At 41.4% G+C, this 998,046-nt stretch overlaps 1 protein-coding gene, 1 long non-coding RNA gene and 1 pseudogene across 10 annotated transcripts; 2 read left to right on the plus strand and 1 right to left on the minus strand.

Annotated features, from left to right (window-relative positions):
- Nucleotides 1-5,775: 5,775 nt before the first annotated feature.
- Nucleotides 5,776-31,883, plus strand: LOC140210855 (uncharacterized). The gene is made up of 3 exons (XR_011889311.1): nucleotides 5,776-5,930; nucleotides 22,285-22,323; nucleotides 31,826-31,883. It is a non-coding gene; the product is annotated as an uncharacterized lncRNA (long non-coding RNA).
- A 3,822-nt stretch (nucleotides 31,884-35,705) lies between these two features.
- On the plus strand, nucleotides 35,706-38,819 carry LOC140211291 (GRB2-associated and regulator of MAPK protein pseudogene; annotated as a pseudogene).
- Nucleotides 38,820-91,451: 52,632 nt separating this feature from the next.
- On the minus strand, nucleotides 91,452-584,142 carry cfap20dc (CFAP20 domain containing). Of its 9 annotated transcripts, none has more exons than XM_072280488.1 (16): nucleotides 584,007-584,142; nucleotides 583,624-583,710; nucleotides 557,062-557,155; nucleotides 471,558-471,630; nucleotides 354,721-354,835; nucleotides 338,926-339,082; nucleotides 338,432-338,596; nucleotides 308,338-308,474; nucleotides 289,565-289,751; nucleotides 274,144-274,290; nucleotides 271,102-271,466; nucleotides 224,574-224,936; nucleotides 212,270-212,488; nucleotides 180,287-180,375; nucleotides 99,694-99,800; nucleotides 91,452-92,312 (listed from the first exon to the last, which is right to left on the minus strand). In XM_072280488.1, the coding sequence occupies exons 1-16, from the start codon at nucleotides 584,025-584,027 to the stop codon at nucleotides 92,200-92,202; spliced, it is 2,439 nt and encodes an 812-aa protein (XP_072136589.1). In that variant the 5' UTR covers nucleotides 584,028-584,142; the 3' UTR covers nucleotides 91,452-92,199. The 9 variants fall into 9 exon arrangements, with proteins under 9 accessions (XP_072136589.1, XP_072136588.1, XP_072136591.1 ...); XM_072280487.1 differs by having other exon boundaries at nucleotides 274,111-274,290; XM_072280490.1 differs by lacking the exon at nucleotides 274,144-274,290.
- Nucleotides 584,143-998,046: the final 413,904 nt, after the last annotated feature.

Genomic DNA, 998,046 nt, shown 5'->3' on the forward strand with positions numbered 1-998,046 from the left:
CATTGGGCACTCAGCAAACCACCACTTCTAGCTTTATGCTGGAAAGAATGTCATTGACAAAGTAGTTAGCTGATGATGGTTGGGCCTAAGGTACTATGTTAAAGAACCCCGTCTATGATTCTTGAGAGCTGAGGTCTACGTTCCCTCTAATTTTTTATAGCAGTGCAGACTAACCATCACTCAGAGTGGGAAGATTCTACACAGCCTGAAAACTACGAAGCACTTACAATAATTCTTTTTTGAAATAGGCATACTATGTTTAGAAAGAAAATTGAAAATCACATTACTTCTGATTTAATTTTTTTATCAATCTTTCATGCATAAACTTTAAAACTTAGACAGCATCAGCATTTAGCAGACTGGTGGTTTATTAACAATGAGCTACCAACTTCCATTCTGTGTTTATTGTTACAATTTGTGACAGTATTGTCATCTGAAGTAATGATAATGTACAATAAATACATTGAAATTCTAAAACATTTCAAAGTAAAGGTTTTGGTACATTTACTGTTTAGAAAACTTCTGGATTACATTTTTTAACATAATTAATTACAGGGTATTTCAATTATATTAACATAGATTTCAAAATTATATTAACATTATATGAAAGAAAATACCAGCTGTGCAGCAAGAAAGGCTATGTGTGCAGGAGCATTTCAGTTACCGCACAGTTTAGAAGGACCAGTGTCCAAGGAGCACAACCATCTTACCTTCTGTGTTGGTGTCTTTTCATGACTGATTTCAATGGTAATTAGGGATGCTTGATATCACATATGGTTATATCTTGCTGTGATGATAAAAACAGTTAAGGATGTCAAAATGCAAAGTTACAGTATTTATATTTACGTTACATATTTGTAAAGATTTGTGCTGGGATCTTTGTTGTTTGCTATATTTTCAATGAAAATATGGATGGCCTGATTAGTGATTAGTAAGTCTGCAGACAACAATAAACTGGTAGACTCATAGGCATCAAAGAAAGTTGCCTGAGGGTACAGCAATATACAGCTGGAAAGCGGGATGAGACTAATGCAAGGTTATGCATTTTGAGAAGTTAAATGATGCTAGGACATAAGAGTGAATGAGAGAGATATTAGGAACAATGATACATAAAGAGACCCTTGGGTGCAAGTCCGAAGCTTATCAAAAGTGGCAACAGCTGTAGATAGGGGAACTAAAAAAGACATTTGGTTTTGTGCCCACACTGGCTGAAGTGTCAAGTACAAGAATTGGAACTTTATGACTGGAAGTACAAAACATTGGTGAGAGCACATGTGGAGTACTGCATATTGTTCAGGTCACCACTTTATGGGAAAGATATGGTAGCAATGGAAGAGGCATAAGAAATTCACTAGATTGTTGCTTAGGACAGGAGAGATTGGATAGGCTGGGTTTATTCTCACTGCAACAGAGGAAGCTGAGGGGTGACCTTATAGAGAGTTATAAAATATGAAGGGCATTGATCTTTCTTAAGGTGGGGGAATCAAGAACTAGAGAACACAGGTTCAAGGTGAGAAGGGAGAAGTCTAAAGGTAATCTGAGTGGCAAGATTTTCACTATCTTTAATGCCATTTCCAGCACACAAGTGTAAAGGAGAATGGAATAATTGTTACTCCATCTAATGCAGTGCTAATAAAACCACAATATGATAAAGGCACAATAATAATAAAAAATATAATAAATATAAATATCTAAGATAGCTTATATACGCAGAGTGATTGTATGTCGATAAAGTGACACTAGGCATGGGAGTGTCTGTACATAAGATGACTGACAGGTGGGGGGTGTGGAGGCTAGGTTAGTGAGTGGAGGCGTTGATCAGCTTTACTGCTTGGGGAAAGTAACTGTTTTTGAGTCTGGTGGTACTGGTATGGATGCTGCACAGCCTCCTCCTCGATGGGAGTGGGACAAGCAGTCTATGAGCAGAGATTGTGAGTGGGATCCTTCATAATGCTTCTAGCCCTTTTCCGGCACTTTATATATGTCCTTAATGTTGGCCAGGCTGGTGCTGGCAATGCACTGGACAGTTTTGACTACCTGTTGTAGAGCCTTCCTATCTGCTGCAGTGCAATTTCTGTACCATGCAGTGATGCAGATTGTTGGGACACCATCTACTGCACGTCTGTAGAATGATTTAAGTGTAGATATGCATAGTTCAGCTCTCGTCAGCCTCCTCAAGAAGTAGAGGTGTTGGTAAGCAGACAACAACAAAAGCGATTTAGTCAGGTACACAGAGAAGACATAGAGGGATATGGCCCTAATTCAAGCTAGTGGGATTAGTGTAGATATGACTGAAGGTGGCATGGATAATGCTGGCTGAACGTGCACATTTCTGCGACGTACAATTCTATAATGGATGAATGTTTATCTGGAAATCAGCATAGATTTAGACACGATCAGCTTTGCTGTTACTTTTTAGTGTCCGCAAATGAGCAAATTAGTTAAATAACTAAGTTCAAAATCTTTAAAGACTAATCAATAAATAAAATGCATCTGTTAATTGTGATACCATTTAGGTGCTTTATCTTTCCAACACAAGGAATTAAAATGCACATTCAACTTCTGCAAAAGATATATAACACAGGCAATAAACTAAAATCTCACCCGATCTGTGTGAACACTCAATAAATAGCATTGCTCTCTCCTTTTAAAGAAAAATGTTCTCAAACCTGAACGCAAGTTTTATTCCATCAACATGTTAAACATTTTTATGCAAGGCGCAGATGGCCAAGATAACTTTTATGCAAACAAACCACTCCAAGCATATCCATTACATTAAGGAGTGTCATCTAACATATATGAATATGCCACAATATTTTAAAGGCTGTGGCAACTGGAAATTTGAACCCAGATGCTTTGTGTATCTATTGTTTCAAAAATTCCACTGGTACATGCTCCTGAGAGAAATAAGTTCTATTTCAATAGCTTAATAAAAGAATCAACAATCCAGGCAAAAATGATTTTATCTATTTTTCCAGATACTGTAAAAAAATCTTTCATACATTCTCAAGCTTTCTTTCCACCTCAGCTGGGAGCAGTTCCAAATATGGAATTTTGACTTTAAAACTCTTGAGTGCTTGGTTACCATATCAAATTTTAGTAGTTTATTGCTACTTCCTTTTATATTCCTCACAGCTACAGCAGACTGTTAAAAATAGAATATAATAACAAAGTACAAGTCAGTTTATTATCTCAGTCAATATTCATGGAACCAACTAATTGTTGGCGTTTTCATATCAAGTCAGTAAATGCGGCTCCTGACTGAATTTTATTTCAAAGTAATTAATCCAAAATATGATCCACCATCTAGCCTTTAACTGGTCACTTGGTATATTGCAAAAACATTTTCAGTCTATATTACAGAACAATAGTTACAGTACTCATAACACCACATAAGGAGAGACTGAAACTGGCTTATAATTATTGGAGTTTAAAAGAACCATTATCAAGTTTATTATCACTGACATACTGTATGTCATGGAATTTGTTTTTCTTTTGAAGTAGCAGATCAGGGTAATACATAAAAAATACTATGTTATAGTAAGAAATATCCATGCGGTGGGCTGGAGATATATCTCTACCTAAGGTGTAAGGTGCTCCTTCCCTCAGCTAGCCTGCAGATCACCCTTGGGCAAGGTGTATCACCTGCTTAGCCCCCCCCCCCCCCTCGATCACGGTCACGTGAAGCCATGGAAGCAGGTGGTGGATGGTCGTATGAACAGCTGGGGCATATCACAAATCCTGGTTATGCGTCCACTTATGCCAGACAATCTCTGAAGTGTATTGATAATAGTTGGGGGTCACCCATTTTGCAAAGACGTTGTCCAGAAGGAGGCGATGGCAAACCACTTCTGCAGAAAAATCATGATCACCCACATCATATGACACGGCACATAATAAATGAATAATAAATAGATGGCGCAACAGAGCAAAATAGTGAAGTGGCGCTCATAGATCGTTCCGAACTTTGATGGTGGAGGGGAGGAAGCTATTCCTAAAATGTTTATGTGCATCCCCAGGCTCCTATACTTCCTCCCTGAGGGTAGTAATGAGAAGAAGGCATGTCTTGAATGGTGAGGATCAGAAATGATTAACGCCACCTTCCTGAGGCACCACATTTCGAAGAGGTCCTCAATGGTGGGAAGACTACTGTCCATGATGGAGCTCGATGAGTCTACAATTTCATTGTCATTTACAACATTCTGAGGGGGTCTGACAGGACAAATGAGAGGCTGTTTCCTTTAACCTGCGTATTTATAACAAGGGACAAAAATCCCAGTTGTTTGACCTAAAATTATGAATGCATGAAAATGAAAGCAAAACTCCAGATGCTGGAAATATTAAACAAAAAAAAAGCAGAAAATGCTGGAAAGAATCTTCAGAAAAAGAAACCATCAGAATCAGATGCCTTCTCACATTCCTTGGAACAGTTCTGAAAAAAGGCCGTAGATATGAAATGTGGACTGTCTTTTCACATATACTGCTTGATCTGCTTCTCTGTTGTTTTCTGCTTTTGTTTAGGACTTAAGAATGCTATAAATTCTTGGAAAGCTATAAGCTAGGGTGATATAGATGCTTGGAGGGTCAGTTTATAATAAAACTGAGATTAATACATTTTTGTTCACTGAAGGGAACTGGAAATGTGGGGGGGGGGGGCAATGGTAAGAAAGGAGACTATTCAAGGAACCAGCTATATCTGAAGACAGAAAAGACACATGGGCTGTATATCTGATTCCTGTTGCTCTTTCTTACATTTCTCAATGGGCTAACAGTGATTTGATAGATCACGGGCAGTGTGGCAGTCAGTCCTTTCCCATTATCACACGTGCAAATATCAGGCAAACACATGACTTGAAGGCAAGCCAGCCTGGAATCCAGCCAAGCATTTCTCTGCTGCAGAATATCAAAACCTTATTGACATAAGTTTTCTCTTTCAATACTGCTTCAATTTCCAGAAGTGGCCTATGTTATAAATCAAATCCCCTTGCTGTGGGATTTTTCAAATTGCCATCCAATCAGTTCAAAATAAAATCTGATCATGCACGTACTTAGAGGTAAAGTGCCAAATAGGCCCTTCCAGTCCTCCGAGCTACAGCGCCCAGCAACCCCTGACAAGTCCTGATTTAACCCAGACCTTATCACAGGACAATTTACAATGACTCATTAACCTGCAAACTGGTATGTCATTAGACTGCGCAAGGCAACCGAAGCACCTGGAGAACGCCCATGCATTCAATAGGGAGGATGTGCAGACTCCGTACAAAGGGCACCGAAATTAAACTCCAAACTCTGACGCCCCAAGCTGTAATAGTATCTCATTAACCGCTCTGCAACTGTAGAATATGCAACTAGGATTGGAGAATCCTGAGTATATTCAATCTTTTGGGGTGATTTAATCAATTATGACTGTGTTACCTTTCACTCTATGAACTTTTCTTGCCAGACATTTAAACTCTGTTCCTTACTTAGTGTGGTAAACCATATACATATATGTTGTAACTGGGTTACCTGTCTGGATACGCCCCTCTGCTGACTGCCCCTGTGGCTCCTCCCACAGACCCCGAATAAAGGCGATTGTGCCATTGCTCCTGCTCTCAGTCCAGGGGCAGATACTCAGCATGCTGGAGGTCACATTTTACTACTAACAAAAGCCTTTCAGTATTTACTCTACTTCCAGTCTCTTGGAGTTATTGATAGTACATCACTTAGTTCCCACTGAATGACCGCTTTTTAACATTCTCCATTACTCTTTCAAGCAGAAGAAATTGTGCTTGTAGATACAAATTGAACTCCAATTAAACCTGTTTTTTTTTAACTGAGTAACATTTCAGTAACTCATTTACTGACAGCTTCTCTAGCAATTGCTGAGCTCACTTCTTACTGATTAAAGTATCGAGCAAGATTGAAGTCAACGGAGACGAGAGTGGAAGGTGAGTGGTTGTTCAGTACTTGACTGCTTTCTCGCTCTCTCCCCTCCCTGCCGCCAGGGGATGGTGCCGGAGTCTTGGGTTTTGGGCAAGGTTTAATTGAAGCAGTCTTTGAATAAGATACTGCAGTTAATGTTATATCGGTTTCTGGTTATGCCTTTTTTTAAATTGCTATTTTGTGCGACTTTGATCATGGCAGATTGGCTCTGTGGCCTGCAATGAACAACACAGCACTAAACTGAAATGAACCAAGCTGAACTGAACATTGCTAGACTGTTTCGATGATGCCATGGTTTACTGTTTTATATTCTGTGTTTTTCACTCATTTTTTTTGCCATTTGCATGATTTTTTTTGGCGAGTGAGGTACTTGATGTTTTCTCTGTTTTGTGGCTGTCTGCAGGGAAGATGAACCTCAGCATTATATACTGCATACATACATTGATAATAATCTTTAGAATTAAATGAGGCTTGCCTATTCCACATCAACTGAATGATAGCATAATGAGACTGTTGTACTAGTTGTCATGTCGTGTTGACAGCTCATACTTAATCAAATAGTAAACACTATTATTAACAATAAAGTGAAGAATTTGAAAAAAGATTGAAAAAGCCAATCACCAGCAAAAGAGAATCTGCAGATGCTGAAAGTCCAAGCAACACACACAAAATGCTGGAGGAACTCAGCAGGCCAGGCCGAGACCCTTCATCAGGACCGGAGAGAAAGGGATGAGGAGTCAGAGTTAGAAGGTGGTGGGGGGGGGGAGGGGAGGAAGAAACACGAGGCGATTGGTGAAACCGGAAGGGGGAAGGGGTGAAGTAAAGAGCTGGAAAGTCAATTGGTGAACGAGGTACAGGGCTGGAGAAGGGGGAATCTGATAGGAGAGGACAGAAGGCCATGGAAGAAAGAAAAGGGGGAAGGAGCACCAGAGGGAGGTGATGGGCAGGTAAGGAGATACGGTGAGAGGGGGAATAGGGAATGGGGGATGGTGAAGGGGGGAGGCATTACCAGAAGTTCGAGAAATCGATGCTTATGCCATCAGGTTGGAGGCTACCCAGATAGAATACGAGGTGTTGCTCCTCTGACTTGAGTGCGGCCTCATCGGGACAGTGGAGGCGGCCATGGACTAACATGTCAGAATGGGAGTGGAAAGTGGAATTAAAATTGGGAGATCCTGTTTCTTCTGGCAGATCGAGCAGCTTGCCAATCTGAGTGGGGTCTCTCCGACATATAGGAGCCCACACAGGAAGCATCAGATACAGTAGGTGACTCCAACAGACAAGTGGAACAAGTGCTACACCTGCCCCTACACCTCCTCCCCCACTACCATTCAGGGTCCCAAACAGTCCTTGGAAGTGAGGTGACATTTCACCTGTGAGTCTGTTGGGGTCATCTACTGTATCCGGTGCTCCCGGTAACATCTACCACCCTGTCCCCATCAATCCTCTTCTTTATCTCTTCAAAAAACTTAAATTAAGTTCGTGAGAAATATTTTCCATGCACAAACTCACACTAATTATACCTCACCTTGCCAAATGCTGTGTAAATCCTGTCTCTCAGAATTCCCTCCAGTAATTTTCTTACCAGAGATTTTAGGTTCACTGGCCTGTAGTTCCCGGTTAGCCCTTGTCCGTGAAGCCTTTTATAAATAAAGACACAATATTAGCCACCTCCAGTCTCCTGGTATCTTATCCATGGCTAAAATTGAAGCAACTATCTCTGCCAGGGCTCTTGCAATTTCTTCTATAGCTTCCTAGTGTCCAAGGATACACTTGGTCAGGCTCCATGGAATTATCTACCTGAATATGCCTTCACTCCACCAACATTACTTTTTTCTGTAACACGAACATATTCAAATATATACATCGCTATTCACTTCTTTTAATTTATTAGCTTCTATAACCTCCTCCATGGTAAGATTCATTTAAGATTGTGTCTTTCATCCAGGTTCCACACATGGACAACGTTATGGCCAGTGTCTCTCATCAATCATGGTTCCCAAAACTTGCCAGCTTTGTCTTTCACTCAAGGAGGAACTTGCTGTCCTTGAACACTCCTTACCTCCATTTTAAAAGCCTCCCACTTGCCAGGCATCCCTTTACCTGTACGAAGCTCCTCCCAATCATCCTGTAGATGGCGTCTGCTCTCTTCAAAATCTGCCTTGCCTCCAAATTTAGGACATTAAAAATGTGCGGCGCAGTCCTATCTTCTTCCATAACTATTTAAAACTAATAGAATTAAGGTCAGTAGTCCCAAAGTACACAGCAGAAACAAAGTGATGACTTTGTGAAGAACTACATTCAGTTTGCGGGGTGACCCTGAGTTCTCCTTTGCCTCCATTTTACTTCTCCATCCCACTCCCATTTTGACTGATGTATGGCCTCCAGCCTGTTACAACAAAGCTTAAGGAACAACACCTCAATCTACGTCTGGCATGCTGCAGCTTTCAGGATTCAAAATCAAATTCTACAACAGGTAGTTTGGTTTCTGACTCTGCAACAGATGTCAAATGCAACTCTCCAACTGTGATATTCAATCGATTTTACACTCTCTACTAATCAGACTTGTTGGACATATCCTACAGCCTCATAGTTTGCAACTGTTAAGTTGCAATTTGTATTCTTACTTTCCTCACTACATAGTTTATGCTAATTTTAGCTCTATTAAATATTAACTGGATGACCTTTACAACTTACCCCCATTGCAGGCCTGACCTCACCCCAGACCTCTTATTCTACCCATCTCCTTACTTCCACTAAAAACTCCAAACCAGCTTTTGTTAGCAACAGAAATGCTAAACCTGCCCATTTACCTCCTCCCTCACCTCCAGGTGAGGCAATATTTCACCTGTGAGTCTGTAGGGGTTGTCTATTGTACCTGGTGCTGCTGATGTGGCCTCTTCTACATTGCTGAGACCTGTTGTAAACTGGGGGAACCGCTCTGTTGAGTATCTCTGATCCATCTGCCAAAAGTGGAATTTCTCAGTGGCCAACCATTTTAGTTCCTACTACCATTCCCGTTCCGATGTGTCGGTCCATGGCCTCTTTTGTCACCTAAGGCCGCTCTCAGGATGGAAAAGCAACTCCTCATATTCTGTCTAGTTAGCTTCCAACCTGATGGCATGAATATTGATTTCTCTTTCTGGTATTTTTTCCCCTTCTCCTCACCTGCCTATCACATCACTGGGTATCTCTCCTTCTTCCCCTTTATACCGCTGTCCAGTCTCCTCTCCTATCAGATTTCTCCTTCTCCAGCCCTTTGCCTTTCCCACCCACCTGGCTTCATCTATTACCTTCTAGCTAGTCCCCTTTCCCCTCTCCCCACCTTTTTATTCTGGCATCTTTGCCCTTCCTTTCCAGCGCCGAAGAAGGGTCTTGGCACAAAATGTCAACCGTTTATTCATTTCCATAGTTGCAGCCTGACCTGCTGAGTTCCTCTCCAGCACTCTGTGTGTTTAGCTCACCCAATTTCCCATGTTGAACGTGAAATAGTGCACAGATGTTGCTTGACTATGCACAGATGCTGCCTGACTTGCTCAGTGCTTTCCAAAAAACGGTAAAATTTCAATCTAAAGTGAAATTGGTTTGGTAGAAATTTGTTAGAGTATTCGTAGTGCAAATAACTGCAAACAAACAAGCCACTTTAATTTCAATACAACACCGGCTTCACAAAATAAAACTGCTGCGCTTACTGTATGCAATTCCCTCTTATTCTTCGAAAATATGAAAACACCTAATTACAGCTTCATTGCAAGGTGTACTGTCATCAAGCACCAATTTTTCTACCTAATCATCTTATAACAACACAATACAGTTATTACTTGGAATATATCTTTTTGATGACATAAATATCTATTTGTTAAGATTCACTTGTTAAGGGCAATGTAACTATTGCTAGAATTTAATTTTAATTGTACATTGAAAATTATTGGTCTCATCAATGAATCACAATGCTGAATTACTGCTGAAGTTCACACTAAGAGTGAGCACTGAAATCCACCAGTACTGATTTCTAATTCAACAATTGTAGGCCGTATCTCGGGTAATGATGAGTTTGAGTACAGAGAGGAAATTAAGAATCTGGTGGCATGGTGCGAAGACAATAACCTATCCCTCAACTTCAGTAAGACGAAGGAATTGGTTGTTGACTTCAGAAGGAGTAGTGGACCACACGACCCAATTTACATCGGTGGTGCACAAGTGGAACAGGTCAAAAGCTTTAAGTTCCTCGGGGTCAATATCACAAATGACCTGACTTGGTCCAACCAAGCAGAGTTCACTGCCAAGAAGGCCCACCAGCGACTTTACTTCCTGAGAAAACTACAGAAATTTGGCCTGTCCCCCAAAACCCTGACTAATTTTTATAGATGCACCGTAGAAAGCATTCTTCTAGGGTGCATCACAACCTGGTATGGAAGTTGTCCTGTCCAAGACCGAAAGAGGCTGCAGAAGATCGTGAACATGGCGCAGCACATCACACAAACCAATCTTCTGTCCGTGGACTCACTGTACACCATACGCTGTCGGAGCAGTGCTGCCAGGATAATCAAGGACATGACCCACCTAGCCAACACACTTTTCATCCCTCTTCCCTCCGGGAGAAGGTTCAGGAGCTTGAAGACTCGTACAGCCAGATTTGGAAACAGCTTCTTTCCAACTGTGATAAGACTGCTGAACGGATCCTGACCCGGATCTGGGCCATACCCTCCAAATATCCGGACCTGCCTCTCTGTTTTTCTGTACTACCTTACTTCCCATTTTTCTATTTTCTATTTATCATTTATAATTTAAATTTTTAATATTTACTGATTTTAACTTTTTACTATTTTTAATATTTAATATTTGTAATTCAGCGAGTGTGAAGCGCAGAATCAAATATCGCTGTGATGATTGTACGTTCTAGTACCAATTGTTTGGCGACAATAAAGTATAAGTAATAAATGAGTAGACCACATTAATAACCAGTGGAATTTTTCCAAATATGATTGAGGGTATGTTTGGTATACCAATGAATGCTACATTTCTTGTTCAGGCATTTCCCATTTATGTGCAAATGAGACCGTGTTTGATTTGGCTCACATCAGTGTACTTAACTTGCAGGTAATAAGGTACTGTTCTGTTCAATTTCAAACAATGTACACAGAATCCACAAAAGCACACACACGACAGTAGTACTACATTCAAGATTCATTTAGTTGAATGCCAGGACTTTGGTTCACTGAAAAACAGTGAGGATCAACACATTCTTCTTGTTTTTCATTCCCGGAGATCCTATAAAGAGAAAAAAAAATCAGAAGAATATAATAAAGCAGTTATCTGATTTAATAAAAATTAATCTAAATGCAAGGCTGCACGCATTAACCCAGAGAAGGCAAGAAGAGTTCAATACTTGCTAGCAGTTAGTAGGATTTCTTCCATTTATGTAAGATCAGAATTCCACAAAGAGATAGTCACTTTACTGAAAAATTTAAAACGTTTTTTAAAAAGAGGACCTGGGCTGTTCACGACAAAAATAGATCTTCTTGGTAATAAATGTCACCAACATTTCAGTACTTTCTCATATGCTAGTGTTAAAAGTTGAAGCACTTACCCAGTCTCTGTAGTTAATAACTGAATGCCCTCTTGTTAACCCTGAGGATTCCTGAAATATGAATCTTCAGTGCTATCATTTAATTGTAAAGAGAACCCTGACAACCATTTCTAAAAATTCAGTGTTGTAACCCTTTTATTGAGCCAATACCAAATCTAACGCCAACTTTGAGGGCCCTATTTATCAAAAATGGCTAATGAGTAGTTGAGAGAAAATATTGCATCTCCTAGGTTACTCACTGACAGTAAAATGACAGCGTCAAAATACTTCAAAAATCAGAAAATTTGGCAGTAATTTGGGACGGTACTCAACAGAACACAGGGACTTTTCTGTTTAACATGGTATAAGTAGTCTGCTCTATGTAAACAGCAGTGCCACCCAGAGCTTCTGCTGATAGCTCACACTCCTACCAGGCAACTGCCATGTTGGCTCTGGGCAAAGTGTTGACAAAAGCTTTCAAGCATCACATTGCTGCCAACCCTGAAGAACTGCAAAGGTGTTGTGGCACAGTCTAGGAGTTGGCTTGGCTCCATCATGCCCACTTTCCCACCATCTACTTAGTTCCCTTGGAAGTTCAGCCAGTTGGCCCCAATGCATCCTGACCATGGCCAACTGCTCCAGTCAGGACCTGGTCTCTCAAGGCTCAGACCAGCTGGAAGTCACCAATCCAACACTGCAAAGGGCTGTCACTGGGAACTCGGGAATGTTCCCAAGCTCTAGCTCCTGCGAATACACTTTACAGGTGCAATGGGCTGATAAACAAGCACAGTAAACTGGTATAAAGGAACAAAAAAAAAACACTTCTTAATTAATCATTGCAACACCTGTAATGTTGAACTAAATGATAAAAATGGATGGTGCTACAGAGCAGAAGTAGAAGGATGGGGGTGGTGGGTGGGTGGTGCAGAGCCATGCTGGTTGGTTGGTATGCTCCAGATGGGGGACTGGGATCACTTGTGGTGCTTTTGGATGGGGGTTTTCTGGCAAATAGAGGTTTTTTCCATTTCTCCTTTTCTCTCCCCTCCTCCAGTACAAAGACGTACAGCATGCCACAGATGGCCATAAACTTGGACAGTGAATAATGGTTTTACAGTTGTGGTCCTGCTGTACAACCCAGAGAGTGCCAGTTTTGCTTCAACTTGCCATACGTTTCTCAGTATCATTCCTGATAACAAGAGAGCTGTGACTGAGCTGATTGGAATAAGGGTGGTTTATACAGGATGAATAAATCATGATTGCTGCCAGGAAAGTTAACTATGAGCAACACACATATACTCATGATTCTTAAGAAGTTATTCAGGAAGATCCACCAAACAAGAGTTAATTACTCATTACTTACAAAACCAGACCAAATCACAATAAATATGTCAAACCCTAACCAAAAAGCACTGAAACCAAAATATTTTCCTATCCAGAAAGTAAGTGTCTGAAAGCTACTGAAGAAAGAGAATCGAATTGGATTTATTAAAGAAAGATGTTTATAGAGAAAGATAAATGGTGCTGGCTTTCACTAAATGTGAAAGGTTTGAACATAGATAATTATCTTGTTCAAACCTTAATTTGGAAACAATTGTCTTATTAATTTAGACAATTGTTGTAAGGAGATGCTGTCACAGGAAGGGAATGACACATTAACTTTGCAATGTAGTACAAACCCTGAAAAAATATTCTGTGACTGACTGGGACTCAGGATGCAATCAGCATCTGTCACTTCCAAGAAACCTGGCGGAGGTAACCCCATTTGTTTTGGACACATTCCAAGGAATACATCACAGTTTTCGATCTCATTGTGCAACCTGTTAAAATAGAGCAACAAAATTAATAGGAGACCGGGCAAGGCAGAACACAGTAGCTGTGCTTTCCATTCCTGCGCCCCCTCAGCTTCTAGTACTGATGCTTTCTACTAGTCTCCTAATTTTTGGCAATTCCAGTCATATTACCTTTCTTAAATAATTAGAAATAGACAATTAGAAAAGTAAAAAAGCAAAAAAACAAGGTAGCTACCAGAAATCCAGAATAAAAACAGAAAAAAACTAAGTTCAACAGTTCAGGCAGCATCTAGAGCAGTTTCCCAAACCTTTTTATGCCATGGACCAATACCATTTAGCAAGGGGTCCATTGGGAAGCCGATTGAGAGAGAGAAGTAATATTGATATTTCAGATTAATGAACTTTCTTCAGAACTAGGAACAGTGAGAAAAACAAGGTTATTTTTATAAAGTTGTGGAGTTGGGGGCAGAGCTCTGAGAGAATCTTCTGTAAAGGCTATATAAGGCATTTTAGCCTTCCATAGTTTTTACAGAAGGTTTTAGCTATACATTTTAGCCTTAAATATCTTAGACAGAAAAATTGAAAAGCAATTACATTTCATAGAAATAACTGTCTTGAGGCCCTCACTTATTCGGGTCGACCATGGATGTTGCATTCCAGCTGTTTTACATGATATGCAAGCCAGGGCAGTACGACAAGGAGAACAAACTGTTACCTATGTAGCAGGCTCCCTCTTTCTACACAGCAGATGAATCCAAAGGAACATCAGAGACTGATGCAGCTTGGCACTGGTGGCATTGCAGGAGTTGCCCATCAGCACTGAACTCAACGGAGTTCTTAGGGACTCGAGCTCCGGATTTTTCCTTGGAGTTTACTCCAGAAGGCTTCCCTATGAGTGGATGTAACTGCAAAGCAGCGGAGGTTTGAGATCAGAGTTTTCTTTGTCCTAGATGAGCTGCCAAACACAGCCAGAGCCCCATCTGCCCAAAGCGACTGGTTTTAAGGAGCCAGTAACCTACCCTTGCCTCTTCTCCTGTCAGCAGAGATGGTTCCACCAGGCTCAGTAGCTAAGCCACATCTGAAGGCCTGGAGCTGGACCTGGTTTGCAGGCTATTTGAGACGCATTCCATTGGGAGCATTTCTTTGTTTGTGGGAGCTTATCCCCACTACCAACCCCTGGCTATAACAACCTTAAGGAATAACTTCTTTCTTCTTCTTCTTTCTAATATTTGATTTAAATAATTCCAGAATATTTAATACTCGATAGATAAAGTATACTTAAGACCAGTAAAATAAGTAAAGCTTTTCCTTGTGTTTCTCCATGGAGCTGACAAGGCCCTTCAAATGCTTTTTGTTCACCAGTCCTTGTTGTAGAGCTGAGGGCTGGATACGAAATGCACCCAGATCTTCTCTTTAGCTTGTTGATACTGGACTGCATGGTGGGTAGCACTGAAGCAGGCAGTTAGATCAATTCCTTCACCTTCACTTTTGGTCTTACTTTAACTTCCATCTGAGATTTCTTGATGTGCAAAGGCTGAATAGCCAGTGACTCCATTCAGAACTGTCTTTTAGAGATATATTAGGTCCCAGTACACCTACAAAATGCTTCTAAGTTATCGATAACAAAGTAATTTTTCAAGTTCCATTTGGAATTTCTTTCTTGATCACCAATAATAATGTGTTTCATTAGTTCACCTGATCTGACTCACTGCTGTCTAGCTGTTGCCTGCTTTGGGTATTCTCATCAGGAAGGTTCAGCTCTTCATACCTCCTCAGTGTTGAATATATAAATGTTTGGTTTCTACAAATGGTCAAAACATATTAATTATGAACATTCAAATAAAAAATAGTAACTCAACAAGTTTAACATAGATGCAGAAATATTATAAGATGCTCAATGCTGCGCTTATGTTTAATTTTGCACTAAAATTCACTTGAGCCATCAGAAATATAGAAAATTAATTTTCCATAAATTAGAGGAGATATTATAGTCTGGTACAGTTTTAATAGAGTCAAAAATTTTATTAATAAAATTAGAATTTTTTATCAAGGTTTCTGACATCCTATAAATAACTCAATATAAAATTCTTGAATATTACTTAAAAAACTATACTGAACAGTTTGCTATTGCATTTTGATTCATTAATATATGCTACAAGATTTCTGTTATACTAACCAATGTACTCTAATTAAAACAAGATGGATTGGTGTGGCAGCAGGAGGATGGGGTGAGGGCAGACGTGCATGAAATGGAAAGGATATGGGTGAGGGCAGCGTTAATGGTGGAGGAAGGGAAGCCCCTTTCTTTGGAGAAGAAGAACACCTCATTAGTTCTAGAATGAAAAGTCCCATTCTGAGAGCAGGGATAGGGTTCCTCTTGTCCTCACCTACCACCCTACCAGCCTCCACATCCAGCACATAATTCTCTGTAACTTCTACCATCTCCAACAGGATCCCACCACCAAGCTGGCGGGAGAAGAAGATGGCGGCGCGACGCAGCTCGCAGCGGCCACTCTGGTGGTGATGTCTGTTATTTGTCAAGTAGGGTGCCATGCACAATCCTGATTTGATGGAGATGGGCGTGAGAGCACGGAGGAACATCTGGTGAAACTTCTGAAATGCCTGCTTCGCTGCCGCTGCTACTGCGTGATCCAGAATCTCCTGAGAAGTCCCCGAGTCCTCTGCTTTGCTTGTTGCTCGGCGGCCGGGGTGGGGTCAAAGCGCTCAGCAGAGAATGGTGCTCAGAGAGGCTGTGTCAGAGGGGCTGGTCGGAGGCTCGAAGTTTTCAGATGGACTCAGAGTCCGCTGCGGTCGGGTGCTTCCAATGGAGCTGCATCGGCAAGTTGGCGGCGATTGGAGGTTCATGGCGGGGAGAGTTCCTCCCTTCTGCTGCCTACGGGAGATGATGAGTCTATCGGGACTTAGAGACTTTTTTTTTTTTACTGTGCCCATGGTCTGCTCTTTATCAAATTATGGTATTGCTTTGCACTGTTGTAACTAGATTAGATTAGATTAGATTCAACTTTATTGTCATTGTGCCAAGTACAGATACAAAGCCAATGAAATGAATTTAGCATCTGACCAGAAATGCAAAGAATATTGTTATTTACAAAATAACTGCGAATAAAAAAGGTGTTACAGCACACAAATATAAAAGTACTGAGACAGTACAATATGGATGCAATACTGCTTAGCGCTGTGATGAGAGGTTCAGCAGTGTCATAGCCTCAGGGAAGAAGCTCTTCCTGTGCCTGCTGGTACGGGAGCAGAGGCTCCTGTAGCGCCTACCGGATTGGAGGAGAGTAAAAAGTCCATGGTTAGGGTGAGATGCATCCCTGATAATGCTTTTGCCCTGCCCAGGCAGCATTTATGATAGGTGTTCTCAATGGTGAGCAATTGGGTGCCGATAATCCGCTGGGCAGTCTTCACCACCCGCTGGAGTACTTTGTAGTCCGGTATGATAACTATATGTTATAATTATGTGGTTTTGTCAGTTTATTCTTCGTTTGTCCTGTGATATCATTCTGGAGGAACATTGTATTATTTTTTAATGCATGCATTTCTAAATGACAATAAACGAGGACTGAGTGTCCTCATAATCTAATCTAATCTTTCCCTCCCCCTCTCCCACTTTCTGCAGGGATCACTCCCTACGCAATCTCCCTCCTGGCACTTACCCTTGCAAGTGGTACATGTGCTACACTTGCCCTTACACCTTCTCTCTCACTACCATTCAGGGCCCCAAACAGTCCTTCCAAGTAAGGCGACACTTCACCCATGAGTCTATTAGGGCCATCTACTTTATCTAGTGCTTCCAGTGTGGCCTCCTGTATAATGGTGAGACCCGACATAGACTGGGAGACCGCTTCTCAGAGCTCCTACTCTCTGTCCGCCAGAAAAAGTGGGATCTTCCAGTGGCCACCCATTTTAATTCTACTTCCCATTCCCATTTGGACATGTTAGTCCATGGCCTCCTCTACTGCCATGATGAGGCCACACTCAGGTAGGAGGAGCAACACCTTATATTCCGTCTAGGTAACCTGCAACCTGATGGCATGAACATTGATTTCTCGAACTTCTGCTGAGATCTCCCCCCTCCTTCAGCATGCCCCATTCCCATTTCCCTCCCTCACCTGCCCATCACCTCCCTCTGGTGCAACTCCCCCTTCCCTTTCTTCCATGGCCTTCTGGTCTCTCCTATCAGATTCCCCTTTCTCTCGCCCTTTAATTCTTTCACCAATCTACTTCCCAGCTCTTTACCTCACCCCTCCCTCCTCCCAGTTTTACCTATCATCTACTACCTTGCACTTTTTCCTCCCCTCCCCCCAACTCCTTACAATGACTTCTCATCTTTTCTCTACAGTCCTGATGAAAGGTCTCAGCCCAAAACTTCGACTGTTCTTTCTTTTCCATAGATGCTACATGGCCTGCTGAGTTCCTCTAGCACTTTGTGTGTCTTGCTGTGATTTCCAGCATCTGCAGATGTTCTCTTCTTTTTGCTTGAATAAAACTAGCCCAACCTGATGAAATCTTCTGAAATGACACAACGGTGGACATGTACATTGCTGTTCTGGCTTGCAACAAGGTTGATGGCTTGAATCTGGTTTTAAAATCAACCTTGAAGCAGAGTAAAAGCCTGTGGAAAGCAAGACTATGAGGGGTTTTATCTTGCCTATCACTTAAAGTATATCTTTTCATTGTGCTGATATAATCAATTTGAAATACCATGCTGCTATTCCATTGATTCTATGCTATAGGTGAGGGCTTTTTCCAATGATCTCCTCAATAACAATAAGGTTCATGAAATAAACATCTTTAAGCAATGGCCACTGATTCCAACAGTCTCATTGTGGTCTAACAGTACTAAAATTGTATAACACTTGAACATCAGTAAACTTCTTGTAGGGATTGATGCACTGCCAAAATTTTATTTTTATATTGTGTCACTGTTTTGTTATCCTCTATACCACTCACAGTATAAAGTCTGAAGAATGGGGTGGCTGGATGTCCTGTTTATGGCATTCTAAAGTTATTTGACATGATTTTGGTCACTCACAACACCAGTGCCCTGTGGGTCTGCGTTCTCAGACCCTGACTAAATTCGTTATACACATGACTGTGTGGCCAATTTCCACTCTAACTCCATTCACAAGTTTGTAGATAGTGGGCTGGATCTTAAAACACCAACGAGATGGAGTACAGAAGGAGACAGAGAGTCTCCTGGAACGGTGCCAAGGTAACAACATTTCCTTCAATGTTAACAAAAGAAAAAGAGCTGGTCACCAACTTCAGGAAGTAGAGTGGAGTATACGTTCTTGTCTGTATCAATGCTGCTAATGTGGAGATAGTTTAAAAACCTAGCTGCAAATATCAGCAACAACTTACCCTGGATGGTACAGCCAAGAAAGCCCAGCGAATGCACGTACTTCCTCAGAAGGCTAGGGGAATTTAGCATGTCCCCCAATCACTCTTACTAAATTTTGCAGATGCACCACAGAAAGTAGCCTATTCAGTTGTGATAATATTTGGTTTGATAATTACTCCGATCGAGATGGGAAGAAATTACAGAGATTTGTGGAAGCAGCCTATCACACAAGCCAACTTCCCCTCCAACGGCTTGGCCAACACTTCCTGCTGCCTCAGGAAAGCAGCTAATGTAATCAGACCCTCCTACCTTGGTCATTCTCTCTTCACCCCTCTCCAACTGAGCAAAGATACAAAGGCCTAAGAGCATGAGGCATCAGACTCAAGAACAGCTTCTATTCCTCTGTTAGCGGGCTCTTAAATGAACCCCTCATGCACTAGAAGACGAACTCTTGAATTCCTGATCACCAGTCCACCTTGTCAAGGTCCACATGCACTGTCTACCTGTACTGCACATATTTTTTATTTTGTTTTTTTTTTACTATTTCAGTGTAATTATTCACGTTACGATCTGTCTGGATAGTACTCAGAACAAAAGTCTTTCACTGTATCGTGGTACACGAAACAATAATGAATCAATATCACCTTTATTGAGTTTTTTCATGAGGTGACAAGGGTGATTGATGAAGGGAGAACCATGGATGTTGGCTGCATGGATCTTGGTAAAGTATTTGACAAGGTCCCTCATGGGAGGCTCATGCAGAAGATTAAGATGCATGGGGTCCATGATGAATTGGATGCTTGCCCATAGAAAACAGAGGGTTGTGATCGAAGGGAGTCATTCCAGGTGAAGGTCTATTATTAGTGGTGTTCCACAGGGATCTATACTGGGACCTTTGCTGGTGGTGATGTATATAAATGTCTGGATGAAAATGTAGATGAGTGTGTAAGTCTGCAGATGATACAAACATTGGTGGTATTGTGGATAGAGTAGAAGACTGGCAAGGAATACAGTGGAATATAGGTCAATTGCAGATATGGGTGGAGAAATGGCAGGTGGAGTTAGTCAAAGTATTGAATTCAAAAGTCAGGAAACTATGTTGCAGATTTATAAAACTCTAGATAGGCCTCATCTGGAGTACTGCATACAGTTCTGGTTGTCCCATTATAGGAAGGATGTTGCAGCTTTGGAGAGGGTTCAGAAGAGGTTTACTAAGATGCTGCCTGGATTAGAGGGCAGGTCCTATAGGGAGAGGTTGGACAAACTTGAGTTGTACAGTCATAGAACACTACAGCACAGAAACAGGCCCTTTGGCCCATCTAATCTGTACCAAGTCATTAATCTGCCTAGTCCCATCGACCTGCTTCCAGACCATAAACCTTCACACTACTCCCATCCATGTACTTTTCCAAATTTCTCTTAAGTGTGAAAATCAACCTCACATCCACCACTTGTGCTTGCAGCTTGTTCCAACTCTCTGTTCCCCTTAAACATTTCACCTTTCATCCTTAACCCAGGACCTCCAGTTGTAGTCTCACTCAACTTCACTGAGGGAAAAAACACTGCTTCTATTTACCCTAGGCAGATACGTTAGGGTCTTTAAAGAGACGTTTAGATAGGCAGATGAACTTGAGGAAAATGGAAGGTATGGTCATTGTGTAAACAGGAGAGATTAGTTTAATTGGCCATTTGATTACTAATTTAATTGGTTCACCACAACATTGTGAGGCTGAAGGGCCAGTTCCTGTGCTGTACTGTTCTATGTTCTATCAACTACTGTCAAATCCACATGCAACAGATAATATAGTATACTAATTCTGGAGCATTTCCAATATCAAGATTTAAACCCTGCAATATTATTCTTCAAAATATTTAATATTCGTAATATCATGGTACAATACCAAAGCAGTTAGTGATGAATTGTGTACATCTCTCTGTCTGATAACTTTAGATGGACTCTCAATTCAATTCAGAGAGTTTGTGAATTTTTTTAAGAAATGAAAGAAAATTTAAGGAACAAGTAAATTTCAAAATGGCTGCCAATCAAATACGCATGCTAGAGCCCATCCCAAAGGATATCGGCACTAGAACAATTTGGCCCTTTCCGGTTAAGTATGGCTCAAATAAACTTGCGGGGGGGGGGGGGGGACTGTTGCTTCACAAGCATGCCTAATGAACAAACTAAACGTCATTGCGCCTCGCAATATCCGAATGATTTTTGGTGCCCAGTGAGATCAAATCAACTTGAAGAAGAAACCAGCAAAGCAGTACTGGGAAAGGAATGGATTCAGTAGAGTTCATTTCAATGGAGAAATCTGAATAACGTGTCACCTTCTGCCCTGAAACAAAATTCTGTCACATACCAGTAGAGTTCACAAACTAATCCTCAGCTGGGACAATTCCCTTGTTTGCAAACAGGAAAAGTAGTTATTTGCATGTGTATAATGAAGACGTTTACAATTTCAGTTGACTGCACTGATTCTGCACTGCCACACAGGGGCATGATATGATCACAGTAAACAATTTTCAATGCACTCTTTCCTTTTCTTCTGTGTTTTGCAAGAAATGTTATGCTTTTTGAAAATATATTGTGAGATACATTTCAGCATCTGTCTGCTTCTCCAGCAGTGTTTTGATGTAGCCATTCTACAAGGAAATCTGTACCATCACCCACTAGAGTTTTGTCCAGGAAAAAACATTGCGTCACACTACACACAAATACTTCTCTCACCACAAAAATTTGGATGAAAATTAAAGTACAATAAATCTGCAGGCTTTTCATTAATGTTTTCAAATCCAAGGGACAAGAAATGGTATAAGAAATATTGAGCCAGAACATGCAGATTTCTAGCTGACAGATTGGCAGCTGCAGCATGAACATCAGTGCTCTTTAAACTTCTGCTCAGAATTACAGAACACTCGAGATTAGATATCACTGAGGCTGATCTCCACTTTACATCTGGTCCCTCAGCTTTGTGCCAACCATGGTCAATGCTTCCAATACAGTCACACACATCCGAGCTGTTTGGCTTGTTTTTTCATTCTTTCATTAATAATCATGCTTTAAATTCATTTATACTTGATAAGCATGTGTTTTACTGTTAAGATTTTTTTAAAAGTAGTTTGCATTTTGACAAGAGCTGCCAAAGGCCATTAGAGTATTTTGAATGGGATCTCAAATTCAGCTGCTGAGCCTAGTCATAATTTATGGCCCCATTCTGTGTTGAGGTAGTTGGGAACTGCAGAGGGCAAGTATAATAATAGAAATAGCATGGGATTGCACAGTCAATGTGTGCTCCATCACACCAATTGTCTTTGAGACTCCAACTTCTCTCTCCAATGAACGTTAAGTACTATGCAAAGAAGAATGGGAAGTTGCTGGTGGTGATTAACCTCCAACTGACATTACTGAAACAGGTTGTGAGGCATCTGGCCCATGGCCATTTGTATTAGCTTGTTAATTGTTAATCAGAAGCAAGTTGAGGCACTTGAATGCTCTAAGTTCATGAGAGGTAACTTTAAAAAAATGTCATTTCTACTTCTACTCCTTTTCAGCAATGAGAACGGAAGCAGTGTTTGGGTCATCTGGCCCCTTGAACCAATGTATTCACTGTTTTTTCCTCCACCTCTTTTAGATCACAAAGATGAGATTCATCAGTCCATTAGATGGCCCTGTATCCTTTTTTACTGTTGGATTTTCTAAATAATCCCTGAGCCAAACAAGGAGATAAAAGGAGTTAATATTCTGACCAAAGGAATTTACAGTATCTTAGAGTTTAGAAGGAACAGAGAAAGAAGCAGGTTTGGGGTAAGAACTTCAGACTGGGAGATCTAGATAGCTGTTTTCAGAGTAAATAGGGATGGAAAGTTGCAAACATAAGGACATTATTAATTTAATTGTGTAATTTGCAGTAGATGGTGCTGAAATCTCACAGCTTCAGTGACCCAAGTTTGAATGCTGTTGTATAGAGTTTGCATATTCTCCCTGAGACCTCGTGGGTCTCTTCTGGGATCTCCCGCATTACACAAAATACCCTTTTAAGATCTTAAGAATGCATCTCACAATGATCTGAACATCCCATCAGTGATGTAACCTAGGGTCATCGGGTATTTTGGGTGTTCCAGCATCAGACGCCCTCACCCAGGCAATTCAGCTGTGGTTGACCAAGCCACATCCTGTGTCCAGTGAAGCCCTGGCAGGCATGCACTTTGCCTTCCATCCCTGGCTCCGATAGTCATTGACCAGTTCCTCGTACCTGGCAAGCTTCCTCTCACGGGGCTCCACCAGATGCTCCTCCCACGGCACTGTCAGCTCCAGCAGGGTGGTGTATTTTGCTGCCTCTGAGACCAGCAGGATGTCTGGTCTCGCAGTGGTCTTGACGATGTGCTGTGGGGACTCCAGTTGTTTCTCCATGTCAGTCATGAGCTGCCAGTCGTGAGCGGGTGCCAGAACCCCTGTGGGTGGCTTTACTCTTGCTTCTGGCTACTCTCCAGCTCTCACAAAGGCGGCAAGTCGATTGCAGCATTGACGAGCTCATTTGCTGTTATAAATTCTTAAGAAGATTGCTTCCGCGAGGCTCTTCGATACCAGATCAGTGTACATAGGTAGCTAAACAATCAAACAGAAGTGGATGGGCATACAAGAGAAAGAATAGTTTGCAGTGTACAGTACAAGGAAATATGGAAAGCAGGAATGGAACTGGGAGCTGACATGAATACCAAAATGCAAGAGGCCTCCTTCTATGTTGTAATAAATAAATTGAAAAGATTCTTACCCTTGGGGAAAACAATATCTTTTGGCAATACAGGTGGCAGATAAGAATGCAAGCAAGGCAACAACCACCGCAGTTACAATGATCCCTGGGTGTGACTGGCCCTGCAAATTTAATAACAGGAAAAACTATATTAACAATCAAAGGCAAACAACAGGAATTCTGCAGATGCTGGAAATTCAAGCAACACACATCAAAGTTGCTGGTGAACGCAGCAGGCCAGGCAGCATCTTTAGGAAGAGGTGCAGTCGCCGTTTCAGGCCGAGACCCTTCGTCAGGACTAACTGAAGGAAGAGTGAGTAAGGGAATTTGAAAGTTGGAGGGGAGGGGGAGATCCAAAATGATAGGAGAAGACAGGAGGGGGAGGGATGGAGCCAAGAGCTGGACAGGTGATAGGCAAAAGGGGATATGAGAGGATCATGGGACAGGAGGTCCGGGAAGAAAGACAAGGGGGGGGGGAACCCAGAGGATGGGCAAGAGGTGTATTCAGAGGAACAGAGGGAGAAAAAGGAGAGTGAGAGAAAGAATGTGTGCATAAAAATAAGTAACACATGGGGTACAAGGGGGAGGTGGGGCCTAGCGGAAGTTAGAGAAGTCGATGTTCATGCCATCAGGTTGGAGGCTACCCAGACGGAATATAAGGTGTTCTTCCTCCAATCTGAGTGTGGCTTCATCTTTACAGTAGAGGAGACCGTGGATAGACATGTCAGAATGGGAATGGGATGTGGAATTAAAATGTGTGGCCACTGGGAGATCCTGCTTTCTCTGGCAGACAGAGCGTAGATGTTCAGCAAAGCGGTCTCCCAGTCTGCGTCGGGTCTCGCCAATATATAAAAGGCCACATCGGGAGCACCGGATGCAGTATATCACCCCAGTCGAGTCACAGGTGAAGTTTTGCCTCACCTGGAAGGACTGTTTGGGGCCCTGAATGGTGGTAAGGGAGGAAGTGTAAGGGCATGTGTAGCACTTGTTCCGCTTACACAGATAAGTGCCAGGAGGGAGATCAGTGGGGAGGGATGGGGGGGACGAATGGACAAGGGAGTTGTGTAGGGAGCTTAGTGGTGGGGGGGGGGAGGGAAAGATGTGCTTAGTGGTGGGATCCCGTTGGAGGTGGCGGAAGTTACGGAGAATAATATGTTGGACCCGGAGGCTGGTGGGGTGGTAGGTGAGGACCAGGGGAACCCTATTCCTAGTGGGGTGGCGGGAGGATGGAGTGAGAGCAGATGTATGTGAAATGGGGGAGATGCGTTTAAGAGCAGAGTTGATAGTGGAGGAAGGGAAGCCCCTTTCTTTAAAAAAGGAAGACATCTCCCTCATCCTAGAATGAAAAGCCTCATCCTGAGAGCAGATGCGGCGGAGACGGAGGAATTGCGAGAAGGGGATGGCGTTTTTGCAAGAGACAGGGTGAGAAGAGGAATAGTCCAGATAGCTGTGAGAGTCAGTAGGCTTATAGTAGACATCAGTGGATAAGCTGTCTCCAGAGACAGAAAGATCTAGAAAGGGGAGGGAGGTGTCGGAAATGAACCAGGTAAACTTGAGGGCAGGGTGAAAGTTGGAGGCAAAGTTAATAAAGTCAACGAGTTCTCCATGCGTGCAGGAAGCAGCACCAATGCAGTCGTTGATGTAGCAAAGGAAAAGTGGGGGACAGATACCAGAATAGGCACAGAACATAGATTGTTCCACAAACCCAACAAAAAGGCAGGCATAGCTAGGACCCATATGGGTGCCCATAGCTACACCTTTAGTTTGGAGGAAGTGGGAGGAGCCAAAGGAGAAATTATTAAGAGTAAGGACTAATTCTGCTAGACGGAGCAGAGGTGGTGGTAGAGGGGAACTGATTAGGTCTGGAATCCAAAAAGAAGCATAGAGCTTTGAGACCTTCCTGATGGGGGATGGAAGTATATTAGGACTGGACATCCATGGTGAAAATAAAGCGGTGGGGGCCAGGGAACTTAAAGTCATCGAAAAGTTTAAGAGCGTGAGAAGTGTCACGAACATAGGTCGGAAGGGATTGAACAAGGGGTGATAAAACAGTGTCGAGGTATGCAGAAATGAGTTCGGTGGGGCAGGTGCAAGCTGAGACAATAGGTCGGCCAGGACAGGCAGGTTTGTGGATCTCCCCCATTTCACGTACATCTGCTCTCACTCCATCCTCCCGCCACCCCACTAGGAATAGGGTTCCCCTGGTCCTCACCTACCACCCCACCAGCCTCCGGGTCCAACATATTATTCTCCGTAACTTCCGCCACCTCCAACGGGATCCCACCACTAAGCACATCTTTCCCTCCCCCCCCCCCCGCATTCCGCAGGGATCGCTCCCTACACAACTCCCTTGTCCATTCGTCCCCCCCGTCCCTCCCCACTGATCTCCCTCCTGGCACTTATCTGTGTAAGCGGAACAAGTGCTACACATGCCCTTACACTTCCTCCCTTACCACCATTCAGGGCCCCAAACAGTCCTTCCAGGTGAGGCAACACTTCACCTGTGAGTCGACTGGGGTGATATACTGCGTCTGGTGCTCCCAATGTGGCCTTTTATATATTGGCGAGACCTGACGCAGACTGGGAGACCGCTTTGCTGAACATCTACGCTCTGTCCGCCAGAGAAAGCAGGATCTCCCAGTGGCCACACATTTTAATTCCACATCCCATTCCCATTCTGACATGTCTATCCACGGTCTCCTCTACTGTAAAGATGAAGCCACACTCAGATTGGAGGAAGAACACCTTATATTCCGTCTGGGTAGCCTCCAACCTGATGGCATGAACATCGACTTCTCTAACTTCTGCTAGGCCCCACCTCCCCCTTGTACCCCATCTGTTACTTATTTTTATGCACACATTCTTTCTCTCACTCTCCTTTTTCTCCCTCTGTCCCTCTGAATATACCTCTTGCCCATCCTCTGGGTCCCCCTCCCGCCCCGCCCCCCCCGTCTTTCTTCCCGGACCTCCTGTCCCATGATCCTCTCGTATCCCTTTTGCCAATCACCTGCCCAGCTCCTGGCTCTATCCCTCCCCCTCCAACTTTCAAATCCCTTACTCACTCTTCCTTCAGTTAGTCCTGACGAAGGGTCTCGGCCTGAAACATCGACTGCACCTCTTCCTACAGATGCTGCTTGGCCTGCTGCGTTCACCAGCAACTTTGATGTGTGTTGCTTAACAATCAAAGTGTGTCAAAGGCTGTCCATTTATAAGTAAGATTGATTACTTATTCTCTTGTCTACCGCTTACAATTGAAGCGATCTTTATTACTCCTTTTGATCAGCAAATTCATCCACAAGTGCTAAATTTTAACAATACTTTGGAATAAAGTTTCAAACAGTGGAAACCCATTCTAAAGTACCCAGTAGCGCAAGGGTGGTGCTCATTAACCTGTTCTTGAGAAGACAGTATATTATCTACATACCTTAGTTGGACAAATATTGCACACCAGCAAGCAATAGCTTTACACAGCCCCAGTCACAGCATGGTAGCACAGCAGTCAGTGCAATGCCTTCCAGCACCACTGATCCACGTTCGATTCCTGCCACAGACTGTAAGCAGTCTGTATGTTCTCTTGTGGATTTTCTCCAAGTGCTCTGGTTTCCTCACACATTCAAAAGATGTGCAGGCTAGGGTTAGTAAGTTGCGGGCATGCTGAAGCACCAGATACAGTAAACGACCCTGACAGGATTGTAGAAGATTTGTCACCTCCTCTGGAAGGACTGTTTGGGGCCTGGAATGGAAGTGAGGGAGGAGTTGTGGAGCAGGTGTTCCACTTGTCGCATTTGCAGGGATAAGCGCCAGGACAGAGATCAGCGGGAAGGAACAAGTGGACAAGAGAGCATCAGTGGGGAAGGACACAATGATATCTTTCTACCAGTTGGAAAAGTGGTAGCAGAAAGCAGAATATGTGGCATCAGGTCAAACATGGGTAACGTTTTGTCCTCCCTGACTAAAAAAATCAATACTCTTTCAGTGACAGCAGACCCTAACATATACCAAACTGATGTTTCAGCATGCATTGTTCCCAATTAAAGAAACCATTTTGATTAATTCTTCCCATCAGGAGATTAAAAACGAGAGCACAAAGCTACAGAACAAAACATCCTGCACTGAAGACCCATACTCCAGAATTCTATGCACCCTGTGCAAGCTGGTCCAGTAAAATCACAACATTGGCATCCACCCAACAACATGAAAAATTGCCCAGGCATGCCCCATTCACTAAAGGAAGGACAATTTCAATCATAACAATTATTGTCCAGTGGACTCCAAAGCGATAGAAGATATTATTAGCAGTGTTACGAAGCTTCCCAGCCTTGGTCCAAATGGAATTAAAAGCAGAATTCTGGTCTAAGATGAGTGTGACTTCAAATCAGCACAGGGTTTGATATTACATAACTCTGGTTAAACTGAAGTCAACGGGCATCAATGTGACACTTCACACAAAGTTGATGTAGTTGTTGGATTATCTATCATTCAGGATATCCTGCAGGAATTTCTCAGGATAGTTTACTGGACCCACCTATCCACAGATGTGCTATTAACTATATTTCTTCCCAACCTGTGTACATAAGTGGGAAAGTTTCATTTACAATTCCTTAGTAAATAAAGCAGTCCATGCTTGCAGGGGTCAGAACATAGACAATATTCTGGCATTGGATGAAAAGTGACAAGCAGCGTTGGTACCACAAAAGTGCCAGGCATTTATCATCTCAAAACATCTAACCAATATTGTTCCCTATTATGAACATTCCAAGGATCACTATTAACCTGAAACTTAACTGGACCAACCATATAAAATACTGTGGCTACAACAGTAGGTCAGAGACTGGCTATGCTATTACAATTTACTCAGTATCTAACCATCCATAGTCTTTCCAGCATACACCAGGCACAACTAGATGTGATTGATAGAGTCTCTGTTTGTCTGGATCAATGCAGTCCAGACAATTCACAAGAAGCTAAGCACTATCCTATCAAATGCCTACGATGTGTATTCGTTCCATTAATTAATACTGTGCAGAAATTACTGTCTATGCAAGCTAAGAAAGTAGTTATTTGCCTTGGCTACACTGACACCGTCTTCAAAATGCATGATAACCACCTACTAGGACGATGACGGAAGGAGCACAGAGACACCACACACCTTTCAGGTTCTCATCCAAGACACATTCCATGTCATATTCCATTCTTCCATCGTTCCTAAATTCCTAGAACTACTAGAAAATCTCCACCAACGTAACTGGTGGCTCAAGAAGGCAGTTGACCAACACTTTATAAAGGACCATTTAGCACAGATAATAAATGACACACATAATGTATTTGAAGAAATTACTCAAAGGACATCTATCCCAGCTCTTGAGCAATACATAGCAAAACTGGATTTTAGATGTACCAGATATAAATCACAAATTAAGATTATGTACTGCTGAATTTGCTCTTTTTATTCTTAATCAATTTATCATGGTTAATATTTACCATGTTGTAGACAAGGTAGGCTAAGGCAGCGGTCCCCAACCACTGGGTCGAGGACCGGTACCAGGCCGCAAAGCATGTGCTACCGTTCCGTGAGGAAACGATACAAGTCAGCTGCACCTTTCCTCATTCCCTGTCACGCACTGTTGAACTTGAACATAGGGTTGCCAACTGTCCCATATTTGCCGGGACATCCTGTATCTTGGTCTAAATTGGTTTGTCCCATATGGGACCGCCCTTGTCCCGTATTTCCTCCGCTAAGGTAGAGCGTTCCTATGAAACCTTTCGTGGCGAAATGGCGTGAAGTGAAGAAGCAATTACCATTAATTTATATGGGTAAAATTTTTGAGTGTTCCCAGACCCAAAAAATAACCTAACAACTCATACCAAATAACACATAAAACCCAAAATAAATAGCACTAACATATAGTAAAAGCATGAATGATATGATAAATACACAGGCTATATATGGGAAAAAAAATCGGCATGTACGAGCATGTGCACACAGATGCCCGCGCGAGGCTTCATGGTCATGGTAGTCTTTCCCGGGGTAAAGTGTCCCAGGATTTGACTGCTACTTTTTCCCCTTATTTGGGAGTGAGAAAGTTGGCAACCCTAACTGTAAAAGACATGTTGAGGTGAGTTTTGTTTGTGGGCAGTATATACATTGGCTATGTGCTTCCTCTTTCATGGTTATCACCTTAGGTAGTATATACAATATAAATCTCAGTCTGGGAGCTTCACAAAGTATTTTCCCTATATTGATTTTGATTGGAATAAATGGAACAAACAGCACTGTCTAAAAGCTCTGGCAATCACAAACTACCAATTAATGGATAATACTTCATGGATAGAAGGGATCACCATCTCCTGAATGAACAGGAAAACTTGATTTACTGAGGTTCAATGAAAACAAACCCAAGAGTGTGACTATTAAGAAGTCAAGGCTATTATTAAGTTACATAATTAAATAGTCATAACTTTTGCTGTTTTAGGAAACTGAAGGCAATTTCAATGTCTTGAAAATAAGATCAGTTTAATTAAGGACATTTCTGCCAACCCAATATTTAGAAAACAACTCTTCAAAATTAGTGGGTTGTGGTAACTAAAATTAAAACACTTGAATTCTACTTTGCTTTGCCAATGTTTATTGCATCTTGATAAGCTTTTTCATCTAGCTTAAGGGTGCACTTACAAAGCGAGTCTCCAACATTACTGTGTTCTCTGGAAAAAATTATACACTAAATTAATCCATTAAACAGCAGCTAGCTTGGTGTTGAATCCATTTAAAACAACCATCATGTAGCCTAAAAGGCTTGAAAATACTGTTGAGCATGGACACGGTCATCATTCACATGCATAAAGCTGAAAATAATTCAAGGATTTAATCATCTATTGGTCAATTAGAAGCCTCCCAATGTATTTGCGTCATATACCCAGCAGCTTGATTTGTTGATTCATTGTAGATTATTTGATAATACAGTGATATTTTCATTATTAGGAAAGTATTTGTTGCAAATAAATTACAATCTATTTGTCCTTTTTTCTAGAGATATTTTAATGAATGGATTTGCATAGAAGCTTCCAATAATGCACTTGTGAGAGAATTAAGCTTGGGGATATTTAAATTAAAAACACAAACTGTTCAAATATTCAGTAGATCAGGCTGCGTCTGTGGGAAGAGAAACAGTTGATATTTTCGGTCATATATCCTTTGTCAGACTAAGAAAGATGATCAGAGGAACAGCTATGAACATAAAATCTGTCAGTCAAGTTCAAAACCATGTTCTTACTAACCTAGTCCCTCATGCTACTTAATGAAGGGCTAGGCTATCAAAGGTCAATAGTCACCTACTTGTGGACATACGCTTCCTCTTTAAACCATAGCCTTCATCATGATTTCTGGTACACATCCAACCTTTATAATTCTAAATTGTGTGTTGTGCACAACTTTTAAAAAGAAATTACCAAAAAATACACCATTCAAAGAAAAGTCAATATAATCAGTCAAATGAATTGATATTTCCTTGAATCACCTAAATATGACTCTGAATCAGGTTTAATTAGAATCTAAATCAGGTTTAATATCACCAGCATATGCAGCAATACAATAGAAAAAAAACTGAACTATGGTAAGTAGATTTGTATATTAAATAGTTAAACTAAATAAGTAGTGCTAAAATAGAAATAAAAAAAGTAGTGATGTATGGGTTTAATGTTCATTCAGTAATCGGACGGCAGAGGAGAAGAAGCTGTTCCTGAATCTGTGCCTTCAGGCTTCTGTACCTCCTTCTTGATGGTAGCAATGAGAACAAGGCAGGACTTGGGTGATGAGGGTCCTTAACAATGAATGCTACCCTTTTGAGGCATCACTCCTTGAAAGTATCCTGGATAGGGAAGCTAGTGCCCATGATGGAGCAGACTAAGTTTGCAACTCTCTGCAGCTTACTTCGATTCTGTCTAGTAGCCTTCCATGTACCAGAATTTGATGCGGCCAGTTAGAATGCTCTCCAAGGTACACCTGTAGAAATCCGTGAGTGTCTTTGGTGACATTACCAAATCACCTCAGACTCCTAATGAAATACAGCTGCTGTCATGTCTTCTTTGTGGCTGCATCGATGTGTTGGGTCCAGGTCAGATCCTCAGAGAGATTGCTACCCAGGAACTTGAAATTGTTCACTCTCTCCGCTTCTGATCCTTTAATGAGGGTCATGACCCTCAGTGCTTGCTGGTCCAGATTTTCTGGTGTACAATGGATGAATGGCAGCTGTTTTGACCTTTAAGAACTTTGTTTGCAAAGATTGGCATGAATTTCCCCTTTTCTGAGGTGATATATTGTCTGGCACATTTTGAATCGGATCTGTGGCATTCATCCCAGTGATGCAAGCAAGTAGTTTTACACAGCTTATAATCAAGTGCTTTTCCTTGACAACTTTTATATCAGTTCACAGATGGAGAAATAAAAACTGAGTACACATCAGGAAAGGTGCTAATAAACCACAACTTAGAATATCATTATTTCAGAATTATGGAATCTTACATGTAATATTGATGTAATAACAATTGCCAAATTAAAGGGAATTATAATTTCAAGTTCAAAATGTCATTATTAGTAGTCACATTATGTAGTACATCACCACAGAATTGGTTTCATGGTATATAAAGCAGAGCATTTTCAATGGTTTTTGCAGTGAAAATAGTGTAAAAATTATTTATGTTTGTTACAAGTCACTCACTAAATAACAAACAAATTACCTCCATCAGACCCACTCCAGTATTCAGCGAAATCATGGCCATGCCTGTACGTCAGGTCTGTTCTGCTACTCCACACTCTGATCTTTTGGCTTTGAGGGAAGTAAATAACTGTACATCTGCATCTTTCTGGAACGGAGAATTCCAAAGATTTCCTAGATCCTCCGATCCTTTCTGAGGCTCTGCACCAGTTCTCACATGGTGAAATATCCCCATGGCTCTCAATCCCTCTGAACTCCGCTGACTGGATCTACAAAATATTTGCAATAGTGCAGCTTATGGAGGAGCAGGGTGTGACTGATAGCTTCTAGATGAGCATCGACTTCAGAAAATACAAACTCTAAGATTGACAGCAGATACACGGAGGTGGTGGCAAGTGCTGACACTCTGCACATTATTACAAGTACAGCACGGCCACAGCAAATTGCCCAGGGAAAATAGTGAGAATTAGTAAATTTTAGCTCTACCCCAATTAACGTTCTCTTGGAACCGTGACACCTTTCATGTCACCTTGGATTGAAAAATGATTAATCAAGTAGCTTGGCATCTGAACAATTTGTTTTTCTATATTTAGGCTTAAATTTGCCTCCGTTAAAAATGCTGCAAAGATTAACCAACCAGAAAATGTCGTAAGTACAAGAGATGCTGCAGATGCTGGAAATCCAGAACAACACACTCAAAATGCTGGAGGGACTCAGCAGGGCAGGGGACATCTATGAGAAGGAATAAGCAGTCCATGTTTTGGGCCAAGACCCTTTATCAGGACTGGAAGGGCTTCTTACCTCTTCCTTTCCAATACCGATGAAAGGTCTTGGCCCGAAATACTAACGGTTTATTCCTTCCCATAGGTGCTGCCTGACCTGTTGAGTTCCTCTATCAGCATCAGTTTCACAGTTTTAACTGAAATTCCAATTTGCTAATCCATTTATTAAATTCAAAACAATCCTTTCTTAGATAGAGAGTCATTGAGAAGTACAGCACAGAAGCAGGCCCTTCAGCCCATTTAGTCCATGTTGAAACCATTTAAACTGCCTACCCCCATTGACTTGCACCGGGACCATAGCACGCCATACCCCTACCATCCACATACCTATTCAAACTTTGCTTAAACGTTGAAATCAAATTCACATGCGCCAATTATGCAGGCAGCTCGTTCCACATTCTCATGATCCTCTGAGTGAAGAAGTTTCCCCTCATTTTCCCCTTAAATCTCTCATAAGTTTGTACACCTCTATCAAATCTCCTCTCAACCTTTTACATTCTAAGGAATAAAGTCCTAACCTATTCAATCTTTCCACATAACTCAGATCCTCCAGACCCAACGACATCCTTGTAAATTTTCCCTGTACTCTTTCAACCTTGTTTACATCTTTCCTGGAGACAGGTGACCAAAACTACACACAATACTCCAAATTAGGCCTCACCAATGTCCTATACAACTTCAACATAACATTCCATCTCCTAAAGTCAATATTTTGCTTTATGAAGGCCAATGTGCCAAAAATCTTCTTTATGACCCTATCTTACCTGTGATGCCACTATCATTACTATGATCTTATAACATTTTACTTATTAATCATTGTTGTTTCTATTAAGGATGAATACGAGGATCATAAGACCTTAAGATAGGAGCAGAAGCAGGCCATTTGGCCCATCAAGTCTACTCCGCCATTCAACCATGGGCTGATCCAATTCTTCCAGTCATCCCCACTCCCCTGCCTTCACCCCATACCCTTTGATGCCCTGGCTAATCAACAACCTATCTATCTCTGCCTTAAATGACTTGGCCTCCACAGTTGCTTGTGGCAACAAATTCCACAGATTTACCACCCTCTGACTAAAGTAATTTCTCTGCATCTCTGTTCTAAATGGATGTCCTTCAATTCTAAAGTCAAGCCCCCTTGTCCTAGACTCCCCTACAATGGGAGATAACTTTGCCATATCCTTGCAGGTCCACCTGCATGGGAAGTCTTGCAATTATCAAACTTATTCAAACCAAGAACAAAAGTTCAAAATTCAGGGTTAATTTGTTGTTTTTCTTCATTTATTTCTACATACCCTATGCAAATACAAGTAAAAATTTCATTCCTAAATTATGAATAGCACAATTTGGAATCTTAATTGTTGATATGATCAATAAATGGGACATAGACAAAGGCTTCAGAAAGAAATGGCATACTTAAAATAATGACAAATTAATGTTGATTGAATTGCATTTATAACTTAAAACTATATTAACCAAACTTACTCTTTTGCTTTACTAAGTGAATCTGGTGTTGTAGCAGGTGGTCCATGAGCTGATTGCATTAAACTTTTATCTGGAACCTTTAGAGAACCAGAGCAACAGTTCAGCAAATGGAGGGATTGAAGGAAGGCAGAAGTTTGGTCAAGCAAGGCTGAAAGGAAGATCAGGCAAGGCCAGGTTAATGAACATGGTGGGGTTGATGGGTTGAACTGAATTTGTTTCAAAGCAAGGAGCATTACAGGGGAGAAACATTAACTTATAACCAGGATTACCACATGGAGTTATGATACAAGCAACATTACAGGCACTCGGTTGAGAGAAGGGCAGGACTAGCAGCTGTGTGCTATAGGATTCAGGTGTTACGGATGCGACAGAGGGGGATGTAAATGAGGTGAGGTTGTTACATTATTGATCGGGGGAATGTAATGCATTGGTGGTGACTGGACAGGACACCTGGAGGGGTTATCCAGAGCAGTAACTTGGTAGAGCCCAGGAATAAAAAAAGTGTAATCACTATGAAAGGGTTTTCACAATGTGGGAGGGAGAACATACTTTATATACCATCATATTATGGAAAGATGTAAAAGCAATAAGATCGTTTGGAGAGTGATTTTTAAAACCTAATAAAGACTGGGACTCTCTTACTGCCAAAGGCTTAGAGGGGGCAGTATTTGTTAGGTACATCAGTAAGGTTTCTTGATACAGTAGTATTTTGTTCAACCAGGGAATGGTCCATAGTAAACCTTATATTGGGAATTGAGTCTAGCTAGGTCTCACTGAAACCAGTCTTCTCTTGGTTTCAGCAGGAAAGCATTTTGGGAGCAATAATCACAACCAGTTTTTAGATAGTTATGGATATGATTTATCAGAGAAAAGTGCTAAATTGGGGAAAGGCTAATTACAACATATTAGGCAGGAGTTTGAGACCATAACACCATAAGATATAGGAGCAGAATTTGGCCCTTTGAGTTTCCTCCACCATGTCATCATGATTGATCCAATTTTCCACTCAGCCCCAGTTTCCTGCTTTCTCCCCTTACCCATTCATGCCCTAACCAATCGAGAATGTTGACTGGGAACAGTTGTTACTGGCCAAAGCCACATTTGTCATGTAGGGAGATATTTAAAGTACAGTTGATCAAAATTCAGGACCAACATGTTTCTATGAGGAGGAACAAAGATGGCAAGGTTCAGGAATCTTGTATGACAAGAGATGTTGCAAACTTAGGCAGAACAAGGAAGGAAGCTAGGTAGATGAAATTGGACAGATCTTTAGGAATATAAAGGAAGCAAAAAAGAACTTAAACAGGGAATATGTAGGGCTAAAATGAGCTTTGAAATGTCCTCGGTAAGTAGGATTAAAGAGAATCCCAAGGCATTTGATACATAAATTAAACACAAGAGGGTAAATAGAGTATAGGACTACTCAAGGTCAAAAGAAGGAATTTATGCCTGGAACCTGTGGAATTGGGCAAGTATTCACTAAAGAGAAGGACATGGAGAATAGCATGCTTTTGTAGGGGGTTTCTGACCCCTAGTGAAAGTGCTGGGCTTTTGAAGAACATAAAGGTGGATTTCCCTAGGACCTGATGGAATCTATCCCAAGTCATTATTAGTACGAGGGAGAAGATTGCCGGGATCTTGATGGAGATCTTTGTGTCCTCTCTAGTCACAGTCCGTGTTCCAGAGGACTGAAGCTAATGTTGTTGCTTTGTTTAAGAATGGCAGTGGAGAGAAACCAGGAAATCATAAGTCAGTGAGAGTTACAATCCTGGTAGGGTAATTATTTGAGAAGATTCTTAGCGATAGGACTTACTCACATTTCAAAAAGGACAGATATTAGGGAAAGTCAGCATGGCTTTGTGACAGGGAGGCCATGTCTTAAAACCTTGACTGAGCTTTTTGAGAGGGTGGCAAGATGATTCCTGAGGAACACACTCAAAATGCTGGAGGAACTCTGCAGGATAGACAGCATCTATAGAAAAGAGTAAACAGTCAACGTTTCGGGCTGAGAGCCTTCATCAGGACTGGAGAAAAAAGATGAGAAGTCAGAGTAGGAAGGATCCATGGAGACTTGGTACATTGGATTCAAATTTGGTTTGGCCACAGAAGATAGAGGGGTAGTGAAAGAGGTGTGTTACCTTGACTGGAGTATGTGACCTGTGGCATTCCTTAAGTATTTTTAGAGAGGCTGATAAGTTTACATCATTTACCAGTTTGTGACACAAAATAAAATGTCCAAGTGGTAAATAATGAGGAGGATTATCAAAGGATAAGGGACCTGTTGGAAATGTGAGCAGGGAAATATCAGATGGAGTTTAAACCAGACAAGTGTGAGGTGTTACCTTGGGAAGTCAATGTATGAGGTAAGTATAAAGTAAGTGACAGGACCTTTAAGAGTATTGATGTAAGAGTGTAAGTCCATACCTTCCTGAAAGTGATAACACGAGCAGATAGAGTGTAAAGAAGGCAGATGGTAAACTGATATACCCGGCCAGGTGGTGGGCATGAAAGTCAGGAAGTTATGTTGGAGCTGAATTAAACTTTGGTCAGGCTACATTTGGAGTGTGCATGCAGTGCTCAATTCCTCTTACAGGAAGGGAGCAGAGGCTTTGGAGAGGGTGCAGGGAAGCTCCACCAGAATGCTGCCTCAAATGAGAGTTTTAGCTATAAGCGATTGGACAAGCTTGGATGGTTTTCTCTGGAGCATCGGAGGCTGAAAGCGACTTGATTATGAGAGCAAAGTTAGTCAGGTTCTTTTACCAATGGTCGAAATGTCAAATACTAGATGCAAAACCTTTAAGGTGGGGTGTGGGGAAGTTGAAAGATTGATGAGGCAATTTTTTTTTTCAAATCAGGTAAATTTGTTTATTGTTGTGACATGTCACAGTGACAGGTTCCTGAAGGCAGACTGTGCTCGGAAGAAAGGCAGTATAGCTTCTCCTCCGTCTAGGAACCAATGCAGCTGATTAGACTGAAGTCCACAATTCTTGCCATGTGCTTCAGAAGCACAGTTCTGAGTCCAAAGTTGCAGCTCTTGAAGCAGTGTCTGCCATCCAACCCAATGCCCAGCCCAAAGAGACCTTGCAGCCAGGTGGAAGCCTGCTTCTGTTTAGTTGTCAGGCAGCATATGCATCAAGCATCAACAAAGAGGTGCAGTGGAACAGTGTGGCCAGCCCCATGACCTGTCGATCAGCTCGCACAATTTACCACAGATGGTCTGTCTTCTGGTTGGAGAAACGTTGGAAAGGATTCATGAAAATGATTTGGTTTTGCTTCATTCCTGCCCATAGCTTCAAAGAGGGTCAATACGTAAATGGGCCATATATAGATACTCTTTTTCACTATAAGATCAGTTTAAGTTATTGGAACAGGACAGAGATATTAAGGAGCTGGTACAAAACTTCAACTGTATTGAAGAGGAGGCAAAAGCTGTTCCAGAATGATGAAATCTATCATGAAAGAAATAGAACTTAATGTTAAGGTAGCCTCGAGTGAGTACAATAAAGATACAGGGGTGTGTAACATCATGTTAAGCATTTGGGAAAAACTTCTAATGGGGCAAACAGAAATCCTTTATGCCATCAAAAGAGAGCTCACAACTTAATATAATTTTTAAGGAAACTGGAAAACTAAACTCTATCAGCAAGTTTGGACTAGGAAAGTTACCTTGCCTTATCTGTATGAATCACTGAACCAATGAAAGCATTGACCTTTCTTTCCAGTGAAAAGGTAAACTTAGTACTTGTAGTCCCTCAGAAATACAGATTCAAGGAGGTGAGCACATAATCGTTGAAAAGACCAGGCTACCAGTAAACATTGCATTTTCATCAGCTTCACCAAGAAACCTCCACGATCACACACCATTCAGGAAGGCCATCGTTATAAGTTTGTTAATATTTAAATGAAAATTGCAATTGTGTGCTGTGTACTTCAGAACAACAAAATGATTTCAAAGCACTTTCTACTTCATTTAGTTTTGCCAAGAGTTACCTTGTCTGAAGGTTTCCTTAAGGGGGTAATGCGGTAGAGGGGTACAGTTCAGTATCCATTCAGTATTCATCAGGAGCAGGTTGACATTGAAGAATATTCACAAGCAGTTCAGGACCCGAAGATTGATTAGAGTGGTGATTGAAAAAGTCTATGGAACAACTACGTCAACTCTTCATTAGCATGACTAAGGATGTCGCTTAGTCAATCTTGTGAAGAACTGATGCAGTCATTCCATCGACCTTGAGCGTGTGTTTAAGGAAACAATTTCTATAGAAATAGTGAAGTTAATTAGCAGGTTGCAGAGATCCTAGCAATGACTGACTCTGTTTTTCCTGAAACCCTGCTATCACAAGATTCTGAAGAAAATGACAGTGATTACCTGCTGCCCGAAGTGACAACTGAATCTGGAATCCAGTCGAAGTCCGAACTTCCTTATGAAAAGCTCTGATCAGAACAGGGATCAGGGAAACAATATGGGCAAGATTCTTCTAACCACTCCAAATGTCCAATTTCTTCAGCTCCTTCTTCTCCACGTACTTTATCTACACCGGATTTAGCAAGGCCCTTGACAAGGTCCCTTTTGCTGGATGGAAAGTTAGATTGCATGCGATACAGTGGGATATTGTAGTTTGGCTCAGTATGGATGGCGGGGGGGGGGGGGGGAAGAGATAAGTCTCTGCCAAAGGAGGTGTAAGGCACTCTTTCCCTCTGTTAGCCTACAGGTTACCCTTGGGCAAGGTGTAACACCTGCTTAGCATCTCCAATCTAGGATCATGTGAAGCCATGGGAACGGGTAATTGATGGTTATATGAGCAGCCGGTGAATATCATGTCCTGATTGTGTGACCACCGATGCCAGACAATCTATGAAAACTATTGATGATGGCTGGGGTCACTTGTCTTGTAAAGACACTGCCCAGAAGGTGGCAATGGCAAACCACGTCTCTAGAAAAATTTGCCAAACAATGATGGTCATGGACAAAATGAAGACCATGACCGGCCACGTCATACGACATGGCATATAATAATAATGATGATGGTGATGACGAAGAGTGCTAGGAAGCAGAGGATGATGATTGAAAGTTGTTTCTCAGACTAGGGGGCTGCTGCTAGTGGCGTGCCACAGGGTTGGTGCTGGGACCTTTGCTGTTTTTATTTTATATAAGAATTCAGGTGTTAATGTACAATGTTAAGTTTGTACATGATACTAAGGTACAAAGTTTGCACATGATGCTAAGTTACAAAGTTTGTACGTGATACTAAGTTGTGTTGTGGATAGTATTGAAGACAATGAAAAAAAGGGTGGGGGTTTATCATGTGAGTATGTGGACTGAGGACTGGTAAATGAGCTTCTATCCAGATAAATGGAAAATATTGCATTTTGGAAGTTCTAGCCAGGGTAGGACTTGTACAGTGAATGGAAGGAGTGCAAGGAACAGAATGGGCTAGGACGGCAAACACAGTTCGCTGAAAGCAGTGTTACAGGATGAGAGAGCGATGAAGAAGGTGTTTGACATGCTAGGCTCCATCAGTCAGAGCTCTGAGTATAAGAGTTGGGAAATAATGTTGCTGTTATACATTGGTGAGGCCACACTTGTACTGTGTACAGTTTTTGTCACTATTAACCCGGAAAGAGCGCAGCAAGATTTATCAGGCTGTTGCATGGACTTGTGGGCGTGAGCTACAAGGAGAGGTTGTGTATACTGTACCAGAACTTTAATCCCTGGAACGTCGGAGATTGTAGGGTAACCTGATAGAGGTATATAATAAGACCATGGGAGGCACTGAAAGGGTGAACAAACATAATTTTTTTCCCCCGGGGAGGGACTTCAAAAAAGTGAATAGATTTAAGATTAGAGGCATGAGATTTAAAAGGTACAACAGGGAGAACTTCTTCATCCAAAGGGTGGTGAACATTGGGAGTTAGTTATCAGAAACTGAGGTTGAGGCGTGCATATTAAGAATTTTTAAAAAAATTTATCATTTTGATAAATCTTGCATAGGAGAGGTGTAGAGGGCTATTGGCCAAATGTGGGCAGATGGGATGAGCTCTGTGAGTAAAACAATTGGCAAGGTCAAGTTGGCTGAAGGGCTTGATTCTATGCTGTATAACTACACACAGAGGTACAGTGGCAGAACATTGTTTTGCATGCCAACCATACAGTTCATTTCATCGTGTCAGGTAGTACAAGGGAAAAATAATAACACAATGCAGAATGAAGTGTTACAGTTATGACAGGCAGACAATAAGGTGCAAGGCCCTAAAGAGATATATTGTGAGGTCAAGAGTCTGTGTTATCGTACTTGTTAACTGGAACGTGCTGCCAGGAAGTGGTGAATGCAGATACAATAGTAACATTTAACGGGAATTTGGACAGGCACATGAATAGGCAGGACTAGAGGGATGCCAACCTTGCACAGGCAGATGTGATTAATTAGACTGGCATGATTGGCACAGGCATTGTGGATGAAAGAGCCTATTCATAGTCTATGTGAAATTCCCTTATCTTACCCTGTAGCGTGACAGAATGGCAATCTGATGATAAAAGGCATGGCAAGGTCAACAATACATCTGGGATCTAGGTTAAAGTTAACAGTGGATCCCCATAAGTAATAAGATTTAAGGTTTGAATGAAAACAGAGGAATCATAAAAAGGCAAATTGTAGTTTACAATTAAAACTAAACAGAGACAGGAAGACATGAAGAATGGAAAATCAAAAAAAAGCATCAGAAAATAGTCACTTACAATATGCTTCTTTAAAACCTCAAAGGATCATTTATCCCATCTGAAAGAATGATATACAGTACCACTATCTAACAGTGCAGTATTTCAGCCAGAGGTTGACCAGGATGACATTAACTATTACATTGTTAAATACTCATGTTTTAATTAGCAGGCTCAACTTTCTGTGGCCTGTTTAATAGCAATTCATGTCCAGATCTAACAAGTTTTTAAAAAGCAAGGTGAAAGGTGAAATAATGTTTAAGCTGCATAAATCAGTAAGTTTCTTTTTTTGGAGATTTGCAACTCATCATATCTTCCTCAAGCTTTTGATCTTGCTGATCGATCTGTACTCTAATAAAGACTTACATCATTGAGATCCAATTATTTATACAGCAAGATCCAGGCTTTTATCTCGGTTCTAAAATAGCCGTCGTGTATCCAATTCGCTACTTTGCTTGCCACAGCATATTCTTATTGGTAAACCAGCAAAGTTTGGAGCAAGTTAATGCAGCGGGTTTAGTGCCTAGTATTTACCACTACAGAGAAATATATACTATTAAGTCAAATGTTCAGGGGTAAGCTATTTTGTGATTGTAATAACTACAAATTTTTATTTTAATATTTTATATGCCTCCCTAAGTTATAAAAATATTCAAACTGCAATTATAGTTGAAATATTCACAGCCAAGACAGATAAATCGGAAACTACCAAAGGGATTTCTTGAATTATTCATTCAACATGTGAGATTATTAAATTCTCCAAATACATGCTTTAGATGGTTAGGAGTCAAATAGATCAGGAAAGATATGAGCAGCTGGGCAAAGCATGTCCTGGCAAGGTTAGATGAAAGGAATTCCCAAGGACTGCAAGTGAAATAATGCCTGAAAGGTCACATTTATTTAGCCAGGAACAGGCTGTAGAATTTGACATATCAGCAAAGTGTCGCTTATTCTTCTGTGTGGAAGATTGACCACTTTTCAGACACTGGTTGTAAGTTACAATAGTGTTGTTCTGCTATTTATTTCCTTTGGTCTGTCTTCAATGCCTTGGTGTTCAGAATAATATCTCTGGCAGTAAATCAATAGAGACATTGTGAATGTACAATATTTCTTTGTAACACAATACATTATCTTTGTTGTAGTTCAGCATTCAAATGTGAGCGAATGCAAGTATCATCAGCAAACCACAGCCCAGAGATTGAAATTGGAGTGACCTTGGTTGTGGTGTGGAAGTGAGACAGGTTGAACAGTTTCCTCATTTGTCTTGTAGATTATCACCAAACCAGCAGGAGACTTGCTGGAGGCAAGGTGCAGAAGGCAGTGAGAAATATAAGAGAAGTGTTGGTTATACATAGACATAAACTCTGTTGGAGTTTAGAATGCACTATCTGAGTGTGGTGAAGGTAACAATTACATTTTAATAAGTACCTGGACAAACACTTGGATTGAAGGCATAGAAGGCTATGGACCAAGTGCAGGGAAATGGCATAGTGTTGTGTATTTAATATTCCAGTAATATTTGAGTAGTATTGTGAACACACTATATTTTTGATTAAGCATTCTTTGTTGTTTATATAATGCATTGCAGGCTATATGTAAAAGTACGTAAATGGCATACATCATCACGCCACCGCGTTATATGTGCATGCCTCAATTAAAGTAAAGCACAAACTAAGATTTGCATCTTTTGTATCTTGTTGTCCTTTCAATTAGTTTTTATGCTTTGGAGTTACAAAACATAACAGTGGCGATGAAGTATATTTAGAATGAACCCAAGATGACTACCTACAAGCTGAAGCGCTACAAGACATTAGATTCTTAAAAAGTGCATCAGCACATTTTTTTTTCTTCAGAGCATCATGTTTTCTTTGACAAAGGAAAGATGATGGAGTTAAAAAAGGGGCAGGAAATGGAAGAATCCCTGGGTTCATTAACAGTGAGTACCAATGATGATAATCATTAAAAAAAAAGAGCAGAAACGGCTGACTACATCAGAAAGACTGGCATTTTTGATTACACAACAGATAACTGGATATTGCATACCGAGCAGATTGAGCACTATTTTAAAGCAAATAACATAGCTGGAGAGAAGCAAGTGCCAATTTTGCTGACTGCATTGGATTTAAAGGCATACAAATTGCTTAGAAATTTGACTGCTCCAAGCCAATCAGCTGAAATGAGCTCTGTTGATATCCTGAGAGTAACGCAGGAACATTTAGAACCAGAACCATTGCTGACTGCAGAACGTTTTAGATTTCATAAGTGGAATTAAAAGCTAGGGGAGTCCGTTGTAGCAAATGTGGATGAATTGAAGAAGTTGTCTGTGGATTGTCAGTTCAGTGATTGGTTTAATGATGCACTAAGAGATCATTTAGTTTGTGGAACCTTACAAGTAAGCATTCTAAAATGGTTCCTACCCGAAGCATATCTTACATTTAAAAGAGTAGTTGAAATCACCATATCAATGGAAAGAGCAGACAGAGATACAACTGAGTTGTAGCCAGAATTGAAAGTGAAGGTGAACAAAACTGCAATGTCGAAACAGAAACCTGCCTTACCAAACAAATTGTGTTAGCATGTGTCAGCGGCTCACATTCACCAGACCAATGCAGATTTACATGCAAAGCTTCAGAAAATACAATTACTTTATACAGATTACAAAATAAATGGACTGCTCAGGGAAGAGATAAAGATAAAAAGTTAAGTTGCGGTTTCAAAAAGAGCACTATTCTCCATTCTGTTGATGAAAAATCTGATAATGAGAGTGACACAGGAGGGAGTAGCCCTGAGATTTACAAGGTGGAAACTGACAATCGCCAAGCAATATGGCTTACACCAGAAGAGAACGGCAAAATAATTAAAATGTAAAGCTGTTTCAGGCATTCCACAAAATGAGTTTGAACCGCATTTCAAAGATACCGAAGCCTGTAGATACCCAACGAAGAATTATACCTTGTTATTTAATGCGCTCATTATTTATTGCTACTTATTTGCATTTGCAGTTTGTTGGTCATTGATACTGTTTACAATTATTGTTCTATAGATTTGCTGAGTATGCCCACAGGAAAAAGAATCTCAGGGTGTTGTATGTGGTGACATGCATGTACTCTGCTAATAAATTCTATGAATTTTGAGAATTTTTGTGGGAGTGACATTCCTAACAGTGAAATACAGCAAAAGACAAGCCACATTGAGCTTGTAGGTGGTAAAAACAGGAAGGGCAGCATTGAGGGGGCATGACTGGCTGAGACAACTACAATTTGATTTGCATGCCACATCCCCCGCAATAGAGTCAACTGCAAGTGAATTAAGAAAGGTACTGGATGGTGCCACAGCAGTGTCCAAGGATGGGATTGGAAAACTCAAACATATCAAGGGTAAAATAGTGTTAAATGAATTTTCTCAGCACACTTGTATAATTCTTGACGGCGTGACCAGAGTAAGTGGTCACAAAGTTTTGCAAAGCATACCTGGTTCCTTATACCATCTGTGATAAAGTAGCCAGTGAGCTAGATCGCATGGGCTGGAGGAATTCATTCCAAGGTTGAGTGGAGCCCATGGGCAACGGCAGTGGTTACGGTAGCCAAGAAAAATGAGCCTGTCAGGATCTGTGGTGATTTTAAGGTCACTATCGACCCTATCCTGAAGGTAGATCACTACTGTCTGTCCAGGATAGAGAATATCTTTGAAAACTTCTCTTATGGAAAACTACTTCAGCAAAGCAGAGTTAGCTGAAACCTACCTACAGATGGAGATGACACAAGAGTCTAAAGTATTTCTCACCATGAACACTTATAAGGAGCCTTATCACTATAATAGACTTAGTTTTGGAGCAGCATCTGTTCCTGCACTCTGGCACAGAGCTATGACCAGCTGCTGCAAGGTGAGGCTGCCTAGGCACTCAGTGTTACCCGGATGATATCATTGTTACCAGTGAGAAGGGCAAGGGACATCTTTAAAATCTCAAGGAAGTTTTAAAACGATTAGAACAGCAAGACACAAGTGTGAATCTTTTAAACCAAGTATCACCTACTGTTGTCACACCACTGCCACACAGGAATTACACAAGTGTGCTGAGAAAATTCAAACAGTGGTAGATGCCACAAGGCCAGATGACTTATCACAGTTATGATCCTTTTTGGGATTAGGCAGTTACTACACCAGGCTCCTGCCAAACCTGGCTTCTGTGCTCCACCTCTTGAACTCATTACTACAGACTGGGAGGAAATGGCAATGGACAAAGCAGTGTGAGGTGTCTTTCCAAAAGGAGAAGGATATGGTGACGCTGGACACTGTACTCACACACTATGATCCACATTGACCAGTGAAGCTCACCCTGGACTGTTTGGGATACCAACACGTCCAGAAGAAAGGTGTCTAGAGCCAAGTCCAGAGCTGTCAGAACCACTTCCTGCAGTTGCAGAGTCAACTCCTACAACCACCACGGAGGAGACCCCAGAACCTGAGATTATTTCACAACCACCAGTTTCACCTGTCAAGCAAAGTGCCCCCCCACCCCCCTACTGCCAGACACGAACGACATTATTCTGCAAGAGTAAGAAATCCTCCACAGCGATTAAATCTTTAGGCCTGAATGGGACAATTTAAAATTTACAATGCTATAGATGTCTATATTGTAGTTGTATTGGGTACTGTGTATATAGTTGAGATACCTTTTATATTTGGTTGGATTTTATAGCTAAGCAGAAAGGAGTGCTGTGCATTTAATATTTCACTATTATTTGACTAATATTATAACTATATTATTTTATTAAGCATTCTTTGGTGTTTACATAATGCATTGTGGGTTATATGTAAAAGTATGTAAATGGCATACGTCATCACGCCACCATGTGACACGTGCACGCATTGCTTAAAGTAAGACATGAACTTAGATTCGCATTGGTCGGCTCTCTTGTTTTCCTTTCAATTAGTTTTTATGTTTTGGAGTTACGAAACATAACAGATAACTGAATAGTTGATGGTCAGCATGAACACGGGGGGGGGGGGGGAGGGGGGTAGCACCTGTTTCTGTGTCATATGAATATGACTGGAAGGAGAGTCATCCTGCAGGGAAACTCTATAGTATGAACCTCAGAAGATCAACTGCTACCTCTAAAACATTAATTTGCAAGGCCTGAATATTAGCAGCCATTAAGTAGCAGGAACATTCAGAGATGGAAAGATGAAAAAGAAATTCGAGTAATCAAGGGGGCAGTCCTGGAATATAGCATTGATGTAGAAGGCCAAACAGCCATGATATTAATGAACAATGGAACAGACACCAAAGGCCTACTCCTGCTTATATTTCTTAAGTAATCACCTATTAGATTTCCTGATTATCCTCATCAAGCCACTCTTGGTGCTTTATGACAAAGAAACTTGTGTCTCTACAAATACTAATTATGATGGAATTCATACTCTTCCAAACACTTTGGTATTTACTCTTGGTTGGAAATCTTCGGATTAGATGTTGCATGAGAAGATAGAAACATAGAAAACCCACAGCACAATACAGGCCCTTCAGCCAACAAATCTGTGCCGAACAAGTCCTTACCTTAGAACTACCTAGGCTTCACCCATAGCCTATTTTTCTAAGCTCCAGGTAGCCATCCAGGAGTCTCTTAAAAGACCCTATTGTTTCCGTCTCCACCACCACCACTGGCAGCCCATTCCACGCACTCACCATTCTCGGCGGAAAAACTTACCCCTGACATCTCCTCTGTACCTACTTTCAAGCACCTTAAAATATGCCCTCTCGTGCTAGCCATTTCAGCCCTGGTAAAAAGCCTCTGATTATCCACACAGTCAATGCCTCTCATTATCTTGTACACCTCTATCAGGTCACCTCTCATCCTCCGTCACTCCAAGGAGAAAAGGTCAAGTTCACTCAACCTATTCTCATAAGGCATACTCCCCAATCCAGGCAACATCCTTATAAATCTCCTCTGCACTCTTTCTATGGTTTCCACGTCCTTTCTGTAGTGAGGCAACCAGAACTGAGCACAGCATTCCAACTGGGGTCTGACCAGGGTCCTATATAGCTGCAACATTACCTCTTGGCTCTTAAGCTCAGTCCCATGATTGATGAAGGCCAAAGCATTGTATGCCTTCTTAACCACAGAGTCAACCTGCGTAGAAGCTTTGACTGTCCAATGGATTCGGACCTTAAGATCCCTCTGATCCTCCACACTGCCAAGAGTCCTGTTATTAATGTTTTTTTCTGCCATCATATTTGACCTACCAAAATGAGTCATCTCACTCTTATCTGGGTTGAACTCCATCTGCCACTTCTCAGCCCAGTTTTGCATCAATGTCCTGCTGTAACCTCTGACACCCCTCCACACTATCCACAACACCCCCAACCTTTGTGTCATCAGCACATTTTCTAACCCATCCCTACACTTCCTCATCCAGGTCATTTATAAAAATCACAAAGAGAAGGGGTCCCAGAACAGATCCCTGAGGCACACCACTGGTCACCAGCCTCCATGCAGAATATGACCTGTCTACAACCACCCTTTGCCTTCTGTCGGCAAGCTAGTTCTGGATCCATAAAGCAATGTCCCCTTGGATCCCATGCCTCCTTACTTTCTCAATAAGCACTCCATGGGGTACTTTATCAAATGCCTTGCTAAAATCCATATACACTACATCTATGGCTCAACCTTCATCAATGTGTTTAGTCACATCCTCAAAAAATTCAATCAGGGTTGTAAGGCACAACCTGCCTTTGACAAAACCATGATGACTATTCCTATTCATATTATGCATCTCCAAATGTTCATAAGCCCTGCCTCTCAGGATCTTCTCCATCAACTTACCAACCACTGAAGTAAGACTCACTGGTCTACAATTTCCTGGGCTATCCCTACTCCCTTTCTTGAATAAGGGAACAACATCTGCAACCTTCCAATCTCCGGAACCTCTCCCATCCTCAATGATGATGCAAAGATCATTGCCAGAGGCTCAGCAATCTCCTCCCTCGCTTCCCACAGTAGTTTGGGGTACATCCCGTCTGGTCCCGGTGACTTATCCAACTTGATGCTTTCCAAAAGCTCCAGCACATCCTCTTCCTTTATATCTACATGCTTAAGCTTTTCAGTCCACTGCAAGTCATCCCTACAATCGCCAAGATCCTTTTCCATAGTGAATACTGAAGCAAAGTATTCATTAAGTACCCCTGCTATCTCCTCCGGTTCCATACACACTTATCCACTGTCACATTTGATTGGTCGTATTCTCTCATGTCTTATCCTCTTGCTCTTCATATACTTGTAGAATGCCTTGGGGTTTTCCTTAATCCTGGCTGCCAAGGCCTTCTGAGATCTATAATTTTGTGGTCTTTGTAAATTTCAAATGTTTTTTTTATCTTTCTGCTGAATTTTGAGACCAAGCTGATGGAGATAATACAGAAGATCAGGCAGTGAGCAGTCGAATTGCCATTGGTACCACTCATGGTAAAGGTGATGCAACGTATGTGCATACTCAGTTTGATAATGGTACAATTTAATTGGCTAAGTGCTCTTGCCGTGAAGTCTTACATTTCTGCCAAGACAGGACTGTGCGCTAATCATTTTATGAGTAGGAGATCCAACTATCCTAATTCCATCATTGGTAGTTGCGCCTTGCAGGAAGTTTAGGCTGTTTTCAGTGCCTGTTACTGATGTTCTGCACTGTCCTTCCTCTGGCAGACATTCCTCAATTAAGGCAGACACTGGTGTTGAAATTCACCATCTCCTTCAATGCATTTAGTGCAGCCACCTACTATCAAGGCAAGTCGTTATTTGAAGAGGAGGTCCTCAAAACCTCGGACTATGCTCATCGTCCAGTAGATAACAGTGCTCCTGTTGTCCAAGACACTCTAAGTCACAGGCAACATGAGGCATATACACTGGAGAGATACCACCTTTGTAAAAATCCCAAAATCCAACTGCAGTCAGCTCCTACAGCAAGCTAAATCATTCACAAGTTCAGAACACATACTCGGCACCAAAATCTTTACCTACAAGAGATTAAAAAATGACAGAGAAAATAATTTAAGGATGCTCTTAAAGTATGGATATTGATGCTGTGAAAGATTAGGTGTATTTTCCACTTGACTGGACGCATGCAGCACAGACACATTCATGAAGTGAAACAACATTCATAATAAATCTTAATTGGCAACTCATCCACTAACCCAAGTGCTTATTCATCCCAACACTGTTGCACAACCGTTGCACTGTGCACCATACAAAACGTACAGTGTTACTCACCTCGCACTTCCTAGACCTGCAGCAACAAGGCAAAAGTCAGCAAGCCTGTGTGTACACCACCACATACAGCCTCCCATCCAAGCTACAAACTAAAGCGCTGTAGAAATGTCCTCCCAATCTTTCCATGTGTGGGATCTATTTACTGGACCTTCCTCTCTGACAATTTTGAGCTGCAGAAGTGATCGACTTTGTAAGGGCATTGCCATCACTTGCTCTCTCAGAGATAGTCCCTTCACCCAAAACTGTGAATAATATTAAAAAAGGGGCAGGTAGTAGAATTTGTAATATAGCTTACAAATGATGCAGCTGTCGACAGCAAAATGAAAGGTGCTTTAAAAACATAATTTCGGTGATGACAAATACATAAACCAGAATTTCAGTAGCAATAAAAATGAGCTACAGATGGGAAGGGAAAACAATACATTTCAAATATGAAAGTAGAGCTTTTAGTTTGATGTTTTGGTATGAATGTCAAACACCATGGAGTTGAGTACTCATTCAGAGAGACCTATGGTTCACCAGGGACTAAAAGGGGATTTTTTTTTTTTGGCAGACCAGTACAGCATTGCTTTGGTTCTTGCAGAAGAGTTGAAATGTGTTTTGGTCCAATGAGTTGCACAGTTGGCTCAAAAGTTCTGAGTGGAGAGTGGAGGATGGAGAGAAGTTTGAGCAGGGCCATTTAAAAAAAAAACCAAGACACTTTTATACATGAACGTAACTATTGAAGTTCAGCTCCGATTTTGCAAAGTCTACACTGCCGCCTACAAAGAATGGGATGCAAGTTGAACAATGCTTCCTTATTTTACAAAATATTTCTATTAATCTGGGCAGCATATAACCATGTAGCAAATCTAAAACAAGCAATATTAGTATAGATTATCACTGCACTCATCTTTATGACACCGACATAACTTCAAACTGGAATAAGTATCGACATAACCAAATAATTTTGCATAACGTTCCCACTAGTGCTTCACCATCAACATATCTGTTCTGCCGTTGAGCCCTTGCAATTGGTCTTTTCCTCATCCTCTTACACAATCTTAATTAGCTCCAATTCTGGTCAGGATTGGTGCAGTAGAACACAGTTTAACTCGCAGTTGTAATACAGACAGTGCAGTGGCGGCGCCGACACAGAGTGCCCAAACTATTCACCTGAGACGCTGATCCCACCGGAACGCCAGCGCTGTTCCCGGAACCTTCCCCTGCCCTGCGGCCAGCTCTTCCCAACACCTCGGGAACTCTGTCCAAAGAAGCATGTGCCTCCACCACAGTGGTGCCTGTTACAAAGAACCACGCTGCCGAGCAGACTAAACGGAGCGCCGCTGCCCTACATGCTCCCAGAGGCACCATCTCTTCTCCCATTTCTTCGTCCAGACCTGCATCAACTCAACAACAGCTTTCCTTCTGATTGGCCGGTGTCTCCGGACTCTGTGACGTCCCACCATAACCGATGACACTTGTGTTCATCAACTGACCGGTGAGCGACCTAACGGGCTGCGTTGATAGCACAAGCCCACTCTTTGCCGTTTGGAATGTTTCTGCTTAAATCCGAAATCGCTATGTTCAACCCTGGCGGCTTTCTGTACCCAGGATGGTTCTGTTGAATGGTCACAAATCTGAAGTCTTAACTCGACAGATACTGACTGATTTGCTGGATATCTGCAGTGTCGTACCTCAAATTTAAAAGTATTTTACTTTTAGAATATTTGTTTCTGTCCATTTAGGTCAGTCTGGGTAACCAATTTATATTTCTGGATTATGCTTTGTGGATCCAGAACTGGCTTGCCTACAGAAGGCAAAGAGTGGTTGTAGACGGGTCATATTCCGCATGGAGGTTGGTCACCAGTGGTGTGCCTCAGGGATCTGTTCTGGGACCCCGACTCTTTGTGATTTTTTATAAGTGACCTGGATAAGGAAATGGAGGGATGAGTTAGTAACTTTGCTGATGACACAAAGGATGGGGGTGTTGTGGATAGTGTGGAGGGCTGTTAGAGGTTACACCGGGACATTGATAGGATGCAAAACTGGGCTGAGAAGTGGCAGATGGAGTTCAACCCAGATAAGTGTGAGGTGGATCATTTTGTTAGGTCAAATATAATGGCAGAATATAGCATTAGTGGTAAGGCTCTTGGCAGTGTGGAGGATCAGAGGGATCTTGGGGTCCGAGTCCATAGGACACTCAAAGCTGCTATGCAGGTCGACTCTGTGGTTAAGAAAGCATATGGTGCATTGGCCTTCATTAATCATGAGATTGAGTTTAAGAGCCCAGAAGTAATGTTGCAGCTCTATAGGACCCTGGTCAGACCCCACTTGGAGTATTGTGCTCAATTCTAGTTGCCTCACTACAGGAAGGACGTGGAAACCATAGAAAGGGTGCAGAGGAGATTTACAAGGATGTTGCCTGGATTGGGGAGCATGACTTATGAGAATTGGTTGAGTGAACTCGGCCTTTTCTCCTTGGAGCGACAGAGGATGAGAGGTGACCTGATAGAGGTGTACAGGATAATGAGAGGCATTGATCGTGTGGATAGTCAGAGACTTTTCTCCAGGGCTGAAATGGCTGGCACGAGAGGGCATAGTTTTAAGGTGCTTGGAAGTAGGTAGAGAGGAGATGGCAGGGGTAAGTTTTTTCCACAGAGAGTGGTGAGTGTGTGGAATGGGCTGCCGGCGGCGGTGGTGGAGGTGGATACGATGGGTCCTTTTAAGAGACTCCTGGATGGCTACATGGAGCTTAGAAAAATAGAGGGCTATGGGTAAAGCCTACGTAGTTCTAAGGTAGGGACATGTTTGGCACAGCTTTGTTGGCTGAAGGGCCTGTATTGTGCTGTAGGTTTTCTATGTTTTTTCTAAACGTCAGAGAAGGTGGAGACATTGCAAAAGAAGACAAGATAGACAAAGGGTGTTCAGTGTAAAAAAAGGCAAACATTTAATCAACTCTACTTTAACAGCTCCATCTATGCACGACAAATGCAACACAAAATAAAAGCAAATAACCTTCATCAGGTCACAGTGGATCTGCAGAAAGTTGATGTTGAGTTCTGTGATCTTTCAACATTACAGGTCATTGTGGGAAAAAAATATATATATTAGATCAGCTGCACTAAAGCAAAATCCTACCATGAGATGCATTATGTTTTTATCAACCTGTATCTTTTATGAATAGTGCCTGATGAGATTTTGCTATTGGGAATAATAAAATCCAAGCCAGATCTTCAGCACATTAATTCCTCCAAGGACTATCCTCAAAACTCTGGGGTTGTGGTACCTGAAACTACAGAGCTCAATCAAGGAAGACCACAGAATTACCTTGAGTTTGAGCAGCATGCCACAAAGCTAATACATTATCTCACTTGCCTGAGACAATTCAACATCATCTGTTGGCAGGTTAGCTATGTACACTCATGGGCAAGAATTCAAGTTCCATGGCTAATTTAGATATGATAAAAAGATGGGATTCCCTTGTAGATTGGGTATCGCCATGTGATTTAAGTCGCTATTCAATCAATCAATTTGCACCCTTCAAACAGGATCTAAAAAATAAGGAATAAAGATTTGTCCAAACACTTAGAATTGCACATTTTATTTTACCACACAAAATTCTCCAGTCCTGCTGAAGGGTCTTTGCCCAAAATGCCAACTGTACTCTTTTCCTGGCCTGCTGGGTTCCTCCAGCATTGTGTGTGTGTTGCTTGGATTTCTAGGATCTGCAGATTTTCTCTTGTTTGTGATATTCAAAGTAACAATATTTTTGTACTATATCACATTTAATACAAATTTCCACAAATCCCAGTGCACCTCAATATTTTTTGGGTATAAAACCAAATCTCAGATGGTGACAAGAGGGCATACAGAAGCAAGATATGCCAACTAGTTGAGTGGTGTCACAGCAACAACTTAGCACTCAACGTCAGTAATACCAAAGAGCTGATTGTGGACTTCAGAAAGATTAAGATGAGGGAACACATACCAATCCTCACAGAGGGATCAGAGGTGGAGAGTGAGCAATTTCAAGCTCCTGGGTGTCGACATCTCTGCTCCTAACATATTGATGCAGCTATAAAGAGAGCAAGAGAGTGGCTATATCTCATTAGGAGTTTGAGGAAATTTGGTTTGTCACCTAAAACACTCAAAAACTTCTACAGATTTACGGTGGAGATCATTTTGACTGGCTGCATCACTGACTGGTATGGGGGGAGCTACTGCACAGGACTGAAGTAAGAAGCAGAGAGTTATAAAATTAGTCAGCTCCATCGTGGGTACTAGCCTCCATAGTATCCTAGACATCCTCAAGGAGCGGTGCCTCAGAAAGGCAGCATCCATCAACAAGGACTCCCACCACCCAGGACATGCCCTCTTCTCATTTTTACTATCAGGAAGGAGGTACAGAAACCTGAAGGCACACACTCAGCAATTCAGAAACAGCTTCTTCCCCTCTGCTGTCTGATTTCTGAATGGACGTTGAACCCTGCCATTTGCTTAAATTTCTGCTTTTGCACTTCTTGTCTTAATTTAACTATTTAATATAAGTATATACTTAGAGTAATTCTGTATTTTTTCTATATTTATCATGTATTCCATTGTACTGCTGCCATTTCACAATACATGCCAGTGATATTAAACCTGATTCTGATATAGTTCAACTCTAGTACTCACAGCCTCCGTCAATTCTAAGTGAACAAAAAGCATAAATGTATCTTAATCTTATGCAGTTTATATATGAAGGTACATATGATACATATAGGTGTAACTTTCTCTGGCTATCAGACATGAAACACAGGTTAAGTATCAGGTCTGCTTTACTTCTTTGCTCATAGTCACTGAAATTGAAGCCCTTTGGGGAAAAATATTGGGATAGTTAAAATATTGGGAACTCCATTGTAAAGTTAGTATAAGATAAAATACATCAATAAATACATATTGAGATTCTGACCAAAGTGGGTCATTGAGAAGCATGGGAAACACATGTTAAAAGATCTGCAAAGTTCTCTGGAATGCCGATATTTTTGAAAATTAATTATGCTGAGCATGTATTTGCATAGCAATTCTCTGCAATGATATTCCAGTGTGTTTACTTCTTGCTGGAAACTATGTGAACTGTGCAGCTGATCCAGTAGGCAATAGTGTTAAAGGTGTTTTTTCAACCTGAGGTTAAGAGTCCACACATCAAAGACCTTGTATGAATGCCCTTTCTCCACCTACTCTACCTTTGCCGAGTTAGTAGAGGAAGGCAGACTGGCTGCAGAATCTGTGTGGTGGGGTGGATGTGGTCAGGACAACAACAAGAGGAGAAGAAGAAAAGGATTCAAATAGCTTCTTCTGCAATATGTGGTTTTCATCCCATGTCAGGCATTTTAAGGCTATTCCTCAAGAGGGACTAACACATAACAGGATTTATCTGAAGGGGAAGGACCTGAAGTTTTCTCATCCCATCTACAAGTGTTGAAACCATTTAGGTGCAGAATGAACAAGTGTGCTATCACCTAGTACAAGCACTACCATTGACTCACAGAAAACATGAATAGTATTTGTACTAAATGTCCTAAATTATAGAGAAATTAATTCAATTAAAAGTGTGAATTTTAAACTGAGCACCATGTGAGATTAAAGTACTTTAATCATTGTCACATTCTAACAAAGGAATTCAAAACTGCCCATTCCATTATTAGATATGATAAATACTCCGATGTGTTTTATGCCTGAAAATGAACTCTTGAGGTGATTAAAGCATTTAGCTACAACTTACTTTTAATCATTTCCCTGCGTCTTTTTCCTGCATAAAATATGCTGCAACATTCATTATAAAATGATTCCCACTTAGCAATCCATTTTTATTCCGCACTTCACCATAATTTGCATCTAGATCTTCAAAATCAATTAATTTGCACAGGCATTATGCTTTTGAAGGTACATAACCTACTTACATAACTCAACATTTTGCATTCCTTTTTCCATTTGTATAAATTCTCTAAGTCATACAGAATGATTACAATTCATTTGCTTCTGAGATACATGGCAAACATTTTTGGAAAACAACAGAGGGCATTTCAGATTGTTCAAAGTTCTTGTTAATTCATGAAACCTTGATCTGTTTAATCAAAACCCGGGGCTAGTTACAATAATCTTTCATTTTCCATACTGCAGTATTATGTTGACCTTTTGAATACATAATTATGTAACAAATCCCATTTAATTGACTATCTGATAAATGAATATGAACGTAAATGAATGAAAGCATAGTTTTGAAATCTTTATGTCTAGTTTTCTCAGAGATGGAAGTTAACTTTGGTGCAGTTGAAAACTGAGTGGAAGTTGATGGCTTGTCTGTTATTCAATCTGACTGCACTAGTGCTAGGCCAAGAGTAATCAAAGATGGATTCGAGGACGTGTGCTATAACAAGAGGCTGGACAAACCTGGGTTGTTTTCTCTGGAGTGTGGAGGCTGAGGGAGATTTGGTAGAGGTTTATAAGGTTATGAGAGGCATAGACAGAGCGGATAGGCGGTATATTTTTCCACGGCCATGCACTTAAGGTGCGAGGGGGTAATTTCAAAGGTGATGTGAGGGTCAAGTTTTTTTATACAGCGTGGTGGATGCCTGGAATATGCTGCCTGGGATGGTGCTGGAGGCAGATACATTAGGTACTTTTAAGAGACATTTAGAGAGGCAGATGGAGTGTGAGGTGGTACACTTTGGAAGGACAAACTCCAAGGCAGAGTACAAAGTAAATGGCAGGATACTTGATAGTGTGGAGGAGCAGAGGGATCTGGGGGTACATGTCCACAGATCCCTGAAAGTTGCCTCACAGGTAGATAGGGTAGTTAAGAAAGCTTATGGGGTGTTGGCTTTCATAAGTCGAGGGATAGAGTTTAAGAGTCGCGATGTAATGATGCAGCTCTATAAAACTCTGGTTAGGCCACACTTGGAGTACTATGTCCAGTTCTGGTCACCTTACTATAGGAAGGATGTGGAAGCATTGGAAAGGGTACAGGGGAGATTTACCAGGATGCTGCCTGGTTTAGAGATTATGAATTATGATCAGAGATTAAGGGAGCTAGGGCTTTACTCTTTGGAGAGAAGGAGAATGAGAGGAGACATGATAGAGGTGTACAAGATATTAAGAGGAATAGATAGAGTGGATAGCCAGCGCCTCTTCCCCAGGGCACCACTGCTCAATACAAGAGGACATGACTTTAAGGTAAGGGGTGGGAAGTTGAAGGGGGATATTAGGGGAAGGTTTTTTACTCAGAGAGTGGTTGGTGCGTGGCATGCACTGCCTGAGTCAGTGGTGGAGGCAGATACACTAGTGAAGTTTAAGAGATTACTAGACAGGTATATGGAGGAATTTAAGGTGGGGGGTTACATGGGAGGCCAGGTTTGAGGGTCGGCACAACATTGTAGGCCGAAAGGCCTTTACTGTGCTGTACTATTCTATGTTTTATGTGTTCTATGAATGCGTGGGAAATGGAAAGATACAGTATCGGCATTTTGTAGGCAGAAGGGATTAGTTTAGTTGGCTATTTGATTACTAATTTGATTGGTTTGGCTCAACATTGTGGGCTGAAGGGCCTGTTACTTTGTTGTGCTATTCTATGTTCTAGGGGAAGACTAGAATGAGGTACACCTCTGAAGCTGTTGAGGAATGCTTTGACAGAGAACAAATCTGTGTCAAAGATGTGTCAAATTTTCCAAATGCTTCTGAATGCTCCAGACATTCAAAAACAATTAGACATGTAAATAGTAAACACAAAATAATCTGCAGATGCTGTTGTCAAAGGAACACTCACAATGCTCTGGAGGAACTCAGCAGGTCAGTCAGCATCAGTTGAAAAGATTAGTCGACATTTCGGGCCGAAACCCTTCTTCAGGACTGAAGGAAGAACTTTGGGGAGGGTTTGAAGAATGCTGGTAGTTGAAAAAAACAGTAATTTTTAAGACAAAAAATTTTTAAATCACCTTCAAACCTATTCTGGTACTGCTCTCCAACTTTTCCTTCTATACATTGATGACTACATTGGTGCTGCTTCCTGCACCCATGCTGAGCTCGTCAATTTCATCGACTTTACTTCAAACTTCCACCCAGCCCTCAAATTCACCTGGTCTATCTCTGACACTTCCCTCCTCTTTCTTGATGTCTCGGTCTCCATCTCCGGAGACAGACTGTCCACTGACATCTTCTACAAGCCCACTGACTCTCATAACTACCCCAACTATACCTCTTTCCACCCCGCCACATGCAAAAATGCCATTCCCTATTCCCAGTTCCTCCGTCTCCACCACATCTGCTCCCAGGATGAGGCTTTCCGTTCCAGGACATCTCAAATGTCCTCTTTCTTTAAGGATCGTGGTTTCCCTTCTACGGTGATCAATGATGCCCTCACCCGCATCTCCTCCATTTCCCGCACTTCGGCCCTCACCCCATCTTCCCGCCACCACACCAGGGACAGAGTTCCCCTTGTCCTCACCTACCACCCCACCAGCCTCCGGATCCAGCACATTATCCTCCGCAACTTCCGCCACCTTCAACAGGACCCCACCATTAAACACATCTTTCCCTCTCCACCCCTCTCTGCTTTCCGCAGGGATCGATCCCTCTGCAACTAACTTCTCCGCACGTCCATCCCCACGGACCTCCCACCCGGCACTTATCCCTGTAAGCGTAAGTGCTACACCTGTCCCTACACCTCCTCTCTTGCCACCATTCAGGGCCCCAAACAATCCTTCCAGGTGAGGCAACACTTCACTTGCGAATCTGTTGGGGTCATCTATTGCATCCGGTGCTCCCAGTGCGGCCTCCTCTACATCGGTGAAACCCGACGCAGATTGGGAGACCGCTTTGTCGAGCACCTCCACTCCGTCCGCCACAACAGACAGGATCTCCCGGTAGCCACCCACTTCAACTCTGCTTCCCACTCCCATTCAGATATGTCCATACATGGCCTCCTCTACTGCCATGATGAGGCTAAACTCAGGTTGGAGGAGCAACACCTCATATACCATCTAGGTAGTCTCCAGCCCCTTGGTATGAACATTGAATTCTCCAACTTTCGGTAATTCCCTCCCCCTCCCTTCCTCTATCCCTATTTTGCATCACCTCCCTCATAGTTCCGCCTCCTTCTACTACTATTCTGCCAATCACCTCTCTGCTTCCCCTCCCCCACCCCTTTGTCTTAAAAATTACTGTTTTTTTCAACTACCAGCATTCTTCAAACCCTCCCCAAAGTTCTCCCTTCAGTCCTGACGAAGGGTTTTGGCCCGAAACGTCGACTAATCTTTTCAACTGATGCTGACTGACCCGCTGAGTTCCTCCAGCGCATTGTTCCTTAGACATGTAAATAATTGGATTTTAAAAATGTCTTAACACTTAAAAGTAATGAAATCAACTAAAACACTTGTAACTCTCATAACCAAGAAACATTTCTGGCCCAATTGTACAAGGAAAGGGAAGGAGGAAGTGTAGAGAAGAGAAGGGGTGAGAGGGTAACCGGAATAATTTCTTCCATAATCCATTTTTTCTCTTCTATTATATTCTTTCTTCTTCAGCCCTTTATCTTTCCCACCTCCCAGTTTCTTACTTTATCCCCATTCCCCCACCGTGCCACCTTCCCTCTCAGCTGGTCTCACCTATAACCTCCTAGCTAGTCCTCTTTCCCCCTTCTCCCACCTTTTTATTCTGGCATCTTCCCATTTCCTTTCCAGTCCAGACGAAGGGCCTTGGCCCAAAACATTGAGTCTTTAGTCCACTCCATAAATTCACCGTAACTTATTGAATTCCTCCAGCATTTTGTGTGCTTACTTAAAATAGCATTTTGTTTGCTTACTTAAAACAGCAATTTGATGTGTTGGGCCCACAGAAATTTGAAAAAAAGGTCTTCAGTGCAATTAACTAAAAAATGGGGAATTTTGGCAAAGCAACCCCCTCAAGAAACTTGAAACCATTCTATGTTACTTAATGCAAGGAGGAATGATAACGGAGGGAAGGACCAATGTGGAGTAGCGTGTCTTTTCCATGAAGACATATTGAATGTGTGTTCAGGTTCCAAAGGCAGACTGTGATATTTAGAGATGGTGAACACACTCTAGTGAGGCTACACGGGTTCATGTTGGAATGAGAACCAGTCACATTTTGTTTTTGAAATCTGGGCCATGGTTTACTGCCCATTCCTAAATGCCCTTAAAGGTGATGGTGAACGACCTTCCTCAACGTAGGAGTTTTCCTGGTGAAGGTTCTTCCATAGTGCCAAGAGGTCAGGAGAAGCAGGACTCAGATCTCATAACAAAGAAGAAATGGCAATGTATTCAGAAGAAAAATTGAATATCAGAGAAAAATTGCAGTGATGGTATTCCCAATCATCACCTTCCCGGCACATGTTCTATTGCATGAAGGTCCTCATTAAGTGACCAACTTTAAAACATAATCAACTTTTTTTTTATTCTATTCTTTATACTGAAAATATACAAATAAGGCTAATGGCCATGACTGGTAGAGATTGGGGACGAAAGTACCTTCATGATTTCACTATAAATCTGCACTTCATTCCATGTTAATGTGTATTTATGAATGTAATCTTAAAGGGAAAATGCAGAAGAAATCAAGATACGGTGTCAGTTTTCACTTGAAACTCACTAGGTGCTTGGAACCCAACATGACCTCATTTTCCTCAATTTTTTAAAATGAACCAGGCTGACTATTTAATATGGTACTGTAAAACATCTTAAAATGTATTAAAAGTCTGTTAGTGTCTTCATGGGAACAACATCTGATAATCTCATTATAGTAAAATGCTGATAATCAAACACATTCAGGAATTTGGTGGACCTGGATTATCAGCACTTCACTGTAATGAGATAGTTGAGAACCATGTCCCAGGCTAGAATCTGGATACACTGGCATTGATTTTCCACATTGACTATTTCTGCCTATTCAAAATTGAAATAAATACTTGCTATACTACTGGCATCCAACACTTACCTGAAACAATATTTAGAGAGGCTTGTAAATAGGCAAGCAGCATCTCACTTGTTTCTGACAGGAGCCTGCCTAAATGTGAAAAATCAGTGGCCAATCTGTTTGCAGGAACTGACTGCAGTTTTTAGATACTTACCACAACCACATCATGCACGTCATCCATTTGTACTATGCTATGAGTGACCCATAATGAAATTTGGGTGGCAGGGTGGAGATATGAACCTACCAAAGGAGATGTAAGGAGCTCTTCCGCTCCACTAGCCTGTAGGTCACACTTAGGCAAGGTGTATCACCTGCTTAGCCTCTCAATCAGGGTCTCATGAAGCCAAGGAAGAAGATGGTATGAGCAGCTGGTGCACATCAAAGTCCTGCTTATGTGACGAATGACACCAGGCAGACAATCTCTGAAGAGTACTGATAATGTCTGGGGTCAACCATCTTGGAAAGACGCTGCCCAGAAGAAGGCAATGGCAAACCATTTCTGTAGAAAAATTTGCCACGAACAATCATGATCATGGAAAGACCACGTCATACCCATGTTACCCATATCATACAATATGGCATGTAACAAATGAATGAACAAATGAATGAACAAATGATAAAGGAATTAGAGCAAACACTCAGAAACCTACTTTTGTGTTTCTAGATGGCGTATTCAGTCCCTTAGAAAATGCCTGCAATTCAATGACCACAGCAGAAGCTTTGTGTATTGATAATCCACCAAGGCTGAACCTGGTGGATGAGTTATGCATTGGAGTCACCTAATTATTCCACCTCTCCCAGATTCCTGGCTGCAGTGGTCCTCACAGTTGCTATCTAAGGTCCACTTTGCTTTTATTTACTTAATTAAGCTCATCACCTCATTTGGGGAATAGGCTGCCGACAGCAGCTGCCAGAGTTCTTTTATCCTGGCGAAGATCCTTCTTCTTCCAAGGATATGGCCTCTGGAGCTTCTGTAGCACTGTGTTTTTATGGGATGGAGTTGCTAGCCCCATGCCCAACCTTCCTCCCTTCACAGCCAGGCTCGGGTTCATCCATGGTGGAATTCACTTTGCCTTTGGTTAGTAATAAATAATTCAGATGGATAGAAAACTCCAAGCCAAATAATAAATGTGCTTATCTAATAAATTCAAAAAAAAGGTTTCACTCTCTTCTTGAACAATGGAAATTAGAGCTATAAGCCCGGAATCTATTTATTTGACAAACCCTTCAGCCAAGGTCATCTCTCTGCTGGAAAGCTGAATGTACTATTATTTCAGAGAAGATTATATTCTTTCATTCTTACTTCATTTATCTTGCTGTGATTTAGTCATACTGAATAAAAAGGGAAGGAATGGTATAATTTTGGCTTTGTCAATAATGCATTAAATAGGATCAGGATTAGCATCTTATTTGTCTTATTTTATTGCAATGTAAAGTAAAAAGATAGAGATTGTGCCTCCTGATCTGTCCTGGAAGTTTATCGGAGTCCTTTTCAATTATTTCAACATGATGTTATTGTCCAATATGTCTGATGACTTAAAATTCATTTGAGTATGACAGTTTTTACATCTAATCTGATACATAAATAGTTCAGAACCAATGCTTCATTTTTAGACACGCTAGCTGACCTTGACCACTCCACCAAGTTTTTTAATAAACTGGATCGAGAGTAAGTGGCTTATTAGCTCTGCAGGAAGCAATCAAAGTGTTGCTCGAGGTCAGAACAGTAAAGCTCTGTAAGAGGAGCCCCACACTGGAATATGTCAACTTAACCTTCAGCTCATATCTAATTTACATTTTAGTGGTTTTCTGATATAGGAACCATCAAATAACAGACAATCAAAATGAAATATCATCTTTAAGTTACTATATAAAATATATACTATTTTTCAGCTTCTCCTCTTTGCAATGTGAAACTTGCAACATTTATATCTGATCCATTGCTACTGATTACATTGATATTCTGAAAAGTCAAAGCAAATATTCAAAGCAGGAGAATAATTTAATTGTATGTCAATCTGAAACAATAAATCTGGTTTTTGCTTTAACAGATTTATGTGAGATAACCAAAATGCAGAACAAATGAATGTATGTAAATAACTGAGATCTGTATGAAATTATTTGATCCTTCAAAAATTTAATTTCAAATAACAACTCAGCTATAGATTGATTAAGCAAGATTTCCGAATGTAATTAGATGGATTTACTTCAATATAGTTTGCTTCACATTGAATTTGAAAATACTGTACTCTCCAAATTCATATCAACTAATTTAGAAACATTTTCTTCAACAGTCAAAGGAATAATGAATAATGGGATCAAAGCAGACTGAGTTGTAAATAGAAAACAGAAAATGCTGTAAATGCAGGTCAGACAATCTGTAGAAAGAAAATCAGAAACAACCAGTTGTGCTGAAAAGAATAACTTATTTTACTTCCATCCATGGATGCAGTTTGATCAATTGAATATTCTCAACATTTTCAAATTTCTATTATTTTCCTGCATCTGCAGTTCTCTCTATAATTTGTATTATCAGCCTGGAGATGTTCTATTAAATTGTTTCTTGTTGCTTCGGATAATATCTGAAAAGGGAGGTGGCTGAAATCATTCAACCACAATAACAGACTCTAGTCTACCTGTAATTTTTCTAGGGTTCTTTCCAAAAACCAGGATTGGCAAGAATTTCAACAGTGTTTCCATTTATCTGAGGAAATGCAGTATCTCAGTGGGAGAGCGGAGTTCATCATCATATTATTGGTGCTATTCAACAACTGAAGAAACCTGAGTTCTTTAATGGTGTCAATTAACTTATTCTGAAAGTTATTACTTAACTAGCATTTAGTAGAGGATTTTCAATTTTGTTGCCAGTGTTATTGAAAGTGGAATAATTTCCTCATGGAAGAATTTTCAAATACTTCTGGATACACCAAAAATCAATTAAAAAAATTCTTAAGTATTACAAATGCAAATCACTGGGCACCGATCTACAGGTACAACTAAAAATGGACCTTGGAATTCATTGCCATTGAACTGGAAAACAGGCATCAGTAGGCAGCTCTATATCTGATAGGGCAAACAGATCAATTGCCGTATAATTGGTATGGAAATCTGCCTATTGGGCACAAGAATGGAATTGGTGCTACTTCATTTCTAGAGTGTTTATAGTTAGCAGTTAATTACAGAGGAATGTAGACAAAACAGAAAAAAATCTGGTGACAAACATTTTCAAAGCAGATCAAGTAAGGCAAAGGAGAAACTAGCCTTCATTTTAATAATCTGTTGGTTTATGCCAAATGATCTTCCAGCAACATTATGCTGACCATTGTTCCTTCTACAACAGCGCAGGTGTGAGACGGCACAGTAACTGAAATGCTCCTATGCACATAGCCTTTGGCTGAGCTAGTCTTCTACCTAGCCCCACCTATCTGAACCCAGACCAGAGCACTCCATACCCCCCTTTTCCATGTACCTATCCAAAACTGTATTTACATCTGCTATTTCCACTGGCAGCTCACTCCATACTTGCACCACCTTCTGTGTGAAGATGTTTCCCCCTCAGGCCCCCCTTAAATATTTCAGCTTTCACCCTAAACCTATGACCTCTAGTTCTAGTCTCACCCAGACTAAGGGGAGAAAGCCTATGTACATTCACCCTATCTATACTCCTCATAATCTTGTATACTACTATATGATCTCTCTTCTTTCTCCTCCGGAAATTAAGTCCAAACCTATCCAAACTTTGCCTTTAACTCACATCGTCAATTGCCAGCGACATTCTTGTAAATGTTTTTGATTCTCTTTTAGATTTGTTGATATCTTTCCTAGAGGAGGTGACCAGAACTACACATAATATAAATTTAGTTTCACCAATGTCTTGTACAATTTCAATATCCCAACTCTTGTACTCAATGTCCCGATTTATGAATTCCAAAATGAACTTTGATGTCTTTTTCAAAGAATAGTGGATCTGTATTCCTAGATCTCTTTGTTCTACAGCATACCTCATGCCCTGCCATTGAAAGTGTAAATTTTACCCTGGTTTATCTTCCCAAAGGGCAACACCTCACTCTTACCCACATTAAACTCTATTTGCCATTTTTTAGCTCATTTCTGAGTTGTGAAGCTTCAGGATTCTTTACCTGAGGATTCCAGATTTTTGGCTGTCAAAGGAATATGGGGTTAGAGCCTGAAGGTGCCATTGTGGGGTCAAAATCAGCCGGGGATTTATTGGAGCAGGCACAAGGAGCTGAGTGGCCTCCTACTATTTCTACTTCTTATGTTTTGAGGTGGTTGACCACATCTCTGCCACAGGTGGGGCAGCTGGTGCTGGATAGGTGGGAAGTTGATTAATCTGTGCTTTGGTAGAGTCCCTCTGATATTTATTCAGGGTCCCTGTAGGCTGCTGATGAAGGGGCTTTATGCGCTCAGAGTCATCCTGAAGGCTTCTCCATTTAGAACTGCCATGGAGCAGGAACTCCCATAAGGCACTGGGGCTCTTACACTTTGGGAACATTCCTGAATAGTTTCTTCTATCCACATGGTGATCTCCTGCCATGACGGAGCTTGGAGTAAAGTGACTTGGTAATCTAGGGTCAGGCATGTGAACAAAGTGACTGCCACTTGGAATTGACTGAGGATAATTAGGGTCTCAGTTGGAGATGTTGGCTTGAGAGAGGATACTGATATGAATTTATTTACTTTGCTAGCGGATTTGAGGATTTTACAGAGATGGCATGGGGTATATCTCTCAGGTGCCTTGAGGCGGCTGCTGGACGTTCTATGCCCAGAGCGATTCACCATGGCGGAGCTCAGGTCCTAGTGCAAGGTATGATCCACTGTTTGGACAATTTAAACACTGGCCCAAGTGGACTGCGGTCTCCTCTCTCTGCGACAGTGAGGCTGTGAGTCTACCTCTGGCTGCTGTGCTTCGTGTCTGCAACTTTGCGGCGATTTGCCCCGCTAACATGATGAACTGAATACCGAGGCTTTGGGCCTGCTCCAGAGATTTGGATCTGAGGGCTGAGCTCGGTTCAGAATTGTTGTTGCTGTTTGTTTCTATTGTTGCATGATTTGTGTTTTTTTCTCTTTTTCTGTGCATTGGGGGTTGGTCTTGTTTTTATCAGGGTTCTTTTGGATTTCATGCTTTGCAGCTGCCTGTAAGCAAACAAAACTCAAGGTTGCATGATTTATACATTCTTTGATAAAAAACTGTACTTTGAATCTTTGAAGTGTACAAATTGGTTATGGATTAGCACCAGCTAAACAAAGAGCTTTCTGATGTGTTTGAGATATTAAGTTTAATACTCTTTTCCTCAGACAGTGAAGGGCTGTGTTGGTTGACAGAAAGCAAAAGATGAATTTCATCTTCAGTGACTTTCTTTGAGAGGTGGCTTGTGACTTTTCAGTGCCCTGTTGGTCAGGGATGATGGTGAGGCTGGTAAGATATAGAAGATCTTGCCAGTGGTGGAGAATCTGTCTTGACCATGTCTTGGTAATTAGTGGCTCTGGTCAAAATGGCGCTGGGCTGAGATCTCCATCGAGGTTGCAGTACGTTTTTTTTTTGATTTATAGGAATGTTCTTGGGACAGAGATGGGAGTTAGGGGTCAGGTTAGGATTTAGGAACTAGGATGTGGGGGAATTAGAGGGCAGGATGGAGTCCAAGCCTCTGCTCCACTTTTGAAGACTAGCAAAGTGGACATGGTCAGATGTCATGCTGACAGACCAGCAAGGACAAGGTGTGGTAATGAGTCTCAAGGTTGAGGTTCCATCATCAGTGAGTCCAGGGTTTGAGGTCTAGAGTTCAGGTCATCATCCAGGGTGCTCATTTGTCATTATGATGAGCCCTAGGTCGATGCCAAAGATTGAAGCCCGGACATCAATCGTAATGCCAGATTGAAGCCCAAAGGCCTACCAGAGGTTCAGAGTGAAGCCTGAAAGTCAATTGGAAGTCCAGAAGTTGAGGCCAGATGGTTGGACCCCCCCAAATCTGTGAATCTCTGTGAGTCCACTGAGGAAGTCTGTGAATCCATGAGTCTACTGGAGGTTGGAGGTTGGAGGTTGGAGCCCAGTGATGGCCTGTCTTGGGATGAGTGGACTCTGTACTGTATATGTATTGGGAAGGAGGAACGGGGATGGTTTTCTGTTGTTACTTTGTCGGTTGGCATGTTCTATTTGTTGTGTTCTGTGTTGATCTGCCGAGCATTGTGGACATGCTATGTAGGTGCTGGAGTGTGAAGCAACATCTGCGAGCTGCCCCCAGCACACCTTTGGGTGTGTTGGTTTCTAAGCAAATGAAGCATTTCACTATGTGTTTCGATGTACGTCTGATCAATAAATCTGAATCTGTGATATATTACTGGAGCTGCTCTTCTCCTTCCATTCCTCATCTGTCACTTCCACATTAAAGTGCAGCAACTGAACCACAATAACGAGGAACTAATGTAAGATTTGCAGTTTCCGTGTAGTTTGTGTCTGAATGGTGAGTTTTAGGCAGACTGAAATGAAGTGTGCTACTGCACGAAACTGTGTCACATTAGCTTATTGTTAAGGTGCAGATACAGCTGGGAAACATAAAAGGAAGACACTAGATTTTTAGTAAGAAGAGTTGAGTTCAGAAAATTAAACATTAAAAGGAAACTAAAAGAAAGGGAGAAGATTATTTAATTATGATTCTAAGTAATCTTAGCAGCTCAAAAGAGAGTGTCTCTCATTAGACCAGAACAGAAAGGAGCCGAATTAAGCCATTTGGTCCATCGTGTCTAATCTGCCGTTTGATCATGGCTGTCTACTTTTCCTCTCAATCCCATTCTCCTGCTTTCTCCACATAAGCTTTGATCCCCTTACTAATCAAGCATCTATCAACCTCTACTTTAAAGATATCCAATGACTTGGCCTCCACAGCCCAACGTGGCAATGAAGTCCACAATTTCACCACACTCTGGCTAAAGAAAATCCTTCTCATCTCTGTTCTAAAGGGATGCCCTTCTATGCTGAGGCCGTGTCCTCTGGTCCAAGACTCTCTCTCACTATTTGAAACATCCTCTCCATGTGTACTCTATCTAGGTTTCAATGAGAATCCCTCTCATTCTTCCAAATTCCATTGAGTACTGGTCCAGAGCTATCAAATCCTCTCATGTATTAAACTTCACATTCCCAGGATCATTCTCATAAACCTACTCTGTATCCTTTCCAATGCCAGCAAATTCATTCTTTGCTATGCAGCCAAAAGCTGCTCATAATACTCCAAAGTGGTCTGACCAATTCCTTACAACACACTTCAAAGTTGCTGGTGAACGCAGCAGGCCAGGCAGCATCTCTAGGAAGAGGTACAGTCGACGTTTCGGGCCGAGACCCTTCGTCAGGACTAACTGAAGGAAGAGCTAGTAAGAGATTTGAAAGTGGGAGGGGGAGGGGGAGATCCAAAGTGATAGGAGAAGACAGGAGGGGGAGGGATGGAACCAAGAGCTGGACAGGTGATTGGCAAAGGGGATACGAGAGGATCATGGGACAGGAGGCCCAGGGTGAAGGAAAAGGAGGAGGCGGGGGGAAACCCAGAGGATGGGCAAGGGGTATAGTGAGAGGGACAGAGGGAGAAAAAGGAGAGAGAGAGAAAGAGTGTGTGTATATAAATAAATGACGGATGGGGTACGAGGGGGAGGTGGGGCGTTAGCAGAAGTTAGAGAAGTCAAAGTTCATGCCATCAGGTTGGAGGCTACCCAGACGGAATATAAGGTGTTGTTCCTCCAACCTGAGTGTGGCTTCATCTTTACAGTAGAGGAGGCCGTGGGTAGACATATCAGAATGGGAATGGGATGTGGAATTAAAATGTGCTTTCTCTGGCGGACAGAGCGTAGGTGTTCAGCAAAACGATCTCCCAGTCTGCATCAAGTCTCGCCAATATATAGAAGGCCACATCGGGAGCACCGGACACAGTATACACCGGACTTCCCATTTTGAAAATAGTCTATGCTCTAATTCACCCTACTCTGTATTCTATCAGCCACTTTGCATGTTCTCCTAATTTGTCCAAGTCCTTCTGCAGACTCCCTGCTTTCTCAACACTACCTGCTCCCACACTTATCTTTGTATCATCTGCAAAGTTTGCCACAAAGCCATCAATTCTGATTTCCAAATCATTGCCATATAATGTGAAAAGAAACATTCCCAACACCCATGCCTGTAGAACATCACTAAGTCACCAGCAGCCAACCAGAAAGGGAACCATTTATTCCACCTCTTTACTTCTGCCAGTCAACCGACCTTTTATCCATGCTGATATCTTCCCTGTAATAATATGGATTCTTGTTTAGCAGCCTCACATGAGGCAACTTGTCAAAGACCTTCTGAAAATCCAAGTAGTGACTCTCCTTTATCTATCTTGCCGCCTTTCCTCTAAGAATTCTAACTGATTTGTAGGGCAAGATTTCTCCCTAAGAAAATGATGCTAACTTTTGCCTATTTTATCATGTGCCTCCAAGTGCCCCAAAACCACATCCTTAGTAATGGACTCTAACATCTTGGCAACCACTGCCCTATAATTTCCTGCCTTGTGCATCCCTCCCTTTTTCAGGAATGGAATGGCATTTGTGATTTTCCAGTCCTGCAGAACTATTTCATAATTTAGTGATTCTTGAAAGATCTCTACTAATGCCTCCACAATCTCTTCAGCTACTTCTTTCAGAAGCCTGGTGTGTGGTCCTTCTGATCCAGATGATTCATTTACTTTCAGACCTTTCAGCTTCCCAAGGAACTTTTCCTTACACTCACTTCTGCCCCGTGATACTCTCGAATTTCTGGCATGCTGCTGGTGTTTGCTTCTTTGTTCCACATTACTACCTTTCCAGGGGTCCAATGTCACTCTTGCCTCACTTTTATTCTTTATATATCTGAAAAATCTTTTGATATTCTCTATTGGCTAGCTTACCTTCATATTTCATTCTTTTTCACTCCTTATTGCTTTTTTAGTTGGCCTGTTAGTTTTTAAGTTTCCCAATATTCCAGCTTCCATTATAACACCAAAGGAATAGAGGACCATGAAATCACAAACCAGCATAGATAAGTACTTGCCTGCACGTGAAACACAACACCAAATATGATGGCCACTTGATGCCACAATGGCTGTTGCATAGTGTCTTCATGATGGAATAACAACATGGATAAGTTTCAGGAAATATTTGGCTACTACCAACTCGAAATATTGTGCTACAAGTGTACAGGTTTGGAAGATGGACAATGCTAACCTGGGCAAATATGAAAAAGACAAAGAAATGTCAAAAAGTCACACTGAAACTATCAGTAAGACTAATCAAAAATAATGAGGTGGAATAGATAATTGGTTGAAAAACACTTACAGCTTTTTATTCCCACTTTCACGAGCTTGCAGATTTCTAGATAATTATCTTTAAGCGTTGATGCCCATTTTCCATGACCTTAATTCTCACCCCACAATCAATTTGCTTGTATGAATTGAAATAATGCACAGAATGGATATGGGCCAGAATTAATTTTTGACACAAGCTACCTGTTTAACGTGGTCACTTGCAGCGCCACTGGTCTTTTGCAGAAACTATATTGAAGATAGAAAATTGCAAATGGCAAGAGGGTCCTTGTGGGTTGGGACCTCTTGTCATTCATGTCACTTGCAACCCAATTTAGACTGCACAAGTGTGCTATTAGAAAGACTGGTGAATATGAACTATGAGAACTGGGAATCAACCTGAATAGTTAAATCTCTTGTGGTAAAAATTTATCTTTGTTCATTAGTGGAAGGCAGCAGCTGTCTGCTGTGGTCCCCTCCCTACATTCAGCTTCAGTGACTTCACTGGGATGTAATGATCAGAACAGTCATTGTTGTCATACTTATTTACTCTCTGTGACCAAAGATTAATTTCTACTCAGGATCTTCAAGATAGCATGCGAATATTAGATTATAAATCATCCAAAATGCAGCATGCAATCTGAACCTCAACAATGACAAAACATTAATTAATATAATTTAAAAAATTAAAAATATTTCACAAGGATGAGGAAGGGGATTGGCCAGAGGCCAGTTCATTGACTGGACAAGGTGGCAGACTGAATGTATTGTGGGGAAATGTGAAATTATTCACTTTGCCAAGTAGAGAAACATTTTTTTGTTGCTTAAACAATGGGAGACAGATAAATGTTAGCATTCAGAAAATTTGGGTACTTTGTGTACATATTACAGAACATTAAGATGAAAGGATAGCAGGCAATTCTAAAGGTAAATAATTTGATCTTCTTTACTTGAGAATTGGTGAATCACAGATTTCCTCATTGACAGGAGGCAGTATGTGAGACATCTCCACATCCTGCACTCATGCACCACAGGAGTGTAGTCTCTCCCCTCTCGTATTTTCTCCACACCAGTGATTGCATTCCCGGTTGTCCATCAGTTAAAATGATAAGGTTTGAAGATGACATCACCGTCACTGGTCTAATCACAAGAAGCAACAAGCTAGTGTCCTGGTGCAATCATAACAATTTGGATCTGACTGCCCTCTAAACCATGGAGATCCAGATCGACTTCAGGTGAAAGGTAACTCCTCTCCACCCACTCATCATCAACGACTCTACTGTTAGCATCATTTCAACATTCAAGATTCAAGTTTATTTATCACGTGTACTTCAAAACATACAGTGAAAATCATCATTTGCATTAACAACCAACACACCCGAGAATGTGCTGGGAGGCAGCTTGCAAGTGTTATCACATGTTCTGCCATCAACATTCAGATTCCTGGACTTCCTGTGGGAGAACCATATCTCCTTCATTAACAAAAAGGCTCTGCAGAGGATGCACTTCTTGCGGCAGCTGGTAAAAGTTCATCTTCCCCGGAACATAGTGGTACAATTCTACCCTGCCATCATAGAGAGCATCCTCACATCAACCATTACTCTCTGGTTTGGTGCAGCATCCTCTCACAGTATATGAAAACTACAGTGAACTGTCAGGTCAGCAGAAAAAGTCATTGGCTGCAGTCTACCATCTGCAGGACTTGTATGTGTCCAGGTCAAAGAAGCAGACAGGAACAAATCATTGTGGACTCTATCCCCCTGGAAAACTGCCCTGTCTAAAAGCTCCCTTCTGGAAAGTGTGGTAAGGCTAACAAAATTTAAAAAACTCACACCATCCCCTGGTTAATCTCATCAACCATTCCAGTTAGCACCCCATCTCCCCTCTATCTATTACCCCTATCACTGAACTGCACTGAAGACACTTTAAACTACTTTTTTTAAATAATGCTTTTTACATTGTAAATACACACTGGCATTTATTTATGCACATTTTATTCCATATCCATCCTTTAATCTCTAACTATATTAGCTTTTTTGACTTATTGTTTTATCTTCATATTTATATGTAATACTTTATTTTTTATATAATTCCTTATTCTTTATAATTGTTGGACGTTATTTTTATTGCACGTGGCATCCTCACCAACGCACCACAACAAATTCCTGATATATGCAAATGTATGATCCTTGATTCATTAAGGGTAAGGAGACTTGCTACAATTACAGTGGTTAATTGGGACGTAGCAGGACATGTCTTGGCCCAGTTAAGTAGCTGTCCCAATTAGCCAACCTCCAGCACCCAGGGATGCCCTTCTCTCACTGTTACCATCAGGTAGGAGATACAGAAGCCTGAAGGCACACACTCAGTGATTCAGGAACAGCTTCTTCCCCTCTGCCATCCGATTCCTAAATGGACGTTGAAGCTTTGGACACTACCTTACTTTTTAAATATACACTATTTCTGTTTTTGCACATTTAAAAAATTCTATTCAATATACTGTAATTGATTTACTTGTTTATTTATTATGTTTATTTTATTTATTATTATTTTTCTCTCTCTGCTAGATTATGTATTGCATTGAACTGCTGCTGCTAAGTTAACAAATTTCATGTCACATAGGGAACCTTGGTTTTCAAGGGATATTGGAGATCTGGTTACGAAAAGGAGAGAGGTGTATAGCAGGTATAGGCAACAAAGAACAAATGAGGTACTTGAAGAGTATAGAAAATGTAAGAAAATACTAAAGAAGAAAATCAGGAAGGCAAAAAAAAGACATGAGTTTGTTTGGCAGATAATGTGAAGGTAAACCCGAAGGGTTTCTACAAGTATATTAAGAGTAAAAGGATAGTAAGGGACAAAATTAGTCCCTTAGAAGATCAGAGTGGTCGTCTATGTGTGGAGCCTCACGAGATGGGGGAGATCTTAAACAGTTTTTTTGGAACAGTATTTACTCAGGAAACTGGCATAGCGTAAATGGAAGGAAGGGAAACAAGCAGAAGAGTCATGGAACATATAGAGATTAAAGAGGAGGAGGTGCTTGCTGCCTTACAGTGAATAAAGGTAGATAAATCCCCCGGGCCTGACATGATATTTCCTCGGACCTTGAGAGAGACTAGTGTAGAAATTGTAGGGGCCCTGGCAGAAATATTTAAAATGTCCTTAGCCACGGGTGCGGCGCCGGAGGATTGGCGGGTAGCTCATGTTGTTCTGTTGTTTAAAAAAGGCTCCAAAAGTAAACCAAGTAATTACAGGCTGGTGAGCCTGACGTCAGTAGTAGGTAAAGTATTGGATCCGAGAGATCAGATATTCAAGTATTTGGACAGCCAAGGGCTGATTAAGGATAGTCAGCATGGCTTTGTGCGTGGTAGATCATTCTTTAATGAATCTTGTAGAGTCTTTGGAGGAGGTTACCAAGAAAGTAGATGAAGGAAAGGCTGTGGATGTTGTCTGCATGGACTTTAGTAAGGCTTTTGACAAGGTCCCACATGGGAGGTTAGTTCAGAAGGTTCAGACACTAGGTATCCATGGAGAGTTTGTAAACTGGATTTGAAATTGGCTGTGTGGGGGAAGACAGAGAGTGGTCGTGGATGATTGCTATATAGCACCCTGGTCAGACCCCACTTGGAGTACTGTGCTCAGTTCTGGTCACCTCACTACAGGAAGGTTGTGGAAGCCATAGAAAGGGTGCAGAGGAGATTTACAAGGATGTTGCCTGGATTAGGGAGTATGCCTGATGAGAATAGGTTGAGTGAGCTCGGCCTTTTCTCCTTGGAGTGATGGAGGATGAGACGTGACCTGATAGAGGTGTATAAGATGATGAAAGGCATTGATCCTGTGGATAGTCAGAGGTGTTTTCTCAGGGCTGAAATGGTTGCCCCAAGAGGACACAGGTTTAAGGTGCTGGGGAGCAGGTACAGAGGAGATGTCAGAGGCAAGTTTTTTTACTCAGAGGGTGGTAAGTGCGTGGAATGGGCTGCCGGCAATGGTGGTGGAGGCAGATACAATAGGGTCTTTGAAGAGACTTTTAGATAGGTACATGGAGCTTAGAAAAATAGAGGATGATGGGTAAGCCTAGTAATTCCTAAGGTAGGGACAAGTTCGGCACAACTTTGTGGGCTGAAGAGCCTGTATTGTGCTGTAGGTTTTCCATCTTTCTGTGATTGTTTCTCAGACTGGAGGTCTGTGACTAGTGGTGTGCCTCAGGGATCTGTGCTGGGACTATTGTCGTTTGTTGTCTATATCAGTGATCTAGATGATAATGTGGTAAATTGGATCAGCAAGTTTGCTGATGACACTAAGATTGGAGGCGTTGTGGACAGGGAGGAAGGCTTTCAAAGCTTGCAGAGGGATCTGGACCAACTGTGAAAATGGGCCAGAAAATGGCAGATGGAATTTAATGCAGACAAGTGTGAGGTGTTGCATTTTGGAAGGACAAATCAAGGTAGGACATACACAGTAAATGGTAGGGCACTGAGGAGTGCGGAGGAATAAAGGGATCTGGGAGTTCAGATACATAATTCCCTGAAAGTGGCGTCACAGGTAGACAAGGTTGTAAAGAAGGCTTTTGGCATCCTGGCGTTCATAAATCAAGGTATTGAGTTTAGGAGTTGGGATGTTATGGTGAATTTGTGTAAGACATTGGTGAGGTCAAATTTGGAATATTGTGTGCAGTTCTGGTCACCTAACTATAGGAAGGATATCAGTAAGATTGAAAGAGTGCAGAGAAGATTTACTAGGATGTTGCCAGGTCTTCAGGAGCTGAGTTACAGGGAAAGATTGAACAGGTTAGGACTTTATTCCTTGGAGCATAGAAGAATGAAGGGGGATTTGATAGAGGTTTACAAAATTATGAGGGGTATAGACAGAGTAAATGCGAGTAGGCTCTTTCCACTTAGATTAGGAGAGATAAATACGAGAGGCCATGGCTGTAGGGTGAAAGGGAAAAGGTTTAGGGGGAACATTAGGGGGAACCTCTTCACTCAGAGAGTGGTGGGAGTGTGGAACGAGCTGCCATCTGATGTGGTAAGTGCCGGCTGACTCTTAAGTTTTAAGAATAAATTGGATAGATACATGAATGGGAGAGGTATGGAGGGTAATGGACTGGGTGCAGGTCAATGGGACTAGCGGAATAAAGTTTCGGCACAGACTAGAAGGGCCGAATGGCCTGTTTTCTGTGCTGTAGTGTTCTGTGGTTCTGTGGTTCTATGCCGGTGATAATAAACCTGATTCTGATTCTGATTATGTCAGACCACTGTATGCTTCAGATCCGTGGAGTTGAGATTTGCAGTACCTTAAAGAATCTTCCATTTTTAGTGGTCATAAAACAGGAATTCTCAAGAGTCAGGAGGGATGTTGCATTATTTTCAGGGACATTGAGCACATCCTCAAATCTTTTCTTCTTTCCATAGTTAATCCCTTGTATGGCATAGCGTGAAATAGAACGTCTAATACAGACTGTTGACATTGGGCACATGACCTGACTGAGTGTAACTAGCATGGAAGAGGGCACTACACTTGTTCACTTAACCATATACCAATTACAGCATGAAAACAGGCCATCTCGGCCCTTCTAGTCCGTGCCGTACCCATTGAGTAGATAGGAGGATTTAATTGAGTGACCATTGAAGGTGCTGCTCCAGTGATTTGAGGTGGTTATTTAAGGTAGTCCAGGTATGACAGATAATTGCAATTCCACAATATGAATCTCAGAAACTATAATGGTAAGACCTTCATGGGCAATCCCAATAGTGAAAAAATCAGAATCAGAATTAAATTTATTATCACCGCCATGTGTTGTGAGATTTGTTAACTTAGCAGCAGCAGTTCAATGCAATACATAATATAGAATAAAAAAAAATTATAAATAAATAAGTAAATAAATTACAGTATACGTACATTGAATAGATTAAAAATCGTGCAAAAATATATATATTAAAAAAGTGAGGTAGTGTTCATGGGTTTAGTGTTCATTTAGGAATTGGATGGCAGAGGGGAAGAAACTGTTCCTGAATCGCTGAGGCTTCTGTACTCCTGCCTGATGGTGACAGTGAGAAAAGGGCATGCCCTGGGTGCTGGAGGTCCTTAATAATGGACACTGCCTTTCCGAGACACCACTCCTTCTGGGTACTGTGTAGGCTCGTACCCAGGATGGAGCCAACTAAATTTACAACCCTCTGCAGCTTCTTTAGGTCCTGTGCGGTAGCCCCTTCCATACCAGACAGTGATGCAGACTGTCAGAATGCTCTCCATGATATATATAAAGAAGTTTTTGAGTGTATTTGTTGACATACCAAATCTTTTCAAACTTCGAATGAAGTACAGTCACTACCTTGCCTTCTTTATAACTGTATCGATATGTTGAGACCAGGTTAGGTCCTGAAGATCTTGACACCCAGGAACTTGAAACTGCTCACTTTCTCAACTTCTGATCCCTCTATGAGGATTGGTATGCGTTCTTTCATCTTACCCTTCCTGAAGTCCACAATCAGGTCTTTCATCTTACTGACACTGAGTGCAAGGTTGTCGCTGCGATACCACTCCACTAGTTGGCATATCTCGCTCCTGTACGCCTTCTCGTCTGACCCAAGTGTTACTCTGTTGCCATAAGTCAGGAACACAGATCTTTGATATTGCTGGCACTTCCTTGAGTGTAACATGATGTGCAAGTTCGACCACTTCGAAGCCCAGGATGGTGCATCCATCTTCTTCTAGAGAGCAAACCAAAAGAGGAACATAATCTTCACAGAGAGGGTTTCACCATCTGGAAAGAAATTGTCTCATAGAATTTGTGAACTCATCATGACATGTCCATGATCCATCAGCTTTTTGTAACAATAAACCAACATGCAGAAGATAAGGCCAAGGAGAACATTCATTCCAAATTTGAAAAAAATCCTTCATCCACATGGGAGTTAAACTGATCATTACCAGGATGAAAAGCATTAAAACTATTTGGTGGGAAAGCATGGTCAGCAAGGTAGGAGTAGAGAAGACTAACTCCAGTGGTGTCCCTCTCCTGAAAAAATACTTTGAATGTACTTTTGTTGTAGACAACACCATTTCATCAGAGAGGCAAGCAGAAGATGTAATGGTAATAACCTTAGCCAAGCATTGATACCTGTAAATCTGGGGGACCACAAAGATGTCAGCATCATGTGAGCCATGATAGGTAGTGACTGCTGCTGGACTGACCTCTGGTTAATCCTCTCAACCTGTCACCAAAAAAAAAAAATCAGCATCAACAGAAGCAAGAAGATAAATATTGAAGCTCCTAATGACCCCACAAAGATAGCACTTCTCATATAGTCCCACATGGACAACCTGTTGATTCCTAGCCGACGAAAACTGTAGTGGCCACAATTATGGGCTGCCTTGAAGTCTTCTCTAATTGACAGCTGTGAAGAGACTTCTGGCTTCTATGTCATGAAGAATTTGGACAGATTTGATGAGAATGAACAGATGCTTGAGGAAATAACTGATCATAAATGTAAGGAACTTATGGATTGCAATGCAGAGGACTTTATTTTAAGACTTTATTTATACAGTTTTGTGTTCTAGATCTAGAAAATATTTACGTAGAGTTCAGGGTGGGCTCTACTGAGTGGAGAGAGTGGATAGAGTGTGCATATCTATTGAAATCTTTAACATACTCAGAGGGGTTTAGAGACCCTTTCCCATCATTAGTAAGTCTAGAAGAAGGAGTAATGCTCTCATGATAAGTGGCTTTCACTCAGAACTAAGATACGCAGAACTTCCTTTGCTCAGAGTTTGTAAACTTTTTAAAGTCGTATTTAAAAGTTGAGATAGAAGTCCTGAAAACAACAAGATGAAGATAATAGTGCACAGGAGGATGCTGGCCTATTAGTGGAAATGCTAGAGCGGATTCAAGGCAGTTTGTATGACGACTTTAATCTCCAAAATATTGGAACATAAAGCTCCAATAACATTATGCTGCAATTTTGCTAAATATATGAGCTTGCATATGCTCAAGCCACCCAATATATACAGACCGACCTAAAAGTGCGATTAACTCATCAATGATACTTAAAATTAAATGAAATTTTAGTTGTCCGAGTCATGCTACTGATGATGAACAAGGTTCACTTTTTTGTACTTGATAACAGCCATTTGTTAATTTAAGAGGAATTGAGAAAGGAGCACATGGGAACACAGTTCATATGACCATAAGTCTATTAAGCATAGGAGGATAATTAATGCATTTGGCCTACTGAGTCTGCTGATTTATTTTCCCTCTCATACCCATTCTCCTGCCTTCTCCCCATAACCTTTGATGCCCTGACTAATTAATAAACTATCAAGCTTCACCAATATAACCAATGACTTCATGTCCACAACCGAATGTTGCAATAAATTCCAAAGATTCACCACCCTCTGGCTAAACACACTCCTCCTCATTTCTGTTCTAAAATGATGTCCTTAAATTCTGAGACTGTGCCCTCTGGTCTCCCATTAATGGCAATATCCTTTCTATCTAGGCCTTTCAATATTCAGTAGGCTTCAATGAGATCCCCCTTCAGCCAGGCTTAGAGCCATCAAATGTTTTTCATATCCTTTCATTCCTGAGATCATTATCGTAAACCTCGCTGAGACACCAACCAATACCAATACATCCTTCCTTATTAGATATAGAGCCTAAAACTGCTCACAATGCTGCAAATTGTCCTATCAAGTCTCAGCATGTGATATTAATGATCTGATCGTACATCATTTGGAGGACAAATATGGACTGCAGATAACTCATGTGTGAGAGGTCATATAGGATAGTTAATGGGGGAAACAAAAGTCTTATAAGGACCATGCCTTTGTGTTTCTATCACAATAAATTGTTCTCTTTAATACAAGGTAGGATATTCCAACAATAAAAAAGCAATAAAAAAAACGTCATGCTTTTCACTTAATTTTGTTCAAGAATAGATTATATATTGTGGTGAGTCTAGTGGCATTTTCCGTGTATTTGTACACTCCTGTGTCACTCCACAAATCTGTCAGAGACTGGGTAATCTACAAAGAGTGGCTTAGCTCTTGGTCGCCAAAGCTTTTCCATCCTTTACAGTTTATGCCTTCAGTATAATTAAATGCCTTTGATTAACCAGGATATGTGCAGCTTGAATAACATTTGAAAAGTTCTACATTATCCAGGACTCTGAAGTCCACTTAATTGGTACAACTTACATCACACTGAATATTCTCTTTCTTCATCATGTTATGCAGTCTGGACAATGTACAGGATGTAAATCGATGACTCACCTAAGTTCCTAACCTATGACCTACACTCGTGAAAAGGACAGGGGCTGGAGGCACATGCACTGAATTCTCCAGTCTCACTCATCATTCCTATCCAGCCAACCACATATAAGTTCACTTTCAAGTCATACAGTACATAATCCTGTTTTGGAGATATTTTGCAGAAATATCATCATTGCTGGGTCAAAATCCTGTAACTCGTTACCACTGGCAAGGACTGCTGTGGCTCAAAGTAGTGCTGCAGCAATAACGTCTTGAGGATAATTAGCTAACTTTACTAACAATGCATATATCTCATAAATAATAACAAAAACTATAGTTGCTGACTGACAGCAGATACTGTTAGTCACTATGCATTATGTTTCATTGTATAAATCTGCCACAAGTTCTAGTTTGAAGCAACTACTGAAAGGGAACAATAAATGTGATTTACTAATTTCTGGTTTAGAGTTATTTAAAGATTTGAGTAGAAGCTACTAGATGATAATAGAGTGCAGATTTTCTCTTGTTTGTGGTTAAAATTGTTTGGTGAGCTTCTTTGCTGGTTCCTGCTCCTGATTCAGCGGCTAACATTTTTAGTAGATTGCAGTGATGTAAATCTGAAAACAACATGTGCTCCACTCTCACTCCCACCCACAGTCTCTCAAAAGCACACCACTGATGATCAGCTTGCCTCCTTCCTGGGCTGCAGTTGGCTGGAATGATCTCAGGCGGTCCATGACATTACGGCCCAGTGGCCTGGTTTTTAAAATGCACTCAAATTTATGTCAGCTAGACTCCAATAAATAGCTGCTCTAACTTTACGCCACTGACCACCTTACCAAAATCTGACATAAACCATAAACTGTCGCATATTAAATATCAGAGGATATCTGATTGATATTATAATACATCCTCAGGTCATAATTCTTATTCGGCTCAGAATAAGATGAGAAGATTTTTCTGAGCAGAGAAACTGAAACAGAATGGCTACATCTTGTGGATCTGGATACCCTTCTTGGGTATTCCTAGTGTATGCTCAGTTGATTAAATTGCAGTCAGTTTATATATGAACACTTTTACTTATGTTGCATTCTTTTGTAAAAATGCAATTGTTTTGTGAGAATTCTTCTTTGAATTTTAATTTTGATGTCAACATATATCGAGATAGTGTTGCTCAAAAAGAAAGGAATTAGCATTTTACCAGAAATAGAGAAAATAACAAACCTTCAATTCTGCTTGCGATGAGGATATACATTAATCAAAATCAGAATACTCGGCAAGAGGACATTGCATAACAAAATCAATTGACTTTCAGACTAAAAGGAATAACACTCTAATACTGGATCAAAAATCCCATATTGCCCAAAGCATTCAGAGCTGCAGGGTGGAGAGGGTTTCATTTCTTTTCTTCAGAATAATAACCAGAAGGTAACTTACAGCATCAAAATCCATGGCTTCATATAAGAAAGACAGTGCAAAATTGGAAGACAAAAGCCACTGAGAATTATACTGATCTTCTACACTATATACACACTTTCAATATGTTAGAACCATGGAAATTAGCATGAGAATTTATTGCATTTCTTTGACATATATTTGGAAATTTATGCCTTGGTGTTGCCAGCAGCAGATAGATCATAATCCATATCAATGAAGAGCACTCTAAAACCTTCTCACAGATGGTATAATGTCAGGCTACATGTGGGTATCAAAACGTTGTTGGATTTGTCCTTGACCAGGTTATGAGGCAATCTAATATCTTCTGCCAGCTGAAACATAAAAGCATTTCTTTTCAGAGCCACTTTGTCATTTTCTCCCTTGCTATAAAGTTTGTCAATCACTTAACTGAATATATGTATATTTTAAAAATTTATGCTATAGATAAATAGAGACTCTTCTTAAAGCATTTTACTAAATTATAATACACAGAGCAAGTGCAATTAAATTAATTTGAGATTAGTAGCAATGGATCTCTGCATTCTCAAATGAATACATATAAATTTCTGCTCTCTGGGCAGTTAAGGGAATAAGCAACAAGCATGCTTGCCTTGTATTATATTTTAAACATTTAAAGTTCTCTGAGGGCACAATGATTTTTTTTAATAGATTTAACTATCCTGGAATCATACTAGATTCTGCACAAGCACTTTATAAAAAGAAACTATTTAATTGCAATGACTTCATATTTTCCCTCTTGTACAGTATGCTGAGGAATCATTATAGTCAATAACACTACAGATACACTGTGCATCCAAATCCATTTCACATCAGCGCTAGACCTATAGGATAACTGGTTTCTTATATTTGGCCAGATCATGCTGACAACTAGTGAACAGTTCAATAGAGAAACACAGATTCTCTTATGATGCACGTCTGTATGTTCCAGACATAACAGCTTCACATAGTAACATGGAAGCATCAAACAGGAATTGAGGTCACCTGTAGGTACATTTAGCCTCCAGCTGAATGGAGTTACTATCCTCCCTTGGAAAGTGAAAAGTTTATTTCATATTGTATTTTAATTAATACTTTTATTTAATTTACTTTTATTTGATTTAGTTTTTATGTAAATTAAATGTGAATAAGTGAATATATTATTTTAAGCCTTCAGTTATTTATTAATATTTATTTTATGAATTACTTAAAATTTATTTGTAGTTTCTCAAAGTCTCTGACCAAAATGGAGATTTTGAAACTATGGCAAGGATCTTCTGAGATCTGTAGGCCACCAAGATGGTTTGCGGCATATGGCCTTTGTTTTTGCTGCCTGGTCACTGTTCACAAACCATTCCACTTTGCAGCATGGCTCAAGTAGCCAGGCTCTGGCTACGTCCACACTACACTGGATAATTTTGAAAACAAAGCTTTTTCTCTTCGTTTTGACCTTCCGTCCACACTGAAACGGCGTTTTCAGCCCCCGAAAATGGAGATTTTCAGAAACGGTCTCCAGAGTGAATAAATCTGAAAATGCTTAATATCCGTTGCAGTGTGTACGGGGTAACTGGAACTTTTTCAAACCGCTGTCATGACGTGCCGGAACAGATGGCGACAGTGCGGCATTTCATTGTTTTCTTCTTAATATTCTTCTTCTTATTATTACTACTTTACTGTCGCCAGACAATTGATACTAGAGTGTACAATCATCACAGCGATGTTTGATTCTGCGCTTCTCAGAACCTAACAATTTCAGAACAGACGGCAACGAGACTGAAGCCAGTAGAGTTAGAAATGTACTCACCAAATACTTTGACCCACAGCTTACTGAATAAATAAGTATACTCACTTTGCCCTGCTTTCTGTCCTTGCTTGTATGAAGGTGGTTTACCTATTTACGCAAGTACTTCTCTGACAATAGATGTGTAACAGCCTAATGTAACATTGTATGGAAATACAAGATAACACTGATGCAGACATGTTTTATACATTTAACAAGGTGCTTTATTAATGCAACAGAGTTAGTCAGTTTTTCAATGTTCGTCATCAGCCGGGTCATACTGCCCGTGAACTCCCTGTCGGTTGCCTCCATACGCTCCAGTATTTGTTTTTGTTTTAGTTTTAAGTCCTCCTGCGCGAGAGCCAAGAGCAATTCCTTTTAAGTTTTTCTACTCTGTAACTGGACAAACGCTCACTAAGTATACCGTTTCCTCTTTGCTTGTTTTCTGTGTGTCCTGCGCGTGCCCAGTCGAGGAGATTTGCCCAAATATCCATCTAATATGGACAGAGATATTTTGAAAAACGCTTAGTGTGTATGCCTGTTGTTTTTACTCGAAACTGACGTTTTCAAAATTATCCGGCGTAGTGTGGACGTACCCTCAGAGTACCTTGGGAGCTTAATGGTCACAAAAGATCATTGTGACTGTAGACATCTAAACACTATTCGGGTCCAGCGTAATATGATACTATTAACAAATGATCACTGCTCATTTGAATTATATTTCATACAGCAAAGTTAACTGTAATGTGCTTACATTAGGATACTTTGCATCTTATTTCCTTCAAAAACAATTTCATCAATTTTAATAAGGTGCAAATTGGACACTTGCCAGGTGAAGCGTGATTATCACCTCAGTCTAAGACCTAAGCTCAGTTGAATGGATCCAATAAGCTTTACATAATAAAACACGAGGGATGAATATTTGACTGGCAGCTCCTATGTAACTGTCCCTGACAGCTCAAATTAGTGCAAATGTGTTTAAATCTTCTTCCTGCTCTTCCTAACCATACAAAAAAAATAGAACATAATGTCTCTGATGAATGGTTTGGCCATTTGTATCTAAAAACTGCAACTGGAGGACAATAAATTGCATTTAAAAGTGACTGTCTGTCAGAAACACTCACTTCATGGAAGATCCACTGAATTCCAGAGAAACAGTTAAAAAGGCCTTTTGTGTAGCTTCTAACAATCTCTTATTGGCGATCTCCCTCAGAAATTTCAAGTACACATTGGCAGCAAGACAACAAGCCTTAACTATGTATGAACTATGAACTGCTTTTGGAAGAAGAAAAAGACTGCATAAAATTTCTGCAGAGATAACCAACAGTAAACCTGGAACAACATGTCCATACTCTGGATGTATTCTTGAAGCTGTGGCATTTATACTAAGTATTGAAGAATTAGCTTCCTCAATTGGGGTTACTGGAGTAGACATTAGACTACATACTTCTTTGACTCACCCCCCCCCCCCCGCCCACCAAATGACAGGAACTTTTAGAGTTAACATCACATTATCTCTGTCCTCACTTCTGTCAACTATCCCGCATCCAATTGTGCCTTTTTGTTCAAAATGCATTCCCATTTATTCCCAGTGGCAGACCAAAAAAGGTAACAAATATGATTTTATTATTTACATAAATCAGTGCTAAAATTTTGTGATCATTTATCAATAGTTAGATGCTGCATCATTGAAGTACACCCATGTATTTATACACGGTCATACTTGAATCCAACAATGTCATGACCTAGCCATCGAATCAATTTTTTATATCAGAATTTGACCTCACTTTTTTTAAAGAATTAAACAAAGCTTTTATTGGAAGTTTCTATTTGTCATCTGAGATAATTTGATTAATCTCTAACTTGCTAAATTTACGCAAAAAACAAATTTTGACATTTAGTTTGGTTGGAAACATGTATATATTGCAATGATTGCTATATTCCAACCAAGTTCATGTTGCAACAAAAATTATTATCAGACAATTCAGCACTTTCAATTACATATAACAAAAAATGATTAGCTTCTCAGCAATACAGAACACAATTCATGTGATTACCACTGTGTTTGGAAATTGAAGTTTTATTGCTGCTCCCAGGTTGACCATCACCAATTTTTAGAAATAGTTCATAACATATTGAAGAAAAACACTGGGTTGGCTGAACTACTCTACAGATGAACTGTCAACATAACTGCTGTGACTGAATTGCCTGCTGAAATTGGACACATATTGGCAATTTACAGAGTTAGTTTGCTAAGAGTTTTGTTTTTACTTAGAATTAAAAAAGGGGTATGTCATCAAATTAGCAGAAAGAATGGATGAGTTGGCCAGTTGGCTGTCATTTAACACCCATCAAATTCTAAGCAGTATTAACTACTGTATCCTAACATAAGAGTAAACTTTAAGAAATTTAACAAAGAAATCAAACTTTACTGAATATTATTATTACATTTTGCCTTTCCTAGGCTACTCAAAAAACACTCTGCAATGGTAAAACTTTCATTTCATATCTTTCATATCTGACCATATAGGGGTCCTTGTTATTGATTTTAAATTTTCTTCTATAAATGACAAAGCATTTTAATCCAGCTGTCTTTATTTCTTGCACCAATACTAACCTGCTGCTGGAAGCAACTTGAGAAATACTTTAATTTTTGGCACATCTGCACGATACATGTAGAGCACTACAAGGAATAAGTTTAAATAGTAAGAAAAATGACGTCTTCCAGATCTACATTTTTTGCATAATTCAGTTTTAAGAGACACTCCTCTGTAACATGATTGCTTTGCCTTACATAGAACATAGAATAGTACAGCACAGTACAGGCCCTTCGGCCCACAATGTTGTGCCAACCCTCAAACCCTGCCTCCCATATAACCCCCCACCTTAAATTCCTCCATATACCTGTCTAGTAGTCTCTTAAACTTCACTAGTGTATCTGCCTCCACCACTGACTCAGGCAGTGCATTCCACGCATCAACTACTCTCTAAGTAAAAAACCTTCCTTTAATATCCCCCTTGAACTTCCCACCCCTTACCTTAAAGCCATGTCCTCTTGTATTGAGCAGTGGTGCCCTGGGGAAGAGGCACTGTCTATCCACTCTATCTATTCCTCTTATTATCTTGTACACCTCTATCATGTCTCCTCTCATCCTGCTCCTCTCCAAAGAGTAAAGCCCTAGTTCCCTTAATCTCTGATCATAATTCATAATCTCTAAACCAGGCAGCATCCTGGTAAATCTCCTCTGTACCCTTTCCAATGCTTCCACATCCTTCCTATAGTGAGGTGACCAGAACTGGACATAGTACTCCAAGTGTGGCCTAACCAGAGTTTTATAGAGCTGCATCATTACATCGCGACTCTTAAACTCTATCCCTCGACTTATGAAAGCCAACACCCCATAAGCTTTCTTAACTACCCTATCTACTTGTGAGGCAACTTTCAGGGATCTGTGGACATGTACCCCCAGATCCCTCTGCTCCTCCACACTATCAAGTATCCTGCCATTTACTTTGTACTCTGCCTTGGAGTTTGTCCTTCCAAAGTGTACCACCTCACACTTCTCCGGGTTGAACTCCATCTGCCACTTCTCAGCCCACTTCTGCATCCTATCAATGTCTCTCTACAATCTTAGACAATCCTCTACACTGTCTACAACACCACCAACCTTTGTGTCGTCTGCAAACTTGCCAGCCCACCCCTCTACCCCCACATCTAGGTCGTTAATAAAAATCACGAAAAGTAGAGGTCCCAGAACATATCGTTGTGGGACACCACTAGTCACAACCCTCCAATCTGAATGTACTCCCTCTACCACGACCCTCTGCCTTCTGCCAATTCTGAATCCACCTGGCCAAACTTCCCTGGATCCCATACCTTCTGACTTTCTGAATAAGCCTACCGTGTGGAACCTTGTCAAATGCCTTACTAAAATCCATGTAGATCACATCCACTGCACTACCCTTTTCTATATGCCTGGTCACCTCCTCAAAGAACTCTATCAGGCTTGTTAAACATGATTTGCCCTTCACACAGCCATGCTGACTGTCCCTGATCAGACCATGATTCTCTAAATGCCCAGAGATCCTATCTCTAAGAATCTTTTCCAACAGCTTTCCCACCACAGATAGAAGGCTCACTGGTCTATAATTACCCTGACTATCCCTACTACCTTTTTTGAACAAGGGGACAACATTCACCTCCCTCCAATCCTCCGGTACTATTCCCGTGGACAACGAGGACATAAAGATCCTAGCCAGAGGGTCAGCAATCTCTTCCCTCGCCTTGTGGTGCAGCCTGGGGAATATTCCGTCAGGCCCCGGGGACTTATCCGTCCTAATGTATTTTAACAACTCCAACACCTCCTCTCCCTTAATATCAACATGCTCCAGAACATCAACCTCACTCATATTGTCCTCCCCGTCATCAAGTTCCCTCTCATTGGTGAATACCGAAGAGAAGTATTCATTGTGGACCTTGCTCACTTCCACAGCCTCCAGGCGCATCTTCCCACCTTTATCTCTAATTGGTCCTACCTTCACTCCTGTCATCCTTTTGTTCTTCACATAATTGAAGAATGCCTTGGGGTTTTCCTTTACCCTACTTGCCAAGGCCTTCTCATGCCCCCTTATTGCTCTTCTCAGCCCTTTCTTAAGCTTCTTTCTTGCTTCCCTATATTCCTCAAAAGACCCATTTGATCCTGGCTTCCTAAACCTCATGTATGCTGCCTTCTTCCACCTGACTAGATTTTCCACCTCACTTGTTCCTTCACCCTACCATTCTTTATCTTCCTCACCAGGACAAACTTATCCCTAACACCCTGCAAGATATTTCTAAATATCGACCACATGTCCATAGTAAATGTCCCTCCAAAAACATCATCCCAATTTACACCCGCAAGCTCTAGCCTTATAATTTGCCCTTCCCCAATTAAAAATTTTCCTGTCCTCTCTGATTCTATCCTTTTCCATGATAATGCTAAAGACCAGGGAGCGGTGGTCACTGTCCCCCAGATGCTCACCCTCTGTGACCTGACCTGGTTCGTTACCTAGTACTAGATCTAGTATGGCATTCCTCCTAGTTGGCCTGTCAACATACTGTGACAGGAATCTGTCCTGGACACACTTAACAAACTCTGCCCCATCTAAACCCTTGGAACTAATCAGGTGCCAATCGATATTAGGGAAGTTAAAGTCACCCATGATAACAACCCTGTTATTTCTGCACCTTTCCAAAATCTGCCTCCCAATCTGCTCCTCTGTATCTCTGCTGCTACCAGGGGGCCTATAGAATACCCCCAGTAGAGTAACTGCTCCCTTCCTGTTCCTGACTTCCATCCATACTGACTCAAAAGAGGATCCTGCTACATTACCCACCCTTTCTGTAGCTGTAATAGTATCCCTGACCAGTAATACCACCCCTCCTCCCCTCCCCCCCCATCCCTTTTAAAGCACTGAAATCCAGGAATATTGAGAATCTATTCCTGCCCTGGTGCCAGCCAAGTCTCTGTCATGGCCACTACATCATATTTCCATGTCTGTATCCAAGCTCTCAGTTCATCACCTTTGTTCCTGATGTTTCTTGCATTCAGGTACACACACTTTAGCCCTTCTACCTTACTACCTTTACTCCCTTTATTCTGCTTTGAATTAAAATTTTAATTAATTTTAATTAATTTTTAATTAACCTTCTACGGGTTAATTTTATATTAAAGGAATAAAGGTGAACCTATGCACAGAAGCAAATTAAGATGAGGCACAATGTAAAACACACATTGAGGAAGACATTGGTTTTACAACAACAACAAAAGGATATTATATTTATTGGGACATGGAGGACAGCGAGATCAAGGTATGATCTAATCTTCTAGGACATTGATATCAAGGTAGTATTGTGTCTCTTGAATAACATTAAGGTTGGCAAGTCCTTGGGCATGATAGGATCTATCCCAGAGGGAGATGCAACAGAGGGCACTGCTGGGGGGGGGGGGGGGGGGAGGCGGAGAGAGAGAGAGAGAGAGAGAGAGAGAGAGAGAGAGACAGAGAGAGAGACAGAGCTAGAGACAGAGACAGAGACAGACAGACAGACAAGGGAGGGCATTGCTGGGGCCTGGACAGGGATGTTTGTATCATCTCTATTCACAAATGAGGCCCAGATGACAGGGTTAGCCAATAGTTACTCTTTAAGAAGGGCAATAGGGATAATCCAGGAAATTATAGGCTAGTGAGCCTTACACCAGTGACAGGGAAGCTATTGAAGAGGATTCCTGGGGAAAGGATATGCATTTAAAAAGTGTGGGCCTATGCGGGATAGTCAGCCTGGCTTTGTGCAGGGCTTGCCTTCTGAACTTGATGTGTGTTTTTTGAGGAGGTAATGAAGATGATTGATAAGGGTAGGGCAATTAATGTTGTCTACACTGACCTTAGTATGATATTTGAGTAGATCCCTCATAATAGGCTGATGTAGAAGATAAGGCCATATACAGTCTACTGTGACTTGGTAAACTGGATTCAAAATTGGCTTGGCCATAGATGATAGAGAGTAACGATGGAGTGATTTATCTTATTGGAGGTCTGTGACTGCTAGTCTTACACAGGGATCACTGCTGGGACCTCTGTTTGTGATATTATACAAAGGATTTGGACAAATATGTACAGGGGATTAGTAGGTTTGCAGATGATACAGGCTGGGATTATGGACCGTGAGAAACATTGTTAAAGGATGCAGTATATTATAGATTAGCTGGAGATATGGCCAGAAAATAGCAGATGTAAGGGGAAACTTTACAGTAAGTTGCAGGACCCTCAGGAGTATTTGTATGCTGAGAAATTTTGGGGCAAAAATCGATAGCTCATGGAAAGTGGCAACATAAGCAAATAGAGAGGAAAAGAAGGTGTACAGCTTGCTAGCGTTCATCATCAAGATACAGTGTAAAAGTCATGTTGGAGCTGGATAAAACTCTAGCTTGTCCACAATTGAAGCATTCTGTGCAGTTCTGGTCACTCTTTTAGAGTGGGAGCTTGGAGAGGGTGCAGAAGAGGTTCGTCAGGAAGTTTCTTTGATTTGAGAATTTCACCTATCAGGAGAGGTTGGAAAAATTTGAATTCTTTTCTCTGAGGTAGTGGAGGCTGAGGGGAGTCATCATAGAAGTTCATAAAATTATGAGAGGCATAAATAGACAGTCATAGGCTGCTTTCCAGGGTGGAAATGTCACATATTAGAGGCGATAGGTTTAAGATAAGAGGGGGACGGTTTTAAGGAGATGTGGGAGGCAAGTTTTATTACATAGTGTTAGGTGCCTGGAATGTGTTGCCGGGGTTATAGTGGAAATAGATATGAGAGAGACATTTACTCAGGCATATGACATAAAGGAATGGAGGGATATGGATTATGTACAGGCAGATGGTATTAGATTAATTTAGCATCCAGGTTGGCAAAGGCATTGCAGGCGTAAGGACCCATTTCTGTGATATGCTGTTCTGTTTTAGGCTAAGGAAGTTGAGTGAGCTCAAATATATGAAGCCGAAAGGTAATAACAGCAAAAAAGACTTGTATAGAAATGCTCATAAACTCTTTTATGAAAGAAGTATAACACTCCGTTATGAAGAGCAAGTCATTCCATGAAATCAAAAAGCTAAAAACCCCCAGGTGCAGATGCTCATAATTTGGTAGAAGACCTGTTCTGACGAAAGGCCATCACCTTGAAGCATGTACATTGTTTAGGCTGATTTATACTTGTGTGTCAACTCGACGCTGTAACCTACACAAGTGGCCTACGTGCGTTGTAAGCACTTATACTTGTACGTTGGTGTGTCTGCGTCGCTCTGCAATTCGGGCACATCGTGCATGCACACAGACCTGCCCGTGCAAGGCTTCATGGTCATGGTAGTCCTTCTTGGGGTAAACAATTTTAAAGCAAGCATCTTTTTTCATAAAAGCGAAATGTGTCCTCCATAATTTCAGAGGTCTGTAAAGCTTTATGGAAAGCATTGCAGCCAGAGTTCCTTCCCTGCCCTTCAGTCGCCCAATGGGAAGCTATTGCAGCGTAGGAGGAAATACGATGCTCCCAGGCGGACCAATCACAGTTGTTGTGTTCTGCGTTGCTGCGATGCGTAGTTACATTTTGGGAGAGGTGTGCGTCAGCCTACGGCGTAGGGATCCGCGTAGGCTCTGTGTAGGGTTCGCGGCGACGGCGTCGTGTTGACGCAGAAGTATAAATCAGCCTTCTGGCTCTCCTGGCTGGCTTTATCCAGCATTTTCTGTTTTCTTTCCTTTGAATTCCTGATTACCTGCTATTGGCTGGTAAGTGAAGGGCACAGTCTATGCCAGACCAGCATTATAGTCGAACCTTGATCATTCTGTGGATTAGATTTTCTGACATGGACAAAAAGCCCTAATTTTTCGTATTATTGTGCAGTTTTTTCAAGCTACATTATTTGGAGATCAGTCCTTGGGCAAATAATTTACTACCAGGCCTCTGTCTGAGACATGAGAAATTTCTGTTTGTTACCATAAACTGGTCTAAGCAGATGTAAGCTTAGATTGATTGAAAAAAAAGTATCTGTTGTCTGACCTTTAAAATTGTCAAGTCACCTGTTGATATTAGGCATTAGTGACAATTAGAATTGTGCATTAAATTATAACTTGCACTCTTCCTTCACACAATTTTTGGTGTAGCTTTGGGCAGTGTATCAGAAACATTTTGCTGCATAATCTGACTTACATGACATCCAGTATTCAGTGTTCTAGAATACGTACCTGATGATCTTTGTGTCTCTTAAAGGATCTTCTCTGCACCTTCATATTAAACTATGTCCTCAATGGCCTAGACAGGAATCTTTAAAAGCAACTTGAGAGAATATTTCCAAATAGGAAAGTAGACATTTTACAGTCCTTCTCTTGTGGAACTAGGAAAAAGTCACTTTAGGTTTACATAGTCTGGTTCTCTTCTCTCTCCAAGATGTGTTTGAGGATTTGGTTTTGCATCACTGACTGCCAAATTTCTAAATGGGCTGATCTGGTACTTGGGCACTTAATTGGTTTCTGCAGCTCATTGGTTTTATGCAGATGAAGTTGAAGTGATGGGGCTTGGAAAATATCCTCGCAGCACTGCCAGTTTCTTACAGACCTTACCTTCACACTTAACGAATCAAGGACGGAACATCAGCAGAATTTATTTTTCAAATGTACTCACTCATCAGAGATGAAGAGGAGAACTAGTGCTACTTTGCATTTTAAACATCCTATCTTATCCTTCTTGGCTACTTCTAATAAAGGAATTATGAAAATCAAGTAATTTTGCATTTTGTGATCTGGAAGATAATCCTCTTTATTCAGTTGTAGATTCTGTATCTAAACGATTCCTTTTAAAGTGATGTCACACACACACCAAAGAGTTACGTGTTTAAATTGAAAATAATTTTTTTCTGAAATATTTATGATCAGATGTCTATCAGCTTACTAATATTAACAGAAACCAGCATTATACTGTATCAATGTAGGTACGAAAAAACGCAAACCAAAATTGCCAAGAAATTCAACCCTACTTAGTACTTCTTAATACATTACAGTCAAATCAACACATTCTACTCTGCCTCTGAAATATATTCCTTGGATTATTAGGCCAAATACACCAGGCTGAGATGATTTATGTGTCAACTACTGGTGAATTTCAAGGCAACTATTAATTTATTTCTATTAATAATGTCTGCAAAGTTCATTTCTTCAATTTGACTATTTAACAATGGCCATAAAGTATTATTTTGTTAATAATAATTTTGTTTTGTAAAATTCAATGTAAGGCATGGGTCACGCCAACCACACACACGAGAAAATACAAATGTGTACATGACATCGCAGAGAGAAACATGAAAATGTAGAACTCTGGAATGTGCGCAGACACCTGACTAAAGGAAGGCAAAGTGCTTTCTTTCATGTCGAAGAGCTGCTGCAGTTCTCAGATGGCTACCTCTATGTCTGTATCACTCAGCCTTCTTCTGATTGGAGTATTCCCATTTTACAATGGTTGCCAGGATTTACTTTGAAACAAAAATCCTCTTGCAGCTTAAGCCGTTGCTATGCAACAGTGATACTTCAAAGTCCTCAATTTTTAAATTCATGCCAGTTCGTAGTATTTTCCCGTTTTTGGATCGAAGTAACAATTCAAACAGGGATCATATAACAAATCCAGTACTTCATCCTGATCTTCTGTAACACTGGCTGTGTCATCTGTCAAATATAACAGAATTCTATGATGAAGCATGTGAAAACATTATACTCTCTTGATGAAATATCTGCCTCGATACTATATGGAGTTGTTCTTTTACTCTTTTTGGCAAAGCACATAATAATCTTTAGGAATCAAAACAAATAAATGCTCCTTCACGTGAAAAACATCAAATAGTTTGCACATTGTGTTGAATACCACTTATATTGATAATTTAGCAAAAGCAAATATTGCTTCTTTTAGAGACACAGAACAAGGTCCTTCAGTCCATATGTGTTCATACCAAACAACATGTACATTCAGGCTAATCTCATTTCCCGGCATTTGGCTAATTTTTAAAGTTATGATCTGGAAGATAATTCTCTTTATTCGGTTATAGTTTTGCTATCTAAATGCTTCATTTTAAAAGTGTTGTCACATACACACCGAAGAGTTATGTGTTTGAATAAAAATGTTATTGTTTTTCTGAAATACTTATGATCAAATGCCAAACACTCAATGTTTGACAACATTCCCTCTTTTGTCATCCATACACCTGGTCACATACATCTTAAATATATCAAATGTACCTGACTCAACCACTTTCTCGGGCAGCTGGTTCCATATATCTATTACTGTGTAAAAATGTTGTCTCTCAGGTTCTTATTAAACCCTTTACCCCCCAACTCTAAAACTATGTTGTCTAGTTTTTAGTTCCCCAACCCTGGAAAAAAGACTATTCACCCTGTCTTTTCATTGCTACCATCAAGGAGGTGGTACAGGAGCTTGAAGACGCACACTCAATGTTTCAGGAGCAGCTTCTACCCCTCCACCATCAGATTTCGGAATAGATAATGAATTCAGGTTCACTACCTCTTTACTTTTTTTTACTTTTTGTTTTGTACTCATTTAATTTAATTATACATGCATTTTTCTTATTGTAATAATATAATAAATATATCAATTGTAATGAACTGCTATGGCAAGACATCAAGTTTCACAACATATGCTAGTGATATGAAACCTAATTTTGATTCTGATTCTTTGCCCAGATGAGTTTTGCAGGATACCACCATGGAATTTCCTATGGAAATTTGAAGGAACGAAGGCCTACCCTGTTTAATGTCTCCTACAAGTTAGTCTGTCAAATCCTGGTAAATCTTTTTTCCACACTTTCCAGTTTAAAAGGCACCTTCTTCCTTTCTAAAACTGAGCACGGCGCTCCAAATGTGGCCTCACCAATGTGTTGCACTATTACAACATAACCTCTTAATTTGTATATTCATTGCCCTGACTGATAAAGGCCAGCATGCCAAAAGCCTTCTTCCCTGCCCTGTCTCCCTGTGGCTCCACTCTGAGTAGTCCCGTTGTCCAAGGGTGCCCTTTTCCACAAATGTACCCAGGTCCTTCAATTCAATATAAAATTCATACTTGGATTTGTCCTTATCAGAATTAAATTCCATTTGTCCACAGCCCACCTACCTAGCTGCTCACGATCCTGCTGTCGTTCTTGATACGCCTCTCCAGTCCATGTCACCATCTATTTTAGTGTTATTTGCAAATCTACAAACTATTCCTCAAAATATCCCCATTCAGGTCATTAACACAGATGACAAATAACAATGGGCCCAGCACTGATTCCTTGTCACAAACCCCCAGTCTGAGAAAAATCCCTGTTTCCAATTATCTAGCCCATTTTGTATCCTGTTTACTAGCTCTCTTTGGATGCCAAGTGATCTAACCTTCTGGGCTGCCTACCATGAGGAACCTTAACAAAAACCTTCCTGAAATCCACACATATTACCTCTACCACAACATCCCCCCTCACCTCATCACATTATTCAAAAAACTCAATCAAATTTGTAAGACAATATTTCCCATGCACAAATTCATGTTGGCTATCCCTAATCAATCCCTATATTTCTAACTGTAAGCATATATTATCAGAATGCTTTCCAGCAACTTACCTGCCATGGATAATGGGAAAAAGGGTCTATAATTAGCAGATCAGTCTTTACAGCCCTTCTTAAAGAAAGGTACAACATTGGCTATCCACTATCTCTGCACCTCAGCATTGTATAGTGGTTGCAAATATTTCAGCGAAGACTCTCCAATTTCTTCTTAAAGCTTCCTATAGTGTTCTTGGATATGCCTTGTGTAGAAGGTTGTCATTGGTTACAATGGGACATTGATAGGATGCAGAGCTGGCTGAGAAGAAAGGTGTGAAGTGGCTCACTTTGGAAGGTTGAACTTGAAGGCAGAAAACAAGGTTAATGGCAGGATTCTTAACAGTAGGGAGATATTACAACACAGGGTTTTCTGGAGTTCGGAGATCAATGCCGGCACTGTTCTGTAAGGAGTGTCTCTACATTCTCCCCATAGGTTTTCCCCTGGGTGCTTCAGTTTCTTTCCACAGTCCAAAGATGTACCAGGTAGGTTAATTGGTTATTGTAAATTGTCCTGTGATTAGCTTAGGGTTAATCGGGTTTGTCTGGGATTGCTGGAGTGGCAAGGCTCGAAGGGCTGGAAGGGCCCACACCTCGTTGTATCACTAAAATTAAAATAAATTCTAAAGTAGGGAGGAAGAGAGGGACCTCAAGGTTCATGTCCATAGATCTCTCAAAGTTGCAGCACAAGTAAGATAGGCTGGTTAAGAAGGTGTGTGGTGTGTTAGCTTTCATTTGTTAGGGGACTGAGTTCAAGAACTGTGAGATAATGTTGCAGCTCTTTAAAACTCTGGTTAAACCATTCCTGGAGTATTGTGTTAATTTCTGGTCGCCTCATTATAGGAAGGGTGGTAAAGTTTCAGAGAGGGCAGAAACCAGAATGCTGCCTGAATTAGAGAGCATGTCCTATGGGGACAGGTTGAGCGAACAAGAGCTTTTTTCTTTAGAGGGAAGGAAGATGAGAGGAGACTTGACAGGGGTGCACCAGATGATAAAGAGGCATAGATAGAGTGGGCAGCCAGGGACTAATACAAGGGGGCATAGCATTAAGGTGTTTGTCAGAAAGTTTAGGGGGATCTCAGTAGTTTTCTTTTTAAGCAGAGTGGTAGGTATGTGGAATGCACTGCCAGGGGTGATGGTAGAGGCAGATTCATTAGGCCCATTTAAAAGACTCAAATAGGCACATGAATGAAAGAAACATGGGAAGCTATGTGGGAGGGAAGGGTTAGATTGATCTTGGAGAGGTTAAAGGGTTGGTAATAACATGGTAGGGCGAAGGGCCTGTACTGTGCTGTATAGTCCCTATGTTCTATTTACCTCTCCACTGTAATACTGCTTCTAAACCATCTACATTAATGTTACCAGGTTCAAGATCTTCACATATTTCTTTATATTAAAAACAACTTTGACAACTCTGCCCATCGCCACACACCGTGGTCCGTAAGGGGTCTTGTTCTCCCCTAACTCATTCTTCCTCCCTTAGTGTACTTTAAAAAAATCTCAGGATTGTCCTTAATTTTTTCATGGCTCCCCTACTTTCCTTCTTGAATGTAGCAGCTTTCTCTTTTACTTTGACTGGAATATGTAGTCCTTGAACTCTTACTATCTCTTTTAAAGACCTCCTACTTGCCTGAGGTCCCTTTGCCTGCAAACAACCTAGCCTAATCAGCATTTGCAAGCACTCATCTAATATCATCAAATTCCTTCTTCCCAATTCAGAAGTAGAGACTGTGGACCCATTCTGTCCATTTCCATAAATATTTTAAAGCTAATGGAATATGGTCAATGGTCCCAAAGTGCCCCTTTACCATGTCCTCACTCATTTGCCCTTCCTTATTTCCCAGGAGTAGATGAAGCTTTGCCGTAATAATTTTCCAAATATCTTTGAGATCCAAAATTCAACATTCACGTGTGCAATATTTTCAGGTGGAGGACATCCTGCAGGGCCGGCTCAGAATTTCAATTCAAGTAGGGCTGGTAAAATCATTGCAAGAGAACATGAAGTTCAAATAACAATTATATAACAGATTATAAACCATACTACAAGACAGGACACAGAGATATGGGCAGTTTAAGTAAACTGAACAAATTAAAAGTAGCTATTGCTAATCCATTCAGGCAACTGAGGTATATTATATTTTTGAAACATTTGTAATTGTTATTTGTGTAAGAATTCTACACTTACTATAAAACTGATGATACTTCTTTGAGAAATATTTATTGCTCACTGAATAATTCCTACACTTCCAATTTAAACAAATCGATGCAGGATGTCATATCGTTGAGATGATATTATAAGGCAGTTGAAAGTAAAATTTTGCAATGACGTGTATCTCATCAGCACAGAGATTGAAATCATTTGATTTATACTGCAAGTTTTGAAGTCTTTGTACAAACTGGAGCGCTTCAGTAATGAAAATGAAGGAGGCATTTACATTGCACCTACTGATCTGAAGCTAATCCATGCAGCTCAATTTTAAGCCAGCTAGAACCTTGTATAAGTCATCATACTCACCCTGTCTGGTTAGAATTTTGATTATTCTGTTTAGCTCTATGAGTACCCAGACTTAAGCATGGATAGGATTAATTCCCAAAATCTAAATAAATTAATGTGCAGCATGCAGGGAGGATAAAAACTCCCAATTCTGAAACAGATAAACTGAAATCAGGTGGTTTATGGACTGGGCAGGGTTTCAATTGGGTTTTAGAATTCAGTGCGTATACAGTATATGCAAAACCAAACTGCAGGTTCTTTTAAGAAACCATCATTCACAAGGCCTAATGTTAATTTGAATTTATTTTGCTTATTTAACTTGCTTTTTAAATGAAAATTCAACCACAGCCAAATATGCTGTGTGGTGAAATCTTAAGAAAATCACTTCAATTTTAAGATGAATATTTAGTTGTTATTTATCTCAGTACAAGTCAAAAGTACTCCAATTAACCATTTCTAATCTGCAGAATTTTGGTGATATTTTCAAATTAAATACTGAGCATTAAAATAAATGGTAAACAATTAATAGAAAAGGTGAAGAATTAAAAAAGATGCTCCTTTAAAGAAAAAAAAATTATAATAATTCTGAATATATTTCATCCTATTCACAAATTTCTGGACTTTACATTCTGAATGTGAAGCCCAGCTTCAAGATATGCCCAGATTTACAGTGGTTTACAATAGATAGAAGCTAAAATGTGAAGATTAAGATTGCTGATTTGGATTCTCTCCCAATATGTGACATTCGAAATAAAATCTGCTGCCAATAGCTTGGGAAAGCTCAGGTAAACATCCTTCAATTACTTCATCTCAGAAGTTCTAAAAGAAAGTTAGGGTCAGCCAATTACAGAAAGCCCAGACTTCACCAGGAATGAGTACAATGATTACTAAAGATTGTGTATAAATACACTTAAAGTTATAGTATAATTTGAAGAAGGATTGAAAAAGGATCTAGTGCATTTCCGGTTTATATAACGAATAAACTCTCCTCAGGCTTCCAGCTGGGTACAGATATCAGAATTACAAAGTTTTATACTTCCGATATTTAGTGTGAAATTACTTAAAATTAAAAATTGGCGATTGTAGGGATGACTTGCAGTGGACTGAAGCTTGAGCATGTAGATATTAAGGAAGAGGATGTGCTGGAGCTTTTGGAAAATATCAAGTTGGATAAGTCACCGGGACCAGACAGGATGTAACCCAGGCTACTGTGGGAAGCGAGGGAGGAGATTGCTGAGCCTCTGCCAATAATCTTTGCATCATCAATGAGGACGGAAGAGATTCTAAGGATGGGAGGGTTGTGGATGTTGTTCCCTTATTCAAGAAATGGAGTAGAAATAGCCCAGGAAATTATAGACCAGTGAATCTTACTTCAGTAAGTTGATGGAGAAGATCCTGAGAGGCAGGATTTATGAACATTTGGAGAGGCATAATATGATTAGGAATAGTCAGCACGGCTTTGTCAAAGGCAGGTCGTGTCTTATGAACCTGATTGAATGTTTTGAGGATGTGACGAAGGTAGAGCCGTAGATGTAGTGTATATGAATTTCAGCAAGGCCTTTGATAAGGTACCCCATGCAAGGCTTATTGAGAAAGTAAGGAGGTATGGGATCCAAGGGAACATTGCTTTGTAGATCCAGAATTGGCTTGCCCACAGAAGGCAAAGAGTGGTTGTAGACAGGTCATATTCTGCATGGAGGTTGGTGACCAGTGGTGTGCCTTAGGGATCTGTTCTGGGACCCCTCCTCTTCGTGATTTTTATAAATGACCTGGATGAGGAAGTGGAGGGATAGGTTAGTAAATTTGCTGATGACACAAATGTTGGGGGTGTTGTGGATAGTGTAGAGGGCTACCAGAGGTTACAACGGGACATTGATAGGATGCAAAACTGGGCTGAGAAGTGGCAGATGGAGTTCAACCCAGATAAGTGTGAGGTGGTTCATTTTGGTAGGTCAAATATGATGGCAGAATATAACATTAATGGTAAGACTCTTGGCAGTGTGGAGGATCAGAGGGATCTTGGGGTCCGAGTCCACAGGACACTCAAAGCTGCTGCGCAGGTTGACTCTGTGGTTAAGAAGGCATACGGTGCATTGGCCTTCATCAATCATGGGATTGAGTTTAAGAGTGAAGAGGTAATGTTGCAGCTATATAGAACCCTGGTCAGACCCCACTTGGAGTACTGTGCTCATTTCTGGTCACCTCACTATAGGAAGGACATGGAAACCATAGAAAGGGTGCAGAGGAGATTTACAAGGATATTGCCTGGTTTGGGGAGCATGCCTTGTGAGAATAGGTTGAGTGAACTCAGCCTTTTCTCCTTGAAGCGACAGAGGGTGAGAGGTGACTTGATAGAGGTGTACAAGATAATGAGAGGCATTGATCGTGTGGATAATCAGAGGCTTTTTCCCAGGACTGAAATGGCTAGCACGAGAGGACATAGTTTTAAGGTGCTTGGAAGAAGGTACAGAGGAGATGTCAGGGGTAAGTTTTTTATGCAGAGAGTGGTGAGTGTGTGGAATGGGCTGCTGGTGCTGGTGGCGGTGGTGGAGACGGAAACGATAGTGTCCTTTAAGAGACTCCTGGATGGCTACATGGAGCTTAGAAAAATAGAGGGCTATGTGTAAAGTCCAGATAGTTCTAAGGTAGGGACATGTTTAGCACAGCTTTGTGGGACGAAGGGCCTGTATGGTGCTGTAGGTTTTCTTTTTTTCTATGTTTAATAATAGTTCCTATATTTTCCTGAATAAATCTCTCAGAGTATATAGATATCATGTTTTATGTAGAAAGTGTTTAATAACTATAACCAATGCTTGTATCTATATGGTCAGGTAAAGGTTTACATAATTGCAGTCATCTGTTGGAGATTATATGCATCCTGGTGTACTCTGTTTCATTGATGTAAGTTTGGTAAACTTTTGCTCTATTAAATCACTGAGCACAACAAATAAGAAACAATCTTACTGTTTAAGTCTTGAAGAGGAAATGGTTGTCTGGGTGAAATATTTTTCTGGTCCTTCATCTGTTCACTGGGCAGAATGATGGGAGGACTGAAAATATTACCCCAGTCACTGAAATCAAGCAGAAATAATAATTAAATTTTAATTATGATTAGTATGGTGCAAAAGATAAACTACTAGAAGAACTCAGCAGGTCAAGCAGTATCTGTGGAGGCAAAAAAATTCAAGTTGAGACCCTGCATCAGGACTGAGCGTTTGGAGATAAGAAAAGTGTAGGATCTCTAGGTTCTTTTAGGATCTCTAAATTCTTTTAGGAATCCAAGAATGAGTGAAAACCTGTTGCTTCAATGACTGTTTTTTTAAAGTTTAAACAAAGGAACAGATAGAGAACAAGGAGCAAAGAAAACAAAAAAAGTAAGATTAACCACATTCCTAAGATAGAAGAATCCAATCAAAAGTCACAGTCAGAGCACATGTGTTAAATGCTAATACTTAGCCAATGAAAAATGAAAAGGTGGCAAACAATTATGTAATTGCTATACCATGTTTTCCACCAGTAGGAGGAGACAAAACACCACATATTGTGAAAATACACGCGTTTGTTAAAAATACAGATCATGTATCAGTAAAAACTACGATTTTAATCTTAAATTAATTCAACTAATATCTTATCCAAAACATAAAAAACAACTGATTCTAACAACAAGTATATAGAGAAAAGGGAAGGGTGAAACAGAGGCTGATAAGTGGATAGGTGGATTGGAGAAAGTAAGGATGATGGGCAAATGGGAAAAAATTGTAGAGGGGATAGGAAGGATGAACCAAGGGAGAATAAACCCATGTAGAACGATATGTGGGTGACTAGCAGCTGAAACCACATTGGGGGAGAGTGATGAGTCTTAGTATGCTGGGGATGGGGAAGAGGATTGAAATAGTGAACAAAGGGACAGACACCATGGGTGAATGTGAGGGAATAGGAAAAGAACACAGAGTTGGGTTAGCTGAAACCGGAAAATTCAATGTTGATACATTCACGCAGTGGGGTAGCCAAGGGAAATATGAGGTGCTATTCTCCTAGTTTGTGTTTGACCTCATGGTGGCTGTGGAGAAGGCTGAGGGTAGAGAGGTCAGTGTGGATATGAGAAGGAGCATTGAATTGACAAGCAACCAGAAACTCAAGACAGCCATTGCAGACAGAGCACATGTACTCTACAAAATGGCTGCCAAAGTCATATCACAGGCACAAGTACTATAGACCAGGTTGGAGGAGGTGTACGTGAATCTCCACTTCACTCAGAAGAATTTTTTAGGATGGTGGTGAGATAGAAGGTGTCAGAATAAGTGTTGCACCTCCTATGGGGGTTGAAGGGAGAAGTGCCAAAGACAGGGAGGGGTGGGTGTGGAGGGATGACTAGAGCTGGGAGTCACAGAGGGAATGTACATCAGAAAGGGTGAGGAGAGGGAAAAATGGGACTGGCGGTGGGATCTTGTTGGAGCCGGCAGAAGTGAAAGAAGAATAATATGCTGCATGCAGAGACTAGTGTGGTGAAAGGTGGGGATCAGGAGAACTCTGTCTTTGTGTTGTCTGGAGGCAGGGAGGGTCTGAGAGCAGAAATGTAGGAAATGGAGGAAGTGAAGCTATGCTTTCTGAAGGAAGTCATTTGAGAAGTTCAAGTAAGGTGGCTGGGGCCGGGTAATTGGAAGATGTCAAAATGATGGAGGGTATGCAACATGTCTTGGATGAAGGTGGGAAGATTCTTGATAAGGGGAGATGGGATAATGTCAGGGCACAATGAGATAAATTTGGTGGAACAATAGCAGGCAGAAGCAATAGGTCTACCAGAGAAGTCCTGTTTCTGGATATTAGTGTCTTCATGATTAGTAAACTTGTGTTGTGGAACTGTGTTTCTGCAATGTGATAATTCTTGTATTTTTCAAGGATGAGAAATTACACTTTAAATAGGAAGTAATCCTTCTGCCAATGATCCTTGAGCTTCTATATCTGAGATCTCCTATTAGCACTCTCATTGGATGAACTTAATTATTTATTAGTTAGGCTGTTTACAGCATGGACTGCCCTTAGAATCCTGACAATAGAAGTGGAGTTAAATCCAACAACCTATAATGACATTAAAATATATTCTACCACAATATTATACTAATAAAGTAATTCATTGAAAATGTGCAAATTGTCAGAAAATAAATAAATGGATTTACAGTTTCGTGATGAATTAAACCCAATGCAACCACTTTAATGCTTCTTTTCTTAAGGACAAGCTGGTAAATTCAAAGGTTATAAAAGATCAATGCAAGAAATTAACACCCTGTGGCAGATGGGGTAAAGAAACAGGTATATTACTCCATTTTAATTTTATTAGCTGTAAGGAGAGGATTGTAATACGAAGTTAGTATAAATAACTTAGACTAAATAATAAATCACAGAATTTTTAATAAAAATTCTAATAAAAGTAGTGATATAAAAAATTCCAAGATATTCAGAAACAGAAGAGATTCTGCAATGCTGGAAATCTTGAGTAACACACAGATAATGCTGGAGGAACTCAGTAAGTCAGGCATCTATGAAGGGGTATAAAGAGTAAACACTAAGACCCTTAATCAGGACTGTTGTGTCTTTGCAACTACATATCAATTAAATAAAAATATGCATGCATTAACTGGTGTATTTACATTGCAGCGGGAGAGAAAGAAAAAGAGAGAGGGGGGAGAGAAAACAATGTGCATGGCATGCGTGGACAACAGATCAATATGCAGTGCTAAGGGAGGGGAGTGTTATTGCTCCTCCTTTAGATTAACGCAACATAAAACTGTATATCTACAAAACATTCAATTTCCCTTTCATAAACCCATATTCCAGATAAACAGACTTTCACAATAACAGCCCATAACGAACTTCACTATACTGAAGATTCAGTCTTTTGGGTGGTGCTCTATTTCTTTCTGGATTGTGCCTCTGGACCTGTGGAGTGACATCAGGTTTGGCAGGTGTCTTGTCTAAGACAATGTTCTCGGTTGCTGGTGTCACATTGCTGCCAGTGACATGATCATCACTGAGAGATAAGTCCAATCACTGCAATGTGTCCATGTTGTTGGATGCATTCAGCTCAGGTGTGTTCTTTAGTTCATTTAGTTGATTTTGTAGAACTGTAACTATTTTGTTGAATGTCTTGCTTGCTGGCTTTGCAGGAGTTACTAGGTTGTGTAAGAGGCTCTACGTTCTAGCACCCATTAAGCTGAGAAGCGTGAAGGCTTTCCTTTCTTCTCCACATCGTTCGCAATACAATAGAGTTCAATTCTCTCACTGCACGACTCCCAGCCTCCATTAGCACTATCGAATTCGTCAACTTTCCCGTCTGAAGCCATCATCTTCTTATTTTCACTTTAACTTTACTAGAGGATTGGAAACTTTTAAAGAGCAACAGAAGATAACTAAAAAGGCAATACGGGGAGAAAAGATGAGGTACGAAGGTAAGCTAGCCAAGAATATAAAGGAGGATAGTAAAAGCTTCTTTAAGTATGTGAAGAGGAAAAAATTAGTTAAGACCAAAGTTGGGCCCTTGAAAACAGAAACAGGTGAATTTATTATGGGGAACAAAGAAATGGCAGACGAGTTGAACAGGTACTTTAGATCTGTCTTCACTAGGGAAGACACAAACAATCTCCCAGATGTAATCAACAGGAATTCTGCAGATGCTGAAAATTCAAGCAACACACATCAAAGTTGCCGGTGAACGCAGCAGGCCAGGCAGCATCTCTAGGAAGAGGTACAGTCGACGTTTCAGGCCGAGACCCTTCGTCAGGACTAACTGAAGGAAGAGTTAGTAAGAGATTTGAAAGTGGGAGGGGGAGGGGGAGATCCAAAATGATAGGAGAAGACAGGAGGGGGAGGGATGGAGCCAAGAGCTGGACAATTGATTGGCAAAGGGGATACGAGAGGATCATGGGACAGGAGGTCTGGGAAGAAAAACGGGGGGGGGGAACCCAGAGGATGGGCAAGGGGTATAGTCAGAGGGACAGAGGGAGAAAAAGGAGAGTGAGAGAAAGAATGTGTGTATAAAAATAAATAACAGATGGGGTACGACGGGGAGGTGGGGCATTAGCGGAAGTTAGAGAAGTCGATGTTCATGCCATCAGGTTGGAGGCTACCCAGACAGAATATAAGGTGTTGTTCCTCCAACCTGAGTGTGGCTTCATCTTTACAGTAGAGGAGGCCGTGGATAGACATCTCAGAATGGGAATGGGATGTGGAATTAAAATGTGTGGCCACTGGGAGATCCTGCTTTCTCTGGCGGACAGAGTGTAGGTGTTCAGCAAAGCGGTCTCCCAGTCTGCGTCGGGTCTCGCCAGTATATAGAAGGCCACATCGGGAGCACCGGCATATTCTTTCTCTCACTCTCCTTTTTCTCCCTCTGTCCCTCTGACTATACCCCTTGCCCATCCTCCCCCCACCCCCTGTCTTTCTTCCCGGACCTCCTGTCCCATGATCCTCTCGTATCCCTTTTGCCAATCACCTCCAGCTCTTGGCTCCATCCCTCCCCCTCCTGTCTTCTCCCATCATTTTGGATCTCCCCCTCCCCCTCCAACTTTCAAATCCCTTACTCACTCTTCCTTCAGTTAGTCCTGACGAAGGGTCTCGGCCTGAAATGTCGACTGTACCTCTTCCTAGAGATGCTGCCTGACCTGCTGCGTTCACCAGCAATTTTGGTGTATGTTCCCAGATGTAATGGTGGCCAGAGAACCTAGGGTAAAGGAGGAACTGAAGGAAATTCGCATTAGGCAGAAAATGGTGTTGGATAGACTGATGGGACTGAAGGCTGATAAATCCCCAGGGCCTGATGGTCTGCACCCCAGGGTACTTAAGGAAGTGGCTCTAGAAATCGTGGATGCATTGGTAATCATTTTCTAGTGTTTTACAGATTCAGGATCAGTTCCTGTCGATTGGAGGGTAGCTAATTTTATCCCACTTTTTAAGAAAGGAGCGAGAGAGAAAACAGGCAATTATAGACCAGTTAGCCTTACATCAGTGGTGGGGAAGATGCTGGAGTCAATTATAGAAGATGTAATAGCGGCACATTTGGATAGCAGTAACAGGATTGGTCCGAGTCAGCAAGGATTTACGAAGGGGAAATCGTGCTTGACTAATCTTCTGGAATTTTTTGAGTATGTAACTATGAAAATGGACAAGGGAGAGCCAGTGAATGTAGTGTACCTGGACTTTCAGAAAGCCTTTGATAAGGGCCCACATAGGAGATTAGTGGGCAAAATTGGAGGACATGGTATTGGGAGTAGGGTACTGAGATGGATAGAAAATTGGTTGGCAGACAGGAAACAAAGAGTAGGGATTAACGGGTCCTTTTCAGAATGGCAGGCAGTGACTAATGGGGTACCGCAAGATTCAGTGCTGGGACCGCAGCTGTTTACAATATACATTAATGATTTAGATGAAGGGATTAACAGTAACATTAGCAAATTTGCAGATGACACAAAGCTGGGTGGCAGTGTGAAATGTGAGGAGGATGTTATGAGAATGCAGGGTGACTTGGACAGGTTGGTTGAGTGGGCAGATGCATGGCAGATGCAGTTTAATGTGGATAAATGTGAGGTTATCCACTTTGGTGGCAAGAACTGGAAGGCAGATTACTATCTGAATGGTGTCAAGTTAGGAAAAGGGGAAGTACAACGAGATCTAGGTGTCCTTGTTCATCAGTCACTGAAAGTAAGCATGCAGGTACAGCAGGCAGTGAAGAAAGCTAATGGCATGTTAGCCTTCATAACAAGGGGAGTTGAGTATAGGAGCAAAGAGGTCCTTCTGCAGTTGTACAGGCCCCCGGTGAGAACACACCTGGAGTATTGTGTGCAGTTTTGGTCTCCAAATTTGAGGAAGGACATTCTGAGTATTGAGGGAGTGCAGCATAGGTTCATGAGGTTAATTCCTGGCAGGACTGTCATATGTTGAAAGATTGGAGCGAGTGGGCTTGTATACACTGGAATTTAGAAGGATGAGAGGGGATCTGCTTGAAACATGTAAGATTATTAAGTGACACCCATCAAAGTTGCTGGTGAACGCAGCAGGCCAGGCAGCATCTCTAGGAAGAGGTACAGTCTCTTCCTAGAGATGACTGTACCTCTTCCTAGAGATGCTGCCTGGCCTGCTGCGTTCACCAGCAACTTTGATGTGTGTTGCTTGAATTTCCTGCATCTGCAGAATTCCTGTTGTTTAGATTATTAAGTGATTGGACACGCTAGAGGCAGGAAACATGTTCCACATGTTCCTGATGTTGGGGGAGTCCAGAACCAGAGGCCACAGTTTAAGAATAAGGGGTAGGCCATTTAGAACGGAGTTGAGGAAAAACTTTTTCACCCAGAGAGTTGTGGATCTGTGGAATGTTCTGCCTCAGAAGGCAGTGGAGGCCAATTCTCTGGATGCTTTCAAGAAAGAGTTAGATAGAGCTCTTAAAGATAGTGGAGTCAAGGGATACGGGGAGAAGGCAGGAACGGGGTACTGATTGTGGATGATCAGCCATGATCACAGTGAATGGTGGTGCTGGCTCGAAGGACTGAATGGCCTACTCCTGCACCTATTGTCTATTGTCTATAACTACTAGTTGTGCGTCTTTCACTGTGTACTGTGCACTGTTACTCACGCGTCCCTTTGTTAACATCCGTGATGACTTTCCCGTACTGATTTCCTCTCACTGTCTCGTCCCGTAACTGTCAGTGCAGTTGGTGATATTCTCTGACATTCAGATTCATACTCGTCGTCGATTTGTTGTATCCTTGCTACTACATATCAATTAAATAAAAGCACACATGCGGGAGCTGGCTTTACTGGTGTATTCACATTGCAGTGAGAGAGACAGAGAGAGAGAGAGAGATCGATCAATACGCATGTGAAGACAACAAATCGATATGCAGTGCTAAGGGGAGACATTGCTTGAAAAGAAATGAATACATTACAAGGATGGACAGCTGTGTATTCCCCTCCATAGATGCTGCCTGACTTGCTCAGCTCCTCCAGCACTTTGTGTGTGCTTCCCAAGTATCCAGTTGGAAATTGCATCATTATTCATTAAAATTGGAGAGTTGTATTTTAAAGTAGAAAACCTGAACGAATTTCTTATACATTCATATCCATCAAACATTGCAATTAAAGCAAACATGCTTACTCGCATACAAAATGTATTGTTCCTCAAAGACTACAAAATCCTGCTCAACTTTTACAGATCAAAATGGGTCACAAGATACCAAATGGATTATGTCATTTAAGAGGCTTCACATCTAACCACTTTGCATTTTAGCGTTGATTTCACCTATTTTCTTTTCATTCTTGACGTGATTGTTTTAAACTGCCAACATGTTTTTCAATGGAGGTACATTTGCTACTCCATCACATTTGTCTGAAAAAGTGTATTAACTAATACCCTTACTTTCCAGAAATAGAAATGGAGTAGAGTAGAGTGTTAAAATTATTATGGATCTCTTTTTCAATAGGTATGAAACATTTCACAAGCTATTCTATAATGGAGCCTACTCTGCCACATCGGAAAAATAACGTTTACAGCTGAAGATGGGCTGCAATTTATACATTGTACTTATATTTCATCAGGTAGCTGAAGATTTTTTTGAAACTTCAGTTGTCAAATTGGATAGGTTTCTTTTAGCAAATAACATTCTTAGATATAATGTGTTAAAGCAATTGTTGAGTAGCTGGACATGAGGCATGCAATAAGTTTAGCATGCTGGGGAGAAACAGAAACATTAAACTATCATTCCCAATACAGTGACCATTGATAATTGTCTTGTGTGAGTTGTGCACTAATTATAGACCAAATTATAATCCACCATATCTATTCCCTATATCCATACTTATTGCAGCATATGACTATTCAGAAGATAAGTGGTAAGTGAATAGAACTCAGTAGCAGTTCTTATGGTGGGGAAGTGCTCATATGAAAAAAATAATCTTTCAATTCCTTACAGTAACAATCAGAATTAAAACACAAAGTATCCACACTACAGACTATGTGAGATCAGATTTTCTCTAGAATGTAATTGCAGAGAAATCCAATATCATGAGGACAGACGTAGAGTGTGTCATATCAAGCGGTGACATACCTGCAAGTTCAAGTCTAATTACAGTACTGTGCACATGTAAAAAAAATCTATAAAGAAAGATGTTTTCAAAAATAATAAAAAGTTTCTGAATATCAATAAATTACTGTAAAGAGCAGTAAACAGTAAAAATTTAAATCAACAATATTTGGTGTGACTAAAAACTGCATTAATTCTCTTAGCTACAACTGTTGTACAGTGTAATGCCACAACCGAGGCAACACAGTTCTCCCACTGTTGGTCTCACCAATGAACTGGTGAACCAGACATGCAGTATACTACATTACCATATCCAAAATGGTCTTGCAATTACAATAAAAATGTCCAAGACAATCACTCACACTGTGCATTGTCATAGCACAATGGTATGCAACAGGTCCAGGTGACAACACAACAACACTATGCAGTAAGTCCAGCTCCATCGTTATTAAGCAACTCGCTGATGGGATACAGTACTTGATGTTCCTAATATCCAGAAGTGACCTGCGATCGTAACAAAGACGTACAGGACAAACAAATACACCTTTGATTAGACCCAATTGAGAGTGTCGCCATCTCACTCTCCTTCCAATTTACAAGGCTGACTTGAAAAACGCGTGGTGCCTGTTAGATTTAGAGGACATATGTTCTGCCTGTGGCTGTTAAAGTCATGACAGTTTTCAACTTCCATGCTTCTAGGCCTATTTAGTTGGAAACCACAGAATTTTAAAAAAATGGCAGAGAACGAGGTACATCATTTCATCATGGATGTTGCCAGCCAGAAGAACAGGGTGCTTGGGTTTGTTACTCATCCTGGATTCTTTTAAGTACAAGAGGTGATAAGCTGTATTCAGGTAGTACACATGACACCTCAAACAGCCTGTAGTTTGTATTATAGGTTGAAATCCTCTAGTCTGTTAACCTTGGGACCAGATTGAAACCAAACCATAGAAAATACAAACCACAGAAAATACAGATCATGGAAATTATCCACTTATTACCTTCCTATTCTTTTCAAGCAGGCCACACAGAAGATTTTGTAAGTTGGAGATGCTGTCAACTGAGATTACAGAAGTTGCATTGGTAGGTTAATTAGCTACAGATTAGCACAGATCGTAGTGAGATTTAGATATTAGTTAGAATTAGTTAAGTAGTAACAATCTAACTACAGGTTCAAAATATGCTGGGCTGTGGGAGCTGCCTGACCATAGAACTCTGACTAGAGAATTTCAACTCATGACATAAAATATTACAATATATTAATCTGCCATTTAGAAACCATAGAAACATTACAGCAGAGAAACAGGCCTTTCGGCCCTTCTTGGCTGTGCCGAACCATTTTTCTGCCTAGTCCCACTGACCTGCACCTGGACCTTATCCCTCCATTCACCTCTCATCCATGTACCTATCCAATATTTCCTTAAATGTTAAAAGTGAGCCCGCATTTACCACTTTATCTGGCAGCTCATTCCACACTCCCACCACTCTCTGTGTGAAGAAGCACCCCCTAATGTTCCCTTTAAACTTTTCCCCCTTCACCCTTAACCCATGTCCTCTGGTTTTTTTCTCCCCTTGCCTCAGTGGAAAAAGCCTGCTTGCATTCACTCTATCTATACCCATCATAATTTTATATACCTCTATCAAATCTCCCCTCATTCTTCTACGCTGCAGGGAATAAAGTCCTAACCTATTCAAACTTTCTCTGTAACTCAGTTTCTCAAGTCCCGGCAACATCCTTGTAAACCTTTTCTGCACTCTTTCAACTTTATTAGTATCCTTCCTGTAATTAGGTGACCAAAACTGCACACAATATTCCAAATTCGGCTTCACCAATGTCTTATACAACCTCACCATAACATTCCAGCTCCAAGACTCAATACTTTGATTAATAAAGGCCAACGTACCAAAAGCTCTCTTTATGACCCTATCTACCTGTGATGCCACTTTTAGGGAATTTTGTATCTGTATTCCCAGATCCCTTTGTTCTACTGCACTCCTCAGTGCCCTACCATTTACCTTGTATGTTCTACCTTGGTTTGTCCTTCCAAAGTGCAATACCTCACACTTGTCTGTATTAAACTCCATCTGCCATTTTTCAGCCCATTTTTCCAGCTGGTCCAAATTCCTCTGCAAGCTTTGAAAACCTTCCTCACTGTCCATTATACCTCCAATCGTTGCATCATCAGCAAATTTGCTGATCCAACTTACCACTTTATCATCCAGATCATTGATATAGATGACAAATAACAATGGACCCAGCACTGATCCCTGTGGCACACCACTAATCACAGGCCTCCACTCAGAGAAGCAATCCTCCACCACCACACTTTGGCTTCTTCCATTGAGCCAATGTCTAACCCAATTTACTACCTCACCATGTGTACCTCGCGACTGGATCTTCCTAACTAACCTCCCATGTGGGACCTTGTCAAAGGCCTTACTGAAGTCCAGATAGACAATATCCACTGCCTTCCCTACATCCACTTTCCTGGTAACCTCCTCAAAAAACTCTAATAGATTTGTTAAACATGACCTACCACACACAAAGCGATGTTGACTCTCCCTAATAAGCCCCTGTCTATCCAAATACTTGTAGATCTTATCTCTTAGTACTCCTTCCAATAATTTACCTACTACCAATGTCAAACTTACCAGCCTATAATTTCCCGGATTACTTTTTGAGCCTTTTTTACACAAGGGAACAACATGAGCTATCCTCCAATCCTCCAACACTTCACCTGTGGATACCAACATTTTAAATATTTCTGCCAGGGCCCCCTGCAATTTCAACACTAGTCTCCTTCAAGGTCCAAGGAAATACCTTGGCAGGTCCTGGGGATTTATCTACTCTGATTTGCCTCAAGATAGCAAGCACCCTCCTTCCCTTCAATTTGTATAGGTTCCACGACCTCACTACTTGTTTGCCTAATTTCTATTGACTTCATTCCAATTTCCTTAGTAAATACAGACGCAGAAAATCTATTTAAGATCTCCCCCATTTCTTTTGGTTCCATACATAGCCAACCACTCTGATCTCCAAGAGGACCAATTTTATCCCTTACTATTCTTTTGCTCTTAATATACCTGTAGAAGTTCTTTGGATCATCCTTCACCTTGACTGCCAAAGCAACCTTATGTCTTCTTTAAGCCCTCCTGATTTCTTTCTTAAGTATTTTTTTGCACTTTTTATATTCCTCAAGCAACTTATTTGCTCCCTGTTTCCTATACATGTTATATATCACTCTCTTCTTCTTTATCAGAGTTCCAATATCCCTCGAGAACCAAGGTTCCTGATTCTTACTCACTTTGCCTTTAATCCTGACAGGGACATACAAACTCTGCACTCTCAAAATTTCACTTTTGAAGGCTTCCCACTTACCAATCACATCCTTGCCAGAGAACAACCTGTCCCAATGCACGCTTTTTAGATCCTTTCTCATTTCTTCAAACTTGGCCTTTTTCCAGTTTAGGACCTCAATGTGAAGACCAGATCTATCTTTATCCATGATCAAGTTGAAACTAATGGTGTTACAATCACTGGAACCAAAGTGTTCCCCTACATACACTTCTGTCACCTGTCCTAACTCGTTTCCTAATAGGAGATCTAATATTGCATCCTCTCTAGTTGGTACTTCTACTTGTTTGCAATTACAGGAAGATCGTTTATCCTCTGAAGATTTGCGCTCATATGTCCATTCAAATCCCCCTGAGCAGACTTGGTAAAAGGAAGAAAAAGCTTCCTACTGATAACAATGACACAAGTGGTCAAACCAACCAATGAAGCACAGCAATCGAATGCTTAAAGCCATTCCAAAATGTCATTGACTCAAGTAGACAATTAATTTTGGGTTCCTCCGCCTTGACAGAGGAGAAGTACAGTACGCATCTGCCAGTGCATCCACATCAGCACAAGGGTTAGAAACAGATGCACAGTGAGAAAATATTCCATACAGGTTGTAGGTGAAGCGAGGATAGTGAAAGGAGAAGAAAAGTGCAATAAGCTTTGAGGGGACGACACAAGTTGCTATGTGAAAGATCATGGATGCAATGGTAAAGACCATGATTTTTATACCTCTCCTGCATTTTGATTTAATAAGCTGCTGCACACTTCATTGTATGTCAGTGTGACATTCAATGGTCAAAGCTAAAATATCTCCATCATCATATTAACAGAGTGCAACCCTCAGCAAGAGCTGAATAGATGATCATTTCTCTATACTGGTTGCTCCAAGTAGCTGGCTAATTATTCTGTGGATGCAGACATTATTGCAAAGGTCACTGATGTCATGCCCCCTATGCAGACTCGTTCACAGTGTCTGCAAGAGTATAGGGTATGACTGGGTTATCTGTCAGTATCACACATTTCTTCACTTCTGTTTGAGGAGTATTCTGTTGATCAGGGTGCACCATGGCTTCCAACTGTGCACAACTTAGAACAGCCAGTTGTGCAGCATCGACTTTTCATTGCACTTCCTCCAATCAGTACTTGCTCCTCCTAACTTTTGATGATTCAAACATCATATTCATAGGCATCACCTTAATGGCCTCACTAAAGTCTTGCTTAAAAATTCAATAACTATTCTGTTATGTTTCTTGTTCCTCTGGAAATCTGATCATCCATCTTCAAGCATGAGCATTGATGCAATTTGTAGATCGGGGTGTACAGAGTAATAACATCACTGCATGGAACATAGATTGACTTTCTCAGGAACAACATTTGTTGGCCTCTCCTAGGGAAAGCAGTTCTTCCTGATGCAGAGCAGGACAGGGACCCGTGTAAACTCAGTCCTACATTATAATCATTTTGCTTTTCTATTCAACACAGTACAAGGCTCACACTACCCAAACTCTCAACACTCCATTCTCCCGAGGACCCAAAATGAAGTCTAGATATCTAATCATCACTGGCAAATCAACTACTCACACTGCCTCTGACCAGTGTCCCAATACTCTATTGTAAATTTGGGCTATTATCTTGGGGTTTGCTTTCTCCCACTCCCAATCCAAGACATATCCTCCAATTGGTCCTGAAACCCTCAACTCAAGGTATAGTTTGTGATCCTTCACCAGTCTTTTCTATACTCAGTAGAGGCTCTGAACCCTCCTCTCTATCTCAACAACACAATCACTGCATAGGCCCAGTTTGGTCTTTGATCTGAGTTGCAAACCCAGCATGGACACATGCAATCAAAGACTGTGGTATCAAATCATTTCAAGTTTAATTATCACTCAACCATACATGAATACAACCCGAAAGAAACAGCATTCCTCTGGGGGCTGAGGTGCAAAACATACAAAGCACATTCAAAATAACGAGCAAAAAACATAGTTACACAAAAAACACATATATAGTCCAAGACCCTGAGCAACATATCCCGCAAATTTTTTGTACAGATTTGCAGTAGTGATCAGCCACTGCAGTCCAGCCTATCATTCCACCGATTGAACACAGGAGTAGCACCGTTGGGAGAGGTCAGCCCCCAGCCGAGCATGGTTACCACGCTACACTGCTTCTGGCATCTCTCTTCTGGACAGCAGCAGTAGGCAAGTCTACAGCTTGGGGCCTAGTCCTCACTACAACCGATGCCACTGAGCTCCCACACCACCTGTTGTGCCATCAAACAAGGGAAACAGACCCGTGATCTTATATTATCAGTGTTCAACAGAGCCTTACCATTGCAAGAGAAACATCCAAGACGATCACTCATGGTTACACTATATGTTGCCTTCGCACACCAATTCAAATGCCTTTGAGTAGCAGGTAGCAACACGGTGTGTACCCAGATCCAATCCTCCAAACTTAGTCCAGCTCCTGTGACACATCGGCTGACTCCTCTGACACACCAGAGGAGCAGGCTCCGACATCTGAAGCTTAGAGCCCAGCACCACCTTGCAATCTTAAAAAAATATATTTAACAAAGGAAAAAGCACCTTTGGTTGACTTCTACATCTGAACATGCCACCATCTTACTGGAAGCCCCATAGGATCAATTCCCAAAGTGGTGCCTTGCTGCAGTACCCACCAGTTGACTAATATTTCAGGCCCTTGAACATCTATTTTGGTGTACTGACGGCATGAACAGCATGACTGGTGTCCCTCAGAGTGAAACACTACCTCTTTTATCAACGTTATTCTGAAATATTTCTTCCTGGAATATGTGAAATTCCTGTAGGAGATGGAAGATACATTTTAGAAGTTTGAAGGTAAGAATGATTAAAGGTTTAATTATACACATGATCAATTTTCACTCACTGCAATGGTTTTGCAAAATGTCCTTTTGAGATAGAATTCTATCATCACACCCCTGTAAGGCAGTCATCTCTCTGTCTCTAGTGACCATGCTTTCTGAAGTACTCTTAGCTTCAAAGTCCCTGCTCAGCCACCATTATCTTACTGGTAGTCCCAGCCTGAATCTTGCGATCTTCATGTCCCTGGTGTTCAATATTCTCTTCAGCAAGGACAGAAAGAAGAAATCACCAGCAGTAATGCACAGACTGCATGGATGGATGGAAGTGTAGCACATTGTTAATGGTAATGATGAGGGAGAACTATCACCTTGCATGTAAATGAGATACATCGTGGTTGAATAGAATAGAGTGGGACAAGGTAGATTGATGTTAAGGAATGGTGCATTGAAATAGAGCTAAGAAGAATAACTGAAGGTACTGGGAGATTTTGCACGTTAAAAAATACATATACTTAGTGGCCACTTTGTTATGTAGTTTGTTAATGCAATTATCTAATCTGCCAATCAATGCATAAAAGCTTGCAGTCATGGTGAAGAGGTTTAGTTGTTGTTCAGAATAAGCATCAGAATGGGGAAGAAATATGATGCACTATAAGTGAATTTGACTGTGGGATGATTGTTGGTACCAGGCAGGGTGGTTTGAGTATCTCAGAAACTGCTGATCCTTTGGAATTTTCACGCACAACAGTCTCTAGAACAATGGAGTAAAAAAACAAAAAAAAAGCAAACAACAGGAATTCTGCAGATGCTGGAAATTCAAGCAACACACATAAAAGTTGCTGGTGAACGCAGCAGGCCAGGCAGCATCTCTAGGAAGAGGTGCAGTCGACGTTTCAGGCTGAGATCCTGAGTCCTGACGAAGGGTCTCGGCCTGAAACGTCGACTGCACCTCTTCCTAGAGATGCTGCCTGGCCTGCTGCGTTCACCAGCAACTTAAAAAAAAAGCATCCGGCAAGCAGCAGTTCCGTGGGGGAAAATGCTTTGTTAACGAGGGACATCAGAGGAGAATGGACAGACTGGTTCAAGCTGATAGGAAGGCGACAATAACTTAAATATCCACATGTTACAACAGTGGTATTCAGAGGAGCATCTCTGCATGCACAACACTTCAAGCCTTGAAGTGGATGAGCTACAACATCAGACCATGGACTAATACCCACTAAATAAAGTGGTCACTGAGAGAATTTTCAGATTATGAGCATCACTGTTAAGGGCAGGATTTATTACCCAATCCAAGATGGTGGTGGTGATCTGCCTTCTTGATTTGAGGATGAGTTGTGACTTGGAAGGGAACCGCATGTTTCTGAAGCGCTTGTTCTTCTTGGCGGCAGAGGTGTGCGTTTTGAGAGATGCTGTCACTGTAGCCTGGATAAATAATTAGTGTGCTTTGTAGATGGTACACACTGTAGTCACTGTGTGCCAGTGGTGGAAGGAATGAAAGTATGGTGGTGGGGACAAATTGCCCTCTCCTGGATTACGTCAAGCTTCCTGATATTATTATTGAAGTTGGACTCATGTAAACAAGAGATAAGTATTCAATGATGCTTCTGACTTTAGCATAATAGATGGTGACAAGACTTTGGGGTATCAGGAGGTGAGTTACTTGCCACAGGATATACAACTTCTAACTTGCTCTTGCAACCACCTTATTTATTCTGCTGTTTCAGTTGAACTTCTGATCAATGGTTAGGGAACTTGGTGGTGGTAATATCATTGAATATCAAGAATGGATGGTTTGACTCTTACTGGAATTGGCCAATGCCTGGCACTTCTGTGGCACAGACACTACTTGCCTTTATGAGCCCAGCACAATGCAGTTACTCACCCAGGATACTCCAACCAAAGTCCAGAATGCCACCATATAGAAGACAAGGGTAGCAGGTGCACAGAACCACTGTCAAGTGATTCCATCCTGATTTGGAAATTTATCGATCAGATTTGTTTCATCACTGGCTCTATCTTCACCAAAATGACTGCAGTGATTCAAAAAAGAGGCTCTCTACCATCTTTTCAAAGACATTTAGGGATGGGAAATAAAGTCGGGCCTTGGTAATAATGCCTGGATCCTCAGTAGAATACAAAACAAAGCTCCATCTGGAAGGTAATTCCATATTTCACATTCTTTGGTGAGTAACTAAGTTCTGAACTTGCTTTTGGATTTCTTGGTGTGCCCACTGAGTTTCTGCTCCATTCAATTTCTGTCTTGTTGCAGCATGTTACCCTGTTTAAGCATTGTTTCAGTGTAATGACTGCCAGAGTGTCTGTCTCTGTAGAAGCTTCCTGCAGAACAGGTACACACAATTTGAAGTTTATTTATGGATAAAACACTACTCCATTACCCAAAGGAGAGGCACCCTGAGGCAGGATGTATAATTGATGGTCCATGCAATACTGTCAATATTGTGTTACTGCTCAAGACAAATTCCTTCTCCAAGTCTCCCTGTTTTAAGCTTTGATCAACTACTCCTCAACTACATGCTTGCAAACAGAAAGGTCCATTACTTGGAATTATGCTCTAAACTTATCCCAATCGACAATGGTAAGTGCCCAAAGTGAAACAGTAATCAATCACATAAATATTAATTTTGCTTTCTTAACTATCAGCTTATTTAATGACTTAATAGCCTAATTTCCATAGTGTGAAAATGTAAAATGCCATTTTCAGTCATATTTTAAGACGCATCTGGGACATGTCAATCATTCCACACATTACATTAACTAGAGATGAAATCCATTAAATATAGTGATTCTAAGAGGTCTGTGTGTGCCATAATATTATTAAGAAAATAACCATATTTGCTTGACATAGAGAAAATGACAGCCCAGTCAGTCAAGTTGTTAGACTGTGGCAGGTATTTCACAGTGTTTATTTCCCTCCAATCTATTTACTTGTACTCAATTCAATTTAATAGTACACTATTTTAAATATTGTACTGGAGAAAACAGTCATCTGTCTCATGCTCTTTTGAGGTGAGATTAGTTATATCAATACAAAAAGTTCAAAAGCCAAGATCTTCTGCCAGTAACTAATACGTTTTACCTGATTATTATTATATGACAATAGTTCATTAGCAAGGTATGCTGTATTTTTAAAAAATTATCCTCTAACCAATCACTATCAACCAAAGATTGCATCTTGACTTCCCCCAATGGGGTACTAGGGAAGGGGAAGAGAAGATGGCGGCGTGATGCAGCGCGTGCAGCCGCTCCGAAAAGATATTGTATTTGTAAGTAGGATGCCGTGCACAATCCTGATTTGATGGAGACAGACGTGAGAAGCACAGAGGAACATCTGGAGAAACTTCTGAAATGCCCACTTCGCTGCCGCTGCTACTGTGCGATCGAGAATCTCCGGAGGGGAAGGCCCCAGATCCTCGGCTTTGCCTATTGTCTGCTGCCGGGGCCGGGGTCGAAGCGCTCGGCAGAGATGGTGCTTGGTGTTGGAGGTCTGGTCGAAGGCTCGAAATTTTCGGACAGACTCAAGAATCGGCTGTGGTCGGGTGCTTCCAGGGTGCTGCATCGGCAAGTTTGCAGCGTTGGAGGCTCATGGCAGGAAGAGAGCTTCTCTTCCTTCTACCGTCTGCGTGAGATGATGGGTCTTTCAAGAGACTTTGAGACTTCTTTTTACCATGCCCATGGTCTGTTCTTTATTAAATTACAGTATTGCTTTGCACTGTTGTAACTATGTTATAATTATGTGGTTTTTGTCAGTTTTTTTAGTCTTGGTTTGTCTTGTGTTTCTGTGATGTCATTCTGGAGGAACATTGTATCATTTCTTAATGCATGCATTATTAAATAACAATAAAAGAGGACTGCGTGTCCTCATAATCTAATCTAATCTAAATGTCATAAGAATTCCATATTTTTGGCCCAAAATATTGAGTTAGCATATTCTCAAACTGGCCAGCTGGTGACATAGTGGCATCAGCGCCGGACTTCAGAGTGAAGGCCCCAGAGTTCAAATCCAGCCGGCTCCCTTGCACGCTTTCCATTCGTGCTGGGTCGAGCGTTGAGCTAGCAACTCAGCCTCGTAAAAATAAGGAAGCCTGCGAAAAAAACGCTGTCATGACGGCATCCCGATGACTCCACTCGGAGTTAAGGGCTTTCTTCTTCATATTCTCAAACTGATACCCATTTTCCAATTTTTCAAGCAGTTAATCGGATGCTTAGTCACTGGTAGTAAGAGACTATAAACAGTGTAATGAAGAAATTAAAATTAATTCAGTAGCTGCACAACATCAGGGTAAGGTCTTATACAGTGAATAGCAGGGCATTGACGAGAGTTGTGGAACAGCTTGACCTGGGAGGACAAGTGCACAGTTTGCTGAAAGTGGCCATGGGAGTAGACAAGGTGGAAAAGAAGGTATCTATCACACTGACCTTCATCTATCAGGATATCTAGTTCAGGAGTAGGTATGTTATACTTCAGTTATATAAGTCATTGCTGAGGCTGAACTTAAGAGTATCATGTACAATTGTAGTCGTCCTTTTATAGGAAAGATATTGTCAAGCTAGAGAGAGTGCAAAAGAGATTTACGAGGAATTTCCCCTGGACTAGAGGGCCTGAGTTATAAAGAGAGGTTGGCTCTACTGGAACACATTACTGCTTGTGGATCTTTGTAGCTTTTATGTTTCCAATATTACTGCAATTAATATATTACGAACATATTTTGTGGCTATAAAATGCATGGGGCCCTCTGGAGCTTCTAACAAGCCTGAAGTGTCAATTTTAAATTTCAGACCCTCAACTTGTTAGTAACAATAAAATGCTGAACAGAAAAATGGAAAAAATACTGTCTTAAACAATAAAGAGAAAATGTATTTTGTTCAGCTATTTGCGAAAACAGTATTATTTTTAAGTTCAGACATTTCACATTCTAATTGTTTTTTTAAAAATTTTGTATAGAAATATGAAGCTTTATTCAGAATTGTCATTTTAAAATGGATGGTTTTGTGCTATATCTTGGCAGGGAGAAATGCTTCGGTTTTGGTACTGCACAGCCAGTTGATAATTATTTTATTGTTGTCTTTATCTTAAGTGTTTTAGCTTTGTTTTTCTTTTCCAGATACATCTTCTCCTTTCTTCTTCATGTTAACTTGATCTCACAGATAAAGGACTAGGGGTTAAGGTAGCTGTTGATTGAAATTCAGAATCTACATGCTGCTGAAAATTGAAATGTTTGATTCCGTGATTCATTTTCGTAGCACTATGTTTTTTTCTGGTTTAAACGACTTTGCCTTTGATCTTTCCTATTCTTCACAAAATAATTACTTGTGCTATTATTTTTTTTCTTTCTCCCTGCCTATATTTGTTTTTAATACCTATCAGATCTAACTTTGAGTCTGTGGATATTGATTTAAATTGTAGTAGTCCTGAAGAATTTGGATTCTGTACAACGCTGTAGAAGGAGTGTAGAGCCAGAAAAAAGTACAGCACATAAATAGGACGTTCAGCCCATCTCCCTCCATACTTCAACAATCCATGTACCTATCCAAACTTCTTTTAAAACGTTGGGATCAAGCTTGCGTGCACCACTTGGTCTAGCAGCTTGTCCAAACCCCCACGATCCCGAGTGAAGAAATTTCCCTTCATATTCCCCTTAAAATGTTCATTTATCACCTTTATCCCATGACCCAACCTAAGTGGAAAAAGCCTGCTTGCATTTACCCTCCTCATAATTTTGCATACCTCTATCAAATCTCCCCTCAATCTCCTGCATTCCAAGGAATAAAGTCCGAAACTATTCTATCTTCCCTTATAACTCAGGTCCTCCTGACCCAGCAACTTCCTTGTAAATTTTTTCTGTATTCTTTCAACCTTATTTACATCTTTCTTGTAGGAAGGTGACCAAAACTGCACAAAATACTCCAAATTAGGCCTCACCAATGTATAAACAACTTTAACGTAATATCCCATCTCCTGTACTCAGTACATTGATTTATGAAGACCAATGTGCCAAAAACTTTCTTTAGGACTCTATCTACCTGTGACTCCACTTACAATGAATCATGACCTGTATTCCCAGATCCCTTTGTTCTGCCACACTCATCAGTGATCTACCGTTAACTGTGTAAGACCTACCTCGGTTGGTCCTAATGGAGTGCAACACCTCACACTTGTCTGCATTTAATTCCATCTAACAACACACATCAAAGTTGCTGGTGAACGCAGCAGGCCAGGCAGCATCTCTAGGAAGAGGTACAGTCGATGTCTCGGGCCGAGACCCTTCGTCAGGACTAATTGAAGGAAGAGTGAGTAAGGAATTTGAAAGTGGGAGGGGGAGGGGGAGGGGGAGATTCAGAATGATAGGAGAAGACAGGAGGGGGAGGGATGGAGCCAAGAGCTGGACAGGTGATTGGCAAAAGGGATATGAGAGGATCATGGGACAGGAGGCCCAGGGAGAAGGAAAAGGGGGAGGGGGGGAAACCCAGAGGATGGGCAAGGGGTATAGTCAGAGGGACAGAGGGAGAAAAAGGAGAGAGAGAGAAAGAATGTGTGTATATAAATAAATAATGGATGGGGTACAAGGGGGAGGTGGGGCATTAGCAGAAGTTAGAGAAGTCAATGTTCATGCCATCAGGTTGGAGGCTACCCAGACGGAATATAAGGTGTTGTTCCTCCAACCTGAGTGTGGCTTCATCTTTACAGTAGAGGAGGCCGTGGATGGACATGTCAGAATGGGAATGGGATGTGGAATTAAAATGTGTGGCACTGGGAGATCCTGCTTTCTCTGGCAGACAGAGTGTAGGCGTTCAGCAAAACGATCTCCCAGACTGCGTCAGGTCTTGCCAATATATAGAAGGCCACATTGGGAGCACTGGACGCAGTATATCACCCCAGCCGACTCACAGGTGAAGTGTCGCCTCACCTGGAAGGACTGTCTGGGGCCCTGAATGGTGGTAAGGGAGGAGGTGTAAGGGCATGTGTAGCACTTGTTCCGCTTACAAGGATAAGTGCCAGGAGGGAGATCAGTGGGGAGGGATGGGGGGGACGAATGGACAAGGGAGTCGCGTAGGGAGCGATCCCTGCGGAAAGCGGGGGGGGGGGGGAGGGAAAGGTGTGCTTAGTGGTGGGATCCCGTTGGAGCTGGCGGAAGTTACGGAGAATAATGTGTTGGCCCCGGAGGCTGGTGGGGTGGTAGGTGAGGACCAAGGGAACCCTATTCCTAGTGGGGTGACGGGAGGATGGAGTGAGACAGATGTGCGTGAAATGGGGGAGATGCGTTTGAGAGTAGAGTCGATGGTGGAGGAAGGGAAGCCCCTTTCTTTAAAAAAGGAGGACATCTCCCTCGTCCTGGAATGAAAAGCCTCATCCTGAGAGCAGATGCAGCGGAGACAGAGGAATTGCATCTGTCCATCTGTCATTTTTCAGCCCATTCTTCCAGCTGGTCCAGATCACTCTGCAAGCCATGATAATGTTCCTTGCTGTTCACAACACCCCAAATCTTGGTGGCATCCACAAATTTGCTGATCCAGTTAACCACATTATCATCTAGATAGTTGATACAGATAACAAACAACAACAGACCGAGCACTATGCCCTACAGCACTCTTCTAGTCACAGGCCTCCAGTTAGAGAGGTAATCATCTACTATCACTCTCTGGCTTCTCTCACAAAGGCAATGTCTAATCCAGTTTATCACCTCATCTTGAATGCCAAACGATTGAACTGTCTTGACTAACCTCCCTTGTGGGACCTTGTCAATTGACTTGCTCAAGTCTACTTAGATAATATCTACTGCCTTGCTTTAATCAGCTTTCCTGGTAACTTCCTCAAAAAACTCCATAAGATTGGTTAGACATGACCTACCATGCACAAAGCAAAGATGACTATCCTTTATCGGTCTATGTCTATCCAGGTATTTATATATTCGATCTCTCAGAATACTTCCTAAAAATTTTCCCACTACTGGTGTCAAGCTTACCGGCCTATTATTTCCTGGTTTCTGTTTAGAGCCTTTCTTGAACAGCAGAAAAACATTAGCTATCCTCCAATTTTTTGGTACCACATGTCGTTAAGGGTGATTTAAATATTTCTGCTAGGGCCACAGCAATTTCTGCACTTGCATTCTGCAGGGTCCGAGGGAACACCCAATCAGATTCTAGAGATTTATCCATCCTAATTTGCCTCAGGACAACAAATACCTTCTCCTCTGTAATCTGTATTGGGTCCATGAAGTTGATTCTGCTTTGTCTCACTTTCATAGACTTTGTGTCCATCTCCTGAGTAAATACAGATACAAGACATTTATTTATGATCTCCTCCATCTCTTTTGGCATTCCAAACTTCCAAAGGAGCAAATTTAGCCCTTGCAATCTTTTTGCTCTTAACATACCGATAGAATCCTTTTGGATTCTCCTTCATTTTGTCTGCTAGGGCAACCTCATGCCTTCTTTTAGCCCTCCTGATTTCTTTCTCAAGTGTTCTCGGGCATTTCTTATACTCCATAAGCTTCATTTATTCCTACCTGCCACACCTGCTATACATCTGCTGACAGGCACATACAAGATATATACTCTCAAAATTTCACCTTTGAAGGCCTCCCATTAAAATTGGGCTTTCTCCAATTTAGAATCTCAACTTGTGGACCACATCTATTTTTTGCATATTTACTTTGAAACTAATGGCCTAGTGATCACTAGATGCAAATTGTTCCTCTACACAAACCTGTCACCTGCCCTGGCTAATTCCCTAATAGCAAACCAAGTATCACACACTCTCTCATTGGGGCTTTTACGTACTGATTAAGGAGTTTTCTTGAACACATTTGACAAACTCAGTTCCATCTAGACCTTTTACAGTATGGGAGTCCCAGTCAGCGTGTGGAAAGTTAAAACCACCTTCTATAATAACCTACATACACAAATGCTGGAGGAACTCAGCAGGCCAGGCAGCATCCATGGAAAAGAGTACATTCGAAGTTTTGGGCCTAATGGAGGGTCTCGGCCTGAAATGTCGACTGTACTCTTTTCCATGGATGCCTGTATGTTGCTTGGATTTCCAGCATCTGCAGATTTTCTCTTGTTTGTGTTTACTATAACAGCCTTGTGTTTCTTCCACTATCTGCAATCTTTCTGCAAATTTGTTCCTCTAAATCCCTCGGACTGTTTGGTGGTCTGTAATATAGCCCCATTAATGTGGTCATACCTTTCTTATTTCTCAGTTCCACCTATAATAGATAGATAGATAGGTACACTTTATTGATCCCGAGGGCTCACTAGATAATGCCTCATTAGATGAGTTCTCCAGTCTGATCTGACTGAGCACTAACATCACATTTTCCCTGACTAGTAACACCACCCCTCCTACTCTGTCACCTCTAAAACAACAGAACCCCAGAATACTGAGCTGCCAGTCTTCTCCCCCCCACAATCAAGTCTCACTAATGGCTACAATATCATAATTCCATGTGTTGATCCATGTCCTATGATACTTCTTGCATTGGAATATACGCAACTCAGGACATTAGACGTGCCATGCTCAACCTTTTGGTTCCTAACTTTGTCTGTCTTAACAACATCTGTCTCCAAAACCTCTCCACTAACTGTTCTAGCATTCTGGTTCCCATCCCCCAGCAAATCAAGTTTAAGCTCCACTGTGCAGCAGTAACAAACCTTTTTCCTAGGGTATTAATCCCCTTCCACATCTGGCGCAAATTGTCTCTCCTGTACAGGTCCCACCTTTCCTGGAAGAGAGCCCAGTGATCCAAAAATCCTATGCTCTCCCTCCTACACCAATTCCATAGCCATGTGTTAAACTACATAATCTTCCTATTTCTGGCCTCACTAGCATGTGGCATAGGCAGCAATCCTGACATCACAATTCTGCAGGTCTTGCCCTTTAGCTTAGCATCTAACTCCCTGAACTCCTTTTGCAGAACCTTGTCACTCTTCCTCCCTAAGGCATTGGTACCTACATGAACCACGACCTCTGACTGTTCATCCTCCCATGTTGAGGACTCAATCTGAGATGTCCCAGACCCTGGCACCCAGTGGCCAAAATGTATACACAATAGCGGTAACCTTTGAATCTGTGGGAATACTTTTTATTAATTCACATAATTTGGGCATTACTAGTGAAGTTAGTAATTTGTATCAATACCTGCCTGCAATTGAACTAAATGACTTGTTATTCAGGATTTAATTGCATTGCTGTGCATTAAGAGGTTACTTATGGACCAGAATATATATCTGCTTCCCTTAAGAATGTTACTGAAACATTAAGTTTTTAGAGCAATCTCATAGTTTCTTGGTAACTATTTAATTGACTCAATAAATAGAATTAATCTTATATTTCCAAGGGAGAACTGCGAATAAGAGAGGCATTCTGTAATGTTTCAAATGCCCTCTGAATATAGTAATATTAACCATAGTCAGGAAGCCGATCACGTTTTTATAACGCTCACAGTAATTTTGCAAGAGGTAGATCATATAAAATATAATGTCCAAACAATTAAAGGTCTACCTCCTAAACTTTAATCTGTTCATTTTTGTACCATAGTAGTCCTCCATGTAGTAGCTGTTCACACCTTCAGGTAACACAGGCGCGATTCTGACCTCTAGTGCCGTCTGTGCAGTTTACAGGTCATGAGAACACATCCAAGTAATCTTTAAGGCTGGTGAGGGTTTCTGTCACTACCTTTCTTTGAGGCAGTAAGCTTCAGACTCTTCTCATGCTGCAGATGAAAATGTATTTCTTTATCACCCCTCTATTTCTTCTCCTAAGTAATTTAAATCTATGTCAACGCACGCAAGGTGCTGGAGGAATCAACAGGTCAGGCAGCATCAATGAAGATGAATAAACTGTTAACATTTTGGGGCGAGACCCTTCATCAGCACCCCGATGAATCTCGATGAAGGATCTCGGCTTGAGATGGTGACTTTTGTGTTTGCTACTCCGGATTTCCAGTATCTTCACAATCTCTTTGCTTAAATCTGTCTCCCCTGGATAAAGTCCTCTTTGCTTAGAGAACTGGGTTCTTCTTATATATTATATCATGGAACCACATAATTTCAAGCATATTTCCCCTCAGTCTTCTCTGTTTCCAAGAAAACAACCCTAGATTTCAAATCTTCTCTCATATCTACGATTTTCCCAGCAAAATCTTTATAAATCTTGTGGTGCAATGCTGACTCCCATAACGTGGTACCCTGAACTCCACATGGTACTCAGGCTAAGAGCCTAACTGCTGTTGTGTTGCATCATTGCAGATAGAGCTAAGGAACTGCAAGTGTAAAAAGACCCTAATGGGAGTTGGATACAGACCCCCAAACAGTAGTAAGGATGTGGTCTAAAAATTACAATGGGAGATAGAAATTGCATGCCAAAAGGGCAATGTTACTATAGCCATGGGGATTTCAATATGCAGGTAGATTGGGAAAATCAGGTTGGTGCTGGATTCCAAAAAGGGGGAGTTCTAGAATTCCTACGAGATGGCTTTTAGTGCAGCTCGTGGTTGAGCCCACATGGGGATCAGCAATTCTGGATTGGGTGTTGTGCAGAGAACTGGAATTGATTAGTAAACTTAAGGTAAAAGAGTCCTTAGGGGAAAGTGATCATAATATGATTGAATTCACCCTGAATTTTGAGAAAGAGAAGCTAAAGTCAGATGTTTCAGTATTATAGTGGAATAAAAGGAATTATAGAAGCATGAGAGAGGAATTGGCCAGAACTGATTGGAAAAGAACACTGGCAGGGATGACGGCGGACCAGCAATGACATGAATATCTGGAAGCAATTCAGAAGGCACAGGATATATACATCCCAAAGAGGAAGAAGTATTCTAAAGGCAAGATGACACAACTATGTCTAACAGGAGACATCAAAGCCAACATAAAAGCCAAAGAGAGGGCAGATAACAGAGCAAAAATTAGTGGGAAGCTAGAGAACAGGGAAGCTTTCAAATACCAACAGAAGGCAACTAAGAAAGCTATTTAGAAGGTAAAGATGGAATACAAAAGTAAGTTAACCAATAATATTAAAGAGGATACCAAAAGTTTCTTCAGATACATAAAGTGTGAAAGAGAGGCGAGACTGCTGGAAAATGATGTTGGAAAGGTAGTAATGGGGGATAAAGAAATGGCAGACAAACTGAATAATTATTTTGCATCAGTCTTCACTGTGAAAGACACTAGCAGTATGGTGGAAGTTCCAGGTGTCAGGGGTCATGAAATATGTGAAGTTACCATTACTAGGGAGGAGGTTCTTGAGAAACTGAAAGATCTGAAGGTAGATAAGTCACTTGGACCAGATGGTGTTGTGAGGGGATCTTGGAGTATCCCTACTAACTGTGCTTTTGTAAAGAGAGAGAGAGTTACTCACCACCGATCTGTTGCTTTTGAAAAGAGACAGAGAGACAAAGATTAACGGTTGGACTGTCACTTTAAGGCACTGGAAGTAACTTTGGATTTCTGCTGAGTTGGGTTTGGAGACAGCACCGGGCAGCTCGAAAGTTGCTATGGTGACTGAAGGCAGGTTGTTGGTATTACTTGTTCAAGGACAGGTTGCCTGCTTGCATTTCTTCACAGACAAAGGAAGGAGGGATTATTTGAATGACAGTTGATGCTCAGTACGGTGAGATAAATAGGAGGTCAGACGATACAGACCTCAGACACATGATCCGGACACTGAATGAGCATTGTTATGCCTGCAGAAAAAGTGGGTTTTGGAGGATCAATCAGGTGGATCAATCCATCGCTCTTGCAGTGGAAGGAGGAAAAAGGGTTGACTGGTGGGGAGTTGTCCATGTATCCACCCTCGCCTGGGTGATGGCTCCACCACAGAAAACTGGTCCCCTTTGTCAAAGTCAGTCGGTGACTTTTAAAGGATTTTGGAGGACGACGAGAAGATTGACGGCATCAGCTCACCTGAAGACTCAAGTCTCTCCCTCTCTCTCTCTCCATCACTACTCAACTAAATACCACGAACTGAACTGAACTGAACTTTACTCATCATCGTAAGACTGTATATTTTTACCCCTAGACTTAAAGAAGCTTGGTTTTTTTTCATACATATATTTCCACACTTACTGATTTACTTACATATATATAAAATAATTGCTAACTTGTTTGATTTATCTACATTTATATTACTGTATTGTGTAGTTACTAATAAATATTATTAGTTTATAGCAACACTGGACTTCAAAGTGTTTTCCATCTCTGCTGGTTCTTTATTCCCGTCACGGGGTTCGTGACAGTGTATACCCCAGGGTTATGAAAGAAGTGGCTGAAGAAATTGTGGAGGCATTAGTAATGATCTTTCAAGAACCACTAGATTCTGGAATAGTTCCGGAAATCTGGAAAATTGCAAATGTCACATCTACTCTTCAATAGGGGATAAAGGCAGAAGAAAGGTCTGTTGATCTGACCTCAGCGGGTGGGAAGATATTGGATTCAATTGTTAAGGATGGGGTTTCAGGGTACTTGGAGGCACATGATAAAATAGGTCGCAATCACCATGGTTTCCTCAAGGGAAAATCTTGCCAGACAAAACTGTTGGAAATCTTTGAAGCAATATCATGCAGGATAGAAAAAGGATGATTGGTTAATGTTGTGTACTTGGATTTTCAGAAGGACTTTGACAAAGGCCACACACGAGACTTCTTAACAAGCTATGGGCCCATGATATTACATGGAAGATTCTAGCATGGATAAAGCAGTGGCTGACTGGCAGGAGGCAAAGAGTGGGAATAAAGGGAGCCTTTTCTGGTTGGCTGCCAGTGACTAGTGACTCATGACTCATGGTGTTCCACAGGGGTCTATGTTGGGACCAATTACTTTTACCTTATATATTAATGATTCGGATGATGGAATTGATGACTTTGTTGCAAAGGTTGCAGACAATATGAAGGTAGGTGGAAGGGAAGGTAGTTTTGAGGAAGTAGAGGGGCTACAGAAGGACCTAGATAGATTAGGAGAATGGGCAAAGAAATGGCAGATGGAATACAGTGTCAGAAAGTTATATGGTCATGCACTTTGGTAGAAGAAATGAAAGGGTTGACTATTTTCTAAATAGAGAGAAAGTACAAAAAACTGAGGCACAAATAGACTTGCAATTGCTTGTGCAGGATTCCCCAAAGGTTAATTTGCAGGTTGAGTCTGTGCTGAGGAAGGCGAATGCAATCTTAGCATTCATTTCAAGAGAACTAGAATATAAAAGCAAGGATGTAATTTTGAAACTTTATAAAGCACTGGTGAGACCTCATATGGAATATTGTGAGCAGTTTTGGGCCCATTATCTTAAAAAGGATGTGCTGAAACTGGACAGGTTTCAAAGGAGGTTCATGAAAACGATTTTAAACTGCTTCTCATATGAAGAGCCTTTGATGGCTCTGGGCCTGTATTCACTGGAATTCAGAAGAATGAGAGGTGACTTCATTGAAACCTATCAAATGGTGAAAGGCTTTGATAGAATGGATGTGGAGAAGATGTTTCCTATGGTGGGAAACTAAGCCTCAGAATAGAGCGGTGTCCTTTTAGAACAGAGATGAGGAGGAATTTCTTTAGCCAGAGAATGCTGAACCTGTGGAATTCGTTGCCACAGGCAGCTGCGGAGGCTAAGTCTGTATGTATATTTAAAGCAGAGGTTGATAGATTCTTGATTGGTCTCTGTGTGAGGGGATATGGGAGAAGGCAGGAGATTGAGGCTGAGAGGAAAAATGGATCAGCCATGATGAAATGGCAGAGAAGACTTAATGGGCCAAATGGCCTAATCCTGCTCCTATGTCTTAAGGTAAACAGTTTTAGCACTATCTGATGTTCAAATACACTGCCTTAACGTCGTTGGCTTCTTACAGAGGACTCTATATATTCCTCCAAAGTCAGGTGGAAATGTCACTGATGCCTCTTGTGTCAAGACCTTGGCATAAATATATCTAACATGTGTTCCTTCCACAGAAGTGACTTCATTCAACATCAGCCACATTGTATTCAACTGAAACTCTGAATCTGACTCAGCTTCTGTCCCAACACGATTCACCTCTTCCAAAACATGGACTTTGATGACTTTTTTTCAGCATAAAATGTTGGAATGATTTTCTGATCCACACTGCACATAGTTTTTCTACATACAATACACTTCTTGCTTGGCTTCTCAAGTTGCCACGTAGAATGCTTGCTACAACTAAACGACAGGACTGTTTCTGACTTTTATCCTAGGTTTTATGGAAGTACTTCCTACTGTCGGCCATTCAATATTTTTAGTCTGGATTTGGACAGCTCTGCAGGTTTGCATATCTGTATGCAGTTTTCTCAAATTAACTCACCTTCACATAATTGTTTAATTCTATAGCGATTTCTATTCTAAGTATTTGAGGAAGATCAATGCTCATCACAGACAATCAACATTTTCAAAATGCGAATACTTCACTCGCAAAAATAAGCTAAGGAACCTTCAGCGTGATTCTGTCTTTCTCGCCTATCAAGCTTTAATAGGCTTTAAATACTCAGGTGCAAATTTAAGCACCTGTGGGTTACATAGTTAATTACCTTCAGCTGCATGCAATATTCATAGATATTTGCTGAGATGGCTTGTTCTGATTGTGTTGTTTTCCATTAACACCAATATATTCAAGATGATTAGATTACCTGTCCTCTGCATGAACTACAACTAGACCCCTGGTAGATTTACCTCAGCAGCTAAACCTTGATTAAAGACCCACATTTATCCAAAGAAATATAGGTTCGAGCAGGGATTCCTAACTTTTTTTAATGCCATGGACCCTGGGATAGAGTCATAAAAGCAGGCCCTTCAGCCCAAGCTGACCATCATGCCTATCTATACCAATCCTATTTACACATACTGTAGTAACTTCATATTCCTTTATGTTTTGGTCATACAAGTACCTGTCTAGATGTCTTGAATGTTGTTATTATTCTCCCTCCACAGTCTCCTCTGGGAGCTCATTCCAGATACCAGCTACTTTTTCTGTGAAACACTTATCCCTCAGATCCCCGCTAAATCTCCTCCCTCTCACTCTACACCTATGCCTTCTAATTTTAGACACCACTACCATGGGAAACAAACTCAGGCGATCAACCCTATCTATACCTCATAATTTTACAAACTTCTATCATCTTACCTCTGCCTCCTTTGCTCAAGGAAAACAGACCTAATCTATCCATTTTATAACTCAAACATTTCAATTAGACAATACCCGGTAAATCTTTTTTCATCATCTCTCTCTTGAAGTGCGGTGAACAGAACTGCACACAACACCACACGTGCACGCCAACTTCTGATTTGTACTGTATATAACATAGTCATAGAGAAGTACTGGCCTTTCAGCCCATCTAGTCCATGCTGAAACCATTTAACCTGCCCACTCCCATTGACCTGCACCGGGACCATAGCCCTCCATACCCTGACCATCCATGTACCTATCCAAACTTCTCTTAAACATTGAAATCGAGTTCACACAGACCACTTGCCAGCTCATTCCACACTCATGACCATCTGAGTGAAGAAGTTTCCCCTCATGTTCCCCTTAAACTTCTCACCTTTTGCCATTAAGCCATGACAGTCCCACCCAACCTCTGTGGAAAAAGCCTGCTTGCATTTACTGTATCTATATCCCTCATAATTTTGTATACCTCTATCAAATCTCCTCTCAGGCCTCTACGTTTTAAAGAATAGAATTCTAACCTATTCAATCTTGCATTATAACTCAGGTCCTCCAGACCAGCAACAACCTTGTAAATTTTCTCTGCACTCTTTTAACTATGACATCACAATTTTTGTACTCAATCCCTCAGCCAAAGAAGGTGAATACACTATGACTCCTATACCATCTTTTCTACCTGTGTCCCCTCTTTCTCTGAACTATGTACTTGTACACCTAAGATTTTGTGCTCAACCACATTCTCAGAGCCTTGCATTCACTATATATGCCTTGTCTTGTTTTAACTTCCTAAAATGCATCACTTTGCACTTGCCTGAATTAATTTCCATCTACCACTCCCTTGCCCAGTTCCCAGTTGATCTGTATCTAAAGGATTCAAAAGGATTGAAAGTACATTTATTATCAAAGTATGCATACAGCCTACAACCCTGAGATTCGTCCTCTACACAGACAGCCATGAAACAAAGAAAAGCATAGAATCTGTTCAAAGAGAGACATCAAACACCAACGTGCAAATAAAAACAAGTTGCACAAACAGCAACAAGAACATCAACACGCACCCCCCCTTGCAAACCTTGGAATCTTGGACAACCTCCTTCACTGTCCACTCTAGCACCAATATTGGTGTAATCTATAAACATACTAATCATGCCACCTACATTCTCATCAAAATGTGAAAATATGTTTACACTAGTCAAACATTTGATTTTTTTTTTGCTTAATTCTAAAGCATTTCCGATCAGTCCACTACATTTTATGTGCTCAGCATGGGAGGATGAAGTGGGAGAGTGAGCCTGTGAGACTAAGATAGAAGAAATTGTTGGCAAGTGAGTGAGGTGAGGGTTTGTGGAGGAAAATCTTGCAGATTATGCTTTCCCGTGTTTTACCATTATTCAGTGTTTCCCAGATCATTGATGCCTGGCTCTCAGACTCAATACTTTCCCCCTAATTGTGCAGGCTGGTTTTAAGTCATACAAACTAGCTCTAAATGTTGAGCTACTCACAATTGTAATCATCTTCTGAGGTATGCAAAGTATTGAGCAGCTGGCACCATGGAACAACATTATAAGATTTAACAGTAGAATCAAGTTGGCTTGGTGCCTGCATGAAGAGAATAGCTGTGGATTTTTGTTTTTGTATCGTAAGCCCCACATCTACTTTGGGAGCTATTCAATTTAAACCCTTTTTTTTTATCTAGCATGCATGCCAAGCATCACTTACCTAGGAAGAGGCATCAGATTTGCATAGTTTTTAGAAACAGCGTCCTCAAATGGAACTATCAGCAAAAAAGGGGAAACTTGAAAATATTAGAATAAGTTTAACTCTTAAAAATTCTTGAAACTGTTAACAATCAGACGGAAAACACAATGAACAAACATCTGAGAATAATCACACTATCTTCAATGCCTACATCTTAGTGAAAATGATAAAAGTTAAAGTGCCCATGAGAAATCCTCTTTTGAAGTATCTTTGACTAAAATGATAATAGATATTTTGTATGCATCTGCAAGTCATTACTTTGGTTATTTTTAATTTATCTTTGACAGACTGATTCTATGAACATCTCAAAACTAAGGATCTAAGCTGTTTTAGATTTCATATTTGAATTCCTGACCCATCCTCTGGGTCCCCCTCCCCCCCTTGTCTTTCTTCCCGGACCTCCTGTCCCATGATCCTCTCGTATCCCCTTTTGCCTATCACCAGTCCAGCTCTTGGCTCCATCCCTCCCCCTCCTGTCTTCTCCTATCATTTTGGATCTCCCCCTCCCCCTCCAACTTTCAAATCCCTTACTCACTCTTCCTTCAGTTAGTCCTGACGAAGGGTCTCGGCCTGAAACGTCGACTGCACCTCTTCCTACAGATGCTGCTTGGCCTGCTGCGTTCACCAGCAACTTTGATGTGTGTTGCTAAAAGATATTACTGCATCTCTGAAATCCCAGCTTTACACGTTAAGAACCAAAGGACTTCTTTTCATATTTTGTTTGAATCTCCCTCTTAAGTGAAACAGTTGAAAGTAATGTCCAAATCACTTGCTTAGTTTGATAATTTGCAAATGTTCGATTATTATGGAAAAATACTTTGTGTAAAACTGTAAAATTTTTATAAAAAGGTCCACAATTTTACATATAATAAATGCCACTTTATATTTTATATAGGAGTACCTAAGGAAAAGAATAATCACAGCATTTTTCATTTGTAAAGAAAATATAAGCTGAATCTAAATCTGACACAGTAGGCAAACCTACTATGTCTTTTCATTGATATTGTGTAACAAGTAGGTCTAGCACTTAGAATTACTGCTGCCCGTCTTTCTTTTAATGTATAACCAGCTATCAACTACCAGAAGCACTGATGAAGCAGTAGTTTACATTTATATTCACCTTTATCTACATTTTCAGTGACTTGATTTTTTCTTATATTTGTTCAACACAAATGTAAACTTCTATAAGAAACATAATGAAAAGAAGGCCATTCAGCCCCTTGTGCTTACTCTGTTCAATAAATTTGTGGCTGATCTTTATCTCACTGCTACTTTGTGAGGATGAAGTGTTTGGCGGGAGCAGGAGCAGCACAACGCGCAGGTGTCCAACATGGTGAGACGAAGGAGGGGCCAGGCCCGGAGTCACCCCATAGTGTCCGGAACCTCCAAGTGTTGCAAACTAATCCCTCGAACATGAAGTCTAACAGGAGGCGGATCAAATGGCCTGCAACTAACATGACTTCACTGTGGAAGCAGTTTGATGAAGATGTTAACCAGATTCTGGAGGCAACGACGAAGGGAGGGGTTGATAGGAAGCTGCAAGCCATGACAACAATTATTGTCAGTATCACAGCTGAACGGTTTGGAGAAGAGGAGAAGGAAGGCTCCAAAACATCTTACTCGAAGAACCAAAGAGCATTGAGGATCCACAACATCAGGCAGGAGATGAAAGCGCTGAAGTCCCAATACAAGGAGGCAGGAGAAGAGGAGCGCATTGGCTTGGCCCAGCTGATGTGCATACTACGAAAGAAGATCAGGGTCCTCTGCCGGGCAGAGTGGCATTGGAGGCGTCGTCGTGAAAGGGCCCGAAAACGTGCTGCCTTTATCGCCAACCCCTTCAAGTTCACCAAGGAGTTGCTGGGGGAGAAGCGCAGTGGGAAACTGGCCTGTTCGCAGGAAGACATAGACCAACATCTGAAGAAGATATATAATGATCCTGAAAGACAGCAGGAGTTGGGAGAGTGCGACATCCTAATAGACCCACCTGAACCGGATGTGCAGTTTGACATGTCAGAGCTGCAACTAAAGGAAGTCAGAGAGGTCGTCCGCAAAGCAAGGGCAAGCTCGGCTCCAGGACCAAGCAACACCTTGTACAAGAACTGCCCCAAACTCCTGCTGCGTCTGTGGAAGATCCTGAGAATCTTCTGGAAGAAGGGGGAAAATCCCAGAACAGTGGAGAGTGGCTGAAGGGGTGTGGATCCCGAAGGAGGAAGATGCCACCCAGATAGATCAGTTTCGCATCATCTCCCTGCTGTGTGTCGAGGCGAAGATCTTCTTCAGTGCTGTTTCTAACCGGCTGTGCACCTTCCTAGCAAAGAACACCTATATTGATACATCAGTCCAGAAGGGTGGCATTTCAGGGATGCCGGGCTGTCTGGAGCACATCGGTGTGGTGACACAGCTCATGAGGAAGGCCAGAGAGAACAAGGACAACCTGTCAGTGTTCTGGCTCAACCTGGCAAATGCATATGGCTCCATTCCGCACAAGCTGGTGCAGCTCACACTGACCAAATATCACGTCCCCAGCAGAATCAGAGACCTTATCGCTGATTATTACAGCAACTTCAGGATGAGGGTTTCTTCAGGAGCAATTACAGCAACCTGGCACAAGGTGGAGATCGGCAACATGACAGGGTGCACTATTTCAGTGACACTGTTCTCTCTAGCCATGAACATGCTCATTAAGTCTGCTGAACCAGAGTGCAGAGGGCCCAGAATGAATTCTGCTCAACGGCAACCACCTATCAGGGCATTTATGGATGACCTCACAGTCACCAGAGAATCAGTCCCAGGCTGCCGGAGGATTCTGCAAGGGCTCGAAAAGCTGGTGGAGTGGGCCCGGATGCGTTTCAAACCTGCCAAATCAAGATGGTGATGCTGAGGAAAGGGAAGGTGAAGAACAAGTTCCGGTTCAGCATCGCAGGCACAGCCATCCCAACCATCACAGAAAAGCCAGTAAAGAGCTTAGGCAAAGTTTTTGACAGCTCTTTAAGGGACACAGCATCCATTCAGGCAACCTGCACCGAGTTGGATGGCTGGCTGAAATCTATGGACAAGTCTGGCCTACCTGGGAAGTTTAAAGCCTGGGTGTATCAGCATAGCATTCTTCCCAGAATCCTGTGGCCCCTCCTCATCTATGCAGTTCCCATCTTGACAGTCCAAACCTTAGAGAGGAGGGTTAGCAACCACCTCAGGAGATGGCTGGGGCTGCCAAAGAGCCTGAGCAGCATCGCACTCTATGGACACCACAACAAACTGCAACTGCCCTTCGAATCCTTGGAGGAAGAATTCAAGGTAACAAGAGCCAGAGAAGTGCTAAAGTATAGGGACTCAAGTGACCCGAAGGTGGCTAGAGCAGGGATCTGGCAGGAAGTGGAGGGCAGAGGAAGCTGTTCAGGAGGCAGAGGCGAGGCTGCGTTACAGGAGGCTGATGGGAGTGGTCACACAAGGCCGAGCTGGGCTAGGATCCTTTCCAACTCCCCAAATGGACACCAGAGGGAAGGAAAGGTGTTGTCTAGTTCAGGAGGAGGTGAGAGCAGTAGTGGAGGAGATGAGAGCCTGCAAGGCGGTGGGAATGAAGCAACAGGGAGCTTGGACAAGATGGGAGAATGCGGTTGAGAGGAAAGTGACCTGGGCTGATCTTTGGAAAGCCGAACCACACCGCATCCAATTTCTCATCCAAGCAGTGTACGATGTGCTTCCAAGCCCATCAAACCTGCACACACGGGGCAAGGCAGAGTTATCTGTGTGCCCACTGTGCTCCAAGCGAGGAACCCTGGAGCACATCCTCAGTGGCTGTGCAAGGGCACTTGGTGAGGGACGGTACAGGTGGAGGCATGATCAGGTCCTGAAGACCATCGCTGAAGCCGTCAGCACAGGAGTTGAGTGGGTGAAGCGGTCCCGATCCTCCAAGCAGACCATTGCCTTTGTCAGAGCTGGGGAGCAGCCAATACCTGCCAAAAGAACATCTGCAGGCATTCTGACCTCTGCAAGGGACTGGCAGCTGTTGGTGGACCTCGAAGGGCAGCTGAAGTTCCCCAACCATATCGCAGCCACCACCCTGCGACCAGACATTGTCCTAGTGTCTGAGTCTACTAAGCAAGTGGTGCTGCTGGAGCTGACAGTCCCATGGGAAGATAGCTTGGAGGAGGCCTTTGAAAGGAAGCTCTCCAAGTACGCAGGACTGGTCAGCAGCTGTCAGCAGGCTGGATGGAGAGCGAGGTGTCTCCCAGTGGAGGTTGGTTGTAGGGGATTCATAGCCTGTTCTTTAGTTAGGGCCTTCAGCATTTTGGGCATCAAGGGAGAGAGGAAGAGGAGAGCCATCCGCAGTACCACTGATGCGGCAGGGAGGGCCTCAAGATGGCTGTGGCTCAAAAGAGGGCAGCCATGGAGTCATAAGTAGCTAGCCATCTGGACACAAGCTGGGGTCTGATCAGCCCCGGCTGGGTCACCTGGAGGAGGTTGTATGATGTTGAAAGACCCGAAACACCCGATGATTCCAGGAACATCACTGAAGATGTGTCCAGAAGCACCAATAGATGTATGTACACAGCTACTGTGCTGACCCCATGGGCCTTGCTTTCCTCATTATTCCAAGAAACTACTTATGTCTGCCTGGAATATACTTCATGACTGATGATTTACAGTTTTCTCGGATAGAATTCTGAATTTTTTTCTCATTTCAACCTTCAGTGTTTCATTCCTTGCTTTAAAGCTGTAGCCCCCTTGTTGTAGAAATCTAACAGTGAATAGGCTAGGATTAAAGTGGTGGTTGCTGGGAGGTGTGTCTCGAAGGGCCATAAGCGCCCATTCCGCGCTGCATCTCAATAAAATAAAATTAAAAAGTCATTATTGCACCTAATTGTGCTACATAAACATAGGTTATTGGTATTTATGTACAGTATCATTTGGGATAGTTATGCAACTATCAAGAAACTCCACCAAGAAACTGTGTCAACTCCTGGACAATGGGAGAATCAGCCCACTCCAATCCTGCTTGAGAAACTGATTGAATATCCGGACTGCTACCACGGAGGCCATGGATTATAGTTTGGAATACGCTACTCTTTTTGTCTGGATGAAATTTGAGATTGATTACCATGCAGCTTCAGGTCACCGTTGATACTACCATAAATACCAACAGATAAATCACTTTTTAGACAAAGAAAGAAACAATTTGGAAACTGTGTGCTTTTAGAGTTTTCCTGAATTATCAGAAAGCACTTGCTAAGGAAATGTTTGGATCAGAGTGTGTTTCAGAAGTATTCAAAGCTAATAATAACATTTCACTGAAATACTGATGTTCCACATGCCTCCAATATCTTACACTTCAGGAACAGTAAAACCAACGAGATCCACAAGAATTCTAATTCACATTTCTTCCTGCTTTCATCAAACTCTTTCCTAAAGGGTAGGGAAACTCTATTTCCATTATTGCTGCTAGACTATTCAATCACTGATAGCTCCAGGGTATTTGATTCAGACAACATCCCATACAGATGAAACCTACTAAATTTATTTGCTTTGTATCTGCAACATTATGAGCTCATTACTACACTTTTTTTGCTGAAGCTGTCATTATATTTTAACATTAGCCTGAGAAGCATAATTTTCTTATATAATTTCATAAATTGGAAACACTTCCTGTACACAATGTAACGGAACAGGCCAGCAAAGTTCTCATAAGCTGCCTAAACAATAGGGGATGTTTTACTGAATGCAGAACTTCAGATACCGAGCAATTCTATTGCAAATTACAACACTGCAACACATCCTAAAGATGATTCACAATAGGTAGCTTGTCACACAAAAAGATTTCCATCGCTTCTTTTAGGCTTGCAGTTATAAGAATAAAAATTAACAAATATACTAACATTAATTTGAAGAAAACCTAATGGATTCGGATTTAACCAGGCAAGACTGCTCAGTTGCTCTGTTAACCACAGGAAATTTGAAGGAAATAACTTGAGCAGTTATCAGATGAAGCAAAGCATAAAGACTTTGAAAATCCTCAAAAAAATGAAGTGATCCACTGCAGATATGAAATTAAATCTGTTTAGCTAAAGTTAAAGAAAAAAATAGAAATGCTGTAGCACTTTTGAACAATTCCCAGTTAACAGAAGATCTGTTTATTTCCTATCTGTAATGTTTTCAGGGCCTTGAGCAATAATCAATAACTTCTGTGTACAAATTCAGTGCTGATAATGCACTCCAGGACCACATGAACAAACACCTGGTACCTTCAATTTTGTTTGAATTGCAGGAAAATTTCAACAAACAATTGGAGTTTGAACATTGTTTCACATGTTAATACTCATTTCAAAAGGGCAGCTCAAAGAAGCCTCTGCAGTAACATTTTGTGTTCAAGTAGGTAAAAGTGAAGCCATGTCTTGTTGATTATTTCATAGTAGAATCTAGTTCATGATACTGTATTAGTTATTGGCAAAAAGATATAAGCTGTCCATTCTACAAGCTCAATTTGTGTATCTGGATCATAACAAAATAAAAACATTTAGCAGGTCATAGAAAGAGGAACAATTAATCAATTAATTAATCATAAGGCACAAGACCCTTCTTTAGAACAATATTGCTTATTACTTTACACAAATTCAACTTGTCTGGTTTAGCTAGGTCTTTAAAGTATCAATTTAACTGGCATTTTATTTAGGATATGTTGCTTCTCACTCTATACATGGTAGACAGTCATTTCTGAAGATGAATGAAATTACTTCAATAACAGACTATGATTTCTTCGTGAATATTCTGATGGATTTTTGCTCCCTTTAACCAAAAAGTGAAAACCATCTTGAGCTACTTACAATCACCTTCTCCATTACATCCATTTGGAGTCCCAAACCATCCTTCCAGGTGAGGTAAGACTTCACCTGCAAATCTGTTGGGGCCACCTATTGTATATGGTGCTCCTGATGACACTCAAAATAAATTGGGGGAACCACTTTGTTGAGCAGCTTCACTCTATCTGCCAAAAGAGAATTTCTTGATGGCCAACCATTTTAACTCCTATCCCACTCCCATTCTGATATGTCGAGTCAATGGCCTCCTCATTTGCCATGAACAGTCCACTCTCAGGGTGGAGGAGCAACACCTTATGTTTCGTCCAGGTAGCCTCCAACCTGATGGCATGAACACTGATTTCTCCTTCCAGTAATTTTGCCTTCTGTCTGCTTTCTCTCTTCTTCTATTCCCCACTTTGTCCTCTTACCTGTTCTCCTCAACTGCCTATCACCTCCCCTGGTGCCCCTACCTCTTCCCTTTTCCCATAGCCCACTCTTTTCTCCTATCAGATTGCTTCCTCTCCAACCCATCACCTTTCTCATCCACCTGGCTTCACTTATGATCTTCCAGCTTGCCCTCCTTCCTATCACACCATATTTTGCCAGATGGAGTGCTCAACGAAGTGGTCCCCAAATTTACCTTGGGTCTCATCATGTAGCGGAGGCTACACTGGGAGGACTGGGTATAATATTCCACCCCAGCAGATTCATGGGTGAAGAGTTGCTTCACCTGGAATACATGGAAGGTCTGTTGGGGCCTTGAATGGAGATAAGGGAGGAGGTGAGTGAGCGGGTGCAGCAGTTTTGTCGCTAGCAGGGTTATGTGCCAGGAAGGAGATTAGAGGGGAAGGACAAATGGATAAGGGAATCATGGAGGGAGCAATCCCTGCAGAAAGCAAAGTGTTTGGTGGTAGGATCCCATTGAAGGTGGTGGAAGTTGCTGAGAATGATGCATTAGTTGCAGGGTCTTGTATGGTGGTAGGTGAGCATAAGAGGAACTCTATTCCTGTTAAGATGGTGGGAAGTTGGGGTGAGCGTAAATGTTTGGGACATGGAGGAGATGCAGGTGAGGGCAGCCTCAATGGTGGAGGAAGGGAAACCCTGTTCTTTGAAGAAGAAGGACACCTCTGATCTTCTGGAAAGGCAAGTCTCATCCTGGGTGCTGTTGCATGAATGAAGTCACCAGAGAAAAGTAGTGGTGGATATGAAGCAGCCCCTTTATTCAACAAAACAAGATACAGCAGGCATTCTATGGAGACACTTTCGGAGGAAATGTCTTCCTGTGTCCAGCACTGTAAGTATTTTATATGCGAAAAATCAAAGAAAATTCAGGACAATTTAAACAAATCCATATTAACAATCTTCCCACCAACACAACCAAAGCAAGTATCAATTGCTGTCGCATCCATACAATGAGATATTGATTGGACTCGTGCACATGCAGATAATCGGCTAAGTGCCTGTTTCCTGGTCTGCTTGGTCTGTGAACCTATTGTTCAGAGCTGCATTAAAATCAAATCCACAATCCATATTCAGATGTGGAATCCGGTGACCAAAGTTTTCTGCCAAGTATGTGTAATGCCCTGGTTAAGGTTTCTACTGCTAATCTGTGAGATGGTTTATATTAGCAATTTTCTGTAAAAGCAGTATGCCATGCTGAAAAATGTGTTTGGCTTTGGCCAAGGTAAGAACCTATGTTGTCCAACTTAGGAATGTGAGTCAGACAGTCAGGATCGTGGGATATGAGAAAAAGTTCTAGAGAGCTGTGGGGAAGAGTTTTCTGAAGAACAGTAGTCTGGTTCATGGTCTTTTGGTGGGAGATGTGGTAAAGAGAAGATCAGGAAAGACGCCCCTGGAATTCGACCTGACAGAAAGATGCAATTGTAAGGAGTGCTTCACAAGATGAAAAGGTCCAAGGTGGGAATCTCTACGGGTGATTGGTGATGAGAATTCAGTGCCGTGGGTAACAGTTACACCCAGCTTTAGGACGAGACGAGTTCCAACGGTAATGTGCACATTAAGACTGGTTTAATTGTAATAGGCCCTTTTATCGTTTTTCTTTTCTTTCTTTTCTTTCTCTTAATAATTGTTTGAGGAAGCTGAAATTAGTAAATATACTTTCTTTATAATTGTATGTGGTGTACGTTCTGTTATTTCTTGCCAACTGATAATTGTGTATGGCAGTATTTACACAGCATTCACTCAGTCGAGGTTCCATTAATTAGAACACCCCAACTTTCCTGTATGGTTGAACCCCAAATCACACCAACCTTAGACATATATTGTTTATGAAAGTTGGCCTTCTCACTGCTGAGTCTTGAAGTTCTTAGCAGACTTAGCTATCAAGTCATGTTTGCATAAGAATCCAGTGAAATGGTTACATGAACTAAGCCCAAAAATCACTCTAACACTGGGAACAGATATGGTGGAGACGAAGGAACTGAGAAAATGGAACAGCAGTTTTACAGGAGACAGGCTGTAAAATGATATAGTTAAGATAGTTGTGGAATTCAGTGGGGTATAAAAGATGTCAATAGACAGTTTGTCTCCAGTGATGGAGACAGAGGGATCGAGAAAGGGGGACAAGTGTCAGAAATGGACCAAGGGAATTTAAGAGCAGGATGGAAGTCGGAGGGACCAGTAGTTCTTTAGTTGTGTATATACTTCCATATCCATTCATTGCTACAAAATTAAGCTATCCATGCTCAGATACTATTAGATTCTTGAACCAGGACAGTTTTAAGTGTACCATTTTTAAGAAACTTGTATTCTTGCCACTGATATGCTTTGTCCATGGCATACAGTATATTCTAGTAAATTGTATTATGTATTCAAACCTTGCAATATTTGTACATGTACTATCAGAAGTATTTCTGAGGAGTGAACAAAAACAATGAAATCAGTTTTATAAAGCTTAGGCAAATAAAGAAACGGCCTCAGACTTGCAACAAAAAAAGGATCATAATTTGGGAAAAAAGATACAATCAGTGCATATAACAGCTAACTTTAACTTCCAGGAAATATACTTATTCTGCAAAATGACATTTACAGATCATCCTAAAAAACTGATTCTCAGATTTTAAGTGCGGGTTAATTGCTCCATTAAAGTTTATGAAAAAATTACAAGAGCACAGGATTAACTAAAATATGGTTCACCAATATTTATAAGTGGTTTTGCCTGTTGTTTAAACAGGCTGTTGGGTGGAATTTCACTACTGCAAACTGTCTCCCCTTATGCGTAGACAGAGTTTTAGTAAATTATTTCCAGTGATAAAGCTCATGAATATTTCATCCTTTCAGAATGCCAACAGTACCATCTTCATAAGTCAATTTGGTTGTACCGTAAATTCATTTAGTGGCTTATGAACCTGTCCTTCCTGACATATCATTCCATCAATTAATCATCCTCTTTAGAAATAATTTCATCCCTTATGGCTTTCCTTTGAGATAATTCTTTCTGAGATTCAAGAACCATAGCTCATTAAGCAATCTTAATCATGCTCCTCCCTTATAGAGAGGTATAGGGTTATGCTCTCTGCTCTGCTGCCTCTGAGGCCTGGATGTTCACCATGACTTGGTGATCAGCAGCTTAATCAAGTTGCTGGACAGCTGCAGCATATCTTCTGGGAATACATATTCAGCAGATATGAATTCCAAATTCATACACAGGTTAAATGATATTTATGCATTCCTGTTGACAGCAGCACTTTAATCTGACCTCTCTCACACCAACTATAGTAGTTCACTGTCACTGTATCCCAGCACTGCAATTATAAAATTTACGACAAATACATTCATCCTCTGTTACCTGACGTGTCATAATTCACATAATAGCCTGCTCAGCTCAAGACTGAACTCATCATTATCTGGAAAAGGGTGTATCAAAGAACGTGTAATATTCTTCTACAATGGTAACTTCCCTCATAACCTGAATGTCCCAATTTTATGAACCATCTTAGATGAATTACTAAATTGATTAAGTGTGGGTTGTAAATAACGTATCCAGTCCTGCCATTTAATATTCTCTGTTATTCATTGCTCTCAGTCTTTACACACTAAACTTAATTAAGATATTTTCCTTCGGCTACTGTAGACTAGATACATAATACTAACTGTAGATATTACACTAATCTTAAATGGGAACATCCAAGTTAGATAGAAATGGTTACAAATTTAATTTCCAGTTTGACTGATTCTGACAATAATTTCATCAATTTTGTGAAATAAACTATTTTAAACATTCAGTGGTTATGTATAATTGAAAAGTCTAGCAAGGGCAAATACAGGTTCAGGTCCCTTATTGACAACGATGGGAGAATTTATGATGGGGAATATGGAAATAGCAGTAGAATTAAACTAAAACTTTGCATCTGTCTTCACGGAGGAAGACACACACCAGTCAGACACACACCATTATTAATCCAGGAATATAGCCTAAGGGAGGAACTAAAGGGAATATATTAGTCAAAATAGTAGAGTATTATTCTGAAAATCTGACCTACTTGGGACTATCCGGGTACTAAGCTAGCAGATTTTCAAGATGTTGTTTCAGTAAATTTAAATACATAATTGGAAATAAGACCTTGGAGAGTGGGAAAGGAACACAAGACCCAGGGCCTTGGTAAATGGAAGACAGCACAAAAACTGGGGACCTTGTGCATCAGAAGAGTGTGTGGGAAATGGGCCCCAGTAAAATGATTCGGAGTGTGAGAATCAGGACCCATTTGAGTAGGAAGGCAGCATGGGAAGTGAGGAACATGGGAATTGGGGTGCCATTAAGTGGGAAGGGAAGGGACTGCAGCAACATGCGCACCAATGAGTGGGAATAATTGTGGGCACTGGTGCTCTGGTAAGTGGAAAGGATTGTGGAATTGGGGATCTGGTGAGTGTGAGTAGATCAGGTGAATCAGAGCCCAGATGACTCAGAAAGGAGAGGGAATTGGGACTCTGATGAATGGCAAGGAAATACAGTAAGTGTTACCAGGTGAGCCAGAAGTAAGCCATCAGGGGTTTCCAATAGCTATCGAAGCTTTACTGCACTAGACAAGTTGGTGAATTTGGGAGCTGATAAATCTTAAAGACCTATGTCTCAGAGTTTTGAAACAGATGGCTCTGGAGACATTTTTTTTTTGATTATCACTTACCAGAATAGTTTGGATTCTGCAATTATTTTTGTGTATTTTGGGTGGTAAATGTGACCTCAAGGTTTAAGAAAGAAGAAACAGAGAAAATAGGAAATTATTGACCTGTTTGCCTAATGTGAGTGGATGGGAAAATTTAGGAATCAATGAAGGATGAAGTGAAAGATCACCTTGAAAAGAATAAGAGGATTGAAGAGGGTCAGCATAGAATTATGAAAGGAAAACCATGTTTTACAAGTCTAAAGGAGTTCTTTGAAAATGTAACTGTTTAAATAACAAAGGGAAACCAGTGGATATGTTGCTATTTCATTTTTCAGAAAACTTTCAATAAAGGCTTATAAAGATTGGTCAGCCGGGTTTCAAGGGATATGAGAAAGTTTAGGAAAATGGTACTGTGATAGATCCATTTGCTGAATGGAAGGGAAGGCTTGAAGGACTGTATGAACTACTCCTGGTTCTATTTCCTTTGACCTTATCTGAACCTAGCTTTACTGTCACACTTGACATTTGTTACACAGTGGCTTAATAATTCAACAATTGTAGTTACATTGATAAATAATTTATTAAATATATGCATACCTCAATGGAATCCAATGTATAAATAATGAAATAATCATAATTATATAAAATATTATCATAAATGCTAAACCAACATCTCGTATCTCAAGTACATTTTTTCAATGATTTTATTTAGATAATAAGCAATTAACTAAACCACTCCAAGCTTTGCAATCTATTACAAAGGAACATATGTTTCATAAATAATACAAATTCCTTGGTTTAAAATGTAAATAGCATTTCCTTTTAAGTGGCGCCAAAACATTCTTCTTTAATTTTTCTCCTGAAATTTAGTTAAATATCCTGAAATATAGCCATATTTCTTACACACAAATTTCTTTTGAATAATAGATATTAATATTCTATGCTGAATCAAATTACTTACTTTAAACTGTATATTTTAAACTTATTTGTCAATTTAGTATTGTAATGCTATGGATTTCATTTCCAAGTGAAAATAATAACTTTGTGGCTTTAGAATGCAGTTCATGTGACTACACTTCATTCAAAAATTTGATCAGTTTTGGTTAAATCATTGGATTAAATCATTTAATAAATCGTTGGATGAAATAGCACCTTCGCAAGGAAAAATTGTCAGACAATGTTATCAGTTGCTAGTAATAAATCCAAGTACATGGACTACTTAATATGATTGGAAAAGAAAAAAATAGTGGAAAGGCAATGATGGGAAGATGAAACCGTGTTTTAAAATATCAAATACTCTATATTGGATATTTCTCTTAGTTATGCTAAAATTTTCCAATTCATCTCAAAACGCTGAAACTGGTACCAAGGATCATGTAACTTAAATCATAATTGAAGTTCAGTCAAACTGAACGTCCACAATCTTTTCAGCTAGATAAAAAATACATGCTTAAAGCTGGCTCTGCCTGCAAAATTGACAATCAACCTAGATAAATTAATAACCATACAATATTTCTATTAATTGCCATTTTCTTGTGATTACTTTAATAATTATGATTAATAAGCATACAATATTTCATTTTCAAGGAAGGAGATGTAAGTAAACAAGTTTCTTTGGACTTAGGATAGAAACAGACATTTATGTTGATGCTTCTGAGTTAATATTGAGTTAATATCTGTATATTATCCATGAACAATATACGAATAAACTCTTCTCAGGCTTCAAACTGGGTAGATCTTCTTAAGATGGCAGAGTTTGTCATCGAAATGTCAGTTATAATTGATACCTGTAACCAGCTTGAAGCCCGAGAAGCGTTTATTCACCATATACGCCAGGAAAGCACTAGATCCTTTTTTTTTAACAAACAACCTAATCAACAAATGTCAAATAAAATCAGTGAATGCTCAAAATACTCAGATCATCAGGTTACATCTGTGAAGTGAGAAACAGAGTTCTACTTCCAGCTTAATGATCTTTCAAAAGAACCAAGTTCAGGAGGAAAACAGACAATGTTTAATGTCACAGGGAAGGGGAAGAGGTGGAGACAGAAAGGGAAAATCTGTTATAGGGTAGTGACTAAGAGAGACTGAAGGACACCAGAACAACTGTGAAAATTCCCAGCATCTTCATTTCTTCTCCAGATATTGATTGACTTGCACAGTATTTTCAGTATTTTTATATCAGAAATTCAGCAACCCTAACTTTCTTAAAAACCTTGCTTCCTGTGATGAACTTAATTATTTCATCAAATTAACACTCTCAAATGTATCAAGACTTATCTTTAATTACTTCAAGAAAATAAGTGTTGTTTCAAATTGCTGCCTGATTTTGTTAGTTCATAGTAGATAGACACTTAAATAATAAGAAAATTCAACCACTCTCATTACAAAATTAGCACAGTTAACATGCAACAAGTTGGTCATTTCCAAAGCCCAAAATTCTGTTGGGTATTTTAGGCCAAAGGTTTAGTACAGGTATGGGTACGATGCTAACAATAGTGACCTTTTTGAAAGTCCAGATTTAGCATACAATTTTGATCCTAATTGAAAATTATGATTCCCTGCAGACTCTAAACATACCAAAAGCACAGAAGATCCTTTTTGACTGTTTTGGTTTCAGCTGCTTGTTGGTTGCATTGAAGTCAACTGAAGCCACACTATGGCCATTATACAACCATGTAGTGATATTTAATAATAATAATAGTAAGTACTTTTTTGATCCTGAGTGGGAAATTATTTCATTACAGCAGCAACATTTAAAAACACACTTAGCAATAATAAATAATAATAATAATAATAAATATAATAATATTAACTAATAATAAAGTACAGAATATACACAATAAAAATTTACACATGTGCAATAATGAGTAATGCTGTGCCATAATAATGTATGAAATAATAAAACAGTGACTGTTGTACTATAACGTGTGTTCTCCTGTCACACAGAGATGAACTGCTGTATATGCTTATTGCGTTTAGTAGGAAAGATTTTCTGTAACGATCCTTGTGACAGCAGAGCTGAATGAGCCTGTTCCAACGGGGTCTCTGCTGCTTATTCAGTAGGTCACAGAGGATGTACCTGATTGTCCATAATGGATAACTGTTTGTTCAGTGACCTGCTTTCCACCACTAATTCAAAAGAGTTCAGGATGTAGCCAAGGACAAATTCAGCCTTTTTGATGAGTTCATTTAGTCTTTTTGCATCACCAGCGCCGATGCTGCTCCCCCAACATAGAGCCGTAAAGAAGACTGCACTTGCTACAACAGGCTGGTAAAAGATCTCCAACATCCTTCTGTACACATTGAAGGATCTCAGCTTCCTTAGAAAATACAGTCTGCTCATCCCCTTCTTGTAAACAGCCTTGGTGTTGGTTTTCCAGTCAAGTCTGTTGGCCAGGTGAACCCCCAAGTATTTGTACTCCTTCACCCCCGTAACTTCTTCTCCCTTAATGTATACAGGACTCGTCACAGTCCTCTTCCTACTAAAATCAATCACCATCTCCCTAGCTTTGGCCATGTTCAGGAGAAAGTGATTCCTCCCTTACCACTCCACAAGCTTGTCCAGCAGTCCTCTGTACTCTGACTCCGCCCATCTCTGATACACCTGACCACCACAGAGTCATCAGAGAACTTCTGCAAGTGACAAGACTCAGATGTGTACTGAAAGTCTGAGGTGTGCAGTGTGAACAGAAGTGGAGACAGGACAGTCCCTTGTGGCGCTCCAGTGCCACTCACCACCATCTCAGACAGAGACATACCCAGCCATACAAACTGGAGTCTATCTGTCAGGTAGTCAGTAATCCAAGAGATAGTGGATTTGTCTATACCCATCCTTTGCAGCTTCTCACTCAGAAGAAGTGGTGGAATTGTATTGAAAGCACTAGAGAAATTAAAAAAATGTGATTCTCACTGTGCCACCAGCATCATTCAGGTGGGAGTGAGCTCTCTGCAACAGGTAGATGATGGCATCAACCACTCCCATATGAGGTCGGTCAGCAAACTGTAGAGGTTCGAATCAAGATCTCACCTGCGGTCCAAGGCAAGTCAGGACCAGACGCTCAAGCAACTTCATTATATGAGAAGTGAGGGCAATTCGTTTGTAGTCATTAAGTTCAGATGAAGTCACCTTCTTGGGTATAGGAACCAAGCAGGAAGTCTTCCATAGCACTAGTGTCTTTTCCTGACTCGGATTCAGATTGTGAAGGTGCTGCAAAATACCAGACAGCTGGCTCACACAGGCCTTCAGTACCTTGAAGCAGATACCGTCTGGTCCAGCAGCCTTGCATGGTGTAGTTTGTCCAGCTGTCTCTTAACCTGACCTGCAGTCATAGTCAGGCAGGGGAGGGTGGTCATCCCCATGGAGACAGGATACTCCAAAGTTGGGGATGGGTTTGGAACACAAGCACCCACCAGAGGGGAGGGAGAATGCTTTGGGGGCAGGGAGGGTGTGTGGTTTGGGCAAGTACGGGAAAGTACAGCAGAAGGCCCATGCTGAACCTGTTGAAAAACAAGTTCAATTCATTGGCCCTATCCAGGCAGCCCTCCATCTTCCCTTCCTTAAAACTGAAGCCAGTGATCTGCTTCATGTCCAACCACACGTCCCTTATGGTATTCTGCTGGAACTTGTACTCCAGCTTCCTCTTGCAGGATCCTTTGCACTCCCTCAGCTTTACCCTCAGTTCACTCTGTACCCACCTCGGTACTTGTCTGTCTCCAGACCTGAAGGCTTTCTTCTTTATATTCAAAAGTTCTTTCAGGTCTCTGGTGATTCAAGGCTTGTTGTTGAGGAAGCAGTGTACAGTCCTATTTAATCAGGTGAGGTAGGGGGTGGTGTACATGATGTGAGTGTTACTTGGGTCAGTGTGTTCTAGGGAGGCAGTCACTCTAAGTTACCAAGTAGCCTAAATCAGATGGACGATCAAAAGGATGACAGCGTGTCAGATGAGACTGATGTTGATAAAGGAAAAGCAAAAGATTAAAATGAAAAGGTCAAGGTCAAAGAACAAAGAACTAATAAGATGCTGTAGATACAGGAAGAACAACAAAAAAGTGTAAAAATACAAGAAAAAAACGTGCAAAATGTGTTAATTGCATCTGCATGAGCCTACCAAAGCAACCAAAATAATGCCTCAAATAGAGGCAAACAAGTTTGATCAAATAGACAATATAGGGAGTTGTTTCCTGGTGACTAGATTTGGGGAATAAACCTTTCAGTCCATTTGACACATAGAAAAGTAAGACAAGTTGGGAAAGGAGGAAGTTGAATTTGGGTTGGGTCCATTATAGTGGATGATATAATCAATGAGGTATGTCCTTGACCCGGAAGAATTATACAAATTAATAAGTGATAACAAGGAATACAAATCACTGGATGGAATAATTAAGTGTTTTCTCCATCCCATCCTCTTAATCTGAGAACCAACCACAAAAATGAAGAGTTGTTGAGTTTATTCAAAACCAAGACTGAAAGACTTTTGGAACTATGGGAGCAGTTGATATGAGTATCATACAGTGGTACTAGGGTCACTGATGATCACAATAAATGGCAAAGCAATGTTGTGGGGTTATATGGCCTACTTCTGCTTATCTTATATTCTAATGGTATAGAAAGGACTGACTCCATTAATTGCTTCATTGTTACATTAAACATTGGACCAGAAGACCATAAGATATAGGAGTAGAATTAGGCTATTTGGCTCAGCGAGTCTGTTCCACCACTTCATCATGGCTGATCCAATTTTCCTCTCACCCCAATGTCCTGCCTTCTCCCCGCACCCTGACCAAACAAGTGTCTATCAAACTCTATCTTAAATATACATGAAGACTTGGTCTCCACAGGTGCATGTGGCAAAGAATTCCATATTAATTAAGGATTCCAAAACAATTATTAGTTAAATCTATTCTGACAACACATTTTTATTTCAAAAATGGAGCTGTTCTGATGTACATAGAGAGGATAAATAAACAAGAACATCATCACCATCATCATCGTTATGTGCCGTGTCATATGACCAAAGCAATTTTTCTACAGATATGGTTTGCCATTGTCTTCTTCTGGGCAGTGTCTTTACAAGATGGGAAACTCCAACCATTATCAATACTCTTCAGTGACTGTCTGCCTAGTGTCAGTGGTTGCATAACCAGAACTTGTGATATGAACCAGATGCTCTTAACTTCCCCCCTACCTGCTTCCATCGCTTCACGTGACCCTGATCAGGGGAGCTAAGCAGGTGCTACACCTTGCCCAAGGGTTACCTGCAGGCTAGCAAAGAGAAGGAGTGCCTTACACCTCCTGTGGTAGAGACGTATCTCCACCCCACCACTCATAAACAAGAACAATTATTTGAAAGCAAACCTAGTATTCCTACCATTTAGTTATGGTTGAGTTAAAAATGTCATTTGTCTTCTGTAATGTGAGTAGCTACAAGCCATAACTCTGTTTTATTTTCTTTTGAGTTACATTGGTAACACATTTATAATAGATAACTAACAACTTTAGATGCATCTTGTCCAATATGGATCATTTAAAATGTTAGTACAATGTATATAGCAACATTGGTACATCCGAATCAATATTTAATTTACATATATTTTCTACTAGTTATATTCAGAGTGAAAAAGATCTATATTAGGCACTTGGGTAAGATGAATAAGTCTTGGCCTATGCACAGAGGTCTTTGTTGCAAGAAAAATGTAGTGTAAGAATTGACACAAAGCTTGAATTGCACAGCAATATAATACAAACCCCATTTCCAGAAAAGTTGGGATATTTTCCAAAATGCAATAAAAACAAAAATCTGTGATATGTTAATTCACGAGAACCTTTATTTAACTGACAAAAGTACAAAGAAAAGATTTTCAATAGTTTTACTGACCAACTTAATTGTATTTTGTAAATATACACAAATTTAGAATTTGATGGCTGCAACACACTCAACAAAAGTTGGGACAGAGTTAAAATAAGATAGAAAAGTGCATGGAATATTCAAGTAACACCGGTTTGGAAGACTCCACATTAAGCAGGCTAATTGGTAGCAGGTAAGGTATCATGACTGGGTATAAAAGTAGCGTCCATCAAAGGCTCAGTCTTTGCAAGCAAGGATGGGTCGCGGCTCACCCCTTTGTGCCAAAATTCGTGAGAGAATTGTTAGTCAGTTCAAAAGGAACATTTCTCAACGCAAGATTACAGACAATTTAGGTCTTTCAACATCTGCAGTACATAATATTGTGAAAAGATTCAGAGAATTCAGAGACATCTCAGTGCATAAAGGGCAAGGTTGGAAACCGCTGTTGAATGCGCGTGATCTTCGAGCCCTCAGGCGGCACTGCCTAAGAAACCGTCATTCTACTGTGACAATTATAGCCACCTGGGCTCGGGAGTACTTCGGAAAACCATTGCCACTCAACACAGTTCGTCGCTGCATCCAGAAATGCAACTTGAAACTGTATTACGCAAGGAGGAAGCCATACATCAACTCCATGCAGAAACGCCGGCGAGTTCTCTGGGCCCGAGCTCATCTCAGATGGACCGAAAGACTGTGGAACCCTGTGCTGTGGTCAGATGAGTCCACATTTCAGCTAGTTTTCGGAAAAAAACTGGCATCGAGTTCTCCGTGCCAAAGATGAAAACGACCATCAAGATTGTTATCAGCGAAAGGTGCAAAAGCCAGCATCTGTGATGGTATGGGGGTGCATCAGTGTCCACAGCATGGGTGAGTTGCATGTATGTGAAGGTACCATTGACTCTGAGGTGTATATTAGGTCTGAGGTGTATATTAGGATATTAGAGAGACATATGTTGCCATCAAGGCGACGTCTCTTCCCAGGACGTCCATGCTTATTTCAGCAGGACAATGCCAGATCACATTCTGCACGGGCTACAACAGCGTAGCTTTGTAGACACAGAGTACGTGTGCTTGACTGGACTGCTGCCAGTCCAGATCTATCTCCCACTGAAAATGTATGGCGCATCATGAAGAGGAGAATCAGACAACAGGGACCACGGACTGTTGAGCAGCTGAAGTCTTATATCAAGCAAGAATGGACAAAATTTCCAGTTGCAAATCTACTACAATTAGTATCCTCAGTTCCAAAACGATTAAGAAGTGTTATTAAAAGGAAAGGTGATGTAACACAATGGTAAACATGCCTCTGTCCCAACTTTTGTTGAGTGTGTTGCAGCCATCAAATTCTAAATTTGTGTATGTTTACAAAATACAATTAAGTTGGTCAGTAAAACTATTGAAAATCTTTTCTTTGTACTTTTGTCAGTTAAATAAAGGTTCACGTGAATTAACATATCACAGATTTTTGTTTTTATTGCATTTTGGAAAATATCCCAACTTTTCTGGAAATGGGGTTTGTAGTACAAAGATAAACATAAGAGATTCTGCAGATGCTGGAAGTCGAGTGAAACACACACAAGATGCTGGAGAAACTCAGCAGGTCAAGCAGCATCAATGGCAATGAATGACAGAGGAAGTACAGAATACAGTGAGACAGAGGAACTGAGAAAAGGGAATTGCATTGAATCCTGAGACAGGGTGGAAAGAGGTGCAGTCAAGATAGTCCAGGGAAGTGGTAGGTTTATAAAAGATGATGATAGACAGCTTGTCTCCAAAGATGGAGACAGAAATCGAGAAAAAGGAGAGGTGTCAGAAATGGACCAAGTGAATTTAAGAGTAGGGTGGAAGTTGGTGGCAAAGTTGATGAAATTGACAAGCTCAGTATGGGTACATGAAGCAATACCAATGCAGCTGTTAATGTAGTGCCAAAAGAATTTGGGAGCATTGCCAAAGAATATTGACTGTTGAAGGCTTGAGTATGGAGAAAAATGGAGGAGCCAAAGGAGAAATTGTTGAGGTTGAGGACCAGTTCCACCAGATGGAGAAGGGTGGTTGTGGAGGGAAACTTGTCGAGTCTCTGGTCAAGAAAGAAGTGGAGAGCTATAAGGCCTTCTTGATGGAAGATAGAAGTATATAGGGACTAGACATCCATGGTGAAAATGAAGTGATAAGGTCCATGAAACTGAAGGTTGTTGAGGAGATTGAGAGCAACATGAAGAGTCACAGATGTTGATGGGAAGGGACTACACCAAGGAGGATAAAATGGAGTCGAGGTATGTAGGTATGAGCTCAGTGGGACGGGAGCAGGCAGAAACAATAGGCCTACCTGGTTAGTCAGTTTTGTGGATCTTGGGTAGGAGGTGGAAACAAGCAGTGTGGGGTAAGGGAGTTATGAGGTTGGTGGCTGTGAATGAGAGATCTCCAGAGTTGATGTGATGATGCCAGCGACAATGTTCTGATGGTCCTGAGTGGAGTTCATTTGGACCATATCTGACACCTCTCTCCCCTTTCTTAATCTCTCTATCTCCATCTCTGGAGATAAACTGTCTACTGAAATATTTTATACCCTACCGATTCCCATAGCTACCTTTTTTTCTGGTGTGTGCCTGCGAGTCTGTGCATATGCGTCTGCGTGTGCATGCGTGTGCATCTGTGTGTGTGTGCGTGCGTCCATGATGATGTCTTTTTCACGACTTTTTACAAGGCGCGGCACGAGAGAGAGAGAGACCGTGTGGCGCACCACTCCTCACATAGACATTTTTGCGGTATTTTCCCTTTATTTTTCAAGGTCAAGTTGTGATCTCGAGACTCAACCCGGCATGGATGGAAAGTGTACTCGGGAGTGGACCCGACTGGTTTTGAACCCGGGAACCTCCGCTCCCAGGTCTGGCGCCGATGTCATTGCGCCACCACCCGGCCCTCCCACAGCTATCTTGACTTTCCACCCTGTCTCCTGTAAAAATGTTATTCACTTTTCTTAGTTCCCTTCTCTCTGTTGCATCTGTTTCAAAGATTAGGCTTTTCTTTTCAGGACATCAGAGATGTCCTCTTTTTTCCCAGGAACCAAGTTTCCCTTTCTCTACCACTGATGTGCCCTCACCTGCATCTCCTCCATTTCCTGAACATCAGCACTCATCCTATCCTCCTGCTGCCTTAAATAGGGATAGAGTTCCTCTTGTCCTCACCTATCAACCCATGAGCCTCTGCATCCAACAATTCAATCTCTGCAACTTTCACCATCTTCAATGGGCCACTACCAACGAACAAATCTTTACTTTCCCCCACCCCAACTCTCTGTCTTCCGCAGGGACCGCTCCCTCCATGATTCCCTTGTCCATTCATCCATACCTACTAATCTCCCTCATGACATTTATCCCTGCAAGCAGAAGTACTACAATTGCCCATTCACCTCCTCATTCTCCTCCATTCAGGGCCCCAAGCAGTCCTTCCAGGAGAGGTAACATTTCACCCGTGAATCTGTTGGGTTGTCTGCTGTTATCTGGTGCTTCTGAAGTGGCCATCTCTACATTTGTAAGACCTGATATAAGAGTGGAAGACTGCTTTGTTGAGCATCTTGCTCTATCGATAAAAACAGCATTTCCCAGTGGCCAAACATTTTAATTCTAAGCCCTATTCCCACTCTGAAATATTGGTCCATGGCCTCCTCTCCTGCCATGATGACGCCACACTCAGACTGAAGGAGCAAGATCTCATATTCCGTCACCATCCTGATGGCATGCATATCAGTTTCCCTAATTTCTGATAATTTTTCCCTCCTCCTTCCCACTTCTTCAATTCCCCATTCCCTGCCCCCCCCTTACCTCTTTTCTTCACCTGCCTATCACCTCCCTCTGGTGCTCCTCCTACTTCCCTTTTTCCCATGGTCCACTCTCCTCTCCTATCAGATTCCTCCTTTTGCAGTCCAATACCTTTTCCACCTATCACTTTCAAACTTCTTACTTCATCCCCCTTCCCCTATCACCTGACTTCATCTACTACCTTCTAGTTTGTACTCCTTCCCCTCCGCCGCCTCCTCTTTCTGGCATCTTTCCCCTTCCTTTCCAACCACGATGTACAAAAATAGCTGTGCCAACCTTGTAAATAGCTCAGCAGATGCCTGGTACTTTCTCATATAGTGGCTATATTTCATTAAGAGTTTGAGGAGTAATGTATGTCTCCAAATACATTTGCAAACTTCAAATGTGTCTTAGATGTACCACGGAGAACATTCCAACTAGGTGCATCACCTTCTGGTACGGAGAGGCTACGGCACAGGATTGTTAAAAGCTGCAGCAAGTTGTAAACTCAGCCAACTCCATCACAGGCACTAGCCTTCCCAGCATCCAAGACACCATCAAAAGATGACACCTCAAAAAGGCGACATCCATTAGGGAGGACTCCCATCACCCAGGACATGCCCCTTTCTTATTACTACCATCAAGGAAGAGGTACAGGAGCCTGAAGAAACACACATACACATTTCATGAATAGCTTCTTCTCCTCCACCATCAGATTTCTGTATGGACAATGAATCCATCAATACTACATCAGCATATTCTTTGCCTCTCTTTTGCACTGCTAAAAAGTTACGACTTGAAATTTCATTTTCTATTTTTATTAGTTTTTTATTATTTTCTATTTATTGTAATTTATAGTTCTTATTATCATATATTACATGTAAAACAACAAATTTCATGACAAATGCCAATGATATTAAACCTGATTCTGATTCTAATTAACACACACAAAGCTGGAGGAACTCAGAAGGCCAGGTAGCATCTATGGAAAAAAGTAGAGTCGACGTTTTGGGCCGGAACCCTTCAGCAGGACTGAAGCAGGACTTCTGATTCTGATACATTAAGGGTTCAAAGTTTACTTGGGCAAGGCCATTTATGATTATAACCTCTGCCTGTATCACACAATTATGGGTGCTGCTGTGTAATTAGAAAAAGGATAAATTGACTACTAGAGTTTGTGAATTAATATTGAGATCATTAGATTAGACCTCTGTGATTTAGACGATAAGACCTAGGAACAGAATTAGGCCATTTGGACTATCACATCTGCTTTGCCATTAGATCATGGCTGATTTATGTTCCCTCTCAAACCCCATTCTTTGCCCTCATCCCATAATCTCTGATGCCATATTAATCAAATATCTATCAGCCTCTGCTTTAAATACACCCAATGACTTGGCCTCCACAACCATTTGTAGCAATGAATTCCACAGATTCACCACAATCTGGCTTAAGAAATTCCCTCTTATCTCTGTCTTAGAGGGATGTCGTTCTATTCTGAGTCTGTGCTCTCTGGTCCTAGACTCTCCCATTATTGGAAACATCCTCTCCATGTCCACCTTTTCTAGGTCTTTCAATGTTCGGTAGGTTTCAATGACACTTCCCTCATTCTTCTAAAATCCAGCAGTACAGTCCCAGAGACATCAAGCACCCTTTCATACCTGGGATCATTCTCGTAAACCTCCTCTGGACCCTCTCTAATGTCAACACCCCCTTTCTAGATATGGAGCCCAAAACTGCTCATGATACCCCAAGTGTGGTTTGACCAGTGCCTTATAAAGCCTTAGCATTACATCTTGGCTTTTATATTCTAATCCTTTTGAAATGAATGCTAACATTGCATTTGCCTTCCTTATTACTGACCCCTATGTATACACTTAATGCAAATTTAGGGTAAATAGTAGCTGAAAATGGCAGCAATTATGTTTATGAGCTCTCTGCGGTGAATTTTAAATGAAGTTTAATGTGGCTCCTGTTTGTTTGTTTGTTCTACCCACACTGAGATTTCAGCTTTTGGAACTACCATGAGATGTTAAACAGTGCATCTAGATGCTGAGATTTTTCAAAGTGATCAGTGAGACCATAGTTCTTTTGCCACAGAGATTCAGCACATCCCCATGTGTATTCATTCCATGAATACATTTTAATTAAATACAAATTTCATTACCCTAAATTTGCATTCAATGAATAGACACACATTGTGTAGCTAATGCCAATATATTGTCTGAGTCAAGTGTATGCATCTAGAAATCTCATGTGATCCTTTCATCCAAAGGCATGAAATCACATTTTGATCCTAAACTAAATGATCTTAAAATAATAAAGACTTTCCTTCAAACTACTTGTCATATTCTAGCTAGATACTGCAAATGTTATGAGATGTATCAAAAGGCCATGATCAGGAATAGACATATAAATAAAATTTTGAAGGTAATATTTTAGATTTCAATACAATAATGATTTGTTTTAATTACTATACATTAAAGGCTAATAAAGAGCTACCAATGCGATAAATTCATGATTGAACTTTAAAGGACAACATGTTCCTTTGTCCCTTTTCAGCACTTGGCAATTATTAAGCCATGCAATTTGGTTCTCACATCACAATTTTTTCCTCAATTACTCATTTATTTTAGAAGTTTGAGATTCTGTTAAAGAGTTGATCATTATAACAGAAAGAAGGAAATGGTTCAGTTTTTTTTTAACTGAGACTTACCAAAGATTCAGCACTTCTTTCTACTATAGCGAGATAATTATTTACCTATCAAACCATCCCAAATGATGAATTGTAAACTGCAAGCATACTCTAAAACCAAAAAGTATTCATCATGCCAGATAGGACAGGCAGCTGGCTGGTGCATTGATCATCCTCTTGGCTCTTCACAAGACCAACCAGAGTGTTAAACTGGAACTGGCACTGCTCCATTCAGAACGTCTTTCCTCTCACCATCTGAGCTCTTTAGGTTTCCCCTATTATTTTAGGCCAAACAAAACACCTGTACTTGTTAATTTTGTCTCACTGATCTCAGCACTGAATAACTTTCTGGATTCAATACTAACTTGAATAATTTCAGATAATTTATTTTTCTAGCAATCTTATTTTTTTCTCATATACACCTCCCCCAGACTAATTTTAATTCCCTTCTTTCTCTTATTTTCACTGTTCCTTAACAAAATCAGTCCAATCTTCATCAGAGGAAATTCTGATTATAAGTTTCATTAATTTAATACAAGGTTTACCCACAGAAGTGCTGGAAAATCTTAGACGGCTAGCTAAGGGATGACAAAAAATACTGGATTTCTTTTCAGAGACATTCAAACACTTAATAATTACATCTACCTATGTAATGTAAAAATAAATTTAGATATATTCAATTATTTTAAGAAGTTAACATTACCAAAAACTTACCTTGAGCCCTCACAGTTCTTTATTTTTATTGAAGTAAATAGTGCTATTGTTCTTGCCCAAGTCCAGGGCTGGCTTGGATTCATCAACCAAAACACACAGAGTAACTACTGAGAAATTACAGGAAGCTGTCATCCTGCCATGGTGGCAGGGCACAATAACAAAAACATGGGCAATCAGGTTTTACATGTGTAGAAATCCTCAACTTGTTTTCATTTTTCATAGGGAAATGCAAAACAGATCTACTGTAACTTTTCAGGAAAAGTTAAACTGATATGTTCCTGCAAGTTTTTTTGAACTTTGGAAAACCCTTTGAAAATAAAAAATATATATTTTAAATTCCTTCCTTCAACGTCACAGCAAAACTGAACGGCTCCTAAAATGCGCCATGACCACTTATGGAACAGCTCTAAACTAAAAGTAAAACAAATCCTTTATTTTTACATGAAGTTTAGCTTTTATTTAAAGTTCATCCTTCAGTCACAAAAGATTCTCAAAGTTTTTATCTTTTAAATCCAATATCATCTGCAGAATTATTTATATATATGTTGATCTCTCATAATTTCATCTCATGCCATCATGGATTAAGTTAATATTTAATGTAGATAAGATACAATATAAACATTTGAAGATGCCCATGTTTCCACCTTTATCAGAACTAATAAGAGTAACTGGGATTTAACAGTTTTTAATGTGGAACTGCCACATTCATCATGGGCTTTTCTGAATGAATGCAAAATATATTATGAATACTTTTTAATTTGTAATATTAATATTCTGATGTAGAGATCATTGGAGATTGTTGTGATTTGAATACCCTGACTCTATCATACAATGTAAAGATTTTCATTTGTAGTAGCAGTTCTAAGACTCAAAGGTTCAAAGTATATTTATTATCAAAGTATGTATGCAGTATACAACTCTGAGATTCGTCTTCCCACAGGCAGCCACAAGACAAAGGAACACCATGGAACCCATTGAAGAAAACATTAAACACCCAACGCACGAAAAAAGAACAAATTGTGCAAACGGTAAAAAGTGAACGACTAACGCTTAGAATATCAAATGTCAAACCAGGAAACCAGGAGTATTCAGTTTAGTTCAGTTCAGTGCCGCATTGCTAGTTCACTGCGGGCCGGAGAGCCATTCTTCACCAGAGTACCCCAGTCTGCATGTATCACCCTGATGAAACCGCACAAAAAAACAGCAAAAAATGAGTAACCAGAATCCAGGAACACATGCAACAAAATCCTCCAAAACAAGTCTACAGCTTCGCCAATCAATCTATGCAACGTGGATTCCAAGACTCCTGCACCTTCCTTCGACAGCAGCTAGCGAAAGGGAGAGGAAGACCAGTTAAACACAGGTAGATGGTGCTGAACACTCGCCTGTCCTCTGCTCTCATCTTCATCGACTTTAACCTTGCTCAATGCCTTAATCAGAGAGAAGCAATAGAGTCAATTATGGGCCTGTGCTCCGTCTCCAGGCTTCCAGGCAGCACACTCCTCTCCAAATCTCCAAAATTCCCTCGGACACAGCAAAGTGCTAGATTGCTCCTTAGGCCCATAAACACAACATCACAATGTAAATCACAGGATCCAATTGCACACAGCTTAGTAGTAGAATCATATTTGAAAGCGGAAGTAAAAGAAGTAGTTTCATGAACGGTCTGCAGGATGTCACCATTAGTTGTGTTGTAACCTGGCGCCATCTTGAAATTAGCTTTAATATAGAATTTACCATATTCCCTTTAAAAAAGATCTCCAACAAAACTAACCCTCACTTGGAATGAATGACAATTATTTATGCAATGAAACAAGAAAAATGAATAGGGTGAAAATCAAGCCACAATAGGTGCAGACACAATCTCAATGGCTCTTCACATGGCATTAGACCACCTGGAAAATACAAACACCTATGTCAGGATGCTGTTCATTGACCATAGCTCAGCATTCAATGCCATCATTCCCACAATCCTGATCGAGCAGTTACAGAACCTGGGCCTCTGTACCTCCCTCTGCAACTGGATCCTCGACTTCCTAACCGGAAGACCACAATCTGTGTGGATTGGTGATAATATCTCCTCCTCATTGACGATCAACACAGGTACACCTCAGGGGTGCATGCTTAGCCCACTGCTCTACTCTCTCTATACCCATGACTGTGTGGCTAGGCATAGCTCAAATACCATCTATAAATATGCTGATGATACAACCACTGTTGGTAGAATCTCAGGTGGTGACAAGAGGGAGTACGGGAGTGAGGTATGGCAACTAGTGGAGTGGTGCTGCAGCAACAACCTGGCACTCAACGTCAGTAAGACGAAAGAGCTGATTGTTGACTTCAGGAAGGTAAGACGAAGGAACACATACCAATCCTCATAGAGGGACCAGAAGTGGAGAGAGTGAGCAGTTTCAAGTTCCTGGCTGTCAAGAACTCTGAGGATCTAATCTGGTCTCAATATATCGATGCAGTTATAAAGAAGGCAAGACAGCGACTGTACTTCATTAGGAGTTTGAAGAGATTTGGTATGTCAATAAATACACTCAAAAACTTCTATAGATGTACTGCGGAGAGCATTCTGACAGGCTGCATCACTGTCTGGTTTGGGGGGGGGGGGGTGCGGTTCCTACTGTACAGGACCGAAGGAAGCTGCAGAGGGATGTAAATTTAGTCGGTTCCATCTTGGGGACTAGCCTACAAAGTACCCAGGACATCTTCAAGGAGTGGTATCTCAGAAAGGCAGTGTCCATTATTAAGGACCTCCAGCACCCAGGGCATGCCCTTTTCTCACTGTTACTATCAGGTAGGACGTACAGAAGCCTGAAAGTACACACTCAGCAATTCAGGAACAACTTCGTCCCCTCTGCCATCTGATTTCTAAATGGACATTGAACCTGTGAACACTACCTCACCTTGTTAATATATATTATTTCTGGTTTTTTTTGCTGATTTTTAATCTATTCAAACTACATATACTGTAATTTATTTATTTATTTATTATTATTATTTTATTTTTTCCCTCTTCTTCTACATTATATATTGCATTGAACTGCTGCTAAGTTAACAAATTTCATGAGACATGCTGGTGATAATAAACCTGATTCTGATTCTGATTCTGATTCTGATTCTGAATTCAAGAAATTATAGCATGTAAAAGTGGTCTCTACTTAGTCAGCAGTCCTGCGATGGAGGGTTGGGATCAGTTGTCATGTATCACTTGTCAAACTCAGTGCTTTGTGAATAATTACTGAAAAATAAACTATGACTTGGACAAAACAGGGATTGACTAATATTTCAGAGACATAATATACACAACCGAATCTGCATCAGATATCTTGTATAAGAGATCTCTGAAGACAGTGGTCTGACATATGAGGGTTCCAAGAATGAGAGTCAGTGATCCCTGAGATGGTTGAGTGCTGGGATTGGAGGCCTGAGGTTGGCAGACCAGAGCTCGATGGCCCGAAGTCAGAAAATCTGGAGCTTGAAGTCCAAAGGCCAAAGCCCCTTGATCAGCAAGTCTAGAGGTCAGAGGCCTGGAAGCAGCCTGTCCTAGGGTTGGAAACTCATCTATGCATGTGTGTTGGGGTAGGAAGGGGTTTGTTTTGCTGTTGCTGCTTGTTGTATGCTGTCTATTGTTTTGATGAACATTGTGGGCATACTCTGTTGGCATTGAATATGTATTGAAATTTGCGGGCTGCCCCCAGAACATCCTCAGATTATGTTGGTTGCTAACACAAACAATGTATTTCACCAAATGTTTTGATGTATATGTAATTAATAAAGGAATCTAATCTAATATACAATGTCACTGACAGGCTTGTAAGGTTGCATAGCGTTGCAAGTTTGCTTTGGAAGTGTCTTGGGCTGGATCTTCTGCTAATCTGCAAACTGCCCAAACCCACCAATTGCCTGCAATTGCACCCTGCTGTTTCTTTCAGGGTGCTTTTTCCATTGGAAGGCTGGCTGCCTGCTGACAGGCAAAACCCAACATAACATAGATTCTAAAAAACACACAGCTGCCTCCACCTTTAGAATGGCTTTTTCTGTCAGTGAGGCCCATCCCCAGTCTCTAACAGTTATAAACTATTCAATCAGCACAGTTAAAATTAAAAAATAAAAACAAAATAACTTACACACTTCATTTACATAATAACTCGAACACTTAAAACAAATAAACACATTGAAATTAGCAGGATTAATTAAAATTACAACAACCTGCTTGCTGTTCCGTAGGCAGCTATTTCTATTTTAGCTTGGCACAGGTCAGCACACAGCTGGAAAAAAAAGGACATACCTCATAAGAAGTCCACATGTACAACACAGATGGCCCAGAGCTGACAGTTCACCATAATGGAAGACTGCACTGCAGCAAGCAATAGAGAATTTCAAGCTTTGGCCAGTTCAAAACTTAAAAGTGCTTGTAAGCAGAAATTGCGCCCCAGTATATTGTATGTCCATCAATATTACATTATAAATCAAATCCTCAAAGATTTCTATGTATTCAAAAATGGATTATAAGAATAATTCATCCTAGCTAGAGGAAATAATTTTTATGCTCTGTACCAATGAGAAAAGTGCACATTTATCTTATGGAGTTGGAGAACATGAGTTGCATACCCAAGGCTACCAATTCTCCAAGAATTGTGTGGTGATAGGCCTTGCATGGCATAAAGTGGGGGAGGAGGTGGTGGGCTGTGCTGTTTAATGATCTCCAGTGCACGAAACAATAAAATAAACATTAGGCAGTTGGTCCATCTGGGCACCCAGGTTATGATAAATTATTATTTTTTAAAATGTGTTTGACATTCAAAAACATTTTAAAACATTCTGAGGAGATACAAATTAGGTGCATTCAGGGCCTTAGCATGTCTCCAAATTATCCTGATTACAAACGAAACTCATAGGCGTCAAATCCCAGTATAAGAATGGACTGCTATTGGACAAGAAACACCGGAGTTGATTTTCAGCCAGTTCTTTTTTGTCAACATGCAAGAATTGTGAATCTGTGTTGTGAAAACAGAAGAGGTCAGAATCAAGGGGAAATTGGAGTACATAGATCAATGCAATCATAGGAGTAATGCCTCCTCCTTTGAAAGTGTCCTTAACAAATGATGAGGGATCATGAAACAATTGTAGATAACAGAATTAACAGAAAATAGGGAGCAACTTTAGGGTCAGTTGATAAAGTTAATTGAAAAAGAGTGAGTTGCTGTTTAGAAAAATAAGTTTCCTACCAGCTATTACTTCTGTTTGATTCAGTTATGATTTTAAATTATTATATGCGATATGCCTAAACTAAGCTATTTCAATTACTGTATTTGATTAATTGGATTTTCAAAGTTTTGAGATAACAATACAGGGTAATATTACTGTAATGCAGATATTTGTTTGTTAAAATATAAAATGTAAAGTAAAAACTATTTTTACCACTGACTAATCATCAACCTGAAATGCGTCTGATGTATCAATAACCAATTTTAGCAAGTAATACTTTAAATATGGTCCAGTAGTGTTAAGTATACAATCACTGAAAATAGAAAAAGTAAGAAAGTCAGAGAAAGACAATAGAAAGAATGTTATTCAGTCATGCACTGTAGTGCATTTTTGGATTTCAATGAAGTGTGCATAGAGCATTTCTTTCATTTTTAAATGTTTCACTATGCTGGTTAACAATGTGGTCCACTCTTGAGTAACTTTATGGATAAAGGAATTAGCATTCAAAGTGAGATTAGTTTGCTGCTTCCACGCCTGTAAACCTGCTACCTATTTGCTCACTACTCTATACGTCTACACATCATGAATACGTCCCATGCTTCTAGGTGCATACACCCTGTCAGACAACACGTTGTCCTGGTCAACAATATATAGTGATATAATGTTGTTCAGAAGTTAGCCACTATTTACACTTACAAAACCTCAAGTGGCAAATGACCAGTTTCAGACAAACACCGGGGCAGAATATTGAGAAAAATTATGTTCGCCCAACCACCTGCCCCTAAAAATAAAATAATATTGGCACAAAGCTCAGAAGAACATTGTAAGTAATTTATATTTAATTTATCATATATTCTGATTTTTAGAAGGTTTTTGATTTAGGTGGCTAAAGATATCAGTAGGGAGAACAAATGTTACTAATAGTTTGAAATGTTGAATGACCTCAGAATCAAAATCAGGTTTAATATCACAGGCATATGATGTGAAATTTGTTGTTTTGCAGCAGTATTACAGTGCAATAAATAAAAATACTATAAACTATAAAAAATTAAATAGAATAAGTTGTGCAAAAAGAGAGCCAACAATAGTGAGGTGGTGTTTATAGGTTATTTCATTGTCCATTCAGAACTTTAATAGTGGAGGGGAAGAAGCTGTTCCTAAAATGTTGAGTGTGTGTCTTTAGGTTCCTGTACCTCTGCTATAATGGTAGCAGGGAGAAGGGAGCATGTTATGGGTGATGGGGATCCTTAATCATGGATGCTGCCTTTTTGAGGCTTCACCTTTTGAAGATGTCCTCGATGCTCGTGAGGTTGGAGCCCATGATTGAACTGGCTGAGTTTGCAACACTCTGCAGTGGCCCCTCCATCCCAGACGGTAATGCAACCAGTTAGAATGTTCTCCACAGTACATCTGTAGAAATTTGTGAGACGTTGGAGACATTCCAAATCTCCTCAAACTCCTAATGAAATATAGCCACTATTAATAAGAACATACATGGCACAATAATCTCTGCTTTATTATTTTGTACATCATTATTGTACATTGTTGCACATTAGTATGCTATTGTATATTATTACTATTTTTACACTATTATTATTCTGATTAGGAATAGTCAGCATGGCTTTTTCAAAGGCAGGTAGTGCCTTATGAGCCTGATTGAATTTTTTGAGGATGTGACTAAACACATTGATGAAGGAAGAGCAGAAGATGTAGTGTATATGGATTTCAGCAAGGCATTTGATAAGGTACCCCATGCAAGGCTTATTGAGAAAGTAAGGAGGCATGGGATCCAGGGGGACATTGCTTTGTGGATCCAGAACTGGCTTGCCCACAGAAGGCAAAGAGTGGTTGCAGACGGGTCATATTCTGCATGGAGGTCGGTGACCAGTGGTGTGCCTCAGCGATCTGTTCTGGGACCCTTACTCTTCATGATTTTCATAAGTGACCTGGATGAGGAAGTGGAAGGATGGGTTAGTAAGTTTGCTGATGACACAAAGGTTGGGGGTGTTGTGGATAGTGTAGAGGACTGTCAGAGGTTGCAGCAGGACATTGATAGGATGCAAAACTGGGCTGAGAAGTGGCAGATGGAGTTCAACCCAGATAAGTGTGAGATGGTTCATTTTGGTAGGTCAAATATGATGGCAGAATACAGCATTAATGGTAAGACTCCCGGCAGTGTGGAGGATTAGAGGGATCTTGGGGTCTGAGTCCATAGGACACTCAAAGCTGCTGCGCAGGTTGACTGTGTGGTTAAGAAGGCATATGGTGCATTGGCCTTCATCAATTGTGAGATTGAGTTTAAGAGCTGAGAGGTAATGTTGTAGCTATATAGGACCCTGGTCAGACCCCCTTAGAATACTGTGCTCAATTCTGGTCACCTCACTATAGGAAGGATGTGGAAATGATAGAAAGGGTGCAGAGGAGATTTACAAGGATGTTGCCTGGATTGGGGAGCATGCCTTATGAAAACAGGTTGAGTGAACTTGGCCTTTTCTCCTCGGAGCGACGGAGGATGAGAGGTGACCTGATAGAGGTGTATAAGATAATGAGAGGAATTGATCGTGTGGATAGTCAGAGGCTTTTTCCCAGGGCTGCAATGGCTGCCACAGAAGAGCACAGGTTTAAGGTGCTTGGGAGTAGGTACAGAGGAGATGTCAGGGGTAAATTTTTTTGTACAGAGAGTGGTGAGTGCGTGGAATGGGCTGCCGGCAACGGTGGTGGAGGCAGATACGATAGGGTCTTTTAAGAGACTTTTGGATAGGTACATGGAGCTTAGAAAAATAGAGGGCTATGGGTAACCCTATAATTTCTAAGGTAGGGACATGTTCGGTACAACTTTGTGGGTCAAAGGGCCTGTATTGTGCTGCAGGTTTTCTTTGTTTTTATGTTTCTACTGTTAGTTAAGCACACTGGTGAGTGTAATTTTAAATGTTGCTGCTCTAACAAAAGTGTTTCGTGCTCGGGATCAATAAAGTATTATTATTATATCTTTGTAATTGCATCAATATGTTGTGCCCAGGTTAGTTCATCAGAGATGTTGACACCCAGGAACTGAAACTAGTAACTCTGCCCACTGCTGTTTTCTCGATGAGGACTGGTACAGGACTGATGAGTTCCCTCGACTTCCCCTTTCAGAAGACACAATGAATTCCTTGATTTTGCTAACTAGTGCAAGATGTTGTTGTGACACCAGATGATCTATCTTACTCCTGTAAACCTCCCCGTCTGAGCCTTGACAAACATTTGTGTTATTGACAAATTTAAGGATGGTGTCTGAGTTGTGCGCAGCCACATAGTCATGGGTGCAGAGACAGTAGAGTACTGGGTTAAGTAAGCATCCTTGAAGTGTGGTGGCATTGAGTGTTGGCGAGGAGATGTTATTTCCCATCCACACTAACTGTGGTTTCCTGATGAGGATGTTAGGGATCCAGTTGCAGTCCTTGTTCAAACACCATCTTTTTTGCCTTGGTCACAATGTAGCTCTGCCCACAAAGAAAGGTCAAACCAGAAGACATAAGAAATAGGAACAGAATTAGGCCACATGGCCCATCGAGTCTGTTCTGCTCTTCCATCATGGCTGATTTATTATCCCTCTTAACTCTGTTCTCCTGCATTCTCCTCATAACCTTAAATGCTTGTACTAACCAAGAACCGATCGACCTCTACTTTAAATATACTTAATGACTTGGCCTCCACATTCATCTGTGGCAATGAATTCCACAGGTTCAGCATCCCCTGGCTAAAGAAATTCCTTCTTATCTTTGTTCTAAATGGATGTCCCTTTATTCTGAGGCTGTCCCTCTGATCCTAAACTAACCTACTGCAGGAAACAATCTCTCCACATGTACTCTCTCACGGCCTTTCCATATTTGATAGGTTTCAATGAGATCCCACCTCATTCTTTTAAATTCCACTAAGTACAGGCCCAGAGCCATCAAGCACTTCACATACATTAACCTTTTCATTTCCCCGTATAATTCTTTTGAACCTCCTCTGGACCCTCTCCAATGCACCACATCTTTTCTCAGATAAGGGGCCCAAAGCTGCTCACAATATTCCAAGTTCAATCTGATCAATGCCTTATAAAGCCTCAGTATCTCATTCTTGCTCTTATATTATAGTCCTCTTGAAAGGAAGGCTAACATTGTCTTCCTTACCACTGACTTAACTTGCAAGTTAACCTTTGGGGGATCCTGCACGAGGAGTCCCAAGTGCCTCAGTACCTCAGATTTTTGAATTTTCTCTCCATTTAGAAAATAGTCTACACCCTTATTCCTTCTAACAAAGTGCAGAACCATATACTTCCCTACAGTATATTCCATCTGACACTTCTTTGCCCATTCTCCTCATCTTCCAAGTTCTTCTTCAGCCTCCTTGCTGTCTCAACACCACCTGCCCCTCCACCTATTTTTGTATCATCCACAAATTGGCCACAAAACCATCAATTCTGTTCTTCAGATCTTTGACATATAATGTAAAAGGGAATGGACCTAATACCGAGCCCTGCAGAACACCACTTGTCACGAGCATCAAACCATAATAGGCCCTTTTTATTCTGACTCTTTGCCTCCTGCCAGTCAGCCAATCTTTTATCTGTGCTAGTATCTTTCCTGTTATACCATGGGCTCTTATCTTGTTAAGCTGCCTCATGTGTGGCATCTATTCAAAGGCCTTTTGAAAATACAAGTAAACAATGTCCTTTGCACATGTCTGTTATTTCCTCAAAGAATTCCAACAGATTTGTCAGGGAGGTTTTCCCCTTAAGGAAACCATGCCTAATTTGGCCTACTTTATCATGCGCCTTCAAGTAACCCGAAACCTTATCCTTAATAATAGACTTTTTCCAACCACTGAAGTCAGGTTAACTGGCCCATATTTCCTTTCTTCTGCCTCTCTCCCTTCTTAAAGAGTGGAGAGACATTTGCAATTTTCCATTCCTTCAAAACCATTCCAGAATCTAGTGATTCTTGAAATCATTAATGCCTCCACAACCTTTTCAGCCACTTTTATCAGTACCTTGTGGTGTAGCCCATCTGGTCCAGGTGGCTTATCTACCTTCTGACCCTTTAGCTTCCCAAGCACTTTCTACTTAGTAATAGCAACTACACTCATTTCTTTCCCCTGACACTCTTGAAAATTTCTGACATACTGCTAGAGTCTTCACAGTGAAGACTGATGCAAAAAACTTGCTAAGTTTGTTTGCCATTTCTTTGTCCCCCATTACTACCATTTTTCCAGTGGTCCAATATTCACTCTCACTTCACTTTCACTCTTACAATATCTTTTGGTATCCTCTTTGATATTACTGGCGAACTTCATATTTTACCTTTAATTTCCTTACAGTTTTTTTTAGTTGCCTTCTGTTGATTTTTAATAGCTTCCCAATCTTCTAACTTCCCACTAATTTTTGCTATATAATATGCCCTCTCTTTTGCTTTTATACTGTCTTTGATTTCCTTTGTCAACCATGGTTGCCTTATCCTCCCTTTAAAATATTTCTTCATCTTTGGGATGTGTTTATCCTGTGCCTTCTGAATTGTCCCCAGAAACTCCAGCCATTGCTGTTCTGCCATCATCCCCAATAATGTCCCCTTCCAATCAACTTTGGCAAGCTCCTCTCTCGTACCTCTATAATTTCTTTACTCCACTGTAATATTGATATATCTGACTTTAGTTTCTCCCTCTAAAATTGCAGGATGAATTATGTCATATTATGATCACTGCCTCCTTAGGATTCCTTTATCTTAACTCCCTAATAACATCTGGTACATTACACAACACCAATCCCAAAATTGCCCTTTCCCTTGTGGGCTCAGTCACAAGCTGCTCTAAAAAGCTATCTTGTAGGCCTTCAAAAAATTCTCTCTCTTGGGATCCTGCACCAACCTGATTTTCCCAATTTACCTGCATATTGAAATTCTCCATGACTATTGTAACATTGCCCTTTTTACATGCCTTTTATATTTGCCACTGAAATTTATACCCCCATCTTGGCTACTCCCTGCCACTAAAAGGGATCTATATATAATTCCCATCAGGGCCTCTTTAACCTTGCAGTTTCTTTAACTCTACCCACAAGGATCCTACATCTTCCGAGCCTATGTCACCTTCTAAGGATTTTATTAAATATTTTTTACCAATAAAACCACACCATCCCTTCTGCCTACCTGCTAGTCCTTTCTATGTTAGGTGTATCCTTGGATGTTAAACTCCCAACTATGATCTCCTTTCACTCCTTTCAGACATGTCTTAGTGATGCCCAGAATGTCATACCTGCCAGTTGCTAACTGCACTTCAAGGTCATTGACCTTTTTTCCCTATACTGCATACATTCAAATATAACACCTTCAGTCCTGCATTCATCACCCTTTTTGATTTTGCCCCTATGTTACATTTCACCACATCCACTGAATGCAACCCTGTCCTATATTCTGCCTGTCCTTCCTCACAGTCTCACAGTGAAGCTAGATGGTAGAGAATGGAAAAGGGCTGGAGAGGAAGAGGACTGGACCATAGGAGACAGGGAAGAAGGAGGGACACCAGGGGGCGGTGATAGGCAGGTGAGAAGATTCCTTCCTCTCCAATCCTTTACCTTTCCCACCCACCTGGCTTCACCTATCACTTTCTAGCTATCCTCCTTCTCCACCTCCAACACCCCCCCCACCAAGCCACATCATCTTTATTCTGGTGTATTCCCCCTTCTTTTCTGGTCCTGAGCAAGGGCTTGGCTTGAGACATTAACTGCTTGCTCATTTCCATCCATAGATGATGCCTGACCTGCTGAGTTCTTCCAACAGTTTATATGTGTCTTTTAAAGAAAGCTGGTGTTACTACTAATGATCACTTCTAGAATTTTAATACACTTCTAATAATGGTTAACAATGATAGTATAAAGTGAAACAATACTTGCTAACAAAACCAAATCTCAATCGTTGTGCAAGATTATAGCCTGAAAAACATGGAGACAGCGCAAAGCTGTGTAAACACAATACCAGTCAAATTCTAAAAAGGTGAAGCAGGCAAGTTGATGACACTAGAGAGAATTACAGCTTGCACGGTGCTGGAACAACAGCTCAGTTGGGCTGACTATTTTCTGAATATGCCTGGCTCATTTTAAGAATAAGGGAGACACAGTGCTGCTATCTGATAGTTTTGGCACATAGATTAAATCTTGATCTAAGGTGCATTTAAGTGGAGTTTGCACATGGGTTTTTGCCATCTTCCAGCTTCCTCCCACAACCCACAGATATTAACCAGTTACCTTTCAATCTAGATTAAGTGGCAAGAGAAACAAAATGATCCTGATGAACATCTGAGAGCACAAAAATGGTGGCGAGAACTATGAAGAGCTGGATTAGTGCAGGGAGAGGAGTGAATACAGGACTGCTTCCATGTTCAAGGATTTGTCAGTGGTCCCATATGGATATGTCACAGTTATCACCAACTTAAACCAAATAACTTTTATGAAGAACTGCATGACAAGTGTGCACCTACAAAAAAATTCCGAGGCTTCCCCAGCCAGAAGCCCTGGCTGAACCAGGAGATTTGTAATCTGCTGAAGGCTAAATCTGTGGTTTTATGACTGGTGAACAAGAGTCATCCAAGAAATCCAGATACAACCTTCAGACTGCCACTGTGACTGGAAAGAAACAATTCTGGACTCCAGTGGAGTTACAAATGGATGTTGGGCAGCTGTGGTGGAGATTGCACATTATCACTACCTTCAAGGTAAAACCAGGGAGGATACAGTAAGTGGCAATGATGTATCATCTCCAAATGAGCTCATTGCCTTTCATGCATGCTTGGAAGGGAGAACAATGACACATCTACATGAACGCCCCTATAGCTCCTGATGACCCTGTAATCTCAGCCTTCGAGGCCAATGTCAGAGTAACCTTCAAGAGGATAAACCCATGAAAAGCAAACAGCCCAGACAGCATACCTGGTCAAGCGCTGACCTACAGTATGCAGGCCAAATGGTTGGTGTATTGAACGACATCTTCAACCACTTGCATCTGTGGTCTGCGGTTCCCACCTGCTTCAAAAGGGCAGCGATAGCCCTTGGAGATTTGACATTTCACCATCTACTCCAATAAATTTCTACAGATGCAATATTGAAAATATCCTGGCCAGTTGCACTGTGCCCTGGTACAGAAATTCCAATGAAGAGGAACAGAAGGGGATGAAAAGATTGATGGACATAGCCCAGACCATGATGGCACAGTCTTTCCCGTCACTGACCATGTTTAGATGAGGCTCTATTCTAAAAAGCTGGTATCTGTTATCAAGGATCCTCACTATTTGGGTCATGGCTACTTCCATCTCTTACCGTCAGGCAGGGGGTATAGAAGCCTGAAGTCCCACATATCCAGGTTCAGGAATAGCTGTTTTTCATACAACAATCAGGACTTTTAAACAATTTGAATGACTCTAATCCTATTTCAGCATTGGAATATGACAGTCCAGCTCTTGCTACACAATGCCTTTGCTTCTTTTTTTTTTGCATTAATGTCTTGCATTGCACAGTACTTTTGTTCTCTTCACTGTCTTGTTCATTTGTCGCATAAATTATATACACTCAGTAGCCACTTCATTGGGTACAGGAGTGGAATCCAGTGTGGGCTTCCGCTGCTGTAGCCCATCCACTTCAAAGTTTGACGTGTTATAAATTGAGAGATGCTCTTCTGTACACCACTATTATGACTGTTGCCTTCCTGTCAGCTTAAACCAGTCTGGCCATCCCCTTCTAACCTCACTCATTAATGAGGCTTTCTCCTCCATAGAAATACTGCTCACTGGATTTTTTTTAATATTATGCACCATTGTCTATAAACTCTAGAGACTGTTGTGCATGAAAATCCTGGGAGATCAGCAGTTTCTGAGATACTCAAACCACCCTGTCTGGCACCAACAATCATTCCACAGTCAAAGTTACTTTTATCACATTTCTTCCCCATTCTGATGTTTGGTCTGGACAACAACTGAAGCTCTTGACCATGTCTGCATGTTTTTATGTATTGTGTTGTTGCCATATGATTGGCTGATTAGATAAGTGCATTAATGAGCAAGTGTAGAGGTACACCTAATAAAGTGGTCACTGCTTATTTTGTCTGTTATCTGAATTGATGTGACTGTGTTAAAGCAGTAATCAAATATGTCATTGTACTAGTACTTCACAGTGCCAATGACAATAAACTTGACTTGACTTGAGATAAACATATTCCTGAGTTGCATGTGTTTACACCAACTATATCTGAGTTAATGCCAGGTTCACTGAAATCATCCACTTTTAAGCCCCAATTGTTTTACACATGTTAGGCACCTGATTACAAATTTATTTTTCTATCTCTCTTAGACTTATTAGAGTCTAGAGTACACTCCCAATAGCGTGATTGCTGCTCTTTTATTCTTTAGTTCAACCCATGTGAACTTCTTTGATGATCCTTCTAGTATACTCTTTTGCAAAGCTGTGATTGTTTCTTTAACCAATATTGCCACCAAATTCTTTTATTTATCCCCCTCTCTACCTTGTCTGAAATTTTGTAACCAGGAATGTTAAGCTTTTGGCCTTGTTCCTCTAAGTCACATTTCCACGTACATCTATGTCCCTAACTCACTTTTATTATTCACTGCATTTAAGAATATACCACTCAGCAAGGTCAACCTTCTATTTTGTCTGGTTCTAACTTTTAATTTCTCTGCCATCATGTTCCCTCATGCCTCTACTCTTATTTTCTGTCAGCCTATAATCATTAATTTTTTTCATTTAGTGTACTCTTTAGAGATGTAGGGTGGTCATATCATGAAATGCACTTTGCCTTGCAGATTGACAGCAATGACATCATCCATTGCCAGAGCGCAGCTGCCTCTGGCTGCTGACACTTCTTGCCCTGTGGTTGTCCAGAACTTGGTAAGTGCTGGGAATCTCACATGGCAGAAGATCCGATAGGCGTGAAGTGCTTTGCCATGCCTCTTCCTACATCAGCTCATTTACTGGTAATCGGTAAACAGGATGGTGCCTCTTTAAACTTAGTTCTTCAAAAATGCAGCTTCACTGTTGTCCATAATTTATTAGAGGCCTTTGTTCATCAAAGTTTACTTTTTATAGAGACTACACTGAGTGGTACTGCATGCTGTGGTACAATACAAGATATGTTATCATGATCTAAATGGATAGTAGTTAAATCCCTCCAGCTAAAATTCAATCAAATCTTGTAAATGAAACAGTTCAACAACTTGAAAAGCCTCATAAGTTCTTTGTTAATGAGTGTGATTTGCTGCACAGTAGTAACACTGCCAGTTAAATTACATACTCATACATGGGGACTCAATGATTCGTTTGGTGAAAAAAAAGCCAAGGGAAGTTGGTTGAATTAAATGATAGTCTTAACAAAAATATTCAATAAAGTTGGCAGTGCGGCTCCCTGACCAACTGTCAGAGATGTGCTTTTTCTAAGGCATAGAAATATCCCTTAACTCACCACTAATTGAGAACCTTCCTTGGAGACATCATCATTGTTGGGAAAGGAAGTACTGTAACAGGAAGTATCCTAAGGAGGTTAAGTTTGTAACTGCTTATTGCAACAGTGCAAAAAATGGCTAATTTTACATTTACTGTGGTGGAATTAATCTGGAGGTGGTTGATGCTGACACTGACAAGCTCTTCATCACTCAGCATATCCATACATCAAACACCATGTTAAATTTTAAACCAAAAAATATAAATAGCAATTTGCTAGGTTTGAATGGGGGGTGAGCTAGAAATACCATAGAATATAAAATATGAGTAGAAAAGCACTTTGTTGGACCATGAACAGTTTTGCATAAGGATCCCTGGCAGTAAAATTCTATTCTGTCTGAGGGCTGAGACATTTACTGAGACATCACAGGTATGATTCAGAGTTAAACAAGGCAGGTGATTTTGAAAGAATGGAAATCTGAAATGGAATTATAAACTTTATTGGGCTGGAACTTGCTACAAACAGCAAGCTGCCAATGCACTTAGTAGCAAGCTGACATACATAGATTGATGTTGGCATACATAGATTCACATACTTGCTATTGACCAATGAGAACCTGCCAATGTCACCTTGCTCATATGTGCTATTACATTCCCAAATGGAGAGGTCTGTGCTGTCGCAGAATCTTGTGTATAATGCTGTAGTGAGGGAGTGGGGGAGAGCAAAACAAGTTCCACTCTCAAAACAGCTAAAAGAAACACTGACAACTGACTTAACTATGACCTTAAGCTTAGGAAGTTAAGAAATAAAGGCAGATATAAGCTATTTATCCTCTTGTATCTACTCTGTCATTCAAATAATATCATAGCTGATCTTGAATAAACTCTAACCTGGGCTTCCAGCCAAGTACAGATATTGATTATAACCGATGTTCTGATGACAAACTCTGCCACCTTCATCAGGGAAATCATGTGCAGATCCTTCCCCACCATTGAGTACATTGACATGGAGTGCTGGCACAAGAAAGCAGCATCCATCATCAAGGACCTTCACCATGCAGGTCATGCTCTCTTCTCACTGCTGTCATTGGGCAGAAGATACAGAAGCCTTGGGTCATTCGGCCTTGGGTCTCATACCACCAGATTCACGAACAGTTATTAGACTGATGAAGAGGGTGGAATTTGTCACTGAAATGTCAGCTATACAGTAATGGATACCAGTACCTGGCTGGAAGCCTGAGAAGAGTTTATTTGTCATCTTGTTTTTACCAGAATGTCACCTTCCTGTAGAGGGTCTATAATTCTCGATTCCATTTACATCCAAAAACCAAAAACTATCTTCTCTTGAAACTCCATCACTAAGGTCTAGGACCTGGGCCTTGAAACCCCCTTGTACAATTACAGCCTTGATTTCCTTACTGGCATATTCAGCATCGGCACAGGTGCACCACAAGGCTGTGTGCTCAGCCCCCTGCTCTACTCAAGTTATACCTATGGTTGTGTGGCTGTATTTGAGTTTGCTGATGACACTACTGGCAATCAAAGGTGGTAACAAATCAGCATATAGGAGGGAGATTGGAAATCTGGTTGAGTGGTGCCTCAATAACAACCTCTCACTCAATGTCAGCAAGATCAGGGAGCTGATTATCAACTACAGGAGGAAGAAGCCAGAGGTCCATAAGCCAATCCTCATCAGGGGAACAGAAGTGAAGAGGGTCAGTGGGTTTAATTTCCTTGATGTTAACATATCAGAGGTTCTTTCCTGAGACCAACCTGTAAGCGTCATCACAAATAAGGTACAACAATGCTCCACTTTCTTATTAGTTTGAGTAGATTCAGCAGATCACCAAAACATTTGACAAATGTCTAAAACTGCATGCAGCATGGCCTGGTATGGAAACATCAATGTCCAGGAATGGAAATGTCTACAGAAAGTGGTGGATATCACACACAAATCCCTCCCCACCATTGAGTACATTGACATGGAGTGCTGGCACAAGAAAGCAGCATCCATAATCAAAGACCTCCACCATGCAGGCCATGCTCTCTTCTTGCTGCTGGCCACTGGACAGGATGTACAGAAGCCTTAGGTCTCATACCACTAGTTATTAGACTACAATCACCAGGCTTTTGAACCTGTATGGGTGACTTCATTTACAACGATTCTGAACTGATTCTGCAACCTACTCACTTTCAATGACTATTTACAATCACATTCTCAGTATTACTTCCATTTGCACGTTGGTTGTTTGCATGTCTTTGTATGGCTTTTCATAAAATTCTACTGTATTTCTTTTTATTTGCTGAATTGCCTGCAAGAAAATTAATCTCAAGGTTGTATATGGTAACATATGCATACTTTGATAATAAATTTACTTAGAACTTTGAAAAAGCTATCAGCTCCTGCCTTGAATATACCCTGCAACCGATCCCGCACCTTCCTCTTGGTTGAAGAATTCATTAAACTCTAGGCAAAAAAAAATCCCATCTGTCTTTTGTGGCCTCAGTTCTAGCCAACTTAGCCAAGGGAGGTATCATCCCTCCATCTACTCCATCACAACCTGTAAGAGTTCTGAATTTATCAGTGAAATAACCTCTCATTCTTTGAAACTGCAGACCCAGTCTTCTTGGACAAAAGCCCCCTTTCAGCAATCAATCTGATAAAACTTGTGTACACCCTCTTTTATAATACATCTTTCCTCAAACAGAGAGACCATTTTTAAATATAATCTTTCAGGTGTTACTTCAACAGGCCCCTGCATAATTTCAGCAAAACTTTTTAATTTGAGACTTGTAATGAAGGACATGATATTATTTGCATCCCAAATTGTTTGCTTTGTCTGCATAGTAATGTGAATGATTTGTACACAAGAGCATTTGAACATCAACACTTAAATTTTACCGTCTGTGTGAGATGATGCGACTTTCGAGAGACTTTGAGACTTTTACTGTGCCATGTCCGTTCTTATCAAATTACGGTATTGCTTTGCACTGTTGTAACTATATGTTATAGTTATCTGGTTTTTGTAAGTTTTTAAGTCGGTTTGTCATGTGTTTTCGTGATATCACTCCGGAAAAACAATTTATCATGCATTACTAAATGAGAATATAAGGGGGCTGCCTGTCCTCATAATCATAATAATACAGCATACTGAAGGTCCAATGTGTTGCTGTCAAGGCTGATCATGCAGATTTAATGATCCAGATCCTGAGCTTGATATTGAGTAGAAGGGCGCATGCATGCGTGCATGTGTGTGTATGTGTGAATTATTTTAACATGAATCAGTTGTTGCAAATCATCTAATGCATTCATTTGATCTAGTGCCAAGAAATATCAAGATTTTCTCACCTAAATAATTAATATTCACAAATAGATTGGTGCTTGTGTGGGAGCTTTTAAACATGCACGTGCAAATAGGTACTTAAGGTGGACACAGGCACAAACATCTTGGTGCAATGCCTTCTCCCCATTCCTTCCCCAATCCATCCACTCTTCCTCTTAATTTTTTTTGTCCCTGATTTTTTTTCTCTTTATCATCCACCATCATTCTGCTTTTTGACCTCCTTCCACCCTCCCTCAGTGCCCCACCCATCAACCATTATACCCTGCCTTTTCCCTACGTACACTCAAGTCTGGTTCCAGTTGCATACCCTGACCAAACTGTTTACTGCATACACGTCAACACTAACAGGCACATACCCAACAGCACAACTATCCACGCTCACAGCCATCCTCTTAATCCTGGTGCTCCAGGAGTATTATCCCCAGTAATTTACATAGATAATGCAGAAACACTCTGTCGCTATTAATTGCAACCACCTTCTATATAATCAAGTCAATTAAATAGTGTAATTGGCTAACCGTGATATTTTCCAAATCACTTGGTTTGCAAAAGAGCATTGTGTATGGCACTTTTAAATCAATACAGATCTCCAATATACTGGTTATACAACACTATAAATATATCAAAGTATAAAATGATTCTACTTACTGTTTCATTCTGTACTATTAAATAGTCCCAAATGCACAAAAATACATGTTATTTTAATCAACATCTACTCTAATATTTAACTTAATTGGCATTTTAGCCATAGTGGCCTAATTCATTGCAGCTGGATGTAACAGCAGGTGGAATATTTGGAGCTGCAGTAATTATCATAAACTTTACATACGCATCACCACAAGCATGTAATGAGGTTAGTGAACACAGGATGATTTCAGTAACAGAGATCAAAGTTCCAAACACTTCATACCTTACCAGTTATATTATAGACTCTGTTACAGAGATTTCTCACAATGGTGTTGGAACGAAAAAGTATTAAATATTAAACAAACATTTGCAAAAAGACCAAGGCATTTCCCCCAGGCAAGCCATTATTATGATTGTTACCAACCAGGTCTATAAAGACCAGCTCCTCTTCATGCCAAATATTTGAACATTTTTTCATTCCTCAGTATTAAGTTAAGAATGAGCAAATTCTTTGTGATATTAATAGATAATGCTAATGTCAATTGCAGATTTAGAATCACTTCGCTGAAAATCCGTGCAACTAATAATAATCTTGATTTGGTAAAGCCTGCTTCACCTGATGTTGTGGACATAGGATATGTGAATTAGGTGCAGAAGTATAACACTCAGCACCTTGAGCTTGCTCCCACACTTAATGAGATCATGGCTTATCTAACTGAAACCTTAACTCTGCATTCCTACAACTCCACCATAACATCTCACCCTATTGCTGATCAAAAGTCTATTTCCAACTTAAAAATATTCAAGGATCTTTTTCCTCTACTCTTGGTGGTGTTCCGAAGACTTGCAACCTAAAAGAAAAATGTTGCTCTTTCTCTGCCTCCTTTCAGACTGTGATCTTCAGCTCAAGGTATACTTCAGAATTTTCCCTGCAATGTCCCTATCTTATCTATGAATGTATTTATTTAGCGATACAGCACAGAGTAGGCCTTTCCAGCCCTTTGAGCTGTACTGCCCCAGCAACCCCTGACAACCCTGATTTAACCTTAGCCTAATCACGGGACAATACACAATGACAATTAAACTACTCCGTGTGTCTTGTACTGTGGGAGAAAACTGGAGCATCTGGGGGGGAAACCCACACATTTCACAAGGAGGACGTACAGACTCCATACAGATGACGGAGGAATTAAACTCCTAACTCTGACGCCCCGAGCTGTAATAGTATCACAGTAATCACTAGGCTACTGTGGTGCTCTTTACGTTTCACCATCTTTAGATCCTTCAGGAGTAACCTCTGGCTCTGTTGCTCACCTCTGGTGGTTGTTGCAATCACAAACTATTTATGCTTCTCAGTAACATCAACAAATCAAAATGGCTGGACTGGGGATGGGGTAATGCGGAGGAGGGGGAGGGGTAGAGAAGGAAGGATTTACTTCATATTTTAGGAAGTCACAAATTTCACCATGACTCCATTCTTAAATAATATTTTCAACAATAATTTCCAGCACATGGAGATATTTAATGAAGTGCTTATTTACGAGGGGTAATTGATAAGTTCATGGCCTAAGGTAGAAGGAGTCAATTTTAGAAAACCTAGCACATTTATTTTTCAACATAGTCCCCTCCTACATCTACACACTTAGTCCAGTGGTCGTGGAGCATACGGATCTTGGACCTCCAGAAAGTGCCCACAGCAGGGGTGGTTGATAAGTTTGTGGCCTAAGGTAGAAGGAGATGAGTTATACAGCTCTCGTTACATGCACATGCAGTTCAACTCTTTGAGTGATTATGCAGAAAGTTTGGTTAATAACTCATCTCCTTCTACCTTAGGTCACGAACTTATCAATCACCCCTGCTGTGGACACTTTCTGGAGGTCCAAATTCATATGCTCCATGATCGCTGGACTAAGTGTGTAGATGTAGGAGGGGACTATGTTGAAAAATAAATGTGCTAGGTTTTCTAAAATTGACTTCTTCTACCTTAGGCCATGAACTTATCAATCACCTCTCGTATCTTTTCTCTGAGAGTGTCCTAAACTTATAGAACTCCAATATAAGTGTTAGCTTCAGTAAAGGTGCAGTGCATAAATGCAAACAAAAGATCAAACTACATATTTTTGTACATTTGCTGTGTGATTAAAAACGTGAAGGCGACAAGATGTTGGAAGAAAAATTGATAAATAAAAAATTTGTAGCCAATCCTAAAGTTAAAAGCACAATGAAAATAACTGTAAATAGTAAGATCCTCACAAAGGACAGAAAAGGAATAACACAATTTTCAATTCTGATAAAAGGTCATCACTCCAAGACATTAACTCAGATTCTCTCTCTACAGATGCTGTAGAATCTGCTGAATATCTCCAACATTATCTGTTTTGACTTCAGATTTAAAGTATCTGCAGCAATTTGCTTTTCAATATGAGCAAATAATTAGCAAAAGCAAAGAGGAATTTCAAGGGAGCAATTTAACAAAGTGAAAAAGAAATGTTACATGGCTGAAACTGCAATGTCATGACATCAGAAACACACTTAACGAACCTGATGTTTTGTAGATTTCCTCAGGGATAAATTGCACATTCATGAAGTGGATGTAGAATACTAACTGAAGGATACCAATGTACATTGTGGTAGCAGTGTAGGAATAATTGACACATCAGCATGAATGCAGCAACACATTAAGATGAAGCTTTGAAGTACTAATGAAAATTTGAAATGTACAGTCATTATCTGAACGTACCGTGGATTTGAAAGAAGAAGAGGATTCATTTTTTTCTGAGACAGGGTCAAAAGCATTTCATTCTGGTAGTGATGGCCTTGATTGACAGGCTGTAAAAGACAGGAACATTTGTGAGGTAATGACATGTAAAGATTCTTTTAAACTGATACTTTTTTTAATCAAGCAAGGAAAGTCTGGAGACAGATACTCCTAAAGGACTTATGAAATATAAAAGAATGAATATAAAATTCTAGCCTTTGTCCTGGGCTGAGTTATAGCGAGATGAGTTTATTCAATTTCTAATTGCATGATCTCTCTGGTGACTGGAAGTGGGAAGCTCATTATCTTTCAAATGAAATTAGTTACTGGAGTTGCTTCACAGGCATTTAGAGCAACAAAATTCTGCAATGGTTTATTAAAAGGGAATAAAAACATTGTTATCAATTACAATAGAAAAATAAGGGAATGAGAAGACAAAAACTTACCACAACTACATATCGCAAAATTGAGCGTGTTTCCTTTTACAAAGACTCTCAGCTAAAGACATGATGATCAAATGAAAAAGGCAAATCCTTCTGTCCAGAAAACTTGAAACAAGATATTTGTCTAGTTTTCAGCTAAGTGAATATTAATTATCACACAAGAAATGTGTTATATTAGATTTTGTAAAACACTGGATGAATGTCTGTAAGGCCAAAATGACAATTTACCTCTTTCTGAACTCTCAGAATGTGGGTTCTGTATGTATGTCAAGAGTTTTGATAGTTGACAATATGATTTTGTAAGTCCAAAGGATTGTTGTGTCCAAAATATTGGTAGACTAATGGATGAGGAGTGACCTTTACAATGTCTAAATGATTTATGAGGATATGCTGAACACTGTGTTAATGGACACAGGATGTGTTCGAAAAAAAGACAGGCTGTGATGAGACAAAATATCAAAGAGTTTATCTGTCTCTGCCTTGTGAAGCCTGTGAATATATTGGGGTATCTTTTCTGATTTTGTTGGGCCAGAAATCATGATCTAGGACTCAGGAGTGGTTTCACAAGTGAGTCAGAATTTGGAGTTCCCCTGACAACAGCAATGATCAACTGGTGAATAAGAACCACAAGCCTTGAAATTTTTGTGTGTTGCAGAAACCTTTGTTGAAATTTTTGTGACTTGCTGCATAGTATTTGGTGTGGTTTACTTGTTGTGCTTGTACGCTTATAACCACATCTCCTGGACACTCGAATAGTCTTGGTCTGATTAATCCAGCCTATTATAGGAAGGTACTTGTTCACTGTATTTATTGGCAAATCAATAATCCAATATAAATGTTGTGATTGCTAGATCATGTCAGACATAGTATTCTTTGATGACTGGCTCCCTTTAACTCATCAAAAATTTCCCAATATCAATGTGACACAAGTCAGTACTACAAGGGGATATACGAGGGGTGATTGATAAGTGCGTGGTCTAAGGTAGAAGGAGTCAATTTTAGAAAACCTAGCATATTTATTTTTCAACATAGTCCCCTCCTACATTTACACACTTAGTCCAGCGCTCGTGGAGCATACAGATCCTTTCTTTGTAGAAGTCGGCATCTTGGACCTTCAGAAGTGGTCCACAGCAGGGGTGATTGATAAGTTCGTGGCCTAAGGTAGAAGGAGATTTGTTATTAACTTCAAACCTTCTGCATAACCACTCAAAGAGTTGAACTGCATGTGCATGTAACGAGAGCTGTATAACTCTTCTCCTTCTACCTTAGGCCACGAACCACCCCTGCTGTAGACCACCTCTGGAGGTTCAAGATGCCGACTTCTACAAAGAAGGGATCCATATGCTCCACAACCGCTGGACTAAGCGTGTAAATGTAGGAGGGGACTATGCTGAAAAATAAATATGCTAGGTTTTCTAAAATTGACTCCTTCTACCCTAGGCCATGAACTTATCAATCACCCCTCTTATTGATGCACATTTCTGGTGAAGTATCGAAATAACATTTGCTACCTATACATTGTAAAGTGGCAAATCACAACTGTGTCTATCACAATGCTTTCCTAAACTTACAATTTCCACCACACAGGACAAGCGCAAAAAGGACATTGCAAAGCAATAACCTCAAAGTTACTCTGAGTCATACAATAAACTCACTTGAACATTTTTCACTGTTTCTTCAATGTCAATGGGTCAGGAGACTGGAATTACATGTCTGACACAGTTGCGAGAGTACTTTCATCACACGAACAGCAGTGATTTAAGAAGGAACTAAATGGAAATGCACAGTAAAAGGTAACATTGCCAATGAAGCCCACAGTGCAAGAGAGAAATGTATGTCTGTATCCTAAAATGAAAAGGGCAGCTTACATTATATTTCCATGTATAGAACATACATGAACATTTCTTCACACAAATGAAAATATTAACATCTCAGACTTAGTAAATCCTTCAACAACTATATTATTTGTAACAAAATATCCATGGTCTCTTCCCTATCAATGTTTAATATTTCAATTCAATTACAGTTCCAATTCACCTATTTAATCAATTCTTTTTGGATAACAATCAGAAATGTAGAATTCATCACTAAAATTTATGACAAAATAGAATCATATGGACAGTCCATTATTGCATTGTTAAATCACAGATTTTAAAAGAAATGCTGCAGTTACTTTATAATTGATGTGCAGTTCATTTGCACATATGAAAGGTCTCTACTAGACTCTAGGAGGAGCTGTAACCTTATTTTTACATTCAGAGTGCTACCATAGTTATATTATTGAATCTTTCTGAAATCTTAAATTTCTGATCATGCATGAAATGACTGCGGTCAGATAAGCCACAAATTACATGACTGGCCATTACAAAAGCTCTATTCCTCATACAGAAGTTAATAAGTGACATTTATCCTGTAATTCACTACTACAAAAATATCTGAAAGGAACAAAAGAGAGGTCACCTTGTTAAATTTCAAAACATTTGCTTTGTCATTGATAATACAGCATCTCAATATAATATCAGATGCTTACACTTAAACAAAATAAAATTGGTTTGTTCTACTGTATCAGGTAATGCCCACTTGTTCTTGGTATGAAACTAAACCAAAAGAATTTTTATCAACATGCAGAAATAACTAAGAGAATATCTGTTGTACAGCACCTTACACCTCCTTTGGTAGAGAGGTATTACAGTAAAATTTAAGAGGCATGATAAACAGATAGAGAATGGAAGGATTTAAACCATTAGCAAAGCCAAATGCCATTGTTGCAAATCGGCATCATAGTCGGCACAGACATCTTGGACAGAAGTGCCTGTTCCTGTGCTCTACCCTTCTATGCTCTAACATCACAGAAAGGGGTTACAACCCGAGTCAATTATGCACTGATTGAGTTTCCTAGGCACAGTACACAGTGTACATGAGTTACTAACTTGGTGAAGTTAAAATGCAGGATTTCACCTTGCTAGGAATAAGAGAAAGGTGGAATATAATTTTAATGGCAACAGATTGGGAAATTTAATTGTCGAAAGAACTGCTTGTCCTGGAGCGCCTGTCATTGACAGTAAACATGCAGGTGCACCAACTGTTAAGAAGGAAAATGGCTTGTTGCCCTTTAGTGCAAGATGTTTTGAGAACAGGAGGAAAAAAAATTAAAAGCCCATGATGATACCGTACCAAGGTACAGTGTGTCATTTTTGGAAAGGATATAATTGCCATGGGAGCATGCAGCGAAGCTTCACTAGACTAATTGCTGAGATGATGGGATGATAGAACTGTGGTAGGAGAAGAGACTGGGTCAACTAATCTGCATTAGGTGAAGTTTAGAAGAATGAGGATGATATGATATGCAATTCTGACAAGGGTAGACAGACTCAGGCAGGCTGTTTTCTCTGACTGAAGTATGGAGAACCAGCCTCAGGAAATTGAGTAAAACACTGAGAACTGAGATGAAGAATTCTCTATCAGTGAAGATTGCAGAGGCCAATTCAATATTTAAGTAGGTTTCCGGACACAAAAGACATCAGGACTTATGGGGAGAGAACAGGAATATGGTGGATTGGTCATGATTGCTATGACTCATGGGGCATGCTCAAAGGGCCAAATGGGTTATTCCTGCTTTTATTTCTTGTGTTTCTAAGTCTGTATTAACCTCAGGCAATAGATTAAAGGAAAGTGACTTTTTGCAAAATATTGACAATCAGATTTTCTGATCAGATTGATAATTATTAAGCCAACTGATGAACTCTTTGTAAAGTAAGTTGACAATTTGCAGTAAATACTGGACTGAATCACATTATAGCTTGCCACAGTTCTAAAGAGAACCACTGGTCACTATACTGAATACATCCACATATCCATGCTTGCATACTGTTGTGTTGCTACCACATCAATATTGAGCAGAGTCTAGACCAGTATTTCCTTTGGAATTTTGAGATGTTCTCAAATGATGCTTCAAGGTCACCCAACATCTCAGACAAATGGATGGAGCAGAGAAAAGAAATATCAATGCATATGTCCCTGAAAACTGCCACGTGTAGGAAAATAACTTGCACATTAAAACTGTCTCCTTCCATTCAAGTCAACATTGACAAGTTTAACATTCTCACCAAGCCTGTCTTATGCATCTGTGGGATGGCAAGGCAATCTCCGCAGCCTTTTAAATTTTCTGCTGACAGCTACATATTTTTCAGTTGCAATGAAGAGTAATTATTCAATCCTACTCAATAAAATCACTGGACTAAAACAAAATAGTATCCTGCTTTGAAAGGAATAATTTGAAAAAGAATAATAATATTTAGTTTTGAAATCATATTTATCAAACCAGACTAAAGATTCTATTATATGGAAAATTTAACAGGTATAATGGCAAGCTAGCCATAACTTGAATTTAACTCGGTAATTTTTCTCTTTATGTGACTTATTATAATCATTATCACTTCAGAACAATTGTGCAGTAAATCCAGTTCATCCAAAATATATCCGTTCCTTGTGTGCTTTAAATGTGCTCTTTAATCTCATTTTTTATCCTACATTTTCCTTTAAAATTTCTAAAGACTTTGCCAATAGCATTCATATGAATGTAAAAACTGTCAACGGGACAAACTTGACTGTGCTTTATTGAGTTCTATTCAAACCACTGTCTGTAAGGAGTTTTTACGTTCTTCCGTTGACCATGTGAGTTCCTCCAGGTGCTCTGGTTTCCTCCCATAGTCCAAAGACATGCTGGTTAGTAGGTTAATTGGTCATTGTAAATTGTTCCATGATTAGGCCAGTGTTTGGTCGGGGATGATAGGCGGCATGACACAAAGGGCTGGGAGGGCCTGTCTTACGCTGAATCTCAATAAATAAATTTATTTACTTTTTGTGGCCATGCTACTTTTTCAATGGAAAAACAAATAGCAACAAGGAGGCCTACAGAATTGAGAATGATGGGCTGATGAGTGGTCTGCAAAAATAACCTCACACTCAATGTCAGCAAGACCAAAGAATTGATTTTGGACTTCAGGAAGGGGTGCTCAGGAGACATGCACCAGTCCTCATTTGAGAGTCAGCAGTGGAAAAGGTGACAACATCTCAGAGGATTATCTGGGCCCAATACACTGATGCAACTGTGATGAAAGCATTCCAGCGACTTCACTTCATTAGGAGTTTGTGGAAATTTGGTCTGTCATCAAAGACTCTTGCAAATTTCTATAGTTGTATGGTGGAGACCATTCTAACTGCCTACATCACAACCTGGTATGAAGCCTCCAATGTACAGTATTGCAAGAGGCTGTAGAGAGTTTTAGACTCAGCCATCTACTTCATGGGCACAACCTTCCCCACCATCAAGGACATCTTCAAGAGGTGGTGCCTCATCACTTAAGGCTGATTTATGCTTGTGTGTCAAATGGACGCCATAGCCTACGCACGTTGTGAGCACTTATACTCGCGCGCTGGTGTGTCTGCGTTGCTCCACAATTCGCGCACGTCACGCATGCGCACACACCTGCCCATGCAAGGCTTCATGGTCATGGTAGTCTTTCTCGGAGTAAACAAGTTTAAAGCGAGTGTCTTTTTTCATAAAAGCGAAACGTATCCTCCATAATTTCGGAGGTCTGTAAAGCTTTATGGAAAGCATTGCAGCCAGAGTTCCTTCCCTGCCCTTCAGTTGCCCAATGTGAAGCTATTGCAGCGTAGGAGGAAGTGCAATACTACCAAGTGGACCAATCACAGTTGTTGCGGTCTGTGTTGCCGCGACGTGTAGTTGCATTTTGGGAGAGGTGTGCGGCTGGCTACGGCGTAGGGATCCACGTAGGCTCTGCGTAGGGTTCGTGGTGACGCTGTACCTACGGCATCGATTTGACGCAGAAGTATAAATCAGCCTTAAGGATCAGCATTAGCATCCAGAACATATCCTCTTTTCATTACTACCATCGGGGAGGAGGTACAGGAGCCTGAAGGCCCACACTCAATAATTTAGGAACAGCTTCTTCCCCTTCACTATCAGATTTCTGAATAGTCCATAAATCCATGAACATTACCTCATTATTCCTTTTTTTGTCTCTTTATTTGCACTGTACTGTGGCTGCAAAACAACAAATTTCATGTCATTTAAGACGGTGATTTAAGATGTTTAAGACCTGATTCTGAATAGCTATCACTCTGCATCTGTATCTCGACAAATTTCAGTTTGGAATTTTTTGGAATTAATGTGCATCTGTCAGTTTACAAATTGCATATGAGATCACTGACCTACATATCTGATTTTGAATATGTTCCCATATCTGTGCTGACCTTTTTGTCCATAATTAGGAGTGGATTCTTTTATGTCTTTCTTACTTAAGTGTTTGTTTGAGGAAGATGTTTTCCCGTAGAGATTTGCGGAACATTGTAGAATTATATTAAAACAGAAATATGTTTTCTTTTACCACTACCTGAACAAACAGAAAGAGGTTTGATTTAACATCTCATTTTGATATATGGCACTCTAACCAAGCAATATTTCCACAGTATTACAGTTAAGTACAGGGATATCACACTCTGTTACGCATATGAATCCTGTGATGTAGTGGAGGGAGATGGCCAATGAATAAGCAAGCTGCCATTTTGTGATCATGCAATGGGTAAGATTTTCCACTTACTTCAGAAGATTAATTCATTTTCTCAAACTAAACTTATTTGTCCATCCAAGACCAGCAAAAAAAACAAAAACAGGGTAATAAAACTACAAGCCTTCAGCTACTATAGTGAGTTGACCAAGTGTCAGAAAAAAAAAGCTTGTCCAATACTACCAGCCAGCACTGACAAGTTTTAATGGAGTATCTTCCTTTCAAGTTACATGTCATTCCCTCCTTCAGTACTTTTTTTGAAATGAGATGTTTCAACTTATGGATATCTCTATAAATATTACAGTGATTTTAGTCAAAGATGTGACTGTCTGCTTTGTTTTTGAATTGAATTGACTTTATTTCTTACATCCTTCACATACTTGAGTAAAAATTGTCTCCATCTAAATGTGCAATCTGCAACTATAGCAATTTATAATAATTGATAATAAATAGAACAGTCAATGTATTATAGAGTACACTCAAATCAGCGTGAGTTCATCAGTCTGATGGCCTGCTGGAAGAAGCTCCCCCGGAGCCTGCTGGTCCCGGCTTTTATGCTGCGGTACCACTTCCCAGATGGTAGCAGCTGGAATAGATTGTGGTTGGGATGGTTTGGGTCCCCAGTGATCCTACGGATCCTTTTTACACACCTGTCCTTGTAAATGTCCTGAATCATGAGAAGTTCAGAACTATAGATGCACTGGGCTATCCGCACCTCTCTCTGCAGAGTCCTGCGATTAAGGCGGGTACAGTTCCCATACCAGGCAGTGATGCAGCCAGTCAGGATGCCCTCAATTGTGCCCCTGTAGAAAGTTCTTAGGATTTGGGGACCCATACCAAGCTTCCTCAACAGTCTGAGGTGAAAGAGACGCTGTTGTGCCTTTTTCACTACAGAGCTGGTCTGTACAGACCACGTGAGGTCCTCGGAGATGTGGATGCCAAGGAATTTGAAGCAGCTTTGAAGCATATATTTGAAACATAGGCTGCTTACACAATTAAGAATAGGACTAGGTCTTTCAGTCCTAAATAGTCTACACCTTACTTTGAATCTATGGCATATAGTTTCAGTCTGGGAAATCATCCATCCTCTCAAGCTTTCTGAAGAATTTTGTATGTTTCAGTGAGGTTACCTCTGATACTTCTAAGCTCAGGGGAAAAGAGGATTTACTGTTTCAGCTTCCCATCATATAATAGACCTAAAATCCCAGAAGACAAACTGGTGAATCACCGCTATTTTCCTTCTACAGTAAGTGTATCCTTTTTTAAAGATAAGATGACCATAATTCTACATAATACTACAGAGAATGTATCACCAAGTTTGGTGTTTGTGTGTCAAGTGAGTAGCATGCGTTCAGGTTCATATATTCTTCAGAGGATGCCATTAATAATTTGACATACTGTAGTATTTGTATTATCTTCTGAAATATTATAAACAGTGTTAATCCACCACATGTTAGATGTTTATCAAGTGCCCTGCTCACACCAAACTCCCAGCACTTGCTTCATCTGTTAATGTTTTTAAGCCAGATGAAAAGAATCTCGTTGCTGCATGTGGCAAACCATAAATGTTGGATGATTTTAAAGGATAAGACTCAGAAAATCCAAACACCATTTTCTGTTCAAGGAGGCTTATTACTATGTTGCTTCCTACTGCAATGAGCTGCCATAAGAAGTGGTAGATATTGTCCGTGCAACTATGTATCAATTAAATAAAAGTATGCACACAGGAGATAGCTTTAAGTGGTGTATTCACACTGCAGTGAGAGCGAGAGACAACAGATCAACGTACATAGGTAAATTATCATGGTGCTAAACTGAGTCATTGCTCTAAAAGAAATAGATCCATATATTACACTTCCTCCCCCTTTAGATTAATGCAACATAAAACTATATATGTACATAACATTCAATTTCCTTTTCATAAGCCATATTCTAAATAAATATGCTTTGACAATAACAATCCATAACTAACTTCACTGGGTGGCGCTCTGTTTCTTTCTGGATTGCGCCTCTGGAGTGGTAGAGTGACATCAGGTTTGGCAGGTGTCTTGTCAAAGACAATGTTCTCGGTTGCCGGTGTCATGTTGCTGTCAGTGACACGATCATCACTGAGAGGTAAGCCCGTTGGCTGTAATGCGTCCATCTTGTTGGATGCAATTGACTCAGATGTGTTCTTCGGTTGAGCATCCAGTATGTGGTCCACATGATGCCTCCCTGTCTGATCTCCAACATCCACTGTGTACAGCAGTGGTCCAGTACTTGTAGCTATCCTACTGGGTGTCCACTTGTTTTCTTGGTACTCACACGCTAGGACTTCCTGTCCAGCCTCGAAGCTCCTTGCTGATTCACTTGGCAACTGGCTGAACTGTTTATTCAACACTGCCCTCCATAGATCTGGCTTCAGGAGGTCTATGTAAGATTTCAGATTTCTGTTCATGAACAGTATTGCAGGTGTTTGATTTGTCATCGCATGAACAGAGTTCCGATACACAAAAGGAGGTTGTGCTGTAGAGAAATGTCCTCCTAATCCATGGCTTTAATGGACTTTTTGAATGTTTGGATGAACCTTTCAGCTAACTCATTTGATACTGGGTGGTGAGGAGATGACTTGAAATATCTGATGACATTTTTCTTCATGAATAGTCTGAATTCTTTTGAGGTGTATTGTGGTCCGGTGACACTCACAATATGTTCAGGTAAGCTGTTTCTGATGAAGATAGTCCCCAGAGTGGAAAAAGTCTTTTCTGAGGTGGTTGACATCATTGGTATGACCTCTGGCCACTTTGAATGAGCATCCACAGCATTCAGAAACATGGAGTCCATGAGTGGCCCAGCAAAGTCAATATATACTCTTGCTATGGTGATGATGGCCACTTCCATGGGTATAACGCTGCTCGTGGGAGTGCATTTTGAACTTCTTGGCATTCTGAATAGCTTTTGATCAAGTCTTCAATTTGTTTATCTATTTCCAGCCACCAATACAATATAGTTCACCCCTCTCGATATATGACTCCCAGCCTTCGTCAGCACTATCAAATTTGTCAACTTTCCCGACTAAAGCCATCGTCGTGTTCTTTTCACTTTAACTTTGTTAGTTGTACGCCTTTCACTGTGTACTGTGCATTGTTACTCCCGCATCCCTTTGTTAGCATCCATGACGGCTTTCTCTGTGCTGTTTAACTCTCTCCTCTCACTGTCTTGACCTGCAATCATCTCATAACTGTCGGTGCAGTTGATGATATTTGCTAACTTTGGGGTTCATACTCATCGCCAAGTTGTTGTGTCTGTGCAACTACATATCAATTAAATAAAAGCATGCACACAGGGGATGGCTTAAAGTGGTGTATTTGCATTGCAGCGAGAGCGAGAGACAACAGATCAATAGGCACACGTAGACAGCAGACCAATGTGCATAGGTAAGTTATCAGTCCTTACATAGTGCTAAGGGGAGTCATTGCCCTAATAGATCCATACATTACAGTAGAGGTGGGGCCAATTGCAATATTTAAAATATTTTTATATTGCTACAGGAATAGGAAAGGTTTATAAGGATGTGGGCCAAACAGTTGTACTTGGAGTCACTCAGGTAGGCAACTTGATCAACATGGACAATTTGGACAGAAGGTCCTGTTTCTGTGCCATATAATCTAATGATCTAATTCAATGCAGATCTGTTCACAGTTGGCCCTGTATTGAGCAAAAATGCAATGTCATCTTGTCTTTCCCCTTCATTTGACAGTCCTGCCACCCAGGTACCAACTGGATGAAATTTTGCTGCATTTATTCTAGAGCATCCTATCCTTTCTTGGGAAAACTGTACACAATATCCATGCTGTGGTTTCATCAAAACCATTTAGTTTTGCTAACAATATTTTTTAAAAGTGGTTTTAATGATTATCATCATATTTTGCAAGGATTATAGCGTAAGTGGAATCACATGATGCCACATAAGGAACCTTCATGCTCACAAGCTCTTCTCTCTGAGCTAATGCTTATTTTAGCTTGGAATTTGATTTCCCTTAAGATGATCTTCTTGTATGATTAAAAAAAGCTAGAGTTTTTGTTATCTCCTATATCAGTGGGAAATTTCAAATTATTAAAAATGAACAACTTCTCCAGAGCAAACTACTTTGGGTCATCTATTATTAACAAGACAGAAAAAGAAACAAATACAGCACAGATTGAGCTTCAAATTGCTTCATGCAGATAAAGCTTCTGCTGAATAAGTAGAATTCTTCAATGGGTACAAATTGCACCAATCTCAAGCTTAAGGTTTTAAGGTTTATATCATCTATGCTTTAGAGAATAAGCTTGTGAAATTCTTCCCAAGTTTCTCAATTTTGTTTACTTTATGCTGCAAATGTTTATAAATTGTGCTCATCTTCCAAGAGATGGAAAATGTTTCAATAACTTCAACAACAGAAGATAAAATGGCCATGACAGAAACCTTACATGCTTTACAACATTGAAAATAGGTACTTCAGACCAAGTGCTGGAAGATGAGATTTGAACATATGGGTGCTCAATGCTCAGAGTGGACATGGCCAGTCATGCATGTAAGGGGTTTCTTCTTTTATGTTACTGCTGAGGCTTTTTTGCTATGTTAGAATAAAATGGCTTCTTTGTTATGTTAACTGCTGAGAAAGTTCTCTCTCTAGCAGCTTGTCTGGGTTATAAAGAGAATTGTATTCATTTGCTAATCAATTGGGATAGATGTTATTCTTTCTTGTGTGTCTGTAAGCTATTGTTTTGCAGGGCTTTGGGGCAGAAGGCGCGATGGGGACAGAGAGAGGAGATGCGATGCTGTGACCCTGGGTGGCGGGACCGACCCCGAGCGGGAGTCCGAGGCCCAGGGTCTTCAGCGAGGAGAGGAGACGAAGAAAGACTCGTGTGGAGCATCTGGTCGGCCACCATGGTTGGTCCCAGGTGGCGGGTCGAGGGGGTCGGAGGGGATTGAATGGTGGAAAGAAGACTCCGTTAATTGAGCTCCAACTGTTGTGCATGAAGTGGTTGAACTTTGATAAGTTTGGCGCCTTTTATTTTCCTTTTCTATTTTTGAAAGTTTAAGTAGGCGGGCTGTTGACGGTGTTAGAACTGTCAGGTTCAATTACCCCGTAGTGACAGCTGCCAGTTATCTGAAAGTGTGGGGAAATGTGTCTGGTTCGACTGGAAGTAAAATGCGATGCCTGGGGGGGCTTTCCATACCTGTGTCAGGAGATTGGGGAAAAGCTTTCAGTGTATCTTCTCTGGCTAGGAGGGCAGCTAAATTGCTTACAGTGCCGGGGGATCATTTAAGGGGATCAGCCCCTCCTTCAGTTGTTCAGCTGATCAGAGAGGTGTCAGGAAACTTAGTGGGGGGAATGGCTTGAGGTCTCTAGGGGAGCACGTTCCCAGCAATGTACCAAGGAACTTCTGAAAGGAAAAGACCCTATTCCTGAAGGTTTAGAGGGACCACGCCCCCGTGTGTCGTTACAGATAGATGGAAGCTATGCTAAAGCCATCCTCAACACTGGGGCGCAGGTCAAGTTGTTGTACCGTTCATTTTACAACCGGTTTCTGAAGCATTTACCCTTGACAACATTAAGGGCACTGGAGATTTGGGGTACCAGTGCCAGTGATTATCCAGAAGACGATTATTGGTCAGTGAAACTAGAGTTCATGGGGGCATTGTCTGTGCACCCAGCATTTCGAGCTGCTTGTGAGGACGTGTGTAGCAGCCTTGGGCCGGTACCGAATTTAAACAACAGCTGATTGTGGTACGGCCTGGGGAAAGTATCTGAGGGTGAGACCCTCTTAGCAGACGCTCCGAAATACCATGAGGGAGGGGAGTTGACTGCTGAAGACACCTCGGTGACAGAGAGGTCGCGGTGACTGGCCCCTGTAGCTGTGGAAGACGTAGGCAGCGTGTGTGTGGATTATAGGACTCTGAACAGGCGCACTACCAGAATATGGTCCTGAGGGCCGAAGACGCGATGGTCTGTTTGTATGGTGCGACATGGTATAATGTGCTGGATCTGAGGAGTGGATGCTGCCAGGTCCCAATAAGTGAGGCTGACAAGGAGAAGACGGCCGTTATAGGTCCCCTAGGATTCCTCCGATCCGAAAAGATGCCACAGGGCATATCCGGAGCCTGCAACCTTCCTGCAGGGCATGAGGAAGAAGACCATGGGGGATGTGGAGGTGTTTGGAGTTTTGCCTAGGATTTGGATTCACCTTGGGCGACTATGATGTAAGGCGAGTGCTGGAGCCCGGGACAACCATTGAAGACTTGGAGTTCACGCTCGTCAAAGTGGAGACGGGGAAATGGAATTCCGAGCCGAAACTGCAGTCATATACTGATGACTTAATCCGGAGAGACGAAACAATGACCAGCTTTCGAAAGGATCAGCAGAAACTCAAGAAATCGATCCAGAACAGATTGGAAGAAGCTGGTGGGGTGATTGTGTCCCAGATGAAGATGGACACGAAGCGTGAGTGTCAGAACTGCTGAGACTGGGGCGAGAGTTGGAAGAGTCAGAGAAGGAGCTGACGTCTCGACTGCAGGAGGCTGAAGAGGCTGCAGAGGCAGCCCAGGCTAAGTGCTTCAGTTTGGAGAAAATCAAACAGCAGCTACCGATCGAGGGAATGAGGAAGAATACGGATTTGAAGGATGATGTGTGGGATGTGTGGTACATGCTGCCTTTCGCTAACTTCCCCTTGATTGAGGAAGAGCCTTTTGGCCCTTCTCCCACTGAGTCAGGTGTAGTGGGGAGGGCTAGCTGTGGGCAGCCTGGGTTACAGCAGGACCCTGAAGGAAAAGAAGCGGGGCCCTGGACATGGGACAGGGGGCTCTGAGTGCAGTGGGGATTGAGAGAGGAGTTGGCAAGCAGACCCGAGGTGTCCCCAGTAGGGTCCAAGCCTTAAGGGTTTAAGTAAGGAGGTCTTGGAGGATTAGGAGACTCCCAGATAGGTTGGCCTATGTAGTGCCCGTGGAACAGGGAGTAAGGTCTACTGTTTGGGGAGCCATGTGACTGTTTGTACCTGGATTGGGTTTTTGTGTCTGCAGGAATGGTTGGCAAGTTATTTAGAAGTCATGTGGACATGACTAAATTTGGTGGGGGGAGAGTGTAAGGGGTTTCTTCTTTTATGTTACTGCTGAAGCTAATCAAAATGGCTTTTTTGTTATGTTAGAATAAAATGGCTTCTTTGTTACGTTAACTGCTGAGAAAGTTCTCTCTCTAGCAGCTTGTTTGGGTTATAAAGAGAATTGTATTCATTTGCTAACCGATTGGAATAGATGTTATTCTTTCTTGTGTGTCTGTAAGCTATTGCCTTGTGGAGCTTTGGGGCAGAAGGTGCGATGGGGACAGAGAAAGGAGATGTGATGCTGTGACCCTGGGCGGTGGGACCGACCCCGAGCAGGAGTCCGAGGCCCAGGGTCTTTGGCGAGGGGAGGAGACGAAGACAGACTCGTGTGGAGCATCTGGTCGACCACCGTGGTTGGTCCTAGGCGGTGGGTCGAGGGGGTCGGAGGGGATCGAATGGTGGAAAGAAGACTCGGTTAATTGAGCTCCAACTATTGTGCACGAAGTGGTTGAACTTTGATAAGTTTGGCACCTTTTATTTTCCTTTTATATTCTATCTCTGTTAATTACATGGTTCCAGTAAGATTTATAAAGTGTAATCATTTAATCGCCTATGGTGTATTGTCTGTTATTTGGCAGGGTGGGGTACATCACACAGCAACCACACAAACTTGATTACCCAGTTTGGCAGGGCTGAAGGCTGCTCCCCCTAGACAAAAACGAGCTGAGCAAGCCTGAGGCTTACCAGGGGGCTATATGCACCTGACTGGAATGGCCAATTTCCATACTGTATAACCATGACTCTACAATCTACCCATAATTCCAAAACTTACCTTCCCTGTATTGTTAACCATCAATTAGCTATGATAGAAAAATAAAAGTGAAAGTAAAATAAATACTTCAAAGAATCGAGTTTCAAAATGTTTTTATTATCAAAGGATGTACAAATTATACAACCTTGTGAGTTAGTTGTTTGCTAACAGGAACACAAAGAACACAATTAAAAAATAAGAACAACCCTCAGTGCCCACAGAAAAAGAGCAAAAAAAAACCCACAAAACAAATCATGCAAACAATAGAAGCAAACAACAGGAGCATTTGAACCAAATTGAGTCCTTAGATCCAAATCCATGGAGCAGCCTGGAGTAGGCCCAAAGCCTCAGTAATCAGTTCATCATACTGGCAGGACAAGTCAAGGTTCCCAGACATGAAGCACAGCAACCTGGGGGAGTCTCACAGCCTTAGTGTCACGCAGAGAGGAGCCCCCAGACTACCTGGGTCTGTGTTTAAATTGGCCAAATCTCACAGTAGGACTTTGCCCCGCCGTGCTGAATCGCTGCAGGCCTGGAACGCGCCACCCAGCAATTTGCTTCTGACCTAGATTTTGCTGCCGGAGAAGCCATTCACGATCCCTCCAATTCGGCTTGGCTCCCAGAGTGATCAAATACTTTGAACAACATTTAATGGTTCCAGCAATTGATATTGAATGGAAACAACAACTGTACACCCTAGTGATCCCTTTGTGCCTTCAGGTGGTTGCCTCTCCTAATGATCCTCCATGGGATAACCCATATGACGGCAGCACGGCTAGTGGAAGGCTGCTGACATTCAGTGAGGGTGACAGCGTTCCATCACAGAGGACAACCTCAAGTAATTCTGTCCTGGAACACTAGACTTTGTACTATTTCACCTTGGAATAGGCTGCCACAACCTAGACCGGAGATTGACAAGTAATTGCAAGGCTATTGCTGGAGTGACAATGATGGGTTGATTAGATCTGCCATGTTCAGAGAGGCAGGAGGTATGTGTTCATTGCAACTATACCTTCTCCTTGAAGGAGTGCTTCAGCAGTTGTAGTTATATATGACAGGACAAACTGCTGGGCTGCTGCGACCCCCCTGCAAGTTCCTTTAGCAAAACAATCTGTAACTGCTTTGAAAGCAACCTGAAACTGCAAGGTGGCTGTCTGAATTTCTGCTAAATTATCCAGCTATTGGGTAATTTTTACCAATACTGCAATGGAAGCTGATGCAAATGTTATGATGAAGTTACCCATTTTCTTCATGCTGAATAGCATAGTCTCCAAACTCTTTAAAACCTTACCAGAATTAGAACCCGACTGCCTCACTTTCCCTTGGTGCTGCATGGAAGCTTTCTGGCAGACCTTTCACTGTCATTAGTTATTCGAGATTTCAGTCATCATCTGATGTCTTCTGTTAAATAACTTTTGTGAGGTTAATATCCTCTAGGAAAATGGCTCTTTTCCACTGACCTAGCTGCATGTCACTTGGCTCCATTGAGGTGTCCTGAAGATCAGATTTTCTGCATTTGATGTATTCTCCACTACCTTTGCAGCTGAAGGGGTGTTATATACTTTTTATCTGGTGCTCAGGAACGTTTCTGAGGACTGGAAAACTGCAAACGTCACTCCACTCTTTTAGAAGGGAGAAAGGCAAAAGGCAGAAAATTATAGGCTAGTTAGCCTGACTTCATTGCTAGGAGGATGTTGGAGTCCATTACTAAGGATGAGGTTTCATGGTAATTGGAGACACAAGATAAAATAGGCCAAAATCACACGAAATTTTGCCTTAGGGAATATTTGGTCCTTATGAAACAGAGCCTGCCTCAGTTTGCCTGTTAAAACTCAAGTAGATTACAGTATGAATCTTAACTTTATTAAAAATTCAAACAAAACACTTCTGGGCAAAGAAGTGGCAGATGGAGTACAGTGTCGGGAAGTGTATGGGCATGCACTTTTGTAGAAGAAATAAAAGGGTAGACTATTTTCTAAGTGGAGAGAAAATTCAAAAATCTGAGGTGCAAAGGGATTTGGGAGCCCTTGTGCAGGATTCTCTAATGGTTAATATACAGTTTGAGTTGGTGGTGAGGAAGGTAACTGCAATGTTAGTATTCATTTCAAGGGAACTAAAATGTAAAAGCAAGGATGTAATGTTGAGACTTTACAATGCACTGGTGAGGCCTCACTTGGAGTATTGTGAGCAGTTTTGGGCCACTTGTCTAAGAAAGAATATGCTGACATTGGACAGGCTTCAAAGGAGGTTCACAAAAATGATTTCAGAATTGAAAGGCTTGTCATATGAAGAAGTGTTGTTGGCTCTGGGCCTGTACTCACTGGAATTCAGAAAAATGAGGGGTGACCTCATTGAAACCTATTGAACATTGAAAGGCCTAGACTCCGGGAAGAGCAGGGGAGGAGGACTGTGTGTCTATGTAAACAATAATTGGTGCACAGCCATGAACATTGTGGATAAACATTGCTGCACGGACTTGGAGCTCCTCGCGGTAAGGTGTAGACCGTTCTTTCTCCCGAGGGAATTCACGACGATAATAATTATGGCTGTATACGTTCCCCCGCAAGCTAAAGCTAAGTTAGCATTGGAAAAGCTACATGATAGCGCCAACAAACAGCTCATGGCTCACCCGGATGGAGTGATCAGTGTAGCAGGGGACTTCAATCACTCAGATCTTAAACTCGTCATGCCCAAATTTTACAAAAATGTGAATTTCCCGACACGAGAAAATAACATACTAGACCAAGTCTACACAAATATTCCAGGGGCATTCAAAGCGACCCCATCTGCACACCTAGAACATCAGACCACATCTCCCTCATACTGACCCCAGTTTTCAGACCACAGATCTGCAGAGTAAGACCAACTATCAAGACAGTACATGTGTGGTCTGAGGAAGCCACCTCAATGCTACAGGGCTCTTTTGACAACACAGATTGGGGCTTGTTTGCAAAGGGAGCAGACCTGGAGGAATATGCTGGTTCAGTCCTAGGATATATTAAATTTTGCACAGAAAATGTAACAACACAAAAGACAATTAAGGTGTTTCCCAATCAACAGCAATGTGAGGGCACTACTCAGGGAGCGCGATGCAGCCTTCAGGTCAGGAAACAAACAAGCCTACAGTGAAGCACGGGGGACTCTCCGCAGGGGCATCAGCGATGCAAAGCGCAAATACAGTTTGATAACAACAACCCCTGCAGTATGTGGAAAGGCATCAAGGCGCTGACAGACTACAAAACCAATAATCTGCTGCCAGATGATGACGCCACACTGCCTGATGTCCTAAACCAGTTCTTTGCCCACTTTGATACTCAGAGGGAGGAGGCCGCTCCACTCTTCAACCCACCTGGCAATGAGTCTACACTGCTCCTTAAGCAACATCAGGTGAGATCCACCCTGAGGAAAGTGAATGCGAGTAAGGCAGCTGGCCCAGACGGCGTGCCCGGCCGGGTACTGAAAGCATGTGCCGTCCAGCTTGCTGAGGTGTTTACAAGTATATTTAACCTCTCACTGTAACAAGCTGTTGTTCCAACTTGCCTTAAAACCTCCACCATCATCCCAGTGCCCAAAAAATCAGCTGTGAAGTGCCTGAATGACTATCGCCCTGTAGCGCTGACACCCACAGCCATGAAGTGCTTTGAGAGACTTGTGCTCTCACACATTAAGGCTATAATCCCACCTGATCTGGACAAACACCAGTCTGCCTACCGGGCAAACCACTCCACAGAGGATGCAATCACAACAGCCCTCCATATTGCTCTGACTCACTTAGAGGAACCGAACACTTACGTGAGGATGTTATTTGTGGACTTCAGTTCTGCATTTAACACAGTCACCTCCCATAAACCGGTCAGCAAACTGAACACTCTGGGGCCTTGGTTCCTCCCTGTGCTCATGGGTCATGGACTTTCTCACAGACCGACCACAGCAAGTCAGAATTGGTAAGCACACCTCCACCGCCCTCATCTTAAAAATAGGCACCCCACAGGGCTTTATGCTGAGCCCTATGCTCTACACACGCTTCACACATGACTGCACCCCCATCTACACCTCCAACTCCATAATTAAATTTGCAGACGATACCACAGTGGTTAGCCTGATCTCGGACGAGGATGAAACAGCCTACAGGCTTGAGGTGAATCATCTGACGGAGTGGTGTAAAGACAATGACCTGATCCTTAACACTTCTAAAACAAAAGAGATGATCATTGACTTCGGGAGATCAAAGGACAGAGTACACCTCTCCCCCCATATACATGGAGAGGTAGTGGAAAGTATGGAAAACCTAAAGTTCCTTGGAGTTATGTCGTCAAAACAGCTGGCATGGACCACCAATACCATGTTGCTTGTAAAAAAGGCACAACAAAGACTCTTCTTCCTCAGAAAGCTGAAACAGGCCAAACTCCCACAAAAGCTGTTGCTTAACTTCTACAGAAGCACAACTGAAACCATCCTGACCAACAGCGCCACCGTGTGGTGTGCCAGCTGCAGAGCCGCTGAGCGACAAGACCTGCATCGCGTGGTGAAGGCGGCCCAGCGAATTGTCAGGATGGAGCTCCCAGGACTGGACACCATCTATTCCAGCAGACTCAGGAGAGCAATCAGCATAACCAGAGACACCACACACCCCGGCCACTCCCTGTTTGACCCGCTGCCGTCCAGCAAAAGGTCAGGCCACTAAACGCCAGAACAAATAGACTGAGGAACAGCTTCTATCCCAGAGCTGTGGCCTCCATCACACCACTCCTACAGAACAATGACTGAAACTGTGAGCACACACAAGGACTCAAATACTTGCACTAACGGCACTTGGTGCACTACTGTGATATTCTGCAACTTATTTTCTGCTACTTATCTATTTAATACTATTTTTCTATTACTGTCTTATTTTTATCTACGGCTTTATTTAATTGCCTGAGAGGAAGCCAAACAAGGTTTCATTGTACCTATGTATAATGATAATAAAGATCATTCAATTCAACAGAGTGGATGTGGAGAGGATGTTTCCTATGGTGGGGGAGTCTAAGACCAGAGGACACAGCTTCAGAATAGAGGGGTGTCCTTTTGGAATGGAGATAAGGAAGAATTTCTTTAGTCAGAGAACGTGGAATTCATTGACATTGGTGGTTGTGGAGGCCAAGTCATTGGGTATGTTTAAGGCAGAGGTTGACAGATTCTTAATTAATCAGGGTTTGGAGATATGACAAAAAGATAGGAGGTTGGGGCTGAGAGGAAAGTTTATAAAAGTTTTAACTTTTAACAAATGCCTCAAAAAGGAAACATTATCTGTAAAAAATAAATTCCAATTCCATATGTGACGAGAATACACATAAAATTAAGATGTTTGCTGGCCTGGGTTAGCATCAGTGACATCAGCAGTTGGTCTGCCACCTGTCCTCAGGGGGAAGGAGAGATAAGGAACATGAAGTAGCATGTGGAGGTGTTAATGAAGGAGCCATCAGTCTGGGTATTGCCAAGATCAGCTCCCCCTTTGAACCCTGAACTGTTTGAAGTGATGGACAGGCGATCTGGAGATGTGTAATGAAGGGACGGCAGAGAGTGCTGTCTGGAGCGGCTCCCCCTTTGAACCCTGAACTGTTTGAAGTGATGGACAGGCGATACCCCAGCAGGGGGATAAAAAGGGACAGGTTCGCTAAGGCAGGACACACACGACACCCGAGGTAACGAGACCCTGGAAGCGGTGCGCCTCTCATGAGCCGGTGGGAAGTACCGGACAACGCACAGGGTGGAAAGGTACGATCAGCGGGAACCCGGTGTGTGTCCGCCCTTGCTTGGGTGCCGGGTTCACTGCAGAGGATCGACCGCATCTGGAGGAGGGGTCACAGTCGGTGACCTCAGGTGACATCACCAAGGACCTGCCCAAAAGTTGCTTGTGAGCCATATCGCTGGTCTGTGAGTGGAAGCTGTGTCTGAATGATCAGTCGTTCCTGTTCTCTCTCTCTCCCCCCACATTGTCCATCACCATGGCAACGATTACTGCGAACTGAACTAAATTGGACTGAACTTTTGTGTCACTTTGAAATTTGGTCATTTACCCCTAGACAACGATAGAGCTTGATTGATGCTGTTATCTTAATTCTGTGCACATGTGTGTTTATCATTGCTGAACTGTTGCATTTATTATCCTTTCGATTACTGTGTTGCTTGTTTCTTTAATAAAACTTTCTTAGTTCTAGTAATCCAGACTCCAACTGAGTGATCCATTTCTGCTGGTTTGGCAACCCAGTTACGGGGTACGTAACACATATCAGATATCACAACAAAAGTGTATCTGTTTGCTCCTTACTTCATAAATATTTTACTTTGTAGATTTAGTGTCACAGTGAATATATTTACAAAGCAATTTGGCTCTGATGAATACTGCTGCTGAAGATTTAGGTAACTCTTTTTGTTACATTGTCCTTTAAAAATTATTGTGAGCTTTTATTGGAATATTTCAGTATTTTGAAAGCCTAAATACTGCCTTTTAGTTCATTCTAATAGTAATATATATTTTTTAGAGATACAGCACAGAACAGCCCCTTCTGGCTCAATGAATTGCACTGCCCAGCAACTCACCTTTTTAACCCCAGCCTAATCACAAGATAATTTACAATGACCAATTAACCTACAAACCAGTACGTCTTTGGACTATGGAAGGAATCCAGAGCACAAGGAGGAAACCCATGCACTCAGGGGAAGGACACACAAACTTCTAAGACAATGCTGGGAAGGAACGTTGAACTCCAAAACCCCAAGCTGTAATAATGTTGTGCTAACCTTAATGTTATCTTGGCATCCATATATTTTCCATATTCTAGAATATAAAGTATTAAATATTTCACATATAACTCAATTAATGAGATATTAATAGAGCTTGAGCACAATATAATGCTGATTTTTAGGAAAAAAAGTTGAGAAAACCTTGGTGTATGTAAATGATATTAATAAGCATGTTGTGCGACATATATGGGCTGTGAATTGAATGGATTGTTAATGGTGTGTCAGGAATTTAGTTAGTGTGAGAATGGTGCAGGGGTGCTGTTCTCCAAATTAAATCAGGAAGGCAAAATAACAAACAGATCATGTTGAATATTGAACATGTCTAAAAAGATAATAGAGAAGAAATATAGCGTTCATTAAACACTGACTGTACTCTTTTCAATAGATGCTGCCTGGCCTGTTCAGTTCCTCCAGCATTTTGTGTGTGTCAGTTCTTGAACCAACTGGCAAAGCCCTATTCACCAATGCTTAGCAACACTGTGACCACTTTGATCACTTTATACTAAAATGGACTTTTCCTTGCTTCTTGTGAAAATTGTGAATAATTTATGCGTAATGTATGTTTTTCTTGTCAAAGCTGTTTGTATAATGCTATGTGCCTTTGATGTTGCTGCAAGTAAGTTTCTCATAGCACCTGTGCATACATGTACTATACCTATGACAATAAACTCAACTTTTACTTTATCTTTGAGATTACAGTGGGTAGGGTGGTTTTGTTCAAAGAAGTGATGGCTCAGAGGAGGTTTGACAGATGTATATGAAACTAGACAACGGGGTGACCCATTGGGGCACCTTTGAGAGAAGGGTAGTGCAGGTTGATATGACCAGAATGACACTAAATTTTCCTGAATGCTATTGGTATCGCTTTGCTTTGGAAACTGAAGAAGAAAACCTTAGTTTATTAAAGAAGAACGACGCGTAGCAAGGCAAATGTAGCTCCTTCTTGTTTAACGAAGGACACATTTGATGGCATCATCTCTGGTTTATCTGCCACCCTTGTGCCTCTCGTTGTCATTCTGGAGACGTGCAGTCCTTTCATCCACCTTCTCTTCATCTCTTCTGCTGTTTATTCTTTGTCTTTGATCTTGGAGACATGCATTTCTCTGCTCCTTTGTCTCTTCCTCTCCTCCTCCTGTGCCTGTTTTTGTCATTCTGGAGACATGCAGTCCTTTCATCCCCCGTCTCTTCATCTCTTCTGCTGTTTATTCCTTGTCTCTGATCTTGGAGAGGTGGATTTCTCAGCTCCCTTGTCTCTTCCTCTCCTCCTTCTGTGCCTGTTTTAGTCATTCTGGAAACGTGCAGCCCTTTCATCCCACCGTCTCTTCATCTCTTCTGCTGTTTGTTGTTTGTCTCTAATCTTGAGACGTGCATTTCTCAGCTCCTTTGTCTCCTTGTCTCTCCTCCTTCTATGCCAGTTGTTGTCATTTTGGAGATGTGCAAGCATCTCCTCCTCTGTCTCTTCTTCTCTCATCTTTTTTTGTCCTGACTCTTTGATAGCTATATGGACAGGAAAGGAATGGAGAGTTATGGGCTGAGTGCAGGTCGGTGGGACTAGGTGAGAGTAAGCATTCGGCATGGACTAGAAGGGCCGAGATGGCCTGTTTCCATGCTGTAATTGCTATATGGTTATATGGTTATTGAGTATAAGAGCTGGAATGTTATGATGAGGTTGTATAAGGCATTGGTGAGGCCGAATCTGGAGTATTGTGTTCAGTTTTGGTCACCAAATTACAGGAAGGATATTAATAAGGTTGAAAGAGTGCAGAGAAGGTTTAGAAGGATGTTGCCAGGACTTGAGAAACTCAGTTACAGAGAAAGGTTGAATAGGTTAGGACTTTATTCCCTGGAGCGTAGAAGAATGAGGGGAGAATTGATAGAGGTATATAAAATTATGATGGGTATAGATAGAGTGAATGCAAGCAGGCTTTTTCCACTAAGGCAAGGGGAGAAAAAAACCAGAGGACATGGGTTAAGGGTGAGAGGGGAAAAGTTTAAAGGGAACATTAGGGGAGGCTTCTTCACACAGAGAGTGGTGGGAGTGTGGAATGAGCTGCCAGACGAGGTGGTAAATGCAGGTTCTTTTTTAACATTTGAGAATAAATTGGACAGATACATGGATGGGAGGTGTACGGAGAGATATGGTCCGTGTGCAGGTCAGTGGGACTAGGCAGAAAATGGTTCGGCACAGCCAAGAAGGGCCAAAAGGCCTGTTTCTGTGCTGTAGTTTTTCTATGGTTTCTATGGTTTCTATCCTGGAGTCATGCGACCCTGGCCTCATCCGATTCTTGTTCTCTCCCTCTCCTTGCTGCTTCCCGACGATGTTTGGCGTCATCTCTTGACCATATTGTCCCCTTTCTCTTTCCATGCGGCATAATTAGGCTGACCATATTTTCTTTTACCCTAATGCTGGATAGAAGATACGAAGCAGTAACACCAAAGCCTCCAGGATGCTGATTATTCTTGATGATATGGTTGGCGCTCTCCTAAATAGACGTGATCTAGCCACCGCTGTCCTTTGACTGCAGCAAAGGGTTTGATGGGTGTCTCAAAGTACGTCATTATAATAAGATTTAATTATCTCTTATTGATGGGTCCCAATCCTGCACATGCTGATGGTGATTAGCAGAATGCGACTGCTCGAAACAGAGCTGCCCTGCCCTTTTGCTTCAGTTGGTGTCGTTGCTGTGAGCATCATGTGTCGCTTCTGAGCCTGGCCGTGCGCATGCGTCGTGGTGTTGCATCGCGGGTTCAGCTATGGCTGACATTGGCTCTCCGGTGAAAGTGGGGCTGTTGATTTTGGCGAGTGAGCAATTTTATATGAATATATAACCCTGAACTTTTCCTGCATTCTGTAAGTTAGTGCATTTTAAATTGATTTAGCCAAAAATAGTGCCACTGTAATGCACCGTTTGTGCTAATTGGAGGTCACAGACAGACAAACAGAGCATGAGAGTTTCAGTAGTATATAGATGATTTGAGGTCTTGGCAGATGCATAGTAGGAAGCTGGTAGAAAGATAATTAAAATTTGCATTCATAGAACTCCAGTCAAGATGGCACCAGGCTGTGGTTTCCATCAAGATTGTGGCTCAGACTTAAGATTGTTGTTATTTTAAGTTCATAAAGGTAGTTTTGGGGACAGAGAGGGAGGGTGGAGGCCAGGTTAGGATTTATGGAAAGGGATGTGGAGGAGTTGTTCCAGGTCAGTAGGTCCCAGGATTGGATGTCCATGCAAGTAGAAAGCAAGCAGGCTAGTCAATCAGTGAGCCTGAAATTTCTTTCATTGGCTAATCTGGGGGTCGATACCAAAGATCAAAGGCAAAAGGTTAATTGAAGCCCAATGGTCAAAGCCTGGAGATTGAAGGCTGGAAACTGGATACTTAAGGCCTGTCCTGGAATTGGAGGTTTGTCTGTCTTTGGGGCTGACTGGAAGGGAGTGTGAGAGGGGGGAATGGGTTTATTTTGCTGTTTATGTCCTATTTTGTTGTGATTTGTGTTGTTCTGCCAAAAATTGTGGGCATGCTATGTTGGCACCGGAATATGGGCGACACTTGCAGGCTGCCCACAGCACATCCTCAGGTATGTTAATTGTTAGCACAAAAGGCACATTTCACTGTATGTTTCTACAGACATGTGATACATCTGAATCTGAATGTGTATGATGGTGAAGAGAATGTGGTTGGAATCTGGAATGCATTGCCTGAAGTGGTGAAGACAGGTTCCATTGTGACCTTCAAAGGAGAAATGGATAAATATATAGTTAAGGAAAACATGCAAGGCAACAAAGAAAGTGTCAGCCACACAATTAAAATGGAAAAGGTGGGGTTATTCTCCTTGGAGCAAGGATGTTGAGAGCAGACTTCACAGAGATGTTCAAGATCAGAGTAGTTTAAAGAGAATAAACAGATATTCCACTTAAAAGTCACTTCAAGCACCAGAGAACATACAAGTTAAAGAACAAAAGATAAAAGCAGGAAATGAACAAAAAAAACCTTTTTGTTTTACACAAGGGAAGCGGTTCTAATCTGAAACTCAATGGTTGCATAGGGATTGGAAACAGAATCAGTTCTCTTAAAGGAGATTGGATACAAACTTGTGGGAAAATAATTTTCAGGGTTATTTGAAAGAGAAGAGGGAAAGGAATACCAGGATTGCTCTGCAAAGAGCTGGCACAGGCTGAAAGATTTCTTTCTATGTCATAACAACAATATTTTCACATTAAACCTTGGGTCACTTTCTTCTGTGTTCTACCAGTTCTCATCACCTATACTGAAAAACTCTGATGGTTAAAATATCATCTTTTCCCCATGCAAAGTAGCAAAATGTCTGCAGTAACAGCATCTTTCTGCTGAATAGATTTGAAGTTGAGTACTTTGGAAAGCATCAGAATTTATAAGTTTCAAAATGATTCATTTGACAATTATTATTTTTCCATACTGTAACCTGCACTGATATTTAAAATTTCAAAATTGTAAAGTAAAAATAAAAGTAGATATTTAAAATGACAAATATTTTAATTCATCTTTGTTAAATCTCTGTTATTTATTTATCTAGTTATATAGCATGGAGTACACCCCTCCAGCCCTTTGAGGAGCACCACCCCAGCAACCCCCAACAAACCCAATTAACCCCAACCTAATCATGGGACAACCAGTTAATCATCCAGTATGCCTTTGGACTGTGGGAGAAAACCAGAGGAGCTGGAGAAAACCCATGCATTCCATGGGGAGGACTTACAGAGACTCCTTGTAGAGGATGCCAGGATTGAATTCTGAACTCTGACGCCCTGAGCTATAATAGCATCACGCTAACTGCTAATAGCATGGCACCCCCTGTGTTTATATTGACTTCTGCTTGTCTATATCTGTTTCCAGGTTCTGACAAATACTAATATGATTGGCAGAAAATTGTGGCATTGATAAGGCTAATGATGAATATAGCATAAATATTTTGATTTGCAATCATACAGGAACTTCTAGACTATTAGCATTCCTTTGTAGCCATACACCATTCATTAGATAAAATAGTTTATGTATTATTTTTCCAATTTCTACAGACTTCAGCGATGCAATTTCTATGGTTTTGTTTTTATTATAACTTGAAAATAAAAGGAACATTACGAATTTTCTTTCATTATATTACATCTTGTACTAAATAGAAATTGAAAATGTGACTTTTCATTCTTAATAATACAGCACGGAAGGAGATCACTTACTCCCATTGTGCTTGCAGAAGCTCTTAGAGAGAGCTATAATTAGTCCAATTCCACGTTCCACATTATTCTGCATTATATCTTAAGCAGAAATCCAATCTGAAAGGCATTATTCTTACTGCTTCCACCATCCTCTCACATAAAGGATGCCATTCACAAAGTGCTAAGCTGCTTTTCAAAATCCTGAATTTTTTCATCAAATATTCTAAATGTGTATCCTCTGGTTTCTGACATTTCCACCAGCTCCTATTTTATCAGAATCCCTCATTATTCTAAACACCTCAATTAAATATGCCATTAAATTTCTTAGCTGTAAGGAAAATGATTCCAGCTCTTCAAACAACTGACTCACTAGGATGATATATTTTCTGGGATCATTCAAATTAATATCCTGTACAATTTTTTTTGAGCTGCTTGACCTCAACCTTCGTTCAAGAGTATGGCAACCGGAAATGAATGTAACCGCAAACCCATATACTAATTTATAAAGATTCAATGTAACTACCTTGATTTTGGATTCCATGCTTCCATTTTTAAAGCCTTGAATTTGATGTTCTCCATTAGAAGCTTTGTACAACTAATTTGGGTGATATTCTACTTATCTTTTAACATCGAAGAACCTTGTCTTAATTGCACCCAGGAAAGAGCAATCTCAGTTTGATGGGGCAGTGAATCTCACAGATTCACTATCCTTTCAGTAAAACATATATCTTCATATTTCAGTCACCAATCATTTATTTTGAAATTGTGACGTGAATTTCAAGCCTCCACAGTCAAGGACCTGCAATGAAGCAGTGCTGCTTTTCCACAGACATTGATAAAGATTTCCAATAAAGATCCAGCAATCTTTGCTCTAATCCTTTGTAAATAATTATTGAAGTATTAGTGTGTTTAATCAGTTATCATCTTTGAATATTTATAAATGTCAAAGATTCCCATTGAATCTTTGACAGCCAGCTAAGTTTGAAACTGGGGCTTTATTGACTCTCTGATCTCTGCTGGGGTGGAGCACACACAATATGCTGAAATAGCTAAAAGAGTTTGTGAGCCAGTAGGGTTGGTCGGTACCATCTGAGGGGAATAATGCTCATAGTGATTTTTGGCAAGGTATACATCTCCAGAGTTAGAAAATACTTGATAGCATTGCAGCAGTGGTAGCAAACCTCATTTGGAGAGATTTCTGGAGTTTTATTAATGTCATGATATTTTCCATATTGTTGTATCAAATCAAAACAATCTTAAGCTTTTGTCATAGCATATAGAATTACAGTACAATAGTTCAAATGTGGGGTTCCACACAGCCATAACCTAGGCCCCATTTGGTTGTAAAATGAATATATTTAATCAAAGACTGCTTTCCATACTTTGTTTTCCATACTTTCACAACCTATTAATAATCATAATAATTTCCCAAGTCGTCCACGTCTTCCACATCTTCACCTGAACTTTCCACACTCTCTGAGGTGGATGCCTGGTTCTCACAGTCCGCCAGTCTACACATGTCAGTACACCAGAGGCCATTTGTAACACACATACATCTTGGGAGTGAACGTTATTTTGGACAGTTACAGGCCAGTAGATCCAGGACGGCATCGGGTGCTGGCTGGCCTTTCATCCAGTGCACCACCAACTGTTCAATTTCCTCTTCTCTCTCCATCTTCCGTCCTCTGCCAACAGGGCTTGGCACTTGTGGGTCCTTCTCCAAACATCTTCTCCATATACCAGCCTGGTAGTTGGCTTGCTGTGCATGTTTTGTTAAGCAATCCTTGCATGGTGGGAGTTGATGACTTTTGATTTCACCTTTTTTGGCACAGAAAAGGTGATACCTGAGCTCATTGGCCTTGGTGGTCGATGCTTTTGGGGCATACAGGAGACATGTAAATGCCTCCAGTTTGTCCATCAGTTCTGGGGAGAGGTCCCATTGCTGACCCAACTCTAAGAATGTATCCTGATTTTTCCTGTTGCTGGTCAGAAGTTTTAGGGCACTTGTCTTCCCTTTGCCTGCAAAAGCGCTTACAGTGTCACATCCTGTATATGTGTGCAACCCGATGAGAGCCCTACAAACCTTTATGCCAACAGTGGCAGCAACCTTCCTGATGTCTACAAGCCTTGTACGGGCTCTAGTGCCACACTCCTAGAACAATAGGGCCTCAATCTTGTCACAAAATGCTAAAGATATGATAAAGACACCTGTGTCTTCTGAGCAGATCACCACAGATTGGTATCCCTCTCTTGTGACATGGACAGCATGGAGAAGTAGGCAGCCATCTGCTTCTTCTTGTTGACACTGAAGAGTTGACACCTCCTCACTGTCTTGAGATGTGATTCTGTAACATTTGTCATTCACAGTTGCATACAGAATCTTCTCCTGTAGCTTTGCTCTGTACTCCACCTTCCTCCATTCATGAACTATGAAGCTAATGGGACTTTTTTTTTACCGACTTTGGTCGGGAAGTTCCTCCACTGCCTCACGATCTGTGTGCCTGTGATACCTTGCAACTCATGACCAGTTTCTTCACCACGTAGAGATCTTTCACTATTCTTGATAGAATTCTCCTTGTATGTGTCGAACACAACATCTATTCTGCTACTCTGACTGCCTTCCCTCAGAGCCATACCCAGAATTGTTGTGGCAACATCTCTGAAAGTAACTTGATCACCTTTTACTCTTTGGACCAAGTTCATTCCATCAACAACTGTAGCAGAGTTTTCTGGGAGTTGCTCTTCTACTGCTACATTTTTCTGCAAGGTTTTTGCTAAAGTAGCTTTATTTGTCTTTCTCAGCAATCCTCCTGGTGTGGACAGGGCCCAGGGCAATGGTCCAAGGGGATGAGAAAGGATATCCTCCATATGTAGACTGTGCCCTTGTGCCATCACTATGATGCGTCTAAACAAAGACCTGTCTGTTTTCAAGATGATCGCCATCCCATTTGATTTCACCTCTCTCTTCTTACACATATCACTGAATGTTTTCAGCTTGTTGGTTTTCACTGGGTCATGGAATTTCTTTGCTGGTGGGTCTTTCTCTAGTCTCTCATCCTTCAAGGTTGCATAGCATTGCTCACCAATCTCATATGCATTCATCAGGTCGTAGGCAATGTCCTTGGGGGCCGCCTTTGCCATAGAGATGCTAATGAGGTCTCGCTTCTCTGCAAATGGGTTGACCCATTCATGTATGAGGCTAACCACTGCTGAAACTGCTTCCTCATCTTTCTGGATTCTTGGCAGCTGCAGCTCCGCATGACAAAGCGGTGATTTGTTGCCTTGCACCATCTCCCTTAACTGTCTCAGGAATGCATTGCAGTGCTAAGCTGTAATATAGGAACGCTTGATAGCTCCAGCACTCAGGCTGAACCGTGATGTGCCTTCAGGAGTCAGTGCATCTTTGTTCACTGTGGCTTCAATAGCCTGGTCCACAGGGATCTGCCCAAAGGGGCTGTTACTTGACAGCTGCACTGAGAGTTGGCCAGTCTTGAAGGCCTCATACACAGAAAGATTCTTCTCTGGGAAGTTCATCATCTGAGCAAAGTAAGGGGACAGGTACCTAGCATAATTCATCTTATCATAGGCAAAGCACCATGGGATCATGGTTCTTATAGCATGGAGGTGCAACTCCCAGTCCCCCTCACGAGAGGCGTGCAGAAGCCCAAGTACTACATTCCCTACCACGTCAATGTATGATATCCAGAATGCGGATAGCTCTCCATTGTTGTGACGGAGGTGTTCCAGAAAGTCTGTCCACAGGGTTATCAGCTGAGCTAAGAGTGGACTTTGCAGCAGATTGTTCAACTTCTGTAGGTTCAAGTCACTGGCCATGTCATTCACATGGTCTAAGAATGATTTGATCATCCCACACAGAACACAGAAAGCTACCACTGCTGCAATGCTATCACATATTTTCTAGCACTAGGGGTGTAAACCTTGCCAAAAATCACTATAAGAATTATTCCCCCCAGATGGTACCGGTGGCCCAAATTTGGGGTCCTGGCTCACAGACTATCAGTGGGAGAGGCAGTATCTATAGAGAGAAATGGACAGTTGAAGTTTTGGGTCAAGTTCCTTCAATTGAGCTGGACAGAAAATAGATAAAATGCACACAATGCCACTGTCCACCATGATAAAAGGAAAGTTGCGGTTAAGGACTGTGGCTTTCCAAGTAATGCAGTGATTCACTTGCATAATTTCTAGTGTACTGCATTTGAAGTTCCCAAGATGGTCTCCACAATGAAGAAACCAACTGTAGATTGGTTATCACTTTGCAGAGTTTCTGTGTTGGGTTTATGGAATTAACCCCAAACTCCCACTTTATTTCTCCATCCTATCCCTATTCTTGACTTTTATGCCTGTGGCCCCTCCAATGTTACACAAGACCTAACCCAAGTTTGAAGAATAGCACATAATCTTTCATTCAGTCACAATGCAGCTGTCTGAAGTCATCAAATTCTCTAACCTTACAGAAATATATCCTTCTTTCTCTCTGTATCAGAATTGGCCATTTCTACCATTCATCCATCCATGATTTTTGGTTCAGGTTTTCTCTTTCTATATTAAAGTCTGGGCTGCAGGGTATGTCCCAATGCCCTGTCTTAGAAACACCACACACAGCAGAGCATAACGTGCCTTCAACTGCCACCATAACTCATTTAGTTTCAAATACATTCTCCTTGTTCCACTCATCCCTACCCCACCTTCTCTGCTACTTAAATCTTAACTTGTTTTTTAACTCTTCCCTAATTCTGACAAAGATTCTCAGACTTGAAATTTTAACTCTATTTGTCTGCCTGACCTGCTGAATGTTTGCAACATTTCTTGACATTTCCTCTGCTACTTCTATTGAGATGTTAATTTGTTCATTTTTAATGGATTAATATCTTGTTGGAATCACAAAGAAAATCATATAATAAATCCCAGCAAGTTCGAGCTTCCACTAATATTATTTTGATACTTCAGTATATAACCCTTACCTTCCTTTTAGTTGCTTTGTGCTTGAACATGATGCACACAACTGCAAAATTCACATGCACATTTGAACAAGTTATAAGTTGTGCTATCAGACTCACTGGTCCTGTGTATTGGGTGCTCCAAATACTTGTATCATCACTGCTTGTACTAATGCTATCATCACCATAGGCACAATCACCGAGCTGAACTGCATTCAAGTGGGGTGTCTTCCCATCATCTTCCATTTCTTCAAGTTGCTGTCTCCGTAAACTAGCCAGCATCCTTGCTTCATCAGATTCACTCATTTCCTTGGGCTGATATTGCAGCCAGTCATATCCCTAATAAATAAAAAAGCCATGATGATAATGACTACAGCATTACTTTTCCTCAAAAGAATGCAAAAAAGATAGTCCACTAAATGACACTCATCATCTATTCAATAATCTAAATAACATTGCTGATATCTTTCATAACATTTCTGATATCTTTTATGTGAGTTGCTCAGTGTTGTTGATGTGACAATTCTTTTTATGATGTATTTTCCTAATCATTTCCAGATAAAATTTTTTGTATTAATCACATATTAAAAACTAGTATCTAGATTACAAGGCAGCATATAAAATATTACATTTGCATTTTCTCATCACTACAGTCAGCAATGATAAGCAATGCCACTGAAAAGCAGTATAAACAAATGACATACCAATTTTTCACCACCTACATAGCTCTGATAGCTATCTCTCAGGCAACAGACCCAGACGGCTGTAAGCTTTCTTAGAAATGGTCAGTATCAGCAGAAATTACAGGAGGAAACTTTTGTTGGAAACTAGATCACACAATCTTCACAAAAATAAGATGATTGTGGTAAAAGTATTTTTATATGTGAAGTATATAAATTTCTCTCCCTCTGGTGATCAGAAACATTCTTTAGAAGTTTCCTTGCCACAAACATATATTAATTCAATCATGTGCTTAGGTTTGTCTGATTTTGCAGATGCAGTTGTAAAACATCTTTCATATTGAACCTCTTTGTGTTGGATGTAGGAAATTTTTGTCTTATCATAGGCAGCAGAATCTCAAAAGTATTTTGAATTCAATCTGCCTCCTCTCTAAACATAATATTCCTGCATTGAATGACTGATAGATGATTCTCAGGATCTGGGCATTACTGCTAAGGCCAGCATTTATTGCCCATCATTGTGTCCTTCTGTGAGTAGTGTCAAGCTATCTTCTTGAACTGGTGAAGATATTCCTTCAATGCAAAAGTGCTTTTGAGTGGGGAGTTCTAACACTTACTGTAGATACATTAATAATGAAGGATAGGCAGCATATCTCTGAATCAGTATGGCATATGATTTGAAGGGGTATTGAATGATGTATAATAAATGCTCTCCTTACCAACAATGCCCAGGAACATGATACCGTTGCATATGAAATGCAAAATTAGTTCAGAGGCAATTAGTAATTAGGAAGGCTAATGGGATATTGTTCTTTATTGCAAAAGGAATGAAGGAAAATAGCAGGGTGTCCTTGTAACTTCTGTACAGGGTATTGGCGAAACTGGACAAAGACAGGATATATATTTTGGTCCCTTTACTTACTCATAGTCATAGAAAAATACAGCACAAAAACAGGCCCTTCAGTCCATCTAGTCTGTGCAGAATCATTAAAACTGCCTATTCCCATCGAACTGCTCCTGAACCATAACCCTCCATACCCCTAACATCCATATATCTATCCAAATTTCTCTTCAACTTTGAAATTGAGCTTGCATGCGCCACAGTTCCACTCTCACAACCCTCTGAGTGAAGAAGTTTCCCCTCATGTTTCTCTTAAACTTTTCACCTTTATAGAAGAACATAAGAAACAGGAGCAGGAGTAGGCCATCTGGCCCATTGAGCCTGCCCCGCCATTCAATAAGATCATGGCTGATCTGTCCGTAAGCTCAGCTCCATCTACCTGCCTTTTTCCCATAACCGTTAATTCCCTTACTATATAAAAACCTATCTAACTGTTTCTTAAATATATTTAGTGAAGAAACCTCAACTGCTTCCCTGGGTAGAGAATTCCACAGATGCACCACCTCTGGGAAAAACAGTTTCTCCTCATCTCCATCCTAAATCTTCTCCCCTGAATCTTGAGGCAATGTTCCCTAGTTCTAGTCTCACCTACCAATGGAAACAACTTTACTACTTCTATCTTATGTAATCCTTTCGAAATTTTGTATGTTTCTATAAGATCCCCTCTCATTCTTCTGAACTCCAGAGAGTATAGTCCCAGTGGACTCAATCTCTCCTCATAGGTTAACCTCTTCATCCCTGGAATCAACCTGGTGAACCTACTCTACACTTCCTCCAAAGCCAGTATTATCCTTCCTCAAGTATGGAGACCAGAACTGCACACAGTACTCCAGGTGCAGCCTCACCAGTACTCTGTATAGTTGCAGCATGACTTCCCTGCTCTTGAATTCAATCCCTCTAGCAATGAAGGCCAACATTCTATTTGCTTTCTTAATAACCTGTTGTACCTGCAAGCCAACTTTTTGCGATTCATGAACAAGCACTCCCAAGTCCCTCTACACAACAGCATGCTGTAATCTTTCACCATTTAAATAATAATCTTCTCTTCTATTATTCCTTCCAAAGTGGATGATCTCGCATTTACCAATGTTATATTCCATCTGCTGGGCCTTGGCCCACTCACTTAACCTATCTATATCCCTCTGCACTCTCCACATCCTCTGTACAATTTGCTTTTCCACTCAGCTTAGTGTCATCAACAAACGTAGCTCTGTAACACTCAGTCCCCTCTTCCAAATCATCAGTGTAAATGGTAAACAGCTGGTGGCGCAGCTACATCAGCGCCGGACTCCGGAGCAAAGGTTCCCGAGTTCGAATCCAGTCGGGCCGCTCTCGGACACGCTTTCCATCCATGCCAGGTTGAGTGTCGAGCTCACAACTTGGCCTTGTAAAAAAAAACTGCGCTGTGAGAAGGACGTGGGGGACCACTCACAGAATCTTTCCTCCAAGACAACCACTCAAAAAAAAGAGTGGTCGCCGAGGCTCTGGCAGAGTATGGCACACAAAAAAAAAACAGCTGTGGGCCCAGCACCAACCCCTGTGGCACCCCACTCACCACCGACTGCCAACCGGAGAAACACCCATTTATACCAACTCTCTGCCTTCTATTGGTTAACCAATCCACTATTCATACCAATACACTTCCTCCGACTCCATGCATCCATATCTTATTTATAAGTCTCTTGTGTGGCACCTTATTGAATGCCTGCTGGAAATCTAAGTATACGACATCCACCTGTTCCCCTCCATCCACTGCACTCATTATGTCCTCAAAGAACTCCAAAAAGGTTGCCAAACAGGACCTGCCCTTTCTGAATCCATGCTGCATCTGTCTAATGGAACCACTCCTTTCTAAATGTTTCACTATTTCTTCCTTAATGACAGCTTCAAGCGTTTTCCCAACTACAGATGTTAAGCTAACTGGCCTATAGTTGCCCGTCTTTTGCCTACATCCTTTTTTAAAAAGTGGCGTGACATTTGCTGTCTTCCAATCCGCCGGGACCTGCCCAGAGTCTAGAGAGTTTTGATAAATGATTACCAACGCGTTTACTATAACCTCCGCCAATTCCTTCAGCACCCTGGGATGCATCCCATCAGGACTAGGGGACTTACCTACCTTCAGGTCCTCTAGTTTGCTCATCACTATCTCTTTAGTGACAGTGATTTTATTGAGGTCCTCACCTCCCATTTCATCCATAACATCATTCTTTGGCATATTAGACGTGTCCTTCACCGTGAAGACCAACACAAAATAGTTGTTCAATGCCTCAGCCATTTCCTTATCACCCAATATCAATTTCTCCTCGTCTTCCAAGGGACTTACGTTGACTTTAGCTACCCTCTTCTGCTTAATATACTTATAAAAACTTTTGCTATCTGTTTTTATATTTTATGCTAATTTACTTTCATACTCTATCTTCCCTTTCCTTACTTCTTGTTTAGTTGTTCTCTGTTGCTTTTTAAAGTTTTCCCAATCCTCCAGTCTCCTACTACTCCTCGCGACTTTGTACACATGGGGTTTTAATTTGATACTATCTTTTAATTCCTTAGTTATCCAAGGCTGGCTCTCCCCACACTTACTGTCCTTACTTTTGACTGGAATATACTTTTGTTGACCTTTGATCCTTAAAGCATGACCTCTAGTTGTAGTCCCACCCAACCTCAGTGGAAAAAGCTGACATGGATTTACCCTATCTATACCCATCATAATTTTCTATACCTCAATGAAATCTCCCCTTAATCTTCTATGTTCCAAGGAATAAAGTCCTAATCTATTCAATCTTTCCTTATAACTCAGGCCCTCCAGTCCCAGTAACATCCTTCTAAGTTTTCTGTGTACTCTTTCAACCTTATTTACATCCCTCCTGTAGGAAGGTGACCAAAACTGCACACAATATTCCAAATTAGGCCTCACCAATGTCTTATACAAGTTAACATAACACCCCATCTCCTGTACTCAACACATTGATTTATGAATGCCAATGTACTAAAAGCTTTCTTTACGGCCCTCTCTACCTGTGCCACCACTTCCAATGAATTATGAAATTGTATTCTCAGATCCCTTTGTCCTACTAAACTCCTCAGTGCCCCACTGTTTACCGTGTAAGACTTACCCTGGTTGGTCCTATCGAAGTGCAACACCCCACACTTATCTGCATTAAATTCCATCTGCCATTTTTCAGCCCACTTTTCCATTTGGCCTAGATCCCAATGCAAGCTCTGATAGTCTTCTTCGCTGGCCGCTAGACCATCAGTTTTGCTCAGCAGCAAATTTGCTGATCCAGTCAACCACATTATCATCCAGATCATTGATATAAGAGGACAAACAGCAACAGACCCTGCAGCACTCCACTAGCCACAGGCAGAGAGTCACCATTTGCTACCATTCTCTGGCTTCCCCCACAAAGCCAATGTCTAATCCAATTTACTACCTCATCTTGAATGCTGAGCGGCTGAACCTTCTTGACCAGCTCCCATATAGGACCTTGTCAAGTGCCTTGATAAAGTCCATGTAGACAACATCCACTGACTTGCCTTCATCAAAATTCCTGGTAACTTCCTCAAAAACACAATAAGCTTGGTTAGACACAACCTACCACACATAAAACACTGCCAATGATCCCTAATTAGTCCATGTCTGTCCAAATACTCATTAATCCGGTCCATTAGAATACTTCCAATAACTTTTCCATTACTTATGTCATGCTCACTGGCTTATGATTTTCTGGTTTATTTTTACAGCCTTGCTTAAAAAGTGGAATAACATTAGCTATCCTCCAATCCCCTGGTACCTCACTTGTCATGAAGGATGATATAAATATCTCTGCTAGTAAGCCAGCAATTTCTGCACTTGCCTCCACAGGATCTGGTGATTTATCCATCCTAATTTGACTCAAGGTAGAAAACACTTCCTCCTTTGTAATCTGTACAGGGTCTAGGAACACGCTGCTGCTTTGCTTCACTTCAGTAAACTCTGCATCCATTTTCTGAGTAAAAATAAATGCAAAAAAATTCATTTATGATCTCCCCCATCTCTTGGTTCTATGCATAGTTAACCATTCTGATCTTCCAGAGGACCAATTTTGTCCCTTGCAATCCTCTTGCCCTAACATATCTATAGAATTCCATAGGATTTTTCTTTACCTTGTCTGCTAAGGCAACCTCATGCCTTCTTTTAGCCTTCCTAATTTCTTCCTTAAGTGTTCTCTGGCATTTCTTATACTCCATAGGTACCTCATTTGTTCCTACATGCCTATACCTGTTAGGCACCTCCGTTATTTTCTTAACCAGGGCTTCAATATCTCTGGAAAACCAAGGAACTCTAAACCTGTTAACTTTACCTTTCATTCTGATGGGCACATACAAGCTTTGTACTCTCAAAATTTCGCTCTTGAAGGCCTCTCATTTACCAAGTTCACCTCTGCCAGAAAACAGCCTGTCCCAATCCACACCTGCCAGCTCTTTTCCGATACCATCAAAATTAGCCTTTCTCCAATTTAGAATCTCATCCCGTGGACCAGACCCATATTTACCTTGAAACTAATGGCATTAACACTACAACACAGATGTAGTGTTCACCTACACAAGCTTGTGTCACCTACTCTGTCTCAATCCCTAACAGCAGATCAAGTATCACACAGTCTCTCATTGGGATCTCTATGCACTGATTAAGGAAACTTTCTTGAACACATTTGACAATCTCTATTCCATGGGAGTTGCAGTGAATATCTGGAAAGTTAAAATCACCTACTATAGCAACCTTATGTCTCTTGCAAGTCTGTGATATCTCTACAAATTTGTCCCTCTAAATTTTGCGGACTGTTGGGTGGCCTCTATCATAGCCTCATTAGCACGGTCATACCTTTCTTATTCCACAATTCCACTCATAATGCCTTACTAGATGGGTCCTCCAGTCAGTCTTGACCGAGCAATGCTGTAAAATTTTCCGTGACTAGTAACACCACCACCCCTCCTTTAATCCTTCACACTCTGTCACATCCAAATCAGTGGAACCCTGGAATATTGAACTGCTAGTCCTGTCCCTCCTGCAACCAAGTCTCACTAATGGCTGTAATATAATGCTAGGTGTTAATCCACGCCCTGAAGCTCAAAGATCCAAAAATCTGATGCCTTCCCCCCCTACACCAATTCCTTAGCCATATGATAAACTGTATGATCTTCCTATTTCCGGCCTCATTAGCACGTGGCACAGGTAGCAACCTTAAGGAAATAAGTACTGGCAAATTAGAGAATGCTCCCTTCATAGAATCCTAGATTTAACATGTTATATTTTCAGTAAAAGTTGAGCAGTTGGGCATGCTTGAGTTTCGATTTTGTGAGGATATTTCTCTGCCATCTCAACACTCCCCACCCTCACCCCTACACACCACGGGGAATTCTGAAATGAATGACACTGCTTCAGAATAATAAGTCACACTGCAGAAATTTCTCTTTTCAGATAGTTGTAAATGTTTAGATTTCTCTACCCAAGATAGCTGTGGAGAGTGAATCAATAAATGCTTCTTTGATGCATCTAAATGCAGACTTGTGTGAATGATTATTTTTCTCCGTAGCAGTTGGTTTCTGATTCTTATCCATGGTTCATTGAAAGAGGTCTCTGGGATTGCTAGCTCTGAGGTTGGTGTCAGCACGTTGCCTGAAAAGCCTTGGAGGAAGGTAAATCAGTGCCTTCATGTGGAAGGAAATCAATGTCTTAAACCTGCACACACCAGATAACTTCTCTGGGGACTGAGCAAGTTGGAACATACAAAAATTTGAATTAGGAACAGAAAGTGGATACAGGCTTGCAAGCCTGCTCTACCATTTAGTAAGACCAAATCTGACTGTAACTTCAATTCTGCAATACTGTACTGTCTACTCAAGGGGCCTTTGACCCATTTATGAAGGAAGAATCTATCCACTTGTGACATAAAAATATTCAAAGGTCCTAATTTTGCAATGATTTGGTCATGGTTCTTAAACCTTTTGAGAGAAAAAAAATTACCTAATTTCTTCATAAATTAGTGGTCCTTATTTTTAAACAGTAATCACATTTGTGGATTCTCCCATTGGAAACATTCTCTGTATATCGACCCTATAGTAAGATATATCTATTGGAAATTTGTTTTAATTTCAAGATTTAATTTCTTTAACGTTAGAAACTTTTTGGGACTACCATAAATCACTATGGACACATCTATATTGGTAAGAAGCAGAAAAGCACTTACTAAGTAACTGTTCTTACTACTCAACCAAGATGATAGTCACAGTCCATCCCTTGGAGCCTTAGAGATTTGACCTCCAGATGTCATTTGTGCAGGTCTCTTTGTCCCGGCTGATAGCAGTTTGTACTTCTCCTGAATTCCACTTCCATTCATTCTCTCTACCCCCATATTTTTCCCCTTAAATTCTAACCATCAATTTTTTAATCTTTCGTATTCCATATCCCTGAATGTACGGTATATTTTAGGGTTTATTCATTTCTAGCTCTATTTTATTTTACAGCTTGAATTTTTTTCCTTCTTGTCTTGTTTATTTTCTTGCAGACTAAACACTCTTTGAACTGAACCCCAGAATTCCATCACGAATGTTGCTTTCTTCAGTTACAAGGCCATTTGGATAATTCAACTCCTCTGTTGTTCTCTCCACCTCCTCAACATTTTTCTGGCATACTTGTTTCAAATTTCTTAGTTGGCATATTCCTGGTAGACTTTATCTCCTTTGCTGTCCTAGCCCATCTATTTGCTTCAAATATAACATAACATACTGTACAGTGATTAGACTGTCTAAATTAAACTGTAGTCCAGTACTGTATCATATTCAATAAGATTTAAACACATAGACCATTCTTTGCTTAAACAATCGTTTGATAACTGAGCGTCATGCTTAGCTCTTTGGCCCTTGCACCTCTCACTGCCTTAGCAACGTTACGATAGCAGTGAATATATTAAATAAGACATATTAGAAAGACTCATACATTTAAACTATTTCATTGCTTGTTTACTCAACAAGTACTACATGTTTCCGGTCAAGATGGCACCAGCGAACGACGATTCCTCGGTTGACATCTTCCAGATAGAAAATCTATTTTTTTTCACTTTTTCTATGCCTTCTGTTTGTTCTTTTCGTCTTGCTTGTGTTATGGAAGCTGTAGGAGCCTGTGACGTACAGTTTGGAACTTGATCGAAGGATATGTCCGGAGAGCTGCCTCATGGAGATTACAGACGGTGGGCCAAAAAGGTCCGAAAACATAAGCTAACTTGTGGAAACGACCAGAGATGATGCGTGGTGTCATGAATGACTCCATCTCGAAGCGGTGAGGAAGATTGAAGCCTCGGGTGAATGTGAAGACAGTCGGCAATGGCTCCCAACAGAGATGGTCAGCAGCCCGATCGGTGCGTTTGGCCCCGGATCAGTGGTGTTAGGATGGTGGTCACTATGGAAGAAATGAGTTCGTGTGACTGCTCTCCTCGTATGTAGATGACAAAATATTTCCCATACTTTGAGATTTATGTGATTATTGGACTATACTTTATATTGGTTTCTTTCAGTTTTTTGGTGTTTTCTTTCTTGTGGATGATTGGTGGGAGTGTGATCTGTTAATTTTTGTGTTATGAGAGGGTTGGGGATTTGGTGCTGTGGTTGCTGGTCTTTTCTGCGAGAGGGAGCTGGGGATTATCATTATAGCTGTTTTTGCTGCGGAGGAGGGGGAGTTTTGGGGTCTGCGAGGTTTGTTTATTTTCTTTTTCAGGCTGATGGTGGGGAGAATTGATGTCTTTTCTCTCATCAATACCCATGGTCTTTCTGTATTTAATGGCTATTTGGAGTAGACAAATATCAGAATTGGATTGCACATGCATGCTTTAACAAGAAAATGAACCTTTGAACCTTTATAATGGCAAGATCTCTCAGGATCTTATATGATTAAATCAAGTTCCCTTTTATTCTTCTAGCAAAGGTAAACGTATAGTCAGTCCAAGCTTTCCTCGATAAGAGAATGTTGCAACAATATGCTGGCACTCAGATTGCCACTGTGATTGTTTCAACCTTCAGATTCAAAGCTATCTAGCTGACAGGACTTTTGGAATCAGTTTGTAGCACTAACTGAATAGGATTCCACAGACAACATAGAACTTTGTGCACGAACGCACATATACAGTAAGTGTAGGAAGTTGATAAAGTTCCCCACATGTATAACTCTATTCCTGAAGGTCTGTGATCTTCTCATATGTAGCATCACTTTCTTCTGAATAACTGTGTATTTGTACCTGTGCGCACATGATTATGTGAGCACATGTGTGTGAGAGAGAGCAAGGGAGATTAGAAGACAATGACATTCTTCTGACATTGCTTCATACTTTGGGAATTCTCACTCCTGTCTCGCACTGTTCTAGCTACTTTCTGCTGGTTCTTCTAATGTGGACTCTCAAAGATTTCTTACATCCTGCACAAAAGGTATCACTTTTGGCATCTATCAGCTCCATCCGAACTTCAGTCTAAAGTTATTTAAAATTCTAGGAGCTGTCTATCTCTCTTTTGCAGTCTTCCTCTCTTCCAAGGCTTCCACTGTCTTTATTATTAGCTCGCTAGCTTATGGCTGCCTTGGGGAGCATGCCTTTAAGGGGCGATGTCATTCTATCACTGGTTTGTAGCAAAGTGATAGCAGCTTTGGCTCCATTATGAACTGTGTAGATCCCATTCTGATATTTGAAAATTTTTTGGGCCAATTTCATTATTTTCTGCAGAGCATTTTATTTGGTATCAGAAGGGATTAAAAGACAGCTTTGTGCACTAAAAAGGATGAAATGCAATTTCTAGGCAATACTAATTACAATTATTGTAATGATTTTCAAGAAGCTTTATGCAAGTGCTTTATTTATAACATCTGAATTTAATCACTGCTGTTTTCTGGTGCTTGAGGTAATGTCCCGTATCATAATACTAGCTGTTTATTTATACACAGACACAAGCTGCTTGTAAACTTTTTAAATGCAATTTACATTTAATTTTTATCCTGACCCTCCAGAGCTAATTGTCTAGCCAGTTAGCAGTATGTTCCTTAGACATCGCATTTGTAATACAGAACCATTAAACACGGATTATGTATGTCCAGTTGGAGAATTTTCAATTGGCTGACTACTTGAAAAATCATCCTCAGATTTTATATTTGCGTAGTATTTTTCAACAATGGGAGTGACCAAGGGAAGGACAAACTGCAGATCAATAATCTCCCAGATAGGTAAAGAAATAGAGATATGCATAGTTTTACGTATGAAAATGCCCAGCTGCCTGCTAATAAAATACACATTTATAGATTTTCCAAAGCAGAATGATACTGAAGTATAATATACAATTAGTGTCTACTTTATTAGGTACAAGAGTGGAACCCAGTGTGGTCTTACACTGCTGTAGCCCATCCACTTCAAGGTTTGACATTCAGTGATGCTCTTCTGCACACCACTGCTGTAACATGTGGCTATTTGTGTTACTGTCACCTTCCTGTCAGCTTGAATCAGTCTCCCCTGATCTCTCTCATTAAAAAAATATTTTTGGTCACAGAACTACCACTCAATGGATGATTTTTTTGTTTTTCACATCATTCTCTGTAAACTCAAGAGAATGTTACAGTGAAAATCCCAGGAAATCAGTTTCTGAGATACCCCAAACCACCTCATTTGGCACCTACAATAATTCCTCAGTCAAAGTCACTTGGATCAGATTTCTTCCCCCTTCTGATGTTTGGTCTGAACAACAAGTAAACCTCTTGACTATGTCTGCATGTTTTTCTGCATTGAATTGCTGCCACATGATTGGCTGATTGGATATTTACACAAACAAGCAGGTGTACACCTAATACAGTGGTCACTGAGTGTAGAAACACAAAAAACAGTAACTGATCCATTTAATTTATTCTCTGTCAATCAGAGTCCAATGAATGACTATGATCTGTTTACTTTAAATAGTCTGCCTTATTTACTACACAATGTTATTGGAATGAGGAAGCAGGAAGCCTTTTTAAATAATAATCTCTGATTGGCTTAATTCTTCCACAATGTTCTCAGTTCTTCCTATTCTTCACTTCTGAACCATAAGAAACCGAATACCATTTTAAACTGCAGTGAATGCTCCAGTAACTTTGTTCCCATGGGAACAAACTATTTCTTTTTCCTCCTTTTAAAATTCAATTACACAAAATATATTTTTCATACGTAACCACATATTTCAGATGTTTTACTCAATTTTCAACTCTTCATTTTATCGATGTACTTTTTGAGTAACATTTATCTTACATTTTCTTTTCTATTACATTTCATAAGAAAACAATGGCATTGGAATTTCACTAATTTTAATAACAAGTAGCACCAGTTTACTTGTTACATCATCACCTCATAACTGTGCACACTTAGAAAAAACAGCACATGGGAACGTTAGAAATATGCATTTAATTGAATCAATAAAAGACCGAAGGTGCATTTTTGAATGCAATATGCAATTGCAAATGAATGATAAATAAAGTGACAAATGATTTTGCCCTATAATATTTGGCATTTGCTATTATCCTTTCCAAATTTAAATTTATTTTCACTTAAAACAAAACAAAACAAAATGAGAACAAGCTGCAATTGAAAACTGACATTTCATTCCTACAGATGGAATTCAAATTCAGGAAAATAATGATCAACTACTTCTTTTTGATGCACCATATATATAGCAATCTTCATTTGCAACTGTAAAGAACTTGCCAAGCAAACACATTAAAGAAAAGCATATAAGAGTACTTATTAATAAAGGAAACAAACATTATATCAATTGACACATCTTAATGTAATCAAATAAAACTTACATATGTCTCTGTAGTTAGCCTTGGGTCTCCCTTTGGTATTTCTTTCAGGGATCTTTTTACCATTGCTCTGGATTGACTAAATTGGTCATCTTTCACCTTTGCGGAGATCAATTCAGAATCTGGAACTTCCAATCTTGTGGGAGATCGACTCTGGACTGGATTAAAAGTGTCATGAAACTGTTCTGTGTCTCTTTTGACCAGTGCAGGAGTTCTTTTCAAGGATTGATCTATTGAAGCAGTTCTTTTTGTTACTTCCAAGGGTACAACCATTGAAGTCTGAGATAGACGGTTGACTGGCGAGGCTTCCGAATTTGTCATGCTACCTGAAGGTTGTTGTTTGGTAATCTTATTCAGCGAATCCTCCTTTAAAAAAGTTGTTTTCAGCAAACATTAATCAAAACAGGAAGTAACTTACAAGTATAATGAATTTAATTATGAAATGAAAGGGTCATTAAGGTAATAACCAGTTGCATCTTTTCCTTGCCTCTCCATGCCTGTGATTTCATAAATGTTACCTCTCCTTGCATAGTAACCCTTCCCTTTCAAATCTGTAATCAATCCCATTCATAGTAAACTCAGCAATTTCTTTGCATCATTTTGATTTCCATTTTTACCTCAAAATTCTTGAATGATATTATGTTTTATGTTTATTTTTCATTCAGCTCTGATTAGGGTTTCCACTTTCTAGGAATCCCTCTCATTCTCTTTGTAGCTTTTGATACACTCAGTTACCCATTTTTCTCAAGCAATGTCCATCTTAGCTGGAGTTGTTTTATTAGGTTTCAATCTTGCCAAACAAGTTGCAGTAAGAGTATCTTTAGCTATAGCTTCTCCTTCTGCTTTGTCATCTTTGCATCAACCTCAGGATCTAGAATGGCTGCCTTCAGTTTCTCACCTAATACTCATCAATGATACCACATAAGATATAGATTTTCTACATACAAAATGTCAACACTCAGTTGCACTACTTTCAATATCTGACTCATTCCCATAATTAGCTGTGCTTCAGACTACAAATCTCAAATAACTTACAATTTCTGCTAATTAAATATTGAGATGTATGAAAGTATCATCATCACCACAACAACCTTGTGACTAATAGAATTGTCCTTCCAATCCATTGCCTCACGATGAACTAAATGGTTCATTGCCTTGGCATTTTTTTGGCTACCACAGCTGTCAACCTTTCGCCTCCCTTTTCACCAGCCCATCTCCATTCCTTCTTACAATCTACTGTTGAAATTTTTATCATTGTTTGTACCATCTTTAGATATAATTATTCAAGTACCCCAGTACTTCAGCTTCAGTACTACAACTTCCAGTTGCCCATTGTCTTTTGTCCTCTTCTGCTCATCTATAGCTACCATCGCCACAGGTTATGTCAATCACGCCTACGCACAACCCTTTACTTTCCGATCCACGTTGGTATGTGATCCCCACAGCTCCATTTTAAACACTACCACTGAGATTAAATAGGGAATTTAACATTAAGTGTTGCAGGATTTTTGGAAGATGCTGTTTCAAGCAGCCTATGCCAATAAGCGCACGTGTAGACACTGTGCAATAATCATGGCAAGAATGGATGCTTTTTATGGTTGATTTGTTGCCAATCAAGCAAGCTGCTTTGTCAGGTGATGCCCAGCTCTTTGATTTTTGGTGGAGTTGCATTCAATTAGGCAAATGGGAAAAATTCTATCACAGTTCTGACTTGTGCCTTGATAATGGTGGAAAGGCTTTGGAGTTGTAGCTATAGTTCAAAGTTTAATGTAAATTTATTATCAAAGTACATATATGTCAACATATACAACGCTGAGATTTATTTTCTTGTGGGCATACTGAGTAAATCAGGGAACATAATAGAATCAATAAAACACCACACCTAACAGGATGGACAAACAACCAAAGTGCAAAAGACAACAACCATGCAAATACAAAGGAAAAGAAACAAAAATAATAATAAATGTATATGAAATAAGTATCGAGAACGAGATGAAGAATTCTTGAAAGTGAGTCTGTAGGTTGTGGGTACAGTTCAGTGATGGGGCAAGTGAAGTTGAATGAAGATATCCCCACTGGATCAATAGCCTGATAAATGAGGGGTGATAACTATTGCTGAACATGATGTGGGTCCAGGGGCTTCTGTACCACCTTCTAGATGGCAACAGCAAGAAGAAAGCATGGGCAGGGTTGTGGGGGTCCCTGATAATGGATGTTGCTTTCCATGACAGTGCTCAATGGTGGGGAGGTATTTACCCATGATGGAATGGCCCATATCCATGACCTTGTGGAGGCTTTTCTGTTAAAGGACATTAGCATTTCCATACTAGGTTGTGATGCAACCAGTCAATATATTCTCCACCACACATCTACAGAAGTTTGTCAAAGATTTGTGTAGTCAATCCATTTGAGATTCTATACATAATAAACCTGGGATGTTTATAGCGAGGCTTGTTGATGAAAAGGCCACAGATTATTAAGGAAGGTGCTTAAGCTCTCCCTTATTGGAGAAAGTCATTACCTGAGACTTTAAGTGTGGAAAACTTGCTGTAACCATACAGGAATATTTTCATATATTAATTCTCATGATATTAAAGAAGACAACTGAATCCCTTAACTCTCACCCATCAGTACTATTCTCTCACTTATTTCCTGAAACTCATTTTCTTTCATGTACCTATTAACTCTGCCTCAAATTCTGATGCCACCAATCTTTACTAAGAGCAGCTTATAGTACCCAATTAATCTCCATACAGCAGGAGTACCCAGGGGAACATGTAAATTCCACTGAGACACTCTCTAGAATCAGGTTGAAATCTGGGTTTCTGGAGCTTTTCAGCAGCAGCTCCACCTGCTGCACTATTGTGCTGCCCAGACCCAGTAACAAGGTCACCTTTGAGATATTGATGGAAGGACGTGTTGCACTGGAGAAAGTTCAGAGGAGGTGTACCAGGTTGATTGCAGGAGAGAAGCAGTTGTCTCATGCTGAGCAAAGTGGGCATGTACCACTTTGTTGTCATGGGCGGCAGTGGAGGCCAAGTCATTGGGTGTATTTAAGGCAGAGATTGATAGGTATCTGAGTAGCCAAGGCATCAAAGGTTATGGTGAGAAGGCAGGGGAGTGGGGCTAAACGGCAGAATGGATCCGCTCATGATAAAATGGCGGAGCAGACTCGATGGGACGAATGACCGACTTCTGCTCCTTTGTCTTATGGTCTTATGGTACCAATTTGAGTTGGAAGAATGAGAAGTTATTCAACAGAGAATTAAGGTTTAGAGAAATCTTGACAGAATACATGTTGCGAGGCTGCTTCCCTTTTGATATAAAGAGATTGTCATTTAAGACATAAATAAGGATAAAATTCTTTTCACAAATGATTCAAAGTAAAATTTATTATCAGAGTACATACATGTCACCACATACAACCCTGAGATTCTTTTCTTTTTCTGCAGGTATACTTAGCAAAACTATAGAAGAATGACTGTAAACTGTAAAATCAGGAACTGTTAACCGTAAACAAACTATGCAAATGCAGATATAAATAAATAGCAATAAATAACAAGCAAGAAATAACAATATAACATTCATCAATATAACAGAGTCCTTAAATGAGTGTAGCTATCCCTGTTTGTTCAAGAGCTTGATGGTTGAGAGGTAGTAACTGTTCTTGAACCTGGTGATGTGGGTCCTGAGGCATGTGTACCTTCTACCTGATGGTAGCAGCGAGAAAAGATCATGGCCTGGGTTGTGAGGATCTTTGATGATGGATGCTGCTTTTCTACAGCAATACTTCATGTAGATGTGCTCAATGGTTGGTAGGCTTTTACCCATGATGTACTGGACCGAATCCACTACTTTTTGTAGGATTTTCCGCTCAAAGGTATTGGTGTTCCCGTACCAGGCTGTAATGCAGCTGCTCAGTATACTTTCCACTACACAGCTATAGAAGATTGCCAATGTTTTCAAATGACATGCTGAATCTCTGTAGACTCCTGAGGAAGTAGAGGTGCTGCTGTGCTCTCTTCGCAATATTACTTATATGATGTGTCCAGAACCTTTTGAATTTTATCTCAGAGAGTTGTGGTTGCTGAGTTCATCAAGATGAATGGAACATATTTTTTCTCTACTGGGTAACTAATAATTAGGAGGAATAGATAGGAGAGTGTAGCTGAGCCAAGGTCAGATTAGATATGTTGCAAGTGAAAGGTAAAGCAAGCTCAATGGGTTAGATAACTACTGCTTCATTGAATTCTTGTGTGTTTAAGAAATCATTAGCATACATCCACATCCCTGATCTCTTGAAGAGAAAGGCATGAAGCAGCAGGAAAAGGTTGTGTGAAGGACACTGTTCTGAGGAACTCCTACAGGTTTTCCAAGAGCTAGGATGATCGACTCCTTACAACCACAATCACTTTTTTGATGAGCCATTCAAATAGTTTGCTCTTGATGCCCATTGACTTCAGTATATCAGGGTTGTTTGATGTCATACTTGATCATAAACTGCTTTAATGTCATGGATAATCACTTTCATATTATTTCCATAATTAGCATTTTGGTTCATGAATTTTCCAAGACTGTAATGGGCTATAGAGCAGAGTGCTCACAGCAAAACTCATATAGAGCGTCAATGAATAGGTTATTTGTGAATGAGTGCCACTTGATAGCTCCATTTGTGACATATTTCATCACTTTTTCATGACTGAGAATAGATTGACTAGGCAACAACTAGCCACATTCAATTGGATATGTTTTCTTTTTTTCAGATTGTTGGATAAGTGACAATGATATAACTGTACTGGACAGATTAAATAGAAGCTCAGCTAGTTCTGGAGTGCAAGCCGTCATATTACAGACAGGATGTTAACTAATCCCAAAGCCTTTGCTGTATCTTGGGCTTTCAGCTACTCCTTATCATCATGGGAATGAATTGGATTGATGAAGACTGACTTCTGGTATATAAAGTGGAAGCTGAAATGCAATATCCGCTTGTCCCTTTTTATGATTATAGAGATTAGCTGCATCGCTGCCTCTGGCACTGCCTAAGATATTGACACAGTGAAAGATGAAGAAGGTAGGCTCCAGGGGTACATGGAACAGAATAACATATGCTATTTGCGGCCTAAAGTCAGTGCCCTGCCAATCAAATGTGGCATTTTGCCAGATGAATGTCCACACATAAATCCTCCAGAAAACTTGTGATGAGGGCTACAATACCAAGATGTTCAGGAGAAAGCAGTGCTGATTCATGCTGAAATACTTGGCATTTTGCCCTGCTAGAACATGTGGGGGTGGGGAAGAGCAGGCAATTTGGAGCAGAGTTGCATCACTGGCACTGGATCACAGTGCCAAGCTCCCCAAGTACCCTGGCAGGACATTCACTATGGGAAAACATGCAGGTAAATTAAATTACATACATCATGATCCAAAAGGCCTCTTCCTGTGCTGTACTATTCTAATACAATGAAAACAAAAGTATTTTGTCATGGAAATAATGGAAATAATTTTGATGCATTACAAAATTCTTGGAGATGATGTCCTGAAGTTTTATTTTAGCTGTCTATATATCCTCAAAACTACCTAGGCTAGGATTAAGATTAGGATGTTGTGCAACCACCAACTGCAATTGGAAAAACAGTGGGATTGTGCAATTTGGCTATTTGTTTGAACATACTGTATCTATATAATTACAGATGAAGACATCATTAAGTTATTATGTGTCTTTTGCGACAATGACCAGCTCAGTCCGAGGATTGTGCTGGGGGGGAGTCCACAAATGACACCACATTTCCAGTGCAAAAATGCAGCATACCCACAAATAATTAGCCCTACCCGTATATTTCTGAAATGAGGAAGGAAACCAGATCACCAAGAGGAAACTCACACATCCACGGGAAGAATATACAAACTCCTTACAGACAGTGGAGGGAATAGAACTCTCATCAGTGATCACTTACATTGTTAAGCACTATACTAGCATGCCGCCTTCACATCTCGCAATGAAGTGCTTCAAGTGTTCGGTTATTGAACATAGAATACTACAGCACAGTACAAACCCTTCAGCCCACGATATTGTGCTGGCCAATTAACCTACTCTATGATCAATCTAACCCTTCCCTCCCACACAACCCTCCATTCTATGGCTAGAATTAACTCCAGCCTGAGCAAGGGCTTGAACCCACTGCAATCAGCCTATTGCCACATCAGATCTACAGCATACACAGTTTCACTGGCTCTCCACCTAGCTTTGAATAACCACACCATCAGAAAGACATACATCAGATGTCATTTATTGACCAAAGCTCAGCGCTCAAAACGTCATTCCCTCAGTACTAGTACCCGAGCTTCAAAACCTGTACCTCCCTCTGCAAATGGATCTTCACCTTCCTTATTGGGAGATCATAGTCAGTGCGTATTGTTAATAACACCTTCTACTTGCTGACAATCAGCACAGGTGGCCCAGTGCTCTACTCCCTTTACACTCATGACTATATGGCTAAGCACAGCTCAACCCCCATTTATAAATTTGCTGATGACACGAATGTTGTTGGAAGAATTTCAGATGGCAAGGAGGAAGCTTCCAGGAGTGAAATAGATTGTCTGGTTGAGTGATGTCGAACAAAAGCTGATTGTAGACTTCTGCAAGGGGAAGTTAGGTGAACACACACAAGTCCTCTTTGACGGAGGGGCGAAAGGTCAGCAGTGAAATGGATGAGCATTTAAGTTCCTGGGCATCAACATATAGGAACATTTATCCTGGGCCCAATCCATTCATGCAATCATAAGTAGCTCTACTTCATTACGAGTTTGAGAAGATTTGGTCTGTCACCATAGACACTGCAAATTTCTAGCAGCCTCCAATCCATAGGATTGCAAGGGACTGCCAAAGGTTATAGACTCAGCCAGCTCCATCATACCACAGTCCTCTCTACCATCAAAGAATCGAGGACATCTTTAGGAGGCGGTGCCTCAAGAAGCCAGGATCCATCATTAAGAGCCCTCACCATCTGGATATGCCCCCTTTCATTACCACCATAAGGAAGTAAATACAAAAGCCTGAAGACCCACATGCAATGACTTAACAACAGCTTTTTCCCTTCCATCATAGATTTTTGAATGGTCCATGAACCCAAGATCACTATCTTGTTATTCTTTTATCCCCCCACTATTTATTTATTTCTGCAGTTTATAGATATTATGTCTTTATATTGTACTACCGTTGCAAAACAAAGATCATGTCATATGTTAGTGATAATAAATCAGATTCTGATTTAAAATAATGTAAATATGTCCAAGCTCTCCTTTAAAATAATATCCTCCAATCCAAGCAATATATTGGTGTGCCTCTTCTGCACCCTCTCCAAAGCGTCCATATGCTTCTTGTATTTCCTGTAATTCTGCAACTATAACACTCAAGTGTGGCCTTAACTAATGTTTATACAGTTGCACAATGACATCCCAGCTTAATGCCCTGACTGATACCTGCTATCAACTTGTGTTGCCACTCTCAGGGTGCTATGGACTTGTACTCCAAAATGATTCTGTATATCAACGTTTCTCAGACAGCCATAATTTACTGTATGTTCTCTGCTTACACTTGACCTCACAAAATGCAATACATAATTACTTACTTCCTGCTATGTCCCTGGCATTTAGGGTAGCAATGAAGGTCCTCCATCTCTGGCGGTGTTCATGGCTACCTTCATCGCACCAGTATTTTCCTCTTGGTTTTCAATACTGTCAGCCATGCATGTCTTGGGCAGAGACTCAGGAATACCATCGCACTCAGATGTAGAAGGATGCTTCACAGCTTTTCCATCATGGTTTTGTTTTACCCGTCAGGGTTGTTAGCTCTGAGCTGAACCCCCGAACCTGAAGGACCAGTGGACCACTCTTAGTCTTGCCACTATCCTTTGACTTGTTTGGCATGGGTGACCCTACCAGGAGCCAAAGCATAAAGCCCTGGTTCCAGCAAACATAGCTCTCTGAGTTATTGAGGCACACAAGCCTCCAAACCATGACAGGGTGATGGTCTTCTTGGAGGCAAAAATGCAATGCTTCACATTTTTTCTGGATCTTATCACACTTATCTACACCTGCACTTTCTCAGCTCATATTTCCAAATGATTTATACCCTGCTGTATCTTTCGAAACCTTTCTCACTATATACATCTACACTAATTTTCATGTTGTCTACAAACATACTGATCAGATCATGGGCATTTTCATCAAAATCATTTATACATACTGCAAACAGAGGTCCTAGCACTGATCATTCTTGTATATCACTAGTCACAACCTTTCAACAATGCCCACCATCTTCAAAGTTACAGCTAATTTTGAATTCAACTTACCAACTTACTGTGGATACCTTGTCAATTACACTTTTGGACCAGTCTGCCATAAGGAACATGTCAAATGCTTTACTAAAGTCAGATCTAAGTATGAGACCAGAGCTCATTGTCAGTCAGTCATAATTACAAATTTGTCTTGGACATTGCAGGCATTAAGAGCCCATCAGGGAAACTGCCTCAATGGCCAAGCAGTGCAAAGTGATCCTGCACGAAATATTGCTTTCCAGGCCACAACAGAACTAATCAGTGAAGCCATCCACAAAAAAAAATTGAAAATGATTTTGACAGTCAGATTAACTTCACTGACTGATTTAAGCGGAATTGTCAAAGCCTGAATGTTTCAGACAGTCAAAAACTGCTAAAGGCTTCAACAAAAACAAAAGTAAAAAGGAATGGAAATCACACATAACAATTTTTACAACTGAACTAATACTAAGCTCTATCCCTTGCATCCATTTCCCTCCGCTGAACTAACTGGGAAGCGCTCCCTACAGCAGATCTAATCTTGATCAGGGGTTTTCCTGGAGTTGACATGATATAAAAAATAGTAAAATGATGGACTTGATCACTAGAATGATATCAGCAAAATAGTAGCAAGTTACTATAAGTAACTTCGGATATTTTCTTTTCATTCGCACGAATATGTGGGAATATGAAGCCACTGACAGATGTGCAAGAAAATGTTGGCATTTCTTTGAGAAATTCAGGGCTTTTCTTATTGTCTAGTGGCTGCAAATTTTGTTTGAAAGTCAAAAGTGTGAAATATCTGATTGTGTAAGTGAATCTTTAGGCACTTTTCATAGTACGTTTAACATTAAAGACTCTTCAGACTTGATATTTTTCCACAAAACTCCTCACCATTTTTACCAACATTCCCACTAATCTTTTTTACAGCTCCGTGGACCAACCACTGCTCTGAGCAGGAAAGTTTTACACGGCCTGAAAGCTGCGTGGTACTTCAAATGTTTTTATTTGTAATATGCATACTATGAATATTTAGAATGAAAATTGAAAAATCACATACTGCGGATTTTATCTATTAATTGACTAATTAATTAAACAGTACAAAGAAAATTTTTCACATTTCGTAAACATTTTCGCATCTGTCTTTATTACAAATCCACTGTCTAGAAACACTGTTCAGATTAATTTTGCACCCAGATGAAACATACATCTTAATCTTCATTAGATCATCCTACTGTTCTATCTCTAGTCTGTATCTGGAATTACATTTGATTGAATTCATAAGAATCCACATTCAGAACTACAAGCTTAAAATTGATGTAAACTTTCCAAACTTTCATCATGACCAAGTCAAAAATCCTGAATATATGGTCAACAAAAGTGATTAGATGCTGCATTAAATTAAAAAACAAAATCATAATATTGCATGCAGCAGTGAAGATTAGCAGAAAATTTTAGACCATTATTTTAAATAACACAGAATGATAGAGGAAGGAAACAGAACATGAATATAAACTGATAAAAAAACATGAAAACAGAAGCTAAGAGCATCTACTGGAAATGAAATGGAACAGAGCAGTAAAATTAGATGCCATCCTTTTGTTGCACAGGTAGGGAAATAAGGAAAGAATAGAGACCTTGCAAAAGGAGGACACAAATAATTGGGATAACAAGAAATCAGGAAGTTATCACAAGGATGGAATTTAAGCAATAACCATGCGCGATAAAGCATTAGGGAAAGTAATACGATGAGGGTAACAACTCCTCTGGACCTCACTGGCATCAGCAGTTGCCTTTCAGCAATAAAAGTCTGATTAAGCGCTTGTTACCAACTAATTCCCATCTGATCTGCTAATAGAAATAATGGTACCTCTTTTCTTTTTACAAATCACAGGAGTGAATCAAGTAATCTATTTGGGTCAATTGCGTTAAACATTATAATCTGAGCAGTTATGAAAGAAAAAGGTAGGTTATAGTTTTTAGGGACAGGTATTTTTGCTAAAACGGTATATCTGAAGATTAAAACTTCTTTTACACCAAATGTTGATTAATACTACTGTCCAGATCTACTGTTTTTATTTTATATTTTTAATGTATGTTCTTTTTTTAAAATCAAAGATTTTGGACTAGTAATGGCAAATTCATATTAATTTCCTTGCAATACTATGAGTGCCAAAAAATCTATATCAGCCTTGGACAAATTAGGAAGTTGATTTCTGCCAAAAATATTGATCAATTTTGCAAGAATAATTGTTCTGTCATATACTTATTTTTACAATGAGAATGATTTCCCTTTGCAGCTTACTGTGCTAAGACTGAAATAAACTTCACAACGGATGATGCAAATAAAATTTTGGAAGATAACTGGAAAAGTGATTGCTCTCCCTGAACAACTATTCAAAGGTAGTAAGCTATTGAATATGGAACACCATTTAGCAATTGCAAGAGTAGAATTATTGGCAGCCTTTTTTAATATCAAGTAACAGCCTTGATTGTGCTGATCACAGCTCTGACCTTACGATTCCCACCCTTACTAAGCCCACTGAATCATTTTGACTGGGGAGTTGCCAACATTCCTATGGGCCCAGTGGCAACTCAGCTGCAGATAGTGAACATAGAACAGTACAGTAGAGGAATAGGCCCTTTGAACCACCATGGTTTTGCCAACTATGATGCCAATTTAAACTAATCCCATCTGCTGAATATATGTTATATCCCTTCATTTCCTCTCTGTTCACGTGCCTGTCTAAATGCCTCTAAATCATGTCCACTTGCACCACCTTCCACAGGCAGTTTGTTCCAGGCAGCTGCTACTCTGTGGGTTAAAAAAAACAACTGCCTCATATCTCCTTTAAACTTTCCATCTCTCACCTTTATCTGTGGGCTCTAGTATTTAACAGTTCCACCCTGGGGAAAAAAGAACTTGACTACCTTATCTATGCCACTCATAATTTTATAGGTTGCTCCACAGCTGTCAACTTTCCAGAGAAACCAATACAACCTCTTCCTTTTAGCTAATGGCTTCTAATCCAAATAACACCCTGGTGAACCTTTTCTGCACCCTCTCTAAAGCTTCCACATCCTTCCTGCACTGTGAGACCAGAACTGTATGCCATGTTCCAAACAAGGCCCAGCTAAAGTTTTACACAGCTGAAAAACTAACAAATCATTTAAGAATTAAAAGGTAGTCAATTTATTAAAAAAAATAACTGATATACAGTACACTAATTAAAATATGAATATGTATTGGAAAATAAAACTAAATAAGGTTTTTAAATCTCTGAATAAATTTCTGTGCTGATGGCTGCTGGCTATAATCTGCTCCATTATTAATAAACATGTTTCATCACAAGTAGAATGATGGTTTCTATGTTTTAAACTGTGCTAATTTGCACAGGTATGAGAAGAATCTCAAATTTGCTTCCAAGTGATATGGAAACTATTCAAATAGAGGGCTATCGGTAAGCCTAGTAATTTCTAAGATAGGGACATGTTCGGCATAACTTTGTGGGCCCAAGGACCTGTATTGTGCTGTAGGTTTTCTACGTTTCTATGTATGCAGTTGTTGGAATAAATGTTTATCGTAAATTCAGAGATCGTATTTCTCCTCCCCATGTTCCTCTTACATGGTAAAAGAAATAATGATTGCTTAGTATGAGCATGTTGCTAAATCCACATTTATTAAAAAATGTCAACAAGGAATCCATATTCGCCAATTTTCAAAACTATTATTCAGTAGAAAATGCTGATTCCCTGGAATAACGGGGAAAAAAAAGTTAGAAATTGCAACATGAGATCAAGATAATTACAACAGAATACACCCACACGTGTGTACAGGGAGGTTAACCTGCTCAATCCTCAGTTGTCAATGCTGTTACACCTGCACAAAGGAATAACTGTGATTGATAACAAGAAAGTAACCGTCATAGCTGCTGAATACTGACATTCAAACAGCTGAGCTATGCATATAAAAGCATAGCTGCTTCGCTATAAATCTGGTGAAATATTGAGAGGAGCAAAATGATGCTGCCATTTTCTCATTTTGTGTTCAATAATTTGTGAAAAAAATGGATCAGAAGCACAACTCTGCACATGCTGTAAATTTGAAATTAGATCTGAACATGCTACGGAATAGGTCAAGTAATAATTTATGATTTCCCTCTGGTATTTTTTCTAGTTTCTTCATATTTACGACAATTGGTTATCATGCCATTTCCCAAAAGGATTTAGTTTCTCTCTGTTTTAGAGCATAGAATACTACAACAAAGAACAAGTCATTTGTCCCATGATGACTGTGCTAAACCTGATGCCAAATTAAGCTAATCCTATCTGCTTCCACATGGTCTATATTCCTTTGATTCTTGCTTGTTCATGTACCTGTCTAAAAGCCTCTGAAGCTTTGCAATCACAGCTGCTTCCACTACTTTCCCTGGCAGCTATAACTCTGTGCAAAAAAATATTTGCCTAGCAAGTGTCCTTTAAACTTATCCCTCATATCTTAAAGCTATGCCCTCTAGATGTTGACATTTGTTCCTTGGAAAAAAATATTCTCCACTATATTGATGCCTCCCATAATTTAGGGTCTCATAATCTTAGGTTGCCTCTCAGACTCTTATATTCCAGGAAAAAAAGCTACCTAAGGTTGTCCTACATCACGATGCACCTTGACCAGAAGTGCACACATTGCAAGTCCCCCCTCCCAATTTATGAGCATCTGATTTATTTAGATCCTGTATATTTAGCAAATCAGCAATAAGGATTTGCCTGTTGCTGTGGGACTGCAGGCATTTTCTGTTATTCAGAATCTTAGTTCACAAACAATTCACAGGAACCCTGCAGTAACCTAGAAAGTACCTGTAAGCCAAATAAGATGATAAGGCATAGGAGCAGAATTAGGCCATTTGGCCCATTGAATGTACTCTATCATTTGATCATAGCTGATCTATTCTCCCCCTCAACTCCATTTTCCTGCCTTTTCATCATAACCTTGACTGATGCCAACTAATCAAGAAGCTATCAACCTCTGTTTTAAATATACCCTCAAGCTTGGACTCCACAGCCATCTGTGGCAATGAATTCCACAGTGCCCTACCCTGTGGCTAAAGAAATCCCTCCTCATCTCTGTTCTAAATAGAAGTCCCTCTATTCTAAGGCTGTGCCCTCCGGTCCTAGACTCCTCCACTATCGGAAACATCCTCTCCACATCCATTCTATCTGCACCTTTCAATATTCAATAGGTTTCAATGATATCCCCCCTCATTCTTCTGAACTCCAGCAAGTATAGGCCCAGAATCATCATATATGAAACTTTCATTCCCAGAATAATTTTCATGAAACTTCTCTGGACCCACTCCAATGCCAACACATTTTTTTCTTAGAAAAAGGGCCGAAAACTGCTCATAATACTCAATACAAAGTGTGATCTGAGCAATGCCTTATAAAACCTCAGCATTACAGCTTTACTTTTATTTTCTTGTCCTTTCAAAATGAATGTTAACATTGCATTTGCCTTCCATACCACTGACTCAACCTACAGTTAAGCATTATGGAATCCTGCATGAGGACTCTCAAGTCCCTTGGCACCTCTGATTTTTGAATTTTCTCTCTGTTTAGAAAATAGTCTAGGCCTTTATTCTTTCCACTAAAGTGCATGACCATATACTTCCCTACACTATATTCCATCTGCCACTTCTTTGTCCATTCTCCCAATCTGCCTAAGTCCTTCTGCAGACTCCCTGCTTCTCAGCACTACCAGCCCCTCCACCTATCGTCATATCATCCACAAACTTGGCCACAAAGCCAGTAATTCCATCATTGAAATATCACAAGAAAGGAGCAGTTCCAGCATTGAACCCTGTAAAACACCACTAGTCACCAGCACCTAATGAGAAAAGGCCCCCTTTATTTACACACTTTGCCTCTTTCCAGTCAGCCAATCTTCTATTCATGCTGGCTTCTTTCCAATACTATGGGCCAAGGATCCCTCTTTTTTTTTATATAGTTCTGTGAACCAACCATTGGTCTGGGCAGGAAATTTTTAGACAACCTGAAAACTACATGGCACTTTAAATGTTCTTTTTGTACTATGAATATTTAGAACGAAAACTGAAAAATCACATACTCTTGATTTTATTTATTAATTGAAGGGTATAATGAAGTAGAGTACAACAAAGGAAATCTTTCACATTTCATAAGCTTTTTCATGTTTTTCTTTATTACAAATCCATTTATAAACACTGTCCAGATTAATTTCACATTCAGATGTAAAATACATCTTAATCCTCATTAAATCATCCAAGTGTTCCACTTCTAGTCTGTTTCCGGATTTACATTTGATTGAATTCATAAGACTGAATCCACATTTGTAATCAGCACTAGAAACTTGAAGTATTCAAACAAAGTCAACAAGAATTGACAGTTCTTCAAATTCTTCGTCTCTAAACATGCAGTTCAACATAGCAGTGAACATCTCAATTGAACCAGTCTTAACTTTCTCAGAAACAACAAATTTGAAGACATAGTATTACTGTGAAATTTTTGAAGCAATGCTTTTGTCATAGTTAGCAATAGCAGTTCGCAATAATAAAAAAATTCTTATTAGATTATGATTTTTTTTGAAAGACTACTAACCAAAAAAGTCAGAATAGAGAATTTTTCACATCAAACAAACACAAACCACAACTCACAACGCAAGTCAGGTAGTCAAAACAACTGACAGGCACAATGGAAAAGACAAGTATGCTTTGACTAGACAGCGTCGGCAATCAGCGGGCCAGCAGTTTATAAACAATGAACTACCAACTTCTATTCTGTGTTTATTGTTACAATTTGTAACAGTGTTGTAACTTGAAATACTGACAATGTAAATATGTTGAAGCTCTAAAGTGTTTTAAAGTAAAGGTTGTGGTACCTTTACTATTTAGAAAATTTATGGATTTCATTCATTAACACATAATTAATTACGGTATTTCACAATTATATTAACAGATTTCAAAATTATATTAGCATAATTTCAACATTATATTAACATTACATATAAGAAAATTCCAGCTGCGCGCCAAAGGCTATATGTGTGGGAGCATTTCAGTTACTGTGCTGTTGCACACCTGTGCATCTTTGCTGGGCTCTTATCTTGTTAAGCAGCCTCATGTACGGCACCTTGTCAAAGGCCTTCTGAAAATTCAAGTAAACAACATCCACTGACTCTCCTTTGTCTATCTTGTTTGTTATTTCCTCAGAGAATTCCACCAGATTTGTCAGGCAAGATTACCCCTCAAGTAAAACAAGCCAACTTTGGCCATTTTATCTTATGCCTCCAACTATTCCGAAAACCCATCCTTAATAATGAATTCTAACATCTTCCCAAACACTGAAGTCAGGCTAACTGGCCTATAATTTCCTTTCTTTTGCCTTCCCCCCCTTCTTAAAGAGTGTAATAATATTTGCAACTTTCCAGTCCTCTGGAACTATTCTAGAATCTAGTGACTCCTGAAAGATCATTACTAAATCCTCTACAATCACTTCAGCTACCTCTTTCAGATCCCTTCGGTGTAGTCCATCTGTAGACCTATCAGCTTCCCAAGCACCTTCTCCTTAGTAATAGCAACTACACTTACTTCTGCCCTCTGACACTCTCAAACTTCTGGAATACTGCTGGTTATTTCCACAGTAAAGACTGACTCAAAATTAAATTAAGTTCGTCTGCCATTTCTTTGTCCCCCATCACTATCAATTTCCAGTGGTCCGAAATTTACTCTCTCATCTCTTTTACTGTTTATGTATCTGGAAAGAACTTCTGGTATCCAGTTTTATATTATTGACTAGCTTACCTTCATATTTCATCTTTTCTCTCCTTATGGCACTATTAGTTGCCTACTGTTGTTTTATTTTAAATCTTCTCAATCCTCTAACTTCCCACTAATTTTTGCTATATTATACACCCTCTCTTTTGCTTGTATGCTGACTTCCCTTGTCAGCCATGATTGTTTTATCCTCCCTTAAAAACACTTCATTATCTTTGGGATGCTTCTATATTGCACCATCCAAATTACTCCCAGAAACTCGAGCCATTGCTGTACTGCCATCAACCCTGCTAGTGTCCCCTTCCAATCAACTTTGGCCAGCTCCTGTACCATGCCTCAGTAATTCCCTTTACTCCACTGTAATACTGATACATCTGATTCTAGCTTCTCCCTCTCAAACTGCAGGGTGAATTCTATCATATTATCATCAGTGTCCCTTTACCTTAAGCTCCCGAATCAAATCCCTTTCATTACACAAAACCCAACCCAGTACTGCCGAGGGGGCTCAACCATAAGCTGCTCAAAAAAGCCATCTCGTAGGTGTTCTATAAATTTCCCCTCTTGGGATCCAACCTGATTCTCCCAATCTACCTGCATATTAAAATCCACCATAACTATGGTACCATTGCCCCTTTTATATGCCTTTTCTATCTCCCATTGTAATTTGTATTCCACATCCTGGCTTCTGTTCGGGGAATCTCCCATTGCAATTTGTATCCCACATCTTGGCTACTGTTCAGGGTCCTGTACATAACTTCCATCAGGGTCTTCTTAACATTGGTTTCTTAACTCTGCCCACAAGGATTCTATGGTTTCCAATTTTATGTCACCCTCTCTCAAGGTTTTATATCATATTTTATTAGTACACCCACCTCTGCTACCTGCTTGTCCTTTGTGAATCCTTGAGTGTTAAGCTCCCAACTATGATTCTTCTTTCAGCCATGACTCAGTGCTGCCCACAATGTCATACCTACCAATATCATAAAAAGGTCCATGACCCTTGTACAACCAACAATCTTCTGGAGGAACTCATTAGCATCTGTGCAGAGAAAATCATTTTTTGTTCCTATTTTAGGTGAAAATACTGCATCAGCTGCTTCATAACCAGCATTGCAGTTTTTTTTGTGTCCCTGCATTCCTTGTACACTTGCATATGAGAGATTTGTAAAGAATTAGCATGACTTCCAATACACTTTATCAACCATCTTCTTCAAGGGTTTGTAATTAATCCTGCACCCCAAAGAAAATAGTGTCATAAACAAGAGAGAATCTGTAAATGCTGGAAATCCAAGCAACACACAGGAGGAACTCAGCAGGCCAGGCTGGATCTAAGGAAAAAAGGTACAGTCAATGTTTTGGGCTGAGACCTTTTGGCAGGATTGATGGAAAAAAGATGAGGAATAGATTTAAAAACTGGGGGAGGAATGAGAGAGAGAGAGAAAAACACAAAGTAATAGGTGAAACCAAGGGGGGGAAGGAATGAAGTAAATAGCTGGGAAGTTGATTGGTGAAACAGATACAGGGCTGGAGAAGGGGGAGTCTTGATAGGTGGGGATAGAAGGCCATGGAAGAAAGAAAAGGGGAGAAGAGCACCAGAGGGAAGTGATGAGCAAGGAAGGAGATAAGGTGAGAAAAGGAAAAAGGGATGGGGACTGGTGAAGGAGAGGGCGGTGGGGGGGGGGGACATTACTTGGGGTTCGAGAAATTGATGTTCATGCCATCAGGTTGGAGGCCACCCAGATGGAATATAAGATGTTGTTTCTCAAACCTGAGTGTGGCCTCATTGTGACTGTAGAGGAGGCCGAGGACTGACATATTGGAATTGGAATGGGAAGTGGAATTAAAATGGTTGGCCAATGGAAGATCCCACTTCTTCTGGTGAATGGAGTGTAGATGCTTGGTGAAACAGCCTCCCAACCTACGTCGGGTCTCACCGATATACAGGAGGCCACACCGGAAGCACCAGGCACAGTATATGACCCCAACAGACTCATAGATGAGGTGTTGCCTCACCTAGTAGGACTGTCTGGGGCCCTGAAGTGTAGTGAGGGAGGAGGTGTAGGGACAGGTGTAGCACTTGCTCCACTTGCAAATATAAGTGCCAGGAGGGAGATCAGTGAGCAGGGATGAATGGACAAGGGAGTCATATAGGGAGCGATCCCTGCATAAAGCATAAAGTCAGGGGGAGGGAAAGATGTGCTTGGTAGTGGGATCCCATTGGAGATAGTGGAAGTAATGGAGAATTATAAGCTGGATGCGGAGGCTGGTCGGGTGGTAGGTGAGGACAAGAGGAACCTTATACCTGGTAGGGTGGGGCAGGATGGGGTAAGAGCAGATGTGCATGAAATGGAAGAGATGCGGTTGAGGCAGCATTGATGGTGGAAGAAGGAAAGCCCCATTCTTTGAAAAAGGAGGGCATCTCCTTCATTCTAGAATGAAAAGCCTCAACCTGAGAGCAGATGCGGCAGAGACGGAGGAATTGAGAGAAGGGGGTGACATTTTTACAAGCAACAGGGTGAGAAGGTGTATAGTCCAGGTTGCTGTGGGAATCCGTGGGTTTATAATAGACATCAGTAGATAAGCTGTCTCTAGAGATGGAGACAGTGAGATTGAGAAAGGGGAGGGAGACGTCGGAAATAGACCAGGTAAATTTGAGGGCAGGGTGGAAGATGGAGGCAAAGTTGAAGAAGTTGACGAGCTCAGCATGGGTGCATGAAGCAGCACCAATGCAGTCATCAGTGTAGCATAGGAAAAGTGGGGGGCCGACACCAGTGTAGGCTTGGAACATGGACTGTTCCACATAGCTGACAAAAAGGTAAGCATTTCTGGGACCCATGCAAGCGCCCATGGCTACACCTTTTGTTTGAAGGAAGTGAGAGGAGCCAAAAGAGAAATTATTAAGAGTGAGGATAAGTTCCGCTAGGTGGAGGAGAGTGATGGTGGAGGGAAACTGGTTGGGTTTGGTGTGCAGAAAGAAACAGAGAGCTTTGAGGCCTTCCTGGTGGGGGACGGAGGTGCATAGGGACTGGACAACAATAGTGAAAATAAGATGATGGGGGACCAGGGATCCTGAAATCACTGAAAAGATCCAGAGTGTGTGAAATCTAAATAATGTCATGTAGGTTTTATAAATTTTTCAGCTTATTCATCCCAAGAGGAATCACTTCTTAATTATCTGTACCTAACTTCCGCTTTCATGCATCACCTAGTTAATCAATCCTTTTCATTCTTCTATTACTCTTCTCACTGTTAACTAGTTTGTTTCATTTTTGATCCCAGAAAGCTTAAATGTACTATTTACAACCAGTTCCAGGTGACTTTCACTCACCAAGAAAAGCAATAGCCCTAAAACTGAACCTCAGTATCAGAATTGCTTTTTTTCCCTCAAAAAGAATGAGCACTTGTTCAACAGTATACTTTACCTGCAGCACCTCAGTGAACTGTGTACCATGTAATCAATGTCAGTTTTATCCCATGTACTTCTATTTTCTAAATAGGTCCACAATTAGAACTATTGAAAGTCCATATATTCATCTACAGCTCTAATGTCATCAGTCCCCTTATGTTATTCTATTAAAGAATTCAATCTGTTAGTTAGACTTTATTAAATAGTCTTTATTAAATCCAAGCTGACTGTCCCTCATAGGCCATTCTTCTCTAAATGAGAGTTAACCTTGCCTTGAAGAGTCCTTCCAATAAGCATCATTGGACTGTCTGCCCTGTTGTCACTAAATCTTTTTCCCTTCCTGTTTTTGAAGTGGTATTAACAATTCCCCATTACTCCCAATAGTTCTTATAATTACAGGTTAGAATAAGATTGGTTTGAGTTTCTGTATTTCCATTTTTACTAAAAATCTAGGGTGCATCTTATGTGAATCTGGTGATTTATTAATGAGTGATGTTGACAATTTGAATTCAACAAAGTCGCAAGACATAGTAAACAAAAAGAAAAGAACTTAAGATTAGACTACTAGGTAATATAAAAATACTGTATATTGGTAGAGCTAACAGTGATATGCAAGCAGGAACATAATAATAAAAGTTAATGTCAGGATGTCAGGGCTACTCGAGATTGTAAATGTTACACTTCTCTTACTATTTGTATTCCTAGAAATCATAGAATGAAGCAATTTCTTTTCTAGTCTTTAACCATATCCAAATAGATTCAAGTCTTGAAAATTCATCTCTTGCCCTCCGTTGAATGCTCATATTATTTCTGATCAATATCACATAGAGATAAGGCACAGAACAGGCCCTTCCGGCCCAACAAGCTGCAGCTCCCAGCAACCCTCCTATTTAATCCTAGCCTAATCACAGGATGATTTACAATTAACCTACTAACTGGTATGTCTTAGGGTTGTGGGAGGATCCGGAGCACTTGGAATAAACCTATGTGTTGAATGGGAAGGACATACAAACTTCTTACAGAGGGTGCTGGAACTGAACTCTGAACTCCAACACCTCGAGCTGTAATAGCATGTGCTAATCACCATGCTACCGTGGCACCCTATTATTTCTTTCTTATCCTCTTGCAATCAATCACTTTACTGTCCAGAGAACTTTGCTGAGTTCTCTGCTGGAGCTGAACATTCTAGAGCTCATAAAAGTTTTACAACATTGTATTTTTTCCTGAGTTCTAGCTGCCTTAATGTATCTGCAAGATGTATTCTATTAGTTTCTCAGACTGTTTCGCCTAACTAAATTCATTTACTTTTTTCATTGATACAATCTCACGGTACTTTCTAATAAACTGACTTTGGTAAGATAAAAGTACATACATGTTGCCACTCTTCCTTTGACTTGTGTAATATAATACCAAATTCTTCTGTGTGTGAACAATGTGTATACAATTTGTTTCAATGAGATGACAAAGACCCAAATTTATGAGTCAAATATGCAAGCAACTTGATTAAGGAGCTATGTTAATTTAATTTCCATTTTTTCTGTTTGATGAACAAGGATTTTAAGTTCTACCATTTATCAATTAACAGCAAGGAAAGCAAAAAAACAAGCATACATCATCTGTGTTTTTGAATAGTTATATTACAAACACCACTCTGCCTGGAAGCATTTTTTTCTGGTCTTTAAGATTAACTCTGGAACCTGATCAGAGCTACCACAACACTTATGAAAGACTTAATAATGCAATTTTAGAATTATTAATTTTTAACAATAAAAAAATGCTCATAAATTAGGAACAGCAGTGCTCAAAATATTCCAGGTGGCGGTTCACCAACATCTTGTACAGCTGCAACATGACATCCCAATGCTTGTATTCAATGGCCCGTCTGATGAAGGTACATGTACCACATACCTTCCTCACTATTTTGTCTACCTATGTTGGCACTTTAAGAGAACTATATTCTTGTATCCCTAAATCTGTGTATTCTACAATACACCCCAGGATCCTGCCAATCACTGTGTAAGCCCTGCCCTAGTTTAACCTCCCAAAATGCATCACTTAGCAATTATGAGAGTTAACTCACACCTTCCATTTCTTGGCTCACTGTCCCAGCTGATCTTGATTCTGTTGTAGCCTTAGGCAACCTTTTCCACTGCCCACCGCAGCATAAATTTTGGTGTCAGCTGTAAAATTACTAATCATACTACCTACGTCTTCATCCAAGTTGTAATGCAAAGACAACTGTACCAGCACTGATCCCTGCAGCACACCACTGGCCACAGGCCTCCAACCTAAGTAACAACCCTTCACTACCACCCTCTTTTCCCTTCTGTCAAGCTAATGTTGTAGCCAATTGACTAGCTCACCCATGTGATCTAACCTTCCAACTAGCCTACCATGTGGAACATTGTATGAAGTCCATTTAGACAAAATTTCCCATACACAACGCTATGCTGACTATCCCTAATCAGTTTTTTTTAAGCTTTTCAAATATAGATTGATCCTGCCTTTCAGAATCTACTCTAGACACCTTTCCACCATGGATGTTAGGCCTACTAGCATGTAGTCTCCTGGCTTGTTTTTGTAGTCCTTTTTAAATAAAGCCACGGCATTAGTACCCTTCAGTCTTCCCACACCTTACTCATGTTTAGGATGATACAAAAGGCTCTAACAGAGTCCCTGCAATTACAGCCCTTACTTCCCGCAATATCCTTGGATACACTTGCTCAAGCCTGGGATTTATCCTCAAAGTGGACAGATCCTCTTTACATATTCAGACATCCCACCTCTCCCAGAAGTTCCGGGAGTCTCCCGCATATTGATAGTGGCTCCCTGATGCCCGCAAATTATATACAATATGCTGGAAATCAATTTTTTTGAGCGAGAGACAATGCAAGAGCGATAGAGAGAGCACAAGAGAGAGAGCGCATGAGAGAGCGTGTGAGATCGAGAGAGAGAGAGAGCGCCATGGCAGAGTGTTCCAAAAGAAGAAAATATAAAATGTACTTCATCCCAGACTACACTAAAGTGTATTCCTGCCTAATAGGGGTCAAAAATAATGACAGTGTTTCTCGCTGCACTGTTTGCAACAGTGACTTTTCTATTGCCCATGGTGGGTTAAGACTGTAAAAGACATGTTGAGGTGAGTTTAACAGGTGTCATTCGTTCATTAGCATAGCTAACGTTATTTAAACTAGCTGGCTAGCTGCTAAGGAGCTACTCTATTGCAGACATCCCACTTCCCGCAAATTGATGGTGCTACCTCCCTGAAATGAGCTTATGCAGGGTGGAATGTCTGCATATTGCTCAATTTTTAATGACAGTCTTCATTTTATGTGCAGATAGATACCAGAAATATGTAAAATATAAGGCTCTGCACATAGTATTAGTCGAGAAATTTTCTAGTTGTGTTATGCAATGCTGGGTAGAGATAGCACAAATCAATTTATGTTATGATTTATTTATTTTTCATTTTAAAAAACTGAGTTATAATATTTCAAAATGCATTCTTGGTCATAACCAAATTTCTAATGCATATCAACTCTCAGTAACAAGGTTCAGTTGATTTTAACCATTCTGCTTTGATAAATCTTATGTAAGAATCACTCTCTATAGTTAATTTTGCTATTATGAAGATAGAAAATATAATGAATAAGAAACTGAAGATTAACTGCATTTAATGGTAGAAAACTGAAATAAATATTCAGAAATGCAAGGAAACTGTTAGGCTTTCAGATTTAATGATATGTCAAAAACAAACGTAATTGTTGACCATCTGTTGCAGGTTTTAGCCTTGCACAGATGCTTTAGCACAAACTGAGGCAATTTACTTCAATGCTGGTGAACAGAGGATTATCAAATCAAATCCAGTTATAAGAAAAATAGCATTTAACTGTTGTCTAAAATCTCAGTCTAAATTATAGTCCAATATTGACATGTTTTTTCAGCAACTCCACCACCAGAAAAATTCCATTCCTGCTATTCTATAGTATTTCCTACATTTTAACAATAACAGCTTGCCTGATTATTCCTATGGATATTTAACAGCTGGCCTGTTTCCATCTTCTCAAATTGCCACTGGTTCAATACTTGTAAAATATTTTATAACAGGGATAGCTCATGGAAAGTGCACAGTGGCTTCATCAAACACTGAAGCACTTACCTTGCCCACTACTTGATCCATTATTGCCATCCCACGACAGGAAAGAAAAAAAAGAATGATACCAGTGACAGACTGTGTACAGACAACACAAAATCAGTCCCATCCTCAAATTTAAATCTTTTATTAAATGTCTGCATATCTGGTGATGTGCTGTTTTGATCTGGTCTTCTGAATCACTGGGCTTCGTAACAAAGAAACATAGCATCCTCTGAACTTGCACAACTGGGCATGATTACGGAATACACAATGGAATAATGTTTTTAATCAGTTTATGCATGTAATATCAAGGTTCAAAGAAAATTTTATTATCAAAGTACATACAGTTGCAAGAAAAATTTGTGAAACCTTTGCAGTTATCTGGTTTTCTACATTAATTACTCATAAAATGTGGTCTGATCTTCATCTAAGTCACAATAATAGCCAACTGCAATCTGACTAAACTAAGAATGTGAACCCCTGTATTTAATAACGGGTAGAACCCCCTTTAGCAGCAATAACCTACATCAAACATTTTCTGTAGCTCCTGCCCAGACTTGTTCAATAGCGAGGAGGAATTAGAACCATAGAACCATAGAAACTACAGCACAGAAACAGGCCTTTTGGCCCTTCTTGGCTGTGCCGAACCATTTTCTGCCTAGTCCCACTGACCTGCACACGGACCATATCCCTCCATACACCTCCCATCCATGTATCTGTCCAATTTATTCTTAAATGTTAGAAAAGAACTCGCATCTACCACCTCGTCCGGCAGCTCATTCCATACATCCACCACTCTCTGTGTGAAGAAGCCCCCCTTAATGTTCCCTTTAAACCTTTCCCCCCTCACCCTTAACCCATGTCCTCTGGTTTTTTTCTCCCCTTGCCTCAGTGGAAAAAGTCTGTTTGCATTCACTCATCTATACCCATCATAATTTTATATACCTCTATCAAATCTTCCCTCATTCTTCTACACTCCAGGGAATAAAGTCCTAACCTATTCAACCTTTCTCTGTAACCGAGTTTCTCAAGTCCCGGCAACAACCTCGTAAACCTTCTCTGCACTCGTTCAACCTTATTTATATCCTTCCTGTAATTTGGTGACCAAAACTGAACACAATACTCCAGATTCGGCCTCACCAATGCCTTATACAACCTCATCATAACATTCCAGCTCTTATACTCAATACTTCGATTAATAAAGGCCAATGTACCAAAAGCAATTTTAGACCTTTCCTCCATACAAAACTGATTCAGTTCATCAATATTTCAGTGATACTTTGCATGACAGTGACCGCCGCTCCCTGGCCTTTAGCATTATCATGGAAAAGGATAGAATCAGAGAGGACAGGAAAATTTTTAATTGGGGAAAGGCAAATTATGAGGCTATAAGGCTAGAACTTGCGAGTGTGAATTGGGGTGATATTTTTGCAGGGAAATGTACTACGGACATGTGGTCGATGTTTAGAGATCTCTTGCGGGATGTTAGGGATAAATTTGTCCTGGTGAGGAAGATAAAGAATGGTAGGGTGAAGGAACCATGGGTGACAAGTGAGGTGGAAAATCTAGTCAGGTGGGAGAAGGCAGCATACATGAGGTTTAGGAAGCAAGGATCAGATGGGTCTATTGAGGAATATAGGGAAGCAAGAAAGGAGCTTAAGAAGGGGCTGAGAAGAGCAAGAAGGGGGCATGAGAAGGCCTTGGTGGGTAGGGTAAAGGAAAACCCCAAGGCATTCTTCAATTATGTGAAGAAAAAAAGGATGACAGGAGTGAAGGCAGGACAGATTAGAGATAAAGGTGGGAAGATGTGCCTGGAGGTTGCGGAAGTGAGCGAGGTCCTCAATGAATACTTCTCTTCGGTATTCACCAATGAGAGGGAACTTGATGATGGTGAGGACAATATGAGTGAGGTTGATGTTCTGGAGCATGTTGATATTAAGGAAGAGGAGGTGTTGGAGTTGTTAAAATACATTAGTCCCCGGGGCCTGATGGAATATTCCCCAGGCTGCTCCACGAGGCGAGAGAAGAGATTGCTGAGCCCCTGGCTAGGATCTTTATGTCCTCATTGTCCATGGGAATGGTACTGGAGGACTGGAGGGAGGCGAATGTTGTGCCCTTGTTCAAAAAAGGTAGTAGGGATAGTCCAGGTAATTATAGACCAGTGAGCCTTACGTCTGTGGTGGGAAAGCTGTTGGAAAAGATTCTTAGAGATAGGATCTATAGGCATTTAGAGAATCATGGTCTGATCAGGGACAGTCAGCATGGTTTTGTGAAGGCCAGATTGTGTCTAACAAGCCTGATAGAGTTCTTTGAGAAGGTGACCAGGCATATAGATAAGGGTAGTGCAGTGGATGTGATCTATATGGATTTTAGTAAGGCACTTGACAAGGTTCCACACGGTAGGCTTATTCAGAAAGTTAGAAGGCTTGGGATCCAGGGAAGTTTGGCCAGGTGGATTCAGAATTGTCTTGCCTGCAAAAGGCAGAGGGTAGTGGTGGAGGGAGTACATTCAGATTGGAGGATTGTGACTAGTGGTGTCCCACAAGGATCTGTTCTGGGACCTCTACTTTTCGTGATTTTTATTAACGACCTGGATGTGGGGGCAAAAGGGTGGGTTGGCAAGTTTGCAGACGACACAAAGGTTGGTGGTGTTGTAGATAGTGTAGAGGATTGTCAAAGATTGCAGAGAGACATTGATAGGATGCAGGAGTGGGCTGAGAAGTGGCAGATGGAGTTCAACCCGGAGAAGTGTGAGGTGGTACACTTTGGAAGGACAAACTCCAAGGCAGAGTACAAAGTAAATGGCAGGATACTTGGTAGTGTGGAGGAGCAGAGGGATCTCGGGGTACATGTCCACAGATCCCTGAAAGTTGCCTCATAGGTGGATAGGGTAGTTAAGAAAGCTTATGGAGTGTTAGCTTTCATAAGTCGAGGGATAGAGTTTAAGAGTCGTGATGTAATGATGCAGCTCTGTAAAACTCTGGTTAGGCCACACTTGGAGTACTGTGTCCATTTCTGGTCACCTCACTATAGGAAGGATGTGGAAGCATTGGAAAGGGTACAGAGGAGATTTACCAGGATGCTGCCTGGTTTAGAGAGTATGCATTATGATCAGAGATTAATGGAGCTTGGGCTTTACTCTTTGGAGAGAAGGAAGATGAGAGGAGACATGATAGAGGTACACAAGATAATAAGAGAAATAGATAGAGTGGATAGCCAGCACCTCTTCCCCAGGGCACCACTGCTCAATACAAGAGGACATAGCTTTAAGGTAAGGGGTGGGAAGTTCAAGGGGGATATTAGAGGAAGGTATTTTACTCAGAGAGTGGTTGGTGCATGGAATGCACTGCCTGAGTCAGTGGTGGAGGCAGATACACTAGTGAAGTTTAAGAGACTACTAGACAGGTATATGGAGGAATTTAAGGTGGGGGCTTATATGGGAGGCAGGGTTTGAGGGTCGGCACAACATTGTGGGCCGAAGGGCCTGTACTGTGCTGTACTATTCTATGTTCTATGTTCTTCAGGTCATGCCACAGTATTTGAATTGGGTTAAGGTCTCGTCTCTGACTTGGCCATTCAAAACATGAATCTTCTTTTCAAACCTTTTCGATGTTGATTTACTCTTGCATTTTGGATCACTGTCTTGTTGAATCATCCAACTTCTATTAAGCGTCAAGTGATGGACTGCTACACTGTACTTGATACGATTTTGTTCCCTCAACGAATGCAAGCTGCCCAGGCCCTGAGGTAGCAAAGCAGCCCCAAACCATGATGCTCCTTCCACCATGAATCACAATTAGGATGAGGTTTTGGTGTTGGTGTGCAGTGTCCCTTTTCCTCCAAACATAGCAGTGTGCATTTCTGCCAAGAAGTTCAACTTTTCAAGTCTCATCTGTCCGCAGAACATTGTCCCAGAAATGTTGTGGAACATCCAGGTGGTCTCACAAACTTTGGGCATGTAGCAATTCTTTTTTTGAGAGCAGTGGTTTATTCCGTGGTGTCCTTCCATGAACACCATTCTTGTTCAGTGTTTTTCTTATACTGAACACATGAACAGAGACTTAACAATATTCCAGTACAATATTTAATATTAATATACTGTAGATTTTATCCTTATCTTCATAAGTTATCATGTGTGTCATGTGTACTACTGTGCTTTACAGCCAGGTTTGGAGAAAAATTGTCTATTTCTATATATGTTATATGGTTTTATCTATATACTACTAAAACTCTCATGCTCTGTTGTTTGTGACCTACAATTAGTGCAAACGGTGCATTATAGTGGCACTTTTATTGGCTAAATTGAATTAAAATGCGCTAACTTACAGAATGCAGGCAAAGTTCAGGGTTATATATTCGTATAAAATTGCTCATTCGCAAAAATCAACAGGCTCTCTTTTAACCTGAGAGCCGATCCGCCATCATGGAAATTGGGACACGACAGCCCAACGCATGCACACTGCCAGTCTCAGCAGCGACACCTACTGAAGCAAAAGGGCAGGGCAGCTCTATTTTGAGCGGTCACATTCTGCTAATCACCATCAGCATATGCAGGATTGGGACAGATCTAACTGCCACCCATCAATAAGAGATAATTAAATCTTATTGTAATGACGTACTTCGAGACACCCATCGAATCCTTTGCTGCAGTCAAAGGACAGCAGTGACTATATCACATCCATTTAGGAAAGCGCCAACCACATCATCAAGAATAATCAGCATCCTTTGGTGTTACTGCTTCGAATCTTCTATCCAGCATTAGGGTAAAAAAAAATGGTCAGCCTAATTATGCCGCTTGGAGGGGGAAGGGGGACATTATGGTCAAGAGGTGACGCCAAACTTCGTCGAGAAGCAGCAAGGAGAGGGAGAGAACAAGAATCGAATGAGGCCAGGGCCGTACGACTCCAGGATCAAAGAGTCAGGACAAAAAAAGATGAGCGAAGAAGAGACGGAGGAGGAGAGGCATGCACGTCTCCAGGATCAGAGACAAACAACAAACAGCAGAAAAGATGAAGAGACAGGGGATGAAAGGACTGCACATCTCCAGAATGACAAGGAGAGGCACAAGGGTGGCAGATAAACCAGAAATGATGCCATCAAAAGTGTCCTTCGTTAAACGAGGAGGAGCTGTATTTGCTTTGCAACGCGTCGTTCTTCTTTAATAAACTGAGGTTTTCTACTTCAGTTTCCAAAGCAAAGTGATACCAATAGTATTCAGGAAAATTTAATGTTAATTCTGGTCACATCAGACTGCACTACCCTTCTCTCAAAGGGTGCCCCAACAGATCACTCTGTTGTCTAGTATATGTTAAATACATGTGTATAGTCAAATGACAATAAACTTGACTTGACTTCTAGGGATTTCTGCAGGTCTTTACCTTTGTGTTCTTTCTCACCTCACTCAGCATTGCACTTTCTGCTCTTGGTGTAATCTTTGTAGGAGTGCCACTCCTAGAGAGAGTAGCAACAATATTGAATTTCCTCCATTTGTAGAAAATTTCTCTTACTGTGGACTGTTGTACACTCAGGTCTTTAGAAATGCTTTTGTAGCCTTTTCCAGCTTCATGCATCTCTATAATTCGGCTTCTAAGGTCCTCTGAAAGTTGATTTGATCAAGGCATGGTGTACATAAACAGATCTTTCTTGAGAAAAGCAGGCTCTGTCAGTAACCTGACTTTGTGTGTCTTTTTGATAGGGCAGGGCACCTTGACAAACCACACTTCCAATCTCATCTCCAAATAACTTTTGTGAAAGTCATTATACCAGAGGTGCACCTACTTTTTTGAACCTAGACTGTGATTGTGTAAATGGTGTACTCAGTATTGGCGAGAAGTAGTACAATTGTTTGTGTGTTATTAGTCTAGGCAGAATGTGTTTGTCTGCTTTTGTCACTTAGATGAAGATCAGACCACATTTTAAGAGTAATTAATGCAGGAAACCAGGTAATTGCTAAGACCATAAGATATAGGAGCAGAATTAAGCCATTTGGCCCATCGAGTCACTCCCTCATGTGTGATCCAATTTTCCACTCAGCCCCAAACTTCTGCCTTGAGAACATGAGATGAAGAGTCCTTCAAAGTGAGTCTGTTGGTTGTGGAAACATTTCAATGATGGGACAAGTGAAGTTATCTCCTTTGGTTCAACAGCCTGATGGTTGAGGGGTAATAACTGTTCCTGAACCTTGTGGTGTGAGTCCTGAGGTTCTTGTACCTTCTTCCTGATGGCAGCAGAGAGAGGAGAGCCTGACCTGGGTGGTGGGGGTCCCTAATGATGGATGCTGCTTTCCTGCGACAATTTTTCTGTGTAGATGTGCTCAATGGTTAGGAGGGCTTTACCTGTGATGGACTGGGTCATATCCACTACTTTTTGTAGGATTTTCCATTCAAGGGCATTGGTGTTTCCATACCAAAATACATCTATAGACGTTTGTCAAAGTTTTAGATGTCATGCCGAATCTCTGCAAACTCTAAAGGAAGTCAAGACCCTGCCATGCTTTCTTCACAATTGCATTTACATGCTGGGTCCAGGGCAGGTCTTCTGAAATAATATCATCTTGGAATTTAAAGTTACTAATCTTCTCCACATTTGATCCTCTGATGACAATTGGCTATGGGCCTCTGGATTCCCTCTCCTGAAGACTATAATTAGTTTTTTGGTCTTGCTGACATTGAGTATGAGGTTGTTGTTATGACACCACTCAGCCAGATTTTCAATCTCCCTCCAATATGCTGATTCACCATCAACTTTGATTTAGCCTACAACAGTGGTGTCATCAGCAAACTTGAATATGGCATTGGAGCAGTGCTTAGCCACACAGTCGTAAGTGTAAAGTGAGTAGAGCAGGGTATTAAGCACACAGCCTTGTGGTACACCAGTGTTGATGGAGATCGTGGAGCACAATCCAGTAAAAATCAGTGAAACCAGTAAAAAATAATTGGGGAACATTTAACTTGAGAATTTGCCCCAAAGCTGTTACATTTATACCTTTTTCAACTTTTATGTGGGCTTAAGATTCAGTTTCCTTTAGCAGACTCTGCCCATGTTCACATCCCAAGATGCCTTGGATCAGGGCCACTCAAAATGTGACCAGTTTCTTTTCAAGGCAAGATTCAAGATTCAAGATTCAAAGTACATTTATATTCAAGTATGCATTAATTATAAACTTTGAGAGAGCAGTGCTGGTTACAGCCAGCCACAAAGCAGGAAACCTGAAAGAACCCAATTAAAAAAAGGAAAGACCAACAGCAAATGTGCAGCAAGCAAGAGAAAAAAACACAATTCATGCAAATAATAGAAGCAAGCAACAGCATTCCGAACCAAATTGAGTCCATAGACCTGAACCCCTGGAGCAGCCAGAGTAGGCCCAAAACCTAGGTCTCAAGTTCATCATATACTGGAGCAAGGTGCCGCTAAGCTCACAGATATGATGTGCATAGCAGCTGAGCAGACTCACAGCCTCAGCACTGCAGAGAGAAGAGTATATATCTCAAGAGAGCGAGCAAAATTGGCCCGACCCTCATCTCCGGTTCCAGCACCTTGCCTTTCCAATCTACCTGGTGTTTAAATCGTCCATACACCAGGTTGTGCCCCTACAAGCCCCAGTGCAGGGCCTAGATTTCACCGTCCAGCCCGAAGACATTCTCGACCTCTCCAAATTGGCTTGGCACTTAGAGCGATCCAATCTCGCACCTGGTTTAGGTTGATGGGCCCAAAAACTTCTCCGCCTCTACTCCTCTTCATATCGCTCACTCCAATTCCACCTTCATCTCAGAAGCTGCCTCAAAAACATTGCACCCTTACTTTACAATACACCAGCACAGCTCTCTAAAGCCAGCTTTGCCTCTGCTCTCCTCTTCATCGTCTGTAGTGATAGTATACGGCAATTTACCTCATAAAATGGGTTTAGTCATATTTCTTGCTTTCTGAATTACCAGTAAGCTGTTGCACGACTTCAGCAGTGCCATCTTAAACCAGAATAAGCAGGCAGAAGCAGAAACAAGAGAATATCTGCAGATGTTGGAAATCCAAGCAACACACAAAATGCTGGAGGAACTCAGCAGGCCAGACAGCATCTATGGAAAAAAGTATAGTCGACGTTTCAGGAGGAGATTTTTCAGCAGAAGCAGTAATTTTTTTGGTGTCCAATTGTACACCAATGAACTAAAAACATTGAAACTTACTTTATTCAATTCAAGTTACACGCAGCTAGGGAACAGGAATATCCTTAATAAAATGTTAATTTTTGGTGACAAACCCTTTTGCTGCTGCATTAATAACGTTGTACATTACCACATTGAAAGACATTGGGGAGCTCTTTTTAATAGAACGAAAATATATGATTGCAACCCATTACCCTGTCCTTGTGTTGGTTAATTGAAGATCTGATGATAGTGATAATGTAAATGAATTTTATTGGAAATTAAAACAGTAGCCCAACTGAGTGCAATTTTGAACATATTATAGGTAGAGTTTACTGAAAGTACCCAAGTTCTACTTTATCTTTAATTGCCCTAGATCAAAATGGTTGGTTGCTCTGTTTTAATAATTAACAATAGTGAGGTAATTTTTATTTACAGAATATTGGAACTTTGATTTTATTTCACTTAAATTTAAAAATGAATGAGCATTTCTTTAAGATATAAAAATATGTACCGTGAAGTTTCCTTTGTATCTTTTAGATAGAAGCAGAAGAAAATCTATCCACAGGTCAATAAAATTAACATCTAATCAGAAAATTGTAAACTTCAACTGTTCTGGAACTTAAACACTCTTCTGGTTTCTTTTCCATTTTTTCGGACCATACTTCCTTCCTAAATCTTGCCCTCTGGCATGCTTTCATTCCCTCTTCTGATCTTCCTTTTTCAGATCCTGAATGAGCAACCCTTAGTGGATACCTTATCTGCATCTCCTTTTACTGCCATCTCAATACATATCAAGCTCAACAACATTGCCATCTTCATGACTTTCAGCCAACTCCTTTGGCCAGGATTCTTAACTGTGTAAAATGAACCTTTTATCCTTCTGTACTTGAAATTTGGACTCCTCCCTCTGCTGTCTTTTTTTAAAATTCTTTTCACTTAAGAGAAATTTAGAAAGGTACATGGATGGGAGGGGGATAGGAGGAAAATGGAGGTCTATGGTCTGGGTGCAGGTCAATGGGACTAGGCAGATTAACAGTTCGGCATGGACTAGGTGGGCCAAAGGGCTAGTTTCTATGCTGTTGTTTTCTATGATTCTATTACCACTATAATAATACTGACTACCTTAATTTTTCTATTTCATTCTCACCCTCTAATTTACTCCTGTTTACAAAGGACCAATTTCAACACTGTCGTTAAAACTTACTGCCAATGGCAGTGTTAATACTGTTTGGGGCACTGGTGTACCAGCTCCCTGATACCACACTATATCTCTCACTGGATCACAACTACCTTTCAGAACTTCAGACCATTGTCCACTGACCTTTGGCACTCCAGAAATCCAAAACCACCAGCTCTCTAGTCCCCAAACACACAAAATATTTTCTCCCTCCTCCCCCAGATCCACAAGGAGAATTGCTCCAGAATACCCATCATTTCAGTCTGTTAATGACCTTTAGAATTCATTACTTTCCATCTTCCCTCATCCACCTACATTAATAACATTTCCAACACCCTCCATTACTTTAATAATTCTTAGCCCTAATTAGGCCGGGCCCAGAAATAAATCAATTTGTTCAATCTAGACTTCTGACGATATGCCAAGTACAGAAGTGTCACATTGCTCTTCAACACTTATAACATACTTTGAGTAAAGTCCAAGAGAGCAGTGGGTTAGCAAGAGATGAGGTGATTATGTAATCACTGTAATCAATTTTGAGGCACTGAGGATCAAATGCTTATAATAAGTAATTCATTTCTTAAATTAAGCCTATAATCCCACAGCTGCCCCCCTTTCTACCAAAAGCACCCCCCTTTCCCCCTTTATCTTTATCACCTCTTTAGAAACTCCCACGCTTTGGAAACTTCTGCCTCAAATTCGTCATCAACTTCTTCAAAGTTTTGCTTATTATGAAGCGTTTGGATCACTTTTTTTGGGCGCAACCACGGGTTTTTTTTGAGGCTGCTTGAGTTAGCATCTCCTTTCAAATATTTTTCTCACTGATCACAATCTGTTATGATAACATCAATTATGATAAAAAGGAACCTCTTTGTGTTTGAATTTTTCCACATGATTCTGACGAAATGAATTGACCTTCAATGGCAACTTTTCTGCAGGAGAATCTGAGTGCACATAACATTTAAGGCAAATATTGAGTCCAATAACTGTGTGAATTTGAGTTATCTTATTGCAGATTACAGAAGTGAATCCAAAGGATCCACTTTCAAAAGCAAAGGGGCAAAATTTCAATTAAAATGATGTGAAAAGAAAATGATGGATTTTGCAGAGAAAATGTGAAAGAGCTATCTCTGGCATCTCTCAAGTGACTCCTTACACTCCAAAAGGGAATCAATAAACCTTAAAGAGGACGATAAAATCACCTTGTGTTTGACTAGACCTTGTTAATGGCTGATTGAGGTAAACTCATGTAGAATTCTGAACAATTAGAAGCTCTCTAAAAAGTGATGTTATTATTACCAGCTTAATGAATGGAAACATGTGAACTATTAGCACAACCGTCACTCAATATATAATATTATGGAACAATGTACCTTACATTTATTTTCTCTCAGAAGAAGAGGATGTGGCAGAGCCTTACAGTTCTTTGAAAAGGTGATAATGTTAAAAGTATTGACTTCTCTCTCAAACCTCCTGAAGGGAAAGCTGACAATCTTACTACCAGGAAAGCTAATAAGTTAGCCTGATGTCAATTCCAGGCAATAAAGAGGATGCACCACAGCTGTAACAGTTCATTTATTGTCCATGAATAATGCTGATGTCAGTGAAGCTCAATTGAGTCTTCTTTTCACAGCTGTGTTTGTAATGGGAAAAACATGGAAATTTAGAGGTGTGGACTCATCATTGCTGAGTAATCCCAGACCCATGAGAACCATTTTTTTCCAGGTATATCAATATATACACAAATATACAGAATATATACACAAATAGGTAAAGTAATTGAGCATTAGAATGAACAATGTCACAATTGATATTGCCTCAGATTTGATATAAAATAAACCAAATACAATGCCATATAGCAGCTAACCAAAGAACAAGATCATTTATTCCAACAGAATAATGCCAGTTCTTTAAAAGTTCATATGGATGCCCTTATCAAGACCCTGAATCCTTCAAATCAATTATCCTTCAAATTAATTAATCATCAATTATCAATCAAGGTATGTTTTAATTTTCCTTCTCAAAGGCATAGTTCTATTTTCTTCAAACATTCCTCTTGACAGTAGATTTGACATCTGTACCATCCTATGTGTTAACAAGTTCCTCCTAAGTCATTTCTACTTCTTAGATTGGCCCTCGGGATTGAGGAAAAATTGCTTCCACTCTGATTTTGTGGGTTGTAAGGTGAATGAAGAGGAAAAAGTGGCAATGGAAGAGTCTCACATTGGTGCTTGGCTGTAGAGGTGTGTACATAGCCTGAGATGTCGTCCATCTCTTCTGCTACTATTTCAGCATTTCTATGTGCTTCTAATGCATCAGTTCAATGTTTTCAGTACCATCTGGAATGCTACTTCTCTGCTTTGAGTTTTAAATTCCTGGGCATCAACATTTGAGAGCATCTATCCTGGACTTAACACATTAACACAATCATGAAGAAGGCATGATAGCAGCTGTATTTTGTTAGGAACTTGAGAAGATTTGGTATGTCACCAAAGACTTGCAGATCTCTATAGATGTACAGTGGAGAGCATCCTGAATATTTGCATCACTACCTGGTATGAAGGCACCAATGTGCAGGATCAAAAGAGGCTGTAGAGGGTTGTAGATTCAACTAGCTCCAAATGAATACAACCCTTCCCATCACTGAGAACATCTTCAAAAGGTGGAACCAAGGGAGGTACAGGAGTCTGAAGACTTCTGGAAGAAGATGGCACCAGCAAACAACATGACCGAGGGTGACATCCTCCAGATGTTCATGAAACTACTTCTTTCACGTCATCTTTTTCTGTCAAATGTGGTTCTGCTACTGTTGGAGCCTATGGTCTACATTTTGGTGGTGTGATTTCAGGCTGATTGAGAGATCAGCTCCACACTTTGCTGTCTCCAAGTGTGTTCTGTGAGGCATGCGGCCTCGAGGCCAAGAAGTCTGGAGATGGGGTGTGAGCCCACGATTGATAACATTTCTTACCGATCTCGCCGATTAGTGCATCGAGGAAGATTGAAATCATCGTGGCTAGCAGGTGTCCAGCGCTGTCTACGAGCCTCTCCCTTGCAGCGAGAGGCTGGTGGATGGAGGAAGGTGTCTCTGTGACTGTCTCTCTCTCCCTCTAGCTCACCGCTCCCAGAGGAAGGTCCCTGTATTTGAATGGTCTTTATCTCTCCCTCAATACTGTCAGAGGATGGTGCTGGAGTCCTGAGTCAGCAGATAAAGAATGACACAGTGCTACATGGAACTAGAGCTAAGGTGAACTGAGTATACAAGGACTCTTTCAATTTTATGTTTTTATCCTATGTTTCTCACTCTTTTTGCCACTTGCATGATTTGTTTCTTTGCGCATGATGGGGGGGGGGGATTGATTTTTTTCTTTAAACGGGTTCCATGGTTTTCTTTGTTTTGTGACTGTCTGTGGGAAGACAAATCTCAAGGTTGTATTCTGCACACATACTTTTTTTTATTATTAATTTTTTATTGCAACACCAACAAATTACATTCAATACAACCAATTGCCAATTACATTTTGACTGTTTAACCCAGCCACCCCCCCAATCTTCATCACCATCCGCTCTCCACCCCCTCTCCCCCCATCCCTTCCCCCTCCACCAACCAACTGAATCGCAGTATATACACAGACAAAGCATTCCTATTTTAACAAAAGGTTTTTTGTTAGATATCAAATTTGTCCACATTAAGATTGTGTTTGGTCGTGCATCATTTACTCTTGCTGATGAAAGTTCCAGGTAAGAAATGTCCAAAAAGCTCTGAAGCCAGTGAGTATTTGAAATATCATGGGAAGGTTTCCAACGCTGGACTACAATCTTCTTAGCTGCAGTCAGGCCTGCCAGCCAGATTTTGCGTGTTTTTTCGGTAAGGGAAAGGTGGGAGTCATCACTTAGAAGATGTACAGCGGGGTCCATTGGTAATTGTACCCCTGTTAGTTCTGTAAGAGTACTGATAACCTTCCCTCACAAACCAAAAACCCCTGGACATTCCCATACAACATGTATAAAAGAGCCAATGGCTCCATGGGGGCAAAATGAGCACTAAGGGTCAGGAACCAGTCCCATTTGATGTCTAATTCTCGGTGTTAAATATGCTCTATGACAAAATTTCAAGTGTATATACCAATGATTTGGGTTTTTCGAAGCACCGGCAGCATTAAGCCAAATCGCATCCCAGTCTAAGTCTTGTCCCAATTCAGATATATCCCTATCCCAGGCTTTCATTCCAGATGTGGGCATATAATTCTGGGAGTTTAATTTATTATAGATAATATGACACTATCTGTCCTGGAGCACTCTGTATCCAACTTAAAATGGGATGGTCCTTTAAATCTGACCCCCAGGGAACACCGTAGGCTTTACAAGCTGATTTTACTCGAAAGTAGAAGAAAAGAGAGTGTTTATCAATATTATATAGAGATATCAGTTCTTGAAAGCTGAGGATAGTACTTGCCCCATTATTATCTTGAAGAGTAGTAATACCTTTATCCTCCCAAGTTCTGTTAGTGAATGGTTTCCCCCCAGATAGAAAATGATTATTGTTCCATAATGGAGATGAATTGCACCTTATGTTTTTAAATTTTAGGAATTTTTCTGCTGCTCTAAACACTTGTAGCATATGGGTTAAAATTGGACCATAATACAAATCACATTTTTTGGTAGACATACCTATAAGGAGAAAGTCCTTCAACCTTATTGGTGCTATTAGCTCCTCTTCTATATTTTTCCATGATGAAACTTTATCCTCCTCCATCCAATAGCTAAGACTTTTTAATACAAATGCCCAGTGATACAATTTAAAATTTGGACATGCCAATCCCCCATCCGACTTTTTGAATTGTAGAGCTGACCATTTTATATTGGGTTGTTTACCATTCCAAACATAGCATCGTAGTAAGGAGTCCAGTTTTTGCCAATATCCTGCTGGAGGTGTAAGTGGGATCATTGAGCTGATAAAATTAATGTGGGGTAAGATGTTCATTTTAATGACTGATATACGGGCTGGGACTGATGCTGGAAGGTGTCTCCATCTATTAATATCTTCTTCTATTTTTTTTCAGAATTAAAGAGTAATTTGTTTTAGCCACAGATGATAGGGAAGTATTAACCTTAATACCCAAGTAGAGGACCTCATTTGTAACCTTAATCTGGGAAGGGAGAGACATCTTACTTTTATCCGTATTAATCAGCATCAGTGCTGATTTTGACAAATTACCTTTGTATCCTGAAAGAAATCCAAATTGCTCCAGTGTTTTTAAAACATAGGGGAGAGTTTGTAGAACATTTGCCATATAAACTAGTGTGTCGTCAGCGTAAAGTGATATTGAATGCGATGTTGTACCTATTGTAATAGGGGAGATCTGAGGAGAGTTTCTAATTAAATGTGCAAGCGGTTGAATAGATATAGTAAAAATTAAAGAAGACAAAGGGTCCCCTTGTCGTGTGCCCCGTCCTATGTCAAATAACTCTGAGAAACCTCCTCCCGCACATACCCGGGCTGAAGGATTAGCATACAGTGTTTGAATCATATTGATAAATTTATTGCCAAACTTAAATTCTTTTAGAACTCTCCAAAGATATGGCCATTCAAGGCAATCGAATGCTTTTTCAGCATCTAGAAATAGCAGGCCACAGGCAGGTGGGATTTTATGAGTTGCACTCAGTATGTGTAAGAGCCGGCGAATATTATCAGATGCGAGACGCCCCCTGATAAAGTCCGTTTGATCTAGGCTAATTATTTTCCCAACTACTGTCTCAAGTCTACTGGCTAAGACTTTGGAAAATATCTTGAGGTTGGCATTTATCAAGGAGATTGGACGGTAACTGGCACAGTCCAAGGGGTCTTTCCCGGGCTCAGGTATAACTGTGATCAGGGCTGTGTTTAGATCTCTATGGAAAGGACCATTTCCAAAAGCATAATTTAATGTTTCTAACCATACTGGTCCAAGAATATCCCAAAGTGCTAGGTAAAGTTCCACAGGTATGCCATCTATGCCTGGCGTACGGCCCTTATTTGTAGCTTTGACTGCTTTAAGTAGCTCATCCAGTGTAGTAGTTGAGTCTAGAGTTTTGGTGTCCTCTAATGACAATGTAGGGAGGTCTAATCTACGAATTAAAAAATATCTTGAGGTCGGCATTTATCAAGGAGATTGGACGGTAATTGGCACACTCCATGTTTGTACTAAAAAAATCTGTGAAGTCAATCTCAGAACGAACTGAATCACTTGTATACAGCTCTTTAAAGTAACTCTTGAATGTCTCATTTATTTCCTCTGTAGAAGATACTACTCCACGTTTAGCACATCTAAACGCTGGTATAGACCTTTTAGCTTCCTGTTGTTTGAGCATTAGAGCTAAAAGATGGCTCAGTCTGCTGCCTTCTGCGTAATACGTTTGGTTATATGGATCATATATTCTGCCCTGCTTCTTAATAAATCATTTAATTCTGCTTGTTTTGTTTTGAGCTCGTTTTCTTTTGTTATGGTGTATATCCTTTTGAGATCATTCTCTAAAACCTTACATTCTTCTTCTAGGGTGGAAATCTTTTGAAGCCGGCTTTTATGTAGGTGAGAACTGAACCACATGGCGTTATTTCATAAGAAACCCTTGATGGAAGCCCAAATCACTGTCACATCTGAGACACTATTTTTATTTAAATTTATAAATTCTGTCAGTTTTGTTCTCAGTTGTGATAGAAATTCGTTATTTTTTAGAAAGGTGGAGTTAAACCTCCACCTAGTAGCCTTATTTTAATTTTGCCATAATTAAAAGTACATATGACTGGGTTGTGCCCAGATAGATGTCTGGGCAAAAATTCTATTGAATGTACTAAAGGCAGCAGACCGGGGGATGTAAGAATGTGATCTATCCAAGAGAAAGTTTTATGTCTTGTGGAGAAGAAGGTATAGTCTTTAGCAGATGGATTATGCACCCTCCATACATCAGTTAAATTTAAATCCGTTAGAAAAAAGTTGAGTGCTTTGGAAGCAGATTCTTGAGAGTTTGATATAGTTGAGGAAGATTGAGGTTAATGTTTTCCAAAGCATTCATGTCCGAACCAATGTACAGTTGGTAGTCACTTAACTTCAGTAATTGTGAGGTAATTGAGGAAAAAAATTCAACCTCAAATATATTTGGGGCATATAGGCTAATGAATGCAACTTTTTTTACCCTGAATGGATGTGCAGCAAAAAGCTAGACGTCCTTCATTTTCGGCGTCGGTCCTTTCAATTGAAACATTAATATTACGTCTCATTAATATCATAACTCCTTTCATACGAGTACCATCAGCTGATGCCACAATGGGTTTATAAAAGTGGTTTTGAACCTTGGGAGTGTCATTAGGTTTAAGATGTGTTTCCTGTAACAGCGCGATATCTATTTTCTTTCTGCGTAAGCAATCTAAAACCTTTGAACGCTTGTAGGGAGAGGTTAATCCTCTAACATTAAATGATACAATAGTAAGATTTTCTAATTTATCTGTGTTGCTCATCTTCCCCTGGATCTGTTGTTGTAAATTGGTGGTGGAGCCCTGAGTTACCCCCTTCCCACCCCACCCCCATTCAACCCTTTACTTTGTAACATCTGTGAGTGTCACTTAGCAATGTCAGACACTGAACACTGACATTAGCCGCCCCCCCTCTAGCACCAACAAATTAGAAAGGCAAAGCAGTTCTCATAGACAATCATATCAAAGAGACAAGAAAAAAGAAACCTGGACAAACCCGTTAACCTGTATAATTAAAACCATTTCCGTCTCAAATATATTATAACACCTAATCAAGACCCCAACAGCTATATTGCTTTAATAGACCGTCGCTTAGCTATGGTGCCAATGACATCTTATCTGGTGCCCAAGAATGTAATCAAGTCTACTGGAGACATAACGTTCTAAAGTTAGTCAGAACAAACTGCTGTTTTTCAGCTTCATTCTCGATGAAGTATTACATTTGGGTATATACAATATCACCTTAAAACTCTGACCTGCAATAGTCAGAAACAAATTGGCCCCTTAATAAACTAAATACAAAAGTGCAATGAAAGACTTTCCAATAAAAGAATAACCAGAAAACTAGGATGTTAACTTGCCCGAGCCTGTTAGATTGTGCATACAGGCTGGTCCAAGCTCTAAATGCAGTTCCATCTCCTCCCGAGGGGCGTGTGGACTTTAGCCAGGGTCTTCTTCCATATCTCCCAGCACCGATGATTTCAGAACTTCTTTCGCTTCCTCTGCCGAGTTAAACGACATCTTCATGCCCTTGATATTCACTCTCAAAATCGCCGGGTATATCAGGAACGAGTTGATCCCCTTCAGTCGAAGCTTAGCGCGGATCTCCTTGTATCCCTGCCGTTCCTGCATTGTGCCGGGGCTGTAGTCGGCGAAGAACTGCAGCTGGGTGCCATCAGGGAGAGTAGGTTTCGCTTTCCTCACACCCTCCAGGATAGCCTGCTGGTCGGTGTACCGTAGAAGCCTAAAAATCATGGTCTGCAGTCTTGAGGTGTTGTTGGAAAAGATCCTATGTGCTCTATCGATCTCCAATGGAGTGCTGTGGGAATTCTTGAGTGCTGGAATCCAATTAGGCAGCATCTTCTGGAGGTAACCTCTTGGATCGTCGCCCTCAGTGCCTGTCGGTAAGTTGACCAGCGGCACATTGTTTCTCCTGGATCTGTCCTCCAAGTCGTTTAACTTCTTCCATATCTTAGACACCTCCGCGAGACAGGAGTTAGTAACTTTCTCATTCTTGCGTAAGCAAACCTGAATGTTGTCTATTTCATTGAACACCGTGCTAAATTTTTTAGCGTGAATGTTCGCTTGTTCCTTTAACGACCAGAGAATGTTGCCATTCTCTGCCATATGCTTCTGTATATGGCAGGGTCGAGAACCTTTTCCAGTGACTCCTTTAGCATGTGGGCTTCTGTTTCTTGCAGCGATTCCATCTTTGTTGTCATTGTTTGCTTAATTAGCATAGCTATTTCCTCGGATGAATCGATAGCTTAGTGTCATCTGCTGATATCTTGTTTCCTGGTTGAATTTGGATCTTTTTTTGAGCCATGTCTTTAGTTAGATCTTTCTCCAACTCAACCTTGTATTAAGAGCGTCTATGAGCCCTAAAGAACTTGAAAAAGGAGGGTTATATGTCAGCGCGCAGTGCCGTGCTGCCATCTTGCCTCGTGCCTCACCGGAAGTCCATACTGCACACATACTTTGATAATAAATGTACTTTGATTCTTTGAAGACCGAAATTCAACATTTTAGGAACAGCTTCTTCCCATCTACCATTAGATTTCTGAAAGGTCTAGGAACTCATGAAATCTACCTTGCTATTTTTTTTGCATTATTTATTTATTGATTGTAACATATAATAATCTTATGTCTTTGTATTGCCGCCACAAAACAGAGAAATTTCACAACTTATATCAATGATAATAAACCTGATTGATAGGCCAAAGATTCCAACAAGCCAACTGGGCACACGCATTAAAGACAATTGTTGTCATCTTGCACTTTGGTTTCCACGTTATTAACCATAGCCCCAGATTAGTATCATTAGCAAATTATGACTCGATACTTCCAATTATACCTAGGATGTGACAACAACCAAATAGACAGGGAGAATAGATAAGTCTACCTAGCAGTTTATCCACGCAAAATTATGCTGGAAGCAAAAATATTAAAGCAGTGTAGCTTGGTATAGTCTTATATATAAAAAAAAACACAGGAAGGTTCAGAGAAAGGAAGGAAACAAAAGCACACTTGAAAAAAAAGACAAAAGTGATGTTTCCATTTAGATGGTCTTTAAAATCAACCACTATCAATTTTAAGGTATATTTTATTTTGTTTCCTCTTGTGTTTTTTTCATTGTTTCTTTGTGGGGTTCAAATGGAAGTCCCGTTGCCTAGATCTGAATCAGAGGGCAAGGCCTAGAGAATTATACATTGAGTATAAAATTAACAATCATTTAAAATTTTAATTTTAACACCATCTCTCATTAAACCGAACATTAAATCTGAAGTTACAAAGTTTATGGTTGTTTCTGGTGTTTGGTCACTTAAAATGACACATTTTCTCACATATTTTTGACAATTATCTTTTTTAATAAATATTGGAAAGTCTTCCACTATTTTCCAGATTACGTACTTCTACCTCTAAAATTCTTTCTTGGTCGTTAAATCATCTTTACATCCAGGAAACCTTAAAAACACTGTTTCAGAATGTACAGCTGACAGTTTTTGAAAGAACATCTAAAGATGCTGTCACATAAGGAAATAATGCTAATTACTTTCTCTATTGAATACTTAAAAAAGGGCCAAATGAATGACAAAAAGACCTTTGATACTTCAGACCATTTTCCTTTAATCTTCTCGGCAGCTTGCTTGACTGGGAAATGACACGCATAACATACTTACCTTTGAATTAAATGACAGCTTTATTCTGAAAGGTGAATAGAATTTCACTCTGTGCAATCTTAGCACTGAACTAAATAGCATTCATCTTAATCACCAGTAAAATATTGGAAACAAATTAAGCAAGGGAGAAAGTGAATATAAAGCTGTAATATTGTCCATATTCAAAAAATGTTCATAAACTATTCAAGCCTCTTTTATAACTTAAAATATCATCAAAAATTGTTGGCTTAGTTTAGTCTAGCATAATACCATAACTTATGTGTACAAAATCACAAAAGAAGCATTACTATAGGTTCCTGTGAATCACGTGACAACATTATTTGAAAGTAATGTCAAAACTGCCCCACATTCGCTTCAATCATTGGCATTTCTGCATTACTTCTAACCCTCATTAATACTATTTCCACTCCATTGAGAGCTCTGGACACATTACAAAAATAGTAGATGATAAATTCAGAATAAAATGCTGCAATTTAATTTCAAGACTCAGTCGACATTCATAAAAGATGAGAAGGAATATGAACTCAAGATTAAATTACAGCCTCATTATTTGGACAACCACCCATAAATTCACTGGCTTCTTATTTGCTCTGTTCTTTATGTTGCTATTTTGTTTTGGTCTCTCATTAATTTACTGTATTTTTATCTTTTCACTTTCCATTACTAGTTTTATTTATGTCTATCTTGAGCTGAATTTTCTTGACTTTGGGTAATTCATCTCTATATTTTCTATCTGTTGCACTTTATATTGGGTATTTTCTTTCTGTGTATGATAATATTCATTATCTTCTGATATATGTTATTTGTTTTCATACATGCTTCACGCTTTCCAATACATCCTAATGCTCTTGCACCATGCCAGAATGCTGAAAGCAAGGAGTGAATTGAGAAATATGTTGCCAAAGAGTCAAAATGTTTTAATGGTATCTGAATTAAGGAGAATGGCAGCGCATTCAGTTGAGTTTTTTTTAAAAGCTTACAATAACCATACACACTAAAAAATGTGAAACCTTGAATTAGTTATTGTTTGCTTGGGAACTGAAATTATCCTCACAATCAGACCTTCTTTGAAACTATGGCACTAGATGTTCACTGTTTTCCAGTGAATGCTATTAATCTTTGGAAGTAAAAATAATTTTTGTGTAAAATGCACGCCTGTAATAATACAGGTGCCCCCCGCTTTTCAAAAGTTCGCTTTATGAAACCTGTTTTCGCTAACAGAAGGTGTTTTCACTGTTACGAAAAAAGGAATCATGCGGAAAAAGAAGCGCGCGATAAAAAAGCAGCACGCGCCCCGAGCAGCTGCTCCTACCTCGGATTCGGAACTGCATTCTAGCCGGCATTGCTTAAGCACGTTCCTGTGAGCAGCCGTTAGCAAGATGAGTTCTAAGGTATCGGAAAAGCCTGAAAGAGCTCGTAAGGGTGTTACACTTAGCGTAAAACAAGACATAATTATGAGTTTCGATCGTGGTGAATGAAGTAAGGACAAAGTGAGTTTAGCTTGTGGAAGTTGATGAAGGTGATGTTGAAGAGGTTTTGACATCTCATGACCAAGAACTGATAGATGAAGAGCTGATGCAATTGGAAGGATAACAATCAAAACCGAATGCAGTAGCGAACGGACCGAAAGTGAAGTCGTCCAGGAACTGAACGTGAAGCAACTGCGTGAGATTTTCGCTGCAATGATAAAGTATGACTTTAATTTTGAAAGGGTACGTTGGTTTAGGGCATATTTGCAAGATGGTTTGAGTGCTTACAAAGAACTGTATGATCTAAAAATGCGCAAGGCTAAGCAGTCAAGCAAGCCTTCCACATCAGCCACAGCAGATGACGAACCTCGACCTTCGACATTGAGGCAGGCAGACATAGGAGAAGATGACCTGCCTGCCCTGATGGAAACAGATGACATCCCAGTGTCCCACCACCCCAACCCCCCGGCCGCGAACAGATACCGATTCGCGGAGAATGCAGCAGTAGCCGGGACGCACCCAGCACATCTTTAAGAAAAAAAGCCTAAATAAACAAGCTAATTAATTAGGTGCCGCCCGGCACGTTAATTATCGGCCCAGATCAGAGGCGATTGCCGATTGCGTTGCCTCTGATCTGGGCCAACATTTACGTGCCGGGCGGCACCTAATTAATTAGCTTGTTTGTTTTGGCTTTTTTCTTAAAGATGTGCTGGGTGCGTCCCAGCTACCGCTGTACCCCTGCATGCTTCGCGGATCGGTATCGGTTTGCTGCCTGGAGGGTGGGGACCACTGCACCACCCCAACCTCCGAGGACTCAGCCTAACACACCATCATCAGTGTGCTCGGTGCTGTCCCAATTCCTGCAAGTGATACTACACTGTACATACACTATTTCTACTTTATATCGGCTGTGTATTTTCACGTGTTATTTGGTTTGATTTGGCAGCTTCGTAGCTTAAAGGTTACTGGAGAGAGTGTTTTTGCCGACAGCGCTTGCGTGAGATTTTCGCTACAGAGAGCAGTGCAGTAATGATTGTGGAAAAGTATTTCTACTTTATATAGGCTGTGTATTCATCATATTATTCCTGCTTTTACTATATGTTACTGTTATTTTAGGTTTTATGTGTTATTTGGCATGATTTGGTAGGTTATTTTTGGGTCTGCGAACACTCACAAAATTTTCCCATATAAGTAAATGGTAATTGCTTCTTCGCTTTACGACATTCCGGCTTACGAACCGTTTCATAGGAATGCTCTACGTTCGGATGGCGAGGGAAACCTGTACCAGTTTTTTTCCACACAACTGACAGTAATTTGGTCCACAATTATCATTATAGCGTGCTACAGCCTTATTAAACATTACCTAGGAATCTATTCACCAATGTAATTCTTTTCAAAATTTAAGGATTAAGTAGATTCTTTCAATCCAGGCTCAATGGCTCTTGGTGTATATAAATTACAATATACAGATGAACTCAGCTGGTTTGAATTGCCTTTGGTCTTTACAATAATTACCATTACTAAAAAACTAAGAATATCTTCAGGATCACATTTGAAGATACCATATTGTTCAGATGACATGGAAGCGACATTTAAGATTTGCCAACATAAATCACTGCACGTTTTGATATCTGTCAGAAATCCTTCAGCTAGGGCTTACTAGTTCAAATAGAACTTACCTCCTCACTGCTACAATTTCTATGGAAATCATACTCCAGTTCAGCTTCGCTCTCATCTGCCATTTCCTGTTCTCCATCATCCTTCATATCCACTGTCCACATAATGCCTTGTGATGAGATATTCTGTAACTTTCCACGAGGAGCTGACCTTGGCTGTGATGAATATGTAAATATGTCCTTCAATTTCAATTCATCCTCTTTTTCATCATCTTCACTTAAAGATGCCAAATTATTTTCATTTCTCGTCTCGCTGAATTTTGGCTCTGAACATGAATTGTCTCTGGAATGGTCTGGTTTGGGTGTGGAATGATGAGGGAAATTGAAACGGAAACTGTCCTCTGACTGGTCAGTAAAATGCCATTTGTCTGAAAAATTTAATCAAGTTGTTTTAGAACTTCTACTATGATATCTATTGTAGCAATGTTCTAAACTACCGATGAAAACTAGGTAAATTGTTAGTAATATTTCATATTTTACAATATTACAATAAATGCACTAAATTCAGACCAATGTTAGACTGGAGATGCTCTTTGAAGTCTAATCCCATCATCCTTAATGATTTACTTCACAGATGTCAAAATTACATAATTAGCATTAATGTAGCTAATGGATTTCAATCAATGAAAGCCAAATACAGAGACAAAGTTATGTATTTCATGTAAAAGAGTACACTGGACGTCTAATGCTGCATTGCAGGAAGGAAAATGTACTGATTAGTAATGGGAAAAATGTTATTCTAAATAATGGACAAGATAAAATTAAAACCAATTTTAGTTATTAATTGAACATAAAACATTCCTCAAGACTAAAACTTAAGACAGGCCTAAAATTTAATGCAGATCAAGAGTAATATCATGGCCATCTTTGCTTAAGTTAAACTTTATACTATTTAGTAAAAATGAGCAATGGTCTAAAAATCATAATGAATAATCCATTGTCCTATCCAAATGGACTGTGTAACTGTTGCCACTTTGTCTGGAACTTGTTCACAAGCAGCTGATTATGAATGCCAAATCTACTAGTTACGTGAACACGGCTCATTTGGCATGAAAGGAATGAATACTAATTCAGGAAAGAAAAGGACTAACCTTGTCGATGGATAGTCTAAATTGGAATTGGCAGTTGGGTGGTCACCTATCCAGATGCAAGTGTGTGGCTATAGATACCACTGTGAAAACATTAGTCTCATGTTACGTTGATCAATGGAGATCTGGAATTAAGATTATGGTTCCAGAAACATTCCTTGTGATGTTCAAGGAACATTTTCCTCTGTCCCCAGGACTCCCATGCATTTCTGACCTGCTTCTGATACCTATTCTGCAGCTTCAGTACAACACAGGCAGAGCATCACAATAGACACATCCATTGCAAAGAGGTGATAAAGGAAAAATGGCAGCGTACCCCACCCAAAGACATTGTGATTAACAGCAACATACTTTTATGTTACTAGGATCTGTGGGGTGCAGAGGTGAACGTCAAGTAATACTTTGACCCTTAAAATTCACTGCTTTATTGAATAGAGTGCCATAAAAATATGAAAAAAAACTGACAAAAACTTCTCTTGAATAAAAAAATACAAAGATATATTTACTGAATGTTATATTGGAAATGTCGTTATTTCATGTGAATTTTGTGCATCAAATACCTCACATGTGCTCCAGCAGATCATATAAGGAAAATGTATAAATCGTGAAATTATAGGAATGCCAGAGCTTTTCTCTGAATTAATCTCCAAAAATATTGACTTCCAAGAAGAAGCACTGAAAAAAGTACCACTATTCAATTCAACATACAGATATGCATTACAGGCTGGAGCTTTTTCAATCTGATTTCTTGAAGAGATGCATGCCTAAGAAATTTGTTGCCAGTTGTGAACATCAGTGCGATATGGTGGTAGAACACTATTTACACTGCTGCCAAACTTTAAACTATGCAGCATGTTCAGTTCTAACGACTTGCATATGATATTCTTTTACACTAGAGATCCCCCATAGAACACGCTTCACTTGATCAGACAGTGAGTTGCACATGTCCACACTTAGAAGACATGCTTAAAAGACTGCCTAATATCTGTCAGTAACTGCCAGCATAGCATTGCTTCACAGTTAACATCAAAGCCCAAGCCAACATTTTAATTCAAACTATTTTGGGCATTAATGCCAGCATAAGTGAGAAAACTGTGTTTAAACCTCTAACAACTCTATATTTCTTAACATTTTTTATTTACGATGTTGAATGAGGGCATTCAAGCCCATTGATCCATGCTGGTTCACATTCCATTTTATTATTCATTCACTTACTTCCTGTAATCTATTGTTTATCACTTGCTCATCGACTTCCTACCGCCTATCTACCCCAGGTATAATGGTGGGCAATTAATCTACAACCACCTTCTTTTTGGTGTGTGGGAGGAAACCTGAGTATCAGCGAAAATCTGCAATATCTCAAGGAGAATGTGCAAACTTCAACTAGATCAAAGACTGGTCACTGGATGTGTGAGGCAAAAGCATTAAGTGCCTCTGTGTTACCCACAGGATAGTTTTCTTGGGGAAAAAATGGGATATAACACATTTCACAAAACACTCAAAGACATCTGATGTAACTTTTTTTTGTATATGAGTAAATTTGCATTAGGCCATGTGGATCAGGAAGGCTCAGGAACACTAAAATAACTCATTATAGCAGGAAGATTTCTGTAACAGGTATCAACACATTTTGAATCAGGTGTGGGCCAGAATCACATAGGTTGCTTAATCCCGGATGCACACCTTCATACTACATATTGTTGAATGTAAAGATTAGGTTTCAAATGTTGTTTTCATACTGGAATGGATGGTCAGTTAAGCAAAATACTGAACAGTTATGAAATATCTGTAAGTATGACAGAAAAGAATAACAACAGATTTTTAAGTTGGATTCCACTTAAAATTAAATCTATGTAAGTTCACTGAAATATATTTTAATATCAGGAAAAAGAAGTTACTTTTCAGTATTCTAATTTAAAATTACTTAAGTGTTGTGTAGGGTAAATCTTAATCAAACCTTCAACCTCATCCTCTGGTTTGCTCCTACTCTGATGAAGTTTGGAACTATTGTTTATTTCACATGTTGTCTTCATCTGAAAAGATGAAATATCAGGCATTTCACTGGCTTTTGCCTCACTGCTTACATGATATGGCGAGAAGGTACCTGGATTCAAAGAGAAGATACAAGCATCAACAGAAGAGTACTTTGATCAACAGGATTATTACCACTTAACTCAATGAATATATTAAGAGAGAACAAAAGAACAAAGTATATGAGACCCTGGAATGGGGTGTCTAAGCAATGTCTTTGGGCATTAAAGCAACATGTAAGATAGATTCCATAAGAACTACCTACAAATTTGAAAAAAAAAACTGCCTGAATTGATAACCTCTAATTCAAAGTTACCAAAAATTGGTTGGTAGTAATTATTAATATGATGCTGCACTATAAAATAAGATTTCATGAATATACTGTATACCAGTGTTTCCCAACCTTCTTTAGCCCTCCGTACTTGCCAACATCCCTCTTGGGAACAATATTCTTTCCGGCAACCCCATAGTGTAAAAATATGTCTACCAAATGCTCACATGAGAAAAAGTATTCTGTTTAAAATTTTTATTTGTCTTTAAACCTAGCCGTACACGTGCACTCTACAGCAGCTTTGATATCAATGTGATCTTTGAGCTTGATAGTTTTTAGCAAGAGTTGAAATATCTGGTTCAAGTTACGACAGCAAAAGCCTCAAGTCCCCATGCGTAACAATGCCCAAGCAGTTTCTGTTTTTTGTGAGTATGTGGTTCACTGCACTGAAGCCCCTTTCAACAATGTAGGAGGATGTAAATACAATGAAGAGCAGTATGGCTTTTCTCCAAACACCAGGAAACCTCGTATGACAGTGAGGCCACATATTACAAAAGCCGAGATTTTTGAAAAGCAGTTTTGAATCTTCATCATTCTGAATTTCAATTATTTCTTAGAAACATAGAAAACCTGCAGCACAATACAGGCCCTTCGGCCCACAAAGCTGTGCCAAACATGTCCTTACCTTAGAAATTACCAAGGGTTACCCATAGCCCTTTATTTTTCTAAGCTCCATGTACCTGTCCAGGAGTCTCTTAAAAGACCCTATCATATCCGCCTCTACCACCGTCGCCAGCAGCCCATTCCACATACTCACCACTCTGCGTAAAAAACTTACCCCTGACATCTCCTCTGTACCTACCAAGCACCTTAAAACTGTGCCCTCTCGTGGTAGCCATTTCAGCCCTGGGGAAAAGCCTCTGACTACCCACATGATAAATGCCTCTCATCATCTTATACACCTCTATCAGGTCAACTCCTATCAACTCATTTCACCAATACGATGAGCTACAGATTTATTACTCAGAGGAATTGATTTTAAAATACTGGTATACATTTTGAAAAAAGTGGTGAGCACTTCTGATACAGCAGGCATTATTAATCTTTCACCAATTGTATGAGAGTTTCCACACTTATAGTTTTTGAAATGTTATACAAAGCAAAGAGACTAGTATGAAGTAATTTTTAGCTTCTTTGGCAAATGACTCCAGTATACACCTTGTAAATGTTTATTTCATCTTCTGGAACTGAGTAGTACCATAAGTAGCCTTTTCAGGTAGTCTTTTACGGACGTGTTCCTGCAATCTTGATGGTTTCATGGCTTCAGTAGACAATATAGTATTACAAATAAGACACATGGGGTGTCGCTGATGTGACAGGAATGGAATAAAACCATATTCCAGGTATGTAACATTGTACTGACGCACTTTTGTAGTATTTAGGGCTAAATTAGAATAAAAAATTAATACCAATGGAAATGCCTAGCGGATGTTGATGATGGCAGCAAGATGACACAGTCAGTCAGGTCTCGTGCCTCAATTTAGGATGCTGCTTACCACCCTTCCAAGAATCTTGAACACCCCTGACAATTTCTATTTCCCCTAACGCTCCCTTAGGACATCATAAATGCCCCCGTTGGGAATCATTGCTGTATACCAAACTGTGTATATAAATGTCCTTACGTTGAAAGGTTAAAAATAATCAACTGCTGTTCAATTCACTCAGCAACACTGTCTGTTTATGTTTTAGCTGCAAGCGTATTATTTTATTATCAGCTCCAAGTTTTTCTCTGACTGGTAAAACAACAACATTGGTGCCATTTTAAATTATCCATTAGCTTCCCATTGTATTACCATAGCACAGAAACAGGCCCTTTGGCCCTTCTTGGCTGTGCCGAACCATTTTCTGCCTAATTGCTAGAAGTTTAATTTCTTTCCCTGTTTCTCTTTCACCTTTCCCTATGTGATAACATTTTTAAGTGCTATTGCTCATTTGGAATTTAAACCTTTCTAAATGCTACTTGATAATATTGCTAGTAATTAGTTTCTGTTACAAGTATCCACAACTTCCAGAAAGAAGCTGCAAACAAAACATACAATTACACTTTAATTCATAAATAAAAAATAATTATGAGTTGTTTAAACTGATAACAATGGGACTTTAGTTTTTGCACTTATCTGTTTTTCCTGCAAAATAAGCATGCAGCTAAGTCTCACTGAGCGCAATACATATTCTACTTGTGAGGTTGCCTTATTATCTGAGGATATTATGAACAACTCATGACCAGTAATGTGATCAGGTAATTAAATTTCATTTTTATGCTATTCCTTATTATGCCAACGTAACATTTTCATTTCCTATGTTTGCAACTTTGGATCAGAAGCAAAATCTCAAGAGGCTGCAGCCATTCTTTAAGCATTGGACAACACATTTCATACTGTTACAATGGTAGCAACGAGTACAATATATATCTATAACCAAGAATATAGCTAACTGGTGACATTTTTTCTTAAAGCTTAAGACCCTATTTATTAATGTGAGGTGGAATGTATGCAAAAACTACAATTGCATATGTACAACAATAACTAATTATGCTTCATTTTTCAAGTATTCTGAGATGCCTCGTGCATGTTAGTTCAAGTTCAAATTTAATTGTCATTCAATCATACATGTACACCCATGAATACAGCCAAACAAAACAACATTACTCTGGGGCCAAGTTGCAAAACACAGTACCAAACGTTCATACATGGCACAAGGCATACATAGCACATATAAGACAGCAGTAAAATATAGTAACACAAAAAATACATATAGTCCAAGTCCCTGAATCCATGATTGTTGCAGCAGACTCCAATCAAACAGAGTACATCTTGTCTTCTGCCAAATGAGCACTGGAGAGCAACACCAACTCCAGCATGTCACTCCACACGGTCCCCAGCACTCCAGTGGAGTGCACCAGCTATGACCCCTCTCACCTGGGAGGCAGCAAACAAGTAACACAGTGTCTTTACACCTAGCCCTTGCTACGACTGAGGCCACGTAGCTCCCCGCGATCCGCCCCTCTGTTCGCCAATAAACCAATGTATCGGACCTGCAGCGTTCCACATTAATAGGGTTTTGCAAACATAATAGAAGCAATAAAGATGATCTTTTTTGTGCATTCATTCTGACACCTCGTTGATGCAGGCAACGGCACAATGCACACCAAGACCAACTCCTTCAGTTTTCCGCCAATGAGCAACTCACTGATGAGGTACACCTGCAGGACTTTAAGTTCTTCATGTCCAGTAGGGTGTTGCGATCGTAAAAAATACATTTAGGAAAGACACTAACTCCTTTGTTTGACACTGCAGAAAGGGCTTCATCTTACCGGAACACCCCAGTAATTCAATTGTTAATTCAATTTTCTAATACTTTTAATATCCATGTCATGTTTTGGAATATTCTGTTTTTTTTCAATGTAATGATTTAAATAGGATTTACTTTAAAGTCTTCTTTTCAAATTAAAGCAAATTTGACAAAATATTGTAGCGTCTAACGATGCTATGCTGGAGCTGCTTGGTCAAAAAGAACTTTAGAATGAAATCTCATTAATATAATATTCAGATAGTTTTGAAAGCATTTATTTTTTGGGGTCAATTATAAATAGTAATGTGTCATGACCCCCTAATTAAAGGAAATAGCCTTTCTTTTTCATATCATAGTCTATCATTTTAACTTCCTCTGCTCTAAATCTCAAACCTTTTAGAAGCAATGAAATGGAAATTCAAGTTTGTGGCCACTTTAACTCATTCTTACCCACAAAGGAACTTGCAACCTTGGTATTTAATAACTCTTCAAGGCAATGAGAGACTGCAAAGTTACTGCAAAAAATCTTTCATAAAAGAATCATGCTGACTAGTAAGATAATTAACTACATTTTAGCTTTAGTGTCATAAACCCAATACTCCCAGAGCAATCAAATTACAGATGACAAGTAAGATAAAGGGCTCTCTACTCAGTAGCAATATATCATTAAAAAATAGAAAAAAACATCTTTCTTAAAGTTTGCAGGTCCAAAAAATGAAAACTCATCAACATGAATGCAAGCAACACACATCAAAGTCGCTGGTGAACGCAGCAGGCCAGGCAGCATACCTAGGGAGAGGTACAGTCGGCGTTTCAGGCCGAGACCCTTCGTCTCGAGACGAAGGGTCTCGGCCTGAAACGTCGACTGTACCTCTTCCTAGAGATGCTGCCTGGCCTGCTGCGTTCACCAGCAACTTTGATGTGTGTTGCTTGAATTTCCAGCATCTGCAGAATTCCTGTTGTTAACATGAATGCAATATAGGGACTCTGATCACGTGCAGATATGGAGACTAAATTAATTTAGCATCATAGTCAGCACAGATGTCATGGGCCAAAGGGCCTTTTCCCATGCAGGACATTCCCATGTTTTATAGGTGCCAGGCAAATAACCTCTTTCTCAGTGTCAACAAGACAAATAAGATGGTGATCAACTTCAGAACTCACAGCACTTACACCCCTCTTTAGATTGGCGGCACAGCAGTGGAAACTGCAAGCACGTCTCACACAACCTCTCATGATCCTAGAAGACATCCCACACAATCAAGAAAACTCACCAATGCCTCTGCTTTATGAAGAGGCCGATGAGAGCTGGACTATGTACCTCAGTACTCATGACCTTCTACAGATACAGCAGAGAGCAACCTAACATGCTACATCACTGCACAATATGGAAACTGCACTGCTGGTGACAGGAAGCCTTTACAACTGCAGTCAAAACTGCCCAACGTGTCAGCAGCATCAGCCTACCCACCATCAAACACATACAGTATATACAGAAAAATGACCTTAAAAGTCCAGTAATATCGTGAAGGCCCTACTCACCTTATTCATGGACTGTCTGCCACACTCCTATCAGGGAGGAGGCTACGTAGCATCCACACCAGGGCCAGCAGACTCAAAAGTAGTTCTTTTCCCAAACCAGTAAGGCTGATCAACACCTCCTCCCACTAACTCAACCACCACACTCCCCATCACCACTACTTTATTATTTCTTGTCAATCACTTTATGTACAGACACTGCTGTACCTCGCATCAATTTATGGACATATAATCAATCTAAGTATATGAGCTATTTTACATGTTTATATTTATTGTGCTTTTTATTATTGTTATTGTGTTCTTTATAAATTTATGTGATTTTTTCACATGCTGCATTAGATGTGGATTAACAATTACCTTGTCCTCCTTTACACCTGTGTACTGGAAATGACATTAAACAATCTTGAAGTCTTGAGTAATACTAATATCAAACACCTAGATTGAAATCTGTTAAGGTACGTAAGTAATTTTTACTTTACAGGCCTCTTAAGTTGACCCTCACCCTCAACATTCTCCAGCTGTACCCTGATTTAAATTAATCCAAAACTCATTGTTCTGTTCATTGCTTTACGATAGCTTCTTTCATCCATACATGACATTTAAAATTCATCCAACTGTCCAAAAGCTGAAATACACAAAATGTTGGAGGAATTCAGCAGACCAGGTAGCATCTATGGAAATGAGTAAACAGTTGACATTTCAGGCCAAGACCCTTTATCAGGACTTCATCAGGATGAAGAGTCTCAGCCCGGAATGTCGACTGTTCACTCTTTTCCTAGATGCTGCCTGGTCTGCTGATTTCCTCCAGCATTTTGTGCGTGTTGCTTTGGATTTCCAGCATCTGTAGACTCTCTCTTGTTTGTATCCAAAAGCTAAGTTTGCAGAATTATTATGGTCTAACAAAATTACTGATTTTTCATTCTAATAATATTTAAGTCATTGTGAATCATGGAACAAATAACATGAATATCTGAAGATTTAGTGAAGCTGTATTAATAAAAAGTACACACAACTTATGCTATTTAAAAACTGTACACTCTAAGCACAGTATACAGCCTAATGTTCACACAAGTGCACATGACTGACACTAGTTAATAACTGTTCGGCATGCTCTCCTGTCCCAATTAGGCGTTAAAGTGTCCCAAATGAATGAAGGGAATCCTAGCTATTTCCTCAGTTATTTTATTTGTTAAGAGTTGTCCCAAATAAGCAGCTGCCCTGATTAACAAAAGGCCCAAATAACTAGAATCCACTGTATTTGCTAAGTGAATGCCATCAATGCCACAATGGAATAAAAACAAACAAGAATCATGAAGTGAACTGATACAATGCAAAAGAAAGTCTCTTCAAATTAGTGTTTGTTGCGGTCACTAGATCAATAACATATTTTGACCATATTTGTGGACATCGAATGAATAATAATTTATTTCCTATAGCTTAACACATTAAATTGTTTTTCATCACATTTCAATGACCTTGAATAAATCCTGCTTATGATCTGAATGTTAATAAAGAACCGTATTACAAGGAATACAATCTCAGAAAGTGCAGAATTCTTCCCAATTCAGAATCAAAACACCAATCCAAGTTTTAAGTGAACAGTTTTTGTTAAGAAGTTAGTACATTGGTGTGCTAGATTTTGCAATTTTGAAAGGTATAGACAAATAAAAACCTACAAACTTTTGAATGGTATTGAAATGATTGGGTCTGCATAAATATTGGTGTACATCATTGTTGTAACATATACTCAGGTAGCTAATCTCACATTCAGAGATATAAAATAAAAAAATGCTACAACAAAGCTAGAAGAATGAATAGCATTACCACTGATTATGCCATTCCCCTCCTTACTTGCAATGTGAACAAAAAATATTCGACATTTATTGTAGTCAAAAGATAGTTTACGAGGAGGAAGAGGCTGTTCAATTTGAGTTTCTTCCAATTACACAAAGAGTAAGATAATGTATGTGGTTAATTCTTCTATTTCTTCCTTTCACCGCTTTACATAATGCAATTAATTATTAAAGTGATTGTAATTTTACTACAGAGAAGCAATTGCTGAGAATAAAATAATTAATTTTATCATTCAATTATTCATTGTTTTTCCAAGATTCTTATATTATCTTTATTCTTTTGTCAATATATAGAATGCTTAAAATTTCTGTGTTGGCATATCCCATGTCAAGGTAAGAATTTATAATAAATTATTATGATCTCACTTTTTAAAAAATCACCCTCTAGCAAACATTTAAATGAGAAGTATTTCAGAAAAAAAACTTCAAAAAGTTGTTGAAAACTCATAAAGCAGAAATGGAAATTCTATCTCTTCAAGCAACTTTTCTATTTGAAACCCTCAAGGCATAATGTAAACATTGTATTTAAATTTGACAGACATAAAATTGATAACACCATTACAAAATTGCTGGAAGGAGATTGGGCAGAAGCAACGAGTAACCAGATTTTCTTCTCAAAATAAGATGATGCAATTATCTCCACATTCCATGTTTTATTCAAATTAAATCCTGTCCAACATTGAATCAGATAATGGCAACAATAATCGTGTAAGATAAATGTTGAAGTTCTTAGTCCAGCTGTATATAGTGCTTGGATAATAATGAATTATGAAGCAATATGGAGAATCCAAAAATACGTATCTATGTTTACCCCACTATAATAATGTTATACATGTGGGCATGGTTCATATATTTTTGGTGCATATTTATATCCACTGCAGATAGTACTGATCTTTCAAGAATCACTTAAGTTTGGAATGCTTAAGAGGACTGGAAAATTGTAAGTCACTCCACTCTTTAAGAAGGGAGGGAGGTAAAAGACAGGAAATTACAGGCCAGTTAGCCTGACTGAGTCATTATTAAGGATGAGGTTTCAAAGTATTTTGAGGCACATAATAAAATAGTTCAAAGTTCAAAGTGAATTTATTATCAAAGTACATATATGTACATATGTACAACCCTGAGATTCATTTTCTTGCGGGCATATACAGCAAATCAAAGAAACATACCGGAGTCAATGAATGGACAGACAACAACCAATGTGCACAAGACAACAAACTGTGCAAAAGATAAAATAATTATAATTATAAAATAAATAAATAAGCAATAAATATTAAGAACATGAAATGAAAAGTCCTTGGAAGTGAGTCCATAGCTTGTGGGAACAATTCAATGATAGACAAGTGAAGTTGAGTGAAGTTAATCCCTTTGGTTCAAGAACCTGATGGCTGAGGAATAATAACTATTCCTGAACCTGGTGGTGTGAATCCCGTGGCTCCTGTACCTTCCTCCTAATGGCAACAGTGAGAAGAGAGTGTGGCCTGGGTGGTAGTTGTCCCTGATGATGGATGCTGCTTTCCTACGAGAGCATTCTATGTCAGTGGTCCCCAACCACCAGGCCGCAAAGCATGTGCATGCAAGGAAATGATATGATTTGGCGATATGAAGCAATATGAGTCAGCTGCACTTTTCCTCATTCCCTGTCACGCACTGTTGAACTTGAAATAAACTACCAAATCACACCAAATAACACATAAAACCTAAAACAACACTAACATGTAGTAAAAGCAGGAATGATATGATAAATACACAGCCTATATAAAGTAGAAATAATGTATGTACAGTGTAGTTTCACTTAACAGAATCGGGAAGATTAAGCCAAAACCGATTTGCAGAAAAAAAAAAATCGGCACGTATATGCATGCACACACAGGTGCTTGCGCAAGGCTTCATGGTCATGGTAGTCTTTCTCGGGGTAAACACAAGTGTCCTGTATTTGACTGCTACTTTTGTCCCTTATTTGTGTGTGAAAAAGTTGGCAACCCTACTTGAATACCACCCCCGCCCCCCCGTCGGCCGGTCCGCAAGAATATTATCAACACTAAACCGGTCTGTGGTGCAAAAAAGGTTGGGGACCCCTGTTCTATGTAGATATGCACAATGGTAGTGAAGGCTTTACCCATGATGGATTGGGTCGTAAACACTACTTTTTGTAGTATTTTCCATACCAGGGCTGTGATGCAACTAGTCAATATACTCTCCACGACACATCAATAGAAATTTGTAAGATTTTTAGATGTCGTGCTAAATCTTTGCTGACTTCTAAGTAGATGTGTTGCATGCTTTCTTTGTAATAGCACTTATGTGCTGGACCCAGGATAAATCCTCTGAAATGGTAACACCAAGGAATTTAAAGTTGCTGACTCTCTTCATGTCTGATTCCCCAATGAGGACTGGCTCATGGACCTCCAGTTTTCTCCTCCTGAAGTCAGTAATCAGCTCCTTGGTCTTGCAGACATTGAGTGAGAGGTTGTTGTGGCACCACTCAGTTAGATTTACAATTTCCCTCCTATATGCTGATTCATTACCACCTTTGATTCAGTCAATGACAGCGGTGTTTTCAGCAAAGTTAAATATGGCTCTGGAGCTGTGCTTAGCTTCACAGCCATCAGTATAAAACAAATAGAATACGCGGCTAAGCACACAGCCTTGGTGGTGTATCTGCGCTAATGGAGGTTGTAGAGGAGATGCTGTTGCCAACCTGAAATGACTGGGGTCTGCAAGTGTGGAAATCGAAGATCCATTGAGGCCAAGGTCTTGAAGTTTATTGATCAGTTTTGAGGGATGGTGGTACTGAATGCTGAGCTATAATCCATAAAGAGAATCCTGACATATGCATTTCACTGTCCAGATGTTCTAGGGTTAGTGTAAAGAAATGGCATCTGCTGTGGACCTATTTTGAGGGTAGGCAAATTGGAGCAAATCCAAGTTGCTTCTCAAGCAGGAGTTGATTTGTTTCATCACCAACCTCTCAAAGCACTTCATCATAGTGGATGTAGGTGCTACTGGATGATAGTCATTGAGGTTCTTCTTAGGCACTGGCATAATTGAAGCCTGCTTGAAGCAGCTAGGTACAGGTTTCCCCCGCCGTCCTAAGGTAGAGCGTTCCTATGAAATGGTTCGTAAGCTGGAATGTCGTAAAGTGAAGAAGCAATTACCATTTATTTACATGGGAAAGATTTGTGAGTATTCGCAGACCCAAAAAATAACCCACCAAATCATGTCAAATAACACATAAAACCTAAAGCAACAGTAACATATAGTAAAAGCAGGAATGATATGATAAATACACAGCTTATATAAAGTAGAAATACTTTCCCACAATCATTGCCGCACTGTCCTCCGTAGTGAAAATCTCACGCAAGCGCTCTCAGCAGAAACACCGCGCAAGCACTCTCGGCAAAAACACTCTCTCCAGTAACCTTTAAGCTATGAAGCTGCCCAATCATACCAAATAACACATAAAAGTACACAGCCTATATAAAGTAGAAATAATATATGTACAGTGTAGTATCACTTACCTGAATTGGGAAAGCGCGGAGCACATTGACGATGGTGTGTTAGGCTGAGTCGTCAGAGGTTGGGGTAGTGCAGTGGTCCCCAACCTCCAGGCCGCCGACCGATACCGATCCGCGAAGCATGCAGTGCTGCAGCGGTAGTCGGGACACACCCAACACATCTTTAAGAAAAAAGCCGAAATAAACAAGCTAATTAATTAGGTGCTGCCTGGCACGTAAATGTCAGCCCAGATCAGAGGCGATTGCTGATTGCGTCACCTCTGATCTGGGCTGACATCTACATGCCCAGCGGCACCTAATTATTTAGCTTGTTTGTTTCAGCTTTTTTCTTAAAGATGTGTTGGGTGCGTCCCAGCTACCGCTGCATTCTCCGCAGCAATGTATTGGTCCGCGGCCCGGGGGTTGGGGTGGTGGGACATTGGGGTGTCATCTCATCGTCGTCTGTTTCCATCAGGGCAGGCAGGTCATCTTCTTCTCTGTCTGCCTGCCTCGATGTTGAAGGTCGAGGTTCGTTGTCTGAGGTGGCTGATGTGGAAGGCTTGAAAAACGACAGTATGCTTGACTGCTTAGCCTCGCGCATTTTTCTATCATACAGTTCTTTGTAAGCACTCAAACCATCCTGCAAATATGCCCTAAACCTATGTACCCTTTCAAAATTAAAGTCGTACTTCTCTGCAATCATTGCAGCGAAAATCTCACGCAGTTGCTTCTCGTTCAGTTCCTGGATGACTTCACTTTCGGTCTGTTAGCTACTGCAATTGGTTTTGATTGTTATCCTTTCCTCTTCCAATTGCATCAGCTCTTCATCTATCAGTTCTTGGTCATGGGATGCCAAAACCTCTTCAACATCATCTTCGTCAACTTCCACAAGCCAAACCCCCTTTGTCCTTACTTCGTTCACCACGATCAAAACACTTAATTATGTCTAGTTTTACGCTGTGTAATATCCTTACGAGCTCTTTTAGGCTTTTCCAATACCTTAGAACTCATCTTGCTAACGGCTGCTCACAGGCACGTGCTTAAGCAATGCTGGCTGGAATGCAGTTCCGAGGGAGGAGCTTGGCTGCTCGGGGCGCACGCTGCCTTTTATTGCGCGCTGCTTTTTTCGTAACAGTGAAAACACCTTCTGTTAGAGAAAACAGGGAACTAATGTAGGTCTTTCGTAACAGCGAGGTTTTGTAAAGCGAACGTTCGAAAAGAGGGGGACACCTGTACTTCAGACTGCTAAAGCGTGAGGTTAAAGGTATTAGTGAATACTTCAACCAGTTGACCAGCACACATTTTTAAAACTTGGCCACATATCCCATCTGGGTCGGATGCTTTCTGTGGGTTCATTTTCCTGAAGGATGCTCTCACATTGGCTCCAGAGATGGAAATCACATGATTATTGGGGCTGTATGAGTATGTGAAAGTTCCTCCTTCAGCCAAAGTCAACATGTTTCCTTGAGGGGAATCTATTGGAGTTCTTTGATGAAATAACAGGTAAGACGGATAAAGGAGAGTCAGTGGATGTTGTTAATTTGGATTTTCAAAAGGCCTTTGACAAGGTGCTGTGCATGAGACTCCTAAACAAGACACAATCTTCAATGCTGCAAACAAGAGAAAATCTGCAGATATTGGAAATCCAAGCAACACACAAAAAGCTGGAGGAACTCAGCAGGCCAGGCAGCATCTATGGAAATGAGTACAGTTGACATTTCAGGCTGTGACCCTTCAGAGGACTGAAACATTGACTGTACTCTTTTCCATAGATGCTGCCTGGCCTGCTGAATTCCTCCAGTATTTTGTATGTGTGGCTTTTATGCTGCAATCTTGGCTGACTGGCAGAAGGCAAAAGAATGGGAACAAAGAGGCCTTTTCTGGTTGGCTGCCAGTGACTAATAGTGTTCTGCAGGGGTCGGTGTTGGATCTGCTACTTTACACATAATATGTTAATATTCTGGATGACAGAATTGATGGCTTTGTGGCAAAGTTTGCGGATGATACAAAGATAGGTGAAGGGGTAAGTAGTGTTGAGGAAGCAGGAAGTCTGCAAAGGACGTACAGATTAGGGCAAAGAATTGGTGGACGGAATACAGTGCAGGAAAGTGTATGGTCATTCACTTTGGTGGAAAGAATAAAAGAACAGCATTGAGAAACTGGAAGTGCAAAGGAATTTGGCAGTCTGAATGCAGGATTCCCTAAAGGTTAAGTTGGTGGTAAGAAAGGCAAGGGCAATGTTAACGTTCATTTTGAGAGAACTAGAACACAAGAGCAAGGATGTAATGCTGAGGCTTTATAAAGCATTGGTTAGACTGCACTTGAAGTATTGTGAGCGATTTTGGACCCCATACAAGAAAGAACGTACTGGCATTGGAGAGGGTTCAGAAGAGAATCACGAGAAATATTCAAAGAATGAAAGAAATAATGCTTCAGGAGTATTTGATGGATCTGAGCTGATATTCGCTGGGGTTCAGACGAATAAGGGGATATTTCTTTTAAATCTATCAAACATTGGAAGGATTAAATAGAGTGGATGTGGAGAGGATGTTTCCAACAGTTGGAGAGTCTATGACCAGAAGGCACAGCATCAGAATAGAAGGACATCCCTTTAGAACAGAGATGAGGAGAAATTTCTTCGGCAAGAGGGTAAATATTTGAGGTACCTATGAGGTTAAAAAAAGAGGTACTTATATTTAAGGTGGAAGTTGATAGTTTTCTGATCAGTCAGGGCATTAAAGGATATGGCGAGAAGGCATGTGTATGGGGTTGAGTGGGATCCGGGATCAGCCATGATGGAATGGTGGAAGAGACTCGATGGGCTGAATGGCCTAATTCTGCTTCTTTATCTTATGGTCTTATAGTGCTGAATCTGTGGAATTCATTGCAACAAATTGCTGTGGAGGCCAAGTCATTGGCAGGTACATCTGTACCCCTGCTAATTACACCTTTACACCTGCTTGTGTATGTGAATATCTAATCAGCCAATCATGTAACAGCAACTCAATGCATAAAAACATGCAGATGTGGTCAAGAGGTTCAGTTATTCTTCAGACAACACATTAGAATGGGAAAGCAATGTGATCTAAGTGACTTTGACTGTGAAATGATTGTTGGTGCCAGACAGGGTGGTTTTAATATCTCAGAAATTACTCGTATCATGGGATTTTCATGCACAACAATCTCTGGAGGTTACAGAGAATGGTGTGAAAAACAAAAATACATCCACTGAATGGAAGTTCTATGGGTGAAAACGCCTTGTAACAAGAGAGGTCACAGAAAAATGGCCTGACTAGTTTAAGCTCTTAGGAAGGTGAAAGTAAGACAAATAACCACGCACTACAACAGTGCCATGCAGCAGAGCATCTCTGAACGCACAACACGTTGAACCTTCAAATGGATGGACTAAAGCAGCAGAAGACCATGAACATACATTTAGTGTACCTTCTGTACCTAACAGAGTGGCCACCAAATATACTTAAAGCAGAAACTGGTAGGTATTTCATTAGTAAGATGATTAAGGTTACAGGGAGAAGGCAAGTGGATGGGATTAAGAGGGTAAATCAATCAGCCTTGATAGAATGGCAGAGCAAACACAATGGGACAAATGGCCTAATTCTGCTTCTATGTCTTATGGTCTTATAGTCTTATGCACTATGTTTTCACTTTTTAAATGTAATTCACAATACTTACAGATAGAACCTCTTTACATGTTTTCTTAATTTCTATTATCTTGCCTGAAGCTTTTTGGTTAGCGTTATAGCACTTATTAACTTGAGCAAGCTCTTACTTCTATACTCAGCTCAGCAGAATCCAGTAGAAATATGTACTGACTTAACAGCTGGAACATATTCATGATCCTGCTGGATACTTACAAGATAATATTGATTTACAATGTACACTTTTGATTATGACCCTTTTCTCATAAGATATTTCTCTGTGTTCCTGAGCTCAACAAACAGCTCATATCTATTTCAGCATGTCAGATTTGTGAACCATTACCTTTTCAAAATGTTTCTCTCCGTGACTTTTGTAAATTGTAGCTATAATTATAACTATAGAATATCTATAATAGTTACAAAAGTGAATTGTATTAAGTAATTATAAAATTAATTAAGTTAGGCACAAAAGAGCAAGTGATTTGAAAATCAGGATAAACATTTTCAAGTGCAGTTTCTTTACAGTTACAAGGTAGTAAAATAGCAAGCATCAACCTTCATTTACTTGGCATCATTAATGTAGTGAAACATCCTAAAAGGCTTTACAAGAACTTTATCAAACAAATTTGAACACTGAGCCATTTAAAGATATGTTAGAGCTTACTTTAAGTATGGTTACAAAGCATCTCAAAGGAGATGTAGCTTGATAGGTTGTGAACTTCAGAAAGGAAACTCCAAAGCTTAGCGCCTAAACAGCTAGGGGCATAGCCACCAGTTGATGAAGAGTGACACAAAATTGGAGAAATTGGGTAACAAGTGTAAGGGACCATTTTCAATATTTGATATAAGCCACAGAGCTCAGAACAAGTCAACATTATGGAGAAGGCATTGTGGCCTTCAAAACAGAATAGTAAGAAGTAAATAAGGAAGAACTCATGGAAAAACTTCTCGTCCAAGTTTCTGAAATGAACACTTTTTCTTTAGTCTAAATTCCATTACAGAAGAGGTTGGGATTGTAAGCAGAAAAATCACTATGGTAAAGAGTGCAAAGGAGGAAGGAATTCAAAAACAGGCAGTACATTACAAATAAGATCATTAGGCAAAAGCATATATGGGTATACCCACTTATTTCATGTTCAGTCAAAGAATTTGATTAAGATATTTTGTTGCTCCTTACCTGAAGTAGCAGTCTCTGTACTTTGATTTGTAAAGCAAATATCTTCTTGGTTTATTTGTTTAGTTGGTTCTGGTTGATTTGAAACTTGTCTTTCTGACCTGCTAGTCAGTTTGTCTGAGATTTCTTCTTTATTACAGCATGATTGGTAGGAAGGTTTGCTTGTTTTATTATCCAATAAGATTGGTAACTGAAAAATTAAAGACATTTAAATAAATTCTCAGTTGCATCAGCTTTAAATGTTAAAAGGATATAAATACAAATTGCAATTAATATTACTCATGTTGAGTAATGCACAGAGGAAAATAAATTGGATCATAAATAAACAAGCAGGGAGGTGATGCGGCGAGCAGAGTCATGGGGAGAAATCTCCAGCCTAGACAACAGTAAACTATCTTTACTTATTCAAAAACACAAGAGATTCTGCAGCTGCTGAAAATCCAGAGCAATACACACAAAGTGCTGGAGGAACTCAGCAGGGCAGACAGCATCTATGGAAATAAATAAAGTCGATGTTTCAGGCCAAGACCCTTATCAGTGCTGGAGTGAAATTGGTAAGATGCCAGAATAAAAAGATTGGGGAGGGGAAGTAGGACGTCAGGATGTGATCGGTGAAGCCAGGTGGCTTCATCTTGGTAGAAGAGGCCATGGACCGACGTCAGAATGGGAATGGGGATTGGGAATAAAATGGTTGGCCTCTAGGAATCCTGTTTTTTTGCAGATAGAGTGAAGGTGCTCAAAAAAGTGGTCACCCAATCTATGTCAGGTCTCACCAATGTAGAGGTGGCCACATCGGGAGCACCGGATACAACAGATGACCCCAAAAGATTCGCAAGGTGAAACGTTGCCTCATCTGCAAGGACTGTATGGAGGTGAACGGGCAGGTACACCATTTCTGTCACTTGTAGGGCTATGTGCTAGGGGGGAGACTAGTGGGGAGGGACAAATGGACAACGGAATCACTGGCCAGGATAAAGTTTATTAATTTCCATAATTAATTAATAAATTATGGGATAATTTAATAAATTTAATTTATATATTTCCATAAAAGTAATAAACTTTCTGAGTTGCTGAATTTCTCCAGCATTTTATGTGTGTTACCCTATTCGATCTTGTTTATTTTTTTTCTCCAGTATCTCCTACATTGCTTCCCTTTGGTTAATTTTGGATTCTTCTCTGGTCTTCTCACAGTTAATATTTTTCCTGTCCTTTTAATATTTTTGAAATTAAGAGTTAACATTTTATCAATTCCTTTCTTTTTATAGGATATTTAACATATTTAAAATATTCCAAGTTGCTTCTCAAGCATTATCTCTTGGAATTTGATATTGATTCACTATCCTGAAGTGGTGTAATCCTTTGGTTGAAGGCAGTTGCACAATGTTGCTGGATATGAGGTTCTATGATTTAGGCCCAGTGATTTTTGAAGAATAGTGGAATCACTGCAAGTGACAGTTAGGTTTTAAGGATTTCTTTTAAGGATAGACGAGGCATAGAGAAGGACAAGTACAATGGATAGAATGTTAAAGCAGGAGAGCAACAAGAGCTGGTAATGCACAATTCGCCAAAACCAGAAGAATGCAGATATCTTGGAGGATTATAGGGCTTCCAGAGAATGGGTCAAGAGAGTACTGGTAAATAAATAGAATTTAAAATTAGATATTGCTTAAACTGGTAGACAAAGCAGGTCAGTAAGCACAGGACAGTAGTAGCATATGGTTTAAGGAGGGTGTGTGAATGAGATTTGGTGTGAGCTAAGATACAAGCAGCTGAGTTTGAAATAACTCAAATTTATGGAGTGTAGGGAGAAAGAGGTTCGACTAAATTGCAATATAAAAGTAATCTAAAGGCACTATATGCTGTATTCAAATACAAATGAACTAACATTCAGAGAGGGGTAAAGTTGCAGAGATTCTAACCAGTAGTCCGAGAGATAGCACAGATGTGGACACAAGTTCATCCAAATATGACATACAATGTTGATGTTGAGAAATGACATTTCAGTATATTGCTATTGCCAGGACGAGGCATAAAGTTTGTGGCAGGGAATTCTTGTTAGCTTTTTCTTACTCATTTCTGTGATGTAGCCATTGCTGCCAAAGCCAGCATTTATTGTTCTTTCTAATAAAGATTGAGATCAAGGATTAAGAGTTATAGGGAAAAGGTAGATAGGTGGAGATGAGTCCATGGTCAGATCAGCCATAATCTTAATGAATGGCGGAGCAGGCTCGACAGGCCAGAATCAGGATCAGCTTCTATTACTTATGTTCTTCTCAGCATCATTATGTGCTGTGTCTTATGACGTAGGCGAAAATGGTCTCCATAACCATGTTATTCTTGGCAAACTTTTCTTCTTAAGTGGTTCATAAGTGCATTCTTCTGGGCAGTGTCTTTACAAGATGGTTGACCCCAGCCATTATCAATGCTCTTCAAGGAGCTGACCTGATAGAGGTGCATAAGGTGATGAGAGGCATTGATCGTGTGAATAGTCAGAGGCTTTTTCCCAGGGATGAAATGGCTAACACGAGAGGGCACAGTTTTAAGGTGCTTGGAAGTAGGTACAGAGGAGATGTCAGGGTTAAGTTTTTTTACACAGAGAGTGGTGAGTGTATGGAGTGGGTTGCTGGCAACGGTGGTGGAGGCAGATACGATAGGGTCTTTTAAGAGACTTTTGGATAGATACATGGAGCTTAGAAAAATAGAGGGCTATGGGTAACCCTAGGTAATTTCTAAGGTAATGACATGTTCAGCACAGCTTTGTAGGCCAAAGGGCCTGTATTGTGCTGTAGGTTTTCTATGCTTCTATGACTGTCTGCTTGGTGTCAGTAGTTGCAAAACCAGGACTTGTGAAATGCACCAGCTGCTCATACAACCATCCACCACCTGCTCCCATGACTTCATATGACCCTGATTGGGAGGCTAAGCAGGTGCTACACCTTGCGCAAGGGTGACCTGCAGATTAGAGCAGGGAAGGAGCACCTTACACCTCCTTTGGTAGAGACATACCTTCAGCCCACCACCCATTGATAAGGTGGTGTAAGTCATCATTTGAACTGTTGCAAGAATTTGCACAAATTCCAGAAGTTAGGCCCAGCAATGAAGTACAAAAGATACATTTTCAAATCCAAATGATGTTCATCTGGAATAGAGAACTCATGGATGACTGTGTTCCTATCTACAGTAGCTGTGCACTTATCCTACTTGGGTGGGGGGGGGGGGAAGAGGTGACCTCACGTTTGGGAAATATCAAAATAGTCTGTAAGTAACATCAGTGCATTTTGTAGAAATGGCAGCTGTAGTATACTGTATGTGAAGGTATATTATGGGCTGGATAGAATTTTAATCAAATGTGTGTCTTTGCCTAGATGACAAAAAGCATTTTATGCCTTGTTGGGCATTCGCTGTACCTGGTGAAAAAGATTAGAAAAGGGGTGAGTCACTTACTTCAGAATACTTAACCCTCTAACCTGTGATTGCAGTCTCAGCATTTCTATGGTGGGTGTAGTTAAGTTTCAGTCCAGGTAACCCCAGCATGACAATGAAGAGTAATGCCACAGCATATTAAGAGCAGGGAGTTAAACATTTGCTGGATATTGTCACTGCTTGGTACGTGCCTGTGTGAATGTTACTTGCTTCTTATCATCTCACACCTGAATGTTGTCTGATTGTGAGAGTATTGGTTTTGATTTTCACACTCCTTATTTGGAGGACATTTCTGCTCATGCAATTACAGGTGTGGGGCAAGCAGTTCAACTATTTAAAGACTGTGTAACAATCCTGACATCTGGCTGCTGTCAGCATTGAAGTGAAATGTTCCAGATAAAGTCATCAAAGAACAATCTGCAATTGAGTAATGGGAGAGGTGTGAAGGTAATAAGGTGGAAAGTGCAGACAAAGTACATGATGTTCAGACTACAATGATATTAAAAGTGACAGGAATGCAGTGTCACCCAGCTGGAAATCTTTTGGGGATAGCTGAGTCCAAAGAAACTGTGGAAAAGCCCAGGAGCTAGAAAATTGGTATAACAGGAAAAGAGATCAAGCTGTGCTGAGATATATAAACTGTACCAGTTGCAGTGGAAATGTAAAAATCGTTCTTGGATCTTGAAGAATAGCTGTTAGACCTAGGGAATTCTGTTATTTGTGGGAAGGTATGGAATCAGTTATTTTGCTTGGGTATGTGGACCACCCCTGCTTAAATTTGCCAAGTATTCATTTTTCCTATCATTCCTGATTTATTAGTATATGATGTCAGAATGAAAATGTTGATAATACTTAACATAAAACCAGCAGTACAAGCCTGCGTGTAGGTTTCACGTGTTGTCAAAAAAAGGTACAGTCAAAGATAAGGGTATCAATGATATTTTATTCAAGATTTGAGAGCCTTTTCAAGGTTCTTCCTCAATAGAAAGACCTCATTCAATAAGGATAGGCAGCAACCCTTCTGCCACGATTATTCTCAATACTATGCCCCACAGGGCTGTACCCTCAGCCAACTCCAGTGATATTATCTGGAAATCATCTCCATCCATGATCTCCATCAGCACAGGTGCACCACAAGGCTGTGTGCTCAGCCCCTTGCTCTACTTGTCTTACACCTATGACCGTGTGGCTAAGCACAGCTCCAATGCCATACTTCAGTTTTCTGTAGACACCTGTGTCATAGGCCAAATCAACAATGATGAATCAGCATATAGGAGGAAGATTGAAAATCTGGCTGAGTAGTACCATAACAACAACCTCTTTCATAATGTCAGCAAGACCAAGGAGCTGAACATTGACTTCAGGAGAAGGAACTAGACGTACGTGAGCCAGTTCTCATCAGAGGATCAGAGGTGGAGAGGGTCAGAAACTTTAAATTCCTCAGTGTTATTATTTTGGAATACCTGGGCCCAGTAGGCAGATGCAATTATGAAGAAAGCCTCTACTTCCTTAGGAGTTTGCGAAGACTCAGCATGACATCTAAAACTTTTACGAACTTCTATAGATGTGTAGTGGAGAGCATATTGACTAGCTGCATCACAGCCTGGTATGGAGTTAAGAATATCCTTGAATGGAAAATCAAAGAAAAAGTAGTGGATACTGCCCAATCCATCATCGGTAAAGCCATCCAACCATTGAGCACATCTACATGAAACGCTGTCGCAGGAAAGCAGCATCCGTCATGGACACTCACAATCCAGACCATGCTCTCTTCCTGCTGCTACCATCAAGGACTCTTCATCTCATGCTCTTGATATTTATAGCTTATTTATTTATTATTATTTCTTTCTTTTTGTATTTGCACAGTTTGTTGTCTTTTGTATTGTGGTTGAACACCCAAGTTGGCGTTGCCTTTCATGATTATATGATGGTTATTATTCTATTATGGAGTTATTGAGTATGCCCACAAATATCAAACTCAGGGTTATATATGGTGACATATATGTACTTTGAACTTTGAATTCCAGAAACGTGGTTTATCAGCTGATTATTGCTGTATATGCTTCCCAAATTCACCACTGCATTCAAAATATCAAAGAGTAAGAGAACTTTGTAAAAAAATTTGCAAAGCCTAGGTTGTGTACTGAAGTTTTGAAAGTTAGGAAAGCATTCACTAAAAGTTGAATAAAAGTAGCCTTGCTGAACTGCTCATGATAAGGCAAATGGAATGAGAAATGCCACAAAACTAGAGAACAAATGCTTTCAAGAATATTCATTATTCATAAGCAAATTTAAAGAGAATGTCCACTGAACTGAGTTAAATTTAGATATAACTCTCAGCTCAGTGTTCTAAGATGGATTATAATGATGTGAAATATACCAGCTGGAGTTGTTGTTCCTTGAAATGTTAAAGTAGTGTATGTTAGCATTAAAGAGTCACCTAATAGTAATACCCACGAAAAATCTCCTTTGTAAGAAAAGGTATAACTGGCACAGAGAAAAATGTAAATATTGCTCATGCATTTTATTGTAACCTTTCTCTGAACTGCAATATAGTATTCTCTCCCATAGAGGCAGGTACCTTTCAACAATGGCCAAATCCCTTAACTTCTAATCACTCAGCAGTCTCCACAAAGGTTTTAGCAGGTTAGAAAAAAATGTCCTCACACAAAACTGACTATTTTATTAAAGTTACCCAGCTAATCAACTGGTAGCATTAGTTCTGTTTTCCTCTCCACAGCTGCTGCCTAACTTGTTGGGTACTTGTGGCACTTTTCATTTTTACTTAAAATCCAATATAAGTTTCCAAAGATGTGAGGTCACCGAGTAGGCTAAATTGTTGCTGTCTCAGCTCAATGGGTGCACTCTGCAGAACAAAAATGTTTGCAGCATTTATATCCTGTTGTACAGTTGAGTCATTGGCTGTAAGAACAATGACACTGTAAGTATTATCACTTTAATCAGTAAAATACAGCAAAATTATAATTATGTAACATGAAAGCACGTGACTCTGCCAGGACTTGAAGGACTGAGTTATTGGGAGAGGTTGGACTAGATAGCGTGTTGTTCCTTAGAGCATAAGAGGTTATTTCATAGAGGTATGAGGGGTGATTGATAAGTTCGTGGCCTAAGGTAGAAGGAGTCAATTTTAGAAAACCTAGCACATTTATTTTTCAACATAACCCCCTGCTAGATGTACACACTTAGTCCAGCGGTTGTAGAGCATACGGATTCCTTCTTTGTAGAAGTGGTCCACAGCAGGGGTGCTTGATAAGTTCGTGGCCTAAGGTAGAAGGAGATGAGTTATTAACTTCAAACTTTCTGCATTATCACTCAGAGTTGAACTGCATGTGCATGTAATGGAAGCGTCTTGGACCTTCAGGTGGTCCACAGAAGGGGTAATTGATAAGTTTGTGGCCTAAGGTAGAAGGAGATGAATTATACAGCTCTCATTATATGCACATGCAGTTCAACTCTTTGAGTCAAAATGCAGGAAGTTTGAAGCTAATAACTCACTCCTTCTACCTTAGGCCACAAACTTATCAATCACCCCTGCTGTGGGCCACTTCTGCAGGCCTAAGACTCTGACCTCTACAAAGAAGGGATCTGTATGCTCCATGACCACTGGACTAAGTGTGTAAGTGTAGGAAAAATAAATGTGCTAGGTTTTCTAAAATTGACCCCTTCTACCTTAGGCCATGAACTTATCAATCAGCCCTCGTATACAAAATCACAAAGGGCATAGATAGGATGAATGTTATGAATGTTGTCAGTCTTTTTCCCTAGAGCTGGGGAATCAAGACTTAGAGGGCGTAGGTGAGGGGGCACCAGTAAAGAGGAACTTGAAGGATGATTTTTTTTTTGCACAAAGGGTGGTATCTTCCTCTTCTAATGTCTCTATTTTCCTTTTGAAGGTGGCTGGGGTCCTGTAGGAGTCTGTGATCTGCAGCGACATTCAAACTGCGGTTCTGCACAGCATCATGTTCCCATTCTTGGAGCTCACCAATCGGCCACATTTTTGATCTGTCCGGGTGTCCAGTCAGGCGCCTTTGGAGTGTGGCCTTGCTCAGCCTCGTGGACAGAAATTCTTGCCAGCGTCACCAACTGAAGCACCGTGAGAAGCTAGAACATCGGGACAGCAAGAACAGATGTTGGAGGCCTCTGCACTTGGGGTGATCACCATCTCTTTCGTTCTTGATGGTGTGTGAAAGTTTGCTGCCAATTCTCGAGTTGGGGAACTCAAAATAAACAAAAACAATGACTCAGACTGTGATTGTAACATCAAAACAGCAACTATTGTCTCCCCTCTCACCGTGGAAGAAATTATATTTGCCTCTCCCTTGTTAGTGAGAGAGAGAGAGAATTTGAATTGTTGGAATTAACAGTTAGTTGTGGTTGTACCATGGTCCTTCTTTGGGGGCTTTGCTGTTGCTTGTGTGGTGGGTGGTGGGAACGCTGATGCTTTCTGCTAGAATAAGTGGGGGGGGAGGGTTGATGCTGCTTGTGCGTGGGAGGGGCAAGAGGCATTAGAGTTCTTACTATTTTTTCTGTCTTTTGTTCTTTGGGATTTTTCTTCTGTTTCAACATTGTCTGTGGAGTAAGAATTTCAGATTATATATTGTATACATTTTCTGATATTAAATGGAACCATTGAACCAACTATGTGGAATGAGCTGTCAGGAGAAGTGGTACAAAAGTGCTTAAAAAAAAGAGCAGGTACAATCACAACTTTAAAAGTCAGTTGGACAGATACATGGATTGGAAAGGTTTAGAGAATTATGGGGCAAACACTAGCAATTGGGAGTAGCTTGTATGGGTTATTTTTATTTACATGGACTAGTTCAGCCAAAGGGCCTGCTTCCATGCTGCACAACTCTGACTTTATCTATGACTCTAATAGACTTACACATTTACAAGGGGTAGTACGTTTTTCTATTGATGTATCAACGACCATAAAAGATTGGCTTGTGCTTAGCAGAAATTCTTCACAATAGCCTACAGCAAAAGAAGTTTGGCTTTGACAGTCTGACCTCACACATCATGAAGACCCTAGAGAGGCTGGTCCTGGCTCATCTCCGACCCCTAGTCAGAGCGGTCTTTGATCGCCTGCAGTTTGCCTACCAGAAGCACGTTGGAGTTGACGATGCTGTCATCTACCTGCTGAACAGAGCCTACTCCCATTTGGATAAGCAGTGCAGCACTATGAGGATCATGTTGTTTGACTTCTCAAGTGCCTTCAATAGAGCCCTCATTGCTGGGGGAGAAAACTCCATTCAACACAGGATGGCACTTCCATTGTATTGTAGAGAATGGACTACCTGACTGGCAGACCACAGTTCGTGCAGCTTCAGAGCTGTGTGTCAGACGTGGCTATAAGCAGCACTGGGCACCCACAGAAGACTGTATTGGTTCCCTTCCTATTTACCCTGTATACTTCAGACTTTAGATACAACACTGAGTAATGTCATCTGCAGAAATTCTCTGATGACTCAGCACTAATTGGGAGTATAAAGGGAGGACAGGAGGATGTATACAGGGCCTTAGTGGAGGACTTTGTCAAATGGTGCAAACTGAATCATCTGCAGCTCAACATCAGTAAGACAAAAGAAATGGTGATGGACTTTAGGAAGACAAAGCCTGTTACTATTGATGGTAACGACATGGATGTGGTGAGGACCTGCAAGTACCTGTAGGTGCACCTGGATGATAAACTTGAGTGGAGCATCAACACAGAGGCTGCGTACAAGAATGGCCAGACTCACCTCTACTTCCTGAGGAGACTGACGTCCTTTGGAGTATGCAGGCCTCTCTTTCACATGTTCTACCAATCTGTTGTCGCCAATACAATCTTGTATGCAGTGGTATGATGGGGCAAATGACATCAACCGGCTCGATAAACTGATTAGAAAGGCTGGTTCTCTTACAGGAGTCAAACTGGACACACTGAGGCTGTGGTAGAACTAAGGACCCAACATAAAATCCTGGAAATTCAGGACAAAGTTTCTCACCCTCTGCACGCCATCTTGATTGAACAGTGGAACACTTTTAGTAACAGGCTAAGAGAACTGTGCAGCTCCAATGAGCGCTATATGAGGTAATTATTTCCCTTGGCCATTAGGCTCTACAATGAGACAACCTATAGCTGGGGAAGTGATGACGCCTTCCTGCTAGACTGATCGAGATAACTTATTTTTTTATTCTTTCTTACGTCTTTTCTATATTTGTATGCCTGTGCACTTGTAATGCTACTATGACACTGTTATTTCCTTTGGAAATAATATCTATTTAGCTATCTATCTTTTAAACTAATGAATCTTGCTTTAACTGTTCTAAGAGATCCTCCAAAGCAGTTTTTGAAGCTCCCTTCTAGTTCTAGTCCTGACGAAGGGTCTCAGCCCAAAATGTCAACTGCACCTCTTCCTATAGATGCTGCCTGGCCTGATACGTTCCACCAGCATTTTGTGTGTGTTGCTTGAATTTCCAGCATCCGCAGATCTCCTCGTGTTTGTGTTTCTAATTCTATTTGTTTTGCATGCCATAAATCACTAAAAAGACATTGGAGTGTGTGAAACAAGAGAGAGATTTCAAAAGAAGTGAGTAGAGCTAGTTGGAACATTAGGTTGGGGTTTGCATAATTAGGTACTTGGCGAGGTCCGATAAAAAGAAATTAAGCTTAAGCAGAGTGCCCATTGTCAGAGTGGGGAGTTCCTTCCTCCCTTTCTTTCTGTCTTTCTTATTGCACATTCAGAGCAATGGGATGCCAGACAGGATGGTGAAATGTTCTTCTTGTAGGATAGAAACATAGAAATCCTACAACACTGGACAGGCCCTTCAGTCCACAAAGTTGTGTCGAACATGTCCCTACCTTAGAAATTACTAGGCTTACCCACAGCCCTCTATTTTTCTAAGCACGTACCTATCCAAAAGTCTCTTAAAAGACCCTATCGCATGTGGGAAGGCAGGGAGAATTCATGTCCCTGATGACTACACCTGCAAGAAGTACACCCAGCTGCAGCTTCTTACAGACCGTGTCAAGGAATTGGAGCTAAAGCTGAATGAACTCTGGATTATTCAGGAGGGGCTGATCAGTAGGACATGCAGAGAGGCAGTTACACTCAAACTGCAGGACACAGTTAACTGGGTGACAGTTAGAAGGGGCCAGTACCCCTAATGGCCATTCCACTAAACAACAGGTATACTACTTTAGATACTATTGGGAGAGATGCCATAGTAGAGGAAAGACAAAGTGGTCAGGTGTCTGGCACTGAGACTGGCTCTGTTGCTCAGAAGAACAGGGGGAGAAGGGGAGAGCTCCAGTGACAGGGAATTCAATAGTTAGGGGAACAGACAGGAGGTTCTACGGACCATAATGAGATGCCTGGATGGTATCTTGCTTCCCAGGTGCCAAGATAAAAAGCCTTCTTAAGTGGGAGGATGTGTGGCCAGAGGAAATGGTACAAGTCAATACTAATGACATGGGTAGGAAGGGTGACAAGTTCCTGCAAAGTGATTCAGGGAATTAGCTTTCCCCCGGGATCAATAAAGTATGACTATGACGAGATGCTACATTAAAGGATGGGACCTTCAGGGTGGTGATCCCAAGGTTGCTACCTGCATCATGTGCTCATTAGGCCAGAAATAAGAAGATAATACATTTTAACATATGCTAAGGTGATGGTGCAGAAGGAAGGGCTTCAAGTTTTTAGATCATTGGGCTCTCTTCCAGGAAAGGTAGTATGGTTTACACCTGAACTGAAGGGGAACTCATCTACTGAGGCCACATGGTTGGAACTGAGGAATAAGAAAGACCATGATAATGTGATTAACAGCATCATCCCTAGACGTGTAGACCAGTCAAATGGATTTATACTATTGCATATACTGAGTCTATAACATTGAATATAGATCACCTAATAGTCAGTGGGATTTAAGGGACCAAATTTGTAGAGAGATTGCAGATTGTTGCAAGAAACGTAAGATTGTGACAGTAGGTAAGTTTAACTCTCAACATATTGATTGGGACTCCCAAACTGTAAAAGGACAGGATGGGAAAGACTTTTTTCAAATATGTTCAGGGACATTTCCTTAATCAATACACGGAGGTCCCAATTGGAGCCAGTGTGATACTAGATCTCCTATTAGGAAATTCAACAGGGTAGGTGACAGAAGTTTGTGTAGGGGAACACTTTGCACCTAGTGACCATAATGCCATTAGTTTCAATATAATTTTGGAGAAGGATGGGTCTGGTCTTCAAGTTGACATTCTAAGTTGGAGAAAGGCCAATTTTGTTGAGATCAGAAAGGATCTGGCAAGTGTGAATTGGGACAGGTTGTTTCAGACAAAGGTGTACCTGGCAAATGGGAGGCCTTCAAAAGTTAAATATTGAGACTATGAAGTTTGAATGTTCCTTTCACAATAAAAAGCAAGGATAATGGGTTTAGGGAACCTTGGTTTTCAAGTGATATTGAGGCTCTGGTTAAGAAGGAGGAGGAGGTACACGGCAGATATGGGCAGGAAGGGCAATGATGTACTTGAAGATTATAAGATATGCAAAAGAACACCCAAGAAGGAAATCAGAATGCCTGAAAAAAAGGAATGAGCTTGTTCTAGCAGAAAAATTCAAGAAGAATCTCAAGGACTTCCACAGATACTTCATATTAAGAACAAAAGGATTATAAAGGACAAAATTGGTCCTCTTGGAAATCAGAGCAGTCATCTATGCACGATGTTGAAAGAGATAGGAGAGATCTTAAATGGATACTTTGGATTTGTATTTACTCAGGAGAATGACAGAGTCTATAGAAGTGAGGCAAAGCACAATGAAGTCATGGACCGCATACAGATGCTTACTGTCTTGAGGCAAACTAGGGTGGATAAATCCCCAGGTATGACAAAATGTTCCACTGGACCTTGTGTGAGGCTGGTGCAGAAATTGCAGGGGCCCTAGCAGATACAATTATATCTTCCTTAGCAATGGTTGAGGTACCAGAAGATTGGAGGTTAACTAATGTTGTTCCATTGTTTAAGAAAGGCTGTAAGAATAAGCCAGAAGATTATAGGCTGGTGAGCCTGACTTTGGTAGTGGATAAGTTATTGGAAGGTATTCTAAGGGAATGGATATACGAGTTTTTGGATAGACAGGGAATGATTAGGGATAGACAACATGACTTTATGCAAGTTAGGTCATGTCTAACCAACCTTATAGTTTTTGAAGAAGTTACCAGAGAAGTTGATGAAGGTAGTGCAGTGGATATTGTCTATATGGACTTCAGCAAGGCCTTAGACAAAGTGCCACATGGGAGGTTGGTCAAGAAGGTTCATTTGCTTGGTAGTCAGGATGAGGAAGTAAATTGGATTAGATTCATGGGAGAAGCCAGAGTATGGTAGTAGCTGGTTGCCTCTCTGACTGAGGCCTGCGACAAGTGGCACGTCACAGTGATTGGCACTGGATTCACTGTTGTTTCATATCTATAATGTGGTTAACATGATCAGCAAATTTGCGGATGACACCAAAAATGGAGGTGTAGTGGACAGCAAGGAAGACTATCAGAGCTTACAGCAGGATCTGGACCAGCTAGGAAATCGGGTTGAAAAATGGCAGATTGGAGTTAATGTAGACAAATGTGCGGTGTTACGCTTTGGGAGAACAAACCAGAGTAGGACTTACACGGTGAGCAGTAGGGTACTGAGTAGTGTGATAGAACAGAGGGAATCGGGAATACAGGTTCATAATTCCTTGAGAGTGGCGCCACAGGTAGTGAGAGTCATAAGAGGTTACGAAGGCACATCAGCCTTCATAAATCAAAGTACTGAGTACAGAAGTGGGATGTTATGCTGAAATTGTGTATGATGTTGGTGAGGCCTAATTTGGAGTATTGTGTGCAGTTCTGGATACCTATCTACAATAAAGATACTAATAAGATCAAAAAAGTGCAAAGAAAATTTACAAGGATATTGCCAGGACTTGAGGGCCCAAATTATTGGGATGGGTTGAATAGGTTAGGACTTTATTCCATACAATGTGGGGAAAGAGGGTGATTTGATAAAGGGATACAAAATTATGTGGGGTATAGATAAGCTAAATGCAAGCAAGCTCTTTTCACTGAGGTTGGGTGAGACTAGAATAGAAACTGGAACAGGTTAAGGGTGAAAAGTAAACTGTTTAAATGGAACCTGATGGTGAACTTCTTCACTTAGAGGACGGGGAACACTTAGAGAACAGTGTGGAACAAACTGCCAGAGGAAGTGGTGGACTTGGGCTTGATTTAAAAGAAATTTGGATAGGTACATTGATGGGAGGGGTATAGACAGCTATGGACTGGGTGTAGATTGATGGGACTAGGCAGATTAATAGTTCTACATGGACTAGATGGGCCAAAGGGCCTGTTTCTATGCTGTAGTGTCCTATTTCTCTATTTATTGGATGGTTTCTTGCAGTACATTGGCTTAGGAGCTGAATACTTCATATGATCTAATTAAGATTAAAAAGTGATGGGAATAAAAATTGTTTTATGACCGGAAATGAAATTAATGGAATGTTAAGAGTTAATCAGATTTTGTACGGTACATTTGTAACTTAACCTTGCTAATAAATAAAACACAGCAGGTATTCAGTACAGAAGTGTCTGTTTGGAAATAACAGCAGATCAGGATCATCTCATGAGCCTGACTTTGATGTTTTCCCTGAAAGTTAACTTTTTAGTGTTTCCAATGCAACTATGCTACCATATCTTATATATTGCCTCTTATTTTTACTTGGGGAAATAACCTAAAAGTGAAAAAAAAACTAATTTGCTCCTGTGGAGGCCATTGTCATCCATAATAAGATTACTTAAATCTTTTATCTTTAATAGTAAATGGTGGAATCGTGTGTTGTTCTCTGCCCAATTTAAAAGCAAGAAATAAATTTGCTGTCATTGTAGGACCCCGAAGATTCTATAATGGGCAAATGCAGAGTAACGTGGTGTAATTTCCCAATCAGTGTTCCAATAGCACCAAAGTTCAAAGAAAATTAATTATTGAAGTATGTATATGTTACCATACAGAAATCTGAGATGCATATTCTTACAGGTATTACAGGATAAAGAAATACAATAGAATTTTACAAAAATCTGTGCATAAACAAAACGAAGGCAAACAACCAATGTGAAAAAAAGACAATCTGCACAAATAAAAATAATACTGAGAACATAAGCTGTAAAGAATCCTTGAAAGTGAGTCTGTGGGTTGTAGAATCAGTTCAGAGTTGTGGTGAATGAAGTTATCCATACTGGTTCAGGAACTTGATGGTTGTAGTGTAATAATTATCCCTGAACCTTGTGGTGTAAGACTTAAGGCTTCTATACCTCCAGTCTGATGGCAGTAGTGAGAAGAGGGAATGGCCTGAATGGTGGGGACCTTCGATGATGAATGCTTGTGGCAGCACACATGTACATGTACTTAAGGTGGGGAGGGCTTTGACTGTGATGGATTGGGCTACATCTACCATTTTCTGTAGGCTTTTCCATTCCAGGGTATTTGCATTTCCAATGCATAGAAAAAATGGCATCATCCCTTGTTCTCCTGATGCAGAAATTGTAAAGCAGTTGACTAATGAATGACTTAAATGTTTCAACTTGTTTATTTCAACGGTGCTGAGCTTGAGAAGATTAATTCCTAGGAGTGAAGATGACCAGTAGTCTGTCCTGGTCCAGTCACCTTGATGTCACAGCCAGAAACGCTCAGTAATGCCTCTGCTTCCTCAAGAGTCTAAAGAAATCTTGCAAGTCCTTGTCAACCTTTACCAGATTTTAACAATGCCCAATAGAAAGCATTCTATCCGGATACATAACGGTTTGGCATATGACCACAAGAAACTACAGAGAATTGTGTACATAGCTCAGCACATCGTGGAAACCAGACTTCTCTCTAAAGACTTTCTCTATATTTCACACTGCCTCAATAAAGCAGCTAACATAATCAAAGACCCCTCTCACCACGGACAGTCTTGCTTCTCCATCTTCCATCGGGCAGAAGATACAAAAGCCTGAAAGCAAATGCTACCAGGGTCAAAGACAGCTTCTATCCCACTGTTACATGACTATTAAATGGTTCCTGAGTATGAAAAGATGGATTCTTGACCTCACAATTTAACTCGTTATGATCTTTCTTCTTATTCTCTACCTGCACTGCACATTCTCTGTAGCTGTTAAAATTCATTCTGCATTCTGTTATTGCTTTACGTTGTTCAACCTCAATGTACCGTGCAATAAATTGATCTGTATGAACAGTATGCAACACAGGTTTTTCACTGTATCTCAGTACATGTGACAATAGTAAACCAATTCCAATTCTAATTCCCAGTTTTTAAAACAATCATTGACTTGTCAGCTTTAGTCTGCACCCAATCTCTGCAACTGAAAAGATCTAGTTGCTTGACCTGATACAATGACTTGCCTTCTCTCTCCAATCATGCTGCTTGATCTTTTTAACATTTTTATTAAAATATTGTAGACAGTGGATGCAAGTCTGGTAAGGTGGGACTTTCATCATAAAAATGATGAATTAAATTTGTGGAAGTTTGACAGGGTGTTCAATGATAAACCAAACCTCCTTAATATCTTAAGAAAGTAAAGATGTTGGTGTGCTTTGCTTGTGATTGCATCTATATGTTGAGCTCAGGATGGGTCATGTTAAAGCTGCTAACTCTCTCGACTGCCGATCCCCCATTGTAGACCAGTGGTGACTGTGATGCTGCTGTAAATAAGTTTATCATTTTACCTGTTGTGACGAGAATACACATAAATTAAGATGTTTGCTGGCCTGGGCTTGCACCAGTGGCATCAGCAGTTGGTCTGCCACCTGTCCTCAGGGGAGGGAGAGATAAGGCACACAATGAGCAGCATTTGGAGGTGTTAATGAAGGAGCCATCAGTCTGGGTATTGTCAAGATCGGCTCCCCCTTTGAACCCTGAACTGTTTGAAGTGATGGACAGGCGATCTGGAGATGTGTAATGAAGGGACGGGAGAGAGAGCTGTCTAGAACGGCTCCCCCTTTGAACCCTGAACTGTTTGAAGTGATGGACGGGCGATACCCCAGCAGGGGGATAAAAAGGGACAGGTTCGCTAAGGCAGGGCACACACGACACCCCGAGGTAACAAGACCCTGGAAGCGGTGCGCCTCTCACAAGTCGGTGGAAAGCTCTTGGACGGCTGATAGCGGGATCAGCCTTAGATGCACAGGGTGGAAAGGTACGATCAGCGGGAACCCGGTGTGTGTCCGCCCTTGCTTGAGTACCGGGTTCACTGCAGAGGATCGACCGCATCTGGAGGAGAGGTCACAGTCGGTGACCCCAGGTGACATCACAAAGGACTCACCCGAAAGCTGCTTGTGAGCAATATCGCAGGTCTGTGAGTGGAAGCCGTTTTTGAATGATCAGTCGTTCTCGTTCTCTCTCTCCCTCCCCCCCACGTTGTCCATCGCCATGGCAATGATTACTGCGAACTGAACTAAATTGAACTGGACTTTGTGTCACTTTGAAATTGGTCATTTACCCCTAGACAACGATAGAGCTTGATTGATCCTGTTATCTTAATTCTGTGCACATGTGTGTTTATCATTGCTGAACTGTTGCATTTATTATCCTTTCGATTACTGTGTTCCTTGTTTCTTTAATAAATCTTTCTTAGTTCTAGTAATCCAGACTCCAACTGAGTGATCCATTTCTGCTGGTTTGGCAACCCAGTTACGGGGTACGTAACACTGTCCATATATGTACTGCTGCATATGACAATAAACTCAACTATGAAACTTTGAAATTTTAAACAAAGAAAAACGTTGTCATGCACTGCATTAATCTGCCTTCATATTCCTAGAATTTCTCCAAGGTTAATTAAGTTTTTGAAGTATGCAATTTGCTAGCATCAGAATCAGAAATTAGATAAGTTGCCAGATAATTTGTTTTTGTCATGTTAGTTGTCAAAATAAAATGACTAATAGACTGGCAAAACAATCCTTCTCTTTCCCAAACAGAGTCAGAAACAGGTTTAATATCAATAGCACACGTCATGTTTTTCTGCACCAGCAGTATATTGCAATTCCAAATAATAAAAAACTGTAAATTACAATAAGAAATATATATATACAAATGAAATAAGCAGTGCAAAAAGAGAGTGAAAATAAAAAGAGATGGTGTACATGATTTCTTTGTCCATTCAGAAATTTGATGGCAGAGGGGAAGAGGCTGTTCCTAAAATATTGAGCATGTGTCTTCAGGCTCCTGTACCTCCTCCTTGATGGCAGCAATGAGAAGAGGGTGATGGAGATCCTTAATGAAGGATGCTGCTTTTTCGAGGCAACACCCTTTGAAGGTATCCATGATGTTGAACAGGATAGAGCCCATGATGGAGCTGACTGAGTATGCAACTTTCTGCAGCTGTTTCTGGATCCTGTATAGTGGCCTCTCCATACCAGATGGTAATACAACCAGTTAAAATGCTCTCCATGTAGAAATTTGTAAGAATCTTTGGTGACATACCAAGTTTCCTCAAACTCCTAATGAAACAGCCACTGTCATACCATCTTCATAATTGCATTAGATGTTCAGCCCTAGGTAGACCTTCAGAGATTTTGACACAAGGAACTTGAAACAGTTCACCCTTTCTATTGCTGATCTCTCGATGAGGACTGGTGTGTATACCCTCATCTTCCCCTTCCTGAAGTCCTCAGTCAATTCCTTGTTCTTACTAACAATGAGTGCAAGGTTGTTGTTGTGACACCACTCAACCAGCAGATTTATCTCACTCCTGTATGCCTCCTTGTCACCATCTGAAATTCTGCCTGCAATATTTGTGTCATTGACAAGTTTATAGATGGTGTTTGAACTGTGTCTAGCCACACAGTCATGGATGTAGAGAGGGGTGAGCAGTGGGGTAAGCATGCATCCTTGAGATGCACTAGTGTTGATTGTCAGTGAATTGGAGATGTTATTTCTTATCCACACTGACTGTGAGGAAGTCAAGGATCTAGCTGCAGAGGGAGGTACAAAGGCCCAGATTTTAGAACTTGTTGATTAGTACAAGAGGGCATGATGGTGTTGAATGCTGCGCTGCAATCAATAAATAGCAGTCTGATGTGGGTATTGATATAAACAGAGTCCTGAGTTTGCTTACATTCACTAAGGCAACATACAATTTTGCATCTCCTCTGAAAGCTGACATATTAGAAAGCGCATTCCTTAGTACAGTACTAGCCAAGACCAGGAGCGGTGAATCTCTTTGAGAGTGCGTCCCCATATTGGCAATACTGTTCTAAAAATTCACTCATGTCATGATAATTTGAGCAGATTATCACTGATTACTTTAAACTTACTTACATCTTTAGATGCTGTTGTGCCAACTCGTTTGCTGATAGCTGGAGGTGGTCCAAGCACTTTTGATCCAAATGCAATGTGTGATATATCTTGGTTCCTGACACTACGTGCGCTGACTGTTCCACGACTGGAATGCTGGTCTGAATTAAAACAGAAGAATGTTCCTCAGAAGTTATGAATATTCTCCCTCCTCTTACAAGCTACCATTTAAATGTTCAGCAAAATAATTAAAAATGGAAAGCAAAAGCAACAAGACAATTTAAATTTATGCCATTGTTACAAATGGCAGAATTAAATATAAATAGTTTCCAAAATCAGGAAGAATAAGAGATCAAATCAAAGACTGTGCAAAGGCAATGTCTAAAAAATTACTTCTGTCAAGTAAAGGTAAGTGAAGACATGAGCAATATGCCCTCCTGAGACAGAGACAGTAAGTCAAACTAATTATTTTGATATAATCAAAGTAGAAATATTAAGCAGACTAATAAAGCTCAGAACAAATAAATCTCAAGGGTTTTGTAAACTTGACTCAAAGAGTCAGAGCTTATTCAGAAGTTTTCTGGGAAATATTTCAGAAATAGTGGTAGTTCAAAGAACAATGAAATAGCTTAATGAAACAAGCGCTTTAAAAATAGTGATTAAAAAAGAGACAACTTCAAACCCATGAACCTTACTTTATTTCTTCAAAATAATGGAACTGTTTGAAAAGCATGATAATGTACCTGAAAGTGGTAACACATGCAGGCTGACCAACACAATCCTCGCTGATTTGATTTGACACAAACATATTTCATTGCATGTTTTGATGTACATGTGACAATTAAAGCTAATCTTTTATCTGAACAATCCAATAATCAGTGAAGCTTGGAAATAGTCTATCTTACCCTACCAATACCTTTGTATTTTTTTTAAAGCCATTCCAAATGAACACTGAAAAATATTCCTGGCACAGCATAAACCCTGTGTGCAGTAGCAGAGTGGCAGACTTTGGTGACTAAAGGGAGTTTTAATTTAATATTCAAAAACTCTTTGCTTAACATATTTACATAAAGCATTACTTTCCCAGCTAATTGGGTACCAGCTAGAACTCACTAAATTAAGTAGGTGACTCAGTACTGCTGCCTTTGAGCACAAATCATGGCCTAAGACTATCAATTGCAGAGGTGTAGAGCCTATGCAGAGTGAGATGTGGATGATTAAAATATTTTGAGACTGGTATGATATACTGTAGAAGCATGTGGGAGTTGAAATTGTGACTATATGTCCACCAAGCATATTAACTTGAGGATCTTCAGCTCAGAGTTGATGACCTGACGTCTGATATTCAGACATAGATTTATTAAAGAAGGAGCAGGGTTACCTGGATAGATCTGTAAAGGAGGACAATTAAGAGGGAAAACCTGGAGACAGTCTACAGCCCCCGATACCTATGGTGTGTTCGTAACATCATTAAAGACCCATCCCATACCTGCCATCTTAGCCAAGACAGCAAAACTGAAAAACAGTTTCTTCCTGAGTCAAGTTAAGAAGCCAAGTTTATTGTCTTTGAACGATATACATGTATATAACGTATATAACCATATAATGTACATAGAAACAAGACATAATTTATTCAAACCAGGGTGTAAAGCACAGTATTACATATAACATTTTCATTGACTACAGCTCTGCCTTTAATACCATCATTCCAAATAAACTGATTGCTAAGCTCCGGAAACTGGGCATTAGCACTCAGATCTGCAGCTGGATCTTCAGCTTCCTCACAGACAGGACCCAGGCTGTAAAAATAGGGGACAAGCTCTCCTCTACAGTCACTCTGTGCACCGGTGCCCCACAAGGCTGTGTACTCAGCCCCCTGCTGTACTCACTGTACACCCATGATTGTGTAGCCAAGTTTCCATCAAACTCAATATATAAGTTTGCTGATGACACAACAATTGTAGGCCGTATCTCGGGCAATGGTGAGTTTGAGTAGAGAGAGGAAATTAAGAACCTGGTGGCATGGTGCGAAGACAATAACCTATCCCTCAACGTCAGCAAGACGAAGGAATTGGTTGTTGACTTCAGAAGGAGTAGTGGACCACACAACCCAATTTACATCGGTGGTGCGCAAGTGGAACAGGTCAAAAGCTTTAAGTTCCTCGGGGTCAATATCACAAATGACCTGACTTGGTCCAACCAAGCAGAGTTCACTGTCAAGAAGGCCCATCAGCACCTTTACTTCCTGAGAAAACTAAAGAAATTTGGCCTGTCCCCTAAAACCCTCACTGATCTTTATAGATGCACCGTAGAAAGCATTCTTCCAGGGTGCATCACAACCTGGTATGGAAGTTGTCCTGTCCAAAGCCGAAAGAAGCTGCAGAAGGTCGTGAACACGGCGCAGCACATCACACAAACCAATCTTGCGTCCGTGGACTCACTTTACACTGCATGCTGTCGGAGCAGTGCTGCCAGGATAATCAAGGACACCACCCACCCAGCCAACACACTTTTTGTCCCTCTTCCCTCCGGGAGAAGGTTCAGGAGCTTAAGGACTCATACGGCCAAATTTGGGAACAGCTTCTTTCCAACTGTGATAAGACTGCTGAACGGATCCTGACCCAGATCTGAGCCGTACCCTTCAAATATCCAGACCTGCCTCTTGGTTTTTTTGCACTACCTTACTTTCCATTTTTCTATTTTCTATTTATGATTTATAAATTAAATTTTTAATATTTACTAATTTTTACTATTTTTAATATTTAATATTTGTAATCCAGGGAGTGGGAAGCGCAGAATTAAATATTGCTGTGATGATTGTACATTCTAGTATCAATTGTTTGGCGACAATAAAGTATAAAGTATAACACACATAACACATGAAGGTACAGATAAAATCTACAGATGAGTCACACATAGATAACCAACTAAAGTGTATTAATATTAAATTTTGTAAGGTACATAACAGATTAACCATTGGAACTTTGAATACAATGCAGCAGGGAGTTCAGAAGCCTAATGGTCTGGGGGAAGGAATGGTTTCTCATCCTGAAAGTCAAAGAGGGTGCTGGATGGATTGGTGGGATCCTTGATAGCACTAAGTGCCCTGTGTATGCACTGGTCCTGATAAATGTCCCTGATGGATGGTAGAGAGACCCCTATGATCCTCTCAACTGTTCTCACAGACCTTTGTAGGACTTCCAGTCCAATGCTTTGCTGCTCTAACACCAGATGGAGATGCAACTTGTCAGGATGCTCTCAATGATTCTCCTGTAAAATTCTGTTAAGACGGCGGGGGGGGGGGGGGTAGGGGGGAATCAGAGCCTTGCTTGCCTCAATCTTCTCAGGAAATGGAGGCGCTGCTGTGCCTTCTTGTTCAGGGAGTTGATACTAAGGGACCAAGTGAAGTCATCTGTGATATGAACTCTCAGAATCTTGGTGTACTTCACTCTCTCTAAGGAGGAGCCATGTATTTGCAGAGCGGGATGTTTCGTTTGGACCTTCCTGAAGTCCACAATGATTTCCTTTGTCTTCTCCATGTTCAGGCTTAGGCTGTTCTTCTCACACCAATCTACCAGCCCCTCCAATTTCTCTCTATACTCCAACTCGACATCATTCTTATTAAGCGCAACCACTGTTGTGGCATCCGCACACTTGATGGCACAGTTTGAACTGGATCCTGCGACACAGTCGTGTGTCAGCAGTGTGAACTGTAGTGGGCTGACCACACAGCCTTGGGGGCACCAGTGCTCAGTGTAATAGGACTAGAGACATCGCTGCCCACACAGACTGACAGTGGGCTTACTGTTAAGAAGTCCAGTATCCAATTGCAGAGTAAGGTGTTGATACCCAGCGAGGACAGTTTCCCTACCAGTTTTTGGGGTATGATGGTGTTGAATGCTGAACAACAGTCTAGCTTATGAGACCCCACTTTCCAGCTGGGACAGAACAGAGTGGAGGGTTGAGGCTATTGCGCTGTCAGTGGATTGATTTGAGTGATAAGCAAACTGGTAAGGATCCAATGTAGCCAGGAGAAAGGGTTTAACGTGCTCTATGACTAGTGCTCAAAGCATTTTATATAGTTGATGTTAATGTCCCCGGATGCTAGTCATTTAGGCAGGTTACATATATGTCCCCATATACAACCCTGAGAGTCATTTTCTTGTGGGTATAATCAATAAATCCATAATAGAATAATAACCATAATAGAATTAATGGAAGACTGCACCAACTTGGGCCACCAAATGAGGCTAGACAGTTTGGCAACACACACAAAATGCTGGAGGAACTCAACAGGCCTGGCAGCATCTATGGTAAAAAAGTACAGTCGACGTTTCGGACCAAAACCTTTCAGCATGACTGGAGAATAAAAGCTAAGGAGTAGATTTAAAAGGTGGGGAGAGGGGAGAGAGAACCACCAGGTGATAGGTGAAACCTGGAGTCGAGGGATGAAGTAAAGAAGTGGGAAATTGATTGGTGAGATGAGGTGAGAGAGGGAAAAGGGGTTGGGAAATAGAGAAGGAGGGGGTCATTACCGGAACTTTCAGAACTCAATGTTCATACCATCAGGTTGAAGGCTACCCAAATGGAATATAAGGTGTTGTTCCTCCAACCTAAGTGTGGCCTCATCACAACAGTGGAGGAGGCCATGGATGGACATATCGGAACGGGAATGGGAAGTGGAGTTAAAATGTGTGGCCACTGGGAGATCCTGCTTGTCCTGGTGGGCAGACGGAGTGTGGATGCTCGCCGAAGCAGTCTCCCAATCTACGTTGGGTCTCACCAATGTACAGGAGGCCACACTGGGAGCACCAAATAACCCCAAAAGCCACATAGGTGAAGTGTCACCTCGCCTGGAAGGACTGTTTAGTGCCCTGCACGGTAGTGAAGGAGGAGGTGTAGGGCCAGGTGTAGCACTTGTTCTGTTTGCAAAGGTAAGTGCCAGGAGGGAGATCAGTGGGGAGGGACGAATGGATAGTGGAGTCGCCTAGCGAGTGATCCCTGTGGAAAGCAGAAAGTGGGGGAGAGGGAAGGATGTGCTTGGTGGTGGAGTTCTGTGGAGGCGTTGGACGTTTCGGAGAATTATGTGCTGGACATGGAAGCTGTGGGGTAGTAGATGTTATAAAAATGTTCAGTTTGGGTCTCCTGTCCATTCTCCGCAATAGTAGAAAGGTGAAGAGGGCATGTCCAGGATGGTGAGAGTCTTCATTGATGGATGCCATATTCTTGAGGCATCACCTTTAGAAGATGTCCTCAGTGGTGGGGAAGGTGTTCCTGTGATAGCTGTGGATGGATCTAAGATGCTCTGTAGCTTCTTACGATCCCATGCATTGGAGCCTTGAGCCTGCTCTGTCATTGCATCATGGCTGATATCCCTCTCAACCCCACTCTTCTGCCTTCTCTCCATAACCTTTGACACCCTTACTAATCATGAAACTATTAAACTCCAATTTAAGTATACTTTACCTTAACAGATGTTTGTGGCAATGAATTCCACAGATTCACCTCTCTCACTACAGAAATACCTCCTTATCTCTGGGACATCTTTCTATTCTGAGGCTATTCCTAGACTCTCCTACTATTGGAAACATCCTCTCCACATCCACTTTATCTAGTAGGCCTTTCAATGTTTGACAGGTTTCAATGAGATCCCTCTCATTCTTCTAAATTCCAGTCAGTACAGGGCCAGAGCCATCAAAAGCTGCTCATAGGTTAACACTTTCATGGGATCATTCCCATGAGCCTCTCCTGGGCCCTTTCCAATGCCAGCACATCCTTTCTTAGATAAGGTGCCCAAAACTGCTCATAATGCTCCAAGTGTGGTCTGACCAATGCCTTACAAAGCATTGCATCCTTGTTCTAAGATTCTAGCCCGCTCAAACTGAACGCTAACATTGCATTTGCCTTCCTTACTACCAACTCAACCTAAAAGAAACCCTTCAAGGAATCCTGCAAGTAAACTCCCAAGTCTGTTTGCACCTCTCATTTCTGAATTTGCTCCGTATTTAGAAAGTAGTCTTCGTTTCTTTGGCCAAAATGCTTGACCATACATATCTCTACACTGTACTTCATCTGCCACTTCTTTTTTTATTCTCCTAATCTGCACAAGTCCTTCAGTAGACTATCTGCTTTTTCAGCACTATTCTGCCCCTCCTCCTATCTTTGTATTGTCTACAAACATGGCCGTTGTGATGAGAATACACATAAAATTAAGATGTTTGCTGGCTTGGGTTAGCATCAGTGGCATCAGCAAGTGGTCTGCCACCTGTCCTCAGGGGAAGGAGAGATAAGGAACAATGGAGCAGCGTCTGGAGATGTGTAATGAAGGGACGGGAGAGAGAGCTGACTGGAGCGGCTCCCCCTTTGAACCCTGAACTGTTTGAAGTGATGGACAGGCGATACCCTAGCAGGGGGATAAAAAGGGACAGGTTCACTAAGGCAGGACACACACGACACCCGAGGTAACAAGACCCTGGAAGCGGTGCGCCTCTCACGAGTCGGTGGGAAGTACCGGACCTTAAATGCACAGGGTGGAAAGGTACGATCAGCGGGAACCCGGTGTGTGTCCACCCTCGCTTGGGTGCCGGATTCACTGCAGAGGATCGACCGCATCTGGAGGAGAGGTCACAGTTGGTGACCTCAGGTGACATCACCAAGGACCTGCCTGAAAGCTGCTTGTGAGCAATATCGCCGGTCTGTGAGTGGAAGCCATATCTGAATGATCAGTCGTTCCCGTTCTCTCTCTCCCTCCCTCCACGTTGTCCATCGCCATGGCAACGATTACTGCGAACTGAACTAAATTGGACTGAACTTTTGTGTCACTTTGAAATTTGGTCATTTACTCCTAGACAATGATAGAGCTTGATTGATGCTGTTATCTTAATTCTGTGCACATGTGTGTTTATCATTGCTGAACTGTTGCATTTATTATCCTTTCGATTACTGTGTTGCTTGTTTCTTTAATAAAACTTTCTTAGTTCTAGTAATCCAGACTCCAACTGAGTGATCCATTGCTGCTGGTTTGGCAACCCAGTTACGGGGTACGTAACACCGTCAATTCCATCATCCAAATTATTGGCATATAATGTGTAAAGAAGACGACCAAACACCAACCCTTGTGGAACGCCACTAGTCATCAACTACCAAACAGAAAAGGGCAGCTTTATTCCCACTCTTTGCTTCCTGCCAGTTAGACAATCTTCTAAACATCTTAATATCTTTCCTGTAATACTGTGTGTTCTTATCTTGTTTAGAAGCTGTACATGCAGCACCTTCTCAGAGGCTTTTTGAAAATCCAAACAAACAACACCCACTAACTCACCTTTGTTTATCCTGATTGTTATTTCCTCAAACAATTTCCACTTAAGGAAATCATGCTGACTTCATCCTATTTTATCATGCGCCTCTAAGTACCCTGAAACTTCAACCTTAATTATGAACGCCAACATCTTCTCAGCCACTAAAGTCAGGCTAACCGGCCTATAATTTTCTGTCTTTAGCCTCCCTCTCTTCTTAAAGAGTGGTGTTACATTTGCAACTTTCCAGTCCTCTGGAATCATTCCAGAATCTAGTAATTCTTGAAGGATTACTACTGTTGCCTTCACTCACCATTTATGCCACATCAGGTAGTGATGCAACCAATTCATATGCTCTCCATTGGACGTTATATCTGTAGAAATTTGATGAAGTCTTTAGTGACATACCAAATCTCCTCAAAGTTCTGATGGAGAAGAGCCACAGATACGACTTCTTTGTGATTGCATCAACATACGGCTCAGATGATCCTCCGAACTTGAAGCTACTCACCCTTCCAACACTAACTCTACAATAAGGACTGGAATGTGTTCTCCCGACTTCCTCTTTTCTGAAGTCCACAATCAATTGCTTGGGCTTGCTGACACTAGTGCAAGATTTTTGTTGCAGCATTACTCAATTAGTTGATCTATTTCACTCCTGTATGGCTCTTCATTGTCATTTGAGATTCTGCCAACAAGAGTCATATCATTGGCGAATCCATTCTGATTCAAATGCATAAGTCTGAAGAGGGCTTGGCAGGGTCGGTGTTAAGATGTTTTCATCTAGTGGAATAGCCACAAACAAGGGAACACAGTTACAAATTAAATGGTCATTGAAAACTGAAGTGGGGAGAAACTTCCTCTCAGAGGGTAGTGCATCTCTGGAATTCTCTGCCCCTGAAAGTGGTGGAAACCAGATCATTAGATATATTTAAGGTGAAGACAGACACATATGAGTATTTGAAAGACTGAAGAATTGATGGAACTGAACAAAACAAGATCTGAGGCCATCATACATCACCCATGATGACAGTGAAGGTGGGGTACACTTTATGGGTCTGACGGCTTACTCCTGATCCTGTGTGACGAGAGAAAAGCAGTACCCTTTTAAGGTACTAATACCCTAACACCCTAAGGTGAAGTTAAGGGGGGTACTGAGTGATGCTGCCAAAAAGAGAACGGTGCCTGAGAAATGGGAATCATTCTGAACTTAGTAAAGAAGGACCAGATAAAATAAAGAATATTATGGTGGTCTAGTGAGAAACACAAAAACAGTCTGTGAAATTTCTACACAAGTTAAAGCTGGATTAAAAGTCGAGTCAGGAAAAGCTGATATTGAGAGACACAGGAAATGGTATAGAAATATATTAAAATTTTATCTGTCTTCATTGACTGGATGCGTGGCATGCAGCTAAGGAGACAATGAATGTATCAGTTGTCATTTTCCATTGAAACTATAGATTCAAATTTAGCAATTGTAAATCCACCATTTAAAGAAGTGAGAAAGAGCTATAGATTAACTATCCTAACTTCAATTGTGGGGAAATTGGATGAATTTATAATTGAATTGTAATAGGATATTTGAAATATATAATAGGAATTGGCAGAGTCAAATTGGATTTTCAGATGTAATGTAAATTGTGTTTGGGTTGGCTTTTCTAACCCCTTTCATGCATAGTGTGAACAGAGTAGATCTAAAGAGGACTTCTGAGTCATCGTTACAGCTGCTAAATCATATTTCTGCCTTATTCAACAATGTAGCTGCCTTTTCCTTGGCAGGACATGATTAGAAGTATTTAGATATCAAACTAGCCCTGTCAGTGTTATCTGATTGATAATTGGCTTTAGTGTGCTGACAAACAGGAAAATGAAATGATAAATATGCAAGCTTGTATGTGGAGAGGCTGTTGCAAACCAGCTTCAACACAACAAGCTTCCAAATTTAATCACATTCACATGTATGTGCAAGAAGCTTCAAATTAGTATACTGAAGGTAAAGGTCTTCACATTAAAATTGCAAGGAAAGGAGGGAGGCCATCTTGCTATAGTTCACTGCCTCTTCTTTGCTCTGTGTGTGTGAGAGTAAGAGCATGGCTAAGAGCAAGAGCGTGATCATGAGTGTTGGAGTGAGTGCATACCTGTCTAAGGTCAATGATGAATGCTTTCAGATAAGATATGGGTGAGTACACAATGAGAATGGCTAAAGTTCGAAGCAGAATTGAAATTGGAATCAAAATCAGGTTTAATATCACCAGCATATGTTGTTAAATTTGTTAACTTTATGGCAGCAGTACAATGTGTAACACTTAGCCCTAACAACCCACGTTCGTCTAGGGGAAACCGCTGTCTGCCCGCCAAACTATGTCTTACGTTTGTGTAGATGCAGCGTAATGCATCCCGGTACAACCCACAATGTAAAATATCAGGCAGTACAGAATGTATGTTTAAACGATTACACTTTATAAACTTTACTGTGACTATGGAGTTAGTAGAGAAACAGAAATATAAAATAAAAAGGTGTCAAGAATAGGGATTATACAATTCATGCACAACGTTGGAGCTCACGCAATATCCCCAATCCACCATTCGATTTCCTCTGAACTCCATGACCCTCGGACTGGGACCAACCACGGTGGTCTATCAGCGCGTGTTCCGCAAGTCCGTCCTCTTTGCCTCTCCTCACCGATCTCCCCCGCACTCACCCAGGTTCCCACACATACAGATAGAATAACATGATTTCCATTGGTTAGTTCCCCATTATCTATAATTATAACCCAAACATTTCAGCTCCCAGAACAGTACCTCATTTGTTAACATTAGACAAGCCATTTCATTATAACACTACAGAGAAGCCATTTTATTATTAGCAGTTGACAGTTACCATTACAGTTAATATTACTGAGAACCCTACATTCTCCCCCCACCGAATTTAGTCATGCCCTCATGACATTCAGATAATTCGCCAACCCTTCCTGCAAGACTCAGAGCCCAATCCAAGTGCAGAAAGCAGTGACATAACTCCCCAAAACAGTAGAGGTCACACTCTGCTCCTCAGGCGGTACACAGGCCAACCTCTCTGGGGGGGGAGGTCCTAATCCTCTGAGACCTCTGTACCCCCTCTTCTAGATCCTCTGGCTCAGACACTACAGGAGACACTTTGGGGCTACCTGGCGAAACCTCCCGCGATCTGTCCCTCAAACCCCTCTGCAACTCGGAGCCCCCTGTCTTGGGTGCAGGCCCCACTTCCTCTCCTCCCGAGTACTGCTGCACATCCTGTTGCCCACCAATAGCCCCCCTCACCTCTACTGACGCAGTGGGAGAAGGACGTGGAGTCTCTTCCTCCGTTATGGGGAAGTTAGCGAACGGTAGCATGTACCACTCATCTGAATCAGTGTCCCTTTCCGGGGCTGGGCCCGGCCAATCTCTTTCGTGGTGGGCTCTTCCATCGCCCCGCACTTCCACAGAGTCCTCGTACTAGGTGTAGACTCCAAGTTAGGCTCTAGGTCTGCCTGCACCTCTTGTCCCAGGGGCAACAGGTGGTTCCAATGAAGAATCTTGACAGGCCCATTCCCCTCCTCGGGCCTCACCCGGAAAACCGGTAGGTTTGGCATGAGACTCTCCACCACATAGGGTGTGGCCGCCCAGCAGTCAGCCAACTTTTGCTTTCTAGGTAATCCCAAATTCCTTATGAGGATTCGGTCTCCAGGCAGGAGTTGGGAGAACTTCACTTTCTGGTCATACCTCCTCTTATTTCCCCGATTTTGCTTGGCGCCCGCCACCCCAACCAATTCGTAAGCCCTTTTCAGCTCTCTCCTCATATCAGACACATACTTCAGATAAGGCTTCGGCTGTACGTCACCCGTGTCAGTCCCGAAACAGAGGTCAAAGGGCAACCTCGCCTCATGCCCAAACATCAGATAATAGGGCGAATACCCAGTAGCTTCATTGCGTGTACAGTTGTAACAGTGAACCAGATGCCCAATATGTTGACTCCATCTGCTCTTTTTGCTGATCTCCAAAATCCCAAGCATGTCTAACAAGGTCCGATTAAACCTTTCAGACTGTGGATTGCCCTGCAGATGATAGGGCGTGGACCTCAATTTCTCAACTCCCAGCATGCCCAGTAACTCATAGATGAGCCTACTCTCAAAGTCCCGTCCCTGGTCACTATGTATCCGCCGGGGAAGGCCATAATGCACAAAATACTTCTCCCACAACATTTTTGCCACCATAGTCGCCCTCTGGTCCTTGGTAGGAAAAGCCTGAGCATATCTAGTGTAGCGGTCTGTGATGACAAAGACATTAGCCGTGTTGCTGACATTGGGTTCTATGGACAGAAAATCCATACACACCACGTCCAAGGGCCCAGTACTCTGCAAGTGTGATAGAAGAGCGGCCTTCACAGGCAGTGTCTTCCGGTGTATGCAGCGAATGCACGACTTGCAGTACTCTTCATTCTGGGCCAGTAAAACCTGTCTTTGAGCAATCCATAGGTCTTTTCCACCCCCAAATGTCCAAAATTATCATGCAGTGACTTCAACGCAACCTTCCGATACTTCTCAGGCAGGACCAACTGCCAACACCGAGGTCGGTCCGGGAGTGACGTTACCCAGTATAGAATTTGGTTCCTCCACTTCAACCGAGGCCATTCCCTCAGTAATGGAGGTACCAAACCATGTTTCGCCTTCTCCGCCCGTGCCATATCCCCCTTCTCCACCATGTACCAGACAGTGCCAATGCCTGAGTCATCTCGCTGAGCAGATGCCACTTCCTCAGAACTCAATTCCGGCAGCTGTTTGGTCTCCAGAGCAGTCAGGTCACAGCAAACTGGGGGCAGGGCATCATAAGAAGCCCACAATGGGTCCACTGCGTGATCTGCCCTCCCCTTCATGAACCTCCGATAATAACCACAGAACTCCAAGAACAAGCGCAGAGCGCTCACAGTCTGGGGCCTTGGCCACATGGTCACCGCTTCTACCTTAGACAGGTCTGTACCTACTCCATCCCACAAGATTATGTGCCCAACATAGCTAACAGATGTCTTGCAGAAATGGCATTTGTCCAGGGAAAGTTTTGACCCTTCCTCCTTCAGTCGGCTTAGCACCTTCAGTAGCCTCGCTTCATGTTCTTCCAAGGTAGATCCAAATACTATCAAGTCATCCAAATACACCAACACTTCAAGCAAATTCATATCCCTCACCGTCTTCTCCATGACCCTCTGGAAGGTGGCAGGGTCTCCCGATATGCCCTGGGGCATCCTTTTGAACTGGAAACGTACCAGAGGGCATATAAATGTCGTCTTCTCTTTGTCGGCCTCACTCATCAGGACTCCTCAAGTCCAGCACTCTAAACCATTTCGCCCCACTCAGACAGGCCAGAACATCTTCGACCCTTGGGACTGTATACTGGTCAGGGATGGTGCGCCTGTTCAGGGTCCTACAGTCCACACACATGCATACCTTTCCGTTCTTCTTCTGGGCCACTACTATTGGTGACGCATAAGGGATTTGGAATTCGGGATTCGGGATTCAGAGATGATCCCAGCTTCCCTCAACTAACACAAGTGCTGCCGCACATCTTCCACACCTGGAGGGGCCAGTCGCCACAACCTCTCTCTAAACGGGGTGTCCTCAGTCACCCGGATGGTGTGGCGAGTGCTCTTGACCCACATCAGACTCGTCAAGGGAAAAAACATCTTCCAGCTTCAACATCTTCTCCACCAACCTTTGCTTCCAACCCGGCAGCACAGGAAAGTCCCCAAAGTTAAAGGCCTCAGCAGTCAACTTGCCTCTGTTGTCCAATAGCTCACCTGCGCACCCCCCCGCCCCCCCACCCCCAGCAGGCCTCACGGGGGTGCTAGACATTACTGTCACTAGGAACAAATGCGCCAGAGGCATCTCTCTCTTAAAGGTGATTTCTCTCTTCGTGGTGCTCCGGACAACCACCGCCATCCTGCTCCCCTGTACCACCGAGGGCCTCTGCACTTCGGGACTCACCAGCACCCCAGCCAGAAATTGCGACTCCCCCTCGAGGTCTCCTGGGGTGTCCACTAAAAGGGCCTCGCCATCAGGCACTCTGGGAAACCTAGGGGTTCCCATCACCCTTGCTACTTCCCCAGGCCTTATTACCTTAGGTTTCGACTGGGTGCACCACATAGTCCTTCGTTTAAATTCAGTATCCGGCCCAGGGCGGCTCCGCACTTCCTCAAAAGCAGCTCGAAACACTGGGTGCGCAGCCCAGGTCTCCAAAAAGTTCTCACTTGCTTTCTCCTTACAGGCCTCCATGAGCCTCCACACCACAGGGGTGTTGGTCCCCACCAGAATTGAAGCACCCCCCCCCCCACCCCCAACCGTACGGACAAACCAGCACTAACATCTCCAGAACTTCGGACACTCCCACATCGGCTTCTGAAGACTCCAGTCTCACTGACAAATACCCATCATACGGGTAATCACCAGCACTGATGCCCCAAATCTCCAGCACACTGAATGGCGTCAGGAGATAATGCTTTAAATACTGGTTGTAAAACGAACGGTATAGTAATATAACCTGCGACCCGATGTCGAATCTGGCTTTAGCATAGTTTCCCTTTATCCATAGCGACACGCTGAAGCACTGTCCCACTAATCCTTCCGAAATCGGGTCTTTTGCTTTCGGGGGTTCCTTGATACATTGCTGGGAACGTGTTCCCCCAGAGACACCAGGCCTTTTTCTCACTGGGTCTCCTCTGTATCCCAACACCTCTCTCTGCTTGGATGCCCGGGGACTCGCTCCCCGAGGGGCTCCTTGCCACACACATTCCCGCTGGAAGTGGCCCTCTTCCCCACAGTTATAGCACGCCCCCCACCACTCACATTCTCTCCGAAAGTGTCCCTCTTTTCCACAGTTATAGCACACGCTACCGGCCACCCCTCTTCTCACAGACCCCCCCACCATTCACAGCCCTCTGTGCTGTCCATCTCCTGGACCGGGGGGGTGGGGGGGTCCTGCCTACCGACCCCTCAGTTCTCAGCTCGGCCACCACCTCCTTTATCAATTTCCGGGTGGAGCTGGTTCTGCTCACTTCACCACCAGGGACTACACCTCGGGATTTCACCCCACTGACATAGTCCTCCAGCAGTCTCAAACGTTTTCATCCCCCCTCATGTCTCTGATCAGCTGAACGAACGTCGGAGAAGGGCGTCTTTTATAGGACTGCCAGCGACTCCAAGCAATCTTGTCCTCAGCCTGGGCATCCCTAGTTACCTGATCCATCCAAGAAAGGGAGTTTGTGGAGTCCCTCCGAGATGGATTCTTAGAACAGCTTGTACTGGAGCCTACCAGAGAGAACGCAATTCTAGATTTAGTGTTGTGCAATGAACCGGATTTGATCAGGGACCTCGAGGTAAGGGAGCCATTAGGAGGTAGTGACCATAATATGATAAGTTTTAATCTACAATTTGAGAGGGAGAAGGGAAACTCGGAAGTGTCAGTATTACAGTTGAACAAAGGGAACTATGGTGCTATGAGGGAGGAGCTGGCCAAAGTTCAATGGAACAATACCCTAGCAGGGATGACAGTGGAACAGCAATGGCAAGTGTTTCTGGGAATAATGCGGAAGGTGCAGGATCAGTTCGTTCCAAAGAGGAAGAAAGATCCTAAGGGGAGTAAGGGGAGGCCGTGGCTGACAAGGGAAGTAATGGACAGTATAAAAATAAAAGAGAAGAAGTATAACATAGCAAAGACGAGTGGGAAGCCTGAAGATTGGTAAGCTTTTAAAGAGCAACAGAAGGTAACTAAAAAGGCAATACGCGGAGAAAAAATGAGGTACGAAGGTAAACTAGCCAAGAATATAAAGGAGGATAGTAAAAGCTTCTTGAGGTATGTGAAAAGGAAAAAAATAGTTAAGACCAAAATTGGGCCCTTGAAGACAGAAGCAGGTGAAGTTATTATGGGGAACAAGGAAATGGCAGACAAGTTGAATAGGTACTTTGGATCTGTCTTCACTAGGGAAGTCACAAACAATCTCCCAGATGTAATAGTGGCCAAAGGACCTAGGGTAATGGATGAATTGAAGGTAATTTATGTTAGGCAGGAAATGGTGTTGGATAGGCTGTTGGGTCTGAAGGCTGATAAGTCCCCAGGACCTGATGGTCTGCATCGCAGGGTACTTAAGGAGGTGGCTTTAGAAATCGTGGACGCATTGGTAATCATTTTCCAATGTTCTATAGATTCAGGATCAGTTCCGGTGGATTGGAGGGTGGCTAATGTTGTCCCTCTCTTCAAGAAGGGAGGAAGAGAGAAAACAGGGAATTATAGACCGGTTAGCCTGACGTCGGTGGTGGGAAAGATGCTGGAGCCAATTATAAAAGATGAAATCACGACACATCTGGATAGTAGTAACAGGATTGGTCCAAGTCAGCATGGATTTACGAAGGGGAAATCATGCTTGACTAATCTTCTGGAATTTTTTGAGGATGTAACTATGAAAATGGACAAGGGAGAGCCAGTGGATGTAGTGTACCTGGACTTTCAGAAAGCCTTTGATAAAGTCCCACATAGGAGATTAGTGGGCAAAATTAGGGCACATGGTATTGGGGGCAGAGTACTGACATGGATTGAAAATTCGCTGGCTGACAGAAAACAAAGAGTAGCGATTAACGGGTCCCTTTCGGAATGGCAGGCAGTGACCAGTGGGGTACCGCAGGGTTCAGTGCTGGGACCGCAGCTGTTTACTATATATATTAATGATTTAGATGAGGGAATTAAAAGTAACATTAGCAAATTTGCCGATGACACAAAGCTGGGTGGCAGTGTGAAATGTGAGGAGGATGTTATGAGGATGCAGGGTGACTTGGACAGGCTGGGTGAGTGGGCAGATGCATGGCAGATGCAGTTTAATGTGGATAAATGTGAGGTTATCTACTTTGGTGGTAAGAACAGGAAGGCAGATTATTATCTAAATGGAGTCAAGTTAGGAAAAGGGGAAGCACAACGAGACCTAGGTGTTCTTGTACATCAGTCACTGAAAGCAAGCATGCAAGTACAGCAGGCGGTGAAGAAAGCTAATGGCATGCTGGCCTTCGTAACAAGGGGAATTGAGTATAAGAGCAAAGAGGTCCTTCTGCAGCTGTACAGGGCCCTGGTGAGACCACACCTGGAGTATTGTGTGCAGTTTTGGTCTCCAAATTTGAGCAAGGTCATTCTTGCTATTGAAGGAGTGCAGCATAGGTTCACAAGGTTAATTCCCGGGATCGCGGGACTGTCATGTGTTGAAAGATTGGAGCGACTGGGCTTGTATACTCTGGAATTTAGAAGGCTGAGAGGGGATCTTATTGAAACATATAAGATTATTAAGGGATTGGACACACTGCAGGTAGGAAGCATGTTCCCGCTGATGGGTGAGTCCAGAGCCAGGGGCCACAGTTTAAGAATTAGGGGTAGGCCATTTAGAACGGAGTTGAGGAAAAACTTTTTCACCCAGAGAATGGTGGATATATGGAATGCTCTGCCCCAGAAGGCTGTGGAGGCCAAGTCTCTGGATGCTTTCAAAAAAGAGATGGATATAGCTCTTAAAGATAGCGGAATCGAAGGTCATGGGGATAAGTCAGGAACTGGACACTGATTGTGGATGATCAGCCATGATCATAGTGAATGGTGGTGCTGGCTCGAAGGGCTGAATGGCCTACTCCTGCACCTATTGTCTATTGTCTATTGAACCACCTGTTTAGCCCAAATGACCCCCCGGCACCGCAGCCCACTAAGCCGTCACTCTAGCCGAAAAAGGTACATGAGCAGCTTCTTACCCTGCTCCTGACGCATGTTTTGAAACTCTCCGAGGAGCTCCCAGTCAACCCAAAAGCATTTTCCAAGGCCTCCAGATAGTCATCCAGACTGGCCGAGGGCTGGTTAAACTTCACACTTCGCACTACCCCAGCCGCCACTCCCCGCAAACTTTCAACCAATCTCTGTCGCTTTTCCTCATCCGAACACTGCCACTCACCTAACAACTGCGACGTTTGCTCTACCCATGTCTCATAATCCTCTTCATCCTCGGGGGTGGGTGTTATCCCCGAGAAAATTCTTATCTTCTAGCAGGGCCCCTCTGCCTTTCTCGCCAGGCAGGTGATTGCAGATGCCAACTCGGAACTCTAGCCTTTTGCTGGGGGACGGGAACTAACCAACATCTGACCACTCCTTCCCTTCATCCCTCAGTTCCAAGAGAATTCATTCCCTAAGATCCCCTCCCTCATCCGCTGGTGACTCAGCTTGCTAACCTCCGTCCCCTCCCTCCCGACAATTTGCAGGCACCATGGTCCCGCTCCCCTGGGACTCAATCTCTTCTGGCAACTCCGCCTCTCTTATGTCCTCACTTGTTTGCACTAACACTATGAAAGCTACACGATACAATCTCCACTTTGCCAACAGCTTTAACCCCACTCAAACCTCGAAGTAACACTTCATCCGATACACTAGTCTCCACCCCCCCCAACATGCACACATTGCTCTCTGCCACCCTCACAGCCACACACCACCGCCTAAATGCAGCTGTCGCCATCACAAGTGTACTCTAAGCTGAGTGATAACACAGCATCTACAGACTTCAATCCCGGATGAGGGCCCCACAGTTGTAACACTCAGATCTAACAACCCATGTTCATCTAGGGGAAACCACCATCTGCCGGCCAAACTGTGTCTCATGTTTGTGTAGATGCAGCGTAATGCATCCCGGTACAACCCACAACGTAAAATATCAGGCAGTACAGAATGTATGTTTAAACGATTACACTTTATAAACTTTATTGTGACTATGGAGTTAGTAGAGAAACAGAAATATAATAAAAAGGCACCAAGAATAGGGATTATACAGCTTGCGCAGAACGTTGGAGCTCACGCAATATTCCCGACCCACCATTCGATTTCCTCCAAACTCCACGACCCTCGGACTGGGACCAACCACAGTGGTCTACCAGAGCGCTTCCTGCACGTTCATCCTCTTCGCCTCTCCTCGCCAATCTCTCCCGCACTCACCCAGGTTCCCACACATACAGATAGGATAACATGACTTCCATTGGTTAGTTCCCCATTATCTATAATTATAACCCAAACATTTCAGCTACAAAGAACATTACCTCATCAGTTAACATTACAGAAAAGCCATTTCATTATAGCACTACAGAGAAGCCATTTTATTATTAGCAGTTAACAGTTACCATTACAGTTAATATTACTGAGAACCTTACAAAGCAATACATGATAATGTAGAAAAAAAGTGAATTATAGTAAATATATATTACTAACTGTATATATTAATATATACAGTATTATATCTTACTATATATTACTATATACAGCAATATATACTATATATATTAATATATACAGCAATATATACTATATATTAATATATACAGTAATATATCTTACTATATATAGCAATATGTATTACTTACTACATATATTAATATATACAGTATTAATATACATATTAAATAGTTAAGTAGTGCAAAAAATAGAAATTTTTTAAAAAAGTAGTGAGATAGTGTCCATGGGTTCAATGTCCATTTAGAAATTGGATGGCAAAGGGGAAGGAGCTCTTCCTGAATCATTAAGTTTGTATCTTCAGACTTCTCTACCTCTTGATGGTAACAACGAGGAGGGGCATGCCCTAAATGGTGGGGGCCCTTGATGATTGAAGCCTGTTTTCTGAGGCACCGCTCCCTGAAGAGTCTTGGATACTGTGGGGGCTAGTACCCATGATGGGCAGCATCTGTGGAAAAGATCGGTTGACGTTTCGGGCTGGAACCCTTTGTCAGGACTGAAGAGGGAAGGGGCAGAGTCTTCTTCAGTCCTGACGAAGGGTTCTGGCCCAAAACGTCGACCAATCGTTTCCAAGGATGCTGCCCAACCTGCTGAGTTCCTCCAGCGAGTTGTGAGCGTTGCTTTGACCCCAGCATCTGCAGATTATTTTGTGTTTACCCATGATGGACCTGACTAATTTAAGGCTATCAGTTCTGCTAGCTGAATGCAGATAGTGGCAACTAAAATGAAGTCCACATCCACACTCTCAAAGGTGATTGTGCACAAGTGCCTACATGAGTTATTTGCAAAGGTTAGGTTACAATCCTTTTCCTGTGCCTATTGGTTCAAAGGGAAACAGCTGGAGAGGTACTAATGGAAACCTCACCTCATCTCTCTGTTTCAAATCAGTTTCACCTTATTCTGGCTAGTGGTTTGATTTTTGTTGTACAAAAGCAAGTAGAAGCACTTCGGTAGCAGCAATACAGTAAGAGGAGTGACTTGACATCATCGCAGAACACCTGTCACTTATGAGCACAGTGCGACTCTCAATGGACACAGGGATGGAACCCAGAAACATATACTTTAACAAAAAACAGGAGCAACGAAACATTGCAGATCAGATGCTAGCTGTTCTCCCTAATCAGTTGCTGTATGTGAGCAGACTGGCCTCCCAGAGAAGCAAAGGTATAGCAAATATGAAATTGTTTCTGTGAAGAGATATAATCCTATCTCTCAGCCAACACCATCTCTCCTGAATCACACAGATCTTCAATAAGATTTGTTTCCTGTTCAGTTTGTGCAAGGGCAGAAGGAAAGCAGTGATGACTCTGGTAGAGCAATTGCCTCACAATGCTAGTGACCTGAGTTCAACTCTGACCTCGGCTGCTGTATGTTTTTATATGCTCCCCTGTGGAGTTTCCTGCAGGTGCTTCACCTTCCTTCTAAATTCCAAAGGAATATTCATTGATAGCTAGTTGGCCACTGTCAATTGTCCTGAATGCATAAGTGAGCAGCAGAATCCAGGGTTGTCAATGAGAATGTGGGGTTAATGTAGGATTAGTGTAAATGGACACTGATGCAGTTACAGACTGAGTAAGGCAAAGGATTTGTTTTCTTGGCTTATCACTCTATGACATGGTGAAAAGTGAAAACAGCAAACAGCAGGGACTATATTACATAGTGCCCTGAGAAATTGCCTCAGTGATTGCTAAGGTTCACAACCTTGTTGCTCTCCACACTCCACAAGACCACTAATTAGTCTCCCATCACAGGCAGCTTTCACTTCCACAAACCACAGCCAACTGCATTACAGCTGCATTAACTGATATGGACAGCTGTTAGAAGCCAAGCTACCTAGAGCAAAAGAAAGTCTTCTGGATCACCAAGGTCATTCGGGCAACTAAAAGTGAAAAGAAACAACCTTGCAGTGACAGAAAGGACATCACATTGTATGTTCTACAAATGTTCAATTACAATTTTTTACCATCACTCTATTGACTTTCTAGGGTACATGCATGAAATATTTCTGAATTTTTTTTGCTATAAACAAAAAGCAAGCCACTCTCTGCATAGCCTAGAAAAGATGTTAATATCATGCCTTTCCTTTCATCGTACTCAAGAACGAACCCTGATTGTTGCTAGACAGTGAGGGATGGTTTTCCATTAAAAAATAATTGCCTTACTGCAGCAGTACACACGACTGCAAATTAATTTGATTAGTGCCAGAGTTGCCATGCTGTTCTAGCAGTGATTAAATATGAACTCCAATGTGAAGCCAATTTTTATCTAAGAATTTTTTCCCCGATGAAGCTGATTTTTTACATTTTTAGCAGCCCCTTCCTCAGATAAAGCAATGCTGAGAGGTGAGCAAGTTTTCACTGTGAAATAAAATGGCCATCCTGCTTTCTAAGAGCTGTGACAAGGAAACATGATGCATTTGCAGCTGAGATTTAATCGGTTCATCCCTATTGTGTTACTTAATAGTCAGTTGTTTTACTGGCTGAAAATGATGGACTTCCAGGAAAGATTTTTCATCGATGAATGAGGTCTTACTGAATGTCACTCAATGTATTTCTTGGGTCACTACCACTATCAATAAATTGTAGCATTATTTTCAGCTGCACTGGCTGCATTGGCTGCAATGGTAAATAACCATCATCAGCAATGAACAATAGCCCCAAGCAGTTAAGATCTCAACCACTGTTTAAACTTCTACGGAAAGTGTACTTTGAGTAAATGGTAGCTATTGTACCAAGCTATTTAATGAGATTAGTGATTCATTCATTGTGCTCTGACTGGTGTAGGTGAACCTGAGCAGCTAAATGTCTGGATATTGTGCCATCTTGGCTCTCATGTTTGATTTGCTCTGGGGACTTTCCTGTTATTAGTGAAAGTAAATCACCAGAGATATTCAGCAGGTCAGCCAGCATTGGTGGAGGGATGGTTAATGAATGAGGCCATGCAATGCAGATCTCAAGATAATGGAGGAGTACAGCTATTGGAATACATTTACATAACATTTCTTCTCATGGTCCACAAACAGCTGAGCACAGGCTGGAAAGCCTTTATTGATAAAATTCTCAGTGAACAATAAATGGCAGCCTACAATAGAGGAAATACTGTCAATCCAAGTGGCCAAAATGCTGCCCTCTCACTAAAATCAAATATGTAATATTTCCTTTTAAGCAATATTCCTTGATCTTCAGTGCTAGGATGAACAGCAAATTTTAAAACATGGCATCAATTTGCAAAATACAATCTAGTAATTAGGAAACTGGTCACACTTGCCCTGACCTATATAGAAAGAAAACCAGTCTCCAGAAGATGATTTGAATGCCTTATGAAAGTTTCACCCACCTATGATTGCCTTGAAAATAATAGATCCACAAAGAATATGGCATTTCTGAAGATACTGTGAATAGCCTCTTCACAGCTGGACATGAGTTTGTCTCCTGCCAGAAAGGCCACCCAACCCATCTTTCTGTGGCCTGGAATATCTGTCCCTAATTCTACCCAAAAATGGATTGCTAACAGTAGTTTCACTACCAGGGCAACCATTAAAGAAGCAGCTCAATGTCTGAAAAGCAAAGACGCAGATATCTCAGATTGCTTCACACAAGTCATTGTATAGAGTATGAATTTCAATTTGTTACTGCAGGGAAAATAAACGTCGTGTAAAGTTAGCTGCAAGCTTGACATCAGGATATCACGCAAAGTGCTGGAGGAAGTCAGCAGGTCAGGCAGCATCTATGGAGGGGAGTAAATAGTCGACATTTTGGGCCAAGACCCTTCATCAGGACATTAATGAGGATCACAGTTGGAAGTCTCTGATTAATCTTGCAATTAACATGATTGTTACTTGCAAGCGATTGCTAATTTGATTCCTCGATCTAGTTTGTAAAGAAGGCAATTTTTCCGGATTGTATAGAGCTTAAATAAAGTTCTGTACAATCAAATTTCTAACCTTTGGTATCTGAAGTATTCCTGGTTTGATATTATGTGGTTCATAGACTTTAAAATATGAAATCACATGGAATTTTCTGCTTGACTTTCAAGTTAGTTGAACTAAATCTAATTAGCAAATTAACAAATCTTTGCTTTGATGTTACATGAGCAAATGAAAATCACACCAATTCCATTATACACTTCTTTGAAACTGTTGTCATTAAATATTAATTTTTCAAAGATATTAGTGTCAGTAATATGGGTAGAGAAGGTGCTGTATTGACTACACTAACAGCTTTTTTCAGACCCATAACCTTTTACCCACAATGACACAGTTAGCAGGCACATGTAAACACCATTATCTGCAGGGTTCCCTCTTGACTTTGAAATACTTTACTATTCCTTCATCATTGTTGGATATAAGTTTTGGAATGCCTCACATTACAACATTGCACAAGTTCCTTTACTAGAATGGCTACTGTGATTGAAGGTTTTCACTACCGGCTTTTCAAAAGCAATTAGAGGCAACAAATGCTCATTTGTTAGCAATGCTGACAGTCCAAAAAAATTGAATATTTTTACCTCAAAAAGCTGGTGAATCTACTCATTTGACAACAGAGTAGTTATTAGTTTTAAATCAGAAATTTACTTAATTCAATGGAACTGAGTAATGGAAAGAAGTCCAATGGGTGCCAACAGTGCAGCACCCATTAAGCATAAGGAACGATGTATTAATTTCTACTCCTAAATCTTCTCTGGCATTTTCTATTTCAGCAAAAATAATTCAGTAATTCAACGTGTCCCAGTTTTACCTCCATTTTGAATTTTCTGTTTAAGTGCCAAAAAGAGTTAGCAAATCAATGTGGTAAGAGAAATCAGAACTAAACCTAATGCACCCAAAATCATATCTGTTTGCTTAGGGATAAATTGTACAGGGCTAGAGCAAACATTATGATTAACTTCAATGTCAGTACAATTGGCAGATTTTTGAATAAACAGAAACATTCAACTCTCCAGCAAATGTCTTCACTTTCAATGCCCCCTCACTCCATCTTGCCTCACTTCTTTTCTTTTGCCTTCTTCCATTATCTAACTACCTCCTTCTCTCAACTCCACCCTTTCACTCCCTTACTGACTTTGGCCCACCCATCATCTGTTACCCTTCCTTAGTCCACCAATCACCGCAGCCCCCTGACACCACTCCCACTCTCAGTCTTGACGCAGGGCTTCGACTCAAAACATCAACAATTGCTCCCACTCCCCCCACCAGCAGATAAGCTGCACAACCCACTGAGTTCTTCAGCACATAATTTGTTGCTCCAGATTCCAGAATCTGCAGTTTCTTTTGTCTCCCTACAGTTATGTTTATATCGGCTGTTTGTAAAATCTATGAGTCAAGCTGCTCCTGATAGACAAAATACTTTTAATAGTTTCTGTGAATTACTCAGTCTGAAATATTCACTGGTAGTTACACATATAGTTCATTCTTTTCACAGCTACAAAATAATAATTAAGACTATTTTCTAAATGGAGAGAAAATTCAAAAATCTGAGGTGCAAAGGGAGTTAGAAGTCTTTATGCAGGATTCCCTAAAGGTTAATCTACAGGTTGATTTGGTGGTGAGGAAGGCGAATGCAATGTTAGCATTAGTTTCAAGAGGACTAGAATATAAAAGCAAGGATGTAAAATTGAGACTTTATAAGACACTAGTGAGGTCTCACTTGCAGTATTGTCAGCAGTTTTGGGCTGCTTAGCCAAGGAAGAATGTGCTGACATTGGAGAGGGTTCAAAGGAGGTTCATGAAAAGGATTGAAAGGTTTGTCAAATGAGTAGCGTTTGATGGTTCTGGGCTTCTACTCACTGGAAGAATGAAGGGTAATCTTACTGAAACCTGTCAGATGCCAAAAGGCCTCAAAAGAGTGGATGTGGAGAGAGAATCTTTCCTATAGTGGGGGAGTCTAAGACCAGGGGACGCAGTCTCAGAATTGAAGGGCACCCTTTTAGGATGTAGATGAGGAGGAATTTCTTTAGTCTGAGAGTGGTGAATCTGGGGACTTTGTTGCCACAGGCAGCTGTGGAAGCCAAGTCATTGGGTATATTTAAGGCAGAGGGTGATAGATTCTTGATTAGTCAGGGCATGAAGGGATATGGGGAGAAAGCAAGAGAATGGACCGAGAAGAAAATTGATCAGCCACTATGAAATGGCAAAGCAGACTTGATGGGCCAGATGGCCTAATTCTGATCCTATAACTTATGGTCTAATAACAATGTAATCATACAATCATCGATATTATGTAAGTTGAGGTGAATAACCAAAAACAGAACATGAGAAGATAATGCCGGAAGTACAGCATTGTTTTAAGATATATAGAACAGGTTAGTGCAAAATAAGCAATATTATGAAACAGATAACTGAGATGGAGTACTGGCCGAGAATTTACTGGGATGAAATATACTCTCAGTGGCCACTTTATTAGGTTCCACCTGCTTGTTAATACAAATATCTAATGAGGCAATCATGTAGCAATACCTCAATATATAAAAACATGCAGGCATCATCACGAGTCTCAGTTGTTGTTCAGACCTAACATCAGAATGGGAAAAATCGTGATCTATGTGTGTTTGACCGTGGAATGATTGTGGGTACTGGACAGGATGGTTTGAGTACCTCAGAAACTGCTAATCTTCAGGGATTTTCACGTAGAGCAATCTCTAGAGTTTACAGAGAATGGTGTGAAAATCAAAAAAACATCCAGTGAGTGGCAGTTCTGTGGAAGAAAATGTGTTGTTAATGAGATCAGAGAATGACCAGATTGGTTCAAGCTGATAGTAAACTGACAGTAACTCAAATACCAGTTCTTACAACAGATTACCACCCTCTGGCTAAAGAAATTCCTTATCTCTGTTCAAAAAGGCGCCTCTCTACTCTGCGGTTGTGTCCTCTGGTCTTAGACTCCCCCACCATAGGAAACACCGACTCCACATCCACTCTATCAAGGCCTTTCAACATTCAATAAGTGTCGATGAGGTAACTCCCTCATTCTTCTGAATTCCAGTGAGTAAAGGCCCAGAGTCAGTAACGTCATGAAAGATCTCACACATCCTGCTCATGGATTGTTTGTCCCGTTCCTATCAGGAGGAGGCTACATAATGTCCACGTCAGTACCACCAGTCGCAAATACAGTTACTTTCTCAAGCAGTAAGGCTGATCAAGACCTCCACCCCAACCACCACTACTTTATCATTTCCTGTCAGTCACCTTAGGCACAGATGCTCCTGTGCCTGGTGTCACGTTATGGACATACAATCAATCTATCTATATATTTATATCTATTGTGCTTTTATATTACTGCCATGTTCTTTATCTTATTGTGTTTTCTTTTTGTGCTGCATTGGAACTGGAGTAACAATCATTTAATTCTCTATTAAAATTGTGCACAGGAAATGACATTAAGGCATCTTGATTCTTGAATTGAATCTTGAAACCCAATGTATTAATCGCCTCTTCACCACCCTGTCTACATGTGATGCTGTTTTCAACAAACAATAAACTTGCATTCCTAGGTCCCCCTGTTCCACTACACTCGCTAGTGCCCTACTACTCGTAGTACAAGTACTACTCTGGTTTGACTTTGCAAAATGTGTCACCTCACACAATCTGTATTGAAATCTATTTGCACTCTTCAGCTTAATTTCTTAACTGATCAAGATCCTCCTGTAATTTACAATTACCTTCTTCATGATCAATAACACCTCCTCATTTTTTGTCATCCGCAAACTTACCGATTAAGTCTTGTGCAGTCACATCCAAATCATTTCAATAAATAACGAACAAAAAGGGTCCCCAGCACTGACCTCTGCGGCACACCAGTAGTCTCCATTTCAAGAGACAACCTTCAACCACCACACTCTGCTTCCTACCTCTGAGCAATTTTGATTCTCCCTGATAAGGAAGATTACATGGAACCGAGCCTTCCAGATCAACTTACCATGAAGGGCCTTGTCAAAGGTCTTGATAAAGTCTATAGACAAGCTATTCATCTATCTTTCAGGTAACTTCTTCAAAAACTTCCAAGACTCTTTAAGCACAACTTTCTATACACAAAGCCATCCTGACTCCTCCCAATCTGATTTGGACGATCCAAATCCCTGTCCTTCTGAGATCCTTCCAGTAACTTCCCCACTACTGATGCAACTGGCCTGTAGCCCTAGCAAAGGTAACCTGGCAATTCATGCATTAATGAGATAATGACCTTCAACGCACTAAAAACAGTTGAACTTCACTTTGATGAATCCCCCAAGATCAATAGAAAAGATTACATGGGAGCCCTTTTTACAGTGTTTTGTGGATTGGAACTTGTTCATGACTTTCTGAATGATAGTCTGTTAATTAATTCAAAAATACCTTCATTTTCAGATAATGACTTTTTAACCTTGATGCATAATACATTACCCGTAACTAGAAAATTACTGTCTCTGGCATCTTTAAAGCAGCAATGGACACTTCTCATTGAAAACTTCATGGAGTATATAGATGATTCTTTTCCCCTAGAACAGGTTATCATATTGCGAATAGACTGCATGATTGCAAAACCAAGTATTCTGCTGATTGTAGCTTGCGATTCTCTCTTATGGTCCACATTATTAATGACATGAAGTACATTTTTAGAGTGTTGGCACGTGGCCGCATTGATCTAGTGATCTGAACGTCGCTAGTTTGAGCCTCAGCTGAGGCAGCGTGTTGTAGTCCTCAAGCAAGGCACTTAACCACACATTGCTCTTGACGACACCGGTGCCAATTGTATCGGCCCTAGTGCCCTTCCCTTGGACGACATTGGTGGCGTGGAGAGGGGAGACTTGCAGCATGGGCAACTGCCAGTCTTCCATACAACCTAGCTCAGGCCTGCGCCCTGGAAACCTTCCAAGGCGCAAATCCATGGTCTCACAAGACTAACAGATGCCTATAACATTTTTAGAACTGAAGATAAACTCTTTCATGTCATGTTCATATATCAGTGCAGGTGCCTAATATGAAATTCACAATATTACAGGTTGTGTGCAAACAGTGGGTTGCCTCATCAAGCAGCAACAGTAAAGATCAAAAAGAGCTGGCAGTGCAATTGACAAAGGTTTAACTAGCCTCAGCTGGAATTCCAGCATTATATCTACAGTACTGTGCAAAAGTCTCAGGGACATATTATATAAATATTGAGTGCCTAAGACTTTTGCACAGTACTATAGTAATTTTATGTTTTGCACTGTACTGCTATCACAAACAAAACAAATTTCATGACATAAGTGAGTGATGACAAACCTGATTTTGATATGGGTCTCTATTGTGGACCAAGAGTAGGAAGGGAGCAGGGAGAGGCCAATCATGGTTGGGGAAAGAGGAAGGGAGGGAAGAGAACAAGAAGCACCAGAAAGACATATGCCAATGATCAATAAACCAATTGTTTGGAATCAAGTTATCTTGCCTGGTGTCTCAGGGTTGGGTGTGTCTGTACTTGCACCACCTACCTCCCCACCTTTGGCACTTCTTCTCTGCCACTTGTCCCACATCCCTCCCACGACATTCCACCCTCACCATTACCAACATCCTTTGCTCCTGCCAGATTTACAAACTCACTCTCTACTCCACATTCTCAAATACAGTACTGTACCAAAGTCTTAGGCACACATATATAGCTAGGCTGCCTAAGACTTTTGCACAGTACTGTATGTTATCAGAGTAACTTCTGCTTAAATATTTATTATAGAAAAATCAATTTCCACTGTGGAACTCATTTACCCAGACTCTTCCCCTCATTTAATAGCCCTGTTCTAAGCTTCTGTTCCCACTGTATTTCTTTCCTGTTGCCTTTCCTCACTTTCTTCTTCCTAATTCGCTTAATGGCCCCCTTCGCCTTCTGTGCACCTTGCTACTTCCTCAAACTACATGTTCCCACTTCCCTTATTCTCATCTTTCTCCTCATTTGTTCCTTACTTACCACTCCTGTAACCTACTATCACTATTGCCACTTTTCCTTGTCCCTTCCTTTCCTCTCCTCCCTTTCCTTTCTATACTTATCATTATTTTCCTGTCATTTTTCTCTCTGTTTCACACCCTTGTCAAACCAACCACATCGCTCCTCATCTCTCATTCTATCTTTCTTCTCCATCTCTCATTCCTTCCTACTGTTCTTTTCATTCCATCTCCCATTTTCAGCTCCCTGGTTCCACCTTGCTACCAACTTTCTCCTCAGATACAACACATCCTCAGTCCCTGTCTTTTTAGTGTATTATTTCCCTAACTTACTCTCAATCTCCTGAAAACATTCTTCCTCACTAGTCTCTCTATTTTCCTCACCTTGTTTTAATTATCTCCATGGCCTCTGAAATATCTTTGTAAATTTGTGTTTAGTTATAATTTCTAGTGTATAGTGCCCTGAAAATAAAATATTACACAAACATCGGAAGGTACTGTGAAGAAGTTAGTTACATAGAGACATAGAAAATCTACAGCACAATACAGGCCCTTCAGCCCATAATGCTGTGTCGAACATGTACTTACTTTAGAAATTACCTAGGGTTACCCATAGCCCTCTATTTTTCTAAGCTGCATGTACCCGTCCAGGAGTCTCCTAAAAGACGCTATTGTATCCACCTCTACCACAGTTGCCAGCAGCCCAATTACATACACTCACCACTCTTTGCGTAGAAAACTTACCCGACATCCCCTCTGTACCTTCTTATAAGCACCTTAAGACTGTGCCCTCTCGTGTTAGCCATTTCAGCCCTGGGGAAAAGCCTCTGGCTATCCACACGATCAATGCCTCGCATCATCTTATACACCTCTATCGGGTCACCTCTCACCCTCTAAGGTACAAGACCTTAGATCTGGTATAGGACTAAACAGTCTCTTATGCTGTTGCACCAATGTAATGAAGGCTTGGTGGGTAACACATTAACCAAACATTTTCCACATACAAAGGTTTGTTCACATATCAAGGGAAATAGAATTTTTTTTCTTGTAATATGTTACATTTTTTCAGTTATCTAGGACAATTTATTGAATGAAGAATCACATCAAGCCATTTTTCAATTAAATCTTGGATCACTAAACTTCAAATATGCCCTAAATACTAACTACCAGATCAAGACGTATGTACTGGAAAGAGTGAGATTATGTCTACACCCATTTTGTGAAATTGAAATCTAAGATTTACAAATGTATAAACATTTTAATGATAATCACCTCAAAATTAACCTCCAATTGCTGGCAGCAATTGAAATGTCCTCATTATAAAATATTTAGTAAAGGTGATGAACACCTACACAACAAAATTCTAAGGATACCAACTGAATGAACAGCATTAGTTTTTCAGAGATCTGATGAAATGATCAGAAAAGTTTTGAAAGTCTTTAGTAATTTTGTAACAATCATATTGTCAGGTCAACTGTGACAATCCACTACAAATAATGTGTACAGTTTACACTATGTAATCAGAAGTTGATATGAGCTAAATTGCTTGTATCATTTCAAATTGACATAAAAAGAGAATAAGTGACAGCAAAACTATGAATTAAATTTATCAGAACAAATGTTCCAATCATACTTAAGTCTGATGAAATGCATTGTTGGCTTCCAATTCTTAGTTCTCCTTGTCTGAGTTTTACCACATTCAGAAGGTGTGTAACTTGGTCAACATCAATGCCCAGCTGACAGCATTTTGGAATTATGTCTGTGGGTCCTTCAGAGAAACACTGTAAAGAGTACATATCTGGGAAAAGGAAGACATACAGGACAAAATTTTGAAAATACCTTAAGCAATGTGTTAAAATTTAGTCAAGCATAAAGTTGAAATAATCAGTGGTAAATTAACAACTCCAATAGTTTTCACAGTTATCATGATAGCTTAATATAAATCTGAAACTGTATGATTTTATTCATTTTTAATCCAGTGTTGTGAAAGTTGGTGAGACATTATTGGTAAATTATATGTGCGACTTGTTTCTGCATAAATGAACTTACTTGTTTAATATCAATACTGTATTTTTAGATATTATCTTTATTTAGCATTATACGAGTCTACACTTCCCAAATACATACCATCCTCAAAAGTAGTATCTTGTGGCTGGAGTTTCATTGTGAATATCTTCCTTAATTTACAATTGGCTGAGACAACAATCCGATCCAGAGACTGAAATCCCGCTCCTTTGAATGCTGCATTAGTAAATGACACCATATCAATGCAAATGTTGTTCCACTGCAAGGAAAAGAAAATTTGATTTAACTTGAATTGCTTTGCCTGTAATTCATTCTAGCACAATAATATAGGCTATAGGTTACATAATAAAGTACAGAAATGCCAAGATGTCATGCCAGAAGGTGGTGAGTTACAGGTTCCTACTCTGAATCTTTAAGTGATGAACAGTCAGTCTGATTCACATTGTTGCGGGAAAGCAGCAAGCAGAGGGCAAATGCCCATCTGCATGGATGAGCAGAGAATTCAGTAAGTGCATACTGGGAAAGCTCTTGCATAATAAGTAGCACGCAGTTTCAGATTGGTGTTGTCACATGGCATCAGAGTTTTGAACAGTCTATGAACACTACCTCATTATTTTTTTCTTTGGCACTATTTATTTGTAATTCAAAGTAATCATATCACTGCACTGCACTGCTGCTACAAAACAAGTTTCACATTTTAAAAGACAGAGATAATAAACCTGATTCTAATGACCTCGAAGAAATTACGTAAGCTTTGGAAATATATAATATCAGGGATTCAAGGATGGAGAAATATGAATTATTATAAACTAATTATTAGAAATAACTCTCTATTTAGAGACCATAAAACTACAAGACATGCAGCAGCAGAATTAGGCCAAAACGCCCATCAAGTCTGCTCTGCCATTTCATCGTGGTTGATTTATTGTCCCTCCCAACCCCATTTTCCTATCTTCCCCCCATAACCTTGATGACCCGAGTAATAAAGATCAACCTCTGATTTAAATGTATTCAATGACTTGGGCTCCACAACCATCTGTGGCAATGAAATCTACAGATTCACTACCCTCTGGCTAAAGAAAAACCTCCTCATCTCTGTTCTAAATGAAAATTCCTTACTCTGAGGCTGCATCCTCTGGCCCTAGACTCACCCACTATAAGAAACATAATTTCCACATCCATTCTATCTAGGTCTTTCAACATATAATGAGATTTCAATGAGATCCCCCCCATTCTTTTAAACTCCAGTCAGTACAGGGTCATAGCCATCAAACACTCTTCATAAGTGAACACCTTAATTCCCGGAATCATTCTTGTGAACCTCCTCTGGACCCTCCCCAGTGCCAGCATATCTTTTCTTAGAAAAGGATCCCAAAACTGCTCAAAATACTCCAGCTGCAGACTAACATTGGTTGTTGAAAAATTACTTGAATCTATAAAAGAGACTGAGTGACTAAGACCTTGGAAGTTTTTTAGCCCTCAGAGGAAGAGTTAGTATGAATTTGCAAAGTGTAGTTCATTCCTGTCAAACTTGATTGAATTCTTTGAAGCACTACTGAAGAGAATCAACTTCAAAATAATTATTTTATAATTACAAATACAGAAACAAAATTAATAGAAATATGAGCCCCTTGAAAATGATAATGGTGAAACCAATAGGTTCAATAGGTACATTTAATGTCAGTGAGATGTATATAATATACATCCTGAAATTCTTTTTCTTCACAATCATCCATGAAAACAGAGGAGTACCCCAAAAAATGAATGACAGTTAAATGTTAGAACATCCAGAGCCCACCCTCCAGCTCCCCTCCCACACACAAACAGCAGCAAGGCAACAACAATCCCCAGTCCCACCAGCAAAATAAAGCATCAGCGTCCTTAACTTTCAATAGCAATATAGGCACATGGTATCACATAAATTAGAAGAAAAGAGAAGAAAATGGAAAGAGAGGCAGCAACAACCAAAGCCCGATCCGCCATCTGGAACTACCTGCCCTGAATGTGGAAGAACTTTCAAAGCCAAGATTGGACTCATAAGCCACTTGAGAGCCCATAAGTAGATCAACAGAATGAAGACCATCATCCTCGACCTTGAGGGATAGCCACGACAATGACGATCACATAAACAGTATTCACATGAAAACTATTAGCATAAATTATACATTTCTTTAGAATAAAACTCAGAGAAACTGTAAATGTATATAAAGAAATAGCTGCTTTGGAATACTGGATACAACTTATCAGTACTTTGAGGATGCATTAGAAGTTCCTCATGAGAATCTCTTGCACAAAGCTGAAGCTCATGAGATTTAAGATAAATTGTTAACAGAGTGAAAGAGTTGTTTGAACAGCAGTTGATGATGAATGGAAATAGCTTGGAGCCTCAAATTGTCAGTATACTTATTATCAATTGATAGATTAGCATGGATACCTATTCAAATATTTCAATGACACAAAGGTAGTCTGCATTGTAAACACTATAAATGGAATCATTATGTTACAGCCATTAACAGGTTAAGCTGCAAAACTCTGGCAAATGTTCTTCAAGACAGGCAAGTATATTCTGCACTTTGGATGCCATTTATATAGAAGTATCTACAGCAGGCACTATAGCAAAACATCTACAGTATTATCAAAGTATCAGTTTCTTGCTGATACCATCAAGTTCAAGAACAGTTCATTCCTTTCCACTATTTGATTCTTGAACCACAAAACTCTAGCACACTATGAACACATTAACCACTTTACACTAAAATGGACTTTGCTCTGAGTTTTATTCTAAAGAAATGTATAATTTATGTTAATGGTTTTCATATCAATGCTGTTTATCTGATACCATGTGCCTATATTGCTATTGCAAGTTAAGTTTTTCATTGCATCTGTGCATACATGTAATTGTGCATATGACAACTCAACTTTGCCTTTGAGAATACATTTTGATGTAATGTAGAAATTGATAAGAAAAAGAAATTCAGAGGATTGTGGGGAGATCATTAAAATGTCATGCACAGCTAAACGAAATAGATAAAATAAAAAGCTATTCAAATGGAGACCTTGGTACATAGAATATGGATTAAGAAATATAAAAGTTGAACGGTATATATGAAATTCAGAATAAATAACTAGATGATGATGACGACAATAACATTTCTAAGCTTTGGAGAAACATGACAGCAAATTTATCAAAATAATACCTGGATTTCAAAGACAGAATTACAAAGAGCCATTCATTGTACATACGAGGTTTGTGTACCCTGGGATTTCAAATAGTTAAGTGAGGATTTGATGGATACTTTCAAGACAATGAAAAGAACTGATGTAACTACTTCTGCAAACTGAGGTGTCCAGACTAGGGAGGGAAGAATATACGTAGTTGGGAAACACTTCTACATGTAAAGGATGCTGGATGTTTGGATTATTTTAAAATACAACAGCATCTCTTTCTTGGTAAGTTATTGATATTAATTATGAGGTTGATTTGTTTTTTGTTCACCATGAGAAATGACCAATGTGCAGGTTAAAGTTACAAAAAAGCCAAGAAATAGTTAAAAAATTAAATGCCATCTGCTGCTTACTTAAAAAGAAATCAGATTAATTATTTTCTGATTTGCCCCACTTCCCCTTGTACCCCATCCCTTATTTATTTATTTATTTATTTATTTTATTTTCCCTTTTTTTCTCTCTTTTGTCTCCCTCCATCCCTCTCACTATAACTCCTTGCCCATCCTCTGGGCTCCTCCCCCCCCCACCCTTCTTTCTCCCTAGGCCTCCCGTCCCATGATCCTCTCCCTTCTCCAGCTTCGTATCCCTTTAGCCAATCAACTTTCCAGCTCTTAGCTCCATCCCTCCACCTCCTGTCTCCTCTTATCATTTCTGATCACCCCCTCCCCCTCCCACTTTCAAATCTCTTACTAGCTCTTCTTTCAGTTAGTCCTGTCGAAAGGTCTCGGCCTGAAACGTCGACTGTACCTCTTCCTATAGATGCTGCCTGGCCTGCTGCGTTCACCAGCATTTTTTGTGTGTGTTGCTAATTATAATCTTGATTACACAAATAATAGAATTGCAGTATTTTTGAATGAATCTGTAAAAAAAACTTGCCTAAATGACAGTCTCCTAACAAATGTTTTGCCTTTATAAACTTTCATGTTACCATATAAAATACCCAGTGTGCTTAATCTAGCTTAGGCCTGATTTTTCTTTTTCTTCTTTCTTTTCTTTTTCTTCTCTCTCTCTCCCTCCCCACCCTCCCTCTCCCTCTCCCCCACCATTCGCTCTAATTTTGTTGAGTCCTCTAAATCGCATATTATCATATGCCATATCAATATTACAGTGCATGAAATGATACAAGAAGTGCTATCTGAAATAACAATTTTATTGTACCAACCTCTCAGCAATATTCAATAATGGTGGTCAACAATTGCTTAGATAGCTTATATAATTTTGGGAGCCTAACTACAACTAAATTGCTTTTGTACATATATTTATACATTGTTTACTCAGTTACTTTACAATTGGGTTTTACAATTTAAAAAACTGTACACTTATTTCAGTGAATTATAGAAATTTCAGCATAGAACATAGTTATCCAGGGCTAAGTACTGGATGCTTAATCAATGCTCCTTATTGTACTGAGCTGTGGAAGGAGAAATAAAGCACAAGAATTGTAAAAGTGAGAAAATAAATATGTTTCAAGTTGCAGAGAAGGGGAGAATGTGAAGAGAACAGAAGAAAAATCTGTGGTAGGAAACACATCCAAGCTGTCAAGAGAAAAGCTGCTTTAAAAAATGGCAGATAGAGCAAAAGAAATTAAAAGAATGATACACCAATTAGTAGTGTAGTGGTTAGCACAATGCTTTACAGTACGGGAACACAGGTTCAATTCCCATCACTGCCTGTAATGAGTTTGTACATTCTCCCCACAACCATGTGGGTTTCCTCCAGGTGCTCCAGTTTCTTCCCATAGTCCAATCCAATTCAATGTTTGGTAGGTTAATTGGTCAATGTAAATTGTCCCATGATTAGGCGAGGATTAAATTGGGGGATTGCTGGGCAGTGAGGCTCAAAGTGCCAGAAGGGCTCCGTATCTAAATAAATAAATAAAATGAATTTCTGATTTTATTTTGGATTGTTAGTGTCACACCACTGGTTTTTGTTACAGGTTGCATGCCCTTAAGAAGGTGTGGACTTTAAAAATCAGACAGCAGACTGCAATAGCACAATTGCAAAGGTGTTTACATTAGACCTTGAAGACTGGAGCTCTAAAACATCAGTATGAAGCATTACACCCTCTCTCCCTTATCACTTACACAGAAATGAGCCCTTAAGTAAGAATCTCATAACTCTAGGAGAAAAGGATAGTCCATCTTTGGAATGCGGTGGGAGTTGTTACCATGATCTCAACAATTACATAAAAACTAAAACACAGGATTTCACATCCCTTTTCACAATCACAAAGGTCAACAAATACATTCATCACAATAAGATCACAATGACATTGTGCAACAAGATCAATCAACAACTAACTATTTTCCAGGAGCCAGCACTCTTCCCCATCCCCCAAAATGAACTCTTCCGCTGAGCCACCACAAACGGGCACCTTTTTTAAGACACCCCACCCAACAGTTGGGTCCCCTCCCTGAAAAAGGAAGCAACAAACAGGACACGTCAAAGAATGCCACTGTCCTGGAATGTGCAAATACAAACAAAACTGTCCATACTGCACATTCGCTTAGCATGTACACCCAATAAGCATAACACCAGCACTGCTAGACAGGGATAATGAGAATTACGAGGCTACTGGGGGGGTGGGAGAGGTAAGGAAGAAATTGCTTGTGGCAGACCGGTTCTGTCACAGTTAGCATCCACTGATTTTTTTTCCAAACCTTTATTGCAGTGCTCATTTTCTCTATCTTTTAATATATGTCCTTTAATATTAATTTTCTTCCACCAGTAAAAGATCTGTCTGAATATTATACACAGCAATGCTAACAAGGGAGCTATTTCTTCTATGATACTATTGCTTCAAATTACATACATAATCTACAAAGGTTTGAATTATCTATGAAACAATTCATCTACTCCACACGATTAGTTTAAATGCCAAAGTTTCAAAAATGTTTTATCAACGTAAATTATGTGATAACCAATGTTCCCTTGGTAACAATGTAATTTATTTTTCAAACTCTCTTCATAACCAAGACATAAATTACAAACTTGATTTAATATTATTAATTGTCCATTTATCTCCAGCTTGAATACACAATGGTTCAGGTTATTGAATGCCTGGAAGATTATGATCTCAGCCATACAGATAAGAGGACCATTTATGCAAAATAGACAAAATTAAAATTGTTGTTATTAATTCACAACTAAAATGCTCTTCTAAATGTATGATCATGTTTATCATAAATCCATTTCGAAAGAAGTGAAAAAGCAGGACCTCAAGGGTGGTAATCTCGGGACTGCTGCCTGTGCCACGAGACAGAGGGGGTAGGAACAGGAAGTTATGGCAGATGAATGCATGGCTGAAGAGTTGGTGCAGGGGGCAGGGGTTCAGATTTCTGGATCACTGGGATCTCTTCTGGGGAATGTCTGGCATGTACAAAAAGGACGGGGCTGCACCTGAACTGGAAAGGGACCAACATCCTGGCGGGCAGGTTTACTAGAGCTGTTGGGGAGGGTTTAAACTAGCTTGGCAGAGGGGTGGGAATCAGAGTGTGAGTGCAGAGATTAGGGAAGAAGGACAAGGGCATAATGCTATGTGTTCTGAGTTGCTGAAGAAGGACAGGCAGGGGACAAAACATAAACATAGCCAGTTATAGGGATTGAAATGTGTCTATTTCAACACTAGGAGTATTAGGAATAAAGGGGATGAACTTAGAGTATGGATCAGCACGTGGAACTACAATGTTGTGGTCGTTACTGAAACTTGGCTGGAGGAAGGGCAGGATTGGCTGATGCAGGTACTGGGGTTTAGGTGTTTTAAAAGGAATAGGATGGGAGGTAGAAAGTGGGGGGTAGTAGCATTACTGGTCAGGGATAGTATCACGGCTATAGAAAGGGAGGACGCTGCAGAGGGAGTGTCCACTGAGTCGGTGTGGGTGGAAGTCAGAAATAGGAAGGGATCAATCACTGTGCTGGGAGTAGTCTATAGGCCCCCAAATAGCCCTTGGGACACCGAGGAGCAGATAAGCAGGCAGATTTTAGAATGGTGCAGGAAATATAGGGTTGTAGTTATGGGTGATTTCAACTTCCCTCATATTGACTGGCACCTCCTGACTGCAAGGGGGATAGATGGGGCTGAATTTATCAGGTGTGTTCAAGAAGGATTCCTGACACGGTACGCGGACCGGCCGACGAGAGGAGAAGCCATACTGGATCTAGTTCTGGGTAATGAACCTGGTCAGGTGGCAGACCTCTTGGTGGGGGAGCATTTCGGTGAGAGTGACCACAACTCCCTTAGCTTCAGCATAGTTATGGAAAAGGATAAAAACAGACAAAATGGGAAAGTGCTTAACTGGGGAAGGACTAACTATGAAGGGCTGAGGCAGGAACTAGCGAGAGTAAATTGGAAACAGATGTTCAAGGGTGAAAGCACAGAAGTAATGTGGAGGAAGTTTGGGGACCACTTGTGCTGGGTTCAGGATAGGTTTGTCCCACTGAGACAAGGAAAAAATGATAGGAAAAGGGAACCGTGGCTGACGAAACACATGACGCAACTCGTCAAGAGGAAGAAGGAAGCATATGTTAGATATAAGAAGCAGGAAGCAGGACGGGCTCATGAGATATATAGGGTAGCCAGGAAGGAGCTTAAGAAAGGACTTAGGAGAACTTGAAGGGAGCATGAGAAGGCCTTGGCATGTAGGATTAAGGAGAACCCCAAGGCGTTCTATGCGTATGTGAAGAACAGAAGGATGACAAGAATGAAGGTGGGGCAAAAGGATAAAGAAGGCAACATGTGCCTGGAGGCGAAGGAGGTTGGGGAGGTCCTAAATGAATACTTTGCTTCAGTATTCTGTCACGTGACCGGCAACAATGAATTATCAATTGAGGCAGGTTTTATAAAAAAAACTAACAAACATTTATTAAGCTCTGCTCAACAATAGCGAAAAGTATTCAAACGACTAACTTAACCAGAAGTTAACTGCTATATGGCAACTCTGGAACAGTTCTTAAAAGGGTAAATTCGAAAACAGTTCTTAAAGTGGTAAATTCGAAAGTCCAAGTGATTTACACAGTCAATAAGGAGAGACTTCTCTGGAAGTGGGTTTCTTTGAAGATGTGACGTCATTGCTGATCCTCCAGAGGATTCACGACGAAGGAAATAAAGCAACTTAAAGGAACTGACCTTTTCCTGGCAAGTGAACACTGCACAAACTTCCCTGCTGTTGCAGGAGTTATCTCAGATACAGGTCACCATACTTAGAATGAATCCTCAATAAGGTCAATCCTTCATTAAACCACCAAACGACTCCAACTTTATTCGATCCTTCAGGTTCCCATCCTTTAGTAAGATCTTCACTCTCCAATACTACTGTAAAGGTAAATCAAAGATACACCAACAAAGCTGGCAGCGATTGGTGAAACTGCCGGCACAACGATTTTACCTTACAGTAGAAAGTTAAACTCCATTTTAAAACGAAACTGCATCATGAGACGAATACGCAACATAACGGAGTAACTGACGAACTAAACTGAAAACTAACTGAAAACCAATTGCATCACAACAGGGGATCTCCTTTTACAGACTTGTTGAGAACAGGTCATCATGTGACCTCACACTGGTGGGAAAATTACATCATGTGACCTCCACAAGACCATTACATCATGCTCATAAGACAGTCACAAGATACCCACGGGGTATCTAACAATTCACAAGTGAAAAAGACCTTGAACAGGGTGAGATCGAAATAGAACAGGCCTGTGTGCTGGACAATGTGGAGATTAAGGAAGAAGAAGTGTTGGATCGTCTTAAAAACATCAAGATTGATAAGTCCCCAGGGCCTGACGTGATATACCCCAGATTGCTGTGGGAAGTGAGAGAAGAGATCACTGGAGCAGTAGCTATGATCTTTGAATCCTCTTTGGCTGCAGGGGAAGTGCCGGAGGATTGGAGAATGGCGAATGTAGTTCCCTTGTTTAAAAAAGGTATAAGGGAGAATCCTGGGAACCATAGACCGGTGAGGCTTACGTCGGTGGTCTGCAAACTATTGGAAAGGATTCTTAAGAATAGGATCTATGAGCACTTGGAGAAGTACAGTCTACTCAAGGATAGTCAACATGACTTTGTGAAGGGAAGGTCGTGCCTCACGAGCCCAATAGAATGTTTTGATGAGGTAACAAAAGAAATTGATGAGGGTAGGGCGGTAGATGTAGTCTACATGGATTTTAGCAAGGCATTTGACAAGGTCCCCCACAAGAGACTCATCCAGAAAGTCATGAGGCATGGGATCAGTGGAACCTTGGCTGTTTGGATAAAAAAAATTGGCTTAAAGGAAGAAAGCAGAGGGTAGTAGTGGAAGGAAAGTATTCTGCCTGGAGGTCGGTGACTAGTGGAGTGCCGCAAGGATCTGTCCTGGGACTCCAGCTCTTTGTGAGTTTTATAAATGACCTGGATGAAGAGGTGGAAGGAAGGGTGAGTAAATTTGTGGATGACACGAAGACTGGAGGAGTTGTGGATGGAGCTGTAGAATGTCGAAGGTTACGAGAGGATATAGACAGGATGCAGAGATGAGCAGAAAAGTGGCAGATGGAGTTCAATTCGGATAAGTGTTAGGTGATGCACTTTGGAAGGACAAACCAGAAGGCTGAGTACAGGGTTAATGGTCGGTTACTTAACAGTGTGGATGAACAGAGGGACCTTGGGGTTCTAATCCATACATCCCTCAAGGTCGCTGCACAGGTTGATAGGATAGTTAAGAAGGCCTATGGGATGCTAGGCTTCATTAATAGGGGGACTGAGTTCAAGAGTAGAGAGGTCATGTTGCAACTCTACAAATCTCTGGTGAGACCACACTTAAAAGTATTGTGTTCAGTTCTGGTCACCTCATTATAGGAAGGATGTGGAAGCTATGGAGAGAGTGCAAAGGAGATTTACCAGGATGTTGCCTGGATTGGAAAACAAGTCTTATGAGGCAAGGTTAGCAGAGCTGGGACTTTTCTCTTTGGAGTATAGAAGGATGAGAGGGGACTTGATAGAGGTCTACAAGATTATGAGAGGCATAGATAGGGTGGATAGCCAGTATCTGTTTCCCAGGGCACAAACAGCAAACACCAGAGGGCATATGTACAAAGCTAAGGGAGGGAAGTTTAGGGGAGACATCAGGGGTAAGTTTTTTTTTTACACAGAGGGTTGTGGGTGCCTGAAATGACTTGCCAAGGATGGTGGTGGAGGCTAAAACATTAGGGGTATTTAAGAGCCTCTTGGACAGGCACATAGACAAAAGAAAAATAGAGGATTATGGGGTAGTGTGGGCTTAGAACTTTTTTTTAAGGATATATGGGTCGGCACAACATCGAGGGCCGAAGGGCCTGTACTGTACTGTAGTATTCCAGTGTCCAGTTCCAGTGTCATCTTAGAGCACTGTAATTACACTGAACAATAAAAATTTTGCTTCCTGAATACTTTTGGGCATATGTTACGGATCTTGGGCTGCTGATCATGAAAATCACCATGAAATTTCCCTATAATGTGCCATTTTTTTGAAATTGCCTATATTTCTTATTTCAATTCATAATTGGAGTTAATTAAAATGTTGCCCACAGTGTAAGCTGAAAAGTTTTCTATCTTGCCCAGGGATGCCTGGGCATGCTTAGGCCAGGTGAATGCTGCACGGCAGGACAGATTTTAGAAAGGCTATAAAAGCATCATGCATGCACTGTTTTATGCATTGAGTTTACATGTCTATCCGTTTGCGATTACATTGATGTGCATGCGCATGCTCAATGTGCATAGCATTTTGTGTGTACTCATTATAATAAAGTAACTGTATTTTCAGGAGTATGTGTGATAGTGGAATGTCTTGCTACTGTTGCAACAGCCGCAATACTTTCTGTTATATTTGTGGCAAGTATGCACTTAAATCTCAAAGACAAAGCATGACTACTCTTATTAAGAAAGCCTATGAGATCTACTTTGGATGTAAAATTAGTGACCAAGACAAAGCCTGGGCTCCACCAATTTGATGTGCAACATACGCTGTTGATCTTAAAGCTTGGCTCAGAGGTACTTGGAAGTCTATGCCGTTTGTTGTCCTAATGATATGGCGAGAGCAGAAGGATCATGTGATAGACTGCTACTTCTGTCTGACCAAGTGTCTGGTTTCTCTGCTAAAACCAAGAGATCCGTTGAATACCTCAATCTCCCATTAGCCATGAGACCTGTGCTGAATGATGACAGCCTTCCAGTACTGAAGCCACCAGAGGTATGAAATCTAGAGGAGGCAGATGCCATGATACACGAGCCAGGAATGGAAAACAATACTGATTTTTGAACACTTTATGTTGAGTGATCCTCATCTGATAACTCAATCCGAGTTGAATGACCTGGTCAGAGACTTGGGTTTGTCAAAGACAAAAGTAGAACCACTAGATTCAAGACCGCAAGGATGGAATCTGTTATCACTAGCCACAAAAATTTCCATGAAGTACTTCGATATTCGAGACAGATGTTTCACAGGATAACTGATGCCAAGATTAAGGAAGGCAGTTTTGTCGGTCCACAAATCAAACAGATAATCAATGACAGGCAATTTGAAGAATTGGCACCTGAGAAAATCACATGGACAGCATTCAAGGAAATTGTTGAAAATTTTCTTGGCAACTATATAGCACCAAACTACATGCAGCTAATTGATAGCAACTATGAAGTGCAACATATCACAAAAGATTAATTTTCTGCATTCCCATTGAGACTTCTTTCCTGCAAACCTTGCTGCTCTCAGTGATGAGCACATGGTGAAAAGTTTCATCAGGACATTGTGATCATTGAGAAACCATAAGACCATAAGATCCAATAAGATATAAGAGCAGAATTAGGCCTTTGGCCCATCAAGTTTGCTCCATCATTTCATCATGGCCGTTTCAATTTTACTCTCGGCCCCAATCTCCTGCCTTCTCTCTATATCCCAATCAAAAATCTATCAACCTCTGCCTTTAATATACATAAAGACTTGGCCTCCCTTAGTGGCGGGAGGAGAGAGAGCAGCACGCCTGCGTGTGTGCAGCCCTCCGGTGAAAAATGATATCGTATCCATTAAAAAGGGGCCGTGAACAATTCTGATTTGATGGAGACGGATGTGAAAGTACAGAGGAACGCCTGGAAAAATTTCTGAAACGCTCGTTCGCTGCTGTCGTTACTGTGCGGTTGGGAATCTTTCAGAGGGAAGGCCTCAAGATCCCCGGCCTTGCCTGCTGTTGGCAACTCAGATGGAGGTCGAATCGTTCGGATAGAGATGGCACTCAGTACTCGGTGTCAGAGAGCTGATCAGAGCTCGAAGTTTTTGGATGACTCAGAGTCGGACCGTTGCCGGGTATGGCAGGGAGAGTTTTTCTTCCTTGTCCTGTCTGCATGAGATGTGGGACATTTGAGAGACTTTGAACTTTTACTGTGCTCATGGACTTCTTCATCAAGTTATGGTATTGTTGCACTGTTGTTATATGTTATTATTATGTGGTTTTGTTAGTTTTTTTCAGTCTTGGTCTGTCCTGTGTTTTGTGATATCACACCGGAGGAAATATTGTATCATTTCTTAATGCATGCATTACTAAATGACAATAAAAGAGGACTGCGTGTCTTCATAATCTAAATATCCACAGCTGCCTGTGACACAGAAATCCAGAGATTTACCACTCTCTAGCTAAAGAAATTCCTCCTCTTCTCCATTCTAAAAGGACACCCCTCTATTCTGAGGCTGTGTCATCTGGTCCTAGACACACCCACCATAGGAAACATCCTGACCACATTCATTCTATCAAGGCCTTTCACCATTTAATAGGTTACACTGAGGTCACCCCTCATTCTTCTGAATTTGAGTGAATACAGGCCCAGAGCCATCAAATGTTCTTTATATGACATTCATTCAATCCTGGAATCATTTTCGTGAACTTCTTTTGAACCCTCTTCAGTTTCAGCACATTCTTTCCGAGAAAAGGGGCCCGAAGCAGGTCACAATACTCCAATTGAGGCCCCACCAGTATTTTTTAAAGTCTCAACATTACATCTTTGCTTTTATATTCTAGTCCTCTTGAAATGAATGCTAACATTGCATTTGCCTTCTTCACCACAGACTCGACATACAAATTAACCTTTAGGGAATCCTGCATGAAGACTCCCAAGTCCCTTTGCACCTCAGTTTTTTTTTTGTATTTTCTCTTCATTCAGCAAATAGTCAACCCTTTTATTTCTTCTACCAAACTGCATGACCATATACTTCTCCACACTGTATTCCATCTGCCACTCCTAAGTCTAAGTCCTTCTGTAGTCTCACTACTTCCTCAAAACTACCTGCTCCTCTACTTATCTTCATATCATCTGCAAAACTTGCAACAAGGTATCTGTTACATTATCCAAGTTATGGATATATATAATGTAAAAAGAATTGTTTTCAACACAGACCCCATGGAACACTTCCAGTCACCCTCAGCCAACCAGAAAAGGCTACCTTTATTCCCATTCTTTGCCTCCTGCCAATCAGCCATTGCTTTATCCATGCTACACTCTTTCCTGTAAAAGCATGGGCTCATAACTTGTTAAGCAGCCTCTTTGTGGCACTTTGTCAAAGACCTTCTGAAAATCCAAATGCACTACATCAACCAATTATTTTTTTGTCTCCTTTATCCAGTTGCCCTAATACTTTTGAAACAGTATCAGGGCAACTGGAATCCATCAATGCTGGCTGATTATTGGTGGATACTTAAAGCGACAAACCTCAGACACTAAATACAAACAAAAAACACCAACAAAATATTTTAGCTTACTTGAACTATTGCAAAGTATCTGTACTATTATGCAATTAAATGCATTATAGTCTATAAAAAGTTAATTTCTTGTTTCTCCAAATCCCTACGTGATATATAGGCATCCATTAGTCTCATGAGACCATGGATTGTGCCTTGGAAGGTTTCCAGGGTGCAGGCCTGGGCAAGGTTGTATGGAAGACCAGCAGTTGCCCATGCTGCGAGTCTCCCCTCTCCACACCACCAATGTTGTCCAAGGGAAGGGCATTAGGACCCATACAGCTTGGCACCGGTGTCATCGCATGTGTGGTTAAGTGCCTTGCTCAAGGACACACATGCTGCCTCAGTCAAGGCTCGAACTAGCGACCTTCAAATCACTAGACGAATGCCTTAACCACTACATGATATAAGTAGTCTGAAATTATATTTATGCACAGCTTCAAGCAGTCTTTCATAACCAGAAAAAAATTTTGAGGAAACAACATTTTTGAGAAAAGTTGTGCAGTATTATTTTGGGAGTCAGCAATTCCATTAATTTGTTTTCCTTCATCATACACTGAAGATTATTACAAAATCTGTAGTTGTTTACACAAGAGATTCTTTTCTGGTCCTGATGAAGGGCCTTGACCCGAAACATCAACAGTTTATTCCCCTCAATGGCTTATCTTGATATTCGTTTACATCCTTCTACTTTTACAGAAGACTAAATTATGTACAGTACTGTGTAAAAGTCTTAGGCACCCTATATTTTTATATATTTTCAGATGGATGACCTCCACAGAGCCCCAATGTCAACATCATCGAGGCTCTCCGGGGTTACTGGAGAGACAGAAGTGAGAACTATGGCAAGTTCTCCAAGATCCAAGACTGAACAACCTACTAAACAATTTTATTATAAAACTGCGTGACTGACGCACTTTTAAAGGCTAAAGGTGTTCACACAAAATATTGATTTGATTTAGTCTTTTACTGTTTGCTGCTCTGTGTCTTAACTCTTTTGATATTTAGAAACTTTTCATTACTTTGCTTTACAGAATATTTTTACATGTGCCTAAAACTTTTGCACAGTACTGTATAAACACGCTGATTATGTTTACTTTTTTAACTTTACTGGGATATAGTGCAGAACAGGCCCTTCCAGTCCTTCGAGCTGTGCTACCCAGCAGTCCCCTGATTTATTTCTAGCCTATTCACAGGACAATTTACAGTGACCAATTAACCTACAAACCAACATATCTTTGGACTGTGGGAGGAAACTGAATTACCTGAAAGAGATCCATGTGGTCACAAGGAAAAAGTACAAATTCCATGCAGGCAGCGGTGGGAATGAACCTGTACTGCTGAATCAGTAAAGCATTGTGCTGACCAGTACGCTACCGTGCCACTATGTGGATCACAATTTCACTGAAAACTGAGAGTAATACACAATCTGCTGACCAGAATCTCTGTAGGTAATGTAGAAATAACAATAAAACAGGAAAACTTGCTTAGTTCGCAAAAGGCCCAGAAAAGTTGAATAGTACCAAATTACCAAAGGATACTGTACTGAACTACTTTGCCATCACTTAGGTTATCACAATAACCCCCATTCATTAAGAATTAGCAAAAATTAATGTACTAAATATTTTATAGAATTCTGTATAATTTTTGAGTATCATGCAATAAAACCCTAAGACCGTTTCAAAAATGGAAGCATATATAGATTCACCGTTAGCCATTTGCAGGAAAATAAAATTACATTTCCAACTTTAGACAGTAAGTGTAATATGCCACACTGATTTTTCTCAAAGCATAGTACACAGTTCAAAATATTCAGAAAGAATGTCTGCCACTCAATGCAAAACTTGAAATATATGGAACCATTGAGAGATAACATATATAACAGTGAAAGATTGTATGATTATGTAGCAAGTCACAATTATTTCAACAATCACTTACAATTTTTCGTTTGATGATACTGAGTGGTATTTTTGCATGTAGTGGAGTTGCAGAAAATTCCTTGTGGATAGTTGATAAATATAGTCGCCGTTTGTTATTTCCCAAATCAGTAATCCTGAAGAGAATGAAATAAGAAAAACCTTGTCAATCCGATGATTTTTTTTTCTGAGGAGAGCTGCATATATTCACATCATTTATATTCAGGTCATATAGAACATAGATGAGAAAATGGAATTTAAAAATAACCCTTTTTACAAGATAAGTAATGAGTTTTCATTCCCCTATTCAAAACTTGGTGGCCATGGGCCTAAGTATAATGGAACCACTTTACATGCTAATTTATATCTGTGTTTGATACAGAATATTACTGGTCTGCAACTTAGGAAGAAATTCAATTTGTATACAGAATGAACAAAGCTTTGATAAACCTGCTTGTTCTTGCACTTCAATTTTATGTCATCTCAGAGAAATGTATGACCAAATAAAGAAAACTGTTATTCAGTATCATTCTCAAAAGTACAACTGACATTATATATAGGATCAAAGTTTGGAAGAAAACATTTTCTGTCAGTTTTAGTTCTCGGAGATGCTTTTCTAAATCTGATTTACCATGCTCACCAGAGGCCCCAGTAAGCTCTTGAATTGTGCATGTATGTACACATACCTTCAGAGTTAAACTAAGACTCATGTTCACTTGGAACTGAATTATATCTTTTGGACAATTGAACTTCAATATCCATATATTCCTGCGTCCTGGTGTTATACATCTGGAACTAAAAATAACCATTTCAAATATACCCTGTATACTTCTTTCAAAAGAAATACTCATGGACTGGGGTTTCTTGGATAGGCAGGCAGACATTTACACAGATTTTTAAAATAATTAAAGGGTTATAAAAATCTACAATTTAATTTTGAGGCACAAACAAAAAAAAATCTGCAGATTCTGGAAATCTAAGCAACACACACAAAACGCCGAGTCTCGGCCCAAAACATCGACTGTACTCTTTTCCATAGATGCTGCCTGGCCTGCTGAGTTCCTCCAGCATTTTGTGTGTGTTGATTTAATTTTGAGGGGTCAGCTTACATAATTTTTGATACAGGTGGTCCCTGTTTTCCGAACGTTCGCTTTACGGCACCTCGCTGTTATGAAAGACCTACATTAGTTACCTGTTTTCGCTAACAGAAGGTGTTTTCACTGTTACGAAAAAAGGCAGCGTGCACCCGAACAGCCAAGCTCCTCCCCTGGAACTGCATTCTAGCCAGCATTGCTTAAACACGTGCTTTATCTCGATTTATTTTGTGCATCCGTGAGCAAGATGAGTTCTAAGGTATCGGAACAGCCTAAAAGAGCTCGTAAGGGTGTTACACTTAGCGTAAAACTAGACATAATTGAGCATTTTGATTGTGGTGAGTGAAGTAAGGACATTGTCTGCACATTGAACTTGCCTATGTCCACCATTTGCACTATTTATACGCAGAGAGAGAAAATCCTGAAAGCTGCCGATGTTACTGTTGGTTCTGCTCGTAGCAAAGTGGTCTCTCTTAGTCGGCATCCAACAATGGATAAAATGAAAAGTCTATTGCTTGAGTGGATTGATGGGTGAACAAAGCGTGGTGTTCCACTGAGTTTTCTTATACCTAAGGAGAAATCAGTCAGTCTTTTTAATAAGCTCAAACAGAAAGCATGGGACGGTGGTAATGAAAGTGTTGCGAAAATGGAATTTAAAGGCAGTCATGGGTGGTTTGATCGGTTTCTGAGGCGAGGGCAGCTTCATAGTTTGAGCAGTGGTTCCAACCTCTGGGCCGCGGACCGATACATTGCCACGAAGAATGCAGGAGTGCAGTGGTAGTCAGAACATCTTTAAGAAAAAAGCCAAAATAAACAATCTTATTAATTAGGTGCCGCCTGGCACGTAAATGTTGGCCCAGATCAGAGGCAATTGCCGATTGCGTCAGGTGGTTGTTCGTATAAGCAAGTGTTTAACTGTGACTACACTGTACATACATTATTTCTACTTTATATAGGCTGTGTATTTTTATGTGTTATTTGGTATGATTTGGCAGCTTCATAGCTTAATGGTTACTAGAGAGAGTGTTTCTGTCAAGAGTGCTTGCGCCGTGTTTCTGCCGAGAGCGTTTCTGTGAGATTTTCGCTGTGCTAGACAGTGCTGCAGAAAAGTATTTCTACTTTATATAGGCTGTGCATTTATCATATCATTCCTGCTTTTACTATATGTTACTGTTATTTTAGGTTTTATGTGTTACTTGGCATGATTTTGTAGGTTATTTTTTGGGCCTGGGAACGCTCAAATATTTTTCCCATATTAATAAATGGTAATTGCTTATTCACTTTACGACATTTCGGCTTATGAACCGTTTCATAGGAACGCTCTACCTTCGGATAGCGGGGAAAACCTGTATATATATTTAACCAGAAAAATACTGATACATAATTTGGAAGGTATCCATATGGTCTTTTTACTTTTGAGGTTCTTCCCACAAGGAGTCTACATCTTCTGATATTATATTACTTCTTTCTAACAATTTAATTTCATTTTTATACCAGCAGGGGCACCCTTCTCCCCACCTGTCTTTTCAATAGGGTGCCAATACTGGCACATTTAGCTCCTAGCTCTGATGCTCTTTTAGCTATGTTGCTGTAATGCCCACAACATCATATCCACCAACTTCAATCTGGGCTATGAACTCATTTGTCATGTCTAGTACACTGCATGCATTCAAATTCCAACACTGTCAGTCCTGTATTCACTGCAACCTGTGAGTCTACCGGTGAGGAAGTCTAGCATCCAGTAGCAGAGGCAAGAGGAGACCCATGTTTTGGAGCTTGTTATTTAAAACTGAGAGTGTGATTGTGTTGAACACTGAGCTGTAATCAATAAACAGCAGCCTAATATAGGTATTAGGTGATCCAAGGCAGAGTGGAAAACTAGTGAGTTTGCACCCTCTGTAGGTCTATTGTGGCGATAGAAAAATTGCAACAGGTCCAGGTTCTTGCTTCATGACCAACCTCTTAAAGTAGTTCATCACAGCAGATGTGAATGTAGGTGGATGATAAGTCACTGAGTCAGCTCACCCTGCTCTTCTTGGGGACTGGTACGATTGTTGCCTTTTCGAAGCGGTGAGAGATTAAAGACGTCCCTGAACACTCCCGCCCGATGGTTGGCACAGGTTATCAGTGTCCTACCAGGTACAACTCAGAGCCTGATGCTTTGCGAGGGTTCACCCTCATGAAAGATGTGCTGACGTTGGCCTCCGAGAAAGAGATCACAGGGACAGATGCTGGAGGGAGTCGCACAGGTGTAGTTTTATTCTCCTGTTCAAAGCATGAAAAAGCATTGAGCTCATCTGGGAGTGAAGCAACACAGCCATTCATGATGTTAGGTTTCACTTTTTGTATGAAGCAATGGTCTGCAAACCCTGCCAGAGCTGTTATCTCTAACTTCAATCAGAATTGATTTACACTCTTAAAATGGCCTTTCTTAAGTTGTACCTGGGCTTCATGTATAGTTCTAGTTCATTGGTCTTGAATGTCACAGATCTAACCCTCAGCAGACTGGGAATCTCCTGGTTCATTCCCAGATTTTGGTTTGTTTATGTCCGGTATATTCTCGAAGGCACACACTCACCACACAGGTCTTGATGAAGTCAGTGACAAATGAGGTACATTTCCTTCAGATTCAAAGAAAAATCCCTGAATATTGTCCAGTCCATTGATTCAAAGCTGTCTAGTAAGCACTCCTCCTGCTCTGTTGACCATAATGGCTTGATCCTTACCAATGGTGTTACTGTCTTTAGTTTCTGCCTATATGCTGGTAGTAGAAGTACAGCCAGTTAATCGGACTTTCCAAATTGTGGGCGTGGGATGGCATAGTAAATGCTCTTGATGGTGGTATAACAGTGGTCAAGTGTGTTGGCTCCTCAGGCTCCACAGGTATATGTTGGTGGCGGTTGTCCAAAGACTTCTTCAAGCTGGCCTGTTGAAATCCCCCACAATAATACGGAATGCATCCGGATGTGCTGTTTTGTGACTGATCATGGAGCTCAGTTCATCCAGTGCCTGCTTGCCTTTGGCCTGTGGTGAATGTAAACCACTACCAGTATGATGGTGGAAAATGGACGACATTTATTTGCTAGATATTCCAGAATGAAAGAGTAGGATTGAGACAGAACCGTCACATCTGTACACCACGATAAATTAAACATCAAGCATACTCTACCTCCTCTATCTTTAAAAGACTGAACTATTCTATCTTTGCAGAGAATGGTGAAGCCATAGGGCTGCAGCACTGCATCTGAAATGGCAGTGGTGAGCCATATTTCCATGAAGCAAAGTACACAGCAGTCTCTAATGCCCCCCAGGTCTTGCAGTCTTGCTCTGAAGTCTGCTTTATTTTCCAGAGAGTGCACATTCACCAGTAGGATAATTGGTTGTGGGAGACTAAAACTTCTATGTTTCAATCATATATGCAGACCAGCATGTCTTCCATGCTTACATTTTCTTAAAGCAGAACTACACTCGCAACCTGAGTCTGACATCCAGGATCCAACGATTTTCAGTATTGATAGATTCTGTTTGAACAGCTTAAAACAATGCTGCTTCCTCGGAGCTGCATGCAAAGAGTCGTCAATTATCGGTGCCATTTTGTCACAAAGAGAGCATGAAAATAGCCGAAAAATATATCTGAAGCAGCCAAAAACCTACATTGAAACAGGCTTCATCAACTTTGCCTCCAACTTCCACCCTGCCTCAAATTTTCCTGGTCTATTTCCAACATCTCCCTCCCCTTTCTTGAGCTCTCTCTCCATCTCTGGAGACAGCTTATCTACTGATGTCTATTATAAACCTACTGATTCTCACAGCTGCCTGGACTATACCTCTTCCCACCTTGTTACATGTAAGAATGCCACCCCCTTCTCTCAATTTCTCTGTCTCTTTTGCAATTCAGCAACCTTTGGGCATTCTTCCCATTATTGAAATTGGAAGCTACAATTTTTAAGATACGATCAATACTTCTGTGATTTCCAACTTTGTTTCCCTCATAATCTAGGTTGCAGCTCACATGGGTCTGGAGATATTAACACTTTAAGTATAGCTAGCCTCTCTAGTGCCTCCTTTTCCTCTTTTGTGATTTTTAACTTACTACGTCCATGACAAATTCCTTTGTTATGATTCCAATGGCTTGTTCTTTCTTGATAAGGATCAATGCGAAGTCATTTACTATCTCACCTGTGATCCCTGCCAACATAGGAAGATGCCCTTTCAGTCCATTTAAAAAAACTCTTCTCTTGCTATATGGTTACAAGTCTAAATGCAAATTGAAGATGTTTAGAAGATAGTTATTTTTGTCATCAGTCTTTTTCCATATTTTTAATTTCCTCTTTTACTTCTCCTCTGATCTTTCACTAATCAATCTCATTCTCACTTGTGTTATCAACCCAGCATCCGAGAATATGCTTTTTTCAGTTTTGTTCTCCTCTTTGCTCAATGGAGCTTTAATAGCTTCAATTGCAGCATGTACTTCTCTTGTAGCATGTTACATTCACCGTATCATTGACATCTTCCTTAATAGGCTCGTCTTCTCAATAGTTTTGCCTGCCAATTATTGATTCCAATTTCCCCTCATCAAGGTTTAGAATAGCCATGGAAACAGATATGAATGAAAGCAACTTGTGTTATTCTAATGCTATCTTAAGTACACTGTGAACTGTAAATAAACATTCATGCCATTAAATGTGTTCCTGATGTTATTAAGTGTATTCTTATCCTTTTGAAATCAACCCTTCTCCAACTGATCAGCTTTCCCAAGCCAAGATATTGACTTGCTAAAAAATGTTGCTTTTTTTAGTGGATTAGACATCTGAAGTGTGGGAAATGTCAAATGAATACAAAGAAACAAAAAAACAAAGAAATGTCTAGCTCAGCAGGTATAACATCAGGAACACACTTAATGGCATGAATGTTTATTTACAGTACACAGTGTACTTAAAATAGCATTGGAATAACACAAGTTGCTTTCATTCATATCTGTTCCATGACTATTCTAAACCTTGTACGTCTTCCATTTGGCCTGGTTCATGCTCTGGAATCAAACCTAGTTATAGTTCTTCATTTGTGGGGCTAGCAATATACTGGAAATTCCCTTAAACACTTCAAAAATGTTTCCCTCTAGTTTCCATCCAGTCTAACATATTTCAAAAGCAAGGCACTTTGCAAGTGCCTTCTGCCAGAATATTATCTCTGCATCATCAAGGTTACCCAATTCCTCCCTGCAGTGCTAACAGTAACCAGGAATGACACATGATCCTGAAGAAATTTAACCTGAAACTTTGCATGCCCTCTGGTGTGTCCACATGCCTTGATGCCCATTAACCAGAATACAGCAGTGAATTAAACACCAATATAGAGTTGTGAGCTTGGCTCAGGAATGTCAAAAGGCATTGAAGCAAACTCTACATAATTGATGGTAATTTCTTTGTATAGTGCCTTCCAGCAATTCATACAACTGAGCAGGCTCCAATAAACAGAAGAAACTGACCTTCCTATGGATTTGGACAATAAGGTTAAAGTATTGGAAGTGATAATTAAATCCTTTTTACTAATCCTTGCAGAATCTATGCAGTAAACAAAAATGAGGACCTTGATAAACACAAGAGTTGGGGGATGGCTTTGTCAAGCACCTTTGCTCTGTCTGTTTCAAAAGGCTGAATCTCCTGTGGGAAACCCATTTCAATTCAATTTCCTATTCTGACATGTCTATACATGCCCTCAGCTACTGCCATGATGAGGCCAAACTCAAGTTGAAGGAGCAAGTCCCCATATGCCATCTGAGTAGCCTTCAATCTGATGACGAGTATTGATTTCTCCAACCTCTTGTTTTATTAACCCCTCCCTCCTTTTCTTTTTTTCTATTCCCCAATCTGGTTACCCTCTCCCTCCCTTCTTTCCTCCTCACCTGCCCATCTTATCTCTCTGGTTCCCTCCACATCTGTAGATGTGAACATCCCACTATTCAGGACATATACAAAGACAGGTGTGTATAAAAGGGGCAAAGGATAATCGGGGACCCAAGTAACCCCAACCACAAACTGCTTCAGCTGCTACCATCTGGGAAATGGTACCGCAGCATAAAAGCCAGAACCAACAGGCTCCAGGACAGCTTCTTCCACCAGGCCATCAGACTGCTTAATTTATGCTGACACAACTGTATTTCTATGTTATATTGACTGTCCTGTTGTACATACTATTTATTATAAATTACTATAAATTTCACATTGCACATTTAGACAGAGACATAACCTAAAGATCTTTACTCCTCTTATAAGTAATAAAGTCAATTCAATTCAATTCACCTGGACTTTTTTCCATAAACTACTGTCCTCTCCTATCAAATACTTCTTCAGCCCTTTATCCGCTCCACCCATCCCCTCCCAACCTCTTACTACAGCCTTCTCACCCGTGCACTTTCCCCTTAACTGGTCACACCCATTACCTACCAGCTTCTACTCTTTCCCCTCTCTAATTATGGGAAAATGCTTCGCATCTATGCCTGCAATTAGACTTAACAATATTTACCTGGAAATAGTTAAGAATTTTGTTAACTTTGATCCATTGTGACAGACACCATGTTCTCAATGAAAAATACAATAGCAGGGCAGGCAACAGTTCCATACAATTCACAAAATGGCTCTGGAAAATTAACAACCTCACACTTATGACTAAGATGTTGACCTGCAAGGACTGTATTTGCCAGGTTGCCATATGACTGTGAAATTATGGACCACACAGTTGACAATAAAACAGGTTCAGCAAGATGCACCTTTGGTGCTCAGTGCTAGCTGCTGTTGAAGCTCAGAATTTCTTTGTTTGAACTATTAGTTAGAGGTATTTCTGCACATACAATCTACACAATAAGAAATATTCTAAAGTTCCCATATAACATTGTAATTCAAAGCAACAGGACTTAGTGATAATTCCGAAATCAGTAATTTAAGAAAATGTTGTATTCCTGCTCCATCAACTTTTAGATACTTATTATTTGGTTATACTTAAGTGCATCAATCCTCATTGTTACCTCAGTTTCACTTTTAAAGTTTATATTCAGTGATTATATATTTTTGATTGACTTGTTAAAAGCAACAGTTCCTACTCTTTCTATCCACGCTCACCAAACTCCTCTTTTTTTAATACTTTATGGAAACGTGCATGCTATGGATTAAGATAATCTAGACAGATTTATAACACCAAGATCCTTAATTAGGAATCAAATGACAGCAACTTCAGAATACCAGTTCAAGCTGGCAGCCTAATTGTGAGATAAAAGTTCTATTTGCCAGGTTCACATGGACTAACACTGCAAGTGGAGCAATCAGTTAAGGTTAAGAAATTCTAAAAGGAACACCTGTGACCTCAAATTTTGTTTGTACAATGCCAAAATCAAAATCATTTTTCAAATTCTCATTTAAAATTGTCTGATATCTCTGTAGGATATAATGCCCATTTATTTTCATTATTCACCAAAGGAAATCATTTAGAATGTCAAGTGGATATTTTTTCTTTTCAGCTGATCTGAATATCCAATGATATATTAGATGAGAAAATTGATCCCATAACAATAAATTGTAATAATGAGTTAGTGTTTTGAAAATTGCCTTCTCATATTTACAAAGCGCATTTAGATAAGCCAGCAAAAGTTACTTAACAAATTAAAATTTATATAATCTTAAATAGTGTCCATGTCATAGAGTCACAGGAAAGTACAGCACAGAGACAGGTACTTTGCCCCCTCTTACCCATGCCAAACCAGGACCATAGTCCTCCATATCCGTACTATCCATGTATCCATTCAAAACTTCTCTTAAACGTTGAAATTGAGCTTGCATGCACCACTTGCGCTGGCAGCTCATTCCACACTCTCATAACCCTCTAAGTGAAGAGTTTCCTCTCTAAACTTGTAACCTTTCACCGTTAACCCATGACCTCTGGTTGTTGTCCAACCCAACTTCCATCAAAAGCCTGCTTGCATTTACCTTATCTATACCCCTCATTATTTTGTATACCTCTATCAAATCTCCTCTCAGTCTTCTACATTCCAAGGAATAAAGTCCAACCTTATTCAATCTTTCCTCATAACTTGGGTACTCTAAGTCAGGTCCTCCAGACCCAGCATCATCCTTGTAAGCAACACACATAAACATTGCTGGTGAACACAGCAGGTCAGGCAGCATCTATAGGAAGAGGTAGAGTTGATGCTTCGAGCCGAGACCCTTCGTCAGGAGTTTTCTCTTTCAAATTTATTCACATCTTTCCTGTAGGTAGGTGATCAAAACTGCACACAATACTCTAAATTAGGCCTCATCAACATCTTATACAACTTGAATTCCCAGATCTCTTTTCTCTACAGCACTCAACAATTCCCTACCGTTCACTGTGCAAGATCTAACCTGGTCGGTCCTACCGAAGTGCAACACCTCACACTTGTCTGCATTAAATTCCATCTGCCATTTCTCAGCCCATTTTTCTAGCTGGTCCAGATCCCGCTGCAAACCATGATAGCCTTCCTCGCTGTCCACTATAGCCCCAATCTTGGTGTCATCTGCAAAGTTGCTGATCCAGTTAGCCACATTATCATTCAGATCATTGATCTAGATCACAAGCAATAACAAACCCAGCACCGATCCCTGTGGCATTCCTCTAGTCACAGGCCTCCAGTCAGAGAGGCTCTCTTCTAGTACCACTCTTTGGCTTCTCCCACAAAGCAATGTCTAATCCAAGTTGCTATCTCATCTTGAGTGCCGAGTGACTGAACCTTCTTGACCAACCCCCCATGCGGGACCTTGCCAAATGCCTTGCTGAAGTCCATGTAGACAACATTCACTGTCTTGACTTCAACAACTTTCCTGGTAATTTCCTCAAAAAACTTTAAGATTAGTTAGACATGACCTACCTCGCACCAAGCCATGCTGACTATCCTTAACCAGTCCATGCCATCCAAATACTCATATATCCGGTCCCTTAGAATACTTCCAATATCTTTCACACTAATGATGTCAGACCAATGGCCCCATAATTTCCTGGTTTATTTTTAGAGCCTTTCTTAAACAGTGGAATAATACTGGCTATCCTTCAAATCTTTGGTACCTCTCCTGTCACTAAGGATGAGGATAATATCTCTGCTAGGGCCCTGGCACTTTTTGCACTTGACTCCCGCAGGGTCTGAGGGAACACCTTGTCAGGCTCTGGGGATTTATTCACCCGGATTTTTTTTAGATTAGATTATGAGGACACTCAGTCCTCGTTTATTGTCATTCAGAAATGCATGCATTAAAAATGATACAAAAATGATATAAAAATGATAATTTACCTCAGGACTGCAAACACCTCCTCCTCTGTAATCTGTATAGGGTCCATGAAGTTAATACCACTATAGACCATGTGTCCCTCTCCTGAGTGAATGCAGATGCAAAAAATTTATTCAAAACCTACCCCATCTCTTTCAGCTCCACGCATAGATTACAATGATCTTCCAAAGGATGAATTTTGTCCCTTGCAATCCTTTTCCCCTTGACATATCTGTAGAATTCCTTAGGATTCTCTTAACCTCATCAGCTACGGCAACCGCACGTCTTTAGCCCCCTTGATTTCTTTCTTAAGTGTTTCCTTGCATTTCTTATACTCCATAAGTACTTCAATTTGTTCCTACCTGCCTATGGCTGCCAGGCACCTCCTTTTTCTCCTTAACCAGGGCCTCAACGTCACTTGAAAACCAAGGTTTTCTAAACTTGTTATCTTTAATTCTAACAGGCACATACAAGCTTTTAATTCTCAAAAATTCACTTTTGAATGCCTCCCCCTTACCAAGTAGACCTCTGCCATAAAACAGCCTGTCCCATTCCACACTTGCCAGATCCTTTCTGATACCATCAAAATTGGTCTTTCTCCTATTTAGAATCTCAACCCACGGACTAGACCTATCTTTTTAAACATTTACTTTGAAACTAATGACATTGTGATCACAAGCTGCAAGTGTTCCCAGACACAAACTTCTGCCACCTGCCCTGTCTCATTTCCAAATAGCAGATCAAGTATCACACCTTTTCTCATTGGGACTTCTACGTACTGAGTAAGGAAATTTTCCTGAACCCGTTTGACAAACTCTATCCCATTTAGTCCTTTCACAGTATGGGGTTCCCAGTCAATATGTGGTTAGGTAAAATCACCAACTATAACAACCTTATGTTTCTTGCAAGTCTGTGATCTCTTCACAAATTTGTTCTTCTAAATCCTGCGAACTGTTGGGTGGTCTGTAATATAGCCCTATTAGCATGGTCATACCTTTCTTATATCTCATTTCCACCCATAAGGCCTCACTAGATGAGTTCTCCTGTCTGTCCTGACTGAGCACTGCCGTGATATTTTCCTGACTAGTAACGCCACCCCTCCTCCTTTAATCCCTCCTACTCTGTCATGTCTAAAACAACGGAATCTCAAAATATTGAACTGCTAGTCCTCCCCCTCCTCTCACTAATGGGTACAATATCATAATTAATTTGTCTTTCCTACAATACTTCTTGCATTGAAATATATGCAGCTCTGGACATTAGTTGTACCATTCTCAAACTTTTGATTCCTGGCTTTGTCTGAGGTCTTACCAACCTCTCCACTAATTGTTTTGGCACTCTGGTTTCCACCCCCGTGCAACTCTAGACTAAACTCCATCGTGCAGCACTAGCAAACCTTCATGCAAGGATATTAGTCCACTTCCAGTTCAGGTTCAAACTGTCTCTTCTGCACAGGTCCCAGCCTCCTGAATAATCCAGAGTTCATCCAGTTCCAGCTCCAACTCCTTGACACAGATTGTTAGAAGCTGCAGCTAGATGTACTTCCTGCAGGCGTAGTCTTAAGGGACACTAGAGATATCCCTACCCTCTCACAGGCTGCAAGACGAGTATTCCACTATCCTGCCTGGCATTTCTACTGTCCTAACTGAGTAAATATAAAGGACGAAGAACAATAAAGTGTAGTGTGGCGGGGGGGGAACTATTTTTGCCTTTTCTGACTGAAGCCTCACCTCACTGATGCATCGAAGAGCTAAAGCCTCAAAAACTCCACTTTAACTCTAACTGTTCCACTCGGCCCTGCCTTACTTTAATTTGTTCTTGACCTCGGATTGGGCACTGCTCAGAGCTGCAAGCTGCTGCGAGTCCCGCCTTCTCTACTCAATCGGTGAACCTGAGTGAGCTACATCTTCCTCAGGCTACTGACCTCTGACTTGGCGCTGCTCAAAGCTGCAAACTGCTGTGGGTCACTGCCTTTTCTAAACAGTCAGCGAACCCAAGTGAACTACATCTTCTCAGACTTCCGACCTCCAACCTCAGATTGGGTGCTGTTCAGAAGCTACTCTACTGTATGTCTACTCTATGTCAAAAGCTATGTCTACTCTACTAATTACCAATTCAAGTAATGCTTATATAGGTCCACAATCCCTTATCCGAAATTCTGAAATCCAAAAAACTTTGAAAACCGATGTTTTTTTCGCCAACAGCTGACATCACTCAGGTGTGATGTGGCAGCACTAGCAGAGGCCGCCAGACGTCAGTTGTGGCTCAGCGCTCGTACTGGTTACACGTGCATTTGCCGTTTGCTGATATTTTGTGTTCACTGTTGACTGTGTGTTTAATTTCACTGTGAAAATGTCAAAAGGAGCTGCAGATACCCCTATGGATAACAATGAGAAAAAGAGAAGGGAGCATCTATCATTATCAATAACGCAGAAAGTGGAGTTATTGCAGAAGCTTGATCGTGGTGTGTCTGTGCGGCGTCTTACTGAAGAAAATAGTGTCGGAACTATCACTGCATATGATTTAAATAAACAGAAAGACAAGTTACTGAAGTTTTATAGTGACAGTGACGTTCTACATTTATTCCAATAAGTCATTTACCATGTGTTTGATTCGGTTCGTTTGAAGCTGTATATTTTTATGTTTTATTGAATGTTCTTTTTCTTGTCATTATTCCCTAAACAATACAGTATAACAACTATTTACATAACATTTACATTGTATTAGGTATTATAAATAATCTAGAGATGATTTAAATTATACAGGAGGATGTGCGTAGATCCGGGGCTCCACTGGGTCCTAAAGTCCACCCGCACTGAGTCAGGTTAAATAAGGGACTTGAGCATACGTGTTTTTTGGTATCCGCGGGGGGTCCCAGAACCAATAAGGAGGGACTCTGAAATCTGAAAAATTCTGTACTCCGAAATGCAACTGATCCCAAGGATTTTGGATAAGGGATTGTGGACCTGTATTATACTACACAATGATTACTTAAGGTCTACTAAACTTTTGTTGTATAATATTCTAACTGAAGTATGGGCACACATGCCTATGTATGTAAGTATAATTGGGAAAGGTATTGTGGGTGTGGAGAGCTGGAGGCTTATTAGGAAGTAAAGAATTACCATGCAGCATTGCCATTGATAAAACATAGGGTGAAACAAAAAAAAAATAATTTCTCCCAAATATCAATGCATTACCAGAGAGTGGAAAAGCCTACGGACTACTTATCACTAACCTATCTCCTGAGAAACCAGGATTAGTGAAACACACAGCACAATCGAGTTGGTCTATGGTATGCAGTGCACTCGCCAATTCTTTAACACCCACCAATAATAAAAAAAGATACTTAACGATTATCTCAATTGCCAAATGAAACAGCAAATGGTTTTTACAACCCAACAGCAGTGAGATGTTTTCACAGGAGACAGCTCGGCATCAGCTAGTTCAGTTCAACTCGACAGCAAACTGGACCTCATATATTGGAAACTCCTTCATTTAATAAGATTTGCTACCAGTACTCCCTCTACCCAAGATCAACAAGAAAGTGGAATCTTCTGCCGCCAGACCTGCGCAGTATTTCTGACATTAATCTTTTTAAAGGTAGACTCAACCAAATCGATTTAGGGGATCTAGTCAAAAAAGTTTACTTTACAATTTAACTCCTATACCGTTCACACCGACTGCGCGTTACAACAGCTGTCCGGCAGTGCTTGCACAGTACCAAGCAGAAGCAGAAGCAGAAGAAGAAGCCAGATGATTACAACAATGTGTGACGGTGGATGATACAGTTTGAAATCCTCACAGACCTGGTGTATGCATCAATAGGGTGGATTCCAGTAAACTGAGACACATTAGGACCAATACAATTTAGTCCAATTAAGCAGGTGCCCCAGTTAGCCAAAGTTTCATGGAAATAGTTCAAAGGCATAATAAAGATAGGCTACTCTAAATGAGTAAGACATTATACATTTAAATGAAATACCAAACAAATTAGAATACTACTAATACTACTACAACTGTATTTAAAAACTGTGCATTAGCTCCTAATAGCTATCAATGGAAGAATTCATTGCTGCCATGTCATTTTAATTGATTGTAAATGAACAAAATTAGCACAGATACTTACTGTCATTGCCTTCCTGCATGGTCAAAATAAAAAACTAAATTATCAAAAATCAATGCTTTTTGAATGGGTGTCCATTGGCCCAAATGGATAACATAACACAAGCACATGCAGCTAAAGCTATTTGTAAACAATTCTCTCTGTGAGGTCTAAGGGTCATTTCTGGCATCTCTAAAACTGAATGCTTGAAACAGCAGAATGCAAAACAGTTCTGAATTGCTTTACTGCTTATGTCTCACCGACTATCAGTGACAAAAATCACTGCTTTTTGAACACAAACACACGCAACTAACACTATTTAAAAGCAGTTTTCTCTAAGCACAGTGTACAGCCTGAGAGACAGACAAGTGCACGCAATTGGCACTAGTTGTAAACTATTCAGCAACAATTTCCTGTCCCAATTAAGCATCACAGTGTTTCAAATGAACATAGCGAATCCGGGCTATTTTCTTGATTAGTTTTTGTTCTTTAAGAATTTGCCCAGATTGAAAACCTGACAGAGTGGTGCCACAACAACCTCTCACTCAATATCAGCGAGAACAAGGAGGTGATTATTGACTTGAGGAGGAGGAGGAATATGGAGGTTCATGAGCTAGTCCTCATCAAGGGATCAGAGGCGGAAAGGGTTAGCACTTTCAAATTCCTCAGTGTTATCATTTCAGAGAACCTGTCCTGGGCCCAGCACATAATTACAATGACGAAGAAAGCCTCAATTTCCTTACGAACTTGCATAGATTTGGCATGACATTTGAAACCTTTACAAACGTCTATCGATTTGTAGTGGAGAGTATATTGACTGGCTGCATCACAGCCTGGTAAGGACACACCAATGACCTTGAATGGAAAATCCTACAGGAAGTAGTGGATATGGTCCAGTCTATCATGGTTAAAGTCCTCCCAACCACCGAGCACATCTATACAGAGCATTGTCACAGGAAAGCACCATCTGCCCTCATGGACCCCCACCACCCAGGTCATGCTTTCTTCTCGCTGCTGCCATCAGGAAGAAGGTGCAGGAGCCTCAGGACTCATACTACCAGCTTCAGGAACAGTTATTACCCCTCAACCATCAGGCTCTTGAATCAGAGGGGATAACTTCACTTGCTGCATCACTGAACTGTTCCACAGCCTACGGACTCACTTTTCAGGACTCTTTATCTCATGTTCTCTATAGTTATGCCTTATTTATTATTATTATTTTTCTTTTTGTATTTACATAGTTTGCTGTCTTTTTAACATTGGCTGTTCATCTTGTGTGTGGTTTTTCATTAATTCTTTTATGTTTTTTCGTATTTACTGTGAATGCCTAAGAATCTGAAGCAGTATATGGTGACATATATGTATTTTGATAATAAATTTACTTTGAAATTGTAACAATCATTAAACTTTAACAGGCACATTGCACAATGATATAATCCAAGTGGAAAATGTTTCAAAGGTGCTGTGGAAATGCATAACGTTCTTCATAACGCACATTTGAACCCTTTATAAAAATATAACTTTTTAATCATAGTTTTCTTCTTGTATCCTAACATAAATTTAGAGATAATTATATTTATTTTAAGATTATCCTTAGACATCGTTTATAAAGACAGAGTAATTAGGGTTCCAGTTGATGGCCACGAAACCATATGATTGACATAAAATTGCAACCAATGTTAAATAACAAGCTTCATGCTGCTCATCATCTTTGGCTCAAAAGTCTGCAGCTGACATCTTCAGTGGATTTCTGATTTGCTTGAAAGATAAACTATCTTGTCTGTACTGTTTATCTTCTCAAACAGACAATCCATTTTCCATAACATAATGAGCATTTGAAGATACCAAGTGCTTAATTCTACATTATACTGCTGGTAAGAAATTCCAATTAAAGTTTATTTCCCTGCCTCTCATTCATCACATTGTGTTGACCTTGTCTGCTTCAGTTGCAAACTATATTTTACAAATAAATACATGTTGAGTTTTTTAGAGACTCCTTTCACAACGAGTTTCAGTAGTTTACAAATAAATAAAATATAGTATGACGTAAGACTACATGATATGATGCCTCAGGATTAATGACATTATATTTTTCACTACACCCTCAAGGTTAGTTTATGTATTCTGTTGTGTTAATATGATTAAATTTCACAGCCAACAATTTGAAAATGCATTATTTTTACTGTCTTTCCAATATTTTCAGAAAACATTTAAAATTCTATTAATTTCAGAAGCACTGATATTAACTGATAATTGCAATGTATTCAATTTTATCATAATTCTTCATGCCTGTATGCAGCAAGCTAAAAACAAAATTTTAAATCTAACTCATAGTTGTTCATGGCACTCGAGTGTTAAAAATGAGTTCATCCAATAAGAGCGATTCTAACTAACTTCCCTTGATATTAAACAAAGGTGACCCCCAGGACATCGATAGTGGGGTTTTGGCAGCAGGAGACGCTTAAATAAATTAGATACATAAATACAGAGGTTACAACGGCAAGTCATTGGCTAAGCCTCCAGTGGCAAGTGGTTCACCTGTTGCATCTAAAATGTTAAGAAGGTCATTTTAATAATGTTTAATTTTTAATATCCCAAAAGTTACTACATGTTTTGAATGTCAAAAGTATTTGAAATATTGTTATCCTAGTGAGCCATTATGATCAGAATTCACAGCAATCAAAGTGGTTCTGAGAATCCAGGTAGTTGCCTGTGCTGTGACAGACGTTTCTCAGAAAATCTACTCAAATACTTCATTATGCAAACTAGATTAAGGAAAAAATATCTTTAATGGTGTTCATTATTGAAAGTTCGCTACAAATGAATGAAGTCATTTTTAAGCATACTTTGAAAACAAATGAAATAGAAACACTTTCTTTGAATAGTGCAGCTTACATTAGAAGTCATTTAAGAAAAAGTTCAATTACATCCAAGATAATACATCTCTAGTGTAACACCACAATTTAATAGCCTTGTTGAATGGTACTAGAACATAAAATGTGCAATTAATATTGAGTTCCATGATAGCAGTGGAAGATTACACAAGTATCATACATCAAAAGCTTCCAATTGATCAAGATCTTGATTTTAAATGGCAATAGACTGCCAGTGAGACTTGGCACTGAAGATGCAGTGATTTCTCAGGAATCAATAATTTTCTATTACAACAACTGCATAAAGTGCCGATAGTAATTCATCATGCATAAGTTAACTGTTCAACAACAGCATTAAATTAATTGAGATAGGATAAAGTTAGAAACTGCACTGAAGACATTAAAGAACAATGCAGAAGATTTGTAATGCAATCACTGGAGTTGAACAAACTGGCAAGAATACGTAATACTAAGAAAATTAGCTAGTCCAAAAGTAACTATCAGTATGTAATCAATTTTTCCTTCTATGACAATTGCTCCTAAACACAGTTAATATTTAAAAAAACAATTCAAGTTACAGATTTTGAAGGAAAATTCTCACTTTACTGTTTTATTAAATGCAAAAATACTGTGATTTGTGGTATCAGATCTAATTACAGAGCTGCAGCAACTTTTTTCTTACCTCAGCTGTGAACAGATCTCTTACCTACAATGGATTCTTGGCCTCATAATCTATATCATTATGATCTTGCATTTATCATTTACCTGCATTGCATTGTGTCTTAGCTTTTAAATTTTATTCTGCATTGATATTGTTTTACCTTGTTCTAGCTCAATGCACTGTGTAAATTGTTGATTAATGCAAGACAAGCTTTTCAATGCATCTTAGTACAATAATAAACTAGTATCAACAATACTAAATGCCCACTTAAAATAAAATGTTTAATCAACTAAAATTGTATATCAAAGACTCTTGCCTTTTTCAGGTCATTTCAAAGGAAGGGGCTACATCAGTGCCTATCTTGTTAATTGTTCAGCTCACCCAGCAAACTAAGGCAAAAGTAGAAGAACGCAGGCAGCAGAAGTATTATTTATAGAGATGCACAGGTCCACTGAGAAAAATAATTTCTGGCTGTACGTGGACTATTTTGGAACTTGTGATTATAACAGTAGTGCTAAAAGTTCATTAGTAGTTTATGGAAGGTGCAGGAGTTTTCCTGGTTTATATTCTTTGAGAATAGTTTTATGGCTAGAATTCTATTAGATCTACAATTGCATCCAGAGAAAAAAAAGCAACATTAGCAAAATGTGCACATTAAGATGTTGATAAAAACAGTAACAAAAATGGACAAAGGAAGAGATGCCAAAAGATAACCTACGACCGTCACTTTCCAGAAATTGCTTTTCTTACCTAAATCTAAGAAGCAATGGCAAACTGGAGATGCTATATAAAAATGTGGATTAGAAGCAATGGTTTCGTCAGCATAATATCGACTTCTTGCCAGACTACAGAATGGAAGTACTGGATGCACTAGAGTAAACTTAGCTAAAGGACTGGATAAACTTCAACTTAATTATTACCATTTGAATGAGTTACCAACTTCCAGTAAAAAGATATGAAAGCAAATGTTTACTTTTTAAATGGTTTATTTCAATTAATATTGTTGTTAGTCAATTTACATAGGTTGAATGTGATTTAGATAATTTTTTAAATTGTGAAAATATTTAAATATGTATCAACTGGTTCCAAATTTCTGTTTATCAGAGGTACATAGGAATACTGGAAAGGTCTTCACTTCAGAGAGCACAGTCTAATTTCTAAATCATATGCTAATTTAGATTAAATAAAAAAAGTAACAATATGCAACTTGCAATCCATTGGCAATCAATATTACATTTCCCCAAGAGGGGGAAAAAATCATACTTATTTCATTTAGAGATACAGTGCAGAACAGGCCCTTCTGGTACAACGAGACACACCACCCAGCAAACCACCTATTTAATCCTACCTCAATCACAAGCCAATCAACCTACTAACTTGTATGTCTTTGGAGTATAGGCAGAAACCAGAGCACCCAGAGGAAACCCATGCATTCACTGAGAGGAAAGTACAATCTCCTTAAAACAGCTCCGGTACTGAACTCTGATGCGCCCGGCTGTAAGAGCATCGTGCTAACTGCTATGCCTCCGTTCCTTTTGGAGCCAAATTTTGAGGGGGAAAATGACTTGCCTATATTGTTGGATGTTACAAATTCTAGTAATGAATGATGCCAGATTTGCACTGGAATTGCACAGGCTATTACTGTTAGACCAGGCATCCTATAGTCCACATAAGGATGCCTGATCTAAAACTTACAGTCAATGTAATACTCCTCAATGATATATTCAATCAAATGGAGTTCAACTCTTGCTCCATACTTGAACCAAGGTTATAATGAGGTCAGGAGCTGAGTGACTTCATTGGAACTCAAAGTGAGTTTCTGTGCTCAGAGCGAGTGTCACTTATAGCTCCACTGAGTTTTCCTTCCATCATTTTGTTGATGATTAAGAATAGACATTAAGTGGCCAGATGGAAATTGTCCTGCTTCTTCTGGACAAGACATATCTGCGCAAGGGTGTGGCAAGTGTTTGAGCATCTCTTCAGAGCGACTGCACTACAGAAGTCTGAAGACCTACACCAGAAGATTAAAAAACAGCTACCAGCCATTTGGTTTTTGAACCAACTAGCAAAAATGCTATTCACCTCTACAGTTTAGTAACACTAAAACCACTCTGATCATTTTGCACTAAAATGGAATTTCTTTGTTTAATTGTGATTTTTATTGAAAATCGGTGTAACTCTTGTTAATCCTGGTTATATGATGCTATGTGCCTGTGATGCTGCTGTAACTATGTTTACCATAGAACCTATTCTGCATATGGCAATAAACTCAACTTTCAAACTTAGATGGAATATTGTCATACCCCAAAGCTTTGAGTGTATTCAATAGGTCTGTAGGACTGTTTGTGGCCCTGAATGGAGGTAAGGGAAGAGGAGAATGGGCAGGTGTAGCTTTTCTGTTGCTTGCAGGGATATGTGCCTGGAGGGAGATTAGTGGGGAGGGATGAATGGGACAAAGGTATCACAAAGGGAGCAATCCCTGTGGAAAGTGGAGAGTGGGGGGAGGTAAAGATATGTCTGGTGGTAGGATCCTGTTGAAGATGGCAGAAGTTGTGGAGCGTGATATGTTGGATGCAGAGGCTCATGGAGTGCTAAGTGACGACAAGAGGAACTTTATCCCTGTTAAACGGGTGGAAAATGGGATGAGCACAGATGTCTGAGAAACGGAGAAGATATGGATGAGGACAGCATCAATGGTGGAGGAAGGGAAGCCTCATTCTTTCAAGGAAGACATTTCTGATGTCCTGGAAAGAAAAGCCTCATACTGGGAACAGATGCAGTAGAGATGAAGGAATTAAGGGAATAGTATTTTTAGAGGAAACAGGGTGGGAAGAGGTAGGACAGGGTGGACGTTGGAGGCAATGGAAATGAAATTTGCAAGCTCAGCATGGGTGCATGAAGCAGCACTAATTCAGTCATCAATGTAGTGCAGGAACAATTGGGGAGCATTACCAGGGAAGGCTTGGAACATAGACAGTTCTACGTAGCCAACGAAAAGCTGGGCCCATGTGGGCTGCCCATGGATATCTGTTGAGTTTAGAGAGAGTGAGAAAAGCCAAAGGACAAATTGTTGAGAGCGAGAAACAGTTCTGCCAGATGGAACAGAGTGGTGGCAGAAGGGAACTGGTTGGTTCTTTCATTGAGAAAGAAGTGGAGAGCTTTAAGGTCTTCTTGATGGGGATGGAAGTGTAAAGGAACTGCACATCCATGTGGAAATGAGATGGTCAGGGCCAGTGAATTGAAAGTTGTTGAGGATATTGACCCTCCAACTTCCACCCTGCCCTTAAATTCACTTGATCCATTTCGGACACCTCTCTCCTGTTTCTTGATCTCTGTCTCCATCTCCAAAGCCAAATTATCTACCAACATCTTCCATAAACCACCAATTCCCACGGCTATCTTTACTATACTTCTTTCCATCCTGTCTCCTGAAACAATGCCATTCCCTTTGCTCAGTTCCTTCGTCTTCACCATATCTGTTCTCAGGATGAGGCTTTCCTTTCCAGGACATCAGAGTTGTTCTCCTTCAAAAAACAGGGTTTCCCTTCCTCCACCATTGATACTGCCCTCATTACATTTCCTTCATTTCTGTGACCACCCCATCTTCCCACCACCTTAACAAGGATAAGAGTTCCACTTGTCCTCACCTACCACCCATAAGTCTCATCATTCTCCACAACTTCTGCCATCTTCAAGAGAATCCTATCACCCAAGTACATCTTAACATCCCTTCCACTCTCCACTTTCTGCAGGGATCACTACCTCTGTGATTTCCTTGTCCATTTGTCCTACCCCACTAATCTCCCACTTGGCATATATCCCTGCAAGTGACAGAAATGCTACACCTACACTTTCATCCCCTCTCTTACATCTATTCAGGACCTCAAGTAGTGCTTTCAGGTGAGGTAACATTTCATCTGCAAATATATTGGGTCTATCTATTGTATCCGGTGCTCCCAATGCGGCATCCTTTACGTTGGTGAAACCCAACATAAATTAGGAGCCCGCTTTCTCGAGAACCTCTGCTCTATCCACCAAAGGTGGAATTTCCTGGTGGGCAACTATTTTAATTCCGATCCTCATTCCAATTCCAACATGTCGATCTATGGCCTCCTCTTTTCCCATGATGAGGCCAATCTCAGGATAGAGGAGATTGGAAAGAGGCTACTTCTGTCTAGGTAGCATCCAACCTGGTGGTATGAACATCAAAATCTCATTCTGATAATCTTTCTTCCTTCCCCTGGCCTTTTCTTCTGTTCCTCACTCTGGCTTCTTTCCTCTTCTCCTCACCTTCCTATCACCTCCGATTGGTGCCTCTCCTTCTTCCCTTTCTTCAATGATCCACTCTTCTCTCCTATTAAATTCCTTCTTCTCCAGCCTTTTGTCTTTCCCACCCACCTGGTTTCACCTATCACCTTCTAGCTAGTCCTCCTTCTCCTCCCCCTCCCCCCACTTTTTTTTATCCTGGTGTCTTCCTCCTTCCTTTCTAGTCCTGAAGAAGGGTCTTGGCCCAAAACATTGACTGTTTCTATGGATGCTGCCTAACTTGCTGAGTTTCTCCAGCATTTTGTATGTGTTGCTCTAGATTTCCAGCATCTGCAAAATTTCTTATGTTTATTATTACCTATTGGCCTCTGTTTCTAACCTTCCCTTTCTCCTCCAATCACCCAGCTCTATTTGTCTGATTTCAGCCCCCCTGCCCAATATTTCCACCTATCACCTCCAGGATATGTCAAAACTCCACCATCCTCCTCCCCTATGTCTCACCCCTGCATTCCACGCACCCTTCTGGTTCCACCTATCACTTACCAACTCCCAACTTACAATTCCCTTTCACCAACTCTTTACATTCAAAGTCTTGATGCAGTATCCCAACCTGATACTTCACCATCCCTGTCATAGATGCTGTTTGACTGCTGACTTCTAGCAGTTTGGTTTCTTGCATTTTGTGGTAGCTTGTAATGCAGGCTTTTCTGCCTGTCCCTGTAGGCTGAAGGGAAACAAAATGAAGATGTCTAGATTTTGGTACAGAGTTGGAACAACTTTCCTAATGCTGGAGTGAGCAATGAATTGTTTAATGCTGCTGAGATCAGCACAAGATTAGGGACAAAGTAGTCAAAGGACATGTGAGATTGTACAGGAAGTCACAGATTTCTGAGACAAGAAATGCAACTTTGCGCTTGAACTACTTACTATGATTGCACATTTAGATGGAGACATAACGTAAACATTTTTACTCATGTATGTGAAGGATGTAAGAAATAAAGTCAATTCAATTCAAATGTCAGTTTCAGACGAAACAATTTGAAAAGTTGTGTTCTGCAAGTAGTTAAGATTGCTATCGAATTTCTTTAACTTTTATTTATTAATATATAAACAGATTGCTGTTGTCATGATGATTTTTCAAACAGATTGTACCTTTTCCAGTCCCAAAGCTGATTTGTATTTTTTTTAATTGTCACAACTTTTTTGATCTAAAATTAGTTTTAAATGCATGCAAAATCTCATGATACAATTGTTAAATTGATTTTGTCAGTCAGGCTTTATGATCTAGTTAAGAAATATGAAAGCATTGTGGACATATTCCACTGCTTCCGTTTCTAAATGTAATGGAGATAGTTAAAAGTGCTCACCATTATTCTGCTGACTTCCATTAATATATTTTATTCAGGTCAAAATAAGCTTTCTAAAAAAAAGGAACTGCATGCTATTTTATGCAATACTGGTGCAAAGGTCAGCAGTATAATTATATTCTGTGCTTCAATTTGAATTCATACTTTCTGTGAATTATATGTGAGATATCAAAATGGGAATAATTAGATTTTAACACATTGCTATAAGGTAATTTACCAGTGTAATGGCAACAATACTTAAGTGCCAAGCACAACAGCAATAAAGTTACAGTAATGATTATGATACAAATGATGTATCTCAATTAGAGTAATTTGATTGATGCTTTATTGACTGTCCTATGTTCCTGCAGATAGAAATGACATCTGTAAATCCATCTATGATAATGGATTTTCACATACTCCACGTTGTTCTCACATGCACCATATGGATAATGAGACAGGAAAAGTAGAAAGGACACTCTGCATCAACCATTTTGAATAAGCACATGAATCATGACGCTTCCAAATCTCTAGTCCGATCATTTTTCAGTCTAAATGGCAGCTACAGGGTTTAAATATAGCAAATTTGCAATTGCCATTAATTTTAATCATGCAAAGGTATGATAAATACCTCCTAGCTTTTTCAGTGAAAGATAACTATGCAATGGCACGAAGAAACTTGGAACTTCAGAACATGCCTGAATAGCGGTACAGATTATTGAAAGTATCATTTCCTCAAACCTCCATGATAAGATAATTGCATATATAATGGATTCTAGTTAATTGGATCATCGGTTAATCAGGGTAGCTACTTATTTGGGACAACTCTTAATGAACAAAAAAAAAATTCGAATTAAATTTTGTTGTCAAGCTTGATTAGCTAAGTATTGCCTAAGATTTGGGTCATGGGGGTGACAGGATAAGACACAAACTCTCTCTTGCTTGTGCTAGCTAACAATAGGTCGTGCCAATAATTAGGTATTGCTGACCTTTGTCAAAGAAACAAAGTGACTTACAGCCTGTCTATCTCATGCCAATAATGAGGTATCGCTAACCTTTGTCTGAGTATGTCTGGCTAATAGGGGAACTGAATGTGGACATGCAGTTCTAATTTTGTGTACCACGCGGAGGAATTCATAAACTGGCTGATACCTAATAAGTGCTTCTTGAAATCACTGACCATGTTTAGCTGTTGGCTATTGTCCAAAATTTACTGTATAAATTTAAGATGTATGCTGACATTGGCAGAATCTTGAAACAGCTATCTGTGATCACACATTAAAGGGTTAACGGTATACCGAGATCTGTGTCTTTATTTCTGTTTGATAATGGGATAAAATCTCTTACAGTAAAATGGCAACAAAATTCTCTTGCAAAACTAATTGAGAAAATACCCAGGAGTCCCTTCGTTTATTTGGGACACTATGCTGCTTAATTGGGACAGGGGACTGTTGCCAAACAGCTTCTAATTAACGTCAGTTGCATGCACCTGTGTGACCATTAGATACACTGTTTCAAGCAAACAGTTTTTAAGTAGCGTCAGTTGTGTGTGTTTATTTTCAAAAAGCAGCCATTTCTTGTCACTGATAGTTGATGAGAAATAAGCAGTAAGACAATTCAGAACGGTTTTGCTCACTGCGGTTTCAAACATTTAGGCTTGGAGATGCCAGAAATGGCTGAGAGTGAAAATGAAATGATTTCACGTTAGAAACTACGAAGACGTTGAAGGTATTGACAATCATCTTGAATATTACAATGAAAATGAAGACTTGGAGGATGCAATTGTTGACAGTATTGTATGAAGGCAGTCCATTATCTGCACCATGTGTCTGTTGATTTTGTTCACTTACCATTAAAAGAATGCAACACAGATGAATTCCTCTGTCGATAAGTATTAGGAACTAATACACAGTTTTATAGTTCTGTAGGTAGTATTCCAATATGTTCTGTATTTTATTTAAATACATAATTTGTTTTTTTTTATAGCTTTTTAACCATTTCTATCAAACTTCAGCTAATTGGGGCAGCCAGTTAATTGGGCCAAAATGTACTGGTCGTATTGTGTCCCAATTAACTGGAACCCACTGTACACTAGTTATGCCTTCATTATGGCATGTATTTTAGCAAATTTTATACCATAATCTCATCATTTATGTGATATGGTTGTCATGACAAAGTCCATTTCTAACTACCTTTGAGAAAGTGAAAGGAGCAACCTGCTTGAACCACAAAATTCTTCATGGTAAAATTATTCTTATGGCTAAACAGGGATTTCCAGTATTTTAACACAGTGACAATGAAAGAATAGCAACACAGTAAGTTATAATGGCATGTGATTTTGAAGAAGACTTCTAGATGGTAGCCGTGCCATGCATCAGTTGTCTCAGGGTCCTCACTCTATGCAAATTACCTGCCAAGTTTCCCTAATGCATTGACTAATTTACAAAACTTACTGTTACGAAAACAAACTGCTGACCAATACATATTCCCATGTGCATTATATCAGATGACTTGCATATACTGGCACCATTATCATACATTTATATAGTCAGCTGAACGGATGACAAATCAGATCAAAAACAGTAGGTCAATTAGCACACGAGAAAGTTTAAAAATATACCCCTCTTATCTCTCGGTGCAACACTAGGAGACCATACCTTTTCGATTATGCATTATTCCTACATCTTGTACGGTATGAAATACATTCCAGTTAGGAATTAGACCAGTCCTCACAATGGTAATTCAACAAAACACACAAGCCAGAATTATTCTATGTATATGATTCTCCATAGCACTGACTGACATTTGGCCTATAGTTTCTTTGAAGAATTAATACATCATTTATCCAAGTAATCATTATTTTATAGAATTCAATCAATCAAACACTGGCCCAATGTAAGAAAATTTTAAAAACACTACCTATGCTGCAAGCCTGAAATAGAAAAAAAGAAAATGTGGAAATGCTTAGCACATCAGCCAGAATCTGTTGCAAGAGAAGCTGTGTTAATATCCTAAGATGAGGACCCTTCGTGAGAACTATAAAAGAGATAATATAATTAGATTTAATTTGCAGATAGATTTGAGAAAGAATGGATAGTACCAAGTGAATCTCTGACAAGATGAGACTGGATTGCTGGGATATAAGCTGTGCAAACATTTAGTGAGAAATGGCACGAATACTATAACTTAAAATACGTTAGAGAGAGTAAATGAAACCACAGAAAGGTAAAATCTGCAAAATTCAGAGATATTAGAGATGGAAAGCAGATCTGGTCATGCTAATAGTGGAAAACAGAGCCAACATTACACAAAACTGGCCAGTTAGGTTACAAATAGACAGTATGAGCTACCTGAAGCTGCTGAATTCAAATATCAAATTTGGAAAGCTGTAATGTGGCCAGGAAGATGATGAAGTACTTTCCACAAGCTGTCACCTCATTATATCAGTGCAGAAGGCCAGAGACAGAGTTCACAGTGGGAATAGGAAGGATAATTTAAAATAGAAACAACTAAGCATTCAGAAATGGCCCTGTGGATGGACTGCATATGCTTCACAAAGCAGTCATTCAGACTGTGTTTGGTATTAGTGAAACAATACTGAGCTCCAGATGGATGCTGCCTGACCTGCTGAGTTCCTCCAGTATTTTGTGTATATTGCACTAAGTGGAGTACACTAGATCGGAAGAAGTGCAAGTGATTCACTGCACCTCCTGGAAGGACTGTTTGGGTCCCTGGATGCTGGACAGGAATGAACAGGTATTGCATATCATAAAGCTGATCAAGTGCCAAGAGAAGGAGAATAGTCAGTGGATGCAGAAGGACTGAAAAGAAAGGATAGTAAAACATGTGGCTTCTCGTGTACTTGATGATCCATGAACGCAGTGTTGATGGAAAGGAAACTGAGGACCACGAAAAATCTGTCCTTGCTCTGTGCCAGCTGATGATGTGGTGAAAGCATAGGTGCAGATTATAGATGAGAAGTAATCCACTGGTGTATTGGCAGTGGGGGATGGGAGGAGGTATAGTCAAGACATCCGTAGGAATCTGTTAAATGTGTGTAATACCCTGGGAAAGGTTTCACTGCTAACATAATGGTCATTCTTGTAGAAGCAGTGTTTGGGTTATGCTTAAAGATAAAAAATGCTTTGGAATGTGAGCCGTCCAATGAAAGGAGTGTTTTTTGTGTTGTGTGCCTGACACCGGACGCCGGAGAGAAGAGGTCGTAGGACTCGACCTGGAGCGGGGCCACGATTCAACAAAGCCCAGGGAGATCGAAGGAGGATCGGCAAAGGGGAAACCATGAGCTCCAACATGTGCACATTAGACTGTTTCATTAAAATGGGCCCTTTTCTTTTTTTTGCTTTTTCTTTACTTACCCTTTAGTCAAATTAAGAATTATAAAGCTAAAGCATTTAATTGTATGCGGTGTACTATCCGTTATTTTGTGGTACTTATTTGTAACAGAGTAACAAATCATGCAGCATCCACACAAACACGGGGATTTGGTGGGCTTGCGCTTCAATCTCCCACGTTTTACAGGGTCAGGGATTGTCTTCCCTAGACTTATGCAGCCGACGGAACTGGAGTGTTTCAATTGTGCTGGTATCGTCCGGGATCAATTTCATTGGACGCTGTGTGATTGCCCAAGTATTGATCCAGTGGGTTGTGTGTTTAAGTCTGTGCTAAACTATTGTCCGGTAAAGTGATTATGGTACATGGTTATGGATGCTGCTGGTGGTGTGAATCCATGGGTTACTGGTAACAAATGCGTGCATGTTGAGTGGGGTAGACATCCAGATCCTCGATGAATTGTGAATTCGAATTTTGAGTACTGTTAAAGCTGTAGAAAAAGTTACGATTGTGGGGCGGAGGTTTGATAAAATGGCGGGCAAAGACTTTGTTTTAGTCCAGACTAGCACTGATGTAGCGGCTGTGGAACTGCCTGGTACTATTGGGGCCTCTGGAGAGGGGGGGCCATGGGCTGTACTTACTTTCCGAGAGGAGGAGAGCGTAGGGGAGTGGGTTGAATCTCAAGTCGAGTCCCCTGTAGCTGGGGCGGATACTGGGGCGGGTGCTCTCATTTCTGTGGTGCAAGGGGAAGGAGTGGTCCGATTTGGAATGTCTAATGAGCCCCCCAGCGAGGAGTGAGAATTTTGAGTTGGTAGCAGCACTTACCTCCCTGGTGAATAAATGGAAAAATGCCTAGGTTCAAAGTCCCAGTTACCATAGGCTCCACCTGTTCTCAGGAATGAAGCCCACCCCTAACGAGGAAGAGCAGTATGAGACTTGGGCAGAGCAGACCTCTCAGTTGTCAGATGCGTGGCAATGCTCTGATGACGTAAAGTGACAGCAATTGGTTGAGAGTTTGAGATGTGGGCTGTTGACATGAGAACCATAAAGTCACAGAACCCCCTGGCCACTGCTGCGGCTCACATGCAAACATTGGAAAAGGTGTTTAGCATGAGGGAAGCCCAATGGAGCTCATGACAGAGTTTCAGAACATGCATCAGGAGAAGGGGGAGAAGCTTTCTGCCTACATCTTTCAGCTAGAGAGGCAGCTAAATTGCTTGTGGCATAATGGGGCTATTCAGACAGCTGAGGTGGATCAGTTAAGAATGAACCAAATAGCTACAAGTGCTCAGTCCCAGGACCTGGTCTCTTGGGATCTCCAACTATCTCCTAAGACCTGCCCCTGCTCCTTCATTTGTTGAGCTGATCAGAGAAGTATGAGACAAGGAGAATACGTCTTTGGTAGTAGCCCCCTGTGTTGAAATGACCACGGGCAGTGGTAAGGGAGATCATGGCAGAGTTGAGAACTGAGATGTCCCAGTTGTTATCAGTGGGTGTGCCCCCCCCCGTATGATGAAGCTGATAGGGAGGCAGACCCTATAAGGAGACAGACTACGCAGAGGGCTGCTAGCAGCTGGGGTCCTGTGAGAAAGGGAGTGGCTGGTATTGTCTGTTATAACTGTGGTGAAGAGGGACACTTCAGGCAGGAGTGTGAACAACGGGAATCCCCTCAGAGAGTGAGCCCCCCGAGTACCTAAACAGAGGGAGATGTTGGCAAAACTTAAAAGAGACTCAGTGTGGGGCCAGCCTGGCATTTCGGGGGGAATACATTCCCAGCAAAATATCAAGGAACACCCTAGAACAAAAAACCCTATTCCTGAAGACGTAGTGGGGCCAAGCTCCGAAGTATCACTACAGATAGAGGGTATTTATGCTAGAGCCATACTTGACACAGGGTCACTTTGCTGTACCATTCATTTTACAACCAGTATATGACGCATTTACCATTGACACCACTCAGTGTAATAGAGATCTGGGGTCTTAGTGCAGGTGATAAATCCGTATGATGGTTATTTGTCAGTGAAGCTGGAGTTTCGGAACCAGATGTGGGAGTGGCTGAGGTTTGTCCGGACCCCGTTGAGAGCGGCGGAGTTTCAATCCTTGTGGGGACAAATATTCCTATTGTGAGGAGGCTAATGGGAGCCTGCAAGAAGAGAGCCGGAGAGAGCTTTCTGAAGACATTGTCCATTCCCCTGGTGTTCTCCCTTCACGCTGCTTTCGAGGAAGTGCGTGGACGCACTGGGCTGGATAATAAGCTTAGACGAGGGACTGTGTGATTCATCCAGTCAAAGCCAATCGTGTTATGGCCTGACTGATGGAAAACCCCAAACTTCCCAGAATGCTTGAGGTCAAAGCCGTCTTAGTGAATGCTCCAGAAGACTACGAAGAGGAGTTGGGCTTACCTGCTGGGAGTCTGCAGGCAAACAGGATGGCAGTCATTGTCAGGAACACCTCGAAGAGGGAGGTCACCTTCAAGCGGGGGATGCCCCTGGTGCTTCTTTTCCTGGTGACGGTAATGTCTAGTGTCCCTGTGAGACAAGCCAGGGAGAAACTCTCTTCGAAAAAGGGAAAGTTGACTGCTGAGTCATTCAACTTTGGGGACTCCCCAGTACTTGCAGGTTGAAAGAGGAGGTTGGTAGAAAACATGTTGAAACTGGAAGGTGTCTTTTCTACTGGCAAGTTGGATGTGGGTTGTTCCAAGAGCATTCGCCACCCCATTCAGAGAAAGGTCGTGGCAATTGGTCCCTGCAAAGGTGGAAGACGCTTGGCAATGGGAAGGTATGGATGTGTGTGGACGACCGGACTCTGAACAGGCACACCGTTCCAGACCAATATACGATCCTGAGGATCAAAAACATGTTGGCCTGTCTGAGTGGTGCAAAGTGGTTCAGTGTGCTGGACTTGAGGATTTGATATTACCTGATACTCATGAGTGAGGCTGACAAAGATTGCATTTATATGTCCAATGGAATTCGAAGAAGGAAGTCTGAGAATCGGAGTGGGAGTGCGGAGGAAGCCATTTTTGAATTTTTTGGTTTTTTTCCATCGGCGTTCAGAGAGGCGGGACTGCGCAGGTGTGTGACGTCGGGCACTGAAGCATGGAAGATTTAAAAGGACAGAAATCCTGCTTCGGGTTTAATTCAGAGAAGGAAGTCTGAGAATCGGAGCGGGACTGCGGAGGAAGCCATTTTTGAATTTTTCGGTTTTTTTCCCATCGGCGTTCAGAGAGGCGAGACTGTGCAGGCGTGTGACGTCGGGCAGTGAAGCGCGGAAGATTTAAAAGGGACATAGCCTCATATAGTGGGCAGCGTAGTTTGCGGGCTGCGGAGTGAGCCGGGAGCAGAGTGAAGGCTTAAGGGCTTTGGCTCAATGGGCTTAGGTGGAAACGGGCAAGGCGAGGAAGGTTTGAAATTCATTTTTTGATGTTCTTTGAGGAGAGGGGCAGTATGAGTGTGAGGGCAGCTTGTTGTTCTTGGTGCCAGATGTGGGAGGCCCTGGAGTCTCCAAGCCTCCCGGACGTCCACATCTGCACCGGGTGCGCCGAGATGCAGCTCCTAAGGAACTGCATTAGGGAACTGGAGCTGCAGCTCGATGACCTTCGTCTGGTCAGGGAGAGTGAGGAGTTGATAGAGAGGAGTTACAGGCAGATGGTCACACTGGGGCCACGGGAGGCAGACAAGTAGGTCATGGTTAGGAGGGGGAAGGGGAAGAGTCAGGTAATAGAGAGTACCCCGGTGGCTGTGCCCCTTGACAATAGGTACTCCTGTTTGAGTACTGTTGGGGGGGGGGGGGGGGAAGCAACAGTGGCCATGTCTCCAGCACAGAGTCCGGCCCTGTAGCTCAGAAGGGTAGGGAAAGGAAGAGGAGGGCAGTTGTAATAGGGGACTCGATAGTAAGGGGGTCAGATAGGCAATTCTGTCGACGCAGTCCAGAGACCCTAGATGGTAGACCCAGAGATGGCCTCCCTGGTGCCAGAGTCTGGGATATTTCTGATCGCGTCCAAGATATCCTGAAGTGGGAGGGTGAGGAGCCAGAGGTCGTGGTACATATAGGTACCAATGACATAGGTAGGAAAAGGGAAGAGGTCCTGAAAGGAGAATATAGGGAGTTAGGAAGGGAGTTGAGAAAAAGGACCGCAAAGTTAGCAATCTCGGGATTACTGCCTGTGCCACGCGACAGTGAAAGTAGGAATGCAATGAGGTGGAGGATAAATGCGTGGTGAGGGATTGGAGCAGGGGGCAGGGATTCAAGTATTTGGATCATTGGGACCTCTTTTGGCGCAGGTGTGACCTGTACAAAAAGGACGGGTTTCACTTGAATCCTAGGGGGACCAATATCCTGGCGGGGAGATTTGCGAGGGCTACTGAGGTGACTTTAAGCTAGAATGGTTGAGGGGTGGGAATCAAATTAAAGAGACTAGGAGAGAGGAGGTTAGTTCACAACAGGAGGATGGGAACAAGTGCAGAGAAAAAGAGGGGTGTAAAATGAGGGTAGAAGCAAAAAGTAGTAAGGTGAAAGGTAAAAGTGGCAGGCCGGCAAATCCAGGGCAAAAATCAAAAAGGGCCACTTTTCAACATAATTGTATAAGGGCCAAGAGTGTTGTAAAAGCAAGCCTGGCTTTGTGTGTCAATGCAAGGAGCATTCGCAATAAGGTGGATGAATTAAAAGTACAGATTGTTATTAATGAATATGATATAGTTGGGATCACAGAGACATGGCTCCAGGGTGACCAAGGATGGGAGCTCAACATTCAGGGATATTCAATATTCAGGAGGGATAGACATGAAAGAAAAGGAGGTGGGGTGGCATTGCTGGTTAGAGAGGAGATTAACGCAATAGAAAGGAGGGACATTAGCCGGGAGGATGTGGAATCGATATGGGTAGAGCTGCATAACACTAAGGGGCAGAAAATGCTGGTGGGAGTTGTGTACAGGCCACCTAACAGTAGTAGTGAGGTTGGGGATGGCATTAAACAGGAAATTAGAAATGCATGCAATAAAGGAACAGCAGTTATAATGGGTGACTTCAATCTACATATAGATTGGGTGAACCAAATTGGTAAGGGTGCTGAGGAAGAGGATTTCTTGGAATGTATGCGGGATGGTTTTTTGAACCAACATGTCGAGGAACCAACTAGAGAGCAGGCTATTCTAGACTGGGTATTGAGCAATGAGGAAGGGTTAATTAGCAATCTTGTCGTGAGAGGCCCCTTGGGTAAGAGTGACCATAATATGGTGGAATTCTTCATTAAGATGGAGAGTGACATAGTTAATTCAGAAACAAAGGTTCTGAACTTAAAGAAGGGTAACTTTGAAGGTATGAGACGTGAATTAGCTAAGACAGACTGGCAAATGATACTTAAAGGGTTGACGGTGGATATGCAATGGCAAGCATTTAAAGATCGCATGGATCAACTACAACAATTGTTCATCCCAGTTTGGCAAAAGAATAAATCATGGAAGGTAGTGCACCTGTGGCTGACAAGGGAAATTAGGGATAGTATCAATTCCAAAGAAGAAGCATACAAATTAGCCAGAAAAAGCAGCTCAGCTGAGGACTGGGAGAAATTCAGAGTCCAGCAGATGAGGACAAAGGGCTTAATTTGGAAAGGGAAAAAAGATTATGAGAGAAAACTGGCAAGGAACATAAAAACTGACTGTAAAAGCTTTTATAGATATGTAAAAAGAAAAAGATTGGTTAAGACAAATGTAGAGCCCCTACAGACAGAAACAGGTGAATTGATTATGGGGAACAAGGACATGGCAGACCAATTGAATAACTACTTTGGTTCTGTCTTCACTAAGGAGGACATAAATAATCTTCCAGAAATAGAAGGGGACAGAGGGTCTAGTGAGATGGAGGAACTGAAGGAAATACATGTTAGTAGGGAAGTGCTGATAAGTAAATTGAAGGGATTAAAGGCAGATAAATCCCCAGGGCCAGATGGTCTGCATCCCAGAGTGCTTAAGGAAGTAGCCCAAGAAATAGTGATGCATTAGTGATAATTTTTCAAAACTCTTTAGATTATGGACTAGTTCCTGAGGATTGGAGGGTGGCTAATGTAACCCCGCTTTTTAAAAAAGGAGGGAGAGAGTAACCGGGGAATTATAGACCGGTTAGCCTAACATCGGTGGTGGGGAAAATGCTAGAGTCAATTATCAAAGATGTGATAACAGCACATTTGGAAAGCGGCGAAATCATCGGACAAAGTCAGCATGGACTTGTGAAAGGAAAATCATGTCTGACGAATCTCATAGAATTTCTTGAGAATGTAACTAGTAGAGTGGATAGGGGAGAACCAGCGGATGTGGTATATTTGGATTTTCAAAAGGCTTTTAACAAGGTCCCACACAGGAGATTAGTGTGCAAACTTAAAGCACATGGTATTGGGGGTAAGGTATTGATGTGGATAGAGAATTGGTTGGCAGACAGGAAACAAAGAGTGGGAATAAAGGGACCCTTTTCAGAATGGCAGGCAGTGACTAGTGGGGTACCGCAAGGCTCAGTGCTGGGACCCCAGTTGTTTACAATATATAATATTGACTTAGACGAGGGAATTAAATGCAGCATCTCCAAGTTTGCCGATGATACGAACGTTGGGCGACAGTGTTAGCTGTGAGGAGGATGCTAAGAGGATGCAGGGTGACTTGGATAGGTTAGGTGAATGGGCAAATTCATGGCAGAGGCAATTTAATGTAGATAAATGTGAGGTTATCCACTTTGGTGGCAAGAACAGGAAAACAGATTATTATCTGAATGCTGGCCGATTAGGAAAAGGGGAGGTGCAACAAGACCTGGGTGTCATTATACACCAGTCACTGAAAGTGGGCATGCAGGTACAGCAGGCGGTGGAAAAGGCGAATGGTATGCTGGCATTCATAGCAAGAGGATTCGAGTACAGGAGCAGGGAGGTACTACTGCAGTTGTACAAGGCCGTGGTGAGACCACACCTGTAGTATTGTGTGCAGTTTTGGTCTCCTAATCTGAGGAAGGACATTCTTGCCATAAAGGGAGTACAAAGAAGGTTCACCAGATTGATTCCTGGGATGGCAGGACTTTCATATGAGGAAAGACTGGATCGACTAGTCTTATATTCGTTGGAGTTTAGAAGATTGAGGGGAGATCTTATTGAAACGTATAAAATCCAAAAGGGATTGGACAGGCTAGATGCAGGAAGATTGTTCCCTATTTTTGGGAAGTCCAGAACGAGGGGTCACAGTTTGAGGATAAAGGGAAAGCCTTTTAGGACCAGGATTAGGAAAAACTTCTTCACACAGAGAGTGGTGAATCTGTGGAATTCTCTGCCACAGGAAACAGTTGAGGTCAGTTCATTGGCTATATTTAACAGGGAGTTAGATATGGCCCTTGTGGCTAAAGGGATCAGGGGGTATGGAGGGAAGGCTGGTACAGAGTTCTGAGTTGGATAATCAGCCATGATCATACTGAATGGCGGTGCAGGGTTGAAGGGCCGAATGGCCTACTCCTGCACCTATTTTCTATGTTTCTATGATTCTTCCAGTTTGAAATGATGCCCCAGGGCATATCAGGAACCCCTGCAACCTTCCAGCGTGTCATAGAGAAAACGGTGGGGGATATGAACTTGCTTGAGGTATTGGTGTATTTGGATGACCTCATAGTGTTTGGGTCCACCTTAGAGGAACATGAAGTGAGACTACTGAAGGTGCTGGGCCACCTGAAAGCTGATGGGTTGAAGCTTTCCCTGGACAAGTGCCAGTTCTGCAAGACGTCGGCCAGATATGTTAGGCACATAGTCTCATGGGATGGAGTAATTACGGATTCCTCAAAGATAGAGGTGGTGACCACATGGCCAAGGCCCTAGACTGTGAACACTTTGTGCTCATTCCTTAGGTCCTGTGGGTACTATTGGAGGTTTGTGAAGGACTACGCAAAAGTGAGTCACCTTTTAAATCACCTTCTGTGTGGTTACCCTTCCTTGAGGAAGAAAGGGAGGAAGACAATAGGAGAGGAGGGTAAAGAGTATCTTAGCCCTTCAGAGTCTTTTGGAGTGAGGTAGGATACGAAATGTGAAGAGGCCTTTCAATCGCTGAAGGAGCTGTTGCACAGGCACCTGGGGTGGCTTTTGCAGATCCCCCGAATGTCTCATATACTGCATGCGGATGCCAGTAGAGAGGGTTTAGGGGGTGTCCTGTATCAGGATCAGGGCACCATGTTGAGACCTATTGCGTTTGTTAGCCAGGGTCTGTCACCCTCTGAGAAAAACTATCCCACACACAAGTTGGAGTTCCTGGCATTGTGGTGGATAAATTGAGTGACTACCTCTGTGATGCCAAGTTTGAGGTAAGGACAGACAACAATCCCCTAATTTATATCCTGACCTTGGTGAAATTGTATGCTACAGGCCATCGGTGGTTGGCGGCGTTGTCCACCTATGACTTCAGCTTGAAGTACTGGCTGGGAAGTAGGAACATTGATGCTGATACTTTGTCCTGATGTGCGCATGAAGGACTGGACAGGGACGAAGACTGGGAGAACATTTCTGCCCCGAGAGTGAAAGCCACGTGCCAGTTTTCTATCACGGTGAAGGCAGAGGGGAGGCAAGGGCAGGATCGAGCGGTAGATCAATTGGGAGCTTCTGATGACGCCATTCCACAAGCTTACTGTAACTTCACTGCTCTGAAGACAAACCAGTTACCAGAATTGAGTCCTGGGCAAGTGGCAGCTGCTCAGTGAGATGACCTGGGCATCGGTACCATTTAGTCAGTGGTTGAAAAGGGAGATATGGCCCAAGCGGAGAAGAGGAAACAGGCTGCGGTGCCTCCATTACTGAGAGAATGGCCCAGGTTGGAGATGAGAAACCAGATCCTATACCGGGTCATGTTGCCTCTGGACCGGCCTCGGCATTCCCAGCTGGTTCTGCCTAAGAAGTATCGGAGGATTGTGCTGAAGTCATTTCATGATGACTCTGGACATTTGGAGCTTGAAAAGACCTACGGATTGCTCAGAGATCTGTTCACTGGCCCCGAGTGAAGCCAGAGGTCGAAGAGTACTGCAAGTTGTGCATTCGATGCATACAAATGCGGTCTTCTCCATTGTCCCACTTGCAGAGTGCAGGACCCCTTGAACTAGTGTGTATGGATTTCCTGTCAATAGAGCCATATGCTAGCAACATGGTGAATGTTACACACATCAAGATTGCTGGTGAACGCAGCAGGCCAAGCAGATCTGTAGCAAGAGGTGCAGTCGACGTTTCAGGCCGAGACCCTTCGTCAGGACTAACTGAAGGAAGAGTGAGTAAGGGATTTGAAAGTTGGAGGGGGAGGGGGAGATCCAAAATGATAGGAGAAGACAGGAGGGGGAGGGATAGAGCCAAGAGCTGGACGGGTGATAGGCAAAAGGGGATACGAGAGGATCATGGGACAGGAGGTCCGGGAAGAAAGACAATGGGGGGGGGGGACCCAGAGGATGGGCAAGAGGTATATTCAGAGGGACAGAGGGAGAAAAAGGAGAGTGAGAGAAAGAATGTGTGCATAAAAATAAGTAACAGATGGGGTACGAGGGGGAGGTGGGGCCTAGCGGAAGTTAGAGAAGTCGATGTTCATGCCACCAGGTTGGAGGCTACCCAGAAGGAATATGAGGTGTTGTTCCTCCAACCTGAGTGTGGCTTCATCCTTACAGTAGAGGAGGCCGTGGATAGACATGTCAGAATGGGAATGGGATGTGGAATTAAAATGTATGGCCACTGGGAGATCCTGCTTTCCCTGGCGGACAGAGCGTAGATGTTCAGCAAAGCGGTCTCCCAGTCTGCGTCGGGTCTCGCCAATATATAAAAGGCCACATCGGGAGCACCGGATGCAGTATATCACCCCAGTCGACTCACAGGTGAAGTGTTGCCTCACCTGGAAGGACTGTTTGGGGCCCTGAATGGTGGTAAGGGAGGAAGTGTAAGGGCATGTGTAGCACTTGTTCTGCTTACACGGATAAGTGCCAGGAGGGAGATCAGTGGGGAGGGATGGGGGTGGGGGGACGAATGGACAAGGGAGTTGCGTAGGGAGCGATCCCTGCGGAATGCAGAGAGAGTGGGGGAGGGAAAGATGTGCTTAGTGGTGGGATCCCGTTGGAGGTGGCCGAAGTTACGGAGAATAATATGTTGGACCCGGAGGCTGGTGGGGTGGTAGGTGAGGACCAGGGGAAACCTATTCCTAGTGGGGTGGCGGGAGGATGGAGTGAGAGCAGATGTACGTGAAATGGGGGAGATGCATTTAAGAGCAGAGTTGATAGTGGAGGAAGGGAAGCCCCTTTCTTTAAAAAAGGAAGACATCTCCCTCGTCCTAGAATGAAAAGCCTCATCCTGAGAGCAGATGCGGCGGAGATGGAGGAATTGCGAGAAGGGGATGGCGTTTTTGCAAGAGACAGGGTGAGAAGAGGAATAGTCCAGATAGCTGTGAGAGTCAGTAGGCTTATAGTAGACATCAGTGGATAAGCTGTCTCCAGAGACAGAGACAGAAAGATCTAGAAAGGGGAGGGAGGTGTCGGAAATGGACCAGGTAAACTTGAGGGCAGGCTGAAAGTTGGAGGCAAAGTTAATAAAGTCAACGAGATCTGCATGCGTGCAGGAAGCAGCGCCAATGCAGTCGTCGATGTAGCGAAGGAAAAGTGGGGGACAGATACCAGAATAGGCACGGAACATAGATTGTTCCACAAACCCAACAAAAAGGCAGGCATAGCTAGGACCCATACGGGTGCCCACAGCTACACCTTTAGTTTGGAGGAAGTGGGAGGAGCCAAAGGAGAAATTATTAAGAGTAAGGACTAATTCCGCTAGACGGAGCAGAGTGGTGGTAGAGGGGAACTGATTAGGTCTGGAATCCAAAAAGAAGCGTAGAGCTTTGAGACCTTCCTGATGGGGGATGGAAGTATATAAGGACTGGACATCCATGGTGAAAATAAAGTGGTGGGGGCCAGGGAACTTAAAATCATCGAAAAGTTTAAGAGCGTGAGAAGTGTCACGAACATAGGTCGAAAGGGATTGAACAAGGGGTGATAAAACAGTGTCGAGGTATGCAGAAATGAGTTCGGTGGGGCAGGAGCAAGCTGAGACAATAGGTCGGCCAGGACAGGCAGGTTTGTGGATCTTGGGTAGGAGGTAGAAACGGGAAGTGCGGGGTGTGGGAACTATAAGGTTGGTAGCAGTGGATGGGAGATCCCCTGAGCGGATAAAGTCGGTGATGGTGTGGGAGACAATGGCCTGGTGCTCCTTAGTGGGGTCACGATCGAGGGGTAAATAAGAGGAGGTATCCGCGAGTTGTCGCTGTGCCTCGGCAAGGTAGAGGTCAGTACACCAGACTACAACAGCACCCCCCTTATCGGCGGGTTTATATGGTGAATGTTGTATGGATCTCCTGTCAATAGAGCCATATGCCAGCAACATGTTGAATGTCTTAGTCATCACGGATCACTACACCAGATATGCGCAAGCTTTCCCTACCAAGGATCAGAGGGCTTCCACGGTGGCCAAAGTGTTAAGGAAGACATATTTCATCTATTATTGCCTCCCCAGGCAGGTAGCTAGTAATCAGGGATAAGATTTCGAGGGTAGGCTCATACTTGAGTTACTGAGCATTTTTGGAGTCGAGAAGTTGAAGACTACGCCTTATCACCCACAGGGTGATCTCCAGCCCGAGAGGTTTAATCAGACCTTGCTAGACATGCTCGGAACCTTGGAAGTCAGCAAGAAGAACAAGTGGAGTCGACATATTGGACATCTGGCCCATTGCTACAACTGTACACGAAATGAAGCTACCAGGTACTCGCCATATTATCTGATGTTTGGGCATGAGGCAAGGTTGCTCATCAACCTTTGGTTTGGGACTAGCAAGGAAGATCTACCACCAAAGACTTATCTGAAGTATGTGGCTGATATGAGAAGGAAGCTGAAAAACATAGAACATAGAACAGTCCAGCACAGTACAGGCCCTTCGGCCCACAATGTTGTGCCAAACCTCAAACCCTGCCTCCCATATAACCCCCACCTTAAATTCCTCCATATACCTGTCCAGTAGTCTCTTAAATTTCACTAGTGTATCTGCCTCCACCACTGACTCAGGCAGTGCATTCCACACACCAACCACTCTCTGAGTAAAAACACCTTCCTCTAATATCCCCCTTGAACTTCCCACCCCTTACCTTAAAGCCATGTCCTCTTGTATTGAGCAGTGGTGCCCTGAGGAAGAGGCACTGGCTGTCTACTCTATCCATTCCTCTTAATATCTTGTATACCTCTATCATGTCTCCTCTCATCCTCCTTCTCTCCAGAGAGTAAAGCCCTAGCTCCCCTAAATCTCTGATCATAATGCATACTCTCTAAACCAGGCAGCATCCTGGTAAATCTCCTCTGTACCCTTTCCAATGCTTCCACATCCTTCCTACAGTGAGGCTTATGAATTAGCTGAGGTCACGACTGCCAAACAGAATCAAGGAAATAAGAGGAGGCAATGATCGAAAGGTTAGGTTGTCCCAACTCTACCGGGAAACCAAGTCCTCATAAAGAATTTGGGGCTACCTGAAAAGCATAAGTTGGCTGACCGCTGGACAGCTACACCCTATGTACTGGAGAGTCTGGTGCCAAACTTACCAGTTTTCTGGGTGAAACAAGAGGATGGGAATCGGCCTGTCAAGATTCTCCATCAGAACCACCTTCTGCCTCTGGGACAAGAAGTGCGAGTTGACCCAGAGCCTGACCTGGGGCCTACAACTAGTAAGAGGACTCTGCGGTGACATGGAGTGACTGAAGGACCAACAGCAGGAGAGATTAGGTTGGCCCCTGCCCCTGAATGGGAAACAGATGTGGAAGATGAGGAAATGGGGGTGTGGGTATATGCTGCCTTTTGCTAACTCCCCAGTGTTTGAGAAAGAGATTCCCAACCCTTTTCACGCTGAGTCAGGTGAAATCGGGGGGGGGGGGGACTATCTGTGGACAGACTGGATTTCAGAAGGACCATGAAAGGGATGAAGCGGGTCTCATCCAAGAGACAGAGGGGTCCGCTTTGCAGGACGAGACGTGATAGATCGGGGGAGGCCTCGTCGTTTAGACCAGAAGTATCCCAAGGAGTATTTGCACCTGAAGAAGTTGATGACAGTGTAAGGAGATCTCAAAGAATCAGGAGATCCCCAAATAGGCTGGCCTATATAGCACCAGGGGAACAGAGTGTGGCGCTTATTGCCTTGGTGAGCTATGTCCCTGCCATTTACACCTGTGCTTTTACATTTGTGCTTTGTATAAAGGGGTGGCAACTTATCTCAATGTCATGAGGACTTGAATGATTTTGGTTGTGGGAGTGTGTAACACCTTGGGAAAGGTTTCACTGCTAACATAATGGTCTTTTTGTAGAAGCAGTGTTTGAGTTATGGTTAGAGATAATGGGGGGTTTGGAATGTAAGCCATCCAATGAAGCCGTGTGTTTTTCCTCCTGTGTGCCTGACACTGGTGTGAGCTGGATTTTGGTTCGGCGGGAGATGAAGGCAGAAGACGCCGGAGAGAAAAGGTCGTAGGCTCGACCCAGAGCGGGACCATGATTCAATGAAGCCCAAGGAAATCAAAGGAGGATCGGCGAAGAGAAACCATGAGCTCCAACATGTGCACATTAGACTGTTTCATTAAAGTAAGCCCTTTTCTTTTTCTTCCGCTTTTTCCTTACTAACCCTCTAATCCAATTAAGAATTATAAAGCGAAATTGTTTAATAATATGCAGTGTACTGTCTGTTATTTCATGGTACTTATTTGTAATGGTAATGTATCACACAGCATCCACACAAACAGGGGGACTTGGTGAGCTTGCACTTCAATCTTCCATGTTTGGCAGGGTCGGAGATTGTCTTCCCTAGACTTGCACAGCCGACTGAACTGGACTGTTTCATGTATTATCGCTGTTTGTCATTAACTACCCTGAGCTGACAGCAGGGATTCAAAAAGAGGAGAATCAGATATGAACCAGATGAAAGTGAGAATAGGATTGTCAAGCAAAAGTAATGCACAAGTAATTAATTTTTCAAGAATTTTCTTCCAGTAAGATGGCACACACTTAGACACAGTTGCCTCTCCAGATCCAACCAAAGGTGTTACTGTCCTTTTTAAATGTCTTTTTATGACTGTAAGGCACTGCTGGATATTGAGAACTTCAAGTACTTCAGATCTACCCTATCAGTGGAGGAGCTAGACTTGCTGTGGACCATTTTGCTGCTTGCTACATAAAGGTATTTGAGCCAGTGCATGAATGCTGCGTGCAGTCCAATAATGAGAGATTGTTTTGAACATTTTTCTTGCGATCGCAAGACTCTTTTGGACACTGGCAATGTAGTCCAGTTCATTGGTTTCTTGGCAAGACCAACAGCAGGGTAGCTGCACGGCCTTGATTGCAGCATGTTCGAGGCATCACGTCGCGATGTCGCCTGTTGCAGCAACCCAGGAGAGGAAACACCTTATGCGGTGTGATGAGGTACCCAGGCTGGGTTGGGAACTGGCCCCTCCTATCAGTGTTACCCTCCAGTGTTCGCTCATTGGACTACATTTGTCTGCAGACTACTGCGATCTTATTCTTGCCGACAACATCTAAGCACCATCAATCTACAGAACATGACACTCAGGGACTTGGATTATATTATATATTTTTTGTATGACTGTGTGTTTACTGATATCTTATATGTGCTACGTATATGTACCTTGTGCTGTGTATGATTGTTGGTATGGTGTTTTGCACCTTGGCCCCAAAGGAACACTGTTCGCTTGGCTGTATTCATGGATAGTCACGTATGGCTGATTGAAAATTAAACTTAAACTTGAAGTTCTGTAACACTGTGCAAGAAGCCACACTATGCAGTCATCGATGCATCGACATGCCAGAGAGTTGAGGTGAGACAGGCCAAGTAGTAAAGAAAGACTGCTCCATGTATCCTACAAAAAGGACGGAGGTAATTTGGGCCCAGGTGTGTTTCAATTGCAGAAAGTGAGTGGAATTGAAGGGGCAGTTGTTCATTCAACATGAGAAAAAGTTCAGCCAGGCAAGTAAGTGTATTGGTGAGGTGGTGAGAGGTGCTGTTTAGGCCATAGTTCAAGGAGAACTGGACTATGCAGGCTGAGACAGAACAAAATTGCAAGCTAAGGATGGAAGATTCAAAAGGATAGTACCAGTGACCTGGGTTCAGTTACCGCCGCTGTCTGTTAGGAATTTATATGTTCTCCCCAAGACTGCATGAGTTTCCTTTGGTGCTCTGGTTTCCTCCCACAGTCTAAAGACGTATCAGTTGGCAGGTTAATTGTTCATTGTAGATTGTCTTGTCATTGGGCTGGTGTTAAGTCAGAGGTTGCTGGGCAGCATGGCTCGAAGGCCAGGAAGGTCCTGTTCAGTGCTGCATCTCAATAAATGCCTCTGTATAAATAAGATTATTCAAAGAAATAACATTCGTGGCTATCTGGGAGATCATAGACTGATGTTCACTGGTAAGGTCATAGACCAAAGGGAAGTACTAGGAAGTATCAGCAATGACATTTGGCCTGGACAAGAAAGATGTCAGATCAGTTATCAGAGAACGCAACAGAACAATCCATCTAAATTGACTGGATTATGGTACTGTAACTGGATCTTAGTGAAGAGTGCTGCATGTTCATAAGGGGCTAGGTTAGACTGAGTAAGGAAGATATCTTGGTAGTCATTATCATGGGGGCAGCAGGCAATGAATAGATAGGTCAAGAGAAAGTTGTGGGCCGGGGGAGAATTCCAGATAGAGTGGAAATTATAGAGACAGGAGGAAGGGTCCCCAGCTTGGAATATAGATGCCTGACCCAAAACTGGTCAGAAGAATTCAACATCATATCAGGCTCAGAATTCATTAGGGTAAGAATGAATTCAGTGCAAGGGTTCCCAACCTGGGGTCGTCAGACCCCTTGGTTAATGGTAAGGGTCCATGGCATAAAAAAGGTTGGGAACCCCTGATCTAGTGTCTCTGCAGGGAACTAGTTGTTTGGAGTCAAAGACAGGAAGGTCAGAAGGGACAGTGAAAACACGGCAAGGATAAAAAATTGGGGGGGAGGAATGGTTGGGACCAGAGGAAACTGAACGGGCAATGCCCTCTTAATGTACACCTTGTCATGATCCTACAGGATTTTTTACATTTAGATAAGATACTGTATGACAAGAGCAAGTCATCCTTGATCCCGAGGAACTGCGTTAGAAGATAATGACAAAAAATAGTTTGATTCATAGGCACATCTTATTCTCTGAGGACAAATAAGAATGAAGAAAAGATTTTAAAATTATAATGATTCAGAAATAGAAAAAGAATGTGCATTTGACTAGAAACAATGCAAGTTCTAAATTCAGTTGGTCTAGAAATTAGACAACAAAAGACCAAGGGGAGAGGCAAACTTGACCTCATTTCCAAATCCCAAAATATTTCAATTCTACAGCCTCAAACATAGTGCCAGTCTGCTGCCAGCCACAAAATGAGTAAGTCAAAAACCGTCATTACTAAACTGGTGGCACAATAAGGAAGTTTTGTTCATTTTAAGTGGATGAGTGCAGGGATAAAAATTAAATTCTCAACAACAACAGTACATTGTAATTAACCACTCCCAGCAACAGTTTAAAAACATTCTTGCTACGTGCCCTGGGAAGTTTTATGATATTAAAGTCACCATGTAATTTTAAGTTGTAATTATATAATGAGATTAATATCATAAAACCTCCCAGGCCACTTTGCAGGAATGTTTTCAAACTAAGTTTGGCACTGAGGCCTATAAGATATGAGGGCAGTGACTTAAAACTTGACCAAATATTGAGTTTTAAGTAGGGTCTTAAAGGAGGAAAGAGAGTAAAGAGGCAGAAAGTTATAAGTGATGGAATTCCAGGCTCAGGAGCCTTAGCATGAAGGGACTTGAAAGTAAGGATGAGAATTTTAAATAAAAACGATAGAGCTTAGTGCACAGTAGATTCAGCAGCATCCAAAATATTCTGATGGGTCATTGAATTGAAATATTCACTTTCTGTCTCTTTCGTGGATATAGCCTGACCTGATCAATATTTTCAGCAACTTTTGTTTTATTTTCTTCATTTGTAGTCTTTTGTTCTTTAATGAGAATCCCAAAAGTGTGGTGATTTTAGCAGCAAGTCATCAAGCACAATGTAAGTTATTAAGCACAGGGTGATGGATAGACAGGACTTGGTGCATATCATAATATGAAAATTTCCTTAATCAATACATAGAAGTCCCAATAGGAAAGTGTGTGATACTTGATCTGCTATTAGGGAATGAGATAGGGCAGATGACAGAAGTTTGTGTAGGGGAACACTTTGCATCTAATGATCACAATGCCATTAGTTTCAATGGAAATATGTAAAAAGATTGGTCTGGTCCACGGACTGAAATTCTAAATGGCAGAAAGGCTAAAGGTATCAGAAAGGATCTGGTAATTGTGGATTGGGACAGGTTGTTTTCTAGCAGAGGTGTACTTGGTAGGTGGGAGGACTTTGAAAGTGAAAACTTGAGAGGAAGAAGCTTGTATGTGCCTGTCAGAATAAAAGGTAAAGATAATATGGTCATGGAACCTTGGCTTTCAAGAGATATTGAGGCACTAGTTTAGAAAAAAAAGGAGATGCATAGCAGGTATAGGCAGGTTGGGAAGAAATGAAGTGCTTATGGAGTATAAGAAATTAGGAAGGCATGGAGCTGCCCTAGCAGTCAAGGTGAAGGAGAATCCTAAGGGATTCTGCAGATATATCAAGAGGAAAAAGGTTACAAGAGACAAAATTGGTCCTCTGGAAGTTCAGAATGATAATTTATGTGTGAAACCAAGTTGATAAATAAAGCCAGTGAATGTTGTCTACATGGTCTTTAGCAAGGCATTTGACAACGTCCCACATGGGAGGCTGTTCAAGAAGGTACTAGCACAGTGTCCAGGATGAGGTAATAAATTGTATAGACATTGGATTTATGAAGAAGCCAGAGAGTGGTGGTAGATGGTTGCCTTGCCAATGGAGGCCCTTAAGGAGTGGAGTACCGCAGGGACTGGTGCTGAGTCCGTTGTTGTCTGTCATCCATATCATCGATCTGGATGATAATGTGGTTAACTGGATCAGCAAATTTGTGGATGACACCAAGATTGGAGGTGTAGTGGACAGCAAGGAAGGCTATCATAGGTTGCAGCAGGATCTCGACCAGCTAGAAAAATGGGCTGAAAAATGGCAGATGGAATTTAATGTGGACAAGTGTGAGGTGTTGCACTTCAGTAGGACTAACTAGGGTAGGTCTTACACAGTGAAAGGTAGGACATTGCAGAGTATGGTAGAACAAAGGGATCTGGGAATTCATTGAAAGTCACGTCAAAGGTAGAGGGAGTCACAAAGAAAGCTTTTGAAGAATTAACTTTCATAAATCAAAGTACTGAGTACAGGAAATAGGATGCTATGTTGAAATTGTACAAGACATTTGTGAGGCCTAATTTCGAGTATTGTGTGCAGGAGGAGGAGGAGAAAATGGCGACGTGAGGCAGTTTGCGCGACCACTCCAGTGAATGATATCTGTAATCTGTCAAGTAGGGTGCCGTGCATAATCCTGATTTGATGGAGACAGACGTGAGAGAACGGAGGAACATCTGGAGAAACTTCTGAAATGCCTTTTTCACTGCCGCTGCTACTGTGTGATCCAGAATCTCTGGAGGGGAAGGCCCCGAGTCCTCTGCTTTGCTTGTTGTTCGGCGGTTGGGATGGGGTCGAAGCGCTCGGCAGAGATGGTGCTCGGTGCTCAGTGTCGAAGGGCTGGTCGGAGGCTCGAAGTTTTCACACGGAGTCGGCTGCGGTCAGGTGCTTCCAATACATCGACAGTTGTCAGTGCCTGGAGGTTTATGGCAGGGAGAGTCTCCCCTTCTGTCGCCTGCTATCAGGGACTATCGGGAGTCAATCGGAACTTTGAGACTTTTTTTTTTACCGTGCCCATGGTCTGTTCTTTATCAAATTATGGTATTGCTTTGCACTGCTGTAACAATGTTATAATTATGTGGTTTTGTCAGTGTTAGTCTTTGGTTTGTCCTGTTTCTTTTGTGATATCACTCTGGGGGAACATTGTATCATTTCTTAATGCATGCATGCATTTCTAAATGGCAATAAACGAGGAGTGAGTGTCCTCATAATCTAATCTAAAAGTTTTGGTCACCTACCCATGGGAAAGATGTAAATAAGGTTGAAAGAGCACAGAGAAAATTTGCAAGGATGTTGCTGGGTCTGGATGCCCTGAGTTATAAGGAAAGGTTGAATAGGTTTGGACTTTATTCCTTGAAATGTAGAAGATTGAAAGGAGATTTAATAGAGGTATACAACATTATAAGGGGTATAGAAAGGGTAAATGCAAGCAGACTTTTTCCACTGAGATTGGGTGGGACTACAACCAGAGACCTTGGGTTAAGGGTGAAAGGAGAAAAGTTTAACAGGAACGTGAGAGGAAACTTTTTCACTCAAGAGGGTTGTTAGATTGTGGAATGAGCTACCAGCACAAGTCATGCATATGAGCGTGATTTCACTATTTAAGAGAAGTTTAGATAGGTACATGGATGATAGGGGTATGAAGGGCTATGGTCCTGGTGCAGGTCAATGGGAGTAGGCAGTTTAACTAGTTCGGCATGAGCTATATGGGCTGGAGCACCAGTTTCTGTGCTGTACTTTTCTATGACTGTATTACTCTAGTTATTTTGAGTTCTATGGAAACTCAAGTTGATAAAAATAACTGGCTGAAGGGAAGGAACAGATAGTGAAGAACTCATCTCCTGCTACTGTATCAAGAATATGTAAACTATCATTACATTATCATACCAACAGGAAGTAGAAGCATGCCACAATAAAAATATCACAAGCAAACGTGTTCTTACATTTTACCATAGAGTGACATGTAGTGAGCCATTTTGGTATTCTTAAAGCTCTAAAGCACGTGATAAAAAAGCACATATATGCATCATTTCTGTTTTAAAAATGGAAAAAATAGGAATTTAGAAAGAACAAAGGCAAAATAAAGACAGAAAATTTGAAAAACATGTAAAACATGGATTTCATTTAGATCAATTCAAGATTCAACCTTATAGATATTAACTTATGAATTTGGATTTGTGATTATGAGTGAAGCTTCAAGCAGCATTATTACGATGCTTGCATAAACTAAATCAAATAATAACAATAAGTACTTTATTGATCCTGAGTGGGAAATTATTTCATTACGGCAGCAACATTTAAAAACACACTTAGCAGTGTGCAGACTTAACTAATAATAAAGTACAGACTACCAATATACACAATAATAATTTACAACTCCCTTGCCCACATCTTCTTGGTCCTCACTACAGCTGCTGCAGTGTTCAGTCTCTGCCTACACACAGGGAGTAGAAGTACAGCCAGGTGATCATACTTTCCAAATTGTGCGCATGAGACCATTAATTTATACAAATAGAACTTGTTTTTCAACAGGTTCAGCATGGGACCTCCTGCTGTCCCCTCCCCCACTTGCCCAAACCACAGACCTCCCCCTTGCCCCCGAGGGCTTAATTTACTGTAAAGGACCATTTAATCTACTGTAAAGGAACATTTATGTAGCATTGGGATATTGAGTTTGTATTCTAGAGACAATTGAATGAATAGCATCGCATGCTACATTCGTGTCAGCCAACGGTTGAATGTAAACAACAACAATTACGACAGCAATTGGGAACTCCCGAGGCAAATAATATGGTTGTATCCCAACGGCTAAGAGCTCAATGTCCAGGCTAAATAAACGTTCCTTTACAGTAAAATGAAGTGCTTTGAGAGGTTGATTATGACTAGATCAACTCTGTCAAAGCAAGGACATGGACCCACTGTAAAACGCATGCCGCCACAATAGGTCTATGGGCGGATGCAATCTCATTGGCTTTTATCGCAGCCGAGGATCACCTGGACAATACAAATATCCATGTCAAGATGCTGTTTATTGACTACAGCTCAGTGTTTAGCACAATCATTCCTACAGTTCTGATCGAAAAGTTCCAAAACCTGGACCTCTGTACCTCCGTCTACAACTGGATCCTCAACTTCCAAATTAGAAAACCACAATCTATGCAGATGTGCAATAACACCTCCACCTTGCTGACAATCATCACTGGCACACCTAGAGATGTGTGCTGAGCCTACCCCTCCATGGCTGCATGGTTATGCAGAGCTCAAATGTCATCCATAAATTTGCAGATGATTCAACTCTTGTTGGTAGAGTCTCAGACGGAGATGAGTGGGCGTACAGAAGTGAGATTGAGTGGTGCTGCAGCAACAACCTTGCACTCAATGTCAGTAAGACCAAAACACTGATTGTCAGCTTCAGAAAAGGTAAGATGAGGAAACACACTTCAGTCCTTGTAGTGTAAACAGAAGTGGAAAGAGTGAGCAACTTCATGTTCTCAGGTGTCAATATCTCTGAGGATCTATCCTGAGCCCAAAATATCAATGCAGCTACAAAGAAGTTATGTCAAAGCAGTTATAGTTCATTAGGAGTTTGAGGAGATTTATTATGTCACCAAAGGCACAATTTCTACAGATGTACCATGGAGAGCATTCTAACTGGCTGCATCACCATCTGATTTGGTGGGAGTGGGGGGTGGGGGCTACTGCACAGGACTGAAAGAAGCTGCAGAGATGTATAAACTTAGTCAGCTCCATCATGGGCATTAGCCTCTGTAATATGCAGGACATTTTCAAGGAGTGAACATAAGAACATAATATAAGAAATAGGAGCAGGAGTAGGCCATCTGGCCCATTGAGATTGTTCTGCCATTTGATAAGATCATGGTTGATCTGGCTATGGACTCATCTCCACCTACCTGCCTTTTCCCCATAACCCTTAATTCCCCTGCTACGCAACAATCAATCTAATCTTGTTTTAGATATATTTACTGAGGTAGCCTCCTCTGCTTCATTGGGCAGAGAATTCCACAGATTCACCACTCTCTGGGAAAAGCAGTTCCTCCTCATCTCCATCCTAAATCTACTCCCCCAAACCTTGAGGCAATGTCCCCTAATTCTAGTCTTACCTACCAGTGGAAACAACTTTCCTGCCTCTATCTTATCTATCCCTTTCATACTTTTAAATGTTTCTATAAGATCTCCTCTCATTCTTCTGAATTCCAGCAAATACAGTCCCAGGCGACTCAATCTCTCCTCATAGTCTAACCCCCTCATCTCTAGAATCAACTTGGTGAACCTCCTCTGCATCATCCCCAAAGCCAGTGTATCCTTGCTCGAGTAGGTAGACCAGAACTGCACACAGTACTCAAGAAGTGGACTCACCAGTACCCTGTACAGTTGCAGCATAACATCCCTGTTCTTAAATTCAATCACTCTAGCAATGAAGGCCAAAATTCCATTTGCCTCCTTGATAGCCTACTGCACCTGCAAATCAACCTTTTGTGATTCATGCACGAGTACTCCCAAGGACCTTTGCACATCAGCATGCTGCAATTTTTCTTTTACCATTTAAATAATAATCAGCTCTTTAATTTTTCCTTCCAAAGTGGACGACCTCGCATTTACCAATGTTGTACTCAAAAAGGCGGCATCCACCATTAAGGACCCCCAACACCCAAGGCCGTGGTGGTGGAACGAACCCAAGTGCTGAACACGGGCGCGGAGGCCGACTCGGGAGGCGTTACAGTTGTAGCGAGCGTGGAATTGGTGTCCAAGAGAGTCTTTACCAGGAGTCTTGGTTTTAGTAGTGAATTCGGGAGCGATGCTAGACTTAGATCTGATAGTCCTAAGAACCATGGAACAAGGTTACTCATACACGAGTCGACCAACGAACTGGCAGCTCCTTGTTGCGATCACAGGGTCTTTATCCTGCAGTTTCGGATGGGGAGCAAGAGTGTGTGGTTAGTGGAACCTGGGAATGATTGGAAATTAAATGAGGTGATTGAAGCCCAATTCTTGTGGTAAATAGCAAGGTGGGAGATTGCCAGAAGGGACCATGACAAAGACATGCCTGATTCTCATTGCTACCATCAGGAAGGAGGTACTGAAGCCTGAAGGAACACATTCAATGATTCAGGAACAACTTCTTCGCCTCTGCCATCCAATTTCTGAATGGACATTGAACCCATAAAGTCTACCTTGCTATTTTTTTATTTTTATTTTTGCACTACTTATTTAAATAAAAATATATATATATTTACTGTAATTCCCCTTTTTTCTCTAATATTATGTATTGGATTGTACTGCTGCTACAAAGACAAAAAAAATCATGACATAAGCCGGCGATATTAAACCTGATTCTATCTAAATCTGAATCAAAAAGAACCAATGATGTACAGTAGAAAGAAAATACAAGCTGCCATACTGTCTAAAATAATTTACAGCACTGTAATAAGAATACATTTTCCAAACATGTGTGTTCATACAGGAATTATTGCTTCTGCATTACTTGAAAAGTAATGGGTAATTTAAAAACTTAGTTTTGAGAAATACATACTAAGTACTGATATCATTGTCACCCTTTCACTTCTCCACAGAAGCTGCAACCCATTATATATGCAGAAAGCCATCTGTTCACACCTTCATTAAGCCTTCTTGATGAGATTCACACCTTCTGGATTCTAACAGTTAAAAGTCATATGGTGCATTTATAACACTAACTGTAATAAAAACACATTCAACGTGTAACTGTTAAAGATACAGTAATTTGCTGTTAATTGTAGTCTGTTTGTCTTTTTAAAAACTTTGAAACTATTGCCACAGGCCAATGGTCATTGTGAAAATTGAACCCGTATATGTAACCGAGAAAGCAAGTTCCCTGAACTCCATCCTGACAGCTGTGTCTTGCTGTACCTTGCACTATGTGAAGGGACTTGAAGTTTGTTTTCTGAAATGTGAGCTTATATTAATAACAATGTGGATCAAAAATGACAGAGAGGAAATGTGGGAAGGTGAGAAGGATAATTATCATTATCATGAGGCGGTGTTGGTGTCTGTTGTTGCTCCTCCTCCTGCTCTCAGAGTCAAGCTTATTACCACCGGCATGTGTCGTGAAATTTGCTAACTTAGCAGCAGCAGTACAATGCAATACATGATAATATAGAAATAAAAAATAAAGTAAATCAATTACAATAAGTAGAAATGTATATTTAATGGATTAAAAATAATGCAAAAACAGAAATAATATATATATTTAAAAAGTGGGTTCAATGTCCATTTAGGAATCATATGGCAGAGGGAAAGAAGCTGTTCCTGAATTGCTAAGTGTGCGTCTTCAGACTCCTGTACCTCCTACCTGATGGTAACAATGAGAACAGTGCATGTCCTGGGTGATGCAAGTTCTTAATAATGGATGTCAACTTTCTGAGGCACCACTCCTTGAAGATGTCTTGGATACTAGGAAGACTAGTACCCAAGATACAGCTGACTAATCTTACAACTTTCTATAGTTTCTTTCAGTCATGTGCAGTAGCAACACCCCGCCCCCTCCATACCAGATGGTGGTGTGGCCTGTCAGAATGCTCTCCATGGTACATATATAGAGGTTTTCGAGAGTTTAAGGTGACAACCAAATTTCTTCAAACTCCTAATGAAATATAGCTGCGTCTTGCCTTCTTTACAGTTGCATCGATATGTTGGGACTAGGTTAGATCTTCAGAGGTCTTGACACCCAGGAACTTGAAAATGCTCACTCCCTCCACTTCTGATCCTTCAATGAGGATTGCTTTGTGTTCCCTCGTCTTACCCTTCCAGAAGATCACAATCAGCTCTTTCGTTTTACTGACACTGAATGCAAGGTTGCTGCTGCAACACCACATTGAGTACAAGCTTGTTACTGCAACACCAGCAACCATTTCCTACTTCACTGTTTCCCCTTTATTCTATCTATCTCCTCCTGACACCTGCAGAGTTAAAAAGTAATACTTGACAGCCAGCTAAGACACATGCCTTTATTGGGATCTTCCTATTTTTAACATTCCTCTTAAGGTTTAGGGTTATGAATATGCTAAGGATTAGTGGGGGTAGTGGGGTTATTATTTTTGGTTGGTGTTTGGGAGGGGGCTGGGTTGTAGGGAATGAGTGCTTAGGTTTGGAGGGATGTGGGCGAGGATTTCTGGGAGTTTGTGGGGACATCGAGGTAAAGGTTAGGGATAGGGGTGGCGGTAGGGTAGGAGAGAGGGGTGTGGATGTTAGGGCTAGGAGAAGGGGTGCAAGATGGTGGCTAGGATACAGTAAAGTATATAATGGAAGAGTCATCCATCACCTTCATTCCTGCTGACCTACTTTCAATTGTCACCAGTCTGAGGCTGCTTTTACAATCATTCCCACCAAAGCAAATGATGAGTATCAAAACCTTTGGCTGGGTTGCATAAGGAAAATGCAAACTGGAGAAGAGGTACATGACTGCATTAGTGATTGCAGATTCTTCCCATAGTCACACATTCAACTTGCACAAACTACAATAGTAAGGAGATGCCAAGCTCATGATCTCTCTTCTCCATGTCCGTTGCAGCTTCACATTCCTGCCCTCTTTTATTTTGTGCCAGGTCATCAGCGTGCAGTAGATTTCTGTAAATTATTGCAGCAAAGAACATACACCCTATTCCCTCGACATATCATCAACAAAAAGCTGGGAACAACAATTCATGGGAAGAACTGAGTAATAGTTTGCTCTAGTAATTAATATCAAGGTACAGGTATTGCCTCTGGAATAATAAATAAGACATTGCACATCAATGAGCCAAAAATAGGTACAAATTTCCTTTTATGTACACATTTATGGATTTAGAATGGACATTGTACGATACTTAGTAATGAGTTCCAAATGGAAGAATATTTAAAGATTTGATAAATTAATTATGTAAATATGAACTGTTCTTATGACTGACACAAAATAATTCTAATTAATTTTGGTCTAACAATGAATTCTAAATTTCCCTTTGTAGTAGGCCCTTATTCACTGAGTTCCACATTAAACAAACACTTAAATCTTTCAAGTCAAATGAGTTCTTTTCTGATAAAATGCAAAGCCAGCAAGACCTCCCTCATTCACTTCCTCAATATTCTCCTCAAAAATTTTAAAAAGTACCAGCTTTACATGTCAGCTGAAGATAAGATAACAAGCCTATGCGCATATTCAATATCTTTCAATGGTTACATGCACAACTAGGTCAGCACATGCTCCATGAACTAAAAAGGCCTGATCCTTCACACTTGTTTGGTCACCACATGTAAAATGCAACAAGTGGATGAAAAATAAACCTTAAGAAGGAAAAATTTAAAAACCGTGATTATTTACTCATTTAAAAGGAAGCAGTATTCAAAAGTCTCAACCAATCTAAATACAACATAAACAATGAAGAGAGATTTGAGACAGCCAAAAATATTGCAAAGTGATGATAGAAATACAGGCTTGAAAGGCAGAAGATGGAGAGGGAACAGTATCTTTTGGCCCATGATGTACTGTGCTAATTATCACTATATAAAAGCAGAATTAGGCCATTTGGCCCATCGAGTATGCTCCACCACTTCATCATGGCTGATCACTCTCAGCCCCAATCTCCTGCTTTCTCCCTGTATCCCTTCATGCCCTGATCAGTCAAGAATATATCAACCGCTGCCTTAAATATACATAAAGACTTGGCCTCCGCAGCTACCTGTGACAAAGAATTCCACTGATTCATCACTCCCTGGCAAAAAAAGTTCCTCCTCGTCTCAGTTCTAAAAGGTAATTGGCTTCATCTATCAAATCAACCTATTCTTATCTTCACTAGTGCGAGACACAGACAGCAATTCAGAGATTACTACCCTGGAGGTCCTGCTTTTCAGCTTTCTACTTTAACCCCTATGTTTTCTCTTCAGGATCTTTTCCAACCTATGTCGTTGGCACCAACACATACGACTTCCAGCTGCGCATCCTCCTCTTTTAGAATGCTGTGGACCCTGCCCAAGACATCTCTGACCCTGGCACCTAGGAGGCATCAGACCAACTGGGTATCACTTTTACATCCACAGAATCTTCTGTTTGCTCTTCTAATTATGGAATCCCCTATCACTACTGATCAATGTGACCTAACCAAAGTTTTGTAGAGCTGCAGCATGACTTGCCAGCTCTTATAATCAAACCTCAATTACCATCCACCTTCTTTATCACCTAATGTACTTATTTTGCACTTTCAGGGAGCTATGGACTTGCATCCCTTGATTCTTCTACACATTAATGCTCCTAAGAACCTTGCCATATACTGCTGCGTCCCCTGGTCTTAGACTCTCCCAAGAAAGGAAACATTCTCTCCACATTCACTCTATCAAGGCCTTTTACTGTTCGATAGGTTTCAATAAAGTCATCCCTCATTCTTCTGAATTTCAGCAAATATAGGCCCAGAGCCATCAAATGCACTCATATGATAAGCCATTCAATCTGGGAATCACGTTCATGAACCTCCTTTGAACCATCTCCAGTGTCAGCACATCCTTTCTAAGATAAGTGGCCCAAAGCAGCTCACGATACTCCAAGTAAGGCCTCATCAGTGCTCTATAAAGACTGAGGTTTTACCAACATCTGCATCCACAACCTCTCCATTAACTGTTCTAACTAAACTAGCAGTGGAAAGCTAACTAAATTTGTCCTCTGCTTCTACAAAATGTCCATATCCCTCCATGCTCTGTATAGTGCACCCAAGGCTGACAAGGGAAATTAGGGATAGTATCAATTCCAAAGAGAAAACATACAAATTAGTTAGAAAAAGCAGCACACCTGAGGACTGGGAGAAATTCAGAGTCCAGCAGAGGAGGACAAAGGGCTTAATTAGGAAAGGGAAAAAAAGATTGAGAGAAAGCTGGCAGGGAACATAAAAACTGACTGTAAAAGCTTTTATAGATATGTGAAAAGAAAAAGATTGGTTAAGACAAATGTAGGTTCCTTACAGTCAGAAACAGGTGAATTTATCATGGGGAACAAGGACATAGCAGACCAATTGAATAACTACTTTGGTTCTGTCTTCTCTAAGGAGGACATAAGTAATCTTCCAGAAATAGTAGGGGACTGAGGGTCTAGTGAGATGGAGGAACTGAGGGAAATACATGTTAGTAAGGAAGTGGTGCTAGGTAAATTGAAGGGATTAAAGGCAGTTAAATCCCCAGGGCCAGATGGTCTGCATCCCAGAGTGCTTAAGGAAGTAGCCCAAGAAATAGTGGATGCATTAGTGATAATTTTTCAAAACTCTTTAGATTCTGGATTAGTTCCTGAGGATTGGAGGGTGGCTAATGTAACCCCGCTTTTTTAAAAAGTGAGAGAGAAACCGGGGAATTATAGACCGGTTAGCCTGACATCGGTGGTGGGAAAAATGCTAGAGTCAGTTATCAAAGATGTGATAACAGCACATTTGGAAAGCGGCGAAATCATCGGACAAAGTCAGCATGGACTTGTGAAAGGAAAATCATGTCTGACGAATCTCATAGAATTTTTTGAGGATGTAACTAGTAGAGTGGATAGGGGAGAACCAGTGGATGTGGTATATTTGAATTTTCAAAAGGCTTTTGACAAGGTCCCACACAAGAGATTAGTGTGCAAATTTAAAGTACACGGTATTGGGGGTATGGTATTGATGTGGATAGAGAGTTGGTTGGCAGACAGGAAGCAAAGAGTGGGAATAAATGGGACCTTTTCAGAGTGGCAGGCAGTGACTAGTGGGGTACCGCAATGCTCAGTGCCGGGACCCCAGTTGTTTACAATATATATGTTAATGACTTAGACGAGGGAATTAAATGCAGCATTTCCAAGTTTGCAGAAGACACAAAGCTGGGTGGCACTGTTAGCTGTGCAGAGTATGCTAAGAGGATGCAGGGTGACTTGGATAGGTTAGGTGAGTGGGCAAATTCATGGCAGATGCAATCTAATGTGGATAAATGTGAGGTTATCCACTTTGGTGGCAAGAACAGAAAAACAGGTTATTATCTGAATGGTGGCCGATTAGGAAAAGGAGAGGTGCAACGAGACCTGGGTGTCATTGTACACCAGTCATTGAAAGTGGGCATGCAGGTACAGCAGGCGGTGAAAAAGGCGAATGGTATGCTGGCATTCATAGCAAGAGGATTCGCGTACAGAAGCAGGGAGGTTCTACTGCAGTTGTACAAGGCCTTGATGAGACCACACCTGGAGTATTGTGTGCAGTTTTGGTCCCCTAATCTGAGGAAAGACATTCTTGCCATAGAGGGAGTACAAAGAAGGTTCACCAGATTGATTCCTGGGATGGCAGGACTTTCATATGATGAAAGACTGGATCGACTAGGCTTATACTCGCTGGAAGTTAGAAGATTGAGGGGGGATCTTATTGAAACATATAAAATCCTAAAGGGATTGGACAGGCTAGATGCAGGAAGATTGTTCCCGATGTTGGGGAAGTCCAGAACGAGGAGTCACAGTTTAAGGATAAAGGGGAAGCCTTTTAGAATTGAGCTGAGGAAAAAACTTCTTCATACAGAGAACGGTGAATCTGTGGAATTCTCTGCCACAGGAAACAGTTGAGGCCAGTTCAATGGCTATATTTAAGAGGGAGTTAGATATGGCCCTTGTGGCTAAAGGGATCAGAGGGTATGGAGAGAAGGCTGGTACAGGGTTCTGAGTTGGATGATCAGCCATGATCATACTGAATGGCAGTGCAGGCTCAAAGGGCCGAATGGCCTACTCCTGCACCTACTTTCTATGTTTCATGTATCCATTTAAGAACTGCTTAAATGTTTCATTCATACTTGCCTCCATTAACACCATTCCACTGCCATTCCAGGAAACCACCACTTTCTGTGCAAAAAATTTTGCCTGCACACCTTACATTCAAACACAGTACCTCACACAGAGGAATGAAATGGATAAATTTAAGATCCGCAAAGAAATTTGAAATTGTGATTGTGTTGCCCTTAAGGCATTTATTTGACTTTGTTGGGTCTATGCTTTAAATGATTTGTTTGTGACTATTTTCTAGTTAAAGTTAAAAGTTGACAATTAAGTTGCAGTATAACAAAGGTAAATTCATTGTCTACAGTATATCGCAGCATGTGATGACGTCACCTCCAGTTTTGCCACGTCTTGAGTGTAACTTCCGGTTCGGGAAGGTGTAAGGGCGGGTGCCATGCGTGCAGCATGATCGTGAAGAGCTCCGTGGTCTCCAGAATGGAACAGACGCTGTGTATGTTTGTATTTTTTTATCAACAGTTTTTAGCATACGATGTTAACGTGGAAGAGTGAACAGTAAATGGTTAACCTTACTACGACTCTATCTTCATTGGCTCCGGTTTAACTTGGTGTTTAGTCAGAGTTTCAACACACTGCACGAGAACACTACAGTGAAAAGGGGTAATCACTAGATGTTTCGGCAAGTGGTACGATGGCTTCGCGATCAAGCATCAAGTCGCTTGCACTCAGCACCAAGAGCAGTAGGACGTCGACAAGTGTGGCTGCCCTTGCAAGAGCTAAAGCAGCAGCCGCCAAGGTGCGAGCATTATACGCTAACCAAGAAGCAAAACTGAAAATGGAAAGAACTGCCAGAGAAGCGGAAAACCAGAAGGAAAAGGCTGCCAGAGAAGCGGAAAACCAGTTGGAAAAGGCAAGGGTAGATACAGAGTTAGAAGTGCTGACACCACAACGAGAAGCTGATGCAGCCGCGGTGGAAGCACAAGTGTTGGAAAACACTGAAGAAATGCATGTTCTAGATGAAGCAGGAAAATCTATGTCAGAAAGGGCCTAATTGGGACGCACCAGCGAATATGTCCAATCTCAAATTGACCTGCAAATTCATTCTCCCTCTCCATACTTGCCTGTTGGCGTCCCATCTCATGTGAAATCACAGGGCAGCTTCGTTGCATCGCGCCCACCTGGGGAAGACAACTCACAATTGCACCCTTGCCACAAACTCAGGTATGAAAGGGCTGAATACAAATACTTCGCGACACCAAACTTACCAGATCTGGCAAAAACAGAGACAGAGGCTGAATTCAGAACATCAAATCCTATCATGAACGTACACCCTCAGTCATATGCCCCCCAACATATTCCCCCAGCTATCACGCCACCTGCAGCAGAACCCTTGGCACAGTATTTAGCGTGACGAGACCTCATCAAACTCAGGACTGTATCAGTTTGACGATAAGCCTGAAAATTACCGTGTGTGGTACTCCTCATTCACCAGTGCCACTGGCGCAGTCCAGCTCACAGCAATCCAAGAGTTGGACCTTGTGACTAAATGGCTGGGAAAGGAATCAAGTGAACAGGTGAAGTGCGTACGCTCAGTGTACGTCAACAACCCCAAGCTAGCCTTACACAAAGCATGGGACTGCTGTGGTAAACCATATACAAACCCCATTTCCAGAAAAGTTGGGATATTTTCCAAAATGCAATAAAAACAAAAATCTGTGATATGTTAATTCACGTGAACCTTTATTTAACTGACAAAAGTACGAAGGAAAGATTTTCAATAGTTTTATTGACCAACTTAATTGTATTTTGTAAACATGCACAAATTTAGAATTTGATGGCTGCAACACACTCAACAAGTTAGACCTTGACCCACAAACGCCTGAAGCTGGAAACGCTTTCGAACTCTGGCTGGCCTGCTTCGAAGCGTACCTAGAGGAGATTAATGCGACCGACCCCGTAGTGAAGTGCAGAGTTCTACTCTCCAGAGTCAGTCCACGGGTCTATTCGCTGATCAGAGACCAGCTGAGCTACGACGGCTCGATGAGCGCCCTCAAAGGACAATACCTGCAGCCGGTAAACAGCATCTATGCGCGGCATCGCTTAGCGACACAGCAACAGCAACCCGGGGAATCAAGTGCTAAGTTCGTCCGAGCCCTACAGACACTCATGCGAGCCTGCAATTGCCAGGAGCTGACGGCAGCGCAGCATGCAGACTCCTAGTGCGAGACACCTTCATCATGGGGACCAGGTCAGTGTATGTGCACCAGTGGCTGCTGAAAGAAGCTGACCTTACCTTACGTTCTGCGATCGAGCTGGCCGATATGCTGGAGGCCGCTCTGCACAACTCTGAGGCTCTCCAGGCACGCGATCTCCTGATGGCCTCGTGGGCGCCGCAGACCCCACAACACGCCGGCGAATCGACCACGGCTGCTGCCAGTCGCGAGTCCACGAACAGCTACTTCTGCGGACTTGAGAAGCACCCCTGGAAACACTGCGCGGCCCGACAAGCTACCTCTAGCTGCGGAAAGAAGGGCCACTTCACCAAGGTCTGTAAGTCCAAACCGCGAGTGGGATTGAGCGGCGCCGCGTGTGAGACATGGGGGTCGCCATCTTGCCTGCCGCCATCCTCCCTGCACGCCGCCACCACGTGCAAGACATGGGGGTGGCCATCTTGGTCGGCGCCACCTCCCACCACCTACGACCAATGGGTGCTCACGGGGCACCCCACCGCACCAGACCAGGACAGCGACTCAACCCTGGCTTCCGTGACCCGCGACCAAAGTGCTCCCCAACAGCTCGCAAGGTCAATGATGGACATCCTGGTGGAGGGGCACAGGACAAGCTGCCTGTTTGACACAGGCAGCACGGAGAGTTTTATCCACCTGGACACGGTGCAGCATTGCGGACTCGTGATACGACCGGTAAGTCAGAGGGTCACCATGACTTCCAGGTCGCTTACAACAGACATCCAGGGGGGTTGTATAGCGACGCTAGTGGTGCAGGGCACAGAATATCGAGACTTTATGTTACTGGTCATGCCTCAACTGTGTGCCCCTGTGCTATTGGGGCTCGACTTCCAGAGCCACCTGAAAAGCGTGACAATGAAGTACGATGGGCCCCTCCCACCAATTACTGTCGTAAATCCCCAGTTTTGTAGGGATACGTCACATACCCCACTACTGACCACACACACACACACCGACTCGCACATCCCACCCAACACCATGCCAACTGCTGCACTACCAACGCCACTTGCGGCCTCTCCACCCTCAGGATCCCTCCCCGACTGCTGTTTGCCAACCTGACCCCTGACTGTAAGCCCGTGGCAACTAAAAGCAGGAGGTACAGTGCGGGGGACAGAGCCTTCATTAAGTTGGAGGTCCAGAGGCTGCTCAGGGAGGGGGTCACTGAGGCAAGCACAAGTCCTTGGAGGGCGCAGGTGGTGGTTGTTCGGAACGGGGAGAAGAATAGGATGGTCATGGACTATAGCCAGACCATCAATAGGTTCACGCAGCTCGACGCGTACCCTCTACCCCGCATCGCGGATATGGTCAATCAAATAGCACAGTACAAGGTGTACTCGACCATAGACCTAAAATCCGCTTACCATCAGCTCCCCATCCGCCGGGAGGACCGCCCTTACACTGCCTTCGAGGCGGACAGCAGGCTTTATCAATTCTTGCACGTCCCCTTCGGTGTCACGAATGGTGTATCTGTCTTCCAGAGGGCAATGGACCGGATGGTGGACCAGTGCCAACTGAAGGCCACGTTCCCATATTTGGATAACATCACCAACTGTGGTCACAACCGGCAGGATCACGACAACAACCTCCAAAAATTTCTCCAAGTGGCCAAAGCTTTCAATCTCACCCATAACAAGGACAAGTGTGTATTTGGGACCACCCAACTTGCTATCCTTGGGTGTGTTGTGGAGAATGGCGTCATTGGCCCTGGCCCTGACCCCGACTGTATGTGCCCCCTGTTGGAACTCCCTCTTCCCAACACCCTCAGAGCCCTCAAAAGGTGCCTGGGCTTCTTTTCATATTATGCCCAATGGGTCTCTAACTACGCAGACAAGGCCCGCCCCCTGGTCCACCACATTTCCCCTCTCAGCTGAGGCCCGCGTGGCCTTCAGCCGCATAAAAGGGGACATTGCCAAAGCAGCAATGCATGCGGTGGATGAGGCCATTCCCTTCCAAGTAGAGAGTGACACCTCCGACTTTGCGCTGGCTGCTACCCTCAACCAGGCGGGAAGACCGGTGGTGTTCTTCTCCCGTACTCTTCAAGGCCCTGAAATTCGGCACTCCGCGGTGGAGAAAGAGATCCAGGCCATAGTGGAAGCTATTAGGCACTGCAGGCACTATCTCACCCGCAAAAAGTTCACTCTGCTAACTAACCAGCGCTCAGTTGCACTCATGTTTGATAACCAACAGCCGGGCAAAATCAAAAATGATAAAATTCTGAGGTGGAGAATCGAACTCTCCACCTACAACTATGACATCATGTACAGGCCTGGGAAACTCAACGAGCCCTCCGATGCCCTAACACGGGGAACGTGCGCCAGCGTGCAGATCAACCGGCTATACGCCCTACATGTAGATCTTTGCCACCCGGGGGTCACCCGGCTTTTCCACTTCGTGAAAGCCCAGAACCTGCCCTACTCCCTTGAGGAGATCAGGACGATGACCAGGGACTGCCAAGTCTGCACAGAGTGAAAACCGCACTTCTACCGACCCGAAAAGGCACAACTCATCAAGGCCACCCGCCCCTTTCAGCGACTGAGTGTTGACTTTAAGGGCCCCCTTCCCTCTACCAACCGCAATGTGTACTTTCTTAACGTTATCAACGAGTACTCACGGTTCCCCTTTGCCATCCCCTGCCCCGACACCACTACCACATCAGTTATAAAAGCCCTGCGCAAGCTCTTCACTCTGTTCGGATACCCATGCTATATCCACAGTGACAGAGGGTCCTCGTTTATGAGTGACGAGCTGCGCCAATACCTACTAGCTAGGGGAATTGCAACTAGTAGGATCACGAGCTATAATCCCCGGGGGAATGGACAGGTAGAGAGGGAGAATGGCACAGCATGGAAAGCCACACTCTTAGCCCTCAGGTCAAAGGGACTGCCGGTCTCCCGCTGGCAGGAGGTCCTTCCCGAGGCACTCCACTCCATCCGCTCCCTGTTATACATGGCCACCAATGCCACCCCTCATGAGTGGCTCTTTTCTCTTCCCAGAAAGTCGACCACTGGGACCACCCTACCAACTTGGCTGACGTCCCCGGGGCCAGTGCTGCTCCGGAAACATGCGAGGAGCAATAAATACTCCACGATGGTTGAGCGTTTTCACATACTTCATGCGAACCCCCAGTATGCCTACGTGGTTTTACCCGATGGGTGGGAGGACACGGTCTCCATCCGCAACCTGGCACCCGCAGGAGCACCGGGCCCCTACCCTGAACACTCCGTGGTGACTATTGACCCCATACCCACCGATATAAGTACACACGAGACACTGTGCACTCCAAACCCTGCACAGACACCACACGACTCTCCCATACCGGGCGCGATGCACACACATGAGGGATTACCAACGCCTAACGTGCTGGCACCTCAAGTCAGGCCGGAGCCAGCACAACCACCGTCGCCGGTGCTACGTAGCTCACAGTGACAGACTCGATCCCCTGATAGACTTGACCTGTAAATATACTTGTTTTAAATATTGTCAGTCTCTTCACCCCGCTGGACTCTTTTTCAAAAAAAGGAGGGGTGAATGTGGTAAACCATATATATATATATATATATATATTGTAACTGGGTTAACTGTCTGGACACGCCCCTGTGGCTCCTCCCAGAGCTTCCTGTATAAAGGTGTTACGCCTTGCCCCTCCCCCTCAGTTTGGGGGCAGACACTCAGCATGGAGGTCCTATTGTACAGCAAATAAACGCCTTTCAGTATTTTACCCAACTTCAGTCTTTTGGACTTATTGAAGGTGCTTCAACTGCTATGCGGCCCCTGAAATTATTGAGAGGGTGCTATTTCAACGGCTGGACAATTTTCCTAGGGTGTCAGCCAAGGACCACACTAAATTACGAGAACTCGGAGATTTACTCATGGAGATTCTAGGTGCTAAAGAAGACGGCTATTTAACTGGCCTGTTGAATCTGGATACTTCATGCGGAGTTAGATCAATTGTGGACAAACTTCCATTTGGGCTACAGGAAAGATGGGTGTCTATTGGCTCAGAGTACAAGGAAGAGAACGGTGGTCGATTCCCTCCCTGAGTATTCTAGTAGGTTTGTGTGCAAGGAGGCGAGAGGCGAAACGACTCTAGCTTCATGAATCAAGGCAGCACCACAACTCACACCAACCCAGTCAAACCCATTTCTACACTTTTGTCATCAATATACCCGTCTCAGTGCATAAAACTGAAGTCTCGGCAATTAACGATGACCCTAGCAAAAATTGTCCATTGCACAACAAACCCCACCCTCTCAAAAAATGCAGAATGTTTCAAAACAAACCCTTTGACGAAAGAAAGGCCCTTCTCAAGGTAAAAAGAATATGTTTTAAGTGCTGTTCCTCTACCTCCCACCTCACTAAAGAGTGTATGTTCCCTGTAAAGTGCTCGGAATGTAACAGCACTAATCACGATGGGATCACACTGATACAACTATTGTCAGCTCGAGCTGCACAGAAGTTTGCAGTCCAGTTCAGTCGAGCCGTTCATGCTCAAAGATCTGTCTCACTAAGGTATACCCTAAGGGAGCCAAAGACAAGGCCATCAAAGCCTATGTAATTCTGGACGACCAGAGCAACCGCTCACAAGTGAGACAAGAGTTCTTCGAGTTGTTTAGCGTAAAGGGTAATCCATTCCCTTACTACCTCAGAACTTGCTCTGGCATCGCAGAAGCATATGGCAGGAAGGCAGAAGGCTTCCAGCTCGAGTCGCTGGATGGCAAAGTCGTCATCAGTCTCCCTTCACTCTTAGAGTGCAATGAGATCTTAAATGACCAATCTGAGATTCCGACGCCAAGCGCAGTGCTACACCAGCCCCATCTCCACCACATTTCCAAGCACATCCCAGAACTGGATCCAGAAGCAGAAATACTCCTGCTACTCGGAAGAGACCTTCTTAGGGTGCACAAAGTCAGGCAGCAGGTCAATGGACCACACAACGCCGCCTTTGCCCAACGTCTGGATCTGGGCTGGGTGGTGATAGGAGAGGTGTGCCCTGGCAATGTACACAAACCGACAGTTAACACGCTCAAGACTAACGTGCCAGAGAGAGGTTGCCATTCAATTTCTCAGCCCTCCACAAGTGTTGCGTGTATCAAGGAAGCACAACAAAGGCACGAGCATAAAGTAACTGAGAAGACACTGGGACAGTCAGTCTTCGCTCAAACTAAGCACAATAAAAAAACTTGCTCCATGTGTGGAAAATGTCATCTCCTTAAAAATAATGAACACAAAGGTTTTTAGAGACAAAGCGAACAACTGGGTCACCCCACTACCATTCAGAGTATCATGCCAGCGCTTGCCAAACAACAAAGAGCAGACAATCGGTTCACATCTTTACAATGAATCTTGAAAAGGAAACCTGAGACCAGTTACAGAGGTAGTTCTACTTCTACCTAAAGACTGATCTAGAGACTAAAGTTCTATACCATGTTTATAGTGACCTTACAAAGGTCAGGCAAGGAGTGTGTTGCCCTTAAGGCATTTATTTGACTTTGTTGGGTCTACATTTTAAATGATTTGTTTGTGACTATTTTCTAGTTAAAGTTAAAGGTTGATAATTAAGTTGCAGTATAACAAAGGTAAATTCATTGTCTACGGTATATCGCGGCGTGTGATGATGTCACCTCCGGTTTCGGCACGTCTTATGTGTAACCTCCGGTTCGGGAAGGTGTAAAGGCGGGTGCCATGCGTGCAGCATGATTGTGAAGAGCTCCGTTTCTACCCACAAAGAAACATTATAGAAGCAACGCCGTAAGTTCATAAGAATGTATTTGAAGTAAAAATATTAACGCGGTTTCTGTTAAGGAAGCGGCGGTTTGGGTGGCGCGCATGCCGGGTTTTCAATTTCAAGCGCGGGGTGGGCTCAAGCTCGATGGCGGTTTGACTGAACCCTCCTCGCTCGCTACTCGGGGCGGCTGGAGACACTCGCTCAAAGAAGAGAGTGCTGGTGGTCTCCAGAATGAAACAGATGCTGTATATGTTTGTATTTGTTTTTATCAACAGTTTTCACCATACAATGTTAATGTGGAAGAGTGAACAGTAAATGGTTAACCTTACTACGACTCTGTCTTCATTAGTTCTGGTTTAACTTGGTGTTTAGTCAGAGTTTCAACACACTGCACGAGAACACTACAGTGATCAAATGGGTAGAATGAATTTTTGGAATTAGTCAAATATGTCACATTTCAGATCTACACTTTCCAATGTCTATACTGCAAAAAGGATGCGCCATTTGAGAAGATTGCAGGAAACATTTAATTCAGCTGATTAAAGGAAGGGCACTGAAAAAAATAAACCCTAAAATTCTATGTCATCACATTTTATATATAATCAGCTTCATGCAACTGAAAGTCAATTTTATCTGGAGTGAAGAAGGTAACTATTTCTGATTCATTTCATGTCACTTTAAAAAAGTATCCAGGTACTTTCAGGAGTATGATGCAAGGGTAATATCATTCCCATACAACATTCCCTCCGAAGCATTGTGGATAAATTGGAACAAAATACTTAGAGAAGCAATCATCATTGGATAATCCGAGGGCAATTATGTCTATCCAATAGAACACTAAAATGGGACTCTGAATTGGCATGTCCCTGCATCTATCTGCTGTCCCTCCCTGTATACACTATCACCACCCAAAGTCCAAGTCATGATCTTTACTCTAATCGTCAACTAGGGACAACAGCAAATCATATGCCAGGCTGTTGTTTATCGATTACCGCTCAGTGTTCAACACCACTATCATCTCAGTGTTAATTAACAAGCTTCAAAACTACAATGTTGCAGGGTTTTGACTCTAGCAAATTTCTACTGATGTGTAGTGGAGAGCATTCTGACTGGTTGGATCACTGCCTGGTATGAAGGCTCCAGTGTGCAGGATTGAAAGAGGCTGGAGAGCAGGGGTTCCCAACCTGGGGTCCACAGAGCTCTCAATTAGTAGTGGGGGGGGGGGAGGGTCCCATGGCATAAAATAGGTTGGAAACCCCTGTTATAGAGGGTTGTAGATTCAGCCACTTTCATCATGAGTACAACCCTATCCGCCATGAAGGGCACCTTCAAAAGGTGATGCCTCAAGAAGACAATATCCATTATTAAGGACCTTCACCATCCAAGACATGCCTTCTTATTACTATCATTGGAGAGAAGGTATGGGAACCTGAAGACCCACCCTCAATGTTTTAGGAACATCTTCTTCCTCTCAGCCATTAGATTTCTGAATGGTCCATGAATTCTTGAATTCTACCTTGCTATTTGTCTTTTGCACTATTTAGTAATTTGTTCTTCTAACATAATGATTTTTATGTCTTGCACTGTACTACTGCTACAAAACAACATATTGTATGTCAGTGATAATAAACCTGATTCTGATCAGGAAAAAAGCTTTTCTTAACAATATAACTTCTTTGTTAGATATGAAGTCAAATGAATTTCTGGCTTTAAGTTGAATGTAACAATGACAAGCAATATAAATTCCACCAGGTACTGGCAATAACAGTTACTAAATTTGCTGGATCAAGAATTCAGAACTTGTAATAGACCAATTAGAAACACTCAATTACATTTCATTAGCTTTATCATATGGTCTCATAAAATTATTCACACTGTTGATTATCGTTCAATGTTCTGCAGGTACCTAGAATCTCAAATATGTATATGTATGTACCTAGAAAAAATATATACACACACACATATACAAACATAGAGCGACAGTAAGATTGTTAAAGTATTATCATGACACATTATAGTGTTCTTTTTCTGCCTATTAGTATATAGTGGCAGTGTTCCTTTGAAAGAATTTCTTTTAATTAAGACCCATAATAAAACTATTATGACGTTAAGGAGGACCTTACTTGCTGGGTCATAACTGTAAATTCATAGCTTTGAAGTTAATGCTTCTTATTACAGACCTTAATCCACAGGGTTTTTGTAAAGTGCAACAGATCTGTTGAAATAAGAACATTCTAGTAATCAATTTAATTAATCTAAGTAATGCCTGGATACACACTGCATAATTTTGATGTTGCAGACTTCAAACATGCTGAGTTTCAAAATCAAGTATGAATAATTTATCTAAACAACAACTATCATTTGGTAATGTGCAAAACCAGGGTGATGCAGTTTGATGGAGCATCGACCCTCACTACAAATTATGTAATAGAGCATGAATTCAATAAGCACCACTCATCAACATTTTATGTGGATTTGGCACTGAAGGATTAGGTGTGGTTTTAAAACTTTTGATCAAAAAATGTTTAAATTCATACTTCCTATAATTCTCTATTTGACCCTGATAACTAGTTTTTAGAGAAATTCTCATGTTTATTTACATCACTTTATTATTTTATCTGACTTTGTTGCTTCCATACATCTTATCAACTGAGATGTGATTGTAAGATTTTTTTGCCCTCAAACTCTATTGGAACATTGAAAGAGAACAGTAGAAATTACAAAAACTGAATTGTTGTGCCAGTATAATTTTACAAAAAAAACTGTTTATAGAAAATATCTGATATGAAGCCTCTAGACACAGCTGGAAATCCATTATTGTATTACTTTTTTGTCCATTAACAGTTGTTGTGAAGCAAGGGCATGTTTCAAGGACTGAAACAAGGCAATCAAATCAGGGCAGTAAAGTGGTGGTGATAAAGACAGCAAGACACATTTTGGGTAATGTGGTGGAGAGTTCATGCGAAGCACACTACGGTGAACTGGCTGCATCTATAACTGCAAGGACTTGCAGTTTAGATTTCAGATTCAAACTACAGTTATTATCCAAGTATGTATAAGTTATGACCTTGAGATTTGTCTGCTTACAGGCAGCCACAATGCAAGAAACCGGAAAGAACCCAATTAAAAAAAAAAGAAACACCAACACCCAATGCACAGTGGAAGAAAAAAAACACAAATCATACAAACAATAGAAGCAAACGACAGCATTCTGAACCAAGTTGAGTCCATAGACCCTGAATTCCTGGAGTATCTGGAGGCGGCCCAAAGCCTCAGTCTCAAGTTCATTTCATCATTTAGTGGGGCAAGCTACCGCAATGCTCGCAGGCACAATGAGCGTAACAGCGGGAGCAGACTCACAGCTTCAGTGGCATGAACAGAGGATTGAACATTGCAGGAGCACGAGTGAAATCAGCCCAACCCTCGCCTCTGGTCCTGCAACCTGCATTTCCACCCTATCAGGGCTGGTGTTTAAATTGTCCAAACACTGGGTTGTGCCCCGCGAAGCCCTGGAGACTTCGCAGCCCAGTTCAAAGACATTCTTGACCTCTCCAAACCAGCCCGGCACTCAGGGCGATCAAACCTTGTACCTGGTTTAGGTGGGCAAGCACCAAAACTTCTCCCCCTCAACTCCTCTTCGAATTGCTTACTCCAACTCTATCTCCGTCTCCAAAACCTCCTCGAACACGTTGCACCCTGACTTTGCAACACACCAGCATGGCACATCCCTTGAGTCAGCTTCTCCCTTGCCTGCTTCTTCCTTGTTTGTAGTGATAGTATACCACAATTTACCTCATAAAAAGTGTTATCAATTATGTTTTAGTCCTAATTTTGCTTGTTGCTTGGTGGCCAGGGTGGGGTTGAAGCGCTCAGCAGAGGATGGTGCTCAGTGCTCAGTGTCAGACGGCTGGTTGAAGGCTCGAAGTTTTCGGATGAACTCAAAGTCAGACTCGGTCAGGTGCTTCCAATGGTGCAGCATCGGCAAGTTTGCGGCGCTTGGAGGTTCATGGCAGGGAGAGTTTCTCCCTTCTACCGTCTGCGTGAGATGATAAGGCCATTGGAACTTTGAGACTTTTTTTTTACCGTGTCCATGGTCTGCTCTTTATCAAATTACAGTATTGCTTTGCACTGTTGTAACTATACGTTATAATTATGTGGTTTTGTCAGTTTTAGTCTTGGTTGCCTTGTGTTTCTTGTGATATCATTCTGGAGGAACATTGTATCATCTTTTAATGCATGCATTTCTAAATGACAATAAATGAGGACTGAGTGTCCTCATAATCTAGATCTAAATCTAATCTAAATATTGTTGCCTTCTGAACAACCAGTAAGCTGTCGTACAACTTCAGTAGCACCATCTTAAACCAGAAAATTTCATTCATAAAATTTTGAAATAGTACAAAAGTTGACACCAAAAGAAAATGATAACAAGACAAATGTATAAAGGCTCAGTAAAGAGATAAGTTTAAAAAAATAGAAAAAATATAAAAGTGCAAGAGGAAATTTCTGTGATTAGGATCAAAGCAGCTTAAAAGCATAAACATCAACACTAAAGTAATTAAAGTTGGGAACATAAAAGAGGGTCACAAGGAAGGAATGCAGAGATCTGGAAAGCACAAAAGCAGTTATGGAAATTCTTGTGAACGGTGTGTGTGGTGAGACAGAAAAACATGAAAACATGTCAAACTCGGTGTTTTTGGCATAATTGCTGATTTAAGTCAACAAGCATAAGTATGGGCAAACTAGACTTAAGTTTCAGCAAAGAAGGCAGACAGATAACTTTATAGAGGACCACAGATAAGGTAGATAGTTATAGCCTTTCTCCCAGAGTAGGGAAGTCCTAAACTAGTAGGCATAGGTTTAAGGTAATGGAGGAAAACATTAAAAGGAATCTGAAGAGCAGGTTTCTCACATGGGGTTGAGTATATAGAATGAGCTGTCAGAGGAGGTGGTAGAAGCAGGTAAAATTAGTGCTTAAAAGACATTTGGACAGCATTTACATAGGAAATGTTCAGAGGGATATAGCCAAATATAGACAGATGCAATTAGCAAAGATAGGCATCTTGGTCAGCATGGGCAAGTTGGGCCAAAGAGTCTTTCCCGTATTGTATAATTTCGTGATTCTATGTGTGTGTTATGACATATTCAACAAGGTTTGGGAAGTTCATCTGTATATAAGGTAGAAGATGTGAGGCAAGCCAAGACAAGGAGGTAGAACAGCTGGTAGAATGGTGCAAGAACAACAACTTGAGTTTCAACATGGACAAGAATAAAGAGATGATTGTGGATTTAAGTAAGGTACAGACTGACCACTCCTCACTACACAGAAACAGCTCCTCTGTGTAGAGAGTTAAGAGCACCAAATTTCTGGGAGTGAACTTAATGGACAATCTCACCTGGTCCCCTGTCATCACCTCTTCGGTCAAGAAAGACCATAAGACCATAAGATAAAGGAGCAGAATTAAGCCATTTAGCCCATCTGGTCTGCTCTGCCATTTCATCATGGCTGATCCATTTTCCCTTTCAGCCCCAAACTCTTGCCTTTACCCCGTATTCCTCATGCCTTGACCAGTCAAGAACCTATCAACCTCTGCCTTAAATATAAAGACTTGGCCTCCATAGGTGCCTGTGGCAACGAATTCCACAGATTCACCACTCTCTAGCTAAAGCAATTCATCCTCATCTCTGTTCTACAAGGACACCCCTCTATTCTGAGACTGTGTCCTCTGGTCTTAGACGCTCCAAGCATAGGAAACGTCCTTTCCACATCCACTCTTTCGAAGATTTTCAACATTCAATAGGTTTGAATTCGGTCACCCCTCATTCTTCTGTATTCTATGAACACAGACCCTGAGCCATCAAACGCTCTTCATATGGCAATCCATTCAATCCTGGAAATATTTTCATGAACTTCCTTTGAACCCTCTCCAGTTTCAGAATATCTTTTCTAAGATAAGGGGCCCAAAGCTGTTCAGAATATTCCAAGTGAGGCCTCACCAGTGCTTTATGAATTCTTAACATTACATCCTCGCTTTTATATTCTAGTCCTCTTAAAATGGTGGTAGTAGTAGTAGTCATACTTTATTTGTCCCGGGGGAAATTGGTTTTCGTTACAGTTGCACCATAAATAATAAATAGTAATAGAAATAGTAATAGTAATATTTCTAACATTGCATTTGCCTTCCTCACCACAGACTCAACCTGAAAATTAACCTATAGGGAATCCTGCATGAGGACTCCCAAGTCCCTTTACACCGCAGTTTTTTGTATTTTCACTCCATTTAGAAAATAGTCTACCCTTTTATTTCTTCTACCAAAGTGCATGATCGTACACTGTCCAACACTGTATTCCATCTGTAATTTCTTTAGCCATTCTCTAATCTGTCTAAGTCCTGCTATAGCCTCTCTACTTCCTGAAAACTACCTGCCCCTTCACCTATCTCTGCATCATCTGCAAACTTTGCAACAAAGTCATTAGTTCTGTCATTCAAATCATTGATACACAACGTAAAAAGAATTAGTCCCAACACAGATCCCTGTGGAACATCATTAGTCACTAGTAGCCAACTGGAGGAGTCTACCTTAATACCCATTCTTCGCCTCCTGCCAATCAGCCAATGCTCCATCCATGCTAGAATCGTTCCTGTAATCCCAGGGGTTCTTAATTTGTTAAATTGCCTCATGTCTGGCACCTTGTCAAAAGTCTTCTGAAAATCCAAGTACACAACTTCAGCCACCTCTCTTTTGTCTACCCTGCTTGTTATTTCTTTAAGGAATTCCAACAGATATGTCAGGCAAGATATTCCATTGAGGAAACCATGCTGGCCATGGCCTATTTTATTATATGCCTCCAAGTACCGCAAAAGCAAGCAGCATCTTCACTTCCTGAGGAGACTGAGGTGAGAGAGGCCACACCCCCTAAATCTAACCAGTTTTTACAGGAGCACCATCAAGAGTGTCCTGACTAGCTGAATCACCATCTGGTACTGGAATTGCAAGGCATCCGACTGCAAGACCCTACAAAGGGTTAGAAAGACGGCTGATAGGATAATCGGGGTCTCTCTTCCACCATCAGAGATATTTATTCAATGAACCCTCCCATCTGCCCAACAACCTCTTTGACCCATAACCATCATGCAACAGGTACCACAGCATTACCATAAAAAAGTTAGGATGGATATCAGCTACTTCCCCCAAGACGCAGGACTACTGAACTCCCTGCCATCACACATGAAGCGCTAGTAGCATTGCACTGTTTCGTTTCCAACTTGTGTCCTAAATGCTCCTTATTATTTGTTAATTTACTTATTGTAATATTACTGTATCTGTTATGTGTGTGAGTTACACGTATTGTGTTATGCATCTTGATCAGAAGGAATGTTATTTCGTTCAGCAGTATACATATGTACGCTGAATGACAATAAACTGAGTTATGCTTTGAACTGACAAAGTCACAGATGAGTGGTAAGGAATAAGTTTATCATGGACAAGATCTGCAATTTGCAATCATTTGCAATTTCAGTACTGTAACCAGGCGGGAAACCAGATTCAAATACACGGAATTCCTTGAAAGACAGATTTAGGCAGCAACACACTGACTGAAGTTTTCTATGGCTACAGCATGACTTTCTTACTCTTTTATTCAACACCCCTACCAATGAAGGCAAGCATCTCATATGCTTTCTTCACCATCTTATCCACTTAAGTGGTCACTTTCACTGAACTATGGACCTGGACCCCAAAGTTCCTCCGTACCTCAGTGCCATGAAGGGGTCTAACTAGCACTGACTGTATAATATTTCCTTTCATTTGACCTCCCAAAGTGTAACACCTCACACTTGCCCATATTTCCATGTTAAGTGCAATTATGATGAAAGTATTGGCAATGCCTCTACTTTCTTAGGTGCTTGTGAAGATTCGGCATGACATCTAAAATTTAGATGAACTTCTATAGGTGTGTGGTGGCGTGTATATTGACGGGCTGCATCACAGCCTAGTATGGAAACACCAATGCCCCTGAACAGAAACTCCTACAAAAACTAGTGGATACAGCCCAGTCCATCACAGCTAAAGCCCCCCCCCCCACCATTGAGCACATCTACATGAAGCGTTGTCGCAGAAAAGCATCATCCATCATCAGGAACCCCCACTGCCCATGACCATTATTAAGGATGTCCAGCACCCAGGGCATGCCCTTTTCTCACTGTTACCATCAGATAGGAGATACAGAAGCCTGAAGGCACACAGTCAGCAATTCAGGAACAGCTTCTTCCCCTCTGCCATCCAATTCCTAAATGGACATTGAAGCTTTTGACACTACCTCACTTTTTTTTTTAAAATACTGTATACAGTATTTCTGCTTTTGCACATTTTAAAAATCCTATTCAATATATGCAATTGATTTACTTGTTTATGTTTTATTTTATTTATTATTTTTTCTCTCTCTCTATTAGATTATGTATTGTATTGAACTGCTGCTGCTAAGTTAACAAATTTCACATTACATGCCACTGATAATAAACCTGATTCTGACTCGCTCTCTTCTCACTGCTGCCATCAGGAAGAAGGTACAGGAGTTCAAGATTCACACCCCCAGGTTCAGGAACAGTTGCTACTCCTCAATCATCAGGCTCTTGAACTACAGAGGATGACTTTACTCAAACGCAAACACACGCGGCCTGAAACGTCAACTGTACTTCTTCCTAAAGATGCTGCCTGGCCTGCTACATTCCACCAACATTTTGTGTGTGTAACTTTACTCAACTTCACCTGATCCATCACTAAAATGTTCCCACAACTTATGGACTCACTTTCAAGTACTCTTCATCTCAATTTTGATTGTGTATTTATTTATTAATTTTTTTTTTCTTATGGTATTTGCACAGTGTGTTGTCTTTTGCACTGGTTGAATGCCCGAGTTGACAAGGTCTTTCATTGATTCTATTATTGTTATTATTCTTGTCTGGATTCATTGAGTATGCCCGCAAGAAAATAAATTCTCAGGGTTGTATATGGTGACATATATGTACTTTGATAATAAATTCTCTTTGAACTTTGTCACTTTATTGTCAATATCCATAACTGATCTACAGTATATTCCACTACATTCTATATCCCACCGTATCCTTTGATAGTCCTTTACACTGTCCACAACCCCACCAATCTTGGTGTCAAACATGAAGTTACCAATCGACCCATCTATGTTTTCATCCAAATCATTTAATATATATCACAGACAACAGTGGCTCCAGCAATGATTCTTGCAGAACACCTCTCATAAAGCTCCTTTGTTGCCTCCTCAGAGAAACTCAATCAAGTCTCTGAAGCATCAGCTGCCCTGCATAAAATCATGCAGACTGCCCCTAAGCAGGTCATACCTTTCCAAATGTTTATAAATCCTATCCCTCAGTATGCTCTCTAATAGCTCCTCTACCACTGAATGAGACATAATTACCTGGATTACTCTTATTACCTTTCTTGGACAAAGGCACATTTGCTACTCTCCAATCATCTGGGACCTCACCTATTGCCAGTAAGGACACAAAGGTCTTTACTAATGTCCCTTCAATCTCTCTACTTGCTCCTCTCAGCATTCTGGGATATTCATCATAAGGCCATGGGACATATCCTACCTCAATGCTTTTTAGAAGTCCTAGCACTGCCTTCTCCTTAACCTCAGAACGCCCCAACACTTTAGCATACCCTACTCTGCTTTCATAGTCCTCCAAATCCTTGTGTACCCACTCAGACCACTCATGCCCTGGCTAGAATTTTGTCAAAGTCAAAACATATCAAAGAGTTCAGTTGTAGCCTTCTTGTTCAAGTAAAGATAGCTCATAGAGCTCCTCAAGAAAAATGATGCAGGAGTAGTTATATCCCATTATCAAAAATCAAAATGTTAGGAATATTCAGCACATTAGGCAGCATCTATGGAGAAAGAAACAGAGCTAATGCTTTAATTCAGTGCCACCTGACCAGCTGAATAGTTACAGCACTTTGTTTCTGTCTCAGCTCTCTCAGACTTTAAGTTGCTTTGCCATGAGATGGCTATTTCCTTCCTGATCTGTTAAGAACGTGAGTGCAATTGCAGCTAATTCTGAATGGCTAAATACAGAAATGGAAAGTTCCAGTTAAAGACAGACAGCTATCACTATAATCTTTAAAAGTCTATGCTTATAAATGTTTGAAGTTGATTTGTCAGAGCCCTCAACAAACACATCCAAGCAAGGAAGCAATTTTGCACTGAAAATCTCTGGGTAAAGCATACACCTAGATTCTGTTAGTTAGGCTAGCAGCTAATCGGGCAGCCATTTATTTGGTACAACTCTCGAAGAACAAAAATTAAATCATTAAAAAAGCCGGGATTCCCCTTGTTTATTTGTGACACTATTCTGCTTAATTAGGACAGGAGGCTGTTGCCAAACAGGTTCTAACTAGCATCAGTCACATGCACTTGCACTGTTAAGACACACCATACTTCAAGCAAACAGTTTTTAAATAGCATCAGTTACATGTATTTGTGTTATGTTATCTATTTGCATCGAAAGACACTGGTTCAAAAAACAGTGATTTTTAATCATGTTGTTTTTTATTTTGATCTTATGCAGTAAGGCAATGAAGGTAGTCCATTAAAAACCAGCAAAAGGAAACTAAAAAAGTCATAAAGAAGGAGAAGATGGAATACAAAGATAAGCTAGCCAATAATATGGAAGAGGATACCAAAAGTTTCTACAGATACATAAAATGTAAAAGTGGGTGAGAGTGAATATTAGACCACAGGAAAGTGATGTTGGAGGAGAAGTAGTAAGGGTGGGGGGAACAAGAGAATGACAGAGAATAAGCATTTTGCATCAGTCTTCACTGTACAAGACACGAGCAGTATACTAGAAGTGCATGTGTGTCAGTGGGCAGAAGTGTGTGAAGTTGCCATTACATTACTAGGGAGAAACTGAACGTTCTGAAGGTGGATAAAGTCACCTGGACCAGATGGTCTACACCCCAGGTTCTGAAGGAGATGGCTGAAGAGATTGTGGAGATATTAGTAATCTTCCAAGAATCAATTCATTCTGGTGTGGTTCCAGAGGAATGGAAAATTGCAAATGTCACTTCACTCTTCAAGAAGGGAGAGAGGCATAAGAAAGGAAATTATAGACCAGTTAATCTGACCTCAGTGGTTGGAAAGATGTTGGAATTGATTGTTAAAATCGCAGTTTTGGGGTACTTGGAAGCATATGATAAAATAGGCAGTAGTGAGCATGTTTTCCACAAGGGAAAACCTTGCCTGAGAAATCTATTGGAATTCTTTTAAAAAATAACAAGCAAGAACGATAAAGGAGAACTGGCAGATGTTGTGTACTTGGATTTTCAGAAGGCATTTGACAAGGTGCCGCACATGAGGCCGCTCAATAAGTTAAGAGCCCATGGTATTACAGGAAAGGTACTAGCCAGTAAAGAGCATTGACTGACTGGCAGGAGGCAAAGAGTGGAAGTTAAGGGAGACTTCTCTGGTTGGCTGTTGGTGACTAGTGGTGTTCTACAGGGGGGTGTGTTGAATGTCAATGTCTTGGATGACAGAAACGATCGCTTTGTGGCCAAGTTTGCGGATGATACGAAGATAGGTGGTGGGGCAGGTAATTTTGAGGAAGTAGAAAGGCTACAGAAGGACTTCAAAAGGTTCCAAGGTTTATTATCAAAGAATGTATGCAGTATACAACTCTGTGATTAGCCTTTTCCAGATAGCCACAAAACAAAAGAAAAACCATGGCTTCGTTCAATAAGAAACATCAAAATGCACCCCCCACACACAAAAAGGAACGGTAAAATCACCATCAACCACCCTCACACAAAAAACTAACAAAACAGATCTAACATTGACCCCACACCGCCTTCCCCACACAAAACATAACAAGAACACCAACCCCAAACACTCCTTCTCTACACAAAATGCAATGTGAACATCAACCCCCAACGCCCTCCTCCCGCACAAGAAAGAAAACAAGAACGGGCGAACACACAGAATACAAAAACCATAAGACTGAAAAAGTCCACAGTCCATAGACCAATCAATAAACACAGAACTCTGGTAACATCTTCCAACATCATCGAAAGAAAGAGACATCACTCGAATACAGAGGCTTACCCTCTGTGCACAGGAGCCACCACACAGCGATCAAAAGGCAGGCAGTTTTCACTAGGCCCTCGCTTGACTTCTGCATTTGCCTCCACGTTTCAATCTTCCTTGAAACTTTTATCAGTGATTAATGGATGCTTAAATCTGCAAAATGGAGTTGGACATTGGCTTGCGTTCCATTTTAAAATTTCTTTGCATCGTAGGTGTTCCAGCTTGAGTTTCCTTCCCAGAATCTTCTTGGAGGCAGAAAAGCGTTGGATCATACAATCAATCTCCAAATTGTACACCAAAGACTCTAAAAGTTCTAGAAGCATATTTAAAATGAAGAACGGATGTAAAGGAAGTCAAATAAGCAGTCTTGTGGACCACTTGGAAGATGTCGACAGAGGGAGGTGCCATCTTGGCCTCATCTTTGACAGATTAAGAGAATGGGCAAAGAAGTGGCAGATGCAATACAGTATCATGAAGTCTATGGTCATGCATTTTGGTAGAAGAAATAAAAGGGTAGGCTATTTTCTAAATGGAGAAAAAATTCAAAAATCTGAGGTGCAAAGCAACTTGGGTGTCCTTGTGCAGGATTCCCTGGAGATTAAATTGCAGGTTGAGTCAAAGGTGAAGAAGGCGTGCAATATGAGCATTCATTTCGAGAGGAGTAGAATATAAAATAAGGACGTAATGTTGAGGCCCTAAGCCCCCTCCTTTACTTTCTGTATACCCATAGCTGTGTTGTCACCCACAGCACCAATCTGCTATTTAAATTTGCTGACAACACTACACTGATTGGCCTAATCTCAAATAATATTGAGGTAGCCTACAGAGAAGAAATCATCATCCTGACACTGTGGTGTCAAGAAAACAACTTTTCCCTCACTGTCGCAAAAACAAAGGAGCTGGTTGTGGACTACAGGAGGAAGTGAGACAGGCAAACCCCTATTGACATCATTGGATCTGGGGTTGAGAGGATGAACAGCTTTAAGTTCCTCGACATACACAAAACCAAGAATCTCATGTGGTCTGTACATACTGGCTGTGTGGTGAAAAAGGCACAACAGTTTGGTATGGGCTCCCAAATCCTCAGAGCTTTCTACAGGGGCACAACTGAGAGTATCCTGACTGGCTGCATCACTGCCTGGTATGGGAACTGTACTTCCCTCAACTGCACGACTCTGCAGAGAGTGTTGCGGACAGCCCAGCATATCCGTAGATGTGAACTTCCCACTATTCAGGACATTTACAAAGACAGTGTGTAAAAAGGGCCCGAAGGATCATTGGGGACCCAAGTCACCTCAACTATAAACTGTTCCAGCTGCTACCATCCAGGAAATGGTACTGCAGTATAAAAACCAGGACCAACAGGCTCCGGGACATCTTCTTTCACCAGGCCATCAGACTGACTCATTCACGTTGATACAATTGTATTTCTATGTTATATTAACTGTCTTGTTGTACATACTATTTATTATAAATTACTATAAATTGAACATTGAACATTTAGATGCAGATGTAACGTAAAGAATTTTTCTTCAATGAAGAGAGTAAGAAATAAAGTCAATTCAATTCATTTCAACCCAAGAACTAATGCTCTGTTGCTGTCTTCAAGGCTTACTGTCTACAGTACAAATGACACATTTCAATATGAATTTGAACAGCAATAACACACCTACCAATAAGGGAATTTAGTTATCTACCTACACTACAACCTTCAAAGATTTTTGGAAGTGTAAACTGATCTCTATCTGTTCCTCAATTCTTCCTAGGACTGTATCATTTACGGTGAATTCCCTAATCTCATCAATACTCCCAGGAATCATAACCTTATCTGGATTAACTCCATCTGCCATTTCTCAGCCTATTCTCCAGGAATTCAACCCTTTTGTAACCAGAGATTTGTGTGGCTTTCAGGTGTCTCTCAGGCTAAGGACTAGATTTACTTGTTGATGTAGGGGAGACTTTTTCCCAGTGTAGTTTTCCCCCTTTCACAACATGAATGTTAGCTAATCAAGCAAGCAGCCAAAGCATTCACTATACAGTCAGAGTGATAGCAAGGAACATGGATGAAGGCAATGGACTGACTGAATGATCTGTATCACAAAAAACACTACTTGAGTGCTGTGATTGGCCAAATCCAGAGACATCATCTTTCTGCAATATTTCATATAGCATCAGATACCGTTATGTATCCCAGTGGTCCCTAACCACCAGGCTGCAAAGCATATGCTACCAGACCGCAAGGAAACGATATGATTTGGCGATATGAAACGATATGAGTCAGCTGCACCTTTCCTCATTCCCTGTCACACCTACTGTTGAACTTGAACGTACATGAGGTCATTACGTACGCGTCATCCATGTCAGCGCAGGAAGGAGATGAACTCCTCGAGCTTGCAAATGATGGTGGGCTGAAAAGTATGTTTGACATAATATCTCTGCCAGTATTCTGGATCAAAGTCAAGGCTAAATATCCTGAGATAGCCATGAAAGCACTGAAAACGTTGCTTCCATTTCCAACATATCTCTGCGAAGCGGGGTTTTCTGCAATGAATGCAATGAAAACCAAATTGCGGAACAGACTGGACATAAGGAACCCCCTTCGCTGCCTCTCATCAGCCCCCGATGGCACCGTCTTGTTGCAGGGAAACAAGCTCTGGGCACCCACTGATTCAGTGTTATTGGTGTGTTACGATCATTTTATATGCTCATACGAAGAAAATATGCGGTGTGTTTAATATTAAATTCATTAGATAAACCCTATTAGAAACGAAATTGAGTGTATTAGCCACTTATAAGTGACTTATAGTTGACTTATCACCTATATTCTGGTCATGATTAACACTCCTCTCCCCTCTAGGGTTGCCAACTGTCCTGTATTAGCCAGGACATCCCATATATTGGGCTAAATTGGTTTGCCCCATATGGGACTACCCTTGTCCCATATTTTCCCCACTTAAGGTAGAGCGTTCCTACGAAAACTTTCGTGCCGAAATGGCGTAAAGCGAAAAAGCAATTACCATTAATTTATATGGGAAAAATTTGTGAGCGTTCCCAGACCCAAAAAATAACCTACCAAATCATACCAAATAACACATAAAACCTAAAATAACACTAACATATAGTAAAAACAGGAGTGATATGATAAATACACAGCCTATATAAAGTAATAATGTATGTACAGTGTAGTTTCACTGAACAGAATTGCCAAAACCGATTTGTAGGAAAAAAATTGGCACGCACACCGATGCGCACGTTATGTATGCACACATCACGCATGCGCACACAGATGCCTGTGCAAGGCTTCATGGTCATGGTAGTCTTTCTCAGGGTAAACACAGTGAGAAAGTTGGCAACCCTACCCCATCACGCGCACCCCCCCACCCCCGCCACCCACCGGTCGGCCGGTCCGCAAGAATATTGTCAATGTTTAAACCGGTCCGCGGTGTAAAAAAGGTTGGGGACCCCTGATGTATCTGATGCTATACGCCCGTGACACTGCTGCAACCTTCTCATTGCACTTGTGTATACATGTACTTGCGCATATGACAATAAACTCAACTTTGACTTTGACTTCCATATTAATCATCAATACTAATTTATGTCAATCCCATATTTTTTATTCCTTTCAAGTTCTTAATGGCTATCATCTGATTCTATGACTCACCTGCAAACTAGGGTCAATTGACAATGGTCAATAGACTGCACCTCTGGTGGAAACTGAGCAACAGAGGAAACCCGCGCAGTCCCAGGGAGAAGATGCAAACTCCACATGAGCACAACTCAAAAATCAGAACTGAAGCCAGGTGTCTGGTGCTCTGAAATAATGGCTCTACTTTCTGCACCAGTGTGTCACCCTATCTCCAGTACACTGGCACAAAATTGCAAAAGTTTGATTTGGATAACAAAAGCCACTCCTCATTAATGAGGAAGTGATACAGAGACATAATCACCATGGAAAATGATACAGATATAAAACTCTGGGTTGTAAATTAGACCTTAAATTTACAGAACACAATTTCATAGACTGCATGCATTAACAGACATCCCACCCTGCAAAAACTCATTTCAGGGAGGTAGCACCATCAATTTGCGGGAGACTCCCACAACTTCCCAGAGGGGTGGGATGTCTGCAATAAAGTAGCTCCTTAGCAGCTAGCCAGCTAGTTTAAATAATGTTAGCTATGCTAATGAACTAATGACACCTGTTAAACTCACCTCAACATGTCTTTTACAGTCTTAACCCACCATGGGCAATAGAAAAGTCACTGTTGCAAACAGTGCAGTGAGCAACACTGTCATTATTTTGACCCCTATAAGGCAGGGGTACACTTTAGTGTAGTCTGGGGTGACGTACGTTTTATATTTTCTTTTTTTGGAACACTCTGCCACTCTGACATTTTTTGGAACTCTCTCGCTCTTGCTCTCACTCTCTCTCTCGCGTTTGCTTTCTTGCTCTTGCTCTCCCTCTCTCTCTTGCTCTCACTCACGCTTGCTTTCTTCCTCTCGCGCTCTCTCTCTCTCGCGCGCGCATGCTCTCACTCACGCTTGCTTTCTCACTGTTGCTCTCTCCCTCTCTCTCATTGTCCCTCTCACTCGCGCTTGCTTTCTCGCTCTTGCATGCGCTCTCTCAAAAAAATTGATTTCTGTGATATTGTATATAATTTGCAGGCATCAGGGAGCCACTATTAACATGTGGGAGACTCCCGGAACTTCCGGAACTTCCGGGAGCGGTGGGATATCTGCATTAACAAGTGTTGCGACTATGGGATACCTTGCCAAGGTCGAGGGCCAGAGTTCCCAACCTTTTTTTATGCCATGGATCCCAACCATTAACTGAGGAGTCAGTGGACCCCAGACTAGGAAGCCCTGGCCTAGGGTGAGCTCTTGTTTGCAGGGGTGCAGCTTACTGAGTTGTAATGGTGGTCCAAAGAGCGACTGATCCAGGCAGAAGGCAAAATTTGCAGGTTCTGTAACTTTGTTCTGTAACTCTGCTTCGTGAAGAAGCATCAGAGGTAATTGGAAGCTGTCTCCGAGCAGGAGACAAAACATACGTAAATATTTCATGCTACATTATCAGCATGCAACTACTCTGAAAAATGAAAAGCCAGACATCAGCAATGTCCATCACTGCAGATAATGCCTCAGTGAATCAATCAGTCTGAGCAGCTACTTCAAAGAAATCATTGATGTGTTCAACCCTGCTAAACCTCTCAGCTGCAAACTAGAAATAATCTCTCCTGTATTGGCTGAAACAGTAAATGAAGTTAGGAAGTGCAAATTTTTCAGCACTGCGATAATAAACCTGATCAATGCCAGATGAGTAGGTCTGGCTCCAGATAGAATTCCTCTGATCCCAAATATTCATGAACAGATCAAATGATGTCACACTGTTGTTCTCTGATCATTGCCCCCTGTTAGTTTTTACCCAAAAGAACACCAGAAAGCTAGCAGGGGGATATGGAAGCTGAATGTCAAATTGCTGAACCTTGAAAACATCAAAGAAATAAAAATTTAAAATACTGCAAATTCTGGAAAACTTAAATAAAAACAGAAAATCCTGCAACTATCAAGCAGATCAAACCACATCCGTGCATAAGAAAAAGAGTCATAGAGTCATATTGCACAGAAACAGGTTCTTCAGCCCACCAAGTCCATGACAAACTGTTGTTCCACCAAGTCCCATCAACTTTCACCTGAACTAAAGCCCCAATAGATCCCTCCTGACTACATACTCACCCAAACTTCTTTTAAATATTGCAATTGAATCTGCATCCACCACTTCTGCTGGTAGCTCATTCCATTTTCACATCACCCTCTGAATGAAACTGTTTCCTCTTAAGTTCCCTTAAATACTTCACCTTTCACCTGAACCTTTTGACCTCTTGTTCTAGTCTCACCCAAGTTCAGTAGAAAACACCTGGTTGCATTTACTCTATCTATACCCCTCAATTTTGTGTACTTCTATCAAATGTCCTGTCATTTTCCCACACTCCAGGGAATAAAATCCTAACCAATTCAACCTTTCACTATTCCTCAGATCCTCATGTCCCAGAAGCACCCCTGTAAAGTTTTCTCTGTACACTTTCAGTCTTATTGATATCTTTCCTGCGGATGCCGTACTGAGCAAAAGACTTCAGCACATATATATAGTCTTTTGCACAGTGCTGTATTTGTCAATGTGGAGCAGAGAGCAAGTCTGTCAATCTGGTGAGAGCAAAAGATGTTGGGAATGGCGAGGGTGGAGCACCATGAGAGGGGTGTGGGACAGGTGGCAGAGAAGGAGTGCCAGCAGCAGGGGGTGGTGCAGATGCAGACACAACTAGCCCTGAGATACCAGGCAAGGCCATTTGAGTCCAAAGAATTGTTCATTATAGTATGTCTCTCTGGTGCTTCCTGCTACCTCCATTCTTTCTTCCCCTTTTCTCAACCATGATCCCACTCTCCCTGCTCCCTTCCCACTCTTAGCCCACAACAGAAACCCATTCAGAATCAGGTTTATCATTACTCTTGTAGGTCATAGCCACTTTCAAGGGAATTAGGGATCTGTACTCTCAGATCTTTTTATTCTACTGCACTCCTCAGTGCCCTACCATTCACTTATCTTCAATTCTGGTTTGTCCTCCCAAAGTGCAACACCTCACACTTGTCTGCATTAAACTTCATCTGCCATTTTTCAGTCCATTTTTCTCTCTGGTCCATATTCCATTGCAAACTTTGATTGGCTTTCACGCAGTACAGTTCCACCCCTTTCCACTCTCTCCACCCCCCCCCCAATATTGGTCTCATCAACAAATTTGTTGATCCACCATCCCAGTAATTAACATAGATGACAAACAACAATGGACCCACCAACAATCCCTGCAGCCCACACTAGTCACAGACCTCCAGTCAAGCGGCAACCATCTAGCACTACTCTCTGGCTTGTCTCAGTAAGGAAATGTTCAATCCAATTTACTACTTCATACTGAATGCCAAGCAACTCAACCTTCCAGATCAGCCTCCTACACAGGACTTTGACAAAGATCTTGCTAAGGTCCACGCAGACAACATCCACTGCCTTCCGTTCATGAACCTTCCTTGTAACCAGCTTGAAAAACTCTAGAAGATCGGTTAGACACAACCCACCACACACACAAAGTCATATTTACTATTCCTAATCAGGCCCCCCCCTACCCTAATACTTATATATCTTCTCCCCGAGAATACTTTCCAATAATTTTCACACAACTGACATCAGGCTCACCAGCTTGTAATTTCATGGTTTATCCTAAGAGCCTTTTTTGAACAACGGAACTACATTAGCTATCCTCCAGTCCACTAGCAAGTCACCTCTGGCTATAGACGTTTCAATATCCCTGTTAGGTCGCCAGCAATTTCTGCACTAACCTCCCAAAAGGCCTGAAGGGACACCATGTCATGCCCTAGCGACTTATCCATCCTAATTTGCCTCACGACAACAAGCATCTTCTCTGTAATCATAAACTTGTTATTCTTCCCTTTTATTCTAACAGAAGATACAAACTCTGTACTTTCAATATTTCATATTTGAAGGCCTCACACTTACCAAGCATCCTTTTGCCAGAAAACAACTTATCCATACCTGCCACGTTCTTTCTGATGCCATCAAAATTGGCCTTTCTCCAATTTAGAATCTCAACCCAAGGACCAGTTCTATCGTTCTCTATAATCACCTTAAAATTAATGGAACTATGATCACTGGATCTGAAGTGTTCCCCTACACACATTTCTGTTACCTGCACTGTCACATTCCCTAATAGGAGATCCAGTATCACTCTCTCCCTAGTTGGGACCTCTATCAAGTAAACTTTACTGAACATATTTGACAAACTCAATCACATACAGTCCTTTTACAGTATGGGAATCTCAGTCAATATATGATAAGTTCAAATCACTTATTTTTCTTCTCCCCGTTAGGTGGTCTATAACACAATCCTATTAATGTGGTGCTCCCTTTTTTATTCTTCAGTTCCACTCATATAGCCCCAGTAGACGTGCCCTCCAGTCTGTCCTGTCTGAGCACTGCGTGGCATTTTTCCTGCCGATAATGCTACCCCTTCCCATTTAATACCTCTTCCTCTATCATGTCTAAAACTTTGGAACTCCAGAACACCTAGCTGTCAGTTCTGTCCCTCCTGCAACCAAGTCTCACTATAGGCTAAAATATCACAATTCCATGTGCTGAGCCATGTCCTAAGCTCATCCGTCTTATCTACAATACTGTACTCCTTGACCTGAAATAGATGCAACTGAGGATATTCATCCCACTATGATCAATCTTTTGGCTCCCATCTTCGTATGTAGGCTTGACATCTACTCCCCCCACTAACTCCCCTGGCACTCTGGTCCCAAGCTCCGTAACTCCCAACTCCATTAGACTACCAACTCCCACCCCCCATCACCCCCACAGAGCTGCATTAGCAAACCTTCCCTGGAAGACAGCCCAATGATCCAAAACTCCGAAACCCTTCCTCCTGCACCATCTCCTCAGCCACGTGTTAAACTGTATTCTCTTCCTATTTCTAGCCTCACGAGCATATGGCATGGGTACCAATGATGTCCTATCCTTTAATTTAGCACTCCCTGAACTCACCCTTCCTGTTTTTGTCAATGATACTAATGGGGACCACAGCCTCTGGCTACTCACTCATCCTCTTAAGAATGCTATAGACATGATCAAAGATGTCCCTGATCCTGACAGCAACGTACCATTTAGGAATCTCATTTGTTCCTCTAACAAATGAATTCACTATCACTGCTGTTCCCCTCTTCTCTCCCCCCCCCCAACCGCCTCTGTTCTCCACTCCAACCCTGGCCCACTCACACAATGGCTGTTTCACTTAAACGTTTATTTTTTTTATTGGCCCTTGCCAGGTGCCTAATAACCCAAGCAATCTCAAGCTCCACAAGAAGCCCCAACAGGCTTTGTTCACTCTTTAAATCTGGCGCTAAAGTCTACAAGTAACTATTGCTGATATCTCAAGCTCTGCAGAATGTCTTGAGAGGCTCTGCTCAGTTTTAAAAATCTGGCAGAAAACTAAATTGTTTTTTAAATCTAGTGCTAAGTTATATACCATGAATTATATTATAAACCAAGAATCTACTCTCTAAATTCTCAATCCAAAAGATGAAATGCTAACTAAACAGATTTAAATAATTAAATATAGGTCTAATATTAAGACAGAAAATTATTACCTTACTTTCTGCTTTCCAAACAAGTTGGAAGCTATTGAAATGAATGGGATTGCCAGTCATAAGCCACATCTGACCTGGCATGGGTTAAGAAAGCCAATTCTTTAGCACGAAGTGCAGAATCCTAACAAGACTACTCAGCAGCGGCATTTAAAAATTGATGTAATGCTACAATGCAACTTATCAGTCAGTAAACCTCAAGCTTATAGTTGATCCACATTTGTCTAGTGTTTCTATTAGAATGGCTGAATGCCTGAAGTCCTCTTTCTAAATATTTACATCTAGGGAAGATTTGCTCCACTGACTTGATGCTGTGGTATAAAAGTATACATACTAAATAACTTCATGCACATTCAAAAGAAAACCTTTTCCATGAGTATTTTTTATTCCTAGCTTCAGATAATATTTTTATTAACAATATCTGAGGCCTAGCATATTTGAAGCCACATGTTAAGTACTGATAAAACCTTCCCTGATGACCGATTAATCATTTTTAAAATATATAAATTGCTTTGTATTTTAAATAATTTGTGAATGACACCAATACATCTTGGTAGATTGCTTTGACATTGCTCACTGGCATCACTTCTCTGGAGCACAGTCTTCCATTTGAATACTAATACCACCTATACTGTGCTATTCCCTTTTCTCAGTTCCTTCATCTCTGCCGCATCTGTTCCCAGGATGTGGCTTTCTGTTTAAGAACATTAGAGATGTCTTCCTTCTTCAAAGAACAGGGTTTCCCTTCCTCCACTATTGATGTTGCCCTTACTACATCTCCTCCATTTCCCAAGAATCTGCACACACCCCATCTTCCTGCCACCTTAACAGTACTACAGGTCCTTGTCCTCACCTACCACCCCATCAGTCTCTGCATCCAACACATCATCCTCCACGACTTCTGCCATTTCCAAAGAGATCCCACCACTGAACATAGCTTTACGTACCCCCCCCCCCACCCCGCCTGTTTTCTGCAGGGATTGCTCCCTCTGCAATTCCCTTGTCCACTTGTTTCTCCCCACTAATATCCCTTCTGGCAAATATCCCTGCAGGCAACAGAAATGCTACACGTGCCCATTCACCTCCTCCCTTACTCCATTAAGGGCCTCAAACACTCCTTCAAAGTGATGCAACACATCACCTGTGAATCGGCTGGTCTATTGTGTCCGGTGCTCCCAATGTGGCCTCCCCTACATTGGTGACACTCCTCATAAATTGGAGGACCACTTCGTCAAGCACCTCCGCTCCATCCGCCAACAAAGGGACTTCTTGGTAGCCAAATATTTTAATTCTGGTTCCCATTCTCATTCCAATACGTCAGTCCATGGCCTCTCTTGTTCCCAAAGAGGCCACCCTCAGGATGGATGAGCAACACCTTATATTCCATCTAGGTAGCCTCCAACCTGATGGAATGAATTACTTACAGTAATAAAAATTCCCTCCCCCTTCCCTCTTCTTTTATTCCCCACTCTGGCCTTTTAACTCTTCTCACCCATCTATTACTTCCCCCAGGTTCCCTCCTCCTTCCCTTTCTCCTCTGGTCCACTCTCCTCTCCTATCAGATTCATTTTTCTCCAGCCCTTTACCTTTTTCTCCCACCTGGATTCACGTTTCACCTTTCACCTTCCAGCTAGCCTCCTTCTGCTGTCACAATCTTTTTATTCTGGCGTCTTCCTCTTGCCTTCTCAGTCCTGAAGAAGGGTCTTGGCCCAAACCAACAACTGTTTATTCATTGACAAAGATGCTGCCTGATCTGCTGAGTTCCTTCAGCATTTTGTATGTTGCTTTGGATTTCAGGCATCTGCTGACTTTCATGTATTTGTCATTTTGTTCAGATGCTTCCACTTTTCTGTTTTCCTTGAACCTTCTTAAGGCATTTTGTAAAATATACATCTTTTCATAAAATTATCAGTAATGAGGGGTCTGCAGTGATACATGATTAGCAGCTTTTAAACCAATTTTGTGAGTGTTTCCAAGAGAGATTCCATTGTGCACATCACACACAACCCCTCACAATCCCAGAAAACATCCCACACAGTCAAGAAAGCTAGCCAATACCTCTGCTTTCTGAGGAGGCTGAAGAGGGTTGGGTCTTTGCTCATCCATTTGGACATCAATCTACTAATGCACAGTAGAGGTCATCCTGACAAGCTGCATCACAGCACTGCGGTAGACAGGAAGGCTCTACAACTGGTAGTCAAAACTAACAAATGCATTCAGTTGTATCAGACTACCCACTACCAAGGATATACATACAAAAAGATGCCAGAAAAGGGCCAGTAACTAAGACCATAAGGCCTAAAGACATAGCAGCAGAATTAGGCCATCGAGTCTGCCCGGCCATTATGTCATGGCTGATCCCAGATCCCACTCAACCCCATACACCTGCCTCCTCACAGTATCGCTCGATGCCCTGACCAATCAGGAAACTATCAACTTCCACATTAAATATACCCACAAACAGCCTCCACCGCAGTCTGTACAGAAAATCTCACCGACTCACTACTCTCTGGCTAAAAACATTCCTCCTTACCTCTGTTCTAAAAGGCGGCCCCTCAATTTTGAGTCTGTGCCCTCTGGTTCTGGATACCCCCACCATAGCAAACATCCTCACCGCATCCACTTAATATATTTCTTTCAACATTCAGTAGGTTTCAATGAGATCTCCCCGCTTTCTTCTAAATTCCAGTGAGTACAGGCCCAAAGCTGCCAACAGTCCTCATATGTTAACCCATCATTCCCAAAATCATCCTCGAGAACTCTCTCTGGACTCTCTCCAATGACAATACGTCCTTTCTAAGATATGGACAATACTCCAAGTGCGAGTTGACTAGTGTCTTATAAAGCCTCAACATTATCTCCTTAGTTTTATATTCTATTCCCCTTGAAATAATTGCTAACATTGTATTTACCTTCTTTACCATAGACTCACCCTGTAAATTAACCTTGTGGGAGTCTTGCAAGAGGATTCCTAAATCCTTCTGCATCTCTGATGTTTGAATTTTCTCCCCATTTAGATAATAGTCTGCACTACTGTTCCTTTTACCAAAGTGCATTATCATACATTTCTCAAAACAGTGTTCCACCTTGTCACTTTTTTGCTCATTCTTCAATTTGCCTAAGTCCTGCTGCAGTCACATTGCTTCCTCAGCACCACCTACCCCTCTACCTATCTTCATATCATCTACAAACTCTGCCACAAAGCTATCAATTCCATTATCTAATTCACTGACAAACAATGAGAAAAGTAGCTGTCCCAATACTGACCCCTGAGTAACACCTCTATTCACTGGCAGCCAACCAAAAAAGGCCCCCTTTATTTCCACTCACTGCCTCCTGCCTGTCAGTCATTCCGTCATCCATGCCAGGACCTTTCCTGTAACGCCATAGGATTTTATCTTGTTAAGCATCCTCATGTGTGGCACCTTATCAAACACCTTCTGAAAATCCAAGTAAATGACATCCTCTGCCTCTCTCCTTTGTCTGCCCTGCTTATTATTTTTTAAATTAATTTTTTATGCATTTCTACAATACAGTGACAAAAAAACCATCAACAAAATGGAGATTTATACAGTGCAAAACAAACATGTCCAATATATAATTCATAACAATAAGGAAAAAGCACACAAAATAAAATCATATAAAATTAGTGTCCTCCCCACCCTCCCACTATAAAACCCCAGGCCAACCATTTCTATGTATAAAAGAAAAATTAAGCGGAGCATTCAACTCCACAGAGCTGTAAATATATATATATAAAAAGAAAATATAATGCCGACTACCAAAACTATAATCACAACAAAAAACCTTAAAACTTATGGGAAAAAAAGCTGTAAGTAAGGGATTGTAGTACGAAAAAAAGGATAAACTTAATCTAAACAGGAGTTATGAAAGTATTTAAGAAAAGGTCCCCACACCTTATGAAGCTTACTATTTCATCAAAGAACTCTAACAGATTTGTCAGGCAAGATTTCCCTTTACAGAATCCATGCTGACTTTGACTTACTTCATCATTGGTCTCCAAGTACCTCAAAACCTCATCCTTAATAACAGACTCCAGCACTTTTCCAACCATTGAGGTTAGGCTAACTGGCCTGTAAATTTCTTTTCTTTTGCTTTCCTCCCTTCTTAAAGAGCGGAGTAACCTTTGCAATCTTCCAGTCCTCCAGGACCATACCAAAATTAAGAGATTCTTAAAAGATCATGACCAATACATCCATTACCTGTTCAGCAACCTCTCTCAGAACTCTGGGGTGTCCATCTGGTCCAGGTGACTTATCCACCTTAAGACCTTTGAGTTTTCTTTGTAATAGCAAAGGTACTCACTTCTGCTCTCTGACACTCACTGACCTCTGTCTCCTACAATGAAGACTGATGCAAAGTACTCATTAAGTTCATTTGTCATTTCTTTGTCCCCCATTACTACCTCACCTGCATTATTTTCCAGGGTTCGATATCAACTCTCACCTCCTTTTTACTGTTTACATAACAGGAAAAAAAAACTTCTGATATCCTGCTTTATATTATTGGCTACTTTATCCTCATTTTTATCTTTTCCTTTCTGACAGCTTTTTAGTTAGCTTTTGTTGGATTTTAAAAGCTTCCCAATCATCTAACTTCCCACTTACATTTGCTACCTTATATGCCCTTTCCTTGGCTTTTATGCAATCCTTAACTTCTCTTGTCAACCACGGTTGCCTACCCCTGCCATTTGAGAACAACTTCTTCTGTGGGATATATTTATCCTGTGCCTTGTGAACTATTTCCAGAAACTTCAGCCATCTCTGCTCAGTTGTATCCTCCTCCAATCCACCTGGGCAAGCTCCTCTCTCATGCCTCTGTAATTCCCTTTATTTCATTGCAATACTGATACTTGTGACTTGTGCTTCTCCCTCTCAAATTGCAGTATGAATTCAATCATATTATGATCACTGCCTCCTAAGGGTTCCTTTACGTTAAGCTCCCTAATAAGGTCTGGGTTATTACGCAACATCCAATCTAAGGTAGTCTTTCCCGAGTAGGCCGTCATTCCACAAATAATTACTTAGGTCAGGAGAAATCATTCTACCATGGGTTAACAATTAAATCGTTCTTATGCTGCTCTGTGGACAGTGCTCTTTCACAGCTATATCAGCATTGATTTCTATGCCAGCACAGATTGGATAAAGTTTGCCTTTTCTCCACAATTAATTTAGTTCAATGAAAGAGAAGGTTTTGCTTGTGGATTTCACCAAATGGAAGTCTTGTATGAATAATTGCTTAAGCCAACTTCTAATGACTATCGCCCGGTAGCACTCACATCGACAGTAATGAAATGCTTTGAGAAGTTGGTCATGACTAGACTGACCTCCTGCCTCAGCAAGGACCTGAACCCATTGCAATTTGCCTATCGCCACAATAGGTCAACGGCAGACACAATCTCAGTGGCTCGCCATACTGTTTTAGACCACCTAAACAACACAAACACCTACGTCAGGATGCTGTTCATCGACTATAGCTCAGCATTTAATACCATCATTCCTACAATCCTGATTGAGAAGTTGCAGAACCTGGGCCTCTGTACCTCCTCTGCAATTGGATCCTCGACTTCCTAACCGGAAGACCACAGTCTGTGCGGATTGGTGATAACATATCCTCCTTGCTGACGATCAACACTGGCATACCTCAGGGGTGTATGCCTAGCCCACTGCTCTATTCTCTATATACACATGACTGTGTGGCTAAGTATACCTCAAATACCATCCATAAATTTGCTGATGGTACAACCATTATTGGTAGAATCTCAGATGGAGATGAGAGGGCGTGTAGGAGTGAGATATGCCAACTAGTGGAGTGATGTCACAGCAACAACCTTGCACTCAACGTCAGTAAGACGATAGAGCTGATTGTTGACTTCAGGAAGAGTAAGACTAAGGAATACATACCACTCCTCATAGAGGGATCAGAAGTGGAGAGAGTAAGCAGTTTCAAGTTCTTGGGTGTCAAGATCTCTGAGGACCTAAGTTGGTCCCAACATATTGATGCAGTTATAAAGAGGCAAGACAGCGACTATGCTTCATTAGGAGTTTGAAGAGATTTGGTATGTCAACAAGTACACTCAAGGGGGCGTCACGTGATGATGTGGGATTGAGACGTGTAAATCCAGCTCTCCCGCAACAAATCAGTAAAGTACCGTTTAAACAAAACAAAGTTAGTAAATATTTTCTGAAAACTATTTATAAACTTTGTAAGACTACTTTACGATATGCCTCCTAAACCGCAACAAAAGAAGTCTGCTGTTGTGAAGCAGCCGCGAGATGGGAAGAAAAAAAGGCCTACTGCAACGATGGAGCCTCGGACTCAGGTTGGATCTACTTTGGTAGAACAGGGAGCAATGGCGGTGGTAACGGCTTCTTCGAAGACGACACCGGAAATGCGCATGCGCAAATCGACACAACGCAAACTACAAGAACCGACAGCCACTGCAATTGAAAATGACTCAGAGTCAGAATTGGATTCTGCAGAGAACACAGATGAAGAAGAGGAGGAAGAATTGGAAGCGATTGGAAGTAAAGGAGATGATAGAGATATGAGAGAGGCTATATTGCAGTTAACAGCTGAATTAAGAAAAGTAAGAGAAGAGCTTAGGGATACAAAGATGTGCTATGATAAAGTTATGGCAAGACAGGACAAAATGGATAAGAAGCTTCAGAAGATGGAAAGAGCAATGGGGCATATGAATGATAGAGTGGAAAAAACAGAAAATGATCTGCTTGTCTGGAATTCGGAAAGAAACCGACTCTTGGAGAAAGTGGACATGTTGGAAAATTTTAGTAGACGTAATAATATTAAAATTGTTGGTCTTAAAGAAGGTACGGAGGGAGATAAACCAATAGAATTTTTTCAAAGATGGATCCCGGATGTTATGCGGAGGAGGTTCGACCAATTGAAATTGAGCAGGCACATAGAGCTTTAAGACCAAAACCAAAAGATGACCAATATCCACGATCGATTTTAATAAAATTCTTAAGATTTCAAGACAAGGAAAGGATTTTACAGGCAGCTGCTCAAGCTGCCAAAGTTAGAAAAGGGCCATTGATAATTAAAGGGAACAAAGTTTTTTTCTACCCTGATATAAGTTACGAACTTTTGAAGAGAAGGAAGAAATTTAACCCAGTGAAAACAACCCTATAGGATCATGGCTATCAATTTACACTGCGTTATCCTGCAACCTTGAAGATTTTTTTGCCTGGTGGAGAAAAAAGATTTTTTGATGACTACCAGAAAGCAGAGCAGTTTGTGCGAGGTTCTCTGAATATTCACCAGATACAAGAACAAACCCAGGAGAGCGAGATAGATTGAAGATGAAGATTGGGTTAAAGAATGGACTTGTTGGATTTTTGAAGCTGGATGAATGTATAAATATATTATTAATTATACCAGGGGGGTAAGAAAGGTTAAAACTGGAGGAATATTAGTTGGGAATAGTAATACTAATTTTGTCTATATATATATATAATGTTTTTTTTGTTGCGGGGGAGCTGGAAGAAGCACTGATCGATTGCTACGCTAGTCATGTGTGCAAGCGTGGCTTTTGCCACGACCCGTAAAATGGAGGGGGGTAGTGTTGTGTATCCTTTCATTCACAACATTAGTTGGGGGGGTATTTTGTTTTTTCTTTTTTTGTTTTTTTTTCTATCTTCTTTTTTCTTTTTGCCTGGAAGGTTGGGAGGGAGACACATAGCAACATGGTGAAGTTTAAAGAGATTCCCCAAGGAACTATGAGAGTTGAGAAGATAAATAATGTTTTAGATTGGAGTAACTTTGTTAAGAATAATGACTAATTTATTGAATTTTTTGAGTTTTAATGTTAACGGGCTTAATGGACCAGTGAAAAGAAAAAGAATCTTAACACATATTAAAATAATGAAGATAGATTTAGCTTTTTTACAGGAAACGCACCTAACGGAAACAGAACATCAGAAACTAAAGAGAGATTGGGTGGGTAGTGTTGTTGCGGCTTCATTTAATTCAAAAGTGAGGGGAGTAGCAATTTTGATCAATAAAACGTTACCAATTAGAATACAAAATGTAATAACTGATTCTGCGGGGAGATATGTGATTATACATTGTCAGCTTTTTTCTGAACTATGGACTTTTATGAATATTTATGCACCAAACGAAAATGATGCAAAATTCATACAAGAAGCTTTTCTGAATTTGGCGGATGCGCATGAAAAAATATTAATTGGAGGAGATTTTAATTTTTGCTTAGACCCAGTCTTAGCTAGATCAACCAAGGCTGTTATAAAATCGAAGGTAGTAAATTTAACTTTATCATTGATGAAGGATTTAAATCTGATTGATATATGGAGAAGAATCAATCCTAAAGAAAGAGACTATTCGTTCTACTCCCATAGACATAAAACTTTTTCAAGGATAGATTTGTTTCTATTATCAATGCATATTCAACACAGAGTGAAAAATATGGAATATAAAGCAAGAATATTATCAGATCATTCCCCTTTATTAATGACAATAATAATGGCTGATAAGGAAAATGTGGCTTATAGATGGAGATTTAATTCAACATTATTAAAACGTCAAGATTTTTGTGATTTTATGAAAAAACAGATTCAATTTTTTTTGGATACAAATTTTCATTCAGTGGATGATAAATTTATATCATGGGATGCGATGAAAGCATATCTTAGGGGCCAGATAATAAGTTATACGTCTAAAATTAAGAAAGAATATATGGCAGAACTAGATCAATTGGAAAAAGAGATTACAAAATTAGAAAAAGAATCTCAAAGCTATATGTCAGAAGAAAAACGAAAACAACTTGTCAATAAGAAGTTACAATATAATACACTTCAGACATATAGAACGGAAAAAGCAATTATAAGAACTAAACAAAGGTATTATGAGTTAGGTGAGAGAGCACATAAAATTCTTGCTTGGCAGTTGAAAACAGAACAAGCTTCCAAAACAATAAATGCAATTAGAACAAGAGCAAATAAAATATCTTATAAACCTCTTGAAATAAATGAAACCTTTAAAAATTTCTATTCTGAATTATATCAATCAGAATCCCAAAATGATGTTAACAAGATAGAAAGGTTTTTATCACAAGTTTCTCTTCCAAAATTGAATTTGGAAGAACAGAAGGGATTAGATATGTCTTTTACATTAAAAGAAGTTGAAGAAGCTTTAGGATCACTCCAAAGTAATAAATCTCCAGGAGAGGATGGTTTTCCACCTGAATTTTATAAAAAATTTAAAGATTTATTATTTCCTCTTTTTATGGAACTAATACGTCAAGCAGAAAAATTACATAAACTTCCAGAATCTTTTTCAACAGCAATTGTAATAGTATTGCCAAAAAAAGACAGAGATCCTATGAAACCAGCATCATACAGGCCTATTTCTTTATTGAATACGGATTATAAAATAATAGCAAAAATTTTATCAAATAGATTATCTTAATATTTACCAAAATTAATACATACGGATCAAACAGGATTTATTAAAAATAGACAATTGGCAGATAATGTAACCCGGCTACTCAGTATAATTCATTTGGCACAAAAAAGGGATGAGAAGAGTATAGTAGTAGCTTTGGATGCAGAAAAAGCATTTGATAGATTAGAATGGGATTTTTTATTTAAAGTACTAGAAAAATATGGGTTAGGAATATCTTTTATAAATTGGATTAAAACTTTAAATTCTAACCCTAAAGCTAAAGTATTGACAAACTCTCAAATTTCAACACCATTCCAGTTAAAAAGGTCAACTAGACAAGGTTGTCCACTATCACCTGCTTTATTTGTATTGGCGATAGAGCCATTAGCAGAACTAATTAGAATTGATCCAGATATTATGGGTTTCAGAGTTAATCAGGAGGAATATAAAATTAATCTTTTTGCCGATGATGTTTTGATCTATTTAACAAACCCACAACATTCGTTACATAAATTATCTTCTAGATTGGATGAATATGGGAAGGTATCAGGTTACAAAATAAATTGGGATAAAAGTGAAATTTTACCTCTTACTAAAGGAGACCATAGTCAATATTGATTAGTAACCCAATTTAGATGGCCGGTAAATGGTACAAAGTATTTAGGTATAAGACTTGATAATGATGTAAAGAATTTATATAAATTTAATTATTTACCACTATTGAAAAAAATTCAAGAAGATCTTGACAAATGGATGATATTACCAATAACATTAGTAGGTAGAGTCAATGTTGTAAAAATGAATATATTTCCTAGATTACAGTATTTGTTTCAAACATTACCAATACAATTGCCACAGAAATTTTTTCAAGAGTTCAATAAATGTGTGAGAAAATTTCTTTGGAAAGGTAAAATGTCAAAAATATCATTGGAAAAATTGACATGTAAATTTGGGTTAGGAGGGTTACAACTTCCAAACTTTAAAAACTATTATAAAGCAAATCAACTTAGATTTATTGCATCTTTCTTCGATGATCGAAAACCAGCATGGATTAAAATAGAACTAGACAAGATAGAAGAAAATAGACCTAAAGATTTTATATATAAATGGGAATCTAAATTGATACGGGAAAAGAAAGAATCTCCTATATTAACACATTTGATTGATCTATGGAATAAGATAAATGTTGATAATGAAACACAGAAATCTCTATTAGCAAGGAGGCCTTTGTTCCAAAACAGACTTATTCCTTTTACAATGGACAATCAACTTTTATATAATTGGTACCAAAAAGGGATTAAATTTATAGGAGATTGTTTTGAACGAGGTATATTGATGTCATTTGAACAATTAAAGGATAAATATAAAATATCTAATAATACTTTCTTTTGTTACTTTCAATTAAGGGCTTACTTAAAAGGTAAGCTGGGTCAAACGATGTTTTTGCCAAAACCTAATGAAATTGAAATTTTAATACAAAAAGGGAAAATTAAAAAATTTATTTCATGTATGTATAATTTGATTCAAGAACAGACAATTAAACAAGGAACCCATAAGTCAAAGCAAAAATGGGAAACAGATCTGAATATTAATATTGATGAAACAAATTGGTCAAGACTTTGTCTTGACAGTATGACAAATACAATAAATGTTCGACTTAGATTAGTACAATATAATTTTTTACACCAATTATATATTACACCACAAAAAATAAATAGATTAAATTCAAATCTATCTGATAAATGTTTCGGTGTAATCAAGAAATTGGTACTTTTTTACATTCTATTTGGTCTCGTTTTAAAATTCAACCGTTTTGGATAAATTTAAGAATCTTATTGGAACAAATTACTGGAACTCAACCTCCACATAACCCCGTATTATTTCTATTAGGTGATATTGAAGGGATAAAACCGAAACTTAAATTGAATAAATATCAGAAAGAATTTATAAAAATTGCATTGGCAGTAGCTAAGAAGACTATAGCAGTTACTTGGAAATCTGATTCGTATTTAAGTATGGATCATTGGAATAATGAAATGGCTAGTTCTATTCCACTCGAAAAAATTACTTATAATTTAAGAGACAAATATGTAACATTTTTGAATATTTGACGCCCTTATTTACAAAAGATAGGATGGCATATTTAAGTGCTCCGATAAAGACTTTGGTCACTTGGGGAAAGTAACGAATAATTATACCAAATTTATTTTGAATCCCATGGAGCATGTGGAAACCTTCCAATACCCAGGCAGTTCTTTTCTTCCTTTCTTTCTTTTTAGGTAGGACTATATATGGGGGGGGGGGAGGGTTAAAGGGAGGGGGGAGGGTAGATTCTATTTTTTCATGTATTCCTTTTGAAAATTCAATAAAAATTATATTACAAAAAAACAAGTACACTCAAAAATTTATACAGATGTACCATGGACAGCATTCTGACAGGCTGCATCACCGTCTGGTGTGGGGGGGGTTACAGCACAGGACTGAAAGAAGCCACAGAGGGTTGTAAATTTAGTCAGTTCCATCTTGGGGACTAGCCTACAAAGTACCCAGAACATCCTTAGGGAGCGGTGTCTCAGAAAGGCAGCGTCCATTATTAAGGACCTCCAGCACCCAGGACATGCCCTTTTCTCACTGTTACTATCAGGTAGGAGGTACAGAAGCCTGAAGGCACACACTCAGTGATTCAGGAACAGCCTCTTCCCCTCTGCCATCTGATTCCTAAATGGACATTGAAGCTTTGAACACTACCTCACTTTTTAAAAAAATATACAGTATTTCTGTTTTTGCACGTTTTAAAAAACCTATTCAATACACATAATTGATTTACTTGTTTATTTATTATGTTTCATTTTATTTATTATTATTATTTTTTCTCTCTGGTAGCTTATATATTGCATTGAACTGCTGCTGCTAAGTTAACAAATTTCACATCACATGCCAGTGATAATAAACCTGATTCTGATTCTTTTGAAAGGAAACTAACAGAGATTTTGAAAATAATTTTTTTAAATTAATTTTTTAATGCATTTCTACAGTGAAACTATAGAGATAAGGCCCACCAACAAAATGGAGATTTATACAGTGCGAAACAAACAAATCCAATATGTAATTCATTAACAATAAGAAAAAGTACCCAAAAGACAATTATGTAAAACTAGTATCCACCCCAACCTCCAACTGAAAAAAAACACCCAGGCCAACCATTTCTGCATATAAAAGAAAAAAAAATTAATTAGAACATTCAACCCCAGAGAACTGTAAACATATGTTGGAAAAAAAGAAAGTATAATGCTGACTACCAAAAGTATAATGTAATTCACAACAAAAAACCGTATAACTTACCCAAAAAAAGCTGAAAGTAAGGGATGGTGGCATATAAAAAAAGATAAACTTACCCTAGAGAAGAATTATGAAAATATTCAAGAAAAGGTCCCCACACCTTATGAAACTTTATGACCGAACTAAGAAGTGAATAAATAATCTTTTTGAGATCTAAATAGGCCATAATATCACTAAGCCATTGAGCATGAGTGGGTGGGGCAGTATCTTTCCACCTAAGAAGAACCAATTGTCTAGCCAAGAGAGAGGCAAAAGATAATGTTTGGTATTTAGTCAGACTCAAGTGCATATCTACTTCACCCAAGGTGCCAAAAAGAGCAACCAGAGGGTTAGGTTCTAAATGGCAATTAAGAACATGCGATAGAGTTGAAAAAACTTCTCTCCAGAATTTCTCGAGACTAGGACAGGTCCGGTACATATGAATAAGGGAAGCCTCGGCCCCTTTACACTTACCACAGACAGGACTAATGTCAGGATAAAACCGCAATAATTTAGTTTTAGACATACGAGCCCTGTGTACAACCTTAAACTGCAAAAGGCAGTGGCGAGCACATAGAGTTGAGTTGACTACCTTAAGAATTAAATCCCAAACCACATCAGATAAACATAGAAACATAGAAAATAGGTGCAGGAGTAGGCCATTTGGCCCTTCGAGCCTGCACCGCCATTCAGTATGATCATGGCTGATCATCCAACTCAGAACCTGTACCAGCCTTCCCTCCATACCCCCTGATCCCTTTAGCCACAAGGGCCATATCTAACTCTCTCTTAAATATAGCCAATGAACTGGCCTCAACTGTTTCCTGTGGCAGAGAATTCCACAGATTCACCACTCCCTGTGTGAAGAAGTTTTTCCTAATCTCGGTCCTAAAAGGCTTCCCCTTTATCCTCAAACTCTGACCCCTCGTTCTGGACTTCCCCAACATCGGGAACAATCTTCCTGCATCTAGCCTGTCCAATCCCTTTAGGATTTTATATGTTTCAATCAGATCCCCCCTCAATCTTCTAAATTCCAATGAGTATAAGCCTAGTTCATCCAGTCTTTCATCATATGAAAGTCCTGCCATCCCAGGAATCAATCTGGTGAACCTTCTTTGTACTCCCTCTATGGCAAGGATGTCCTTCCTCAGATTAGGGGACCAAAACTGCACACAATACTCCAGGTGTGGTCCCACCAAGGCCTTGTACAACTGCAGTAGTACCTCCCTGCTCCTGCACTCGAATCTTCTTGCTATAAATACCAGCATACCATTCGCCTTTTTCACCGCCTGCTGTACCTGCATGCCCACTTTCAATGACTGGTGTAAAATGACACCCAGGTCTTGTTGCACCTCCCCTTTTCCTAATCGGCCACCATTCAGATAATAATCTGTTTTCTTGTTTTTGCCACCAAAGTGGGTAACTTCACATATATGCACATTAAATTGCATCTGCCATGAATTTGCCCACTCACCTAACCTATCCAAGTCACCCTGCATCCTTTTAGCATCCTCCTCACAGCTAACACTGCCGCCCAGCTTCGTGTCATCCGCAAACTTGGAGATGCTGCATTTAATTCCCTCATCCAAGTCATTAATATATATTGTAAACAACTGGGGTCCTAGCACTGAGCCTTGTGGTACCCCACTAGTCACTGCCTGCCATTCTGAAGAGGTCCCATTTATTTCCACTCTTTGCTTCCTGTCTGCCAACCAATTCTCTATCCACATCAATACCTCACCCCCAATACCGTGTGCTTTAAGTTTGCACACTAATCTCCCGTGTGGGACCTTGTCAAAAGCCTTTTGAAAATCCAAGCATACCACATCCACTGGTTCTCCCTATTCATTCTACTAGTTACATCCTCAAAAAAATTCTATGAGATTTGTCAGACATGATTTTCCTTTCACAAATCCATGCTGACTTTGTCCGATGATTTCACCGCTTTCCAAATGTGCTGTTATCACATCTTTGATAACTGACTCTAGCAGTTTCCCCACCACCGATAAGGAGATATTTAGATCTTGTTCCCAGGCAGTTCTGATTTTATCGTAAGGGGCACACCTCAAAATCACTAACTTATCCCAAATAGCAGATATTAAACCTTTACCCAATGGATTGATACAAAGAAACAAGTCCAGAACATTTTTCTCAGGTATCGCAGGAAAGTTTGATATCAAAGGGTTAATGAAATGTCTAATTTGAAGATATCTAAAGAAATGAGTATTAGGTAGAGTAAACTTTACAGACAGTTGTTGAAAAGTTGCAAAACGATTATCTATAAAAAGATCTTCAAAGCAACTAATACTTTTTCTATACCAGTCATAAACATAGAAGGTAGGAAAAGAAAAAGATGATTGTGTAAAATAGGGCTAGAGAGAGAAAAACCAAGACCACCATTAAATTTTCTGAACTCAGCCATATTCTTAAAGTATGTCTGATAAGAGGATTAACAGTAAGTCCAGGCAAACGACAAGAAAGTGCAGAACCAAGAAGTGCAAAAATTGAAAGATCCTTAGTCGAGTTCAATTCCATTGCCACCCATTTTGGGCAGTCAGACTTATTATGGAAGAAAGACCAAAAAAATAAGACAATGAATATTGGCTGTCCAATAATATAAATGAAAATTAGGTAAGGTCATACACCTTTTTAGATTTTTGAAGATGAGCTTTATTAAGTCTAGGGCATTTACCCTTCCATAGGTAAGACAAAATAATAGAATCTAACCCATCGAAAAAAGCTTTAGAAATAAAAATTGGTAAAGACTGAAATAGATACAAAAAGTTAGGAAGGATATACATTTTAATAACATTAATACAACCTACAAGAGACAAAGACAAGGGTGACCACTCTGTTTTGGAGAGTTTAGAAGATTGGTAAAATTTTCTCGAAAAAGATTCTTAAAGTTCCTTGTGACTGTAATACCAAGATAAGTGAATTGATTGTTAACCACTTTAAAAGGGAGATTACGGAACACTAAAGCTCTTGCTTCTCTGTTAATTGGAAAGAGTTCACTCTTATGTAAATTAAGTTTACAACCAGAAAATTGACTAAATTTATTAAGTGAAAACATTGAGGGTTAGGAGGGAGTCGGGTTTGATATAAAAAGTAAAAAATCGTCAGCATAAAGGGAAACTTTATGCTCAACACCTCCCCTCCAAATCCCCATCACTTCAGCACAGCTACAAAATGCAAAGGCAAGTGGCTCTTGCAATAGCCAGATCGAAGAGTAAGGGACTTAAAGGGCAACCTTGATGAGTGCCGCGTTTAAGGCTGAAAGACTGGGATAGCTGAGAGTTGGTCAAGACAGAAGCGGTGGGACATGAATATAGCAATTTAATCCATGTAGTAAAACTTTGTCCAAAATCAAATTTTCCAAGGTAATTCCACTTGACATCATTGAACGCTTTCTCCACATCAAGAGAAATAACACATTCAGGAATCCCAGTTGAGGGTGAATATGAGATATTAAATAAGCGCCGTATATTAAAAAGGGGAAGACGATTTTTGATAAAACCAGTTTGATCTTCAGAAATAAAGGGTATACTGTTCTCTAATCTACGAGCCAAAACTTTAGTCAAAATTTTAATATCGACATTTAATAAAGAAATCGGCCTATATGAAGAACACTCTGTCGGATCTATACCTTTTTTGGCTAAAAGAATGATACATGCCTCGTTGAATGATGCAGGCAACTTACCATACTTAAACGAATCAGATACAACTGAAAATAATTGAGACGAAAGCAGTGAAGAAAATGATTTATAAAATTCTGCTGAAAGGCCATCAGGTCCAGTAGATTTACCCGACTGTAATACAGAGATGGCAGATGATATTTCCTCTAATGATAATGGTTCATTGAGTTTTGCTTTAAAGTCAGGGGAGAGCGAAGGAATATTAAACTCTTTTAAAAATGCTCAACCGAGATATTCTCATTTAAAGATTCAGAAGTATAAAGTCGAGAATAATAGTTCTTAAATGTGTCATTGATATCACAATGATTTGAAGTAATGTTCCCATTTCCCATTCGAATTTTTGTAATTTGTTGTTTAGCTTTAGAGAGTCTTAGTTGGTTAACTAAAAATTTACCGGACTTACCCCCATGAATATAAAATCGGTTCTTACTTTCAAGAAGTTGGCTTTCAACCAGTTGAGTGGAGATGAAGTCAAACTTAATTTGAAGTTCTACTCTCTTCTTATACAATTCAGGATTTTTGGTCTGGGCATATAATTGGTCTGTTGCTTTAATTTGACCAATCAAACCTAAACGCTCTAAATAGGTTCTCTTTTCAGATTCACAGTATATGAAATTAATTGACCCCTCAAATACGCTTTTATGGCATCCCAGACAACCTGGGATGAGATTTCAGATGATATGTTAGTGCTTAAAAGTTATCTGATCCTTCATAAGTTTTACAAAATCATTACCTGACAACAAGGTTGGATTAAAACGCCAATGTTTGTTCATTTGAGGAAAACCAGGGAAATTTATGGACAGGGTAACTGGGGCACTATCCAAAATCACTATACTCTGATAATCGCAAGAGCGAACAGATGGAATCAGCTCATTATCCATTAAGAAATAATCAATTCTAGTAAAAGTATGATGGACATTTGAAAAAAAGGAATAATCTCTCTCAGTAGGATGGAAAAAATGCCACACATCAGAAATACCATAATTAGAAAGGAAAAGTGAATAGATAAAGCAGATTTACTAGGGAGCCTAGGAACAGAAGAGGACGGATCCAATACTGGATCTAACCAACAATTAAAATCACCACCTAATATGAAGGAATATAAACTCAAGTCAGGCAATAAAGAAAAAAAAGGTTAAAAAAATCCACATCATCTGAACTGGGAGCATAGAGGTTAGCCAAGACTACCCTATTATTATACAATTTCCCAGAGACAATAATAAAATGACCATTTGTATCCAAAATTTTGTTGTAAAGTTCAAAGGGAACATTCTGAATAATAAGGATTGAAACCCACCCCTCCCTCAGCTTTAGCCGGAAAAGCAGAATGGAAGTGCTGTCCCACTCACCTAGACATAAGGCAAGAGTTATCAAAACTACGAATATGTGTTTCTTGCAAAAAAGTAATGCCAGCTTTGAGCTGCTTGAGATGTGAAAACACCTTCCTTCTTTTAAACAGGATGGTTCAATCCCTTAACATTCCAGTTTATAAGATTCAATGGGCTAACCATTGTCATATAAAAAAACATATAGCATAGTAGGCATAAAAAACATATAGAGTAGTAGGCATAAATATGGACAAACATTCTAATAACAGCTCTGGGGCAGAAGTATAAAACAAGAAAATGAGGACAAAAAAAAGTCCCGAATAACAAAGAATAACTAAGGGTTGTTTAAATAGTGTTAGCACTAGGAAACCCTCCCCCCGCCATCAGATCCCAAAGCAAGAAAGCTACTAAAGAACAGCAGCAAGCTCTTCAGAAAAAAACTACCCCTAATCCCAATTTCCAGTTTTTAAATAGCTTCATGAGGTCTGTTTAATTAACAGTTTTAAAGAAAGAGTTTATGCACTTGGAATTAAAATTGTACATAAAAAAAAGAAAACAGTAATATCAAAAAGCATTAGACTTAACTTGAAATAATAATCCAGATAACCAAACTCGCGAAAAAATAGTAATTAAAAAAAATTAAATTTAAGAAGAAAACAGAGAAAAAAAACAAAGAAAGAAAAAAAAAGTACCAATCAGCCATTTTAAATAATCAAATCGAGTTTGAAGGAGACACCATAGCAAGGAGACTTTCGATAAATTTCTGAACTTCTTATAGCAGAGTTAAACCATTTTCAGTAATTTAAAAATTAATTTAGGAGTCACCATAGCAAGGAGATTTTCAGTAAATTTCTGAACTTCTTATAGCAGAGTTAAACCATTTTCAGTAATCTAAAAATTAAATTTAAAAGGAAAACAAAAAATATAAAAAAAGAGGAAAAAAAAGCAATCGGCCATTTTAAATAACCAAATCGAGTCTGAAGGAGACACCATAGCAAGGAGACTTTCCAATACATTTCTTAACTTCTTATACCAGAAATAAACCATTTTCAGTAATTAGATTGTTAGATTATGAGGACACTCAGTCCTCGTTTATTGTCATTTAGAAATGCATGTATTAAAAAACGATACAATGTTCCTTCAGTATGATATCACAGAAACACAGGACAGACCAGGACTAAAACTGACAAAAAACACATAATTATAACATATAGTTACAACAGTGCAAAGCAATACAGGCATTTGATAAGAGCAGACCATGTAAAAAAAAAGTCTCAAAGTTCCGATAGCCCCAACATCTCACAAAGACGGTGGAAGGGAGAAACTGTCCCTGCCATGAGCCTCCAGCGCTGCAAACTTGCCGATGCAGCATCCTGGAAGCACCCGACCATAGCCGACTCTGAGTCCGTCCGAAAACTTTGAACCTCCAACCAGCCCCTCTGACACCAAGCACCATCTCTGCTGAGCGCTTCGACCCCGCTCCGGCCGCCGAGCAACAAACAAAGCCGAGGACTCGGGGCCTTCCCCTCTAGAGATTTCGGATCACATAGTAGCAGCGGCAGCGAAACAGGCATTTCAGAAGTTTCACCAGATGTTCCTCCGTGCTCTCACATCTGCCTCCATCAAATCAGAATTGTGCATGGCACCCTACTTGACAAATAACAGATATCATCACCGGAGTGGCCGTGTGCGCTGCATCACGCCACCATCTTCTCCTCTTCTGCCTTAATTTAAAAGGAAAACAAAAAAAACCAAGGAGAGAAAAAAATAGTAATCAACCATTTTAAATAATCAAATCGAGTCTGAAGAAGTCATAACGGCAGGGAGACTTTCGATGAATTCCTGAGCTTCTGTAACAGAGTTGAACTATTTTTTGTCCCCAGTACTAAGAGTTATTTGGAGATGGGCGGGGTAATGTAGCGAGGGCCTGAGTCCAAGATTGTAAAACTCTTTCATTACACCTTTGTATTTGGCGCGCAGCCTCAAAACTTGAGGAGCATAATCTTTAACAATACGAATGGGACTGCCCTTAGAATGCAATTTTCCTCTCCGACGTGCTTCTATAATCAAAAGGTTTTTCAACTGATAGCAATGAAAACAAACTATAACTGGGTGTGGTCAGGAACCCAATTCGGGCTTAAACTGAAATACCTGTATACGGTGGGCTCTGTCTAACTCAGGTAAATTCAGAAGAGTATCTTTCCCAAAAATCTCACAAAGTAAAGAGGAAAAAAATTCAACAGGAGCTCCGCTTTCGATAGTCTCTGGCAGACCTAGGATTCGTAGATTGTGCCTTCTGCTCTGACCTTTGAGATCAGCTATTTTTGATGATAACTTGGTGTTATTCTCACTCAAGTTAGAACAAACGGCTTCCAGCTGCTGAATACGACATTTTAAATCTCCGGTTTCAATGTCAAGATGAGAGAGACGAATGGAATGTTCCTCCACTTTGGAATTGATTTGATCTAATTTTGACTCCAACAAAGTGAAGGAAGACTTAAATTCAGATATAATCTCTTGACGGTGCTGGTCCAGAATGGCGATAATGTCAGCAGAGGAGCCGGAGGCAGTCGCAGAGACTTCTTTTTTCCCCAGCTTTAGAGGGCTTGAAGGCCATTGTAAGACAGTCGTATTCGCAGGCAGGTAGGAGAACAAAAAAAAAAATTAGCAGTCTGGAGTAGAAAAAGGAAGATAAGAAGTGCGGAGGTAAGAAATGAAACGGAGCGACAGTTTTAAGTGATTAACCTATCGCCATCTTACCGGGAGTCGGAAACTAACAGAAATTGACAAATCAGTATGATGCCACAGATAGTGCATTTTATACATCATATTTTAACTACTGTGTACAGTTCTGGTTGCCATATCACAGGAAGGATGTAGCAGCAATGGAGAGTACTGAAGAGATGCACTCTGATGAAGGCTGGAATGGAGGGCGGTGGATAGAAGGACAGATTGGATAGACTGGAACTTAGAAAGATAAAGGGTATTCTTACGGAAGTTTATAAAATTACATGGACCATTGAGAGGATAGAAAGCATTTTCCTCAGGGCAGGTGAGCCCAGAACCAGACGGCACAGGCTTAAAGCAAGAAATTTAAAAAGAGGCCCAAGGTGCAAGTTTTCCTGACAGATGGCAGAGGATATCTGGAACAAGTTGCCAGAAGGGATGGCAAAGACAGATACAATTATAACACTTAAAAGGTATTTGGAAGGGAATTACATAGGAAAGGCATAGAGAGATATGGGCCTAATTCAGGTCGATGAGATTAATACTCAGCATGGACAAGGTGGGCTGGAAGGGCCAGATTCTACAATTCATAGTGAGCTCATGTCTTTTATGCAGTGTTCCCAGGAAATAATTCCCAGAAATCATTTTGGTGAGTATTATAAAACAGCCATAACTTACAATTTCACATGGAGATATAACGGTTCTGTCACCACGGTTCGGATATGGCCCAAGTGCAGAGTGAGAGACACTGAAGCAGGTCCATAGTTCACAGACTTTAATTTGAAAAAAGGAAAATAAAACAATAAACGCTAGGCCAAACTGGGCCATTAATTAAAACTCTCAGAAGGGAAACAAAGCCTATACTGCGGCCAAAAAGAATATCTAAACTTTAAACGAATACCGCTAGTCTTCAGAGTCAGTTGATTTTGAAAGTCCAATGGCTCAAGGAAGGTCGAATGCAAAACAGCAGCGAAGCTCTATCCAAGTCTCGACAAGCACTACGACGACAAGAACATAGTTAAATACTATCATGATTAAATAATAATTACCTGACATGTGCAAATTCACAAGCGCAATTGCCGTATCTACTGCGCTGCCAAATCGGTGGTTGTGACAGTTTCAATGTAATGTAATGGGCAGTGTTCTTGATGGATTCTTTTGTCAGTACTGCTAAACATAACAATGCAATCATTGCCTTGTTGCAAGACTTCCAAGACAGAATGGAATGTACGTAGTCAGTTACTTAGTCTTCAATGATCAACACTTCATGATTCTTTTGAAGCCCACATATGCTCAAAGCTACTGATTGTCTCTTATTATGCCATAAGATTAGTACCATCAGAAGAGATTGACTGCTTCATGCAGAGAACCTCAGCTAAGAAAATGGGGCTTTCCCCAAAGCAATTTCACTGTACTCTAGCCATCACAGAAATGCTTAATCCTTGCTGTAAACAATTCGCTGTTATGAGCAACATTTGCTGAACCACAGGAGTAGGATCCTCAAGAGAATTTCATTACCTGATAAACTCATCCAGTAAAAGCTTTCCTATGAGGCCAGCTACTGGTATCACCTTCATCTGCCCTATTCTGCACTTCTCCACCAGGAAGGTAAAAGGTAATGGCTTAGTTTTCCCAATAATGGCTTTCTGGACTGCATCGGAAACAATAGCAATGAAGAGGTAATTAAGGGAGTAGATAAAGATAAGACAATGAATGTTGTCTATGTGGATTTTAGTAAGGCCTTTGGCAGGTTCCAACTGGCAGTGTGATCTGGAAGGTTAGGTTGCATGAGGTTCCGGGGGAGTTAATGAGGTGGATTCAGAGATGGCTCAATAACAAAAGCAGAAAGTGATGGTTGACGGTCAATTCCTCAAATGGAGGCCTGTGATTAGTGGGCTTTCCCGGGGTCAGTGTGGTGACTTCTGTTATTCATTATGTATCTAAGTGCTTTGGATGTGAATGTACCTGACATATCTAGCAAGTTTGCTTACATTACAACAATTAGGGTGAATTCTTGGTAATGAAGCAAGTTACAATGAATTGCAAACACGAGGACATTTGCAGATGCTGGAAATTCAAGCAACACACATCAAAGTTGCTGGTGAACGCAGAAGGCCAGGCAGCATCTCTAGTAAGAGGTACAGTCGACGTTTCGGGCCGAGACCCTTCGTCAGGACTAACTGAAATGAGAGCCAGTAAGAGATTTGAAAGTGGGAGGGGGAGGGGGAGATCCAAAACGATAGGAGAAGACAGGAGGGGGAGGGATGGAGCCAAGAGCTGGACAGGTGATTGGCAAAAGGGATATAGTCATAGTCATACTTTATTGATCCTGGGGGAAATTGGTTTTCATTACAGTTGCACCATAAATAATTAAATAGTAATAAAACCATAGTTAGTTAGTAATATGTAAATTATGCCAGGAAGTAAGTCCAGGAACAGCTTATTGGCTCAGGGTGTCTGACACCCCAAGGGAGGAGTTGTAAAGTTTGATGGCCACAGGCAGGAATGACCTCCTATGACGCTCTGTGTTGCATCTCGGTGGAATGAGTCTCTGGCTGAATGTACTCCTGTGCCCAACCAGTACATTATGTAGTGGATGGGAGACATTGTCTAAGATGGCATGCAACTTGGACAGCATCCCCTTTTCAGACACCACCGTCAGAGAGTCCAGTTCCATCCCCACAACATCATTGGCCTTACGAATGAGTTTGTTGATTCTGTTGGTGTCTGCTACCCTCAGCCTGCTGCCCCAGCACACAACAGCAAACATGATCGCACTGGCCACCACAGACTCGTAGAACATCCTCAGCATCGTCCAGCAGAAGTTAAAGGACCTCAGTCTCCTCAGGAAATAGAGACGGCTCTGACCCTTCTTGTAGACAGCCTGAGTGTTCTTTGACCAGTCCAGTTTATTGTCAATTCGTATCCCCAGGTATTTGTAATCCTCCACCATGTCCACATTGACCCCCTGGATGGAAACAGGGGTCGCCGGTGCCTTAGCCCTCCTCAGGTCTACCACCAGCTCCTTAGTCTTTTTCACATTAAGCTGCAGATAATTCTGCTCACACCATGTGACAAAGTTTCCTACCGTAGCCCTGTACTCAGCCTCATCTCCCTTGCTGATGCATCTAACTATGGCAGAGTGATCCGAAAACTTCTGAAGATGACAAGACTCTGTGCAGTAGTTGAAGTCCGAGGTGTAAATGGTGAAGAGGAAGGGAGACAAGACAGTCCCCTGTGGAGCCCCAGTGCCCCAGTGCTGCTGATCACTCTGTCGGATACACAATGTTGCAAGCACATGTACTGTGGTCTGCCAGTCAGATAATCAAGAATCCATGACACCAGGGGAGCATCCACCTGCATCACTGTCAGCTTCTCCCCCAGCAGAGCAGGGCGGATGGTGTTGAACGCACTGGAGAAGTCAAAAAACATGACCCTCACAGTGCTCGCTGGCTTGTCCAGGTGGGCGTAGACACGATTCAGCAGGTAGACGATGGCATCCTCAACTCCTAGTCGGGGCTGGTAGGTGAACTGGAGGGGATCTAAGTGTGGCCTGACCACGGACCAGAGCAGCTCCAGAACAAGTCTCTCCAGGGTCTTCATGATGTGGGAGGTCAATGCCACTGGTCTGTAGTCATTGAGGCTGCTGGGGCACGGCATCTTCGGCACAGGGATGAGGCAGGACGTCTTCCACAGCACAGGAACCCTCTGGAGTCTCAGACTCAGGTTGAATACATGGCGAAGTACTCCACATAGCTGAGGGGCACAGGCTTTGAGCACCCTGGTACTGACACCATCCAGTCCTGCAGCCTTGCTCGGGTTGAGACGTTTCAGCTGTCTTCTCACCTGTTCAGCTGTGAAGCCCACCGTGGTGGTTTCATGTAGGGAAGGGGTATAGTCATGAGAGCAGGGTGGGGGACTGTGAGGAGGGGTAGGAGGGGAGAGTGGAATATGTGTTGGTTGGGGGCCGACAACAGATGACTCGTGGGGGATGGGCAGGGGCCACAATGTCAAATCTGTTAAAGAACAGGTTAAGTTCATTGGCCCTGTCCACACTGCCTTCAGCTCCTCTGTTGCTAGTTTGCTGGAACCCAGTGATGGTCCTCATCCCACTCCAGACCTCCCTCTCTCATGTTGTTCTGCTGGAGTTTCTACTCAAGCATCCTTCTGTACCTGTCTTTAGCCTCCTTGATCCTGGCTTTCAGGTCCCTCTGTATTGCCCTCAGCTCCTCCCTATTTCTATCTCTAAATGCCCTCTTTTTAGCGTTCAGGATGTCCTTAATGTCATCAGGTTGGAGGCTACCCAGACGGAATATAAAGTGTTGTTCCTCCAACCTGAGTGTGGTTTTATCTTTACAGTAGAGGAGGCCATGGATAGACAGATCAGAATGGGAATGGGATGTGGAATTAAAATGTGTGGCCACTGGGAGATCCTGCTTCCTCTGGTGGACAGAGCGTAGGTGTTCAGCGAAATGATCTCCCAGTCTGCGTCGGGTCTCGCCAATATATAGAAGGCCACATCGGGAGCACCGGACGCAGTATATCACCCCAGCCGACACACATGTGAAGTGTCGTCTCACCTGGAAGGACTGTCTGGCGCCCTGGATGGTGGTAAGGGAGGAAGTGTAAGGGCATGTGTAGCATTTGTTCCGCTTACAAGGGTAAGTGCCAGGAGGGAGATCGGTGGGGAGGGATGGGGGAACGAATAGCCTCCAACCTGATGGCATGAACTTTGACTTCTCAAACTTCCGCTAATGCCCCACCTCCCCCTCGTACCCCATCCGTTATTTATTTATATACACACATTCTTTCTCTCTCTCCTTTTTCTCCCTCTGTCCCTCTCACTAAACCCCTTGCCCATCCTCTGGGTTTTCCCCCCTCCCCCTTTCTTTCTCCCTAGGCCTCCTGTGCCATGATCCTCTCATATCCCTTTTGCCCATCAACTGTCCAGCTCTTAGCTCCATCCCTCCCCCTCCTGTCTTCTCCTATCGTTTTGGATCTCCCCCTCCTCCTCCCACTTTCAAATCTTTTACTAGCTCTCCTTTCAGTTAGTCCTGACGAAGGGTTCTTGGCCCGAAACGTCGACTGTACCTCTTCCTAGAGATGCTGCCTGGCCTGCTGCATTCACCAGCAACTTTGATGTGTGTTGCATGAATTGCAAAGAGATTTTGATCAGTAAGGGAGATGAGCTGAAAAATGGCAAATAGATTTCAACATAGATAAGTGTGAAATAATGCATTCTGGCTTATACAGTGAATAGCAAGGCACTGATTTGTGTAGTGGAACAGAGAGATCTAGGAGTTCAAGTGCAGTTTGCTGAGAGTGGTTGTGCAAGTAGGCAGGGTGGTGAAGAAGACGTTTAACATGCTGGCATTAACCATTTAGGTCATTGACCTTTGAAGTAGGGACATTATGTTGCAGCTATTTAAGTCATTGATCAGGCTGCACTTGGAATATTGTGTGCAATTTTGGTCATCCTTTTATAGGAAAGACATTGTTAGGATGGGAAAGATGCAGAAGAGATTCACAAGAATGCTACCTGGACTAAAGAGTCTGATTTATAGAGAGAGACTGGCCACACTGGATCTTTATTCCCTGGAGTACAGGAGAATGACGGCTAACCTCCTAGAAGTTTAAAACATCATGCATAAGGTATACAAGCATGAGAGGTAACTTCTTTACGCAGGGGGCTGTGACTACCTGAAATGAGCTGTCAGAGGAAGTGGTCAAGGCAGGTACAGTTGCAATACAGGTTTCCCCCGCCATCCGAAGGTACAGCGTTCCTATGAAACGGTTCGTAAGCCGGAATGTCGTAAAGCGAAGAAGCAATTACCATTTATCTATATGGGAAAAATTTGTGAGCATTCGCAGACCCAAAAATAACCTACCAAATCATGCCAAATAACACATAAAACATAAAATAACAGTAACATATAGTAAAAGCAGGAATGATATGATAAATACACAGCCTATATAAAGTAGAAGTACTTTTCCACAATCATTGCTGCCCTGTTCTCCGTAGCCAAAATCTCACACAAGCGCTCTCGGCAAAAACACTCTCTCCAGTAACCTTTAAGCTAGGAAGCCAACCAGCCAAACCTACCAAATAACACGTAAAAATACACAGCCGATATAAAGTAGAAATAATGTATGTACAGTGTAGTATCACTTACGGGAATCAGGAGGACATCGAGCACACTGATGATGGTGTGTTAGACTGAGTCGTCAGAGGTTGGGGTGCTGCAGTGGCCCCCACCCTCCAGGCCGCCGACCTGCAAAGCATGCAGGGGTACAGCAGTAGCCGGGAGGCACACAGCACATCTTTAAGAAAAAAGCCGAAATAAACATGCTAATTAATTAGGTGCCACCCAGCATCGCCTCTGATCTGGGCCAACAATTACGTGCCAGACGGCACCTAATTAATTAGCATGTTTATTTCAGCTTTTTTCTTAAAGATGTGCTGTGTGCCTCCCGGCTACCGCTGCATTCTCTGCGAATCGGTATCTGTCTGCGGCCCGGGGGTTGGGGTGGTGGGACACTGGGGTGTCATCTCATCATCATCTGTTTCCATTAGGGCAGGCAGCTCATCTTCTCCTATGACTGCCTGCCTCGATATCGAAGGTCGAGGTTGGTCGTCTGCTGTGGCTGATGTGAAAGGCTTGAAAAACGACAGTATGCTTGACTGCTGAACCTCGTGCATTTTTCTATCATACAGTTCTTTGTAAGCACTCAAACCATCTTGCAAATATGCCCTAAACCGACGTACTCTTTCAAAATTAAAGTTGTACTTTATCATTGCAGTGAAAATCTCATGCAGTTGCTTCACATTCAGTTCCTGGACAACTTCACTTTCGGTCGATTCACTACTGCATTCGGTTTCGATTGTTATCCTTTCCTCTTCCAATTGCATCAGCTCTTCATCTATTAGTTCTTGGTCATGGGATGCCAAAACCTCTTCAATATCATCTTTGTCAACTTCCACAAGACAAACTCACTTTGTCCTTACCTCATTCACCACGATCGAAACGTTTAATTATGTCCAGTTTTATGCTAAGTGTAACACCCTTACGAGCTCTTTCAGGCTTTTCAGATACCTTAGAACTCATCTGGCTAACGGCTGCTCACAGGCACGTGTTTAAGCAATGCCAGCGAGAATGCTGTTCCGAATCCGGGGGAGAGCGGCTGCTCGGGGCGCGCGCTGCCCTTTTTCTCGCACGCTGCTTTTTTTCGCCCGCTGCCTTTTTCATAACAGTGAAAACACCTGTTAGCGAAAACAGGTAACTAATGTAGGTCTTTCGTAACAGTGAGGTTTCATAAAGCGAACGTTCGAAAAGCAGGGGACGCCTGTATTTAAAAGGCACATGGATAGATACCTGGAGGGATAGTATTTAAGGAAACCTCTGGAGCAATTCAGATATTGGTATCTCTTCTTGATTTTCCCCAAATGTTTCTTGCCCTCTAATGCCACTATAATAATGTCCAAGTAGCCAGAGCATGGAGAGGAGTTAGAAATTAAGGACAGTAGAAATAGTTCTTCGTCCTTCAAGACCTGACCGCTTCTGCAATGCAGCAGTTGAAATATGGTGGACTATGTAGCTTGTCTAAGAAAATAGGGATCGCGTAAGTTCTCTATGATATGGCTCAGATCATAAGAAATTTCTTTCCAGGTTTGCAAAACTATTGACTAGTCAGGAAGTGATAGACCTTGTACTTGCATAGAGAGCTAATGTTACAAATGTATGGGTCATATTCCTTGGTGCTTGACTTTTCTAATTTGGCTTTAAGGTGAGTCTGTCTCTAACATAAAACTGATCTTGATTAGATTTTCTTTTTTAATCTTTCTATTTATACATAAAAAATCAGATGAGCAAGCAATCAGCTTGATCCCAAACTTCTGAGTGTCAATTTATTTTGTGATTATAAATTCCAGATATTTCTCCATCATTAAGTTTAAAATACTCAGTCCATGTTTGCTATATATTGTATGTCCTGACAGCATGGCTCCCACATTTGATATTTTTTAGGCTTCTGGCACCTCTCCCATACCAACAGAATATTAAAATATACTGGCAAGTTTCCACTAACTTTAACAACTAAGGATGTATCCCATTTAGATTAGGTGACCTACTTATTTTAGACATAAGCAGAAGCATGAAAAGATCTGACTATCAGTTTTTACCCCCTCTATTGGTATTATTACTTCCTCTTCTATTGATTCTTTTGCTGCATTGTCTTCCTTGATAAAGATAGACTAAGTTTCTAATAGATTGTGATATTCTTCGAGGGTCAATGTGAGACCATTCCTTTTCATGAACTTCCTAGCCTCCTGGTCTTAACAAGCAGGTAGTTGTGGGTAAGCTAGGTCACATTTTATGCTTTGTATTCGACAGCAGCACTAGAGATGTCACTGATGTGAAGATCATTATTTGAAAACAGGTATGCTAACTTGGGAGCATTGTGGGCTTCATGAAGTGATTGATTACATTCTTTTTTCAGGCTTCTCTTGAGAGCCATCCACCTCAATGTGTTGATCAACTGCAGTGTTACTAATTGGCCACACTCCACCTTTTACACTCCATTTACTATTTACGTGCTCAAAGACCTTTGGCTTAATACTTCCATTCAGTTCTCCTATTTTCTTTGCCATTCTTTTTCATTTCATTCTCCCCACTTATTTTTTATGTTCGGGTGGGTAAAATAATCTACATGATTTCTGTTTATCTAATGGCAGAGCTGTCAGATAATTTACATTTGTAGAACCTGGAAATTATTAACATTACATTCCTCATGTCTAATCCAAAAAGCTGAATTCAAGGACTTTAGGAAGACTGAATATTGCCCAAAATAAATCAGCCACAGTTGTACCACCTACCATACAATACACAAAAAGAAGAACCATGCATATTTACTCAATGCTTCTGAAATAAATGCTATCTATTTTTCCATGTTTCCTGTAAGCCATTAACAACATTCAGAGGAAACCTAAGCAAATTATCAAAAACAAGATCTTTCCATCTATTTACTGAGCTTTCCATAATTTATCATTTTTACTACAATGAGAATCAACCAACTCCATGAGCTACTTTTCCCTAATTTATGCATGAGCAACAGTTCTTTATTCACATATACATTGTGAACTATTGTAATTAAGAAAAGTAACTGCAATAACAGATGTTTTGTGCTTTCAGTTCCCATGACAGCGCACAATGTACCAGTTGTTGAAAACTAACAATTAAATTAGCTTAATCACTTGAAGCCAGCCTAAGTCATTCTTGCAGGGGATGCCACTTACAATTAATGAACACTATTTGTAGTAAAATTTATTAACTATCTAACACATAAACATTTAGCAATGTTTATCCTTACAGCAATTCCGTAGAGAAGTCTTGTCCCACAGGCACACAGAGCTGCAATACAAGGAATCGCTGGATCAGGCCAACTAAAATGGAAGGCAAAAATAAATACAAAAATTACTTATTTTCACCAGGCGGTAACAGTCAATGAAACATAAATGCTCAAAGACAATGATTTTAACAATTACAAGATTATCGTCAAAAGGGAGGATGAAGTGATGATATGTCATAAAGGGAGATTGGTACAGTCTTGCCTATCACAAATAATTTATCATAGGGATTCTAATAATATTCTACCATAGGAGATGAATTAAAAAGGAAAAAGTGGGAAAATAGGAAAACAATAGAGTGCTCAGATGCACACAAAAAAAATACTGCTGTAAAACTATACCAAACACTGAAAATGCTGTAAATAGTCATTAAACCAGGCAGCAACTGTGCAGAAAAATAGATTGGGTTATAGGTAGATGACCTATCACCAGAGCTGGCCAATTCACAAACACCAGAAAAGCATTTTTATCAGAACCAGTTGAATTTAATACTGAAGGCTGTTATACATTAAGGTGGAATAATTATTCACAAACTTACTCTGGGCTTTATTGCATTGAGGAAAAGCTGAAGACTTGATCAGAGTAGAAATGGAATGGTAAACTAAAGTAACATCCTTTGTACTGATTCTATCATGATATCCTCATTGTTCTCCTACTTTCTTGCAACATAAACACATTTAATCTGTTTTCTCAGTTTTTGTGGTAACTTCTACTTTGAAAAAGGCACACTCGACAACTTCATGCCAAAGAAACAACTTTATCTCGAATGTCAAAACAGTTATGTATGTACAGAGGCTTTTACAACCTGTACGGCATGGCAGGAACACTATGTACAGAGCACACCAGAAGTAAAAAGAACCGAAGTGAAACCCCCCATTATCCTAATTAGTATTAACTTACTTTTAATAATGCTCACATTACAACACTTCTCCCCCTTTAAAATCCAACATTCCTCAAATGTAAAAAGCTAGGAAATAAAAACAGTGGTGTTATTAACTTGCGTACCCCTGAAAACTTATATTAGTATCTTAGCAACAGTTTACCAATACAAAACATCTGGAAAACGTGACAGATTCAACATTCAATTAACAACAACAAAAAAAACTGTTCTGTCAAAGATTCAGTCTGTCAGGAGGTCTACGAGTGCGCTGTGGTCTGCGAACTACCCCCAGTGACTCCACAGGCACTGCTGGTGACGGTGTTTTGGGTGGGTCTGGTGTTGGGGGCATGAGAGGGGTCTGTGTGTCTGCATGAGAATGTCCATCCTCTTCAGGGGACCTCGGCCGCTCTGTCAGCGTCTCTTCCTCTGGCAAAGTCACTGGTGGACATGCTTCCGCAGTAGCCTGTCTCACTTTTGCCTTTATGTCTGGGCGCAGCAGGTCCAATCTTAACTTGAGTGTTGGCAGTCGTAGTCTGTGGCATGAGGCGGTATTTAAACAGGAAACGTGAAAGCCAAATGCTAAGAGCGTCTTCTGTCATCTGCTTCAGGCCTTCCTTCACTGTCTGAACAGCCCGCTCAGCCAAACCATTGGAGGCTGGGTGGAAAGGGGCCGTCCGAAAGTGATGAACGCCATTCTGCTGCATGAACTCACTGAACAGCTCACTGGTGAACGTCAGGCCATTATCAGTGACCCGGGTGTCAGGCAACCCATGGACTGCAAACACTTGCCTGAATTTGTCTATGGTTGAGGGGGCTGTGATGTTGCTCATGGTGTGAGCTTCGATCCATTTAGAATGCGCATCTACCATTACAAGAAACATCCGCCCCATAAAAGGGCCAGCAAAGTCCAAATGTAGCCTAGACCAGGGGTGGTCTGGCCACTCCCATAGGTGCAAAGGAGCTGGTGGTGGCGTATTCTGATTAGTCTGACATTGCATGCATGATTTTACCTTGTTCTCCAGATCCTGGTCCATTCTTGGCCACCAAACGTAGGATCTTGCAAGGCTTTTCATTCAAGACACTCCTGGGTGAGCCTCATGAATTTCCTCCACAATCTGTGAACGGCCAGGGGGAGGCATGATGACCCTCGCCCCCCCAGAAAATGTAGCCATCCTGCAGATTGAGTTTTGTCTTGCGTTTGGCATAAGGCCTCAGTTCCTCTCCTTCCACGACTCTGGGCCAACCTTGTAAAAGAAAAGTCTTGACTTGGGACAGGACTGGGTCCCTCTCTGTCCACTGCTTGATCTGGGTCACCTTTACAGGTGTGTCTGACAGCCTCTCCAATGAAAACACAGTCTCTGGAGGCACATAGGTAGTAACAGGTGTCTCAGGTGAAGGTAGTCGACCCAGTGCACTGGCATTTGCATTATCCCCACCGGCTCTGTACACTATAGTATACTGGTAGGCTAACAATGTAAGTGTCCAATGCTGTATCCTGGCTGAGGCTAGCAGTGGGATGCATCTAGTCTCAGGCTCATCAGTGGTTTATGGTCTGTATAAATTGTAAATACGCGTCCATAAAGGTACTGATGAAAGCGTTTGACCGCAAAAACAATGGCCAGACCTTCTTTGCCTAGTTGTGAATATCCCTTCTCAGCAGCTGTCAGGGTATGTGAAGCAAAACCAACAGGCTTCTCTGAACGGCCCTCCATTACATGTGAGAGAACTGCCTCAACTCCACAGGGCGAGGCATCGCATGCAAGGGTGATCTCCTTGTCTGGGTCATAGTGAACAAGTAGCTTTGCTGAGTGGAGGAGTTCTTTCACTTCCTTGAAAGCTTTCTCCTGCTCTTCACCCCACTGCTACTTAGTGTCATTGTGAAGCAGCTTATACAGTGGGGTCAAAACCCTTGAGAGGTCAGGAAGAAACTTGCCATAATAATTCACCATGCCTAAAAATGATCTGAGTTCCGTGACAGTCTTAGGGCTTCCTTAATAGCTCTCACTTTGTCCTCCACAGGGCAAAGCCCCTCAGCTGTGATCTTGTGTCCCAGGTAAGTCACACTCGATGCCAGGAACACACATTTTCCGCGTTTCAACCGCAGCCCTGCGTCTGAGAGCCTCTTCAGCACCCATTCTAAATTAGCCCGATGCTCCACCTCCATAGCCCCCGTGATCAAAATATCATCAAGGTACACTGTTACGTGTGGAATCCCCTGCAGCAAAGTGTCCATTGCCCTTCGGAAAATGGCAGGACTGGATGCCACTCCAAACACCAGGCGATTGTACTTGAATAATCCCTTGTGTGTATTTATTGTGACGTACTCCTTTGAATCCTCGTCAAGCAGCAGCTGTTGGTAGGCGTGGCTCATGTCCAGCTTTGTGAACAGCTTACCCCCTGACAGGGTCGCAAACAGGTCATTCACCCGTGGCAATGGGTACTCCTCCAGCCTAGAGACCTGATTCGCCGTAAGCTTATAATCACCACATATCCTCGCCATTTTGTTTGCCTTCAAAACTGGAACAATGGGAGCCGCCCACCTTGAAAACCGGACTGGCTCAATAATGCCCAGCCTCTGTAATCGTTCCAGCTCCTCCTCGACTTTGCCTTTCATGGCATAGGACACCAACCTTGGCTTAAAAAAACGTGGTGTAGCCTCAGGGTTGACATGGAGTTTCACTGTCACACCCTCCAGTGCTCCCAGCTCATCCCTGAAAACGTCACTGTACCGCTGCAGAATGTCCTCCGTCATGTGCACATACTTAATTTCATGCCAGTTTAGCTGGATTTTGCGAGCCAATCGCAACCCGAAAGTCTGGGCCCCCTGCCCTTAGCTATCACTGGCCTGGCTTCAGCCTTCTGACCCCCAGCTGAAATGTCCACATATAACACCCCTAAATGAGGTATGGGCTACCCCGTATAGGTCCTAAGTTTGAGCTTTGATGGTCTGATAGAAGGCAGGTTGGACCGCCATGTCCTCCTGTAGGTCTCCTCACTAATGACCGATACAGTAGCCCCTGAATCAATCTCAACTTAATGCCTTTTCTCCTGACAGTGGCTGTGGTTCCTCATCTATTTCCACTCCAAACATGTTGCAGGTACATGCTGCCTCTTCATTTGCTTCTTCTAGATGGTGTGTGGCTGCCTGAGCCTGTTGAGCTTTCCCCTGCCCAGGTTTAATCTTACCCTTTGAACTTCTGCACTTTTTAGCTAAATGTCCCTTTTTGCTACAAGCATGGCGAACAGTGTCTTTGAATTTGCAATCATTTGCATAGTGCATCCCTCACACCGGAAACATTCCACCCGGTTTGCCTGTTTAGCAGTCTCCCTCCTGACTTGGTGCTCTGCTGCCGACTACGACCCCCCTCCCCCCCATGTCCTTTCTGGATATCCCCGACATTATTAGCAGCCATCTCCATGCCTTGGGCAATCTCTAAGGCTTTCTTGAAAGCCAACGGTGGGGTTTCCCCTAACAGGCGGCATTGTATGCCATCATTATTAATGCCACAAGTCATCCAACACTGCTCCGAAATCACAATGCTCCGACAGCTGCCGAAGCTCGGCCACAAAATTGGCCACAGACTGACCTAGCTTCCTGAAACGGCTGTGAAACTTACACCGTTGGACTATCACAGAAGGTTTTGGATTGTAGTGGTTCCCTACAAGCTTGACCAGTTCATCATATGGAATGTCCCCCAGTTTCCGCGGTGTGGCTAAATTCCTTATTAGCTTGTAAGTCTTCGCCCCACACACACACATATTCTCATATAGCACTTCTTCGCCTCCTCAGTAATTCCATTAGCACAGAAAAAGTGTCCCAACCTTTCCTCATACTCCAGCCAGTCCTCCGTAACCTCCACAAACTGAACGATAATCCCAAACATAGCCATCTGAACGTGAGGCCCCTTATCGGCACTGCTGCTCCCGTTCGAAACGTGCCGATACGTCCACAAAACCAGTTTACCTTGTCGCCAAAATTATGTGGCAACTTTGAAAAAGGCACACTCGACAACTTCATGCCCAAGAAACAACTTTGTCTTGAACGTCAAAACAGTTATGTATACACAGAGGCTTTCACAACCCGTACAGCGTGGCGGGCACACTATATACAGAGCCCACCGGAAGTAAAAAAGACTGGAAGTGAAACCCCCAATTATCCTAATTAGTATTAACTTACTTTTAATAATGCTCACATTACAACAGTTCTGATCAAAGGTCATTGACCCAATACATTAACTGTTTCTTTCTCTACAGATGTTGCCCAATTTTCTGAGTATGTCCTTGTTTGCAGTATTTCTATTTCAAATTTCCAGCATTTGCAAACTTTTGTTCTTGATTACTTGACTTGATGCATTTGGTTGTTATTTATTTAGCTCAATTGGGGCTGAACACCCACAACAGAAATTTCAAATGCAGAAAAGAAACTGGCAACAACATTTTTCAGTTTATAACTACAGCATCATGTAGACATTTAACATTATAAACCTTTATAAAAAGAATAAATCCTATGGAGATTTAAACAGCATTTCCTGGAGTTACCTAAAGGAGGTCTCTTAGCCAAAGTCACTGTCAAAGAAACAATTCTCTCTGTTTTGAACACCTCCAAAAGAATTTGTTTCAAAAATTGATTTAGTGATGATCATTATACTAAAGGAATTAATTTTACCAAATCCAATTATCCACATAACAAAGTACTTTCAATTGCAGACAAATATGGCACAATGGAACTCATCTTAACTTACAAGGTTTATACTTCATGGGGTAGTTTATCAGGTGACACAGTGAGATATGTCTCTACCAAAGGAGGTGTAAGGTGCTCCTTCCCTCCGCTAGCCTGCAGATCACCTCCTGGGCAAGGTGTAGCACCAGCTTAGTCCCCCAATTAAGGTCACGTGAAGCCATTGGAGCAGGAGGTGATCATATGAGCAGCTGGTACATACCACAAATCCTGGTTATGTGACCACTGATGCCAGGCAGATAATCTCTGAAGAGTATTGACAATAGCTGGGGTCACCAGTCTTGTAAAGACACTGGCCAGAAGAAGGAAATGCAAACCACTTCTGTAGAAAAAATTGCCAAGAAGAACAATCATGGAAATGGAATGAGAAAGAATTCAAAGAGTTTCAAATTAAAGACAAATGGAAGACGATGATCACCCATGTCATACAACACGACACTTAATGATGATGAGGTAATTTATAACTATTTTAACGTAACTTATTTGGAACTCAGCAAGTGTATATCTTTTGCTGACATCTATTTCTACAAGTTCCATTGTAGATCTTGCTCAAGAAACTAATTTTCAATTAAGTAAATTATACCTTTCCAGCTTCAAACTTGAAGCACCATATGTGCTCTGAGTGAAATGTCTCCTTTTAGTTCCGATTTACATTCCTCTTAATAAAGATAACGCACCAATTAATTTAAGAAATGCTAAGAGATATCTTGCTCCTTTGAGAATACATTAGAAATCACCAGATCATAGAAACAAAGGGAAAGAAGACAAGAAAGAATTAAGTAAATTAGAATGGTTTTCATTAGTAACATAACAATTAGAGATTTGAATTCGCCATCACTGAGTAGTAAGTCAAAGTCAAAGTAAAATTTATTATCAAAGTTCACATATGTTACCAGATATTACCTTGTGATTCATTTTCCTACAGGCATTTACTGGAAAAATTTTTTAAAAATTATTTAAAAAACCATCCCTAAAGACTAACTAAAGGCTTTTGTACCTCCTGCCCAATGGTACAGTAGTAGCAAGGAGAGCATAGCCTGGATGCTGGAGGCCCTTGAAGATGGATGTGGCTTTCTTGTGGTAGTGCTCAATGTAAATGTGCCCAATGGTGGTGGGGTGGGGTGGGGTGGGGGGGATGGCTCTTCCTGTGATGGACTGGACTGTATCCACCACTTTCTGTAGACTTATCTGTTCCTGGGCATTGGTGTTTCAATACTAGGCCATGATGCAACCAGTTAGGGTACCCTCCCATGTGCATCTATTGAGCTTTGTCGAAGTCCTTTTGGTGACATGCTGAATCCACACAAAGTAAGCAAAGGCAGTGTCATGCTGCCTATGTGATGGCACTTACATGCTGGCCCCAGGATAGATCCTCTGATTAAATAACACCAAGGAATTTAGAGTTACCCACTTTCTTCACTGTTGATCCTTTAATGAGGACTGGCTTATGGACCTCTGGATTCTTCCTGTTCTTGATAATTACCTCTTTGGTTTTGCTAATGCTGAGTGAGACATTGTTGTGGTACCACTCAACCAGATTTTCAATCTCCCTCCTGTATGTTGATTCATCACCACCTTTGATTCGGCCAACAACTGTAGTGTCATCAGCAAAATTAAATACAACAATGGAGCTGTACTTAGCCATACAATCATAGGTATAAAGTAAGTAAAACAGGGGGCTAAGCACATAGCCTTGTGGAGCACCTGTGGAGGAAGTACTGCCAATCTATACTTACTGGAGACCGAAACTGAAGAAATCAAGGATCCAATTGCACAAGGAGATATTGAGGCCCAGGTCCTGGAGCTTAGTGATGAGTTTCAGGGGGATGATAGTGTTCAATGATGAGCTGTAGTCAATGAAGAGTATCCTGATACGTGCATCTTCATTGTCCTACTGTTATGGAACCAAGCGAAGGGTCAATAAAATGGCATCAGCTGTTGAGCTATGGAAGTAGTTGACATTTCCCAATGTCTCACCATGAAACTTCATTGTCAGAGGCCCCTGGCCTTCTAGATATTGAGAGTAAGGCTAATCCTCTCATATACTTCCATGAACAATTCAATAATCAACGGAGCACTGTCTCTAGATCTGTGCAAATATAAATGTTATCTGCATACTGCATTTGACTATCAAGGTTATGGTGACCTCAGTTCTGGAGTGCAGACATTTCAGGTTTAACAGTTTCTTCTGCTTCCTGCAGTTTAGCTTCATTCCATCTGCAAGCTCATAAAAGTCAAGTGCAGCATTGCTTGGTATCAGAGTTAATGAGATTTTCTCTGTTGTGAACCTTTTGATTAAGATCATGGCTTTAATGCCATCATGATACAAATATAAAATGTAGATTAACTTTTATGGTCAGCAAGGCAATAGTGAAGTTCTTCACCAGCAGGTATAGCCTTTCTCTAACTGAGAAAATGTATGAAGATAAAACTTAGCACTAAACTCCTGGTTTACTGGGCACCAGTAAGCCTTGCTCTCCTATGTGTTTCTGAAACTTGGACATCTACAGCAAGCAGCTCAAAACACTGGAAAAATGCCACCAACACTATCTCTAAAAACTTTTCAGATCTGTTAAAAGGATAAACACACCAATGCCAGCAACCTCATCCAGTCCAACAATATGAAGAACCAGGCAAGGAAGAGAATTGTAACAGCTCCTTGATAGGCAGTTCATACGAGTTCTACTGCTAACTACATATAGATCATACTTTTATGCTGGTAGTTTCCCAAGTCTTAGTTTTTTTTTATATGGATATAATGATCACATAATGATCACATGGCAAGTAGTAAGTAAAGGCAAATACCTGTAAATAGCCCTGATAGAGTCTGAGTCATGTATTTGGCATGGCAATCCAACTGCAAGTTATGGGCTGGAGGCACAGGATAAAGCTAAGGGTACGAAGGCGAGGTGACCAATGTGAATTAACAGGATAAGCACAAGCTGATGAAATGCTGTAGATTCAACAGTGGCTAAACTAGTAACGAAATTTGTCAACAGTGATACCCAAAGATGAAAATCACCCATCTGGATAACTGACACCAATGAATAGGTTAGATCTTACTGGGCCAATCCCTTCACTCAGAACTGCTCCCTCAGACTCCCTGCACCTGTAAATAACTAGTCTGACTGTGCCAGATCCATCAAAATGGCAAACAGCATTTTGGACTTCAACAGCAAATCACCATACACAGCTTTGGAGCTGCAACCTAAGTGTTTTTGATATTCGGAGAAATTTTGATCGTTGTTTTTGATTGTGCTTGAAAATAGATACGAAGGGAATGTCAGGGGTAAGTTTTTCACACAGAGAGCATTGGATGCGTGCAATGCACTGCCGGCGGCAGTGGTGGAAATAGATACAATAGAATCTTTTAAGAGCCTCTTAGATAGGTTCATGGAGCTTAAAAAAATAAAGGGCTATGTGCTAGGGAAATTCTAGGCAGACTCCAGAGAAGGTTACATGGTCGGCACAACATTGTGGGCCAAAGGGCCTGTAAAGTGCTGTAAATTTCTATTTCTAAAACCATAAGACACAGTGCAGAGTTAGGCCATTTTGCCCATTAAATCTGCTCCAAAATTTGAGCATAGCTGATCCACTTCCCTCTCAACCCCATTTGCCTGTCTTCTCACCACAACCTTTCACACCCTAACTTATCAAGAGTCTATCAATCTCTGCCTTAAATACACCCAATGACCTGGCCTCCACAGTTGCCTGTGGCAACAAATTCCACAGATTCTCCACTCTCTGGCTAAAGAAATTCCTCCTAATCCCCATTCTAAATGAATGTCTCACCGTTCAGAGGCTGTGCCCCCATTCCTATACTCCCCAAATAAAGAAATCATCCTCTCCACATCCATTATATCTAAGCCTTTCGACATTCAATAGGTTTCAACGAGATTTCCCCCTCATTCGTCTAAATTCCAGAGAGTGCAGGGCCAGAGCCATCAAATGCTCCTCATATGATAAGCCTTTCATTCCCGGAATCATTCTCGGGAACCTCCGCCGAACCATCTCCAATGTCAGTATGACAAGCTTGAAACCTGTTGTTATAACTAATTGTTCAAATAATTTTTAAAAAGTGTTAAAATACTTTATTTCATGTGACTATCATTTCATGTTGAGAAAAGGGATACTACTTGAAAATCATGCAAATGTATTTAGTTGAAAATTCTGAGACTCTGCCTGCAAGGTTTTTTTAACATAGTATTGAGCACTGGATCTGCCATCAACTTGTGGGCTGGCTGACGGCACAATGACATCAGCGCCGGACTCCGGGACGAAGGTTCCTGGGTTCGAACCCAGTTGGGGCCGCTCCCGAGTTCGCTTTCCATCTGTGCCGGGTTGAGTATCGAGGTCGCAACTCCACCTCGTAAAATAAAAGGAAAAATACTGCGAAATGTCTGTGTGAGGAGTGGTGCACCACACGGTCTCTCTCTCGCTCCGCGCCTTATAAAGGCATGAAAAAGACATTGTCCCGGCAACATCGCCCACGCACACGCAGATGCACAGATGCGCATGCACGCACATGCCAAAAAAAAAGAATCTGCCATCAACTTGTAAGTGCTTGCATTCAATCTTCAGCATGCAATTGATTGCTCAAGCCTGCCAGAATGCCTGGGGAGGGGCAATACCCGCAGTATTCATTCCATAAAGTGACTGATGCATAAATATAGCACATCTATGTTTCATTTCCCATACCCCTTTTTCAGGGGTACTACAAAATTTTGGAGGCACTGCTGCAATTGGGTGCATAGGTGAGGACCATCTGCTTGCCAGATTGATTTAATCCAAGTCACACCCAGCCATTTCTTAATTGTCTAGAGCAGCAGCGGAGTGAGGTAGTTGACTGAGGTGAGGGTGAGGCTGAGAGCTGATGGAGCGGTGCATGCACTTCAGGCACAGTGAATGCTAGAGGCTGCAGAATCCAGTCAGCAGCAGGGAATCTTACAGTCACCACAATAACTCACACCACTGCCAAGGGGAAAAGAAAATGGATGTGCTTAGGAATCTCCAAGAAAAAATTAGCGAGAAAGTGCGTGAATTTCCTAATGACAAGCTGGTAGAACTCAGTAGCTTCCTTCAGCTCCCAGAAGAGGACACAGCTAAGAAAACACACTTGTCTCTCATGTCCTTAATAAGTCACCATTTGGAAAGAGAGGAGCTGGGAAATCTGGAGGACAGTGGCACATCTGAACTTCTGCAGGTTAGAGACAAGTTAAATGAGCTAATAGTTGTTACAATGGCTTTGGCTGATGAAATCTATGAGTCTGTGGTGGCCAGTGCAATCATGTTTGCTGTTGTGTGCTGGGGCAGCAGGCTGAGGGTAGCAGACACCAACAGAATCAACAAACTCATTGGTAAGGCCAGTGATGTTGTGGGGATGGAACTGGACTCTCTAACGGTGGTGTCTGAAAAGAGGATGCTGTCCAAGTTGCATGCCATCTTAGACAATGTCTCCCATCCACTACATAATGTAATGGGTGGGCACAGGAGTACATTCAGCCAGAGACTCATTCCACCGAGATGCAACACTGAGCATCATAGGAAGTCATTCCTGCCTGTGGCCATCAAACTTTACAACTCCTCCCTTGGAGGGTCAGACACCCTAAGCCAGTAGGCTGGTCCTGGACTTATTTCCTGGCATAATTTACATATTACTATTTAATTATTTATGGTGCAACTGTAACGAAAACCAATTTCCCCCGGGATCAATAAAGTATGACTATGAAATGGAGGAAGAAAACAAGGAAATTACAGTAACCCACAGTTCAAAACAGAAGTCAGCTCCTAACAGGCTGAACTCGAGTGATTCGCAGTGGTTAGTTCGAGGAGAACTGTCCCACCAGCATGGCGCCAAGTCTTTAAGAACTCTGGTCAGGTTGGTGAGCCTGGTCAGAAAGACAAGTTGTCATTTTCTAGCCTTGTTTGTCAAATAGAAAGCACCCTAAGAGGCTATCCAGAGGAGGAGATAATTGAATAATTGATCCAGTGATCAATCAGAATCAGGTTTATTATCACCGGCATGTGACGTGAAGTTTGTTAACTTAGCAGCAGCAGTTCAATGCAATACATCAAGGGTCCCCAACCTTTTTTGCACTGCGGACTGGTTTAATATTGACAATATTCTTGCGGACCGGACGACCCGGGGGTGGGGGGGCTGCGGTAGGGTTGCCAACGGACAAGAGTATCAGTCAAATACACTGTGTTTACCCCGAGAAAGACTACAATGACCATGAAGCCTTGCGCGGGCACCTGTGTGCGCATGCGTGTACCTGCCGATTTTTTTCTAAAAATCGTTTTTGGCGATTCTGCTCGGGGGTGGGGTGTTAATCACGACCGGAATATAGGTGATGAGTGGCTAATACACTCAATTTCATTTCTAAAAGGGTTTATCTAACGAATTTAATATTAAACACACACTGCATATTTTCCTCACATGAATATAGTGATAAGTCAATTATCAGGGGAGGACAGGGGCTTGAAGTAAGTGTTGAACGAACTTCCAGTAGAAGTGGTAGAGGCAGGTTTGATATTATCATTTAAAGAAAAATTGGATAGCTATATGGACAGGAAAGGAATGGAGGGTTATGGGCTGAGTGCAGGTCGGTGAGACTAGGTGAGAGTAGTGTTCGGCACAGACTAGCAGGGCAGAGATGGCCCGTTTCCGTGCTGTAATTGCTATATGGTTATATAGGTCACTTATAATCAATAGCATCATAACATTTTAAGTAACGTTTGGATATTAAATACACAGCACATATTTTCCCCGTATGGACATACAAAATCATTGCAACACACCAATATCGCTGAATCAGTGGGAGCCCTGGGCTTGTTTTCCTGCAACAACACGGTCCCATCGAGGGGTGATGGGAGACAGCGATACTCGAAGGGGGTTCCTTATGTCCAGTCTATTCCGCAATTTAGTTTTCGTTGCATTCATTGAAGAGATATGTTGGAAATGGAAGCAATGTTTTCAGTGCTTTCATGCCTATCTCAGGATATTTAGCCTTGACTTTGATCCAGAATGCCGGCAGAGATGTTATGTCAAACATACTTTTCAGCCCGCCGTCATTTGCAAGCTCGAGGAGTTGATCTCCTTCCTGCGCTGACATGAATGATGCGCGGGTAATGACCGCGCGTGCTTTCAAACTCAACAGTGGGCTTGACAGGGAATGAGGAAAGGTTTCCTCGCGGCCCGGTAGCGCATGCTTTGCGGCCCAGTACCGGTCCATGGCCCAGTGGTTGGGGACCGCTACAATACATAATCTAGCATAGACAGAAAAAAAGTAATAATAAATAAAATATAATAATAAATAAATTACATATATTGCATAGATTATTTAAAAATGTGCAAAAACAGAAATATTGTATATTAAAAAAGTGAGGTAGTGTCCAAAGCTTCAAAGTGCATTCAGGAATCGAATGGCAGAGGGGAAGAAGCTATTCCTGAATTGCTGAGTGTGTGCCTCCAGGCTTCTGTATCTCCTACCTGATGGTAACAGTGAGAAAAGAGCATACCCTGGGTGCTGGAGGTCCTTAATAACGGACACTGCCTTTCTGAGATACCGCTCCCTAAAGATGTCCTGGGTACTTTGTAGGCTAGTGCCCAAGATGGAGCTGACTAGATTTACCAGCTTCTGCAGCTTCTTTCAATCCTGTGCAGTAGCCCCTCCATACCAGACAGTGATGCAGCCTGTCAGAATGTTCTCTACGATACAACTATAGAAGTTTTTGAGTGTATTTGTTGACATGCCAAATTGCTTTTGCCTGGGCTCCAGATGTGCAGTTATCCTAAGGGTAAATCAGACTTGAACCTACCTACCCTTAAATGGACCCTCCACTCATATTATCAGGAAAACGGGACAACTGAACTGTACAAGCAGCTGATAGCAGAAGCCCAACACAGTGCAGAGATGCCACAAAGTTTCTTAATACATGTTCTTGACCTGAAGCAGAAAGTACTGTCTCCCTCACAGGAGGGGGAGCCTGGTCTGAAATATGATCCAGTCTTAGTGCAGTGTATGTTTTTACATACTGTACTCACCGGTTTGAGAAGTGGTTGTATTCAAAAGGACCTTCAGCTATGCCTTTTAGATCCCAAAACTTCAGATGAGGTACTATTAGAGAAGCTAAACATTGCATGTGCAAATGAAGTGGAGAAAAAGAATAAACGGAAGCCAGCTGGGTCAGCTCACAATGCCACTGTTAACTCTTGCACAGTCAGAGGAACATCATGTGAGAAATGTCTGGTGGAAAGGGCTCATATAGACCAAGTGTCACAGTTGAAAACATTTTGTGAAGGCATTGTCCAGGTCTAGGAGCAACTTCAACAGCCCATACCTATGCGTCAACAATGATTTTAAGTTTCAAATTTTAAAAATGGGCAATGACAGAAACTCCTTCTCAGCCACAGGACCTAGCACAGAGTTACCAGCAACCACCAGGGTGAGGTACAAAGAGGCCTGAGCAATTCTTGGGCAAAACATTCTCAGGTCTGAACTCCAGAGAGGGCCAAGTATTGAACAAAAATAGTGATGGAAAAAGCAAAACCAGTTATTTGAACGGGCTCTGCCTCAATCATACCCAGCCCCACAACATAAATTTCCCCAATTTCAGCAGTATGCAACAGAATCATATACATTGCCATCTGAAGCTCAGCAACTATGTCGTAGCTCCACAGAATTATTCATTTTTACCACAGCAGAATGGAGTTGCACCACAGTACCCAATATGTCTGTATCCTGGCCTGCCTCAGCAGCTTCGTTCAACACGAATTAGAAAGAGTTTCCCCCGTCAGCAGAGAGGGTGTGAAGAACGGTGGTAGCAGTGAGCACTGCTTAGCAGGAGGTAAAGCATAAGGAATAATACTACCCACAGAGGATTCATTCTAAGATGTTTTCTAAGATGGGCTGCTTCCATGGGATAGGATGTAATTGGTATCACAGAAGTGTCCCACCAATGTGCCAGCTGTGGTAGAGAGGGTGTAAATATAAGGTACTCCAGATGTAAAGTCTCATGTTACTGCTCAAAACAATGTCAGACGGACTATTGGAATCAGTGTAGGATCAAGACAAATAACGAGAGACAGCCCTCCACCAGTGTTATAGTTGCGCAGTGCCAAGTCAATCAACATTCGTATGTAACTTCACTGGTGGGCAGACAGTGCCGCAGAATGCTGGTTACAGAGACATCAAAGTGAAGCAATATGGGACAGGTTCACAGGTGTGCACCACAGCTGAGCAGTGGAAAATTAGGCACTTCCCTGGAGTTAAACTCAGGGATGATTCAGAGGCAGTGGAGACACCTGAGGCATTATAGCTGGTGGCAGCATTTGGTGCAGCATGCCATATGTAGAATGGATTGAGATCACTTTCAAATTAGCTTCGCCTGGAATTGATCATACCGGTTCTGGTTCTGAAAGGCGGACCTCTACCTCATTCCATCATTGGATTCAACATGATTGAATAGATTATCTAAGAGAGTGATGAAAGACTTAACGATAGGAAGGGAGGACTTTTATATGAAACAGTAAGAGCTGCATTCCCTAGTCTTAAAAGAAGCAAAATCAAAGCATTTATCAATTTGATTAGCCTTGAGAATCCCTGTGGTATCAAGTAAAGACAACAAAGGAGAGAATTAACATACCAGAACATACAATAATGTTCAGCAAGTTCAACGCTATATACAGTATCCATTTGTGAGGGAAGACAAATAATGCTCTTGGAACCAGAAGTGAACCCTCAGTGGGCCTTGAACTGTGAACTGCGTGAAACACTCGTAAAACTTCAGAGGGCTGTATGTCCATAGATTGTTACTGATGTGCACAACAGAACAGACCATGACATCGTTCTTGCTGAGAAGGCAATGCCTGGGATGTTGAAACCAGTTAAATCTGTGTTCCCTATCACTGCACAAAAAGGTGCCATATTCGACCCAGTCACTCAACATCTAACAGAGGATGATATGGATGAACTCAACTCTGATTTATGGGATCCATCAGTTGATGTGAGCCACCGAAATATACAACAGCTAGAGAAGAATGTCACTCCTTTCAAAATCAGACAATGATATTGGGCATGCAGGTACAGCAGGCGGTGAAAAAGGCGAATGGTATGCTGGCATTTATAGCGAGAGGATTTGAGTACAGGAGCAGGGAGGTACTACTGCAGTTGTACAAGGCCTTGGTGAGACCACACCTGGAGTATTGTGTGCAGTTTTGGTCCCCTAATCTGAGGAAAGACATCCTTGCCATAGAGGGAGTACAGAGAAGGTTCACCAGATTGATTCCTGGGATGGCAGGACTTTCATATGAAGAAAGACTGGATGAACTGGGCTTGTACTCGTTGGAATTTAGAAGATTGAGGGGGGATCTGATTGAAACGTATAAGATCCTAAAGGGATTGGACAGGCTAGATGCAGGAAGATTGTTCCCGATGTTGGGGAAGTCCAGAACGAGGGGTCACAGTTTGAGGATAGAGGGGAAGCCTTTTAGGACCGAGATTAGGAAAAACTTCTTCACACAGAGAGTGGTGAATCTGTGGAATTCTCTGCCACAGGAAACAGTTGAGGCCAGTTCATTGGCTATATTTAAGAGGGAGTTAGATATGGCCCTTGTGGCTACGGGGGTCAGGGGGTATGGAGGGAAGGTTGGGGCGGTGTTCTGAGTTGGATGATCAGCCATGATCATAATAAATGGCGGTGCAGGCTCGAAGGGCCGAATGGCCTACTCCTGCACCTATTTTCTATGTTTCTACGTATCAAAGGTTTGCAGCTGAGCACCTCTCTCAAAGATGCTGAACCAGTTGCTCGCTCTTATATTCCAGTTCCAAATCCCCTCTACAACGAAATGAAGGATTGCTTGCATGACTTAATTATCATTACATTAAGGATTTTTCTAGAACTGCAACCCTCCCTTCTATGACCTGTTAAAAAGCAGAGATGTCAGTGACCAAAATCAACTCAGTAGGGGTAGGGGTAGCGGTAGCATCCGAAAGACAAATAAGTAGAGGAAATGTGTGCCCTCTGGCAAATCCATCACTTGGACAGAGACACATTAAGAAACTTTGGAGAAGCTGATTGACTGCCTAGTACAGCCACCTGTGCCGGGGTTCCCAGACTTTGCACAACCACTCATTCTCCACATTAATGCCCCCAGTCAGGGGTTGGGAGCAGTCAGTCCTATATCAAAAGCAAGATGGCAAATTGAGAGTCATAGCCTATGGCTCTGTCTTCAGCAAAGTTGAATGCAACAGGATTTAGATGGGTTGCTAAACTGGCCGATTTCTACTTCGCTATCCGTTATCACCTGGGAAAAGAAAATGTCGATGCTGACATGTCGACTATTTGTCGGCCATGAGTAGCCAAGCAACTATGAGTGAGTGTATGGAATAAATCTTGTCCAATTCAGTGGGAGCCACAGTCCAGGCCATTGAAGTGTAGCAAAGTGCAGACATACCCTGGTCCATGGCAGTAACTGTACAGTTAGATGCAGTAAACATCAACTTGGTGAACACTGTCTAGGAGAGAGGTCCGGCAAGACAGGAAGAGGATGGTGACATCAAAATGTTAATCGACTTTGTATGCTCAGGTTCAAAACCTACTTTTCAATAAATACAGACATTAAGCAAACATGCCAGGTGCTTTCTGTGAGAGTGGGATAAATTAGTATAAGATGAGGATGGCATTCTTTATTGGAAAACGACCTAATGAACACAACTGGTGCTACCTGAGAAGTTCAAGTGTACAGTCCTGAAAGAGCTACAAGATAAAATGGGGCACCAAGGTGTTGATCACCTTGGCTCTGGTAAGAGAGAAATTTTTCTGGCCTCACATGCAGAGGGACATTGAGCACCATGTGCTAAGAGTCTGTACCTGTCTCAAGCAAAAGAAGCCGCGTCGGGAAACAACGGCACCACTCGTGAGCATTGTGGCAATGCAGCCATTTGAACTTGTGTCAGTTGACTTTCTTCACCTGGACATACAAGGGTGGATTCAAGTACATTCTAGTGATTACTGACCACTTTACACAATACGCACAGGCATATGCCACAACCTCGAAGTCAGGAAAAACTGTCACTGACCATCCTTTCAATGACTTTGCCCTGAAGTTTGGATTCCCATCGTGAATACGCTATGATCAAGGGCCGAATTTGAGAACCAACTCTTCACACAACCACACAACTGAGAAAACATAACAGCGTGGCAGCATCACGAACTACGCTGTACCACCCCCAGGGAAATGGAAAAGTGGAGAGGTTCAACGGGACCCTTCTGCAAATATTGAAAACACCAACAGAAAGACAAAAAGAAAATTGCAAAGAGGCATTGAATAAAATAATCTATGCTTACAACAGTTCAAGGTCAGAAGTAACAGGATTCTCTCTGTTCTACTGTCTCTTTGGAAGATCGTCGAAGATGTCCATAGAACCATTCTTTGGCCTGAACACTGACCAAAGTCCTGCAACCGACAGTGAATACTTGGAAAGATGGAAAAGAGGGATGCAAAAAGCCCATCACATTGCCAAGGAGTGTATGCTTGAAGCTATTGGGGGGACTGCATCCATATTGTGTATTGTTGGGGAGGATGTACCAATCCATGAAGTAAAACCTGAACAAGGAAAAAGAAGACCCAGAGTACTACATCGCAATCTTCTCATGCCATGTGAACACCTGCCAAAAATGGATACCGCAACAAAGATGTTGAACCACAAATGGATACCGCAACAAAGCAAGGCTGTCTGCCAAAATGAAGCACCAGGGCTCGCCCACCTAAAGAAAGGGAAGAGAACGAACCAGCCAGCCACAGTGAGGATGAATACCAGCCAACTGAGAATGAACTGTTGTTGAGCTTTCCTGCATGCAAAACAATAACAGTTCCTGTATTTACTCCAGCCAATGATGAGCCAGACAACCAGACTGAGCAAAGACAGGGGAGCTCAAAATTTCCTCGGAGAGGATGACGGCCATCAAAATGCTTTACTTATGTTGAGACCCCCACATATCACAACATACAAACTGTAGACCACCAGTATCAGGTCTTGCCTTATAATTGTGTAACGTCAAGATTTCATGGCTACCTGTGCCTCAGTTCCTACATCAGCTACCATTTACCTACCAGAAACTAACAGAATGTTTCATACAAGGAGAGTAGTGATTGTAAGTCTAACACTGGGAAGAGATGTCAGGACGACATCTACTTCTGAGGGGGAGTGTGTGGCAAGGTCAAAATCTGTTCAATTTAGTTATAAATAATAGTTCAAATAATTTTTACAAAGAGTTAAAATAATTTATTTCATGTTGAGAAAAGAAAAGGGATATTACTAGAAAAACATGCAAATATGTTTAGTTGAAAATTCTGAGACTCTGTATGCAAGGTATTCTTTTATAGTTTTGAGCAATGAATCTGCCATCGACTTGTAATGGCTTGCATTCAAACTTCATCATGCGATTGATTGCTCATGCCTGCCAGAATGCCTGGGGGTGGGGGTGGTCAGTACACACAGTGCTCCTTCCACAAAGTGACTGATGTTGAACATAGCCTCCTGCCAATCAGCCACTGCTTTATTAATGCTAGAATTTTTCCTGTAAAACCACGGGCTCGTAGCTTGTTAAGCAGCTTCACGTTTGGCACTTTGTCAAAGGCCTTCTGAAAATCCAAGTACACAGCATTAACCAACTCTCCTTTGTCTATCCTACTTGATATTTCTTCAAAGAATTCCAACAGATTTGTCAGGCAAGATTTTCCCTTGAGAAAACCATGCTGGCTATGGCCTATTTTATCCTGTGCCTCCAAGTACCCTGAGGCCTCATCCTAAATAATTGACTCCAACATCTTCCCAACCACTGAGGTCAGAATAATTCGCCTATAGTTTTCTTTCTTCTACCTCTCTCCCTACTTGAAGAGTGGAGTAATATTTGCAATTTTCCAGTCTTCCAGAACTATTCAAGAATCTAGTGATTCTTGAAAAATCATTACTAATGCCTCCACAATCTCTTCAGCCATATCTTTCAGAACCCCAGGGCTGTAGTCCATCTGGTCCAGGTGACTGTATTCCAAGATGTTGTAGCATTCAGACACAGTGACCACTTCGTCTCTGGGTACAGTAGTTCATCCATATCTGACACGCTTTTGTTAAGATTGGACAATGCTGATGGCTATTAAATATACTGTGCACAGCAATTCCACCATGCTAGTGAACTGTTGGACTGCAGAGGAGATCCACAGCGTGGGCTTATCGTGAACGACGCCTTAGGAAGAGGTGTGTAAAGAAACAAAAAAGCAGAAAATGCGCAGGTATCCGGGAACGACTTAGGTCAAAGCCTTTCAGGCTGGCTCTCACCTCATTCTTACAGACAAACATCTATTCATTTGAAAATAAACTGGACTATCTGCACCTGAGACTGAACCAGTGAGAAAAAAACTTCTGTGCACTCATTCTCAAGGAATTATGGCTTCATGAATCCATTCCAGACATGGCCATCCAGCTGGTTAGTTTTAGCACATTTCGGGCTGACAAGAATCCAGCGCTCCTGTGATCTCAGGCAAGACCTGCGTGATGTTATCTGTATTTACATGAATAAGAACTGGTGTACAGACACTTTTGCAGTGGCATCACATTGTTCACTGATGATTGAGTTCATTTTTGTGAAGTGCAGACCGTTTTATATACCAAGGGAATTTACTACAATTGTGTTGGTAGCTGTATATATTACCCACTGCTAATGCTGATGAAGCGCTGCATGAGCTCTACAGCACCATCAGTGATCGTCAAATCAAACACCCAGATGGCATCTTCTTTATCACAGGTGACTTTAACCATGCGAACCTAAAGACAGTTCTGCCTAAATTCCACCAGCATGTTGATTTTGCTACCAGAGGTGAAAATACACTAGACCTGGTTTATACTAATATAGCAGGCACCTACAAAGCAGTCCCTCAAACCCACATTGGATTTTCAGCTCGCTTACCTGTAATACTAACTCCAGCATACAAACCAGTGATCTATTGGGTCAAACCAGTTCTAAAGGTGGTGAAAACCTGGCCTAAGAGTGCAATCTCTGCGCTACAAAACTGCTTTGATAACACAAACTGGGGAATGTTCAGGAAGGCTGCTACCTGTGGCAACCATATTAACATTGAGGAATCTGTGGATTCTGTGACCAGTCACATGGAGAAGTGTACTGAGGATGTTACCATCAAAAAACACATCCTGGTGAGGACAAATCAGAAGCCATGGCTTACTGCAGAGGTCCATGCATGGCCAAAGGATCATGATGCTGCCTTTAGATCAGGGGATGTAACAACTCTCAGGGAAGCAAAAACTGTGCTTTCCTGCTTCATCAAGGTGGCGAAATGGGGACATTCTCAGAGAATTTAACTAGAGACATGAGGTGCATGTGGCATGTGACAGGGTTATAGAGGATTATAGACTGCAAGTATACCCTGCACATCAGTGACCAGGATGCTTCACTCCTACAGAACTGAATCTTTTCTACACCCTGTCTGATGTGCAGAACAAAGTGCCGGTGAAGAAGACATCCCTTCCCCCACAAGTCAACCCACACAAAGTTGCATGCTTGATAATATACCAGGTCAGGTTCTGAAAGACTGCACAGCCCAGCTGACAGAGGTGCTGACAGATATATTCAACATCTCTCTGGAACAATCCATTGTTCCCTCAGTTTTCAAGGTGGAAACCATCATTCCAATGACAAAGAAGGCGACAGTAACCTCCCCAAATGACTATCACCCCGTGGTATTTTTTTGAGCAGATGTCACAAAGCACATTAAAGCCATTCTCGTTGCTACATTGGACCCTTTCCAGTTTGCTTATCGTTCAAATCGATCCGCTGATGATGAAATGGAGTCTCTTAAGCCAGACTGCTGTTTATAGACATCAGTTCAGCATACATCATACCTCAGAAACTGATGAGGAAATTGTCCTCACCGGGACTCAACACCTCACTCTCCAATTGGATACTGGACTTCTTAACGGTAAGCCCACAGTCTGTTCGTGTGGGCAGCAACATCTCTCATTCCATTATCTTGAGCACTGACACTCCCCAAGGCTGTGTGCTCAGCCTGCTGCTGTTCATCCACTATCAGGTCTGTCACCCGGCCTTGCTCATTTCCCAAAAACAGATCTGGTTTTCTTCTCTAGTTGCTCTCTGGATACTTTTTCAAGAACCTTTCTTGAATACACTGAAGGAATCACACCCCATCTGAGCCACATGCACTAAGGTTGTTCCAATCAATACAGGAACACTCCCTGAGTGTGACAACCCTGTTGTTTCTACACCTTCCCATAATCTGTTTACTCATCTGTTCCTCCATCTCATGGTAGCTTTTGGGTGGGAGCCTCTACTATGATCCCATCAGTGCAATTGCACCTTTCTTACTTTGGCGCTCCACCCAAATTGCCTCTGTAGACGAGCCCTCCAGTGTGTTCTTTCTGAATACTGCTGTGGCATTCTCCCTTATCAGTAGTGCAAGACCTCTACCTCTTACCCTGCCCCCACCCCAAATAAAATAGTGAAACCCAGAACATTAAAATGCCAGTCCTGTGCCTCATGCAACAATGTCTCTGTCATGTCAAAAACATATAATTCTACATATAGAGGATAGGTTCAGTGAGCTAGTGCTTTTCTCTATGGAGCAAAGGAGAATGAGGGGCAACTTGTTAGAGGTGCACAAAATAATATGAGGCATAGATTGAGTGGATAGCCAGAGACTTCTTCCTGTGGAAGTGGCTAATACCAGGGGGCATAATTTTAAGGTAATTGGAGGAAAATATAGGGGGGATGTCAGAGGCAAGTCTCTTTCTCCCCCACAGAGAGTGGTGTGGAACTGCCAGGGATGGTAATAGAAACAGATACATTAGGGACATTGAAGAAACTCTTAGATAGGTACATGGATGATGGAAAAATAGAGGCCTATGTAGGAGGGAATAGTTAGATTGATCTTAGAGTAGGTTAAAAGGTCAGCACAACATCGTGAACTGAAGGGACTGTACTATGTTGTAGTGTTCTATGGACCAGCCCCTTAGTTCATCCTCCTTACCGTTGATATAAACACATTTCAGCTATTAGTTGAACCAGATTTATTAGCCTGCTCCTTGCAGTCTTCCTTTTCCTTCTTGTCACACCATCTTTCTTACCCTTAACCCTACCATCTATTTACCTGCTACTGTGGTTCCTATCCCCACCACTATAGTTTCAAACATATTAGCAAACTTCCTAGTGATGATATTATTTCCCTTCTGGCTCAGCTGCCCTAAAAGAGATTCCAATAATCTATAAATCTGAAGCCCTTCCTCCTTGCACCAGTTCCTTAGCCTTGTATTGAACTGCTGTATGTGTCTATTTTTCATCTCACTACCACACAACATAAATAATAATCCTGAGATTACAACCCTGGAAGAGATGCTTTTTAAACTTTCTACCTAACTCCCTAAATTTCCTTTGAAGGGCCTCATCCTTGCTCCTGCCCATTTGTCATTGCTATCAATTTGGACCACAGCCTCGAATTGCTCACACTCACCTCTTAGTATATCCCTTACCTGTTGTGCAACAGCCTTGACCCTGGCACCAGGGAGGATACATACCATCCCAGAGTCTCAACTGCAGCCATAGAAACTCCTGTCTGCGCCTGTACCCCTTATTGAGCTCCCTATCACTGTCGCTCTGTCTGACTTAATCCTCCCCTTCTTTGCCTGAGCTGGGCACATTGCCACTAACCCAGCTCTTATTGCTGATCTCTGTAATGTCATGACCACCCCCCGTCAACATTTTCCAAAGGGGGATACATGTGTAACACCCTGGGAAAGGTTTCACTGCTCATGTAATGGTCTTTATATAGAAGCAGTGTTTGGATTACGGTTAGAGATAATGGGTGTTTGGAATGTGAGCTGTCCAATGATGGGAGTGTGTTTTTGTGTTGTGTGCCTGATATCGGTGTGAGCTGGGTCCTTTGTTCAGCGGGAGATGAATAAAGAAGATGCTGGACAAAAGCAGTCGTAGGATTTGACCCGGTGAAGGACCGTGATTCAATGGAGTAAGGTGATGGAGTCTACTGAGGATCAGTGAATATGTATGACTTTTGGAAGAGTTCAGCTCTAACTTGTGCTCATTTGTCCGGTTAATTATAATGGACCCTTTTTGTTTTTTTTTCTTTCTTTTCTTTACTAACCCTTTAGTTAAGATTCATAAATATAATTCCTTAAATCGTGTGCTGTCTGCTATTTCTTGGAACTGAGTCATAACAGGATAGCAAATTACACAGCATCTTCACAAACCGGAGTTTTGGGTGGGAGAGCTGTCTCAATTTCACAAGTTTGGTGTGATCGGGGTGTATATTCCCTAGACGTACACAGCCAAGGCAACCAGGTGGTTTCACATGTTACTGAGGGGAATGGCTACAGTGGAATCCTACTTACTTCCTTTGCTCCTGCTGGTGGTGACCCATCCATTTGTCACCTGCACCTGAGTTGCATCCATATAACCATATAACAATTACAGCACAGAAACAGGCCATCTCGGCCCTCCTAGTCCGTGCCGAACTCTTACTCTCACCTAGCCCCACTGACCTGCAGTCAGCCCATAACCCTCCATTCCTTTCCTGTCCATATAGCTATCCAATCAAACTTTAAATGACAACTTCGATCCTGCCTCAACTACTTCTGCTGGAAGCTTGTTCCACACAGCTACCACTCCCCCTCATGTTACCCCTAAACTTTTGCTCTTTAACTCTCAACTCATGTCCTCTTGTTTGAATCTCCCCCACTCTCGATAGAAAAAGCCTATCCACGTCAACTCTATCTATCCCCCTCATCATTTTAAATACCTCCATCAAGTCCCCCCTCAACCTTCTACGCTCCAAAGGATAAAGACCCAACTTGTTCAACCTTTCTCTGTAACTTAGGAGATGAAACCCAGGTAACATTCTAGTAAATCTTCTCTGTACTCTCTCAATTTTGTTGGCATCTTTCCTATAACTTGGTGACCAGAACTGTACACAATACTCCAAATTTGACCTTACCAATGCCTTGTACAAATCCCCTCAATAAGTTCTCATGGACGATATTCTCAAACTCCTGGATGATCCTATGTACATCTACCAGTTCCTTGACCAGATCTGTCTGAGTGTGCAGATGGTTGTACTTCCCACATGTTACAGGAGGAGCATTTCAATGCCCTGATTGCCATCACCTAAATTTCTTCAGCCAAAGCTTCAGTTTCCCACTCTCACACTGGGCCACAAGGATCAAGACTGGGACCTCCATTGCTTGTGATATATGAAAGTGTAGGTAGATTGAATAGTAGGCTCAAGCTCAACAGAAAAAAATGTTGTTGTGGATAGTGAGGAAGGTTGTCAAAGGTTTCAGCAGAATATAGACCAGTTTGAAACATAGACAGAAAAATGGCAGATGGAATTTAATGCAGACTAAGCATAAAGTGCAACACTTTCAGAGGTCAAATGCAAAAGGAACGCATACAGTAAATGGCAGGACCCTTAGAAGCATTGATTTACAGAGGAATTGTAGAATATCAGCACAAGTAAAAAGAGTGTTAAAGAAGAGATACAGAATATTGCCTTTATTCAGTTAGGCTGTTGAGTCAGAAATTCAGGAAGTAATTTTGAAGATGCATAAATCTTTGGTTAGGCCATATTTAGAGCCTTGTGTGCATTTCTGATTGTTGTGTTACAGGAAGGGTATGGAAGCTTTGGAGATCACCTGGATATTTTCTAGATTAAAAAGACTATAAAAAAAGATATTGAACAAACCGATTATTTTCTCTGGCATGTCGGAGGCTGGGGTTTGGCATGACAAAATTATATAAAATTATGAGGGGCACAGAATAGGGGCAGAGAGAGTCTTTTATCAGAGTGGAAATGTCAAATACAAGATCACATAGCTTTAAGGCAAGTGGCAAAATGATTAAATGGTATTTAAGGGGCACTTTTATTTTTTTAAGTGCAAGAGGGATATAGACCATGAACAAAGGGCCATAATGTTCTATGTCCTATGTTCATTCACTGTATTATGTTCCCAACTCTTAATTCTCTTAATGGTTAACAACATAGCTTTTCAAAGATTCAGAGTTTATAGTTTTCTTGAGCAAAGTATTCCAAAGACTCACAACTTAAAGTCTTCCTCATCTCAGTCTTAAATGAGTTTCAACTTATTCTGAAAATCTGCACTCTGGTCCTAGACTTCCTCATGAAAGGAAACATCCTCTCAGCATTTAGTTCATTAACTTCCCCTAAGAATTTTATTGGTTTTGATCATATCAGCTTTTACATATTGAATATTTATTTCTTAATTTAGCAGGGTGAAAATTTCAAGCTAAAACTAATTCCACCATATTTAATGAGCTCAAAATGTATTGATTCAAGATTAGAGCCACATTAGTAAAATGTACACTGAAAAAAAATCAATGCATGCTAGTTTCACATCCTTGTATATGAATACAATCCAAGTACAAATAATTAGCATAATTAACAAAAGCTCTAAATGTTGACTAAGCTCTAACCCACATTCTCAAGAAACTGCTAAGCACTAATATTCTATTTTCTTTTCATAAACTAACATCCTATCTGAACTGCAAAATAGTCTATAATAGCATAAATCACTACAGTCTGTTTTATTTCATTTTAGCTAATCCAATTTCAGAAATCCATTGGTAAATTTATCAGTATTTCAGCAGTTTTGATTGAAGAAGGCACATTAAGATCCCTTTGAAATTTTTACATTTATCATTGTGCAGTGCTGCCCTTTGCATTAAAAACATCAGCCACAAAATAGTAATTAGGTTGTACACATCAATAATAATTGCAGTTATTATCAGAAAATGACAAGAACACATATGTAAAATAGTATTTATGGCAGCTAATTAGGTATACATTGAATCTAATATATTCTATTTCAAGGATTATGAAAAGAATAAACATTCACTGAGGTTTAAAGCAAAATGAATAATTAATATTACATTAAAAATTCCATATCCTATACATTAAGAATCTTCTTAGTTGGACAATATAATTAATCCAATCAACAGCACCTTGCATTTTGAGGGCTCTGTGAACTGAAGGACATAGCTCTTGAGCAAGATGTCATTAATTGAGACTTGGTAGATATATGCAGGAAATTATGACACCTCACAATATCAAATGAACAATTTTGCTTGAAACAAAAAATAAGTTTTGATATTTTTATAATGTACCTCAATTCCTATGGGTAATGCAAGTTTCAAATAAAGTTCTAAAGCATTACACTGGAGAAAAACAAGTTGCCACACATTTTCAAATAGCAAGGAGCCCTACAATACAAATCTTTTGTTTTGGTTGAAGAGGAGCATTAAATAGAGTACCAAAATGCCCCCAGGTCAATAGCATGAAATATTAACTCAGTTTCTCTTTCCATAAATGCTGCCAGTGTTTATTTTTGTTCTTACTTCAAGCTTGCACAGTGATTCTGCCAACTCATGGTATCAATATAATCAATAAACCAAATGGCTTCCTTTCCTATCCACTCCACCAAAATATCCAAATTTATTTCGCTTTCTGTAACTACCATTTGAAAGTTACAGTACATCAATTTACACATTATTGAGCATATACAGTTCCAAAACTTTAACAGCCATTTTCCCTTGGGTACTCCTATTTCTTCCTACATGCTCATGTAAGTGCTGGTAGTTGGTTATTGTAAATTACCTTTAGTGTAGGTGGTTAGTGGGAAAATTGGAAGAAGCAGTGTTTTTAATGAGCATGTGAGAACAAATATGGTACAGGGGAATGAGTGATACAATGCAAGTACTCTCGAGAACATAGAACATTACAGAACAGTACTGGCCCATTGGCCCACAATGTTGTGTTGACCTTTTAACCTATTCTAAGATCAATCTAACACTTCCCTCCCACATAGCTCCCAATTTTTCTATCATCTATGAGCCTGAAAGTTTCCTAAATGCTATTCACGTATCTGCTTCTACCACCACCCCTGGGAGGGTGTTCAACACACTCAGCACTCTGTATTAAAAACTAACCTTTGACATTCCCCCCCCCCATACTTTCCTCCAATCACCGTAAAAATTATGCCCCTCATTTTAGTCTTTTTTGTCCTGGGGGAAAAAAAATCTCTATTTATGCCTTTTATCATTTTGTACACCTCTATCAAGTCACCTCTCATCCGCCTTCACTCCAGAGAGTTAATTCCCAACTTGCTCAACTTTCTTTCAAGAGAAAGAAATCCATTATTTATTTTTATACACGCATTCTTTCTCTCACTCTCCTTTTTCTCCCTCTGACTATACCCCCTTGCCCATCCTCTGGGTTCCCCCCCCCCTTGTCTTTCTCCCTGGTCCCATGATCCTCTCATATCCCTTTTGCCTATCACCTGTCCAGCTCTTGGCTCCATCCCTCCCCCTCCTGTCTTCTCCTATCATTTTGGATCTCCCCCTCCCCCTCCCACTTTCAAATCTCTTACTAGCTCTTCCTTCAGTTAGTCCTGACAAAGAGTCTCGGCCTGAAATGTTGACTGTACCGCTTCCTAGAGATGCTGCCTGGCCTGCTGCGCTCACCAGCAACTTTGATGTGTGTTGCTTGAATTTCCAGCATCTGCAGAATTCCTGTTGTTAAAGCTTCTCTATCCTTACTTTGATGAGATGACCAGAACAGAACACAATATTCCAAGAGTGGTCTATCCAGGGTTTTATAGAGTTGCAACATTACCTAGCAGCTCTTGACTTAGTGAGTCAAATGTCATAACGAAATATGGGGAGGGAAAAAAGGTCAAAAATCATGAGCTGGATTACATTAATATAAAAGTCCATCATAAATGTCCCTGTAAATTTTCTTCACCTGCAATGCAACAAATATGTCTATTTTTAAACATGATAGCAAAGTGAATTACAAAAGATTCAAAGTGAAAGAAGTAGTTTCGTGAACCATCTGAAGGATGTCACCTTTGGTCGAGTTGCTTGCTCACACCATCTTCATTGTTAAAACCATAATATTATAAGACCATAAGATATAGGAGCAGAACAGAACAGATCCAGCCCCTCTAGTCTACTCCACCAGTGATCCCTGGGGAACACAACTGGTCATTTGCAGCCAACCAGAAAAGGCCCTTCCTTATTCTCTTGCTTTCCTATCTACCAGTCAGCCAATCTTCTATCCATGCTAGTATCTATCATGTACGTTTGTACTACCACGGACACTTGTCTTCTGATCCTATGTCACTTCTTTCTAAGGTTTTGATAAAAGTAAGGAAACTAATTTCAATACATTGATACAACTCGTTGGAGATTTTTTGTTAAGACTTATAAATGATAGCCCTTGCATGAAATCTACCTCGGGGAGATACCCAGCTATGAACCTATCAATTCAAACCTTATTTAAAATGGTAGCATAGATAGATTTGAAATGGACTCAGGACTTCATTGGTATTTAATGATATAGCTCAAGGTTCCTTAAACAAAGAACAATACTCAATAGACTATCGATGAAACAAATGTACGGGGTCTCTTCTTTGTATGTTAAATTTAAAATGGCTTCTTTGTTATGTTAATCTTTTAAATTGCTGCGTATGTGGATTAAAATGGCTTCAATGTTATGTTAAATGCTGAGGAAGTCTCTAGCTAGACATTTGCTTGGGTTAGTACAAACAGCAGGGTGCTATTAGCCAATGGGTGTTCATGTTATCGTTTCTTTGGGCGATAATGCTGTCTCATATGACTGGGAACGGGGGTTTTTTGGGGGGAGTCGGAGGAGAAATGGGGAGGATGGTGGACGGGGGTTTTTGGGGGGGAGTCGGAGGAGAGACGGGGAGGACGACGGACGTGCGGGGGTTTTTGGGGGGAGTCGGAGGAGAGATGGGGAGGACGGCAGACGTGCGGGGGTTTTTGGCGGGGAGTCGGAGGAGAGACGGGGAGGACGGTGGACGGAGTTTTTGGGGGGGAGTCGGAGGAGAGACGGGGTCCGAGTGGTCCCGCGCCGGGAGACGATGGGGTCCGGGTGGTCCCAAGCCGCGAGTCGATGGGGTCCGGGTGGTCCCGAGCTGCGCGTCGATGGGGTCCGGGTGGTCCCGAGCCGCGCGTCGATGGGGTCCGGGTGGTCCCGAGCCGCGCGTCGACGGGGTCCGGGTGGTCGTCAGGAATTTCTGAGCTCCAACTTGTGCACGAAGAACTTGGACTTTGATAAGTCTGGCGCCTTTTTTTCCCCATTACTTCCTTTTCTGTATCGAACTTATATTAATTCCATAGACTTAGTAATATCTATAAAGTGTACTTGGTAAACGTACTGTGTGTGCTGGCTGATGATTGATGGTTGGGATTGACTCGAGTGGCAGTGGTACAGCAACCGACCCAGCGGGAAGCGTCCAGGCCGGTGCCGGGCGGTATTTCCCCTAGACATATACAAGCCAATATAGCTGAGCGTTACACAAATTAATAGAAAATTTAAGATTTTTCACACAATAATGCAAACAGACTCATTTGGTGGATGCCAAATTTCATCCAGTGAAGCTAACGTATTTTGATTCATATTTGCATCATATAATACGATATCCAGTTTTCTAAATTCATGATCTTTGGATATTCTGGTCCTTTATATATTGGTTATATCTTGTCCTTGTCCTTGAAGATACAAGAAATCAAAAATAAATGTTCTGTACTTTGGTCATATCAAAGATTCTATTCTAGCCAACCCCACTGATACAAGAAGCGAAAATCTTAACATGTTTGACAAGTTGACAGAAAACAATTGCTAGGACACCAAAAATTATAAGTGGTAGGAGCAGGAGTACGCCTTCTGGCCCATTCAGCCTCCTCCACCATTCAATAAGATCATAACTGACTAGCCACAGACTCACAGCATAACCCTTATTATGCATTTTAAATAAATTAAACAGGTAGCCCCTAGGCAGGGGTTCCCAACATTTTTTTTATCTCCTGGACTAATACCATTAAGCAAGGGATGCATGGACCTCAGGTTGGGAACCCCTGCTCTACTGCTTCTTACTTGCTGGTGAAAACAAAGATATCTACTCCCCTGAATCCTGAGGCTTGTCCCCTGGTTCTAGTATCACCTACCATTGAAAACAATCTTTCTGCCCTGTACTTATCTAAAACTTTTCATAATTTATATATTATAAATTACATCATAATAGGAATATATTGTAATTTTGTGATATGCACACAATTGTATCTGCTGTGCCTAAATCAGATTCTGAGGCAGGCCAAAGTGACAAGCATCCCTTGTATTTCAAGACATTTTAGGGTCAGGTCCAGGTCTTGTTGTAATGGGAAGTGTTGAGGATCAGAATTCCATTACCAGTGTTCAAAATGTTCGGGTACAGTGTATTACATAGCAGAACACTTTATAATTCAGCTCTAATTATTTTCTTTGTTGAATTGTATTGACAATGCAATTGTTAAGTTTACACATTTGTGATCACTCTTCTTTTCAGAAGAGAGGTAAAAAGACTCTGGAAATGGGCTGATTCTAGGCCAGTGCCCCTGACTGAGGCATTGCGGGAAAACATGGAACATCAGAAGCAGCAGGTTAGCTGCCGTGGGCTGTGTGTCCAGAGACCTGAGCCTTTCTGGGGCTGACTCTCTGGGCGCAGAGCTTGGAAAAAGTGATGCATCAAACCTTTAACATCATTAGTCGGCAAGTTGTTTGTTATGTCTCCTCTCTCACTATGAAACGGGGATACCTCTTTTTCCCTTATTAAGGAGAGAGAGAGAGGGAGCCTATGATATGTCGAATTACAGGATTGCCTTTGGGGTACTGCAAGTCTGTGTCTTTATTGATGTTTCACGCTTGAGTGCTCGGTGGAGTGCGCCGATTCTTTTATTGCTGTTGGGGAGGGGGTGTCATTTCCTTACTGCTGCTTGTGCGTGGCAGTGGGGAGCTGGAGCGGGCTTTAGGGTTTTAACTAACTGTCATTCATTCTGTGGGGCACTCCTCTGTTTTCATGGATGTTTGCGAAAAAGAAGAATTTCAGGATGTATATTGCATGCATTTCTTTGACATTAAATATACCCTGAAACCTATTGAAAAGTAAATGATATCCAATCACAACCAAACATTGCTACAAATGGGTATAAGTGAGACATGGTCTAGGATTGCACAGTAGTGCAGCAGTTAGCGTATTGCTTTATAGCATCGGCTGTAAGACTGGGGTTCACAGGGGGAGCTCTGTGATCCACAGCGTTAAGGAAAAAGATGGCTCAGTAGCTTCCTCACAGGTGGACATACTGAGGATCTGCATAATAAAAAAAAATGTGACAGGGTGGCAGGTTGGAGATACATCTCTATCAAAGGAAGTTTAAGGCACTCCTTCCTTTTGCTAGCCTGCATGTTACCCTTGGGCAAGGTGTAGATCTGCTTAACACTCTGATCAGGGTCACATGAAGCCATGGAAGCAGGTGGTGGATATCACAAGCCCTGGTTATGTGACACTGATGCCAGGCAGACAGTCTTTGAAGAGTATTGATAATAGCTGGGGTCACCTGTCTAGTAAAGACACTGCCCAGAAGAAGGCAATGGCAAACCACTTTTGTAGAAAAAATTTACAAGACCATGATAGACTATGGCATATGACACGGTACATAATGAATGAATGAATAATAGGTCACAGACAGCACAGCTTCCCAGAACTTCCTGGCCTCGATCACAGAGGTGTTAGATTCAAGATTCAAGTTGCTTAACTTCATTTCCGGTATACAAGTGTAAAGGGAAACAAAATAATTGTTTCTCCAGCTCCAATGCAACACCCAAAAAACAATAAGGCAAATAACAGAAGAATAAAAAAAAATGAAAACATATGATAGAATATACACAGATTGATTGAATGTCCATAAAGTGATGCTAGGCACAGGGTTGTCCTACATAAAAGTTACTGACAGGAAATGATAAAGTAGTGGTGATCAGCCTTGCTGCTTGGAGAAAGTAACTGCTTTTGAGTCTGGTGGTCCTGGTGTGGATGCTACATAGCGTTCTTTCCGATGGGAGTGGGACAAACAGTCCATGAGCAGGGTTGGAGGGATCCTTCATATTACTGACTATTTTCCAGCACCTTTGTGTAATGAATGTCCTTGATGGCAGGTAGGCTGATGCTGATGATGTGTTGGGCAGTTTTGGCTACCCGTTATAGAACCTTCCTGTCTACCACGGTGGAGTTTCCTTGCTATGCAAGGACACAGCTTGCTAGGATGCTCTCTACTGTGCACCTGTAGAATGACTTGAGTACAGACATACATCATCTTGCTCTCTGCAGCTTCCTCAGAAAGTAGAGGCATTGGTGAGTTTTCCTGATTTGCCGTGCCAGCAATGCAAAGAGGGCTGTGAGTGGTGCGAGTTCTCCTAAAGATTACAAGGACCATAGTGAAGATGAAGTTATATTGTGGCCCTGTTGAAGAAGTGCAGTAGAAATACAGACAGGTAAGCCTTACAGCAGTGGCAGTTATTGGTATTGGTTTATTTTTATCATGTGCACCACAATACAGTGAAAAAGTTAATAACCACCTCCTTTGTCTTGTTGACATTGAGGAAGAGATTATTTGCCTGGCCTTGAACTCTTCCATCTCTCTATATGGCGAACTTGACAATGTGATTGCTCAAGTGTTTGGCTGTGCAGTCATGTGTGAGCAGAGTATACAGTAATGGGTTCAGCACAGAGCCCTAGAGGCCACATGAATTGAAGATGATGGGGACAGAGGAGTGGTTGTCCATCCTGACTATCCGAGGTCAGTTGATTAGGAAGTCCAAAACAGTGTACAGTGGTGTATTTAGACCGAGAAGTAAGAGTTTGTTCACTAATGTCTATGGAACTATAGTGTTGATTGCCAAAATTAAAATCCACAAACAGCATTCTGATAAATGTCCTTTTTTTTTTTAGGTATGTCAATGGCATCTGTCGTTGAGCAGTTCTTCAGTAAGCATATTGGTGAGTGTCCAGTATGGTAGGAATGGAATTTTTTTGTATGTGCCATTACCTGCCATTCCAAGCAATACATAATGGTTGGCGTTAGTGCCACTGGGCAGTAATCGTTTAGTTCTGAAGGTGTAGAGTTATTTGGTACATGGATGATGGTGGCTGATTTGAAACACACGGGGACAGCAGCCTGGATGAGTGAAGTGTTTAAGATGTCCGTGAAGACAGTGAGTTGGCGTGCACATTCTGAGTACTCAGCCTGGCTGTTGTCTGTCCCCATCCACCAAACAGGGGTTGATTCTCTGCAGACTTCTCCTCTTGTCTGCTGCTGTTCCAGACAGTCTACTACTGTTACAGGCAACAGCAAGCAGGAAAGTCAGGACCAGCAAATAACCGTAGAGGAACTGACTGGCTGTATCTGTTCCATCAACTCAGATAAAGTTCCCTAAAATGACAGCTTACTAGCTGAGTAGTACACGACTCTGTAGGAATAGGTGGGCCCAGTCCTGCTGGAAATGTACAATGCTATGCTTCTTGCAGCAGCTTGGCAGACTCCATGAGGAAGGGCATTATGACTCTGATATACAAGCAGGAGGAGAGGGATGACATCAGGAAATCAGGTGTCCAATTTCACTATTGAATGTGGATTATAAGATTCTGTCCAAGGTCATCACTAACAGGGTCAAGTCTGCTCTAGGACAGGTGATCAATCTGGACCAAACTTGTGCTGTACCAGGTAAGATAATCTTTGACAGCCTTGCGTTGCTCAGGGACACCACCTATGTGCAGGACAAGGATGTGGATACATGCCTAGTCAGCTTGGATTAGGAGAAAACCTTTGACAGGATATCACATGCATATAAAATAGATGTACTCTCCAAATGGGCTTTGGGAAGGGAATCAGAAATTGGATCAAACTGCTCTACACAGACAACTGTAGTGCAGTCCAAATGAATGGATAGAAAACAGGTAGCTTCTCCATCATAGAAACATAGAAACACAGAAAATAGGTGCAGGAGTAGGCCATTCGGCCCTTCGAGCCTGCACCGCCACTTAGTATGATCATGGCTGATCATCCAACTCAGAACCTTGTACCAGCCTTCCCTCCAAACCCCCTGATCCCTTTAGCCACAAGGGCCATATCTAACTCCCTCTTAAATATAGCCAATGAACTGCTTCCTGTGGCAGAGAATTCCACAGATTCACCACTCTCTGTGTGAAGAAGTTTTTCCTAATCTCGGTCCTAAACGGCTTCCCCTTTATCCTCAAACTGTGACCCCTCGTTCTGGACTTCCCCAACATCGGGAACAATCTTCCTGCATCTAGCCTGTCCAATCCCTTTAGGATTTTATACGTTTCAATAAGATCCCCCCTCAATCTTCTAAATTCCAACGAGTATAAGCCTAGTTCATCCAGTCTTTCATCATATGAAAGTCCTGCCATCCCAGGAATCGCTGGTGAACCTTCTATACACTCCCTCTATGGCAAGGATGTCTTTCCTCAGATTAGGGAACCAAAACTGCACACAATACTCCAGGTGTGGTCTCACCAAGGCCTTGTACAACTGCAGTAGTACCTCCCTGCTCCTGTACTCGAATCCTCTTGCTGTGAATGCCAGCATACCATTCGCCTTTTTCACCGCCTGCTGTACCTGCATGCCCACTTTCAATGACTGGTGTATAATGACACCCAGGTCTCGTTGCACCTCCCCTTTTCCTAATCGGCCACCATTCAGATAATAATCTGTCATTCTGTTTTTGCCACCAAAGTGGGATAACCTCACATTTATCCACATTAAATTGCATCTGCCATGAACTTGCCCACTCACCTAACCTATGCAAGTCACCCTGCATCCTCTTAGCATCCTCCTCACAGCTAACACTACCGCCCAGCTTCGCGTCATCCGCAAACTCGGAGATGCTGCATTTAATTCCCTCATCTAAGTCATTAATATATATTGTAAATAACTGACCCTCAAGTCTGGAGTCTCCCATCTTGTTTATGAACTGTACCGAACCTTTTGCCAAATCCATCCTGAAAGACAAGAGCATAAGATGGGTGGTGTTACCAAGCAGAAGAGGGATACGGGTGAAAACCTCATGGATGGCGTCACTGCCTTCTGCTTGGATCACAGGTCAGTTTGCAGATTGATCAGCATCTGCAACCAATGCGAGTTGGCATCAGAGCTAAAGTTAACTGCACAAAGATAGAGGACATGCTCTTTGACAACCGGCCTGATCAATCCAGTGTCACCTTTAGCATTAGGTTGGATTACCTGAAGGTGCTGAAAGTCTGGTTCAGAGCAGCCGAGCTATACAACAAGAGCTGGCAGGAGCAGAATGGGAAGGTATAATACATATTGGGACTGTGGAGAGGACATTTCCCCCTCAATAACAGGGAAGAACCTGATCATCAGGTGTGAGGTGCTCCAAGAGCTGCTATACTTGGTGTATATATGACCCACTCCTTCCCTCCTGGGAAATTACCCAGGCCATCTTGCGGTTTTATTTGGGAAACCAGGGTAGAGTGAGTCAAATCAGTTACGACGCATGTCCCTGGACATCAAGGACAAAATGTACCCAACATTGCCTCATCCTGTTGACCACCTTTATGTGGAACCTAACTATATGACCACCAAGTACCACAATGTGCCGAGGCTCTATCTGTTGCAGATATTGTGTTGGGTTTCACCCCAGTGCTGCGCAGCATCCCACTCAGTTGGACATTGCTGCACTACTTGTCCTTTGAGGAAAAGTTCTTCACACCAACACTTTTGACAAGTCCATCAGTCATTGGTCAGCAAGGAGCATCCTGCAGACACTTCAGAAGGACTCAATTGATACAGTGGGGTGGCTCTCTGAGTAAACTGTCCAGATAATCTGGAAGAATTGGGTGCCATGGTAATGTAGTATTTAGCACAACGCTATAACAGCTCATGGCAGAGTTCAGAGTTCAACTCCAGAGCTGTCAGTAAGGAGTTTGTATGTATTCCCCTTGACCACGTGGGTTTCCTCCAGGTGCTCCACTTTCCTCCCGCAGTCCATAGACGAACCAGCTAGTAGGTTAATTAGACCCTCTAAGTTGTCCTGTGATTAGGCTAGTGTTAAATAGGTGGTTGCCAAGTGGCACAGCTTGTTGGGCCAGAAAGCCTGTTTGACGCTGCATTTCTAAATAAAAATAAGAATGCCACATTGATAGATTGAACCAGAAGTGACCAAGATTGTGCTTGTCAAATCCTTTCTGCATGTCTGGAGCATTACTCCCACTGTGCACTGCTTCTGCGAGATCTGTAGTAGGCATGAAATGATAATTCAACTCTTGGCAGACTGTGAGTTTGCTAAAAAGATGTGGAGAAAGATGCAAGGGCCTGTGTCATGGTTCACCACAGTTAGCTGCCTGATTATAGGGCTGTTCCCAGTGACATACTGAGAGACAGTCATCAAGTGCTGCTGGAAGATCATCAACTCAGTGAAAGATGCCTTTTGTTCTGCCCAAAACTTGTTGGCCCGACAGCACATCTAGGTGTCCATAGTGGAATACTGCTGGCCTGCAATCTGGAATGTACCAGGGTACAAGCTAAAGGATACCCTGTAATTTGGTGCAGCCACTGCAAGGCCTTGGTGGGGAAGGACCACAGTATAGGGTTCTTTCACTACAGGAGAGGGAGGGGCCGGGTTGAGTGAGGAAGCAGAGGCATTGCACGATTTATTCTTTTAATTTTTTAAAATTATGAATAAAGTTTATTTTGGTAAAAATAGCTATAAGATTGAGGTTCAATTCCTGTGGCTGTCTGTAAGGAATTTGTATGTTCTCCCTGTGACCATATTGATTTCCTCGGGGTGTACTGGTTTCCTCCCACATTCCAAAGATTTTGCGAGTTAGGGTTAGCAAGCTGTGGACATGCTACGTTGGCACTAGAAGCTTGGTGATACATGCAGGCTGCCCCCAGCACATGTCAGACATTGTTGGTCATTGTTTCAATGAATATGACATATAAAGCTTTTTATGTTTTATCACTTTACAATACAAAGTTCAAAGTAGATTTATTATCAAAGCACATACAGTACTGTGCAAAAGCCTCGGGCACCCTAATCACGGTATATACAGTATATGTATTTAAGATGATACATTGTTGACAGAATGTCAGATGGTGACGAGAGGGTGTGCAGAAATGAGATATGTCAACTAGTGGAATAGTGTCGCAGCAACGACCTGGCACTTAATGTCAGTAAGACGAAAGAGCTGAGTGTGGACTTCTGGAAGGGCAAGATGAAGCAACACATACCAATCCTCATAGAGGGATCAGAAGTGGAGAAAGTGAGCAGTTTCAACTTCCTGGGTGTCAAGATCTCTGAGGATCTAACCTGGTCCCAACATATCGATGCAGTTATAAAGAAGACAAGACAGCTGCTATACTTCATTAGGAGTTTGGAGAGATTTGGTTTGTCAACAAATACACTCAAAAATTTCTATAGATGTACCATAGAGAGCATTCTGATAGGCTGCATCACTGTCTGGTGTGGGGGAGGGCTACTGCACAGGACCAAAAGAAGCTGCAGAGGGTTATAAATTTAGTAGGCTCCATCTTGGGTACTAGCCTACAAAGTACTCAGGACATCAAGGAGTGGTGTCTCAGAAAGGCAGCGTCCATTATTAAGGACCTCCAGCACCCAGGGCATGCCCTTTTCTCACAGTTACCATCAGGTAGGAGGTACAGAAGTCACGCACCCAGCGATTCAGGAACAGCTTCTTCCCCTCTGCCATTCAATTCCTAAATGAACATTGAACCCTTGGACACTACTTCACTTTTTAAAATATATATTATTTCTGCTTTTGCACGATTTTTAATCTATTCAATATACATGCACTGTAAAATTGATTTATTATTATTTTATTTTTGTTTTTTTTCTTCTATTGTATGTATTGCATTCTACTGCTGCTGCTAAATTAACAAATTTCATGACACATGCCAGTGATAATAAACCTGATTCTGATTCTGACTTTTGCACAGAGTTGTGTTTGTCAATGTGGAGTGGAGAGTAAGTTTATAAACCCGTCAGGAGCAAACAATGTTGGGAATGATGAGGAGCACCACAGAAGAGTTGTTGGACAGGTGGCAGAGAAGGAGTGCCAGGGCAGGGGATGCTGTGAGTGCAGACACACTCAGCTCTGAGACACCAGGCAAGGTCATTTGATTCCAAATAATTAATTTATTGATCATTACAGGATGTCTCTCTGGTGCTTTTTGCTCCCTCCCCTCTCTCTACCCCTTTTCCCAACCATGATTCCCCTTCCAACAACAGAGATCCATATCGGAATCAGGCTTATCATCACTCATTGATGTCATTAATTTTTTTCTTTGGTTTTGCAGAAGTACAATGCAATACATAAAATTACTACAGTACTGTGTTATGTCTTAGGCACCTCAGCTCTATATATGTGCCTAAGAATTTTGCACAGTACTGTAAACATCACCATTTACAACCTGAGATTAGTTTTCTTGCAGGCATACACAGTAAATCCAAGAAATATAGTAGAATCAATGAAACACCGCACCTAAAAAGGACAAACAAACAGCCAACGCGCAAAAGACAAAAAAACTGTGCAAATACAATAAATAAACAAACAATAAATATTGAGAACATGAGATGAAGTATCCTTGAAAATGAGTCCATAGGTTATGGGAATAGTTTAGTAATGGTGCGAGTGAAGTTATCTCCTCTAGTTCAAGAGCCTTTTGATTGAGGGGTAATAACTGTTCCTGAACCTGGTGGTGGAGGTCCTTGATGATGGATGCTACCTTCTGTGTAGATGTGCTCAGTGGTGGAGACAGCTTTACCCGTGATGGACTGGGCTATATCCACTATTTTTTGTGGGATTTTCCATTCAATTTTTTAAGCATCCTGCAGGATCGTCGTGGTTCACTGGCACCATCTTGGCCAGCATCAATGGTGCAATCATTAATCACTCAGTCAAATAAGTGAACACCAAAAACTTCTAAAAACTTCAGTGTATACCACTGAAAGTATCCTAACCAGTTACACCACAATCTGGTATGGCAATTCAAATGCAGGAATATATGAAGCTGCAAAGAGTATTGGAGTCAGCCAAATACATCAGGAGCATATACAGTACTTCACTGCCATCAGTAATTTCTACACAAGGTGCTGCCTCAATAAGACAATACCTATCAAAGTTGCCCACCATCCCTCTTCTCACTGCTACCATCATGCAAGTAGTGCACGTCTGAGGTCATACACCACGAGGTTCAAGAAGAGCCTCCCTTCAACCATTCAGTTCTTAAGTCAAACTCTACAACCCAATCACTACCTCAGTATAGGCACACTATGACCATTTTCTGCTACCATGGACAAGTTTTTATTTTGATTGTATTTTGCTTGTATAATTTTGTATGATTTAATTTATGTTTTTCTTGTGAGTTTGAAGTGCATGAGATGCACTGGAAACAAATTTTTCATTGTGCCCATGCATACATGTGCTTGTGAGCTTGAGAATTAACTCGACTGACTATATAGGGAGCCATGTTACTTTCAAGTAGAGGAAAATAATGAGACCAATACTTTAAACACCTGAGGTGCACCTTTAGTTGGGGTTGACCATGGATGTTGTGTCTCAGCCATCTAAGTGATACAAAAGCCAGGGAATTATGATTTGGAGAGCAAGCTGTTGCCCATGTAGCAGGCTCCCCCTCTCCAGATAGTTGATGAATCCAAAGAAATGGTAATATTTTCAATATTTTAAAGTGTAATATGAAACTGAAGAAACCTGTAATTTAAGATAAACTACTTCTGTAGAAATAAAATTCCACAATTTAGAAACATATAAGAGCAGCATAATATACAGCTTTCTTTGAGACTAGATTTTTTTTGTAGATTAGATACATTGACATGATAGTTTTCAGTGGATTAATGGTCTAACTTGTATCATATTTCATATTCGGTAACATATGTTTGTTCATTTTGATGAAATTTTAACATCACAAAGTATAGATTTAATTCATATTATTAATTAACTAAGTATTTTCCTCTCCTACAAAGGAAATTGGATTTGAAAATCATCGAATAGTGTTGAAGTATTCAGTGCCACCTCCGAACAAATGCAACTTAACTGATGTGCATATTGCATGTCATAAGCCAGAACTTGATGGTCCTGGCCAGCTTCCCAGACTCAGTATCCACAATCCCCACATGTCTGCACTTGTCTGGACCAGAGGTAAAGCACAATCTCACTGGTCATTTCAATACCAAATCAACAAAAAGTAATGACGAGCACAAGAGCCAACCTCAATTTCACCAAGAGGTTTTGACAGAAGGCAAAGCTACAAGGGGCATAACTTGTCTTCTGTCAAAAGAGTAATTGATCTTTAATAGATTTCATAAGTATTATTCTTAAGTATTTTAGGAGGTACTCAAAACAGTTAAAATTTATTTCTAAAACATACATTTTTAATCAAAATGTTCTTTGACAATATCAATTAAAGAAACATAATGAAAACAGATCTTTTCATTTATCTCATAAATCAATCCTCACTGAATTTATATATAATTTCAGGTTCTCAGAACAGGCCTAGTGGAGGATCAGAGAGATGATTCCACACGTATTTGTGGGAATCCTAGCAAGACTGGGGCCTGCTAAAACAGAGTAACAGATGCAGCACCATCTGTCTTACTGCAAGTTTTGGACTTTCAGTGCACACTGAAAGTTAGAACTTATTTTCATTCTAATGGTTGACGGGTCCCTATAAAAACTATTAGCCACAGCCAGCATGATACGGCCTAATGTGAAACTTGAGTTCTACCATTCAAAAGTAGTGGATATCCAGCTCGACAAAGAAAATAGAATAAAGTTGTTGGATGGGAGACAGAGGCAGAGGGACAGATAGAGCACAAAAACACAGCTAATCCTACTTGTATTTATTACTGCATTCGCCATTTAAAAGATAGTAAACAACATTATGATGATTACACACTACAAACTGTGTCACTGCTGAGTACCCAAAGGAAAACAAAGCCATAAATGGAATGAGAGATTTGTGAGAGAGGAAGGTCTAACATTTAAAGATGTCATGGATTAGAATCCATTGGGATAGACAGAAGTTTGAATCACAGCCTTAATAGGTCAAAAGGCTTGAGACTTTGTCAGGGCTAAGTAGATCAACCCTTAAGGATTCAAAATTGATTGAATACATCAAAGTAAAGAACAAACATGAATCAGGACTTAGGTGCAAGTGAACAATTAAATTAAAGGAAACTACTTTATTAGGGTTACAAGTGCAAGACTACTTATTAGTCAGGGGACCCCTCTTAAAACCTACCTGATAGACCAAGCAGTGGCATGAAACGATTTTTTTGAGTACTAATTGATAAGCACACCTCAGAATAACCGGAATAATTTAAGAGCATTGTATGGTAAATTACATCATATGGCAAAAAAAGCATGTGATCAGCACTAGCTCTCTCAGGCTCTAAGTGTCAATCTACGTTTCTGGAACAGCGCAATTCAATCTGGAAATCTTTGTAATCATATTTCACTTGGGGAGAAAAAGTAATTTTCATATATGAATCACCAATTCAGACTGCTGTGCATCAAAAATTCTAAATGTGAATCTGTTTCAATCTCTGTAAGTAGACTGATACAGCTTCCAACTGAGCATCACACTTTCATTCCTACATTGAAGTGCTAACTTGAATTTTCCACTTATATTCTGTAGTGAAGTTCTAAACCTCTAAATGTTCAGGATTAAAAGTATTATCATTGGAATAAATTAATACAAATGCAACAAATAAGAAAGTGAAATATTAGTTTACATGACCTACTTCATGATTGCATCGCCTCTGATCTGGGCTGACAATTAGTGGCACCTAATTAATTAGCATGTTTATTTTGGCTTTTTTCTTAAAGATGTGCTGTGTGTCTCCCGGCTACAGCTGCGTTCTTTGCGAATCGGTACAGTATCTGTCCGGGGCCCGGGTGTTGGGGTGGTGGGACACGGGGGTGTCATCTCATCATCGATCAGGGCAGGCAGCTCATCTTCTCCTATGACTGCCTGCCTCGATGTCGAAGGTCGAGATTCATCAGCTGATGTGGAAGGCTTGCTTGACTGCTGAGCCTCGTGCATTTTTCTGTCATACAGTTGTTTGTAAGCACTCAAACCATCCTACAAGTATCCCCTAAACCTACGTACCCTTTCAAAATTAAAGTCGTACTTTATCATTGCAGCGAAAATCTCACACAGTTGCTTCACTTTCTGCATTCAGTTGCATTCGGTTTCGATTGTTATCCTTTCCTCTTCCAATTGCATCAGCTCTTCATCTATCAGTTCTTGGTCATGGGATGCCAAAACCTCTTCAACATCATCTTCGTCAACTTCCACAAGCCATACTCACTTTGTCCTTGTTTCGTTCACCATGATTGAAACCCTTAATTATGTCTAGTTTTACACTAAGTGTAACACCCTTACTCTTTCAGGCTTTTCCGACACCTTAGAACTCATCTTGCTAATGGCTGCTCAATGCAACGTGTTAAAGCAATGCCATTCCAAATCCGGGACAGAGCGGCTGCTCAGGGCATGCGCTGCCTTTTATTGTGCGCTGATTTTTTCGCGCGCTGATTTTTTATTGCGCGCTGCCTTTCTTCGTAACAGTGAAAACACCTTCTGAAAGCGAAAACAGGGTACTAATATAGGTCTTTCGTAACAGTGAGGTTTCATAAAGCGAACATTCGAAAAGCGGGGGACACCTGTACTCTCAAACTGAAAATGGAAAGTTATTTTGATAACATTTAGTTCTCTGCATCTAACAATATGGGAAATCAACATAGCTGTAAATAAGAGGCTGAAGTTCCGAGACTTTTCACTGTGTATTCTGCCTTAGATTTTCTATTTCAGTGTGAACTACATCCATTATTGCAGCTATTCTCTGATCAAACATTAGTTGCAATTTCTGTAAATAGATTGTAGTTTGCTTGCTTTCAAATTTGTGTGCATGACCTTTAGCATTGTGGTTTCAGAAATCATTTGTCTTGCATCCAATGTTTGACAAGTTCTTTTGCTGTTCAGTGCATGTCATCCATCAGAATTTAGTAAATGGACTTTTTGAAATAGTTACCACAAACTCTGCCTGAGGCTTTTAAATATAATTTAAAAAGTTAGATCTGAACTATTACCCATTAGCCTTTTGATACACAAATCAAAAAGGTAGTAGATGGCCTTCAAGAATTTTGCTGCATTTTACAGAAGCACCTATCTGAATTTCAGACAATGATAAGCTGGTACTGTATCTATACTCAGTACAGGGAATAAATAAAAATGTCTAGCAATGATTTTACAAAGAAAATGGTAACTAACTGCCTTTTAACAAATTTCCTCTTCTTCTCCTCAGTTCCATAAGGGATTATTTATAAACTAGATAAGTACCAGCTGGATCATCAATTCTGCTCCAAACGGTAAGTGTAATTAGCATCATAACCATATTTCCTTTGACTGGTAAGGTCACGTCCAACTGAAGCCCAAAAATATTTTTTTAAACTAAGGTCATGTTAAGTGAAAATATTTCAATACTTCTAATCATTCTTTAAAGGCAAAAAAAGTTTCAAAAAATACACATTCCAAAGTCATAGCACTTTTTAAGTTCGCAGCAAAAATACCCAAGTGGATTTGCAGCCACCATATCTATATAATAATGTGTTTCAAGTTCCATTCAAATGATATTTTACTAACCATATTATTGAGATAACTTGTTTCAGAGGTTCATCCTCTGCTTAAAGAATAGCCTGTGAAAAGCTCATCTAATTCAAATAAACTGTTTACACTGACATAGGCTAATTCCCTCACACTAAGTAACATAACTAAATTTCGCTTCTGCTTTCTTTTCCCTAAATTTTAAAGGCACAAATCTCTTAAAGCAAAAAAAGCTGCATTGCTGGAAACAGGAATCTAAGAGAAAATTATGGAGTACATATGTAGACTGGAGAACAGAGAAAACAATGTAGGAGTTGTAAAATTCAGAGCAATAAGATATTCAGCAGGTCAGGCTGGCATGTTCTACACCGAGAGGTAAAAGCACAAACATATGATCCAATATCACAGATGTCTGATATAAGACTATAAAACCAGAAGATATAGGAGCAGAAGTAGGCCATTCAGACCATCGAGTCTGCTCCATCATTCAATCATGGGCTGATCCTATTCTTCCAGTCATCCCCACTCCCCTGCCTTCTCCCCATACCCTTTGATGCCCTGGCTAATCAACAACCTATCTATCTCTGCCTTAAATGCACCCAGTGACTTGGACTCCACAGCCACTCGTGGCAACAAATTCCACAGATTTACCTCCCTCTGACTAAAGAAATTTCTCTGCATCTCTGTTCTAAACGGTCATCCTTCAATCCTGAAGTCGTACCTTCTTCTCCTACAGTCTCCTACCATGGAAAATAACTTTGCCATATCTAATCTGTTCAGGCCTTTTAATATTCGGAATATTTCTATGAGATTCCCCCCCTCATTCTCCTGACTTCCAGGGAATACATCCCAGGAGCTGCCAGACATTCCCCAGATGGTAACCCTTTCATTCCTGGAATCATTCTCGTGAATCTTCTCCAAACTCTCTCCAATGTCAGTATATCCTTTCTAAAATAAGGAGCCCAAAACTGCACACTTACCTCCAAGTGTGATCTCATGAGTGCCTTATAGAGCCTCAACATCACATCCCTGCTCTTACATTCCATACCTCTAGAAATGAATGCCATCTTCACCACCGACTCAACCTGGAGGTTAACCTTTAGGGTATCATGCACAAGGACTCCCAAGTCCCTTTGCATCTCTGCATTTTAAATTCTCTCCCCATCTAAATAGTAGTCTGTCCGTTTACTTCTTCCAAAGTGCATCACCATACATTTTCCAATATACAAGACCATAAAACATAGGAGCAGAATCAGGTCACCCAGCCCCTTGTGTCTGCTCTGCCATTCCATAATGGCTGATCCCAGATCCCACTCAACCTTATACACCCGCCTTCTCGCTGTATCCTCTGATGCCCTGACCGATCAGGAAACTATCAACTTCCGCCTTTATATATACTTACAGGCTTGGCCTCCACCACAGTCTATGGCAAAGCATTCCACAGATTTACTACTCTCTGACTAAAAAAAAAAATCCTCCTTACCTTTGTTCTAAAGGTCACTCTTCAATTTTGAGGCTGTGCCCTCGAATTCTGGATAATCCCACCATTGGAAACATCCTCTTCACATCCACCCTATCTAGACCTTTCAACGTTTGGTAGGTTTCAGTAAGATCCCCCTGAATTCTCCTAAATTCCAGTGAATACAGGCCCAAACCTGCCAAACACTTCTCATATATTAATGCCTTCTTCCCAGAATCATCCTCGTGAACCTCCTGATGAGTGTCTTATAAAGGCTCGGCATTATCTCCTTGCTTTTATATTCTATTCCTTTGAAATAAATGCCAACATTGCTTTTGCCTTCTTTACCATAGACTCAACCTGTAAATTAACCTTCTGGGAGTCTTGCAGGAGGACACCCAAGTCCTTCTGCACCTCTGATGTTTGAACCTTTTCCCCATTTAGATAATAGCTCGCACTATTGCTTCTTCTACCAAAATGCATTATTACTCATTTCCCAACACTGTATTCCATCTGCCATTTTTTGTCCATTCTTCCAATTTGTCCAAGTCCTGCTGCAATTGCATTGTTTCCACGGCACCTTCTACCACTCCACCTATCTTCGTATAATCTGCAAATTTTGCCACAATGCCATCAACTGCATTGACAAATAATGAGAAAAGTAGCAGTCCCAATACTGACCCCTGAGGAACACTAGTCACCAGCAGCCAACCAGAAAAGGCCCCTTTTATACCCACTCGCTGTCTTGTCTGTCAGCCATTCTGCTATCCACACCAGTATCTTTCCTGTAACATCACACGATTTTTTCTTGTTAAGCAGCCTCATGTGTGGCATCTTATCAAATGCCTTCTGAAACTTCAAGTAAATGACATCCACTGCCTCTCCTTTGTCCACCCTGCTCGTTACTTCCTCAAAGAATTCTAACAGATTTATCAGGCAAGTTTTCCCTTTATAGAAACCATGCTGACTTTGACTTACTTTATCATTAGTCACCAAGTACCTCAAAACCTCACCCTTAATAATAGACTCCAACACATTCCCAATCACTGGCCTATAATTTCCATTCTTTTGCCTTCCTCCCTTCTTAAATACTGGACTGACATTTGCAATCTTCAAGTCCACCAGGACCATGCCAGAGTCAAGTAATTCTTGAAAGATCATGACCAATGCATCCATTATCTCTTCGGTAACTTCTCAGAACTCTGGGATGTCTTCCATCTGGCCCAGGTGACTTCTCCACCTTAAGACCTTTGAGTTTGCCTAGCACTTTTTCCTTTGTAATAGCAATGGCACTCACTCCTGCTCCCCGACTCTTATGGACCTCTGGCACACTGCTAGTGTCTTCCATAGTGAAGACAGATGCAAAATGCACATTAGGTTCATCTGCCATTTCCTTGTCCTCCATTACTACATCACCAGCATCATTTTCCAGTGGTCCAATGTCAAGTTACACCTCCCTTTTACTCTTTATATAACTGAAAAAAAGCTACTGGTATTCTGCTTTACATTACTGGCAAATCTGCCCTCATATTTCATCTTTTCCCTTCTTATAGCTTTTTTAGTAGTCTTTTGTTGGATTTTAACAGCTTTCTAATCATCAACTTACCATTCACTTTCACCTCCTTATTTGCCCTTTCCTTGGCTTTTATGCAGTCTTCAACTTCCTTTGTACTAGCTTTCCAACCCCAGCCATTTGAGAACTTCTTCCTCTGTGCGATACATCTATCCTGTGCCTTGTGAACTATTCCCAGAAACTTCAGCCATTTCTGCTCTGCTGTCATCCCTTCCAGTATCCTCCATTAATCCAACTGGGCAAGCTTGCTTCTCATGCCTCTAACTTCCCCTTATTCCATTGTGATACTGATGCATGTGAGTTATGCTTCTCCCTCTCAAATTGTAGTATGAATTCAATCATAGTATGATCACTGCCTCCTAAGGGTTCCTTTACATTAAGCTCACTAATCAGATCTGGGTTATTACAGAACACCCGATCTAAGATAGCCTTTCCCCGAGTAGGTTCAAGCACAAGCTGCTCTAAAAAGCCATCTCGTAGGCATTCAACAAATTCCCTCTCTTGCGATCCGACACCCTGATTTTCCCAATCCCTTTGCATATTGAAGTCCCCCATTACAATTGTGTCATTACCCTTATTACATGCCTTTTCCAGCTCTCTTCACAATCTCAACCCCACATCTCGCTACTATTTGGAGGCCTATACCTATAATGGTTTTTTTACTCTTGCAGTTTCTTAATTCCACCACAAAGATTCAACATTCTCTGACCCTACATCACCTCTTTCTAAAGATGTAATTCCATCTCTTACCAACAGAGCTACACCACCGCCTATGCCTTCCTGCCTATCCTTTCAATATAAAATCTGTCCTTTGATGTTAAGCCCCCAACAATGGCCTTCTTTCAGCCACGACTCAGTGATGCCCAAGTCATACCAACTAATCTCTAATTGCACCACAGGTGTGTCCATCTTACTCTGAATGCTATGTGCATTTAAGTACAGCACCTTCAGTCCTAAATTCTTTGCCCTTTTGAATTTTGCCTTTATGGTACAATTCAACTCTTTGCTCTGTAAGCATTTATACCTAATCATTGGCTTGTCCTTCCTTATATTCATGTTACACCCATCAACTACTTGTAAACCTGCTAGCTCATCTACAGCTCTATCATACTGGCTCCCATCCCCCTGCCATATTATTTTAAACGTGGAGAAAAGAAATTATAGTGGCAAGCAAAAGTTTGGGCACCCCTGGTTAAAATTTCTGTTACTGTGAATAGCTAAGCAAGTAAAAGATTACCTGATTTCCAAAAGGCATAAAGTTAAAGATGACACATTTCATTAATATTTTAAGATTACTTTTTTCATTTCCATCTTTTACAGTTTCAAAATAACAAAAAAGGAAAAGGGCCCGAAGCAAAAGTTTGGGCACCCTGCATGGTCAGTACTAAGTAACACTCCCTTTGGCAAGTATCACAGCTTGTAAACACTTCCTGTAGCCAGCTCAGAGTCTTTCAATTCTTGTTTGGGGAATTTTTGCCCATTCTTCCTTGCAAAAGGCTTCTAGTTCTGTGAGATTCTTGGGCCATCTTGCATGCACTGCTCTTTTGAGATCTATCCACAGATTTTCGATGATGTTTAGGTCAGGGGGCTGTGAGGGCCATGGCAAAACCTTCAAACTTGCACCTTTTGAGGTAGTCTATTGTGGATTTTGAGGTGTGTTTAGGATCATTATCCTGTTGTAGAAGCCATCCTCTTTTCACCTTCAGCTTTTTTTTAAATATACAGACGGTGTGATGTTTGCTTCCAAAATTTGCTGGTATTTAATTGAATTCATTCTTCCCTCTACCAGTGAAATGTTCTCTGTGCCACTGGCTGCAACACAAGGCCAAAGCATGATCGATCCACTCCCATGCTTAACAGTTGGAGAGGTGTTCTTTTCATGAAAACATACCTTTGCTCATTGTGGCCAAAAAGTTCTATTTTAATTTCATCAGTCCACAGGACTTGTTTCCAAAATGCATCAGGCTTGTTTAGATGCTCCTTTGCAAACTTCTGATGCTGAATTTTGTGGTGAGGATGCGGGAAAGGTTTTCTTCTGATGACTCTTCCATGAAGATCATATTTGTGCAGGCATCGCTGCGCAGGTCTTAAAAGTTCCTCCAATAGCCAATTTTAAATTACTTAATCTTTATGATGTAAATTTGGGTTATTCATTTTTAAGGAATATCATTTTGTGTAATTTACTTTGCTATTTAGAAATTGATATTATAAAATTACATAGACTAAATTAAGGGAACCAGAATTGATTAATCATCAGAACCAATAACTCTTCAAACCTTTTCAGAGAGGTAGATTGATCACTGAATAAAATCAGCTTTAAAAATGCAATGTGTTGTGTATTCAAGTTATGCATTAATACAGTGGCATGCAAAAGTTTGGGCACCCCGGTCAAAATTTCCGTTACTGTGAATAGTTAAGTGAGTAGAACATGAACTGATCTCCAAAGACCAATAGAGTGCACCACGACTCCAGAGTCTGCTAAATCTTCCTGAAGGTCTTTTGCAGTCAAGCAGGAGTTCTGATTTGCCTTTCTAGTAATCCTACAAGCAGTTTTCTCAGAAAGTTTTCTTGGTCTTCCAGACCTCAACTTGACCTTCACCATTCCTGTTAACTGCCATTTCTTAATTACATTACAAACTAAGGAAACGGCTACCTGAAAACACTTTTCTATCTTCTTATTGCCTTCTCCTGCTTTGTGGGCATCATGTATTTTAATTTTCAGAGTGCTAGGCAGCTGCTTAGAGGAGCCCATGGCTGCTGATTGTTGGGACAAGGTTTGAGGAATCAGGGTATTTATAAAGCTTTGAAATTTGCATCACCTGGCCTTTCCTAATGATGACTGTGAACAAGCCATAGCCCTAGCAAGCTAATTAAGGTCTGAGACCTTGGTAAAAGTTATCTGGGAGCTCAAATTTCTTGGGGTGCCCAAACTTTTGCATGGTGCTCCTTTTCTTTTTTCCCCCCACTCTAAAATTGTACAAAACAAAACTAATACACTAATCTTGCTTAAAATGTTGGAAAGAATGTTTCGTCTTTAACTTTATGACTTTTGGATATCAGTTCATCTTCCACTCACTTAACTATTCACAGTAACAGAAATTTTGACCGGGGTGCCCAAACTTTTGCATGCCGTTATATTAATGCACAACTTGAATACACAACACATTGCATTTTTAAAGCTGATTTTATTCAGTGATCAATCTACCTCTCTGAAAAGGTTTGAAGAGTTATTGATTCTGATGATTAATCAATTTGGTTCCCTTAATTTAGTCTATGTAATTTTATAGATATCAATTTCTAAACAGCAAAGTAAATTGCACAAAATGACATTCCTTAAAAATGAATAACCCAAATTTACATCATAAAGATTAAGTAATTTAAAATTGGCTATTTGAGGAACTTTTAAGACCAATGGTTTATTTGAAGACTATGAATTTTCAGAATGAGATCACAGATGTTCCACAGCATTTAACATAGCAACTTGCAATTTTAACACCTGTAACAAAGGACATTGACCTAACGTGGGTCACAACAGCAAAACTATATTAAAAATTGGCAAAGGAGGAGTACGGGAGGTACAACTGTAAGGGAAGTACAATTATTCAGTATCAATAAGAGTCTTCAACGTACGAAAGTTAAATAGTGAGACAGCTGTAGTTAAGGGAGGCATTTCAATGTCTAAAGCCCTAGAATGACTGAACACATGAATTTCATTGGTGGGAAAATAGAACAGATATAGATGCAGGAGGCCAAAACCATATGAATTTTAAGGAGGTTTTGGAGAGGTGAAGTAACAAAAAAATTGCAAATAAAAGGATGGAAATTTTATATTGGGTATTTTGAAATCCAAACACAATCAGATAATGGGAAAATTGATTTGTCATGAGTTACAGTAATGTAGGAAAACTTTTGGATAAACTCAGTTTCAATAGAGGATGTAAAGACAACAAAGGAAAGTACATCAAAATGGCAAGTTTAGAGATTACAAAAATGTGAATATGATTTCAGCAACAGATGAGGCAGGAGTCAAGATGGATAATCTAGCTGTTTTTAAATGGCAAAAAGGAAATGGAGATAGAAGCTCATCACCAATGTAAACATCAGAAAATATTCTATAGGGAGATACAATCAAGCAAAGAATCTTACCAATTACATGCTATATATCAAGAGATATACAGATGAATAGCTTAGAAAATCTTTTGTAAATGCTGTGAAAACAGTACTACATATTTACTCAATGTTTTTTAATACTGCAATTGTAGAAGTCAGAAATAAAAAAAAATAAAATTCCAGAAGTAGTCAGATCAGGTAAAAACTGTGGAACACAAAACAGAAGCAGTGTTCCAGGTCAATGATTTCATGAGAACAAATGCCAAGAATGGAGAGGTTAGAATGCAAATGAAATAGAGAATCAAAAGGCTGCTAATTGGCAAATTAGAGCAGCTCTTGAATAAATGCAGACATCCTGCAAAATAGTCATTTTAGAGGAGATTATGTTAAGAGCAGTGAATGCATTGTACTAAACTGGCAAAATCTAGGTAAATTACGAAGTGTCAGATTTTTGAACAGAATGAACCAACCCATAAAAACTCCCTCACTATATTTGCTCTCTTTTTGCACCATTGATATAATTTATAGTATTTGTATATTTTGCACTGTATTGCTGCCGCAAAACAAATTTCACAACATATGTCACTGGCATTAAATCTGAGTGTCTTAGTTTCTGATACGAAATAGGAAAAGGTTAAAAGGGGCAAGTATGGCATCTCCTGCAGGTAAAGGTGCGTGATAAGGGGAATAACTTTTGGTGGAGATGGAATCGTGAACCAGAGCATTTGAGAGGAATGGTTTTTAAAGAATGTTAAAATACAAATGGAAAAATTAAATATATTGGGTAGTGATGCCATTAAAGATAGTGGAAATCCAATGAATATGATATCTAGTGAAAGGTGACAGCAAAAGGAACCTTATTCTTACTTTGAGTAAGAGTGAGTGAGAATAGGGGAAGAAATGTTGGTTAGGATACCATAGCAGAGGAAAATTTAAGACTTCACCTCAGAACTGGGTGCAGGGCTTCATCTTAAAAATATACATGATGGAGCCCATGCGAGCAAACGGAAGGAAAATAGGATTTTTTTTTAACAATATGGGCTTCCCCAAAGTGCAAACATTTATATATGACACACATTATTATATTACTCCTTTATTCCTTACAGAGACTATGCCCCAAAATTTTTTATTAAAGTTCTCAAAAATTACACGTATCAACTGCAATGCTCTCAAAGTGGCATTACCAGGTTTCCCTGTATCATGTCATGCTGTAGCAGCTTCTGCACCCACTAATCTACTGAAAGATTGCAAAATCTCAGCTGCAATTTCAATAAACAACCTTTTAAAAGGGGTGTGCTTACACCACAAGGAACACTCTTCTAGCTATATTGCTTCAAGAATGGAGACTACAATTGAGGAATGTTAATTAAGCTTTTGTTTACAGAAAATTTATTGAAGATACAAAGAAAGGTCTATCTTAAGTGAGCTGCACGTACAAGAAACAGTAAGGACGTAGAGTATTATGGAGCAGCTTAGCAAAGAATGCAGTTGAAGCATTGGTCTTTAATCAGGTTTCAGAGGAAATCTATTTAGCAGAAGTGGATTATTCTGTCATTAATGAGGAAAGTCACATCAGAGACAATTTTTACACATCGCACTGCTGTTCACACCATTTGAAGGTATCTCACATTACAAGTTGTCAGGGTTCAAATTTCCCAAGAGGTGCCAATGAAATGGGCACAATATTGGCTTACATAGGGAAAATCTTATTTTCAACTGCAGAGCAGTAAGTTGGCTTCTTCCAATGCTGAAATACTCCTTGCTAAAATAAACATAAAATAATCTCATTGGAACATTTGAGCTGGCACACAAGTAGTTAGGTTTGTCAAAAAGTATGATATAATTCTTTACAAAAAAGGATATAGTGCTTTCCCAGAATATATGATGAAGAAACTTTTCTCGGCCTTCCAGTTGTGTACAGGTATCGACTTTACAGGTAATTGATGTTTCATTGACAAACTCTGCCACCTTCATCTGGGATAATGCCTGGGCAGGTCTAGTTCAGTGTTACTTATACCACCGTCATCCACCTCTCCTGATTGCAAACAAGGTGGGAGAATGGAAATCTGATTGGATGAGGACTAATTAATTCAAATTCTAGAGTGAGGTCTTCATCTTTGCTAGAATTTATTTTCTTTAGTTTTATTTCAATGGCTTCCTTCACGAGGCGGTTCCAAAAGCCATTGGTGCAGCACAGTAGTTTTGAGTCAAAGTTACTCCTATGATTATTGTGAATGCAATGTTCTGCTACTGCCAGTTTTTCTGGGTAACCCAAAAGGATACATCTCCTGTGCTCCTTGATGCGGGTTTCCACCTCATGTTCCATCTGGCCAATATACGCTGCTCCACATTCACATGGAATCCTGTAAACACCAGCCACCCTGAGTACCAGGTCACCTTTGACCCACATAAATTGTGATTAGAGCTTCCTTACGGATTTGTGGATGGTATAAATCCAGTATTTCTTCAGGATCCTGGCAATCTTCCAGAAACTGTGGAAATACAGGGAAGACAGGCAGTAGCAACAGATTCCTCCTAATTGTTAGGTTTCCTGGTTTTTCCGTCGGCCCTTTTAAGGGCTCAATTGATTTCCTTCACCTTGTGGCCATTCTGTAGGAGCATTGTGTGTAATCTTCTCATTTCCTTGTGGAGACTCTCGGGTGCAAAATAGTTTTCGCATGGTTAATCAGAGTAGAAAGAACTGCTCTACGTTGGGAGGAATGATGGCAGCTGTAAGCCATGAGGTACAAGTCTGTGTGAGTGGGTTTCCGATAGACGCCATGTCCGAGTCTACCATCCAGTTTCCATTGCATTCATAATGGCCATAGGATTGACTTCACTGACACAAAACTATTGTGCTGTGCCAATGGCTTTTGGGACCACCTGGTGAAGGAAACCATTGAACTAAAACTAGAGGAAAAGAATTTTCCATTGAATAAAGAAGGTCGTCTCACTCTAAGTAAGAACTGGAAAAGAAGGTGGGACAGTGGAAACCTGACTGAATGAAGACTAACTAATCAGGAGAGGCAGGTGACATGAGTATAAATACCACTGGACTAGACATGCCCAGGCATCACTCTGGATGAAGATGGCAGAATTTCTCATCAAAATGTCGGTTAAAACCACTACCTCTACCTGACTGGAACCCAAAGAGAGTTTATTCATTCATAATTGTTTGCACTCCAAACAAATCAACTGTCACTGTATTTGAATTCAAAGGAATGATAATTTTGTACAAACTAATCAAAATTATTATAAAATCAGGTGTCTATTTTATATGCATACCAGCTTGTAAGTGGGGATAATATCAGCACAATATATAACAAGTGTACTTATCTACGTTGAGGCTCTGTTCCTGACCCTAGCTCACATCTTTCCAGATGTTTGAGAAATACAATAAAAACATTATACATTCGTATGCATAGAGTAGCACTTTATTCTCTATTTTCCAACTAGGTCAGTAATTGAATGTTAATCTTCCGTGGCATTAATTATCGGTGAAAATAAGTAACGAGATCCGTATGCTGCTGTGCTATTGGCCATATCAAATCAGTGCACCAACATCATCCTAATCTTCAAAGGCAATGATTATTCTTTTTTGCAGATTCTTTGTGACATTTTCATGGTTCTCCTAAAGCTATTTATTTTTGTTAAATTGTTTTTTGAAGTCCCTTTCTTTCAGATAACTTTTTTAAATTTGAAAATCAATTTGATTTGGACACCATTTCTTTATTCCCTAGATCTGAAAATTCATGCCTTTATTCCTCCTGGAGTGACTTTTTATTATAGACGATTCTCAAAACATGGGAATATGAGAATGATCAGAAAAACTGTGAATGAATCAACCAGCCTCAACACACAACACATCCTTCTGGAAACATCCAAGATTAAATTAGCATTAGAATGCAATGCCAAATTCCCATGAAACTGCTGATTATTTTAAATAGTTGTCAAAAAGTTTTTATCCAATGCTTTTAGTCAGGTAAAGGTGAGTGAAAATCAATTCTTTTGCTCAAGTGCGAATGGCCATTCTCTGTGCACACATCAGATACTGCCCTGTTTTGAGTTCCAAAAGATGAAGGAGCTACTGAATTGAATAAAAGGATTAATTTCTAAAATGCTTTTTTTTTAAATTGTAAGGTTATTTAAGTAGCTGTTGATTGTGTTTGTTATAGCAAATAAAAAAGCTACAAATTCAATTAAAATATTGAGTACAGTGGAACTTCTATAATTTAACATCCTGATTTATTGCTAAAATTTCAAAGTCTTGTACTAAACAGCCAAATAACAATAGTCACCCTTACTCTTGTCAAAATTAACTTCAATGTATAGGAAGAATAAACACAATTTATGTTATTTGTACTGTGCTCATCATCTTTCTCAGGCCCATTTATGCTAAACCAAATATTGAAGATTGCTAGTTTCTTTTGTCACATACCGGGTGACGGGTTAAAGAACCAGCAGAAATGGAAAACACTTTGGAGTCTGGGATTGCTATTCGCTAATATTATTTATTAGTAACTATGCAATACAGTAATATAAATGCAGATATATCAAATAGATTAGCAATGATTATATATGTGTGTGGACATATATGAAAACCAAGCTCCTTCAAATCTAGGGGTAAAAAGATACAGTCTTACGATGATGAGTAAAGTTCAGTTCAGTTCGTGGTGTTGAGTCGAGTAGTGATGGAGAGAGAGAGATATTTGTAATCCAGGGTAAATGTCCAGAGAAGGCAATTACATCGATATTCCCCAGATTCCACGAGAGCAATACAAGATAACAAGGGCTGTAGGTTTTATCTCCAAAGTTGTTCCACTCCACACACGAAATATCACCGATAGTGATCTTCAACGAATATCCTTTCAACACAAGTGGTACCACACCCGAGTTCAGCTACGGGTCATCCCAAAGTGGTGGCCACAGGATACTCCAACAGAATCCACGTATGGATTATCACCAACAGCAGCCTATCACTGAGGTACCATCTTCCAGTGGTAAAACTACCAACCCAGGCAAGGATTATCACACACAGGTGGTTTCCACACAAGGTTACCCCAAACACACAACTGTGATAGCCACTTATCCAGTTCCACGACGTATGAAATAACTCCCAACAGTGATTTGCCACAGGGGTGTCTTTCTTCAGTGAACTACCACACCCACACAAGGGTAACACACAAGTGGTATTCACAAAAGGTACTCCCCACATGAGAGAACCCACACCTGTGGATTAATAACATGACAGTCACACCTTCGTATTCAAATGGAACTCAAACTCACCCTTAAGGGCTACTTAGAGAGAGTCCAAACAGTGACCTCTTTGTCACTAGGTTTCTTCTGTTTCAAACCTATCCCTCCTCTCTTCTCTTTCTTTAAAGTCACCAAATGTGACCACAAAAAAGGACACCGCTTTCTGTGGGTGAATAATCAACCCAGGCAAGGGTTGGACATACGAATAACTTCCCAGCAGTCACACCTTTTCCAGACTGCGAGAGCCACTGATCGATTCTCCTGATCGATCCTCTGAAAACCCACCTTTCTGTGAGCACAACAAAGCTCGTCCAATGTCCAAAACCATGTGTCCATCAGTCTATCAGCTGACCTTCTATTTATCTCACCATGCTAGCTGTCCATCAAGTAGCTCCTCCCTTCTCTCTCTGTAAGAACACAGAAGCTGGCAATGTCCTTGCAAAAGTATAAACGTGCTGCAGAGAAACCATAAAACCATCTCCAAGCAGCCTTCGCCTCTCTCTGTCTTAATAACAAGATGTCTGTGCTGGACACCTCTCTCTCTCTTTTCAAAAAGCACAGTTCATAGGGGTAATTCAGGATCCCGTCACACTATAATACATTCAGATGGCAAATTTTCTACGACAGAACTTCCTCTGAGGTTGTCCAATCTTAAGTTTAAAGAACAATTGTATTTTTGACAAGGATTGAGCATCTGTATTTTGTTTTTGCAAAGTTCAAATTATTTTGCCAGTTTGGTATATTATTCTGATTTGGACATCTTCACATATTAAACTCCAAAGAAGCTGTCTTCCTGTGTTACAATTAATTCAAATTTTCTGCTTTTTTACTTATTGTTTCTTCTGTGTTTCTGAAATAATATATGCAGACACATGATCTAGTCATTCCGTATTGAGATTATGATCAATGGTGCTGTGTGGCATATGCCATGTAATGGAATGTTATTGTGGAGAAAACTTTCACCCTGTCAGCCCAAAAGGATTTCAAACCCATAAGAGCAATGTGTTGATCATTGCCTCTTTCGGTATTCTTCCTAGCAAATGTAATGAAGCATTACACTTCTAATTTTAAAACCACTAGTTTTAAAATGTTTAACTTTTGTTCTATTTAAGTAAAAGTTAATGATCAACACATTGCCCTTTTAGCATTCAAAACTCTTTTGGGCTGACAGGATGAAAATTTTCTCCACAACAACACTCTGTTACATGGCATATGCCATACAACACTGTTGATCATAATCTCAATACTAGGTGACTGGATCATGTGTCTGCATATATTATTTCAGAAACACAGAAGAAAACAATTGACAAAACTGTTACATCCAGCCTGCTTTCATATCTTTCTTTAATCCTGAGTCAAATTTAAAGTTTTTGTATATTAGGGGAATTAAGTGCTATGGAGAAAAGATAGGTAGAGATGAGCCCCTGGTCAAATCAATCATGATCTTATTGAATGGTGGAGCAGGCTTGATGGGTCAGATGGCCTACTCCTGCTCGGATTTCTTATGTTTCTAATGTATCATTAAAAGTTTGCATGGCATAAGCATAATGATAAAATAAATGAAGCTGCACAAACTTAACATTTGAGGTGCACATGGAATTATTTTGTTAGTAACTTAGAAGATAGGATTTGATTCTGCCCATAATTTAAAAACTCTCCCAAACAGTTCATGCAGTAGAGATTAAATAATTACACAAACGTGCACTGAGTTGTATCCATTAGAGTAGAAATAATTGCTGTTACTGACTTTCAGACAATTATTGAAGTGGAAGTCCAGATTCTGCAGCTTTTCAAACAAAAACAGAAAATGGTGTAAGCACTCCGCAGTGAAGCAGTATCAGGTGGAAAGAGAAAAATAATTAACATTTTATAACACTAACTCTTCATCATAACTAGTGTAACACCCTGGAGAATAGTTTCACTGCTAATGTAATGGTCTTTCTGTAGAAGCACAGCTAATGTAATGGTTTTCTGTAGCAGCAGTGTTTGGGTTATGGCTAGAGATAATGGGGGCTTTGGAATGTGCACAATCCAATGAAGGGAGTGTTTTTTCTTGTTGTGTGCTGAGACCGAGGTGATCTGGTTATTTATCAGTGAAGCTGGAGTTTTCGGCGGACAATATGGGAGTGGCTGAGGCCCTTGATACATTAGCACTAATTTGTCCAGACCCCGTTGAGAAGGGTGGTATTTCAATCCTTGTGGAGACCAGCACTCCTGTTGTGAGGAGGGTCATGGGAGCCTGCAAGGAGAAAGCTGGAAACAGCTTCCTGAGAACATTTTTCCGTTCACCTGGTGTTTCAAGCTGCTTTTGAGGAAGTGCATTGGGCTGGATAACGAGTTTAGACGAGGCACTGTGTGGTTCACCCAGTCCAAGCCAATCATGTTATGGCCAGGGGAAGTAGCGAGAGTAATGGGAAACCTCAAATTTCCGGGAATGTCCGAGGGTGAGGCCTGGTTGGTGGATGCTCCGGAAGACCACGAAGAGGAGTCAGGTGTGCCTGCTGGGGTACTGGTGAGGCTCGAACTGCAGAAGCCCTTGGTTGTACAGGCAAACAGGATGGTAGTGATTGTCAGGAACACTATGAAGAGGGAGGTCACCTTCAGGCGGGGGATGCCCCTGGCCAATCTTTTTCCGGTGACGGTAATGTCTAGTGTCCTTGTGAGACAAGCCAGGAAGAAGCTATCTGAAAAAGGGGGAGAGTTGACCACTGAGTCAATTTTGGGGACTCCCTGGTATCTGCGAGTTGGAAGAGGAGGTTGGGAGAGAAGATGTTGAAACTGGAAGCTGCCTTTTCAAGTTTGATGTGGGTTGTTCCAAGGGTGCTTGCCACACTATCCAGTTGCCGAGAACACCCTGTTCTGAGAGAGGTCACGGCGACTGGTCCTTGCAAAGGTAGAAGACATTTGGCAGCATCTGTGTAAGTTGAAGGAAGCAGGGATCATCACCGAGTCCAGAAGCCTCTATGCGTCCCCAATAGTAGTGGCCAGGAAGAAGAATGGGAAGGTACAGGTGTGTGTGGACTATAGGACTCTAAACAGGCATACCGTCCCCAACCAGTATACGGTCCCAAGGATTGAAAGCGTGCTGGCCTGTCTGAGTGGTGTGAAGTGGTTCAGTGTGCTGAACTTGAAGAGTGGATATTACCAGATCCCTATAAGTGAGGCTGACAAAGAGAGGACAGCATTTATACATCCACTGTGATTCTTCCAGTTCAAGAGTAGGCCCCAGGACCTATTGGGAGACCCTGCAACCTTCCGGCGTGTCATGGAGAAAACGGTGGGGGATATGAACTTGCTTGAGGTATTGGTGTATCTGGATGACCTCAGTGTTTGGGTCTACCATGGAGGAACATGAAGCGAGGCTACTGAAGGTGCAGGGCTACCTGAAAGCTGAAGGATTAAAACTTTCCCTGAACAAGTGACAGTTCTGCAAGACGTCTGTCAGTTATGTTGGGTACTTAGTCTCACGGGATGGAGTAGTTATGGATCTGTCTAAGATAGAGGCAGTGACCACATGGCCAAGGCCCCAGACTGTGAGCTCTTTGCGTTCATTCCTTTAGTTCTGTGGTTACTATTGGAGGTTTGTGAAGGGCTACGCGAAAGTGAGTCAACCTCTATATCAGCTTCTGTGTGGTTACCCTTCCTTGGTGAAGAAAGGGAGGAGGACAAAAGGAGAGGAGAGTAATGAGTATCTTAGCCCTTCGAAGCCTTTCAGACCGAGGTGGGGATGCGAAATGTGAAGAAGCTTTTCAGTCACTGAAGGAGATGCTGACCCAGGCGCCTGTGCTGCCTTTTGCTAATTCCTCACTGACTGAGGAAGAGATTCCCAACCCCTCTCATGCCGAGTCAGATGAAATCGGTGGGGGGGGGGGGGTCTATCTGTGGACAGCCAGGGTTTCAGCAGCACCTTGCAAGGGATGAAGGAGAGCTCAGCTAAGGGACAGAGGGGTCCGAGTTGCAGGAGGGCATGAGTGATAGACTGGGGAGGCCTCGCCAGGTAGACCAGAAGTATCCACAGTCATGTCGGGACATGAGGAAGTAGGTGACGGGGTACAGAGGTCACAAAGAATCAGGAGACCACCTATGTAGCACCAGGGGAATAGAGTGTGGCCCCTACCACTTTATCATTGCCTTTTACACCTGGGTTGGACTTCGTGTTTTGCATGAAGGGTTGGCAAATTATCTTAACGTCATGAGGACATGACTAAATTTGGTGGGGGTGGAAGGGTGTAACACCCTGGGAAAGGTTTCACCGCTAATCTAATGGTCTTTCTGTATAAGCACTGCTAATGTAATGGGTTTTTTTGCAGCAGCAGTGTTTGGGTTATGGCTAGAGATAATGGGGGCTTTAGAATGTGCGCTGTCCAATGAAGGGAGTGTTTTTTTTTGTTGTGTGACAGAGGAGATCTGCATCTTTTGTTCAGCAGAAGATGGGGAGAGAAGATGCCAGAAAGGAGAAGTCATAGACATCAGAAAGGAGTGGACTTGGAGCGGGGCCAGAAGTCGACAAAGCCCAGGGAAAAATCGATGGAGGACCAGAGGAAGGGAAAACATGAGCTCCAACTAGTGCACATTCGACTGTTTCATTAAGATGTGCACTTTTCTTTGATTTTACTAACCATTTAGTCAAATTGATTATAAAGCTAATTTGTTTAATTGCTTATGATGTACTGTCTGTTAGTTCGTGGTACTGATTTGTAACAGGGTAACACAACATGCAGCATCCACACAAACAGGTGGTCTTGCACCTCAATCTCATACGTTTGGTGGGGCCAGAGATAGTCTTCCCTGGACTTACACAGCCAACAGAATCTGAGGTTTACACTAGAAAAATGTAAAGTATACTAAGTTGTAGGAAAAGCAAAAAAAAAAGACAGCTGCCTGAAATATAAAATAAAACAGAAAATGCTTGAGAAACTCAAAAAGCTAATGTTTCCAGTTGATAGCTTTAAGTTCTGATTTCTAGCTTCTGCATTGTATAGCATTTCATGCTACAACCACAATTTCTTTAATTTAAAAAAACAGACTCCATCAATTCTGATGAAAAGTCATCAACCCAAAACTGTTTCATTCTCCTCCCTACAGATGCCTGCTAATCTCTTGAGGATTGCTGTTACTTTCTGTTTTAATGCAAAATACAACATATTAGCCTCACGTCATGATGCATTTTACACTAAAATACAGGCAATCATTGGCACATACGGTATTTTCAGAAACAAGTCACATCCAGACCCAGGTCTGCAAATCATGCTACTTCACCACAAATGCAGTTGAAATGGCCTGTCATAAAGGCACTGGTCTTGGAGGAAAGTCCTAGGAAAACAAAATTATTTTGATCTGGGGGGCACTATGCACTCAAATGGATAAAGATCTGAAAAATGAAGAATGATATTCCTATACAGAGATGGAAAAACACTTTCCTTAGTTGAAAAGCATTGTGAAACTCAATACAGGTTGAGTACTCCATATCCGAAATGCTTAGGGCTGGAAGTGTTTCAGAATTTTTTTGTCAGATTTTGAAGTATATAATGAAATAGCCTGGGATCACCATTATTTCTGACTGTGAATTTATGTGTTACCAGTGAGCAATCTTGGTTTTACACTTGCTCATCACACCTATATTTACAATAAAAAGTATAACATACTGTAGCAGTTACTTGAAAACAAACCAAAACCACTTAGAGACTAAGCACAGAGGGTTGATACTGTACTGTGTGACATGCTATCCACTTAATAACAAAGTTCAAAAGTCAAAGAAAACATTTGATCCTTTATTAAGAAATCAGTAAAACAATCTTGAAACTATAAAAACTAATGAAACTAAAACTAGCAATTTAACAAAATAAACAGTCTTAGTGTATGTAAACATACTTGAGAACGCTTGGCTTAAACAGCGAGGGCCAAACTGTCCCCGGCCATCAGAGAGGCAAAGCGTGCAGACGCCCAGCGAATCCACAGCTGCTTCCAGGACAGCGGCGACACGAGGCGCATGTGGAAGGGCATTCAGGACATCACCAACTACAAGACCACACCACCTGCCTGTGCTGGTGATGCCTCCCTCCCAGATGCGTCGAACAACTTCTACGCTCGTTTTAGGCGGAAAATGACGTGGCGGCGAGGAAGACCACCTCTCCTCCACATGACCAGGTGCTGTATCTTACTGTGGCCAGTGTGAGGAGAACCTTGTGCAGGGTCAACCCACGGAAGGCTGCTGGACCAGACAATATTCCTGGCAGAGTGCTTAGAGGATGTGCAGTCCAGCTAGCAGATATTCTCACTGACATCTTCAACATCTCCCTGAGCAGTGCTGTCGTTCTTATGTGCTTCAAGGCCGCCACCATCATCCCCATGCCGAAGAAGTCTTCAGTGTCCTGCCTCAACAACTATCGTCCTGTAGCACTCACACCTAATATCATAATGTGTTTCGAGAGGCTCGTCAGGAGGCACATCAAGACCCTGCTGCCCCCCTCACTGGACCCTCTGCAATTCGTGTACCGTCCCAACCGTTCAACAGACGATGCCATTGCCATCACTCTCCACCAGGCCTTAACCCACCTGGACAAAAAAAGACATGTACATTCGAATGCTGTTCATAGACTACAGTTCAGCATTCAACACAATCATTTCTCAGAAACTGATTGGAAAGCTGAGCCTACTGGGCCTGAACACCTCCCTCTGCAACTGGATCCTAGACTTCCTGACTGGGAGACCTCAGTCAGTCCGGATTGGAAGTAGCATCTCCAACACCATCACACTGAGCACAGGGGACCCCAGGGCTGTGCGCTCAGTCCACTGTTGTTCACTCTGCTGACCCACGACTAAGCTGCAACACACAGCTCGAACCACATCACCAAGTTTGCCGATGACACGACCGTGGTGGATCTCATCAGCAAGAATAATGAGTCAGCATACAGAGAGGTGGTGTAGCGGCTAATGGACTGGTGCGCAGCCAACAACCTGTCTCTGAATGTGAACAAAACAAAAGAGATGGTTGTTGACTTCAGGAGGACATGAAGCGACCACTCTCCGCTGAACATCGACGACTCCTCCTTAGAGATCGTTAAGAGCACCAAATTTCTTGGTATTCACCTGGCGGAGAATCTCACCTGGTCCCTCAACACCAGCTCCATAGCAAAGAAAGCCCAGCAGTGTCTCTACTTTCTGTGAAGGCAGAGAAAAGTCCATCTCCCACCCCCCCATCCTCAACACATTCTACAGAGGTTATATTGAAAGCATCCTGAGCAGCTGCATCACTGCCTGGTTCGGAAATTGCACCATCTCGGATCGCAAGACCCTGCAGCAGGTAGTGAGGTCAGTTGAGGTCTCTCTTCTGCCATCACAGACATTTACACCACATGCTGCATCTGCAAAGCAAACAGCATTATGAAGGACCCCATGCACCCCTCATACAAACTCTTCTCCCTCCTGCCATCTGGCAAAAGGTACCGAAGCATTCGGGCTCTCGCGACCAGACTATGTAACAGTTTCTTCCCCCAAGCCATCAGACTCCTCAATACCCAGAGCCTGGACTGACACCAACCTACTGCCCTCTACTACGCCGATTGTCTTGTTTAGTATTTATTGTAATGTCTGCACTGTTTTGTGCACTTTATGCAGTCCTGGGTAAGTCTGTAGTCTAGTGTAGTTTTTGTGTTATTTCATGCAGCGCCATGGTCCTGAAAAACATTGTCTTGTTTTTACTGTGTACTAAACCAGCAGTTATGGTCGAAATGACAATAAATAGTGACTTGACTTGACATGTATTCAAGAGTATTTATGTATACTTAATTGTATTTAGGCAGTCCAAAATAAAAGGTATCACCACTGGCCCACTCTTTAGCTCTACCCAGACTAGACTGAACTAAAAACAAAACATGAATACCTAGCTAAACTCTTTGTTACTACCATGTTAAGGATAATGCTAACATTAAGGATGCATACAGCTCCTCTCCCCTCCCCCCACTCGGAAGGTCAGATCACAACCTGGTGCATCTAAAACCCTGCTACGTGCCTCCGGTGAAGAGTAAACCTGCAACCTCGAGGACAGTGAGGAAATGGTCGGAGGAAGCTTATGAGACGCTCCAGGGTTGTTTTGAAGTGACAGACTGGCAGGCACTCTGTGAGCCACATGGAGAGGATATTGAAGGGCTCACAGAATGCATCACTGATTACATCAACTTCTGTGTGGGCTGCAATGTTCCAACAAGAACTGTCCTTTGTTATTCAAATAACAAGCCATGGGTGACAAAGGACATTAAGGACATCCTGAACGCTAAAAAGAGGGCGTTTAGAGATGGAAACAGGGAGCAGCTGAGGGCAATACAGAGGGACCTGAAAGCCAGGATCAGGGAGGCTTAAGACAGGTACAGGAGGAAGCTTGAGTGGAAATTCCAGCAGAACAACATGAGAGAGGTCTGGAGGGGGATGAGGACCATCACTGGGTTCCGGCAAACTAGCAACAGAGGAGCTGAGGGCAGTGTGGACGGGGCCAACGAACTTAACCTGTTCTTCAACAGATTTGACATTGTGACCCCTGCCCATTCCCCATGACCCATCTGCTGCCAGCCCCCAATCAACACATGTTCCACTCTCCCCTTCTACCCCTCCTCACAGTCCCCCACCCTGCTCTCATGACTATACCCCTCCCCCACACAAAACCACCACGGTGGGCTTCACGGCTGAACAGGTGAGAAGACAGCTGAAACGTCTCAACCCAAGCAAGGCTGCAGGACCGGATGGTGTCAGTACCAGGGTGCTCAAAGCCTGTGCTCCTCAGCTATGTGGAGTACTTTGCCTAGTATTCAACCTGAGCCTGAGGCTCTGGAGGGTTCCTGTACTGTGGAAAACGTCCTGCCTCGTCCCTGTGCCAAAGACGCTGCGCCCCAGCGGCCTCAATGACTACAGACCGGTGGCATTGACCTCCCACATCATGAAGACCCTGGAGAGACTTGTTCTGGAGCTGCTCTGGCCTATGGTCAGGCCACAATTAGATCCCCTCCAGTTCGCCTACCAGCCCCGACTAGCAGTTGAGGATGCCATCGTCTACCTGCTGAACCGTGTCTATGCCCACCTGGACAAGCCAGCGAGCACTGTGAGGATCATGTTTTTTGACTTCTCCAGTGCGTTCAACACCATCCGCCCTGCTCTGCTGGGGCAGAAGCTGACAGTGATGCAGGTGGATGCTCCCCTGGTATCATGGATTCTTGATTACCTGACTGGCAGACCACAGTACGTGTGCTTGCAACACTGTGTGTCCGACAGAGTGATCAGCAGCACTGGGGCTCCACAGGGGACTGCCTTGTCTCCCTTTCTCTTCACCATTTACACCTCGGACTTCAACTACTGTACAGAGTCTTGTCATCTTCAAAAGTTTTCTGATGACTCTGCCATAGTTGGATGCATCAGCAAGGGAGATGAGGCTGAGTACAGGGCTACTGTAGGAAACTTTGTCAGATGGTGTAAGCAGAATTATCTGCAGCTTAATGTGAAAAAGACTAAGGAGCTGGTGGTAGACCTGAGGAGAGCTAAGGTACTGGTGACCCTTGTTTCCATTCAGGGGGTCAGTGTGGACATGATGGAGGATTACAAATACCTGGGGATATGAATTGACAATAAACTGGACTGGTCAAAGAACACTCAGGCTGTCTACAAGAAGGGTCAGAGCCGTCTCTACTTCCTGAGGAGACTGAGGTCCTTTAACATCTGCTGGATGATGCTGAGGATGTTCTACGAGTCTGTGGTGGCCAGTGCTATCATGTTTGCTGTTGTGTGCTGGGGCGGCAGGCTGAGGGTAGCAGACACCAACAGAATCAACAAACTCATTCGTAAGGCCAGTGATGTTGTGGGGATGGAACTGGACTCTCTCACGGTGGTGTCTGAAAAGAGGATGCTGTCCAAGTTGCATGCCATCTTGGCCAATGTCTCCCATCCACTACATAATGTACTGGGTGGGCACAGGAGTACATTCAGCCAGAGACTCATTCCTCCAAGATGCAACACAGAGCGTCATAGGATGTCATTCCTGCCTGTGGCCATCAAACTTTATAACTCCTCCCTTGGAGGGTCAGACACCCTCTGTCGATAGGTTGGTCCTAGACTTATTTCATAATTTACTGGCATAATTTACATATTACTATTTAACTATTTATGGTTCTATGACCATTTATTATCTATGGTGCAACTGTAACAAAAACCAATTTCTCCCTGGGATCAATAAAGTATGACTATGACTATGACTACTATGTCTCAACCCACGTGACCAATTACCTATAATAAACACGCAACACAATACAGATAGAAAATAGATACATGCCTCCTACATCCCAGTACCCACTGCTTGCCATCATAGCAGCAACGAGCTCTGTACAAGGGATAGAAACTGACTTCAACAGATAAAAGATTGATAAAAGATAAAAAACTGAGAACATGTTGCTTACAACAATAGGTAGGTCACTGCTCTGTAGCTATCTTCAATTGCATCTGTGAAATGGTGTAACTGTGCAGTTATAACTTCTCCAAAATCCAAGAGGTTCAAACATCTAGCAATCTTGAAGTCTTCTAACTGGCACAGTTCTTCCAGCCAGCTTGTCCACTCATGAGCAACTGATGTTGGTGTAGCGTCATTCCAGCCAGGCCCTTTCTTACATACATCATGTAGGATCTATTCAGCAGATAACACGACTGGACTCAAGAGTCCTAAGAAATCATAGATGGAACTAACTGTGGAGAGGAGCCCTCTCCTGGTGAGTAGTCCACCTTGGATCATGATCTTAAACTTGAAAGTATCAGACTGAACACGACTGCACACCCACTACTCTCTCTACCAAAGGAATATCTTGATCCAAATCTACATTTTTCATGTATTTCGATCTTCTGGTATTACAACTAGCACACCATGTCTGTTTCTTATCCACTTTTGTAAGTTGAAAACTGCCTTTAGCACAAATGGATACAAGGGCATGATAGAAAAACACTGCTCCTTCCTCAGAAGTGACTAACACAAGGCAGTCTTCAACATTGGGGCACTGCAAAACCTTATCCACTTTTTAGTGGCTGAACTGTTCTTCATTGTCTTCTGCATTTTTCCTAAGAGTGAAATTGGCACAACTCAGTGATGATGTTGCTCCATTCTCAACTCCACCACATCTTGGCTGAGATAATCAGGCCACCAAAGAAACCTCAATAGATCTGCATCTTCCACTGGTACTTTTAAGCTGATGAAACATTGATTCAATTCTACCATAACTAACACTGATTCTTTTCTGAATCTGGTTGTGACTCCAATCAATGAACTAATAAGTTATGGTCCTTGTAAAAGCTGAGTACCGCTGTGTACATACATCTATTGACGCTTCTGGACACATCTTCAGTGATGTTCCTGGAATCATCGGGTGTTTCGGGTCTTTCAACATCATACAACCTCCTTCAGGTGACCCAGCCAGGGCTGATCAGACCCCAGCTTGTGTCCAGATGGCTAGCTACTTATGACTCCATGGCTCCCCTCTTTTGAGCCACAGCCACCTTGAGGCCCTCTCTGCTGCATAGGTGGTACTGCAGATGGCTCTCCTCTTCCTCTCTCCATCGATGCCCAAAATGCTGAAGGCTCTAACTAAAGAATGGGCTACGCATCCCCTACAAACAACCTCCACTGGGAGACACCTCGCTCTCCATCCAGCCTGCTGACAGTTGCTGACCAGTCCTGCGTACTTGGAGAGCTTCCTTACAAAGCCTCTTCCAAGCTATCTTCCCATGGGACTATCAGCTCCAGCAGCACCACTTGCTTAGTAGACTCAGACACTAGGACAATGTCTCAGGGTGGTGGCTGCGATATGGTTGGGGAACTTCAGCTGCCCTCCGAGGTCCACTAACAGCTGCCAATCCCTGCCAATACCAAATGATAAGTCATTCTGAAAAGTCATTCCACAGTCAAACACAAAGTTTCCCTTTCCTGGGTGATAAATACAATGACTTGGAATATACCAGAATTTCCCTTCACTGTGTTTCAGATCCCTTATTAGCACTCTTTCGGCAAAACTTTTGGAGATAACATCCTTCTTTGTAAACTAATCTGGTAGTAACCATCCACTAGTTTTGCAGAATTTGCCACCAGCTTTATGAACTTGTGATCTTCTCTTGACAAACCAGGTTGTTCATTATGTCTGCATTCAGGGAAGTCTATCTTGAATTGCTGCTGCCAAAGCTCATCAAGTTCAAAACTGAAATTCTGTAAACTGTCAGCTCTGGCTCAGCATAGTCTCTTTGCATGATCTCCTTTCAGTGATCCATTCACAGTCTAACCCAATATTGTTCTGATTGCATAGGGTACATCATTAACACTGCAAATCACTTGCAACAGCTCTAATGCTTTAAGCACATTTGTCCCTATCAGCTGCTCAATTTCTGAATCAATCTCTGGCAAATGAAGATGTTTAAGGTGAGACCATTCCTGGAGAACCCTCTGACAAGGAATACTTCCTTTGTGGACATGCATACTTTCTTATGTATAGATGTTAGGCAGTTTACAGTAATTTTCCCCATCTAAACCACCACTTCCAATCCTAAAATGACATAAACAACAGGAATTCTGCAGATGCTGAAAACTCAAGCAACACACATCAAAGTTGCTGGTGAACGCAGCAGGCCAGGCAGCATCTCTAGGAAGAGGTACAGTTGACGTTTCGGGCCGAAACCCTTCGTCAGGACTAACTGAAGGAAGAGTTAGTAAGAAATTTGAAAGTGGAAGGGGGAGGGGGAGATCCAAAATGATAGAAGACAGGAGGGGGAGGGATGGAGCCAAGAGCTGGACAGGTGATTGGCAAAAGGGATATGAGACGATCATGGGACAGGAGGTCCGGGGAGAGAGACGGGGGGGGGGGGGAACCAGAGGATGGGCAAGGGGTATAGTCAGAGGGACAGAGGGAGAAAAAGGAGAGTGAGAGAAAGAATGTGTGTATAAAAATAAATAACAGATGGGGTACGAGGGGGAGGTGGGGCATGAGCGGAAGTTAGAGAAGTCAATGTTCATGCCATCAAGTTGGAGGCTACCCAGACGGAATATAAGGTGTTGTTCCTCCAACCTGAGTGTGGCTTCATCTTTACAGTACAGGAGGCCGTGGATAGACATGTCAGAATGGGAATGGGATGTGGAATTAAAATGTGTGGCCACTGGGAGATCCTGCTTTCTATGGTGGACAGAGCATGGGTGTTCAGCAAAGCGGTCTCCCAGTCTGCGTCGGGTCTCACCAATACATAGAAGGCCACATCGGGAGCACCGGACGCAGTATATCACCCCAGCCGACTCACAGGTGAAGTGTCACCTCACCTGGAAGGACTGTCTGGGGCCCTGAATGGTGGTAAGGGAGGAAGTGTGAGGGCATGTGTAGCACTTGTTCCGCTTACAAGGATAAGTGCCAGGAGGGATATCAGTGGGGAAGGATGGGGGGGAAACGAATGGACAAGGGAGTCGCGTAGGGAGCGACCCCTGCGGAAAGCGGGGGGGGGGGGGGGAGGGAAAGATGTGCTTAGTGGTGGGATCCCGTTGGAGGTGGCGGCAGTTACGGAGAATAATATGTTGGACCCGGAGGCTGGTGGGGTGGTAGGTGAGGACCAGGGGAACCCTATTCCTAGTGGGGTGGCGGGAGGATGGAGTGAGACAGATGTGCGTGAAATGGGGGAGATGCGTTTGAGAGCAGAGTTGATAGTGGAGGAAGGAAAGCCCCTTGCTTTAAAAAAGGAGGACATCTCCCTCGTCCTGGAATGAAAAGCCTCATCCTGAGAGCAGATGCGGCACAGAGGGAGGAATTGCGAGAAGGGGATGGCATTTTTGCAATAGACAGGGTGAGAAGAGGAATAGTCCAGATAGCTGTGAGAGTCAGTAGGCTTATAGTAGACATCAGTGGATGAGCTGTCTCCAGAGACAGAGACAGAAAGATCTAGAAAGGGGAGGGCCGTGTCGGAAATGGACCAGGTAAACTTGAGGGCAGGGTGAAAGTTGGAGGCAAAGTTAATAAAGTCAACGAGTTCTGCATGCGTGCAGGAAGCAGCGCCAATGCAGTTGTCGATGTAGTGAAGGAAAAGTGGGGGACAGACACCAGAATAGGCACAGAACATAGATTGTTCCACAAAGCCAACAAAAAGGCAGGCATAGCTAGGACCCATACGGGTGCCCATAGCTACACCTTTAGTTAGGAGGAAGTGGGAGGAGCCAAAGGAGAAATTATTAAGAGTAAGGACTAATTCCGCTAGACGAAGCAGAGTGGTGGTAGAGGGGAACTGATTAGGTCTGGAATCCAAAAAGAAGCGGAGAGCTTTGAGACCTTCCTGATAGGGGATGGAAGTATATAGGGACTGGACATCCATGGTGAAAATAAAGCGGTGGGGGCCAGGGAACTTAAAATCATCGAAAAGTTTAAGAGCGTGAGAAGTGTCACGAACATAGGTAGGAAGGGATTGAACAAGGGGGGATAAAACCGTGTCGAGGTATGCAGAAACGAGTTCGGTGGGGCAGGAGCAAGCTGAGACAAAAATGACATATGTAGCTACTCATAACCTTCTCTTGACCCATGGTCTTGGGTTGAGCTTGTTCATGAAGCTTACTGTACAGAACACTGCTGTAGTTTCTTGAACTAGGAAAGCACAAGCACATCTTATTACCCTTCTTAGACCTCAGCTGTGCTGCAATTATAGGAAGTTTATAATCATGATCACCAGCCCCCATAAGGGCATTAGGTGCCAGGGCATTACTCACTATTCCTAAAAGCCCTCAATTATACATGATATTGCAATGAATTGCCATCAAAGATTTGAATCTCTCTCTTAGGCAGAGATGCAATGGGCTGTTGTTGTACCAATAAGGTTGTTATTTCATTTTGCTTCTGTATAGCCTCCATAGTATCATTCAGACCTCTCATCTAAAACATGAGTATTTCCATACTATGCCCCATGAGCACCTTGAGCTGTTAGATATGACATGGGTCCAGAGTGCCTCCTTAGTGCAGGTTGAGAGTGAACATCTGCAACTACCCCTTCAGACCCCAGTTCTTGTTTCATAGATATTTGAGGAACAAATGAATCCACATTGATATTGAGTGTGTTGGGTTTTCTCCATGCCATATCAACATAGAAACTCACATCACAGAATTGACCTGCTGGAGCATATTTAGAACTCACTAGATTTGAAGTCCTTAGCACCTTGGTTTGGCCATCTGTGCTGCAATTTCTTCCTGCAACTTAAGCTGTTCCTTCCTTCTCCATAGCTGCTCCTTTTGTTCTTTAAATTCACTTCTTTCTTTCAATAATTTATTGTCGTGTGAATAATACAGCTAAATTAGTTTCCATTTTAATGTGTGCAGCGGAGTTATTAGATGTACGAGGCACTCTGCTTGCAACAGAATTTGGAGCAGGCACATTTGACACACTGCTGTCTGGGTGTACATCATCTTGTGGATCCTCAGCTTTATGCGAAGTCAAAACATGCTTTGAAATTTGAGAAACATATTCACTTGTTTCGACAACATGACCTCCAACATCGTATATTTGTTTCAGCCATTATTCAGCATCTGCTTAGAGTGCATTAATAGGAGTTTCAATATTTGCAAAATTTTAAATTTGCTTAACTCGTTCTGGGTTAGGAATTAAAGACAACAACATTTAATGTTGCTTAGCATGAAGGTATGGACACTATTCAAATCTTAAGATGAGACTGCATTTGAGAGACATTTTCTGATTCTCGCACAAGACTTTTAATTGATGGTATTCAATATTTAACTTAGCTCATACTTTTCTGACATTCCTTTACAGAACTTTTGATTCTAGTTGCTAAAACTTTCCCAGTAAGTTTGATTTCTCTTAGTGCCAACTTCAAGGTCACTGACTTCAGCTCCACTCATGCTGCTTTTTCTATCTGCGATTACATCAGACCAAACAAACAGCATCCATTTCAAATGTCAGCAACTGGAATATTTCAGCACTTCAACAGAACAAAGCGATGAACCCTTAAGTAAACACCGCACCAATCGAGCATACAGGCAGCACTGACTATTCCAAACTGTGTACCACAAACACAGCATGAATTAACAAAAGGTAGTTATTTGCCACAAACTGCTCCTGGCTTCTCAGTGTTGCAATTCCAATTTCACCAACAGGTCCAATGCAGCCCCTTACCATAGACTGATGATCTTTTGGTACAACCATCAATTCTTTTTTGTTGACAAAATGTAGTGGTTACTTGAAAATAAACCAAAGCTGCTAGAAAAACAATCTTGAAATGATTAAAAACTAATAAAACTAAAGATATAATGAAATGAATAGAATAGCATGTTTAAATATACTACACCAAGAGTACCTAAAAGCATAGCAACGATTTAGAAAAAAGTGTTATCACCCCTTAGCCCACTCTATCTCTACCCAAACTAGATTGGCCTAAAGACAAAGCATGAACAGGTAACTAAATTTTCACTTCTACCACGCCCCAACACACATGATTAACCACTAATAAACGCACAACACAAAATACAATATGGATAGAAAATAGATACATGGTTTCTACACATACCATTAATATAATGAAAATATAATAAGTACAGGGTAACAAAAGCACAACAGCGTCCGAAGGATGTTGTTTGATGAACAACAACAAATAATAGTAGGTTTTCAGTCTCTACCTATGATGCCACGTTTTGATTAAAAGGGCAGACATAAGATCATAAGATACAGTAGCAGAACTAGGCCATTATGCCCATCGTATCTGCTCGATTATTTCATCAGGATTGATCCAATTTCCTCTCAGTCTCAATCTCCTGCCTTCTCCTCATATCCCTTCATGCACTAACCAATCAAGAATCTATCAACCTCTGTTTTAAATATAAAGACCTGGCCTCCACAGCTGCCTGTGGCAAATAATTCCATAGATTCACCACTTAAGAAATTACTCATCTCCGTTTTAAAAGGAAGCATCCATTCTGAGGCTGTGTCCTCTGGTCCTAAACTCTTCCATCATAGGAAACATCCTCTCCACATCAACTCTATCAAGACCTTTCACGCCATTCAGTAGGTTACAATGAGGTCACCCCTCATTCTTCTGAGTTCCAGTGAATACAGCCCAGAGCCAGCAAACACTCTTCATATGATAAGCCATTCAGTCCTGGAATCATTTTCATAAACCTCCTTGAATCCTCTCCAGTTTCAGCACATCCTTTCTGATTTAAGAGGCCCAAACCTGCTCACAATACTCCAAGTGAGGCCTCACCAGTGCTTTATAAAGTCTTAGCATTACATCCTTGCTTTTATATTCTAGTCTCCTTGAAATTAATGCTAACATTGCACTTGCTTCCTCACCACAGACTCAAACTGCAAGTTAGCCTTTAAGGAGTCCTGCACAAAGACTTCCAAGTCCCTTTGCACATCAGATTTTTTTTGTTTTTTCTCTTTATTTAGAAAGCAGTCAGCTCTTTCATTTCTTCTACTGAAGTGCATGACCATACACTTCCCCATTCTCCTAATCTGCCCAAGTCCTTCAGTAGCCTCAGTACTTCCTGAAAACTACCTGCCCCTCCACCTATCTTCACATCATTTGCAAACTTTGCAACAAAGCCATCAATTCCATCATCCAAATCACTGGCATATTATGTAAAAATAATCGGTCCTAACACAGGCTCCTCTGTAACACAAGTCACTGGCAGCCAAAAAAGGCTCTCTTTATTCTCACTCTTTGCCTCCTGCCAATCATGCTTTATCCATGCTAGAATTTTTCCTGTAATACCGTGCGCTTGTAGCTTGTTAAGCAGCCTCATGTGTGGCACCTTGTCAAAAGTCTTCTGAAAATCCAAGTACACATCAACTGAATCTCCTTTGTCTATCCTGCTTGTTATTTCTTCAAAGAATTCCAACAGATTTGTCACTTAAGATTTTTCCTTGAGGAAACCATGCTGACTATGGCCTATTTTATCAAGTGCCTCCAAACTACCCAAAACCTCATCCTTAATAATCTACTCCCATATCTTCCCAATCACTGAGGTCAGACTAACTGGACTACAGTTTCCTTTCTTATGCTTCTCCCCCTTCTTGAAGAGTGGAGTGGAGTGACATTCGCAATTTTCCAGTTTTCCAGAACCATTCCAAAATCCAGTGATGGTTGAAAGACAATTACTAATGCCTCCATGATCTCTTCAGCCACCTCTTTCAGAACTCTGGGGTGGACACCATCTGGTAGGTGACTTATCTACCTTCAGACCTTTCAGTTTCCCCAAGAACCTTCTGTCCAGTTATGGTAACTTCACAGACTTCATGCCCCTTGACACCTGGAGCTTCCACCATACAGCTAGTGTCTTCCACAGTGAAAGACTGATACAAAATACTTATTCAATTCATCTGCCATTTTCTTGTCCCCTAATACTACCTCTTTAGTATCACTTTCCAGTGGACCAATATCCATACTCGCCTTTCTTTTACACTTTATGTATCTGAAGAAACTTTTGGTATCCTCTAATATTATTGGCTAGCTCACCTTTCTATTCCATCTTTACCTTCTTAATGACTTTTTTGTTGCTTTCTGTTGGTTTTTAGAAGCTTCCCAATCCTCAAACTTACTACTAATTTTTCCTCTATTATATGCCCTCTCTTTGGCTTTTATGTTGGTTTTGAATTTTCTTGTGAGTCATGGTTGTGTCATCTTTCCTTTAGAAAACTTCTTCCTCTTTGGGATGTATATATCCTGTGCCTCCTGAATTGCTTCCATAAATTCCAGCAATTGCTACTCTGCGTCATCCCTGCCAGTGTTATTTTCCAATCAATTTTGGCCAACTCCTCTCTCATGCCCTTGTAATTCTCTTTACTCCACTGCAATACTGATACATCTGACTTTAGCTTCTCCTTCTCAAATTTCAGGATGAATTCGATATTATGACCACGTGCCCCCAAGGGCTCTTTTACCTTCAGCTTTCTAATTAATTCTGGTTCAATGAACCACACCCAATCCAGAATAGCTGATCCTCTAGTGGGCTCAACCACGAGCTACTCTTAAAAAAAAAATACCTTGCAGGCACTCTAGAAATTCCCCCTCCTGGAATCCAGCACCAACCTGATTTTCCCAATCTACCTGCATAATGAAGTCCCCCATGACTATTGTAACACTACCCTTTGGCATGCATTTTCTATCTCCCGTTGTAATTTGTAGGCCACATCCTTACTGCCGTTTGGGGGTCTGTATACAACTCCCATCAGGATCTTTTTGCTGTTGCAGTTCCTTAGCTCTATCTACAATGATTCAACACCTTCTGGCCCTATCTCACTTCTTTCTAATGATGTGATTTCATTTTTTACCAACGGAGCAACACAGTGTGCCTCTTCTTTCTCCTTCTCTTCTGTGTCAGAGTCAGACTCAGTGGTAGAGACCAGGCCATTATGACCTCTCTTTGTTAGGACTCCCCCTCCACCACCCACCCCCGACAATATCCAAAGTGATAGAACCTGCTGTAGAGGGGGATGGCTACAGGGGTACTCTGCACTGGTTCCTTAACCCCTTCCCCCTTCCTATCACACAGTTTCCTGTGCCCTACACTTTGATATATCTGCCTCTCTATATGTCCTATCTATCACCACTTCAGTCTCCTGAATGATCCAGAGTTCATCCAGTTCCAGTTCTAACTCCTTAATATGGTTTGTTAGAAGCTGCAGCTGGGTGCACTTCTTGCAGATGTAGTCATCAGACACTGAAGGTCTCCCTGCCTTCCCACATCCCGCAAGAATAACAATTCACTGTCCTGCCTGTCATTCCCACTGTCCCAGCTGAGCAGATATAAAGAACAGAACATGTTGATCTTTTCTTTCCTTTGCTTTATCTGACTGAAGCCTCCCTTCCCAGAAGCCTCGAAGAGCTAAAACCTTAAGATCACCGATCTGACAATGTCCACTGCAACAATGGCTGCTGCACTTGCCCCTCCTTTCCTTTAATTTGCTTTTACTAATCAATCCCAAACATCAACTAGCCACCTGTCAAAGCTCTTTTACACTCCATGTCCCGCTCCTGTCTTTTATCTTCGGGTGGTGGACCTGATTGAAGTCCCCTCCTCTCCAAACTTCCAATGTTCAGATTAGCTTCCATCTGTATTTGTACCTTACTTATTTTTAGGTTTTATGTAAAAGTATAAAAACAATCAGCATTATATACTTGTTCGGGTGCTAGATTTTCACGATCAGCAGATGCTTTAAAAATTTAATGCCGTGCTCTTTCTTAAATTTCTGCAATCATCCTTTTCTTCAGTTTGGCAAGATAGATCTTTGCTTGTTTCATGGTCAACATACTGTTAAGTAGCATATGTTCACTCGGGTGCTGACGTGATCACTTTATGCAGGATTTTTCTATTTTTCCATTAACTTCTGTACATTACATGTGCGAGGTCACATCTCAGAACTGTTATTGGTGTGCAGAGAACTCCACGTGCCTGGGAATCTTCGCAGTATTTTGTGGACATGTCAGGTCATGTCAGCACTCAAAAAAAAATTCTGATTTCAGAGGTTTTCAGAATTACAGGTAAGGAGTACTCAACCTGTATTTAAAAGGTGTCCAGTACAGGTTTTTAGTATTATGTACAGATAACACATTTTGTATGTACATTTGGGGTGATGAAGAATTGGCATTGTACAAGTTCCCATTACTTTTTAAAGTGCCTGGAAAGGCAAAATAGCAGATTTATGTGGTAGATTCCAGATGATGGTTCTTATAGTGATGTTAAGAAATTGGTGACTTTCTGGTTGCTACACTTCCTCACTAAATGTTTTATGGTCAGTGAAACTGAACAGAGCTCACAAAAGCATGTGAAAACCCAAATGGGACAATACAGTGTGCTATAATATCAACTCAAGCGCTGAGCCCATGGTCCAAGAGGAATGTATTGCTGGCTTGCTACAGAATACCAAAGAACCTGCTTCAGTAAGACCAGCCCCCACAGGAATTTCTAAAAATCCATTAAACAAAAGGCTAATGCAGGTTCATTTTAATACAGATGGATACTTCACTTGAACAACTGCCACTTTAGACTTAGTTTCCAGAGAAACAAGTCACTGTTTTATTTCTTTTTTAGTTTACGAATATGATGGAAGTGAGTTCCAGACCATCACTAGTCTTTGTGTAGGAACAAAAACCTCAATCTCCCATTTCTCTTTCTACTACTTCATTTACATATATGAGTTTAAGATGGCACAGGCGGAGCACAGTAATGACTTGCTGGCAGCAAATCAATTATTAATTACTCACATGTTCTTGAAAAATTAACACTACTATCAATAGCCTGTAATTTCTCTTCCAGAGTTTAGCTTTTTAAACTGCCTGCATAATCTGGCACTTCTGTGGTGTGAAATGAAGTCATGAAGGTGCAGGATGGTTGTGGCGTGGCACGTACGGGCTGAACAGAGGTGGCGGCACTCAGGCCCAAGAACAGAGAACAAGCCAATGTTTTGCCATTGTTGGAGCAAACTTGGAGGCAATTCAAAGCGGCAGAACTGAGGCAAAGCAGAGTCAAGGCAGTGGAGCCTGGGCCTGAGAGCAAGGAATAACCCGCACTTTGGCTGATTTAAGCACTGGGCCAGATTAGGAAGGTTGAGGACAAACCAAATCGAGCTGCTGGTGCCTAGGACCATGAGCGTATCAAAGATGCAGTGCCTGGATTCAGGAGCTTGGAATGACCAGAGGTTTGACCAATTTACACACCGGGACAGATTGGAAAGGTTGGGTATAGGCCAGATTGAGGCAGTAGGGCCTGAGCCCAAAAGTGTATCAAAGCAGCAGAGCCTGGTCCATGAATGAGGAATGACCTGAGGTTTGGCGGAGTTAAACACCAGACCAGATTGAAAAGGCCAGAGTGTCGGGGCTGGAGGCGAAAGATGGGCCAGCATTCAGCTCGCTGCTCTGTGAGGCTTACTCATCTCTGTGCTAAACTGAGGCTGAGGCCTGAAACTAACTGGCTCCTGGATCAGCTGTGACATGCTTCATGGCTGTGGACATACTTTTGTGATCTTCAGTTTTGAATGTTATTTGCTTACTTTTACTGTTTGCACAATTTGTTCCCCCCCCCCACTGAATATTGGGTGTTTGATGGTCTTTTTTTTAAAGAATGGGTTCTACTGTGTTTCTTTGTTTTGTCGCTACCTAAAAGGAGGTGATTTCAAGGTTTTATATGGTACGCGGGGTGTACGGGATGCTTTGGTCCTGACTAAATATCAGGAAATGCCAATAGCAATTATATAGCTTCTCCCACCCAATACAATGTCACCTTCACATAGGACTTAGGTCCGGGTGCACCGTCTCGCTGAAGGAGCTCTGGATATGGCGAGTGTTTGGTGCCAGAAAAATAACCAGACCAATGGTGGTGGTGTTACCTAAAATCACTGAAGTCTCCAGCAGTAGGGAGATGGATTCCAGGCTTTGATGAAGGATTGTCTTCGTACAACAGCGGCAAAGGTTGGGCAACATCTAGTGTATGATTCCCAATTGGGAACACGAGTAGGGGTCAAATGCTCTAGTTAGATGAGCACTGCAGCAACAGAAGGCAACGGCAAACCACTGTTGAAATTTCTGCCTTGTCAATCATGGAAAGACAGAAGAAGGAAACTAGACAATAGTGTGAATGGCGTTGATTCTAATCAACAGAACAACACCTCGCTCTGTAGGGGTAGTCATGGGCTGCAGGTGACACCAGACCGTCATCCAGAGACTGTAAGCAATAGGGAAAGGCTAAGAGTAGCAATATGGAACATCCATACACTTTATCAGAAAGGAAAGTTAGACAACACATTAAATGAAATGAAAAGGTTGGAAGTTGATATCTTAGGCCTGTCAGAAATTAGATGGACCGATAGTTCTGATAATGTATTCTGGAGGTCAACAGCATATGTATAGAGTTGGAATTATTTTAAACAAACAAGTATCAAAATATCTTATAGGATATTGGGTGATATCCAACCGGCTGCTTTTAGTTAAATTAAGGGGTAACCCTTTTAACATTAGCATAATCCAAGCCTATGCGCCAACAAATGATGCAGATGAAGAGGATATCAACAAGTTTTATGAAGATCTCGACAGTGCTTATAAGCAATGTAAATCTCAGGATATAAAACTAGTCTTGGGAGGTTTTAACTCCAAAGTTGGACAGGAAAGGGTAGATAACACCATAGGACCTTTTGGATTAGGGGAGAAAAATGAAAATGGAGAAAGGTTTACTGATTGGTGTGTCAGAAACAACCAATACTTGGTATAAAAACCATCCAGGTAGATTGTGTGCTTGGATTAGCCCTGGGGACAGAACAAGGAATCAAATTGATTTCATTACCATCAATGAACATTTTAGAAATAATATCACAAATTCTAAAGCCTACCCAGGAGCAGACTGTGGTTCAGATCACCATCCAGTAATAGCTACCATCAAAACAACATTAAAGAAGCTGAAACATGGAAAAAAGAGAAAGAAGTATATGTTGGGAGAACTTAAAAATGATAGCATATTTAAGTGTAAGGGTTTCTTCTTTTATGTTACTGCTAAGGTTAATAAAATGGCTTCTCTGTACTGTTAACTGCTGAGACAGTGGTTCTCTATAGCAGCATGTTTGGGTTATAATTAGTGATAACGGGACTTGTATACATTTGCTAACCAATTGGGATAGATATTATTCTTTCTGTCTGTGTGAAAGCTGTTCGTTTGCGCGGCCTTGGTGTAGAAGGTGCAAGGAGGATGAAGAGAGAAGACGTGGCTTGAGGAGACGGTGGCCGGACCCGCTGGGCCTGGGCTTGGGGTGGAAGCCCAGGTGCCAACTAGCGAAGGAGGATCAGTGAAAGGGAATCCGTGAGCTCCAACGTTTGTGCACTGGACATGTTTGTGAGATTATTGGCACCTTTTATTTGTTTTCCTTTTCTTTTGTTTCTCTACTAACCCCATACTTAAGTATAAAATCTTAATCATTTAACTACACATTGTGGACAATATTATTTCAGGGTACTGATGTTACACAGGGGACACAGCACGCAGCATCCACCCAAACAAGAATGCTAAAGTTTGGTCAGGGAGGGGTAGCCACCCCCGAGATCATGCCACTAGATGAAACGAGTCTTACATAAGCAACAATTCAAAACAGCTGTAGAAGAATACCTCAACAAAAATGAAACAACACCTATTTGGGATAGATTTAAATACTCTATACAGCAATCAGCAAACGAGATAATCCCAGTACAAATACAACACACCAACAAGGGGTGGATAACCCAAGAAATTCTAGATCTGACGGAACAAAGAAGGTTAGTGAAGAATAATGAAGTGCAATACACAGAGCAGACAGACAGACCAGACAATTGTGCAATATTGCAAAGGAAGAATGCCTGAATCAAAAATGCAATGAAGTAGAAGGCCATATTAACAACAGCAAAGAAATGCACAAGAAAATTAAGGAAATTACTGGAATCAAGAAAACCTTCTCTACAGGATGCATAAGATCAGCAGACGGATCCATAATAACAGATCCAGATAAAGCATGTGAGAGGTGGATTCAGTGTATAGAGCAGCTTTTTGAAGATAATAGAGGGGAACCCCCAGATATTAAACACCCTAAATTCGGCGGGAGGAGAGAGAGCAGCGCGCCACGCGTGCGCAGCCCTCCGGTGAAAAATGGTATCGTATCCATTAAATAGGGGCCGTGAACAATTCTGATTTGATGGAGATGGACGTGAAAGCACACAGCAACATCTGGAGAAATTTCTGAAACGCCAGTTTGCTGCTGTTGTTACTGCGCGGTCAGGAATCTTCCAGAGGGAAGGTCTCAAAATCCCCGGCTTTGCCCGCTGTTGGTGACCGAGATTGAGGTCGAATCGTTTGGACAGAGATGGCGCTCAGTACTCAGTGTCGGAGAGCTGATCGGAGGCTCGAAGTTTTCAGATGACTCAGAGACGGACTATGGTCGGGCATGGCAGGAAGAGTTTTTCTTCTGTCTCCCGTCTGCGTGAGATGTGGGACATTTGAGAGACTTTGAACTTGTTACTGTGCTCATGGACTTCTTCATCAAGTTATGGTATTGTTGCACTGTTGTGACTATATGTTATAATTATGTGGTTTTGTCAGTTTTTCCAGTTTTGGTCTGTCCTGTGTTTTGTGATATCACACCGGAGGAAATATTGCATCATTTCTTAATGCATGCATTACTAAGTGACAATAAAAGAGGACTGTGTGTCTTCATAATCTAATTCTGGCCCACCTCTTACCAAAGAAGAAATAACTAAAGCAATGAAAAGCATGAAACATGGTAAAGCCACTGAACCTGACATTATGAGAAACCACTTTATAATTGTATTGATCTCAGAGGTAAAGAGTGGTATTAAGTAGTAATGGTTGCCAATAGCATTTCTCTGACAGAGGTATTCAGCAACTTCAGTATATTACTGGTAATTACTGATTAATGAAACACAAGCCAGAAGAAAGGTGTTGTAATGTTTAATGAGAAATGAACATCTTGGTCAGTATAGACCAGTTGGGCCAACAAACCTGTTTCTTAATTATATTACTCTACATCACTAGGAGGCAACTAAAAATTAACATCAAGACAGAACAGAAAGAGTACGAAGAATCTCAGACATCAGGGAGTAACAATGTGGAATATAAAATTGCAAGGTATGAATACCAGCAATTAAAACTCCTAAATGTCACCAGGGCTGTAGCCCCGAGATACATTGTGGTACTCCACAAAGAAAATCATAGATCCTCACATCCATGCAGCCGCAAACATGAACATGCAGCCACTAATTTAGGAATGGTATTGGCCAATACCAACGAACTGCTTCCTCAGATGCCAAAGTGGGCTGAGACGTGGCAGATGGAGTTCAACTCAGGGAAGTGTGAGGTGGTACACTTTGGAAGGGCAAACTCCAAGGCAGAGTACAAAGTAAATGGCAGGATACTTGGAAGTGTGGAGGAGCAGAAGGATCTGGCGTACATGCCCACAGAGCCCTGAAAGTTGCCTCACAGGTAGATAAGGCAGTTAAGAAAGCTTATGGAGTGTTAGCTTTCATAAATTGAGGGATAGAGTTTAAGAGTCGTGGGGTAATGATGCAGCTCTATAAAACTCTGGTTAGGCCACATCTGGAGTACTGTGTCCAGTTCTGGTCGCCTCACTATAGGAAGGACGTGGAAGCATTGGAAAGGGTACAGAGGAGATTTACCAGGATGCTGCCTGGTTTAGAGAGTATGCATTATGATCAGAGATTAAGGGAGCTAGGGCTTTACTCTCTGCAGAGAAGGAGGATGAGAGGAGACATGATAGAGGTGTACAAGATAATAAGAGGAATAGATAGAGTGGATAGCCAGCGCCTCTTCCCCGGGGCACCACTGCTCAATACAAGAGGACCTGGCTTTAAGGTAGGGGGTGGGAAGTTCAAGGGGAATATTAGAGGAAGGTTTTTTACTCAGAGAGTGGTTGGTGCGTGGAATGCACTGCCTGAGTCAGTGGTGGAGGCAGGTACACTAGTCTAATAGTCTCTTAAATTTCACAGGTATATGGAGGAATTTAAGGTTGGGGGTTATATGGGAGGCAGGGTTTAAGGGTCGGCACAACACTGTGGGCCGAAGGGTCTGTACTGTGCTGTACTGTTCTGTGTTCTATGTTCAGCCTCTCTCATGGAAATCTTATGAGCAACAATTAAGAGGTGGGTGGGCATCTTCTCAAACTCATTGATTCATAAGACCAAAGAGCTGTTAGTGGTTGTAGAATACACATTCTGGTGCTACTTGGACACGTCTTCAGTGATGAACCGGGGGTCATAGGGTGTTACGGGTCTTTAATCATCAGACATCCTTGACCGGACAACCCAGCTGGGGGTGATCAGCCCCCGACTTGTGTCCAAGCGGCGCACTAATCCACGGATCCCTCCTCCGGACCCACAGCCACCATGAGGCCTTTTCAGCAGCCTCCAGAATGCTCTTGGTGGCTCTCCTGCACTGCAATCCCTTAACTCCAAAGAGTTTTAGGGTCCGCTGTAATGAATGGCCAACAAAGCCCTGGCACCCAACTTCGACTGGCTCACAGAGAGCTCTCCAGCCATTGCTCCAGCATTCTGCAACAAGATCTGTGTATCTAGCCCTCTTGCACTCGTTGGTCTCTTCAATCCGGTCTTCCCAGAGGACAGTAAGTTCCAGCAGGACCACTTGCTTTGTAGACTCTGATATTAACACTATGTCTGGGCAAAGAAGAGCAGCTGCTATGTTCTTTGGGAACTTGAACTGCCTCCCAAGGTCGACCTGGAGCTGCCAGTCTCGTGCAGTGGCACGAAGTCCTCCCGAGGAGCTAGGCTGATGTTGAGCCTTCTCCCCCGCTCTAATAAAGGTGATAGACTGTTTGAGAGCATGCTGATTTTTGCTGTCTTGAATCGCTCTGCTGATTGCGTCCACCATAGACCTTAGGACCTTAGTAAGTAATGGATCATACCAGGCCCACGTTGAGGCCAAACAATGGAGGCCATGGATCATTGTGACAGCCACATCTCTTTCATTGTCTCTATTAGTCCATTCAGTTTACAATATCTTATCAATTTACATTAGTTTGCATGAATGCTTGTACATTCTCCCCCCCAAAAAAAATCAAGGATGCAGCTTAATTATGCCCTTCAATTCTTATAATTGCTGGCAAGTCAGATCAATCTTTTTTAAAATCTCCCACCTAATAAACAATAAAACAACATATAAAAAAAAGTGAACAGCAGAAACAGCAAGGTGGATGACAGCAAATGGAAGACCACATGTTGTCTTTCAATGCACTGTTAAAATGCATTGTCTAAGCTATCTTCACTGGTCTATTTTGGGGGTTATTTCATGTAAAAACAAGAAGCCCTCTCTGAGCCTTATGTAATCAATGAGGTCGTGGCATGGGGGAGGGGACATTTGGGGAAAAAGGTTTAGAAAATAAATGTTTATGAGATTCTATAAAACATAGATGTAGCGCTGTATTTCTCTTGATGTTATTGCTGTAAACATTACATTTATATACAGTTTAAACATTATATTTTTAAATACATCAAATTCCAGTAGTTCTGTTTTGTCAACTGTGAAGAAGGTTAAATTAACTGATTCCTCCTTAGTACACGCAGTAGTGTGTAACACAAAATTTTGGTTGCAAGACAAAATGGTGTCTGCCTGGAATGTGGTAATAGCATGAAGATGTGCACATTTGAGATTAGATTGTAGTGAAGAATGTTTTCTTCCTTGCAGACTAGTTGTCTCTATTTCTAAGTTATGTGCTCAGGCCATAGGTCTCAAGAGACAAGAAAGTACAGGCTGGTACCACTAGGGGATGGAAAAGTACAGGAGTAAAAGTTATGTTAGATACTGGTAAGGTGGAAAAAGAGACAGAGAGAAGGCTGTGTGAAAGGTAATTGAACATCTTCAGGATTATGTAGATTGGTTCACTGATTGGCTGTTGAGTATTACTTTGTTTCCTTCTGTATTTTAAGAATCTTTATTTCTTTCTGTATTTTATTTTTTATATAACTCTAATAAAGTAGTCCCTATAACCTTCCAAATGTGTACATCACTTCCCTTATTTGCAGACACCTCTTGATGCTGAATCAGGGAAAAACAAGCTGATTTACAAGCACTTTTCTTTCCCATACAAAATTCTTTCTTCTGTGTAGCCTGATCAAGCTAAAATACTAGTTAGATGTACAACAAGGATGAGCCACAGAATTCTTGGATTTATCTATTATTCCTGAACTTGTCCAGTGATTGCTATTCTATAAAATAATTTGCAATAATAACAAATAGGTCAATTTAAATAAATCTTCCATTACTTACGTGATTGCTTGTTATCCTTGGGTAACTGCATTTTGTTCCTCTGACAGCTTCCTTCCAGTATATAAACGTAGCTCTTCACTTCTTTGTCAAAAACCTGAAACAACAAGTATCTTTTAAGGTATAAAACATCCTAGGTATGCTCATTTAACTTTTACAAATAAAATAAAATGTTCTGAAATACAATAAGAAAAAGCAATGGCAAACTTTATGGATTAGCAGAAACCACAGTCAATATGCTACTACCATCTGTAAAAACCTATAACAGTTTAACAAAATAAATCTGCTTCTCAGAAGCAGATGGTATATCCAGGAAAATGGATTATGTTTTTCTCCAGTCTAAAATTGGTACCAAAGGAGCTACTAGACTACTTGGTGAGCTCCCCCCGCCCCAACCCACTCTAACTTGTGAGAATATTAACATCAGAAGTTACAAATGAAAAGAAGTAAAATGAACGATTTAAAAGGCTTTATATTTTTATGCATTATCGCCTACCATAATGGTTAATCCTAAATGTTCTGCAACTTACGGTCAATTGCTTTTATACATCCAGCAGCAATAACATTAAAAGCTCACTGAGCATCCAATCACATCAAAATATCCTCACATGTATTGAACTAGGTAGACAAAGATACAATTACAAATTGAATTTAGAAGTTGCAGCTGAATATTTCAGATAGCAACTGAACTGTCAAACTTTAAAACAATAAAAACTTATGTTGTTTATTATTTTGAAATATTTTTAAAATATTTTTATGAAATGTACAAAATTATTTTAGGGCTAGAGAAATTATTAAACAGTGTGTTAGTATATAATATCATTGAAAAAACAATCCAACATTTCAAATACAGTTGATTCCAGTTAATTGGGATACATCAGGACCAGTACATTTTGGCCCAATTAAGTGGCTGCCCCAATTAGCAGAAGTTTCATGAAAATAATTTAAAGGGTATATAAAAGCTAAACTGTCATTTAACTGAGTAAAAAAGTATAAATTTCAATAAAATACGAAACAAGTTAGGATACACCAATACAGTACTATAAAACTGTATTAATTTCTAATAGTCATCGATAGAGGAATTCATTCAGTGTACGCTGCCACGTTCTTTTCATTGACTGTAAATGAACAAAATCAGCACAGATACTAGTGCAGATAATAGACATCCTGCATACAATCCTTTGACATTTGCATCCTCCAAATCTTCATTTTCATTGTAATACTAAAGATGATTATTGATACCTTCAAATTCCTTATAGTTCTTAACTTATTGACAAAGTTAAATTGCTTCATTTTCACTCCTAGCCATTTCTGGCATTTCCAAGCCTGAACACTTGAAACGACAGTGAGCAGAGTAGTTCTGAATTGTCTTGCTGCTTATTTTTCATCAACTATCAGTGAGAAAAATCACTGCTTTTTGAAGAGAAACACACAACTGATGCCATTTTAAAACTTGTAGCTCTAAGCACAGTATAGTCTCTAGCGGTTACACAAGTGCACATGACTGATGCTAGTTGGAAACTGGCAACAATCTCCTTTCCCAACTAAATAGCATGGTGTCCCAAATAAACAATGGGTATCCCGCTTATTTTCTTGATTAGTTTTTGCTCTTTAAGAGTTGTCCCGAATAAGCTGCTGCCCCAATCAATTGATGGCCAATTAACTAGGCTCCACCGTATTTCAAAATCCAGTTCATAAATACTTTAGTTCATGCATTTTCCATCAATTCTGTTGGAAAAGACTAAAACCAGAAGTGAAAGTCAGCACAGAAGGTTGCTTCGTTACATTGAGGAGAAGAAAAATAGATTAGTGATTACATTACAGAGCACCGGCATTCAGTCCAGAGAAGCAATCTTATGCTTTCTGTTGCCTGCCACTTTTATTCTCCATCACACTCCCAACCCTGACCTGTGGCCTCCTGTATTTTATAATGAGCCCCAATGGAAGCCTGAGGCCTTCCAGAGCCAACAATGAATTCCCAACTTCCAATAGCTTACTTTCTCTGCTATCTACCTGTGATATTGGCCCCATTTCTTTTCATATCTCATCATCAGTACATCCTGACCTATTATTAGCTTAAAATCACAAACAGGGTTACACTTCTTTATTGCCCTTCAACTCAACTTATTAGTAGCTCATCCCCACAGAATGCACGGCTTCAACCAACCACACAATCCTATTCATCTCTCAGCCCACCTTCTCTCTAACTTTAAAACTAACTCCCCCACCCAACCAACCCATCCCAGTTCTAACTCAGAATCTTTCAATTGAAGCATTACTTTGGCTTTTAATCTTTCAAGCATCTGGGACTAGATCAGAAAGATATCTAGCTCAGTATAGACAAATTGGCCAAAGGACCTGTTTCAGATCTCCGGCACCTGCATTTTTCCCCCCTGAAGTTTCAGTGCATTTCAGAATGCTGAGAATCTCACAACCAACATTACTATCAAATCAAGATTAACGGGTGAGTCATAGTTTTAGTATTCGAAAAGCTTTGTAGCGCAAAGGAGCAGATGTTCTGCTAGCCCCAGTTTCACTATTAGCCTGCCATTGCAGATCACAGTCTTTCTTTGAGTATGGACCTGGGGCAAGTCTATCACTTAGAGGCCATCTCCCATGGTTTCAGCACACCCAACATATTGCAGGAAACACCCAGTGGCTCAGGCAACATCTTTAGAAAGAGAAACAGCTAACACTTCGGATTGTGAGCACTGGGATATAATGGAAACAAGTTAAAATAAATTAATGCCATAGTTAGGATCAGTTTATACTTTATGTAATGAATTACTAACAGAAAATCAATGGAACATGCAACAGAGCAGAGTACACTAATTGAAAAAGAACGAAAATGATCAAAGGCAAAAATTAACAGAAGTAAAACAGGAGTTACCCAAAGTTGGAGAATTTGGTAATGAGCTTGGAAGGCTGCAATGTGCTTTCTGATTGAAGACGAGATGTTGTTCCTGAAGCTTGTATTGAGACTTGTAACAGTGCAGGAGACCACAGGCAGAATGATCCAAGTGGGAATGGGATGGTGAATTTAAATGGCAGGCTGCTGGAAGCTCAATTTCACTCCTGCAGACTGAATGCAGGAACAAAGAAATCAAAAGGCCCAGCTGCTACTCATTTATGTTTTCAAAATGTCAATGCTTCTGACTACAGTTAACAAAATCTTTTAGAAACATTAAATGTGATGCAGTGATACTGAGTAATGTCAGAGCAACTCCTCTGCAGAATTAATAGCTTCGATCAAAAGCAAAATATTTCAAATATTGGGAAAATGAAATATAGCATTGGAATAACTCAGTAGGTCAAGAAGCATCAGTATCAAGAGAAAAATTTTGGACTAATTCCTTTTTCCCAATTCAAAGGCTTAAATAGGAGTATGTTTGTGTGTATGTGGGATTAGGTTGATTCTCTGTCTCTCATTGATAAAGGATAAAAGTTATATCCAAACACATTAAACATAATTATGATCAACTGAAATCAAAATTTATTTACTCAATCCATTAGCTATTTTCTTTCCACTTAGTTAAGTAACAATGAGTGGATAGGCTAAAGGATGAGTTTAGAAAAACAAATAGTAGCACAATTACCTTCTGCCCCATAATCAATTCTATATTTACAGCAACATGGTTGATATTTTACTTCCTTTCAACATTACCTTGAAAGGCACAGAGCTGCATCAAACCAGAGTGAGCTACAGACCTTCCTTTCTTTAAATAATGTTGTTAATAGAGTGTTCTTTGAGGAACTATTGCCCATTTCACCCATTCCTGCTGACTTTTTAACCACACCCTTATGGAATGTGTGCACGTCTTAATTAGGCAGCACATCTATTTCTTTATTATGCTTCATTAAGCCCCATTGGCAAATGATGTAATTCATCCCATGCCAAATGACATCAGGGTTCCAGTTCTTAAAAAGGAACCTGACCACTGAAGCATACAATTGCCTGAACTCCTCATGAAGTAGTCTAGGCATGGGCCCAGCCTTCAAATTCAGTGACACTGAACTCATTTTAGTAAAAGTGGTAACGAGACTCAAAATAAGACATTAAAATAAGTTGGGAAAGGGACCATATGGTCGGAGAAATTATGACCACAACTGAATACCCTGAACTGGAACAGTACCAAGACACATCCTGTGACCTCATTTGGTTACATTGAGTACTGCAGTGTTCATTGTATTTATTGTTAGTATTTATTGCCATATATACTGCTTACTGTGCACTTCACATGAATTTTATTGCACCTGGTACATATGATAATAAACTAATCTAATGCCCTCAAATTCCATCTGACATTAAGAAATGAATCACAAACCATCTCAATAACTACTATTGCTCCTCTTCTTGCTGCTGGAGAGCTTTCTGCAAGGGATAAGCCCTTGTCTAAATTCTGGACCATATAGCCAAAAAAAACCAGAGGAGCATAGCACTATAAGACACAAGTCACATGTGGACAATCCCAAGCACAGAAATAATCACTGCAAGGAAATTGATGGCACTCCCCACCAGACTTTGGTAAGAAGTTGACTCCATTTGTAACACAGCTGACTTTTAGAATTAAAGAGAATTCATAGGTAGAAGGATTACCTCCTGTTACCCAAGAGCCTTTGGTTTTATACAGTAGCAGAAATATCATTGGCAATGAATGTTGCCCGAGACTTCAAGCCAGGGAAACTTCCTGTAATCATCACACTGATAAGAAATTTCATCTTGTAGGTCACAGACAATTAGGATAGACGTTACAATCCACATGGGAACCCTGAAGCTCAAAGCACCATGCAAATGACATCCATAACTCCCTAAACTGTGAGGAAGCCAAGAATCTTTCTAAAGTCTGCATGCCTGGCATGACAAATTTTTATCTATGCAATGAACAGCAGATAATAACATTATCTGGAGTACATTCCAAATGTAGTGCATTGAGATGTAATAATGCAGATCACTACCAGTTTCAGGGGGAGAAAGGAGATCCCCCTATTCTAACCATACCATAAGTTATTTCTTAGCTCCTAAAACAATTTTAAATACACTTCAAATTTAGTTTGGTCCATTTGCAAATTCTGCATCATGCTTGCAATTCTGCAACATTTTTACATTTTAGTAAGGCAGTCAAAAAGAAGTTACTTGGATGGAGTGAGGTATTCAAAACAAATTAAAACTACACTTCAAAATCCATTACACTAAATACCTAAACATGCTGGCATACATGTGGGCTGGACTGTTACTTTATACATAGTCAAAGGAACATAATCCAGTCGCTAAAACTAAATTACCCACCATTGACAATGAATAGACGATAAGTACACTTATTTACACAAACCTGACAATACTTTTGTAAGACTTTTTTTTGTTTCCATTTAGCAGTTTATCACTGCCCAAGCCTGTAGAGAGCTTTGAACAGCTGATTAATGAGCTGCTGTCTGTCTTCTCTTATTTAATCCAACTAATTTACTGTATTGATTTGGTCTCTAACTGTCACTAAAACAGAATGTTGATCAGCACTACATCAGGAATGTAAATAGTACTGTTTAGTACTGGGCATTTTTGGCTCAGAGAGGAAGTTGAAGATTAAATTAAAAAGAAAATTAAAGCTTCAAATAAAACAAGAAGAAGGAGGTGGCAAATAAGCAAATTAATTGATTATTTAAACTAGCAAGCAGCAATAATAAAACAGATAACTCATGGGGATCTGTCACATTCATGAGATGTGGTCCTTAGCAAAAACTACCAAAAAACATATCAACACACTCAAAATGCTGAAGGAACTCAACAGGTCAGGCAGCATCTAAGGATGAAAAAGAACAGTCCACATTTCATAGAACACAGATTGCACTGCACAGTACAAGGTGTTCAGCCCATGATGTTGTGCTGAACTTTTGACTTACTTGGCTATCAAACCCTTCCCTCCCGAATAGCCCTTAATTTTTCTTTTATGCATGTGCCTATCTAAGAGGCTTAAATCTCCCTAGTATACCTGCCTCTACCGCCACCCTTGGCAGCATGTTTCATCTATCTACCACTCTGTGTAAAATTCCCTATACTTTCCTCCAATCACCATAAAAATTATCCCCTCATATCTTCCACTGTCATCACCTCTCATCCTCTTTCACTCCACTGAGAAAAGCTCTAGCTCACTCAACTTAGCTTCAGTACATGGAATTATAAATAAGAATAAATCTGCAGATGCTGAAAATCCAAGTGACACACACACAAAATGCTGGAGGAACTCAGCAGGCCAGGCAGCATCTATGGAGAAAAATAAAGTTGATGTTTCGAGCCGAGACCCTTCATCAGGACTAGAGAAAAAAAAGATGAGGAGTCAGAGTAAGAAGATGACGGGAGGGAGAAACATAAAGTGATAGGTGAAACTGGGAGGGGGAGGGCTGAAGTAAAGAACTGGGAAGTTGATTGGTGAAATAGATACAGGGCTAGAGAAGGGGGAATCTGATGGGATAAGACCGAAACGTATAGAAGAAAGAAAAGGAGGAGGAGCACCAGAGGGAGGTGATGGGTAGGTAAGGAGATAAGGTGAGAGGAGGAAATGGAAATGGGAAATGGTGAAGGATGGGGTGTATATCCTCGCGCCACCCCACCATGGATAGGTTTCCTCTTGTCTTCACTTACCACCCCACCACCCTCCACATCCAGCACATAATTCTCCATAACTTCTGCCATCTTCAACAGGATCCCATCACTAAGCACATCTTTCCCTCCCCTCCCCAACTTCCTGCAGGGATCACTCTCTACGCAACTCCCCTGTCCATTGGTCTCTCCCCTCTGACCTCCCCCGGCACATCCTTGCAAGCGGAACAAGTGCTACACCTCCTCCTTCACTGGCACTCAGGGCCCCAAAAAGTCCTTCCAGCTGAGATGACACTTCACCTGTGAGCCTGTTGGGGTCATCTACAGTATCCGGTGCTCCCAGTGTGGCCTCCTGTATGTCAGTGAGACCTGACATAGATTGGGAGACAGCTTTGCCGAGCACCTATGCTCCGCCCACCAGAAAAAATGGGATCTCCCAGTGGCCTCCCATTTTAATTCCACTTCCTATTCCCATTCAGACATGCTAGTACATGACCCTCTCTACTGTTGCGATGAGTCCACACTCAGGTTGGAGGAGTAACGCCTTATATTCTTTCTGGGTAGCCTCCAACCTGAAGGTGTGAACATCAATTTCTCTAACTTCAGGTAATCCTTCTCTCTCCAACTTCACCATTTCGCTGTCTCACCCTATCTCCTTATCTGCACGTCACCTCCCTCTGGTGCCCCTTCCCCACTCCTTCAGCTGTCTCTTTCACCAATCAACTTCCCAGCTCTTTACTTCACCCCGCCCCCGTTTTCACCTATCACCGTGTGCTTCTTCCTCCCCTCCTCCCACCTTCTTACTCTGACTCTTTGTCTTTTTTTCTCCAGTCCTGATGTAGGGTCTTGGCACCGAAATGTCAACTGAACTCTTTTCCATAGATGCTATCTGCTGAGTTCCTCCAGCATTTTGTGTGTGTGTTACATGGATTATGATGTTTTTTGCCACTACAGAGATATGGTTGCATGAGGCACAGGCTGACATATTAATGTTCCTGGGTTTCATTGTTTTACATGCGAAGGGAGGGTGGTGTAAAAGAAGAGGCATTGCACTACTTATAAGACATGTTCTCTAAACCAGGCAGCATCCTCTCCACCCTCTCTAAAGCTTCCACATCCAGAGCCGAACATAATAATCCAAGTGTCATCTAACCAGAGTTTTATAGAGCTTCAACATTACCTCGCTGCTCTTTAACTCAATCCTCTGTCTAATGAAGGCTAACACTCCATACATTCTCTCAACCACCCTATCAACTTGAGCAGCAACTAAGGATTTATAGATCCCTCTGTTCTTCCAAACTGCTAAGAATCTTTCCATTTACCCTGTACTCTGTTTTCAAGTTCAACCTTCTAAAGTTTATCACTTCAAACTTTTCCAGACTGAACTCCATCTGTCACTTCTCAGCTGAGCTGTGTCTATTAATGTCTCACTGAAACGTAAAACAACTTTCTACATAATACCACAATGTCATCTGCCCACCCAGCCCACAGTTTCACTTATTAATCCAAGCCATTTACAACAATCAAAAAGAGCGGGGGTCGCAGAGCAGATCCCTGAGGAACACCACTGATTACAAACCTCAGGCAGAATAGACTCCGTCTACTACCACACTCTGTTTTTTGTGGGAAGCCATTTCCTAATCCATGCAGATAAGTTTCCCTGGATCCCATGCCTCCTCATACCCTGAATACCCTACTGAGTACCTGGAATACCTTACTAAAATCCCTATACACCACATCCACTGCTCTACCTTCAGAGGCCGGTGGGGTGGTAGGTGAGGACCAGGGGAACCCTATTCCTAGTGGGGTGGCGGGAGGATGGAGTGAGAGCAGATGTACGTGAAATGGGGGAGATGCGTTTAAGAGCAGAGTTGATAGTGGTGGAAGTGAAGCCCCTTTCTTTAAAAAAGGAAGACATCTCCCTCGTCCTAGAATGAAAAGCCTCATCCTGAGAGCAGATGCGGCGGAGACGGAGGAATTGCGAAAAGGGGATTGCGCTTTTTGCAAGAGACAGGGTGAGAAGAGGAATAGCCTCTTCTCACCCCACCAGCCTCTGGGTCCAACATATTATTCTCCGTAACTTCCGCCACCTCCAACGGGATCCCACCACTAAGCACATCTTTCCCTCCCCCACTCTCTCTGCATTCCGCAGGGATCACTCCCTACGCAACTCCCTTGTCCATTCGTCCCCCCCATCCCTCCCCACTGATCTCCCTCCTGGCACCTATCCGTGTAAGCGGAACAAGTGCTACACATGCCCTTACACTTCCTCCCTTACCACCATTCAGGGCCCCAAACAGTCCTTCCAGTTGAGGCGACACTTCACCTGTGAGTCGACTGGGGTGAAATACTGCGTCCGGTGCTCCCGATGTGGCCTTTTATATATTGGCGAGACCCGACGCAGACTGGGAGACCGCTTTGCTGAACATCTACGCTCTGTCCGCCAGAGAAAGCAGGATCTCCCAGTGGTCACACATTTTAATTCCACATCCCATTCCCATTCTGACATGTCTATCCACGGCCTCCTCTACTGTAAAGATGAAGCCACACTCAGGTTGGAGGAACAACACCTTATATTCCGTCTGGGTAGCCTCCAACCTGATGGCATGAACATCGACTTCTCTAACTTCCGCTAAGGCCCCACCTCCCCCTCGTACCCCATCTGTTACTTATTTTTATGCACACATTCTTTCTCTCACTCTCCTTTTTCTCCCTCTGTCCCTCTGAATATACCTCTTGCCCATCCTCTGGGTCCCTCCCCCCCCCCCCCATCTTTCTTCCTGGACCTCCTGTCCCATGATCCTCTCGTATCCCCTTTTGCCTATCACCTGTCCAGCTCTTGGCTCTATCCCTCCCCCTCCTGTCTTCTCCTATCATTTTGGATCTCCCCCTCCAACTTTCAAATCCCTTACTCACTCTTCCTTCAGTTAGTCCTGACGAAGGGTTTCGGCCTGAAACGTCGACTGCACCTCTTCCTACAGAAGTCTCCAGAAAGTTTTTTTTTTCTTCCTTTATCGATTTGTACATAGCTAGTGCAGTGAGAGTGGATCTAGGCTCAGTGATACGTTCTTTGTGTGAGATATGGGAATTCTGGGACACCTCCAGTTCCTGACAACTACATCTGCACAAAGTGCATTGAACTGCAGCTCTAAAGAGACCACATTAAAGAACTGGAGCTACAATGCAATGACCTTCCGCTCATATGAGAGAATGAGGTGATAGATAAGAGCTACAGAGATGTAGTTACCACCAAGTTGCAGGAGGCAGGTAGCTGGATGTCAGTGCAGAGTACCCCTGTGGCCATCCCCCTCAATAATAAGTATAACACTTTGGATATTGTTTGCTGGGGGAAGGTGGGCAGAGAAGGAAGATGACCTACCAGGGGAAGCCATAGCAACCAGCTCTCTGGCACTGAGCCTGTCTCTGGCTCAGAAGGGAAGGAGAGAGAAAAGGAGTGCAGTAGTGACAGGGGATTCCATAATTAGAGGAGCAGACAAGAGATTCCATGGAACTGAAAGAGGCACTCGGATAGTATGTTGCCTGCCAGGTGCCAGGGATGCCTCAGCGCAGGGGTCCACAGCAGTCTAAAGAAGGAGGGTGAGTTGTGGAAAGTTGTAGTACAAATTGACCCAACGACATAGGAAGGAGAAAGGAGGCGGGATCCTGAAAAGAGAATATAGGAAGTTAGATAGAAAGCTGAAAAGCAGGACCTCCAAGACTGCTGCCCGTGCCTTGCACCAGTAAGGTTTAGAATGGGATGATCTGACAGATAAAGGTGTGATTGAGAAATTGACGTAGGGGGCAGAGTTTCAGATTTCTGGACCTTTGGAATCTCTTCTGGAGAAAGAATGACCTATACAAAAAGGACAGATTATACCTGAATCCACGGGGGACTAATAGTCTTCCGAGCAGGTTTGCTAAAGCTGTTGGGAGCATTCAAACTAATTTGGCAGGGGGATGGGAACCAGAGAGAAATTGCAGTGTGCAGTGAGACTGTGAAGGACGGGAAAATGATAAGGCAAAATTGAAAAAAGTAGAATGAGTTGCTGAGTAACAAGGAGCCAAAAACAAAAAAAACCAAAGGGGGAAAAAATCAAAAAGGGTGACAAATACAGGACTGAAGGCCCATTTGAATGCACGCAGTACATGGAATAACGTAGATGATCCTGTAGCACAGTTAGAGATTGGCAGGCATGACATTGAGGGCATCACTGAATTGTTGCTGAAAGAAGATCATTGTTGGGAGCTTAACATGCAAGGATACACCTTGTTTCGAAAGGACAGGTAGGTTGGGGGGGGGGTTGGATTGGCTCTCTACTGATAATAAATTAAATCAAATACTTAAAAGAAGGTGATACAGGATCTAAAGATGTAGAATTCTTGTGGATGGAGTTAAGAAATTGCAAGAGTAAGAAGACCCCAATGGGAGACAAATGCAGGCCTCCAAATAGTAGCCAGGATGTGGGGTACAAATTACAACAGGAGATAGATGTAGCGTTCTCAGCAATATTAACTGTAATGGTAACTGTTAATAATAAAATGGCTTCTCTATAGGGTTATAATGAAATGGCTTTTCTGTAATGTGAACGGATGAGGTAATGTTCTTTGCAGCTGAAATGTTTGGGTTATAGTTATAGATAACAGGGAACTAACCAATGGAAATCATGTTATTCTACCTGTATGTGTGGGAACCTGGGTGAGTGCGCGAGAGATCGGCGAGGAGAGGCGAAGAGGAAGGACGTGCAGGATGCACGCTGGTAGACCACCATGGTTGGTCCCAGTCCAAGGGTCGTGGAGTTCGGAGGAAATCGAATGGTGGATCGAGGACATTGCGTGAGCTCCAACATGGTGCAAGAACTGTATAATCCCTATTTTTGGTGCCTTTTTATTTTATATTTTTGTTTCTCTACTAACCCCATAGTCACAGTAAAATTTATAAAGTGTAATCATTTAAACGTACATTGTGTACTGCCTATTTTACGTTGTGGGTTGTACCGGACTGTATTACACAGCATCTACGCAAACGTGAGACACAGTTTGGCGGGCAGACCCAGGTTTCCCCTAGACGAACGTGGGTTGATAGAGCTGAGTGTTACATAGAAAAGGCATGTAAAAAGAGCAATGTTGCGATATTCATAGCAGATTTCAATATTCAGGTAGATTGAGAAAGTCAGGTTGGTGTTGGATCCCAAGAGAGGGAATTTGTAGAATGCCTACGAGATGGCTTTTTTGTGCAGCTTGTGATTGAGCCTACTAGGAGAAAGGTAATTGTGGATTAGTGTTAAATAATGACCCAGATTTGATTAAGGAGCTAAAGGTAAAGGAACCCTTGGAAGGCAATGATCATAAAATGATAGCATTCACCCAACAGTTTGAGAGGGAGAAGCTAAAATCAGACGTATCAGTATTATGGTGGAGTAAAGGGAATTACTGAGGCATGGTAGAGGAGCTGGTCAAAGTTGATTGAAAGGGGGCCCGAGCAGTGATGACAGCAGAATAACAATGGCTGAAGTTTCTGAGGGTATTTTGAAAGGCACAAGAATTGAATTGAATGGAATTGACTTTATTACTTATATCCTCCATATACATGAGTAAAAAACTTCATGTTACATCTCTGTCTAAATATATAAATTATAGTAATTTATAATAAATAGTATGTACAACTAGACAGTCAATATAACATAGAAATACAATTGTGTCAGCATGAATTAAGCAGTCTGGTGGCCTGGTGGAAGAAGCTGTCTTGGAGCCTGTTGGTCCTAACTTTTATGCTGTGGTACTGTTTCCCAGATAGTACCAGCTGAAATAGTTTGTGGTTGGGGTGACTTGGGTTTGCAGTGATCCTTTGGACCCTTTTTACACACCTGTCTTTGTAAATGTCCTGAATAGTAGGAAGTTCACATCTACAGATGTGCTGGGCTGTCTGCACCACTCTCTGCAGAGTCCTGCGATTGAGGGAAGTACAATTCCCATACCAGACAGAGATGCAGCCAGTGAGGATGCATTCAATTGTGCCCCTATAGAACGTTCTTAGGATTCGGCGGGGGGAGGGGGGGGGTCATACCAAGCTTCTTCAACCATCTGAGGTGAAAGAGGCACTGTTATGCCTTTTTTACCACACAGCCAGTATGGACAGACCATATGAGATCCTCGGTGATGTTTATGCCAAGGAATTTAAAAGCTGTTAACCTTTTCAACCCCAGATCTATCGATGTCAATAGGGGCTTATCTGTCTCCACTCCTCCTGTAGTCCATAGCTAGTTCCTTTGTTTTTGCGACATTGAGGGAGAGGTTGTTTTCTTGACACCACTGTGTCAGGGTGATGACTTCTTCTCTGTAGGCTACCTCATGATTATTAGAGATTTGGCCAATCAGTGTAGTGTTGTCAGCAAATTTAATTAGCAGATTGGAGTTGTGGGTGGCAACAGTCATGAGTATACAGGGAGTAAATAAAGGGGCTTAGTACACAGCCCTGAGGGGCACCTGTGTTGAGGGTCAGAGGGGCAGAAGTGAGGGAGCCCACTCTTACCACCTGCCGGTGATCTGACAGGAAGTCCAGGATCCAGCTACACAAGGCAGGGTGAAGGCTGAGGTCTCTGAGGTTCTTGTTGAGCCTGAAGGGAATTATGGTGTTGAATGCTGAACTGTAGTCCAAGAACAGCATTCTCACATAAGCACCCTTCTTCTCCAGATGTGCAAGGATAGATACATCCCAAAAGTAGCAGTAATATTCAAAAGGAGGATAACACAACCATGGCTGACAAGACAGCATAAGAGCAAAAGAGAGCATGTAATATAGCAAAAATTAGTGGCAAATTAAAGGATTGGGAAGCTTTTAAAAACTAACAGAAGGCAACTAAAAAAGCCATAGAGAAAAGATGAAATATGAAGTTGAGCTGTCTAATAATATAAAAGGGGATACCAATTTTTTTTCCATATATGTAAAGAGTAAAAGAAAGCGAGAGTGGATATCAGCCCACTGGAGAGGTAAGTAATGGGGGACAAAGAAATAGTGAAGTAACTTAATAAATATTTTGCATTGGTCTCTACTGTGGAAGACACTAGCAGTATGCCAGAAAGTCGAATGACAGGGAGCAGAAGTGAGTGTAGTTACTATTACTAGGGAGAAGATGCTTGGAAAGCCGAAAAGTCTGAAGGTAGATAACTCATCTGGATCAGATGGACTACACCCCAGGGTTCTGAAAGAGGTAACTGAAGAGATTGTGGTTGTATTAGCAGTGATCTTTGAAGAATCACTAGATTCTGGAGGACAGGAAAATTGCAAATGTCACTCTAATTTTGAAGGGAGGGAAGTAGAAAACAAAAAGGGAATTATAGACCATGCTAGCCTGACCTCAGTGGTTGGGACGATGTTGCCCCATTATTATGGATGGCCTTTCAGGGTACTTATAAGAATATGGTAAAATAGGCCAAGGTCAGCATGGTATCCTTAATGGGAAATCTTGCCTGACAAATCTGTTGGAATTCTATGATGAAATAACAGGCAGGATAGACAAAGGAAAGCTTTGACAAAGGCTTTTGACAAGGTGCCACACATGAGGCTGCTTAACAAGATAAGAGCCTATGATATTACATGAAAGATAGAAGATTGGCTAACTGGCAGGAGGCAAAGAGTGGGAATATAGGGGGTATTTTCTGGTTGGCTGCCAGTAACTAGTGTTGTTCCACAGGGGATTGTGTTGGGAGCTCTTTTCATGTTCTATGTCAATGATTTGGATGGCTTCATGGCCATGTTTTAAGATGATACAAAGATAAGTGGAAGGGCAGGTAGCTTTGAGGAAGCAGGGAGTCTGCAGAAGAACTTACACAGATTGGGAGAATGGGCAAATAAGTTGCAGATGGAATACAGTGTAGGGAAGTTTCCGGCCATGCATTTTGATGGAAGGAATAAAGCTGTAGACTATTTTCTAAACAGGAAGAAAATTCAAAAATCAAAGGTGCAAAGGAATTTGGGAGTCTTCGAGCAGGATTCCCTATAGGTTAACTTGCAGGTCAAGTCAGTGGTAAGGAAGGCAAATGCAATGTTAGCATTCATTTCAAGAAGATGAGAATATAAGAGCAAGAATATAATGCTGAGACTTTATAAGTCATTGGTCAGATCATGTTTGGAGTATTATGAGTAATTTTGGGTCCTTTGTGTACGAAAAGTTGTGCTGGTATTAGAGAGGGTCCAGAGAAGGTTCATGAGAATGATTCCAGGAATGAAAGAGTTGAGAAGATAACATCCCTAAACCCTCAGAAATTAGTAATTTATTCAAATGAGACTATAATCTAGGCTAGGGATACCCAACCTTTTTTATGTTATAGCCCAATACATGAAGCAAAGGGTCATGGACCCCAGGTTGTGAACACTGAAATAGCCATAAGACAAACTTTAAAAGAAATTGTCTCTCATACAGTTAATGTTAAGATATAGTATACTAACTTTGCTAACTTTATCTTCTCAAATGATTTTAAATGCAAATTTTCACCAAATGCATAACTGTTGCAAAGTTTAAACTAATGGCTACATACTATTCAGGCTTTGCAAATGCATCAATCAGCTAAATCAGGCTGTGTCTAAACTTCTGAAATTAGCAACATAGAAAATTACATTACCATGGTGTTAATAAAGAAGCATTAGTTTATAAGCATTGTTTTTGATTTAATAAGAAATCAACTCCGTCAATGAACTAAATAAAATGTCAGTTTTTATTCAAATACAGATTAGCTAATGTAAAGAGATTTAAAGTAATGAGAACACAGCACAGAAACAGGCCAAGGAAAACTGTAGATACAGAAATCTAAAATTAAAGCAAAATGTTGGATATTCTTAGCAGATCAGGCAGCATCTATGCAAAAAGAATTATTGTTTAAGGTCAAAAATTCTTTCTCAGGATGTTAGAAACTGACCATTTACTGTATATAAAGAACAGTACAAACATCAACATTTATTTATTTAGAAATACTGCAAGGTGACAGGCTCCTCCAGCCCATGATCCTGCTCTACTCAATTATACCAGTGAGCTAACTAACTTGGTATATCTTTGGAAAGTGAGAGGAAACCAGAGCACCCAGAGGAAACCCACACAGTCATGGAGAGATTGTAAAAACTCCTTGCAGACAGTAGTGGAAATTGAATCCAGGATGTTGACACTGTAATAGTGTTACACTAACTGCTACACCACTGTGCCACCCCAGATACAAACATTTCTGCTAAACCTTCAGTAATTTTATTCCCTGCTTCCCAGGGTATATATGGTCAGGCCGCGGGGATTAACTGCCTTTGGGCACCACAAGACCACCAACACCTCCTCTTTAGTAATATTGATGTTTTTCAGGCCATCAGCATTCTCTTAAATGCACGCAGCATAAGGAATAAGGTGGATGATCTTGTCGTACAGCTACAGATTGGCAGGTTTGATATTGTGGCCATCACTGAGATCTGGCTAAAGGATGCATGTCTCTGGGAGCTGAACGTCCAAGGATACACGGTGTATCGGAAGGATAGGAAGGTAGGCAGAGAGGGAGGCGTGGCTTTATTGGTAAGAAATGATATTAAATCATTAGAAAGAGGTGATATAGGATCGGAAGGTGCAGAATCTTTATGGGTTGAGCTAAGAAATAGCTGGGGTAAAAGGACCCTGATGGCAGTTATTTATAGGCCTCCAAACAGCTGCAGGGATGTGGACTACAAATTACAACAGGAAATAGAAAAGGCTTGTCAGAAGGGCGGTGTTATGATAATTGTGGGGGATTTTAACATGCGAGTAGATTGGGAAAATCAGGTCAGTACTGGACCTCGAGAGAGAGAATTTGTAGAATGTCTGCGAAATGGCTTTTTAGAACAGCTTGTTGTTGAACCCACTAGGGGATCGGCTGTACTGGATTGGGTATTATGTAATGAACCGGAGGTGATTAGAGAGATTGAGGTGAAGGAACCCTTAGGAGACAGTGATCATAACATGATTGAGTTCACTGTGAAATTAGAAAAAGAGAAGCCGAAATCTGATGTGTTGGTATTTCAGTGGAGTAAAGAAAATTACAGTGGCATGAGAGAGGAACTGGCCAAAGTTGACTGGAAAGGGACACTGGCAGGAAAGACAGCAGAGCAGCAGTGGCTGGAGTTTATGCGAGAAATGAGAAAGGTGCAAGACAGGTATATTCCAAAAAAGAAGAAATTTTCGAGTGGAAAAAGGATGCAACCGTGGTTGACAAGAGAAGTCAAAGCCAAAGTTAAAGCAAAGGAGAGGGCATACAAGGAAGCAAAAATTAGTGGGAAGACAGAGGATGGGGAAGTTTTTAAAACCTTACAAAAGGAAACCAAGAAGGTCATTAAGAAAGAAAAGATTAATTATGAAAGGAAGCTAGCAAATAATATCAAAGAGGATACTAAAAGCTTTTTCAAGTATATAAAGAGTGAAAGACAGGTGAGAGTAGATATAGGACTGATAGAAAATGATGCTGGAGAAATTGTAATGGGAAAGAAGGAGATGACAGAGGAACTGAACGAGTATTTTGCATCAGTCTTCACTGAGGGAGACATCAGCAGTATACCGGACACTCAAGGGTGGCAGGGAAGAGAAGTGTGCGCAGTAACAATTACGACAGAGAAAGTACTCAGGAAGCTGAATAGTCTAAAGGTAGATAAATCTCCTGGACCAGATGGAATGCACCCTCGTGTTCTGAAGGAAGTAGCTGTGGAGATTGCGGAGGCATTAGTGATGATCTTTCAAAAGTTTGATAGATTCTGGCATGGTTCCGGAAGACTGGAAGATTGCAAATGTCACTCTGCTATTTAAGAAGGGGGCAAGGAAGCAAAAAGGAGATTATAGACCTGTTAACTTGACATCGGTGGTTGGGAAGTTGTTGGAGTTGATTGTCAAGGATGAGGTTACAGTGTACCTGGAGGCATATGACAAGATAGGCAGAACTCAGTATGGATTCCTTAAAGGAAAATCCTGCCTGACAAACTCATTACAATTTTTTGGGGAAATTACCAGTAGGCTAGACAAGGGAGATGCAGTGGATGTTGTATATTTGGATTTCAGAAGGCCTTTGACAAGGTGCCACACATGAGGCTACTTAACAAGATAAGAGCCCATGGAATTACGGGAAAGTTACATACGTGGATAGAGCATTGGCTGATTGGCAGGAAACAGAGAGTGGGAATAAAGGGATCCTATTCTGGTTGGCTGCCGGTTACCAATGGTGTTCCACAGGGGTCAGTGTTGGGGCCGCTTCTTTTTACATTGTACATCAATGATTTGGATTATGGAATAGATGGCTTTGTGGCTAAGTTTGCTGATGATACGAAGATAGGTGGAGGGGCCGGTAGTGCTGAGGAAACGGAGAGTCTGCAGAGAGACCTGGATAGATTGGAAGAATGGGCAGAGAAGTGGCAAATGAAGTACAATGTTGGAAAATGTATGGTTATGCACTTCGGCAGAAAAAATAAACGGGCAGACTATTATTTAAATGGGGAAAGAATTCAAAGTTCTGAGATGCAACGGGACCTGGGAGTCCTCGTGCAGGATACCCTTAAAGTTAACCTCCAGGTTGAGTCAGTAGTGAAGAAAGCGAATGCAATGTTGGCATTCATTTCTAGAGGAATAAAGTATAGGAGCAGACAGGTGATGTTGAGGCTCTATAAGGCGCTAGTGAGACTTGGTCTCCTTATTTAAGAAAGGATGTGCTGACGTTGGAGAGGGTACAGAGAAGATTCACTACAATGATTCCAGGAATGAGAGAGTTAACACATGAGGAACGTTTGTCCGCTCTTGGACTGTATTCCTTGGAGCTTAGAAGAATGAGGGGGGACCTCATAGAAACATTTCGAATGTTAAAAGGCATGGACAGAGTGGATGTGGCAAAGTTGTTTCCCATGATGGGGGAGTCTAGTACGAGAGGGCATGACTTAAGGATTGAAGGGCGCCCATTCAGAACAGAAATGCGAAGAAATTTTTTTAGTCAGAGGGTGGTGAATCTATGGAATTTGTTGCCACAGGCAGCAGTGGAGGCCAAGTCATTGGGTGTACTTAAGGCAGAGATTGATAGGTATCTGAGTAGCCAGGACATCAAAGGTTATAGTGAGAAGGCGGGGGAGTGGGACTAAATAGGAGAATGGATCAGCTCATGATAAAATGGTGGAGCAGACTCAATGGGCCAAATGGCCTACTTCTGCTCCTTTGTCTTATGGTCTTCCCTGAATTCCATTGCTTCCAGAGCTTTTTTACCAATCTGTTCATTTTCAAGTTCAAAGCCTTATTGTAAATTATGGAAGTGCCAGTCCTATTTATTGCACCCATTTTGAATTAATCCGGCAAATCTCTCTGATGGTTCACAGACTCCAAGCTTTGTAAAGAACCAGCTATATAGCGTCACATAAAATACTTAGGTCTGATGGAATTAAAACTCTTGACTATTTAAGCACACTCTCCAACATTTTTTTTTAAAAAGGCAGATTGCAGATTCTTTTCCATTATTGATATTAGATTGACTGGTCTGTAAGTATCAAGTATTGTCATATCATCATCTTTTGAACATAGCAACCAGCTGCTCGCCATCTCTCTGGCATCATCTCCTCTTCCATGTCGTTTTATTTTATTTATATACTCCCTAATTCCTTGAGTATGACAAAACAATATTTATATTTGGTGCTCTATCCTCAAATAATGTTGTATTTGTCTTCTTTTTAATTACAAGTGTTCTATTAATCTGATGTTCATCAGCAAATTTAACAAAAATGACAACCACTTTCTACAGCAAAATCAGGGACGTTGTCAATATTCTGCTATTTCTCTCCCTACCATAAAAGTAGCTTGCTGCATTAATGTTCACTTGGCTAATTTTGAGCCTATAAGATACATATTTTATGTATGTTAATAGCCTGCTCGTAATTTATATTTGCTATTTTACTGTTTTTATAAACTTAAGTTGAACACCTTCTTGTAAGTACAAACATTTGTAGATTTCTTTTACTGTTCTTGAAACTTACTTTCAGTTCCTTAAAACTCATTTTTAAAAATCCCACAATTAGCTTGTTTAGGGGACTTGGAGACTTAACATTCCACTTCAACTGCATTGATTACTATTTTCTTCCTCTTTGCTTTTTTTTAAAAAAGGATTTGTTTCACCAAACTTACCTTCTCTACCACTGCATTGCTTGACAATTTCATCATTTCAGATTATTCTTAGTCTTTTGCTTCTACTCTTAAACCCAAGTTTGTTGAATTTTGTTGATCTGAACAACACTATTCTTATTTGTCTTATCTATTCTGCTTTCTTATAAAAGTCAGCAATACTTTTGTACGTGCTGGAGACACTTGTGCGCTGAGCCCAGCATATATTTAGACTGTGATGGTCATTGACACAAACGATGCATTTCACTATGTTTTGATGTCCATGTGACAAATAAAGCTAAACTTCAAATCTTTGATCTTTATTATTGGATTTCTTTTCTAAAAAGATATTAACTAAATAATTGTACTCAGAAAAATCTATTCCTTCTTTCAAGATTGTTCTTCCATGTTCAAAGAAAACAAGATTTTACTTAATAAAGAAGCCTAAACACTGAAGAAGAAAAATACAAAAAAAAAGAAACTGGCTTACCAAGCCTTTAGTCACAGCATAGAAAGACACATTTTTACTGTAACTGACAAAATAATCAGATGTGACATGATGTATTTTTTCTTCCCCAGCAGCAAGCTTTTATGACCCAATAGGCGCAGCCCGCAAAGTGGGAGATGATTCAATGAAATTTGTAAAGTGTGATTAGATAATGATTTTATAAGGGAAAAATTGCAAACAGTAAGGAATATGATTTACAGGATATTCTTTCAGGAAGTTGGCACTCACAAAGGGTCAAATTGTCCTCTTTTAGTGGTATATCATTTTATGGCATATCACACATTCTGTACAGTCACCACCTGATGAGCCAAAACAAGTTTTTTCTTCCCCCAAAAAGTGGGAAGATTTATTACTACAGTGTCTGCAGTGCTATAATAAAAGAAATCATTCTAAATTTACTCAGCAGCTTCCACCTGTTCCTACCATCTGACTTTTGTAGTTCATCACTGTCACAAAACAGCAGCTGAGCATTTTGAAAGTGGTTGATAACAACCATATTACTTCTTTCAGCATGTCAACAGTGGGGGGGGGGGAGGGGGTTGCTAAGATCATGAATCAATACTTCTGGATTCCAAAACAAATCACTAAATAACAAGAGTAAAATAGTACCAATACATGCTTTCCTAAATATGAACACGTAATGCTAACTGACATTCCAGTACAGTACAAAGAGACCAATGCATTATCATAAGAAACTATTTCTTATTGAAATATTCAATCAAGCCTCATTAGTACTCTCAGAAAGCAAAACAAAAACACAAAATTCCATAGTTCTACTTTAAACACATTCAGGAGACATCATAAATGTCATGACTAATACTTAACAGACAAGAGAAAATCTGATCATGTATATCACTGTACATAGGAACTTGCTGTGTGTAAATTTCCTGCATTTTCAACGTTACTATAAGTAGTAAATTTCAAAGATCCTTCATTGACTGCAAAGAGTTTTGGTTAAAAGGACCCAATGTCATGAGAAGCATTGAACAAATATGTCCTTTGTTTAAAATAGCACTAGCTCAATTAAGGATTTGCACACAATTTCAAGCCAACAATTTAATAATGACAACTTGCTTGACTGCACCCAGCTAATAAACTTCTTTATACCATTTACTTGATTCCATAAAAATAGGATTGATTACCATTGATTTTCTGCTCATCAGTCTTCTCTGTTCCACAATAGGCAATGGAATGAATGCTTTGCATGGTGTTATTTATGGAGAATATGAGTCTTAGAAATCCAAGTATTAGAATAATTTAGCTAATATAAACGATGTTGTACTTGTAAAAACAATTTTGTAAATTTAGTTTGTTATTCTTTAAATTATATCAGATTGTCTTAATGTATCAATGCAACACAACGAGTCCTGATACACCTATTGTTTCTGCAACTGACCTAGTAGACTCATTGTTTCTGTACTTCCTACTAAAGATCCACAAACCTAAATGAACTGGTAGACCTACTGGCTCTGCTCAAGATTTCCAGCATCTGCAGAATCTCGTGTTTATGTCACGTTCTATACCTCACTCGCAGCAATTATAAAACTTAATTCTGCACAGTCCCCTAATATTGACAGCCACATACTGACAAATAAGAACATACTCCTGTAAAGTGGTTTGTCAATTTTCAAATTTTACCGACCATTTGATGGTAGTAAGCCACTAATCAAATGAGAATAGACTTTCAAGTTACAGGAAAATTGATTCATAGATACAAGTGCACACATACAAAAGTAGTTTTCACTTTGATTATTGCATATATCAGACAAGATTAAGTTTCTTGTCAAGTTCAATGAAATGCTTAGACATTACTAAATAACAATTTAAGAATCATGAACTAAATACTTCCAGATGTTGAAGCCCCAGAATGCACAGCTTTGAAAGGAATTTACAAGTAACAGCAAAATTCTCATAGTACAGGTAGTTACAATCAATTACGAACAAATCAAAATTAAGCATAATTACAGAAAACAAAACAATTTCCAAATCTGCTCAGCACTTCCTATATTTTCCTCATTTTCTGCATCTTATCAATAAATCTGCCAACTGGTTGAAAACAAAACTTGGTTTGACTCATTAGATTGAGAATTTGCAAGGTATCATTGACATGTCACAGAACAGTATACCACTGAAGGAGCACAATTTGACCCCGTACTATACCAGCTACCCAAAATCGTATCCAATAAGTCATGTTCCTTGCAAGAGAATGCAGATGCTGGAATCTGGAACAAAAACTGAACTGCTGGAAGAACTAAGAGGAGGTAAAGAGATGGTCAGTGCTTTGGGTCTCTTTCCAAAACCCTGCAATCTTTGCCATACAAAAGGTTATCTAATTCCATTTAAAGATTATTCAATATTCTTCTACCTTCCTTGCAGGCAGAGCATGGCAGATACTTAAAAGTGTAGATATAATTCTGTGCTGCAAGAAGAACTTAGTTTCTAATTCAGAAAAAGATATTATAATGCCTTAAGACAGCAGACTCCAATCAATGTCAACAAAAATGTGTCCCATATAAATCACTCTTCAGTGTATGATATTCTGATTCATACCCCTAATACAATGAAACAGTACAGTTCAGGTAGCAAATATACAAACCTTTTGACTGTAGCCTATATACAATATTTCGTAAAAACACAAAGATACTACTAGCTAAGTTCCGGGTACCCTACCATACAAAATTTCGAGACATCATTAAACTGAATTTAAAGCACAATTTGATGTTAGGGGTTATAGACTGTTACCATTTCCATTGATATATGCATAAAGTTAGAGTTATCTGACACAATTTATTTGAAAGATTTCATCTTTGATTCTTTGTCAGCTTTATGTATTGATTTATTCATAGTGTTATAAAATTAAGTTATGCAGACAGTCATAGGTATATCTCAATGAGCTGACAACAATATAAATCAGGCTAGCAAAAATAATTTGAAGCTGATGATGATGAAAACACCAACCCAATGTAGATTAAGAAAGAGATGAGAAGGAAAAGAATATTTATTTTAGTTTTGATAGAATGGCTGGCTTCTAACTAATCAAAACAAAAACAGAAATGAAAGTGATAAATTTAGGCAAAATAACCACAAAACTTTGATGTTATACATTCGAGAGAATCTATTTGTATTCATTCTAAAGGAATAGACCTTGGGTCAGAACATGCAGCAAATCAAACTGCAACAATTGCTACAACACAAAGAAAATCAAAAGGAAATGGAAATGGTCAGAGAATTTTAGTTGGATACAAAGGGATAATTAGGAAAATTCCACTAGTCTATGTAATTTATTGTTAATGAAGCACATGACCTACTGCCATCAAACTGACAGTACAAATATGTCCCCCTTCCCACCCCTCCCCATTAAATGCACTCAAGCTATAATGATGTTGCTCACATAATAATCCTCAAAAAAAATGTCCGGGAACATATTCCTGATTCTAATTCAGGCTACACAATTCACTGGAGTTTCAAACTATATACTTTTTCTCTGGCAGGCCATCATTTAGTATCTTTAAGGCACCTAAGAATCTTTATTACCAGCAATCTTCCCACACATAGTAGGTATAGTTTTGATCTCAGATATGGTTACAAAAGTTATTTTATCATCTTGAGCAGTGGTGCCAAGTGTTGCTTGAAACAAAAGTAAAAAAGAAAACAATGCCAAGAGTTAAGTTTCTAGGAAAATGTCTCAAGAAATACACTAAGGATTGTAACAGTGTCAATTTAAATGAAACAATAGAAACACAGAGACTTGGAGAGTTATGTGCATAAACATTTAAAAATGACAGGATGCTGATAAAGCTGTTAAAAGAAAGTGGAATCTTTTCCTTAAAAATAGGAAATGCTAAAGAAAAACTGTGGAACGCACTTATAAATCAAAGGTTTGGTGTCAACTGGAACTGAAATTCTGGATGCTATACCTGAGCAAGGGCATCCTTGGACTGGGATACCAAGAATCATTTTCAATAGTTCTTCCATCCTCAGAGGAGGCAAGATAAAAGAAATGATTTATTGGAGGTCACCAAACAAGCGAAATATGTTGAATGGCGACAAACTCTTCTGCATACGGAAGATTGAGGACTTAAGCAGTATTAGTTACTCTTCTTTTGGGAATTTAATGCAACCATCTTCTTCCACCATGAAATCTTTAGAAGGGGATTTCACAGCATTTGTTCCAAACATCCACCTTCCGGACCCTTTCTTTATACTCTTTCAGGTAGTCCCCCTCCAATGATGCGGTTGCCTCCTCCCACTCCATAAGCTCTTTCCATCACACTGACTGTCCTTCTGACCAACATGAACCTGACTCATCTTTAAACTACCACAGACAGCCTAATTCTCTTCATAGACAATATCTTGGGTCTTCTGAAAGATAGAACTTCCAATCAGCAACTCTATCACTCTCCTAGTTAGGATTCATCAAGCAGTAATATTTCACCTTTTGCTCAAAGATGCCATACGATACCTAGTTTATCTTGTGAAACAGCTTTTCTGGAACATTTCTGGACAGAACTTGTAACAGTAAGGCTCTTCAACAAAGAACACCAAAGAATTGACATTTTCAGGAGTAATGATTAAAGAACTCACAGTTTAAATGAAAGCACGAGAGACGGCAGATGCTGGAAATCTAAAGCAACACACACAGGTGAGGCAGCATCCATGGAGGGAAATGAACAGTCAATGTTTTGGACTGAGACACTTCATCAGAACCGAAAAGAAAGAGGGCATAAGCCAGAATAAAAGGGTGGAGGAAGGGAGGGAAGGGGGAGGAGCACAAATTGGTGGTTGATAGGTGAATCCAGATGAGAGGGGGAAGGTAGGTACGTAGAGAAGGGGAGGAGTGGAAATGATGGGAGAAGCTGAGAGATGATAGGTGGAAGAGGAAAAAGGCTAAACAGGATGGAATCCAATAGGAGAGGATTGTAGACCATGAGATAAAGTCAAGGAGTGGGGAATAAGAGGGATGCCATCCAATTAGAGTTGCACTTCCTATTCCCACACAGACACGTGCATTATGGCCTCCTTTACCAGTTGAGGATAGACTCAGATCAGAGAAACAACACCTCATATTCTGTCTTGATAGTATCCAACATGATACTATCGACATTGATTTCTTTAAAGTCCAGAAGCTACTCCTGTCTGTCTCTTCCACACCTCCACCCCTTTGGATTTCCTTTATTCCTCAGCCCCCTCACCTTTTCTTTTTCCCCTTCCCTTGCCCTCACAATCTGCCCATAACCCACACCTTCCACCCCCTTAGTCACTTTTATTCGAGCTTCTGCCCTCTTACTTTCCAGTTCTGATGAGTAAGTAGCTCAAATCAAACTGTTGCCTTTATCTTAATGCAGGTTAGATTAGAAAGGACAAAAAAGGCACAAATAGTGCAGTATTGAGATATCTTTGACAGCAATATTCAATTTTGTTTAATTGTGGAAATATGAAAAGCCATCACCTAAGGCTTCTTCCCAAGTCACACACATCCTGACTTAATTACGCTACTGCTCTATCATTGCTGGGTTAGACAAACTGAAATAACTAATGAAAATATAAAAATACTAACGTTACCTAGCTTGTCCCAAAATCCAGTCTGATACTAGTGCTAATATACTAGCATTAGTATACTACTAATATACTAGTCTAGTTCAAAAATACCAACACAGAAACTGAAGCTAACATTTCAGTGCAGCTGAGAGGGAGTGTACACAGTGATTGTGCCAACATAAATTAAGACCTGCTTTGCTCCCCTTGTGAATGTAAAGGAGAAGTAGCTCTGGCGATATCTTAGCCAATGTTTCTCTCACAACCAACTGCAAAAACATCAACTATATCAACATAATTGCTACTATTTTAAACAAGTGAAAATCTGCAGATGTTAGATATCCAAGCTGGATGAACTCTGCAGGCCAGGCAGCATCAATGGAAAAAGAGTACAGCTGACATTTCAGCAGTTCTGCCAAAGGATCTCGGCCTGAAACGTTGACTGTATTCATTTCCATAGATACTGCCTGGCCTGCTGAATTCCTCCAGCATTTTGTGTGTGTTGCTTGCTACTATTTTATTCTGGTTTCTGTGATTTTGTATGGCCACAGCATTTCTCAATGGAAAACAGTGACTGCACTTCAAGAGTACACTGCTATGTAAAATATACTTCCTGAAGTAAAGTCTGATGAGTTACCAGGCTTCTGCCATCAAATGTGCTATTAAAATTTCATCAGAAACTGTCTTGTGGAAAAAAATGTTAAACAAATATATGCTATTGTTTAAAATATGTGTTTCAAAACAATTTCAACAGTTCTTCATATCAAAAACTAATAATCACAAACATACTTCTCTTGTCAATAACTTACTTTCTGGACCGCAGGACTTCCACAAAGCTTCCATCTTGCAACAGGATCTTTGCCTTGTGAGCTGAAGATTTCTACAAAGGCTCCTCCCTTTATTTAAAAGAAAATAGTGTTTGTTTTTCAATGTAGTAAAGCATTTGCTCTTAAACTGGGGCGCATAACATTACAGGGCAGTCAGGATATCAGTGATTCAGCAAATGACTGAACATTAACCTATCCAACAATTGCTACGGTTAAAAAAAATGTTGCGTGACTAAGGGTTTAATATTTTAGAAAGGCAAAATGGTCAATCACAAAACATTAAAATTTCCACAAAATATAATATATATATGTTTTTTTATTATTTGCTGTGTTGTCTATTCACGCATTTTCCAAAGCTGCAATACCTGATACTCGTTCTTGAACATAATGACAGAAAACCCCGTGTTTCAGGATAACGAACGACCAACTTTTAACGGACTTCCATCAACCTGTCTCCCACTGGGGAACAATTTGCAACTTCAGCCACCATCTTGCACCTGTTGACCATTCATCCAATCAGAGAGCGGACTAAAGCTGGTCACTCGGGTCGCGCGAACGGAACCCTTGCGCGTCGTCATGGTGACGCGACGCTGAAACTCGAGCGTTGACAGTTTGTCGTCTGTGCGCATGCGCTCCCCTTGCTGCCCGGAAGCGCGGGAATGCCCTGCCCTTGCTCTGTGTTGCAGCATAGCGACAGTTGGGCAGTGGAGCAGCACCATGTAGTTTTAAAGTTGCAGTTTAATAGAATCAAATGTTGTTATTGAAACCTATCAAATGGTAAAAGGCCTTGAAATGGAGAAAGACAGGCAGCCCGATTTGTCACAAATACCTATGCGAGAGAAGCGAGTATTACTCAAATTTTAAATTAATTTAAAGTGGAACTCTCTCCAAGATAGACGTGAAGCACACCGCCTGACCTGTTTTTACAAAATGTTAGATGGTCAACTCGACATAGACTACCAATCCCACATCAAACTCAAACCTATTAGGAGCAGACGAGGGCACTCAACTCAATCTGAAATATTAACTACCCAGTCAGATGTGTACAGCAATTCATTTTTCCCCCACACAATTAAAGCATGGAATAATCTTAATCCTGACACAGTCACACAACCATACCCAATTAAATTTAAGGTGGCTTTTCTTCTTCAAAAATCTCCTTCTTAAACCCACCCTCCGCCACCTCCAGTTTAAATTCCATGCGGAATATTTTGGAGGATCAAGAACCAAGAACCAAAACAGAGCGGATGTGGAGAGAATACTTCCTATGGTGGGAGAGTCTAAGACCAGAGGGCACAGAATCAGAAGAGAGGGGCATCCTTTTAGAACGGAGATGAGGAGGAATTCTTTAGCCAGAGAGTGATAAATGTGCAATTCTTTGCCACAGGCATTTGTGGAGGCCAAGTCTTTGTGTAGGGGTTAATAGATTCTTGATTGGTCAGGGCATGAAGGGATATGGGAAGAAAGTCAGGAGACTGGGGCTGAGAGGAAAATTGGATCAGCCATGATGAAATGGCAGAGCAGACTGGATGGGCCGAATAGCCTAATACTTCTCCTATATCTTATGGTTTTACAACCAAAACGGTGGGCATAAAGCTGCATTCCAGCAAATTATAAATAATTATTCTGCAATACTGAAGGACTGCTGCTTTGTAAGAAGCGTAGTCTTTCCAAAGAGATGGAGCCATAGCTTTATAAAGCACAGAAACATGCCCTTCAGCCCAGCTTATCAACAAGTTTAATTATCCAATCATACATGAACACAGCCAAACAAAACTGTGTTCCTCCAGGGCCAGCACAAGGCACAGATAGCAAGTAAGCATACAGACACACAAACATAGTCCAAGTCTCTGAGCGGCATGTCCTGTAAATTGATGGAGCATGGGTGTTATCAGCAAGAACAAGCAGTTTTCAGCAGTCCACAGACAACTATAATCACGCACACAATCCAGCTTGTCATTCCACCAATTGAACACCGCCTCCAGTGACTCCTCTCCTCAATTGCTGCAACAGGCAAGCCCACGTCTAGAGGCCTAGTTCTCACTACAACCGAAGCCACACAGCTCCCCTGCCATCTGTCTCACCAACACACAAGAGAACTTGCAGCATTTTATATTACCAATGTTCAACAGGGTCTTGCAATCACAAGAGAAATGGTCAAGACAATTACTTGCTGTTAGACTGAACAATGTCTTCACACACCGACTTTGATGCCTTCCTGTTGCAGACAGTAACACAGTACGCACCAAGTCCAGCTCTTCCACTAACAACTAGTTTCCTGATGGGTTAGGCTTGCAATACCTGAAGTTCTTACTGCCTAGCATTATCTTGCAATTGTAAAAACAAATGTTTAGAAAAGACAAAAATATATTTGATTGGCCCCTGAGAAGACGCTGCATCCAAACACATCATAATCTGACCGGAAGACTAGAATGCCATCTATAATAATCTCGATTTCCAGCACATCTATGCTGTAGCCTTTTATTGTTTATCTAATTCTTAAATATTATGGGATTATCTGCCTGTCCCCCACACACTCAATGCACTGCAAGTTTCAATCACCAGCTGGGTGAAACAAATTCTTCTTTAAATATCCTCTTAATGGTAAGACTCAAGCAAGTACTGAGGGGCAGAGAGATCTGTTGTGAAACATGTCCAAGGATGCAACAACGTAGGAAGATAAGGTGGATATAAAGTCGTCCAGTAGTCCAGATGAAAGGTCTTGAACAGAAACTTGAGCTGTCCATTTCTCTACAGATGCTGTCTGACTTGGCTCTGTTTCTCCAACAGCTCGTTCTTTGCTCCAGATTTCAGCATCTGCACTCTTTTGTCCTTATTACCCAGAACAGAATACAAAAGCAGGAAGATAGTAAAACATTAGCTTGTCCACAGCTGGAATACTGTGTGCAGTTCTGGTTACCATACTGTAGAAATTCTACAAAGTCATGATGGCACTAAATGGCAACTCCTTTGCTTGCATCTTCGGAAACAGCTCTATTTCTATCTTTTTCTCCCCCTTTCAAGTTTCTTTTGAAGACCTTGACCTGCAGTTACACTTTGACTTCGGTTCTTTGCAGGAATGGGACCTGCTCTCAGGGTCTCATAACCGGCCATTTTTTGATATCCCAAGGACGTGGCCTAGAAGACTAGCAGGCCTTCAGGGTTCTGGATTTTCGTGGCTTTGAATATGTGCTGATTTTAAGCCAGTGCCCCTGACTGAGATGTCGCGGGAGAACATGGAACATCAGGAGCACCGGGTTAGCTGCTGTGGGTTGTGCGTCCCAAGTGCTGGCCTTTCTGGGGCTGACTCTCTGGGCGCAGAGCTCGGAAAAGGTGACGCAACAGACTTTTAGCATCGTAAATCAGCGAGTTGTTTGATCTGTCTCCCCTCTCACTGTGAAACGGGGAGACATTATTAGGGAGAGAGAGAGCCTGTGGTATGTCGGATTACTGGGTGAACAAATGGTCTTTGGGGTACTGCAAGTCTGTGTCTTTATTGACGCTTGCTGCACAGTTGAGAGTTTGATGGAGGGCACTGATGCTTTTTGCTGGTGGGGGGAGGGGTCATTGCCTTGATGCTGCTTGTGCATGGGAGGGGGGAGCTGGGAAGGGAGCTTTGGGGTTCTAACATTTAACTGTCATTCATTCTTTGGGGCACTCCTCTGTTTTCATGGATGTTTGAGAAGAAAAAGAATTTCAGGATGTATATTGTGTACATTTCTCTGACATTAAAGGTACCTATTGAAAGAATGTTATTGCACTAAAAACGGCGCAGAGGAGACTCACCAGGTTGTTGCTGGGACGGGAGCATTTCAGACATTGGATAAGCTGAGTTTGATTTCTTTGGAGTGGAGAAAGCTGATGGGAAGTGGAGGTGCATAATCATGGTATACTAAACAATGAGATTCTTAAAACATGCAACATAGAGTGCATAACCGCAAATCCTGATGAAGGGTCTTGCCCCAAAATGTCGACTGTTTTAATTTCCACAGAGACTGCCTGACCTGCTGAGTTCCTCCAGTATTTTGTATGTGTTACAAAAAGTTGGCGGTGCCTGGAGGTTTATGGCAGGGAGTTTCTCCCTTTTGCCGCCTGCTATCGGGGACTCGGGAGTCGATCGACTCAGGGACTTTTGAGACTTTATTTACTGTGCCCATGGTTTGTTCTTCATCAAATTATGGTATTGCTTTGCACTGCTGTAACTATATGTTATAATTATGTGGTTTTGTCGATGTTAGTCTTTGGTTTGTCCTGTTTTCTGTGATATCACTCCGGAGAAACATTATATCATTTCTTAATGCATGTATGCATTTCTAAATGACAATAAAAAGAGGACTGAGTGTTCTCATAATCTATTGATGCACAGGTGGTTGGTGAGAAACATTTTTCCCCCTTAGCAGATCGAGGTTACAAATTTAAGGTAAGAGGTAGTCATATAGCATGAAAATATCCCACTGAGCCTATACAGATCTATGTAGATGCGTCCCATTTCCAAGCACACAGTCCACAGCCTTCTTTGACAGGCCTCTCAATCCTACTTCAATATAGTGAGAATACCAGTTTCTACCACACCATAAGGCAGTATATTCCAAATTTCAACTACCCACTGGATAAGAAAAATATCTTCCTTTAATCCACTCTTCAAAGGAAATATTGCTAATATCTTAGGTTAATGACTTCAGCAGTGCAGCTTGTACTCTTATAAAAATTGCAACATTAACAATTTAATTCTTGATCTAAAAATCCAGATAACAGTGGAAACAAAATCATTGAATAAGGTTAGGACTGAGGTAGGGGTTTTTTTTTTGACTATAGAAAGAAAATGGTGCCTAGCCATGATCTTATTGAATAGTGGAGCAGGCTGAAAAAGCAATATATGTTTCATAATGTACTGGGTGCCTGGAAGTAGCTGATAGACCAAAATGATTATCCACTTAGCTGCCAGAGCCAGAACTTCAACTATCATTACAAATGTCTGGATTTTGGACTCACTAAAAATGCTGTGCTCCATTTCTTAAAACTTTATCATTTTCTAATCCTATAATACCACTTCAGGATACGGGCCAGCCATTTGTGAAATAAAAAAAGCTGTGCGGATTCCTTTTCAAAGTTTTCCATATTGCAAAGTTATTGGTGCCTTGTTAATCACTGAGAATTGCAAAGCATTACTCAACCTTTCAAGGAGCTAGTCCAATGAAGGAACTGTATATAAACTGTTACTACACTTAAACTTCTAGTGTTCCACGTGAAATATCAGACATCACAGCAATGCCCAAGATTAAACATGAAAAATGTCTTATGATTGCTAGTTTCCTTTTATATAAAATGTTCTATTAATTGTGTAGAATTATAAAGGTCGACCTTCACTAATCCGACTACCTGTAATCTGGTCCCTTCCATAATCCGGCACTCCTCAAGTCCCAATGGTGCCGGATTAATGAAGGTCGACCTGTATTAAACTATGTCCTCAACAAAGTATTCAACAGCTGATAACCTTCATTTCAATAAATTATTAAATTTATGATCAATTTACTGTGCTGTAACATGATTCATGATTTGTTACTACTTCATTCTAATTCCGTTTCAGGTATTTTGTATTTGGACCTGTAATCTAACTCAATTTTGCCATTCTGTAACACAGGTTGATTTAATTTCCATTTAGGGATTTTTATGTGTCTCAGACTTAACTAAGGTGCAAATTACATTTTACTCAAACAGAAGTTAGAAGGAAAATAATGATAAGCTTACAAAAACACATTTAAAGTGTGTTAAAAATCCAGAAAATTGTAATACTAGTTAAAAATGTGGTTCTTAGCTAAGTGGATGTGCTTGCATGATAATCATCTTGGTCAATCAGTTGTCACCACACACTCAGTACAATGTGAAACAGAACGGTTTTTTTATGAAAGGGTTGCTTGGTGTAAGGGTATGCAATACTTTGACCAAAAACAGAATTGAACCTGCCTAGTTGTAGGGAGAAGGGAACGAGCGTGACAGAATAAATAGTAAAGAGGTTATGGAGACAGATCTTAAGATTTCAGACAAAGTTAGGAATCAAAAGATTGGGCATGGTGCAACTAATGTTCTGAGCTATGTATATTTCAATGCAAGAAGTATTATGGGAAAGGCAGATGAGCTCAGGGCATGGAATTATGAAATTGTAGGCATTAGTGAGACTTGGTTGCAGGAAGGGCAGGACTGGCAGCTCAATATTCTGAGGTTCCACTGTTTTAGTTGCGACAGAGTGCAATGGATTAAAGGAGGAGAGGTATCATTACTAGTCAGAGAAAGTGCTCAGTCAGGACAGACTGAAGAACTCACCTAGTGAGGCTTTATGGGTGGAACTGAGAAATAAGAAAGGAATGACCAGGTTAGTGGGATTATATTAAAGACCACCCAACAGTTCACGGGATTTAGAGGAACAAGTTAGTAGAGAGATCGCAGATAGTTGCAAGAAACATAAAGTTGTTATAGTAGGTGATTTTAACTTTCCACATATTGACTGGGAATCCCAAACTGTAAAAGGATTAGATGGTACAGACATTGTCAGATGTGTTCAGGAAAGTTTCCTCAATCCCAGTGAGAAATATATGCGATACTTGATCTCCTATTAGGGAATGAGACAGGTCAAGTGACAGAAGATTGTGTCGGGGAATACTTCGCACCTAGTGATCATAATGCCATTAGTTTCAAAATAAATATGCAAAAGGATAGGTCTGGTCCGCAGGCTGAGATTTTAAATTGGAGGAAGGCTGATTTTCATGGTATCAGAAAGGATTAGACAAGTGTTGATTGAGACTGGATGATTTCTGGCAATAGTGTACTTGGTAAGTGGGAAGCCATCCAAAGTGGCATTTAGGGAGTGCAAAGCTTCTACAGTGTATGCCTGTCAGAATAAAAGGCAAAGATAATAGGGTTAGGGAACCTTGGTTTTCAAAAGATATTGAGACCCTGCTTAAGGAAAAAAAGGAGGTGCATTGCAGGTATAGGCAGGCAGGAACAAATGAGGTGCTTATGGAGTATAAGAAATGAAAGAGAACATTTAAGAAAGAAATCAGGAGGGCTAAAAGAAGACATGACTTTGCCTTAGCAGACAAGGTGAAGGAGAATCCCAAGGGATTCTACATCTATATTAAGAACAAAAGGATTGCAAAGGACAAAATTGGTTCACTGGAAGATCAGAAGGATAATCTGTAAATTGAGGCAAAAGAGATGGGGGCGGAGATCTTAAATGGATTTTTTTGTATCTGTATTTACTTGGGAGAAGGACACAGGATCTATAGAAGTGAAGGAAAGCAGCAGTGACGTCATGGGCCCTATACAGATTACAGAGGAGGAGGTGTTTGCTGTCTTTAGGGAAATTGGAGTGAATAAGTCCCCAAGGTCTGACAAGATGTTCCCTCAGACCCAATGGGAGGCACGTGCAAAAATTGCAGAGGCCTTAGCAGAGATATTTGATTCATCCTTAGCAACCAGTGAGATGCTGGAGCATTATAAGACAGCTAGTGTTGTTCCACTGTTTAAGAAAGGTTCTAAAAACAAACCAGGAAATTATAGGCTGGTGAGCCAATACTAGCAGTAGTGGAAAAGTTATTAGGAGATATTCTAAGGGACTGAATATATGAGTATTTGGATATAGGGACTGATTAGGAATGGTCAGCATGCTTTGTTCTTGGTATGTCTTATCTAAACAATCTTATAGAAATTTTCAAGGAAGCTCCTTGGAAAGTTGATGAAGGAAAGGCAGTGAATGTTGTCTACATGGACTTTAGTAAGATATTTGACAAGGTCCCATATGGGAGACTGGCCAGGAAGGTTCAGTTGCTCAGCATTCAAGATCAGTTAATAAATTGGATTAGACATCAGCTTTGTAGGAGAAGCTGGAGAATGGTAGTAAATGGTTGCCTCTCTGACTGGAGGCCTGTGACTAGTGAAGAGCCGCAGAGATCGGTGCTGGGTCTGTTATTGTTTTTCATCTATATTAATGATCCAGATGATAATATGGTTAACTGGATCAGCAAATTTGTGGATGACACCAAGATTGTGGGTGTAGTAGACACCGAGGAAGACTATAAGAGCTTACAGCAAGATCTGGACCAGCTGGAAAAATGGGCTGAAAAGTGGCAGATCGAATTTTATATAGACGAGCAGAAGGCATTGCACTTCGGTAGGACCAATGGGTGTAGGTCTAACACAATGAGTGGTAGGAGGAGTGCAGTAGAACAAAGGGATCTGGGAATACAGGTCAATAATTCATTGAAAGTGGTGTCACAGGTAGATAGGGTCATAAAGAAACCTTTTGGCATATTGGCCTTCACAAATCAAAATATTGAGCACCAGGAGATGGGATGTTATGTTGAAGTTGTATACGACATTGGTGAGGCCTAATTTGGAGTATTGTGTGAAGTTCTGGTCACCTACCTACAGGAAAGATGCAAGTAAAATTGAAAGAGTAGCGAGGAAATTTATGAGGCTGTTGCCAGGACTGGAGAATCCAAGTTATAAGGAAAGATTGAATAGGTTAGGACTTTATACTTTGGAACATAGAAAATTGAGGGGAGATTTGACAGAGGTATACACAATTATGAGGGTTATAGTTAGGGTAAATGCAAACAGGCTCTTTCCTCTGAGGTTGGGTAGGACTACGACTAGCAGTCATGGGTTAAGGGTGAAAGGTGAAGTGTTTAAGGGGAACATGAGGGGAAACATCTTCACTCAGAGGGTCATGAGAGTGTGGAAGAAGCTGGCAGTGTAAGTGGTGCATGTGAGCTCGATTTCAACACTTAACAGAAGTTCGGATAGGTACTGTACATGGATGGCAGGGGTATGGAGGGCTATTGTCCGGGTGCTGGTCGATGGGAGCAGGCAGTGTAAATGGTTCAGCACAGACTGGATGGGCAGAATAGCCTGTTTCTGTGCTGTACCTTTCTATGACTCTATGATGGAATGACCACACCCCCACTAACATTCTATCACATTCTTGAACAACAATAGATTCTTACGGGTTGTTTAAAGTCGCTCCGTCGAGAACTTAATGGATTTTTCTAACAATCTGCAGCACATCCTCTTCATGTACAGTTACAACTGCTGCTTTGCAATTTAATTTTGTTGGTGGTTAATGTACACAATTTTCTCTTAAAAGTGAAAGAACACATGTTATGGGACCATGAGTGATAGAAACATATTCATCATGTCAGTTCATGTTCTTGATGATGACAAGATGAAGTTTTCCTTCAGGTCATATCCTTCAAGGCCTTAATAGTAATCTTTGAGCAGATTACTTGTTTGATTGTCAGATGTGAGGTAGACTAAGCTTTGCAAATGTTCAGTACATTGTTACATAGTACTCAGTGCACCATCATAATTCTGAAGACTTGCTAGTTAGATTGATGTTAGAGTTCGTTAAAATGTTGGCACAACATTGTGGGCCGAAGGACCTGTACTATGCTGTTTTATGTTCTATGGCACTGTAGTCATATGGTCCCATTTGGCCAAAGGACTTAGATCATTTTGTATTGCTGTATGACTCAATAACTATGACAGATTTGTCCCTGCAAGCGTTTTTTGAACAGGCTTGTAATACTTGTTTTGGGCATATAGCTGTATTGAGGGAAGACTGAAAGATTATGTCAGCCATCCTGCAATATCCGGATCCTCTTTTCATAGACCACCCAAGATGTATCTCATCTAGACCATGAATTTTTTCTATCTTAAACTTAGCTTGACTTTCGGATCATCAAAATTCAACCACCCCCTCTCCCATTGCTATTATACAGCTAGGTTGGTTACGTCCCATTTGACATATTCACTTTTAATGGATTGTTGGGGATATACTAGCAGAGTTGGTAGATGTTTTGTGTGGATAATTAGGAATATGTGCGGGAGTATGGTCTTGGGGGATTTGCAGATTAGCCGAGCTGTGGCCTGGCCAGGAGTTCTACCATGGAAATTTCCAGATGTGAGAGTAGATTTGACGTTACTTGGGGAATAGGTAGGGTCTTGTGGGTGGTGAGAGGGTGTCTGGTCATTTACGGCAGCAGTATTTTTCCTTTTCACTTATCTTTACAGATGGTTTCAAAGACCAAGTAACCTGGTGGGCTCTGGGATATTTATCCCCTGATTTAGTGTTGAGGAGGGAAAAAGACTGATGGATGTGTTGTCCATCTACACAGCAGAATTTATGTCCATTATCATTAGTCTGCAATGTATCAAACAAGTTAAATCAAATAGAGTCATGATCTGCTCAGATTCTGCCTCGATACTTCAGGGTTTGGAATCAAAGCTTTCAAGGAGACCTGATCTGTTGATGGAAGGTACATTTGTATGTTCTGGAGAGTATGGGAATAGTAGTACAATTTTGTTGAGTAACTGCATATGTTGGTGTATCGGGTAATGACTTACTAAGTTGGAGGTAGATATTATAGTCAATATAGGAAAATATGAATCAAAATCTTGAATTAGGTATGAAGCAAAATCTTGGGATTCGAAAATGGCAGACATTGTGGGATAGGAGTGGGACTGGTAGATGGTATTACAATTTGCTTTCATCAGTTCCGCCCATTGGGAAAGAATAGGAGGGATGCTGTATGGTTGTTGAGATTGTGGTTAGGACAAACAGGTTTGCACTCCACTTTGGCACTTGTTGGTAAGCATGGAAGTGGGTGGTGTGATCTTTTGTAAGGTCCCAGTGAGAGTGGAATATGCGATCATGGAGCGCCACAGGTATTTGTTGGGACATAGGAGGCTGGTTAGCCTGTTATTGGGTAGATCTGAAATGCCTAGTTTGCAGAATATTCTGGCACCTGAGGCAGGATGGTTAAGTCATGTAGGGTTCTGGTGAACTTTTAAATTAAAACAGGTTTGGGAGGCGACCTCTGATCCCCGTCATGGCTCCTGTCATACTATGTTACAGTAGGTGGTGGTAATGCAACTTCCTGATAGGTGAGAGCTGCCATCAGCACAAAAGAAGAAGAAGAAGATAGACAGAAGTAAGCAGGTGAGATAGGGGAATGAAACTGTGTGATAGAGGGCTTGGGAGTGAGTTGGCAGAAAAGTGGGGTGAGAGAACAGCATTGTGGGCCAAAGGGCCTGTATTGTGCTGTAGGTTTTCTATGTTTCTATTATGTCCATTGCCTGCCCTTTACTGTCTTATTCTCCTTCTGTGTACAGGGGGTGATAGATCTGGTCTCCAACGAGCTGAAACATACTAATTTTCCCTGTTTCCTGTGGAAATACATTCTGCTCCTTCTGCATTTGTTTCAGCTGGTCCAGATGCTAATCCTGTTGGTGCTGCTCCTGTTATTGATGGCCCTAGTCCTCCTCGGAATTCCAGTGAAAAAAGTGCAAATTCATCCCATGCTTATCCAAAATTTCAGAACTCCATCTTGTAGCAGTCGTCCCCAAAGTTTTCAAATTGTGCTCCGAAGTTTAGAAGTTCTTTTTCACAACATGTTCATTGAATAAACCTTTAACTGAAGCTGTCAAGGAAACAGCTGTGAGGGTGTATTACCTACCAATAGATTTCCCTGCCAATACATCAGTCTACTAATCACGTTGCAATCTCACTTTGATATCTGATGAATTTCGAGAAGTGCCGCAATCCAGATGACAACTTCTTTGGATTCCGGGGCTTCTTGAAAATCATTGGATTTCAAAAAATGCATGATAATGCTGTTTTAATTGATCCACTAACAGATTGAAATTGACAAACCTCTGTTACTGATAGGGCTGCCCGTTCACAAACTAATTCACTGGAATTAAATGTGTGAGTTAGTACACTGGGTCAGTTTCTCATTACATGGATATCTACAATTCACTTAACCCAATACCTGCTCAGAAACTGAAGACCAAATCTAAGATCTTGCTGCCGCGAGATACTGAGGGTCTCAATCCTGAGTAACAGCCTCTCAGACATTTCACAGGTGTACTGTTTAAAGAGGAAACATGAATGCCTTGACTGCTCTGTTGGTACGTCCATTGCTTTGATGGCACTGTCAATGTTTTGGCTTGATCCTTGATCCTTAATTTAATAGTACGACGTGTACTGATTGTATGTAAGTAAACAGCCTGCTGAAAGAACTCAGAGTCAAGCAGCTTCTCAAGGAGGAAAGAATTGTCGATTTACAGATTACAATGAGAAGTAGAAAACGTGTGTCAAAAAGGCAATGTTGAGTTGCCATGGGGTGCTTCAAATGCAGGTAGATTGGGAAAATCAGGATGGTGTTGGATTGTGGGGTACTGCAAGGCTCAGTGCTGGGACCCCAGTTGTTTACAATATATATTAATGACTTAGGTGAGGGAATTAAATGCAGCATCTCCAAGTCTGCGGATCACGCGAAGCTGGGTGGCAGTGTTAGCTGTGAGGAGGATGCTAAGAGGATGCAGGGTGACTTGGATAGGTTAGGTGAGTGGGCAAATTCATGGCAGATGCAATTTAATGTGGATAAATGTGAGGTTATCCACTTTGGTGGCAAAAACAGGAAAACAGATTATTATCTGAATGTTGGCCGATTAGGAAAAGGGGAGGTGCAACGAGACCTGGGTGTCATTATACACCAGTCGTTGAAAGTGGGCATGCAGGTACAGCAGGCGGTGGCAAAGGCGAATGGTATGCTGGCATTTATAGCGAGAGGATTCAAGTACAGGAGCAGGGAGGTGCTACTGCAATTGTACAAGGCCTTGGTGAGACCACACCTGGAGTATTGTGTGCAGTTTTGGTCCCCTAATCTGAAGAAAGACATTTATGCCATAGAGGGAGTACAAAGAAGATTCACCAGCTTGATTCCTGGGATGGCAGGACTTTCATATGATGAAAGACTGGATCAACTAGGCTTATACTCGTTGGAATTTAGAAGATTGAGGGGGGATCTTATTGAAACATATAAAATCCTAAAGGGATTGGACAGGCTAGATGCAGGAAGATTGTTCCCTATTTTTGGGAAGTCCAGAACGAGGGGTCACAGTTAGAGGATAAAGGGGAAGCCTTTTAGGACCGAGATGAGGAAAAACTTCTTCACACAGAGAGTGGTGAATCTGTGGAATTCTCTGCCACAGGAAACAGTTGAGGCCAGTTCATTGGCTGTACTTAAGAGGGAGTTAGATATGGCCCTTGTGGTTAAAGGGATCGGGGGTATAGAGGGAAGGCTGGTACAGGGTTCTGAGTTGGATGATCAGCCATGATCATACTGAATGGTGGTGCAGGCTCGAAGGGCTGAATGGCCCACTCCTTCACCTATTTTCTATGTTTCTATGTTTCTATTGAATGTTGAAAGGCATTGATAGAGTGGACGTAGAGAGCATGTTTCCTATGGTGGGGGAGTCTAAGACCAGAGGACCCAGTCTCAGAATAGAGGGATGTATATTTAGAATGGAGATGAGGAGGAATTTCTTTAGCCAGGGCGGTAAATCTGTGGAATTTTTTGCCATAGGTGGCTGTGGAGGGCAAGCCATTGTGTAAATTTAAGGCAGAGGTTGATAGGTTCTTGATTAGTCAGGACATGAAGGGATAAGGGGAGAAGGCAGGTGATTGGAGCTGAAAGGGAAATGGATCAGTGATGATGAAATGGTGGAGCAGACTCGATCGGCCAAATGGTCTAATTTGCTCCTATACCTTATGGTTATATGATAAAAAGGATAAGATATGTGGACACCCTGGCACTTAAGCTGTTCATCCTTTTCACTGCTGATCCCTTGATGAGTACTGGTGGGTGTGTTCCCTCAACCCTCCCCCCCATCCAGAAGTCCACAATCAATTCCTTGGTCTTATTGACGTAAAGTGCAGGGTTGTTGCGGCACCACTCAACCAGCTGATCTATCTTGCTCCCGTACGCCTCCTCCTCACCATCTGAAATTCAGCCAGCGATAATTGGGTCATCAGCTAATCTACAGATGGCATTTGAGATATGCCTAGCCACCCAGTCTTAGGTGTAGGAAGAGTAGAGCAACGGGCTAAGCTCGCAACCTGCCAGTATTGGTCTTCAGTGAGGGGAAGATATTTTTTCTGATCCACGCTGACTGTGGTCTCCTGGTGAGGGCGTCAAGTATCCAGTAGCAGAGGCAGGTACGGTGACACAGGTTTCGGAGCTTGCTGATTAGAACTGAGGGTGTGACTGTGTTGGATGCTGAGCTGTAATCAATAAACTGCAGCCTGACATTGGTATTGCTATAGTCCAGGTGATCCAAGGCAGACTGGTGAGTCAGTGAGATTGCATCTGCTGTAGACCTATTCTGGTGATAGACAAAATGCAGCATGTTCAGGTGCTTGCTTAGGCAGGAGTTGATTATGCCCATGACCAATTTCTCAAAGCACTTAATCACAGTAAATGTGAGTGCAACTGGGTGATAGCTCTTGATACAGCTTACCCTGCTCTTCTTGAACACTGGTATATTTGTTACTCTTTTGAAGCAGGTGGGAATCTCTGATTGCAGCAGTGAGAGATTGAAAATGGCTTTGGTTGGCACAGGTTTTCAGTGCCCTACCAGGCATACCGTCAGGGCCTGACGCCTTGTGAAATTCACCCTCTTGAAAGATGTTCTGACATCAGCCTCTGAGACAGAGATCACAGGGTGACCAGATGCTGCAGGGATTCGGACAGCTGTTGGTTTTATTCTCCCTTTCAAAGTGAGCATAAAAGGAATTGAGCTCATTCGGGACTGAAGCATCACAGCAACTCATGATGTTAGGTTCAGTCTCGGAGGAAGTAATAGCCTGCAAATCCTGCCAGAGCTGACGTGCATCCGATAATGCCTTTAACTTTTATTGGAGTTGTATTTTCACCTTTAAAGTAGCCTTCTGTTGTTTGTACCTGGACTTCTTGTATTTCCTCAGCTCCCAGATTCCCCCATTCTGATGACTTTGTACACGTGGTTGCTTTCTTCTGTGATGAGAATACACATAAATTAAGATGTTTGCTGGCCTGGGCTTGCACCAGTGGCATCAGCAGTTGGTCTGCCACCTGTCCTCAGGGGAGGGAGAGATAAGGAACAATGAAGCAGCATTTGGAGGTGTTAATGAAGGAGCCATCAGTCTGGGTATTGTCAAGATCAGCTCCCCCTTTGAACCCTGAACTGTTTGAAGTGATGGACAGGCGATACCCCAGCAGGGGGATAAAAAGGGACAGGTTCGCTAAGGCAGGACACACACGACACCCGAGGTAACGAGATCCTGGAAGCGGTGCGCCTCTCACAAGTCGGTGGGAATTACCAGGCCATAAATGCACAGGATGGAAAGGTACAATCAGCAGGAACCCGGTGTGTGTCCACCGTCGCTTGGGTGCTGGGTTCACTGCAGAGGATCGACCGCATCTGGAGAAGGGGTCACAGTCGGTGACCCCAGGTGACATCACAAAGGACTCGCCCGAAAGCTGCTTGTGAGCAATATCGCAGGTCTGTGAGTGGAAGTCGTTTTGAATGATCAGTTGTTCTCGCTCTCTCTCTCTCCCTCCCCCCCACGTTGTCCATCGCCATGGCAACGATTACTGCAAACTGAACTAAATTGAACTGGACTTTGTGTCACTTTGAAATTGGTCATTTTCCCCTAGACAATGATAGAGCTTGATTGATCCTGTTATCTTAATTCTGTGCACATGTGTGTTTATCATTGTTGAACTGTTGCATTTATTATCCTTTCGATTACTGTGTTGCTTGTTTCTTTAATAAAACTTTCTTAGTTCTAGTAATCCAGACTCCAACTGAGTGATCCATTTCTGCTGGTTTGGCAGCCCAGTTACGGGGTACGTAACACTTCTAAACCACAGCTTGTCCTCCACTTCATTGACGGGGCTGTCAAACACAATTGTTCTATTTTACAGACTTCTTACTGCAGTCATTCTTCTCTGATCCAGAGTATATTGTCCCTTCTGTCTTGAACTTTCATCCCACCAGCTTCCACATTCATCGTAAGATTATATTTAGCACCTCCCTTATTACCTATGCCCATCTTCCTGTAACATTATTCCCCTGTACGTATGACAGTCAACTCTCCTTTTGATAATTCTTTGACTTAGCAAGGTGTGTGGAATACACATCACCCTGAAGAAACCCACATTGCCATAAAACTCTGCATAGTCAGCACTAGAGGTCAGGATTACACTTGGGTACCTGGAACATTAAATACAGTTTTCTTCTGAGTTTCAAGAGCCAATGTTAAATCTAGTAAGAGTTAACTTTTTTAAAGTCCAAAAATCCCTTCAAACAGGCAGCACTGAGGAATACTATATATGCAAATAGCATTAGTTTATTATTGTTACATGTACCAAGATACAGCAAAAAATCTTGTCTTGCATGCTGTTCATGCAGATTATATCATTACACAGTACATTGAGGCAGAACAAGGTAAAACAATATCAATGCAGAATGAAGTCTGAAAGCTACAGAGATATTGCAGTACATTAAAGTGCGAGATCATAATGAAGTAGACTGTGAGGTCAGGAGTCTAATTTATCGTTCAAGAAGTCCACTCAAGTCTGATTACTGTGAGCTGGAAGCTGTCCTTGAGCTTGGTGGTACACGTTTTCAGGCTTTTGTATCTTTTTTTTAGATTTAGATTATGAAGACACTCAGTCCTCGTTTATTATCATTTAGAAATGCATGCATTAAGAAATGATATAATGTTCCTCCAGTATGATGTCACAGAAACACAGGACAGACCAGGACTAAAACTGACAAAAACCACATAATTATAACATATAGTTACAACAGTGCAAAGCAATACCGTAGTTTGATAAAGAGCAGACCTTGGCACGGTTAAAAAAAAGTCTCAAAGTCCCGATAGCCCATCATCTCACGCAGACGGTGGAAGGGAGAAACTCTCCCTGCCATGAACCTCCAGCACCGCAAACTTGCCAATGAAGCACCCTGGAAGCACCCGACCACAGTCGACTCTGAGCCCGTCCGAAAACTTCGAGCCTCCGACCAGCCCTCCGACACCGAGCACCGAGCACCATCTCTGCCGAGCGCTTTGACCCTGCCCCGGCCGTCGAGCAACAAGCAAAGCCGAGGACTTGGGGCCTTCTCCTCCAGAGATTCTGGGTCACACAGTAGCAGCGGCAGCGAAACAGGCGTTTCAGAAGTTTCACCAGATGTTCCACCCTGCTCGCACTTCTGCCTCCATCAGATCAGGATTGTGCACGGCACCCTACTTGACAGATAACAGATATTCATCACCAGAGTGGCCGCTGCATGCTGCGTCGCACCGTCATCTTCTCCTCCCCTCCGTTTTGCCCCATGGAAAAGGGGAAGAGAGACTACTGGGGTGGGTGGGGTCTTTGATTTATACTTAGTACTTTACTGAAGCAGTGAGAAGCATAGACAGTGTCTATAGAGGAGGGCTGGTTTCCGTGATGTGTTGAGCTGTGTCCACAACTCCCTGCAGTTTCTTGTGGTCACGGGCAGGGCAGTAGCCATACCAAGCTATTATGCATCCAGATAGGATGCTTTCTATGATACACCACTAAAAATTAGTAGGGGTCAATGAGGGCATGTTAAATTTCTTTGGCCTGCTGAGGAAGTTGAGGATTTGGTGAGCTTTCTTGACCAACGTCGTTGACCAAGACAGGCTACTAGTGATATTCACACCTAGGCACCTGTGTTTATGCATCATAGGTTGAGAACAATGAAGCGCAAATGAATTGTGGGCTAAATTTTTCTGGAAAGGGGAAACAATTTCTAATTAGACCAATTTCTGTGTTGTTTAATTGGCAATTAATGTGGAAATGCAACAACTTTGTGAAACTCACATGATAGTTAAATGCCAGTAGTGGTTTTTCCAAGGCTAATGGCAAACCAGCACAATTTGGTCTGTAACTTTTACAATTTACAGAATATAATTTGCTTGCCATATGTTGCTCATTAATTTTCACATCAATAATTTCACATGTCATTCTGATGCTATTCATTTTTCATCAAAATTTGAGTGCAGTGACAAACTCGCATTAACCCACATGATTGGTTTATTCAGTCTGGGAACTGGCTAGTAAGTCTGAATATCAACTAGTTTGGTATCTCAAGTACTAACCCTGTGGGATTAACATATGTGCCATGACTCTTTGGCTCTATCTAAAAGCAGAATCAGTATGTTATGATCACTGGCACACATATCTCAGCACTAAAAGCAAAGGATGAGATCAAAGACAAATTTGCCCTGAGCCTGAGCAATCACTGGACCAAGTACAATGGGAACTAAATTCATCCCCCCTGCCTGTCTGCAGAAATTCTGTGCAAGTTCGAAGGATATGATTCTCTGGCAAATCATGACTGGCAAGGAAGAAGTTGGAGAAATTAACTTCAATGGAGTTCTCCTGTGAAAAAAATGCTTGGAAGATGAACTTGCTATAACCAGAAAAGCAAATTTCAGCCTCAAGGTACCTGTGCAGAATTCCAACAACTGGCAGAATTGTAGTGAGGATATTTGTACCACCTACACCACTGATGACTGATGGACTTGCTACCACCTAATGATTTCCACCAACCTGGCTCCTAAACAGTAGAGGCAAATGTTGGAGTGAACATGACCTCCACAGGGAAAACATACCTCACAGGCAATTGTTGCCTCACCTAGAGTATCAATGGTGCTTGACAACTTAACAGCTGTGAAGATACTCTTGACTTCTCTACTAGAAAAAAAGCAAAATAGACTAGTTTGATGAGAGTAACCAGGAAATCTAAAAACAGATTACTTGTGAGCACAAGACATTTGACACCCTTGGATTGAAAGTGCAATTAACCCTCAATAAGATCTGAAGGATGGGTAGTAGGTGGAAAGGGCATGGGAGATCCAGCAGCCAGCTGAAAACTATGATCAGGGATCTCATATGCCTATGAGCGAAGAACAATGGTAAGCTTATCAAGGACAGATAAACAGTCAACATTTGCAAAAAGGAATATCAATAAATTATAATATTGAAAATCTGTCTTGGATGTGAATATTCTTGTCTCAGTCCCATAATATCCTTTTCATTTTCAGTGGAACACTAAATTGGCAAAGAAGTTGAAAATGGCAGACAAAAAAATAGCAAGGTTCCTTGAGAAGATGAAATCCTTAACACAGCTGGGAATAATTTCTGGCATAAATTCCTAGCCTTATCTCTTTCATTTTTTGAAGGCGACAGCAGGGTAGCAGAGCACCGAGATGCTAAGCCACGACCACCTTTAATAAAGGAGGTAGCTCCACTTGCAACGATTATGTATGAATCTCTCTCCTATCTGGCACAGGAAAAGTCACTGCATCTGTCTCCTCAACTACCTCCTGACAGTGGTTAAAGAGGTCATCCCAGAGTTACAGAGTATAATGACTCTGATCTTCACCATGTGATGTTCAAAAAAGAAAGACTGGGTTCAGATCATACATCTTTTTTCTCTAACGCCTTCATCTCTTTCATCTGTAAGGAATTCTCAAATTCATTGACATTATATACCAATGGCAGTCAACTCTGATGCTAACCAGCAGATCCACCACAGTTCCGATCCAAGTGCAGACAGGGGTTACGCTCCTAAACAAGAAGAGCAGCAGAAACGCAATGTAATCCTGCCAAATATCTCTGTAAGTGTCATTATGACCATACTCCATCTCACCTCAACAAACAGGATGAACAGAAAACTATCCAATGTTCATTCCAGAACCAAGATCACCTGGATTCAGTAATTGATATACAGTACATGGATGATACCTGCAAATGTGCAGACTCTGCTGAGCTTTAATCCATCACTCATTCCCTCTTTGCAGTAAATGAGAGGGCAGGCTTTATTAATCATTCTGAAAGCAAAATTTATCTGTAAGCCTATTCCCATCACACTGTACCATTCATCATCGATAAGATCAAAAATGGATCCTTTCCCATTTCTCAAAAGTAGACATTCATGGTGAGAGCCAACCCTGCTTCCAATGTCCCGGTACATCCCTCAGAAATGACTGTTCCAAGACAACGACCTCAATCCCAAAACCAGGGTCCTTTCCTTCCAAATAGCAGCAAGCTTTGTTCTTCTGTATGCTTCAGAGATATGAACAACCTGTACTTAGCACCTCAAGGTACTAGGAAATAGACATTGTCTCTATAAAATCATCCAGATCCATTGTTAACTATTACCATTAACCAGCTATGCTGGACAGATCATATTGATCACCTACCTGACATGGCAGTTCCAAAATAAGTCTTATACTCTGAGCTTGCTTATGAAAAGATATCCTCAAAATGATAAAGAAATTGATTCCAAGATTTCTCAAATCTTTATTGCAAAAATGTAACATCTTCTTTGATTCATTGGAATCCCTGGCTTGTGAGAACTCAAAGTGAAAAAAGAAGCATCCAGAAAGAACCATGTAAATCCCTGTAGAATAATAAAGAACAAGAATCTAACCCGTCTCCCCTGTAATGCCCAATTCCAATATTGGTGAATCCTCCTGCAAGCTGTGACAAGTTGGGCTTGGACTCATTCTGGATCTGGGATCATCTCAGCAGTTTCATTCAGATGATGACCAAGACCTTAGGCTGATAGTTTTGTGCTCATATTCTAAATACATTGCTGTCTTTTGTGCAAACACGAGGAAATCTGCAGATGCTGGAAATTCAAGCAACACACACAAATGCTGGTAGAATGCAGCAGGCCAGGCAGCATCCATTGGAAGAAGTTCAGTCAACATTTTAGGCAGAGACCCTTCGTCAGGACTAACTGAAAGAAGAGACAGTGAGAGATTTGAAAGTGGGAGGGGGAGGGGGAGATCAGAAGTGATAGGAAAAGACAGGAGGGGGAGAGATGGAGCTAAGAGCTGGAAAGTTGATTGGCAAACGGGATACAAGACTGGAGAAGGGAGAGGATCATGGGTCGGGAGGCCTAGGGAGAAAGAAAGGGGGAGGGGAGCGCCAGAAAAGATGGAGAGCAGGCAAGGAGTAATCGTGAGAGGGACAGAGAGAGAGAGAAAAAAAGGGGGAAAAATATAAATAAATAAATAAATACATAAATAAAGGATGGGGTAAGAAGGGGAGGAGGGGAATTAATGGAAATTAGAGAAGGTCAATGTTCATGCCATCAGGTTGGAGGCTACCCAGACGGAATATAAGGTATTGTTCCTCCAACCTGAGTGTGGCTTCATCTTTATAGTAGAGAAGGCTGTGGATAGACATGTCAGAACGGGAATGGGATGTGGAATTAAAATGTGTGGCCACTGGGAGATCTTGCTTTCTTTGGCAGACAGAGTGTAGGCGTTCAGCGAAATGGCCTCCCAGTCTGCGACGGGTCTCACCAATATACTGGACACAGTATATCACCCCAGCCGACTCACAGGTGAAGTGTCGCCTCACCTGGAAGGACTGTCTGGGGCCCTGAATGGTGGTGAGGGAGGAAGTGTAAGGGCATGTGTAGCACTTGTTCCGCTTACAAGGATAAGTTCCAGGAGGGAGGTCGGTGGGAAGGGATGGGGGGAACAAATGGACAAGAGAGTCGTGTAGGGAGTGATCTCTGCAGAAAGCAGGGGGGGGGAGGGAAAGATGTGCTTGTTGGTGGGATCTCGTTGGAGGTGGTGGAAGTTACGGAGAATTATATGTTGGACCTGGAGGCTGCTGGGGTGGTAGGTGAGGACATGGGGAACCCTATCCTTAGTGGGGTGGCGGGAGGATGGAGTGAGAGCAGATGTGCGTGAAATGGGGGAGATGCGTTTGAGAGCAGAGTTGATGGTGGAGGAAGGGAAGCCCCTTTCTTTAAAAATGGAAGACATCTCCTTCGTCCTAGAATGAAAGGCCTCATCCTGAGAGCAGATGCTGCGGAGACGGAGGAATTGCGAGAAGGGAAAGCATTTTTGCAGGAGACAGGGTGGGAAGAGGAATAGTCCAGGTAGCTTTGAGAGTCCGTAGGCTTATAGTAGACATCAGTAGATAAGCTGTCTCCAGAGACAGAGAGAGAAAGATCAAGAAAGGGGAGGGAGGTGTCAGAAATGGACCAGGTAAATTTGAGGGCAGGGTGAAAGTTGGAGGCAAAGTTAATGAAGTCAACAAGCTCAGCATGCGTGCAGGAAGCAGCGCCAATGCAGTCGTCAAAGTAGCGAAGGAAAAGTGGGGGACGGATACCAGTATAGGCTTGGAACATGGACTGTTCCACAAAGCCAACAAAAAGGCTCTCTTTTGTGCCTTTGTTTAGCACTGAGCAAACTTCTGGTATATCAGTTTTATCTTTTCGCCACCACTGTTATTTTCATCTTGTTTCATGGAGGAACTTGTTTTATTTTGTTTACTGTAGTTTGCCAAGTTAGGATCAGTATCCTTTTCCTCCCTGTTCCTGTAATACAAAGTCCTTCATGATAAAATTACCTTTTCTAAAATGCCCTGAATCACTACTGAAAGCCATCATTGTTTGTGGCATAAGCTCAGATTCACAGTACATTCTATCCATCTACTGCTCCACGTGCATCATTTCATTCATCATACACTGATTACTGAGGCATTAACTCGATAGTGAAGCTGACAGACCTATACATTCATTGAATTTGGTAATAAAATGTGAAGCAAGCTCTATGAAACCACCTTGTGCGGAGCTCAAGTGTACATCATTCATATATTCATATCAATCCATCTTGGGGAACTAGGGTCATTTCTAACAAAAAAAATGCAATATACAAATGTACAGCATGGGTCAGACTTAATTTCTTAGGAGGAAATGTAGCAATATAGTTAAGTTATTTAAATAAATTATGATTATCTTTCACTTTCTTCACCTTCATTAATTCTTTCACTGGGAGCTGTGAAGAATTAGTTGGTACCTTTCTATTCTCTCTACCCTCATATTGATTGATACATTGATTATTGATGATACAAGTATTTTGTAAACGGTTCAGCAGTGTAGCCTCTGACAATTGGTTGTCGTGAAAGTGAACTTTACACGCCGTCCAGGGTCCACACCTCAACAATCTAGCTAAATTATTGGAGTTTTAAACCAATGAAGGCTTCAGTCTGAGATGTGGGTGCTCCATGAGGAAACCTACTGTTATGTGGCTAATAGGTCATGCTGTGACCAGTCTGTTAATGAAGGCAGCAAGTCCTTCATTCTAATCAGCAATGATCAGGAATCATTTAAACAGTCTGTTGTCATTTGTTAGCTAGAAAGGTCAATGTGGATGTTGTGGTACAGGAAAGACCTGGCAGTTTAAGAAATTGTTACTTGCACTTAATGAATACAATTCACGTTCTTCAAGAATGCCTACCGAAATTACATTGTGTCAGTAAGGAACAGTAGTTTTCAATTGAATTTGAACCTTTTAATACTAATTGTCATTTGAGTCCTGAGTATCTTCACAATTCATATCCTATTACATTAACCCCCATTTGTATTAAATTCTGTACAGATATTTGCTTGCTGCATAATATTTTTTATCTGACTTTGAGTGGTATGATTTCAATCAAAAATAACAACTGCATTGTTAAGCTTATGGGAAAAGTTGATTTCATATGCAAAAAAGCAGCTCTTCTTCATTTAACTTACTTCAGCACTGTTTAATTCATTTAATGAAATAAGGTGATACATTCAGATGATGTACACACTTAAAGAGATAATGAAATCTTTGGTAGAATCTGCCCTGAAAATTTTACGGCATTACAGCATATTGTTCATGGTTTGAACGCATATGGATAGAAGTAATCAAGATCAACATCCAGAAATGTATTCATTTTAAATTGGACATTTTCTGTATTTAATAAATTAGATTGCATTAGGTGCTTATTTGGAAATATCTAAGAAACCAATATGTGTGAAATTATTCATGTTTACCAAAGTACAAAATATTACATTACAGCATACGTATATGAATTTGTTCCCTTGTTTATAATGCCCCTCCTCTTCTTCACATCAAAATGAAATACCTCACAGGGAGGAAGAGGATGAAGACAAATGATATAGGGTTTCCTCTTGTCATTATCAAGAAATGGATAGTTTGTTAAGAGGATACTGAATATACCTATGGAGGAGAGTAAAGATAGGATACTTCACAGCACATCAGTTTATTCATATCGCAGAAAAGATATGTCTCACACAGCAATAAACAGCAGATTCCAGAAATCTGAAATAAAAACACAAAATTTGGGAGATACTCAGCAGGAGAAGCAGCATCCATGGAGAGAGAGAAACAACTTTTGAAGCTATGACTCTTCATTAGAACTGGTAAAGTTACAAAATAGATATGCTTTATGACACAAACAGTGGCATTGGAGATGTCTAAGGCATAATGGACTGACACACAGAGAATAACAAAATCATGGAGAATCATGCTTTATAGAGACTCTTTGTCACTGTGATGACTACCAAGCAACTTTTTTTATTAATCCTACTTTACAGCAGTTAGCCTGCAGTCTTCTGTGCAATGGCACGTGCTCATCTAAATACTTCTTCAATATTGTGAAAGCATTCGCTGCTTCCACCTCCACCTCAGGGAATATGTTCCAGATTTTAACAACCTCCTGGTGAAAAGAAAACATACATTTATTTATTATTGTGATAGAGTGTGGTACAAGCCCTTCCGGCCCTTTGTGCTGCACCACCCAGCAACCCCCAATTTAACCCTTGCCTAATTAGGGGACAACTTACAATGACCAATTAACCTACCAACTGGTACATCCTTGGACTGTGGGAGGAAGCAGGAAACCTATGTAGTCACGGGGAGAACGTACAAACTCCTTACAGACAGCAGCTGGAATTGAACTGGCTCGTTGGTAATGTAAAGTGTTGGGATAAACACTACGCTACCGTGACACCCATTTTTGTGAAATCCCCTTAAATCTGTTCCCTCTGCTTCTGCACACCTCCATTAAGGGCAAATTTTCCCACCATCTACCCTATCTATGATCATGATGATTTTCTGCATCTCAGTCAGCTCACCCTTCAGCTTTCTCTGCTCCAAGGAAAATAAACACGAGCTACACTGCCTGTCCTTTTAGCCATCAGATTCTATTCCTGGAAAGCTTCTGCTAAATCTCCTTGGTTCCTTCTCCAATGTAATCACATCTTTCCAATAGCGTTGTGACCAAAAATGCTCAGAGAGCACTAGTTTTACCTAAGTAATGTTAAGTTGTTGACTCATGACATATCTTCATCTATTCTATGTTCTGGCTATTGAAGGCTGTTTAGGCTGCTGCCTTCAGGGATTATGACTATGTCCACCAAGGTGCTTTAGTTTCTTCGTACTTCCATTCATTGTGTATATCCTAGACTTATTCACCCTATTTCAATTTTGTCAGCTAATTCTTTTTTTTATGGCTCTGTGGCCAAAGACTACCCATTATCAACACCACCAATTCTCAAGCGTCTGTGAAATAACTAATCACAGATCCTGCATTCATATCCAGGCTTCCTGCAGCAAATACAAACCTCAACCATCATCCCCTGCTTCATGTTGCCAAGCCAATTTTGGAACCATTTTTCCAAATTGCCCTGGTTCCCATAAGCTTTTAGCTTTTGAACTAATTTTGATATGGGACCAGCTTAAAGGTTTTATCAAACCCACATACAGTATGTTACATCGACAGTATTACTTTAATAAACAATTTATGAAAGAGTCATCAAATTAGTTGAACAGCACTTTTCCCTCACAAAGCCTCACTGATACCCTTAATCAGACCAAGTGCAGATTGATCTTGTCTCTCTAACGCTTTCCAATCATTCCCCTACTTTTGGTGTAAGACACACTAGCCTGTAGTCACCCAGTTTATCGTGATTGCCTTTGTTGAATAAAAGCACCATATTTGATGTCTTCCAGTCATCTGGCACCTCTTTCATGGCTAATGAACATTTAAAATTTGCTGCCGGAGTGCCAGCATCTATAAGTCAATCCTTCATCTGTACATTTGTTACCTTTGAAATTGATAGTTTACTTCATCCTAGCTCCATAAATCTGAGGTCACAAGTTAAAAGTTGTATAATGCACACTTTATCTTCTTCTTCAAAGGTCCCTTGGGATTAAGATTGATTTATTGTAATGTAAAGCATATCAGAGAATATCATTCATCAGAATACTGAAAACTTGTGGAAAAAAACTAAGCTATGTAGGTTAACCAAGTTAATTTTAATACTAGCAACTGCAATTATTTGGATTTACATGCCAAATATGATTTCTAGCTATTATACAAACAGCTGCTATGGGAATATTTTGGCCAGATCACCATCAAATCAAAAAAGTATTTTACATTGGTCATTGTGTTAAAGGTTTAGCTTGACAGCTGATACTATAAGACATAGGAGCAGAGTTAGGCCATTTGGCCCATCGAGTCTGATCTGCAATTTGATCATGGCTGATTTATTTTTCCTCTCAGCCTCATTGTTCTACCTTATCCCTCTAACCTTTGATGCCTTTATTAATCAAAAACCTACCCACCTCAAAACTGCTCACAATATTCCAATTGTGGACTGACCAATGCCTTATTTAGCATCAGCATTACATCCTTGCTTTTATATTTTAACCTCTCAAAATGAATGCTACCATTGCATTTGCCTTCTTTACTACTGACTCAACCTGCAGGTTAACCTTTAGGGAATCCTGCAATTGGACTGCCAAGTCCCATTGCACCCATGATTTCTGATTTCTCTCCCCATTTAGAAAATAAATGCACCACTTATTTATCCATTCTCCAATCTGTTTAAGTCCTTCTGCAGTCTCCCAGTTTCCTCAACACTGCCTGCACCTCCACCTACCTTTGAATCATCATTGTGATCCTTGTTAGTGTCCCCTTCCAATCAATGTTGGCCAGTTCTTCTCTCATGACACTGTAGTTCCCTTTATGAAGCCCGTCTGGTTCCATATACTGTCGGTGATAAAGCAGCCTATGAGCTAGATCACGTGGAGGCTTAAGGAATTCTTTCCAAAGTTGAGTAGAGCTCATGGGTAACCCCCATGGTCCCAGTAGTTGAGGAGATTGAGTCTGTCAGGATTTATGGTGATTTTAAGGTCACCATCAATCCCAGTTCTGAAAGTAGATCAATACTGGCTGTCCAGGATAGAGGGTATCTTTGGAAACCTTCCTGGAGGAAAATACTTCCTGGAGCAAACTGCACAGTTGAGACCTACCTACAGATGGAGATGGAAGAAGTTTCCAGAGTGTTTCTCACCATAAGCACTCACCAACGGCATTACTGGTATATTAGGCTTATTTTTGGAGTAGCATCTGCACCTACAGCTTGGCAGAAAGCTCTGGTCCAGGTGCTGTGAGGCTGTCCCGGCACATAGCGTTACCTGGATAACATCATTGTTACCGGTAAAGATAACAAGGAACATCTCCAAAATCTCAAGATTGTGTTAAAAACTGAGCATCACTTCCTGTGGTTACACCATTGATGCACGAGATTTACACAGGTGTGCGGAGAAAATTCAAACAGTATTGGATTCCCCAAGGCCAAGAGATGTGTCAATGCTGCAGTCATTTTTAGGATTTGTCAATCACTGTAACATGCTCCTGTCAAACCTGGCTACTGTGCTCCATTCCTGGAACTCATTACTACAAATCAGGAAGAAATGTCAACTGAAAAAGCAATGTGAGGTGGCTTTTTAAAAAGTAAAGGAAATGGTGAAACTGATACTATACTCACACATTATGAACTACACCATCTAGTGAAGCTTGCTTGCAATGTTTCACCTTATGGTATAGGTGCAGTAATGTCATATTTTATGAGTGTTGGAAATGAATGCCCCATAGCCTTTGCATCATATTCCTTTACCGCTGCAGGGAACAATTATGCACAGATTGACAGAGAGGCCTTGAGTCTGGTTTGGGGTGTAAAACATTTCAACCAGTACTTGAGGGTTTATGTTCATTGCTGATATCAACCACAAGTGTCCATTTTCAATTCACAGAAGGTCTGTTCCACTAACAACAGCAGGATGAATGCGGTGATAGGCTCTGTTTCTTGGAGGACACCATTACAAGATTGGATTCAAGAGGATGACTAGTCATGGAAATGTTGATGTATTGTTCCCATTAGAAAAGGAAATATCTGAATAATCTAAAAAGAGGACACTCCTTTTGACATGTTCCCCCAATGCAAATTGGAAATCTCCCTATTACAACAGAGATGACAGAGATGATCCAAAGAGAGACCAGAAAAGACCCCAAACTGTCTCAGGTCCACATGGCAACCCAAAATGGCTGTAATGTGCAGTAGAAATCCCTTTATCCCCTTTTTACTAGTATCAGGTGAACTTGCCCTTGATGAGGGTTGCTTTATGTGGGGACGGAGAGTTGGTGTACTAGCCAAGTTGAGAGCTAAAGTGTTGGAGGACCTACCTGCCTGTCATCTAGGAGTGGTCAAAATGAAAGCATTGGTTTGAAGCTTTGTCTGGTGCTCTAGGGTCGATCAAAAAATCAAGCAACTTGTCATTCATTGTTTGGAATGCCAGTACGTCTAGAGGATGCCAAGTGAAAGACCAGCATCGCTCTGGGAGAAGTTTCATGTGGATTTTGCTGGACTGTTCATGGGCACAAATCTTTCGGTAGTAGTGAATGCAGCCACAAAGTGGCTAGAAGTGTTCCCAATAGTCTCCACACACTGCTAATGTGTTGAGATGTCTCTTCTCAAGGACTGGTGTTCCAGAACACTTAGTCAGTGACAATATACCACAGCTTGTTGTGAAACAATTTTAGTCATTTCTGAAAATGAATGGAATAAGACATATTACATCTGCACCATACCACCCAGCTACAAATAGCTTGATGGAAAGGTTTGTCCAAGGTCTAAAGAACACACTGTAAACAATGTTAGCAGAACACATGACACTGACACTGAATCAGAAGCTCACCAATTTTCTCTTTGCATATTGCAGTGCAGCACACTCCACAATCAATAACTCACCAATGATGTTATTCCTGGGTTGTCTCTTGTTCTCATGCATGGATCTCCTCAAACCCAATCTCAGAATAAGTACGCAGGCCAAACAGCTGAGACAGCTTGAGGGCTCTTCAAACAAGGACGTTTGATGTTACACTCCTGGACAAGTAGTCCTGGTGAGAGACTACAGAGGGGATCAAAAGTGGGTACTTGGAAAAATTAAGGACTGAACTGGACCGCTCTCCTACACAGTAGAAATTGTGTCTGTATCATCTGGAGATGACACATCGATCTGTTGAGGAGAACAGAGTCAATTGTTAGAGAAGAAAGGTGGCCAGAGCTGATAGAACCACGTCCTGCAGTCCCTGAATCAACTCCTACAACCACTAAGGAGGAGGTCCCAGAACCCCAGATTATTTCATAGACCCTAGAATCTGAGAATCTGGGTGAGTAATATCATAAATATATTATTTGATCAAGCATTTTTGTTGTTTACATAATTCATTCCAGGTTACATGTAAAAGTGCATGAATGACATACATTATTGCACCACACATCACACATGCACATCTTGCTAAAAGTCAAAATGAAGAACGTGAGTTATCCCTGGCTCTCCAATGTTTTTCTTTCGATTATTTTTGGAATTACAAAACATAACACTCCACCTCCTCTACCTTTAAAAGACTCAGTTGCTCTGTTTTTGTGCAGAATGGTGAACCATCAACTGCAGCGCTACATCGGAAATAGTGAAGGTGAGACCATATTTCTGTGAAGCAAAGTAAACAGCAGTCCCTGATGTCCCTCGGGTGCTGCAATCTTGCTCTGATTTTGATTTTTCAGAGACTGTACCTTCACCAGCAGTATATGACAACCCAAGGCCTCTGCATTTCAATCATACCTGTGGGCTGGCTCATCTTCCATGTTTCAATCATATCTCCAGAATGGCTTGTCTTACACATTTGTTCCCCACTGTCCACTCCCACAATGGTCACTTTGCTTAAAATTAATTTCTTTTTATTGGTCCTTGCCTAGTAACCCTATCTATCTCAAATTCAGTTAAGTCCCAAATGATTTTTAAATCTGCCACTATTCACGACAAGTTACAGCTCTCGCTAAATTCGATTTAGCAGAATACTCATGATGCTAATGACTGCAATAAGGCTGAGGAAGAAGTATTAAGCTAGAAAAATCCTGACAAGCATGTTGTCAACATTGCACTGTCAAAAAAGCATCATAAAGAAATGGCAGGGGATTAATTCAAAAGTTTCAATTTTCATTTGCGACAAGTACATATTTTTAAGGGTCCACTTTAAAAAGGTATGATGAAGAAGAAGAACTACTACGTTGACTCAGGCCTAGGGGGCTGGCATCAGGCAAGAAGAAGAAAGCCCTTAACTCCGAGTGGAGTCATCAGGACGCCGTCATGACAGCATTTTTTTAGCAGGTTTCTTATTTTTATGAGGCTAGCTCGACGCTCAACCCAGCACAGATGGAAAGCGTGCAAGGGAGCGGCTGGATTCGAACTTGGGAGCCTTCGCTCTGAAGTCCGGCACTGATGTCACTACACCACCAGTCAGTTTACTTCAAAAAGGTATGCTACTTTTATAATGTTCTCAGTGGCTGACCTCTGACTCTTATTAAAATATTTATTGCACATTTTTTGGACAACTTTGTAGAAAAGTTTTGGGTGTAAGTACAGTAAACTAAATAACCCCCAAAGCAGAACGTGGGGTTTGAGCAGTGCAACAGATCCATGTGAGATCAATAAATGCAGGCAGCGTGACAACCTGATACTGCCTGCCAATTATACAGCTGTTTCACGGGGTGGCCAGTATCATGAGTGGCCTGCACCAGTTAAATCTAGCCTTCTCTTATTAAAGCAAGACAGCTTTCTTAAAACATATAAGTGGGTTAGATGTCTAATAAGTGAAGCTGAACTGGGAAATAATGAAGGTAACTCACCTTCTGGAGAGAGTAAATCCCCAACAGAAAATTGGAAGGATTAGCTAGGGAATTGGAAAGGGAAAAGTTTGCATCTGGGGGGTGGGGGGGTGCGTGGGGGAGACTAGCAAATCTTCCAGACATTTGTACAGTAGGCAGCTAGATCAGCTGAGTCTGGAGGTCAGTTACGGACATGTAGTCTGGAGAAACTAAATGCAGCGCTGTAACAAGTTCAATAATCTCACATCGTTAGTGAAGGTCGAAGGAAGCTATTCTATTCACAACATCTTAAATCTTGCACACTGATCTAATCACCTCACTTCTATCTTTCACTGATCAAAGATCATGTTTTAAAACTAATATTTACAATCTCTGTTGAACGATCCTACATTGTTGCAAGTTTTACATATAGGTTGTGCAGATATTCAATATTGGCAGATTGTGCATTTATGTAAAACTTGTATGACACTTGCTGCTCTTTCCTGAACGAGAAAATGATTACAATCAGACGTAGCAGAAAATTAACTGTAGGGACAAGGAGATGATAGCTTGCCCTAGTTTAGATGGAGGGGAGAGTGTTGAATACAATTGTCAATAAGGCAATAGGTAACAGTGGGTGAGCTCGGTGAGTATTCATCTCCATGCCCATGGAATTTGATGATGAATCCTACCTGAGAATCGACACTACAACAGATGCTTACCATAATCATCAATCCAGCCATACACCACCACCACCAGAAGAGCGCCGAGCAACGTTGGCGCTCTTCTCCTCAACCTCTTGCCATTTCAGAAGTCAAAAAAAACTGTAGATGCTGTGTTGGAAATAAAAAAAGATAATATTGGAACCAATAAGTAGGTTGCATCCGTGGAATGAGAGGAAGTGTTAATACATTTGCCAAAGGGTGCTTGACCTGAAACAATTTTCTCTCCAAAAATGTTTACTGACCTGCCAAGTGTTCTTCACTTTTTCCTTTTTTATTCTGACTTCCCATTTAGAAGATTGTGCAGCTGCAGGACCACAGAATTATCAGTTTTTGATTGCCTTGCAACAAATTGGGCTCTCAAAGCAATAACAGATCACAGCTTAAGTAACCTGGATTGGATCCTGATTTCTGATCCTGTCCTGTGTTCTTCCTGAGGCTAAGTGGACTTGCCCTGGGTGTCTGGCTTCATCTCACATCCCAAAGATGTGCCCGTTGGAAGGTTAGTTGGCCACTGAAAAGTGCCGTCTGTTATTGGATGAGGATTTGATGAGCAAGTAAAAGAAAATAGGTTGCAGGGAAATAAGTGGGGGAATGGGACTGATGGAATTCTTCTGAGAGCTGGCATCAACTCAATGGACTGAACTTCTTCCTCAATGACAAGAGGAAAGAGGAACTATGAAAAAAATTAATATGCAGCAGACTTAATTTGAATTACACAATTCTCTGTTTACCAGAGAGCTCAGTTTGACAATTAAATTTCTGTTTCCTCAATGATTTGATTATTTTGGTAACCTTATTTGAAGCTGTTGCTGACTGCTTATTTCTGATCATAGTTTTCATTTCTGCTTCTAGTCAGGTACTCATCTTGAAAGTTAAAGGTTGTAAATTCTTCAGAATTAATTAAATCTTCTCATGCCTTAATCAATTCACCTTCAAGTTTTTGGAGACCATATTTTGTGCTCAAGACTGTCAAACTACAAGATAACATATGCAATGACAACCAAGCCAATCTGACAACCACAGTGAAACTACTGAATATGCATGGTTAGATTTCACTTCCCATGTTGCCTGAAGTGACAGTCTCACAGTCTCTGCTCTATATGTGTTGAATCTACGCTTTTAGACTGAAACGCTGATGAGAATAGTCCTGATAAACTCATTGTTATTAGCCTCATTGTTTGTGGCTGTACCTTATGTTGTCGGTAGGAATTAATAAAAAGGTACAAGTAATCATTTTGTTAATTGAAATAAAATATTAATACTTGAAGTAGGATTTTTTCCTTTAGAATACTATCAAAAATTCAATATTACCGCCTAACTTCCAAATTCGATCATTTTAATTCTGCTTTTTCCTCAGAGCACAATAACAAAATTACCCAAAAAATGCTTTTCTGCAACATGGGAAGTAGGAAGCAAACACGTCACTAAACTCTGAGATCTGGGGATCAAAATCTCCCTCTGCAACTGGATCTTTAACATCCCAATCAGAAGACAGTAATGATAGATAACAACACCTCCCGCTACAATTATTCACCACAGTCGGTGAGGAGGCAGGCGGAGACGAGGCTGGTTCGGGGGATGAGCCATTTTTTGGCATTGTGAGGTGCAACGTTTTTGAGCTGCCGGGTTCACAGATGGAATTCTTACTCTTGCCAGAGATGAAGTGAGCGATTTGGAGAGAGTCAATGCAGAAGAGTTTTGATACCTGTACACCTGACGCAGGTGTGAGGTTGGATCACTCCAAGTGCCAAGCTGATTTGGTGAGATGGAGAATGGCTTCGGGCTTGGCGGCCCAGGTGTATGGGGGTGCTGGGATCAAGATCCTAGAGCGTGGCACTCCTTGGTACTTGGGCAATTTAACCACTGACCCAGATAGATTGGAAGTCTGAGTGTCGGGTACGGACGGAGGTGAGGGTCGGGCTGATTTCACTCTCTGTCCTGCAAGTGCTTATTCCATTCTCCGCAGCCCCGAGGCTGAGAACTGATCCAGCTGCTGTGTGTTTCTGCCGCTGGTGCAATGAAATGGGAACTGAGGTTTGGCTTGGGGCTACTCTGGCTGCTCTGGGAGCAGATCTAGTCTGGGATTCAGTCTGGTTCAGGATACTGATTGTGTGTGTGTGTGTGTGTGTGTGTGTGTGTGTGTGTGTGTGTGTGTGTGTGTGTGTGTGTGTGTGTTTCTCTCTCTCTTTCTCTGCACAGTGGGTTTTGGTCTTTTTTTTCATTGGGTTATTTGGGTCTCTAGTGTTGTGGCTGCCTGTAAGCAGAACAAATTTCAAAGTGCATCATTTTATACGTTCTTTGATAATAAATGTACCTTGAATGGAACACTGGTACCCACACAATCATGTCCTCAGCTCTCTACCCTGTTCCCTATACACTCATAACTATGTCGTCAGATTCTGCTCAAACTCCATCAACGAGTTTGCTGCAGAAACTTGGCATGTCCCTGTTAACCCTTAACCTTGATGCACCACAGAAAGCATCTCATCTGGATGCATAGGTGCTTGGCATGGGAGCAGCTCTACCCAGTACTGCAAGAAACTACAGAGATTTGTGGACACAATTCATCACATCACGAAAACCAGCCTCCTCTTCATGAAACCTTCCTATACCCCGCTGCTTCATTAAGGCATAACCAAAAACACCACCCACCACCCTGTTGGGATAAAGGCCTGAAAGCACATACCACCAGCCTCAAGGGCAACATTAACCCCACTGTTTATAAGACTATTGAATGTTTGCCTAGTACAGTAGGCTGGACTCTTGACCTCACAGACTACTTCATTGTGACCTTACACCTTATTGCCTAGCTGTTACACTTCATTCTGTGTTCTGTTATTGTTTTACCTTGTCCTGCCTCAATGCACTATGCAATACATGTATCTGTATGTACAATATGGATGACAAAGTTTTCATAATACTTTGGTACATATTAGAATATAAGCCAATTCCAATTTTTTTAGATTATGAGGACACGCAGTCCTCTTTTATTGTCATTTAATAAAGCATGCATTAAGAAATGATACAATGTTCCTCCAGAATGATATCACAGAAACACAAGACAAACCAAGACTAAAAAAAGCTGACAAAAACCACATAATTATAACATATAGTTACAACAGTGCAAAGCAATACTGTAATTTGATGAAGAACAGACAATGGGCACAGTAAAAAAAAGTCCCAAAGTCTCTCGAAAGTCCCATCATCTCACGCAGACAGAAAAGGAAGAAAAACTCTCCTTGCCATGAGCTTCCAGCGTCGCAAACTTGCCGATGCAGCACCCTGGAAGCACCCGACCACAGCCGACTCTTGAGTCCATTCGAAAACCTTGAGCCTCCCGATCAGCCCTCCAACACCGAGCACCGAGCGCCATCTCTGCTGAGCGCTTCAAACCCGGCCCCGGCAACAGGCAATAGGCAAAGCCAAAGATTTGGGGCCTTCCCCTCCGGAGATTCTCGATTGCACAGTAGCAGTGGCAGTGAAGCGGGCATTTCAGAAGTTTCTCCAGATGTCCCTCTGCGCTTCTCACGGCTGTCTCCATCAAATCAGGATTGTGCACGGTATCTATTTAACAAATACGATATCATCTCGGAGCGGCTGCGCGCGTTGTGTCACGTCACCATCTTCTCCTCTCCTCCAGTTCAATCAATAAACTCACTGAGATAACATATCTGGTTCAATATGCACCAGCAATAGAGCTTCGGTTTGTCTTTGCTGTAGCTTCATTCTTACAACCAAGGAGGCTTTTAGGCGGAATTAGGGTCCATTAGAATTCAGTGAGGAAGGGCAGAAACCCTGTATCCTACCTGGAGTATTATATATAATTTGAAAATAAGCCTTTAAGTTCAAGCCTATGGCTAAACTACAGATTAAATGTTTGCTGAAGAAACCAAACATTATTTTTCAACCAAAATATATGACATCTGAACAACCTTTGAGACAGCTGAGGTGAACCTTAATTTCAGTGGCTGTAGGATTGGGTGAAGCGGGCACCTCTTTGGCTGCAAATCTTTGACTTCATCGCGCTAAGAACCGAATCCTTTGCTACCATCCCAAAGTTAACTTTATGGATCAAAATGAGCTCCAGCAACCAAAATCTTAGCAGCAATTGTCTTGAATCAGAACCAGAAAGAGCGCAATGAACTTCAGAATGTAAATGATAGATACGTAATTGGTTTTCCTAGCTTTGGGTCTTTGAAGGAAAGTCTGTTTCACTTTGGTAGATTACCTAGCAGAAAAATGACAGGAGCAATCACATTCCTTTGCAGCTGGCCAATCAGCTGTGTCTTCTCATCAGACCACACACAGTGTCTGCTTCCCAGATGGACAGCTGGGACAAGTTCCAAAAAACCCATACATAATACCTGTACACAATATGCAATTTATAATTCTCTTGCCTTTATTCTTGCACAGTTCTAACCGCAAGGAGATTATTTTCAAATCAGCATTTACAGTGCAGCTCTCTAGCATGGTGTCAGCTTTTTTCTGCAGTTAACTGTGGATTCAAAGCTTTCAGTTAGTTTGATTGAGACCAGAAGCAGTGGTGATTGCTGAGGAGAAGATCAAAGAGCTGAAAGTACAAAATGTGACAGTGGAAAAAAAAGTAATGGATGACCGTTATACCTAAATGCTAAAGTTTAATTACAGTAGAGAATATCATTCAGCTTCTCCCAACAGAGAAAATGAATCTGCCACTATTAATATAGGTCCAATATATTTCCTATTTTAATGTGGCTGATATTAGTTACTATCACTTTTCTGAGGGGCCAAATGCTTAGATTTTACCCAGCCCCTTGTGTGTAATGCTGACCTGCAAGAGGCATTAAAAAGTTATCCTAAATTCATCTATAGAAACCAAAACATGTTTAAATATGTCAACCTTTTTCCTAATAGTTCATAGCAATCACAATTTAATTGCCTATAACCGAACTCCTTCAGGTCCTAGCCTGATTTAATTTTATTGCCAAGTTTGCATGAGGTGCTGTTAGAATTCTATAAAGTGGAGATTATTTATTAAAGGAAAAGAGCAAATTTGTGGTTATTTGAGCAGACCACGTGGTATTCCTCAACTTAGCAAAACAGATTACGCTTGACAAAACACACAACTAAGCTTGCTCTATCAGGTTCTATTTTGTCACACAAGGTCTAAGTGCAATGAATCAAATCAAATCAAATCCAATCAAACAGAGAAACATATTCATCTATTAGCATGCAAGCATACAATTACGTGTCACTATACAACTGACTTATCTATCTGAAGTAGCTGGAAAGAGCTGAAATCTTGAATACTAGTTGAGCGAGCTTTGCAAATTGCTTTTGTACGTATGCATTAGATGTTCCTGTTGCCTGTCAAAAAAACTCTAGCAGGACAGCTTTTAAATTCTTTCTATCCACCAGAGTCTATGGGAGCTAAATTGGACATCTCTCAAAAGTGAATGTGGAGATTGTGACGGACAGTTATGTTTTAGATTCAGGCCACATACAAATTTCATACCATCAGCTCAGTTCTATGAATACTGCATTGAGCCAGCAGTAGCCATACCATCTACTGGTATATTGGCTCAGTGGGTTAGATATTTTTACAAGTGGCGTACTAGTTAAAGAGCTGGAGTTGTTCTGGAGGGTTGTTCTGCCAGTGCTATCATGTTTGCTGTTGTGTGCTGGGGCAGCAGGCTGAGGGTGGCAGACACCAACAGAATCAACAAACTCATTGGTAAGGCCAGTGATGTTGTGGGGATGGAACTGGACTCTCTGACGGTGGTGTCTGAAAAGAGGATGCTGTCCAAGTTGCATGCCATCTTGGTCAATGTCTCCCATCCACTACATAATGTACTGGGTGGGCACAGGAGTACATTCAGCCAGAGACTCATTCCACCGAGATGCAGCACTGAGCATCATAGGAAGTCATTCCTGCCTGTGGCCATCAAACTTTACAACTCCTCCCTTGGAGGGTCAGACACCCTGAGCCAATAGGCTGGTCCTGGACTTTTCATAATCTACTGGCATAATTTACATATTACTATTTAACTATTTATGGTTCTATTACTATTTATTATTTATGGAGCAACTGCAATGAAAACCAATTTCCCATGGGATTAATAAAGTATGACCATGACTATGACTATAACTATTTAAACTCAGAGGGATGGGAACCGGAGTGATAGTTGCTGAGGATGAGGCAGCTGGTTTACAGAGGCAGTGTTTATTGAGACTGCTAGCAAGGAGAGGTTGATGACAGGGCAAAATTTCAGTCAACAGTATGAGTTGCAATGTAAAAGGTGACAAAATTGAGAAGAATGAATACAGGAGTGAAGGTGTTATCTTTGAATGCGCGCAGTATACGGAATAAGGCAGATGAACTTGCAGATTAGCATGTATGACGTTGTGGACATCACTGAGCCGTGGTTGACAGAAGATTATAGCTGGGAGCTTAGCATCCAAAGATACACATTGTATCAGAAGGACTGGTAAGTAGGCAGAGGGGTTGTCCTGACTCTGTTGGCAATAAAATTAAATCAAGTTATTAGAAGGAGGTGACATAGGGTCAGCTGGATTTGAATCATTGTGGGTAGCGCTAAAGAGCTGCAAGGGTAAAGAGACCACGGTGGGAGTTATATACAGACCCCCAAACAGTAGTAAGGATGTGGTCTACAAATTACAACAGGAGATAGAAAATGCATGCCAAAAGGGAAATGCGACAATAGTCATGGGGGATTTTAATATGCTACTAGATTGGGAAAATGAGGTTGGTGCTGGATCCCAAGAGGGGGAACTTGTAGAATGCCTACGAGATGGCTTTTTAGAGTGGCTTGTGGTTGAGACCAGTAGGGGATCAGCTGTTCTGGATTGCGTATTATGCAATGAACCAGAATTGATTAGAGAGCTTAAGGTAAAGGAACCCTTATGGAAGAGTGATCATAATATGCTGGAATTCACCCAAAGTTTTAAGAAGGAGATGTATCAGTATTTCAGTGGCGTAAAGGGAATTACAGAGGCATGAGAGAGGAGCTGACCAAAATTGATTGGAAAAGTATACTGGCAGGGAAGATAGCAGAGCAGCAAAAGCTGGAATTTCTGGGAGCAATTTGGAAGCAATTGGGAAGCAATTTGCAGGATATATACATTCCAAAGAGGAAGAAGTATTCTAAAAACAGGATGACATAACTGTGACTGACAAGTGAAATCAAAACCAACATAAAAGCCAAAGGAAGGGCATATAATAGAGCAAAAATTAGTGGGATTAGAGTATGGGGAAGCTTTTAAAAACTAACAGAAGGCAATTAAAAAGTCAAAAAGAAGAAAAAGATGGAATATGAATGTAAGCTAGCCAAGGATACCAAAGGTTTCTTCAGATACATAAAGTGTAAAAGTAAAGTGAGAGTAGATATCAGACCATTGAAAAATGAAGCTGGAGAGGTAGTGATGAGGGACAAGGATAAGACGGATGAGCTGAATATGTGTTTTGCATCAATCTTCACTGTGGAAGACACTAGAAGTATGCCGGATGTTCGAGAGTGTCAGGGGGCAGAAGTGTGTGGTTGCCATTAGTAAGGGAAAGTTGCTTGAGGAATGGAAGGTCTGAAAGTAGATAAGTCACCTGGATCAGATGGTATCACCCCAGGGTTCTGAAAGAGATGGGTGAGAGATTGGGGAGGCATTGGTATTGTTGCATGAATGAGGTCACCGGAAAAAGGAACTGGTAGAAATGAAACAGCCTCTTTATTCAACAAAACAATATACATCAGGCATTATATTGAGATGCTTTCAGTGGAAACGTTTGGCTGGCTCACACTACCTGATATATTATGTGCTAAACATTAAAGGACAATTCCATATTTACATTGCATCCTCAATGCTTTCTGTGAAACTACACACAAATTTCACACCTCCCGATTTGCACCCTCACCACAGACATCTAAATGAATTTTAATCAGCATTGTCCGTTATCTGATTCTAGGCTTTTAGAAACCTATTATCCAGAGCTATATTTTAAATTAAATTAACTTATATTTGGAATTGAAGATTGGTGGCTGAAGTCATTTCCCAGCTGTACTGAACCCAAAAATCACAGTAATGATTTTTCAAGAATCAGTTGATTCTGGCATGGTTCCGGAGGAATGGAAATTGCAAATGTCACTCCACTCTTCAAGAAGGGAGAGAGTCAGAAGAAAAGAAATTGAGAACCAGTTAGTCTGACCTCAGTGGTTGGGATGATGTTGGAGTCGATTGTTCTGGATGTGGTATCAGGGTACTCGGAGGCCCATGACATGCTGACTTCGGTTCTTTGCGGGAATGGGACCTGCTCTCGGGGTCTCACGACTGGCCGTTATTTGACATACTGAGGACACGGCCTAGAAGAAGAGCTCGCTTTTGGAGTTTTGAGATTTCATGGCTCTGGAGGCAGGCGGATCTAAGGTCAGTGCCTCTGTAGGAAATTGATGTGCTGTGGGAGACGAAAGATCTCTGGCTGTGTGCCCAGAGACCCGAGTTCTTTGGGCACAGAGCTCGGATAAAAGTGATGCGACGCACATTTAACATCATAAATCAGTGAGTTGTTTGTTATATCTCTCCTCTCGCTGTGAAACGTAGACACCTCTTTTTCCCTTATTAGGGAGAGAACGAGCCTGTGGTATGTTGAATTACCGGGTGAATGAGTAGTCACTGGGGTACTGCAAGTCTGTGTCTTTACTGATGCTTTGCTGCACATTTGAGTGCTTGGTAGTGGGTTCATTGCTTTGCTGCTGCTTACGTGTGGGGGGGAGCTGGGGAGGGGCTTTAGGGTTCTAACATTTAACTGTCATTCATTCTTTGGGGCACTCCTCTGTTTATGTGGATGGTTACGAAGAAAAGGAATTTGAGGATGTATATTGTATACATTTCTCTGACATTAAATGTACCTTTGAAACATTTGAAACCTTTGAAATAAGCCATAGTCAGCATAGTTTCCTGAAGGGAAAATCTTGCCTGACAGATCTGTCAGAATTCTTTTAAGAAATGAAAAGCAGGATAGACGAAGGAGAAACATAGGAATCCTATAGCACAATACAGGCCTTTCGGCCCACAATGCTGTGCCGAACATTACTTTAGAAATTACCTAGGGTTACCCATAGCCCTCTATTTTTCTAAGCTCCACGTACCTATACAGGAGTCTCTTAAAGACCCTATTGTATCCGCCTCCACCACCATCGCTAGCAGCCTATTCCACGCATTCACCACTCTCTGCGTAAAAAACTTACCCTGACATCTCCTCTGTACCTACTTCCAAGCACCTTAGAATTGTGCCCTCTTGTGTTAGCCATATTGATTTGATGAGAATTGGTGGATGTCGTACTCTTGGATTTTCAGAAGGCCTTAGTTCCAGATATGAGGCTGCTCAGCAAGTTATGAGCCCATGGTATTATAGGAAAGATATTAGTATGGATAAAGCATTAGCTGATTTGCAAGAGGGAAAGAGTGGGAATAAAGGGAGTCTTTTCTGGTTACTAGTGGTGTTCCACAGGATTCTGTGTTGAGACCACTTCTTCTTATGTTATATGACAATGATTTGGATGATGGAATTGATGGCTCTGTGGCCAGTTTTGCAGATGACATGAAGATAAGTGGAGGTGCAGGTAGTTTTGAGAAAGTAAAGAGGCTACAGAAGTACTTAGATTAGGAGAAGGGGCAAAGAAGTGGGAGGTAGTATACAGTTTTGAGAAGTACATGATCATGCACTTTGATATAAGTAATAAAAGGGTTGAAACAAATTCAAAAATCTGAGATGCAAAGTGGGGTGCAAAGGTGCAAAGTGACTTGGGAGTCCTTGTGCAGGTTTACCTAAAGGTTAAATAGCAGGTTGAGTTGGTGGTGAGGAAGACAATGTGATGTTAGCGTTCATTTCAAGAGGACTATAATATAAAAGCAAGGATGTAATGTTGAGGCTTTATAAGACACCGGTGAGGCCTCACTTAGAGAATTGTGTGCAATTTTAAGCCCCTTACCTAAGAAAAGATGTGCTGATATTAGAGAGGGTTCAAAGGAGGTTTATGAAAATGATTATGGGATTGAAAGGCTTATCATGTGAGGATTGTTTGATGACTCTGGGCCCCTGCTAGCTGGAATTCAGAAGAAAGAGGGATGACCTCATTGAAACCCAACAGATATTGAAAGGCCTTGATAAAGGATAAGTCCAGGAATCTGAGATGCAGAGGGACTTGGGAGTTTTTGTGCAGAACACTCTGAAGGTTAACTTGCAGGTTGAGTTGGTGGTGAGGAAGGCAAATGCATTCATTTCAAGAGGTCTAGAATACAAGAGCAAGGATGTGATGCTGAGGCTTTATAAGGCACTGGTAAGACCTTACCTTGAGTATTGTGAACAGTTTTGGTCCCCTCATCTTAGAAAAGATGTGCTGGCATTGGAGAGGGTCCAGAGGAGGTTCACAAGGTTGATTCCAGGAATGAAAGGGTTGTCATGCAAGGAAGTTTATGGCTCTGGGTCTGTACTTGCTGGAATTCAAAAGGATGAGGGGGATATTATTGAAACCTTTCAAACGTTGAAAGGCCTAGACAAAGTAGATGTGGAAAGGATGTTTCCTGTGGTGGGAGAGTCTAGGAGAAGAGGGCACAACCTCAGGATAGAGGGGAGCCCTTTCAAAACAGAGATGCAGAGAAATTCAGCCAAAGGGTGATGAATTTGTTGCTACATGCGGCTGTGGAGGCCAGGTTGCTGGGTGTATTTAAGGCAGATATTGATAAGTTCTTGATTGGACATGGCATCAAAGGTTAGGGGGAAAAGGCTGAGAACTGGGGTTGAGGAGGAGAAAAAAAAGGATCAGCCATGATTGAATGGGGAGCAGACTTGATGGGCCAGATGGCCTAATTCTGCTTCCATGTCTTATGGTCTTATGGTCTCAGTTGATGTGGAGAGGATGTTTCCTATGATTGGGGAGTCTAAGACCAGAGGACGCAGCCTCAGAATAGAGGGGTGTCCTTTTAGAACAGAGATGAGGAGGAATTTCTTTAGCCAGCAAGTGGTAAATAGGTAGAATTTGTTACAACAGACAGCTGGGGAGGCCAAGTCATTGGGTATATTTAAGGCAAAGGTTGATTGTTTCTTGATTAGTCAGGCATGAAGGGATATAGGGAAAGGGCAGGAGATTGGAGCTGAGAGGGAAAATGGATCAGCCATGATGAAATGGTGGTGTAGGATCAATGGGCCAAATCAATTGTGCTTATGGTCTAATGCTAGCATACACTATCTAAAGCCAGTCTGTACCTCTTAAAGGGGAGATGGACTGAGGCTGTAATAGATTGTAACATCAATCCTGGAAATCATTCTGACTGGAGAGACATTCAACATGAGAAACAGCAGGTTCTGTGTTTTCCTACACTGCTCTGAAGGCTTTAGTAGAAGATGAACAAGGAAAACTATTTAACCCCCAGATAAGGGAGTTATCTAGACATAAACTGTGAAGCAAGTAGGAAGATATGCATGCTGTAGTCTGGGGGTCACCAACCCGTCGATCGCAATCGACTGGTCGATCTTTGAAACTTTCCCAGTAGATCCCAAAGAAAAATCAAAATAAATACACAAATACTGTTGTAATATGAGCATTATAAAAGTAAGTAATACTAATTAGGATAATGGTAATATAGCAATATTTTCGCTAAAAAGCTGTTTGTAAAGAGAGATTGTTTCTGGGTTGCGGGGTTTTAGTTCCGTTCTTTCTGCCCAGTGCGCATGTGTGTAGTTCCCCCACCATGCACCGCGTTTCCAGCCTAGCCTGTGCTGCATCAAAGTGACCAATCAGATTAGATAAGAGTACAGACGGTCGCAAATATCAATATACGGCAGTGGTCCCCAACCTCCGGGCCGCGAAGCATGCAGTGGTGCAGCGGTGGTCGGGATGCACATAGCACATCTTTAAGAAAAAAAGCTGAAATAAACAAACTAATTAATTAGGTGCCGCCCAGCACACGAATGTCGGCCCGGATCAGAAGCGACGTAATCGGCAATCACTCGTGATATCCTGATAGCATAGCGGAGGCTCCATGAAAGAAGGCTAAAACATACAAATTCCATCCAGAATTGGAAGAGGAATTTCTATTTACCTTGGTGAAAGACAAGTGTGTATGTATGCTGCGCCACCAAACACAAGCACTGACTAAAAGAGGGAATCTGGAGCAGCACCACAACACCAACCACCAGAAATTTAAAGACACCTACCCCCAAAGAGCGCAATTCGTGCCTAGAAAGTTGAGCCGAAATCGGGGTTGAAGGCCCAGCAATCGTTTTCCACAAAACATGCTGCTCAAAATAAGCCTGCTATTGAAGCATCATTTCATGTAAGTCGCCTTTTGGCTAAACACAAGAAGCCTTTTACAGATGGCGATTTATTCAAGGAAGCAATGGTCATTACCACAGAGACTGTTTTTAATGACTTTAAAAACAAAAACAGCATCACAACCGCAGTACATAATATACTGCTTGGCCCTGCAACAGTGACAAGGAGGGTAGAGTCACCTTCAGAGGACGTGAATATTTTCAACTACAGTTCGACGAATCCCTGGATGTAATGCAGACAGCTCAGCTTGTATTTGTCAGAATGCCTTTCCAGGATTTTACAACAAAGGAGGACTTCCTCACTTTTATGCACTTAAAGGAAAGAACGAGGGGTGAGGATATTTACAGTGAGTTTAAAAAAATATGTCCGTGAAAATAACGTCCCCATTCATAAACTGGTGGCAATTACAACTGATGGGGCTGAGCAATGCATGGGGTGCGCATTGGTTTTATACCACTAAAAGTCAGTGCCTACTTCAGGTCAACTTATCTATGTGAAATTGCATTTTCACAGATGAAAATTATTATTTCTAAGTACAGGAGCTAACCTACTGACTGACACCTCGCTAGGGTTGCCAACTTTCTCACTCCCAAATAAGGGACAAAAGTAGCAGTCAAATCCTGGGACATTTGTGTTTAGCCTGAGAAAGACTACCATGACCATGAAGCCTTGCACGGGCACCTGTGTACGCATGTGCGTACGTGCCGCTTTTTTTACCCCACGAATCGGTTTTGGCTTAATCTTCATTATTTCTACTTTATATAGGCTGTGTATTTATCATATCATTCCTGCTTTTACTACATGTTAGTGTTATTTTAGGTTTTATGTGTTATTTGGTATGACTTGGTAGGTTTTTTTTGGGTCTGGGAACGCTCAAAATTTTTTTCCATATAAATTAACGGTAATTGCTTCTTCGGCATAAAGCATTTCGGCACAAAAGGTTTTATAGGAACGTTCTACCTTATCGGGGGGAATACGGGACAGTTGGCAGCCCTACACCTCACAGACTGTCTCAGACTGGCTGTCTGTAGTTATGAGCCAAATTTCAGGGAACTAGCAGAAAGTATTCAGCCCCAATCATCACACTGAGTGCAACAGTCAATTTTTATTCATTTATTTTTCGTGTTGAAATAAAATTAAAGAATGAAACTTAGAATTAAAGGTGTGAAGTATTGTAATATTCTTAAAGAAAGACAGCTATGGCCTGTTTGATATGCTAGTTACAGTGTTTTCTTGTTTGAATTAATTTGAAAGTTTGACAAAGTATTTTGTATAATTCAAATACAATTCACCCAAATAAAAGGCCTCAGATTGGAAGTACAATCTGAGCTGTTTTTTCTCTAAACGGTTTAGTAGGTAGATCTTGCCTTTCACTGAGGTCGAGGTAGGGGATCTTGGGCTTAAAAAGGTTGGTGACCACTACTGTAGTCAAAACCATGAATAAGGACTTGAAAACAGTTATAAATTCTAAACACAAGAAATTCTGCAGATGCTGGAATAAATTCAATGACTTGATAACCACGGTTAAGGTAAATAAATGCATGTTCAAGTACCATATCCCAATAACTGGTCTATTGATCTCAGACAGTATTCATTAAAGAATGCCTGTATTACTAAACTATCGACAATCTCTATCAATCATGAATTATACCTGTCTTGTAGCTCTCAAACATTTTGTGCTGTGGAAAACCTCATTTAAACATTTCTCAGTTTGGATAATATAGCTAAATCATCTGAAGTAATGTCCTTCCTAGTCCTCTGCATAAAAAGGCCCTGGATATTTGTCCGTGAATGGGGAGAAAGGGTGGTTCAAGATTATTTCAGTTAAAGACATTTAGGCCACCACAGCTGTTTTGACCATTTCTGAGTCGTCCCATTTTGGGCAATGGTCAAGTTCATTTCTATCTGGATAAATGAGTTTCATCTAATTGATTTTCCCATTTTATCTAGAAGTCTTCTCATTTTTGTCATGTCTAGAAATGAAAACATTTCCTTTTTATCTACCCTAGCAAAACCCATCATTACTTTAAAGACCTGCATTGGACACCTTGGACACCAACGTTTACAGCTAAGTAGAATCTAATAACACCAGTAGCAATGTAGTAAATTGTATGTGCATCCTCCTTAGTGTTTATACAAACTTTGATTCTTATCTTGCAATGACTCGAATTATACACAGTATAAACTTAGTCCAATCGAGATTTGATTCAAGCTTAGTATAACCCTTGAGGATGATGTTTCGGAGTACTTGGAGGTATATGATAAAATAGGACAAAGTCGGCATGGTTTTGTTAAGGAAGGATAAACCTTGCCTGACAAACTAATTGGAGTTCTTTGAGGAAATAATAGGCAGGATGGATAAAGGAGAATCAGTGGATGTTGTTTACTTGGATTTTCAGACAGCCTTTTATAGGATGCCAAACATGAGGTTGTTAAACAAGTTAAGAGCTCATGGTTTTACAGGAAAGATAGAAGATGGATGAGGAGTGGTTGACTGGAGTATGAGATGAAATTGCTTAGTGGCCTAATTCTGCTCCAATGTGTTACAGTTTTATAGTCTTTTAAATTTAACCCTCTGAAACTGAATTGTAGTTCATTGTATACCTTATATAGCCTTGCTTTGTTCTTCTTCTCCAATCAGATTCATATTTTCCAAGTACAGTGTAACCTTGCTATTTCTTGTCACGAGTACTGTATTGAGATCAGGTTGCCATTTGTTTAGGCATTTTTCAAATTTCTGATGCTTTATTGCAGTTTGTTGTACTTCTTTTCAGTGTTGATGAACCTTTCAATTACGATTGTGACTTATCCTCTGATGGTTTGCAAGCTAATTTCATTTTGCAGCACTCAAAGTGCACATTACACATGGATGACATCAGATGATTTGTGTCCTGCATGCCTCACTTCTAACATTGCAGATATATATTGAGATGAAAAGTGTATGGTTGAATTTAGCATACTATGCAATTCCAGCAGAGTAACTGTATTTTCATCATTTACTTACCAGAAGATTCTAATACAATTCTTTAAGAAACATAATGTTACACGTTCCAAATTTCCGGCAAGGGACTTACATATCAAGGGAGGTTAAAATGAATGATACTTTTATGAACATGGGAGTACAATGTTATAAAGAGAAATGATTATGCTAAGTAAAGGGACAAAGCAATGTCAGATGCAAATCAGTTTGCAGTTCTATTGTGCATCTGATCTGCGAAAGACAATCAGTTTTCTCATATAATGGGAGATAAAATCTGTAGAGAACTTAAGGGATTTGGGTATCTATGTACATAAATAATGAAAAGCTGAGGGCACTTTGGCTTTTATATCAAAATTGGGGAAGTTGTCAAAGGCCAGATCTGGATAGCTATCATTAATTATTTTTACAGAAAGCTTCCAAAAAATTTATAACATTAAAGAGAACATGCGTAGCAGTTACTTGAAAACAGCAAATCCACCGAGAGACTGAGCGAGGGACTTCACGCTGTATGACATGCTTCCAAATAATTGAGTTCCAGGTTGAAAAAAATACATTCAATCAGCAGAACAACTAAGATGAACAATTTTATATAGTGATAAACTAATGAAACTAGCACAGTTGCAGTGAAATAAGCGAAACAAGTGAAATAAGCAAAATTAATGTAATCAAATTACAGATATGGTATAATCAGACTAATGGTCAACAAAAAATATCCTGGTCCCTGGCTGTCTCTAACTAACAACTAACTGCACAATACGTGACCATACTTGTTTGCTTCTACCATGCCCCAACCCATAATAAACGCACAACACAAAATACAATACAGACAGACAGAAAGTAGATACATGGCTCATAATTATTATACTTCAGTAATTACAACTATATATTACAAAAACAGAAGACATGAAATTTTCAAGAATAACATCTTAACATTTATGCAAATGTTCTCTTTCTTCTTTCTCCTTCAAGTCTAGTTATGTAACAGTCATCTAGGCCAGAGGTTACAAGCACCTAGCTTAGTATAGAGTGATCATTACCACCGCTGCCTGTCAAGTCAGTAGTCAAGTCAAAGTCCTGAAGCATCTAGAGCTGTGGCTTCTCAAACTCTGCCTCCTGTAGAAGACAGATCTTGATGACAGGCCGATCCAGACAGCTGGTCTTGGTCTTGATGGACACCTGTCGCACAAATCCTCTTCTGTCTGGAAAGACTTGAATGTCTCTGACCATGATCCACGTGTTTTGAGGCACTGAGTCATCAACTATAAGTACAACGCCTTCTGGGAAGAAATTGCATCTTATACCAGACCATTTCTGCCGTTCCTGTAACTGTGGTAAATACTCCTTGATGCATCATTTCCAAAAGAAATTTGACATATTGGACCTGCTTCCATCTACAATGAGCATAACTGTCTTCTCCTTGGAATTCGCCTGATGGTAGGGATAGTGAGAGCTTCATAGGTAATAAATGGTTGGGTGTTACTGCTTCCAAATCATTGGGATCAGAGTATGCCTTAGTAATTGGACAACTAATGATTATAGCCTCTCCTTCGCAAGGGACTGTGTGGAAACCCTCTTGTCAAGATCCTTACCCTCATTGTGGAACTGAGGACCTCTTGGACAGACTTATCAATCTCTCCTATGTTCTTCCATGATATGAGCAAGCCAGGGGTAGGGGAGGGGGGTTTAAAAATCCACTTATCTCCTTTCTGAAGTAGGACATCACTGATATGTGAATGGTTCCACACACACTCAGCTCCAACAAAGTTTGTTGCATTATCAGAGCACAGTTCACAAACGTAGACTCGTCTTGCTATAAAGCGTCGAAGTGTATTAACAAAGGAATCTGTGTCTAATGAAGATGCTACATCAATGTGAACAGCTCATGTAGGTAGGCTGATAAGTATGACCCCATACCTCTTCACTGTACTTTTTCTGCTCTTCACCTCAAAAGGTCCAAAGTAGTCATTCCTATATGTGTAAGCAGAGGTTCATTTGGAGAAACCATGTCCAGAGGTAGATCTGTCAAGTGCTGCCATTGTGAAGCTGCGTGCAGCCATCAACAAACAACACATTGAGACAGGGTTCTTCATATAGCTGTACTAGCACGGGGAATCCAGTATTTTTGGCACAATCTGGACAACATGTGGTAATAGCCATCATGTCCCACTTCCTGATGTCTGAGGTATGGAGATCCTTTGCCAGTATAACAGGATAACTAGACTCTTCAGTCATGGCTTCCCTACGAAGCTGTCCACCAACTCTCAAGACGTCATCTTCAAGTATTAGATTGAACTTGAAAATATGGCTGTTCCTTTTCACACTTTCTCCACTTTGAAAACTTGAGGATTCATCTGGAAATCACTTTTTTCGCAAAACATAATGATCTCCATTTCAGCCTTTCTGAGCTCTTCCACCGAGAGACAAATTTAGCCAATCTGACCTTTGGTTATCTCAATTTCTATCACCAAACCATATTCTTGATGTTCTTCATCAAAGTCAGACTGAGCAAAAACAATGCTTAATTGCTTTCTCTTCTGACTACAAAATAATTATAGGTTCTAAATCTAAGAATCTTGGCCACCATCTTCTTCAAACGGGTCTGAGATGAAAATGATAGATTATATGTGTTACTGTGTCCACCTCCTCTTCATTCTGCACATCATTCATTGTAACGCTCCTCTTGACTTCTGGATCATCTAGCAGGAGTTCTCCAGACCAATTACAATTCACAGGCCACTCTCCTTCAGTCTGAAGAAGAAATTGAAGCCCTGACACCCATGTTTAATTCTTCAGGAATGCTTTCACCTTCAACCCCCTAGAGGCCACATCTGCTGGGTTGCTTGAGGTGTTTACATACCTCCACTGAGATGCCTGCAAGACCTTAAGAATTTCTGAAACTCTCTTTGCAATGAAGGTTTGGAAGCTGGAAGTTTTTTTCTTGAAATTGGCACAGAAGTACCATCAGTCCAAAATACTGTGTCACGGAGCTACAAGTATAACTCATACCTCCACAATATGTCCGTTAGAGCAATTTTTAGGTTTACCAAATAACCTCAGCCACCAATCTTCAAATCTGAATGGAGATTGTAGATTAATTTAAAATGCAGCTCTGAGCAATAGGTTCCTAAAATCACAAACTAGACAATGCTGATTAAAATTCATTTGGATGTCTATGGTGTGGGTGCAAATCTGGAGGTGTGACGTTTGCGTGTAGTTTCAGAGAAAGGGTTGTAAATATGGAATTGTCCTTTGATGCTTAACACATAAAATGTTGGGTAGCGTTGGGCCAGCCAGACCTTTGATCACTGTTTTGTGAATTGTGAAATAAAGAGGCTGCTCATAGCTACCGGTACTTTTCTCCGGTGACTTCATTCATGCAACAACAGTGTTTATATGGCTTGCCATTGTAGCAGCAAGGAGCCCCATACGAGGGATGGAAGCTGACTTCAATGGAGCTCCCCTAAGATTTTCCCATGATAAAAGCACTGTGCACCTGAGAGCGTGTGCTGTACAACAAGAGGTAGGTCACTGCTTTGTAGCCATTTTCGCTTACCTCTGTAAAGTGGTGTAACTGTGCAACATTGACTACTCCAAAATCCAATGGCTTCAAACATCTAACAACCTTGAAGTTTTCCAAATGGCAGGGTTCTTCCAGACAGCTTGTCCTCTCACAAGCAAGTAACGTTGATATAATGTCATCCCAGACAAACTCTTTCTTACATAGATCTTGTAGGATCTTCTTAGCAGAGAGCACCACTGGACTCAAGATTCCTAGAGGATCCTAGATGAAACTAACTGTGGAGAGACTTCCTCTTCTGGTAAGTGGTCTATCTTGGATCATGATCTTAAACTTGAAAGTATAAGATTGAATGCACCATTTCACACCCAGTACTCTCTCCACCAAAGAAATATCTTGATCCAAATCCAAATCCGTCGTGTTTTTGCTCTTTGCCCTTCTGGTGTCACAGCTAGCACACTATGCCTGTTACTTGTCCACCTTGAGAGTTGAAGGCCACCTTTAGCACAAATAGATACAAGATCCTGATAGAGAGATACTGCTTCTTCCTCATAGGGCACTGACACAAGGCAGTCATCAACGTAGAAGCAATGTAAAACCTTATCCACCATCTTGAAGCCGAATTGTTCCTTATTGTCTTCTGCACATTTCCTACGGGCGATGTTGGCATGGCTCGATGATTAAGTTGCTCCAAAGAGATGTACCACCATCTAAATTCCATCATATCTTGACTGAGGTCACCATCAGACCACCAGAGAAACCTCAGCAGATCTGTATTTCCTGCTGGTACTTTAACATGGTAAAACATAGATTCAGTATCTGCCATGTTCACCATTGGTTCTTTTGAGTTTGGTTATGATTCCAATCAGTGAGATAGTAAGATACAGTTCCTGTAAAAGCTGAGGATTGTGCTATTCCCTGAAAAGCCGTTCCACAGTTGAACTCATTGGTAAGCTTCCATTTTCTTGGGTGGTAAACATATGACATGGAATATACCAGACTTCCCCATCACTGTGTTCCAGATACTCTACTGACCCCCTTTTGGCACAACATTTTGAGGTTTCATCCTTCACTAAAGCTATGTAGTCAGTGTGAAGTGATGAATCCTTCTTAAATCTCTTCATTAGATTTAGAACACACTGTTCTGCAATCTTCCTGTTATTTGGCCTGTTAACCTCCTTCTTTCTCAAAGATAAACTAATCTGGTTGTGACCATTGATCAGTTTTGCAGATTTCATAACCAAGTCCATGAACCTGCGACTTTCTCTTGACAAGCTAGGTTGTCTACCTTGACTGCATTCAGGAAAGTCTGCTTTGAACTGCCACTGTCAAAGCTCATCCCAGTTCAAAACTGAGATCCTGTTAATTTTTAGCTCAAGCTGTGCACAGCCTCTCCCATCAGCATTGTCTCCTTTGAATGATCTGTTCATGGTCCAACCCAACATTGTTCAAATTGCATACGGTCCATTATTAAGACTGCAAATCACCTGCAACAGTCCAGTGCTTTAAGCACGTTCGCCCCTATCAGCAGCTCAAATTCCAGATCAATCTCTGGTAAACGGACATGTTTCAGGTGAGGCCATCCCTGGAAACCCTTCCGATGAGGAATATTCCCTTCGTGGGCAGGCATACTTTCCTGTGTATAGATATTTGGTAGTTCACAATAGTTTTCATCACCTAAGAAGTAACTTCCAATCCCAAAACAAAGAAGCTACTCGCGCGACCTTCTCTTGACCCATGGTACGTAAGAGAATGCATGTCCTTTTCCCTGTGATGTTAAGCTTGTTCATTAGGCCCACTGTACAGTGCATTGCCATACTTCCTTGATCTGGGAAAGCATAAGTAACCATTGTCCTGTACCCTTCTTAGACTTCACCTGTGTTGGAATTATGAAAAGTTTACTATCATAATCTCAAGCCCTGTAATTTTGATTGGATATCACAGCATTACACACTGCTCTGTTTGATTTTTTTCCTGGCTTATTTTGAATCCCTTTTCGTAGGAGTGAAAATGAAGTACACTGGGATGCTTGCCACCGTGTACCTTGCATGAAAGATGCTTTCTTGCTGATGTGTTCTGTACTCAAACAGCCAAAGCAGACACCATTTTCCTTCAGGAAGGTAACCTTCTCATTATGACCCCTATTCTTCTTGCAGCAGAGCGTCAAGCACTGACATTTGATGCACTGTTCTTTGGATTCTTGTTATCTTGTGGGTCATCTGCTATATGCATAGTCGAGTTCCCCCTACTCACAAATCAGCAGACTCTTTCTCATTCTCGACAGAGACAGAGCAATCACTTGAGTACAGAGGCCTCCAACAGCTGTGACCAATGTCTTGATGTTTTAATCTCCCATGATGCTTCAGTCAGTCACATTGGCAAGGAATCAGATTGTCCACAGGGCCACATAAGGTCACACCCTGAAGGTGCATGTCTTTCAAGCTGCTCCTGGAGACCTCAAACACAGGCCGGTAGCGAGTTCTGAAGAACAAGAACCCACCGTCCATGAAGAACTCAGTCATGGACTCCGAAAGGACCTCAGCTACCTTGAAAAGACATGATAACAGAAGATTTAAACTGTTTCATGGATGAAAACAAAGAAGTCACCCAGGTCTGCAAAAACCTCCGGCTCCATCTTTCAAGACTTTGAATTCTGCCTGCCAAAGCTTTGGCAGTAAGTATAATTTCTCTTTTGCCAATCCTGTCTTCAAGGTCATTGACAACAGTTCCATGTTTTGATCCACTCGTTACTTTCTCTTTAATGCGTAACTCACAATGAACTCTTTGTCCACAGCACATTCACAAAATGCAGCAGCGATATTCCATTCAATAAACATAAGTAACAAGCAAACTGTCCATGCATCCACAGTGCTTAAATCACAGACAGCATTCAATTCAGATCTCAGCAACTAGAAGAATATTTCAATGCTTCAATAAAACAAAGCAGCGAACCCTCAGGCAAACACCACATGATCGAGCAACAGTTCCCAATGGGCAGGCAGTGCTGTCCATTCGAAACTATGTTTAAATCACAAATACACAGCATGAATCAACAAAAGGTCACAAGCTAATCCTACTGCAAGCTGCTCCAGTTTTACCAATAGGTCTGGAGCAATCCTTTGCCATGTACTGGCATTCGTTTGGTATAACTACTTTTTGCTGACAAAATGTAGTGGTTATTTGAAAACAAACCAAAACCGCTGAGAGACTGAACAAGGACTTGATGCTGTATGACACAATTCCAAGTAACTGAGTTCCAAGTCAGAGAAAGTATCTTCGGTCCTTTATTACGAAACCAGCAGAAATGAACAATCTTATATAGCAATAAACTAATGAAATTAGCATAGCGATAGTGAAGTAAGTGAAACAAGTGAAATAAGCAAAGTTAATGTAACCAAATAAGTGATATAGTGTAATCAAATTAGTGATCAACAGAAAAATATCCAGGTTCCTGGCTGTCTCTAACTAATAACTAACTGCACAAGGGGTGAATACGTGATTAAACTCATTTGCTTCTATCACACCCCGACCAGCCTGACAAATTGACGCAATCTGTAATAGACATGCAACACACGATACAATACAGACAGACAGGAAATAAATACATGGTTCCTACACCATGATACAAATGGATGTAACATAATGATACTGCACCTTAGTACTTTTATTCTTACCTCTGAATTAGTTAACTGCCATTCCAATTCCACATAGAGTTTTCATCTCAAAAGCAAATACAGCTCTGTTTTTGTTGTTTTTCTTACTAAATAGAAACACAGAGGACCTACGAACACTACAATAGTGAATTTAATGGGTTAGATACTGAAATATTATTCCTTTTTTGGATGGGGTTTGAATAAGACCATAAGACTATTAGGCTATTCAGCCCATCCATTCTGCTCTGCTTTTCCATCATGGCTAACTTATTATCTCTCTCAACCCCATTCTCCTGCCTTCTCCCTGTAATCTTTGACAGCCTGACCAACCAAGAACCTATCAACCTCTACTTTAAATATACTCAGTGACTTAGCCTCCACAGCCATCCATGGCAATGAATTCCACAGATTCAGCGCCCTCTGGCTACAGAATTTACCAGTGCTTTATAAAGGCTCAACATTACTTCCCTACTTTTATGTTCTAGTCCTCTTGAAATGAATGCTAATATTGCATTTGCCTTCTTTACCACCAACTCATCCTGCAAGTTAACCTTTAGGGAATACCCCTGATTTTTGAATTTTCTCCCTGTTTGGAAAATAGTCTACATCCTTATTCCTTCTAACAAAGTACATGACCATACTCTTCCCTACACTATAGTCTATCTGCCATTTTTTTGCCCATTCTCCCAATCTGTAAGACTCCCTCCTTCCTCAACACTTCCTTCTCCTCCACCTATCCTTGTATCACCTGCAAACTCGGCCACAAAGCCAGCAATTCCGTCATTCAAATATTTGACATATAGTGTGAAAAGAACCAGCCCCAATACTGACACCTTTGGAACAACACTAGTCACCAGCAACCAACCAGAAAAGCCCCATTCATTCTTACTCTTTGCCTCCTGCCAGTCAGCCAACCATCTATCCATGCTAGTATCTTTCCTATACTACCATAGGCTTTTATCTTGTGAATCTCTTTCAAATCTCTGGGCTGTAGTCCAGCTGGTCCTGGTGATTTATCTACCTTCAGTCCTTTCAGCTTCCCAAGCTCCTCCTCCTCCTTAGTAATAGCAATGGCACTGACTTCTGCCCCCTGACACTTTCAACTTTCTGGCATACTGCTGGTGTCTTCCACTGTGAAGACTGATGCAAAATATTTACTAAGTTTAACTGCCATATCTTTGTCCCCCATTATTACGTCTGCAGCATCATTTTCCAGCGGTCCAACATTCACTTTTACCCACCTCTCTTTTATTTTTTATATATCTGTAAAAAACTTTTGGTATCTTCTTGGACATTATTGGCTAAATTACCTTAATATTTCATCTTTTCTTTCCTTGTTTTTCTAGTTGCCTTCTGTTGGTTTTTAAAAGCTTTCCAATCCTCTAACTTCCTATTAATTCTGCTATATTATATGGCCTCTGTTTTCTTTTTATGCTGTCTTTGAATTCCCTTGTCAGCCACAGTTGCTTCTTCATCTTTGGGATATATCTATCCTGTGCCTTACAAATTGCCCCCAGAAACTCTAGCAGCTTTTCTGCCAGCATCCCTGCTAGTGTCCAATTTCAATCAACTTTGACCAGTTCTTCTCTCATGCCTCTGTCATTCCCTTTACTCCAGAAAGTTTTTGGTATGGCACCATCAAGCGATGGCGACGTTTTGCTGACAGTTCAGAAAGCTACCAGATACTGTAGGAGAGATGCCTCTTCTGAACTGTGATCACTGCAGCCTCAAACCTGTAATTTCTCTTTTAATGATGTTCTTTTGAACTAAGTAAATGATCTGGCATTTTGCAATCCCCTGGTGGATCCCAGGTATGGCCAGGGTGGCCGTCGCTGGGGTGGATGCTGAGTTAACTCCTGACGACAGAAGATGAACCATTGGACGGCTCCATTAGTCCGCTCTGATTAAAGTGTTGAGCAAGATTAAAATAGTTGTGGGTGAGAGTGGATAAAGAACAAGTGTTCAGCACCATCTTCCTGTGATTGACCGGTCCCTCCCTCTCTTCTCACTACTATCGTCAGTGGGAGGTGCAGGAGACTTGGGTCCTGTGCTGCTAGGTCCCAGAGCAGCTGTTGTCCTGCAGCTATCAGTCTTCTGGATGGGTGTCAATCACCTCAGCACTGAATGGGCTCTGCAGCTGTGGACTCATTTTTGGGGATCTGCAGTTCATGTTCCATGTGTTTTCATTTACTTTTTTTTCACTATTTGCATGATTCGATCAAGGCATTGACGCCGACGGCAAAGGACAAACCAGTGTTCAGCTCACTAGCTCTGGCTGGTGGCGCAATGACATCAGCGCCGGACTCTGGAGCAAAGGTTCCCGAGTTCAAATCCAAGTCGGGCCACCCCCGAGCACGCTTTCCATCTGTGCTGGGTTGAGAGTCGAGCTAGCCACTCGGCCTCCTTAAAAAAAAAGGGTCTAGTCAGGAATGTTCAAATTGTGACCTGGTTAATCCAAAAGGAGACCAATCCTGACACCACGCGCCAGACAAGAGTGGCTGACTGTCTGGTGTGACACGCTTAAAAGAAAAGCTCACTAGTCTGCAAGGTTTACTCACTTCAGCGCTGAAGTGACTCTGCAACTGTGGCCTGTAACAATTGGCACATGCCTCAGTGGCTTCGTGGCTGTGGTTAATGTACTGTGGGTTATTTGTTAACCTTTTATTGTTTGCACAATCTGTTTTTTTTTGCACACTGAGTGTTAGATGGTGTGTGTGTGTGTGTGTGTGTGTTTTAATGGGTTTTATTGTGTTATTTGCTTTGTGGCTGCCTGCAGGAAGATGAATTTCAAAATTGTATACAGTATACAACTTTGATAAAAAATGGGTTTTGAACTTTGAATTTAAATATTGATACGGCTGACTTTATCAACTCCCTCTCAAACTCCTGGGTGAATTCTATCATTTTATGATTGTTGTCTCCTAAGGGTTCCTTTACTTTAAGCTCCTTAATCAAAACTGGTTCAATACATAACACCTAATCCTGAACTACATTTCTCCTAGTGAGTCCAACCGCAAGCTGACTGCAGTTTGCCCTAACATCTGCTTGACTTTCCTTACAGTCTCCCTACATTGACTTGTATGCCACCTACTGCCCCATCCCCAGCCCTATCATTGCTGATCTCACCCGCCTACCAACCTAAAACATCTCCAAACAAGTCTAGCAAACCTGCCTGCAAGAAAAAAAAGGGCTTAATCTTAAAGCTCTAGGATTAAATTATTCAGAGTAAAATCAGGAAACTGGATGCAGTACCATGCATGCTCAGAATACTTGTGAATGCTGGTTGAATAAACATTGTTATGTCATTTATTGGTAGGGGTTTTTCAAAAAGACAAAAGTAAATTGTAATTCTTGAAAATCTGAAGTAAAATCAGTGAATGCTAGAAATACCACCTGGTCTGATTTTAATGCTATACTTTTAAGAGGTGAGGAAAATGGAAAAAAATTGTATAAATGGAATTAATGTGCAGAACTGTCATTCAGTTGAATAATGGAACAAATGCAAAGAATTGAATGGACCTCTTCCATTCCTTATTTTTCAATGATTCATTTCTCTTAATTCCTTAACGTATTTACCAGTATAACCTTTTTTAACGTAGAAATCCGCTTGTGATATATTTGTCTAAAATTGGCAGGGTATGTAAACACTTACATGGTATAGAAGCAACTTTATCTTCTTTGGGCCAATACTAAGGTTTTGCATTTAAAGCTTATTCATTGATATTCTGACATGCTTCACCTGACAACAGCTTCTAGAATTTATTATTGATCACTTTTAGACTTACTTCTTTTGCATTTAATTTTACTTACCATAATACTTTACAAAATTGTGTTTACTACACTCTGTATTTTATACTTCATCAGCTTAAGAGCATCAATACTTTAACAAGATAATCATTTTATATATGTTTTGGATGTAACAAATGGACCAATAAAAATGACAGAAAAAAATTCAATTTTCAATATTGAGTAAGATTTTTAAAAATGACTGTGAAAAACATTTATTTTTCAGTGCTGACAAGGTGTTGCAGTACAAAGTAAAAACAAAATAAACTACAAGTAATGAATTTTTTTTTGTGTGTTTCTGGTCGTTGTGTGGCTCACCATGTTAACTTTGGCCTTTGCCTTTTAATCTTTGGTCTGTTACATTTACTACCACATTGAACCTATTTTTCAGGAACAGCAGAACATCTTTCTTCTGGCCCTCTGCAGCCTTCTGGTCCAAATAATGATTTTCATGAGTTCAAAGTATAGCTGAAGTCTTCACTTTGTTTGCAGTTCAATCTTTTGGTGTCCATGATGTTTTCAAATGGAGAACTGGCAGGCATCCAAAAAGTATGTTGTACTTGCTGAATTTATTTAAGGCATCCTGGGCATGTGAGCTTTCTTTTTTCCTGAAATCCTGCAGCCTTGTTCATGAGCTTTTCTGATGCTGTTTTACTATTTTCACTACTTATAAATTCTTATTCTTTTCAAGTCGTTTCAATACATTTTCAATACTAATGGGGTTGTTGCTTTTCTATGAAGTAGTTTGCTGATTTTTTTGAACGTATTTATTTATTCTTCCAAGCGTAAAATGCAGAAATTTGGTTTTGAAAAGATGGTGCAGCAAAAAACGCTACCAAGGACACCGTCCTCGAGGCAGTTCACGAAACAATTCCTTTCACTGCTTTTAATTTTATTTCAGATATGGATCTGCTATTGTTGAAGCCTGTTAGCTACACTTTGGTGGTGTGATTTCGGGCCGATCGTGCAATCTGGCATTTTGCTGTCATTGAGAGTGTTCCACCAGGCTGGGACCAAAGCGTGTGTCATGGAGGCCAGCAAGCCCATTTTCAACTCCACCTCTTTCCAATTAAAGCACCGAGGAAGATTGAGACATCATGGATGGTGTGGAGGGTGAGCAAGTGTTGCGCACTGTTTCTCAGCCTCTCACTCACCGCTGCTGGAGAAGGTGTCTGTGTGTGGTGGTCTCTTGCTCTCTCTGACTCACTGCTCCGGAAGGAGCATCCTTGCACTGGAGTGATCTCTCTCTCTCTCTCTCTCTCTCTCTCTCCCTCGGTGCTGTTAGCGGATGGTGCTGGAGCAAGGTTTAATCAACACTGATTGTAGATTTGGACTCTCATTCAGATTTACGATGTGCTCTAATTTCTAGTTCTAGTTCTGCTCGCTCTTTTTTGCTGCTACTTTCAGGTGTATTTTGAATTGGGGCAGCTGCAGATGATGAACACAGGGCTGAACTGTACTGAAATATGCCTTTTGATTTTGTGTTTTGAGTTTTGGGTTGTCACTCATTTTTTGTTGCTGTTTGCATGATTTATTTTTTGCCCATGAGGGAGAGAGAGAGGTTTGATGTTTGATGCTTTTCTTTGAATGGGTTCTGTGGTTCTTCTTTATTTTGTGACTGTGGGGAAGACAGATTTTAGGGTTGTATGTTGCATACATACTTTGATAACAAATATACTTTGAATCTTTGAATGTTTGAAGTTGTATTTACTTTCCAGTGCATTTGAGGTAACAAGTAGGGCCCTCATTGAGGTATCTACTTCTTTCTAATTTCTATGCACACTGAAGGTAAATACGAGATTCTAGGATTTTAACCCAATTTCAGCAGTACTAAATGTGCTATACTGCATAGTCACTTCAGCACAATACATTATGCCTTTGAATTTCACTTCATTAGCATCAAAGGAAGTACTAAATCTAAGAACTAGCTTTTAAAATCACTTAACATATAATGTTCTAAAAATACTACCAATCTCCAAGTACTAAATACAACATAACAAAATTGTATCCTATCCTGACATTTTTATTATGTTAAATTTTTGAATCTCAAGTTGCTTAGGGCTGGGTGAAGAATTATGATAGCACTTTACCGTTGTTTACCATATGGCAGATTTAAATTGCCAAGGATATATCATTGCATAAACCAAATTATCCCAGAGATTGAATATTGATGGAAGTAAGAAAATATAAATAAAGAAATTAATGTAGTTTGCACTTTGTTAAACTAGATTAATACTGATGAATACTGAGTGAATTGAACAATATTTTAAAGCAAATGAAATAGCCAATGAGAAACGAGTGCTAGCTGTACTGAGTGTATTAGGTGGAAAAACATACAGTTTGCTTAGAAGTTTGATTGATCCAACTAAACCAGTTGGAATGTGCTTTGCTGATATTGTAAACATAATGATTGAATATTTTGAACCAAACCTATTGTTGATTGCAGAACAATTAAAGTTTCATAAGCAAAATCATAAGGGAGTTCATTTCAGCTTTGGTTTGGTTGTTGGTTCAGACCCTCACCTGCCTATGGGTCGTAGGACACTTTCGTGTGTCTCGGGCTTACGTGACGGAATTGAAGAGGTTGTCTGAAATCAATTCAGCAATGGGCTTAATGATGGAGTGAGTGATTATTCAGTTTGTGGAAGCATTCAAAAATAGCTCTGATCTGAAGCACAACTTACATTTAAAAGATCAGTTGAAATCACTGTATCAATGGAAACTGCAGCCAGAGACACAATTTGGCTGGAATCAGGAATGAAAGTGAGCGTAAACAAATATACAATGTCTAGACAGAAAACTGCCTGACTGAACAAGTTGTGTTACCCTTGTGGCAAGGGCGCACATACACTAAAACAATACAAGTTTAAAGGTAGAAATGCCACAAAGTAGGACATATGCCCCCGGACCACCCCCGGCACTGGCAGCTGGTCATGCCTGAAAAGTATCGGAAGACTGTGCTCCAGGCACTACATGATGATTCTAGGCACTTAGGGGTAGAAAAGACCTGTGGATTACTCAAGGACCGGTTTTACTGGTACAGTAGCAACAGCGGCGAACCAGGCATTTGACGAGGAAAGGTGAATAATATTTTATAATATCCACGTAAATTCATTTATACTTGTTTGTTAATCTAGAATATCAGTAATTTGACATGCTTTACATGTGGATGCTTTAGATTTTCGCGAGTAAATTGATCAGCACTGGATAGCGTGTTTGTGAAGTTCCTTAATTGGCCTACTAGGTTAGTCTTTTTAGTAATTCAACTTCAAGGCAATATATTGTAAAAGTTTATTTGTCTTTCTTTATTGTTTCATGAATGTGAATGTAACAGAGTAATATGAATGTGTTGATCTCTGTTCACGTAGCGTGAGTGAGGAGAACTCATTTCAAGGTCTAGCCAATATGTGTTTGGAAGTTACGTAAGTGTGTGCTAAATGTGAGTATATCTCTTAGTTGAGATGTGATGTATATATTCATACTTTCAATACTGTGTATAAGGTACAGGGTTGGTGGGATTCTACCATTGTTTGTATTTTTTTTAGAATTGCCACTACCGTATTGGTTTTGTATATTTTGTTTCAGCTTTTTTCATACTGCATACATAACAAGGGTGTGGTCTGAAGTTAAACTGAGATTGTAATGGTGGGACATATCAAAGTTGCTGGTGAATGCAGCAGGCCAGGCAGCATCTGTAGGAAGAGGTGCAGTCGACGTTTCAGGCCGAGACCCTTCGTCAGGACTAACTGAAGGAAGAGTGAGTAAGGGATATGAAAGTTGGAGGGGGAGGGGGAGATCCAAAATGATAGAAAAAGACAGGAGGGGGAGGGATGGAGCCAAGAGCTGGACAGGTGATTGGCAAAAGGGAATACGAGAGGATCATGGGACAGGAGGTCCGGGAAGAAAGACAAGGGGGGGGGGGACCCAGAGGATGGGCAAGAGGTATATTTAGAGGGACAGAGGGAGAAAAAGGAGAGTGAGAGAAAGAATGTGTGCATAAAAATAAGTAACAGATGGGGTACGAGGGGGAGGTGGGGCCTAGCGGAAGTTAGAGAAGTCGATGTTCATGCCATCAGGTTGGAGGCTACCCAGACGGAATATGAGGTGTTGTTCCTCCAACCTGAGTGTGGCTTCATCTTTACAGTAGAGGAGGCCGTGGATAGACATGTCAGAATGGGAATGGGATGTGGAATTAAAATGTGTGGCCACTGGGAGATCCTGCTTTCTCTGGCGGACAGAGCGTAGATGTTCAGCAAAGCGGTCTCCCAGTCTGCGTCGGGTCTTGCCAATATATAAAAGGCCACATCGGGAGCACCGGACGCAGTATATCACACCAGTCGACTCACAGGTGAAGTGTTGCCTCACCTGGAAGGACTGTTTGGGGCCCTGAATGGTGGTAAGGGAGGAAGTGTAAGGGCATGTGTAGCACTTGTTCCGCTTACACGGATAAGTGCCAGGAGGGAGATCAGTGGGGAGGGATGGGGGGGACGAATGGACAAGGGAGTTGTGTAGGGAGCGATCCCTGCGGAATGCAGGGGGGGGGGGAGGGAAAGATGTGCTTAGTGGTGGGATCCCGTTAGAGGTGGCGGAAGTTATGGAGAATAATATGTTGGACCCGGAGGCTGGTGGGGTGGTAGGTGAGGACCAGGGGAACCCTATTCCTAGTGGGGTGCCCATAGCTACACCTTTAGTTTGGAGGAAGTGGGAGGAGCCAAAGGAGAAATTATTAAGAGTAAGGACTAATTCCGCTAGATGGAGCAGAGTGGTGGTAGAGGGGAACTGATTAGGTCTGGAATCCAAAAAGAAGCATAGAGCTTTGAGACCTTCCTGATGGGGGATGGAAGTATATAAGGACTGGACATCCATGGTGAAAATAAAGTGGTGGGGGCCAGGGAACTTAAAATCATCGAAAAGTTTAAGAGCATGAGAAGTGTCACAAACATAGGTCAGAAGGGATTGAACAAGGGGTGATAAAACAGTGTCGAGGTATGCAGAAATGAGTTCGGTGGGGCAGGAGCAAGCTGAGACAATAGGTCGGCCAGGACAGGCAGGTTTGTGGATCTTGGGTAGGAGGTAGAAACGGGAAGTGCGGAGTGTGGGAACTATAAGGTTAGTCCTTACTCTTAATAATTTCTCCTTTGGCTCCTCCAACTTCCTCCAAACTAAAAGTGTAGCTATGGGCACCCGTATGGGTCCTAACTATGCCTGCCTTTTTGTTGGGTTTGTGGAACAATCTATGTTCCGTGCCTATTCTGGTATCTGTCCCCCACTTTTCCTTCGCTACATCGACGACTGCATTGGCGCTGCTTCCTGCACGCATGCAGAACTCGTTGACTTTATTAACTTTGCCTCCAACTTTCACCCTGCCCTCAAGTTTACCTGGCCCATTTCCGACACCTCCCTCCCCTTTCTAGATCTTTCTGTCTCTGTCTCTGGAGACAGCTTATCCACTGATGTCTACTATAAACCTACTGACTCTCACAGCTATCTGGACTATTCCTCTTCTCACCCTGTCTCTTGCAAAAACGCCATCCCCTTCTCGCAATTCCTCTGTCTCCGCCGCATCTGCTCTCAGGATGAGGCTTTTCATTCTAGGACGAGGGAGATGTCTTCCTTTTTTAAAGAAAGGGGCTTCCCTTCCTCCACTATCAACTCTGCTCTTAAACGCATCTCACCCATTTCACGTACATCTGCTCTCACTCCATCCTCCCGCCACCCCACTAGGAATAGGGTTCCCCTGGTCCTCACCTACCACCCCACCAGCCTCCGGGTCCAACATATTATTCTCTGTAACTTCCGCCACCTCCAACGGGATCCCACCACTATGCACATCTTTCCATCCCCCCCCCCCCCCGCTTTCTGCAGGGATCGCTCCCTACGCGACTCCGTTGTCCATTCGTCCCCCCCATCCCTCCCCACTGATCTCCCTCCTGGCACCTATCCGTGTAAGCGGAACAAGTGCTACACATGCCCTTACACTTCCTCCCTTACCACCATTCAGGGCCCCAAACAGTCCTTCCAGGTGAGGCAACACTTCACCTGTGAGTTGACTGGTGTGATATACTGCGTCCGGTGCTCCTGATGTGGCCTTTTATATATTGGCGAGACCCGACGCAGACTGGGAGACCGCTTTGCTGAACATCTACGCTCTGTCCACCAGAGAAAGCAGGGTCTCCCAGTGGCCACACATTTTAATTCCACATCCCATTCCCATTCTGACATATCTATCCACGGCCTCCTCTACTGTAAAGATGAAGCCACACTCAGGTTGGAGGAACAACACCTCATATTCCGTCTGGGTAGCCTCCAACCTGATGGCATGAACATCGACTTCTCTAACTTCCGCTAGGCCCCATCTCCCCCTTGTACCCCATCTGTTACTTATTTTTATGCACACATTCTTTCTCTCACTCTCCTTTTTCTCCCTCTGTCCCTCTGAATATACCTCTTGCCCATCCTCTGGGTCCCCCCCCCTTGTCTTTCTTCCCGGACCTCCTGTCCCATGATCCTCTCGTATCCCTTTTTGCCAATCACCTGTCCAGCTCTTGGCTCCATCCCTCCCCCTCCTGTCTTCTCCTATCATTTTGGATCTCCCCCTCCCCCTCCAACTTTCAAATCCCTTACTCACTCTTCCTTCAGTTAGTCCTGACGAAGGGTCTCAGCCTGAAACGTCGACTGCACCTCTTCCTACAGATGCTGCCTGGCCTGCTACGTTCACCAGCAACTTTGATGTGTGTTGCTTGAATTTCCAGCAACTGCAGAATTCCTGTTGTTTTTGTAATGGCGGGAACTGTTTTAAAAATTTATTTACGCAAACACGAGGAAATCTACAGATGCTGGAATTTCAAGCAACACACATAAAAATTGCTGGTGAACGCAGCAGGCCAGGCAGCAGCTACAGGAAGAGGTACAGTCAAAGTTTCGGGCCGAGACCCTTCGTCAGGACTAACTGAAAGAAGAGTTAGAAAGAGATTTGAAAGTGGGAGGGGGAGGGGAATATCCGAAATGATAGGAGAAGACAGGAGGGGGAAGGGATGGACCCTGGCCTGCTGCGTTCACCAGCAATTTTTACGTGTGTTGCTAAAAATTTATTTTGTTGTTTATATTTTGATAACCACTTTCTGCAATAAAACATCTAAGACAGATAAAGGAAATTAAGACCCAAAAAAAAATATTTGTTGTCCTGCGTGTGTATTTTTCCTCAGGCTACAAAATGAGTTTGAACAGCATTTCAAAGATACTGAAGTGAAGCCTGCAGATATCTAACTGAGAACTTGTACTGGAGAAAAGATCATTTGTGTAGGAATGACATTCGTAACAGTGAAATACAGCAACCACCAGGCACATTGGGCTTGTATGTGGTAAAAACAGGAAGGCCAGCATTGTGGTGATGTGATTGACTGAGACAACTACAATTTGATTGAGATCCATTCACCATTTGTATGGTATATCCCCAGCAACAGAGTCAACTGAAAGAGAATTAAGAAAGGTACTGAACTTTGCCGCAACAGTGTTCAAGGATGGCATTGGAAGACTCAAATATACGTATCAAGGGAAAAATAGTGTTAAATGAAAATGCCACACACAAGTTATACAAAGCCCATCTGGTTCCTTATACCATCTGTGTTAAAGTAGCCAGTGAACTAGATCACGCAGAGGCTAAGGTGTTTTTCAAAAGTTCAGTGGAGCCCATGGGCAGTGCCATTGACCCTTGTAGCCAAGAAGAATGGGTCTGTCAGGATCTACTGTACTTTTAAGATCACCATCAATCCAGCACTGAAAGAAGATCAATACCCTCTGCTCAGGAGAGAGGATATCTTTCCAAGCTTTTCTGGAAGGAAACAATTCAGCAAAGTGGTCTTAGCTGCAGCCTACCTGCAGATGGATATGGAAGAAGTGTCCAAAGTGTTTCTCTTCATAAGCACTCACAAAGGGCTTTTTCGCTATAGTAGGCTGTAACTTGGAATAGCATCCGTATCTGCACTCTGGCAAAAAGCTAAGAGCCAGGCACTGCAAGGCTGCACAGCCACTCAGTGTTACCTGGATGACATCATTGCTACTGGTGAGGATGTCAAGGGACATCTTAAGGCAGTATTCAAAAGATTAGAAGATTATGGGCTCAGAGTACAACGCAACAAGCATCACTTACTGTGATCACACCATTGACACACAAGCTTTACACAAGTGTGCTGAGAAAATTCAACCAGTAGTGGATGCCCAAAACCAAAGGATGTGTCACAGTTTCGGCCCTTTTTAAATTTGTTGATTACTACAACAGGTTCCTGCCAAACCTGGCTACCGTGTTCAGCTCCACCTAAAACTCATTACTACAAAAAAGGAAGAAATGGCAATGGACAAAGCAGTGGTGGTGACTTCCAAAAAAACAAAGGAAATGGTGACGTCAGACACTATACTCACACATTATGATTCACATCATCCTGCAAAGCTTGCCTGTGACACCTTATGATTTAGGTGCAGTCATGTCACATATTATGAGTGATGGAAGTGAATGTCTTTGCATCATGTTCCTTTACCACTGCAGAGAAAAATTACAAACAGATTGACAGAAAGTCCTTGAATCTGGTTTGGAGAGTAAAGCGCTTCAGCCAATCCTTGTATGGGAGAGAGTTTACTGATCATCAACCACTAGCCCCACTAACTGCAGCAGCAAGAATGCAGAGATGGGCTCCGTTTCTTGGAGGACATAATTACAAGATTGGATTCAAGAGGACAGCTAATTATGGAAATGCTGATCAATTGTGCCATTTACCCTTGAAAAATGAAATACCTGAAAAACTTACAAAAAGAGGACATATTCTCCCCGATGCAAATCAAAAATCTCCCCCATTACAGCTGAGATGATCCGAAGGAAAACCGGAAAAGACCTCACACTGTCTCAGGTCTACATGGCCACACAAAATGGGCAGAATGTGCAGCAGAAGGTCGAGTTCTCCCATTTTTTCATTGTCCAGATGAATTTGCCCTTATCTGACTTAATTATATTTTACATAGAAAGTTTGATTCTAAATTTTGATGGGAAGTTTCTTGACATTAGGAGAAAGTCAGAAGAAAAAGATTGCATTTAGTCAACTACATGCAATATATTTCTAGCATCCTCTTCCTTTCTTGTTGCAAAAAATCAGCACAAGCATTGATTTGGTCATAAAATTTGGCATTATCAGTAAACCAGATCGATACATTAATCAATGCAGAACAGAAATGCCAAAAGATAAATTTATTCCATCTGTGGGTTTCAAGTACAGAAGTTCTTCTAGTTGTCTTGGAAGGAAAGATTTTTATAGCTCAGGACAGTGATAGCAGTTCATAGAGAGAATAATGCTGTGGAGGCTTATATTCATTCAGGATGTGAGCCAAGGAGCAGGACACACTTTTATAGCTTTCGTTTTAGAGCTGGAAAGGTCAAAATGTAAGTATGAAAAAGTATTTCAAAAACATGATGACTGCTTTTTCCAAAAGACAACTTAATTTATAAAAGAACACTCTTCCAGCTGTGAGCTCAGAGAGTAGAAGAACCTCATGAATCATTTGTCTAAAGTCTCCATGAAGTTCCCACTGCGCTTTTGACATGCAGAAAAATGACACAAATAGGACAGAATTATGATTGGCATGGCTAACAAAGACCTGTCACAAAGACTGCAAATGAAATCAGAGCTGATATAGGCATCCAAATCACACATCATTCAAAGCTGATAAATATACTCGGGTCAGAGAGCAGAAGAGGAAATCACAGAGTGAAGGCAGGGGGGAAGGAAAGCAAATGAATAAACCAGACAAAAATAGAGCTTTTTCTGAGGTAGAAAGAACTAATCTCGTACAGAATATAATCACAAACACAATCATTGAGTGGAAAGTCCAAAATACAAGAAATGTAACAATCCTGTATGCTTTACAAAAATATATTGCATCAAGGTTTCCAATTGAAAGCCCAAGTGTTATGAGTTCTTCTTGGATCAATTATGTGATACAGAAAAATAATTGTAAATATTAACTTCATGAATGACAGCATTACAGTGGTGAAAGCTATTATTGGCATATCACAGTTATTAGACCACAGCATCTCCTGAGTGGATCACAACCACTTATAACTTCTTTCTTGAAAATATCTCTTCACTGAAGTTGGGTTACTAAAAGGATAGTACTATTATACTACCTCATGAGGTCAGCACCACCATTGTGGAACTTTGTTATATGGATGACAACACCTTCGCAGCCTACTCTGAAGAAGACCTTCAATTTATTGCCAAGGCAGATATAGCCTTGAATCTAATTTTGAATCTATAGACACAGGTCCCATATTAGCCATCGTCCAATCAGCTATCTATCCAATCCTTCATAAAAATTGACAATATTGTCTTTGAAAATGTAAGCCACTTTCTCTACCTTGGCAACTTCTCTCCTCAAAAGCAGGCATTGGCTCAGAGATCAACCACCACTTGAGTAATGCATTTGGAGCATGTAGAAGATTTAGGGAAAATAGTTTTTGGAGACCATGACGTACATGTCCGAACAACACTTTTGGCCTATAGAACGGTTGTCCTTCCTACATTACTGTAAGGAGCTGAATCATGGACCACTTACAGTGGACAGCTGAAAGCCCTGGAACAATACCAGCAGAGAACTTTATGAAATATTTTAAGGCCCAGCTGGAAGGACAGATGCACTAACACCAGCATACTGGAAGAGGCCAACGTGAACAGCCATTTCCACCACAGTAAAGCAAGATGGAAAAAATGGGAAGAAAATGGTGTTTTAAACTGATAGATCAGGAATATTGAAAATAAAAATGTTGTCAGTGTATACTCCTGGCTAAATTTCGTGTGAAAGTCTTTTAACGGCGGGAGGAGAAGATGGCAGCGCGACGCACACGCGCAGCTCTCCGGTGAAAAATGATATCGTATCTGTTAAATAGTGGCCGTGGACAATTCTGATTTGATGAAGACAGACGTGAGAAGCAGAGGAACATCTGGAGAAATTTCTGGAATGCCTGGTTCGCTGCTGTTACTGTGCAATTGAGAATCTCCAACGGGTAGGCCCCAAAATCCCCGACTTTGCCTGCTGCTGGCGACCAAGGCTGAGGTCGAAATGTTCAGACGGAGATGGTGCTCGCTACTTAGTGTCGGAGGGCTGATCGGAGGCTCGAAGTTTTCGGACGACTCAGAGTCGGACTGTGGTCGGGCATGGCAGGGAGAGTTTTCTTCCTTCTCCCGTCTGCATGAGATGTGGGACTTTTGAGAAACTTTGAACTTTTTACTGTGCCGTGGACTGTTCTTCATCAAGTTATGGTATTGTTGCACTGTTGTAACTATATGTTATAATTATGTGGTTTTATTAGTTTTTCAGTCTTGGTCTGTCTTGTGTTTTTGTGGTATCACACCGGAGGAATATTGTATCATTTCTTAATGTACGCATTACTAAATGACAATAAAAGAGGACTGCGTGTCCTCATAATCTAATCTAAACTCTCAGTCATCCTGACTGCTGAAGTTATTGCTGCTGTATCTTTCATTTCAATTGTCCTCCTAGTTAGAATAAATATTTGATTAGAAGAATTCTAACAGGAGATTATCTTCAAGCTCTGGAATATGTTGGCAATCCAACAATCATAAAAGCTTCAAAATCTTAATTATCTGTATGCTAGCAAATGAATGGCTTTTCAGATAGTTCTTCCAGTAATCCAATATACAGTAAATGATACACAGGCACATAAAAATTTAACTAATTTTAGCTAAATTCCACCTTGTAGATGCCTAATATGTCATCTGATTACTTGATTGGATTAGAGCAAGAACTAGATTAACATGAAATAATTACTGTAGCACAATTAAACTGCTTAATTAGAAACAATTAGAGAGAAATAAGTGCAATAGCCTCTTTTGCAATGATTTATTTAACAGCGTAGCAGTAATTATATTTGTATTCATCATTGTTATTGTTACACTATCAGCAAATCGCTAATGTTTCTGACTGAGTAAGCTTGCACGGGAAAGCAAAAGTGAATGTCATTGAAGGTCAGACAGTGAGAGGGACTATATGATGAAGGAAGCATGATTTATTTAAATATGTAGTGGCAGAATCCAATCATCAATGTGCTGTATAATAAAGTGACATTGTGGCTGTGGAGATCTCCATGTTCTGGTTTGATTCACTCGGTGCTCCCTTACTAAGTTGTTGAGGCCTTTGTGATATTTTCTTCACCTGTGAATGCACTATTGTCTCTCCATGGTTCATCCACAACTTACACTGTAGCTACATCAGAAACTCACTTTCAATCTCTATTAACACTCAACAAATACACATTTTCATTCACTTGATCTTTTATTTTACACAAAACTTTGGAAAATCATTCCCATTGCTTTACTAATACAGGATTTTGTCAAAGGGTATGTCCCAGCAGTGCTGTGAATGGATCTCCTACGTAAATATTTACTAACCTTCAAAGTGCATACGTGAGAATCTTCATGCAAGCCTACATTGCCTATACTTATTTCTCATATCTTTTATTGATGACATCCAAGCTTAGCAACACAAGAACCAATCTCCATCATAGCTTAGAGCAGGATAGTTTGTGGCTGGTGTATACTGAGATGGAAATTCTATTTCCCACACCAAGTTCAGAAAATGGATGATTTGAAATGTACAGCATGATGTTTAACATTGATAGATTTCCCCTACTACAAACCAAGAACACACTTAATGTTGCAAGCAATTAATCAAGTAACAATTTGTTCAGGATTAACAGAAACCCACTGTATTGTCAGAGTTGCTAGAGCTGTCCTGCTGACCCAGGCTGCATAACCCAGAGCTCTGACACAATCATCCATTTCATCTTATCCAGTCTACTTCAAGCACCTTGCCTTAGGTTTCCTTACGGTCAATAAGTGCAGGAGGAGGAGATTGATGAGGAATGTCCACTCGATCTTAGCAACAGTTGCAGGGTTTGAACCTGATTAGGAGGAGCTGAAGATTGGACAATTGGACCCAAGTACCAGAATCAGAACCAAGTTTAATATCACTGGTATATGATTTGAAATTTTTTGTTATGCAGCTGCAGTACATTGCAATAAATAACAATAAAAGCTAAATTACAGTAAGAAGTATATCTATTTTGAAAGTTGAATTAAATAAGTAGTGCAAAAAAAGAGGGAAAAAAGTAGTGAGGTAGTGCCCATGGGTTCAATGTCCATGCAGGAATCTGCTGGCAGAGGGGAAGAAGGTTTTCCCAAATCTTTGAATGTGTACCTTCAAGCTCCTAAACCTCCTCCCTGATGGTAGCAATGAGAAGAGGGCATGTCCTGGGTGTTGGCGGTCATCAATGATGGATGCCAGTTTTTTGAGGCATTCCTCCTTGAAGATATCCTGGATGCTGGGGAGGCTCATTCCCTTAATCGAGTTGACTGAGTTTGCAACCTGCTGCAGCTTATTTTAACCCTGTGCAGTGCAACCACACCATTCCACCCATACCAGACTGAGATGCATCCAGTTAGAATCCTCTCCACAGAACATCTGAAGGAATTTTTGAGTGTTTTTGGAGACATGCCAAATGTCCTCAAACTCCTAATAAAATAAAGCCATTGTCATGCCTCCTTTGTAAGCTCTTTTGGAGCTTAGAAAAATAGAGGGCTATGGGTAACCCTAGGTAATTTCTAAATTAAGTACATGTTCGGCACAGCATTGTGGGCCGAAAGGCCAATATTGTGCTGTAGGTTTTCTATGTTTCTCTGTAACTGCATCAATATGCTGGGCCCAGGATAGATCTTCAGAGAAGTTGACTTCTAGGAACTTGAAATCACTCACCATTTCCTCTTCTGATCCCTTGATGTGGACTGGTGTGTGTTCCCTCGACTTATCAATGGCAGAATTGGCAATAGATTTCTTCCCTTTTAACTGCATCCTGGCACAAACCTGATTCATTAATCCATCCCTGTGACCACATTATATCTGCATGGATGAACTGTTCTTTTTAAGCTTGGAGATGCATGCCAATCCTTGCACAAGACTCATTTGGAGAGAAAAAGATGTTGGATTTGTTCCAAAATATGCCTGCTGTTGGGTACGCTCAACTCTATTGAGATAGCTTGCATTGCCTTAACCACGAAATCCTCTCCCATACCTACTGATCCTCAGCTCTCTTTGCCATATTAGGCTTGCAGTCCCTACAACCACTGAATGGCCACAAATGCCACGTTACCCTCATGTATCCTACACTGGCATAACACATGAAGGAAGGGCCTTTAATTTCAGAAACTATTGATTTATGGCAGGGCCCCAGCAGAAGTAAACTTTGGTGCAACACCAAGCACTTGTGAAAGCATAATCACAACTAGAAGAAATCAATCAGGAACTAGCTCATAAATAGTTGATTGTTTCTTCAAATAGTATTGCTGAGAGGTCCTTGCTGCTGCTGAATGCATATTTAGCTGACTATGTTAAGCATAAATTGTAGTCTTGAGCATCAAAATAATATCATTGGTATCAAATCAGAATTGCATGATTATTTATATTTTGATTTGTCTGCTCCGCAATAGTCAATGTGCATTCTAACATTCTTATCAAAATATGCAGCATATATTGTACAGGAGCTCTGAGGACACTTGTAGCATCCAGAAAACAAAAATTGTATAATAGCAATTTCTCACAGAAGGCTTCTTTCCCTTCTTATGTGCAAATGAAATGGTACATATTTCACTCTGAGTTTTCTATTTTGTGATCTCTGGTTATCTACACATGCATGAGATCATCCTGACATTTTTAGGAGAAATAAATGATGTGATGTCTCCCGTTTCAACAGCTGCAATCCTCTTAGCAAGGATACACAGATCTATAATGACACCCAGCACAGGAAAAAAAACACAGTGAACACCAAAAGCAACGGGGAAATCAAGATGGAGAGTGAGATTTTGCTATCTTCTTTTCTCCTTCTCAATCCTACTGCATATAAAACTCATCCTGTATGGACTTCCATTAAATCAGAGGAGGAAAACAGGTTGTTAATCACTTCTTTATTACCTACCAATGGCAATAAATTTTTCTTGTGATTTTTATCAGTGTTGTGAAACCCTCCAGCTTTAAAAGTCACACTCTAATAACTCTATTTGAAAATTCAGGAAGAACTCAGCAAGCCAAGAACAGCACTGTGGGGAGAAGCCACATATCAACATTACATGCTTCATCCTTCATCAGGTTCTGATGAAGACCAGAGCTTTTTTTGTCCCTCTCCACAGAAGTTGCGTCCAGCTTGCTGAGTAATTGCAGCATTTCCATTTTTATTCCTTATTCCAGCATCTATTGTGCTTTGGTTTCTCTCTTCTTTCATGCTGGAATTTTTCACCTACCGAGTTCGGTCTTCATACAGTGTAAGTTCAATAGGAGGTTAGTTGATAACATTTGAAATTGCAATGTAAAATCAGAAATGAAACCTTCAACCTTCTAATGTCAAAGTGGTCTGAAGTGATCTGCAAGAAAGGGCAGGAAGTAATAAATATGGGACAAGACCAGCACTGGGTACATTTGTAGAGGCAGGCCTGCTTGTCTTCATGAAGCAATACATCATGTAAGTGATGTATTTTTAGAAGCGCTGCATACAGTGAGAGAGCTGTGGAATTATTTCATTAATCGGAACTAAAAAAATGTCATGATAGTTTGGAAGAGATGTAAGAATGTAGAGAAAATATAAAATTGGCAATTTAATGAATCAGCATAGTTATATAAACACTCATCAGTGAAGAACTGCAGCAACAACCTCCTTTAACAGGCACATCTCTGAAAACAGACTCTACCACAGAGCAAGAGAAAAGAATTAAGAACTTGAAAGTACTGAAATTCTTCAGTAGTTGCATAGATCAAGGAAGAAAGGAACAATAAAATGAGATTTTTTTATAGAAATAAAAATAGACCATTGAAGAGTACAGCACAGGAGCAGGACCTTTGGCCCATGATAACTGTGGGAAAATAATAAAAATCTAATTGACCTTTTGTATTGAAATGTTATTAGCTTGCATATAAAAATTGATATCTCACATAAAACACGTTTTCTGACCTGTCAATATCAAGTAAAGCAGATTTCCCGTAAACCTTTTAACTGCTTCATTGTAAATAATTTAAATGTACCTATTGGCATAATAAAAAGTAAGCTATACATTATAGTGAAAACTTAAACTCAAGAAGACTAGTAAAATGATTAATTATATTTGTAAAATTTTATTCAATAGACAAATAAAACTATAACTTAAAGCAGTAAGGATTCTATTCAAGTCTCATTTCTATGGCAACCAGAGCAGTGTAAACTACTTTCAGGATCCTGTTATCCAAAGTAACCTTTGTCATCAATTAATTATACATTATTCCATTAAACTGTCAACAGCCTTTTTACAAAATTTTACAGACATTAAGGACTTACACAAAACGGCATTTCTGTTCCTGTTTTACATGTCAATTTTAAGTTGATAGCTTATTGTTATTTATTCAATAGTGATGGAAATAATACTTTCCCTATCAAGATACCTGATAATTCTTTTAATAGACTTTTGAAGTCCACTTATTTTGATGAATAAACTATTCTTGGGCTTCCAGCCGGGTACAAATATCAATTGTAACTGATGTTTCGATGAAAAACTCTGCCATCTTCATCAGGGATGATGCCAGTCCAGTGGTATTTACACCCACTCCTGAGTGATTTGTCCTCATCCAATCATTTTTTTGCTCTCCTTCCTTGTTTACAATCAAATTCCAGTTCTTACTTAGAGTAAGACCTTTGTCTTTGTTAAAATTCTTTTCCCCTAGTTTTATTTCAACGGTTTCCTTCACCAGGCAATCCCAAAAACCATTGGTGTGGTACAGTAGTTTTGTGCCATCAAAGTCAATCCTTTGGCCACTGCGACTGCAATGTTCTGCTACCACCGGTTTCTCTGGGTAACCCAAACGGATAGACCTCCTGTGCTCCTTGATGCGGGTTTCCACCATGCATCCCATCTGGCTGATATACTCTGCACTGCATTCACAGGGATTCCTGTAAATGTCAGCCGACCCAAGTCCCAGGTCATCTTTGACCCGCATAAGCTGTGACTTGAGCTTCCTTACAGGCTTTTGGATGGTATTAATCCAATATTGCTTCACTATCCTGGCAATCCTTCCAGAAACCACGGAAATATAGGGAAGACAGGTGGTAGCAACGGCTTCCTTCTCGTTGCTAGGTTTCCTGGTTTTTCCGTCAGCCCTTTTAAAGGCCCGATAGGTTTCCTTCAACTTGCAGCCATTGTGTAGGAAGTATTACTAATTTCTATATGGATGACTTTGAAGAGAGGTTTCTGAGCTCATCACCCTTATGTCCCAAATGCTTCTTCAGATATGTCAATGACACCTTTGTAGTGTGGCTCATGGACTCCCGGCACTCCAACAGTTCCACGACCATTTGAACAGCATACATCCAATTTACAGTGGAGTTGGAGAAGAATGGTTGCCTCCCATTCCTGGACATTCTAATATGATGGAAAGCAGATGGTAGCCTCGAACATGGTGTCTATCAGAAACCCCCTCACATGGACTTATATCTTAACAGTAACAGCCACCATCACGACTCCCAACATAGAGCTATTCTTTCTACTTTGATTAACCATGCAAAAACTACTTTGGACTTGGGGAGTCTTCACAAGGAATTAAGACAATTACACATGACATTCCTACAGAATGGCTACAAGGTGAAGGAAATGGATTGGGCCCTTAAAAGGGCTGATGGAAAAACCAGGGAACCTAACAACGAGGAGGAACCCATCGCTACTGTCTGCCTTCCATGGTATCTGGAAGGATCCCCAGGATCCTGAAGAAATATTGGATTCATACTATCCACAAACCCTTTTGAAAGCTCAAATCGCAGGACTCAGGATGGCTGGTGTTTACAGGATTCCCCGTGAATGCAGAGCAGCGTGTATCAGTTGAATGGGACGCACAGTGGAAACATGCACCGAAGAGCACAGGAGGTGTACCCATTTGGGTTACCCGGAGGAATCGGCGGTAGCAGAACATTGAATTCGCAATGACTATAGTATTGACTTTGACAGTACAAAACTACTGTGCCGTACCAGTGGCTTTTGGGGCCACCTGATGAAAGAAGCCATTGAACTAAAACAAGAGGAAAAGAATTTTAACAAAGACGAAAGTCTCATTCTAAATAAGAACTGGAACTTGATTGTTAACAAGGTGGGACATCGGAAACCTGATTGGATGAGAACTAACCAATCAGGAGGGATGGACAGCAGGGGTATAAATACCCCCAGACTAGATATGCCAAGCATCATCCTTGATTAGGATGGCAGAATTTGTCTTCAAAATGTTGGTTAAAATCGACACCTGTACCTTGCTGGAAGCCCGAGAATAGTTTATTCATCATATATGCCGGGAAAGCACCAGTTTCTTTTTCATCCACTTATTCTCCTCTCAGCAATGGGGTAAATAATATCAATCCCAACAATCAGAGCTTCCTGAATGAATAGAGTCATAGAGTTGTATAGCACAGAAAAAGGCCCTTAGGCCCAACTTGTCCATGGCAACCAGGTTGCCTCTCTGAGCTAATCTCTAAAACTTTCTTATCCATCTACCTAAATGTCTTTTAAACATTGTAATTGCCTCCTCTTTATACAAAAGTACGGTGGGCATATTTAGACTAAACTACTTGTGTTATTTTTTTATAACTCCTAAACATAAAAAACTCATCAAAATAATGTGTCTAAATAATGTATCGTGTGCTAACTTTAAGAAAGGCAAGCTCAAATGATGCATTCAGTTCACTTATTTTTACACATAAGCTGTAATGAATTATTTAAATGAATAATAATGCTTGATCATACAATAGTTACATTACTACTCAAATACTTCTGAAATATTAAATACACAACACTCCTTCTTGCTTAGCTATAAATCTAATACAATTAAATGCATCTCAACTATATACACGGTATACTATATAATACAAATATTATACAGACATCCACAGCAAAGTCAATTTTTTTAATTTTTCAGGCCTAAAGATTTAATCACTATGAAGGCTTTCTTCTCCTTGTGGGATAAAGTCTTTGCTGGCAAGGGGGGGCTTATTCTGTGACAGGTGAGACTTGTGACTCTGCAACAAACTCAGGACCTGGGGTCTCCTCTTTGCTGGTTGTAGGAGTTGACTCTGAGACTGCAGAAAGAAGTCCTGAGAAGTCTGGACACCTTTCCTCTCTTTTTCTCAGCTTTCCTCTCTGGATCTACTTTGATCCTTGCTTCTCTCCTGGCTCCATTTTGTTTCCCTCTACTTTTCTTTCTCATGTTCCATCCACGTCGTCTGTTCCAGTTACCTATGGAGTTCTTCTCCATAATCCTGATTGCAGTTTACCCAACACCAAAGACCGACTATAATCAAGCGCTGAAGATATGCATGATGCCATCTCCAAACAAGAAAGAGTTCAGCCCGCCACATTTCAAATCATAATCGGAAACTTCAGCCATGCTTTTTTGAAGAAACTTCTGCCCAATTACCGTGAGCATATAACCTGGAGCACTAGAGATCCCCAAGTGCTAGACCACTATTATACTAAGATAAGGAATGCCTACCATTCTATGTCCAGATCGCATTTCAATAAGTCGTCTCACTTGTCTGTCCTACCTGCACACAGGCAAAGACTAAAGAGCAAAGCTCCAGAGATTAGGACAACCAAGAGGTGGTCTGGGAGGCAGAGAAGTGGCGATGGGACTGCTTTGAGTCGGTGGTCTGGGCCTTGTTCAAAGGCTCATCTGTAGATCTGAATGAATGCACCATGGTTGTGACGGACTTTATTAAAACAGCTGCAGATGGGTTTGTGTCCCCACAAAATCACTCGGAGTCTTCCTCAACCTGAAGTGCTGGATGAAACATGAGATCTGCAAACTGCTAAGGGCTAGATCAGAGGCATTCAAGTATGGTGACCAAGAAAGAGGTCCAGGTACGACGTCCAGAAAGTCATCTCACAGGGGAAGTGCCAATACCAGACTCAACCTGAATCAACAAAGGATGCTCGACTGTTGTGGCAGGGCTTGAATACTATCACCACTTATAAAGCTAAATCATGTCATAGGCAACAAATGCCTTGTATGACCATCAAAACATGGAGGAACCATCATGAACTTCCACAGTTTCCAATGATCCTGTGATCTCAGTCTCTGAGGCCGACGTGCCAGCAGCCTTCAGGAAGATCAACCCATGGAAAGTACCCGGCCCAGACAGGCCACCTAGGCAGGTACTAAAAACCTGTGCTGATCAACTGGCCGGAGTGCTCATTGAGATCTTTAACATCTCACTTTGTTAGTCTAAGGTATCCACCTGCTTCAAGCAGGCTTCAATTATACTGGAGCCTAAGAAGAATGTGGTAACCTGCCTCAGTGACTATCATCCAAGAGCTATTACATCCACAGTGAAGTGTTTTGAGAGGTTGGTGATGAAATATATTGACTCTTGCCTAAGAAGTGACTTGGATCTGCTCCAGTTTGCCTACCAGCACAACAGGTCAACAGCAGATGCCTTTTCATTGGCAGTTTACTCACCTCTGGAATATCTAAACAAAGATGCATACACTAGGATGTTCTTCATCGACTACAGCTCAGCATTCCATACCATCATCCCCTCAAGGTGAAGGAAATCAATTGGGCCCTTAAAAGGGCCAAAGGAAAAACTAGGAAACCTAACAATGAGGAGGAACCTGTCACTGCTGGCTGTCTTCCCTATATATCCATGGTTTCTGGGAGGATCCTGGAGAAATACCATATTAATACCATCCACAAACCCACAGGAAGCCCAAATCAAGTCAAAGAAAACCTGAGACTCAGGACAGCTGGCGTTTACAAGATTCCCTGTAAATGTGGAGCAGCGTATATCAGCCAGGCAGGACACAGTGGAAACCCACATCAAGGAGCACAGGAGGTGTATCCATTTGGGTTACCCAGAGAAATCGGCTGTAGCAGAACATTGCATTCGCAATGACCATGGGATTGACTTCGAGAGCACAAAACCACTGTGCCGTACCAATGGCTTTTGGGAACGCCTGGTGAAGGAAGGCATTGAAATAAAACTAGAGAAAAAGAATTTTAACAAAGTTGAAGGTCTTGCTCTATGTAATACTGGAATTCAATTGTAAACAAGGTAGGACAACAGGAAACTGATTGGATGAGAGCTAACCAATAAGGAGGTATGGTCGAGATGGATACAAATCCCTGATGAAGATGGCAGGGTTTGTCATCAAAACATCATTAAGATCGATACCTGTACCCTGCTGGAAGCCTGAGAAGAGTTTATTTGTCATATACCCAGGGAAATCACTGGATCCTTTTTCAAGCTCAGTGATTGTACCCATCGTCCAGTCATTCACTAACCCACATTAACTTCCTGTCCACAATCCCTCCATCTCCAGTCATGCATGAAGCAAGTTTTTGAATCTTATCATGGCCTCACTTCACCTTTCTGGTGCAGCCTTCTCCATTACCAGTCCGATCCCATATTCTCAGAACACTTGCTTGCTGGGCAACACACTCTTCCTCTGTCAAATAATTGAAATCAAAGCCATTACTGAAGGTGATGGTCTGACTTTATGGAAGTAATGACTTAAACTTTTCTCTCCTTCCAATTTTCTCAAGGTGTTTTCTAATATTGTGATTAGATTTTCATCACATCTACCATCAAGACTCAGTGCAGACTTTAAAAAAAATTGTCCTTCTTTTGAACTCTTGCAAGCTTTTCATTTTCCATTAGAGGTGCTACATAAATGCAAATTATTGTAACAAATGCCTGAAATCATGACTAAAGTGACATTATGATAATCTTCCATTCCGAATTGTCATCTCACATTTCATACCAGACTGCTCATGGAAGAAGGAGCAAATTCTTCTGTGCAACAAGGTCATAAACTTGTTGAAGATAAATGACTATTCCAATTTTGCAAAAGCAAATGCACTGAAACAATCTTACCCCATGGTGAGTTTTTTCCATTCAATTTTACAGTCATAAGAATCAAGGGTAATGCTATAATTTATACTAGAAGTGTGAATTTAATTTAGTTAGGTTTTAACTTTTAATATTGTTTGTGTTGTCACAGTTTAAGAAAATGAAAGTCAGCAGAGTTGTAGATTTATATATTTCAATGCACACGTCTATATCAAGAATGACTAACTTGCTTTACCATATGGAATCAATTCTGCCAATGTATTGTAGAATTGTTTACATTTGCTGGATCATAATGCATCAAGTAATTTTGTGTTGAGTTCAGTAGGCATTTAAGGTGAAGGGGAAAGTTCAAAGCAGATGTGTAGGGCAAATGCTTTTTACGTAGATTGGTGGGTGCCTGGAATGCCACGCCAAGGGTGATGGCGGAGGCAAATCAGATAGAGGTGTTTAAGAGGCTGTCTGATAAGCACATTAATCTGAGAAATGGAGGGATATGGACATTGTGTAGGCAGAATGGATTTGGAGTAATTGAAATCTGCACAACGTCATGAAATGAAAGACCTGTTTCTATGCTGTATAGTTCAATGTCTCGTGTCTAATGCTATTCTACAAATAAGATTATCTCAAATAGTGACAATACCATGGATTCAATACCTACTTAGGTATTACATTTCTGAGCTACGTTCATCTCATGCCACCAATGTCTATAGAACTAAATTGATACAGTAAAAACAAAGTACTGAGAATTAAAAGGCTTAATCAGCTATAATGGTTAATTAACAGTCACTAAAGAGCCCTATTATTCACAAATTGGAATAATTTTATTGCTTGTAACTGACCCCAAAATATAAAATTTATACTGAAATATTTAATAAATGTGAAATGATTAACCAGAGTTTGTAGTTTATGACAGTGATGTGGTGTGGGTAATAATGAAATTTAAGACTTACTCATTGAGTCATACATTATGGGAATAGGTGCCTTGACTCAACTTGCCTATGCCAACCAAAATGGCCGTCCCATTTGCCCACATTTGACCCATATCCTTTCAACATTTTCTGTGCATGTACCTGCCAAGTATCTTTTGTTGTTGTATCTGCCTCAATCATTTCCTTGGGCAGCTTGTCATTGAAAAAACAAGGACAATATCAAATGCAGCCTCAAGACATACTAAAAGTTGATTGACTTGCCCAGGGGTTTTGATAAACCCATACCTAACCTATTTGACAATGAAGCACAAATGAAGATTTCTGAATAGCAAAATCTTCTCTCTACCTAGACTTAAACTTTGTAAGCTACATTCCTTTGGAAGTATGTATCTCATGATGGATCAGAGAAGTGCTGAGTTTGATATGATAACAAAGTTTATGGACATTAAATTAAAACATTGTTTTCTTTATTTCTTAATGGATTTTTTGATATCAGCCTATATACAGTAGGTGGCTACTTCATTAGGTACAGCTGTACAGGTGGACGTTAATGCAAATATCTTATCAACCAATCATGTGGCAGCAACTCAATACATAAAAGCATGCAGACATGAGGTTCAGTTGTTGTTCAAACCAAACATCATAATGGGGAAGAAAAGTGACTTTGACCGTGTTGGTCAAATAATTGTTGGTGCCAGACAGAGTGGTTTGAGTATCTAAGGAACTACTGATCTCCTGGAATTTTCATGCCCAACAGTCTCTAGAATTTACAGAGAACGGTACAATAACCAAAAGTGCGCCGCAGTTCTATGGTTGAAAACACCTTGTAAATGAGACAGGGCAGAGGAGATTGGTGGACTGGTTCAAGCTGACTGGAAGGCGGCAATATCTCAGATAACCACGTGTTACAACAGTGGTGTACAGAACAGCATTTCTAACGCACATGTCAAACCTTGAAGTGGGTGCATTACAGAAGCAAAAGACCACACTAGGTTCCACCCCTCTAACTAATAAAGTAGCCACTGATTGTATATACGCCGAAAAATCAGAATCGGAATCAGGTTTATTATCACCAGCATATGTCGTGAAATTTGTTAACTTAGCAGCAGCAGTACCATGCAATATGTGATAATATAGAAAGTAAAATAAATAAATCAATTACAGTAAGTATATAAATGTATATTGAATAGATTAAAAGTAGTGCAAAAACAGAAATAATATTTATTAAAAAGGATCACAGCAGTGACAATTCAGTTGTATTAGCAAAGAATATCAGAAACACACAGAGCACTTCAGTTAGCAAAAGTTAACTATGATTAGTTCCACAAAATATTTGTTTTATTTTCTACTTCTCTTTGTATCCTAAATTTCAACTCCAGGTTTATGAACAAAATCAAGGATTTCTTTTCATGCTGAACTCGTACTCGTCATTTTAAAGTTTTTAAAGACTACTTTTGGCTTTAATGATAAAATCAGGCACAGACCTAAAATCTAGTGCTTCTTTACATCAGAAAATATCACCTCAGGATGGTGCTGAAGGGCTTATTTCCTGAAAATTACTCTTGCTTTGAGTATTTCAGAATATTAACAACTTAATTCCACCTTTGTCCTCAACTGCTTCAAGCTCCAATCCTTTTTTTTCCATGAGAATTTGCAGTAAGTAAATTTGGGAAGTGAAGTCAAGATAGGACATAAGCAGTAAATGGGAAGACACTAAGGAATGTTAATGAACAGAATGTCTGTGGAGTTCAAGTCCATTGTTCCCTAGAAACTATCATAGAACCTCAGGTTGATAGGGTGGTGAAGACAACATGCTTGACTTCATAGGTTAGAGCATAGATGGTACGTTATGTTGCAGCTCTACAACACAATGGTAAGCTTGCACCTGGGGTATTGTGTACGGTTCTGGTTGCGACACTATAAGAAGGATATGGCTGCATGTGGCAAAAAGTGCAGAGGAGATTCACCAGGATGTTGCCTGGCTTAGAGAACTTCATTTACGAGGAGAGATTGGATGGGCTGGGCTTGCAGGAGGCTGAAGATTGACATGATAGAGATAGATAAAGTTACAAGAGGCACAGACAGAATAGACAGTCTGAAACTTTTTGCAAAGTGGCAGGAGCATCGAAACAGGAGGGCATCGTTTTAAGGTGAGAAGAAAGAATTTTAAAGGGGATTTGTAAGGAAAGACTTTTTATAGCTTGGTTGATATCTGGAACTCTCTGCCAGAGGAGATGCTGGAATCAGATACAATTACTATGTTTAAGAACTATTTAAACATACACAAAGTATGAAGAATATGATCCTTATGTGGGCATATTGGATTAGGGTTGATTTGCAAACAGCCCATTGTGGACATGATGGGTGGAGTGGCTGTGTTCTGCCAGCTTTTATTTTAATGAGCAGTTTCAGATCTGCATTAGATCACTTCCTGTGCAGCCAGGAAGTAGTAAGTAGAAAAGCACATTGGCTGGCTGTAGGCCAGAGTTTTATGTTAGGAGCAAATGAAGTTTCTTTCTAAAGCTATCTTGTTGTTTCCCCAGCAGAGGCATTGCATTTTCACTCCTAATTCACTATGTCATGCTGTTGAGTCTGCAATAAAACCATGGAGCTGGGAGACTGTATCCTAATTCTCATGTCATTTTTGAATGGAGTTTGGTTGACTGTCTAGTTGATGTCACAACATCACAGTGAGGGCAGTACAGGCATGTTCCTGTGCTGTATAACCTAATGAATCTGATGAGTTATTCTAAAGAATTTGAAATATTCTCAGTTTATCAACCTCATTTTTGGATCAAAGTAGGTAATTCACAGGTAATTCACAATGGATTTGCTTGAGCTTATATTTAGTTTGTGCTACCATTAATATACTTACCTATTTTAGAAGACTGAAAAGATTTGAAAAGTAGGAACTGTAATAAATTTCTTTATAATTAAAAGGGAGGAAAGTGCAGCAAGTATCTAGAGTCATCATGAATCAAAGATTAGAAGCACTTGAGCATTTCCTGTATGCTTTCTGATTCATCCATTTTGTTTTGTCCACTGTTGTTATTTGGGAGTATTCCCTGATGCAGTATTTTCGTTAACTTCTATGATAGATTCTCTGCATTTTTGTGACTATAACCAAATATATTAATTAAGTATCCTACCAGTTTTACAATGCATTAATTGGGTGCATTGTTGTAATGAATAAGCAAACCTGTTACCTCCCTTTTTTATAACCTGGCCTGAATCCAGTTTCTTGTCTATACTGGCAATTATTTTTGACACTAATTTGCTCCTGCATTTGATCAATGCAAATAAATTCCTATTATTTAAAATATTCAAGTGTTCAAATATTCCAACACTCTTCTACTTCAAATCTGTTTCATCACCTTTTTTCACAGAACTGAGCTGTGAAACCATATTTTGATAAGTTTATAACAATATCGGTAAATTGCCTTTTTAATTCAGATTTCTTTTTGAAGCTGCACCTGTGGCATTCACTAGTTCTAATGTTGTTCCATTTGAATATAGTTTCTCTGTGAAACCATCTATTGAATTCTTAACATCACATTAATTTATGACTTTTAGATTTCATGACCTTCAGTATCCCAAGCTTGTGCTCACTGGATTTCTATTTTGGGGATGAGCCTAAGTTATTTTCAGTTCTTCACGTAGAACAGCAAATATAGTAAGCATTTATTGTATAGGTCAGGAAGTGGGCCAAGGAGTGGAAAATAGATTTCAATACAGATACAGTGAGGTGAAGCAATTTGCAATGTCACGTCAGTGTAGGATTTATATAACACGTGCAGAATACTGGAGGAACTCAGCAGGCCGGGCAAAGAAAAGAGTAAACAGTCGATACTTAGAACTGAGACCTTTCATCGGGACTAGAAAAAAGAGATAAGAAATCAGAGTAAGAAGGTGGGGGGGAGGGGAGGAAGAAGTACAAGAGAGTAGGTGAGGGGGGGGAGGGAGGGGCGAGTGGTGAAGTAAAGACCTGGGAAGTCCATTGGTGAAAGAGCTAAAGGGCTGGAGAAAGGGGAATCTAATAGGAGAGGACAGAAGGCCGTGGAAAAAGGGAAAAGGAGGGGTGGGGAGCACCAGAGGGAGGTGATGGGCAGGTAAGGAGATAAGATAAGAGAGGGAAATGGGAAGGGGGAATGGTCAAGTATGGAGGGGGGTGGAATTATTGGAAGTTCAAGAAATTGATCACCATACCATCAGGTTGGGGGCTACCCAGATGGGATATAAGGTGTTGCTCCTCCAGCCTGAGAATGGCCTCATCGCAGCAGTAGAAGAGGCCACGGACTGACATTCGATCAGTTACAGGATAGTTTGTGATAGGACTTATATAATATGAACGATAAGGTACTAGTGAGTTAAATGGAAGAGAGAGACCAAGAGTCGAAATGAATAAATGGTGTCACAGGTAGACAGGGTGGTGAAAAGGCTTTTAGCAGGCTGGCTTTCGTCAGTCAGAGTAGTGAGTATAGGAACTTGGAATTGTTGCAGTTGTATAGGTGAGGTTGCACTTCAAGTATGGTGGACAGTTTTTGTCACCCAGTAATGTGAAAAACATAGTTAACCTGGAAGGAGTGCAGGAACGATTTAAAAGGATGTTGCCTGGACTAAGTGACCAGAGTTATAGGGAGAGATTGGCCAGGCTAGGCCATATTCCTTAAAATATAGGAAATTGTGAGGGCAATCTATTCAGAGTGTTAAAATCATGAGAGGCATTGATAAAATGGACAGTAATAATCTTTACCCCAGTATAAGGGAGATCCCAATTAGGGGGCCCGGGTGGTGAGCATATGGAAAGAACAGCCAGAAGAAGCAACTGAGTCAGGTACAATGGCATCATTTAAGAAGCACTTGGTTAGGTACATGGAGAAGTGGGGTTTGGAGGGACATGGGACAAATACGGGAGATTTGGACTATACACAAGGGTGAGATGTGAGGGATGGGTAATGCATTGAATTATACAGTCCTTATCTGACAGAAAAACCACTGGCTAGCTTTACTGTCAGCATTAAGGATTTTGGTACCAATTCCATCTGACATTCAGATGGCAGCTGGATGAACATAGAAAGGAGATGAGAACAGTGGATTGAACTAATATATTTAAGTGAAGAACAACAGAAGGAGATTTGAGTGGATCATAAACTCTGGCATGGACAGGTTAGCTGAAAAATCTGTTTCTCTATTATTTAATGCTATCTCCTCATTGGAGCCCTCCTGGAAACCTTGGCAACGAAGTTGTGTTTCTTAGGATCCACCTCGCTCATCAAAATAGTGAGATCAAAGTCAATAGATTCCCCCTCTCCTGCAGGGCCTCCTTCACAGTGATTCCACTTGCTAGGAGTATTTTTTTAAGCAGTGCTGTATCTTAGTGGAGGATGTGTGGACTGAGTTGAAGCCCTGATGTCAAATAATGCAGCAATCAGTCAGCAGCTATCCGCTTTTGAGCCAGTAATGACAAGGCCTTGTATGTTGAGAGCCGGAAAGCAGCATTTACACACAGTGCACCTTCAGACATTCTCACCAAAATGAAGATGATTTGATGAAGATAGCATGATGCTTTGAAGATCCTGCATGAGCACGAGAGAGCATGAGTTAATTAATTTCAGGGCCATTTACAGTTTTTAAGGAAAACTTTTTCTTTTGATCTTGCTGACAGCAAATTGCATTAAGAATTAGGTTTTACGATTATATAATTAGACATGTAAATGTAATAACTCAAAAATGGTTTTGCAGCATAGGTTTTATTTCTATTGGCAGCACTATTCATAATGCACTTGCTTTTTATTGTATTTTACTTATTGAGATAAAAATCAGTTCAACTTACTATTGTTCTGACACCAGTGAGGTACATTTCCTTATGTTGTATGTACATATGCCAACTTCTTTGAGGATTGTCACCTTGTCATGGTGGAGAAGCTTCTGAGTTCCTGGCACCCCAAGAGCGATGCTCTCAGGAGCTTTGCTCCTGGTAGGATGACCCATGGTGGCAAGGTTGGAAGGGTGGTTCCAGACAGAGAGAGATCCTACCAAGACCTCAGCAGTGGAGCTGGCAGAAGATGATGGTACATCACCATGGCAACGGAGGTGGAGGAAGGCTGCAGCAGTGAAGGGTCCGCAGTCATCTTGCATTCCACGCCACTGGACCCTGTCCTGGATCTGTCAAAGATGGTGTGGTGGCTGCCCCTGCATTGGCCTCCCCATGTTAAACAATGTCATGCACAGGCGTTCTCCATTAAGGGAATACTGGAGAATATCAGAGATTGCACGAACACTACTACTACTACTACAGTGATCACCAAAATCTGGAAAAAAAATGACAATTCTTCCTCTTCCCTCCTACTGTTGGAAGAGATTGTATTAAAACTACTTCAATTATGTAATGTGGTGATATAATTTGAAAGATAAAAATATAATTATCATTATGATGTTTTGCACAGATGTCCCTTTACCGTCCTCAGTTTTTATAAACCATTGACACTATGTATTCACGGAGTACAGGTCTCCTCTTCAAGTTGATAACATTGACTGGAGCAAGGTGAATCTTGTTGTATTCATCTTCTGCAACCAGTTCATACCACTCTCAATAGAAATATGAGTGTCTATGTTATGCTATTGGTGGATAGTTTTCTAACAGGAGCAATCGTTTCCGTGAGAAAGTGATCCTGTCCTTTCTTTTATTATTGACTGCTGAAGAAATGCAGTCTTCAAGCACAATTGATACTGATGTAAATTTACTTTCTTCCTATTAATGGAAAAGGAAGTATTAAGTAGTTTCATGCCTTCCTTGAGGGGTTAACATTTGTAAAGTGACGTGTTTATCAAAATAAGTGCAGAAATGTGGAGCAACAATGTATTCTGTTCAATGTATGATGTGAAGAAATATATGCAGTTGTACACTCCAGTCTCAGTGTCCATTTGAACAATTGACTGCCATGCAGTGAACCTGTTGCATGAATTCACCAACAAGAGAAAATCTGCAGATGCTGGAAATCTGAGCAACATACACAAAATGCTGGAGGAACTCAGCAGGTCAGGCAGCATCTAGGAAAAGAGCACAGTCGATGTTTTGGGCTGAAACCCTTCGGCAGCCCTGCTGAACGGTTTCGGCCTGAAAAGTTGACTGTGTACTCTTTTCCTAGATGCTGCCTGGCCTGCTGAGTTCCTCCAACATCTTGTGTGTGTTGACATGAATTCTCCTCTGGTTTTCTTTCAGGTCAGCAAGACAACAATATCATGAACAAGAGATGAATGTTAAAGGACATGTCGGTTCTTTACAAATGAAAGAAGCTTCAGCTACTTAGGTGTAATCAAATTCAGAAGGAAGGATTTCATTAAGAACATGAGTGATTGATAATAACAGTTTAAAACAACCTAATCTGTTACCAATGGTAACACTGCCATGTAACTTGGCAGTTGGTATCATAAACCTATCAATAGTTCCAGCTTTTAAATATAAAATAGCAGCTTCAAATAAAAAATGATGTTTGAAGAGTTGCTGATCCTTTTCAAGGCTATTGAAAAGTTTGCCATGAACTCAGTCCATTGGCAAGTACCTGGAAACCAACTGTTACCTACAAGTAAAAATGAAAAGTATAGAGAATGTTTCAAGCAACACACACAAAATGCTGGTGGAACGCAACAGGCCAGGCGGTATCTATAGAAAGAAGTAGATTCGACGTTTCGGGTCGAGATCCTTCGTCAGGACTAATGGAAAAAAGAGATAGTCGGAGATTTGAAAGCAGGAGGGGGAGGGGAGACTCGAAATGATAGGAGAAGACAGGAGAATGTTTCATGGTGCTTTTGTTATTTTAACTCATTGTTATCATGAATTAATGACTGCAGTACAATACAAAGAGATGACTCTCGGCAGGTTGATCAAGCATTGAAAATCTCTGAAGTGTTTCGAGTTCAGTCCACATTTAGCCCCAATTATAGATTGGTGGACACTGGGATTCACAATCACGGTACTGTGCTTTATCTAATTTTTTTAGATATAGTTTCAAATGAATAAAACATGCATTTGAGGGAGTCATGCTAGGAAGAATAAAAGGTAGTCACTTTAAAGCTTGTTAAACAACAGAATGCTTTTTAAAGTGCCTAATGGGACACATTAAAGAAGCTGTGCAGGATTATAGTGGCTACATTCAACTCATGTCAACTGTTTAGGAGTAAATGTGGCAAACGTGTCAATTCCAAGGACAATTTAAAATAATACTTACAATGCACGTGCTGCTGGATCTATGAAGACACAATTAAAATATCTCAAGAGACATTCTGTGAACATTCTGCAAGACTTCCCTTCCACTCAGGCAACAGTTATTTTCTGAGTACTTCTGAGTAGATCATGTGCAGATACTCCTTACTGAGTCATTAAGATAAAGCTTTAGGCGCACGTTTCTTGCCTGGTTCCCCTGGGAGAGTAGTTTGAGAGAATGTGAAGATGCTAGGCAGGGAAACCTTGCTTGCTGAAGGAACATGGAGCCGGTGGGCAAGGTGGTATTCTTCTGTCCCTGGGCATGAGGCATCCTAATCCCTCTGGATCACTTCCATCAGGAACTCCAGAGCCAGATGTGACTACATGTGCTGCCTCTCTCTTTGTTACTATGTAATCCCATAAGCGACTCTCTAAACCAGATTCATCTATATCTTTTTGGAGAAAACCTGCACAAAAATTACATCTAACCACCACTTGATTTTTCCAACACTGGGAGAGTCTAGCACCAGAGGGCACAGCAGCGGAATTGAAGAATGTTCCTTTAGAATAGAGGTGAGTGGTGAATCTGTGGAATTTATTGCCACAGACGGCTGTGGAGGCCAAATTATTGCATTTATTTAAAGCAAAAGTTGATAGTGTTATGTACTCCGTAACTGGGTTGCCAAACCAGCAGAAATGGATCACTCAGTTGGAGTCTGGATTACTAGAACTAAGAAAGTTTTATTAAAGAAACAAGCAACACAGTAATCGAAAGGATAATAAATGCAACAGTTCAGCAATGATAAACACACATGTGCACAGAATTAAGATAACAGGATCAATCAAGCTCTATCGTTGTCTAGGGGTAAATGACCAATTTCAAAGTGACACAAAGCCCAGTTCAATTTAGTTCAGTTTGCAGTAATCGTTGCCATGACGATGGACAACGTGGGGGGAGGGAGAGAGAGAACGAGAAAGACTGATCATTCAAAACGGCTTCCACACACAGACCTGCAATATTGCTCACAAGCAGCTTTCGGGCGAGTCCTTTGTGATGTCACCTGAGGTCACCAACTGTGACCCCTCCTCCAGATGCGGTCGATCCTCTGCAGTGAACCTGACACCCCAGGCAAGGGCGGACACACACCGGGTTCCCGCTGATCGTACCTTTCCACCCCGTGTGTCTAAGGCTTGGTTCCGCAACCAGCCCTCCAAACGACTCCCGCCACTTGTGGGGGGGGGGGGGGGGCACCGCTTCCAGGGTCTCGTTACCTTGTGGTGTCGTGTGTGCTGCCTTAGCGAACCTGTCCCTTTTTATCCCCCTGCTGGGGTATCGCCTGTCCGTCACTTCAAATAGTTCAGGGTTCAAAGGGGGGATCCGCTCTGGACAGCTCTCTCTCCCGTCCCTTCATTACACATCTCCAGATCGCCTGTCCATCACTTCAAACAGTTCAGGGTTCAAAGGGGGAGCTGATCTTGACAATACCCAGACTGATGGCTCCTTCATTAACACCTCCAAATGTTGCTTCATTGTGTGCCTTATCTCTCCCTCCCCTGAGGACAGGTGGCAGACCAACTGCTGATGCCACTGGTGCTATCCCAGGCCAGCAAACATCTTAATTTATGTGTATTCTCGTCACAATAGGTTCTTGATTGGTAATATTGTCAAATGTCACAGGGGAAAAGCAGGAAAACTGGAATGAGAGGGACAAATAAATCAGCCACGATCAAATGGTGGATCAAATGGAGCAGCGGGCCTGTTTCTGCTCTTGTATCTTATGTTCTTATGGTCTTAAGAGCTGAAACTCCAGGGAAGTTCAGTTTATTTTAATCACCGATCATGACCTTAATTAAAGGCCTAATCCAGAACTTTCAGATATGTAGTATTAGTTCTGCCTTAATCTTACATCTGATTTCACTCTGTTCAAAAGAACATGGAAAAATAGAGCACAGAACTCCGAACAGTACAACACAGGCTCAGACCCTTCGATCCACGATGTCTGTGCCTTATACAAAGGCAAATTAAACTACTCTACCTTCTCATTATCCCTATCTCTTAATTGCCGAGAGATCCATATGTCTGTCTAAAAGCCACATTATCACCATTTTCACATCTGTTTCTACCGCTATCGCTGGCAGCCTGCTTCAGGCTCCCACAATTCTGTAAAAAGTTTGTCCCCACTCATCTCCTTTAAAATTCTCTCTTACAGTAAATGTATGTCCTTTGGTATTTGATCATCCCTACCCTGGGAAAAAGACTTACACTGTCTACCCTATCATAATTTTAGAATTCTATTAGGTCTCCCATAAGCTTCAGTCACTCTAGAGGAAACAATCCTAGTTTGTCCAACCTCTCCTTATAGCTCACAGCCTCTAATTCAGATGGTTTTTTTAATAGGCATCCGTTAGTCTTGTGAGACCATGGAATTGTGCCTTGGAAGGTTTCCCTTGTTGCCTGTGCTGCAAGTCTTCCCTCTCCACATCACCAATGTTGTCCAAGGGAAGGGCACTAGGGCCGATACAGCTTGGCACCGGTGTCGTCGCAGAGCAATGTGTGGTTAAGTGCATTGCTCAAGGACACAACACGCTGCCTCAGCTGAGGCTCGAACTAGCAATCTTTAGATCACTAGACTGACACCTTAACCACTTGGCCATGCGTCAACACACAATTCAGATAACACTATGGCAGACTTCTTCTGTACTATGGTAAACCTCTTCTGTGCTCTTGTCAAAGCTTAACCTCCTTCCTGTAATGGGTCAACCAGAATTGCATACAATACTCCTAGAGCAACCTAACCAAAGTTTTGTATAGCTGCAACATGACTTCCTGACTCTTAAATGCAATGCCCCAACCCATGAAAACAAGCATTACTGACGACTCTATCTACTTATGTGGCTACTTTCAGGGAGCTATGGACTTGGAGTATTTCTGAAAATATTTCTGAAATCACCAAATATTTTTACTAAAGCAGAACACTGTGGTTACTGGATATCTGAAATAAAAACTGAAAATGTTGGAAATTCTTATTTGGTCAGGAAGTGTCTGTGAGTTCAGATCAGTGACGTTTCTCCAAAAACATTCCAATGGCAGGTATTGACTGAAGTGTCAACCCAGTTTCTCTCTACATAGATGCCCCTAACCTGCCGTCTGCTCTCAATATTTTATTGTTTGATTGGTGCTAATAAACCACTTTATCGGTTTACTTGTTCCTCATGTTTTATACATTTGAAAGCATATCCAAAATTTTCATATGAAACACAACATCTTGATTGTAAATCTCAGTATTCACCAAATTATATGGACTGTGGCAATTGTGCGGCATATAATTTCTGCTCCTGACGGCATTTTAATCTAATATTTCTTTGCAATAGTACATACTGTGTTCCTTTTCCATTAACACTATCTTTGAGGGATGAGATTTTCCATTAGAATTCATTACATTATTTTAGTGCGATCGAATACAATGACTGCTGCAGAGTATAAGAATTGAAATATATAGCATCCAGTAATGATGTCCATATAATGTAGAGTGATTGGCGTCCTGAATCAATTACAATGCATAGAAGAACCACAACTTAATTCAATTCAGTAGGAATTCCATGTAATATCACAAAGCAGTGAAGTTTATTCTTGTGTTTCCTTTACAATTAGTTTTAATAGAAAGTACACTTTGGAAAATGACACATTTTAATAACAATGTTGTATGGGACACAGCAACTTGAACACCATTGCTTGAACTACAAATAGTTCCAACTTCGCTGTTCCACACAGAGATGTCAGAACGTGACATGTAAAATAACTTACAAACCCATTAAATTCACAACATAACATGGTTGTTGTGAATCATAAAACATGTTCTGTCAAATTTTTTCTAGAAAAACTAGTATTTCATGTTTGAAAAATATAGCCTGCTAAAGTAACCCTGAGGCAAAGAAATATATACTTGTGAGTTGCCTCTTGTAAACAGCAACAATTTTCTAACAGTCTTCAAATGAATCATGTTCTATTTTTATGGACACGGCAGTTCCTTACTATCTATCAAGGATAATACATGCTTCAGTAACTGATGGCAGTAGTTTCATTAAAGGACTCACATTTACCTTTTTCTGTGTTAGCATGAGTATTTTGAATGACAAGAATTTCAACAATAAGGCAGTCAATTTCATAATTATTTTCATAACTTTCTGTGCAATAACCCAACTCTTCTTTATCAGAATTTTTCAGATTATACTTCTAAGGCAAGCTAAAATACAATTTATAAAATTACAGCTATGAATATTGTTAATGCAATAGCAAACAAATATATTTTAAAACAACTCTGTTGATGAGTACAGGATCCCCTCAGTGCTCTATAATAATAGTGTCTCTATGATGGTGTTCAAATTTTGCTAAGCTTCATCAAACACGTTCGGTGTATTAGCACCGTCTCTGTGCCTCAGACCACGTGCTACAAACAAAGGAATCATTGCAAATTGCCATTTCACTATGGGCTCATTCTGATTGTAAAAATACAATTTAAAACTGCAAAAAAAAATGCAGCAAATGTTGGAAATGCTCAGCAGTTCAAGCCCAATCTCGATTTTAGAACTGATGGTCTTTTATTAGGACTGGTAAAAGCTGGAGGTAAATAGGTTTTAAAATACAAGAAAGAGGGAACAAAGAACAAAAAGGAAAGACTGCAGTGGGATGAGAAGCAGCAGAGGTAAAATGACAAGTAGCAGTGACAGTATGAAGTGAAAAGCGGCTGCTAGTAAAGGAATGAAAATTCAACCTGGAAAAAGAAAATGGAAAAAAATATCTTAATTTACCAAAAAAATACTGCAAATGAAACAAACTGAAATATGGAAAATGCTGTAACTACTCCACAGATCATGCAAGTCCCTGGTACAGGTAATATTTCAGGTTAATGACATTTCAGAGTGAAAGGTCTTTGATCTGAGATATGATATCCATTGCTATCTTTTCAGACGTTGTCCGACCAACAGAATATTTCAGTATTTTCTACAGCTGAACTCAATGCAGAATCCAAGTGCCTGTTAATGTGCTTAGTTGGAAGATGAGATGTTATTCTTTGAGCTTTCTTTGACTCGCATTTCAAAAGTTTTGGCGACAAAGAACGGTGAAGGCAGAGGGCAAGTGGTACAAAGAATTAAAGAGATAAGGAAATGGAAGAGCAAGATCTCATTTGTGCATTGGGGAGGGGGGGAGTTTGATGTTTTTCTTTGTATGGGATCCATGGTTTTCTTTGTTCTGTGACTGTTTGTGGGAAGATGAATCTCAGGGTTGTATACTGCACACATACTTTGTTAATGTACTTTGAATCACTGGTAGACAGGTGGAGGAATTTTTGTCAATTTACCTTTTAAATTATGAAGGATATATTATCCCTGCGCTCCACAGTTAGGAGTTGCGATAACTATTCCTCATTCCCTTTACTCCAGATGCTCATAGTGTGTTCTTCGACAATGAAAATGATTCTGAAAAAATAAAAGTTTAAAAAATAGAAGCAGAAATAGATCATTCAGTCTCTTGCACATGCTCTACCATTTAACAAGATCCTGGTAGGTCTTTTACCTGAGTGCTAGTTTCCTACATAATCCCGTCTCCCTTAATTCTCTTAATATCCAGAATAGGTAAATATCCATATGAATATACACAGCAACACCACCTCCTTTGTCTTCCTGAACTGTGCATTCAATTGAACCAAGCAATTGTCCTGACACAAAAGCAGGAACTTATGGCAATATTTATCCAATTTGTTTCTTTTTCTCTAATCCTCCCACATCTACCCAATCATTTTACAATATGTATATCTTCGGGGAGAAACGTGCTTTGATTCCTCTGACTTCACTGTCTTCAATTACATCACAAGCTTCTATTGTCTCTGAATTATTGGGGCACCCCTGCAGATCAGGAAACTTAAAAGGCTTGCAAACAGCATTCAAGTCTTAAAACGTTTCCCTTTTTAGTAATTGATTGCATATACCTGTGGCAGATTAAAGAAATTAAATATCTGTAAAAAAAATCTAAGGTTATTAAGGGCTATTAAATTATTAAATTAGACAAAGGCATAATTAGAATAATTTTTAGTGCGGAAAAGCCTATTGTAGCACTTCAAGACAAATCTGTTGTTTCAAGTATGGCTGCTGCATTTAATTCTTACTGAGTAATCTTTCTGACTACTTCCTTAACCCATTATTTCTCTAATTGCAAGAGATCTAAAGAGATATTTGTAGTACTTAAACTCTGAACCAATTTAACCATTTGAGTGCGGAGTTTGTGTGCCAGCACTGTGGAGCATCCACAAAGCTGAGATTTTAGTGGGGGCTATGTGCAGCTTGAGGAAATTCAGTCAAATGGGGAAGGGGCATTAACAGGCGGGAGATGGGAGGCAGGCTAACACGAGAGAAGTCTTAAAATGAATCTCATTCTAGTAATGTTTTTCTCCTGTGTTGGAGAATTACTCTGGAGACTGCAACAGAGATAAGTTCATAGCACTGTTGATGGCACTGTTCACAAGGCGGAACAGCAAATTCAGCGTGTAGGAGACTTGACAATAATGAGAGACAGAGTGACCTGCTCCCTTGTGCTAAGGTAAAGGATATCACGAATCATTGTAAGGTATTCTAAAGAGGAAGAATGGACAGTCAAAGTTTGTGGTCCAAATAACTTTAGTAAAATGAGGCATGGGATCCTGCAATTTCAATAGGTTCATAGATTCAAAGTTATACACAGTGGAAAATGAGTGTTCAGCCTAATTTGCCATGCTAACAAAGATGCCTAAGCCAGCCTGTGGTGTAGTGGCATCCACTCCAGACTTCAAGGCGACTGGTCCCAGGTTTGAATCTGGTCAGCTCCCCACATGCTTTTCATTCCTGCTGGGTTGAGCTTCGAGCTTTTATTATGATAGGCATAATAAAAAACAGACAAAAATGCTTTAAAAAGCAGCATGGCTGCCATCCCTTCCTCCCCCTCCCCAATGTGCCACGAGGTGCAGAAAGGGACAACTACAACAAAGATGCCTGTCTAAACTAAGTCCACCCTGCCTACATTTGGCCCATTTCCCACCCACATATGTACATACCAATTTTTTTTAAAGTAGGAAGCTAGGTAGTGGATGAACAAATGAGAATCCATAATTTTAATTTCTCGATTATTTCTAGTGCTACATGTTAGCTAGCATGGGAACAGAAGGTAGGTGAGATGGCTGAATGCATGATTGGAGAGATAGTGCAGGAGATGGGGCTTTGGATTTCTGGATCATTGGGGGAAAGGTGGCACCTGTACATGGTGTACAGTTTGCAGCTAAACCAGAACATGACAAACATCCTTGGAGTTGGGTTTGATGTTGCTTGAAGACCCAGTTGGGGTGGGGAGATTGTTTAGATTAATTAGACAGGGGAATGGGACATAAAGTCAGAGTTCAATAAAGCATGGGGAATAGACAAATATGGAAGGAAAAATAAGTCACTCCAGTAGGCAGAGCATACAATAGACTCAACAAGGCACAGAGAAGGAATGCAAAGTTTAATTGCATCTAACTTTAATGCACAGAGTTTTTGGATTTACACATGGAAATAAAACACTGCTGTGGTTCAGAGGCCTTGTAGAAAGGTGAATAGGAATGGTAACTGGGAAACTCAACATTCCCGAGTGGGGAATCATTAGGCTTAAGCAACAGAGGTCATGGAGATGTGAAAGAGAAGGTGGCATTGCAGTATTAATCAAAGAGCCCATTACTGTAGTAATGAGGGAGGAGATCCCCAGAAAGTTTGCCAATAAGGACATAATGCCATATCCCTTGATAAATAAAATCTCCCTCTCCCTGTCTTGAATGTACTCAGCCATTAATCTACCACAACTTTCTTTTCACAGAGTGTCCAAGAATCACTACTGTCCCACACTGTCACAACCATGGATTCAGCAGTGCAGTAGATACTGCAATTGCGCTTGTGAATTTGCAGGTCACGTAATTATTATTTAATTGTGGTAGTATTTAACTCCATTCTTGTCGTTATAGTGTTTGTTGAGACTTGGACAGAGCATAGCAACGCTTCGCTGCTATTTTGCATTCGGCCTTCCCTGAGCTATTGGACTTTCAAATCAACTGACTCTGAAGACCAGCGGTATTTGTTTAATGTTTAGATGTTATTTTCAGCAGCAGTGTAGGCTTCATTTTCCTTTTGAGAGTTTTAGTTAACTGCCCTGCTTGGCCTAGCATTTATTGTTTTATTTTCCCTTTAACACTGTTCATATTAGTCTGTGAACTATCAACCTGCTTCAGTGTCTCTCATTCCACATGGGCCATATCCGAAGGCGGTAACATACACAGCCCATGACCCTCTATTTCTCTTACCTCCACCTGCCTTTCTAAGAGAACCTTCTATGCTCCTGTTGTACCAGCTTCTACCATCACCCCCGGCAGTGTGTTCTAGGCACATACCTCTACCTATCTCTGACATCTCCCTGAAACTTTCCTCCACTCATCTTAGAGAGACGTCCTCTGGTATTGGCCATTGCTGCCCTGAGATAAAGGTGTCAGCTGGCCTTCTGGGTATTTCCTGAATTTTGTGTTTTATCCTCATTGACCTTGATGTCATGGTATTGGGCAGGAAAGGTGCTAGCAGCTCACCAGAGGTGGATTGCAGTAGGATTATTGTGGGCAGGTTTGTAGGTCAGCACAACATTATGAGCAGAAGAGCCAATTTTTAACTGTATGTTGTATGATCTATGTCACTGTTTCAACTGGCCGACTCCTTGTTTTGAGACAGTGTCTCCCTCCCATTCCAGATGCCCCAAATGGAGTAAACATCACTCTCAAACAAATTACATTTTTCATGTGTTTCAATGAGGTCACCTCTCATTCTTTTAAAATCAAACAATAAACCCACCATCCCAAGAATCAAGCTGGTGAACATTTGCTCATCTCCATCTATTACAAACATACTGTATCATTCCACATCAAATACAGGGAGTTAATATTCCAACAGCCTTCTCACCACATCTCCATAGAACTAGAGCAATATGTCTCTACTTGTAACTGAATCCTTATGTGATAAAAGCCGGCATATCATGTGCTTCCTAATAGCATGCTGCATCTATGTGTTAGCCGTCAGTCTGTTGTGCACAAAGACAGTAACGTCTAACTGAACATCAACACTTTTCAATCTCTCGCTATTTAAAAAAATACACTTCTATTTTATTTCCATCAAAGAGTTTGTGTCTTTCTACATTATATTCCATTTGCCATGTCCTTGCTATTCACTGAATCTGAAGCCTCTCTGCATCCTTTTCACAGCTAAGCAATCCCTAAGCTTTGTATTATTCATCAGCAGACTTTGATATCTTGCACTTGATCTCCTCATCTAAGTCACTGTGAAATACTGTGAACTAATGGGAATACCAACGTCTTCCCACCCTGTCTGCAACTGAAAACCAACTTTTTCACACTCTTTCCCAGTTCTGACAAAGGGTCTTGAACCCATAACATCAACTTTATTTTTTCTTACCACAGATGCTGCCTGACTGACAGAGTCCTTTCAGCAATTCTATTGTTAAACGTAATTTTCCTTTCATCGTTGCAACAGTCCCACTATTGTTTTCCAAGTGTTCAGTTATCATTTCCTTAACAACAATTTCTAGCATTTTCCTTGCTCACTGATGCCAAGCTACCTGCCCTCTCTATTTTCTCTCTGTATCTTTCCGTAAGCAGAGATTTGAATCACTGAAAACGTTAAGCATAAAATATAATTAGCACTTTATCGAATGTGCTCTTTAAATGTGTGCAAACATCCCAGGCTGCAACTAAGAGTATTGTGCAAATGTCTTAGGCACATGCACAATATATAGCTAGACTATACGCACAATACTGCAGTAACTTCATGCATTGCTCTATACTGCTGCCATGGGTAAAAGCCCCCAAATTTCATGATGTAGGTGAGTGATGATTAACCTGATTCTGCTATGGGTCTCTATCGTGGACCAAGAGTGGGAAGAGGGCAGAGAGAGGGTAATTACAGTTGGGAAAAGGGGAAGAGAGAGAGGGGAGGGAGCGGGAAGCACCAGAGTGGCATTCTGTAATGACCAATGAGCATATTGTTTTGAATCAAGTGACCCAGCCTGGTGTCTCAGGGCTGGGCATGTCTGCACCTGCGACACCCCTCACCCCGCCCCTGGCAGTACTTCTCTGCCACCTGTCCCACACCCCTCCCACAGCGCTTGGCACTCCACCTTCTCCATTCCCGATATCCTTTGCTCCAGCCAAATTTACAAAATCATTCTCCACTCCACGTTGACATATACAGCACAGTGCAAAAGTCTTAAGCATACTAGCTATGTGTGTGTGTTTGTGTGTGTGCCTAAGTCTTTTGCACAGTGTTGTAGAGAAATTCCAATGTGTTGGGGGCATCAGTGTTCATACCTTGTTCATCAGAAAAACCTGGCAGTCCATCACCCTGCTTCAATCACCCTTCCCTGGGATCCTATCCAGGATCATCCTAATTGTTTGTGTCCTTATCACCCAATGCTGCAAAGTGGAAACATTGCTAATCTTTGACTCATTCCAGCAGTCTTGTCTATTTTACTCGCATTATCTCCTATTCTTCTCCTTACTCCTTTAGTGCTTTGACTTTCATCTACCTACTGTCCTTTAAAACCATTTCCTTAAACCTCTTTGCCAAGCTACTCCCTCTCTGCTTTTAAATATTACCTTCAAAACAGAAGTGTCATGAGCCCTATGGGCCTCTGCGGCTTGTTGCAGAGTTTTGGGTTTCAGGGTTTCCTGAGCACCTATATTTACTAATTGTTAGAGCCGTTAAGCCCAGGTGCTTTCTGTTTGGTCTTGTCAGGTTGATTGTGTTGCTTGTGTTCTGTGATTATTTAAGGGGACTCTCGTTATGCTTGCAGTGTCACTCAGCCGTGCCTCTGATGGTATTCCTATGGCTAACCTCTTGTATCCTTCTCTTCACAGGGAGTCTGCCATTCCTCCACTTGTGGGCTGAGTCATCACCAGAGCTCACCACGACAGAGTCTTTCCTCCTCCGCTCCTGGCTTGTGCCTGTGCCTGTGCCAGCGACCTCCAACACAGAGAGAGTCTGCCATCCCTCTGCACCTGCGTCCAGTCCTACGAGCATGCACTGTGACAAGAAGGTTCTACTGAGCATTCATCTAACTCCCCTGCTCTATCATCAATGAAATTCCTACGCCCCTACACCTAGTGTACAGGTGGATGCTAGCCAGCTGGTGATGTAGTGGCATCCACACCGGACTTTGAGGCGAATGGCCCCTTGTTCAGACCCAGCTGGCTCCTTGCAAGCTTTCCATCCATACTGAGTTAAGTGTTGAGCTAGCAACTTGGCCTTGTAAAAACAGACAAGTGCTAGAAAAACAGCAAGGTTGCCACCCGGTGCACCACAAGGCAAAGAGAGGATCAACGACAGATGGATACACTACTTTGAGTGTTATTTTTTTCAAAAACTCAGATCAAGATATCACTATGTGTGGTTATTCTTTCCCAGCACCACATTTCCTAGCACCAGTGCAGTACAATTAGATTGACAATTATAATTATTTGTTTACCTGTCCTGGAATAAACATGCTTTCAAATTATTTATCCCTGATTTATGCTCTGTTGTTATTTGGGAAGATAATTCTCAGATGAGACCCAATTGTGATGTTTTCACATCAGAGTGTTAAATAAACAGAAACATTTCATTGCAAGCTGTTACTTCACCTCAAAATGTATCAGCTGTCAAGACAGTGTTATGGAATGCTTCTAATTTACTCCTGGAGTGTTTTAGACACAATTAATACATTGGCTAATATTATTACTAAGGATGCATTCAAGGTAACATTGATATTACAGTATAAATGTCTGCTGGCATTTCTTGCAGATATTATTGAATATGCAATGCAATTAATAGTTTGCACAAAAGATGTTCTTTCAATATCCATCATTTTATGTGTGCTGTGCATTGCTGAACGAATTAGTGTAAATGTTCTTGAATATTTCATTACGCCTGAGGTTTGAAGACTCATAACAATGATACAGCCCATTTCTAAAATGATCCAGAAATACACTTTCATTAAAACAAAGGAACAAAATGTAATTAAGCTCTGCTGATGGGCCTCTGAAATTCATTCATCAAAATGTTATCAAAAAATGAATTGCTGGAAATTATGAAGCAAGTTAAAAATTCAACAGACGTCTTCTGTAATTAGAACAAAGCAATATTGGAACAAAACAATCGCTGAGTAAGAAAATCTTTGCCACAAAGTTGTAAGAGAAGCAATATAAGAAAAAAAGATAAATGATATAGTTAGTAATTTATTTGTTTGCTGCTTAATGTTGTCATCTTATAATGTCGGGGTGCGTACCAGCTTTTGTTTTTTATTCTTGCAGGTACAGTTCAAACAGGTGGAGGCTTCTGATCTGTTCATTTATCATAATCATTATCAATACAGAGATTATGACTAACAGTTGGTGAAAGGTAGAAACTATCTGTTTCTGTTGGAATATTAAAGGTGAAAAATGAAAGCCTCACAATATGACAAAATCACATTTAAAGGAAGGGAAATTAAGCAGTAAAGAATAATAAATCATGGTTGCAATCTTAATCAGGAACATTTAAGCCAAGTGGAAATGAGTGCAGCATCAAGAGTCATTGAAATTAAGTAACTGATTAAATAAGTAACACTCTGTGTTTAATGCAAAGTGGAACAATGATTAGAAAAAGATTAATGGCTGTATTAATACTCAACAGTATATATTAAAGACAGGGTGTTTCACAAAAAAAATTGCATGGAAGCAGAGCTTATCGTTTCCGTGTTTGATATATATTCACTTCCATCTCTTGTTTGCTAAGCTTGCTATCTAAATAGCAGCTGCTCTTTGAAAGGTCGGGGCAGTTGCAAGTAAACTTTTAACTATATTACTTTGTTTGACTTCTAGTCGTAAATGAAAGTCAATCTTCAGTTCTTAAAATGTAAATGGAAAGCAGCATGAGGTTTAAAAAAACACTCTTTATAGAATAGCTTTGCAAATAGGCTCTGTATTTTGAAGATGCTCTGTCTGTAAAGAGTCACTGCACCTGCTTTTATTTGTGATCAAGAGTAGAGTATAAGACAATTTAATTTGGGGTGTTTCAAACAGACAAGCTGACTGTTAAATTAATTAGTTCAAGGTAGCTTGTAGAACCAGATGGATAATATCATTTAGCACATCAATAACTGATGTGTTTATACTGCAAATCCGACAGGGCTTAAAGTCTTCATTTCAGTTTAGAACTTAGCGGTGAACAAACGCAATACCATCACGCATGAGATTGAGAATGATTGCATAATTTATGGTCGGGACCCAAAAAGTGTCCTGAGGAAAATGTTGCAAGATATATGGTTGGATACAGCAACTACTTTCCACAAACGATCTAGCAGCAAACCATATTTTAAAATGAATCACTTTATTCTTGTTTCTATTTACATTCTAAGGAGGATGACAAACATCTAATCATGAAATTTCTGTGGTGGCAGTTATATGAATTGTGACCCAAAGCCTTAATGCTAATGTTACTGAGTTAGAAACTAAACTTATCTCAGTTTTCTATCTTGACTATGATGTAAAATACTATTTCACTATCTCATCCTCATCCTTTGATATTGTCTCTTGGAATGTCAGATTATGTTAATCTGGGTTAAGGACCATAGCTGGTAAAATGCTAAAAAAAAATGGTCTAGAGATTACACAGAAATTTCTGCATCTGAGCTAAATTGGAATTTATTGTGTTAGATTGTTCAACGAAACCAGCTCCAAAGTAACAGATTAAAATGTATGTAGTGCAGGGTCTACTAGTCATAAGTAATATTAATGCGGTGGGCTCTGAAGAAATACCTCAACAACTAATTAAGCCACATTACCAATTTAAGTGGATGTTCACTGTCATCTCTGATGCTCCAAAATATTAAAAACTAATCACATTAACATTTTAAAAATTATGTTTATAAAAAGCAATTAGACCACAAAATCATTAGAAAACACATAATTAACTAATTATGTTTAAATGGATTAAATTAGGTAAACATTTATAAGTTACAATATTACCTACAGCAATTCCTTTTCAAAACGCAAGAAATTCTTCAGGTTCTGGAAATCCAAAGCAACAAACACAAGATGCTGGAGGAACTCTGCAGATCAGACAGCATCCATAGAGGGGAATTAACATTTCAGGCTGAGACCCTTCTTCAAGACTGGAAGCGGAGGGGGCTGATGCCGGAGTAAAAAGCTGGGAGGAGGGGAGGGATGACTAACTAGAAGGTGATAGGTGAAGCCAGTTGGGTGTGAAAGGTAAAGGGCTGGAGAAGAAAGAATTTGACGGAGAGAAAAGAGGACCATGGGAGAAAGGGAAGAAGGAGGGGCACCAGGGAGAGGTGATAGGCATATGAGGAGAAGAGGTAAGAGGCCAGAGTGTTGAATAGAAGGAAAGGGGAGGGAAAACAATTACCAGAAGGAGAAATCGATGTTCATGCCATCAGATTGGAGGTTAGCTAAACGGTGTATGAGGTGTTGTCCCCTCAACCTGAGAGTGACCTCATCATGGCAGAAGAGGAGTCCATGGATTGACATGTCAGAATGGGAATGGGAATTGGCATCAAATTGGTTGGCCACCAGGAAATCTCGCTTTTTGCGGATGGAGCGAAGGTGCTGCACAAAGTGGTCCCCAATCTATATCAGGTATCATAGAGGACGCTGCATCAGGAGTACCGGACACTGTAGCTGACCCCAACAGATTTGCAGTTGAAGTGTTGTCTCTGCTGGAAGGTCTGTTTGGGGCCCCGAATGGAATGAGGGAGGAGGTGAAAGGGCAGGGCTAACATTTCTATCACTTGCAGGGATATGTGCCAGAAGGGAGATTAGAGGGGACAGACCAATGGACAAGAGAATTGGATCCCTGTGGAACGTGGAGAGTGGGGAGCAGCAAAGATGTGTTTAGTGAGAGGATTCCATTGAAGATGGTGGTTGTGGAGAATGATATGTTCAATGCGGAGGCTCATGGGGTAGTTGGTGAGGACAAGAGGAACTTTATACCCTTCAAGGTGACGGTTAGATGGGATGAGTGTGGATGTCTGGGAAATAGAGGAGATGCAGGTGAGGACAGCATCAATAGTGAAGGAAGGGAAACCCCATTCTGATGCCCTGGAAAAGGAAGTCTCATCCTGGACACAAATGTGGTGGAGGCAAAGGGCTCTTCTTTCATTCTCACCCCACCTTCCTCCTGACACTCATTTCTGCATACTTCATCTGCCTATTCACCTCCTTCCTCATCGCCATTCTGAGCACCAAAACTTTATTTCCTGCAGATTTGTTGGGGTCAGCTACTGTATCCAGTGCTCCCAATGCAGCTCCTCTACACTGGTGAGACCCAGCATAGATTAGGGGACCCCTTTGTTGAACACCTTCACTCCAATCGCAAAAAGCAGGATACCCCGGTGGCCAACCATTTTAATTCTAATTCCCACTCCCATTCTGACATATTGGTCCTTGACTTCCTCTTCTGCCATGATGAGATCACTCTCAGGTTGGAGGAGCAGCACCTCATATTCTGTCTAGATAAATTCCAACGTGATGACATGAACATCGATTTCTCCTTCTGGTATTTTTTTTTACCTCCCTCTTCCCTCTTCTTCTATTTCCCACTCTAGTCTCTTACCTCTTCTCCTTGCCTGCCCCTCTTCCCTTTCTTCCATGGTCCACTCTCCTCTCCTATCAGATTCCTTCTTCTCCAGCCTTTTACCTTGCCCACCCACTTGGCTGCACATCACCTTCTAGCTGGTCCTCCTTCCCCTTCCACCCATCTTTTATTCAGGTGTCTTCCCTCCTCCTTCCAGTCCTGAAGATGCTGCCTGATCTGCTGAGTCCTTCCAGCATTTTGTGTGCATTCCTCTCCAATGAAAGGGAGACCTCCCCTGCTGGTCTGATGTAGTACATTTGGTGGCTAAGATCTAGCTAGAAGAGCTGGGGCAGGAGTTGGTACTTCACCATCAAGGAGTACAGTCAGAGTGCAGTTATTGAAATTGCTATTCGATCTCTCTCAGGAAGTCGAGGATACTGATATTTGCCTATGTCTGCAAGGGATTTTCAAGATTTCTGACAATCAAAGAGAGAAGTGGAGATAGTGCTATCTGAAAATGTGTGCATTTCCCTGAGTGTGCATCAATTTAAATTCAGATTTTCTATAATACTCCCAAATGATGGCTTATAGCATTAGAGCAAGTTCAACTATATTCATCACAGGGGTATAATTAACCTTTACGAAATAGTAAAGTGGCAGGTACTTCATGGTTAATATTATGCTAAATAAATTATTCAATACACTTTATGCTGCAAAAAGAATACAAATCTTCATATTTTACCATGCTTAAAAATATTTTAAGAAAACTAATTTGCCTATGCATCAAATCAAGGTAGTATCAAAAACCAGATTGTATTTCAACTGAATTTTGCCGTTAACTGAAATGAAAGCTTCAGTCAACCTTCCCTGTCAATATCCTTTGGTTTGATCTTTGAATAGCCTCCAACAAGTTACTCTTCACCTTAGTCAAACTCTCTCACTCTCTGACACTCAAATAACATGAGCAGATGGTCCTCAGGGACTCCTGGATAGCAAATTGTGCAAGACTGGAATGATAACTCTGGTGCCCTCAGTCAAGAGTTGAAAACTGCTATGTTACTGCCAGTTGGCTGAGGTGCCAGTGTTTCCTCAGTCAATTTACGGATTGTGGCTCAAATTTTTTTGACTTCATAAAGTTAACGTGTGTGAAATTTCACATGCATAAACTTTGTTGATCAGTTTTCAAAAAGTGAAAAATATTGCTGCCTAGCAATTTTAATGAGGTATAACTGCATAAAATATTACCACACTACATTAAATTTAACAACATGAATGTTGCACAGTGCCTGCAAATATATATGACAGACACATTTGTCTGATTTATGGGCCTGGCTGTGGAAGCTCCATAAACATATCAGAATGCATGTTTTTATTTATGAGTTTCTATCCACAGCACAGACGCTGCAGTTGGTATAGTTAATTATTTAAGCACCTCTTTGATGGACTATAGCTCTCAGGACTGTTATACTTACTGTTAAAAGTTCACCTTAGTTTCTCTTCTACCTTGTAGCATCTAAAGGAACAGAAAACTATTTTAAATTCTGAAGATATGCAACAAATGTGTATATTGGCTGAAACATGTTCACCATAATGAAGTTTTATTTATTTTCCTATAAAATTATATTAAATGAATTCTGAATGCAATTACCTTTGATACCTTTCCTTTCCAAACACAATTTTTCATTTCCATTGTTGGTACAATTACTATGACGAGAGTAATAACTATTTCCTAACTCGATGTGCTATGAAAGTTATGGTACAAATGAATCTGAATGGCATTGATTTTGTATTGGGGCATTCCACCTTCAATGGACAAGCCCATGAAATAATCACTGCACGATTATTATTTATTCACAAAATTCAAGTTCAGGAAGTAAAATATTGCCAAGAGTTCACGACTCCCATGATTTTGTAATGCTTTCAGGTCTCAATGAGAATCATAGATCTTATTTCAAATGTTCAAAGACTGGATTTTACAAACTGTTCTTTAGAGATGCAACTAATCTCAAACCCCAGAAGTGAAACACCGAACAGCTACACAATATTTTACAGTGGCTAACATAACTAAAACATACCTGTTTCCTCAGGGAAGAGCACAGGCAGGAATTTGGACATTTAAAATACTATATACCCACATCTGGAAAATGTATCTGTACTTGAATACATTGGATTATAGTATAATTGAAAATATCAATAACTTGTATCTACAAAGAGAACCTTTACAAAGTGAGAAATACCAAGCCGTCACACCGGTCCTTAATTCCACACAAGTGTTTTCAGTCCCTCTGTTGTTGGGATAGGGTTTAGCATGACTACAAGCCGAACATTGCAGAGACCCAGGGGAGCCACCATGTGGTTCCTATTTGCAGTCATGAATAAAGAATGTGAACTTTTGAGTCTGTGTCCAATAAAGGACTTTAAAAGACATCACACAGTTCTTATAAACACAGAGAATGATAGGTGCCTGCAATAACTTCCGGGGGTAGAGATGGAAGCAAATATGACAGTGGAGTTTAAGAGGCTTTTAGATGGGCTCATAAATATACAGAGAATGGAGAGATTTGGATCATGATCAGACAGGAAAGATTTAGTTCAGTTTGGCGTCATGTCCAGCTCAGACATTGTGGGCTGGCGGACTGGTTCCTGCACTGTGTTATTCTATGTTCTATGTTTTTCCAACAAACTTGCATCTTGACCCAATAAAAGGGCTATCTTCACCGCAAACAAAGAATGATATTCATCTTCATTTCCCTCAAGCCAGTGATACCATGATACCATTCCTTCAATGCCAACTTAACTGCTAACAGTTCCCAATTCCGGATGTTGTAGTTTCTGTCTGCGGGGGATAGCCACCTGGGGAAGAATGCACACGGGTGCAGTTTACTGTCCAAAGGTGGCCCACCAAGAGCTGGAGTCGAGACACGCTATGAAGCTGGAACGAGAACTGAGCAAAATCAAAATGCTAGATGATATCTCTAATTAGGCTTACGACTGAGCACTGAAGCTCAGTTCAGGTGCTCCTTAAGTACTCAAGTCTTGGCGCCCAAAACATGACTGTCAATTAGCAGAACCACCCTGAACCCTTAAGGGGTGGGCGCCAGCTATCCATACTCCGGTGAGTTAGAGTGTCGAAACTCCGGAAGCTGGAATGGTTGGGTGTTGTCCCGTAACATTACTGGTTATTATTGTCACGTGTATCGCGATACAGTGAAAAGCTTCTCTTGCATACTGTTTAAACAGATCTAATCATTACATAGTACTTTAAACTGGAATAAGGTAAAACCATAACAATGCAGAATAAAGTGTAAAACCTACCAAAAGATTGCCCGTAATCAATTAAGTGCAAGATCATAATTGTGAGGTCAAGACTCCACCTTATCGTACAAAAGCCTGATGACAATGGAATGGAAGCTGTCCTTGAGCCTGGGGGCACACACTTTCAGGCTGTCATATAAGGCTTTTGCTTGCGAAGATTTGCCATTTTCTCTCTCTCTCTCCAAGACCATGCAATGAAGCTTCAATACAGCAACTCCAAGCAAACCTCATTTTAAGTACGGTTGGCCAGGAAAGAGCACACAAGTTTTTGAGTGTTCCTCAGTCTGAGTTTGTATCAAAAGGAAAATCCATCATGAAGCCACCAAATAAAAACGATCAGTATTGCTCAATAGTGACCTTGATGCTCAACTTACTATCCCAGAGCTGGTCATTTGACCCACCCACTGTATAATCTACTTACTATTTACACAATGAGACTATGACATAGGAGCAGAATTAGGTCATTTGACCCATCAAGTCTGCTCCGTCTTTTTCAAGTCTGACTTATTATGCTCTCGTCCCCATTCTCCTGCCTTCTCCCCTTAACCTTTAACACCCTTCCTAATCAAGAACCTATCAACCTCTGCTTAAATATACCCAGTGATTTGGCAAAGCCTTATGCAATGTGTTATAAGATCAGCTCCTGTCCGTACGTTGTTACAATATCTCAGTGCAGAAGCTTCCAGAGTCTGTACGGATTTGCAGAGAAAATCACTTTATTTTTTTTTGCAATGCAAATTATTGATATAAATTAAGTACTTGTTTGTTTGTCTAATTTCCTGCACTGCTCCAGTATCACTGGGAAGATGCTTCAGCATACTTTGCTGTCTAAACTTATCACAGGCATTAGCTTATTTACAGAAATAACGGAAATAAAAACAAATATGAAACATTATATAAAAGATACTATTTCATTTGCTGGGAAACTTTCCTGCAACCTTTTGTCAGTAGGTCTGCAGGAGAGCAGGGCAATGGTTATTAGCTATGGAGAATGAGATTCTGCATCGAATGGCAGAAAACTTATCCTTACCTTGCCTTTGCAGCATGAGGCTAACTCCACAAAGTCGCTCATCTAATAGACCTGTAGAAACTCGACAAACACTATCAGCACCAATCTACTAACCGAAAATTTTTATTATCCCTGCTTTGCTGGTGTAATTAGAACTCAGGGCCTTGAGATGGAGGAAAAAAGTATAATAGTGTTCTCAGCATGCTCCTTTCAACCCCATGGCAAGAGATTTTACACTCTGAAATTCTGCATATATTTTCCTGGATGAAATCTGCTGCAACCATTACTTGGCATATAGTTGTTCAATTTACCCAGAACAAAACAGGAGAAATAAAGGGAAGGTAATGAAGGAATCATTCTGCCTCAAGTGAACATTGGCAGAAAAAGAAAGTAGTGATTAATACTCCACTAACTTGCATCTGGAAAGCCTCTCCAGATGCAAGTTATGCATCACAATGAAATGTTTCAAAGCAATCTGAATTATCTGGACTTTCTGATCATCATCACCGTGTTGATCATGAGAGCTTGCTGTGTGTTTATTTAGCCCATATTATTGAAAGTCCTTTAAGACGAATGCAAGACTGGTTACCACATGGTGGACAGAAGTAGAATAAATATGAATCAACAAAGAATTTGCTGAGAGGACTTTGTGTGCCGACCAACATCATCATTGTCAAGCCAACTAGTTTATATTTCTATTCTTCATTTCGCAAATTGTAATGTTAAATTTTCTCTCCGTCATTCTTATCCATCCAAAATCGAGGCAGTTTTTAATCTTTTGTTTCTGCAGCAGACAGTTCGATGCAGGCAATCAGGTTCAGGGGAATTTCTCCAGTACTATGTTTGGTGATATTAGTGGAGTGCATCGCACCAGCAAATAAAGTCAATCAGAAATGGAACTGTTAGCATTCAGCTTATTAAATAGTTGCAAACTCAGGTTTAACGTCCATGTGGAAAAAGAATAAAACTGTAGATGCTGGAACAAAACTTGAAACGAAAACGGAACTTACACTCCACACTTCCCCCAGTACTGAGGGAGAGGCAATAGCCCATGAACTGGCTTCTCTTTCCACAGATGTTACTTGACTGGCTGAGTTCTTTTCAGCATACCTGTTTTCATTTGAAATGCATGCGTGTCAAACATTGGAAATCAAGAAATTATCGAAGTGTCTAAATGCTCCATCACAAGGTTGCACTGGGAAATCACCTGTCAGATCTGAGATCAGATTTATTTCAATGGGAATTATGGGAAAAGTAAATTAGGAGACAAAGGGATTATTATGTGTTTAACAATTCTATTACTTTATTTCAGTGTTTTTAATTTATGTCTTGTTGGGTATTTTTGGCTTGCAATTTAGAAAAAGAGATACCTAATGTTTCATGATTTTAAATATTTACACTTAAAGCCTGTTGTCATGTGAACAAAGTCACTGGAGAGACGTAAGTTGGAGGCGACATCAGGTGCACGGCAACTCTGGCAGGGTCTGCAAGACATTACTTCCTACAAAGCAAAACCCAATAGCATGAATGGCAGCGATGCTTCACTACCAGATGAACTCAATGCCTTCTATGCACGCCTTGAAAGGGTGAAAACAACTACAGCTGTGAAGATCCCTGCTGCACCTGATGACCCTGCGATCTCCATCTCAGAGTCCAATGTTAGGCTGTCTTTAAAGAGAGTGAACCTTCGCAAGGCAGAAGGTCCCAATGGAGTACCTGGTAAGGCTCTGAAAACCTGTGCCAACCAACTAGCTGGAGTATTCAAGGACATTTTCAACCTCTCACTGCTATGGACAGAAGTTCCCACTTGCTTCAAAAAGGCAACAATTATACCAGTGCCTAAGAAGAATAATGTGAACTGCCTTAACCACTATCGCCTGGTAGCACTCACATCAACAGTGATGAAATGCTTTGAGAGGTTGGTCATGACTAGACTGAACTCCTGCCTCAGCAAGGACCTGGACCCATTGCAATTTGCCTATCACCACAATAGGTCAATAGCAGACACAATCTCAATGGCTCTCCACACGGCTTTAGACCACCTGGACAACACAAACACCTACGTCAAGATGCCATTCATTGACTATAGTTCAGCAATTAATACCATCATTCCCACAATCCTGATTGAGAAGTTGCAGAACCTGGGCCTCTATACCTCCCTCTGCAATTGGATCCTCAACTTCTTAACCAGAAGACCACAATCTGTACGGATTGGTGATAACATATCCTCCTCACTGACAATCAACACCGGCACACCTCAGGGGTGTGTGCTTAGCCCACTGCTCTACTCTCTATATACACATGACTGTGTGACTAGGCATAGCTCAAATGCCATCTACAAATTTGCTGACAATATAACCATTGTTGGTAGAATCTCAGGTGGTGACGAGAGGACATACAGGAGTGAGATATGCCAACTAGTGGAGTGGTGCCGCAGCAACAAGCTGGCACTCAACGTCAGTAAGATGAAAGAGCTGATTGTGGGCTTCTGGAAAGATAAGATGAAGGAACACATATCAATCTTCATAGAGGGATCAGAAGTGGAGAGAGTGAGCTGCTTCAAGTTCCTGGGTGTCAAGATCTCTGAGGATCTAACCTGGTCCCAACATATCGATGCAGTTATAAAGAAGGTGACTGCTATACCTTATTAGGAGTTTGAAGAGATTTGGCATGTCAACAAATACTCTCAAAGACTTCTATAGTTGTACCGTGGAGAGCATTCTGACAGGCTGCATCACTGTCTGGTATGGAGGGGCTGCTGCACAGGACCGAAAGAAGCTGAAGAAGTTTGTAAATTTAGTCAGGTCCATCTTGGGTACTAGCCTACAAAGTTCCCAAGACATCTTTAGGGAGTGGTGTCTCAGAAAGGCAGAGTCCATTATTAAGGACCTCCAGCACCCAGGGCATACCCTTTTCTTACTGTTACCATCAGGTAGGAGATACAGAAGCACACACTCAGCGATTCAGGAACAGCTTCTTCCCCTCTGCCATTCAGTTCCTAAATGGACACTATCTCACTTTTTTTAATATACAGTATTTCTGTTTTAGCACATTTTTTGTAATCTGTTCAATATACATAATTGGTTTACTTGTTTGTCTATTATTATTATTTTATTTATTTTTTCTCTCTCTGCTTGATTATGTATTGTATTGAACTGCTGTTGCTAAGTTAACAAATTTCCCATCACATGCTGGTAATAATAAACCTGATTTTGATTCTGGTAGAAATAAAGTAGTCTCTTTATTTGACAAAATGAGACACAACAGGCATCATATTGAGACCCTTTTGGAGGATGAGGCCTACTTGACCCAACACTACATGACATATGCTAAAAATCAAATTCAATATTTACAATGGATCCAAAATGTTTCCTTTGAACTAGAAACAATCTCCACACTTCCCTCTTTGAGCCCATACTACAGACACCCAAATGAATTTAAATCAGCATTGTCTAGTCTTCCAATTAACAGTTCTTAGAAACCCATTGTTCAGAGCTGCATTTTAAATTTATTCTACAATCTATATTCTGATCTGAATCTAAAGTTTGTTGAAGTTATTTGTTATATATGCTAACCCCCAAAATTGCCCCAACAGAGACCATTTAAAAAATCGCTCTCGGTTTTTACCTCTGGCAAGCCTATGAGTGGAGCTTTGCATGCTACTGGGGGAATTTTGGGGGCAATTCTCCTCACGGCATATCCAGAGATCCTGATGCTATTTAGATCCATTGCCGGAGTTTGAGACATGAGGGCCAGCCAACTTGGTCCTCTGTATCGTGACGAGCTGATAAAAAACATAGGCATTCATCGGTGCTGATCCATAAAAGGGTGGCACAATAAAATCAAAGTTTCTGGTAGATGCAGCAGGCCAGGCAGCATCTGTAGGAAGAGGTACAGTCGACGTTTCAGGCCGAGACCCTTCGTCAGGACTAACTGAAGGAAGAACTCTTCTCTGAGGCCTGAAATGTCGACTGTACCTCTTCCTAGAGATGCTGCCTGACCTGCTGCGTTCACCAGAAACTTTGATATGTGTTGCCTGAATTTCCAGCATCTGCAGAATTCCTCATGTTTGCATAATAAAATCAGGCACTTTGATTCATTGAATCTGCACTTATTTCTGCTACTTCCCTCCTCCTTACATAATTATGCAAGTTCCAAGTTCTTTTTTGAATTAATTACTTGCTAATTTGCTCCTTTACTATATTTTCTCATTTTATCGCTTTTGTTTTGATAATTCTCTACTGTTTCTTAAATACTCTGAGTCTTCAGGTCTAAGTTTTCTTCTTGTTGTTTCAAGGAGGAAAGGTCCTGACATCAGAACTCCAGACTATGAACTGTCCAGGTGGATGCCCTTTAAGTAATGCCGAAGCAGAGCTCATGTGCTGTGAGGCTGCAGATGGATGAGTGGTCACAGATGATACATGCTGGATGTCATGTTGGTGGTAATCAGTGGTCTACATGCTACTGCGTACATCCAGCACCTATCTGCAGCACCGGATCAACTGCATGACGACCCCCGGAAAGAATATCGTGCACGTTTGTGCTCCATGCAATTCGTCCTCATTTCCTATTTCAAAACTAATTTTATAGAAATGTAATGGCACAATGAATACAAATGTCAGATTCTCCGATATAGTTTCTTCTCGTTGCATGAGGCATAGGTTTTTTATTCATTCTTGTTTTGCATTTTGAGAATATATTCAATATTGCAATAAAATCTATGCCTGTGATAATGCTTAGCTTGACTCCATAAAGCATTTGGATAACTTAAGTTGAATATGGTTTGTGCTTCATTAGCTTTGTGCTATTATGATGAATATTTCCACTCAAGTAGACTTCATATTCATTCCTGAAGGCATTCTCATCACATTCTGCCAGCATTAAATAAATTCAATATCACACAACAAATATTAATCCCAGACCTCTCAGTAGAATGAGGGATATTAGATTTGTGGAACTCATTTAGAACAAGTGGTAGAACAAGAAATCAGAACCCAAAAGAATTGGGAAGAAGCTAACAATATTCTTTTTAAAAAAGGGATTCGAGCTTGTTAGAAATGCCCCTAAAAAAAGGAAGATTTTCAAGTATGTAATAATCAATGTAACCTCACGGTGCTGCAAGGCGTTTTACAGGCATAATGAAATGTTCCGTCGCCAGTGTTGTGATGAGGGAAATGTAGCAGCCTAGTTTCACACAGTAAGTTGCCAGAAGTAGTAATGAAATAAAGACTGGATTATGAAAGTCCAAAGTAAATTTATTCTCAAATTACGTACATGTCACTATATACAACCCTGAGATTTGTTTTCTTCTGGGCTTGCTAAGTAAATCCAAGAGCCATAACAGAATCAATGAAGGGCTGCACCCAACAGGGCCATACAAACAACCAATATGCAAAAACAGACTGTGCAAGAACAAAGGAAAAATAATAATAAATAAATAAATAAATAAATAAATAAGCCATAAGTATTGAGACATGAGATGACGAGTCTTTGAAAGTGAGCCCATAGGTTGTGGGAACAATTCAGTGAAGTTATCCCCACTGGCTCAAGAGCCTGATGGTTGAGGGGTAATAATTGTTCCTGAACCTGGTGGTGACAGTAACTTCTTCCTGATGGCAGCAATGGGAAGACAACATGGCATGGCCCTGGCTGATGGGAGTCCCTGATGATGGGTGCTGCTTTCTTGCAACAATGCTTCATGTAGATACGCTCAAAGGTGGATAGGGACTGTGATGGACTAGGCTGTATCCATTAATTTATGTAGCATTTTCTGTTCATGGGCATTGGTGTTCCCATACCAGGCTGTGAAGCAACCAGTGAGTATACTCTCCACCACACACCTATAGAAGTTTGTCAAAGTTTAAAATGTCATGTTGAATCTTCACAAGGAAGTAGAGGCACTGTTATGCTTTCACCATAATTGTACTTATGTGCTGGGCCCATGGCAGGTCCCCTGAAATGATAAAACTTAAAATTGTCGACCTTCTCCACCTCTGATTCTCTGATGAGGACTGGCTCATGCACCTCTAGTTTCCTCCTCCTGTAGTCAATAATCTGCTCCTTGGTCTTGTTGATACTGCGTGCAAAGTTGTTGTTGTGACACCCCTCAGCCAGATTTTCAATCTCCCTCCCATCAGCTGATTTGTCACCACTTCTGATCTGGTTTTTAATCTGGCTTTAGCAATGTTTATTTTGGTGAGGTCTCCCCACTGCTGTTCAAAGTGTGGCCTTGGTGAAAAGTCACAGCCACAGCTCCAAAGAGCAGCACGTTATGATGTTCAACGTCTTTCAGTTTTATTCTGAAAGATCATACCAGATCATTGTACTCAAGTCCCTGCAGTGCTTGAATCTATAGTCTTCTGACTCAGAAGGATAACAGCTATGCATTGAGTCATAGTTTACCTGAAAATAGATGAATAACCTTGAGGGATAATTACAGTATCTGGACAAATCAACAAAGATTATCAGGCTGCATGAGATTACCCAGATTTGGGCAAGCTTCCTACAATCATTGTTTTTCCGAGCTCACCTAATCTTGCTGAAGGCATATTTTCCATCTCATCATCCTCGAATGGCAGCAGATAAAACCCAGTATATCCTTTTCATATGTCCCAGAATAAGTACCAAAGCAATTCACATTATCTTTGAGCAATCCCTTTCCAATATAAATATATTCAGTAATTTTTTGAAATGGGAACTTATTTCAACTTACATTCAATTTTCTGTATACAGTATCAACAAGCAATAATTAATAGTCAGAAATGACCTTACTTCAGTACAGTGTTCCCAGTGGAAGAAAAAAAATAGAATGAATGATTTGTTGACTTTGTGTGTGCTTAGAAATAAATTGTTTAATGATCATTCCATAACAGCTTCAATAACTCAAAACTCACTTGGGGTAACTTTTTTTTCTCAATCAGTGGAATATGTTTAGTTATTTATAGCCTGCGTCAATGTAACATGGATAGCAAAAATCAAGGACTAATTAGTATATAATGACCATTATTTAAATAACAAACCGCTCTATGAAGTATTGGAGACTGGAGCCAGTTCTGCCCAGTCCTTTGAAACAAAATTACAGACTATAACTCGAGGCAGCTTTCACTAAACAGAGTGTGCAGTAGATGGCAAACATCCAATGTTAGCTTCAGATATGAAACCATACCTCTGCCGCATTCGATAATTCCCAATACCAAAAGCTTTCCAAAAGAAACCCTGTGGCCTCTTGGGACTGTCTTGATAAAGAACTACCACTGTTTTTCTAAAATAAATTACAATGCCATTTAGCCTTTTGGGTTAGAAGTAGGTCAGTTTCAAGGGTTTAAATGTTTTATACATTGTTTAAACCTTTCTGGTTCATGTATATGTACCTCAGTTCTTTTGCATACGGTAGATACTGACATACGATATATACTGCTTATTCATTTCCATAGATGCTGCCTGACCTGCTGAGTTCCTCCAGCATTTTGTGTGTGTTGCTTTGGATTTCCAGCATCTGACGATTTCCTCATCAATATATACTGATTTCAGCATTAAGGTATTCCAGAGATGAGAGCCACATTATCATTTGAAAACCAAGACACTCCCAAATAGATACTGTAGATCTACTATTTTTCTCCATAAAAAGCCTGTTTTCCTCATTCTAATGAAAACCTGTTATTTGACCTGAAGTAGTAAATTTTTCTCTTTCCCCAGAGTCTGCCCAACCAACTGGATATTTCCAGCATTCTCTGTTTTTAATTTAATAAAAAATGTTAAAATAGAAAACTACTTTTCTTCTCATGTTTATATCTGTGCACTTGTAATGCTGCTGTGACACAGTTGTTTCCTTTGGGACCAATAAAGTATCTATCTATCTAAAAAGGGGTTTCACTAATTTAATTGGTTTGGCACAGCATTGTGGGCAAAAGTACCTGTTCCTGTGCAGTACTATTCTGGTTTTTTCCTAAAGTTCCTCCTGTGCACAACTTCAGGCAAACAGTAAATATGATGATGTTCATTCAATGGATCCCTGAATAATCTAAATGCATCCCTCATTGGCATTTCAGAGGCCAACTGCATCCAGATGATTCACTAATTCCAAAATAATGCAGATTATATGAACCTAGCTCAGATTAACATCTTGCAAAAAGGATCAAAGTCAGCAAAGAGAAGAAAGAGAATGTATTCAATCTTACTTTTCAATGGAATGAAGCAAAAATAAAAGTTGTTGGGCTGGATTTTAGAATCAGGGGCAAAAGAATAGCATTGCCATTCACTGTGTTAAAAGCTGCCAGCAGATCTTATGTCAGTTTTAGGCGCTGGCTTCCTCTTAACCGACATCAACTTAGAGCTGGCTTCTTCTGCAGGGGAGCTGTGTTCTCTAGGAACAGTGCAGTTAGCAAGGAGTCTGATCCCTGGCTGTATTGCCTACAGCATGTGCAAGATATCAAATACTGTACCACTAGTATACACACACACACACACACATACACCAATGGAATCTTTGGAACACTTATGTCAGAGAATGGATATCCGAGGGTTAAGTTTTTATCAAAAATTGTGGTAATTATTTGGAACAAGCTGCTGGGGAAGGTGGAAGAGTCACATACAATTACAATGATTTGTAAGGAACTTGCACTGGTTCTTGGATAGGGAAGGTATAGAGGGTCATGGGCCAAATCTAGACTGATGGGATTAGCATAGATAGACACCATGGTTGCCATGGAGAAGGTAGGCTGAAAGGGCCTGTCTATATGAATTGATGTTCCTAAGAGGAAGCCATTTGGCCTGTTGTGTTTGTGCCATTTGATAAAGATCTTTCTAATCAAATCTGGCCTTTCACAATTGGCCTGTTGTCCTGCACTGTACAGTTTTTCAGATCCATCTCCAGACACTTTTGAAAAGCAGTGGGGATTTCTGCCTCCATCAGCCTTTCAGAAAGGGAGTCACAGACTTCAGCTACCTTCCGAGTGAAAGAAATTCCTCATCTCCATTCCACTCCTTCCATCACTCACCTTAAATGCATGTTTCCTCTTCCTAAATAAATTTCAGTTGTTCATTGTCCTTCTCCATGCAATCAGCACTAAAGATCAAAATTGAAGATCTAATATTCCAAGGGCAGATCCTCTAAGATAATAAAAGCCTACCTTTGTACCTATTTTCTGCACACTTTTGACTGGTCATATTAAATGATACTCTAGAAAAGATCAAGGACATAAAGACTATTGTGATTGAATTGGGTTTGCTGATTGTGAAATTCTAAACTCAAACAAAGACTTTAAGCCCAATCGGATATAATTAGCCATGAACACTCTCACTAAAGGGAGATTATACTGTAATTACTCATCCTTCAAAGGCTAGCTCATTTCTCTGTTTATTCTCCACAGCAAGTTTATCTGCCAATGCTCACTACTGTCCTGACGAAGGGTCTCGGCCCGAAACGTCAACTGTACCTCTTCCTATAGATGCTGCCTGGCCTGTTGCGTTCACCAGCATTTTTTGTGTGTGTTGCTCACTACTTGAGTGATGGGTCCCCTCTCCCTACCAAGGGGAAGATACTTCCAGCTAACAAAGTAGTATAAAACACAGTTCATTTACTTTCAGTGATTCACGTTTAAATCAACATAACAATCCTAAAACACATTTAATACTCACAGTGGATTTCTATCTTAAACATTTCCAAATCACAAAGCATTTCTGAAACGTAAAGGATTAAGAATTTCCAAGACACAGGTACAATTCCCAAAAGAACATATTAACAATGCAGACAACAAATCATCTGTTGCAGAAATCAAAGCAGAAGGAATGGATTCTAGATCTTCCATGTTTTCTGATGTTGCTTATCCTATTCCTAACAAGCCTGAACTGCTCTCTACATTTATACTCCTTTTCTTCCAGTTGAGTGACTTCGCAAGCATGTAATATTTCATCAGATATCCTTTTAATACAAATAGTCCAAAAACACTTTTTGGAGACATAGATCTTGGTTTCCTCCCATTAATGCTGCAAAACTAACTTCAGAGTACATAAAACCTCCAACTATTAACACATCAGTTATTGATATGCTAGGTTATATTATCATATTATCCATCTCTTCCGCAAGCTACCTTGAACTAAGCAACTTGTTTGTTTGAAACAACTAAATTAAACAACCCATTGTTCTATACTCTACTCTCAAGCAATATTAAAGCAGGTGTGGTGACTCTTTACAGACAAAGCATCTTCAAAAAAACAGAGCCTATTTGAAAAGCTGTTCTATAGAGTGTTTTTTAGGCTGCTTTCCATTTACATTTTAAGAACTGGAGAACGACTTCCATTTACAATCAGAAGTTAAACAAAGCAATATAGTGGAAAGTTTATTTACTCTGTGACCTTTCAAGTGGCAGCAGTGATTTAGAAAGCAAGTTTAGCAAACATGAGAGAGAAGCAAATACTTATCACACTATCTACATATTCTCAGTCAAACATTTTCATTCTGATTTCACTTGTTTCAAAATAGTTCAATAGAAATTTGTTGCGTACCACCTGGTTCCAATTTTTGCCATACAGAGTTAAAGACTTGAACTGTTTTTAAGAATATCTGGTTATCGGTTGCTCTTTTTTATGTTGTTTCTTTGGGTGATGTTCATTGGTGCAGATGAACTGATGAACGATGAACAGATTACAAACAACACAGTGCTAGACTGAATTGAACTGAGTTGAACTTGATATGCCGGGACTCTTTTGATTTTGCATTTTATATTCTGTGTTTCTCACTCTTTTTTTGCCGTTTACACAATTTGTAATTTTTTTGCACATGGGGGTTTGATGTTTTTCTTTGAGCAGGTTCCATGCTTTCCTTTGTTTCATGCTGCCTGTGAGAAAATGAATCTCAGGGTTGTACTCTGCATGAATATACTTTGAATCTTTGAATCTTAACACATACAAAATGCCAGCAGAACACATCAGGTCAGACAGCATCAATGGAAAGGAACAAAGAGTTGATGTTTTACGTCGAGACCCTGAGTTCTTCCAGCATTTTGTTTGCGTTACTCTGGATTTCCAGCATCTGCACAATCTCCTGTGTTTAAGAATATCAGAATGTTTTGATAATAGAAGTTGTAGACGTACTTGCTGTTTAGAGCTTGGCTGAAATTATGTGAAAGCTCAGAGGGGTGTGAAAAGCAAAATAGTGACACACTAAGAAGATGAGAATTGATTGGCAGCTAACATAAAAGAGAACTCAAAAGTCTTCTGTAGGCATGTGTAAATGATTAGTAGGAGGAATGAAGCTGATTAGAAAACTCAAAATGCTGAAATGCTTAGTGGGCCCAAATTATCTGAAAAGAACAAGCTACGGATGCTTGGTGAAGTGACACGTCTGGCAGCAAAAAAGAAGAGACACAATATAGACTAAATAGGACAAATATAAAAGGAGCCAAGGACAGATATTTCTGAGCATATGCACACCAGTTTATTGCTGAGTAGTTTAAGAAAGCAATTAATTAAGCACTTGGCATCCTGAATTTCGTAAGTGGACATAAAAAGTACAAAAACAAAGTGCTTACACTGAATTTTTATAAAGAATTGTTTAGGTTACAGCTAGGATAACACATTTATACGCAGTCAGAAGAACGCAGAATTAAGAGAGGGTATGGAACTGATTTGCAATAATGTCTCCAGAGATAAAGAACCTTAGTTATGAAGACAGGGAGTAAATGTTTCCTGGGCTGATGATGTTGAAGACGTCTCCACAATAAGAGGATATGGGCTTACATTGATTAGCAAAAGATTCAGAGGTACTGTGTGAGGGAGAAAAATAACAGTGATTAGTTATGACCCAGCACTCACTGCCTGAAATGGTGCTGGAATCAAATTCAATTGTGGCTTTCAAAAGGGAATCAGGGTAAGTATTTGATCCTGTTGAGGGTGGCAGAGCAGCCGAGCCACCAGAGCTCCCGTACTCTGAGTACAACGCCAGTCCCTGGCGCAGTCTGCGTGGAGCATATGTCTCTCTCCCCCGGGGAACACTGCCTTTGCCTCCCACAGCAGAGAAGATGTTCAGGTTGCTAGATTAACGCCACTGTGACTTCCCCCTCCAAGCTGCAGAATCTGAGGGGAGCTGATGAATATTAGGAAGAATAGATTACAAGGGAGGTTGGGGAATAGGAGAGCTCTGTGAGTCAGCAAGACTCAATGGGATGAAATAGCCATTACTTCTTTGTAATAGAGTTGTTTAATTACTCACAATTCTACTACGAAAATCTTCTATAATGTGAAAATAATTGCACAGCAATTAAGGGAGAAGATTGGAGTGGGGCTGACCGGAATGATCCATTGAAACCTGGCACAGACTCTGTGGCCAAACGTGCTGTGCCGTAGCAATTCTGTTATCTGATTGGTCGAGAGGCAAAACATATTTCACACACATTTAATCAGATGTAGAAGTATTTACCACTCTGAGCTGCATATAATTTTAACTCCTGTGTATATGATCGTATATATAAACCAGCCCAAGAACACAAAATAACTCAACAATAGCTTATCTCTTGTGTGTTTATCAAATCCATTTAGTGATGGCTGCAAGGAGGAGTTGCCCATGAGTGGAGGATGCAGGTATATTTCCACTGTTGTCTGTCAGGAGTTTATACGTTGTCCCTGTGACCGCGTGGTTTTCCTCCCACAGTCCAAAGACCTACCAGTTGGTAGGTTAATTGGTCATTTTAAATCGTCCCCTGATTAGTCTAGGGTTAAAATTGGGGGTTGCTGGGCAGCGTTGCTTGAAGGGCCACAAGGGCCTATTCCACAATAAATTTTTAAAAAAGGAAATAAATAAGTAAATCTCATCTGGCCTTCAAAGGAGTTTACCAGAACCATGTTGACACAAATTGCTCAGTCGGCAATAACAGCAAAGGCAAGGTTTGATTGCAAACAAAAACGGACGTGTAGAGCATGCCTGGTGATTCTGATGCATGCAACACATACACTTTATTAATTACCACCCACACCTAATAAAGTGGCTGCTGAAGGCATGTTTGTGGTCTTCTGTAGCCTATCCACTTCAAGGTTCGATGTGTTGTGCATTCAGAGATGCTGTTCTGCACATCACTATTGAACCCATGGTTATCTGCATTACTTTCACCTTCCTGCCATCTTGAACCAGTCTGGCCATTCTCCTCTGATCTCTCATTAACAAGGTGTTTTCACCCATGGAACTGCCACTCTCTGGATCTTTTTTCCTTGTTACACCATCCTCTGTAAAATCTAGGGACTGTTGTGAGTGATAATCCCAGGAGATCAGCAGCTTCTGAGATAATCAAACCACCCCTGTCATGGTGCACTCACAAAGGACTGGACCCAGGTACTGGAGAACGGTAGGATCCCCAGGAAGAGATGGAAACAAGAGGTTAGACATCAGAACCAGAGCATCAGAGGAGCAATCGAACCACACCATGAGACAACTCATTCTCTCCGCCACAGTGACCCCACCCCTGGCCTCTTTAATCATGGGATGCGGGAATCATCGTCCTCTTTAATCATGGGATGCGGGAAACGTGTCAGCCACAATTAACTCAACAAGATTAAACCAAAAACACAAGGGCTTAACAACTCTAGTTAAGATATTGATTAGTAAATACAGGTTCTCGAGAATCCTAGCAGCTCAACGCTCTATGGCAAGCCACAGGGCTCATGGTAACCCCGTCTGGCACCAACAATCATTCCACGGTCAAAGTCACTTAAATCACATTCCTTCCCCATTCCAATGTTTGATCTGAACAACAACTGAACCTCTTGACCATGTCTGCATGCTTTTAAGCATTGAGTTGCTGCCACATGAGGGTCCAATTAGATATTTGCATTAACGAGCAGGTGTGCTGACTTTTCGTCAAAGGAACTTCACAACGCAACTCTCCGCACAAACAACGATGTAACTATGTTGACCTCAGGCCAGCAACCTGGAACGTGAATTCTGTTATACCCTCTGTACCAGTACTCACTCAGACCACCTTTCCAATTTTTAACACCAAAATAGGGGATCTCTGTTGACCAGCTGATCAGTCCTTTCTTCCCCAGCCCTTGGGTTCTTCTTTGTGATGGTGGGTGTCTTGAGAGCGGTATTGCTGTTAGTACACTCGAAGTGTCCACTTTTATATTCGTCCATTATCAATTCAAATCTTGCATTCCAGTATCCTTGGCTGTAGGTCATCTGATCGACTTTTAACACTTTTTTATTGTCTCTGCTCTAGGCCAGCATCTATTTACTGCCCTCTTCCCAGCAAGTGACGATTGGCAATTTATGGCTCTTTGTTCTCTTCAGTAACCAGAATCAGAATCAGGTTTATTATCACCGGCATGTGACGTGACATTTGTTAACTTAGCAGCAGCAGTCCAATGAAATACATAATCTAGCAGAGAGAGAAAAATAATAATAATAATAATAATAAATAAAATAAAACAATAATAAATAAACAAGCAAATCAATTATGAGTATTGAATAGATTTTTAAAAATGTGCAAAAAAAACAGTAATACTGTATATTAAAAAAAAATGGATTAGTGTCCTAAGCTTCAATGTCCATTTAGGAATCGGATGGCAGAGGGGAAGAAGCTGTTCCTGAATCACTGAGTGTGTGCCTTCAGGCTTCTGTATCTCCTACCTGATGGTAACAGTGAGAAAAGGATATGTCCTGGGTGCTGGAGGTCCTTAATAATGGATGCTGCCTTTCTGAGACATCACTCCCTATAGATGTCCTGGGTACTTAGAAGGCTAGTGCCCAAGATGGAGCTGACTAGATTTACAAACTTCTGCAGCGTCTTTCAGTCCTGTGCAGTTGCCCCTCCATACCAGACAGTGATGCAGCCTGTCAGAATGCTCTCCACGGTACAACTATAGAAGTTTTTGAATGTATCTGTTGACATGCCAAATCTCTTCAAACTCCTAATAAAGTATAGCTGCTTTTAGTCTTGCCTTCTTTATGACTACATCGATATGTTGGGACTGGGTTAGATCCTCAGAGATCTTGACACTGAGGAACTTGAAGCTACTCACTCTCTCCACTTCTAATCCTTCTATGAGGATTGGTATGTGCTCCTTCGTATTACCCTTCCTGAAGTCCACAATCAGCTCTTTCGTCTTACTGACGTTGAGTGCCAGGTTGTTGCTGCAGCACCACTCCACTAGTTGGCATATCTCACTCCTGCATGTCCACTCATCACCACCAGAAATTCTATCAACAATGGTTGTATTGTCAGCAAATTTATAGATGGTATTTGAGCTATGCCTAGCCACACAGTCATTGGGTATATAGAGAGTAGAGCAGCAGGCTAAGCTCACACCCCTGGGGTACGCCAGTGTTGATCGTCAGCGAGGAGGATATGTTATCACCAATCTGCACAGACTGTGGTCTTCCGGTTAAGAAGTCAAGGATCCAATTGCATAGGGAGGTACAGAGGCCCAGGTTCTGCAACTTCTGAAATAGGATTGTGGGAATGATGGTATACCAGCTCAAATCACTTCAGGCAGGCATCATCCCCAGCATTCATAACCCTATATGTTATATTATATCAAAGAACACCTCACAAATTGAATTAAATTGAGTTGAATTGACTTCATTTCTCTCATCCTTCACATACATGGGGAGTAAAAATCTTTACGTTACGTCTCTATCTAAATGTGCAATGTGCAATCATGGTAATTTATAATAATTTATAATAAATAGAACAGTCAGTCAAATCAGCGTGAGTTCATCAGTCTGGTGGCCTGGTGGAAGAAGCAGTCCCAGAGCCGGATGGTCCTGGCTTTTTTGCTGCTGTACCGCTTCCTGGATTGTAGCAGCTGAAACAGATTGTGGTTGGGGTGACTCAGGTCCTCAATGATCCTACGGGCCCTTTTTACACACCTGTTCTTGTAAATGTCCTGAATCATGGGAAGTTCAGAACTGCAGATTCACTGGGCTGTCCGCACCACTCTCTACAGAGTCCTGCGATTAAGGGAGGTACAGTTCCCATACCAGGCAGTGATGCAGCCAGTCAGGTTCTCTCAATTGTGGCCCTGTGGAAAGTTCTTAGGTTCTGGGGGCCCATACCAAACTTCCTCAGCAATCTGAGGTGAAAGAGGCGCTGTTGTGCCTTTTTCACCACACAGCTGGTGTGTACAGATCATGTGAGGTCCTCAATGATGTGGATGCCGAGGAACTTGAAGATGTTTATCCTCTCAACCCCAGATCCATTGATGTCAATAGGGGTTAGCCCGTCTCTATTGCTCCAGTAATCCACTACCAGCTCCTTTGTTTTTGCGACATTGAAGGAGAGTTTGTTGTCTTGACACCAGTGTTTCAGACAGATGACTTCTTCCCTGTAGGTCACCTTGTATATTGTTTGAAATAAGGCCAATCAATGTAGCGTCGTTGGCAAATTTAATTAGGAGATTGGAGCTGTGGGTGGCAATACTATAATTTCTTTGGAAGTTATCTCTAGTTCAGCAGATTACCTGAAGCATCGTTGTGTCTACTTTAAAACACAGAAAGCAAAGCAACTTCATCTCACAAAATGGAAGATGGAAAACAGTTCCACAAAATGGCAGCCTCCATCTCCACGCACATGGCAGGAACAAAGACAATTGATCTGTCGGCTTCCACTGTCCTCGACCCATTCGAGTTTGACATTTTCTTCCATATTTTAAATGCACCATGGCCAGCAGGTGTACTTAACTCTCTGGCCAAAGCTGTACCTCTTTGTGATGTGAATGCTTGTTGCATGCATTCAGTGGATGCAAAGAATCAATGTACCATTTAAAACCCGCAAGCGTCTTCTACTATTGAGTTGCACAGTGGCCACAAGTTGGAAGTGTTGGCTGAAGACTATCAGAACTGTGATCCTACGTAAAAAAAAAAGGTTGGGTTCCAACATTTTCCAAAACTTCGGTATGGAAAGTGGAGAGTTTTCACACTTACTATTCATAGGCTCACTGCATCCTCACACACTTAGTGCTGCTGCAAGACACACCCACTTATCACAGCTTGCACACACTACCAGCTACTTAACCATGAAAGAATGCCCACTGGCACTCCTCCTTTTCTTTTGTAAGAGAAGTTATTGCATAACCAAGGGCAGGAAATGGACATAGCTGAAAAGATGCCAAACGTCCTGGGGATGCAGTCCCACATGAATGGCTCAGAAGAGGGTCTTGATGTCACAAGAAGACTGGGCATGCTCAGAGAAGTACTTGATGCATGTACAACTCGGCCTACCGGGCTACAGAAATGATGTGATTAATTTAGAGAAGGTGCAGAAATTACTCACATGAATATTGCCAGGTCTGGGAAGGCTTGAGTTATTAGAGACTGGATAGGCTGGGCCTCCTTCTCCTGGAGAGAAGCAGACTGAGGGGAGACTTTATAGAGGTTTATAAAATCATGAAGGGCATTGACAAGGCAAGCAGTCAGAGCCTTTTGCCCAGGGTAGAAATGTTAAGTACGAGAGGGAATGTATTTAAGGTGAGAGGGGGAAAGTTTAAAGGATATTTATCTGGCAATTTTCTTTACACAGAGACTGGTAGGAGAGAAGGGAGTCAGCAGATTTGAAAACAATGCTTAAGAAGTATTTAGACAGGGACTTGATCAGGCTGAGAATTGAGGAATGCTGGTTACGTGCAGGATGACATACACTTCAAGTTGACTTCGTGGTCGACACAGACATTATGGGCCAAATGGCCCATTCTTGTACTGCTCTGCGACTGAGGGGCAACTTTTCTACACAGAAGGTGGCATGCATGTGGGACGAGCTGCCAGAGGAAGTGGACGAGTAAGGTTGAATTATAGTGTTTAAAAGAAACTAGGACAGGTTCATGGGTGTAAAAGGTTTAAAGGGGGTTATGGGCCTGCTCCATTTCCAAGTGCAGGCAAATGGAACTGACTTGGGAAGACACCTTGTTAGCATGGATGAGGGCCTGCTTTTGTAACATACAACTCTATGATTCCATGCCTGTCAGAAAACGATGGGCAGAGGCCGTTGTTAGAAGCTAATGAAACAGTGTAGCAGACACTGTGAAGTTTAATACCCATCATCCTACCTACTGCAGAGACACGTATGATGCATGGAGGCAGTGGAATCACTAGTCTGAGAACTCCGAGTAAAACCTGGTATTGCTGCTTGGAGCCACTGGTTTTCTTCCTCCCATAACTGTGTGGAAGTCTGGGACACTTGAGGAAAGCCAGAAGCTCTGATCAGCAGATTGCAGGACTTGGGATGACTGTGCCCTGTTGCTGGAACTGAGCCTGTAGCAGACGAAGCTGGCACTAGTCCAGAGGGCCTACTGACTTCAATTGGAAAACATGCAGTGCAGAGAAGGGTAGGTACAAGTTAATTTCCTGTTTTTTTACTCTAATTGAGTTGATGTAAATGTACTTAATTATTCTAAATGGTTAAAAACATTTTAATCATTTGCATTGCAGTTATATTATTATTGGAATGTTGGTAGATGTCAGACATATTCAATCACCATGACAATTTGGACGGCTGACGAGCGTCCCGGAGAGAGCTAAATCAGACAGTAAGGCTCCATGCTGCTCTGTATTTCACTGATCCACTAGCAACTGTCTTTCCAGGAGAGCGTGTACAGAGACTTAGTCCAGGTAAAAGCAGACTTCAGGGCCTGGTGACAGTCGACACAAGATTCAGCACGTCAGTGCTCTGCTCAAAGGTGTTTCTCTTTTTGGTGGCAACAAGGGATTTGTATGCATGCTGCCCACCTGCAGATTGGACATGCAGTGGAGCTGGTTGCTGTCAGTCGCCGCACTTTAGCTTGCTGTGGCAGATACATCACGGAAAAGAGCCATCATGACAACTGCCATAATACAGGACATCAACCTGCATGAAGTACTGACTATGGTCACATTTCAAATGGATATGTGAGAATGAAATCCCTTCTGGCTACAGCACTCTTTAGAATTAACTACCAATTCCCTTAAAGCAGTGTGCGTGTAAACAATGGCACACTGTCTATGGGGAAGATTAAATCCTCTCAAAGCTGCAGACTCTCTCTGTCTTTTGCTCTCTGTCTAGAAGAATGAATTACAGTCCATTTTTTGTTGAATAGGGAGTGTGAGTTTTAATCAGTGTCTTAATCTAACTCTAGGCAGCAAACAATGGGGTGTTGAAAATCTCCAGCTCCTGCCTGGCTGCTGCCTCCATGAAGGTTAATGAATACAGTGACAATGACAGCAACTTTTTTTTAAATTTCAAAAATAGACCAGTCATAATAATAAAAAAATGAGAAAATCTGCAGATGCTGGAAATCCAAAGCAACACACACAAAATGCTGGAGCAACTCAGCAGGCCAGGCAGCATCTATGGAAAAGAGGAAGCAGTCAACGTTTTGGGCCGAGACCCTTCAGCAGGACAGATGAAGGATCTCAGCCTGAAACAAAAAAAAATACACTGAAGAAACAGCGTAAAAACCTTTTACATTCATGGTTGTTGCATTCAGTATTGTAAACTCTTAAAGAGAGAAAGCACAAACAGATATAGCACTATTGCCACTCACTTGCCCTCTGAGGTGATGTCCTCTGCGACTTTTTCCTTCTCTCTACCTGCCATATCCCTTCTTGTCTCTCCACCATTCCCTCTTCCATTGAGCAGAGGCCTGGGGGCTTGGGGCTTGTGGCTGGTGGTTGGAGTTGAAGGTGGTTGACCTTGGTATCAATTCAGTCTCTGTCTGTGCTGGGGCCTCTGCACTGGTAGAGTGGTGTGCCAACATTCCTCACGAGGTTGTTGGAGCCAGCTCGCCCTCCTATTGCCTTGACATAGATACTGACGCCATCTTGGCCTTCCTCTCCACACTGTCTGAAGCTTCTGCTTTCTTTGCCATGCTTGATCTGGTGGCCTTCTTGCTGACGGGTCAAGCAGGCTGCTGCAGTGCACTGACCAATACATGTCCAGGTTTGTTGCAGTTATGACACAGTCTGAGTTGTCTGGCACACACCATCTACTCACAGTTCCCTCCAATAGGGAGGGGGGGATAATGGCTGCATTTGCATCCACCCTTAACTTGACTTTCACCCGGCACTTGCTGGTCCAGATCCCAGACAGGTGCTTGATGCCCACACAGCTTCCTGCTCTCTTGTTGGCAGGCCAGGAAGGTGTGGAAGCTATGGACATCCACCATGGACATGTGTGGGTTAAACATCTGCACTGTTACCTCACACTCCTTCCAGGAGGGCAGGGTGAAGAGTGGTGGCACTTCAACAGTGACAGTTCCCTTCTCCTAATAGTCCTGTAGCGTCTTCTGCCATTCCACCGGTTTCTTGAAGTTAAGACCATAAGACCAAAAGGCACAGGAGCAGAATTAGGCCATTCCATCATGGCTGATCCTGAACCCCACTCAACCCCGTACTCCTGCCTTCTTGCTATATCCTTTAATGCCCTGACCAATCAGGAAACTATCAACTTCTGCCTTAAATATCTCCATGGACTTGGCCTCCATCACAGTCTGTGGCAGAGCATTCCACAGATTCATTACTCTCTGGCTAAAAAAAAATTTCCTCCTTACCTCTGTTCTAAAGCGTCGTCCCTCAGTTTTGAGGCTGTGCCCTCTGGTTCTGGATACCCCCACCATAGGAAACATCCTCATCCTTTGATAATATCAAATTACCTGTTGCCTGCAAGGTCCTGGAGACAATAGATGTCCTTCACCTCAAACTTTCAGCACTTCCTCAGGACCTACTTGGCAAAGAGCAGCCTAACAAAGGGGTTCTCCTCGATGAGATACTTCACTGTCACCCCGAAGGTGTTTCGAATTCTCTGTCCTGGTCACTGCAGCCATCTTGATGGAGCTGATTGGTTAAAGCAGGTTTAATTACTGATAAGTGTTACATTGGTTTCATGGTCAGCATTAAGATCCACCCTGATGTCAGCAGGTTAGCCTCTCATCAGGCTGCCTCCTGATCGCAAAGAATCACCACAGTCTTCCTTCTTCTTCACCACAAATCTGCTTCATAGATCAGCCTCCATGGCTACAGTCCGGCTCCCTGACCCTGGTGATCACCAATTGGCCCAGCAGTGCAGGTTCTTAACTTGCTCTGCAGTCACAGGTCAACAGGTTTCAGTGGAGGTATGCTCACTGATTGCAGACACTCCTCCTTTGCTGTTCCTTCCTGAGACTGATGTAGGGTAGCTACTCCCCACACAGCTGTCCATTTAAGGTGTTCCTCTGCCAGTCCGTCCCCTCCATCTCCTTCATCTCCCTCAACCCTGCCCTCAAGTTTACCTGGTCCATTTCCGACACTTCCCTCCCCTTTCTGGATCTTTTAGTCTCTATCTCTGGAGGCAGCTTATCTACTGATGTCTATTATAAGCTGACAGACTCTCACAGCTCCCTGGACTATTCCACTTCTCACCCTGTGTCTTGCAAAAATGCCATCCCCTTCTTGCAATTCCTCCGTCTCCGCCGCATCTGTTCTCAGGATGAGGCTTTTCATTCCAGGACGAAGGAGATGTCCTCCTTTTTTAAAGAAAGGGGCTTCCCTTCCTCCACCATCAACTCTGCTCTCAAACGTATTTCTCCCATTTCACACACATCAGCTCTCACCCCATCCTCCCACCACCCCACTAGGAATAGGGTTCCCCTTGTCCTCACCTACTACCCCACCAGCCTCCTTGTCCAACATATATTTCTCCGTAACTTCCGCCACCTCCAATGGGATCCCACCACGAAGCACATCTTTCCCTCCCCCACTCTCTCTGCTTTCCGCAGGGATCGCTCCCTACGCGACTCCCTTGTCCATTCGTCCCCCCCATCCCTTCCCACCGATCTCCCTCCTGGCACTTATCCTTGTAAGCGGAACAAGTGCTACACATGCCCTTACACTTCCTCCCTTACCACCATTCAGGGCCCCAGACAGTCCTTCCAGGTGAGGCGACACTTCACCTGTGAGTCGGCTGGGGTGATATACTGCGTCCGGTGCTCCCGATGTGGCCTTCTATGTATTGGCGAGACCAGACGCAGGCTGGGAGACCGTTTCGCTGAACACCTATGCTCTGTCCGCCAGAGAAAGCAGGATCTCCCAGTGGCCACACATTTTAATTCCACATCCCATTCCCATTCTGATATGTCTATCCACGGCCTCCTCTACTGTAAAGATGAAGCCACACTCAGGTTGGAGGAACAACACCTTATATTCCGTCTGGGTAGCCTCCAACCTGATGGCATGAACATTGACTTCTCTAACTTCTGTTAATGCCCCACCTCCCCTTCATACCCCATCCGTTATTTATTTATTATTATTATATTTTTTTCGCTCTCTCTTTTTCTCCCTCTGTCCATCTCACTATACTCCTTGCCCATCCTCTGGGTTCCCCCCTCCCCCTTTCTTTCTCCCTAGGTCTCCCATCCCATGATCCTCTCTTATCCCTTTTGCCAATCAACTGTCCAGCTCTTGGCTCCATCCCTCCCCCCTCCTGTCTTCTCCTATCATTTCAGATCTCCCCTTCCCCCTCCCATTGTCAAATCTCTTACTATCTCTTCTTTCAGTTTGTCCTGATGAAGGGTCTCGGCCCGAAATGTCGACTGTACCTCTTCCTAGAGATGCTGCCTGGCCTGCTGTGTTCGCCAGCAATTTTTATGTATGTTGCTCCTTCATCTCCCAGGTGGCTTCTCTTGCAATCCATATCTTCAGTATCTCAGTGATTCTGGGAATGCCATGGAAACCACCAACATCTGAGAATAACTTGCAGAGGCTTTGCACCTATCAAGCCATTTCTTGTAAAACATTGAAACTCTAGAAAGTTGTGCTAATATGGTAGCAACCGTCAGAAATCACTCAGTAATTACCCTATCAATAGTTGATAGTGACTTTAGAAAGCACAGGAGTTACCATTCTGCTATTAAACATCTAGTTAGCCGTGCGCGGTCGAGGAAGTTCATTCACAGGGGCTCTGAGCTCTAAATCGCCGGTCGCAATTCATAGCGATTGACTGCGCAATCCACTGGCCTGCACGTTGTTTGCATTAGTTAGACTTGCACTAACACAGGTATCCAAAAGCCATCTCACATCTCAAGTTAGAACTGTACACATATCAATGTGGCTTTGTAAACTACGTAGTGCTCATAGGGCACTGATGAGCAGCAAGTTGTGGCCCTAGTCTTTGAAATACAATCCTTTAAAAGGATCCTTAATGCAACATACATATCACTTTATTGTGACAGGATTCAAAACAACCTGTTGATTTTGTATGAACAGAAAATAGAGAGCAAATGAAATTTCATCCTCTGTCATTGAGGAGGGCATATTTCCTTAGCTTTTGAAAGAGCCATTGTCTGTGAAACAAATGACATCCCTGGAGCATGGCATAAAGCTTCCAGCCTGAGATGTTAGAAAATGAATAAAGGAAGTGACTTTGGACTAGACCTCCAGGTGTGTTCGGTTTGTTGGCTGCTAACAATGTTCTGGGAATTGACACATTGCTGCTTCATCAACTACTAAGAAAATGTGGCACTATCCACTCCAGTCAACGTATTTCAAGGACTGAAGCAGTGCAAGAGGTGATTGTGGGATTGAACCAGGTCATCCATACCGAACTAGCATTCCATCCTTAAAATGGTGAAACATTTTGTTTCCCTGCAATTATCCCTTTTTAGCACATCAGTTAAGATTCACTTTGAAGAAATTATGTACTGCAACATTCTCACATTTACTTGAATTATGTATGTATGAAGAGCACGAGGCTGTACAGGGATCATTTAGGAGTTGCTGCAGCCAGCAACAGGGTTAATAAGCCATTACAAACAGCCTGAAGAACTCCGCCAACAACGTGCTGCTCTCTTCAGGTAGGCTTTAATTCCGAGCAGTTGAGAGAGCACTTACAACTGGGGTCCTTTTCTGAAACCGTGCTGGCATTTTCTCAAGCCTACTTTTATGTGAGGGAGCTTGAGTGTGAAGGGAACTCTGGCACACCTCCATAGGTCACCTCGTTGGGAAGGAGACGCAATCGAAATGAGCCAAGGAAATCAGTTTGGAACTTTCATTTGAACTTTCCTTCCATGAGCCTCCCGTGGACCTTCCACTCCAGCTCTGCGTCAGGCATTACGAATGCAATGCTTCAGGGAAATTCAAGGCTGGAGGCTCTTATTAGGATCAAATCCAGGCTCAATATATGCCTTTGAGGTGGAACCTGACCTTTCCACCTATACCAGCCAGGAGTGCTATGTTGGTGTTGTTTTATTCACAGAGTGATTTCTATATATTTACCTCTGCCTGGAAGAGACTGGAGACCTGGGGCATGATTTTCTAAAGTGACTGGAGATTCCCAGTTCAACCCTTAAAGTTGTCACGTGTAATCACCTTCCTTGGTGTTTAGTCACAGTTCATCACCCTCCACCTTCTTGCTCTGTGACATTGGGCTCCAGGTTAACAGCCCACAGCCACCTCAGTCCAGTACTGAAAAATAACAGTGAGGCCAGGGAGCTAGGAACCTTCTCTCCAATCGGAGGGATGTGCAAGTTACTGCCATTTGCTGGTTCACATTTCAAGTTAGTATTTGGTCATGTTTTTACCTCTACCATTTAAATCAAGAGTGAACTTCACTTATGATTTGAGTATTCTCACCAAGTTGTGTGTGACTGAGATACTGAGACTGACCAGAATCACTTGCAACACACTGTATTCTGTTGTGTCATCAACAAAGTTACTGGCCTGTAATTCCCTACAGTAGGTGGAGCTGGAAACCACGATTCGGATTAACAGCATCCCTTTTATGAAAAGTCATCCATAAGCAGTGCTCTGGGGCTGTTGGAACTAAAATGAAACATTAGAGCATTGAAGAATGGTCAGCCCTGCTTTTATACTTCTACAAAAAGTGAACCAGTGTTCTAGACTTGAGTAAAGTTGTTTAAGTAAAGCAGTATTACCTTATCAGTATGAACGATGATGAACATTGCTAAAAAGAAATGGACCTCCATCCGTTGGAATTTAGATGAATAATGGGTGATCTTATAGAAACAGAAAAGTTCCTGAGGAGGCTTTACAGCAGTGGTCCCCAACCACCAGGCCGTGGACCGGTACCGGGCCGCAAAGCATGTGCTACCGGGCCGCAAGGAAACAATATGATTTGGCGACATGAAACGATACAAGTCAGCTACACCTTTCCTCATTCCCTGTCACGCACTGTTGAACTTGAACATAGAGTTGCCAACTGTCCCATATTAGACGGCACATCCTGTATATTGGGCTAAATTGGTTTGTCCCATACGGGACCGCCCTCGTCCCGTATTTCTCCCGCTAAGGTAGAGCGTTCCTATGAAACCATTTGTAAGTGGAAATGGTGTAAAGCGAAGAAACAATTACCATTAATTTATATGGGAAATATTTTTAGCATTCCCAGACCTAAAAAAATAACCTACCAAATCATACCAAATAACACATCAAACCTAAAATAACACTAACATATAGTAAAAGCAGGAATGATATGATAAATACACAGCCTATATAAAGTAGAAATAATATACGTACAGTGTAGTTTCACTTAACAGAATTGGGAAGATTAAGCCAAAACCGATTTGTAGAAAAAAACAGGCACGTACACACATGTGCACGTCACGCATGCGCACACAGGTGCCTGCGCAAGGCTTCATGGTCATGGTAGTCTTTCTCGGGGTAAACACAAGTGTGCCTTATTTTACTGTTACTTTTGTCCCTTATTTGGGAGTGAGAAAGTTGGCAACCCTACTTGAACGCCCCCCCCCCCCCCGTTGGCCAGTCCGCAAGAATATGGTCAATATTAAACCAGTCCGCGGTGCAAGAATGGTTGGGGATCCCTGCTTTACAGGGGACTTCCAAAGATGTTTCCACCAGTGGAAGAATGTTGAAGGAGAGAACAAAGTTATAGAATTAGAATTGTTATTCTTGTGGCACAACGGGCAGCAACTTTGCTGTTTCTTTAGCACTTTATCTGGTTTTTTTTAGGAGGCTGAGTGCTAGTTGCCAGCATGGATGGAAAGCGTGCAGGGAGCTGGCCGGATTTGAACCCAGGACCACTTACCTCAAAGTCCGGTGCTGATACCACTACACCACCGGGCAGCATTGGATTAGAATGCAGTCGATTAAAACAGAGGTATGTATGAACCCAGTCTTGCAGAGAGCGTGAATCTCTGGAATCCTAAAGGGTTGTAGAGGCAAGATCACTGAAGGTACTTAAAGAGGAAGTAGGTATATTTTTGAAAGGTCTGGGAATTAAGAGCTATGTGGAACTGGCAGAGAAGAGGAGACAGGGCAGATAAACCTGGTCATAATGAATGGCAGGGTAGGCTTGAGGAACCTAGTGGCCTGTTCCTGCTCTCACGTTTTGATGTTCTTATGTGACTACAACATATGGGAGCCAAGCGCAGGTTAAAACAAAGCCACTGTGTGGGGGGTGTATGGGGGGGGGGGGTGGCAACATGTGCAGATTCTGCTACTACAACTGCCTGCCACGTCCAGTGCTAAACCTGCGTGTTTACTGATGTAACAACTTTACTAACACTCCAGGCAGCTCATTATTCCTTCAGTCAACTCTAGGAGAGGATCCCTCCTGACCAGTTGCTCTGCTGAAGCACTATTGTGGATTCAGTAAGTGGGACTGAAGACACTGATTGCGAGTAAGCACGTTAGGTATTTATTTACAAACAAACAGTGAAACACTCAACCAAGCATCTGTCAAGCAAGTACTCCCCGCTGCCCAAGTTACAAAACAGCGACACTAAGCATTCAATAACAATTCTAACTCAAACAGGTACTTTATTAATTTCCTCCAAGTTATACAACTACAATACTAAACACTTAGCAAACAGATCTTGATCCTGATCTAAGCGTGCCTGCAGGCCCTCCTTTCTGCAGCACACTTTCCCAATGGTCCTTCAGTGCTGGGCGTGACCCAGTCTGAAGGGGAGCCCCTAGTGAAGAGACAGAGACTCGCACACGCACTATTCCTTTACCCTTGGGTGTCCAAAACCGAGGACCAGTGATGTGATATGAAAGCCAGCCAATGGGAGAGAGCTGCCACATCTTTCAAACGGGCCAATCAGTGACCGGCATGGAGGAAGCAGTTTTTGACTGGCAGGTAAGTTACCCTTCATGTTGCATTCTACCTCTCGAAAGATGTGATATTGCGACAATTTGGCCCTCAGGCTACTATAATCCCCGTTAAAGACCCACTAAACTACGCATAAAGTGCAAAACTACAATACCCTGTAATATAAGCCTATTAGTCACTACTTTGTGTACTAGGGTGAAACACCAACCTCCTGGCATTCCAAAAGGCCACCAGCTTCCCCCTGGAGTGTAATAGCTATGGAAATGGTCCCCCAATTTATGAATCTTATTCACTAACTCTCAGAAGTGGTCACCTGGGGGAGTGATTTTCCTTGACTTGTTGGGAATGTAGGTGCAGCGTTCTTGACCGCTAACAGCACAAGTGCCACCTTTCACTTTGAGCAGGTAGTCAAAGGTCAACTGATTCTGCAAGGCAGCTATTTGAATAGCCATTGTTTCAGCCGGTAATTGGGTCAGAGCATCCTCCATGTGCTTGAGAGCCATGGCCGTCTCGTTAGCCAGCGTCTTTATCACAGAGGTCATACGTATCAGTTCCTGGAATAGTCTGACCTTACCATACTGGGGAAAGGCTATCATCAAAAACCTTTTGGCCTCTGAGAAAGCCCTCTTACTACGCTGACCATCACAGCCAGGGTGCCCATCCAGAGTAACGAGGTGGTGCGGCAGCGGCCCCACCACCCCATGCGACCCAGGAGCCGCAGATACATTAAGTGCCATTCAGAGTCCAGAGAACGGCCACCTTCACGGCACCCTTCAGCATAGACACAGTTGTCTCAGGATACCGCTCGTGCTCACACTCGCTGTGTCCCACTGACTGGCCAGACCTGTGCCTATCATACTATCTACAGCAACATCCTTTTCCCTTCTTTGTCAACGAGGGAATCACTTTCAGAGCCGGGACTTTTAGGTTAAACACGTCATTAGTACAGAAATACCGGCCCTTAAAGCACTCACTCCACCATGGGTCACTAAGGCTTTAAGTTCTTTAAGGCTGTTACCATACGATTGGGTTGGGGTGGCTGAAGTGGACTACCTGTTCCCTATTTCCCCCAGAACAGAATATCAAAGTCAGTGGAGCTTGACAACTTCCCCCAACAGTCTTTCCCTTGTCATCGAAGAGGATTGACATTAATGGTACACCTTCTGTGGTGCGGTTTGGAGTCCTCATACAAATCCAGCAATCTGACAGGTTGGCCCTGTTTGACATCATGCATCATCCACAGGAGAGTGTTACTGGACCTCCCACCGCAGGTTGGCGTCATCACTGCTGTCAGCCCCCACCAGAATCGGAATCGGAATCAGGTTTATTATCACCGGCATGTGTCCTGAAATTTGTTAACTTAGCAGCAGCAGCTCAATGCAAGACTCAGCTATTCTGCAGTGTAGGGAGACTCACACTTACACCCTGCTATTTAATTGGTGGATGTTTAGACATGTTATTCCTGGCTCCCCCAGTAACGCTACCCACCGTATATTCCCTGGTCCGTGCACCACCGCCCCCCCCCCCCACCATCCTGGTGGCCCCTGTGGTTGCTGCAACCAAACCTTCCCCGATTCCTGCTCCAACTCCACTCCTAGCATGGAGTGCCCAACACTGCATCCAGGTCAGTTCCTGAGATGATGAGGAGAGATTGAGTTGCCTGGGACTGTCCTCACTGGAATTCAGAAGAATGAGAGGAGACCTTATAGAAACATATAAAATTATGAAAGGGATAGATAAGATAGAAGCAGGAAAGTTGTTTCCACTGATAGGTAAGAGTGGAACAAGGAGACATAGCTTCAAGATTTGGGGGAGTAGATTTAGGATGAAGATGAGGAGGAATTATTTTTCCCAGAGGGTGGTGAATCTGTGGAATTCTCTGCCCAATGAAGCAGCAGAGGCTACCTCAATAGATATACTTAAGACAAGGTTGGATAGATTTTTTGATAGTAGGGGAATTAAGGGTTATGAGGGAAAGGCAGGTAGGTGGAGATGACTCCATGGTCAGATCAGCCATGATCTTATTGAATGTGGAGCAGGCTCGACAGGCCAGATGGCCTACTCCTGCTCCTATTTCTAATGTTCTCATGTTCCTAAATGCTGGGACACTGGGGACCTGGACTCACGGGCCAGGAGTTCAGATGGTCCACCACTTGCTAGCCACACCCTACACCCCGGAGGGTGCAGGTAGGAGTCAACAAGCCATTCATGTGATCAATCAGCCTCGCTGTCCACGGGTATTAAGGGACGTGAAACACTCATAAAATACTGGCAACACACATCGAAGTTGCTGGTGAACGCAGCAGGCCAGGCAGCATCTGTAGGAAGAGGTACAGTCGACGTTTCAGGCCGAGACCCTTTGTCAGGACTAACTGAAGGAAGAGTGAGTAAGAGATTTGAAAGTGGGAGGGGGAGGGGGAGATACAAAATGATAGGAGAGACAGGAGGGGGAGGGATGGAGCCAAGAGCTGGACAGGTGATAGGCAAAAGGGAATACGAGAGGATCATGGGACAGGAGGTCCGGGAAGAAAGACAAGGGGGTGGGGACCCAGAGGATGGGCAAGAAGTATATTCAGAGGGACAGAGGGAGAAAAAGGAGAGTGAGAGAAAGAATGTGTGCATAAAAATGAGTAACAGATGGGATACGAGGGGGAGGTGGGGCCTTAGCGGAAGTTAGAGAAGTCGATGTTCATGCCATCAGGTTGGAGGCTACCCAGACGGAATATAAGGTGTTGTTCCTCCAACCTGAGTGTGGCTTCATCTTTACAGTAGAGGAGGCCGTGGATGGACATGTCAGAATGGGAATGGGATGTGGAATTAAAATGTGTGGCCACTGGGAGATCCTGCTTTCTCTGGCGGACAGAGCGTAGATGTTCAGCAAAGCGGTCTCCCAGTCTGCGTCAGGTCTCGCCAATATATAAAAGGCCACATCGGGAGCACCGGACGCAGTATATCACCCCAGCCGACTCACAGGTGAAGTGTTGCCTCACCTGGAAGGACTATTTGGGGCCCTGAATGGTGGTAAGGGAGGAAGTGTAAGGGCATGTGTAGCACTTGTTCCGCTTACACGGATAAGTGCCAGGAGGGAGATCAGTGGGGAGGGTTGGGGGGGGACGAATGGACAAGGGAGTTGTGTAGGGAGTGATCCCTGCGGAATGTAGAGAGAGTGGGGGAGGGAAAGATGTGCTTAGTGGTGGGATCCCGTTGGAGGTGGTGGAAGTTACGGAGAATAATATGTTGGACTCGGAGGCTGGTGGGGTGGTAGGTGAGGACCAGGGGAACCCTATTCCTAGTGGGGTGGCGAGAGGATGGAGTGAGAGCAGATGTACGTGAAATGGGGGAGATGCGTTTAAGAGCAGAGTTGATAGTGGAGGAAGGGAAGCCCCTTTCTTTAAAAAAGGAAGACATCTCCCTCGTCCGAGAATGAAAAGCCTCATTCTGAGAGCAGATGCGGTGGAGACGGAGGAATTGCGAGAAGGGGATGGCGTTTTTGCAAGAGACAGGGTGAGAAGAGGAATAGTCCAGATAGCTGTGAGAGTCAGTAGGCTTATAGTAGACATCAGTGGATAAGCTGTCTCCAGAGACAGAGACAGAAAGATCAAGAAAGGGGAAGGAGGTGTCAGAAATGAACCAGGTAAACTTGAGGGCAGGGTGAAAGTTGGAGGCAAAGTTAATAAAGTCAACGAGTTCTGCATGCGTGCAGGAAGCAGCGCCAATGCAGTCGTCGATGTAGCGAAGGAAAAGTGGGGGACAGATACCAGAATAGGCACGGAACATAGATTGTTCCACAAACCCAACAAAAAGGCAGGCATAGCTAGGACCCATACGGGTGCCCATAGCTACACCTTTAGTTTGGAGGAAGTGGGAGGAGACAAAGATCCCACCGTCAACTCCTGGGCCCTCGGAGGCTCCATCTTCCTCTCACCCCAACCCTCCCCTCTCCACTGACACCCCCAGCCTCCCCCCTCCCCCCTCTGATCCCAGCTCTCATCCGTGCCGGGTCTTTACCATCCCCTCCGACCTTCAACTGTTGGAGGCAGAATGCTCTGTTCTCAGTAAGGGCCTCACGTTTGTCCCCCTTCGCCCACACCTCAGCGAGTTCCGTGTTCGCCATGATGTGGAACTTTTCTTCCGCCGTCTCCATCTCCGAGCCTACTTCTTCGGCAAGGACTCTTCCACCCCCACCGATGACCCCTTCTCCCGTCTTCAACCCTCCTCTTCTTCATGGACACCCCGCTCTGGTCTTCTGCCTGCTCTGGATCTCTTTATCGCTAATTGCCGACGGGACATCAACTGTCTCGACTTCACCGCACCTTGTCCCCATTCCAACCTCACTCCTTCCGAACGCTCTGCTCTCCACTCCCTCCGCACTAATCCTAACCTTATTATTAAACCCGCCGATAAGGGGGGTGCTGTTGTAGTCTGGCGTACTGACCTCTACCTTGCCGAGGCACAGCAACAACTCGCGGATACCTCCTCTTATTTACCCCTCGATCGTGACCCCACTAAGGAGCACCAGGCCATTGTCTCCCACACCATCACCGACTTTATCCGCTCAGGGGATCTCCCATCCACTGCTACCAACCTTATAGTTCCCACACCTCGCACTTCCCGTTTCTACCTCCTACCCAAGATCCACAAACCTGCCTGTCCTGGCCGACCTATTGTCTCAGCTTGCTCCTGCCCCACCGAACTCATCTCTGCATACCTCGACACTGTTTTATCACCCCTTGTTCAATCCCTTCCGACCTATGTTCATGACACTTCTCACGCTCTTAAACTTTTCGATGATTTTAAGTTCCCTGGCTCCCACCGCTTTATTTTCACCATGGATGTCCAGTCCTTATATACTTCCATCCCCCATCAGGAAGGTCTCAAAGCTCTACGCTTCTTTTTGGATTCCAGACCTAATCAGTTCCCCTCTACCACCACTCTGCTCTGTCTAGCGGAATTAGTCCTTACTCTTAATAATTTCTCCTTTGGCTCATCCCACTTCCTCCAAACTAAAGGTGTAGCTATGGGCACCCGTATGGGTCCTAGCTATGCCTGCCTTTTTGTTGGGTTTGTGGAACAATCTATGTTCCGTGCCTATTCTGGTATCTGTCCCCCTCTTTTCCTTCGCTACATCGATGACTGCATTGGCGCTGCTTCCTGCACGCATGCAGAACTCGTTGACTTTATTAACTTTGCCTCCAACTTTCACCCTGCCCTCAAGTTTACCTGGTCCATTTCCGACACCTCCCTTCCCTTTCTAGATCTTTCTGTCTCTGTCTCTGGAGACAGCTTATCCACTGATGTCTACTATAAGCCTACTGACTCTCACAGCTATCTGGACTATTCCTCTTCTCACCCTGTCTCTTGCAAAAACGCCATCCCCTTCTTGCAATTCCTCCGTCTCCGCCGCATCTGCTCTCAGGATGAGGCTTTTCATTCTAGGACGAGGGAGATGTCTTCCTTTTTTAAAGAAAGGGGCTTCCCTTCCTCCACTATCAACTCTGCTCTTAAACGCATCTCCCCCATTTCACGTACATCTGCTCTCACTCCATCCTCTCGCCACCCCACTAGGAATAGGGTTCCCCTGGTCCTCACCTACCACCCCACCAGCCTCCGGGTCCAACATATTATTCTCCGTAACTTCCACCACCTCCAACGGGATCCCACCACTAAGCACATCTTTCCCTCCCCCACTCTCTCTGCATTCCGCAGGGATCGCTCCCTACACAACTCCCTTGTCCATTTGTGCCCCCCATCCCTCCCCACTGATCTCCCTCCTGGCACTTATCCGTGTAAGCGGAACAAGCGCTACACATGCCCTTACACTTCCTCCCTTACCACCATTCAGGGCCCCAAATAGTCCTTCCAGGTGAGGCAACACTTCACCTGTGAGTCGGCTGGGGTGATATACTGCGTCCGGTGCTCCCGATGTGGCCTTTTATATATTGGCGAGACCCGACGCAGACTGGGAGACCGCTTTGCTGAACATTTACGCTCTGTCCGCCAGAGAAAGCAGGATCTCCCAGTGGCCACACATTTTAATTCCACATCCCATTCCCATTCTGACATGTCCATCCACGGCCTCCTCTACTGTAAAGATGAAGCCACACTCAGGTTGGAGGAACAACACCTTATATTCCGTCTGGGTAGCCTCCAACCTGATGGCATGAACATCGACTTCTCTAACTTCCGCTAAGGCCCCACCTCCCCCTCGTATCCCATCTGTTACTCATTTTTATGCACACATTCTTTCTCTCACTCTCTTTTTTCTCCCTCTGTCCCTCTGAATATACCTCTTGCCCATCCTCTGGGTCCCCACCCCCTTGTCTTTCTTCCCGGACCTCCTGTCCCATGATCCTCTCGTATCCCCTTTTGCCTATCACCTGTCCAGCTCTTGGCTCTATCCCTCCCCCTCCTGTCTTCTCCTATCATTTTGTATCTCCCCCTCCCCCTCCCACTTTCAAATCTCTTACTAACTTTTCCTTCAGTTAGTCCTGACGAAGGGTCTCGGCCTGAAACGTCGACTGCGCCTCTTCCTACAGATGCTGCCTGGACTGCTGCGTTCACCAGCAACTTTGATGTGTGTTGCTTGAATTTCTAGCATCTGCAGAATTCCTGTTGTTTGCATAAAATACTGGAACCTGCAATCCAATCCAGAAGCTTAGCACCCGGAAAATGTGAAGCTTTGTCTGATTGAATCTCCCAGGGGCTCCCACACATGGATGACAAGCACTGTAACCCCGTTACTGTGTTTTTCTGGTCAGCATGGTCACATGACACTACCACCTGGACTCCGGAATACGTGCCAACCATGGGTAGCACATGCTGTCTTTTATTTTGTCACAGCGGAGGCCCAACATAATCTAGCTGCCAGATCTGATCTGCTCCAGTACCCCTTCGGATGTGTCCCGAGGGACCTGCCGCCCATCCCCTGGGTTTAACAGTGTGGCCAGTTGAACAGCTTACGGCTGTTGTTTTGGGTTCACTCGAGCCTCTATCTATTTCCTAACCCCATCCACCCCCAAATACCCATCCTTCTGGCATGCTCAGACCTCCAGGCAACCGTGGTCCTCCTCCACGGAACACGCCATGGCCATCCTGATCTGCACTACTCCATCTACAGCAGCAATCTGCCTACCCTCCTCAGCGTCCCGAGAGCTGTGGGCATCTACACAATGGACCGTAATCTGCCGTTGGCGTGCATCCCCCCCCCAGATATGTCTCCAACAGGGGCGCACCTGGAGATGTTGTCATGCACCTCCTAGTTTTGCTCGTGTCACTGATACATTCATATTGCTGTGCAATTGACCAGTGTCCAGGAGTCAGTTACCTCTTGGAGGGGCATGGTCATGGCCACCAACTCAGCCAGCTGGTTGAATCCCCCCTCTCCCTCCTGGGTGACACTTTGCTCACGGCAGGGTGAAGGGCAGTGGCCTTCCATTTCTGTTTGATGCCGCACCAACAGCTGGAGATGGCGCTGAACCAGACTTGTCATGTCTCCTCAGGAGTCAGGTTGTCATACATCTTACCCCACTGTATTGCTGTAGGTTCTTCATCGTGGGTGTGGCTGTCATTATCGGGCAGGGATATAATCTGCGCATGGAGATGACTCACTCCATCAGGACCTTTCTGAACTCTGTCTGTGATATACTATTTCCATTTAACGATTGAAAACCATTGGGCACGACCCTCCCTGTGAGCCGCATTGTCGGACTTCACCCAGAGCGTTATACGGAGATGCATGACTGGCCCAGAGGCTGTCCGGTGATCCGTGGCCAGGAGGGCCCAATAGCAGGCCAATAACAGTCTCTTGAAGGGGGTGTATCAGATTGCCACCTTAGGGAAAGCCTTCCTCCAAAACCCCAAGGTGCCCCTTCACTACCTGCCATGGGCTCCACTTGGCCATTCAAGGCTTAGCTCAAAGGGTAACCCACTCTGTCTAAGGGCTAATGGGAGAACCTGTTCCATTGCCAGCTTGGCAATCTCGAAGGCCGCTTGCGGTTTGGGACCCCACTGGAAAGTGGTCTTTTTGCAGGAGGCCTGGTATAGCGGGTCTAATATGTTGGCGCCAATACCCAAGGAACCCTACAAAGTGCTGCGATTCCTCTCAGAGGTGGGGACTGTTTGGCTTTACCAGGTATCACCCACTGCCCAGAATGCCACTGTATGTGCAGGAATAGAACATTCTGACTGGGGCCCTGCAACTTATTGGGATTGATAGACCAACCCCGATAAGATATAGGTGTTGCAAGGGCCTGTGTAACAGTACATTGTACTGGGATATGAAGACTCCAGGTTCTAGCTGTATCTCTGAAAATCTCGAGCTACTAGGCCATAGCACAATGTATGATTGTGTACACACCCTTGGGAAAGATGACAAATGAGGTACTGCGACCCTCCATGTGAAGGCGAACTGGTCCTTTAACTCTGAGCTCCAGGGAATGAAGAAAAAGGCATTGGCCAGGTCCACTACCGCATACCAACGTTTCCCCTCCCTACCCCATGTCCTCAATAATAGTGGGACAGCCACGGTGCATGCTTTTTCAACTGTCAATAATCAACCATCATGCTTCATGTCCCAAACCCCTTCCTTACCTGCCACACTGGGCTGTGATAAGACTATAAGACCATAAGATATATAGGAGAATTAGGCATTTAGGCCCACTGAGTCTGCTGTGCCATTTCACCACAGCTGATCAAATTTTTCTCTCATCCCCAATCTCCTACCTTCATCCCGTATCCTTTCATGCCCTGACCAATCAAGAATCTATCAAACTCTGCCTTAAATATACATAAAGACTTGGCCTCCACAGCTGCCTGTAGCAAAGAGTTCCACAGATTCACCACTCCTCTGTTAAAACAATTCCTCCTCATTTCCACTTATAAAAGATGCATCTCTGATCTGGGGCTGTGTCATCTAGTCTTCGACTCTCCCATCAGAGGAAACATCTCCTCCACATCCACTCTGTCAAGGCTTTTCACCATTTGATAGGTTTCAATGAGGTCATCCCTCGTTCTTCTGAATTCTAGTGAGTACAGGCCCAGAGCCATCAACTGCTCTTCATATGACAAGCCATTCAATCCTAGGATCAGTTTCATGAACCTCCTTTGAACTCTCTCCAGTTTCAGCACATCCTTTCTAAGATAAGTGGTCCAAAACTGCTCACAATACTCCAAGTGAGGCCTCACCAGTGCTTAATAAAGTCTCAGCATTACATCCTTTCTTTTATATTCTAGTCCTCTTGAAATGAATGCTCACATTCCATTTGCCTTCCTCAACACAGACTCAACCTGCAAATTAACCTTTAGAAAATCCTGCACAAGTACTCCCAAGTCCCTTTGCACATCAGGTTTTTTTTGAACTTCACTGATTCTTGAGAATTTGGATAAAACAGGTTTTAGTATTGAAAAGAAAAAAAATAAATGTTAAGACATCTAACCTTAAATGTTTATAGAACAAAGTCTCAGCAATCAAACAGTATTTCGGTGCAACCTCCTGATTTTGTAATGTTTTCATAAAATATGTGTTTTTCCTGTCATTACTTAGTTTTTGTCAACACAGTCAGACACAGTAAAAAGCTAATTATTTCTATTCATTTAGTCTTATATAAGTTTAGAGCTTTTAAATCATTGTGTCTACACCATAGGTACACATAAATGCTGTTAAATGTTGAATATTCACTTTTGTTCATTTTTATACTATTTCACGTGTACTCCTGTAAAAACTCTTACATCATGCAACTTTTATCATTAGCATTAAATATACAAAATAGCAATTTTGGACATAAAAAACACATTTTTAATTTTAAAGAGACAATTGTTTTAATAAATCAACCGTATTGGAGTAACAGATTGTAAGCATATTAATTTAAAACAAAGAAAGTTCCATCTGACGGTGGTGACTGAGACCTGACGGTGATGGCAGTGGCCCAATTACAACAAACAATTCCAACCTTTTCACCACTCAAGTCAATGCTTCCTTGCTTAACAACTTTACTTAACAATTTGGTACAACAGATAACAATTTGTCATGTACATTTTATCCTCCTGTAAATATTAACAACGGTAAACAGCAAAATAAAAACTACAGTACAACTGCAATGTTTAAGCATAAACATCAGAAAACACACAAGGAAATAAAAAAATTCCATCCATTTCTGAGCTTGAAAATCTTCGAAAACGTTCAGTCAGCTTTATCAGGAAGTAGACCATTAATATGCTCCTCCTCTATGAAGTCCATGACTTCAGCAGACAAGTGGTAGATCTCCCTCGTCCTGCTTGCATGACCCGGTGATGATGGCTCCATCAGTTTGACCAGAATATCTTCAACTGGTATGAAGCACGTATCCTTTCCACCTGGTTTTGGATGGAAGTACATGTTGGGCCCATGAGGGTGGAAAATCTCCACTTGAACATCTTGGTGATGAGCATCCACAGTGACAGCCTTTGCTAACCACCAATTTTGGTCATAAATGACTGCAAGCCAATCTCCACAATTAATGACACCAGCAGATATATCTGTCGTAGTCCCATCAGGACCACTCTGGGGTTCCTGCTCCATTTCCTCCATCAGCGTTGCCAAATTCTCTGTTCTTTCCCATTGTGGTAGGGCCATCTCTGAGGACTGGTTCCATGTGAGTACAAACGGCAGAAACATCCTGTCGCTTGGATTCTGATATTGTACAAAATCCTGCTTTCTCTTCTTTTATATAGTACATGCCAGTGTGTAGATTGAGCTGTGGGAGGTTCTGACCAAAATGGCATGACTGTACCTCAAAACTATATTTGCATTTCCATGCCTCAGAAAAGTCCACATGCACAATTACAGTGCTTTCATTACAGTTGTGTATCATGCTTCTGTATTCCCTGGACTGGTTCTGAACCAAGCACACACGTGTTGTTTCACTCTTTAGTTTGTCTTCATACAGTTTGATGAGCTCTGCTAGTGTTCCATTGTGCTTCACAAGTCTTGTATTGTAGTGAATTCCATCTGCTGTTTGGTCCTGAACTTGTTCCCATTGCTGCCACTCAACATCGGACAACTCTTGCTGTGGGGTGGGAAGTGTGTGCTTGTGGAGACACCTGGTGCAGGAGTGCAGAAGAAATGCCTCGCTTGTCTGAGAACAACACACAAGTTCAAAACTATCCTCCAATTTGCGAGACTTGACAACACCGTATACTCATAAGACCTCAAATATCAGCTTTGCATTTTCATGGTATTGGCATTGGGATGTCTTTCGATCTGATGGTTTTGGTGCTGTGACATAGAATGGACGTAAAGCACAGAAGGATGAATAACTGAGTTTTACAGTTGGTTCCTTTTTGATGAACTCCCTGTGGAAGTTAAATATTGTGTCAGTCAGAATCATTCTCTGATGCTTTATTTTCTTCCATGTTATCGTGTCCTGTTCATCAGTCGTCATTCGCGCAGCGTTATGAAAGAAATCCTGAACCATCTGGGTTGTTGTTTGAATGTAAGTGGGCTTTTTGTCAGTAATCCTTCTCTTTCGCAGTGTGTTGTACGCTTTGGCTGGTGTATCAGGCGATATTTCTTTAGAACCCTGCCTGACAGAGTCAAGTCTTTGATTTTTGAGCAGACTTGTAGGGAAACTGTAAATTATTTTTGTCTTGATTAAATTCTTGAATGAGACAGTTGTGGAAGAGCAGGGTTTTCTTGATGGAAGTGTTTTTGGGTTTGCTTCCCTGTAGCATCTGCTCTGTTTTTTTTTCTTGGTGATGCTTGTGTTTTTTTTATTTCTAGTTTGCTCTTGTCGCCAACGCTTTTTCAGTTTGTTCCTATTTTTTATTATCTCTTGAAGTTTATTTTTTAAAGCTTTTATCTCTCTCAAGTATCTTGCTCTTGTTTTCTTTCTTTCCCTTTCTCCTGCTATAGACTGCCTACTGCGAGCTGGCTCCTGTATAGTCTGATCTAATGGACTATCTGGGGGAGTTTCTGGGGGTTCTGGGCCCTTTCCCTTACGCTCTCTTGACTCTTGCTGTCTACGTTTCCATGCCTTTCTCTTACTCCTCTTTTCCCTTTCATTCAAATCACTGATAGTTTTTATCTTCCCATCCTCTACTCTCTTCTTCCATCTCTGCTTTTCCTTTCTCAGGTATTCCTCCTTTAACTCTGGCTCACTATATATTTTCTCTCTCCGATTTTTTTGGTTTTCCCTGTTTCTTCTCCTTTGCTCTTCCACTGATAGTTGATGCCTAGCCATAACTTCCTAAAATATATAAAAAAGGTCAGAATTTAATGGAATTACTATGAAATTGTGCAAAATTACTATGAATTTAATTATGTTTAATTTGGTGAAATTTTATAAAATTAATATGAAATGGTGCAACTAAATTCATTTATGGTTTTAGTCATTGGGGATACATATAGTAAGGAAATACTGTAGCCCTGTGTGTGGAAGAAATACAGGGGAAATTGTGTATATTGTGACAAGAATACACATAGATTACGATGTAGCTGTCCTGTGCTGGCACCAGTGGAATCAGCAGTTGGTCTGCTACCTGTCTTCAGGAGAGAGAGATAAGGAAAACAATGGAGCAGCACTTGGAGATGTTACTGAAGGGGAAGGAGAGCTGTCAAGATTGGCTCCCCCTTTGAACCCTGAACTGTTTGAAGTGATGGACAGGCGATACCCCAGCAGGGGGATAAAAAGGGACAGGTTCGCTAAGACACACACGACACCCGAGGTAACAAGACCCTGGAAGCGGTGCGTCTCTCACAAGTCGGTGGGAAGTACCGGGCCATAGACACACAGGGTGGAAAGGCACGATCGGCGGGAACCTGGTGTGTGTCCACCCTTGCCTGGGTGCTGGGTTCACCACAGAGAAACGATCGTATCTGGAAACGGAGGGGTCACGGTCGGTGACCTCAGATGACATCACAAAGGACTCACCCAACAGCTGACTGCGAAGGTCTGTGTGGAAGCCTTGAATATCCATTCGTTTTGCTCTCTCTCTCCTTCCCCCCACTGTCCATCACCACTGCAGCAATTACTGCGAACTGAACTGAACTAAATTGAACTGAACTTTGCGTCACTTTGAAACTGTTCATTTACCCCAGACAACAATAGAGCTTGATTAATCCTGTTATCTTAATTGTGTACATGTGTGTTTATCATTGCTGAACTGTTGCATTTATTATCCCTTTGATTAGAGTACTGTGTTGCTTGTTTCTTTAATAAAACTTACTTAGTTCTAGTAATCCAGACTCCAACTGAGTGATCCATTTCTGCTGGTTTGGCAACCCAGTTACGGGGTACGTAACAATATTATAAATAAAGAGTTTAATGAAATATTACAAGCCATATTATTATTTATTGTGATCATAAATTATATTCAAGCCTCCACTGAGGATGATTTGGATGTTTTTGTCAACACCGTCAAACTATGTGTCACCACCGTCAGACAGAAAACCAATTGTCAGGCATGATCTTCCCTCGAGGAAACTGCAGATAATCGCCCATTTTATCATGTGCTGCAAGTATCCTGAGACTTCATCCTTAATAATCAACTCCAACATCTTCCCACCCACCAAGTTCAGACTAATTGGCCTACAGTTTCCTTTCTTCTGCCTCTCTCAGTTCTTGAAGAGTGGAGCGGTTTTTGCAATTTTCCAGTCCTCCGGAACCATTCCAGATTCAAGTGAATCTTAAAGGAACATTACTAATGCCTCCACAATTACTTCAGCCACCTCTTTCAGAACTCTGGGGTGTACACCATCTGGTCCAGGTGACTTCTCTCCCTTCAGACCTTTCAATTTCCCAAGAACCTTCTCTCTCTAGTAATGGTAATTTCACACATTTCATGCCCTGTGGCACCTGGAACATTCACCACACGGCTAGCGTCTTCCACTGTGAAGTCTGATAAAAAAATACTTATTCATTTCGTCCACCATTTTGTTGACCCTATTACTACCTCTCAGCATCATTTTCCAGTGGTCCAATATCCACTCCCACCTCTTTTTTACACTTTATGTATCTGAAAAACTTTTGGTATCCTCTTTTATAATATTGGCCAGCTTGTATTTGTATTCCATCTTTACCTTCTTAATGACATTTTTAGTTGCCTTCTGTTGCTTTTTTTAAAGTTTCCCAATTCTCTAACTCCTACTATTTTTTCCTCTATTATATGCCCTCTCTTTAGCTTTTATGTTGGAGTTGACTTCTCTTGTTAGCCATGATTGTGTCATCTTGCCTTTAGAATACTTCTTCCTCTGTGGGGTGTATATATCCCATGCCTTGCAAATTGCTTCCAGAAATTCCAGACATTGCTCCTCCGCCAACAACACTGCCAATGTTCTTTTCCAATCAACTCTGGCCAACTCCTCTCTCATGCCTCTGTAATTCCCTTTACTCCACTATAAAACTTTAGCTTCTCCTTCTCAAATTTCAGGGAGAATATGATCATATTATGATCGCTTCCCCCAAGGGTTCTTTTACCTTGAGCTCCCTAATCAATTCCACTTCATTGCACAACACTTAATCCAGAATAGCTGATCCACTAGTAGGCTCAACCACAAGCTGCTCTAAAAAGCCACCTAGGAGGCACTCTAGAAATTCCCCATTCTGGAATCCACCACCAACATGATTTTCCCAGTCTACCTGCATATTGAAATCTTCGATGACTATTGTAACATTGCCTTTTTGGCATGCACTTTCTATTTTCCATTGTAACTTGTAGACAACATCTTTACTACTGTTTGGTAGTCTGTACACAACTTCCATCAGGTCTTTTTGCCTTTGCAGTTCCTCTGCTCTTTCCACAATGATTCAACACCTTCTGACCCTCTGTCACCTCATTCTAATGATTTAATTTTATTTTTTAACAGTTGTGCAACACCATCCCCTCTGCCTTCCTGTCTGTTCTTTTAAGACAATGTGTATCCTTGCACATTAAGCTCCCAGCTATAATCATCTTTCAGCCATGATTCAGTGGTGCCTACAACATCATGCACATCAATCTGCGACTGTGCTACAAGTTCACCTACCTAATTCTGTATAATGTGCACATTCAAATATAACCCCTTCAGTCCTGTATTCACCCTTTTTAATTTTGTCTGCCTTATATGTTGCAACTCATTCTGTTGACTGCAATTTTGCTTTATCAACAGCCTCTCCTCACTACCATCTGCCTCTTCTTCAGTACTCTCTTCAGCCTTTCCTACGATACTTCTTGTATTGAAATATATGCTGCTCAGGACACTAGTTGCACCATGCTCAACCTTTAGATTCCTGACTTTGTCTGAGATTTTACCAACATCTGCCTCCACAAGCTCTCCACTAACTGTTCTGGCACTCTGGTTCCAATTCCCCTGCAACTCTAGTTTAAACCCCACCGGGCAATATTACCAAACCTTCCCATCAGGATATTCGTCCTCCTCCAGTTCAGGTGCAAACTGTCCCATCTGTACAGGTCTCACCTTTCCCGGAAGAGAACCCAATGATCCAGAAATCTTATGCCTTCGCTCCTACACCAACTCCTTAGTCATGTATTAAACTGTATAAATTTACAGGGGGAGCTGGCAGGGTAAATGACTCCCTCCTGCAACAGGGCATCTGAATTTTTCTCCATCTCTTTGGTGCCTCACTGGCTTTGATACTGTTTAGTGCTCACCACCGTCAAAATATGGTGTCTGATCTTCTCCCCGTGAGAGTCCAACTTGTTTGACCAATCCACTGGAGTGTCATGGCCTGCCATAGGCAAGGCTGTCGAAACCATCAGCATTGTCAGTCCAGCTGGGGACTCAGCATTTCTCACATGAATGTTCCTATCTCTTGCTCTTTCCCTGAACATTTTAAACTCCTGTAATACTCACGCCAAATGTTATGCGGAAGCAGATTCACAGTTTCAGTAAGTGGGACAGAAGAGACTGATTGCTAGTAAGGATGTTAACTATTTATTTACAAATATCAGTGAAACTTTCAACCAAACATCTTAGTCAAACAAGTACTTACAGTATCTAAGCCTCCTCCCCAAGTTAAAAAACTATGACACTGAACATTCAATAACACTTCTAACTTAAACAGGTACTTCGTTCAGTAACAGGTACTTACCCAAGTGTGCACACGGACCCTTGTTTCTGCAGCACACTTTTCCGATAATCTTTCAGCATTGCTCATGACCCACTCTGAAGCGGAGTCTCTACTGAAAAGAGACAGTGGGTCTTGCACACACAATCCTTATACCCCTGGGATGCCTGAAACTGAAAGCTGGTGCCTTGGCATAAAAGCCAGTCAATTGGAGAGAGCTGTCACATCCTTCATGTGGCGGAAGCGATTCAGAAGCGACTTTTGACAGGCAGGTAAATTAACCCTTCACATTACACTGGGTCACGGGCAGGAACAGGAAACAATGTTGCTGAGACAGGCAGGAGGACAGTATTAGAACTTTAATTAAGTCACTTGACTCCTGTCAGTGAGTTTCCTGCTTATTTCTGATGGAAGCTCGTGCTGCTAGAATACAAGATGGCCTGAAAATCGAAATGAAGGTTTGAAAGGACAAAGGAAAAGGAAATGATAAGAGAGCAGAACCACCAATTGCTTAATTGTGATTTCGTTTAAGTCCTGCTCCTAAACTTTAAAGAAAGCAAATTAGTGTCAATAGAGTAGAATGGTGCTGGAGACAGAGAAATGGGGCAGCAAGAGATATCAGATATGTATTTGTAAGAGAAATGTTCTCATGGAACTCCAACAGTAGGTGCGAAAACAACTAATAATGACCATAAGACCACAAAACTTAATAAATATCTTATGAATTGGCCCTGAATTTCTTTTGCACCCAGGTTAGTCTTGATAATTAAGGTAGTGATGAACTGAGACTTTTTCTATTTCTGATGAAAGGCCATTGACCTGAATCATTAACTATTCCTCTCTTCACAGATACTGACTAACTGAATGTTTCCAGCAGATTCCTTTTTTTTTGCATTGGACAATTGTCAAGACTTGGAATTGCTAGCTTTTTGACTGGGCAGCATAAACTGTGTTTTCCCACCTGCTCCATGCATAGTTTAGCATTAAGAAGTAACAGGCATGAAGGTCTCATCAGCAGATGGGCTGTTGTGGAGGCAGTGATTGGCAATATAACGAGAGTGGAAATTGGCAGCTTTTCGGATCGAAAAGTAAGCAGGTTCAAAATTCATCTCAGGGCATCTAGTGACGTTTTTTCCCTGTAAAGCAGCTGGAGTTTTCAATTGATACCAATTTCTAAACATCTCATTAATAGAATTTATTGCTTGATTGAATAAATTCTCTCACATAATCTGCACCCAAGACTAGGTTTCATGAGCCAACTCATTCCATTTGATTTCCTGCCTGCTGCCGCTGAATTTGTTAAATAGTGTGGTTGTGGTGCGGTCTTTCAATTATTCTACAATGGATATTATTCTATTATGGATTTATTGAGTATGCCCACAAGAACTTTGATAATAACTTATACTTTGTATTTTGTACCTTGTTGTAAATCCAGGCGGCTGATTTCATGCCCTTCCCAGGATCTACCCTGGGGAGTGGCAGAGATCTGCATGATACAGTCAGTAGATGACAAAATTAGCTGCTACAGCACTTTATAGATGGAGAAAGACATGGGAGAGCCCACAGCTTCCCTTGGTGGACCTAGGAGCACAATGTTCCTTCATCTGTCTCCACATGCAGGGTAAAAGTTCACCATTCGTGTGTCTAGCAGCCCCAATCTTCCCTGCCGTCTTTAGCTGACGAGAAAAGGCACGCCCACTTCCTGCTCAAGCCATCCACCCAGGCCCCAGTGATGTCTCTGATACAGGAATGGACCTCTCCTCTCCCATGGTATATTGTTGCTCTTGCTGTTTGCTCAGCTAAGAAAGTGAGCATAGGTACTGGTCAGCTATCAGCAGCCACAGAAGCAGGAAGGTGGTGAAGGTAGAGGGGACGGGAAGGCATTGCTAGGAAAGCAAGAGGAAAGGAATGGGGTGAGTGAACTGTAAATTTTCCCAGATGAAGCCAGAATGCTATTTTTTAAAACTACCATTCCAATTTTTTTTTAAACTGAAAGCAAATGGAATCACATAGAATAAATAATAAACTGTACTTTGTATCCCACTGCACAAATCACAAGCTGTTTGGATGTAAGTGTTTGGAAAATGCCAGAATAGTGTTCCTATTTTCCCCCAACAATGCAAAATAAATTACCAAACACTGCAACCCTTTTAAAGGTCCATTCACTTTGGAGACTGATAGCCTACTTAGCAATTCATAAGTCACACCAAGCTGATATACAATCAATCAGACTGAAGGAACTGTGACTGCTCAGGTAATTTCAAAGCAGTTTTAAAACCACTGACCTTGCAGATTTTGTTTTACATTTTGCTTTATAGCTAACAGTCCTGTGAAGTACAACAACCTGGGAGGCTGGCGATAGAACAATAATGTGTTAATTTAAAAGGACTGATATGTTTAACAGAATCAGCAGAGTATGTAATTTGGTGTAGATTATTCTTCTGAATTGGTCTTAATTAAAACTCAGTAACCGTTAGACTAGATAGTCGCTTGTAGTAAAGATATCAACTATTGTCTATTTAACGGATCCACTGTAACATTCTCTTAAATGTATTGATGTAGTTTAAAGTAATTTAGATTGAGGATGCATATGTCTCTCTCAGGCCCTGGATGGCCTTGATGTAATTAGATGATCAGTGGCTCCTTGGCCTCTGGAAGGACCCTGGAGATGACTTTCTCCATGGCAGACTGCAGCTCCACCCCTCTGTCATTACCACAGTGGGGCCTGCCTTCTTTTTGTTTGAAGTTGGTTACTGTCACCGTATCTCTGAACTCCCCTTTGCTTATTCCTTCTCTACCAAGTTTTGGGACTTCAGTGGAGCCATTGTCTGCTGGATTTCAGTGGGTATATGGCCTTCTGAGCCTTTTGTCAGTAGGAATGGCAGCAATAGTTACTGTGGAATGGAGTCAGCAGCGCACAGGTAATCATGGCAATCTTTCAAGGCCTCCTATGGTCGAAGCAACCAAGGCTGCCCTCCTGAGAGCCAACAATACAGCTGAACGTAACAAAGGGAGCAGGTCAATCAGGACGTGCTGGAAGGAAAATGTTCTCCCATGTCTGCCTTTCACAGAAAGCTCACAGCCTACCAAGCAGCAACAATCGCTGCCCTCCTGTATAGTTCTAAAACGCAGAAAGCCCAGAGCAGCCACCTGAAAGCATTGCTGTATCACAAAATCCACTAGGTCCATTGGAAAGTTAAGCAAACACCCCAGGCAAGCTTTCCCAGGATGCAGACCCCAGTCAGCTCTCCTGGTTAGGCCCAAGATTCCCAAGACATTTACTATAATCCCAGTTCCATCATAGTCAGATACTATCAGATGGACAGAGGAAATGACCCAAGGATGTATTTCATGGCCTCTTGAAAATGTGTAACATCTCCACTGACTTTATTGCTCGATATGGAGGAGAAGAATTGAGTTGTTTCCTCTGGAGTGGCAGTGGCTGAGGGGAGATCTGATAGAGGTTTATAAGATTACGAGAGGAATAGATAGAGTAGGCAAGGAGTATTTTTTTCCCAAGGTAGAAACATCTAATATCAGAGGGCATGCATTGAAGGTGAGAGGGGGTAGGTTCAAAAGGGATGTGAGGGCAAACTTTTCACTCAGAGAGGGTTGGATGACTGGAATGGTGCTGGAGGCGAATGCATTAAAGGCTTTTAAGAGATGTTTAGATAGGCACGTGAATATGAGGAAGGTGAAGGGATGTGGACATTTTGTAGATAGGAGGGATTTGTTTCTGGGAGGTTTTTGATTAATTTTTTATTTGGTTCAGCACAACATTGCGGGCCAAAGGACCTGCTCCCGAGCTGTACTGTTCTGTGCCCGGCACAAAGGGTGAAAGGAGAGCACCATGCCACTCTCCTACCCGGAGAGTATCCCCTATCCGGGCAGTCCTGGCAAAGAGCCTCAGCCCAAAACGTTGACTGCTTACTCCTTTCCATAGATGCTGCCTGGCCTGCTGAGTTCCTCCAGCATTTTGTGTGTGTGGCCTGGATTTCCAGCATCTGCAGATTTTCTTGTGTCAATGTTTCATCCTGTGCGTCACACGTCAGGCCTCTTAGGAACGTACCATGGAGGGGAGTGGAGAGAAGAAGAATGGGTAAAAGAAGTCCGAATTATAATCTGAAATGACAATGGCGGGAAAGACAGCAGAGCAGCAGTGGCTGGAGTTTATGCGAGAAGTGAGGAAGGTGCAAAACAGGTATATTCCAAAAAAGAAGAAATTTTCGAATGGAAAAAGGATGCAACCGTGATTGACAAGAGAAGTCAAAGCCAAAGTTAAAGCAAAGGAGAGGGCATACAAGGAAGCAAAAATTAGTAGGAAGACAGAGGATTGGGAAGTTTTTAAAAGCTTACAAAGGGAAACTAAGAAGATCATTAAGAGGGAAAAGACTAACTATGAAAGGAAGTTAGCAAATAATATCAAAGAGGATACTAAAAGCTTTTTCAAGTACAAAAGTTTGTATATCAAGAGTAAAAGACAGGTGAGAGTAGATATAGGACGGATAGAAAATGATGCTGGAGAAATTGTAATGGGAGATAAGGAGATGGCGGAGGAACTGAACGAGTATTTTGCATCAGTCTTCACTGAGGGAGACATCAGCAGTATAGAAACATAGAAACATCGAAAATAGGTGCAGGAGTAGGCCATTCGGCCCTTCGAGCCTGCACCGCCATTTATTATGATCATGGCTGATCATCCAACTCAGAACCCCGCCCCAGCCTTCCCTCCATACCCCCTGATCCCTTTAGCCACAAGGGCCATATCTAACTCTCTCTTAAATATAGCCAATGAACTGGCCTCAACTGTTTCCTGTGGCAGAGAATTCCACAGATTCACCACTCTCTGTGTGAAGAAGTTTTTCCTAATCTCAGTCCTAAAAGGCTTCCCCTCTATCCTCAAACTGTGGCCCCTCGTTCTGGACTTCCCCAACATCGGGAACAATCTTCTTGCATCTAGCCTGTCCAATCCCTTTAGGATCTTATACGTTTCAATCAGATCCCCCCTCAATCTTCTAAATTCCAACGAGTACAAGCCCAGTTCATCCAGTCTTTCTTCATATGAAAGTCCTGCCATCCCAGGAATCAATCTGGATACTGGACACTCAAGGGTGGCAGGGAAGAGAAGTGTGCGCAGTCACAATTACGACAGAGAAAGTACTCAGGAAGCTGAATAGTCTAAAGGTAGATAAATCTCCCGGACCAGATGAAATGCACCCTCGTGTTCTGAAGGAAGTAGCTGTGGAGATTGCGGAGGCATTAGCGATGATCTTTCAAAGATCGATAGATTCTGGCATGGTTCTGGAGGACTGGAAGATTGCAAATGTCACTCTGCTATTTAAGAAGGGGACAAGGAAGCAAAAAGGAAATTATAGACCTGTTAGTTTGACATCGGTGGTTGAGAAGATGTTGGAGTCGATTGTCAAGGATGAGGTTACAGAGTACCTGGAGGCATATGACAAGATAGGCGGAACTCAGCATGGATTCCTTAAAGGAAAATCCTGTCTGACAAACCTATTACAATTTTTTGAGGAAATTACAAGTAGGCTAGACAAGGGAGATGAGGCGGATGTTGTATATTTGGATTTTCAGAAGGCCTTTGACAAGGTGCCACACATGAGGCTGCTTAACAAGATAAGAGCCCATGGAACTATGGGGAAGTTACATTCGTGGATAGAGCGTTGGCTGATTGGCAGGAAACAGAGAGTGGGAATAAAGGGATCCTATTCTGGTTGGCTGCCGATTACCGGTGGTATTCCACAGGGGTCTGTGTTGGGGCCGCTTCTTTTTACATTGTACATCAACAATTTGGATTATGGAATAGATGGCTTTGTGGCTAAGTTTGCTGACGATACGAAGATAGGTGGAGGGGCTGGTAGTGCTGAGGAAATGGAGAGTCTGCAGAGAGACTTGGATAGATTGGAAGAATGGGCAAAGAAGTGGCAAATGAAATACAATGTTGGAAAGTGTATAGTTATGCACTTTGGCAGAAGAAATAAATGGGCAGACTATTATTTAAATCGGGAAAGAATTCAAAGTTCTGAGATGCAACGGGACTTGGGAGTCCTCATACAGGATACCCTTAAGGTTAACCTTCAGGTTGAGTCGGTGGTGAAGAAGGCGAATGCAATGTTGGCATTCATTTCTAGAGGAATAGAGTATAGGAGCAAGGATGTGTTGTTGAGGCTCTATAATGCGCTGGTGAGAACTCACTTGGAGTACTGTGGGCAGTTTTGGGCTCCTTATTTAAGAAAGGATGTGCTGACATTGGAGAGGGTACAGAAAAGATTCACCAGAATGATTCCGGGAATGAGAAGGTTAACATATGAGGAACGTTTGTCCGCTCTTGGACCGTATTCCTTGGAGTTTAGAAGAATGAGGGGAGACCTCATAGAAACATTTCGAACGTTGAAAGGCATGGACAGAGTGGATGTGGCAAAGTTGTTTCCCATGATGGAGGAGTCTAGTACGAGAGGGCATGACTTAAGGATTGAAGGGCGCCCATTCAGAACAGAAATGCAAAGAAATTTTTTTAGTCAGAGGGTGGTGAATCTATGGAATTTGTTGCCACGGGCAGCAGTGGAGGCCAAGTCATTGGGTGTATTTAAGGCAGAGATTGATAGGTATCTGAGTAGCCAGGGCATCAAAGGTTATGGTGAGAAGGCGGGGGAGTGGGACTAAATGGGAGAATGGATCAGCTCATGATAAAATGGCGGAGCAGACTCGATGGGCCGAATAGCCAACTTCTGCTCCTTTGTCTTATGGTCTTATGGTCTTATTTAATTGAAGGGTCCTGACGAAGGGCGTCAGCCTGAAATGTCGACTCTTTATTCCTTTCCATAAATGCTGCCTGACCTGAATCAGAACCAGAATTGGGTTTAATATCGCTGGCATATTTCAAGAAATTCGTTGTTCTGCGGTAGCAGTACGCTGCAGTATATAATAAAATAATCTATAAATTACAATAAGAAATATATATTAAAAAATTTAATCAAAGCTCAGAGTAAGGTGGCATGGTGGTGTGGTGGTGTGGTGGTTAGCATAACGGTTTACAGTACAGGTGAACTGGGTTCTATTCCCGTCACTGCCTGTAAGGAGTTTGCACGTGCTTGCCGTGACTGTCTCAGTTTCCTTTGGGTGCTCCGGTTTCCTTCCACAGTCTGAAGACATACCGGTTGGAAGGTTAATTGGTTATTGTAAATTGGCCCCTGATAAGGCTGGGATCAAATCAGGGCTTTACTGGGCAGCATGGCATGATGGACCAGGAAGGCCTAACCCATACCTCAATAAATAAATTTTAAAAATACGTTTATTATCAAAGTACTGATACAACCTTGAGATTTGTCTTCTTGCAGGCAGCCACAAAACAAAGAAACACCATTGAACCTGTTGAAACACTCTACAAAACCAAGACCATCAAATATCCAATGTGTGTGGGAAAAAAAGAACAAATCACGCAACTGATAAAGAAATACAGAAATAACACACACAGCATGAACTGTAGAGTGCCCATATGTGAGTCCACAGCCACTGTTCAGTGCTGAGGCGAGTGAAACCAGTCCAGGAGCCCTGTGGCTACAGGCCATAGCCATGGAGATAGTTCGATGTTGAGGTGAGCGCTGATGGCTGCAGGCCATAGTCATGGGGAGAGTTCAATGCTGAGGTGAGCGCTGACGGCTGCAGGCCATAGTCATGAGGAGAGTTCAATGCTGAGGTGAGCACTGATGGCTGCAGGCCATAGTCATGGGGAGAGTTCAATGCTGAGGTGAGCACTGATGGCTGCAGGCCATAGTCATGGGGAGGGTTCAATGCTGAAGTGAGTACTGATGGTTGCAGGCCACAGCTGCACAGTCAGTTCAGCGCTGAGGTGAGGAAACTACACGGACTAGAGAACTGAACATCGGTTGCCCCTTGACCTCAGTCTCGAGGCCTTGATCAAATCGCACAAATGTTAAAAAATTGTAAACAAAAACACATGGAACATGAACTACAGGGTTCCTGAAAGTGAGTCCACAACGTCCAGGAACGCAATAGCTGCAGGGCAATAACTGCTCACAAACCTGGTGGCGTGGGACCCACACCTCTTACCTGATGGCAGTAGTGAGATGAGAGGGAGACCGGTCACATGCAGGCAGACAGCGTTGAACACCTGTTTGTTTTCTGCTCTCATCCTCAAGGATTTTAACCTTGCTCGACACTTTAATCGGCACTGAGGAAAGGAGCCGGCCATATTCTTCCGCCATTATGCTCTGACACAGCGTCTACCAGCTGCGATGGCTGTACCTACACTCTTGAGAGTCTAGTTCCTTGAATACCCCAGGAAATCCAAATAGCAACAGATCATTTAGTTGGATCAAACTAACACCCTTAAACAGGAAATTACAGGTTGCAGACAGCAGCAATCGTTGTTCTGAAATGTATCTCCTAGAGTATCTAGTAGATTTTTAAGGTATCTGTAAAGTGCCATCTTAAATATCTAGTGCAAAATGAGAGCAAAACAATAGCAAGGTGGGTTCATAGCTTCATTGTCCATTCAGAAATCTGATGGAAAAGGGGAAGAAGCTGTTCCTAAAATGTTGAATGTGAGTCTTCAGGCTCCTGTACCTCCTCCTTGATGGTAGAAATGTGAAGAGGACATGTCCTGGGTGATGGGGTAATTAAATGATGGATGCTGCCTTTTTGAGGCGTTCTCTTTTGAACATGTTCTCAGTGCTGGGGAGGCTAGTGCCCATGATGGAGCTCGCTAAATTTGCAACACTCTGCAGCTTTTTCTGATCCTGTGCAGTGGCCCCTCCATACCAGATGGTAATGCAACCAGTTAGAATGCTCTCTACAGTCCATGTGTAGAAATTTCAAGAGTCTTTGGTGACATGCCAAGTCAACTCAAACCTCTAAAGAAATGTAACTGCTGTTGTGCCTTTGTAATTGCATCAGTACGTTGGGCTCAGGATAGATCTTCAGAGATGTTGACATCCAGGAACTTGAAACTGCCTATCCTTTCCATTTCTGATGCCTCAATGAGGACTGGTGTGTGTTCCCTCGACTTCCCCTTCCTGAAATCCGCATTCAGTCCTTGGTTTTACTTACGGTGAGTGCAAGATTGTTGCTGCAACTTCACTCAACCAGCTGATCTATCTCACTCCTGTACACCTCCTCGTCACTATCTGAAGATCTACCAATAATAGTTGAGTCGTTGGCAAATTTGATGAGGTTCACCAGTGTTTTTGTCAGTGAGGAGGAGATGCTATTTCTGATCCGCATTGACAGTGGTCTCCCTATGAGGAAGGTAAGGATCCAGTTGCAGAGGGAGGACAGAGGCTCAGGTTTGTTGAATAATGCTGAAGGTATGATGGTGTTGAACTCTGAGCTGCAGTCCATAATCAGCAGTCTGATGTTGGTATTGCTATTGTCCAGCTGATCCAAGGTTGAGTGGAGAGTCAGTGAGGTTGCATCTGCTGTAGACCTATTGCAACAATAGGTAAATTGCAGGCGATCCAGGTCCTTGCTTAGGCAGGAGTCGATCCTGGTCATGACCAACCTCTGAAGCACTTCATCACAGTAGTTGTGATTACACAGTAGATAGTCTTTGTGGCACCTCACCCTGCTTTTCTTAGGCACTGGTATGATCATTACTGTTTGAAGCAGGTGGGGACCTCCAACTGCAGCAGGGAGAGATTGAAGACGTCCTTGAATACTCTTGCCAGTTGGTTAGCATAGGTTGTCAGTACCCTATTAGCTACATGTGATGCCTTCACCCTCATGAAAAATGTTCTGATGTTAGCCTTGGAGACAGAGATCACAGCGTCACCAGATGCTGCAGGGATTCGCACAGGTATAGTCTTATGTTCCCTTTCAAAGTATGCATAAAAGGTGTTGAACTCATCAGTGCGTGAAGCATCACAGCCTTTCATGATGTTAGGTTTTGCCTTGTAGGAAGTGGTGGCTTGCAAACCCTTCCAGAGTTGATGTGCATCAGATTTTGTCTCTAACTTCAATCAGAATTGCTTTACTGCTCTTAAAATACCCTTCAGCAGGTCATACTTGGACTTTGTGTATAGTTCTATATTGATCCATCAGCAGATTACAATGCTCCTGGTTCATCCATGGCTTTTGGTTTGGGTATGTCTGGTATGTTCTCAAAGGCACACACTCATCCTCAGAGGACATGATGAAGTCGGTGACAACTGTGGTGTATTCATTCAGAGTCAAAGATGAATCACTGAAAATTGTCCATTCCTCCAACCCAAAGTTGTTCCAGCAAGCACTCCTCTATCATCCTTGACCACATCTTGGCTCTCACCACTGGTGTCTCTGCCTGCATGTCTGGAGTAGAAGTACAGCCAGCTGAGTGGACTTCCCAGCGTGCGGGTGTGGTATAGCACAGTAAATGTTCTTGATGGCGTTATTATAGTAGTCAAGTGTGTTGACTCCTCTGGTTCCACAGATAATATGGTGTTGGTAATTGTTCAAAGACTTCTTCAAGCTGGCCAAATTGAAATACCGCATAGTGCACTATTTCATCACTGCTGATCACAGTGTTCAGCTCCCCTCGTGCCTGCCTGACATTGGCCTGAGGTGAAATGTACGCCACTACCAGGATGATGGTAGAAAACTCTTTTGTCAAATAAAATAGACACCTGGCCGCTAGATGTTCCAAGTTGGGTGAGCAGGACTGAAACAGAACTGCAATGTCTGTGCACCATGAAGAGTTAATCATGAAGCATACTCCACCTCCTTCTACCTCTGGAAGACTCACCTGACCTGTGTTTATGATGAATGGTGAAGCCCTCGGGCTGTGGCGCTGTCTCCAAGGTGGCAGGTGTGAGCCATGTTTTCATGAAGCAAAGTACACAGCAGTCCCTGATGTCCTTCTGGTACTACAATCTTGCTCTAAGGTTTTCAGTTTTATTTTCCACAGACTATATGTTCACTAGCGGGATAGTTAGGAGTGGGGGTCTAAGGTCTTTGCATTTCAAACATACCTGCAAGCCAACTCGCATTCCTTGCTTCCTTTTTCTTCAAGGGCAATCTGCCAGTCGGGTCCATTGATTTTGAGGATCGATAGATTTTTTAAAATGTCTTAAAGCTATGTTGTTTACTGAAGTACCCACAGCTGTGACTGTGGATTTCAGCTATAGTAGTCCTAAACAAGAATTTTTGATGATTCCCATCCAAGTTGCATGCAAAACGTTGCCACTTATTGGCGCTATTTTGTCTGTGTTACTCTGGATTTCCAGCATCTGCAGAAACTCTTGTCTTCATAATAATTAACTTTTCCTTTTTCAATTTGTTGATGGATTGTTCAGTAAAGTAGTTACACCAGTGAATGCACTCTTTATAGACGTACATTCAAAAATCCAGTTCTTACGACAGTAATGGAACAAAGAACAGAACCATTTCTCTGTTAGGTTTGATACCCACAACAGGAATTTCAAGCTGAAATTTTCATTGTAGTTTTAGTGCAGAGCGTTCATTAGCTGAAAATGCATTTAAGGGTTATTTCAGCTCTTGCAGGAGTATCATAGACTGAGATTATTCCCTGTAATTGTTCTGTATGTGGCATGACAATTAAAACTAAATAACCTGGCTAGCTGGGGAGTTCCACATCTCAGCAGAGAATACAAGCTGCCAGCAAGGATCTAGTAACCATGAGCTGCAATCAGAAAGACCAATCAGTTTAACGTATAGACACAATTTTCATGCTCCACAGATTATTCTTATAACAAAAGTTATATTAGAAAACCTGAAAATCATTAAAAACAAACAGGAGGGAAAATGACCCTGTCCACTCCATCCTCTTGGCCAATATACTAGTGGTATTCTCAGAAGTACATATAAAATAATGTTGGCACATGGTAAAAAGGATTTAGGGCCTGGTAGTTATCAGAAACTATGTAACATGTCTTGAAGAACAATGAAAGAGTTTGACAGTTAAAATGAACACCCGCTATAATGTGAATATTATACGCCTGGAGAGCTGTTGCGAAGATGACTTGTATGGTTATCCAGCTTTATCATAGTTTTATCCACTTATTGTACTGAACATTCAGGAATTCTCAAATGAAAATGTCAGAATCAATAACAATCAGTTTTGCACCTAATCACTGTACGATTATGCTACTGTACATAATACAGCCATGTCCCAAAATAGATTTTGTTATTCATTGTAATCAGGACAAACTGGAGTATTATTCACAGTCAGTGTCCTGGGTGCAAAATCAGCAGAGCAATGCTATCTATCATGAAGGGAAGAGCAGGGGTTCCTTACCTGGAGTCCACAGACCCCTCAGTTAATGGTAGATGTCCACAGCATAAAAATGTTGCGAACCCTTGGTCCAGAGGACCACCTTGTCATTCCATCTTCCCATCCACCCTCCACTCCACTCCAACATAAAATTGCTTCAGGTCATGCATAATGTGAGTGTGAAGCAAAAGTGGCCTTCCTTAACATGATCCTGCTAATACATCTACACCTTTGCAAACCAGGGCTCACTCTATGGCAGAACCTGGATTTCATACTGTTGCCTTTTGGAGCTAAACCGTCAACTTGTCATCAGCTGCTGTCAATTTTATATCAGCTCCATTTTATTAGCTCTGAGACTTGGAATTCTATCCCACAGGTGAAAATACAATTTCTATTTAATATGTCATACAGCCACTTGACAAAAAAAAGATTCAATTCATAATTTGCTTCCAGATATATAATCCAATAAATAATTCTGCTTTTAAAATATCTTCTGCCTCTGGACTGGATAATAAATATTTCTCAGTATTAGTTATAAATTTTAAGCATTAGCCACATTTCTTACTGTGTGGTACCTGGCTTATATGTCAAGTATTATAGAACAAAGAATGAGAATTTACTGACACAGAATTTCTTAGTAGCAGTGAGTCACTTGTATGTACCACCCACATACCTTGCAAGTCTACAAATTTCTTGTAGAAGTGGATCTAATCTGCAGAACTATTGGGAAACTGTTCAACCTATGACAATTATGCTCCATAACCAGGTACCCTAATTTCAATAATGCATGAGCAACACACAGAAAATAATAGAGGAACTCAGCAATCAGGCAGTCAATGATTTGGGTCTCAGCCCAAAGTGTCAACTCTTTACTCCCCTCTATAGATGCTGCCTGACTTGCAGAGTTCCCTCCAGTATCTTGTGCGTGTTGCTCAAGATTTCCAATATCTGCAGAATCTCTTGTGTCTATTCAATAATCTGTGTACTGGAAGAATACAGAAGACCAGCATAAATGGTGAAAACAGACATACCATCTTGAACTACCCAACCGCTTACTTGTCCAGTCAGGCTCTTCCTGTAGATTCCACATCAGCCATCTCAGAATTCACAGAACTGGAGTGGGAGTGAACCTTAATCAATTCCAAGGGACTACCGCCAAAGTCGTAAGGAAATGATAAGGGTGTTTAAGATGATATAAAACAGTTCAGAGAGCAATCGAGGATGATGTGACAGTGGCAGAGAATGGCAAATATTTCTGTCAGATGTGTCAATATGTTCTAGTTTTCCACTGAGCTTTACAATGGAACAAGTTGTACAGCAAAAAGACAAATCATGTAAAAACCAGGATCTACTACCCTTAAATCATTCCCTTCCTCAAAATTCAAATGGCAAATGTCTCATAGGATAACCACTCACTATCCCAAATATATTCATCCCAGTCATTAGAAATTAGGTTCCGTTGAAATAATTGAATTTTAACAGCAGAGCAGAATATATTCCCACACATTTCAGCTATTGATCGGGATATTATACAAGACATTAAGCATATTGAAGTGGTTTAGGACAGGGAAGATCATGAGTAAAAATGTGTTCAAAATTCATTTTTCCTTTACTAGATTATCTCAGATTTATTTCTGGAGTTCAGAAAAACAACCAAGCTACTTTATAACAACAGTGCAAGCCGGTGTTCAGTTATGTCATTTTAAGGCTCTGATAGATTATTTCAACATCAAATTGTTAAACAAAGCGTAACTCTGTTTATTATGTTCCCTGAAAAAAACAGATATGTTTATTGGTTAATACAAGAAATAGAAAAGCAGGACAAAGTACAATAGTTGTGTGTGAGAAGGATAATACATTCTTCTTAAAGCAGCTCTGGAATTGAAATGGTTAAAATGGAATTATTTCATATTTTCAACCTTCCTTCTTATTGTTGCCAGTTATTATGTGAGAAGCTTTACTATCAGACTAGTCTTCAATTTTAGATTTTAAAGTCTGTTGCTTCTTAGCCAAATGTCTATGTGTGTGTTGCATTGCAGCAGAGTGTAGGACCTGACATTGAAGGAATAAATAATAATACCTACCAAATTGATTTTCTCTCTGTTTCTCCTTCTCTCAGCATGGAGAGAGAAATGAAGACAAGAGAAGCAAATTTATAAAAGAACTAATCAGATTTAAATTGTAACATGACCTCTAGGCTCATGTTGAATGTGGGTGTACTCTTTCTGTTAAATATGATCAAACTCAGGCTAGCTCAGTCTCGAAGTATAACCTCCACAGTTCATCCTCCCCTAATTGAACAATTTGGCAATCTTATCTGAAGCAACTATAAATTCAATGAGTTTCTGTCAATAAAAATTTGTCAACATCTATTATTTAATTATTTATAGAGTGTTTTGTCTTCAAGAGTCATTAATCCTTTTAGATTGATACTCCTTTCCCTGCAGTGACATGGCAAGTCGAAATTTGCTGCCATTATTCTTGTCAAGCCTATCATTGTTTATAATCTAACGTTTATTAAATATTTGTTTGCTTTGTAAATACTGACAATTATATTCAAGTAACCGTGCCAGCAGAGAATTGGTCTGATGAATTAGCTGGCACAGGAGAAATATGTTTCATTATCGAACAACTCTTGCAGGGAGTACACATGTGCCGGATGGTTCCGGGCTATGCTACGACATTGTCTATAGTTTTACAGGCTGTGTAAACTCAGTGTTCACTTCCACATATGAAAAAAATAGATACTTACTGTTATACTACCCTTCAGCCCAACAATTCTATGCCAACCACATTGTCCACCTAGCTAGTCCCAATAACCTGTGTTGGGCCTGTACCCTCCATATATCTGTCCAAGTGCTTCTTAAATGATACTATTGTATCTGCCTTAACCACTTTCTCTGGCAGCTCGTTCCTTCTACTCACTGGTCTCTGAGTGAAAAAGATGCCATTCAGGTCCCTTTTAAATCCTTCTCCTCTCACCCTAAATATGTGCCCTCAGAGATTTGGACTCCTCTGCCTAGGGGAAAAGATTGTTACCATCCATCTTATCAGTGCCTCTCATAACTTTAAAAAATTCTATCAGGCTGCTCTTCATTCTCCTATGTTCCAAAGAATGAAAATATAGACAGGCCAAACTCTCCCTATAATTCAGCCCTCAAGTCCTGGCAACATGTTTGTAAATCTTTCCTGTTCAACTATTTCTTTTCTATAAGAGGGTGACCAAAACTATACACAGTTCTACAATTGTGACCTCATCAACAGCTCGTACAGATAAAGAACAGCGTGTTAAATGCTTTTTTCACCACCCCGTCTACTTCGATGTTTTCAATAAATTATGCACTTGTACTCTGTTCTATTACACTCCCTTGTGCTTTACCATTCATACAGTGGTGTGACTTTCCAAAGTGCATTACCTCACACTTATCCATATTGAAATCCATTTGCCACTCTTCAGCCCAGTCCCCTAACTGATCAAGATTTCCCTGTCATCTACAGTAGCCTTCTTCATTATCAAGAACACCTCCTACTTTTGTGTTATTTGCAAACTTACTGATCAAGCTTAAAGCATTCACATCCAAATCATTTATATAAGTATTGAATAAAAAGGGCACAAAACTGAACCTTGTGCACACCACTAGTTAACAGTCTCCATTCTGAAAAACAACCTTTAACAACCACCTCTGAGCCAATTTTGAATCCATCTGACTAGCTTTCCCTCAATTCCATAGGCCCCATCTGTCCAGATCAACCTGCCATGTGAGATCCAAACAGACAACATCAACTGTCCTACCTTCATCTGCCTTTTAATTATCTCTTCAATATGACCTTAGTTCCAATACACCAGGCAATTCTGTCATTGGAATTGGATTAAGATAGCACCAGGTGATTATACTTAAATATATATTGGACAAATAGAGAGAGATAATCGTGATCTCCTTTAAGTAACAGAAGTAAAGAACTCACATTATCTGTCAGTCTAGTTGAAGGTTCTTGACACAAAATATTAACTGATAATTTCCCTCCATAGATGCAGCTTGACTTGCTGAGTTCCTCTAGTGCAGGGATTGCCAACCTGGGGTACACGGACCCCTTGGTTAATGCAAAGGCACCCTGGAACAAACAAGATTGGGAACCCCTGCTCTAGTGTTCTGTGTGTTGCTCCATATTGCAGCATTTGCAGTGTCTTGTATCTCTTTCACTATGCTCTTCATATGTGTAAGTGCCCCCACCATTTGACATTATTACACAAGTCTAATGGCCTCTGTCTATTCATATCTTCAGCTCTTTGTCACCTTCAACTATCACTTCCCAGCTTCTGTCACAATTTCCACTCTCTACTCCTCGGTTTGCCCATCATCCTTCCTACAAGGATCTACGCATCACTTGTTAGCTCTTTCTCCACTCCTTCCCTTCACCTTCTTATAATTTTTCCCATCAACTTTCAGTCCAGATGAAGGGACTCTACCCAAAATGTAAACTGTCCACTTCCCGCCGCAGATGCTACCTGACCTGCTGAGTTCTTCCAGCATCTCGTTTATTGCTTCAGATTCCAGCAGGTTTAGTCTCGTGTCTTGCCTCTGTGTGTCTGCATGTCATAAGCATTGAAGATCCAGATTAACTTTAGCAAAGGACTCAATGCTTTCGAATAAATCCCTTTATGTAACGTATCTGTGATTCTCCCTTATTGCAGGGTTAAAGTCATGTAACTTATCATTTATTGGCATTGTGGGAGGAGGTGACAACAGTACCATAAATGGCAAAGGGCCAATACTGTTCCACAAGCATTTCTGCATAGCAATTTTGCAATCCCATTAACCTCTTGGAGGATGAATCATTGGAATAACAAAACACTTCTGAAAATCTCCTTGACTTCTGCTGTCCTCTGCTAAGAAAGCAGCATCCTGATTGTGGATTCCATGCGTCAGAGCTCCCCCTCCAGAGCCCAGATATTCAATAACTTCTGTCCGTGCTGCAGGAGAAACTGAAATCCATTTTTGTGGAAGGCAGAGGGAGAATCTGAGCAAGGGGAGTCTCTGCTGAGCCATAAGTTCTCTGGCAGCCGCACCAGCAGTGGGTAACTCTCTCTTTCTCATCCAGGCCATTGACCTGGTGGATCAAGTTTGCCACTGGCATTGAATGTGTGCCACTTACTCTTGAAGAGAGGGGAAAATGTGTAACAGAGTACAGAATAGGTGTAATTTTGAGTGATTGTCTGACAGTAGACTGAAGCTGTGAGCTGCATAACACTTGGACTACTGAAAACTGTGTGAGGGTCTGGTGAGGTAAACAGATGATTGAGAAAAGTCACAATTGACAGAGTATTCTTCAGTGAGGACAGAAAACACATGGAGAAAATTATGAAGGTGCCGGTACAGTTTTGAGGAACTAACTTTGGGATTTTCATTGACCTTCACCTCTTGTGTGAGGTAATTAAACTTCTTACAACTGGATTATTGTTTCACACCATAGCTTCACATTAAATGTGAACTTATCCCACTTCAACTTATCAGTTCCTGCACATGATTTCGATTTCTTATGTGTAGATATCTCACATCTTCACCTTGTCCATCAAGGCACATAGAATCAAAACTGGGAGGCCATTTGGAATTCCAGCAAACCTTCGCAATGCCTTCAGCAGTGGGCATAGCTCCCCTTTGAGAGTTGGAGGCATTGATTTAGTCTCATCTAACCAGCCCTAGATGAGACCCATTCCTGAAATTGGATGCTGTGACTGAGCACTAAGGCAATAAACAGCACAGTTTTCTGTGGCTGAGCAACTCAACCTGTTACTGAGCCAAAAGAATGAATTTTATGTAGTGCTGTGTTCAGTAGAACAAGCACAGATTAAACTTGCTTTGTGATTCTAGGACACGTTTTCCAGCACTGTTCAAGTTAGCCTTCATACTGTTTCCTTTCACTTTATCTTGATTTGAACTTAAACTAGTATTGCAAGGAATAGAAAAATCCACAGTTCCATCTCCTAAATTTTTCAGTTCCTTGGGCTGGCTTTAATTTAAATGAGCAGTAATTGTACTTGATAATTGTAAAGTACATTTAAAGCTTAACCGCTATTTCCAATTTTAAATGATCATTTCAGTTGGCAATCAGCAGTTGATCTAGATGATCACAGTTATATATTAAATAAATATCCCAGGAAGGATTGCATATTGACTTTCCACTATGAATCTATCTGGTTCTAATGGGAAATTGAATTGCATTTTGTGCGTTTGTTATCTTTCCTTCCACCACAGCCGTTTTCTTTTGTTCAGTTAGCATGGGAACCAGCTGAGTGCAGCTAAAACATGTTTTATTCACCGACAAAGTGACTTAATTAAATCGGCCACATTAGTGACTATTAGATGATTAAGGAGTATGTTCTCAGCAATCCAAAAGTTCCGGCTATTAAATAATCTGCTCTGTAGTTTATTCATTGATTCCCACCATTTAGAAGTAGACAAAACAATGTTCTGAACTAAATATATTCAATTATGATATTTTTCGGACAAGATTAAATCACACAATTTTAAAATAATTATGTTCCATTAGGCTGGAGATGGCTTAAAAATTAAAACGCAAAACTGAAGAAAACAGTGTAAGATTTCCAATGTCAGACATATATTGAAGTGAAATCACAATTGGTTGAAAAAGAAGCAAATTCGAAAACACTTGAGATAAAAGTTGCCACTAAAACTGAAGCAGTCATTTGATAAGGAGATGAGTCATATTTATTATAAAACATTTACAGCCTTAGAAATTAAGATTAAATCAATATGTGCTCTATAGTTTTCAAGCCACTGAAAATTATGGAACCATTTCTTAATGCACCTACCAGGAACAGGCAGGGTGCAGACTTATTGAGGCAGAAGCTTGTGCCAGAACCCTTTGACCCCACCTCCTCGCCATTATTAAACAGGAAGTCCGCATTCTCCAGTTTATGGAAGTCGATAATATGGTCAAGTGTTTGAGCTCAATAACTGCGATGCTATAACCCAACCCTGTTGAAATATCAACAATCCAAAATCTAGTGCTTTCTTGACGTATATGACATATAAACTCTTCTTGGGCTTTAAGCCGGGTATGGGTATCAATTATAACAATCTTCAGGGATGATGCCTGTGCATGTCTAGTCCAGTGGTATTTATACCCCTGTATTCCATCCCTCCTCATTGGATAAGGACAAACCAATCAGGTTTCTGCTTACCCTCCTTGTTTACAATTGAATTCTAGTTCTTGCTTAGAGCAAAAACTTCGTCTTTGTTCAAATTCTTTTCCTCTAGTTTTATTTCAATTTTATTTTATTTGACTTCACCAGTCAGCCCCAAAAGCCATAGGTGCAGCACAGTAGTTTTGTGCCATTGAAGTCAATCCTATGGCCATTTCGAATGCAATGCTCTGCTACCACTGACTTCACCAGGTAACCCAAATGGATACACCTCCTGCGCTCCCTGATGCAGGTTTCCACCATGCATCCCATTTAGCCGATATACGCTGCTCCGTATTCACAGGGAATCCTGTAAATGTCAGCCGACCCGAGTCTTAGGACGTCTTTGACCAGCGTAAGCTGTGATTTGAGCTTCTTTACGGGTTTGTGGATGGTATTAATCCAGTATTTCTTCAGGATCCTGGCAATCCTTCCAGAAACAGGTAGTAGCGACGTGTTCCTCCTTGTTGTTAGGTTTCCTGGCTTTTCTGTCAGCCCTCTTAAGGGTCCGATTGATTTCCTTCTCCTTGTAGCCATTCTGTAGGAATGTCATCCATAATCGTCTTATTTCCTCAGGCAGACTCTCCAAGTCCGGAATAGTTTTCACACGGTTAATAAAAATAGTAAAAACTGCTCTACGCTGGGAGGTCCGATGGTGCCTGTTATTGTTGAGGTATAAGCCCGTGTGAGTGGGTCCCCAATAGACACCATGTCCGAGGTTATCCCATCTGGCTTCCATCGTATTAGAATGTCCAGGAACAGGATGCAACCATTTTTCTCCTTCTCCATTGTAAATTGAATGATTGAATGTATGCTACTCAGATGGTTGTGGAACTGTTGGAGTGCCTGGTGCCCACGAGGCCACACTACGCAGGTGTCATCCATGTATTTGAAAAAGCATTTGGAGTGGAAGAGTGATGAACTCAGAGTCCTCTCCTCAAAGTTCTCCACGTAGAAATTAGCACTAGCTGGCAACAAGGGTGAACCCACGGTCACCCAGTCCGTTTGTTCATAATAGATCCCCTTATAGAGGGAGTACATCGATGTAAGGGTGTGTTCAAAAAGGTCAATGGTATCCTCATCAAACTTTGACTGCAGGAGGGCCAAGCTGTCCCTAAAGGGGACTCTCGTGAACAGCGACACCACGTCAAAACTGACCGTTATGTTCTCTGGGTTCAGCTGAACGTTGGTTATTGTTTTAACAAGGAGGAACCAGTTGCTACTACCTGTCTTCCCTATATTTCCACAGTTTCCAGAAGGATCGCCAGGATCCTGAAGAAATACCAAATTATTACCACCCACAAACCCATAAGGAAATTCAAGTCACAGTGTGTGCTGGTCAAAGGTGACCTGGGACTCAGGCTGGCTGGAGTTCACAGGATTCCCTGTGAATGAAGAGCAGAGTATATCAGCCACACAGGATGCATGCTGAAAACCCACATCGAGGAGCCTAGGAGGTATATCCATCTGGGTTACCTGGAGGAATCGGTGGTAGTGGAACATTGCATTCACAATGGCCATAGTATTGACTCCAACAGCACAAAACTACTGTGCCATGCCAATGCCTTTTGGGAACGCCTGGTGAAGGAAGCCATTGAAATAAAACTAGAGGAAAAGAATTTTAACAAAGACAAAGGTCTCGCTCTAAGTAAGAACTGGAATTTGATTGTAAATAAGGTGGCAGATCAGAAACTTGATTGGATGAGGACTAACCAATGAGGAGGGACAGGATACAGAGGTATAAATACAACCTAGACATGCCCAGGCATCATCCCTGAAGAAGATGGCAGAATTTGTCATCAAAATGTTGTTTATAATTGATCCCTGTACCCGGCTTGAAGCCTGAGAGGAGTTTAATCATCAACAATCCATTTTTCTCTAAGGATGCTGCCTGACCCGCAGAGTTCCTCCAGTTTCTCTTGTTTTGCTCCAGATCCCAATATTTGCAATATATTCTGTCTCCATTAATCTTCAAGGAGATTTCCTATACTCCTGAGTGGCTTGCTGTGCTTCTCATCTTCATCTTTTCCCTCTTTCTGAAGCTTGTCCTGCTCTTTGTAGTTTCTATTCATGTTTCCATATGAGCCTAACACACAGCAAAATCTGCTGAGAAACTTTAAAATCACTAAAAAGCCTTCAGCATCTGCCATACCACTCCCTGCAGACTTGCAGAATTGAATTGGAAAGCACCTACGCAATCACACAATATCCAGAAGAAAGCAAATAATAGCTTAACAGCAGGAAACTAATGATTCCTGCAAATTACACTGGATGGATTTGCTCCCACTCCCAAACAGGGTGAATTGTGCAGGATTTCAAAGAGATTCTCAGGTATAGGGTTTAGCTCAAAGTTGCAGCATTTTTAAATCAGCATAAAACGCAGGTACCACATGATTGGTTGGTTCCTAATGTATTTAATAGTGCCAATATGTTTATGGGGTTTCTCTCAAATCTGTGTATACACATTTTGAGGTCCCCAGGACATTTGCTGCAGTTCTCTAGATCCAAGCTTCACACCGTAAATACCCCATTTCCTTTTATTTTAATACTTTTGTAGCAGCTTACTTTTCGCTCTGCAAAAGGGGTGATTGTATAATTAGCCCTTCAAAGTAGTTATCCATCTGTCTCCCTGGATACAGTACTAAGTTCCCTCCATCACATTTTAACAGGGTAATTGCAAATAGACCACAGTTTGCTACCAGGATTTCTCATCTCACCCAATCCTATAATCAATTAACTCATTATTTTTATGGAACAAATCAGTAACCAATAAAAAGGAAAGTTGAGAACTTCACAAACATAACACGACATGTCCCACAAGAATTGGTCATAGATCTAATGAGATGAAAATCTGTTCCTGCCATTAGCCGCAGCAGGATAACTACGTTTGTATTTCCTGACCAACATTTCCCAGTTGGACTTGGCTACCGTTCTGAACTGATCCAATTTGTCACCATAATGTATATACATATTTATATATATTGCTGCTCATCGGCTTAATTGTATGATGTTACTGGGTAACGTGGAGCTAAGCCACAGAAAGCATGTGAGGCAGTTGGCTTTAAGAAACCTTTTGAGCATTGTAATTAAGTGGATTTTCTAGTGAATACTAAATGTTTTTATACATAATTTATACTGCATGTGGAATTGAATTTTTAACAATGTGCTCTTAAGCATTTCATTGATGAGATGGGAAATCGGAGAACTTAGATCAGCACCTAAGGGAGTTAAGAGTTTTACTGTTTCAAAATGAGATGTAGAGTGTTAGAAAGAGGCATGCGTAGTGCATAAGTAACAGCATGACCTGATGGGCTGAATGGTCCATTCTGAGCTATTTATTCTCTGCAGTTTAATTCATGGATTTATTTCTATCCTTTTCAAGAATCCTACGCTGTCAATACTTTTGAAAATTTAATTCCATCAGGCTAAGGTAGGAACCCTGGGTTCCAAAGCTCTTTAAAATGGTGCATTAATATGACATTTTCCTACATTCTGAACATTATTGCCTCCAGAAAAGACAAAAAGGCATAGAGTTATTCTACAAGAAATGATATATTTGCTAATCAGTTCAATTATTTTTTCAGTTTCTTTCCTCAAGCTTGGAAAAGGCTGAAATATTATTACATCACCATGAACCAAATCCTCTTTTATCGGCATAACACAAAGAAAAAGAAAGCACATGCAATTGATTTTTTTTTTCTTTTTGGATGTTGTTTATTCTAAAGACCACGTTGTTTTTTGCATTTTTTATGTTCTTTTTTTTTCCACCTGTAGTTGAAGCAAACAGCCATTGCACGGGATTTAATATGAAGTAGAAATCATTTAGAAAGGAAATGAGATATATTGTGGAAGAATGCAGATATGAATAAAACAATTGAGAAGCGTTTCTTCAGTGCATTTGCTGTTAATTCAGTGCAGGTTTCCTACTTTGCCATCCTGATGAAAAGTCTCAGCCCAAAATGTTGACTCCCTGACCTGCTAAGTTGCCCCAGCAGTTTGTGTTTGCTATTCCAGATTTCTGGCATCTGCAGGATCTCTTGTGTTTCCCACTTGGCAATTTTTTTAAAATCCTGAGTTAAAATATACATTTTCAATAATTCTGGGTTACTAAATGGAGAATATAATTCATAACTTTATGGAATTAGTAACAAACAAGAAAAAAATCGTAAAAGCTGTAGTAATATTTTAGCTGAAAAAACCAGCAGAGACATGTGCAACACTCACTACAATCTTGTTAGCAATCTATGTCTCTTTGTCTTCCAGAGCCTCAAGGTCTCAGCCGTAAGTTCTTATTATCAAGTTTTAAATCATTTCCTTCAATTTTCCCTTTCTGTCCCTGCAAACTAAAAACTCCCAAACCCCAAATTTTCAGTTGCCCTCATTTTTCTTTTCAGCTCCTTATAGCATACCTTTTTAAAACAAAGTTGTCAGATTTTCCTCCTAATCTTGCTGCTTAACCTTGAGTAAACAGGAAAAATAAAAGACAAAATCTGTGGATCTAGATTGCAAAGTTACTTTTTCTTGTCATGCCTTGTGTCATTGCTTAATGTTGAAGCTTTCACAAGTGTTACTTCCAAAGTTTTCAGAAGCTTTATTCCTTATCTGATTATTGAAAGAAGCATTTGCAACCAATTATAGGGGGAAAGTTTCTCGACTATTAAATAGGTCAGGCTTTTCTCAAGCACTTAAAATCTCTTCCTAATACATGCTTGACTTGTGTTTGCTTTAAGTATGCTCACTAAGGCTACGTCCACACTAGACCAGATAATTTTGAAAATGCCGGTTTCGCGTAAAAACGATAGGCGTCCACATCAGGCATTTTTGAAAATACCTCCGTCTACATTAAAACGGGCATTTGGGCGAATCTCCTCCTACTGGGCATGCGCAGGACACATCTACTGAAAACAAGCGAAGAGGAAATGCTTTGCTTGGTGTGCATTTGTCCAGTTACAGAGTAGAAAAACTTAAAAGGAAATTGCCAAATGATGGACAGCTGTTGGCTCTCACTCAGGAGGACTTAAAACCCAAATAAAACAGATACTGGAGCGTATGGAGGCAACAGACAGGGAGTTCACAGACAGTATGACCCAGCTGACGACGAAAATTGGAAAAACTGACTAACTCTGTTACAGGGGGATTTGCAATGATGACGAATATGATGGCTCCCCTCCCCAGTTCTTTCCACCGCCACAATACCAGCCTCACAGCCACTACAATAGCTACACATACGGACACACAGACCCCCGGGCGGCCCCACCAACACTTTCCTCACTCCCACAGAGGGGTCACCCTGGAAACATTTCCTACAGCCATAGTCTCTTCACCAATGAAAGGGACAACAATTTTTTTAAAACCTCCGGTTACCCCGCGCACACTACAATGCCCAACTGGCGTTTTCAGATTTATTCACTCTGGAGAGCGTTTTAGAAAAGCTCCGTTTTCATGGGAGGAGATGCCATTTCAGTGTGGACGGAGGGTCAAAACAAAGAGAAAAAGCTTCGGTCACAGATTTATCCGGTCTACTGTGGACATAGCCTAAGTAAAGGAGTACTTGCTACAATGTGTGTGTGTCACCACTATTAATTTGTGAATTGCCCGGAGGCTCTACTGTGTTGATACACACACAGACAAATAACAAGGATAGGGCTACCAAAGAAATATCCTTTACTAAAGATAGTCAATACTTGATTAAAAGTTACAGACTATTTAATTAATTAATTAACTGTTTGATTAACAGTTACTGAATGCACTTATGAATACTACACATGAAATCATTACATTATAATTACAGTTTGACAATTATACACTATGTTAGATCTTTACATACAAGTGCAGTTACCATGGCTACTAGTGAAATGAACAGGTGGGACCATTTTTATACAAGTAGATGCGGTACTTACAAAGCCATCCCATGCCCTCATCTTGGCCCCTCTGATCACATCTCCAAGTGTTAATCCCAGTGTACCGACTACTGCTGGAAGTGGAGAAACCAGTCAAAGGGATCATCACTGTATAGCCTAATGAGGTAATCTTTATCCTTCAGGACTGTTTTGAACCGTCTAATTCGCAGCTGCTCAAGGAGACGGCCACAAATGGTGAAGGCACAGACCTCGAGAAATATGCCTCATTTGTCATTGGCTATATCTGTAAAAATGCGTAGATTATGTTGGTGCCTCAGGAATGGTCATTTCCCAGCCCAAAGAGAAGCTTTGGCTGAACACAGAGGTATGATTCTTACTAGAAGCCATGGGCACTGCCTTCAAGTCTGGAGACAGAACAGCTCTCAGAGCAGCCAGGAGGAAGCTCTATTTTGGCACAAGAGGGCAAAGAACCCCTCTGCACAAAATATTCAAGAACACCTGTCTGACAGTGACCCCCAGCACATATGGCCGGGCATCAAGGGCATTACGTACTCACTACTCAAGGAAGAACAGCATCGACTGTTCCAGTGATGCCTCCCTCTTCAATGCTCAAACAACTTTAACGTACGCCTCGAGGCGCGCAACACAATTCCAGCCACAAAAATCAAACCTCTCCCAGGAGACCAGTTGTTGTCTGTAACAGCAGCAGAGGTGAGAAGGACTCTGCAGAGAGTTCCACATTCCATCCCCCTCCCCCTGTAAGGTGGCCAGGCCAGACAAGTACTCAGGGAGTATGTGCACTAGCTCACTGGCATCTTCATAGACATCTTCAACACTTCAATCATCCAGACTACTGTCCCCATATGCTCCAAATTGACCACTATCATTCCTGTACCAAAGAACTCTACACCTTCAGAACTAAATGACCACCACCCAGGTGCACTGACACCAATCATCATGACGTGCTTTGGATGGCTGGTGATGACACACACCATTTCTACCTCATTGGACACTCAACAACGGTGCTTATTGACAGATGTCATAACATCTGTCGTGCACTTAGCCCTGACACATCTGGCAAATAGGACACTTATGTCAGAATGCTATTTCTAGATTTTGGTTTGGCATTCGACGCTATTGTCCCACAGACCCTGGTGAACCTGCACAGACACTGCTCCTCAGTCTAAATACACTACTGTGCAACTGGATGTTGGACTTGCTTACCAATGGACATTAGGTAGTCAGGATCCTCTTTCCCCATCATCCTCTACACGGGTGCCCACACAGCTGTGTGCTGACCCCTTGCACATAGCTGAGTATGTGTCTTCAGGCTCCTGTCCCTCCTCCTTGAAGGTAGCAATGACAAAAAGGCATGTGTGCCGGGAGATGATTGAGGATCCTTCAGGAAGGATGCCGGCTTTCTGAGGCATCACCTTTTGAAGATGTGCTCGATACAGGGGAGGCTGGCGCCCACGATGGATTTGGTTGAGTTTGCAACTTTCCACAGCTTTTTTCCCCGATCCTGTGCAGTGCAGTGGCCCCTTCACACCAGACAGTGATGCAACCAGTTGGAATGCTCTCCATGGGACATCTGCAGAAACTTGCGAGGGTATTTGTTGACAGGCCTCAACCTCCTAATGAACACACCTTATACAATCAGGAAAGCTCACCATCATGTCTACTTTCTGAGGAGGCTGAAGAGAGCTGGACGATGCACATCTATACCCACATCCTTTTACAGGTGCGCGGTAGAGAGCATTCAGACATGCTGCACATCGATACGGTACAGAAACCACACTGCGGCAGAGAGGAAGGCCCGGCACACACCGGCACCAGTCTACCTGCCATCAAGGGCATATATGCAGAAAGGTGCTGGAAAAGGGTCAGTAACACCATGAAGGATCCCAGCATCCTGCTCATGGACTGTACCTGGAGGAGGCCACGGAGCATCCATGCTAGGACTACCAGACTCAGAAAGTTATTTTCCCCAAGCAGTAAGGCTGATCAACACCTGCATCCACTAACACAGCGCTCCACACTTCCATCCATCATTATTTTGTCATTTCCGGTCAGAGTCACCTTATGTACAGACACTCCTGTGCCTAGCTACACTTTATGGACATATAATCAATCTATGTATATAGGCTATCTTAGGTATTTATATCTATTGTGCTTTTTTATTATGGTGTTTTTTTATGCTGCATCAGATCTGGAATAACAATTATTTCATTCTCCTTTACACTTGTGTACTGGAAATGACATTCAACAATCTTGAATCTTGAATCTTAGCAACTATACGTTCAAACAATCTATATGTTTTCCTGGCCTCTGAGATCTTCTCAACTTGAAATAAGTTTTCGCCAACCCTGAAGTGTCTGCTTGAGTTTATTCCCTCCAGTAAGCTGTTCCCTGTGTCATTCACTTGTTTGTTGTGCCTCTGGGATATCCTGACCCACAACGTTCAGCACTGACTATATCATAGAACTAATACTGTAACTCAGCCTCATCCTTCCGTCAATAATTCCTTTCTGCCAGTCCATTGAGTTCCTCCAGCAGATGGTTTGTTGCTCCAGATTCCAGCATCTGTAGAGTCATAGAACACTACAACACAGAATCCATCCCTTTGACCCATATAGTCCATGTTGGACGATTTACCCGTGTAGACCCATCGACCTGCACCCAGACCATAGTACTCCATACCCCTCCCATCCATGTACCAATCCAAATGTCTCTTGTGTCAAAATCAAACCCCCATCTGCTGGCAGCTCATTGCGCTCTCTCACCAGCCTCTGAATGAGGAAGTTCCCCCTCATGTTCCCCTTAAGCATTTCATCTTTCACCCTTAGTCCATTGACCTCTAGTTGTAGGGCATTTTCATGCCTTACAAGGCGCGGATTGGAAGTCTGTGGGGGGCGCCACTCCTCGTACAGACACTAGAGCAATGTGTGGTTAAGTGCCTTGCTCAAGGACACGAACATGCTGCCACAGCTGAGGTTCGAACTAGCAACCTTCAGATCACTAGACGAACGCCTTAACCACTTGGCCACGTGCCCATGCAGGCCTCTCATGGTCTGAGTTGACATTCCCTCTCTCTGGTTGTAGTTTCACCCAACCTCAGTGAGGCCTGCTTGTATTTACCCTATCTGTACCCCTCATAATTTTGTATACCTCTATCAAATCTCCCCTCATTTTTCTATGCTCTAGGGAATAAAGTTATAACTGATTTAACCTTTCCTATTACTCAGCTCCTCAAGACCTGGGAACATAAACTTTCCCTGCACTCTTTCAACCTTATTGACATCTTTCCCATAGGTAGGTGACCAAAACTGCACACAATGCTCCAAATTAGGCCTCAGCAATGTCTTATACAACTTCAACATAGCATCCCATCTCCTGCATTCAACACCTTGACTTGTGAAGGTCAATATGCCAAAAGCTTCCTTTATGAACCTATCTACCCTTGATGCCACTTTCAAGGAATTATGACGCTGTATTGCCAGGTCCCTCTGTGCTATCACACTCCTCAGTGCCCTCTCACTTACTGTGTCAGGTCTCCGCTGGTTTGTGCTCCCAAAGTGCAACACTTCACACTTGTCTGCATTAAATGATAGCTGCGATTTCTCAGCTGGTCCAGATTCCACTGCAAACGTTGATAGAATTCCTTGCTATCCACCACACCCCCAATCTTGGTGTCATCGCAAAATTGCTGATCCAGTTTAGCACATTATCATCCAGATAATTGATATAGATGACAAAGAGCAATGGATGAGTAGGTGCCTTCAACCTACTCATCATGTTTTTGATCACCATTGCTTTGGGTATTACATCATGTACTGACTGATGAACATAAACCTTGTGACATCTGTTGCTCATCTTTCCTATTTGGCTTCCCATTCCCAGCACCTCTACAATCTCTCTACAGCTTCATCATGCCATTGCCTGGTGGCCAGGGTACTTAACTGTCAATTATCTCTGAATCCAACTTTGCAGAAGCATGGGACATATCTAGCTCACTAAAACATTGAGAACCCACACCACTTATCAACTCTGCCTGAGAAGCGACTTGGATCGACTCTAATTTGCCTACTGGTGCAACAGGTCCATCTCTTTGGCTCTTCACTCGACCCTGCAACATCTGGCCAGCAAAGGTGCAAATATCAGGATGTTCTTTATTGACTACAACTCAGCATTCAATACCATCATCCCCTCAAAACTAATCAATAACCTTCAAGACCTTGGGCCAATACCACCTTGTACAATTGGATCCTTGATTTCCTCACTTGCAGACCCCAGTCAGTTCGGATTGGCAACAATATCTACGCCACAGTCTCCATCAACACAGGTGAAACACAGGGCTGTGTGCTGAGGTCCCTGCTCTACTTGCTTTACACCTATGACCTTGTGGCTAAGCATAGCTCTAATGTCTTATTCAAGTTTGCTGTCAAAGGCCAAATCAAAGGAGGAGAAGGAGCTTATAGGAGGAAGAATGAAAATCTGGCTGAGTGGTGCCACAGCGACAACCTCTCACTCAATAGGAGCAAGAACAGGGGGATGATTATTGACTTCAGGAGGAGGAAATCAGAGGTCCATGAGGCAGTTCTCATTGGACCATCAAAAGTGGAGAGGGTCAAACATCCCTTGGTGTTGCTATTTCGGAGGACCTGTTCTGGGCCCAGCACGTAAGTGCAATTATGAAGAAAGCACAGCACCGCCTCAACTTTCTTGTGAAGATTCAGCATGACACCTACAACTTTTACAGATTTCTATCGATGTGTAGAGGGAAGTATTTTGACTGGCTACGGCACAGCCTGGTATGGAAACACGCATGCCTTTGGATGGAAAATCATACAAAATAATGGATACAGCCCAGTCCATCACGGGTAAAGCCCTCCCTCCAATGAGCACATCTACATGAAGCGTTGTTGCAGGAAAGCAGCATCCTTCATCAGGGACCCCCACCACTCAGGCTATGCTCGCCTTCTCACTGCTGCCATCAGGATGAAGGTACAGGAGCCTCAGGACTCACACCACCAGGTTCAGGAACAGTTATCGCCCCGCAACCATCAGGCTCTTGAACCAGACTCAGTTTCACTTGCCCCATCACTGAACCATTTCACAACCTAAGGACTCATTTTCAGGGACTCTTCATCTCATGTCCTCGATATTTATTGCTTATTTATGTATTTATTTATTTGCACAGTTTGTTGCCTCTTGCACATTGCTTGTTTGTCCAGCCTGTGGGGTATTTCCTTTCATTGATTCTATCGTGGTTTTAGGATTGACTGAGTATGGCCACAAAAAAGTGAATCTCAGGAGTGTATATAGTGATATATAAGTACTTTGATAATAAATTTACTTTAAACATTGTCTACTGTAGGGACCACTACCAATGGAGTTGCTCAGTCATTATACTGAATCTTCACCTATGCCCCATTCTTTTTCCAATTTGCTTACTTCCTCTTCCAGTTGTGACCTAAGGGCCCAGGAAAGTATTGAGTACAGGTGATGGGGATACTCTCCACAATACTTTGGTGAGTATCATGTGCAGTTTACAAGTACAGAGAAAGTTTACAAGGATCTTGCCGGGGCTGGAGGACCCTAATCATAAGGAAAGATTGAATAGGTTAGGACTTTATTCCTTGGAATATGGAGGATTGAGGAGAGTATTGATAGAAGTATACAAAATTATGAGGCGTATAGCTAGGGTAAATGTAAACAGGCTTTTTCCACTGAGGTTGGGTGGGACTACAGCTGGAGGTCATGGGTTAAATCCAATCAAATTCAATCAGATTTAATTATCATTCAAACCATACATCATACAGTTGAATGAGACAGCTTCCTCTGGGGCAAAGGTGCAGAAAATAGAAAACAGAAAAAATCATTCCAAAACAACGAGTAACAAATTCAAAATATCGAGCCAAGAAGTATCTTCACTCAAAAAATATATATATAGTCCAAGACCCTGAGTGACAATGTCCAGCAATCGATGGTACGGCCTTCTGCAGTATACAGACGCATGTAATCCAGCCTGTCACTCCACTGCTCAAACACAGGAGGCCTACAGCTGAGACTACACAGCTCCCAGACAAGGGTAACAGGCCTATGGCAACTTGCATTATCACAGTCCAACAGAGTCTTGCAATTGCAATCGAAACGTCCGAGACAATCTCCCACGCTAATACTATATCTACTCTGGTGCTTCCGAGTAGCGGGTATAAACACGGTCTGCCGTCAGGCCAGCTCCACCATATTCAGATCGGCATCTCCATCACATTGGCGGTCTCCTCTGATATACCGGCAGGCTCTTCTGATATCCTGACGGGCTCCTTTGACCCCTCGGCCGGCTCTGCCACAAACGCCAGTCCAGCTACTCTGATGAACGAATAGCTCGCGACTGATGGAGTATCCCTGCAGTACCCAATGTTCTTGGAGTAGAATTGTCTTTGGATTGTGAAAAACAAATTTTAGAAAGAAAAAAGCACCTTTGCTTGGCCCCCCAGGAGGGTGAAAGGTGAAAAGTTTAAGGGGAACTTGAGGGGAAACTTCTTCACTTAGATGGTTGTGAGAGTGTGGGTCAAGGTGCTGGCTTGTGGTGTAATTTCAAAGTTTAAGAGAAGTTTAGATAGGTACATAGGTTGTAGGCGTATGGAGGGCTATGGACTGAGTGCAGGTCGACAGGAGTAGGCAGTTTAAATGATTTGGCATGGACTAGATTCTGTAGTTTTCTATGACTCTATGAAAGCAATACTGGTAAAAATAGTTGGGCTTTACTCTTGAATATACTGTATGTAAATGTCGATCTTGTACCCAAGAATGCTATGGTAAAGTCAGTAACAAGGAATTTCTCAGCCATTATGGCCAATTACTACTCACTCAGCCATGAGGAAAGCAATGGATTTGTCCTTTAGTTGCGAATCATCTGCAGTATTACCAAGCAGCACTCACTGATGCCCAGTTTGACTACCACGACTACGAACTTCCAGACCTCATCACAGCCTTGGTCCAGAAGTGAAATGAAAATAACTTCCCGTGAGACTTAGATGGCATTTAGCCAAATGTGGCATCAAGATGCCTTAGGAGAACTGAATAAAAAAAACAAATATTGGAAGAATGTGAAACACTTAGAAATTGACATTTATCCACTTGGCATACAGGAACGGTCTGAGCTTCTCTGCTAGAAAGAAAGATACCTTCAGATAGCACTTTTCACAATATCTAGACCTCTTCAGTATTTTCAGTCATTGAAGGGTGGTACTGTTGAAGTGTATCATTTTTGTAAAGAAGGGACCAAAGCAGCCAATCTGCATAATGCAACCTCTCAAGAAGCTACACTTTGTTGGTTTATTACCCAATAATGTGATTTTTCACTATGTTGATTGAGGGATAATATTGAATACAACTCTAAGATAACACATCCTTTCTCATCAAAAGTATTGCCATGGGATCACTTATATCGAGCAGGAACTTAGTTCTAGCATTTCATCTGAAAAGGAATACCTCTGATGGTGAAGCACTCAGCCCAGAATTTTGTTCTCCGTTCTCAGCGGAATTTGAAGCAAAATTATTATGTCTTAGCCCCTCACCTTTTTTCATAGCATCATGAATTTTGCATCAGGTGTATTCTTGGTACCAAAAGGGGCAGTTCAAGGTGTAGTCCATTCCCAAATTTAACTGATACCCATCCCTATTTTTCTTCAATCTTAATTCACTGAGTAAATCTTGATAGTCTTATGTTTACTTAAGACATTAAATATGATTTCTACTTCGCTGAACTTAGCTGTTTAAAATTATTATTTAATTACATAGTTAATATAGATGCAGAACAGTAATATTCCACATGCATGAGTTGATTTAAACAAGTACATCAGGAGCCGTGGGGAGTATTATGAAAGCACCCTCACAAGTGCAGATTGGTCATTGAGCTGTAATATTCTATGGTCATTCTGAATCAGTATAGCCATGTCCTGAAGCTCCTCTGATTTGTACAGGACTGACATTTCGAAATTCCCACAAATGCTATTTGGTTTTACAAGATTCATTAGTGTAGTGTTGAAATTATGCTTGTTGGTCCAGTAGTATTTCAGGGGGTTTAAGCAATGGTGGTGGGGAATGCTGTGGTCCTAGGAGATATTTGTTTTTCTTAATTTTCTGGAGTTCTTGTAACATTGCAGTAATATAGCAAAAGGCTGGGAAAGTTATATGGTGCTAATCTTGGAGGCATCATACGCTGAGTGATCCTAAATCTTGACTCTATCTTTTTAAGAATATTCATCTAGGTGAGGTCTTCCAGACAAGGTAAGCACAATTACTAAGATACCCTTTAATCACAACCATGTATTTATTTTTAGTTAAATAATTTTGCCTTAATACTTTAAGGACTTTTGCTATTGAATACGAAATGCCAGAAGATGCTGCCAGTTGTAAGACAATGGGTGTGCTAATGTGAAATCTCTCCTCACCATTGAGAGTATCTACGTGCAATGCTGCCTCGAGGAGAGGACACTTCGCATCAAAGATCACCACCGCCTAGGCAATGGTATCTTTTATTGGGCAGGAGAGGTACGGAAGCCTGAAGTCCCACACTACCAGGTTGAAAAATTGCCTCTTTGTGTTTTGAACCGACCGTGGAACCCCAAACATTTCCTCAGTATAGCAACAGAATGATCTCTTTGACCACTTTGCATTACAATGGACTCGGATGTCTTTTTGTTCTAGCTGTGTTATTTCTTGCATGAATTCTATAAAATTTATGTTTAATTTATGGTTTTCATCCAGTGCTACTTGCCTGTGATGCTGCTGCAAATAAGCTTTTCATTGCACTGATATATATATGTACTTGTATATGGCAGAGTTGTGAACACAACTCACAGAGACACAGAAACCATTTTCTCCTCTATGCACTCTGTCTATACTTCTCACTTCCTCAGTAAAGCAGCCAGCATTATATAAGCTGCCACCCATCCTGGACATTCTCTCTCCTCTCCTCTCCTTTCCCATTGGGCTGAACATATAAAAGCATGCATGCATGTACCACCAGGCTCAAGTACAGCTTCTACCCTGCTGTTATAAAATTATTGAATGGTTCTTTAGTACAATAAAATGGACTCCTCAGTCCATAATCTACCTGGTTTGGTCTTGCACCTTATTGTCTCCTGACGCTGCACTTTCACTATAGTTGTTGCAATTTAGTCTGCAATCAGTTATTGATGTATTTTGTACTACCTGGAGGGGTGTATGAGGTGTCAGGGAGGGGTAGCACCTCTGGTGGGGGGAACATGTTGCGTCCTTTTCAGGACGGTTTGTCCACCTTTGGTCCCCATCTGGCACTCAGCTCTCACCTGTGGCCCCTTGTAGCTGTTTGCATGCGACAGCGGCCACACCCTGGGCCACGGCTTCGACAAGCCGGCTAAACCAAGTGAGGGTAGCCGACGGGTCTCAAACCCTCGGTGAGATATGGAGTTGTCTATCCCAGCATGTGAAGACAGACTCCGACGGATTGAGCGGACAAGACCAAAGGAAGGTCCAACGGTCAAGAAGGCGGACTCTGCAAGCGTCGTGGAACGTGTAGAGCACGACAAAACGCAGAAGACGTCCTGGTCATCCACTGTGCCTAGTCCTATCTCCAACCGTCTCGACTCTGTCTTGACACTGGATCCAGATGGGGACCGGGAAGAGAGAGCGAGGCTGACGCTGCACAACTCTCCCTCACTTAAATCCAAATCATGCGCTAGTCTCAACACCATCTGGTGTCGAGGTCCTCATCGACGACGACAATGGATGAACAACAACTACCTTGATGCACTGCCTAGTGAATTGATCAGTATGAACACAATGCAAGATGAGCTTGTCACTTTACCTCGGTACCAATGACATGAATAAACCAATTGCAATTCCAATAAACTCAACTTTGAGTTTAAACTATTTTCAATGACAAAGCAATCTACCTTAGGGACTCAACAATCGTACAGTTGGTGGAGTTGTTGCCTCATAGCATCAGTAACCCTGGTTCAATCCTGACCTCTAGGGCTGTCCATATAGAGTGTGTGGATTCTCCCAACTGCTTGGGTTCCCTTTAGAGTGTTCTCGCTTTCTCCCAAATCTCAAAGGGATATGGATTGTCAGACAAACTGTCCTAGTTTGTAAGTAGAACCTGGTGGTAGAATCTACAGTAAAGGTTACAAGGATTCATCAGCTGTTCTTTATTAATTATTTCTTAGAAATATATTGGCTCCAGTGATACAGGAGCTGTGTAGATGATTTGCACCATGGAATACTTTGCTCTGAAGGGAGTAGGAACTTGTAGAAAGAAGCAAAAATACCCGCACAGCAATGGTATAATCAAACATTAGAATTATTTCTGGCCTGGCAATTGGGAATATATTTTCAGTTATTTGTGATCTCATCCATCTTTACTGTAAGAAGCATTTCTCTGAATTCCTTTCACTTTTAGCACCAGTTTTCTCTCAAAAAATTCATTTATCACAAAAACAAAGCTGAAAATCTGAAACTTAAAAAAAATCAAAAATACTGGGAGTACTCAGTGATAACATCTGCGGAGAGAGGAAGAATTATAAATGAAAGATCATCAAACTTTCTGTTTAGTCCTACAAGGAATTTCTGATGTGCTGTAATTCCTAGCACTTTCTGCTTTTATTCCCCCAAGCAATGTTTTGCCACATGCGTTCATGCCTATCCAGAGACCAGACCTCTCCTGTAATCTCTGACTGACTGCATACCTGTATAACACTTAGTGTTATACTAACGCTTGACATATAGCATCAGATGTGCCCTTTGACCATCCTTGTGAAACAGAACGTGGGTACACCCAGCAGATGCCATGACAGATCCCAAAACCATTCATGATTGCAATCAATGTTTCCACAGACTTACAGAGTACGGTTACTCTTGCTCACTGTTCTGACTGGGAACGCTGTCAATTTGTAATCATTAACCCATTCTGGCAATGAAGGTGTTAATGATTAGCTTCATTTGTCGCATGTACTTCGAACTATTGATACAGTGAAATGGAACGTTGAGTCAACAGCCAACACCGTATGAGGACAGCCCACAAGTGTCACCATGCTTCTGGCACCAACATAACATGTCTACAAATTGTTAGCCGTACATCTTTGGATTAGTAATTTGCCATGTACAGTAATATTTGGTGATAAGCTGATTTAGCAAACACTCTTTGTTTACCCTTGGAATGAACCTGCTCAACTGTCCTCGCAGTGCATATGAACAAAGCTATACAGCGAGTTAAACACTGTCTCAAAAATCACTCAAGATGTAAGCTTTTTTCAGGGTTTTAAATGAGATCTTACTTCTGAAAAGACATCTTCAAGGGCAAATAAAGAGAGAATGGAAGTGGATGTCTTTCTACCATGCACTTTAATCGAATCCACATTATTCTGCGCAGGAAAGTATGTGAAAGACAGCTAAGATACAGGAAGTGATGTTCATACCAAATGAACTGCTCCTCTGGAGACCAGAAAACTCCCTTCCTGGCACCCATAGGATGTCAAATTTAGCCACTGAAACTAAAAGTCGAATAATTGTTTCATTAAGTCTTTAGCAAAAGAAGGACAGTCTCAGAGGCTAGTCTTGAAAACAGTCTTACTACACCATCTTTAACCATTCACACTTTAAAAATGCCAGCCTTGATGAGATTCATGGGGATCAGCAAAAATTGCTGGGCCAGTTAATTAATCATGAGCAGAGGGTGAGCTGATCAGCTTGGGGTTCTCTTGTGAAATGACTAACTGGGTTGAGATAAGTAGGAACATAGTTTCATTGGCTCTTCTGAGTTGATCACCTGATATGTTGGATCCTATTATGTACATAAGCATAGAATCTCCTTGATTCATTAAATATATAATAAACACAGCCTTCCTGTCAGTAAAGAACTTGATATCATCTAGTTTTATGCCCAGCTGTCCGGTTATCATCTCAGCTATCTCAACTGCTAGAGCAGCAGAACCAAGTTTAAGCCTTGGTATGCTGAGATCTGGTATGGGAACAAGCTTTGCCTTGGCCAGGATGAATCCAACTTCACTGTATCCAGCAGCAGCTGTGGCTTGTAGGAATGCAACAGGAGCAATGGCTTTAGCTGGTGAATCACAGAAGATGCTACCCTCTTTCCTTTGAGCTGTAGATAGCAGAGTTGCTGTGTAGGTTCTTGGAATCTTCAAACCTTTGAGATCCTAAAGGAAGAACACCACTACTGCCACTGCTCATATTTCTCTTTTGGAAATGGGACATCCTATTTACAACAGCCTAAATCAACTCTCTTAGCATGAAGTGTCCCTGGATATTGACTGGAGCAACAAACCCAAGAGGGTCAATAGTTGAGGCTGTTGACAGTTGATAGCATGCCATGATGGCTAAAGGATCTTTCAGTATCAGGGACTGGAAAGTAAGGTAATGATGTCCTATCCAAGGCCCAGACTGTCCACATTGGAGGGAGGTCCTGGCCACGATCAAGATTCTGTATATCTTAGATTTGCTAGATCTTCTGATGGGAGACGTTGCATGACCCTAGCACTGTTGGACGTGATCTTGTGCAGTCTGAGATTAGACTGTACCAACATGTTTTGCGTTGCTCTCAGCACGTTGACTGCTTCTTCTGCACTAGAGATGATTTAAAACCATCATCCATATAGAAATGCTTTCTGTGTTCCTCTGTGCTTCAGTCCCAAATTCCCTCTCCCCCTCAACAGCTGTCCTCTTAAGGCCATGAGATTGGTACAGCTGGTGAGGGACAGTTACCAAATTCATGCTGTTATGTGGCACTCCAGAATCTCGATGTCCATGTGGTGGTCACGAAACCACAGATCTGAGGTGGTCTCATTAATCCTCTCTCATGAGGAAGTTGTGGAACATTTATCAAATGCCTGCTGTCACTACGACAGACTCAGTATCAGATGCGAAAGAGGACCCTGAGCAGACTGTTATCGAGGTCTGGATCTGGTGGAGGCATTAACTCAGTATGATTATTCCTGAAGAGTTTCTCCATGAACTCCACATAATAATCTTTCACTTCTGGTTTCCTTCTCAATGTGCAACTGAAGGACATGAGTCGACTAAGGGCCTGCTCTCTGTTGTTTGGTAGGAGTTGTTGTGGAGAGCAGAACAGAAAGGGAGCTACCCAACTGTATGCTAAACTCTTTGTTCATGGAAGATCTGATCTTCCGTGGAAGGTGCCAACTCATAATCATCTTCCAAGTGACAGAAGGCCAGCTTGCCTAAATCTAGTTGAGTAAGTATGTCAGGGGACTTGGTTTGCTTACCCACAATCATACAGACTCTACTCATTTTGGTACGTCCAATTTGAAGACAGAATATAATATAAATGGTAAGACTCTTGGCAGTGTGGAGGATCTGAGAAATCTTGGGGTCCGTGTCTATAGGACACTCAAAGATGTTGTGCTGGTTAACAGTGTTGTTAAGGAGACATACGGTGTGTTGGCATTCATCAACCATGAGACTGAGTTCAAGAACTGTGAGGTAATGTTACAGCTATATAAGACTTGGAGTACTGTGTTCAGTTCTGGTCACCTAATTACAAGGAGGATGTGGATACTACAGAGAGAGTGCAGAGGAGATTTACAAGGATGGTGCCTGGATTGAAGGGCATACCTTATGAGAATAAGTTGTGTACTTGGCCTTTTCTTCTTGGAGTGACAGAGGATGAGAGGTGATCTGATAGAGGTGTATAAGATGATGAGGGGCATTGATTGTGTGGATAGTCAGAGGCTTTTTCCCCAGGGCTGAAATGGCTAACATGAGGGGGTATAGTTTTAAGGTACTTAGAAATAGTTACTGAGGGGAGGTCATGGGTAAGTTTTTCACACAGAGGGTGGTGGGTGGGTGGAATGCACTGCCGGAGGCGATGGTGGAAGCAGATACAATAGGGTCTTTAAGAGCCTCTTAGATAGGTACATGGAGCTTAGAAAAATAGAGGGCTATGCACTATGGAAATTCTAGGCAGACTCTAGAGTAGATTACATGATGGGCCAACATTGTGGGCTGAAGGGCCTGTAATGTGCTGTAAATGTTGCACAGGGTGACTGAGGAAAATCCAAGTGCAGGACACCGGCATGTCAACTGAGTTGGGGATGCTGGCGTAGATATGAACGTAGAAAAGCAAACCGGAGGAATCTTGACAAGGAGATGGGATCTACAGGGACTATCTTGAAACTAGAGCAGAACCTGGAACTAAACTTAGAACTAACGGTTCTAAGCAGACGAGAGAATGAAGTATCAAACAAGAACAGACCAACAAAGTGGCGACCTGTGTAGTGACGCCATCGTACTTATTTCACAGTCTCTGATGCAAACCAGGTGTACCGTAATTAAGTAAACTAGCAGCAATTGGAAATCTAATGGCTGAAATCAGGGCATAATCAAGGAGAAAGGAGTGTTAAAGGGGAACAACCAAATGGAATCACGACAGTACCCCTCCCTCAACGGGAGCCTCCTGGCGATCCCCCAGGCTTGTCTGGATGGTCCCGATGGAAATCCGGATGAAGGAAGGGTCCAGAATGTAGGAGTGGGGAATCCAGGAACGTTCCTCTGGGCCGTACCCCTCCCAGTCAACCAGGAACTGGAGACCCCTGCCCCAACAGCGGACATCCAATAACCGCCGGATGGTGTATGCCAGATGGTCGTCAATGATCTGGGATGGTGGAGGGAGTTCGGTCGGAGGGCACAAGGGGCTGACAGAAACTGGTTTTAACTGGGAGACGTGAAATGTAGGATGGATCCGCATAGACGTAGGTAGTTTGAGCTGGATTGCCGTGGGGTTGATAATGCTCTCAACCTTGAAAGGTCCCAGGAAGCGGGGGGCGAGCTTCTTGGGCTGGTTCTTCAGAGGAATGTCTCTAGACGAGAGCCACACCATCTGCATCAACCTCCACAATGAATTGACAGGAGGAGTCTGGTTGAATCAGAATGGGAGCAGACGTGAAACGCCTCTTTAGTTCTGCGAATGCTGAGTCCGCCTCGGATTTCCAAAGGAAAGGTGTGGCAGGTGAGGGGGTAAGTCGGGTCAGGGGAGCCACCACCTGACTGTAGTTTCTGATGAACTGGCGATAGAAGTTCGCAAACCCCAGGAACCGTTGGAGTTGCTTGTGGTCCGTGGGTTTGGGCCACTCCGCTACAGCCCGGATTTTCTCGGGATCAGCTCTCACCTGTCTGCTCTCGATGATATAACCTAGGAAGCTGAACGAGGGGACGTGGAATTCGCACTTCTCTGCCTTTACGAATAATTTATTCTCCCCCAGCCTCTGCAGGACTTGACGGACATGATGAACGTGTTGCTGGGGACTGCTCTAAAAGATTAGGATGTCATCCAGATAGACAAACACAAAGCGGTTAATAAAGTCTCTTAGTACATCGTTAATCAAGGCTTGAAAAACTGCGGGGGCATTGGTGAGGCCAAAAGGCATGACCAAGTACTCGAAGTGGCCTAAAGGGGTATTGAATGCCGTCTTCCACTCGTCCCCTTCCCTTATTCGGACCAGATGGTAGGCGCCTCGTAGGTCCAACTTCAAGAAGGTGGTGGCTCCGTGAAGTGGTTCGAACGCAGAACTTATCAGAGGCAGTGGGTACTTGTTCTTTATGGTTATATGATTTAGGCCTTGGTAGTCAATGCAGGGACGTAGTGAACCATTCTTCTTCCCCACAAAGAAGAACCCTGACCCCACCGGGGAGGATGAGGGTCGGATGATGCCCGCCGCGAGAGATTCACTGTTGTAACCCTCCATTGCTTCCCTCTCTGGCCGGGACAAGTGATGGGTAGAGGAGCTCTGGGGAGAAGGTCAATAGCACAATCGTATGGTTGGTGTGGAGGCAGGGAAAGGGCGCGTTGTTTACTAAACACTTGTCCCAGGTCATGGTACTCCACTGGAACCCTGAACAAGTCAGGGGGTTCAACGGCAGGTGAGGTCGAGGTGGTTTTTATAGGGGAAAGGGCCGACTGTAGACAAGCGGAGTGACAGAACAGACTCCAGCTGGCTATCTTCCCGGTGGACCAATCAATGTAAGGGTTTATGGCGGCTTAACCGGGGGTACTCAAGAACTATTGGAGCCTGAGGAGAGGAGATTAACTTAACTTGTACCTGTTCCCAATGGTTCCCAGACAGAATCAAAGACAGTGGTGGGGTACAGTGAGTAACTTGGGCCAGAAGTCTTCTGTCCAGTGCCCGGGCTTCCAGAGGGGTACTCAACGTCTCCCGAGGAATTCCAGTCCGGGAAGCTATATCTTCATCCAACAGATTCCCCTCAGCACCGGAGTCTATCAAGGCAGACAAGGACAGGGACTGTTGGTTGTAGCTTACAGTGGCTTGGACTTGCATCCGGGATTGGGGGACAGAAGGGAATGTGGTCTGACTCATCAGGGTCCCCCTTTCTACTGGTGAGCCCTCCCTTTTGGCCGAAGGGAACAGGTAGCACGAAAATGGCCAGACTGACCGCAATAGAAACAATCCCCTGCTCTTAATCTCCGGAGTCACTCTGAGGGAGAAAGACGGCTCTGTCCCAGCTGTATTGGTTCCTCTCTGGGGTGGTGGAAACGGCTGGGCTGGATGCTATTCAAGGAGCGGAAGGAGGAGAGAGGTTAGGGCTGGGAGTAGATGGTAAAGCGTACCGTGGGGTGGCCAAAGGAGTAGGACGACTGGTTCTCTCCCTCTGACGTTCTCGGAGTCAGTTGTCCAGCCTGGTGGCTAGGGAGATCAATGAATCCAGGCTGTTAGTGTCATCCCTAGCTGCCAATTCATCCTTTACCATGTCACAGAGGCCTTGCCGAAATACCTCCCGAAGTGCCTCATCATTCCAGCCCGAGTCGGCTGCTAGCGTCCGGAACTCCACGGAGTATTCGGCAACACTACGTGAGCCTTGATGAAGGGTGAGTAGTCGCTTAGCGGCATCTTTACCGTGGACAGGATGGTCAAAAATCTTCCTTATTTCTGAGATGAAGGTGGGGAAGGAAGAGCAGGTCTCTGGCTGATTATCCCAAATCGCGGTGGCCCACGCTAAGGCATTTCCTCGTAACAACCCCATAATGTAAGCTATTTTAGATCTGTCCGTGGCGTACATGGATGGCTGCTGCTCGAACACCAGGGAGCATTGCAGCAGAAAAGCCTGGCACTTCCCCAGATCTCCAGCGTAGGGTTCTGGTTCAGGGACGCGTGGCTCCCTTAGTGGACATGTTGTTGAGGCCTCGGGCGTGTCCACCACAGACTGTCTGGGCTGGTCAGACGGAGTTCCCGGAGTCGACAGGGTAAGATGGGTGGATACTCGGTCGACCTGTTCACTGACCTTTCTTACGTCTACTGACAGGCAACGGAGGTTCTCCATGACTTCCCAGAGCAGCTGATCGTGCAAGCCCAATAGGGAGCCTTGGCTGGCGAGGGCTTATTGCAGAGGATTCGTGTCCACTGGGTTCATGTTGGCCAGTTTGTTCTGTTGCATGAGGCGACTGAGGAGAACCCAAGTGCAGGACACCGGCACGTCAGCTGAGTTGAGGATGCTGGTGTAGACATGAACGTAGAACAGCAAACCGGAGGAATCTTGACAAGGAGATGGGATCTACAGGGACTATCTAGAAACTAGAGCAGAACTTGGAACTAAACTTAGAACTAACGGTTCTAAGCAGACGAGAGCACGAAGTATCACACAAGAACAGACCAACAAACTGGCAACCTGTGTAGTGACGCCATTGTACTTATTTCACAGTCTCTGATGCAAACCAGGTGTACCGTAATTAAGTAAACTAGCAGCAATTGGAAATCTAATGGCTGAAATTAGGGCATAATCAGGGAGAAAGGAGCGTTAAAGGGGAATAGCCAAACGGAACCATGACAGTGGTGTGCGGTTGTGCGGTGGCTGGTGGTTGTGGAAAGAGAGAATCAAGTTGTGACTGGAAAATGGCGGAGAGAGGGAACATCAAGGAAAGAGCCAAGCTGTTGAAGGAAGTTTTTGGCGAAAGTGGAAGTGAACTAGAGATGGAGGTCGGCGGGAAAGAGGAACGGAATGGAAAGAGGAGGAAAAGAAAGCAGAGCTACAGGATATCAAACTCTGAGGAGTCATCAGATGATCAAAACAGGACAGCAAAACAATGGAAAGAAGATGAGATTAAAGCAATTATAAAACTAACTGAAGACGGGGCGTCATTTGGTGATTGGAACCCGATTCGTTTAACGAAGATGCTCAACAAAATTATAGGCGAGATTAAAGGAGCAAAGATTTTACGAAATGGATGGCTATTAGTGATTTGTCGGGATAGTGCTCAGCAAGGTAAAGTGATAAGATTATGTAAAATAAACGGCAAAGAAGTACAATGCTCAATACCCAACAATAGAAAGTGGACTAGAGGAGTTATTTCGAGGATACCAACAAAAGTTACTATGAATGAGATTAAACAGAACATAAAAGGAGCAAAAATTATTGAGGCCAAATGTTTGAAAGTTACAAGAAATGGGAAAAAGTGTGATAGTTTATCGGTAATGATTAACTTTGATGAAGAGAGATTGCCGACTAACATTTACTTAGGGTATATGTGTTATGCGGTTAGAATATATATACCACCGCCTTTAAGATGCTATAAATGTCAGAAATTCGGGCACATTGCGGCAGTCTGCAGAGGAAAACAAAGATGTGGGAGATGTGCTGGAAAACATGAATATGGGAAATGTGAAGCGGGAGCTAGGCTGAAATGCTGCAATTGTGGCGAGGAACACAGCGCAGCGTATCGAGGGTGCATTTATAGCAAGAAGGCGGCTGAGATACGATATGTAAAAGTAACAAGGAATCAGTTATGCAGAGGCAGTGAAAGAATTTGATGAAAAAAAGGCTGTCAAGCAAAGAAATACAGGGAATAATAAACTGATGAATTGTGAGAGCTGTAATATGAAAAATAAGGATACACTATTAATGAGTAGAAAGGAGTTCGTGCTTTTTATGGTGGATGCAATTAATTGTTCAGTGTAAACAAGCAAAAGAACTGAGAAAATTAAAATTATCGTCAAGTCTACAGAAAATTATCTTGGTATTAAAGGAATTAGGTGGGAAGAAATCAAAGAAACACTGAATGGAGGATCCAACAGTTCACAGGCAGGGGAGATGGAATCTTAATTGTAGTATATTTATCGTAAATGGTCAAGAATTTAAGAAATGTTTCAGAATTTAAGGAAAATCCTCAGATTTTATGGTTGAAGCCCAGGGTAAATGTGCAGAACTCAAAACAACAAAGAAGTACCCGACAAGAACAACGGTGAGTTGGAAAGAGATTGGAAATTACTACAAGGATACAAAAGGAAAAGGAATTTGTTGCAAAGTGAATTACAGGTTTCCCCTGCCATCCGAAGGTAGAGCATTCCTATGAAACGGTTCGTAAGCCGAAATGTCGTAAAGTGAAGAAGCAATTACCATTTATTTATATGGGAAAATTTTGTGAGCGTTCACAGACCCCAAAATAACCTACCAAATCATGCCAAATAACACATAAAACCTAAAATAACAGTAATATATAGTAAAAGCAGGAATGATATGATACAGTACACAGCCTATATAAAGTAGAAATACTTCTCTACAACGATTGCCTGCACAGATCTCCGTAGCGAAAATCTCACGCAAGTGCTGTTGGCATAAACACGTTCTCCAGTAACCTTTAAACTATGAAGCTGCCAAATCTACCAAATAACATGTAAAAAATACACAGCCTACGTAAAGTAGAAATAATGTATGTACAGTGTAGCATCACTTACCGGAATTGGGAAAACAGCACCGAGCACACTGATGCTGGTGTGTTAGACTGAGTCGTCGCAGGCTGGGTGGTGCAGTGGCCCCCACCCTCTGGGCCGCCGACCCGATACATTGCCGCGAAGAACGCAGTGGTAGCCGAGAGGCACACAGCATATCGTTAAGAAAAAAGCTGAAATAAACACGCTAATTAATTAGGTGCTGCCCGGCATGTAAATGTCAACGCAGATCAGAGGCAATTGCCGATTGCATCGCCTCTGATCTAGGCCGACAATTACGTGCTAGGCGGCACCTAATTAATGAGCATGTTTATTTCGGCTTTTTTCTTAAAGATGTGCTGTGTGCCTCCTGGCTACCGCTGCGTTCTTCGTGAATCGGTACAGTATCTGTCCAGGGCCGGGGTGTTGGGGTGGTGGAACACAGGGGTGTCATCTCATCGTCGATCAGGGCAGGCAGCTCATCTTCTCCTATGACTGCCCACCTCGATGTTGAAGGTCGAGGTTCGTCGTCTGCTGTGGCTGATGTGGACGGCTTGCTTGACTGCTGAGCCTCGCGCATTTTTCTATCACACAGTTGTTTGTAAGCACTCAAACCATCCTGAAAATATCCCCTAAACCTATGTACCCTTTCAAAATTAAAGTCGTACTTTATCATTGCAGCGAAAATCTCACGCAGTTGCTTCACTTTCTGCATTCGGTTTCGATTGTTATCCTTTCCTCTTCCAATTGCATCAGCTCTTCATCTATCAGTTCTTGGTCATGGGATGCCAAAACCTCTTCAACATCATCTTCATCAACTTCCACAAGCCAAACTCACTTTGTCCTTGCTTCATTCACCACGATCGAAACGCTTAATTATGTCTAGTTTTACGCTAAGTGTAACACCCTTACTCTTTCAGGCTTTTCCGACACCTTAGAAGTCATCTTGCTAACGGCTGCTCAATGCAACGTGTTAAAGCAATGCCGTTCCGAATCCGGAGCAGAGCGGCTGCTCGGGACGCGCGCTGCCTTTCTTCGTAACAGTGAAAATACCTTCTGAAAGCGAAAGTAGGGTACTAATGTAGGTCTTTTATAACAATGAGGTTTCGTAAAGCGAACATTTGAAAAGCGGGGGACACCTGTATCTACATTCAGATTATAAAATGAAAACATGGAAGCAAATGAGGAAGAACTCCGAGGTCTCAGTAAACAACTGCGGGCTACGATCCAAGAAAAGGAAAATATGAAAAAGCAGATAGACTTGGGAAAAACAGCAATTTTAAAAGTATAACATGCGATAATTACTATTCTTTAACAAGACGATTTTAGGCTTACAAGTGATGTAGATGAAATCAATGTAATTGAGGTAATGCAACTACGCAAAAACGTGACATAATTAGGGAAGAATAGCTGTTTGTGGTATTATCTAATGAGTGCATTAAGCATTCACGAGGAATTGCAACGACGGAGTGATGTTAATAGAGAACTGCAGGCTGAACTAGATTGTCTAAAATACAGAACTCCAGGACATGTTTGGTTGGAACACCACAAGTCTAGCAGGTGGCGGTAATGCACTGAAAACTGGTTGCCAACCACTATAAAACAAAAAAGAAGAAGAAGGAAAAGAAGACCATGACAGTAAATTTCTATGTTCTATTTTCTATGTAATCTCACAGGGCCTGAAGTGACTTGAGTGACTGTTCTCAAGGACGTCAGTCTTAAATGTGCTGACAGTTGGCTAATGAGCACCATTGAGGCAGACTTCACCCATTATGGCCCAAACCAGGTCCAGTCATTGGGAAAAAGGTGCATTGTGTTAACCATTGTACTGTTCACATACCCTGTGTGAACAGATGGTGTCTCAGCTAAGCAACAGGAGAATTCCAGCAGAAGAGTCAAGTGGGGGTATCTGGTCAGTTGCAGCCTTAACATGTGAAAGTTAAAGATAAGGAGTTGTGATGCTCAACTTAGGAATACTGTGTCAGCCAATCAGGGTGGTGGAATGGGAGAATGTGCTAGAGAAAGCTGAGTGGAGAGAGATTTGTAACTGACACTGGGGGAGGGGGTGTATGCAGTCTTTTAGCAGGAGATGGAGAGAGCAGAATGGGAGAGATGGCCATCGGATTTGATCCAATGGGAAGGCTCAGTTCGAAGGAGTCCAAGATGGGAAGCCCTACTAGTGATCGATATGAGAAATTAGCACCATGAGTAAAGAGACACACCCAGCTTTTGGAAGATATGACCTCCAACATATGTACATTTAGACTGGTTTAATTATAATGGACCCTTTTATTTTCTTCTTTTCTTTTTTCCTCTTAATAACCCAGTCCATTACACAGTGCTCTGCTGAAGGTGTGCTGGAACCAACCCAAAGTGCTGATCCTGAATGAGGTGCTGATATGTGCTGGTCACTGTTGCATTCAGTGCAGTTTACAATAACCCTATGGTCTTTTGCTTGGTGTGTTGTTGAAGCACAACATTCGAAACATATTGAATGTTCTTTTAGAAAGAGTCTCAGTCTGCGAGCGTTTTTCTCTGAATCTTGTACGTTTCCTTAACAGGTGAAGTTTCTTATAGGCAGAGCACTGTCTAAGGGGGTTCATGCTGCAGTTTTCTACTTTGGTTCTGTTTACTGTGATAGGGGTTCTGATTTCCCATGCTTTTGCTGGACCTCTCTTTGAATAACGATTTATAAGAAGCTGAGAACATCAACCTAGGGCCATTTCACATTTCTGCACAGCAGCAGATGAATTCCACAAAGAATGAAAATGGCAGATACGTGACATGATGCTTCATTTTATGTTTGAAATCTTTGGTCATCCACTATTCTTGCACATTTCTTGGTGGTTTCTGCACTATATGATTTATTCTGCTTTCTGTGTCCAAGACACTCAGTCTGAGTAGGTAACCCTCATTTCTTGCACCTTGCTGTTCTGACAACAGATCTCCAGCTCCATTTGCTTCCATAGTTGTTTGTGTGAGAGCTTTGGAAAATTATCAAGTCTGCTGAAGAGAGATTCTTCAATTGCCTCTGGAGAGCCATAGCATTTTTCCAGCCTCTGCTACAGCATTTGTAAACCCTCAGCTGTATTATTAATGTGTACTGCCCTAACCCTTCGCGCATGTTGTAGTGATCCCCTACCAAGCCACCTGCAGAGAAGGTCTTCTTTTCACTAGGTTTGGAACGTAATCCTTTCACGGCATTGCAAAAACTTGACTTCCAAGTCAGATAGCTGGCAGACTGGTTGTTGAATGCTTTTAGCCCTGCTGTGATCAGGTCTCAATGAGCCAAATCTAATGCCTCTGCAGCTCCTGAATGAGCTCATTGTGGAGACTGGTTTGCCAAGTGTGTGTCCTGAGATAGATGGAAGCTCAGTCTATCCATGTCTGTGTAGATGGGGTTGGCATCACTAGAGTTGACTGAAGAGGAACTGCAGAAGGGAGTGTTGTGCGTTTTTGCTGCTGTAGACCTTGGCTGTCAATATCTGGGCTATGTGAAAGGCATGTTGGCTGAGTGATTTGGACAGCTTCTTCTTTTAGAGTTGGAACACTGTCTTTTTCTAGATAAAATGTGTTTAGATATTTTCTTTAGTAAGTTGCTTTGGTTGTGTGATGGCAAAGCATTACTGATTCTGGTTATGGACTCACCACTGCCTAAGTCAGCTGCTGCTTCATACACCTTTGCCTCTGCTGAGGCAGCCTCATTTTCCACTCTTTCTTGAGCACACTTAATGTAGCCTCTACATGTGCTCTCTCCACCTCTATACATGCGTTCTCCCTGTCTATGTGAGCTTTTTCCATTTGCATCTCAACTTCATGTGTAGCATAAGCTGCTTTCGTTCTTGCCGCTTCTGCTCTGGTGTGGGCTGGTGCTGCAGCTACTCTAATCGGGGATTTTGTTTGAGCGTCGCAAAAAACCTGATCAATGCACCACATTCTGACCTCACTTCTAGGTCTTGGCGATCAACGTTGCCTGGGTTGGAAGCTGACGTTGTCATGTATGGTGTTCAGATGTGTCTCCAGTCTGTAGGCGATGCCTTTGAAGACAAGATGTCTTTTCACTCTACAAAGCTATGCAGCGAGTTAAACACTTTCTCAAAAACCAAGATGGGTGCTTTCTTCAGGGTTTTTGATGAGATCTTACTTGTGAAAAGATATTACTGTTTCAAGGACAAATAAAGAGAGGATGGAGGTGGATGTCTTTCCACATGTTCTTCAAATCAAATCCAAATTAACCTGGGCAGGGAAAGATGTAGAAAGCAGCTTACATACAGAAAGTGATGTTCATACAAACAAACTTCATCTCTAGTGGCCAATACCAAGTTTTCAAAATTCAGTATTGTGGGTTCCTTTCTGTGCCAGAGTAATCGTTGTTCTGTGTTATTTGATCTAGCTAAAGGATTAATACAGATTAATAAGTAATGGAAAACAGAGTTGGTGGAAAAGACCTCACAGATTCCTAGATGCATCCTGTTGGATCAAACTCTGTTGGAGCTGCTCTGGCTTTCGTCTGGTGCTGGCTGATTAATCCAGCACCCTGCTGATCCTTCACCGCCTGCTCCTCTTCAGTATGAGCCTCGCTATTGTCATTGGGGAATATAAATGAAACTGAGTTAAATTAATTTTGCAAGGTTACCTGCTGACTTTCCCATGAATTGGATTAACAAGTTCCACTCCAACAGCTTTACTTTAAACAGTCCCTCACTCATCATCAAGCAGCCATGCCTGAGATGTACAATTAGAAAGGAACAGTCATTGAATACATGATGGTTCAAGCAGCTCTGTGATTTACTTCAATTTGCCACATGCTCCATAACTTACCCTGAAATCTACCTGAATAGAGGAAAGAAAATTAGTGGAGCAGACCCTTGCCCCATCCTCCTGTACCCAAAAAACGTTCACTCCTTTGTTATTCCAGTAAACAAAAATATTTTAAATTCATTTCTTCCATCATCAAGAATCAATTTCCTTCATTGCCCTTGTGTGCTGTTAGGTTATTATTGTCCATTAACTTGCTCTGTTCAAAAATTAATCCATCATTCAAGACCTGGAACAGAACCTTTACTTCCATGGGGTTTTTAAAAATTTATTTTATGTATAAACCATAGAGATTATTTAAATAACAGAATCTTTCTGAGAACTCTAATGAGGTTTGAGTGACAGGTAGACAGTAACCAAGTGTCCAAGTGCATTTGAGAAGGACATTTACAGAATGGTAATTGTCTCCCGATTTGATAATCTGACCGTCTTACAGCAAATGATATTTATAAAAAAATCTATTGGTTCCAGTTATTATAAAATATTATTCCATAAGATTAAGTACTCCATTAAGTACTTCATTAATCCAGAACATTGGCGCTTGAGTGGAAACTCCAGCAGAACAACATGAGGGAGGTCTGGAGGGGGATGAGGACCATCACTGGGTTTCGGCAAACTAGCAACAGAGGAGCTGAGGGCAGTGTGGACAGGGCCAACGAACTTAACTTGTTCTTTAACAGATTGGACATTGTGACCCCTGCCCATCCCCCACATGAGCCATCTATTGTCAGCCCCCAATCAACACATGTTCCATTCTCCCCTCCTACCCCTCCTCACAGTCCCCCACCCTGCTCTCATGACTATACCCCTCCCCCACACAAAACCACCACGGTAGGCTTCATGGCTGAACAGGTGAGAAGACAGCTGAAACGTCTCAACCCAAGCAAGGCTGCAGGACCGGATGGTGTCAGTACCAGGGTGCTCAAAGCCTGTGCCTCTCAGCTATGTGGAGTACTTCGCCATGTATTCAACATGAGCCTGAGTCTCCGGAGTGTTCCCGTACTCTGGAAGATGTCCTGCCTCGTCCCTGTGCCGAAGACACCGCGCCCCAGCGGCCTCAATGACTACAGACCGGTGGCATTGACCTCCCACATCATGAAGACTCTGGAGAGACTTGTTCTGGAGCTGCTCCAGCCTATGGTCAGGCCACACTAAGATCCCCTCCAGTTCACCTACCAGCCCTGACTAGGAGTTGAGGATGCCATCGTCTACCTGATGAACTGTGTCTACGCCCACCTGGACAAGCCAGCGAGCACTGTGAGGATCATGTTTTTTGACTTCTCCAGTGCGTTCAACACCATCCGCCCTGCTCTGCTGGGGGAGAAGCTGACAGCGATGCAGGTGGATGCTTCCCTGGTATCATGGATTCTTGATTACCTGACTGGCAGACCACAGTACGTGTGCTTGCAACACTGTGTGTCCGACAGAGTGATCAGCAGCACTGGGGCTCCACAGGGGACTGTCTTGTCTCCCTTTCTCTTCACCATTTACACCTCGGACTTCAACTACTGCACAGAGTCTTGTCATCTTCAGAAGTTTTCTGATGACTCTGCCATAGTTGGATGCATCAGCAAGGGAGATGAGGTTGAGTACAGGGCTGCAGTAAGAAACTTTGTCACATGGTGTAAACAGAATTATCTACAGCTTAATGTGAAAAAGTCTAAGGAGCTGGTGGTAGACCTGAGGAGAGCTAAGGTACCAGTGACCCCTGTTTCCATCCAGGGGGTCAGTGTGGTCATGGTGGAGGATTACAAATAACTGGGGATACGAATTGACAATAAACTGGACTGGTCTAAGAACACTGAGGCTGTCTACAAGAAGAGTCAGAGCCGTCTCTATTTCCTGAGGAGACTGAGGTCCTTTAACATCTGTCGGACGATGCTGAGGATGTTCTACGAGTCTGTGGTGGACAGTGCTAACATGTTTGCTGGTGTGTGCTGGGGCAGCAGGCTGAGGATAGCAGACACCAACAGAATCAACAAACTCATTCGTAAGGCCAGTGATGTTGTGGGGATGGAACAGGACTCTCTCACGGTGGTGTCTGAAAACAGGATGCTGTCTAAGTTGCATGCCATCTTGGTCAGTGTCTCCCATCCACTACATAATGTACTGGGTGGGCACAGGAGTACATTCAGCCAGAGACTCACTCCTCCAAGATGCAGCACAGAGCGTCATAGGAAGTCATTCCTGCCTGTGTCCATCAAACTTTACAACTCCTCTCTTGGAGGGTCAGACACCCTGAGCTGATAGGCTGGTCCTGGACTTATTTCATAATTTACTGGCATAATTTACATATTACTATTTAACTATTTCTGGTTCTATTACTATTTATTATTTATGGTGCAACTGTAACGAAAACCAATTTCCCCCAGGATCAATAAAGTATGACTATGACTATGTTACTCCTTCATATTGGATTCCAATGGTATATGTTCATTTTCCACACAGAGAATTTCCTATTTACAAGTATTTATTGATACAGTGGCATGCAAAAGTTTGGGCACCCCAGTCAAAATTTCTGTTACTGTGAATAGCTAAGTGAGTAAAAGATGACCTGATCTCCAAAAGGCATAAAGTTAAAGATGACACATTTCTTTAAATTTTAAGCAAGATTACTTTTTTATTTCCAGTTTCAAAATAACAAAAAAGGAAAAGGGCCCAAAGCAAAAGTTTGGGCACCCTGCATGGTCAGTACTTAGTAACACCCCCCTTGGCAAGTATCACAGCTTGTAAAAGCTTTCTGTAGCCAGCTAAGAGTCTTTCAATTCCTGTTTGGGGAGCCTTCACCCATTCTTCCTTGCAAAAGTCTTCTAGTTCTGTGAGATTCTTGGGCCGTCTTGCATGCTTTGCTCTTTTGAGGCCTATCCACAGATTTTCGATGATGTTTAGGTCGGGGGACTGTGAGGCCCATGGCAAAACCTTCAGCTTGTGCCTCTTGAGGTAGTCCATTGTGGATTTTGAGGTGTGTTTAGGATCATTGTCCTGTTGTAGAAGCCATCCTCTTTTCATCTTCAGCTTTTTTTACAGACGGTGTGATGTTTGCTTCCAGAATTTGCTGTTATTTGATTGAATCCATTCTTCCCTCTACCAGTGAAATGTTCTCCGTGCCACTGGCTGCAACACAAGCCCAAAGCATCATTGGTCCACCCCTGTGCTTAACAGTTGGAGAGGTGTTCTTTTCATGAAATTCTGCATCCTTTTTTCTCCAAACATACATTTGATCATTACGGCCAAAAAGTTCTATTTTAGCTTCATCAGTCCACAGGACTTGTTTCCAAAATGCATCAGGATTGTTAGATGGTCCTTTGCAAACTTCTGACGCTGAATTTTGTGGTGAGGACGCAGGAAAGGTTTTCTTCTGATGACTCTTCCATGAAGGTCATATTTGTGCAGGTGTCACTGCACAGTAGAACAGTGAACCACCACTCCAGAGTCTGCTAAATCTTCCTGAAGGTCTTTTGCAGTCAAACTGGGGGTTTGATTTGCCTTTCTAGCAATCCTACAAGCAGCTCTCTCGGACAGTTTTCTTGGTCTTCCAGACCTCAACTTGACCTCCACCGTTCCTGTTAACTGCCATTTCTTAATTACATTACGAACTGAGGAAACGGCTACCTGAAAACGCTTTGTTATCTTCTTGTAGCCTTCTCCTGCTTTGTGGGCATCATTTATTTTAATTTTCAGAGTGCTAGGCAGCTGCTTAGAGGAGCCCATGGCTGCTGATTGTTGGAACAAGGTTTGAGGAGTCAGGGTATTTATAAAGCTTTGAAATTTGCATCACCTGGCCTTTCCCAATGATGACTGTGAACAAGCCATAGCCCTAACAAGCTAATTAAGGTCTAAGGCCTTGGTAAAAGTTATCTGAGAGCTCAAATCTCTTGGGGTGCCCAAACTTTTGCATGGTGCTCCCTTCCTTTTTTCACTCTAAAATTGTACAAAACAAAAATAATACACTAATCTTACTTAAAATGTTGAAAAGAATGTTTCATCTTTAACTTTATGACTTTTGGAGATCAGTTCATCTTCTACTCACTTAACTATTCACAGTAACAGAAATTTTGACCGGGATGCCCAAACTTTTGCATGCCACTGAATATCTTTGAATAAGCTAAACAAATAAAAAGTTTACATATTAAACAGATTTCTTTGTCTGCTAGTTTTTGCAGCAATATGCAGTATCAGGAAAGTATTTTCCCTGAGTTCAATTAGACTAAACTGTATCCTGACTAAAAGCTTATTATTTACTGCAGCTTCCTGAATTTCTTAATTGGCACAAAATTAAGATATACAGAGCACTAATGTGTGGAATCACTGACTAGTGGGGGCCATAGTTTTCTCCCTAATCCCCCATATCACTGATGACTTGTTATCTACTGTGCTGCTATTGTAAAATTGCTGTGAAGCAGCCAAGCCCATTCTCATTATAAGGGAAGAAAAACTGGCAAAGAGCCACACTCCAAGCAGCTGGGCCATTGGGAAAGACACAGGGGCTGGTTACCCTCCCTCTTCTTGGCTACTATTGGAGCATGTCCCAAGGAGATGAGAAGAAAGAAAATATATTCATGAATAAATGTAAATTTAGATAATTTGAATTTGGATACAGATATTAGGCTCATCTCCAGCTGGCATTGGATTGCTACATACTGAAAGCTCAAAAGAAATTTTGGATTTTTAGATTGTTAGCTGTAATTGCTACTTTTTTGAAAAACCCAGAATATTCATTTGCAAATCTTATAGGATTTTCCAAAACTGGATGAGGTGACTCACCTATCCTAATCATACTGGATTTTTCTGAATGCCTTTCTATTCTTTTCGCCAGACCCGTACAATCTATTTCTCATCAAATATACATTCAACTTTGGAAGTGACTAATGAATGTGTTTCCAGCATCATTTAGGCAGTACATCCTCATGATAATAACTTATTCCCTAAAATATATTGTCCTTATCTCCATCTGGATTCTTTAATCAATCAAGTAATATTTGCTTTTAGCCTAGGAATCCTTCTACCACTGGAAATTGTCCATAAGGCCATAAGAGATAGGAACAGAATAAGGCCATTTGGCTCATCAAATCTTCTTCGCCATTTCATCATGGCTGATCCACCTTTCCTCTCTTCCACATTCTCCTGCCTTCTCCCTGTAACCTTTCACGCCTGGACTAATTAAGAACCTATCAACTTCTGCCTTAAATACACCCAATGACCTGCCCTCTACAGCAAATGAATTCCACATATTCACCTTCCTCTGTCTAAAGAAATTCATCCTCATCCCCATTCTAAATGAATGTCCCTCTATTCTGAGGCTGTGTCCTAGGCTCCCCAACAAGAGGAAACATCATCTCCACATTCACCAGGCCTTTCAACATTCGAAACGTTTCAATGAGATCCCCCTCATTCCTTTAAATTCCAGCGAGTACAAGCCCAGAACTAATAAAAATGCTCCTCATGTGATAGCCCTTTCATTCCCAGAATTATTCTCGTGAACCGCTTCTGAAACCTCTCCAATGTCAGCACACCCTTTCTTAAATAAGGGGCCCAAAACTGTTCCCAATACTCCCAGTGAGGCCTCATCAGTGCTTTATAAAGCCTCAGCATTACCTCCTTGCTTTTATATTCTAGTCCGCTTGAAATGAATGCGAACATTGCAGTCACCTTCCTCGCCATCAGCTCAATCTGTAAGTTAATCCTTAGGGAACCCTGCATGAGAACTCCCACATCCCTTTTCACTTAGGACTTTGAATTTTCTGCCTGCTTAGAAAATTGTCTACGCTTTTGTTCCTTCTGCTAATGTGCATGACCATACATTTTAACAAAACTGTAATTCTGTCTGCCACTTCTTTGCCCTTTCTCTTCTGCAGACTCCCTGCTTCCACAAAACTACCCGCCCCTCCACCCATCTTAGTATCATCTGTAAACTTGCCACAAAACCATCAATTCCATCATCTAAATCATTAACATAGAAGCATAGAAAACCTACAGTACAATACAGGCCCTTTGGCCCACAAAACTGTGCGGAACATGTCCCTACCTGCCAAATTACCTAGGGTTACCCATAGCCCTCTATTTTTCTGAGCATATACCTGTCCAGGAGTCTCTTAAGAGATTCTATCGTATCTGCCTCCACCACCATCACTGGCAGCCCATTCAATGCACTCACCACTCGCTGCGTAAAAACTTACCCCTGATATCTCCTCTGTACCTACTTCCAAGCACCTTAAAACTGTGCCCTCTCATATTAGCCATTTCAGCCCAGGGAAAAAGCCTCTGACTATCCACACGATCAATGCCTCTCATCATTTTATACACTTCCAACAGGACACCTCTCTTCCTCTGTCGCTTCAAGGAAAAATGACCGAGTTCACTCAACCTATTCTCATAAGGCGTGCTCCCCAATCCAGGCAACATCCTTGTAAATCTCCTCTGCACCCTTCTATGGTTTCCACATCCTTCCTATAGTGAGAAGATCAGAATTGAGCACAATACTCCAAGTGGGGTCTGACCAGGGTCCTATAGAGCTGCAACATTACCTCTCGGCTCTTAAACTCAATCCCATGATTGATGAAGGCTAATGCACCGTATGCCTTCTTAACCATAGAGTCAACCTGCACAGCAGCTTTGAGTGTCCTATGGACTCAGACCCCAAGATCCCTCTGATCCTTCACACTGCCAAGAGCCTTACCATTAATACTATATTCTGTCATCATATTTAGCCTACCAAACTGAACCACCTCACACTTATCTGGGTTGAACTCCAAGTGTCACTTCTCAGCCCAGTTTTGCATCTTATCAATGTCCCGCTGTAACCTCTGACAGCCCTCCACACTATCCACAACACCTCAACCTTTGTGTCATCAGCAAATCTACTAACCCATCCCTCCACTTCCTCATCCAGGTCATTTATAAAAATCATGAAGAGTAGGGGTCCCAGAAAGGATCCCTGAGGCACACCACTGGTCACCAGCCTCCATGCAGAATATGACCCATCTACAACCACTCTTTGCTTTCTGTAGGCAAGCCAGTTCTGGATCCACAAAGCAACGTCCCCTTGGATCCCATGCCTCCTTACTTTCTCAATAAGCCTTGCATGGGGTACCTTATCAAATGCCTTGCTGAAATCCATATACACTACATCTACTACTCCACCATCATCAATGTGTTTAGTCATATTAACATAAAACATAAAAAGACGCGGTTCCAACACAGACCACTGCAGAACACCACTAGTCACCAACAGCCATCCCATTCTCTGGCTCCTGGCAATCAGCCAGTGCTCTATCCATGCTGGTACTTTCCTGTAATACCAGATTATCTTGTTAAGCAGCCTCATGTGTGGCACCTTGTCAAAGGCTGTCTGAGCTGAAACAGAGAGAAGGAGGGAGAGGTGCTGCACTTACAGTGGAGAAGACGGACATTATTGGACCTCTAGTCCCAAGCTACCAGGAAATCCCTGTGTTGGGATAGGGAGAACTGTGACGGTTGCTAGCCTCATTCCTGGTTTGGCTCCCTCCGGAGTGGTGGTCCTTGTGTTGCTTTATGTGGAAACCAAAAACATTCCCTGGATGCCTTTATTGAAGCATCAGGGAAATTGTTGGACGTCGGACCGGCAAGAAGATTGAAAATCTACTTTTCGTGTCTCAGCCAGCAGCTTGTTGCTTTGCTTCCGGGGCAGATCAACCACCAAACATCCCCGCTCACGCTCAAGATTGGCAAGTATGTGGAAGCAATCCCGTTCCATCTCATTCGCCCAGCACACACAAAATGCTGGAGGAACTCAGCAGGCCAGGCAGCACCTATGGAAAAAAAAGTACAGTCGACCTTTTGGCCCAAAACGTTGACTGTACCTTTTTTCCATAGATGCTGCCTGACCTGCTGAGTTCCTCCAGCATTGTGTGTGTTACACAGATTTCCAACATCTGCAGTTTTTCTCTTGTTTGCCATCTCATTCAGTGCCCAGAAACACCACTAATTCTGGGTCCAAAATGCCTCCAAAAGGGGACTATCGTAAGTAGGCGTTGATGGCGGACCCAAATGCAAGGCACAGACACTGAAGTACTAGGAACAAGACTAGGTTTGTCAAGAAAGCAAGGGAAGAAACGATGCTGGACATTGACACAGGCCCTGGACGAGACTAGGATTCAGGACCTGGGCTAGGACTTGGGCTGGAAGCACGGGACCCAGACGTGGAACTAGGAACAAGGAGCCTGGACTAGGAACTCGGAACTCCGGAACCAGAGTCTGAACAAGGACTCGGAACCTGGGTCTTGACTCGGAACTGGAACCCAGGTCTAGGCAAGGACGCGGGACTAGGATCTTGGCAAGGACAGGTTGTGGCTACAGGACAGGATGAGATACCCCAGCACAGGACGAGGAATCTCCAGCATAGGACGAAGACCTCCTGGGCTGGGCGAGGCACCAGAACTAGATGAGGACATGAAGCTCACATTTGAACAGGACTGGAACACAGTGCTTGGACTTGGTCTTGGAACACAGGAACACAGAGCCTTGGATGTGGACTGGACACTCAGAGCCTTGGACGTGGACTAGACCAGGTACTCCAGGGCAGGACGAAGCTCTTGGACTAGGTTTGGCTCAGCTCTTGGACTTGGCTTAGTTAGGCTCTTGGGTATGGGGCCAGGACTCCTCCTTGGAACGCAGGGCCGGTATCCTTTTCTAGGACGCAGGGCCGGGATGACTGCTGAGGTAAACTGCCTAGGATCCAGATGGGGACAATCCAGCACAGGATGAAGAATCTCCAGCACCGGGCTGGGCGAGGAACTCCTGGGCTGGGCAAGGAACCAGAACTAGATGAGGACACAAAGCTCAGATTTGGACATGGCTGGAACATGATGCCTGGACTTGGAACACAGGAACACAGAGCCTTGGACTTGAGCACTGGAACAGAGCCTTGGACTTGAGCACAGGAACTCAGAACACAGAGTCAGGACACTTCCTTGGGAACAGGACCTAGGGCCGGGACTCTTCTTTGACATGGACACTAAACACAGGGACACAAAGAAACAGTTCCAATCTAAACAATAGATAGTTCCTTATCTTGGCGTGACAAGGCTCTGGTCTCACTCTGGCGGTTGAACTAGACAGCGATACAGGCAAGGACGCAGGTGAGGTTGCAGGTTAAGGTAACAGACGAAGATTACAGATGAAGGTTAGTGCCGAAGTAACTGCTGAGATAAACTGTGAAAATAACTGCCAGGGATTCAGATGGGGAGAGGAAGGGAACAGTCCAGCAGGGAGTCCTTGGTTTGAGAGGTATTTATGTGCCAGCCCAAAACGAGAATCAGGTGCCTCAATTAAGGCACCCAATGGAGCAAGGGAAAACAGGAAAACCCGGAATAAGGAATCAATGGACCAGACAGTGAACCGGAATGTGGAGTTCACGGACTGGACCATGACAGGGACTGAGACATGCTCTGGGACTACCTCTGATATGCCTCCCCTATTACCTATTGAACCTTCCACTTCTAACCCCAGTGCATCTGATTTGTCTAGAGCGGGGTTCCCAACCTTTTCTGTGCCACGGGCCAATACCAATAAGCAAGGGATCTGTAGAAACTAGGTTAGGAACCCCTGGTCTAAAGTACCTCCAGACTATTCAGCCCTGCTGAGGGTCTTCAGCAAAAAAAAAGGCCACCACTCTACCTCCACACCAGGACTGTGACTGCACCATCGATCTGCTACCCTCCTCCTGGGGGATGGCTCTACTCTCTTTCTGCCCCAGAGAGAAAAGCCATGGAGGACTACATCCAAGAAGCTCTGGCATCTGGTTTATTCAACTGTCCATATCTTCCATTGGGGCTGGGTTTTTCTTCATCACCAAGAAGGATGGGGACATCCACTATAGTGGGCTAATTAAGAACACTGTTAAAAACAGGTGCCCGCTCCCTCTCATGAACACGGCCTTTGATATTCTCCAGGGAGCTATAATATTTACCAAGTTGGACCTCTGTAGCACCTACAACCTAATCCACATTCGTGAGGGAGGTGAATGTAAAATGGCATTTAACGCACCTATGGGCCACTATGAAAACCGGGTCATGCCTTTCCGGTTGGCAAATGCTTCAGTGGTATTTCAAGCCTTCATCAATGACATGCTCTGGGAGATGCGACACCACTCTGTCTTTGTTTAGCTAGACAATATACTCATTTTCTCCCGCTGCACTCAACAACACAACCAGCATATCTGACGGGGTCCACAATGGCTTCTTGTGAATCAGCTATTCGCCAAGCTTGAGAACAGCGAATTCCATGTATCTGCAATCTCCTTCCTTAGCTTTGTTGTATTTAATGGCAACCTACAAATGGACTCTGATAAGACGCAGCCTGTGCTAATTGGCTGCAATCCACCTCTGTGAAACAACTGCGGAGTTTGCCAACTTTAACAGGTGGTTCATTGCAATTTTAGTTCAGTGGTGGTACTGCCCACCAATCTCATCAGGAAATCTACTGGGCACTTCCGCTGGACCCTGGAGGCCAAAGTGGCTTTTGTAGAGTTAAAGCAAAGGTTCATGTCTGCACCTATCCTCGCTCCACCAGACACGGACTTACCTTTCGTGGTGGAGGACAACGTGTCGGACATGGGAGTAGGGCCTTGGACCACAAACTGTATCCTTGTGCCTTCTACTCAAGACATCTTCCTCATGCAGAGGCAAACTATGACATCGGGAATTGTGGGCCATTAAACTGGCACTGGAGGAGTGCAGGTACTTGTTGAAGGGGTCCAAACATCCCTTTGTGGTATGGAGCAACCACAAAAACCTAGCACATACCCAGATGGCAAACAGGCTGAATTACAGAAAGGCATGTTGATCCCTGTTCTTTTACTGGTTCAACTTCCTTATTTCTCACCAACCAGGATCAAAACCCGGACACCCTCTCTCAACAGTTCAAAGCACCTTCTGGAGAAGAGAACCCTTCAACTATAACTTCCAGCTCCAGAGTGGTGGCGTCCATCTACTGGAGTATAGACTTGAGAGTGTGCTGAGCCCAAGAGCAACATAGGGCAGACCCAGGTAATGGTCCTTCTGAATGTATCTTTGTTCCTGAGCCGGTTTGTTTGGAAGTGCTCAGGTCATGATACAAACAATACAGGGCATCCAGGGGTGGCCCGCATCCAGAAGAGATGTTACTGGAGGCCAGGCATGACTAAGGATGTCCAGGAATATGTCTTGGCATGTGATGTCGACACACAAAATAAAAAATCCCGAGCACAGCCTCAAGGTTTGCTTCAGCTTCTCCCGAATCCCACTCATCCTTGGTCCCACATTTCTTTTGACTTTGTCAAAGGTCTCTGTAATACAGTAATCATGGTGGTAGTCGATCCATTCTCCAAGGCCTGCCACTTTGTACCCCTTCTCAAATTACCATTGGCTTCAGAAGCCACTAAGCTCATGTTACAGCATGTCTTCAGGATTCACAGTTTTCCCCAGGACATCATCTCCAATTGCAGCCCCCAGTTTGCCTCTATGTTTTGGAAGGCGCTTTGTGAGTCACTGGAGCCTCTGTCAGTCTATCTTCTTGGTTCTATCCGCTGACCAAAGAGCAAATGGAGAGCGCCAATTGGACCTAGAGAACACTCAGATGTTTAGCCTCAGAGAACCCTACCACCTGGAATGACAACCTGATCTGGCCAGACCTTGCACACAACATTCATTTATTGGGAATGCCAATTTGGGTATTGTCCTCCACTGTTCCTAGAACAAGAAGCAGAGATGGATGTTCCACCAGAGGATCATCTGGACCAGAGGTGTCGCCAGAAATGGCTTAAGGTGAGAGAGAGAGTTTGCTGACCAATTCACGGCAACACCAAGACCAGAGCAACTGCAGGAGAGGACTGGGACCAGCACTTCGTCCTGGTCAGCGGGTCTGGCTCTCAACTAGAGATCTCCCCTTGCCGGTTGAATCCAGAAAATTGGTCCCTTGTTACACTGGTCCAGTCAAAATCCTTTGACCCATCAACCCAGTTACCCATCGTCTCCAATTCCCAACCTCCTTGTGGACTCACCCCACATTCCGTGTATCACAGCTCAAGTCCTTGGGTGCCAGCCCTTTGGATCCAGTTCCCAAACCTCCCAAAATTGTTGAGGGACAACCCGCCCACACAGTCCAGTGACTTTTGGACACACACATTGTTCGAGATAAAATGTAGTTCTTCATTGATTGGGAGGTATATGGCCCAGAAGAAAGAAGCTGGATTCCTTCACAGGACACTCTGGACCCTACCTTGATAGAGGAGTTTCACCAGCACCATACTTAACACCCTGGACCATCAGGAGCTAGCCACAGGAGTAGGGAGGAGGGTTCTGTCATGGCTCCAACTGAGGTGTGGCAGGTATCCCAGTTTCAGTGGTCCAATTCCCTAAAGTATGGTTAGCTGCCACTGTCCCTCTAAGACTCAAACTGCCAATTATTGCCTGTCACTTTCCTGCATGGTAAATCTTCACTTAAAGGCCTTGTGCTGAGCACTCAGTGCTCAATCATAAGAGTTCCATTTCTAGTACTACTATTTGTGATTTCACTTTTGGATTTTGTTTGTGTCATCTTGTTTATTTCAAGTTTGAGTCTGAGTTAATTCTGGACATTACTCTGCACATGGGTTCACTGCCATCTGTAGCTCTCTCATTACAAAGGGTTCCTTTACCTTAAACTCCCTAATCAAATCCAGTTTCTTACACAACACCCAATCCAGAATAGCCCTTCCCCTAGTGCGCTCAGCCATAAGCTACTCTAAAAAGTCATCTCGTAGGCATTCTACAAGTTCTCTCTCTCTCGGGAACCCAGCAGTAAACTGATTATCCCAATCTATCTGCATATTGAAATCCCCATGACTGTAGTAACATTGTCCTTTTGACATGCCATTTCTATCTCCAGTTGTAATTTGAAGCCCACATTCTGGTTATTCTTCAAAGGCCTGTATATAACTCCATCAGTGTCATTTTACCCTTGCAGTTTCTTGACACTACCCACAAGGATTCTACACCTTCAGATCCTATATCACCTTTTTCTAAGGATTTGATTTCAATTTTAACTAACAGAGCCACCCCAACCCTCCGTCCACCTGTCTGTCCTTTCGATACAACGTGTATCCTTGGATATTAAATTCCCAACTGTGATCTTTCGGCCACTTCTCTCTAATGCTCACAACATCATACCTACCAATCGTTAACTGAGCTACAAGATCAGTATACCTTATACTGTATATTGCGTGCATTCAAATATAGCTCCTTCAGTCCAGTATCCATCACCCTTTTAGATTTTGTCCCTATGTTACTGCAGCGTTGCCCTACCATCTGCCTGTGCTTTCTAACAATCTCACTGCACACTGCATCTACTTGTATACTAACTGCTCCGTCCTCAGCCCTTTCACTTTGGTTCCATCCCTTTGCCAATTTAGTTTAAACCCTCTACAACAGCTCTAGCAACCCTGCCAGCAAGGATATTGCTAGGACGTTGGTTTTGGATACCTTATCAAATCTTCTCTGAACCTCTTCTGTTTTAGTGAATCATTTCACTGCAATTGCAGCAAACCTCCATTTCAAGGCCTGAACAACTTTTGCAAAGCAGCATACCATTCTTGTAACTTGTTTTCTTTCTCATTAAAGTAGAATCCTAAGTGATGGCTCTAATCTCTTGTATATCATTGGAATCAAGCTTAAGAGGAGATTAGTATGGGCCACCAGTTCCTTAGTATTTTCAGTTTCATAGAACAAAAATCCCTCTGTGCAGAGGAAATGACAATTTTGTTCTCTACTTAGCTGTGGGGGTGTTGGGATAAGAGGAAAGAGTGGGATGTGATGCTAAATTGATTGGATCGGTTCAGAGCTCGATTGATATTCATGGCCAGGAATTCTCTTGAAGTGATTTAAGTCAACTATGCATTTGTTTCTGGCTTCTAAAAGGGAAAAACTTTTAACTTCTTGTGTCTGCACATTTGCATCAACATTAGTGCAAGAAGTTATATAAACTGAGTATAAAATATAAAAAAAGTGTTGAACAACCAACGAAGTCCCATATAGCTTCAGAAACAATGTTTATCTAATGCTGTTCAGGAGCAACCCACTGAGGAGATAGCAAACAGCAACATAGATTGGCTCTTTTGTTTCGCTAATAAACTCAGTGTATACCTTATTTCCATTCTGTTTGGATAGAACTGTGACCACCCAGCTCCATCTGTGTGGAGAATTAAAATGAACAACTTCATTCATTCAGGTCTTCAAGCTTACTGAAGGTCATGGAAAGCAGGCCGTCCAAACTCCTGGATGTGGGGACATTACTCAGTGTTGAATAAACTTTCCTAATCACCCAGAATATCACTCAGTCCTTCTGGAGTGGGTGACACAACAACTGATTGCCGACTTCTTCACTGCCAGACTCCAGGACAATGTCACAGTTCCACAAGCAGGGAGTATAAGACATTCCCCTTCTCTTCCCCGTATTCCTTGCATTAATTAGCTGCCAGTAAATCTTACCATCTTAAAGCAACACTAACCATTCAGAATGTAGGCTGGCTTGGAGAATGGGTGGAAGGGTTTAGGACTGAAGTGAAATAGGCCAGACACAGTTTCTAATTTGACGTCTTACACCATAGGTACTCACAGGAATTACTTACTTTCACACAAAAACCCATTTTTAAAAAAATCTCATACCAAACTAATGTTATGTTAACAGTGTTATGCTATTTTGCAGTCCCGCAGGTTAAATTTCTTCACAATCTCAGACAAAGTAAGTTTACTGGGAAGAATTACAGCAATTTTAGGTAGTTCGTGCATTTTGAAAAATATGGTCTTGTCTCTCATGGTAGCAGAGGAAGACAAAGGAGATGCCAGGTGATAAGTCAGAGAGAGCTAACTGGAACCAGTTCAGAGTGACTCCAACCACAATTCTAGATCTAGATTATGAAGACACGTAGTCCTCTTTTATTGTCATTTAGTAATGCATGCACTAAGAAATGATACATTATTTCCTCCGGTGTGATATCACAAAACACAGGACAGACCAAGACTGAAAAAACTGACAAAACCACATAATTATAACATATAGTTACAACAGTGCACAATACCATAACTTGATGAAGAAGTCCATGAGCACAGTAAAGTTCAAAGTTTCTCAGATGTCCCACATCTCACACAGACAGGAGAAGGAAGAAAAACTCTCCCTGCCATGCCAACCACAATCTGACTCTGTCATCCGAAAACTTCGAGCTCTGATCAGCTCTCCAACACCGAGTACTGAGCGCCATCTCTGTCCAAACGATTCGACCTCCTTCTCGATCGCCAAAAATAGGCAAGGCCGGGGATTTTGAGGCCTACCCTCCGAAAGATTCCCGACCGCACAGTAACGACAGCAGCGAACAGGCATTTCAGAAATTTCTCCAGATGTTCCTCTGTGCTTTCACGTCCATTCTCCATCAAATCAGAATTGTCCACGGCCCCTATTTAACAGATAGAATATCATTTTTCACTGGAGGGCTGCGCACACGCAGGCGTGCCGCCATCTTCTGGTGACAGTGACCTATAGCAATGCCATGCTTGGATACCGAATAGTATCCAAGCTATAACCTCAAGGTGTGTCCCAATCATATTACTGCGGGTAAACGTGGGACATTTAGCATAGGTTACCTAGGGGCACGGTGTCGAAGTCAAGGGCCCACTTTAGTTCAACAAGTCTTTCAAAGAACTTGGGCAGCCAATTTTTTTTCTCTGGTGACTGTCGCCTGCAGCAAAAGTGATTTAAAGAAGAGAAGGACGACAGTGGTTTATAAAGCAATATCTTGATATCGACAGCAAGAGTAGTGTTCAGGAAGAGAGCATTGATTGTGTGCACTTTTAGGATTTATTTTTAAGTGAAATGAATTGAAATGATAGGTCTCTTTGTGTTGATAAAGGTTAAAGTTACACAGGAAAAGAGCTCATTCAGAATGCTGCTCTCACCTGCATCTCGAACACTTCTTGCCCATTTTGCAAACATCAATGCTCACCCCATCGTCCCACTGCCTTAGCAGTGATAGAGTTCCTCTTGCCCTTACCTACCATCCCATGAGCCTCCACATACAACACACCATCCTCCACAACTTCTGCCGTCTCCAAAGGGATCCTACCACCAAGCATATCTTTTCCTTGTGCCCCTCCCCCGGTTTTCCACAGCAATCGCTCCCTCCATGATTCTATTGTCCAATTGTCTCTCCCCCACTAATCTCTCTGTCCCAGAACGTATCCTTGCAAGCAGCCGAACTACCACACCTGCCCATTCACCTCCATTCAGGGCCCCAAACAGACCTCACAGGTGAGGCAACACTTAGCCTGAGAATCTGCTGTTGTATCTGGTGCTCTCAATGCATCCTCCTCTACACTGGCGAAACCCGTCGTACATTGGGGAATCACCTTGGCAAGCACCTGGGCTCCATCTGCCAAAAGCGGAACTTTCCATCGGCCAAAATTTTCATTTCGATTCCCATTCCCATTCTGACATGACGGTCCATGGCCTCCTCTTGTGCCACGATGAGACCACCCTCAGGGTGGAGGAGCTACATTGTATATTCTGTCTGGGTAGCCTCCAACCTGATGGCATGAATATTGATTTCTCCCTCTGGTTAAAAAAAATTCCCTCCCTTTTCTTCTATTCCCACTCTCTCCTCTTACCTCTTCTCACCTGCCTATGACATCCTCGGCCAGGGTCCCCTCCTCCTTTCTTTCCTCCTGTGATCCACTCTCCTTCCTTATTAGATTCCTTCCTCTCCTGCCCTTTACCTTCCCTGCACCCTGGCTTCACCTAACCACCTTCCCTTCTCCTCACCTTTTCACTCTGGCATCTTCCTCCTTCCTCTCCAGCCCTGAAGAAGGCTCTCGGCCTGAAGCGTCGACTATTCATTGATTTCCACATGTAACCCTCAGGCTCGGCCAGCACACGTTCATCTAGGTCCTTCCTTCTGGTCCCGCCAAACTGAGAAACCTTGTTTGTGTGGATGCTGCCTGATGTGTTGCCTGGTTACAAATCTGCACCGCAAAATATCAGACAGTACACCATATGCAATTAAACGAGTGAACTTTATAAATCTTAATCTGTATATAGGGTTAGTAAAGAAAAGAAAAAGAAAAAGGGCCCATTTTAAGGAAAAAGTCAAAAGTGCATGTTGGAGCTCACTGATACGGCCATTTGTCAACCATCGACCTCCTCCGAGTGTCGCCGACCTTTGGACTCTGGCTCCCTGTCCACTCTGTCCAGTTGTCCATCAGCTCTCTCCACACGCGTCTTCCTTCTTCATCTATCACCAACAAAAGACTGCGAAAATCCCTCTTCCAGACCCACAAGGAAGAACAACACCCCTCTCATTGGCTAACATACATTCCGAAGTCCCCATTATCTCTTGTCATAACCCAAACATTGCTGTTACAGAGAAACCATGACCTTAGCCTTAGCAGTGAAACATTACAGAGAGGCCATTACATTAGAAGTGAAACCTTACAGCGTGTTACACACAGATGCTGCCTGACTTGCTGAGTTCCTCCAGGATTTTGTGTGTGTTTCTTCAGTGATATATGTTGATAACTGGAAAGCTCACTTTGAACCAATAACTTATTAATTTATTTATTGAGATACAGCACAGAATAGGTCCTTCCGTCCCTTCATGCTGTGCCGCCCAGAGGCCCCCAATTAACCCTAGCCTAACCACAGGACAATTTACAAGCACCAATTAACCTACCAACCGATACACCTTTGGACTGTGGGAAGAAACCAAAGCACCCAGAGGAAACCCACGTATTTCATGGGGAGAACATACATCCTTACATTACAAAGAGTGGTGGGAATTGAACCTGGGACGTTGGTACTGTAAAGCATTTGCTAACCACTAAGCTACCGTGTTGCCCCAATATGATGGAATAGATAATGATTTGAGAGCATTACCCATGATCACCTAGAAGCTGTGACATCAAAAAGTAGCCATGCTGTCTGTATCTTCAGAACACCCCCTCCCCATCCCCACCCACCCACCCCTTCATGTTATGCTATTGGTGACCCACTATAATAACTGCAAACAGACAGTACACACTTGGACCAGAAGCTGTGAGTAAAGTATGGGCTTCAAGAATCCTGAAAAGTACTGATCCTGTTAGAAGCTGTCAGAAATGGTTGCAGGTACTTTGAGACAGTATTCAAAATATATTTTTGAACTAAAATAAAACTCAACTTGGACATAAAAAGTGAAAATGAGAGCATTCAGCTGGTCAAGCAACAGCTGTGAAAAGAGAAGCAAAGTTAATGCCTCAGTACTTTAAGGCCCACAAAGGCATTAAAATCTGCTTCCATGAGATAGAGCAGCAGACTGGCAGGGTTTGCAAGACATTACTTCCTACAGAGTGAAACCCAATAGCAGGAATGGCAGCAATGCTTCACTATCAGATGAACTCAATGCCTTCTTTCCCTCTTTGAAAGGGAGAATATAACTACAGCTGTGAAGATCCCCACTGCACCTGGTGACCCTGTGATCTCTGTCTCGGAGGCCGATGTTAGACTGTCTTTAAAGAAGGTGAATCTTCGCAAGGCAGAAGGGCCCGACGGAGTACCTGGTAAGGCACTGAAAACTTTGTCAGCTGACTGTGTGGCTAGGGATAGCTCAAATACCACCTATAAATTTGCTGATGACACAACTATTGTTGGTAGTATCTCAGTTGGAGACGTGAGGGTGTACAGGGGCAAGATATTACCAACTAGTGGAGTGGTGTCACAGCTGCAACCTGGCACTCAACATCAGGAAGACAGAAGAGCAGAAGGTTAAGACGAAGGAACACATACCAATCCTCACAGAGGGATCAGAAGTGGAGAGACCGAGCAGTTTCAAGCTCCTGGGTGTCAAGCTCTCTTAAGATCTAACCGGGTCCCATCATATCAATGCAACTATAAAGAAGGCAAGACAGCAACTGTACTTCATTAGGAATTTGAAGAGATTTGTCAACAAAAACACTCAAAAACCTCTATAGATGTACCGTGGAGAGCATTCAGGCAGGCTGCATCACTGTCTGGTATGGGGGGGGGGGTGCAGGGGGACACTGCACAGGACTGAAAGAAGCTGCAGAGGTTCGTAAATTTGGTCGGCTCCATCTTGGGTACTAGCCTACAAATTACCCAGGACATCTTCAAGGAGCAGTGTCTCAGAAAGGCAGTGGCCTTATTAAGGACACTCAACACCCAGGGAATGCCCTTTTCTCACTGTTACCATCAGTTAGGAGGTACAGAAGCCTGAAGGTACACACTCAGAGATTCAGGAACAGCTTCTTCCCCTCTGCCATCTGATTCCTAAATGGACATTGAACTCGTGAACACCACCTCACTTTTTCAATACATATTATTTGTTTTTGCACGATTTTTAATCTCCAATATACATATACTATAACTGATTGATTGATTGATTGATTTTTTTTTCTTCTATATTATGTACTGCATTGAACTGCTGCTGTTAAATTACAAATTTCACGACACATGCCGGTGATAATAAACCTGATTCTGATTCTGAATTAGGCCACTCACCCCATCGAGTCTGTACCACCATTCCATCGTGGCTGATTTATTATCCCTCTCAACCCCATTCTCCCTGTAACCTTTGACATTCTGACTAACCAACTTCTGCTTTAAATATACTTAACAACTTGGCCTCCACATCCTTTCATGGCAATGAATTCCACAGATTCACCACACTTTGCCTAAAGAAATTCCTTCTCATTTCTGTTCTAAATGGATATCCCTCTATTCTGAGGCAGTGCCCTCTGGTCCTAAACTCACCAACTATAGGAAACATCCTCCCCACATCCACTTTGCCTTGGCCTTTCAATGAGATATCCCCTCATTCTTCAGAACTCCAGTGAATACATGCCCCAGAGCCATCAATCTCCTACCATACGCTAACCTTTTCATTCTAGAATCATTCTCATGAACCTCTTCTGAATCCTCCCCAATGCCAGCACATCTCTTCTTAGACGAAAGTCTGCAAAGCTCCAAGTGCAACCTGACCAACACCTTATTAAACATCAGTATTACATCCTTCCTCTTATATTCTAGTCCTCTCGAAATGAATGCTAACATTGCGTTTGCCTTACTTACTGAAGTCTCAACCTGCAAGTTAACCTTTAGGGAAGGTTAAAAGGACTGCTAAAAGGACTGTCCCTCTGCACCTCGAAGTCCCTGTTTAGAAAATAACCTACGTCTTTATTCCATCCACCAAAGTGCATGACCATACATTTCCCTACACTATATTCCATGTGCCAATTCTTTGCCCATTCTCCCAATCTGTGTAAGTCCTCCTGCAGACTCTCTTCTTCCTCAACACTACCTTCTCCTCCACTTATCTTTGTATTATCTGCAAATTTGGCCACAAAGTCATCAATCCCATCATCCAAATCATTGGTATATTATGTGAAAAGAAGGGGTACCAAAACCGACGCTTCTGGAACACCACTTGTCAATGGTAGCCAAGAATAGACCCCCTTTATTCCCATTCTTTGCTTCCTACCAATTAGCCTATCTTTTATCCACGCTAGTATCTTTCTGGTGGTAACATGGGCTCTTATCTTGTTAAGTAGCCTCATGTGCAGCACCTTGTCAAATGCCTTCTGAAAATGGAAGTAAACACAACACCACTGACAGTCCTTTGTCTATCCTGCCTGTTATTTCCTCAAAGATTTCCAGGAAATTTTTCAGGCAAAATTTACTCGTAAGGAAATTATGTTGACTTTGGCCATGTCCCTCCAAATACCCCAAACCTCATCCTTAATAATAGACACCAACTGCTTCCCAACCACTGAGGTCAGGCTAACTGGCCTATAATTTCCTTTCTTCTGCCTCCCTCCCTTCTTGATGAGTGGAGTGAAATTTGCAATTTTCTAGTCCTCCAGAACCATTCCAGAGTCTAGTGATTTTATCGAAAGATCATTGCTAATGTCTCCACAATCTCTTTAGCTACTGTACGTCTCTCAGAAGCCTGGGGTGTAGTCCATCTGATCCAGGTGACTTACTTCCCTTCCCAATCACCTCCTCCTTAGTCATAGCAACTACACTCACTACTGGCCCCTGACACTCAAATTTCTGGCAACCTGCTAGAGCCTTCCACGATGAAGACAAATGCAAAGTATGTATTTATTTTGTCCACTTCCCCTGTGACTTTATTCACAGTGTGTTTCCAGGTTATTAATGTGAGGAAATCAAGACAAAATTCATATTCCCCCAATGCTGTACGTATTGGTTATTGGTCAATACATAAGTTTGACTGCTGCCAGACTTGGTGTTACAACAGCATTAAATTATTTACTTATCCGAGTCTCACAGACTCTCCCGACATCATGATTTGCGGCTGAAGTTAAAAGCACTGGCAATATAAAACTGACTTGACAATCTTATTAAAACAAGGCCATCAATGGTAGCATGATAATTGTGCTGAATTCAATTGCATGTGTAATTGCTTGATATTGTATCATTTTATTAGTGACGATGAGTTATTTAACCAAAAAAATAATTCTTTCAGACAAAGCTATTGTAATGTTTTCAACCAAATCTGATCAAGCAGAATATTTATATTCACCAAGGTTATTAATAATGTGAAGAGAATTACACAATACTGTTCGGATTTGGCCAGATGTAAAGGGTATCCGGTGGAATGAGCTTGTAATTGAAGGAAGTACAAGACCCAGTGAGGACAATGACATTTGGAATTGGAATTTGGTGACAGCAGGAACTCAGTGGTGAGGAAAAATAAAATGTCGGCAGGTAGAAATGAACTGCTTTACACTAAAATAACATCTAAATTGAAATTTTAACTTGCATATCATCATGCCAATTGGTAATTGTCAGTCAATTATAAGAAGGTGATGTGCAGTTACAAACTGACCGACCACTTAAAACTGGTCTCTATATGGTTGTTGTTTAAAGAAAGAAATATTTGAAAAAATTGCTCCACAATTGGGGTGGGGTCTATAGAATGAAAATTGGTTACTAACTTCTTACCTGACATTAAAATTATTTGATTTCTAAATTTCTTCATTGTGAGAGGAGATGATCTATAAATTGCAGTCATTTTTCTAGGCATTTACATCCTGACGTTTATATATAAATGGTTGGCATCCATCTGTCTTGAAGGACAATGGGTGATGATGGTCATCATCATCATCACAAGCCTGGCCGGAAGGGATGGAGATCCTGAGGTGCCCAGTCGTCAAGATCCCCCTCTCGGCCTCACCAGTGTAGTCCAAAGGAAAGCTTATGAAGCAGTATGTTTGGCACCAGCTAGGCTGCAGGAGCTGCCCGAAGGATATTCAATGATGTCTAGTTGCCTTAGGGGCTCCACTCCAGATTTGCTCTCTGGGTTTACTCCCATAGCTTTCATCTCTCCCGAGGCTTCCCATAGCTGGGTATACTCTAGCCCTAACCCTAACGACAGAAAAACTATTAGCGTTCACCTTCAATGTACCATGAAACTGGCAGCAAACATGGGATTTCTGCAGAAGCAGAAGCTCAAAGTTCCTTTGATGATTTAACTTTGTTCCGAAGTTGCTTTGTCTTTCAGCATTCTCCACCGCAGCTGAGGAAAACGAGTTTAATTGATGAAAATTTTATATGTTTATGAATCAATCTCCCTGGCAAATACCCTGAAAAATTTACTTTTCATATCATGAGGTCAGAGTCAGTTGTTAAGGATGCACTAGGTCATAATTGCTCCTTTACAAATTGGTTTTCCGGGACAGCAGTGGAAAAGGTTGCACAAGCTCAAAGGCTGGTGACCACCCCTGAGCGTGTTACCATAGAGAAGTCTGTGGACCATAGAGAGGTGTGCAGCCAAACAAAGAGAGGAAGACCATCATTATCCTTTACATTCTGCGGGATCCAAAAGGTCTGTCAACACATGAATCGGGTTGTTGCCAGGCCCCAGGCAATTCACAGCTGGATCCGCATGAGTTCCCAAAACCCAGGTTACCAGCACAGCCGCAAGTAAGGCAAAGATGTACCAAGTTCTTAGAATCCATGTTTCTGGTCTGACAGCACGCAGCAGTGGGGAGGTCAGAGGATTATGTCAGGCTGTTAGGAATGAACAGTATCTCTTTATAAATAACGCTTTCAGTGCCAGTTACATCAGAACTCCCTTTCCTAGGAAAGCATTGCCAATGGAATGGAATTTCAGAGACCAAGTACAAAGTGCAGGTATTGTATTTTCCATGACTCTTTGCACTATTGACCTAATTTACATTTCCAGACACAGAGTTAAGACATTTAATCTTTCACATTTCATGGAGGTCCTGAAGTTTCCCCTATAAGTTTATTAATTACATCAAAATATATAACATGGAAACAGGACATCTGGTCCATCAACAAACTCCAGCTTTTATGCTCCACTCATCCCTTCTCATTTAATACCAGAAATTCTGCATATACTAGAAGTCTGGAGCAACACACAGAAAATGCTGGAAGAATTCAGCAGATCATGCAGCATCTAAAATAAACAGTCAAAATTTTAGGCTGAGACCCTTCATCAGGGCTAATGGTCTCACCTAGAATCACCAATTGCTTATGCCCCTTCATAGATGCTGCCTGGCTTGCTGAGTTATTTCTCATTTAACTTTGTAAGCATAATGTTCAATTGCCATCTTTCTTCTACCTTTCTAAACTCTCCTTGAACCCATATAATCTGCCCCAACAAAGACTGGTGGCACCAATTTCCACAATTACACAGGGCAAAATGGTTTCTACTAAATTTCTTGATTGACTTCTAGTTAACGATTTTATGTTGATGATGTCACTATCTTTACTCATATCAAAAACTTGAATCATTTAAATGATTTCTAGCATGCCATTCCTTGGTCTTTTTCTTTCAAAAAACACTGCTTGAGCTCTTTTCTTGAGAGGCAGAACCCGAGTTCTGCTTTCATTTTTGAATTTGAGAATTCTCTGCACCTTCTCATGTGCTCTGTAACCTTCCTATAATAGAGTGATTGGGAATACCACAGTTTATACAGGTTAGTCAAACTACATAGACATCTAATACAGGGCTGAGAAGTGGCAGATGGAGTTCAACCCAGATAAATGTGAGGCAGTTCATTTTGGTAGGTCAAATATGATGGCAGAATATAGTATTAATGGTAAGATTCTTGGCAGTGTGGAGGATCAGAGGAATCTTAGGGTCCGAGTCCATAGGACACTCAAAGCTGCTACGCAGGTTGACTCTGTGGTTAAGAAGGTATACAGTGCATTGGCCTTCATCAACCGTGGGATTGAGTTTCAGAGCCAAGAGGTAATGTTACAGCTATATAGGACCCTGTTCAGACCCCACTTGGAGTAATGTGCTCAGTTCTGGTCACCTCACTACAGGAAGGATGTGGAAACTATTGAAAGGGTGCAGAGGAGATTTACAAGGATGTTGCCTAAAATGCCTTATGAGAATAGGTTGAGTGAACTTGGCCTTTTCTCCTTGGAGCAATGGCGGATGAGAGGTGACCTAATAGAGGTGTATAAGATGATGAGAGGCATTGATCGTGTGGATAATCAGAGGCTTCTTCCCAGGGCTGAAATGGCTATCATGAGAGGGCACAGTTTTAAGGTACTTGGAAGTAGGTACAGAGGAGATGTCAGGTCTAATTTTTTTCCACAGAGAGTGGTGAGTATGTGGAATAGGCTGCCGGCGATGGTGGTGGAGGCGGATATGATAGGGTCTTTTAAGAGACTCCTGGATAGGTACATGGAGCTTAGAAAAATAGAGGGCTATGGGTAATCCTAGGTAATTTCTAAAGTAAGTACATGTTTGGCACAGCATTGTGGGCTGAAGGGACTGTATTGTGCTGTAGTTTTTCTATGTTTCTATGTTTCTAATATAGATCAAGAACTACAGTTGTGTGATATACCAGGAGAGTCAAGGTTTGTTGTTTTCAATTAGCGTTTATTAATTTATTCTGGAGATGCTTTCCAAATCACAATCAGTGAGCTGAATGTTGGTTCTTTTCAGTTTTGAACTCTGCAGAGAACCACCAAACAACACATTGCACAGGCATATCTGACCTCCTACTTTGCTGATGGACTTAGGGTCAAATCCAGGGTCTGAGCATGAATGTCTTGAACAAGGAAGCCAGATACACTTTGAACTCAGGTTCTCAGCAAAATAGGAGGTTTGGCTGGTTCAAGATTCAAGATTCAAGATTGTTTAATGTTTTTTTCTGTATACAAGTGTAAGGAGAATGAAATAATTGTTACTCCAGATCCAATTCAGCACAAAAACCACAAAAGATAGAGAACATAAAAATAATAATTTTAAAAACACAATAAACATAAATGCATAAGTCAACTTCTATAACAAATATGTCATGGTCCGGTCCATGAAGTCCCCATTCCGGTTCACGGTCTGGTCCGTGGACTCAGGACTCGGGGTCTTCCAGCTGACCCTTGTTTGAATTAATCATAGGCACCTGATTCCCATCTTTGGACTTGCAATATAAGTAGCCTTGGGGTTGAGTGTGGGCTGCTGGTTTGTTTTGTCAGTCCCCCCTTGGAGCAACCTGCTGATGGAAGGCTAGTGAAACCATTTGTGATCTCTAGGCCTGGTTGGAGGACCACTGCTTCATGGAGCCCTGTTGGAGTAGTCTTTGCGGTATGGATTTGGCTGTTTCCCGGGCCAGCTGAGTGGCTGCCAGCCACACTGAGCTAGGTAGGGATCCGGCTGCTTCTGTAGCCAGTTGAGGTTGCTGGCTGAACTGAGACTTGGAGCTACCCTGGAGCAGAGATGGAATTGTCTGTTGATCTTTGGTGTTTGTCTCTTCTTATCCTTGCCTCTGTGGGGTAAGTCAGGCCATTTTGCTGTTGCCCTGTGGGGGGGGTGGGTCATGTCTTGTCTTGTCCTTGCCTCTGTGGGGTAGTCAGGCCATCTTGCTGTTGCCCTGTGGGGGGACATGCCTTGCCTTTGCCTCTGTTGGGTAAGTCTGGCCATCCTGCTGTTACCCAACAGGTGGACCTGTCCCACCTTGGTGTGGAGATTAAGTTGAGTCCTGGCTTTTTTTAGGATAAGTCCTGGCTCTATGTCTATGTTCTGTCCTGTCTCATGTTAGTGTCGTGTTAAAGATGAGTCCTGGCTCTATCTTGATGTTCAGTTCCCAGTCTGTCTCTCAGCTCCATTCTCTGAGTTATCAGCCTCTACATTTAAAGATGAAGATCCTGCAGCCAAGTTCCAAGAACCCAAGCCTCGAAGATCCTGCAGCCAAGCTCCAAGAACCCAAGCCTTGAAGATCCCTCAGCCAAGCTCCAAGAGCCCAAGCCTCAAAGATCCCTCAGCCAAGCTCCAAGAGCCCAAGCCTCGAAGATCCCTCAGCCAAGCTCCAAGAGCCCAAGCCTCGAAGATCCCGCAGCCAAGCTCCAAGAACCCAAGCTTCAAGGATCCCAAACCAAGCTCAAGACCCAAGACCCCAAGCGTCGAGAAACCCAAGCCAAGCTCAAGACCCAAGACCCCAAGCATCAAGAAACCCAAGCCAAGCTCAAGACCCAAGACCCCACGCGTCGAGAAACCCAAGCCAAGCTCAAGACCCAAGACCCCAATCCTCAAGCCTCATGAGCAAAGACCCCAGCCTGTCTCCAAGCTCAGGCCTCTAGACCCCAGCTACATTCTGTCCTGAAGCCATGTCATGTCCTTGCCTGGTTCCGGGGTCCGAGCTCGAGACAAGACCCAGGTTTTGAGTCCTTGTCCAGTCTCGGGCTCAGAGTCCAAGCCTTCTCTCCTAGTCCATGGTTCCTAGTCCTGGTCCTGCTTTCCCTAGCCCAAGTCTGTGCTCTTGTCCCTGCTCCTTGCCAGAATCCTGTCATGTCCTTACTCTAGTCAAGTCCTGTTCCCTGTACTTCAGTGTCTGTGTCTTGCATTTGGTCCATTCCCAGCACCCCCTTGTGACAAAACAAGAGAAACTCTTGTATAGCTTCTATTGTCATGGTCCGGTCCTTGAAGTCTACATTCCAGTTCACGGTCTGGTCCGTCGATCCGTATTCCAGGTTTTTCGGTTTTCCATTGTTCTGTTGGGTGCTCTAATTGAGGCACATGATTCTCATTTATGCAGACACATAAATACCTCCAGAGACCAGGGCTTGGGTGCTGGATTATTCCTGTCCAAACCCCCTGTCCGAATCCTTTCTTTACCCCTTTGTCCTGAAGCCTTGCCCTGCAACCAGTGTCTGAAGCCTCACCTGGAGCCTTGTCTCGTCTGTAATCCTTGCTCGCAACCTTTGCCTGCACTGCTGGAGCAAGATAAGGAACTGTCTATCGTTGTTTTGAAATGTCTCTGTGTCCATGCCTTTGCTAGGTAGGTCTGGCCGTTTGCCACTTCCTTGAGTTGGAACTGTCTCTGTGTCCATGCCTTCACTAGGTAGGTCTGGCTGTTTGCTGCTACCTTGTGTTGGGAACCGCCTCATTGTGTTCAGCATTCTGTGTATGAGTCCTGGCCCTACGTCCTGTTCCCAAGGAGGGGTCCCGGCTCTGTGTTCCGCGTTCCTGTCTCCCAAGATTACCAAGGCTCTGTGTTCCACGTTCTTGTCTCCCAAGATTACCAAGGCTCTGTTTCAGTCTCTCAAGTCTAAGTCTTAGCTTCGTGTCCTTGTCCAGTTCTGGTCCTGCATCCTCCCCAGGAGTCCCGTGTGCTGCCGTCTCGTCCAGTCCTGTTGCCTTGCCACATCTTGTCCTTGCCTAGTTCTGGAGTCCGAGCCCAAGTCAAGACTCAGGTTCTGGGTCCTTGTCCAGTCTCTGGCTTGGAGTCCGAACCCAAGCCTCGTCATGTCCTCGCCTTGAAGAACCCAAGCCATGTCCAGTCCTGTAGGCACGTCATGTTCTCGTCTAGTTCCAGAGTCCGAGCTAGAGTCAAGACCCAGGTTCCGGGCCCCTGTCCAGCCTCTGGCTCAGAGTTCTTGTCCAGGTTCCAGGTTCCAAGTTCCTAATTCCTCGTCCAGGTCCGGCTTGCTTAGTCAATGTCCTAACCCAAGTCTGTGTACTTGTCCTAGCTCCTAGTCTGCATCCAGTCACATCCCTAACTCTAGTCTCTAGTCCTGTCCTGTTCCTAGTACTTCAATGTCTGTGTCTTGCAGTTGGGTCTGTTCCCAGCTCCCTTTGTGACATCTATACATAGATTGATCATATGTCCATAAAGTGACGCTAGGCTGTATGTAGGGAGACTGACGGGAAATAATAAAGACACCCAGGAACTTGAAATTGTTCACTCTCCATTTCTGATCTCTCTGAGGATTGGTTTGTGTTCCTTCATCTTATCCTGCCTGAAGTCTACAATCAGCTCTTTGGTCTTACTGACGTTGAGTGCAAGGTTATTGCAGTGACACCACTCATCGAGCTAGTATATCTTGCTCCTGTATGCCATTTCACCACCATCTGAAATTCTGCCAACAATGGCTGTATCATCAGCAAATTTATAGATGCTGTTTGAGCTATGCCTAGCCATACAGTCATGGGTGTGGAGGGAGCAGAGCAGTGGGCTAAGCACACATCATGATGCAAAATAAATAATTTGCAGATTGACACAATGCAGCAATTATTAATGAGAGGATAACTTTTCATCCATTAGCCAGTGATCCCTGCTCAATAAATAAACATGATATCTAACATTTGACAATGTCGGATACCACAACTGACAATCTTCTTTGTTAACTTTGACTCTAAGTATCATGTCTAAGTAGGGCAGCGTTTATTGATGGTTTACTTGACAGTTCTATTCCATTTAGCAGGGAGGACAGACTGCAGTATGGAGACACCAGTTCTGCATTCTTAAACATGTCAGGTATTACAGTGGAAATAAAATATGTAAAGTGTGAATCTCCACCAGGAATTAATACCCACTAGCCAAGTGATCGTATTGCTGACTTCTAATAACACATCTTCTCAGTTCAGGAGATGACCCTTTATTCAAGCATATGTGAGATGTCAGCTTAAGGTTTAACAATTCAGTCTTGCCAGGCTCTATATATTTTCATTACTAAATCAGCAAACTAAATATTCTCCTAAAAATATAAACTATTACTGTGCATCTTTTTAATTTAAAAAATCTTAATTAGTTGTTTTTTTAAAAATATCTTCTGGTCTGTTAAATGAGCCATTCAGAAAGCATATATTACAGTCTTCATCAAATGAAGTAATTATTGAGAAAAATGAACAAATGGTAAAGTAGAAATCCCTACAGAGGCTGCTAAGTCAGTGCACAAGGATGCAATGCTGCCTACTAATGTGTTGTCATGGTAACAAGAGAATCAATATCATTCAGCTGGTCAGATATTTGACAGTAATTCTTGCTAGGTCACAGGATCCAGAAGCTGCACAGAATTCATCCTGGAACAAAAGAATTTTCAAATCTTCTCATGTATTCCTTCTTAACAATTGTAAGAACTGTAGATTGCACACATACAAACCTATTCAGCTTCCACCACTTTAAGGCACCTTCAAATTAAAACAAAAACTTAACCTATGTGCTACAATTCATTCAACACATGAACTCATCCTGGGCACACTATTTCTTTTCTACATTTAAATTGGGGAAAGAATGAAGCACAATCTAATGAAAAGAAACCGTATTCTTTGAACATGCTCTCTCCTCAGAATAAACAACTCAAGTTTGAAACAAACTGGAGGATTTGTGGAACTGTAGTCATTTGTAGCTGAGAATGTATCTTCTGATCTGCAAAGTCTTAACATAATTTGTTTATTTTCAGAGAAGCAGAAGAGATTCCTTTTAATAATTTGCAGATTAATAAACTTGGATTTTAAACAACCTGTTTAAAGCAAATGAAGCTTTAGGGCAAATTATTAAGAAATGAATGGAGAGGTATCAGCACAATATACCAAGTTGATTTGCTACTGTGTAAATCCAAGTGTTGAAGGTTGCAAGTTTGTTTTAGGTCTCATCTCTCTCAACAAAGATACAGACTTGATACCAAAATCTTTCTTTAAAAAAAAACATGAAGAATAGGAGGTTGAGGGGGTGCATAGGTGGGTGGTGGGGATGAGGGATGTAGAAATTATAGATAAGGGAAAGGGGAGAATGCAAGCAGAAGAAATATAAAGGGAAGCTTCCATTTATCTATATACTACTAAAACTCTCATGCTCTGTCTGTTTGTCTGTTTGTGACCTCCAATTAGCGCAGACGGTGCATTACAGTGGCACTTTCTTTGGCTAAATCGAATTAAAATGCGCTAACTTACAGAATGCAGGCAAGGTTCAGGGTTATATATTCGTATAAAATTGCTCATTCACCAAAAATCAACAGGCTGGCTTTCACCGAGACCCAATCGGCCATCATGGAAATCGGGACGCGACAGCCCGATGCATGCACATGGCCAGCCTCAGCAGCAACACCTACTGGAGCAAAAGGGCAGGGCAGCTCTATTTCAAGGGGTCACATTCTGCTAACCACCATCAGCAGGTGCAGGATTGGGACAGATCTAACTGCCACCCATCAATAAGAGAAAATTAAATCTCATTGTAATGATGTACTTCGAGACACCCATAAAACCCTTTGTTGCAGTCAAAGGACAGTGGTGACTATATCACATCCATTTAAGAGAGCACCAACCACATCATCAAGAATAATCAGCATCCTTTGGTGTTATTGCTTTGTATCTGCCATCCAACATTAGGGTAAAAAAAAATGCTCAGCCTAATTATGCCGCATGGAAAGGGAAGGGAGACATTATGGTCAAGAGATAACACTAAACATCGTCAGGAAGCAGCAGGGAGAGGAAGAGAACAAGAATCGGATGATGCCGGGGCCGCATGACTCCAGGATCAAAGAGTCAGGACAAAAAAAGATGGGAGAAGAAGAGACAGAGGAGGAGAGGAATACGCATCTCCAGGATCAGAGACAAACAACAAACAGCAGAAGAGATGAAGAGACGGGGGATGAAAGGGCTGCATGTCTGCAGAATGACAAAAACAGGCACAGGAGGAGGAGAGAGGAAGAGACAAAGGAGCAGAGAAATGCACGTCTCCAAGGTCAGAGATAAAGAATAAGCAGCAGAAGAGATGAATAGATGGGGGATGAAAGGGCTGCATGTGTCCAGAATAACAACGAGAAGCATGAGGGTGGCATATAAACCAGAAATGATGCCATCAAAAGTGTCCTTCGTTAAACGAGGAGCAGCTATATTTGCTTTGCTACGCATCGTTCTTCTTTAATAAACTGAGGTTTTCTGCTTCAGTTTCCAAAGCAAAGTGATACTAATAGCATTCAGGAAAAAGTAATGTTCATTCTGGTCACATCAGACTGCACTACCCTTCTCTCAAAGGGTGCCCCAACGGGTCATTTTGTACTAAATTAATTATTAGATTGCAAACATTTACTCCATAGACCCTTCAATTAAAAAGTGTACTGTGGTCAGTGTTTTCATTATCAAAGATATAATTAAATAGTAAAGAAAAAAATCCAATTTACGGAAACATGTAACTCATCTAACATTTTATTATATTATCTGCAGAAATTTTGGGATACGCTATTTAAGCTTTCATCATATTTTGAGACCATCAGCTTCAAACTACACAAAACATTAGAGCAGAATGCAATTTTCCATTACCACACATTACAGTAAATTCTTTTTCCTTTATCGGATTAAACTGATAAAGAGTTTGATAGAGGGCAACTAGAAATTGAGTAGAACTAGTTTGGATGTGCTGTTGGATCTTGTATAATAATTTACTGGATTTTTTTTTTAATTGATGGCAGTTTGAAACATTGTAGTTTTAACTGCAGTAATAAATCTGGTTTTCTTCACGAATCTCACAATGATCATTGTTGGTGGAATGTGGTTACCCCGTAACAGGAATGCGATGGGATGACTTGAACGTTCTGCAGTTTACAAGATTCTATTGATTTCAGTGGGAATCATTTGACTAATTGTTTCCTTCCAAGGTTTTTATTTCTCATTAACAGTCAAAAACATGGCTCCAGTCTTCCATATAGAGCTTCTTCATCACTTGGTGCTGTCTGCTTATTGACATCCCTTTTCCAAAAGTTTCTCACATAGAAGAGCTACCTGTATCTTTTGAAGAACTATACAAAATGTGGAAGTGGTTAAGAAGTGGCACAATGAAGGGTTCAAGGCTGTAGGCTATACAAGTTCAATGGATGTCAATGCAACGAGAATAGAATTGCTTGCTCACTTACTGCAGAACCTGTAGACAGTGCGATACAATATTTGGAAATTGAGTGCTTAAACATTGCTTCGACAGCACTTAAATGAGAAAATAAGGTGGCCCGGTTTTCAAATAGAGAGGCAGAGCATTTAGAACACAAAGTTTTTGTTTGATTTATGAAAGCCAGGCTATGCATTTATTTACTAACATGAACAGAAAGGAACAAACTTATTAAAGTGGTTGAAATCACTTGGTGAGGCAGTGGCTGACACTGAGAGATGAGGTTCCCCATGCTCTCCTCTACCTAAGCTAATGACGGGCTACATCCATAATTCATGAGATCTCAGGCAGACAACAATGCCAAAGGTTTACAAATATTAGAAGACATTCCTCCAGATGACATATCAAGTGCCATGCACTGTTAAGCAATGAGCTGAGGTCTTTATGCAATCTATTCAGAAAATGGATTAAAAGGAACTGTACTTCAGGAAATAACAATGCAACTGACTTCAATTACGATTTTAGACCAAACCAGAACAAATTGGATGACTACACCAGCATTCTTCAGCCAATCCCTCCTCTAAGTCTAAAATGTACCATATAAGGGGCTGGCCAGATGTCAAACTTCCAACAAAGATGGATGGAACCTTGATTGGTCTAAACAGGCAAAAGTACAGGTCAAAATTTGTGCATTTCCATCACAAGAATTTCAAAGTCCATTATTTACTTTAGATTCAGTCTGTGTGTAAAGTATTTGGTCGTGGGCTTATCAACGAAACGTCAAAGAAGGAGGGTGCCCACCTGATGACCCCGATGACGTACCTATCCTCCCTCCTTGTCACCACTCCAAGCCCACTGCCAACATCAAGAGTGCGAGCTTACCATAGGGATTGAAACATCAAGTCCTAGTAGCTGTACTATTGTATGACTTGCTGCCAGGTCCAGTAAGGTATTTACTTCCTTATTCATTTATCATTGTGCTCCATTATTGGTATCACAGGGCTCTCACTCAATCCAAAATTTAGTTTTCAGTCAGCTATTAATAACACCACTTGCGGGGGGGCGGGGGGGATGGTGGTGGGTTATGTATTCATCTGATGAATTTCATTTACATTGGATATCCTTGGTGCCTATTCAGTAGAACAACATTATAAAAAATTAATTCTAATGTGTGTGTGTGTGTGTGTGTGTGTGTGTGTGTGTGTGTTGCTGGGATCAATGGAATTTATAGCTTGACTGGTGAGTTGACTTGCACAATGCTATTAGGCTGTGACGGATAATAATTTAATGGAGTGATATTTGAGGAAGGATGTTGTATGACATTAATGAGAACTGGGGGGTAAGGGCCTTCCATGTACCTAGCTTCATTGTCCTTTTACAAAGTAGAGACTGCAGGTTCAGGAAGATATTCCAAAGACAAAAGCCTTGGAAAGAAGTTGTAGTTCCTGCTGAGAGGACACAAGTAACCATAGTGCACAAATGGGGGGAAACATGAATGCTAAATTTAATGGATTGGCTGTCAATCATATTGATTGTTCTTAATGTCAAAAAGCTTCCTGAACGTTGTTTTTTGTAACAATACTAAACAGACCAGTGGAGATGATTCTACAATACTTGTAAATTGTGCTTTATATGTTTAAGGGATCATTAGGAAGTCAGGGATAGCACACTCACTCCAAAGGACTCATCTTTGGTATTTATCAGCTAGTTCATGTGTGTCCAGAATGTTACTGACCACTTAGCAACTTGATCCTGGAAGTTATATGGAAATCAAAAGTTAGTAGAGATTGGAAATCAAAAATGAAAGAAGAAAACACTGGAAACACTCAATAGATCAGGCAGCAAAAAGCACAGTTGATGCTTCATGTTGATGACCCTTATGAAAGAGCAAAGAAAGCAGTAAGGTTGGGGAAAGGAGGGATAGGAGAAAGGGAATATTGCTGAGACCATGGGGATAAGATTTAGAACTCAGTTCTAAATGGAGGAGCCAGAAGAAAAAAGTGAACAGAAGCTGTGAGAAGAGAACACAAACAAATGTTCAAAGTTCAAAATGAATTTATTATCTGAGTACACATATGTCACCATTAACACCCCTGAGATTCATTTTCTTGTGGGCATACTCAATAAATCCATAATAGAACAATAACCTTAATCAATGAAAGACCACACCAACTTGGGTGTTCAACCAGTATGCAAAAGACAACAAACTGTGTCAATCAGTCAATCAATCATCAATCAATCAGCAATAAGTATCAAGCACATGAGATGAAGAGTCTTTGAAAGTGAGTCCATAGGTTGTGGGAATATGTCAATGATGGAGCAAGTGAAGTTGAGTGAAGTTAACCCCTTTGGTTCAAGAGCCTGATGGATGAGGGTAATAACCTGCGGGTGTGAGTCCCAAGGCTCCTGTACCTTCTTCCTGATGGCAGCAGCGAGAAGAGAGTGTGTCCTGGTGGTGGGGGTCCCTGATGATGGATGCTACTTTCCTGCAGCAACGTTTTGTATAGATGTGCTCAATAGTGGGGAGCGCTTTATCCGTGAAGGTCTGAGCCATCTCCACGACTTTTTGAGGGTTTTCCATTCAAGGTCATCGGTGTTTCCATACCAGGCTGTGATGCAACCAGTCAATATACTCTTCACTTCATATCTATAGAAGTTTGTCAAGGTTTCAGATGTCGTGCTGAATTTCTGCAGACTCCTAAGGAAGTAAAGGTACTGCCGTGCTTTCTTCGTATTTGTACTTGCATGCTAGACCCAGAACAGTTCCTCTGAAATGATAACACTGAGGAATTTAAAGTTGCTGACTCACTCTACCTCTGACCCAATGACGAGGACTGTCTCATGGACTTCCAGTCCCCTCCTCCTGAAGTCAATAATCAGCTCCTTGGTCTTCTGACATTGACTGACAGGTTGTTGTTGTGGTACCACTCAACCAGATTTTTAATCTCTTTCCTATATGCTGTTTCATCACCACATTTGATTCAGCCTACAACAGAGGTATCATCTGCAAACTTGAATATGGCATTGGAGCTGTGCTTAGCCACACAGTCATAAGTATAAAGCTGGTAGAGCAAGGTCTAAGCACACAGCCCTGTGCTGATAGATAGCATTGCTAATCTGAACTGACTAGGGTGTGCAAGTGAGGAAATCGAAGATCAAATTCCACAAGGAGGTATTGAGGCCAAAGTCTTGAAGCTTATTGATTAGTTTTGAGGGGAAGATGGTATTGAATGCCAAGCTACAGCTAATAAAGAGCATCCTGATATATGCATCTTTGCCGTCCAGATGTTTTAGGGCTGAGTGAAGAGCCAATAAGATGGCATCTGCTGTGGACCTGTTGTTCTGGTAGGCAAATTGGAGCCGATACAAGTAGTCACTTCTCATATGGGAGACATACAGGAGGCAAGTGCAGAACTCACTGGGGCCCTAGCAGAGAGCAAAAGGGAGATCCCAGAGAACTGGAGGTTAGCTAATGTTATTCCACTGTTTAAAAAAGGCTCCAAACACAAACCATGAAATTATAGGCCGATGAGTCTGACATCACTTGTGGAAAATTTATTGGAAGTTATTCTAAGGGACCAGATATATAAGTGTCTGAATAGACATGGACATTAAGGATAGTCAGCATGGTTTTGAGTGTGGTAGGTCTAACCAATCTTATAGAGTTTTTCAAGGAAGTTACCAGGAAAATTGAGGAAGGCAAGGCAGTGGATGTTGTCTACATGGACAAGGCACTTGACAAGGTCCCACATGAGATCATGGTCAAGAAGGTTCAGTTCTTGCCACTCAGGATGAGGTGGTAAATTAGATTATTCATTGGCATTGTGGGAGGAGCCAGAGAGAGGTAGTAGAGAGTTGGCCGTCTGATTGGAGACCTGTGACTAGTGGTGTGACACACAGATCAGTGCTGGCTTTGTTGTTGTTTATATCAATGATCTGGATGATAATGTGATTAACTAGATCAGCAGCTTTGGAGATAACACCAACATTGGTGGGGGGCGGGGGGGGGGTGGTGTAGTGTACACTGAGGAAGGTTATCATAGCTTGCAGAGGGATCAGCTGGGCAGATGGAAGGGAATTTAATGCAGACAAGTGCAAGGTTTTGTACTTTGGTAGAACCAACCAGGGTATGTCTCACACAGTGAGCAGTGGGAACTAAGGAGGATGCTAGAATAGAGGGATCTTGGAATACGGATCCATAATTTGTTGAAAGTGGCATCACAGGTAGATGGGGTCATAAAGAAAGCTTTTGGCACATTGGCCTTCATAAATCAAAGTATTGAGTACAGAAGATGGGATGTTATGTTGAAATTGTATAAGACATTGGTAAGCTTAATTTGGAGTACTGTGTGCAGTTTGGTCATCTACCTACAGGAAAGATGTAAACAAAGTTGAAGGAGTACAGAGAAAATTTACAAGGATGTTGCTGGGACTGGAGGACCTGAGTTATAAGGAAAGATTGAATAGGTTAGGTCAGTATTCTTTAGAACATAGAAGACTGAGAGGAGATTTGATAAAGATATACAGAATTATGAGGGGTATAGATAGGGTAAATGCAAGCAGGCTTTTTCCCCTGGGATTGTGTGGGACTACAATCAGAGGTCATGGTTTAAGGGTGAAAGGTGAGACATTTAGGAGAACCTGAGGGGAAACTTCTTCGCTCAGAGGGTCATTAGGGTGTGGAATGAGCTACCAGGTACATGGATAGAGGGCTATGGTCCTGGTGCATTTTGATGGGAGTAGGCAGCTTAATTGATTTCAGCATGGACTAGAAGGCCAAAGAGCCTGATTCTGTGCTGTACTTTTCTATGCCCTTAAGATGCTATGATTCCATCGAGAGAGAGAGAGAGGGAGAGAGAGAGAGCAATCGCTCGAGTACAGTGGCCATCTTCCGACAGCTGTCATGATGTTTCAGTCTCCTGCAATGTCTCAGTCCGGGACATGGTGAGAAACTGCGTCATCCATGGGGCCGCACACCAAAGGCGCACATCTTCCAGACCCTGGATTTATCATAGCACCAGGCTGCATGGTAAATCCAAGGATGAGAACCCTCCACCTGTGGAGAATTGTAGTTTGAGCTGCAGCTGTAGATCTTGGCGTCCGATAGGACCCCAGCCATCTTGAAAAGAAAAGAGAGACTTGAGAAAAGAAGAATAAGCTGTTTCATAGATGAGCTGGAAGAAGTCACCTGGTTCTGCCAAAACCGCTTTTATACCATGTTAGTTAGCCATTAGGTTACTTTCCAGAGATCTACCTCTTGTAATCTTCTTGATCACTGGGCATGGATGCCTCTGACCTGGCTATCAGTAAACTGTGGGTTTTATGTTTCATCTGTTGGGGAAGACTCTGAATGCTTTTGTGGGGACTCTCTCATCCTTTAACTGTCTTAATGAAGTCTGTGACAACCATGGTGTATTTATTTAGATCACCGATGAGTCTTTGAACATGGCCCAGTCCATCAGTTTTCTTAAGATTGTTACAGCCAGGGGAAATACAGGGGAAAAGCTCCCACCACCTATTAAATGCTCCCAGTGGTGTGTGCCTCAAATAGCCTCTGACAACTAAGTCTAGCTCCTGGCCTTCACGTGTGATTTAGCTACTAAGCACAGTGGAAGGGGCAAAGTTAGATTACTGGTGCCTTAAAACCAGTCGCTTCGGGCAGATGGGACTCATCAGCCGTGGTTGGTTGTTCATCTAGGAGAGGGAATATTCTGATCTCAAACCTTCATTGCTTTGTGGCTATACCCACTGATGGGGAAGGCCTCGGGAGTAAACCTCGAGGGATAAATCTGGAGCTGGAATCCCAAAGGCAGTTCTACGTTGAGCTCAGTGCTGACTGACAACTCCTTTGGGTTCAGCAGATGCATGGAGAGGGGGAGCTTGCTACATGAGCAACAGCTTGCTCTCCATTTCGTACTTCCCTGGCTTGTGTATCTAGACAGCTGGAATGCAACATCCATGGTCGACCCTGACCGACACAGACCTCATCCAGTCCACCGACTTGAAGCAATCCCGTAGATGCTCCTCTACCTCCCATGACAACCTCATTGTTGTCATAATCTTTGGAGCTTTGCTCTTTAGCCTCAACCTGTATGTAGCTAGGAGAAGGACAGCCAAGTGATCAGATTTAATGGAACATGGTCTGGGAATGGAATGGTAGGCATTCCTTATTTTAGTATGACAGTGGTCTAGTGTATTGGGTCCTCTGGTGTTTCAGGTTATATGCTGCTGGTAACTGAGCAGGATTTTCGTCGAACAAGCTTGGTTGAAGTGTCCAACTATGATTTGAAATGCACCAGGATGGACTGGTTCTTGGTTGGAAACTGCATTATGTAATATCTCAAGCTCCTGATTATAGTTGGTTGCTGGTGATATGTAAATTGTGGTCAGGGTTATGCAGGAGAACTCCCTTGGTAAATAGAACAGACAGCATTCGACCGTTAGGTGTTCAAGGTCAGGAGAACACGAGTTCGACAAAACCGCCACATCAGAGCGCCACCAAGAGTTTATCATGAAACACACACCTCCATCTTTTGCCTTTTCCAAGTCAGCAGTTCGGTACATCCTGTGAATTGAGAAGCCTACAGGTCTGATCACTGTATTTGGCATGCTGGGAGAAAGCCAGGTCTCATTCAAACATAGAAACAACAATTTCTCATTTCCCTCCAATACAGCAATCTTGCCTTTAGGTCCACAATTTTGTTCTCCAGACACTGCATGTTTGCTAACAAGATGCTGGGTGGCGGGGGGCGGTGTCTTATTCCTCTGTGTTTCAGCCTGACTGGCCACCCTCCTGCCTCACTTCCGGCCGTGGCAATGAACCTGCGTCCACTTAAAGGTGCCCTACCTGCCTGCTGAGAGTTAAGTCCACCAAGTCCTTCAGAAGATCGCAAAATTTGAGGTTCATTAAGTCAAGTTAAACGTACATTACCTAAGGAGAAATGACATGCTCAGATCACAGTGAGAGTAATTCAAAAGAGGTATATTTAGAAGTATTTAGCACGCAGTACCTCACCATGGTTCACTGGTACCATCCTGCCAGATGCAAAATTCAAGGTTATAGGACATGCCCTGGGAGGTCAGTCTGTTTTTAAAAGAGAGAGAAAAATTGAGTAAATTTCACAGGTGGATGACATACAGCAGAAAGGTCCAATTCTGTTAAAGGCAGAGAAGGGGAAGTTACCTGAAATTGTAGAAGTTGATATTGAGTGTAGAAAACTGCAGCGTGTCTGGATGGAGGACGAGGTGTTGTTCATTCCAGCTTATTTCGAGCTTGTTTATAATTGCATTACAGGAGGCAACAGGCAGATCAGAGTGAGGGTGGGATGGAAAATTAAGGTGGCAGGCAACATGGGAGCTTTGAGACAACCTCACTATTGAATGAAAATGCTCTTCAAAGCAGTAACCCAATTTGTGGTTGGTCTATTTAGTGTAAGGGAAACCACGTTGTGAATATGGAATCCAGTGCATCAGGCTGGAAGAAGTGCAAGTGAATCATGTTCATTGGTGGAACTGTTTCGGTCTCTGGATGATAGGAAAGGTAAGGGTAAAATGACAAGAATATATTACTGACAGGTGCATAAGACTGTTCAGGACAATGGAAGAGAGTATCATGGGATTATGAAGGGAGTGGTTCTTTCGAAAAGCTGAAAGATATGGATTATGGAAAATGTGTCTGGTGGTGCTGACAGAAGTTGTAAATATGAAGGCTGTATTAATGAAGGAGCTGTGAGCATCAGTAGCCCACACAGAGTATAAAATTTCCCTTCCATTCATCAAGTTCATAGCTGGTCTTACTTTTCAACATCATTTTCCTGCACTGTCCTCTTATCCTTTCATTCCAGAATCCATAAACCTATTGAGGGACTGAACCCCCACTGTCCTCCAGGGTAGAACTTCCCAAAAATTCACCACACTCATGAGTGCAGACATCAGTGTTGAATGCAAGGCGGTGTTAGTATGCAGCAACTCTGCCTGTTTCCAGTCAGTGTTCATTTATTCAAATGTTGCCTGTCCCTTGATGTATCAGTGCCCTTTGCTGTTTCTTGATATCACCTGGGGTGAATCAAATTGGCTGAACGCTGACTTCTGTAATGGTGGGGATCTCAGGAGGAGGTTGAGCTGCATTATTCGCTCTGCATTCCTAGATGATGGGGGACGGAGACTGGGCGAGTAGCATAGTAGGAGTATCAAAAATGAGAGGCATGGGTTTAAGGCGAGAGGAAGGAGCAAGAAAACGATATTTGATATCTGGAGCCTACTCAGAGGAGGTATTAGACTCAGATTACAGCAGTACTTTTAAGTGGCTTTTAACCAGGCACTTGAACAGACAAGGCAAAGACATAATGCTGACAAATGAGATTAGTGTAAATTGGCATGGATGTGATGGGCTGGGGGGGGGGGCGCGTGTGTAGGCTGTTTCTGTGCAGTGCAACTCTCTGCCTTTATGTCATCCACATCCTTGAGTGAATTAACAAATAAAGCACACTTCCACCATACTGTGCATGAACATCATTTACCTATGGTAAGTATTGTTCCTTTGAGATAAATATCCCAGATAGCGAAACAGCACTGTAAAGCATCAGTGGTGGTTCTAGAACTCCACACTATAGGCTGGAATATTTTATACCATCATGTAAAGCAGCTTGATTGTAGGCTTGTAAGAGTTACTACATCTTCAGAGCTATGACTGGTGGAGAGCGCAAATCAACATCAAGCACTAGGAAGCCGAATTTGGCAGTAAGCACGGTGAGAGCTTTAGCAACAGATTGCCTGAGATGTGACATGGTGAGCAATGTTCTTGTTAGGAAAGATAATTATATCATGAACCACAATATAATTGAAGAGCAGGATACGTCTGAAGATTGGAGGCCCATTCCCATTCCTGTGTTGCTGAGGTGGAAGCAGGCAGTCTGTTTTATAAAATGCCTAAAGCTCATTTCAGAGTTGAATAATAAACCAGGCTTTTGTGGCTGCTTGAGTCTGTGGTCATAAAAGAGAGCAGAATTTCTGGCAAAGTTAGCAAGCTTGTGCCTGCAGCTGAGAACAAATTCATCCCCTGCAGAAATGGATAGATCTCAAGCTGTGTTGCCTCTTCAGTGGCAGGGTTAGATTTTGAAAATCTGTGCAGTAACTAGGCCATTAAACTCTGGCATGTGTCTTTGAATGCAAAATTAAAGATCTCGGTCTCCAGATAACTGTGACGAAAATAAATAAAATATGTCTGACTCTTGGAAATTATTTGGTTTTCATTCTGTCCTTCCTCTAAAGTAATTATGCCCCAGTAAGGCACAGGCCATAATCAGATGGTCACATCTAATGTCAGTATATAATTACCATACTAGCAGAGTAGAACAATGGCTGAAGCAATTCTGCAGCTGAACAAATTCAGCTGATACAGTTCCTGGGACTTCAGCCTTAGAAAGCATATCAAATGGCTGATCACAGAACCAAATCCAATTTCAGAGATTTTCCATGAAACTACATAGAGAACAAACCAATTTCCTAGCTGAGTGAGGAATCTGAATTATTACCATAGGTGCAAATCACCAGAAAGGATGTACATCCCTCTTCACAAATTTTTACTCATCTCTATGCATTATTAATGAAGTACTGTTCACAATTTGCATTGATAAGTTAGGATTTAGAGTTTAATGCATAACAATTTCTAATAGCCAGTACTGAGGAGATTTGCAACAAATTACAAGACATTAATAATTCTTGTGGAGTGGACATTTAATTAACACGTATCAATTTAGATCAGTGTAAAACAGTTCATTTTGGTTAGAAAAATGAGGTGGTGATATATTACTTGGCAAATAAAAATCTAAGTGTGGTCTAGGATTAGAGGATAAATGCACAATTCAACTTAAGCCACCAATGCAGGTTAATAAAACTATAAAAAGGTAGGTCAAAAGCAGGAGATAATTTCTAGAGAGATACAGCTTAAAAATATAGGAGCTCTACGAAAATTTGTATCAGTTCTTAGTTACACCATTCTGGGAATTTTGCAGACAGTGTATTTCTAGTCAGTGGATTACAATGACAGAAGTGGCACTAGGGAGGATGTAAAAAGGTTTACAGAGGTGATAACTGATGATCATAAACTGGATAAACAGAATGGATGTTCTTTTTCATTGAAATGAGAAGATTGAATGGTGGCTCGATAGAGATCTTTAAGATATCAGAAATGTTTGAAAGAAAGAAACATGGAAACTTTTTCACCTGTGGGACAAAGCAAAACAAGACACCTTCAATAAAAGTTAACTATCAAAAAAATCAACAGCAATTCAGGAGACACTCTATGACTTAGAGAGTGGCCACTGTATGGTTAGATTCTGTTCGAACTTCATCTACAGGTTTCAAGTCAAGTCACTTTTTATTGTCATTTCAACCATAACTGCTGGTACAGAACATAGTAAAAATGAGACGTTTTCCAGGATCATAGTGCTATATGAAGCAATACAAAAACTATACTGAATTATGTAAGAAAAAACACAAAACTACACTAGACTACAGACCTATCCAGGACTGCATAAAGTGCACAAAACAGTGCTGGCACTACAATAAATAATAATAAATAATAAACAAGACAGTAGGCACAGTAGAGGGCAGTAGGTTAGTATCAAGCCAGGCTCTGGGTATTGAGGAGTCTGATGGCTCAGGGGAAGAAACTTTTACGTAATCTGGTCGTGAGAGCCCCAGTGCTTCAGTGTCTTTTGCCAGATGGCAGGAGGGAGAAGAGTTTGTATGAGGGGTGCATGTGGTCCTTCATAATGCTGTTTGCTTTACGGATGCAGCGTGTGGTATAAATGTCTGTAATGGCAGGAAGAGAGACCCCGGTGATCTTCTCAGCTGACCTCACTATCTGCTGCAGGGTCTTGCAATCCGAGATGGTGCAATTTCCGAACAAGGCAGTGATGCAGCTGCTCAGGATACTCTCAATACAACCTCTGTAGAATGTGTTGAGGATGGGGGGCGGGAGATGGACTTTTCTCAGCCTTCGCAGAAAGTAGAGATGCTGCTGTTTGCAGATTGCAGATGGCACCACTGTGGTGAGTTGTATTTCAAATGATGAAAAGTCAGAATACAGGAAGAAGTTAGGGAGCTCTGTGACATTGTGTCATGACAAAAATCTTTCTTTCAAGGTCAAAAAAACTAAAAAGCTGGTCATTGACTTCAGGAAGAGGAGTGGTGCACATATTCCTGTCTATATCACCGAGGCTGAGGTCAAGAGGGTTGAGAGCTTCAAGTTCTTACAAGTGAACATCACCAAGCAAAATCAAAAAGAGTGATGAATATGAGACTGAAGGCGTTCTATTTGAATGTACCCAGTATATGAAGTAAGGTAGGTAATTTTAGAGTGCAGTTAGAGACTGAAAAGTACAACATTGTGGGCTTCACTGAGTCATGGCTGAAAGAAGATCATAGTTGGGAGCTTAACATACAAGGATACATATTTTATCAAAAAGGCAGGCAGGTAGGCATAGGGGGTGTGTTGGCTCTGTTGGTAAAAAAAAATGAAATCAAATCCTTAAAATAAGATTGGAAGATAAAGAAACCTTGTGGATAGAGTTAAGAAACTGCAAGGGTAAAAAGACCCTGATGGAAGTTATCTACAGGTCTGCGAGTAGTAGCCAAGATGTGGGGTACAAATTACACTAGGAAATAGATAAGGTATGTAAAAAGGGCAATGTTACAATACTCATGGGGGATTTCAATATGCAGGTAGATTGGAAAAATCAGATTGGTGCTGGACTGCAAGAGAGGGGATTTGCAGAATGCAGATGGGATGGCTTTTTAGAACAGCTTGTCCCCACTAGGTAAATGCTATAGTAGTGGATTAGGTGCTGTGTAATGAACCAGATTTGAATGGGGAGCTTAAAGTAAAGAAACCCTGAGGAAATAGTGATCATAATTTGATAAAATTCACCCTGCAGTTTGAGAGGGAGGAGATAAAGTCAGATGTATCAGTATTAAAAGGGAATCGAGGGAATTAGAGAGGCATGAGAGAGGAGTTGGCTGAAGTTGATTGGAAGGAGATGCTAGAAGCGATGATGGCAGAACAGCAATGACTGGGCTTCCTGGGGGAAATTTGGAAGGCGCAGGATAGATATATTCCAAAGATGAAGTGTTCAAAAGAGAACATGAGGCAACCATGTCTGACTAGAAAAGTCAAAGACAGCATAAAAGGAAAAGAGAGGGAATATAATATTGCAAAAATTATTGGGAAGTTGTGGATTGGGAAACTTTTAAAATCCAAGAGAAGGCAAAAAGCTATAAGGAGAGAAAAGATGAATTATGATGCTAGCAAGCAATATAAAATAACATACTAAATATTTTTCAGATATATAAAAAGTAAAAGAGAGGCAAAAATGGATTTTGGACTGCTGGAAAATGATGCTGGAGAGTTCGTAATGGGAGACAAAGAAATGGCAAACAAAATGAATAAGTACTTGTGTCAGCCTTCACTGTGAAAGACACTAACAGGATGCCAGAAACTCAAGTTTGTCAGTGGGCAGAAGTGAATGTAGCTGTTATTACTAAGGAGGAGGTGGTTAGGAAGCTGAAAGGTCTGAAGGTGGATAAGTCACCTAGACCAGATGGAATAGACCTCAAGGTTCTGAAAGAGGTACAGTAGCTGAAGAGATTGTGGAAGCATTAGTAATAATCTTTCAAGAATGACTAGATTCTGAAATGGTTCCAGAAAAATCGAAAATTGCAAATGTCACTCCACTCTTTAAGAATGGTGGAAAGCAGAAGACAGGAAATTATAGCAACACACATCAAAGTTGCTGGTGAACGCAGCAGGCTGGGCAGCATCTCTAGGAAGAGGTACAGTCAACATTTCAGTCCGAGACCCTTCGTCAGGACTAACTGAAGGAAGTTAGTCCTGATGAAGGGTCTCGGCCTGAAACGTCGACTGTACCTCTTCCTAGAGATGCTGCCTGGCCTGCTGTGTTCACCAGCAACTTTGATGCGTGTTGCTTGAATTTCTAGCATCTGCAGAATTCCTGTTATTTGAAAGGAAATTATAGACCACTTAGCCTGAATTTAGTGGTTGGGAAGATGTTGGAGTCTATTATTAAGGATGATACCACAGAGTACTTAGAGGCAATGACAAAGTAGGACAAAGTCAGCATGCTTTTCTTAATGGGGAATCTTGTCTGACAATTATGTTGGAATCCTTTGAGAAATAGGAGGGAGGATAGACAAAGGAAAGTCAGTGGATGTTGTTTTCTTGTATTTTCAGAGGGCTCTTGACAAGGTGCCACACATAATTTTAAATCAGAACAAAGTTTTAAATCGGAGTAAGAGGCCAAGGGTGAAAGAGTAAGGGATCTTGGAGAGAAGGCATTTTTTTTCACACTGCTCGGGGAAAAGAGGCCAGACTGCGCAGGCGTGTGACATAGAGAGCCAAAGGTTTGAAAAAGAGCACCATATACAGCAGGCAGCAGAGTGAGAGGGAGCAGAGTGGGACAGCTTTGGCTCAACAGGCTTCGGCGTGAACAGGCAGAGGCGAAGGTAGGTTCCGGTAGGTTTTGTTTTGTTTGTTTAGAGTAGAGAGAATGCCAGGCAGGATGTTGGAATGCTCCTCTTGCACGATGTGGGAAGTCAGGGAGACCTCTGGTCTCCCTGACAACAACACCTGCAAGAAGTGCATCCAGCTGCAGCTCCTAACAAACCACATTAGGGAACTGGAGCAGGAGTTGGATGACCTCCGGATCTTTCAGAAGAATGAGGTGTTTATAGATAGTAGCTTCAGGGAGGTAGTTACGCCAGAGGAGCAGCGCACAGATAATTGGGTTACCGTCAGGCGAGGGAAGGGGAAAGGGCGGGCAGAGCAGGGTTCCCCTGTGGCCATTCCCCTCAACAACAAGTATATCGATTTGGATACTGCTGGGGGGGATGACTTACCTGGGACTAGCTGCAGTAGCCGGATCTCTGGCACTGAGTCTGGTTCTGCAGTGCAGAAAGGAGGGTGGAAGAAGAGGAGAGCGGTAGTGATAGGGGACTGGATAGCTAGAGGCACAGAAAGGAGGTTCTGTGGTCATGATGGAGACTCATGGATGGTTTGTTGCCTCCTGGGTGCCAGGGTCAGGGATGTCTCTGATCACGTGCACAACATTCTGAAGTGGATGGTGATCAGCCAGATGTCATGGTACACAAGCAGGATCTCGAGGGTGGTAATCTCAGGATTGCTACCTGTGTCACGTGCCAGTGAAGGTAAGAATAGGATGCTCTGCCAGATGAACACGTGGCTGAGGAACTGGTGTAGGGGGCAGGGTTTCAGATTTCAGGATCATTGGGACATCTTCTGGGGCCGGTGGGACCTGTACAAGAAAGGCGGGTTACACCTAAACTATAAGGGGACCAATATCCTTGCAGGGAGATTTGTTAGTGCTTTTGGGGAGGGTTTAAACTAGATTTGCAGGGGGATGGGAACCAGAGTGCCAGAGCAGATAGTGGAGCAGGGGTGAAAATAAATGATGTTAAAAGTTCATGCAAAGTCACAAATAGAAGGGTTGTGTGTGGTGGTAATAATCTTCTGAGGTGTGTCTATTTCAATGCAAGGAGTATTGTGGGGAAGGCTGACGAGCTGAGGGCGTGGATCGACACATGGAATTACGATATTATAGCCATTAGTGAAACTTGGCTACAGGAGGGGCAGGACTGGCAGCTTAATGTTCCAGGGTTCCAAAGTTTCAGACGTGATAGAGGCAGAGGAATGAAGGGTGGGGGGGGGGGGTGTGGCATTGCTAGTCAGGGAAAATGTTACAGCAATGCTCAGGCAGGACAGATTAGAAGGCTTGTCTATTGAGGCCATATGGGTGGAGCTGAGAAACAGGAAAGGTATGGCCACATTAGTGGGGTTGTATTATAGACCATCCAATAGTCAGCGAGAATTGGAGGAGGAAATCTGCAGAGAGATAGCAGACAACTGCAGGAAACATAAAGTTGTGATAGTAGGGGATTTTAATTTTCCACATATTGATTGGGATTCCCATACTGTTAAAGGTCTAGATGGGTTAGAGTTTGTAAAATGTGTTCAGGAAAGTTTTCTAAATCAATATATAGAGGTACCAACTAGGGAGGATGCAATAATAGATTTCCTATTAGGAAACGAGTTAGGACAGGTGACGGAAGTGTGTGTGGGGGAACACTTTGGTTCTAGTGATCATAACACCAGTAGTTTCAACTTGATCATAGATAAAGATAGATCTGATCCTCGGGTTGAAGTTCTAAACTGGAAAAAGGCCAAATTTGAAGAAATGAGAAAGGATCTAAAAAGCGTGGATTGGGACAGGTTGTTCTCTGGCAATGATGTGATTGATAAGTTGGAGGCCTTCAAAGGAGAAATTTTGAGAGTGCAGAGTTTGTATGTTCCTGTCAGGATTAAAGGCTAAGTGAATAAGAATAAGGAACCTTGGTTCTCAAGGGATATTGGAACTCTGATAAAGAAGAAAAGAGAGATGTATGACATGTATAGGAAACAGGGAGCAAATAGGTACTTGAGGAGTATAAAAAGTGCAAAAAAATACTTAAGAAAGAAATCAGGAGGGGTAAAAGAAGACATGAGGTTGCTTTGGCAGTCAAGGTGAAGGATAATCCAAAGAGCTTCTACAGGTATATTAAGAGCAAAAGGATAGTAAGGGATAAAATCGATCCTTTTGAAGATCAGAGTGGTCGGCTATGTATGGAACCAAAAGGAATGGGGGAGATCTTAAATGGTTTTTCTTGTGTCTGTATTTACTAAAGAAACTGGCATGGAGTCAATGGAAATAAGGCAAACAAGTAGTGAGGTCATGGAACCTACACAGATTGAAGAGGAGGAGGTGCTTGCTATCTTGAGGCAAATCAGAGTAGATAAATCCCCAAGACCTGACAAGGTATTCTGTTGGACCTTGAAGGAGACTAGTGTTGAAATTGCAGGGGCCCTGGCAGATATACTTAAAGAGTCATTATCTATGGGTGAGGTACCGGAGGATTGGAGGATAGCTCATGTTGTTCTGTTGTTTAAAAAAGGCTCTAAAAGTAATTTGGGAAATTATAGGCCAGTAAATTTGACGTTGGTAGTAGGTAAACTATCGGAAGGCGTACTAAGAGATAGGATCTACAAGTATTTGGATAGACAGGGACTTAGTAAGTAGAGTCAACATGGCTTTGTGCGTGGTAGGTCATGTTTAACAAATCTATTAGAGTTTTTTGAGGAGGTTACCAGGAAAGTGGATGTTGTCTACATGAACTTCAGTAAGGCCTCTGACAAGGTCCCGCATGGGAGGTTAGTTAGAAAGATTCAGTCGCTAGGTATACATGGAGAGGTAGTAAATTGGATTAGGCATTGGCTCAATGGAAGAAGCCAGAGAGTGGTAGTGGAGGATTGCTTCTCTGAGTGGAGGCCTGTGATTAGTGGTGTGCCACAGGGATCAGTGCTGGGTCCATTGTTATTTGTCATCTCTATCAATGATCTGGATGATAATGTGGTAAGTTGAATCAGCAAATTTGCTGATGATACAAAGATTGGAGGTGTAATGGACAGTGAGGAAGGTTTTCAAAGTTTGCAGAGGGATTTGGACCAGCTGGAAAAATGGACTGAAAAATGGCAGATGGAGTTTAATACAGACAAGTGTGAGGTATTGCACTTTGGAAGGACAAACAAAGGTAGAACATACAAGGTAAATGGTTGGGCACCGAGGAGTGCAGTAGAACAGAGGGATCTGGGAATACAGATACAAAATTCCCTAAAAGTAGATAGGGTTGTAAAGAGAGCTTTTGGTACATTGGCCTTGAGTATAGGAGTTGGAATGTTATGGTGAGGTTATATAAGGCATTGGGGAAGCCGAATTTGGAATATTGTGTGCAGTTTTGTCACTAATTTATGGGAAGGATATTAATAAGGTTGAAAGAGTGCGGAGAAGGTTTACAAGGATGTTGCTGGGACTTGAGAAAGTGAGTTACAGAGAAATGTTGAATAGATTAGGACTTTATTCCCTGGAGCATAGAAGAATGAAGGGAGATTTGATAGAGGTATATAAAATTATGATGGGTATAGATAGAGTGAATGCAAGCAGGCTTTTTCTGCTGAGGCTAGGGAAGAAAAAAACCAGAGGACATGGGTTTAGGGTGAGGGGGGAAAAGTTTAAAGGGAACATTAGGGGGGCTTCTTCACACAGAGAGTGGTGGGAGTGTGGAATGAGCTGCCAGATGAAGTGGTAAATGTGGGCTCACTTTTAACCTTTGAGAAAAACTTGGACAGGTACATGGATGAGAGGTGTATGGAAGGATATGGTCCAGGTGCAGGTCAGTGGGACTAGGCAGAAAAATGGTTCAGCACAGCTGAGAAGGGCCAAAAGGCCTGTTTCTATGCTGTAATGTTTAATGGTTCTATGAGGCTGCCTAACAAGATAAGAGCCCATGGTATTACAGGAAAGATACAAGCATTGATAGAACATCAGCTGACTGGCAGGAGGCAAACAGTGGGAGTAAGGGGAGCCTTTTCTAGATGGCGGCCGGTGACTAGTGGTAATCCATAGGAGTTGGTGTTAGGTCTGTTTCTTTGCACACTGTATATCAATGATTTGGATGATAGAATTGATGGCTTTCTGGCCAAGTTTGTAGATGATACAAAGATGGGTGGAGGGGAGGTAGTGTTAAAGAAGCAAAGAGTCTGCAGAAGGACTTACACAGATTGAGAGAATGGGCAAAGATGTGGCAAATGGAATATAGTGTAGGGAAGCGTGTGGTCATGCCCTTTGAGAGAAGAAATAAAGGTGTAAACGAAGCTCTAAACAGGGATAAAGTTTAAAAATGAAAGGTCCTCAAGCAGGATTCCATAAAGGTTAACTTGCAAGTTGAGTCAGTGGTAAGGAAGGCAAATGCAATGTTAGCGTTCATTTCAAGAGGACTAGAATATAAGATTCAGGATGCAATGCTGAAACATGGAACACGAGAGGTGCTACAAATGCTGAAAATCGAGAACAACACGCACAATGTGCTGGAGGTGCTCTGCAGGTCAGGCAGCATCCTTGGATGGGAATCAACAGTTGACATTTCAGGCCGAGACCCTTCATTAGGACGTTGATGTAATGCTGAGGCTTTATATGTTGTTGGTTAGGTCGCACTTTGAGTATTCTGGGCAAGTTTGGACCCCTTATCAAAGAAGGGACGTGCTGGCATTGAAAAGGGTCCAGGAGGTCCAGAGGAGGTTCATGAGAATGAATCTGGGAAGGAAATGATTAACATATTAACCCTGCCCAATTACCACCAGCATCTAGCCTGTAGCACCAGAGGTCCCAATATACTAAACCACTGTTGTACTGAGATAAGGAATGCCTACCATTCCATGCCAAGACCACATTATGGTAAATTGGATCACTTGGCTGTCGTACTCCTGCCTATATACAGGCAGGTGCTAAAAAGCAGACTCCAGGCCAAGGGAGGGAGGCAGAAAATCGGTTATGGGATTGCTTTCAGACAGTCAGTTCAAGCACTCATCTAAGGATCTGAATGAATACACCATGGCTGTAATAGACCTTATTGAAACAGCTGTAGATGAGTGTGTTCCCACAAAATCATTCGGAGTCTTCCCCACTCAGAAGCTCCGGGTGAAGCATGAGGTCCAAAATCTGCTGAGGGCCAGGTCAGAGGCATTCAAGCCTGGAGATGAAGGAAGTTACAAAAGGTCCAGATACGATCTCCAGAAAGCCACCGCACAGTTGAAGTGGAAGTTCCAGACCAGACTTGAATGGACAAGGGATACTCCACAGCTATGTCAGGGCTTGAATGCTGTCACCTACTATAGAGGTCAATCAAGAGACATGGGAGGCAGCAGGGTTCTGCTTCCAGATGAGCTCAATGCCTTCTGTACTCTACACTTACAACTGTGTGGCTAAACACAGCGCCAATGCCATATTCAACACCACTGTCATCGGCTGAATCAAAGGTGGTGATGAATCAGCATGTAGGAGGGAGAATGAAAATCATAACAACAGTATGCACAAGCTTTTCACTGAACCTCTGTACTTGTGACAATTATAATCCAATTCCAGTTCCAAAAATGTGCTGTGTTTTAGCCTGTAGTTGAAATAATTAAAAATACATTTCAAGCAGAGTTGGAAAAGCAATGTCAGAGGAAGTTTTGAGTAAATATAAGCACTGGAACAAATTGTTTGGTGTAAATAACTGCTTATGTGCCACTTTTCTTTCTAGGAAATTCTATATACAGTATACGTGTCAAACATAGAAGAATGCCAATGCTAATTAACATGATTTAAGAGCTGAAAGTCTCTGGATGCCCAAGATAGATATTCAGCTTTGGCCATACTACATCTTGTTGGGATTACTGGTAATTAGGTAATTCAAATATCCTCTATACGTTGGGCACATGGCCAAGTGGTTAAGGCGTTCATCTAGTAACCTGAAGGTCGCTAGTTTGAGCCTCAGCTGTGGCAGCGTGTTTGTGTCCTTGAGCAAGGCACTTAACCACATGTTGCTCTAGTTTCTGTGCGAGGAGTGGCGCCCCACACAGACTTCCAATCTGCACCTTGTAAGGCATGAAAATTCCCTCCCTCCCTATATGTCTAGAACAGGCAGAGCTCTAGCTAATGTGCATGTATACAAATAGGGCTCGATATAATTACCTTAGCACACACTGAGATGAAATTTTGACCAACACTGCTGTTCATAATATGCAATGTGATTTGTTTGCAGCAAAACCCACAGATCAAAATACATTGTACAGGATGTGACCAGGGTAAAATAGACTGCCAGCTAGGCATTCATTATCTGTTCAGAGCTAAACAAAAGCAGCTTTCAAGAAAGAGGCTTCCACTGAAAAATATGAATGTACATCATGCCAGCGCACAGCACACCGGACTACAATAGAGAGTACAATGGATGCAGTAAAGTCCTCATTTCAATAATGAAAATGGGATCATTTGCTTCTCTCAATTGCAGTTGAGTCTTGTCATCCTGTGGTATATCATTTAAGTTTCTTTTCTTCATATACAATCCTTGGCAGTGGTTGTGAACTAACCAGCATTCTAATTGACTCCCGGTTCAGTAACACCTCAAATCTAAAACTGTCATTCTGGGGTTCCAATCCCACTATGTTCATGCTCCTCGCTCTTTATATATAACCATCTCTATCACTACAATTTTCCAGGGTATATAAATCTTCTTGCTGAAGTAATAAGTTTTCAATGAATTGTGCACCCTTACGATTAAATTCAATATATAATATACTGAGATTTAATACTTTTAAGAGCTTTATGACAGGATTCACCAGCTTCCTTGAAAAGTGCAAAGCAGAACACAAATTATTCATTGGGCCAGATAAAGCTGAACGTGATGAACCTTCCACAGTAGACCCACAACTCAGTGAGTCCCAACTACCCTGAGTCCTTAGTTCTGTGGCCAGGCTGCCCACAGATTGGCCTTTAGATATTGCATCCTGAGCTCCTGCCCTGCTGACCTTTGACCACTAGTGAGATCATAGACTACTCCATGGTCTGAAATGATAGAAGCAAAATTACAGCATTTAAAAACAGTAAATTTCACTAAATTGTTGGTAAGACATAAACATGAAAAGACATTAAGGAAATTAAATAAACAACATACCTAAACCTTGATGTTTAATGAAATTGGCAACTGCGCTCATAGTTGTCTTTTGCACCATTTATTTATTTAGTAACTTATAGCAACCGGCTGATGCTGTAGTGGCATCAGCACTGGCCTTCTAGTCAGATGTCCTGAGTTCAAATCCGGCTGGGTCCCAACCTGGGCAGCAACAGTATCTGCACAGAAGAAAGGCCTAGCAATCTACTTCCGTATCTTGCCATGAAAACCCAACGGACAAATATGCTATCGATAGGGTTGCCATGAGTCGACGGCGACTCTACGGCACTCAACAACAGCTAGAATCGCCGCAAAACAACAAATTTCATGATATTTCATGAACCTGATTCTGATTCTGCAGTCAAATAAGTGAGGCCGTGCTGGAAATGCCAAATGTGTTGGTGTAAGGTTAAGAGGCCTGGTGTGAAGTATAGCTGGTATCTTGGCTCCATATGTTGCAGGAAGAGCCGGCTGGACTCCGGTGAGTTCAGTGGCATAGCAAGGTGCCAGATGCATTGGCACCTGACCTTCAGGGTGCTCCACACTGCCATACTGAATTGGACAGCCAATTCAGCCATGGAAGTCCCGATGTACATAGCTAGTTGGCTACCATCAGCCCAAACTGTCAGCTTAGAGTAAGGATCCCAATTTGCCACTGTCTCGGAGAATATTCTACGTGAAGCAAGACATTGTTTCATCATATACCTGTGGAGTAGTATTAGAAGTATCATCAATCAACTCCATTTCAACCTTTATTGTAACTGTCAGAGACCAAGAAAATAAACTGATCACTTGAATACTCTGGTCAAATGTTAATGAGACTGACTGGCACTTGACGCTCAGTACTTTCTCCCGATTCTAAACCATACCCTTGGATGTTGGGTCTAAAGATGGCTGCATGATAAACGTATCCTGAAATATATTTATTCCGTTTTCTACTCCTCTAGCATAAATTATCCATATCCGCGGCAAGCAGTGTGGAGAAATGTGTTTGTGTTTCGTGGCTGATTCTTGTGCCTAAGTGTGCAGGCTTGGGAGTCACCTAACATTGGATTATTTAAAATTCACTATCAAGTTGCTGGCATGTCCCCAGTGGGAATACGCAGCCAGCTTGTCAACAGAGCCCTGACATACAGTATTCAATTGCTGCAGTGCCAGCAGCAGCCTTTAGAGAAATCTTTGAAGAGGAAGGGAATTCAAGCCAGAGGCAGGTGACTATCATCATAAAGAGTTCAATGGTTACAACATTAGGCAGGTGGTATTGGCAATGACTGGTGATGAGATGTAAGAAGTCGCGGAGGAAGGTTGGTGATGGGAGGGTTGGACAGGGAAAGCAGGTGGAGGTGACGGCAAGATGGTAAGGGTAGGCTGTCAAGTGGCATTGACTTTAATAAAACAAGACCCACTCTATTCTTGGTTCAGACAAGTATGCATTTTGAAATATAAAAAACATAAAATATGCACGGAAATCATAAAATACACAGCGTAAAGAGTACAGAATAAAAACAGTAAGAGTGAAGATGAGAGATGAGAAAACAGAAGAGGCAGAGTGAAACAGCAACACACAACCATCAGGGTAAAGGAGTGAAGACATTCTCATGGAATACCATGTGCAACACCATAGCCAAATGACTGTGTTACACTTAGCAGCCGGCATGCTTCCAAAGTTCACAACAAAAAAAAGCAATGAGAAAAACCAACTGCTGTAATCAAATAGGCTTGCTTGATCTGTTTAAGGGCATCCATGGAAATTGCTGATAAAATAATATCATTTTCTTTCCAACTTTTGCTGAAATAAGAATGAAATTTTATGCTGGAGAGAACAATTTGCCAGCTTTTCCCTTGCATTTTCCAGTTCTCTCATTCAAATAGTTACAGAACACACTGGAGATACTGTAGGTTATAGAAACGGTTAGCTTCAGCCTGTACCTTTGCTGACTTTTCAGTCTCAGACAGCCCACCACTAAAATACCTTGTCCATGCACTTATCTAGCCAGTCAATGTGGAAGCCAACAATGTAGTTTTAAAATACCAAAGGCAACAAATCCTATTTTCTCCACCTTTTGTAATTGTTTTGGTGTGTTTATATGACGTCCTTGTGACAGCATAGGTTTAGCTTCCTAGCAAAGGACAAAACTTAACATTCAAAAGGGTAACCTGTTAATAAATTCTAATATTTACTGCTAAAGATGCTCACCATCTGTGCAGGTGGCTGACTGGCAAGCTCCAGAACCTATCATTCCCCACGCAGATGGAGCATGTACTGAATGATGAAGTGTTGAACCGCACTGGGCTGAGAACAGTTCAGTATCATTAGTCCTAGCTTCACTTCTTCTAGGTCTGCTCCTCACACGTTCAGCTTTCCAAAATAAAACTCTGAATTTTTCTCTCAAAATGGAAGGATCAATAAGGTTCAGGAAGAAAAGCAGTGAACTGTGAGGCTTCCCCGCCATGGTTTTCTGCTACTCTCAGGCAGGTCACCATTTCCACAGGAGCCCCAGTCATCACAGAGAAGGTCCCCGGAAGTTGAGCCTCTGCTGATGTTGCTGAAGGAAAAGTTCTTCACTCGAGAGATGGACAGCATTCATACTTCAGTCGGCAAAAGCAGCTGAACTTGTAATTTACAGGAAGCTACTCACCGAGGATTATGCATCAAATTGCCGAGCCAAGTGATGGTACTGCTTCATGTTTGCAACTGCTGTGCCAAATGTACTTGATTATCTGCTACTTGGATCATCTTTGACACAAGCTAATCAGAAAAATATTTGACAAACTAGAGAGCAAAATTATAAAAAAAAATCTCCAACAATTAGAAACTAGAGTAAACTGGAAGATTAGATGATTTCATCTAACTATGTGAAAGAACCTTAACCACCATTAAGTCCACCCTCACTGCCACCTTTCATTCCATTGTAAAATATTAGTTGCAATATTTCACATTCTGTTTGTTCTCCTTCTTTTGGTGTGCACAATCACAATGTGTATTCTTACATGCACACAAATGTCCAGATCAACTATATTGATGCCTGCTGACGTTTATGAATTAGAGGTAATGAGTTTTAATGCCTGATTTCTTTGGATTAGATGCTTTTCTAGTCGCAGTCCCAGATATTGGTAAAACAATGTATTGCATTTTATTCTGCTAACACCACTAGTTTCCCCGTTCCGACTTGAAAATAGAAACTCATTTTAAAGATATGATTGATCATCTAAAAGGTAAAAGAAAACTCATTATATAGCAGAATGGGAGACAGGTCTGTGTGACATATGATTTATCTGATGCTGTTCTGGATGACCTACATAACTCATTGTTGCAACAGTGATGACAATAATTTAACGTCATTATGAAGAATAATGTAACTATCTACAACACTGATATAAATCAGAATTCACTCAGCATTTTAACATTCTCTATTTATATATCCCTGATGGACTTTTGTAAATAAATAGTTGCCTTTTGCTGTCATGGGATGGGATGTTGTCATGTTGCTGATTGCCAATAGGTGGAGCAGTTTATCCTTTTTAAGGATTTTCAATCTGCATAAGGGAGTGTTTTATCAAAAAGATTGTTCTGATAACGAAAGCAAAGTAAGATAGAGATTAGAAATATAAATAAAATGCTGCAAAAGCTCAGGAAGTATCTATGGAGAGAGTCTGTTGATATTTTAGATTAAATACCTTGTGAAATGTTAGCTTGTGAGTTGCCTGTCTCTCCATAGGTACCACTTGACGCTGTGAGCAGACCCACCATTTTTCTATGTTGGCTTCAGAAAATAATAAAGTGTAAAAAAGAAAGAAGCAAATGGCAGCCCTTTTCACAACACAAAACCAGAAACGCTCCATTCTTCCTTACACTTCATCATTAGTTTTGAAATAATATTTACATTCAAAGCCACAGATGTGACATCTTGTGCTCAAAGGGGTCATTGGTTTACAAAACTGGACTCCGTGGCACAATTGCTTATCCTTTGAAATTTGGAAATCAAACTTGGGAACAAGAAAAAAATCTGAGGAATTGAAAGATATTTAATAGACAGAAAGATTCATGTCCCAAGTCTTGACAACCATTTTGCCAAAAAAAAATCACAATTACTATTAGTGACACAAATTAGTACAGAAGGCTAAGGATCAGTGAGCACACTCATTAGGTTAATATGTTGCCCAATAATTTTTAATTTGCAAAACAAGCTCCCATGACACAGAGTCAAAGAGAAGTTTGCTTTATGGGTGAGTGGTAGGAATCAGAAATAATTAGCTTCTTCGAATGTATGTTGCTTCATCTGTTCACTCCACTCTTTGACAAACTCTTCACATTTACTGAAATTAGTGAAGTCAGCTGAGGTTCATTACTGTTCTAAATACGAGCCCAGCCATTTTTATTAACCTGTCTCAAACAGCACAAAATGCAGCTTCTCTACACCCAAGTTCTTCTTTGATGGTTTATAGTTAAACAGAATGTAGAATAAAAATTACAGTGGTGTTGTTATGGTATCTAACTCATACTGAAACTCAGCACAACTTGCACCAAAAGCCTTATCTTATTACCATCGTTTGCCACTTTCTGTATGTGCTCAATTTTGCACTTGTTACAGATTTCAGTCCAGATGTGAAGTACACTCACCCACCAACCAACTGATAGCCTTGGTGGTTCATTCAGCTTTCGTCAAGACTGATGGTGGAATAAAAGACAGGCCTTGTGGACAGAGTCCGAGAGAGTCTGGAGATACCTACATTAGATCTGGTTAAGCCTGTGATATCACTGGTGCTCCACTCTGCCCTATAGCGTACAGAAAAAAGAAACATGCCTGTAAAGTTTCTGCTTGTTTAGGCTCCCACCAGCGACAATGTGAGCAAATGCATGTTACATGTAAACCATACCTAATATTCCTAGCAACACACTCAAGATGCTGGAGGCCTGCTGAGTTCCTCCAGCATTTTGTGTGTGTTGCTTGGATCTGCAGCATCTACAGATTTTCTCTTTTTTGCCCAGTATTCCTAAATTTGCAAAGACCTGCATACATCACAGGAGTCTGAATTACATACTAGAAGGCTTGACACAGGCAGATGCAGTGGCCACACTGTTACAGGCTGTGGATATATCATGGTACTGGCAACAAAAAAGAGAGCAGCATATTATTTAGGGGAGATACTGCTCCATTTCTACCTCAGCATCTTCTCTGTAATGTGTGGACCTGTTTAGGTACTGTCTACATACAAAAAAATGATTGTAAAATGGATTAATACATGTAATGCCTTGGTGAGAGCAGCACATTAATTTTATCTCCAGCCAGTGAGGAGAATGGCAGGCAGAATGATGGAATGTATTCTGTGCCCAGCTGACCGGGATAATACGACTAAAATACACTTTCCTCTTTAGCCTTCCCCAGAGACCAAGTTGCCAGTCACAAGGAGAGTTATTGGGTCAAATTCTGAGTGGTGTCAAGCCAAGAATATAGAAAAAACTGACATTAAAAATACCTGGGGTATTTTTATTTTAGTCTATGTTCCTCTAAAATGTTCCAATGTGCTCTTGCAGGCAGATAGTCAGGGATATGACAGCAGCAAGTCTGGGGCCACTAATCACATCCCTGGCCTAGATTTTAACTTTTGGGAGCTTGTGGCTTTTGGATCGGGTCAGGGGATAAATGCAGTTAAAATAACAACATGTCAGGTAGCAACCTCCAACTTGCCATTAAAGATGAGCACATCAGGCTGGGTAGAACTACTTCATAGGGAGAAGCAGATGATCAATTTCATTAACAGCTCTGGAAGAGAAATGTCAACAGGAGTCTTATTGTATGTTTAAACCAAGAGCAGATGGGTTTGCTTAGCTCCCTGGGGCTCACGGGTGCAAGTACGTAATCACGGTGTACAGAGAACACAAATACTGCATCACCATTTTCGTTGGTGACTCTGTGAGAATGTTTACTGCCCTCGCAATATGTTGTGTGCAAAGCTAGGCAGGGAGTTAAGCACTTTCTCAAAATTCACCTGAGCCGGAAGCTTGCTTCAGGGTTTCTGAGGAGAAAACTTTGTGAAACTGCAGAAAGTTAAATAAGACACATTAGATTCAATATCGTTGTGTCTGAATAAAGTACTATGATCAATTATTCTCACGATCAACATTAAACAAGGGAATACACTCATGCAACATTCTATAGCTATGTCGTGGTGTAGAGTGAACTTGTGGTGCAATGACAGCTTCATTGCAATGAATGAGACACATAACACTTCCTTCACTACATCTGCTAAATGTTTACCAATAGTAAGAAAGCTTAAAACTACAGATATTGATATTTCAAAGGCAGATAAAGAGTGAATGGAGATGGATACCTTTCTACTGTGTTTGCTCCAAGTCAAAATCCAAACTTACCTGCGCAGGAAAAGATGTAAAAAAAAGCTAACAAACAGGAAGTGATGTTTGTACAAAACGAACTGTGTACAAGATGAACAGCACCTCGAGAAGCAGAACACTCCCTGCTTGACGTCCATGATGTCAGAGTTAACTACTCAAACTGAAAGTCAAATGATGAGTTCATTAAGTCTTTGGCAAAAGAAGGACAGACTCAGAGACTGGTCTTGAAAACAGTCTTACTGCACAGTTTTAACTGTGTTCACTTTGAAAGTATTGTCTTAAATGACATACTTGCTCATGGTAATGTCTGACGAGCAGACCAATGAGGCGGTGCTCACGCAGAATGATGATTGGGTGAGGCACCTCGGAAGTGAGTTGTGCCTTCTTAATACATCCTCCAAATTGCTGAGACCCCTCAGGGTGAAGTAGGGGATAGAGTTCACTAAGGTAACTTTAGATTGGAAGAAGTTACTGATTTATGGTGCATTGCAGTTCCTCTACATCCACCTGTCTTTGAACAGCAAGAAGGATTCTAACCTTTGCTCAATTCAGTTGCTCAGCTCTGAGAGTTTGCTTACAAATGTGCCAACCATTACAAAGGCTGTCTTTGGTTACTTCTGTTTCATATAGAACAGGGGTACCCACCCTGGGGTCCACAGACCCCTTGCCCATGGCATAAAAAAGGGTTCAGAAACCCTGATATAGATACTGCCCTGACAGGGTCTGAAATGACTTGGGTGCCCATTCTTCAGAACATTGGTTTTAAGTGTGCTAACGGTTGGCTGATGAGCACCTTCGAGGCAGATTTCATCCACTATGATCCAACCCAGGTCCAGTCATCGGGCATAAGGTGCTGCTCATTTTTCTGTTCATGTACCTTATGTGCACGGATGCCAAACAACAGGAGGATCTCAGCTGAATAGTCAAATGCCGGGGATTTTGTCAGCTATGTCCTTAAATGTGAACAACTGTGTGCGGCTTCAGGAGTTGGCATTTCATCCCTGTTTGTTCGGAATACGTTCACAGTGATTGAGAGTTGGCAGGGGTAAACATTCCTCGTGTCTCTAGACCATGGGCGATGCCTTTGAAGGTGAGTGAAAAGAAGATCTTTTCACTCTACTGCCCTCGCAATGCGTTGTGTCAAGATGAACAGCACCTCGAGAAGCAGAACACTCCCTTCCTGACGTCCATGATGTCAGAGTTAACTACTCAAACTGAAGGTCAAATGATGAGTTCATTAAGTCTTTGGCAAAAGAAGGACAGACTCAGAGACTTCTTCTCAAAAAGCACCAGAGCCAAGTAGCTTTCTTCAGGGTTTTTGAAGAGAAAACTTTGTGAAACTGCAGAAAGTTAATTCAATACAGAGTCAATACAGAACTGTCACGCCTGAATATACTAATATGATCAATCATTTTCACAATCAGCATTAAACAAGGTAATACACACATGCAACATTCTATAGCTATGCCGTGGACTAAAGTGAACTCATGGTGCAATGACAGCTTGATAGAAATGAACGGTAAGCATAAGACTTCCTTCAAGGTACATCTGCTAAATGTTTACCAATAGCAAGGAAGCTTAAGACTACAGGTATTTCTGTATCAAGGGCAGATAAAGAGTGGATGGAGATGGATGCCTTTCTACCACGTCTATTCCAAGTCAAAATCCAGTTTAACCTGCTCAGCAAATTATGCAAAAAACAGCTTACAAACAGAAAATGAAGTTTGTACAAAACAAGCTGCATACAAATCAAACAGTGCCCCTAAAGGCAGAACAGTACAAAATAATTGTGATATGGGTCTGTTCAGAAAATTGGAGCTGCCATTGTAAACTTTGAAGTCCATCTCAGTTTCCAGACTCAATTGATCACATGAACTACAGCAGCATTGGTCTTGGATTTAAGAGGAGAAATTATGAATCACTTCAGCAGGAGACACCTCAGAAAGCTCCAGCTCCATAGGAAAGGTGCAGTTCACAGTTAGCGATACCTGGTGCTGAAAGAATTGGGCACAGAAAAATAGGTTTTCTGAACATGTGTAAATTCCAGAATCTCAGGAAACTCAAAACATTATATCAGGTGTGGGTTGTCAATGGCAGCCTGCTGGTTTTGTTGGCAATGCCTTATCAGAGGCCTAAACTTGCAAAATGCCTGCAAGAAAATGAATTTCAAGGTATATGGTAACTTATACAGACTTACTTTAAACTTTGAACCATTCCCTCAATGGCTTTGCTTCAAGATTATTCCAGGACTTTGCAGAAGACATTTGCAGTGTTATGGACCAGCAACAATAAATGTAGAATGGAGTCGGGGAATTATTGCAAAACAACTAAATTTATTAACATTTACACAGAAATATAGAAAATTAAACAAACGACTAACTTAAACAGAAGTTAATGGCATTATGCCTCTATAGCTCCCAAACTGTCCAACTTAGAAACAGTTCTTAACAAAGTCTTACTCAAGCACAGTCTTAGAGTGGAAGTTTAAGCAGTCCAGGTGATTCATGAAATAAGTGAGAGGAGAGACTTGTATATTCACGACGCAACAAAGAGACGATCTTGGAGATTCACAATACAGCAAAGAGCGATCTCGAAGAGATGAAGAAATCAGTTGCCGTAGTTTGCAGCCGCGGAGTACCTTTTTTGAAGAGTCTAAGAAGAGCGCGATTTCACAGAGTAACTGACAAGGAATGTCCCTTTTGCCGAAATGGTCACCACAGAATACCCCGAAACCATGCAGGGGTTAACCAAAAGTGTGTGCCACAATCCAAGTATGGATTATACGAAATGTCAGTCACATTCAAAATGCACAGAGTGCTGCTGGCTAACCCAATCCTTTGGGTTCGTTCGAAGCCTACGATCTTCACTCTCATTCTCTTCCCGTCGATTTCTTAACGACTCTTTATCAAACAACTCCCTGATGAGCGACTGCCCACTAAACGACTGCAACTCTTTTTACACCGTCGGGAATATGTCATCACGTGATTCTCACAGAAACAAAGTCATGGATTCCCAGGAAATCATGTGGCACCCCCAGGAATCGAAACTACAAGCTTCCAGCAAAACAAGACAATAGATACATCACACTTAGTAATTGAAACTAATATCACGTGACATCCACAGGAATCAAAACTGTGGACCCATAACAGCAGCAACTTGCTATCAGTAAATGTATAAGGCAACTGACTAATGGATATTTGCTACAGAAGACAAGGATATAAGACTATAATACCATAAGTTAGAGGAGCAGAATTAGGCCATTTGGACCATCTAGTCTGCACCACCATTTCATCACGGGTGATCGATTTCACCTCTCAGCCCCAATCTTCAAAGGTTTCAAAGGTACATATAATGTCAGAGAAATGTATACAATATACATTGTGAAATTCTTTTTCTTTGCAAACATCCACGAAAACAGAGGAGTGTCCCAAAGAATGAATGACGGTTCAACGTTAGAACCCCAAAGCACCCCCCCAAGCTCCCCCGACCTACGCATAAGCAGCGGCAAAGCAACGACCCTCCCCCACCAGCGAAAAAAAGCACCAGCGCCCTCCACCGAGCACTCAAGCGTGCAGCAAAGCATCAGTAAGACATAGACTTGCAGTACCCTAAAGACTGCTCGTTCACCCGGTAATTTGATGTACTACAGGCTCTCTCTCCCTAATAAGGGAAAAAGAGTTGTCCCCATTTCACAGCAAGAGGGGAGACATAACAAAACAACTCACTGGTTTATGGTGTTAAAGGTCTGTTGCATCGCTTCTTCCAAGCTCTGTGCCCAAAGAACTCGGGTCTTTAGGCACACAGCCAGCAGCCACCTTGCTGCTTTTTGTCTCCCACAATGCACCAGTCTCCATCAGCGGCACCAACCTCGAGTCTGCCTGCCTCCAGAGCCACAAGGTCCCAGAACCCTGAAGGCACAGTAGTCTTCTAGGCCGCGTCCTTGGCATATCGAAAAGCGGCTAGTCATGAGACCTGAGAGCGGGTCCCATTCCTGCAAAGAACTGAAGTCAGCGTGTAACTCCAGGTCAGGGTCTTCAAAAGAACCCTGAAAGGGAAAAGTAGAGGTATTAAAGATAGAAATAGAGCTGTTTCTGAAGATGCAAGCAAAGGAGTCGCCGTTAGGCACCATCGTTCTCATAAACTACTGACCTCTGCCTTTTCTCCATATGCCTTCATGCCCTGAGCAACCAAGAGTCTAGCAACTTCTGCCTTAAATATACAGAAAGCCTTGGCCTCCACAGCTGCCTGTGGCAACAAATTGCACAGATTCACCACTCTCTGGCTCAAGAAATTCCTCCTCATCTCTGTTCTAAAAAGACACCCCTCTATTCTGAGGCTGTGTCCTCTGGTCTTAGACTCTCCCACCATAGGAAACATCCTCTCCACATTCATTCTATCAAGGCCTTTCAACATTCAATAGGGTTCAATAAGGTCACCCCTCATTCTTCTCAATTCTAATGAGTAAAGGCCCAGAGCCATCAAATGTTCTTCATAAACATTATTTGCAGTAGGTAAAATTAGCAGTCTAAGGCAGTCAACAGTTTGGGTGGAGGCACTGCATTTAGACAAACGTGAAGTTCAGATCATAGGTCTTGACCCAAAACTTCAAGTGTTCATTTGTCTCTCCAGATACCACCTAACCTCCTGAGTTCATCCAACACTTTTTTTGCTATAAGATCAAACATTGGGAAGATAATTGTCCTGAAAGATGATGGGGGTGGGGGTGAGGGGGCTGACCTGCTATTCGCAACCATGATTTTCTAGCTCCTGCCTTTCTGGATCACATATGATCATTAAAATGTTTCAGTACTTCATCCAGCATTGGGGCGCCACACCAAACTGCTCATATCTATGGTATTCTCCAGCTATGTTTTGTCACTGATAGGCTTCTTTTATTCAGAGGAGAATACTAAGACTCTGTAAATCCTAGCAGCCTTAACATGGAGCCAAGTAAGAAATCATTAAATCAGCAAGCAGCCATGGCTCATTTATAGCCCATATTCTGCACTTCAGTTGGTATGCAGAAGCTTGCATGAACTTGAGGTGTAGGTCTTATAAATAGAGTCAATGGGGTCATTGCAGATAGAATATAATGTAGAAAATTGCAAGTTCATGCACTTTTGTATGAAAAATAGGACAACAGATTATTTTTTAAACAGCGAGTTGGTGAAGGACCTGAGTAAGCTTGTACATGAATCTCTGAAAGTTTATATGCAGGTACAACAAGCAGTTAGTAAGACAAATTGTGCATTGTCCTTTTTTTTAAACAGAAATATTTGAATGCAAGAGTAAACACTTCTTACTCATTATGTAGGACCCTGATGAGAAGTGCACCTGGGATATTGTATAAGACTGGTCTCCCTGCCTTGTGAAGGATAATCTGATGATAGAAATAGTGCAAAACAGTTAACTTGATTTATTTGTGGGAAGGGCGTTGGGGGGAGGGCTGGGTGGGATTGTCCTGTGAGGAGAGATCAAGTAGACATAACCTATACTGTCTGGAGCTTAGAAGAATGAGAGGTGATCTCAATGAAACATCTTGAACTCTTAAAGAACTGTATTTTTATATCTTCAGGAAGTTGAAGAAGCTTGTATAAATGGACTCTGAGAGTTATAGAGTCATACAACATGGAAAAATGCCCTTCTGTTACTGCGTGAATGAAATCGCCAGAGAGAATTACTGGTAGATACAAAGCAGCTTCTTTACTCGACAAAACAAGGTACAGCAGGCATTATATGGAGACACTTTCGGTGAAAAGGTCTGCTGGCCCAACGTGAGGCTTGATATTTACATGCTAAGCCCAAAGGGCAATTCCATATTTACAAAGTATAGACAATGCTTTCTTTTGAAACTACATACAAACTTCACACCTTTTGATTCGCATCCATCCCACAAACGCCAACGGTGTCTGGACTGGGATCCACAGCTGTTAGGAATGCATTGTTCCAAACTGAATCCACAATACATTATCAAGGAACAGAAGACTGGTAGCCAAAGCCAGTTGCTATATGTAAATGACCTAAACCCAAAAGTCATTCTAACACTCCTACCCAACTTGTCCCTCACAATCGAGATGACTAGGTCCTTGTTCTACTAAACAAGTCAGACTTCGTTTCCCTAATCGGACTGGCGGGTTCTGAAGTATAAGCAATAACATATTGATAACACTGGAATGTTCCCAAAGATAAAAGAAGCCCCTTAGAAAATTAACCACTCCAAGAATGCAGGGAGCTATGATAGATCCATAAACACAAGTGGTCAATTGAAAAAAAGTATGACTAATAATAACAGGTTTATTGGGTGCACATGACCCTTGGAGGTGTGTGGTATTGATCGAGTGATTGAACCAATGGGGTAGAACATAAAGAATAGTACAACACAGGAACAGGGCCTTCAGCCTACAATGTTGTGTGGCACCAGCTAAAATGCCTAATACCAGAGGGCAAGCATTGAAGGTTCTGTTGTTTTTAGATTCTGACCAGGTTCATTAGGCTTGGTTAAAAAAAATGCTCATTGATGATGTGAAACCTTTGAGGTTGACAATACAATTCACTTGTAATTAAGCTCAGATCGTAAAACCAATTGTACGTGTTGAGATGTTAGGCTATCCCAGAACTCAGTATCTGGCTGACTTTCTTGCATATGCTTGAACCAAACTGTGATAAAAGAACTTGAGATTTGACCTATTATTCCAGCATCCACAAGGTGACTGAACGCCCACAGAAGGTGAATGCAGAAATGATGTCTCCACTGTAACGGGGACCATAAAATCAAAACAAGAAGCTGGTCATTCAGAACAGAGATGGGAAGAAAATAGTTCACCAAGAAGATTTCTCCTCCCCCTTTGATATTGAGAGGAGTAATAAGCCATGATCCAATGGCTGAGCAGACTCGGGCTGAATGGCTTAACTCTTCTCCTATGTCTTACAGTCATAATTATTGAGAGATTAATAAACTATCAAAGGATATGGGTTTATTTTACTAATTGACTTTGAGGTAAAAGGACAGCCACCTTCTTACTGACTGGCAAAAATTGTGTGAGGAAGATGAATGCTTCAGTCCTGCTTCTATTCTTTATGTATTTTTGTTCTATCCCATCCTGGATGATCACAGTTTATGTTCCCTATCCCTAGACCCTTTCTGACCAATTCCCAAATACCTCAATTTCCTCATTTTCCCAAAAGCTATTATCTCCACTTTGACCATATTCAATAACCAAATGTCTATGGTTCCCTGGCATAAAATATTTCTCCTAATCTCGATTAGAAGTGATTGGCGTTTTACCTTGAAGTTATGTCTCTCTCCCCATTCCCAACCCTTGATACCATAGCCTTTATAAATGTAAAGGTTAAACCTTTATAAATGTAAACGTGTCTTGTCAATTTTCAATGACGATGGCCAGAGCATTGCCTGAAACATATCAGCGCAATATGTGCATCTTTGCTCTGATTTTGACTTTTAACCCTTATCAGCTTAAATATTCAGATCAGCCTTTAAATGAGGACTCCATACAAATGTGCAGGTTTGTGTGTGGATACAGATGTAGGACGCCAGTTGTCATTCTTCTGGCTAAGTAGGTACTGTGTGTCGAAGTCTGCAACTCACCAGTCAAATTGAGGCCAAAATGGAATGGTTTGTGCTGCCTGATAATGCCTTTGAGTAAACACTGCAGTTTACCCGTCAGTTTTGAATTGAAGTTAAAAATGAACACACTCTCAAACACTGAATAGATGTATTAAAATCTATTTCAATAGCTGGAGAAAAGTCCCCCTGAGTATTGCTTGATCTTTGTTGGAGAGCTGTCTCTTTTCCAAAGCTTGGTGGTTGTGGGTGTCAGTATAATAGAAGTCATTATTAATACCATAAATCTGGGACATAATCTTTCACACAAAGTCTTACATCCTGTCATTCAGCATGCAATATAGGAACTTAAATACCTGAAACTGTGATTATGCAGTGTAAATTCAATTAACTGTGTAAAAATGAAAGGATTTTTTGAAAAAAAAACATTACCTGTGCGATATTCTTCAGTCTGAGTTTTATTTTTTTTTGTTCTTTGTTTTGCACATGTCAATTCCAGGCAAGAATAGTGTACTCTCGAGCTTGTAGTGTTCGGAGTTATTACATTTGATTAGAGTCAATTAGATTAGGCTTGGTGCTAGAGGCTGCGTGAGAGTGTGAGTAACTTACATTAGATTTAAAATTTATAGGAACTGATTGGTGCGATTCTTGCATTCACTGCCATAAGTGAAGCTCCCTATTACTTCTCCCCTTTACACTTTGTCTTTCTCAAATCAATTCCCATCTGCATTAAGACATTAGGCACAACAACAGCTCACGGTGACTTCTTCTAAAAGGATCGTTCAGTCTCTTGATCTTTCTTTGTCACCATCTCGGAGTCAGTGAAATTCAGGTATGTACTTCCCACTAACATCCCCTGGGGCTCACAAAGCACTGTGAGCTCAAACAGCTTGCCACAAGGGGTTTTGTTAAAAGTGCTGAGAAAATCTGTAGTTAGAACAGCATGCTTAGACTTTGGAAATCAAGAGAAGCAAGTATCACCAGGGGAGGGGTGGGAGAACCTAGTCTGCAGCCACACACATACATCCTCTGAACCTTACCTCCTCTTGAAAGATTCAAAATTCAAGATTTAAGTACATCTATTATCAAAGAATGCACCTTGAGGATTTTCTTGCTCACTGGTAGCCAAGAAACCCAAAAGGACACAAACAAGGAAAAAAAAGAATAAAATAAAAATAGAAGACCAACACTCGATGCACAAGAGAAAGAAAAAAAATAAAAATCATGCAAACAATTGAAACGAACAACAATATTCTGAACCAATATTGAGTCCTCAGATCCAATCCCCGAAGAAGCCTGGAGTAGGCCCAAAGCTTGATTTATCAGTTCGCCATATTATCGGGCAGGGAGCACAGCAGCCGGGGCAGTCTTCTAGCCTCAGTGCCATGGAGAGAGCCGTGACCATCGCAGAGAACTAGAAAAATCAGCTCTTATCCTGTCTTTTCAGTCTATCTGGACCAGGGTTTAAATTGACCAGACGACAGACAGTGAAAAGTTACGGCACCCTGGAGAGAGGAGTGAACATCGTGGAGAGAGGATCAAAATTGGCTCTTGCCTCCAATCTGGGCTGTCGTTTAAATTTTCTAAGCAGCGAATTGTACCTCACATAAGAACCCGGGCACCGCTGCAGCGAAAGGCTCCAGGCCTAGGCCACGTCACCCAGTGACTCACTCTGGGCCCAGGTTTTGCCACCAAGCCTGAAGCCACTCTCAAGTTCTTCAAATCAACACAGCACCCAAAGTGATCCAACCTCGCATCCTGGGCCAGTTGTACAGGCAGCAAAATCAAATTTCCTCTGCATAGCCCCTAACTTCTCTTTTCGGTGCCCAGAGTGATCCAGCCTAACACCCTGGCCATTTGTATGGGCATCGGAACTCCACCTGTAAAGATTCTGCAACATACCATCTTGGCTCATCCCCTGAACTCACCTCACCACCGTTTGCCCCTTCGCCGTTTGCAGCAAAAATCTAACACAAATTACCTCAGAAGAGGTATTTTTAGTAATGTTTTTAGTTAGATTTCTTATGTTTTTAACTACCAGCGAGCTGTCACACGCATTCAGTAGCACCATCTTAACTGTTAGTTCTGCAAGGTATGAACATCAGTGAATTGGAACTGACTGGTGGATGCATTCAGACTGGGCTTCCCAGATCTGGTTAGAACGTTTCAATAGATAATACACCAGCTGGCACCTTTTGGTGATATTTCACTAAGCAATTTTGACTTGACTACATAAGCATTGGGGTCTGAACAATGCAGAAGCAATCAGAATCAGGTTCATTATCACTGATATATATCATGAAATTTGTTGTTTGTGTCATTAGAACCAGTGTGAGATATAAAAATTATTAGTTTCAATAAATTAATAGTTAGATGGATGGCTAGATAGATAGATAGATTAGATAGATAGATAGATAAGAAAGATACATAGAGAAAGAGAGAGATAGATAGGGCAAAAGAGGAATGGCAAGGAATGACTTCATGGGCCATTCAGAAATCTGATGATAGTGAGGAAGAAGTTGTTCCTAAACATTGAGTGTGGGTCTTCAGACCCCTGTACCTCCTCCCTAATGGTAGTAATGAGAGGAGCACATGTCCTGGATGATGATGGCTGCCACCTTCTTGAGGCACTGGCCTGTGGCAGCGAGGGTGGTGCCGGTGATGGAGATGACTGAGTCTACAACCATCTGCACGTTGATCCTGCACACTGGAGCCTCCACACCAGGCGGTGACGCAGCCAGTTAGTTCTGTCTCAGTAAAGGAGCAGAGATAAGTCGTAGGGAGTGCGGGACTCTGGGAGTACATAGGGAAGTTTCGGCTGGTTTGGTGATGCAATTTATTGTGTCATTTATTTATTGCTTTGCAGATGGAGTCCTACTCACTCTCCTCCACCTCTCCCCAGCAAGACTTTTCTACTTACCCCGCACCACCTCAGTTTCAGGAAACAGGAAAACTTCCACAATAAACTAGCATGAACTCGTATCATTAGGCGTAGCACACATGGGTGAGCTGGAATAGGAAACTGTATCCAGATTTAGTTACAAAGTTCTGTGATCCCAAAGTCAAATAACCCTGAAACAGGAAGCTCCCTAACCACTGATATTCTCCACAATTGTTCCTGTTGTTCTGTACATAATCTGTCAAGGACTGGCTTCAGTTAGAGCCCAGGGGCTGTATCCGCGATATTAGTCCGCTTCTTTGAGCCAGTCTACTCTGCAAGATGTGGCATCCTTGAGGGTTATGTAAATACTTGAATGGCTTGAGATTCAGTCTGCAAGAATTCGAGCTCCAAAAATGCTTAAATGGATACAGCCAATATGCAGGGATTCTGTGCCTCATTGATATTCAGGAGGCAATCTGTATGCTGATTCCTGGATGAGTTTCAAGTGCCCAGTAGTAAAGGCACCACGGCGGACAGAGCTACTTCCTCCAGCCACCCGGTTAAAATGAATGGTTTGTCAGAAGATACAGTCCCCGCTGTTCTGCATGTGGAGGAAGCTATCACAGGGTCACTGCAATTACAAGAGGTCACCTCTAGGTCATAGCAGTAAGTAGGAGGACGAGAAGGACCCATAAATCAGACTGTAAAACATGAAAATCATAGCTTCTTGCAAGGAGAGCTGACAAGGTAAAGGTACACTAACAAAGATTAAATTCGGCTGCAATTTATTCTCACCCACTCAGTATCTTTCAAATGTACAGATACTTAAGGGGATGGTGTGAAGTGACTTATTTATGAATGTGTTCTGTTGTAACTGATTTGTACAGAGGCCAATGTCAGGGGACTTGTTTGGCTTCCAGCCCTTGTGAGTTCCAGCAATTGAAAAAGATTGCACTCAACAGGAAAATCTTCTCATCTTCCCCTTCCTCACTGTAAGAGAAGACTTCCCCTACCACTGTATTTTGGCTGTCCCTCTTTATTTGACAGCAGTGCAAAGCAAGGATGCTGGAGATCGGACAGATTTAAACTGAAAGTACGTCCATCTGAGGCATTTACTTTCTTTGAGACTAAATGGACCTTATTTGTTTGCTTTCCGGTGTTTATGACTGACGTGTCATAGCCACGTCTCAAGTTTCATTCTAGTACTTCTTTATGACTCAGACAGTCGTGGCCCGTTGGAATAAATGAGTCATGCCTGTGTCTGGGAAATGTAATTAATTGCACTCTGCATGTAGCTAAAAAGGGGTTAGGTTAGGATTGCAATAACCTCTCATTCTGCAGCTTGTTGCTCAGGGAAAGAGTGCAGTTTATTTGTCCTGGTCTGTCATGTCCTTGGAACATCAATAAAGACAGATCGACTGAAGTTGCTCATGTCCTTGCAGCACAATGACATGAGTTGGAAGCACAAAGGCATAAAGCCATGGTGCCCTTGACAGCTTCTGCTGGAAGAACATTTGAGGTGCCAAATGACCAAAGAGCAGTTTCCAACAAGAGACCTGCAACGCCTCAACTATCTGTCAATGAAATGAAGACTGCCATGCAGCTTTCTGGAAACATGACCTTCATAGTCTCTTTTTGCCTGTCTACTCAGGCTTGCAATGGAGGAGAGAGTCTATTTCAGGGATGACCTGACCTGAAACATCAGCTTTTTCTTTCCCCGCCAATACTGTTAGACCGGCTGAGCATTTCAACATTTCCTTTTCTAATTCCTGGTGTAACCCGACCTGTTTTCCTTCCTTTCCTGCTCTTTTACCTTCTCCCAAATATCCAAAAGCAATGGGAATCCTAAAGTGTAACAACTAAAGTTAGTTCAGATAAACCTTTGAGCCTAAACTTTCAAAGAGAACCAGAAAATGGGAATTCAGTAGCAACCTGCACTATAATGGCTACCTCAATTACACTTCCAGGAAATAATTTAAAATGATGGCTCCAACCAAAGCCAACTAGTTTATTTTAAGAGCAATACACAGCAGTTTACAAGTGAAAAACAAATGAAAAATAGCGCCTGTGTTGATCATGTACCAATATATGTTGTTCAACAATGAAAGGAAAAGATTGCCAGTTCTTGATGAGGACATCCCTTAGCTGCCTCGCACATGGCAACAGAAGGGCTGATACCTGGCAAGTGTAGTTTCTATACAATTTCCTAAGGCCCACTGCTTATCTCAGATCACTACAAAAACCATCGGACAATCCACCCTCAGTTTCAGTCTTCCACTCATTGGTTTAGTATGTGTTTGGCACATCCTCACTTGAAAGGTCACCCGTATCATCAGGGATGCTGGCAGATAGAGCTTTGAATCTGTGACAGCAGGGATATAGTCAAGCAAGACCAGCTGGAGGGATAAAATGCAACTTCAATGTGTAATGCAGAACTGTCAAATAGGATCTGAAGTACTGCTTTCTATTTGTAATTGGTCGACAGCTTGGACACTTTACATAAGAACATAAGATAAAAAATGGATATAGAACATGCTATCTGTCACTGGTGTTTGCACCACCATTCCTGAAGATATTGACTAATCTACCTCATAATTATTTTGCTGTCCTATCCCTATATGGTTTGATTTCTTTCCTCCTTGTGGAATATTCTCCTCTTTAGTCTTCTAGGACAGAGCAATTGAGATTCAGCTTTGTCCAAAGAGGCCAATACTCCTGTCCGGGAACTGTGATCCCTTGTTGTAGACTCTTCACTAGGGCTAAAAGCTAATTGCTACATCAAGTTGTTCAATAATTTAAAGGCAAAGTCAAAATAAATTTATTATCAAAGTAAATATATGTGACAATGTACCACCCTGAGATTCATTTTCTTGCAGGCATTCATAGGAAAATAAAGAAATACCATAGAATTTATGAAAAACTATACTGTACATAATCAAAGACTGACAAACATATTTAATGCATTTCAATGAGATCATGTCTCAGACATTTAACACCAGAGTACACGGTCCTATTTTACTCGATCTCTTCTTCTACCATTCATCTCAGGTATTAACCTAGTAAATCATAAACACAAGAGATTCTGTAGATGCTGGAAATCCAGAGTAACCTAGTAAACCTTCATTATAATCGACCTAAGGCAAGCACATCTCATTCCTTAGGTAAAGAGACCAAAACTGTACACAGCATTCCATTTACGATCCCACCAAAATGATATATAATTGTTACAAAACTTATACTGTTACCATAAAACAACAAATTTCATGACATTGACATGACATTGTCCGTGATAATAAACATGATTCTAATTCTTCTCTTTTATCCCCAATCCCCTTAGAGTAATTTATCATTTATCATTGATTTTCCAAGTTTGTTGTAGTAGCTTTTTGTGCCTATAATTTGTTACAAGGATGTGCAAATCATTCTGAATACCAATAATTACTAGACCCGTTAGGCTTTTGCTCAGAATTGTACATGGGAAGACAAGGGGAACTAAAATTGCTTCCATAAGACAAAATAAATTTCGGTAGAATTCTCAATTCATCTCTAGTTTTTTTATGTAACTATGATCCATATACAAAAACCGGGGCTTATGAGGAAAGGTGAATATGTACTTTAATTTAATTACTTCATATAAACTGTCCAGCGATATGATGGAAGAGGATGTGTTTGGAAATTTAAGAGGAAACTTAATATTGTTTGTAGAAATAAATAATTCAGAGATATGAGTCATAATGATATTGAAGTAGAGTAAGTCTTGTTTGAACACTGGGACGGCAAGATTTACTGTAATCTTTTAATGTCCCATATATTTATACATCTAATGATTTCATGACATTTGATAGCCAACAGACAAAACCTCTGCCAGCTGCTCAAGTTCATTTCTGTGTAGTTGCTTAATTGTTTCTGGAAAGCTCCTCAGCTGGTTCTACACTTACATTACATTCAACATTTTATATTGTTATGCAGAAATCCTACCACTCCAATTATGTTTGAGCTCTTATCACTGTGGAATCTGTAGGAGGCTGCAATTTCGGTCATATATAGCCCACAGTTTCTTCACCTCGATAAGGGTATGTAATGGCTACATTACTGGGCTAGTATCTTGAAGCCGAGATTAATACCACATGTACCATGAGTTCAAATCCCTCAAAGGTATTCAGACACCTTGAATTCAGTGTAAAATAGGTTGCAAATTGTTATGAACACTCAATGGTTCTTTACGGAAACAAACGCTTCAGCTGTTGCCTTCCCTGGCTCCAGTCACATGCTAAATTTGTTGACACCTGCCCTTCGAAGTGGCCTAGCAAGTAATGCATTTGTATTTAACACTTTCCCAGGGCTGCTAAAGGTGGACAATCGATGCTGCCCTTACCATTGATCTCAACATTTGAAAATAAATAAAAACATCCCACCTTTCAGTTAAGAGCACTGTTACAATCCCTTCAGACAGTTTGTAATTCTGTGATGGGGGAAGATACCCATTTCTAATTAAAGGTAGCAAAATGTCAATAGAAGATATTTTAAAATTCTTTCTGAGACTGGAAGGATCTTTCTTGCCTTTTTTAGAAAACATTTTATACGCTGGGTCGCTGCATATTAAAGGATCTTGCAAACATAAAGTTAATTTAGAAATGGATTGAAAGCAAAAAAGTAGTTTGTGAATTAATAATAAATGATTTTTGCGGCTTAAGCTAACAAAAAAATGGACACAATTACTGCACATTGAGTGAACTCATGCTGTTGTAAAATGATTGAAAAGCTTTCAGTAATTTCATACAAATATGTATAGAGCACCTGCAGTATAGTTGACAATATATTTATGGGCAGCGTGGAGAATGTTAAAATTATAATTAAAATTTGAACTAAAGTGTGCAGTGTTGTAAATAAAAAACATTTGTTGTAGAGAACATTTTTAATAAACAACTGCTGTTCTGTAAGTAAGTGAATCTGACTGCATGTTGACTTCAATACCATTTCACTTTAAAATCATTAATCTCCTTTTGCATAACGCTTTCTTTGCAGCCAGAACAATATGCTATGTTGAAGTGCAGCTGAATTATAAATCCTTATTTCCCTACCCAGGAAGTGGGGTAATGACCATTTCCACTTACTGATGATGATTACTGTATTTTTGGAATCGCCTTGGATGAGCTCAGGCTGCTTACTGTCAGTTTCAGACCACAAAAAAATGTTCCTAGAATGATGCAAGTTAGAAATATATTCAATAATAGTTTGACTAGGATGGCGCAGTAGCCCAGTGGTTAGCACAGCGCTTTGCAGTGCAGACAACCTGGGTTAAATTCCCTCCGCTGCCTGTACATCCTCCCCGTGACTGCGTGGGTTTCCTCCGGGTACTCCAATTTCCTCCCACAGTCCAAAGAGGTATTGGTTGGCATGCTAATTAGTCGTTGTAAACTGGCCCGTGATTAGGCTGAGACTAAATCAGAGGATTGCTGGGCGGTTTGTCTAGGAAGGCCGGAAGGGCCTATTCTGCGCTATATGTCAATAAGTAAATTCACAGTATGAACATCAGAAGGAAGGCTCAGACTTATGGTCCCTCCAGACAAAAGCAGAGGAAAATCAGGAGCCAACCACATTGTAGTTACAGAGAGAACAGACCTGGTACAAAGCAAATTCCTTTTGATCAATGACATTCATTGACCAAGCGGTGTAGTTTCAAGATCATCATTACTGATAATGGGTATTTGATGAGAAATGTGTTCAAATGCTTGCATTGAGATTACTTGACAACATGCTGGAGGAACTCAGCAGGTCGGGAAGCATCCGTGGAAATGATCAGTCAACGTTTCGAGTCGGAACCCCTCGTCAGGACTGTAGAGGGAAAGGGTAGAGGTCCTGTAAAGAAGGTGGGGGGAAGGTGGGAAGGAGAAGGCTGGTAGGTTCCAGGTGAAAATCCAGTAAGGGGAAAGATAAAGGGGTGGGGGAGGGGAAGCAGCGAGGGGATAGGTAGGAAAGGTGAAGAAGAGATAGGGAAAAGCACAATGGGTAGTAGGAGGCGGAACCATGAGGGAGCTAGTAGGCAGCTGGGGAGGGGGCAGAGTGAAATTGGGATAGGGGAAGGGAGGGGGAGGGAATTACCGGAAGTTGGAGAACTCAATGTTCATACCAAGGGGCTGGAGACAACCTAGGTGGTACATGAGGTGTTGCTCCTCCAACCTGAGCTTAGCCTCATCATGGCAGTAGAGGAGGCCATGTATGGACATATCCGAATGGGAATGTGAGGCAGAGATTACCTATCTGTCTTGGTGGAACTCAGTCTCCAGTCTTTTCATCAGTTCTTTCTGGTTTGGATATTCATGTCTGAGTGGAGCAAATTTGAATTTGATTTTTAACTTTGAAAAGGTGGTTTGATTTGCTAACTCCAAACAGATTGTGAAAAGCCAACTGCCAGGTTACATTGGTGCACTAACTTACAAGCTTCGATCACTTTGGTGCAGTAACTGGCTCTATCTTAATCCTCGAATGATGCTAGTTTTCAGATGCAGAGGACCACAAAATAAAACAGCCAGAATCAGAATCAGGTTTATTGTCACCAATATGTGTTGTGATATTTGTCAACTTAGCAGAAGCAGTTCAATGCAATACATAATATAGAAGAAGAATAAAAATATTGATAACAATAAATAAGTAAATCAATTACAATATACATATATTGAATAGATTAAAAATCATGTAAACAGAAATAAAATATATTTAAAAAGTGAGGTAGTGTTCACGGGTTTAATGTCCATTTAGGAATCAGATGGCAGAGGGGAAGAAGCTGTTCCTGAATCTCTGAGTGTGCGCCTTCAGGCTTCTGTACCTCCTACCTGATGGTAACAGTGAGAAAAGGGCATGCCCTGGGTGCTGGGGGATCCCGAATAATGGACGCTGCCTTTCTGAGACACCACTCCTCGAAGATGTCCTGAGTACTTTGCAGGCTGGTACCCAAGATGGAGCCAACTAAATTTATGACCCTCTGCAGCTTTTTTTGGTCCTGTGCAGTAGCCCCTCCCCCATACCAGACAGTGATTCAGCCTGTCAGAATGCTCTCCATGGTACATCTATAGAGGTTTTTGAGTGTTTTCGTTGACATACCAAATCTCTACAACTCTTAATGAAGTATAGTCACTGTCTTGCCTTCTTTATAGCTGCATTAATATGTTGGGACCAGGTTATAGGCTATTTATACCATCAAAAGGCCCTTCTTCTTTCAAATAATGTACTCCTTGTTATTGTCTGTGAAATCTTGCTAAGTTATATTGTAAATTTGTTTCATGGTTACCTACAACTTCCATGTATGTGTAGTTCTGCCACCTTGTCAATAACCTCTGATCCTGGGCACTTACAATTGTACTACAATAAGCTACCACCAGATGGCATACATCTCCTACATAGACCATTTAGCCTATTGATCTTTTGGTTTATTCTCCTCATGGGTCTCCTCTCATTCTAATTGCATTGTGAACTATGGCTCAGTTAGTACCACTCAAGTCTCTAAATCTGAAAAATGTGGAGTTAAGCCTCAATCTAAAGAGTCAAGTACAAAAATCTAAACTTGTGTTTCAGAGCAGTACTCCCACTGTAAGAGGCTTCACCTATTCTGGCAAGATTACGGTCCCATCTGCTCTTTCAATTACATGTGAACGATTCCGTGGCCCATTTTGAAAATAAGCCAGAAAATTTTCACTCTGTATCCTGCCCAAAGTTTTATACTCAATAACATCAGAAGAACAAATTACCATATCAATACTGCATTACAATTTCTGAGAACTTATTGAAGGCAAATTGACTGTCAAGTTTCCTTCGTTATAACTTTATAACTTTATAATATACTTTATAAGTGCTTTAGTGGCAGTGAAGTGCTTCCACATAACCCGAGGCAGTGAAAGAATCTGAATAAATTACTTCTCTTTATTATTACCCATTTCCAATGTCTTCCAAATTTACTCTGTTCTCTTTCCTGTGCATATGCATTATTCTTTTCATTTCTTCTTCAGCCACTCACTGTGTTCCATTTTCATACATCACATGTGCAATTTTTTTCCCCCTTGGATTAATTGTATTCTGCCTACTTTTCCTACAGTGCACATGAGCAACTATTTCTTTAATGACTGTTCTGGCAAGCTTCAGTGTGATTTTAAAACAAGCAGAATAAGGTGCGTTAATACAAGCAGAAGCTCATGACTTGAAGCTAGAGTTAGTGAAGGATGGAGATGAAAACAGGAAGTTACCTGTTGGTAACAAGTGGCCAAAACTATAGTAGGTGGAAAAACACGGAAATATCTTCAAGAGCCTAGGAATGATAAATCTAAGTTTTTAAAATGGTGGCAATTTAGGAGCAGTGGATGCTCACAGAGATCAGAGGGACCCTGTTACACAGATCTTTCGAAACCACTGAACAGATATAATAGTGGATCAGTATTATCTGGTGGAATGCCAGGCTTTACCTGAAAGTTGCTGGATTACAAAGGGAGAAAGCAAAGCTTAAATTGCTCAGATTCTGCACGAAACCTCAAGCCGGATAAAGACAAAATGCTGCACACACCCAGCGTCTGAGGTAAGAAAATCATAGCATTTCAGGCCAGACACCCTTCATAAGAACAAGAAAAAAAGGTCTGGAATATTATACTTGGATTTGGATGCGACTCTTCAGGGAGAGCACATTGACTTGACTCAATTGTAAGGGAGTCTGAAAGGGACAATTTCAAATAGCTTATACTTGTTTGAGCGAAGATGATTGAATCGTGAGTTTGAATGCTTAAAGTATCAAAGCAATTTAACAGGTTAGATTCAGCAAACGTTGTTGCAGGAATCAAAAATGTAGAGATCCAGACATAAATCAAGAACTACGACATTTGGGGTAATTCATTAACTTTTCTTGGGTGAGAAAATTCTATATCATGGGATATAGAATTGAGTAAATGGAAGTATAGATCAGCCATGATCCAATTGTTTTATGGAGCAGACTCAAATGTTTGAATTCTGGTTCCATTTTTATGATCACTCCAACAAGAAAACATTTGGAGACAGGGATGAGGATATTCTGTAGAATATGCTTTATTGTTCAGGGTTGATGGGCTAGCTGTCATTGTTTAACTAATTTTCGCACATTGAAATTAAGCCTCCTTTTTCTCAAGACAAGTCTTCCATATTTAACAATTGTACTTCTGATGCAAGTAATGTAAAGTCAGTTATTTCAGACTGAAGATAATAAAGTGGTTCAGTGGTATGTAAATTGTGGGAAAACTGTTCCTTTTAAAACAGAAAGTTGAATATTCTATTCATGTTAAAAAAACTTGGACAAAATAATCTGATCATGGAATGCAGTAAAATTGTAAATTGTTTCCATCTGTGAAGTCCGAATGCGTAAGAACAAAATTTAATAACATATCAAGTTTTTAACAAGCAGTCTAAAATGTAAATGTAATGGCATTAGAATTGGAAATTCAATGATCCGCTGTAACTCCAACAGTAGATCCAAAGAAACACCAGAGAGATGGTTTTGCTTCAACTTTAAAGTATATCAGACAACAGGAAGATATCCTAACGAAACTTAAGCCGAATAAAGTGAAGAGGAAATCACTGTCCTTGAAAGGTCAGTCTAGTTAAGAGGAGGAATATTAATGCGCAATCTTTACTTTTTAATTTTATTTCCAGATACAGCATAGAACTGGTCCTCCCAACGAGCCTCGCCTTCCAGCAATCCATCTATTTAAACTAGCCTAATCACAGGATAACTTACAATGACCTATTACCTACTAACTGGTACGTCTTTGGACCATGGGGGGAAAACCGGACCACCCAAAGGAAACCCATGCTGATGCAGGGAGAACAGACAAGCCCCTTACAGGTGGCACCAGGATTGAACTCTGAACCCTAGGGTGCTCCAAGCTGTAATAGTGTCGAACTGTAACGAACTGCTATGCTGGCATGGTGCCTTTCCTTGTAAGATTGCAGCAATGAATTACAACTATTCCAAATCAGAAATCTCCTTTCTACCTGCTTAACCACCTCTTGCATTGTAGTAATGCACCATTTTAGTTGGTGAGACTGAATATAAATGGAAACAGCCCATACATATAGAGTTAATGATCATGGGATCAAATGAAAATTATCTTGTGGCAACTTAATATCATCTTAATTATAGTGCCGATTCAGTAATGCCAGTGATGTCCATTTTGCAGACAAGATGCCTGCAACAAAGCTCCCTCAGTTGTGAATGGGGAGCAAAGTCTTTACCTTCATTACAAATTTTAAGCAGCCATTTAGGTTGCATTTGTTAGAATGAAAACCATTCTTTTTCTCTCACTGCAGGTATATACAAATCAATAATACTTTAAAAACAAAAGCAAAAGACTTCTCATCGCATCAAAGCCATTTCTTCTATGTACCACGTGTTTTGAATGTTCTTGTAGTCTATGCTAAATTGATTCCTTCCACTGAGAAATGTTTTATCTTTCTCTCAAAAGGATAAGTTAAAGCAATCCTCCACAATCCCAACCAAGTCATATCCATGCTTTATCTGTCACTGTATACAGAACTTCCACAATTTCAGAACCAGCCGTGACAGTATTTACTTTGCAAGACATCCACCTCAACTTGTTCTTAAACTCTTTAGCTTTCCTTTCCATTTGCTGTTTTTCATTTTTAATTATCTTTTACCCTGTACTATTTAGAAGGCAAGTAGAATATTTCTACAATATGTATTCCTGACTCTTGTCACAGAATTTGGGTCTTCTGTAAAAGATCCGCCGTGTGCTGACTTTTATTGTGAATTTATTTATTTATTGAAATAGACCCTTCCAGCCCTCCAAGCCCCACCGCCCAGCAACTCCTGATTTAACTCTAGCCTAATCACAGGACAGTTTACAATGATCAATTAACCTTTGGATCTTTGGAGTGTGGGAGGAAACCAGAGCACCCAGAGGAAATCCACATTGTCACGGGGAGTACGTACAAGACAGCAGCGGGAATTGAAGCCGGGTCACTGGCACTGGTAAAGGGCTGTGCTAACCACGATGCTACTGTGCCACCTCTGTGATCTGTGCCACACAGAAAGCATCACATTGATCAGCAAGCATCATTCAAAGAGAGGAATCATTCCATTTAGTCCTTCAAAAAAAAAAATGAAATGTAAACCAACTGAGTTACATTGAAAGCAAGCCTATTGGAATAAATATTATGTAATCAATGTACTGTAAAATAGACCATTTGTGATGTCGGGAGGCCATGTCCGTCTGCTTTGTTTGTTCGTTATGTCATCTGCCATTGCTCAATTTATTCTGTAGGAACCATCAGTCTCCATTGAGCATTGACTATCATTTTCACTTTAGATCAACATCAACCAAATTGAATCTGATTGGTAGTGTATTTGTGCATGAGCTCGACAACATTCAACTAAATCTGTACTATTACTCCGATTTACTGAGCAACACAGACCTACAGATCAGTCCCCGGGGATGCATGCACAGATTTGTAAAATCCTGCAGCAATCTGTAACCAGTTATTGTAAACAAGCCATGGCAGCTCAGTCTACTTCAGCTGTCATATTTTTCAATCTCAGAAATTAGGTGGTGTTATCCAGAAGAACTGCCCCATTTCAAAGTGATGAAGCAAACGGTTAAATATTGGTAAAATAGGCCAGCAAGGTGACTGCAGCACAATTCTCCGATTTTATAAAGGCACTTATAAATCTGAGTCATCACACATAGTCCCTGGATTTTTTCCTTCATGAAAAACGTCATCCCAAAATAAAATCCATCCCGGGGAAGACTCAAGCTGGTAAACCAAACTGAGATTTAGTTAGAACACAAACATGGAACAGTACAGCATGGTACAGACGCTTTGCCCTGTGATATTGTGCTGATCTTTAACCTACTCTAACATCAATCTAACCCTCTTTCTGACATAGCCCTCCATTTTTCTATCATCCATGTGTCCATCGAGGAGTTAAATGCCCCTAATGCATCTGTTTCTACCACAACCCTGGCAGGACATTGCATGCATCCACCGCTCTGTGTAAAGAATTACTTTTGATATCCCCTCTTCACCTCCCTCCATCACTTTACAATTATGTCCATTTCCAAGTATTGGCCACTTCCATTCTGGAAGAAAGGCTCTGTCTATTCACTCTGTCTGTCCCGCTTATCATCTTGTGCACCTCTATCAAGTCACTTCTCATTCTCCTTTGTTCTAAAGAGAAAAGGCCCAGCTTGTCCAATCATAAGACATGCTCTCTAATCCAGGCAGCATTCTGGTTCTGGCACAATTGGATAACATTTACAATGTAAATCTAATAAGATGATAAGGTGTATGAGGTCAAAATCAAAGAATATTCTCTCTTCTTGGAATGAATATTATTAGCAACAATAAATGTAAATGAAAGGGAGGGGAATATAAAAAATAGTTTCTCAAAGAGAGTTATGCTTTGGTACCAAGAGCTTCTCTCCATCTTGTTCACCCTGAAAAGTCTTTGGAATAGAGCTTTGGTACATGCACTTAAAAGTATAATATAATTTCAATTCCCCCACAATCTTACATGGAATTGAGATAAGTCATTGTAAATTGAATTTCCCTTGTAGCTTTTGAAATATTTGGTTGCATTTAATATGTAGCAAATCCTTCAAAATTCTAGTGGCAGAGTGGTGTATCTAATGAAATATGAATTGTGTTTTTTGGATTTTAATATTAGAAATAATGATAAAACTAAATGTTTAATCCCAAACAAAATTTAACTTAATAGTAAAGCAAAATACATTGTCCTTAGTTTCAAAAGGTGCCCTGGTGCAGTACAGATAAATATGGCACATGCTAATTTCTAAATCCAACTGAAAGAACTAGTTTTTTATTTGAAAATCCTTCTGAAGCTGGTCTATATAGATGTTGTAAAACCCATGTTTGTATTATCTCTAGTCCAGTCAATGACAGCATGAAAGGCAAAATACATAACTGGTCTCCAAATCAATTTGAGGTGTAGAGCAAAAAGCAACATTCAAGGGCACAAAACAAGCCTGAGCTTTGGTTCTGGTGTGATTCTGTCTGACAAAAGTAGACATGATGAAAGGTTCCGGAGGTTTCTCCCCCTTTGTATTCAATCATGTGCAGACAATAAAAATAAACACAGATGACAGATGTCATAAGGAAAGATTGCCAATATTTGAGAATGTCTTCAACATCTTTGGTAGTGCTATCTTCTTCATATATCTTGTATCGGACTGATTATTTGGCTACTACCGTTTGTCCATTATGGTATTTCTAGTTCTGCCACAGGCTAGATGCAGACCTGGGACATAAGCATAGAATTTTATCATCACAAGTCAACATTGATCTTTTTTCGCAGGTTGATGGTAAGAAAACATAATTAATTCTATTCAAGGGAGAAAGAATACAAATAACTACTTATTTCATTTTTTGAGTCTGGAAGTCACTGTAAAGGACAGAATTAATGCAATTATCCTTCAGAAGGTGTGGGCGAGGCACTTTCTTGAAAATCTGTCATGGCATTTCCAATGCTGTTGACCAGGGATCTTTGGAGTTTAAATTCAAAAACAATGAAGGACCAGTAATTCTATTTTCAGGTTGGGCTTGGAAGGGAATCAGCTTGTGGTGAAGTTCCATAAGCCTATTGTCCTTGTTCTTACTGGTGGTAGAGGCTGTGAGTTATGGACTAGACTGGGCAATTATGTGCAGAGCATTGCAGCTATTATGCTTCATGGATGGAAGGGGTGAATGTTTAGGGTGGATGATGAGCTGCCAAGTAGATGGGATACTTTCTTCTCTTTGGGGCTGAGCTTCACGGGCATTGTGGACAATGCACTTATTTGGGCAACTAGAAAATTGTTAATCATTCTCTTGACTTCCGTCTTGAGTATGTAGAAAGATCTTGGAATGTGAGGAGGTAAGTCATTTACTGCAGGATGTCCAGTCCCTGATCCAATTTTTATGTGGCTTGTGCAGTTGACTTTCTGGTCAGTGTGACCTCCATGACCTTGATGGGAATTCAGTGCAACAAAACTCACAAGGGAATGTTGCTTTAAAATAATCAACAGTTCAATGTCGTACCAAACTAATTTACTTTATTGTTACCACCCACCAGTTACTTGAGGCTACAGATATCACCTGATCTCAGATGGGTGGCAAGTCCACAGAGGCTTTCTAGGGAGCGCACATATTGATGCTGATTGAGGCTCCCATCCTCTAACTTCAAGAGATTTTGGCCCTTTCTTGTACAATAAACCACAGGCTTGTGTGAACAAGCAAGGAGGCCCCAGATAGATAGACAGATCCCTCTCTCCCTCTCTCATACACTTCATATTAATCAATTTCAGAGTCTGTCTTTCTACACATGACCAAATCAATCATGCTAAACATATGGTCAATGAGCATGTCATCCTTATCTCCTCTTAGTACTCTTCTTCATCTCAGGTCCACTGATCCATTGTTTGTTTCTCTCATGGTCATTACAGTAATTAGACAAGACCCTGCACTTTCCCGTGACTAGGGCTTTAACAATCAGTGTGAATATCATTTTTAACAATTGTTGGTCCTTTCCACGCCTTGTGGCACATCAGGTGGCAACCTTGTTGTTTCTTTAGCATATTTGTCTGTTTTTTTACAAGGCCAAGTTGCTAGCTTGACGCTCAACCCAGCAAGGATGGAAAACGTACAAGGAGCCAGCCAGATTCAAACCCGGGACCTCTCGCCTCAAAGTCCAGTGCGGATGCCACTACACCACAGGCCAGCTAAATGTATTAACAACAACACAATAAATCATAGCCATATATATTATGGGTATGCTAATATTATCATATTTGTGAAAGTACCACTGAAATAGGTAGTTAGACTCTCTCTTACTGGAGAAGGGCAATTCCTGCCACTTCTGTGCTGAGAACATTACCTGCCACTTTGCAGCCCATACATAAAAGTTGTCCATGTTTTGCACTCAGCAAGCATGGGCTACTTGATTTGCCAAAAAGTTGCAACAGGAATTGAATATTGTGCAACCATCAGCAAGTCCAGTTTTGCTTTTTAAAGAGAAGGAAGATCTTGCTTAAGTAGTTGATGGTGGGTCTAGGAAATCACCCTGGAAACTTCTGTAGTGATGTCCTGAAGGCTGGGATGATCAACATCCACCATCCACAACCATCTTCCTCTAATCAAGGTCTGGCTTCAGCAATTGGAGTGTTATCCCGTTAAACCTGCCCTCCCCCCATTGACTCCTGTTTACTGGGACACTTTGATGCCATATTTGATCAAATGTTCCCTTGACTGCAAGGGCAGTCACTCTCAACTCACCTCTAGAATTTATCTCTGTGATTCACTTCAGGTCCAAGGCTAAGATGAGGTCTAGAGCCGAGTGGTCCTAATGAAACCCAAACTGGGCATCAGTGAGTAGGTTACTGGTGAGTAAGGGCTGTTTGATTGTACTGTTGTTAATCTGTTGATTGAGAGCACATTAATTAGTGGTAATTAGCCATGTTGGATTTGCCCTGCTTTTTGTGTATGAAATACACCTGAGCAATTTTCTATATTCTCAGGTTAAAAAGCTCAGTGCTATAGCTCAGGTGGAACCAGTTATCTTGAGGAGCAGATTGTTCTGAGGTGCCTTTGCCTAGTTAGGATATTGCAGGTACAGCCAAGCTGCTGTCTGGCCCTTATCATTTACTCTATCCAGTGCCCTCAGCTGTTCCTTGCTATCACGTGGAGTGCACCGAATTGACTTGAGACTGGCTTCTGAGATAGGGAACTCAGGAGGGAGCACTCGATACTTCTGATTAAATGAGGTTGTGAACACTTCAGCCTTTTCATCAGCACTTGCATACAGGGTTCTTCCATTGTTGAAGATGGCAACTTGTCTTATAAAGTAAACAAAAAATTGCAGATGCTTGAAATCTGAAAGAGAGAAGGAGGGAAACACTCAACAGGGCAATGAATATCTGTGTGAAGAGAAGGAAAAGTAATACTTCCGACTGAAGATCCTTCACCAGAATAGAGAATTGCCTAAAGAACATTCTCAAGTCAGAAACAGCAATGAGTGAAAATCAAACAAAACAAAAGCAGATGCTGGAAATCTAAACCAAAAATACTTGAAGTCCTCAGCAGGTCAGGCCATCTCTATGGGGAGAATTTTACAGAATCAAATTTCAAGTCAGAGACACTTTGTTGAATATTGTGAAATCATCAACAAGACCATTTTTGTCCCTTTGACAGAAATACTTGAAGACGGTTAGGCTGAGGAAGGGTCTCAGACTGAAATGTTTGCTCTGTTCCTCTTCTCAAAGATGTACCCTGACATGCCGTGTAATTTCAGCATTTTGTTTCTTCTCTTCTTTCAGACCTTGTCCATTGCCTCCACCTGAATTATAGTTTGTGCAATGAACAGCTTCCTACTGGGTGAGCTTGAACATACGCAGTCACATGAAACCTTAGTGTTTGTAGCCAGCAAAAAAAAATTATTTATCAAATTGCAGTGATCTTCACTCAAGTACACATCGTAGAGGTGGATGGATAGTATACAGATTTACAACAACGCTCACTTCCCCTCTTCCAGCTCTCAAAGTGGATTACAGCCATAATGTAATACAGCAGCTATGAATAGAAGTAAAATTCACTCATTGGCATTTCCAGCTCAGTTCATGGATGATGGCTGTACAATGATCAATCCCATGAGCTGAGTAATCTAGTTTTCTTTTGTAAAAAGTATGACAATGGAGTGTTCCATATTCCACTTTTTTTTTCAAGCAAGAACATCACAAGGTAAAAAAAACCGACAGGTTGTCTATTCCACTTAAATTTGATTGGCAGAGATAGTCTTCCCAGAATTTGGTGACAATGAATAGAAGAAATTCTTTAATGCTAGATCCATTTTGGGTCTGCTATTTTCGGGCAGCGAATGCATTAGAGAAAGCATTCATTCAATTGCCTACAAAGAGTTAGGCATATATTTAATTCTTTACAATGACAAATCCATACTTAAGCAATTACATTGTTCTCTTTTTAGCTTTACATGTTTGTGTGGTAATAAATTATATTTATGTGTGTAGCTATGGGACTTATTCTGTAAATAAAATGTATATGAAGCTTTCAAATAGAATAATGCCAGAAGCAAAAAAGCATGGGCACATTGTAAATTCAAAGATGGACACATAGGTTACAATTAGCTTCTGGCTGTAAAGTTTTTGCCAATTTGCTGAAAGAAACATTGCCTCTAATTTTACTTTCATGGAAATTTTGTGCAGCATTATTTTTGCCTGCAGAAAATAAAAGTCATAAAATGCATTAGCGCACATCAGCAAAAGCTTTCAAAATGTAAGTCATCTTGACCATTTCTTAGTGCATTTGTGGAAATGATTTCATCCACAGTTGAAACAGCATAATGCATTTCCAGCAAGAGGCACACTGAGCCATTTCACAGAGGGGGGAATTAGGCCCAAAGAGCAGAAGTAAGGGAATAGTTGATGTCATAATAAAAGAGACAGAGTTGACAGTGTGTTATGGTCAGCAGGGAAAGGCAACTCTTGCAATGGAGACAAAATAGACGAAGTTGTTCAGGGTTGAATAGGATATTTCCAATAGGTGGAGGTCAGAGTACAACAACATCTGCAGAATTTACACAAAAACAAAGCACTTAATATTGAAAGCTTGAGTAAATGCAGCATTGGTTAAGCCACAAGGAGCTGAACGCAACAGAGAAAAAGGAATTAATGTATCACTTCAAAGACCCTTTATGCAAATGAGCAAAAGTATAACACTTAATGAGCTATGAGGAAACCTGTGGCAGGGAAAAGACTGGAGGAGAAGAAAGAACAAAAGAGTCTCTGAAAAGCTGAAAGGAGGCAAAGGCTAGATGGGATGAAGGTGCATGAAGGAGGTAGGGGTAATTGAATACAAAAGAATCAAGGACTGGGTCCAGAGATCTACAGTAGATGTAAAAGATAGTCAGGAGGGATTATGGAGAGTTGCCCACAGAAATTTGTCTCCATCTTAAATTTATTTCATGGTGACATGCAAGCTGTAATACTAACCAACAGATCTACTGCAGAGTCAATTTCAATTATGAACAACATGTGTCATCTGTGACCCATTTACGTTACCCTGTATTATAAAAGAAATTAATAGTATTAATGTCAACACCTTCAATGAAATTGTAAAGAAGACTATGGGCTGAAATCGTTGAGTTCAGTATTATGACTTGAAGATTGTGAGCTGCCTGATTGAGAGACACGGATGCTATTCCTCGAGATTACAATGAGCTTTATTTGAATAAGACACGAGCACAAGAATAGAGAGACGAGAACAGGAGCAGGAGAAGAATTAAAATTGTAATTGACGGAGATTCAGGCTCATGTTCGCAGATTTAAGAGGAGTTCCTCAAGTAAGTCATCTGATCTGCAATTGTTCTCCTTTATGTAGAGGAACCAACACCGTGAGCAAGTCAATATACTATACCCATAGATTGATATTGCACCCTGAAGGAACGTTTGGTGGGAAAGCAGTGTTAAAAGGGTTGATGTTGTATCACTGATGACTCTGGGAAGGGGATTTGGGGGTGATTAAAGAGTTGGCTAGTTTTGGACGGACTCTTTGGACCCTTTGGACCAGGACAAGCCCACTCAGCCTTTTGTGTCTGCTCTGATATTCAGTGGGATCATGACAGCTCTTTTCTCTTCATTTCTACTTATACTATTTGCAAGTCTTTTGTTCCCCTTCGTATTCAAAAATCTAGCAATATTTATCATGAACGTATCAAACAATGGCATTTCCTCGCATTCTGGTTTGTAAACAAAAATGTAAAAATTTGTGATAGGTTGAGTCAAGACCATTTTCAGCATCTTGTCCTAAATTCTGAGCCATTGTTGCTGTGACTGTGACCTTCAGCTTCACTGCCTTCCAGACCCAAATGAAACCTGAACAACCTCAGCTTATAATGAAAGATCTGGAGATATACATTCCTGTCTTACCATCTCAGCAGGACAGTCTAAATTCAATCGATTATTCAAATAAACCTGAAAGAAGCAGCTGACATTAGTATTGTTGAACATGAAAGATGTGACAATTTGCCTTGTTCAGAAGGAAACTTTTTCTGATATGACCTATATCTGACTCTAGGGCTACAGCCAAGCAATTGATTCTCAGCTGCACACTAAAATGACCTAGCAGGTGAATTAGTTGTACCAAAACTACCTAAAATAATCCTTCCTTTACAGTGTTATGGGGTACCTTCCCATCTCCGAATGCAGCAATTCAAAAAAGCAGTCTACCATCCCTTTCTTCAGAGCAATAAATTTGGGACTTCCCAGAGATGTTCATATTCAACAATTAAGTTAATAAAAAGCGTTGCCCTTACTTGTTCAGTCAGCAGAAAGTTTTTATATGTGCTATTACCAATTCATCTTATTCCTAGGTGATTTATAGGGAAAAGATGACTTTGATTACTGTGATGCGTGTTAAACAACAGCATGACGCAATGATTGTGGTTGTTGTAGCATGGATGAAATTACCGGAGAGACAGAGTCACTGGTAGATACAAAGCAGCTACTTTATTCGACACAGCAAGGTACAGCAGGCATCTTACGGACGGAGACGCTTTCCGTAGAAAGGTCTGCTAGCTAAAATGTGGGCTCAATATTTATATGCTAAACACAAAGGCAATCGCTACTTAAAAAATTACAGACAATGCTTCCTTTTGAGGTTACATACAAACATCACACCTTCGGATTTCATCCTTTCCTTCTGAAGTCAACATGTCTGTGTTGGTATCCACAGCCTTTAGTTCAATCCACAATACATTTATTTGGCATTTTACGTGCTAACATAGAAGACAATTAATACCTATAATGTATAGATAAGACTGTCTTCAAAGCTACAGCATCAGGCACCAGAAGCATCTGGTATTTACACCTTTTAGGAAGCCCATTGTGGTGGGCTCAATCCACAGTCCTTTGTCAAACAGTTAAAATAGAAGTCTGGTGGCCAAAGTCATTTAAGTGTTAACAAATCATCTACCCAAAAAGAAATCCACTCTAACAGTGGTGACAGAATAGAACTGGAATAGAATTTCTGTTTCAAAACTCCAATGTTAGGCTATCCCTTAGAGCCAAATGAGTGTAAATAAGGCATTGCTGCTGAGGATGGTGACTAGGAGAGAACACAGACGTTGATTTACAGACATGAAATGCTGGAAGAACTCAGCATCGAAGGAGAGAAGTAAATAGTCAACGTTTCGGGCTGAGACCCTTCATCAGGACTCATTCTGAGTCTGTTGCTCAAGGTTTCCAGCATCGATGGAATCTCTTGTGTCACCAGTATAGGTTTGCGAACCTTCCAGGTGGATTTGAGATCTTGCAGAGGTAGTGTTGGTGACGTCTCTCCTGATCTTTTGGTAGTTCATATCCGAACTACATAAGAGCACAGGGATTAGTGCAGCTCACTAGATTGTACATTTGGTGTTGGGATGAAAACTTGATTTTCAAACACTCTTTTTCTTAGAGTCAAACACTGGACTGGTGCACTAATAGTGATCATGAATTTTATTCCTGAAGTCTGCCTTCAAAGGAAGGTCCAAAGAAATGGGATGTGGTTTACATTTCCCAGAGCTGATTTGCAGAGGTAGATGACCTCTACTGTATTTAGAGGGAGGCCCATTCTTCTTGTGTGCAGGAGTGAGCAAACCATTAATGACTTGGAGCTCAGCCTCCTGGTATACATAAACTCAGATTATGCCTGCATATTGCTGCTCAGCTACTGAAGTGAAGGTGAAATTAGTTTGGAGTGGGAATTACTTATGTTAAAGAGTTTCCTACTAATTCTGTAGACAGGTTTGTAGCAAGAAAGATTGAAGAAGTTGTGGACACAGTTTTGCTTGACTCTGCAGTAGATCTGTTGGTTCTACACAATTCACGTAACACCATTATTGAGTTATTGTGTTCACTTTATGGGACAATGTCTAACGTAATGATGTCTATGTAAGGCGACTGCTTTTGGCTTGTTCAGAATGAGATTACAGGGCTGTAGCTATTGTTCAGCACATAAAATGACTCTCGCATGTTTTATTTACAAAATCCTAGACTGGTGCCCCCGAAACTTTTGGATGATTGCAGAGTTACTCAATGTCATGTTCACGAACGCAGTTGCTTTGAATCCACTGGAGTTTGGGGAACTGCACACTACAGACGGAGGCCCATTTCACATTTAGAGAAATGACGACGGGCAATGCCAAATTTTACTCTGTCATAGTATCGCTAAGTAGTTCCGCTGTAGCCAGAGTGGTAAGTCTACTAGAAGACCCACCTGCACGTGATAAATATGCCACTCTTAAAATTCACCATTTACAGACTTCTGGATTGTCGGAATCTGAGTGCACCAGTTGCCCTCCTTGCCCAGCCTGGGTGACACTAGGCCTTCAGAACCCAAACTCCAGTGGATTCAAAGCAACTGCGTTCGTGAACATGACATTGAGTAACTCTGCAATCACCATCTTTGTTTTATTTTTAAAGAAGTCTTTATGCCTGATCAAGTTCGCACAGCCCTCACTAAAATTCCTGTGAAGGAATATAGGGAACCCTGCAGCTGACTCACGACCGCAACTCCAAACCAGACAACGCTGGATCTATGTTTTTAGTACACATGCCAAGGAGTGCCAACTGCTGTGCAGTTTCAATGGTGCCAGCGCATTGGGACATGGAGGTCTGGGTTCCAGCTGCCAGGGTCGTCTATTGTTCATTATGGACACCCTTTCTGGGCGACACTGCTTGTGTGACACGGGCGCTCAAGTGAGTGTGCGGCCTGCGTCACTCATTGTTTATAAGGCAGAGAGCAACGGATCCTCGCTGAGGCCACCAACAGCAGCAGGATCTGACGTATGGGACACGACGTGTGATGCCCTGCTTCAGTGGACATCACCACACATACGACTTTTTCTTGGCTAAAGATGCTAGACCTCTGCTCAGTGCAGATTTCCTTTGTACCAAAGAACTGTGAGTAGATCTTAAGAACTGCCGGCTTGTGGACACAAAGGACTTTGGTCATTACCCTGTAAACTGCCCACAGTGACTCTGTCTAGTGACATGCACCACCACATATGAATTCACTTGTCTGCTGGGTGAATTCATACACCTCACCATGCCCACATTTCCCAGTACAGTCATAAAGCACCAAATATCCACAACTGGCCCACCAGTCCACGCCCAGACTGGACCAAGAAAAGCAGGCCATCACAAAGGCTGGGTTTGTTAACATGAAAATGTTTGACATTGTATGCAGGTTGAATAGCCATTGGGCTTCACCCCTCCACATGGTCCCTAAGCCCAAGGATGGTTGCCTTAGGGTTGACAGATGACACATCTTGTTCGTAACAGAATCTATTCTACACAATTCACAAACACCATTATTGAGTTGCTGTGTTCACTTTAAGAGACGGTGTCTGACATAGTGACATAGACGACTGCTTTTGCTTTGTTCATAATGAAAGTTATGGGCTGCGGCTGAAATATAAAACGGCTCTCGTGTTTTATTCACAAAATCCTACAGTATCTCCGCAGGACCCAACTTTTGTTTTCTTTGTTCTAAATTTGTTCTGAACGATTCATTTTTTTTGTCATTAAATTATTCCCTTCTCTCAATTTACAAAATATTCCTCGTCTTTTATCACACCTTTCTCCTACCTCTGCATTTATCTCTAGCTCTTTCCGGTTCTGAAAAAAAGGTTGTTGATTTAAAAATGTTTCTCTCCCCACAGATACTACTTGACCTGCAGAGTATATAGATCATTTCAATTTTTATTTTATATTTCCAGTCTCTGTTGTGTTTTGATTTTGGTGACATACCTGATAAATAGGGCACAGATTGTAATTTCTCTAGAACAGTAATTAACCTCTTATCTTAGCCACCATAGTAATTATAATGATGTTAACCTTTAAATATATTTACATATGCTGTGGAAATAAATTACATTTTCATTAATTCAAGGCTGTGATTGGAGAATCTGTGTAAAGTAGTCATGCGAGAAAATATACTCTGTGATATTGTGGACTACTATTACCTCAATTCACATTTATATTCAGGCATTAACTAATATTGACTTTCAGTAGCTCATAATAATTGCTGCTCTCAGCTGTAGCAGTAACTGTAACACGAAACTCAGCTGAAAATGTAATGACTTCTACACAGAATGTGACTAATTAAGCAGAGTTCCAAATACTCTTTGATGGTTATGGGGTAACATTTTCGTGGCTAGGAGCAAACCCAAGTGGGTTAGAGTTGGACAAGTACAGGAGACACATAGGAATGTGTGCCCAAGACAAAGCTACATGTCAAACTAAATTCAGCAGCAAAAGGAAATTCCATTACTGTAAATAAGATGATTTGTAAAAATGAGAAATGATTGTGTTCGGTCATTGTGCTGAACCTCTGTTACCTTGATCGAATCAATTTGCCCCGAAGTGTCACAAATAGCTACTGCCTGCAAGAAGTAAAAACAGGCATATATAGTACTCGCCAAATAGCCTACCTCTGATGTGACATTTCATAACTTTTCCATGTCAATATTCCACAGAGGAGACAATTGCTCCAATTCCTAGATGCTTCCAAACCTTAGAACTCTATTTTTAACCCAGGAGGAAGATTTGAAACAAGCATAATTCTGTATTATAGTATGCTCAGATGTTCCTTCAATAAAGATCCTACAAGGCTGACTGTATTTAACCTATTGCAGCATCACCTTCCAGCTGCACATATAAGAGATAAAAAACAAAATTCCATCAGATTTCTATATGAATTAAAATCAGGTTTTTTCTTATAACCCAATCTTCTGGAAAATAATTTGATTGTGTGTCAGCTAGTTTTTATTGCATTGATTCCTAAGGGAAGTGAATAGAATTTCAGCATCATTTGCAGGTATTTTCTTTCTGCCAGGACTTTAATGCACTCTCGTATGATTGGCCTCAAACATTGTAAATCACGGGGCACAAAAACACATTGAAGTTGAAGGCTGCCTATCTGTCATCTTTAATATAACCACACAGCATCACTCTGTCACACAAGCCTTTTTGGTATGTGTTTATTGTCTTTTTTCATTTTAGCAGGGCCCATTTCTTCCTGAACAACAATGATGTATTAATCTCTGAGGCGAAAAGCCGGAACTTCAGTGAAATACACAGAATAAAGAACAAAGTGGGTACTTACATGAAAGAGAGGGGAAAAAAACTCACACTAATCCTAATTCCATAGGGTAACAATGCAACAGTTATGCCTTAGGTCTTATTACTCCCTACACTACAGTTACAGAAATTGTTTGATGCTTTTAGTAGAATTCAATCTGTTCTGCAGCAAAGATCATTTTATGCTTTATAAAACATCGTTGGTATAAAGGCTGCTGGGTGATGTTCAATGTGGCATGCTTTAGAATTACTTTATACCAGTCCACTGTCTGAATTGTTCCCCACTCTGTGGTTTCCTCTTTCAAAAAGGGGCAATAAATGTTCATTTCATAACTTTAAGTTCTAATCTACTTTTTGAAAACCTTAATATCTGTAATCTGTCAAGTAGGAGGCCGTGTACAATTCTGATTTGATGGAGGCAGATGTGAGAGCACAGAGGAACATCTGGTGAAACTTCTGAAATGCCTGCTTCTCTGCCACTGCTACTGCGTGATCCGAAATCTCCAGAGGGGAAGGCTCCGAATCCTCGGCTTTGCCTGTTACTTGGCGGCAGGGGCCGGGATCAAAGCTCTCGGCAGAGATGGTGCTCGGTGCTTGGTGTCGGAGGGCTGGTCAGAGGCTCGAAGTTTTTGGACGGACTCAGAGTCGGACTGTGGTCAGGTGCTTCCAGGATGCTGCATCGGCAAGTTTGCGGCGCTGGAAGTTCATGGCAGGGAGAGTTTCTTCCTTCTACCATCTGCATGAGATGTTGGGGCTATCAGGACTTTGAGACTTTTTTTTATCGTGCCCATAGTCTGCTTTTATCAAATTACTGTATTGCTTTGCACTGTGGTAACTATACGTTATAATTATGTGGTTTTGTCAGTTTTAGTCTTGGTCTGTCTTGTGCTTCTGTGATATCATACCGGAGGAACATTGTATCATTTTTTAATGCATGCATTTCTAAATGACAATAAACGAGGACTGAGTGTCCTCATAATCTAATCTAATCTAATACATTATAACATCTGATAGAAGTTCAAAAGACATTGTAGAATATTGAACAGGAGAGAAAAACAAGATGCTGAAAATCCAAACAATTCTTACAATATTGAGGCACCTATTTCCGCTCTCAAGCCACAATTTGACCATTTCTACTATCATCATTTTTAATTCAAGCACATGATAGATGTTACATCTTAGTTTCCTTTTCTTATTTATTCATACTCATGATATGGGTTCTATTGGCAAAGTTACATTTAACGTTTTTCATAATTGTCCTCAATAAAGTGATTAGGCCCTAGAATTGCTGCTGCCTTTGTGGTGTCATGGTGCTGTTGGGCAGCAATTCCCAGGGAATTCACCCAAAGGGAATGAAATAATGACAATGTGTTTCCAGATCAGGGTGGTTGGTGGACCAGGAGGTGATACTCCTATGTGGTTGATGCCCCGTCCTTTCAAGGTGATAGATGTAGTGTTGCTTTTGAGGAAGATATGTGAAAATGCAAAGGTAAATCTTGGAGGTGATACATTCCAATGTGATGATCCTTCAGTGAAAGAGGAAGTAACTCCTTAGGGCAGATTATGAGACAATATGGGGGTTATGAGATCCCTGTCATGAACTAAGAGGAATCTCATAATCCTTATTTTATGAGATCAATTAAGAGGGGTTCCTTTCCTTGGATAACGTTAGTTTCTGAAGATATTATTAAGTTTTTTTTGAGCTCACTCATTCAGACCACTCTTCTTCATTTGTAGCTCTATAGGATTGAACAATTTTCCAGTTCCTGCTGGGAACCGTAAATAGGCTTTATTAATGGCATGTTGCTTATGTGATGTGTATTCCTCTGTTAATAATCACACTCAGGATACTAAGTTGAAATGCACTGCCAGATTCAAATTGAACAAATTAATATTCAAAGTACATCTTAATAATTAATTGGGAAGTGGAGTACTTTCCTTGAGGAAAGGAGGTTAATACTTAAAAGAGCTGAAGAAAGCTTTGTATCTTTACAAAGCCACAGATTAATATCAAGCTGGATTAGCTTAACTTGTCCTCATCATGAAGTTGGAAGAAGAGAGTAAAGGGTGAACTTTTGTTCAGAGGAAACACAATTGTCCTCAAAAAAAAGTTTTTTTAAAAAGTCCCAAATGAGGCTTGCTTGTTCCAATTCTGTTTCCCTTTCTGCTCAGGTCAGAATTGGAATCTATAGGCTTTGGAAATAATGGAAGCTGTTACAGGGCCTTTTCAAAGTTGGAGCTGGCTACAGTGATCTTTATTATGCTAACTGTGCTGCTTTTTGCTGGAATTAACTCATACCATGTGAAAATTCTTCTTCCTAAAATAAATGCTGCTCTAAACATATGGCCAAAGGCACAATATTTTAAAGGTGATATCTGTTTCTATTTATGCAATTCTTTAACACTTCAACTTTGAATGACTTTCAGAGTCATGGATGTTAATCTTTCTTCAAAATTTCTTTATACTATTTCATCTTCTCACTTACTTGAATTCAAAGATTCACGATTCAAAGTACATTTATGATCAAATTATGCATGCAGTATATAACTCGGAGATGAGCCTTCCCACAGACAGCCACATAACAAAGAAAGCCATGGACATTGTTCAGAGAAAAACATCAAACCCCAAACGCACAAACAAAGAACAAACTGTGCAAACGGCAAAAATTGAGTAAGAACACAGAATATAAAACATCAAACCGCAAGGTCATTGAAACAGTCCAGGACTGTTTAGTTCAGTTCAATTTAGCGCTGTGTTATTTATTGGCTGCAGGCTGCAGAGACACTCTGCCCCGATCAAACTCACATGAAATAGCAACAAAAAAAGGAGTGACCAGAGTAACCAGAAACCAGAAACACAACATAACATGAACAATTCACAAACTGCGTCAATCCCAATACTCCGGCACCATCCTCCGGTAGCATCGAGGGTGGGAGAGGGAGGGAGGGTGGGAGAGAGGGAGAGAGAGAGAGGGAGAGAGAGGAAGAGGGAGGGGGGAGAGGGAGAGGGAGAGGGAGAGGGAGAGGGAGGGGGAGGGGGGATCAAATGCAGGAAGACAGCATCTTTCGCTCTCGTCCTCGTTGATTTCAATCTTCCTCAATGCTTTAATCACGAGATCAGCAAGAAAATCACACACTTCACTCAAAACCTCAACAAACTCTCTCAGAGACAGCAAAGCTTAATTGGCTCAAACACACACCATTAAAATGTAAATTGCAGCTTCCAACAGCAGCAGAATCATTTTCATAAGAAGTAATAGAAGTAGTTTCGTGAATTGTCTGAAGAACGTTGCCTTTGGTCATGTTGCTTGCTGGTGCCATCCTCTTTAGATTTGTTTCTCAACCTGCACTGTGTGTTTGGTACAGTGATTAAAATGTAATTTATAATCTCTTTTTTCCATTTGCTATTTTGTTATCTTTGGGAACTCTTCACACTATTTGACTAATTAGCATGCCTGCTGCCCTTGATGTCAATAGATGACCCTGAATGCCCCAAATTCAAACACAACCATTGCGGTGAAAATCAATCATCAGGAGCCTCTAAGTGGTCATAAGCAGATTTTTCTTGAGTGCCATTCTTTCATCACTGACTCAGCCAATATTTAGGTAACCAAATTTCATCCCTTTTTCAGTTCTAATCCTACCCAATTTACAAGGGCTTTGCATCTGATGAATCTTAGTACCAATCAAAATAAAAGAGGAATTTTAGTTTGAGACTTCAAATTATTGTTTCAAAATGAACGTTCATCTTGTCCCTGAGAACTGTTCCAGTGCTCGTCACTGAAGGCCATTCATGTCTTTTTCTGATACTGTATCATTTCTGTTTCCTGCTTTTAACCCAAGCCAGAAAATTTCCTCAGCTCCCTTCCAAGTTCTGTCCTTTTATCAACTTCACATTATCTGCTTTCTCTTTCTTGGCTTCTCTATCTCCTTTTCTATGAGCAACACAGCTCAGTGGGTCAGGCTAGATAAAATGTCAGTTGTCCATCTCTGTCTATAGATACTGCCAGATCCACTGTATTTCACCAGCTCCTTTTTCCAGTATCCACAGTCTATTGTGTCTCCATACTGTGAGCAATATTCACCGTTAGCACACAGACTATCAGAACTGCTTTGAGTGCACTCCCACATAGTCCATTTCTTATATGGGTTCCATTCCATTCTGCCAGTGGTTTCATCTTTACATAGTTGTTCTGCTGCAACAGTTTATCCAAATGTCCTTGGAGCATCTTGCTTTTTTTAATGAGCAAGCTTTCAAATTCAATCCTGTGTTCAATAATTTCAGCTGTAGCAATAACAGCATCTGTTGGCAATAATTCTGCTCTGCGGGTTTCTTCTTCTATTTCTTAAGCAGTCACTCAGGATCAAGGAAGGCTTGCTTTGATTTTGGGATTGTGGGAAAGTAGGAACTGCAGGTTATCACAGATGGGGCAGGAGGGTAGCAGACACCAATAGGATCAACAAACTCATTCCTAAGGCCAGTGATGTTGTGGGGATGGAACTGGACTCTCTGACAGTGGTGTCTGAAATGAGGATGCTGTCTAAGTTGCATGCCATCTTGGACAATGTCTCCCATCCACTACATAATGTACTGGTTGGGCACAGGAGTACATTCAGCCAGAGACTCATTCCACCGAGATGCAACACAGAGCGTCATAGGAAGTCATTCCTGCCTGTGGCCATCAAACTTTACAACTCGTCCCTTGGAGGGTCAGACACTCTGAGCCAATAGGCTGGTCCTGGACTTATTTCCTGGCATAATTTACATATTAATATTTAACTATTTATGGTTCTATTAATATTTAATTATTTATGGTGCAACTATAACGAAAACTAATTTCCCCTGGGATCAATAAAGTATGACTATGACTATGTCCGACTTGGTGGGTGATTGGTTAATCTGTGAGGAGGTACACTCCAACAACAATTAACACTGTGCCTTCAGTGTGCTTCCAATGCATGGACTCAATGTTTGCAATACCATTCAGAATCAGATTTATTATCACTAACATGGGTTTTAAATTTTGTATTTTTAATGCTGCAGCAGGATAGTGCAATACCTAAAATATGCCATAAATTACAATAAGTATTTCATAAAAATTGAAAACATCCTTGAAACTTTTCCTTTAGCTGCCTGTGTTGACCGATCATCAATGAATCTAGGTTAGACAATTCACTATGCAAATCTTAATTAATCAAAGCCCGCACTTCATTGTCTCTGCACAAACAACAACGTAACTGTGTTGACCCTGGGCCAACAACTTAAACATGAACTCTACTGTTCACTCTGTAGCAATATCCACTCAGGCTGCTTCTCCAATTTATAACACCGAAATAGAATCTCCCATTAGCCAGGCGATCAATCCTTTCTTCTCCCAGCCCAAGGTTCTTCCTTGCAATGGTTAGTCTCCAGAGTTCTCATCACTCTGCATTTGAAGCTCCTTACTTTTAAACACTAGTTATCAGTTCAAATGTCGCGTTTCAAATTGTTAGCGCGAGGTCATCTGACTGAACTATGTCGGATTCCCATTTTGTGCCTCAGTTGACTTCTTTTGTTCTGTTCGACTCTGGTTCAAACCTGGCTAACGGGGTCACACAGAAACTGAGCTGAGATAAAGAGATTACTTCAGCAAACCTGCTATTGTACACAATACAAAGCTTATCTGAGAATGGTCTTAGGTGTAGCAGGTCAATGGAGAAACTCCCTGTGTCCACATTCAATTTTTCTGGTTAGGTTATCCCAGAGTAAGAATCAATTCCTCAAACAGTTCACAAAATGGAGTTTAAAGAGCAGATTCACAAAATGGCAGCCTCCATTCCTTCATGGCAAGAACAAAGACATCTGATTTGTCAACTTCCGTTCTCCTTGACCCATTCAAGTTCGATGTTTCCTTAAGCAGCATATTTTAATTTCCCCATCTAGTGATCTCTAGCAGCGAAGCTTGAAACACTGTTTGCATTTCAGGAGTCTGGTATAAGACATATAAATTACATGGCTTGTCCAAGCTGCCTGGGTGTAATTAAGCCTCTGTGCTGGGGATGATGAAGTTGGTTTGTTTATCTTTCCAGTGGATTTGGAGGATCTTATTTATTTTATTTTGAGATACAGCATGGTAACAGACCTTTCCGACCCAATGAGTGACAAATTTACCTACTAATCTGTGCTTCTCTGCAATGTGGTAGGAAACTGGATTACCCAGATGGTCATGGGATGAATGTACAAATTCCTTAAAGACAGTGGCAGAGTCAAACGCAGGTTGCTGGCACTTTTATAGTATTATACTAACTGCTGTGCTATTGTGTCCCACCTCCCCCCCCCAGAGGCTTTGTTTCTTTTGCTTTTAACCATGGCAACTTTCCCTTTCACAGACCTCTTCCATTCATTCCTTCTAGCCCTCACTTTTCTGCTCACTTTAAACCAGAGCTCTCAATTAAATGCTGCTTAAGGATGCACCAGTGTCTTCAAAAACATAATCCCTCACACATCTTCTGTGCATCAGGTGGGTACAGCCCTCCTGCATTAGATCACCCAATTCCCACAGCCAGAGAGGAACTCAGTTATGGAATACCCCAGCCTTTCCCACTGTTACACCCTTCCAATCCCAGATCTCCCGCATGCTGCACCTCGACTCCCCTTGCTGTGATCACCAGCAATGATTTCAGGATGAGCGAAGGAAAGAAAACCCAACCTGACCCTAGTCTGCTGACACCCAAGGTTACAGATAACAGGCCAGCTCTAGTATCTGCCATCATAATGTTAGCACAACATTCTTGTAGCTCAAGGCTTCCTGGAGTTCAATTCTGATGGCGTCTGTAAAGCGTTTGTACGTTCTCCCCGTGACTGCATGGATTTCCTCTCACAGTCCAAAGGCGTACCGGTTAGTAGGTTAATTGGTCATTGTAAATAGTCCTGTGATTAAGCTAGAATGAAATAGGTGTGTTGCTGGGCAGTGCAGCTTGTTGTGGTAGAAGTGCCTGTTTGATGCTATAGCTCTATAGAAATAAATAATTCATATGATTGGCTGGGCAGAAGGGATATTTAGGGTGGATGAAAAGGAAGAAGAAAACTAGAGATGATAATGGAAGGAGGATGGAGAAAGGGGAAAGTTGTGAGGGAGAGAGAAGAAGGAAGGACAGATGGGAAGGAAAATGGAGGATGGAAAGATGGAAATGGTGTGGAGGAGAGAAAAGGAGGAGGGAAAAGTGGGGGAAAGTTGAAAAGAGAGGGAAAGAATGAGAGACAGTAAGAGAAGAAAGAGAGATTGTGAAGAGTGATCAATGGGTGAGGGGAAGGACAAGGAAAGAGAGAAAGGAGGGAGAAAGATTCAAGGGATAAGGAGGGTGGGATGAAGGAGATGTACTCGGGGGGTGTGTAGTCGAGAAAGAGGAGAGGGGGTGTAGAGTGAATGAGGAAAGGAATAAAGAAGTTAGAGTGAGATATACAGAAGGAGGGGGAACTGCAGCGAAGGCACAACCTTTTGAGCATCAGATACCCAGACTTGACTCGTCAAAGTGAAGGTGAGGTGACTTGCTGACTACTTTTCTACCCTTGGGTCAAGGCAGTATGCTCCTGCTGTCAGCCTTTTCCCTTCTCTCGCCCCACTACTTTCAAAGGCAAATGTGTTTTCTTTTGGACCATTCAAATATATTGGTATTCTATTGCTATTTAGTGACACAATTAAAACTACCATTTACCGGTACCTCAATAACACAAAATTAACTAATTGAAATTTCACATTTCGAATTTTTGTCTGCTCTGATGAAAGCCCATTGACCCGAAACATTAACTGTTTTTCTCTTTACAAATCCAGGCTAAACTGCATTTCCAGCATTTTGTTTGCTGAATTCTGTGTGTTTTGTATCATAGATTACCCATGACTGGTTCAAGTCAATGTCCATCTGAGTGAATTTTTTGCAGATTTCAGAAGGAGGTTCTTTTAAAAAAAACTCCAAGACATCTCGTGTTAATTCCATTTGTAGAACTTAGCACTTTCAATTACAACACCTTTACCAGATGTGTCTAAATGTATTGGAGTGCTGTAAAAATGATTGAGGTAATTATCCCCCCCATCAAGGAGGAAGCCTAGTCAGACAATCAATGCATAAATCTTCACCACTTTGAGGCAACAGCCCTGCCCTCATTGCAGTGAACAGGCTTTGAAGCCGAAATGAAATCTCAATGTGAAGCATTTGTGAGTATAGATTCTCCCTGTGTGCTCTGTATTCCCAGACAGAAGGACCAAAATGGTCACCTTTACTGTGTCAACGCATGAGAATACAATAAACGATTATCTTTTATTTTCTATAACGTCCTGTGAATAGGTATCTGCAGAGAGAAATACAAATAGAATTTAATGCAGGTTAGCAATGTCCATTGTACAAACAGCAAAGCACTGTAGTCAACATCATTTGTTCAGGTACCGTTGAGGCTTTAGCTCAAAACCTTTTGACTTAGAGATAAAATTACAAGTAACATATCATCCCTGAAGAAGATGGCAGAGTTTGTCATCGGAATGTCAGCTATAATCGATACTGGTACAGTACCCAGCTTGAAGCCCAAGAAGAGTTTATTCATCACAAATGCTGCAAAAGCATTAGATCCTTTTTAAAATCACTTGTCTGATTATATTTTTGACACAAATGCATGAAATAAGAGAATTTTTTTCAACCTATTCTTCCTAGAGACAACCAGGATATGGACCGGCTGGGAAAATGGGCTGAAAGAAAATGGCTGATGGAATTTAGTGCGGGCAAATGTGAGGTCACTTTGGGAGGACAACCAGGTTAGGACTTACACAGTGAACTGTGTAAAGGCACTGAGGAGAATGCTGGAACGGAGGGATCTGAGAGAACAGATCCATAATTGCTTGAAAGCAGCATCCCAGGTAAATAGCTGGGGTTGTATAGAGAGCTTTTGACCCATAAGCCTTCATATATCAGAATATTGTACAGGAGTTTGGATGTTATGTTGACATTGTATAAGACATTGCTCAGACCAAATATGGAATATTGTGTGCAGTTTTAGTCATGTGCAGTACCTATAAGCAAGATATCAATAAAATTGAAAGGGAAAATTTGCAAAGATTTCAGCAGGACTTGAGGACCTGTGCTATACGGAGATGAGGACGAGATTAGGATTTCATTCCCTGGAGGATAGGAGAAAGTGGAGAGATTTAATAGAGGTATACAGATTTATGAGGGGTGTAGATAGGGTTAATGCAAGCAGGACTTTTCAACTGACTATAATTAGAGGTCATAGGTTAGGGGTGAAAGGTGAAATATTTAAGGGGAATCTGAGGGGGATCTTCTTCACTCAGAAGGTGGTGAGAGTCTGGAACAAGCTGCCAGAGGAAGTGATGGATGCGGGTTCAATTTCAACAGTTAAGAGAAGCTTGGATAAGAACATCGACGGGAGGAGCATGGTGATCTACGGTTCAGGTGTGGGTATGGACTAAGTGGGCTGAAAGGCCTATTTCTGTGCTGTAGTGCTCTATGACTTTGTGACGCTATAACCGAAGACCAGGTCCAAACCCTTCAGCATCCAGCATTACACAGCATTACACAGTGGCAGATTAGAACCACATTCTTGTAAAGTAGTAGCCACCAAAAGTAGAAATCAAGCAGTAACTAAACTACTGGTAGTGGATGATGTCCTCAAAGAACATTGGTAGTAGTGGGTCTTTGGGAGGTGCTGCCATGCTACTGCTAATGCTGAATGCATGTTCAATTGTTTGAGTTTGGAGGTGGGGGTGGTTATTAACTGTAGACTTAAAAGCTAAAACTGCAGCCTGGTGTCAAATCAGTATTTCATACTAATCTGCATCGGGAGAGGAGTTTCAAACTCCTGAGCGTGCTGATCACGCACAAACCTCTCATGGTTCCAGAACACATTCTACGCAATCAGGAAAGTTCTCCAGCGCCTCTGTTTTCTGAGAAGGCTGAAGACAGCTGGACTCTGCACATCTCTACCCACGTCCTTCCACAGATTCATAGTGTTGCATCCCTGCAAGGTATGGAAACTGCATTGCAGTGAACAGGAAGGCTCTATAACCGGTAGTCCAAACTGCCCAACACATTACCAGCACCATCTCGGAACCATATACCGAAAGCTGCTGGAAAAAGGCCAGTAATGTCATGAGGAACCTCACCCAACCTACTCATGGACTGCTTGTCCCATTCCCATCAGGAAGGAGGCTACATAGCATCCATGTCAGGGCCATCAAACCCAAAAGCAGTTACTTACCTCAAGCAGAAAGGCTGATCAACATCTCCACACACTAACTCACCCTTTCACATCCCTAACCTCCACAGCTTTATCATTTACTGTCAGAGTCACCTTACGTGCTTAGCGTTACTTTATGGACATGTCATCAATCTATGTATGTAAGCTACCTTATGTATTTATATTTATTGCCTTTTTTTATTATTGTGTTCTTTATCTTATTTTGTTTCTCTTTGTGCTGCATGGGATCTGGAGTGACAATTATTTTGTTCTCCTTTACACTTGTAAACGACATTAAGCAATCTTGAATCCTGAATCTGCCTACTCTGCATACTTCAGGCGATGCTCGTGTTGCTTTCATTCATGGCCTTACAAATGGTTCAAATAGTGCAATTGGCAATACAAACGTAATCAGCATTGTATAGTGAGTGCACTGAACAGGCTCATAACCTCAGAATCTGAATCTGAATCACTTCATTGCCAGTATGTAAAACGTACCAGAATTAATTGTGCCAAGCATAAAACACAGGGCAATACCAGAACAGACAACACAATAGCAACCAACAACTTACAAAACATTAGTGCAAGCAACCATGAGCAGTCAACAGAATGAGCAATCATTAGATGAATGGTCACATGCACGAATCTCAATAATCAAACTTAAATAAATGTATCAACACAACAAGGAGAGCATGAAAGACCATCTAATGGGTGATATTCAGGGACAGTTACACCTGAGTGAGTGAGTTTTGTTGAGAAGCTGGATAGCTATGGGAAAGAACCTTCTGAGATGACGTGTGGTCCTGGTGATGCTGGACTTTAGTGTCTCCCTGATGACAATTTGGTAAATAGGTGACTTCAAGGGTGGGTGGAATCAGCAGTTAATTTTCCCAACTCTTTCCTTTCCTCTGGAGATGAACAGACCTTTTAATGTTGATAGCTGACTGCCAATCATCTTCTCTGCTGAGTGGGCCACTTGCTGTAAACTGGATTAGGAGAGGGAGGAAGTGGTGGGAAACCAAACAATGATAAAAGTGGTCACAGCACTCTCAATGATGGCTGTGTGAAAATCCTTCACGTCTACAGACTGGAAAATGTAAAGCACAAGAATCTCGAACAAGGTATAGCTTATTCAAGGGTTCTTAACTGACTGCCCCTACAATAATACAAGAAGCAGTTACTCACACAATTACTCAGATCTTGCAGTCAAAAGTATTGTTCATGATAAATATTGCACATACTGCGGCCACATTTGAATTAAATATCGGACCCAGGCATTAATTATCGACCCTGCAGAGCTGAGTTTTGCAGTCACTGGGTCTGTAATAGACCGGCACAGAAAAGGGTTAATTATGGCAAAGGCACAAGTACTGTGAATGAAATGAATTATGAGGGAATCCGCTCGTTTAACATTGTTTTCCAGCAGCGTAAATTTCAACTTCTATTTGTCATACTGGATAATGCATTTCTTAAGCCTAATTACTGGCTTGTGGTTGTTTGTAAGGAAATGGTTGAATGGTTAGAACAGATGGTTTTTGTCTGAGCATAAGGAAGTGAAATTTATGGTTACAAAGCAATGAGAATACTTTGTTGGGCAAGTGAGCAGGATGTATCTCTGTAATGCAATCTTTCACTTCTTGATGAAATAAGCAGGCTTGCTGAGCGAGGAATCCGGAGAATCAGGCTTGAAGTTAGAATATGCACATTATCAGAAGAGGGACTTTTGTGAAGGGAGTATTCTGTACAACAGGATAACTTGTACATAATGAGATAAAGTATAACCCAAATTCAGCAAAAGAGGACCATTGTCTCAAATAGTACATGCTTTCTTCCTTTAAATTTACATCATGTCTGGGAGAAAAAATAGGTTGATTCTGGGGCAAGTATGCTAAGAAATAGAGTTAAGAGAGATGGATCCTGTGACCAGCTGGACAGCTGTGATGTAGCATTTACGTAATAAAGACATTGGCAGGTTGTGTCCCAGGGTAAATGTAATTATGGGATCCTGTAATTTAAAATTGCCACATAGCAGACTGTAGAGCAATATTGTCTTACAGACCAGTGTGTGTGTTTCTGGTAGACTGGAAGTTGGAGATAAATAAAGATTATATTGATCTTTTTAAAGTATGCAGATATACAAACTGTGATTCACTGGTTCTAATCTCAAATATAATTAAGGACGCAATGCTTGATTACCCAACATTCAGAGAAGAATCCAGCCACTGCTTGGCATAAATTAGTATACTTAGTCAGGAGATGCTAAAGGAATGCTTGGTATAAGAAGATTAGAGATTTACATTTTTTGCAGCAACTGAGGCTGGATATGGTTACAATTCAATGGACATTGGATTAGGGTTAGAAATTTTAGGCTTGGCACAAGTACAGCAAAACTAACTTGGAAGTGTTCATGCAACACACATCAAAGTTGCTGTGCAACTTTTATGTGTGTTGCTTGAATTTCCAGTATCTGCAGGATTCCTGTTGGTTGGAAGTGTTCATGATCATTCTGCAATCCCAGAGTGAAAATGGCTTCGCATTTACCATAAAGAGATTTATTATTCATCTGCGGATTGTGGGTATCAGTGATAAAGATTCATCCCCAAACACTCAGCCCTCTCTTATAGGTAGGCACACCACTTTGGCGACGGGCCCAGCTAACTTTTTTTAGTAATAGTGACCCTTAGGACCTTATTAGCAGAATACTCAGTAATGGTAATGCTGATGAATGCAGAGGGGAGATGCTTAGACTGCCTGTTGGTGAAGATATTCATTGCCTGGCATTTCTCTGCCATGAATATTCCGAATCAGAGTCCGAACGAGAATCAGACTGTTAGTGCTAACTCTAATTGTATTACAGCATAAACCATTCCTTGTCGTTTAACAAGTCAAGCCTGGTAGATCAAAGTTCAAAGTTCAAAGTGAAATTTACTATCCAAGTACCTACATGTCACCACATACAACCCGGAGATTCTTTTTCTGCAGGCATACTTAGCAAATCTATAGAACAGTAACTGTAAACTGTAAACGACAGGTGCTGTTAACTGTGAACAAACAGTGCAAATGCAGATGTAAATAAATAGCAATAAATAACGAGCATGAAATAACAACATAACAGAGTCCTTAAATGAATGTAGGTATTACCCTTTGTTCAAGAACCTGATGGCTGAATTGTAGTAAATGTTCTGGTGGTGTGAGTCTTGAGGCTCTTGTACCTTCTACCTGATGGCAGCAGTGAGAAAAAAGCATGGCCTGGGTGGTGAGGATCATTGATGATAGATCTACAGCAACGTTTCATGTAGATGTGCTCAATGGTTGGAAGGGTTTTACCCGTGACGTACTGTGTGAAATCCTCTAGCTTTTGTAGGGTTTTCCACTCAAAAGCATTGGTGTTCCTATATCATGCTGTAATACAGCTAGTCAGCGCACTTTTCACCACACATCTATAAAAGTTCACCAAGGTTTTCGATGACATGCCGAACCTCCGCAGACTCCCGAGGAAGTAGAGGTGCTGTCGTGCTTTCTTCCCAATAATATTTACATGATGAGTGCAGGGCAGGCCCTCTGAAATGGTGACACCAAGGAATTTAAAGTTACTGGCCCTCTCCACCTCTGATCCTCTGAAGATTACTGGCTCATGGACCTCTGGTTTCCCTCTCCTGAAGTCTACGATCAGTTCCTTGGTCATATTGACATTGAGTGAGAGGTTGCTGTTATTATACTACTCAGCTAAGTTTTCAGTCTCCCTCCTGTATGTTGATTCATAACCCTTTTGGTATAGCCCACAACGGTGGTGTCATCAGCAAACATATTGGAGCTGTGCTTAGCTACACAGGCGTAGGTATAAAACAAGTAGAGCAGGAATCTAAGCAGACACCCCTGCCGTGCTCCAGTGCTGACAGAGATTGTGGAGGAGATGTTTTTGCCAATCTGATCTGAATGGGGTCCACAAGTGGGAAAATCCAGGATCCATCCAAGATTTGCTACATGGAGCCAGATACTACTTCATTATCTGATTATTTGCAATGGCCAATGCCACTATTAATGATGGACCAATGCCACCATTAATGATTGAGGATGATGAAATGGAATAAGTTTGGGTCTAGGAAACTATCCTAGGGGACATCTATAGTGATGATGGCTTAGAGCTGAAGTGAAAGGACCACAATAATTCTTTTTCATTGTGCTACCTGATTAAGCACTATCCCAAATTCAAAGTTCTCACCTTTGGGTTCTAATCTCTCCCCGGCCTCAACTCTAGGTAACATAGTAATATTCTCCAGCCCTGGCACTAATACTCCTCGCAATCACCAGGTCTCTGCTTTTCACTAACCCACCTTTAGTAGACACATATTTAACTATCACTGCTTGCTTAGAAATTTCAGTTGGCAATTAAGAATGAAATTCTTCTGTGCCTTGAGTCACATAGAGATGAGGAGGGCATTGGTGCAATGAATGGGTTTTTTTACATAATCATGGAAACACATCACTATTAACAATATACTTTTATTCCAGTCTTATTTTGTGAATTGTACTGAATGGATTTGAATTGGTTTCTGTTCAAACTCCGGATTTCACAATTTCAAACTTTTGGAACTCCAGATCACTAGACCTATAACATTACCAGAGGAACACACAACAAAGTGCTACAGGACTTCATTAGCTCAGACAACAACTATGCAAATGAATAAGGGTCGACGTTTCGGGCTGAGACACTTCATCAGAACTAATTACTCCGTTACTTAGATAATGCTAGCAAAAGTAACTGCAGAAAAGTTTTTAAAAATTTCTTTACATTTACTGATTTTACTTGAAGGTAATAGGATATGTGAAGCAGGGTAGTGTTTCTGGGACCTGACTTTTAATTCTGAGGTCATGAGTTCACAGCAAGCCTGGAATTCAAATTCAATAAATCTGTTAATATTAATGTCAGTAGGGAAAAGAATGACATTGAAAAGCAGAATCTTATTCATTAAAACCTTATAGGAAAAGGAAGCTACCCACACTTCTAGTTCACCCTATCTGCAAGACCAGACCCAAAGTAAATGACTGGTTCTTAATGATTTCTGAAATGGCATAATAGGTCACAGAAATGTAAAATCATTTTCACAGAAGGGACAATAGTCCCTTGAAGTAACGAAGGAAGGTTAATATATGTGAACTGATAGTATTTCCACCTAATAAGAATAGAGATATTTATGCTACATAATGGAAGATGTGATGGTTTTGTAAAATTAGGAAGTAACATTTGAGGTGTTTAGGATGAAATATTATGACCCGGTAATTATTTTTCCTTTGATAAGATAAAAATTCTTTACTATTGTGGGAAGTAAACAAAACTTTTTGCAAGTTTAAGTGAATTCTTTGTCCCAAACAACTTTTCAACTCTTGTCTGAAAATGTTTGGAACATGGGGACAATATAGCAATAGATTTAGGGATTCCGTCTTGCAAATTACAAATAATATACGAGTAAGCATAAAAGGGACAAGAAAGAATAATAGCAGGTGCAAAGTTAAATATGTTCATGGTATATTATGGTATTATTTTATGTTACTCTTATTATGTAACTTAAAAGTGAGTAAAAATTAAAATTAATTATCTGTTTATTGGTATATAAATACAACACAAATTTCCATATTTGAAAGTTGGATCCAAATAATATTAGAAAGTAACTAGGACCTACCTGTCTTAAATTGTAAAATGATAAATGTTATCATTAGTTGCTAACATGAAAAAATCAGTCACTAATTATGCCAACAAAAGCACAGGGGTAGAAATAAGTGGCCAATAGTCTCACGTGTATTAAGTGCCAGTAATCAAAATCAAAGTTTTAGTGAAGTAAGGGTAAGGTCTAATTAGATTGTTCTATTTTATAGGTCTCCTTGTGGTAATGATACGTATCAGGATACAGATCGTAATTTGTCTTAACGCCTTGAAATTGTTTATCCCTTAAGGAAGTGAAGTTCACTTCTACGATTATTTTCATTAAGTTCAATTGTATATTGATTTGTAAATCTATTTTGTCAGGGCTAACTGAATTATACAATACATTACTGAAGCTTAACATTTGTATTAATCTAAACAGTGAGGAATTTTGTGTTTTTTAATCTAAAACTGGAGTGCGTCAGGTGGAAATCCTTCAAAATTAAAATGTACACTGCATGGTTTCTTAAAACAGAGCTTCTAACAGTATGTGTAATACAGCATAAATAAACATTTGGTGATTGAATATTCATAACTTGATGTAGTGAGAACACATTTATGATTTCACTTTTACATGTTTTAATCAACCTAGTGAAATTTGTTCCCTTTTTGTTTATGTCCCAATAACTTTGTGATGTGATTGCCGTTCATGAAACAATTTTTTCAGATACTTGAAGAAACACATTCCACTTAATATCTACAATCTAAATAATTAGAAGTAAAAATTTAGTTAGTACAAAAGTTAGAATCCTGGCTTTCCCCAATGTTTCTTTCCGGCAAAATTGCAATGTTTAGAAAATAATATTATAAAACACAAACACAATAAGATGCTTAAATCAAGAAATTAGAACAAGGCACAAGTTTATTAGTGAACAACTCAGTCGAAATAGCCTCATTAATGTACAATATGTCCCAGGTGCTTCACAGGAACGTAATCCAGCAAGATCTGGCACCATGCCACATAAGGACATATCAGCCTAGAGGGTCAAAAGTTTGCTCTGCCTTGAAAGGATGTTTCATGAAAGTAAAGGAGAGTGGAGAAATAGAGTTAAGGATGAGTGTCGTCCTTGGTAGCATAAGAATCAGATATCAATGGTGGAGGGATTAAAATTGAGAATAATCAGGAGGTTAAAGCCACACATTACAGATGGATATAGAGCTCAGCACCAACACCTCAGCTTTTAGAACATGGAAAGTCAGCCAGGAGGGTACAAAAGTCCAGAGATAATAAAGACAGGAAGAAGGCTTCAGCAGCAGCTGAGTTCACGCAGAGGATTTGAGGTGGAAGTGGATGGGATTTGTTTGTCACTGGTCCTGTGGTTTACGTGATTGGGTAATCTCAGCTGGGGCTGTGTAGGAGCAGCAGTAATGACTTTGCACTCTTCCGATATAAAAAAAAGTTTCCCCTCCTGCCCCCATCATGGTGAAGTGAACCCTGTGAAAATGGGAACACTGACCCAGGCAAAAGTCAGAAGCTTTGCAGGTTAAATAAATGACTGAAAACAGAGTTACTGTCTGTCTTCAATATATGACAGGCAGCTGGAAGTAAAACAGAAAGAGAGAAACAGACTGATTGACAGTGATCAGCTACCCAGAATAATAAAAATGTTGATCCACAACTTAAGCTGCAAGAGAAAGCGGAAAGCAATGTGTAAAATTTTGCACACAAGCTCAGTCTAATGAAATTGCATCACAGTTATTACAAATGTTCTATAAACATATAAATATGAAGCGATTGCTAGCTCCAGTAGTTGACTGTAACATTCCTATGCTATGAAGAAGAGCTCAGGACCTTGATTCTTGATTTGATTTCCATTCCAACTCCATCCACCCCCTCACTTGGGAGGAAGCAAACGTCATCAGGAGATCAGTAATTTGAAGCTCTTGACAGATGATACAAATTGCATTGATAGAAAGTGCTAAACAGTACAGGGGCTGGAATTCCTGGCCTTCTCTGTAGAGGAATGTCACCACACAGAGCCAGGAAGGGAAAAGATCTTGATGTAACAGATATATATAGTGGCATGCAAAAGTTTGGTCACCCCGGTCAAAATTTCTGTTACTGTGAATAGCTAAGTGAGTAAATAGGTTAAGTGAACTCGGCCTTTTCTCCTTGGAGCAACGGAGGATGAGAGGTGACCTGATAGAGATGTATAAGATGACGAGAGCCATTGATCGTGTGGATAGTCAGAGGCTTTCTCCCAGGGCTGAAATGGTTGCCACAAGAGGACACAGGTTTAAGGTGCTGGGGAGTAGGTACAGAGGAGGTGTCAGGGGTAAGTTTTTTTCACTCAGAGAGTGGTGAGTGCGTGGAATGGGCTGCTGGCAACTATGGTGGAGGTGGATATGATAGGGTCTTTAAAGAGACTTTTAGATAGGTACATGGAGCTAAGTAAAACAGAGAGCTATAAGTAAGCCTAGTAATTTCTAAGGTAGGGACATGTTCGGCACAGCTTTGTGGGCCGAAGGGCCTGTATTGTGCTGTAGGTTTTCTATGTTTTTATGTTTCTAAAAGATGAATTGATTTCCAAAAGGCATAAAGTTAAAGATGACACATTTCTTTAATATCTTAAGCAAGAAAACTTCTTTATTTCCATCTTTTACAGTTTCAAAATAACAAAAAAGGAAAAGGGCCCGAAGCAAAAGTTTGGGCACCCTGCATGTTCAGTATTTAGTATCACCCCCTTTGGCAAGTATCACAGCTTGTAAATGCTTTTTGTAGCCAGCTAAGAGTCTTTCAATTCTTATTTGAGGGAATTTCACCCATTCTTCCTTGCAAAAGGCTTCTAGTTCTGTGAGATTCTTGGGCTGTCTTGCATGCACTGCTCTCTTGAGGTCTATCCACAGATTTTCAATGATGTTTAGGTCAGGGGTCTGTGAGGACCATAGCAAAACCTTCAGCTTGCGCCTCTTGAGGTAGTCCATTGTAGATTTTAAGGTGTGCTTAGGATCATTATCCTGTTGTAGAAGCCATTCTCTTTTCATCTTTGGCTTTTTTGCAGACGGTGTGCTGTTTCCTTCCAGAATTTGCTGGTATTTAATTGAATTTATTCTTCCCTCTATCAGTAAATGTTCATCGTGCCACTGGCTGCAACATAAGCCCAAAGCATGATTGATCCACCCCTGTGCTTAACAGTTGGAGAGAGTTCTTTTCATGAAATTCTGCGCCCTTTTTTCTCCAAACATACCTTTGCTCATTGCACCCAAAAAGTTCCATTCAAAAGGTTCAAAGCAACATCTAAACAAACCTGATGCATTTTGGAAACATATCCTGTGGACTGATGAAGTTAAAATAGAACTTTTTGTTGTGGTGGGAGATTTTAATTTCCCAAATATTGATTGTTATCTCCCTAGAGTGAGTGGTTTAGAAGGGGTGGAATTTGTTAGGTGTGTTCAGGAAGGTTTCTTGACATAATATGTAGATAACCCTACAAGAGGAGAGGCTGTACTTGATCTGGTATTGGGAAATGAACCTGGTCAGTTGTCAGGTCTCTCAGTGGGAGAGCATTTTGGAGATAGTGATCACAATTCTATCTCCTTTACCATAGCATTGGAGAGGGATAGGAACAGACAAGTTAGGGAAATGTTTAATTGGAGTAAGGAGAAATATAAGGCTATCAGGCAGGAACTTGGAAGCATAAATTGGAAACTGATGTTCTCAGGGAAATGAGCGGAAGAAATGTGGCAAATGTTCAGGGGATATTTGCGTGGTGTTCTGCATAGCTATGTTCCAATGAGACAGGGAAAGGATGGTAGGGTACAGGAACCGTGGTGTACAAAGGCTGTTGTAAATCTAGTCAAGAAGAAAAGTAGAACTTACGAAAGATTCAAAAAACGAGGTAATGGTAGAGATCTAGAAGATTATAAGGCTAGCAGGAAGGCACTTAAGAATGAAATTAGGAGAGACAGAAGGGGCCATGAGAAGGCCTTGGCGAACAGGATTAAGGAAAACCCTAAGGCATTCTACAAGTATGTGAAGAGCAAGAGGATAAGATGTGAGAGAATAGGACCAGTCAAGTGTGACAATGGAAAAGTGTGTGTGGAACCGGAGGAGATAGCGGAGGTACTTAATGAATACCTTGCTTCAGTGTTCACTATGGAAAAGGATCTTGGCGATTGTAGGGATGACTTGCCGTCGACTGAAAAGCTTGAGCATGTAGATATTAAGGAGGAGGATGTGCTGGAGCTTTTGGGAAGCTTCAAGTTGGATAAGTCACGGGGAATAGTCAGCATGGCTTTGTCAAAGGTAGGTGGTGCCTTACGAACCTGATTGAATTTTTTGATAATATGACTGAACAAATTGATGAAGGTAGAACCGTAGATGTAGTGTATATGGATTTCAGCAAGGCACTTGATAAGGTACCCTATGCAAGGCTTATTGAGAAAGTAAGGAGGCATGGGATCCAAGGAGACATTGCTTTGTGGATCCAAAACTGGCTTGGCCACAGAAGGCAAAGAGTGTTTGTAGATGGGTCATATTTTGCATTGAGGTCAGTGACTAGTGGTTGCCTCAGGGATCTGTTCTGGGGCCCCTAATCTTTGTGATTTTTATAAATGACCTGGATGAGGAAGAGGAGGGATGGGTTAGTAAATTTGCTGATGACACAAAGGTTGGGGGTGTTGTGAATAGTGTGGAGGGCTGTCAGAGGTTACAGCGGGACATTTATAGGTTGCAAAGCTGGGCTGAGAAGTGGCAGATGGAGTTTAACCCAGATAAGTGTGAGGTGGTTCATTTTGGTAGCTCAAATATGATGGCAGAACACAGCATTACTGGTAAGACTTTTGGCAGTGTGGAGGATCAGAGGGATCTTGGGGTCTGAGTCCATAGGACACAGTTGAGGCCAGTTCATTGGCTATAGTTAAGAGGGAGTTAGATATGGCCCTTGTGGCTAAAGGGATCAGGGGGTATGGAGAGAAGGCAGGTACAGGGTTCTGAGTTGGATGATCAGCCATGATCGTACTGAATGGCGGTGCAGGCTCAAAGAGCCGAATGGCCTACTCCTGCACCTATTTTCTATGTTTCTATGTTTCTATGACACTCAAAGCTGCTACGCAGGTTGACTCTGTGGTTAAAGTATATGGTGCATTGGCCTTCATCAACCGTGGGACTGAGTTTAGGAGCCAAAAGGTAATGTTGCAGCTATATGGGACCCTGCTCAGACCCCTCTTGGAGTACTGTGCTCAGTTCTTCACTGCAGGAAGGACATGGAAACCATAGAAAGGATGCAGAGGAGATTTACAAGGATGTTGCCTGGATTGGGGAGCATGCCTTATGAGAATAGGTTGAGTGAACTCGGCCTTTTCTCCTTGGAGCGATGGAGGATGAGAGGTGATTTGATAGAAGAGTACAAGATAATGAGAGGCATTGATCATGTGGATAGTCAGAGGCTTTTTTCCAGGGCTGAAATGGCTAGCACGAGAAGGCATAGTTCTATGGTGCTTGGAAATAGGTACAGAGGGGATGTCAGGGGTGAGTTTTTTACCTAGAGAGCGGTGAGTCTGTGGAATGGGCTGCCAGTGATGGTGGTGGGGGCAGAAACGATAGGGTCTTTTAAGAAGCTCCTGGATAGGTATATGGAGCTTAGTAAAATAGAAGGCTATGGGTAAGCCTAGGTTGTTCTAAGGTAAGGACTTGTTCGGCACAGCTTTGTGGGCTGAAGGGCCTGTAATGTGCTGTAGATTTTCTGTATTTCTATGTTTCTATAATAGATATAGAAACATCAAAGGAAGGATACATACTGCTGCTTAACTTCCCTACAGACCTATTTTATTGCACACAGTAAAATTAACAAACTCTACTGGTGTGAGAAGCAGGATCCTTCCATTTATGATGCTATCCACTTCTGTTACCCTAATCTGGTTATTCAAGAAACAGCAGCTTTAGAAAGATAACAAGGAATACATCTTTAGTGACTGATGCCTGAAGAAGCAATCTACAGATAGTGGGGGATAAAATGAACTACATAGTCCCAAGGCAACAGAAAACAAGAGAGATTAGAGTCTTTATTTTTAAAGAGCTGCTAAATCTTGTTGCACTAGAATTGGTGTTCTATGTCAGATAACATGTTTATAAAAAGTACTGATATGACAAATCTTATGATCAGAGACTGAAACAGTTTGAAGAGTTATGAACACAAAATGCTGGAGGAACTCAGCAGGCCAGGCTGCATCTATGGAAAAGAGGAAAACAGTCGACATTTCAGACCAAGACCCTTCATTAGGGCATTTTCCAGCACCCGCAGATTTTCCCTTCTTTGTGAAAGTTTATGAACATCAACGTTGAAATAATTTATCTCGAACTTGAAATGGTTTAAAAGTTGCTCTAAAAGCTGCTCTAAAAGCTTCACAAGTATCTCCACTGAAGGAACTACATACTGTAATTCTATCTGATTCACGTCCTTTCTTCACAGATGAAATTAAAATCAGTTACACTGCATTCATTGAAATATGGAGAAGCACTACACTGTCTCTATAATAAATGCATTTTGTGTAACTTAGCTAAATTCTTTAATAAGGATTGTATTTTCCACATGCATTCACTTCTACCTCCCCCACAGCTGACAGCTTTCAAACTATCCAAGCACTTAACCCTTTTTTTCCTTTCTAAGATCTTCAGCTGCATGCCAATGATTTTTTGGACACCCCCCCCCCACCACCTCTCCTTTTGAGACAGTTGTCATACATCTCCGTCTCCAAGTGCAAAGTCAGATGACTTCAGATCAAATCTCCATGACAACTACAAGACATACAAGACTGAAAAAAAGAGGTATTTTTACAACATTAACGGGTTTCTAAGAATCCTTGTATATCTATGGGTTGACAAATCTAATTCCCACAAACAATTTCCAGCACTTTTCTCCACTGGACAATTATTTGCCACTGAAGCACATACAACATTTTCCTTTGCTGAAGAAATATTGTGAACCTCTGAATTAATTAAGTTTTCATATCTTGCTTTGGCAGGCATCTGGATGACCCCCGAACTGCCTTGATGGCAAAGCAGATGCAATCTTAAAGCATGATTGTCTAACTCTCCCCCACTATTCTGATATTTTTAATTGCGCATTTATAAAATTCGGGAAAGGTAATCTCACCCCAACTGTGATAAATTTCAGTAATACATTAGCATGCCAAAAGAGAATGATAATTAGGTAGCACCTGATTCATATGTAACATGAGAGAGAGTTGAATGTAAAATCTGAATGATTATTTTAAGTTTTGTTGTTGTTCTTCTCCGCACCGTTTGGCGTATCAGGCAGCAGCCTTTCCGTTTCTTTAGCATTTGTCTGTTTTTTACAAGGCTGCGTTGATAGCTCAGTGCTCACATCAGCACAGATAGAAAGCATGCAAGTAGCCGTCCCGATTCAAACCCGAGACCGCTCATCTTAAAGTCTGGTGCACATGCTACTGCCAGCATCTTAAGTATTAGTGTAGAAAAAAAACACACTATAAATCTGTGATTTCTGAAGTGGGTTTCTATGAGTAGGTAATGTAGTGTATTAGTACAAAAAATTCTCTTTAGTTTTAGGGAGAACAGTTTCTAAAAAGAATAAAGTACTCCCTTGCAGATAATTGGATCATTAAACTTGCTTTGGTTTACAAGGAGCTCACTTGGTTTATTGGGTGGAAGCCATCTGCAAGCTAAGTAATCATCTCAGTTATGTTTCCCAATTGTCCCCGTAGTTCTGCAGGGTTCTCTGTCTCAAATGCCTAAAAGTGGCCTCTGGACTGGACTATGGAGAACATTACTATTTAGTATGAGAAACAATCATACTAGACTTCAAATGCATGCTGACAGCAGAAATATTCAACAGGTCAGGTAGCAACTGTGGAGAGAGAAACAGTTAGTGTTTTTGATCGATGATCTTTTATTTCAATTAGAAAATGAGAAAAAGTACACTTTAAGTTATAAAGAGGAGAAGAAGAGTGAGGGAAATACTAGATGTGTTCGTGATCTGAGGAGACCAAGGACATCTAGCTGGCTCAATGTTTTCAGTGCTGTCTAGTTAATAGATGAGAGAAGTTAGAGAGACAGAGAAGCAGACAGATAGAGAGAACATACTGAAACAATAAGGTGCAGCCTCTAGATATCTGAAGCATATTTTCATTTGTTTCCTAACATTACCAAAGTCCATCCAAATGTCCCAATAAAAAGAAAATAAAGTTTTAAAAAGAGAAATCTTCATTAGTTGCTGCCAATTTATTTCATAAAAAAGGTACAGCAAATCTCAGCAGGCTAGGCACCATCTACGGCAAAGAGTACAATCGACATTTTGGACTGAGACCCTTCATCGGAACTGGAGAAAACAGATTGAGGAGTCAGTGTAAGAAGGTTGGGGGAGAGGCGGAAGAAACATAAGGTGAAACAGGGAGGGGAGGGGTGAAGTAAAGAACTGCAAAGTTATTTGGTGAAAGAGGTACAGGGCTCGGGAAGGGGAAATCTGATAGGAGAAGACAGAAGACCACGGACTAAAGGGAAGGGGAGGAGCACCAGAGGGAGGTGATGGACAGGTAAGGAGATAAAGTGAGAGAGGAAAATGGAAATGAGGAATGGTGAAGGACTTTGGAGGGGGGCCATTACTGGAAGTTTGAGGAATCAATGTCCATGCCATCAGGTTGGAGGCTACTCAAGCGGAATGTAAGATGTTGCTCTTCCAACTTGAGTGTAGCCTCATCGCAAAGGTAGAGGAGGCCATGGACTGACATGTCGGAATTGGAATGGGAAATGGAATTAAAATGGGTGGCAGATACTGCTTTTTCTGTTGTAAGTACTCAGCGAAACAGTCTCCGAATCTACATTGGGTCTCACTGATATACATGAGGCCACACCAGGAGCACCAGATACAGTAGATGACCCCAACAGGCTCGCAGGTGAAGTCTGTTCAGGGCCCTGAATGACAGTGATCCCCTTACAAGGAAAAGTGCCAGGAGGGAGATCAGTGGGGAGGGACAAATGGGCAGGGGGTCACATAAGGAGAGATCCCTGCGGAAAGCAGAAAGTGGGGGTGGGGGGGACGTAAAGGTGCTTGGTGGGGGGATCCTGTTGGAGATGGTGGAAGTTGCAGAGAATTATGTGCTGGACACAGAGGCTGGTGGGGTGGTAGGGGAGGACAAGAGGAAACCTATCCGTGGTGAGGTGGTAGGAGGATGGGGTGAGGGCAGACATGCTCAAAATGGAGGCGATGTGGTTGAGGGCAGCATTGATAGTGGAGGGAAGGAAGCCTCTCTCTTTCTTCCATGGCCTTAATCCCTCTTCTATCAGATTTTCCCTTCTCCAGCCTTGTATCTCTTTCACCAATCAACTTCCCAGCTCTTTACTTCACCCCTCCCCCTCTGGGTTTCACCTATCACTTCATGTTTCTTCCTCCCCTCACTCCACCTTCTTACTCTGACTCCTCATCTTTTTTTCTCCAGTCCTGATGAAGGGTCTTGGCCTGAAACGTCGACTGTACTCTTTTCCATAGATGCTGCCTCAACTGCCAAGTTCCTCCAGCACTTTATGTATGTTGCTTGGATTTCCAGCCCATGCAGATTTTCTTGTTTGTAAAGCAGACCTTATTCGTTTTAAGTAATATCCAGAATAACTTGAACAGAAGTTGGAACAATGATTGAACATTCAAAGCTCTTAGAAATATATGAATTAATGTCAATTGTATCTGCATGCCTTCAATTCATTTATCTTGGTCTCGGCTTACTGTGGTTTAGCTTCTATGAGCCAGAATTACAAGGAAGTGTGTACAATCATTTCTAGTTAAACATGGCAATAGAACTTCAAGTTGTCTCATCTCTTCATCAAACGTGCGTGCACAACTGTCATTTCATTAGATTTTAACAGAATCATTGGGTAATTTGAAATTCAAACAGCTGCTTCCACACTGCACTGAGTGAAAAATTAAATATTCTGCATTGTGATTCATTCATGAAATGATTTGTTAGATCTACTTCAGATGAATCACATTCTTTTCTTTAAGTTAGAGCTAGCTTTTACGTTGAAAACTTAACAGGAGTCACTTGTGATGTTATGACTGTGAATAAGTCAAGTCCGCAGAAAAATGTTTCGTTTTTGGGAGGTGGGGATAGGGCAATAGACTTTAACTCTCCCAATCATGACGCCGGAAGATGTGCAACTGTTAAAATGGAACATTCCATTTTATTCGTTAGATTAGATTAGATTATGAGGACACACAGTCCTCGTTTATTGTCATTTAAAAATGCATGCATTAAGAAATGAGACAATGTTCCTCCAGAGTGATCTCACAAAAAAAACAGGACAAACCAAAGACTAACACTGACAAAACCACATAATTATAACATATAGTTACAGCAGTGCGAAACAATACTGTAATTTGATAAAGAGCAGACCATGAGCACAGTAAAAAAAAGTCTCAAAATTCCGATCAACTCCCGATAGTCCCGAAAGCAGGCGGCAGAAGGGAGAAACTCTCCCTGCCATAAACTTCCAGGCGCCGACAACTTGCCGATGCATTGAAGCACCCAATCACAGCCGACTCTGAGTCTGTCCGAAAACTTCGAGCCTCTGACCAGCCCCTCCGATACTGCCTCCCGAGCACCATCCTCTGCCAAGCGCTTTGACCGTGCCCCGGCCACTGAGCAAGAAGCAAAGCCGAGGACTCGGGGCCTTCTCCTCCAGAGATTCTGGATCACACAGTAGCAGTGGCAGCGAAGCAGGCATTTCAGAAGTTTCTCCAGATGTTCCTCCGTGCTCTCATGTCTGTCTCCTTCAAATCAGGATTGTGCACAGCACCCTACTTGGCAGATAACAGATATCATTCACCGGAGTGGCTGCTGCGCGCTGCGTCACGCCGCCATCTTCTCCTCCTCCAAAAAAAAAATTTCCCAGCAATCTGCAATTTTAACATCACAAGCTTCAAAGGCATATAGGGCTCTTGTTACCGTGGTGGGAATTTTAATTTTGTATGTAAACTGAGATCTCATAATTTAGTTTATTCATGTTTCAGAAGTCAGGAATCATTCACAAGTCCACATTTACTACCCATCCCTAATTCCCCTTAAGAAGATGTTAGTGAAGCAAATTTTAACCTGTAGCAGTCTTTCTGAGGAAGGAATTTCCACATTACTAGTGAAGAGGGAGTTCCAGAATTTAGACCCAATCTTGAGGGAAAAAAATGCTGTACGTTTCCAAACCAGAATGGTATGTCACTTGTGGGTGCTGATGCAAAATTACAGAACTCATATCACAGTAAGTAAATATCCTTTAAACATTAGATAGTTGTCATTATTCAAAAATAATTATAGGGAAATATAAGTGTAAGTCACTTTTGAACTTAAATGCACTTTTTCTTTAAATATATCAATTTACCTCAGCTCTATGAATTGCTGGCACGATCAGCATTTACTTCCCTTCCCTAACAGCCCTTGAGAAGGTGGGAGCAATCTTTATTATAGTCATTACATTATACAGCCTTACTGGTCCATAATGACCAAGAAGCCCCATCTGAGATATTCCCATTTGTCAGTGTTTGGCCAATAAGTTTTAAAACCATTCTAATCCATGTACTTATCCAACCAACTTTTAGAAGTTGTTTTTGTTCCTGTCTTGACCACTGGCAGCTCACTCCAGATACACACTAACCATTGTGCAAAAAGGGTGCCCTCGGGTTCCTATTAAAACTTCTTTTCTCACCTTAAACCAAAGGCCTCTACCCCAGCTCTGGGAAAAAGACTGAGTGTATTCAACCTATCTCAGCCACTCATGATTTTATACACCTCTATTAGAAACCTCTTAGTCTTCTCTGCCCTGAGGAATGTTTGCTCTTAAATTGCTGAAGATGAGTCCTAGGATGTTGGTAATGACTGACACAGCGCTGGTAATGCCATTGAATGTCAGTGATAAGTGGTTAGACTGTCCCTAGATGGAGATGGCAATTGCACAGATAACGCTTGCCACTTTTAGCACTTACCTGAAAGATGAAGGGGCCTGGAGGAATCTGCAAACATCATCGCATCTGTGATGGAAGGAATGCCTTTGGTGAACCAACTGAAGATGCTGGGTCTAGGATACCTCCTGAGGAACTCCTGCAATAATATCCTTGGGCTGGTGTGGTTGAGTTCCAAGAACCATAACACCCTACTTTGGACAAGATATGGATCCTGATATTAGAGCGCACGATAGAACTCCAGTGGCAAAATATCAAGTATAAATTCTTGTGACATTATTCAGCAAATTTACTTTGACTTAGAGCTGAGTTTGGCAGCAGATGGGTATCAGGCAGTAAACTCTCCATAGATTGGGGAATATCTTTGCAGGAGAACCTTAGGGTAAAATTTGAGGCATGATCTTCAGCTTCTTCATCAATAATCCTCCCTCCATTTCAAGCTCAGATGTTGGGAAGGTTCTTGTTCATAAAACCATAAGGCATAGGAGCAAAATTAGGCCATTCAGCCCATTAAGTCTTCTCCACTATTCATTCATGGCTACTTCAAATTGAAGAGTGACATCTGCAATTTTCCAATCCTGAGAGACCATTGAAGAATCTAGTGGTCCTTGAAAGATCAAAACTAATGCTTCCCCAATCTCTTCAGCTGTCTCTTTCAGAACCTTGGTAGGCAGTCTATCTAGCTCACATGACTTAACTACCTTCACACTTTTCAGCTTCCCAAACACCTTCTCCTTAGTAATAGCAACTACACTTGTTTCTGCCCCCAACACTCTCCTTGCTAAGTCCTTGCAAAGATATTGCTAGACCTGGACAATACCCATGCTTTAGATTAAACAGAGCAAGTAGTGCTCATATCACATGACAAGCAATGGCTGTCTCTAATAAGAAAGAACATTTGATCATGATGGCAGAATGAGATGTGTACCAGGCCACAAGTTTACAGGCTGCTTGGGAACTCATTCACTCCAAAATATATAACACATTTGACAGTTTCCCCTGCAAGAATGATAATCTAGGATGCTTGTTTTAACAGTATAAAACTGTGAGAAAATATCAAGCTGTATCCTGACTAGAGGGATAATTCCTCCATTGTCAGCAAGTGTAGGCGAATAGGACTTTACAAGGTTGACTGGGCATGAGTGATTTTGACAAGTTATGTGTTAAATTCTGCCTGGTTTAATCATTTTACTTTGATGTAGCATGTCTATACATCTGAATGGTGTGCTTCAATATTCCAGAAGAGTGTGACAGTTAAAAGTGAAGGCCTGGAATCTAATATCGGTCAGGATGGGTAAGGACAGCAGATGTCTAGTGAACATTAGTGAACCCGATTGGGTTTCATAGCAGCCTGTGATTTTACCCTCACCATTATTAATACTAGCTTTTTATAAAGATTTATTTAATTAATTACATTTAAATTCGCCTGCAGCTATGGCAGAATTTAAATTTGCATTTTTCTATCATTACTCCAGGCTACTAAATTGATAGTCCAGAAGCATTACCACAATACTACTGAGCCCTAGTTGTGTCTTTAGGCTGGATAACTATCAAATGCTTTTGCCTTGTTAATAACAAAATCTTTCCAAAGTACCCTTCTCCCTGCTGCCTGATACGTGACCAAGAGAAAGCGTGTTGAGGAAATATTGATTATTCACAGAGAAATCAATAGCGCAATCATTTTTGAAAGTTCCCTTAAAAACATTTTCTCATTGAGTAACCCTTATGTTCAAAGTTCAAGCTTACTAACCTACGTGTGAGTTCTCAATTACAACCTAGCCCACTGAGAGAGGCAAGGAGCAGAGATGAAGGATTTTTCCCAGTGGAAAGATGGATAATGAGAAGATGGTTAGCCCAAACTATTCACCAGACTTCCCAGCAGCTAACTGGGAGATGGCAAAGCAGGAGCACCTTGGTAAATCAGACGACATGCCCAGACAACAAAACTTCGCAACATGAGAAATTACAGAACATAAAGACAGAGTTGATGCTATTAAAATCGTTCTTCATTCCTATGCAAAAGATCCATCGAAAATGTTGCTATGAACTCCTAAGTCCTTCTCAATTTGAAGTCAAAAGCCTATAATATATATTATACATTGAATGATTCAACTTAGTTCTTATTTATTTCACCAGGTGGCAGTCTATTCCATAAATTAACAATACTCAAGCACAAACTTATTCTCTTTAGTTCAAATAATACTGATAAATATTCTAATAAGTTGAAGATAACTTCAATAAGGATTTACCAGCTTTTAAAGAGCATTGTAGAGATCATAGAAACCTTCATAGAATCAGAGAAAATTTACAACAGAGGAGGAGGCCATTCAGCCTATTGAGTCTGTGTGGGCTACCCAGTCTAATCCCTCCTTTTGCAACAATGTAAGTCACAGTTTCTCACTTGCATGCCCAACTGCCATTTAAAAGTAATGACGGTGTCTGCTTCTACTATTTTCGAGGTGCAACCTTTTTATTTGGTATCCTCTCTCATCCTACCAATTACCTTATATCCATTGCTCCTGGTTTTTGACCTGCTTCTAAAGGAAATAAGTTCTTTCTTCAGCCTCTCGTTATTTTATACATCTCAATTAAGTTATCCCTCAATCTCCTCTTCTCCAAAGAATACACTGTCCATGTAGCTACAGTTTTCTATTCCAAGCAACATCATTGTTTATTTCCATCCTACCATCTCTATTGCAGCTTGTGGCTTAATTGGCATTGTTACAATTCTAAAATATCCACTCTTTCTCATAACCCCCATCTTTTTAATATTCATCTGCATTTTAAACATATTATTCGCCTATTTTTTACCTTTAAATAACCGGGTATGTTTATTAAATATTATATCTGTGTAGCATTGACAATCATTGACACCCTTTACATCATCGACAATCCTGCCATTTATTGTGCCCCCTTGCTTTGTGGCATCCCTCAAAACACAATTCTCACTTCTATTGATTAATTTGTATTTGCCATTTTTTTTACTTGTTGATCAGACCACCCACATCTTCTTGAAGTCTGAAACATTCCTAATCTCTGTCAACCGGAAGATCGATGTTTCTTTTACCCTCAAGTGTAAGCCTCAATATTTTAGAGTTTATGTAAGGATTTATGAAAGGGTCAAAGGTTTGGTTGCTAGGTTTATTGGTGAATCAAAGAAGAAAAGGAAACCAAATACTGATATGGACAGTGGAAGCTACAAAGAGATATAGATAGATTAAGTGAGAAGGCAACTAACTGGAAAAATAGACTATAATATGAGAAAATTCCATATTTTGGCAGGAAAAATGAAAAAAAATCCTATTTATTCATAATTTTACAAATTTTCTTCAGATTGCCTTTCTGCCGCTGGCACTCCAAGAAAGCAATCCAGCTTTGTCTAACCTCTTTGTATCAAATACTCTCTAATCCAGGCAACAACCTGCAGAGTCTCTTCTGCATCCTCTCCAAAGCCTCAACATCCTTTCTGTAATACAATGACAGAGTGACATTCAATAGTCCAAGTGTAGGCTAACCAGTTTTATACAGCTGTAACAGGACTATCCAACTTCAAACTCAGCATCCAGATCCATGAAGGTAAGTATGCCATGCTCCTTTTTTTAAACCATCCCCATCTACTTATGTTGCCACGTTCAGATATATGGATTTGGATTCCACAATCCCTCTGTACATCAGTGCTCCCTGGGGACCTGCCATTTACATTTCTCGAACATTCCCAAAGTTCAAAGTGCAAAGAGCATAACCTCAGTTGTCTGGAATAAACTCCATCTGCCATTTTTCTGCCCAAATTTCCAACTGGTCTGTATCTTGTTGAATCTTTTGGCAATCTTCCTCACTATTTCAACTTCTATGTCATCCACAAACTTACTGATGAGCACAACTATATTTTCATCCAATTACTGTATCTGAAGGCCCAGGGATTGATCCCTGATGGGTTAGCAGTGGTCACAGATATCCACACAGAATAACTCCCCTACACTACTACCCTGTGACTTCTACAGCCAAGCTAATTTGAATCCAATCCACCAAATTTCCCTGGATTCTATGCATCTTTACCTTAAGACCTTGTAGAAGACTTTACTAAAACCTATGTATGAAACATCTACTGCCCTACCCTTGCCAATCGTCTTCATCCCCTTCTCTAAAAGCTTAATTGTAAGATATGACCTTCCCTGCACAGTCATATTGACTATCCTGAATAAGTAGATCTGATCACAATGAATCTTCTCCAATATTTTTCCTACCACTGATAAATGGCTCAACAGCCTTTAATTTCTAGGTTTCTTTCCACTGCTCTTCTTAAACAGAGGAAAATTATTGGCTATTATTTAGGCCACTGGGACGAAAGAGGACACAAAGACCTCCGTCAAGGAATCTCCACTCTTTCCTTCCTGGGAAAGATCCCATCAAGCCCTGGGGAAATCTGGCTTAATACTTTTCAAGAGCACCAATATCTTCATGCTATTAATGTGCCCTAGAATATCAGTATACACCTCCCTTATCTGACAGGTCAGGACTCTGCATCAGGGCTGTGTCAACCATCTCTGAAACATTCCCAATTCCTTTCTCTGCACAGATGTTGCTCAACCTGTTGAATTCGTCCAGCAGATTGTTTGTTGTTTCTTTCTAATAGTGTTGTAATTAGCCTTTCTTCAGTTTTCCCCAGAGGTCCAATGTTATCCTTAGGCATAACTATCTGAAAATTTATGGAGTTATGATCCCTGTTCCAAAAATGCTTTCCCACAGAAACTCTGATCATCTGGCCAGGCTCATACACAAAACAAAGTTTAGTATGAACTTTTCTCCCCATCTCTCTCTAGTTGATCATCTGCATACTGTGTTAAGAAACCCTTCTGGGCACACCTAATAAATCCTGCCCCACCTATGCCTCTGGCACAAGGGAATTCCAGTCAATATTGGGACTGTTTCTTTTACATCTTTCCATAATCTATTGTTCTGTCAGTTTCTCTATCTCCAAATGGACATTGAAATCCTATAGCATAACCCCATCACAGGAATTGCACTTTTCTTATTCCTAAATTCTACCTATATAACTACACAGGATGAGGCTTCCAAGTTATCCTCTCTAGGTGCTACTGTAACATTCTTCCTGGTCAGTAGAGCAACTCCCAGACTGCCCAATCATTCATAAGACCATAAGACCATTAGACATAGGAGCAGATTTAGGCCATTCAGCCCATCGAGTCTGCTCCGCCATTTCAACATGGTTGATTTATTATCGCTTTAAGGCTGCTCCTTAAAAAGAAACATTTGTCTTGATAGAATCACAAGGGTGAATAATCAGAATCAGGGCTATTATCATTGTCATATATGATGTAAAAATTATTGTTTTGCAGCAGCAATATAGGACTATAATGTTATAACAGTAGAGTGAAGTAACTTTAAGCAAGTGCTGGAACACTTCAGCTCTAGGTTTATCATGCCTCTGTCTATAACCTTGACTGTGTGTTAGGAATTTTATTTAAAGGGATGTGCAGGATTCCCATCTTTATAGACAGAGAAATGGTAAATCAGTTTTAAATATTAATGATTCTTCAGTGGGAGTACTGAATCCAAATAAAAACTTCTGACACTATTACAGTTGTCCAAGCCTCGGAATTAGTGCAGAGCGGTTTGCCCAAATGAGTCCAAGGTTGTGATACAGCCATTAATTCTCAGAAAGCTGCAGCTGTAAGGGGAGAAGTGGTTCAAGAAAGATATATTAGAGATGGTCAAAGCTGTAATGTTTCATTGGAGTAGAAGGGCAGAAATGATTACTGTTGGCAGAAGTCTCAGCAATCAGAGAACTCTAGTTTGATATGATTGGCAAGGGAGCAAGAGGAAACAATTGTTGTACAGTTATCTAGAATTCATGCTGGAAACAAATCCAATCAAGACTGTCAAAGTGAATTAGATAAATACGAAAAAGGAAAAAATAGTCTTAAGAGGAAGATCTGGAGATTGGAATTATTTGAACAATTCTCCCACAAAAAAAACACGTTTGAAGGATTGACTTCATTCTAATCCTTCTGCAGCATCTGCTTCAGTATGGATAACTTAAGGTGTCCACTAGTGTGTGGTGTTATGCATCACACAGACATTGGACCCAGATCCTAGAAAAGACTTTGAAAACTGCAAGACCTACACAGAAATAACCTGTTGACATTTAATGAGTAATCTTAGGTTAAATTCCTTTTTGAATGCGTAAAAACATTCCTTAAAGAGAAAAAAATTATCTTTTGCTGCTACTAACATGTGTTTAGGATTTTTTTAGACTAGAGATATAAGAGCCAACATATCTTGTGTTTTGGTGTCTTATTTATAAATTTACCTAAGATTTGTTCAGAATATATGACAAGCAAATTAATCCTTTTCGTAAGTGAACTGCCCCACCAAACTTTCCTACCAAAACCACAAACCCTTTCTTTCCTTTGTTGAATCCATTCTGCTCAAAAGTACTTCCTTCTGTTGTTTTAAAATACTTATTTTTAACTTATTCCTTCACTGCATTAACATTCACAAAGATAATTTTAACATTTAATTTTAATATATAGTAAAACTTTACTTACATTGCTATTTTATCTTGTTACGTACCCCGTAACTGGGTTGCCAAACCAGCAGAAATGGACCACTTAGTTGGAGTCTGGATTACTGGAACTAAGAAAGTTTTATTAAAGAAATAAGTAACACAGTACTCTAATCGTAAGGATATAAATGCAACAGGTTAGCAATGATAAAACACACACGTTCACAGAACTAGGGTAATAGGAATCAAACAAGATCTGTCGCAGTCTAGGGGTAAAATGATCAGTCTCAAGTGACGCAGAGTTCAGTTCAGCTTAGTACAGTTTGCAGTAATCACTGTTGCGCCGTTGGAGAGAGAGAGAGATAATATGCAAATCTGATTCAGACAGACCTTTGTTCTTCGCAGTTAGCTTTCGGGCGAACCCTTTTAATGTCTTCTGTGGTCACCGGCTGTGACCCCTCCATTCCGGATATGACCATTCTTCCGCGGTGAACCCAGCACCCAGGCAAGGGCGGACACACACACCAGGTTCCCACCGATCGTACCCTTTTCACCCTGTGCGTCTATGGTCGGTCCCCACGACCACACCTCCAACTCACACCAACTTGTGGGGGCACACCGCTTTTCCAGGGTCTCAACAGTTCAGGTTCAAAGCAACCGGTCTGTCAATACTCTTAATTGTGTTTCTCTTCCATTATCTCTCTCTCCTCTCTCATTAACATTTTGAACGCTTCTCCATTGTCTCCCTTATCTCTCTCATCAGTATCAATCTTCTGATAACTTGGTTTGTCGTCACAATCTAAAGGAGACAACAAGTGTGTCATCTTCGAGTGTTAATGTCTTCTATTACTATTACTATTTGTACCCTCCTAAGATCAATAATATCACTTTAATGATTAGGCACTATGGTCCTGGTCAACTGTTTATAAAGCAATAAATAAACTTCCTTAGGTTTGTCCTCAGTCTTCCTGTAGACATATCTACTTTGTTTTTGGTTGCAGTTTAATATCTTTATCTTTCCCTTTCAGGGTTCTTTTGAAGACCCTGACCTGGAGTAACATGCAGGCTTCGGTTCTTTGCGGGATGGGTCCCGTTCTCGGAGTTCCACGACTGGCCGCTATTTGACATGCCAAGGGTTTGGCCTGAGAATCTCGATCGTGTTCGGAAGCCTAAGATCTCAGGGTTCTGGAGACGGGTGGATCGAGGGTCGGTGTCACGGCAGGAGACTCGTGTGTCATCAGAGAGGCTGGAAAATCTTTTGCTGTGGGCCTGAAGACCTGACGTCTTTGTGATCTTTGGAAACAGAGCTCGAAAATAGTGATGAAACGGACTTTTAACATCGTAAACCAGTGGGTTGTTGTTATGTCTCCTGCTCACTGTGAAAATGGGGGACACCTCCCTCTCCCTTGCTAGTGTAATATTGATGTGACTTGGACACCGCTGTAGATTGAACAACCACGTTTATTCAACAGACTTCCATTTTTTACTTCTCCACATCCTGACATCATATGCACTCTGACGCTACGAATACTCACACAATACATTACATCCCCCTTCTCAAGATTTTTTTTTCTTTTTACAACACTGTGAATTACCAAAACAATGCCTCTAGGTATGCCCTTCTTACAGTGCAACAACCATGACATAGACTAAAAAAATCTTACCTTGTACTGTATTCTGCATTGTATCTTACAATACTAACAGCAGTGTATTTTCTTTTACTAACATAGACTAATAAACCCTTTATTTCACACCTTAGAACTTATGACATGTGTGACTTTGCCTCAAACTGTGTGAGACTGTATGTATGTCTAGTCTCTGTATCTAGCTGGAAGCTTGACTTGTCTCCCAGACCATGTGTGATACAACTGTGACTGTGCTTGTCCTTCATCAGAGTCAGTCTCTCGAGTGACCTCTGTGTCTTTGGGATCTGCATCACTCGTGGTGTCGTTTGTTTCCATGTCTGTATCTGTGGAAATGTCCTGTGCATCTGTACGTGGTAACTCACTCTCGCCTGTCTTCAGCAGATGCTTCCTGTTCCTCCTGTAGACTCTTCCATCCTGTGTGTGAACTATGAAGGATCTTGGTTGCTGATGTCTGTTCACAACCACAGCTGGTTGCCAAGTATCTCCTCTCGGTATACTGACATTTTCCCCTGTTTGAAGATCTGGCAATTGTCTTGTATGTCTGTCATAGTAGCTCTTTTGATTTATTTGCTTGTACTTTTGCTTGTCATGTACTTGAGCATTACCTTCAGGAGTCAGTAGAGTTGTGGATGTTGGCAGTTTGGACTTCAGACGACGTCCCATCAACAGCTGCGCAGGAGAGAACCCCACACCCTCAATCGGTGTGTTGCGGTATTCAAGCAGAGCAATGTAAGAGTCACCGTTGCTGCTATGTGCCTTCTTGAGCATGTTCTTGACAGTTTGTACAGTTCTCTCTGCTTGTCCATTAGACCGAGCGTGCCCTAGACTGGAAGTAACATGTTGAAATTCCCAGCTTTCTGAGAACCCTCTGAACTCACCACTGGCATATTGTGGACCATTGTCACTATCGACAATATCTGGAATACCATATCTCGCGAATGTTGACTTCATTGCGGTAATGACATCTTGACTGGACATGTCACTTAATTTGGTGATCTCCGGATATTTTAAATAGTAGTCCACACAAAGCAGATATTCTGCACCATTGTAGTGAAAGAGATCTGTGCCAATCTTCTCCCATGGTCTTCCTGGTAGTGGGTGGGGAAGCAGAGGCTCTCTTGGATTGCTGTTTTTGTTTTCATTACAGACAGCACACTGAGACACAATGTCCTCTATCTGAGTTGTCATGCCTGGCCAATAGAGAATGTCCCTTGCTCTTTCTTTACATTTCACTATCCCCAGGTGTGACTCATGAATTCTGTTGAGCATTTCCTGTCTCATTTGGTTTGGTGCGATGAGTTTTGCTGTTTTGAACATTAGTCCTGAAGCATAGCTGATTTCCTCTTTAAATGTCCAGTATTTCTGCATTTCCTTTGGAACATTTTTTCTTTCTGTTGGCCATCCATTCATTGTAATGTCTCTTAGAATTTGCATTTCAGGATCATTTGCAGTCGCTTTCCTGAACATGTTCAACTTCTCCTCAGAGATGGGTAGCTGAGGTGTAACTCAGTTGACCTCCAGCTCTCTTCCTAGCAACTATTGTTTTTGCACTTTGAGGTAAGCACGGCTCAAAGCATCAGCGATGTGCAGTTCTTTTCCTGGCTTATAGGTGACTGTGAGAGTATACTTCTGTAGCCTGAGAAGCATCCTTTGCAGCCTCATAGGAGCTTGGTGGAATGGCTTTTTGAAGATGCTTTCAAGTGGTCTGTGATCACTCTCAACCTGGATTTCTTTGCTATATACATATTGGTGGAACTTCTCACACCCATAAACTAGGTCGAGTAATTCCTTCTCGATTTGAGCATATCGGCGTTTACAGTCAGTAAGTGCTCGTGATCCATACGCCACAGGCCTCCCATCCTGCAGTATATCAGCTCCTATTCCCTTCAAACTGGCATCCATAGACATCGTCACCAGTTCATTGACATCACAGAACTTGAGTGCTGGTGCATTGGTAACCAACTGCTTCAATGTGTCAAAACTTTTCTTTTGTTCGTCTTCGCAATGCCATTCAGTGTTGCTCTCCAGTAGCTTTCGGAGTGGAGCGCTGACCTCTGATAAGTTGGGAATGAATTTGGCAAGATACTGTATCATGCCCATGAACCTCAATAGTTCTTGCTTGTCTTCGGGTGGTGGTAGCTGTACCATAGCTCTGACCTTTTCATCATCTGATTTTAGCCCATCAGTGCTGAGTACATGACCTATGTATTTGATCTCTGTAGTTCTGATCTTACATTTACTTTTGTTCAGTTTTAGGTTGTACTCACATCTCTCTCCAGGAGCCTCCTCAGCTTCTGATCATGTTCCACAATTGTGTCACCCCATATCAGCAAATCATCACTGATGTTGACCACCCCGTCCAGGTCTTCAGTCATTTGTGCCACGGATCTCTGGAATACCTCTGATGCAGAAGAAATCCCAAAGGGTAGACACAGGAAACAATATCTCCCTATGGGTGTGTTGAAAGTGCATAATTTAGAGCTTTCTTCATCCAGCTTGATCTGCCAGAAACCTTGATTTGCGCCTAATACTGAAAAGTATTTTGCATTAGGCATGCAGGAGACAACCTCTTCAACCATGAGCAGCGGATAGTGCTCTTTTTTGATGGCTTGGTTGAGATCCTGTGGATCCATGCAAATTCTCGTCTTTTTTTCTGTGACCACTGTCACCATACTATTCACCCAGTCGGTCGGTTCTATTTGTCTTGTTATGACTCCCATCTGTTCCATTCTGTGTAGCTCCTCCACTACTTGATCCCTGAGAGCTACTGGAATCTTTCTCGGGACATGCACGACTGGTGCAATAGTTGGATCAATCTGGATATGGTGTTTCCCTGGTAAACATCCTAGTCCAGAAAACAAGTCATCAAAGTCTTTGAGAATGTCATTTTCTTTTTCAGCACCATAGATTCGCTTCACCAGGCCTAGCTTTGTGCATGTTGCTTTGCTCAGTTTTGCTGGAACATGTTGTTGTGCTATTTCAAACTCGATCTTGTATTGTTGACCTTTGTACACACAGGTGAGTGCTTTTTTGTCCAGTGGTGCTGTCTTGTGGCTGAAATATGCAACAAGCTTGCAAGTGGATTTTCTCAATCTTCCTCTGATGTCCAGTGAGTTGAACATTTCTGCTGACATTACATTGCACTTTGCCCCAAAGTCAAGCTGAAATGTCACATTCCTCCTGTTTATTATCAGATCTTGAGTCTAATTATCTTCATCCTCCATCTCTGCATTGTCAATATTCTTGATGCATACCTCCTGTTCCACTTCAACTGTGTCAATGAACATGTCACTGTTGCCCTCACTCTGTTCCACAGCATGCATTTTCCTTGCCTGCTCCTTCGATTTGCACATCTTTGCAAAGTGATGTCTTTTCTGGCATAATTTGCATGTCTGACCAAAGGCTGGACATTTTCTGTATCCATGTTTATAACCACATCTGTTGCAGTTAACTTCCTTTTGATCATCCTGTGGAGCTGGCTTTGTCCTACTCTTGGCAGTTTTCACAGTTTTTATTTTGTGCACTTCAATCTCTTCATTGAGCATTTTAACCTGACTTGACGTGATCTCGCTGGCACGGCAAACATCAATCGCCTTTTCTAAAGTAAGATCTGCCTCTCTCAATAGCCTGCCTCTCACTTGATCATCTCATATGCCGCATACAATCCTGTCACGTATTAGAGAGTCATGCAGTTGTCCAAACTCACAGTCTTTTGCCTTGCTCTTCAAATCTGTTACATAGACGTCTATTGATCCTTGAGCCCTCGTGAAAAACATGTGTCGGATGTACGATAGGTTTTTTCTCGGTTCGCAGTAATCTTGAAACTTTTTCTTCAACATTCAATTTTATCCTGCTCATCATCTTGGAACACAAACGTGTTGTAAACCTTTATTGCCTCTTCCCCCACCACATGCAGAAATGTAGCACACTGCACTTTCTCTGTCTTTTCAGCTACACCGGTAGCGGTGCAAAACAGCTCAAACTTCTGGATCCATATTTTCCAGTTCTCAGCAAGATTACCTTGTAGGCTTAGACTTGACGGTGACTGTAACTGTGACATCTTTTACGTGTCTTCTCTTCCTTTTTCTTTCGCGATTTCTTCTGACACCATATAATATTGATGTGACTCGGACACCACTGTAGATTGAACAAGTACATTTATTCACCAGACTTCCATTTTTTACTTCTCCACACCCTGACGTCTTACGCACTCTGACGCTATGAATACTCACACAATACATTACAGCCAGGGGAGAGAGAAATCCTGTGGGTCGTTGAATTTCGGATAAAATGCAAAGCTTTTGGGGTAACTTTGGTCTGTGTCTTTGCTATCGCTTAGCACACGCTTGGGCTTGGTGATGGTACTGATGCACATTTATTTTTACTGGTGGGGAGGGGGGGGTTGTTGCTCGCTGTAGCTTACACACGGAAGTGGGGAGCTGGGGGGGTGGACTTTGGGGTTCCCACGTCTAACTGTCATTCATTCTTTGGGGGCACTTCTCTGTTTTCGTGGACGTTTGCGAAGAAAAAGTATTTCAGGATATATAATTGCATACATTTCTCTGACATTAAATTTGACCTTTGAACCTTTGAAATACAGTAAAGATTCAGATTTTTTTATTGTAAATTGTACATTAGCTGTGTAAGCACATTATGTTGTAGTTGCATTTCATATAATATTGAAAATATAGAAAGCAAAATTTATTTTCACTGGTTTTCCACCTTCTGTGTTAAGATGATAAGATCATAATCTATAGGAGAAGAATTTGTCCATTCGGCCCATCGCGTCTGCTCCATCATTTCATCACAGTGGATTCCTCTCAGCCCCAGTCTCCTGCCTTCTCTACATATCCCTTCATTACCTGACAAGCCTCTGCTTTAAATATACCCAATGACTTGGCCTCCACAGACACCTGTGGCAAGGAATTTTACAGATTCACTACTCTTTGGCTAAAGAAATTTCTTCTCATCTTCCACTATGGTACGTCCCTCTATTTTGAGACAGTGTCCTCTGGTCTTAGACTCCCTCACTGTAGGAAGCATCTTATCAAGGCTTTACAACATTTGCCAGATACCAATGAGATCCCCCCTCATTCTTCTGAATTCCAGTGAATAGAGGCCCTGAGCCATCAAATGCTCCTCGTATAACAAGCCTTTCAATCCCGGAATAATTTTTGTGATCCTCCTTTGAACCCTCTCCAATGTCAGAACATGCTTTCTAAGATGAGGGGCCCAAACCTGCTCACAATACTCCATGTGAGGCCTCACCAGTGCTTTATAAAGTCTCAATATTACAAACGTACATCCTTGCATTTTTGTTTCAGTTCACTTGAAATGAATCTGTTGCCTCGTCCTCCATTGAATCTATCATCTACCTGCTTGTTTTCCTCCGCCATTTTTCCAAAAAGTGCTCTCAAAGAGAGTGCATTCTCACCAGTTTATTTATTACTTAGGTATTTGTGAAGATTCATCATATCCACATGGATTCTCTTGAACTTCTGCAGATGCAACATAGAAAGTATACTGACTGGTTGCATCTCAGCCTGGTGCAGCAACTGCTCTGCTCTGGGCTGTCGACACGTACAGAGAGCAGCAAACACTGCCCAGCCCATCACAGGCTCATCACTTCTTTCCATCCAGTCCATCTACATGGTGCATTGCTTCAGCAGGGCTAATTAAATTGACCATTTTGTCCATTTTCCCTTTTTTTTTAACCCTCTGGGAGAAGATACAGTAACTTAAAAACAGACTGAAGAACCACTTCTCCCCCAATACTGTCAGATTTCTGAAATAATCTTCTCTTTCATATCAGGTGGTGCTGCCACATTCTTGTACTCTGAATTCTACTTCTCTTGTTATTACATTACTGTCTCTTTAGCATTCCTTTTACACTACTTCAGATTGCACAGCAATTTTTGCACCATCCTGCTATTTTGCATTCATTGCTATACTTTATTTATTATGACTGTATACTCTCTGACCTTCACGTGAACAAGACATTTCATTGCACCCTGTTATATATGACAGTAAACTAATCTGATCTTATTTCATTCTGCTACATTCTATGACTTCAAAGCACTAATAGGAAATCTCTATGCTATTGTTGTAAAAACTAGTCAGATTTAGTTGATGTGATTTTTTTAAGACTTAAATTAATTGTAAGAAGTATTTGGGAACCAACATTCTGACTCCTCCCACATCATCTCACTCTGGTTATTTGGCCTCTCTAAATTAGCATGAATGACCTTCTAGGAAGTGATCATTTATTTCATTGTATGACAAATCCACCTTGCAAGTTTAATAATACACTGCTGTATTTGTATTGTGAAAGGTGAACATTTCATTGTTTTTTCTTTGCCTATCAAGTTATAACAGTTAAAATTTATAAACTGGTTTGAACATTTAAACAGTAGTTTAATATCTTATTTTTATTGGTTTTGATGAGCGCATGTAGAATTCTGAGCCCTTCCTATCTTTCAGATGCTCTTGAACCAGGACCAGAGAATAATTTGATACTGATAGCAACTGCAGTGGTTTACTGTACAGTGAAAACCAGGACAAAGCAACACAGAACAAGCATGCAGGAATAATATTGCCTTAGCTCTACCCAACAATCTGAGACTAAATTTTAATCTACAGAAGTCTCACCATCTTTTGGCATTAAACCATTTGTGTCTTGTACGTCAGTAAATTGTAGGATATTCTCAGGTCTTTCCATGTGATCAGCAATCATCAGGGATAAGTCACTCGCACATCCATCTTTGCCGGAGTTGCCTCCAGGTGCAAGCTGCAACTTTGATCAAATGGGCGTGGTTCAAATGGATATTTCCAACATGTACATTGGTGAAAGAAATGCTGATGTTGTTGGGATGCTGGTCACCCCTGACTTTCTATTTTACCTGTGCTGCCACCAAAGCCGAACAGTCCACATTTCAGTTGCTACAGTTATCATTTCCCCAATCTGTGTATCTGATAACTGGAGTAAAACAAGAGTCACTTTCAGCGTGACCATCATTCAAATGAAGAAACATGTGTAAGCTAAGAAACTCTCAACTCAGAGCAATATTAAAATGAAAAGAAAGAGCTAAGTGTTTTCTTTTTTATTCCACATGAACTATGGTGATTTTCTTCATGGGTATGTTTGTAGCTTTCTGCAATGATGAAGCTGCTCTTCAAAATTTAATACACTGCTTCTCTCCAGGAGTTTCTGAAACCTCAATTACTTTGCATTTTTCTTTCAGATATTACTGCTTCTTCTGCTAAAGATGAGTCTGTAGGGTTTTATTCCATCATTTTATTCCATAGTTATTACGTCAACAAGCTCAAAACCTGGGCCTCTGTACCTCCCTCGGCAACTGGATCTTTGACTTCCTCACCTGGAGACCGCAGTCTGTGTGGATCAGAAATAACATCTCCTCACTGGCAATCAACACCGGCGCACCTTAAGGATACATCTTTAGCCCACTGCTCTACTCTCTCTGCACCCATGACTGTGTGGCTAGGCACAGCCCAAATGCCATCTATAGATTGCTGATGACACAACTATTCTTGGCAGAATTTCAGGTGCTGATGACGTGTACAAAGGCAAGATAGATGGTGCCGCAATAACAACACTCAATGTTAGTAAGACCAAGGAATTGATTGTGGACTTCAGGAAAAGGAAGTCAAGGGAACACACACCAGTCATCATCAAGGGATCAGCAGTGGAAAGGGTGAATGGTTTCATGTTCCCGGGTGTCAGCATCTCTAGATCATATTGATGTGATTACAAAGAAGGCACAGCAGCGACTATACTTCATTAGGAGTTTGAGGAGATTTGGAATGTTACCAAAGACACCTGCAAATTTCTACAAATGTACCATGGAGAGCATTCTCTGGCCCGAAACGTCGACCGATCTTTTCCACGGATGCTGCCCCGACCTGCTGAGTTCCTCCAACGTGTTGTGAGCGGAGCTTACCTGGTGTGGAGGGGCCACTGAAGAGGATTGGGAAAAGCTTTAGAAAGTTGTAAACTCCTCAGCATTGAGGGCACATTCAAAAGGTGATGCCTCAAAAGGCGGCATCTATCGTTAAGAACCCCCATCACCAGGAACATGCCCTCTTTTTATTTCTACCGTAAGGAAGAGGTACAGGAGTCTAAAGGCACACACTGAATGTTTCAGGAACAGGCTGATCCCCTCCAGCATCAGATTTCTGAATGGATAATGAATTCATGAACGCCACCTCTCTTTTTCCTCTCTTTTTGCACTACTTATTTAATTAAAATTTTAACTGTTTATTGTAGTTTATAATTTTTTTATTATTATGCAAAACAACTATTTTCACAACATATGCCAGTGATATTAAACCTGATTCTGATTCCTTTAAATCTACTGCCTGTGCTCCCTGTGGTCACCAACATACAACTAACTTTATCTTTGCAAGTGTTAGTGCATCTCTGATCCCCTAAAGTGCACTCACAGCAACAGTGTATGTTCGAATTAAACTGCACAAAGAAAACAGACTGGGGTCATGAGTGTCAAATTCCAGCAAAAAGTTTACTTCAAGAAAAAATAAAGTTATCAATTGTTTAACGTTTGCTGATGATTTTTAAAGTGTTGCAATGAAACCTTTAATCCACTCAAATTTTCATTGCACTGAAACCAATTCTAAGCATGAAATAAATTATCGCAGAAAGAAGCATTCACATACAAACAATTTTATTCTTTCACAGCTGTCTGCATTCAAAATTTATCTCAAATCAATGAAACACCACAGCTGAACCATACTGATGTGAAGGAAGCATGGCTAGGATTTGGAGTTTGATAGGAACATTATTCTCAATTTTTGAGACAAATAAGACTTCAGAGGTTTGCTCTCTATAGACTGAACATTATTTTGCCAGTAATTATTCATTCAATTTTATCCAATTCAAAGAAAGAAAATAGCAGTGCCGGCAATAAATAACAGTTCAGAATCACGGCAAAGCTGTCATTGTCAGGTTCTTTATGTAACCTGTGACAATAGTACAAATTTAGTAACTAATTTATTCCAATTTATGCCAAAATTATTCTTCTCACCAAATGTTTAATCAACTATTTAGCGTTTTACTACTGGAGACATAATGTAATTGAAATTCAGTAACATTTAGCAGCAGTATTGAAATATTTCTATGTGATAACCAGTAAGCAAAACCAAGCAATATATAATTAATGTAATCATTAAAAAGTCGTAATTTCTTTCTTACCATAAAGTTGATGCATTTGAAAATCAATGACCACTGTTACGATCTAGTACACAGCTCAGTCCCAAATTATGTTTGCATGAGGATAAATTGCTTTCTCTGCAGCCAAAAGAGCACACTCAGTGTTTATTTTACTTATAATGCTCCAGGCAAAGATAGATTTGGTATTAAATTATGCTGGAATCAATTAATAATAATCAATTACAGATTTAGCTATGACCTATCTATGATTGCAAACAGCTTGTTGATAAATTTGACATCAATTCCCATAACTGATCACCTCCACTTGATAGCATTGTACTACTTGCGTCTTTTAAAATAATATTCACAATAATCAAGGTCGTAAAGAAGAAACATAAACAAGAGAAAATCTGCAGATACTGGAAATCAAAGTAATACACACAAAATGCTGGAGGAACTCAGCAGACCAGGCAGCATCAATGGAAAAGAGTAAACAGTCAACGTTTCAGGCCGAGATCCTTCATCAGGACTCATCATAAAGAAGAGGTGTTTTTCATCACCACCTGCCTAACACAAGTAATTCTATCATTCAACAGTTCTTACCATTGGTCACATGGAGTGTGATACCGAGATGGTATAGTTTTGAATGATGTACAAAAAAGTGTAATGTGGTGATTGCAGGAATTTGATGAAGTGGATGAAAGATTTATTTTAATCACCATTACTTGTAGTGGCATCAGACAAGAAGTTTTTCAATGTGCTGCATATAAACCAGGGTACTTTTTTAGCTTATGAAAGATTGAAATATAAATATAAGTAGCATAGAATACTTAAATTACTTCATTGAAGAAAAAAACAAACTAGGTAACAAGAAAATAGAAACTTAGCTGAATCTAATAGATATATTATGCCTGGACAGGAATGACAGAGCACTGCTGCACGTGGGGATTTGTGGAGATGGGTGAGAATTCCAGCAACACTATTTGAAACATCATGAGGAACTTTGATTCGAAGTTGATAGCTGGAGGCTTAGTTGCAGACACTAAGATGTATCAGGAAATGGACAGATACCTGAGCAGTTTGACCCAGGTAGCAGTCATATTCCTTTGAGTTAGTAGGCAGTAGCCTGGTCTTCAGGGTCTGAAGTAAGTCAGGCAGATCTGAAGATGCAGGATATTGCTCTGATGGAGCCTCTACCTTTGACCCTGTCCTACAATTAAAAGGCACTTGTTGCTGGCACGAATGTGGATAAAAGACTATCAGGAAGACAGGCAAACAGACCGTGGGTTCTTGGTAGAAAGAAGCCATTCTGTGCTAAGGTAGGGGCAAGGTGATAGTGTTGGGGACAATATTATGAGAGAGAATAGATGATATTCCCAACATATGAGTTAGAGTCTCCATTGTTGTACTATATCCCAGCTCGATGGTTAAGCATATATCCTCATGAATGATGTGAGAATAGGAAAGGAAGGATTGAATGTCATAGTCTCACATCCAGATATTGAGGAGCCAATGTCCAATTTACCAAACAGAAACTTTTTAACAGTTTGGGAACATAACATTAACATTAAAGAAAGGAGCATGAAAATAAATAGAGAATTATTGGCCAGGTAGCCTAACATATCAGAAAACTAGAATCTCCAATTAGGCAAAGTCAAAGTCAAAGTAAAATTTATTTTTAATGTACATATGTTACCAGATACTACCTTGAGATTCATTTTTTGCAAGCATTTGCAGGAAAATAAAAGAATATAATAGAATTTCTGAAGAACTATACATAAACGAAGACTGATAAATAAGCAATGGGCAAAGATAAATAGTGCAAATAAAAACATACTGAGAACATGAATTGTAAAGAGTCCTTGAAAGTGAGCCTGTGGGTTATAGAATCAGCTCAGAGTTGTGATGAGTGACGTTATCCATAGTGGTCCAGGAACTTGATCGTTGTAGAGTAATAACGGTTCCTGAAGCTTTTTGCATTGTAGGTGGATTTTTTTGCATTGTAGGGGATTTTTTTTTTTGCATAGTAGGGGAATTAAGGGTTATGGGGAAAAGGTAGGTAGATGGAGATGAGTCCATGGCCAGATCAGCCATGATTTTATTAAATGGCGGAGCAGGCTCGACAAGCCAGATGGCCTACTCCTGCTCCTATTTCTAATGTTCTTATGTTCTTATAGTGGCATGGGGCTTAAGGCTTCTGTACCTTTGGCCTAATGGTAGTAACAAGAAGAAGGCATGGCCTGACTGGTGGGGGTCTGTGACGATGGGTGCGGCTCATGTCAATGCTCAATGGTGGAGAGGGCTTTGCCTGTGACAGACTGGGCGGTAGCCACCATTTTCTGGGCACTGGTGTTCCCATCCCAGGCTGTGATACAATCAGCATCATAGAAGTGATAACTGAGCACAGAGAGTAGGCACTTCATAAAATGTGCTTGAATTCTTTGAGGATGTAACTGATAGGAGAAATGAAGTGGAGCCAATAAACAAAAAGCAGTTGGATATCCAAAGATCATTTCATAAGATGCCTCTTACAAGTACACGGGGCTACGTGTCTGAAGACATTATGTCACTATGGCTTGGTGAACAAAGTACAGCAAGTAATTAAGAAAGTAAACAGACTGATAGACTTACTGTAAGTGGGAGGGAACACAAGACTAAGGATGTGTTTTTAAAACTGCAGGGAGCATTGATAAGACCACAGCAGGAAAGCAGCTAGTTAGCCTAAAAAGGCTAACTACTTTTGGCCTCCTTAGTGAGGAAAGATGTATTTAACCTTCAGGCAGTTTGGGTTCATTGGAGGAATAACTAGAATAGGATAGTTGTATTTTAGGAAATATTGAGCAGAATAGGCTGATGATCTTGGAAATTTAGGAAAATAAGAGTAGATATTTTTGGAAAATATAATAATTCTGGGAGAGTTTGACAGATTAGATATTGAAAAGATCTTTCCACAAATTAGATAGTCAAGAACAATGGGACACAGTCTTAAGATCAGGGGACAAGAACCTAACATTGATCTGGTATTGCTGGTAGAGTTGCTTTCCCAGAGCTTCAGCAACCCATATTCCATCCGTGTTGAGTTCAGAGGTGTTGTGTGTAGTTTCCATGTTATCCTCATGTTTTTACCTCCTACCCAAGATCTCGCATTTCCACTGCCTACCCAAGATCCACAAACCTGCCTGTCCAGGTAGACCCATTGTTTCTGCTTGTTCCTGCCCCACCAAGCTTATACCTGTATACCTTAACTCTGTTTTATCCCCCCACCCTCTGGTTCAGTCCCTTCCTACCTACGTCCTTGACACTCCACACACTCTTGATCTTTTCAATGACTTCAAGTTCCCTGGCCCAATCATCCCATTTTCATGATAGATGTCCAGTACCTATACACCTCCATCCCCATCAGAATGGCCTTAAAGTCCTCCGCTTCATTTTAGACAACAGATCCAATCTGTTTCCCTTCACCACCACTCTTCTCCATCTGGCAGAACTTGTCCTCACTCTCAATAACTTCTCTTTTGGCTCCTCCCACTTCTTTCAAAGCAAAGGTGTAGCCATGAGCACTCGCATCAGTCCCAGCTATGCCTGTCTTTCTGTCGGCTATGTGGAACAGTCTATGTTCCAAACTCACACTGGTATCATTCCACAACTTTTCCTACGCTACGTTGATGACTGCATTGGTGCTGCTTCCTGCAGCCATGCTGAGTTTGTCGACTTCATCAACTTTGCCTCCAACTTCTATCCTGCCCTCAAACTTACCTGGTCGATTTTTGATACCTCCCTCCCCTTTCTCAATCCCTCTGTCTCTATCTCTAGAGACAGTTTACATACTGATATCTTTTATAAACCCACTGATTCTCACAGCTACCTGGACTATACCTCTTTCACTCCTGTTACTTGTAAAAATTCCATTCTCTTCACTCAGTTCCTCCATCTCCACCGCATCTGCTCTCAGGACAGGGCTTTTCATTCCAGAACAACCGAGATGTCCCCCTTCTGAGAAAGGAGCATTCTTTCCTCCACCATCAATGCTGCGCTCAGCTACATCCATTCCATTTCGTGCATATTGGCCCTCACCTCCTCCTCCTACCACCCCACCAGGGATAGAGTTCCTCTTATCCTCATCTACCACCTCACTATCATCCATATCCAGCACTGTAACTTTTGCCATCTCCAACAGGATCCCACCACCGAGCAGATCTTTCCCTCCCACCCCCCAACTTGCTGCTTTCCACAGGAATTGCTCCCTACACGACTTCTTTGTCCTTCCCCACTGATGATTGCTCCCTACACAGCTTCTTTGCTCCTCCCCACTGATTTCCCTCCTGGTACTAATCCTTGCCAGTGGAGTAAATGCCACACCTGCCCCTACACCTCCTCCCTCACTACCATTCAGGGCCCCAAACATTTTTTCCAGGTGAGGCAACACTTCACCTGTGAGTCTATTGGGGTCATCTACAGTATCCAGTGTTCCTGGTGTGGCCTCCTGTATATTAGTGAGACCCGACGTAGGTTGGGAGACCACTTCGCCAAGAACTTACGCTCTATTTGCCGGAAAAAGCTGGATCTCTCGGTGGCCACCCTTTTCAATTCTACTTCCCATTCCCATTCCAATATGTCAGTGCATGGCCTCCTCTTCTGTCCTGATATGGCCACACTCAGGCTGGAGGAACGACACTTTATATTCCATCTAGGTAGCCTCCAACCTGATCTCATTTGAACTCATCCCCTCTCTCTTTCAATGCATGCTCTTGAATATTAGACATTATGAAGCTGGGGGAGAAGTACTGGCTGTCTATCCAAGAGTCACATTATTATGTAAATCTCAATCAGATCTCTCTCCTCAGTCTACACCAATCCAGAGAAAGCAACTCAAGTTTGCCCAACCTCTCATTATAGCACATGCCCTCTTGACCATGTCTGCATGCTTTTACGCATTGAGTTGCTGCCACATGATTGGCTGATTAGATATTTGCATTAACGAGCGGGTGTACAAGAGGTACCTAATAAAGTGGCCACTGAATGTATGTTATTGATAATAAATTTGATTCTGATTCTGATGGTCAGGATCATATTGAAAAGTTCTGCTGGTTCACCCATATCTTTTTGGGAAGAAATTCTGCTAATTTATGCAGTCTGACTCGAACTACTGCAAAGTTCCTGATTCTCAGTAACTGCCTCCCCTCCCATTCACTACTCCCCATTCCAGTTTTCCTTTCTCAACTTAGATCCTTACCTACCCATCATCTCCCTCTAGTGCTCCTCCCCCTTCCTTTTATTACATGGTCTTCTGTCCTCTCCTATTAGATTCCCCCTTCTCCAGTCCTTTATCTCTTCCACCAATCAACTTCCCAGCTCTTTACTTCACCCCTCCCCCACTCCGTTTCACCAATCGCCTACCATCTTGTACACCTTCCTCCCATCCTCCACCTTCTTACTCTGACATCTCGTCTTTATTTCCAGTCCTGATGAAGGGTCTCAGCCCGAAATGTCGACTGTTTACTCTTTTCCATAGATGCTGCCTGACCTGCTGAGTTCCTCCAGCATTATGTGTGTGTGTTGCCTGGAATTCCAGCATCTGCAGATTTTCTTGTGTTATGTTAATCCCCGTGACCACGTGGACTTTCATCAGCAGCTCCACTTACCGATATAGTAAGGTCCAGGAAGTGGATATGGGAGTGGTACATTTGTACATAATTGTATAAACAAATCATGTAATTAAAGGGAAGAATTTTGTCTTTTATTTTATGTTTACACTTTATCCTATTGTAAAGCACTTTGAACTACATCGTTTGTTTGAGAAGTGATCCATAAATAAGTTACTATTATTATGGTGACATCATCTCATGTGGATATATATGATGTAAGCAACATGTACAGTGTATGTTCCTCGCTGCTACACATTAGAACAAGCACGCTCATATAAAATTTCTGCTTTCTGCGGATGTAGAACTTAATTGACCCTCATTAGTGTCTGTGGTTCACCTTATGAAGCATTACAATGTGAAATATTTTAAAAAGATTAAAATTGAAAAGAAAAATCAGCCTGATGCTCTTATAACATCTTGCATCATGGACTCTTGTGAAAACTCAGTGCCTGTAAGGAGGAGTACCAGAACACAGAACATAGAACAGTACAGCATAGGAACATGCCTTTTGGCCCTCAATGTTATGCTGAACTAATTAAACTGGCATTATCTAATCCCTTCTGTCTGCACACAGTCCACATCCCTCTATTCTCTGTATATTCATGCGCCTGTCTAACAGAATTTTAAATGCCTGTCGTAACTGAGCCCAGCACCACTCATAACAACACATACCAGACACCCATTACTCTATGTAAAAATCTTGCTCCACACATCTTTGAATGCTCCCCTCTCACCTTAAGTTCATGCGTTCTAGTATTGGATATATTGGCCTCGAGAAAAAGATTATCGGCTGTTTTGTCTACCTACGGTCTCAGTTTTCTCCCCAGAAGACTGGCAAGAAGCAGGCAATAAAGGTTCAATTTCGAACACGTGACTGTATAAGTCCTTCTTGCCTTAGTGCAGTCAGTCAGATCAAAGAGCAATTGAAAACTCCAGGCAGCTGCATTTGCTTGCAACATGGCAGGACTCACTCATAAAGCTGCAGAAATATATTTGTATTAAAACAAGGGAACAGTGTAAGTGTACAAAGCGTGGAACACACTGTGTAAGTGTAGAGGAAGTGTACTTAATCTGATTCAGTCTTGGCAGGAACAAGAGAGAATGGTGGCACAGATGTCCAGTATAGTTTGTGTCATAACTAAGGAAAGTGTAGTGTCTGCCACGGTCAGTACGTTCAAAAGTTCAAAGTAAATTTATTATCAAGGCACATATATGTCACCATACGCAAACCTGAGATTCATTTTCTTGCAGGCATACTTAATAAATCCAATAACTAAGAATCAATGAAAGGCTAGAGTGCAAAAAACAAACTGCAAATACAAAAAGAAAGAAAAAGAAAGAAATAATAATAATAAATGTGCATAAAATAACACTACCTAGGACAGAAGAGGGTAGAGGAATAACAGACATTAAAAATCTACATGTCAGATAAAACACCAAAGGATATACTTTCATCAATGAAAACAGGAGTCAGCACTCCAAACAAGCATACGCAATTCTGATAAAAAGTACACACCACTAAACTTAAAGAGAGTACAACCCAGAAAAATGAAGACATTATCACTATGAAGAAAAAAAGTTAACCAATGGAAGAGCATGACCCTCCATGGAAGACATCCCGACAATCTGAGCAGACTAGATGTCAACAAGGAAATGGCGAATGCCTGGGTCAGAGCTGGAGGCCTCTTCCCTGAAGTAAAAGGGTCTTTGTGGCAAAACAGGACCAGGTGACTAACACAAACAAAAAAAAAATCAAAATACATAATAAAAGACCAACAAATTCAAGACCATACTTGCAGAAAATGCCAAGAGAAACCAGAAACAATCCAACACATTATAGGATCCTGCAGCAGTTTAACTCAATCTGATTACTTACACAGGTGCAATCAAGTGGCAATCATCATTCACCAAACTCGTAAAAGAAACCATACCTTATTATAAATTCACCAAACTCGTAAAAGAAACCAAACTCGTAAAAGAAACCATACCTTATTATAAACTCGTTCATTCACCAAACTCGTAAAAGAAACCATACCTTATTATAAATACAGGCCTGAGCCAGTTTTAGATTTGGAATCCCAGAAATTATATTATGACCAATCTGTTATCTATAATAACCATCCAGATATAACGATACAGGATAAACAAGCAAGAACAACTTATTTAATAGATATAGCCATTGGGGTAAGGGGAGTAATTGGAGTAAGAGGAGCCATGAGGTTATCAGGCAGGAACTTCTAAGCATAAATTAGAAACAGATGTTTTCAGGGAAACGTATGGCAAATGTTCAGGGGATATTTGTGTGGGGTTCTGAGTAGGTACGTTCCAGTGAGACATGGAAAGGATGGTATGGTACAAGATCTGTGGTGCACAAAGGCTGTGGTAAATCTAGTCAAGAAGAAAAGTAGAGCTTACAAACAGTTCAAAAAACTAGGTAATGATATGAATTTAGAAGATTATAAGGCTAGCAGGAAGGAGATTAAGAATGAAATTAGGAGAGCCAGAAGGAGCCATGAGAAGGCCTTGGCGGACAGGATTAAAGAAAACCCCAAGGCATTCACAAGTATGTGAAGAGCAAGAGGATAAAACGTAAGAGAATAGGATCAATCAAATGTGACAATGGAAAAGTGTGAATGGAACCGGAGGAAATAGCGGAGGTACTTAATGAATACTTTGCATCAGTGTTCACTATGGAAAAGGATCTTGGCAATTGTAGGGATGACTTGCAGTGGACTGAAAAGCTTGAGCATATAGACATTAAGAAAAAGGATGTGCTGGAGCTTTTGCAAAGCATCAAATTGGATAAGTCACTGGGACCGGACAGGATGTATCCCAGGATACTGTGGGAGGCAAAGGAGGAGATTGCTGAGCCTCTGGCAATGATCCTTGCATCATCAATGAGGACGGGAGAGGTCCCGGAGGATTGGAGGGTTGCGGATGTTGTTCCCTTATTCAAGAAAGGGAGTAGGGATAGCCCAGGAAATTATAGGCCAGTGAGTCTTACATCAGTGGTTGGTAAGTTGGTGGAGAAGATCCTGAGAGGCAGGATTTATGAACATTTGGAGAGGCATAATATTATTAGGAATAGTCAGCATAGCTTTGTCAAAGGCAAGTCATGCTTACGAGCCTGATTTAATTTTTTGAGGATGTGACTAAGCACATTGATAGTCATAGTCATACTTTATTGATCCCGGGGGAAATTGGTTAATTGGAAATTGATGAAGGTAGAGCTGTAGATGTAGTGTATATGGATTTTCGCACAGCATTTGATAAGGTACCCCAGGTTTATTGAGAAAGTAAGGAGGCATGGGATCCAAGGGGACATTGCTTTATGGATCCAGAATTGGCTTGCCCACAGAAGGCAAAGAGTGGTTGTAGATAGGTCATAATCTGCATGGAGGCTGGTGACCAGTGGTGTGCCTCAGGGATCTGTTCTGGGACTCCTACTCTTTGTGGTTTTTATAAATGATCTGGATGAGAAAGTGGAGGGATGGGTTAGTAAATTTGCTGATGACACAAAGGTTGGGGGTGTTGTGGATAGTGTGGAGGGCTGTCAGAGGTTACAATGGGACATTGATAGGATGCAAAACTGGGCTGAGAAGTGGCAGATGGAGTTCAACCCAGATAACTGAGAGATGGTTCATCTTGGTAGGTCAAATATGATGGCAGAATATAGTATTAATGGTAAGACTCTTGGCAGTGTGGAGGATCAGAGGAATCTTGCAGTCCAGGTCCATAGGACACTCCAAGTTGCTATGCAGGTTGGCTCTGTGGTTAAGAAAGCATACGGTGCATTGGCCTTTATGAATTGTGGAATTGAGTTTAAGAGCCGAGAGGTAATGTTGCAGCTATATAGAACCCTAGTCAGACCCCACTTGGAGTACTGTGCTCAATTCTGGTTGTCTCACTATAGGAAGGACGTGGAAACCATAGAAATGGTGCAGAGGAGATTTACAAGGACGTTGCCTGGATTGGGGAGCGTGCCTTATGAGAATAGGTTGAGTGAACTTGGCCTTTTCTCCTTGGAGCGATGGAGGATGAGAGGTGACTTGATAGAGGTGTACAAGATAATGAGAGGCATTGATTTTGTGGATAGTCAGAGGCTTTTCCCCAAGGCTGAAATGGCTAGCGGAAGAGGGCATAGTTTTAAGGTGCTTGGAAGTAGGTATAGAGGAGATGTCGGGGTAAGTTTTTTACGCGGAGAGTGGTGAGTGTGTGGAATGGCTGCCGGCAGCGGAAACAATGGGGTCTTTTGAGACACTCCTGGATGGGTACATGGAGCTTAGAAAAATAGAGGGCTATGTGTAAAGCCTAGGTAGTTCTGTGGTAGGGATATGTTCAGCACAGCTTTGTGGGCTGAAGGGCCTGTATTGTGCTGTAGGTTTTCTATGTTTCTATGTTTCTACGTTTCTATACCAAACACACATAACATAGAAAAATCAATCAGTGAAGAACACCAGAAATATGCTGAATTCAAAGAGGAAATTGAAAGACTATGGAACATGAACAGGGTATACATTGTCCCAGTAGTAATATCTACAACTTGTAGCATCCCAAAGCCACTACAGAATTAGGCCTGCACAGCAATAGCTATATAAACCTTCAGGAAGCCACAATAGTTAGTACCACAAAACTGGTCTGAAATTTCCTAGCAATTGAGAAGCTTGAGCTGATTTTTTAAAAATAATAAATAAATGAACAATAAATATTGAGAAAATGAAATGACGATTCCTTGAAAGTGAGTCCATAGGTTGTGGCAGCATCTATTGGAAGAGGTATAGTCGACGAAGGGTCTCGGCCCGAAACGTTGACTGTACTTCTTCCAATAGATGCTGCCTGGCCTGCTGCGTTCACCAGCAACTTTTATGTGTGTTGCTTGCAATTCCAGCATCTGCAGATTTCCTCGTGTTTCCATAGGTTGTGGGAATAGTTCAGTGATGGGGCAAGCAAAGTTGAGTGAAGTTATCCCCTCTAGTTCAAGAGTGTGATGGTTGAGGGGTAATAGCTGTTCCTGAAGCTGGTGATGTGAGTCCTGAAGCTTCTGTACCTTCTACTTAATGGCAGCAGTGTGCTGGATGGTGGGGGTCACAGATGGTGCATGCTGCTTTTCTATGACAACGCCCTATGTACATGTGCTTAAAGTTGCTGGAGATGTTACCTGTGATGGACTGGCCTATATCCACTACTTTTTGTAGGATTTTCTATTCAAGGGCATTAGTGTTTCCATACCAGGCTGTGATACAGCCAATCAATATACTGTCCACTACACAGCTATAGAGATTGGTCAAAGTTTAGGCGTCATGCAGAATCTTTGCAAACTTCTAAGGATGCTGAGGCCCTGCCATGCTTTCTTTGTAATTGCACTTGCCTGCTGAGTCCAGGACAGATTCTCTGAAATAATAACACCGGGGAATTGACAGGTACTGACCTCTGATCCCCCAATGAGGACTGGCTCGTGGACCTCCAGTTTCCTCACCCTGAAGTCAATAATTAGCTCGTAGGTCTTGCTGACATTGAATGAGGGGTTGTTATTGTGGCACCACTTAGTCAGATTTTCAATCTCCCTACTATATGCTTATCCATCACCACCTTTGTTTCGGCCTACAACAGTGGTGTCATCAACAAACTTGAATATGGCATTGAAGCTGTGCTTAGCCATACAAGGTAAAGCGAGTAGAGCAGGAGGCTAAGAACTGAATTGACTTTACTTCTTACATCCTTCACATACACGAGGAGTAAAAATCTCTACGTTACATCACCACCTAAATGTGCAATGTGCAATCAAAGTAATTTATAATAAATAGGACAATCAATGTAATACAGAGTACACTCAAATCACCGTGAGCACACAGCTTTGTGGGGTTTCTGTGCTGATGGATATTGTGGAGGAGATGTTATTGCCAATCTGAACAGACTAGGTAAGTGAGGAAATCGAGGGTTCAAATGAACAAAGAGGTATTAAGGCCAAGGCCTTGAAGCTTATTGATCAGTTTTGAGGGGATGATGGTATTGAATATTGAGCTGTAATCGATAAGGAGCATCCTGATGTATGCGGCTTTGCTGTCCAGATGTTCCAGGGTTGAGTGAGGAGCCAATGAAATGGCACCTGCTGTTGGCCTGTGATGCCAGTAGGCAAAATGGAGTGGATTCAAGTCACTTTTCAGGCAGGAATTGATACGTTTCATCACCAACCTCTCAGAACACTTTATCAGAGTGGTTGTAATGCTGCTGGACAATAGTCACTGAAGCAGGTTACCCTGTTCTTCTTAGGCACCGGTATAATTGAAGTCTGCTTGAAGCAGGTGGGTAGCTCAGACTGTTAAAATCAGAGGTTAAAGATCTCAGTGAACACTCCAGCCAATTGATCAGCACAGGTCTTTAGTATTTGACCAGGTACCCCATCTGGGCCGGATGCTTTCTGTGAGTTCAATCTCCTGAAGGATGCTCCCACGTCAGCCTCAGAGACTAAAATCACAGGATTATCAGGGGCTGTGGGAGCTCATGATGGTTCCTCCATGCTTTGATGCTCAAAGTGAGCATAAAAGGTATTGAGTTCATCTGGAAACAAAGCCCTGTTGTCATCTATGTCGCTTGATTTCACTCGTCAAGTGGTGATAGCATTCAAGCCCTGCCACAACTGTCAATCATCCTTCATTGACTCAAGTTTAGTCCGGAATTGGTACTCCGCCTGTGAGATGGCTTTCCAGAGATCATACCTGGATCTTGTAACTTTCTTGGTCGTCAGACATGAATGCCTCTGATGTAGCCCTCAGTAGATTATGGATCTCATGGTTCATCCAGGGTTTCTGGTTGGGGAAGATCCTGAATGATTTTGCGGGGACACAATTGTCTACAACTGTTTTTATAAAGTCTGTGACAGCTGTGGTGTAATCATTCAGATCCTCTGTTGAGTTCTTGAACATGGCATTGTCCACTGACTTAAAGCAATCCTGTAGCTGCTCCTCCGCTCACTTGACCACCTTGTTGTTGTCCTAATCCCTGGAGCCTTGCTCTTTAGCCTCTGTCTGTATGCAGGTAGGAGAAAGACAGCCACGTGATCAGATCTCCCAAACTGCAGTCTGAGCATGGAATGTTAGGCTTAGTATAGCAGTGGTGTGTGTTGGGACCTCTGGTGCTGTGAGTTATATGCTGATGGTAATTGTGCAGGGATTTCTTCAAACAAGCCTGAGTGAATTCCCCAATATGATATGAAATGTGTCGGGGAGGACTGTTTCTTGTCTGGTGATGGCGTCAAGTAGTATCTCAAGTGCTTGATTATAGTTGGCCGCTGATGATGTGCAAGCTGTGCTCGGAATCACAGACCGTGGTAACTAGCATGGTCGGCATTTTATCATTAGGTGTTCCTTGAGATAGGAGACAGTGTTAGTAATACACAGGTACAGTATACTGTACTGCAGAGGAAGAAGAATACTTGATAGTGCAGAGCCCTGAATTTGGCAGAAGCAATCAAGAATTGGGAGATACTGTGAGAAACTGTCATGCAGTGAATAGCTTCTTGAGGTATTGTAACACTGGAGAGTTTTAGATTGTACACAGAGCCAGGTTCATATACAGGTGAAGAGCTGAGAGCATCCAATTCAAGTACTTAGATAAATCAGGTCTTATGTCTAATTTGGCACAGATTGTGATTTTCACAGTAATGGCAGTCAAAGGAAAACTAAAGAATTCTGCCCTGTACCAAACAGAGATTTAATGATAGACTACAGTCAAAGGGATATTTCCAAGTTTTGGTTAATAAGTAAGAACAGCATTATGTAACCAAGAGTGTTACAAGCCGCAGGTAGACAAGTTCAAGGGAGACACTTTTCACTTGATTGTTCTTTTAAAGAGTCTTAATGCTGCTCACATTAAAAGATAGCTTGTGAACTGAAATAAAATATAAAGACAAGAATGTAATCTCAAATGCAGTATCAATACAGAGGGAAAGAAAGGTTTTCAAAAAAATGGCAACACTGTGAACCTTGGTTTTTCCAACCTGCTCTTCCATTCAATACAGTCATAACAGTTCCTGCTCAATATGGCATTCCAGCTGTTTACCCATCAATATTGCTTGTGTGGAGAAATCTATGTCCTTCCGAAGTATATTCAGTGATGTGACCTGCATCACATTCTGTGACAGTGAATGCCAAGGTTCCCAAGTGTCTTATCCCATATCCTGAGACCATGAACATTGGCTCTAAAGCATTCCCAAATAAGGAAATCATTTTCACAGCTATCAGTCTCTCAAGCCCTGTCAGATTTCTGCATATTTCAATGACATCTTTTCTCATTTCTTTAAAAGCCATCCAATAAAGGTTCAATATTTCCTCATGGAACAGTTGTGAACTTTGCTGCAATTATGTATATTCAGAGGCCAGTTTATTAGGTACACCTCTACATCTGCTTATGAATGCAAATAGCTAATCAGCCAATCATGTGGTAGCCGCTCAATGCATTATAGTAGGCAGACATTATCAACTTGTACAGACCAAACATCAGAATGGGGAAGGAATGTGATCTGAGTGACTTTAACCATGGGAAGTTTGTTGGTGCCAGGCGGGGGTGGTTTGAGTATCTCAGAAACTGCTGATCTCCCTGGACTTTCATGCATAATAATCTCTAGAGTTTACAGAGAATGGTGCAAAAAACAAAAAAAATCCAGTGACCGGCGGTTCTATGGGTGAAAATGCCTTATAATGAGAGAGGTCAGAGGAGAATGGTCAGCTGACAGGAACGCAACAGTAACTTAAATAACCACAGTGGTGTGCAGAAGAGCATCTTAACATTTTAACTTAGTTATTTGTTGTATTTTTTTTCACACGGTAACACGTTGAAGCTGCACCCTCTCTAACATGCTGGTGGAGAGAGTTTTATTTGTTTTTTTAGCGCTGGAATTAGTTACATTCGGACACGTCTCGTTAGCATGGCAGCAGGATGGCCACATTGTTTATTCCAGGGAACAACTGATGGCGCTCATGCCCGCTGGTTTAGCGAACAGAGCAGCGGACATCCCGGCTGAAATCACACAGAGGATGTGGAGAGATCAAAAAGGCGAGGGAAGAGAACCGGGTGGAGACAACAGAGGCTTATGGAGGAGAGGTTATAAGCCGTGTCTCCCCTCTCTTATCATGGGAAATGTGAGATCGCTGGGGAATAAAATCGACGAACTGACGGTGCTTGTCAGGAGTCAGAGAACATTTCGGGAGAGCAATGTCATGTGTTTTACTGAGACGTGGCTGCACGAGGACATACCCGATCAAAGCGTTTCCATAGAGGGCTTCCAGACCGTTCGAGCTGACCAGAATTGCACTGAGAGCGGTAAGCGTAAAGGAGGGGGGCTGGTGGTTCTGGTAAATAACAAATGGTGCAATCCTGGGCATATTACGATCAAGGAACGGGTCTGTAGCCCGGATATTGAACTTTTTGCTGTTGGGCTCCGGCCATATTATTTGCCAAGGGAAGTCTTGCATGCAATTGTGGTTGTTGTATACATCCCTCCCTCTGCCAACCCGACGTCGGCGTGTAACATCATTTACACCATTATAGCCAGATTACAAACCCAGCACCTGACTGCCCTCATTACCATCTCGGGTGACTTCAACCAGGTTACCGTGGCTAGAACACTGCCCAACTTCACGCAGTATGTGAGCTGTACAACCAGAGGGGAGAGGACTCTGGATTTGATGTACGCTAACGTTAAGGATGCATACAGCTCCTCTGCCCTCCCCCCACTGGGAAGGTCAGATCACAACCTGGTGCATCTAAAACCCTGCTACGTGCCTCTGGTGAAGAGTAAACCTGCAACCTCGAGGACAGTGAGGAAATGGTCAGAGGAGGCTTATGAGGCGCTCCAGGGTTGTTTTGAGATGACAGACTGGCAGGCACTCTGTGAGCCACATGGAGAGGATATTGATGTGGACACAGAATGCATCACTGATTACATCAACTTCTGTGTGGACTGCAATGTTCCGACAAGAACTGTCCTTTGTTATTCAAATAACAAGCCATGGGTGACAAAGGACATTAAGGACATACTGAATGCTAAAAAGAGGGGGTTTAGAGATAGAAACAGGGAGGAGCTGAGGGCAATACAGAGGGACCTAAAAGCCAGGATCAGGGAGGCTAAAGACAGGTACAGGAGGAAGCTTGAGTGGAAACTCCAGCAAAACAACATGAGAGAGGTCTGGAGGGGATGAGGACCATCACTGGGTTCTGGCAAACTAGCAACAGAGGAGCTGAGGGCAGTGTGGACAGGGCCAACGAACTTAACCTGTTCTTTAACAGATTTGACATTGTGACCCCTGCCCATCCCACACATGAGTCATCTGTTGTTGGCCCCCAATCAACACATGTTCCACTCTCCCCTCCTACCCCTCCTCACAGTCCCCCACCCTGCTCTCATGACTATACCCCTCCCCCACACAAAACCACCACGGTGGGCTTCATGGCTGAAAAGGTGAGAAGACAGCTGAAACATCTCAACCCAAGCAAGGCTGCAGGACCGGATGGTGTCAGTACCAGGGTGCTCAAAGCCTGTGCCCCTCAGCTATGTGGAGTACTTTGCCATGTATTCAACCTGAGCCTGAGGCTCCGGAGGGTTCCTGTACTGTGGAAAATGTCCTGCCTCGTCCCTGTGTCGAAGACACCGCGCCCCAGCGGCCTCAATGACTACAGACCGGTGGCATTGACCTCCCACATCATGAAGACCCTGGAGAGACTTGTTCTGGAGCTGCTCCGGCTTATGGTCAGGCCACACTTAGATCCCCTCCAGTTCGCCTACCAGCCCTGACTAGGAGTTGAGGATGCCATCATCTTCCTGCTGAACCATGTCTACGCCCACCTGGACAAGCCAGTGAGCACTGTGAGGGTCATGTTTTTTGACTTCTCCAGTGCGTTCAACACCATCCGCCCTGCTCTGCTGGGGGAGAAGCTGACAGCGATGCAGGTGGATGCTTCCCTGGTATCATGGATTCTTGATTACCTGACTGGCAGACCACAGTACGTGTGCTTGCAACACTGTGTGTCTGACAGAGTGATCAGCAGCACTTGGGCTCCACAGGGGACTGTCTTGTCTCCCTTTCTCTTCACCATTTACACCTCGGACTTCAACTACTGCACAGAGTCTTGTCATCTTCAGAAGTTTTCTGATGACTCTGCCATAGTTGGATGCATCAGCAAGGGAGATGAGGTTGAGTGCAGGGCTACGGTAGGAAACTTTGTCACATGGTGTAAGTAGAATTATCTGCAGCTTAATGTGAAAAAGACTAAGGAGCTGGTGGTAGACCTGAGGAAAGCTAAAGTACCGGTGACCCCTGTTTCCATCCAGGGGGTCAGTGAGGACATGGTGCAGGATTACAAATACCTGGGGATACAAATTGACAATAAACTGGACTGGTCAAAGAACACTGAGGCTGTCTACAAGAAGAGTCAGAGCCGTCTCTACTTCCTGAGGAGACTGAGGTCCTTTAACATCTGCCGGACGATGCTGAGGATGTTCTACGAGTCTGTGGTGGCCAGTGCTAACATGTTTGCTGTTGTGTGCTGGGGCAGCAGGCTGAGGGTAGCAGACACCAACAGAATCAAGAAACTTATTCGTAAGGCCAGTGATGTTGTGGGGATGGAACTGGACTCTCTGACGGTGGTGTCTGAAAAGAGGATGCTGTCCAAGTTGCACGCCATCTTGGTCAATGTCTCCCATCCACTACATAATGTACTGGGTGGGCACAGGAGTACATTCAGCCAAAGACTCACTCCTCCAAGATGCAACATAGAGCGTCATAGGATCTCATTCCTGCCTGTGGCCATCAAACTTTACAACTCCTCCCTTGGAGGGTCAGACACCCAGTGCCGATATGCTGGTCCTGGACTTATTTCATAATTTACTGGCATAATTTACATATTATTATTTAACTATTTATGGTTCTATGACTATTTATTATTTATGGTGCAACTGTAACGAAAACCAATTTCCCCCTGGGATCAACAAAGTATGACTATGACTATCTCTGAACACTGAAATGTCTAATTTTGAAGTGAATGGGCTACAGCAGAAGAAGACTCTGGCTTCTTTAATAGGTACAGAAGATACCTAATAAAGTGGCTGTTGAATGTCTGTCCTTTCTTCGGTAAGAAGACCAAAACTGCACAGAAAATTCCAGATGTGAACACAGCGATCTCGAGAAGGAAATTTCAGTGCTGCTGACTGCAGACAACACAGAATTTGCTTTGTAAAGCATCAATGCTACAAGCAATTGTAATGTGAGACAACAGGACCTCAAGGTCATTGTCCTGACTGATGGAAAGCCAATAGATTTGCATGTTAACAGAGCTGCAATCTGTTCCATTGAAGGGAAGGAAATATATAACATTACTTTAGTCATCAACTCTTGGGAAGAGCTAAGCTTCTGTTTAAAAGTTACTCAGGACAAATTTTCAAGTCCTAGGATAGATGCAAAGTAAGGTATAACATAAATGCCAGCATCTTGAGATTCATATTCAGATTTATTAAGCACAAGCACATCAAAACATACAGTGAAATGTGATGTTTGTGGTGACAACCAACACACCCAAGGACATATTGGTTGCAACCCACGAGCATTGCCACACATTGCAGCTTCAGCATGGTTCACCCACAATGTTCAGCAGAACAACACAAGCAACAACAAGAGGACCAAAACAAAACAAGACACAATCACCAAAAAAAGCCACTTCTCCACCCTAGCCTCTCACACACCCAGGCAAAGACAGGCCACCAACCTCAGGACTGGCCACCTCTGGGCCTCCAGTACTTGGCCCTTGACTCTCAGACACACACACGTTGGGCGTCCAACTTTGCCTTTTGCCCCAAGGACTCGCCAATCACAGGTTTGACCTTCAGTCCTTGACTTTTGGACTCGTATGGATCTCTGACCTCTGTGACCTGGCCCCTTGTGATTCCTTCAGGCTTCTATCTTTGGTCTTCTTCTTCTTCTATGTTCTGAGCTTCAATCTTCAGCTTTGCCCTCCGGACTTCATTGACAACTGGGTATTGACCCCAGGGTTCACTGATCATTGGCTTAATCTTTGGGTCTCAACTTCCAGACTAGCACAAATCTTGTTTGACCTTCAGGCGTTGACCACAGGACTGACACGGATCCCCGACCCTTTTGAAGATATCCTCATTAGTGGGGTAGGTTGTGTCTGTTTTGGGGCTGGCTGAGGCTGACTTGTTAAAGTTTTTTCAGCATTTCAGAACAATAACACATTTGATACAATTATGACTATAGGAATAGACATTTTGACCATATCTATGATAGCTCTTGTTAAAAGAGTAAAGAACAATTCCTTATGCACTCACTAACAACTTTTTGTTGTGGCATTAACAATTTTTAAAAGAAGGTGATGGGCCAATGTGGGCAATTGGGATCAGCTTGGATTGGCATTTGGGCCAGAGGGTCTGTTTCTATGCTTATCATTCTATGAATCTAACATATTGGTTCTTGTGCAACACACACAAAATGTTGGAGGAGCTCAGAGACAAGCAGCATCAATAAAGGAGAATAAATACTCAATGTTTTGGGCTGACACCCTTCATCAGGACTCGAAAGGAAGGGGCAATAGCCAGAATAAGAAGGTGGCGGAAGAGCAAGGAGTGTAAGCTAGCAGGTGAAAAAGTCAGATCAGGGGAAGGGGAAGGTGGAGGAGTAGGGGAGAAGGGATGAACGAAGAAGCTGGGAGGGGATAGGTGGAAGAGGTTAAGGGCTGAAGAAGGAATCTACATAGTAGGAGAGGTCTGACCATGGAAGAAAAAGGAGTTCTTCTTCCAGCAGTTTGTGTCTGCTGTTCAAGATATTCAGCATCTGCAGAATCTCTAGTGTTTATGATATTGTTTCTTGTACCTTGGAACATGTCACGAAGGGTGAAATAAATCTTTGATTTGCGTGGTGACTAGAAATAGACTAAAGCTCATTTCACATTTATTTGAGAGTTATATACTATACACTGTAATAGCTTGAAACGTCTATTGATTCCTCTGAGTATGAAGGAATCTATGAGAAGCAAACATTGGAAGCTTACTCCGGCTTCACAATGAACCATTGATTGGCAAATGTCTTGTTTAAATAGTATACAATGCAACAATCCAGTACAATAATATTGTGTGAGAGAGTGCAAATGCACTATTGAAACCTGAGACAATAGGCAAGGAGACCGGAGCATACATTCAAGATTGAAGATTGGCTCATTGGAGAAAAGAGAAGGAGGTTACAGGAGGCTTCATTGGGATTCAGGTGCCTGTAGATGGCTTGGAGTTTGAATGAATGGTGGGTGAAACAAAGGCCTGCTGCTGAAAGCATGAAAAGTGCCTGAAAAAAATAAAGAATATTTATCACCAGATTTGAGTACAAGCAATTTTCTTTAAAAAAGTGTTAGTTGGCTGTCAAGTATAGCTCAGACTCAGCCTCTTGTGGTGAAAGTACAGATGTGCTGAAGATCAGATAGGAGGGCATCAGATCTCTGGCTTTGCTCTTGAACTCAGCATGGACTCTTGGGTTGGGGGGGGGGTGTTGGGCGAAGGGGGTATTATAGCCTGCTCAGCTGAGGAGTTGGATACAGCTCATATCTGGGTCCTGTGCTTTATGCCAACCGGATATGGTGCATCCTCTGTAGCTAGATTTGCTTGAATAGGATCAGTAACCTTAGTTAAAAAGGTAATTAAAAGTGAGCGATTTATTTAATTTTATATTATTTTAATTAATGTTAACATTTGACACAAGTTGACGTGTTTTACAGTTTTGAATTTTATTTTCATTTTCATAAGCTATTATTTCCATAATTTTATTTTAAACTTTACATTTTAAATTTACTGATCATATTCAAACAAATCTAGCCACAGAGGATGCACCGAATTTGGCTGGTATAAAGCCTGGGACCCAGATTTGGGCATCACGGTACTTTAGTGGTTAGCGTGATGCTATTACAGGTTGGAGCGTTGGTATTCGGAGTTCAGTTCTGGTGTCTTCTGTAAGAAAGTTAATACGTTCTTCCTGTGAGCCCACATGTTTCCTCTGGGTGCTCTGGTTTCCTCCCACAGTCCAAAGTCGGTTGGTTAATAGGTCATTGTAAACTGTCCTGTGATTAGGGTAGGATTAAATAGGTGGGTTGCTGGCTGTTGCCGCTTGTTGGGCCGGAGGGGCCTGTTCCACGTTGTTGGTTGAAATAAATAAATAAATAAAATGTTATTAACTTATTATTTAATTTATATAAACTATTTAAAGCTTTTCAGCTATTTTTAAATCCCTCTTATTGTCAGGCACATTAAGAAACAGTAGAGCAAACACCTGAGAGCTCAGCAGGATAGTCTATAGACCACCTGCGGCCTACTCACAGATGCTCCATTTTGAGAGATGGCTGCTGTAACAATGTAGACAGGACGGTGGGAGCTATATACACTCAAAAGATTGTTGTACAAATGTATATTTTGTCATTGCACTGTATTGAAAATCACCGCCATTAAGTTTGCCAACGTATTTATCACAGCAATTGAGGGTAAAATCTCCATTGTCTACTCTTTGCAGTGAAATCCAAAGGGAAAGGGACAAGGTATATATTTTGCTGTAACTCCCTGAACAAAGCTCTTGCTGTGGCCGATCTTGGTTGATCAGCAATTCTGCTGAAAATCAGTTTGAGAATGGAGATGGCAAAAGAATATGCTGAAAGCCGGCGAATGAAATTGGGTGATGTTGGACATGGTTATCCAGAAGTATAGAACTTTTAAGTAGGTAAGTGTGGCAAATGTAAAGACAATTATCTCTAGCATACAAAAAGTATTTTCTTTTTGCAGACTTGAACTGATTAGGAACAGTGAGCAAATCTAATTTACCTGAATAAATCGATTATGGGGTGTCTGGAGAGCCTTGAAATTGGAAGAGGTTAGCCCATTATATTAGGAGCTGCTGATCTGACTTCTGAAATGGTGGTTGATGCACAAGCAAAAATCACATATTGCCATTATTTTCAAATGCCTGTATTTTACGCTTTTTCTTTGTTCTGCAAATATATCCAAGTGATTGCAATGCACCTTCACTTACTTTGCTCAATGCACAACAGTATTCTTGTACAATGGTTAAAAAGTGAACGTTTCTTTTGTTCTTTTTTCAAAGAGCAGAACCACTCTTCAGTTAACTGAATTGAAGGATATTAAATGTTATAATTTGCATATATAGATGCCCTTCTGATGAAGCGCTTTCAGCCTGAAACTTTAACATCCGTTTCCTGACACAGTGAACGTTCCAAGCATTTTCTGTTTTGGTTTCAAATTTCCACTGTCTGCAGTTTGTTGATTTTCACCAGTGCATTCTTATCTATGGATATATAAAGTAAATATAGTGGACGTGGTGGATGTAGAGTGATGGGGTGATGATTCCCCGATGTCAAGTGGGGATGCACTCCTTCTCTTCCATTGTGAGAATTTCTCTTCTGTTGCGAAAAATTGTGTTTCTTATGTGATTTACAGAACAAAGGAAGATGAAAACTGTGCTTGTTGTCAGTACTGCCACCTTAATTAAAGAGTGTCTGGTTTCAGTACCTGCAATGGGTCTAAGTAGAGGCATGTTTTGTACCAGTCAGCAAAAGATCTTCCACTTGGGATTAGAATTTAGCATTTGATTTAGTGTATGCCTGAACTTTTCCAAAAGACTGAAGTTATAAGACTGGAATTTCAGAGTTTATGTTCATGGTTCTTTTTCACATCTCCATCACACCCTTTGGTTTACTCTTTCAACAAGGATACTTTGCAAAGCATTTGGCTCTACAAGCCCAATAGGTTTTGTACAAATACTTTTTAGTATTCTCCAATAAATATAGTTTTTTTTGAATAAATTAATAGTTTGTGTGAAGTTTGTACTTCTCGGGCTTCCATAATCATTTTGTTTTGCAAAGGAACAGCAGCTAACATCTCAGGTCTCTTCTGACTGAGGGCAAAAGAGCCTTTTACTGTCTTAACTCATTGGAGTTATCATCTCCCTTTCAAAAAGCTGAAACTCACTCCTGTGTGTCACTTGTTCTCTTGCACCTTGTTAATAATTTGCCAAGCTATTCTGTGAATAGAGCTAGTTACTTAACTTCAGACGAAACTTTTACCCAGCCATGATTCTGCAGTTAGTCCGCATCCATATACACACATACAACTCTGGACAGGAACCAGGAGCCAGACACTAATCACCTTTTTTCCTACCCGTATCCTAACTTTGATCAGTTAACCCAGTAAGTAAAAAAGACCAATTGTCTCATGCAATCCTAAACTTCTCAGTGTTCTTTTGGGATGCCGGGTGGAAAAACCCGCTGAGAAACGTAAAATATAGACAGGAACAGAAACACGATTTCACACCAAAGAAACAACCCAATGTCTCGATGCAAAATCGAGACCATCTCCCTTCAGTGTGTGCACCATTAATTTCCATATAAATTGTGGCAAGAGAGTTATATATTGATGCTATTTGAGTTTAATTAGATGCTTCTAGCACCAGCATGTTTTTTTCTAAGGAGTCAACCCTACAATAATTCATTGGATTTATTGCTCATTTCAGAAGAACTTCTCAACTCCACAAGCTACTTGTGTGTATATATAATAAAACCAAGTTGAATTATTGTAATATTTTTGAAATTGTGAACTGATAAATATAGACACCCCTATTTTCAACTGGTATTATAATAACTATAATAAACCAAGGGATTACGATGAAATTACTTTGTTGTCAGAGGCATGATGTTTGTTTTAAGTATATGTGGTCTTTGAAAGGAATCACGTCTAGAATTTGTAGTTAGAATGAACCATTTGTGAAAGCATCTGATACTGTTTACTTATGTATACAAGATCATCAGAACCCAGTAATTTGTGCTTCTATTGCAATTTCCAGCTGTTATTTAACAGTAAATATTTGCCTCAGGGTTATAAAACAGACTGAAAATATGTGATTGTCTAAAGGTGAAAACACAGAGATGCAATTTTCCAAATTACAGTCCCCAAAAATATAGATAATTTTGTTCTGATGCACCCTTTGACTAAATTGAATATCAACAGGCAAAATCATTTGCCTTTTCTAATAAAATCATTGAAGTTCACTCTGTTCACCCCGAAAGGGGACAGATTTCACAGTGGAAGTAAGTGCAATACCAACAACATTATTTCCGTGAAGATTTGAAAATAATTCCCCTCTGCAGTTAAAATCAGAAAGGTGGAAGCAGCATTCTGAGAGATGGTTTTCCTCCAAATGCTTTTGGAAAAGTACACCTCAACATCTGGCTCCCCATTCAAATAAATTGCAAGAAGTTGCTGCATCTACATCAAAGACATGCATCAGCTTAACACAAGCATTGAAAATGAAGCTTGATTCTAATTTCAGTCTAATTGATCTTTAATAACAGACGTAGCATACTTTTTCAGAATCAGAATCAGGTTTAATATCACTGGCATATGTCATGAAATTTGTTAACTTTAGGGCAGCAGTACAACGCAATACATGATAAATAAAGAAAAAAAAATGAATTGCAAGTATATATAAGCATATGAAAGAGTTAAGTTAAAATAACCAGTATAAAAAGACAGAAATAAATTTTAAAAGTATTGAGGTAGTATTAAGGTTGGGTTCAATGTCCACTTAGAAATCGAATAGCAGAGGGGAAGAAGCTGTTCCTGAATCGCTGAGTGTGTGCCTTCAGGCTTCTTTATCCCCTTCCTGGCGGTAACAATGAGAAGAAGACTATTAAACAACCTCTCTAGCACTGAAAACTAATACTCCTCTATTTCTCCCTTGGTCAATATTTATTTCTCCTTTTATTCTATTCTCTGAATGGAGTTAACATAAAATAAAAGTCAATAATCTATCTACCATTCCTGGGTTCGAGTATTGCAAATGCTTTATTGAACATCCTTGGGCTGTTAATGGTTTGCCAGCAGTAATTTCCCATGTAAAGACCAATTGCTTGTTCAAGTCTAACAAGCTGCTTGCACGTGTTATTCACAATGCTAAATGGAATCTGGCTCCATCTGACAGCAACAGTAATGCTGCCAGCAAGGTAAAATCATAAAATTCTGTTTTCTCTCATGTTATCTTTATGGCGTGGTTTGACTCCTCAGCTGTCTTCACTTCAGATTTAAGTAACAATTCTAGCTGAATGTGTAATCTTGGCTCAATAGTCAAGATGGGCACCATGATCTGAGTTTCTTTCTGTCTGTCTTACATTTATTTAAATTGCATTAGATACTCATAAACAATAATTCTTTACTTAATTGAATTAATGTAGCTGTCTTAATGCTGTGCAGTCATTGGACATCATTTAATTGTAATAAATGATTATGAGTTTTTTTCACGTTATTTAAAGCAAACTGTTAATCACTCAGATTTTAATTGTGTGTTGAAATTATAGGGCCAGTGATCACACAGAGCACTTCTGACAAATTATAACTTCCTACAAATCCGATCTACATGTCAAAATATGCAGAGGCGTATATCCCATACAAGGCAAAGTGTCAAAAAATATACTATGAACAAGCATAAAAAATTTATTTTTTTAGCAATTGGTTTGCCTAATAGTTCAGTCATCAATAATAGTAACACCATGGACAACAAGGATCTGAAGGGCACTGCAGATGGAAGAGAATGCAAGATCCCAGACTCTAAATGAGTTACTAATGCTGTGAGTTGTGAAGATGATTAGCCAATAGTTCCCTAGAGACCCCCGTGTCCCCTTTCCCCATCACCACTCTGAAATCTGGTATCTCTCAGGTCCCACTGCCAGACACCACCTACCCTAAACACTCCAACTTTCCCCTCTCCTCTGACACTACCAATCCCCTCCCCCTGCCCCCAATTCCAGCTCCAGCCATGTGCCTGCTCTTCACTATCTGCTCCAACCATCCCCTCCGACCTTCCTCTCTCTGAGGCAGAATATTCTGTCCAGAGTAAGGGCCTTGCCTTTGTGCCCACACGAATGATCCCTTCTGCCATCTTCAGCCCTCCTCCTCTTCCTGGACACCCCACTCTGGTCTTCCGCCTGCTTGGACCTTTTCATTGCTCACTGCTGACGGGACATCAATCGTCTCGACTCCTCTGTCCAGTTCCAACCTCACTCATTTCCGAATGCTCTGCTGTCCACTCTCTCAGCACTAATCCTAACCTCACCATCAAACTCACAGGGGGTGGGGGGGGTTGCTGTTGTAGTCTGGCGTACTGACCTCTACCTTGCTGAGGCCAGGTAACAATTGCTTGACACCTCCTCTCACTTATCCTCTGAACAGGACCCCCCTAAGGAACACCAGGCCGTTGTCTCCCACACCATCACCGACCTTATTAACTCTGGGGATCTCCCATCCACTGTTACCAACTTTCCCGCACCCAGCACCTCCCGTTTCTCCACAAATCTGCTTGTCTAGGTGGACCCATCATTTCTGTTTGATTCTGCCCCACTGCATACCTCGACTCAGTTTTATCCCCCTTGGTTCAGTCCCTTCCTACCTACATCAGTGGCATGTCACACATTCTTGATCTTTTCAATAATTTCAAGTTCCCTGTCCCCAATCATTTTATTTTCACTATGGATTTCCTGTCCCTATACACTTGCATCCCCCACCAGGAAGGCCTCAAAGCTCCCTGTCTCTTTCTGGACATTGGACCCACCCAGTCCCCCTCCATCACCACTCTCCTCCATCTGGCAGAACTTGATCTCACTCTCTATAAACTCTCCTTTGGCTCTTCCCATTTCCTTCTATGGGCTATAGCCTCTGGCATGTGTCCCACCTATGCCTGACTTTCTGTCGGCTGTGTGGAACAGTCTTTGTTCTCAACCTACAATGGGGGCCTTCCCCAACATTTCCTATGCTTTGTTGACGCTGCACCGGTGGTGCTTCCTGCATCCGTCTAGAGCTCGTTGACTTCATCAATTTTGCCTCCAACTTCCACCCTGCCCCCAAGTTTACCTGGTCCATTTCTTCCACCTCCCTCCTCTCACTCAATCTCTCTGTCTCCATCTCTGGAGACAGTTATCAACTGATGTCTATTATAATAGCTCTCACAGTGACCTGGACTATACCTCTTCCCACTCTGCTGCTTGTAAGAATGCCACCCCCTTCTTTCAACTCCTCTGTCTCCGCTGGATCTGCTCTAAGAATGAGGCTTTCATTCCAGAACTAAGGAGATATCCTCCCTCTTCAAAGAAAGAGGTATTCCTTCCTCCACCATCAATGCTGCCCTCAACTGCATATCTTCCATTTCATGAATGACTGCCTTTATCCCATCCTCCCACCACCCCACCAGGGATCGGGTTTCTCTTCCCTCACCCTTCCACCCCACCAGCCTCCATGTCCAGCACATAATTCTCTGTAACTTCCGCCATCTCCAATGGGATCCACCAAGCACATTTTACCCATCCCACCTCCCACCCAACTTTCTGCTCAACTCTCTATGCGACTCCCTTATCTATTCATCCCTCCCCACTCATCTCCCTCCTGGCACTTACCCTAGCAAATGGAGCAAGTTCTACACCTGCCCCTATACCTCCTCCCTCACTACAATTCAGTGCCCCAAATAGTCCTTCCAAGTGAGGCAACACTTCACCTGTGAGTCTGTTGGAGTCAACTACTGTATCCTGTGCTCCCGGTGCGGTCTCCTGAATATTGATGAGAACTGACATAGATTGGGAGACTGCTTCACCAAGCACCTATGGTCCAATCACCAGAAAAAGTGGGATCTCCCAGAAGCCATCCATTTTAATTCCACATCCCATTCCCATTCCAACATGTCAGTCCATGGCATCCTCTACTGTTGCGATAAAGCCACCCTCAGGTTGGAAAAGCAACACCTTATATTCCGTCTGGGTAGCCTCCAACATGATGGCATGAACATCAATTTCTTGAATTTCTGACAATGCCACCATTCCCCATTCCCACTTCCCTCTCTTACCTTATCTCCTTACCTGTCCATCACCTTCTTTTCTCCTCCTTCTTTTCTTTCTTCCATGGCCTCTGTTCTCTCCTTTCAGACTCCCCCTTCTTCAGCCCTGTCTCTCTTTCACCAGACAAGCTCAGCTCTTTACTTCACCCCTCCTCTCCCCACCCCCCCCCCCCCCCGGTTTCACCTATCACCTTGTGTTTCTTTCTTCCTCCCGCCTCCCCACCTTCTTACTCTGACTTCTCATCTTTTTTTCTCCAGTCCTAATGAAGGGTCTCAGCCCGAAATGCCAGCTGTAATCTTTTCCATAGCTGCTGCCTGACCTGCTGAGTTCCTCAGCATTTTGTGTTTGATGCTTGGATTGCCAGCATTTGCAGATTTTCTTTTGTTTAAGTTCGCGAGAGAACCCTTATCTTTCTGCAATGAGTAGGCCATTGTGTTCCAGTTTTTTTAAGTTTGAACATCACAAGCAGAACCCTGCACTAATTATTGTTCAGGCACATCTCCTAATGCACTGAACGGGGGTGCGGGGTGGGGGGTGGGGTGAAAACACCTCATATCTATCGCCTCAGTTTTAAACCGCTACAACTGATCGCACTTAACTCATCCTGACTTTCTCTAAAACAGGAGGAGAAGTTAAGATTTTTTTCTTTGTTTCAATTAATATTAATGTTTAAACCAATGTGCATATTTGTTATATGGTTTGAAGAAAATTAATTGTTTTATTTTGAATGAATTATGTGTTTTTCAGTTGTTGGTCATCATAACGATGTAGTTATAAAGAAGGCAAGACAGCCACTATACTTCATTAGGAGTTTGAAAAGATTTGGTATGTCAACAAATACACTGAAAAACTTCTATAGATGTACTGTGGAGAGCATTCTGACAGGCTGAATCACCGTCTGGTATGGGGGTGGGGGGTGCTACTTCACAGGACAGAAAGCAGCTGCAGAGGGTCGTAAGTTTAGTCGGCTCCATCTTGGGTACTCTCCTCAAATTATGCAGGACATCTTTAGGGAGCGGTGTCTCAGAAAGGCAGCGTCCATTATTAAGGACCTCCAGCGCCCAGGGCATGCCCTTTTCTCACTGTTACCATCAGGTAGGAGGTACAGAAGCCTGAAGGCACACACTCAGCAATTCAGAAACAGCTTCTTCCCCTCTGCCATTCAGTTCCTAAATGGACATTGAACCCTTGGACACTACCTTACTTTCTTAATATATTTCTGTTTTTGCACTATTTTTAATCTATTCAATATATGTGTACTGTAATTGATTTACTTATTTATTTATTATTTTTTCTTTTTCTTCTATATTATGTATTGCATGGAACTGCTACTGCTAAGTTAACAAATCTCATGACACATGCCAGTGATAATAAACCTGATCCTGATTCTGATTCTGACATATAAAAGCAGAAGTGGCCTTTGACAGGATTCAGGTCTGTCTGTGTGTTGGGCCTAAGTTTCTACTGCCTGGAGCCAAGTTGTCATTCATAGCAACCTCCACTTCACTGAATATTCATGGTAGTGAAACATGGAGGAAATTATGAGTCTTGTTACTGTAAAAGCTGTAATGCTGAAATAGCATGGATCAGATTCAACATGATCAAGCCCAGCATGTATAAAAAGTCATCTTCATTCAGGCTAAATACCAAGCTTGTAAAATTCCCTTATTCAAGACCTACTGCAAGAATGTACTAGAATATTTATTCCCTTATCTAACATAACTGCCATTAATATCAGAAAGAAACTTCACATGCACCAGTAAATCATCTCATTCACCAAGCTGTAAAGTAATCTCGACTCTCCCCATCCAATTTGTAATCACCAGTGCTTTGAAGGGCAGGAACCATATTACCACAAATATTCAAATGGATTTTTCCAGCTTGTCGACCACACATCAGGATTTTGCTACTTGGCATTCGGTATACATGCCGGCTCCAAGAATTGGTCAGCTGCAACTTTATTAATACTCGAGGATATTCTATGCCCATCTACTGCTTTGCTTTCACATTCCCGGAGCAATGTAACATTTCTTTACTGTCTCATGGTTTCCCATCCCCTCATTTTGAAACATCTTTGTGCACCTGTCCTTCATCTGGAAGAAACGCTCTTCCAAATATCTGACAAATGAATTACAGCATGGCTCTGATATTTTGAGATTATTGACTTCCTTTGTGAATATTTCACACATGGTTCACTGTGAAAATTGTCAGTGTTAGCATGCACAAAATGCTACATATCCATGGATCACTGATCCTTTCAAAATATCTAGCTCTGTTACATCTGGCTCCCTCAGCCTGCTTTGGCTGTTCCTATGTCAACAAGAAAAATATGACTTGATAAACATGCTTCTGGAATTGTATTCCTACGATGAAATATTCTCTTCGGCTGATGAGGAAAATGTGTGTTTTTACCTTGTCTAACTGTAAATAGAAACTATAATGAAAAAGCAAACATAACCAATCAGAGATATCTGAATGTTCCAATCTGAAAAGTGCCTTTTATTTCTCAGACTGACACAAACACAAAACAAATCAGTGCTACCACATTAATCATTGAGACATGGCAGTCTTTCAAAGTCACCAAGCACTGAGTCAAGTTAAAGAACACCCTGATAAGAATATACTTTGTAAAAGGACTCGACCATGAAACTTTCTGAACCAAGAAAACTAAAGCAAAAGTAGTTTAAAAAGGAAGACTTTGAAAAGCAAATGCACTAAATTTGGTCTGCATATTAACCGTGGAAGTGAAGGGGAGCAGAAACAATTTTAGATTGATAGATAATCAAATCACATTGTAAACTAATACAAAGTAAGATCTATCCATTATTAAGCAGCTTGTTTTCTGTGGCAGCAGGTTGAATTAAATGCAAAAGATGAAAGTCAATATCCATATTATGACAGAAATTTGAAATCCTATTTGTAAAATCAGATTTGGCTAATGGAAAGCATGCATAGACTATTCTGCCCTCGGTATGTATGTGTTCAATTATGCAGCTATTACAAGATCTCAGTCAAATGCTAAACATTGCCAACAAATTTTTAAATTATCAAGTGATCCGTTCTCAGCCCAGAAAAGGTCAATTCAAACAGCAAACAAAACCCGCAGCTTAACCAGAGCAAAGAGGACACTTGGTTATGTCAAATGTCCTGAGAAAACAACCAATTTGATTACTTGTATTCCTAATGTCTCCAAGAAAAATACTAAAACATCTGTAAGTAATACTTGATTTTAGGCACATGGCATCAGTTTTCTCTAAATTTAGCCGATTTCTTGAAACAGGAAAAGGCTGTTCGGGATGTGTTCTGAAAATTAGCCACCTTAGCCAACAGGAGTTGGTTAGCCGTAGCAAAACACTTTGATTGTACAATATATAATTTCAATAGCTTTTCTTTAGTTTCCACGTTCAGCATCTCTATTATATTAACTTTGTACAATGCCTTTTTAGTTCCTTATCTTTTCTGCTGTAACAGCCATTTCTGACTCTGCATTCATGAACAGATAAATAGAGGGATAGCTCAAGCGAAGCGGCCAGTGAGTGAGTGAGTGGGCCAGTGAAGGAGTGGAGCTTTGAAGCTTTGACTCGAGAGATTCTGGCAGTTTTGGCATTTGGTCTGTGCAATCAAGCCAATCAAGATTTGAATACATCAGCAGAAAGCTGTTGATTAGACAGTCAAGATTTGAATAGCTCAGACTCAGCAGAAAGCAGCTGATTGGGCAATCGAGGTCAGGTGACCAAGCATTTTGAAAAGCTCAAACAAATAAATAGAGGGTTAGCTCAAGCAAAGTGGCTAGTGGAATGTGGCCAGTGAAGGAGTGGAGCTTTGAGGCTTTGATGAGAAGAGGCAGAGGACAAGCTTGCTTGCAGTTAGTCTTTACAATGCCTCCTGAAACGGTGATGTTCCTCTCATGTGAGATGTGGCAGTCTTGGGGGAATGCCCCTCTCCCGCAGAGTCACATCTGCCAGAAGTGCATACAGCTGGGTGATCTGGAAGACCATGTAAGGAATCTGGAGCAGCAGCTGGATGACCTTTGACTCATAAGGGAGAATGAGGCAGTCATAGATGAGAGCTACAGGGAGGTAGTCACACCTAGGCTGTTGGAAGCAGGTTGTTGGGTGACAGTCAGAGGGGGGAAAGTGAAGGTGAGCAGACAGGTAGTGTAGAGCACCCCTGTAGCCATTACCCTGAATAATAAGTTTACTGTCCTGGATACTGTTGGTGGGGATGACGGACCAGGTGTGAGCCACGGTGGCAGGGCCTCTGGCACTGAGTCTGACCCGGTAGTGCAGAAGCGTGGGACGGAGAAGAGGAGAGCTGTTGTCATTGGAGACTCTATAGTCAGGGGAGCAGACAGGAGATTTTGTGGATGTGAGAAGGACACCCGCATGGTCTGTTGCCTCCCAGGTGCCAGGGTCTGGGATGTCTCTGACTGGGTGCATGACATCCTGGTACGAGAGGGAAAGCAACCAGAAGTCGTGATACATGTTGGGACCAATGACATAGGCAGGAAGAGGGATGAAGTCCTGAAGTGTGGGTCTTGGGAACTAGGCAGAAGGCTGAAGAACAAGACCTCAAGGGTGGCATTCTCAGGATTGCTGCCAGTGCTACGTGACAGTGATGGTAAGAATTGGAGGAGATGGCAGTTGAATGTGTGGCTGAGGAGTTGGTGCAGGGGGCAGGGTTTTAGATTTTTGGATCATTGGTATCTCTTCTGGGGAAGGTGGAACCTGTACAGATTGGATGGGTTGCACCTGAACTCGAGGGGGACCAATATCCTTGCAGGTAGGTTTGCTAGCATGGTTTGGGAGGGTTTAAACTAATTTGCAAGGGAGATGGAACCCAGAGCGATCGAGCAGTGAAAGAAGTGCATGGAGTAAAGCCAGATCTAACATATAGAGAGGCGTTGAGGAAAGAGAAGCAGAATAAATGGTGTAAAGACAGTAAGGTAGAAGGGCTGAAGTGTGTGTCCCTCAATGCAAGAGGCATCAGGAACAAAGGTGATGAACTGAGATCTTGGATACATACATGGAATTATGATATAGTGGCCATTACAGAGACTTGGCTGGCACCAGGGCAGGAATGGATTCTCAATATTCCTGGATTTCAGTGGTTTAAAAGAGATAGAGAGGGCAGAAAAAGGGGAGGAGGGGTGGCATTACTGGACAAGGATACTATTACAGCTACAGAAAGGGTGGGTAATGTAGCAGGATCCTCTTTTGAGTCAGTCTGGGTGGAAGTCAGGAACAGGAAGGGAGCAGTTACTCTATTGGGGGTATTCTATGGGCCCACTGGTAGCAGCAGAGATACAGAGGAGCAGATTGGGAGGCAGATTTTGGAAAGGTGCAAAAATAACAGGATTGTTATCATGGGTGACTTTAACTTCCCTAATATTGATTGGCACCTGATTAGTTCCAAGGGTTTAGATGGGGCAGAGTTTGTTAAGTGTGTCCAGGACAGATTCCTGTCACAGTAAGTGGACAGGCCGACTAGGGGGAATGCCATACTAGATCTAGTACTAGGTAATGAATCGGGTCAGGTCACAGACCTCTCAGTGGGTGAGCATCTGGGGGACAGTGACCACCGCTCCTTGGCCTTTAACATTATCATAGAAAAGAATAGAATCAGAGAGGACAGGAAAATTTTTAATTGGGGAAGGGCAAATTATGAGGCTATAAGGCTAGAACTTGCAATTGTGAATTGGGATGATGTTTTTGCAGGGAATGTACTACGGACATGTGGTCGATGTTTAGAGATCTCTTGCAGGATATTAGGGATAAATTTGTCCCGGTGAGAAAGATAAAGAATGGTAGGGTGAAGGAACCATGGGTGAGCATTGAGGTGGAAGATCTAGTCAGGTGGAAGAAGGTAGCATACATGAGGTTTAGGAAGCAAGGATCAGATGGGTCTATTGAGGAATATAGGAAAGCAAGAAAGGAGCCTAAGAAGGGGCTGAGAAGAGCAATAAGGGGGCATGAGAAGGCCTTGGCGAGTAGGGTAAAGGAAAACCCCAAGGCATTTTTCAATTATGTGAAGAAAAAAAGGATGACAGGAGTGAAGGTAGGACCAATTAGAGATAAAGGTGGGAAGATGTGCCTGGAGGCTATGGAAGTGAGCGAGGTCCTCAATGAATACATCTCTTTGGTATTCACCAATGAGAGGGAACTTGATAATGGCGAGGACAATATGAGTGAGGTTGATGTTCTGGAGCATGTTGATATTAAGGGAGAGGAGGTGTTAGAGTTGTTAAAATACATTAGGACAGATAAGTCTCCAGGGCCTGACGGAATATTCCCCAGGCTGCTCCACGAGGCGAGGGAAGAGATTGCTGAGCCTCTGGCTAGGATCTTTATGTCCTCGTTGTCCACAGGAATGGTACCGGAGGACTGGAGGGAGGTGAATGTTGTCCCCTTGTTCAAAAAAGGTATTAGGGATAGTCTGGGTAATTATAAACCAGTGAGCCTTGCATCTGTGGTGGGAAAGCTGTTGGAAAAGCTGTTGGAAAAGATTCTTAGAGATAGGATCTCTGGGCATTTAGAGAATCATAGTCTGATCAGGGACAGTCAGCATGGCTTTGTGAAGGGCAGATCATGTCTAACAAGCCTGACAGAGTTCTTTGAGGAGGTGACCAGGCATATAGATGAGGGTAGTGCAGTGGATATGATCTATATGGATTTTAGTAAGACATTTGACAAGGTTCCACACGGTAGGCTTATTCAGAAAGTCAGAAGGCATGGGATCCAGGGAAGTTTGGCCAGGTGGATTCAGAATTAGCTTGCCTGCAGAAGGCAGAGGGTCATGGTGGAGGGAGTACATTCAGATTGGAGGATTGTGACCAGTGGTGTCCCACAAGGATATGTTCTGGGACCTCTACTTTTCGTGATTTTTATTAATGACCTGGATGTGGGGGTAGAAGGGTGGGTGGGCAAGTTTGCAGATGACACAAAGGTTGGTGGTGTTGTAGATAGTGTAGAGGATTGTCAAAGATTGCAGAGAGACATTGATAGGATGCAGAAGTGGGCTGAGAAGTGGCAGATGGAGTTCAACCCGGAGAAGTGTGAGATGGTACACTTTGGAAGGACAAAAGTCCAAGGCAGAGTACAAAGTAAATGGCAAGATACTTGATAGTGTGGAGGAGCAGAGGGATCTGGGGGTACATGTCCACAGATCCCTAAAAGTTGCCTCACAGGTAGATAGGGTAGTTAAGAAAGCTTATGGGGTGATAGCTTTCATAAGTCGAGGGATAGAGTTTAAGAGTCGTGAGGTAATGATGCAGCTCTATAAAACTCTGGTTAGGCCACACTTGGAGTACTGTGTCCAGTTCTGGTTGCCTCACTATAGGAAGGATGTGGAAGCATTGGAAAGGGTACAGAGGAGATTTACCAGGATGCTGCCTGGCTTAGAGAATATGGATTATGATCAGAGATTAAGGGAGCTTGAGCTTTACTCTTTGGCGAGAAGGAGGATGAGAGGAGACATGATAGAGTTGTACAAGATAATAAGAGGAATAGATAGAGTCGATAGCCAGCGCCTCTTCCCCAGGGCACCACTGCTCAATACAAGAGGACATGGCTTTAAGGTAAGGGGTGGGAAGTTCAAGGGGGATACTAGAGGAAGGCTTTTTACTCAGTGGTTGGTGCGTGGAATGCACAGCCTGAGTCAGTGGTGGAGGCAGATACACTAGTGAAGTTTAAGAGACTACTAGACAGGTATATAGAGGAATTTAAGGTGGGGGGTTATATGGGAGGCAGGGTTTGAGGGTCGGCACAACATTGTGGGCCGAAGAGCCTGTACTGTGCTGTACTATTCTATGTTCTATGTTCTAACTCCTTTCATTCAATATTTACCAAAGTTAGAATCTAAAGAAACCTTGTAAGTTTCTAAATTATACTCAGTAGCCACTTAATTAGGTACTAATAAAGTGGCCTCTGAATGTATATTCATGGTTTTCTGTTGCTGTAGCCTATTCACTTCCAGCTTCAATGTCTTATGTGTTCAGAGATGTTCTTCTGCACACCACTGTTATATCACATGATTATGAGAATTACTGCTACCTACCTATCAGCTTGAACCAGTGTGGTCATTCTCCTCTCATTAAAAAAGGCCTTTTTCCCCACAGAACAGCCCCTCACTGGATGTTTTTTATATGTTTTTCCACACCATTTTCTGTAAACTCTAGGGATTGCTGTATGTGAAAATCTCAGGAGATCAGCAGTTTCTGAAATAATCAAATCACTCTGTCTGTCACCAACAATCATTCCATTGTCAAAATCACTTGGAATCACATTTCTTCATCAATCTGATGTTTGGTCTGGACAACATCTGAACCGCTTGACTATGCGCTTTAGTGCATTGACTTGCCTCCTTGTGATTGGCTGATTAGATATCTAGTGGGTAGCTGTGAGCCTAATAAAACGGCCACTGAGTGTATTTCCAACTTTCACCCACTACCACAAGAGTGAGTCAGATCTATCACGTCTGCAGGAGTGTCAAAGCTGGGAAAGATTAACTTGAGATTTAGAAAGGCAAAGTCTGCAAACATTTAAAATGTCATCTTTTTTTAAATGTTGATGTGAGAAATTAAACTTTTCAAGTTTGAAATAAAATGGAGGAACTGTATTGGTTTAATTATCTACCAAGAAAAATGCTAGTAATGGCACTGAAACATGCATAAATTAATGATACATGAGTGAAGATAAAATCTACCAATCAATCAACAGCTGTAGTGTAAACAAATGGACCTTTAAGAAATGAGTGAACATGTGGGATGATTTATGATGCATTACTGCAGAAACTGCTGCCACTAGCAGTTTACTCTCCTTAAAAATGTATATTTGATAGGTCTCTCCACCTCGAACATTTGCCTGAGTTGACAGCAGCAAGCAGGCAGCTGCAGATATTATACAGGTTGACCTTCACTAATCTGACTACCTGTAATCCGGTTCCTTCGATAATCCAGCACTGATTATGCTTAATGTGATCCTTCTGTAATTCGGCATTTTCAGTAATCCGGCACTCCTCAGGTCCCAGTGGTGCCGGATTAGTGAAGGTCGACCTGTACTGGCATGTTACTGTTTGTGGGAGCTATTATTCCTCTCTCCGCCTTGCTCCACACCAGGCGGCAACCTTGCCGTTTCATTAGCATTTTGTCTGTTTTTTATGAGGCCAAGTCGCTAGCTCGGCGCCCAACCCAGGATGGATGGAAACCATGCTAGGTGCCAGCCGGATTTGAACCCTTGACCACTCACTTCAAAGTCCAGTGCTGAGACCGCTACACCACCAGCTGACATATCTATGAGAGTAGCAGGTTATTATTCAAATGAATGGGGCTTTTCAGATGGAGTAGTGACGACCTTAGATAGTTGATGTAGTGGATATGTTGAAAATCTCAGCTATTTACCCTTTTTTCATGTGAAAAGATTGTTAAAGATGAAGAGAGGACAGCAAACAAAACAATGCAGCTTTGTTTGAAAATTGAGAACTGGTTTTTAGACTGGAGTCGTATGAAACACTAGTGATTCTATTGTCTCCACAGAGTAAAGGCAACAACGTATGTTCTGAGGAAAACCCTTTGAAGTTATAACCCAGCGATTCACAATTGAAGGCTTGGCAAATGCAATCGAAAATTCAAGGAAGCAACAGGCAAAAACCTGGTCAGGTGAAAGATGTGACAAAAAGAGACTATTTCCAGATAATTTTAGATCAGGCATTGTGGGGCTCCTTGGTGTGCAGATGAGAGAATTAAAACTGAAAATGTTCAACATGTTGGACTGAACTCTCAAGTTAGCAAGCAGAATAGTCACCAGTAATGAGAGAGTGCATATAAAGCAATGTCCTAAAAGTTAAGATTCTACAGTGTAGCCCAAATTGTCACATGGTTTGGCAGGAAACCATTTGTCAGATGATTGCCAAATTCCTGAGGACTACAAATCATGTGGGTACAAAAGACTGGACACCTTTGCAGGGAGATAGATGTTCATTATGCCTTTGCCTGCACAGAATCTGCCCAGCCTGCTGAGTTCCTCTAGTACTTTGTCTTTCCTCAGAGATCTGATGGAAGCCAACTAGCTTCAGAAGACCTGTTCAAGATGGCCCAGTGTCAAAAGCCAGGGCATATTGCCCAGGGGTGCAAAACCCTGAGGAAGGTAACCAGTGGCAAAAGACTGGACTTCCTGGATGTCTCAGAGACAGGGAGATAGGAAGAGACCACTGAAGTATCCTACACGTAGTATAATTGGACATTGAGTAGTGGCACTAGTAACACTGAATGTCTTTGATAAGGAAAATAATGAGGGCAGTGCAGTTAGACAAACCCTATTGATTGAGAAAGCAGCATTAAGCATGTACCATATATTGATAGCATGCCCAGGGTCAGAATGTATATTTCACCATCTTTCCCCAAGGCAATGCAAAAAGCTGTTGTGCACCTATGCAAAGGGATAATCCAAGTCGAGGGAAAGATGAACTGTGGGGTGTCAGTGGAGACAGACTGTCATAATAATTAAAAAGATAGATCAGTTTTAGTCATGTTTTTGGGGCGCTTCCAATTGCACTTACCCGACCCAAAGAGCTTATGGTTGGGAAAGGGGAAGGCTTCTTTAGAGATATTTCCAGACCAGAGTCACAGGCTGAAGCTCTGGCGAGCTAACAACAGAAATAAGAGATTAATGTCTTCCACCTTGTTGCCTAGGACAGTGACTTGAAATGAGAGTGCAAATTGGCACTCTCTCCACATTGGGTGTGGTGTACACACCATTGGAGATTAAATTTGACAGCAGTCCATTGAGAGAAGTGGGAAACTTTGCTAAAAGGTAAATCACAAACGAGAGAAAATCTGAGGATGCTGGAAATCAAAGCAATACACACAAAATGCCTCAGGAACTCAGCAGGTCAAGGCACACCTATGGATCCATAGATGCTACCTGGCCTGCTGAGTTCGTACAGCATGTTGTGTGTATTCCTGAAAGGTAAGCAAGTATTGCATCTTCCTGCAAGGAGATGAGCCAAGACAAAGGTTGCTGACTAAGGAAGCATTCCCCCTCTTGACACCAACTCTCCCAACAAGCTTCCTGAAGAACTCAACAGGTCAAACAAGAGTCTCAGCCTGACTGCTTATTACCCTCCATAGATGCTGCCTGGCTCTTGCTGAGTTCCTCCAGCATTGTGTGCGTGTGTGTTGCTCAAGATTTCCAGCATCTGCAGCATGCCTTGTATCCTCCAACCTTTTACCAGTTCACCCTCTCTTCCATCTACACTCTCAGTCTTAATGCAGAGTCACACTTGAACTGTCAGCCATTCCTTTGCCTTCACAGTTGCTGCTTGACTCACTGAGCTCTTCCAGCAGAAGGTTAAAAGGTCTCCACAACATCATGGGCTGAAGAGCCTGTACTGTGTTGTTGCAATGTTCTAAGGTCATTTTTTTGCTCTGAATTTCGGTTATTTGCTCACAATTCTCAATGGACTTTAACCTGTCTAGATTGTCTTCAGAGCTTGTAATACTTCATGACTAAACTTTCAGCCACTTGTTACATTCAAGCAAGATGACATTGGGATAAACACAGAAAGGTCATGTCCATTGTGATAACTCTTGTCGGACCTTGTGAGCTTTTGAACAGCCTTTGCATTACATTGTAGTCCTCTGTTAACACATCCAGTTCGATTCAGTAATTCTGCTAGAGCTGAAAGACTTGTGGACATTGAGCTCTTGTTTAAGTTTTTGGCAACAGGATGAATTGTAAGGTTGAATGTGTAGGCTCATGGGGTGGTAGGGGTGGACCAGGGTAACTCTATCCCCGCTAGGGTTGGGGGGGCGCACGGAATTGGATGAAGGCTGATGTATGGGAAATACAAGAGACATGGATGAGGGTTTCATTGCCAGTAGTGTGGGCAAACCCCCTTTTCGATAAACGAGGAGATCTTGAGAGGCATTGATCGTGTGGATAGTCAGAGGATTTTACCCAGGGCTGAAATGGCTAACACGAGACGGCACAGTTTTAAGGTACTTGGAAGAGGAGATGTCAGGGGTAAGCTTTTTACGCAGAGTGGTGAGTGTGTGGAATGGGCTGCCAGCAATGGTGGTGGAGGCAGATATGATAGGGTCTTTTAAGAGATTCCTGGATAGATACATGAAGCTTAGAAAAATAGGGGGCTATGGGTAACTCTAAGTAATTTCTAAGGTAAGGACATGTTCGGCACAGCTTTGTGGGCCGAAGTGCCTGTATTGTGCTGTAGGGTTTCTATGTTTCTGTCTTTATCTTGGATGTCCTGTAATTGAAAGTCTCATTGTGAGAACAGATGCAGCAGAGACAGAGAAAGTGAGAAAAGGAAATTGTGCCATTGTAAGTGACAAGGTGTAAGAGTGTAATTGAGTTCTCTGTGGGAGGTAGAAGGGGTCAGGAATCGGCCAAATGAACTTGAAGACAGGGTGAAGTTGATGAGCCCCATATGAGTGTAAGAAGCAGCACCAATGCAATCGTCAAAGTAGCAGATTGCTTTTTTGGGCACCTTCTACCATACCAGCCAAGATCTCTCATCTGGTTCGCCATTTTATTCCACTTGCCATTTCCACAGTGACTCCTCTATTGCCAAGTTGAGGCGAGATGCAGATTAGAGAAACAGTATCTCATATTCTCTCTTAGTGGTCTCCAATCCAATGAACGTTGATACCTCTCACTTTTGGAAACCACCCTCTCTGTCCCTTGTCCCCTTTTTTATTACCCTTATGCCACTAGCCCTCATCAACCTATCTACTTGCCTTTCCTTGCCCTCTCCATTTGCCCATCATCCAGATACTCCTCTGACCAGTTCTCCTCATGACCTACTTCCCTGTAGGTCCATGGTCCATTGGCCTCCCCGATCAGAGTTCATACTCTTCAGCTCTTTGGCACACCTACCTATCACCTCCCAACTTCTTCCATCACTCCCACATCTACCTTCCTCATCACTCTATCACCACCCTTACCTGGATCCACCTATCACTTACCAGCACTCGCTCCATCCTTTTCCCCCACCTTTTTATACTGGCTATTTTCCTTCCTTCATTCCAGCCATTATGTTGACAGCCCATTTCCTTCCGCAGATGCTGCCTAACCATTGAGATCTTCCACCTCCCTTGTGTGCTGCTCCAGATTTCCAGTATCTGCAGTCTATTGTGCCTCCAGTGTATCTTGGATCCTATCTCTCCTCACTGTACACAAAAGGCAAAGCAAGAAAATATAGCTGTTATAGGGTTTTCTATATTTGGTGGGGGGAGGGTGAGGAGGCATTTCTGTAACTGTCAATGAGAGTGTATGAGGTGTATTGTCTCTTTGGTGCCAGAGGTAAAGGAAAAGATGCACAGGTGCCGAAATAACTTGTGGGGAAAGGGGAATGAGTCAGAAGTTGTGATGCACAGTAAGTACCAAGAGATGACAGGCAATTGAGTTTGTGTTGTCAGACTTTCCAGAGGTTGGGTAATGTTAAAAAGTAGAACATTAAAGTCAGTAATCCAGTTCTACACACCAAGAGAAGAAACAGAAAGACAGGAAAATCAATATGGTAGTTAAAGTCATGGTTCATGAGGGAAGGCTTCAGATTTTTGAGTTATAAAAGGTCAGTACTGAGCAGGGTTCACCTGTGGTAAAGGGAAGAGTTGCATGTCAATAGCAATGGAGTTGCTGTCCTTGCAAGGATGCTCACTAGATGATGGAAGGTTTCAACCAAATTGGCTCGGGTGGATGGAATGAATACCAGTGCATTGATAAGATAAGATAACACTTTATTTATCCCAAAAGAAATTATTGTTGCCTGGCTGTTCAGCCAGAAATATTTACTTCAAAATACAAAATTTAATCATTGAAGTACAAAAAAATACAAAATGTGCATTAAACAGTAATAATGCAAAGTACATATGTGCAATGAAACCAGATACTTATATACTTAAGGAGGAGGAGTTGCAGAGTCTTACATCCACAGGAAGAAAGGATCTTCTGTGGTGTTCAGTGGTGCACCTCGGTCGAAGAAATCAGTCTGTTACTAAAGGTGCTCCTCTGTTTACGTCATGGAGGGGGTGAGAGGGATTGTTCATAATGCTCTGTAGCTTCTGCAGCATCCTCTTCTTAGACACAACCACCAGGGAGTCCAGTTCCACCCCCAGAACAGAACCAGCCTTGCTGATGAGCTTATTAATCTTCTTGGCATCAGCTGCTCTCACCCTGCTGCCCCAGCAAACAACAGCGTAGAATAGAACGCTGGCCTCCACTGAGTCACAGAACATCTGCAGCATGGGACTGCAGACGTTGAATGTCCAAAGCCTCCTCAGGAAGTACAAAGGGCTCTGTCCTTTCTTGTACTGAGCCTCTGTATTTTAAGCCCAGTCCAGTTTATTGTCCAGGTGAGGAATAAAGTGCATAAAAAGGAGGAAGTGTTGAATAGTAATAAAGTAATATCATATTAAATACAGTAGGTGGATGCAAGGAAGGGTAATGATGTATACAAAGCAAATTCAGGGTGTGTGATGTGCTAAATAAAGTTTGTGAGACATAGACTCAGTGGTCACTTTAATGCTCATTAATGCAAATATCTAATCATCCAATCATGTGTAAAAACATGTGGACATGGTCAAGAGGTTCAGTTCACGAGAGAATCTGCAGATGCTGGAAATCCGAAGCAATACGCACAAATGCCGGAGGATCTCAGCAGGCCAGGCGGCATCTATGGAAACGAGTAAACAGTTGACCTTATACACTGAGACCCTTCCCCAGGATCCGAGAAGAAGTTCAGTTATTGTTCAGACCACACATCAGAAAGGGGAAGAAATGTGAGATAAGTGACTTTGACTTTGACTGTGGACTGTTGGTTGATGTCAGACAGGGTGGTATCTCAGACACTGCTGACTCCTGGATTTTCATACACAAATCTCTAGCGCTTACAGAAGTGGAACAAAAAACTAAAGAACATCCAATGAGCAAAAATGCCTTGTTAACAAGAGAGGTCGGAGAAGAATGTCCAATCTGGTTCATGCTGACAGGAAGGTGACAGCAACTCAAATAACCACGTGTACAACGTTAGTGTGCAGAAATGCATCTGTGAATGCACACCACATCGAACCTTGAAGTGGATGTGCAACAGCAGCAGAAGACCACAAACAAGCACTGAGTGGCCACTTTATTAGATGCAGTAGGTACTTAATGAAGTGACCATTGTGTGAATGTACAAACAAGTAATAATACAACAGTAGCTTAAAATGATGAGTAGAATATTGACTATTTATGGGTAAAAATTGCTCACAATAGGGAAAGGGGAAGAAAAGTAAATACATTCATTGTTGGTGTGGATAAGTCTCCTAGTGTGGATGGCCTGCATTCCCTGTTGCTAAGGAAAGAAGTTTTGGAGATAATAGATGTTAACTTAATCTTTCAATTTTCCATAGAATTGGAGAAAGTGCCCAAGGATCAGAAAGAGTCAAATATAACGAACCTGTTCAAAAATGAGTGTAAGGACATTTCTCTTAACTCTAGGTGTTGGGTGATTTCTTTTAAATAAAACTTAAGGTAAAAATAAACAGCATTTTGAGAACGTTCAGCATTTTGCAGCATAGATTTGTGAAAGGCAGAAAACTTGTCTAAACTCATTGATTTTGATTAAGTAACAGAGAAACTCAATTATAGGAATGCAATGGATGTTGTCTGTATAGATTTTAATAAAGCATTTGATCAAGTGCCATGTCAAATCCAGGTTAATAAAAGTGAGGCTCATGACATCAGCATAGAAAATACTTTGCTTCAGGACAAATAACAGGGAGTTGTGGTAAATGGTTGTTTTTCAGTATGGAACATGATAGACAATAATGCTTCTCAAGGATGAACACCAGGGCTACTACCTCATGATATCTGTAAAGGACTTGGATGTTGGAATTGAAAGGAAAATTTCAAAATTTGTTGGTGAGGTATGGTAAGCAGTAAGAGTGATATCAATCAGCCTCAACTCTGACAGAGCAGTACTGGTAGGTACATGGCAAATAGAATTAAATTCAGAGGAATGACAGATGAGGCATGTTCACAGAGGGAATGGCAAGAGGGAATATAGACTTAATGGTACTGTTCTAAAGAGTATACAGAAACAAAGGGAGTTGGGCTTTCACGTGCATAAATCTTTGAAGATGGAAGGATATGCTTCAAGAACAGTCAGCATGTGGGATCTTGGGCTTCATAAATAAAGGTACTGAGGAAAGAGAAAGAATATTTTTCTGCACCTTTATAAAGCTCTGGTTTGACTACAATTATAATGGCTTTGTGATTTTTATAAATGACCTGGATGAGGAAGTAAAACGGGAGGTTAGTAAGTTTGCTAATGACACAAAAGTTGGGGGTGTTGTGGATAGTCTGGAAGGTTGTCAGAGGTTACAGCGGGATAAGTGTGAAGTGGTTCATTTTGGTTGGTCAAATTTGAAAACAGAATATAATATAATATTAATAGTAAGACCTTAGTTAGACCCCACTTGGAGTACTGTGCTCAGTTCTGGTCACCACAGATGTTGCCTGGATTGGGGAGCATGCCTTATGAGAATAGGTTGAGTGAACTTGGCCTTTTCTCCTTGGAGCAATGGAGGATGAGAGGTGACCTGATAGAGGTGTATAAGATGATGAGAGGCATTGATCAGGTGGCTAGCCAGAGGCTTTTTCCCAGGGCTGAAATAGCTAACATGATGGGGCATAGTTTTAAGGTGCTTAGAAGTAGGTACAAGGGGGATGTCAGAGCTAAGTTTTTTAAACAGAGAGTGGTGGGTGCGTGGAATGAACTGCCAGCAAAGGTGATAGAAGCGGATACAATAGGGTCTTTTAAGAGACTTTTGGATAGGTAGATGGATCTTAGAAAAATGGAGGGCTATGCAGTAGGGTAACTGTAGGCAGCTTCTAGAGTAAGGTACCAGGTCAGCACAACATTGTGGGCTGAAGGGCTTATAATGTGTTGTAGATTTCTATGATAAGATAGTCGCGATATTTTACAAATGATTTGGAAGTCAGAGAGTCATGGTTGTACATCAGTTCGGTCCACCATGTCCTTTTTGACCTGTTTGCTCATCTCCCCTAATCTCTTTTGTTTGCATTAGGTTGATATAATTTTATGCCCTGCCTATTTAAATGTTTAAGTGCCTCCTGATAGTAATGGTTGTTTCATATCCATCGCTCCCTCTAGAAGCATGTTCTAATCCCTATGTAAAAGCTTACCCGAAGATCCCATTAAAACTCCTTCTTCTCACTTTAATTCTATGTCCTCTTGTTTTTGATATCCCTTACCATGGGAAAAATGTACAACCTACCCAACCTAAGCCTCCTGAAATGTAATATACATCTTTCAGGTCACCTCTCAGCCTCTCTCACTCCAAGGAAAATAAGCATAGCGCATCCAATTTCTTCCCATAACAAACATTCTCAAATGAAGGCACATCTTGGAGAATCTTCTCTGCACTCTCTCCAGCATAATCCTTCCTATAGTGTGGTAAACAGAACCACACACAAAACTTCATGTGGGATTTAACCAGTGCTTTGCAGGTTTGCAATAAAATGCCCCAATTGCTATATTCTGTGCTTTGAAAGGATATGAAGGAAATTTATGACAATTATTGCTGGGAGGGGGGTTTTAAGTGTAAGATTAAGATGGGGTTGTTCTCCTTTGAAGAAAGGAGGTTTATGTATAACAGGTTCAGACAGGATAGGCAAAGAAATGCTATTTGCATTGGCAAATTGCAGAGGTTTAGGGAACTAGGGCAGGAGGTATCAGAGGAAGATCTTTATCTTTTAAGCATGGTTGAAGTGGAGGTAATCAATAAGTTCAAAAGAGAATTGAATTGTCACTTGAGAGAAATAAATTTACAGGAAGTGGGCACTGTGTGAGGAAATAGATCGATTCACAGAGAGCTAGCACATTCCCAATGGCTCTCTTCTGTGGCCTAATGATCACAAGGCTTTGAAAACACAATGGAGGAAAGCCTTCATATCAATAACAGGATTTAGTCACAATGAGGACACTACTGTGATCTATCTGCACCAGCTAAATTAACAGAGATGATTCGGTAGGCTTTCCTCGTTCTGACTTTCTTGCTAACCCTCACACACCCAGTTACACCGTCCAAGACTCATGGAAGTAGTATTATCAAGCTAGCCTTAAGTGACAGATGTGGAATCCAATAGAGGTCACTCTTGCCATATTTGCCCTCGTTTCCTCCTTCCCAAATCGTGAGACTGATTCAGCATTTCAGTGAACACAGTAGATGGCAATCAGCCTGTTTCTTGCCCATCTTTGATATCATTCTCTGCATACAACTGCTTCAGTCGACTTCTTCATTATTCTGTCTGACATGCTTCACAGTTTGATCCTGTACCCAGAGGTGTGCAGTGGATTTTGCAGGACTGACTGGGCTGCATGTCCGTTTGTCAAATCTGGCTGTGCTCATGCCAATTGGGGCATTCAGGTTTGCACATCTCGTTGCTTTATGTTATGTCTGGTACAAATAAATGGCTTGTTTGACCATTTCAGAGGCTGTCAACAGTGAATTCTGCATGTCTGGAGTCATATGTGGGCCAGACTAGGGAAACAGATTTAAAGATATCCAGCAACCTTGAATTTTTCCTTTAACAGTCTAGTAAGTCTCCTGGTCGCCGAGAGTATTGTAAGCCTTTTATTACAGAATCATTTAACTGACCTCTAATTCTTCATTTGAACTTGTATTTTTGGGTCATTAACCCAGATCTCTGGATTATTGACCAGTAATATAGCATGAAACCAGCTCTTGCTTTAAAACTATTAATGGAGCATTTTCCCAACTTATTGCCAGTACAAAAACATCATGTTTAATACCACCAAATTATTTTTAACAAACCAGTGGCAATAGAACAACTATAGAACCTCGAGCATCTAAACAATTCTTCAAGCCTTTTGAAAACCATTCTCTCCTGTCAAGCTTTACATTCTTTTGTTTAGACCTTTGACTTCTGGGGGTTGGAATTTATTTTAGTAAAATCTCAGTCTGTCACTGAAACTGTCTGATGCATTTTTTGTGCACATTCAGGACTACAGATTTAAACATCTGCCATTGGATGTGCCAAAATATGAAAAAAATGCATGTGTCAAGAACTATTGAGGTCAATTAACAAACCTAGTGAGGCTTTGAGGCTGTTCAGTGTTCACAGAAGTGCTCTGACTTGACAGCAAAGCAACACATGTTGACTCTAAGTTAAAATATGGCAGGCAAGATTAAAATAAAATGCTCTCCCATTCTACACTGGAAACATACTGACAGCAATTTCAGCACCAGAATAAAATGAGAGGCATTTCATTTGCTGAAAATTATGGGCATAACCAAAACATACTTAAAAAACATTTGCATTTGTGTAGTAAGTAGGGCCAAAAGTACGAAAACAGGATATGCTTTTCATATCTGTGTTATGAAGCGATGGGTAAAGTTCTGCATTTTGGAGTCTGTCCAAACTATTGACCTGAATTTTGCCATTTGTCATGATAGCCATTCATATCACACACACTGAGTCACAGGCAAACCATAGACTGTGGTAATAGAGCTGTGCTCACACAGCGCGTGTGTCCAAAAGATAGATAATAAGACCATAGACCATAAGACATAGAAGGGGAATTAGGCCATTCGACCGGTCGAGTCTGCTCCACCATTCCATCATGGCTGGTTTACTACCCATCTCACTCCTATTCTCCTGCCTTCTCCCCGTAATCTTTGATGCCCTGACTAATCAGCAATCTATCAGCCTCCACTTTAAATATACCTAATGACGTGGCCTCCACAGCCATCTGTGGCAATGAAATTCACAGATTCACCATTCTCTGGCTAAAAAAAAAATTCCTCATCTTTCTTTCTTTTCAAATCTTTTTATATTATTATTATCATTATTATTATTCAAAAAATAACACGAGTACATCGAAGTAAACTAACACTTACAATGTCTCAAGGAAAAAAAACATTATCTTAAAGATTGAAAAATGCTAGTGTTAGTTTAAAAAAACCCTACTAAGCAGAAAAGTGTGTGGGGGGGGGGAACCCCATTAGGTGTACAACCCGGAGCCATGTGTCATACAAAAAGCTTCTAAACATCAAACCGCCAGTAAGAAAAAATATCCTCATCTTTGTTCTAAATGGACATCCCTCTATTCTGATGCTGTGCCTTCTGGTCCTAGACTTCCCAACGATAGATAACATCCTCTTCACTTCCACGCTATCCAGGTCTTTCAATATTCAATAGGTTTTGATGAGATCCGCACCCCCACTCCACATAAACTCTAGTGAGTACAGGCCCAGAGCCATCAAATGCTCCTCATGCATCAACCATTTCATTTCTGGGATCATACTTGTGAGCCTCCACTGGACCTTCTCAATGCTGGTACATCTTTACTTAGATAAGATGCTCACGTTACTCTAAGTGCAGTCTGACCAATGTTTTAAAGCATCAGCATCGCATCATTGCTCTTGTATTCTAGTCCTCTCAAAATAAATGCTAACATTGCATTTTCCTTCCTTACCAGCAACTCAACCTGCAAGTTAACCTTTAGGGAATCATACATGAGGACTCCCAAGTGTCTTTGCATCTCTGATTTTTGAAATTTCTCTCCATTTAGAAAGCAGTGTATGCCTTTATTCCTTCTACCAAAGTGAAAGACTTCCCAACATGATATTCCATCTGCCACTTCTATATCCGTTCTTCTATTCCATCTCAGTCCTTCTGCAGACTCCCTGCTTCCTCAACACTATCTGCCTCTCCACCTCTCTTCATACCATCCACAAACCTGACCACAAAGCCTTCAATTCTGTCATCCAGGTTGTCGGCATATTATGTGAATAACGATTGCGATCTCCACTAGTAAGTATCCAGCGCTCGGGTTTCTCTGTGTAATGCCAGAGGGTATTGATGCCCTCTTTTACTAAGATCTCATAGCTGCCAGCACCTTCTCTTCCAGCTGCTACCCCCGAGGACGGGTCTTAAAGTGCAATACACACCATGCAACTACTTGAATGGATGTTGCTGCACTGGGAGAGTTGTTGAGTGGGAGGGTGAGGGAAATAGAATGGTCCCTGGTAGATCCTGAAGTTAATGGTCCCCACATCGGTCTATACTTCAGGGCAGAAGAGATTATGGATCTGAACTAAAAATGTTATGGTGAAGTCTAGCACATGTGGACATTGTACCCCATAAACATGCAGCTACAGGAATCTTTATAAACTCTTGCTGGATAAAGTCCCGACTGATGAATCCTTCTGTGCCTTTCCATATGATCCTCTTAGCTGCCTGTGATGTCTCTGTCTAGACCTTAAGGCATAGGAGCAGAATTAGACTATTTGCCCTATTGAGTCTGCTGCGCCATTTCATGTTGGCTGATTTATTATCCCCTTCAACCCCATTCTCCTGCCTTCTCCCTGTAATCTTTGATGCCTTTATTAATCAAGAACCTATCAGCCTCCAAGTTAACCATACCTAATGACTCAGCCTCCAAGTTAACCATACTTAATGACTCAGCCTCCACAGCCATCTGTGGCAATGAAGAGCATTTGTGGAAAGCATTTTATCTGGTTGTATCCCCGTCCGGTTTGGAGAGGCCACTGCTCAGGATTGGAAAAAGCTGTAAACTCAGCCAGATTCTTCATGGGCACTGGCCACCCCAGCATGGAGGACACCTTCAAAAGGCGATGCCTCAAGAAGGTGGCATCCATCATTAAGGATCCCCATCACCCAGGACATGCCCTCGTCTCCCTGCTACCATCGAGGAGGCGGTACAGGAACCTGAAGACGCACAGTTAACATTTCAGGAACAGTTTCTTCCCAACTGCCATCACATTTCTGAACAGTCCGTGAAGCCATGAACACTACCTCTCTTTTTTTTTGCTCTCTTTTGTACTATTTACTCAATTTAATTTTATACATATTTCTCATTGTAATTTATAGTTTTTAATGATTGTATATTGCAATTAACTGCTGCCACAAAACAACAAACTTCATGACATATGCCAGTGATACTAAACCTGATTCTGATTCTGAATTCCACAGACTCGCCACCTTCAGCTAAAGAAATTCCTCTTTATCTTTGTTCTAAAGGGACTATCACCCAACAAGTTGGTGCTAGTTATAGGCAAATTCCCACATGAAGTCAGTTTACAGCATCAAAATCTCACTGAGGATGTAAGACGGCTTGTTTAATTGTGAACAATACCAGGCTACGAGTGCAAAGAATGCCATATGATTTTACACCTTTCAAATTGCATCGCTTCAGAAATTAGTTAGAGCTGTTTTCTTCAAGATGTACACACGATCGATCATTTCTCAGACAAGGAGTTAAAAGTTCTGCCGGAAATGAACACTGGGCATTATACAGCTGTTGAAATAATAGGAAGTTTCACACCCAAGCAATGCTACCTTTGTGAACTGAAAATCCCAACAGAAAGTCAGGATTGAATTTCCTGCTCGCGGCAAGAGGCAGGGAAATAGATGTGATTTGGCTCTACTCCAGGTTAACCTATTTTCAATTGTGTATCGAATTTATATTTGTAATTAAACTAGAAGATGCTGCAAATACATAGCAGATCAGGCAGTATCTGTGGAAACAGTTAATATTTTGGATTGATGAATTTTTATAATTTCAGCTCATGTCTCCACAGATGCTACTTGAATCTAGTATATACTATATTGCTGATTTACAGAACCCGTGGATTGCTTGTTTTTTGGTCACTGTTCATTTTCAAAGTTTTAAGAAGTTATAATAGGATTGTATTTTCTGAATCAGTTTGAAGAATTCTTATTCAGGCACACAGCTTAAACAAGCTCACTGCCTAATTATGTACAGGAATCAAAGTGGCGGAATGTTTGGAGGACAGAAGCAAAAAAAATCAGGAAAAAGATGTTTTCTTTATTGTTTGTCTTTCCAATAATGGTTAAAATGTGAAGAAATTATTCTCAAAATGTTAATAGTCTGTGTCCTAAAAATTATTTTGAAATTAATAACATTGGAGGCCATTTGACTCATTGGGTCCATGTCTATTGAAGAAGAATTACCTCATGTTATCCTTTCCAGCACAGAGTTTGTTGGACTAAAATTTACAGCTTAAACAAGAACTGTTTCAATGTAATGGTTTCTATCTCTATCAACTCTTCGTGCAGAGAGTTCCAGTCCCCTGCCACTCTTATATCCCTGCTTATCCTTTTCCCAATTACTTTAAATCCATGTGCCACAGTTTTCAATTCCTCAGCTCAGGGAAGTAAGTTCGTACTGTTTACTCTACCCCAGCTCTTGCTGTTTTCTGTACTTCAAGTCTTCCTTCAGCCTCCTCCATCTGAAGAAAACAAACCAAACTAGTCAAACCTTTATCACAGCGGAACTTTTTAAATCCAGGCAGCCTCATTGTAGTCATATCCTTGTCAATCCATTATGTATGTGTTAATTAGGGCTGCCAAATGACAAATCACAATCAAAGCAAAGGAATCCCAATTTGATCATGCTGTTAAACAATGAGAGATGGCCATATCCTTGAAGCCTTTATGACACAAGAGGATTTAGTGGAATGTAGACGCTCAATAAAGCAGCTTGTGGTCCATAGTTACCAGTTTGCTGCCTGTAGGGGAGCAAATCCTGTGCTTCACTGCTACTGTGTCTGGACTCCTTTTGTTTCCTGTCTGATTGTGTGGGGCTTATTCCATGCCAGTGAGGGTTGGTGTTGCAAGACAATACTGCCACTGATTGGTTTTGAGAGGGAGTGGGTGGGTGGCTGTCACTTATAGATCAGGTGCAACAGGTAAAACCAAGATAATTATCACAGCTGCACTCAGGGGAGACATAATGGAGGAGTCAGACACAGCGTTAATTTGGGTGGGACTCAGGAACAGGAAGGGTGCAATCACACTGATGGGATTGTACTACAGACCCCGAATAGCCACTGGGACATTATGGAACAGATATGTAATCAGATTAAGGAAATGTGTAAAAATAATAGGGTTGTTGTCATGGGGATTTCAACTTCCCTATATAAACTGGGACCTTCTTGATGTAAGGGGTTCAGATGGGGCTGAATTTGTTAAGTGTGTCCAAGAAGGTTACTTAAATCGATATGTGGACAGTCCAACAAGATGAGAGGTCGTACTGGACCTGGAGTTGGGTAATGAGCCTGGCCAGGAGACTGACCTTTCAGTGGGTGAACAGTTAGGGGAACAGTGACCACAACTCCTTATCTTTCAGGATAGCTATAGATAAACAGAGGTATGGTCCTTGTGCGAGGGTTTTAAATTGGAGTAGGGCAAATTACAAGGGCATTAGGCAGGATCTAAGAGGTGTTAATTGGGAAGACCTTTTCTTTGTCAAGTCCACATCAGACACATGGAGGGTGTTTAAAGGTCAGTTGCACAAAGTACAGGAAAGGTATGTTCCTGTTAGAAGGAAGGATGGGGATGGAAAGATAAGAGAACCTTGGATGTACAGGGAGGTAATGAATTTAGTCAAGAAAAAGGAAAAGGATGTGAAGCTTCAGAAGTTAGGATCAAATGAAGCACACGAGTATAAAGAAACCAGAAAAGAACTAAAGAAGCCATGAGGGACCACTAAAAGTCCTTGGCAAGCAGGATTAAGGTGAATCCTTAGTCCTACTTGCCAAGGACTTTTAATGGCCCCTCTTGCGACCGTTCTATACATACATCAAGGGCAAAAGGATAACTAGGGAGATGGTGGGACCACTCAAGGATAAATGGAGGAAACATTTGCTTGGATGCAGAAAATATGAGTGAGATACTTAATGAGTACTTTGCTTCTGTATTTGCTGAGGAAAGGGATATGGAGGACTAGGAAATCAGTGCTGAGTGTATAAATACATTAGGGTGTTTAGATATCAAGAAGGAGGAAATGCTGGGCCTCCTAATAAGTATTAAGGTGGATGTCCACAGGGTGTGATGGGACTTTTGCCAGGATATTGAAGGAGGCAAAAGATGAGATTGCTGGGCCTTTGACCAGTATCTCTGTGGCCTCTCCAGCCACAGGTGAGGTCCTGGAGGACCCTTGAGTGGATAATGATGTGCCTCTATATATGAAGGGAAAATCCGGGAACTATAGGCTGGTGAGTTTCACATCAGCTGTAAGGAAATTGCTGAAGAAAATTCCTAGGGATAGGATATATGAGCATTTGGAAACCCGTGGCCTAATTCAAGAGAGCCAGCATGGCTTTGTGCATAGCAAGTCGTGCCTTACCAACTTGATTGAGCTTTTTGACAAGGTGATGAGAGAGATTGATGAGGGTAAGACTGTGGATGTTATCCATGTTGATTTTAGGAAGGTGTTTGACAAGGTTCCTCATGGGAGGCTAATCCAAAAGATTAAGATGCACGGGATCCGTGGTGAATTGGCTGTTGGATTTAGAACTGGCTTGTGCATTACAGACAGAGGGCAGTAGTTGAAGGGACTTATTTAAGATGGAGGTCTGAGATTAGTGAAGTTCCTCAGAGATCTGTGCTGGGACCTCTGCTGTTTGTAATGTATATAAATAACCTGGATGAAAATGTAAATGGATGGGTTAGTAAATTTGTGGATGATACCAAGATTGGTGGAGCTATGGATAGTGTAGAAGACTGCAAAGAATACAGCATGGCATAGATCAGTTGCAGATAAGGGCTGAGAAATGGCAGGTGGAATTTAATCTGGATAAATGTGAGGTGTTTCACCTCGGTAGGGCAAATGCAAGGGAGCAGTACACTGTTAGAGGTAAGGACCTTAACAGTGTTGCTGAGCAGAGAGATCTTGGGATCCAAGTTCATAGTTCCTTGAAAGTGGCTACACAGGTCAATAAGATGGTTAAGAAGGTTTATGGAATGCTTCCTTTTATTAGTTGAAGCACTGTGTTCAAAAGTCAGGAGGTTATGTTACAACTTTATAAACTTTGGATAGGCCAAATCTGGAGAATTCTGTACAGTTCTGGTTGCCCCACTCTCGGAAGGATGTTGAAGCTTTGGAGAGGGTGCACAAGAGATTGACCAAGATGCTGTCTAGTTTAGAGGTCACGTGCTGTCACAAGAAGCTGGATAAACCTGCGTTGGTTTCTCTAGTGTGTCAGAGGCTCAGGGGAGATCTGACAGAGGTTTACAAGATTATGAGAGGCATAGATAAAGTGGACAATGAGTATCTGTTTTCCAAGGTTGAAAATTCTAATACCAGAGGCCATGCATTGAAGGTGAGAGTGGGTAGGTTCAAGGGGGATATGAGGGGTAAGTTTTTTACTCAGAGAACCGTGGCTGCCTGGAATACACTGCCTGGTATGATGGTAGATGCGAATATATTGGAGACTTTTAAGGCACATGGATGTATGAAAGATGTGGAAAGGTTATGGACATGGTGTAGATTGGAGGGATTAGTGTTTGGGTGTTTTTGATTTACTTTTTAGCTGGTTCAGCACAATATTGTGGGCTGAATGGCCTGTCCCTGTGCTGTACTCTTCTAGGTTCTAAAGTGCGGAACTTTTTAGGAATTGAAGGTCAAAAGGAGGAAGGCGGGGTGCAGGTTCTAGTCAGCCCACCTTCGGACCATCTACTCCATGAAAATCTGGTCTACTGCTTAGTTTCATCTACCTGCACCCAGACCATATCTCTCTAAACCCCACTCACCCATGTACCTATTCAAACTCCTCTTTACAATCTCAATCTCAAATTACAATTGAACCTACATCTACCACTTCCACACTCACAATTTTCTGAGTGAAAAAGATCCTTCAGACCTGGACAATAAAGAAAATCGTCAATTGAACACGTAAAACACTGAAAATGGGAAATTAAGTGAGTAGTTAGCAGGTAAATTCAACTACTTTACATAATCAATGTACTTTTGGAGGAACCTATGGGTGAGTTTCTGATTAATCAATGCTTCTTTGAGATGCAAGACATCTTAGACAGCAACTTTCCAAATTCTTTGTTCGCTTAATACCTGCAGGAATTATTCTCTGGTTTATTCTTCAGTGATGGTAAATAGCAATTGCCTTTGCTGTTACTTTTATTGTAAATAAAAATAATTAGCTGTTAATTCTTATCTGGTAAAGCACATTAATTACACTTGCATTAATAGAGAGGGGTGATAGGGGAGTTCTACATGGGTTTGCAGAATGAAAGAAATTAACAGAATTAAATCATATGAGGTATTATGCTGGATGACAAAATGCTGAACCAGGTGGACATAAGACATGCAGCAAAGAAAACCATCTGGAAAAATGAGAGCTAAGGTGATCTAGCAAAATCTGAGAAATCCTGGTGAAAAGTAGAAATTTTATATTCACAAAGCATTTCTTTTGTCAAGTGTTTTAATTACTAAAACACTTCATATTATACATGATCAAAAATTTCATAAATTGTTGGCCAGGACACAGCATGCAAGAAGAAATGAGTTCAGACAAGGTCTCTACACTATGTGGGTAAGGTAATAAAGAAAACTGTAATCAATATCACATAAATAACATGTCTTGTAATGCTGTTTGATTTTAATCTACTTTTTGTCATTTGTTGTTCGATTTTTTTTCCCTTTTACAAACTCATATGGTTGAATAGCTTTAATTTGCATACCCAAGGTGTGCCAATCAGCTGTACTTGCAAGTATAGAATCTGGCAAAGTATTTAAAGTATGTGATGCTTTATGTCTATAGGCTGTAGAAGGTTGTGTAAGGAGCCTTGTTATTATAAGCTACGTTGATTTATTAACACTGGGAAACATCTGTTTCCTTATTAACTCAAGTTCTGTTCTATTTCTCATCACATTTATAGTAATAATTAGCAATATTTTATATAGCTTGGCAACTCTATTTAATACCTTTGTTTAAAATAGCCTTTTACTGAAGTAAGGCACAAAAATAAACACGTTATTGAATAATAGCTGCCTTCATATACAATCCTCTTTCCTTTCCAATTAGATGCAACTTCACTAGTGTGGGAAAGGTTGCAGCTGAATTCTCTAAAGAGAGTAATATAAATATTGTGTATTTTCTGATCTAGACTGTTGCCTTTTATGGTTATGTGATGCATACAGCTTTGCTTTCAGAATTGCAGCTTTCAACAAACATTTAACTAAAGCACATACACCTGTGAAGTCTGTAAATAGGTAAATTCCCTGCTGTTCAGTTGTAGGAAACATTTTCTTTTATCTGTCCCGAAAGCAGAATATATTTGTTTTAATATTTAATTTGATATTGAAATCATAACTAATTTGTATCTTTATTTGCTTTATGCACGGGCACACCTCATTATGCTGATGAATAGCTTGGTTAGGCGGAGTGGGTAAATTCAAATTCCCACATTTAACGTAAAGTAAAATTTATTATCAGAGTCCATACATGTCACCACATACAACCCTGAGATTCTTTTCCCTGCAAGCATACTTAGCAAATCTATAAAACAAGAAACTGTGAAAATATAAATAAATAGCAATAAGTAATGAGCATGAAATAACAAGATAAAGTGTCCTAAAAGTGAGACTATCAGTTGTGGGAACACCAGAAATTCAGTGTAGTTATCCCCTTTTGTTCAAGAGCCTGATGGTTGAAGGGTTTTTGAACCCGGTGGTACAAATCCTGAGGCACTTGTACCATCTACCCGATGGCAGCAGCGAGAAAAGAACGTGGCCTGGATGGTGAGGATTTGTTTGCAGAAACTGAACTGTGCCAAATAAAAAGTGATACGGGCATCCCTATGTGGGAGAGCAGATATACTTAGCCTGGGCTCCTCCTGCTCAGGTCAAATGATCCTGATGAACATGTGTGAACTTTAAAGTTAAAAAGGTAATATCCTGAGGGAATTTAGTGAGCCCATATACATTCAGCAGAAATGAATACGTGGTTGAGAGTTAATGAGTCAACTCTATCAGACATTGCAATGTAGCAGAGGCAGTACATGACAAGCAAGACCCAAAATTACAATTTCAAATTCTGCCACCACTACAAACTAGTACTGAATTAAGCTGATGATACTCTCTTTGGTGGCTTAATAAGGCATTTAGTCATAAATAAACTTCCTTCAGGAGAACTAGGGAGAGGAAATAAAGTTGACAAAATGAGCTGGCCAGCATACCGACAACAAATGTAAAGATAATTAATTCAGACTAAAAATGTGTTACTTGTGCCAAGTGGCACCAATAGTTAAATTGTGCTGGCTCTCCAAAAGCACAGAGAAAAGACTAGACATGTTTTGGGGCATCCTGCTGCTATGAAAGCACAAGTGAAGTGCAAGTTGTTTCTTTAATTTTCGATACTTTCAGTGATCTAAAGCAGCACTGAACTATCACACTGAATGTAAAACGGCCAAGCTGAGTTTAAAATAAATGCTGCCCCACCAACAGATTTAAGATCACACACTGGTATAAAAATAAATATTGGCCCCTCCTTCAACATTGCAGCTAATCTCAAACATCAGCACTTCTACCTCTTAGACAAGAACAGGGCAGGAAATGAGCCTTGGCGTTTATATTATAAATGGGTTTACTTTTCATCCATTGAGCACAGTAAACATACTCTCCGATGAAAATTTATATATAGAAAAGTCTCATTACTTTTCAAGTAGTGTAACAGAGGGCCATGATCTTACTAATTGTAGGTACATACAAACAAATACTAATTGGATGTGGTTTCCGTGACCTCATGTCCCTCTGGTTTTATGCTGTTCCCATAGTTTCAAAACCTAACTGCAAAGCCAAAACAAATGTTAAACCAGTAAGAGGAAGTCTAGTTTCTGTCACGCATGTTTGCACTGTGAACTTGAAAGTAATGTAAAAAGATCACAGTCTTTCTTGCTTCACATTTGAAAAATGAAACTTCCATATGGTTGCGACAGAACAGATACAATACAGAATGACTCAACAGTAATTATTTTTAAAGAGTCATGCCACCATTCTCAGCACTGTACCACTGATTTAGATAATTTATTTCTAAATCAATAAGAAGGCTGAATTTTAGCAGATCTGTATATCTTTTATTTGTTATTTTACAGATTGATTTGGTAAATATTTACATATAAACTAAGCAATACTGTACAGGGATTCGGGTATACTTCTTCAGAGTTTATATCTAATCAAGATTTTTGTACCATGAAAAGTATCTTCCACATTTTCCAAATATCTGAAGTATCCCTAAGCCAGTTATATTTGAAATGCTGCTGTTGTGGTGAAGGTAGTCTCTTCTCTGCAAGTTTCCTTTAAGCAGCAAAGACACAGAGGCAAGATATGAAACACAATTAATTTTCAAATTTAACTTCAAAACATAGAGGTGTATGGTTTTTACTTAGAGAAGTTAGATTATCAACAAGGGGCATTGAATTAAAACAATGAACCAGTAAGAGGAAGTCTAGTTTCTGTCACGCATGAATTGTAACAAGAGGTCTTTGAGTGAGGAAATCACATTCATTTTTATAAATGTATGAAAAAATAGTTGTTTTCACTCAGTGTGAATACTAAATACAAATATCCCAAGGATAATTCAAGGAATTATAATCAATTATTGAATCTCATAGTTATCTCTGAGTCATCAGTAGATTTAAATTATTTTGAATCCCTAAAACTATCGAACAAATTGTCAAAAACCATTTTAACAGGTTACTCATGGAAGTTTAAATTAACAGTTGATTACTTCAGTATGGACTTACCCTGAGAGAAGGTTTGAATCTAAAAATGCTTCAAATCTCAATGGAAAATCAATTCATATGATTTTTGTGCTTCTGCTAACAATTTTACTTACAGCTGAAGTCAGAAGTTTACATACACCTTAGCCAAATAATTTAAACTCAGTTTTTCACAATTCCTGACATTTAATCCTAGAAGGCATTCCCTGTCTTAGGTCAGTTAGGATCACTACTTTATTTTAAGAATGTGAAATGTCAGAATAATAGTAGAGAGAATGATTTATTTCAGCTTTTATTTCTTTCATCACTTTCCCAGTGGGTCAGAAGTTTACATACGATTTGTTAGTATTTGGTAGCATTGCCTTTAAATTGTTTAACTTGGGTCAAACGTTTTGGGTTGCCTTCCACAAGCTTCTCACAGTAAGTTGCTGGAACCTTGTTCCATTCCTCCAGACAGAACTGGTGTAACTGAGTCAGGTTTGTAGGCCTCCTTGCTCGCACATGCTTTTTCAGTTCTGCCCTCAAATTTTCAATCAGATTGAGGTCAGAAAATGATGTCAAGTCTTGTTCATCCTTGGGAGCAATTTCCAAATGCCTGAAGGTACCACGTTCATCTGTACAAACAATAGTACGCAAGTATAAACACCATGGGACCATGTAGCCGTCATACCGCTCAGGAAGGAGACGCATTCTGTCTCCTAGAGATGAACGTACTTTGGCGCGAAAAGTGCAAATCAATCCCAGAACAACAGCAAAGGACCTTGTGAGGATGCTGGAGGAAATAGGTAGGCAAGTATCTATATCCACAGTAAAACGAGTCCCATATTGACATAACCTGAAAGGCTGCTCAGCAAGGAAGAAGCTACTGCTCCAAAACCACCATAAAAAAGCCAGACTACAGTTTGCAAGTGCACAGGGGTCAAAGGTCTTACTTTTTGGAGAAATGTCCTCTGGTCTGATGAAACAAAAATTGAACTGTTTGGCCATAATGACCATCGTTATGTTTGGAGGAGAAAAGGTGAGGTTTGCAAACCAAAGAACACCATCCCAACCATGAAGCATGGGGGTGGCAGCATCATGTTGTGGGGGTGCTTTGCTGCAGGAAGGACTGGTGCACTTCACAAAAGAGATGGCATCATGAGGAAGGAAAATTATGTGGATATATTGAAGCAACATCTCAAGACATCAGCCAGGAAGGTAAAGCTCAGTCACAAATGGGTCTTCCAAATGGACAATGACCCAAGCATACCTGCAAAGTTGTGGCAAAATTGCTTAAGGACAACAATGTCAAGGTATTGGAGTGGCCATCACAAAGTCCTGATCTCAATCCGATAGAAAATTTGTGGGCAGAACTGAAAACGCGTGTGCAAGCAAGGAAGCCTACAAACCTGACTCAGTTACACCAGTTCTGTCTGGAGGAATGGAACAAGATTCCAGCAACTTACTGTGAGGAGCTTGTGGAAGACAGCCCAAAATGGTTGAACCAAGTTAAACAATTTAAAGGCTAAACAATTTAAAATACTAACAAAGTGTATGTAAACTTCTGACCCACTGGGAAAGTGATGAAAGAAATAAAAGCTGAAATAAATCATTCTCTCTACTGTTCTGATATTTCACATTCTTAAAATAAACTAGTAATCCTAACTGACCTAAGACAGGGAATGTTTTATCGAATATAGAACATAGAATAGTACAGCATATTACAGGCCCTTCGGCCCACAATGTTGTGCCGACCCTCAAATCCTGCCTCCCATATAACCCCCCACCTTAAATTCCTCCATATACCTGTCTAGTAGTCTCTTAAACTTCATGAGTGTATCTGCCTCCACCACTGACTCAGGCAGTGCATTCCACGCACCAACCACTCTCTGAGTAAAAAACCTTCCTATAATATCCCCCTTGAACTTCCCACCCCTTACCTTAAAGCCATGTCCTCTTGTATTGAGCAGTGGTGCCCTGGGGAAGAGGCACTGGCTATCCACTCTATCTATTCCTCTTATTATCTTGTACACCTCTATCATGTCTCCTCTCATTCTCCTTCTCTCCAAAGAGTAAAGCCCAAGCTCCCTTAATCTCTGATCATAATGCATACTCCCTAAACCAGGCAGCATCCTGGTAAATCTCCTCTGTACCCTTTCCAATGCTTCCACATCCTTCCTATAGTGAGGTGACCAGAACTGGACACAGTACTCCAAATGTGGCCTAACCAGATCTGCATTATTACCTCGTGACTCTTAAACTCTATCCCTCGACTTATGAAAGCTAAGACCCCATAAGCTTTCTTAACTACCTTATCTACCTGTGAGGCAACTTTCAGGGATCTGTGGACATGTACCCCCAGATCCCTCTGCTCCTCCACAGTACCAAGTATCCTGCCATTTACTTTGTACTCTGCCTTGGAGTTTGTCCTTCCAAAGTATACCACCTCACACTTCTCTGGGTTGAACTCCATCTGCCACTTCTCAACCCACTTCTGCATCCTATCAATTTCTCTCTGCAATCTTTGACAATCCTCTACACTATCTACAACACCACCAACCTTTGTGTCGTCTGCAAACTTGCCCACCCACCCTTCTACCCCCACATCCAGGTCGTTAATAAAAATCACGAAAAGTAGAGGTCCCAGAACAGATCCTTGTGGGATACCACTAGTCACAATCCTCCAATCTGAATGTACTCTCTCCACCATGACCCTCTGCCTTCTGAAGGCAAGCCAATTCTGAATCCACCTGGCCAAACTTCCCTGGATCCCATGCCTTCTGACTTTCTGAATAAGCCTACTGTGTGGAACCTTGTCAAATGCCTTACTAAAATCCATATAGATCACATCCACTGCACTACCCTCATCTATATGCTTGGTCACCTCCTCAAAGAACTCTATCAGGCTTGTTAGACATGATCTGCCCTTCACAAAGCCATGCTGACTGTCCCTGATCCTATCTCTAAGAATCTTTTCCAACAGCTTTCCCACCACAGATGTAAGGCTCACTGGTCTATAATTACCCAGACTATCCCTACTACCTTTTTTGAACAAGGGGACAACATTCACCTCCCTCCAATCCTCTGGTACCATTCCTGTGGACAACGAGGACATAAAGATCCTAGCCAGAGGCTCAGCAATCTCTTCCCTCACCTCATGGAGCAGCCTGGGGAATATTCGGTCTGGCCCCGGGGACTTAACCATCCTAGTGTATTTTAACAACTCTAACACCTCCTCACCCTTAATATCAACATGCTCCAGAACATCAACCTCACTCATATTGTCCTCACCATCATCAAGTTCCCTCTCATTGGTGAATACTGAAGAGAAGTATTCATTGAGGACCTCGCTCATTTCCACAGCCTCCGGGCACATTTTCCCACCTTTTTCTCTAATCGGTCCTACCTTCACTCCTGTAATCCTTTTGTTCTTCACATAATTGAAGAATGTCTTGGGCTTTTCCTTTACCCTACTCGCCAAGGCCTTCTCATGCCCCCTTCTTGCTCTTCTCAGCCCCTTCTTAAGCTCCTTTCTTACTTCCCTATATTCCTCAATAGACCCATCTGATCCTTGCTTCCTAAACCTCATGTATGCTGCCTTCTTCCATCTGACTAGATTTTCCACCTCACTTGTCACCCATGGTTCCTTCACCCTACCATTCTTTATCTTCCTCACTGGGACAAATTTATCCCTAACCTCCTGCAAGAGATCTCTAAACATTGACCACATGTCCGTAGTACATTTCCCTGCAAAAACATCATCCCAATTCACACCCGCAAGTTCTAGCCTTATAGCCTCATAATTTGCCCTTCCCCAATTAAAACATTTCCTGTCCTCTCTGATTCTATCCTTTTCTAGGATTAAATGTCAGGAATTGTGAAAAACTGAGCTTAAATTTATTTAGCTAAGGTGTATGTAAAATTCTGACTTCAACTGTACATTGAATTATTGATTTAATTTCAAAATAATTTTGCCGATAAAACAGAAGAAATAAATCAGTACTTTACAAAATGAACTGCAAAGGTATTAAGTTTGAATTGACAATGAAAAATAGGGAAACATTTCCGAGGATCTCACCTGGTCCCTGAACTCCTCCATCCTGATCAAAAAGGCGCAAGAGCGCCTTTATTTCCTGCGGAGCATGAAGAAAGCTCACCTCTGTCCCAGGATACTGACAGAATTTTACCGCTGTACCATTGAGAGCATACTCACCAACTGCATCTCAGCGTGGCATGGCAATTGTACTGTATCGGACCGCAAAGCACTCCGGCATGTGGTGAAAACTGCCCAGCGGATTATCGGCACCCAATTGCCCACCTTTGAGAACATCTACCATAAACGCTGCCTAGGCAGGGCGAAAAGCATTATCAAGGATGCATCTCACCCTAACCATGAACTTTTTACTCACCTCCCATCCGGTAGGTGCTACAGGAGCCTCCACTCCCGCACCAGCAGGCACAGGAAGAGCTTTTTCCCTGAGGCTGTGACACTGCTGAACCTCTCATCACAGCGCTAAGCAATATTGCATCTGTATTGTACTGTCGCAGTAGTTTTATATTTGTGTGCTGTAGCACTTTTTTAATTCACAGTTATTTTGTAAATAACACTATTCTTTGCATTTCTGGTCAGATGCTAAATGCATTTCATTAGCTTTGTATCTACACTCAGCACAATGACAATAAAGTTGAATCTAATCTAAATAGTAATATATAGAAAAGTGTTGATGATGGGAGGGACATGGATGTATTTGATTCACTGAAAGATACCATAAGTTCAGCAAGCAATAATATGCTGGTCTTCTAATTGTTTCCTATTTGCAAGAGAATTTGAGTATAAAGTAAAGATGTTTTACTGCAATTAAATGACCCAAATCTAGAATACTGATTGGTCACTCTACCTAAGAGTAAATATATACAAGTTCATGTTACAGACAGTGTGCAACAAAGGTGCAACAGGTTGAATTCTGGAATGGGGTATTTGTCATATGATGAGAGATTAAGGCCTCAAGTCCCTAAAGACATGTTTTTGGTGTTTGAAAGATTAGATACAGATGAGGGGGTTAGATCCAGGTTGGGGTTCTAGGTATTAAAATAAAGAATCAACATTTTGAAGTAACATGAGAAGAAATTTCATCACCTTTTGGTTATGAATATTTTCAAATTCCTTATCCAAGAGGACTTTGTCAGATCAGTTGCTTCAGTTTACTGTATCTAAGATGGATCCTTGGATAGTTAAGAAATAAAGGGCTAGGAAATTGGTGAAGGTAGGTGAGTGATGCTGAGATGGAAGACCAGCTATAAATTTAACAGCATTTAATGCAGGTGTTAAGAAATGAATAACATATTCCTGCTGATATTTTTTATGTTCAAAGTATTCATCAGGGTAGTAAGAGGACCACTGAAGATCAGAAAATTGGACAAATATTGGTGATTCCCTGCTATCATCTGTGGTTTTTTGAAACAAAGCTGCATACACACAAGGTCAAAAACAATACAGAACTTTGTTGAATATAATATGAAAATTCTTCTGATGGCCTAGAAGCTTAATATATACCATCAAGATTACTTTCTAATTCTGCTTGATTTTCTAAATGATGTCAAGGAGAGTAAATATCTTTGATTTGGTTTCTCTAGAAAGTAAGTGGAATGTTAATTAGTCTGAATGCCTAAACATTTAATTTTACTTTACTCCTGTTATATCATTCAGTATTGATGGGAACGCTGCTGGTATAGGTGCACTGTAGACCATTATGAATGCATGTGATACATTCCATCATTTTTCATATTTACATTGCTGTAAGTTTCCTCTCCACCCACCTCATTTATCTGCAACATGTCAAGTGATTATTGGCTATTGGTTATTGTGATTATTGGTGTGGATTATAGTTTATATTGGTCTCCTTCAGTTTTTCTGTGTTATGTTGCCGATTGGTGGGTGGACGATATGTTACATTTTTTGAGCTAGGGAGGGGTTCAAGATTTAGGGTGCGATGTTCTAGTTGGTGTTTTTCTGTGTGAGTAATTGGTTAGATTTTTTGTGTGCTAGAGAGGTGTTGGAGGGGTTGATGTTATTGTCATTTTTTTTTGCATGGGGGGATTGGGGGTTCAGGGTTTGATGGTTTAGTGGCGGAATCTGGGTGAGTAATCTGTTAGTTTTGGTATGGGGTTGGGGGATTTGCACATTTTGTTTCTTTTTCCTTTTTGTGAGGGGTGGGTTTGATGTCTTTTCTGCCAATGATGTCTAAGGTTTTTCTGTATTTCATGGCTATCTGGAGAAGATGAATCTCAGAGTTGTATTCTGCTTACATACCTTGAAAATAAAAATGAACCTTTGAACCTTTGAAGGAAAGGTTCCTCGATCTATCATCACCTTATTTACAGATGTTGCTGAATGCTTCCTCTGATCATATTAAATAAGTAGCATCATTTAATTAATAAATAATTAAATACTTAAATTACATGTGAAATAAATAATACAACAATAATTTATTTTAAACAATTGCAGTTCTTCCACTTCCCCCTGTCTCTCACTTTATTGCACACATCTATTTCATTCTTCTGGGTAAATGTTGTATTATTTTAAGAAATATTGGAATGTTTGTATCCTATATAGTCTCACAGTTTTTCCTAAGGAAACGACTCAAAGAAAGAATGATCTCTAATAAATTGCATTATACTTTTAATACCACTGAAATATAAATCAAATGGGAAGTTCTGTTCATATATTCCCTGAACACACTGAAAAAAATTAGTTTCAAATTGCCTATTGACAGAATTATTTGAGTCCATCTGTTATCTATTATTCTTTTAAGTAGAAATCATTAAAGATGGACTAGTTTTGTAGACCTGAAAATGTTCAATATCAATACCAATAGAGACAAAGGTTTTTAATGGTGTTTTTATTTTAACAACGTAACTGAGTGTTTGCATTTCTGATTCATTTAAACACAGTAAATCCTACAAACTAACCATAAGGTTCCACTTGTGACCCCTTGCTGCCTGGTTCCCCCTTTTGCCTTTTGGACAGGTAGCTGAATGTCACCTAGTGATTTTTATACTAATGATGCATACCGCACAGATCAGCAGGATCCACATGTTTGAGTACATCTGTTTGGGGTTCATGCACAACATATTCCCTTGCCCAATGTCCTTTTCAGATCAGGTATGGTTCTCACTGAGTAGTTGTTACAAACATTCAATACAAAATGCTCAATGATTGAACGGCATTACACTCTATCTGATAATCCCACAGGAATTTAGAAAAAGTAAAATTAGATACACCACAAGTGGGTAAGATGGGTAAAAGAGCCCAAAATTTATGGAAAAATATATTCAAGTGCAGCTGAATAATTTCAAAACCATGGGAAAAAAAAGCAGAGGGAAAGTAAATTATTCAGGGTTAACATTGTGACATTTACATTTGGGTCACTAACAACAGAGCTTTTATACTTTAAAATATGCTTTCAGAAGCTTTAGGCAGACTTGGGTCATTTGAATGCACTGGGTAAGCCGCTCATTCCTGTTTGCTGAGGTATCATTGAACAACTAGCTCAATACAAGAACGTCAATCTAAATATCAGTTCAATAGCAGTGTTGTAAAAATACTGACAAGGGACCTTAAAGACAAACTACAGCGTCAGTTGCCTCCAGTACCAAAACAATCCTCCACTGACTACAGATCTTACAATCTTCAAATGTCTGACCCTACCCACACAATGGTTCCTCAATCCTATAAGGTCCTGGACACTCAGTGCTCCTGATTGTAAAACCCTGCAGTTCCCTGATCTTTCAAGATCTTGAATCAGTGAGTCTTGATATCCATAATTCCCTGAGCCTTGTTGTCTCATGCTGTCCACCTCAAATACCCTGATCCCTCTGGGATGACCTTATTCGCACAACTCTCAAGAAACCTTTAGAAATCTTAATTGTTTATTTTTACCAAAACCAACTCTTTGACCACTGACTCCCCGCTCTTTGTCTTCCTCCCAACCCCAACCTTTGATACAGATCTGGTAACTACTGGTCTTAACCAAGCTTTTAGTCTCCCAACTGCTGAACAGCTTTGGGCAGGGCTTTGAGGACTGCAGAAGTACATAGTGGCAGGCTTCGATCAGAAACTGTTACTGACACACTGTCTAATGGCTGCTATAAATAATGGCATAAAATAATTTCCAGGACATTGCAACAAGAAAGATGTCCATGAGTGTAATATTGCTGCAACAACCTAATGTCCTTCAAGAAAGGAAATCTGCTGTGCTTACCCAGTATGGCCAAATACACTCCTAGACTATTAGCTGCCCTCTGAAAATGCTCAGTATACCATCCAGTTGATGATGTGTTTGCAACACACATAAAAGTTGCTGGTGAACGCAGCAGGCCAGGTAGCATCTCTAGGAAGAGGTGCAGTCGACGTTTCAGGCCGAGACCCGTCGTCAGGACTAACTGAAGGAGGAGTGAGTAAGGGATTTGAAAGTGGGAGGGGGAGGGGGAGATCCAAAACGATAGGAGAAGACAGGAGGGGGAGGGATGGAGCCAAGCCTGTCCAGCTCTTGGCGCCATCCCTCCCCCTCCTGTCTTCTCCTAGACCAAGACTTTTCAAACGTTCTCCCTGGGTGAAGCCAAGTTGCCAGTCCCACACCTGGACTCCATCACGCTGTCCGACGACGAATTCACCAGGATCCTGTCGGATTTCCCATCAGTTCTGACACCGCAGTTCACAGCAGCCATGCCCAGACACGGAGTACAGCACCACATCCTGACCCAGGGACCACCCCTCCGCGCCCGTGCTCAAAGGCTCCCCCCGGACAAGCTCCAACTGGTGAAGGAGGAGTTCAATTGGGGATCATACGACGGTCCGACAGCCCATGGGCCTCCCCTCTGCACATGGTACCCAAGGCAACGGGGGGCTGGAGACCATGCAGTGACTACCGCAGACTGAACGAGGCTATAACGTCAGACCGCTACCCTGTGCCACACATTCAAGATTTCGCAGCAAACCTACACGGCGCAAGGATCTTTTCCAAGGTAGACCTCGTCCGGGGATACCATCAAATCCTGGTACACCCGGACGACGTCCCCAAAACAGCATTCATCACCCCGTTCGGCCTTTTCGAATTCCCCCAAATGCCGTTCGGCCTAAAGAATGCCACACAGACATTCCAGCGGCTAATGGACGTGGTGGGACGCGACCTGGACTTTGCATTCATCTATTTGGACGACATCCTCATAGCCAGAAGTAGTCGTCAGGAACATCTGTCCCACCTCCATCAATTCTACTCCCGACTGAGCGAATTCGGCCTTACAATCAACCCCACCAAATGCCAGTTTGGCCTCGACACCATCGACTTCCTGGGCCACAGGATTACTAAAGACGGGGCAACCCCTCTGCCCGCCAAGGTAGACGCGGTCCGCCACTTCCCCCAACCCAACACAACCAAAGACCTGCAGGAATTCGTGGGTATGGTGAATTTCTACCACCATTTCCTCCTCTCAGCAGCCCGAATCATGTGCCCCCTGTTCACCCTAATGTCGGGTAAGGGCAAGTACATTACCTGGGACGAAGAGGCCGCGGCCGCTTTCGTTAAAACCAAAGAAGCCTTGGCAAACGCCATGATGCTACTGTACCCTAGAACGGACGTTCCTACTGCCCTCACGGTGGATGCATCCAACACAGCAGTCTGTGGAGTGCTGGAGCAACTCATCGAGGGTCACTAGCAACCCCTGGTGTTCTTCAGCAAACACCTATGACCACCCGAACTCAAATACAGTGCTTTTGACCTGGAGCTATTGGCACTATACCTGGCAATTTGGCATTTCAGATACTTCTTAGAAGGTAGGCCCTTCACCGCGTTCACGGACCACAAACCGTGAACCTTTGCATTCACTAAGGTGTCCGACCCCTGGTCGTCCCGCCAGCAGCGACATCAGTCCTACATCTCCGAGTACACGATGGACATCCGGCATGTCTCAGGAAAGGACAACGTCGTGGCAGACGCACTATCCAGACCGACTATACAGGCCCTATCCCAGGGGGTGAACTATGCAGCACTGGCAGAGGCACAGCAGGCAGACGCTGAGATCCCCAGTTACAGAACTACAGTCTCCGGTTTGCAACTCCAAGACCTCCCCGTAGGCCCAGGTGAGAGGACCCTACTGTGTGACATAGCTACCGGCCAACCCCGCCCCATCGTCCCGGCAGCCTGGTGGCAGTGAGTTTTCGACTCCATTCACAACTTAGCACACCCCTCCATCAGGACAACCGTCCGGCTGGTCTCCAACAGGTTCGTGTGGCATGGGCTTCGTAAACAGGTCAGTGAATGGGTCAAAACATGCATGCAGTGCCAAACGGCCAAGGTGCAGTGGCACACCAAAGCCCCGCCGCAGCGGTTCGAACCCACCCGCCAGAGGTTCGACCACATTCGTGTGGATATCGTGGGGCCCCTGCCAGCGTCACGAGGAGCGCGGTATCTCCTAACTATGATAGACCGGTTCACCAGATGGCCAGAGGCAGTCCTGCTCACCGACACCACCTCCGAATCCTGCGCCCAAACACTGATGGCAACCTGGGTAGCACGCTTCGGGTACCAGCCCACATTACCTCCGACAGAGGTGCCCAGTTCACCTCCAGCCTGTGGTCAGCTATGGCCAGTCTTTTAGGATCTCAGCTACACCACACAACTGCCGACCACCCACAGTCGAACGGACTAGTGGAGCGTTCCCACCGTCACCCGAAGTCGGCTCTCATGGCCGCCTGGAAGGGCCTAACTGGGTGGACAAACTTCTCTGGGTCCTGCTTGGAATCCGCATGACGCCCAAGGAGGGTCTGCACACCTCGTCGGCCGAGTTGGTGTACGGCGCACCCCTGATAGTCCCAGGAGAGTTCATACCAGACCCAAGGGGGCAAGAGGAAGAACCCACAGCAGTCCTGGACAGACTACGTGAGAGGCTCGGTAACTTGGCCCCCATACCCACTTCACAGCATGGACAGAGCCCGACCTGCGCACTCAAAGACCTGCAGAACTGTAAGTTTCTTTTCATATGACGGGGCGGACACCAGGCACCGTTACAGCAGCCCTACGAGGGGCCGTTTAAAGTGATCAGGAACAACGGGTCCACGTTTGTGCTGGTCAATGGGGGGAGAGAGGAGGTTTTCACGGTGGACCGACTCAAACCGGCCCATGTGGACTTGGCGCAGTCGGTCTGGGCTTAGGCACCGCGGCACAGAGGCAGACCTCCGAAACAGAGGCCGATCCAGACTGTGGACATTGGGCGATGTATCGCCGGTTCTGGGGTGGGGTTATGTGGCGACCCACTTCCTAGCATACACAAACTGGCGCGTGCCGGCAGAAAGGCCGGCCCCAAAAAGGGCGCCAGGCCATCTTCACCAGCAGGGGGAAAATCCTGCACGCGGGAAGGGTCTGCGAATATGCATTCCCCACAGCAGTCCCGCCCAGGGAGGGCGGGAACGGGAAGGCTTTAAAGGAAGCCGCAAAGTTTGAATAAATCTCTTTTATCGCAACTCCAACTTACCGACTACGTGTCGTTATTCTAGCGCTGTGTGTAGCGCACCGCTACAACACCATATATATAAAATAAATGCTATTCATTGTTTTTTAAGTCATTTTTTGCAGCCTGATTCTGCAAACGTTCACATGTTTTCAGTAAGGTCTGATGACTGCAGTCATCCACAACGGCAACAGAAACAGAATGGGAAGTAGTATGTTATCCTGAAAGGTCAAGTTTTCCTTGTCACTGTGTTGTTCTTTCATCTTATCGAATAAGGGTGATAGATTTTCAGGTCTATCTTATCTGCCATGCAACATAGCCTGGGCTTCTGTAGTTCACTACAGAAGTAAAGGATCATGCCCCGCACAGTGGGTGAGCACAGAATACCAATCTAGCTCACTGTACATAAAAGCCTCATGATATTAACAGATAGGGCATCAATATACATATATGAAATAAATACACAGTGGAGGCTCAAAATCTTAAATAAAAATTGAACAATCTGAGAAGGCAAGGCTAGTTTTGCAAACAGGAAGTATTTTGGGTATTTAACTTTTCAACAGCACATGTACTTAGTGGCCACTTTATACTAGGTACACCTGTACACTTGTATGTTAATGAAAATATATAATTAGCCAATCATGTGGCAGCAACTCAATACATAAAAGCATATAGACATGGTCAAGAGGTTCAGTTGTTATTCAGATCGAACATCAGATCTAAGTGACTTTGACCGTGGAATGATCTTTTTTACTTGGTGGGGTGGTTTGAGTATCTCAGAAATTGCTGATCTTCTGGGATTTTCACACAAAAGTCTCTCGAATTTACAGAGAATGGTTTGAAAAACAAAAAAATAAATCACTTTGTTAATGAGAGAGGTGAAGGGAGGATGGCCAAACTGGCAGGAAAGCGACAGTAACTCAAATAACCACGCAATACAATAGAGGTGTGCAGAACAACATTTCTGAATGCACAACACGTCAAACCTTTAAGTGGATGGCCTACAGCAGGTGAAGATCACAAGCATACACTCACTGTGTACATTTTTATTAATTTAGCAGTACCAGTGAGGTATCTACCTTTATTGAACCAGGGTATTATGCAACCAAATATATACTTAGCCTAGTAATTGATGAAGTAACTAAACTGTCAGCCCATAAATAAGTCATTTGGATTTTGTTCTGATGGAAAATAGGAGGATCCATATTGAGATCAGTGCAGGTTAGAATAGCATTCAGCAGTAACAATAATAAAATTTACTATGGTAGATGGAAGTAAGGATGTTGTTATCCAAAGATTATTGGAAGTGAATAATTAACATGTTAAAAATTTTTAGAAGGTAGTTTGTTCACAAAACTATTGGCTTGCAATCTAGAAGACAATGGACTTTTAGCGAATAGGAAGTATTGAAGTTCAATCAACCTTATGTAACAGCAGCACAACTGTCATTAGATAAACTATGAAAATCAATCATACTGGATCAGAATGGAACAGCACAAAATTATAATGCAAATAGCTGTGACGGGAACTCAAGGGAGTTACAATCCTGCATTTGCAATTCCTGTAATGTTTTAATGTCTGAGAATAGTTCAACACTGACAGATTCTGTTTCTCTGATATTATTGTGAATATCGAAGAAACTGTTGCCACTGAATTCACTGTTCAAATATTTTTTTATAATAAATGTCATGAATAGCTGCTTGCACTTCATTTTCTCTGAGACAAAAGCTCTCAGCTCAGCTGCCTTGATCTTTCAACACTGATTGTAGTGTAAATCCAGACTATGTGATCTGCACTCAGGTTTCAGAGAATGGTTGCTGGCTGTGGTTATAACATACAGAGGAAAGATATCTTCAATGATTCACTGGATTGTGAACAACATGAAAATACTGAGCATGGCAACAATAAAAAGGATAACAGAAATGGTGATCTGTAGAGCAAAAATGATCCACGTCCCACATGTCAGGCATTCTGTGATTTTACCTACAATGTTAAATAGCATGGATTTCAACAGAAACAACCGATCAAAAAAGAAAACAATAAAATAAATACAATGATTTTTATTGATTTAAAAATGTCATTAACTGCTTTTTATGATTACAACTTCTAATGTCCCGTTATTGTTATCATAAAATAGGAATGGTTGTGTATTTAGTATTTCAGTAATATTTGATTAATGTTGTAAGTATATTGTTTAAGTCAACATTCTTTATTTGTTTGAATAATTCATTCCAGTTTAATGTAAAAGTACATGAATTGGATACATCATGATGCCACCACCTCACTTAAAGTAAAGACTAAGTTAGACTTGCATTTCATAAGTGAAATCTAAAATGAAGAGGAGTCTATTTTTGTATACATGGTTAAATTGAAGAGATTATCTGAGCATTGTCAGTTTGATAATGGGCTTAATGATGCACTGAAGGATCATTTAGTTTGTAGAATCTTCCAAGAATGCATTCAAAAATGGCTCCTAACTAAAGTATAACTTACATTTAAAAGAGAAGTTGTAATTGCTGTGTCAATGGAAACAGCAAACAGAGACGCAATTGATTTGCATTCAAGAATGAAAGTGCGCGTGAACAAAATTGCAATATCTAAACGAAAACCTACCTGGTTGAACAAATTGTGTTACTATTGTGGTAGGGGCTCACATACACCAGACCAATGCAAATTTAAAAGTGAAACTTGCAGAAAAATTCAACAAAGTAGGACACATACAAAGGGCATGCCGGGCAGACAAAAGTAAATGGACTGTACAGGGAAGAGAATAAGATAAAATGTCAAGTTGCATTTCAAAAAGAGCACTGATCTGCATGCTGTTAAAAAATCTGATAATGATGACAGTGACTCAAGAATGACAGGACTGGGAAGCCTTGAGATTTAAAATGTGAATGCTAAAAATAGACAAGCAATATGGCTTACACCAGAAGTGAACGGCAAATTAATTAAAACGGAATTGGACACTGGCTCAGCTGTTCCAGTGATTCCACAAAATGAGTTTGAACGGCATTTCAAAGATACTGAACTGAAGCCTGTAGATATCTAACTAACAACTTACACTGGAGAAAAGGTAACTCATGTGAGAATAACATTCATAACAGTGAAATACAAAAACTAACATGCCACATTAAACCTGTATATGGTAAAAACAGGAGGGCCAGCATTGTGTGGATGTGATTGGCTGAGACAATTACAACTTCAATGGAGAATCTTCCCCACTATTTGCATGCCACATCTCTTTAATGGAGTCAACTGAAAGTGAATTAAGAAAGGTACTATATGATGCCACAGCAGTGTCAAAGGATGGCACTGGGAAATTCAAATATATCAAGGGTAAGATTGTGTTAAATGAAATTGCCACACCCAAGCTGTACAAAGCCCATCCAGTTCCTTATACCGTCTGTGATAAAATAGCCAGTGATTGCATGGAGGCTGAAGGAATTTTTTCCATGGTTGAGTGGAGCCCATGGGCAACAGCAGTGGCCCCAGAAGCCAAGAAGAATAGGTCTGTCAGGGTCTGTGGTGATTTTAAGGTCACCATCAACCCAGTATTGAAAGTAAATCAATATTGTCTGATCAGCATAGAGGATACCTTTGCAAACCTTTCTGGAGGAAAACACTTCAGCAAAGTGGACTTAGTTTAGGCCTACCTACAGATGGAGATGAAAGAAACATCCAAAGATTTTCTCGCCATAAACAGAAGGGGCTTTATTCTGGGAATACTTGCACTCTGGTAGAAAGCCAGAAACCATGCACTGCAAGGCTCTCAAGGCACTCAGTGTTAGGAATGACATCATTGTTAGCAGTAAGAACGACAAGAAATATCTTGAAAATCTCAAGACGGTGTTAAAAAGATTAGAAGATTATGAACTCCAAGCACAAAACAACAGTAGAATTTTTTAAACCATGTCAATTGTGGTCACACTGTTGATGCACAAGGATGCATAATGGCAAACGGCAAAACAGTGTGAGGTGGCTTTCCAATGGGAAAGAAAATGGTGATGCCAGACACTGTACCCACGCATTATGATCCATATTGTCCACTGAAGCCAGCCATGCACTGTTCGGGATGCCAACTCGTCTAGAAGAAAGGTGTATATAGCTGTC

The sequence above is a fragment of the Mobula birostris genome, chromosome 16 (genome assembly GCF_030028105.1).
Source record: "Mobula birostris isolate sMobBir1 chromosome 16, sMobBir1.hap1, whole genome shotgun sequence".
Classification (NCBI taxonomy): Eukaryota; Metazoa; Chordata; class Chondrichthyes; order Myliobatiformes; family Myliobatidae; genus Mobula; species Mobula birostris.

Excerpts from the sequence above, each read along its gene's own strand:
- cfap20dc (XM_072280487.1), bottom strand. The coding sequence starts at position 584,027 with ATGTTCAAGAACGAGTATCAG. Across the intron at positions 289,752-308,337 it reads GCACAACAGCATCTAAAGAT|TTACCAATCTTATTGGATAA; the intron begins GTAAGTAAGTTT and ends TTAATTTTTCAG. Across the intron at positions 271,467-274,110 it reads TTACCCTACACAACACTTAA|ACAAATGGCATTTTACTGAC; the intron begins GTAATTTTAAAT and ends TAAATTTTTCAG.